The sequence below is a fragment of the Penicillium cataractarum genome, assembly GCF_028827025.1.
Source record: "Penicillium cataractarum strain IBT 29864 chromosome Unknown utg000002l, whole genome shotgun sequence".
NCBI classification, from domain to species: domain Eukaryota; kingdom Fungi; phylum Ascomycota; class Eurotiomycetes; order Eurotiales; family Aspergillaceae; genus Penicillium; species Penicillium cataractarum.
This window is the reverse complement of record NW_026622738.1, coordinates 5,141,314-6,107,101: the sequence shown is the minus strand read 5'-3', so window position 1 is coordinate 6,107,101 and position 965,788 is coordinate 5,141,314. Positions and strand designations below refer to the sequence as shown.

Below are 965,788 nucleotides of genomic sequence, written 5' to 3'. Positions count from 1 at the left end.
ATATTAGGGCAGAAATGGGTATAATATTATTATTTGGGGGGGCAGTCCTAGAGGTAAATCCGTAATCTGTCATCCGTCATCGGTAATAAAAAACAAATAAAGGAGTAAAGAAAAAATAATAATAAAAAGAAACTAGAATTTTTAGGGTTCCATTGTTACGGAGAGACAAGCCAAAAAAAAAAAAAAAGGGCGCCGTTGCGTTGAAAGATCCACTCTTAGTCTACTAAGGACTAAGGTCCCGGGGTTGTTCGTTCCAAAATTTTTCCATTCTTCCATTCTTTTCCACTTTCAGTATGATTAACTAGAAGAGTCAGATCTTGGCCTCCGTATGACTATGTACAGACTATGTATAGTGTATAGTGGTTTTTTGATTTCGTTATTGGGTCACTACATCACCATTCTTTTTTTTCGAGGTTGATTGCTTTTAATCTGTCTGCCACTGGCTTTAATAGAATTACAGAGCATACATACAGTACTCCCTACTAACCGAACCGCCTATAACTTCAATCTTTCTACTGCCCGATCCATCTAAGTTTTCCCTTTGTTTAATCTTGTACCCCTATATCCGAGAGCTGCTCCATTCCCTTGTTTTGGCAGTTGACGGGTAAGGAATCAAGTGCCGACCCGAAGCCTCCTAGGATCTGGACCTTCGATGCTATCCATGGTTTAGTGTGTTATACGGACTGAGCTGTCTCTCTGGTACAGTAATCTACTACATAGACTGTCACCCCACTACTGTACAGCTGGCAGCTCCAGTTCACGCGTGAGTAGATCGGTCGATCCTCCTTCCCCCTTTGCCCGCGATTCGGCCATGCGGGTTTCGGATCTACTGAGAATGCTGGTCATCGATGCATGGTGGAATGGAACGGGCCAATTAGGGATGCGAACTGGGTATGGAGAATGCGCGCGGTGTTCAGTGCAGATGGAAGGTTAGTAGGGAGGACTTTTGTATATTGAGATACAGTCCTTCGTACATAGCTGTCATGTTATGGCGCTGTAGTAAGATCGTGCTGGTGGTCGGAGTGGCAGTGGCAGTCTCAGCTTGCCTTATTGCAGGGCCGGGTGGAGCGGTGGAGGGCGGGTTGCGGGTGGGATGGAAGCTCGCGGAGTTTTTCGAAACAGCGCCTAACGGGGTCGCTAGAGACTCAGATTGAGTGCCTGGCCGAGCATGTGGGCCCTAGTTCGTTTGTTTTTGCACACGTCCTTCCGAGGAGGTTCTGGAGAGTTGCGACTGTAAGTCTTGGTGTTAATGTATAGAGTACAGAGTATACGGATAGAATGTTGATCTAGATCAAATCAGTTTGATGTCAATTTCTATCCTAACCCTGGATTCAAAACGCTTTGGCTCTGGCATACGTAGCGATCGCATTGTAAATATCTCCCGGTCCTGAGTTTGGGTCGTGGGCGTTTGCCATCACTTGGGCTCTGGTCTGGTCGCTTGGCGGATTGATTGAATGTGGATTCGAAGAGGCCTAAGTCTTTACATGATGAGTCTATGATTATTCAACGACAATAAGCTCTCTTTTCTTTGTTGAATCCCTTTTCTTAATCTCAATCTCAATTTCAATATACTTCTCCCACTCTCTCAGACCCCTTCCCTTACTTTCATCGACTCCATTCCCTTTACTAAGAACTATATACTGATTAATTTTTAATTTCCAACCCCCTTTTTCTCCCTTCGTCATCACCAATCATTCTTCCCCCGTTTCAACTTGATGTCTGCCCAATCCGCTCAACAGACTTTCAACTATGTAGCATGTACAGTACCCAACTGATCCCTTTTTATTTTTCTTCATCCTCGATGCTCTGCCCGGGTGGGTTTTTGCCGCCCGTATTCCGTAACGTGCGGCGTCTAGCCAGGATCCGAGGCTTCCCAGGTTCCAGACTCTACTCCAAGCCCCAAGCCCCAAGCCCCCCCCCAATTCTAAGGGACATGATCTTGTTTTGGTTATATTCGAAAATTTTAATTATTTATTTTATGCATTGCTGCACTGCTTTGTATCGGGCAGTGTTCTGGAAGGTCTCCACTGCCCATTTTGCCCTTCCACGGCTCGCTGCTCGATGGGTCTTCTGGATTTACCTGTTCGGGTCCGTTTGCCTACAGCCTACAGTGCTGTAGCTACTGACAAGACCTGACGGTGGTTAGCTCGGGGGATTGACTGGTTCCGATCTTGGGTTGGAGGCTAGAAGCTCATTCCATGCTCTCCCGTCGCCAATAATAGCCTGCGCATTTCCGATGGCAGCTCAATGTGACAGGCTGCTCACAGGCAAGCTTCTGTCAGTGCTTTTCATAGATGAATTTGATTTTGCCTGACCCTGTCTAGTGTCTATCTACCCTGTCACTTTTCCCGAGGCCCAGCACCCGAGCATTCGGGTAAGGGGTTAGGCAGCTAGCTCCTAGTTGGTTTATTCCCTTGAAAATGATCGTGGGCCGCTCGCTAAATTCCAGTATAAATGATATCGAAAACAAAACAAACGAGCAATACTGTAAAAATGACCTGTCCTTTACAGTGTTGGATCTGAAAGCTTCTATTGGCGCGCTTTTCACATCGGCCGACGCGGCACCTCGCGCTTTTTCTTCATGCCTGGTCGGGTGGAGCCCGATCGTTGGCGCCTGTCGGTCAAGGGAAGAAAAAATTCTACTGTACTGACAATTTGACATGGATAGTGCATTGGTTCTGCAGGGTTGACTTTGAATTATCCTGGCTTTTAAATAACCATGCAATGATAGTATCTTTCACTGTAGCTTTGTCGAGGAGCCTCTAAACGAGAAACGTCTACTTTACACTTCGACTACATCGAATTCGGCACTCGGTACTTAATTTCCTCACTAGCAAATCAATCTATAAAGCTTGACATCTAGAAGAATGCAGCATGGCGTAAACCTCGACAGGTCTTCTCCCAAGACTTAACCACACAACGTTAAATCACCCATCCTCGTAATAGTCAATGAGCTGACAGCTCTGGGCATTCCACCTTTCCCACTCCGCCTAGAATGCCCAGCCCATCGCAAATTACGGTTTCGTCAGCACCGCGTGTCGCACCGCGAACCAGCAATAAGCACTCGGAGGAAAGACACCTTGACCGGTCAGTTGACTAGTTCAGGTGGTCTGCTGCATTGCTGAAACCTTTGCTCTGCTCGGTAGTTTGGAGGGCTCTGCGCGGGCTTGGGTTTACGAGGTGGAGAGTTGACACGAGGGAAATAACCTTTGCATCACTGCTCTAGAAAGCTAAAAAGGAAGGAGGGATATCTTTCGTCTTCAGGATGCAATGCGCGATAATGACAAAAACAGACGGGATGAGGTTGAATCTCAAGGACAACCGCAGCTCGTATGCCGCGATCCGTCTCTAGCACGTACAAGTTGGGGTCGGGCTGTGGTAAAGCAAGACATTATTGGGGCATTAACCAGCAATTGCCGTACTTCTAGTCTCATACTGCACGGAGTAGTGTATATCAGACGAAAGAATAGAAAGATCTATGACAAAGGTAATTGGACACCGGTACCCCTTTCAAGGACCTTGAGAAGGCATCGACATGATAGCTGACTAATGATAAGATAGTGTATCTAATAAACGACCCTGACCCGGGTGCAATCGACAAAATCCAAATTTCCAATTTACCCAAAAGTCTAGAAGACGGTAGAAGCCCTGGAAGCGCTAGAAGGCACCTAAAGCCACGGGAACGCGGGAACCAACACGAGAGGCTCGGGATCTAGACCGGGACTATAGGGGCTGGGCATGGGTTCTCTGTACAGTACGGATGTATTGTGGTATGGATGGGGCACTTTGATTATATGCGATTATAAGGCCATGGAGTATTTGTATGGAGTTTATTGTATGATGAAATTATTTTATTACTGTACCTCGTACTCCGTAGATTCTGAGGAAAACCCGGGTCTCCACCATCCATCGTCACACAATCCTTTTTCCTTCCGCGTGACCGAATGAGTGGGGAAAAGAAACTAGAATTAGGACTGTTCCCTCGTAAACCTTACTATGACAGCAAGATCCGGCGATGCAATGCGATGACTGGGACACGGCACGACATGACATGGCTGAGTCTGGTAGTAGTGCACTGTGCAAGGCAAGGCAGACGAGATAATTGAATCTCCCTAAGCCACCCCTCGACACTGACACTGCCCTCGCAAGGATGATCCGGGAGGAAGTTAGAAACAAAGGGCCCTGCAGCCGAACGAAACGAGGTACTCAAAAAGGTTATCTGTTTCGGCGGCGGGTCCCGCCAGTAGTGACTTTATTAGTGATTAGGGGGATGGAGATGGAAGACGCTAAGAAGACAGCGCTCGTCAACTACGCCGCACGACCTGCGGCCAGACCGTTTGGGAGTGGCTCAGGTGACCAAATTGGATACGGGAGTTGAACTGGACTGGACATTTGGTTACCGGAGGACTAGACCTCTGGACAGTGGGCTTTGATCCGGAGTCGGCGGATACATTATTGATTATTGAGTATAGTATCCATTGCACCGATTCGACCTAGCCGATCCCTGCTCGATAGCGGCCCGCTCGGACGAATTGGCACTGTCAGCCGCAGTTTGTATTCTTCCTGTTTTATCTGATGGGGAATTTCGTCATGATACAGGTGTTCTGTGCAGGACCTACAGGCACCCGAATAAGCCGAGGAGGGGGCTAGTGGCTGACGTACATTCCCTAGTCGAACCGATAGGATACAGCGAGGGCGCAGTCGAGATCGCTTGCTGAAGATAAAGGGACTTTATGTATCGATCCGGGGATACAGACGAGACAAGACAGAATGCACAGCCGTGGATGGGCCTGGGGGTTAGCCGAGACAGGAAGAGGGTTAGGCGGGTTGTCGTATAACCCAATATCATTCATTGCATGATTCGTTTCCCAAAGAAATATCGCGAAACACCTATACTTGTCCATCCCTGCTGCTCATCTTACTGGAATTGAATCAGGCCACCCTCAGTCTTCACTCCCCCCAACCCCATCGCACTGCCTTCCCCTTTACACACCCCATATCGACCGCAGGACCGCCCATGCACCTAACAGTCCCACCACAGACGCAAGCACCATCCCATTCCCCTCCCAAGTCAACCCTAAGTAGGCCAACACACCGACGACTATTTCCTTGCGCCGCGCCGCATCCCGCCGAGACCGCCAGGTAGGATCGATTGCAAACGGAGCCACAGTTCCAGTCTTGCCCCCGCCGTTCGCATCGCCAGCCATGTGATCCGCATCTTCAGGTGCGGCAGTAGGTCTCAGAGGCACGCTCACAGCCAGCGCGACAGGGCGATGATCCGAGTGAGGAAACAGTGGGAGCGCGTCGTACACGACCGGTTTGACTGTCCGGTGAGCTGCACCGTCGCTAGTATCCCGTGACGCCGCGTCGTCCAGGTACAGGATGCGGTCGCACCAGCTGGGCCACCGGTGTGAGGACCATTTCCACTCTGTGTCCGAGTCGCCGGTCTCCAGGGCGCGCCGGGCATCTTGCTGCGCTGCGTCAGAGAATTTGTATGTCGGGGGGAAGTTGATGGGGGCTTCGAAGAGACCATGGAAGGTCCTGCCTGCACGCATCTCGCGTATGAGCTGGTCTTCTGGGAGGAGGTGGGAGTAGTGAGAAGGACTGCTGGGGTCGGCATAACGCTTGGGGAAGCGTATGAGATCTTCCTTGAGCGGACTGACGTCGGATGTGCGGTAATTGAGGTCTCCGGCTAGGAATAGGTATGAATTAGGAGCGAAGAGGTTATGCGACGAGCTATTGGCACGCTCATTCAGGAGCGAGGTGCTCTCGTCCGTGTGCTGGCCGTCGCCTTCCACCGTCCGAGGTGAGCCCTGTCCATGCGGAAAGACCAATCGCTCAACGATACTCTGCCAATCCAGGTTCCTCTTTACCAACCCATCCTCCATGGGTGCCAGATGCGCCGCAACGAACGTCAAATCCGCAGTTTGAGACGATCGTCCCTCCACCACATATTTAAGCCGAGCACCGACCGCACCCTTGTTCCCCATATCCTGTAGCCCAAATCCGACATGGGCGGTATCGATCCACGATATCCTGCCCGCAATATCAGCGCGCGCAAAGACCATTAACCCCGTCATGCCGGTGTGGTCCTTGACAAGCTCGACATAAGATTTGTTCCATTGTTTTGCGGTCGCTTGCTTGACTGCCTTGATAAATGCATTAAAGTATGGGAGTAGATAGGAGCCGCCCAGGAAGGAGTATGCGATCGGAGCGAGCTCCTGTAATGAAAGCACGATCAGCTCTGGCGCTGGCGTCGAGGTGGGGAGGACATCGAAGAAGTGGGCTGCAAAGAGGTCGACGTCGATCAGGTTCCGGGCGCAGTTTGAGGTTAGAATGTATAGGTTTAGCTCCTCCATGTTGAGGGGGATGTTGTGCTGTGCTGAAGTTGCAGCTTGGAAGCTGAAGAGCGGTGACGTCGTGCGGGATGAACCACGTGCCCACGTTAATCAGTGGAGCTCGGCGATAAGCGATACACAAACGGAGACGCTCAAAAAATTACTTTCTAGGATACACCCCACCACTCCACACCTAAAAAGAGTGGAGATTCAATGGTAAAAAGACCAAAAAAGATATGCATCATCCGTGAATCGAACACGGGCCTCGTCGATGGCAACGACGAATTCTACCACTAGACCAATGATGCTGGTTCATGTAGAGAGCAGCCAATTGTAGCATTTTGAAGAAGTCTTGATTACAACCCATGTTCTATGGGTTTGTGACATTGGCTGGTTATTCGCCTACTGTATTCCATACAATTGCTGGTATATCTATACTCTACAACTTTCCCTTTATTTGCTCCCCCCTCCTTTCCTCATCCAATTCCACCAACAACATCCCCTCTGCAACATCCTCTTCTTCATCCTCCATCTCATACACCCATCGTACAGTCCCCGCACGAGGACTACGTACCTCCAGCTCCATCTTCATTTGCTTCACAAAAGCCAAAACCTGATTCTCCGCCACGACATCCCCACTCGCCACCAGGATCTCGATTAACTTGCCTGACAGCGGGAGCACGATATGACGCGGGTTATTCGGGTCGCCCCGCCGGTGTGACGAGGAGACCAATGCCGACGCCGCCGTCGTAGTCGTATCCAGTTGCATACGATACGGAACAGCCGTCTTGGAAGTTGGAGTCGTGTACTCGATCTCGGCAGCCAAAGATGTGGGGAACTCATTTCGCAGGACCCGCGATAGCTTCAGGTGATGCGCTATCTTGGCCGATGCTTGTGGGTTCCCGTTCTCGAGTGGCTGTAGCGTAATGGACCACGCGTCCCCTTTGCGGAACAGCAAGTTGGATGCCGGCAGTCCACTCTGCGACATTGACTGCGGAGAGGAACCTCTGGAGACATGCTGGCTTTGCAGATTCTTGGCAATGCTTTCACCCAACTGGTAGGCTTCGTCGAGATTGAGGCTAAGCCATTGCGTGTCAGTGTGACCCGTCATGAAATGGGCATGCGCTACGATGCCCCGCAGAAGGTTGAGATTTGTTTTGACGCCGGAGATCCTCGAGTCGGCCAGGACTCGCTGGGCCTTGCGGACGGTGGCCTCCCAGGTGGATGCCGTGACGATTATCTTGGCGAGAAGATTGTCAAAGTTCGAGCCGACAACCAATGGAGAAGCCCCGGAGGCGTTGATATTGGTATCGACACGAATGCCGTGGCCGCTAGGGACGGTAAACTCGGTCACTTTGCCGATACTCAGAGCGAAATTGTTGCTGGGGTCTTCTGCACAGAGACGCAGCTGAATGGAGTGGGAATTCGGCGGTGGAGCACTGGCATTCACATCAGATCCCAGGCTCAACTGCTGGAAGGTCCATCCTTGTGCCAGAAGAAGCTGTGTCTGGACCAAGTCTATCCCGCTGATAGACTCTGTAATAGTGTGCTCAACCTGCAGCCGGGGGTTGACTTCCAAGAAGTAGAATTCCCCTTTGCTTTGACTGACCAGGAACTCGAATGTCCCCAACGAGCGATACCGAATTTCACTCGCCATCTTCAATGCCGAGTCAATCACTCTAGCAATCAAGCCACGGTCAGACATTAGAGCTGGAGCATACTCCACCACCTTTTGGAATCGTCGTTGCACGCTACAATCTCGCTCCCAGAGATGGCGCACCTGGCCAGTGCCATCACCGATGACCTGAATCTCAACATGGTGAAATCCATCCACGGCAGCCTTTTCGACAAAGACTGTTCGCGAAGGCGATTCACCAATAGCACGCTGGATACTATTATCTAGCTCTGATTCTTCGCGGACAAGACGAATGCCTCTCCCACCTCCTCCATCCACGGCTTTGATCATAACGGGAAATCCGACACGTCTTGCAAACTCCCGCGCTTCATCTGGATTAGCAGTCGGTCGACTCATAGCCTCCAGCACAGGGACACCGCATTGCCGCGCTAGTTGCTTTGCCTGAAGCTTGTCACCCGTGCGGGCGAGATTCTCTGGGCCAGGTCCTATCACGACAGCGCCAGCCTCGGTCCACATGCGATCCGCGAACTCGGCGCTCTCACTGAGAAAGCCATAGCCTGGGTGCACGGCATCTATGGAGTGCTTGCGAGCTAGGTCGACAAGCAGAGAGATGTCTAGATAGGAAGATGCGGAGGGGATCTGGATAGCGTGCTGTGGATACCCCAAGTCGCAATGCGACCGATCATTTGAGGTGTAGAGAGCGAATGTCTCCACTGGGCTAGGCAATTCTCGTGCAGCATGGAGAATTCGCACGGCTATTTCGCCTCTATAAACTGTAAATCAATACACATTCTGCTCAAATTAGGGTTGAAGAAAGTCGTACCTGTTGGCGACCAGCAGTCGCTTGAATGTCGGTGAATGCGGGGATGACGACATGGGGTACAGCAAATCCGGGGTAACAAACTAAACAAGTCAAGTCGAGAGGCTCCCAAAGTACAAAGTAGACAGGGATAAATGTCAGACGAATATCAAGATGCAGCTTTGGGTAGTTGGAATTGCCATACTCTCGAGGATTGCTCACTGACTTGTAGCATCTCTGAAAAGCGCCTCGGCCCTCGGATGGTCACTCGACTGTCCTTGACCCCTCACCCCAGAGTAAACAAAGCCGAGCAGCTTTGCTCACCAGCGATTGAAATTCACCCAATTACCGTGAGTTAACAGGGACTTTATCTGCATATTACAACAATCCAAAATCAATATGGGAAAGGAAAATGACGCGCAGCCCGCGTCCAAAGGCCAGGACACCGCAGCTCAACGCCTGAACCAGGTCTCCTCGCACATCTCCGCACAACCAACCCCAGATACACCGGCGACCAAACCGAAGTCCAACAACGCAACCTCTCGTCTACCAGCAGACCACTCAGACGTTCTCTCCCAAATTGCCTCTCTCCGCAAAATCGCAGCAACCCCAGACCCCAACCACCGCGGCTACATACGCCAAAAGCAAGCTGGGAAGCTCTGGGTCCGCGAGCGCATCGACGCCCTCCTCGACCCAGGGACCTTTGCCGAAATAGGGTCCGTCTCTGGCACGGTGACATGGAAGAAGACAGCGCCCATGCGCGAGACACCCGTCTCCTTCGTGCCGAGCAATAACGTCCAGGGAGCGGGTTTACTGCGCGGGCGGAAAGTCTTCCTTACCGCGGACGATTTTAGTATTCGCTCCGGCCATGCGGATGGTGCGAGCTCGGAGAAGACCGTTTATGTGGAGAAGCTGGCAGTTGCGCTGCGAGTGCCGGTTATCAAGCTTGTGGATGGGAGTTCTGGGGGTGGAAGTGTGACTACGATTAAGAAGGAGGGGTGGAGTTATTTACCGCTTGTGAGGCCGTTTAGGCCTGTGATCCAGCAGTTGAATATGGGGATTCCGAATTTGGGGGCTGTGGTGGGACCTGCTGTAAGTGTTTTGCGTGATTGCCTCAATCGTGTAAGGAGAAGAGAGGCTATAATACGGTGCTAACATATTTCTAGATTGGATTGGGCGCTGCGAGAGTTGTATCTTGCCATTTCTCCGTCATGGCAGCTGATATTGGCTCACTATTCAATGCCGGTCCGAAGGTCGTCGAGGGTGCAACCTTTGAAGAAGGGCTGAACTTTCAGGACTTGGGTGGCCCTATGGTTCACTGCACGAATGGTACTATCGACAACTTGGCTGCCAATGAAGCAGAGTGCTTTGAGCAGCTTCGTACAGTGTTGAGCTATCTGCCGAATTCTGGTAGTGAGGCTCCGCCGGTCATTCCCTGCGATGATCCTCAGGACCGTGAAGATTTGGCTTTGCGGAGTATTATTCCACGTCGACAGGCACGCATGTATAACCCCCGAACCATCATCACCTCTGTAGTGGATCAAGGTTCATGGTTTGAGATTGGGGCACTTTGGGGCCGAACTGCTATCGGTGGTCTGGCTCGCCTTGGTGGTCATCCCGTGGGTATCATTTCGCTGAACTGTGAGGTGAATGGTGGTGCACTTGATGCTGCCGGTAGCCAAAAGCTCACCCGGCTATTGAAAATGTGTGACGTGATGAACCTACCAATCCTGCAGTTCCTTGACGTTCGTAAGTATTTCAGCTGCATTTCCCACCTATCTCTGTCAACGTCCCCTAACCATATTTCTAGCCGGCTACGCCATTGGCACCGTCGCCGAACGCACCGCAACAATGCGGTGGGGTGTTGAACTAGCCAAAACATACTACACAACCACCATTCCGATTTTCAACGTCGTGACTCGTCGCGTATTCGGTGTGGCTGGTGGCATCATGCTCGGCAGTCGTGACCCAGTCATGCAAGTAGCATGGCCATCTGGACAATGGGGCTCTCTTCCACTCGACGGTGGAATTGAAGTCGGACATCGCCATGAGCTGCGCGAGGCGGAGAAAGTTGGTAAGAAAGAGGAGCGCTATAAGGAGTTGGAGGAAGAGTATTTACGGTTGATGAATCCTGTGCGAACGGCGAATGCTTTTGGTGTGGAGGAAATTATTGATCCAAAGGATACTAGACAGGTTTGTTGTTCGTGGGCGTCACATGTGTATGATGTGCTTATGAAGGAGAGATTGGCGGAGAGGGCCTGTGGGAAGATCCATCCTATTTTCGCTTGATTGATTAGATCCGGGAAACTAGATATTGGGCAGGAAATAGAATAAGCTTGATGGGTACCTATTATTGCGGAGTGTAACGAAGCTTATATTACGTGCTCTCGCGTAGCTTGAACTTAAAGACCCTAAGCTAGCGTTCTAACCCGCGGTCATTTTAAGACTATGCTGACGCTTATAGGAGTTCTCATAAGGCCAGTGGTATTCGAAAGCTGTTTAAATTCGGCCATTCGCATTCGCTCCAGGAATGACTTCGACGATTACGCTTCTTTATTTCCCTGGTATCTTTGCTGTGTATGGTTATTTCGATTTCTACATCTTAAAATATTAATTGAATATTACTTAAAATGATACCAGATGCTAGGAGATCCTAGGCCTAGAAATGAGAGAAGCGAGACAACACGACACTCGCATTGCACCTATCTATAAAAGAAGCTACATTCAGCCTGTGCATATGGATTTATTGATTGATCTATGTTGCTTAGGTAGAGGGCTTCTTATTTTCGTGAGAAACCCCATCCTGGTATTTACCCAAAAGCTAGATTAATTTTATATAGCCACTATCTACTTTATCTATAGAGTCGTCCGAACGTATGAAGCTATCAATTATTATAAGCCTAGAGAGAGTTATCGGAGTTATAGGAAAAGATATTAAAAGCGAGAGTATTAAGAGGAGTTAAGGTTCAGTAAGGACGATCGGGACGGTTCTCATGCCTCCAGACGGGATGGATGGACCTGCCCGATGCGGGCAGTGGTATTACGTAACACGAACGAATCGGCGGGATGGACTGAGGGCAGTTAAAGGTGCTGGGAATATCACATTTAAAACACCCCACTCCACAAGCAACAACCAGAGCTCCAAAGTCACAATGGCAACGGTGCAAATTCTAGACGGTGGTCTTGGAACCTCTCTCCAAGATCAATACGGAGTGAGCTTTGATAGCACCACCACACCTCTCTGGTCAACCCACTTGCTCGTCTCCGATCCCACAACGCTGCATGCTTGCCAGAAGGACTTTGGCACGGCAGGGGTAGACGTGCTTCTCACAGCTACATACCAAGTTTCCCCCGAGGGGTTCGCCCGCACAAAGACTACAGAGTACCCCAATGGCATTCCCAAGAATGCTATCGGACCATATCTGCAGACAGCGGTGGACGTCGCAGAGCGAGCCAAGGTTCGCGATAGTACCAAAATCGCGCTCAGTCTGGGCCCGTATGGTGCGTGCATGATTCCAGGACAAGAGTACAGCGGTGCGTATGACGCCGAGCATGATAGTGAGGAGGCGCTGTATCGCTGGCACTTGGACCGATTGCGACTTTTCTTGGAGGCGGAGGGGGATTTGCTCTCGCGTATGCAATATGTTGCGTTCGAGACTTTGCCCCGCCTCGATGAGATTCGTGCGGTTAGGAGGGCTATCCATGATGCAGGAATCACGGTGCCTTTTTGGATTGCTTGTGTCTTCCCTCGCGAGGACGATCTTTTGCCGGATGGAAGCTCGATTGAACAGATCGTGCGTGCTGCTGTTGCCCCTATCGATGGGGGACGCGTGCCCTGGGGAATCGGAATCAACTGCACCAAGCTGCATAAGCTCTCAGGATTGATTGAGAAATTCGGAGACTGTGTTTCTGCAGCGATTACTGCTGGTGATATCTCTGCTACGCCGAGCTTCGTTTTGTATCCTGATGGGACGAATGGAGAGGTTTACAATACAACAACGCAAATCTGGGAGAAGCCAGCTGGCTACAATGCAAATGGAGATCGAGACACGGTAAGTCTATCCTTATTACAAGCTCGTTTACCGCCGACCGATGCTAACTGGATGATAGCGCTCTTGGGAAGTCCAACTAGCCCAAGTCGTGAATAATGCCAGCATCCATGGCCCCTTCAAGGATTTCCTTGTGGGCGGTTGCTGCAAAGCTTCCCACCAGGACATTAAGAAGCTTCGCGAGCAGTTCCAAAACTGAATGACCTCTACGATCTGATAAAGGTGGATCGGCTACGGAACCGATTGAATTAGAATCTGTACATTCAAAATGTCGCTTTATAGAAGATATGCAAGATGCAAGATACTATTATATACATGTTTTTATGTGATTTACACAAGCCAGTCGATGAACCGCCCCCACAGGGTGTTGCGTGGGTTCCGATGGGGCATGATCTCTCCATCTTGGAGACGGCCTGACCAAAGATCAATGGTGGCAGCGCGTTGATACTACAGAAGACCGAGTTAGTAAATGTTTCAAAAATGAGAATATCGATGCAAAAAACGAACCTTAGTGCGATGCCACAGCTTCCAGCCGATGATTGGCACAATGAAGATAGGAATGCCAATGTACGACGCAACAAAGTTAGACGTGTTCCAGTTGCCCTTCAAGAAGACGGGGAAGCCAGCAACCAGGGTGATGATGGTAGAACCGATGAAGCCAACCCAAGCGGCATATGGCTGAAGAGGACCCTTCCAAGGGAGCGAGTCCCGAGAAAGACCCTGTGCCTTCATAGCGGCATGGAACCGAATGTAGCAGAACGAGAGAGTAGCCCAGGCGATCAAACCGGCAACGGTGCTAAGGTTAAGGAGCCAAGTAAAGGCCTGCGCGGGGCCACCACTTCCAAGACCTAGAAACTGGTTAGTCTTGAAACTTCAAGATATCCGATTGATCCGTAACAAGTGTACTTACTCAGATAAGCCAGAGGGCCAAACAGCCAGGCTGCGATGACAGCAACATAAGGGACGCCGTTCTTGGTCACACGACCGAAGACCTGAGGCAGCTGGTGGTCGGTCGTCATAGCCAGGATCATGCGCGATCCAACCCAGCAGTATGAGTTACCAGCAGACCAGGCGGCAACGAGAACACAAGCGTTCACAATGGAAGGCAGGGCGCTGATACCAGCCTCCTTGATGGCAATAACGAAAGGCGAGCTGTTCGCGTTGCCAGATCCGGAGACAAGAGCCTCGTTGCGCGGGTCCACGATAATACCGATGAGAAGGGCACCGAGGACGTAGAAGAAGGCAATCCGATAAGTGACGCGGCGGGCAGCCTTGGGAATAGCGCGGTGGGGGTCAACAGACTCAGCAGCAGTAATGACGACAGTCTCGACACCGATGAAGCTGAAAGAGGCATTGACGAAAGATGACAGGAAGCCTAGGAAATGGCCGGTTGGACCAGTAATGCCGTTGTAGTTGGTCCACGCGCCTGGGTCGTGCCAGAAGCGGAAGCCGATAGTCTCGTGGTTAGGGCCACCACCGGCGGTAATGACGATAGACACGATGACCAAGCCGAGGAAGCAAAGGACCTTGATGGCACCTCCAATAACTTCAGTTTCGCCATAGAATCGCACACTCATCAGGTTGATGATCAAAATCAGAATTAGGCCAACAGTAATGACAACCGCAGGCGTTATATCTGTCCAATATGACACGATAACTGCTGCTGCTGAAACTTCCGAGGCAATGGCGATGGTATAACAATATCCGTAAGAGATGGCGAGAGAGAAACCGACAGATGGATCAATGAAGCGCGTAGCCCAGTGAGGGAACGAACCAGCAGTGGGCAGTAGAGTAGCCAACTCGGCGATACTCTGCATCACACACCAGAGAACAGCACCAACGATGATATACGCGAGCAGCAGACCCGCAGGACCGGCCTTCGCGTAAGCAGCTCCCGTACCGATGAACAGACCAGTGCCAATGCCACTGCAGAAACCGATCATGGTGACCTGATAGTTCCGTAGGCGACGCTGGGTCGCACCACGACCGCCGACATTGAGCTGAAGCTCCTCCTTAGGACTCGCATCATATTCATCGACCTTGACAGGATCCGGACGGATAGCGTCCGAGGCCAAAGTGGACTTCTCCATCTTTAGGCTGGCGAGGAGTGAACTAGCGTGGTGGTTGATATCCGAAGAAATATAGAAGAAAAAAAAACCAGAACTAAACCACTAGTTGACGTTCCCCCAGACGATGATCCCCCAGGATTAAAAAATAAAGAATGTCTAGAATGACAAGCTTATGTGGGAACGAGCTTGCTTTTCTTTGCCCCCGAAATCTCAGCGCGCCGTAGAATCACGACATCGGGGCTCCGTCCTTTGCACTGCGGAACTTTCTCCACTGGATGAAGGCTTATTGGATTAACCGCCGTGAAACCTCCACTTTTTCGGGAGGCGATCGGTGAATTTTTCATTCCCGGCGCACTCGGGGAGGCAAGAGGCGAAAAAAAGTTTGTTGATATCGTTCCCATTTGTCATAGGACGGGATAAAAAATCATGGCCACGCGATCGATGAGTGGTCCGGGGATATGACACCCGCTTTGGAAGTTAAAGAGACTGGAGATCTCCGAGATAGACCATGCGGGGGGTTCTAACGGGCGAGAGAGGTGTTGCAGGAGTGGATCTGATCTTTAAGTACGCGCTTAATTCATCCTTCTGCATATTGAGATGCAGCTCGAAGGGTTAAAGAATTTTTCTTCTGCTTGATTGGTGCAAGCAATCGCTCATTCTCGAGCAGAAGAGTCACTAATGATCCTGGGTAAAACTTAGCGCGGTCGGTAGGCTGTGAAACAAAGTTTGTGCGAAGCTCGAAGGAAGTTCGGAAGAAGTTCTAGACCGATCGCTTCTGATTGGTCAATCTGCGAAGGGTAAAATGTTTAATTTTGGTGCCTGAGGCTCACATAGTTTGCCTCAGGCACAATTGTCTCCCCGTGAGATCACATTAATCGAACTTAAGGGGCTGGAGAAAGCAGCTACTGGAGTCCTCCATCCTGTGACTGTTCCTTCTATGATGCAACTATACTTAGGATTGTATATCTCGATCTCCTATCAACTGTAAGCTCATCAGTCCAAGAACATTTCCAGCTTGAAGCATTTCGTACTTCCTACTTAGCGCCTGCCGTACTGTGTACACCCCAAACCCTTCGAAAGTTGAATCCACTTCCCTAAGAGACAATGGGCGTAATCATAACCCTTCACTAGTGCTTATGAATACTGTATAAGTCCCTAGTCGGACTATGATGGAGATTCTTACTAGGCACTATCTGGATCTTGACGCCCTACAGAAAAAAACCTTGTCGAGCACACGTTCTGCGGCCAGCATAATTCCCAACTGCGTGCATAACTCACCACTGGGAAGGTCGCCAAGAGCCCATAACAGCAAGACGGACGTCGATCCCCAAATAAGCCTGCGTTTTGCCCAAGAAGTTGACTCAAATCCTAGTCTGGGCGACGAGAATAATCAAATAATTACATCAATAGTGCCGATCCACCCTTTCGATCGGACCCAGAGCTCCAAAACTTAACTCGTGTTTCCCCCTCTTAACATTGACCCTCCCCTGCTTTCAGCGTGAGGAATGCTAGATACACCTCGTTTCCCAACCTGACACTCGTTTGAAGACACCATCCCTCGCGCAGGCTCTTGGAATTGGGTTTGATCTAGCTTCCTCACTCCGAGGAGAGAGGAGATACGCAAGGCCCAATGTCGACCCCCGCCCGACCAGAGGCGCCTACCGACGCCTCACCAGCAACAAGCGCAGAAGACTCCGCCATGCCACCAAAGGATGTGCCCGCGTCTCGAACACGCGGAAAGCTGCCTGGATGGTTGGATCACTTCAATGCGCGCGATCTGAAAATTCTCTTTCGCTGCACGACGGCAGCATGGGTTGCTTCTTTGTTGATCTTTATCGGCCCTTCTTTGCGCACAATCGGGACGGCCACTTTCTTCGCGACGTGAGTGGCTTTTGAGCATTTCGTGGAATTGAATTTTATCGTTAACTGAATGATTAGATTGGTTCTTTTTATGGTGCCTCCAAATGGTATCGTCTTCATTTTCATCCTTGGAACTCTGACCCTCATCTTTGGCATGGCCCTCGGATGGGGTTGGGGTGTTATCGCGATGAAGGCGGCTCTGGCCGCGCGACCGGCTGCTGATACTCAGGCGAAACTACAAGCCCTGGGACAACATGCTTATAGCGTGGCTAACTCGACTGGTCAGTCCGTTACAACGGTCCAGCAACAGCTTGTCTACGAAGGCTGGATGCTAGACGCTCGTGTATCGGCTGTCTACTTTTGCTTCATTTGTTTCCTCATTTACGTCTTGGTAAGTTTGGCCCGCGATGAAGGGCGCGGCTGCAATCGAACTCCAATTAACAATTTATTAGGCGCGCATTCGAGCCAAGAATCCTAAGTTCACCCTCATTCAAATTTTTGGAACCATTATTATGGATCTCTTCATCACCATTGGGCCACTGCTTCCCTCTTTCAATGGGACTATGCCCAAGGTTCTCATTGAGCCGGCGGCGATTGGAATTGGGATTGGATTGGCTTGCAACATACTGTTCTTCCCAACATCAACTTCCCATACCGTTCTCGAGGGGATGGAAGGAATTGTACGGCTCCTCAGAGGCCCCTTGGATGTGACCGTTGCCAGTTTGATCGACGGTGAACATCTGGAATTGAAAGATCTGCATAAGTTGAAGATGAAATCTCTTGGGGCATACAAGAAAATCGAGCCAGCGCTCGCCTTCCTGCAACTGGACTTTTCAGTGAGCCGGTGGAACTCGGACGATGTCCTGAGTTTGAAAGAACCCATTCGGCGAGCTGCGCTGAGTACTTTGTCCCTGCTGGAGTTTCACATATCTCGCGTTGGGGGACAAGAGAAATTAGAGAAACTCCGTGCAATTACGGCAGAGTACAATCAGTATTCTAAGCTCGAGACAGCGGAGGAAAAGAAAGGAAAGACGCAACCGCGCGAAGCAGGCATGCGCCAATTACTTGAGAGCCTTAGTCTTGCGAAGGCTTTCACCACACCTGAGCATGAGGCTCTTCGACAGGAAATGCTTGAAGCTATTCGACAGCCTTGCACGAAAATTCTACCAGCCTGCCAGGACGCCAGTACTCTGGTTGCTGACTGCATTCATGCGGTAAACTCCTCGCGATGGTTTGGGAAACTACCCAAGACTCGAATGGATGAGCTCCTCCAACGCAGTGAATCTTCCTTGGAGAACCTCAAAGCTCTGCGTGTCTCATTTGCATCCGAAACAACAGAACGCCTGATCCAGACAAATGCAGACATCTTTGATGAGACTGGTAAGTTGAAGAACATGGACGATCCCACGATGCATAAAGTGCGAGGAATCGCAGTGGGCATGGTCTTTGAAGAACAGATTCTTGGAGTCTCAGACGCCTGGGAAAAAGCTTTGGAACAAGTTGTCGCGCTGATGAAGGAACGCCAACGCGTTCGCCTCTGGCTCCCTCGGGGACTGGGGTATGCCTTTAATTGGGCGTTCCACAAAGCTGCCGTTGCCCCAGTCCTTGCTGCACAGTCTCCAGCCGTTGATCCCGATGTGGTCGAAGAGCAGTCGAAAGCGGCCCAGCAAAGTCTCAATATGAGCCGAGGATACAAAATCAAACGACGCAGCGGGCTGGGACGTGTTATACTTGGCACATATCACTGGCTTATCAACCCTGATGGGATGTACGCGATGCGCATGGTAGTTGTTACTATCGCGCTCGCAATTCCGGCAGTGATCCCTTCCAGTGCAGGCTTCTACTATCGCGAGAAAGGTTTATGGGCCCTGATCATGGGCCAGACTACGGTTGTTGTATACATGTCGGACTTTAGTTTGTCAATCGCCTCTCGTTTCGTGGGAACTGTGGTCGGTGGTGTCGCAGGTTTGGTGGCTTGGTACATTGGTTCGGGTCATGGCTCTGGAAACCCCTACGGGCTTGCTGCGATCATGGCTGTGGTACTCATGCTTCTCATGTGGGGACGTCTGTTCGCGCCTCCTGCGGTCTTGCAAGCGACAATTATGGGTGGTGCAACCTGTATCTTGGTGATTGGATACAGCTACGATGATACGTGAGTCGTGAAACCATCAAATGACCAGTTCTGTTGAGCTGAAAACTGACTAACAACTTCACCAGACATATTCCATCATACGGCAATCCCGGCTGGGGATACAATGTCTTCTGGCGAAGACTCTTACTTGTTCTGATCGGATCTGGAGCGGCCTTGATCGTGCAGGTGTTCCCCAGGCCTCCCTCTGCCGCACGACACATCTGCAAGTCAATGTCAAACTCCATCCGAGCACTCTCTGATCATTATGCACTTCTCCTGTCATGTTGGGGTCAGCCAGACCGTGAAGAAGGTCTCATGGCGGAACAGCTTGCACTCGACCTCGCAGAAGCCCTCTCTGCCCTTGATGGTCCTGTCGCGCTGCTCCGTCTCGAGTTTTCTAGCTCCCCATTCGACAGTGATACTCTTGCCCAAGTCAAGTCCATTTGCCACGAATTGAACCAGCACCTTGGACGCCTGCTGTATCTATCAGCTTCTCTGCCAGAGCACTTCCAAGGACTCCTGGCCCGCCGTGCTGGCCTGCTAGACCACCGCAATATCGGTGATATCATGGCGGTCCTGGGAATTGTGGAGCAAGCTCTTAAGACTGGCGATCCTCTTCCCGAGGTGCTTCCCACTCCACTCCTCAAGCGCTGCTACGAGTTCTGGCAAGTTCACCAAGTTGAGATCGAGCTCAGCACGGATCTGATTAGGGACGAGAACTACCGTCGCTTCTGTGTTGCTGTGACTGCCTACCTCAAATTCTTGGGCGCAATTGATGATTTGGTGCTCGTGATGAAGGGCACGTTGGGCGAGTCGCATATCGTGAGACGGGACCTGATGCCCGATGTGACTGTATAATATCGATGCTTAATTTTAGTTTTAAATTAGTTATTCTTGCCATAGAGCTCGTGCAGCTGTCTTCACAACATATATTATTAATTCGACAAAGATACAGGTAGAGTCCAAATTACGACGTGTCTTCAGCATAGGTGATTTTCGAAACATGTCCCTGGTCCACACCTAGCACTCCTGAAAACCCTCAAATCAAAAACTCTCCTAATTTGCTTTCCATAGGCTCTTCAGTTGCTTCTTGACTGGCTTCAATAGGCTCTTGGTCTCTGCCTTGAGCAGTTTTCTATCTTCTTTAGACCATTGTCCATTCTGCTTCGCCTCCCTCAGGTTCCGGATGTGCTCTGTAAGTAGAGTTGAAAGATTCTCCACTGTGCACTTGGTGCATTTCTTGTCGTCGACGAGTTCGTTCAACGCCGATGATATAGCGTGGATAACTTCCCGTGTCTGTGACCTCTGCAGCTCACGATCGAGAAGTGGGGTCTTGCTAAGACCATGGCTCATGCAGGGCACTTTCGGGCTTGTACTAGCCAGTCATCGATAATCAGCTTGATCGGTCGGGAATACTAGTTTTGTAAAGAGTTTCGAAAACCTACCTCTGGTGATCCTTTTCATCACTCTCCATGCAGTCAACAGAGATCAAGGTTTCAGGCTTGATGTCCATAGTGTTGAGTTGGGTCTTTTGTAAGCTTTGGCGATTGAGAAGTATAGCTGTGTGCGTATGGCTGTCCAGATTTTGTCTCTGTATGTGATGAAACTTCTGACTTACCAGAATCGAAGTGCCTTTTATATTTCTGTTCCAGGATTATGTTGTATACTTCGTTCGTATTGCTTGAAGGCAGTAAAGTCCGGTATATCCGAGCTATACCCCATTGGGTCGGCCGACCGAGGAAAATGTCCGATAAACTTCGGGGTTGCCTTTACTGTCCATAGCCATGGAGTGTTTGAAGATGAGGGTTAGAGAGTGTGGTAGCTTCTTCCTGCCAACGATGCCAGACAAGCTGTGAATTGATAGACGTAGTTGTTGGTCACTAGGCAGCCGTCACCGTATGAGCCGCACTTTTAACAGCCGCCAATTTTGCGGGTATTCTGATAGTCGTGGTAAGTTACTGACGGAGGTATCTTGAATATAATCCATCGCAAATCTAGCGTACACAGCTCATTCATTTACCGTAATTTGTCGAGACTGAAGAAGAGTAATGATTTCCTCTTTATTCTTGGGAATTCGAATAAACTCTGCAGCATCTAAAGGTGGCTCGCCATGGTATTGTTTGCCTGTGGATCGCGCCGTAGGGTCTGCGCCCGCGTCCAGGAGTATTCTGACAAGATTTGGGGATTCACTGGAGACGGTATAGTGTAAAGGAGTACGGATTGCTCCTTCGCTAGCAGAAAAGAAGTCTTCAAAGACATTGTAATTCCCAAATAAGTTCCAACTTTTAATTCCGTGCCTCCTCGCTGAACGGCCATAGTGATAATGTATACGTTGGCCTGAAGTTTAGACTAGCTAGGTTTCGGTGGATATCCAGAGCAATTCATCACTTATTATATCCCTTCTGACTTCCGTCTCCGAGTCTCGCGACACTTTGCTGAATCTCCGTCGTGACAGAAATTTGAATATCTTGCTCCTCGTTCAAATTCCCTTCTCGTTGTGTACCCGATTGCAAAATTTCCTCTTGGCTGTGGCTGTCTTGTTGACGTAGTTGGCGCTTTGTATATCTGAGCTCGAGGGGAACGTAGCTGAGCCTTTCCGAGTCCTTTCGAGTAGATCCTCTAAAGAGCCATGGAAACACGAAGCTTAGTGGCCGGCGCATTATAGGAAGACAGGCACATATTATTCCCATGTTACATTCCACAAGAGTCCAGACTGAGCGTGGGATGAAGTCCCCTTTGAGGGAAACCTGATTAGTAATTCGTCTTTCAAGCTTGAGGAATTTCAAGGGTTCAGGGTACTCACAGCTCTGGTCTAGTCCAGTCGAGGTTTGAGATACTGCCACCGTGCGGAGGATACTAGTCACACAGACACTGTCGCAAATTAGGCTTCTGTTCAACACAAAAGCCAGATGATGCCAGATAAAACTTACAAAGCCCCAACACTGAAGACACAGAACAATCCAATCCGATCGCGTCTTGAAAGCTTTAGGTAGCAGAGTGGAGGAATTGGAAGAATGGCGATTAAAAAGTCCGTAACCGTGTTAATCGCCGCAAATGCGTACCACCAACTATTTTTATCCACGCATCTCTTTTTTGTGATGTTTTTGTTCCACGAGGCTTCAATTGGAATGCACTGAAATATCGTGACCAAGACTGATGCGATTGTCCAAGTGGTGATGAAGATTATATATATTTTTCCGACTCGTTGGAAGATTTCCGTGATGAAGATTCGGAGATATAAAAGGACGATTGAAGCTTTCGTAAAGCCAAGTGCGATTTTGTAGGGTACCTGGGCAATAAAGAACCACTGCTAAATTGTAAGAATCTTGATTGAGGGTGTCTTCGATATCAACCACGTACCATAAGAGCTGCATGCATACTGTCTCCCATATCCGCTTTGTGCCTACCATAGCCATGAACCACAGCTGGAAGAAAGGGATCAGCTGGCACTCCAGTATGTAGGCTTCATGCAATTCACCCCTTTGTGTCAAATCGAGATATATATCGACTTACCCATATTGATAGTAGTTGTTGTCATGACCGATGCCACCAGGGCGATGACAAGAAAAAGGTCATCCCAACCGAGCTGTCTCAAATGAACCCTCGTCGCTAGACGAATGGCAACAAAAATCGCCGCAATTAGTACCATGACCACTGCGGTGATATATAGTTTGTAGCCCCGATCGGGGATACCATCCACTGTTTGACCATAGAACACCATATCTTGAGCACCATTGTTGTGAGGCCAGGCCAAGTGGAGTTGTAGGTACTAGCAAGTATGCGGGGTGAGAGATCCCCTTTTCCTTTATGGGGTTCTCGAGTCATTGAAGGATTTGCGCGTGCTAGTATGTTGGTTGGTTATTTGATGCGACCTCGAACGGACCCCGTCGGGGGCCAATTCCAGGGATTGTTATGAACTTGAAACGGCATTAACAACCCTTGATCTTGTCACCACAAACCGTCTATGGCTTGCGCGGCTTGGTTGCCCCACTTGGCGTTCATGTACCCTGTCGGCACTATTTTAGATTCATTGATGGATTTCTCATGCCTGACTCCTCTCTCGCGCTCTGTTCCCCTATTCTTCTTTAACATCGTGTTCAATTGCGTCTCTTGTAGAACGGAGAATCATGAAGGTAGCCTGGCTGGCCCTCGCAGCAGTTGCTGCCGCACAACAGGCCTACGTCGGATCAGGTGCAGTCATTCAGGGACATAACGCATCGCAGAACCCCAGTGTTACAGAATGGCTAGGGGTTCCCTATGCGCAGCCACCGATCGGCCAATTGCGATTTGCACCGCCCCAGACTTACACGCCCAGGGGCTTACAAGTTGCCTCGAAATATGTATGATCACACTGTCTTCTCCTGGTTATTCCTATAAACCTAGTTTTCACCATACGATTCTCGAAATTTTCGTGAATGAGTTTCTAACATTGGTACTTTATAGGGAAAGTGAGTGCTCTTATTGAGTGATGGGTTTGGCTCATAATTAATGAAAAAGTACAGCCAGTGCATGTTTTCGGTGTCAAAGCTGGTCGACTATCCTGATAAAACACCGCAATTTGACAGCATCTTTGAGGCCTTTGCGGCCATCAACAATCACACCCAGAGTGAAGATTGCTTGACTCTGAATATTTGGTCAAAGCTCAACTCGAGTAAACTCAAACCGGTCTATGTTCATTTCTATGGTGGTCGTATGTTTTACCTCCGTTTTATTCCCTGGATTGGTCTTGATCGAGTCTGTGTTTTTAAACTCGGTGCATATTTCTGACATCTGAGACAGGATGGACAAGCGGCACGACGAATACTCCATTCTATTATGGAGGTGGATTTGCCGAAGCCGAGGATGTGATTGTTGTGACGGTCAATAATCGCATGAACATCTTCGGGTTCCCCGGTCTGCCTGGACACCCCCTAACCTGGGTCTGCTTGACCAACGGTTGGCAGTTGAATGGGTTAAGCAAAACATTCGTGGATTTGGCGGTGACCCAGAGCGCATCGTCATATCTGGGCAGTCTTGTGGAAGTGCTTCTGTTGACTACTGGGCATATGCCTATCAATCTGAACCTCTGGTTGCTGGTCTGATCTCGCATTCCGGCACAGCCCTCAGCTTCCCAACCAACAATAAGACAACTGCTGCACAGCATTGGTATACAGTTTCTGCTCAACTAGGCTGCGGATCTTCGGGCGATGTTCTTTCTTGCATGAGACAACAGAATGCGACTGCAATTCTCACTGCTGCCAGCGCGGTGAAAGTTCCAACTACGAACCCTGCTAGGAAAGCTCCGGCTTTCCAACCCACTGTGGACGGCATCACTGTTTTCGAAAACTATACACTACTTTCGCAGCAAGGAAAATTTGCCCGCATCGTAAGTTGGCTCCTAAAAATTCCAAACACGAATTCATGAGGTTTGTTGATGCTAAGACGCCCCATTCCCTGCGCAGCCTTACTTGGTCGGACACAATGCAAACGAGGCGGGATTCTACAAGGTCTCAGCCTACGCACAGGGCTCTATACTGACAGACCAGCAATGGGACGACTTCAATATGCAAACTTTCTTCTGTCCATCTAACCTCGAAGCCTCAGACCGAAGTCGCCGACACATACCGACCTGGAGATTTCAATACAACGCGGACTGGGACAACACCCGCCTCTACCCCACGAGTGGAGCATATCACGGTGTAGAGTTTAACATGATATTTGGCGAGTCCGCTGAAATCACTGGCATTGCTGAGTCTGATGCGCAGTACCAGCTGCAGGACAAGATGCGGTCGGCTTGGGGAGCATTTATTGCTGACCCGCAACACGGTTTAACAGCCCTGGGATGGCCAACTTATAATCCACAGGGTAAGTTATAAGAAATTGGACTGGGACTTTTTACTAATAATATTTTTCTAGCCTCGACCCTTGCCGAGATAGGTCTCAACAATGACCCCAGTGTGTCTTTTGCAGGAACCAAGGACTCCGCGCAGCGATGTGCGACACTACTCGCGCAACTATAACTCGATCCTGTACTGCCGATATCACTTCCTCAATGTGTGTAAGCATCAGGTAGGACTTCATGTCATTGTATATAATCTTTCCACGTGAAACTTGTCCAGACGTACAAAGAATCAGATTTGTGAAGCGCCGACTGCATGCATGAAGCTTTGACGAAAATTTCTTGATTTCCAATGATGACCATTCAAGGCTCATATGGAAGCAGTTCGTACGAAGAAGATGTTTGGTCTTTGGCGAGATTCAGAACGCTCGATCAGATATCTGTAGCCTTCAACATATGAAGGCCCTTAGGGAAAGCTTTGAGAGCCTTTCTTGGTCTGGGTGGCTGGAATTGAATCCGATCAAATTAAGCAGGCATTACATATCGAATATCAGTTTATCTAGATTCCAGTAATCAATGGCTGGGCCTCAGACTGCGTATTCCTCCAACTGCGTCCGATTTTGGTTGCGAGATACGGTACATGAATCGGGATCGTGGATTCCAAATTCCGTTGCTCATCGGCACGGCTATAAAAAGCATTTGCCGACCCACCAAATTCCCGGTCATGCGTGAACGTACCACTTCCCACAATGAACACCTCTGAAAAGCCTGCTGAGATGAGCACCTGGCATCTAGTTGGGCTTGTATCTTCATTTACAGATATCAGTCTAGATGACAATGGCTGCAAAGTTTTGCCAGGGTGCAAGACTATGAGCATCCCCAAGTCACAGAATGCCGACCAAGCGAGAATGAACCGAATTTCAGATCTAGATGATCAAGTGCTGGTGTTTAAATTTAAAGGGTTCATCCATGCAATCGATAATGTGTGTTAAATATAGGTCTTATGAGCTTCCTAAGGTTTGAATGCTGATCGTCTCTAGCAATGTCCACACTCATCCTTCCCACTGAAGCAAGGCAACGTCTTCGACATCGAAGACCTTGGAAACCCCAATGGCGCCGGCATCAGATGTTTTAGGCATGGATGGAGGTTCGATCTATTTACTGGAAAGGCAGACCGCGGCAATCATGAGCTCAATCTATGGGATATTAAGCTACGGGATCCTCTAACCAGTGAGAATGGAGACGTCACTACGATTTCAGATAAGGAAGTCTGGGTGAGGCGAGCAGTGCAATCCTAATTTGAAAATACGCTTTAAATATCTGCTTCTCATAATGTGTAATCTCCAATTTGCGAATGATCTCGCCCCCTGCCATCAACAACCGCACAACTTTATTCCCTCGGGGAAGGGAAATTGTGGCTGGAGCCCCTTTGTGTTCAAGCTCTATGGAGGCATAACTTGCCATTCGGAGCCTGCAAAGATTGGAATTTCGCGTGCAAAAACACATTCCTTAAGCGACAGACCTAGTAAGTTTGATTGATGGGTCAGGTGTCTTGGCCGTGAGACCAACATTGCCATCCAAAGAACTGTCGCAGTTCGTTATGCACGTCTATCGAAGAAGGATATGTATAATTAATTCAGATCCGTCTTGAAGAGACTAGTCACTAATTCGCGGTACTTTTCGATTTTCCAACATAAACCGAGTCTTACAACCTCAAATGTAGGATCGAACGGAGTATGCTGATAGACCCATCTGCCTAACCGAATGTTCTTGTCGTCAGTCTCGGAGTCGAACATATGGATGATTTGCTAGAAGATCTTTTATACGGATTCAAAGAGTTAGTCAAGTGATCGTACAGTGACAGCAAGGGTCTCTATACTCTTTTGTGATTATGCTTGGGTTTCACATGATCTAGCGTGCTCTATGATCAGCAAAGCCTGGATCTAGTTGATTTGAGGAATAAAAAATCATGATCCTGAAACTGGAGATTTACATTATTGGTCGCTCCTTCTGTGATAGTACTAAGGATATGGAGATATCCGAGAGTAACGCGATTCCCAAGGAACGCGTCTGGCTGTTGACAAGCCGAGCTATACTCATACGCGCCTCTCAACGCCTCTTCCTCCACCTCAAGTTTTCCAAGCTCTCTATCTCTTACGTGCATCATCCATATTTTCGTTGCTTTGTTTCTCCCAACGATAAATCTCACAATACCAATACTAAGAACGTCTCATTCCTATCAAAATGCCGGCCCCCAATCCATCTACCAAGCCTACCGACGAGGAAGATCCCGAGATCGACTATCTTCCTTTGAAAGGGATCGAAAAACTTGAACGCTACCGAAATGGTGGATATCATCCTGTGATAATCGGTGACATATTAGGAAAACACTATCGTGTCGTTCACAAGCTCGGATTCGGAACATACTCTACAACCTGGCTAGCCATCGACACAACCACCAACCGCTACGTTGCAGTCAAAGTCGGCGCTGGCTACTCAAGCCCGATCGAAATGGAGGTGATAAGATGTCTGCAAACCTCATCTTCCATCGAAGCCGGTACAATCAAATCTGTGATTCCACCTGTCTTCGACGCATTCGAAGTCGATGGGCCTAATGGCAAGCATCCTTGCTATGTGACTGTCGCAGCGGCAGCAAACCTGGAGCGCGCAAAAGCAAATTCGCGTAAGGCATTGTTCCGGCTTGATGTTGCTCGAGCAATGGCAGCGCAACTCGTTATTGCTGTTACACATGTTCATGAGAAGGGGTATGTTCACGGGGACGTGAACTTGTCGAATGTGGTCCTTCGGTTGCCATTTAATATGGACGAACTTTCTGTCGAGGCTGTATACGAGAAATTTGGAGAGCCGGTGCACAGGACCGTTGAACGCATGGACGAGAAGGCATTGACTGCCGTGACTCCAAAGGAGTGCGTCGAACCAATCTGGCTGGGGAAGACTAGCGACGAGATTACACTCCCCGAGGCCAGGATCATGCTCATTGACTTTGGAGAATCGTACATCCCTTCACTGCAAGCACGCCACGAGTCAAATGCCCCTTCGGCTTACGAGCCCCCGGAAGCCCTATGGAACAAACGGACACCATTGACGTTCTCTTCAGATATATGGACACTGGCATGTTCATTGTGGGATCTAGTGGCATGGTTCCCATTGTTTAAGAGCTACTTCTCGGCACAAGACAATATCACAGCTGAGCAGGTTTCCATCCTGGGAAGATTGCCTCCTGGATGGTGGGCTACATGGGGAAGAAAGTTCGATGCTCGCCGTCGACGATTCGATCTGGAAGGAAAACCAATGGAGGCAGTCCGGTACCCGGACATGGAAACACGATTTGAACATGCGGTACAGCAGCCACGACGGGACAGGGGTATGGAGGCAATGGGCGATGAAGAGAAAGAGGCTTTCTTCTCAATGCTTCGATCAATGCTTGTGTTCCGCCCCGAGGAGCGTGTCACTGCTCAACAAGTTCTGGAGTCCGAGTGGATGGCGCGGTGGGCTCTTCCTGAGTTTGAGAAGGTCCGGAATCACCAAGTTGAGGAGGACTGTGAAGTTTAGTCAACCAGAGAGAGCTTCCTGGTTGTCGCGCGGACGTGTAAACTTATTATGTACGGCGTGACATTTACCTGACAGATTAATGAATGATTCTACATGATCTTGAATTCTATTGTGGTATATAGTAGCTATACATGGTACCAACCCCGTGGGTCGAGGACTTGCATCTCATTGATAACGCAGAATTCACCAGGTTCTTTGTTATCAGGAGCTAATTCAGTCCAAAGTGCGATTTGATTGTAAATTTTTCTCTCCTTGAATTGCGGAAAAGTCGTCCAGCGACGTATCCGGTTCAACCACAATCCCTGCAGGATTACCCTAGGGGTCAACCAATTCAAAGTGGGATTCACAGCCACATATGCAGCAGTGTTGTAGCCAACGCGTACACGAGGATTGAGATAGACTCCATGTTGTTCTGAGAGCGGATTATCTGCGTGAATGAGGCAGCATTCAGAGCCCTCGAGGTGAGAAGTGGCCAGTGAGTCTGGGATACCCCGGAATCGAAGGGGTGGGCTTGCCAGGAAAGGCGCAGCAGGCATTGCAACTGTATTAATGTTAGCCAGTGCTTAGATAGGTAGTTAAATTGAGAAGTACATACCCATTCCGTTCCAGCAACTTTTCACTGGTACAGGTAGCAAGTTCTTCATAGCATAACGCGAGGAGGCCTCGCGAAAGAAAGGCCAAGTAGGTATTACAGCCTCATGGCCATGGGAATCTCGGAGAGCAAATGTGTCATAATAGTAGGGCGGCTTCGAGAAATCCAATGAGCATGCAGCAGCATAATCTCCATCATTAGTATCAAGGAGCTCAAAAACATCGTTTGACTAAACCATTTCAGTTAGCTCATCAATGCTACTTTTAAGATCTCGAAGTCCTGTCATGAAGCCTACGAACCGTGAAAACGACATCATTAAGAAACAATATCTTATCAAAATGGATCCCCTGTTTTGCTAGCTCATGCAACGGTTCCAGACTGTAATTCCGCACTCGCGACAGATAGGGAATCCGCCTGAGCTCCTTCTTCCCTCGTGGCGTCACAACCCACCCCTCGCCTTCAGGTGGTGCGGCTATTTCATCCTCGTGTGTGATATGTGACAGAGTGATATTCCGTGGTACATTGAGCCGATCAAGTTCCGCATCAAGCTCGACCAACGCACCCTTGGTATTATCATAGCTGCCACTTTCGTAGATGCTGATATATACGTTCTCCGGCCCCAATTTCCAGGAAAGCTCAGTGATGGCTTTGCTTAGGTGACTTCGTAGAATGTATTCATTATTCCAGTTGACCATCGCAATGTATATTCTTTCATGGCGGCGGGGTTGTTCGCGGTAGACGATGTCCGTTTCGGAGATGCGGCGCAGAATGAGGTGGAGCTCGACGAGATTCCATGCTATGAAGAGGATGAGTAGAGAGCGAACGATGCGATTTCGGACCAGCGTCCGGCGAAGGGTGCGTGGATAGGAGGTCAAAGGATTCTTCATAAGGAGGGGACGTCGCAAAGTGCGACAGGGTGGTTAGCTAGACTGGGAATGATTCAAGATGTGGAGTGGTATTGCATATTGGAGTGGATGTTTGGTCGGATACGGCCGGATAGAAGAATAAGGAGAAGAAAGAGGAGAATGCTTTGTGCCTAGAAAATGCCCAGACATCCAAGACTTGGAGTGTGCGTGTCAAAGGCGTAGCAATTCAAGGGGTAGTCCCAAGGTTTAACGAAGCCCTTCATACTTCTGACGCCCAATCAAGGGCGATGGATGAGATCAGATCTACAGTATAGAGCTGACGATCCTGTCACTTCATATCCTGTTGACCTGATGAGAATAGAGCTTTTGATTAAACCATCCTGTATATAACTAGGCAGACATGCAAAGAAAATAAAAAGGGTGTCTCCAAATAATAATAATAGAAAACGGGGTCAACAAAATCAAGGGGTAAATAGACTCGCCGCGTCATCACAGCGCGTGGAGAAACGCGCCGAAAACCATCCCCACGGTCGCGAGAAGCATCACCGACTTCTTCTTCTCACTTGTCACAGCCACTCCTGCACTGGTCTTGGTTGACGACGCGCTCGATGCAGAGCTGGTCTCAGTGCTCGCACCATCCTGAACCCAGGGTTGTCCTGGCAGCGTGTCGGAGCTCTTCTCAACTTCTGCTTCGCTGAGGACTTTGTTCTCCAACGAGGCACAGTCCACCCGGTCGGAGCTCTCCGAGATGCTATTCGTCACCGAGATAGGCAAGTCAAACACCGTATAATAATCCGTGCCATTCCAGCGAAAAGACTGGTGTATGGAAATGTTGTACGCGCCGCGGGCCGATCCATCGCTGCTCGTGCCGTCGCCAACGAGGCACTTGGGCCATACCCAGTTGACATGCTTCACCGTGGACGATGGTTCCAAATCCAACACGGGTCCAACATAGCCAGTGCCATTATTCTTTGGCTCGGTGCCATTGGAGATGGTGAAATTGTGCGACAGAGTTTCGGAGGTCAAGAAGAGAGTGATGTTGTGGAAGAGCGTCGGCGAGTCTGCGGATTGGGTGGAAGGTGGCCAGGGAAGCTTGCCATTTCCCGAGACATCGATCGCGACCTGAAGGTTGTCTGGGCATTCGCGTCAGTTCTTATTCTATCCGAGCACATTCGACAGGTCGGCTTGCCTCCTCCCAGCGGCGTGTTTGGTTGTGGGGCGTCGATGATGGCCAAGCCTGGAGTGTACACTTGGCCGTTGACGATGGTGAAGTTGCCCATGACAGTGGGAATTGTCAAGACTGGCAAGAGAATGCTGCTCAAAAATGACTTTCAGCCTTCCAAGGGTATCGAGCTCTCATAAAAGAACCATCATCTGCCCCCAAGCGGGCCTCTTTTTCGGCTTCATCAAAAGCTGTTGCGACGGCGCGCCAAGGGTCTCATTTCCGGCCCTCCGCGTTCTCCTTAGCGCTTTTGGTTTAATTTATTCGGTCATTTCGGCTACCATTAGCGCAGGGTTCCTAGACCCTGCATGGAAATTCACAATCAAAGGTGTTCAAAAGGGTAACAAATAATCAAACAGCTAGGGAGAATAAATGTGCTGCCTAGTGGACTCTCCCACGCAGAGACATCCACCCTGTGAGAATCTGTTCAGCTGCGAATCATACTGACTAGGCCGACAGATCGAACAAGATCTCCTGACCTCGATTTTGTGACACTTCCCTTCTATCACACCATCAAAGCTCGAAGACACAGAGTGCAAAGTTCGGGTTTCCGACCGTGACGAACATATCTCGCAAGTCTATATGACGGATCTCAAAAGCAACACCGTGCAACTGGCCACACTTGCATCGATAGAATCCCTTGAACAAATCCAATATTCCCAAGTCTTGGTACATGCAGTAACTATATCTTTGCAATCGTATCGGAGAGAGACTCCATATTTTCTAAGTAGTAATCAAACTCGGTTTTGACTTTCTCCATGTCCTCATCAATGTCGTCTGTCCATCGATGGATATATATTATCCTCAGTCCAACATTTTGAGCACCTCGCAGGTCGTAGGCATGGGCCGCAACTAACACCACCTCCTCTGGTTGAAGCTTCACCAGTTGCAATGCCTTCTGGTATGCCTCGGGAGCTGGCTTGTAAACACCCAGGAGCTGGCTGGAAAACAACATGTTGAAATTCAACCCCGAAGAGCGAGTGAGATCAAGTTGGAGACGAGTCGTGCCATTGGCATGAACGAAAACTTCCAATCCAAGATCCTCTTGAATGCTTCTAATTGCCTGTTGTACTTCAGGCCAAGCTGGTTGTGAATGCCACGCTTCGACAAGTCTCTCTTTGGCGTCTGTGTCGAGTTGAGATTTAACATCTTGGAATTGTTCAAGAACTGAGTCGAGCACTCGAGCGAGTGTTATGTCGATGTCTTCAGGAGCAAGGCCCTGGATGTAACGCTGGTTATTTGCGATGAAATACTGCTTCCGCCATTCGAGAGCTAGATCGGATGCAGTTTTGTTGTTTATTGCCGGAGGGAAAGCTTGTACCACACTGCTATGCCAGTCTAGACATGTGCCCATGAAATCGAAAAAGACTGCTTTGATTTTGCTGTTATGTGTAGTCATGATTGTGTTTATCCGTATTCTAGATTGGTGATTTTGTCTGTAACAGGTGTTCTTTGGCACAAGAATTCGCACGCAAGATGTGCCTATCCGGCAGAGTATTCTTTTATCTAGCAGAGGAGAACCACATTGCATGGGCGGAACGATATTTATAAGCGACTGCTGATAAATCCAGAAGGATGATCTCATTGCGCAATAGATCAACTCACAGCCTTGCTATGGATAGGAGTAAGCACAGGAGAAGTGTCGTATCCATAAAGCGTAGCTGATACCTGATTGGTTCTTATATCTCACTCCAGATACGGGGCAAATTCTGGCTGTCTTGGAAGAATTACCTCAAGAATCCCAATATTGGGCCTATAAATAACAGTGAGCCTATATTCCACCATTCTTTACACTGGTTAAGTGTAACAATGCAGACAAACAGCTCGACTTGAGCAAGCTCATGCTGCCATTTCGCGCCGACGATGTACCTTGTACCCCATCGGTACAGCGCTTCGGCTCCACTTCCCCGCATGGAATCCCTCTTCCACATCATTTTCTCCAACCCGAACCGAACTTGATGATCGCCGCTCTTCCTCGCAATCATAATACCCCTTAGTGCCAGATTTACGAGGTAGATGGCTTCGGAATGGCACTGTACTACATGTCTCGCGACATTCAGTCGGCCCGAGCATCTGAAACGGCACACGGCTGCACGTAAGTGTCTTCTTCGGAGATAAACGTCTAACTTATTGACCTGTAAAACCTTGGCAGACTCTAATAGCCGGCCGCACACTTGCATGTTCTGCAGTAATGCATTCAACAGAAAGTATTGTCCTCTCAGAATTTGAATGTGAAAAAAAATCGGTTTACAAGATCGATCCCTGACGATCGTTACTAGAGACGTACTTCGCCGCCACGAGCGGACTTGCAAATCTCGGGGGCAACATCCTGAGACGAGCATTGAAACCGTACCAGATCAAAGAGACGTCAAACGCAAGCGACTTTCTCAGAGTTCTGGATCTACTTCATGTGCCCTCGGACAGGCCGAACCTCCGGTGGAGGATCTCCCTTCGGAAAGGCACGTCGAGGACTATAGCTATGCTCTTTTTGATGACATGCTAGGTCTGCCTGACGGCGCCTCAGTCAACATGCCTTCGCCTCTAGACTTTTCAGCCCTGGACTTTCTCTTGTTCCCCCGCATCTCTTCAGATACATTTGCGGCAGAGAAACTTGAATATATGGCATACTTTACAAGTGCTAGGGGAATGTCAACATTCACTGATCGCCCGTCCTTCCTTCGGCGCCAGAAAATGGCAGCCGAAGCCTACGATAAAAAACTCCTACATGAGGAAAACTCACAGCCAACCCAATCACTTCTTGGCAAGGACGATTCCGGAGCACTTACTGAAACCGATAGTGATCGACTTGCATCAAAATCGCGCGAGATTGTTGACAGCATTCGATCGATCTCCTCCAGCAAAAGGAAAGAAGATTCGATCACCGTGGAATGGTCGCCAATAGCATTAGAAAGATGTTTGAAATTTTTCTCCCCTCCAAACATCCGTCGCTTTCTAGCATACTTCTGGTCGCTGTGGTATCCGCACTGCCCGATCGTTCATAAACCGCTCTTCGATGCTTCTTCAGCTTCACCATCACTATTGTGTGTTATGCTCATTATCGGAGCCTGTTTGTCTCCACGGGAACGGGATATGGAAGATGCACGGGAATGGATGGATACTGCCGAAGAGCTTGTTTTCAGTCACGAGTGTTTTCGAGGCGAGGCGATAGCAGGTCAAGTGACGAAGCTATGCATGAAAGAGAAAGTACAGTGCCTACAGGCTTCTTATATGGTGTGCTCACTTCAGAAGCGGGAGGGGTCAGCTGAAGCCCAGGCCAGAAGCAGGCGTCATCGACATGCATCGATGGTGGCGGTACGATATTAGTTCCCCGAGACTCTGGTTGCGCCGAGGCCAAGCTGATAGACTTACAGTTAACAAGAAGTATTGGCCCCAAGACAGCATCTCACCGTCACTTGAGCTATGAGGAGATGTCAGATGGCTGGTGGAGGGATTTTGTGGAAAAGGAAGAACTCATCAGGTGAATTTCTGGCTACCGCTAGCTACCGGTTCTGAGAAAGACATGTCTCTAACATTTCTAGGACAATGACATTCATATTTCTGATGGATGCGGCGCTCACAATTTTACACAACTCGCCTCCACGAATGGTCGTTTCAGAACTAAAAATGGATGTCGCATGTCCCGAATCATGCTTCCAAGCCGAATCCGCTCAGGAGTGTAACAAGAACCTTCGCACTTGGGCCGTGACTCGTTTCTGGAAGAAGCGGATTTCCGTGGTTTCAGTTGTGAGGAGAGTCTGTCAAAGCATAATCGATGATGACCTTGTCCAAGAATACTCCTTTATTGGGACCTTTAATCTATTCACGATGGTCCAAGGTGGGTGATATCACTTTGCTTGTGAAGAAACCTACTGACGATTCCTCAGCAATCCACTCGCTGATGTTCCATCTTCACAACTCGCTTGTCTTCGAGTCGACACTTGCGCCTGTGCAAACAGGTCTTGAGAACTGGCGACGTATCTGGTGCGAGAGAGTTCCGGAAGATCTCGGGTTGCCAGACACGCCAGAGAATCTATGGAAGCAGGTTGGGTTTCTCCGCCAAGCCTCTGAGTTCTGGCAGTTGGCTAGGATCATGGCAGACGAGATTATGTCAACTACGAACGGGTGTGAGGATGAAAATGACGAGGAGGAAGAGAGAAGCAAAGCTCTTTCTCGATATGACCATACAGATATGGGTGATGTGAATGGGCTGATCATGCAGTATCGAAGATTGAATCTTGGTGTGAGCTAATGATTCTGCTATACAATAAATGCTAGATTTTTTCATGCCACTACCCCTTTTGTCCGTCTCTGAACCTTGACCTCGAAATCGGTGGGTTTCACAAACCAGGCGTTCCGGGTGGTCCAGTTCTTTCTCAAGGGGGTAAATTCGAAATCCCGAAGAAGACGCGGGATCAACTTTGACATCTCCAGAATGGAGATATGCTTTCCTATGCACGTTCTAGAGCCCAATCCAAACTAATATAGTGAATTTAGTCACTGGGGCGGCTTCACGGTTAGGGTAGATTGTTACTTACCGGCATATACATCTGGTTCATTTCTTTCAACTTATCAGGCTCGCTTTCTGCTTCCAGCCACCTCTCGGGTCGGAATTCCTTTGCGTTAGGGAAGACCCGCTCGTCATAGTGTGCAACCCAGGTATTGACCCCGACAATGGTGCCCGCGGAGAAGAATTTATCACCAATCTGAGCTCCGCCAGCTGGAACTACTCTCCACATTGGCAAGCCAGTCGCACTATGCATTCGCAGTGCTTCCTTCATGACAGCTTGGAAATAAGGCATATCCTGGCTTTCCTTGAAGCTTATCTTTCCATTACCCTTTGCCGTGAAGTCGTCAATCTCCGTAACCAGCTTGCGCAGGGTATCCGGATTCTGCAACAGATACCACATAATGCCTGACAAACTAATAGCAGTCGTGTCCGATCCGGCCGTCACGTTCGACTGACCCATGATGAAAATATGATACTTGGTGACCTTCTCGGGGTTGGTTTCGTGCGCTATCATCAATTTCTCCAAAAAGTCTTGCGTTCGAAGATTCTCCGGTGCTTCAGGATCAGGTCGCTTTGCTTCACGCTTTCGAATCTTTTCTTCGACGAATTCGCGAATGTAGGTTCTTCCGCCAGCACCGGACGATTTGATCTTGCTGAGTAGGCCAAAAAGACGAGGGTGCCATTCGGGATAGATTCCCACGAGGCTACTATACATCATTACCTTGTGCACGGCTTCGATGGCTCCATCTATGTCGTCGCCTCGGTCCAAGAACCCTAGAAGGATTAGCGAGTAGGCTTTGACTGGGGAAGGTGGAATAAAACATACCGAACCGCTCGCCAAACGTGATATTTCCAATCACATCGAATGCGTAACATTGAAACCAGTGTCCAAGATTAAAAGTCTTCTTGTTGTCGGCAAATTCGTTGAGGCGATCGGTGAACAAGTCTGCACAATGATCCACAAAAGATTCGTAGTGAACAAGCGAGCTCATAGAATACAAGTTGGTGAATCGCTTTCGAGTGTCGCCTTCAACCATGGTCAGCGAACATATTGCAACATGCTAGAAGGCTGAGATTTGGCTCACCATGTCGCTTGATATCACGATCCGCAAATAAGTTCCATAGCTGTGGATGCTTCCAGCCATCATACCAGGCTGACTTGGCGAACTGAGAACCGGTTCCATAGACAGTCTTAATGGCAGAAATGTCGCTGATACTATACTGATTTGGTGCGATACGGACAATGGGACCGTACTGCTGATGCAGTTTGATATTTTCATGCTCAAACTGCCCCTGACGCACACGGCTAAAATACCATAACGAGGTGAACCTAGTCCAGAATGGACCCGGGATATCTTTTAGAGGAGAAAAGAGAGCCCCACCGAGCCGTAGGAGAAGCTGGAGGACCAGGAAGAGAACAGGAAGTATGAAAACGAGATATGCATGCATCTTGACAGGAATAGCATACAAAATTTCAGGTTAGAGTGTGTCCATACTATTTTCAAGACTCAAATCAGTTCTTATACTCCCATTTTTGGGGATACTTCAGCATGGGAAACCGCCACCCCCAGAGATCCACCCCCACCCCCACCACCACTTGCTCGGAGTCAGGCGTGCCCTGCGTCAGTGCTTTACTGGAGATACTATTGGTCTCTCGGGCCATCCGGAGCCTGATAGTTATCAGTCGGAGGAGTTGATATGCTAAGCTTGTGCTTGGGGATGCTGTAAGACTTTAGCCTCTCCACACCTGCGTCATTCGCAATGGCTATGATTGGGAATCAGCGAGGAATAGAAACCGATGGGGCCAATGGATTCCACAGATAATATCAGTATTCAGTGATATTCCTAAGCTATCTAGGCTGTGACCCAAGCGAGTGGCCTGAAAGTTCCTCGGCAGCTATAGGGAGAATAGCCCTTGGCATCAATGATAGAACGTCGTCCCAGGTTTAAAGAGGAAAGAATAGCTCGCGATTTATTCATTTTGTACAGCATAGTAATTAAATCATTCAGAAATGAAGATGATCCCACAAGCAACCACTGTTCACCATAGCGCCAAAGCAGAGAAATGGGAAAGGACCAGGAAAACAAAGGAGATCCGTTGATCATGGCTGGCTGGAAACCAGTCCACCAGACACCTCTACCCAAAGAGTAGACATCTACGTCGCATCGCCAAATTTACTTCTTATCTCCCCACAGACCGACGACTCCCACCGACAAAGCAACTCCCGCCAACCAGGCCCTCGCCCGTTGTAGCCGACGTTCCTTGTCCATCTCGCGCCGGACGCTCTCGCCATTTACATCATCCTCGGCCTCGACAACCACGAGATCTTCATCCTTCTTGGCTGAGGACGTCTTGCACAAAGAGACGCAGGTGGTATCGTAGATGACGCTGGAGAACCAGTTCTTCAGGCCCATATGACGGTTGAACCAGAGGTCCAGACCATAGGAGCTAACGGTCGACGCGACACACATCCAAACGAGGAAAGGATGTTGACGGCGCGGGGGGAGAGACGCAGTACGCGAATAGAAGGCAGGTATTGGCAAGACTGGAGAGTCGCAGCGCATGCTTGCGGTTGAGGCGCTTCACTTCATTGAGGCAGCGGGAGGCAGTGGAAGAGGTCGGTAGGAGCTGGAGGGAGGGGATGGTGATGGTGGCAGTGGAGTATGATAGGCCCTAAAGGATTTGATCGAGGATAATCAGTATGCGACCGCATTAAACATGGAGCTTTTGCAGTGGTTCTTTGCTTACCGTCAGCAAGCCGAGCGAGACCGTGCCGACGAACTTGGAGATGGTGATGGGGCAGGCCATGACGTCGTTGATAGAAATGGGCGACCGGCCAGAATTGAGTCGAGAAGAACGCGCAGTTGGTTTGGGAATTGGATAGCGGGCGGCTCAATGGATACGTCGAGATGGTTGAAGATGGAGAGAAGATCTTGAAGTCTAGAAAGTCTCCGGGGTGGAAGTGACGTGCACGCGCCATCCAATCAGCGACCGCACGTTCTTCATCAAGGCAATGCGCTGGCTAGACAACTCTAGCTAATGGCATATTACGAACAGGTCTTGACAATCAAGGTCCTTATTCCAAATTATAGTATAGTAATCCCAAAAGAATAGCATTTCACTGTTCACTGTCCAGAGTTTTGCTTAGGCGTTGGTAGTCGCACATGTCTACTACCCATTTGATACATATAGCACCTTGCTACCCCAGAAAGTAGGAAAGAGGAGTGTGGGCATCGTTCCCATTGGCTTTACGAGTATCCATTTCTTATTATTAACTTTTCGATGGTAGATGTGCAGTGAATTTGGTGGATTAGCTCTATCATAATATTCGGCACATCCAGCTTTAGTTCCGACCGAGCCGAGGCCCAACGTTGGCGTGTGGGGAGAAGGCGACGGAGCTACGCTGGCCTCCGCAAATTCCAATATATCATCTCTCGATTCAGCAGCCTCTTTCTGCATGATATTTCACTGACTCTGCTTGAAAATTCGCCTAATAACGCACTTCATCATGCCTCTACCCAAAACTGAGTACATTAGCGACATCTGGAAGGATGGCATCTTCGGTAGACCTCCCCCCTTCGGCCATGTCCGAACTCGCAATGACTGACTCTTTTTGCCAGCCAACAAGGTCGTCTTCTGCACTGGTGGTGCAGGCACTATCTGCAGTGCCCAGGTTCGCGCTCTGGTTCACCTTGGAGCCAATGCGTGCATCATCGGTCGCAATGTAGAGAAGACAGAGCGCGTGGCTCAGGATATCGCCACGGCACGCCCAGGGGCCAAGGTTATTGGCATCGGCGCCGTTGATGTGCGAAAGTTTGAGGACTTGAAGAATGCCGTCGAGCGCTGTGTCAAGGAGCTTGGTTCCATCGACTATGTCATGTACGTTTGTTCGCGAGGTATCGACACGTCCGGATTCGTGCTGTTTGTGCTAATTCTCCCAACAGTGCTGGTGCTGCAGGCAATTTCCTCGCCTCCATTGAGCAGCTCTCTGTTAACGCGTTCAAAACTGTCATGGACATTGACGTGATTGGATCTTACAACACTCTCAAGGCCACTCTGCCATACTTGGTTGAGTCTGGCGGTAAGCACAGAATGGACTCAGAAACCCGTAAGTCGAAGCCAGGCCTTCTTCTAGTTACAGCATAAATCTAACCCCAGGCACAGTCCAGCCGCTTGCTAGTGGTACCGGCGGGAGGATTGTTTTCGTCAGCGCGACTCTTCACTACCGCGGCATGCCTTTCCAAGCCCACGTCTCTGTGGCCAAGGCCGGCATCGACTCCTTGTCCAACTCGACCGCCATTGAGTATGGACCTCGGGGCGTGACTTCCAATATCATTTCCCCCGGACCCATTGCTCAAACGGAGGTGAGATTGTTTAAACAACCGTTGCCTTAGAATTGAACTGAAATCTGACGGTCATTATAGGGCTTGGAACGTCTGCTCCCATCCGACGCCAAGGCTGCCTATACCAAGTCCCAGCCTCTGGGCCGCTTCGGACACGTCCGCGATATTGCTGATGCGACAGTCTACCTCTTCTCCGATGCTGGCAGCTATGTCACCGGCCAGACTCTCGTTGGTAAGTCAACCACCGCCCCGGCGATGCATTTCAACATAGTTCAATGTGATCTAACGTGCTTACAGTCGACGGTGCGAACTGGCGGATGTCTGGCGGCTTTGCTACCAACGGAAACCTGCAATATCCTGACTTCCTTTTGTCAGGACAGGAGGTCGCCAACGTGACGGGCAAGAAGAAGTCGAAGCTTTGAGCGAGTGGAAAGTACGTGCAGCTATTTTGAATGGATAGATGCTGCGATCGTATTATCCTTGGTGGTTATCGTGCGATTTGATAGAGGCTGCATTACAGAATTACCATCAATCATTATCTGAACCGTATTAATTCACCCACCTCGTGCCTGAGCTACTTGAATGCTCACTGCTTTACTCCAAACCCGACTTGATCGCCGACCAAGGGATCCCATTTAAATAGGACATTGAGAGGAATGACTGAAAACTTAGATTCATCGCTACAGCAATATTCTCAAGCCGCCGAGCTAACCTGCCATGCCCGCTTATTCAAAAACCACTGACGTCGTCCTCGAACAACCTCAAACCCAACCTTCCGTTCTTCTGCAAGCTTCCACAACGACTCCGTCAAGAACGGCTCAAACGCATTCTTAAAAAGCTCCTCGGGGATATCTCCATGCAACGCATGAACCAGCTCTCGAGCCGTCAAGCTCTTCTTAGCATTATGATCCGTACGAGTAACCTTGGTCAAAGCATGATAAATTTGACGTTCTCGCTGCTCCTTGTGACGAATATATAGCTGAATGGTGCGTGGTAAATTGAGAATCTTGATTCCGTGCGCCGGATAGCCAAATTGACAATTTTGGCCGCGCATAATCTCTAGGCTTTTCATATATTCGCCGAGGTCTTCGGCAACACTGTACCCATGGCCGAGGACGTTGTCCCCCGTGAACATGGCGTTTTCTTCTTCGAGAATGAAACACATGTGATCTACTGCGTGGCCGGGCGTGAATACTGCACGGATAACTGCGCCTTCGGTTTCGAAGATTTGGCCGTCGTGGATGGGTTGTTGACCGGGGCTCGGCTGGTTTTTGTAGATTCGGGAGGCGAGACGGGGATCGTAGGCAATTAGGTCTGGAACTCCCTCTGTGTGATCTCCGTGCCAGTGCGTTAACAGGACGTGTGAGATTTCGAGGTCTCGTTCTTTAAGGAGTTTGGTGATGTTGGTTGCCCATACGGGCATTCCCTATCACAACATGGATCAGCATGGCTCAAATGCGGTAAACAATTTTCAGTTGCAAGACTATTCAAGCCCATCCTGCTCTCGGTATAAGTCTGCTTTTAGACTTACCTGACCAGTGTCGATGAGTATGCGGGACTTGCCCGTGCCCACAAGGTACGTGTTAGTCCCTTGGAGTTGCATTTCCCCCGGGTTGCCGCCCATGATCCGGATGACCCTGTCTGTGACATCTTCAACGTCCGCAAGATGTGGAAGGCTTTCCTCTTGCGCCGAAAGATAATCGCCCCAGACGCACTGATTGAGGGGAATGGGGTTGAGCGCCATAGTGTTCAGTAGAGAAGAAAGGCACCAGTGCACTTGGGGGTTTCTTGTTTCTTTCCATACTACCATATAAACCGGCTATGGGATTAAATTACCGTGACTTTCCATAGTAACCTTGACTCTCCGTTGTAACATCACATCGGAGTTGCTGGTGGAGGTGGCGTGGCTGAATCTCGGATTCCGATCATGGCAAAGTTCTACAGCTAAGACGGCACAACGACACAACTGAAGGATCGATGGACGGCCCAGGCCTGACTTTGATAGGGCATTGAAACATGTGCAGTAAATCTCGCTTACGGTCAGCTTATAGAGAGTATCGTGCTGCATGTGGGGGGCTCTTAAAGACAGTTGACTCAGCCAAGTAGTCGTTCAAGACGCCCTTATAATCGGACGAATGTCTCTGTTCGGTATTATTTACATTCAGACTGCACCCTTGCAGGAAGAACAACGCCTTATTTTCAGCTCATTACGTGAAAGACCCTGCTGACTTGACTCGGCCGATATATGCAAAATTTTTCATATCAAATATTGATATCTTTTCAATGTGTCTTCTCGTTGCACGCTAACCAGCAGCTTTTGAGGGGCTGATATGCTACTTCCGCGCAACCGAATCCTCGGAAAACTTTCTACTGAATATCCGACAGTTTGGATTCGCTGACAGTTACTGGTGTGACTGAAACGTCTGTGTAGGCCTAGACGCTTCTTCGGCAAAGACCAGTGACTCAGAGATATACCTGACAGGATGGAAAAGGATCGATCAGGGATAATGGGTAAAGTGGCTGTAAACCTAAATCACGAGAACTTGAATTTTTGATGACTTGAGGACAAAATTAACTTCAGCGGGTATTTCTTCTACGTTTACACAGTAATCCGGCAAGACCCTGCAGACCCTGCACCCATGACCTTGTACATTTTAGTATACGAGATATGCATTGATTGAACTTTAACTGATAACTTTGGCTAGTCTTCGGTGTAAGTTTACGAGCTTGGTATCGAAAACGAAATATATATCGTGAGTCGGTATCCGAGGATCAACCGATTCACCGGCCAAACTCGACTCAAGTGTTGTTTTGATTCAGGACCTCGAAAAGTTATCGGCATTTCCATAGTGTTAAAGCCCCAGTTGTCCTAGTGTCTAAAATATTTACCTGAAAGTCAAGGTTGCTCACTGTCCTAATCAAGCCTTCACATCTTGAGGGGCTTCATTCCCAATGAAAGTCGCGTTGCCACAAAAAAGATTGTCCCCATCGCACAACAAACCCCGCCAAAAACTATGGTATATTTGAAGGTGCCTTCTTCGTCTGTCACAATTTTGCCACCGATTGGCGATCCAGTCAAAGCCGCGAAAGCGGCGATCGAGTACGCTGCACCGGTGCGAGTGCCTATCTGCGACAAAGGGGATATCTTTGCACACAGGGCAGGCGTGAGACTGATCCCAGCTCCTGAACCCACTCCAAACAGTGCAGCAAATGTAATGATAGCAGCATTGCCGGTAGAAGGAAGCCATAGACCTAAGATCAATGCCGTAGTGAAAGCGCTCATGACGATCATCACATTGAAATGGCCCACTTTGTCTGCAACGGCATTGGGGATGGTCCGGCCGAAGATACTATATCTGTTAATTGTGACCCATGTATTGCAGGATAAGTGTGTCTACTCACCTTGCACCATTAAGAATGGGAACAAGATAGTTGGCAAGATGAGAAGACATTCCATGCGTACGAGCATGTTCGATAATAAAGGTGACTGGAACAAACATCCCCCCTACTATCACATCAGCTTAGCCCGTATAGAAAAACTCAATGTTAGCGCGAGAGACATACAAAAGAAAAAGAATATCGAAATAGTCAACAGCACAAAGGTAAGTTCCTTGAAAGGTCGCACCAAGGCCATGATCTCGAATGCGCGCTTTGTTGGTGGCGTTCTTGACCGTACAGCCAAGTTAGCGAATATCAGTAGACCCAGGATTAAAAATGCGCAGATGCGCATGGCCCACGCAAATCCAACGTCCGGAATGAGATGAATCAGTATGATCGGGAATATAACACCACCAAGTGAAGATCCGGCAACCGCCAGTCCTATGGCTGCTCCTCTTTTCGCGAGGAACCATGTTGAGACCTGGAATATGTTTAGTCTACAAAGCAAGATTGCAATATCAAGAAAATTCAAGATATCCTTACCGCTGTAAATGCAGGATAAAAAACCATTGAAGCTCCGATTGCAGAACAGACAGCCTGACTGAGCAGAATCTGGTAGTATGTTTTTGCTAGACTAGTCATCATCAGGCCGAATACGTGGAAAAAGCTCCCTGCTAGTAAGAGGGGAGCATGTCCATAGTCGTCGTATATTTTCCCAACAAATAGACCGCCAAATATCATGAAGAATACTAGCTGAATAGAAGTTTTGGAGCACGATTCAAGGGACGGGTTTGTACCGCTACTTACCTTGCAAAGAGGGAATCCAAGCAATTTCTGAAGGGCTATAATCCCTAAGTTGATGCGATTGGTAGTAGTCTTGGAATATCCCAACACAGTTCACCCAACCAAATGACACGAAGAGACATGCAGAGGCGCCGGCGACCGTTAGCCAAGCGTGAAGCCCTCCCTCGGGAAATGTGTCTTGCAATGATGGTTGCTCAACCTGAACATCGGAGGCCGCAGGAGAGATGGATCCGCTCGAGTAGCCTTTCTCGAGGACACCGTTTGATGAGGCCATACTGCACACTGTAGTGTGAAAAGACGTGTCGTTTCCCTTCTTCATAGTTGGAAGAAGCTGTGGTTGATGGAAGAAAATTATCAGGTCGTCCAGCAGGAGGCAATGGTATACTCTGCACTACCTTCGTAGAATAGCCTCACTCTCCGCAAAAGAAATTACGGGTTCAACAAAACGTAGGTGATCCCTCGGAATCCGGCTTCTCTTAAGCTATCGGTCTCAGGACCGGCCGTTCGTGTCTCCCCGAGGTCCGCAACTTCAGGCAGGCTGCTGAAACAAAGATTTAGTGGCAAAATACACGCATAACAGAGGTCGGTCTCCGAGTGGATGCTAGCATATTGACATACTGCCTTATCTAGACGATGGACGGTAGATACATAAGTGGTAAGCTTGACACTCAATATAAGATTCCATCATCTGAAACTGGAATTGAAGCAGACCACAACACACACGAAAAAAAATCTTGTTACAGTCTTTGAATATAGTTATTACTTTTGAAATAGGTGCAATGTCGAACATTCCAGATCAGTGCGATGTGCTTATCATCGGTGGGGGTCCAGGCGGTGCATACTCGGCGTGTTGCTTGGCGCGCGAGGGAATCGATACTGTTCTCCTGGAAGCTGATGTGTTTCCTCGGTAAGTCGGTTCTTCATTCTTTCCACACAATCTGAAATTGGCCAATGGGAGAAGATAAGTGGATGGTTTGCCTGATACGTTGTTTAAAGATACCATATCGGGGAAAGTATGCTCCCTTCAATGCGTCACTTTCTGCGCTTCATCGATCTCGACTCCACCTTTGACAACTATGGGTTTAAGATCAAGGTATGCTATTCTTAAAAGAAGATTGCGTACCATGGCTAATTCATAGTTTACGGAAAGGAGGCATGTTCAAAATGAACTCCAAGCCTCGAGTCTGTAAGTTGATCGAAGATCCGGACTACGCAATTTTTGCCTAACACAATAAATGACTAGTCACCGATTTTGTGGCTGCAGGTGGCCCAGAAGGCTACACCTGGAACATCGTTCGCTCCGAAGCCGATGAATTGATGTTCAAACATGCCGCTCAAAGCGGTGCAAAGACTTTCGATGGGGTTCGTGTCGGCGATCTTGAATTCCGGCCATGGGACCAGAACGACCCTGTAGAGCAGGAGCTGGCTGAATTCCCCGCACCCAACCCAGGTCGCCCTACTTCAGCTCGCTGGTCACGCAAAGATGGCACCAGCGGTGTTATTAGCTTCAACTATCTCATCGATGCCAGTGGTCGAGCGGGCTTGGTTAGCACCAAGCACTACAAAAACCGGCGATACAACCAGGGCCTGAAGAACATTGCCAGTTGGGGATACTGGAAAAATATGGAACCTTATGACCTTGGTGGCGTCCATGAGGATCAGCCTTACTTTGAGGCCCTGGCTGACGCTAGTGGCTGGGTGTGGACTATTCCCCTGCATGGTGATGTGGTCTCGGTTGGTGTCGTCCGAAACCAAGCAATTGCCACGGAGGAGAAGAAGAAAATGAGCTCTCCTTCTACCAAGGATTTTTATCTTCAGAATTTGAACCTTGTTCCTGGTATCCAGAGTTTGATGACGAAAGCAGAGCTGGTATCCGAGGTCAAGTCTGCATCCGACTGGTCATACAGTGCTTCCAGTTATGCCAGTCCCTTTGTCCGCGTCGTTGGTGACGCAGGCTGCTTTATTGACCCCTTCTTCTCGTCTGGGGTCCACTTGGCTATGGCCAGTGGCCTATCAGCGGCTGCAACTATTTGTGCCAGTAAGCACGGTGATTGCAGCGAGAATACGGCGGCAGACTGGCATTCCAAAAAGGTCGCTGAAGGATACACCCGCTTCCTTCTGGTGGTCTTGAGTGCTCTCAAGCAAATCAAAGACCAAGATGACCCCGTCCTCACCGATTGGGACGAGGAGACCTTCGATCGCGCATTCTCATTCTTCCGACCAAGTAAGTATCATAGATCCACTTCTTTGATCGCTTACTGATTATACAACTTTGTTTTCTAGTCATTCAGGGTACGGTGGATGTCAAAGCCCGATTGACCGAGTCGGAAATCTCCGATACGATCAATTTCTGCTGTCGGGCATTCATCCCCGTTCCTTTGGAAGAAAAAGAAGCCGTTCTTCGGAAAATGGAAAACCTCGGACTTGATAATGAGGACCTGGACCCGAAGGTGAAGGCTGCGCTCGAGTCATCCATGTCTCCACAGGAGCTGCACATCATGAACACAGTTCGTGCTCGTGAGATGTTGCGATCGGAGGATACTATCAACATTGACACCTTCAGTTGTGATACAATTGGAGGCCTAACTGTTAATCTGCAGCAGGGTCAGTTAACTCTCGTCAAATCGACCGGGCAGAAGGCCGAGAAGATTGACGTTCTTGGCCTATTTCACGGGGAGCACCGCGACGGAGATGCAGCGGGTGTCTCTGATAACCAGCATAACTCGGATACCAAAGTCGCCGTTGCCATGCAAGCTTAAATCGTGTCCAAATCTATTGGGTTATGTCGTTCGACGTAATACTGACAGGTTTTATTGTTTATGAAGACCAGAGTTCTGATGGAGCCTATCGTTGTTTGCAAATTATCATATTAGTCAGTTTAGTGCTAGTCTTACTTCAATTATCCCACTAAACTGCGAAATTGCCCAATGAGTAAACTAAATTTCCTCGTATGGTCTTCGCATCTAATTACTTCGCTAAACATGTAAAGCTTTCATAGGGTACATGGTAGGGGGGTGTTTAATCTACATGCTGTTTTGCCGAGTGGTAGCCTGCAGATTGTTACTTACAAGACTAAGCACGACGTAATCCAAAGTCCTGCTATTATGAGGCCGTGTCTATTGTGATACTGTCTGGCCCAACAATAGAATTTTTCTTCTCGCTAATCTGTCTCACCAAGCCCCTGAAAGAGAACCTAGCACAAGGACTTCGTAAAGCAATTAGGTCTGACACAATGGTTTCAAAACCGATCAGAGATTTTCCCCGGGGGTTGACAAATTAAGAGATAGTCTCACCCATTAACGAATCGTCTTTGGAAGCTCGATGGGTAGATGTCTCCTTTTCTGTACAGAAGCTAGCAAATCCAATTACCGCCGATGAATTTATGTTGGTTGACGTGGGTGGTAATATGGGTTCCTTTTATGTCAGTATCCAGACTTGCCCAGTCACAAAATGCTTCAAGATCTCCCCGAGGGGCACTAGGAGAGGGCCCTGCAGTCGACGGACCGGGGTTTATAGCTCGAGGGCTCTTGGGCCCTCAGAACCACTGGCGCTAAGGCGTGCTATCTCCGTAGGGCATTTCATGACTGAAATTATGAGAACACTGATTATCCTTCGGAAATTGACTCCGGAAATGAATTTGGCCTGCATGGTTCTCTGGCTTGGTGGACTCGGATACCGGCCAGTGGTGGCTGGGCCGTCTGGACCACTTGCTGGCGGACTTAGGCGCTCATGGTGCATATGGGTGGTGGAAAGTCCTCACACAGGCAGGTACGATAGATGCTCATCAATCCCATCTAATGATATCGCACGCGATCATCCTTGTTTACTGGCAAGTGTGATTGGACAGAAACTCTTAACTTTACTACCAAGCAGTAGCTGAAGCAGCCGAAGCAAGTCATGAACCATAGATGATTAATTTTGCTGATGTCTCTGGTAGATTCATAATAAATTAAATATTTAGCTTGATTCGACTCTTTCCATTGTTTACTTGTACATGACAGGTAGTTAACTTTTTCTAGGAATTGACTAATTGCGATGCAGTACATCGTGTATCCTTTCGTTTTGTTAGCAGCGGATCATTATTGGATAGTTGCTAACATAATAAAACTGCCTGTGCAGCTCCATTGGGAATATTAGATGTAGGCAGGGATATGGATAGGCAATCAAGGCAATTCGGGGGATGGAGTATCTGAACTATAATAATGTGGACCAAAATGAAAGCTAAAAGCCGCAGAGACCGGCGCCCTGCCCGGAGATCTCCCGCTTAATCTCCACCTTCACACTTTGACACCTTTTGATTTGGCAGCACGGCCATTCGCCAAACACCGATCCCGACTTAGTTGGGGTCCCCGTATCAGCCCCTGTCTTTTAAGGTCACCCTCAAATTGACCCATCTCTGGACATGAACAAGGAACCCTCAGATCTGAAATATAATTGGGTGTATGGAGCATAAGCTGTAGATGCCAGACATCGACGACCCACTACGGTGTCGCACTCTGCGGCTTCAGTGATCGGCGTGCTGTTTGCCCAGATGCCGAGGACATCTGCAGGTCGTACAAGAGCGTTCTTTGTCTTTTTTTTCTTCGTACTTCTATGTGCACGCCTCATTTCCTCTCTACAACATCCTCGCTTCGTTCCACTCTCACACTATAGAACACGCATCAAGGTACATCGTAATTCTACCACTTACAGCGCCGTTCTCCTCGCATCCAGCATGACATCTCCCAAGTTGCCACTCAGCCTCACAGTGTTCCGAGGGTTCCCAGACAAATGCTGTTTCGTGTGGTCGCCATTTGTCACTAAGCTAGAAGCTCGCCTTCGATTCGGTAGTATATCTTATCGTACAGAATCTGGATCCGTCACCAAGGCCCCTCGTGGAAAAGTCCCCTATGTCTCAATTGATCACGGGGATGGGAACTGTGAGACTGTTGCGGATTCAACCCTGATTACTCAGGCTTTGATTGAATCTGAAGATCTCGAGGACCTCAACGACAACCTTACTGCTGCGCTCAAATTGCAAGACCTGTCCATCAGAGCTTTGCTAGAGGATAAACTCTATTTCTATCAGGTAAGCATAATTGATTCAGTTGGGGTTTGAAACGCTATGAAGATGTACAAAGTGCTTACAGTCTGGTTTTCATAGTGTCATGAGCGATGGGTGGTGAACTACTATTCCATGAGATCCAAGATTCTTGGCGCCTTACCTTGGCCCCTGCAATTCATTATAGGAAACATTGTCTACAAGAAGACCATGCGGTCTCTGGAAGGCCAAGGTGCCTTAAAGTACAGCACAGAGGAGATTACTAGCTTCCGTTACGAAATTTGGGACACACTCAACAGCTATTTGAGCGCAGTTAGCCGTCCAGATGACCAAGAAGCTCCCTTCTGGATCCTCGGCGGTGACGCTCCGACCGAGGCAGACGCCACTCTATTTGGGTTCATTGCATCTAGCCTCATATGTGACGCGTCAGTTGCCCTTTATTCCTCGACTTGGTGGACCGAAGCTAATTTCCCCTCAGTGCACCAGAAACAAAGGTCAAGGTGAAGAGCTGCCCAGCTCTTGTTGATTACGCTCAACGGGTCTATAGGAAATACTTCCCAGACTACGAATTATGGGAGTGAGCGCATTTATTCACGTAATACGAAGATAATGACACGCTATGAGCTCATGTCTTATACCTGTACAAAGTCGAAAATCATTTACTTCAATAAGATTGAATTTTCCTCAATGTTTGAATTTTCTCGCCGTTGGTTATGACAAAGAAGGCCAATGATTGCCCTGATACCGGGACAAGTCCGCTCCTTTCTCCAACCCTGCCTCAGAACTGGTCGGTTGTCTCGCAAGCCCCTTGTAAAATCCCTGGAAACTTCTATCAGTTCCATTGGTTCTCTGAAACTCTATTCACCACGAAGTCGTGTCCACGGAGCTCTCATACAGTGGTTCGCTCGTTTATTATATTCGCCTGGGCGTGCAGCTGGTCTCTGAGCATGGAGTTAAGGACCTCGTATATCTGTTGACGATGAGATGGAGAGTCCTGGCACTGCGCTTCCTGCACACGAGCAGCAAATTGGTGAACTACGCGCTCCACCCTTCTCATCTCATCGATCACCACATGATTTCTGATATGTACTTGCATAGCTGTGTCAACAGCAAATCCACCCATGGTAATAGGTGTTGCAAGTACTAGCTCGCAATGGTCATGCTCGGTGTTTGATGAACTTGCAAAAGGCACCTTCTCGTACATCATCACGTTTTCATCGTCACGTAGCATAGCTCGGTACCAGGCTGCCACCCGGTCACATGCGATGACAAGAAGTAACTGGACAGATGGAATGGTAGAACAGGAACATTGCAAGACTCGTGAAATAGTCTCTAAGACTCCCCGATTTATTCTCAGGGCATCATCCATTCTGCGGGCTTGAGCATCGGAAGTGTCGGTGCCATGACGAGCTGAAAAGCCGTCATCGCTGACTGATAAACAAACAGAAGGTGGAATGCAAAGTGTTTGGAGAGCATTGAGAATAGATAGATTGCATATTTGGTTTTCATCAGAGCAAGTCCCAGGGATTTCTTGTGTGGTTCTAACTTGATGGCCCACAAGGTTGGAAGTCGAGGTAAAACCCACGTCCGTTGCCATGACGCGATTTGTGTCTCCCTCTCCCACGTCGGCAATAGTTAGGACCTTGAGCCGTGAGGCCAATTAAAAGCGACTGAAATCGGTGCTCGGGAGTCTGGTATACGTGAGAATCAAGGTTATTGAGAGCCCAAAGGTTTCATCACGGGTATTTACTTGGCTGACCAATTCCGACATCGATTTCTTGGCTAGTCAAGCTTGGTAGCCATAGATGGGAGGGCTTACAGGATTCCAATAATCAGTGATGCGGCCTTTTTATTCACGGTGCGGGTGATTGGCACGCCCCGAAGTCGCTTTTGGTCGGTTATAGATCGTCGTTGACAGGGACAATCAAATATGGAATCCATTTACACGCTGCTTTGCGCACCTGTCATAGACGGTGCCAGACGTATTTGTTTATTTTGATTTTGTATCTCCGGCCATGATCTTGGTCTATTGGTTTTTGCTTTTTTTCCTTAGCTCGGTGATCGAACTTCCGAGTGGCAAGTCTCGGTCCATATACTTGGAATCGGCCAAGAAAGTTTATAGTAGTTTCGTTGCTAACCTTCAACAGGTTTGGAACAATACAGTTAGTGACAAAGAATTCCTGCTTGACATTTCTCGGTGATCGTTCCCAAAGGAGTTGTGGATATCATAATATAATCTATTAACTTACAAGGGCAGTGATCCGGTAATGTCCGGCTCCGAGTCGTACTCCATCCATTCCCCCCTCGGCCCGTAAGAACATAACACCACTGCATGGTATCGCTAGTCCGAGGGGCCTTTTCAAGGATCATGAACAGCCGAAATGACTGCCACTACACAGGTAACTGCTCGTAAATTGGGCAACGATTGCCTTTTGAAACGGGCCAAACACACGTCGATCCCGATATCTGGTAAGTTCGTCGGGCTTCCCGCTGTAAATCTGTTCTTATCAGACACACATGACAAGAAATAACGCATCTGGGCCTGATTGTTAATATTTTGAAGGATCCGTTGTAGAATCTCCATGCCTCTTGATTGGACTATTAGCCCGCATACATCTTGCCAGCTGTCAGTTTAATCACCTTAGATAGTGTGTTCAAACATCGAGCAGGCCTGTTAAGTCTGATTGGGGTCTGCTAAGCTGTAAAAAAGGCTTAGTGTTTTTATTTGAATTAAATACCCCTGTACGACAAGAGAGACGCACAAGATAAGGGGATGCAGGAGGGAGTCGCGAAGAGAACGAACGGGTCCATATACGTATCACACTTTATTGAGGATGACTTACTGTGGCTTGTAGAGAGCCTCTATGGAAATAATACGATTGTTTCATTTTGATCTATTTCTTTCTATGTCTTAATGTGCCCGGTGAAGCAAGATCTTTCTAAGATATCACGCTTTCCTCGAGTTGTCAAATTTGAAAGCATCCGATTTGTTAACTATTCTTGCTAGAAAAAACTTAAATAGGATGCCAAAAGTAGGGGTTACTATCATCATTGATACCTCTCTTAACTTTCAATCCAGGGGCAATCATGTAACCCCAAACTTGTGTCCTGGACTTGATTTTTTCTTGTGGCTTTCTTCATTCGGCCTAATTAGCACATCCTTGGGCCCGTATTAGAACATTAGTTGATTCCTCCTTTGACGTATTTTTTTAATTTCTGCTGTAGGGTTCAGAGAAAGTCTTGAAGGCAGGGTTACTTGGATTTTCTTTTTAATGTACGAGATTGGAGTGATATGCAATCCACGACGATGGTACTAAGATGCACCTCTATCACGGTGTCCAATGAAGAAGCTAGCATCAACAATTACGAGCTATGACAGCATGTTCTGCTTCAGCCTCGTACTACATTGATTATCTGTTCGATAATTATTGGAGAAAAATTGTGTCAGCTTAGACCTTCAACGCATGATTGAAAGCCGGCAGAAATACGTACTTGCCTTTACAGGGCGAAATGCTTACTACCGTATGCACACTCGAATGCCCATCTGGCTAGACGTACCAAATACTAGAACCATTTATGCTTGCAAAGTCCGGTCTTAAACGTTCTGCTCTCCGTGGGTGATTTCTAAACAGACTCAGTCTAGAATATTTGCTCCAAATGAGCTCTCACAACTCGACCACAATGACAGGGTCCGAAGGTAGATCTGGGCCACCCTCGCAGAAACTGAAGGATAGCTGCGATATGTGTTCATCATCGAAGGTTAAATGCAACAAGGAAAAGCCTGTGTGTAGTCGCTGTCGCAAGCTGGGCTATCCGTGCTTCTACAGTCCCGCACGGCGCATAGGGCGTCCGCATCCAAACCGTCGAACCATCAGTCGCAAATCACCGGAAGCGCGTCCTACACTTTCAAGAAAACAATCTGCAATCTATACAAGCGCGCCAAATACACCTGAAGACTCCCAGTTGCTTTGTCAAGATTCTCGTGTGAGCCTAGACATACAGCCTTCGATCTTTGACGAGAATGAATGCTCATCGGCCGTGACATATGGGCCGAATCCCATACATTGGCTGGACGACATGTACATGCCAGCGGGCGGTCTAGGCGAGACTGAAACAATCACAGCATCTGCTATGAATTGGGGCTCATATGTCTTCAATGATGGTTTCGATCAAAAGCAGACCTTAAATGTTCCACAATCCCCACCACCAGACTTTGACCTCTTCAACTTCTCCGACGCCTTAAACAGGGACCCACAGTGGCTCAATTCATTACAACCTCAAGTGGATTCCTCCTTCATACCTCTCGAGATTTCCCTACCACAAAGTATTAGCCAAGGTTCCAGTGCTGTCGCACCCGAGGCAGTGGAAAATCATACCAGGGATCAAACACCAATCTCAGATTCATCTGAGCCGGATTGTGTGATAGGCGCAATCGATATCCTGCGCCGTCTCCAGACCTCCAAGAAACCTTCGATTGAGACACTGAACGGTACATCAGAACAAGAGGTGCCAGGTCGTGTACAGACCGCTGCTTGGGCGATTCACCGACTATCGACTATCTTGGTATGTCCTTGCTCACGGAAGACATACGTCGGTATTTTGGTGGCGACAGTCTGTATGGTCATTATGGATGTATACGACTCGCTGTTTCACCGGTCCCATCACAGGAAGGCCGGAGACCACACTATGGGTCATGCTCAAATTATGGACCCCAATTACTCGCTAGATCTCCATGCGGATCAGAATGAGTGCATAATAACGGAATTTGGTGCGCCTACCGATTTTGAATCTGACGACGGAGAAGCCCACATGTCATCGGTGCATATCCTGGAGGAACTCTCCAAGCTCGCCAACGTGGTGATGCAATTTGCCCGCAGATACAGAGGGGATGCATGCGTGCAGCCTACTGGTACAATTTCTGTGCTAGCAGATTCGCTGAAATTACGGTTGAGATCAATCACCAACGAAGCATTTCAGAAGTGCCAGAGATAAAACTAAGGGGCAACCCGTGGTTATTTTAGATTTTTTGACGATTTCGGTAGATTTCAGGCTAGCTACTTTTAAATAGCAATTCAATTTTAGTATCATTCAATCACTAAATCCGAGATGAAGATTCATTTTCAAGCTCCAAATGATTCCATGGAATGTTAGGAAGGAAGAGCAAAATTGTGTGGTTGGTTGGGTTATTCATGACGGATGGTCACTCGCACGCAAAACTAGGTCTAGTTAGGAAGGATAACTCCTGCTCTACTCTCTTTAATACCCCTCAACTGGATTTCAAAAGAATTCGTTGATCATGACCCAAAAGATAGCCCGAGAGATAATTTCAAAACTGCCTAGGGAGACAGTTCAAAAGCGCTTCACGATCTTCAAAAGACGTATAGTTAGAATTTATCTAGCTATACTTCTTTTTTAGTCGCTAGATTGAGACTTTAGACACAGAGGAAACCAACCGAGCTAGGTTTAGTTTGTTGTGCCGCTTGATATTTTTGGCGTGCCAGTAACAATATCCTATCCACCCTTCAAATAAACCCGAAAGATTCCGGAGTCCGTTGTAAGGATCTGAAACCACCTCTTGTTTTATATACACATCAACCAGATCCAGGCCAATGTAAGTGCAGGAAGAATGGTTCTGACATAATTGAGGGAGACCCATTTTTCCATCACACGGCGACTCTCAATAGCCTTCGCAGTTGGCGCTGAATCATTGTGGATCTTTCCTTTGGACACTGCATGAATACCTTCCCGAGACAGTCTTCCATGGCGCTCCAGCAACGCTTCTTCAATGGGAACAATCATGACCAGAGTGAACGGTACGAGGCTTATGGCAAGTATTCCTGCCATCAACATCGTGTAAACGCAGTTGTGGCTGGAACTTTCCGGTTGGCCATACATGAAAGTCAAAAGCGCATTGAGGAGGAATATGCAACTCGAGAACATTGCCTGCGTAGGGCAGAGGTAGAAGCCTCGATCGAATGTGACTTTCCACATTGACAGTACGGTGTATTCGGGGACATTAGAAATGCCAAGGATGGCCGCCATAGAAACGTATGAAAGGCTTATCTGACAGCCTGGGAGTTTTTGTCAACGTTGATCAATTTAAACAGAAGGGTTGAGTGTGTGTTTATTCAATTCAGAGCTATATGTAGCTTTCTGTCTGTAAAAATGAAATGGAGGATACTCACCGAGCAAGATAGACATACTAGTGGCACCCACCACCAGTAGCGGATAATACAAGGCATAAACCATAGCGATAGCTGATTCGTTCAACACTAGGCCTTGACAAAACAAGGAAAAAGGTCAACAGAAATATTATTATATAAAGAAATTTTGTAGGCCAGAAAGGAAATTTGAGCGAGAGTCAGGAAGTCCTAAATCAGAAAATTCGCCGGAGTCCGTCTACTGCCGCTTCGGCATCCGAAGATAACAAATCTTCAACCTTCCACATACCTGAGTGTAAGATTCCGATACAGTGGCAGGTGAATATATCTGACACGAGTGAGACATTTGTTAACGCTTTGCAGCAGACGCTTTAATGAAAATACTTTCTCCCTTTGCAAGACTTGAAAACGGCCAACTTCAAGAAGATGATCAAGCAGACTGCCTCCTAACTCACTGCATAGAAATTCGCACAGTCATGGAGACCCCTTCGTCCCTGTCCACTGAAACCATGAATCGCCTCAGCAGCAGACTGGCATTCTTCGGCAATGACTTCCCTAGTGGAAATATCCCGGACCTCTTTCGTCGTCTGCACCGGTGGTCCATGGACAAGAAATTCCATATTCTAGCTTTGTTCATGGAAGAATGCGTGGCTACCATCCATCAGGAAATCAGCCAGCTTTCGCAAGAAATTCCACCCCAGCTTGCCAGTGTTCAAAATATCGTGAGCCTCGTCGATGGCTGGGAGACCAGCCGTCTCACTCCTGTTGGAGGGGCCGTTGAGACTGCTCTTCTCTGCATACTCCAAGTCGGCATGCTTATCGGGTGAGTTGCCAGCAGGTGAGATTTACTTGTTGCCTCAAATTTGTCTAATCCAAGATTACAGACACTATCAAGCAACCGACCAGGATTACGATCTTGGGGATACCGGAACAACCCTGAGTGGCTTGAGCGTTGGCCTTCTTTCTGCTGCAGCGGTGGCAATCTCTACCTCGATCTCCGACTTAGCCCATTATGGGGTAGACAGCGTGCGAATTGCATTTCGGATGGGAATTCATGTCGACAGAGTATCTCAGTCCCTGGAGGCTCAAGAGCCTGACAGTAACCCGAAAACCTGGGCTTATGTTGTGACGGGAGTCTCCGCAGAGACTGTTCAACAGGAGCTTGATCGGTTCAACAAGGAAACGGTAACTATTCTACTTTTAGAAAACGCCAAAATATGAAAATTTCACAAAATGACTGACCACCAGCTTTGGTATTCAGGTGTGCCCGGAGCTTATGAAGGTGTTTATCAGCGCGGCGGATGCCAACTCAATCAGTGTGACTGGACCTCCGTCTCGCTTGATAAATGCTTTCCACCATTCTCCTGTCCTACGATACTCAAAGCACATGGCTCTCCCTGTCTACAATGGTCTTTGCCATGCTTCTCATCTCTATACTGCTCGAGATGTCCAAGAAATCGTCACGATCCCTGCTGAGATGGCTTCGGCCTCAGTTCATATTCCAGTTCTATCAGCAGAAACCGGGAAAGCCTTACAAGCGACTCGATCGAAGCAACTATGGGATGGGGTTGTAACAGAAATCCTTACTGGGGGAATCTACCTTGATAATTTGACAGCGGGGCTAATTCGGGAATTTTCGATGCTTGAATCCTTGGAGATTGAGATTGTCACATTACGGACCTCTTTGATCGCACAAGGGCTATTATCCTCAATTCAGTCCAATCTGCCTGATGTTGCTATCCGAAAACGGGACATCGTTGACTGGAGCCTCATGGAAGAGCCTGAACTTTTCCCGAGCGAACCCCGTTCGTCGCGTCAGTCCAAACTAGCTATTGTTGGTATATCCTGTAGGCTACCTGGGGGGGCAAATGACTTGGAACTCTTTTGGAAGTTGATTGAAGAAGGTCGAGATGTTCACACTCGAATTCCTGCGGATCGCTTCGATGTCGATACTCATTATGACCCAACTGGCGAGATTCCTAATACAACACAAACGCCATTTGGAAACTTCATCGATAAGCCCGGAATGTTTGATGCCAACTTCTTCAATATGTCACCACGCGAGGTATGTCTGCCTATGCTACCTGCAGGTCATTGCACCCACACATTAGAATGGTGATTTAACCCATGTGAACAAATTTAGGCTGAACAAACCGATCCAATGCACCGACTGGCCTTGGTGACTGCTTACGAAGCTCTTGAAATGGCCGGCTATTCACCTAATCGAACCCCGTCTACCTCTCTGCGCAGAGTCGGTACATACTTCGGCCAGGCTAGCGACGATTGGCGAGAACTAAATGCCGGCATGAATATTGGCACTTATGCTGTTCCAGGAGGTGAACGAGCCTTTGCAAATGGGCGTATCCAATATTTCTTCAAATTCTCTGGGCCATGTTTCAATATGGATACAGCCTGTTCGAGTGGTCTAGCAGCTGTCAACGCCGCATGTAGCGCATTGTGGGCCGGCGAGGCTGATACAGTCATTGCAGGAGGTTTAAATGTGATAACCAACCCCGATAACTTTGCGATGCTCTGCAAAGGACATTTTCTGTCAAAGACTGGTCAATGCAAGGTCTGGGATAAGGACGCAGATGGTTACTGTCGTGCAGATGGCATTGGGGCCGTCGTTATTAAACGTCTCGAAGATGCTGTCGCCGACAACGATAATGTCATCGCAACAATCGATGCCGCCTTCACCAATCAATCTGCAGATGCAATCTCTATCACCCACCCCCATGCTGGTGCTCAAAAGGAGAACTACCAGCAGGTCATGCAGGCCGCAGGCATCAGTCCAGTAGCTGTTAGCTACGTCGAACTTCACGGAACTGGTACGCAGGCGGGTGATTCAGTTGAGTCAGAATCTGTGGTTGATGTCTTCGCAAATGCAAAGTTGCGTCGACAGGTTCCTCTTTTGATGGCGTCTGTTAAATCAAATATCGGTCACGGTGAAGCTGCTGCTGGAATTGCCTCCTTGATCAAGGTGCTTCTAATGTACCAGAAGAATATGATCCCACCGCACGTGGGTATCAAGACCGAAATCAACCCTGTTGTTGCCAAGAACCTTGAACGAGGCAATGCTGCACTGGCTTTGGAAATGACACCTTGGCCACGAGTGAGTGACATAAAGCGCTTTGCGCTGGTCAACAGCTTCGGCGCTCATGGTGGTAACACGACCATGCTTCTTGAAGATGCACCAAGACATGTTCGTACTGGGTCTGACCCTCGACCTACCCATGTCATAACGCTGTCTGCCAAAAGCAAAATTTCTCTAAGGGGGAACATTGAGGCTATGATTTCTTATCTGAATGAGAATCCCGAGACTGATCTTGGCGATCTGGCGTACACTACTTGTGCCCGTCGGATCCATCATCATACGCGGGTCACATTCGCTGCATCTTCAATTGGACAAGTCAAAAGGTTATTAGAGGACATCGTTGCAGCGAATACTGTGAACACACTTCGCCCTGTTACCACCTCCTCAGCATCTGTTCCCTTCACTTTCACTGGCCAAGGGGCCTTCTACTCGGGAGTGGGCAGCAATCTGTACGAAACCTTCCCAGCCTACCGTTCAGTCGTCGACGAGCTCGACCATCTGGTGCAGTGTTTGGGCTTTTCATCTGTTGTCCCTGCGATTGCCGGCACACTAGAGGACGAAAAGTCTGGTTCGCCAGTCCTGACCCAGCTTGCGATTCTAATCAGCCAAATTGCCCTTGTCCGATTCTGGGGCCATCTTGGCGTTCACCCCAGCGTGGTCATTGGTCATAGTCTCGGTGAATACGCAGCACTCGTGGCAGCCGATGTTCTATCTGCTGCAGATGCAATCTTCTTAGTTGGAAAGAGGGCCCAGCTTCTTCAAGATTCGTGCCAGCTGGGTAGTCATTCCATGCTTGCCGTGCGGGCCTCTGTGGAGCATATCAAGAAAGCTATGCCCACGGATATGGTATACGAGATCAGTTGTATGAACGCGAGAGAAAGTTCTGTTCTCGGAAGCTCTGAAAGCAACATCCAGCAGATCCAGGCTCTCTTGGAGAAAGCCGATGTCAAATGTACTCACCTTGACGTCCCATTCGCCTTCCATACAGCCCAAATGGAAGCAATCCTAGAAGTCTTCGAGCAAGTTGCTCAGCAGGTAACCTTCCGTACTCCGAGTGTTCCAATCCTTTCTCCTCTTTTGGCCGACGGCATCTTTGACGGCAAGACCGTGAACGCGAAGTATCTGTGCCGTGCAACACGGGAACCAGTTCGTTTCTTCGAAGCCCTAGACGCTGGTCGTGAGCTGGGAGTTGTTCCGGAGAATGCCACTTTTATTGAGATCGGGCCTCATCCTGTCAATGGATCTTTCATCAAATCACTCCTCCCACAAGCTCGAATCCTGCCTTCTCTCCGTAAGAACGAAAACAACTTCACGACTTTGGCTAGCTCTTTGGCCGCATTGCACAACGATGGCTTACCCATTGAGTGGAACTCCTACTTCCGGCCGTTCGAGAAATGTCATTTCCTCCTATCCCTTCCAAAATATTGCTGGAATGAAAAGAATTACTGGATTCAATACACAGGCACCTGGACATTGGACAAAGCCTATCCTCAAGGCACTCGGCCGGCGGCTGTCTCTTCGTCATTGGGCTCTGCCCTGCGCACATCCTCTGTTCACCGTATCACCTCTGAGAGTGTCAATGACACTACCGCAACTCTAACTGTTGTCTCTGATATTATGGATCCCGAATTCCGGGCTGCGGTGAATGGTCACCAGATGAATGGTTACGGAGTAGCCACGTCGGTAAGTCTTCCTACAGTATGATCCCGAGGTCAAGTGTGTTACTAAATTTTCTTAGTCACTCTGGGGTGACATCTCTATGACAATAGGTGAATACCTGTATAAAAAGCTTGCGCCTCAAACCCGTGAGGTTCATATGGATGTCTCCAATCTCGAGGTTCTTCACGCACAGGTGGCACATACCGACAAGAGCCGCGCTCAGCTACTGCAAATAGAAGCCACTCTTGACCTGGAATCAAATGAGATGCCAATCCAATGGTTCAATGTTTCCAGTGATGGCGAGCGTGCGGCTGAAGCCTACGCTTCTGCGACTGTCAAGTTCACTGACGCTGCTGAATGGCGTTGGGAGTGGGATCGCTTAACCCATCTGGTGAACGCCCGGATCGAGTCTTTATTAGCAATGGCTCTTGATGGGACTGCTAATCGCCTGTCCAGGAACATGGTCTACAATCTTTTCAAGTATGTAGTGGATTACAGCGACCATTACCGTGGCATGCAGTCTGTAGTGCTGCACGAAATGGAAGCATGCTCCGAGATTGTTCTCAATCCCGACCGACACGGAACCTGGCACACACCTCCACACTGGATCGACAGCATCTTCCATATTGGAGGATTCGTGCTCAATGGTAGTGACGCATCAAACACCAAGGACTACTTCTACGTCACTCCAGGCTGGGGTAGCTGTCGCATCATTCGGCCCCTGGAAGCTGGGGGTCGATATCGCAGCTATGTCCGCATGGCACCCATTGAGGAGAAGAATATGTATGCCGGTGACGTATACGTGCTTCAAGACGGGGTCATAATCGCCATGATGAGCGAGATGAAGTTCCGTCGGGTGCCTCGCGTTTTGATGAATCAGTTCTTTTCGCCTAGCGACACTACTTCGTCCAAGACAGCTGTGCCTGCCACCGTCCCAACTGTGCAGCCAAAAGTAGTTTCGGCTTCTCCGTCTGTTCCTACTTCTACTGTCGATCAAGTCATTTTGTCTCCTTCAAGCGAAGGGGCAGCTGCTCCGCAAAAGACTAATGAGTCGAGCGCGCCAGTATCTGCGAAATCCACCCCGCCAGCTTCATCGGATAGCCCCATAGTTACCGATTGTCTTAAAATCATTGCCCGTGAGACCGGACTCAATCCCAATGAACTTACAGACACTGCGTCTTTCGTCGAACTCGGTGTTGATTCTCTCATGTCCCTTGTTCTTTCGGAGAAGTTCAAGGTGGAGCTCAACCTAGACGTGAAGAGTTCTGTTTTCATTGAATGCCCAAACATCGGAGAGTTGAAGGGTTGGCTGGATCAGTGATATTTCTGGGAGGTGTCTTGTTCTATTCATGGCTTTACCATTGACTCTTGCTTTGTGGTGTTCTTCTCGACGCTGAGCTTTCTACTTTGCTTTATTCTTGCTATCGCTAGGTTAAATTGATTTTGATTTCTCGGCTTAATCCCAGGTTCTCAACACTGACTATCATATCTAACCTATTTCAGTAACGTAGCAATGATGATTTAAATCGTATTTTAAACAATATTCTGATTTTATTGACAAAATAGAAACTCGCATTTCCCCGGTGTTCCAAGTCCGCCAATACTTTCAACATCAGTGGGGCCGTTGGTGAAGGGGCATCTAGGAATGCTCCTACATCCAATATTTCAGGCCCCTTGAGCACAATTGATTTACTAAATACCATGAAGTGACAATTTTTTTTATCGATAGAATTTTATCTAGCAATCCCATTGGGAAATACCTGGGGTTGCAAATTCTAGGGAGAGTGCTCGCGCTGTGTTAGTGTTCGAAATATATCTTCCATGCGGGGACAACCTTACAGGCAAAGGCTCTTGTCAGAACAGCACTACCTCCTATGTACCTAACACTAGAGCCGCTCGGGAAGACCAGTTTACTTTAAAGGCTAGAATATGCCAGTCCGCTCAATAATTGGCACCATCCTCCAAAGACTCGCCTCTTATGCCTTTTGAAAACGATCTAATTATAGGCACATATTGAAAATAGCACCACCTGCATATGCATCGTAGTGGTCACGAAGCGAGCCGCAAATAGCTTTAGCTCAATGGCCTAAACAATGCCCATTGTTTTTTGCAAGACAAAATTGTTCCAAAGAAATCATAGATAAAGACGTATTGTAATAGAATCCTCTCCTCGCTATTTTCTTTGTAAATGATAGACCATGGCACCGAGTCGGGCGGACTAAAACCCAAGCCGCACATATAAGAATCACTATATGAGCCGGAAAGTCCCAAACGCCCGTGACTCCATCATCGGAAATCTACAATCAAGCGAACCATCTATCGCCTATATACCGTCAAAATCGGATTATACTCGTGGTTCTAAGTACGAAAAGACCATCTCTATCAAACTCAACACGGCGCCATGGCGCCTTCCCAACGTGCCACGGGCTCCAAGCCCAGCCCCGAGCAAGGGAAGGCAAAGACCCGGCGCAGCAAACGAACAGTCACTCTAGAAAAGCAGCAAAAAGAGGAATTATTGAAAAGAATCTCTCGACTCGAATTCCAACAGGCATTCGGCGACGAAAAAGCCGAACACGACGCCACCAAGGCCATTGCTAGCAGATTGAGGCTAGAGCACAATGATCTAGTCACACGATTGGACGAGGCCGAGACTGCCGTCGCCAATGCAGAGTCTCGCGCCTGGAAAAGCGAAAGAGAAATCATCAAGCTACAAGAGTCCCTTTCCGAGTCGAAAATGGGTGCCCAGAACAATGAAGCATGGATGGAGCTTATGGCGGAGGAAAATCAGCAACTGGAAGTGACCAATACGAGGATAGTGGCCAGGAATATCAGACGAGAGGGTGAGCTCATCCAGGAAATTGAACTGATGGAGGAGCGAGCACAGAGCCTGGAACAGTCGCTCACTATAGCCTACAAGGATGTGGAAGAGTATGGTGTCCTGTTTCAGAAAAATACAGAAGACTGGGCAGAGTTGGTGAATTTCTTGAATAAGCACAAGTCTGAGGATGGTGAGAGGATTCAGAAGCTGCGGCGTTCGGTCATGGAATACTCCAATGCCATGGAGGGCGTTCACGACGAGGTCAACAAACTCATTCAAGCCGCAGAAGTTAGAATCGCACGCAACAGGCTTCGCCGGGATAAAGCCGTAAGTAAAGCTGATCCAAGAAGTGTTCAATGGGATAGTCAGATCTCGCGATCTGGTTATCATGCGTCATCTGAAGAGAACATCCGTGGCTCTTTACCTCTCCTCGGGAGTCCTGACTCAGACAGCGACTCGTTGCCTGGCACAGGGGAGTTCGTGGATGAGGCCATGCCATGCGATGCACGATATGAATACAACGGGCCTTATATTAGCCTCCACCGGATTGAAAGTGACACTACCGGGCTGATGTCTTCCAGTGGTACGTATATAGAGCCCGCCAAACATGGGCTACAGTCACTGGATGCACTAGCGCCATTAGTGGACGACGGCCAATGCGGCTTCGCAGTGTTCGATGTCAACGGAACTTGTCGTGGCTGCGAATCAACCCTCAGCGACAGCTTCGATTCCGACTCGGACACCAAATACGACCGGGATCAAGAACGCATGTTTGGGTCTTTCTTGCAACATTGGACAGGGGACAGTTCTATCAGCCAGGCCTGGGAACGGCATCCATACAACGGCCAGGGTCGCCTGAAATCCTGGGATCAGATCACCAATGATAGTTCTTCACCCGAAGGTACCGATATCGACAGTTACATGGGTGTCAGATGGTCGATTCCAAGCGTACCAGAGCCAACAAGTCTTTCGAATTCACATTTATCGAACCTGAGCTTCGAGTCTTGGAAATTTCTAAAAGAGCCCAGTGGGCTTGTCCAAGAGCGAACAGAGATCGATAGGCCAAGGGTTAAGTCGTTGCCTGTCTACTTTGAGCATTTGCCAAACGGCTATACGCCACCTTTGAAGACGTCCCGAAAGCGCGTTCGATTTTCTCCGCCGTCATCTAACCCGAATTGCGATGTCGATGACGAATCTAGTGTGAATTCGGAACAAGACGAATCCATTCCGAACCAAGATCTGTCCACAGACAGCTCTTACCTTAACGTGGTGCCTAGTAGTGGACCGACGGATTGTGAAGTTCCGCAGAGTGCACTCAACACTTGGATCGTGGATGATGGACATGATCAGGCTTCCACCCTCAGCGTGGATCATCGGCAGGGCAATCCGATCATCAACGAATCCGACTCAAGAGGGATTCAAACTGAGGATACTCCGCTGCTGGAGCGTCCGGATAACCTGGCTGCCTCGTTGAAGGCGTTAATGATGGCGCCAATGGGACCGCTTGACCCTGGAGGGAAGCTGCGATCATTGTCCGTGGGTGATCTGCCACGGGTACCAGCAACAGGAGGAACTTCGGCCTTTGAGCGCATGCCAGGGTCGTGGCCGCGCGAGGCTATTTCCTATGCAGACATAAGCCCCGAGATTGCCTCGGAGATAGCCAATGCAGCCTTGCGAGGGTTTAGGGCGTCGATGGAGAATGTTCTCCCGGTCGGTATGAAGTTATTGAACTTTTTGAACCCCTCTCATCCCCGTTGCATCGTCTATCCGGGCCTAATGGCGCTATGGGTGTGGCAGACGTATGAACAATACGTGGAGTGGCAGCGATGGGAGAGGGCCCACGAGCGGTACATGGTGCAGCGGTTGCGCAACCAGTACGCGTTGCAAGTAGGCTGGGTGGACTCGATGGGATTTAGCTTGGCCCAGTGGTTAGCGTTCGACCGGTCGTCTTTCGGGTAAAATAATAATAAAAAGGAGTTGTCTGACAGACTGTGGTTTGTTCTGATCTCGTTGGTGGCGCGAATTTGACGAAGAGAGATGCCGTTGCAGGTGGATGGTATGTAATGTAAATACGATGATGATGGAAGTAATCAGAGTGTTAAATGTAGAGTGGCAGGTATGAGTATTGTCATATCTTGGAATCTCCTGGGCCAATCACACTCAGCGCCACGCAGCAAGCTGGCGTCACCCTCCTCCACTTGGTCGCCCCATGCGGAACCTAACAAGTCCATGACTGGGCCCTCCGATCCCCCATCTCCACTCCCTTTCTTCCCCTCGACGACGACGACGACTTCTTTGCCATCCTGAGATTTCTTCAAATGACTGCTTTCCCCCTCTTCTGAATCCCGTCTCATTGTCGCTGACGTCCGCTCTTTACCTATCTACAACTTATTACCCCCCCAACTATGTTCGTGCGTTCCATCCTTTTGGGTGGCGCCGCCGCCCTGGGCGCCAGTGCGATGCTGGTTGTCCCCGAAATGGAGCCCCAAGTGGAGGCGGTTGAGGATGGCTTCATGAATGTCCACCCCATGCTGTTGGAGGATATCCGCCATGCAGTGGTCGACGTTCCCTGTAGGGGATGTCCTTTCCGTGAAGTCGACCAGGAGGGTGCCGTCAGCTGGACTGAGGGCAAGTCATCGTCTTTGGTATGTCAATCCTGGAAATTGTGATAAGCGCATGTGTTATCCGCGAATCATCGACTAATAAGATGTCTTTCCAATAGATGCTGGACTTCTCCATCGAAGACAACCGCCTGCTCGCTAACGGCCAGCAAATCTTCCCTCCCGTCCCTCCCAGCCCTATCCGCGCCATTCAACAACTGGAAGATGGCGAGGCCTCGGAGCCTATGCCCGTCGGCTATGCCCTGGAGGTGATGCCTCTGGGATCCCCCGACGACACCCCCGGAACCGATCTCCTCGATGTCCGATTCACCATTCTCGATCTCGAGACTCACCCCGTCCCGGTCGACACCGTCGCCATCACCCTGATCCAGGACCCCGCCGGCGAGCTCTACATCGCCAAGACCGAGATTGAGAAGACCGCCCCTCCCCCCGAGCGTCTGTCCTGGAAGAAGTGCAATGGCAAGCCCAAGTGCCTCCAGGAGCTTCTGGTCTCTCGCGTGCGTGATCTTTTTGCCGCTGCTAGGGACCGCGTCGTGGGCATGGCTGGCAAGGTTGGCCCCAAGAAGGGCTGCCATGGCAAGCACAAGGGCCCCATGGGTATGGGTGGCCACCACGGTCCTCCCAAGCACCACAGCGATTTCCCCGAGGGCATGCCACCATTCCCCGAATTTGAAGACTTCGCCAACGAGCACCACCGTGGTGGTCACCACCACCACCATGACGATGGTGACTTTGATGCTGAGATGGGCGACTTCCCGCCCCCTCCTCCCCACGGCGACTTCCCACCCCCTCCTCCCCACGGCCATGAGGGTCACCACCACCCACCTCCCCCTCACGGTGCTTTCGCCCACACTTTCTCCCGTGTTCTGCGCTTCATTGTTGTCCCTGCCATTCTGGGTGTCCTTGCTGGCCTGACCGCCAGTGCCGTCGGTATGCTCGTTGGCCAGGCTATTATCTTCCTCTGGCAGCGCTACCGTGGCACCAAGCCCCAGGAGCACAAGGCTGCTTGGGAGCAGGGTGACGCCTGCGAGAAGCAGGGCCTGATGACTGAGCCCTCGGAGACATCTGACGAGATCCTTCCTGAGTACCATGAGCCCACCTCCCGACGGGGATCTTTGGATAAGAACTAAATATTCTATATTGGAAGCACCTGTCCGTTTCCAACCTATCAACCCCCCCCCCCCCCCCAACCCAATACCCTTATCATACCCGGATTCAAGACCCAAGGAGATGCTATTTCTTTAACCGCAAACGCAAGATTGCTATACTGCTAGCTGAGCTTTGATTCACTTCCATGACCCATGTCTCTTACCTATATCCTTTCTTTTCACTACTCTCTTGATGTCCAGCTTGTACAGCGCATTTCCTACAATACATTTTTACCCACTGTATCAATATCCACTGCTGCCCTTAAGAACTTTAAAATAACCTTAATTGTAGAATATTTGCTATTTCAGCACCCCATACCCCATCCAAAGTAATAAACTGGCGGCTAAATCGGTGTATCAATTAGTGTCTTGCATGTTTCATGTCAACGCTGTAAGGCTGATCATCACGTGATACGCTGTGCTTCACTAGCAACCCCCCTCTTATCGATCCGACAACAACACCCATCCCCACGTTCCCCAGCTACAGCTACCGATGCGCAGATGCTTGACTAGGCATAATCAAGGCCATGCGATGACCTTTGGACTGTTATCTGAACAAAGTACGGGCTGCCCTGCACACATCCGGTGCTGATTCGCTCGCCGTACCACGTCGCAGCTCTAGCTCCGCCGCCCCGACATCATCGGATAACCGCACCTCTCCGTAGCTACGGCAAACTCGCTACGGATTGACCATTGCCCACCATGATCTCGCTATCCTCTTTTGTTCAAAAGGCCTCGTCGCTGATTGACCCGGCCAACTTCAACATTCCTTCCCTTTCCTCCAACGACAACAATCCTTCCAAGGCTTCACTATTCCGCCAACAGTTCCGCCTACCCGACTCCCAAAACCCTTTGCAGGAAATTACAGCTGAACTTATCCTCCCTCTACCGACTTCTTCCTCTGATTCTGCAGATGGTGCCCGCCGGGTAGACCGGCCTGGTAATCGATATACCGGTCGGTTGCACCTTAGTGAGCGATTCATCTGCTTCTCGACACAACCGACCAGTTTCATACCCTCGTCGACATTGAGCGCTTCAACAAGTTGGACCGGACAAACGCATGGCACAGGGCCGTCTGGTAATGGCTTCACTTTGCCGCTCTCCTCCATCCGCCGTGTTGAACGACTCCACAGTGCCCGAGACGTGTTCTCCTTGGCATTGACAACATGGAATGGATTGCTGAACAAGCAGCAAGAGCCCAACTTCGCCCCACAGCGACTCATTCTCCAGCTAGTCGGTAGCAGGCAGGCCTGCGAAAGATTCTGCGATTGCCTGAAGAAGGGTCTTCGGGAAGGTATGAAGGAGGTTGATAATCTTAGAAGCGTTGTTACAGACTGCTACTCCGAATACTTGCTTTCCGGTGCAAAGGCGAAAGACGCAAATGATGGCGAAGGGCGGCAGCCTCCAGATGCCGGGCTGGGTATGCTCTTCCGCTATCCTGGCGATGCTCGGAAACTTCGAGATCGCAGCAAGATGAGACTCTGGGGTGAATACTTCCGAGGTAAGCTGACCTTCCACGACATGAACATTATTCCCTTTTGATACTTATGATCCACGCCACAGAAAATGGCCGTAACTCCACCCTTGTTCGGCAACCAACTTTCCACAAGCTTATCCGAGTTGGTTTGCCAAATCGGTTACGAGGAGAGATTTGGGAGCTCACGGCGGGTTCAATGTTTCTTCGTATCCGGTCACCCAAGCTCTACGAAGAGACACTCACCAAGTTTGACGGTCAGGAATCTCTGGCTATCGACGAAATCGAGAAGGATTTGAACCGCAGTCTACCCGAGTATCCGGGCTTCCAGAGTGAAGAGGGAATTGGGCGACTGCGGCGAGTCCTGACTGCTTATAGCTGGACCAATGCCGAAGTTGGCTATTGTCAAGCCATGAACATTGTTGTTGCTGCATTACTGATGTTGGTCTATCCCACATTAACTCAAAGCGTGCCATTGCTAACTTGAACAGATATATGTCCGAAGCCCAAGCCTTTTTCCTCCTCTCCGTCCTGTGTGATCGCCTCCTACCAGGCTACTACTCCACTACAATGTACGGAACTCTGCTCGATCAAAAGGTCTTCGAGTCCCTCGTAGAGAAGACCATGCCCGTTCTTTGGGAACACCTCGCCAAATTCGATGTACAGCTTTCCGTTGTGTCTCTTCCCTGGTTCCTCTCTTTGTACATCAACTCGATGCCTCTCGTCTTTGCTTTCCGTGTGTTGGACGTTTTCTTCCTTGAAGGCCCCAAGGTCTTGTTCCAAGTTGGCCTCGCCATTCTTCGCATCAACGGCGAGGAGCTTCTCGACATTCAAGATGACGGATCGTTCATCTCCGTGCTCAAGTCATACTTCTCTCGCCTTGACGAGTCAGCTCATCCCAGATCGGAGAACCCTAAGCTTCGCGCTATCACCAGATTCCAGGAACTGATGGTGGTTGCTTTCAAGGAGTTCTCCGGCATCACGCATAGCACGATCACTGAGCAGCGTGAGAAACACAAAGACGCCGTTTTGAACAACATTGAAAGCTTTGCTAAGCGTACTTCGATTCGTAATCTCGGCCCTGAGAGCAAGCGCCTGAGTGTGGATGATCTCGGCACGATCTACGACCGCTTCTACGAGACCTTGTACCAGTGGCAACAACATCAACAAGTCGCCGAGGAAGAGCGAATCCGCCAGGAGAAGAAGAAATCAGAACGGCAATCCGTTCTCGGACCGCCTGTAGATAGGCAGGTCGGCCGAGTGGGTCTTGGACCTAGCCCTACTCACATGGACTATGATGCTTTCCGAGAGTTCTTGGCTGCGACCTCCAAGTGGGCTGTTTCTGACTCTCCTGCTCCCGCTAGAAAGGAATCGTCATCTTCAGGATACGGCAGTCTCCGAGGCAATGGCAAGTCCTTGTTGTGGGCCAACCGACGCCAACCTGCCGACCATGAGTTCATGCAACGGCTGTATCGCAAGTGGGCTACTGACCCCGAAGAGGGACTGAGTCTACAGAACGTGGTAAATGGCTTGGCACGTCTCAAGGGAGCGCCGGATATCATGAACAACATCAATTACTTCTTCACTCTCTACGATGATAGTGGCAACGGCCAAGTTGACCGAGAGGGTATCCTCAAAATGTCCGAGGCACTACTTTTCCTTTCTCGCCGTGGGTTTGAGGGAACCATCACTGCTACCCAGTCCCTGGAGGATCTGAACAGCCCCCGAGGCAGTGAGCAGGCTGAACAAAACAGGCTGACCACCGATGAGAAATTCCTGGGTAGTGTCAGCGCGTTCATTCGTCGCTGCTTCGAATATGCTGATCCCAGTCATCCCGATAATCAGAAGGCTGCCTTCTCAGACAGCACCACCGAAGTAACCGAGAAACTCGATTCTTTTGCAATTGGTGATGACGAGGAGGACCTCATTGATGTGAACGATGACGAAGAACCGAAAGCATCATCGGCTGCAGTATCCTCGCCCCACCCAACGGAGTCGAGTCAGCAGGGCCGACCAAGATCCGAGTCTGCCAACCCAGCTCTAGACCCGAACAACCCACTTCACATCACTCTCCCTACCTTCCGAATGGTTGTCCTGGCTGACGAGCTCCTGGAACAATTCTTCGAGTCTTATTTCCCACAATCCTTCCATCTCTCCGATCATCCCCACCCCGCCTCCCTCGCCGCCTCTTCCTCGCTCTCCTCCAACCTGACCACTTTCTCAAATATCGGTCACGCCCGTTCCTCCGCATCAGTCGTCGCAGGTGCACCCGTCGCCGGTGCCTCCGGAGGTATCGTTCCACCCGGTAAGGGTCTTCGTGGCGTCCTCGACAACATCGTCACGGACGGTATCCGCATGGCCGCTGAAGTCAAGAAACGCATGGACGACGCCCAGCGCGAGCTGGAGCGCAACGCCCTGGGTGGCCGCGACGAAGAAGATGACGAGGACGAGGATGACGACTATCCCTCTCGTCAAGGCGCATCTGCTGCCGCCATGGCAGGTGGTATCTCTAGCTGGGGCGCCGGCGCGTACGGTGCAGACCCCGAGCGTCGCAGTGTGCGTGAAGCCGATCGTGACCTCCTGGAAGGTGCCGAGGCCGAAGTCATTAGCATTCGTGCCCCTAAGGAGGAAGCAGCAAGCCAGAGCAAGCATAGGGCGAAATCGCCTGCATCAGCACATGATCCGGAGATCGTTAGTGAGGTTGTCGAGTTTGAGTCCTGATGATATCCCGTCCGTTCTTCATTGTTTTCATTGTTGGCAGGTGGCATCTTGTGTACGGTCTATGGTGGGCTTGTGTTTGTTATGTTTATTAGCTTTTGCCTTGCCGATGTACAATTGTACATGTGCACCTAGTGCATTCATGATATCGCGAAGACACTAACTCGGCGATAAAGCCTAGATAGGCAATGAAATACTTTCAAGAGGAGTTCCCATTCCATAATCACCTATTCTACATCCCTGTCTATAAAGCCCGACAGAATAATACCTTGCTTGATCCCAGGCACACTTCACAGGCCGAAATTGATTCTCGGCATTCCCGTCTCTACCTATTTCAATTCAAATACAGAGCGATACATAAGCTATTCTGATGCCGGGTCATAGGCTGACCGAATAGATGAAAGCAGCTTTCTCCAGCTTTTATGGCTTTCCTCACTACAATATCCCCCGGTTTTCACCTTCTGTCTATCCTTGATATACTCATATCTCACTATTCTCCATACCACGGTCGACTTCTGCATCATCTCCCTCTCAGCACTAATCTCACAAAGACAATTTCCTCTATAAAAGACTGTCTTTTGAGATTCATGGTCAGTGCTTAGAGGGCGAGGCTGAAGAGCTCAGATGCACAACAAAAAGCATGCTCGCTGAGCTTAAGACTCAAAAATTGTTGAGCAAGCTGATCTGTACAGTAGGAAGGAATCTTATAGATAAAGAGAGAGTGAATGAGAGAGTGAGTGAAAAGATTGGTTGGATTCAACTCTCCTATAAGGGTAGAAGAGATGGGCGGTGCTTTATCTACAGGCGAGAGACCGACAGTCTGAACCCAGATCCTTCCCAAAGCCGTCACCGAGACTGTCTGGCCGCACGGCAAAACGGCCATACTGCGGAAGACTGCATGGCTGTCTCAGGCGGGTAGATGAAGAGGTTTCAGTTCATTTGCCAAGCACAGTCTACCGCGAAAGGTCTTCGGTGGTCTCGCTCAACACAAAATCCCTCACCCTCCGCGATGACGTTGTGATAGCCAGCGGGCTCCTAATAATGTTGACGTTTAAACAAGTCCGCACGCGCTGCCATCTTGGATCCAAGTCCGCCTACACGAAATCCGGCAACGAACCCTCTGACCCCGATATAGGTACCATAGCCAGGATGGTAGCAGAAGAAAGGTATCGGGGTCAGACGGTTCATTGCCGGATTTCGCGTAAGAAGACGCTTCGAGCATCGGTCTTTAATCAGACATTCACCCGCGATCCACGTCAATTTCGCTCTTCTGCTTTCAGTGTGGTTGCGATATATGCCTCAAAAAGGACCAAGAGCTCTTGCGGGACAGTATAGTACCCATCCACAAGCTTCCTGCTTCCAGAGAAGAAGTGGTGTAATGTCGGGCCTCATTCGCACAAACCACCATGTGGGGTTGGCAAGTCTCTGCTTCCCAAGAGGTACTATACATCTACGCCATGATTTGACCAACACGGCCGACAAAGGTGAGGTCCACGACGGCATTCTTCGTCTTGGGATTATGTTTGGAGAGAACTTTTGCTGATCATTTACTACCACCAATGAATACCGGTCATCATGTTCTCTCTCCCCTCCTCCACTTCACCAGCGATCCAACCAAGGCCCAGTACCCGACCATGAATGACTCCGGTCTTCAGTAGGATTTGGGATCCGAAACACCCAGCCTCCACAATGTCAATGCCCATTCTTCACCTAAGGATTGTCTACGACTCTTCTCAGATCCAGTGGTACTAGTGTATAGACTTGGTGCTAACAACTGAGTTGGTGGGATTCGTAGTCTATGTATACTCTCTCAGAGTGTAGTATAAGCAAAATGGATCATAGGGTAGTCCTATTCATTGTATATCTTAATGGAGAACATCTACTTTTACTGCGGCGGAGCAAGATTGGTGGAGGTTGCATCGTATCATCCACAGAAACTCCAGCCTGATATACTAGTCAGAATGGCTTCCTAGACAACACAGCACGTATTGACCACCTACTTTGTGGAGGGAACACACAGCCCATCATCAACGTTCTTTCTGCGAGGGACATTGCGTGTGCTAGATGATCCTGCAAGGCCAAGGAACGAGTCAATGCGCTGACCACGTCGGCCGCACCTTCGGTCACGCGTTGGCATAGGTCCACCAGGGCGGCGTAATCGAGACGCACGACGGCGCAAGCAACAGTATCTCCAAGCACTCTGTCAAACCTTCGACTGCCAGCAAGAGAAACACCACGGGGACAACAAGCTCTGGTGCATCGGTACGAAAGAGACCGGTGATCACAGCAAAGGACGGTTGCGACTGAGGGTGGTGCATCAATCTCCACTTGCCCCCAAGAGGAGACACTGGTAGAGGTTGCACTCCCCTTTTCGTTGTCTTTCCTCTTTCTGATAAGCTGTGATCATGGTTCGTTCTCACTCTTGCCATATTAATGATATAGTGAAGAATAAATTGAGCTCTTCATTTTCCCACAATAGCATCATTACCAAAATGGCTTGATGAGATATAGGAATATGTCGAAGACCGCCTTCGTAAGTCAGGTTCCAGTGGTAGAAAACGCACATTATAAATGATGCAACTATAAAAATATACACATCATGGGGCAGAGGAGGTATTAAGCCCAATTTATTCTTGTGGACTAAGTTTATAGAGAGAAATGAGGAAGAAAAGATGTGGCTAGGCGAGAGAGAGAATAAATGGAAGATGGGAAATAAAGAAAGAGACAAAGAAGGTAATTATGGCAGATCCCTCCATGCTTAAACCCCTGACTGCGCTCTTGATTGCAGCTAAGTAGCGGAAAGTAAAAAGCCATAGGAAGAAACTAACCAAAATGGCAGCAATCTATATAGATGAATGACACGGCAAGGAGATACCAAAACAAAAATGGCAGTCTAGATAGAGCACAATCCACTCCCTAATCTCTCATACCCGAGCATTAAAAGCATACCGAAGCCCAATAGTCACCTTACTCGGGTCATTCCAGAATGCCAGGAAGTCAGGATTCTGCAAAGACTCCCCGTACCTGAACGCAGCCAGCTCTGATACCTGCTCAAACCAGACACGCGCTTCCCGCACCACAAATCCATTATCGTCAAACCAGATAAACCGGAATTTCCCCGACAAGGCAGCCTCCTTGTCAAATAGGGCAATTGTACCAACGACGAGAGCCCCATGAAAGGAATCTGTCCATTTCATCCAAAACGCATGCGGCATTCCGAATTCGCCGAGTTGAACACTTTCGCTCTCGCCCTCGGATTTGGCTCCAAAGACATTTAAATTAGTATCGTTCAAGAGCCGCTGTATCTCCTTCCTGAAAGTGGAAACTTCCTCTCTGGCAGCCTCTGCAGTGAGAGAATAGTTGATCGCATCCCACTGCGGTAATTCAAGAAGCTCTGGTAAAACAGTGAAGAGCGTCTCCCATTCAAGCTCTTTAGTGTTGTCTTCAGAATCTGTAGTTGCCGGAGGAAGGCTCGTGCAAGCGAGAGCGGCCGCGATATGCGCATAGCTGACGTCGGAGTCTGGGTGATACCAAGTGCGATATAATATCAGCCCGGTAAGAGGAAGAAGATGTTGTATATCGATTCGGTATTTGCGAGTTTGGCTCAAGATTTCCCAAGATTTCAGCTCCTGCTCTCGATCACCTGGGAATTTGTCCTCGAGATATTCTCTCTTCCGTGCCATATAACTCTTTGTTGTAGACGTCCGGTTAGAATGTCCAAATGTTTCAGGAAATGCATTTACATACCAAGCGTTTCTCCATCTCCTCGTCGGCGTATTCCGAGAAAATTCCCTCTCGTTGCCTATCAGGGGTGGTTTTAAAATTAGAATCCCAATTATCCTAGAGAGATAGTAAGTTTCGCTTCCAATGGGATGAATGACTGGGTAAATTAACAACCAGAAGGTATGCGTCAGCTGCAGTGAGTGTGTACTGAGATTTTGGCTCCATGCCTCCGTGTTCGAACTGCTGTAGAGGGATTGGAATGAACAACAAATGTAGTCATAAAGATCAAGCTGATGATGATGGAGCTGAGGGTAAGGATAGAGCGTGGTATAAATGCAATAAAAAAGTTCGCGGTTTGATGATGCCCGACAATGTAGTGGTAAATCGATCCTTTGACTCTCCAACCCAGATTGCCAGGCGTTTTGGGTCGTGCTCACAGCATCATTGAGAGGATGTCCAGAATAGCAACGAGAAGGGAATGTCAAAGGGAACAAGTCGAACCATCAGACGCTAGACTTGTTTTAGAGTACCATTATGGGTGTTCTGACGGGTAAATTCTCGGCATACAAACCTAAGCCTTTGTCAACAGCTACAACTCCTGAGACAATCCACCTTGAGACAAACTACATCAAGGTCACAGCTTAGATGAGACATTTTATAGTAAGAACCATGATACATGAACAAGGGTTTCAAGTTCAACAAAGACTATGCAAGATTATGATCAAATCATTAGAGTCGTAAGATGGCACACTGACATATCTATGTACATGGCATCGAAACAGCGCTTCGCAAAAGCGTCATGGAAGGATGTGGGAAAAAGGGACCAAGTGCCCGTGCACGCCAGAAACGTTCCGTATATGCCTTGCGCCTTGAAAGAAATTGTTTCAAAAACATAGGTGAAGATAAGAAGGGTATGAAGGTGGAAGGTAGGTTAGGTAGTCAAAAACTTGGAGGCAAGTAGATGAGGCATAGGAAATTAGGTGGAAAGGAAAAGAGGGGGAAGAAGGACAAGGAAGGTTGTAGCATCGACAAAGCGTTCAAGGGGTCAAATATCAAGCTGGTGCGGTTGGGAAAGTCGCACGGCAAAAGGAGCCATTTACTCCTTCTGACCCTCGTTCTCAACCAACTCGAGCACAAGCTGACTGCGCTCATACGCGGGATGCTGCATGCAGATCTTCACAGTATGCCCGGCCGCAGCTGGCGAGGCGCCATTCGCCGAACCAGAAAAGCCGCTCATATTGCCAGCAGCAGCCTGGCCAAATGAGCCAGGCAACTTGCTGCCATCATCCAGGCAGACCACGTTATGGCCGGGGATGACCTGTCTCAACCGGCCGTTCATGGCATTGCGAACCTCGACAAAGTCATCGTTGAACAGGATGAGGAATTTGCCATGTAAACAAGCAGTGTGCGCACTACCCACAAACTCCATGACCACACTTCGAGAAACGTCACCGTGCTTGTTGACATACACCGCGCATTCCTGATAGGCAACCAAAAACTCACTCTCGCTGAGTCGGAACATACCCAGCGGACGAAGGTCCTTGATGCGCTGGGCGATGCTGTGGAGCGTGTCGGTGGCTTCTTGGTTTGCGGAGCGGAAGTCGGGTACAGACCAGGACTGCTTCTTGTCGAGGGTGAGGACCTCGATGCCGCGCTGGGTGGAGATGGCAAGAGAGGAGTGGAACATGTTGATACCATAGGACTCGGCGGGGATGTAGAATTCGTCGAACTCGCGGAAGAACTCAGTTTGGGAGCGACGGGATTGGAAGAAGCGACTCTTGTTGGAGGATGATTTTTGGAGGATGGGTTCGAGCACCTTGAAGGTCGAGGAGAGACCGTCACGCTTCTTGTACAGAACCAAGTAGCGGTCTTTCATGCGGCCTGCGGCAAAGAAGCCAACTTCGCGGTTTCCAGAGAGCTTCTGCGGAGCTCGACGAGCAGAGTCTTGCGACTGTGATGGGACGCCACTGGCGGGACACACCACATCAAGATGGTAAGCGATCAGAGACCGATCAGCAATCAACAAGAAGAGGTTAAAGTCCTCGAAGACAGCCACCTGGGTGACCCGCATGATGGGAATGGCCTGGAAAGCATGATTAGCAGGTAGACCAAATATGACAGAGAAATGAGACTTACCCGATACCACCCACGCGGGTCACTAAGATCAGACATATAGACTCCAAAATCGGTACCAACGGCACACATCATTCTACCAGGAGGCTGCTGGAAGACAGTCGCGCAATTCACACCAGTCCTGCACACAGGCGGAGGTCTAGACCCAGCCTCATACTTCTTCTCAACCTCCTTAATAGCACGGTGCAATGGCGTGCCCTTGATCATAACACTCTTCGATCCATGCGTATGATCCGAGTATGCAAACGCGGTATCTGCAAGAACCCGCAGTCTGAAAGGCTCCGCATTTTGTGAGAACAAGGCGGCGGCATGTTTGGTCTTCGCTTCGATAATCTTCTGACACCATTCAATGCGGCTATTCGCTGAGAATGCGTAGAGCGTGTAGGTGCCATTCTTGCCGAGATGCTTGATCTTGAACGGATACAAGATCTTATCGTCCTTTGAGTCCAAGGTGACCCCGGCGCCATTGGCAGAGGGACCACCGGTATGGGCCAGAGGGCTCACGGCCCCCTGGGCAGGGGTGACGGTTGCAACACCGCGCACGGATGACTTGACAACGGGGTCGTCATTGGTGCTCTCCAGCGCTAGAAGATCCATTGGGATGGGTAACTTTGAGACATCATACCGTTCATACTTGCCGATTCGTGCATCTCGAGCAGTGAATGACTTGGCCAGAACAAAGTAGTGGTCAAAAAGAATAGCATGCGTGTCGACAAGGAAGCGAGTTCGCGTACCGGGACGCTGCAGGTCACCTCGGAAGACGACTTCGCGTCCCATGTGGTCTAGATTGAGCTCGACTTCTTTCTTCATCTCCGGCCGAAGCTGGAGCTTGCTTGCAAGATCCATCAAATCGGTCTTCTTGCTCTGCTCGCCGACCTTGTTATCACACTCCAATGCAACAATCTTGATTTCCTCAATGGCTTGCGCCAGATTTGTCTTCTCCTCAGAGTCCTTGACCATGTTCTTGTGTACGGTAGCAAGTAGAAGTGTGTACCGCTGAATCCGAGTGATTGGAGCCTTGAGGAAGGTATCCCAGCTCAACCGGTTGGACAACTTATGCTCACGCACTTGATTCAAGAATGCCTTGAACTGCGGATTGCGATCAGATTCACGTCGGACATAGTGATTGGCGTGGGGGAATGTCGCAGCATAATCAATGTAAACGTTCTTTGCTTTGCGAATCCATTCGCGGAAAATGTCACTGAACCCAACAATGAAGGGACCTTGTTCCTTTTGACGATACTTGAGCTGTGCCAGAAGAAAATCCTCGTTCACCTTCTTCACTGCATCGACCTTGCCAAAGACATCTGTTAAGAACTTGTTCAGTCGCTTGGCCGAGATGATCGGGGGGTTCATGCTGGCCAGCTGGTCACGGTAGAGCTCTCGCAGGACGTCTAGCTGCCCAATGTAGGCGTCTTCGGTGGTCACGATCTCATGCAGGTTATTTTGTCGGTCGATGTCCTTCTTCGGATGTGACTCCCAGACTTCTTTGGGAACCTTGTAGAAAGTCACCCAATCCTCAATCTTCTTCTGCGGGGCCATCATCTGTGCCTTTAGGTTGACCTTCTTCAAGGTTCGCATGCAGTGATGAGAATAGCAGCGCCCATATGAGTCCGTATCCTGGATGTTCATCTCCTGCTCATGGAGTCTAGGGGAATAACATCCAGTTCCCGTAATCTGGAACAAAACACCAGAAATGCGTCCGCTGCTGAATTTGACCCATTCTTCTTCCTTGACCAGAGCCTCCTCCTTGAGCATGTTACTCACTACTCGAGCTGCAAGAGTTTCGGCATCTGCGATGTTCATCGTCGGCACCTTGTGAGTGAACAGGGCCACGATTGCATCAACAATAGCTTGCTCGCGAAGATCAGTCTCATCCTGACTCAGGTCCTTGATCCAGGCCAAAATGGAGCTCAGGGCCCACGGCTCTGTGCACTTCTTGAATTGCTCTGATGAAAGCTTGGTAGGATTGAACTTCTTGCGCCGCGCAGCAGGAATGGCCGGCAGATCCAAAGCCACAGAAGCGGCCGCCTCGGCCGAGTCAATCTTTGGCAGCTCCTTTTGCTGTAGCTGCCAAAGGTATTCCTGTTGTTGTTTATACTTCACGCGGTCCGCATCGGTCTTCGACCTGATAGGTGCATCAGTACGAGGTCCAATGGGGGTCGAAAGAGATGACGACCGCGGGACTTGAGATGGACTGAGCATTTGCTCTCCATACTGGTCCACGGACGTCGTGATGGAAGAGGGGTGTCTATACTGTTGATGACCCTGCATCTCGTCCTGCTCCGGCGGTCGATACGTGCCTGCGGGCATCAAATGGCTGTAAAGATCCGCACCGCCAGCGGGCTCGACTGGTGCGGGCGGTAGTGGGCGCATGCCGGGATGGAAGAAAAGATCCTCAGGTACACCGCCGTGGGGGCTCTCCTCGCCCGATTGATATCCATCCTCTTGCTGCTGCTGTTCGTACGGACTTTCGGCGTCTTCGCCATAATCGAAGCTCATCCGTCGGCCGTAGTGTCCAGGCGCAGAGAGGCCACCCGTACCTCCAGCGTCCACGCGGGCGTCGGACGGGAGATGATGCAAGCGATTCGCATACTCATATGCAATCGGAGGATGTTCGTAGTCGTCATAGTACTCTCCACGCTCATCGGGGGATATGTCGGAGCTTCTGAAAGAATCATGAGTGCGTTGGAATCCCCCACCCGTCGCAGCCTCCGAATGCTCCTCAGAGCTGTACACGGGCTCTTCTCCGTAATGAAGATTTCCCTGGTAGCCTCCCTCATAGAGCGCGAGATCATGACCAATAAAATCACCGTCTTCCTGGGCCATAGAGTGGGGTGAAGGCCCTCGTGAAGACGGCTGTCGCGGGGATGCATATTGCGGCGACGGTCCTCTAGCCGATGTTTGAGAGCCATGTGAACGAGAGCTCATCACTGAAGCATTCGTGGACCGTCTGCGGTTTTGCATACGCTCGCGCTCCTGTCGGGCTTGTTCCTCCTCTTCTGCCATACGCAACATCGCAAGTCCTGCTTCAGCCTCGGCCTCGCTGTCATCACTATAAGCGCCGTAATTGATCTGGAACTCGGAGACGTTGCCGTTGGTGTGGGTATGCTGCTCGTCTGGTGATAGGCGCACATGCGAACCCGAGCCATTGTACGACGTCCTCGAGCTGTGGCGCCGGGAAAACGTCGCCTGTGTGTCCATCACTGCTGTTTCGAGTTCCTTCATCAATTCGTCATTGTGTGCGTTGCCCGGTCGCGGTTGTCCGTGGGATCCATTAAAGTCGGGCTCCGCGTCTACTGGTGGACCGGGCAGAGGTCGGGCTTGCGGGTGTCTGTTCAAGGTTTCTGTTCGCCGGGGAGGCAGGATAGGAAGGTCCTGCTGCACAGGAGGTGTGGGGAGAGTTCTCGCAGAAGCCGAATGGGGGATACCGGTCCGTTTACCGTAGAGCCCATTTCCTTGAGGTTGATGGGCGGGTGGCTCCGGCGGTTGCTCTTCATAGCTGCTGTTCACCGGGGGAATCGTAGGAGCCGGGTATGGCGAGTCGGAGCCGAACCCGGCCGTAACGGGGAAGTAGGGACGGGACGTAGACAGAGGGTTATATGTGCCTGATGGGGAGTTGGACGTCGCAAAAGTGTTCGCAGTCGGCGATGAAAGTGGCTGATAGGAGGTGGAAGAAGTGATCATAGTCGGCTGGCCTGAAGTCACCGGCGATGACCCGTACGGAGAGGGTCGACTTCCGTATGGATGGTCCGCTCCACGAGGAGGGGGTAGTGGTGGCTGCTGCTGGGAGGAGAACCCATATGCCTGCGGGGTAGGAGGAGTCGGTCCATAATGCGAGGCTTCGCTTGGTCGTCGCGCAAGAACGGGTGAGCTCAAGCCCGCAACCGCGGACGGCTGGTACGCCGCGGGGTTATAAGGCTGATGGCTCGAAACGGTATTCGTGTAGGGCGCATTGTTGCTGGGGGCAGTATAAGTTGAGGGGTTATAGCTGAGGTTCGGCTGTGTCTGCGACTGCGGTAGGCCATATTGCTGAGGGTTGTACGCAGGCTGACTCGAGGATGCAGGGTATCGGTAGCCATAGCTAGAGGCACTCGTGTGCGACGAGGCGCGAGTAGGCGACATTCGAGACTGGTCGGATGGAGTGCGTGAAAACACCGACGATTCACGATCATCCTCGTACCCTCCCGGGGCGATGTTGTAACCTCCCTGTCCTACGCCGTATCCACTGCTCTGCACCGAGTATCTTGCGTTTGCGTCGGTCGGTCGCGCATTGTGGACTCGGGAGGTGTTAAGCTGCGAGTCATCCCCGGCATTGTAGCTTGGCATACGTCTCGGCAACTGCTGGTTCTGGGCGGGATTTTGCTGAGGGACGTATGTTTCGTAGCGACCGGTCGCGGCTTGAGAGGTGGTCGGGGGGTTGCCAGGCTGACCGTAGTATGCCTGGTAACCATTGGGATCCGCCATCGCTGAGATGGGCCAAAGAGATCACGCCCAGGAGCTGATCGGTGTGGCGATCTGCGCAATGCGGCCCTGTCAAAATTCCAGTGCCGTCCTCGAGCAAGGCCGGCAACGCGAGGGTAATCGACAAGCACCAAACGCTGAGGTCGCAATTTCAGGCTCGCCGAAATGAGGGGGACGCGGGCGAATGACGAACTGCCGGAGAGCAGCAGCGTACGATGAGCATGCCCTGAGAAACGAACGACGGAAAAGAGGAAAGGATGGGGGAGGTCGAAATCCGTGATGAAGGGTGAACACAGAGCCGAGGGTAGGAGGTGGAATGCGGAGGAGAAGATTAATGTTGGGGGGGGAACAAGTCGAGTAGTGGTTCAAGTCCGTCTGGCTCGGGCGCTGGGCTTAGGAGGTTTACTGTGGATTTGGGACTTGGGGGGGTCTCAGTTGGGTGATTACTTAGTTAAGGGTCTACCTAACGTATTCAAACTTCAGTAAAAATAAATTCTCCGCTATAGCTATTTACATCTCAAACATCTTCATCTTCATCTTCCTTTTTTTCTTTCCTTTCCCAGGGTGGACTCGTAGACCAGCCAGCTATGGACAATCCTGATTGTACTACGGGCCGGTGACGTGTAAAAAGCATGCTGTTCAGCTCTTATAGGAAGGCACTTTTGGGGTCTATTTCCACGTGTCTCTCTTTTTATTGAGCCTCCAACATTCGGTGACTAAAAACCAAAGTAGGGTCCCTGGTAAATTTCCGGGGCAATCTGGAAAACGCAATCCCATAAAGAGACCCTAGTCTCGACATGGCGATAGCTCCGCACGCGATACTTTAGTACAGTACTATTCCTTCCAACATAAGCCCCCTGACCAGACAGAACGAAGACTGGAATTTAGTCATCTTGAATCAACCTTTGGTGAATTCATGCTCTATATTGGATTATTTTCCATACGTGTAGCCTATAACTCCATCAATTTACATTTTTCCCACCTGACAATTAGCCCCACCATTTAATTAGTTCGGTTTGCCGTTGCAAGGCTGAGAGACTGGAGAGGCTAAGCCACTCTTGCGACCCACCAGTCATGGTAGCTGCACGGAAATGTCCATGGATGGGGCAAGCCACTGACTTCAGCCGGGACCTTCTCCTGTAATCTTAGAATCTGGATGTACAATTATAGATAAGGTTGGGAATGGCGAATGTTAGGCAGGGTGGGGGATTCATGGGGATAATGTGCATCTTGCAGAAGCTCCAGTGCCAGTCCTTCTCCGAACATTATCAACCTTACGAAGCCATGACCTACTGCTGAAAGCCTACCTAAGATTTAGTGTACCGCCAAGAGCTATAGTATTGCCAAGATTGAGAGTAAAATATATTCCGTCGGGGGACATTGTAGGAGGTGGTCGGCAATAGTGTACTCCCACCCTACCAGAATTCGGTGCATCGTCGTTACTAAAAGGAGTCATATTCTATTCAGAATCAATCATTTAAACCATCAGATCCAAGGTCATGTCAATTACTATTGCTATCACTCTAGAGGGGGTGATCAAAATTCCTTGCTGTTGCCCATTAATGTAAGCTACATAAAGGCCTAGGTCAAGAGAATGTCTTTATCCAGGCCAATTCTTTCCAAGTATATGCGGTTTGATAGAAGGAACGAAACTATAACCCAATGGTACACGTCTCAGATTATATTCATTATCGCTTTAATCTTGATTGAGATCAAGTTCATGGCCTAGCTTCGTCTCTCCGAGTCTAGTATATTGTTTGGAGTATTGTATTTGTATTACGATGTAATCGGACGGCTTCCTTCTTTCTGCCGCTAGATCCACCGAATTACTAAGGAGGACTATGTGGTGTAGGCGGTGTATAAAGCGGTAAGGGGTTATGATATTTTGATCAGTACTCAGAGGAGAGAGTAAGTGAATCAAGATAAGAGATCGTATTTAACATAATAAAGCAAGAATTATAGCAGTAATTGGAGGGAACGGCCACATTAACATTGAATTTTTCAAGTATACTACTAAACCCCGAGGCCAATGCCCGTAGATCGTTAAAGCGACAGTCACGTGAGGCCGACCCGCGCATCGACGTGCCCCCGAGAGCCACATTCCTTCAACGCTACTGGTTCCACCATCTCTCCCCCCCCCACTTATCTTAACCCCAATTTCAATCCCGACTGGTCTCCGAATCGTTTCAGGTATTACATACAGTGCTATTACTGCCAAACGGCAAGTAGTAGTTTACTCACTTCCTTCACCTTATATCATGGGTTTGAGGGCTAACCATCTCTCTGGCGGGGTAGATCAGTCCCAAAATGGAGCTCACGGTCGTGGGCGATTTCCCTCTGTCTGAGGGATCGAAGCGGTTGGCGTCTGAAACGGGTATGGTTCATCTCGTACTTTGTGATACTGATTAACCGCGCTGACCAGTCCCCGTATAGTGCCAACTGCAGATCACCCAAGCAAGAGACTACGGCAGTCATCCGAGACGCCGCAGTTGATGACTGAAGCCACTTTGAGCCAGGGTGTTGATGAAGTCGAACACCGCCAAGCAGGACCACCCGCGTGGAGCAATGTTCGTATATATCCCATCATCTTGTTCAACTCATCTTCTATATTGGGTAATTTTACTAATTCTTTACATAGAGTCGCCAACAGATCGGTGACACCATCGAGTGGTTCCACTGCATGCAAGGCGGAGCTGCTCATAATGGTCTGAAGTGCACTGGTGTCCTCCTGGATGCTGACAATGGTGAACGCTCGCTTATGAGCGACGAAGTCATCATTACTCGCACGTGAGTTGAAGATCTGTGTTATACCAGTCTTGTCTGACTTTATCCAGGGGCGGTGATTGTACAGGAGCCGGACAAACCCTTAGTCTCAAACAGAACCAGTCCCCAAAGGGCATCATCATCAGATCAATCATGGCTAGTCTTCGAGCTAAGAAGCCTGTGGGAGTTATCGTTGGTAAGTTACTCGAAACTTCTTACACGACGAGGCTTTCAAATTGACCCAATTGCATATAGGTGTGAGGAATGAACTCCTAAAGGTCAAAATCCCACACCGATACTGTGTCATGGACTGGTTTCTTATCACCAATGTATGGATGGAGAAAATGGGCAAGTATGCGGGTTTCCGATTTCGTTTGGAGAAGCTGGATCTATCCACCAAAGGATGGTGGGCAGAGCAGGGACCAAATGAAGAGCTTCCTCTCGCTCCTCGCAACTTGAACCGTCCCCCACCAACCCGGGAGTGCAGTGTGTGTGGCAAGCCAAGCATACAAGTCTACATCCGACCTGGGTGGATGTGTCTTGAGCCATCATGCCGGAAATTCTGGAAAATTGGGAATAAGGAGCCGAAGGAGTTTGAATACCACCCTGATTTCCTTAACTACCGCCACCCCAGAGGTCCCGACATCCCAAACTCTGGTCCTTTGGTCAACGTGGTAGACCGAAACCTTGAGCCACCAGAGGGAGTTGCCGATCGTGAGGAATGGAGAGGCATTGTTTGCCCAGAATGCCGAAAGTGCATCCAGCGGGTGACCTGGGATGCCTGGGACTGCACGGATGATGCCCTACGTGAGCCTGAAGAGACCTGTTGCTACAGGGTTGTGAGAAGAATCCGCGAGATTCCTCTGCAATCTATCCTCAAAGGCGTCAGGCCCTACACTCGGCGCCAGCTGCAAGCTAGCATTCAACCCGTCATCGACAAGCGCTCACTCGAGCCATACGAACTACGCACTTACGAAATCCCCAACGGTGGTTCGATCACGCACTTTGTTTCAAACCCCACCATCAACGAGCGTGCAGATGGCCCAAATCATCTGTTCAGCGAACTTCAAAGGCTCGACCTAGGCCTTAAACGCTACCCACTTGGGTCTGCTCAAGGTGAGAACGAAAAGGAGGGCGGAGGAGCCGAATCGCATCCACGCCATTTACCTGTGTCATCTAAACGCAAGTCATCTAAACGCAAATCATGTAAAAAGTCTACTTGTCGCGGTATTATTTGATTTTACCTTTCCTTCAGGCACTCCAGCCAGAATCATGCTAACAATATCTATAGTGAAAGGGACACTTACATGTCACTTTGCTGTGAACTATGTAAGCTACTAACCTCTAACGCGGAAAATCGAAATATTAACTGGTGCATAGGGTGTCCCCTACAAGTATGTTGTCTCTGTGGAATCCAGGGCTTTTAGTGATGCCCCTGTCCCAATCCTCACAGCTTTGGGTCGCCTGTCTTGGGCAACTGAAAAGGCTGTCACTGGCGCCGGGGGTCAGTATCAGGCACCCAATGAACTGCTTGCGCTTGGGTATTTCGAACAGATGAGCATCGGAGTGAGTCAAACTTCTTCCAAGGTACACTACTTTGATGTGTTCTGATTCGGTGCTTCTTAGTTTCATGACGATGGCGAGAAAGGCCTGGGCCCAACCATTGCGACACTCTCCTTGGGAACCCGGTCACGGATGCACATCCGAATGAAGGACAAATACTACTTTGGGATCAGCAAAAGTCATGTTGCTACCTCAGATGACCCTGTCCTGCCAGGTTGCATCAACGAAAAGGAGCGGCGATCTCTCAAGAAAAGTTTTGACAAGGGTCAAATCACCGCGGAGGATTTTGCAGCCCAGAGGGTAGCTATGCTACGCAGACCCGGGTCACGACACAGCCCGAAATTGCTGTCGCTCGAGTTGAAACATGGTGATCTCGTCGTGATGCATGGGGCAGCTCTGCAGAAGTACTATGAGGTTCGTCATATCCAAGCCTTATGAAGGCGGCGAGTCATTCGACTAACATGAGCAGCATGCGGTGGAACCCGACAACGGCCTACGGTTTGCGCTTACTGCACGGTACATCGAGACCAACAGCGACATGGATCGCATCAAGGGCTCATTCAAGCTTCAGGACAATCAGATTTACGACGGGCAGTGATGGCAATCGAACACGACAGCATTTTACGGAGTTTTCCGGCACTCCTTGCAGCGTTTACCTGGAGTTGAGAGCATGCTTTGCCTGTATTATAGTCCTGAGCCGGACTTTTGGATTTTGTTTGCTTTCGTTTGCAGTTTTCAGTGGACGGTGGACGGCAAAAAGGTCAACAATTCGTTGTTGACCAACTTTTGATTTTTAGTGAATAGTTCTTATGATCTTGTGAGCTCAGGCTCTTAATGAAGACATGTTTATGATTCTCTTCAAGGAAATAGAGCTCAAGCCACCATAATTAATGAGTATGAATACCGATGTCAGCTATGGACCAAAGAGGAAAGCCGAATGTACTAAGAGTTCCGGCAGTGTTCTAGTATGTTAACAAAAGTTGGGTTAATGATAAAACTATTCAACATAGATTTACTCAAGGCAAGTGATCTACAGACACTATCATTGTCATCGTGGGAAATCCTCCAGATCCAGCGCTATGATAATTGTCGGCACCGCCATACTCGAGTTCCCAAGCTTTGAACACCCTCGGCCACGGCACATCCGAGGCAAAACCGCCCGTGCTCCACTCAAGAATCATTAAAATTGGACCATATTAGCGTCATGACCCACCCTACACTGACTGCAGAGACGTCCAAGCTGTACGAGAACCACCAGCAGGATACAATCAGGCCTATCAAAGACCCGGGCTCCGCCTCACAAAGATTCCATTATCGGGTCCCTCGGCTACCCCTTTTCGGCTTTAGAGAACCAGTGAACTCCGTCCAGAACGAGAGGCGCTCAAGGTCATTTAGACATTTACCCAAGGGTCGCTGCTTTACCGACTTCCCCGCACGGAGAATTCCCCGGATTCCTTCCTCGGGCTTAATTTCTCCAACCCTCCCCCCTTCACTGGACCTTTCTCTTTCGACTCTTCATTCTGTGCATCATTCCCTCCCCGACAGATTGTCAGTGTCTGGACCAAGCGGTTTCTAATTACAGGTCGCCATTATCGTCGCAGTCGCGCATTTTCGCCCTCGAGTTATAGATCAGTCCTCAATTGAGTGACACCATCGCCGAGGTCCAAGCATAACCGAGTCACGATGGTCTTCCTGCCTGACCAGCGATTTGGTTCGCTGGGACACGTCCCAGATGACGTTCCCATCAACGAGTTCATGCTGAATGAGAAGTATGGACGAGTGCCACATGCCCAATCGAGGGACCCCTACACCTGCGGCTTGACGGGGGAGACGAGCTCGTCGCGCGAGGTCGTGGACCGAGTTGATCACATTGCGCGAGGGCTCGCGAAGGAGTTTGGATGGTCTCCCAACCAGGGAACGGAATTCGATAAGACGCTGGCTGTCTTCAGCGTGAACACGGTACGTTGGAAAGCACCGGCTTGAGTAAGGGAAGAAGTAGCTAAACTTTGGCTTTGTAGATTGACTCGTTGCCTTTCTTCTGGGGTGTACACCGACTGGGCGGTGTTATTTCGCCCGCTAATGCAGCCTACTCGGCCGCCGAGCTGAAGCACCAGATTTTAGATTCTGGCGCAAAGGCTCTTTTCACCTGTGTTCCTCTCCTGTCGGTCGCTTTGGATGGTGCGGCCCAGGCTGGGTTGCCCAAGAACAAGATCTATTTGATTGATGTGCCAGCCCCTATTCTGGGAGGTGTGAAGGCCCCGACCGAATTCAAATCCGTCTCCCAGCTGGCGGAAGCTGGCAAGTCGCTCCCTGCGCTGGAGCCGTTGAAGTGGGGACCTGGAGAGGGAGCGCGACGCACTGCATTCCTATGCTACTCCAGTGGAACTTCTGGTTTGCCGGTACGTTTGTAGGATCGGATTCGCACGAGAGCGACCGCCAGGAATCATGCTAATACTCCGTCTAGAAAGGTGTGATGATCTCCCACCGCAACGTTATCGCCAACACGCTGCAGATCCAGGCGTTCGAACGGAGCCATCGTGATGCAAAGCAACCCAAGGATGGAAAATCTGTGTACTCAGACGTCAGCCTCGGTTTGCTCCCGCAAAGTCACATTTACGCATTGGTCGTCATCTGCCATGCTGGTGCCTACCGTGGGGACCAGATCATCGTCCTGCCCAAGTTTGAGCTCAAGTCATACCTCGCATCGATTCAGAAGTTCAAGATCACTAGTCTCTTCCTGGTTTGTCTTCTCCATCTCTAGTTTTGGACGATCGCTAATTATGCCAAAGGTTCCTCCAATTATTATCAACATGCTCCGCAGCCAGGACGTTTGTTCCAAGTATGATCTGAGCACTGTGAAGACTCTTTTCACGGGAGCTGCGCCATTGGGTATGGAGACTGCGGCCGACTTTTTGAAGATCTACCCCAATGTTCTTATTCGCCAAGGATACGGTAAGACCCAATGACCACCGAAGCGAAAGTCAGCATCTCACACTTAACTGCACAGGTCTCACCGAAACGTGTACCGTTGTCAGCTCTACACACCCTGATGATATCATGCTTGGCTCCTCCGGTTGTTTGGTCCCTGGCTTCGAGGCCCGCATCGTGTCTCCCGAGGGCCAGGAGATTACCGCCTACGATACCCCCGGTGAACTGGTTGTGCGCTCCCCCAGTGTGGTGCTGGGATACTTGAACAACGACAAGGCCACCAAGGAGACATTCGAGGATGGATGGATGCGCACCGGTGACGAGGCTGTCGTTCGCAAGGGACCCAATGGGACAGAGCATGTCTTCATCGTGGACCGCATCAAGGAGTTAATCAAGGTCAAGGTTTGTAGCGCCATCCGTATACACACTTTGTTACCCCGGCTAATCCCACCCAAACAGGGTCTGCAAGTAGCGCCCGCCGAGCTCGAAGCACACCTCCTCACCCACCCCGCCGTGGCAGACTGTGCCGTCATCGCCATCCCTGACGATGCAGCCGGCGAACTCCCCAAGGCAATCGTCGTCAAGTCAGCCTCCGCCGGCTCCGATGAAGCCGCCGCCGAAGCGATCAAGAAGCATGTTCAGGATCACAAGGCTCGGCACAAGTGGTTGAAGGGCGGTGTTCGCTTTGTGGATGCTGTTCCCAAGAGTCCCAGTGGAAAGATCTTGCGCCGTCTGCTGCGTGATCAGGAGAAGGAGGCCAGGAGAAAGGCTGGTGCGAAGATCTAGAATTCCTTTTTGGTTTTTGTGGCGATGCACATATCTTGATTTGTGTCGCGGGTTTGAGCGAGAGTATATGTTGGTCATGTCTGTCGTATAGCGAATAGAAATATATACTGAACCATCTGGACCGGGCATTTTCATAAAAACATCGAGACTATATTTTAAAGACCTCGAACAACCTTAATGAGGTGACATCCCGGGCTTCATCGATGGAAGAAACCCATGGTGGTCCTGTGTATGTTGGAAGAGAGATGTTGGGAAGTAAATATACCTTATTCAGACGGGAACTTTTCCAGCTAAGCTCGGAAGTAAAATATGCAAGGATATCCTGTCAAAGACAGAGATACAACCTCCGAAATATCTTCAACGCAGTTATGCAGTACCTTGCATGCTTCTGCACTAAGCCGAGCTCGGCACGGCACAAACCCCGCTGTCCCCTCATAGCTTATGACCAGTGAACTAACTACCTGGATCCCCGCCCTTTACCGAATCGCAAGACATATTCATTAGTATCTTGGCGATACACAGTGTTCGAATTATCTGCGTGACATCCAAGCGTCAGATCGGCGCTTCTACCTACCAATCCATCGCGCAAGCCCAACACTATCAGGATGCCAATAAATCCACCAAGCGATCCCACTCTCTTCAAAGACTTCGAGGTCAATGACTTTGTCTACAAAACTGTTGGCGATCATGATATTGGATTGTCAATTCTAGTCCCGAAGAATCTGTTGTCCGAGGCGAACAGCTCGCATGGAAAGAGACCTGTCATCACTCGATTCCATGGAGGCTTCTTGGTTGGAGGCACCCGCACGTACACCGACTGGTTTCCCAAGTGGTCTGTTCAGTTCATTCATTACCGATGATCTTCTCACTTAGAGCTCTCACTGACATTGAAAACAGGCTCCTGGAATTAGCCATCTCTCGGCAAGCAATCCTAGTCACACCAGACTACCGGCTATTGCCCGAGTCTAGTGGCCTAGACATTCTCTCTGACCTAGACTCCTTTTGGTCCTGGATGCAAAATGATTTCGAACCGAGCCTTTCGAGCGCTTATCCTTCTTCCACCATAAAACCTGACCTGGGCAAGATCCTTGTAGCAGGTGAAAGTGCTGGCGGCTATCTCGCCGCACAAAGCATGCTACTTCATCCGGAGGTCAACATGGCAGCTGTCATTTTAGTCTATCCGATGGTCCATCTTCGTGATCGATTCTGGGATGAGAGCTATGAAAAGCCAATGTATGGTTCATTACACGTACGTCAGCACGCAATGTCCTACAAAAGCATAGCTAATCTTGTACCACCAGCTACCGTTCGACAAAGTCGAGCAGCATCTCCGCGAACTAACGGACGGGCCAATCGTTACTGCCGACGAAAGACTCGAGAGAGGAGCAGAGACAAACCGGAGCGATATAGCAGTCCGAATCGTCCAGAATGGGAAATTCTTGGACTTCCTTGGTAGGCAGTCAGAGGTGTTTCCCGTGGAGAATATCTCTAGAGCGACCAAGTTGCCGTCGCTTATTTGGATTTTCCATGGGAAGCAGGATACGGCAGTACCGTTCTATGGAAGCGAACGGTTTGTTGAAGAGCTTCGCACCGAGAAGCCAGGAGTGAATGTCAGATTTGAGGGGTATGATGGTGATCATGGGTTCGATGATGATGCAGTCATTTCGGAAGGATGGATGAAAGACGGAATGAGTGAGGTGGGTAAGTATTGGTAAGAACTGACGTAGATATAGATCGACTTGAGGATATCCTGTCCATGTTGTCCCTAAGATGTGATGCCATCCTGTTGATAGAATCCCCGATAAGAGATAAGATGTTTGCACTGTTTGCCGATCGCGGGGATGCGGATTTCTAAGCGGGGAGGTGGACAGAAAAAAAAAGAATCAGCTACAGCTCACTCATTCCGCCACCCATTACGATAAAATTCGAGATACCCGGCCCTTGAACCTTTCATTTCCTTTGAATAAAAAGAATCTGCCGCTTTTCGGCTTGCAGATCGACTCCATAGGTCCCTAGTCTGGACCTCCCAGATATCATCCTATCAACCACTCCGAGCATATACACAACTTCAACTCCATTCTTCAATCATGTCGTCCCAAGATCCCCGCCGCGAGGGTGAAGAGGACGCATATGTTGGCGCAGATGAGGCCGAGGAGGTTTTCAACGTTGATGAGGACCATCCTATGGACTCTGAAGGCGAAGACGAGGACCAGCCTATGACCTACGAGGAGGAGCTCACTTTCCAAAACGACTCCGCAGCACACTTCGACGCTCACAACGATTCCATCTTCTGTGTCGCGCAGCACCCAGTCCACAACAACATCGTTCTCACCGGTGCCGGTGACGATACTGCCTTCATTTTCGACTCTACGCCGCCCGAGAAGCCCGTTCTCCCCCGGAGCTACGAATCAAACCCCCAGCCGCGCGAGCGCGAGTCTCAAGTTACCCTGGCCAAATTGGATGGTCACACCGATACCGTCAACGCGGTAGCTTTCACCGAGCCTGCCGGTGAATATGCCGTGACAGCGGGTCTGGATGGCAAGCTTCGCGTGTGGCGGGATACCTCGGCCAGGAACCGTGGAGAAGCCTGGGAGTTTGTGGCTGAGGCCCAGGAGGTGGAGGAGATCAACTGGGTTGCAGTTTGCCCCTACCAGCAGGGCAACGAGGAGAAGCGCAACGTCATTGCCATTGGTGCCAACGACGGTAGCGCCTGGGTGTTCCGCATCGATGCTACGGATTCGCAGCCCATCTCCATGGTTCAGACTTTCTTCCAGCACACCGCGTCCTGCACTGCAGGTGCTTGGACGGCCGATGGTAACTTGCTTGCTACCGTGTCCGAGGATGGAAGTTTCTACGTTTACGACGTGTTCGGAGCTGCTGCCGCTGCTGGTATCTCCGGGTCCCCTGGTACCAACGTCGTTGTCGGCTTGACCGCCGAGGACCAGCGTTTCGCCGTGGAGGGAGGCCTGTACTCGATCGCCATTTCGCCTGGCGGCGGTATTGCGGCCGTTGGTGGTGCTGAGGGTCACATCAAGGTCGTTGGTCTTCCCCGACTTTCTGGTGGCCCTCAGGCTGCCAAAGGTAAGGGTGCTCAGTCGGCCACTACTTCTGCTGCCGGTACTATCCTTGCCGATCTCCAGGCTCAATCGGATGGCATTGAGACTCTTTCCTTCTCTCAACCCCCGCTTACTCTTCTCGCTGCCGGCTCTGTCGATGGCTCTATTGCGCTGTATGATGCCGCTCATCGCTTCGCTGTTCGCCGTCACATCCGGGAAGCCCACGAAGGCGCTGCCGTTGTCAAGGTCGAGTTTTTGTCGAGCCGGGCACCGACTTCGGCTCCCCGACCCGGTGCCGCCGCGTCTGCTACTGCAGCACGCTCCTATCTGCTTACCTCCGTCGGACTCGATGGTGTTGTCCGGCGGTGGGATGCCCGCGGCGGTACTACCGCTGCTGCCCAGGGTCTGTTGAAGGAGTGGAGGGGACACATGGGTGCTTCCGAGAACGAAGAGGGTGAGCAGGCCGGTGGTATCATGGGTTTTGTCCAAGGACTGGATGGCAAGCGCATTGTCACTGCTGGTGATGATGGCATTTCCTTGGTCTTTGAGGAGGAGTAGAGGAGATGTGGTTTTATAGAGGAGTTATGTTGCCCACGTATAGTTTGGGAAGTTTATGATATCATGTTACACCAGCCATAGAGGGGTCATCTGGGGTCAACATGTGGCCGCCTTTGAACCCATCTGAAATGAAAAGTCAATCATTTGATCTGTTCAAGTACAATATCAATTGTTAGTCGGGGAGAACAGGAGTGGTTGTTAGAACAAAAAAAAGGACTTGTTGTAGTAATTGAACATAGACTATTTACACTCGACAAATGCACCCATAGCGCCGTCTGCAAGCCACCTCATATAAAAGAGCTGGCAGGTTCCACCTCAGACCACGAACACTGTTCCGGGTGACGACGCCGTCACTGCCACCATGGCAATGACCTGATTTCTATGACTCTTGCTGGAATAACACGGCTCGGTCTCGTCGGTTGGGGGTATTCATTTTTCCACTCGATTTGTTTGGTCGGTCGGCGGATTTCTCATCTACTCCTCCTCAGGCAGAACCACATCTAGTGGTGGGCCTCGCCGTGGTGGTGCTCCTCCTTGAGGAACAGGTGCTCATATGCGCAGTAGGCAGTGAAAGCAACGGTCGCGATGCCCAGACCGGGGAAGAGACCCTTGAAACGGTTCCACCGGGTGAATGGGCCAGTGTAGCGCCAGGTCTCACTAAGGAAGACGTTAGAACGAGTCTCCAATTCCAGCTTAGATGACCGGGTAATCGAGAGCATACTTGCGAGCCCAGGGATCCCGCTTAGCGTAGACCGAGGACGGGGAGGCCGCAGCCTTGAATTGGGCAATGTCGAAGCCGGTGGGGTTTCGGGCGGGCATGATTGCGAATGTGAGAAGGAATCGAGAAGAGAAAGAGAGACGAGGGAGGGGAGCGCAGGCAATCTCGAGGTGAAGCCACAGAAGAAGGACGTGAAGCCCGGAGCGGTGCGCTTGGCAGAATGCAGGCACGCTATACCCGATACGGAGGGGGGATAGCTCTCCCGCCTTTCGAGGGACGAAACTGACCCTCACATCCATGCGCACTCTTCAGCTCACACCACAATGCCCCCTCCTCCAGGCAGATTCGGGCCCCAGGCCTTAGGCGCTCCTTATACGCTTCAACAAGCTCATCTTCAGTCCCAACATCCTGCCCACGCCCAGTCCGCCAACACCGCTCTACCTCCCCCTTCGCTCGGTGGCCATCCTGGTTTCGCCGGAAATCCGAATACCAATATGAACCCCTTCACCTTGTCCAGTGCCGGCGTGGCGAATGGCATGTCAGTCGCTGGGTTTGGAGGCGCCGGTGCTGATGGTGGTGGCACCGGACTTGCCAGCCATGCGGCTCAGATGGGGTTCGCGCGTGGAGCACAGATGCAACAACAGCAACTAAGTCAAGGTCATGATGGGCGATTATCACTCGATGCAAAGGCTGGCGCTGTCAAGACTCGGATTCGCGATGTATGGAAACACAATTTGGCCCATGAAATGGCCGTTTTGAGACAGCTAGTGGACAAATACCCATATATCAGCATGGTAAGGCGCCAAACACCGATTCCTCGAGGGTTCTACGGGGTAGAGGATCTCTTGTGGGGATGAGATGGATACCTCTCTCCTTTTTCTCTATAAACGCCTGGACTGATCGAATTATTTATCAATTAAGGATACCGAGTTCCCAGGAATTGTTGCGCGCCCGATTGGATCGTTCACGAACAAAGCCGACTACCATTACCAAACCCTCCGATGCAATGTCGATTTGTTGAAGATGATCCAGCTTGGGATCACTTTGTTCAATGAAGATGGGGAGGTTCCTCCAGCTACAGCCACGGATGCGAATGGTCAACCATACGGCAATGCGATGATGCCCGCACCATGCACATGGCAGTTCAACTTCCGATTCTCATTGGAGGGTGACATGTATGCACAGGAGTCAACGCAGATGCTGGCCAAGTCCGGAATTGATTTCAGCCTGCATGAGAAAAACGGCATTGATCCCTTTGAATTTGGTTCATTGTTGATCAGCTCCGGGCTTGTGCTGCTTGACGATGTGCACTGGGTCTCTTTCCACTCTGGTTACGACTTTGGTTACCTGATGAAGATCATGCTTTGCTCTGCCTTGCCCGAAAACGAAGAGGAGTTCCATAAGCTTCTCACCATTTTCTTCCCATCTCTCTACGACATCAAATACCTCATGAAGCACGCCGGTCGCAACCAAGCAGTGAATGACTCCCCTCTCACACAAGCTGCCGCCCAGATCCTTACCAACCTCGGCCAAAAATCGGGTCTCCAAGACATTGCGGATGAGCTGGGTGTCAAGCGTATCGGTATTGCCCACCAGGCCGGATCCGATTCCCTGGTCACCGGCGAGATCTATTGGAAGATGCGCCAGTTGGTCTTCAATGGCAAGATTGACGAGAGCAAGTATTCAGGACAGATCTGGGGTTTGAATGGACAAATGCCCGCAATGAACTACCACATGGCCCAGCAGACACCGAATCTCAATGGAGCCACCATCTATTCCGCCGCCGGAACGCCCAGCACTCCCAATAACTCCCACACACCTCAGCATCACTCTGGCTACCCAACGCCCGGCCGATAGAATATGCGATACGAACAACGTGGAAGGAATTGGGAGGACTGATTTCATACGATTTGATGCATGTACATAAGCACAAGGACCCTGTGCTGGTTTTCTTTCAATCTCTTCGGCATCGTCTTCTCTCGCCTGTCGCTTTTGCATAGGTCCCATCATTCTTTTTAGTAGGGATCTTTCTGTGCGTCTGGGGGAGGTGTTCTTTTCGGGGGTATCGGGAGGGTGTACGGTGTTTTTCTTTTTCTTTCCTTTTCTGCCATACATTTTTATTATTCATCCACCGTTGTTACCTCTTCTTTCTCTGCTTGGTGAATCTGGCTGGTACCTGAATCCATGTGCGAGGCGTTTGGGTCTTTCCGGCCTTCTTTTGCCTGTTTGCTATGGTGTCAATTGCTTTCTATTCTTATAGGTAGAGTGGACTGGGGACTCTCTCATGTACAGCGGGAACTTGAAATGCTTCTTCAATGCCAAATTGGCGTCAAATATTCTCCTCGAATACTCCGTAAGAGTTGGAAGGTTCGGTTTCCGAGAGCTGTTACTAATATCCCTTAGTACTAGAATTATATCGCTAAGAATACCGTTTCCGCATTGAGGGACAGGATGCGATCTTGCGAGCCCCGCGTTACAAATAGCATGAGTAACGTTCGCGAGCCAGCGGAGTCTTATCTGCTCGCAAGCATCGGGTTGCCTCTTTGGAGTGCTCGATGCATAGACTATATACGCTAAACTAAATCAGGCAAAGGGATCCGGCCTCCGCAAATGGCGGTTTCTTATCTAATCGATACAGCTGGGGAGCTTGACGGATGTTGGGGGGGTTTGATACATTTATAACCATGTGCTATCCCATGGAGAATACTTGAATCAAGTTCATTCCAAGGATACCGTGGTCATTGCCTATCGACACATTGGTGGCATTTCTCCCACCCGAGCTCCCTCCCTATCCTATCCGCTATATACTTCCTTACCGATCTACATCCGACCTTTAGCTCGACACACATCACTCGCACAACAATATGGTTCTTGATCGACTCCAGCAGTTGACCCATCAGGTCACTGCGACAGCTGCACCCCCTCATCCTCTTGATCCTCTCTCTTCAGCAGAGATTGATGCTGTGGTCGCCATTATCCGAAAGGAATATGGCTCGCTCAACTTCAACGCGGTCACTCTTTATGAGCCCCGAAAGGCCGAGATGATGGCCTGGGTGGCAAACCCAGAGACTGCCCCTCGCCCAGTACGAAAGGCCGATATAGTTGCCATTGCGCCTGGCGGCAAGGTTTACGATGGTGTGGTTGATCTCGAGAACAACAAGATCGAGGAGTGGAAGCATACTCCTGATGTGCAGCCTTTGATTACTATGGAGGACCTGCAGGAGGTGGAGCATGTTGTGCGCAAGGACCCCAAGGTTATTGAACAGTGTGGCATCATTGGTATCCCCCCAGAGGATATGCACAAAGTGTACTGCGATCGTGAGTATAATCCATAGGTTTATTTGACAGCAGAGTGGTATTCAGCTAATCATTTGTTTAGCATGGACGATTGGCTACGATGAGCGCTTTGGCAGTGGTGTCCGTCTGCAGCAGGCCCTCATGTACTACCGACCCCACCCCGATGACTCGCAATATACCTATCCTCTCGACTTCTGCCCTATTTACAACGCGGAGACCAAGGAGATTATTCACATTGATGTGCCTCCCGTGCGCCGACCCATCAACAAGGCGCCCCCGAACAACTACCACCCAGCCTCCATCGAGCAGGAGGGCGGCTTCCGGAAAGATATCAAGCCTATTCACATCACTCAGCCCGAGGGTGTGTCATTCGAGGTCAAGGGACGGACTATCGAATGGCAGAATTGGAACATCCACGTCGGCTTCAACTACCGTGAAGGTATTGTCCTGAACAACATTACATTCAACGACAAGGGCAATGTTCGACCTGTTTTCTGGCGTCTCTCGTTGGCAGAGATGGTTGTTCCTTACGGAAACCCCGAGCACCCTCACCAGCGGAAGCATGCCTTTGATCTTGGTGAATACGGCGGTGGTTACATGACCAACAGTCTGGCTCTTGGCTGCGATTGCAAGGGTGCTATTCATTACATGGATGCCTCGTTCGTCAACCGAGCCGGTGCTTCCACCGTCATCAAGAACGCCATCTGCATTCACGAGGAGGATGCCGGTATCCTCTTCAAGCACACTGATTTCCGTGACGAGTCCATCGTGGTGACTCGCGGTCGCAAGCTGATCATCTCGCACATCTTCACTGCTGCCAACTACGAATACTGCGTGTACTGGATCTTCCACCAGGATGGCACCGTCCAGTTAGAGATCAAGCTGACTGGTATCCTCAACACCTACGCCATGAACCCTGGTGAGGACACCAAGGGTTGGGGCACTGAGGTTTACCCTGGTGTCAACGCACACAACCACCAGCATCTCTTCTGCCTGCGCGTGGATCCTAACATCGACGGTCCCAACAACACAGCCTTCCAGGTAGACGCTGTCCGTGGTCCGGGTGAAGTTGGCAGTGCCGAGAACAAGTACGGCAACGCCTTCTACGCAAAGAAGACCAAATTCAGCACCCCTCGCGAAGCCATGTCCGACTACGACGGTTCCACCAGCCGTACCTGGGATATGGCGAACACCAACAAGCTCAACCCATACAGCAAAAAGCCCGTCTCCTACAAGCTTGTTAGCCGAGACGTGCCTCCCCTCCTCCCCAAGGAAGGCGGCCTCGTCTGGAAGCGCGCCGGCTTCGCGCGTCACGCGGTCCACGTCACTAGATGTATGCATTTTTCCCAAACCCCCCCTTGCTCCACGTTTGACAAAATTGATCTAACCACATTCCAGACTCCGACGACGAAATTCACCCCGCGGGCCGCCACGTTCCACAAACTTCCGGCGAACCTTCGCAGGGTCTGCCCGCGTGGATTGAGTCTGCAGGCTCCGACTGCTCAATTGACAACACGGATATTGTCCTCTGGCATACATTCGGTCTTACTCACTTCCCCTCGCCTGAGGACTATCCCATCATGCCGGCTGAGCCTATGACATTGCTCCTCCGTCCTCGCAACTTCTTCGACCGTAACCCTGTCCTTGATGTCCCTCCTAGCTATTCGCGGACACCGACACAGATCGCCTCTGGTGCGGGTGCTTGTGGGTGCAAGAAGAGCGATGGGTCTAGTGTTTTGGTTTAAGGTTATGGGGAACATGTTGATAATTAGTTGTATGTGTATATGATTATTGATTGAGCGGATATTCCAATTTCATCTTATTTTATTCATTGTTTCCAAATTCTGTCCCGGAATCTTTTAAGTAGTGTCGTCAAAACCCACACGACACCCGTCTCCCAAAGCAGATTAAAATGTATAACAGAATAGATAAAAATCCAGAAGAAAAGAATTTTGCCCGATATCACCCACCCCTATTGGTACCAAGTCATAGCTCTAAGACAGCCTTATCAATCGTCCCCTGAAACGCGCGAGTCTGGTAGAAAATTAGCATTTTCCCGATCTTCCGATGATAATGAGCTCGACAAAAGTACCTCCGTATAAAAGGAATCGATCATATTCAGCAATATGCAAGCAACAGAAGCAATTTTTGGGACAGTCTTCTGCTGGAAGGCAATTGCAACCAAATTCCGTTGTAGTGTTATAAGAATCGGAAGAATTTGGGGTCGACGACAGGTGCGTGATATCCACCGCAAGTGCATGAGCGAAGGGGAAAAGAGCAAGGAGAACGAAAACTAAATGCATGGTGGCTCGTGTTTAGGTCGTGCTTCGGAGCTTTTGACAAGCAACAGCCTCTTATAACCCTTGAAAGACTCAATGAGTATTGTTCATTGACACTGCTAGCAACGTCATGCATTTTCAGATCGTTGGTTATCTCGAAGCATATTGCATTCTGCGCTCGTTTTGTCTCGACTATTTGATCATCCCGGGATAGTAAAGGCTTGCATTCTTCTTTCGAGCTTGGAAGGCTCCACTTCCCGCTATCAATGTCAAATAAACATGTGCAAGCTGGATGCCTTAAATTCCTGTGAGCCTTAGAAGGGAAACGGGTCTGCTTGGCCAAACACGAGGTATGCCGAGAGAAGAAACCCGACATTCCTTCCGTGTCTTGTCTTAACTAAGTGGAAAGAACCCCTCAACTCCTCTGTCTCCTTACTGGCACTGCCACTATCCATAGTATAAGACTGTCATGTCTTCTACGACGGTGGATAAGCGTGAGAACACGGCTGGGATTCCGACTGCTATATGTGTAGTCTCTGAGAATCCTGCAAGACCATACCTAAAAGCACCCTGAGTGAGTTATCACAAAGCACGTACAAAATTATGACATAGCATGCTTATAGGTGCCTCAAGCTTGAAGTGGATCCATTCCGAGTCCTGTCCACGGTGACACCTCGAACTCGATTCAATGCCATCCAGCATGACCAAAGATAACGTTGAAACTCACGCAGTTTGCAAGTCACATCATGTCAAAGTGGACCCTGACTTAGGGACCCGTAACTTTTGCATAGCCGGGCTGGCATTTGGTTGGATCTTTGCTTCCCTGTTTCTCATTGCAGGAGCGATCATGCTGAGCTCCGACCATTTCACCGTCCCGTCATACTTGAGATTAAAAGTGATCATGGTCAATTTCTTCTTACATACTATGAGGCCCGGTAAAACCTATCCTCACAGCCATCGCATACAACAACTTCATCAGGGATCGTCGGTGTTTGTACAGCTACTCTTGAACTTCCTCGTGACAATTATCCTTGACACCACAAATTACATCCACGCGACCACCCTCAAGTGGGCTTTATTCAAAGAAGGCCGGCTGAAGTTCAACTCAAATGTGCGACTATTCACCAGCGCCCGTGCACATGGGCCCAATAGCTGGTACATGAACTCAATTTCTCTTCTTGGCTTGGCTATCTCATATGGGGCTATCTCGGCTGCCATCACAGATGTAGTTATTGTTGGACAGTGGAACGAAGACACGCACGAAGTAGAGTACGGACCGTCTGAGACATCAGATATCATTGATATCAACGGCTTGGCAATATTTGCTCTTGGCATTGGGGTTTTCTTACAGGTTGGTGTGTCAACCTACAGCTTATTATGCAGTAATGAAGTGAAGACCTGGAACAACAATCTTCTTTCCAATGCGAGGGCATGGCTTGATGGCAATGATGCGACCAATGACTTGTCCGAGGATACAGATCCGGAGTTCACCTTCTCATCCCGAGGTGTACAAGACTCAATGCTCAGTATAGCGCCACATGTTCAAATTGTTCGACGCCTAATCTGGGGATTCTGTGCCCTTTTTACCGTCTGGTCCATGTCACAAGGGATAGTTACTGCAACCACCGGCTATATGGCCGAGAACTTCGGCGATTTCTCCAGCGGCCTAGAGGGATACTGGAGGTTCTACGGAGCCATGTACTGGGACTATAAGAAGATCACCAAATCACCCCCTTATTGGCTTGGATTAATAATCCAAATCATAGCCCAGTCTTTTCTGACATTTGCATTGCATTGCGTGGAGCTACTGTTCAACCTCTCGCGTGACGAAGCAGCATGGCGTGAATTGGAAACCGTTGGCGTCGATGCCGACCCCTCGATGAGGTCGAATTTCAGCCGGCAGACGCTGATCATGTTGGTGATGAAGGCTATCATACAGTGGGTCTTTGGGTATGCGCTCACTGCGGATGTTTCGGTTAATATTGCGCTTTTGCCGATAATTGCTCTCATGGTTCTGTTCATTGTCTTGGCAATTGGTTCGGAGTACATGTTGAAGAAACGGCCCAGGGGCAGCCTTCCAGCGTCGTATGGCTATTTTGAACGAGTAGCGCGGCTTGTGGATGATTGGGATCATGCTCGCCTTTTCTGGGGTGACAAAGGGTGTTTCAAGGATAGGGTATGCCGTGCGGGCACAGCTGGACGACGTTTGCCGGACTTGAAGCCGGATACTCTTTATTGCTGCCATCAGAAGGAGGATTAATTTGTACTATAGGGGATTACCTGATTATGCGTTTGCCTTTGTTATTATTTTCCGTGTTCTAAAAGGCCTCACTTTCAATATCAAGGGGCTACACCATACCAAGAAGTGTGGCCGTAAGCAAAAAACGTTTATTGATGGACAAAAGTGTTTTTCTGTCTCATTGCCAATAAATGATCCTTTGAAAGCGTTGTTTACAAAAGGACCTTGATGCCTTCGGTATACTCGATTTGATAGAATGATGGATCAATTAGATGGGCCCCGATCGCGCTACCGATCGCCACTCTCTTGCAGATCAATTCTGAAAGTGATAATACATGGGCTCGTCCACGAGATAAGATGGCGATCGGCATCGTGCTTGAGGGATATGGTGATCCCACCATACAGAGTTGTAAGACACCAATTCCTCAATTTTTGGTGGGATGCCTCTTAAGCTCATGATGTCAAAATTCTGCAATCGATGGGAGAGCACGAGGTATATCCCTGATCACGACTGCTCGTGCCCTGAGTATCCCTTGGTCCCCGATCTAATACAAGGAAAAGACTGATATGAACTGGGCTTTTTGAAAGGAAACGAGATTTTGTGACATGCCTTACCAAATTCACTGCAGGGTTGCCTTTCTCTGCATAAAATGATGGTATCTCATCTCTTGGGAGTCTTTGTTTTTCTGACTGATTTATACCTCCTACCCCCTGGATACATGACCAAGTCCTGAAACCGTTAACAATTCACCTACTAGGCTTATCTTAGCCCTATATGCCGTTGTTCACTATACTTCCTTTAAAGCACAAGCGATTTTTGTTAGCAAGTAACACAATGTTTAATCTCACTAAACTAAGGAAAATATGTGTGCTCTGTGCTCTGGTCTCGGCGAGTGGGGGCCGAAGCGCATCCGCATAAGGGTTATTTGAGTTAGTATTTAAGAAGAGAAATGATCTGCCTGCCCAGCCCACCAGCTGGCCCGTTCCTGATTAACTCCTCGGGGTTCGTCGGCAGCTAAGTCCCTCAAGGTCCACAGTATCTTAAATTTAGGCCTACACGCCGGTCAATAGTCATAGCCCGACATCAAGATCCCCGTGCAAATTTTCAATTCTCCACCTAAATCTTCGTAGATCATAGTTCCACTGATGAGAAAGGCCTTGGCTCCACGAGAAAAACAATACCAAATCCCCTCGTTCGCAGGTCACTAGTTTGTTGAAACGTGCAGTAGTGTATCGCAACTTGAAGCCCGACCACTATCAAATTAGAAAACCCCTGAGTCCTTGCTATGCATTCAGATTTTAAACAGTACTTTTGGCATCAGACCGATCATGCAGTCAATATGAGATAATTTGTCATGATGAATTGGTCAAGATATAAGGACTTCAAATCCGATGATTCTTGCACGAGCTGTCAACCCTCGTTGCCATCATCTCTAGACTAGGTCTACGAAGTACATTCATTACAGCACCTTGTACAGTCTTTACCTCCGACAACATGCAGTTCAAGAATATCATCATGGCTGCGGCCCTGACCCTGGCTACTTCAGTCTTTGCCGCTACGAGTCCCTCTGACCTCGCGATTGGCTTGCAAAACAACATTGCCGGACTTGATATCGGTCAGAAGCAAACCACTCTGCTCTTGAACCACCTCAGCCACCATACCGGCGATGTCACTCCCGATGTAGGTGACGGCCCGGCCCGAAGCTTTGACAAGCTTTGGCACTTTTTCAAATCTCCATAGCAAGGAGCTAACCCTAATTAACGCAGGCTATCGTGTCCTCCTACAACGCCACTGCCACAACCGAGGCTGAGGATCTGGAAATGATGAACATGATGGAAATTGACGAGGCGCCTATTGAGAGCGTTCAGTTGGTTATTTGCCAGGCATTCCACGGGGTGAGACGAACAGCTTTTATTTCTGGGCACCTAGGGTACCTACCTTTATCTGCCGAACTTGAGATACTAATGACTTCTTTCCGAAAATATAGTTTGCTCTGAGCAGCATCGAGGCAAACAACGCATTCGTCGACTACGCCATGTCCTTCAACAAGGCCCAGCGCAAGACACTGCGCGAAGCCATCGCTAAGAACAAGGAAAACGTTTCTGTAAGTTAACTTTCTGTCCCACCTGCCCCATGATGTAACCTGACACTCGACTTCCATAAAGGGTTTCCTCGACCGTGTTGCGAGCAAAGCGCTGCCCTACTGCCTCTCCACCATCAAGATTGACAACGCTGCCATCTACGACTCCCTCGACAAGGCTTCCAAGGCCCTTGATCCTAAGGATTCTCTCCTGTAGAGCTTGATAATATCAAGCGTCTCAGGAGTCATTGTCCGACTACGATCGTCGCATATTTGGTGTGAGATGAAGTAATTTTCATCAAAGTTTCCATTGTCAAGAGCCCCATTCAATCGAGATGCGATCAGAGCTCGGCCAAAAGTTGATAGACTTGGTACCCCCTTCTCTCTGCTATGATATTTCTTTTCAACCGATGATATCATACTGTGGATAGAACTTTTTGACTAGCTACTATAATTGCCTAATACATACTATGCATGGCAGAGAAGCGAAACCCTGTAGGAAAAAGTATGTCATTCAATAGATAACACCCAAAGTTAGTGCCACGCGCGCAGAGATAAAGCAATCAAAAAAATATCACATTCCTGGTTTTGAGCATTCGATTAATATTTGTAACCAAGAATACAGATTAATTCGAGCAAAAAGAGCAACATTTCAGATTCTAGTGACTGTCAGTCAATCATAATGTCAAAATTCAAGCCTGAACAAATTTCAGAACATCTTCTAGCAACCGTTCGGCATGTGTGACATTCAGGGCTAAATTCAGGGTTAGCATTTTGCATGTTCGACAAGTCATCGAAGAACGGATAACAGAGAGATATTCTTACCATGAGCCGCCTGTTCATAGAGTTCCACCTGAACTCGCGGGATAATCTCCTTGACCAACTTCGTGCTCTTCTCATACGGCGCACCCTGATCAGAGTCGCCATGAACACAAAGAATCGGCACACTAGAATCTTCCTTGAGACGCACGAGCTTCTCATTGAAATCGGCTTCACGAACAATATGGGCGCAGCGCTGAATAGCCAGCCCATCGGCATCCTCAACAATCTGTTCATGTTGCCTTAATACCTCCGGAGATACAGTGAGCCCCGAAGTGCCCACTATGACTCCAGGGAGGGCAGCATGAACAAATTCGGCTCGGGCCTTCTGGAAACCAGCACAGATGCCATCCCAGACTGCTTTCGGTCCTGTTGTACGGTTGTCTTCTCCTGGCAATTTTCCTGGCAGTGCTGGGGCAACCCATATAATTCCCTGCGATTGGTTAGCAATGTTCTCAAATATATGATTAGACGGGGACAAGGTGATATAGTGTACATACCTTGCAATTCTTCCTGAGATATTCACTCGCTTCAAGCGCAAGGATACTCTCGCCAGCGCCCATACTAGAGGTGATAAACACAAAGGGCCCAACGTCAAGGAATTTCTCCAGCAAGTGCACAGTATCGTGGGCAAAGGTCTCGTATGTGATCTGGTTATCACTCTGCGGACCATCCCAGTCACTCTTCCCGAATCCGCGGCGATCGGGGGCGATGCATCGGAAGCCATGGTTCTCGCATAACTGCACCGTAAGAGTCTCCCATGCTAGTGAAGAATATGGCCATCCATGAAGAAAGACGAGGGCGGGTTTTGTGCCTGTGTTTGCTTGTCCGCCGGATATAGGTTTGTAGTCGCGATAGTACAGTTGTGCACCATCCACGGGCGAAGTGTAGCGAGGCATTGAGTTGAATTTGACGACGCAAGCACAATACGATTTAGATATAGCTTCAAAAGGACTACTCTCTGTTGATGATTCAAAGTGATGAGTTTCCAACCTGGTAGTGAGATGTGTAAGGGTGTAGAATGGTCACGATATATATATACACGTTTGACCCTTGGCAAATCCAGGTTGAAGGCACAAATGCGTTAAGCAGCCTAGAAATTTCATCAAGTCCATGGGAACTATTCAAGGTTCTTCGTCATCCATTGCTTCGTATTCACCAACTAGTGAGTGTTATGTTTACTAAATTATTGTGGCTGCGACCATAACGTTATGCTCGTGCGCAGAAGAAAGCTGGCGGTGGCCGTAACTCCCCCAACCCACCAATCCGAGGCCTCGCATAACGCGAGAACGCCTAAGCGACAGTAACTAAAGAGTTGCCATGTCGGATTATCCCGCTTAACGAGAGACGTTCTAAAAGCTGACCGGAAATTGTTCCCTCGGTAAAGCCACTATCTGTGTTTAGATCGAGATGAGTGCAAGTTGTGTAAATACGCAAAATGTTAACGTTATGCCCGTCAATTATAAATGAGCGAAGAAGTAACTATTCTATGAAACTCTCCCATCATACTTACCAAATATCCATTTCGGCATCTATTGAACCTTCAACTATCGCCTCTATTCAATTGATCTGTAGTATCTTCACTCAGCACCATGTCTAGCAACAACTATTCCATTCATTCCATCATCGCGGCGTACGGCCTCGGTATCGCCCCGCACGGATACTACATCGTAAAGATGATGGCCAACGCCAAAGGGCAGTCGAGCAATATTCTGTATGTCGCTCACATACCACTCGAATAATTCATTATGCTAATACATGTTTAGGCCTCGCGAAAATTTGACCAATCTGAAGGGTCGCATTCCCGGTCAAGTCTGGGACAGACTTGCTCGCGCTCGTGGCGCCCACCTCAATGCCATGGAGGGAATTCCCATGTTCGCTGCTGCGATGGTAGGTTGTTTGCTTTAAACTATGCCACAACCTGTGATACTAATGAATTTCCTATGATATAGCTGGCCGGCAATCTGGCAAAGCTTCCGGCGAAAGACTTGAATTGGTTGGCTTTTGACTATCTGAGCGCTCGCGTGCTATACACCATGGCCTATATGGGCGTCAAGTCAGAAGCTTCAAGCTACCTACGGACTGGTCTTTGGGCATGGAGCATCTCAGTTCCTATTTGGGTACTTCTCAAGTCTGCGAGCGCTATTCAGGGACAGGAGTAAATGTCTCATAGAAGTTGATCGATTTTGCGCGGTAATGTAAGATTGCGAGTATTGCTTTCAGATTATCAACATTAATAAATACCTTCTTTCTTCATGAGTCCTGGCCTTCCAATGATAATATCCTCTCTCCTCTACTCCCCCTCGCTCGATTACTTCTTTCCACTACACTTATCTCAAATGCCCACCACCATCTCTCGAATACAACTTGTCCTATCTCCCAGACAGATGGCTCGAAGGGGTCATCACCGCTGATTCTCACCCCTTCACCACCCCCATCTTCCATGTCATATACCAATCTAAGAAGACCCATCGGATCTTGAGCGGTCGGTGGCCGCAGATTGGCGGGGAGATGGAAGACTTGAATGAGTTTGTCTCGAGTACTTGGCCAAGGGAGAAGGTCAATAATTGGATGGTGAGGAATCAAACGCTGAGTACGTGTGGGAAGGAGATGCGATGGGAGCTCTGTCAGATCAACTGAGCTTGTTGGTGATGCCGCCGAGGTTGATAGACCTGATTGCAGCGAGGGAGGCGAAGAGATGGAGTTACTCGAGCTGGCAGGGCTATAGAATGGACTAACGGCGGTGAAGTCCCAAATCAAACCGTTCATATTCAATCGCTGTGCCACTTTCATAGCAGCGTTTAGCAACGTCAGGGAAGGAACTTCGAGTATTCGGTCATCGGGGAATGTGAAGAAAGAAGTATCATCAGCCTGCAACTCGGCGGATAAATCGTATGTACCGTCCATATTGAGTGGCAATGACTCTGCAAGGTGATTCTCGATATTAACAAGATCGTGGGACTCCAAGTTCCAATCTGAGCTTCCTGCCAGTTGACCCCAGAAAGTATCCCCGACATTTGCAGCGGGAAGCATAAACGATGTGTCTGATTGGAAGATCTCTGACGCTGGCAAACTCAGCGAAGTTAAGCCTCGGGATTTGGGCCATAGTGTAGTATCGAGAACGTCACTTGTTTCGTCGTTATTTAAGCCAAGGTTCATTGATGCATCCATATAGTTGAAGTCGAGGCCGGTCACATCGCCAAGATGGGTTTCATTAGAGGCAATGAGGGTGCTTTCTTCAGCCATAGGCCGGGACATCTCATGCATAACATTTCCGGCCTCTGAAGGGGTCCCACTAGATTGGCTTTCCTGCTGGTTAGACACGACGGCATCCCCAGGAAGTCCTGAGCTTTTAGCACGAGACTCTAGCGCCTGGAGCCTCTCCTTCTTTCTCTTCCCTAAAACTGGTTACTAAGAGCATTCCATGTGACAGTGGAATCAACCTACGATATCTTCTCTGCGCTAGGATATTCAAGACTCGCTTGCGCTCCGCCGCATCTTCTCCCAGCGTAGGAGGAACGGGCACCTTTGTCGCCGGCTTCCGGGCCATTTGGATGGCTTCCCCTGAGCTAGCACTGATAGAGAGCTGAGGGTACTTAGAAAACAAAGTAATCTTGTGAGACAGATGGATAGACAAGGAAAGTGGAAGAGAGGCTGGTTGGCGCTCTCGGCGCTCGTATTCGTGGTGACGCTGCGGTGTGTGGCATTTCCACGGCGCCAGTTCGTAATGCTATGAACAAGGGTTGACCCCCGCTTGCAGGGATTTTTGAAGCCTTAATCTGAATTAACTGTAAAGGATTAGGTCTGTAGGTACTGCATCGATCTAGAAGTCCCTGAGAAGGTGATGCCATATTGCGATAGCCAGAGTTGGGAATTAAGAACTATACTCCACGTCTTTCCTATTTAGCTTTGGGGGCAAGTATCAGGCCAGACGTGGATTAGATTGACAAAAATGCAGTTGTAGAATCTATCAACCCGAAAAATGACCATGGTAGTACATTGCATGAATGAAACCATTTATTCGCCAATAAAACGCCAAAAACAATAAGAGGGAATCGTCAATCCTGACCAACAACAGCAAGATACCGAAGCCAGCCAGCATGCAGAACCAAAGAAGACAATAGAAGACAAATCCAGGACTATAGCATCTAACCCATCCGCTGCAAAGCCGCCTCCACATCCTCCAACAACTGCACCAACTCCTTCCCACCATCACTAACCCTCCCCTCAATCTCAATCCCCTTCAACAAGAAAGTCTTCGCCTCTGCGTAACGACTCATCTCCGCCAAACACTTCGCAAGCCTCCACCAAGCCTTAACATTCCCCACGGGCTTCGAGTCCACACTAGCTTTCGCATCACATAGTCCCTCCGGCCACGCCTGCATACCGACATGCGCCTGAGCGCGGTTCCCATACAGACCGGCCAGCTCCTCACGCGCCAGCGTCACAGGCTCCCACCCGGGCCGAGAAAGCGCCATATCAATGGCGTAGGTGTATAGGCGAATTGCCTCGGCGTAGTTGGACTTGCGGTAGGCGGCGTTGCCGGAGTCGCGCAGCTTGGTGATTTGCGCGCTGCGTTTGGGGTTCACGGGGAGAGGGGGTGGAGGGATGTTGGGTGGGTCGAGGCTGATTAGGGAGCGGTGCAGGGCGTTTAGTTCTTGGAGTTCGGCGGCGATGGCTGCTGTTTGGGTGGCGGTTTGGGAGGATGATGGGAGGAGGGAGATGGCTTTTGAGCTTGGGTCCATGTGGAGGGGGTATTCATTGAAGAGGTCGATTTCGGAGGCCATTACGAGGGTTGGGAGGGACTGTGAGAGTCCGGGAATTTGGTTGTTTGGGAGGTATGAATTGAGGGTTCTGATGATAATTAGCTTGTGTCGGTGGACTTGGACATAGTTGGGGAGGGGAGATGGAGGGGAGTGTATTCGGAGGAATCCTCGAATGCATGACTGAGTGACTTACCAGTGATACAAATGGAATAGAGAGGAGAATATCTCTCAAAAGACCCTTGACCTCGAGTTCAAAGGTGTCGTGTTCAAAAATAACTCACGATCGCCGTCCGGGGAGATCGCAAGCTGTCCACATGCACGCCGAGAAGGCGGTGGCAGAATGTTATCAGGTCGGTGCTCAGTCAAGACACGAAACATTCAATAAGATGCGATTATGAACAATACAGCAGAAACTTTATGGAATCACAATTCAAATATGCAATCTATTTGCCTAGAATCCTCATTCATACAGGGAAAAAAACACAATCATCACTTGGGACAAGCCCCATATGAAACACGCAAAAACAACGGGCAACAAGAGGGTCCTCCTCCATAAAACAAAGAAACAAACTATGCGCCAGCCAACACCGCTTCGTAGTCATGTCCAGCACACAAAACAAACAGAGCAGGAGATGGAAAACCACTGAAATGATTTTGGGGTATTCATATGCCGGCATCAATGCCTCGACCTTCCAACTCTATATCATCCATCCTCAAATCCTGTACTCTCCTTCTCTACCGACCGTACCCGCTCATCGAGGAGCCATACTCCGATGGCGGGGCATAGTGTTGCCCATGGGCACCACCGTAGCCGGTGCTGTTATAGTCGTGGAGAACACTGCCGGGGGAAGGTCCAGTAGGGTCATAAGCACCTTGCATTGCGGTCCGGCCGTGTGCGTTGCTAATGTCGTCCATCTCGCTCTGCTGAAGCAGAGCATAGTCCTCGTCGCGCTCACTGCCAGAGGGTGCGCCCATACCGGCACGGCCAGAGCGGAAGTCATCCTCATCCTCCTCAAAGTCGTGGGCCGGGTTCGAAGAGAAGGCAGCCTTGCTTTGGGCGGCGAAGGTGGGGTCGGAAACTGCGTCGGGGAGGGTACCGGTGCGACGGAAGTGCATCACATTGCGGAAGGACATCCAAGCGGTAACGGCGAAGAGGATGCTAGAGAGAAGGGTTGTCCAGTTAGTTACTGGCGATGGCTCCAGTAGAGTCGAGGGGAGAAGAGAGATCCACATACAAGACAAAAACTCCAATGATAGTGGTCGCCGTGCTAATCTTGCACTTGCCGGCACTGCCATAAGCCCAGTTGTCACAGCCAGATTTCGTGCTGCTCGAATCGCGGCGAGACTTGGAGCTGGATGAAGATGAAGACGAGGACGAAGACGAACTCGAATCATCGCTGCTCGACTTTCCGATGCTCTTTCCCTGTGCAACGTAGGAAGCCAGGCAGACCCAGGCACTGAACCAGAAGATAGTAAAGATAATGTCGACCGTCGCAAAGGCATACACATTTCCAAACCGGCGGGCTCGGGGCCACATAGGCACAGCGGCGAGATAAATCAGAGCCGGGATACTGATCCAACACTGCATCCAGCGCGTGGTTAGCTGCAAGGTCCATCGAGGACAGACTCCAGGGGAGATAGAGTAGAACTCACCAAGATCCAATACCACACTGTCCGCCCATCGATACCATCACCCTTTGTCCAGATCGCGATCGTCATGGCCCACGCAATGAAAATCACAAACGCCTGCACGAAATGGATGATATTCTTAGTCCTCCCCAGGTTGCCACCCGTCGCTCGAGGCATTCGCAATTGCATGATAGCGGTGTGTGGGTATAAGAACCCCGAGAAAAAGATGCAGAACTGCAAGGGTGTTTCAGCCCTTGAGAGATTGACCCGACGAAGCCGCGGAGGTGCCGAGCGGAGAGATAAAGGCCCAAGACCACAGGGTCACGAGTGGAGTAGACGGATGATCAGACAAGGGGTTGTAGATCAAAAAACCCTTATTGCGATAGTAGTCGACAAAAAGGTGAAGAATGTAGAGAAAAGGTGACAGGCTCAGCGGAATGGACGGGGGAGAGGCTGAAGTTTGGAGGGACGCGCAGCGGGATTTTCTTGGCTTTTGGTTGTCGACGTCAGCTTCGTTGACGGGGTAAGCAACGGCACACGACTGAACATTGGGGTATAGATTTACCTCGTATATGAGTTCGTCGGGGGATAATTCGTGAGGGTCGTTAGCTAAATTCTCATGAAAATATGAAGCAGAGAGATCGCAAAGTGTCGTGCTGGCTGTTTTTGCCCACAGCCTGGCGATCATCGCCCAGGCGACAGCCCGTGTGGTTCTATTTTGGTCCATCTTCAGCCACACTTGGCCACGGTGGAGTCCGCGTATGCCCAGACACCATTGAATCGATCAAACTTTACTCCGTACGCTATGGAACAATAGCTAACCGCTGGTTCAGCTGCTGATGACGTTGGACAAGGCTCCACCTAATTTCTAGTCGAGATCCTCCAACATATGAAATACATAGCCTGGTCTAGTCCAAGTGCACAAGGAATTTATGCTTAAAGCTAACCTGGCATTTATCATATACGGACCCGTTAAAAACTAACTAAAAACCATAATTGACCCCGAAAAGAACAGTCACTAGTATTTTGTGGCTGATAAAAAAGCAGTTCTTCTCGTCAGTCATCGAACTCGTTAATAATCCATAAAACATCCCACTAGCGCCCCTTGGAAACAGTAGACATTCCAGCTTCACGGATCTGCTTCACCAACAGCCAGATCTCGCGCATCGGCTGATACACATGGACATGCCACCACCAAGGAAGAGGGTCATGGGGAGTAAATCGAGGGTCCTTCCAGAATAAGAAGGGGACCAATTCAGCTTCAAGGACAGTAATAGTACTTTTGATGAGATCCAAGGGAAAAAGCCGTGGAGAGAAACTGGTCAGAAGATTTTCCACAGCTTCCACCAAAGTTGATGACGGCCGAGGGGTTGGCGATAGTGTTGTGGCCACCTTCCATGCTTCCGGCTCAGTAGGCTTGGGCGCTAATACTTCGAGGTATCCCGCAACGGGAGAGCGCGCATCACGAAGCAAGTTCTCGATGGCGCTGGCTCCAGGAACGCAGTCGGCAATATGGATGGTGTGGCGAACCGATGTATGATCGAATTCCTCATCAATCAAGAGTCTGACTGACAAGTGCCCGGTCATCCGAATCCCACCCTTCTGAGCAAACTTCTGCATGAGTCGATGCACGGCTGTCGCTAATGCTTCGTCCATGCGCGAGGCACCCCAATGAGGTGCTCGAGTTTCCACCATCCGAACCTTGATGGCATGGACGTGGCCGTGCACTAGCAGCAGGTCTGCGTAGAATTCTCCGAGTCGGGTCTGTTGTTGCATGATCCATGGGGTGTCTTTAGAGATGGTGATCTCGCTGACTTCGGAATAAGTTCTGCTAAGGGTACGCTTCGGCAGGATGACAGCCACTTCGTTGGCACTTGACTTGACCCGTCGCATATGATACGATTTGGTCGGCGATCGATTCAAAATCTTATGAACCGAGTCGCGTGATTGCACCTGATGCTGTTCTAGCACTGGAAGGTCCCGCTCGGCAAGAAAATGTCTGAAAGAGTCGGGTCGAATTAAACGAGATGTTAACTCAGGATCAAAAGCAATGCATCTACAGGTAGTTCGACTTTCGACCACCTGTCTCGCAGTTGCATCTTCAATGGCAGTGGCCTTGGGCGAGCATGGGATCCAGATGTCGATCTTTTCACGTTGGATGATATCCAGGATTCGGGAGATATAGTGGTCCTTGGAGACTCGATAGAATGCCTGAAGGGTATGGGACATACCCCCGCCCGACCGAACTGGGAGGTTCAAATCGACGACATCCACACCAACCACGCGATGGCCTTCTGCATCCCAAGCACGAGCGAGGGCGAGGCCATGTCGTGTACCGACTCCGGTGATTAGAACTGTCTTAGGATAGAAATGAACATCGCGCTGTGCTGCCTGGCGCCGGTTGGCTGCAGTGCGAAACCGGGAGAGTACAGCGACCACCACGAGAATGGTATTGTCGATAAACAGAAGAGAGAAAGAGATGGCTATACGAAACAAGGGCCAAAAGGCGTGTGACAAGGCTTCCGCTGAAGAACTCGCTACTCGGGGAGTCTTCATGGAGAATATCGGGTGCTGTGGTCGCACCGTGGGGGCCGCCATGTGAAAGGCAGGCCGAGCATTGAGGTCGAGACTCATGCACTAGAGGCGCTTCTTTTCAAGGCCAGCGGAGCCACCGGTGTTGAAGAGATTGAAATTGACTAGATGGTCAGAGGGCAAGTCGTCAAGCCCTGCAAAGGCGGTTGGAATGTGTGAAGTGGTGTCGTGCAGTGAGGGGTGATGATCGGCCCCAGCCACCGCATGCAAAAGCGAGACGCCCAATGATTCATTACTGTGCGACAACCTTCAAGTAGTCTGTCGTGCACATACGCATGATATTAATCGACTGGCTGTTGAGCCGGGATACGTTGTAATTAACTTCTTTCCTTTCTTTGTCTACGTCTCTAATAATTTTAGGTTTGATCTCCCATACAGCGAACTAGCGTCCCGCCAGCTTTATCTGATCGAAGATCGGTATTTCAGCCCGAATGCGTACAGTAGTATTGACTATTGAGCAACCATGCCTGCCAGTCAATGTGCCAGCGCCTAACCTCTCCACGTAACCTTACACGAACGGAGGTTTTCGTTGGGGCTATAGGATTCACTCGAGAACCCCATAGTGCTCACTACGGTCCTATCATTCTAGGCTGTCACAATCAGGAATATTACGGCAGACTCGCAAAGACCCTCCTCAACAGTTATTAATTACTGCTTTGACAAAGTCATGAATATCGTCTTGAATATACATTCAAGCTGTAGCAATATAATAAAGGTGTCTATCACACTAATTATAGTGACTTCAAGCTGACGTCACTCTTCAGCTCAAGGCACAGATAACCCATCAATTGTGTAGAAGCGCACGAGTTCCACTAAGGTACTACTTCACTTGCCACTGCGTACGGGCCATGTCCTAAATCAACGGAGTAGCTGATAACATGACTGGAAAATTTATATACCACAGCGTACGACAGCACCCTGACAAACCACTCAATAATATGTCAGACACACTATGCAAGACGAAAGATGCTATCGATAGCGATGAGCGAGATGCTGGTGGTGAATCAAACTCCATAAAGCTGCGTCAGAACTCGGAGAAGGCAAGACAAAATGGCACCCATCCCGAGGTACATCAAGGTAAGTTTACATAACCCGGATATTTGGTATTCAGGCATCTGACGAAAATTACAGATAAGAATTACATCTAAAACGGAATACATGAATAAGAATGGCAAAGCTCTCGTAAATGGCAGTAGGTCATACCCTGAAGAGCTCAGAATGAGTGGTACTGCGGGAGACTACAAGGAATAAGGTGTTGAACTGCGGCGTACGGAGGATAATCGTTTTGGTTGACTTAACTTGGAATTGGATATTCATTTAAGTGTTTAGGATTTTCTCACTTTAAGCAAGTCCTATGATAAGCTTGTAATTTTTCCATTGCCATACAAGTGATGAGAACGTCTCTAGCGAATGAATCCAAGAAGTATTCTTCACGATAGAGATACCAGAGAACTACATTCTTGAGGTGAGAATAAGCGTGACTATATCGCTATGCACTCTCTATGAACTCTGAGGATCCACCAGAATCTTGTACTATGAACCCCTTATCCACTGCATCTTGCAACTTGATCTTGGTGCTAATCATCCCGTGTGGGCTGGGGTGCCTAGACGCTGTTAGTGGTATCTTAACCCAGAATACAGAGTTGTCACTTACCAGTATAATATCAGGTACATTAAAGATCTTCGTCGGCTGCCTTCGCTTAATGATCTTGGCTTATACAGTGACAAGTCTTGGTGGTCTCTTTTATAATGATTTTTGACTGTGATAGAGATGACCAGGAATATTGAATATTGGGGTAGGAGGTAATTTTGTGGCGCGTATTTTCGTAAATGTATTGGATTTATTTGGACGTGTAGGCATTTTATGAACTCGCAGACTTAAGGCCCACTCTTCAAAATGCCATTTCAAGTTCCCCAATTACGGAGCGTAACGAAGCATTTTACCTCTTACTATGTACATATTTTTGTGACCCCGAAGATTCCGGCATCAATTTACCACATAGATTTCCCGCATCCCGTAGGGCCTTAGATCTCTGGCTGACGGGCCATATCTTGCTAAGCCCGTGACGGAGTACAAGACTGCTATTAGTAGTATCTTTCGGGAGGTCTTTTGAGATATGTTTGTGGATAACCCACGTAATATCTCTCGATCTAAGTAGGGAGTTCACTATCTTTCAAGATAGGACTAGTAAGTTATTTTTGAAGGGTAGACATGTATCACCCCGTGGCTACAGATTTGCCGATAAAATCTAATAATAGTGCACTTTTAGATCATTGATATCTTAGTTACCAGATTGATTTTACCTCTCTATAACCCATAGTAAACGTATTATAAAATACCGTTAAATTTCCAAAATTTCAGTTCTAATGCATTGGTGGAGAATCGGCAAAACTGCGGCCGGAGGGTGCATATGTACATGGTACAAGAGTATACAATATAGCGATTCACTCTGCACTTATCGGCCCCCGTGGGGCGCCGTTGGAAACCTTGGTAGAATGTCCTGCGACACGTCCCTATCTTTGACACTTAATAGACATATAATACTTCTGTGTCGGGGCGCTATGATAACAAGCCGAAAATAGGAGGTTGCGTCGGTGATGCAGGTGACGCGGCCTCGTTGCTAGACTGCTCGCTTGGAAATAAGAATACCCACTTTAGGACGCTATCTGTGCCTTTCGACCCACCCCCGCCGTCCCGTTGCAACGGCACCTTCTCAAGATGAGGAGATCGTTGCAGTACCGTATCGCAAGGTTTGTTTTAGGTTCTTATCCAGCAAATGTTGAGAAAGCAACGCTGGACAAACTAGCAAGATGGTAGAGATATGTCGCCCTCGTTACCTTAAATGACATGTTGGTCGTACTAAAGGATGGCTTGCTACTTGAAGGCGACCATGAGAGGTATATAGCAGGATCCGGTGACATTTCCCTTTCCGAATATTGGAGGGAATTGCGCATAGCGATCTCGGTCTCGGATCGCGTATTTCTGCCATGCCAAGAGTTCTTAATTCTCAATTGTCGATGTGTGATAGGTGAGAATTAACGCGAAGATTAGCCGTACCCGCGATCATACAGTGTAGTAAGCCGTATTACGTATAGCTTCGCCGCTGTATAAAGAAATATGACACGGGCACCTTTTAAATCAGGAAGGTCTAATGAGATATTGTGCTATTTGATTAGCTAATTTCTGCCGAGATTCGGAGCTCCAGGGCATGATAGGTGGAAGTTGGTGTGTAGGTAGGAGTGTTTAGGACGGCCGGGGACGGCCGGGAATCCCGGTCATCTCGGGGGCTAAACAAGCTTAGTGGCATTAGCCTTAAAAGTGCCGAACACTTGGGCCTTGGCATTACGCCAATTAGCTTCTCTGAATGTCATATCTCAATCCACCCGTGTGATTTCAATACGCAGTGCTAAAAATTAAGCCCAATCGATCCGTGGAGAGCAGTTGAAGGCGCCATTTCCATTCAGCTTCATACCTCGAACCGCTCTTTCCCATAAGCTCTTGCAAGCATTCCTCCAAGTCTAAGTGATATAGTTACCGGTCATTAGTCTTTGGCTCGTCTCCACCTCTTCTGTTAAGGGAAAATATCCCGGAAGGGGGCGCAAAAGTTGTGTAACACCACTAAACGCTAAGTACAGCACTAACTATCCAGCCATTTCTGATTTGTCGGTGGGCGGTCCGAGACGCCGACTCTGATAAGGTAGGTAGCGCAAGCCTCAAGGGAATGACCACGCACAGACAATGGTACATGAGCCATAGGCATGCGAAGACAGACAGCTCCTTCCATCGTCCAGTAGGAAGAATTCCTGGTAGTTACAATTCCAAACTTTCTTGAGGACAACAGCTCACGAACGGAAACAAGCATTGCTTCCAGCCTTCCACATGGCCGGTCAACGTGCCGCCCCGCGTCTCGGGCCCTTGGTCAGTTGCGGGGGATCTTTCCATGGCCACGCGCGCGTTGATGATAAGCGATACCCCATGTGGCGACTCGTAGCGGGGACATGGGGAGATATCGTGCTTGATTACCGGGGGACGCGACGGAGCTCCGGCTCGAGTGTGTCCATGCGATTTGCACAGATGGTACCATCCGTCTATCTACTCCCATGGAGTCGTACTTAAGGGACAGGGGTACCGGGTCTTCTTGATCTGGGCTGTCGTTACTCTTCTGCTCCATTGAATCAAAAATTCTGATCATGGATGCCAAAACCACCGGCATATCCGTGGGCGAGTTGCCCCCCGAGGGCATCCCCTCTCTTCAAGAGCTCAAAGCCGAGCATGAGTTTGACCCCAATCTTCCCACTGAGGTTGAGGAAGAGCTAGATGCAGCCTTGCAGACGGGAGATATTGAGACCAAAGAACATGTCGTCGAGGACTTCCTTGAAAACTCTCCTTATCCCGAAGTGCGTGCTGCGGTGCTTCCCTACGACGAAGGAGGAACTGGTAACACCATCCGCGCCTGGACATTGGGCCTGATCTTTGCCACCATTGGCTCGGGGCTCAACGCTCTCTTCTCCCTGCACAGTCCTACTATCACCATCACTTCATATATTGCCGAGGTCATTGCGTACCCCTTCGGTGTCGCCTGGGCTCGCTTTCTCCCCAATATTACTTTCACCTTTTTCGGAAACAAGCTGGAGCTCAATCCTGGTCCTTTCACTAAGAAGGAGCATGCTCTAGTTACGATCATGGCGAACGCGACCTTCGCCGGTGGCTTTGCCTATACCCTGGATATCTTTACTGCCCAGCGAGGCTTCTACGGCCAACGCTATGGCTGGGCCTTTGAGATCTTCACCACCATCTCCACGCAAACGCTCGGCTTCGGTCTTGGTGGCGTGCTGCACCGCTTCCTAGTAGAGCCTGCGGCCATGATTTGGCCCTCAAACCTGGTCAACACGACTCTGTTTACGGCGATGCACGACCGCGGTCTCAACAAACCCGATCCAGCCCGGACCGCTGGCTGGCGCATCAACCGGTACCGCCTGTTCCTCTATGTTATGACCGGCGCTTTCTGTTGGTATTGGTTCCCGGGCCTGATTGCCCCGTTCCTGAGTGTTTTCGCCTTTATCACCTGGATCAAGCCTAACAACGTGATCATTAATCAACTATTCGGCGGCGCAACTGGAATCTCCCTGATTCCTATCTCGTTTGACTGGTCCATTATCTCAGGATATGTCTATTCTCCGATGATCTCCCCTTGGTTTGCCATCGCCAATACCCTTATTGGTATGGTGGCCTGGTTCTGGATCCTGACCCCAGCGCTGCACTACTCTAATATCTTCTACGGTCGCTTCCTGCCAATGTCGGACTCGGACAGCTACGATAACACCGGCGGCATCTACAACGTCTCTCGTATCTTGACCCCAGAGTATACCTTCGATCAGGCAAAGTATGAAAGCTACTCGCCGCTCTTCCTATCCACGACATTTGCGCTGTGCTATGGGCTTTCCTTCGCGGGTCTCGTTGCTGTTATCCTTCACGTGGGCCTGTTCCACGGCAAGGAGGTCTGGCGCCGGATGCGAGACTCCCGCCAGAAGGATGAAGATATTCACTCCCGCCTAATGGCCAAGTACCCCTCGGTGCCTATTTGGTGGTATGTCATCGTCTTGGTGATTATGACAGCTATTGGACTGGCGACGGTGTTGTCCTACCCAACCCATCTCTCCTGGTGGGCGTTCTTTGTGTCGGTAATCATTGCCCTAGTTTGGACCCTGCCTATTGGAATGGTGCAGGCTACCACGAATATCCAGCTGGGACTGAATGTCATCACTGAATTCATTGTCGGTTACATCCAACCGGGCAAGCCTATGGCGATGATGCTCTTCAAAACCTACGGATACATCTCGATGTCGCAGGCGTTATATTTCTGTCAAGACATGAAACTGGGTAAGCACAGCTTCCGTACCAACCTTTCTCCTGAGGACTTACTGACCATCGCAAAGGACATTATATGAAGATCCCCCCGCGCGTTTCCTTCTGGGCACAGATGGCCAGTTGCGTGTGGTCATCGGTCGTGCAAGTGGCCGTGCTCAACTGGGCCTTTGGCAGCATCAGTGATATCTGCTCCTCCACACAGGCGAACAAGTACACCTGCCCCAATGGGCGTGTCTTCTTCAATGCCTCGGTTATCTGGGGTGTTATCGGGCCGAAACGCATGTTCTCCATCGGCGAGATGTACGCTGGCCTCCAGTGGTTCTGGCTGGCCGGGTTGGCACTTCCGATCATTATCTGGTTGGTCGTTCGGAAATGGCCGAAGAGCATGTTCAGGTATCTCAATGCTCCATTGATCTTCAGCGGCTCCGGAATGATTCCACCAGCGACGCCGCTCACATATCTCATGTGGGGTATTGTTGGGTTCATCTTTAACAAGTGGATTCGAAACCGGTGGCGTGGCTGGTGGATGGAGTATAACTACGTCGTGTCGGCTGGTTTGGACGTGGGCACTGCCTTGTGCTTGATCGTCATGCTCTTCGCCATCAGTCTGACCAAGTCGTCTTTCCCGACCTGGTGGGGCAACGACCAGGCGCTCTCTACAATGGACTACAGCGATACCGCCATCCAGGTCGTCCTGCCGGCAGGCGAGATTTTCGGACCCAAGAAGTGGTAATGAAGCTCAGTCCAGTGGGCACGTCTGCTGTTGGTTGAACTTGGGATATCTGGGATCTGTATGTTAATTTTGTTGATAATTCACGTGGACTATTCCATGCATAAGTGATGTGTATAAGATTCCTCGTCGGACGCTTTAGGTCTAACTGGAATAACAACTAGATGAATAAATGATTAGTATGTAATCCACGGGTACAGAGGAAGTCCAGTAGACGAACTGATTTAGGTTCGTCTCGAAGCTCTAATGTAGAATAGATTACCCCACAATCCGACTATCTTAGGTGAAACTAAACTTTCTACTCTCTATGATATACCACAGCCCAGTCTCCGTCTTGTTCTTTAATCCGAGCCATTCGCCCTTCCTAGAAATAATCCAGTATATAGCAATAATTAACACCACAGCACGGATTTTACTCATGGTTTTTAAATTCCGGTCCCATCTCGGACTTTATCTCTCTCCGATTAGCAATTTCTGGTTCTACCGATGCATCGGCATATTCGGCGCTAACTTCCCAAACAATTACCTCCGAGCACCCAAAACACCGCGACGAATATCTCATAGCGCACCCGTTGACAACAACGTCGAGATATCGTACCAATCATGAATCTTTATCTGATCAATTAGGTCCTCTTTAGATCTTATCACCGAGCAAAAGACCCTACCTAGGCAGCACACCTCGGGACCACATACTCAAGCAAGTATACGGGCTCGGCTGCCCGCAACTCCAATCGGAGCAGGTCATGCGGGGAGGTATTGCGTATTGCAGCGCATCGCTGACTACTCGTTTTCACGGGGGGGTTTATTTTAAAAGCGATTGTTTCACGGGTAGTCTACCCGCTCGATACTTCTTTTGCGACAAGAGCTCGTTTCAACACTTTCCCTCCTCTACTGCAACCTCCATCTTCAGTACGACGATATACTTCCTGTCCGGTTCATTTACTCCCCGCTTCAAAAATGCCGTTGACCGATTCGCCGCCCCCGCATCCCCGTGTTGGAGAGCGTTCGGTAAGTCGATATTCCTGTTTAAGAATCTCCTATAGACATTCGTTAATGTGCAATCCCACTCCAGCGCGAGGAAGGCCGAGAGATGAAGCTCCTGCACTTTGTCTACGGCCAGCCAAACCTCGACGAGATCAGAGGCCACCCACAAAAGGTGCTGGACCTCATGGACGAATTCGAACAAGACTACCACATGATGACAGTCGGCGGGCCCAAAGGCAAAATCGTGACCGATCTAATCGACGAACTCAAGCCCAAGACCATGATCGAACTCGGCTGCTACGTGGGCTACTCAGCCATCCTCTTCGGCGAAGCAGTACGCCGCAACGGCGGCGAGCGCTATCTCAGCCTCGAGCTGAACCCCGAATGGGCCGCCATCGCCAACATGCTAATCGAACTAGCCGGTCTACGCGACTTTGTACGGGTGATCGTTGGTCGCAGCGATATTTCATTGGACAAGTTGTATCGCAGCGGCGACGTGACTAAGATCGAGCTCTTGTTTATTGACCATTATAAGCCGGCGTATACCACGGATCTGAAGCTGTGCGAGCACCATGGTATGATCGTTCCTGGCTCGGTGCTTGCGGCGGATAATGTGATTCATCCGGGTAACCCGCCGTACTTGGAGTACGTTCGGAGCAGTGTTGGGCAGAAGCGGGCGGCTGCGAAGGAAGGGCCTACTAAGGGGTATAACGTGGAGGGGATGCGCGAGCGCACTGTTAACTCGTTCATGCCCGAGGGTGATACGCCCGTCTTTGAGGTTGTTGGCAATCCTAATCTCGTGTACCAGAGTGTGTTGCGGCAACCTGAGGGAGAACGGGTGAGTCATTGGAGTTTCTTTGCTTGTTTTTTTTTTTTTGGAAGGGGACTGGATTGAAATTTTCTTGTCGAGAATAATTGCTAATCTGGTTGATAGGATGCCATTGAGGTGACACGCTGCGTGGGGGTGGAAGAGGCATAGAGCCATCGTCGTGGTGGCCAGAAATGACGGGCTGGACTGCTTAGTGGGGATTCTGCTGGGAAGTAGAGAACCACGGGATGACTGAATGATGGAATGAGACAATTCTAAATGCAATGCAAGCAATTACTTTGATTATCAAGCAGTGGATCGTGTGTGTTGGGAAAACAGTGCTCCGGAGATCCATTCCCGTCAAAATGTGCCTAGAGGACGGTAGAGAAGGGAGAAGCCGAGTCTTTGCCACTTCGGGAGGCCGAGGGTCTCGGACTGTACAGTCGACAGGGTAGAACTGTACAGTTGCACGTTACGCCATCCAGGCAAAGACCGTTGGTTGGTTGCTCATTCTGGATCGAGCGGGGCTCTCCCAAAGGTTGCCGTCGCCAGGACCTTCCACCTCCCCGCATCGGCGAGCAAAATCCGTGGAGGCCAAATATAAGTTGTCATGACTGCCCGCTTTTGCTTTTAGTTTTTTTTTTCTACTATTCTCCAATTACTTGTCTCTTGTGAGGTGTACATTCAAGTCCACTTCAATCCTCCCTTTCCCAATCCCCAACCCTTGCACTCTCCCGGTGACATCATGGCCACCAAGACCTACAACGTCGGCGTGATCGGCTATGGCTTTAGCGCCAAGATTTTCCACATCCCCTTCGTCGAGCAGATTCCCGAGCTGAAGCTCTACGCGGTCGTTCAGCGTACCCCTAAGCCCGAAGACGATGCTGAGAAGGACCACCCCGGTGTCAAGTCCTACCGGACCACCGACGAGCTGGTCAACGACCCCGCGGTCGACGTGGTGATTGTCACCACCGCCCCGGATTCCCACTTCACCCTGGTTAAGCAGGCTCTGGAGGCCGGCAAACACGGTATGTCTCACTTTGATAGCCAACAGCAATCGTTTACAGCTTGAACTGACTTGCTGCCCTATAGTTGTCTGCGAGAAGCCGTTCACCCCCACCTTCAAGGAAGCCGATGAGCTCGTCGCCATTGCCAACAAGCAGAACAAGTTGCTTGCCGTGTACCAGAGTACGTTTGACCAACCTCCAGTTCATACCATGTTTCTCAATCGAAATGCTAATCCCGCCGTGCCCCGATTTAGACCGCCGCTGGGACGCCGACTTTGTCACCCTCTCCAAGCTCGTCAAGAACGGCTCCCTCGGCCGCATCTCCGAGTTCGAAACCCACTTTGACCGCCACCGTCCTGAGGAACCCTCCGCCGATGCTCACAAGTGGAAGAACAAGGTTATCCCCGGTGGTTCTGCCGTGTATGATCTGGGTACCCATCTGCTTGACCAGGCCGTTCACCTGCTGGGTCTCCCCAAGCGAGTGACCGGCTTCATTGGCTCGGCACGGGAGCAGAACAGCTCTGGTTTCGAGGACTCCTTCACCGTTCTGCTGCAGTACGCCAACGGCACTCTGGTTACGGCCAAGGCGACCGTAGTCAGCCCCGAGGAGGAGCAGCTGCGCTTCTGGGTCCGTGGTGACAAGGGTAGCTTCAAGAAGGTGAGAATTACTTGCTGCCATCCTTGATCGACTGACGATGGCCATGCTAACTCATGCATCTAGTTCCACCTCGATATCCAAGAAGACCAGCTCAAGGCTGGTATCAAGCCCCAGGACAACGGCTACGGCCGTGAGCCCAGCGAGCGCTACGGCACTCTGACCACCATCCAGGATGGCAAGCCCGTCAAGGAGGTCGTTCCCACCGTCGAGCCCCCCACCTACACCGAGTATTACCGCAAGCTGGTCCGCGCTCTCGATGGTGAGGGCGATCTCCCCGCTAGTGGCGCCGAGGCCGCTCAGGTCATTCGTCTGATTGAGCTGGCTCGGGAGAGCTCTGCCACTGGCAAGACTTTCGATGTTTGAAATCGGAAGCAGTGGATTATGTATTTAAAAATCTGGAAACGACAGTGATGAATTAGCGGATATTTGATAGACATTGAAATTGGATATAGTTTCATTTTGGAATTTATCCCGGCATTCAGCAATAATGTTGATAAGATGAATGCTGACAGCTTGGCGCAAGCTCCCGGTCCCCCTCGAATTGGGGTCCAAAAGGGCATCCATGCACCGTTTCACCTCACCCCATTGAACAACCATTGACGAGTCACGCAGACCCTTTCCGATACAAATATGCACAACAAACCATTCTGGAACATTTACGAATTGGCGCTTGCATAATTCCTTTTCGAGGCGGCGCCCTATTGGTTCTTGAGTGGGACAACTTGCTGCCCAAGCCCATAGTCAACTCCACCACCCATTAGAGGCTCCTCTCATTATTGCCGCCACCTGCATAGCTCTGCCATCTCACCAGCGATGCTCCACGATGAAACTGCAATCGCACAGGTGTGGCCAAGCCACATTCTGACTAGCTTGCAGCCTTGAAATAGCGCTGTCACATGGGCGTCTCCGCGTCATGCAGGAGGGCTAATGGCCGGAGGGTCCGAGCCAGACTGCAGCCTGAGAATTCTTTCAAAAACGACCACTTCTCTTCCTTCAGGATCAGCTGCTCTGCGAAGAAACAATCTCCTCAAAACGGAGGAGATCATTGCGTCTTCATACCTGATCTTATCTTCACGCCGAGATCCCAAGGCCGAGCTTGAGAGCTACGATCAACTCCAATACCAATGGACGCAAGCTCGCTCCCAGACTTCAAGATCCTATCCCACCCAAAAAATGGGATGGGATTGACTTCGACCAACAATCCTCTCCATCAACAGATGAGGATATCACTCTAAACGCGACCTCGTCATGGACATACTGCGGGCCCCTCCTCCCCCTAAACGCAAAGAACCTACCCTCCTCATTCCACACCTGGGCCCAAGCCACCGTCAATGGCTCAATCGCAAGCCCATTATTCTCCTTCCTAGAATTCGTCCACGAATTCCTCACAGCAAACAACATATCAACCTACTGGCTCACGATACGCGCAAGCCAAGGCACCGACGAATTCGACACCCCGCGCTGGCACACGGATGATCTATTCTTCTCCCCAGGACCCCCCAACGGCCCCCAATCGCAATCGAAACACCAGCGCCGCCGCTCTCTCCTCCCCTCTTTCTCAAATGCGACCAAATTCCACAGGCGGACAGCATCATCACTCTCCCACTTCGGTAAACACAGCAAAGACAACCGATCATCTATGACGTTCAATTCCACAACGACGAAACAGCCCGTCCCCCCTTCCGTCCAAATAACCAGTTCCTCACCAAACCCTACAAACTGGAAACTCACCACCACCCTCCTAGGCCCGGGAACACTCTTCATCGCACCCCATCTCAACGCCCAAGCCCGCTCCCTCCAACGAACTACCAAAATGACCGTCCGCTCCGCAAACCCCGATCACATCTGCCTCTCCATCCGCTGCGTAGGTTGTGCCTCAGCCGCAGAGTCCGTACGCGCTACCCTCGCCGCGCAACTAGGCGGGTATCGCAACGGTGGGGGTAAATGCGATGGCGAGTTTAACGGTGAGAGGGAGGGTGTTGTTCAGGCGCGGCCGGGGGAGTGTGTATTCTTCCGTGTGGGCGAGGATGAAGGGGCGGTGCATTCGGAGCCGATGTCTCATGGGGATCGGATTTTTGTTAATGTTGTGCCGGGGTGTGAGGAGGATTTGAGGTGTTTGATGGCCAAGTGGGGGATGGAGTATCCGCGGGCTTGGTGTGTGGGGTTACCGTTTCAGGGGGCTGAGGGGGGTTGTTGGAGGAATGTTGGTGAGGTTTGATGGTTGAGGTGAGGGGGAGGGGAAGAGCACTGGAGAGAGGGTTTGGGGTTGAGGGTATACATTTTATATGATACTGTTCTCATGTTCTCAGGTGTCTGAAATAATATCTAAAATGGCAGGTTAAAAGTGAATATAAGGACTAGAGAGAGAATCGAACCATGTACTTTAAACCCCTCCTTTTTTTATAGATCTCTGTATGTATATCAAAGATCCTCGATGGCTCAGGCATCATCTTGTTTATCGTTTAGGTATGAGTTTAAAGTTTACCGGGATTTGAACCTCGCAGACTCCACCTCGTCATATTCTTAACAATCTATTGAATAACCCTCACCGTAAGAGTAAGATCATCTTCAAAACAAGGGTATCCATGTGGCCGAGTATACTCCGCGCGGATGCATGTACGTCAGCCCTACCATCCGAGATTCATCCGACACGTTGGAGTCGTTCGATCAAGCAATCCTTATCAAATCTACAATCAACCTCCCACGTGGACATATCAGTTAAATTGTTCAATCAATTCTCTCCAAATCTACTGGTTCACGCACCTATAACCTCCGCAATCCCTTACATCTTACCTACAGTACACAAAATTCTACGATGGTTTCGGCATCTGCAAAAGTGACATCATCAAATGCCAAGCCACTAACACCCAAACAGGAATTTCTGTTACCAAATGCAAACGCAATGACTGGTAGGCAAAGACTCCCACTAGCAGCGCAAAGTCCCACGGCCAACCGCTCGCAACATTGAAGGGAAGCTTTTCGAAACCCGATGTCCGCGGAGAAACCGAAGTAATCGTCGACACGGCTAGTCCGGCACACTGAGGAGAAATCGTGAGGGAAATAAGACACGGGTGTGAGGAAGGATGTCTTCATTCAACGTTGCTCTAGGGGAGTCGAACTTTCTCTGTCGAGTTTCTCTTTCTCTCTCTCGTGAGGGTTTGTGTTGAGTGGTACCGCGACGGATACCTGGGTTCATACATACTTCTCTCTATCTCGACCATCGCTTGGCGAACTTTTTGCCAGCTACGACACCCACACACGACACCCGGAGCAAAATCATGTCGCACACTTTGCATGGGCAGATGAGACTGTCCGATGTAAGGACGTGGCATGTGGATATTGATCGCTTTATCAACCCTTGGGTTCCTGCGCCTAGGTTGCACATACTGCCCCGGCCGATTTCTCATTTCCTGGGGTATCGGGATAAGCCAGCTCGACCGTTGGGTAATGTAGTACTCGCCTTTTGGTCACTGGTCGGTGCGTTCTGCGGCGTAGCCCTGATCGCTGAAGTATCGAAGCGCATCCCAGCATTCGAAGTTCGAGACGCACCCGCTGTCGTGGGAAGTTTTGTAAGTTGCAGTGCCCTGCCATGGACAACTTTGAGGGTTCCATCTTGACTAACGGTGAACCGTGTCGTAGGGTGCTGCTGCCGTTATCGAGTTCTGCGCGATCGAGTCGCCCTTTGCACAACCGCGTAATGCCTTCTTCAGTCAGATGTGGGCTTGTCTGATGGGCATTGGTATCTCGAAGCTTTTTGCTCTAAGTCCCCATGCCCAGCAGTACACTGAGCTTGGCGGGGCTCTAGCCTGTGGGCTCACCACTGCCGCCATGCTGTTGACTGGTACCATTCACCCGCCGGCGGGAGCGACGGCCCTTCTGGCTGTGACGAATGAGCAGATGGCGGGGCTGGGCTGGTTCTTGTTCCCGGTCATGATGCTGGGAGTCGTCCTGATGCAAGTGGTGGCATTGATTGTCAATAATATCCAACGGCAGTATCCATTGTACTGGTGGACGTCACACCCTCTGGCCCGAAGACAGATCCAAGATGAAGAGAAAGAGAATATCCACCGTAAGGCCGGGTCAGATGTTCCCAGTCATTACGAGGAGAGTCTGACAGACGTTCCTCGTCGGATTGTGCTTGAGCGAGGGGAGATTTTCGTGCCTGACGGGGTATTCCTGTCAGCGGAAGAAAGGGAGGTGCTCGAGAAGATCAGTGACAGAATCTAAAAGGAAGAGAGATTGGGGGAGGGATCTTGTACATAGTTTAATGATAACGACTAGGTCAACCGACCAACCACGATCTATTGTCCCCATCATCTCGCACATTTGCTTTTGGAGATATCGTGCTAAACTCGACTGGGTTAAGCCGGAGGAGTGCCTATCTCTAGCCAACCAGATCCGTCGCAATTCAGTGGCAAGAAAGTTGACACCTGGACACCTTAATCCCACCTTTTTCAGGCCTCAAGGCTCCGAGGCTCCCAGGCCACTCACTTCTGCCCGACCGTGCGGTGACGTCCCAAACAGCCCTCCGTCGGCCTACAGCAAATCAGCGCGCTTTGTGCTGGCCCTGACGGCCCACCAGGTTTGAATTTTTGTTCTTCTCGCATTTACGGTTCACCGTCGAAGATTTCAAAAAGAAGGATTATCCGATTTTTCCCTTCTTCTGATTTATCTCTCATCTTTTCAGGAACCTCATCCGTGACGGTCAGGATTCAGAATCCGACAGGCAACTTTTTTCCCCCTCTAATCGATAAGGGCTCACCCAAAACCCCCACTTCCTCTCGAGTTGTTTCGCCCCTCTACTCTCCGCCCCGCCAGGCGATCCACTTCAGTCTCTTTTTGCATTTCTTTGCCTTCAATCTCTTCGACCAAGTTTGTTACGGGTCGTCTTTCCATCACTCGATCCTCTCCTCTCTTTCACCCCCCATCCCCTCTCTCCCCCTCCTCGCCCCCGCCCTCTCGACCAATTTCCTTTTCACATCTACAACCGCCAATATGGTTTCTGCCTCCAAGGCCGCCCGTATGGCCAAGCGCGCCGAAACTGGCGACAAGAAGGCTAAGAAGTCCGCCTCCAAGAAGGAGGAGGAGCCCACCGTCGAGGCCGATGCCAACGGCGACGAGCAGCCCGCCACCACCGAAGCTAAGATGAAGGATGTCGAGAAGCTCACCGCACAGATGGACAAGCACGGTCTCTCCGATCGTGTCACTACCGGTGTGCTTTCGTCTCTGCCCGCCTCTCGCGACGTCAAGATCACCTCCGCCTCCCTGGTGTTCCACGGAAAGGTCCTCTTCACTGATTCTACCCTCGAGCTGAACTTCGGTCGTCGTTACGGTCTGCTCGGTGAGAACGGTTGCGGAAAGTCCACTCTCCTCAAGGCCATTGCCACCCGCGAGTTCCCCTTCCCCGAGCACATCGATCTGTACCTTTTGAACGAGGGTGCTCCCGTCACTGATAAGGGTGCCCTTGAGTGGGTTGTTGATGAGGCCCAGGCTCAGCTTGATGCTATGGAGAAGAAGGCCGAGGAGATTCTTGAGCAGGATGGCCCCGAGAGCCCTATTCTCGAGGATCTGTACGACGTGAGTATCCAACATCTGTTTTAGGTTCAGTCTTTTGAACTGTTTACTTACTTTACTATTCGTGGATGATTTGCTGACCAAACTTATGATAACAGCGCATGGACAAGATGGACCCCTCCACCTTCCACACTCGTGCCTCTCTGATCCTGACTGGTCTCGGTTTCAACAAGGTCACCATTCACAAGAAGACCAAGGATATGTCCGGTGGTTGGCGTATGCGTGTGGCCCTCGCCAAGGCCCTGTTCGTCAAGCCTTCGCTGCTGCTGCTCGATGACCCCACTGCTCACTTGGATCTCGAGGCCTGTGTGTGGCTGGAGGAGTACCTCAAGAAGTGGGACCGTACTTTCATCCTGGTCTCTCACTCCATGGATTTCCTCAACGGTGTCTGCACCAACATGATCGATATGCGCATGAAGCAGCTCCTCTACTACGGTGGTAACTACGACTCTTACCACAAGACTCGCTCCGAGCAGGAGACCAACCAGATGAAGGCCTACACCAAGCAGCAGGAAGAAATTTCCCATATTAAGAAGTTCATTGCCTCCGCCGGTACCTATGCCAACTTGGTCCGTCAGGCCAAGTCCCGCCAGAAGATTCTCGACAAGATGGAGGCCGATGGTTTCATCCAGCCCGTCATTCCCGACCGTGTCTTCACTTTCCGCTTCGCCGACGTTGAGAAGCTGCCCCCTCCCGTCATGTCCTTCGACGATGTCAGCTTCTCCTACTCTGGAAACTGGGATGACACCCTCTACGAGCACCTCGACCTCGGTGTCGACATGGACTCCCGTACTGCCCTGGTCGGTCCCAACGGTGTTGGCAAGTCCACTCTGCTGCGTCTGATGACCGGCAAGCTGAGCCCCATTGGCGGTACCGTCAGCCGTCACACTCACTTGAAGCTCGGTGTCTACTCCCAGCACTCTGCTGAGCAGCTCGACCTGACCAAGTCTTCTCTCGAGTTCGTCCGTGACAAGTTCCCCGAGAAGTCCCAGGACTACCAGTACTGGCGCCAGCAGCTCGGCCGCTACGGTCTGTCTGGTGAGTCTCAGACCGCCATCATGGGTACCCTCTCCGAGGGCCAGAAGAGTCGTATCGTCTTCGCCCTGCTCGCCATCGAGTCCCCCAACATGATCCTGCTTGACGAGCCTACCAACGGTCTCGATATTCCCACCATTGACTCTCTTGCTGATGCCATCAACGCCTACAACGGTGGTGTCGTCGTCGTCTCCCACGACTTCCGTCTGCTGGACAAGATTGCCAAGGACATCTTGGTCTGCGAGCACAAGACCGTCCGTCGCTGGGATGGTAGCATTGGCCAGTACAAGAAGTACCTGCGTGACAAGATGGTCTCTACCGGTGCCGTCTAAGCGCTTCGCTTCAATGTTCTGTTCCACCCCCCACCCCACCCCCTTTCCTATCTCTGATGACGACGAAATGCTAGACGTGAATTGAGGGAATTGCAATGCCCCGCGCTATAAAAAGTTGGATTGTTTTTTAGAACGGGCCGTTGCCCGATTTCCCGTTCCTTGCTCCTAGCCAACCCCCTACTCTCATGGGCAGGCGGAGACAGGATCATGGTTTCTTGTTCATCCTCCATTTTTTTTTCTTTTATTATATTCGTTTTGTTCCTGCTTGCTGTCATGAAACCTCATTCCCCCCCCGACATCATGGCGGATACCCCCCGCTGGATTTGTCGAAACTTTTCCTTGGATCTTTTTATGTTACTTCCGCCCGTTTTGCGGGTTGCATTGTGTTTGATAGAGGGTCTAGTCTAGTTGCAGTTGCTTCTGATTGAGGCTGAGGTCTTATAGATCTGCGAAATGACTAGTTCTTGTTCGCGCTTACATGACTTTGTTGCCTCGTCTTCTCTAGCTTGTAACATCAGTAAACCATATGACTAGTAAACCTTATCAACTACAAAGTCGATGGCCTGATATGATTTCCATCTTCTTTGAGGCAACAACTCGCCAAACTAATGCTCGTGTCATTATACTTCCATCTATAAAGCAGCCATCACACACCACCGATCAATGCTTCGTCCGACCCGCCACCAACTCGGGCCCAAACATATCCTGTGTCCCCCGCTGCTTCTGCTCCATCTCCAACTTCCTCTTCTTCGCCAACCTCTCCGTCTCACTCTCGGACGTAGCCGTCCCCGCATCCCCAGCAGGCGTCGACCTCGGCACCGCAGAATCACGCTTCAAATTAACCTTCTCCGGATTCTGGCAATGATACAATTTCTTCGCAATCCGTTTAAGACTCTTCATCTGATCCGGGTCCGACGAGAGGGGCGTGTACGATTGCAAAAGCGCGCCGCAGTCCGTGAGCACGTTGAGTAGTTTTGTGCGGAGCTCGTAGAGCGGGTTTTGCAGGGGAGATGGACTGTCGGTGGTGGTTTGTTCGAGGGGACCGCCGAGTTTGGTGTCCAGGTAGAATTCGGCGAGGGGTTTGTCGGCGAGGAGGAAGGCTGATAGCCAGATTTGGGAGGGTGTGTAGAGGAAGTATGCGTCCGTCATTTGCGCGGCGGATTTGAGGAGTTCGCGTGTAGCACCGTGGGCGCGGCCGATACGGTCTGTGATTGATGTACATGGAACAGGCGGCAGTGCGAGCGAGAGTATTCCCTGCTTGAGGCTTTCGGGTGTGTGGTGTGGTAGATGGGGCGCCGGTTTACCCTGGCCTTGGGCGATGGCTGAGAGTTCCATGACGCCGCCTTCGAGGCCGCGGAATGGGTGGCGGACGTCGAATGTGAAGCGGAGGCCTTGCATGAGCAGGAATTCCGGGGCGATGACATCGTCCGCTGTTGTGTCGCCGGGGATACCTTCGGCGAATTGCCGGAGGGACATGTAGTAGTTGTCTGTCTTTGTGGCGACGAAGAGGGCACAGGCCATGATGGATTTTGGGTGGTAGGTCATCGGGGAGTTCGTGAGGTAGAAGCGGCGGAGGTATTGGATTGCGGTGGCCTGGGAGGTGATATATGTGAGTATTTTGCTGACCTACCTAGCAGAAGGTTTGACGGCAGTAGATAACTTACGCGGACATTCGTGGGGAGTGGTGGCCTATATGTGTCGCCGAGTTCGACTGTCTTTTCACAGTAGTATCGAACCAGGACAAGCTCTTCTTCGGGTGTCAAGCATTCGATATCTCTGTCTTCGGCGTCACTTCCTGGCTGTGGTGTTCCTGTCGCAGAAGGTGTGGCAGAGAGGTGGCGTTCTCGAGCTCGACGCAGCGCGGCACGTACTCGCTCGCTTGCGATATGGTTGGTCGTGGTGCGTAGAGACTTCAGTGAGCTTTGTGTGTAAGACCATAGTCGGAACTGGGAGGATGTGCGGTAGATGTCGTCTTCGATCATGTTAGCGGTTCAAGAAAGCCCTGCTTTCCGCCGCGGAGTAGGTGATTGCACGAGTGCTTGGGGGGGAGAGTTCTTCCCGAGGGCCTTTGGTTTGGTGAAAATAATATAGGAGGAGGGTGGGCGCTCAGTGAGAAGTCGGTAAGTGTTGCTCTGCTTCGGAGAGAGCTCTGTTGGAGGTGATTTACAATGCGGAGGTTCAGCAGGGCGGGCTTTGAGTGGGCTTATCGATAAGAGCAGCACCCAAACAGAGTAAACGCCTCCAAGACTTATTGGACTGAAAAAGAAACACGCAGACAATAAAGGACTACAACTTTTATTGTTTTGTAGTTTTGAACTCTTCTATACCAATCCTAGACACCTCCAGCAATGCAATACATGTCACTTAAATCATAGCCCTGCAAGCAGGCGTGCACAAACATCATCGACTTGACCTTCATCTAGCTGGTGACTCCGAGGGCTAATTCCAAGCTCTCCGAATATTCTCACAATATCCGTTACTTGGAATCCCATTGCGCCGAAGTTGTCAACTAGTGCTCTATCATAACCATTATACCTGGTACTGGCGTTAGCATATACTTCGCTCAGCTGAGATAGATATTGCTTACTGGGCTAGAGACTCATCCTCAATCATAAAGGGCGCCTCTGCCGTTCCTGTTTGACCAGAATCATCCGAGGGTGCACCTGCATAAATGACGGCCCATTCTCGTGCCACACGCTGGAATTCCTGCGGCCTTTGAAGCATCATATTGGCAACCTCTGCATCTTGCGGATCCTTGGGCTCGGGGGTGCTCAACAAGGACTGCAATGAAATTAGGGCAGATTTGATTGTGAGAACCGGAGACCAAGCACTGGAGAGAGTGTCAAGGCAAATAGCACCCTGTGAGCATATAGATGAGTAGCTATTCTTATCTGTGTCAACCTTGCTATTCTAAAGGTACTCACTGTTTGACTGCTAACATTCGGATGCCAGACTTTGGTTTCAAACTTCATAACTGGAGGCCGGAAAGGATAGTCGGTCGGAATCTTGATATCAACCTTGTAAGTACCACCTTCATAGGGAGTATCTGGAGGCCCTGGAAAGATTCCTCTTAGGTGTGTCACATCATCCTGGCCGCCAACGGGCTCCGCCGTGATTTGCGAATGGGTATCGGCGTGGATATCGGCCAATTCCTTGGCAATACGTCGAGTCCGATTGCCAGCCATAGTGTATTGTAAGATTTGGTACAACCCTCACTTTCCACAATCAATGAAACAATATGCGGTTTCTAAGGATTCGGTGCGCTAATAACGGGAGGTGATCGTGTGTTCGCCCGCCGCGGGGAAAGACCTGGAAGGTCGGACTCGAAGACTCTGTGGAAGACGGCTTAGAATTTTAATCTGGTGACCATGAGGGTCAATTAGATGTGGAAGGCACTGCATACTAGATAGGGTAAAGGCAAACGATACGACAATAAGCCGAAGCTTTGCAATCTCACTAATGGAGGGGAAGTATGAGTCGCCGCTTAGCTCCAGAATTAGCTCCGGAGAACCGTAATAAGCTTCAGAATCGAAGTTAGAGAAGCATAAAGACTCGAGAAGCCTTAAATATCCAACCGATCCTATCAGACTTATTGGTTGTCGGTCTGGATTTGAATTGTCTTGCGTGTTGCCGAAGCTGCATGGAAAAGCTGAGGGACCGCGGACGCGGGATAAGGCACAAAGGCATCAATGACCGCATATCTCGGCCTGAGGCGGTAATAGTCACGTGGTGTGATGGCAACAGCTTCCAGCTTGCTCACCCCCGAACAGCAGCAACCTCTCCAACTGCATTGCCAGCCCATCCCTTCCATCTCTCGATTTCCATCTTCGCTCGGCCACATCAAGCTCAAATCTATCCAGGACTCGTCGTCGCATTCACATCTACCCACTTGTCGCTGACAGACCTCCTGTCGCTGGCTTACAAACATGGTGAGTCTCAACGCCTGTTCGGCCATCCGGAATCAGTTGACTGACATGCGTGATCAAATAGGGTAACCAACAGTCTAACATGGGCGGTGGCCCTGGGGGAGATGGACGCGATGACAGGGATAAGAAGGTATGATTCATCCCCCCTAGGTGTTCTCGGCGATTAGCAGCTGACACCGCGCCCTGCAGAAGGACAAGCCCAAGTACGAGCCACCACCACCTCCTACTACTCGCATTGGCCGCAAGAAGCGCAAGGCCGCCGGACCCAGTACCGCCTCCAAGCTCCCAGACATTTACCCTACGTCGAGATGTAAACTGCGCTACCTCCGAATGCAACGAGTGCACGACCACCTGCTGTTGGAGGAGGAATACGTCGAGAACATGGAGCGGCTTCGCAAGGCCAAGGCTCAGGCTGCCCAAGGACCCGCTCGAACTGAGGATCCAGAGGTGTCAGACCGGAATGCAGACGAGCGGAGTCGGGTTGATGATATGCGAGGCAGCCCGATGGGCGTTGGTAACCTGGAGGAGTTGATTGATGACGACCATGCCATCGTGTCCAGCGCGACTGGCCCCGAGTACTACGTATCAATCATGTCCTTTGTCGACAAGGATCTCCTTGAGCCCGGTGCCAGCATTCTGCTACATCACAAGTCCGTGTCGGTCGTTGGCGTGTTGACGGAAGAGTCTGATCCGCTTGTATCTGTGATGAAGCTGGATAAGGCTCCTACCGAGTCATACGCCGATATTGGTGGTTTGGAGTCTCAGATCCAAGAAGTCCGAGAAGCCGTCGAGTTACCACTTCTACACCCCGAGTTGTACGAGGAGATGGGTATCAAGCCTCCCAAGGGTGTCATCCTGTACGGTGCACCCGGAACAGGAAAGACGCTTTTGGCCAAGGCTGTTGCCAACCAAACGAGTGCTACTTTCCTGCGCATCGTCGGCTCCGAGTTGATTCAGAAGTATCTCGGAGATGGTCCGCGATTGGTCCGCCAGATCTTCACTGTTGCCGCTGAGCACGCCCCATCCATCGTTTTCATCGACGAAATCGATGCCATCGGTACCAAGCGTTACGATTCTACATCTGGTGGTGAGCGTGAGATTCAGCGTACCATGCTAGAACTGCTCAACCAGCTCGACGGTTTCGATGATCGTGGTGACGTGAAGGTCATTATGGCTACCAACAAGATTGAGACTCTAGATCCTGCTTTGATCCGTCCTGGTCGTATTGATCGGAAGATTCTCTTTGAGAACCCCGACCGTAAGTTAACGTACACCTCTACTGATTGTCAGTTCCAGCGACTAACATGACTTTTCCTTAGAAAACACCAAGAAGAAGATTTTCACCCTGCACACATCGAAGATGTCCCTCGGCGACGATGTCGACCTCGACGAGTTTATCAACCAGAAGGACGATCTCTCCGGTGCGGATATTCGGGCAATTTGTACCGAAGCTGGTCTCATGGCTCTTCGGGAGCGTCGCATGCGGGTACAGATGGATGACTTCCGTTCAGCTCGGGAGCGCATCATGAAGACGAAGCAGGATGGTGGCCCTGTTGAGGGCTTGTACTTGTAAGCGATAGATAGTGTTCGGCGAAAGACGGTATCGATCTACGTCGGAAACCTTTCTGGGCTTGATGTGTGTATTTTAATGGAACCCATGATCTATGGGGTGGGCATGCATTGATACTACTGAATACCTATCGCGAAGTCGTAGTTGTTTTGTAGCGTTAACCTTAGCTCGGAATATGCTTCATTTAATCAACATCCATAGAATCACTCTTGGATTCGTATGTTCACGCTCAGGCTACTAACTCCATGGTTGGCCAAGGTCTGGAACCACCGAGATGCAAACGATGCAAACAAGCTCGATAGCCCCAGCCCGCCTTATCTGCGATCTGCGGCGCAACTTCTTCTTCAGCGCAACAACTTACACCTTAAATATGGACGGATTCGACGAGGAAGCTTTCAAGAAGTTCTTTCCTTCTGGCTTTGGCAAGCAGGAGAAATCAATCGATGTCGAGTCTCAAATTAATCGGTCCAAACGGACAGAGATCTCAGCGTCCGAGCCGCTCGCCGAGTCCGCGTCCGCCACAGCTGGACCTACCGTAACGGAGAAAAGGCCACAAGAACCCAAAGACAGTGATGATGACTCTGACGACGATGATGATTCTGAAGATGAGGATGACGAGGATGAATTTCCCGTGTCGCACGAGCTGGTCTTGAAGACCCATGAGCGCGCTGTTACAACCATGACAGTAGACCCCTCGGGGGCGCGACTAATCACAGGTTCCACTGATTGTACACTGAAGCTCCACGACTTTGCTTCTATGACGCCCTCGACCATCCGCGCATTCAAGTCTGTCGATCCTTCCGTGAAGAAACAATCGGCAGCGCAAGACACCCACGCCGTCAACTATGTCGCATTCAACCCGCTTGCTGCCAGCCATGTCCTCGTCGTCCCTGCGACAGCGCAGCCGCGTATCCTGAGTCGAGATGGCGATACACTGACCGAGTTTGTGAAGGGTGATATGTACCTTCGAGATTCGCACCATACAAAGGGCCATACCTCGGAGGTATCTAGTGGCGTTTGGTGTCCCACGGACGAGAACCTCTGTGCTACGGCTGGATCGGACAGCACTGTGCGTATTTGGGATGTCAATGTTGGCCGCTCTCAGAAAGAGGTGATTGTTCACAAGTCGAGGGTTGCTGGGTCTGCTGGTCGGACCAAGATGACCGCGGTGGCTTGGGGCTCTCCGAAACAAGGAGGGTCTAATATCCTGGTTGCCGCGGCTCTCGATGGAAGCTTGGCGATGTGGAGTGGCAATGGGCCTTTCACCCGGCCTAGTGGCGAAGTTCGGGAGGCGCATACCCGAGATACTTGGACGAGTGGCCTGGATATCAGCGCCGACGGGCGCCTTATTATTAGCCGAGGTGGAGACGACACTATCAAGTTGTGGGATACACGGAAGTTCAAGTCACCAGTTACAACTGTAACGCACAAGTCAACATCCTTCCGGTATCCTACCTCGAACATCCAATTTTCGCCGAGCTCAGCGAATGTCATCGTCGGCTCGGAAACGGGTCACTTGCACATTCTCAACCCTGCTACGTTGAAGCCAGAACTAGTCACGCCCGTCACGCCAGGGTCGCCATTGATCACTGTCTTATGGCATGAGAAGCTTAACCAAATCTTGACTGGCTCTGCCAATGCGGAAACACATGTGCTCTATAACCCAACAATGTCTACCAAGGGTGCCGCGCTGGTTATGTCCAAGGCACCCAAGCGTCGCCATTTGGATGACAACGCAACCCTTACGACAGACCTGTCGTCCGGACTTGCTGGTGACTCGGTGGTCGTCGGCTCCAATGGTGTCCCTCATTACAGCTCTGCAACCTTTGCTGCGCGTCACCCGACGATCGGATTGACGGCGTCTGGTCGCTCCAGGGATCCACGTCGCCCACACATGCCGCAGGTGACGCCCTTTGCCAAGTCCCAGCCTGATGAGAAGCATATTCGTGATAATATTCCTCTAAGTTCCATGCGTGATGAGGACCCGCGAGAGGCATTGTTGAAATATGCCGAAAAGGCTGAGAAGGACCCTATCTTTACCCGCGCGTACAAAGAGACGCAGCCAAATGCCATCTATGCGGAATTGAGTGATGAAGAGGAGCCGGGCCCGGAGAAGAAAAAGGCACGTCGATGAAAAGGGATCTAAATCAGATCTATGTATTATAAGACCATGAATTGAAAAGTACGCTTGCCTATGGACTTATATGATGCGAATCAACTATGCGTTACAGTTGCCTGTAGCAAACTGTACTCTCAGTTTCAACCATAGCATTCTACCTGAAGACTCGGTTCCATCTGTCTTTTATAGGATGATGACTGGCTATCGGATACAACAAAAGAGGACCTGTATACTACGTCTTGACATTTAAGTAAACTTGGTAGTCGATTCCTCATAGGTTGGCTATGACGATTCTAGGTCGCGATATATCCCGGACACGGGAAAGCGCTAGTATGGCATCTCGACCTGGCTATTAGACTCACAGCCACGAAGTTAAAGACCTGCCTAGTGACGGTGATCTAGGCATCCAGAAACCAAGAAAAACCCATAAGCTTATAGGTGTTCTCATGATATCAATATCACAAGACGCGATATCTCCCAATTTGCAAAGCTAGTTCTGGTCTGACATTTAGGCTGCACTATAGCTATCCATATAGTTGAGTTTTACTATACTTAGGCCCCATTAATGGGAAAATGAGAATTCATCGCATAGACTTCATCGATGAAACAAGCTGCGCATGGCATCCCTCCTTGCGTAGGCTGCTGTGGAATGTTCCCCTCTTTTCTTGCGCTGGGCGAAATGACGTCCCCCAAGAGTCGATCTGCAACTGCACTTTGAGCGCGCACTACCAATTACAACCACCAACACCGACCGTACGGGCTTTGACCTCGCGCGTATTTTGGCTTGAGCGCGCATTTACTTGCGTAAGTCTGGCGACTAGCGGGGTCCTTGCAAACTGATTAGCTGGTGCATTTAGCGCAAGGAGTGGAAAAGACCTAACTCTTTAGTTAGTTACTGGCCGTTTGGTGCTGACACAGCATCTCTCCGCTCGCTGGGCTTCGCATCTCCGCGCGCTGCCGTCAACTCTCTCCAACTTTCTACACGCGGCTACGAGGCACTTTCGGAAACGACAGTTGACCGGATTCTTTCCTTCTGTCTGCTCCAAAATGCTGTCTATCGCGCTGTGAAAAGCTTCCCCCCTTGTACCTACCCTCAGCCTGATTCGAGACGAACTATCGGCGATTCAAGAGTTCGGCTTCGGGCGGCTTTCAGGAGGACCTCGGGCGGGACACCCGAGTTGACCACCGCGCTCGCATAGTTTCGGTGTTGTCTATATTCTATCGACGAGATGGATATATCACAGCATCCCCTGGTAGCGGGCTTGCTCACCTCACTCGCCTCTGCGACTATCGCGCCTTCCGCCGCAACCCCGTATTTAACCTCCTATCCACAGCACACTTATGCCGCGTTCTCGAACTCAACCTCGCAAGTCCCTTCTAATGGCGATGGCGACAACGATGGCAACATGGAAAGGTGGTCATCGCTTATCGGTATTGTGACTGCTCTGATCGGCAACGTGTTGATCTCTATGGCGCTCAATATCCAGCGTTATGCGCACATTCGGATCGCACGAGAATGGGAACAGAATAAGATCAAAAAGGAAGCTGGGCGAAGAAGGACACGGTCTGGAGCATCCAGTGCGAATCCGTATGGGACCGTCAGTCGGGGCCGATCGCAGGAACAGGATCGGCACAATGGACATGGGGAATTTGAGGCTTATCGCGATGACGAAGATGCGCCTCCCAGGGGAAGACATGGCACTCGGGACAGCGCGCGCGATTCTTTTGCATCCGATAGCACCGATCGCCCTGACGAGTCGGATGCCCGGAAATCTTACCTGCGGTCACCGTACTGGTGGGCTGGTATTATCCTCATGGTTCTGGGTGAGACTGGAAACTTCCTTGCCTATGGCTTTGCGCCAGCCTCGATTGTGTCTCCACTGGGCGTCGTTGCCTTGATTTCCAACTGCGTTATCGCACCCTGTCTACTCAAGGAAAAGTTCCGACAGCGGGATTTCTGGGGCGTGCTGGTAGCTATTGCTGGAGCTGTGGTGGTTGTGCTCAGTGCCAGATCTTCAGAGGAGAAAATCGGCCCCGGTGAAATCTGGACGATGATCACTCGTTGGGAGTTTGAGCTTTACCTGGGCTTGACGATAAGCTTGATTATTGGTCTTATGTGGGCCAGCTTCTCATACGGCTCGCGCTCGATTTTGATCGACGTGGGGCTTGTGGCATTATTTGGTGAGTAATTGCATGATAATACAATTTGAAGATTATACTGACTCTGTCTATCAGGTGGATATACAGCTCTGTCTACCAAGGGCGTCTCCTCATTATTGTCATTCACGTTGTGGCATGTCATTACATACCCAATTACCTATCTGCTCGTTTTCGTTCTTGTCTTCAGTGCCTTGATGCAAATCCGCTACATCAACCGAGCCCTACAGCGCTTCGACTCTACTCAAGTGATTCCAACCCAGTTCGTTCTGTTCACGCTCTCCGTGATTGTCGGTAGCGCCGTTCTCTACCGTGATTTCGAGTCCATGTCGGCTGGCCGAGCAGGGAAATTTGTGGGAGGATGCGCCTTGACCTTCCTGGGTGTCTACTTCATTACCAGCGGTCGTGTACGTTCTGACGACGAGTCCACCTTTTCTACAGACGATGAAGAGGAAGCTATCGGCTTGCTGGATGGAGAGCGATATCGCGACAGAATTGACTTGTCTCCACCCGCGCAACAATTCCGAGCACCAAAAACACTTGCCATCGATCGCGAGGAAGAGGATGCTGTTCTGTCCCCAACGGGTTCACTTACAAGCCGCGGTATTGATGGCATCGATGATGATCAGCTCACACCCCGAGGTGCCCTTTCCGGGGCCCCATCTTCTCCAGCGGGCTCATTGACCGCCGAGTTTCCTCCTTCGGGGCCATCTCTGGATCACCTATCACCTCTACGACCACCTTCCCGTATGTCTAACCCTTGGGCAGACTCTACCGATGCACCCCTTGAAACCCCCAAATCCGACCTCGAGACTTACTGTCAAACCACCCCACCTGGACCACAAGTTGATGGTGGTCAGGAGTCAACTGTGCTTTTGCGTTTCCCCCTGCACCCGGTATCGAAGAGGACCCGGCAAACAGGTCACCTGTTCCTCGACGGGCCTCCACTCCTACTGGGACAGACCACGTTCACAACACCGATAGAAGCCACACGGTTCTGGAGACTCCTTCGCGACGAGCAATGCGCAACTCTATTTCCAACCGCTTTTCCCCTGGACCTCTCCTTCCTACTCTTTCTGGCGGATTTAGCGCCGTCGTTGCGGAATCTCTGCGTCGTGGTGAGGGTAGCCCATTGAAAGATCGTGCCCGACGAAAAGCGGGACGCCGCCGCCAACTCGATGGTGCCTTTGACCAGGAGCCAGCTCGCTATCAAGATGGTGATCTTGGAGTTGATGGCCTCGATCATCCTCTGAACATTGCCACCGCGCGGCTGCAATCTGCCACCGGTCTGGCCGCACCGCCCGTGGAGGGTGGACGGTCAACTCCTGCTTTGGCTACGGAGATCTCTGCCCCTTCAACTCGGAAAACAAATGAGGAAGTCACTCGCCTACGCAGCTTCAGCGACTCGTGGAGTGGTGGGCTTGCATGGCTGGGCGGTGCTCTGAGATTGAATCACCAAAATCAACCCGTGGATAGTGGTGCGGTAACGCAAGGTACCCCGACTCCGGAAGGCGATCAGGCCATTGGCGAGAGTGGTCATAGCCACAATGACGCTGGAAACACCGAGGCTGACTCTCGGTGATAACTGCAGCCAGGAGCATAGGGAAGAAGCCCCCGTGTTCAAAGCCGTACATGAAGAGTGGCCGGGTCACTCTAACCATACATACACTCCATTTTTTTTCCTCTTGTTTTCTGTTTTACCCTTTCCTTCGGCGGCTGGTTTCCTTTTATTCTGTCCATATACTTTGGTTTGTAATTGGCATTGCATTCTGCGGGGTACATTCTCTTAGGCATTTAATATCCCTCTCATTGTGAATTGTTTTCTCGGCATGTCTATCGTTGGGGAAGGCTTATATTGCGAGTTTTCCTTCATATCCACTCTAGCAATGTTTCTATTTCACATCCTTGTACAATCTATTCTTCTCCGGCTATAGCCAATTCATGGTACCTGCTTCCAAGTCGTCTTAATCTCCCGATGAACTCTATTAGCGAAGTTCGGAAAATTGCAATGCAATTCTTGTGCATGAAATACCTGCCCACCGTCGAAAACCCACGATGCTCATAGGTGGAAAAAGGCTTAAGACTAGGGTGAAACAGAAGTACCCGTTGAAGAACAATCCCCATTCTCAGCATAAACCCCGGATAAAATGTCAGGCAATTCCTCGGCGATTCCCTAGATTTAGCCGCTTAGTCCATCTTCCCCGCCTCTCCAGTCGGACAAGTTTATGAGGAGAGGTGGAGCTCGCGTCCATCCCTGAAAAAGCGATCTCCACAAGGACCTCTGGAACAAACGGGATGGGCGCCCAGCCGAGAGTGGCGGGCTCCTCCTCCGTTTCTTTATAGTCCTAGTGCCCAAACACTAAACCGAGAACTACCAGATGAACAATTTCACTGCTGCAGCTACCATTCAATTCGTGATCGCTTCATCTCCGACCCATCCCTGGACAGCGAGCTAAGGATCTAATTATTTCTAATATCCGCTTTACTCCAATGGCGCGAGGGGGTATGGCCCGACGCGATAAACCCCGAATGCATTTTCCCCGCGGGGTCAAGCAATCGATTTCAAGCTGCAGCTCTTTATTATGACTGCATTAGCTCGCCTGATCGTCGGGGGAAAATTTTTTTTTCGTAGACTCCAGGTTTTCCAATTGTGCTGGGCAATTGACTAAAAGCTACATAGCTTTGTTTCTTGTTCTTTGAAGAGAAAAGCCCTCTCCGGATCATCCAAGATGATGGTCAAGGGTCTTGCTGGCAGCTTGCTGCTTGCGCCGCTCATTGCTTCTGTCGCGGGCAAGAGCACGCCAATCTACAAGGATGCCAGTGCATCGGTCGATAAGCGTGTTAAGGATTTGTTGGGCAGGATGACGATTGAGGATAAGATGGCTCAATTGATGCAAGGTAGACTTTTGGAACTTTTGTGGATTGTCCGGATCCAATTGCTTGCAAAGTGCTAACTTGTATTCGCTGTAGGCGATATCACCAACTGGCTGAACCAGACCTCGGGCGCGTTCAACTATACTGGGCTCGTGACGAACATGGAGATGAAAGCAGGTTCCTTCTATGGTATGAGTTCCCAAGAAAATAGACTCCATTGGGGATCAGAACTAAGAAATTACTAGTCGGATACCCGGTTGCCTGGGATTGGATTGCCGATAACATCAAGAGAGCTCAGGATTATCTGCTTCAGAACACCACCCTGGGAATTCCGGCTCTTGTTCAGACAGAGGGTATGTATAAAGCAAGTAGATGCCTATGGATTGAGGAACCCCAACTGATTATTCCGTCAAGGTATTCACGGATTCTTGGTCGGCAATGCAACCATCTTCAACTCCCCAATCGCATACGGATGCTCCTGGAATAAGGATGTGAGTAGACGAAGCTCTTTTGAAGCCAGTTGCCAATACTAACGATATCCCAGCTTGTTGAACAAATGGGACAGGTTATTGCGCAGGAAGCCCAAACCCTGGGTGTCAACCAGCTGTTCGCACCCGTTGTTGACTTGGCTCGTGAGCTTCGATATGGACGTGTAAGTACTGATCACAACCCTTCATGGCAATTTTAAGCATACTAATAATTGAGTCCGTAGGTCGAGGAAACATTTTCAGAAGATTCATACCTTGCTGGCGAAATCGGTTATAGCTACGTCAAGGGCCTGCAGAGCAAGAACGTCTCCGCCATGGTCAAGCACTTTGCCGGCTTCAGTAACCCTGAGCAAGGATTGAATACCGGTCCTGTTCATGGTGGTGAGAGAGAATTGCGTACTACGTGAGTGGTTCTATACAACGCCGGTCATGGCCTATTATACTAATTACGGATTAGCTGGCTGCCTTCCTTCAAGCGTGCCATTATCGATGCCGGTGCCTGGTCCATCATGGCAGCCTATCACTCGTAAGGGCACCATTCGCAAATAACTCAAGTCGATACTAATCTATTGATGCTAGATACGATGGTATCCCAGCGGTTTCAGACTACCACACCCTTACCGAGATCCTGCGAGAGGAATGGGGCTATGACTACTTTGTGATGACAGACGCTGGTGGCAGTGACCGACTTTGCAGTTACTTCAAGCTCTGCCAGAGCAACCCCCTCGATATGAATGCAGTCACCACGGAGCTCTTGACTGCCGGAATTGACGTCGAGATGGGAGGTGGTTCTTTGTAAGGCATCACATTCAGAAATATGATGATCACTGAGCGTACTAACCTTTCAACAGCAACTTCCAGAAGATCCCCGATCTGGTCAAGTCGGGCAAGCTCGATATTGCAACTGTCAACACTGCCGTGTCCAGACTGCTTCGCGTCAAGTTTGAGATGGGTCTCTTTGAGAACCCGTATCCTGCTGCTCCAGAAGGCAAGTGGAGCAGCCTGATTAACAATGCCGCCGCCAAGAAGGTTGCTAGAGACCTTGACAAGGAGTCCATTGTGCTTTTGGAGAACCATGATTCAACTCTTCCTCTGAAGAAGTCCGGCAGCATTGCTGTCATTGGCCCCATGGCCCACGGATTCATGAACGTAAGTCTAGACCTCATACTCGTCCTTTGGTAAATTATGTCTAACCTCGTGCCTTGATTTAGTATGGAGATTATGTCGTCTACCAAAGCCAATACCGGGGTGTTACTCCACTTGACGGCATCAAGGCGGCAGTCGGATCCAACGCTGAAATTAACTACGCTCAAGGATGTGAGCGATGGAGTAATGACGAGTCAGGATTCGCCGAGGCCGTTGAAGCAGCCAAGAAATCCGATGTTGCTGTCGTTGTCGTCGGAACTTGGTCGAGAGATCAAAATCAGCTGTGGGCAGGCTTGAATGCAACGTGAGTGAAACTGTATCTTTGGCTAGCCACAAGACCCCACCCCAAGAAAAACATTAATCAGACCCTGACTCCACAATAGAACCGGTGAACATGTCGACGAAGATGACCTTTCCCTGGTCGGTGCCCAGGGCCCGCTCATCAAGGCTATTGCTGATACTGGCGTGCCGACCGTAGTCGTTCTCTCCAGCGGCAAGCCTATCACCGATACATGGATCTCCAACTCGACAGCTGCTCTTGTTCAACAATTCTACCCATCTGAAGAAGGTGGTAACGCCCTTGCCGATGTCTTGTTCGGCGACTACAACCCCTCGGGCAAACTCTCTGTTAGTTTCCCCCGGTACGTCGGCGACCTTCCGATCTTCTACGATTACCTGAACTCGGGCCGCTCGATTGGCGATTCGGGCCATGAAGACAGCAATGGGACCCTGGTTTTCGGGCACCAGTACGTCCTCGGCAACCCACTTCCCTGGTATCCATTCGGCTACGGCAAGAGTTACTCCACTTTCGAGTATGGCTCGGTCAGCGTCGACCGAAAGACCGTTTCTGCCTCCGACAACAGCGTTACCGTGAGCGTTGATGTGACAAACACTGACAAGACTCGGGATGGCACGGAGGTTGTTCAAGTATATGTCTCCGACGATATTGCTTCCGTTGTGGTTCCCAACCGCGCACTGAAGGGCTTCGAGAAGGTTGTTATTCCAGCTGGCACGACCAAGACTGTCAAGATTCCTATTCTGATCAAGGATATCGGTCTGTGGAACACTCGTATGAAGTATGTTGTCGAGCCCGGTAACTTCACCGTTCTCGTTGGTAGCAGCTCGGAGGATATTCGAGGAAACGCTACTTTCACCGTGCGGTAGTTTCCGCAAGCACTCGCTATACGCGTGTTCTTCTTCACTGAATGCATTTAATTAAATGTTATATTTGAACTTCAGAATTTATTTTCAACGCTGTCTATATATGATCCCCCAAACGCCGTAATTATGCAATATATGTAAATAAAAATCATTAAACCCAAGACATGCGTTTATCCCACGAGTTGGGTGGGTGTGAAGTAGTCGTCTCATCAATCAATAGCCACCGAGGTTGTTGGTGGTCAGGCTCAACTCTCGTCAATGTCAGTCGCTTAGATGCGCGTGTCGATTCGACGCCCTGAGAGGCTAGAGGCAATGTAATTTCTTCAAAATCAGAGTCCGTGTCTTGCTCCAAGCTAAGAACAACCTCGATTGCTTGCTGGTCCTCGATAACCTTGGGATGGCGCTTGGCGAAGTAACGAGCGTATTTGTACAGAGACCAGTAGCAGCTGAACACGTTGATGAAAGTCAGAGCGATCTTGTAGAAGGTGTAGTAGAAGATCAGGACAATCCAATCGATGCGCTCTTTCTTCAGGCGAAGGTGGATCTCGTTGAAGAGGATGACGTTGATGATGTACATGCCAATAGTGACACCGAGAAGCATGCCGCAGAATCCGGGGCGGACAATAAAAGCGATGGGAAGCATGAATGGTGCAAGAAGATAGATAAGTGTTTCGTAGACCTGTTTGTAACCGTTAGCCCTTCACTCTTGGTGCGTTGCTTCGTTGGTAAGAATAAAGCTCACCTCTTGGAAAACACAAAGCTTGGCACCGATTTCCCACCATCCCAGCTTCCAGCTCGTTAGGATATACTTCATGTCATAATACATGCCGACGACGAAAAAGAAATTCCAACGTTTGAATCGCTGCGAGAAGATAGTCATCTCACCGAAACCTCCACGACTGCCACTGCCGCTGAAGAAAACCGAAGAAGGTGTTTCAGTCTCCACAAACACCGAAGAGCACATTGTGATACGTCCTCCAAGACGGCGGCAGCTATCTCCAAAGAACCAATCCTCAGAAACCGAGAAACCGGGATGCTCGTGGAAGGTCTGCTTCAAGAAATCCGTGTTCCAAATAGAGATAGCACCGTGGGGGAAAGTTGCACTTCCAAGTTTGCCGAAGAATGCTCGCTGAAGACCAGACATTTTGTACTCCAAATCCTGTGCTTGTTGACAATAGGTACCCTTCGAGGAGTTCGGGCCGACACTCTTAATGGTGTATCCAATGCACTTGACTTTGTCTTTGAGACGGTCGCTGACGATAGGGAAGTTAGGAGGCAAGGCACAGTCATCGTCGATAAGGAGGACATTTTCGAAACCCTTGGCAGCGTAACAACCGGCGAATTGAGCGACGATCTTCGATCCAATGGGTACCCAGAGATGATTGACGCCGTAAGGTTGGCAGACTTCCTCGGTGTTGTCCAATGGGGTTTCAGAATTGCCATTGGCGATGACGAAAATGTTCTCGGGTGGGAAAATCTCCAATGCTGCCTTGAGAGTTGGACCGATGATATTGGCGGATTTGTAGCATGGAATCAGGAGAGCGGTATTTTTCGCATTCTCAACGTTTTTCTCGAGATCGACTTCTGACATCTCATCTTTCTGCGGAGGATCCTTTTCAAACAAAATCAAGAGAGGAAGGAAAGCGTAACTATCTCGACGTTAGCTTTTCCGGCTGTGCATAGAGCATGATGTCGGTATACTCACAGAGCAGCAAGACCAATTGTAATGGCGTATCCTCCCTGAATGACAAACTTATTCGCAACGACCCAATATAACCACCAAACGGCACCTTTCCAAAGTGGCATGCCAATCAAGACAAAGTAGACGAAGAGAATGAGAAGGAGGTAAATGGTATATTCAAACAAGACGCGCACCCAATACTTGCGATGCAGCGCAACTCCTCTCGCTTTGGCTTTCTCGTATACATCTTGCATACTACTGTTGCGACTATGCTGGGTGCGAGAGCTAACCCTGCTGTTGATGTGTGTCGGGCTAAGAGCTGCATTTTTGATCGGTGTAATTGGTTCCTTTTCAGAGAGAGTGGGCGATTGAAAAGGCGTTAAAAGAGTAGGGGTCCTGATTTCCTCCCATACTGGAAACGCCAAGTTAGATTACTGTTTATAATATTCGAACGAGGATATGTACCTTGTAGTTCGGGGGGATTAGTTTGAGGCCGCGATGCAGGAGCAGGCCTTTGGACTCTCCGGGTTGAGAGACTGAAAGATCGACTCAGACCTCCCTGTTGCTTCTGGCTTGCCGCTGCGGCCAGATTATATGGAACTCGGTCGTTTCTAGGGAGAGATTTCTCCCATTTCGTCTGTTCCCAGGGCGAATCGAACTTGGCAGTGGCTAGGAGTGGCCTCGGGATAGGCACATCCTCCACAATGGAATGCCGGGCGTTCCTCTTGATCGACATTTAGAGAGTATAAGGTATAATAATGAATGGCTTGAGTGAATTGAAAGACAGGATGGGCGAGCCCAGTTAAAAAGAAAGGACGGTAATTGCTGTCACCAGAGAAAAAAGAGCGTGAAATTGGGGTCGGGGCCAGAAATGGGAATCCTAACTATTCTATAAAAACCTCTATCGTCGACACTACGGGCAAAATCTTAGCCTAGTAAGGTGGACCTCAACACGGTGTTTATGCCCCATTGTGTATTCTAATCCTGGACCTTGATCTGGATTTCTGGATGATCGCGGAGATGCCTTGAAAGGGTCTTCGGCCTCGGTGCCTTCATCTCCAATCCCAGGAATCGAATTACCTAAATTCGAGAAAAACGCGGTACCTGTCATGTTTTTCGGCCATTCCAGGATAGGACCATGGAGTTTCTATGCATGAACCAGATCCGGTTCATGTGGGTCACTCCGTAACGGTGAACCTCGTGGTTAGGGTTGATTGGTGATAGGACTTTTCTACCTTCCCAAACGGAGATTAGTGGGGACATTTTGTGAAGATGAAACACGCTTGATCGCTGACAGCCCAGTTCATGCTGTATTTATGGCGTAGCCATTAATAACTTTTTTTCTACTTTAATATATTAGCGGTGGTGGACTAACGGCGTTCCCTTTGCTCTAGTTCTCGGCCTCCAAGCTATTAGGCCGCCTAGGGCTGGGGGCCATTTAACAACCACAACCATATGCAATGGCAATATAATTTTGACAATGATAAAGTGTTGCAAGTAGTGAACCCCTATTGAGGTGGCAAATATGAGAATTTTTCTTCGGGTACAGGGTCTTCGGGTTGTCTTAGTTTATCCAATTTTCTTTTTCCATGAAGAATCAAGATCGGTCAATCGGTTAGCAGAGATTTTAGCGTAGAACACCAGCCTTACAAACCCCCACTCACTCATTCGACCAGTGAAAAACTATCGCGATGTCTTCCCCTGGAGATCGTCAATCTTGTTTCCTTGTTCTGTTGCTACTAGAACACTTTGACCGGCCTATGATGTGGGCTGAGTCTCCGGTAGTGTACCGCCGGATGGCGTCGTAATGGTAGTGGAGAGAGGTTGCGCCGAACTAGGAAGTATCCGAGATCCACATGGAAAACCCGAGAACGTAGACTTGGATTCGACCCGGAAACCGCTAGGGAAATATGATCTGGGAATCTAAGTTTTAACGTGGCGAAGTTTACCTCAATCAGTGATGTTTTTTGGATATCAAAATCAGCCCCTAAGCCGACACGAACCTTTGACCGCATTTAGTATCAGTCGCGAAAGATCTCAAGAATCTAAGCCACATGGCACTAAAATAAAGTTTCAGGCACCGAGCGGCTCATAGTGCCGTAAATTGTAAGCGGATCGGCTTTTTTTAGGCCGAGCTGAAGGGGGCGAAAAAAAGCCTAGGGTGTGTGCTTCCAGATCGACATAACTCAATCTAACATGCAAATACCCTTTGAATCAAGAATATAAACAGTTTAGTTTGTGTACTTTACTGCTAGTAACAGTAGTGTATAAAATAAACAGCTATGTCAGGATGTGGCTTGCCCATGACGTATCCTAGTTCGTAGACTCCGCATCGTGGGTCTCATCAGTGATCACGTAGGTGTGTGTACAGTATGTACAAGCTTCGATGACCCTAGAAAGTAGAAACTATTCTATATTAACTCAGCATGGAAGTCGGTGTCAAGCCCAACCGCGCATAAGCATAGTAAGCCACACACACACACACACACACACACACTGTTACTAGCCTTCATAATGCTCGCTGCGTTGAAATCAACAATACCGACTAGCACAAAATCAGCCACTGGCGGGTTGACGCGCAATCGACATAGTCGTGTTCACCGCAGTTTACGAGGGAGCTGCCGAGGTGCCCACAATCTATTGATCGCAAAACAAATGGGTAAACTGTGGCGATCATCACGACATTAGGCGCAAACTTAGCTTCAACTTTTAGTGGGGCCTTTCAGCCTTCCGGCAACCCCGGCAAGAATAATAATTCATTGCCTACCAAATTGTGCTCAATTTGTGTAATTCGAGCCCTACCTCGAGTTCTAGTTGATCTAGACCCTCCTACGTAGTATATACAATGGACTTTGCAAGGAAGGTTGTTCACGGGAAACTCTGATCTTCGCGCAAATTTTAGAAAACGATCTTAATTGACCTTCGAGTTGAACTTACAGCTACAATAACATAGGTTCTGTGGAACCCCACATAAGGAACGCGAAATATTTCCACTATGTATAGCTAACTCTCTAGGATCTCGAAACAGATTGCGCAAACAACTTAGCTTGGCAGGTCCGACGGCTCCAGCGATCAAAGGTTATCTCATCAATGCTAGAATCTTTAGGGCTGAGGCGATGAAGTGATATACTCAAAGATTTACCCGTGGTAGGTAAACTTAGAGCCCAGACTCTAGGAAAATGGCCGAAATATACTATACTCGATGTAAATATTACGAATAATGGCATCTTTTAATATTAGAACTTTTGGTTCGTTCTCTATGTGCCCCTCTAGCTTGACTAGGAATTTTCAGGGAGCTAGCTCCTCTTTTCCTTTCTTGGAGACGTGCTGGGGAGCTGACGTCTTCTCCCTCGTTTCCAGCGACATATGAAACTAAAGCTTCTGCCTACTGGCGCAAAGTCGTCAGTAGATGGGTGGAATACTTTGGATTGCGTGGCAAGAATCACGCGATGGTAAGGAAGTATATTCCTTGTGGAAACCCATTTGGGTGGGTAAGAACTTGAGTTTATTTGCTCAAGCATTCGGAGCTACCTATACGACTTTAGACTACTTTCGAACATCTACTTTCAAAGAATGGCTCTAACTTAGGATCATCCTCATAGCACTACAAAAAAACTCACGTACCACGACGCCAAACCTAATTAGGACCGAACCCAACGCGGGAGCAGTATATAGAACATTTGATATATCTGTGTTTCTGTATGTTAGTGAAAGTTCAGTTTGCGTAAATAGAGCTAGAAAGAAACCTAGGCATAGCTAGATAATTTAACCTCTCCTATTTCCAAGGATCTTTTAGAATCTCTTCCTAATTATCGTTTAGAGAGCCCTAGCAAGATCACTTATTTTATCCTTTAAAGCATAACTAATAAGAATATTTAGAATTTTAGTTAGGGATTGAAGCTTATAGGAATCCACTGTATACATAGCCGCTACTCGGGGGTAATCTTAGTATCATTGTACCGTTTCATACTCGTCAGGGAGGTACGTTTCTAATTAGACTTGTCGTTGCAGTGTCACGGAAAGTTCTTGTAGTGCCATGAGTATGAGCCTCAAAAGAATGGCATTAAGTTACTTGTGTACATGTACAATGGAAGCTACTACGCTGAGTCCTTGGCATAGTGTAACATGATGAATTTCCGAATCAACACCGATAAATAAAGACATGAGTGATCGTAACATTTTCGTATACTTCAAGTACCCGCATTTTCCAGGCCTTCAGGCTCCGACCCTGAGGCCCTCCTAACAGGCGCTTTGCCTGATAATCCATTCCCCGGTTGTGGCGAGGGGGGAAGCTCAGGCCTCTTGCTGCCCACAACAGGTGTGGTCGGATTACTCTGTCCGTCTGCCGTGCGACCTTCTGCACGTCTCGTCTTCGCGCCCTCTTTCAACTTCTCCCAGCGATCCCGATACCGCCCAAGGACCTTGTTGAGCTTGTCGTTTTCGCGACCAACTCGGTCCAGCTCCTGCTCACCGCGACGGAGTAGTTCCTCCAGCTCTTTGACTCGAACATCGGCATCCGCAGCAGCAGGCGCCGCGGTGAGAGTTGCTGTAGGGGATATGGCCGCTGGGGAGCCCTGTGCATAGAACTCTGAAGCTCCAGAGCTATGGTGATGCATCGCTCTCAGGGACTGCTGTAGTGCCATAGACGAGGACTGGGCATTGACTTCCCACATGTGTAGACGCTTGGAAAGAGTATCTGATAGTTGTTTTAGGGCCTGGTTCTCCATCTGCAGTTCTTCCAACGTCTTGGAATTTTGTAAAGTCGTCAGTTTGTCCGAGGCACCACGGCGTGATACCCGGGAAACACTGCTGATACTCTGTCGCAGCTCAGGAGATGACGGGGTTTCTCGCGCATCTACAAAGTCATCCTCGCCTTCCTCAAAACTGTTTCGACGCGCCTCTTTCTCAGCTCGAGATAGGATGCCCGCATATGACATCGTGCCTCCCGTGGTAGGGACAACATAGAAGGACTCTGCAGGGTTGCCCGGGCCAGAGCCGGGCATATCATGGATTGAGCGCAGAGCTGCTCTCGAAAACAGCCGGTTCACGTCTGGCTCCTTGAAAGTATACTTGCGGTCTGAAGTTGCATGATGACGGTCAAGCTTGGTCTCTGCGGGGGATTTGCGACTGGCTGATGCAGTCTTTGCAGAATCTTCAGTTCCCAGAGGGAGACCTGCAAAGGCTAAAGGTGCAGAAATTTTCGAGATCAAACCTTCAAAGGTAGAGTAAAACCGCTGGAATGAATCCTCCGTTGTTGATGGTTGATCTTTTGACGGCGTTGGGTCGACTCCGTCCGGAGGCACGACTTGCTGGGACGTGATATCTGTGGGACTGGGCAATGGCGGAGACCAGGGTTGTCTAGGAGTGCGACTATTCTGATTTTTCGTTGAGGCGTCTCGCGGTCTATCTCCTGTTCTAATTCTTGATGGGCCCTCGGTCATCTTTGCTCCAGCTTGTTGTGTGGAGAGAGTCGGTGATACCGGGGATCCACGACGAGGATGGGCTGGTATGCCTCTTGCAGATGCAAGATTACTGGCGATGGATGAAGATTCGCGACTCAATATACGAGGATTCCCTGGCAGCCTCGGAGGTTGATTTTGGACATCCTGGCTTGCGGTCTTGGCGGTTCGCGCATCTGTCGCGGAAGACTGCGCAGCTGCGTTAATCGGAGAAGCTGCGGACGTTGCTTCAGCAGCCGCACTGGCGGGATGCTCATGTTGGAATCTCAAGATCTCGGCTAGCTTCTTATGGTGGTGTTCGAGGAGCCGCAATGTACGAAGAGCCTTGGGCCGATAAGGTCAGTACTCGATCGGGTTGCAAGGGCAAGGGCGTCCTCGACGTACCTCTTGATCGGAAGTGCTCTGAGCTGCGGTCGCAAACTCACCGGCAGCCAGATCATGCTCCTCGCTAGCGGCGACGGGATTAGACTTGCGGGTTTCGAGGACGGCGTTGCGTGCGTGGGTGTGGGCCTAGATTTGGTTAGACCGATGCACACAGCCTACACGGAGGTGGGAGAGTGGGGGAAACCCGATCTTACCAAATTCAGCGGAGCAACCTCCATGGTTGGAGGAGAGTCAGAATGTGCATAGGCCAGGCATCAAGTATTTCCTTGAATTAGGACCGGGGAATGCAGTGGGGAGCAAAAGTAGGAAAGAGTGACGCCATGGGAGGAACTGGGGAGTAGCTGATGCGGAGAAAGTTGAATACGAAGTACGAAGAAAGTCCCGTGGCTGATTACGAGAGTAACGGTGTATTGAGATTACCAAGTAGATGTAATGTACATGTACACCTATACTTACAAGTACTAGTATATGGTAACACCCAGGTCAACTGGCACCTGTCATATTCCATTTTGGAGGTAACGTTGGATCAGATATAATTCTTAATCTAGATCCAAGGTAGTATCCATCTACCACAATGGCCTTTTGACTGCTGAACGCAGCATCGGCCGACCACAGGCGTCGCATCCGCATTCTGGGCAGTGGAGTCCATAAGCCGTCAAACACATGGGACAAGTTTGCTAATTAGCCATCTATGAAATAGTTGTGAATGAGTATAGGTCTGTCAGATATTACTGTAAATATCTCTCCATCTCAAGTTTCTTGTATTTCTCGTAGTTGAAACAGGCTGAAGCATGGTACGTACGGGCGTAACACCTCGGTATTTCTCCACCTGACTGACGACACCTGACTAAGTGGCTGACGGGAGAGTCCAGACAGTCCGCTGCTCCTCCCCTCCGCCAAGTGGAACCCTCACCAGGGGAATTATCTTGTCCTTTCCTGCTTCTTATGCTCCTTATGCTCTTCTCTCGTTACTAAACAATTATCCCCGGGGGATTCGCTGCCTGCTCACCTCACCCCCCCATGCGGTGGTCTGACTCGCGACTCCCCGTTCTCTCACAACTGCCCGCCCGGGGCTAATACTCCGCGCGTTGGACAACATGGCCGACTCCGAATCATCTAGCCTGAAAGGCAGCGGCAGCAGGACACGCCGAGCCTGGACGGTATCAACAGAGTCCGAAGCAATGGACAGCTCCGGTCGAAGCAATGGTCGCTCTTCGAATGATTCCAACGAACGACCAAAAACCCAAGGAGGTGAAGCTCCGGACTCCGCAAAGGCTGGCTCCAGCGGTTTCTCGAAGCTCATCAGCTCGCGTCGACGACGGAAGAAGAAGAATAACAACGGCGAGCTAGTGGCCGAGGTACCGCCAGTGCCTGGGCTTGTCACGGAACAGGACCTCCAGCAAAGCCGGTCCAATGAATCTCGCAATAGCAATTCCGCCGTCCCGTCATCCAATGCCAGCTCGGTCGCGCCGGAAGGCGAGGTCATCAATCTCTTGACTGACGATTCTGAACCGGAGCGGTATGCGAGTCAGGTCCTTATGCTTAGCTTCTTCTGACATTGAGACTAATCCCTTCTTCTCGGTATAGACCTCCACCGCTCACCTCTCACAACTCCCATACGGGTTTCTATACATCCTCCTCCCCGCTCATCAAAACGACCTCGGTCGATGCTGGGGACCTGGGAGCAACCGAAGCAGATCCTGAATCTACGGTCAGCGGTCCAAGTGCGACCGGGTCCGAGTTCGCCCCAAGTGAGCCTGTTGATAACCTCTCGAGGCCAGAGACCCGATCGAGCATGACGCTAGATGTCCCAGCAGATGCCGGCAGCAGACGCCGCAGTACCTCGCCCGGAAGACGGCTCAAGGATGCGTTTGGCTCGTCGGATAAGAAGAATGCGAATGGGAATGATGACGCTTCATCCAAATCGGCCGGCAGCCGAAGTGGTCGAAGCTTGTTCAGCAGCCGACGGAGCAGTTTATCTTCGAAACGGGCACAAGCAACACCGGAGGCGCCCCCGCCTTTGCCTCTGCCTATTCGCACCGATCTGACAGAGGATAAGCCTCCTAAAAGATCATTGGAGGCGAGTCCATTGCCAAACACCCCTCCGCATACCGCGATACCGGCTCCTGCAACCACGGTCACTCCTCCAACGCCTACAGAGCATCGTCCGCTCAATCCTCAAATCATGTCAGAAATTGTAACGGATTCGCCCGAGTCTATCCAGTCCCGCAATTCCATATCAGGGGCCGAGGCTGGCATCACAGTAAGCCCCTCGGGCAACATGATATCACATCGAAGGGTACGATCTGCTTCTGCGGCTCACGGCCCTAGCAAGCTATCGACGTCCGTCACTGCGCTGACCCCCTTGGAGGAAAGCAAGACGCCAAAGGGTGGATCAACTCAGCAAAGTGGCTTTTTCTCATCCGTATTTTCCGTGGCCCAGAATGCGGCAAACTCGCTGAGCAACACCCTCAATTCCCAGCAAAGGAGCCGTACAATCTCTCAGGCTCCGACCCCTGGCGTCGATACCGCACCGCCAGAGGAGACCGATCAAGCTTCGGACGCGGCCAAAAAAGGCGAAGAACAAAAACCATCGACTGTGGAAACTCTTGGCACTGGCGACTTGAACTTCAGCCATTTGGGTATTGATGCCGCTTCTGGAGAAGTGGTCTCCTCTGCCGACGGTGTGGTCGCCTCAAAACCAGCGACGCCGGTAGGGAAGCGTAAGAACACGGCTGTTTATCAGCGAGATGAAGAAGCCGCGAAGCTTGAAGACCAAAGGGCGGCCCGGGCTGTCAACATGGCCTATGAGAAGCTCGAATCCGCTGCGGTCAGCGCTCCTAGTGACGATATCTTGGATCTTCAATCAACAGTGTCTTTGCCCAAGGAGGGCATAATGACTGGTGACCAAACTCCTCCTAGTGGCAGTGTTCTTGACGGAGATATTGGCAGCGGCGGTATCAAGCGCAGTGGTAGTGTGCGTAGTCGACTTGCGCGCCGTCATCGAGGCTCTTCCGGGGCAACAGCTTCGACAATTGGTGCAATTGGTGCCAGCGCCCTAGCCCTCGGCGTGTCTGGTGTGAACTCCAGTGTTCCCCGGCTAACAGGCTTCGCTGTTGCCAGCAAGAAGCGTAACCGGGACTTCCATCAGTTGTTCCGGAGCGTTCCCGAGGACGACTATCTGATTGAGGACTACAGCTGTGCGTTGCAGCGCGAGATTATCCTTGCTGGTCGCATCTACATCTCTGAGGGTCATATCTGCTTCTCCAGTAACATCCTTGGGTGGGTCACAACTCTGGTTATCAGCTTCGACGAAGTTGTGGCTATTGAGAAAGAGAACACGGCTATGGTTTTCCCCAATGCAATTGCTATTCAGACTCTCCATGCTCGCCACACCTTCCGCAGTCTGCTTAGTCGAGAGTCGACCTATGATCTTATGGTCAACATCTGGAAGATCAACCATCCATCTCTCAAGAGCTCTGTCAATGGCACTCGGGTGACCAATGGCACTGGCGACAAGACTGAGAAAGTGGGAGAATGCGAATCGGAGAGCGAGGAGTCTGACGAGGATGAGATCTACGATGAGGACGAAGAAGGCGATCATGCTGATAGCTTCTTCGAAGCTGGACCCAGTGCCAATGCAAGCGAGAGGTCACTGCCAGGGCGGGCCGGTTTGAGCCGTCAAACCTCAGGTCTTTTGGCCAACGCGGCGGCGCCAGCCGCTGGAGCGAATGGCAATGGCGAGGCGAAGAACGGTGACAAGGCGGGTGCCTCTAAGGAAGCTGACTTCCCGGGTCCGGCAACGCACGCTCCCACCGAGTACACTGAGGGCGATGGGCAATACGAAAAGGTCATCAAGGACGAGATTATTCCAGCGCCGCTCGGAAAGGTTTACTCTCTTGTCTTTGGTCCAGCGTCTGGAGAGTTCATCACCAAATTCCTTGTGGAAAACCAAAAATCGGGCGAATTGCAGTTCGAAGGCACAGCAAAGGGCCTTACCAACGAAAGCAGGATCAGGAAGTACTCCTACATCAAGCCTCTCTCTGGCTCCATTGGTCCCAGGCAAACCAAGTGCATCAGTACTGAGAATCTGGATTTTTTGGATTTGGAGAAGGCTGTCCTCGTCACTCTGAGCACTCAAACGCCCGACGTGCCTAGTGGAAATGTTTTCGCCACGAAAACGAAGTATCTTTTTACCTGGGCTCCTGGTAACCAAACACGCTTCCTGATGACATGTAACATCGAGTGGACCGGCAAGAGTTGGCTGAAGGGGCCTATCGAAAAAGGTGCGATCGACGGTCAAACCACGTTCGGTACTGAGCTTGTGAAAGCTTTGAAGGTCGCCGTCGTCCCCCGCGGTCGCACCAACGGTGCCGGCAAGGGCAAGGGTCGCCGTAAGAAGGGCGATGCTGCATCCAACGATGAGGCCATGAGCGCCTCCTCGAAGGCAGCTGCAGATACCACATCCAGCCAGACTGAGTCTTGGGGCCTCTTTGAACCAGTTCGCCCTCTCCTCGAGCCGGTGACTAGCATGCTCAAGCCTCTGTGGAGCGGGAATATTGCAATCCTATTTGCAGGGATCTTGCTCTACATGGCATTCTTCCGATCCCCGTCCTCTTCATCCCGGCTCGGTCACGATGTCGGTTTCACTGGTCTCAGTCTTCCTCAAAGGCTCGCTGCGTATGAAGAAATGTGGCGACGTGAGGAAAGCGAACTTTGGAATTGGCTTGAGGATCGCGTGGGCATGGATGGAATGGCATTCCCAGTGCTTCATCATCACACAGCTGAGGCCCAGGCAAGCCGCCGAAGCTCCCGTATCAACCCAGCAGACGAGCGTGATCTCATCGCCCGGCTTCGCGAAGAGCAGGTCTCTGACCGGGAGATGGATCACGCTATCCGGACGACACGTCAGCGGCTTGACATTCTCGAGCAGATGATGAGCAACCGTAAGGCGGAGCGAATGCCTGCTGGAGAGCCCATTCGAAGCGAGCTATAAGCTCCTTGCCATCTAAATGCACCGTTTCTTCCGATATTGCCTCTCATGCGTACCCAGTCTGCATCCTGAAATCATCCCCACCGCAACCTCCAATCTTTACTCTACATCTCTCTCATTTTGTCCACCCCCTGGTTCCTTCCCTTCGAGGAGTCACGATACGGCCTAACATCCCGGTCGTCAATGACTCCCGTCACTCTCATTCACCTCCATACGTATCGACAGTCATTCTTTCATGCCCCGTACTTGATTTTCCAATCAAGGGGCAAGCAACCTTTCTTCATGTACATGAGCACCAACTACTTTGTCCATCCCGGCCGACACATGCCGAGGCTTTTCATTTTCTTGTGTTATTCTTAAGCGGTCTTCTTTGATTCTCTGCCTGCTGTGTGGGTTCTACTGTACAGTATCCTCTGAAAACAAGCTAGTGCGTGTTTCTCTGCTATTCCACTGGGCAGCATCTGAGCGTTTTGCGTGCAATCCGCCCTTCTTCTATCTTGTCGGCTCGATTCGGGTGTTTATATGTCAGGCGAGCGTCAAATAGCGTATATAGATACATTCATTGTCCACATATGTTTTTTGTTTCTCTACTATCTGTTGTAGATTTTCTCTAAATGAGAAGCGGTATGTACAGCAGAACTTCACCACTATAACACTGTTCGGTTCCTCGTTCCTCTCTTTTCGCCCTTCTCTACTCCGCCGTTAATTGTTGAGCCTTGGCCCGAGCCATGGCCTTGTTTGCTGCCATAGATGTCTTCCATGGTCGAATGCCCGAGTTGAAAACATCATCAATCTGCTCCAGAGTCAGACTAGCAGTCTCTGGCACCGAAAACCAGACTAACACTCCAATAACCACAGTCACGGCCGCGTAGAAATATCCCACATTGGGACCCATATTACCATGGTCCGCATCAAGCATATACGGGGTCCAAAACGTAGCGCCGAAAGAGAAGATGCCGTACAGGACTGTCGTGTGCGCCTGTCCATATGTCCGAAGCCTGACACTGTGCATCTCCACAGAGGCAAGACCCGCACTCGGCGCAATAGTTCCACCAAAAACAAAAGACCACAAGCATAACAACACGACGACGACAATCTTCGAGACACCATCTGCGCCGAGCGCGGTGCTGACCGAGGAAAGAATCAACATGCAAATAGCCATTGCGCTATACCCAGAGAGAATAGCAAATCGACGTCCTCCATATTCCACAATGAAGGGACCAAGGCCTGAGCCACCGAGAATGCAGAGTCCAATGATGACGTTGATGAGATAGGGATCGCTAATACCAACGCCCTTGAGAAACGTCGTCGCGTAGGGCTGGACAAATTGAATACCAGTAATCGAAAGCCCGATCATGATCAACGCCGAGGTCCACGTCCGCCGGAAATGGGGTTTCGTGTAAATCTCGTACCAAGAGGAAGCAGCAGCGTTAACACGGTCAGATTTGATATGCGCTTTGACATCTTCAATTTGAGCAGTGATCTCCAGGGAATCGACGGGAATGCGGTATAAGATACTGAATGCTCTGCGGGCTTCTTCTTCTCTGTTCTCGTCGTCGTTCAAGATCCAGCGCGGAGACTCGGGGAACATCAGGATACCCACGCCGAGGATAATTCCAAGTGGAATCTGCGCTAGGATAGGCGTCTTCCACTGCCAATTATTGTCTGGCTCGAGACGTGCAGATCCAGCACATACAGCCGCCGAGGCAAGATTACCCAGCGCCAAGCCGACGTTGTATAGCCCCAGCGCGAGACCGCGCTTGCTAGCAACGATGCACTCGGAGCCATAGGCCAAGGAAGCAGAAATAAGCTGCCCAATCCCAATAGCACTAATACACTTGCACACCATATAGTGCAAGAAAGTCTTCGCCGAACCATTGCCTGTACCCAGCATTCCAGCTGCTCCGATAATAGCAAGTCCGCATCCGATTTGGATCGCGCCCCGGCGGCCGGTATATCTACCCGTCAGTGCGGACAGGCCTCCTCCAATTCCGATGAACATGTAATTCAGACTGATGAGGGATTGTTGGAGTGGTGTTATTGAGCAGTGTTCGACTATTTGGCCCGTTGTGGGATCTAAGAGCTCGTGGCATGTCCCGAATGCTTTTCGGTAGGATGGCATTATCAAGATGGTGCCTGTGTAACCGTTGTCGAAGTTTGCTATCCAGGCTGCGAAAGAGACCCATAGGGAGAGGCGGAGCATAGCTGCTGTCGAATTCGATTTTGTTTCTGCTGTTGGGCAGACATCGTTTAGGATTGGGGAGTTGATGACGAGATTCTTCTCTGATCCGTCGTCAGTGGATCGCATTTTGAAGATGATTTTCGATGGCTGTTGTATAATTGCGGAATAGATTTGCTGCTTCTTTTCCTCATCCCCAAATAAATACTCCTAGTAGTATATATGCCCCTCTCCGAGTTTAAGCGTTGGTCTACATACCAGCTACGCGCCACACATATCGAGTTCACCATCAAGAATGCTAGCCCTTTCAAGCAGCCCAATCGGATTAGAGTTTCAATACATATGACTGATAACCTTGCGTTAAGTTTCTAAAAATTTCCTGTTTGCCCCGCTTCTTTATTCTTGACATCGGACAAATTCTTGCTTGGTTGGGGTCAGCAGAGAGGAGTAGGGGTTGAGCAACGATATAGGGCTGTCAGGACGCAGACGTGCAAGGTTTAGACTTTTCGAGGTTGGATTTGTAGGTAATGAAGTATGTCTATCCATTGCTATTTCTTAAGAGCCCCTCGGAATATAAACCTCAGTTTGTCCTTGGAGGTCAGCGGACATACCCCTAGATGGTTTGCCAATGGGCCGATATCCATGGTCTTCGAAATTTGTTTGTCGACAAAAGAGGGTTCTCCGACGATAAAGTTGTGTAATTATTGAGACTGTGTTGTAATAGTCCCAGGCCTGGCTGTATATGGTGCTCTCTTACATAGCAGTTGGGGTACCGATAATGTTTGGTTTCACGAGCCTAAACGCAGTCTGGCCAGCGACTTTGTCCTAGCAGTATTGCAGCTACCTATCTTGGTAGATAGGGGAATTACGTCCCTCGGGCGATATGCTCATCCAATTCATTTCTTTCCAGTCCCACGCTCTGTGCCGCTTTCAAACTTAGTGTCATTTTGCCTGTCCCCAATGATATCTCTTGACTAGGTTCCGGGGTTACGCCGGGTGTGCAAGACCTCTTTCCCCGTGGGACGGGTCCTATCCATATCTTTGGTTCCGCATAAGTAGGTCCCGCGTCCCGCTTGATGTGGGCCAAGTATATCAAGCTTCGAATGTCCGGGTGCGAGGGTCAATCACAAACTAATTAATACACTACATTATTGAACCGTCCTCAATACGACCAAATGGACAGCGCATTGGAACGACTTTTGGATGAGCAGCGAATCAAGTCGTTGCTCACCCGAGAGAGATACTACAGAGATACGGCTCAATGGCAAAATCTGCGCGATTCGTACCATCCAGACGCATCAAGAACGGCTATTAAGATTACCTGGTTTGTATATCAATCCAAAAAAAAGTCTGGAGATTTTCTCTAATTGTTGTGGAAATAGGTACGAAGGTGATGTGGATGGGTTCGTCTCTGGGTCCGAAAAGATGGCCCAACGTGGAGCAAGCTCATCGCACACGATCTGTCCCGTTGAGGTCCATTTCAATGACAATAATGACAAAGCCCTTGCGGAGTCCACTGGAAGTATCAATTCTCGGTTCCGCATTGATGAGAATGAATATGACTGCGCCTCGTATGCTCGATTCATTTCGCGACTGGAGAAGATCAATGGGGAGTGGAAAATGTTAACATTGGAGGCCATCTACGACAAAGATACAATTACACCCGTGCTTCCCATGGTTTCTACTCCTGCCAAGTTTGATATGGAAGGTCATCGGGATAGCTATCGATGTATTGGCTGGCTCCTGGCTGGTAAGGGGTTCCAAGTGAATCGGGATCTACCCGGGACAGACCGTCCAGAATCTGTTACAAGCTTCATGGACGAGTCCTTCGTTTGGCTCAAGGATAATTAGATTAACGAATCAATATATACCATGCATGCATATGCAAACGCCTTGAAAGTACAGTAAATCTGCAAATGTATACTTCGTGCATAGTCACGTGCATGGATACCAATCGGACTCCACTGGTGCCCGCACTTCTTCCACGGAGCAACCCACAATGGAGCTCTCGACTCTGCTGATCATCACTGCGCTTTTCATCGGTAAGCATCCCCGCGAGTATCCCACTTGAATCAGCGACATGATTTCCCCTCCTACAACGCAACACTAACCGAAGACCCGGCTGACGTGTCACCAGCTTTCCGCATCTACCAGTCCCGCACCGCCGCCTCAACGCCCATCATGTCTCACGGCAAGGTGTCCAACATTGACAAGTAAGTATCACACCCTAGAAGCCAATCCCACAACCTCCGGGGCCACCATTCGCTAACATAGCTATGCACAAACAGCGAGGTGATCTTCAAGGCCCTCACTTCCTCCGGCCCCGTCCTCGTCGACTTCTACGCAACCTGGTGCGGCCCCTGCAAGGCCGTTGCCCCCAAGGTCGGCGAATTCAGTGAGAAGTACGAGAACGTCCGGTTCCTCCAGGTCGATGTGGATAAGATGAGGGGGGTGGCTCAGCAGTTCCAGATTACTGCCATGCCTACCTTTGTGATGATGAAGGACGGCCAGGAAGTGCAGCGGGTCCGGGGTGCGGACCTCAAGTCCATCGATGACTGGCTGCAGAAACAGTAGACTCGTTGTTTGTGTGTTAAATATCACGGAATCGAGGGAATACGAGCGGTATGCGCGTTTTGAATGTAAGAGGGTCAATACGAATCCATGATTGCACTCAAGTCGTCACTAGATGGATAGAACTTGCAAAAACCATGATGGACGAAACAAGAGACATCAATCATAGGCTTTTTATCAGAAATTGGGCTCGGTACTAGTCTTTTGCTGATTGGTTTATCCAACTAGAATGGTCTGCAAAGCCAACTATTTGTATAAGCCAACCGAACTAGGGGTTTGCGGGCTGGTGATTTATGGGAAAGGACCATTCGGTTTAAGAAGAACAGATTATGTATTAAGCGGAGAAGTTATCATCTCAATGATTTCAAGTCATGAGAGTAAATCAGATCTCACAAAGATTGAGAAAAGAAGAAATGTCGGTTTATATCACAGGACGCCTCGAACTTCGAAACCCCAGAACCATACCCCCAACAGCGACAACGGTGTGAGTAACACGTTTACAGAATGGAGCCGAGGGCAATGCAAGGCAGAGCAGCGCCAATGAGGTCGTTGCTCTAGAAAGGGTGTTAGAACTGAATCATTCACTGCGTTGTACAGAAAACTTACGGCATCGGAAGGAGAGTTGGCACAGCAGGCAATGTTCTGCTTGCACTTCTGGTTGAGGAGGTCCTGGACGGACACACCGATGGCGATAGGGACTGTAGGATGATTAGCATATGCAACTGCAATATTGTGAAGAGAAGAGACATACCCGCAGCATCGAGCTTGGAGCACTGGTCGAAGATACCAGCACCCTCGGCGCCGGAGCCAGAGCCGATCAGGTTGGAGAGGAGGCCACTACCAAGGCTGGAGTTGACATCGGTGGTGTCACCAGCGTAGGTAGCCTTGTTGCAGCAAGAGAGCTGAGCCTGGTCACCGCACTTGGACTGGGCCTCCTGGACGGTCATACCGCTGGGAACGTGCCAGCGGATGCCATCGAGGTGCTCGTGTTGAGAGCGCAGGCCGTTGGCGCTGGTGGACTGGTCGGCGGGCAGAGCGACAGCCAGGGTGGCGAGGCCAAGGAAAACGGTGCTGATGGAGAACTGCATTTTGAATAGATGGAGTGATTAAAGATTAATCTTTAATAAAAGATGTGGTTTTTGGAGGGTTGGAAGATGAGGTAGATAGAGAAGAGGAGGGTGATGGGTGATGAAGAAGCATGAAGACGGATTGAAACTCTGCCTTTTATCTTCAAAGATCAGATTGTTTGGGATCCAATTCATCCTCAATTCTCCTTGATGCTATCCATCAACAAATCCTCATTTTTGGTGTGTCGGAATGCCCTACGCAAGGGTGTGTCGCTAAGCTCCCCTCACGCTGATCGCTCGTCGACATTCTATTGGCAGACGAGTCAGTATGGAATTTCGCGCAGCAATCAGAACGCCCCTTTTCTCCTTAAGGTGCACGAGCCCTGCATTCCAACGTGCTTGTGGTATCCAAAAAGGCTACCCTGCAATCCTAGTTTATTCTCTTGCTAGGATCTCAAATCACTGGAAGGGTCTTGCGTAGAGAGTTAAGCCTGCATAGAGATTCCGAGCCTGAATCATGCTTCCTCTGCGATGATTTACTCTGAGGATGCAAGATACTTGCAATCGCAGATATCCACGATTCGGTTCATTCCGTCTGAGTGAACTCCGTAAGCTAGCGACGACAATGACCAAAGGAATCCCTAGTCTTCCCGCCATAATAGCTCCTTCAACTATGAAAATATTGTACCCAAATAGCCATAAATGTTTCAATTCTAGTAAAAACACAATAAACAGGATCACTGGATCTGGAACTGGCTTACAACTAATCCATCTACTCACAGCATCGATATGTATATCTCCTCCACTAAACCCCCTACTCGAATTTCTCTAATGAACTACTGCTTAGCAGCTAGGTCCCCACCCTACGGATTCAGCAGACCCTAGTCATCGCAAAACCCGTCTCCTCCACTCGGATATCCTTCAATCGGATTTCTCCCTGTCGATCTGAACCCGATCTCAAGATACGAGGGTCAACTCACAAATATCTTCAGTAACACTGGGCGACAGGCACGATCTGCACAGGGCCAGCCCTGGGCGAAACCATCTAGTTCACTATGTAGGAACGGATCGCCCAAGTCCCTAAATTGGAAGCATATTCGGAGCTGACTATAGGCCTTGCTATGTCTCCACAGTACCTAGCGTGGGTAAAGGCGTAGAATCTGATTTCATGGATTCAGGGTCTGGCAAAGGGTTCGGATAATGTATGCTGAAAACATGTGAGGACTGGACGGGGAAAGGAAGGTTGTGGGTGGAGGGGATTGAGCCGGGCGGGTGCCCCTTGTTTGGAAAGTGCGCTTGTTTTTGGAATAATTGCTCGCCACGCCCGATGAAGGTTCGTGATGACCCAAAATGTACTCTCTCAAAAGTTGTACTTGGCTGTGTTTGGATGTAATGCAGGAATAGAATCGATCTAAGACTAAGCTTATTATCTAAGTCTAACCTAAGGCTGTCGAAATATTGTTAGTAATCGGGAAATAATTGCTCGAACAGGGGCTTGGTGCTGCGGCTGGTTTAATCAACTAGCACCGCGATGTTGGCTTTCTACAACATGTTCTACAGCGTGTAGGCGACTAGACAATTAAATTTTCTAATTTGCAAGCTGTAATTCAAAGACCAGTAGCTTTTATGGTATCCAATTAATCAATAAAGCTGCTGTAGGATACTAAAATTCTATCCCCTGGTGTTGTTAAAGGTATGTTGACTGGATATATATTTCGGGAGATCATGCACAAAGTTGTCGACACGACCAAGATAACCTAGTACCTATTTACCAGGTAACCAACAGAGTAACTTCTTCACCGGATATAGATCTTAAAATTAAGCTTATGCATGAGTTACACTGACAAAAAAAATCAAAAAAAACCCTGCAACGAATTCACCGCTATTCTTGTCCCCGAAATGTGTTGAAGCCCGAGTCCGAGTTCGATTTCCAGTTGCTCCGCACCGGCTGTCAATTCCCCCGACCCTAACCAGATTAGTGCTAAACAAGCTAGACGCGGCTGTCACAGCCACGAGCCGACACTCAATTGCATAGACGCGAGTTTGGGGGCCATGCAGGCGGCGCAGAATCTTCCCAAAGCGTACATCAGCCTTACCCAGCTGTGCACTCTAAGTGGGGCTCACTGCCGAATCTTAAGTTTCGATCATTCGGATTGGCTTCGGGGATGGATGAATTTCGATGGTGATAGGAGCTATTATTTGGCCGACACGGCTATGACGAGGGCTGTGTTGAGAGCAGTGGGAGATATAAAGAGTTCAATGTCTTCAGGATCATTTTTTATTCTTCATCACCGATATCTATTTCACTACTATCCTACAATTACCTCTTCGGGCAATCTACATCTACATCTACATCTACATACTTGACACCCGCTCTATACTTCGACTACCTATACACAGCACCACCCTCACCTCCACCAACCCACAAAAACAATGACTCCAACAATCGCCTTCTTCGGCGCAACAGGCGGCTGCGCAAACGCCTGTCTAGCCTACACCCTGCGCAGCGGCTACAACGCCATCGCACTCGCCCGCACCCCCGAAAAACTCACAACCCAACTCCTCACCCAACCAGGCATAACCCAAGAAACCCTGGACACACACCTACGCATCGTCCAAGGCGACGCGCGGGACATCGAAACAGTGATGAAAACGCTCATCGTCACCTCAACCCCGCAATCCACAACCCTCGTCTCCCTGATCGTCTCGGGCATTGGCGGCACCGGCGAACTAGTCCTGACCAAGCCGTCCCCCTGCGACCAGATCCCGATGCGCATGCCGACAATTCCGCACATCGGCATTCCAAACCCGCACATCACGGAGGAAAGCACGACGGCGTTACTGGGCGCGCTGCGACGCATTGCCGATGAGCGGTTCGGGTCTTTCGCGGAGTACGCGGCCGTTGCGCCGCGGGTGACTATTATTTCGGGGGCGGGCATTAAGAAGGGGATTAAAGATGTGCCGCTGCTTTTTAAGCCGTTGTATGCGGCGTTGGATGTGCCGCATAAGGATAAGATGAAGATGGAGAGGTTGTTGGGGGCGGAAGTTGAGAGGAGGGAGAGTTTGTTGTGTGGGGGGTTGGTTATTGTGAGGCCTAGTTTTCTTGGTGGGGATCATAAGATTGCTGAACCTGGGGCGGATTCAGGGTATAGGAAGTTGAGGGTTGGGACGGAGGCGAAGCCCGAGGTTGGGTATACTGTTGGACGGGCTTTGATTGGGGAGTGGATTTATCGCGAGGTTGTTAAGGGGGGTGGGGATAAGTGGGTGGGCGAAGGGGTGATCCTTACTGAGTAGAGATTCAGTTGAAGGACTTTTTGTTTTCGTGAAGGGATTATGGGTTGGATATCTCCTTTGGTCTTGTCAAGGAGTTCAGGTGTTTTTGTTCTACAGAGAGGGGGATATGATGAAGGATTTACGTTTGTATGAATCAATTCAATTCATTTCATGTTCAGTGATGCTCTATATTCGATGCAAGCAAATGCTAGACAGAAGCGATAAAGCAAGGCTATAAATCCAAATCTAAAGTAGCCACAGCAATGGATCTTCTGGTCCAGCAGAGACAACAGGTGAAGGAAGTGCTGGACCAGCAAGGGAAACCGTACGGTAGCAAGGCAGACAAGAGCAGCTATTAAAAAGAAATATCCATAAGAAACAGGGGCCGAGAAAAAGATGGTCTCTCCCTAAACCAAATTAAATCCTAAACAAACGCCATAGCTCAGTATATAAACGTAGCCGACCAAGGTGGTAAGTAGAGTAGGTCAGCAAGTAGGCTGTACAATCGGGTAGAAGACATGGATCTCGTGTATATTGAGAAACATCTTCATGATGTTCGTGACGGTCGTGAGCTGACAAAGTAGTATGTTAATATGTCGGCATCAATTAGGCGCTGTTGAACGGATCGGGGCGTTCGTGCTGCGGACTCTCGGGCCCGACCTCTTTGCGGTCGACCTGCATACTCGCACGTTCTTTCCGTTCCAGTTGCGTGCTCTTGCGTCCTTCATGGTCGACTTGCATGCTCTTACGCTCTTCGCGCTCGAGTTGCATACTCTTGCGTTCCTCCTTGACTTTGCGCTTCTCCATCTTCTTCATGGCTTCCTCGGTCAACTCTTGACGGAACAGGCGCTCCACGACATCCTTCTTGCGTGTACGACGATCACCAATCATAATCAAAACACCACCGGTGATGTTGCATGTGATAGAGAAGCACAGGATGACCGTAGTCAGGGCGAAGGGTCGCTGTCCCGGGGTTTCCATACTCCAGGTGCAAGCACCCAGCGCCATCTGGAGCAGCGAGTGGCAGTCGAGGAGAACGACAATGGCGATGAGAATGCGCAGAGGGAAAGCGTGGTGAGTGACCGTCTCATGCGGCTTGTAGAAAGTATGTGACTTGGCAAACTTGGCCTGATGGTGCATCAGACGCTCCTGCTGGCGGGCATCTAGTACAGAGTACTCATGCTCCTCTTCCTTGGGGGTATCGGCAAAGTCAACCTCCGCATCCTTTTCATGCTGGGCGGGAAGATCGTTCTTGTCTCTGAGATCAGGAAGCTTCCGCTTCTCACGGATCTTCCAAGTCAACATTGTATAACGCGCAATGAAAATCATGTGATAAGTGTCAACAGCTCGGAAGGGGGCCAGTCCATCACCCATGATGGCGAAAAGCGCCACAAGGACGTTGTCAATGACATTGATGACATATAACTGTTTCCCGCCGACATTGATCCAACCTAGGAAACAAAATTAGTATTCCACTTTGAAGTCTCAAGAAACCTGGGGGCATCATACCAATCAAGAAGAGTACCCAAGCAAGACCAAACAGGGTAATGAGAGTTGCGTAAAGGGTGACAAGGAATCCCAGTGCTGAAAGCAGCGTTAGTCTCGTAAATTCATTTTTCCAAACTCCCGAGTAGGGAACTTACGCCTTCGTACATATTGACCGAATCCCCTCATCGATCGCTTGAATTTGGACCGACGAGAGTGTAGCATATGCCGGACGTGATCATTCAATTCGGCAAAGTCCTCCTTGGTCCATCCCTCTAGCTCATGGCCCTCGGGCAGAACGGCATACCGCGGACCCTGAAGCACGGACGGCATGCTTGAGAAGGGACGCAAGTGTTCCAATGCCGGCCGCTCCTTGTTTTGTCTTTCCTCCAAGGATTCTGCCTCGTCCGTGGACGTTCCCTGCTCCTCATCAGAGGGAGGTGCTCTCGACAATTGATATGTGGGCATGCGATTGATGAAACCGCCCAGATTGGGAATGAACAGTGAGTTTTGCACATTGGTGAGGGTCGACAGAGCCGAGACCTCCGGGTCTGATGAACACAGTCACGCTGTTAGCTGCGATTGCGATATTCGCCACCCCCGTCTTCCCGTCCACCTAGTAAACTTACCGATCACGTCCAGCACGTCAACCACGTGAGATCCATATTCGGTGATGGGCTGCTCTTTATTCGTCTCGAGGGCTGGCTGCGCTCCGCTTACTGTCGATGCGCGATTGCGGGAGAATCGGTTCAAAGCGGCTTGACTGGTTCGGCGCAGCAGGCTTGCCGGGCGAGCGAGTGCCGGTGGTGGCGGTTGGAGGTGGTCCTCCGCCGTTCGCTGTGCAGAGAGTTCCTCCTCTGGAGATAGTGGCATTGGGCTTTGGTGAGATGATTCTTCAGTCAAGCATCCCATGGGTGTTGCCACTCGTGCGAGAACGTGCTGTGGGGGAGAAGACCATCGTCCTGGTCGCGGCTCAGAGTTGCTGCGTCGCCGACCAGACTGCCATGATTCATCCTCCTCCTGCACGGGCGATCTGACGGAAACCTGGCGGGTCAAGGAAGGACCGGGTTGGTTGTCTGAAAGCACCTGTTGTGGCTGCTGGGTGTTGACCGTATCCAATGACGAGAGAGAAGGTAGGCGCGACAGACGAATACTAGGCCGGCGCGTACGGTTTGAAGGGGCTCTTGGGCGTAGCGTTGGCCGCGAGGACGATGCTTCGGCGGACTGTGGCTGCTCCGGAACACCAGCCGGGGCTGTTGAGCCTTCCACGGGCTCGATGGGATCCATGGAGGGATGGTCGCAATGGCGAGATCCGAGGGAGGCTGGGGAAGGTGGGGATTGGAATTAGAACAAGGGTCGAAGTAGCAAACCCGTTATGAACAGTTCTAGGTAAGAGGTTGATAATGAGCCCTCTCCCCCCTTAGGCCATTGAGGAAAAATCGAGTGAGGTAACCCCGAGATTGAAAAAGAGAAAGTTCCTGGAGTTTTGAGTTTCGGGCTGGTCGTTTCGTAAATCTTAGGAATCTGACAGTAAGGTAATCACGCAGATGAGTCAGCTAGTACAATCTTGTTTTGCGCCGGCGATCCCCAAGAGGTGGAGATGACCGAAGCCCAGGAGGATCTCCATCTTATCAGTCCATCATCCCTGTGGTGCAGCTGGCTGGTAGATAAGTCCTATGTACTTCTATGCACCTCCTACGTATGTTCCATAAGACTATGGTCGACTACTACACCGCAATGGAAATCCTGTGGCAAGGACAGTGGCAAATCCGAGCCTAGGATTATGGAATCCAATAATCGGGGAAGATAACGCCGCTAGTGGCCTAGAAGCAATTCCAGTGGAGTTGGAGGAGCGTGCAACCAGACCATGACGCCCCCTGGCCCACTCATTCCGAGTGGAGGAGCTCGGATTCTGCCGTATAGATGAAGTTGATGAACAGTGTAAGATTTCCACTCTTACAGTCAGATAGATTATCTAAATGATAAATACAATGTCATTTTCATAGTTGGTATTCTAATCATTTTATCTCACCCCCGAACCTTCACCAGACGGCAGCATGTTGTTACGAACATCCTAAACTTGACTATACCCGACTTGCTACACGTAAGATATCAAAAATTATTGGATTACGGTACAGCTTCCTCCATCATGTATCTAATGTCTATTTCTATTAAAGATTTGAATTATACTCTGTTGTATTCCATAAATAAAAAAAACATTCCGAAGAAGGCGCCTCTATTTGCCCGTCAAAAGACAACCGCTCTCTATAATGGAAACCTCCACATTGTTTGTCAACCTTGCACCCCGAGAGGAAATAAATCCAGGACACACGTCTGGAGGACCTCTTTCATCTTCTTTCATCCTCAAAGCTTCATTCTCAACGTTCTATCCTCAACACCAATTCCCATTGATCTCCACACGGACTTGCGGCTGCTAGACAGGTATGTGCATACCCATACTCAAACACCCAAATGCAGACCAAGACTGACTTATTCCTTTGATATCTCTATAGCTTAAAGAAAAAAAAAGAAAATTCTTCGAAGAGTGAGTTACAAGCTTTTCTCCTTGAAACGGATTTCATATAAGCTCGTCGCTGGCTTTGGTCCCTGTCCGCATACCTCTCACTTGGAAGAAACTGGAAACGCTAACTCAATGAATCCAGTGACAACCCCTACTCCAGCGATCTCCTCTCTTGGGAGCAATAAGCGGCCCAGATCTATCGAACCTGCTTCTTCCGATGAGCCAAAGCTCAAGAAACAAAAGGCCGACTCTACCTCCAACCTCCCGGCCCCGGCAACTCCCGGTCTGGCCAAATGTCCATTCACGGACGCCTTCTTCGCCGACATGGCAGTGGTCATTCGGGATACGTTCCCCATCGGCAACTTTGCAGAGAAATACCACTGCAGCAACAAGGATGTGCTCGACGCTCTGAGTGCAGTGGTCTTGAAGCCCCTCTGCATACCATCAAATGGGCTCCCAGTCTCCGACCACGCCCAGATTCTCATCGCAGACTGGCGAGAAGATCTCGCAAGAGTCGCCAACGAGATCATCACGATCTCGGGCAACTCTCCAGAGCCACACCCAGCTTCTTCCTCACTGAACCCCGAATCTCCAGAATCTGCACCACTCTCTGATACCAACTCATCGTCAATCTTCACCTCTCCGGCAAAGCAGTCAACCTCACCCCCTAGCAGTCTAGGTATCTGCAATTCTTCTTCGGAGCCCGCTGGGAAGGGACTCTCAGATTCCAAACCCTCTTTTCCACTGGTCACTATCGAGCAGTCACGCCGCTCCCCAACCGAGCCCATTGCCAGAAGCAGCCCGACGTCTCCGAAGAAGAACAACAAGAAGAAGGGAAAGTACCTGGAAACCCCGACAAGAAAGCGGGTAGAAGTTCGTCGGGACCACACCGGGGTACTTATCCCCGTTGCAAACTGGATTGAGGGATATCATATCCCCAAGCCTGCGGGGTCTGTGGAAAAAGGCCAAGGCCAGGTTGATGCTATGACGGATGAGGAGTTTGAGAAGCGGATGCAGGAAGGGTGGTTTAGGGAGTTTTTGAAGGAAGAGGAGAGAGACCAGGTTGCTTGCGCGAAACCTGGGTTAAAGCGTGGGCGATGGAAGAAGTGATGCCGGATGTGCGAAGGAAATGAGTCTCTGTTAGGTCATTTGTCGAGTGGATGTGAGTGGGTTTTGAATTGTTTCTGAGTGTATGAAATTTGCAACTGGTGTGGTCTGCTGTGGGTGGTTTGGAGCCATGGGCTGGGAGTGGTGTTATTCTGTCGCTGCTGGATGGAAAGTGTCATAATGTTGGAGCTCTGTCGACCTTGATAACGAGAGGGATGTGGACGGATGACTGCGGGTACTCAACTCATCGTCATCATTTCGGAGTTGAGCATTCTTCCTGAAGTCAAAGGGAGCCATGAGGCGCTTCTTGTTCGTGTTCCGGGAACCCTAGCATCCTTCTAACTCGGTATCCAAGATCTTCAGTTGGGTCACTAGTCTTCCCGTGCTGGGGTTCAACATGCTCTCACCAACTCTAGCCTATCTTGCTGTGATACGGTAATATTAGGTGTAGCGGTAGGTAGGCGGACCCTGGCCTCCAGTGAAAGCTGCTATGAGCAGTCTGAAGGGTATCGTACTAGGAGTTCTGGAATATGGCACTTGGTAGAATATACACTCTCGTAAATCTACGGAACCTATCAAGGCCATATCAAGAGGCTTTTTGCACACATTTTGTACCTAGGATAGAGATATATAGCGCATTGAATATACAGATATTCAAAGAAATTTAAAGATGCAACCCAACAGTTAGATCCTCGAGACTGGGTTCCTTTTCATTATTTTCTCATTCATCAGTCAGGACTGCCACATTAATATATACATCTCGTGGCGTAAGCTCTGGCGATCTTCCAGAGATTCCGAGCTCCAGAGTCTGGAACGTGGAGAATTGAAAGTGGGAAAAGTGGAGCCGGCTGAGGTGGAAGATCAAAACCCGCGTTACTCTGGGCAACTCGGCGCGTGCAGATAAAGTGCCTTGGGAATATGCACGTCTATTTAGAAAGCTTATATGGAGGCATAGTGAGAAAATAATGTAGTACTAAAACTAGTAGATGTATGTTTTATATAAAATTTCAGCAATGTGTGGTGTTAACTGGGCAATTCAATCGAAGCTTATGGTAGCCGATCGAACTGGGTCCTGGTCTCCAGAATGACATCAAAAGTGGAAGCCTCATTCGACGGGAGGTTCCGTGGTTGTTGAACTGAGAGAGGGGTGACTCACCGCCAAACTGGGTGTCAAGCGAAGCCGAGCTCCTAGGGCCTGCTGGGGCCTACTGGGGGCCTAGCTCCCCAAGTCCACAGCCTAGACATCGCCTAAGAATACTGCCCAACTTCACCCGCAGGCACTCGCAGGCTCCCACGCAGGTCCCGAATCTCCCAAACTCCCCCAAACACGGCTTAGTGGCTCACCGCCTCCTCCTCCTTTCCTTTCCCCCATCTTCTCCTCCCTCACCTTCCTTCCTTCAAGAGTCAACTACTGCTTCCTGATTTCCTCTCTTCCCATCTCTTCCTTTTCTTTCAATCGGTATCTAGGGCACCAAGCTACCCTGCTCCTTCCCCCTCAATCCCTCCCCCTCGGCAATATCCTCCCACCGCCTAAGTCCCCTCAAAAGGCACCATCAACAAACACTCCCCTCTGTTTGTTTGACACATCATCGTTCGAGCTTCAAGCTATCCCACCCCGTCGAACCTTCCCCCCACCCGTGTCTCAACTCGCCTTCAAGATGTCTGCCGTTGAAGCTGTCACCAACACCATGGCTGCGACCACCATTAACGACACCCCCAGCGCCAACGGTACTCCCGCGGCCTCGCAGCCTACCGACGCTGCTGCCGCCAGTGCTGACGAGGGTCGTCGCCTGTACATCGGCAACCTTGCCTACGCAACCACCGAGGAGGAGCTCAAGGACTTCTTCAAGGGCTACACCATGTGAGTGATGACTCGACCCTGCACCCACTTGGAGCTGGTTGCAAGCTATCTCGTGAGAGGAGAGCACCAGCACAGGTCCGAATCAACCCCTCATTTGGGGGGGAGGGGGTCTTGCAATCCATCAACATCAAAACTAACGCAATTCTCTAGCGAGAGCACCTCGATCCCGGTGAACCCCCGCACCAACCGCCCCGTTGGCTACGCTTTCGTGGATCTCGCAACTGCTGCCGAGGCCACTGCGGCCATTGAGAGCCTCTCTGGCAAGGAGATTCTCGCGCGCAAGGTTTCGGTCCAGCTGGCCCGTAAGCCAGAGCCTGCGGAGGCTAAGGAGGGTGCTGCCAGTGGCGGTGAGGGCGCCAGCGGCAATGAGGGTCGCAAGCGCACCGGTGGCCGGGGTCGTGGCCGTGGTCGCGCTCGTGGCCGTGGTGGCCGTGCCGCTCGTGGACGTGTATGTAAACCCCAATTCCTCATTCCATCCTTCAGACGCCTAAGTCTGTCATCCGGGACATCATCACTGACTGGATGGCCCTTCCTGCAGGCCCAGGATGGACAGGAGCCCACCGAGGCCAATGCCGCCGAGGCCGCTCCCCTGACTGAGACCACCAACGACAACGAGCCCGCAGCTACCGAGGGTGCCAAGCAGGGCAAGCCCCGTGCTCCTCGTCCCCAGAAGCAGCGTGGTCCCCCCGAGGATGGTATTCCCTCCAAGACCAAGGTCATGGTCGCCAACCTTCCCTACGACCTGACCGAGGATAAGGTACGTTCATGATTTGAAGCCATGGCTGAGGCCTAGAGAAGCCCGCACTCGGGCCTTCTGAGCCATTGTACTAACCGCATCGTTTCTACTATAAAGCTCAAGGAGATCTTCGCCGACTACTCCCCCGTCTCCGCCAAGGTCGCTCTTCGTCCCATTCCCCGCTTCATGATCAAGAAGCTCCAGGCCCGCAACGAGCGCCGCAAGACCCGCGGTTTCGGATTCGTCAACCTCGCCTCGGAGGAACTCCAGGCCAAGGCCGTCAGCGAGATGAACGGCAAGGATATTGACGGTCGCACCATTGCTGTCAAGGTCGCCATCGACAGCCCCGGCAAGGAGGACGACGTCAACGCCGCCGCTGATCAGTACGAGGAGGCCAACGCTCCCGCTCAGGAGAACGCCGCCCCTGCTGCTGATGCTCCCACTGAGGCCGCTTAAACTTATTGCCAATTTCTATTCGACCACAGATCCCTTGCTAATGAACTTGGAGTTATTGAAAAGGAACCTTGATAGGGCCCGTCGTATGAAATATGAGATATAACCATAAATGATCTGCCGGTCAACTGGAAATATCTTAGCTACTCGACAGGTGGTCATCGAGGCCGATCTGTGGGCACGAAGGGTGTCATGACTTTTTTCCTTTATTTTTCTTATCATCGGATGTCATGGAACATACGTCCATGCTGGAGTTATACATCCTTGCTGATGTCTCCATCCCTAACGACCTTTGTCTTCTGTACTGTATCTTAGCACCCATTTAACTAAATGATGATGATCTGCTGAGGGGTCTATTTGTAGGAGATGTATGGAGCGTAGCGATCATAGAGATGTAGACTCGAAAGAGGCCCAGAGCGTAACAAATGTGGAGGAAATGAATGGAGACAGGGTTCACGCTTCGTAGCGGCATGACCCTGATGACGCTAAAGTTGGGGCGACCCTTGCCGATCAGCGGACAAAACATACAGTCCCTCCCACGCTCAACTCTCTCCATTTCTCCATTCTCCCCGTCAATTCACTTCCTTTTTGAAACCGACTACACTTAACCGAATACCTCTACCAGACACCGGTGGAGTCATTGAGATTGCGTGCCAAAAAGGGGTTAACCCACCAAATCAGACAGAACCCCCTCCTCGAATCCAGGTGCGGCGCCGACTCCGTCCACTCTGTCACAGCCACACACACATAACCCTCCAACCCGCGGCGAGCGCTCGAGACGTGGTTCTTTTCAATTCTTCCTCGCTTTCTTGTATAAACACTGCCCGCCATGTCATCTCGCATGTGGGAGGTCGACCCGGAGACGAAGACAAAGGTACGCTTCTCCAACATTGGTGGTTTGGCCAAGCCAGGATGGCACATGCGCCTGAACGGGTCTCTGAACTAACACCTCATCTTCCATTATTCTAGCTCCTCCAGATCTCCAAGACCAATGGAAATGATAGGTGCTGTGACTGCGGTGCGCCCTCACCTCAATGGGTATGTAGATATTCTTATCTCCTGAATCTACACCTACTGGAGCGCTACTCCAATGGACCCCTCACCGACAACACTCGAGGAACTAGCTAGCTAACCCCGGTTGCGTCTCTCTTACATAGGCCTCGCCCAAATTCGGAACCTTCATTTGCTTAAACTGCGCCGGCACACATCGCGGTCTCGGTGTACACATCTCCTTCGTGCGCTCAATCACCATGGATGCCTTCAAGCACGCCGAGATCCAGCGCATGGAGCTAGGCGGCAACGAGCCCTGGAAATCCTTCTACGACGCCCACGCCGTGACCATCTCCGAGGGCCGCACATTCGAAGACTCCACAATCAAAGAGCGCTACGAGGGCGACGCCGGCGAGGAATGGAAGGAGAGACTATCCTGCAAGGTCGAGGGCCGCGAGTACGTGCCCGGCCAGGAGAAGAAGAATAACGCGCCCGCCTCGCGGTCCAGTACGCCCATGAGTCTGAGCGGCGGTGCTGGTGCTGGTGTGACTGGCGGTGCGCGGACGGGATCGCCTGCGGCGTCGTCGATTCGCTCGCATGATAGCCAGCGCGGTGGGGCGCCGACGAAGAAGGAACAGAATGAGGCGTATTTTGCGAAATTGGGGAATGAGAATGCGACGAGGTCGGATGCGCTGCCGCCTTCGCAGGGTGGGAAGTTTACTGGGTTTGGTGGTGGGTTGCCCCCGTCTGCGGCTGCGGAACGACGGTCTTCGCCGTTTGGCGGGTTTGGCGGTTGGGGTGGTGGCGGCGGTGGTGGTGCTGGTGGTGGTCAGGCTTTGGATGACCTCCAGAAAGATCCATTGGGTACTTTGACTAAGGGTCTGGGGTGGTTTGCGTCGACGGTGGGTAAGAGTGCGAAGCAAGTGAATGAATCATACCTACAACCCACGGCCAAACAGGTAAGCAAGTCCAGTTATTCGTCATCTCGGCTTGATTCCAAGCCCAGGTTATTCCATGGACAAATAAGCTAACAAATCCAACAGCTGGCCGAATCAGACTTCGCAGCCCAAGCCCGCGTCCAAGCCGCAAACTGGGGCCAAAACCTGCAAACCGGCGTCCGCGGCGCCGCAGACCAATTCAACCGTTTCGTTGAGGGCCCCGAGGACGGCCGCTCTGGCGCAGCACGGTCACGCGTCGAACCCGAGCACCGAGACTTCTGGGACGACTTCTCGTCTCTGGGCTCGCAAGAACGAAATGGGCATCAGCGGAGTGGTTCGCGGTCTGACGTTATCGGGACTGCAGCTATGCGTAAGAGTCCTGCGGCGTCGTCGTTGGCGAATTCTACGACTCCGGCTTCTGGTGAGACGACTGTGTCTGCTGGGAAAGATCATGGGGATGGTGGAGGTGCGACGGCGACGACAAAGGGGAAGGATGAGTGGGATGATAATTGGTAGATTCACTTCGTATATATACATTTTGCATTGTTTCTATGAAATGTGTTTTGTTCATGATGGCGCGGTTGGTGCTGGTTTCAAATGTCATGCCATGACTTCCAATGCATACACGAGGTCAGTGGTTTGTTTACTCTCTTCTTGTATAGGAGTGACGTTTAACAAGTTTAGTACAATGTAGAGATTGCCCTAAACCTACTCCAAATGACGAAATATACATAATAGTGCCCGTACAATACAGTGATCAATCCACTTAAAACCCACCCCTCAACTCAGCAAGCACAGCCTTCTGTCTCTGCGCAGACATATTCTCAAACCGATCCACGCTCATAACAAACGTCCCCCGACCAGCCGTCAAACTGCGCAGATGTTTCAAATACCCAACCATCTCCTTCAAGGGCACCTTAGCAGTGATAGTGCGAGGACGAGACGCGGACACCGGTACTTCCGCACCGACGGATGGAGTCTCGAATGGATCGGGCGGTGCGTAGACGCGCTTGGGGTCGATGGGGGGTCGATTATCTTCTGCGGGGGACCCGGAGGCATCAGTTGCTGATGATGGGACTTCCTCGTCGAGGGAGAGGATATGGCCACCCCGTGAAGAGGAGATATCATGCACGACGGAACCGAGGGATGCTTCGTCGACGCTGATGATTACGTTCATGACTGGTTCCATCATGACGGTGCCGGGTCCGGTGAGGAGGTCCCGTAACGCGGCGGATGTAGCTTGACGGGCAGCAGATGAGAGGGCTGAGGTGGTTGTATCGTTGCCGAAGAGGTGCTCTTCGGCGTTGAGGGTGAGTGTGACACGGGTATTGTGCATTGGGAAGGTGAATTGAGGACCGCGGGCGAGCGCTGCCAGCGCACCGTTTTGAAGGGCGGCGCGGAGAGAAGATGGGTCCAGACCTGGTGGGAGGAGGGGGCTTGTTTCTTCGTCGTTTCTGGAAGAGCGGTCGACTTGGAGACCTGGGGCGCGAATGATGATTTGATTACCCTCGATTGTCTCGGCAAGGAGGGTGTCCTCGTCTGCGAGGTCGGAGACGTCTGTTTCGTCGATGGGTTCTACGATTGCGGTGCAGCCTGCCTTGCCGCGGCGGCCGGCGACTTCTTTGTCGAAGATCTTGGTGATGGCGTTTGAGGTGCCGAGACCTGATTCACGATATCCGATTTCGATGCGGCCCATGGAAGCTTTGGCTTTGTGGTCGTTGATCAGGCGGTCGCGGGCAATTTCGAGGTGCAGTTCGCCCATGCCGCTGAGAAGTGTCTGTCCGGATTCTTCGTCGACGCTGACGTGGAGACTGGGATCCTCTCGTAGGAGTAGTCCGAGGGACTCTTGCATACGCTTCTCCTCGCTAAGACTATGTGGCTCGACACTGGTGAAGAATACCGGGGGAGGTACGTCGATTGGGCGGAGCTGAAGGCTGGTCAACGGCTCTGGTGGCGTGGGCTTATTGCCGGCATATGACAGCAGGGTATCGCCAGTGCGGGCATGCTTGAGTCCGACAACAACGCCAATGTGGCCAGCCGGAATAGAGTCGACTTCAACGGCGTCGTTGGCGTACATCTTCAGCAATCGCGGTGCTCGCTCTGAGAGGTGTAGATTGGTGTTGAAAAGGAGACTGTTGCGATCCAGAGAGCCAGAGTATACTCGAACATAGACCAATACACCACGTTTGGGATCATTGACCACCTTGAAGGCAAGTGCACAGCTTTGGAGTTTGGAGATGGCGTCTTTAGGGTCCGCCTGCAACGCAGCCTTCTTCTTTTTCTTGCCTTTCACCGGGGCAGATGCCTTCTCATTCTGCTCCACGATCAGGTCACCCGAGAGTAATCGTCTCAGTCCTCCCTTTACACCACCAATGCTCACTTCCGGGTCGGGAGCTTCGGGTGGACTGGGAAGAAGGTTTACCACGGCATCCATCAACGGCTGAACGCCCATATTGCGGAAGCTGGCACCTGCAAAGACGGGCACAATCCTGCTTGATTGGTCGAGGACACATCGTCGAAGACTGTCGATAATATCCATGGGAGGAACGGCCAGATGGTCTTCGTCACACTCGAAGAATTTCTCCACAATGGCTTCGTCTTGTTCGCTCAGCAACTCAACCAATGCAATACGCGCACGGCGGAGTTCCTGTGCCAAGGAACTCTCTTCGGCATCCAGTTGCTCGAGGTCCATCATCTTGACGCTGCGACCGTCTTCACCCTCCTTCCATCGTAGTCCCTGGAGATTGATGGCATCTGCCACGCCAACGAAAGCGCCGTTGCCGCCTTCAAACCACGGGATTTGGCACACTGCTGGATAAACAGCGAGGCGAGAACTAACTTCTCGGACTGTTCGGCCAAAAGCGGCACCGTCACGGTCCAGCTTGTTCACGTAAATCACCCGTGGGATCTTATACGTGCTCGCTTGATTCCAGACCTGCTCCGTCTGCGCCTCGACACCAGCCACGCCGTCCAGGATACAGACAGCGCCGTCAAGAATGCGCAAGGACCGGAGGACCTCGAATGTAAAGTCAGCATGGCCCGGTGTGTCAATTAAATTGATCGTATGTGACACTGTCGACTTTGGCACCGAAGGATCTCGTTCAAGGGGTTGACTTTCTGCCCCGTCGCCAGGAGGCCAATGGAAAGTGATAGCAGCTGACTGAATAGTGATGCCACGCGCACGTTCGGCGGGTAAGAAATCAGTCACCGTAGAGCCTTCATCCACGTCTCCAATGCGCCGGGTGAAGCCGCTATAGAATAGCATGCGCTCCGTCGTGGTGGTCTTGCCAGCATCAATATGGGCGATGATTCCAATGTTGCGTGTTCGGTCCAAAGTTTCCGTCTGCCATCTGGAAACCGAAGTTGAAAAGCATGGAGCTGTTTGACCTCCGAGTCGACAAATTTGCGAGTAGATGCGGCTCTTCATGGGACTGGCCTGGCTCTTATAGAGCGTTGAACCCATACACCGTAGCCCCGGCTGGGGGAGGCGCAACAATGGAGCCACAACCATTGCGAGTAAGAGCTTCCATCCAATTTAGATCAATTACCAGAGATTTATATGCATGTGAACATGGGGATGGGGGTGTTCTTTCAAGGCCAAAATGTCGGACTTGGAGGTGGTCGTAGTGATCATGGAAAAAGCGAATCGCGGAGCTGGAGGTCTTGGCGCACGCATTCCCCATTTCCACTTGCTGGTCCATACGTAACTCTCCCTCCAACCCTCCTGCTTCAATCTCCGACTACTCTGCTCGTTTCCTTTTCTACACACCCTTGCTTGTCCATTTGATATGCGCCTCTGAGTGCGCTCTTCTTCTCCTACACAAGCTGCCCGAGGTAGGTTTCGCGCTGACTTGGAGCTACCTGGCCGTTACTGTGGGGGTGTTGATCCCCAGCCATTAATACTGACGCCTTCCGTCACTAGCAGCTCCTCCCCCTTGGACTCTCCTCGTGAAGGCGCTCCTTACTTCCAATCCCAACCAAGATGGACTATTCCGCCATCTCCAACGACCCAGAACACTCCACGGGTGCCTCACCTTGGGGCTCTCCGCGCGCTGACCGAACGACATTCCCCACCTCCGGCAACGGTGACATCCCGTCATCCCCGTTACCCGGCCAGGACCACTCATCGGAGGCCGCGGACAGAGACAATGATGCGGTGGCTCAGGCAGCCGATCTATCGGCACAGCTTCAGAGTGCCCAATTAGGCGACCCGGACTACGGCGAGGAGCAGTCTCCGTTTGCTGCGCATCAAGCTCCGACTGGCGACCAGCAACTCCCCGCACGTTTCCAGACTGGAATAAGACAGGCCTCTCGGCCACCGGCGCCTATCTATAAGATCCAAGCTAAGATCACTGGTCTCGAGAGGACCGGAAAGAAGGATCCTATCCTTCGCTTTGACGTTCACGTGAGTCTACTCCTCAACGATGCTGATGAGATGCGCTGCGCTGCGGTGGTGGCTAACCTTACACCAATCTTTAATGACAGACTAATATCCCCAAATTCCGTACTACCCAATATCGCGACGTTCGCCGTACTCACTCCGAGTTTGTTAAGCTTGCCGACCACTTGATCTCGGCCAACCCGGAAGCTTTCGTCCCCGCAGTTCCACCGCCAGTTACCCCCGCCGGGGCTGGAACCGATGAAGATGAAATTCGCGTCAAGGCTTCGATGCAACGCTGGCTTAATACTGTACTGAGCAACGAGGTCCTTATCCAGGATGATGAGGTCATGCTCTTTGTGGAAAGTGATTTCGGCTACAGCCCTGTGCTTCGCATGAAGCAACCTGCTACGGGAGTGCGACGCAAGATGTTGAAGCAGTTTGCGCCGCCTCCTGATGACACCCCGGAACTGCAGGCGGCTCGCCCGACTGTGAAGATGTTCTACTTGGGAGCAATGGACTCGAGCCACAAGGTTGATCGAGTTGTCAAGTCCCGGAGAGGTAAGAGACGAAGACAATCCTGCTCTGTCTACTATATTGGATCAAAAGCTGACAGTACTAGGTGTGGGGTTGGCCGAGTCTGATTTCGGTGTGAAGCTTGGTCAGATGGCCGTGCAAGAAACTCACCCTGGGTTGGGCATGGCTTATCGCAAGCTTGGCAAAGTTATTCAGACCGTGGGTGACTACCATGCGATTCAGGCTACCGCCGAGGCCACGACTCTGGGCGAACCATTGAGCTATCATTCGTCCGATGCATTCATCGTCAAGGAAACCCTAACCAACCGACATATCTTGCTGCGAGAACTTATCCAGGCTCAGCAGAGCGCTCGAAGCAAGGAGGCTGCAGCAGAGCGATTGAAAGTCAGCTCATCGGTCCGTCGGGACAAAGTAGATGAGGCGATCAATTCTCTGGCAGACGCCCAGAACCACGAGGATTACCTGACAAAGCGCACTCAGCGCGTGACGACGAATCTGCTCCAGGAGAAGCGCAAGTGGTTCGACCGAACTACTAACGAGCTGCTTTTTAGCCTGCGCGAGTATACCTTGCGTCAAATTGAAGCCGAGCGACGAACTTTGGCCACCCTGGAAAGTGTCCGACCCGACATCCGTAGCATCGACGCTTCTGGTGGTCTGAGCCGACTGGGTCGCGAAGCCCACCCTACGGTCCGACGGTCGAACATGGCCTCGAGCCAGGGTCCCAAGGGCGATGCCTGGAGTGGTATTCCTCGTCGTTCTGACAATTTGGGCCGCAGCATGAGCGGTAGCTTCACCGCACCTGGCCTCAACGAGGACGAGGGCGACGAGGAAAGCCAGGCAGAGTCCGGTCAGGGCCGCGCGCGTGCCACCAGCCAGGTTGGATCGATTGCCGAAGAAGATGATGATCGACTGGATGCACGCAATGCTGCCAGCCGACTGGCTGCCAGCACATTTTAACTTGACTAGTTCGGACGGTTTGCATTGATTCTGTATATGTAGCCTGGACACGACATCGCGATTCCCCTCTGTTGCCTTTATACTTCGTGTCTGCGAGTGTTATAACCTGAAGTCTTTTGAGCCAATTTACGTTTTGTTTGGAAATAGTTTATCAAAATAGCAAATATGGCAAATTACTATCGCAATTCAACTCCCTGTAAGACAACGACCTTCTCCAATTCAGTGTGTACAAACTTAATCCAGATTTCACTCATTCCACCCTTTAAATACCCTTGACCCATCATCCGGCGCATCATACCAAGCCGCCTTCTCCTTGTAGAAGATATGCTTTCCAGGCCTAGACACCAAATGCTCCGATTCAACATCCAGCGTCCCCCCAGCGACAGCTGTAGTGGACGGATCATTATCCAGCGTCATCGTCATAGTTGAACCACAGCGTGGGCAGAAGCTACGCGATGCGGTGTCACTAGATCTCCAGACAGTTGGCTCGGCACTCCATTTAATAGCGTCCCTTGGGAAGTCTAGCCATGTTTGGTAGGGAGCACCGGATTGTTTGCGGCACTCGACACAGTGGCAGTAGACAGGATCCGCTGGCGGGGTAGTTGTAGTGTATCGGATATAGCGGCATGCGCAGCTTCCAGAGGCCATTTCGAGGTGTTAAAATGTGTGATTAGGATATTTGGAGGATGTTTATTGAAGAGTTTGGGTTGTAATTGTCGTAGGTATTTCTGATGATGTCAATTCAGTCATAGTGGTTGGGCTTGCGTAACTACCGCTTTTATAGGCGCGCTTGGGCTCGTGTTCATTATAAATCAGCCATGACCGTACCATGAATCGATTCTATGTACTAGCTACGGTTACGGTAACCCAGACATCGTGGAAAATCAGGTAGATTTCATACGGAATGAGATATAGTGAACTAGAGACTTTACAGTAGGAGGCACGCTTGGGTGGACACCAGACATTTGATTTCGCCCCTAAGTAGTGCGTAATCCTCCATGTTGACACCTGCTTCCACTTCCCTTTTCCAACCCCGCTGTTCTCATGGCAGCTCTCATCATATAAAATTCAACAAAATGTCTCTATCAATTCTCCCCGCCGAATTTATAGGAATAATTTCCAGCTATCTAGAACCTAACAACTTACAATCGCTCAGGCTGTCTTGCACCGCATTGTCCCAAAAGTCTCAATTATTCTTTGGTGACAAATACTTCAAAACAATACGGACGATTGTTACAAGTGACGGTCTCCGCGAGTTGCAAGAGATTGCTGCGCATGATTCGTTTCGGATGTGCGTTCGGGAGCTCTCAATATTGCCAATACTCTTCGAAGATATTGGGCCTATGTCTTACGACCGGTTCAAAGGGTCATCGCTTGGGCGATATTCGTGGCCACGACACGAATGGGAGGACTCGGAGCTCCAAGTGCGATACAAAGCGTATCAATGTTTCGCAGAAGACCATCGGAATGCTCTGAATTGCCTACCAGAAGTTCTTGAAAGTTGCTTACCGCGACTGGGAAACTTGGACGTGTTCAAGTTGCAACCTGAATCTACAAATGCTCTCCTTGTTAAAAGTGAGGCTGTCTTTCCGGGATGTTTGGGTTTACGAAAGTTCAGGACTCAACTGAAGAGTCAATGCAACCACAATATGGGACACAATCTGGATGGTAATCCAGCAACCAGCAAATCCAGTGCTCTGGTCCTATCAGCACTTCTGAAAGCTATCCTTGCCAGCAATCGAATGATCCGAGGAATTTATAGTTGTGTAGGTGTACACTGTGGAGTATCATTATCAAATATGACGGTGACGCCGACTGAATACAAATCCTTGCTTCCGCTCATAAAGGAAGCTGAATGTTTACACCTTTGCCCTCGCATGCAAGGTCAAATATCATCTTCATGCGCGGCTTTCCGTGACTTTGCGATCGTATCCGCACCTAATATAAAAGTCCTCCATCTATCTTATTGGAGCAACTCGGGGGTTCGGGATATCAACATTTTCACAAACTCTCGGGGGGTGCCAAGTTTACGAGAATTCGAGAGCTTCACCTTTTCGCGATTGAATCGACCCTAGATGAGCTTAGAAATTTACTGCAGACCGCAGCACCCACCCTGCAACGCCTCAGTCTGCAGTTCGTAACTCTAAACGACATTTTCAAATCCGATATCACAGACAGGAAGATCGACGAGGCCCGGCAGCTCTGGCAACAGGCGTGGGAATTAATGCGAGATGATCTATCTCTGGAGTTTTTGTCCATGATAGGCCTTGCATGCCGAGATGTCGAATTTCGAATTACCGATCGTTTGAGTCGTCTGAGTGGACGTTCAAAATCAGGTCCCCTTCAGCCCCGTACCGTTGTCTACAACATGGAACATGCCTCGATATCGTTTGGACAATGGATTGACGCACTAAAACCACGACCGTTTATTAGGAGTGAGCGTGACCGTGGTGAGTAGATGCATTCTAATTTATTCTCAACATAAGAGTCTGGATGGTAACTCCTGCCTGTTATTGCCTGGCTTGACTTAGTTCAACGCCCAACGCGTCTGTTCATTGCCCAGAGGCCTCTACCTCCACCTCCAGGGGTTGGTGGGTTTCATACATAAACCGTATTCGACGGCATCGCATCGAGGACGGAAAGAACACAACAGACAGTATGGGTGGTCAAGCGTAATTTCAGTGAATGTAAGGCGTCAATTGGAATCAAAACCCCATGCAGCAGTTTTCATAGATACGGGTCAAGTATTTTGCTAACATAGACACTTCAAATGGCCCAAAGAGTAACGCTTTTCTGTGCCTAATCTACCGCCACCTGGCGTTGTTGATTTCGCAAGAATCATGACTCCAATTGTGTGCATCGTTTCTTCAAAACATAATTCGTAGAGTCCATAGTAGTGTACAGCTACCCCTTATCGTATACTCATCGCTAATGACACATGTTGGTAGTATTACAAATCTATAGTTGTGGCAAGTTTAGTAGCAAATCCCTCAGCTTCTTGAGCGGCGTGGGCTTCGTTAAGAACTTGTCGACCCCGCTCACTTGGGCCTCCTGTTGCATGTCTGCAGATAAGACAGCTGTCAGGATGATAATGGCGGTGCGAGGTAGGCCGGCGCTCTTTTCGAAATGCCGCATTTCTCGAGTAGCTGTTAGGCCGTCCATGACTGGCATTGAAATATCTGGCATGCATTAGCAACTAGAGTCGGGAAAGAGTTAGGTCCGTGGGAATGTACCCATTACGACAGCGTCGAAACGCTCGGCTTTGAATCTCTCAAGGGCTTGCAGGCCATTTGTGGCTGATTTATAAGTGAGGCCGGCATTTCTAACGCACGTTTCGATGATCTAAATCATAGCAAGTTAGAAATAGATATCGATGAAGGGCTCTTGGTTTTCGTACCTTTAGATTAACATTATTATCTTCAACCAATAGTACCTTGTTTGTTGACATTCCGCTTTCTTGGAAATCTTGGGCTTCGGGCGGTTCATCCTCAACCGCTTTACTCTCCCCAGCCACCGTTTGAGGATTATCTTCAAGAGAAGACCTGGAAGAGAGGTCATCCGCCCGGGATGTCGAGTTCTCTTGCGCGTCTTGCTGGTCAAGGCAATGCTCAAGCACCGTTGCCAGTGTTTTGGGGCTCACTCTGTAGAAATTTGTCAGCTAGTAGTCTGATGATATCAAAGTTGTGTGACTTACGGCTGGGATAAGAAAATGGCCCTATCTTGGTTGCTCTCCTTTACCACCTTCCAGCTGCTTGCTTGAGCGCTTAGAACAATCAGAGGGAACGATGTCTTGGATTTGACCAAGCTTCGTACGTCAGAATCCGTTGATCGGTGAGCCAGTGATCGATACTCATGTTCTGTCACAATCAAAAAGTCTGCTTGCTGCTCCTGTAGTTCATCTTGGCTCAGAACCCGCAGCCCGAACCATTCACTGACCATTCGGCTGAGAGTCGACCGAATTTCGTCAAATACCTCCGAACAAATTCCAAGATTGTCCCGGGTGAAGCTTTGAGTAAAGAAAGACACCGTCATTCCTTTCAGCCGTTCATGTAAATCAACGTACGGAGAGGGAAGAGGCGGGGCGGGCTTGGATTCCGGAATGGGCAGGATCATGTCCACATCTGTTCCTTTGCCAACTTCGCTCCTGAAATGGATCCTGCCATTGAGAGATTTCACAATTTGATGAACCAGGTGAAGGCCAACTCCCAGTCCTGGAGCCTGTGTATCCTCCTGGAGGAAGGGGATATACAGGTGATGGAGGAGAAAATCCTGGGACATACCACGACCGGAATCGCTGATCGTGATACAAACAGCAGGCACGGACTTATTGTCGCTCGTTTTCATCTTGTCCTTCTTCATAAAAAGCCTTATGTACCCTGATTGGGTGTATTTCAAGGCATTCCCGAACAGGTTCATGACCACACGACGCCAGGCGCCCGCATATACTGGGTACCGCCAGCTATCCTGCCATTCAACATCCACAATGGTCATGATGCGGCGCTCCTCGCTTCCCATTGGAGCAGAAGTAGAGGCCCTGCGAGTGTCCCTGCTTGTTCTCTCTGGCGCAGAATCAGTTTCCCGATTATAGAATTCAGCGCCTGCAAGCAATCCCTCCACGACCTCCTGTACCAATGCGCTCAGATCCTCGTCTTGGACAAGGCCAGGAACTGCCATGTTGGGTTCGGAGCCTGCAACTTGTTGGTCCTCCTGGCCAGGGGATCTTCCAGCCGTCAGCGTATTGATTTTTGCATAGTCTAGCAAATGATTGAGGGTGTCTAGCAATGTTTTACCGCAGCTATACACAGTTTCGACCAAGCCTCGCTGAGTGAAGGTGGTAGCGGTCTCTTGAAGCAGCTCCACGGTGCCCAGAACACCGTGAAGAGGAGAGCGAAGTTCGTGAGAGATTGAGGAGATAAAATCGCTCTTGGCTCTGTCGGCAGCCTCTAGATCCATTCGCGAGACTTCAGCCATGACACTGTTGCTGAATGCAGCCATGTACGTCAAGTCTTTTGGTTCGGACAATACGCGGCCTGGATCATTGGACCACACGAGATTCACCGTGAACCAACGACTGCGTTGGAAGTCCCATACTGGATAAATTGCGATGCAGCGTGCATCCGGCAAGATCTTGTGAAGTTGCTTGATCTCCAAGGTTTCTTGTCGGAGATACTTTTCCTTTGGTGACCCTTCCTTGACCGTCTTTGACCCGCCCACATACATCTGACTTACTTCATCTGCCAGACCCTCATAGCTCAAGGCAACCGAGCCGTCCTTTTCAATGTGGAAGATTTTGCCTCGCGGGTATCGGTCAATAAGATGCGTGACAAAAGATCCGGGAAGTGACACATAATGACTCGCTTGTTCATTATCGTCTCTACTCGACGCCAAAGAAGTTGAATATCCGAGGACCAAACTTTTAGGCCCATTGACATCGTCATTGTCATACTCCAGCCCTTCATGGTCGGGAGCGGACTCGGACGGCTCCTCCTGGCTATCGCCCTCTGATCCAATCATCTGGCGTCGAGCATACACAGTCGCATCGATGAACATCGCTCCTTCTACATCCAATGCCTGATCCATGAGGCATGATGCGCGGTTGAGAACTGACTGAACATTGGATGGGGCCAGCGACTTTTGCAGATGACTTGTAGTTGGAGATAGTGAAGGCCGCAGGTCATTTTCATTCTTTGCATCTTGTGGCTGATCTGGTACACTCTCGTCGCGCTTAAACTTGTGGACGGGTGAACGGCTCCGAGTTTGCTCGGCGTTTTCGACTTCGTTGTCGACTGGGACATCCTCTGATATTTCAGACGATCTGCCTCTTCCATTGCCTGTCTCTTGGCTCCCTCTTCCGCTCGATAACTTGAGCTGCTCCAAATTTTGATTCACTTGGTCCATTTTATTTTCTGCTCCGCGTCGACTATCAATCCCTTCAGACAGATCTGATTTGCCTTGGACAAATAGCCCTAGAGCACGAACCATTTTCTCTTCGCGGTACTCCTCGCGCATGGCTCGTTGGGAGAGCAAATGGTCCATGACAGTGAGACTGAGCTCCTTCAGAAAATGACGCTGCTCGTCTGTCAAGCATTCACGAGGCTTGTCATCTAAGACCGCAACACTTCCGATGACATATGAATCTGGAGACTCGAGGGGAACCGAGACGTAGAACCTGTGGTACGGAGGCCCGACTACAGATTCGTGTGATTTATACCGAGGATCGGCCGTCAAATCTGGCACCAAAAACATGTCTGCCTTCTCTCTTGTGAACATTTTCATTGCCTTGTCGCACATAGGGATGTGTTCTCGCGGTAGACGCTGCACCCCACGCCAAAGAGACTCTGATCGCTGGCCGCTCTTAGGGCTTCGCAGACCGAGATGAGGCGTTGCCTCTGCGACGACATGTTGTGTGGTTCGGTCAAAGAGCGATATGATAGCTCGACTTGCATCGAGTCGCAGACTTGAGAGCTGAGCGAAAACTGTCAAAACGTTGTCGCGGGAGACGTTTGGACTGTGGCCGACGGATTGCTGTGCAAACTTTTCGGAATCTGAAAACCCCCAGTATGGAAGGTATCTATATCCTGCGATTAGAAACATATTTGAAGCCCATAAAATTGACTATAATTCGCATACAAGTGCATCTCCCGCTCTCGGGCGGCGTCTATATTATAGGCAAATCTGCGTGGACCGCTATCGCGGTCTCCTCCTTTACTCCAAGCGTCATGAGGGTTGTGAATGATTTGTGAATATTTTCGTCAGTAGATCGGTATTATGAAAAGGAAAATAATAGTCGCGCTGTAATGGCGTGGAATTCATTTAGTATACAACAATTGACGTAGATCCTGTCGGGGTGGTTTTAAAAGGTACATGTGAAAAAAGGTAGTGGCGTCATAGGCACAGATGCCATCGATTCAAGATTGTACAACATTTCGATGGAGTTCGGGGGAGATTGACTCGATTCAGGGACAACGAATCCAATGCGAAGCCACTCTGGGTCTGGCCAACCGGTTTGCAAGCATATAGAGGATATCCTAACTCGGTCCCAGGGATCAACTACCCTGACGTCATTGCAAGATGACGATCCATCTTCAACTTTGACGCGGCTGCTGATGCACAACGCTGGCTGTGCACCACCCGTACCCCTTTTCCTAGCTATCTGGCCAGACCAGAATTGTTCTTTGGTTGAACTGATTCCCAATCTAGGTGTTATTCTACTGCAATAATGTGCTACCTTTTCATCAACCTAATTCACAAGCTATTATCGCATATAAAATCTAGCCAAGGAGGTTTGGCAGTATAGTTGGATATTGTGAAATAAGCTCGAATATCGTTCATATTAATATCGGAGAAAGGATTTGTCTATTTCTATAATTGAAGTCGTCGTCCACCACCCTATTGCACACATTGCTTAAGGGTAAACCCACTTTCACCAGTGAGATCGTCTTCCTCAAGAATAAAATTCGATGTTCCAGTATAGTATGCCTTGCCTTCGACACGAACTATGACCGCCTCTTTGCTGTCGCCCACACGAACACTGTCATCCACAATTGAGGCAACAAAGGCTCCAGTTCCGAAGTGGTTCGAGACAATAGAATTGTACGCCCACTTCTGCCCAATAGACCTCAGATTCTTCGCATGAGCGAGTGCCATACGCGCCGTCACGCAAGATCCAGTTGGGGATCGATCGATCTCATCATCTGCAAAGAAACAAAGACCCGTCTCCACACCATCGACTCCCTCCGGCCGTGATCCCACTTCCCGATCAACGACCATGACAGAATAAAGGAAGGACAATCGGCTATCCTCCGGGTGCTGCAAGGCTGAAGTGACTAGCGGGTGAGTCATCAGATAAGTCTTCAGCCTGCTAGCGGCATTTGAAATAGCACCCAGATCAATCTTCTTGAGGCCAGTAAATCCGAGTTCTCGGACATCTACGAGGGCATAGTATGCTCCACCGTAAGATATATCCAGCGTGATAGATTCACGAGGGCCCAATTCAGGCCACCGAACCTCCTTGGGAATTGGAATTTCGAGATTGATTCCTGCAGCGAATGCTGGCGTAGAGAGGAATGATACAGGGCGAGACGGATCAGATTTTTGACCATCCGAACTGGTTGGCACAGTCACGCGGACCAACCCACAAGGAGCATGGATATTGACGGCCACTTCGCACGTTTCCGGGTTGAATCGGAGTTCATTGCGTTTAGGGAACACTTTCAAGTCATGCGTGTCCACCAAGAACCTGCCCAAAGCAATCGTGGCATGACCACACATGGTAGAAAAGCCGCCATTGTGAGTGAACAGAGTTCCGATATGTGCCAGTCCTTGCCGAACCAACTCGGTCTCGGGGGTAAGGATGGCACCATACATGTCGTAGTGTCCCCGCGGCTCCAACATAATGCGTTTCCGAATGTGGTCATATTGATTCATTGCTTCGTCACGCTGTTCTAAAAGAGTGCCTTGGAGACAGGGGAACCCCGAGTAAATGATACGCGTCGGTTCACCCGTAGTATGCATTTCAATGCATTTTATAGCCTCTCCGAGGCTTCCATTCTCAAAGTTCTGAGCGAGATCCATGATGAAGGAGATCAGATGGGGCAAGTCAGGAGTGATGAGCACAGTTTTTTGGCTCTGAAGAAATCAATTGAGAGGGGCCAAAGACGAAGATCCGTGATGGGTTGCCGGATGTCAGAAATTAATATCGTTTGTGGTGGGGGTAAATTGGAGTTCGGGTGCAGCCTCGGAAGGTGGTGCGGAGACGAGGCAGAAGTGTGGGGGTCGGTTGAAGTAGGTACGGAAGGTCGTCCCGGAAGCCACAAATGGTTGGTCCTCGTACAATACTCCTCGACCGCGGGTTCTGAGGCTCTACCCCGTCACAGACCGTATGCCTAATCGATGCCAATACACTTTCTTGCACGATCAAGTGACGAAGATGTAACTGGGCGTGTAAATCCTCGGTGTTCGAGCGAAGAGGTTCCCCATCCATATGTTTGGTTCCTCGACTCGGGCCAAGGGGCATTTTGATCAAGCTCTGCTGGGTATGAGGTTGCAACACTTTGCACAAGGGTGCCCGGAAGAATGAATGTTTGAAGGGAGCAAAATACAGCTCGAAAAACGTGCAAGTACTGAGGGATAATTCAAATACCAGGTGTGCCAAAGGGTAGCTGCATTATGATTAAATTTACTCCTACATCTTCTCCGAGAACATGAGGGAAATTGCCTGGGGCTACCCTTGACGCAGCCCAACAGCGCTAAAAGGATCACCTCCAATTGGCTGGGTTGTGGACCCATTGCCCCTCCCCCAGTTGGGCCGGAATACATTTTAGGTTTGATGGCAGTGGGAAGGGGCGATGGCGAAGGGCGTTGGTATGCCGTATGTTGTGACTATACAGATTAGTGTTGTCTGATTGTTGACGGTTACATGAGCATGCATAGGGTGGATGGACACCGTGGACTACCGCGAGAAGCGCATCGGATGTCTCACCGCCGTTTCCCCTCTGAAGGTATAAATTTCCATAAGTTGAAAAGCAGCACCCTTCGTATTCCATCTCAACACCTTCTCTTCATCAGCCCCGCTCCGTTAATGATGCTGTCGCATCGTGCTGCGCGAAGTATGTCCTGGGCCTCAGACCATGCCCCTGGCCCATGCTATCCAAATGGCGTACTGGAAATGGACAAGGCTGAAAATTGGCTTGTCCGGTCTGACATGCTTCGTATCATCAAAGATGCAATTTCATCGAATCTGGAACCCCAGCATCTTTCCTATTCCCAAGAGCTAGGTGGACCTCCGGGGCTTTTGCACACTTCGGCATCATTTTTCAATTGCTTTTTCTCTCCTCGAGTTGCCGTTTTACCCGAGCACATCGTCACAGGTGCAGGGTGTGCATCTGTCCTTGAGAGCCTTATCTTTTCAATTTGTGACGTTGGAGATGGTGTACTTCTGGAGACACCTATGTGGGCTGGGTTTGGGGTCACGTCAACTCTAAGAAATAATGTGCGAATAATTCCTGTGAAATACCAAAGACGGCCAACAAGCGTGGAAGAGTTTATGCGGCCTTATAAAGATGCGATGGTACACACAATGTGCCCAATCCGAGGTGTCATTGTTTGCAATCCCCAAAATCCTCTTGGTCAGATCTATCCCTTTGGGTGGTTAGAAGCACTCCTTCAATTTTGCGAAAATCATGACATTCATTTCATATCGGATGAGATATACGCTCTTTCCAATTTTGGGGTGATTCAACGCAGTCAGGATGTTAGCAACCCTAACATCGTGCCTGGGCCAGAATCGACTTTCACATCGGCACTGGCAATGGACTCTAAGCGACTACAGATCAACCCTACTCGCGTTCATGTAGCTTACAGCATCAGCAAGGACCTTGGTAGCAGTGGGATTCGGCTGGTCTGTCGCTATTTTCAATGATTATATATGGACGGACTAAAACTTACACATATATAGGGTTTTCTCGTTACACAGTCAAATCCTAAGATTCGCCATGCAGTCGCGGTCCTTAACAAATACAAGGTGTCTAACTTAGCATCTATTTGTGTGACTTCTCTCTTTGCCAATCTTCAGAAACTCGAGGATATACTGAGTCGGAGTAAATCTTACCTGCGCATGGCTGCAGAGGTGGTATGTGATTTCTTGTCATTCCACCATCTCTCGTTTTATTCCCCAGTTGCTGGATGCTTCATATGGGCTCGTATTGGAGGGGAACGAGCAACAACGGAAACCGACGCAGAGCTGGTTGAAAAGTTAGTAGCAGCACGAGTAGCTGTGGCTGCGGGCTCCAGGTTTGACAGTGAAGCACTAGGCTGGTTCAGACTCACATTTGCTCTACCCCGAAAGAATTTACTAGAAGGGCTGCGTCGAATTGAAATTGCGATGGAAGCAAAAGAACACTGGAATCCTGAGAAAGATAAACTGGCAAGCAACTGGCCTGGCACATAGATTCGAGCGAGATTTTACACTTTGTTGACTCAACTCTACCAAGTCTACGCTTGACGTGGTGTAAATGAAGCTTGTGCGTTTTTCTATTTAAACCTTTCTTGCTTTCAAACCAGTTTTCCAAGGATTTTATTTGAAAACCGCAACACATTTTAACATAGAGGTTGGGCCTAGATAGCTATCTCACTGCAAGATGATACTCCTGTAGTGAAATTCTGGCCGGGACCATTTAGATGCCAAAGGCAACGATTGGATGAGGTTGTGGACGAAGTGAGTACATAGAGGTGCGTATTATTCATCTAAGTTGACTAGTTACAGGAATTCCTATCTGGGGCTGACAACCCGCAGAACAAGAGATGCTTTGTTTTGAGACATAGGACAAGAACTTTCGTCGAGTAATACAATATCAGAATGTTCAATCGGGAGGTGACACGTTTGACTTACTAGTTAGCTTATCTGGTTACAAACTGCAATATTCAATATTACTTTTTTATAAGCTGTGTAACACTACGGCAGTCTATTATGCTCATCATGGATAACCCTACCTCATGCCTTAGGTCTGGTTGAACTAGCGGTGAACGGGCCATGAAACCTGATAAAACTCCTGGCCACCAGACTCTAAATATCCAATGTTTACAATATATGTGGTATCGAAGTCTTTATAAGATATAATATGGGAGGGTAATTTTCCACAGATGCTACCTAGAAAATAAGGAGCAGGGGGTAGACCATTGATAATATTAACCAAGCCTCCAAAATCGAACATCTAAAATTTGATAGCTAGAGGGCATATAATCACTATCTCCACGAAAAAAAGTACGATAATGGAGGGCAGAAAATGGGAATTCTTAAAGCGATTGGATACTTTTTTATCCCTCAAGTAGAGCCGGCATCAACAGCTGGCGGATTGTCTCATGCCGTATTTCAAACTTTAATCCGCTTGTTTCCGAGTTTGACGAGGGAGTTCGAAAGATTCTTGTATTGATGTGAATAACTAATACCCAAGCCATGAACGCTTTCAATTCACTAAAGCAAAACTTAAACTTATTGAATATTCATCTATGAGACCGGAATTTGACGCGTTGATCTCTAGAAGTTGCAGAAAATTTTGGCGCTTTAAGCATCATGACATCCATGCAGACATATGTATTGCATAGAACAAATCACGTAGTTATAGACCGATCTTCTCTTGTTGGTAGGTGTGATAACTACCCCTAGCCTATGTACAGTAAACTCCCGTTTTCGGCACTCCCAGGTTAGGCACACATTTTTATTAGGCACCAAAATCTGTTGGATGGACCCACTTCTTAGAGTTTTCCCATATATAAGAGGCCAACCGGCACACCTTTTTGTCTGGCACACAAAATTCTCTTCAATTTTTGCTTAGTCATATAAACCGACCAATCAGAATGCAGGATTTTTCCCCTTCCAACCCTTCCACCCCTTCTTCGGTCGCTCTTTCAGCTAAACTGGCTATACCAAAACAACCCAACAAAGGCATATCCGATGCTCAGAAAAAAGTATTACGTATCTATGCATCGGAGACACGCCCTAAACCTACTCAGAGAGAATGCGCTGAGTGGTTTTCATCTCAATTTAATCGTTATATCAACCGTGCGACCGTCTCCAAGATTCTTTCATCCAAATACGAGTACCTTGATACTAGTTTAGCTGGTCAGAATAAACGCCCGTTAGCATCTCGGTGGCCTCTATTAGATGAGGCCCTATATATCTAGTAGTAGCGTCACGAGAATGCCGGTTTTCCTGTAACAGGCCCATTAATTCAGAGCAAAGCCGTCGAATATTGGAAGAAAATACCCCAGTATAAAGATCTCGACCCGCTACTTTTCTCTGAAGGGTGGCTATCACGGTTCAAACAGCGCCATTCGATCCGATATTATACCTCCTATAGCGAATCTGTATCGGTTCCGGCTTCGATGTATTCCGACATGGAAGCTATTCGGGCTATCTGCGACTAATATTAGCCAAACGATGTCTATAATATAGATGAAACAGGTCTATTCTGGCGTCGAATGCTAAATGGGGGTCTATCGAGTAAGGGTAGTCCTAGTTATAAAAAAGACAAGACCAGGATTACTCTCGTAGTAACGACTAATACTACTGGTTCAGATCGAATGCCTCTATGGTTAATAGGCACTGCGAAGATGCCTCGTGCTCTACGAAAACTCAATATCCCAGCACTTAGATATGTCTGGCGATGGAACAAGAACGTATGGATGCGCGGTAATGTTATGCAAGAATGGTTCCGCTCGTTTTATAGGCATATTAGCACACAAAGACGAGTCGTGCTATTGCTCGATAACTTTAGCGCGCATCTCTCTGCGCTTGAACATACGCCACCGCCGTCTAATATTAAAGTCGTTTTTTTGCCACCAAACGCGACCTCGGTTTACCAGCTATTAGACCAGGGTATTATTAGAAACCTTAAGCACCATTATCGGAAGAAATGGTTGACATAGATAGTTAATATGATAGACCGCGGCGTCGATCCTACGCAGAGAATGAGCCTCTATTACACACTACATTAGATCACCTAGGCTTGGAGACGTGACGTCCTAGATGAGACTATTCAGAAGTACTTTATCAAGAGCACGCTTATTAGTCCTAGCACTAATGAGATGAATACGTCTCCGTCTGAGGACCTTCAACTAGGTGATTTATACGTAGAGGTGACCGACCGGCTTCCTGGTACAGAGGTTATGGCATTAGATGAATTTCTAGACCCTCTAGGAGAAAACATCGACGTGGAAGAGCCTGATTTATCTGATATTATCGTTCATTTTTCAGAAGAAAATACAGGTGGGGATAATGGGGTTCAGGATAGCGAGGACGACCAGGACGAATATATATTCGGACCACCGCTGGATATCCTCTCGCGTGTTGAAGCTATTGAATATATGCATAAAGCTCTTCAATTTGCCCAGCACCAAGAGGGAATTACTGAGAGAGATCTACGTGATATAGAGAGGATCGCTCATCTTTTTTCTCGATTCGAGATCAATGGGAGGAAGCAGAGAAGGGTGGATGACTACTTTAGACCAAAAACAGACTAGTTCTTACTAGATGAGGTTTAGCGCGATATTAGTGGCACACTTTCATTAGGCACATCGGAATTCTGTTGCACGGAGGCCCGTGCCGAAAACGGGAGTTTACTGTATAGTGAATTTGGTCTTTCTAGTGAATTAGAAGTACTGGTAAGGTCTTTTAGATCCAAGATATATCTTGAGCACAGAGAATAACATCCAAGCATTGCCAATACCATGGGCTTATCGTATACAGTCGTCGCTCAACTAGACACCTTTAAAAAAGCCAAGAAATAGATATTATTTACCTAGATGACGAGAAATGCCAGGATCTGAAGATTACAGTGGAGAAATGGACGCCTACTCAACATTCGTAGAATGGCCCAGGCTAGCCACAATTGCCACATCTCCTTGCTTCTGTGACTGCATAAGCTGATATATGGTCTCATGACACCTTGAGCAATGTGACCAAATTGGGCGGATAACTGTTCGCTCAGCCGTGCTAATCCTTGACTTGGCTGTAGTACATATATTGGGAATGACAACTCTCACATCCGCATATCAAAATTGTGGAATTACTGTAGATTATTGGGGTCTTGTTCTGGCCTATCTACTGGATATCTCAAATTAGTCGCCAGCCTCAAATTCCTCAATTATACCCATTTGGAAAACTACGATCTGCTATATCCCGCCACCTATTTTACTCTTATTATGGGACAAATCATGTGGGATTACCTGGGCAAGCAGCAGACAGTGCCTGTACTAGTCCTTGGAATCAGCATGGTGCTAGTATTTCACCTCTTCTCTACATATCGGAAACTTCAGCACATCCCCGGTCCTCTCATCGCCAAATTCACAGACCTTCATCGCTTCGTCCTGGCACGCGGTCGCCTCATCCACCTTTATCAATACCTCGCACACCAAAGATATGGTCCAGCCGTACGGTTTGGTCCTAACCTAGTATCTATCTGTGATACGGAGGCCATCCAGACAATCTTCAACCTGTGGGGCGGGTTTCCTAAGGTATATCATCCTTCGGAAATCCATCTCTTTTCTTGATTAGGGGTGCTTACATCACCTAACCACCTACAGAGTAAGATGTACCGCGCTTTCCGACCGTGGACCCCTGAGGGCCTACTCCTCTCCGTCTTCACGGCTGAAGACGACATAACAAATCGACAAATGAAGAAACACATCTCCGTGTACTATTCACTCTCATGGGCTGTGTCCACGTTCGAGGACAGAATTGACAGTGCCATCCAAATGTTCTTTGATCAACTTGATTGCCATTTTATAGACACAGGATCACACATTGACCTGACTAGTTGGCTTAAATTCTTTTCCTACGATTCTATGGGTATGATGACATTCTCTCGTCCATATGGGTACCTGAAGCACGGGAATGACGTACACGGAATCATGGCCAGTGTCAAAAGAGCAAATCTGGTCATCGCACCGGTCAGTTGTGTACAATAAAGGACGTTTATATCTCGCAAGGCTCAACTATTAGCAGATGACGCAGCTGCCATGGCTCGACTGGCTTATGCACAAGAACGATCTCATCAACCTCATTATGCCTGAAGCCATTGCCCCTCTTATGTCGTACATTAAACGACGCATCTCAGAACGTCAGAACAAGAGTTGGAACGAACGTAAACTGCCACGAAATACAAACTCCGACGGACCCTGTGCTGATAATGACTTCCTGGGCTATTATCTACAAGCCCATGAGAAAAAGTCCGAAAATGTACCAATTAAGTTTGTGTTCACGTGGGCCTTCGCTAATATTTTGGGAGGAGCCGACTCCACGGCTGCCATGCTTCGATCCGTGGTCTGTTTCCTTGTGGAATACCCGGACGCACTAGAAACCGTACGGAACGAGCTACGGGAACAGCAACGCACTGCTATAGGCCTCTCTCTTCCCGTTCCTAAATGGAACGAGCTGCAGAACCTCCCATTCCTGGACGCTTGTGTTAAAGAGTCACTCCGGCTTGATCCTCCATTTTCCATGCCTCTGGAACGAGTGGTTCCAGCAGGAGGGGTGATGATTTGTGGTCAGTTTTACCCCGGGGGTACTATTGTGGGCATGAGTCCCTATATCACCAATCGCTATCGGCCGACATGGGGGGATGATGCGGACCTGTGGCGTCCGTCTCGTTGGTTGGAAGGCGAACAGTCACATATTCGAAAACTAGAGGCTGCTTTGTTGAGTGTAAGTCAGGTGCTGTACAGCTCCTTGGTCCATTCAATGTCTGACCTTGCCAGTTCGGGGCCGGGACACGAGGTTGCCTGGGCCAGCACGTCGCCCTGTTTGAAATCAAGAAGCTTGTAACAGCTCTCTTCATAAACTATGATGTAAGTACTGGAATATAGAATCTATGATGTATACTTACGTTTCAGATTGACCTTGTGGAGCCTCGACCAAAATTCAATCGGTACGCATGGGTTTCAATCCCTGACAGCGTGCATGCGACAGTCAGGAAAAATGACAAATTCAGCAAATAGGTGCTATTCTGGACATAACGGTGCGTCTTTGAGTTAAATACATTAGATACCAGACCGCGCAACTGAATAGATGCAGGGCCGCAAAAATTCCTCGAGTATCATCTCCAGTACTGCGAGCATAAAAGCATTGATTACGTGGGCTTGAGTTTACGGACTGACTAGATTGGAAATTTACAACATGATTTTTATTTCTGTGCAAATAGATACAATAAACCAGTATCTCGAATTGTAGCCAAGAAGTGTTGAATAGGTAAGCCAACCTTCACCTTACGCGGCTTGTGAGGTTCTCGGCATTTCTACATTCCCCAACCTTCCTCCCTTGAATCTCTTGCACCGACCCCCCTTCTTTATCCACCAATCTTGCCTCTAGAAACAAATAATACAACTATTCATGCTTTACATACATAAAAATTACTCAGTATCGTGAAATTTGTATTATTTATGATCTCTAAGCTAGCCCTCGGGTGTCATCTATAGGATATTAATACCTCACCCCCACAGTTGAAGAAAGCGGCAAATTTGTTAAGTTGTCAAAGAATAAATGGGTGAATAGACGATATAAACTTAATTACATTCCATGAGCAGCTCACATTCAATCAAGCTCTGGGCGCCTTTTCCACCGCTCCAGATCTTAATAATATTCAGGCCTGCCCTCGTTTCGATGAGGTTGTACCAGGCTGCACGGGTGCGTTCCTGGGCAGATAAGAGCGTCAACATAACCATATCCATCGCTGTGGCTTCCCAGTACGCCCCTGTCTCTGGTATGACATGCTCGTGAATCAATAACCTGCTATAACCGCGTTTCATGGCGGCTTTGACTCGTGCGAGGATGCTATTGCACACATCATCCGGCCAATCGTGCAAACAGGTGTGCATATAATATGCCCGGGCGCCTAAATATGTCAGTATGGTTTTCTACTTCGAGGATATGAGGGATAGGCATCTTAGCGGCCTTACCTTTAATAGGTTGTTCCATATGGAAGTCATACTCCATACGGATAATAGCCGGGTCTAGGTCCTCAATCTGACCTATAACCACAGGGAGATCCTGAAGGATCAGCTTCCCTGGGGCTTTAGGATAGAACTTATGAAAGCGGGCCAAATCATGGCCCACGTTACCGCCAATATCGACAAGAAATGGAGCTTCCGGGTCAGTATCGGCGCCATCAATTAGCCTTTGTTTCACTGGATAGAAACTAGGGGCCATCCAAGGCAAGCAACCAAGGTCGTAGCTACCCATATGGTCATTAAAATGTGTACCATAACCCAGAAACCGTTGCCAGGCGAACGCATCCATTTTTGTTCCATAGGCGTACATCATTGCGGTATCTTTGGCATCCGTGGGATTTACCCACCCTCGCTTTCGGGAGAACTCGTGGAATCTCATGGGGCCCGCACTCGTGCAAGATAGCCTACTTAAGTGAGCAGTGATTTCATACCTAGCTAGGTATTGAGGCTAAGATGGCGCTTACATAGCTAGGTAACTGTTCCCAATAACAGGAATACCCATCGCCTTCGTGTAATTCGTCAGTCTGTATTCGTTCGCCTCGGTCTCGACGAGATAACCCATGGCACTGAGGTGCCGCATTAGTCGACCTTATATTCTTTTTAGCTAGGCAGACTGATGATAGCACCGTGAGACGCACTTAGAAGCACATTGTCGATACCAAGGTTCGCGGCTAAGTCATCGACTTTTTGTGGGTTATCCCCATTCTGTGCCATTAATATCCACAAACCCGAGTCAACGCCAAAGTTAAGGCCAGCAATCGCACCGGTCCATTGTTTAGATTGTCAGACATGTCTGATTGAGATTATTGAAATGGGACTGGCTGAGTGGCACTTACCTGTGCCCAGCAATGATAGAGCATGGTCTCTCGGGGAGTCTCCAGAGCTTGAACCAAAGCACGGCATTTGATTACCAAGTCCTTCCGGCCTTGATTACTGGCATTGAAGACGTCAAAATCTTTTTTGATTTGTTCTAGCAGCGCGGGAACCGCTTCAGTGTTATTTGGCTCGATAATAAACACATCGGCGGTGGATGGACCTGACTCTGTTCTCTGAGCTGGCATATTACTGCCCATAAGTAAGCATTATGACCCTTTTGGACCGCAAAATAATGCAGCTCACAAACACGATTCTTTGATATGGATGAAGGGAATCTTTAAAGGCCTTCAATTGTGTGTAACAGGGTTGGCTATATGTGTTAGATACTAACATCAGATGATTTCGCTCTACCTAAAGGGCATGATCCATTCTAAGACGTGTATATAATACAAATTCATCTCCTTTTCTGCCTAGTTCCAAAGGTGCGTGTATCTTTCTGCATGCGGATGATCACAGGTCAACCATTTCATGCCCAACCACGTTATAGGTCAGAAGAAGCCTATGCGGTTACACAAATGAACGCATAAGGCCCACACTATTCAGCTTTTGATCACGATATGGGCTTTGAATAGGTATCCATCATCGTCCTTGAAGTCATAATTTTGAAAATTTAGCTTGTAGCTTTTTAAGTATGATATATTATGTGTTAGGTGTCGGATGACTGGTGGGATTAGGGGGTATACAGACTGCCACTAGAAATCATCAAAGACTGGTGGGTTATCGAGTATTAAGCATGAGACTTAGTCTGAGATGCCCAGTGTAAAGATCGGCGGAGCAGTTGAGGAAAAATTGCAAAAGTCGGTGAGGGACTTTGGAAATTAATTATGTCAAATAAAATCTGGTAAAGGAAATGTTTGTCATTGGTGCTTCTAGTTTGATTTATCTTCTTATGCAGGTGGAGACTTAAAGAGCTATGTTAAAGAAAATTAACTGTGGCGGTGATGAGAACAAGATCTACTTTTCCATGATCCTTCCGATTAGATCCCATGCGTGACTGAGACCTGAGGTATGTAACTAGCCCAAGGGGTGTAATCCGTTCAAGTAGATTAAGAGCGTCCGGCGAGTCCATGTCGTATTAATGAAAACCTCAGAGACAGAGATTTCTCTTACAGGAAAGTAGCGTAAGTCCGTGCACAAATGAAGTACGCCGGGAGACGTACGCAGATCTTCTGACTATTTTTCACAATTACTTTTTCTGACCGGGGATGCTTTCTGTTGCGGGTCGTGGTTCCCAACCTATCGATTTAAGCAATCCAATGTAGGTGTACTGTGTGCAACCACCGTACGACAGGTCATAGCGGTGTGACACTAGACAAGGGCCACCAATTTGTCGAACACTTCGCAAATAGTTCTTAGGGATTCAGTAATTCTCTCATAGATAGAATTAATTTAAAACTAAATGCAAGGAGAAAGAAAAAAAAGGGATGTGCTTGTGTAACCCACGAGAAGGACTTACACGCACTACACTCTGTCAGCTGAGCTACAGTCTAGCTTGGGGTTTGGCACCACGGTAATAGCCTGGTCATGAAATCGCGAGTTGGAGCGTTTGAGTCCAGTACAAAAAGAAAAAAAAAGTCCCCAGTTGAGAAGAAATGCCTTGTCAATCAAATCCCAGGTGAAATATTGCTGTTTCTATATTAACCCTCGGTCCTCTGCGGTTCACAACTGGAGAACTTCGAATATTCAGGAGTTTCTCTTATTAAGCAAATATGGGCGACGAATTGGTCAAAGAGGTAAGTAGCGACTTCGAATTCTCTGATATGCTGGAAATACCTGCCTGTCTCTTATTTTGAGTAACAATATTAGAGCCTGAGAACCCTCATCACCGCAAACCATATTCTTCACCACCATAAGCTGGTAGATGCCTACGGACATATCTCTATCCGCCATCCCCTTAAGCCCAATGTCTACGTCATGAGTCAAAAGATGGCCCCTGGAATCGTCGAGTCACCCGATGATTTGATAGAGTATAAGATTGTGGATAATCTGCCCGTGGATCCTCAGGCTAAACCAGGTCATATTGAGAGATTCATTCATGGACATATCTTCAAGAGGTTTCCACAAGTCAACTGCGTGGTTCATAGCCACTCGGAAGATGTGCTTCCATTTGTGGTGTCAGATATACCCCTGCGCGCCCCTTGTCATATGGCCGGATTTCTAGGTTTGTAATCCTCTAGTAATTGGTCAGGGCATCTTTGCTGACTTACTTGATAGGAGATCATGTGCCGGTTTTCGACATCGCAACTTTATATGAAGACGCAGACAGACGCACCTTGCTTGTGGAAAATGACCGATTTGGCGCAGGCCTCGCTAGTACCTTCTCTAAAGACCCAAAATCGCCCATTACAGTCGATGCATCTCTAGACTATGATCTTGTGCTGATGCGCCGCCATGGGTTCACTGCTGTTGGAGAATCTATTCCATCGGCCGTTTTTCGAGCCTACTATGCCTGCTACGGGGCCCGCATACTGTCATCTGCCATAAATCTACGGGCGGCAGTAGATAGTAGTGACCAAGCCCATGCAGCCTCGGGGATCACGTATCTATCACCGGTAATGCAACGTGACACAAAAATCGCGTGTGACTCCACGCTCTCGAAACCCTGGGATCTTTGGGTTCGAGAAGTGGAATCTTCCCCGTTGTATAGAAATAAGGCTTAGACTCAACATCGGACATATAGTTTGACTTAATAGCCTCATCGCGAATATCATAACACCTAGGCAGGAGACTACGTAACACTCCGAAATGCTCTTCATCTTTTATGTGAACTTCTATCATGTTTCTATGTTATAAATACTACCTATTTTCCTAGTTAAATCACACAAGTTTGACACTCTTAATATTCATGAAATAGCTCGCGGGCATATTTAACTATACTAGACCACTTCTTGGTCGCCGTAGTCTAATAGGCCGATATCTTACTATCTCATGTCTAGTCTTTCTTCACCCGATCTTCTTACTCTGTACACATACGTTTCTTGTGTGAAAAGGGACTATATACACTGCGCATAGATATCCGACAAGTTCTTACTATAACACTAATTAGCTATATCGTATTAATAATAGTATTAAGCTAAGTAGAGCCCCTCGACTAGGATAGTTTTACTAGAGATATCTACGTCTATAGTAGGGAGCTCACGTATATATCTCTCTATAATTTTATAACTAGAGACGGTAGAATAGTATCCGTACGCGAGATCCGCGGTTATCGAGCTAGACTGATGAATTAGGAGACGAACTTATATAGTGTGAGTATTAAAAAATTGTTTTACTCTAGGCAGCATATCACGAGAGTCTCGTTCGGGTCCAAAAGATTTATTAACAATGTAGCTAGGTTTACCACTAGGACAGGAAATTAGGCCTCGAAATTGTGGTACTAGAACTTAGGATGCCCGATGAACTAAGGCTCTTGTCGGCATCGCGTACTGCGATTCCCTTGGTAGCCTATCCGGAAGGGTAGTACAGGCCAGGTAAGAGATATACATAACGGTCAATCGTATATTATATGGTCGCAAGCCTGCCTTGTTATAGATGAATCTTGCTTGAGCTCTATCATGAGTGCCTTTGAGGATCCAGAGGAGAGTGTAAACTAGGGAGGGCCTCGGAGAGGGTATATGGTCGAGAAGGGTAGGTATATCATGTCGAAGTCATTTATGGTGATGGTGGACCTTACTTTCAGGCTAGAAGAGAGTTATCAAACGCCTAGCTACCAGGGTTACATGCGAGCTGATGGTATTAGGAAGCAGCGATCTAATTATATCTCTCCTACAGTGCAGGAGATGTGTGCTAGTGTGATACCCACCCCTACGATCCCAGTTTAGACTGGCAGAAGCGGATATTTGGTTGATGTCTGAAGGTGGTCCTTATATACTACCCCTTCAAAGCGATGATTGCTTGTTGTTTCTGTAGATTTGTCTCTTTAAAATTAACGATTACCGACACTCTTCCGTGTGTATTCTTTCCTTTAACCTCAATACTCACTCTCTATAGTGGTCTGTGGAGCTGTTGGGAAGATGCGTAGATCGGCCGGTTAGAATCAACTTCGCATTGAATTAAATAACTTAATAGCAACAAATTCGATAGCTTTTACTAAATAAGTAGTTCATCAGCTACAGAATTTTGACTTCGGGCCCTTAGGCATGAACTTGAGCATCCAAGGGACTGGAATTATGTGTTTCTATTGCGTGTGGGGGCTGTGACATCATCATGCGGGGTTTGCGTGTACGGCCATCAATATACACTCTCAAGAGATCACAAAATCCAACACTGTAGTCAGAGTCATCTCGATGGATTGTATATACCCGAGATACTGTAGAGAATTTAATGCCAATTTCATAACCTCGTCCGCTATAACTAGCAAGTTGGCTGTTCGGAGATTGACTCTCACGAACCCCCACTTTGAGGCCCCATCTCGGTCCAAGTTCCTTTATTGAGGTGATTTCAAAGCAAACTTACATCGTGCAGTTGCCCCCAGTCAACCTGCTTTTCTGCTTCCAATTCAATCTTCCCTTTTAAATCACCTCAAATACCCCCTTCAACTTCAACCGTCCTTTGGACCACACGTAATGGCTCCTCCTAAGGTCTTTCTGTAAGCAGCAGCCACACCTACGCAGGAGCTTTGATCTCACAACTTTGTACAGGACTGGCGCTACCGGCTACATTGGTGGTGACGGTTTATACACCATCGCCACTGCCCACCCAAACTGGCAACTGTCGGTTCTGGTCCGTAGCAAGGAGAAAGCTGCCCAGGTTATTAGCAAGTATCCAGAGATTCGCATTGTCCACGGAGACTTGGACTCTGGTGATATCATTGCAGAGGAAGTGAAAAACGCTGATATTGTCTTCAGTCAGTACCTGGAATAAAATATCATTGATTCCACAAATTTCCCCGTGCTGACCTCTCTGAAACAGACTTTGCCGATTGTGACCACGTCGCAGCTGCTCAGGCCATTGCTAAGGGTGCCCAGAAGCACACCCCAGAGCATCCCCTATGGATAATCCACACCTCGGGCACTGGTATCCTGACCGTGGAGGATGGGCGTGCCGGTACAATTGGTATCGAGCGTCCAAAGGAATACAATGACTGGGAAGGAGTATCCGAGCTTGTCAACCTTCCAGCAGATGCTCTTCATCGAAATGTTGATGAAATTATCATCAACGCTGGCAAGCAAAACCCATCTAGTGTCCACACGGCAATCGTGTGCCCACCTACCATCTACGGTCCCGGTCGAGGCCCTGGAAATACCAAGAGCGTCCAAGCTTACAAGTTGAGTGCCGCCGTTCTTTCCCGTGGCTCGGGAATCCTGATCGGCAAGGGTGAAAACGTCTGGCACGAGGTTCACGTCCAGGATCTAAGCAACGTCTATCTCGCCTTGGGCGATGCTGCTGCGGTTGGAGGTGGCAATGCCACATGGAATGATGAGGGATACTATTTGGCCGAGAACGGATCATTTATCTGGGGAGATATTCAACGTGAGGTTGCAAAGCAGGCTCATCTCCAGAAATTCATCGACTCGCCCAACGTGAACGAGCTGGATGTCGACGAGGCCAAGAAGGTTCATCCATTTGGACACTATCTCTGGGGTACCAATTCTCGTGGACATGCAATTCGTGCTCGCAAGCTTTTGGCATGGACCCCTCAGAAGCCGAGGTTGTTTGATTTGATTCCTGAAATTGTTGCGCTGGAGGCAAAGGATCTGGGCCTCCGCTAGGAGACACTCTATCATCTCTGTGGCACTGTTTAATATAAGCAAAAAGAGATAGTACCCCAAAAGATCAATGACTCACTTGATACTCTCCCATTTACTTAGGATTATACTCATGGCACGACGAAAACCTTTCGTGACATTACGACGCTAAGGCGAATTAGAAACGCACCTCCCTTACGAGTATGCAATGGTATAATGATACAAGAATTAAATGCGAACAGTATTATTCATGGGCATATACATGGACCTAGTGGCGTCCTATAAGCTTAAACCTATGATTAAACTTTTAAATCATCTTATTAGTTATGCTTCAATAGATAAATCGAGAGATCTTACTGGGCTCCGTGAAAAGATAATTAGAAAGACCTTTAGAAAAAGATGAGATTAGATCGTATCTGGCTAGTCCTTTCTTTCTAACTCTTTTCTCAAAGTTGAATTATCACGAAGTGATGCCTAGAATTGATTGAATTTCCGTTAGTGAGGCAGCCGCAACAAACATTTACCAAATCGGGCAATCGGCGAAGATAAGCCAAGATAACGCGGCCCTCGACACCTCAGGCAACAGGAGTCCCCATCTTCCGAACAAGCTTCCTGCCATTATCATCTTTCACCTTTCACCTCCATCTTCCTTCCCCACCCTTCGAGGCCCTCGACACTCTTCTCCTGGAAGCCTCTCTGTCGGTATGCTGCATTGGATCGTCTTTTACACTTGGCAAATCCTCCCTTCTATCGATCTCAATTGCTGACAGTCGCTCCACCATCTATTCAGACTCGAACCACCTCATGAGCAACGACTTCTCCACAACTGAAACAACCTCGTCTGCCCATCGCGTCTAAACAGTCTTTACTTTCCGCCATGGCCCCCGGGCAGGGTGGCAAGAGGAAGCGCGGTGAGCGCTCGTGGTCTGGCGACTCGGCCAGCAACGAAGCTCTGCGACCCTCTCCTCATCGCCCCGGTACGCTCAACATGGCGCAACATCCCTCCCAACCAGGGCATCACGCCAGCCCTCAACGAGACCAGAATGAGGCGCGCGACAGATCTCGTCGACAGTCCGGCCATCAAGGCGGCGGTCGCGGCAGTTCCCGCCGAGGCTCATTTGAAGGTCAAAATTTTTCGAGTTCACAACACAGAGAACCAAGCGCAATGTCTCCTCCTCCCCGCGCCCCGTCCAGAGATGGACTAGAAGCTCCTCAGAAAAGCGGCGAATACACCGCCCGTCAAGCGACACAATCACCTGCTCCCCGTACCCCCGCGTCACAGCCGCAGCTGCAATCTGTATCTCAGGCCGGCTCTGAGGCGAACGCCCCTCGCCCTTCGGCCCCTCCTCATCCCTACGACTACGAATTCGTCACGGAACGTGCTGTGGAAGAATGGGCCACGACCGGAAAGCCAAAGGTCGTAAACGAAGGAACTGCGGCCCGGTTGGATCAAGACCTCGCGCGTTTGGCCTCTATCTACCAAGAGCTCATTCGGTCTGCAATTTACGGTCGACTACCGCCTTCGGAGGCCGGAAATGCTGTAAAGGAGATTATCGCCGATGAAGCTACCTCTCGGGGCTCGGGAGCAGAAGGCGAAGCGCAAACTCATTCAACCTTGGACTTCGACTCGTCCTCGTTATTCCTCGACACCCTTTCAATCATCACCGATGCCGACACCTCCAACCCCGCTCTCAAACCACTCGTCTTCGCAACCGCTATTTCTGCAGAACTCATGCGTCTCCAGCTTGATACCCCCTTGTTGCAGTCATTGGGCCTAGTCCGCGAAACTTTCGCGCGCATGGGCATTCGGAAGCAAACCAATTTGCTGTACCGACAGTCGAACTACAACCTCCTCAGAGAAGAGTCTGAAGGATACTCTAAGCTTCTGACGGAGCTGTTCACCACGAGTAGCAACGAGCCTCCATCAAGTGAGGTAGTTGAAGATACTTTCGAGAGAGTCAAGGCCATGATTGGCGCATTTGACATGGATGTTGGGCGAGTCCTGGATGTGATGCTAGATGTGTTTGCTGCAGTTCTTGTCAAGCAGTATCGCTTCTTTGTGAAACTGCTACGAGCTAGCTCCTGGTGGCCCAAGGAGGAGCCCTTTCACAATTTGGAGGGGGTTTCACGGGCCTCTGGACTGCCAAAGTGGGCACTACCCGGGTCCACTGGTTGGAATACCACCGAGAATGAGCGAGCTAGCATCTTACAGTCAAATGAGCATCGCGACCGAGAATTCTGGAACCGAGTGCGACAAATTGGCGTCCGGGCTTTCTTCGAGATCGGCCGCAAGCCACTCTCGGAGGAGGAAAAGAAAAAGGCCCTACCAGAAACCAATCACCTATCCGAAGAACAGGAAGCTACCCGAACGTGGATCAAAGAGACTGGAACAATGCCACCGAAGGGCAACCGGGTTGCAGCTCAACTCCTTGGCTTCAAGCTACGATTCTACTCTTCTTCAGCTCGATCCAAATCGGACAACCTACCCGACAACCTCATCTACCTAGCTGCCTTGCTCATCAAGGTTGGCTTCATTTCCCTACGCGACCTCTATGCCCACCTCTGGAGACCCGACGATTCCATGGACGTTCTCAGGGAGGAAAAGATGGCCGAGAAGGCAGAACGAGAGAGAGCTGCACGGCCCGGTGGTGGTGTCAATGCCCTGATGCTAGCCGGTGCTTTGTCTGACGATACACTTCCACCACCTTCACGTCTTCGCGAGCCTGAGTCCCGGCTGGCTACTCCATCGCGAGACCAGGATGCCGACAAGCAACCCACTGCTAAAGCTGAGGATGCTCTGCCAGACCCCTCGGATCAGAAGGTGTTGCTTCTGAAGAGCCTCCTCGCCATTGGCGCGATCCCCGAATCATTGTTCGTTATGAGCAGATTCCCTTGGTTGATGGACGCCTACCCCGAACTCCCCGATTTCATCCACCGCATCCTCCACTACTCTTTGAGCAAGGTGTACACGCCCCTTCAGCCCTTGGCCTCCGTGGAGGATCTTCCTGGCCACCAGCAGATCTTGAGTCCCGATCAATCAGGAGTCCCCAAGGGTCAGCTTCGTCTAGCAGACGCCCCACCGAGACGGGTTCTCCGTTGGGCCCAGCTGGACACGGAAGACACGAACGAGGGCATCGCTTACCGCTTCTACTGGGATGACTGGGCAGATAATATCCCAGTCTGTCAGTCGGTGGATGATGTGTTCGCCCTATGCTCTTCTTTCTTCAACCTCTCGGGTCACAAGATCGGACAAGACGCCAGCCTTCTCGCAAAGCTTGCGCGCATCGGTGCAGATAGTCTTGCAAAGGACGCTTCGGAGACGAACAATACTCGCTGGCGAGACCTCTGCAAACGCCTTCTCTTGCCCGCAGTCAGTTTGACCAAGGAAAACCCCGGTGTGGTCAACGAGGTGTTTAACCTGATCAGCTTGTTCCCCCGTGATGTTCGTTACAATATGTATGCAGAGTGGTACACTGGACAGACATCCAGACTGCCTGACATCCAATCTGCTTTCAAACAGGCGACGGCAGAGACCAAGGACGTCCTCAAGCGTCTTAGCAAGACCAATATCCGACCCATGGCTCGTGCTTTGGCCAAGATTGCCTACGCGAACCCTGGCATCGTTATCAATGTCGCTATTGGTCAGATCGAATCATATGAGAACCTCATTGAAGTGGTCGTGGAATGTGCTCGCTATTTCACGAACCTAGGCTATGACATCCTCACCTGGTCACTCATCAATTCGCTTGGCCAGAAAGGAAGAAGCCGCGTGCAAGAAGGTGGTCTTCTCACCAGCCGGTGGTTGAATGCGCTGTCCACCTTTGCTGGCCGAACATTCAAACGTTACTCCGTCATGGATCCAGCACCTCTGTTGCAGTACGTAGTGGAGCAGCTGCGTCATAACAATTCGACCGACCTCATCGTGCTAGAGCAGATGATCAGCTCCATGGCCGGTATTATTACGGACACCAACTTTAATGATGCCCAAATCCAGGCTATGGCAGGTGGCGAGGTCCTCCAGTCGCAGACCATTCTTCAACTCTTGGACAAGCGCCACGAGTCTAAGACCACGTCAAAGCGACTGTTGAAATCATTGACCCATACTCGACTTGCGGGTCAGTTGCTGGTTGCGATTGCCCAAGAACGAATGACTTGCGTCTTCAACGAGTCATCTTCTGAGCTTAAACTTCTGGGCAACATCTTCGACGAGATTCACCGCATCCTGACTCAGTATCTCGACCTTCTCCGGAGCAACCTCTCGGTTGAAGAGTTCGACTCCTTCGTTCCCGACTTTGCTTCCTTGATCAAAGAATTTGGCATTCAGCCTGAGATCGCATTCTGGATCAGGCGTCCTAGCGTTTCACGGAAGATTGCTGACAGCGAGCTGTCTAAGCAAAAGCTTGAAGCTTCGTCTGCGAAGACGGGAACTGGTAACAGCGGCCCTGCAGCCCAGTCCAACGACGAAAACAAGATGGACGTTGACGAGGGTGAAGTGACAACTGAGACAGATGGCACCGCAGACGAGACTGCAATGGATGTCGACAAAACAGAGCAGTCCACTACTGCATCTCCTACCGCTACCACCCCTAGCCCCTTAGCCGCTAACCCCGTCATGCAAGATTTGATCGAAACCGTCAAGTCCTCGCTGCCTGCGGAGACCTGGGAAAATGTGGGTGCGCACTTCTATGCGACTTTCTGGCAACTGTCTCTCTATGATGTTCACGTTCCCGAGAAATACTACGATGAAGAGAGACGCAGACTGCAAAGACGTGTGACGACCCTGAACAATGACCGATCTGATCTCAGCATGATCGGTATGCAACGAAAGGACCAAACGAGAAGGAGTCTCAACCAAATTCAGGATCAGCTTCTATCGGAGTTGAAGGCTCACACCCAAGCATATGCCCAAACTCGAGGCAGACTGCAGAAGGAGAAGGAGCGGTGGTTTGCTCATATGCGATTGAAATACGACCCGTTAAACGTTGCTCTGTTAGAGCAATGTTTCATTCCTCGTCTCCTCCTCTCGCCACTCGACGCTTTCTTCTCCTTCAAGATGCTCAAGTTCCTCCACAACTCGGGAACTCCCAACTTCCGAACTATGGGCTTACTGGATCAGCTCTTCCGTGAACACCGACTCGTTTCCCTCATCTTCCTTTGCACCTCGAAGGAAGCTGACAATCTGGGACAGTTCCTGGGCAAGGTTATGGGTGATTTGAGTGAGTGGCATGCAGATCAAGCTGTCTATGAGAAGGAAGCATTTGGTACCAAACGAGACTTACCCGGATTCGCCAAGAAGCTTGACCCTGAAGGAGTTCCGATCGTCTTCCTCGATTACGAAGACTTCCGGCGCCTTCTTTACAAGTGGCACCGACTGGTTAACAATGCCCTTCAAACGTGTCTAAAGGGAGGCGAGTACATGCACATCCGAAATGCCATCAGTGTGCTCAAGGCGATCGTTCCATACTTCCCTGCTGTCAACTGGATGGGTACACAGCTGCTAGAGACTGTCAATCTCCTCAGTAAGAATGACGAGAGAGACGACGTCAAGATTCCAGCTGCCTCTCTCATTGGTGATTTCAACCGACGATCGAAGAAGTGGATGCTTCCACAGCAGTTCTATCTCAACAACAGCAATGTCCCCGATGCTGGACAGGAGAAGGCTGGCTCGCAGCCCCCGGGAGACCGAACCACCAGGGCCGATCTTTCACGACCTAAATCCTCGACGCCTACGCCTTTGAATGCTTCCGCGCCGGAATTCAAGCCCGGAATGCAAGAGTGAGTTGAAGCGCTATCAACTAAACATGATTCAAGAACTAACTTCTCTTATCTGTCAGTACTGCGGGTGTTTCGAGCAAGGCCGAAGTTGAGGACGGCGAGATTGAAGATGCCAAGATGACTGATGCTGGATCGGTCAGGGGAGTTGAGGATGCAAAGTCTGCAACGCCTGCGAGGAATGTGCTGACGCCGACCGATACCACCTCTGCCGCCATGGATACCAGTGCCGATGGTGATCGTCTGCAACCTCCTGGTGCAGACCAACGTGGACAGAGAGAATCATCGCGATCACGACTTGGCCCTCGGGGGCCTGATTCAGGTCGCCAACTTGATATCCCGAAGAGACCGGACGTGGAGCGTCCTCCTGCCATTAATCCTCGCCAACAGGCTCGTCTTCCCCGTCATACTGCGGCGGACAACAGACTGCCTCCTCGTCCCGACTTGATGGATGATCGGCGGGACAGGCATCAGGAGTTCAACCCGCGTACCCGCCACGCTGTTCCTGAACACATACGGTTCGACGGCCCTGGTGCCGACAGTCGAGGCCACGGGCGTATGGGTGACCGAGACCGTGACTTCCCGATGAGACCTCCTCTCGATGACCCAATGCGCGGTCCACCTTATCGTGAGGGTAGTCGCCTTCCACGAGATGCCGACTGGCCCAATGACCGCCCAGGACGCCCCCGGCACGACTCCTTCCATGGTCGCGAAGGTCCTCCTCGTGGCGATCTCATCCCTGATTTCCCTGAACGGGCACCCGACGGTCCCCCTCGGCGTGGAGAACCACCGCTTCGAGCTGAAAAGGATGACCGCCGACCATTCTCTCAACGTGGACCTACCCCTCCAAGAGCTGATCTGCCTAATCGCCCAGAGCGATTCCCTGACGACCGCCGATCTGCCAGCTTCCCCCAGCCGGGCCTACTCCCTGGAGAGATCCCAAGAGGACCTCGTGCTGGGCATGACCCAATGGGCCCGGATATGAGTCACGGTCGGTTGCGACAACCTGATCAGCCAGCAGACATTCCGTCTGGCCCGCGGCAAAGGAATCGCGGACGCAATGTGTCTTCACAGCAACCCGCTCCAGGTCCAAGCAATGGCAAGGCACCGACGCCTGAACGACAACTACCCACGGGCCCTGGCCGTCATGGCGGGCGTGGGGGACCCGACCAATCTCCCGCTACACCAGCCCCTCTGGAGAGCGTCTGGACGTCTCCGGCATTCATCCCGATCGGCTGAATAACATCGTCGATTCTACCCCACAAGCGCCTGCGCCAGTCTCGACCCCCCAGTCGGGTCCTCGTGGTGGACTAGGTCAGCAGCAAGGGCCTCGCGGTCCTGGTGGAGAGCGTGGACGCGGCGACAAAAGATTTGCTGGAATCAACAACATGCTTCAGCAGACTAACGGCCCTGCTGAACGCGGTAATGTTACTCCACCGGTTCGCGGACGGGGTGCAAATCGACAGTCGACTGCTTCGAATACTGGATCTCCTCGTCCACCCACTGGGCCTGCTGCCGCCGCTGGTGCTGCCGAAGATGAGGGCCAGCCTCGCAACCGACCTGACAGCCGTGCTGACCTGATCGACGACGCTACAACACCCGATAACCGCAGGTCCGGTCGAGGCAGCGATCGCGATAAGAATCGTGACCGCGGGCGTCGCGGTGGAGGCGGTGGCGGTGGCAGTGTTGAAGAGGACACTAGCAGTACTGGAAACCGACGTGAAGAACGCCGTGATCGCCCTCGAGACTCAGACCGTGAGCGCACTCGCCGAAGCGACGTTGGTGCTGGTGGTTCTGGCCGCGAGGAGAAGGACAGAGACCGTGAACGCCATTCCGAACGGCGAAACCCTGGTTCGCGAGAGGAGTTGCGCCGGCGGGATCGACGTGATCGCGATGACGGGCCTCCCGAGAGTGGTGCTGCTCCCAACAGCGGCAATGCCAACGAGAATGAAGGCCGACTCCGTCCACCAGCCTCGATGGGTGCACCTCCTCCACCCCCGCCTCCACCACCTCCTCCCCCCTTGCCCAGTGACGAGAACAACCCACGTCGCTGGGGCCAAGGTGGGGGAGACCGTGGCAACCGTCCTGAGAACAGGGACCGCGACCGTGAGCGCCGGGACCGCGGGCGCGATCGCGATGGACATCACCGTGAAAGCGGCGGTGGCTCCACGCATCGCAAACGTGGACGGCCCAATAACCCCGAGGACAGCACAGGAGGGGATGCTAGTGGCCGCGGGCAAAGAATGGGCGGCGATAATAAGCGTCCTCGTCGCGGGCAGTGATAGATAGACTGCAACTGATTCGGTTATGCCTCTGCAATCTCCTTTCTCTTCTCTTCTTATGAAGATTTCCTACTTCCCTTTTATCTCACTTTTCTCCCAAATTCCATGTCTTCTTCTTTTCTGCTTTCTTCTAATGTCTTACTGATTGCACGTTGCATCGTGGCCGGTGTTTTGGGTACATCTACTCCGTCTGTACTTAACTTTTCTTTTTTCCGTCTTGCTTAATGTGGATTGGATAACAATCACACTCGGGTTTTCCTCATATATATACTTTTTAGAGAGATATCCGATAGAACTCCGCCTGTGCTGGCATACGTAGGAAGGGTATTGTGAAGGAATAAGCTAATTTCTTTCTATGTTGATCTTCATCTTCCGGCCTACTAGAAGGATTATTCAAGGCTGAAGTGGGTCCTCAGCCTTCAGCCGTCCATGACGCTGGCGTTTCAGGTGGGTATCAAACACATCCAGTAGAGCCTCGTCAACTCAAAACTTTGTATAAAGAGAACCTTGAGCCGCACAAAGTAAAATACAAACAGAACTTTCAATACAAAGCTAAAAAAAAAAATTGTAACAGAAGAGGGTATATATACAAACAAAACCAAAAGATAATCTATCAAGACAAACATAGAAAAAACAGGCTAAGCGAGAGATATCATCAAAATCATAACAGACCGAGCGAGACGAGGTCAACTTGATGAGCGAGAAACTCCCCATGCCCATCTCCACTGCATCATCAAACAGCAATCGCAACACGACGACCCTCAAACCCGCCATCAACATCCTTCCTCCTCCCCAACCCAGCCAACTTCTTCAACAAATGCGACGCCTTCCTCCTCCTCGACTGTCCCCCAGACACAATCGCGTACACAGGATCAAGTCTCTGCTGATGACCCCCCTGAAGTCCCCCCGATGAAACAGACCGACGTAACTGATAAAAGTCGCGATGCGGAACCCCCTCTTCATCCTCGGCACTCGAGAAACTCCGCAGCGAGGCTGCATCGTCGACACTGGGCGTTCGACTGTGCGGTAGTTGCCACCCCGCGCTGGCGGTAGTATAACCGCATTCCTTCCCCCGGAGCTGGCGAGTGCTGTAAAAGCGGCGTGGAGCTGCGGTTGGCATTGCGGTGACGTTGACGTTTATACTTGCGGACTTTTTGAGGTGGGGGATGTCGAGACTGGCGCGGAGCCAGGTCATTCCTTCTACGCCGAGGGTGTTGGCTGTAGAATGCGCGTCGACGTGAATTTCCTTTTCTATTTCGGTTTCGGTTTCGGTTTCGGTTTCCGTCTCTGGGAATAATCCGTCGGATGATTCGAAGTAGATGTCTTTGACGTGTGGCCACAGCGTGTCGACCTGCGGCGGACTGTAAGGGAACATATCCGGGCTTAGAGAGCGAGAGCGTGATCGTGATTGTGATCGAGAAACTGGCGTGGCCTCCGTATTGAAACTTTGACCGCGAGACCGTGTGCGGCCGCGCTGGGTATCTTGATAATTCTCTTCGTGTCGCGATGTCGAGAGTTGCGAACCGTAGAAACGACCGGCTCCTGCAGACGCGGCGCTAGGTTGGAAAGCGACCCCGGAGTCATGCATTTTCTCGCTGGGTAATTTGATCTGATTATCCACGGCGGAGGGGGACATGCTCGCGCCCTGGTAATAGAATCGCGATGTAGTCGGACTGGATACTTTCGCAGTAGCGATGGTGGTAGTAGTATCTGGACGATGTTCAACTTGAAGAGAAGGCCATATCGGTAAACCGCGATCGACGCTTTGAACCAGCAAAGCGCAGGCCTGTTTGATATCATCTTCTAGATCCTCCGACACGGACTGTCGGTTAAGTAAAGGTGACGCAGGACGAAAGTAACCTGGCTCATCGTCAAACTGGAAATAGCGGGTCCGGTCTGTGCTGGAGCTGGAGGAAGTAGTGTGGGACGAGATGGGCGTTGTGGCGGAACGCGGGCGGCTGCTGGGAGTACTGGTGGCTCCGGATGGGGGCATAGTGGCTGCACGGTCTCGGCCCCGACTGAAAGTGAAGCGTTGGCGCATGCGAAGCGCTTTTTGGGAGAGCTTGCGCTCCATGGGTTTGCGCTGGGAATAGATTTCTTGGTATCAGAGCGAGCGTGGGAAGTATGATGTAGAATAGGTTGTATGTGGTGTTTAGTGACGGACAGTGTCAAGTCTGGCTTGGACGGAGTGCCAGGGAAATAAATTCAAGAAATTACCAGCAGCGCAGGAGCCTTCTTTTTCGCTTCGACGCAAACAATGGCAACGACCTGCCAACGCCGACTATGCGAAAGTCGTAATGCTGGTGGCGAACGGGGAGTTGGACTCCGGAGCCACAAGTATGGCAGGATCGGGGTCAATTATGTGAACTGTGGACTTTTCACTCTCCCTTTCTTATCGATTTTCGTTTATCAGAGTCAATCCAGTGCGGGGTTTAGTCGTTACCCTGCCAGATTCAATTCTAGGACGTAATAATGTTTCAAATGGCAAATTGTTGTGATCCAGGTGGGCTGGTTGATGTTGGCCGTACGACGGGCACTGGTATGCGGGGGGTAGAGAGAGGAAGTATAACCCGGCAAAACGAGGGATGATGGAAGTAATGGAACGCGGATCGAAGGAAGTAAAAGGAAGGGAGGAAGGGAAAACAGGGAGAAAAGAAATAGGGAAAGAAATTGAGGAAAAGACCAGGGTAGAAGTAGTCGAAAAACCCGGACGGGGATTCGATAAGTGTCAAGCTTTGTCCACCACGGAGTCGGAGGGGGTCCAAGGGTCTGCTTTGGGGTCTTTTCAGGTCTCCATCTATTAGCGGGCGCCAGTGGCTTCATGGTGGAGGAGGGCCTGACGATTCACAAAGCACAGACAAATCAAAGGACCGATTGTATCGTCGACTAGCTACTAAGGTGCGACGATGATCCGCGATAAAGACCAGCGCGAACGAGTCTGAGTTTACTATCATGGCTGCTTCTAGGCCGTCTAGGCCCTTTGATAACAGCTCAAATCGGCCCAGTAGAAACCTCGGAAAAACTAACAAAATCAACCAAAATAACTGGGGGAGGTACTGGCGCTAGCGTAGAGGCAAACGGGAGCAGGTCGGTTAGGGCTGCGATTGTTGATTTGCACGTCTCGAATTATCCCTCAAATCATTAGAGATGATAGGCGTATCAAGTGGTGTACACGACAGTATTAACCGCCAACAAAGGACCAACGGGTTCCACTATTCAGCAGGCCGTGCTCTATGGACTAGGACAAAGGGAAGATCACTACGACAAAAGTCTAGAACGGAGAAACTAAGACAACCAAAACACAAAAGCCCATAACGCTAGTTCGAGGGAGCATCTCAACTCGTTATCTGGCCCTTTAGTGCCCCCTTTTAGTTGGATTTACCCTTTGGCACTAACGACGAGTCACAAGATAAAGGACGGAAAAAGGACTAATTCCTTTGTGGCTATATGAGCCACCGTGTTACTTATCCCAGTCGATAACATAATACCCTGACTGACTATTGGTTCTCATTTATGATTCTTTACTTGGAAACTGGAAACTGCTCAGGCGACCACCAAAGACTGGCCCCGATCCCACGACCCACGCTCTCTCCCCAGCCATTGACATCGTTAAACATTCACCACCAAGTCTTGAAGCCCCCATTATTGCAGCCCGCCCACTGCTGGCGGCTCCTCTGACTCAAACCCGTTTCGATCCCTGGCCCAAGTGTGGATAGGTGGGTTCGATAAGGTGGATTTCGCGCCCTCCCTGCAATATAACAATTCTTCATGGCAATACTCTATACCCCGACCGTAGCGTAGCGAGGAGTACGAAAGCACAGACCTTTATTACTTTATAATATCCTGTAAGGCTGGTGCGACATTTCACCCTGGACCCGGTCGGGCGCCTGGAGGTGGAGTAGTCAAAACTGAAACATGTTTAGGTTGATTGACAATTAAGACCAGGAGGGTAAGACCCGGGCAGCGAATTAGATGTTGTTGCACGGTGACACGGGTTATATGATGATCGATGCAATTATTGATGGGACTGTTGGGTTGATGCAAGGGCGAGGACACGAGCAAAGATTTAAAGAGTACTAATTATCTTGTAGAACGTGGCACTATATACAGAGTCAAAATTGTAAATCGTCAACTTCTGCAACTGTCTTCTTCGATAGGATTACGACTAAACGAGTACTGCCATTCTCGCCTTGGCAAAGCGCCCAGTACAAAGTAGTCAAGCCAACCTCATTAGCAAAGCTACTGTACTCTGTTAGTTGCTTTCTGACTCCGGACTAGTCTCGCTATAGTAACAACTGCGCAACTACTCCTACCATTCACCACCGTAGCACTCGCTCCAAGACACCTGCTTCTCCAGAACGCCACAATCCTCGGCAAGTCATGCATGACCAGGACAACTAGATTGTTCGAGACCATATATTCCACCGAGCCTCAGCATACCAACACTACCCACGGAGTACTGCCTCTCAAACCTCCAGCTAAAAATTAGCCGCCCCCAAACTCAACTTCTTCAACAGTCCTGCACATGCATTCCCGGAACTTCTTCGGCCCCAAATACCCACCCGCGTCCTCGGCACGGTCCTGCCCATCACCTGCAAACTAATTAACTAGCTAGCCCCCATTTACTAACAAGTTATAACTGAATTCATCTAACTCGCTGATCGAAATGAGTTCAGTGCAACTCAGCCAGATTCTAAGCCTCAATCAGCAGCGGAACTGACGACGGGCCTTGCCCCGATTTAGACGATCGAGGCGACGAACTAAGTCGCCTTGTGACTTGCTAGTGCGGCGCACGGCGACTGGAATTGGATCTTGTTCCCGGGGCTGGGGGGAGATCTTCCGTGAGTGCGACCGTGCGCCGGGATGGCCGATATCTCAGAATCTCAATTGATGTATACACGGTTGAGGTGGCTGGAGGTGGATTTGGGAGTATTGAACTACGGGCTTGCCAGGAATATATACACCCCCGGGAGATGGGTACCTGTGGATAATCTTGGATGGTGTCGTAGATGAATCAGCGGTGGCATTGATTACCGTGAAAGGGTAGATACCTTATGGGCTACTATATATATAGCACGGAATACCAGAAGACACAGGTTTTGGAACAAGGGTAATGGAGGTTCGTGCAAAGCTCAACGAAGGATCACCTGAAGGCACTAGACCAACTTGTGCAATTCAGACGCTTAGGTATCTACTTTTGTGCCAACGGGCATTCAACTGTAAGGCTGCTACGAGTATATGTGAACGATAACTACGAAAGGAAGACGATTCCAAAATAGACCATCTGCGGGACAGTCCAAAAGGTCATTGATTGTATATTTGGTGAATAAAAAAAAGAGCGACGCGTTCGCCGCACGGATAACCAGTGCGAAAAAAACGGTCTGGTCATCGGATTGTTCAAAATAGACCCATCAACCCCCAGGCAAAATTGCGCTTGGAAAAGCGACCCAGAGGGTGGGTCAGATGGAGAGCAGTTGGATGCTTCTTTGGCAGTCTTCTCGACAAGGCCTTGCAAAACAAAGTTCACAATGGACCAGGTGAGATTCGAGAGAGGCAGTTGGATGCTCATCTCCCTGACTAGCGAAACGGATAAAAGATCGGCAACCTCTACTTCCCCGGATAACGCCATGGTACCTGGCACAGGCGCGAGACTTGAAACTCGGAAGCACGTCCCGTTCGTGGTGGAGACCACAAGAAGGGCGGCTCCCGGGCGGGAGTCCATCGTGTCTAGGACAGGAGCATGGGGGCGGCTGCAAGTGACTGCGCCAATGTTATCTTATTTCATTATGAGGATTTACCACGCGGTGATATCCTCCACCTCGGCTTCACCGAAGGTGCTGCTCTTCGTCAGCTTGTTGACACTGGCCACGGCCGCGGCACCGTCAACGTTGGACTGAGACATGATATCGGGCAGGACTTCATGGAAGAAGGCAACAATGTGGCGGTTGACCTGCTCAAACTGCAACAGGAAGGCATCGTGACCCTCAGGGCTATCGATACGCTCCAACCGGGAATCAGGGATGCCATCGGCGACCTCCTGCTGCTCGGCAAAGGTGAACAGGCCATCGGACTCGATACCCAGTACAAGAGCTGGCTGCTGAACCTTGGAAAGAGCCTCCAAGACAGGGTTCTCTGAATCCGGGCTGGCACGGTGCCGAGAAACGTCGTGGGTATCCAGCTTGCGGGTCATGGCAATGTAGCAGTTGGCATCAAAGCGCTTGACAAACTTGTCACCCTGGTAGCGGAGATAGGACTGGGCAGAGAAATAAGTTGGTGGACGCGGGCGGCCGTCGGGCTTGGTTGGAGTCGGCGCAGAGAGAATCTTGGTGCCAGAGAACTGGGGATCCATGTATTGAACTTCGGACTGAGGGACAGGGGAGTGTTGACGGCTCTCTGACCGCGAGGTCGTACCGCCGCGGTGTCCATCGTTGTGAATAGCCCAGTGCTCATTGGGAGGAGTGGGTAGCTTTTCAGTGCCATTGATGTTCTGACGCTTGGAAGGGTCCGGCACGTTGCGTCCGAACCGTGACTCGAACGAGTTGCGGCTGCGGTAGGTGAGCAACGCCGACATACGGGCCGCTCCAAGGCCGGTCGCTGGCGGATCATTGAAAGGATAGTATCCGTCATCGTATTTGGGATCACTGTAGATGCTCTGTCTCTGGGCCTCGCCCCAGCTGATGCACCAGGCGGAGTGGCGAGCAGATGTCGCAATGGGAACAATGGCACGGACATAGTCCTTGCCAAAGAATGAGTATTCCAGAGTGAGCATACCGCCCATGGAGCCACCGACGACAGCAGCAATCTGCTTGACACCTAGGTCGTCCAGGACGAGCTTGTGGATGTTCACGTCATCCCGCACGGTAGTGAGCGGGAATTCCGGTCCATAGTAGCCATTCTCAGGCTTACCATCCTTGTAGGTGACCGCGCTCGCACTACCGTACGGGCTACCGAGACTGTTCAAGCAGACAACGAAGAAGCGGGAGACATCAAAGGCCTGACCCGGTCCACCGAGGAGGGGGCCCCACCAATCGGCGACATCGGCACTCCCACTCAGGGCATGGCAGATCACCAAGACATTGTCGCCCTTGGGTGATAGAACACCACGGGTAGTATAGGCGACCGGCACATTGTATAGAGTCACACCGGATTCGAGGGTGAAGGAGGGAATGACCGCAATGGACTGTTCCTCAATCAGGGCCGCATATGGGTTCTCAGGCTGGGAATCGACTCTCTCTACGGGATTTAGTAGCCGTTCAGGTCGTAATATATAGGGAAAGGGGAAGTGGGAGACTGACGGAGTTTCGCAGTGGGGGAACTGCTAGTTTCGGCAACCATTGTGAATCGTGGTTGTCGAAGAATTGTCAAGGTAAAAGATGGAGAATGGAAAGGAGGGGGGGGGGGAGAAGGGCGAAAGAAATAAATCCTTCGGTCCCACCAAATGAGTCAGGAACCCCGCGGGGCCTTCCCAGCCAATCAGAACTCGCGGAGAATGATGGCAGAAAGGAAAGGGCATGCAGGGCGGTAGATCACGTGCTTCCGAATTTTCGAACCCACAAATCCATTTCCAACCGGCCAAAATTGAACTTCTTCTCTTCATTCTCGTACTATCGCCAACCTCACCCAACCCCTCCAAAAAAAACCCCCTCATCCATCACAATGGCCAAGACCAAGAAGTCCGGTGACACCCTCGCCTCCCGCCTGGCTCTCGTCATGAAGTCCGGCAAGGGTGAGTTATTCCTCCAACTCCTAGCATTAGCGCTGTGCGCAGAATGTTAACATTTCTCTCCAGTTACCATGGGTTCCAAGTCCACCATGAAGACCCTCCGCTCTGGCAAGGCCAAGCTGGTCCTCATTGCCGGTAACTGCCCTCCTCTGCGCAAGTCCGAGCTCGAGTACTACGCCATGCTCGCCAAGGTCCCCGTCCACCACTTCAACGGCAACAACGTACGTTTTCCCCCTTGCCAAGTCGACGCTCGTCAGAGCCGTCGCAGCTGCCAGCCAGCTCCACTACTCAGAGAAGAAGTCGGCATAGTCCACTTCGGAGAGTGAAGTTGCTCAGCGATGGGATTCCCCCAAACAGGGATCCCGGAGAGCCGAACCGTAGCACTAACTTTTTTTTCTTCCTTCGTATAGATTGAGCTCGGTACTGCTTGCGGTAAGCTCTTCCGCTGCTCTACCATGGCTGTCCTGGATGCCGGTGACTCCGACATCCTCAGCCGTGAGGCCTAAATGCAACACTCTTCTGTTGCTGAAAAAGTCACGACTTATGACGTCGGGCCGACTGGCCCTGTTCTTCAAGCCCGCGGACTCGATGTTCTAAAGGGTGAAAAATAAGGATGAGGGTCTAATGGCGACCCCTAGGAATAGTCTTGAATCAAAACAAAAAAATTTCTCCAAAAAGAGCAATCTTTTCCATCTTGATATCGGTCTATCTTTTATTGTTCCCGTGTAGTCACCGCAACTCTTGCAGATCTCCCTTGACCTGCTTTTGTCCACCCTTTCGCCGCTTAAGTGTTACGGATATTCTTCGGAATGCCCAGACGGGCCAAGTCCAACCCCCCACGCCATGCTTGCGGGGTCACCAGAGTATAGTATCCACCTCGTTGCACTTGCTTCTCCGCGATTCACTCGCAATTGATCTACAAACAGCCTAATGTTCTTGGGCCAAGCCAGAAGTTTTTAGCCTGAAGCTCTCATTTACGGAAAATGGGCTATAGAGGAGTCCGCCGATCTGTTACCGCTCCTGCAGGAGTCGGTATAAAGGGGCCCGATGTCCTGACCTTGGGGTATTCTCTTGGTTCTCAAGAACTCTCTTTTTTTTTGGGATGCCACTATGAGGAGTCTCTTTTTTCTCGCATCTTTAGGCCTTGTAGCCGCTGAAAACGGCTTAGATGGCTGGCTTCGTTACGCTTCGCTGCCATGCTCCCACGAATGTCAATCTAAGCTCCCTGCCAGCATCGTGGTGCTCAACGCGACGAAGACGAGCCCCATATATGTTGCAGGCTCGGAAATACAAGACGGATTGAAGAGTATCTATGGATCTCATGCCCAAATCAGCAAGAGCCAATGCAAGACATCTTCTTCTGTTGTCGTCGGTACAGTGGAACAATATCGCAAGGCTTGTGGATCATTGAGCGAAATTCCAGAGCTCGCAGAGGATGGGTTCTGGCTCAGCATCGACGGACGGAAGATTCGTATTCTCGGATCCACTGAGCGTGGTGCACTCTACGGTGCCTTTGAGTATCTGTCGATGCTGGCACAGGGCAACTTCTCCACGGTCTCCTACGCCACGAGCCCATCTGCGCCAATTCGCTGGGTGAACCAATGGGACAATATGGACGGTAGAATTGAGCGAGGGTACGGTGGGCCTTCGATATTTTTCAATAATGGGGCCATTGTCGACGACTTGACTCGAGTTAAGCAATATGCCCGCCTGCTGGCCTCGATTCGAATCAACGCTGTGGTGGTCAACAACGTTAATGCCAACGCTACTTTACTTACCCCGGACAACCTCAAGGGACTTGGCCGGATCGCAGATGTTTTCAGGCCGTACGGCATTCAAGTCGGCATCTCCCTCAATTTCGCATCCCCCGAAGACCTAGGTGGACTAGACACTTTCGATCCGCTCGATCCATCAGTCATTAGCTGGTGGAGCAACATCACCGAGCAGGTGTATCAGCATGTTCCAGATATGGCGGGATACCTGGTCAAAGCGGATTCGGAAGGACAGCCGGGCCCTCAAACATACAATCGTACATTATCTGAGGGCGCAAACCTCTTCGCCAAGGCAGTGCAGCCATACGGAGGCATTGTCATGTTCCGTGCCTTTGTCTACAACAAACTCAACGAGTCCAACTGGACGGCAGATCGTGCTAATGCTGCCGTGGACTTTTTCAAGGACCTCGATGGCGAATTTGATGAGAATGTTGTGGTGCAAATTAAATACGGACCCATCGATTTCCAGGTTCGCGAGCCGGCATCTCCATTGTTCGCTAATCTCTTCAACACGAGCACTGCCATTGAACTCCAGGTCACTCAGGAGTATCTGGGACAGCAATCTCATCTCGTCTATCTACCTCCTCTGTGGAAGACCATCTTGGATTTCGATTTACGGGTGGATGGCAAGTCTTCTCTCGTGCGTGATGTTTACACCGGTAAGCGGTTTAATCGGAAATTGGGTGGTTCAGCCGCTGTTGTCAATGTTGGTACCAACACAACCTGGCTGGGAAGTCACCTCGCTATGTCAAATCTCTACGCATACGGCCGACTTGCATGGAACCCGGCAGATGATGCCACGACTATGCTGCAAGACTGGATCCGGCTGACATTCGGCCTGGATCAAACAGTGCTTAGCACTATCACGAAAATGTCGATGGAGTCATGGCCCGCATATGAGGGCTACAGTGGAAACCTTGGAATTCAAACATTGACCGATATCCTGTACACTCACTACGGACCCAACCCAGCTTCTCAAGATAACAATGGATGGGGCCAATGGACCCGCGCAGACCACAATGGCATTGGGATGGATCGCACTGTGAGCAACGGCACAGGCTTCTCAGGGCAGTATCCCGACGAGCTTGCTACTATATACGAAAATATTGACAGTACACCGGATGATCTTCTGCTGTGGTTCCATCATGTCAATTACACATATCAACTTCACTCCGGCAAGACAGTCATTCAGCACTTCTACGATGCGCACTACACCGGTGCGGCGACGGCGCAAACATTCCGCACACAGTGGGCGTCACTGGAGGGGAAGATCGACGATGGGCGATACAATCACGTCCTTCGTCGACTTGACTATCAATCCGGGCACTCAATCATCTGGAGAGACGCGATCAACAATTTCTATCACAACCTCTCTGGTATCCCCGACACGGCTAAACGTGTTAACCATCACCCGTGGCGCATCGAAGCGGAGAGCATGAAGTTGGACGGATACAAGCCCTATACGGTGAGCCCTTTCGAGACCGCCTCTGGTCCCGTTGCTATTGTGACTGCCTCGAATACAACTGTCGGCACGGCTACTACCAAGATCAACTTCGCCTCTGGAACATACGATCTGGCAGTGAATTACTATGACATTTTTGGAGGGCAGTCTCAATGGCAGGTCTACTTGAATGACAAGCAGGTTGGTGAATGGGTGGGGAATAGTGAGGATGTTTATAGCCACACCCCGTCTATCTATTTGGATGGACACTCGGCTATTCGCATCAAGTTCCGTGGAGTCAAAGTCAAGAAGGGCGATACACTGAAGATTGTGGGCAGGCCTGACGGGGTTGAGCCAGCTCCTCTCGACTATGTGTCATTCTTGCCTGAGGGGGTGGTGGATTAAGGGGTTTGGGTACTTGAATTGATGTACATTGAATGATCGCAATTGACTGCTAGGTACTACTCTGTGAAGGTTACCGTAATAATACTCTAAAATGTTCTCGATGATTGTAATGTAGCTTAGCTAGTAATTGATACATGTTAACTACTACCGTAAACTACAAGGTTTCCGATGGCGCCCCACGGGAGGACAACAATAACTGCGGAGCGTAGCGGATTTTATTGAGTTCGCATACGATCTATACAGTTCGCATACAATCAATTACTACATATGGAGATTATATATTAAACAAGGGGGGAGAGAGAACCCCCTAGGACCCCCCACCTAGGTAGGTGAATAGCTAGAAACCATGGGGGGCTATAGGGATACAATATGAAGGACTTGCACGACATGCAACAGATATCAATAAATAGAAAACTCCCCGCTGACTGGCTGATCCACCAGTATATCGCTATACGAGATAAGTACTGCCAGCCGCCGAAATCTATGCTCCTGGGCAGATAATGAATGGCCACAAGAGGCATCAGAACCAAGCAGTAAGTACATATATTCCAATCCCAGTTGCTGAAGTCCTACAATTTTCCCCAGGGGCACCAAAGCCAGTTGCATCCTGGAATGGAAGGATCGCAAAATTACACACGTCATAATGCCGGATGGTCTACCTGACAGCATCTGCTTGGCCTTTATCGTGCCGTTACTGAGTTCAGATAATGCAAATGCATCGAACCCCGCAGAGACAGTCTGGTTCAGGAATCGCGCAGTGAGGTCGTCAAGGCCGGTATCTGAGATTATGAAAAGCTCCCTGACGATCAAACAGCCCGTGGGGCTAATTCTGTGGAAAGGTCGGCTAGGAGGGATATCACCCTGGCGAATGAGGCCTAACGAGACCGAACCCTCATCAGCAAGCCACGAGCGGTCCCTGGGGCATATGGGTCCAGTCCGGTAAAATGATTGTATCTCTGCTGGCAGGGTGTTATGAAGCTCAATGATAAATCGCTCCATTAATTTGGCGGGATCCATGGTATAATCAACCGGGATGTTTACGCCTATCGCACCCATGATACCGTACACTCTGTCGTGGGGCCGTTTGCAGGTACGATGAGTAGAAGTCAGTAAGAGTTCGCTGGCGTTCATGGTATTTAGGTTGTGGAGATTGATTGTAGTAACAGCGTCAATTGCCTCAAGCCATAAGTGAACATCAGCCTCTGTGACTGACAATTTTTCTGGGGGTTGAAGTATGCTCAGATGATCGTCTTCACTCATCCAAGCACCTCCTTCCCACTTCGGTCCTCGCATGTTCAAAAGGGCTTGATTGACATATCGCAGAGTTTTGGCCAGATGATCGACCGTGATGGCATTTCCACTGACACTGTGGCGGACAGTATCTCCATTTTTGTCGTAAAAGATGGCATCAAGGCGCAGAGCAGCCTCCTGAAGTGTCCATAGCGATGTTGTCCATGGAACAACCTTTGTTAGCGACGCAATCAAGTTTGCTCTACGACGGAATTCAACGAGACTTGCAGTGCCTCTTTCAAATTGATAGCGGCTTGGGAACGGTATAGTGACTGGGTCCATCATGGTTGGCTCTTCAGGAACCCACGAGCAGATCTCGGCTAAAACATCGTCACCTCCTGAGCATAGCCAAACTGCTGCACGAGCGGCAGAACGAAAGATTTCGCTTTGTTTGCCGATTTCCTGCCCATGGAGTGGATCAGAGTCGAGTTGGGGTATGCAAAAGACGTCTACCCAAGCGTGATCTCCATTCGCAATTTTTTGAATGGCCAAGTCCAAGTCTTGTCGACTAAAAAGTGAGTTTGCCGGGATTTGCCAATAACCTCCTTCCACTGGAGTATCAAAATCCCGGCTACGATGCTTCCACCGACCCCAGGTATAAGAGATGACGACATACTCCGGACATGGGCTCGGGGTTTCGACACTGATACCACCAGGTTGTATGAGGCGATATGGATATGTCATCTTTTTTTGCGCTTCTCTCGCGATCAAAGACGCGCTTGAAACATCTTGCACGTACTCATCACGGAATGGAATGCCAAAACTTTCATGCAGAACCCCCGATTGTACATATGTCCCAAATACGAATGTGGGAACAAGTAGCCTGTCCGTTGTCGCGGAGCGATCTGCGTCCCAATTCTCGGAATTGATCTGGTGTTTTTTGCTACGATGTTAGTCTCTAAAAACGCTTTGATCTTATCAATGGTTGGGAAAACTTACCACATAGGCAGGCATATTTTCGAATTTTGGGGCAATTTTTAACGATGGAAAGGTAAATGTTGAATGTCCGTTTGCTGAGTGGCCGAGGGCGGGGTTGCTTCATCACTTATCGTTAATGATTTCTTAGCCCCGCTATGTGTAGGTGTAATCACGTGTACCTTGGAGGGGTTAACACTAAACTGAAAAACCGTTTGCAAAGAGTAGCTTGAACTCCTTTAAACCCCTATTCCACCTATTATTTGGCGATATCATGACAAAAAGAGCTATTCTTATTGGAATTGAATACCTCCCAAAATGCTGTGATCGTCATCCGGCATTGGAGTCGAAGGGTTGTATCAACGATGTCGAGGCCATTAGCACCTATCTGTGTGCATCATTGGGGTTCACGGAAAAGAACATCTACAAGCTTATCTCTTATCCCCAAACACATAAACCACCCACGCAATCGACGCTGTTGGCTACTTACTCCAATGTAGTGCAGACTTTCAGTCTTCTTGGTCAGGCCAGTGACGAGGGTGATCTTGCCTATATCCATTTCTCTGGACCGGTTTCCAAAGATCGCGCAATGATCTTTCAACTTGGACGAATGAAGCATTTCCATGATGCGCTCCAACTGCCCAATGATGCCAATGGAGTGTCATATCTGTATGAATCGGAGCTTAAAACCCTTCTCCGTGGTCTTGCTGCGAAGGGGCTTAACGTGAATTTTACTCTTGACGGCCGCGAGGGCCACGCAAGCGGGTCCAGCGGGCATTCCCATCCCTCAAGATTCAATCCTGCGAAACTACCTGACATGCTCATCATTGAATGGGATATGTCGGTAGATAATGGAAGCACCTGGCTTAGATACCCTCATTCCCCAGACATCTATACCATGCTGTCCGTCGCTCCCAGATTTTACTCGCTACCGTCACCCATCATGGATGCCTTGTCAGACCGGCACTATGGTTTCCTCACCCACTTTCTTCTTTTAGCATTGAAAAGAAATGCCTCGCATTTGACATGGGATGATATTACCTTGGAGGTCGGCCTAGAGACTGAAGGCATGGAACAGGTCAACTTCATATGCTCAGGACCGACCAATAAACTATTCCTTCGAGAAGGGAATCAACACGAGATATATCCAGCATTGCGCTTTAGGTCAACATTGATACGGGATGGAGAGTCTGTAAGACTTATTGTAGAGGCTGGGAAACTACATGGCCTTTCTCACGGAGTCACTGGTTACTTCTTTCCTCTGGAAAAAGAACTCGTACAGAACGGGCTGCCCCGGGAAAATGCTAGATTTTTTTTCAAAATTACAACCGTCAATCAACTATTCAGCCAGGCTGAGCCATGTGATTCTGCCACTCTGTCAAAAGATCTCGGTAAGAAAATCTGGACACTGAGCTGCTCCATTTTGTGCATGCTGAGGTATTAATATTTAGAGTTAGGTCTTCTAACAGGCCATCAAAATTCACTTCAAGGGGTTTCAACTATCCAAAGAGAAGATGTCTGGGGTCAATGTTCATTGAAAGCCAAAGAGCAAGTCGCGTCCTACTTCTCAACTCTTGAAATTCATGGCGGTCCATCGGTATTCGCCGGTCATATCAATGTCGATGTCGTGGGTGGATACAACATCAGACCTGAAAATCCTGAATTCCCTACTGCCAGAGAAAACCCCACGTTTACATCAGACAGATGCCTTCACGTACTCTCACAGGACTGCGTGACAGTACTCTTGAGCAATGACGTGGAAGAGCCCCTATATATTCAACTGCTCCATTTTGACAGTGACTTTGGCATCACCGAGATATCCGCAAAACAAACCTATCGGAATTTGGATACTACCTCTAATATACGGCATAAGTTGGAGCGTCACCTTAGTTTCGAGATCAGCATTTCCTTACCGAGTGAGATCGACGGTGATAAGAGCATTCTTAAGGCCACCGAAGTGATCAAAGTTATGATAACGAATCGACCAACATCATTCTCTTCGCTCTGTCTGAGGCCTATCACGGACAAGGAATTCTTGCGAATGCATCGTGATCCTCTTGCACAGTACTCAGTGACTGGCGTTGAGATTGGCTCAACCATTGAAACCATCACTAACAATATGAGGCCGACAACACGTACTATATACAGTTCTGAAGCCCCAACGCTTCAAGACAAGTGGTGTTGCTTTAACTTGAAATTCGTCATTCACAAGACGGCAGAGTCCCTTGCAGCTGTCTGATATAGCAGATCCTTCTCTTCCGGTTTTTTCAACGCATGGGATGTTGTCGTTGATGATGCTGATAAAAGCTTCACTGCATGAGCTTTGGCAGAAGAATGGGAATCATGGGTAGTTTGTGTCAGTCTAGCCAGTAGACAAGATCCATTTGCAGATCTAAACAGAATATTTGGTTGACTTGGTATCTCTTCGGCTCGAATGAACTTGTCGGCCAGTTGCTCTTCTGTGGTCGCCCACCATTCTCCATGCACATATCGAGAAATGTACATAACCCCTGTCACATAAAGGACATAAATTGTCCACACACATTGAAGCTTGACTGGCATCCAGATTAAGGAGCATACCAGAAACACAGGGAAATTGAGACCCAGAGCAGCAATGAGAGCTATTCCAATGATCTCTTTCCATCGACGCCGTCGGGGGTGACCATAGTGTCGGAAAAACTGCAGGACAATCTCCTCTGGCCCGCAGATGACTTGGAAGCCTTGCTTAGTGCTCACGAGTAGTTTGCTCGCTGGGCATATCGTGGAACTGTCAACTTCTTCATTATTTCCCGAGGCAGTCGCTATAGATGCTGAGGCTTTTGGCTTGGGGATCAAGACGTCTTGCCGAGCCAGTGTCAGGAAAGCACCGAGTAATTTCAGTATCAAAGGAATCAGCCAGATTATCATAAATGCTGATTTCCATATAATCATAACGGCGATTGCAACGGCGATTGCTGTAATCTCTGATGTGGCAATGGCCATCAAGATTTTCGGAGTCACCGGGCCAACATCACTTTCCACGATCATGTCTTTGGCAATCGGCCTGGAGTTGTGCTCTTCTTCCACCGACAGCTGCAGATAGTGGACGGTAAAGATTTGACGCCGGTCTCTTGCTCCAGTATGACTGGATTCCATTTTCCTTTCAGTCTCTTGCAAGCCAGGAATGGCTTTCGTTGCTCTCGAGGACATTCGATTCAACACCTTAACCCATAAACCATTGCGAACGCTTGCTTCTCGCTTGAATAGCCCGTCTTGAAATAGCTGGTATGTCATATTCGTATCAGGGAAGAATGCAGTACCCAGCATTTGTCCACAAAGCTCCCCTTGAAACAGCCCATGGTTAAAAAATGTATCCATAGTTTCGAGAGCTGTCTTATGGAGTGGACCACCCAGTGGCATGAAAATTGCTACTTTCCACGCATTCCGTAACGAGAAATTAGAAAATCCACGGTGAGGCCATAGCAGGCGATAGAAAGCATCATCGGTCGCAACTTCGGTTCCTATATACCCGATCAAAGTACCCAGTGCGCTGAGAACGTTGGACAAAGGAATGTGATCTGTGGCCGAAGTGTTAGACATGATGAAGTGTTTCCTGTCTGAGATTTTATGAAGCTAAACAAATTTAGTACCTCGAAATGTCTGCTCTTATTTTCTAGCAATACAGTGTGTTTACCCCGCCAAATTGATGACGTGGCTGAGCATTAGGATTGGTTACATCGGGACCTGCTAGAGCCGCAAGGCTGAATTTTCTACTCGCAATTATTATGCATGAAGCCATGGCCAAAACCTAACTCAGCCAAACCCACCAGTGGGTTAGCCTTTGGGTCGAGTCCCTTTGGCCACGAATAGTACAAACAAGAGAATTGCTTATCCGACGATGTAAACCTACTTTCGGCTTCGCGTAGTATTACTATTACTATCGTTCAATACCTCGAGGTATCAACGAGTGATGGACTGCCGTGGATACCCTCACACCCTGGGTGATTCCGTAGCGTAGGTAGTGGAGCTTATTACACACCGGAATGTGGTGATTTACACAGGTCACCATAGAAATCCGCCTTAGGGCCCGGGTACCCGTGACTTCCAACCAATCCAAACCTACTACACGGGTAACCGGTCCTGGCCAGTGATTAGTCAGTTTTACAGAGTTCCAATCTACTGTGCCTTGGTGAGGCTGACGTTGATTACGAAAAGTTGAAGGCCACAATCTTAGCGGTATTTGGTCACCTAACCCTCCCCCCTCCCCTCCATACACTATCTAGTAAACAAGGGGATGCGCTGTGGCAGTCTGGTCGAAACAGACAGGTTGAGGCACGCAGAAGATAGGCAACTCAGAGAGAAAAGAGGATACACCAGAGACCACTAACAGGGACTATCAGGAAGCCATACAACACCCACCCAAGGGCGAGCGGAGCAAGCCCTGTCGATGTGTACTGGGCAGACCAATCAGGTATTTCACATGAGACCTTCAGAAGTTGTGACGAACGAATTGATTTGTAACCGAGATGATAATTGACAAGATAAGCATGCAAAACGAATATAAAACCAGTGGTCAAAAGAGAGAGAGAGAGAGAGAGAGTGTGTGTGTGTGTGCGTGTGTGTGTAATGCTCTCTCCCTCGCCTCATGAAGCCTTTCGCCAGAACTCACCCATTAAGTGAAGCAAACCAATCAATCAATACAAACAGGGCAAACAAGGACAGTAGTATAATAGACCAGACCAAAGAATCCCATAGGACCAAAGCACCAAACAAGAAACAGCAACCTGGCAAATCAGGCAACGTACTAAAACCCGTCAACAGTTCCCCCACTACATTATCTAATTTATCTAATTCGTTAAATTTAGACTTTAATATATCTATATCTAGTACTACTAAGCCTAATACTAATAATAAATCTTCGTTAGATAATAAGCTAGAGCTAGGGAGAGAGATAAACGCGGAGATAGATAAGCCTACTAAGAAGCGAAAGATACGGAAGTAATCTAGATGTATAGTATAGATAGATATATAGATTTAACTATAGTTATATACTATTATCGGCTAGCGACCTCGGGAGTTCCCCTTAGACTAGATAATTCCTATATCCCTATTAATTTTAAAAATATCGGCCTACTATCCACCAGCCACTTCCCGATATACGTAGCTAAAGATAGTAACTTAGGGTCGTTAAGGACTACTACTAGTGTTGAATTAATATAGCTACTTAGCTATAATAGGGATTTAGTATATAGCCCCTTTTAGTTATATTTTACATGTGTAATTATAAGAATTTTCCCAGATTGGTGACCTAGGCCGCGGAACAGCGGCCGCACTTCTTGTTTCTGACATAAGGACACATCCTTTCAATTAAATTTACAACAACTTCCACATAATAGTTTAGTACCTAGCCTGATCCTGCTTATCCATAGTCTTTTCGTTCATTGGCTTCGATATCTAGGGGTTTTAAATCGTGCGTAATAAATAATTGCATAGTTCTGTATCGAGCTCGTGTGTCAACGGGTAGAATGCTTTGACAAACAGTTCAAACATAATACGAACCATCTCCGCCCCTTTTCATTTTCTGTAGCCTTCGTGTACATTTGTCTTTGAGTTACCTGACAAGGATTGCCTGATAAGGTAATTCAGAATAGTCCTCAAGTTCATTATGCCGACCAGACAGGTACGGTCAAGTCCACTACTCGACCTTCCAATCGAGATCATCCTCATGATAGCGGACACTCTGGACACCCGAGATGTTAGCTCGTTTCTACGTACGGCGCGGAGATATGCCCGCATACTCGACCCCCATCTTTATCAACGTGCGCGCAGCCATATCTGCGCTGACGACAACTCCGTCCTCGGATGGGCTGCGAAAAGAAATCAAGCGCCTGTAATCCGCAAGCTTCTAAGGAAAACCATGGATGCACCAATTCCGCTTGAAGCGAAGAGCAAGGCATTATGTCTTGCCGCAGAGGCAGGAAGCCATGACATCATCAAGCCTCTGGTAGACGCAGGTGCGGATCTATCTTCTGCGTTAGATATGGGACGGAGTTCAACATGTAGCCCCTTGCAACTCGCCGCAGGGAATGGCCACGAAAAAGCCGCCCGTGCACTTCTAGCAATGGGGGCAGATATCGCTGCCACCAATTCAATCAAAGAGACCGCTCTGCACTATGCGGCCCGTGGTGGCCAGGAAAGTGTTACGAAACTGCTTTTGGAGAGGGGTGCTGATGTGGCAGCATTAACGATCAGCCGAGAAACAGCACTTCATTACGCAATTCCGTCTAAAAATGAAGCGGTTGTGAAGCTGCTCCTAGAGAAGGGAGTAGAAATGGAGGCACTTTCATACACTGGGCAAACAGCATTATTTTATGCAATTGGGTTCGAGAATTCTGGCAGCGAGTCCATTCTTAATCTACTTTTGGCGAAGGGTGCAAATGTGGCTGTATCAGAACCATTTCGGCACTTGACACCACTACACTTTGCTGCGGAGGATGGCAATGAATGGGCTGTTCGGTCACTCTTGGCGAATGGGGCGAACGTGATGGACCGTGATTTCTTGGGACATACGACGCTGCATATAGCGGCCGAGTCTGGGAATGAAGCAGTTGTAAGAATGCTCCTTGAAAAAGGGGCGGAAGTTTCCGCTGTTGCGGTTGAAGAGGATGATACACCACAGAATTTTGCAAAATGGAATGGCCATGAAGGAATTGCAAGACTTCTAGAGGAGGCAGCCACACAGCGTGTGAGAAATTTAGCTTGAAACACTAAATGTGGATGTTATACTGTGCCTTATACTGCAAAAATCCACTAGAAGTTTATAAATTCTAAAAGTTTGAGGGGCAACGAGACTTGTATAGCTATCTCCTGTGATTTAGATGGGCAAGCTACCATTTTAATGTTCGACATCGATAATCCAAAACGCATATATTAAATATAAACAACCGTATTTCAAAACAAAGTTCAAGAAAGAGTCAAAGAGAATGTAGTGGTGAATGTGGTTTCCTTTCACATAGAGTACCAAAACCATGTCGCACCTAACTAGTCAAGGTATAGTTTTCCGTCATAGAGCGTTCCTGATATCAGAGCAAGATCCCGTATCACACAAAATCTACTCCATAAGCTATCATTCCCATCCAATTTGCCGCACGAGTTCCACGTCGCTCTTCTTCCACTCGTCGATCATTTCAAGCATATCAACGTCAAACAGCGGACGGTTGGGCCGAACGCGATCCAATAACAAATGTGCCAACTTGACCCTGACGCAAGTAACAATCAGACCATCTTCCTCAGGTTGGGTGAAACGACCAAGACGCAATGAACATCTCTTCAGGGTGGCCAGAGGGATCTCTTGCATAACCGGTTTGAAAGCATCCAGCTTTAACAGTAATCTAGGGTCACAAGCGTACTTTCTGATCAAATCAACAAGTGCGGACGTGAACAAATCCAACGCTGGATTAGACTCGGTAGCAGTTGGGATATAGATCGGAGAAGGGAGTAGGAGAAGATCGAATTCGAATGTAGAGGGTAAAGTTGCAGGATAAGCGGTCAGCGTGGTTGACCATCCTTCTTTGCGGACAGTTTCAACAACATCAACCATCCGTCTCATCACATCTGTTATCTCGTTGTATATCGTTGCCTGGTTGGCGGCGGAATTCCTGGTTTGCACTCGGCTATTTCGGAGGGCTCGCAACGGTTCCACTACAGAGTTCGGACACACTGTATACTTTTTCAAAGTCTCGCTATATTTGACAGGGTTCCTGATGATGCTCTCCGCACGAATAGCGAATTCCTCAAGAACCAGTGTGGTATTCAACCCATTTGACACGTTCGTGCCAGTGCTGCCGATCGAATCGAGGAGACGATTAAGATTGTATAGAGCAGGTCGAGCCCGTCGGGACTTGAGAAGCCTATCCCAATGGTCACGAACGTTGATGTGCTTCAGCGCTTGGTCATCGGTCGCTGCAAGCGCCTTGTCAAGGCTACTGAAGGCACCGTCACCGAGGAAGCTCAGACTCCAGGGGCGGTGGCACTGCTCAAGATATGACCCGGGGAGATATCTGGTCCATCCCCAAAGGATTCTATCTGGTAGATCTGGTACAAAGGGCCCAATCTCTTGATCTGTGATATTCAGGTCGGTGATGGAGCATCCCAATCGAGCACTCATTGCCGCCATCCATCTCGTATGCTGCGCAGTGGAATCCTGCAGCAGAGGTAGCAATACATTCCGCACGTAGTCTGACCGTAGCCTTTCCGGGAGTTTGAAAGCGGCAGTAGAGACCATCAAATCCAGTAATGGTCGTTCAGAAACTGGGGCAACATAGGGCAGTGGACCCCGTTGGTTCTCGGCCAGATCCCATTCGGCTTCAGTTGTCTTGGCTCGCTCATTTGGACCTGCAACCGAGGCGGATATCGATGTGAAGACTTTGTACGGCTCATCATTGTCACTATTTTCGACGAGCCCCAAGAGTGAAGTAACAATTGCACTCCGAATATCGATGTGGCGGCTTGAGTTGAACATCTGTTGCAGAATATTCATCTGGTCAGACTGCGAAAGAAAGTCTGCCTCAGCTAAAGCCTGCGCAAGCATCTTTGCCGTGGTAACCTTGACAAATGGCTTGTCCTCCCCCTTCGCCATTTTCTCACCCTGTTGATCCTGGGCTTGCAATGCATCACAGACACGACTGGCGAGTCCCCGCATCATTTCACCTGCCTGGTCTGGGGTAAGAATACGTCCAAGCTTCACAAGGCTTAATTTTCGATGAAGAGATGATTCGTTTGCAAACTCCATCCACAATCGAATCAGCAAGTTAATTGCAAGCTGCGGTTTGTCGGTACGTAGCAGGATTTCAATCAGATCCAACGTGGCGAACAGAAGTTTTGAATACATTGGAGCATTCGGCTCAGCTTTCAAAGTATCCAAAAATGACCAGATCAGATCGTGTAAGATCTGCGAAGGAACTTTCTTTGCATAATCTTTCAGTACGCGTATTGGCAGCCCCAAAACTTCGTTGGGATTCCGCTTAGACTCGAAAGCGATGAATTCATCTGCCAGATATATGGGGGTGTAGCGCGGGAATTCGACATCGGGAAATCTTGTTCGCAGAAGTCGAGGGGTTTTCGTAAACGTATCTAGGAACAAGATGGCTGCTAAGACGACAGAGTCTTGTACAGAATATGAGGTATCCTGGCTGTCTGGCGACGGTGACCTTAATGCAGTTGACCAGATTGAGACAGGCCTGGGCAATGGCTGCGGTTTCCTGGCCCTCACAAACGGAGCCTCTGAGGGTATCCCTCCCATCATGCGGCAGTTGAGCACGGTGCAGCGTATGTTGCGAGGCTCCTCACTCTTGAACAATTCATCATCGTTGTGGACTCTGTCGGGAGGAGGGTAATTACCCTCGCGGGGATCCCATTCGATGATCTCCGACCCTGTAGGCACAGGCGATATTGTTAGCCTGACCGGCAAAGAAGGCGGCCGGATGATCTTGGTGGCTTCGAGCATATCTTCACGATTCTGGATCATATTGGCCAACCAGTCTTGGAACATTTCAAGATAAACTGGATGCGGCTTTAATAGCTGTGAATAGTACTCCCACACACGTAGAACATCACGAACTTTCTCTTCTCGTTCATCATTTTGAAGGAAAGCACGTATGATAAACTGAAGATTATCCACGTATCCATCAATAAGATCACCGTCCTTCGTGATGCGGTGCATTATGGTGGTGATCGGACTGTAAAGTATCTGATTGGCCCTCGACGACAAGAACGGAGCTTGATCCCCGTTTCTCATAGCATGGAATAGCCAGACCGAGCTGTGAACCAGATGTTGGATCGGGAGCCCTCGAGCCCAGCAGGCGCTTAGCTCCAGGACGTTTGGATCCTTTTGAATACGCTGTTGCTGCCAAAGCTCATCTCGCGCTTTTGCGAGTCGGTCCACGAATGACAGTTCCACAAGATTGGGATCACTGGGAAGACAGTGCGATGTGATCATACCGGATAAGCCGCTCCATGGAACACCTGTTTGACCCTCCTTGTTGGCCTCCCGCTCGTAATCAATGAGTATTGGGATCATGGAATCGAGGAGTATTTCAACCACTTCAGACTCGGGTACTGATTTGCTGCATGGCTGCTTTCTTGCTACGTTCATCCTGTGCCCAAGGATAGTAGAAAGCATATGAGGGACTCTTCCTATCATTCGTGCCATCAATGGTCGGATCCAGGGCTCACGCAGTAGAAGTACACAAGTTTTGAGTAAATCTTCCAGGAGCTTATTCCCAGTCTGCACCTCCTGCGACAGCCAAGAATTCGGGAGAGATGCCACCTCTTGAGAGTTAACACTGAATGAAAGTACGGAGGCACAGCTTCCGATTGTCTTGCTGATTAAATTTGGGAATACCAGCTTGTTATCAGTCAGCCAAAGTTCTACCACGACAAACATATGAAACTCACCGGATCCCGCATGAATCTTTTACTCCACTCAACTGTCTCGACAAAGATATCAACAGACTTTGTTTTCGTGGCTAATTCAATAGTTCGCTCTGCCCAACGCAGTCTTTCTGGGTGCTCCCGTCCTCGCATTGACTTTTGCTTCATTTCACCAAGTGCTGCCAGTTATTAGTAAAACAATCAAAGTTTGCGAGGGAATAAATTGCAGCATACCTTTGCGGGTGACAACGAAGCCATTCCCTGTCGAGTCGGCAGATTCCCAGGTAGCCCATAGCAGACATTGAGCTTCCCACGATGGAAACTTAGAGCTTGGACCTTCATTGCCGGAGCTTAGAAGGAATTCATCACAGTGATGAATGTGAAGGGACCGTCTGAATAGGAACTGAGAGTCGTCTGGCGGCAAGATGTTCAAAATACGGAGTTCCCAGCATGGCATATACTCTTCCTCTTCCTTAGATGGCGGCCAGGCTTTGAGGTCAAAGCCCAGGCTTGGAGAATGTCGGCAAAGCAACTGAAGGAACTCGAGCTTTCCCTTCCTAGACACCAGAGAGAGAAGGTTGAACATGGCTTGATGGACTTCTTGAGAATTTTCCTGAACTTTGAAGCTCTCATCGTTGTTTTGCAATACCCTGTGGATCAAACATTGTTCCAAGGATTCCTGGTGGGCCGCTAGTGCTTTTGTCCGGTACCTCTTCTTGCAGGTCGCTACTACGCCCTTCGGGAGGCTTCCCGTTTGTCCGAATCGTGAAATGGACCAAAGCTGAATGACACACTGCGAGAGAGACTGGGAGAGCCAGCCCGAGCTACCTTTGGGTCGTGCTGATGCACTAGCCTGGAGAAGAGCTAATCCTTGGTTTAGAATCAACAAGATTGAATCAAATGGCTGCTTTTCACGAATCCCTTGGTCCAGGATTGACTCCACCCAAGAGCAGAGGTCATGATGATTGTATTGTACCGCCTCTTTCTCCATCATCATGAGGAGGTCCATGCCGAATAATAATCCTGGAGACATTTCGAATTCATTTTCACGGTAGTAGACCGGGTCATATGTTGCCTTTGATTTCAGCAATGAATTGCGACACCGGTTGAGAATCCCATGCCGCACAATGTGCGGCATCTGCAACACTCCAACTCCTATCTGCCGCAGAAGAGGGGTGTGGAATCGGGAGATGTGGTCGAGGAATTCGGAATATGTTCGCCATTGGGACCGAAGTAGGTGTTCAACCCTTTCGGCGCCACAGTAGGCCGACAGGAAGGAGACGTGGGGCCCCAGTGATCTTGAAGCCCAACCATCTGTGTTATCGACCAAGGCCAGAAATTCTTCGACGCATGCTGATACTAGATCTCTGTCGGAAAAGACGTCGCAACGGCCGAAAATGGCCTTGACCAGGAGTCGCACTTGAACCATGGGCAACTGGTCAAGGATGTCTTTAATCCCTTTCGCCCCTCCAAGTACGTCCCACCCTCCCTCTTTCCATTGACTTGCACGGAAAAGCTTGCGTCGCACAACTTTGATGGCGGCGTTACGGACCCCGTAAGATGGATCTCGCAATGCGCTGGCGGTGATATGCGGAGAATCCTGACATATTAATGATATCCAGATTGCGAAGACAGAAGAATGAGCTGCCTCAGTATGGACTTGGTCTAAGATGTGTGAATTGATAGAGTTGAAATTCTCGATCGATGGATCAGTGGCTAAGAGTGTGCGAAATTGCAGGGCGAGAGCTTGCGGATGGGCCAGCAGCGCCTTAGGCTGCAGAGCCTCGGAAATCATTTTGTTGTCGATGTTGTAATCACGAGTGATTTCGCTTTGGCTTGGGGAACATTGGGACTTAAGAAGTCGAAGGTTAAATCCACCAAGCGGGGGAGTCAGATTTGCCCTGACTCAGAGCAGCAACGATGGCAGCGTTGCTAGCGTCGGGCTCCCGAGAAGGCTAGAGCGTGTAACGATGACTCCGCACTACAACCTTACCTACCCTGCCTCGCAACCTTCCAACGGATGGAAACAAATGTAATCACAATTCACTCTTTATTCTCAAAATCTTCGTATATGGCTAAACCTTAATACAAAAGCTTCAACCGAAACGTAGGTAGACCACTTTCACTCCTTCACGTCGCAAAGGCGCATGAGCAGGTATTGTAGTATATAGTTTGGAGTTTTGGATTGCTCCTCAAGTAAGGTGAGTGCCTCTCTTGTTTTTGTTTCAACGGAGCGAAGGGTTTCTCGGGTAAACTCCAGACTCCCCGCCTCGTTCATTTTCTCCAGGACGAGCATTTTCATTTCTGGAGCCATGCTGCCATCGCGGGATCGCTGTTGTAAGATGTGCTCAATCATCAAGCGATCGGGGGAGTTATTCAGAAGATGAACCATAGGCAACGAGAACTTCCCTTCATCTAGATCCTCCGCAAAGCCCTTTTCTTTCTCGTACTATAGAAGCTGTCAGAATACGGTTGGAGAGCGGAACCACAGTGCAGCTCGAACCTTTGCAGAAGTGAGGTTGATATAATCATCGCGAATTTGGAAGAATTGCCCAAGGAGAAGCAGGAAGTTTTTGAGGTCATCCACATTGATTATCCTGGTAAAAGATGTTAGTAATTTTTATCCAAGCAAGGCAATCAATACACACCTTCGTTGTTCCGCTTCTGAGTAAAGCAGCCCACCAATCAATGAGAATAAACCCCCAGTCTCTATTATGAATTAGTATGGCCGGAAGTTCGATGTGCATTAACACTTACTTGACTGGCAAACCTCCAGGTACTCCTCGAATGATGGACAAGAAGCGGTATGGGTCCAGTAGATATCGTAGCTCTGACCAATGGTAAGGGTTTTCAGCTCGTCTTGATATAATAATTAGCTTCTGTTTTCAATTCAAAAGGCTGATCCACAAACCGAAGACGACTTCCCGGGAGTTCTCATTAAGCTTAAAAGCCTCTTCTGATGTAATGACCCAGATATAGTTGGCCGAATTGATTGTCTGTGCCCGTCCGAACACGCGATAAGTCGCTGGTTTCCCTCGCCGAAGAGGTGAGCCGTCTTCAATGTCATCAATCAGCAATGACGCATTATGAATGTTAGATACAATCCTCTCAATACGATCAATAGTATCCTGCGGAATGGAGAACCATGAGCTCAACCCCTCAATCAGAATCCCTCTGACGTTCTTGGATGGAAGATGTTCGAGATATTTGATCGGTGCCAGGACAAGCTGGAGAATGTGGTTAGCTTGTCAGTTTCCTACTAAAATGCATGATAATTCTTAGTAGGAACCTTTGAATCCAAGTACTGCTTCTGGTGTTCCCGAAGGTTCCCGTTCCCGTTCCCGTTGCTTGTAATGATTGTTTGTTGGTTCATCGAAGTCTTGGCCTGTCGCTCATCCCATTTCGACGACTGGGTAGTATATGCAGCAGCCTTTATGTAGTCCTGGCATTTTGACGTTGCCTCATCCAATTCCCGGATGTTGAAAGACGAAATGGGTCTATCTCCGAACTGCGTGACGTTCTCTCTCCAGGAATGATAGCGATAGCACTGAGAGCTCCAGTACCAGTTTCCGGAGGCTGAGAACTCAACTAGATCAAGATAATGAATAAGATGCGGCGATTGCTTCCCATGAGCTCTTGAAAAGCTGCTTTTCTCTTCAAGGAACTGTTCCTCAAGTGGCCTAACCTTCTCTGTAAGTAAAATGCGTTTAGCCTCTTCGGCCGTGACGTTGCGATCCTTCATCAAGTGCCAGACACCATTGCTGATATTTCCGCTAGCTTGGATGTCAAGCATAGCTTCCACTTCGAAGCTGTACAGATCGTTGGTAAGAACCGTGATTGTCATTGCTTTCCAAGCGATATGATGGACGGTATCCAGATCACGCTGAGTCAGGTCGAGTTCGCATGCATAGACAATGAACGCAAGGAATAAGCTATTGAGGATCGTTATCATCGTCCACCTTTTTCCTAAGTGCCATAATTGAACTTACGCGCAGCCAGCACTCTCCCAGCGATAGGCGAGCCATTTTTCCCAGTCATGAATTTCATCGGCGCGCTTCCCCTCAGGCGATGAGCGATATTGGTTGACGGCCTGAATGACCACTTGCCCTCGAACCGGATCGATGGCGAGGAGCTCCAGCAGATATTTGGTAAAAAGTTGCATTTTGCGTGTTCCCCAATCATGTCGGCTCTTCACTAAATTAGGCAACTGGCGTTCGTATACAAAGTCTCGTGATTCCCGACTGCGCGTTGAAGCCGCCTATAGGAGATTAGTAAATTTGATGGTCTTCGTATGAGTCGTCCCCTACCTTTGTAGCCTCCGCTGAGTCAATAATGTCTACCAAGCTAGTCAATATTATTGTCGACAGCCCGAACAGATATCAAACTGACCATCAACCGCGCAGAGGAACTCCGTGGTTTTGGTCACAATGGCGATTCGCTCTGGCTTGGCTTCTGGTACACCAAGAGCAATAAGAGACCCGCAAGGGCCTGCCGAACTACAAAAGCCCTTTCCGTCGGCGCCATTCCACTCTTTGATGAACTCCCCTGTCGCGAGATCCGCAATAGGAGAATATTTACTCTTTCGCACAGCAAGTCGTGTCGAGCATGACCGTGCCACAATCTGCGGGTCAACTGGGTCTGAGTAAAGCAACTCCATTGTTCAAACGTAAGTGTTAAAATGAGAAGTCGAGGAGATCGGACTTATTTGGATTTTAGATTGGTATTAATATACTGGAGCTTTGCTCACTGCGACCCAGAGGCTATGCATGGGGGGGGCTAATGAAAACATTCGAATAGATAGAACAGGGATAAGTGTTGGATTCCCTAGCTGTTGATCCATCATTGACGAAGCAACTATTGAGCAGCTGAAAATTCGGACTATAGCCAATGGTAAACCCCCATATTGAAAGGCGCAGCGCCACGCAAAAAGGAAAAAGAAAGGAAAAAGAAAAATAGCCTATAGGCACGGGCATAAGTCATGTTACACGACAGCTTCGGGCAAATCAAACATTAAAGAAAAGACCATAGGATGTGGTCCAGGTTCAATAATTAGAAGTCTATCCGGCTCTAAAAGCGGGCGTGCCAAGGCTATGACCACTCTTCTTCCTTCAGCTACATAGATAGCCGCTATTTACCCCACAGCCCTGAATCGCATCCTATCTACCTTAGAGGCCGTGGCCACACCTGCGCTAGAGTATAGAATATGTACTTTTTGAAAAACGCCTAAGGCCTAAATAATGCGCGTATTATTGCTGGACTACACACTCTCCTGGAAATGATGGCTATCTAGATTGATATGGGAACTTATGCAGTTGTAGGGGGCTCAAACTTATTGTAAGAAAACGGATACGCAAAGTCTACTAAATATTCCAAGTAGTTTACTTTCCCTTGATATCCTTTTCAGATTGGTCATATCGCTATTTTTGCTACTGTGGCAAAATGGGATTCTCATGCATCACGTTCAGCTCCCAAAGCCTACCGCCATTAGATCTGTACAGTAGAAAGGTCTTCCATAAGGAGTATATACAAAGAGTAACCTCGTATCCCAGAAAAGCAAAATTCTACTCCTTAAATGTAGTACAACGTTTGATTATGAATGGTTTCTATATTTTCTTCCTCGGCTACCAGGAAAGAGGGATTCCACAAGAGAGATTACTTCTAAACCAGGAGAGAGAATCTCCATTAGCCCCCGCCCCCAATGAAATCGCGCGATTTCATTGAATTCGTATATAATCGATTAGTAGAGAGGTTATCTAATGAACCAGGGGGAGAATAATCCCTATGGGACCCCCTTTGCAATTGTAAATTGTATCAAAGCTGGAGGGGATATCTCACCATCTAGGTAGTTCTGTCACTAATTAACCAATCAGAATTGGCTATTTTTTAACTTAATAAGCTGCTCTCCGCCCTGCAATTTGGTGGGTTAGATACTCGGTCACATAAGGGCTTATCGTCTATCCATCTAGACTCGACCATATATTAGTATCATCTAGTGAATTCCGGTTCTTGTAGGGGCAGGATACAATTTCTAGTAGTTACCAACATCAGTCGCCTCGTCGCCGGGTGGGCTTTTATTTGGTAAGGCTAGGTGCTGCTGGTGGCAGCATTCTCGCTTTTTCTATTTCGGCGCAAACATATATATCTATCAACACCCTCGGTAAAAGACGTGCAATTGACTTACACCCCGAGGCTAGTCATAGTTTTTTCGTCTTAGGCATACAGACTTACTAATAATAACTTCCACCTTTTATAACGAGTTTCCGAGTTCAGTTTCCTCTCAACTAAACCCTGAAATGGACTAAAGTAGGACCGAGGTAAAGTAGAGTTGACCAGCTAAAATCAAGCAAACCACGCTAGAATACCACGCTAGACCGAATCCGGCTAACGCCCTACATCATCAGCGCGCATTCCAGCGCGTCCCCAGATTCAATCCTTGCTCAATTTCCATCCTTCACATTCGCTCTCTCTCCCTTCTCAGCAACCAATGCGCCAACACGATGGCGGACTACTCCTCATGGAAGGTCACTGATCTGAAGGCGGAGCTCAAGAAGCGGGGAATCACCCAAACTGGACTCCGTCTCAAGCAGCAGTTCATCGACAAGCTGGAGGAGGAAGACGCCAAAGCGCAACCTGAGGATTCAGCTGCGGCTACCGCTGAGCAAGTTTCAGAGACCGAAGTCCAAGAGGGAACTGCCCCTGAAACCACCGAACAACCCGAAGAACCAGAACCCGGGGAACAAAAGACAGAAGCGCCCGAAGCACCTCCAGCACCAGAGCAACAACCCCCGAGTCCCAAAACGGCGCAGCTGAAGCGCATAGTGAAGAAAAGCGTACAGAAAATGTGTCGCAAGATGCCCCAGAAGTTGTCACTACACAGCCGCCAGCCGAGGAGCAAGGTACCAAGGACGTCGCTCCTCCCGAGGTGACCGCACCGACACCAGAGCCCGAAGAGCCCGCAGAACCCTCAGAGCAAGCTCCCACAATTGCCGACGAGCCTCTGTCATTGGAACCCACCACGACCACCGAAGTAGCGCCCTCGGTCACTCAAACATCCGGAGTAAACACAGGGCTGTCCACTCCTCTTCCCATGGAAGAAGTCTTGGAAGATAAGCGCAAACGGAAGCGCCGCAGCCAGAGCCCTGTCCCAACCCCCGAAGCCATCGCACAAAAGAAAGCCCGAGCGCAGGAAGACAGTCCCCGTGTCATACTGAAAGATGACGTTCCCGCTGGAACGGACCCTAAAGACTTTGCGCGAGAGGAAGAGCCGGCAGACGAGACTTCAAAAGACGAGCCTGCCGCACCGGCTAAACAGGATGCACGATTCCGAGGTTTGTTTGCTGGGGAGCCTGCGCCTCCCCGTCCAACTTCTCCAGTGCGGGATGTTACCATGGAGGATGCTACTGTGGAGCCTGCTATCCACCCTGCAACCTGTTCTCTCTACATCGACGGGCTCATGCGCCCTCTACAACCCATGGGGCTTCGCAAGCACTTAATCGCCTTGGCATCTACACCCGATGCACCCGTTGCTGCCGACTTGGTGAAGGAATTCTGGCTTGACCCTATCAAGACACATTGCTTTGTCCGATTTGACGACATTGCGGCAGCTTCGCGGGTTCGCTCTGCAATTCACGGAACAGTATGGCCAAATGAACGCAACCGGAAGAGTCTATGGGCAGACTTTATTCCCGACGAGCAGATCAAAGAATGGATCCGTACAGAAGAAGCGGCACGCGATAGACCCGGGCCTCCTGCCCGCTGGGAAGTCCAGTACGAATCGAAGGGTGATGAGACCATTGCTACCCTAGCGGAAGCTGGATCAAAATCGCGCCCCGGCCCGTCCAAAGCACTCGAGCCTGGCTTCAACCGAACTCCGCCATCAGGTCCACGTGGCAGCATTGCTCAGCCCGATCGCCATGCTTCCAATGCCCCACCTGCACCTCCGTCGCGACCCGGCCAAGGGTTTAAACCTCTTGACGACCTCTTTGAATCCACTACCACGAAGCCCAAGCTCTACTACCTTCGTGTACCGAGAGAGGTGGCTGACAAGCGGCTGGACCAATTCGATGAGTTGATTCGCAAGGGCCAGTTCCCGCGCCGTGGCGGAGATGATATGCGCCGAATCACATTCGAAGACGAGGACCGCTTCGTGGATGGTGGTCCCGAGTATGGCCTAGGAGCTCGCCAGGGGCGCCGGGGAAGAGGCGGTGGACGAGGTGGAGGTAGTGGACGTGGCGGAGATGGTCGTCGACGTTGAATATGACGGATGATGCTCCTATCCCATGCACGCAATGACATGAAGTTTCAAGGGACAAAAATTAAGACAGCCTAGAGACACCAAAATCCCCTCGATTGAATTATGTCGAGTATGTATCATAGCCATGATGTACAATAAGAAAGAACACACAAAATACAAACATGATATCACTAGTATCACGACCTAGAGTACATAACTAACTAGTTAGTAGTTAGGTACTACTTCAGTATGACCAAAATGAACATTTAGGCAACCAACAAGACTAAAAGTTTGGATCGAACCAGAAAAGCCGCCAGGAACCGCGAGGGCCAAGCCAACAAAAATAGACAAGCCTTCGTCCAAGCCTTCGCCGATCTTTTTTTGAGCTGACTCTCACCTTTCATCGCCCAAAGGGAAAAAAAAGGATCGACGTGGCTTACAATCTTTTACATTCAACCGCTTTATGCAGCCACCACAGCCACGGACAATATTTTGTGCTTCTTCATATCTCTATCCTCCCCCGCCGGTCGCATTGTTGACGGAGGCTGCGCCAGGAGATCCGCGGATAAGATAATCAGGGCCAAAAGACCTCCGCCTCCACACTCTTCCCCTTTCAAACCCTCCACGTTCGACACGCTCTTCCACGCCAGCCAGAATGGGCTGGACTGTGTGTAATACTACCGAGGAGCATCAGAAGAGTATGCGCTTGCCTTCCTGTTGATTTGGTGTTTCTCGTGCCCGTACAGGTGGAACTAACTCGTGCGCTTCAAATAGTCGAGGAGGAAGATCTTTGGGATGGCGGTATTACATTTCACGAACTCAGCCTGATCGTGGCCGGAGTTTGCGCTTTACTGGCTTGCGCAGTCTCTGCTTTTTTGATTATGAGCCATGCCACACACTACAGCAAACCGATCGAACAGCGACAGTGAGTTCAACTTCCCCCATGGAGTCGGAGAGTGGACGGTGCCCCCCGGACGGAAGCAGCGGACAATGAGGCAGACATGGACTGACAACTATCGTTTTACTCGCACAGCATTATTCGCATCCTATTTATGGTCCCCGTATACTCCATCGTCGCCTGGCTCAGCATTCTTTTCTATAACGATTCCGTATACTTCGAAGTCATCGGCAACTGCTACGAAGCATTCTGTATTGCGGCTTTCTTCTCGCTGATGTGCCACTACATTGCGCCCGACCTACACAGCCAGAAGGATTACTTCCGTGGGATTCAGCCCAAGGGCTGGCTCTGGCCGCTGAGCTGGTTCCAGAAGTGGAAGTGCTGTTTTGGACATCGCGGGGCGTGGCGCAACCCGCGCAGCGGTCTGACTTGGTTCAATGTAAGAGAAATCACACGGAGTTGCACTTTTATTTTTAGGAGCTGGATACTGATGGTTCATATTCTCTAGGTGGTCTGGGCGGGTGTCTTTCAATACTGCGTCATTCGAGTGTTGATGACCATCGTCGCGGTTGTTACACAAGCCACTGGTACATATTGCGAAGAGTCGATGAGCCCGGCTTTTGCGCACGTTTGGGTATGTTCCCTCTCAGGCTCTTCATGACGGAGCACTCCAGTCGCTAACCGCTTTGTTCTGGGTGTCTAGATCATCATCATTGAGTCAATCAGTGTTTCAATAGCCATGTACTGCTTGATCCAGTTCTACTTCCAAATTCGCAAAGACATCGAAGAACACCAACCTTTCTTGAAGATTCTGTCTATCAAGTTGGTCATTTTCCTTTCTTTCTGGCAATCGACCTTTATCAGTCTGCTGGTCTCTCTAGGCGCTATCGACGAGACAAAGAAGATAGCCATGGCCGACCTAAAGTACGGTCTCCCGGAGCTGTTGATCAATATCGAAATGTTCATTTTCTCCGTCCTCCACCTCTGGGCCTTCTCCTGGAAACACTACGCCCTCAACAACGAGGGCGCTGAAGTGACCGACTTCTACGGTAACGGCAAAGCATCATACGAGGGTGGACGTTGGGGCTTCGGTGCCCTAGGCGATGCGATGAACCCGTTGGATCTCCTCAAGGCTATTGGTCGGAGTATCCGATGGCTGGCTGTGGGCCGCAAGACCCGCATGCAGGATCCCAGTTACCAGCCTCATGCCGAGACCATTGGCTTGGAGCCCCCAGAGTCTGGAATCACCAATAACAGCACAGCCTATGGTGGTGCAGGCGCCGCCATGTCCGGTGGTCGGACAGGCCGGTATGCTGGAGACGAAGAGGGTGCGGTCTTGCTTGCTCACGCGCAATCCAACCCGTCGACCTCACACGTCGATGCCTCGGCGTGGGAGGATGATAACGACGACTATCTACAAGGGCAAGGGCAGTCTGGTCGCTTCTACGGACATCAGAACTCTTCGCCCTACGATGACATTGAGCACCAAAATACCGCCTATCACCCCCACGACCAAGGGTCCCAGGATTACCCGGCCAATGGTCCTCTTAGGGAACAGGTACCAATGCCCATGCCCGATCAGTATCAACCTCCGCCACCTTACCCGGAGAGCTATCACCATCCATGATCTTACATCGATGGCTCATTTATGACATTGTTTCGTATGATGTTTGGTCGTTTTCCTTTCTGCATCCGCAGCAGCTTGTTATGATCGGGATAGCTGGTCTCCTCTTCCCTAATGAATGGTACCCATGAGCAGCAGCTGGTCGGGCATTCCGACCTTTTTTTGTTTCTTCCAATTTCCTACGTTTTTTTTGCTCCTTTCTTCTTTTCAGTCCCTTTTTATGGATGTGAATACCCATTTCTTTCTCATTGACATGTATTTTTTTTTCTCTTTCCATTCTGATATCATGTCATTTTTCTTCATTCTGATGCTTTGCATCTATTGGAGGCATACCCAAGCGATGCTTATTGTATACTACAAATTCTTTCTCGTGAATCTATTCCATATTGAAGATTACTCAAGTACACATCATGGACGCTGAAAAGCGGTTTAATCTTTCAGATAATTCCAGATAAAAGTTGGTAGATTCGTTATCTCGTCTAGAAGTGTCGCTGAAAGAAAAGCTGTAAAAAAGCAAACGGTTAAAAGGTCTAAGCCACGGCGTCTGGAGACGTATCATAATGCATTGATCTCATGACCTGCATAACGAGAAAGCCCTGAGACCGGTTAGGAATACATCCCTCCCGTTTCTCCACCATCGGGAAGGGTGTGAGCATAGAGCTCTTCCTCAAAGGTTCTTGCCGCAAGACCAGGCTTGCGGGGATTTGCGGCATGGCGCGCAGACTGCACAATAGCCGACTTGCGACCAAGTTCGCGCATGGCCTTGACACTTTCTCCCAGTTGACCGAGCAGGGAGACTAGCATGACATCGTTGCTTTGAGACAGTACTTCGGTCGAGAAGGAGCTTTGTTCGTGAGGGGAGAGGATAGAGAGGTGTGAGGTTAGGGAGTTGATGTTGCGGAGAATAGGGTGGGATAGCTTTGGGCTGCTTGGATCGTCTTTGGCCGCTTCTGATGATTCTAATGCGGAGACGCTGGAGACGTAGGATTTGATGAGGGAGATGCGGGATTCGAGAGTGCGAACGGCGTTGACGCGGGTGTTTAGGTTTGCGATCACTTGGATTTGGAGTTAGATAGAGTATCATCGGGGTGAGGATGGAGGTACATACGCTCTTCTTCCTCTTGTGTTAGCTCAGCCTGTGAGCTCTTTTGTTCCCTGTCCGCTGATTTCTGGCCCGTAGCCGCGCTGGCACTCTGACTTGGAATCTCGCTCCGCGAAGCAGTCCCGGCAGCTTGAGCAATGGTATCGATGCCGATCATTTCGGCCTCTTCGGTCTCCACGGAATATGGTAGCTCGCGGAACCGGATGTTGAGCGTTAGCTCCTCGCCATCGATTTGCATGTCCTTTGTCGCATCGCCGGCATTTTCGCCTTCAAGCACAGTCTCGTAGATTGTCAATGGTAGCTTGGCGCCGTGTGCCCTTGATTGGACCTGTGAGGGGTGGAATGCGAGGAAGACGGCTGACTCGTTGTGATCTTGGAGGATCTGTTTGTGAAGAGGGAGATGGGAGGTATCGGGGCCGGATGGAGGCGCAGTTGACCACCATCCAACAAGGTCGAGAGCGGGATCTTTGTGAACATCTTTGACTGTGTATTGTATCAGTATGTCAAGCTCCTTCGAATGATATCCTTGGCTTGAAGGCGATGTGGTACATACATTGCTTCAGTCGCTCTTCAAACCATGCTGAGGGTAGCAGGACTTCTCCATTCTCTCCCGCAGTCACGGGGCATTCAAATCCATGCTCCAAGGTTATCTCTCGGCCATTCTGTTGGCCAAGCAGAGCCCCAATGATTGGACCCTGCTGTTGTCGTGCTGCATGGCGGGTGATGTGGTCGGAGATGGTGAGAAGCACCAGTGGGTGAAGCTGGATGTGGAGGCCCGAGTCCGAAGACTTTGAGGAGACGAGAGACTGTACGGAATCCATTATTGCAGTCTCTCTCGTGAGTTGGTGAAGGTGTGCGGAGTTGAAGTTGGGAGGTTATGCGGTCATGTTTGGACTGTTTGGGCGGGGCTGCCTGAGGCGGCGCCGATAGCTTTAGCTTCGCCGCTTTCTCCCCGCCTGTTGACTTTCTTACGGCCTCTGTCTATTTGAAGTTACTAACAATACTCCCCGCCGAAATGGCTATCCCTTCTGCCTTCGATGCAGTGAAGACGCATCTTGCTGAGGTCCAAGAAGACCCTTCTACGCCCCTCGACACCTCCCTCATCGCCCGGTTGAAGCTCCAGCTCATCGATAAGACCGATCCCGTTGTCCCCGCCACGCTCTTATCACAGATCGCAGTCCTTCTACCAGTCCTCCAAGAGGACCCTACACCCCTCACTACACTTGCTACTGCCGCCTGTGCATCTTTCAGTTTCACGGATATTCGCTCCGTCGAACCGACAATCAATCTCATCGCTGGCTTCAAGGCTCCGTCAGAACCTATCAACCTTCTTGCTCTTTCACTACTGGCCAAAGCTGGACAAACGTCCAGTGATGCTGCGATAGTCGCCGGAGACTCGGATTTGGTCGCCGCTCTGGTCGAGCTGTGGCTTTCTACTTCATCAACAGCAGTTGCCCAGGCTGCACTCGATGCGCTGTGGGCTCTCTTAGAAGTGGACTCAGCCAGTCCTCTTGAACAAGGCGAATATGACCATACCATCGATGACGGACGGGCAGGCCAAGGCCTCATGTGGAGGAGGGTCTTCACGGATAAAGATGTTTATGGGCTGCTGTTTGGACTCTGCAGCCTGAGAAATGATGCGCCAGGAGATTTGTCCAAGCGTGAGAGGACTGTCGCACAAGGAAGGTTAATGGGGTTCCTGGTGAAGGCTGGTCGCTTACGCTGGGACATTATCTCCAAGTCTCAAGTTGCAGACGTGGAGGCCAAATATCGAAGCTCCAGTATCCTTCATTTTGCAGCTAGTCAGATGGTGGACCTGGGCGACGTGTTGATGCACATGACCCTCCTGGGCTTCTTCAGGGACTTGCTCGATATTGATGCTCCAGGTCTAGTGGCTCGCGGCTCCGTTCAGTCGGCATCGACCTTCTCTTCCCCTGCTCTTGACTTCCTCATCGCGTCGAACCTGCATTCCAAAGTGTTGGAGTACTATCTCGACGAATCAAGGCTTGATCCGGTTGATCTGATCTATCTCTCCGGTCCAGTTATGGCTTATCTGTCAAAGTATGCCGAGTCATATCCCAATCATCTTCTTACAAATCCTCCAACTCTTCTCGACGGTATCATCGCGCGCATTAACCGGGCTCTTGCGATTCCCTCCACGCAATGGGCACATGGCGAAGTTCCAACGGGCCATCTGGCCATCCTGGCCTCTTTACCTCGGGTCCTGCTCATCGAAGCTGGAAAGCATGGTTCAAACCCCCTGTTGAACATCCCCACCAGCCCACCTAATGGTGAGGCATTAGATGTTCTCGGAAAGATCTTCCATGGTCCCTCCCGGACGGAAATGCCTGATGCGATGGATCTAAACACATCGGGTCAGACTCCGACTGACTGGCACCATGAAGCTGCTGCTGCTCGCATGCTATACTTCATGTATCTCAACCATAATCCTGGATTCTGGACGGATGTTGTTGCCGTCGCCGACATCTTAGCAATGAAGGATGTTGCACTGTCTGCGATTGCTTTCATGAATGCCATCGTCCTGGCGAACTGGCAACCGCTACCGCCGGCCTCGCATGTGGCCAACGTATCGTCACGGTTTCAACTACCCTCCGAAGAAGGCTTGGGACAACTCTCACCAGCCTCAAGCGGTCTACTTCCTTTGTCCGGCCCGTGGGCAGTCCTCACTCCCCCTGCTTTGACAACACTGCTACCCTATCTCTTCAAACCACCACGGTCATACACTGAGTTTGTGGGAGGTGGTGCTGGTGACTCTCAACATGCCGTTTGGAAAGTAGCTACGGCGAAACATGAGGTTCTCGTTGCATTGTACAACCGCCTTCGAGAAAGTGGTGGCCAGATGGAAGGTTTCGAGGACATCTTGCGAACCCTACGACAACGAGTCAGTGAAGGCCCCGTGGGTCCCATCCAGTCGGCTGCTGCCCAGGTGGAGGCTGTTGGTCTGTGATGAATCTTATGAAATTGAACCATCATAATGAAAATTAAGCGTATCAATTTGTCTCATATTGTCTCGGCTGTATGTAAATAAATTATAGTACCCTGGGTCTTGCATGCTCCTGGAAATCATATCTAACAATTGGAAACGTCTTGTTATAGGCAGCTCTCAAGGCTAAAGCCGAGGTCAATTACCAGGCAGCATAGGGATTGCAAGAACCCGTTGATCTGCATATCTTATCTTAGCGCGGGGAAGGCAATCGTAGCCTAGGGATAATGCCCTAATTCCCCGATCGGGAGGGCAGGCGGTGAGCCCAAGAACGGTATTTTTCTGGTCCCGACTCATAGCTTGCATCTCTCCAGCATTCAACTTATCATGGCGCTGTGACACTCAGACTCACATACAATAACCACTTGATTTTGCGCACATATTCATTTGCCGGCCATGTCGCGCTTTGGAGCCAAAAAGGGCAATCGCGCGCCCGGCGCTGAATTCACTTGGGACACGGACCCTGGGGGTGTGCCGGACACTGCTCCTACTCCATTATATCCAGTACGTTCACGCCTTCCCCCATGAGTTTTTGGGTCGTTGATTTCCTTCTTAAGGCTCTTCAATCTCTGCTCTCTTTGTTGTCATGGCTTTTAACAGCAGATTCATTATCCAGGCATATGTTGTCCCATTTGCGCGCAAGCTCTCTGAAAAAGAGCAGAGCGAGGTGAACTATTACCGACACCTCCGCGAACGATTCCACGAGGGACCATACTACTCTGTTCTCGATACCTCTTCCTCCTCGGCCAAAAAGGGTAGTGCTGCGCGCGCCAACTTCGATGCCTTCCACGGCATGCCCTCTTATTCCGGTCGATACCAGAAGAAGAGAAGAACACTTCCTAAGGTCGCAAATATTGGTCGCGAATATGGTAAGTGCTTGGAGCTTGCCGCATTTTGTGTTTACTCATCAAGTTCAATGACTGATTGCCTCTCTCTTATAGAAACACGATACTTCCCTCGCGAGCTCTGGCAGACCATCATGCCCAACTTCCGCCCCAACGCATCCATCGATGGTTACCACATGCAAAATGCTGCTATCGGTATCAAGCGTGGCTTTGAAGATGACGAGGACGAGGAGGATGAGGCCGCAAAGCGTCGCGCCACTGGGGGGGATGAAGATGACGGAGAGGGAGATGTTGACGAGGGCGAATTGCTAGAAGGCGATGAAGAGGCCGAAGAAGAGATTGTGGATGATGACTTTGAAGATGATGAGGATGATATGGGTGGTGATTACAACGCAGAACAATACTTCGACGGCGGTGACGACGAATTCGGCGATGATGGCTTCGGTGATGGTGGAGGCGGCGGTGATGAGGATACCTACTGAGGGGCGGACTCGAGATACCCTTTCCCTAACCTTCTTTGTTTCATAATTTCTCGCGCCTCTTTCTTTTTGATGCCAAACTTCAGCGTTATGGTCTCGTGGGTTGACATGTCAATCTCATTTGATCTGCATTATGCAGCCTTTCTGGCTGTTCGGGCGTTTTCTGTTCATTCAATACGGTTCCAACTTTCAACCTAACTACCAATGATTATCAGATCACTTTTTTTTCAGATCTCAATATCTCTGCAGGATCAAAGCAAGGTAGCATATTAATCATTCATAGTCTTCAAGATGTCCCAATTTTGAAGCTTGGTTTGAAGATACCAGGAACAGTGGGGGCATGCTAATCCTAAGACGGATCCCATTCTAAAGAAGACAAAGAATAGTCTATCAGATGCAAGGTGTTGTCATGTGTGTACTATCCACCGTTGTGTAAAGTAGAATCTGTAAAACCGATATATACGACTACCCTAGGTTCGTTCTCAAGTGGGACCCGTGGACAATTAAACGGATGACGTCAGCCAGCGAGATCGGCCATCTGCACCCCGCGGCCCAATTGGGGGAATTTTAAGATGCGGGCAAGCAGATTGTCTATCAACACCTCACACCAGCATGAGTACGCAGGGGTCCGGCCCTGCACGGTCGGCACTCATCCTTTATGGCACAGAAACTGGCAACGCGCAGGAAGTGGCCGAGGAATTGGGCGCCTTGACAGAGCGGCTTCGATTCGCGACGCATGTTTCCGAGTTGAATCAGTCAAAACCTGTGAGTAGAATAGCCCGCGCTCAGCGGCCATTCGCACCTGACGAGAGACCAAATGGCTAACTTCATATTCTCACGGATTGCTAGGAAGCACTTCTCTCATATACACTGACTATCTTCGTGGTGTCGACGACCGGACAAGGTGACCTGCCGGTCAATGCACGGACGTTCTGGAAATCGCTACTACTCAAGAAACTTCCGCCGACATTCTTGAACGGTGTCAATTTTGCGACTTTTGGTTTGGGAGATAGTTCATACCCCAAGTATGTTCTACCGTGTAGATAAATTCCTTCGGTGTCAATGGAAATAGACGCTAATATTGCTCAGGTTCAATTGGGCAGCTCGGAAGCTCTACAAGCGACTACTTCAATTAGGAGCAAATGACATATATCCTACCGGCGAGGCAGATCAGCAACATCCTGAAGGGTCAGTACCCACACTCCTTTACCTCCATGTGCTCTCAAGGGTTGGTCTCACAGATTGTGGCATTCTAGGCTCGAAGGCACTTTTATACCATGGATGACGGACTTCCGAAAGCACCTCATGGACAGGCATCCGCTCCCCCTGGCCAACATCCTATTCCTGACGACGTCCAGCTACCGCCGAAATGGATCCTGCAACCGAAGGACGATGCCGGGCCTGTGCCAGCCCCCAGACCAGAAACGCTAGAGACAGATGCCGCCCAAATGGACGAGGACCCTGGCTTGACACACCTGGACTATGATCTTCGTCCTCTTCCCGACACGTTGACTGCAACTCTGACAGAAAATCGACGTGTGACCCCACAGAAGCATTGGCAGGATGTCCGCCGGATCTCCATCACTGTGCCGGAATCCGTTCCATATGTACCCGGTGATATGATCGCCATTACTCCCAAAACCTCACCGAAAGATGTCCAAACGTTTATCGATGTCATGGGATGGAATGAACAAGCAGATAAACCAATTGCCCTTGTTCCGACGGGGGATACTCTTGCACCATCACCCATCCCTGGACTGGAAGACTACCCCAACCTGACATTGCGATCCCTCCTTATTGACTATCTTGACGTGAAGGCGATTCCTCGTCGATCGTTCTTTTCCAATATCGCCCATTATACCCATGATACCATGCACAAAGAGCGACTGCTGGAGTTCACAAATCCTGAATACCTAGATGAGCTGTGGGACTATACGTCTCGGCCACGACGCAGTATTCTTGAAGTACTGCACGAGTTCGACTCTGTCAAAATTCCTTGGCAGCATGCTGCTTCTGTCCTTCCAGTTATTCGTGCAAGACAATTCAGCATTGCCAGTGGTGGAGAGCGCAAACGGACTGCGGATGGAAAGACACAGTTTGAGCTTCTCATCGCCATCGTCAAGTACCAAACCGTTATCAAAAGAATCCGGGAGGGCGTTTGCACCAAATACCTCTCCACACTTCGACCGGGAAGTACACTTCGGGTCCAGTTACAGCCAGGCGGACTTAATTCATCAGTCCAACAATTGACTGCATCGACCGTGCTCATCGGACCAGGCACTGGAATCGCACCTCTCCGCTCCATGCTATGGGAAAAGGCAGCCCTAGTCCAAGCATTCCGCGAACAAAATCCTGGTGTCGAGCCCCCCATCGGCCCCACCGTTCTACTCTATGGCGGTCGAAATCGCACCGCAGATTTCTTCTTCGAGGAAGAATGGGATCATCTCAGGAAGCTCATACCCTTACAGGTGCTCACCGCATTCTCCCGTGACCAGCAACAGAAGATCTATGTGCAGGATACGATTCGGCAAAACTTGACATTGTTCTTCCGTCTTCTACATGACATGAAGGGCTCGGTTTACATCTGTGGTTCATCCGGGCGAATGCCACAAGCTGTGCGGGAGGGGCTTATTGAGGCATTCGCTCAAGGAGGAGCGCCGATGACCGGCCAGCCATATACCCGAGCACAGGCAGAGGAATATTTGATTGGCATGGAGAAGAGCGGGCGGTATAAGCAAGAGACGTGGTAGACTTAAAATAAGTAGAGCTTTCAATTAAGACTATGTTTGTGTCTAAAGAAGTCCACTCTATGGAAAATAAGCTCGAAGTGGGTTGGCACATGGAAATGTTTGCATGTGCTTAGGTTCGTGCTCTCGGCGGTCAATAGTATATGGCTCTATTGAAGGGCCAAACAATGGGGTTTACCTCTAGAGATGCCCTCAAAATCGATAATCTCAACCATGGCGGTTAGTTGCCTAAAGTCCCAATTATCCGCTCAACCTTTCCTATCCCCCACTATTCCAAAAGACCGTAGGCTTTATGTGCTTAACCTCGGCTGGGGCGGTGGTACCAGGAGGGCTATACTCGGGCCGCGTCGGCGTTTTCAAGAGTCTTGGCACTCCGTCACCGCAGTCAACTCTTTCCTCCTCCGAACTTCTCCAACTTCAACCCCGGGCTCCCTCCTTCCAACATACCCTGGAATTGAACTCTCTTGTTCTGTTCGACGTTCCCGAGAAAGTTCATCATGGCTAGCGGCTTGCGGATTTTGGTCCCCGTTAAGCGGGTGATCGACTATGCGGTTAGTAGTATCTCCCCTCCAAGCTGCGGGCGACCGGCGATCAGAATCGTGCACGAGTGATCTTCAAATGGACATTCGGGTCTTCAATGATGGACCCGTTTACGCTGTTCAAGACTGACTTGAAATTTCTTGATTACCATAGATCAAGCCCCGCATCAACAAGGCGCAAACCGGCGTCGAGACCACTGGCGTCAAGCATTCCCTGAACCCATTCGACGAGCTCTCAATCGAGGAGGCCGTGCGGTTGCGCGAGCGCAAGGGTCCCCTCAAGGTCGAGAACATCCTGGCCCTGTCCGCCGGTGGCCCCAAGACCCCCGATGTCCTGCGCACCGCCATGGCCATGGGCGCCGACCGTGCTTTCCACATCGATGTCCCCGATTCAGCAGACGGTGGCCCCGAGCCGCTGACCATCGCCAAGATGCTGAAGGGTGTCGTTGAGAAGGAGAACATTAACCTTGTACTGTTGGGCAAGCAGGCTATCGACGGTGACCAGGGCCAGACCGGTCAGATGCTGGCTGGTCTGCTGGGCTGGCCCCAGGCCACCCAGGCCAGCAAGGTCGAGGTGAAGGACGAGGCTGGTACCGTCGAGATTACCCACGAGGTTGACGGTGGTGTTGAGACCCTCCGCGCCAAGCTCCCCTTGGTCATTACCACCGATCTGCGCTTGAACGAGCCCCGCTACGCCAGCTTGCCTAACATCATGAAGGCGAAGAAGAAGCCTCTGGAGAAGAAGACCCTGGCCGACTTTGGCGTTGAGGATACCCGGCGGTTGAAGACCCTGAAGGTTACTGGTAAGTTGAGCTCATGCATATCTAAGAGTTATCTTCGCTAACGAATCTTTTCTTTTCACAGAGCCCCCCGCTCGCACTGGTGGTGGCAAGGTCGAGGATGTGGATGGCCTCGTCTCCAAGCTGAAGGAGCTTGGTGCCTTGTAAGGGTGATGGATGTCGTGGTTGTCTTGTTATATTTTTGTCCCATGTCTTTCTATACCAACGAATGATCCAGCTAGATTTGGATATTGTTTTATTTCAACACTCTGATGCCTTCATGACCATATTGGCTGGTGTGACATATCTCTGCATTTGGGCTGTCCTATCAAACAAAATTAAAAGAGCTTTCAGAAACTACCATTGGAAACAAAATAGACCATCCTCTCTACATTCCATATGGAGGGGGAGCTCAGCAATAATTAATGGGTCGAGTAATGATAATCATTATGATTACATGTTTGCTAATTGGTACCTTTTCATCCCCATTTGTTTAATTGTTAGCTCTCGACATCCTCCATCCGCTAAACCGCCATTGATTCATATATACCAAGAAGACGTGCATATCAATGCAATGCAGCAAGGCGTAGAAGGTAGCTGGGGAATGTGTTACTTAAGTGGCCTCGAGTTGATCGAGGTTGGCCATCCCAAAGGTAAATGGACATCGATCTGTATTGTTCCTAGCCTCTAACATTCTATAGAGGATGGATGGCTATAGTTAAGCTCGAAGAATATTACAAAGGAATGTCTCTGCACGATTGCATGAGACAGCCCAGGAGAATAATTGTGAGCCCCTCGCTACATCTTCCGCTTTTTGTCGAATATGGATGTGGCGAATATTCAGTCTACTTCAGCCGCAATGCGGGGTTCGCATGAGGGCCCGTGGCGTGCTGAGGACTGAGTTATCGAGTGCGTAACATTTACATTTGACACTCTGGATGCTAGGAGGTGTGATGGTGTTTGAATGTGGTTAGCCATATGGTGAGTCTAGCCTGTATACCGGCGGACCTTTTCATCCAATATCCGGCCTGTTATCAAAGTTCAACTTAATAATCAGGGAAAACATCGAGATCCAGGCTAGTGGGTCTATTATTTCCGCGATTCCCTGCATGAATGTCGAATATTGAATGCCATGTTTCGCTTTAATGAGAAAAAGCAAGCCTTATGATGTAGACCTATCGGGACTTGGGATCAAAAAGGACCTTCTTCCCTTGATATTCCCCACCGAATCTAGATCTCCTTTCAATTTCCCTTGACCTGTATAGACCAATCGGACCAAACCGAGACACAGCCTGGACTATCGGATTTATGTGGATGGACATAGCGATGATTACCCAATGGAAGTGGGGGCATTGTGATCTATCGCCGACAAGCACAGAACAACGCCATTTATTGATCTTAGCTGAACCCCGTCCCGGTCGGAACTATTGAAGCCAGAGCCGGCAGATACACAGTTATGAAAAACCTAATACGTTAAGAACAACACAGATTTGGAATCGTCGGAAATATAATTATTGCCTCGAGTCGGAAGTCAGGTAATTTGGTCCATTGCAGTCACACAAGTGCCGATCAACCGACGAGTCGATGATGACGTCCCTCCGCGCGTTCCATGGACATCCAGGGTTCTGCGCTGGTCGCTCGTTAGCCACGGCGCCACTCGGCCTCTTATGCCACTCGAATTGACAGCCTTCCGTCTGACCCGATCTTGCTAAACCCTGTGTCATAGGTCATCCCTCGGTGGTCATGAAGTCCTCTTAAATTGGGGCCCTGGTACCTGGTCCTCTGTCCGGTTGACCACTTTTTTTTCTTCTTCTATTACTCCTCCCGCCAACTCCCCTCGAGAATATCCTGTACATAATCCTGCGATCCCGTAGATTCTCAGATCCCCAGATCTGCACCCGTCATCCACTTATTGCGGTAAGCCTTTCTCTTCCGGTGTTTTAGTCGCATTCCAGCTCTTCCGGTCGTTGGATCGCCACGGGCCACCACCACTCGTCTGGTAGTAAAGAAGACTTGCTATCCGGGTGACTTGGACATTAAAAGCCTTGATCGTATCCTCTAGGGCCATTTGATGGATATTGACAGGATTTTTAGTTCATTTCCACTCATAGCGCCGTGACGACTTCAAAGTGATCTGTCGCATTCCTCCCCGCACGCATTCTCTAGTGGCAATCCTGCAGATCCCGCCGGATTCTTCTTAAGCCAGAAACATCCCTCCCCAATCGTTGGCTGGGCATTCCAGATCGTTTTGAGGAACATTCTCCGGTTCCATGACTGCTGTTCGCAGCGCAACTTCCGCGTGTCTGATAGCGTGTCGCTTATAGATTGCGCCTAGCTCGTGAAGCGCTTTTTTTTTGTTTCTCTGGCGTGCGCCACCTGATCGAGATTCCACAGTTCCCCTTCAGCGCTAGCCATGTCTGCGTGGGAAAAGACAAAGCGCTATTCGAAGAAGGGCTTCGATAAGGCATGGGACACCGTCGACAAATTGGGTGGCCCCGTCAATCGGCTATCGAACAAACTTGGCGCCGAGGCCTTCTGGCCCATGTCAATCGATAAAGAAAGCGACAAAGCCGCCCGAATTTTGCGCAGTTTCTGCAAAGATGGTTTCTACGCCCCCGAATCCGAAGAGACGACCGACGAGAATGGCAAGATCAATCGGCCCAAGGGAAAGCAACGGGTCATCAAGAAGATTCCCTCGAAGGTCATTAAGAACGCCAAGGGCATTGCCATTTTCACTACAATGAGGACCGGTCTTTGGATCAGTGGCTCTGGAGGTAGTGGTGTGCTGGTGGCCCGTATCCCCGAGACTGGGGAATGGAGTCCGCCTTCTGGCATCATGCTTCACACTGCTGCAATTGGCTTCTTGGCTGGTGTCGACATTTACGACTGCGTCGTCGTTATCAACACGTACGAGGCACTCGACGCCTTCAAGAAAGTGCGCTGCACACTCGGTGGCGAGGTCAGCGCCGCCGCCGGCCCCGTTGGAATGGGTGGCGTTCTTGATTCCGAAGTTCACAAACGCCAGTCCCCGATCTGGACGTATATGAAGAGCAGGGGTTTATATGCCGGTGTGGCCGTGGACGGAACGATTATCATCGAACGAACCGACGAGAACGAGAAATTCTATGGGGAGCGTATCTCCGTAACCGACATTTTGGCAGGAAAAGCGCGCCACCCACCAGATTCGATCAAGACTCTACTTCAGACCATTAAAGCAGCCCAGGGCGACGTGGATGTTGACGAAAGCCTCGTTCCACCCCCGGCGAAACGCCCGGCGACCTGGATGTTTCAGGGAATAATGACCACGCCTTTGGCGTGCCCGATATAGATGATCCGGACCCTTATGGAGTGAAGGCGTTGGAGGCTGAGGGCATGTTCATCCGGGAGGCCGGCTCTAAGGTGAGGCCAAGTCATGAAGCTTTTGAATTCCGGCCACACCCTAGCAGCCCGGTCTATGCGACATTCTCCCGGCGCAGCCTTGACAGCTCACCGCGGAATAGCTGGCGGGCTAGCGTGCAGAGCTACACGAGTGTTGATCGTGGCACACAAACAGAGGACGCATCGCTAACTGCGCCAACGTCAGTAAGCCGAGCGTCCTCGCTAAGCGCGAAGGAATCCACCAATGGACCATCTGCGAACCTGTGGGAAGAGGAGGACAAAGCTGGTTGGGACACGGTTCCCATCCATGGTGGTATCGAGGAAGAGGAGGGTACCCCAGAAGAGAAGGTGGAAACGAAAGAGTTGAATGGAAATGCCGAAACCGATAAGAACCACGCTGTCGATGATGACGAAGATTTCGAGGTGCACGAGGTCTCCAGCGCGACTGTCACGAGACAGGAGAGCCCGAAGGAGGAGCAAGCCGATGCCGCCGAGTCGCGACGCATGTCACCCACATTCACAAGGGCCAAGCTGGTCACTATCAACAAGCGCCCAAATCCTCCAGCCCTGCCTCCTCGCCACCCTCGCCACACCTGGGGTTCTGGCTCTAGTCGTGAATCAACTTCTCCAACTGCACTTTCACACAGTAGCCGAAGTACCGAGCAGACTGAAACTGCGGCCGAAGCGACCGAAGAGTCCACCGAGCAAGCGAGTGAAACCCGCGGACTTCCCTCGAACGTCAAGACCCTTCAGACTAGCACTGCCGTCCCCGCTGTCGTGGACGAGGTTGATTTCGACGACTCAGACACTGAGCTGCCTGCCGACAAGGAAGAGTTCCTCTCCGCTGCTAGTGACAACGAGGATGATAACGAGCAACACACGCTGGCCGAAGGACTCGCCGCTCTCAAGACCGAGGAAACCAAGAAAGAGTCCAAGGAATCTGTCGCAGAGGCCGAATCTGTGAAGGCCGAGACCAAGCCAGAAAAGAAGGAGGTCGAGGGTGCTGAGGATGTGTTGAGCCAGCTTGAGGAGAAGTTCCCTTCGCCTGAGGTTGAGTCACAAACCGAGAAAGCGGACACCAGCAAGCCTGTCTCTGACAACAAATTCGGAGCGCTAGAAGTTGACGAGGAGTCGGACGATACGATCGAAACTCCCGCCGACCAGAAAGTCCACACGCCCGACATCAGCCCCAAGACACAAGCATAAAGGCAACGCCCTTCGAGCTTAGATCTTCTGGTCTGTGCCGTGTCGCATTTTCACATCCTCTTTCACCCTGTACTTAATCATCATGATACCTCGTCTATATGTTTTGGTTAGCTTCGGAGTTGGAGATACCATGGTTCTTGTTTTCGGTTGGTTCATTTGGGGTTGCACCGTGCACTGGGAAGTGTCCACCATGGGATGGGGAAGTTTTGAAGGATCTTTGGGTTGGTAGGGTTCATTGGTACATTTCTAGCGTTTCTGCATCCGAGGTCCCTTTTGGATACTCTTTGGGGTTCGAATACACCGTTTCTTTTGACGTATAAGTTTCAACTGTGGATACATTGCATTACAACGGTTTTCTTCACGGAATTTCGGTACATTTAATCCATGTAACAGGGGTTCGATGAAAATAAGGTTGAACCCGCAAACTTTCCCATGTGCTAACTTAATTTCCACCTTATTTGGAAGTGGGAAATAGTGAAACAACAGATAGAGTCCCCCTCAGGATCAACTGGTCCAACCGGGAAATGATGCTCTACACTCCGAACCAATGCCATTGGTTTATTCCATAGGTGTGCGATTAGGTGGCGTAAATGTGGTCCTCTTAATTCGCTTTCTAAATATCACCTTTTGGAGAACAACTTGTGTCTAGCAAAACGAGATCTTGGTATGCTACAAAATGATGATTACGGTCGTTGATTTCGGAGAATTCAAGTGACATCCTTGATACAAATGCCCGTCGGCCTACAGAGAAACTTCAGCTCACACACTAGTCTCGAGATAGCAGGTGCTTGCCCCTCATGCCTACTTGGAGATGCAGTAGTACTACCGAGGCACACTTGGCTTGGAAAGAGGGACATTTAAGCGAGTCTTTGATGGACACCGCCTGCCCTGCCTTTCTCGAAGAGCCAATCGCACACACGCTGACCAGCCCTTGGCGGCGGGACTAGCGTGATACTGGCTAGTCAAAGTGACAACTAAAACTTAGCCGCAGCCTTGCGTTTCGACTGTTACCCCATAGCTGCTGGTGCTTTGCATTCCGCCAATTAAAATGGCTGCCAAATTTAATCTGCATGCTAAAGGGTCCATGGCGTGAGAATGCGCTGTAGCTTGAGATGGCTATAAATAAAATAAAGCGTGCTCCCAGCTCTTATTTAGGACAGAAGCTAATTTGTGATTGCTTTTCTCTCTCCAGCTACCGAACGGCATCATGGCAAGCTTGCCAATTTTGGGAATCGGAGGGCTTCTGATTTACCTTATATCCAAAGCCGTCTACCGACTATACTTCCATCCTTTGCGAAACATTCCAGGGCCAAAATTGGCAGCAATCACCCGCTTTTACGAGTTTTATTTCAATGTGATTAAGCGGGGCACGTTTATCTGGCACTTGGAAGAATTGCATGAGACTTACGGTACGTGATCCGGCTGGTTTCGACTATGTTGTCCAGAGTTGATTCGAGACTAGGTCCCATTGTTCGAATCAGTCCACGGGAGGTCCACGTCAAGGACTCTGAGTACTATGATGAGATTTATGCATCTAGTGGCCGAAGACGGGACAAAGACCTAACTTCTGTCGCTCGATTTGACATTCCCGAGTCGTCTTTCTCCAGTATCACCCCAGAGATCCATCGCCAGCGCCGAGCACCGGTAGAAAAGTTCTTTTCCAAGGCAGCAATAACTAAAACCGAAAGCACGATTCAATTTTGTCTCGACAAGCTCGTGCAGCATCTTGAGCGTGCGTATGAATCACACAAGGTGATTACCCTTGATGCAGGCTTCTCGGCGATGACCTCGGATATCATCCACCAGTATGCATTTGGTATCAACAGTGGAAATCTTGACCAGGAGGACTTCAATGAAAACTTGAGAGACGGGATAAGTGGACTGTTCCAATTGGGGCATGTTGCATACTTTTTTCCATTCATCCAAACCATTCTGACCACGCTGCCTCCGTCACTGGTGAAGATGCTTCACCCGTACGCCCTCGCTTTGAACGATCAGAAACAAGATATCTGGAACCAAGTAACGAGGATCCTCTCCGGTCAGAATAGCGAATCTGGATCCGTCATTGAAAAGATTTCTGGGCCCGAGGTGCCGGAGCATTTGCGGAGTGCTGATCGCTTAACCGATGAAGGCTTTGCGCTGGTGATTGGAGGCACGGAAACAACCGCCCGATCCCTTTCACTCGGAATGTTTCACCTTCTCAGTGAGTCGCATCTCAAAAACAAACTGCGCGACGAGCTGCGATCGGTAATGCCCACGCCCGAGTCTAAGCCTACTTGGAATGAGCTGGAGCAGTTACCCTATTTGGTAGGTTTCTCTGTCTATATTTCACCCAGTTGCAGTATCTCTAAGACTTTAATTTAGATGGGGGTCGTGTTAGAGACATTACGTCTCTCAACAGGCATTGCCAGTCGATCTCCACGCATTGCACCCACGGAAACGTTGGTATACAAGGACTACACAATTGCACCAGGCGTAAGTTGACCATGTTGATGACCTCAACGAAGTGCTCACAAGCTTCAATTATAGACCGTGATCAGCCAAACGAACTACTTTGTGCTTATGGATCCAAACATCTTCCCTGACCCTCATGTCTTTGACCCGGAAAGATGGACCCGAGCTGCGGCCAAGGGCGAGCGACTAGATCGGTACCTGGTGAACTTCTCGAAAGGAAGTCGTATTTGCCTGGGAATGAAGTATGTTTACCTGCGATCTATGTTCGAATGATGGGGCTATACTGACATGTGAGCTTGGCAGCCTCGCTTATGCGGAACTATATCTTGCAATGGCAACTCTGATTCGTCGGTTCGATCTCGAGCTGTTCGAAACTACGAAGAAGAATATCGAGTTTGCGCGTGACTTTGGCACTCCCTTCCCCGACGAAGGAAATTATTGTATCCGAGTACTGGTGAAGGGGATTGTTAAAGAGTGATTGGAAATTGGGGATTAGTCAAGATTGCTTGGAGATATTCAACGTTAGTGCCGTAGCCCACTTATCGCGTGGGAAAATGCCGGCATGCCGAGTGTCCACTAGATAGTATCTCATTGGTGAGCTCGTTTAGGTAGCCAATGAAGCTTATTTTCGAGAAGCTCATCAATTCTTAAGGCGTCCACGGGTGGATCCTCCTTTTAGAGGTGCGTTACACAAACCCCGCTTATCTCCGGAAGCTTGTGGTTGCTTAAACGGGTAATCGTCCAAGGGAAGGAGCGACGGTGACGTTGGAATTATCCTCCAATTTCTTTTTGCTTCCCTGTTGACACTCTCATCTTCTTCCCCTCTCTCCCTCCCACCTTCAACCATCCCGCCCAAAATGCCCTCCGACGCGCACGTTAAGGCAGCTCTGGCTCTCATCAAGGGTGACGAGTCCAAGGTGCTGGGCTTGACTGTGGGCGACCACAAGAACATCCAGCCGGGCCAATATGTTCCTCGCGGAGGTAAGTAGGGCTATAAACAAACATTACGGACATCGTCTAATCACCACTTCACAGACGCCCAGTCGCCTCCCGAGCTCGCCTTCACTGGCCTTGACTCGAGCAAGACCTACCTTGTCGTGAGCCTCGACATTGACGCGCCTTTCCCGTCGTTCGATGTCCTCGGGCCCATCCTGCACTGGATCCAGCCCGGAGTGAAGGTCACCGAGTCTGGCACCCTCGACACCACTGCTCCCTTCGTCGCCAACTACATCGGCCCTGCGCCACCTCCCGGTAGCTCGCCTCACCGTTACATCTTCTTCCTGTACGAAGAGCCAGCTGGTTTCGAGGCCAAGGCCCATGCTCCTCCCAATGGCCAGAAGTTGGGTAACTGGAACCGCATGCGCTACGACTTGGACGCCTGGGCCAAGAAGATCAACCTCGGCTCCGTTGTGGCCTTCAACTACTTCAACAGCAACTAAGGATGTGCAAGTCCCATGATTCGGAGGACTCTTCGATGGCTTGTGGTTCATGACTTGTAGTCGCGTGCCTTACTGTTGTTTGCAAAGGGAATGATCGAATTCGATACTTGCTCAAACAAAGCTTTCTTTACTTAACTTTGAATCGTGTTTTTATGATTGGCGTAGGATACACTTACAGTAATCGGCTTTCGGCTTTGCTACCAGATGATGCCTCAGGTAGCAGTAGATGACTGCGCATATTTGCAATTGAGTTTGCCAATCGCCAAAGTGATTGCCATGTAATGTTCGAAACCACTCGACACTGCTGGAAGCTACGCCCACGGCCATGCAAGACTGAATCTCTATCCTTTCACACTGAAGTTGCTTGCTGATATCCCAGACAGACTTCAGCAACTGGCCGCAAACAAGGCAACTCCCCTCTTTCACCTTTGATTGATGACTCTGGTTTGTCCTCCTCCCTTGACCTCTCTCCTCTCCACCACCTCACGACGGTCGTACCTCGATCTTGAAATCCAGTCGCTGCCCCACTCACCTCTAATCCGGCGCCAGCTTGACGGCTGAAAATGACGCCCAACCCATTCGCTGGGGTCGTCGTTACGGCAAGTGGAACTATACCTGGTCAGACGCATGGTACGTTATCGTGAAGTGTTCGAGTGTGGCGTGGGGCTTGTTATAATGTTCTCAGGGAAACTGACCATTCTCAGCTGGCATCAAACGTCTGGTCGAGCAATGTGGTGCGAGGTTCGAAGGCCTCAATGTCAATGACTGCACACATATGATCACCACCCGGAAATATGTGCAAAATGCAACCAAGAAAGGTGAGTACAGGCCAATGGAGGGTACCGTGTAGCTGCTGACGTATAATGCCTTCTAGTCGATGCGGTCCAGAAGGGAAAGAAGTGCGAGCTCGTCGGTATAGGCTGGTTGGTCGATTCCCTTATTCGCAATCGCCCCGTTAGCACCGAAGGCTACCTGCTCAAACCAGAGGAGGAGAACGTCCCTGGGAGTTCGCAACTCACACCAAACTCCCCCACGAGTCCAGAGAACAACAAGCGCAAGTTCGAGGCAGGTACGGATCTAGTTGAGGAGCCCCCGAAAGTACGGAGAAACAACCTGGATGTCCATCGGAGAGGCTTGATCGCCCTTGTGGATGATCGATATGATACTCAAGGTGAGCACTGCTCATAAATGCAAGCTCATACGCCAATCGTGGAGCATCATTGGCTAATCATGTTGGCGCTGAGTAGGGGCAGAAGTAGCACTTTGGATGGATGAGCAGGATGTGCGCTGGGATGCCATACTTATCAACAAGCTATCGAAGAACCCGGCATCGAACACAGACCAAACCGTTCCAATGAACAAAGTGGAAGTGCGTCGCTTACAAATTCTATATCATTTCAACTCCGACAAGTACTACACATGGTTCCGACAGGTGGATGAGAAGACGGAAGAGGGCGAACTCTACGGTTACGGCGACCTGAAAACAGCATGCTCCGAGTTCAGGAGGCTATTCCAGTCACACGCCCTCCTTCCTTGGAATAAGCGCCACTTGCTTCCTCAGGGACACCCGGCTGATATCCAGAATGAAGAACGCTGCATCTTCATCCAGCCTCCGTCGGAGGAAGAGAAGCGGACACTTGCGCCATGGGTTGAGAAGCCAGAGGTTCCAATCAAGGTGTCTGATGGAGTGCCTGGTATTCTGAGGATCCTGTTCGGCAGTTCCAATAAGCTGTCGATCAACTACTTTTTCAACGATTTGGCTACCGGCCGGATCAGGGCCGCAGATGCGACTCGACTAGATGAACACACTCTACGAGTCGCCATCGTTATCCTCAACAAGCTCAACGTCACCTTAACAGAGCCACTAAAGAAGAGGAGAACGCGACACTCAGCCACTGCAACCAATGAAAATTATAGAATCCAACAGGCGTCCTATCTGAAACAGTGCTACTTCGGTCTGCTTGGTATTCTTTCCTACCGCTTAATAACAGGACCGGAATGTACAGACATCGACTGGGTGGAACAGGAACTCGAAGACATCAATCTTCTACTGAAGCTGCGAATCGCCATGAACAAAGCCCATCTCTATTACAACCATATCCCCAGTGAGGTGTCGCAACAGGCATTGCAAGCCCTAGGACTCGCTGAAATCAAACGAGGTTCGTATTGTTGCGTCTGTTTATAATTGAGCTCAAGTGGCGCTAATGGTGTTATCTATCTAGTTCGGAAGGAAACTCATGAATATGACGCTCTAGTCGACTATCTCAAATTGTCAGTCGGGTCGCTACACACAGTTGATTACAAGGTAAGCACCCTTTAAAGGATGTGTCTTTTTGCAAATGAACAGTCTTCTTATCAAGATACCAGGAAATTATCAACATCTTTCGGATCCAACGTCCCGGGGAGGCTGAGCGTTACCACAAGTGGAGAGAAGCGAACAGCGACAAGATTGGCCAACGATGCTTACTTTGGCATGGGTCTGGCTGTGAAAAGTTCATCGGAATCTTGAGTCAGGGATTACGAGCTGGTCTCTTCCACAAGAGCGCAAGCGGAATGTTTGGTGCCGGAATATATTTTGCCGACATGTCTGGCAAAGCCGCTCGGTACTGTGGTGGGCCCTTGGCTCAGGCATTCATGCTTCTTTGCGAGGTCGAGATTGGCAAGGATCCTCTGAACGTCCAGGATTGCGATCGTAACGCAGCGGCGACTCTCAAACTCCAGGGGAGAGTTGGGGTCGTTGCTCACGGTCGCTCAAACCACAATGGATGGATGAATGCGAAAAGCGTTCATCGCCGCCTAGATGGCGTTCGCATGCCTGATGTCTCTAAAGGAAGGGAGCATCGGCCAGCGAATACACTGGCGTACAATGAATACGTGGTCTACGACCCGGCCCAGATCCAGCAGCGATACCTTTTCCATCTGAGAACCGGCTAGACCTATTTTGACTCTATACGTGGGACAAAAGCTTCCATGTTCTGGGAAGCCTCGAAAATCCCTTTCAGAATCTATCGGCGAGCATTACATACATCAGTAGCAAAGGCTGAATTTATTTACTCACATCATTTCAACACCTCCTCTTTGCATGAAAATACGTTTTGAATAGCATCCTCTTGAGTAGGCATTATTGACAGCGTGTACATCGCCCTAGGTGCAGCCTGACTACATACCACTTTTCTACATATTGATAGAAACATTGTGCCTTCATGACAATACTTTATTGTCAACACATGCATGTCGGACTGTACTATGATGGTTTTGTCTGGACAAAAGGTATGTGATGTCCATTCTACCTCGCTTTTATGCATTAGCCTTAACCTCTCCGCAGTTCCATTGAAAATTAGCAGGACATTGCCTTTTCGGTAGGAGGCATGCTATCAATGGGTTTTTTATAAAGCCTGTCAATTACCCCTCTGGACATGTCGTTTCTAATTGTTCTGTCATATTTCAAGATACCTGATAGACTGTGCTCTTTGATCTTGTTAGGTAGCGCGTCGTCTTCTCCTCGAAAGAATGGCCCGTACAGACGTGAGCCCTGATGACACGGATATCCCTGATTCAGAGTCTGTGGAGCCTTATGATACTGAGGTCTCTGATTCAGATGCCGACTCTGATCTTGAGAGTGTGGAAAGTCCCTTCAAGAGGCTTGTAATCGCAGCAAGCGGAAGAATCCCTAAATACACTCACGGTATACCGCATACAGTTGCTGGAAATTTCTTCCACGGAGTGTACTAAGTTTTTACATCACTGTCAGACGAAATCCAAAGAATTGTTCAGGAATGCGGCGCCAAATTTAAAAAGTTGGATATGAGCGCATATACGCACCTCATTACCACCGCCGGATGGTACCACAGTCCAGCTGTTCCCGCCAAAAGTGAGTAAGAAGCCAACTGTAATAGCCGGCAGATACTGATATATGATCGCAATACCAAAGTCACGGAGGCTCAGCGAGTTAAAACCTGCGATATTGTCTCCATTCACTGGTTGCTGGCTTCTTCCGAGGCTAAAAGGCCTCTTGCTACGAACGACTTCCTGATCCGGATGCTGGGTTCAAAACGCCCAGTACCAACCACTAGCAACTCCGTTTCCAATCCAAGTCTCAAGCGCAAGCTGAGGTCCAGTTCAATTGAGAGTGAAGGCCGGCGTACCAAAGGTGGAGCGGATATGGTTATGGCCAATCTTGACAAGCCTTTGGCTTTGGGTGATAAGGAAATTCCTGCTAACGGCAGTAAGTGGCTATTGGCTAGCTGGGGACGTATCAAATTGCTATATATGCAGTATCTGAAACAACCTTGAACAGGAAAGGAGCCTGCAGTCTGGGTTGATGATGAGAATGTGATCTGGGATGCCACATTAGTCGAACTTTCGGCTCTGGATGGGATCACAGATCCAGCGAAACCTTCGGCCAAGATCATCCGAATTCAACTTATCATTGATTCCCACGAAGAAACGTATCACACCATCATTTGGGAGATCTCTTCAGTCGAGACACCCACAGATACCCGCAAAGGTGACGGCCGTCTGCTATGCGCCATTGCTGAATTCGAAGCTGCTTTCAAAAGGTTCACCGGTCTCACCTGGGGTGAGCGTCAACAACAGCCGAAGAAAGGGAAAGCCATTTTCATTCCGCTTGGCAGCAGCGCTAGTCAAGGAAAGCTGGACTGGGGAGCGCGCAGTGCTCTCACCAAGTTTGCGAATCTAGGAAATTTACCCGCTGGCAAAACTCTCCCATCGAAGCCGTCTGAAGTGGCCTGAAGGGGTAAGCGGCGCTGGGGAGGAGGCTTTCACTTTTTGTGACCGACCTCTCTATGTTTCCTTGGTATGAATGAATTGGTTTTCTAAAAATTGAAAGAGCCGAGAGTTTGCAGAATTAGATAGCCAGGTTTGACTCCAATAACAGATCAGTATCATTTAGTGACAGATAGGCTAGTTCATCTCCTCAAATACTCCGGGGCTGTCCATGAGGATCCTTCGGACCTCGTGTATATTGCATTGTATCCCTATAGGGCAGATTGATCCTCCATACTGAATGTTAGAATTGCTTATGCTAACGTTATGTGCGCTAAATATACCTGTCTGACTTACGACTTTTGAAATTTGAGGTCCTTTAACCTTTTAGTTTAGCGGGGGTACGGCAAGTCATACCACCGACACTCTTGTTTTAGAAAGAGCGGCCCGGTGGTGCTCTTTCTACTGGACCTGGCAATCCTATTCAATTCTAGATGGATGGCAAGAAACCGCAGGATTTCACTTCCTCTAAACCTCTCTGTCCAGTCGAACAACACCGACTTACTCCCAAACATCCGAAAGTGCTTTGCCTTCTTTGGCAATCCAAGCCACTACCACAGCAGCTCTCCGAATCGCAATATACGGCAAGCGCTCCTTAAGCAAATTTCTCCATTCAACACCCCGTGTTTCTAAATCCAAAGAGGCCGAGACGTAGTCACGCCGGCTAGGAAAGAAGGCAACGCATTCCCGGCGACAAACCTTCCGTCGGATGAATTTATTTAATCATACTATTGCAATTCCTGCTCTTTGTCTGTAGATATCTTTTGAATACAATTTTCTTCAGGAGGCACGATTGACGGCATACTCTGGCCTCAGGGTGCAATCTCTAAATACCACTTTACCATATATCGACAGAAGCATTGTGATTTTGAGACAATCTTCCATTGTCGGTACAGCATATAAGATCGTATAATGATGGTTCTAGCTGAACAAAGGGTATGTGATGTTTATTTATGTTGCCCCTTTATGCATTTTATCTGTAATCTGCCTGCAAATTTACCCTGAAGTAGAAGGACCTTTCCTTCTCACTAGAAAGCATGCCTCCGATATCCCTGTCTATAAAGGAGGGGAGATCCTCCTCCAAATCGTAAATGATTTATTTCTCCCATTATTCTTGGGGTCTACCAAATTGCGCTCTTCAACATTCGCAGCTGCTTCTCTGTCTTTCTCTTGAGAATATAGGGAAAATGGAGGCCCGTATGGTGGTGGGCCCCCCGCCCGCAGCTAGGAACCAAAGCCGAAAACAGGCTGCTCAGGGTAACAAAAACGCATTCGAGGGAATAGTCATTTCGACTAGTGGGAAGATTCCTGACTACAAGCACGGTATGCCTATTAGCCAATAGAAAGTCTTCATATGCTAACGTTGCCATCCTGTGTCGGTGGTAGATGATATCCAGGCAAAGATTGAAGCATGCGGTGCCAAATTCGAAAAGCTGAGAATCAGTGATTGCACGCACCTCATTACCACAGCCGAGTGCTACCATAGCAAGGACGTCCCTGCAAAAAGTCAGTACCAAACCGAATATGCACCTTGCCAATGCTAATATCTCATTTCAATCTTCTAGTTACTCAGGCCCAGCAAACCCCCAACTGCAAGATCGTCTCATTGGATTGGTTACTGGAGTCCATCAAGGAGAAAAGACCTCTGGATTCGAAAGGCTTTTTGATCAGGGCTCTTGGTGGGAAGCGCTTAGTATCAACGAGTACCACATCCACGTCTAAAGCGAATCTCAAACGCAAACGCAGTGCCGACTTGAGTCACAGCCAGCTAAAGTGCAAAATGAATGGCAAGCATAGGGTCCTGGCTAAAAGGGACATGCTTTCTGCCTTGGTTGACAGGGCAAGCCACCCAAAAGACAGTAAGTGCCAAGAGAGCTTCCTGATACTAAACTGAATTGCCAAATTTGAAGCTTCTGACATATGCTTGAATAGAGATCAAAGGTCTTGCAGTATGGATTAACGAGAATGATGAGATCCTTGATGCCACAATGCTAGAACCCAGTTCGATGCTGCAAACTCCCACAAGGCCACCTGCAGCCACGATCAAGATCATCCGTATTCAATTGATCGCTGATATTGAGGGAGACAAGTACCATACCTACATTCGCGAGACCACAATCTCTCGTCAAACGCCCAAGAGCCTCGGTTCTACCAGCATACGCAGCAAAGTTACTTCCAAGGGGTTTGGCGATATTTCAAGCGCGATTCGTCAGTTCGAAATTGCTTTTGAGCAGCGGACTGGTCTAACTTGGAGTGCCCGTTCCACGAAGCCAAAACACTCAAAAGCGGTGTTCATTCATTTGAAAACCCAGGACAACCAGAAAAAACTCGACTCGGCAGTTTCTAATGTTCTGAGTAAACTCGTGGCACCAGAAAATTTGCCCACGATCAAAGCTGAGTTGTTGAAGCCATATCCCAACCGGCTGTTGGGGAGAGAGGAAGGACTTGCCGAGCATTTTCTACCCACAGCAATTGGTCTGTTGGATAAGATTTCCGAGGCGCAGATTCAAGCACAAGGTGGCAGTGATGCTGATAAAACCCTGGAAAGTAGCCTAACCCAGTGCTTCCTTGAGCTATTTTGGCAAGATGACGTACCTTTGCCTCACAAGATCACATCGATCAGTGAGACACGCAGCCACATCGAAGACCTGAGGAACATCAGGGCAATTGAAGACGCGTCAAACAAGAAAGGAAAACTGAATGCTCCCGCGTTCCGTCATATCTTTGACTTGCTGCACCTTGCCGCAATGATTCCAGGTATTTCTTTTCTTCTTTCTCTGGAATGCTTTAGAAACGGCCCATGAGACTAATTGGCTTTTTTATAGTGAGGGAACACACCGATGAGTACAAGTTTCTTGCTGGGTATTTTAGGCAGAGCTTTTTTGCAGGACCGGTCACGGTAAGCTCGCCCCCTAAACTCTCTATGGACCAACCCCTATCTTACCCGAATGACCCTCACGTATGTTGACCAGATTTTGGATATCTTCCAAATTGAACGACAAGGGGAGGCCCAACAATTCTCTCGGAGTCGAAAGAGTTCGGAAATCTCTTCAAGTCATCGTCGTCTACTTTGGCATGGCTCTCCCGTCTCGAACTTCCCGAGTATCCTACGGCACGGCCTTCGCATAGGCCCTAGTGATGGAATATTCTTTGCGGACCTGGCCGGAAAGTCACTTAGCTACTGTTGCGCTTCGCCAGGACAACACGCCTTTATGCTTTTATCCGAGGTTGAGCTTGGTCAAACCAGCCCTTATACCATTGGTTATACCTCTGCTGGAAAAGTCAATTCTTATTTTATCGACGGCCAATCTCATGCAAAATGGTGTGACGCAGGATGCGTGCATCCTGACTTGAAAGGTGTGCAAATTCCTGATATGAACTCGAATCATGATTATCAGAGGCCCGGCAAAGAATACATCACAGTAAATCCGGCCCAGGTACGCCAGCGATACCTATTCCACATCAAGCCTAACTGATCCGGTCTGCTTTTTCCATTGCGCCTGGGATTTCATATGATCTTTGAATGAGGGCGGATATTTTTTTCTTTTTGTTGTTCTCGACCCGAGAATATCAACCGTTTCAAACATTTGTTTTGTAGGAAATGGGCAGAATGTATGTTAGACAGCGGGATTTGGCCTAGATCTTTGAAAAAGAAACATTTTCTCTAACACCAGCTTTTGGTTCTATCTGTCACATTTCAGCGCCTTCGCAATGTCAGATTCAAATAGAAGAACTAATCAATTAATTCAGCCCTATAGGAAGACTCACGTCTTTAGCCAAACTATATGTCACAAGTAGATAGTAAGAGCAGTTTGCTGACTGCTATACGTAATGTAGTCTTCTTTTACCATCTCAACCACTGAAACCTCGAAATTGCTCTTATTCGGACCCAAATTTAGACCTCGACTATTATAGAATGCCTAGCCGAGTAAAATTGCCAAAACATGCCTGTCCTACTCAAGAGCTCTCGCGGTTCTGGGCTCTCGAAAGAAGCCCATCTTTCGATCTTTGTGCCTCTACTGCAATTCAACACAGTGATGTTGGAGCAGCAGGTCTTCTCCCACTGTGCCGTCGCTGCTTCTCTTACCTAGATCACTCGCCGACCTAAAGCCACCAGAGCTATCCTCCACTAGAGCTATTCAGGCCACCGTAAAGGCAGAAGCAGCCGAGGCTATGACGTTAACCAGAGGAATCAACTCAACATCTTTTCTTAAGGGTACAAAAACCCAATAAGGATATAGCGAGAGAGATGCGGAGGGAAGATGGGTGGGGGAAGGCATCCCGGGATATTCGAATAAGTCGACACTAGGACAGAGTAGAAATCAAGCCATGTAAGCCGGTTTGTTGAGAAATCTATTCATCAAGCACCTATGTAGTTAGATATGAAAGTGAGCATCAGTAGACTTTGTCCCATAAGCTTTTGAACCACATAAAAAAATGGCACCCCATGTATCCTAAGATCACGAGTTCCAATCTTTCTCACTCATTCCCATATCACCTCGTATATCACATAGGCAATAGGGTAGCTCGTTGGGCTACCACTAAAGCGAGGGTTTCTGTGCCAAATTCCTCCATGATTCATCCCGCAGCATCTTGTCATAGCTCTCTTCGCATTTAAAGCACTATCCACTTATCCATAGCAGCAAGGATGGCCTTCGTCTCAGCCGTAGTATCACAGTTCGAGCTAGTGGTAGTTTCGTTGTAGTCGTAGCTCAGTCCTATTTCCAGAAGTAGTAGTTCCGTCAACAAGCGTGCAAGTGTTCTCCGAAGACTTTTCCTTGATGAGAGAGGCAATCGCAGAGTAAATAGTCGCAGCACTGGTGGCCGTAATTCTCGCTGCAGAAACGTTCACAGTAACTGCTGGACACTTATCCAGGCTATTCTCGTGTAGGTGACAGTACTTAGGGGTAACTGTGTCCATGTAGACCGTAATATTACCATCCTCCCCCCACTGGTGAACCTTAGGCGTGTAGGTTATAGAAGTTATTTTAACCTCGGCAGAACACAGACCCATAAGGCAAGATGCAAGCAGGCTAGGCAGTATCTTGCTGATGGAGACCATTCTCCTCTCTCAATACGGACGAAAATTGCCCGGATATCGACGATTGCGAGGATGAGAAGCAACCAGCTTTGCATCTTCTCAAAAGTATCCCTGAAAAGTTTCAGTGGTTTCTCGGAAATAAAAGGCTAAGCGCGTACGCGTGAGATAAAAGATTCTGTAGATCAGAAGGGCTGGACTTACTCGAGAGCTAGATATCGGTCTAGATGGGTGAATATCGCTTCAGACGACGGATTTACGCTCTATTTTATACGCCAGAGATAAAGCGAGATTAAAGACATTGTCCCTAGAATCTCGAGATTTCCAATCCCTACGACATTATTATTTCGGCCCCCACGTAGTACATAGATCGTGAGTTCAGCGGGCTCTATAGCCCTAGAGCATAAATGGTACCCTCACGATAACATAATTCCCGGCCGATCTGGCCACACCAAAGCACCAACCATACTACTGTAGAAGCTCTATTTTTATTCCTCTATTTTTCAACCCAAACTAGTTTGTTTCAATGAAAGTTTTCCACTATTCATTTCTCTACGCATATGAATAACATATACAGATTTCAGGCCCTTTGGAATACCTTTTCCAAGTAGGTGCTTTACTGTAAAATATAGCGTAATGTTGATGTTTGAGACTTGGTAATATATATCTCTTGCATTGCTTAAAGCTTTCTTGCTATACTTTCTCAGTAGGTTTTAAATACTTCTAAATTGAAATTTAAGTATATTATCTTGAAAAGATATGGCTCTTGAGATATGGAGTTGTAATATATGGCATTTAGGATGGTGTTCTGGGGTGGCCAGATCGAGAACTACAGTACCTATAGGTACCGGAGCGGCCCGCTTCGGCCTTGTTCTCGATAACGAATCAGTTTCCGGGGAAAGATCAGAGCGAACAGGGCAAGAAGAGCAATGATGATGATAATTACTCAAGTGAGATTTTCTGAGAACCCCGGAAAACAAACTAAAATCCGCCAAGTGGCGTAAGAAAAGGTCATGTTAATGCTCAATAATATCTTCATTCCATCGAAAGAATAAATTTCATAACTGCGATAAGAGTTGCTTCATTGGTGTTCCGTAGCTACATAGCACGCTGACGCGGCTTTTCAGGTACAATGACGTGGCTTTTGAATTACCTACAACTAAGCGAAGTCTTGGTCTTTCTAACAGGGCAAGATAATAAAGGGACACGGTACCAGAGTCTCGGCAATAATATATGCAGGTGGGCTTCAGAGCCATGACCTTAATGAGTCTAAGTTGCGTAAAATAATTATGACATTTTAAGTTTAAAGGGACGAGAAGTAAATTATCTTCAGCGAGATTCGAATACGTGTCATCCCCCTACGTACCCTGCCAAGCTTATACACTGAAACCTGAAAGGAAGGACCCCGGGAAAGACAGGAGATTCCATAGGCGCCGTACAAAAGTCTTTCAAGCGCCCATAACTCCACGGTTTTGAACTCTTAGGATCTTCTCCACGGCTTGTCGAGCCGCAGAGCCTATTATTGAAATCTAATCCTGAACTAAGCCCCAACTAAATTCAATCTGTAGTCGCGTGCTTGCTTCCCCTCTTAGCTCTTGAGGGCCTAAATCACTCCTGAAGTTACGGAAACAATCCGAAAAGGCAACATCAACCACCAAACCATTTTCGGTCCATTCATTGTTAGTGAATGTTTTCATCCAAGAAGAATAGGGCTTAGATTTGTAGAAATTATATAGAAATGCTCAACCTTTATGGTCCTTTTTCATGGAATCAATGCATGTTTGAACTCCGAGTCCGTAGCTGACTAGATTTGTGTGGCAATAAATGAAATTCAAATCAATGTTGCTTACTAGCCCATATTTCTTAAACATAGATATGGCCTGGCATTCCAAGTCTCAATTCTTAATGACGAACTTTTGGGGCTTTTTAATGGTCGGTACATTTGGACGATCTAGAGATATCCCTTCTGCAAGACATAAGTTTCGGACCCCAAAGTTAATGTTCGAAGGATTTTAGCTTATTGTAATCTAATATTCTCCACATCTTTGGCTCCATCAGATGTTACTCTAAAATGATGAAGCCCGGTTCGTAGTCAGTTAGAAAACCAGCAGCATCCCTTAGATTTAGTTCCCTCTCGTCAAAAGTTTTCTTGTACAATTTACTAACTTTCCTCCTTGATTCTATCGGCAATTCCTTGGTTTAGATGAACTTGCAGAATGAAACCGCTTGCTAGCAGAAAGGCTAGTGTTAATCGTGCAGCGTGGGCCTTGAAGTGTCCCGAAGCCTTTCCTGTGGGCTAGGATGAGGACATTGCGTACAATACATGCATGCTTGGCCGGTAAACCTGAGAGATAAGATTACGGACTAGACAGAGGGGCAAGATTTGGAAGCGTTGAGATTGAATGTAGGTCTAGACGACCCGGTGACGCTGTTCTATCAAAGAATAGTGATGCAGTATACTGAGCGCAGAACGCCAGCCTCGAATCTTAGTCATATTTATTGCAAGGCCCAACAGGACCCCAAAGGTGTGAACGAAGATAATGGTGATCAGTAACCCCCAGCAAAACCCCCAGCAAAACCCCCGGCAAGAAAATAGGTGGTATAAAAGTGCTTTGCGCGCGGGCTTACGGCCATGCTTTATCGCTCGACTCCAGGTTGAAAGCTGGTTCAGGAATTACTTTTCAGGATTCCGTACTCGATTATTCTGAGAACTGGCCTAGGGTAGATACTAGAGCTAGATCAACTGACGGACTAAACAGTCCAGCCGGAGAAAACGCGTCCTCGATAACACCCGACTAAGCCGGTAGACGAGCAACTCAGGAATTTAGGAATAGTGAGGCATGCCGCTGCTTAAAAAATTATGCTAGAGTTGCCCAGCCCTAGAAGTCTTTCTTGTCTCAATTTGAGGCGCAGCAACTTGGCACTGCCCATCCCGGTTGATACAAATAACATGGAACCCTCCCGTGTAGGTGCTCCACCTACACGCAAGCTGCGGGCCATAATAAGATACATCATCGAATACGACTTGTGTGCTGGGCGTTCTCAATGTCCAATACTTTACTCTGGAATGGATTTTGTCCAGATTCATGACTTTCCCATCTTCGGCCTCTTTAGCTCGACATAGCTAAGGGGAAGCTTGCCTCGCCCTCATCGCTATAATTCGGCTCTAAACCCAATCACAGCGATCATGACCACACTGGCTGGCCAGGTCCAGAACGTTCGCCGGCAGAAATACCAATTTCCATTCAGGGAAGCACTCTGGGCTACCCTCCTGATAATTTTCCTCTTGTTGGCCTATAACCCATTGGTTACCCAGCTGCGCCGGTTTCGTTTTCGCGGTGATCTTACCCCATACGACATTGGTTTCGATGGATTTGCACCCTCACAGGGATACCGCAGTTCTGAGCTCAAATCGCCCAAACTGGCATTCATTCATACCGATGCCCGTTGCAGTCAAGATTACATTTTCTTTGCGCCAAACGGCGCTTCTATTCCCAGGCCTGGACCGGTGATTCTTGATAGCAATGGAGAGTTAGTCTGGTATATATGGGAAGGATTGGAAGGTGTCACACAGGACTTCAGAGTGCAGCGGTACAAGGACGAAGACTTCTTGACATTTTGGGTCGGGAATGAGATAGATGGGAAGAAACAGGGTCAATGGTATATGGTACGCGGCCACATGATCTGCATCATTTCAAAGCTAACAGCCGTGAATGTTTGTTTAGCTTGACTCATCATATAAAGTCCGATATGCCCTCTCCCCCGCCGGGAGTTTCACTAAAGGGGATATGCACGAGTTTCAGCTCACACCGGAGGGAACGGCATTGATTGTGGTCTATGATTCTATTCCCGGTGACTTGAGTTCCATTGGAGGACCACTGGACGGCTGGATTCTAGACGGGATAATTCAGGAAATTGACATTGAGACTGGAGAGCTTCTATTTGAGTGGCGCGCATCAGAGCACTTCTCTGTTGATGATACATATCATGGGTTTACCGGCTGCCAAAAAGCAGATGCAGCTGCCTTTGCTGGATGTGGCAATTCTCCAACCTCCGCTTTTGACTTTTTCCATCTGAACAGTGTGGAGAAGAATCAGCTCGGGAACTACCTGGTCTCAAGCCGGTATACTCATACCATCAGTGGGGTGAGTGGGAAAGATGGGAGCCTTCTCTGGACGTTAGGAGGGAAATCCAACGACTTTCAGGATCTTTCTTCTCATGGATCAGCAACAGCATTTGCCTGGCAGCACCATGCTCGCTGGTATGGCAATAGCAGTATTACGCTATTTGACAACGCTGTCGAAGATAATTCTGACCCCTCTTTGGAGAGTCGGGGACTTATCATCGACCTGGATATCGAGAAGCGACAAGCTAGTCTACGCGCGGAGTTCCTCCACCCCCAGAAGATGGAAGCTGTTTCTTTGGGCAGCATGCAGATACTGGAAGGCAGCGGGAATATCTTTGTCGGATGGGGCCACAGTGCCGCTTTCACGGAATTTTCTCCCGATGGAAGTGTGCTCTGTGATATTCATTACGGCCCTTCCGCATTGAATACATTTGGCCGATTGAAGTCATACCGAGTCTTTCGCGGTACATGGATCGGAAACCCAACTGAGCCCATCAATGTTGCCGTCAAGGGAGAAGTGATTTACGCCAGCTGGAACGGGGCAACACAGGTAGCCCGCTGGCAGTTACAAGTTCAGAGAGACAATAAAGGGGAATTTGATAGCGTTTCTCAGGTTTTCAAAGATGGATTCGAGACAGAGATCAGACTCCCGCCGACACTTAGGCCGGGATCCTTGGTTCGAATTCAAGGGCTGAATTCCGAGGGTAATATCCTCGGGTCATCACATATCGTGGAGATCGCAGCACAAAAAGAAACGTCATTCATGGTTGGTATCTTGGTGATATTTTCTGGGATTATCATCCTGGCTTGCGTGATGTTTATGAAAAGACGACAACATGGCCGTCCACAGAATGGTGGCGAATATCAGATACTCCCGGTTGCGAATTAAATGGTCTTTGTTTGCTACATGTACAGGGTCGGATTAACCGCAGTATAAAGTCGCTCCTAACACTACACACTATTTCCTAATTAAGAACGCCACCGTCTTAGTATAAAATAATAATCAACAGCGCTGGCTGGGGGCTGGGCATCTTGTCTGCCTTGAGCCCGGCGCTACTTTTCCCTCCATCCCCTTGATAAAGTATCATTTGCCCGGTTGACACTGGAGCCATCAGATGATCTGTCTCCCTCGCGCCTTGGACAAAACATTGGCCCACCAAGCGTAATCAAAACGGCTAGTCATCTAGTCGAAGCGTACATTGATTCATTGACAATCTAAGTCGATGTGCCGATTAAATCTTCCATGTGATCTAAGCAGTGTTGTTGTACAGATCGATGTGGGAGAAACCAAAACCTCGTTCGATGTGCTTTTGGAGCTCTTGTGTACCTACTCGCCGTACTTTGACGACCTATTCTTTAAGCGATTTGAGGAGGCTATCGCCGAGCCGTGCATTTTCTTTCCAGACGATGATCCGCAAGTCTTTGCCCAAATTATTCTGCAGATGTATCGCGGCGAAAGTTCTCTTGAAGCACTTGGGTGCAAGAAAATGGAGTTCCTGGTTTGGTTGTGGATTATGGCTGTCAAGCTGGAAATGGCCGACTTAGAGAACTTGGTTATGGCTATTTGCAAGCAAAAAGCCGACCAAAAGCCAACGGCTATTCTGGCCCGAGATACGGTCAATCACATCTATTCCCATACCTTACCTCAATCCCCAATGCGAGGCTTAGCTGTGGATATATGGGCGCGAAGCGCCACGACAAAAAGCTTCGAGGAGAAAAAAGGGGGGGTCTCGCAGCCTTTCCTCGAAGACCTCTGCACTGAATTGATTACGCAAAGAGAGAGTATGGGATTGCCCACAAATTGGACGTCCTTTCCTGAGGACCGCCATCTCACTCTTGCCTCGCCTTTGACTGACAAGGACGGACATGCTTTGCCCCCACAAGAGGCGGCCGAAGTCAGGCATACAGCTACCGAGGGTCAAATGAAGTCAAGGAAAACTAAAACGCCCCACTCGCGGAGAACTGCCAAGTCAAGAATATCGGCTTCAGCCGCGCCCATTCCCGGGGAATTTCAGGAACAACATAATATGGACGAGGATTTCACTCAATTGAACATCCAAAACCAATGAGCTGAAGCTGGTATAACCCAAGAAATCTCTAGACGAGATATTCAATCTATTCCTTAGCAGCTCCATGATATTTGCAGTTTTTTCAAAAGACGCCGGGAGAAACCGAATTTTTTATGTTCGTAATCGGACAGTCCTGCAGGACTCACTCTCGCATGGAGTTTCTCGGGGTCGTCTCACATGTCTTGGACACCAAAGCAAAGACGTAGCTGGCCATGCGTAATTTTCGTATTCTGCGCTATATCACGTCCCGATAGAGAGTTTTTGTAGCAAGTTGAATAAGTTCGGCAGGTGTATCGGGGTCCTTATAATATGATGTAGGCGACGGTGGGAATCGAGGTGATGGGCATCGATTAACGGCTATTTCATCTCATTTACGTGAGAGACGAGTCCTCTATGAATATCACTATCAGTCCATAGTCAGGTCTGGAATTCTTTACTCGAAAAATTGGATAGTCTCGTTGATTTTCAGTATGTCTAGTGGGGATCAACGGCGACTATCGATAATTAAATCATTAGTCTGGAGATCGTCACGGATAGCCTCCAGTTGCACAGAATCACCACGGGTAACTGGAAACTAAGCATTTACACTCTCTGATTCCGCGAAAATCAAAAAATACTTCGGAATTGTGTGTGTGTGTGTGTGTGTGTGTGTGTGTGTGGATAGACCCTATCTACTTTTGATTCTTGAAGATTCAGCTTTGTGTGTCAATCTGATCTAGAAAATTAGCCCCACTCTCCCCACTATTGATCTCCCGGTCACAAATACGGTAGGAAGGTGGCTGTAACCACTACTATAACTATACACACGCAAAATATATGACTAAATCGCACCCAACTCTATGTACTGGGCTATTGCAACCTTGCCAATAATCATCGAGGATCAGGCTAGTGCGTGTTCATTCTATGTGTATCTGTGTGGTTATAAAGAATAGGGGTAAATCGAGAGAATTAGCCATTCTCGACCGAAATGGGATGCTTTTAGTACACATGCCTTACAATACCAATGATCCAGGGACTAGAGTAATTGGCGTAAAAGACCCGCTGAAAAAGTTACCTGATCAGGACTCAGGTACTGTAGATCCCTGAGACCCGGACACGCCACAGAGGCACAGACAGTATAATAGCAGAATAAGCAGTCAAACGATGTTCTATGGTTTAGTGTCTATAAATTGCTGCTTAAACCCCCGATGCAAGCAGCAATTTCTTCCAAAATTATCCATGAGATTGGGCTTGATTTTCCAAGACACCTCACCACCAAAATGGCATCTACCTTCAACTTTTTGTTGATGCTTATTAGTCTGGTCTTTTATTCTTCAAAAGTTCTAGCAGAATTGACCTCCGAACAGAAGGTATGACTGATTTAAGTTAGAGTTTAAAACAAACAGCTGACGCGTTATATGGATAGGTCATTGCTCTTGACCTCCATAATCAATGTAAGGTCCCTTTATCAAGTTGGATCTATGAAAACGACACGTTTCATTAACTCATTTAGATCGTCGTCCTGTGTATCCTCCGGCCGCCAACATGTTAAAGATAACCTGGGCTGATGAACTCGCCGATCAAGCCCAGGAATGGGCTGATAACTGCACAATTGCGAACAATCCTCAGCCCTATGTCTCAGGCTTTGGCCGTGTTGGACAAAACTTCTACGCCTCCTCTGAATCGGAAAACATCGTGAGGAGGGCAATAGAATCTTGGGGTGCCGAAAGGGAGCTTTACCACGAGAACGGCTCATGCGATACTGAGTATGCCTGCGGTCATTATACGCAAGTAAGTGATATAAATGATAATATTCCCTTTCTAAGTCTTGTTATTGGAGCTCGCTCACATTTATCTTTTATATTTTAGCTTGTCTGGGCCAAAAGTTATAAACTTGGCATGGGGGTATCTGCGCAAAAATGTTCTTCTGACAACTTTCCTTCTGGCATGTATCTAGTAGTTGCCTATTACAGTCAGGCTGGAAACTATCTAGGGGAATTTCCCTATGAAAAAGGCATACCAGCTTCCAAATGTTTTGCGGGATCGGCTCCGGGGGACGATGGCTTGTGCTGGGTGACTGATGAAGCCAAACTAAAGGATACCATCGGGGAATAAGATTATGTTAGCTCATGAAGTGGTAATTTACTACTTATTTAACCAGAGGTTGGTTACTCAGAAGCTCTCATCCGTTAATATTTTACATCATACATTGGCCTACTACCAATCTCGGTGTTGTAACCATCATGCAGCATATTTTTATGCGGGCTACTTCCAGGACTTCCGTTGGATTGTCTCTCCCATATCTATTGCCCACTTTCAAACGCTACCCAAATCAATATTTCTTTGTGTTCGATTAGAAAAAAGTCTTAATACGAGGTGTCCTGAGTTGCTCACCCTAAACTAATCCCCAGGTCTTTTACCCTTCGAGTAGTAGTGTATCATTTACATCCATTTAGCTGCTCTAGCAACAGAGGAAGAGTGCTAATGTTACGTTTAAGTTTTAATATAATACAATATCCTAAATAAGTACGAAAGAATTATTAAATAACAGTGAAGACTCGAGGGAAGAGGTTAGAGAAGGCAAAAATAACACCCGCAGAAATGCCAATCTCAAGATGCTCCGGCTCGTCATCTCCTATCCCATGCTAGCCAGAATTCTGGTTCCTGGTGGGGCCTACTCATTGCCATTATAGCTTCTGAGAAAGAGCAGTAAATCTCACCTCTAGGGTACCCAAATCAAAGGTCGAAAGGACGTTGTTCAAGAAACTAGCACCCAGTATATAATCACCCCCACTATCCTGAAATCCGACAATACATTGTTTCGTAGACGGATCAAATGAAGTCTGCAGGATGAGGTCGTCAGGACTAACAGAGAAGTTCACACCGTCAATAGTGAAGGCGAATTGGGCGCAGTGACGTTACATGGGACTTGATAAAGTTGGGTGGACGCGGCGATGGTGGCAGGTGGGTTGAAGGAGCGCGCAATGGAAGTGGCAATAGCTGTTAGAAGCAGAATAGATTAGATGTGAGCGGACTGGTATTTGAGTATTCGGACTTGTCGCTAGGGAGCATAGTGAGAGTGGTAGCGGTCTCCACGAAGCCGACAAAGGGGGCAAATGAGGAGGAGTTAGTTCGGTTAGTTCCTCCAACGATAGCACCATCGATGTTGATGTAGTAGTAGTCAGGGCGGTTGATGGAAGGCTTTGAGCGAGTATCCTTGCTCTGGAGTGAAAATAAATCTCGTGGTTAGCCGATGACACATTTCCTCTCTCTTTAAAGGAATGATAACTCACAGTGAGGATAGACACAGAGGCGGTTTTGCCTGTCGTATTGACAGGGGGGATACCACCAACGGAAAAGTACCCATTAGGCCCATCACGATCGGGCGCAAAGCTGAAGGTAGGCAAGTTCAAGTGCTGGTCAACCATCTTGTAGAAACCTGGCGCCACGAAATTCCACCATCAACAAGATGGGATCTCTTGATCCCGATGAGAGGAAAGTCTTTTCTTTCTCCATTCTCCTCTACTGGAATATCTTCGAGTAAGATGACTCGGTCATCATTTTTCCATTCGTCCAAGAAATGGATATGGTTTTCGCGTGTATACGTGGAGGTTGGAGCTCGGAAATCACTGGAACTTGATTCAAAGGAAGGGCCGACGTTTCTGGGAGGTTCTCAGCAACACCCTTTAAAGCCTGCAACATACGATAGCCATTTCTTGTTAGGGTAAGGCTGATGCCAACCCCTGGATTTCCCGCTCGAACCCCCCTGGGGCCTTCGATTTCTACCTAGCATACTAATACATAGTATTCCATCTGGTGGTCTTCTATATAGTGGAGGTTTATATTAAGCTCAAAATCTTTGACTTAACTTCAACTCATTTTTTTAGTCGCGACTAGAAAGCTAATCACCTGCTTATATCGAGAGATATCATTTGGGCCATCCGGAAAGATATTTGAAAAGACCTTCCAAAAGATACTTAGTGCCCTATACTCATGACGGACTTAGTAAGATTTAGTCCGTCAGGCAGACACCTAAGGCCCCTGGGGGTGCGCAGTAAATCTAATGGGTGGCAGCAGTCTCGCCCTATCGTTATGCCATGCTAAATTGGCCAGATCCCTGTTCAATTTTGACCTCTCCAGCGAGGCTGTTTTACGCTAAAGATAAGTAGGAAGGAGTGGCAAACATCACTCCTTCCACTCCTCTCTGCCTAGCCTGACAATATCAGCCTGCTCTAAAGCCCAGAACTTGGAGGGCGCTTTGCCTTCTTCAGCAATTCTCGCCGCTGCTACAGCAGCTCTCCCGATGATAGTTTGGTCTTGGCCTGTACATAATGAATCAGTATCCTAATCACAATGTAACATCTGCCCTGATTAGGTTCTCATACCTATTCGGTCCTGGATACCCTGTCCGAGCTTGTTGAGGTTCCCCACGATACTTTCGAAAAATGCAGCTTTGGGAACTTCTCTGCCGAGAATCATTCCCGGCCTCAGGATAATCGCATGGTCGAACCCCAGTTCCTTGATGGCATCCTCCACGCCAACTTTCATCTTCGAATAAGGAACTTGATTGGAGAGAAAGCCGCGGGTCCCGGCACTAGATATAAACACGTAGGTCTTCACTCCCGCTGCCTTGGCGGCCCGGGCGTTCTCGATACATAAATCATGGTCAATCTTCCACTGATTTTGGATGCCACCAGCTGCAGCTCGCGTGGTACCAATCGCGTTGAAGGCCACAGATGGCTTGGGTGTCAAGGAGCCAATCATGCCACCCCATTTTGAGGTATCACTTTCTTGCAGAGCCTCGAGCTTTGGAGACTCGATGTTCGGGGTTCGTCTCGACACGGTCTTGACGAAGGCGAATTTATCCGAGGCGAGAAGTGTTGCGAGGATCTGCGAGCCCACCGCTCCAGTAGAGCCAAATACAGCAGCTGTCGACATTTTTAGAGAGCTAGAGGTTCTAGATAACTGGAGTGACACAGCGAAGTCGTTCAAGCTTGACGTTCGTCATACCGAGGATGCACAACATGTGACTGGTCGATCCACATGAGCTTTGCATTGCGTGCCTCAGGCAACAATTAGTCGGCATTCATTCAGCTGGATCCCTTACCGAACAGACCGGACATTACTCGGCATTTCTTCCACTCCTTACACAAGGTAAAGGACCTCAAGATGCATATATTTTGTACATTCTCCATCCCACTACGGGCCATGAACCAGAGCACGCCGACAAAACTATTTCATAGTTATCAGATTCGATTACGCACAACCTCCCTACTCCATAGCTAAATACACTCTCAGTCCATCTCAATAACGAGAAGCCTCGGTTTCGGTGCTATGTAGCGGTACGCACTCGTCAAAAGCGCCACTTCACTCCAAAGATCCTCCGCATCCATTTGCCCCGGCCGGTCCGTGTAGAAGAACTCGCCGAGGAGGGGCCGCACCTGCGTCGCCCAGTCCTCCAGCGCGAGAGAACGCACGACATGCGCGAGATGGCTTACAAACCAAGCATGCGAGCTGTCTCCCTGTGAGGCCATGCCGCCGATGAATAGGAGCCAGAGGAGTAGGTCTGGTGCTGTAGCGTCAAGGGTTGATGATGATGATGATGATGATGATATCTCTGCTAGCCTTATCTCGAGGCTTTGTTTGAAGGTCTCAACCATGTACCGCAATATTGGTAGGTCTTGGAGCTTGGAGACACGTGTGTACAGGTAGATCATTAGAGAGAGACGAAGGGGTTCGTTCAGGTTGAAACAGTGACGACGCTGGTAGCGGCTTTCGAGTTCATCACCGGGTGTGTGGTTGTGGCTGTAATGTGTGGACAGCAGTTCATGCTGGATGATGACGAAGAGGTCATTGTCTGTGGGCGCAACGACTTGGGGGAATATGATTCCAATCTCGAAATGCCGAATAAGTCTTCGAAAGGCCTCGAGTAGGGATTTCAGCGTTGGATGGATCTGGGTATGCCAGGGGGATGTGGTGAAGCGAATGCCGAGAGATAATAAAGTGGTGGGGATCATGTAATCGTCATATCGAAGTTCTTCTCCCTCGAATATGTTTGATACGTGGAAAATTCCGTTTCGGAACCTTTGCAGCATCGGAAAGATGGGTTCCGTATTTTGCAGAGCCGCAAGCATAAGAGCGCCTCTAACACAGGTTAGTAGGGATAATCAGTACCAATATCAGCAAAGCTACTTACTGATATACTGTGGACAACATCATGTGCTCTAGGTCATCAAGGCCGCCCATTATGGACACAAGAGTTTTCAGTCCCTGTTTATGGGCCAAGAGGGCATCAAAATTCGCACCAATCGCCTAGTTGCACTTAAGCTTAAGTCTCTGTCAAGACTGTTAATTTAAGATCGAAGGAAAACACACCTCATTACCCACAAGTGCGCTTACAAGGAGGAGTGTAGGGTGCGTAGCTGATTTCGCCGGGTCCTGCAAAGATTCATTAAGCGCCTTTATCGCTTTCATGCGGAAGTATATGGAATCTCTCATCGACTTCTGGATAAGGTCAGCGGAAATGCCTTGGATAGTGCCCACGAGCGCCTTGTCTTCCGCGGCCCTAAACGCGCAAGTCTGAAGCATGGCAGGCGAGGTCATTGCCTTTTGCGCCCACCAGTTCTGCATATGCGACGCATCGAACGGATACGAGCAGTTGATGATTCGGACCCTATCTATTCGGAGCGGTTAGAATTCCTTTTAAGGCTTCGCGCCGCTTAGGTAGCCAACAGCATGCTGACCAGCCAGTGGGTGAGCGAATCACGTACAATGATGCAAGTACATCCACAGCTTCCCCGTCATCGGTATTGCGAACGTGTCAAAGGGGTCCCCGTAGCGCTGGTTTGGGGTCATTGTCAAGGATACCACTTTCTCCGTCTTCACTTGAACACGCGTTGGATTCTTTTTTATGTCATTTCCTTGGGCCTTTTCCTCGCTGCCCTTGGTCATAGTCTGTCGCAACACCACACGGTTTGTGGGGAGCCGCGATCTCAGCCTATCTATAGAAGCCTGCTTCTTCTGTTGGTGGAATCTTTTTTGAACAAATATCCTCTCCTGCCTGCCAACCGACGCACTTCCTTCGGCTCCATCGCTCTGCAAGTGAACGAACATGAAATTGCTCTGGCTTGTCGGATTTGCCCGTCCAAGTCTCAGAGGTAGGCCCCCTGGCGGGGGAGCTCCGGGGCGTTGCTCCCCGGATGAGGAGGATGGCGACTTTGACGGGGCGACCGCCATGGCAGAGAGGACGACGGCGAGATCCGCAATTGATCTTGGCACAAATAATAGTGGAGGGGAGAAACCATCGCAAGGATCCTGAAAGTACCGTATTTTTATTGGTTTCGACAGGCCCCCATTCTCTTCAGAACGGGGTCAATGTAGCCGAAACCAGCATAAGCGAACCGGGGGAAAGGCCCCATCGATATTCCCCACTTGCCTAGCTAGGGTTCGCACTTTTTCCTGCAGAGTTGTCCGTCTTAGTATTTGTGAGCGATGGGGACTAACGTTCCAAATCATAATATCATCGACCGCTCTTGAGTTTGTTATTTGATATCTCAGGCATAGAGTCAGGGAAAAGAAATACAAATATCCACAAAGCGCTGCTGACATATTGACCGAGTTAAAATCCTTCAATGTGGGGGCTGAACCAGATCATAGCTACTATTGGTAGATAGTCTGGTCCACTGGTCTATAGTAGCATACATATCCTGATTTCACAAATCAAAGATAAATCATTCGATTGGCATCCACTACCAGATCTACCATTTATCGTAGTCCGGTATATCCTCCTCATAGTATGTCTCCGTAACCTTAGAGAATCCCACTTCTGGGGCATGAGGCGGCCAGGGTTGACCCGTTCCAGTTGCGAAAAGAGCAAAACTGGCACCCTCAAAAACAAACCAATTCGTAGGTGCAAATGCTAACCAGGAAGACGGCAGTTCTTTCAGCCAATGCTTTGTACCGTTAATTCCGAAGCTATAGCCAAGGGTGTAGGACAGCGGTTCAGCTCGAATATGAAGCGTCATATCAGACGCAATGGACGTCGAATTCAATCGCACTTGATCGTACTAAATTATTATCAGCATTTAGTCCTCAGAACTTGAAACGGGGCTAATCCATTACCTCAGTCGTGGTGTTCATCATCAGCCGAGTAACTATGCACATCCCCGTGCTATTGACACATCCGGAGACAGCAATATCTTGATGTTGAAGTTCGCTCAAGTAGGCACTGATACCGACTGTCTCCCCGTATCCAAGGCCAGAGTTGGTTGGTAGGAGTTGCGCACTGAAAGTCATATTCAATGATGTTTGCTTCCGTAAAATGGCTGCCGGGGTATCTCTGTCGCTCAGACCAAACACGTTTGGCTTGAAAGTAATCCCATTGGCGCCATTTCCTTTCGTCATGAAGTTTGTCGTATATGGAATTCGTAGCTGATACCACGAGGGATCAAGATTTGCACGATCAAAATTGTCCGTGAATGGTTTTGGAGGTAAAACTTGGTCCGTTGCATTACCGAACGATTGAGTGAGTCGAATTGGCTGTCCTCCATTGACAATAGGCCATCCATTTTTCCACTGGACTGGAGCAAGGAAGGTTTCTCGTCCAAGTGGTGATGTGCCATTGATCTTTCTCCGAGCCAAGAATGCTACATAGCTCTCGCCTTCTGGTGTATCAAAAAGAGTGGCATGACCAGTCGACTGTACTGTGAGGTTATCATATCCGTACGCACCGTTGAACAGAATCGGATTGTTCGGTGCTGCCTCCCAGGGCCCCTCAGGTGAAGCGGAGCGCGCAATAGAAGCTCGATGGAGATCGTCCGTGCCCCCTAAACGAAATCAATCTCAGCGCGATGTCAAACGGATATGTCTATCTAGGATCGCACCGACCTTCAGCAATGAGAAGATAATACCAATGATCTCGTTTGAAAATTTTTGGACCTTCGGGTCTGGCAGATGAATTATGCGGCAGGGTCCCATTCCACAACGAGCGGTATTCGCCAATACACCGGCCACTATCCACATTGACTTCGCATTGATATATTCCCCAGATCCTATCAATATTGTTGTTGGGAGCCATGAGGTTCAAATAAACCTTTTGTGTCACCGGATCTTGGAACAACGAAGGATCAATCCCCCACGCGTCCCCCCCAAATGGGATCAGACCATGTCTTGAGGTCGTGGGACGACACCCACATGACACGAGGCCATACCCGCGCAACAGGATCATAGGTCCATCTTGTCATGGAAGCCATATAGTATTTACCATCCACAAGCGACAGTGTCGGCGCCCATGTACCTGTAATCCTGTTGAGCTTACATGACTCTCCAAAACACAAGATAGGAGCATACTTACCAGCACCTGTCGGGACGCCATATAATTGAGCTTGACTAGGCCTTGTAAATGCGTGCGAGTAGAGCTGCCAATTGGCAAGATCCTTCGATTTGTAAATTGGGGTACTGGGCCAGTACTCGAACGACGATGTCGCGAGGAAATATTCATCACCGACGCGAATGATAGAGGGATCAGGGTTCCATCCTGGAATGATGGGATTTTTGATAGCAAATGTTGCCAACACCCAAAACTGTATGAGAAACACTGGGTTGAAAAGTTGCCTCATTTTGCGCGAAATCGCAAGGGTAAGATGCCTAGACACTTAGCTCCGTGGGTGCTTTAGTTGAATTTGTACGAGTTCTATCAGTCCCTTCATTTTAGGCTCATTAACCTAGTCGACTCAGCCTAATGCTCCATGTGAGCTGTAAGATATTAGCGGTTAATCAATCAAGCTTCCGGGAAATTCAATCAATCTCCATCTGAACATACCTTGCAACTATGTTGCCGGCGGTTATCCGGCAGATGTCCCGAATCAAGGTTTCTGCGCCGGCGTCTGTCCGTTGATTACCCCGGCAGGTTACCCCACGGGGTTATTTCATAGTCAGAGACTAAATATCGATTACTATTAGTTAATTCGCAGAAATATGCGGGATTAATTTTTATCCTTGATGTTTATTGAATTATTTTGTGTGGTGGCACGGCGGTACATATATTTACAACCCTGTCATCTGGTTATGCGACAACAACAGCAGGGGTTCAACGCAAATCAAGTGCAAGATGCGATTTCTTAACTATCTCCTTGTAGCTGCCACTGCGGTGAATGGCTTGGTCAGTGATATCCCTTCATTGAATGGTAAATCTATCGCTTCTGGCAGCTATTTGAGATCAAAACTGATCACAATTCCAAAGGGCCGGTCCCGGTGGTGCCCACAACCGAAGGGTCGAAAAAGCGAACGAGCGAGTTCCAACATCCAGGTCTTTGGCATAGCCATGAAGATCTTGAAGCAATGCGAAAAAATTCCTTGGGTGGAGTAGAGCCGTGGGCATCGGCATATTCACGATTTTCGAACGATTCATACTCCCTCGCGACCTACAAGATGCAAGGTCCTCATTCTGTCGTCAGTCGTGGATCAATCAGCAACTATACCAGTTTTGCCAACGATGCTCGCGCTGCTTATCAGAATGCCATAATGTGTAAGGCTATCTTTAATTCTGCAAGAAAAGCTACTAGCTCTAACTATTAGTTCAATAGGGTACATCACCCAGGACCAAGCTCACTGGGATCGATCCACTACGATTCTCGACGCCTGGGGTACGAATCTGACCAATATTATTGGTACCGACCGCTCGCTGCTAGTCGGCATCAATGGTGTCGTTCTTGCTAATGCTGCAGAAATCATGCGCTGGGAGGGAGGATGGGTTGAGCAGGGTGCATCCTGGAAAGGCGGTTCTGGATTCAGCATCCAGCTGTACTGGCTGTTCGCCCGACAGAGCATAATCATCGGACAGGCCAACTACGGCGTCGCCAGCATTATGGGGCTGCTCAATTTTGCCGTTTACCTGGATGATGTCGCTCTGTACAACTACGCTCTGTATGCGTACAAGAATGATCTTTGTGCCGGGCTAACCGCAAACTTTGACCAGTCCACAGGACAGGGTGCAGAGGCCGGCAGGGATCAGACGCATGTACAAGACGGACTTCAGTGGCTATCCATGGCTTCCAGAGTGGTGAAGAATCAAGGATACGACCTCTTCTCATTGGACAAAAATCTCTTGTTCAAGGCATCAGAATATGCAGCAAAGTACAACTTGAACGGGACCGTGCCCTACGATGCATCGTTCTACAGATGTGAAGCGGTCTTGGTCAATGGGCCTTGGGCAAACATCTCCGCTGAGAATCGGTATATTGGGTATCAGAATGGAAAGACTAATCCAGCATGCTGGGGTATCACATACTACGAGGGTTTGTCTCGTGGCTTGGATGTTCCGTGGACTAAACGCGCAAAGGATCTTTACGATGCTTCCGTGGAGGCTCAGACTTCTCCAGTTGATTTCCTTAGTTGGGCCGACTTGTTGTTTGCTACCAAGGCGAAGTCCAATCAATAACTCTATAGCCTCGCACCGAGAAATAATTTCCATAACTTAGCACCCAATCTATCAGCTTCTTGTCTCACGTTATGAAACCCATTGTTTCCTCGTGCTATACTTCTCGGAGTTCATTCCGGTTCCCCAGAAATACATTCCGCGCTAATCCAGTTTGAGCCAAAAAGTGCGATAGAACCATGAACAAACCACGTTCGTAGAAATAGTCCGAAGTCATATTTCTCTATAGAATTGTCGAGGGATGTATTTATTCGACAAGATATATCCTAAAATAAGAACCTCATATTCATCAACCTTATACTTTTAACATACTCACCATAACCATGACCCGATCAAAAGAGGGCTTCCTCTGGACACCACAAAACACAACAGAGGGCCTCGAAACCGAAGCCGTCGTACAAAGCTCCAAAACCATACAATCTGCCTATGATGTTGTCGTCATCGGAAGCGGATTCGCAGGGCTCATAGCCGCCCGCAATCTAGCCCAAGACTCCACCCTCCGAGTGCTTCTCGTCGAAGCACGGGATCGCATCGGTGGTCGAACCTGGACTGCCAAGGCATTTGGGGAAGAATTTGAGATGGGTGGGACATGGGTGCATTGGAACCAGCCTCATCTTTATCATGAAATTCATCGATATGGGCTTCATCGGTATCTTAAGACTTCGGCGGGGACTATGGCGCCCGAGAAGTGTCACTTTAAGCCCGCTCAAATGCCGGTTCAGGATATTTCCCCCGAGCAGAGTGTAGCGGCCCTTGAAAGAGTCGCAGAGAAGTTCTTCTCAATCGATGGGATGGATAGTCGCACTCTTATGCCCTTCCCTCATGAGCCTTTCCGCGAGCCAGCTGTGTGGAGAATGTATGACCATTTAACCGTCAAACAGCGGCTTGGCCAGTTAGACGGTTTATCGCAGTTTGAAAAGGAAATTTTCGAATCAAATGTGGCAACTTTCGGAAGTGCCCCTGGAAAAGATATCGGTTTCACCGAGGCGCTTCGCTGGTTCGCTCTTGGTGGACATAGCATGGCCAGTGTATTTGAGCGAGCTGGTATCTATAAACTCGGAAACGGAGGTATGACAGCCTTTGCACGAGCTATCCTGCGAGACTTCAAGGGTGACGTGCTCTTCGACACCGTCGTCAAGAAGGTCGATCAAGGTCTCCAGGGCGTCTCATTACGAATGAAAGATGGCAGACAGGTCGATGCAAAGGCAGTGGTGTCAACTGTTCCTCTGTGAGTGCACCTGTGCAATTCGTAAGGTGGCTAGGACTAATGTCAAACAGCAACTGCCTCGGTGATATCACATTTAACCCACCACTGTGTGCTCTCAAAGCTGATGCCATCGCGTCCGGTCATATCAACAAGGGCGCAAAGATACACTTTAATCTTGCTGCCGCCGAGCCGGGATGGTTTGCAACCTGCAGTACCTCTAGCGAATCGCCTTATGTCTTTGCCTTTTCTGATCATAACGGACACGAGCCGTCCGGTCCACGGGGCACATGGTGCATTGGGTTTGGGTATAATGGGCAATTGTCGGAGAAGAAGAGTAGCAAAGAGATCATCGAGAAGTTCCGAGAGAACATTCGCCCTGGCGCTGATGTCCAGGCGTATCTCACGCACGATTGGATGAACGATCCGTATGCCAAGGGAACCTGGAGCTGCTGGGGACCTAATCAGTTCAGTCGGTATGTTCAAGAACTACAAAAGGCAGATGGCAGGGTGTTTTTCGCTAGTGCAGACTGGGCGGATGGTTGGAGAGGTTTTGTAGACGGAGCTATTGAAAGTGGACAGAAGTCTGCAAACGAGGTTAAGCTTTTCTTGCATAGTCACCACAGTGCAAAGTTGTGAGGCGGCACGCGGGACATTTATATATCTGGCCGCAATTGAATATACAGACGGGAGAATTGAATTGAATCTAGCAATATGATATAGACATATAATCATTAGCACCTAGTCTAACAATCAGACCATAACAGCGCCCATAGATGGTAACGAGATTGATGCAAAATCAGGGTATTGGCAAGAAATGAAATAACAATCATCGGAGGAGGGATTAAGCAGCGGCCTGTTCCTCAGTCTCCGAAGCGCTCTTTCCATCTTCAACAGCCTTGCCCCACGCCTGCTCAAATGCAGAGTCTGTAGCGGCCTCCGGGACCGGCTCCTCAGCGGGGGTAACAGACTCGAGCTCCTGCACATCGTTGTCAACGAGGATTGGGGCGCTCTGAGCCATGTCCTCGCCAAGCTGAGCCTCCGGCTCGTTCTCAACCATCACATTAGCAAATGACGAAGAAATGGGTTCAAACTCAGCCGAGTCTCCACCCTCAGCCGCAGCAGTCTTGCTAGCACCCAGGAGTTCAAGCTCAAAGTTGGAGCTGTAGATCACAGCGGAGAAGGCCTCCAGTTCACGAACATTCTGGTCCATGGCAACCATATACTCATTAGGAGCATGGGTGCCGTTTCCAATCACATGAGCCTGGCGAGCCAACACAGCCAAGAGGTTGGCAAGCTTGGTCTTGCGCTCGGTCGAGGCGGGAACAACAGTGGCCATGGAGTCGAATGACTGTGGAACTGTCGTAGCAGCCGAGTCGGATGCCTGGAAAGCCTCGTTGGCGCACTTGGTATCGACGAGAGTGGAGAATCCTTCGTTATTCAGAAGTGTGAGGACGAAGGAGAACGAAGGCGAGTCAATAAGATCGGCTGTCTCATCAAGAAGATGGCGCAATTTCACGGCAGTCTGCGAGGAAGACGGATCGGCAACTCCTTCGACGCCCGATTCACGAAGAACGTATTCCTCCTCGTCTGTCGGGGGGAGCAGGCAAGACAGCCACTTCTTGGCACTATTAGAAAAGAGTTGTCAGCTATCTCGTGTTTTGACGATATTCTGTTGCTCGGGGCATCATACCGTCGTTCTTCCTCGGTATTTCCCTCCACCTTTCTCCGGATCTGAAGGGTCAACTCCGACAACTTGGCTAGACTGATATCTTCACGGGGGTTAAGAGGACCAAAGACCTCCTCAACAGCAGGTTGAACGCGTGCTACCAACTCCTTCCAGCCTCGGTGTAATAGCCACCAGCTGAAAGCCAGATACCGCCTGTTTGTCTCAAAGTCATCGCCAAGGGTCTGAGTCAGCTCGTCATCGTGATCTTCGAGGCTGATAGTCGAGTCGGCAGGGGGAGTAGCCAACGAGATGACGCTAGAGAGGTAGTTGCGGCGGCCAAGGAGATTAAGTTGGATACGGGTAAAGATGTTGAGCAGCGAGAGGGTATAGATGAGGGTGAACGACCGTGTAATTGCTGGGAAATGTTAGCGGTTGGAATAAGCCACCGAGGCGAGCATACATGGGTTCGCATACAAGTGATCTTAACCTCGTTCCACAACTGCGTCTTGTTCCGTTTCGGCGGGGCCTGGACTTCCGGGTTCACCGACTCGCCCAGCTGGCTGGTGTGGAGATATCCTTCACTCTGGAAGCTCGATAGGCTCTTCCGATCCTCTTCGGCCATGCTGGGTGACACTGAAGTCATGTCCGAGCCCGCTGGATCCCCGGCATTCAACCGGGCCAGCCTCTCCGCCCGCTTCTTCTGAAGCTCCTTCGTCAGCTCCTCGACGGGGAGTGCTTCGATGATATTATCCGTGGCAGTGGGAAGTAACGCAAGGACGGTATAAGTACAATCGGTCTGGTTCTGTTCGAATCGTCGCCGCAAACTGGATGTCTTGTTGTTAGCTAATCGGACCTTGGGCAGTCATTGCATCGAGCCTGTCACAAGCTCGCGTGCCAGCCGAATCCGGACAGGGCAGCGAGGGGAAAACCACCAAGTGGTCGGAGGAAACATACTTCTCACGGGCAATTCGGTCACTGCTCATGCGCTCGCGCGCTTCGGAGATCTTGGACAGCACATATTGTCCAGCCAGGTAGCCAGCTCCCAGCACACCAGCCCCGATCGCAAGACCTTTGCGATTGCGCCGGAGCCAGCGCCTCGCGGCACCGATCATGATGAGGATATTTGGAGATACTCTGTTCGGGACGATCAAGGTGTCAAACTCCGGAAATCATGATATGTGGAACGGAGTTGGATGGGGGAGGCAAGTTGGAGATGGCAGAAGGCCTCGGGCGGGAACCCCAGACTCTCGGCCTCGGCTAGTTTGACTTGGCCAGGGTCACGACCAGGATATGACGATACCATTGTGATGCACTCACAAAGTATGATCGAGTCTAGGAATATGTTAATTATAAGTATACAGTTTATTCTATCTAGCACTATATGTATTCTTACATTATACTAATAATACCGCCATTTTGCCCTGTTCTTCTATGTTTTCCTTAACAATCCCCGGATTCGGCGCAACCGGCCATCCTGCAGAGTCACCCCCGGTCGCTCTGACACACCCAGTCGACCTTGTAATTTATTCTCGAACATAGTTCCCCGGGTCCTATTCACGATATCATAATTCGATCCTTCTTTCCCCTAACCTATTTCCTTTGACGATTCCCATTACCAAATTCCCAGGGATCTCCCGGCCAATGATAAGCCGATAAGCGTCATTCGGCCCAGTCCGATGGCCGATAGCAACCGCTCCGAGCATCGCAGCATCATCCCATCATCTCCTCCTTCCCAACTACCCTCCAACAAACCCCTTCCATGACCTCGTCAACACTGCCCAGCACCCTCGCACCAGGCGCTTTGCTCCTGTGAAATAATCCCCCTTCACCCCAAGGCTCTCTCCAGAAATAGAAACGGCCCGCCGCGCGCTGAGCCGTTCTTTCGCGGGCGGGGAATGGAGCCCCGCAAAACCCCTCCAGAGTACTTCCTGGAGATCTTCGCCGATACCACCACGGTGCGCGATGTATTGAAAGGTGCGCTCTTCAATTTGACCTCGTGCGGTTGCGACGCAACCAGGGCTTTGTTTTAATGACGAATCGACTAATATATTTCCGCTCACAGGCGTCCTGAATCTCATCTTCTTCCACCGCTATTTCCCCTCCATCCGGCCGGTCAGCTTTGACGTCCTTGACTTAACACTCCCCGCCATCAACGACGCAGACCTAGAAACCCTCATCGAGTCGCGCGTGAATGCGCTAGTCCGGCAGCACCTTTCCTCGGCGGCCGGTGGCCAAGATGGGGTCGTCGGTGGGGGTGGCGGGGGAGTCCGCGGACGGATCGCAGTCGAGTTCTACGAGAAGAAGCGACGTCGCTCGGGTCTATGGTTTGGCGGATTGGCCGGCAAAGGCGAAGAGGAGGTTTGCTGGGAGATGTGGACGTTGGACGTGACCATTGCCACACCCCGCACCGAGTCTGGTACGTACTTGGCATAGTATATCGCATACTGGGAGTGCCCTGAGGGGGCCACTGTGCCTGTCAAAGGACACATTTTTACACTGTTCATTACTGACTTCCCTTTCAAATAGAGCGAGCAAAGGTCCGCAAGGCTATGGGCAATATGCTTCAAAAAGCGGCATTGAAGATTCTCACCGTTGTCAACCGCGACAAAGATCATATCCCGCCAATTACGACCAGCGACTCGAACCCCTTTCCCTATCGGATTGTCGTCAATCCCCGTACCGATAACTGGGGCAATCGCATGGGACTGTATTAGAGCGGTAGTGACTCACTCGCTGGGTCTGTGGATTTGACTCATATGCGGCTCCGGTGCTTGGATCTACGAATTTCTTATGTGCTCTTTATGGTTTTAGAATCTGTGACGGGAGTTTTGGTGTTCTGCTTAATGTTCACGAGGATATCTGGGATGGCGTTATGTTACTTGTGTGCCAGGGCATTCTGCGGTCGAAATATTGATCTTGTCAAAGTGGAGGAAACAGCGGCTAGCAGGAACGAGACTCGGCTAGTACAGAAAATACAACAGTGTATGACCGTCTCTTATGGTGTAAAGAATCATTTCATAAGCCCAGCTACGTAGCAACATTGTCGTATAGGTATGAAACAATCGGAAAGCCGAACGCGAGTCCCGCCGTCCACACAGGGTAGACGATGAAACAAGACACGGAATCAAACCAACCAAAGCTCTACGATTCCAAATATGAGACAAGATACATCACAACTCAAGCAACCTTGCCCTGCCAAGTCTCTCCGTTCAACCCCGGACTCGACCCACTGTCCTCCTCGCAATCACCACCACTCTATCATCATCTTAAAGCCAAAAGGCAATCATGGGCAATCAAAACGTCAAAAAACGTCAAAACGCTCAAGCTCTTCTCTTCGTTAAACGGTACTCGCACGAGTACGGAGAATCGTTGCGACCGGTGTCCTGCCTCTCAAAGGGCTACGGCCACGATGGTCACGGCAAGTTATCGGGACGATTCTCTGGTACAACTCATTCCGCGGAAACCGTTCAGGTGGAGTGCGCCTTGTTGGCGGCGGCCTCGGCCTGAGCACGGAGGTTGGCGGAGGTACCGCTCTGGCTGAAGAAGCGGCCAACCAGAGGCTGGAGGAGAGAGTGGAAGACGACTTGGGCACCGCTGGTTTGGGTCAGTTGTTGGCTTCGCATTCGAGAGTTTGAAGGATTATCTTACCTGGTCTGGGGCAGAGCCATCCAGAGGATCAGGACGAACTTGAAGATGTAGTAGAAGGCTGGGATATCGAGTTAGTGGGTATTCTCAGGCAGAAGGGGAGCATCAGTAGCACATACGGAACCAGTAAGCGGCGCTAATGGCGCTCTCAATAACAGTCAGGAAGGCAAAGACAACCCAGTACTATCGAGAAATCAGTTAGTCAAATGGACTCTAGGCGCATGAGGCTATCACATGGCAGCTGATAAGCCCGCTTCCGCGCGGTGTCTTGTGCCGCAAGCCAGATGATGATAGCAGAGAATACAGGTCATGGGAACTTACAGTGAGCCACTATATTCATTCCAAAGTTAGCATCAAGTCTCCTGAAAAGCGTGGCCATGCGACCGAGGGCATTGAGACTTACCTGAGTGTCATCCGCGGTACCCGACGTGAAGAGGGCCTGAAGGGAGTAGTAACCGGGGAGGAGGAAACCGGCAAAGTTGACGAGGAACTCGCCAGCAATGTTGAAGAAGACCAGGAAGAAGTAGACTCCAACCAGGCCGAGGATCACGTAGACCTTGGGGACATTGGTCTGACGCTCAAGGTTGTTGAGGACAGGGTACTTGGAGAGCTATCGGAAGAAAAAATGACAGTCAGTAAATGAAAGCCTTATCGCAGAGGTTGGTAGCTGTGACGCCGGGATGAACGGTTGATGGCAGTTGCTGGTGCACTCGGTAGCTCATGCTGGGTGGGTTCGCACGCAATGCAGCGCACAAATGGGCCGAGGGCTCGAGCTAAGAGGCACCAGCGAAACTCGAACCACCGCACACACACAGGATCACAAGCAGGAATGAAACGCACCTCCTTGTCGAGCTGGGCAACAGCGTGCTGGGCACGATCCTGGAATGAGGCCATTTTGGTAGGCGATTGAAAATTTTCACGGTATCGTAGGCGTGAGAGTAGTGAAGATAGCAATCAGAAGGGATGATGAGAATGCAACCGGTCGAGCTGGCGGTTACTGGCCATGTCCGTGCGGCAGTCACGTGATGTCATGACGTACTCGGCCTAGGATCATCTGCGAGGGCCATGTGAATTTGTACTTCCCTTGGAAGCTTACAGAACATTGTGCCTAGGCTTAAATGGGCTAGAGCTAGGCTGTGAGAGGGTTATCGGTGCTGACCGTGCTGTGTACCTCAAAATGCATCATGCATTTCTTCAAGAAAATGCAGTGTGACACCAGCCTAAGAATAATGTTCCGATTTATGGTCACCCGAGTGGGACTCGCCTGCAACAAACAATAATCCTTCTATGCATATCTCCGGATACCCACTTTTTGCAAGATCGTCTATACCTGTGCGATTTATATATGACAAATCTTAAACGATATAACCAAGTCCTCATCCCCATGTTTTGGCCACGAAGAGATCTAAGCTTGCCCGGTACGTCCCGCACCACAGCCATACATGACGTACAGGGCTGTTCTAGGCCACGAGACGGAACCAGAGCAAACCGGCCGTTTTACTGCCAGTTCAGGTCATTTTTACCTTTCTTTATAGTTTGCCTGTGCCTTACATCCTCCCGTTGACTCACCCGGTCGCGTGAGTAGTTGACTGCACTATTTGCGCCGTCCAGCCCTTAAGAGCTGAGACCTTGAAGAGGATACTTTATCCGCCTCATATATACACACCACTGGACTATTGTATCCCATGTCTTTTGCCATTGGTTGCAAGGTTTTGACATAGCCAATCAATTAGCAAAACCTAATCCTGATTAACTTATGGAAACGATTTCTAATATTACAGGGAAACCATGCCTGTCTACTGTAACTTTATAGTTGAACACTCTTTCCTAGCTATAACACATCACGTGATTAGTGCTTGATGCCCGTGTAGATTAACCATTGACTCTGCCAACATTACAGATATAAATACAAGTCTGGCCATGACATCACTGAGTCTAGAACCTACAGGCTATATCCTTCTTCCTTGGTGGTTCTTGGTGGTCCTCGGTGCTTTTGCATTCTACCGGTTCCCAAGAACCGGCTAATGAATACCCCCTGTCGGCGAAGGATCCCATATTGGATACGGGACCCCGCGATGGAATTGGCATCGCTATCACAAAAAAAAAGTACGGTATATACGAGCTGTCGAATTGCTCTATAACATTTGTATAACAAGATAGATCTAGAATGGATTCTTCAGAGACAAGTGGGGATGTTTGATGTAAACAGGCGGAGACGGAACAAGGAGAAAGGCATTGTGGAGTCCCAAGCCAAAAGCCGGCCTCGACTCACCGCCAGGAACCACGGCAATGATGTGATTTTGCAATGGGAACAGGGGCAACCAGAAACGAATTGGATTGTAGTGCTAGTAGACTACTCCGCAGATTCCCCCTTATAACTCCCCTCGACTCCATATTGACTACCCCAAACTACTCAATCACCCAAAATCCTATAATATCCCCTCTCCATCTTTCTCCCAAGACTAAAAGGGGCCCTAAACTAAAGTTCCAAAAAAAAGGTCCCGCACAACACAATCCAATCCAATCCCACCACATCCAAACTCTCCTCCCCTCCACCCCCCGTTTTCTTAGATTCTCCTCGGCCTCAATCTCTCTCCTCCTCCTTCTTCTCCCCATCCTCCACAACTACCGACTACCATTTCTCCCCCACCGGTACTTTCCCTCCGGTGGACCATTGCCAATCGACGAAACGCTGTGATCACGACGTCCGTGCGTCGAAGGGGGCACATCCGGTAGACGACCGATGTAACCGGTCCGGCCCTTATTTCTCCTTTGCTCTTCTTATCGGCCCCCAACAGGGAGCTGGACGACCCTGCAGCGCGCATTGAGGGGTACAAACGCCCGCAGGTACACGGTGCGGACGCAACATACAACTCGAGAGCCTGGGCTCATTGACTCTGGAACAATTGTGAAGCTCGGCAGTCGACCGCGTTTCCGACACGAATCCGCTCTCCACCACATCTCCACGCTTGCTACGATCTGGCTCCGCTACCATTGACCACCCGTTCGTGTCTCGTCGATCACATCATTTCTTTCTCCCCCTTCCTATCAGCGTGAATATACTTGGCAGATTGTGGATATTTCTCAATGCGGCCCCAGTAAGTCGTCGGGACTCGGGTTGTCGTGACCTGTCTTGGTCAATGCCGGTCTCTAATCATACGATACAGACGGGAATATCATATTGTTGTCCTGGGAGCAGGTGGTGTGGGGAAGAGTTGCCTGACTGGTATATAGCCCCTGCAAGCTCCCCCTATTCTCTTTTGCGTTACGCTGTTGCGGAGAAGCTCCGTCATACCATGTAGAGGCAATTGCTGATCGATTCACAGCTCAATTCGTCCAGAATGTCTGGATTGAAAGCTATGACCCAACAATCGAAGACTCCTATCGCAAACAGATCGAAGTAGATGTGAGTCCCTGGGAAACCTCGTGGATGGTTGATCAATTGCTAACGCCAACCGTCAATAGGGCCGACAATGCATACTCGAGATGTAGGTTTCAATTCAACGAATGAAAAACAATGGCGCATGGGATACGAGGTGGCTGACCAATATGACATGCAGTCTTGACACCGCTGGAACGGAACAATTCAGTAAGTCCCAACGATCATCATACTTGCTTCTTTGGCTAACAAACTTTCTGCAGCCGCCATGAGGTAAATCAACACCGTGCAATGAGAATCAACACACGCAACTCTAACCCGCTCCCTTCCACCACACAGAGAACTATACATGAAGCAAGGCCAAGGCTTCCTCCTCGTCTTCTCCATTACAAGCATGTCCTCTCTAAACGAACTCTCCGAACTTCGCGAACAAATCATCCGCATCAAAGACGACGAGAATGTCCCTCTCGTGATCGTCGGCAACAAATCAGACCTCGAAGAAGACCGCGCCGTGCCTCGCGCTCGTGCCTTCGGACTCTCCCAAAATTGGGGCAATGCCCCTTACTACGAGACCTCTGCCCGGCGCCGCGCCAACGTAAACGAAGTCTTTGTCGATCTCTGTCGCCAAATCATCCGCAAGGACCTGCAAGGGCCGAGCGGAACTGCCGACAGTGCTCGCAAGCGCGAGGGCCCGAGCAAGCATGACCGGAAGAGAGAGAAAGGATCACAGGGCCGTCGGCGATCTCCATGTGTCATCCTTTGAAAGGATGAACAAGGAACGCCCCCGCCTTCCCCTTTGACGATCTTGGTTCCTCGATTCCCAGACTCCATCTATTTATCGATTCGAGTTATGCTCAGTCACGCCTGTCTCCGTCTCCACGCAACTTTTTTTTCTTTGACATGTCTCATGATTATCTTCTTTTCTACGCTTCTTATGCATCTACACTACACCTCTTGATAGAAAGACGCGTCGCCGCCTGTCATCATCATCACATATTATACCACCTCTTCTCCATTATCCAAAACCTTTACATTCTTCCTTTCTACTTTACCCTCTTCAATTCTCCCTTCTTCGTTCTATTCTTCATACACGGAGGGTAGCACTTCAATTGCTGCTTCTCCTTACTTTTCACTTCTCACATACTTAAGTTTTGGTTCCTGCCGAGCCGCCGAAAAAGCCGATGTTGACGATATAAAAGTTTTGATGTTTGAACACACAATTGTTTACTTTCTCTTCGCATTTAACTAGTTTTTGTCAAGTTATGATCTTCTTTACAGCCCTTGATGGGTCCAAAACAAATAACATGCTTGATTGAATACACTTTCTTGTCCTCATTTCTATAATTATTTCTTCTGTTTCCCTGCTCACCCATCTACATCCGGAACACTCCGAATCGGGTTTGTATATCGGGCTCCTCCTTTCCACCAAGAGCGGCGGCCAATCCAAGACCTAGCATCTTCCTCGTTTGCGCCGGGGGAATGACACCGTCGTCCCAAAGGCGAGCGGATGAGAAAGTAGCTTCAGACTCGTGGTCAATTCGAGCCTTCAGGGCGGGATCGGCGGTCTTTCCAACTGCTTCCATAACGGAGGAAAGTTGCTCGGAGCCCATGACGCCAATCTTGGAGTTGGGCCACATGAACATCAACCGCGGGGAGTAGGCACGGCCACTAGAGATAACGGTGTTAATTATTTGTCGTAGCAATGGCGAAGATTGCGGGAAGGAACTGAAAACTTACCACATGCCGTAGTTACCAGCACCAGCACTAGAGCCAAACACGACGGTGAACTTGGGCACATCAGCACAAGCAACGGCCGTCACCAACTTGGCACCATTCTTCGCAATACCACCCTTCTCGGCATCGGCACCAACCATGAAGCCCGAGATATTCTGTAGGAAGACAAGAGGGATGCGGCGCTGAGCGCACAACTCAATGAAATGCGCACCCTTGAGCGAGGACTCAGAGAAGAGGATACCATTGTTGGCCACGATACCAACTCTGTGGCCGTGGATCTTCGCAAATCCAGTGACCAGGGTAGTGCCATAGTCGCGCTTGAACTCGGCGAACTCGCTACCATCCACAATGCGCGCGATGACTTCGTGCGCGGGGATCTGCCGACGGAGGTTTGTGCCAACGATGCCGTTCAATTCGGCAGGGTCGTAGAGTGGCTCTTTCACAACGGCATCTTCGAGCTGTTGTGGAAGTTTTGTAGAAGGGTAGTTCAGGTTAGCCACTGAACGGCGCGCGAGGATGAGGGCATGCGCGTCGTCGACGGCCAAGTAATCGGTCACACCGGAGATGGTGGAGTGCAATTGACCGCCACCCAGATCCTCGGCAGAGACTACTTCACCCGTCGCAGCCTTGACCAATGGCGGGCCTGCGAGGAAGATAGTACCCTGATTCTCGACGATGATAGTCTCGTCGCTCATGGCTGGGACGTAGGCACCACCAGCAGTGCAGGGTCCCATGACAACCGACAACTGCGGAATACCCAGAGAGCTCATCCGGGCCTGGTTGAAGAAGATACGACCAAAGTGGTCACGATCGGGGAACACATCAGCCTGATGGGGAAGGTTGGCACCACCCGAATCAACAAGGTAGATACACGGCAACTGGTTCTCCTGGGCAATAGCCTGGGCACGAAGATGCTTCTTGACTGTGATGGGGTAATACGTTCCACCCTTGACGGTACTATCATTCGCGACAATCATACAATTCACACCCTCCACAGTGCCAATTCCCGTAATGATGCCGCCAGCAGGGACATCCTCCCCTTCATACACCTCATGACCGGCAAGCGGAGAGAGCTCCAGGAAGGAGGTACCGGGGTCAATCAGCGCCGAGACACGATCACGAGGTAACATTTTACCGCGAGCGACGTGCTTATCACGAGCCTTTTGTGACCCGCCTTGGGCGATCTTAGCATGGAGACTGCTCATTCGGTCGAGCAGTTCTTGCATTTGCTGGCTGTTTTCCCGGTACTCAGGCGAGGAGGTGTCCACCGTCGTGGGGAGGATGGAGAGTGCAGAGGCATGGTGGTGATGGGTGTAACTGGCGACTGATCGTGCGGAAATCCGGAGGAAAGTCTTTGGTAGTTGGAGGTTTGTTGGGCGATAGGTGCTTTGTCCAGTGCGCGAGCCCAGGCTCCGGAGGACGAGCGGGGATGGGGCGCGCATTGCGGGGAAGATGTGAGGAGTGTAGCTGTTGTGGAGTCGATGGTTGTTAAACGGAGTGGTAAGGTTGTGTGTTGGTCGGGTAGAAGGTCAGGATGGATCAGACGAGAATCATGTCCTGGGTCGAAGAATGGTATTTGAATTGAGGGTTGCGGTTAGGAACTGAGAAAGCGAGGAGGGAACTCCAAGTTCGAGGTTCCCCAGATTGTGCGGAGGTGCGCGGATTGCCGCGTGTACCCGAGCTCATCACCGCCTCCGAGTAGATTCAATGTTAGGACAAGAGACGGTAGAATAGAAGGAGTAGAAAGAGAAAGTAGATTATTTATCTTGGAAATGGTAAAAGAAAAGATAGTATACCATAGGTATGAACCGTATAGAATCATTGCACTTGATCTATATAGAAGCCAGGTCTAAAGACCATAACACTCTTATCCGCCTACAGCGGGCGGTCTCACTCGACGCCGAGGGATGCCGCTCTCTCTTTCTCCGCATATTTTAAATACTCTCCAGGGCCGCCCGCATCATTAACCTATTCATACTCTCTCCTCTCCTACCAACACACTCTCGCCAGCTGTAGCAACACCCTGCAATGGCCTCTCTCACTTTCCCCTCCTTCCTTCGCACGTCCACGCGCTCACTGCGACGGAGCGCCAATCTCCCCGCATTCGCCCCGGGTTTCGCGCGCAACCTGTCAACCAAGCACCCAGCGGGCTTTGAACCCCCAACCGAAGATGATTTGCTAGAGCTGCGCGAGCGCGTTCAAGAGTTTACACGTACGGCACCATCATTATCTACTACGGTCGACTTGTGCTAACGCTCATGGTAGGGAGAGAGATTTCGGCCGAGGTTGCCGCACGGACAGATGAATTGAATGAGTTTCCTGCGGATATGTGGAAGAAGTTGGGTGATGCTGGGTATGATGCTATCTCCGGCTCTTTTTCGATTGCTATTTAACAATTAGATTGAAACATTACTAATGAGTATCCGTGATACAGTTTCCTTGGAATCACTGCCAACGAGGAATATGGTGGTTTGGGAATGGGCTACCAGGCCCACTGCGTTGTGATGGAGGAAATCAGCCGTGCATCTGGTAAGGACTATTTGACCCTGATCCAGGGAAATTGCCCGGGATTAATGCTAATCTGGCATTTCCGTACAGGAAGTATCGGTCTCTCCTACGCCGCCCACTCTCAACTCTGCGTCAACCAACTATCGTTGAATGGCTCCGCCGAACAAAAGGAACGATTCTTGCCCGGTCTTCTCTCCGGTGACAAGGTCGGTGCCCTTGCCATGTCTGAGCATTCGGCTGGCTCCGATGTGGTCAGCATGAAGACCACCGCGAAGGAGGTTGATGGTGGCTGGGTACTGAACGGAACCAAGATGTGGATCACTAACGTGAGTGAACTGGCATGATCACCCTAAATTTAAAATTCTAATCCTGATATCTTGTCTAGGGCCCCGATGCAGACTTCATCGTCGTCTATGCCAAGACCGAGCCCGAGAAGGGTTCCAAGGGTATCACTGCGTTTGTCGTCGAGAAGTCTTTCAAGGGCTTTTCGTGTGCTCGCAAGTTAGATAAGCTTGGCATGCGCGGTTCCAACACCGGCGAGCTGGTCTTCGAAGATGTCTTTGTCCCACGGGAGAATCTTCTTGGAGAGGTGAACAAGGGTGTCAAGGTTCTAATGGAAGGCCTGGACCTGGAGAGACTCGTCCTGAGTGCCGGACCCCTTGGGTATGCCATCCCCAATCACATCCCAAACATATCTAACTAACATCCGCCTTAGTATTATGCAAGCATGCCTTGACCTCGTCCTTCCATACACCCACATCCGAAAGCAATTCGGCACTCCCATCGCCCACAACCAACTAATCCAGGGCAAGCTGGCCGATATGTATACAAAGCTCGCTGCCTCACGGGCATACACTTACGCCACTGCGCGTGAAGTCGACAACGGTGCAGTATCGCCCAACCCACTGGTCATCCGGACTCAGGACTGCGCTGGCGCGATTCTGTATGCCGCTGAACGCGCTACTGAGTGCTCACTAGACGCAATCCAGCTGATGGGTGGAAATGGGTATATCAATGAGATTTCGGCTGGGCGATTGCTCCGGGATGCAAAGCTGTATGAGATTGGGGCTGGTACGAGTGAGATTCGTCGGATGGTTATTGGGCGTGCATTTAATAAGGAGTATGCTGCTTAGCTTTTGGGTTACGTTTAGGCTTAGTTTTAGATGCACATATAAAAGGGTTCTTTTCGTCAAAGATTATTCATTATGTAAATCGTACTTCAAAGGAGCAGACGGGGACCGTCTATCTAGACCAGTAGCATGAGTTGGTAGTGGGTGTGGGAATGGCATGAGGTGTTATCATTTACTTCAAGTTGAAGTCAGCAACTGATCCTGCCCGGTTGTCTAGTGGGTTAACCCCTAGGCGCCCGTAGCCACTTCGGTGGGTTCGGCGGTCGTAACTACGAGGAAGCTTCTGTGGAGCAGGTGCGGCCCCCGGCGGGTGAGGTTTTTTATATCGAACTACGATACAGGATTTCTCCCTTTTAACATCTTTTTTCTTATGCTTTCTTTATATTAAAATAATCACTAATTTTTATAGAGTATAATAATCTCTTTTGAAATTTTTTTAAAAGGTAGTCTGGTGGTTATATTGTGTGTTGTTCATTCGGTGCTATATTGCGTTGAAGCCGCGGGCTGTACATGGAGCATCGTCATGAAGTATATAGGGAGCGAGAGGTCGTAGGTTCAATTCATGGATATAACGTTTCCTTTTTTGGCGAGGTAAGAATTCATACATTATATTCTGTCAGCATCATCACTTTTCTTAGCTTGTAGAATGCAAGTTCTTGCCTCATCTTCTTGCCTTTCAGAGTTAAAGCTCCGCTCGTGTTGGCCATGATGACCGCATTAAGAAGCAGGTGGATTGTTGATATGGCAGGTCTCCAAGGAAACATTCTTATATGATCATTATTCAGGCCATATCTGGCCCTTGCAGTACTTCTCTATCAATTCCAGCGGCGAGATCTCTTGCTTCAATATTATACATCGCTAAATTGCACGGCTGGCTACATTGCGTATTCAAACCTACTTCATTATGATAAACCCGTGTAGTGGCTGCGATGACACAGTCAGAGACGCAGACTACTCCTAGCGTGACTTCGGCTGATACTCCTGCCACGCTGGTGGAAACCAGCACGATGGCGGTATCGACAAAGGCTACTTCTTCTTCAACTCCGGCCTCTTTTACCACTGGTGGCTCGGTTACTGCCTCGTCAGCATCATCCAGCTCCGTCTCCAGTCCGGCTACTACTTCTACGTTTAATCCTGCGAGCAATCTGCGTAGTCCTAGAGGCTGGTTGGGTTTAGTTTTCTTTGCGGTGGCATTCTTGCTGTAAAGATGGCTGTCATACCTAAGGAGAGTATCTATTTCCTTGATGTTGAATGTAATAAAAACCAACTATAAGTAGCCCGTCCGTCAATAATGAGAAGCAGCCGGATGGACCATGGAAAGGTTTAGCAACTAGGTGATACACCAGGACAGAAGTAATTTAACTTGGAGTAGTTCATTTATTAAAATACCGAATATAGCTATGTTAGATCGTCAAGCCAGCTACTGTAGTCTCTTCACTGAGGAGATATTTTTCCTAATCCCACGCAGAAACACATGCATGTTTACCACCCTTAAGGCTAGCATGTGGACTCTTGTATACCTATTTTTACTCGAGTAAGAGATCACCTATGTACTTGTGAGTGAATGCATTTCATTAACTTATTTCGTTAGATCTCATGACCAAAGTGATTGCATTTCAGTTTAGAAAACGCCGGGTCATATCCTCAGGTCCATCAGATTCACTTCTTCTGCCTCGCAGACCGCCGGACGGGACCAGACGAAGTATCCGATCTTGCCGCCTGCTCAGCCCCCTTTGCCGAAGCCACCCGCTTCGTCCGCGCCCGTGTTGCGTCGTCGTCGCCAGGGTTGTCCTTGTTCGGCTCCTCTGGGGGAGCCTCGGCCTTGCGCTTGCGGCCTCTCTTCTCGGACGCCGACTCCACCGGTATCGGCACCCCCTGCGGCGACTGTCCCAGCTCCGGTGTAGTGTTCGAGGCATCTCCGGCGTCATCCTTGTCGGCCATATTGTCGGTCGACAGGATATCGGACATTTCGTCGGAGCTGTCCTCCTCCTCATCATCGTCACAGGGGAACTCATCGTCCGCAAATTCGGGTTCCACCGGCGGGGTATCCACTGCCCGTCTCTTGCGTAGCCGCGATTTGTCCAGTGCAGGCTGAACAGACTTGAAGATCTCTCGCCAGTTCTCCAAGAGCGCTACCTTTTCCCCATTTCCAGGCTCGTAGATTTGCACAGCAAGGTCTAGGTCATCGCCCATGCCTGGCGTGCGCCAGATGACACCTTGGAATGAAGTAATATCAGGCTTCAGGGAGGAGCGCGGCGCGGAGACTCGGTTCGTTTGCGTGGTAGTTTGTGTTCGGTGTTTGTTCTGCGTGATATCGGCCCGTTTTGATTGCTTCACGGTGGGGTCATCGTCGTGGTAGTCATCCGAATAGTATTCCCAGTCACTCAGGTACTCTGCAACGTCGGCATTCGGGTCCTCATACAAGGTCGCTTCGTAGTTTGAGGATGCGGCGAGTTCGTCCTAAACATGTTAACCATGCAGTTAGCGCCACCGGTCCTACTAACGCTGCAAAGTCTGCCCAGATATCATGCTCTTACCACCAGATCAGGAACGAGGTCCTCAAAGAGGTACTCCTCCTCCCATTCATAGTAGTCCTCGTCGTCGGACATGTTTCAATCGCTCTCCGCAGGCAGGATAATGAAAGACAGGGGTTGGGAGAAGAGGGAGAAATAAAGGGATTAAAGGTATAGGATGGAAGTTGGATGAATCATGAGTATGTACGACACGCAAGAATTATGCAAGATGCGAAAGGAAGGCGTGGAGGTGAAGTTGTCACGAACATGATGAAGATCCGGCTGATCTTTGCATTGAAAGAGGAGCCTTGCTAATGTAAGCCTTGGCATTTTTCAATCGCGGCTCCACTTTTTTTTCTACATTGTCCCTTTTTTTTCACTGACGGGGCACTAGGGTCTACCATTTGTTAATTATGTATATAAATTTTTAGATTCAGAGCATCACATTGACTCGCGATTCCAGCTGTCAAGGGTTACTTGTATGTTCAAATGCTCAGTTCATCCTTAAAAGACCCATTTTTAAGCCCCTAAGAAAAGCCGTGTGTGGCCAGCATTTTGAAGATATACAAAGATTATCTCTATGTACACTCTCGATCCGACATTCCTCAGCTTTGGAAATGTCATGCTAAGGCTTATAGCCCAATCAGTAGTCGGGCAACACCGACTAAGATTAGGAGCAGCAAGAACGGCGCGGGTAGTCTATGATGCTCCTCAAGGTAGTATCCACATCATAAAAGTTCAGATTTAACTGTTGACCATAATCTTCCAAACGGTTATGTCCTCTGATTATTCATACCAACCTCTCTTGTCCTCGACTTATGATAGGAAACAACATGTCCATCGACAAGCGCATTACAGAGTACGCAGATGAGGTATCCGATCGTGACATTTCCTCGGCAGGACCACATTCTCAACAGTCCTTGTCAAAACGAGTCTGGACTTCTTGGGTTGTAGACCCCGCTGCAACTAAACATATTTGTGCAGATCTAACCGAACTACCCAAGTATACGCCATATAGCTATTGGGACAGGCCAGGTGTTACCACCTCCGAAGGCTTCTACAACGCATTAGGTTATGGTCGGGTATCGCTGGCATTGAAGAAGGATTGCAACGGCACAACGAACTTGTTCCCCATTTGTTACTTCTACCCTTTGAATCATAGCGTGTTCTCGCTATATCAGGCCTCCGAAGAATCCCATATTAGATACGACCAATCTACGGGAATTCTGTACAATCGCTCCCAAAATGGACAGACAGTGGGATATACTGAACGTATTGGGAATCAGTCAGTACTCCGACTTAGAGAGCCTATCTTTATCAATGTGGCTGGAATAAACTCACCAGAGCCTCGCCTCGCTTGCCTTATGGTACTAGTTCTTCTGTTTTCCCACGTCCTTGGTTTGACTTAAGTGATGTTGGTATTGCTGAATACGACTCCGATCTCTTGCAGTCTTGACAGGCCGTGAGAGTTTCTATCCACAATTTTACATCAGAGTAACTGCCAGGCAAGTTAGAGTTGACATGGGTAGAATGGGAATTTCGTGTAATTTACCTGGTTGCAGCCCTACTTACGGGAGTACGAGCTTTGCTTCAGATCCAGAAAATCTATGGATATATTCATCCCGTTCGCTCATGATTACAATTTAAGCTAAACAAATACACACGTCCTGGTTAATAATTGCCTCTCTGGGCTATACACACCCAGATGCGCCGCCCCCTTATTGTATTACCTTTCACAAGTGTTGTCTGCTAGGTATAGCAACCAATTTCTTTATACAGGAAAGGTAAAAGTAACTTTTCCTTAACTCAGTCGGGAGCGATCCATATATTTATAGATTTATTCACTCGACTGTAGGACAAACGCGACGGGAGCTTTTTTTTTTATAAGGGGAATCTAATTAAGGATTTCACTGACTTTGGTTTTCCAATTAACTACTTATCTGTCGATCGATCTGATTAGGGAGGGTATCCTAAGTGATCTCCATGGCTCCATTGTTTGCCACTTGACCATTACCGAGCCTCAATTTCCGCCCCCAGCCTACGCCCCCAGTTGTTGGCTGGGGGCAATGGGCACAGGCCTCGCCAATTTTGCGGGATGTCGTGGCCTGGGGATTTAGCGGATTATTAGCCCTCCAATGGCTACTCTCACTGGCCAAGTTCCTGAATGCCCTGTCACTAGTTGGATTTCTCTCTCAGCCCCATGAGGGCCAGATGGTTACGTATTAGCACACCATTAAGCACTGGGCGCCCACCCCTTATCACCGTAAGATGTGGCTAGCCAGGTCTACGGTGGGCTATATTTAATTATGTACACGTATTCTCGCCCTTTTTGATGATTTTACCCTTAGCAATCCATTCCTACCTCACAATCGATGGCGGATACCGACAGCGCGATCCACTTGCGGTCGCTTTCAAGGCCTCCAACGGGGTCAGATCCAGACCATAGCTCCCAAGACGAAACACCGAGGCACTCCTCTCGATATCTGCCCGATGACTTGGCTCCAGGGCATGACCAGCACGACGACCTTCCGGCATACTCGCGGGCTCCCCCAGCCAATCAATCACCGGGACAAGGTCACAGCACGACACTCCATCGCTCTGGCCTCATTTTATTCTTCACAGTCCTCTTCGCAGCCTCAGCCGTTTATTCTTGGGCTATACTTGCGATTCTCTCATTTCGCCCTCTCAGCACTCGCTCGTGGCAGGAAGATACGAGCTATAAAGGCCGACACAGTAAAAATCTTGGGTGGGGTTATGATGCCAGGCTCTATCGCTCGGCTAGAGTGATTCAGTCCATTCTCAGTGTGGTCATTCTGCCATGGACATCAGCTGTATGTGCCCACGCTGCGGTGATATATATGCAGCATCAAAAAGACAGTATGGGATTGACGATGCGACAAGTCATGGCTCTTGCAGATCGCCGATGGCTGGATATTTCATGGTTGTCTGATGCATTCGGTGGCTCTTGGAAACAGAATGGAAGCGCTCTGCTGGTTCTGGCAATAATGCTTCACTTTCTCGGTGCTATCATTTACCCAATCCAGTCTATTGTTGTTAATCCGAAGATCATTCATGTTCCGGTTTCCATCAATCACATGGGCTCAGTTGGCGATCTTACCAAGCAGTCATCTTACTATGATAGCACCGCTGGCAGTGACGTTGTAAAGACTCGCGCTGCCCTTCTCAATACGGACGTGCATACATATCAGCCACAGCTGTGGCAAAGGATGCAAGGCCAGCAGCTCTCCAACTTCAAGAATTTCTCTGCGATGACTGATCCATTCTATGCTCAAATCCCGAGCGGCTTCCACACTGGAGTTCTACAGCAATTCGCCCCGCGCATCAATTCATCTGCGACTTCCAGGTCCATACAGGCCGACGAATTCCCGTCTGGGTGTAATCAAAATTCCTCCGGATTTTTTGCTAATTATTCATCCCTTTTCGTGGACGGATCTGTCCAGGAAACCTGGGCGGTTACCGCCTGTATGCCAAATGTTACGTCAAAGTCACCTTGGGTACAAACTCGAAATCGCCAAGACTTCTCTGAATTGCTCTATCTCAACGTTTCTGTCCAGGATTCAAGCCTCGAAACAAAAGGGTTGCCCGCTAGCGGTGCCTTGTATGAGATCAATTTGCGGACCACTGCCGGTTATTTTGAGCTACCCAACTTCATGAACAACGGGACGCCAGGCCCTTTGCTTGAAAGCGACCCGACTCCCAATTGTGGAATACACTGTATGGAGCAAACTGACGACTACTCATTCTACCGACGTGCTCGTCGGGATGAGAACATTATTGGAAACGCAACCAATTACATCGCTCAAGACGTTCCGTGGTTACCATTATTTTTCGACAATAAGGGGCCACTGTTGACCACAGCACTCGCCCTCTTTGGGCCGGGCTCATTCCTGGAAACTCTTTTCGGTTCGTTGAACGTTGTCCAAAGCAGCTTAGAAGGCTCTGGTGTTGAAGACGACTACTATGATAGCACCGCTTGTATTGACCTTGCGCCTTTGATGAATTTGTTCTCCGCCACCCAGGGACAGTATATTACACAGGACACTTGTGTTTCCATTTACTTCAATTCCTACTCTGCCAGCTACAACAACGCCCACTATCTGGTGGCAAAATGGCTCTTGGCCATATACACATCGGCATGGAATCATCCAAACATTTTTACGACGGCTGCTTTCGTGTCGAACAAGCAGTGGGCGGAATCAATGGAGCCTATTTACGGGATTTATCAAGACCCCGGGCTTGAAATGGAGATCCCAGACATCAGTCTTGCCGGTGTGATCGTGGTCAGCATTTTTCTGGGACCGTATCTCTTACTCTTACTTGCGCTCTGTTGGTACGGGAGTTGGGCCCCGCGATGGACTCACCGACTTGACTCGTTTGTTATGCTTCGTTTCGGGGCCGCGCTTGGGGATGGTGTCTTCCCGATGCTTTTCGCGCATGACATGAAGGGGATTAAAGAGCTTGACGAGATTCCAGGTGTGATTAGAGATGTCGGTCCTATCACGGACAATGCGATCATTCCAATCAATCGAATGGGCTTGTGGGGTGGGAAGCCACTGCAGAATCTTCGAAGATATGAATGCCATGAAGCCGACAATGAAGCTATGACATTAGAGGAGGTAAATCAGGTACGGCGTGGTGGTGCGGGAAGTGGTCCAGTTGGTGGTCGAGTGATATAATACGCAAATGCCATAATTCCAGGTAGCTAGGAATATACACGTCCAGGTTTCTTCAGTTCAAACTCCTGACAAGACTTTACATCATGTTCTTAGTAAGATTTTATATAAGCCAAGAGGGGATACCCGCGTCATCGGGAAAGAAGATTCAATGAATACAAAAATCCGTTTTAAAAGCGAGAAGCAAGACCATTTCTGGTTAGACTGTCTCTCTGGTCTCGGGATTCAGCCTATCGAACTGCCGTAATGTCTGAACAGCGACGGCCCGAGTTGTAACCCGCTCGCTATTAGACTCGGTTAAGCTCATGGAGAAAGAGCTTGCTTTTTCCCTGCTCATGGTGTGGAGATCATGCGGATTCTTCTAATGCTGACCAATTGTATGATATGGTGTGCACAAATAGGCTAAATAGGTGGAGCCAGTCCTATTCTGTTTGTGCCTCCTTGCACCCAATAAAGTTGTCTTAGGCTGTTATAAAACCTATGCCTTTATATGGTACACTAACCAAAAAACGCCACAATGGAAAGTTCCTTCCTTCCATCGAAAATCTCCCATTAGCCACCCAGGGGTCAAAATTGTATAGTGTAAGTTCCGGAGGAATGCCGGAAACCACCCCGAAGGGAGCAATTGAGGCAAAAAGGCATCGCGACCCCGGCATCTAAGCTTCCCCGCGTAAGCCTGAAGCGGGGCTGCACCCTTAAGGGACCAATCGCCCGGTGATCGTCCTCCAAGGCGACCACAATAGCCCAAGCGTGATACCACCGTCGCATGTTGTCCACCGGGACAATTCAAAACATGGGAAGATTTGAGTGGTCCGGTTAATAGCAAACATCTCAAGCAATTCGAACATGTCTTGTTATCCGCAATTAGCTCGGCACATGGCGGGTTACCTGGACGCCCAAATAAGCCAGCAACGCCCCTTTATATTTCTGCAAGAATCGTTCTCAGCTCGAAATTTATCCTACTGAGAGCTAGCTAAGGCCTGAAGAACAATCTTTCGCCATGGCTCCTAGCGGTGTTGCCCATGAATTGTCTGCCAAGCGTCGGCAGTTCGCCGGCGAGCCTGGCTTCAAAGGCCTTGTCAGGAATGGAAGGACCTTTGCGATCGCCCTTTTCGCATCCTTGGGAGGTTTGGTGTATGGATGTGAGTTAAGACTATTGGGACAGATCTACGGGTTGGATGAGACTTCCGTGTTACTGACTTTAAAATAGATAATCAAGGAATGTTCTCGTCAATTTTGACAATGAGTTCCTTTCAGAAGGAGGTAAGTAACTGCCGCAGACTCCTGTATATTGGTTGCTTCCGCCCGTGGCGTTTCTAATCAAGCCACGTAGATCAAAGGTTACGCCGCCGAGACGGGCACTAAACAAGCCATCACCACTGCCATTCTCGAACTCGGAGCATGGGTCGGAACTCTGCTGAACGGATGGCTCGCCGACGCGATCGGTCGTCGTCAGACAACTATCCTTGCAGTCTGTGTCTTCTGCGTGGGTGTCATAGTTCAGGCAAACACCAAGGCTGTCAGCTATGTTCTTGGCGGCCGATTTGTTACTGGTCTGGGTGTTGGTAGCTTGAGTATGATTGTGCCCTTGTATAATGCTGAGTTGGTATGTGTCGCAAACTCTCATAACGAGACTCAAAGTGCAATCTAACAACTCTCTAGGCCCCCCCAGAAATTCGTGGGTCCTTGGTCGCTGTCCAGCAGTTGGCTATCACATTCGGTATCATGGTCAGTTTCTGGATTGGCTATGGCTGCAACTTTATCGGTGGAACTGGAGATACACAATCGAAGGCAGCCTGGCTGGTTCCTGTCTGTATCCAGTTGGCTCCGGCTATCATTCTGGGAATCGGAATGGCCGTCTTCATGCCTCAATCTCCTCGTCACTTGATGAACACTGGTCGCGAAGAGGAATGCTTGGAGGTATTGGCCTGGCTGCGCAACAAATCGACCGATGATATAGTGGTGCGCATCGAGTTCCTGGAGGTGAAGGCTATGCACATGTTTGAGAAGGAAACTTCGGCAGCCAAGTATCCCCAGTATCAGGATGGCTCCCGGAAGAGCAGACTTATGATCCTGATCAACGATTACAAATCTCTTGTCACCAATCCATCCCTTTTCAAGCGTTCGACAGTTGCGGTATGTAGCTCAACGGGCTGATTCTTGACAATTGCTAACCTTCTGTCTTAGTGCCTGATCATGGTCTTCCAACAATGGAATGGTATCAACGCGATCAATTACTACGCGTGGGTTTATTCCTAGCTCAAATGTGGATAACGACTGATTAAGTGATAGGCCTTTCATCTTCAAGGGTATTGGACTGACAGGCAACACCATCGATCTTCTCGCAACTGGTGTTGTGGGTATTATGGAGTTCGTCTTCACGATTCCCGCCGTTCTCTGGGTAGACAAGTTCGGGCGAAAGAGCATTCTGATCGCAGGCGCTATCGGTATGGCATCTTGTCACTTTATTGTCGCCGGTATCATCGGAGCTTTCAAGGATGACTTTGCCACACATAAGTCGGCTGCATGGGCCGGAGTTGTCTTCGTCTGGATTTACTGCATCAACTTCGGCTACTCCTGGGGTCCTGTCGCTTGGATTGTCGTGTCAGAGGTGTTCCCGCTATCTATGCGTGCCAAGGGTGTCGCCCTTGGTGGAAGTAGTAACTGGGTATGTTATTCAACGCGTTCTTGTGGCATCGGCTAAAAATGCTAACCTCTATCATCAGCTCAACAACTTTGCCGTTGGAATGGCCACTTCGCCATTTATTTCCAAGACTCAATTTGGCGCCTTCATTTTCTTCGGTGTCATCACCCTCATCGGTGCTGTCTACGTTTACTTCTTCGTGCCCGAAACCAAGGGCCGCACTCTCGAAGAGATGGACGAACTTTTCGGTTCCACAGGTATTGCCGCTGCTGATGAAGAGCGAAAACACCGTATTGAGCGCGAAATCGGTCTATTGGCTCTTCTTGGCGATGAAGACTCGGGTGTAGAGGAGTCTAAGACCGCATCCGACGTTGCAATCGACAGCGCGAACAAGCATGTTGAGGCAACGGACCTTCCTAACGAGAAGGCTTAAGTTACAGTGGGAGTGTCCTGAACAATCAACAAGCTGCGTGATATATGGGATTTACATAATTCGTGAACTCCATGCCGTGTACATAGGCAGGTTTGTCTTTAATTTTTGAAACGGAGTATATGCCAGTTTCAGGGTTAGGATTAGGATTCTCCCTTCCCAGCCCCGTTTAGTCAGGAATATATCTAAGTCATGATTCTATCCCTGTACGTACCCCTAACAGGTCGCCTAAATTACAGTAATTACGCTCTCGAACAACCACATCCCACGTCAGCGGTTCATTGTATTTCTAGCTGCAGGTTTCTCCTTATCACTCGCGTCTACTGTTTTATAGTTCCCTCCATATTGACCACGGACTTTGTATGGCTGTCTTTTCCAGTCCCGTGTTAACATTGGTACGTCACCGTCCGTGAAGATACCATTAGTGACTAGCTTCAATGCGATGAGGGACGGCACAGCATGGTCAAACCCAGAACAGATAATTGCTATGTACTTTTGCTCCCGATATCTTATAGCCTCTGCGTTGCTTCCTTCTGCGACGGGGATTTGAACGTTCCAAAGATAAAATAGAGAAAATATTGCGAGATATCGTTAAGGAAAATTCATGCCTAGGGACGTCTGTCTACTGTTAGAATGTAAGCGAGGTTGATTGTTGGATTGATGGCCTAATGGGGGACCCCGGACAATGTTGATAATCTAATCAGAATCACTAACGTAATTCCCAGTGGACCCGCGCACCCGGTCGACCCGCGCACCCTTAAACACATAGTAAATGCGATAAATTACTCATGCATTACTTCAACAACTATAGTATTATTATTTGGGTATTAGTGTATAGGCTTTTATTAGCATATAAAATAATATTTCTGAGTTTTAAGCTGCTTAAATAATTATTTCATTGCTTTACCATATAATACGGCGTAATTTTGACAAAAGGAACATAAATATATATATCTCTTTCATTACTTCAACTGACCTTCCTATACTTCCCTAGTAGGCTAGAAATGATATTAAGATTATATAATGGGGGGGGGGGGGGGGCTGCTGTAGACCTTCCCAATTTTGAATTCTGTGGCATTGATTCCTTATACTATGTAGAGATTTCCAACCTATAGGGCACTACGAGCTGGCCTTATATGGTGGTTAATTACTCCTCAACTTCGAACGGATCATCAGGATATTGGGAACGTTGGGGTTTAGGCGACGCAGTAATCAACTCGGGATCTGCTTCGGAGACAATGCACAAGATTGGCCTGGAGAAAATGGTGGGCAATATTGCTTCATCAATTTCAGCACTGGCTCGCACAACCAGCAATATTCCCATTTACGGCGTTGTCAGTACTCAGGAGTCATATGTTGCTGTCAAATGGGAATGGATGACGCTGCCTGCCATCTTGCTGGTAGCAGGAATACTTCTTCTCATTGCAACTGCTCTCATTTCTACTCGCGGAGAGGTCCGCCTGTGGAAGTCATCGGCACTACCTCTAATTTTCCATGGATTGGAGCCTGGAATTTTTTCCTAGACGATGAGGACTGAAAATAGCTAGTGCGAAGCTATGAGTGAGATGGAGGAGATGGCGGATAAAATGACAGTCGATCTAGGGATATCGATTGAAGCAGGAAGAACCATGCTTCGAGACACTTCTCAGCTGCCTGAACCTATCATTGGTCAGCAATCTCGCAGTCAATCCTCATAAACATTCGAAACTTGCAAGATATTTTGTGATCAATAGTTCACTATGCTTGCTTTGCTTGATATATGAGAGTTGCATAATTCGTCAAGTCTATGGCATGTACATGGGCGGGTTGTATTTTATTTTTGAAGCAGAAGACATGCAGATTCTAGCTAGGTATATCACCGGCGGACTTTGAAACTGCGATGCGACTTCAAGAATGATTATAGACCCAAAGATATTGCATTTCCAGAAAAGATCTTCTGAATATGTGCCTCCTCAAACATCTCCTTAAGCTGAGAGTCCATCAATTGGCTCAAGCCCTCCACAACCGGGCCCGGGGTGTAGGGATAGTCACTACCGTAAAGTAAGCGATCTGCCTCTCCCACTCTCAAATACCCGTGAATGAGATCCGGGAACGGCATGCCAGCCAAGTCGAAGAAGAATCGAGTCCTGAATAATTCCTTCACCCGGTCGCTGGTCAACTTTTCACATTCCGGAAGCATTCTGCTCGAGAACAAAGTAAATCTTTCTACGAGAGGAGGTAAGGTGGCACCGCAATGAGAAACCAAAAATGTCAAGTTCTCAAAGCGTGTCACCGTACCTGACAGAAGTAGATTGACCACAGCGCGAGTAGTGTCGAAGAAGTACTCCATCATGGGCGTTGGGTACTGTGCCAACGGCTTATCGGCAACTGGATTGTCGAGAGAGCAACATTGAGTCGGATGCATGAAAATGACAGCTTTATAATCATCGAGCTTCTTGAAGACTGGGTCGAAACGTGAATCGCCCATGTAGTAGCCTTGGGCATTGGTCATGACAGCGAACCCTGATGCGCCCAATTTCAGAGCGTGGTCGATTTCCTCGAGAGACCCCTCCACATCAGGCAGGGGGAGCGAGGCAAACCAGCCAAACCGAGCAGGGAATTGTCGACATATGTCGGCTATTTCAATGTTGGTCTCTCGTGTGACTTGCTTGGCAAGCTCGAAGTCGCCGACTTTGAGATGAGTCCCAGGCGACGTGATGCTCAGTATAGATTTCTTGATGCCAAGTTTATCCATCAACGCAATGTGGCCTTCTGGAGACCATTCCTACAATAGCATGTCAGTAGAGTTCAAAATTAAGGATTTTAGATCATACCGGGATACAAGGCATGCCATCAGGCCTCCCCCAGCCATGCTCTTCACACCATCTTCTCCAGCCTGGCGGCACGATATGACAATGTGTGTCGATCTTTTCCATTTTTCCTAGGTTTCAACAAGAGATAACTAACATTGTAAATCGTCGCTCAAACAAGACACCTTTATATAGACGGGCCGTTTGGGCTCGCGGGTTCATCGGAAGCGGAAACATCGATCGATCCCGCCGACTCCCCGCAAGTGCGGTCACTCATCCCGGAGAAAAGTGGATTCATCTATACTCATCTCGTGCTTGATGTGGGTCGCGAGTCAGGTTGTGGGGCTTATGCCGGAAGAACCTCTGCATTAGGAAATCTAGATGATGTTTCCTTGCTGTTGTGCACTAGTAGTGCTTATAGGTTACGTTGAGCGTCGATCATGAAAGACGCAAGGCTTGAGATGCATTCCAGCTGCAGCTTCGAAGGGGGTTTATTAGCAGACGATCTGCACTTTCACGAGGAGGCTTTTGTTCTTCCTTTCCACTTGGTCCTCCACGCTCAATCCCACATCGATCTATCCTCATCAGAATGTCGGCGACGCTAATTTCGAATGCTCGTATCTTTGACGGTGTCTCTGTCGTATCAGAATGCGGTCATGTCTTGATTGAGTCCGGTCGCATATCTCAAATCTCCCTTCGAGAGCCTCTATCGCCGCCAGCAGGCTGTGCTATTATTGATGCCAGTGGCTGTACATTACTGCCTGGTTTGATCGATGCACATGTGCACGTCTGGCGCGACGTTGAGCTCCTTGAAACAGCCATTCGGTATGGAGTCACGACGGTCCTTGACATGCACAACGAGCGCGAATGGTTTAAGGGAATCAATGCGATAACTCAACAGCGTAACGATGTATCTGATGTCAAGTCCTGCTGTTATGGTGCAACAATCAAGAATGGCTGGCCATCTGCCATTGTCAGGCTTGTTTCACAAGAAGAAGGCGTCCGTATTCCCTAAAAGCTTGCGGGTTCTATTTCTCTAATTTCTTCTTCAGCTGGAGGATCGCATCTCTAAGTGGCCCGGTCTCACAGACAAGAAGTCTGTCGAGGACTTCATTGATCAGAATAAAGCCGCTGGAGCTGCGTAGGTATCTCTTATCTGAAAAATATGGATTTAGAATCTACTAACTCCATTTCTTTGGCTGGCTAGTTTCACTAAACTGATGCAAGAGGATGGTCATACTATGACCTTGCCGTTCCCAGAACGGCCTGTCCCAACACCTTCCCTGGAACTGCAGAAGACGATTGTCGATGTATCACACGAGAATGGCATGCTGACAGTTGCCCATGCCCTCAATAATCACTCCACTCTCCATGTTCTCCGCGCAGGTGTTGATGGGTTGGCCCATGCATCGATCGAGCCAATCACCGAGGAGATTGTCCAAGCATTCAAGAAAAACAACGCCTTCGTCATCCCCACACTGGCGATTCATGCATCTTCTAGCGGTGAAGAGCAGGAAACTCGCGATAAATTCGCAAGCAGCCTACAGGGTGCGGAGAAAGAACATCTACTCGGATGTCTCCATATCACATCGGACAAGTTCTCTATCAAGACTGTCTATGAGCAGGTGTACACTCTCAAGGAAGCGGGAATTGACGTCCTCTGGTGAGACTGTCACTATCAACGTAGGCTTTGAAATTCGTTCTAATCACGTATTATAGTGGAACCGATACCTCCTCGCATCTCGCAGGTACTCGGGCCGGTCTTTCAGTGCACCATGAGCTTTGGATGTATGTTAACCGGTGTCGTTTCACACCCCTTGAGGCTCTTATCTCGGCAACATCCAAAATTTCAGATCGGTTTGGTTTCTCAGATCGTGGTATGATCCAGGAAGGTCGACTTGCAGATCTTGTACTTGTGGCGGGGGATCCGACACAATCTATTGACGCCATAGGCAACATCAAAACTGTCTGGAGAAACGGTGAAGCCGTAGTCAGAAACTGACCTCTATCTCACAATATAAATTACTCCCTGTAGGTATTTATATTCATTCATTGCCTTCCTCTTCACCAAGTCAACTTATAGTGCCTTGAGTGCCACTTGGCATATCTTGAGAACCGTGATTGCTACCATCGGACGCTGACTTGCTGCTAGTCAACGGTAGTTCACACTTATCTACTCAATCCTATGGAGTATACATAAGACTATAGCCTCTGAATCTCACTAAGAAATCTTTATAGAGATAATTCCATGCCATAGTTATCAAATAATTCTGTGACTCCCCCATCATACTTTCCAAACAGGCAAGCGGTATGCGCTTATGTCAGCCTCGGTTTTCCCCGCAATCTCGCTTTGCGTCGGCTTAAGCAGGACCTCATGAGCTTCTCCCGCAAGATCAAGACCGCCCTTCTTCCCCAGCTCCCTCTTCACATTTTCTCTATCTTCGATCATGAAATTGTTCTGAGTCCCAGAATTAGTGGGCAAAGTTCATCCAGCAGCTATACACAATACTACGCTGCTCACATCATCCGCCATGACCCTTTCATCCCTTCTCCGCATTACTCCCCGCCTCGTACCGACCGCGGCCCGCAGGAGCACAAGGGCTGCGTCCTCGGTGGCGGGTACGTCGCAGGGCAACAAGACCCTGGACTCAATTTTGATTGCCAATCGTGGTGAAATTGCGCTGTACGTATGACCTAGGGACTTTGAGGACTCGGTCTTGAATTGTATGGAGGTTGACCTGATTATCTATCTAGGCGCGTTGGACGGACCGCTGCGGAGCATGGAATTCGCGTTACTACTCTTTACACTGATCCCGATAGCCGGGCGCAGCATGCGTTGAGCACCCCATTTGCGTTTAATTTGGGCTCGGTCTCGGCCTATTTGGATGGTGACCGTATTATTGAGATTGCAAAGAAAGAAGGATGTCGGGGTATTCACCCTGGCTATGGGTTTGTAAGTCGCACTTCCCTGGGGGGTCTGGGTTCTAGGCTGTGCAGATTACAACCAAAGATGTAGCTAACAACTTCTCTCCTGTCTAGTTGAGTGAGAACTCTGCCTTTGCTCGAAAATGTACCGAGGCCGGTATCGTATTCATCGGCCCGCCATGGAAGGCAATCGAAGACATGGGTGACAAGAGGTGTGTGAACTATCCCCAAATTTGGATACCTCTGGACTACAAACTGACAGGTGTATAGTCGATCCAAGGAAATCATGCTCGCGGCAGGTGTTCCCTGCGTTCCAGGTTACCACGGCCACAACCAAGACCCCGCCTTCCTCGAAGCCGAAGCCGACAAAATCACATACCCAGTCCTTATCAAGGCTATCAAAGGTGGCGGTGGAAAGGGCATGCGGATCGCCAGCTCCAAGGCTGAGTTCCAGGCTCAGCTGGAGTCGGCAAAATCAGAAGCCATGAACTCGTTTGGAGACGATCAAGTCTTGGTTGAGAAATACATCACGACGCCCCGTCATATTGAGGTTCAGGTCTTCGCAGACAAGCACGGTAACTCCGTTGCTCTGGGAGAGCGAGACTGCAGTATTCAGCGCAGACATCAAAAGATCTTGGAAGAGTCCCCTGCTCCTCATCTCCCGGATGCTACGCGAAAGGACATCTGGGCCAAGGCCCGATCCGCTGCACTTGCAGTTGGTTACGAAGGTGCAGGCACCGTGGAGTTCATCTTCGACAATGACTCTGGCGAATTCTACTTTATGGAAATGAACACTCGTCTTCAAGTCGAGCACCCCGTCACGGAGATGGTTACCGGTCAAGATCTCGTGCACTGGCAAATTATGGTGGCAGAAGGTGCCCCATTGCCTCTGACGCAAGAAGAGGTCGAAGAGCGCATTGCACGCAGTGGGCACGGTATCGAAGCTCGTATCTACGCCGAGAATCCCGACCAAGGATTTATCCCTGACTCGGGAAGGCTGATCCATGTGCGGACGCCTGCCACTACAGAGGATATCCGTATTGATGCTGGTTTTGTGGAGGGTGACGACGTATCAGCCCACTACGATCCGATGATCTCCAAGCTGATCGTTCGCGGCGAGACCCGTGAGGAAGCCATCCGAAAACTCGGCGCCGCGCTCGAGCAGTACGAGGTCGCCGGCCCAGTCACCAATATCGAGTTCCTCAAGACCATCTGCCGCAGCCCTGACTTCATCGCCGGTGAGGTCGAGACAGGCTACATCGAGAAACACCGCGACGAGCTTTTCGCCCCTAAGACTATCGACGATGAAGTTCTCGCCCAGGTTGCTCTCGCATGCCTGCACCGTGACATGCATTCTGCTGCCGTCGCTCCCTCTGCCGGCCTTGCAGGAACCACGATCGGATTTGCGCCCAGCTACCAGCAACGGCAGCTTTCATTTACCTCGTCCACAGGGCCGAACACCGAAGGGAAGACCTTTAACGTGCGTGTGCAGCAAACAGCAGATCAAACCTTCGACATCGAGGTCGGGTCTCGCGTCTTTTCGCAAGTGACCAGCACAATGGATCCCGTTTCGCGCGTGGTGACCTCGTTCTTTGGACACACCCGACTCGACACGACCGTTGTCCAGGACGCGGAGACGGACACAATTATTGCGTTCCAGCGAGGTATGCAGTACCGCCTGGGAGTACCACGGGCTAAGTGGATGGAGAAGGCTCTGGGTATGAAGGACGTTGCAAATAGCGTTCTGGCGCCGATGCCATGCAAGATCCTCCGGGTGGAAGTGCAAGCAGGCGATGTGGTTGAGAAGGACCAGCCATTGGTCGTCATTGAGAGTATGAAAATGGAGACGGTGATTCGTAGCCCACAACGGGGTACGATCGCCCGCGTGGTTCATCAACAAGGTGTAAGTCACATGGTCCCTTCTCCTTTTTTTTTATCACATTTTCCCCCTTTCGAGGCTCGCAATCTGGAAAATTGGACTGGATTTCGAGTTCTGGTCTCGACCAAGCGGTGGCCACTGCGCAGTTAGGGGGCAGCTCATGTGGGCGGGTCGCGTGATCCTGCTGTGATCTGTTCAATTGACCAACTGCGGGGGTTACCCCCTAATGCTCACCCGCGCCCAATTTGGGAGAACACCCTGGACGGGCTTCAATGCATTTTCTGAAGATTTAACTAATATGCGATGCAGGATCAATGCAAGAGTGGAACACCCCTAGTTGAATTCGCCGAGGAACCCGAGTCAGCGTAAAAGATAAAGTTGTGCGTTCAAACTGGCGTTTATGGGAGCATTGGATTTACAATCATGAAGTATAGCTTGAGTATTTATGAATATCATTGCATTAGATCAACTAAGATCCCTGAAAGCATGGCCGTTGGTCAGTTTAAGGCTCGCGACGGGGATGCCATTCTAGGAGAGCAGCATTGACTCGACTCCACAAAAGTACGGAGTAAGCTGTCTTAGTGCCGTCTCCTACATATACTAATCATGGATTAGGGTCTCCTTGGGAGGAACTAATTCAGCTATAATAAAAGCGCTAGTGTATTACCTGGCTCTTAAAGACCCGTGCGACCCTTTATTCTCTTTCCAAGTGCGATATACGGGAGCTTAGACACTCGCTATGTACGAATAGCGACGGGTTGGCCTCGCGATCTGAGTTATGGAGACTCAAGGAAAGTGGAGCGGACAACAGGGCGCCAACGGGCTCGACCATATCTAAAGGCAAAGACATCTATCGAAAATCATGTTTCACGGTATATGTGTAAATAAACACGGAGCACTAGCTGGGACAGATATGGTTTGGCGTAATTCTACATGAGTACGATGACCTTCGTCGTCATTCTAGTACTTTGTACTTTGTAGATTTGCCACCCTCCCTGGGCCTTGATACTGCATACTGCGTGTTGCGGTACGGGGTAATCGGTACATGTACATATCAGGGCGCATGTACCCGGCAGGCGAACGTTGTACCTGGAATCCCGGACTCGACGGGTGTGGCAGTGGCGAAAGGAATGCGTCGGAGTGCATGGGTACAGCGGTGAATAGTATTCACCGAATAATAGATAGGGTGGCGGTAAATGCGCCATCTATGCAGCAGGTTTCAAGATCGAACAAAGCAAGTGTAATTGCGACTGCATAACGGGCGGAGGTATGATCGCTAGCATTGGCCATAACGGTTAGTAGAATCTGAAGTTAGAATGTACTCAAGGGATACTATTTTCTAATTTCCAGTGCCTAAGAATAGTTTCGTCTTCGGAGATATATAGTCACGTCCTTTATGTCGCCGAATACAAACATCTATAACAGGTATGGAGTACTGTACTTTAAGTACTTTATCCGATCGATCGACCGGGGCCTGGGCGTTTTGGGGCTGTAAGAACTACGTCCACCTGACATCACTGCTTTAGGAATTCGCTTCTGGCCAGTTAACCATGTACTACTCTAGCTGCGTTAGTCTTGGATTCTATCCATAATTTACTACATTCTCCAAAGCTAGTCAAATCAATTGTAAATTCCGTCAACTCAATTGCTCGTCCACTCGCTGACCCCACGTCCATCGACCATTGGAGGCGAACGCCACGGAGCATTGAACCTATCACGGAATGAAAAATGATGACAAGTATTAGATAATAACAGGATAATTGTTTATCATTATTATTCCTATTAGGTATGATTATCATTAACGATTATGTTCTCTGTGATTGTTTCACCGCAAGTGTTGCATTCCCCAACTCTTGGGGCCACTTCCAGAAGCTCGAGCTTCCATCCCTGTCCACTGCTAACTCACCCAGCATTCGATGAAAAAGAAGGTTAATGAAATAATTTTTTCCCTTAAAACTCAGAGAGTAGACCCCTCTCCGGCAGCTATATCCATCCAGTTGTCCCTTCCCCTCTTCTTAGCTCTCCTTGATTTCCACTCTTTCTCCATATCGACTTCCTAACCATCCCTGCTTTTGCGCGTGCATACTTGCTCCTTGGAAGCTGACGAGGTCCTTATCCTTCTACTTGCGCATACCACCAATTGGCCTCTCACCCTCTTTTCCTCTCAATCTCTTCTCCGTTGCCGGCAGCTACAGCTTCGGGGCTAACCACAGTCATGTTTAACCGCTCGGTCGCTCGTTCGGGCATCAAGGCACTTAATACAACATCCCGCCCAGCAACACGCTCAACATTCATCCGCCCACTCTCCTACACAACAGCTCGCGCTAACAAAAAAAATGACCCCAAGAATGACCCCAACCTAGCTGCCACCAACAAAGCTCCCGAGGGCGCTTCCGGCGAACATGAGGGCCAATTCGCCCGTACCGATGAAAGTGTGCAGATCGAGTATCCGCCCGACAGCGAGATGCCCGCCCAGCCCGTCGTCCAGGGCCGTGGTGGCATGCATTTCAAGCGCACACTGGCTCAATTCTCGCTCGAGAATAAGGTCAGCATGGTGACCGGTGGTGCGCGTGGTTTGGGTCTAGTTATGGGTCAGGGATTGGTGGCCTCGGGCTCGGATTTGGCTATTGTCGATCTGAACAGTACGTTTTCGCCAGTCACAGCTCTGGCATGGAGCTAGAACCTTTGAGCCCAGGTTTCTGGCTAGATGCTAATTGACATGCGCAGAGGCCGAGGCCGAAGAGCAGGCCCAGAAGCTTGTCGAACAGTTCCGCAAAGAGAACCCGGGTCTAGAGGAGTAAGTGCGCCTTGTTTCTGTTCCTTCGGTTCTTGTCAAATACGCCCTTTTTCATTCAACAGTATACTCGCTGGCAGACGAGCTTGCTACAGGCAGCTAACCCAGCTCTCTGCATAGAATGCCAAATGTCACAGCGCACTACGCCGACGTCGCAAACCCAGACTCGGTTAACGAAGCTCTCGCCGAAGTCCTAGCTAAACACAAGCGCATCGATAACCTCGTCACATCCGCCGGTTTCACCGAGAACTTCGACGCAATCAGCTACCCATTCGACCGCATGAAGAAGCTCTGGGGCGTCAATGTCGACGGTACATACCTTTTCGCTACGGGCGTGGCCAAGCACCTGATGGAGCGTAATGCTCCTGGAAGTATCGTCATGATTGGATCCATGTCCGGCTCTATCGTCAACGTACCCCAGCCCCAGGCACCGTATAACGCGGCCAAGGCGGCGGTGCGCCATCTAGCGGCATCGCTGGCTGTTGAATGGGCTGGTCATGGTATTCGGGTTAACTGTATCAGCCCTGGTTACATGTTGACTGCTCTGTGAGTACTCCTTTGAGATATATCTGGTCCAGTTGGAGAGTATGATTTCTAACATCTTCCTTTCTTCCTTGACTACAGTACCCGCAAGATCCTCGATGAGAACCCCCAGCTCCGTGATAAGTGGACATCCCTCATTCCCGTTGGTAAGATGGGAACCCCTGAGGACCTGATGGGTGCCGTGACCTTCCTGCTTAGCGATGCCTCCAAGTATATCACGGGCGCGGATCTCCGTGTCGATGGCGGATACACCCTTACTTAGGTGTCACGCTGGGTCCTGAGTGCGTCTATCTATTTTTACCTCTGCATGATCAATGGGTTGTTTCTGGTTTATACCATGGATGCAATATAGAGCGATTTTGCTTCTCATTCTTTCATTTCTTTCTTTATTGTATACCGAAAAGGCTGCTTTATTACTCCAAATCGACAATACACGTTCTTTCTGGTTTCCCTGCTCGCTCGGCGCAGGCCCTTAGTACTACACGTATTGATTTCGGCTAAAAACAAGTTCTGCGTTCTACAATTACTCATTTAAATATGCTGGATAAAGGGGGTTGAGTTTGAAGGCTATATTTTTTTTTCTCGGTACGATTGGAGAAGCCCCGCTTTGTTTTGATCCTACAGCTTAGTTAGCAAACATTGATTGACATCATCATACTCGTAGCTGGGGACGACAGCTCTTTCCTATTGGCTGGCTTTTTGAGGGTGCGGGGAACGTTGAACTGGTAGATTAACTCTGGCTATATACGAAGATAGATAAAGTACCAGATACTAAAGGCACATACATCGCCATCCTTGTCCTGTTAAATCTCTCTATCTTCCTAGGCTGTAGGTTGACTTAAACTATCTTTTAACCCATATGGGAATTTACGCCACGCCATCTATACTCTATATCATTCGCTCTTTTCTTTATGATATCTAAATACTTCTATTTTTCTTCTATTCTCAAAGTATAGGGCTAGGCTCGTTCGTATCTAATATACTGTTAATATCGGATGAATAATCTGTGCCCTATTAGAGGCCTTAGCTATGAGGCTATAGTAAAATTAAATTAATCATACTAGGCCGATGTACTGTTTATAACAATCCTGCGGAAGGGGAGAGAAGAGGAAGTGATCAGTCCCGTTTTAGATGGAATCCTTTAGAATTCTTCTTGCCAAAAGACAGGAAGAGAATCTATCTTATCTCTAATAGAATCTTGCGTTAGAGATTTTAGAATCCTTCACATTCCTTTCTGCTAAAGGCGGTGCTGTACGGGAAAAGTATCCGGCTCTACGACTTGGGCTCTGGCCTAACATATTAATTAAGTTGATGTGCTGTGCAACGCAAAGGCAGGCATAATCTCGGCCTTAATTTTACTTCGGAAAAGAACTCCGTTGCGTGATCTATAGGTTTCTCCGATTTCCCCACGTGCGCATGTTGCTTAGTGTTGCTTGAAGTCGCTTAATATTGCTTAATGTTGCTTAATGGAGTGCCTCTTCCCCCGTCAACTCACTGGAGCTAGGTACATAATCAGAAACGCTTCGATAACCTCTTGACATACCGTGGAGCCTTTCTGTCCAATGATTGTGTAGCCTCTACTTTAGTCTTGCAAGTTATTGGATAAAGTAGTGTACTAGTTTATTTTAGGTTACTGTGATTATGCTAGAGGCAGGGACGAGGGGGTTAATCGGAAGGACTTCGGCTATTTTCACCTTATTTTTCAAGACGAGGCGCTCGTTGCCAAGCTCCTAATACTTCATTGTCACTTATCATTATGCAGATTTCAAGCCACCTTCAGTCAAGGCAGACCATGAGGCAGTACCCAACATAACGTTGCTATTATATAGCAAGCAGCCTCTACGGACCTATGCCCAAGATAATCTCTCGCCAGTTTCCCAATCATCCCACCATGCTACTCTACAAGTGCACTTCCTGCCAGGAAGCTATTCAGGCGAACAAAGCACGCATATCATGTAGCCCTTGCTCACCACCCATCATCCTGTGTGCCAACTGCTATATCGTGCATAACTATCCCCCGCAGCATCCAGATGGTGCCTCGCATTCCTTCGCAGTATCACAGCAGAGCGGCTATCTCCCAGTCCCGCCTCCTCCACCAGTACGGACTCAGTCTGTCGGCGGCATGTATCAAGCCGCGCCAGCCCTTCCGCGACGAAGGCCTGTTCCTGCTGCTTCAGATACCGAAGTGCCGCACATGAGGCCCCCTCACCCGGCTAAGCAGCCAGGACTCGAAGCTGAACTAGATGCTAGTGAACCGGTGTCGAAGCCAGGCTCCTCACAGCCGTCAACGCCATTACCATCAGGTTCGCAGAAGCAAGGCACCGAGCAAAATCGCGAACAACAACAGCAACATGAAAAGCCTCCACAGCCGCGACAATATCCCCAGGGTCAACAGCCACCACCACCACAGCAACCACGGCCACCTCAGCAACAATATCAACCTTCTGGGTGGGCCTATTTTTTCAATCGAGATATGACACCCACTCCTTGCTTCTCCACCCTAATTCAAGAATTCTTCCACCATCTGGACCCAAAGCGCACCGGCCTCCTCAGCCCGGAGACCTGCTCACAGTACATTGACGCCTGTGGTGCAGCCCTAAGCAACAATGTTTGTTAGTACAATACTCTACTTTTACCTTCCATCAGCCCTTGACACAGTCTCCTAACACCTACTACACAGGGAAAGCCAACCGTGCCAAAAACCCCCGAAGCTACGACGTAGCCGACCGCGAACTAGCAGACCATTACACTGCCTACGGCGTCGACTTCGTCCTACACCCACGAACCCCAGTCTCATCACCCACAACACCCGCTTTTAACCCTCTATCAATCTTTTCAAACTCCCAGAACACCATAATGGAACATATCCTATCCTCAGTCCCCTCCGTATCCGGAAACCAAAAACCCATGCTTACCCTCCATGGCTGGACAAGCCTGACCATCTGCGGTGCTCTGATTAACCCGTCCGGGTCATGGGGCGACTTTAATCGTGCAATGCGCTATTATCGACTCCCCCTCTGGACAAAGTGGGGTGATATCCCAAGAGAGATGTTACCGTTGACACCGCACCCGCCGGAGGTAGAGCGTGTGCGAATTCTGCAGGAGGGGGCGCGGATTACTGCTCAGCGAGAACTTGATGCGATGAAGACTAAGTTAAGGTTCGATAAGCAGGCCCGGCAGGCTACTTTGGATCTGTTTGATGATAGGAGGTACGTATATCGGTAATGTGTGCTTGTGATGCGAGATTTGTCATTTTGAAAGGTTGAGCGAGGTGACTTTGAGATATGATGTCGGGTCGGGGTTGCCGGTATGTAGGTGGATGAATCCTTGAGTTTCGGTGTCTGCAGCTTTTTAACATCACGTTATTTAATCTTCTATAAGTTAATGGTGTACCTGCTTGTAAGATTGTATTTTCAATCGCCATCCAGAACTCGATTACTCGATTAGCCGCTACTTGACGGGTGTTGCGTTTTGTTCTATTTGGTTCCGGTCTGTACATATTATCACGCTCCGCGGTGGGTAACCGAAGTGCTTTGGGTTTTAAAGGGAATTAGCTTTCAGGGTCCCGATATCTTATATTACCAATCAAGAAATTCGGAGGTTATTTATAATCTAGCTTCACTCCGGATGCGATCGAGAGCGATTGGAATTAAACTGCCAAACTGGGAAACTGGAACAGTCTAGTAGGAATGTAGGAACTCTATACGCAGTAGGACTTAGAATAGGATGCGTTGAAGAGCTAGAACTGAAATACGATTTAATATCTTTGGTATCTCTTCAGCACCAAAGGCTGATCATGGTCTGTAGGCGGCGCAGCCCGTTTCTGCTTTTGCAAGTGTATTGACCCCATCGACGCTTCTAACTGTGATGGAACTCTGACTGAAATCCCATGGACGCTTTCGGGCATATGGGACAAGAAAAATTTCGCGTAAGCGGCCGCTGCAGCAGAGGCATATTCCTGCCACTGTTTGTTCTTATGTGAGTCGGCATAATCGCAAATCCCCCGGATGACAAGGCAGTCGGCGGTGGTTCTCATCACTCCTGCTGCCTCCATTTCACAACAGATCACATTTTCTTTACCCAGGCGATCTCAATATCTTGCGTTTCGAATAACTTAGTTCCTAGATGCAATCAATCCATAAAATACATTTGGGTTGTTATGCTGTCGAATCCTTGGCCGTCGACCGCCGATGCAGTCGTCACAAGGTAATTTCTCATCAACGTGAACATAATTCGAGTCAAACAGCGTGTCTCGTATCCAGTTATTGAGCGTTGGTTTATTTCTGTAGGAGAATCTAGAAGATCTAGCTTTTTCGACGACATTATTGCTCTGACTATGTTAAGTTTGCCGACCCGTCACTCTTAATTTGAAAGCGCGATCGACAGAAACAATTTCGGCGAACTCGGCCCTGATTTCCCTGTTCATATCTTAAAGGCGACTTCTCGTCTTGGCTTTCTGTCGATCCTCTATTATCTCCGACTACTAGTCCTTTTATATCACGGATTGTCTCGCGAGTCGGTCGTACGAAATATTTCGGGTTTAAAAAAGACAATGGATACCCATACTCTTCAATCCACCTTGTTCCAAGATAATTTCAGACCATGCGCGCCTACCTGACTCTGGCATTAGGTGCCAGCTGTGCTCTGGCGCAATCGACAGTCCAGTTATTCAATTTCTCGAGCTATGTCGATATCGAAAATAGCGCTCTTCGGCCGAACGGTAATCTCCTCCTCACTACCTTTGACCAAGGCCGTCTCTACACCCTCGACCCGTCCGGTCGCAACCCCCAGGCTCAGCTAGTCGCCGCCCTCCCTGGAGCCACCGCTCTCTGTGGAATAACAGCCATTGATCATGACAAATTTGCCGTTGTTGGAGGAGTTAGAGGTAGTTACAGCTACACTAACGAAACTCTCTACTCTGTCGACTTCACCGGAAATTCTGCCAAGCCTATCATCCGAACAATTGCTCGAATCCCTAATGCTGTGATGCTCAATGGTATGGCTTCGCTGCCAACACAACCGCATATCGTTCTGGTTGCGGATTCACGACTTGGATATTTGTTTCGCGTTGATACAAGAACGAGTGTCTCGAAAATAGCTTTCAAGGATGATGCTCTGGCTGCACCTTCAAATGCAAGCATTCCAATTGGAATCAATGGGATAAAGATCGGACAGGGTTATGTGTACTTTACAAACACGGCCCGGGGAACTTTCTCACGAATCTCTGTCAGTGAGGATGGGCTGGAGTTCGGCAGCGTGGAGACGATCGCTACTTTGGATGCCGGCGATACCGGGGACGACTGGGATGACTTTGCCTTGGATGCAGATGGTGTCGCGTATGTTGCACAGCCTGATAATTCTATCGCAAGAATTCAGCCAGATGGGGGACAAACTATCGTTGCAGGTGGAGGAGAGACCGAGGATATCATTGGGCCTACTTCTGTTCAGATTGGGCAGAACGGGGAGTTGTACGTTACTACGCGCGGCGGAACCATTGATGGCTTTACGTATAGTGGTCAAGTAGTTGAGGTACAACTAGCTAGCTGAGCACTAGCCAGTCCAGCGTTCATGTAGGGATCAATCTATTTTGAAAGACGATTCACAAGGAGGGTTACTAGGCTCTTCAAAATGCTGTCTTTGCATTCAAATCCGAGGTTTCCTCAATCCGTTAGCGTCCCTAATCGAGGAAATATCCATGCGCAATATGGTGATGCTAGATTTAAGTTTCAGCGAGACTGCCACATCTAGGAAGGTTCCGGAACATCTTATAACCTTAATTATCACTGTTTCATCCTTTGTTCAGCTCAGGCCCCCCATGTGTCATCGCTGCTCAATTCTTCGAACACGCGGGTGTGCCTTCAGGAATGCCAGCATCGCCTGAATGGCGACCGGCTGCTAATAATATTTGGCGCAGTGTGCGAGGTTTTCTCGATCATTTAGACTGAAGCTACATGAACGAGATCTACAGAATGATCGGCCAATCTCTCCTGGCATCATACTCTGAATCCCTTCCGCCAAGAATTCTCGTATTCGGAATCATGCAGTCACTCGTGTTGGTCTGACTCAAGACACGAAAACCGGGGATTCCGATGAATAGTTGCGTCATTACGGGCGATCTCTAGGAGATCATGTCCTGTGGGCTCGGTTTAAAAGAGTGAAGAGGCCTTTGAACGATGTTTGGGAATTCCTCTAGAGCTCGGCACACTTGATTTGGACCGCGATCAAGACAAAAAAATCTAGCGCTTCCAAACGTACGCTGACTTTCTTCCTTCTTCCCTCGATCCGACCAGCGAATTTTCCCAAGCCTAGAGCTATCAACCTGGAAACACCTCGACAACATGTCCGCCGTCCATGGACACTGTGAGCCCGCATTCAACAAAGTGCGGGATCTATTGGAACAAAACATTCTCTCAGAAGAGGAGTTGGGTGCTTCTCTCTGCGTCAACATTGACGGCCAAGACGTCGTCAACCTATGGGGCGGTTATGCCGATCGAGCACGCTCGAAGCCCTGGAAAGAAGATACAATCTCCATCGTCTGGTCAACGTCCAAATGCATCACCAATCTTGCAGCACTCGTCTTGATTGATCGAGGGCTTCTTGACCCATTCGCCAGTGTATCGCAGTACTGGCCTGAATTCGCTACCAACGAGAAGGAGAGTGTCAAGGTCTGGCATGTTCTCACTCATTCCGCCGGCCTCCCCGCATGGCAAAGACCAACGACCATCGAGGAAGTATACGATGTGACCAAGGCGAATGAGCGCCTCGCTGGAGATCCACTCTGGTGGACACCAGGTACTGCGACAGGCTATCATCCCGTCACGCAGGGACATATTATCAGCGAGCTTGTGCTGCGTGTAACGGGAAAGCGGGCGCGAGAATTTATTGCAGAGGAGCTTGCCGGTCCACTCAAGGCCGACTTCCAGCTCGGTGTCCTTGAAAAGGACCGGTCTCGTGTGGCAGAGGTTATAGCGCCAGCACCAATGGATCCCCCACCCGATTTCGACATGGACGGGATTGCAGGGCGCGCCATTACAACTCCTCTCATGCAGGCAGAGCTCGCCGAGACCACAGCATTTCAGGATGCAGAAATGGCATCTGGCAACGGCTTTGGAACTGCCAAGGGCATCGCTAGGATACTCTCCGCCATATCTTTGGGTGGAACAGTCGATGGGAAGAAGCTGCTCGGACCTGAAACAGCCAAGTTAGCGGCTACTGAGCAGATCAGAGGCAAGGATGTGGTTCTGGCAACAGATGTCAGATTCGGAATGGGCTTTGGGCTTCGTGTAGAAAGTGGAATGGCTTGGATCCGCGAAGGTAGTTGCTACTGGGGCGGATGGGGAGGTTCTCTCGCGATCATGAACCCGAAGAACAGAATAACCATCTGTTATGTCCCATCGCGGATGCAAAATCATGGACCAACGGGGGATCCTCGGACGGAATCCTATGTCAAAGCTATCTACGAAAGCATTGGTATATGAGTTTGTCTTGTTGGTTTGCTGTCCTTTTTGTGAAACAAAGGCTTCGGACCATGTTTGGCACACACGTACTTTAAATGACTGATCTTAATCGCCTGTTCGGTTTGAACCCTCTGCTTTTTGATGAGTAAACCTCGCAGTTGAAGCTTAATAGTCCATTTGCCTTTCCAAGCTCGGTACCCATACTGAAAGCATCAAGCGCACTATCAACTTCACCCCTATGTACTATTCTAAGCGAAGTAGCCTTCTTTCTCTCGTATCAAAGACATGCCGAAGATCTTTCCAGTAATGTATTTACCATACAATATGATTTCCTCAGTGATGCCCTTAAGATCTCTAATAACTTTAGACCTCTGGACGTTGAGTTGGTTCATGACTATTTACGTTTGATTTCTCAAATAGCCCGAAACGGTCAATCAGCCTGGTTTCAAACCTTTCTGCCCCACTTTGGTCACAAAATCGTCAAACCAAAACCAGATGGTCGGGCAGATAGTAAAGGCAGGTTTAGGTAGTCCTAGGTCGCTAGCCGTTTGTCGTTAGTAAACGATATAGGCCCCGCAAAGTCTCATGCTAGGCATCTTCCCCACTACCTTTTCAGCAACCTAACTCATAACTACTCAGTTTTAAAGTCAATCATCTACGGTATCGTAGAAGGGTTAGCTCCGTGGGTTACATGACATCTACTGCCACAAAGTTCAATATTTCCGTAACAAGCGGCTTCCCAGGTTTCTCCAAACTTCAAACAATCATATTCTCATGCTGGAACTCCGCACGGTTAAGGGTCAATCGGCTTCCCTGTTTCAATTCCATGCTACACCACAACACCTTCGTTCATTTACAAGGGTAGACAGACTAGCATACCATATGTTGACAGACGTACTAAGGACAGGGCCAATAATATTTCAGGCAACTAACCGCATCGTTCGTGACTTGAAAACATGCTTCACATACGTCCAACGGTTCTATCTTAAGATATGAAATGACAGTGTACTTACATCCTTCGCCACGTTTCGGGCCGTCCCGAGTGAATGAAGCTGACAGGAACCTAACCCACTTTGTGCTCATATCTAATCGAACTAGAGCTTTCTTATTTCAATTATCGCAGAGGCTTGTTTCCAACGACCGCTGCCTTATCATCTAACTGCTGCGCCTATATTATAAGCATCCTCACTTGCCATTCGTCCTCGCAGCAACCATTTCTATGCCATATCGCAATCTACTGCTTTATATTCAATTACTTCGCAAGCCCTGGCAAAATTATATTCTTGCTAAAGTATTTTGTTCTCCCAAGCATTTCCACAGCCGCAATTCTACCGTTCAATAGGCGATTGAAGCCAGCCAAAGTAATTGCGGCCAGTCTCCGTCCTCATTGAAATTCGTGCTATCTCACCAAATCCATACCCTCTCTTTACCATACTCAGCCAACTGATTGATGTATACAGTCTAGTTGTTCTTGGCAGTGCTTGTAGTCGCAATGATGACTTTCCAGTTAGTATGGCGATTGCAATGCATACCACCTACCAGATATGTATGGAGGTCAATCCGGTGCAAAGCTTGTAGTGCTTGACCCGGCGGCACTCGCCTAAACGATTCGATTGCCCATACCTCGCCGGCGACCTAATTAGGCGTTGCCTAGTCGGCGATGCAAACGTCTACCTTCCTCAATCAAACGTCTTCTGATCGTGAGACTCGAGCCTGAATCTTTTTCTTCCTCGCACATACCTCTCCCACGACTGTTCCATCAAAAAAACCATCAAAACAGTCATACCAACACGTTTCTCGCCTCCAGACATGGATTCGAAGGTCCGGGAGGAGCTTGCTCGGCTTTCCATTGCCGAAATGATCGAAATGTTGGAGAACTCCAACATGGACATGATCCCCGGCCTTTGGAAAGGTATGTTCTGTCGTGGTCTGCCCCTCACGCACGTTGACTGATGAATTTATAGTGTACCACTATGCACTGCCGGCCACTGAGACCAACCAGCGGCTTGAAAACCTCTTCTGGAGAGTCTGGAGCAATCAGACTCTCCAGAACCGCGTCAACAAGGAGGTTTTGATGCGCCTGGTTTGGAGTATCGACACTCCCGCGGGCATCAGCCAGGATCCCGAGCTGATGGGATGGCAGCCAGTAAGTATCATTGTTAATGTCCCTGTTTATACCCCGATTTGTTACCTTTGTCCCTCTCTGAGCCTTTAATCCCGTTTCATTTCTCGCATCATACGTCCTCACATATGCATGAGTTCTACCTTTCATTGGATGATTATACTGATAGGTCATTGATTAGCCCATCTTTGAGCAACGGGCCTTCGAGGCTGATGTGAGAACGGACTGGGATTTGGCAGATGCGTTGTGGGAAGAAGAGATGTTCGCTGGCCAGAGCAGCCTGCACTCCCCCGAAGGTACTGAGCCAGAGGAGACCGAGTCCTCCGAGTCCTTTGAGGAGACAGACCTGCCTGGCTTCGCCAACGAACGAGGCATGATGGAGAGAAATGGGCGAGCTGCGGGTGCGCATAGGCAGGCGTTGATTCCCAATGCCTATGCCCGTTTCGCCCAGATACTTGCGGCGAAAATGGAGAAGAAGAAGCAGGCTAGGACTAGGGTTACTGCTATGGATGCTGCTTTGGCTACGTTCTCGGGGATCTTGCCTCTGAGTCTGCTTCGCGCTCAGAGCCCGGCGCCACTGCAGCATTCGACTGTGCAGTCAGTCATTTCCGACACCTGTGCCCGCTTTGTTGAGATGATGGCTGAGAAGACAGGAGACAAGAAAGTCGACGCTGGCGTCGAGTCTTCGTCTAGTCCCTCTCTCATTTCTTCTCACGTTTCCTCTTACCGTCCTTCTCCTCCGATTCCGTCTCCCAGTGCCTCTTTCATCCCCTCTCTTAATCTCTCCCCCGATCTCTCTTCCAGGGGTTCTTCAAGTCCCTCTGATAGTCCTTCTCCTGGCCGTTCCCCCTACCATCCTCCCAGTCGGTCTCTCAATTCTTCTCCCGATCCTTATCCCCCTCCTTCTCCCGCTTCTTCCGCCGACTTTTCTCTCAGGTCGTCTCGCAGCCCTTCTCCAGAATCCGCCAGTCCCTCAAATCCTCCAGCCACCCGTCCGCAATCTCCTGACAGTGACGAGGAGGGAGGTGTCTCTCTTGAGGGATACAACTCATCCGGTGATCCATAGATGCCGGATCCTGGAATCTAAAGAAGGCTCGACTCGATCTTTGAGAGCACTGTGTGTTCTAGGGTGGTGACTCCATTAACGATGCTCCTGGAAATATGACACAGTTTCCATTCCATGCGATGCACAGCAGCAAATACGTCTTTACAGAATGGCTCTGCCGATTACATAATTTTCTGGGTTTTTCGTTTTTTTTTTCGTTTTTTTGGCTTTTCGAACTCGTTGTGCTTAGGTTGGTCCCCTTTACAGGGTTGCACTATTTAGTGTCTTCTACTAGATGCACTACGAATACAATGAGATTGCGAAGCGATTATTGACCAAAGTAGTGTATGATTTTAAAACAAAATGAAGATAGTAAATCAAGTAGAATGCTCACGCTGATAAACGAAAAATTCAGCAAGAACTCCATACACCCGAACTCCATTGCCTTCACTATCGAAACAAATGATGCGAAATAGATCTTCCTCTTCTCCCCCTACTCTCTCTCTCAGTACAGCATCTGTAAGCTGTGAAAGCTCCTTCAGCAATTCTTAGAGTATTAAAACCAACTCAAATCTGCTCTGCCTTCTCAGCGTCAACCATCGCAGCACCCTCCGCCGCGCGTCGACTCTTCAACCACCGCAGCAACACCCAAGACGCGGTAACAACCCACATAACAAGATTAACCAGATCAATCCAAACAGCATGACGCATGCGATTAATCTTGGACGCATCACCCAGTCCAGAGTCCGAGCTCGAACTCGAACTAGAGCTCGTAGTCGTATCGGTATCCCTCTTCCCAGAATCATTCGACTCAGAAGGATAAACACCGATATACATCTTGCCAAAGATACCAAACAGCGTCAACCACAGGACACACAGGATAAACTCCCAGACAAACTGGGGCAACTTCAACTTCAGATTCGGCCGGTACGTAACACGGCGCATCAAGAATGGTAGAATCATATGCACCGCCGCGGTGCTAGTCGCCAAAAAGGCCGTTATCATGGCAAACACCCATTTCGCATTCCAGGTGTGTCCATCGTCGTGGTCGTGACGGACGTCTTTGCCGTATACGCCGATGACGGTCAATCCGAAGACGAATTGTAAGAAGCGCACGCCAGAGATGAACATGCCCATGACCTTGGCGCCCTTGCTAACGGGTTCGGCGGGGTTGCTTTGGTATTGGATGTCTGCGCCGGGACCGACGTTGGGAGGGTAGTTGGACATTTGGATGGGTGGTTCGGGGCCGTAGTTGTAGCCCGGTTGTTGGAATTGTTCGGCTTGCTTTGCTTGCTTTTTGGCGGCGTGGTGCTTTTTGGCTTTGGAGAGGCCGAATTTGACGAGGGGAACGACGAGAAAGGACATTGTTGCGGTGAATGATTGGTTGGATGAATGGAAATAGTTGAGAATAAAACTTCAAAAAGAAATGTATGGTCGTATCTCAAAGAAAGACTCGAGGCTTTTGTTCAAATGTTGGTGGAACTGCGCACGGCGCGATTATGTGTCGTCAAGACTGAGGTGTTGCGTGGTATATAAATGTATAAGAAACCGGAACGAATGCTGAGGCAGCAAAATGTGGATAGCCCAGGGGGAGCCTGGAGTTTAAATAAAGAATCGAAGAGTAGAGACGAGTCTTGGGCAAAGTAAATAGGCAGCGGTCATCAACCAGGATAGACCAAACAACCCACAAAGAAAGAAGGCTATGTGTAGCAGATCAAAGAGAATATCAAACAGAAGAAGTATCGACTCAAGTCTTGAATGAAATAAATGCGTAAGAAAGTATAAGAAATAAAAAAGGAAAGTCGTTGCTGATGCTGATGCTGGTCCTCGTTTCATCCTGGGTCGTCTTGACCACTTTATACACAATCCCCAACCTAGCACTCTAACAAAGCTCCCCACAATAAAGTTCCAATTGAATTCTTCAAAGAACAATGTTTCTATTTTCTGGCATACTTGAAACCAAAGCTCCCCCAGCCCGGGCGCTATTTAGGCACGTCAAGCAGATTTAGCTCGCGACTCCACCGTGTCGGTTACTCGTTCCTGCCCGCTCCTCCACAGGATATCGAGCTGCCAAAGAAAGATGAAACGCGGCTCTAGTAGGGCTAGACAGAAATAAACATGGCCTACTGTATTCCTAGTGGAGCTGACGAACCTGTCGCGGGAGCTGTGACAGGCATGGCGATTGGGAGACGTCTAGATGGATCGGCGCTAGGGTTTAGTTCGCGCGCGCCAACAAGAGGAGGATTGGGGTTTCAGCGATGAGGTGTGTCGTCAATTGAGAACCAATCAGATGAGCGGTGCTAATAATAAGATTCTCAATTGTTGCAGGATTAGATAATGTCCCTTTCCTTTCATTGATTGGGGGTTTTAGTGGGGTGGTCTAGAATCTAGAGCGCTAACTGGCTAAGAATAGCGGGGGATGCGGGAGACAAAGAATCAACTGCGACGACCAACAGTATGGCCTCAACTCTGGTTTCCAGCTTCAATACATCCCTCCTCTAGTCCCAATAATCACGTCAAGCGCTGTCAAAGTGTCTACGAAATGATCTTCGAAATCTGATCTAAGTCCCATTCATATTTCTGATATGCACATTGCCCGACACGGCGACTTCTGTCATTACAATTACAGAGAATGAAACCCTTGGTGAAAAGAAAAGGAAACCCTGCCCAATGAGATATCGCTCGCCAATCCAAAAATGCTTACTAGAGGGGGAGTTTCCAAGATGCACAGTCCACGCTGTCCGAAGGAGGTAGATCCAATCTGACGCAAACAGAAAAAGTTCTCAAGCAAAATGTGCACACGTACTTCAACAAAAGCCCAACATGTAAAAGCTCTGACTAGATCCAGGGAGACCCGGTTAAAGGTCATACCATGTCAGGCCGTGCCTGAGGTCAGGCTGGTCGACTGGCCCCAGCGTCTGCAGCGCCCTTGGCGGTTCCGGGTGCAAAGGCCTTGGGGGGATTGTTTCCCGGCGGCAGGGGAGGTTTGAGATCCGTGGGGGAGACAGGGTCGGGGCCTGGGATGGACCCCTGGTCGTCATCGTATTCATGGCCTATGTACTCGTCGTCCGGGAGGCCAGACCCGGCGGCAGAAGAATGGTCGACCGAGGCGCGATCATAGCCCTGTTGATATCCCTGGTGGGAGGCATTCTTCGCGTTCTTGGTCGCCTTCTTCGTCTTGCGGCCCTTCATCTTGGCCTTTTCGAGAAGTCGCTTCTTCTCGGCCAGCCGCTTGCGCTCCTTGCGGTCTTTGATCTCGTATTGACGGATGAGTGCCTCCGGCGGGTGGCCAAAGATACTCTCGTACTCGCAAAACTCGCAGATCCAAATGTCCTCCAGGCTAGGAGGATGGTGGATGTTGGTGTATTGCTGCTGAATCTTGCGCTGTCGCGCGGCCAGCGCGTAAACACTGCCAGGAGAGCGCTTCTTCTTGCGGCCCACGGATGCTTGGTCTCCCTGTGGAGGCGACGGTTGCGTGCCGGGTGGGAGCTGCTGATTCATCGGTGCGACCATGTTGGGGCTCGTCTGCGTTCCTTGCGTGGAGAATCCTCGGGGATTATGAGTTGTGGGGGCGAGAGGGGAAGTCGGGGAGCGGTATGGACCAGAGTATGAGTTTCGCTGCATGGCCATGCCTTTGGAAGAGTCGGACTCGCAGGTGAAGGTAAACTGAGTCTTGGTGGGGGTGGTGTTTTCTTGGTCCAGCAGGCTGACATTGCTGGGGCCGCGCGGAGGGGAAGAGAAGGTAGCCGCATTAGCGATGGCAGTCGAAATGATGCCTTGGTCGGAGTCACCTGCTGGTGGGTCAGTCCATCGAGAGCCTTCGAGAGAGAGAGAGAGAGAATATCTCATCAACAAACTTACCGGATGGTCCAGGGGAGGACATCAGACCGTCCCGCCGACTAGGCGTTCGAGTGGTGTTCATCCACGCATTCTGTGCGTTGGCAGACAACGGGTTTCGCCCGCTGTTGCTTCGTGTTGAGCTTCGTCCCATACGACCTCGACCAGAACCGGAGATCCCACTGCTCAAGGGTGAAGCGGGGTTACCGTTTCCATAATAAGTACCCGTTGACATGCCATCACTGGCCGCGGGAGGGGACGGAACCGAGTTGGCTAGACCCATGCTGGCAAACTCCGGGGAGAGAGCAGAGTGATGACCGCCCATGTTCCCCGGGGTGGGGATTTTCCGCTTTTTCTTATTGTTTGTGTTTTCAAACGCGTCGTACCCATCCGGTCCCGATGATTTCTGTGAGCCGTCCTGACCTTGCCCTTGATGTTGATTCTGACTCTGACTTTGTGCCTGACCAGCAAAGGCCGGCCGTTGAGGACTTGAACCCGGAGACATCGATCCTCGAAATCCTGCACTTCGCCGCACAACTACAGGTCCGTCTTCGTCTCCACTTTCCAGCTCCACGGCTGTCTCGAACCCGTGTGAGTCGGCCTCTGGGGTTAGTTCGTGTCTCTCCAAAGCTTTTTGCCGAGCGTACGCTTTCCCATGAGGGGCCACCTCTTCCGTGTCTCCAACGCCGTAAAAGATCTGCGAAGCTGGCGGCGTGGGAGGGTAGTGGATGGTGTCGGCCGCGTCAGTCGACAATCGAGAGCGCAAGGTGCGTCGAGGGAGAGGCCGAATCAGACGATCGGGATAGACGGGGGAAGGTGTGTCAGGGGCCGAGTTGAAGGTCCCGTCTACACAAAGTTGCCACGTCAGTAACCGAGTAACTAACAGACTACCTCGTTGACGAGGACAGGTTGACGTCCAAGGGGCCCGGCCCTCTTACGAGTAGACATACTCATAGTAGCAGTCATCCTGCAAGTTCTCCAACGCCCTCAAACCCACGTCGATACGTGTAGTATGAGTGCTTGCCCAACTCGATACGTGTCTTTCCTTGTTCCCCCTCCACCTTTGTTTCTCGTGAATGAGGCCAATCCTCAAGAGACTGGGAATGTCGGGGAACCGCCGATTCGGGAGAGCGACTGTGTTTCGGAAGAGGGGGAAAGTCAGCCGTTTGTCCATAGAGCCCGAAAAAAAGGAGACCTGAGGCGATAGTCCGGCCGAAAGAGCCAGATTCGAGGTATCTCGTCCAAAGTAGTCAAGGTTCTGCTCCGAACAAGCTATCTCGGTCGTCCAAAATCACGGAGGATATAGGATACGGGATATAGGGTATAGGATCTGGGGCCAACCCACAATGCTATAAATAAGCACGAACAGAACTCGAGACCGCGTTGTTAAGGCAGAACCAGATCCAAATCGGGTCTGCCAGCGGCTCTCTAGAGCTGAAGAGCTAAAGAACCGAGACGAAATCGAATGACGATGCGGAGGGGTTGAGTTGGGTGAAGCGAAAGACCAGCGAGTCACGGGAATTCGGAACGCAGGGCGCTAACCCGTTTAGGTCGGGCACCCAAGCGGGAGACTTTGCAGTCTCCAAGACTTAAACAAGTCTAACGTCCTCTCTTCACGATTGGTAGCCAGCGTATTACGCAGCAGACTGAAGAGAAACCCTCAGGGTCCAGATACAGGTACCGTTGAGGGAGTTGGGCTTCGATGACTGACCACGTTTAACAGGTGTTGACCCTTCCTGAGACTGACCCTCCCAACCAACCAGGGCTGCATCATTGCATAGCCTGCAACAGCCGGGACCCTAGCGGGGAACCCAGTCACGCAAAGAGAGGGGATCTCTCACGAAGCTATTTACTCACAATTTAATCCGATCTTCTACTCAATCCCTGCTAACTCCAGACTACAACTACCTCAACTGGAATTAATCCTACTCAACATGCACCTGCATTCCGCCCGCAAGCTACCAGCTCGTCCGTGCCTTGCGTGAGACGGCTTGGAGGTTGCAGAGCTCAAAGGAAGCCGGACCACAGCGCCACGATACCATCTGGGGGTCAATCCTCAGGATATAAAAACCAGTCCTTGTTGAACACACAATCCTTCAATGAGACCTGGACGCCTCGATGGGGCAAATGTGTCTCACTCGACCAAGTCAAGTACAATCCAGCGAGCGGCAAGACGAGCGCAACACCGCGAGGGAGAGCCGTCCTGGATGGACCATAGCAATCGGAAAATCCACCGAGTGTCCCGCAATTACACCGGATCGCAAGACGACAAAGATCGCAACGGTTGGCTGCCAAAAGGTTCATTGGCCAAATCCCCACTTCGGCCACAGGACAATCAGCCTCCCTCCTTGCGGCTCCACGCTCGAGTCTTGCATCTCGGACAAATGAATTTAGATCGTGGACGATCTAAATATCCCCACCACGCACTAATTATGAAGGTGAATCGTGGTGGTCGTCTTGCCGGTGCTCGAAGTGGTCAAAGAGGCAGAAGAGGAGGGCGTGCAGGCTTAGCGTCTTCTGAAAGGCGGGAAAGGGCGAGGGAAGAGATTCCTGCATGGACAAGAGCCCTGGTCAATTTAGACAGACTAGACAGAGTATTCCGAGATAAAGAAACCAAATTTCAAGGACAAGATCAACTCATCGATTAACTCCGTTCGTAAATTGTAGAGACCAGCGACACGAAAGGGCGGTAAAATGAGGCGCGTCGAGGAGAGTGGGGAAAGACGGCCGGATCTTTTGGAGTCAGTCCCATTCCGTCCTTCTCTTCTCTCCTCTGCAACCCCCGCCAATCTCGCCCTCCTCCTTGTACTATGTAGTCATCGGGCTCTTCTTCGAGCCCAGTGACGTCCTGCTTCAGATTCTATTGCGATTCCTACCATTGCCCTCCTCTCCTTCCACCCCCTCGAAGCTCTCAATCGCGCGTCCAGAGCTCCCTCGCAACCCAGTTCTGCTCGAAAGAAGAATCCCTCCCTCCCTCACGAACACCCTCGCCTACGCCTTCGCCCTCGAATCCTTTCCCTGCCCTCGAAAGAAAAACATAACCACTCGCTCCTATAACTGGACCAAATCCTTTCGGGGAACGACTGCGCCGCCATGTCACCTCGTCGCTCCTCACGGGCTCGCACCACCCAGCCCTCGCCGGCCCTCCTCCAACACTCCAACTCCTCCAGCTCCAACAACTCCCTCACTCGCGAGCGAAGTACCCGATCAAATCATAAAAACCCTTCCCCTCATGGCTCGTCCGGTCATCGCTCGCAGTCCATCGACGATACCGAGAATGGCTCGAGAGCAGATCTCCCACACACGCGCCAGCGCCAGCGCACCCGCGGTGACAATGACCTTCCTCGTGAAGAGGACGACGAGGATCCTGAAGAGGACGAGGAGGAGGAGGTCACTCGCTGTCTCTGTGGGCAGCAGGACTATCCTGGTTTGCCCCCCTCTCGTCGCGACGCCCTCGGTCGCGTTGGTGTGAAACCAGAGGAAGGCGTTCCGCCCACGGATTCATCTGATCTGCTGTCCGATGATATTGGGAGCATGTTCATTCAGTGTGATTCGTGCAAGGTATGGCAGCATGGTGGCTGTGTGGGAATTATGGACGAGGAAATGAGCCCCGACGAATATTTCTGCGAGGAGTGTCGAAAGGATTTACACAGAATCCGGGGTGAATCCAATGGGTAAGTTTGAGAGAAGAGTTCTTTGAGAAGCCCTGATGCAACGTTCACTTTACTCTTCCTTCACTTTCAAGTCGCTTGTCGAGCTGCTGGCAAGTCTGGTTCTGCTGGGGCTCAAGACCAGTGGCGACTCGAAACGAGCCTTTCGCTTCATTTTCAATGAAAGCCCTCTCCCACAGGACCAGCGCGTCTGGCAGCTAAACTTTTGGCTTCTCTCCCTTGCTTTTCATCTTGAATTCTCTTTTCCCTCGTTTGGTTCTTCTGAGCGCCGACAATGCTAACAACCCCACAGCCAGCGCTCCTCGACCTACCTTCCCGTCGCACCCGCATCATCACCTGCGCCCTCTTCCCGAGCCTCCTCGCGGGATACTTCCCGACGCTCTAGGGACCCTAAATCCCGAGGCAGTGAAGGCGCATCGAATCCGAAGCGGCGGTCGACTATGAATAGCCGGGACGCTGCCTACGATGAGGAAGAATTGATCCGACGAGCGATTGAAGAGAGCAAAGAAGATACGAAGAGCATTACCGATGAAGCGGCCCCGCGCTTGAACAAGCGAAGTCGAAGTGAAAGTGAATCGTACGTTTTCCTCCGATTATATCAAGGCCATTGTGACTTGAGTGCAGGCCGCTGACAGTCATAATTCCAGAAACAGACAAGGCTCCAAGCGCCCACGAACCACCTCTCCCTCGCCCACGGCTGCCTCAAAGCAGAGCCCGCCACCCTCCCAACCCCCATCCGATGACGAGACTAAGCCGAAGGTGACCAATGGTACTCGACGACAAAGAGCAGCTTCCCGAGGTCAGCGCGACAAGGAACCTACCAAAGAGCCTGAGGAGCCAGAGCCCGAAGTCCCGGAGACCGTCGTCCGCCGAAAAGAGCGATCTAACCGACGTAAAGGAGAAGGTGAGTGTTCATTCGGCTTGCAAACGAGAGGCTTTCGTTATAGTTGCTCATACTTGACTTACAGAATCAGAGAACGACATTGGGTCCCCAACCAAGGCTGCAGCACCAGCCCCTCCGCCCCCCGAGCCTGAGCCGGCCCAGGCAAGCCCAAATACTCCCACCCCTCAAGAGCCTACGCCTGCGCGGCCCTCGACGCGGAAATCCGGACGTCCCCCAGCTCGACGCGGCGGCCGAGTCGGACGCAACCAATATACCAAGGATCGAGACACGAACGGGAACGGCACCGAGTCCCCGCGTCGGGGTCAATCACACGACATTGGAAGTGATTCGCCTCGAGTCGGCTATATCAATGGCACACATATGAATGGCGGGGACACGGGGCGGCCTAGCAAGCCGCGGCACATGCACCCGCAGCGCACGACGATGAACGAGATGAAGCGGCGTGTCGCTGCCATCTTGGAGTTTATCTCGCGTATGCAGGTGGAGATGGCGGTCGCCAGTGAAAACTCGTCGACGCCAACGGGCAATGGTGACCGGGCACAAGGCCTGCTCTTGAAGAGCATGGTCGACCAGATTGACAGTGCCATGGCGTCCACCGTCAGTGACGGCGGCGAGTCTATGCCGGCATTGACAGATGGCGATGGCGATGCCCAATCGACGTCGGCCCATGACAAGGACTTTAAAGACCTGAGTAGTGTGGAGATGATGGACGTGCTCACGCGTCACCTGCTCAAGTGGCAGCAAGAGTATGGCAAGTTCGGGGAGCGATAGCGGTCCACGCGGCTGCTGTGTTACCTGTTACTTCTTACCTCCGAGCATGTGTGCTTCGCTGCTCATGTTCTATTCTGTCCGATGATCTCGCCCGTGCCTTCAAACCCCTATACGATACCCCCTCTCCTTGTTCTAACACGACCCTCTTCATTCTTCTTCCGTTCTCAACCCTCATCATCTGTCACATTTATTCTCACCACTCAGTCTTCTCACATCTTCACCTCGCTCCCTTTGCGTTGTACATTATAACCCACGTCTCTGTTGGTTTGCTTTACCTTGCTGGCGTCTGTCTGCGATTACGTCTACGTCTTCTCATATCCCTCATACCGGACCGGCGTCATGAATCGAATCATATGATAAGTTGATATCATACTGGAGAACGACAGCGAGAACTTCTCAATGGATGTGAGGCATGTGAATATGGAGCTTGGCTTAGTCCACGAAGTCAAACTTCATGATTTTGCCTTGCCATACCGTCCATCTTCTATTCCTATCCTGCGACAATTAGCTATTCTCCAGTTATTACCTTCTATCTCTTCTTGCTTTTCACATGTCCATCTTTACCCATGTTTTCGAAATCACTTCGATTTTTCCCGTCATGCTAATGCTTGCTTTTACTTGGACCTTTTTATGGAAATGGGACCGTTTCTTTTTTACCTCCCTTTTTGCTGGATTCGACGTGTATTTTTTTGGTGCTCGGGCGTGGTGGTGTTTTGGAAAATTGAGGTTGTTTTTGTTTCTATATATTGTTTATCATCTTGTTTAAGGCTGTAGTCTTTTTTTGCCTAGGTAGTGCGATTGAAATGTCACTGCGCTCTCTGTGTACTTCCAATTCCTGTATTGCCTCCTCTATATATCGATCTAACTATAGCTTACCTACCCCGAGTAAGAAGTATCCATGCCCGTTAATTAACACCTACCTATGTCCAAAATAACTCCATAGGTATAACCTTACCTAGTACGACCTATATATACATTGATACAATGCAAAATATTTAACTTAATTTTACCACAAAGGAAATCCTGGATCTGGTGGCACCAACCTTACATAAAAACATAGTGGGCCGATGGGATTGGGCTGCCATCGTTCCATGGATATATATTCTCCACATTCTCCTCATCTACCCCGACATTCCGATCAAACCCACGTTATTTAACCATGGCATGCCATTGGCGTTTAAATTAACCTCAATTGCAACGACGGATAATCTAAAATCATACTATACGAATTTAAACCATGATTAAAGGTGTATTTGGGGCCATTGACTTCCATGGATGTTGTGTTACTCGAAGACGGAGAGAACGCGCCTAGTAGTGAACAGACGTCATATTCTAGGTACCCGGCAGGTAATGGGGCTACCTTGAAAAGTAAGCAGGAGAAATACTGTAATATGCTACAAATGAGACATGGATGCAAAGTGGCAATTGTCTTGTATCACGACAGACAAGCTTGGGCACCGAGGCATACCGGATTGCCTCACCATGACCGAGGTCATGCCCAAGTCCTCCACTCGTCTCCACCAGACCTACATAACCAGCTCCACTACGTAACCAAACACTCTCAAAACAAAACAAAAACAAAATAAACATGACATCAAGTTTCAGGAGCAGCTTTACAGGTCCGACTTAATTGTATTGCGACAAGCTTCAGGTTAGAAACACGGAGAAATGGATACAAGAGCAGGAAGTAGTAGGATAGAAAAGATCCATCACATTTTCACCGGAACAAGTCCAACTAATAAATCACAACCGTAGTTTCATATGAGTAGATCATCAGACAAAGGAAATAAGATAACAAAATAAATAAAAAAAATCACACAAGGGAAGTTCATCACGCCATGGCATGAGCCATCACCGAAACCCACCCGTCTAACCCAAGTGCCACCACACCAATCCCCATCTAAGACATTACAAAAGGAGGCAGGACACATGGACGGAGAGGGTTCGAGAGACGACAGCCAGACACCATCGTTCAAGATCTAGACAGCAACCCAAAAAGCCCAAAGTAAAGAACAGAGGCAAATGATTTACAGACGGGAGCCGTGGATGACCTTGAAGTCGACGACGAGCTCACGGCCACCGTCGTTGATGACGAGGGCACGGACGGAGCCACGGCCGTCAGCAAAGGCATCGCGGATGCGCTTGAAGAGGGAGCCCTGAGTGATGACGGGGAGACCCTGCTTGACATCACCGGTCTCGGTCATGGCGACAAGCTTGCCGTCATCACGGAGGTCGAGGATGCGGTAGGTCTTGTAGACGGGGCCGAGCATGGTCTGAACCACCACGGAGGGGGAGGGGTTGGAGACGAAGCTCGACTCCTCCTGCAGCTGGCGGGTGAACAGGTCGACACCGAGGTAACGGTGCTGGCCAGTCTGGGGGGAGACCGAGATGCGGATGACCTGGCAGGGACGACCCTGGAGGATCAGGATGTCACCGATGCGGACAAAGTGGCAGGGAATGGGGACGCTCTCGCCGGCAGTACCCCGGTTGCGGGGCTCCACAATGCGGACCTCCTCACGGACGCCATCGCTGAAGCGGGCGGGGCCGCGCTCGTCACTGACAACGACCTCCTCACGATCGTGGTGGGAGAAGGGGTGCAGGACACGGTCGGCAGCGCGCTCAACGCCGCGGCGGAAGGAGTGGTAGTGACCCTCGTCGTCGTAGTAGCCCATCTTGCGAGATGCGGGAGTTACGTTACGGACGGTAGTAGTCTCGACCTTGACTTCGGTCTTGGGGGAAGAGTAGACGGAGGTAGAAGGCTGCTGGAGCTCGACCTCGCGGCGGGAATACTCTTGGCCTCGGTACGCGGAAGCGGGCTGAGGCTGGTAAGAGCGGTCGTACGAAACGTCGACGGCCTGAGTGGGCTGGTAGTCGTAGGAGTTGGAAGGCTCCTGGTAGCGACGGTCGTAAGAGACGTCGACTTCGTAAGTGGGAGAGGTCCGGCGACGGTACTCTCTCTCAGTGATGTCGAGTTGGTTCTCGACGGCCTGGTCGTAAACTTGGGGACGTTCCTCGAAGCGGACAGAGGATTCACGGTAGTTGGGGTAGCTATAGGAGAGGAAGAGAAGAGGAGAGAGTCAGTCCGAGTGTGTCCCACATTAAGAATAAAAAGAAAAAGAAAAGAAAGTCTGGTGTAAACATATAAACAAAAACACGGGTCACCGCTCATTGGGGGAAGTGGAGCCATGGTATTATCGTGACACGTAATTTAGTTTCTGGGGCTAAAAAAAGTCCCGTAACCACTCTAGACCGGGATGGGACATCCGAGTCGAATAGCGGCTCCACCAGACGCCTTTTCCCAGCCATTCGTCATTTTCCAATGAAGTCGCGGTCTGGGAGAGGAGGCTGGGACTCGCCCCAAAACAATAACAGAAACAAAAACAACAAAACGTACCGTTCACGGGTCAAATCAACCTCGGCAGCGTAGTTGCGAGTCTGGTGAGATTCGTAGCGAGGAGCAAAGTTCTCGTTGACGTTGACGTTGGCAGTCGCAGTGCGATCTTCGTGAGTGATGCGGAAATCGACTTCTTCCTTTCCGTAGACACGAGGGTCGGGGAGAGGGGCAGAGGTTCGAGTATCTTCCCGTTCGACGCGCGAAGTGTGATCGAGTTGAACTTCTCCCTCTACTCGCGTCTGAGTAGTTTCAGAGACAGCGTCACTCCGGTACGACGACGGGAAGACACTGAAGGGGATGGGGACGCGGGCGTCAAAGTCCAGATTGACTGACTTTGGAGCGTCCTTTCTCGAATGCCTTTCGAACTGTTAAGAAACAACTCGAAAGGTAGACAAGAAAAGACTTGACTGGGGGAAGTCTTTCTCGGAGAGAAGAGCGGGGAGAAGAAGGTTAGATCGGTGAGGATCTAAGCTTTTCTGATAGAATTGAAGGGGGGTAGCAAGAATGCTGGGGGTGTGAGGTATGGAAAGTGTAGAAGGGAAGTTCGAGGAATGGAAGAAAAGGAAGAGGGAGGAAGGTGGAGGTGGAGTGGAGGTTGGCTTATTTATCTCGGGGAGGGAGTTTGGGGGGGGGTTGGGAAGGTTTTTGGTTCTGTTTGTTTACTTGTCCGCCCTGGGCCTAATCGAGGGGGGGCCGATCGCCCGAGGTTCAGGAACTGGCTACATAATATTGGAGTAATAACTCATTACAAGAATATTATTCTCTGTGGTAGAAAAAGTGTTCTTTGGAAACACACTTTTACTTGTCTTCCAGAGCTCACTAAATCTATACGGAGTCATAATTGACCTCGTCCAGACCGCTCGATAGGAATGTGGACACCGATCGCTGGCATCCTCTCTATATATGTACTGTATAACAGTACATACATACTGTACTCCGTATACGGACTACTGCATACATACCTGAGCTATACAAAATCAAACTCCATAACGGAGCTCTCCGTACTTTTCAAAAAAAAGAAACATCTCTACTTTCACATGGAGGCTGGCCAGCCCCGGAGTCCTTAGCTCCTCAGCTGGTCAGCTCCCATGGAAACAGCGTCTATTGCCATGGCAACGGAGCGGGTCGAATCGGAAAAATCGGGGCGCCGATCGCTGAGCTCCACTGGTTATCTACAAACTTACACAAAGTACTTCAACGCGTCGGGTTTGTTATGGCAGTCATCAGGGGATATTGATCTGGGGAATCTCGGGGACTATAAGTTGAGGACGATAGGATACCCTTTAAATAAAACAATTGACCGTTGGAATAATCACCCCAATAAATTCCCGCAGCACTGGCCAACAGCTTTCTACGTGTCAACTGTAGTGTACTGTATCTCCGTGTCTCCGTATTTCTGATCTGTTCCAACTTCTCCGTATCAGTGGAGCCCAAACAACACACCACGGTCGTGTCCATGAAATCATCTTCTCCGTACTTTCCATTAATCCAATGGACCCCCATCCGGAGACAACCGTAGCTCGAGTCCACTCTCTATGTACACTTGATACTCCTCTCTCCCCAGCCCAACCAACCCAATTGCATCCAATTGCACCCAATGCCCATAACCAACCACTCAACGCCCAATCATACCCAATAATCCCCAAACCAAACCCCGAATTACACCTAGCCACCCCATTTCTCAAACCAGAAAAACCAGAAATCGGGCAATCCTGCAGGACGTCTAGACTGCTCGACGCAGAAGCGCCACAAGTATCACATACACATGCAATACACTAGCACCTGTTCCAGTATCATTGGATCTCACAGCCCGTAATTAAATACCGAGGCTGGGTCCTAACAAAAACAAAACACAAATGTGTCTTGGCGTATCGCCTCATCGCATCACAGGTCCGTCAGCTGGCGAGCTGAACGGGAGGCAGCGTGGCTGGGATTTTCAGGGTTTCCCGGTCCGTGGTTGGTGGTTGCTGGGGTGTGTTGCTGGGGAGGCTCCACCGAACTCCACTGAATCACCGTGTTGTGGATCATCCTCGGCGCAGATGAGCTGTGCCTGTGCCTGCCTGTGTTGCTGTGAGAAGCACGGGCCGGTGGCTGGGACCTGGTGTTGGATTGGGAGCTAGAGTAGCCGAACTGAAGGTTGCTGGTGGTGCAAGTGAATGTCTCCGACGGCTCTGTGTTTGTGAGGATGGGGCCTTGGTGACGATTTCGATTTCGAGTTCATCGCGGCGCAGTCCTTATCGTTGTACAATGATCATTGTGGGCTCCAATCGTAGTCGAGTGTATTCGCGTTCATACATCTGTCTACGCAATGCAATGGGTGCCTAATCCATGCAAATCCAGTAACTGTGGGGGATCAATTACAATTCTTATGCTAGAGGAACAAGAGCAGTCGAATCGCAGCGCGAAAATGTTTCAATTAGCCTGCTCCATATCCAATTATATCTATGGAGCAATGTCTAAGGAATTGACCAACGAGTAGTACACTGCGATAATATGGAGGGGTCCACCCGACCACCCGACCTCAACGAGGGACAAATCGTACATGGGAAGAGTAACGGAACCAGAATGAAGGTGAGTTCAGGTTCAACAGTCAGAAGAGAAACGAGGGTATCAAATGTATATAGTAGGGAAACGCCCCAGAACGAAGGACCCAGCATAACGCCAGCCGGGGCGGGGATCTGACTTGCGAAGAGGAGGCCCATGAAGACCACCAGTTCAGTCCAGACCCCATCTGCCAATAAAAAGGGAAAGAAAGAGTGTCATAGTAGAAAGAAAGAGTGGTCGGTCGGACAAGACAGAATAAGACAAGACACAAATACATGCAAGACACAGACACATGTGACAAGCATATATCAATCATTACGATTAGATCCACTCGGAAGATGGAATCCCTCCTTCAGGGAGAAAAATACCAAGCCTGACAATTCAGGTTGGAAAGGAAAAAGAATATCACAGAAAAGAAAAGGCGAGGCATTAAACGTGTACGGTGGGAATCCACCATAATGCTTCCCGAAAAGTAAAAGTGAAGAAGAGGAAGAAGAGGAAGAAAAAAGGAGAGAAGAAGGGAGAAAAAATAAAGAGGAAAAAGAAAAGACCTTGGCCTCAACACATATTCGTTTGATTATTTTCGTAGACCAAAGGCCTTTCGCAATAATGGGAATCGTTTCTTGCGTCCAGAACCAGCAATCACTACATCGCGTGCTGAAAGACCCGGTTCTTCAGCTGTCGTGCTGGTAATATCCGAGCGAGCATCATTGATCTCTGCTCCAGCCTGCCCAGCTTGAGGAGGTTCGGGTTCCTCTTGTATAGTCGGGATGGGACCGGCAGCTTCGCCAGTAACCGAGACGCTGCCGTTGCGCTCAGCATTAGTCACTGGGGGCCCAACCTTATTTGACTGCAGGGGTGACGTTGGGAGGCTCTGACTCTGCTCGGGGATTGGCTCAGGCGTCTCAGTTCTTGGCTCCGTACGGAGGGGCCAGTGGTCACCACCGGTGGTGTGTCTCTTTGATAACCGCCGGCCCAGCTTGCGTGGGGAGGTTGGTTCGGGCGGATCTGCGGTCACTGTAGTCACTACGCCACCGTCACCATTCACCCCGTTCGTGAAGGGCTCTCCGCGCAACTGATCACGTTCCAGCCGCGATCGTTCCAACGGAGTGTCTCTTCGAGACGGACTTTCGACGTCGGCTTTGCGAATGCGATGATCGGAGTTCTTGGACTTCTTCAGACCAAGGCGAGTGAGAAGACCGGGTTTCCGACCTCGTGGAGGCTGCATGATGAATTCTTCCAGCTCTCGTTGGGTCATCCCTCGTTGTTTGGCCACTGCCGCGAAGCCAGACATGTTGGGGCTGGTCTTGTCCCGAGAACCCGGTGGCGCGGGATTCGGTCGATGTGCAGTCACAGCTGCGGCTTGTGTCTGACGTTCCCCTTCAGAGCTATCGTCCAGGTCTGTTGAGTCCCCGTCGTGGATACCTTGCCGGCGAGGGATACCACGAACAGGCCGCATGGCGTTGCTGCCGGGTTCATCTTCATCACTCGAGTCGGCGAACCGGCTGCGGAAGCCCTGAGCCGGTGCCTCATCACCCTCTCCATCCGAATCCACGAAGCGTGAGTTTCGCATGGATTTCGGGGGTGCCTTAGTGAACTTTGCCCGAGGCGCTTTGTTGTTGGTTGAGAAGAATGAATATCGCTCGTTGCCTCCGGTGGGGCCTCGTAGTGTCTTTCGCATTGTCCCGGCCCCCGAGCCAGAGGAAAGAGGCCGACGATCATCAGGAGAGTCTGCACGGCCGGAAAAGGACGAGAGCTGGGGTTGTGTGGAACTGCCCCTCATGGTCCGACGCATGGAAAAAGGGCCATCACTGCGGGTAGAAGAGCTGGCACGCTTGAAGCTGCTTGAAGAGTCGCTGCCATTGGATGTGGTGCGGCGGAGGGGATCTGGAAATCCGGCGCCATGCGATTTCTTCATTTGGAATGCTGCTCCAAGAGAGACTGGTCGAGGTTTGCCTTTACCAGGGTTAGTGGAAACAGCATGAGGATCCCGCAGATCAGAGTCTCCACGATATGCGAAAGAGGTGGGCCGATCTTGCTTGTTGACAGTCGAGCGAATGGTTCCATTGGGAGACGAAGCTTGAGGCTTCGGCTTGAGTGGTAGTGGAGGATATGCCGACTCGAATCCTCGATTGGACGAAGGAGTGATGGGAGACTCGCTCATCTCACGGTTAACGGAGTCCTGAGTAGGAGTGATAGAGCGAGGGTCTTCCCGTGCTTGATTAGTAACATCTTGCGAATGACTGTCAATAGCTGCAACTCGATCAACTGCCTTTGGAGTGGCATCACGACTGTGACTGGTAGGCCCTGGTGAACGAGGGATTGGTCCACTGTCAACAATAGCGTTGATAGAACCGAAACCGTCGCCATCAATGTCCTCGGCAGCATCACTGTAGACACTATCACCCGATTCGCCTTCGGTATCCGGGTCATCCAAGTGTGGAACAGCGCTTGCGATTTGTTGCACTTTTGATAAATCAATAGTAGGCGCGGAGGTAGTGTTCTTGAGATTGCGGTCAGAGCCCGATGCAGGGAATCCGCCTGGAATACGGCACTCCAAGCTGGACCGCTGCTCGAAGCTTGGTCGGTCACTGTCTACGGGAGGTGTAGCCGGCTCAACGGCAATAGCAGGAACAGGTAGACCGGCATTCGCATTCACGACAGAGGAGGCTGACTTATCAGTGGGGCTCTCAAGAGCGATACCATCCAGTTTGGCCTCTGGTGCAGGCTTCTGCTGATAAAGTGAAGGATCTCCAGTGACAGAAAGCTGCTCTAAGGTGGTGACACTGTGAGGCTGTGAATGTCCCCTTTGCGGAACTTTAGGAAGCATCCCTCCAAGGACATGGTCACTGGAAAATGACAACCCGGGAGCCACAATATCATTGTCTGATGAGCTTGTCGACTCATTGTCACTAAAGTCCGGAATTGCTGGAGCTGGATGCCCACCGTCGCGGTTGCCTCGGACACTGCCGAAAGACGGGAGCGCTGGTCGAGGTTTCATCACTTCATCGAAGTCGTCATCCCCAGTCATAAAGTCAAGTGGTGCTCGCTTCTTGCCGACACCCAACCAGCTCATACGAGACTTGCCCTTACTCGGGGGTGATTCTGGCACGTATTCTTCGGGAGAGGTGGGCGGACTGGCTGCGACGCCAACAATTTCAGCCTCGTCATCAAAGCTCACTTTGACCGGTCGTTTCTTCATACCGACCCGAGAACCTTCATCCGAAGCAACCGAAGTTCCATCGGAGATTTCGCTGGGTGGCTGTACAATGCGACCGCCGATGCTAACCTTTCGATCCGGTGACAATGAATTGCCACGAGGGTGTTTCAACGCCGACTTGACTGGTGATACAGATCGTGGTGGGGGCTCATGAACTTGATCACCAGCAGCAGTCACAGAGAGCCATTTGGCGAAACGGGCTGACCGGCCGGGACTGCTGGACTGACGAAGATGCGCATCTTGCTGTGGTGTGGTGTCTCTTGAGGCCTTCGGGGATGGCTGAGGAGACGGCTGTGGGGTCGACACTGCCTCCCTGTGATCAATTGCTGTAGATGCGCTTGCAAATCGGTTTCCGGTGGATTGAATAGTAGGAACACTGGTTTTCACCTCCTCCATCGGCTCATTTTCCTCGAGCACCGTAGAGGGCCATCGATCGAGCCCAGGTCGGGAAGAAGGTTGTTCGCTACCCGAACCACTCTCTTCAACCGGAACTGAGCGATCAATTCGCTGTTCCTGCAAGCTAGGAGCCGGTGCCCCCTGCCCTACTGGCTCCGCCTTTGTATGGCTAGTATCCGTGCGAGGGCTATTTTTCTGCAGGCTTAATGCAGCAGCAGCAGCGAAAGCGGTACCAGCCGCAATACCTGCGGCTTTAGCTGCAGGGGTCTCTTCCGCATTTCCCACCGCAGGGGTCCTACTCTTCAAATTGCCAGACCTCTCGGAGACAGATTGTTGCATAGCAGAACCCTCGTCGGGCGACTCGCGAACCGAAGCCACATCCAGGTTCATTGGACGATTCTCCACGGGCGACGTCGGCGAGATCGGCCGTGAGCCCATCGGATAGGAGAAATTGATAGAGTTTCGGCTGCCCGGTCGGTCTGTCTCTGGCACTGTGCCTAGACTGGCGATGCGGTTGCCGCCCGGGCTACCAGCCTGCCCTCGATCTCCGCCTGTATGCACACCGGACCGTCGCGGAGATGCCGGAGGGGATCTCATTGAGGGCTCCATACTGACAGCACGACGACCCGAGCCATTTTGTGGCGTAAATTTCGACGGCAGAGACGGTAGCGGGGGCGCATCGACGGGTACGTGACGTCTATCGCCAGGGCCGGAGCTGGTGGATGGGCGATGGGGCGACGGCTCACGAAAAGTCCTTGCCGTCATGGAACTCGAGCTATTTGATCGACGCAGAGGACCGTTCACACTCACAGACCGACGACCGGCCTGTAGATTGGTTGGCGACTGGGTCGAGGCCCGTCGCTGGACCATCCGTTTCGTCTGGACATTTTCCACTGGCGTTGGGGTGGGTGTGAGATTGCGCAAGGCAGCAGCGGCAGCAGCCGATGAGAGGCTGTTGGAGGATGGCTGTGATTTTAGGAATGCATGGCTGGCAGCGGACTGGGCGGATTGCGCTGCAGGTCCGGATAGTGGCTATAGAACACACAGGACTAGTTAGTCTTTGTCTGGGCAGTAGTTATTCCATTGTCTATGGATAAGTGGTTCAGGTTGCATGATAAGTGCCAGATAGAATCCATCACGTATAGATCTGGTCCGGACTTCCCGTTGGAAACGCACCTGGCGATGAGAAGTGCTTCTGCTTCTTTTGCGACGGTTGAACATGATTGCTCAGGCTGCCGACTTCACGGGGGATGAACGAAGGTCGGATAGCCGACCGGACACTGCGCAAAGCAGCGCCGGGGTCCGAATGTATGGAGTGAGATTCGAGGTAGCAGGTGTGGCAACTTGACGATAGAAAGCTCCTAGATGATGCGACGCGAAGCAGGGAAAGATAGGATCAAGCGGGAGTACGAGAGAAAAAAGGCCGGACAGGGCGCATACGGTCGGAACGAACGGGGGACCAAGGAGTGAGAGTAAGCCAGAGAAAGTGATGGCGGGTGAAAGGGATTAGGGAGGAGGACAAATTTTGACGCCCAGGATTAGAGATTGAAAAAAGGCCAAGAAGGAGCCAAGTAAGAAAGTGAATGTTACATGCGGAGGAGCAGAGCTGGAGGTTTGAAGTTTGGGCGGGAAAAGGGAAACTTGCGTCATGACTGGAGTGCCTCAGGTACCCGCGTACTTGGCACGGGTATAGAGTACATCGTAGGACCATACTCCTGGATGCATTTACATGGATTTATATCTATCTGGATTGATTGGATAGTCGTTTATTTTGAGGCATCGAAAGAGTAGCTGAAAGACACTCTTATGGCTCTTTCCAAGATGTGCAATTGAATTTTTCATCGCCAGAGTCAAGCTTGAAGGTGCCACTGTATGACGAAGGACTCGAACTTGGTACAGTTCCCGAACCAGCAACTCACTAGTCACTGAGTAGTCCCTGAACCTAGGTTCATAGGGACGGGGGGAACTAAACTAGGAGTGTATTCATGAAAAACAGGCTGATATTTCCCCCGAATCGCGACTCCCGATCGGCATAAATAGTTCCTCTGCCCAAGAATAATCAAGTCTCATAAAGAACCCCCCGATTCTATCTAGTCTGCCATAGGATCTTCAATTTATCAGTTCTTCATAAAGTTCATTTACATCATTACTTCACGACTGAGCCTATTAATACCCAGCCCCTCCACACCACGATCAGACCCAGTCCCAGTGATCCGGTAACTATTTCCAAGATTGGCTCCCAGCCCCAAAAACCCACTTTTCCAACAGTGTCCAGTGTCCAGTGTCCACCATGTCGTCCCTGGATGCCACTCCCTCACAGGAGTTACAGCCGCTGCCCCTCCCGGAAGGCGTCTGCAGCCGATTCATCGAGACGCGCGATCTCACGTTCCACATTCTCGAGGCTGGCGCCACTCCCGCCCACGATCGGCCGTTGGTTGTGCTTCTGCACGGGTTTCCTGAGATCGCCTATTCATGGCGTCGAGTCCTGCCCCAGCTCGCAGCCGCGGGCTTTCACGCGGTTGCCCCAGATCAGCGCGGATTCGGCCGGACGACGGGCTGGGATACGCGAGCCTACGAGAATGTGGATTTGACGAGCTTTTCCATGACCGAGCTGGTGCGCGATATCGTGGTTCTAGTGCATGCTTTGGGTTATCGCTCGGTGCAGTGCGTCGCTGGTCATGACTGTGGTGCTATGACGGCCGCGACGTGTGCCTTGATACGGCCGGATTTCTTCCGGAGCGTGGTTCTCATGAGCCACCCTTTCAATGGTAGCCCGACCCTGCCTTTCAATACTGCAAATGGAGGCACCGTGGAAGAACAGCGTGCGGCTGCTGCGAGAGGTGGAGGTGGCGGTATGGAGGGATCCGCAGCTGCTTCGGGGATCCATGAAGCTCTGGCGCAACATGGCCGCAAACACTATAAATGGTATTACTCGACACCACAGGCGAGTCCTGACATGTCATCTTTATCTCGTGATCAAATGCATCGCTTCCTACGTGGATATTTCCATCTCAAGAGCGGATCCTGGCCGGGGAACCAGCCGCATCCACTAAAGAGCTGGACTGCTGATGAAATTGTTCAGATGCCGGGCTACTATATCATGCCATTGGAAGCTACCATGCCAGAGACCGTGGAGAGGGACATGAAGGAGGAGCCAACACAGGGACAGAGTTCCCACTTGTGGCTCCCGGACGACGAACTTGCAGTTTACGCCGGGGAGTATGTTCGGACTGGCTTCCAAGGAGGGCTGAACTGGTATCGCGTGCGCACTGCTCCGGGAGGTCGGTATACTCGAGACTATGATACCTTTGCTGGGAAGAAGATTGAATGTCCATGCGCATTCGTCTCTGGCAAGCAGGATTGGGGTATTTATCAAGAACCCGGGGCACTCGACAAGATGACCAGCGGTGCGGTTTGTTCTGATTTCCGTATTCTCCGTCTGCTTGATGGAATTGGACATTGGGTGCCTCAGGAAAGTCCAAATGAAGTGGTACAAACCATTCTCGAGTTGGTACGGGGACTGGAGGGGTAGATACTAGCATAGTATAGTAGATCCTGTAGTGGCCCGAGGTATTATAGCTATCCTTAATCCATGGATACTAGTATATATGAAGCATCTCCAAAGCTCGAAGGGTAATTTGCGTAAATATGTTTTAAACGGGGTAGACAGTTTGGCGGTGATAGAAATTAACATGCTTTTTCTAACATACAGGGTTCGCAGTACCCGCACGGGGGCCAGAGAAATAATTCCTGCTCACGCTGTCCTATGTCCCGTTTGGGAGGCATCGTGGTTACAAAACGGCAGATCAACGGGACCCAAAAAGTTCTCACTAATTTTGGGTCCCGCTGAGCTGGAACTCGGTTGCAAAATACCTATCACAAAATTTTCGGACCACACTCAACAAATCCTCATCAAAATTGGATAATGTCGCTCGTCTTAATGATGGAGATACCTTATTCATAACACCCATTTGCAACACTCCACGCTTCTTCACAACTAAGTGTGGGACTGAACACGGTCGTTGATTGAAGTGGGAATTTCCTCAAGGCTCAAGGTTGTTTCGCTATCAACACGAGAGGTTTCCTTTCGGCATAAAGGTTAAAGTGGAAACTGCTTTTCAAGTAAGGACCACCTATCAACATCTTCCTTACTTCTCTGTCCACCGGTCGAGGCTTTACATCATCTTCTTGTATGCTTTTCTGCAACAAAACCCGGCTTGACCGTCTCCCTCGAAACCCCTCGCACCATGTCTGCCCAGCATCGTACGTTACCCTTCCCTCTTCGAGGTTGTTCGAACTAACCTAACTGACTATTTCCAGCATATCGCCAGCTCAAAATCCCACCCGAGGCCCCATTCGAACTCAAACCCTCTTCAGGCAAGGGATGGGGCGGGTTTGCAACACGCCATAGGGGTCAGTGATCCTGCGTGAAAAGGCACTGTTCACAATCGCAAAACCAAATAGACACGATATTACCGATGACGACGTCCTGAAAGGCTTGAGAGAAGCGTCCCAGGACAAGATCTCAGAATTCTTCCTCTTGAAAAGCGACGCTGCAGAAATACTCGCGGATTTGACACACGCATTCCTGTCCAACCACTTCGCACTCGTGCTCACGGGCAATCTCAACGCGCACCACAACGATCCTACAGCTCAGGGGTTGTTCATCCTCCTCTCGCGTTTCAATCATTCATGCATCCCTAATGCGTCAATGCCAATGAACAAAGGAGATTCCATCTCCTGCGTCGCGAGCAAGGACACTCGTCCCGGTGAAGAGATCACTTTCGCATATTTTGGTTTATCGTTCTTTTGCTTGAGGAAGAGGGTTTATTGGAAGAAAGAACGTTTATGCAGCTAGACGCGCGCCTGGAAATGACTCGAGTCAGATTTCAGTCAAAACGAAGTTCGGAGATTGCCACCCGCGCTTTGAAGCAGGATACTTGGCTTAAGAAATGGCAGGTGGCGAGCGAGCTTTATGGGCGACCCGATCCTTCTGATCATATGGCTAGCATGGAGCTACTGCACTGGCGATCTAAGGGCATGTTCTGAGAGATCTTCTGGGTTATCAAAAGGTTAGGCCATGATTTCGCTTGTACCACTAGAATGCAATCCAGGTTTTGTCATTCTGGTTGAATGTGTCCCTAACGTTGACAAAATTTTACGTATAATGTAGCTGTCTCTGTTTCCGGAAGCCTCTTAGAGTGGGGAGCGAGATACTAGGTTAACATATATATGTGTAACGTTTAGCTATCGCGAAGAAACACAGGAGAATCAGAGGCCATAGTCCTAATCCTAAGGAGCCTGAGTTCGTGATGCAAGAGTGTCGAGAGGTGCGGTAGAATGGTGGATAGGAAATGGTAGCTGGGTGGGTAAATATTCAGGTTGGAGGGCTTTCCCCTACCCTTTATGTAACTTGCTAATCCTTTGTCAATTCCTTGCTATCCTTTATAATCGGCTTTGGGCAAATGTAGTGCACAGCCTTCCACATACCATTTAATGTCTCGTAATACTACACTCGTACATATTAGGATTTATTGCATAAATATGGCGTATATATGTTACGGCACGTGCCCAGGCGCACTAGCCAAACAAGCCAAAAGACTAAATATGCTAGAACGCTATGTTCTAGCATGCCGGGGACCGATATACGTAGCGCACATTGATATTAGGACTAGGTCCTAACAATATACTGCTAGACCTAAAATGCTGTATAGGCGACATCCGTAGTCTATACGGTTAATTGGAAATAATAGTGAACAGAAGCATCTAAACCGCGATCATTCTCCATTGACAGAGAAGTATGTAGATCAATCAAAGCCACATTTTATTGTAGCAATGATTCCGGTAGAAGACAGGGTATGTGTAAAAGCAAAGCAACGTGCACGGAGATTGCCGCTCACGCTTTTAAGCAGGATACTCAGCTTAAGAAATGGCAGGCATTAATTAACCTTGGTACGAATATTCCTATACTGTAAGGCCCTGCAGGGATTGTCTGATGCGATGTATAGAAAGACGACTCCCAATTCGATCTTGGATAGATATGATTCGACTCAAGGAATTGCGAAATCGCAGTTTGCTCATTTTGGAAATAATCCACTCCACATGAATTCGATCTCTGGTTTCGAGGCCAGTCATGAAGAGAGGGAGCTGGAATAGTTCGTGGCCCCAGGTGTCTTGTTCCCCAAATGCACGGTGTGCGATGCTCATCAGGTCGGACATAACGGATGTGATATGAGATGGAGTTGGTTGCGAAAGATTGCTCAGAGTTAAGCGAAAATAGTAGAGTTTCACGAAGTAAAAACTGGCCACGGCAACCTCGGTTGTTCGCAGGAAAGTAGATCGCGGCGTCGTTGAAGATCGTGTCATTCGGATGATGGAACAATATTGCTACGTAGAACACGTTAGTTATATTGGCGGTTCCAGGCAAATTTAGGCAAGGTCTGCTATTAGATATACCGTTTCTGTTTGTGAAATCCTGCCTTCGATGTCAAGGTCACGCGGCATTACCTCCTCCGAGGCCCCATTGCTCAGCCTGTTCACCCTTTGGAAGATCATTCCGACTTTATTTCCAAATTCTATTACTGGTGTAACTTGAATATCATGCATCGCCTCGTATTCTGGGTATGATTCGCCCCAATATTGCTCCAATATGTACCGTTGCTGGGAGAATATTCGCAAATGCAGATCTTCACTACCGAATAAGTGATTCGCGAGATGGCCACCACATCCCTCGAACCCCATCTCAATGTCTTCTGCTGCTAGCAACAGCATCAATCGTCCAATCAAACCTGGTTCAGCTGAGTGGGATGAGTCATGCCAGGAAGAGGCGAGAAGGCTTTGTTCTGATTTGATATTTGCACTCAGGCTGTCCAAATTGTATCGTTGAATGTACTTTAGAATCGCTTGACTGAGCTGGTCAACACCGTTTTTGTCAAGGATCTCACGACGACCCATACACAAATAGAGAAAGAACCACGAGCTAAGCGTGCTGAAATGATGTGGTTCGGCGTGGACGTTCATGAGCTGTATGAGCATTTCGGAGCCTTTGCGGAAGTGGGCTTTGGTTACACCTGGACTGATAGTCGGATTGGGGGACCGTCGATTCAGGTCCATGGAAGATGCTGCGATCAGAAGATGCATTGCCATGGGTATATGATAGATAGACTGAAGAATACAGCCAAACATAGACCATTGAGGAGTTTTAAGCAGACGATCTGAAATGAATCTGTCTTGATAGTGGTAAAAAGCCTGGTGTTCATGGCCACTGAGGATTAGGGAATCGTCGAGAATAATATTAGGCATAAAGGAAATTGGCGAATACAGGAGGCTGCTAAAATCTGGACAAGGGTTGTCCCAGGAGATATCCGAATTGCTTTCAACTTCGAAAAGTAAGGTGACATCACTTGGATCCTGGCGGGGGCGGGAGATGGTACCCTCTGGCATATCGTGGACGTCGTGATGGATATCAATAGTGTTGTAAGGGTTAATTGTTTCATTTTCCATCTCTGATGATTTGCCATTGGCGCATGTATCCCGCGCGGAGGGCTTTGGAAGAATCTTCCTAATCTTCGTATTGGACTCTCTAGTTTCGACTACTTCGACTCTCGTGGGTAGCCAAAGGCACTGTAGATTCAAGCGAGAACATCGCGAGCAGTGTGGGTGACGTTGATCGCATTTCACTTTCGCTGATCGACACACCTCACAGGCAAGTGTCCTCGGTCGTCCTGGTCGGCGATCTGACCTGGGAACGGATTGCGACTGATTCACCATTATCAACGCGAATTGATGCGTAAAGCTAGCAATAATTGTCCGACGCCTGCACAGTGATGGTGATATGCGATGGGAAACAAGGATAGGATGAAAATAATTTTGTCACCAAAGCCCGTGACATGGGATAGAATAGATAAGCCCACCATCTCCAATTCTAACGGCTTCTATTGGATGAAATTCCCGATGGCCAATCAAAACCCACCAATTTCCCCTTTCGTGACTAACTAGGAATCATCAGCGGCTGGGGAAATGGCGTCTTCTGTCGCCATATCTAAACATAGTGATAGGTTACTCTAAATTTCCTATGTTTTCCAAAACTCCAATTCATTATTTAGAAGCTGAGTGCCTTGGCAGGTAATAATTGGCAGGTGCTCGGCATAAATATATAAATACTACACATCATTTCTGTTGGCATATTTAACAACATTGGAATATTCTTGGCCTCAACTATCATGAAAGCCCATATGCAAGATACTAATACGAACTTCCCAATGGAAGAGGGAAAGAGTGTACCTGAAATTCAACAGGCACCAGTCCATTGCCACGACGAGAAGGCGCTGATGCGGAGGGTTGACTGGCAGTACAAGATAATGTCCATCAATATTTTCTGAAAAAGTCCCAACTAACATGCTCTTTTAGTCTGCTTCCTCTTATGTTTGCTGCCTACATGCTTCAATACCTGGATAAAACCGCGCTTGGAAATACTGCGATCTTTGGAATAATGGAGTCCTTAGTATATAATATCTTGGATCCCATGAAAGGATGATTGCTGACTACAGTGAAAAAACAAGAATATGACAAGTGGAGAGTATTCATGGGCTTCCAGTGCCTTCTATTTTGGTTTCTTGGTGGCATCCTACCCGATCTCCCTATGCTTCGTCAAACTTCCAATCGGGAAGTTTCTGTCCATTTCCTTGTGCGTGGAGCATCCCCTTTCTCTCACACCTCCTGTCCCAAGCTTACAATAAATATTCTAGCCTTTCATGGGCTGTAGTCGTGGCGTGCCATGGTGCAACATCCAACTTTGCCGGTCTTGTGGCCGTTCGTGTCTTACTTGGGGTTTTTGAAAGTACAATTAGCCCAGGTCTGTCACTGGTCACTAGTTTGTGGTACAAACGCTCCGAGCATGCCTCTAGGCATGGGATATGGTTTGCGGGAAATAGCATTTCGTCCATTTTCGGCGGACTCTTAACTTATGGAATCGGTCATATTGACAATTCAGTTGAGCCATGGAGAGTATGCTGCCTGAGTCTCTCATATTTGAACACACTTTCCTCTCAAAGACTAAGCTGACTGTGTATAGTGGATATTCATCATATTCGGCATCGTCACCTTTGCATATGGAATCGTATTCTTGATTTTCTTGCCAGATGACCCTCGTAACGCCCAATTCATTTCCAAAGAAGAGGGAGAATTCATTCACCGACGCGCTCAGCAGGAGACGCATACTGAATTTTCGAAAATATGGTCAAAAAGCCAATTTATTGAAGCACTCATAGACCCCAAGACTTGGCTTCTCTTTGTGTACGCCATGGGATCCTGCATCCCCAATGGAGGTCTCACAAGTGTAATTATCGCTCGACCACACTTCATGAAGTATTGCTAACAACATACCATGTTGCAGTTTGGATCCATAGTTATTGCTGGGTTCGGTTACTCCAACTTCAACACTATCCTTGTCTCATTGCCTATTTCGGTGTTTACTTTCATTTGGGTAATTATGTCAACGATAATCACCTCTAAATTCCGAAGGTCGCGTTGTATTACCGCTGCTTGCTTATCACTCATAAGTCTAGCTGGCTGTCTTATGGTATCTCAAATCGATCCCAGCAAAAAGGTGGCTCGATTGGCCGGTATGTGGCTTTTTCCTGCATATTCTGCCGGAATTCCTATCATTCTGAGTATTATTGCCTCGAACGTGGGCGGATATACCAAAAGGACGACAGTGAGTGCGGTGGTGTTCATTGGAAATTGTGCTGGCAACATCACCGGTCCGTTCCTCTTTTTCTCCAATGAAAAGCCCAACTACAACGTGAGTTCTACTATTCTACTTCAAAGCTGAATAATAACCGCTGACTATGAGTAGAGTGCCTGGATTGGGATTATGATTTCACTTGCCATTGCCTTCATCGCAATCCTTTCTTTACGTCAGCTACTTCACATCCAAAACCAGCACCGCAACAGCCAGCAGAATGTAAACATCGACCCTGAATCTCCGGAACCTATTGATAACGAGGGGTTTGCTGTGCTCGCTAAGGATGAGACTGATTGGGAGAACCCAAAATTCCGCTATTATCTATAGTCGGATGATTTATGTGTCTCTGTAGTCAAATGCTTAGTATTCTGTGCGGATGTACCTGTTTCAAATCTATATTTGTGGCTTTTTTACAATTTATCACGATGTGAACTAAAAAGCCTATCTGCGTGCCTTGCTTATGAATCACTACTACTATTTTGAGCAATGTCCAGACCCTAAGAGGGAGTAGAGGGAAAGCAGAGTGAATATTCCTATAGAAGTCTAACAAGCTATTGCGAACAGTATGTCAATTAGTGTTTGCATGCCTTATCTGGCTCTACTCTAGAGTGCGGTATATTTTTTTTTAAAAATAAAAATAAAATCCATCTGTCATTTCATTCCTTGCTCTCTAAATTCAAGTCGTTGGTCTTTTGTCTGATAACATCGATATATCGCTAGATCCTGATACGTCAGAATTTACCGACGAATACCCAATCACGCCTTCTAGTCAGGTTCTATCGCCTTCCTCGCTAATTCAAAGCGATTTTTATCAGTCCTTATCCCGACAGTCGACGTCTTGCTACATTGTGGTATATCAGGGTTTACCGACAACCCGCCAATCAAACCCACTAATCATGTCCACACTCAGGTTCTACGGCAATCTTGGCAACCCCGGTATGAATCCAAATATACTGAGATTGAAGTTCGGTGATTGTTCAAGCGGGATACAAAAGGCTGCACATCTGTTCTAATAATGGGGATTATTTCCCACCATTGGAATATTTACTTTTCACTGCCAATACCATGACGTGGGAATCAATTGCCGCGACAAAGCGCCAAGTACTCAGGGATTCCATCCCAGCCGAATGGCTCATTCCTGATACCATTTTTCCGTCCGAAGATCAGCTGGATGTGACAAATTTTCCTCGGGAATCTGGATTTTTCACTGAAAATGAACTGAAAATCACCTCGTCTCCTGCCCCGACTATTCTATCTCATATATCTTCGGGATCATGGACTTCAGAGATGGTGACCGAGGCGTTCTGTAAGACTGCAGCGGTAGCCCAACAATTGGTAACCCCCTCCCCCCCAAAGCCGAAGATATAGAAGGACAAAAAGGTCTAATCGGGGTCTAGACGAATTGCCTATCGGAAATATTTTTCGACAAAGCCATCTTGCAGGCTAAGGAACTTGATGCCTACTTCCAAAAAACTGGCAAGACAAAAGGTCCTTTGCATGGCTTACCTATCTCCCTCAAAGATAACATCAACGTCATTGGCTACGATTCAACAATTGGGTTCACGTCTCTTGTCAATAAACCTGCAATCAATAATAGCACGATCGTTGATCTTCTCCTTGAAGCTGGCGCGGTGATCTACTGCAAGACCAATGTACCAACCGCCATGATGATCTCGGAGACTGTAAACAATCTTTTCGGTCGCACAGTCAATCCATTGAATCGCAGTCTTACCACGGGTGGGTCAAGTGGGGGAGAGGCTGCCTTGATTGCGTTTGGGGGTGGCCGGATTGGCGTGGGGAGTGATATCGGTATGTATTTAGGCCAGAGTCCTATCATACAGTCCAATACTAATCAATTTGCTAGGCGGATCTCTCCGTATGCCCGCTGCTTGCACAGGCATCTTTACCATCCGCCCATCTTCCGGCCGCTTCCCTAATTGTCAGTCGCGCGCCTGTCTAGAGGGCCAGGAAACCGTCAACGGCGTCATCGGCCCGCTAGCGAAGAGTCTGGAAGAGATTGTCCTCTGGGCCAGAGTTATTATCGGTCAGAACCCCTGGATTCGCGACCCAAAGTGCCTTCCTATCCCTTGGCGAAGTGTGGAGATGAAAGAGCGTCTCAAAATCGCGGTCCTCTGGAACGACGGGGTTGTAACCCCAACCCCTCCTGTCGCTCGTGCGCTCAAGGAGACTGTTGAGAAATTAGAGGCAGCCGGTCATGAGACCATCACATGGGCATCAACCGAGCACACGGAAATGCTAGCCCTGCTTGGAGGCATATTTTTGGCAGACGGAGGGAAGTCTGTCCGGAAACTTCTCGAGCCAACGGGTGAGCCTTTCCGCCCAGAAATGAAGCCCTACGAGGAGGCAAACGATATAGGCGTATACGATCTATGGCAGATGCAAGTTAAGCGCAATTCTCTCTGCAAATCGTACCTGGATCGATGGAATGAAGCTGGCATTGATGCTATTCTATGCAAGTCCGCCGCCTTCAACAAGACGCCGGTCTTTGTATTAATCGGTTTCTATAGGTCCTACAACCCCATACAGCAGCGTCAAGCACGACAAATTCGCGTACGCTGGGTATACATGCGTCTTCAATTTGCTTGATTATCCGGCTGTTTCGTTCCCTTGTGGTATAAAGACCGACAAGGCTGTTGATACACCATATGACGACCATCAGGCATTGAGTGATATGGATGCACAAATTCAGAACAACTGTTAGTGGCCCATACTTGAAGTTTAACGTGCTCAGCTACTAATGGAACTAGACTCTGAAGAATCCGTGCATGGCATGCCAATTAGTCTGCAACTAGTCGGCCGCAGGCTCAGTGAGGAGAGTCTACTGGCGATGACAGATCTCATACTGAAGTCTATCACTTTGTGAATCGGATGAAGCAGTGTAAAGAACTAGGACAATAACTAAAGTCATCGGTATAGTTATTTCAATATCAAAATTTAAATGGCAACAATTTATTCAAGCATCATCTTAAATTTCACGTAAACGAATCCTTCTCCCTAACTGCGAGCTCCCGTCCCCGCGGTTCGAGGATGTGACAAATTACAATCTTGAAGCCGTTAAACTAGATTTTTACCTAGTGCTCAACTCAACTGAAGGAATATTGAGTCTATTGGGTATACAAGTTGCGATGTTCCAAACGTTCTTTGGAGCAAATTTTATCAGAGCTTGGATTGGAGATCTGCAGCACAGGCTTGGACACCATCTCTTTGGGTGTTTAGAAACATTGGATGAGAGAAATACAAGAAGGTCATTTTCTTCATCCATTCTCTTCCCTCATTTTATCCCTCTCAAAACCTCCCACTCATGCTCCAGCATTCCCAACATAACCAAATCATGCCAAGTGCGTTGGTAATATATAGCTTCACGCTCTCGACCCTCGTCCACAAACCCAAGTTTCCTGTAAAGCTTCAATGCATTAACATTATATGAAAACGCAACCAAGTTAACCCTATGCAATCCAGCACACTGGAAAGCCCAGTCCAGTGCCCAATTTATAGCTTCTCCACCGTACCCTTTGCCCCGGAACCCATCTGCAAGTGATATCCCCAACATGGCACAGCGGTTATGTTCACTGCCTGGTGGAAAGGTGTAAAAGATGCTCATGTGTCCAATAGGCACGGGTTTTGGTTTCGGTTTGGGAGTCGAGCCATCTGTGCTTGGAGACGATATCTCAGGGGGAGGAGGTAGACATATTATTACTCCTAGTAATGAGTCTTGTATCATTTTAACGAAATCTTCTGCGATTTTCTGGGATTTTGGTCGCATGAGCCGACTAGTGCTCATTGTTTGAATGGTGGGATCATTGAGAATCTGCGCTTGGAGGAATTCCTTGTCTGAGTCGCAGTTCTCGACTGCACGATAGACGAGGCGTTCGGAATTGAAGTGAAATAAGCCGTCCAGATTTGGGTGTGAAGCCATACTGATTTTGTAGAATGTAGTACTTTGGGCAAATGGAGAGTTTGTTGAGAAATGGCTTGAACGGAGGGATTGCAGGATTAATATAAGCAGAGGTGAGTGAATAGTCGGGGTCCTAATTAGGCGCCCAATGGGGCTGTGTGGAGTGGGTAAGTGTATTGAAGGTTGTAGTCAGGCCAATGGAAAGCGTAAGACTCATTTTGAATCAGAATTTCGCCGTTTTTGTACAATATTATGGAAAATCTCATAGTATTTAAGAAGCTAAGCGCCCCTCACGCTTACCAGAGCCTAACCTTGGGATTGCAACCAACCTTCGTCGATAACAACATAGGATAATAAATTCATTCGACGCGTACCGCTCGCTAGTATCTCCAACCTTTAGGCTCATGTCTTTAATATGAATACCCACGAATCAGCCTTAGTGAATACCGACTATGGCAGGAGCCTGTCCTTCAGCAAAAGAGTGCATTCCGCAGAGAATACTGGAACTGGAGAGAAGGGAGAAGTGCTGGAGCTCCGATGCTCGCCTTTTCTCTTCGGTCTCCCCCAATCACATCGCTCAAACCTAGCTACCCTATCTACACACTGTTTCCCAGTGGTGCATAAGCTTCCTCACGACCAGGGCCAATATACACCAGGGCTGGGGTCGGTTTTACTAGCGTTGGGTGCGGATTAAAGTTAGGTGACCCATCCGGGGTTCTAACTTGGGATAAAACGTAACATACATACTAGCCATTGGGGATATATGAATTGTATATTTCCTGACTATAATATCAATCACCTTCTCTCATCACCAGTTTACCCAGGATCTCATATTTCAAAATAGTCTCTCCCAACCTCTAGAAAGAATAGCCTGTAAGGCAAGAGTTTTCTACTCTCCCGGACTACATGATGCCCACCCAAACCGATTATTATTGTTTTATTATTGTTTTATTATTGTTTTATTATCTGCTCCCGCACCTCTACCTCTCCATCTAACTTTTCGCTACAGATAACTTAGCGACAGATTGACAAGCGAACAAGGGGAGAGTAAGTTTCACCTGGCCCGTGAGATATGGCTCTTCACAACATACACTTAACTAAACCCACCTACTTAGGGCCCCTCTATATTTAGGATGGGTTTCACTTATATACGTCTGAATGGATGGTTCCGAATATTGATGATTATGATGTATTCATTATCCAGCCTAGGCCTCTTGCTAATTACTATCTTTGTTACTTGGCTACTTATCTTCGATTTAGCGCATAACGATGATAATGAGAAAGTCAAAGAAGACGAGAATTACGATATCAGAGACCTCTTTTTTGTTGTCTAACTAAGATTATATAATCTCGTTTTGTGGTTTCTCACGAGAAGATTATTACCTAGAACGATCTGTATCCCGAAGAGAGCCTTACCACACCCGGACAAAAGATCCTTCTTTTTATCGGGATTGTGATCACAATGGACGGTTTTCAGCTTTTTGAAAGCCATGATTATATTGTTTTCGGAATTATCTTGGGAACTATTTTTTTTTTCGAAAAGGAACAATGGACATCGTAAAGGACAAGTCGTCACTGGGCTACTTTGATAATCCACGTCACTGTCAAAACTTAAACTTCAGGCGCCCGTTTACCCTGGCTCGGCCAAATGACAAAAATTAGCTCGCATCATTATCGGATGATGGAACTATTAAATCTGGAATCTGCGCAGAGAGAAATCCGCGATGACTTGGGGAAAAACAGTGAAGTCCTTTCTGTCGCCTGGTCGCACGATGGGACAAGGCTCCCCCCCCCCCCCCCCCCCCACCTACCCATATCACTATAATATTATATTTGGGACTCTCGGGAAGATTGTGGATATTGACCGACATCATATTAAGATGGTGGTGGAAGGTACATATTTCAAAACTTATAGTTGAGCAGAAAATGTGGAATATGCTTTAGATACAAAGAATTATAGTACCAGACCAGATGAATAGCAGGGTTCTCGGTAACCATGATCTCGCGACCTTTGCAGATATGCTCGGTAGGGGGATCAATGAGAGTACCGGAGGCCTTTGTGACGAGGACGGGGATTAAGTAGGGGGCCACTTTGGTCAGCTGCTCAATGACCATTTTTCTTATTGGGTCCCTGTACTCCGTAGTCTCACCCAAACGATATAGGTCTCACGTGATTTGGACGTTAAAAGCGAGAAAAGTAAGGCTGGATGGTATCTATGTCCATCTTCTCTCACTTTGCGTGGGCTGTACAGCTGAAAACGCAGAGATACTACGGAAATAGCATCCCATCCTACTCCGGGCCTCGGAATTTTCTCTCTTACGAAGATGAAACTACATTTTTTCCCCGCAATATCACCAAACGCGACAGGTGTTCTTCTGCTGCCTGGGGGCGGTTATGAAAGGCTTTCCATGGAGAATGAGGGCTATGATCCAATGCGGTGGCTCAACGATCGGGGATACGATGCTTGGATTCTCGAGTACACTGTGGCTGGATCGAGTAGCATTCGTCCGATCTACCCCAAACCGCAAGAGGAAGCTCTCGAAGCGGTACGTCAAATACGTGCCCAGGATCGGGTCCGCATACTCGGCATCTGGGGTTGGTCAGCTGGGGGACATCTCGCAGCCGTAACCGCGACTAGCCCAGCAGCAGCTCTTGACTTTGCCATCTTGGCCTATCCAGTTATATCGATGGAGCCTGGTACCGCGCACATGGGGTCGATGAGGAACCTGATCGGGGAGGATGCCCAACCTGAGATACGTCATCAAATGTCGGCTCAGACCAGGGTTACAAGCGAGACACCGCCAACCTTTATATTCCATACAGCCAACGATGACAGCGTATCGGTCCAAAACTCGTTACTCTTCGCAGCTTCCATGGCCGCCCATCGATGCCCGTTCGAGATCCTTATCCTTCCTAGTGGACCGCATGGTGTCGGCCTAGCGTTAAACGATCTCAAGACTAGCTGGACGGAAGAGCTTTACCGCTGGCTTCAAAATCATACACCAAAGCCGTAAACTAAGCAATTCTCAATGTTACGCTATCATGGCGAGGGTTAGATAGGATGGCCCGGGTTTACGTGACGGGAGAGACTTTTACTTTACTTACAGTCATTAGTTTAAAGGAAATCCCAGTTTAGTAGAGTATACCTACATGAAATTGACAAATCATACCATATTACAGTGGTGTATATGTGCGGAGCACAGTTTGCTTCTTGTGCTACATTTTAAACCAAATGTAAAGTTGGAGGAGCGTCTAATGCGTGTATGGCTGCTTTGTAGTCGAAGAAAGAGTTATCATACGAATATATATGTTTTACATTTTTGGTGCCATTGCTGAATCGTCAGACCTCACTCGCTACGACTTAATTGCATGCATGTTTTCCTGGGCACCCTTACTATTCCAAGAACCAGATGACTGACCATGGGCCTATGCTAACATTTCCTCTCTAGGCCTGAGCCAAACCACCCTCATAAAAGCGGCGGCTACCCAAACAAGATAGCTGTCGTGGAAAGTGGAGAGATTTATTACAGTGACATGGAATTAGTCCACATACAGTGACGTGGAACGTCCATATCCAATCCAGATTTCATCTGTATTTCTATCGTGGCGCCGGTCTGAGACCATTTTATTAGTTCAGGCCAGCACTAGTTTATCTTGAGAAGGCGGTCAGTAGCGGGATCTCAAACTTTTGCGGCGCCACCATATGTAACCGACCCCTTTCATAAATTACCATTTATTTCGAACCCTCGCGTAGCGAGTGGTCCACCACCAAACGATATTGCCCTCCGACACAATATCGCATTTTTCCATAGTGAACACCCCTTTTCTACACGCAATTTTTCACCACCACCATGCCTAAACCGAAATAATATAATGAATCTATCGAATCCCGCATCTAATTAGCTATCCCTGAATTAGAGAACGTTAAAAAGCCTAATATTAAGGTGTGGGCGCGTACTACAAACCTACGGTACTAGCGGCTTCTTGCTAGGTACAAAGGACGCCTATCTCTTTCTGACCAGTAATCTAACGGTCGCCTACTTGATGAATCGCAAGAAAAAGCCCTTTACCGTTATATCGATTACCTCGATTTGATTTATCTACCGTCCAAGCGATTGGTAATTGCTACTATAGCTATTATGATTCTAGCTGCCTACTATTAGTAGTAATTAGCCACGAAGATTCCTTGATCGTTGTCCGGAGTATTTCTCTCGCCGCTGGAGAGCGATAGACATCGAGAGAAAGAAGTACCCAGATAGGTAGGGGGTAGGAGATTAGTTTAATTTCTAATAAGAGATAATCACGCGGTACGGGATTACTATAGATGATATGTAGAACTTCGATGAGACCGGCTTTAATACCGACTGGTCGATCTGGCACTACCTATATGCAACCATATACACAGGATAATGTTCGCCAGGTGGGACTTTCCTGTCTGGGCTGCCGCCGCTTTAATGAGGGCGATCAGGCGCAGGCTCACTGAGTAAATGTTAGCATAGGCTCATGGTCAGTGATCTGGTCAGTGCGGTCATATGCTTGCTCAGTGACCAATCATGGATGCTTAGTGATCATCGATGGCTGCTCAGCGATTGCTCAGTGATCACTTAGCCACTGCCTACTTATAAGGACTCATTAACTTAGTTAACGTTAGTTAGTTAACTAGTTATCTAGTCAGCGAGCTATATTCTTTTCTTCTAGCCTAAACTAGACTATACCTAATATAGTTATACCCTATAGGGTTATCTATTCTGTGAAAACTAGCGTATTAATAGTCCTTATAAGGCTCTCTACTTTCTGGAGGTCTCTATTAAATTAACTCTCCTATTGATAAAAGCTGGGATCCGAGCATCACTGGCGGCTCTTGCATTGATCGGCCTAGTTTATACCTAGCAACAGCAGCTACTGCTGCTGCTAGTGATATCATCTTGATCCTTATGCCCATCCCAATCGTATACCAGCTACGATTCCTGCCAATTCTCCAGCGACTAGGCATGATATTTATGTTCGGGTTTGGCAGTTTGTATATCTCACCCTCCCTAGCATTCATCACCCGAACTTCTGCTGTGGACTAGGCTTACCCTGATTCCACACAGAACGACCGTCACGAGTATTCTTCGTTTAGCCACTCTGATTCCCTCGATTACTTCAAGTGACCAACCATATACCATTACCAAAGCCTTGATTTTTGAGTAAAGTCCATGATTCATGTCATTAGTATTTCTCATTTTCACGAATGGGCTTTTAGACTTATCGAGGCTAACCTGACTATAATTTGCCCCTCTCTCCCTTATCTCCGTCAATCCCTCCGATACTATGCTCCAAGCTGGATTGGGGAGGGCAGTTGGATCCGGAGAAAGTGTGGGTCGAGGAGCTCGTCATCTAGGGAATCAGGGAGTGGCCGCAATCTTCACCCAACTATCCAGTTGGAGAATAATACTGAGCGCGTAATGACTGCTGGCGGGCCTTCCGACACCTTCATTCCTGAAGAAGACTGGTCTGATCCAAATAGACGATCGGCCCACTCCTGATAAGGGCAATTATATTCCATGTGTAAGTAGTATTTACGTGTTGAATATTGTAGCCAAGCGCCACTGCGTTTTCATGAGGAATGTATTGAACTAGTTGGAGGAACGATGCAACGCCAGGAATCGTCAGATATTCAATTTTGGCTACTAGGCCGTCTATGTACGGACAGATTTATCGCTGGCAACGCTCGTATGGAGGTTTAGATTATTAGCCCTTATTCTGGAAATTCGAGACATACGACCATGGCGTGTGGAGAATAAGGCTTCCCGTTCCGCTCAGCCGTACATAAGCCAATTATAGTAAACGATTAATTCTCGAAGCACCCTGAGCTTTGAAGTGGCGTCGGATTCTATCCCATGTTGATTGTGAGGATCTAATCGTCAAATGTCAAATACCCACGAAAGCCATGAGAGTACTGACAGTTGCTACAAAGGACATTGACTGCCTTCTTCGGGGTCTTTTTGGCAACGATTGGTACGATTACTAACACGAGATAGACCGTGTTCAAACTAGGTGTGCTCTTATATTGTCTGCTGGCTCGGGGACTAGGGTCAGTGCCGTGGTAGAATTGAGCGCGAACCTATGAGGGTCCGGGCGGAAGAGAGAACGAAGCTACGCGTCGGCACCGGGATGTGGAACGGGTTATGGAAGGGTACTTCAGTAGGAACATCTAGCACTCTTAGGTGAAACTCGTAAGCCTTGTGACACATAACCTGTCATGGAGAGAAATAATTCCATCACAGCGTTCTTAATCTTTACAAAAGTTGAAGGTAATAAACCAGCCGAAGACTAAGATGTAGACCGCTAAAGGAGATCTGTAGCCCGTACATACAGGCTGAACACGCAATTCTCACTTGTCGGTGGCTGAACAATGGAGAAAGAACTTATTTTATGGCATAAGAAGACCGTTTGACATCCATATACTCATTCACAACTGCCGAGGCCATTGTCCTCTATGATCAATTATCAGTATCATCCTATTGGGGTGTAAGGGCACCTTCCACGTCGTCATTTAAACAACCTATTTTCTATATAATTCAAACCGCAGGAATATTGATGGTTGAATTTCAGAACCGATAAGTCAACACTAAAATCAGCGAGGGTGGTGGTTGTAGAACAAGTTGTTGCGGTCGACACGCAAAAGGAGATACCATACTGACCAATGATACCGAGTACAATCCGCTTAACTAACCCTCCCAAGGACCTAATGCGAATATTATGGTTTTATACATAAGTTAACCCAATACCGAGGTGACCTTTTCAGCCACCGGAGATGATATATCCTACGTCGGCAATTATAAATCTTCGTCACTCCACTCTGCCGAGAGGCCTATGTCCACACAGAGCCTGACGCCCACCCCATTTATCTGGAGGAAATTTGCCAAGGAGCGTGTTAATCGAAGCACAGCTCAAAGAGAAAGAATTATGAAGGGCATGTTCGTAAATCCGTTGCTGGAACCAGTATGGTGTCAAGATTTAGAACTTGTTTGGAATGACCAACGTAATGAATGGCAGGTTATTTCTATCCTGAGAGCGAAGAAGGCTGTCTATATAGCTCTTCCATCGCCTGTGTGGGTTTCATTATCAGATTATAATGAATAGACATTTATTTCTGGGCTCCAACTCTCACCATACCATCGGTGGGCCATAATGTGGAATCAAGGGATGTGGATGGTATGCACACCATTCTTTGGTCTTGGTCAACTTCTGGCAGAAGCTTCTAGCAGATAAAATAGTCTCTCGTCAGGTTTGGCTGCTGCCAGCGCGTATCACATTCAAAGGCCGTGGCCCGACAGGTAAAAACTGAACCACTCTAGAATTCGTACCTTTACAACCTGCATTACAACACGATACTTCCACTGTGAATTATAAGCCTAATAGGCATTTGGGCTCTTTTCCAAAAGAAAATATCAGGAGGGTCGAATCGCCACAAGCGAGGACAATTAAAAGATTCCTGTGAATTACACAAACTACATGTCATCACTATCACCATCCATTAGGCTTATTGTTTCCCTATCCCCATCCTACTGCTTTTCCTACTTCCTTGTTCTTGCACGATCGAAATATGATTGCTTATTATCAAATTCCTGGGTTTCTTTCGTTCTAATCAAATAAGTCCTTTAACACTCTACCTATATCTCACCTCAATTAATTCCTGACATCCAGGAACCTGTCCTTACTACCGGACCCATACTCATTGTAGAAGAGCTTCGCGAATTTCACAGTAATCCGATACCATCTCGTGTCGAGATTAAGACGGGGAAACTTTCAGCTACATGAAGCCGCAATATACCCAGATTCAGATTCGCCGTTCATAGCAGAGATGGAGCGAAAACCGAACACTTCTCCATTTTATTGGCAAATTTACTGCAGTGACGCCATAAGGACAGCCTAAACCCCCAGAATAGCCCACAAGTAAAGACAGGCCGTGTCAGGTAAGGATAGAGGTACAAATTGTAGGTAAGAACCACCTAGAATGGTTGGTGAACCTCCGTATAAACAAGCGAAGATTTGTAGTTATTCCTTTACTGAATAAACTTTCTTCGTGTTTTCCATGAAAAGAACACCGATCAAAGAAAAGAAAAGGACAAGAAAAAAAGGAAAATCACCTTCCAATCCATGATCAGAGTTTTTCAGTTGTTTTTTTTCTTTTTGAACAACCTCAACGAACAAGATATGTATTTGATAACCTACTCCTCATATTCCGTTTGAGCGAAGTTTTGTTGAATGAGTGCGTTTCCGACTGATTTTAGGGACCTTATCTGATAAGAGTCAATAATGTCCTTTTTGTACTTTGTCAATCCTAGATAGTATAACGAACTGATTTTTCCAAACGTCAAACTTCAAATTATGAGGCCTCGAATGCATTGCTGTTGACCCAGTTGCAGTCCATTGCGGACTGCTTCGATGGACACCACTTTCGCAGCGCACAGTGCTTGCACCCGTGTTCTAAGACCTTCACAGCAAACAAGGACCTTAGGACGACTCTTCTCACAGGTAGGAATTTTCGATCTTCGTGATTCACACTGCAAATCACGAGGTTTTCGTTGAAGCTCGCAACGACCCTTGGTGAACGGGTCTTTGGCCTTCTTCTTGCATTTATCTATGTCTTGTCGGACTTGGATATGACAAGCTGCAACATCGTCAATGATTTTCTTTTTGCAGGCCGCGATGCCGCTTTGCACAGCCCTTTTACAGCTGTCGATGCCCGATCGAATGAGATTGTTGCAGTCTGCAGGCGCTCGAGCTTCAACTGTTTCCGGCATTAACAGTGGGTCCGTTGAATCTGTGTCATCCAGATCGAAAAGGTGGAGATCTTTTTCATCATCCGCAGAGCGAGGCAGATGAAGATTAGCTGCAGCATCAGCGTCTCGAGTAGCGTGAATACTAGAAGCCTCCCAATCGCTATCCACTTGAGAGATGAACGCGTCCTCTGATTCCGGTTCGTAGCCAGAGATCGCGTCGCTATTTAAGGCTTCCTCGAGAGATTCATCATATATTCCATCGGATTTCGGCACGACGGCCCCGAGCACATTATGACTGAACAGAGTGAGGAGTAGAAAGATTGAAAGATATCGGGCCATATTTATGATGGTACCACAAGTTATTCATATGTTTTTCATGTTCTTAACTAATTTTAGTCGTTATTGCAGGAGAAGAAGCAGTAATATATATACGCAGCTCGAAGCATCTAGGCCGTTCTCCAGATTAAATCTAGATTTCAGTAACGCTGGGTATCCGCATCATAAGACCCGATCCTTGGGAGACATAATTTCCAGAGTTACTCTGGCTACCTGAAAGGCCTAGACATAGGATTGATGGAACAAGGCGCTTATTATTTCCCCTGTGTGGTTAGCCGTAAGCATCATTGTGGAGAGTTTTGATCAGATAAACAACGAGTGACTTTCGAAAAACAATAAAATTCCAGCCTAGAACTCGATTACTATTTGTGGTTCCTCAAAGGTTCTGTGGTCCAAAGGGAAATCTTATTTTAAATATAAAAACAAAGAAGCCGTGGGCCTTTGCAATCGCAACCCTGGATTTTCTGAGCCGACTCCATCGATATTAATAACTTCGTGTTAATTTTCGGCTTTTTTAACCACTGGATACTTCTAGCCAAAGCGGTGCCATATGACTAGGACTAAGGGTCATCAAATCTCCACAAACAAGCGACGATTAAGAGTAATGCCTACACTAGATGAGCTTAATTATATACTGCACGCCATACTAAAGGACTGACGCGCAATATTATGAACGATAGTGCCACGGTAAAGCTTCGACGCAGCATTTGTGGCATCACAACCAACGAAATCCGGTATCGTATCTCCATTTTTGATCAAGTGTTCCCTCTACGATACGACGGATCGGATCACCGAGCCACATATCCAAAACAGATCAGAATGGAGCGTAAATACCCCGCGCGAGCCCGCTGCTTTAGTTACCGGCGCGTATGAGCCAGCGGATTGGATACTGCTGCGGATCAGCCATGGAATGGCATCAGAGTGAGACTCGCGCTGACACGAGATGGTTTAAGGGGGTGCCGAGCTAAAGGTAGTATTTTACTCAGGGTTGATTTAATGACTCCCTGCACCTACATCTATTATGAGATGCTAGATTCGGTCGACTTAGCATTACCGTATTAGAATAAGCTAATACTTGCCCGCTAGGCTACATATGAGAGGTTCGTAGCAGCGATCTCCCGGATAATTCATCAATCAACCCGTTTAGTTAATGTTCATTAGTGCTAGTGGGTCAGCAAACCTACGTGCCCATCAGAAAGGCTCAGAGCGGTGAACATAGCGGTAGCAGGAGTCATACTCCTCGCTTATAACCAAAACTGCACTCGAAGCGCTGACTCACGAATCACACCAGACGGTAAAAACCTGAGCGGCTTTTCTTGGCGAGGCTTGGCCAGTCTTGGCGCGCCGTTTGCAGTCAGCCTTCCTGGTCATGCGACCAGGAATTTCGCAATTCCAATTGCACTCTCCATAGGTAATTGGGACCAAGATTTTCTAGAAAAAAAGGGTTGCTTTAATTATCTTTGGCAACGAAGTCCAGGCTTCGAGATGAGGCCGTCCTATTTGAAACAGCGTAAACCGCCGAGCGACCCTCCAATAGCAATCAGCTACGTAAATTAGGACTGATGGTGATTACTCTCCGCTCAGTATACCCCATACCTTGCAATTCCTTGGCGAGCTTAAATCCACCCGCGTTTAAATTATGGCGATTCGGTCTACGGCGGCTTTTCTCGAGATCTATGTGACCAGAATCAGGCAGACTTTCTCGGGCCTAGACTACGCAATTCTTGTCGAGAACAGGTTTCTTTCCACGCAAGGCCTGATCTAGCGTGCGATTTTCTGTTTCAATCTCTCATATATGGCCATTGATGGTTAACGGACCGATTTTGGTAAATACTCATAGGAGCTACTGAAACGGTGTGGCACATCGCAGGTCATCCTCGATATATTCATGACTCTAGCTATGTAGCCTACGTAGGCAGTCATCAAGAGGAAATAGGACTCCGTATGTAGCCGCTGGGAAATTATTCAGTTAATGATAATGGTCCGAAAGAGTGAATTAGAAAGTAGTAAGCGATCGGGGCCAGGGGAGAATATCTATACTTAAGTAGACTTAAGGGTTAGTTGGATTCATTAATGGTTTTCCCTTTTATTAACTCTGAGGCAAGAGCAGAAGTGTAGGAAGGCTAAACGAGCCTAAAGTACTTCCTATACCTTATAATCGAACCAAGTATTAGACTTATTCCTGACTAAGTTTCGCTTGTATAATTATGTCTCTAAGGGCTCGATAGCCCTCTATACTTGATGATTGTACTTATAAATTTCTAGCATATGAGAAAGCCCAAAGCGGATCACTTGGCAGATCTCAGGGATGTTGAATGCCCACAGAACAGTTGCGGCTTCATCTTCCCACCAGCGATACGAGATCACAAATCTGGGAAGTACGGAACTAATCTGGAAGAGAGGCTGATATGCCTGTGTGGAGTCAACAATCCGGCGAGGTAGAGTGTCCGACATGTCCAGGCTGCTTGGTCGTAACGATGGCTGTTTTGGTCGTAGTTTCAGGAAAGGGGCGGCACAGCACGCCCATAACGCGGGCCTGAGAAATGACCACATCCAGGCCCTCGGGAGATGGTCCTCCGAACCCTTCCGCCTTTATTTCACGACACCTACGACAACACTGTTTGCCTGGAACCGTCAATTCCAGACCGGTCATCCAACTCCGATCTCATCGATGCCCCTTCTCTTTTTGAATTGAAGGGTCGAGCATACTTCTGATCGATGGCCTCCATGAACTGCCCAATCACCAGTTGCACACTCTGTATCCGTTTGATCTCTTCTTGTGCTCGGACAAGCTCCCTCTTCAAGCTCCTATATTGAATCGCAGAGGTCAGTCATCGATTCCGGCTGCCAAAAACCGACACGTTAGGAAGACTTACCTTTGCTTATTCTTGATGTATTCCTCCTGTAGCTGAATGTATCTGTCAAAGCGTCAGTGACGTTGAAGAGGATTGGGGGCATTCTCATCATCACTAACTCTAAGTGTCTCCGACCAAGAGGAATACTTCAATAGAATGGCTGGAGTTTCTCGCACTTGGAAGGACTTTGAGACTTCATGTCCCCGTATTAACAAGATGGTTGTCGAATATTACGAAGCTAATAATAGCCTACCTGCCGCTGAGAGCGAGGTGGTAAATTCTCTGCAGGAACTTATCAAACGGAAATGGCGCTTATCTCAGACACCGCTTCCCGAGCCTAAAGTAAGACATACACTCCGAAATATAATGAAAACAACTCGCTAGTACGATAACGATCTTCGATGGAATTCTGTTAATTCGAGATTTGAATTCGAGTAAAATTAAGCCCCTTAGCTGAGTTACTGATCGTTAGATAATTTTGAAGGGTCGATTCGTTAGTATAGATTCTTAAAGTATATCTCTTCTACTCTCCTCTAGTACCGCCTTGATATTCTCGCTAAGGAATTCAAAGAAGTTAAGAGTGATCGTTATAAGAGTTCTTGGGAGATAACTTTTCGCTACCTAGATAGCGCTAGTATCCTCTGGATATAGGATAGTAAAGGAAGAGCTAAGGCTAAGTTCTCTGGTTCGAAGGAGGTTAAAGGAGACGCCCTAGAATTCATCAAATTTATAACCTATTTCGAATTCTATATACCTATAATAGAGTAATATCAGGCATAGTGGCTTAAATACCATCGTTATTTCTTACTTTATAGTATATATCAATATATGAATGTTGTGGGGTCATATGACGAAGACCCACTACCCCTCATCGCTTCTAGATCTTCTCCATAAGACCTATCAAGCTTAATCTTCAACGATCTCGTATTGAATTACCTACTTATATTAAATTACCTACCTATGTAGGAGACCATACAATACTCTAATTTCTTATCGTTTTATATGATCTTTTACTATGTTTCCTACGATATAAATACTGCTATATTTTCTAGTCAAATTGAATCAAGTTTATTATCCCTTTTAATCTCTTTTCTAGATCGGCGGTACTCTTCCACAATCGTGGTACTTCTTCTTTCTAAGAAGTACACACGACCTCTATACTCATAACCGTGTAATCAGACACTACATTGAGTCCTATCCCACCACGACTTTATGGTCACCGCCTAAAGTCCGACAGATAAGTTTATTGTTTAAAGGGCATCGGTGTAGGGAGCCTTGTTCAGATCTATGTTCATTAAGACTAGGCAGTATTGGTCAGACTTAAGCTCCCAGGAGCCTATGATAAAATCTCACCCTAACAGAGATTATCTTGGTTCAGCTATCTTAAAGATATAACATCGTGACGCTCCCAGGAGCAAATGTTTAGTCACGCGAATAGCAGTCTTCCGTTTATTACTACCTAATCTAGCGAGAGTAGTATGGCATTAAAACCCAGAAAGGTCTTTATCTTAGATCAGAGTCGCCCCACCATTCATACAAACCATCAACATGACAGGCGAGCCCCCTAGATGATCAATTACTTCTTCGACTACAGGTAGAAGTGTCGTTTTGTCGTTGATCAGATAGGGATAAGGCCTCCCTGTTTCTGGACGCTGGTATCCTTCAAAATTTTGCACTTGCTCTCATCCTGGCATTTTGGTTAGCAACAACTCTGACATCGACAGAAGCTGAACATACTTGTCCGTGGCCTTTCTGATTCTCATCAGGTACACAGCACGCGATGTAATTGACACATTCGATTTCTGCGCGACCTAGAAAGATCTAAGTATTTGAGAATAGCAGAAGTTGTATAATTTTCATACCAATAAGAGGAGCGCATCCAGAAAGAATGCTGATGGGGGTCAGCTCTTGTAGAGCCCCCGCAGCAGCGTTGCCAAGCACTGCAACAGCATTGCCAATGATATTCGTGCTTGACCCGGACGTCTCAAAAACTTGTGTTCCTTCGGCAGAGCTTCTGAAATCCGAGCAACAGGATAGCTCAAAATTTGAACACTGCTGTTTTAGACTATGGAGTCCCGGCTCTGGAAGGGCTGCAGTAAGCAGTGCGTGAGACACGATGGTCAAGAGGAAACGAAACTTCATGATGCCTGAGATGATAATGATTTGCGATGCCTTTGAGACAAACTCACGGAAAATAACCCCAGTCTTATAAGAGCCAAAGATTTCAAATGCTGTAGTGCCAGGAAAAGCGAAAAAGACTTGTGCATTCTGTACAAAGTAAAAAAGGAATGTTCACGGACTTTGGCAAATTCCAGGAGGTTTTTCTTGGCATTTAACAGACAGGTTGAATATTTGATGGCTTATTAGGGAGATGGCATGATAAAAGCGCCACAGTCCATTCTTTATAGAGTTAAATATTAGCAAGGGCATCATTAGCGATTATGAAAAATGGATTCTTTACGATTGTTTACACACAAATGTTCAATGATTTTGCTAGGTCTATGTAGCCTCCGATACTGTGAATGAAAAAATAGATGTCGCCAAATGCCATAATAACTCATTAGTATAATACAGTAAGAGCAAGGAAGTCCGCAGGTGGGAGTTTATGAGGCGACGAATTGGACCTTGGAATATCAATACCAATTCGTCTTAGTTACAAGGATATGTTTGAGTCAATGTTGCGTTTCTCATATGCTTTTAGTGTTATCGACCATCTAACCTCGGTGCGCGGCTAGATTCACCCCCTCTAATCTAGAAGTCTAAGTGCGATGGCGCCGTGATTTCAGTAACCCCTTGTATGGAGCAGGAGGTAAATTTTAGCATATTTTCTCCTTTCTCGGCCCTCATGATTAGTTGGGTAGAGTGTGACGAGCTTATTTAATGTTATCTACGATATTTGCCGGCCTTTTTCCCCCTTCATACTAGCCACATAACTCAAATTGGGTCGAAGGCCTAGACCCAAAACCGAGCCCGGCCCCAATGTTTGGGCCCAAATGTAACCCGTTCAAGACCCAACTTACATAATTTTAATCATAGAACGAATAATATGTTGTATTTTCCATCTGTACCTGAGAATGTTCGCGCGCACCTCGTTGCCAAGGAGAACCACCGACTTGACAAAAAAAGAAACTCGAGGAGCACTACAATGGGTTCAATGTGCCCTCCAATCAATATCACTATCCTGCCGGCAGGATCATCTCAGCAGTCGATACATCCTCCTGCTAATGATGCCGTGCCTACCGGACCCGCCTGTACTTAATCAATCATGTTTCACGGCCTACTAGATAACGTAATTCCCGGTCGAGCTGGCCACCCCATCCAAGATCGCGTACTCACTGCCTTGGCCTGGGTACTAGGCACTGGAAACTCTCGGGCGTGGAGTATCTCGACCACTCCCTCCGGAACTCGGAGTCTGACTGAGTCGTGTATGGGTGCTCCGAATGCCGGCTCTGGTGCCGAAAGCCAGAACCAAATATTGTCGTGGAGATCATCTCTCCGCAACTTTCGCCCTCCAACACGGATCGTGATACAACCATGTCCGGTCTTCCCCTCAATTTTCATCCCCCGTGGGGACTGGCAACAGCCCCAGGAGTATGGAAGTGGAGATTGCGGGGAAGCATGAACCACACCCAGTCCGCAATCAGAATTTCTTCCATCGCGCCATCACAATACCAAATTTACCATGGGACAGTGGATCAATATCGGCGGGAGCAGCCAGAGGAGATGAATGCTCATCGCTCCATCTGCCAAATTATAAAAAAGTGCCATCTGTTGAGATACCGATGCCCTATACTCCATGCCGTTAAGAAAGTGCTCGGAGTGCTTCATTTTGACTCTGCCATTGTCTTGCAGAAGGAAGACAGATCAATCAAGTATGGCTCCTTCTATTGCTTCAGCTTCTCTCCTTGGCATCGCCGGGGTCGCCACCGTGAGCGCCTCTCCCTAGCCTCTGGTTGTCTCATCACCCGCAAAGGTACCAACTGGTGCTTCTTGGAGTCTGCCTCATGATTTTGCGTCTATTCTCCTTCCCGGCTCACTTCGTCAATGACTACGCTGGTCCGTCTTCACGGAGACGTCATATCAATTACCCTAAAGGCAAGCAAAGCTGATTTTCACTCCGCAAGCAACGCTACACACCCTAATCTCTGTTCTCGGGACATCTTCGACCTTCTCTATTCCAAGACCGGGGCTCACCCTTTCATCCGCGTGGGTGGTACACCAACGTGGGTCGGTCTCCATGTCCCATTCCCCGCATGTAGTTTTCTCCTCTATGTTTTCTTCTCTATTTGGTTGTGCCTGGAATTTCCACCCCCTACTTTCCCTTGCCTGGACCGATATCCATTAACTGGGCCGCTTTTTCGCCGAGACCGCAACTACAGTGACCGGGCTTGGTACAATGCTTCTCAAGAAATCGACTCGTACAATTGGTACAACAAATCATCACCGACGGATGCTTCTGGCATCGCGGACCGGGTCTACATCGGGCCCGCCTTCTTTGAGGGCTTCGCAAATTTTCCAGGAACGCACTGGTCCTGGCAGATCAACGTGGGCTCGGACAACAGTATTTTAAAAAGTTAAATCATTAAATTTATACGTCCGAAATAGGAAAGGCCGAGAGAAATGATGTATTCTGAGGGTCGATGAGGGTCGACACGGGTGACCTCAAGGGACCCTCAGAGGGTCAGGGTCGGTGAGATTGGACCCTGACCCTCTGAGGTGCGGGTGGAGGTTCCTGATCTTGGACCCGCGGGGCGGGTGAGTGCCAGGTCTAAGTGTGACGTTCGAGCAGTAGAGACGAGGCCACACTTTCATTCATGGGCCAGCAGACACGAAGTCCCTATACGATGATACTATATCCAGGTATCCGCTATAACTATAGGAGCAAAAGCAAAGCTTGCTAATCTATATCGGAGAACAGTGGTCATCCAAGAGTTGTGTGAATTCATCCCAGAGAATTTCCTCATAGACGGTGGTGATACCTCTCTGGTCATGGAACCCTCGCATGTTATCGACATTGTTCAAGAGTACGCGCGAATGCTTGAAAAACGTAAAGTTTTATAGCAAGCCGAGATACAATTTTTACAGCAACGTGCCGACGCCCAGTCAATAGCTGTATGTACATGCACATATTAGCCGCATGATTTATTGACCCCTTTTAGCTAACTGGATTAATATATTACTAGGTTTCGAACATGATAGCACAGGAACAAGTAACTATGAGCACTAATATTGCGAGTGCCGGGCTACGGGATTCACTATCATTGAAAACCCTATCACTAGTTACTATGTTCTTTCTACCAGGGACATTCCTGGCCTCACTATTCAGCGTGCCTCTTCTAGACTGGACAAGCTCTGGTTCCGGAACAGATGGAAACGTTGTGAACCCTCTATTTTGGATATACTGGGCGTTTTCTATTCCTCTTACATTGGTAACACTTGAGACTTGGAGAATGTCGACGTTTCTGCTTGAAAGGAAAGCAGAAAAGATGACGGAGAAAAGTGAACAAGCTATAGTCACATGAAAAGGGAAAATGACTGCGTCTTCGTATCTCCCGACGAATAATTATAACGGGCAAATACTTAGTTCGGACTTGCTTGATAACTTGTCCAGTGCGAGGAATTAAGGTGGGAAAGGTTCTAATGACACAAATCTTTGAATATAATGAGCTGTATACCTGTAGGGGAAATGCTCCATGACATAGAGGGAGCCAATCAATCAAGGCGGACCCGGGACTCGCATCTCTGAGATACCCCGTGGTATCCAAAATCGCACCATACAAAAGTCCTCACGTCGGCGATGGCTGCTCTGATGCGTGATGGAAGCCAAGGAGGATGGCTGGACCTGGCAGCCATTCTCTTGTGGTGAGCGTCATCAGGATCCCACTCCTACTGCCTTGGGGTAAAATGCTCGTTTACAGAAGGAGCCAAGCCCGGGGGTCTGGATCCGAAGGGTGACCAAAAAGCCTTGTATTGGTTATAGGGGTCTATTTAGCTACGAGGGATATGAGGTAACCTTAGGAGGTATACCTACCTAAGCTAAGGATAATATCAGGGTATTCACGTGAAGCGCTTCTAATTAAGGATATAAATATGTAAGGGCCTAAGAGATATTATCCAAATATCGAATATACCATTTGTAGTCCGCGTGTGGTGTTCTTAATTAGAACTAATGTGTAGTGTCAGGCGTTTTCTCGTAGTACGGTTAACCCCATAGTTCTAGGAGTTGGATATCGTAAAGATCTCGAAGATGCATTGTGCCACTCTGATCAAGATAGATGTATGGAAACGATAGCTCTGTTCGTTCTTCATAAACGACTATTCTCCAGGATTAAACGCCACCAGGCACCTCGACGGGCTCATTAAAAACCAGAAGAACAAAACAGAAGCATCCAAAGTATGGCCAATCTCCCATAACAGAGAAACATGTAGATTAATCAGATCAGCATTTTATTGCAGCAACCATTCCAGTGGATGATAGGGTATGTTCAAAAGCAAAACAGCACGCACGTAAATGCATCATATCAGAAAGGAAACGACATAGAATCTACATGACCGCTGCAGCTAGCAGGAACGGTACAACTGCCATCCACATCCGCCGTGGAGGCTTCAACGTAGCCGCGCCGGAGGTACCCGAGGTCGTGTACACATACTGGAAGCTGATATCGCTAGAGTTGAAGCAGTTATCAGTCGTAACTTCGGCAATCTTAGAGTCACCGTTATCAGCGAAGATAATGTCGACACACTGCACGTGTTGATATTAGTACAAATAGACAAGGAAACAAGAAAGTCTTGAAAGCCAGGAACATACGTTAAATAGCGCTGCACCGTGCTTCGCAACCTCCACCACTTGAATCGTAGCGTAGTCACCGGCCTTAACACTAATGTTCGCAGGCAGAGGCACTTGAGGCAGACAGATAGTTCCGGGGTAGGGATTATTCGAGGGACCGGTGATCTGGAAGGCCGACACGACCGGATGGCTCATATTCTCGGGAACCTCGCCGAGACCGATGTTGATATACATCAAGGCCGTCGCATGGCCTGGGAACCAGCCAGGCTGCATAGCGAGGGCACCGCCGCCGACGGGCCAGTAAGTGCGGTTCGTAGAGGTTGGCATGCCACCACCTGAAGAGCGGGGGGAGTTGAAAGTTAGTTATCGCTTCGCGTCTGGGGTCGAGTCTCGGTCGTTGTGGGAGATGACTTACATGGATAAATCCACTGCATGCCGTAAGGATAGTAAAGGGAGTCATTTTTTGAGTTGTAGGCGACACCGAGACCGTTTGCGTCGGCGATGGTACCGTTGGTCTGTAGGTTATTCCCTCGGTAGCCTGGGTAGGTGATGACAGTGTGGGCGCGGGCGAGTGCTGTCCACAGCAGGACGACCAGAGCAGCCCATCGCGATGATAATTGTTGCAAAGCCATTTTGAGATGTGAATTGTCGATTCAGGTACGCAGCCAGTTTCAGCAGGTTGCACGTCGTCGACACAAAAAATCGGGAGCAGGAAAAAAAAGCGCGGCCTCTCCAAGTCGCAGGTAATGGTGACGCTCAGCGTCGCTCAGCTCTCGATCCTAATTGTAGTATACAAGACAAGACAAAATCGATGGAGCATGGAATTCAATCCAGCGCAGCTGTAGAAGCAGCTCGACCAAGACACAAGCCACGGAGAGCGGTCGAGGGCTGATCGGGCTCTTTTTGAGGGGGCAATCGACCATAAGGTGCGGTGCCGGCCATGGCTGCGCGGACGAGTCAGGATGCAGGACTTGGATGTGACAGCGACTGCAGCATGCACGGCGTATGAGTGGACGAGAGGGGTAATGCGGAGCACCACCGGACAAGGATATTGGGGATCATCACGCTCTTCTGCAAGTGCCATCACCAGGTTCAGGGATGTGATTGGTGGGGCGCCCAGAGCTGGAAGCGCCGAGGGGGGACGCTAATGGTGCAGTCTTGAGGGGAAGGGGGTGGTCTTCAGCGCTTACACTAGTAGTGAGAGTTGTTGGTGGTAGTTTCTATGCGATGGAGAAGGAGTAACCGAGTTGAGTGTAGACATGCTGGTGATGAAGTGGAGAGATCATCAAGGATAATAAGTACGAAGACGTCAAAATACACGCAATCTATGATAGTCAGTCGCTTGAACATAGAGGAGGCCTTAGGCCAAGGATTCGATCATTGGCTCGCCTTTTCTAACATAGTGCCTAGACAGTAGCACGAACTATATTTGCTAATAAGAAGAGCGAATCAATGGTCACATTAACGACGGAGCAGTTCATTTCTATACAATTTCCAAGGTGCCGACCGTGAAGCCCCGATGATTTGCATTCCTAGAATCCCGTACTTAACAACACTCTTACTCTCAACGAGTCCTCAAACAAACCACACATAAACTATCATCTTCATCTCATTGTCCTTTCAAAGACTATCCGTCCTCCTATCACATCACTATGCTAGAACTACAGTACCTTTGCTTATTCTCCGAAAGTCAACAAAAGCTGACTAAGATGAGTCTATCAATAAACCGATCAACAGATAAGATAAGCAACTATCGATAAAGGATAACCCAATCAACAATCGATAAGCCCTCGAAAAAAAGAACTCCCCCACCATCCAACAACCCCAATCTACCTCCCCACCTATCCTTCTCCCATCTATACACATATTACCTATATACATATATATACAAAAGGCCCCCTCGAAACCATGCCCCACACATCCCACAAAAAGCGCACCGCAATCACAACCCAAAAACGCCTCCAAGTCACCGACGACGACGGCTGGACACACGTCACCTCGACCAGCAACGTCCGCCGCGTCCTCCGCCGGACACGAACGGGGAACAAGGAGCAGAACTCTGATTCCCAGACTCAAGGACAAGCCCCAGCACAGGATGATTCCGAAACCAATATAAAGGGCGAAGTCGAGCTCGTTCTCGGCCCCGCAGAAGCACCGGGGCGATTAACCCTCGAAGAACTGCAGACGCAGTATCAAGGGTATCGCGAGCGGTGGGGAAGCTCGGAGACGTGGAAACGACTAGAGGCACAGTTGGGAGAACGATTTACAGGGTGTGCGGGTCCTATTTCTGGCACTGGATTTGAATCTACACAGAAGAAGGGACCTGTGGACGCGGTTGTATGCGTTGGACTCGGGAGTCCGAGTGGGTTTTTGCGTGGAGGGTGGGTTGATCGACGGAGTGTATCGATGTATCAACTCGCGGCGTTGGAAAGTATTGCGCAGAGAGTATCTAGTTTGTTTTTCCCACTTTTCCCTCTCCTTTTCAGCCCCTAACATCCCCACCCCAGACACATCAACAAAAATCCCCATCTACGCCCAAGACCCCGTCTTCAACACCCTCGACAAATCCCTCCTCTCGTCCCTAAACATAACTGTAATCACCCACCCAGCAGCCTTCACCCTAATCACACCGCAAACGCTCCTCTTCTGCCCCGGCGCCGAACGCAAACACCTCGAACAATTACTGCCCTTTGATCCTTATATGGTGTTTGGCGGGCCGTTGGAGGATACCGAGTCTGATATTATTCAGGAGTTTGCGGGGAGGGTGGGTTCGGTGGTTTTGGTGCCGTTTGAGGGGTGTGAGCATGCGTTTTGGAAGACGCGGCTTTATTATCGGGAGGAGGGAGAGGGGGGTGTTAGTAGAGAGGTTTGATTGTGAGGGGACGAAGAGCGAGGACTTATAGACAGTGGAAGGGGGTTTCTTGCTCTTGGCTACGACTATTGGGAGGTCGGCATTGCATTTTGTGGAGTTAGGAGTCAGACATTGGATTAGGTTGACAGAGTGGAGCATGTATCTAAAACATACTTGGATGAATCAACCCATCTATCCCATCCTACCTGGTTAGACTGGATGGGTTAGGTAACAAGCCACCTCAAGTTTACTAATCCGCCAGTACATAGAGGATATCAGGCTAGAAGGGATTTCACTACGTATATCCAGCATCCAAAAACAACCCAGAACAAAGCCAGGCGTAGTCAACATTAACGGCCCATATGTACATCTCAAACCTAACAAACGCAACAACACAAACCAATCTCGGACAACCCATAGACCATCACCAAAAACAATGTCCAATTCAAAGAGCACCCAGGGTAGAGGATGAGAGCGAAAAAGAGAATACGAGATCATGTACCAAGAAAGCGCAATGGATGGCGCAGCAAAACGCCCAACAGAAACGGGAACAATGAAGGTCGAAGATGCCATGCTGAGTACGAAATACCCTCAAAGGCACGAAAGACATGAAAGCCTCAGTCGTGAACAAGTATGACTGGAGGAGATGGATGGAGTGATAGGAGTAGAGGGAACGACAAGGGACGCGGGCGAAGGAGGGACGAAAAGGGTCGTTATGATAGGAGGCGCGGAATGGAGCAAGAGGCAGAAGGATAGAGGTGAATAGAAGGCAAATATACAGACGGATGTAGTAGAATGAGAGGTGATTTTCATGATCATGATCCCGTTAAAAAATGACAGACACAAGAGACCTAAGAGGCAGTCTTGCCTCCGCAGTCAGGAATCTTGAGACCTGACTTGATCTTTCGAGCCGAGTCCATGAGTCCCCACTTGTCTTCCCATTCTTTGCCGGGGGTATTGTATTGGATCTTCCAGGGCTCATCAAAGGCCTCGAACCTTGGGATGAGGTGTTAGCAATAGGAACGAAAGCAAGAAGGGTGGTGTGCAGCTTACCAGAAATAGTCCGTGCCATTCTCCAGAGCCTGGCAAACCCAGTCGGACATGAAGGTATTCATGTTATCGACACTCGCGACAGAGCCCGGGGTATCAGAGTCGCAGGTCGGACTAGACCCACAGTCCTTACCACCTCCGCTGGGCCAGCCTACCTCGGAGATGACTTGTTTCTTGGTCGTCCCCTTGGTTAAGACGACATCGTGTTGTTGCCAAAAGTCCCAGGTCCAGGCCGCAGCGACGTCGACGTTGACACCGGCGAAGAACGGGTGAACGTTAGACATGACCACGTCAACGGCGTCGACCAGCTCGGCATTCCAGTTATCGCCGAGGTCGGAGGTGGCCACGGCCATGTCATTCAGATTGCGCTTCTTCAGTTGAGTGGCTACGCCTTTGATGTAGCTGATCAGGTTCGTTTCTGCGGACTGTACATCGCTACCGGCGCGGTACAACGCTTCGTTACCAACAATGACGCCTTTGAAAATGGATGGATCCTTGGTATCGTCCAGGATCTTGTATAGCTGGTCGAGTTGACGGGTCGTGGTGGTCGTGTTGGTGTCGATCCAGACACCAAGCCAAACCTTCATATCCGTCAATCCAAGTTGGCTGATCGCATGCAGAGTCATCTCAGTCTGGTTGCAGTCCGTTCCGTAAAGACGGACGGTGTTGGTGAGTTGGGAGAGCACGGCCAAGTCGCGAGTGACGTTGTTCTGCGAGGGAGGATACTTCAAGCACAGCGGGTACTGAACACCCCACGGCGTGTAATCTATACCGGGGAAGACCTTGTGCAAGTTGTCGTTGTTCATTAGTGCCTTGATCTCAGCGGAATCCTTGTTAAGATCTCCATTCTGTGCCGTATCACTGGTCGCAGAACTATCACTGGACGATGACGATGATGATCCATCACTGTGCTTCTGCCCCAACGTTCCACCCAGAGCACCACCGATGATCGCACCGAGGACGATCAGACCAAGGACAAGACCCGCGATCAACCCACGCTTCTTCCGAGCAGCCATGCCACCACCCATCGCGGCCTTTTCCTGTGCCGCGGCACTTCGACCCCCAGCTTCCAGACCGCCGCCAGGCACGGGTCCATACTGTGGATTTGCATTTCCGCCGCGACTAAACAATCCACCGAGAACACCTCCCGTGGCCGCTCCAGCTGCAGCGCCCGCAGCTGGCGCAGCTCCATTCCTCGACTGAGGGATAAACTCATCATCGCCGTCGTCAGCGATTTCGTCTGGGTTGATATCAGCAGGTACATGGCCAGTACTGTACTGCGACTGTCGCTGATACGGCCCATCGCTTACGATCCCACCATTGTAAGAAGCAGGATACTGGTCCAACATGCTGCGCCGATGGGAACTCGCATCGCTCAGGTGTATCGACGACTGTCCCGGTGTCTGCAAGCCCGGCGAATATCCCCCAGCACCGAGCGGCATGTTCGAAGCATACGACTGCTCTGGTCGCAGGGACTCGGAACTGGTCAAGCCGGGGGTATATGAGGGAATATAAGGGTTGTCCGAGCCGGTAGTGTGATAACCGCGCTCGGCAGGACCGGAGAAGCCATCGTGGTGATCCATGCCGCGGACTGCGTCGACGCCGCTGAGGCGATCGTGGCTATTGGCGACTCCGAGGGCGATTCCGCTAATGCCACCGCCGACTGAGGAAGGGCCGAGATTGTCGACGCCGGGGGTGACGGAAGAATTGTTTCGGAGAGATGGCGTGTAGCGATGGGGCGGCGGTGCGGGGATGTCGTTGTCGTCGTGGTTCATTTGAGGGTCAACAAAGCCCGGCTAACCCCGGACGGGAGGGGAGGAAGATCAGGGTTTAAGGGTCTCTGCGGGACGCGAGGGTTGTAATGGGGATGTTTGGGGTGGGGGGAAGGGAGTATCTTTGTCGACGATCTTTTGTCGCGAGGAATTTGGCGGAAGAAGGGAGAGGACGAGAAGGAGAGAGGAAGAAGTGTGAGATGGCAGGAATAATTATTAACGAGCAAGCATTGCAGTGCTAAGATCCACGGTTCCCGAGATTGAGAGGGGAGCGGGACGGGTGAGAGGCTTGGGATACGCGGGCGCAGTTTGTGTGTTAGTTAAATCAGGCCGATTGGATCAAAGGGAAACGAGATGAGGCTCGTGTTTGTGGAAGAAAGGATGAGAAGGAGAAAAAAGAAAGCACTGCTAAGTTTGAGACCAGAGGCGTTAGGCGAGCCGAAAGTTTGGAGGCTGCTGATGGCGGATGACGGGAGCAGTCAACAAGCAAGTGAAGCGTGGCCGGGACAACCGCTTGGGGAAGTGGATCATCGGGTATAGTAGTGTACAGTACTATACTCGAGAAGATGGAGGTGATTACTAAGTCTAGTATTCTCAGATATAATAGATAATAGGCGATTGAACACTACAGATCTTTTAGAATATCTAATATTTAATACTCCATGAAATATATTGTTCTTCTCGATTCCCTCTGTTCTCGGAAGGGTCCTGTCAAAGTGGGGAATCAAGTGGAGTCCGTCCCTGAGTCCCTGCTTATGTAAGTACTATTTTTGGCTGAGAATGTCCCGTGGTCTGGTCTCAGTAGGAGTATAGTAGTGATACTTAACATGAGACATTTGAAGAAGCATTCACTTACTTAATACCAAGCATCCCTGGTCAAAGCTCAAAGGCCAAGCTCATCGCAGTATTGTATTCGAGAACATCACGATAGAAGCCATAACTGTAAAACACCCGGGACTCGTAAGCCCAAGTCATCCAAATAAATCAGATCCAGGTCGTAAATCCATTCCCGGTTGTCCTTCCTTTTTGTTTTTTGGGTATGTTTGTCGATCCCCTTCATACATGGCCGAAAACAAACATATCGATCATCAAGTCCAAGAACGAATCCACCAACTAACACAAAACAATAAAAAAGAAGAAACCATCAAATTGCAAATACCAAACAGACAAGAATCGCTCACGTAAACAAGTCATCCCGTCATAAGTTCAAAGTATCGTCCCTCATCATCATGATCATAATCATCCAGCATCTACCCATATAGACACTCCAGAAAATAAACCATCACCCTCACCAAGTTAATCCTCAACCCTCCACCTCCTCCGCACTCCTCTGCGCCGCACTCGGCCGCCCCTCCATCTCCAACCTCCGTTCCCCACGCTCCAAGAACCTCCTCTTCCCCCTACGAGTATCAAAATGCTCCGGAATCTCGGTCGCATCCTGACCCGCAGCCAGCATGCTACTACGCATTTTATTCCGGTAGGCATCCACTAGATCGTTGTCGCATACGTTAGCGGGGATGAGTCGGGAATCTTCGCATTCGCAAATGTGAGACAAAGTCTCAGCCGCGTTCGGCACGTGGGGGGAGGTCAATGCGCGGTCCTTGCTCCTTGCAAATATGACATGACATGACAGCACACCCCATGACGAACACGGGGGAATGGATACGAGAGCTAATACTAGCTCCAGGGACGAACAAGGGGGTGGTACTTACGTGATCGCTGCAAAAATAGCATCCTTCCAGCAAACACCCGGCTCTGGCTCCAACTTAGTCGGTATCCGAGGTCATTCAGCAAGACTTCGTTATGGTGTTTACGGCGCGAGAGCTGGGGAACGTCGATCTCGCGCTCACCATCGAGTGAAGGTGCCAGAACACTCGTTCGACCGACCGTGGCGTCGGAATCATCCGTGTGCTCGGTATCATCACGGAAGAAGCGCTTATTCGGGACGCTCGTGCCGGGCGCATCTTTCATCTGCACGGGGAAATAGGTCCGCGGGTAGACCGCGTTGGACATGCGATATGAATCCGGGATCTCGTCCATGTTGACTTTATCCAGTTGGACCTTGACGCGGACGCGGGCTCCGCGCTGCGGATCCTCGACTAGGATAAAAGTGCGCCGTTTGCCGTCGGGGAGTTGGCCGAAGAGGTCTTCATTGCTGGGGCTGACGTCGACCTCTTCGATCTCGCCGCTCGTGCTGTTCATGTGGCTGGATGATGTTGCGATTGTGTGGTGGCGACTGAGTGCGCTGAGGCTGGTATCGCGGAGCAGGGGTGGCATGGATGGACCGATGCTGGCGGAGGTAGGGATCGTAGTCGCATCGTGGAAGGCTTGGGCGGATCGAATGTCGCTGGCGAGTGGTGCGGGTGGTAGACGCTTCGAGTCAATGGGACGCGGGGGTGCATTGGTGTAGTCTGTGGTGCCTATTGGGTAGAACGATGAAAGCAGGGGAAGAAATTAGCCTACGCTTGAAAGTTGCATGTTGTGGAGGGTGGTGGGCCTCTCCGATTCCGACAAGAAATGAAAAGCATGAAGAGGCGCGCGGCGGCATCGATGATAGACAGAGCAGCATAGGGTATGAAATAAAAGAAGCAGAGAAGCCAAAGAGAAGAGAAGAGAAATAACAAGGCTGAGAAGCCGAAGCCAGAGCCAACAGAAGAAGAAAGACCGAATCCAAAACCAAGAGCCTGATAATAGAGCGTACACCCGTGCAACAACGTCTCATACAGAAAGCCATCAACATCGTCGACATACACCACACGGCAGAACTCCTCACGTGTACACATATATCCAAAACACACGAGAGAAAGAAAAGAAAAGACAACCGCATTCAACACATATCCCAGTCCATCAAGATTCCCAACAGGTATAGAACAGAAGACAATAAGAAAAAGAAATACAAAAGCCATAGAAAAAAAGACTCCGCCGCGCGCGTTGCACCAAGGAGAAAGAAAATTGACAGAAAAATCAAAACAGATCACATGTGTGGAAACATACCGCTAACTTCCTCAATCTTAGGGCTACCATCCGGTTGAGCGTGATGATGATGCAACTGCGGCGGTCCCATCGACATAGGGCCCGGATGAGATATACTATGCCGCTGACCCTGAGGCCCAGCCATCGTCGGGGTGCTAGCCAAGCTGGGACCCATGGGATTCGAAGCTGGCATATGAGGTGTCGGCGGAACCAGCGACTGCTTGCGATAATTGACCTTGGCCTGGCGGCGGACACGTCTACTGCGCAGCCGCGGGTCCTGGTTGCTGTTTCGCCAGCTATCGACGGCACGCTGGATGAGTCCGCGTTTCCCGCGAAGAGACGGGTTCAGTTCGGCGAGGGCCCAGCCTACGGTGTTGCACTCAGTCTCGTAGACGAGCCGGTTCCCACGGTATTGGTCTTTGTTACAGCAGGCACGGGGGTAGACGCAGTTCTCCGTTTTAAAGTCTTGGCTGAGATTGTCCACGTTGACGGACTCGACGTCGCAGCGGATCGTGTACTCCATCTTGACGCGGTCCCGCGAGTACTCGAAGGCAATCCATTGCACTCCGTTGCTATCCTGTCGCACCACTAGTGGCGTGGTGGCTGGGATAGGGCCTGGGGCGGCACTCGAGCTCGTTCCCAAGGGAGACGTTTGATGAATGCCGCCTGCTTGTAGACCAGTGTTGGAGGGTGATGGGAGTGGTGGGTTCAGCATTGGTCGTTGGGCTGATGCAGACTGGGGGGTCGGATCCATTTTCATGACCGGGCTGCTGGATAGCGCGGAGTTGGAGGCGTGTGATGGTTGGTGCGGCGACATCTGTGCCGTCGTCGTCTGAGGGGGCATCATCATAGATTGTGAGGTGAGGGTGTGTTGTTGAGGGGAAGGATGCGCTGCATAAGGCGACGGTTGCACCGGGTTCATCGGCGAATATGGTTGATAGCCGTACATCTGGGGCGGCATCTGGGGGGACTGGGTGTACATGTTGCGACCATGCTGATCATGCGGCTGCGAAGCTACAGATGCTGGCGAGTTCGATTGAGGGGTGTGGTAGATTGGGGGGTAAGAAGGTCTCTGCATTTGAGCGGTGGTTGCCATGAGGTCTGGTGGTCCTATCGGTTTTATGCATTAGTTGGATGTTCGGCTGTCGCGAGTCCATGGGCCGGTTCCAACGCAAGAATATCAAATATTCAAAATATCATATTCAAGACATGCAGCATGCAACTGCACTAGCATGGTCTTTGAATTATGCAAAAGAACGCAGCCGGACAAACACAGAAAGGCCCTTGGCTTACCGCTTGAGGGATATGGGTTCGAAGCTGGGGCGGTTGTATATGACGTCGGGTGGGTGGTATAATAAGGTGGCTCTTGCGACGGTGCTCCGTACGCGCTATGAGACTGTAGAACGCCGTTTCCAAGTTGATGATGTGAAGGGTATGTCGAGGATGGAATAGAGGTGGTAGACTGGGCTGGAGAGATAGGGCTTTGTTTCCCAAGAGGCGCAAGACCTAATCGAGGCTGCTGGAGAGATTGCAAATGGTGTGGGCTCGGACGCGCCGAACTGCCGTGTCGAAACTGTTACAAGGAGAGCGCATATCAGTATGACTGGAGACTTTCGTCCAAGTGTTCGCGAGAGGTGGTACAACCAACTCAGAACGTGGGCAGAGAAGGAAAGTGAAATGGAGGGGAACAGGGAACTTGAGAACACAGGATCTTCCAAGTGACGACATTAAACACGGGGATTTTGAATACTCCCAAAGCTTTTCAGAGAGGCTCCTCAGCTCGGGATGAGTATGTAGTGAGAGGGTAAGAATGGGGGTAGGGTTGCCACCGAGGAAGCCTCGAACAGGGATGGGCTTAGGTGCGTGACCAACGGTCCAGGATCATGACCAGGATGAGCTAGTCAGGGCCCAAATAGAATCCACCTTTGTATCACTGCATGGGGCGCGACACTGCGAGTGGTTCACTTTTGTTCCGAAGGGGCCAAGCACTCCAGCCTGATGGTTTGGTCCTGAAATGGCACTTGGTACACAGGCTTTGAAGACAGGAGCTCTCATCGTGCAGGTGTTCTTTTCTGGTATCCCGTTCCCCGTTTCATGCTGATTCTGCGACGAAAAAACAGACTTTGCCGGGTTTAGACACTCCGGGTGGGCTTTTCAGGGCGCGTTTCGAATTGGATCGGACTAGATGCGTGGACAATAGCATGCGGCGCATCGAGGAATTTCCAGGCTCATGGCGGTTATCGATTCCCGCATAGCAGAACAAAAACACCTCGTCTCAATTGGCCGATCAAGGGCGCTTTGCCTTCGTTTAGGCGGGCGTTTTTGGTCATTGTCCAGCGCAAAGGATGGATTGTGTATCTGGTGTCTCGAGTGGTGTATTCACAGGGCAGAAAAAGGGCAGTCCACGCCACAAATATGAGATCCTCCCACGGATATAAGAAAAGAAAATGCAATGAAAGGGAAATCCAAGAACGGATCGGAATGATATTGTAGTAGGAAGATCTTGCAACTCAATCTATGATGCGGGTGCTCGCAGGGTAAAAAAAGAGAAAGTCGAGGGTCAAGGACGAGAATTGGAGAAGAACATCACGAATCCAAGGTAATGTCATAGGGCAAAGAATGATGATAGAAAAAGGATAGCACAAAGGAATTGATCGAGTACTCACTGAATCATCAACTGGCTCTTCCTTGTATTTTGACACCGCAAGAGGACCAAGGTCAGTCTGTACCATGCCGGTCACAAGAAAGGCCTCCGTCGTAGTCTGGGACAGAATCTCCAGCTTTGATGCAGAATGGAAGGATGGGGAGGACAAGGACAATAACCAGGGGGGAAGAAGGACAAGAAAAATAGAAAAGAACTAGGATTCAAGGCCGAGAAGTTGGCGCACTCCGAAGGGGGAGGAGAGATGAGACGTCGGAAGAACCCCAAGTGTACCAGGTGCAGTCCGGTACGATTAGATAGAAATAAGGTACCGGGAAGGTCGAGGTCAAAGGGGACACGGGTCTAGTACTCGGTCCAGTCGGTTTAGTCGGTCTAGTCCTGTAGGTCCAGGTAAGGTATAATAAAGTGTAAACCAAAAAAAAAAGAATAATCGGGATAAGGTCGAAGTCAAGAGATGATCCCGAGAGAAACTAGCTGCGCGACACAAGAGGCTGTGAAGTGGTGGACTGGGATGGATTGAATGGCGTGGAGGGGTTGGTTGCGACTGGGGTTTGGGGAGGCACGATGGAGGGTCGATGCGTGGTGAAGGCAAGTGGAGGGTCCAGGGTCATGATCGATTATTTAGCTGCGTTGAGACCCATGCCCGTTATATTTCAAGCAGATTTGCTAAATTAAACGATGAGCAAGTTGTCCGTAGGATCGGCCGGGAGAACGGACAAGGGAAAAATAAGGAAAATGGAGGAGAATAAAATAGAATATGGATTCTACATAAAGAAGACTAGAAACGAGAAAAGAAAAATCATAATCTCGAGAATTAAAAAAAAGATATTAAAAAATAATCAAAGAAGATAGAGGAGGGGGAATTCAAAAAATTAAATTCCCCCAAGAAATTACCGATGGGGAATAGTCACCAAGAACCGAAAAAGGCCATGATTTTTGTAAAAAGAAAAATGATAAAAATGATAAAACCAACGCCCAAAAAAGGTTATGGAGGGAACAGACCCAGAACGAGTATACTACTACTATAGCCGTACAATAACTCGAAACCCCAGAGAAGCGCCTACGGAGGAGAGACCACTGACCAACGGATCTGAAGGTATCAGGATGGGCTGGTCGCTAGCGGAAGAGTAGTGTAATATTGACCAGGATGAGTGCAGGACGCAGGGAGATTACAGTCGCCAGTGACTCGTCCGGTAAACATCCGAGCCTCAAGTGGAGAGAGAGGAAGTTAACAGTTGCCTAGCCGAGCTGGAGGGGATCAGTCGCGGAAGAACGGGTTTATGGAACTGGACAGGTGGAAAATATAAAGGTACAACTACAAGACCAGAAAAAGAGCATGTATATGACAGTCGAGCTATGGACGACAGGTTGGACGACAGGGAGGAAAAATAATGATGATGTGCAGGATGCAGGACGGCGTGTGGCAGTAAGAACGGAGTGCCAAGTGGGACACTTGAAAGGCAATCGAGAAAGGACCAGAAACCCAAACCGAAAAGAAAAAAAAAATCAAAAATCATCAAAAAAGCCACTGCTTAGCCTCTTAGACTCAACCAGTGGAGACTGGGGGAAAGGACCCCCCTCCATCTTCCTTAGTACCGAGGGGGAAATCAAGAGATGGAGGTCATCGCTGGATAAACCTAGACCACAAAGTACAGTATGGTGGTTGGATCCGCACTAACTACACAATAGTATGGTTGATTCTACTTTCTCGAAACGTGCTAATAACGATGCCTACGACAGCACTCGAAAAAGTCTCCGCTAGAAACAGACTAAAGTCGGTAAGTTATCGGACCGCATTCTTTGTCTCGTTGCTGTAGATCTATACTCGGTTGGTTCCAACGGCGGAAGGGCAAAGCATGGCGACAGGATCCAAAGGAACGAACCAACCATCGCACACTCCCCCCACCCAGATTCGGTCCGGATAGTACAACTGTATATACCTGGAATGACGGCAAGAACCGTTCTTCGGAGGCTACGGAGGGACCGTGATACGTCCAGGAAAACAAAGGCAGAGCGCCCGCGTTAGCCTTGACGTTGGGTCCCCCCCTCTCCGGAATTAGGATTGGTGCAAGCGGGCGCAGCAAGTCCACGAAGGACAAGCAGGACGGGCAAGAATAGGCAACACAAAGAAAGTGACGTACCCGAGGGAATTGAAATTGGATTGGACTGGATGTTCCGGCAGGATTCACCTGGAATTGGGAGAGGCACTATACTGTATAGAGGAAAGTGCCAATAGTAGCAATAAAAATGTAATGATCCTCTAGAGTTTCATTCTCAACAAGAACCAACATGAGAGTTAAATTAAGCAGGAGACTCGAAAAGAAGGTTTACACTTTTTTCTTACGCTCGTCCGATCTCATTACTGATTATTTCTTTTACTTTTTGGTCTTTGGAGCCCAACTCTCCGTCCAGACCCGATCGTCAATTGGGCGGGGGCAGCAAGACAGAATGTTTGTGCCCACAACGCGAGGTATATACTTTGATCGGTTCTTGGCGACATATCTTCAGTATGCTTCTTGAAAGGTTGAAAAAAATTACAACAGGTCGGATTATTAAACAGGATCTCCGGTCACTAATTCCAAGAATAACAATCGTTTCCTCCGGGTCGACAGAGTCTAGAAGTGATCGGCGTGGAGATTAAACCCAGTGGACCTCGGAAAAGGCAGAATGAAAAAAACACAGGAACCAGAAAATAAGACCACACTTCCATGCAGGTCCACGAGTCGAGAAAGGCAAAAAGAAAATTAGAAGAAAGGGGAGAAAGAGTGTCACGGCTGACTAGAGAAGACTAAGAAAGAACGGTTGATATCGGGATCTTGCAGAGGGACAGTTTCAGGTACCATTCGGAGGAGTCTAGAAGACTGTCACTAGCCTAGGTTGAGTGATTTCCCACCAAAGTATATCGAAGGAGAACTAATCAGAGTTGACTAGATTGTGGATCAGATTGGACCATGCAAGCTGACTTGGTTACACACGATCTCACGAAGACATTATGTACTACGTCTACCAGTCAACCAGTTTACATAGAGTAACCGTAGAATCTGGGATATTCGAATCAGCCTTGTTGCCACGGCCCTGACTAGTACGATCGTCGATGGGCCACGACTCCACCCGCTCGGCGGCCCCGTCTAAATAAACTCGAAACAACCTAACGGCGCCCATCACCTATCACACCTCCGACCTGCGTTCATGGCAGCATTGTAACCCTGTCTGGCCCTGGTCCTAGTGACCCCCGGTCCTGATCTTGATCTGACTCCTGCTTCCAGCCTCAGCGCTGATCGATGAACCCGTTACCTAGACCCTACGGAGCTTGCTGTTGCTTTCCGAGATACGGAGGATACGGGGGGTAACGAGAGGCCGATCTGTTCCCTTACTGCATACAATCAGGGACGAAACGAGCGACTTCTTTGTACACCTCAGAAAATTACAAGCGAGAGAGCCATTCGAGTCCGGCCCTCCTCTTCTCGTCTCGTCTCTTCTATTCTCCACCCTCCTTCAACCACCTCTAAAAAAGCAAAAGACCAGCCCGCAGACGGTGCTTGACTCGACTTCATCATGGTATCCAATAGGACGCCTAGTAGCTCCAGACACCACCCTCGATGCGGGCCTCCACCCGGGTTCGGGCCCCCCCTCCTGGAAGCTGGAGCAGGCTTAGCGGAGCCCGTTAGCGGGGCTTGGCGCTTTGCAATCGACGGGCTGTTCGAGAAGCGCTGAGGCGCCACCCGAGGGCCTCAATCTGTGTAGCCCATCGAGGATTCGAGGGAGACATGAGGCCCATCCAGCCCTCCATCCTAGCTAACCGAGTTGGTTCTCTTCTTGCTAGCTCGCTCGCTCTCATTTTTTTTAATTATTTCTCCGGGACTCCTGCACGCGCTCGACGCACGACACCTTTGATATCCACGCTACATCATGGCCATGTGAAGATGACCAAAAGGCTTATCCAGCCCCTCCCTTCTCTCTCTTCCGATCCAGTATGAGCCGTACCTATGCACATTTCCTCCCAGCCTCCTCCTCATTACCGGCAACTTTTTTTGGCTGTTCAAATTTGTTTGCCCAATTCCCTCAAGACTACGACACTCCGGACGGAGGAAATCTACCTTTCCTCCGTAGTCTGTCCAGTACAGTCCCCTCATTTTTTCTCCGGTGGAGCAAACCCCCAATTCATCCGCCGGACGGCCCATTTCCCGATCCAAACAAAAAGGGACCCAAACAATGATGTCAGGCCGAAGATTACATAGAAAGATGAATATCCGCCCAAGCGAGGTCTATGATGTCTATCAGCTCCCCGATCTCCTCGTGGGCCCACCCTTTCATTTTACGGAGCCCCGGTCCTTGGTTACCGTGTCTTTGAGCAGCAGAGGTCGGGAACTGGGGTGGTGCCCTGTATAGTAAAACGCACCACCCTCGTAGCCGCCCAGGAACGGATAATCGGCTTTTGAGGCTCAAGAACCCACGCTCAGCCGATCCAAATGGGTAACCAAGCATGCCGATTACTTGGCTGATGCAGCCAGCACCAGTCGTGCTTTGCTTTTGTAAGCGGGGGAAATGGATTTGGGTCCATGGTACTGGCCAGAAACTGTCCTTCGTCCAGTACTCGTCCATTCACTCAACCCTAAAAGCTACTGGTGTACTCCGTACACACACACAAAGTGACAATCAGTCTCACCGGCCCCCCTTCGAGTGGGCGACGTAAGTTTGATCGAGTGCTTCCAGAACCAGGCTAGTTGCACGGGTCGTCGTAATCGCAACCATCAGCCATTCAGAAAAGACTCGATACTAAATCTTTCGCCAATGACCATCACTCGATCCCGGCACTAACGCGGATACTCTGAACAGACTAACAGCCCATTCTGAATGTCCGGAGGATCCGTGCTAGGCGGGGGCCACTATGACTACTTTCGACAGGAACTCAGGGCTGAAGGTTGGAGCTAACGGCGAGTGCATGGCCAGCCCCCCCACCCCCTTTTTTTTGCTGCTTTTTTTTCATCTTTTTTTATTATTTATTTTTCTTTTCCTTTCGCCCTTGATGTTTTTTAGCTTTCAGAGGTGTTTCTGGCGTGGGGCCGGAGGGCCAGCGATGCCATTTTAGACCGGGACTATATTGGCGTCTGGCTGTGATCGATGCAGGGTGCTGAGGAGGTCCGCGAGTGTCCGTCGGGTTAGCTCGTACCCGCTTCTCATGTCCCCACCATCCACATCCACTGATGATCTCTCCGTGAGGATTTACTTTTTTCATCTCTTGAAGACTAACCTACTTCACTCCGTATCCCATTCAATTTGTGAAATTTGGCTGGCCGGAGAGCACTGTCCTAACAGACGTTAACTCCGGGCCCGAACTCCGTACACATGTTCTATCGAGGCGGAAGGATCAACCTAGATTCTCTTTAGGCGAAGGGGAATTAACTACGGAGTAGTACTGGACGATGCGCCCCACTGTCGAATGGACCGATGCGATTACTACATCGAGTATAAGGTGGTCGTTGATGCACAAAGGTCGACACATGTTCTGTACAGAGAACGATTTAATACGCTTTACAACAGAGACCGTAATGTATAATCCACACAACCTTCTTCTACAACCTTCTTCTTCTGGCGATGAACTCTCCTACATACGCAGTGACGTGCAGACAACAAGAAAAAGACAGCCCATGCAGAAGCACGTCGTAGGATCGAGAGAGAAAAAAAGTCCCGCATATCGCATAGGCCCCCCCAACTTGACCGTCTTTTAACGTGAAGACAGGAGAGAGACTGCTGGCAGCCACATGCGGTTTTTTTCAAGGTCGTACCGTGCCAGAAAGGTTTCACCGTTAGAAGCCGTGATCTAAGCTCTCCTCAACCGGGCCTAGCGGATGGGGCTAAACGGGAAGGGAGGACGTGGGCATTCTGGGCGAACCACGGACCAGAACGAGGACAAGACTGGGGGAAGCTCCAGGGGAGGAATCATTCTCCTGTTTCTATCAGCCACTTTTCATTGCCCCCGGTCGGGCTTGTTACAATCAAAGACAATCAACACCCCTGGGCGGATCAACCGCTTCTCAAGTTTCCACTTTCCTCTCCCCCCTCCCTGTGCCCGGACACTCGATTTGCCTCGACTAAGTGAGCCACTACCGCCCCGGATCGACTAGCGAGAGACGGGTTCCAGACGGGCCATGCGAGAAAAGCCCTAACTTGGCCTGGGGTGTTGTGGTACAAAAGGGCGGGGCTTTGGTATTAATTAGTTTGGCCGACCGTAAATGTAGTCATATACCGAGTCCTACATGTAGTATACCACTCCGTTCATACTGAATTCCATGTTCCATCCTCCGATGAGGGATATTTCTCCCGGGCTTATTCCCCCCTTCTCCGTGAAGGTTCACTACTACGATCATTTTCGTAAACACTCCGACCTATAACGCCGAGAATAAGGACTAGGGATAGCGAAAAAGTCAATTCCTAAACTAGTCTCCGAGGGGGCCATTTTTATCATACCGCATCCCCATCCTCATGGTCGGGAAATGTATGGACCAATAATATTCACAGCAATAATAATGATAGTCTCGGAGTCGGAGGGAAATGGTCTCCAAATCCACCAAGTACATCACTGACGGAGCAGTCTCCGGACCGTCGATCAGGATACGTCATGCACTGGACGAGCTGGCCACTGGCAATGTGGCCTGTGCGGGTCAGTCGCGCCTCGAAGATCGGATGTTGAACTACGACATGCGACATGGGCTGTAGACGACTGCCGGGCAAGAGATTATCAGGGTGCGCAATAATTTACGCAGTCCTTACGAGAGAGCTACAGTATGCACATGTAACTAGCTATAGCTCAGCCACCACGGGGCTTGCACCTAGATACGGAGCCCTTCGTGGTCCGGCTTGTGCCTCGCATAACTAGCTTAGTTAGCAGCCATGGAGATGGAGCGATTAGCAAGCTGCTTGCAAATACGCTGATACTCTTCTCTTCTATCATTCGACGCGCAAGACCGATATTAAACCGGGAGAGTGCATCTGCAGTGACCCTTTCGCTTCGTAATAATGTTCTTTGGAGGGCTCGAAGGAATCAGGCTAGAAAATGGCTCACAATTAGTGTAGATCAGGAACTTGTTAGCCCTATTAAAGTGATAATACAATCAGATTGAGCCTTTAGATTGAATACCTAACTCAGTATAGTAACAGCTCCGTAGGTGGCTGAACAAATCAGCTACAATACGAACTCCCTAGCTATGGTATGGTATGTAGTCGGTATATTCCCGGGCGGCACGTCCACTCAACAAGACAACCAAATCCATCAAAACATTCTGCTCTGAAAGTAAATGCATGATCTGTACTCCATACAGAGTACATGCCCTCCAATCACCACCCCTTATTCGTTACTCGACAGCCAGGCGGGACATCCAGTCCGGTTCTTCAACCAATCCAAGGCAAGGCCACGTTGGAACTGCTCCCGCCCTTGCTTTGTGCAGAGCCTCGCGTTTGCGAGCTGTCCCATGACAGAAACGTCAATAACTGTATGCACATGACCCCATCCTGTAGTCATCTTGACTTCATCAAGCGACTCGTAGATCTAAACTTGGCCTGTGGAGTTCCACCGAAGTAACAGCCGCAGCCGGGCATTGTACAGTAGCATGATCACTCTCGACCGCCTCGGAAAACATCGAGTCGCCTCTACGGCTACACAACCAACGATCAATTCGCAATAAACCGGGCTTCTAACGCCGTCCTCGTGCTTTGCTTGCCTAAATTAATATCAGGAGATGCATTGGCCCTGCCGCTTGTGATCGCCATTGGCATATGGCGTTCTTGGCGTGACGACAACGGCTCGCCTGAGTGGGAGCAATTAGATGATTGCGAGAGTCGCCGTGTTGTAATGGGCTGACGATCGTGCGGCCCTGAAATATAGTGCATGGGGTTAATGGATAGGATGGGATGGCACAACTCCGCATTATTTTTTGCTCGATAGAGTAGATAGCCGGTGGAGATAAAGTGAGCTGGCGAATAGCTGCGTGTTGGTAGTTTGCTGTTGAATGGAACAAGTATTTTTTTTCCCATGGAGTACTGTTCAGTATGGTAGGTATCCCTTATTTTGTGCATAGCTACAGTACTTTGGTAGGTTCCAATATACGTAGAATCGCTAGGGCTATGGAGGGCCTGGGGTGCTGTTGCTTGGGTGGAACCATATCCGATGTTTGGAACGGTCTATTTGAGAGTCTGGGGCACTCAAAAACATGGCAAGACTCAAGGCTGCAATCAGGCTATACCGTTCATCCGAGTCGCACCGACTCGGGCAGTAGCAGGTACTCGGTACACGATCTACACCTATTTACTACACGCTTCAGTCAACCTTGACAATCAACCAACACAGGCACAACAGGCCCCATCTTTTATCAAGCTCCAATCTCTCACCCTTCATATCATCTAGATGCACCCGAAATAAAGTTGTCGCACCCTGGTCCGCTCGAACGCACGGAAACATCGTGTTCCCTGTCTAGCACGGGAGGATCTGCCCCGGGAGGCGCCAACGGTTTTTCGATAGTCTACCTTGTGCCTCGTGCGGGCCGGAGGAGCCGTGGCCATACCAAGCCGGGTGGAAACAAGCCAAGAGGGGCACTATTAACTTGGGGTGTGTCGATTGTGGATTGGGGGGGTTGATGGGGCCGCAGCGGGGGGAACTTGGGGCTGGGGGCCAGCGCTAATTTGCTTTTCCAGCCAGCCAGTTTTAGCTCGTCCCTCCGGGCGTGGCTTCTTCTTATTGCCAGTGTATCCCTTGAGCTATGGGCACGAGAAACGGTTACACTCCTCATTCAGCTCAGGGCTAGCCCCAATACCCCGTTGTTATTGGCATGATACGGGGATTCTCCACATGCCAGATCGTTGTCAGTCAGACTTGTGTCGAGGGTACCTGTAAGGAGTCTTTCGTCTCTTCGAGTACTGCGGCAACGGTTCAGATGTATCATCTCGATGAAGAAGAGAATTTACGTAGTCACTAACCAACAGTAAAGTAGATATCGATTAGATATCAATATGATCCCGCTCTAGTTTTACTGACTCCTGCGGTAACAGCCTATACTCCGTGGTCATTATACCTACGATATTAGGTAGTTGCTCCAGCCTGGCGCATTCGCTTTGTTTCGCGCAGCGGCTCTGCCCGAATGAACGCGCAATACCGCCCCCTATCTGCATCCAGCTTCTTCTCGTTGGCCTAATCTTTTGAATAGTCCAATTTTTGCATCCATTATTGTTTCGGGGCGATTAGCTAATTCTCAATTCCCCAACCCGAATGCTAGGTCATCCTAACCTCCGAAGAAACAAAGAAATGTTGACGTTGGGTCTTGTATCGGCCCCACCATCCGGCTCCGAGGATGGCCCACGAGCGCTTCGCTTCAATAACAATGGAGTATCCGAGACGCGATCGTCTCTAGCGTTTGTGGCCGGTAGATTTTTACATCATTAGTTGATTGATTCTGCCTAGCTTGCATCTCCACAGACGGCAGATCTCGCAATCGAGGTTACTCTGGTCGAAGCGCGAAAAGAGAATTCCGCTAGGGCCGGCGACTCCGATTTCAAGAAGTTAATTCCAGCACAAAAGGACGAGAGTGCTCCGACAGGCCAGAGGGGGCGTGCTTTGAGAGTTCCAAAAAAATACTGTATCTCGCTAAACCCTATATACGGAGCGGAAAAGTGGGTGCCATGCTAAACCCTAAGCTCAATCTCGACGGTCGCGACCGTGGCTGGGGAGGAAATGATAAGCGCAAAAGGATCAAGTCCTTCGTGTTCGGTGCGGCGTAAATGCTGTTGTATACACGGCTCTGGAGAGGTCACTATTATTCGCTCGCTGCCGTTGGTTCCCTCTGACCGCACTTCGTACAGAAAATTCGATGCATCGGCATTCTTGTACACCGATACTTCGAGATGCAAGCAACGGACTCGGTTAGACTTTTTTTCACTTTTGGCTTTGGGTCTATCCGCAGCAGTTGTGACTCGTGAGGCGTCCAGCGGCGGAACGGCGTTAACCTGCAGCAGTGCGCGCAGTAGCGTGTCGCGTGGCCGGAGCTGGACTCTTGTTTCAGAATCTCTCCAGACCGGGCGCTGCAGGTAAGAGAGGAGGGGCTACCGAAGACTTGCTAGGCCCAAGATGCCCGCTAAGTTGAAATGGAAAGTCTTGTAGTCGATCGCTGCAGGTCGAGGTTGATGGTGAATTGGCGGAGATGGGATCAAATAACGCACACCGTTCCTATAGCTAGCTCCTTAAACAGTTAGGAACGGAACAGCCACACATCGAGAAGATTTACCGAAGATACGTCTCTCTTGAGGCTATCTCTTATGACCCTGGGAGAGCTAGAACTAGAACGGGGTACGGGACCTCTGTAGATAGAGTTCATACATGCCTTGCTCGCTCTAGTGCAAGTTTTGTACATCGCGAACAATTATTCCCAAGCAAGCCACAAAGCAACAGATCGGAAATCTGAAACCAGAACGCGCAAACATGGTCGTGAAAACACATGGTTGTACAAAAGGTCGTATAGGACAAACTTGATGGACAGCCAAAAGTCAAAATAGATTAGATTTCGAAGCCATCGCTCCAGTCGGTGCATTGAATGGAACACGGAAGCCGTTGAAAATGACACCATCACCAGGCTGAAGGGCACAAAAAGGCAAAAGACGCCAACCAAACCGGCAGTCACAAACCGTCGACGTCAAGATAGCAGACGCAGGGGGAGGAGGGGAAAAGACAAAGTGTCCAGCGAACCAGATGCAAGCAGGTGCATCGTTGTTGTCGATCCCTCCATGATTTCGGGGCCGTCGCCACAGTTAGACAAAGAACTTGATTTCGGTACGTACCTGTTAGGTGGGATGAACAGATGGACAAACGCCATCTCTCAAGGCCTATTGGTGCACCAGCAATATACTGCCATCGACGAAAGTACATACTCCGTCAAGTGGGAGGGGCGATTCTCCGCGGGACGGTAGATATGTCCCCACCTCCATGGGACGGAGCGAACCTCCGACAAGTGACAGGCATTGCCATGAATGAAGCAAGACCAAAATCAAGAATTCGGTTGTTCAAGATCTATATGAAGCAAGTCTTTGATATCTTATTTGAGGAGTCCATCCAACTATTTCCGTGTCTAAACCGAAAAAGACCAACGCGATCATCAGTCTCGTACAGTAGAGCTGAAGACGCTCTGGTCTGTTACCATTTTGTTACAGTTTTTTCCAAAACCAGAGTAATCTACATCATAATGCCCCATTGGGTGGAGCCTGCAACGTTCGCTAGTGGTCATGACTCGCGCGCGACTGCAACCCGGGGGCGGGCACAGTCGTAAACGGAGATGCTATACACGAATAGGTTAGAGTATCAAGTTGCGCAGATAATCACAAGCCAGACAAGTCGGTCAACCGAGACCTAGGCTGGTCATGACTTTCATCAGCTAACTAAACCGTTGGTAGCTACCGCGGAGATTTCCTAGGAGGACCGTAGGTAGGTTGATCCGTACATGAGCTATGGTTACCTGCAGGAATCTCCTGCAAAACTAAGGGACAATTGCTACGTCCTCGGCAGAGACTCTTTTCTCCGAGTTTTCGCAGGTAAGAATGATTCAACGTACTCGGGAGACTACATGCAAATACATGGCAAGGGTCCCAAGTAGAATGTTAGAATTGCTCTGATAAGATATTGAAACACTACACACAGCCTATGCCGCTATCAAAGGCAGTGATGAAACTAGCTAAGCGACAAGGGTGATAGTAATCAATATCATGCTTCAATCTTGACTCTATAGGGGTACATCGCCCGTTCTCAATAACGCTAGGTTTACATATGTCCCGTGCCCAGATTTGAACGATATGTGTCAAGGAAAAGTGATTATGGCGTATTTTGACCCTCTAATGTTCGGTGTATCTGCAAGCACATCATGTTCGAAGTAATACTGATGCCATGCGATGATGATATGTGTTATTGCCTAGTTATACGCTGCATGATGACTATAGAAACATGACTATATGACATTTCATACCTCGTGCTCGAATCACCTCCGACCTAATAAAACCATCTCATTTCAGCTCGAGGCAACCACATCCCCTGCGAACTAGAGGAGAATCAGATACACCCTTACCTACTGCAGCCTGACGATCATATTGAGATTCAGACCAGACCACTATAACCATCCATCCACACCCACCCATGATCTTTAGAGCCACTCACCACGCCAACTCAAGAAAAGCAATCTAACCAAGTCCAAAGTCCCGGACACCATCCAATACAGGGCAATAACCCAACGACAAAGTCCAGCGGCGCCGGTGCAAACCGACGAAAATTTTTGCTTCAACACGTCTGTGGCGCCTGTCGACCATTGAGGACTCGCAGCCAGGCTTACACCCCTCGTGCAACAGTGTCGTTTTCTCCTACTCGGTTTAATTGCTTTGTGCGCTTGCTTGCGGTCATCTTCTTTGGGCTGTTCCCCGGTAATTTGGGCATGTCCAGGCCTTTCTTTGCTAGCCCCTGTGTAGTGCATGGTTGGTTCGTGGGGCGGAGGAATCTAAATTAAGTGGTGATGTATGGCGTGGGTACGGGAGATTGCAGCACATACGGATACGACATGGTAGGTTGGGTGCAAGGGAGCGTTGAATGATGGGGGGATTCGAGATTAGAGGAGGGGAGCCTGGTATAGAAAGTTTAGGTATGGCCGTGAACGCGCTGTGTTGTAGAAGCATATTGTTTATCTCTAGCCTTTATTGGAGGGTTTAGTGAGTCTGAGCGTATCTTGTCTTGGATCTTTGGAGCTTGGGGTTTGAATGGACGATGGGGAAATGGCCTAGGCTTCTTCTGTTTATGGCACCATACTGTCTTGTCTTCTTGACTAATTATTTCCATGTGAAACACCTTCAGACACAATTTCTATATCTACAGGCCTGAGTCTGAGTCGGCATTGGCATGAGCATGGCGCGCGTAGACGATGATGCTCATGCGGATAGTGATGGTAGTACAGGAGCTGAGTAGATGGCCACTCGAGAACCGAGCACTCCCCCTACCTACCAACGCAAAATAGAAAACATGAGAAGAGACACTGTTTCAGAATGGCCTGGGTCTCGAGAAAGTACAAGCACTTTAGGCATAAATTATAGAAAGCAAAGAACAAGTCAGGATGTCAAGAAAGAGGCTATGTTATTGAATGCACAGGAATGTATCAGCTCAAAATTTCGACCTCTCCATCTCAAACGGAGAGGCAGTACCTCGAACATGCGAATATAAATGCAAATGCGCTGCGAGAGTACATAGTCTATCATAATACAAGTGACGTTGATGCAAGTAAGCGGTCTTGTGTAGCATACAGGGGGAGGACATGACAGGATATGAAAAAAAGGGAGTACAAGAGGGTGCAGACATGAACCCAGTCCAAAAGACAAGCAGGGAGCAGGAAAAGATCCCCCGGCAGGGAGCGACACTGTCGCAATTCTGGACGTTTGACATGGGAGCTTGAAGATCTAACAGGCTAGCTCTCGAAGCAAGCGCTTCCCCAGTCAAGGTAAAAAGGCGCGGGGCAAGAATGCATGCATCGTGGCGCCGGCCCCAAAGCCCCTTGGCAAACGCAGGAGATCATGAGGATTCTACTGAATGAGGTGTCTACGCCTGGACGGCGGGTGGGCGCTCGGGTAGCGGCGGCGAATGACGAGACCTCATGGGTAGAGAGGTATTCACATCTGGAACTGGGGGTGCCTCGATTTTCAGCGGCTCGTCCTCGCTCTCGTCCTCATCATCACTGGAGGATTCCTCGCCCCGACGGCCATGGCGCTGGTCTTCCTCCCTGCGCTGGCGCGTGTCACGAACGTACTCCTCACGGCGGGCATCTGAAGAAACGTCAAGTAAGTTTTCTGTGCCATCCAATGTTGCCGCAGCGTCGAATGGGAAGAGCTTACCTCGAATCTCCTGTGTCTTCAGAGCATACGCCTGGATCTCCTCCTTGGTAAGAACCCGCAGCACGATCACAAACTCTGATCGCTCCTCGTATCGCTCGTTGCCTGCCTCCAATGCAGCGGGATTGACCAGTCGCCGGTCGATCTTAGTCCATCGGGCCGTCGGTGGAATCCCGTTCTTGTTGGCATCCTTCAATGGAGCCACACCTTCTCTTATCGGGTTTGGCTCCTCAGGGAATGCCTTCTTGGGGGGCTTGAGAATACCCCTTGGCGCGGGCTGCTCGGCCTCTTTGGTGGCAGGGGGTTCAACAGCGATCGGCTTGCGGGCTTCCTCTCGACGGTCAATGGTAGGAGAGCTTCGCGACTCCGAGGACCGTCCATCTTCAGGAGCCCGCCGTGAGCGAGACCGGTGGTGCGACCGGTCTCGTGGTGGCCGTCTGGCCGAGCGGTCTTCGGCACTACTTGTATCAGTGCTGCTATGTCTGCTCCGATGTGGTGCCGCGGCAGGTTCACGCCGGTACTTGTGGAGGTCTTCATCGTCCGTGTAGACCTCCGTATCACTCTCTGAGCGTCGGCTATTTCGTCGTGAATGCCCGCGTCGACGGTAGGTCTTACCAGCCTCTAGGGTTAGCTGGCGAGGTCGCTCCGAGTTGGAGGGACCACTCTCTGCAACGTCCCTAGTGGAGGGCTGGGCAGAGTCGTAGTCCCGTTCGGCCTCGCGGCGTCGGTGACGGCGTCTGCCAGGTCGATGATGTTCATAGTCTGAAGCATCCGAGAAACCACTAGCCAGGGCAGCTGTACCAAGTCCGGCTACGGCTAGCGAGCGATCGTTACCACCATTGTGCGGTCGCGGGGACCGGTCATCCACATGGCGCCGGGGGTCCTCGCGACGCGACCTTCGGTGAGCATCACTATAATAGTCATCGTCGGATTCATGGGGCATTGGCACCAAAGCACGCTCGTGACCAGCGGGTGCCCTCGTCCTAGACGTATCCCGGTACTCATCGAAACCTCGAGCAGAGGTTCGAGGCCGGCCATCGCGGTCTATCTTGTCCAGAGCCCATGAAGTAGGAGGTGGGCCGTGGGAGCGGGGTTCCTTACTGCGCGCGGGCCATTGAGGGTGATGCTCAGCAATATTCAAACTCATCGGCCGGTCCATGGACGACCGACCTGAGGGTTGGCGCGGCCGGGCAATGGGATAGTCGCCAGACAAGTCTCGTCTAGCTTCCTCGCCCGGACCAGTGTAGGAGTAGGCAGCATAGTTATCAATGTCGTATCCCTTCTTGGGCCCCTCGTAGGGCGGATGCCGCCGCCGGCCCGCCGGTGGCTGGACACGGTGTGCACCGTGGTGGGCGCCCGGTCTGTATCTCGCACTATCCCGCATTTCCAGGCGGCCGGTGTCACTGGCGTAGTCAGTGCTAAACACACGTCGGTGACCACTACCATGACGAGAAGAGGATGTGGGAACCATCTGGCGTGAGGGCTCTGCATAAATAGGACTAGGAGTGCGATGGTCATGGCCCGAGCCGTGGACCGGGCGAAGATGTGATGATGAGGATGATGGCACGGCCGGCCGGCCAGGGATATCATAGATGTCCGTCGCGGATGCGGTGTGGCTTCTGTGTCTGGTTTGCGGCTGAATGGCATACTCGGTTCGCTTCTTTGTTGAATGGCCATGTTCACGGTATTTTTGAGTAGACACGGGCTGAACATCGATTGTGGACCGGTGTCGGGGGTGGTGGCGGTATGTGCTGGTATAACCCACGTCCGAGGGGTAATAGTAGTCATCGTAATCGTGTCGGCTTCGGGGTGGCTCGTAGGTGTCAAGAGAAGAGCCTAGCTGGACCATGCCAGTCGACGCTCGTGGGCCAGGCGCATTGTGACGACCGCCGGTTGGCGAGAGGCCACGGAAATGACTCGAGAACCCCATTTTCGTTGTAGAATGGCAACGAGTACAAACGTAAAAGCTCGAAGCGACCAGCGCCGAGGCTCACGTTGACGGTTGCGAGGTCAGGAAGAATTGCGCGTGTAAATACTGTACGGTCGGCATTAGAAGAGGGGCAACATCTTCAAATATGACAGATGCCAGGAGGCGAGGAGGGAGAGCAACCTACCGAGTGCGTGGGAGGTGACAGAAACCGGAGCTTCTTTATTCAGTCCCTGATCTGGAAGTATATCCCTAGATTCCAGAAAAAAAGGAGGGAGGGAAAAAAAGCAAGCAGCGAGTCGATTCGGGTGGATGATAAACAAAAACGCGATGGAAGCTCAGGAAATTGAAAGGGGCCGATCGATCAATTCGACACCGGGGCCGAAGACAGTGGGGATCTAGCGGAACCCAACTGGATGCCCAAAGATGAGGCCGAAAAGGTGTGTGAAACGAAGAGGAAGGGGAAGAAGGAAAAGAAGGTCGGGCAGGTCAGAACGGAATGACGCAAAAGTGGACTCGCGGGTCAGTGATGGTCAGTGACGAGTGATCCAGTGACGAGAGACATTACTAACTGTTATTCTCTCCCCCCACCTCCCACTCCTGCAGCCCCGTTGACATCCGGTGGCCAATGAGCAGGGGACATTGTTGGCCGTTTATTTCTCGGTTTTATGCATTTCCTCCAAATCCTGGTACTTTTTTATGGACTACTATCCGACCGATGCTGATTATGAAATGCAGGTGTCGTATCTTGGCTTGACATATGTCTCACCGTCCAGCATGATTCCCATACTTCGGCAAGTCGATCCTGATCAAAGGCCCCAACTGCAGATAGTCCCATAATGTCGTGCAGCATGGAAGCATTTCAAAACATCGAGGCCTCCTAGAATCATGGAATGCCCTTGGAAAGGTGGATTATCAGCGGGACGATCCGTGGACAAGGAATGTTTGGAACATCTGGAGCCGCATCTGAAACCATGGATCACCGTCTCCTCTATCGTGAATAGCTGGATGACCAAAAGATGCCAACGGCCCCTCCTCCCGAAAGTCTCCTCCTTCAGCCCAGCAATTCTCTTACCGACATCCCACTAAGGACGTACCCTCCTCCACCATGCAAAACGTCCATCTTCCGGCGGTCAATTGCGGCTCTGAGGGGCCTTGTGAGGGGCTGAGGAGGGGCGCTTGGGGGGATCCACTTGGAACCTGCCCTCGACTGTAATCTTGCGCCCGCCGCCCGGGTTGCATGCCGGGCAAGACTTCGCCGGGTTTGTGGCGGGGCTCTGTCCACTCCCATTCGCCATTCCTCATCACCGTCATCTCCTGGCATCGGGTTGAGGACTCGGGTTGAGGGCATGCCCCCCCCCCCCCCCCTCGATCATGAAACGGGTCACACGGCAAGATTGCAACCTGCTCGAATGGGACGATGAGAGGCCATTCCCGCCTCTTTGTGGCAATCGTCAAACGGACGAAACTGGACATGATGGCGGGGGCATTAAAGTGGAAATAGAGCTTGGTGGAAGTCTATTCCGCAGGGCTTATCGCCTATGCACTCTTTTTATGCAAGATCTTTAAAGATGTAATACTAATCGCGGTGCTAGTTGCCTTCTTCCTTGTGCTTGCACAGCCACGCAAAGTGAGGTGATCACCTTACTTCATCCTCATCAATTGATGGGTCGATTCTATCGAATCGCAGAACAATCTCCTCTCTTGCATTGGAATGGTTTCCCCTCACTGGATCTCCCAGCACTAACCACAATGGCAACCCTCGTCATTCCTTGATTGGCCCGGAGCTTGGGCAGTCCCCCTAGTCAATTTCCTCCAAAACTGTGCTTCCTGGTCCAATCCCTATGGAGCACAGTATTCCTATACTGTACGGAGTACACTTCAATGCAATACCCCTCTTGATTCTCCGAACATTCTCGTAGCATACCAATCTCCACTTCTCCCCTCCACACCCCCGTGCCGCCTCCCCTCGCCCTGTCAGAGCAAAAACCCTCAACCCACATTGCGGACTACCGCGCTGCTGGAAACAGGGCAGCCGGCCGCTTTGCAGAAAGGCAATCCGTGAGGCAATTAGCTTAGCACCCCCTGGCCCGTCGAAACCGAGAAGAAACTCCAAGAAAGAGCAGGCATGGCTGGTGGCTTAGTCTGCAATCCCGACATATCATCAATAGACTGTCCCCTCAAGCCCCGGTGTACTGCACCCCAGACGAGCCGAGCAACATCCGCAAGAAACGCTTCCTGCCTCACTTCCAGTCAAACCTGGTTTGACACTCGTTTCACAGGCTTGTCCGCCCCTAGCCTGGGTCCGAAGCCCTCACGGGTGCTGGGTGCAGGCACGGTGGGCCATGGGCATATCCCAACCCTAGCCTGCGCAGCGCAACTCAAGCAAGCTTGCTATTGGACGCTCACCAAGCAATTTGCAAACTTCAGCAGCCTCACCATGAACGTTTGTGACTCAGCACAATCGGAGCTCGCCGATATATCGTCCCTGGAGCCCAGGTGAACCGGCAACTCTGGATACGTCGAAGGAGAATCCGATTCTGGGTGCGGGCGAGGGCTGTGTGAAAAAGGCAGACTGATGTCTATGTCGGTGGCACTCTTAGTCGGTGGCACTCTCACAAACTGAGCCTACCTTTTCGGGAACTCCGGCTGGATGGGTGATTGGCAGCATCACCAATGCCGAAGGGTACTGGATTCTGATCGGTCGGGAATGGGGGGGGTTGCGGTTTTCTTAACCGTCCTAGTCCGCCCTCACCCCGCGCCCTCGTGAAGTCTTGTCCTTGTGCTGCCTCATTGGGTAGGGCTCGTTATGGCCGTGAAGAAATTGTGGCAGATTGATATTGGCTTGTTATGTGATTTGCGGTAAGCAAGGGTAAAGGGGAGGGCTCGACGATATCTTTCGAGAATCTTTAAAATGAGCTCCCTTCGAGGTCAAGATTTCGTTCTCTTTCTCCTCATCATCGTCTCAGTACTTCATTTTCGATATAAGATCTAGCATCAGAATCATCAACGAGAGTGAACGGTTTCTTGTTCCATTCACATCGGTCATACTTGCATACTTTGGGCGTTTGTACATCTACGATTCACTATCACGACTCGAATTGAGTTCATCATCCTACCATCAAATCGTATACATTCACCACTCAAAACCACACCACAATGTTTTACAACAACGCCTCCATGACCAACCTCTTGGGATCAACCATGCCCTACTTCCCCGAACCCATCATCTCGCCTCTCCCGGGACCCCAAACCATCGACGAGTACGTCGATGACGATTACGTCCTCGTATCACCAGTCCAACCCCCGTGCAGCGCAACTCCAACTATCTATTCTGATATTGGCACGACCCTCGCGGATGCTGCTGGGTGGTGGAGTTGCCATAACTGCGGTAACATGAATAACCCTGATCTGGCGCCGGAACGATGCTCGAATTGTCCGCATTATAAGTGCGCGGACTGCTCCAACAACGTTCCACCACCTGTTGTGTAAATCTTGACTCCCCGGGTTTTGTGCTCTCCTGGTTTTGGAGAGCTGCTTGGCGCTTGGTTGGGGGGTTGATTTGGCGTCGGTATGGGTATGGGTTTGGGCTTAGATGGGTATGGGCTTAGACGGGCATCGGTTTGGGTGGGCATAGATACAGGGGGGTTAGGTATTCGGGTTGGGAGTTACGGGTATCCGAGTTTACGATCCTTTGACTTTCCTTGGTTCTCTTTCTTGAATCTTGTTGGACGTTCATTTTGTTGGTTCCTAGGGACGGTGTACTGGTATAGGGTCGATCTTGGGCTTGGGCTTGGGCTTGGGCTTGGGATTGACATATTTTCGGGTATACTGTATTTCTTTGGTCAATCTGTTTGATTCCTCCTTCACACTCCTTTGATCTTCGTTCTTTACTTTGTATTTGATTGTTTCCTACGTCATAAACAATCACACTCTTTGATCTTTTCTTTGTTTTTGGCTTCGTGTATCTCGTCCTATAGATAAGGATTCGAGGAATCTATACTATTGTTCCTTGTCTTAGACACTTTAGCCACCATCTTATTCTCGGTAGTTCAGTATTCCATTTACCAATTGGCATAGCTGGCCCCTATGCGTGATCGTGATATAATATCTGTAGACATGTAGTGGAGGTAGACTATGTACTTCTAACACGATGTGGCAAGAAACTCAGCCCTATGCGTGGGGCCAAATTGGGCTGCATGGGCGGCAAGGCTCCGGCCTGGACTTGCTCCCATCCATTTCGGGCATCGTGCATTACAACAGTGAAGTCAAGTTCTTCCAAGAAAAAACAAGTCTCTACGAAACAGTCAAACACTCACAACGATATCATTAGTAATAGTTCTTTCTATTTCCGGATCCTAATGCAGATCACGATCTATCTTTAACGCGGCGGCTACGCTTCACCCGCGCAGTTGGGGGCCTTGATATCGCCCCATTCCCGGATTCTGGCGCGGGGGCCGGGACCAAACCGGCTTCCTGCTTTAGCCGAGTTACCACGGGGCCTAGCGCAAATGCGCTTTCTGAGCTGCTGTGGTCGGCACACGGGCTGTGTTTTAAAGGGAGGAGCCAGTCGCTGATGCTGTGGCCCATAACCTGTTGTAGGTTCTTTAGGGGGCTACCGAGGCTGAAGGGGTTTTCGCCTGGGAGGGTGTGGAGGATGGCGAAGACGTGACGCTCGTCTGGTGATGGGCTGGTTGTTTGAGGTTGGGAGGGTGATGAGGGCGGTTGGAGTGGGTAGGATACCGTGCGGAAGGTTGGTGCCCAGGGGGAGTCGGTGGCCCATAGTCGATCCAGCATGTGGTCTGGGACTCGAATGGCGAGGGTCCAGACGACGGAATGGCGGTTGATGTTTTCGATAGTGGTAAGGTTCATCATGGCCATTTGAATGGAGCTGAGGGACATTCCCGCGGAGAAGAAGGCGAAGAGAGCGCTCCTGCGTATTTGGTCAGCCTGGGGACAGGGACAATGGAATGGTGGCGGGTACTCACAATCCGATACAAACTGCCCAGTAGGCATTGGCGCCGCCAGTCTTGTGAAATGTCAGTTGTCAACGTTGCTGTGACATTGGGTAGGTAGGTACTCACATTGCGCCGAATCTCCGCCGTATAGTATGCGGTAACGATCAGGAGGTATCCACAAAAGATGGCAGTGTATACGACGAACTGGATGAAGAACTTGAAGGATGTCTCGGAGACCACACCTCCCACCCTGTGCGCTGTTAGTAAGTCGACACCATTCTCCTTTGAAGGACAACCTACCAAGGACAGAAATGATCCATCTTACGCACACACCGATCGACCTCCCGGCAATGATGCGCCCGGTCCGTCTTGAACTGACAGCAGGATGAACACCACGGCGGCCGGCCATCTTCTTGGCAAACAAAGACGTCTTTTGTATAGAAGCTCTCCAAGCCGAAGGAATCAAGCTGGTATGCCTTGCCTCCCGCGTGATTGTTTATGCCACGTTCCAAATCCACATCTGGAATTGCATCTGCCTGGCCGTTTTTCTCCGCATCGCGCCTCCTTCGTGAACTGCTCTTGCGACGCCGGCGCTTCCCATGCTTGTGTTTGGGATCTTCCGAATCGGCCTCGGCGCGCACTCGTTCGGCACCGAGTGGTAGGTATCCAGGACTGACAAAGACATTATAAAGAAGTCGAATATAGGTCGAGACAACGGGGATTAAGAGAAGATAATAGAGGGCGACGATGACGGCGCCCGCGCCGACTCGAGGGCTTTGATGGTAGGAAGGTAGAGGGTGGATGAGATAGTCAACTTGTGCCATGAGAAAGAAAAGTTAGCATGAGGCATTTACAGTAAAAAAAAAATGGCGCAGGCACCAGGGAATCCGCGATCACTCACTGCATAATGTCTTCGTAATAGCGTAAGAAGCGTAGATGATCGCGCCGAGTAGTACGGGCGGAATGATCCTCGAGACCACTAGGTTGACGCGCTTCTGCGCAGCGGTCGCCATGTGTTCAGAATGATTCTGCCTCGAGGTTCATACGGATACATGAAAGGAAAAACAATAACAATGTGAGAGGGCCAGGCAGCGCGATAGCGGTGCGACTGGATGGAATGGATCGAGTGAAGAGAACGGGAACGATGAGGTCAGGGCGTTTCCCGGAAACCTGCCAGGTCCACTTGGCAGACCGCCCGACGTAATCACGGGAGCCTCGCCCCGATGGCCCCGGACATAGTGGTTTTAGTGTGTGATACTTGGCATCTTTTGTTCCAGTCGAGGGTCGGAATCCAATAGATGACCTCGAATTCAATATCGATTTATGCCGTGTATCCGGGGAACAAACGGCCGGGGCACGATGATTGCGGGCTTTGTTGCCTGGGCTGGGAATAGCGTCGAATTGACGAGTATGGAGAGAGACTAGATGATTATCCGTGTCATATTTCCCTCAATATGCCGGGTTGAGACATGGAGTTGCCGTTTCCCGATCATTGAGTATGCCTTGGGTGGTATAGGGTGGAAATGGAGATTCCCAGTGGTCAATAGGATTGGGCCATGTCGAAAGTCTCGATGGGAGAAAACTGAACTATACAAGGTAGAAAGTACTATTTTGTTGTTTGTCGAAAGGATAATTGGATATCGAATTGTCTTTTTATTCGAGAAAAACACAGCCTCGAAGACATGTCAAAAAAGAATCCAATGAACCCGGGCAAGACTCCCAAAAGAATCAAAGGGATAACCTTCGAAATTACTCTTGGAGATTAGCTTGTCAACTTGACAAATGCGACCAACGAGAAGCCGAGAAGCTTCAACTTTGCAAATGGATGACTCTGCACACCTTAGGCAGCAGAGGGCCTAGCGTGCACACCTGACCGCAGGTGACTCCTCCGTTCGAGTCACCGCCCGCCGCTGCCTGTCAATTGTGGGGATTCCCTCCAAGGCATCACCCAGGGTTTATCCGGGTACAGCTGAGGAATGGGTTGAACGGGTTGTGGGTAAAGGGTTGAAACATGATTGCAGACCGCGATTCGGAGTGCCCGAGAAGTGTCCACGCCATACATTCTTCATACAGTTCGTGTTCTTTCTAGACGGTGTAGAATGGCCGCAGCACTTGGGCTAGTTTCCATGCAGGACATGGCGGCTGTCAGGGCACGGGTGGAGAAGACAAGGTGGTTTGTTGAGTCAACCCCAAGACGAGCTTGTCTAGTACTGTATGACGATTCCAGACGCCCATTTCTCGGCGAGAAACAGACGCGCCCCAATAATCATCGCCGAATTGAATGTAGACTAGTCACCCTTGGCTAAACCCAGCTGGGCGTAGTCTTCAAGGCACGCTTTTCAGGCTGGCAGGCTGCAAAGCGCGACCGAGAGTATACGGGTAACTATGTACAAAGGTACAAAGGTACAACAAAGCCACCTTCACCCCGGGTTGAGCCATTAGAAAGGGGAATTTAGACCGCAAATTCGTAACTAATCACGATATCAGTATTCTGGGGATTTTTTACTGTGATTTTCGATTTTATTTTCTAGTTTTCTAGCCCCAAGGCTCATCGGTACTCGACCCAAAAGGGCCCCTTACCCGATTGGGATGCCTCGAGGGTGCCTGGAGCCCTGGGCTGATGGCCTGCGGTGGATAGCCACAAGGATGCCTGGAACCCTTCAGTTCTCGTACACTTCTCTAACCTCTCATTCCCAATATATAATTCTCGGCATCTCCCTGGTCTCGTGTTCTTTCAATTCATTCTTCATCCAACACTTCCAACAATCCAACATATAACCAACACTTTCCTCATCCAACCTTCTTCATAAACTCTATCAATCCTGATCAGCCTTTGATCAAACATCTTTAAATCCTTTCAACCAACAAGGCTCTTCAACATAATCTTCACACCAATATCCACCGGCACTCCAACAAGACTGCCATCTATACCATCTATCCGGCCAGCCATTCAACTACTCTCTTCCAATATCAACATGGCAACTCTGTGGTACTGCTGCGGTTGCAACTTCGGCCCCCATAACGCCGAGCTCTACGACTCCTGCATCGGCTGTGGTAAATACGTCTGCTCCATGTGCACTCGCGAGAAGGTCACCAACAGCAACTACAACCACTCCCACTCCCACTCCCACGCAGCCCACGGCTGCCCCGAGTCCTCGCCCTACCCATCCGCCGTGACCATCGGCCCATCGCACTCCCTCTCCCTGCAGACCAAGACTATGGCTGCCACTGGATTGGGAGATCTCCACAGCATTCGATCTCTATCACGACGAATGCCTATGGCACTGGCCTCGCCGTTCCCCGGCGCCATGCAATGCTACACCGAGACATACATGTACATCTGCTGCCGATGCGGTGATGGACCCAAGGTCTATAACAACCAACCTCGATGCGTTTCTTGCGATCACGAGGCTTGCAGCAGCTGCGAGCAAGTCAAGTAAACACCTTTGCCGTGTCTACTGTCTTTGCTGGCGAAGACAGACTCTTTTTTTTTGATGCCTCTCATGTCTGCTATGGTAAGAGCCAGCCCTCTTTTCGCTATTGTTTGATCTATAGACTAGAATTGACTTGCTAACTTGTCTGTGTTTAGTGACTCCGACTACTTTGATGTGCTATTTTTGACATTCTGATTGTTTGAGCTTGATTGAGTTTTTTTGCCATTTCCATTGTCAGCATCTTGAGTCTATTTGTGGATTGAATGATTGAGCTTGTTTCATTGGTTTGCTTTTTTCTGTATCTTTTTTTTTTGCAAGCGGGATCGGAAGGATTATGAGCATTGGGCCTGGTGCATTTTCATTATTTCTTTTTCTGTCTTTTTTTTTACTTCCATTTATTCCTACATGTGACATTTACCATATGTTTTTGATTTTCTGCATTCTGATTTATTACTCCCCTGTTTTACATCTGCTACGTTTTTGCAAAGCCGACGCTATCATTGGTTTATTATAACGATTTAGACGAGAATAGAGACGCAAGTTGAAAGCCGGATATAGTTCTGCTGCTTAAATTAGTTTAGGGCCAAAGTGATGTAAGCAGGGCGGGAATTCCAGAATGGATCCCATTTTTTCCAGCTTGTCTGCCTTGCGCCCAAGTCCAATCAAGACCCCCCGTTCAATCCGATTATAGTTCAAGTCTTCATGATTCAAGACAGTCATCTCTCTGTCTGATCCAATAAGATTACCGTAAATAGTAGGTTATTTGACTCCTTGGTTTTTTCTTCTTTCCACTCCGCTTACTCTGTTTGGTCCCCGAAACCAGGAAACCCGGGCAAACTCGTGACTGCGCCATGCAGTCTAGGAGTCATAGTATGAGTCTTCAAATCTTCAACCCTTAGAAACCCTGTAATATTTCCCTGCTTTTCTTTGGCCGAGCCGCAACGCCCTGGCATGCATCGTTGATTCTTGGCTAGTTCTACAGGGATTTCTACAGGGATTGTATCAGCGTGACTTTGAGCCTCCGAATATGGTCCAATAACAACGTGCATGCTATGCTTGGCCCAGTCACGCCCACCGACCAGGCTAGACTCGGGCTAAGCAGGTTCATGATAGGCTGAGGGGTTGAGGTCTCGTTGCTAACTGGACACTTTTTCATATCCCGGGCGTCTGCCAGTGCCCCGGGAAGTTGAGTTCTTTACCGTCTTGACTCCTCTTCGTATGGAATTCTTCGTACGAGACTAATGTCCCCCCCAGCCCCGCTACTAGTCGCCAAGCCTGCTGCTTCCCCTGGGAAGTGAAGACCGCTCTTTGGGGGTGGTTTTACGCTGGGACAGCCCTATGTGCCTGAGTAAAGAAGCGGTGCGACAAGGTTGATCGCCCCCCACTGAATAACCCTCGAAGCGCGAACCATCTCGATGTACATACGGGGTATTCTATACTTCCTTCACTAATGCATGCACATGAACGTTCATCGCTATTCCGATCTTTGATTTTTCATTTACCATATACTTCAGGCTCATAATATTCAACTCTTTAATTTTATCACTAACCTACCTATCCTTTACCCTTTCACCCTCCCCCTTCTCGCCCCCAACCCCAAACCCACGCGAACCCGCTCGCGCGCGTCTCAGCCCCGCCAAGCGCATTCTCGAAGAGAACCCATTCAAACCCCCAACCCACATCGCACTGTGAGACCGGCAAATAGTGTAAACGAACACATCTCCCCGCCCGAACCGGCATCCACAACCCGAGGAGGCTGTGCTGCTGGATAAATCATCCCCCCTTCTCCGGGTTACGCCCCGGCCGTTTGGGTCTTGGCTTTGGCCTTGTCAAATACAGAGCTAGGGCGAACAACTTAGGTTCTTAACTGGTCAAGGCCCATCATCGCCAGTCGCATGCCCGTCTGTTTGGTTCCGCGGAGACTAAAGAACACACGCTGGAAGCCCTTTAGCGCGACTCCACCAGCGTCGCCTTAGGCCCCAATGACGTTGATATTTGTATCCTAGTGACCTGTCGGAGTACTATTACAGCGTAGTGAGTTTCCTCTAGTCCAGCTGAACTTACTAGTGGGCTAGTCGGGTTCCTCTCGAGAATCAAAGTCCATTCGTCCAAGGTCCAATTCCAACCCGATTTTACCCTCGGGCGCGACCACGGGATCTTTGCGTAATAAACTAGAGGTGTTTCTAGAGGTGTTTTAGTGCTTGCGAGAACTCCCCGGAATAACCCTGCTCTTCAACCAGAAAAGTGAGGCAGGAAGGTCGTCGTTCCCCGGCCCAATGAGTTGGGGATCCTGGCTCCGATCATGATCGCCCACACCTTGGCGGATGTCATGCGGTACGCTGGGTTTGGGGTTGGCCTGTATGCCTTGAAAGATTTTGAGTCATAGGCTAAAGATTCGGGCTACATGATACATATCTTTATTGTTGGAGATGGGAGGTTTGGAGATTGTTGATGCTCGGGATCTCGGCACTGTGTCCATGAGGAGATCTAGTTGCTCCTGTGTAAGTCACGCGAATATCTACGGCAGAACCGGATGCAAATGATAAAGTACTTCAAAAATCAAATAATTTAACTGTGGCTTTTTTGCTTCGTAGTCAAGATTAGGTGGTGCCCAGGTTGTAATATAGACCGGGACTGTAGTTGTACAGTACCTCTCCCGATATATATCAGGTAGTATAAACTACAAGGGTACGTGAGCTTCTTGAGTGAATATTCCAGAAAAACCATGAAATCCATGAATAAAATATTCTAGACACTAGTATCTACCCTTCTAAGACTGCAGGTTCCCTGTCGCAAGTCTTGTACATTGAATCCGGCACTCAGTATTCTGGCCCCCCCAGACTGTCCGACCGTTCTATACTTAGTAGCAATTACTCTCAGCCGTCGCCAATATGTACAACATCATCATAACCAACTCCTACTTCTTGGCTCTGGGGTCCGAAAATAGGGTTATTTCTTGTTTCTTGTTTCATGTCCAGCTGGATACCATGTAGTTGTTACTAGGGTTTGAATTGATTATTTTTGGACTTGTAACTTCGGGCGGCATTTCTATGGTTATTTTTGATGTGCAGATACGATAAGACGGGGCATCCCGTGTCGCATGCACGCAGGTCCGGGTGTAATTACGCATGGATATTGAGTTTTTCTATCGCTTTTCTGGATGGCCAGACCATTTGTTTCATGTTGTGACTGGCCTACAGTTGAAATGGGTTGGAATTGATTCAGCAGGCGAGACCCGTCAACGCCGTGGGTCGTATCCAGATACAGGAGAACTTGCCCATGCAGGATGAGCATCGAATCAGGTTTCAAACATACCAAGTTGCTTGCTGGATCGTTAGGCTTTGGATGCAAGGACTAGTATCATCTGACTTCGGACTTCTCCGTGTCATGACTCGTACGCAGCATTTGTTACGAGGGAAGATTGTTTGAAGATTGACAAAGCATGTTCACTGTTGCTATGAATATGTGCTGGAAAAGGATCCATCGACCGACGAATCATACTCATACACCCCCCACGTTCCAAAAGAAAAGAATAAAAACTAAAAAAAACCATATCGGCGCAACGAGGAGCTCGAGCAAGTTGCACGGCTCCCCACCGAAGCTGAAGAGCAAAGTTACGACCAACAGCTGGAAAAGACGCATATATCCTCAACGCCGATTCGCCGCGAGCAACAGGTAGCTCATGATGCGAAAAAATCGACGAAGATCAGAAGCTGATCCAGAACGGGTCAAGATTACCGCAGTTGCATGCAAGTCGGATTGTGGTTCAAATGCAGAAAACGCCGAGCGGGCTAATAATGCGTGCACAAGAAAGAAGGTGGAAGGAAAGTGAGTCAAGGAAATGCCTCAGTGTCCAGCTGTGGGACGGGCGAAGGGGGTATCGCAAAAGAGAAGTGGTTGATGTTGCATAGCAAAAACTCGGCGGATACTCGCCGGCTGAGTTGGCAGAGTGCGCTCACCAGAAGGCAAGGTGGAAATGCCAGCTCACCTTTCAAGATGCCCACTCGTGTTATGAGGGGCCATTGTGTGCTGGAAGGATTGTGAAATGTTACAGGGGCAAGACACGCGATGGGTCTTGGAGAAAGCGCCTACGGTATGCGGCTATCTCAGAAGCCACGGTGCTGAAATCTTTCACCTTGTCACGCCGCATCTCGTTGATGATCTCTTTTAACCCGGCGAGGTAGGTTTCTTTTTCTTCTTCGGTTTGTCCTTCTCGGACAGATCCCATTTGAATGAGAATCTTGTCATCTGTCAAGGTTAATAGCACTGTGGTCAGCGAGTGGACGGGGTAAGAAAGAAATAGCAGATGAAGTGACGGGCATTGACGGGGGGTTAGGGAGTTGGAATGGAGGTAAAACGGTCACGAAAGTGGCCAAGAATGGTGCAGTAGAAGGAAAATAAAAGGCAAAGTAGAAAGGAAGACCATATCGGAAGATGCACGGCTGTTAATTTGTCGACGCACCGCTTAGACTCATGTCCCGGAAGTGCTGGAATTCACAGGACCGATCATTGCACACACCACCGGCCAATTCGAATGGGCAAAAAGATTTCATCGAATCGATTTCATGGCTGTAAGTCAGCGAACGGTAGCCGTCCGAAACCTCTTCAGTGTAGCGAGGGTGGTAGCGATAGGCCTTGAAGTATCGCAAGGGACTGACGTAGGGAGAGAACTTTGGCACTGAGGTTTGGGGCGAAGATTTAGCCTGTAGGGGATTAGTCCAAGATCACGATGAGTTTTCTCCTCTGGGAAAGGTGTTTTTCATACACCAAGGATATCCGCATCCGACCCCTGATATACTGGCCTTGCCTCTAGAAAGGACACCCGAGGGGTCTCCGTTAGTGGTTTTTCAATTCGAGATATATCAAGCAGAGGGTCCACATCTGCAGTATCTTCTAGGGGGGCAGGGGGAGGCGGGCTGTAGGTCGAGTGAGGCGATTCCGCGCCAGTGTCCGGCTCCGGAGGTTCATAGGCTTGTGACTCCGCAGAAGATTCGGCATCGGACAAGTCACCCTCCTGACCATTGTGGTCAGCGGGTTCGTACTCGTCTTCCTCGTCTTCAAGCTTGTCTTCAGGCTCGTCTTTAAACTCGTTTTCAGGCTCAACTTCAGATTCTCTTTCGGATTCGGCTTCAGATTCGTCCTCATCAATGTCATCGAAGCTGTCTTCGGCATCGTCTTCGACGGCTTCAGCTTCATCTTCAATCGCAGTAACGGGTGGTCGGTCAGGCAGAGCATGCCCTGGAGTGTCAATTTGCATCTGACCATCGTCCGCTATCTGAGCCGTGCCCACCATGGCCTCTGCATCTGACTCCTCAACTTCTTCCTCACTAGCTGAATCCTCGTGGGAATTAGATTCGCCGGAAACAGAAACAGAATTGCCGGAATCAGAATTGCCGGAATCAGAATGGTCGGAGTCAGAGTCGTCAGAACTAGAATCGCTGGAGCTGGAATGATCCTCGGACTCATCCAGGACAGAACCAGTGGCATCGAGTTGAGAAGGTGCATGGGCCTCATTCAAGCCCTTCACTGTATCAACATTTGTAGGCTCGTCGGCATAAAAGTCCGATTCAGAGCAGTGAGAGGCAGGGTCAGCTGCGACTTCTTCCTTGGCAGTAGTCACTGCTGGGGCGTCCGCATCTGGAATCACGATGTCCTCTGAAGCTGCGGCTGACTGTGTGACTGCTGCTAATGGAAAAATACAATTAGCTATAGCTGTCGGTAGGCCGAAGGGGAATGGATGGCTTCTTGTCGGGTAAGTACCTTGTTGTGCGGCAAGGCGTAGCTGCTTCAATGCCGTCTGTTGACGAAGTTTGTCCACATCTGGCATAGTGTTTGCCTCCTTTACTTCCCCGATATCGGTGGTTGGGGGCGCTGGTGGCGTCTCAACAAAAACTGCAGAAACAGCAGCAGATGCAGGAGCCGAATCTTCCAGCGTGCGCGGAGATTGAGTTCGGCTCGCCGCAAGCTTTGCTTTCCGTCGCTCCTCCATCTCGGCAATCTTTCGATGTAGAGCTTGAATTTCAAGAGTCTTCTGACGCATTTGCTCTTGATCACTGGGACGTGTTGACGCTTGCGGGGTAGACGTAGAAGCCCTTGTACCCGGGACGGATCTTTGGAGTTGAAGTCGAGGAATCTCAAGAGGCGTGCTGATAGTCGCAGGCGCGGAATCTTGGTCAGGACTTGAATCTACATCCATATCCTCACCTTCGTCATCTCCGTATAAAGATTCGTCATCACTGATATGAATGATAAGTTTATCAGAATCTTGACGAACGTACGGGGCTGGCGCTTGGAAATGCTTTTTTGGGATGGCGCCTGCATCATCAAAATCAGACGCCCGGGGCCGTTTGCGCTGGTTGGCTCTAGCCAATGGAGTTGAGTCAACAGCGATACCCGATGATCCTCCACTGGAAGATTGTGATTCTACCTCTGGATTCGGTTCGGTCAAAGAAAGACCTGGAATTCCAGCGGTGTCAGAAGGATGAGGAGCAGGTGGGCGGACAGGGAGTGGATGATGGATAGCTGGTGCAGAATGACCCGAGGGCATCAGAGGCTTCTCCTCTTGGGACGCCTGGCTGAGCTGTTGAGCCCTTTGTTGGCTTTTCAACAATGCTTGTTTCTTGAGAGCCTCAATTCGCTGCCGAGCTAATTCTGTTTGAGCCTTGTTCTTCTCCTTCACAGCTGCTCCATTCTCCTTGGCCTTCTCACTGGAAGGAGTAACCGATGGACTATGTGCAGCTGCCGCTGGTTGACTTTCTCCTGATACTTCTTTAGGAGTATTGGGTCGAGAAGCCTTTGCAGCTTTAGCAGCAAGCATTTGAGCAATGAGCTCCTTTCTTTCCATAGGTTTGCTAGTATCAGACGGCGCGGCGCTAGGAGCAGGCGGTGGCGGGATATTGTTCTTGTCGGGTTGAGTCGTCTCCTTTGGTCTTTGGACTTGCACAGGAAGTTCGGGCTTCGCGGTTTTCTCAGCCGGCGCCACGGCTGCCGGTTTCGTAAGTTGGGGAGTCGCGACTCTGATACCGACCTCTTCATATAATTTTTTCAGGATCGCTGGGTTGATACCCTCGGCCACCAACTCGTTATACCGAATATTGTGAGGTGCTAGGCTTAGCAGAGCCCCCTGTGCCTGAACACGGAGCTGCGCCGCAGATTTGGAAGGTGGAGAAACATCCAACTTCGGTGTTGCTGCATCCTGTTTCTGCAGTTCTATTGCGCGATTGACCACGTCTGCGTCCGCAGAAACCGACAGAGGGGGGTTGTAGGCTGAAACAAGTCAGTAAAGAGCAGTAACAGAACAGAATTAGAGATTACGTACGTGAGCTACTTCTGGTCGAAGCTGATGACGGTGAAGAAAATGTTTCGCCCTCTTCTAAGCTCCCGGGTTGAGCAGCGGATGCATGACTCGCCCTAGTTTTTGTACCATTGACAGGTTGCCTGATCTCTCCTTCGCTAACTTCACCCTCCTCGCGATTTGAGTCTGATGGGCTCTCAACATCTCCAACTCGACTCTGAGAACTGGAGGCGTTGGTTGCGACGGCTCCGTGGGAATTCATGGACACTGGCGGAATGCTGGACGACCCCGGCGGTGCTGGCATTGGTGGAAACCCGAACGGAGGGAGAGGCATTTGGGGGAACGGCGGTACAAATTGTGATAGGTCCATCTGGCCCATAAATGGGAACTGAGGAGGTAGAAAGATGCTCGGATCGCCAGAGTTGCCCTGAGCTGGTTGACGCGAGTTGGCGTTGGCGATGCCCAGGTTATACTCAAAAGCCTGCGAAGGGTCGAGTAAGGGTGGTGGTCCTGTAGCTTGCGATTCCGAATTTGGGGCAAAGTTTGGAGGAATCATCGAAGGAAATGGTAGCGGCCACTGTTGCGCATAGCTTTGGTGGCCACCAAATGGAGGAGGCGGTTGATTTGACATGTTGAAATGGAATCAGAGCGCGGAAGGTGCGCAGGGGAGGCCGGTACGATATGAGGATTTCCGTAGACAAGGTTATCTAGGAAGGCATGAGTGAAGTCAAAGATACCATCCCATATTCGTTCAAGTGTGATACAGCGCGAGTCGGTTCAAGCTTTTCTGTTCTGACGAAGATTATTACTTCCACTTCCGCGAAGCAGACAGGCCGATGGATGATGAATGAAAGTAAAGGAAGGAGCAAGAACTCGTATCTCTTGACCAAGCGGGAAAAAGCAAGAGGGCTGAGAACAACGGGGCGCTAAGCAACAAGGACGTGTGGGATACAGAACTGTGAAATCATCGAAGTTAAGCGCCCGCGAAAAAAGCGGATTCGAATCACGTGATATAGATGAGCGCACGGACCAGCGATCGGCGGGCACCCGAGGAACGCAAGTGTAAACAAACAGCGTCAGCTCTCCGCTTTACATCACACGTCGGTCCCCTCACGCTAGGTTCGTTATTGGGGTCATTTCTCTACGACTTGTTTCTTTCCTTGATTACTTTCTTCTCTTTCCTCCCCACGTCACATTCTTTTCATTGTCTTTAGATTGCCTCTCTTGGCTATGGGAAACGATTGTCACCCCGAATAATGTGCTATTGAACAACCCGCCCGTCATGCTCCCCTCTCAACTCAACAGCTCGCCCAAGCGGGCCAACCCATTTGGGCGGTCCTCCCCATCGCCAGCACCACACTCACAAAAACGGCCCAAATCTGCCATCATAAGTCCCTCAAATGGATTGGAGTTGGCAAGAGGACATCTTCGCAATGCATCAGTCTCACAGCTCACCCCCAGTCGATCTTCAACATCCATCACTCGCCAAAGATCGAACTCGGCACGTAAGGACGCATCCTCCGGAACTTTTGCGCCGAGCTTTATCAAGTCCGAAGAGCTACGGCGGGGTGCGGACCAAATCCGCGGCCTGGAGGGCGACAATGACTTCTCCGGGAACAAATACGTGTGGTTGCGCGACACTGAAAAAGCGTTCGTGCGCGGGCTTGTGTTGGAAGAATTGGAAGGAGGTCGTCTGCTAGTACAGACTGACGATGGCGAGGTAGGATCGCTTTCTACTTTGCAAGGCATCTGAGCATTGACTGACAGCATGCATAGCAGCGTGAAGTAGATGCCGACCAGGTTGACAAGGTCAACCCGGCGAAGTTTGACAAGGCAGACGATATGGCGGAGCTGACTCACTTGAATGAAGCCTCTGTGGTTCACAACTTACATACCAGATACCAATCCGACTTGATTTATGTGAGTATCCGCTTACCATGGAATCCTGTTCGCCCCGCAATACTGATTCCACTCCTCGATAGACGTATTCGGGCCTTTTCTTGGTAACAATCAACCCATACTGCCCTCTGCCAATCTATACGAATGAGTATGTGAAAATGTACAAGGGCCGTGGAAGAGAAGAGACCCGGCCCCATATTTTCGCGATGGCAGATGAGGCATTCCGCAACCTGGTGGAGGAAGGGGAAAACCAAAGTATCCTGGTGACGTAAGTCTCTCCTTTCGTATGTGTCCATTTTTGAGACCAGGTCTGACCAGCTATAATTAGTGGTGAATCCGGTGCTGGTAAAACCGAGAACACCAAGAAGGTCATTCAATACCTGGCAGCCGTCGCAACTTCTGATACCCCATACGGCCGGTCAGGAACCAAGCAGCTATCGAACTTGTCCCAGCAAATCCTTCGCGCCAATCCTATCCTCGAAGCATTTGGAAACGCCCAAACAGTTCGCAACCATAACTCTTCTCGCTTTGGAAAATTCATCCGCATTGAATTTTCCCGATCTGGCCAGATCTGCGGCGCATGGATCGACTGGTACCTGCTTGAGAAATCACGAGTGGTCAAGCCCAACTCCAACGAGCGGAATTATCACATTTTCTATCAGTTGCTGCAAGGTGCGGATCGGACAACCCGAGAAAGGTTGTTACTCCAAGATCTCCAGATCGAGCATTTTGCGTACACGAAGGATGGCAACGATTCCATTGTTGGAGTCTCCGATAGAGATGAATGGAATTCGCTGATCGAGGCCTTCCATGTGATGAACTTCTCCGAAGAAGACCAGATGTGCATTTTGCGCACCATCGCCGCCGTACTCCACCTGGGTAATGTCACCGTGGCCAAAGAGAGTGTGCGCGCCGATCAAGCTGCTCTGGCCCCCGATGGCTACGCCAGCGTGGAGAAGGCTTGTCGGCTTTTGGGCATTCCAGCTGAAGCTTTTGTCAAGGGATTGCTGCACCCAAGAGTGAAGGCTGGTCGTGAGTGGGTTGAAAAAGTACAGACGCCTGATCAAGTGCGCCTGGCTTTGGATGCTTTGTCCAAGGGTATTTATGAGCGTGGGTTTGGTGACCTGGTCACTCGCATCAACAACCAGCTCGGTCGCTCCGTGGCCGACGATAACTACTTCATTGGTGTACTTGATATTGCTGGTTTCGAGATTTTCGAGAACAACAGTTTCGAGCAGCTCTGCATTAACTATACCAACGAAAAACTCCAGCAGTTCTTCAACCACCACATGTTTGTTCTCGAGCAAGAGGAGTATGCTCGGGAGCAGATCGAGTGGCAATTCATCGACTTTGGCAAGGACTTGCAGCCAACCATTGATTTGATCGAATTGACCAACCCCATTGGCATCTTCTCTTGCCTTGACGAAGACTGTGTGATGCCCAAAGCCACGGACAAATCGTTCACGGAGAAACTTCACTCTCTCTGGGACCGCAAGACTCCCAAATACCGCGCTTCTCGTCTCAACCAGGGCTTCGTTCTTACGCATTATGCCGCTGAGGTAGAGTATACCACCCACGACTGGCTGGAGAAGAACAAGGACCCGATGAATGACAATATCACTCGCCTCCTCGCGGGTTCTGATGATCAGCACGTTGCGAACCTATTCGCAGATTGCGCGGACCCCGAAGAAGGTGGCGATTATCCCCGCAGCCGGGTCAAGAAGGGCTTGTTCCGAACAGTCGCCCAACGCCACAAGGAGCAGCTCTCTAGTTTGATGACGCAGCTTCACTCGACTCATCCTCACTTCGTGCGTTGTATTCTGCCGAACCACAAGAAACGCCCTAAGATGTTGCATGCCCCATTGGTTCTGGATCAACTACGGTGCAACGGTGTACTTGAGGGAATCAGAATTGCCCGGACCGGCTTCCCCAATCGACTTCCATTCGCAGAATTCCGTCAGCGATACGAAGTGCTTTGTCAGAATATGCCCAAGGGGTATCTGGAAGGCCAAAGCGCAGCACGAATCATGCTGGAGAAGCTTGGTATGGACAGGGCTTGGTACCGCGTTGGTCGCACCAAGGTCTTCTTCCGAGCTGGTGTTCTGGCCGATCTAGAAGACAAGCGAGACCAGCTCATCCGAACTATTATGACTCGCTTTCAGTCACTCGCCCGTGGTTTTGTCCAGCGGCGCATTTCCAACAAGCGCTTGTACCGTGCTGAAGCAACTCGCATCATTCAGCAAAATTTCCATGCTTATCTCGAGCTCAAGGATAGCCCATGGTGGTGCCTCTTCTCCCGGATGAAGCCTCTGCTTGGCGATACACGGACGGCCAAAGAAGTCAAGAAGAGAGACGATAAGATCAAGGAGCTCGAGATGAAGATGAAGCACGAGCTTTCCGACCGACAGAAACTGGACGAGGAAAGACGCCGCACGGAGATCGAGATCCAGAAGATCCAGCAGACGTTGGAAAGCGAACGTGCCCTCGCGCTCGACAAAGAGGAGATCTTCAGGCGCCTGCAAGACCGCGAGGGCGAGCTAACCGAAAAACTCGCCGAGGCGATTGCTGATCAAGAGAAGCTGGAAGAGCAACTAGATGACTTGGTCGATGCCAAGAAGAAGACCGACGAGCAGTTACAACTGCGAATTACGCAGCTTGAACAAGCAGGTCTGATCATCCAGAAACTGGAGGCTGAGAAGAATGGGCTACAAACTCGCTTAGAGGAACTCGATGCTCGTCTTGCTGGCATGGAGGGTGAGTTCTCTGGGAAAGATGGTCAGATTCAGGAGCTCGGTCAAGAGATCAAGATGCTTCAGAGCCACCTTAGCCTCAAGGATCGCAAACTTCATGAGCTTGAGGCCAAACTGTTGAAGACAGACCAGGATCTCGATGTCAAACTTGCCCACACTTCTAAAGAGCTCGACAAGACGAAAAAGCAGCTTCGCGACACGATGACCGAGAATCAATCGATCCGTCAGCAGATTAACGATCTCACCTCCACAACGACGAGTTATGAAGATCTTCTTCGTCGCAAGGAAAGCGAAATGGCTGTTCTTCGTAATGACTTGAAGAAGTATGACGAAGACAGACGAGGTATGGAGGTTGAGAAGAAGTCTCTTGCTACTCGACACGACAACATGCAGGCCCGTCTTCGTGAAATTCAAGCTGAGCGAGACGCCATGCGCTCTGAAAAGACCCAGCTTGAGCGAGAAGCTGCGGATGTTAAGCGATTGCTTGAAGAAAAAAGGTCCGAAGATGCTGAGGCGGGAGAGAGCAGGAAGTTGTTGGAACAGCAAGCCAACGACCTCAAGGCTCAGCTCTTCCAGGCTGAAGCAGACCTCAGTCGAGAGCGTCAATCTAGAGACGATGTTCAGATGCTTGCCGAGCACAACCTTGCCGAGCTGACTGACAAGTACAACTCACTGAACGAATCTAAGATTGAGATTGAGAAGGAGATGTACATTCAACAGGACAGCCTTCGTCGTGCCACTGAAGCGCGGGTTGCGGCCGAGAAGTCGAGGAAGGACCTGCAATCTGAGTTGATTAAGCTCCGCGAACGTTTCACGGCAGTCGAGAATGCTCGCTTGAATGCAGAGGCCGAAATTGAACTTAAGCTCAAGAACCAGTCCGAGGAGCGCATCATGAGCATGCGTACAGATCTCGAGGAGAAAATGCAACTCCTCGAAGATCTTGAGGCAGAGCGATATCAGCTTTCGGTCCGTGTGCAAGAGTTGGAGCACGCCATCTCCGAATCTGATAATTTCCGTCTTCGCCATGACCAACACAAAGAACGTCTTGAAAGAGAGCTTGTTACTTTAAAGGGCCGCCTCACAGCCTCCGAGAATGATAATCGATCTCTTCTGACCAAGATTCAACAAAAGAATCTTGACATTGCCCGCTCAAACTCTAAGGCAAGCGACAGCAACCGACTCCGACTCGCAACCCTCCAGAAGGAGAAGTCCAAGATTGAGGAGGAGAATAAGAAACTTCAAAAGCAGCTTGGAGATTCGCAGCTTGCAATCACTTCGCTAGAGAAACAAAAGGAGAAGCTGTCTTTAAGCCTTGAGGATCTCAATCATGAAGTCAACCGGGAGCACAAGAACAGTCGCAATGCCGAGAAAGCTGCATCCACTGCGAACCTTCAGCTTGCGGAGGTCAATCGGAACCTTGAAAACGAACGACAGCTGCGAGGCCAGGCCCAGGCAAATACTCGACAAATGCAAGGGTCTCTGGACAAGGCAAACAAAGAGATCGAGGACCTCCACCGCCAATTGATTCTCCTGCACAGAGTCTTCGAACCCGAGGCCTCTGAGCCCACGAAGTCTTGGGAGGCTGTCCAGCCACATTTGTCAAAACAAGTGGATCTGGCCCAGGTGCTTAACGACGTTCAACACAAGCTTCAAATCACGGAGGAGAAATACGCTCGCGCGGAAAGCCAGCTCTCAGAGATGCGCCGCCGTCACGCCGACGAGATGAAGGAGCTTGATTCGAGGTACTCGTCTTCCAAGCGTGCTTTGCTTGAAGAGATTGATCAGAATGAAGTGGCCAACAACCGCGCCCCTTCCCACTTCCGGAAGAACTCCGAGAATGCTCTCAAGAGGATTTCGAACCCCTCAACCCCGAACCGACGGTACAACAACGTGTATGAAGGTGCCAATGACTCGGCCCGATCCGACAGAACAGTCGATACTGTGGGCTACCAAAGACGGATGGACACCGCCGCGGAAATCGAGGAGCTGCAGAACAAGCTTCAAATGACTGAAATGCAGAACAAGCATCTTCAGAGCCAGCTTCAACAATCTACGTCGTCCCGCGATATTTGGCAGGATGACAGCCCGTCAATCCGCCGCATGCAGCTTCTGGAGCGTGAAAATGGCCGCCTTCATGGCCAGCTTGACGATTCCGCTAAGAAGGTCTCGGCGCTGGAACGCAGCATTCGCTCTGGAGAGCTGTCTCTTCGTGACGTGCAGGCCAAGTCTCACGAGGAGTTGTTCGATCTCATCAATTCCCAGGAACAATCTCGTCGGTCTTTGCTTAAGGTTCACAACGATGCTTTGTCGGAGTTTGGCGATGCGAAATCACAGTACGAAAAACTTAAGCGCAGCAGGGCTGCCCTTGAAGTTGAGGTCCGAGACGCCCGATCTGAAGCCCAGGAGCTCCAAGCGGCCAGAGAACAAGACATTGCTAGCCGAAACCAGCTCCTTCAAGAATTCTCTGATCTGCACATTCGCCTGGATGCGGAAACATCGCGCAGCGCTGACCTTGAGTCAAGCCTGAGTCTATTCAAGAGTCGTGCCGATGAATACTTCAGCAAGCTCGAGCAAGCGGAAATCACTGTCTTGAAGGCCTCTCGCGCTGAGCAATTTGCCAAGTCTCGATGCCAGGAGGCCGAAGACACCTGTGCACAGATCATGTCTGAGAGAAAGGAGATGGATGCTCTTGTGGAGGACTTGCAGCGTCAGACGCAGTCCTTGGAAGCCCGCATGGAAGATCAGGCTGCCGAGCTACAGGGTGCCTTGCAAGCCAAGCAACGTCTCCAGAATGAGCTCGAGGACTACCGCAACCAGCGGGCTATTGACATCGAGGACAAGGAAACCTCGATGGAACAGACCCGCCAAAAGTACCAGCGCGAGTTCTCGACCATTAATGGTGAGCTCGAGATGGAGCGTGAGCGGTTACTCAATGTCCGTGGAGAGAACTCGCGGCTGCGTGAAGAGCTCGAGGATCTTCGGAGCAAGTGGGACAACGAGGTACTCAACAGCTCCACTTGGGCCAAGGAGAAAGCGCGCTTGGAGCTCGTCATGCAGGACATTACCAACTCCCGCGACGAAGCTGCCAGTGCGCACAGTGAGGCTCAGACTAAGGTCGTGTCCCTCCTCTCTCAGGTGCGGACTCTACGTACCTCCGTGGATGATGTCACGGCCGAGCGTGACTTGCTTCTGAAGGACAAGAAGATGCTCGAAGGTCGCCTTGCCGAAGCTGGTGAGCGTCTTGAGGACCTGGCAAAGGGTGAAAGCCCTTCAATGCGAAATGCTGCCAGCATGGACCGTGAACTTCTCGAGCTCAAGTCCAAACTTGCGCAACAGGAGGACGTTTCTTCCGCGGCAGTTGGCAAGATGCGCCGTGCTGACGCTCTCGCCACTGAGATGCAGAAGGAGCTTACTGCCGAGCGTGAAACCAATGCTCAGCTATTCAAGGAGAAGGCTGGTCTTGAAAAGCAACTCAAGGAGGTGCAGCTCCGTTGTGTTGACCTCGAGACTAAGGGCTATTCTTCCGGTAGCCAAGATGTCCGATTCCTGCACAAACGTATCAAGGAGGTAAGTTTCACTAATCATCTCAAATTCTACATTCGTGGTTGCTAATTCATTGTAGCTGGAAACCCATCTCGAGGAGCAGGAGAACAAGCACACTGCTGAGCAGCGCTCCCTTCGCAATGTTGATCGTACTGTTAAGGACCTCCAGTCCCAGATCGACCGGCGGGATAAGATGAACACCCAGCTCAATGATGAGGTTAACAAGGCTCGGGATAGGATTGAAAGGCTCCTCAAGAATATCGAGGAGCTCCAGCAAGGTGATACCGAAACACAGCTGCAAGCTCGCCGCGCAGAGCGCGATCTTCGCGAGGAGCGCGAAAAAGTACTGTACCTGGAGCGCGAGCTAGATGGTTGGAAAGCAAGGGGCGCCACAATCGGCCGTTCCCCCATGGCAGCGATCAGCGACGCAGGCAGTCGAAAGGGCAGTGCTGCATATGGGTATGACACAATGCCCCAGCGGAAGCCCAGCAACACCAAGGGCTTTCTGTGAACATGTTTGAAGGAATGATGTGTATTATGTGGACCGGGAGTTGCTACTGTGGTTGTGATTTTCTTGTTTTCCTTTATTTTTTTTCTTCAGTCTTGCGGTTGGCGTAAATGTGCATCTCGGAGAGGAACGCTTCAGTCTTTATTTGTTGGCCCTGAATCCCCTTGTCCATAATGCGTGAATGACGGCATGTATTTCCGTTTTCGGGGTGTATGTATTGGATGGCAGTCTGCTTTTGCATTTTCTGAGTGGCTGTGATTGTGCTTGGGAGTAAATATGCTTGCTAGGGGTTGGGTCTCATCTACGATACAGAATTATGAAATTGAATCGTCACTTTAATGCTTCCACGCAGTCTCGCTTTCTGTGTCCATGCGAAATTAGGGTCATGGTCGTAGCGTTCCTACAATAGCTCTTCAGGTAAGTATGGGCAACCCATATCAGCTCTTCGGACTTGATGAGGCATCAAGACCCCACAAAGCTCAGACTAGCGATATTCATGACTAGTTCTGACGTTGGATAGTATTGTCTAGATTCTGCGCGGGCTTGTTGTCTTATCTTGCGCTATGCGCTCTGGCTTTCAGGCCAGCAAGTAAGAAGACCGGATAGAGGTGCAGTAAACTTCCACTAGAGATTTCAATCTTTTTTGGTTACCAAAGCTCTGCCACAATCTATGTTGATGGAGCATATTCCCTAAGGATATTGCGGCTTTCTCGCCGAGCTCCCTGTCCTGATAGGCCGTGCGCCTGTCTAGTGCTTCTACTTTGGCTCTGTACAAGCTGCCTCCACAATGATTTCCCCGCGTTTACCCCGGATTGCGGATACCAACCCGATAAATTTGGAAAATTAACCATGCGTCCTGACCGGAGGGGCTCTAGCTTGCCTCGAGTATAAAGGATTCATGATTGCTGGCTTCTCGCAAAAGGCTCCGCATGCTTGACCTGGCCTGTCGCATTACTCGCTCTAGTCACCATGTCAAACATGGACAGTATTGGCCAGGCAAAGCCTCATGCTGAAGAAGCAGAGATAGTGAAGCCAGGACCCTTGCATCAGCTCCCACTCCCGGCTGAACTAGCGTCTTTGGAGAATGATGAACTCGAGAGCCTGGAGAAGGGCTTAGTGCGCAAATTGGATACCTGCTTACTTCCAGCTGTAGTTATTCTTTTCTTGATGAATATTCTCGACCGGTTAGTATTTTCTCTCTAGTATTGGTGTCCCGCGCTCACGTCTTTAGAAACAACATTGCAAATGCAAAGGTCGCCGGCTTACCAAAGACGTTGGGAATAACAAATACCCAGTACAACACTTGCTTAATGATTTTCTATGTTGGCTGTTAGTCTCCAAATCCAATACCTCAACGCCATACTAATCCGTTCTAGATATTATCACTCAGCTTCCGTCCAATCTGATCATTACGAAAGTCAAACCCTCAGTCTATATTGGTGTTGTGACATCGGCATGGGGTGTGGTCTCCATGTGCCAGGCCTTCACGCACAATTTCGCCGGGCTGTTCATTTCTCGCTTTATACTGGGTCTCGTTGAGGGACCATTCTTGCCTGGGGTATTCTTCCTGATGTCTTGCTGGTACAAGAGATCCGAATTGCCTCCCCGTATCGCGCTTTTGTATGGTGCGAATATGCTGGCTAGTGCATTTGGCGGGTTGATCGCGGCAGGCATTGTCGCACGAATGGAAGGAAAGATGGGCAGACCAGCCTGGGTGAGTATGTCTCAGAAAGTCCCGAGAGCTTGAGATTGACTATTCATGCCTCTAGGAATGGCTATTCATTATTGAAGGGTCAATGACTATCTTGATTGCGCTACTTGTGATCCCATTTATCCCAGACTACCCTCTGTCTACGAAACGTTGGTGGATTACACATGAACATCAAGTTCTTGCAGTACGTCACAGAATACCCATCTACAAGAGACTTACTGAGACAAACTTGAAATAACAGGACTGGCGCTTGCGTAACGAGAATGCGGGACTTATTGATGACGACCCCGACTCGATTCTGTGGGGTGTCAGACAAGCACTCATTGATCCAAAGCTATACATGTTCATTGTACTGCAAATGGCTCTGATCACGGCCCAATCCTTCAACAACTTCTTCCCCTCGATCGTTGGTACCCTAGGGTATAATGATACGATTACCCTATTGCTTACGGCACCACCTTATGCATTTGCGTTCGTATGCTCCCTGGCAGTCTCATTTCATGCCGCCAAAAAGCAAGAAAGAGGTTTACATATTGCCGTTCCACTGCTCTTTGCACTGATAGGGAACATACTGGTACGTGCCATCGGAGATGCAACTCTTCCGCTCATTACAAGAATTGACACTAATTTTAAACTCCAGGCAATGTTCGTACCAAGTACGGGTGGCAGATACGTCAGTATGTTCCTAATGACATCTGGATCATATTCACCATACAACCTTTGCGTATCTTGGTTGAGTTCATCGCTACCTCGTCCAAAAGCCAAGCGCGCCAGTGCCCTCGCTATTGTCAACCTCATGGGCGCCGGCGTTGCTCACTTCTATACTTCATACATGTTTCCAGATTCCCAGAAGCCTAGATATTATGCTGGCGGCGGAGTGATGAGCGGTGCTTGTTTAGTGTGCGCTGTGACGGCGCTGGGTATCAAATGGCACCTGAAGCGACAGAATGCGGAGATTGAAAGAGCTGAATTGGAGGAGGGCGCGTTGGTAGGCTCTGCAATTGCAGGATCGAAGACTGGACAGAGATCCGATGCTGTGGTGTCATTCAGATATGTTCACTAGGTCATGATGGGGGGACATTTTCATGAGCATGATCTTGATTAGGATGCCAGCATGGGGAGCAGGGAGGGGAGGAAACATGAAGCAATGTATCTCTCCACGTTACCCAAGGCAACCAACTGTCTTACCTAGATTGAATTTGTCCATCATCATCATCATCATCTTCGTGTCTGGAAGGTAAGTGGGGGCCAAATAGTCTTGGATTAATTAGACCTTTTTGGGACCCCGCTAGAATCCCGAGCCTCATCGGAAATTAAAAATCTTCGCTACCTTTCGGATCACCTTCACCCCCTCCATTTTAGTAGGCTCCGCTTCTCTAAGTATGCATTTGCATTCTGAACCATCGTAGCTGTAAGGCACCAATTGCGAGGTCTGCCAAGATCTAATGGCCTTCGAGGCTTCGTGTGCTTAATTAGCGACCTAACTAGTGACTATGGAGCCATCCTTAGCGTAGCCGTCGGGACCCTCAGGAGGCTCGAGGCTCAAATCTTCTTCTTTAGCCTGTTCACCTCATTTCCGGACTCTTTCCCTTCTTTCCCCCTCGACTCTGTTTTCAAATTGTCCCATTCTAGTGTCAAGGCGTAACTGCTTTGACTGGCGGCTTCCAAGATGTCCATCCTTCTGCGCAGGTATCTACCGTTCATCCTCCCTTGTTAAACCCGTCTTCATACTCCTAATAACTAATTTCTCAGTCTTTTGGTGGCTTTGAATGTTATATCATTCATTCCACAGGTCCGTCGGATGTATCGGACCAAGAGCGCAGAAAACATCTCTTTCATCCTAGTATCCTTCAACGTCTTCAGTGCAACGGAGCAGGCGAGTGTCTGCAAATTCATTTTCATGAAGTTGGGGCAAGACGGACATGCCCAGAATTCAGCAGAATGGATGAACTTGTTTCAAGTGACGGCAGTCTGGATGGTCTTATCCTCAATCCTGTAAGATTCCACCTGACACAAAGAGAAACGGCATATCACTTACAATTTATTTGGGCAGTTGGCTTGTAACTTTGTACTACGATGATGGACCATCCAAGAGCAAAATACTGAATGCCTTCGTCTTTCTACTGTGCCAAGTTCAAGGAAACCCTCTCCTGGATGCTCTCCCTCATCGTGGTACGGGCGACATATTGACATCCCTTCCCCACATCGTGTTATTCCTCAACCCGACAGTCACCGGGTTGGCTTACCATGCGTTCCTTCACGAACGCATCCTGCCTGCTAATGCGGACTCTTCATCAATTTTGAGTCTCGTGGGCCTTGCTGGGCAGTCTGTGATGCATCTCATTCTGGCTCTCAAATGGATCACGGAGGCTCCCATCCCGTGGGCTAGAGTCTTGTCTGGCTCTGTTCCTTTGCCTAGCTTGTGGTTCTTTTACAACTTCTTTGGCTGGGGCTTCGTGGATAACCTTGTCCTTGCACTGATATTTGCGAACCTATTTCGGATTGCACGGAAGGAAAGAAATAACACGCCTACTATTGATGATCGGGAGAAGGGCCGAGGCGAACCTTTGCTTGGCCCAGCGTGATGGTGACTCGAGTACCATTAAAACCTGAGATAGATTGATTGAATAATGGCTATCTATTTATAGAGATATATCAGAAAGCAGGAGTATAAGACAGAACATTTATCAGATATACCCTCTCCAGCTTATAGTTTGAAGGATAAGATTCCCTGCTCTCGTGCCTGTTTGGAGTGGACCACGTGATAGCCGCGCGGTAGGCGGCAATTTGACGCCGAACCTCACCCGCAACGGTCAAGCTTCAGATTTCCTCTTCGGACTCCTCCCACCACCTCTGACAAACCTCCTTGGGCCATTGACCTCGCCAGTCTGTCAAAATGGTAAGCCGCATCATCCTCAGCTAGAGCTCGTCCCTGTCTGCAGTCCCTCAAGATATTGCGACCGAGATTGCTAACCCCAACCCCCGCCATGAATAGGCTCGCAACAGTGAAAAGGCCCAGTCCATGCTGTTCCGCTTTCGGGCGCAACAAGCAGCGGACATGGGAATCATTGACCTCGGCCGGACAAGACGACCCAAAGCTATTACAAGTGTCGACTCGATCCCGACATGCGAGCGCTGGCGCGGCCAAGTCCTAAAAGAAATCTCCCGCAAAGTGTCGCGCATCCAAGAGCCGAGTCTCAGCGACTACCAGATCCGCGATCTCAATGACGAAATCAACAAGCTCATGCGCGAGAAATGGGCCTGGGAGATGCAAATCCGGAATTTGGGTGGACCGAACTACATGCGCGGATCTGGTCGGGTCTACGACGACGAAGGGCGAGAGATTCCCGGTGGAGGAAAGGGCTATCGATATTTTGGTCGCGCGAGGGAATTGCCCGGTGTCAAGGAGATGTTTGAGGCGGCGGCTCGCCGGGGGAGGGGACCGCCAGAGGAAGAAGAAGGGACTGGGACTGGCCGTGGTGGAGATATCGCAACGAAGAAGGTCAATGCCAATTACTTTGGATATGGCCTGGATGAGGAGGACGGCACGCTATTGGCCTACGAGAAACAAAAGGAAAAGGAGGCTGTTGAGCACTTGCGCTCCCAGGGTGATGACGATGCCGAGGACGGCTGGGAGTCGTTACCTGGAGATGCTGGTGATGGGGTAGAATGGCGGCTTCCCTCGCTAGATGAAGTACAAGAAGAATTGGTCAATCGGCGACGGCAACGACTTCTAGAGAAGATCTCTTGATCTTCGACTGATGCATTTGGTGTGGAGGGGCTTTCCATGTTTTTTCTCTTTCCCAGTGTTTCGGCGTTAGGGGCTGCTTCTGCAAAATATTCACCTTTCTCAGCATTATCCCATTCTTCTTTAGTGAAACATCGCTTTTGTGGATTGAAATGATATCCATCAGCCATCCACCCATATGAGTTCTTTCATTATAATGTACATTTGATTAAGAGGAGTTGGTAGTATTTACGTCCGGCTTGTTCTTCCGCGTTGTCCTCTCGACTTTCAAAGCCTGGGACATACTCAAACGTGCCTTTTGATCAGGATCATCTCGCCGCCGTTGCTCTGCATCCAAGTCGTCGAGAATGAATCGACCAAGATCACCCGCCCGCCACTTCTGAATAAAGTGCAGTGCTGCACTGTCTATATTCGGTATCCCACCCTTTCCCAGTAGCCCCGTTTGTCGTGCAAAACTCTCAAGCAACGGCATGACTTCGTTGGTAGGCTCGGACCAACGCTTATACGCCTGCGCATCATGCAAGTTGATCTGATAGAGCAAGTAATCGACGAGGGTGACGGGTGAGATGACGGCGTCTTTGACACAGCCACACAATGCTAGCTTGAGCATATTGTCGGCATCTGGAACGTATGGCATGAAGACACCCGGAGTATCGAGCACGTAGACGTGGGACCCGCTCTCTCGCTCGATGATCTTCACGGGGCTGGCGATCTTCCGTGTGATACCAGGCTGACCTCCAGTTTTCAGGGCTTTTGCTTTTCCAACACCAAAGTTCCGTAGGTGGTTGATCAAGGTCGACTTTCCAATATTGGGCATTCCCACTACCAAGACTCGGCATCCCACGAGCCTATCTGGTCCTTCGGCATCGTCTCGGAGGTGTTTGATAATTTGAGTGACGTCGGCGCGGGACGATGAACTGACAAAAAACACGGCGCTCTTAGGGTCGAAGCTTCGGACCTTTTTCTCTAACTGTAATTGAGCAAATCAGAAATTTATCTCACAATATCTCAAGGCTCATTCCACAGAACTCACAAGCTTCTGGGTAGGCGATTTGGGAATGCTGCCAAGATCTCTTTTCGTATAAACAACCAGTCGTCTCTTGTTTCCCAGTGCTTCCTCAAACAAAGGATTGATTGATGTGACAGGAGCCCGATAATCTCGGCACTCGACGACGTAGTCGATTGAAGATAGCATGTTCTTCATCTTGCTCAGACCAGCCCGGTGATGTCCCAAGAAGTAAGACCTCGGGATGGCCCCATAGTGAGGAAATGCCTGACGCGGTATGAATTGCGCCATGTTCCGAGTGCTTTCGATCCCTAGACTGGCTAATTACCGTTCATTTCCGAGTAAAATCAACAAGTCGCAAAATCGCAATGATGCAAACCCCAGATGCGTGACAGAGAAATTGCCGTTACTAGAAAGGCGGTCTAGAGGGCGGTAAGGAGTATATACTTGGCCATATGACGCGTGGGCTTGGACACCCAAGTAGATTCCGATCCAAGACTTTAATTCGATGGCTTTTAAAGCAGAATTCAATTCCACTCCTTTCGTAATTTCTTCTTAATATCTGTGATCATTAACTCTGCATTAATTTGTTTCTTACTCGATCACTAGATCCCATCCTTCTCATCATGTCTCTAATATCAGCCTTTCGTCCACCCTCCACACGCACATCATCAATCCGTCAAAGATCACGACCTCGTCGACGGAGAAAGACGAATACACGAGAGCAAGCCAATTTTGACTCGGAGGACCATGTTCAAGATTCAGATGCCCACTCAATTATTACACCCTCCAAACACACACCAAAGCCGTTTCGAAAGCTACGAGGCTCAATAGCGGCCGGGGGCCCTCTACGTCCCTTCCGCCTTGTGAAGCAAGACCTGGTCAATTTGCGACGACGATATGTGTCTGACTGGACCGTGTTCAACCAGCTGATATTTGCCAGCGCCGTCTATGTCTTTTTCACTAATCTTTTACCTGGCATCACCTTCGCAAGTGACTTGTATGTGCTCACTGGCAAAAGCTGGGGTACGATCGAGGTCGTGTTCAGTACTGGACTCTGTGGGATAATCTTCTCGCTGTACGCACTCATGAATTCCTTCTGCCTGTCCTGAGTGACTCATTACTTCTCGGCAGCTTCTCGATCCAACCCCTCACCATCCTCGGCGTAACGGGTCCATTCTCTGTCTTGGCAGAGAACATCTATTCGCTGTGCGAAGATGTATTCCAAGTATGCCATCGGTCATTCTCGGGCTTGGCTATGCTGCCTTTGCTGACACCCACGGGGACCAGATACCATTCCTCCCGTTTATGGCTTGGTCTTTGATCCATTCTGCTTGGCTGCACTACCTGCTAGCAATCATCAATGCGCATGACTGGACTATGCGATATGTGACGACTTTTGCAACGGAGATCTTCTCGCTCTTGAACAGTATCATTTACTTCCACAAGGCTATTCAGGAACTTGAGAGGGCCCATGAAAGTCTTTCTTTCGCAGCTTTCCTCTACGCTGTTATAGGCGCGGTAGGAACCATGCTCCTTGCTATCTTCCTCTCCACCGCGGAAAGCTGGCGCCCTCTCTTTCACCGGTATATCCGTCTTGGGTTGACCGAATATGCTGCCGCAATCTCTATCATCATTTTTATTGGCTTGCCTCATGTTGGCGAATTGGCCAATTTAGACAAAATGACTCTGGCGGTTAGCACCTCATTTCGGCCAACATCTCCTGAGCGGGACATCTTTTTCGTGGAATTTTGGAAATTGCCCGTCCAGTGGATATTTGGCTCCATTATCCCTGGGTTGATCATTACCATGCTTTTCTTCTTCGATCACGAAGTCAGCTCAATCATCTGCACTATTGACCGGTATGGTACTCGAAAGCCGGGCGGGTTCGCCTGGGACATCGTGCTGCTAGGAACGACAACAGCGTTATGTGGTATTCTTGGTATTCCGCCTGCCAATGGTCTGCTTCCACAGGCACCGTTGCACTCTGAATCCCTGATGCATACAGTGAAAGAAGAGAAGACCATCACAGTGGACGGTGAAGAGAAGATAGAGACCCGAGAGGTCCGGCAAGTATATGAGCAACGCTGGTCATCCTTTCTCCATTCTGCCGCTATTCTTCTATTTATCAGTCCCCCGTTTATGAAAGTTCTTGGCTTGACTCCGACCAGCGTTCTTGCTGGGCTGTTCCTCTTCATGGGTGAGCAAAGCTTATCGATCAAGTAAGTCTTGCCTTTTACATCACTTTTGATATGGCACATGTCCACTGACAGTTCTTACAGTCCGATATTGTACCGGACATTCTATCTTCTCACTCCACCATCAGAGTTACCACCCCTACCACAGTCCCTGCACAAGAACCCTGAAGCTCATAGCGTGATGGAATCCTCATCTCGCCACCCATCCTATCTGCCAATTCACCTCTACACAATCCTGCAAATCGTGATCACAGTCGTGATATTCATCCTAACCCTCACTCGTGGAGCACCTGCATTCCCAGTGCTGATTCTCGCTTTGGTACCTTTCCGACTTCTCGTCATGAAGAGATGGTGGCCACGGGAAGTACTTCGTTTCGTGGATGCCTGGGCCTGTCGTGAAGGTACCCTCGAGGACGACGAAGATGCCGCCAAATTGGACGGTCTTCCAACGCAGGAGACTTCAAGTGGAGAGGAAAATGCTGTGCCTGGCGGTGTGTTACGCCGCGATGGCAGCGGCGATGGACATGGCCGTTCTTCTGTTGTTGAAGGTAGCGCCGCACACGGCGATTCTCAGACAGACCTAGGGGATCAGAGGATATGGGGTACTACTGATAATGATGCGAATCATGAGTGGGTAGCGCTTGAGGAACGCAATGTTCCCGATGAGGAGATTGGACGTGATAGATAATGTCCTGTTTTGCCGATGTGCTAACCTATCTGACCATCATGGAGGTGTGCTTCCGGCTGTACGAGATGACGAGTACACTGTCACATACCATTGAGCGATAACGAATCATTCCAGAGCAAAGAGTCCAATGAGAGGTAGAACTAAGTTGTGTAGGCCATGTTATAGGGTATCATATTCTGTACATCTATTCCTGTGCGCCAAACTATCCCAGTATAGCCTCCGATTTCCCAACTCCTATGCACCCAAGCACGTAAACCAACATTGGAATCTATCTATCCATTGATCCCATCCACAAGAGTACCTTCGTAGTAGTCAATTCAAGCCCTCCATCCTTGCACAAACTCGTGTAGGCGATCAATAACCACACCAAAGATAGCATTAACGCTATCTCCGATCAGCTGCTCAAAGTGTCGAATCGCCTCTTCCTCGGTCATTTCGAGGTGGAAACGTTCTTTCACTTTCAAAACAGCCTTGTCAGGTTCGACCCTGATGTCGGGGATATTGGCATCAACCATCAAACTGAAGAGATTCAGGATCAGGTTTGCAGACTTGCGCAGGGTTGTATACGCAGTGTAACAATATTGCTTGAACTGTAGGTAGTGTGGCGAAGTCGTACCGCCCATTCCCTCGACCATCTCCTTGCAGAGCTTCATCATCGGAGCAAAAGGTTTGGGATCACGACCGAGAATGAAACCAAAGTCGGCATGGAAGAAGTGGCCGTCTGGTGCGAGAAGCAGGTTCTCTAGATGACGGTCACCAACGCCCAGGAGATACGTGATGACGCAGTAGCCAGCGCAGGACTTGATATAAGTGTCCATGGCGTCTTTTCGAACGCCAAGAGGCTCATTTTCATCTGGGTTATGCTCTTTCAGGTAGGCGAGAATAGATTTGTACTTGGCAGAGGCCGCAGACAGGGATGTGGATGGGATAAATTGAACGGCACCAGCCGTAGAGCTCGTCGCCAAGATGCGATATGGCGTCAATTTCAAGTCCAGATTTTCTTTTTGCAGCAGTCGGTCCATCAGGATGATGATTTGGATGACCAATTGATCCTGGCGAAGATCATCGCCGACCTTGAACAGAAGCGGGTATCGTTTGCCATCACTGGTCTTGAACGTGATGTTAAGCGGAGATAATGTCGATTTGAAAACGTTGGATTCATCAGGGTAACAACCGATGATTGACACGTCGGGGTCTAGCGGCAACGGGAGCGGCGGATCAATATGAATCAACTCATTCTTTGGATCGCGCAAAGCCTTCTTGAGCTTCTCGATCTTGACTGGTCGAGTCTCGCGGGAGAAACGGACGTCCTTGGCAATCTTTGAAAGAACGGCGATCAATTCGCCTTGACGAAGAAGGGTCTTTCGATGCTCGGCATGAATCTTTTCCAGTTCTGCCATGAAGTAGTACTCGACACGAGCAAAGAGTCTGCGCTGATTTGACAAGGTTCCCGGACCGGCATCATCACATTCAACCATGAGATACCAATGCAGAGAGTTTCCAAGTTTGAAGTTGTTGGCCGCTCGTGTAATGAGGAAGTTGGCTAGCGAGGAGTCATGAGCCGCCTCTTCAGACTCGTTGTCTGAGCTCTCCTCGTATTTTAATGCCTGCACCAATTGCAGGAGGTACAAATCAAGCTCCTCGTCATCCGCTTTGCGCAATCTCGCCACGGCATAGGAGCGAACAGCCGCATTGTCGAATGTTGGACCAAGAAGCTCCAGAGCGTCATCAACGTCAATCTCGGTCCATTTAGGCAAGATTTCCACAGCTTGCCGCGCTTCACCTTCATCACGCCAATTGACTGACTTCACAAATTTGGTCAATGCCCTCTTTTCCCGAGTAAGATAGTACCTGAATCTCCAGATCAAGTCTTTCTCTTCGGCGGTGAGATCCTGGGTCGGCTCGTACGATAGAATGAGGTTTAGTTCGTCACGGTTCTTCGGGTTTGGTTTGAGGTCTCGATCCATAAATCCAGTTCGATGGCTGCGAATCAATCTTCGGTGTTTGTCTTCGCACGGATTTCCGGTTTGACCCACTTCGGGATCGTAGATTCTGATGACGCCTGCGCCATCAGCACCTTCAATTCCGGGACCGAAGCGAACCTCTGGAATAGGTTTCAATGTCGATGTCGGGAGGTTAGATACGTTCTGAGGATAGGACGAGATTGGCGGGGCCGGATATTGGTGATCAGCCCAAACTATAGGGTGATCAAAGCGTGGAAAGTCCACATAAAGCACAAAGTTCTCGTCGTCCAACTCGTCATCATCAGAACTGTCGTCCTCGCCTCCTTCGGCACTACCACCACGTTGCTTTGTTGTCTTGAGGGCAATAGCTCTCTTACGAGCGGCCTCTTCAGCCTGCATTTTGAGCTTCTCCAGCTGACGGAAGACCATTTGGTCCATCCAATCAATGCGCGTAATGTCACCCATCTCATGCTTTTTGATCAGGACCTCGATCCGCTCCAGCTCTGCCTCGGCCGAGGACGGTCCCATAATATCGCGGGTACTATTGTTGTGTCTTCTTCGTTTTGGTGGTGGTGAAGATGGAGTTGATGTTGAAGAAAAGCCATCTGCGGCTTTCTGGCGATGGATCTTGCACTTCTGCCGACCCATTCGTAGCTTGCCCTCGGTGTCGAACAATGAGATTGTCGTTCCGCCAAAAGGAACATCATGCCCTTGGGATTCATCACCCGCCAGCGGAGAAAGGTCCCATACCGTGATGGCCAATTGAGAATTGAGTGGGGCATCTTTGATTGACATGGGCATCTGCAACCATTCATTCCATACTCGGCTAGTTTTGAAGGCCCTGTAAGCAGTTTGTAGAGGGACACCCAGAGGCTTTGAGTCCGACCATAGCTGAGCGGTGACAAAAAGATCCGAAGCGGGGTTCTGAGAGGATCCGAGATATCGCAATTCCGGGTTCTGAACCAGTCGCGAGAAGGGTATCTGCTTCTGTTTGCCCTCCAACGAGCCACTTTGAGACTGTTAGCCATGTCGGAGTCTTGTAATCATGCGCAGAGACTTACACCTTGATGCAGACAGGCAAGTCCACTTGGGTGGACAACGCAAAGGTGAATGCCTCCATCCTCGTAGGCCCCTCAACGACACATCGAAGCTCAAGTTGAGACCAACCTTCGGGGCTCGGAAGCTCCTGCGGGGACCAGTCAGCTATCATCACGTGTTCACCTTTTAATCAATAAGATAGAGGTTAAACACGGTCACGTGAAGTACGCGATGGAGACGCGACGGGCGACCCATCATCTTTGGAATTCTATCTATCACTTCTCAAAATACGGTGTGCGCTGTCGAATCATTCCCCTAATTATCAGAGAATCTTCTCGCAAATTCTCGCACTTGTTTGCACCCTTTGACCGGGATATTTTCTTTGTTCGAACTCCGCCTTTGTCGTTGGCGCTAAATCGTGCCCCATTGACAATGGCACGCATTGCGCAGTCTCAGCTGGACGAAGCAAGCGCCTACGGCTCCAGCCCTCCTTCATCACCAGACTCATCCTCTGATAAGGAAAATCGTCGCCAAAGTGTCAACAAGCGATCGACTGCCCGGATGCTATCCCGAAATCAACTGTCCAAGCGTCGTCGCTTGACTGATCGCGCGTCAAATATTCAGTCGCAAGCATTTTCGCAACGGAAATGCAAGCGTTTCTACGATCCTGATCAGCCTGAAGAAGAGCGAAGACGCCTCCGGAAGAACTACAGAGATCTTACCACTGATTTCAATGGTAAGATATTCAAAAGCAGTAAACTATCGTGGGATGGCTGGTACTGATCATCATCGCGTCAGACTCCCGCACCGAGTATATGCGGCCTGGAAACGATGGCATTTTTAAAACACTAGAAACCGCGAATAACCTTTACACGCAAGTCAAGCAGACCTCGGATGCCACTATCGACTCGCGCCTCCTCGTCAACGCCGCCGACCTCACCCATAAGAAAACCGCGCAGCTGGCGCTTGGAGATGCATCGGCGGGTATTGATGTGGATGAATTTGTTTCCAAATGTATCTCATATATGCGACGTGGACCGGAATTGGCCGATGGGAGCACTCAACAGCGACAACGACCCCGTCAAACGCAGAGAGACCCGAATGACAGTGACGACGGAGATTCCGGCGACGCAATGAATTGGGATTGGCTTGGTCGCATGGCTTGTCTCCATCATAATTCCCGACCCGCTGTGTCTGGATTCTTGCTAGGCCCGCTGTCAGTGCAGAAGCGCTCTCGGCAAAATACCCAGCGGGCTGGACGTGAGCAATTTAATTCCACGCAGGCTGTTCAGCCCCAGGAGCTCAGGCAGGAGGACCTTGGTCAGCAAGCGAATGCGAACTTGACAGAAACTTGCAAAATGATCCAGGTTTTGCTCAACAAAACCATCGACAACATCGAGCATGAGGTCAACGGGATTTTGACCGAAGAGGGGGAACCTACCGAGGAAAGGGTGCTGGAGGTGATGTATGAGCATCATACGTCTCCGACTGGAGGCGTTTGCCTTTTTAAATTTTGCATCAACCCCCAGTCCTTCGGCCAAAGTGTTGAGAACCTTTTCTATGTCAGCTTCCTGATCCGTGATGGTCATGCTGGAGTTTCCATGTCCGCTCGCGGAACTCCAACTCTTCGTGAGTGACATCATGTTTCCCCCGCGGCTTTCAGCCTCTTTCTAACGATCCTATAGATAGTGCGGAACCGTACCCGCCACATGAGGCCCAAGCGAAGCGCATTCAGAAGCACCAGGCCATCTTCAGCCTGGATTTCGAAACCTGGGCCGATATCATTAAGGAGTTCAACATCGACGAATGCATTATTCCCCATCGTGAGGATACTGAGGAGGGCACCGGCCAGACTTGGTATGGCTCCTAGCCTCCACCAAAACGAGCGATATGGTTGGTTTTGTTTAACATTTGTTTTGATACCCCGGTGCTGTTGGTTACGCTTGTAAATAGATCGATATTCGTAATGTCATTTCTAACACAATAGCTCAGCTAGGCGTAAATCTCGTCTCCCGATGCCCAATATACCCGGTCGTGGATACCTCTAAATAGCTTAAAGGATATAGGTATAGATTGGACGTTGGTACATTTGGTCAGCCTGGCTCAATGATCGTTCAAACTTTTCCCGAACAAGACACCCGACTAAATTGCATTCCAAATCTTTGCTGGGAGAGGGCTTTTCCATGAATTTGTCAAGTCATTCGTCCATTTTCCCTATCAGGCTATTTCTCCGGTAGATTGAGCCACAATCCTCATTAAGATTTCCGAAAAACTTCACAAATGAGCATTGTTCATTCATAAATTTTAATGTCCTCCTCCATAATTGTAATGCCCGCGGGTCCAGATTCGATCGCCCTAAAAATGCTTATGCAATTGTCACTTGGTGGAGCCACTCGAGGTGGGCCGAGGCCGTAGGCCATTCAGTAAGCTGCAACACATCATTACGTCATGGCTGTCAACTTATCGGCCTGATCGATCGCCCCTTCTCCGTTGAAGCCCCTATCGCACATTTAAAAGCTATCGAGTCGAGCTGGCGCCGGCTTAGGATATCGATCTCGTGATTTCCACATTTATATACTTCTACAGCGCCCGGCTACCTGACACCAACGCCAGGAGTTCACGCAAACCGCCCGATCGACGCGCAAGATCTTCGCAATGCCGCAACTCTTCCCCTCCAACCCGTCGGCCACGATGGTGATTCGCGATGTCACACCTAATATTGTCACTATGAGCCTTCCATTCGCGCGCTTTGGCATCTGGCGTTTTGGCGGCCGAGGAACACTAGGTTAGCAGCCCGCGCCCTTGCAGCTATACACTCGGAGGCTCGAGTTAGAGTACCATCAAAGCTAACCATCATCTTCCTTGCGTGATACAGTCAAGCTCTCCACGGGCTCTCTCGCCATCTTCTCCCCCGTCAGCCTCACCCCCGAAGTACGCGCCAAAGTCGACTCTCTCGGCGGAAACGTCAAGTACATCGCCGCCCCCGATCTCGAACACCACCTACATATCGGCCCGTGGAGGGAGGCATTCCCGCAAGCATCGATTCTCGCGCCAGAGGGTCTCTACGAGAAGCGCCAGGCGAGCAAGGAGTACAATGACTCTCCATTCGAACACGTCTTCAAGAAGAACGAGCCGCAGCCGATATCAGAGGAATTCGACGCCGAGTTTGAAACCGAGTACGTGTATGGGCATTCGTCACGCGAACTGGTCTTCTTGCATCGCCCGTCGCGTACGGTCATCGAGGCTGATCTACTCTTCAATTTGCCCTCCCATGAGCAGTACTCTCGCACCGAGGATAAGAATCCGCTTAATTCTTGGACCAAGATGGTGCTTCCGATGCTGTCAACCAAAGGTTCTGCGACGGCACAACGGCGATTCGCGTGGCATGTTCTCTCTGCTAAGGATCGCCCGGCGTTCACAGAGTCGATGAAGCGTATCGATGGGTGGGATTTTGATCGGTTGATTCCGTGTCATGGAGATGTCATTGAGACGGGAGCCAAAGGGGTGTTTCAGAACGTGATGGCGTGGTTCCTGCAAGATGGGACGAAGCCTTCCTGAGATGGGCTGCATGCTGTAGTTGTGGGGGAGTTCCTCGGAGGTTAATTTGTTTGCGGTGTTTTCTGGTGTGCATTCTGGTTTGATTGTAAGCTGATGTGTTTGGGGGATACTTGATGATACCCTGTGGTGTTGCGGTGAGGGGTGGCTTTACTATAATATTATCGATCGAATACTGTCCGAATATAATGACTAGTAGTAATCCTAAAGCGCATTCGCTTTCTATATATGTACAAACTTTCACTATTGAGGACCCTTGGAGCAAAGATAAGAATAGAAACAAAGTGGAGATCAAGCAAACATCATGTGCTAATAAAATCCCCAATACAGAGGCTAACCGGTCGGAGCCTGTTTGAGATCTGGGATATCCTAGGGAAGTAGAAGAAAGTTCCATGTCGAGTGATACTACTAGCAATCGTATACTAGTTGTGTAAGTCTTAAGCTGCTCTTTAGACTGTTCGGAACTATAGAGTGGTTTGCGAGCTTGTACTCTTCCCACGTTTAGCGCCGTAAATCCGAACTGTTCTCAAGCAATGACTCGTGCCGAAGTACCCGTATACAATAAAGTTTATTGATATTAAAATGATGTAAAGGTGTCACGCCAGTGCAAATTGGGGGAGATTGGGGGCGGTCTTTCATCATCGTGGCCCCACGTCATAGGGCTGAGGACGGTACCTTGATCGAAGGATCCCGTTGTTTCCTTACTCCAACAATGCCATTTTTCCAAGTTCCCACCTCCTGCTCCTCCGATCCCGTACTTCCAGCATACATTGACATGGTCTCCATCATGTACAATTCATGAGGGAATATGTACGGTCAAAAAGGCGGGCCAACACCGCCACGTCCTCCATGCAAAGGGCGCACTTCTGCGCCAAACCTTCAGGCTGCAATGATCGACCCTAGTGGAGCACTCAGCACGGCCACTCAAAACCAAGACCCTAGGCAGCGCCAATAAAAGTTGATCTGCAACGGCCACGGGATCAAGAGCCAATATTAGGCTGGTGCGAAGCGAGATTACCCTCGACTTGAATTCTCGAATCGCCCAGAGCCAACACCGGCCAACGCATCAGAGGCTCGTGGTCTGGCCAAAAAAAACAGGGATACGTCCCTTTCTCCCTTCAGCACGTAACGAATCCCACCCGTCTTCCCCCAGGGCTTCTCTCGTGGGGACTAGGATTCTGACAGGTGCTGGCGCCATGACAGCTCCTTGCTCCGATCGGACGTAGTTCAGCCACAAGAAACAGCTGCATCAGTGGCGGCCAGTCCCACAAAGGGAGAGAGATGGGGCGATCTTCATGGACCAGAACCTGACCTGACTAGTTCATAGTGTGGCAGGGGGAGAAAGGATTGGGCCACTACACCTTATCCTCCATACATCAGGGAATGATGCATGGCGTTGAATGACGAACCCACCGTGCCGAGTACACGCTATACTATTCCGGGGACGATCTGACGACATCAACAGCTAGGGTGGACTCTGCATTGGCTAGTGGGTCTAACTTTTGCGTTGATTCTCGTAGAAGCTTGCTTGCCGCGTTTTTTGTGGCTCGGTTCTACTTTTTTTGGTAGTTGGGCCCTTGCTTGCGACGCGGGTCTGCGCCTCTTGTCGCTCGGCATATGCCTGCCTGTGCAACGTGCCCAGTTTGTGCTTTATATACCTCGTATTGTCCCCGCTCCCAGCCCTTTTGTTCTTCTTTGTAGCTCGTCGGACCTTTCAAACAGCTTTGTTATCCCTAGCACAAGCCTAGCTATCCTACTCGTTGATCATTCATCATGCCTGTTGTCTCGCGCCTCGTCTCTATTCCCCTCCGCATTGCGGAGATCGCCTTCGCGGCTGTATGTCCTATTCACGGTCGCCAGTTTTCTTAAGGCAATTCTAACACTAGCGTTGCAGGTCGTCGCAGGTATTATCGGACACTATCTCGCCTCGCTCGACGGAATCAGTTCCTGGGCTCAGGCCCGCTGGATCTACACTGAAGTGATCGCCGGTCTATCTATCCTTCTCGGCTTAATATGGCTGATACCATTCTCTTCGGGCTTCTTCTCGTGGCCTAGTACGTGCTTTGAACATGAAACATACAATATCTGCAAAAAAACATTACTAACTCGCTATCTAGTTGATATCCTGATCTCATTTGCCTGGTTCGCTGCTTTTGGTATCCTGGTCGATGCCCTCCACCACTTGTCATGCGGTAGTATCTGGGCCTGGCACTTTAGGGGCGATGCTGTCTGTGGACGCTGGAAGGCTGCTGAGGCGTTTAGCTTCCTCTCCGCTATCGTCTGGCTCGTCTCTGCCATTGTGGTATGTATTTAGTAATAAGTATTAAGTGTGGGGAAACAGGCTAACAAGGTATCGCCTGTAGGGCCTCTGGTTCACTTACCGTGTGCGCGATCATGGTGCCGGGACGTAAGTGATCTAGCACGCTTTTGCCATTCCCTTTCTTTGGAGTCAATACTGACATATATTCAACAGCACTCGCCGCCGCTGGGGCCGCCGTGGGGCTCCCGCTGTCTAAACTGAGCCTGGCATTCTGGGCCATGAAGGTCAAATCACCGCATCCAAGTCAAAATTGTCTTGGTTGAGTAGAAATTACTCGCCATCAGTGTCCAAAACTGTCCCTGCACTGCACTCCCGCAAATAATCTGATGAGCCTTGGTCTTTTATGTTCTCTTTTTGCTTTTCTGTCGCATTCTCCTCATTATAATGAGGTCGACGAATTACGACTTACGTTGATACCCTTGGTGGATACATGATTTAGTGCGTCTGGTGTTTAGTGATAGTCACTCGTTCGAATTGAATATTTGTGCAATAACATCTGCGCCATATTTTGGAAGTTGATTATCATTTTAGTCCGGAATAGCCAGAGCTAGTTCCCTTAATTCACGTATGATGATATGGAAAAATCTAAAGCTTTAGGACAACCTTTCCAATCTGTTTCCCCTCCCAGACATATTGAACTGCCTCCTCGGCTTGCTCAAAGGGGAAGACTTTGTCAATAATATCATCAAGCGGCGTTTGACATGCCGACAAAGCAGCGCAAAAGTCTTCCGTGTCATACTTAGATCCTGCATTGATACCCCTGTATATCATTTTAGCATGTTTTGCGAGGTTTCCAAGGTCCATTGCTCTCACCTCAAAATGATTCGACGGTCGATAATAGTCGAGACCAACTCAGCGAGGTCCATAGGGTTCTGCTTCGAAAGATACCCGACTTGACTGACGATGCCACCACGTCGAGTACATTTCATACTTTTAACCAAGGATCCAGTGCCCCCATTTTCAACAACGATATCAACACCCACGCCACCAGTAAGTTCCAGAACCTCCTTATGCCAGTCTGGGGTTGTCGTATAGTTGACCGTCAAGATGGGTGGGTTTGAGAACTTCTCCCTCATTTGTTGGAGTTTCTTATCACTCGACGAGCTGAGAACAACTCTCAGTCCAGCAGCCCGCGCAAGTTTCAGCGCAAACATGCTCACGCCCCCAGTCCCTTTCACATAATTATTAGCTGCGGCGCTAATATTGACACGAGTATAATCCAACGTACCTTGAATGAGTACCGTCTGTCCAATACTCATACCCTTCAATGCCGACCATGCAGTAACACCCGCACAAGGAATCGTCGAAGCACTAATCCAGTCCAGGTAGACTGGCAGCTTGCACAAGACAGCCTCATCAAAGACAATGTGATCTGCCATGACTCCATCCTCATCCGCAGCAAGCCACGATCGTCCCACCTCGCGTCCCGAGATATACTCGGTATCGATTATAGGCCCAACTCTGTCTCCGACGGCTAAGGCCTTCACCTTCTCACCCACGGCTATGATCTCACCAGCAGCATCATTACAGAGGATACCATTCGGTAGGACTGGCCACGGATTTCCACCATTGGCGATATTGGCGTCTCTATAATTGATAGCGACAGCGTGTACCTTGACCAATACGGAGGTCGGCGCGAGAGGTAGTGGTAGATCCTCTTTCACAAGTTTCAATTTCGGTGTACCGGGAGTATAGTCGTCAGTTCGACGAAAGGCCTGGCGGGTGGTAACTTGGGCGTTTGACATGTTGACAGATATGGACTTAATGAATTGAAACAGACAACTAGCCGTCGTTGTAGACGATGTTTATACTTCTATTTACACTGGTGTGCATGACGAAATTAGCGCGGTTCGTAATCGCGGGGGGCTCGGATTTGCCGATATAGCTCGATCTCGGGTTCGATGCCGAGTCCCAATGTATCAATCGTTGTCGGCAACATCCCGGGACCTAGTCGGTATGTCTATCTTCGCAATGTCTACGTTCCTGCTATTACCCCGCATCGAAAGCTCTCGGTTAAGCCGCTTATCTTACTATCTCATCGGCTGAGCCGTGGCTCTTATCTACGAAGCTTGGTCTTTCAGATGCTAACTCTATTGATAGGTACGGCTTCCCCGATGCGAGTATTCATGCCCTTCTCTTTACGAAATTGTTTAGGGAGTAATAAAGCTGATAAATCAGCGTGCGAATCTGGTAATGTAACGCAGGCAGTCTATTTATTCTCCCGAAAATAACAGGCCATTTCCATAACATTCAACACCTGAATATACCCTTACATCTCTATCATCCCCAAATTGTCTGAACATTCTCAAGGGAAAGCCATGCCTGACCTCCAAATCAAAAAAATCGATGTATTCCAAGTGGACTTGCCCTACTCGGGTGGTGTCTATCATCTCTCCGGGGGACGAGAATATACCTCTTTCGACGCCACCATCGTACGAATCACCACGCAAACCGGCATCGAAGGCTGGGGCGAAAGCACCCCCTTCGGTTCAACTTTTGTTGCCGCCCATGCACTTGGTGTTCGATCAGGTATCGCCGAGATCGCACCGAAACTCATTGGGCTTGACCCGCGACGAGTCGACCGCATCAATGAAGTCATGGATGCAGCACTGGTTGGCCACGAGCATGCCAAAGCAGCTCTCGATATAGCCTGCTGGGATATATTCGGCAAATCCGTGGGGCTTCCAGTGTGCGAATTACTTGGCGGTCGTACAGAGCTTGCACTCCCTGTGATCTCCTCCATCCATGTTGGCGAGCCGGAAGAAATGCGTGCGCGTGTAGCCCAGCATCGAGACATGGGCTATCTGGGTCACTCGATCAAAGTTTCTGGAGAGCCAGTCTCCGACTCTGCTCGTCTCCAGTCATCTCTCGCTGATAAAAGGCCGGGAGAATTCTTCATTGTGGATGCCAACTGTGGCTTCACAGTTGAAACTGCACTTCGTATGTTAAGACTTCTCCCAGACGGGTTGGACTTCATCTTAGAAGCGCCTTGTGCTACGTATCGAGAATGTGTCTCTCTTCATCGCAGGACAAATATTCCAATTCATATCGATGAACTCGCAATATCCGAGGCTTCTATAATGCAACTTATCGCCGATGACGCCGCAGAAGGAATAGGGATGAAAATCACCAAGAATGGCGGTTTGACCAAATCTCGCCGTATTCGCGACATTTGTCTGGCTGCTGGGTATACTTTCAGCGTCCAGGATACTGTCGGCTCAGACATTGCTTTTTCTGCTATTGTCCATCTGGGTCAAACTGTCCCGGAGAAATTCTTGCGTTGCGTCCTGGAAACTCGTGATATGGTGACGCTCAAGACGGCAGATGGTCCATTCCACGTTAATGGAGGCCGTATAACAGCACCCAATGTACCGGGTTTAGGAGTCCAACCTCGCCTCGATGTCCTTGGGCAGCCAGTAGCTAGTTATTTCTAAATCGACACTAAGCTGTGTCGTCGGTCACCTTAGGTTAGTCTTTACTCGAACGAACTCGAATGTGGTGTATTTTTTGAATGGCCATTGTGAACCCTTTAGTCAATATGGAGATTTCCTGCCTAGTCGGCGTGATGACACCGCATCAGAGGTAGGTCTAGTCTACAAGTCTAGATCATTTCCTACGAGGGGACGCGTACAACAGCTAATATATATAGCCTGCGCCTTCATTAAAATGACAAATGCTCGGGTTTGCTCTTGCAAGCTAATATTCCACAAGCGACCATACTGTGACTTTGACTTAATTTTTGACATGGAATCCCAATATCATGGGATCATGTGGCTTCTTGAAAGACGTACAGCGAGTATGCAAGAGGTCAGTGAGGTTCCTTTACATAAATTGGATGACTATTGACGATTATGCTCTCGCCAGCACCCTTGGTGGCCAATCCACTGCTACGGCTGTTACATGCGCCCCGACTGCGGCAGGCTCGTACTACTCGACCGGTAAATCCTTCTTGGCACTCTCCTTTGCACCACCGGGCAGGCCATTAATTTACTACAGAACACTTTGACACAGGTCGACTTGGATCAGAACAATCGAGCGCTTCTATGGATCCGTCTGGACCTTGCTGATTTACTGCGTGATTGGAGCAGCGAAGGAGACGGGGATCAGGCGAGCTCGAATTTTGACCGCATCGTTCGGTCTGTATCTGATGATTCTGAACTTAGCTTTTCGGATGAGCCTGGTTCGCCGAGACTACTAGCTGTGGCGGAACGGGTGGTGCGGTTGGCCAGGGCTAGGAAGTACGGTGAAGCTTTTAAGGTTCTCGGATTGGAACAGGTCGAATGGATGCGGTCGAGCGATTTCTGGTTGTGGAATGGCGGTGCGGATTTTTCATGCTAAATTGGTTTTGTTAACGGCTTGTTCTTATTCGTATTTATACCTCTTTTTGGAAGAATCATGTTATTTTATTTTTCTACTACTTCTTATTATCTTGATTCTTATACTCGAAGTCCATTCATAACGACCAAGCTAATATGATGTACAGTGGAAATCAGATGAACTAATTCCAAGGACATGAATATAAACCTCGAATAACTATAACCCTAGTGGGCTTTTGGACCCTGGAACCAAACCTCCGGTCTAGGATATCTTATACTTCTAGGCAGAAATAGCTATAGACTATTCATCTGTTCAAGCCTCTTCACCATTGCAATCACCACTCTTCATATAACTAGTTGATCACACCATCACGACCGATGACTAAGACTTTTGAAACAGGCCCCATAGGTCCAGGGGGTTCCATACTTAGCAGCTTGGCAAAATGGAGCCCCCGTCCGTGAGTCCTGGAATGGCAACTCCTCAGTCTTCCCCCATCATGCGAAAATGCATTCACAAAGGGGGGTGAACGATGAAGACAAGGGCATCCCTTCTGAATTATCAGAAGCACTCGCGAGCCCGACCTACTCTCTCGAGGACTTGAGCCCGCCGCGCTACAAGGACGAAGAAGACTCGGAACGCGCCCGGCGAGCCCAGGCCCAAGCCCGAGTACGAGCCCGAACCAGCGGCGATTATGGCGATCTAGAGCTGGGCAGTGTACCATTACTACCGGCTGGCCATCCAGATGAGCTCCGCGATTTGGATGACTCGGACTCGGACTTTTTCGACTATGAGGAGCAAAGCGCACATCGTGATGACCCGCCGCTGTCCTGTACCCTTGCCGGCTTTCACTCCTGGCTGCGTGGGCCGGTCCCGCCGCATGTTTACCATATCAAGCCTTGGTTTCCGCGATGGCAGGCTGCACCGTCGCGTCTAGTTGAGCGGTGGGCTCCGCGACAGGGCGTGAAGATCGCATTGCTCGCTGGCGGTTTGATTATCTGGATTGCCGTGTTCTTTGCTTCACTGCAAGCTTCCGTGGCCGGTCAGGAAATCCCGGGATATGGACGGCCAGTGAAGCTGTCGTGTCACCATCGTCTATGGTATGTTTTAAAATATTGCTGAACTGATTAGTCCATGTCGAACCGGGGAACAGAATGGCTAACCATGCAATTACAGGACCAATGCGACAGACTGTGGTCTGAATGGAGATCTTTGTCTCCCATTTGATGAGCAGTCGTTTGCTTTCAGCTGCCCAGCAGGCTGTTCCACTGCTATTCTCCTAGAACCGTACGATATTGGCAGCACGTCGTACAACTATCGACCGCTTGTCATTGGCGGGAAACCCTTCCGAATGGACGGTCGCAATAGTGGATTGTATCGCGGCGACTCCTCGATTTGTGCATCAGCACTACATGCCGGGCTGATCAGCGATGCAAAAGGTGGCTGTGGCATTCTGCATCGTCGTGGAGAGCGGGACAACTTCCAGAACTACACCAAGAATGGCATCGAGAGTATCTCTTTTAAGCAGTCGTTCCCAATGTCTTTCATGTTGACACGACAGGTGTCTTCATCAGGGTCCGGCGAGGCGAAGCTGGTAGAATGCTCCGATATCCGCTGGTCGCTGTTTGCTTTCACCGTGTTCGTCACGGCCATTTTTTCAATGACCGTTACTTCGGCACCGATCTTTTACAGCATCACGTTCTTCATAGTCTGGTTTCAGGTCGCCATGGCATCTGACCCGCCAGGCTCGCGGGGCTTCTATGGCTTGTTACAAGTCGGCATAGGCCGATTCCTCCCCGGTGCTTTCGTGGGCTTTGCCTTATACTACTTTTGTATACGCAAGACCCTTGTCAATCTCGAGGCACACGCAGATAAAACTATCCTATGGCTGGGAGGCTGCTGGGTCGGTGCCTTGAACAGCGATACCTTCGACCGTATCCCCATCTCCCGCCTCACACCCCACGATCTTCAACAACAACCCGGCGCCATCACGGCCCTAATCATCATTATCAGCATTCTCATCGTGACCACCCTCATCCAGGCACATTGCTTCCGCCGGGAGGGCCGTCTGCTATCCATGCTACGCCTGTACTGTATCATGCTCGTCGGCATCGTCGTGCTCGTCCTAGTACCTAACATGAACCTCCGCATCCACCATTACATCCTTGCCCTCCTCCTCATCCCAGGCACCACACTCCAAACCCGACCCAGCCTCCTATTCCAGGGCATAATGCTTGGCCTATTCATCAACGGCATCGCTCGCTGGGGCTTCGATTCTGTCCTTCAAACACCGGCCTCCCTACTTGAAGGTGGCCGTCTGGGTACTACCCCACCGCCCATGAATCCACCGCATATCGAGGACCGGAGCCGCCTTATCTTCTCGTTCCCTGAAGTTCCATCACATGTCGATGGTATAAGCGTGATTGTCAACGACGTGCTGCGGTATCAGGGGTTCAAGTCGAAAGATACGGACTCCGTGCCGGACTTTGCTTGGTCGCGACGACGCAACAACCAAGAGGAGTACTTCCGGCTCGGGTATGTCCATATGAATGCTTTGGGTGGTGTTTGGTATGAGGATTTCTCGGCGCCCTCGACGTGGGCTCTTGATGGCAACTTTTACTATCCGGGATAGTGGTTGGAAGTCGTGTGTTTCTGTGGGCATTATTCTGGACCTCTTTTTCTTCTTGGCTTGCTAGATCGGGGGCCTTTGGTGTGTATAGCATTTTCGGATATAGGTATTAGACTCATCACAAGGCGTTGGGCCTCTTTTTGGAATTGATTCGTTCGTTCATAGAAGGAATCAAGTTTGAACAGCGTAATACAATACAAGAGTAATTTCAAAAACCGAAAGAGTATCAACTCTGATTCAATGAATATAACACAGCCGCGGATTGCGGCGGACGCTGTGCCCCAAGCCCAAGGAGTGTATCCAGCTAATATACAGATCGTAAGATCAAAACTCAAAACGCCAGACCACCAAATGCAATGCACCGAACCGTTTGATCAGCAATAGTATACGAGTGATCAATCGTCCTTTTTGGCTTTTTTGGCCTTTTTATCCTTCTTGTCTTTCTTCTCCTTCTTCTCCTTGTTATCCTTGGAGTAGTCTTGCTTACAGCTGACTTGCACGAGGCTTTGCTTGCCGCCGTCTTCAATGACCAGCGCAGTCAGTTTACCGCCCTTCACACAGCCCGAGTCAAGACCCTTGGTATATGTGCGGATCTTGAGGCCAGTCTTGGCATCGTGGCCGTAAATAACGGTCGTTGTTTGAGAACGGGGGTCTGCATGTGAAGACTTGAGGCTCGAGTGAAGGATGGATTGGTGCTTATCAAACATCTAGAGGACCATGTTAGTACAAAGAGATCTGCGGATGACGAGGACCCGAAACTAAGTAGATAGCTTACCTTAGCCCAACTCATACCCTCGGTTGACTCGCTGGGAACATGCGTGTTAAGGTCAATGGTTCGCATCGTCATCACAGTCGAGGGGTCCTGCTTCTCGAGGTCCACGCCCGGAACCAGACCGGCATGTACAACAACTACTTGGCCCATGCCCTGGACCAAGCCAACGTTCAAGATGACCGGGCAAGCCTCAAGCCACCGCGCTTGATCATCGCTCAACGAGCGGGCCAGCGCGCGTTCCTTGGCTTCCTTCTCCGAGGGCTCGTGTAGCTTCACATTCTTCTCGTCGCCCGTCAAGAGTGTATTCATCGTAACCATCTCATGTCGGAGAAGCAGGATGCGGTCTTCGTGGTTACCACGCACACACGAGGCTCCCAGCTTGCGGGCAAGATCCACGACTCCAGCACTATCTGGCCCCTTGTTAATTATATCACCCGTGAGGATCAGATGGTCTCCATCCGTCGTGGAGAATTCGATCTTTTTAAGCAATTGATCCACTGAAAGAGGAAAAGACAAGTTAGCATATTCAACTCCCACAAACGGAGACAAGAATAGGAGACCTACACTCCTCTTTACACCCATGCACATCCCCAACCACAACCAGCCGCTTCTCACTCCTCGATCCCCTCGACTCACCCTCGATCCTAGCCACGGGTACCAACGAAGGATCCAAGGTACGGATGTGAGTTAAATCATCGAACTGAGGAAGCGAGTTACTCCCAAACCACCCCCCAACCTCCGCCTTTGACGCAGGATCCAGCGCGTGTAACAAGGCACCGCGCTCCTCTAAACGAGGGTATAATACCATAGCCCACCCGGCCCAGCCGAGCAGGAACAGAACGAAGTAAACAAGCACGTAGCGGCGGAAGCGCGGGGCAGCGATGATGGATAGAGCTATCTGGACGCAGCCGGTGTGTTTACTGTTTTCGGGGGAGGAGGAGAGGGAGCGGTAGGCTGGGCTGGATTGCCAGCCGTTGCGGACTGAGTCGATTAGGGGCCTTGAGAGGCGGGCGAAGCGGGAGGATGAGGATGGTTGGGTGGTCGCGTGATAGTATGGGTCGCCGAGTTCGTGGTCGGAGTCGTAGGAGGCCATGATGGGATGGCGTTTATCATCGAGGGTCTTCTCAGGACATAGAAGCGGAGGAGGTGGGAGATTCGGGGACTGAGACAACTAGAGTTGTCAACAAGGCCGCCCACGATCTGCGGGAGCCAAGGGTCGTAGGACTTGGCGGTCACGGAGTTGCGGAGTCTAGTACGAGTACGAAGGAGCTAGAAAGCGATGAGGTGGCTTCGATTAAACTGTACTTCTATTTATATACACCCTACACTACTATGTCAGTCACTACTAAAGTCAATATGTATTTCATTGATGCCGTTAATTCTTTTTCTTTTCTGCCAACACAGATTATTGTACTTGGAAGTACTCTTCAACCTGTTTCTTCCACTCTTCAGTTTCCTTTTTCCGCAAGCTCACCCGCTTCAAGACTGTCTCGTCATATACTTCCTCAACCTTCTTTCCCCCAACGAGTACCTCACGTTCATGACGGGTAGCCTCGTCTTTCGTCATGCAGACCAACTCCGCCGCATCAAGCCTAAAGAGTCTCTGTCCGTCCTTCTCCCAGGTAAGATCCATCTCAAATCCTTGCGATGGTACCTCCCACGGGATCAGCACCAGCCGGTTGGACAGACCAGTTACAACGCTCTTGCCTCTGTAAATCTCCTCCACAATGTACTGGATGTCGTCCTTGCTGATGGGGAGACGGAGACCTACGGGATCTTGACCGCCGACTTTGCGGATTTGCTTCTCCATGAAGCCTGTCAGAGCGGCCAGGATCGTATCATACAGCTTTTCGCGGCCCTTGCCGGCGGTGTTATAGTCAATTGGGTAGCCGGACACGCTGCAGATGACGTGGTTGGCTAAGGTGTAGCCAAAGACAGCGGGCATGGTGCCCAGCACGGGGAGAATGCGGACGCGGAAGTCGGGAAGAACACTCAACTCGCCCACCTTGCCCTTGTTGAACTCATCCTCGGGAAGTGGGAGCAGGCTAGCCTTGCCCGGGGCGGTCCTTTCAGTCGAGAAGACAGTTGGGATACCGGTAGTGACTCCCAGCATCTTCAGGCGACGCCGCGTGCTGCGGCAGAGAGGGTCGTCGGTGCTGGTAGAGATATCTCCAACCACGACACGAGTCGGGTCTGACTTGCACCCAGCGCCCATGGATGAGATCACAGGCAAAGAGTTCTTATGACAGTAGTGCAGTAGTTCCACCTTGGACGTAATGTTGTCAATGCAATCCAGCACATAGTCTGGCTGTCGACCCTCCCCTTCGTGTGTCAGTGTCCAGGGACCGAGAAGATCGTCTGCAGCATCCTTGCCGAAGAGCTCATTACGGCAATCGAACATCACCCACGGCGCAATCTGCTCCAGGCGCCTCCTGATACAGTGTACCTTGGGAGTTCCGACATCGGCGAGTGTGGCGAGAGCATGACGGTTAAGCGAAGACAATGTAACTTGATCGAAATCGATCAGACGAATCTTGGATACACCGGAACGAGCCAGAGATGCAACGGCGTGGGATCCAACGCCACCGCAGCCGACAACAATAATGTATGATCCCCGGAGCTTCGCGAGGCCTTCGTCTGTGAGGAATACACGGTTCCGAGCAAGCTGTTCGAGAATCAAGTCTGTGTTGCATTGCAACTGGGTTAGCTGTGACAATCACAAAAAAGAGCTATAAAAAGCTGCGCACCATCATCGTAGTCACCCTGCTGCGCCCTACGAGCCAGAGCAGCACTGCGCTCGTCCTCTTTGCTCAACGGGATTCCATTGTCGGCAACGCCGTATTGTGTGAGCTTTACCCCAGTTCGTCAGTCCTCTGCCCAAATGCATGCTCGGCGGCCCAAGCTTCGACCATGAAACTCAAGGTCAAGAGTTGCCCTAAATCAAGCTCACCTTAGTGGCAGGATGCTCATCGTCGAGCGTCGGAATAGAAGCCTTCAAATCCTGAACCGCCTCCTTCCTCTTATAAGCCTGGTACCCAAAAATGGCACCCGCAACGGCGGCGCCAGACAGCACCGCCGTAGTCGCAAGCTGGGAAGTTTGCGACCCGGCCTGCCGGTGAAGCCAAGAAGACATATTTCCCAACACTCCTTTCTCAGTAGTATCCTTTTCTCGAGATTGAGCTTTCGCCTGCGCTTGCGCTTCCAATTGCTCTAGTTCTTCGCGGGTGCGCGGGCGGTAAGGAAGTCGAGCAGGTTCGGCGAATCTAGCATCCAGGTCGTCAGAATCGAATCCGTAGTCCAGGTCGGCCTCGTCGGAAGCTTGCCACCATTTAGAAGCTGGAGGGGCCATTTTGTAAGCAGAAAATAGAGCAACGTACCGTCACGAATGCCGTTGGTGCTGTCGACCTCTTATAGGGAATGCGCATCTGCAAGCCATGCGTTCATCAGTGGAACCACGAAAGACGCTATCACGTGAGAGGCCGCGGTGGCCAAACCCGACGACACGTCGCCGCGTGGAGTACTTCTTACATCTCGCGCTTTTAGCGCTGTTGGTATGTTTTATGCAGGAGCTCCCAATATTTAATACTGATTCCTTTTGGAGGCTAATGATCTTCGCAGATCTGATAGCATCATTGTGTCTTTCAGTCTCAATGACGATATCCCTCACATAAGAGCTTCTCACGACACGTCCGGGTCACTGGATTGGGCTGTGGACTTCATCCCTCGGCGGCCTGGCTGCAGCTTGTGGAAGGAGACATTTCACCCGTTGTGGGTGACTGAGAAAAATGAACAGAGATCTGAGAGACCCTCGACTACGTCGTTCTTTCATACCGAGGCTGCTGTTGTTTGTTTCGATATGATATCCCGACGGGACGAGCAGATCAGCCAGGCTTTCATGTACATACTAACAAATTTAAGAATGGATTTCTTTCTCGATACTCTCCCTCTTCTTTTGTCTTGTATCTAGGACCATCGTTTCTGTTTGACAACCCGCCCAATGACGAAAATATTCTGTCGCACACTCCGAGGATCTGTATATGATACGCTCCGTCTGTACACCTATCAAGGCAACGGCGTTGAGCAAACCAGTGACGAGTGACGAAAAAGGTAGTTTTCAATCCGAGGGCATGAGCTGTCATACAAGTTATCGTGTCAATAATCAGTTAACAGATCAAAACAATGAACCACTTCGATCAATTCCCCTTCCTTGCTGCTCTTACTATAGTTATTTTACGCCTGCTCTACACATTCCCTTTTGCTTCTTGCCCGGTGATGAATCCAAAGCCAATTCTGCAGGCAACCGACGCCCTCGGGTGGATGTTTCCCAAACATCTTATGATCTGGTTGCCGGTGAATACACAATTGGGAGCTATTCTGAGGGCCAAGTCTGTTTTCCATGTGTGTGCTGATTCTCAAGTACACCTATCAAGGCAACGATGTCGAGCAAACCGGTAAGGGTTACCTATAGCGAGATCTAGCGAGAAAAGACTTATTGAGATATGAACAAAAGAGTTGTGATTCATTCAGATATAAAACGCCAGCTAATGCAATTTTGACCGTCGCGCGCTGCGAACAAATATACAAAATGGCCAATAAATAAACACAACATTCACTTAATTGCAAAAGAAATGGCCAAGGCCCCGCCCCGCGCGGACTATCACTTCAAGAAGCGGCCCAAAGCACCACCAATATTCTTCAGATCAAGCAGGAAAGTGTCATGACCGAACAATGATAGATCCTCACCCAGCTCAATGTGCTCGACGGTAGTGTTACCGCCGGCGCGGAGAGTCTCGGCGATTTCGCGCTGTTGCCAGGCGGGGAAGAGGATGTCGCTTGCGACGCCCATGACGAGGACTGGGTGGTTTTTCAGAGGGGCGAGACCCATGATGAGGTCGCGAGGGGGTCCCTCGGGTTCGGTTGATGCTGCTGACTGATCGGCGGGGGGAACTGAGGCAGTAGCATCGGGTTGTTCTTCGTAGGGCTTGTCAGGCAGGGTCAAGCTGCAAGCAGAGTCGGACACATCTGAGGAGACATCGCCTCGCGCAATGCGAGATTCGGCCTCTGCACGGCGATGGCGGGTTTGAGTTTGGTGTTCATGGCCTAGATCGAAGAGATCCATAGCCTTGGAGACGTAAAGCAGACTGTTGGGGTCATACTCCAAGCAGAACTTTTCACCAGCATGGTCGAGATACGTCTCGATAAGGAAGTCCGGGCACAGCGCAGGTTGCTTGCTAGGATCCGCACGACGACGACCAAATCGCATTTCCCACTCCGGTCCGCTGCGATACGTGACCGTCGCAATCTCGCGCGCCAATTTCATTCCCGAGTGCGGCGGGATCGCATCGTAGTAGAAACCGCGCGCCCACTTGGGATCCATCATCAGTACCTGGCGCTGCGTGTGTCGCATCGCAATACTGTATGGGTGGCTACGGGCACAGCCGCTGATGCTCACGATCTTGCCCACGCGCTCGGGGAAGAGCACACCCGCAGCCAGACTCTGCATACCGCCCATACTCGACCCGACAGATGCTGCCAGCTTCTGGATGCCCAGACCATCTAGCAGACGGAACTGAGCGCGCACCATATCATCCAGCGTCAAGATCGGGAAGCGCGTCGCATATCGCTGTCCATCCGAGGGATCCACCGAGGACGGCCCCGTACTGCCGTAGCAGCCTCCCAGTACATTCGTGCAAATGACAAAGTACTTATCCGTATCCAGAGGTAAACCGGGCCCAATAAACTTCTCCCACCAACCGGGCTTCGGATTCGAGACCGTGCTGTGTGCATGGCTAGACGCGGATAACCCCGTATGCAAGAGAATCGCATTACTCTTGTCCCCATTCAACTGACCCCACGTCTCATACGCAATATCGAATTCCGGCAACACGCCGCCCCAGTCCAGGAGCAGCGGGTCTTCACAGTGGAACCGTTCATGCTGGCCGGTCGTATACGAGGGTTCGGGTCCCGATTGCAGAGACCGCGCAGAAAGCAATTCTGACTTGGCGTCCTGCGCGTCAAGGCAAGGGAAGGACATTGCCGGGTTTGTCGAGTCCTTCGAAGTCGCCGTCGCCGCGGAGGACTTGCGCGGGGGCGCGCTATGGAGTGCTCTCGCATGTGCCGATAACGGCCGACTTGCGCCGGAGAGGAAAGATGCTGGTTCTTGGGCTCGCCATTGTGTGGCCCGGAGCGTGCGTGAAGCAGAGCGGGCGACGCCCTGAAACGAACGCATTGTGAGGAGCTGTGAGAAGGGAAAAGAGACCCACAAGCAGGTGCAATTATCAGCTATCGAGGACGGTCATATTATATTACTTGATTACATATGGCGGAGAAGATGATTGAATGCCTGAGGCTGCACTTGAGGCATGGCGTCATCTGGTTTGCTCCTGATTGGCGGGAGCTTTACTCTTACTACTCTTTCCCGCGGACCTTATTTTCCTATGCTGGTCTGCTCCACAAATGTTAACTCCGCTTGTTAAACAAGGCCAGATAGTGATTGTTTGAGTCGATAGATTTTATCAGAGTAATTCTCTCTATTCAAATAATGCTAATAACGCCTCTCCAACCTGAATGGAGTGTCTATAAACCATCGCACGGGTATCAATTGGTCCAAAAAGAAATCAAAAAGAAAGCTCAAAACGCTTCGATGCAATGCAAATTCCCACAAAGGGGAGGAAAAATCCAGTATGCGCCACCTAATATGCACAGCAGGTCTCAGCTTGACCAGCCTACTGTGAGCTGTCGGCAATAGAGGTGGTGTTGGTTGTGGTGGTGGTATTCGTGGAATTCGAGGAGACAGTACTGACGATTTCAAGTGCTGCCATGATGATAGTATTGTTGGTAGATCGAATATCGACACCACCAACATACATGCACCGATAACCATCACAGTTGGCGTGGAAGACAATCTTGGTACCGTCATGCGATAAAGTCGCACCACCGGGTGCCTTGAGCCCAAAATCATTCGTCTGTAACAATGGACGGTCGACGCGGGTATAAGGACCCTTGACCGACTTTGCGTGGGCGTACTTCACATTGTAACCCAGCGAGGTAAAGCAATGTGAGGAGAAGAAGAGGTAGTAGGTTCCATCATCTTGCCGGATGATATTGGGCGCTTCGATGAGCGGACCATCAGTGTCGTTGATGTTGAGAATAATCTCAGGCTCGCCAACTTTGGTGATGCCGTCGCTTTCCAGTTCTTGGAGGATAAGTGGAACTGGGCGCAGAGGCTTGATGCTGTTGCCGCACCAGCCACCACTACCAACGCTGTTTCCGTCACCCTTGTAGACCACGTAGAGCTTTCCGTCTGCATCTCTGAATGGTGAGGGATCAATGGCGCCGCCATACTCGTGTGGACAGGCTAGGGATTCATTGAGTGGGATATAGGGTCCCAGGGGATTCGTGCCGTTCGAGACCGCTGCACCGATGCAGTGGTGCTTGTTGAAATTATTCGTTTGGCCTGAGTAGTAGAGAACAAATTTCCCATCATCCTGTACGATTGTCAGATAATTGGAATTCTTAAACTTTTTTGTATTGCTGAACAAGAACTTACCCGCTCAATCACATCCGGTGCCCAGTGATTTTGAGCGACCTCCCAGTCTCCGAGTGTTGGCATCGCATCATAGCCCTCGTGCAGAGTCCAATTCACAAAGTCGGTCGAAGTCGCAACGGGGACATGAATCGATTGCGGGTCACGCTTGTGTGGGTTGGTTCCGTAGGCATACCAGGTGCCGTTGTGGTGGAGAAGGCCTGGATCGGGGAAATTGTGAATCGCATAGACGGGCTTGTTCTCCAGGATGCGATAACTGGGGTCCTCATGCTTGGTCGGGTAGAGACGGTAAACATCACCCGGGTCCTTACGTTTATGGGCTCTCGTCAAGACAATCGGGAGGGTAATGACGAGAACCAAGATAGCCACGATTAAAAACCCGAGAGCGCTGAGGATGATAATTCGTCTCCTGGTGAAAGGTCGCGCAAAAAGTAGTGAGAGGATTCCCTTCTTCTTCTTCTTCTCATCTTCTGCCTTTTCCAGTTGTTCGTGTTCCGACCGTGGCTCGTTGCCTGAGAGCTGACTTCCGGAGAGGGACTGAACGGATGCTGTAGCCTTAGGGGCCTCGTCTTTAGAACGAGCAGATGAGAAAAAGTCCAGCATCTTGCCAGTGTGGTGAAAGATGTTTTAGACGCAGTCGTAGTCACAATCTCGACGGAAATAATTTTTCTGAGCTGAGGTGAGCTTCAGCCTTTGTCGGGCAGATGGTCGGTAAATAAGCAAAAACGAAATAGGCGTGAGGCTGTGAGACGGACAAGGCTCACACCGAGTCAAGTCAATTGGGGATAGTGCACGATGTATGCGAAAGGCTGTCCATCATACACCTAGATGCCGCTTTGTTGTAGATCCCGGGGGCCGAAATAAATCGAAAGGAAGGCCATGGGGGTGGCTTTTGGCTTTTAGTTATACGGAGTCAATCTACGGGGGGCTATGGCGGAGTGCGGCTAGTGTACGCGGGTGAGAAAATAGAAGTGAAACGGGGTCCAAAGAGCCGACACGCGACCGATTGGCTAGCAGTCAGGCAGCCAGTTCAATCAGCCGAGTAGACTTTGGATGGAGAATGAGGATTCCAAGAGGGGCATCCAAAGTCTGATAAGAGGGGCCCTTTCGTTGTCTGGTCCGGCTTGGCCACAGATCACACAACCAGCGGCCACGATGAGACAATGGACCCTCCTCCATGAGTGATTTGTAACCTGAAAAACTCGCATTGCCACATCACAAAAGACCCCGGCAATCCCGCAACGAGATGCTGCATCGCATCTTGGGGGGCGATCCGTGGACCCTTTCGAATCCCGGCCCCTCCGTTCTGTCTTTTCAGCCCGAGCAGGCTGCGGTCATCAGGAGAGTGAGAATCGAATCTCCCGAAGGCCAAGCTTTTAGAAGCGGCCAGCAAGGGACTGAATGGGCCAATGAAGAGTGAGCCCACTGTCAGCCTGACCCCCGTCGCTGGCTGGTTTGGGTTTAGTGGTGGACCCCGTTTTCTCCTGTTGATCCCCTTTCGACTGTTGGCTGTGCACTCGTTGTCCTTTGCTCGAAGGGCTGAGAGACAACAACAATCCTCTTTGGGGGGCGATAATGATCCGAATGGGTTGCGGGGAAATAAATCGTCTCAAAATGTGTCTGCACGCCCGTCGGCAAAACGAGCACGCCTCTGAAGTTTATCCTGGGCCCACGGGAGTAGCGTGGGGAGTCTGGTCAAGGTTTCACGACGGGTGGGGGGCCTCGACAGATGGGCACGATCGGCCAGGCAGCACGATTTAATCAGAGTCTCGATCACATTCCATTGGTGCTTCCCATGGGCCCTGCTCGGAAGAAATATCTCTGACAGAGAACGTTAGTTGACAGTTTTTTGTGTAAAGCATTGCAAGGTGAAATCTCTCAGCTGGATGGAGGAGTCGAGTTGTGATTGATGGACGGACTAAAAGGCGAGACTTTCCACCGCCAAGTGCCAAGTTCCGCCGCCACCAAAAAAGGTCCCCCCATCCACGCCAGAGCGTGCACCCACGTGGGCCACATTCCCCCGCCTCGATTTAATTAACTCTACATTTCAAGTACCGTCTGGAGTCATATTCCGTATGCCAACCATAACTCATACATAACTCACCATGATGACCGTGCATAAGGGATAGTGTTTACTTTCTTCTCGATCCAAGGCACGCGACTGGCAAAAGGATATCTGTTCTTGGAAAAGATAATCTTATCTCTCCTGTGCCTCGAAAGGAATTAGTGCAGCAATGGAATGGAAATGCCACATGGCCGGGGCAGCACATTGTACAACATTGGCAACTACTAGACTGTCAAGCTCGAGTCAATCAAAGGGATCACAACTAGGCCATCGCAATGATTCTGTTAGAGACTCGATCTTCACTCGGTAGGTTAGATGTTATCCTGAAGCGCCAATTCTTGAAAACAGAAACGCTTCTATCGAACATATCCAATATTCTTTGAAGGATTCTCAACAAGATTGTTATTTCTTAGGTAGACTGCCGGCGTTTTGTCGTGCCAGTCCAAGATCCTTTATGTACTCATTTGGAACTTTGCAGGCCGCACTCGTCTGTAAGGATATAGTAAAATTCCCCAAGTCCATGTCATGGATGCTATTCCACTTACAATGAGTAGGAGGGCTCATCAAGAAGGTACTTATCCTCCATATATATTGATATTCAAGTAATATATCGAACATTATCTCACTCGATTCCCGATTATGGCTGAGTTGCGCAGCAGACCTGGAGTAGGTCTGGGCCATATATATACTCCATTGGTATCCCGACCCTCGCGATCTAGCTACGACAATACCTGCCCGTGGAAGTCTTCCTACCCGATACCTAGATAGGTGTCCGATGGCTATACTTCGAAAATCCAGAATGAAGGTAACGACTCGCTATCTACGCGCATTATATTCCAGGTCTACTAGTCAGAGTTCATTCAAACATACAAGTCCGTTGGGAAGAAAGTCAGCGACCTCACAAGACGGCCAGGGATGGATATATCCCGAAATGCCTGTCTGTGCCCCCGGGTCGAACGGCAGTGGGATTCATAGATAGGGATCTCTTAAACGATTATCATCAATCTATGAGGAGGGAGTTCGTAAGCAAACGGAGAGGGATCAGCCAACGGTGCAAGTGGACGCATGTGCAGGTGGAGCTTAATTGTCTTGGCAAACTCTTGGCTATGGCTGGCAGCTTTCCTAGGAGCCTCTGATACCTGTCAACTGAGGATAGTATAATATGTGAATGTGACTATGTAGTCCATAGCATATAAATATGCAGCTAGCCACGTAGTCACATCGCCTCGGGTCTCTATGTATCACGGTGAACAAGGATATCTATAAGATGGTCGGTAACATCCAGCTAATTTAGGCCTCCTCCGGCTGTCGTAAACGGTGACAAGATGATGAAGTCGACAAAGATGTAAAGATGACACGACAGCCTTGTCTGGATGATGTCTACAAAGTCACTTGTATGGCGGGGGAGTGGTTTCATCTCGATTCAGGGGGCAAGCTAATTAACACTGACGAAGCAGCTGTCCGGAAAGCAGATTAGATCTGCAGGAGGCGTCGGTCGAAAGTTTCGGTTCGAGATGAAAAACCACCGCGAATGTCACATTAGGTAATCAAATCAAGTATTCACATACTGTACATATTGCACTCGAGTTCGAATGCAGCCATACCCCAGGGTCATTCGACGAACAAGTCACATAAAATCATGAGACATGCGGGAGGACTATAATTACTGAAACCTGTCTACTAGTACGAGATATTAGGTATGCATTAGCAGGTAAGAACAATTGCAAGAATCAGATCAGAATATGTTTGACAGGGCCGAGGGGCATACTTCGGCGAAGCGATTGACCACATCTCAGGCCACGTGAGTGGCTCCACCCAAACGGGTGTAGATGCGCCCGAACTGTCGCAGCATACGCAATCCTTTTTCTGTTCCAACATAAAGCTGCAGGCAGGCCCCAGATCAATCGCTGCCAGTCAGCGTGATCTGGATTCAATTCTTCTCCTTTTCAAATTATCATTTCTCAGACCAAAAAATCAGCCCGAGGCTCTATCCTGTGCCCGGTGCGCCTCCTATTTCTGTTTGCGGCACAACTGTGTACCTCCGCGATCTCCGACCGGCGTCGAGGTCGCATTGTGAAATTACGGATTGGGCGTATGCGACAGCCCTGCGAGATCGCAATGCCAGTTCTCCGATCGATCGGAGCTTAATTTCTTTTTTCTTTCGACAAATACGCGCGACTCTACCCCGGACAGCCGATCCCCCTCCGAGCTTCAACCGCATAACTTTACACGCACCGAAAAAGGCGTGATACCCCTGTCTCAGCAGCGCGCGTGGCTGCGGCAACATTTTCTAGGGGATATCCCGAGCGATTGCGCCGTCATCGCTGCCCGCTGCCCAACATGCCGACGTTTCGCAGGTCCTTATTCGCCGCTATATGCTTCATCGCTTTCATCTTCCTCATTCGCTCAAGTCGACCTGCCGAGGTCCCCGGTGCACCTGGCTACCAACCCGTACAAGAGATATTCAGCGAGGAGCAGGATAGGCTATTACATCCGAAGAAGAAGTCAAAAGCTCGGCAGCAACAAACGCTTTCTTATGGGACTGCGCCACTGCGCGAGCGCCTGCGATACCAATTTCCCTACGACCTTCGAAGCAGATTCCCCGCATACATTTGGCAAACATGGAAGTATGCCCCATCATCGATATGGTTTGGAGACAGTCTCCGTGCGGCCGAGGCGAGCTGGACAGAATTACACCCGGGGTTCACGCATGAGGTCATTTCGGATGATACGCAAAGGCATTTGATCCAGTACTTGTACGGATCTCTGCCGGACGTCTTTGAAGCCTACGATGCCTTGCCGCTCGCGGTTATGAAGGCCGACTTCTTCCGGTATCTGGTTCTGCTCGCACGGGGTGGAATTTACAGTGATATCGACACTATTGCTCTCAAGCCAGCCCCGTACTGGCTGCCCGACGAACTTGATCGATCCAAAGTGGGATTCGTTGTCGGCATCGAGGCCGACCCAGACCGTCCCGACTGGCACGAGTGGTACTCCCGCCGTATCCAATTCTGCCAGTGGACCATCGTTTCGAAACCGGGTCATCCGATTCTGCGTGATATGGTCGCATACATCACGGAGGAGACACTCCGCATGAAGAGGGCTGGCATCCTCAAGGTTGGCAAGATGGATAAGACCGTGATGGAGTTTACGGGACCGGGTGCTTGGACGGATGCGATTTTCCGTTACTTCAACAACCCTGAGTACTTCCACATTCTACCTGGGGAGAAGAATATAACGTACGAAGACTTCAGTGGTCAGACCACTCATCGGAAGATGGGAGACGCGGTGGTCTTGCCAATCACGAGCTTCAGCCCGGGCGTTGGGCAAATGGGTGCCGAAGATATCGATCATCCTATGGCTTTCGTGAAGCACAACTTTGACGGTATGGTTACCCTTAGTCCCGAGTAATATATTTCATGACTTGATGCTGACGAAATTGCTTATGTACAGGCTCATGGAAGACAGATCCTTCCCTATGAGACAATCTTTACTCCGAAATACCTCTCAAATTTAAACTCGAATCCTCGCACAACCCGTGATCTTGAGTTGCATTTTGCCCATGTTTGAGACATATGGCACAAATCTTCTCGTCTTCTCAAACTACCAAGGCAATCTAAATTCGGCCTTACCTACTTCCCCAGGCTTGGCCTCTCCTCTCGTGTCATAGCAACCCTCACTATGCACACCATCCTGCCTATGAACACCCCCACCAAAATCTGGTTCCTGGGCGTCTTCGGGCTTTGCTATACCCTCTGACTGGACTGAGTGATTACTCAACCTATTGTCTGATCGAAAGGCCCAACCCTGGATCCCGATCATGAAACCTCTGTTGGCCATCTGAGGCGATGACAATCCCTCTGTTTGCGACCCATGTTTCACGAACTCCCGTACATACGATTCCCATAATTGTCTTCTTGTGATATACACTTTTTACCTGCAATTTTTAGATGATAGCAGCGCTAGCTTTATTAAAATGATAGACGGGGCGAATTTTGCTCTTTTGGACTCTTCAGTCCTCGATTCAAACGCGAAAGTCGTCTCATGAGCGTGCACTAGTTAGGTTTCTCAGCTAAATTTGGACTACGTTCGGAAAGTAACCCTTATTCGTAAAAGAGATAAAGACTTTATTCATGAGATAAGTATGTACTAGCTAATTCGCGATCATGATGAGGTTCAAGGCCACCAACCGCTATATGTACTGACTGATTCAAAGCATGACATAAACCGCCACGTTGAAATACATTACAAAGTGATGAATACGAAATTCAGTCATCAGGTGCATGCATCCTCCACTAATGTAGAGTGTCGAAAAGGATTTGCAATGAAGATGGATCAAAGGTTATGGGTGGTTATGGGATGAGAGGAAGTGAGCGTCGACGTCAGACGAGTAGCCCCCAGCCCGTCCGGGGAAGGTGCTGGACTCAAGGTGAGACGGGCTTGGGGGCCTTGATTATGAGACCAGTTTGCTGCGATGTGAGCGGGAGCAAAGAAAGTCAGATAAGAAGGGCCGCCCGAGTTGGGGCCAACGGGTGGGAGCTGAACTCGGAACACATGTTGCAAGTTTCCCGTGTCTCTGTCGTGATGACCTTCGAAGTGAAGAGAGAAAGATAAAGCCCGGGAACAGCCCAAGAGATGATAGGCCCTCTCTTTTCTGACGAGAACCTAATTCTCGGCATCGGGATTCCGCATCGAAGGGCTAGGCGGTTGTTGAAACGTATCTTTGAAGGTACAGCCTCTCAGAAATCATTGAAAAGAGGCTCATATTTCTTCTTCAAGTCATCGGTATACAAGTTCTGATTGCGGTTGTCGGAGTCCGGGTATTCCTCAAAATTCCCGGTGTCCGCCGGATGTGATACTCGGGGAATGATCGGGCCTTTGACCCGTCGGTAGAACAAATCATCCCAGGCCACATCTTGGAAGAATGGGTGAGACTTGACTCGAGCAGAGCCGCCGGAAATGTGACCCAAACGTTCTGACGGGTTGGTTTTGCAGAGTAGCGAGACAATGTTCTGCGCTGCCGCGGGCATGTTAGGTGGGAAGCGCAGTCGTCCTTCGACGATCTGCTCATAGATACGCATGGGATTCTGATCCCAGAATGGGGGCTGTCCGACAAGGAATTCATAAATCAGAATACCGAGTGCCCACCAATCGACGGCGAGACCGTGGCCGCTGTTGTGAATGACTTCTGGAGCAAGGTATTCGGGAGTACCACAGAGAGTATAAGTCTCGCGGTTGTCGACCTGCTTTGCAAATCCAAAATCGACAAGTTTGATATGGCCGTCGGCGTCGAGGAGGATGTTCTCCGGTTTAAGATCGCGATAGGCTACCCCCTGTATATCGTGCAGATACTCGATGGTCATTGTGATCTCCGCCGCGTAGAACCTCGAAGTCTCTTCGTTGAAGCGTCGCGCTCGCCGGAGATAAGTGAAGATCTCTCCCCCAGGGCAAAAGTCCAACTGCGATCAGGTTAGCGTCCCGCAGGAACCCGAGACAAAGAAGTCCACGAGGGAGCCCAGTCAACCCATACCAACATATAGAGATTCTGTTCGTCCGAGAAGGATGCGACTAGAGTTGTAATGAAAGGATGTCCGATAACGGCCGCGAGGGTCTTGCGTTCATTGCGCACGTGTTCGACCTGCTTCAGCTTGATCACTGTTTGACGATAAGCGGTGATGATTAGCCTTTGGCTGTCTGCATGTCGGGGGTCCATGTACCATCGGCCTTGCGCAATATCTTCAGCGCATATACTTTACTCTTGTCCGTCTCATCCTTCAGTCGCGTAAGCCATACTCGTGCGAAAGTGCCTGTAGATCCCAAAGAGAACTTGTCAGACTCGATAGGTTTGGACAAGCACGCGCGCCAAAGCATTCTCACCGGTTCCTAGCGTCTTTATCAACACGAAATCATTCACGTGTAAGCTCCTCGAGGAGATGCATAGTTGTTTATCGTCTCGGCGCTCGTTAATGAGGAAGGGGTTCGTAGATCGTTGCGGAGACCGACGGATGGAGTGGATGAGGTGCTTCTCCTTCTCGTGGATGTCGTTGGAGCGCATGTTCTGGTTTCTGGAAGCGGAAGAGCTGCCCTGCACCTCAGTTGGTGCCGAATGTTCGACAGTTCCGGTCGCCATTGGTAGGGCAAGAGATCATGTCTCTCGCTGCGGCGTGTGGCAGAGGGAAAAAAAAGTGAATAAAGCGCCCACCCGGTTAGCGCGCCACCAATCGCGTCGGCACCCCAGCTCGATTCCGAGGGATTTCAGGTCGAAACAAGAAACATTTGCAAGTCAAGAATCCCCAACGGCAGAATGGGGGGGTTAGGATGTTTAGCGCGGGGCAGAGAGTTGCGAAGGGAAGGTCTGCCAGCTCTGACGTATCTTATGGGGGCGGGGCTGAACGGGCTGGACGGATTAGGGGGGGATTACGGTGATAAATCGGAATCATCATTGGCCTACGCCTGATTTCATTCAACCGGAATCTATATGCGAACAGGACCCCTTATAATACACCCCGAGAATATCAAAAAGAAATAAAGTCCACGCAATTCAGATGACAGCTGGCCGGGATCTGGATCGACTCATGAGACACGACAGGCGCTGGCGCTGGCGCTGGCGCATCTGGCGCGAACGGTGTCGGGACGATCAGACGGGAAGGATTTGGCTCAAAATAACGAGGAGATATGCGCCAGAAAAGCGAGCGCATAAAGCAGAGATAAAGAGATGGGAATCACGCTTTCAAGACTTCGAGTTCAAGATCAAGCCAACAATCAAGCTAGTCGTCGTGTTAGCCTTTGGGATTCTCGGAGTCGGACTACTGCGTCCCCAAAACACTTACCCATACAGACCCAGAACTTCGCCGAAAATCAGGATCAGAATCATGCCGACGTAAACGCGTGACTGTTGCATGTATGCCCGAACACCCTAAGAACCGTATTAGAGCTGTGTATTCTCCCGTCAAGGGCTCGAGGAATTGGAATCCTTACAGCATCACCAACAATGCCAATCGTATAGCCAGCGGCGACACCGGAAAGGCCAACTGATAGACCTGCTGCAAGGTGCATAAATCCCCTGTTTCCCAAATAGTCAGCCGTCTCCGTCCATGGCCACGAGCACTTTGCCGACTTCTTGAACATACTTGTACAAGCTCTGTCTCTGAGCTGGGTTGACGTCTCCGGCGATAAGGACTGAGATGACGAGACCGTATACTGCAATGATACCGGACATGACGACGGGGATGAGCGACTGTAGAAAGCAAGCCAATTAGCCTCTCTGTATGCCACGGCCATAAGAGGGCTACCGCGTGCGCTAGCTACACCAGTTGCGCTATTCGCCTCTCATCGTACCTTCATAATCAGGTCTGGTCTGAAAGTTCCCACACCCGCAATACCGATACCCGACTTTGCGGTGCCATAAGCTGCTCCTCCGGCTGTGATGTTGTTGTCAGTTGTCAGCTATGCATTCCCAAAACCATCCGTCCACGGTGTCAGTGACGTACCCCCGAAGATCATCTTCAAGAACGAAAGCTGTTAGTATACTTGATGCAAATGTCCGAAGGTACCGATCAACTCACTGCAGCTGCAATGCCGGCCTATTCAAGGATGCTCGTTAGTCTGGACCGTCTCTCAGCGGGAGCTTTGCATCGGGCCACTCACGAAGGAGAAGAATGGGGCGAACTTGGGCGCCAAGTCACTGTCCGCCATGATGACTGTTGTGCAGTAATTCAGAAAGGGGTTTGCTGGAAAAGAGATGAGAGCTCGTCGAGGCGAGACTGAAGACGGCGCGAGCAGCTGGAAGGTGATGATTTACTGCCAGCTCCCTCCTTTGGGGGTGTTGCATGGAGGAGCACTTGGCCCACCGTAGCACATTTCCCGTGCTTCCCTCCTCGGGGAGATGACAGTACCTGACCACTCATTGAGCGGCTTCTACAGTGGGCCCTGGCCGTATATTACCAGATCTGGTCACCAGATTACCACAATACCGGGCAGCCCGTCACCTCGCCTCATCCTCGTTCCTCACTCTCCTCCCCCCTCAAGGCTAATCATTACATTTCAACATTCAACTACTCCCCCCCCCCCACCACCACCACGTCGTCCTCCTCCCCCTTCCTCTCTCCTGCAATCATTCCCTCCTCTCGACGGCTTCCACTGGAGGAATGCTGAGGGTATGATCTTGCAAGGAGCCCGGACTTTATTGCGCTCACGGCTCCTGGCGCTCTTCGGTTACGACCTCTGAACCCGCCAACTTTCCCCCCCCTCCCCCCCAGCCGTCCACCGGAGGGGAGACTGATGCCATATTGAGGACGAACTATTGCACAGAAATCATTTTTTACTACTTTCTCTTGGATCCTTTGCTCCCCGCGGGGTTGCTGCTTTCGCTCTTCCCGTTTCTTTCCATTGCCCACGATCGGATCTCGAACCGAACACTTGCGACGCCCTGAACGCTCTCTACGATCGACTCGAATACCCCCCCTTTTTTTCCCATTCGTCCTTTTTCGATCTTTGACACAGGCCCGTTCTATCTACCTGACGACTATTATCTCTCTCGCCGGTCACGAGCTTTGTGAACATGGCAGACTTGGGGGGCCAGCGTAACCGGAATTACCGGCCTTATGGCAACGGCCCTGCCCCGTCCGTGCAACGAGATGCTGTGTACAATGATATCTTTGGAAGCGCGCCTCCCCCGGGCCGCTCCCAGACAATGACATCGCAGACTCCCCAATTCTCACAGGGTCGCGCTCATACCATGTCGTCGCATGTGGCACACCCTCAATTCCAAAGACCACCTCCTCAGCCCACACGACAGCCAGTTGCAAATGGTTACGGACCTCCACCGTCCGCACCGCCCAATGGATACCCCCGGCACCACCGTCTGGACAATATCAAGCCTATAACCCAGGGGCGGCGACCATGTCATCGCAGCCGCCGCCCGCGCGACAGTACCCAGGGCCGGCGGGACGATTCCCCGCCTACCCCCGACCCCAACGTCTGGATTCTAAACCCGGTCCGCCGTCCCAGTACCCGGATCCCCGCGATCTCGGCGGCCGGCCAATGCCTCCTCCTGCCTTGAATTCCGATGCGAACAGATCACGATCGATGGCCAAACTGAGTGGTCCATCCTACCAGTCTTCCCCTGCCCCGCCGACTCCGTTCAACCACCCGTCGTCTTCCGCTTCCATCGCTCGTCAACCACCTTACTATCCCGGTGGTTCAACGATGACCCAGCTTGGGCGGCCAGTTCCCGAGAGACACCAAAATGAGCGAGCGATGTCTATGACAACATACGCGTCGGATGCCAACCATGCCCACATTGGGAGCACTGGAAGGTCCATTCCAGCTCGACGGCCCCCATCAGGCCATGAGCAATCAACACCACCGCAAAGATTTGACTCTATGCCAGCCAATGTTGCCGACGCATACGCTAGCAGACCTCGCCCTCCCAGCGATGCTTCGACCCGATCCCGCACAATGTCCATGGCATCGACTATTATCCCGGATCGAACGATGACCATGCAGAGTCAGGCTACACAGGGTTCGAACGGCCAAACCACTCTCGTTTCCAGGGACTCCCACCGTCGAGTTCCCGTGGTCTACCCAGCTCTACTATCGCGGGTTGCCGATGTGTTTCGGGAGAAGATCTCGCTTGGTGAGCGACAGAAGAACGGCTTGTCATACCAGAACGCTTTCTCAGGCACTGATGCTGTGGACTTGATTGCAAATATTATTCGGACGAATGATCGAAACTTGGCTCTCCTTCTGGGCCGTGCATTGGATGCCCAGAAGTTCTTCCATGATGTCACTTACGACCATCGCCTTCGAGATGCTCCCGGGGAGGTCTATCAGTTCAAGGAGACTCTGACCGAAGATAGGACCATCGGTACAGAAGTCAATGGTGTGTTCACCCTCCTGACTGAATGTTATTCGCCTACCTGCACCCGAGATAGCCTCTGCTACTCCATTGCTTGTCCCCGGCGCTTAGAGCAACAGGCCCGATTGAATCTGAAGCCTCAGCCGATTCTCAGAACTTCGGGGTCTAAGGGCAGCCTACACATTGATGATGACGATGACAATGACAACCAAAAGCTGTGGATCAATATGGTTCCGAAGGAAGTTTCTGAGAATGTCGATGACCACGAGAAGAAGCGGCAGGAAATCATCTTCGAGATCATGTACACGGAACGGGATTTCGTCAAGGATTTGGAATACCTACGTGATTTCTGGATGCGACCATTGCGCGCGGCTGGCACTAACACTAATTCTCCGATTCCTGAACACAGGCGGGAAAAGTTCATTCGGACCGTGTTTGGAAATTGCTTGGAGGTTTTGAAGGTCAACAGCGCCCTTTGCGAAGCTCTGAATGCCCGTCAAAAGGAGAGCCACGTTGTCAAGACGGTTGGTGATATTTTCCTTCAGCACGTACCCCGCTTCGATCCTTTCATCAAGTACGGTGCCAACCAGCTCTACGGTAAATTCGAGTTTGAGAAGGAGAAGGGGTCAAATCCGGGCTTTGCCAAATTTGTGGAGGACACCGAGCGTCTCAAGGAGTCCCGAAAGCTTGAACTGAATGGTTACCTTACCAAGCCCACCACTCGTCTTGCTCGATACCCATTGCTTCTCGAGTCTGTACTCAAAAATACGGCGGATGATAATCCTGACAAGGAGGACATCCCCAAGGCTGTGAAACTCATCAAGAGTTTCCTCTCGCGCGTCAATACTGAGAGTGGCAAGGCAGAGAACCACTTCAACTTGGTGCAGCTGAACAATCAATTGAAGTTCAACCCCGGTGATTACGTGGACTTGAAGCTCACCGAGGAGAACCGCCAGATGCTCACTAAAATGGCGTTCAAGAAGACCACCGGAGAAAGCTCGGAGGTAACTGCTTATCTTTTCGATCACGCAGTGCTTCTTGTTCGTATCAAGGTTGTGAACAAGCGAGAAGAGTACCGTGTATACAAGAAGCCTATCCCTCTTGAGCTCTTGGTCATCGCTCAAATGGACGAGGTCATTCCTCGCTTGGGAATTTCCAAACGGCCATCATCGAACCTTTTGTCCAACAAAGTCGCTCCTAACCCTCCCCCTACCAAAGACGGACAGCTCCCGATTACGTTCCGCCATCTGGGCAAAGGCGGCTACGAGCAGACTCTTTATGCAACATCTCCAACCCAGCGACGGAAGTTCATCGAAATGGTCGAGGAGCAACAACGAAAGTTGTGGGAACGAAACAGCAACTTCTACAATAAGACGGTTCTGTCTGAGAACTTTTTCTCTGCCATCAACCGTGTCAATTGCTGTGTTCCAGTTGGTAAGTTCACCCCATTATGCACTGGATTTAGTTTTCTTGAATTTAACTGACGTTGTTGACTTTTCAGATGGAGGACGCAAGTTGGTTTACGGAACTGACAGCGGCATCTACCTGTCAGAACGCTGGCCCAAGGATAAGAACGCAAAGCCCAGGAAGGTTCTGGAGGCCAGCCAGGTCACCCAGATTGATACTTTGGAAGAATATCAATTGCTCCTGGTCTTGGCAAACAAGACCCTCCAGTCTTACCCCTTGGATGCTCTTGAGATAGGAGAGGGTCAAAATACCCTGGCGAAACGCCCGAAGAAGATTCAAGGTCATGCAAACTTCTTCAAGGCCGGAATTGGTCTTGGTCGTCACCTTGTCTGCTCGGTTAAAACATCCGCACTGTCGAGTACCATCAAGGTTTACGAGCCGATGGACAATTTGGCCAAGGGCAAGAAGAAGTCTGCTGTCAGCAAGATGTTCCAGAGTGGGCAGGATACTCTTAAGCCCTTCAAGGAATACTACATTCCTGCTGAATCTTCTTCGATCCACTTCCTGCGGTCTACTCTGTGTGTTGGCTGTGCTCGTGGCTTTGAGGTCGTCAGTCTTGAAACAACCGAGACACAATCGCTCTTGGACCAGGCTGATACATCACTGGACTTCGTCGCCCGCAAGGAAAACGTCAAGCCCATCCACATCGAGCGTATGAACGGCGAGTTCCTGTTGAACTACAGTGACTTCTCGTTCTTCGTCAACCGCAACGGCTGGCGGGCTCGTCCAGACTGGAGGATCTCTTGGGAGGGTAATCCGACCGCCTTTGCATTGTCCTACCCTTACATCCTGGCATTCGAGCCCAACTTTATCGAAATTCGCCATGTTGAGACAAGCGAGCTGATTCACATCATGACCGGCAAGAACATCCGTATGCTGCATTCTTCGACTCGCGAGATTATCTACGCTTATGAGGATGAGAATGGCGAGGATGTGGTTGCCAGCTTGGATTTCTGGAACAAGCCACAACAGATTTAGCCTTGGCTGGTTATATAACCACATTTGCATGAGCCTTGCTGTCTCCATCCACTTGCTTCGGCATAATGCCTTTCTAGATACTCCGTCTCTCCAGTTCCAATTGCTTTTGCGCCATTCTTTCACGGCTGGTTCGCCGAGAGATTAGGGTACCAACGAATACAAAGCGCTTCTGTGTGTTGCATAGTCTCCAGGCTCTCCTCTAGCCTCGAGGCTTATTTGTGCCCAGCATCATCATTTTTATACCAGTGTGACGTCTTGGACGTCCTCGCCTTTCACCCCCTCCCTTTCGCCATCTCTTCCATCTCCTCCCAATCTCCCTCCCTCTTCTCACCCTGAAGACCTCAAACCCCCCGCATCTCGTTTCTTTGTCCGTCCGTGTGTACAATGGAAGCGCAAAATACCACTTCTTGCGTGTCTGCCCGACTGTTCTTTTGCTCGTCGCCCCGTTCGTCGTTGCATCTTTTCGAGTTGCCTTACTTTCTCCTTAAAAATTTTATTGGACTTTTATTATTTTCTTCCTCCCTCTCTCTCTTCTTTACCTCTTCTTGGGTTGTGCCTCCGCATGGCCTGCGAAGTGATGATCATGTCTTTGGATCTTCTAGCTTTTTTCCCCCTACTTCTTTGGTATTATTTACTTGTACTGTTTTCGAGGTATCTTCATATTTTTCAAATGGATGCCGTTGATATGAAGGCTTTGACCTTTTTCATCTGTAGTTTCGTGAGATATATCGTCGCTACCTTAGGTGGGTCCACTTCAATTCATCCTATTAGGAAATATCTTGCAGCCCAGGTGGTCCCTGCAAGGGCTAAACATTAGTCGAAACTAGAGATAGTGACAGGACAACTTGTGCTGCCTGCCTATATAGAAGCCAGACACATGGATCCTGCCACCTACTTCGGTAGTATCTACGGATGCTCCGAATTTCTAAGCAAACCATGTACCAAAAGAACAAGAGGCCAAGATACTTTTTCTTCCTGATTTACTATCGAGCTAGGAAGACAGCGAAAAAAATAGGATAGACACAAGACATGACCAAAAACACAAAACAACAAAAGAGAAGAGGGAATCTTGCTGCGCTGCGGACTTTGGACAAGGTGCCAGGGAGGAAACGGAAACAAGAGAGGAAAAGCCGGAGAGGGGGATCGATCAAGATAGGAGGGAGTGGGACAGGGGGGAATAAGAAAAAAAAAACAACAGGATATGCAGGAAATAGAAGCCCCCGAAGAAGTGGACGATTAAAACACTGGGAAAACGAAATGAGAAAAGGACCGTTCTTATGTCTCTGTTTCCCGGGTTGAGGGACGAGATAAGAGCCATCGGGTAGGAGGTTGAGATGGAGGGAGCAATTGATAGCAAGATCTTCCATCTCAATAATTTGGCATGCGCTCTTTTTGCCTCCTTCAACCGAAGCAAGAAATGGAGAAATTAGGTGCCCGTCGTCGAATAACCAGAAGGTTGCATTCTATGTTGGGAATCTTGTCCATCTCCGTAGAGACACCGGGTAAGAAATAGCAAGAAAAGAAGAAAAAAAAGCTATTAACGTGAATAAACAGTCAATATTATCCCCATAAACAGAAACCAACTTCGTGCCACGAAGTCCATGAGTTGGCACAAACGGTATCACTTTGCGAACCGGCGCCCCGCTGAATGAGCCGCATCGACGACAGAGTAAATCTAAGCCTCCCCATTGGCGGCTTCGCTGACATTGTGCTGGCTGGCCTCGCGCGCCATGCGAGCCTCGATCTCTCTGAGCTGGCTCTCGCGAGCCAACAGCTCCTGTCGCTTCTCGGCAATCTCGCGCTGCACCTTCAGCTCGATCTCGCGCAGCTTCTCCTCCTCGCGGCGGAGCTGCTCCTCCTTGAGACGGACGGACTGGGAGGCAAGGTCCTCGGGGTTCATAGAAGAGTCGATGCCACTGTTTGATGAATTAGTATCGATGATCATTTGACAGGGGGACGTTTCCACAGAAAAGACATACGAAACAGCACCGTCCACGCTCTTGCTGAGCTTCTCGGTACGGTAGTTCTCGTAGAGGAAGTCGTGAGTGATTTCCTTCAGATCAGCCAAGTGGCTGTGGAGGAGGGCGCTGCGAATGGCCAGGAAGTCGGAGTGCCGGGGGTTCTCAACCTCGACCACACCCCATGGGTACTGTCGGGCGCGCACTTTCCGGTTATCAATCTCAACAAAGTCCTCGGAGCCAACGATGGCGAAAGGCATCAGTCCACGGAGCTCGGCGTTCTCCTCAACAGTGTCCTCATCATCCTCCTCAATGTCGTAGGGGAAGTTGTAGACGGGGATGCGGTAGTGTTCAATGTCCTCCATGATCAACTTCTTGGACTCGGCCAATTCTGCGGGGGTGAGGGAGTCGGCCTTGCCAATGACGGGAATGACGTTGACACGGGGGGAAAGGCGCTTCATCAATTCGATATCGAGTTCGCGGAGACCGTGGCCGGTAGGTGTGATGAAGTAGAGCAACACGTGCACACGGTTGTCCCTGAAACGGGGGTTACGCTTAATGCGGGACTCCTCTGCAAGAATATCATCGTATTGACGCTCGAGGTATCCAACAATCTCGCCGAAGCTGTGAGGGGGTGTTAGCAAGAGGGGAGGCTTGAGGGTTCGGACAGGATGCGGGTTGCGGAGTGTGAACATGCCTCGCCTCGTTGTCAATCTGGTCACCGAATCCGGGGGTATCAACGATGGTTAGGGAGATGCGGGTGCCTTCCTCGTCCAGCTCGAGCTCTGCGGTGATCCGAAAAGTCAGCATTGGTTCCCGTTGACTGCTCAGCGGAGAGGTTCTCACTCACCAACAGTGACGGGCTTGATGCGAACGCCCTCCTCGATGTGGGCATGCTCTGCATCATCGGCCTCCTTGCCCTCCAGCACCTTCTTTCCGCAGAGAGTGTTGACGAAGGTTGTGCGACCTGATTTGAAAGATGATTAGTTAGCAATTGGCCAGACCACGGGGGGAGGTTTCCATCGTCGGCCATACCAGTTCCGCTAGCACCGCACACCATCAAACAGAACTGAATTCCCTTCTTGACATTCTTCTTGCGGCGAATCTTCATCTACCCACATGGGGGTCTAGAGTCAGCTCGAGTGATCTTTTTTTTTCTTTCGGAAAGTATGGGGCAAGAGCTGGGGGGAGAGGAATAAAAGGGGAAAACATACCGCGTTGAGAGCCGACGACATGGTGGGCTAGGTGTGGAAAGGAAAGGGGAGACGATGCAGGAGAAAAGAAATTGCCTTGCAGCAAGGGAATTCACAAAGAAGAGGGTGAGGATGAAACTCTCCTGAGGTTCGATTTGGACGGAGAAGTAGTAGTGGTTCAGTAGTAGGGGGGGGATGTGAGGAAAGACAGTTCGTGTTTCCCCCTTTCCCTCTGCCGCGGGCCAATCACGGGACGCTCCTCTTCTCCAGCTTGGCTGGCGACCAGACCAGATAGAAACTCCACAACGGGCCCAATGGCTTTTAAATTGGTGATAGCTACAGAGTGACTACTTTATGAGATACTTCCTGACCTTTCTATGATCTTGATATTTACAATCTTCTCATTCTGGCTATAGAGGACTCCATTACTAGCACTCAGGGGCTACAAACATAGTGGGTCGCTCCTGACCACCGGAGGGATTACATAATCCATGAATTCAGGCACCCAGGCACTCAAGCGTGGATCCCAGCCCAGAGCTTCTCCCGCGCCCGCATTTTGCTCTTCTTATCGCAGATCCGCCCTTTGCGACATGCGGATCTGCGCCACTCTGCAGAGCTCGACTTCTCTACACATGTTGACAGCTGCTGATTGAAACACTCGATACAGCTACTCTCATCTCCAAACAATCGAACTGCATCCTGCAACCTTCCTCATCCCAGATCAATCCCCCGGTCCAAGCTTGGTGACCCACGTCATGGTCTGCAACTATGAACACCCGCCAAGTTATTGACGAGTCTATTGGGCCGTATTCGCTGTCTGCGGCCTTCAACAGTGACAGCAGCTGTTTCTCAGTGGGCTTGAACTCTGGATTTTGTGGTAAGCGTTCGTGCGCGCAGCTTGACGAGGCTGTCGAGGAGCTTCAAACAATGCAGCCGAGGCTAAGAAAGGGTTATTGTTCAGTGTTCAATGCGAATCCGTGCGAGCTCAAGGTTTCTCGAGGTGAGTTTGATTACTCTCATACGTTGATGGAAGCTCTTTTCAACTAACGAATATTACTCGATCACTAGATTTCAATGCAGGAATCGGCCTGGTTGAAATGCTTGGCCAGTCAAACTATCTTGCGATTGTCGGTGGAGGACGAAACCCCAAATTTCCCCAGAACAAAGTACGCGCAACCCTCACCTTTCATTCAAATTCTGAACTAGTACTCACAAGATTCCCATTCAGCTCGTTATCTGGGACGACGCAAAGCAAAAAGCCGCCATAACCCTCGAATTCCGCACCTCCGTCCTCGGTGTTCGCCTCTCCAAGTCCAGGATCGTGGTTGCGCTCTTGAACAGCATCCATGTATTTGCATTCTCGACACCTCCACAAAAACTATCTGTATTCGAGACTTCAGATAACCCGCTGGGACTGGCCTGTCTGGGCCAGAAGCTGCTTGCTTTCCCAGGCCGGTCCCCGGGACAGGTGCAAGTCGTCGAGCTGGAGACGGGCAATATCACCATTATACCAGCACATAGCTCTCCCTTGCGCGCCATGACACTGAGCCCTGACGGGGAAGTGCTTGCAACTGCCAGCGAAGCTGTGAGGATCTCACTGGCGGTAACTGATTTCTACATTACTAACACTCTGCAGGGAACGTTGATCCGTGTGTTTTCTACAGGGAATTGCACCAAGCTGGCAGAGCTGCGCCGAGGTGTGGACCATGCGGTAATATTCTCTCTTTCATTCTCTCCATCCAATACCCTTCTAGCAGTAACTTCCGACAAATCAACACTCCACATCTTCGATATACCCCACCCTCACCTCGCCCACCGGAGCCAGTCGCCCACTTCTGCAACTGAGGAGGGGACGAATCAGAAATGGGGCATCTTAGGCAGACTACCTCTGCTACCGCGAGTATTCTCCGATGTATACTCTTTTGCCAGTGCGCATTTTGAGATTGGGGATGAGGCAACGCCAGGGTCACCGTATGCGACGCCCATGGGCACATCGATGGGGCGCCCTCCCAAAGGTGTCATTGGGTGGATGGATAATCGGACTCTTTTGGTGATTGGATCTGGCCAGGATGGGCGTTGGGAGAAGTTCATTCTGCGGGATGGTGATGATGGAAAGCGATACTGCATGCGCGACGGTTGGAAACGATATCTGGGGGGCTGAACATGCCCAAGAATCCCATGCTGTGAATATATTCGACCAATTTGGCGCACACAGAGGTATAAGATCAAGGTCGGAAGTCTTGAGGTTTTGGTACCGCTGCTGGGCGGTGGTTTGGCCTGTCCGAGCTAGATACAGTGGACTGTGAGGTTTGGGCCAGTTCGTGTAGATAGCACAAAACCTTGTGTATGTGGAGTTTCGTTCATGGCATGTAGATAGGCGAGCATAGAAGTGGCATATGAGAGCCCTTCAGCGGCGACGATCGTGCCGGTCTCGATCACTGCGGTGTCTTCGGGAGCCCGGCGAGCGCGATCGCTCAGTTGTTTGATCCTGTCTAGATCGTTCTCCCCTCTCTGCCGACCGATCCCTACGAGGACGTTCCTCCCGTTCCACAGAGCGGTCTCTTCTCGACCTCTCCTCGCGATCGGTGGACCGGCGCCGCGATTTCCTCTCTCTGTCGGGGGACCGATCATCACGACGTTTGCGTTCCGTGGAACGAGAGCGATGGCGGCGATGGTGCCGACTGGATCGTTCTCTGCTGTCGTCACGCCTCCTGGAGGACTTTTTGCTGCTCTGATACTTGGCTAGCGCAAGCGCAACCTCTTCCTTCTTCTCTTCAATGAGGAACTCCTTCATGGGATCCTCCTCGTCGTGATTCTGAATGAGCTCCTGGAGCTCCACTTCTTCCTTGAGCATAGGTCGGCGCTCCTCTCTGTCGGCATCGCTGGGCCTTCTCCTGCGATCACGTCGACCATCTTCGCCATCCTTCTTGCTCTCAGTAATAGTCGCATCACCCATCAGTCGTGCGACATTATCTCCTTCTTCCTCATCGTCACGGCGCTTGTACCGTGTATGATCCACGCGCAACAGACGCCCTAAAACGGTTGCGCCACCTAGGTTATCGACTGCAAGGTCTGTGCTGCGCTGGTCCTCATATTTGAGGAACGCAAAGCCTCGGCTCTTGCCCGTTTCCTTGTCACGAAGCAGGTTGATATGGACCGGCTCTCCGTACTGAGAGAAGATTGTGACAATATCACCTTCAGAGAGATCCAGTGGAAGCCCGCCGATGTAGATATACGCGGTGTCGCGGTAGTCTGCATGCCATGACGCCTCGGGTGGTCTAGACAAAGCGCGACAGAATTAGTTCCGGGGCCATAAGAGAAACAAGCATCATGATAAACTGCAACTTACACCGCATTTTCAAGCTCGCGCTTGTTGAGCGCCTGAGTCTGGCGAATGGCGTTCATAGTGGGCCGTGGGGGAGAGGAGAGTGGTAAGGTTGCGGGATTGAAGAAAGAAAGCTGGAAAGGAAAGGGCTCCACCCGGAGCATCTGCGGAACCGTAAAATCGCCAATTGTTTACTCAACCCCAAGCCCCCCCTGGTCCATCCTCCGTGACGTCGTCGGATGCAAGTCGGTCGCCCACGAGACATTATCCCATTCGATAGCTGAAGAAGCTCCTGGCTGTTGTTGTCCAGGTCGAGCCGTGATTTAATCCACCTCCGCCCGCTTTCTCCAGATTCCCCTGACCGCGCGCGATCTTTGGCCGTGACCTCCCCTCCACCACGACCTCCGATCCGACATTTCTTCGCGCCACGGCCCTCGAAACTTCTACACTTTGTCTAGGTGCTTGGAATGGTGCATGCCCTTTGAGGCATAGTGGCACTAGACCAGACGATGTCGTCCAGTCCGAATCGCGGAACCAAAGCGGCCGGTACGAACAGTCGGCCTACGAGCAAGGATGGTTCAAAGAAGAATATTTGGTCCTCGTTGCTAGATGGTGTCGCTAATGGAAAGCGCTTGCCGGAGAAGAACTTGTTGATCCTAGGTGAGTGAGAGAGACCCCTCGTTCTGGCCAACATTCCTGCTCGGCCCACGCCCGGCTTTTCTTTAGCGACTGGTGATACTAAATTTCTTGACCTTAGGGGGTACACCGGAAAGCCAGAGGGATTTCTTGGAGACATTCTCTGCAGATACCTCCGCAGATCCTGGGTTGGTAAATGATAAACGGAAAGGCAAGACGCCTCCAATCGCCAATCAGTTTGCCTTGGGATACACATACCGAGACGTACTTGATGCCGACCAAGAAGGTGCGGAGACTCTCTAGATGATATCATTTCATGTGCCGCGAATCCTGACATTCATAATTTCTAGATACGCTGGCGCGTGTGTCGGCTTACCTTCTGTCCGAACCCTCTCCATCATTCGCTCCTCTCCTCAAACCGCTCCTGACCCCTCAATCTGTGCCCGAAACGCTTGTCGTCATTCTCCTGGACTGGTCAGACCCATGGACGTGGATTCGGCGGTTAAGAGAATGGGTGCGCCTTCTTCGCTCTGTGCTGGTTTCACTCGAGGACGATACCAAGATCGTGATGGAGGAGACCATGACAGAGTGGAGGGACCGCAAACGAGGCATGGATGCTGGCTCTGCAGCGGCGGGAGGAATGTCAAACTCTGGAGGCCCTGTCACAATACCCTTGGGCCCTGGTGAATGGGATGAGGGTTTGGGTATCCCGATGTGTGTCGTCTGCCAAGGAGTATGCATACCCTATCAAGACCCGAGGTGTCGAGAACGTTCTCACTAATCGATATTCACAGGCGGACAAGATTGAAAAGCTGGAGAAAGACCACGGCTGGCACGAAGAGCAATTCGATTTCATTCTCCAATTCCTGCGAACCATCCTGCTGAAGCGTGAGTTTCAGTTATTAGCCCTTGCTTTGATGTTCATATCGGTCTAACTCTACAAACAGACGGCGCTTCGCTCATTTATACTACGCCTTTCCTCGCCAACTCTCTGCAGAGCCTGATCCACTCTTCCCTTGGTATACATTCTCTTCTGAAACGACAGTCATTAAAACATAACGTTATCGACCGCGATAAGATCCTAGTCCCCGCCAACTGGGACTCTTGGGGTAAAATTCGAATTATTCGCGAAGGATTCGACATGGAAGGTGTATCAACTGCCTGGTCGATTGAAATCCAAGATGCACCCGAACCGCTTGAGCCATCCCAAGATGCTGGCCAACAGAGCGAGAATGCCGAGGACGGCACCAGTGCAGTGCTGGTCTTTGAGCAAACTATTCAAGATCCCAAGCGCGACAAGAGTATTGCCCACCCTGCTACTGCCAATGGAAACAAGATCGAAGTCGAGACCTCAGAAATGCAGGGCTTCCTCGCTAAGCAAGTCGAGCTTCTGGAGCAGCTTCGCGCTGAGGATGACAAGGAACGGTCTACCCAGCCTACCCCACAACTGGAAATGTCTCCCATGGAGGATGAGGGCAGAGTCAACGAGCACATTGGTCCTGTACAATTCAACATGGGTGGTATCCAAGTTGATGCAGATGATATGTTGAAGAAGCTAAAGGTAAGCACCAGCCTTATACCGAGCTCGAGTCTGTCCCTTCTGTTTCTAACATATCCCTCTCTAGGACCGAGAAGCCAGCCGTGCCCAAAAGAAAGAAGGCACACCCACAAACCCAGGCGACGAGAAAGCTCACAACCAAGCATTGGCAAACTTCTTCGCAGGCCTTGTCAAGAAGCCCGGCGCCAGTCCTCGTGGAAGCCCCTCCGCTTAAGCTTCCCTTCACTCTTTCCCTCCCTGGGCTGTATTTTAGTGCCGTGGGCGTACATATGACAGAAGTCCGAGACTACAGCATCGGCGACCCATTCTCTGATCTGCCGATGGCTTGTGCATAATCTTCCTTTTTCTCTACTGTGACTTTCTTATGGCTTTTCGCGGGGTGTTAGATAATGATACCAATATGAATTGTCTTTGTGATTTTGTTGGTGTATTGTATAGTTGTGTCTATTCTACCTGCTACCTAACAGTACAATGTGAATGTAACAGCAAGTCCCACGTAGTGTAGATGAATACCTCAAAGTGCTACGAGGAGTCGACACAGTAGAAAATCGGATCGGGCATACTACTCACTGGTGAAGCCAGGCCCATGGCTCGCCCCCTTTGCAGCCCCGGGACACTCTTTATTGCTACCAAGCTATTTCTCCGCGACCTCCTCGTCTGGGGGTTGGGTACTCTGCTTCTTAGAATCAGGCAATTGCCGCCACTCCATTGCGAAGCTTGTTATCCAAGCAAGGACTGGAGCAGCAAGCGCCACCCAAAACACTTTCCTCAAAGCAGAATTAAATGCATCCACGACGGCATCCATCAGCCTGGAAGGAACCACCGCCCTAAACCCACTTGCACCGGCCGCCACTACGGCTGCACTATCTACTCCCTGCACCTTGCTGAGGTTTTGCAGAAGCCCGTCAGTGAAGAGATTCTGCCCAACGCTAGGGGCTAGTGCACCCCCAAGCATCTGGAAAAACATGATCATGACAAGGCCCGTTGGTATATCGGGCTTGCTGAGAACAACCTGTACAGCCAGGATTGGCATTTGGCTACAGATACCATAGCCAAGCCCAGAGAGGACTTGGAATCCTATCCAGTGTCCGCGCGGACTGTCGACGCGGACTAGCTGATATAGACCCCCTCCAGTAGCTAGTACCAGAGGTCCGGTCCACATGAACGGTACATAGTGCCCGAATATCGAGGCTATATAGCCCGAGCAGATCGTGCCGAGGCTGTTCGATACAATCAACGGGAGAAGATTGATTCCCGAGTCTCTGGCACTGGTGTTTTTGACCGACTGGAAGTATATGGGCCAGAAGTACGATTGGAGTACTATAGCCACCTGAACGAGCATCATGAAGCTGCATGAAGCCGATACGGTACGACTTCGAAAGATGTGAAGAGGGATATTCGAGCTTGGGCGATGTTAGCAAACATGCTGGATCAATATCCTCTATGTGAGTCATGACTGTAATTACAAGAGCAGGAACTGACCTTTCTTTGTTTCGGAATTGCAAGCACAAGAAGGTAATCAAAAGTAGACCGAATCCGATCATACACCCAAACACCTTGGCGTCAGACCATGGGTAGACAATCCCACCCCACTGTAATGCCAAGTTCAAACACGATGTTGAACCGAGCAACAGAGTAGCCCCCGGAAGGTCAAGTTGACGTAGCTTCTGGGCCCAGGGTAGGTCTCCCTTTACTGCGGGTGGAGGTTTCTTCAAGGTGAACCAGACCAGAACCAGCCCAACGGCTCCGAAGGCTTGAAATTTTTAGCCAGTGACTAGTGGGATAGCATATATGCTTTTCGTTTGACAGAGACTTACGGAGATTAATCCAGAAAACAAACCGCCATGTGAGCGCCTTGTTATCTGTTATCGAACCACCCACGAGTGGTCCAATAGCTGACCCAATGTTGTACATTCCCAGGACGATAGGCGACAGCATCGCCTGCTTTTTCAAAGACACGCAATATGACAGAATCGTCGTCGTCCCACTAACCAAACCAGCAGCGCCGAGGCCAGACACCCCTCGCCCTATGATAAGCGCTATAGAATTCGGGGCGACTGCCGCGATTATGGAGCCGATCTCGAAGATCACCAGGGAAATGCAGTACACCCACTTGATGTTATAGAAAGCGTAGAGGCGGCCGCAGGTTGGTAGCAGGGCCATTTGCGCGATCAAGTAGGATGTGCCATACCAGCCGATGTCGTTAAGACTATGGAAGTCGCTGGTTATACGGGGTATCGCCGTCGCTTGGTAGGCCAGTTAGATCTGATGCCCTCTCCACCACGTTATGGGGAAGCACAAACATAGGATGGTATTATCAATAGCTAGCACGAGGCAAATGGACATGAAGGCCAAGGTCAAAGAAGCAAGAGCCCATCCTTGCATATATCCAGTTGCAGGCTGCTCTTCACTTTCCTCGGTGTTGTGCACGACCGTGGTTACCCCAGCAGGATGGGTGGTTTCCGGTGCGATTTCCATCATCCCGGCCTGGAGATCGTCTGGGGAGCAAGTTTCGTATAAAATGAATGTGATGAACCAATGAAATCGAAATCTGGTAAGTTATACAGAAAGCGAGGTTTCCGAAGGCGCTGGAAAGCCAACTAGGAACGAGACCATTCCCCTGGCGATGAATGAAACAAGTCAGCACACAAGCCAGGATTGCACGCCTGCCTCTACATATACGGAATACCAATAAGCGAATGTTATGCCGCCCCTTAGGACCCTTGCACGAGGCTCGCTGGGTTGGGACCCTATCCCCAGCCCAGTGGGGTCACACGGTCACCGACAAGTCCGGGGTTAGGTACGCTTGCATGTAAGCTGTAAAGCGCGACTATATATGGGATTTTAGCCTATTATTCTATTTATCCGGCATCCCTGTCAGGGGTTAGTTTCGATATTTTAAGCCATCCAAAAGACCCCATAGAGGGAGGGAGGCTGCGCTTGTCTTGATTAGGGAGCTCAAACCCTGCCACCAGCACTTGGCACTTGGCACTCGCCATGAAAGTCGTCGTAATTTGTACGGAGTACTCCGTATAATGTGATACAGATATGTACGTGCTAGCGTACCTTGGCAATTAGAGAAATCTTCAAAGAGTATGCAGGTGGCGACGCCGGCTAAGGGACGTACTGTATCCTAAGACGTCAAAATGTCTTTGCTTTAACAATCTACTTAATCGTTTTGTTGTAGTGAATTCTGTTCTCCCCCGGTATTAGTGTAGTTTATACGGTCATACTTCGCACCGCGCCGGGCCGTACAATCATGGCGGATTCAGTCTGATCTAGCGAGAGGATTGCTCAGCGGACATGATGGAAACTTCGAAGAGTTACGGCTGGAGTTGGCCAAAGAAAGGCCCCTTCGGATGGCAAGTGAGTTGGTAAGGCTCCAAAAGTGAAGATTGAGGAAAGGTGGTTGAAGGAGAGAGTTTGAGTACCCGAAATTTGAGAAATGGTCACTCTTTCCGATATAGAGGTTTGCTCTCTGGATGTGCTCTGCTACGCGCGGCACCCATTTCCCCTCTGGGTCCAGCTTTCCTTGACCTCCAACGCCTAGCGTATCATTATGAGTGACACCAACTCAGCGATGACGCCCCCGAACAGCGCCTGTAAAGCCGTAGTTATACGCTTGGCATGATATAAGTGCACAAGTCAAGCCCCTTGTCCCGGAAGAAGCCAACGGTCCTGGTAGTGAGCTCCTGATCTCGACCGTAGGTAATCGCCTGCGCCTGTGATAAAGTCATGACCTCGACAAGTGAGTATATTCCGAGGACCGGCCAAAGGAGGGAGCCCGTAGTCAATCCCAACTTTTTATCAAATGTATGCGTGGAAATGTATGCATATCACGCTTTACGGGCAGGTGTCATGTCAGCAGGAAATCTCTGTGGATTCTTTGTGTGATAAACTGGGAATTGAAAGTATTGATTCAATATTTCTTTCTTTGATAAATTGAATATCCTAAATGAACAAGTAGGTAATTATAAAATCATACACTTCTTTTGTGCTCAAACTCGGCATTGGATTGAGCCATCACCAGTTCTCCCACACGGAATTGGGGATAACCTTCCTCATAATCTCCCAGTGCTCCAAGGCTCCCCGGTCCAGGAACTTGTGCAGACGTCCGACTTGCTTCTCAATCAAAACGGGTCTTCCCTTGTAGGGGATAGTCGCAAAGACGGCAGGGTCAATCTCATACTTGGGGACAAGGTAGTTCTCACGCGACTTGCTGCGCAGGAAATCCGAGGGGACTGGATCCCGGAACTGGACAGGGGTGTCAGAGGTCTTCTTGCAGAAGAAAACCATGTTGGTAAAGTCCTGGGTTTCATCGCTCTTGTCGGCCAGCTGTTCACGGAAGATGCGGCATGAGGGGAAAACGGCCCGGATGGTACGGGCAATGAGGCCGGTGGGGTAAAGCTTGAGGTCTCCAGCATAGTTCTACAGACGGTTAGAAAATATACGTGTTGCCAAGAGGGGGTCTGGGATTGGGCTTACAATGGCAATGACACCATCATCTTTGAGCAGGGAGCTCAAGTCGGTCAAGAACTCATAAGTGAAGAGCTCCGCGGGCTCAGCGCCACCAGTGAACACATCATGGATGATATAGTCGTACTGGGGAGATGAGGACTTCTTCGCGCGCTTGACGAATTGGGTTGCGTCTTCGATAGCAGCGATGTGGTTTGACGGGAGGTTGAAGTACTGGGTGGCATACTTGTGCACGACGGGGTCAATCTCAACAACGGTAGTTTCGATGCCATGCTTCATGAATGCTGCTGGTGTGGTACCAATACCGAGGCCACTGTCATTCGTTAGTCACTCGTGTTAAATAGCATTACTTTCGGCAAGGGGCCATCTTACATAACAAGCGCCTTGCTACCAGCATCAACACGAGGGCCACCGTTGTCAGGCTCAACCAGTCGGACAGCCTCAAGCATAGCAAAGACCGCGTAGATTGGGTCCTCGACCTCCGGATTATAGCCTGGGGAAGACTTGGTCCACTGCCCACCAAGGAGACTGTGGTCACATCGCATCACCCGGAAGCCATCCTGGTGGTTCTCGAGAACCGAGATGTATCCAGTGTAGGACTCCTGGCGTGCCAGAAGGGAGTATCCCTCCTTCTGGAGGACCGAGTTCACGCCACTGATACCTCCCAAGTGGACATCAGAGGTAACGGAGAAGAGCAAGGACGGGATTGCCAGGACTAGCAGCTTGGATGGGATCACGGCAGCGTACAGCACACCAATGAGGAACTGCAAGCCGGCACGAGAGAAAACAATGGTGAAGCCAATTGCACGAGCCAGGATTGCTCGGGCAATATGCTCGCCAAGGGAGTAGACGGCGTATGAGCCGAGTAGGGGCACATGCTCGACAACGAGGTCACCCTGCGACTCGAGATGCAAGGCGTACTGGATCTGCTTACCGGCGACAGCCACAGTCAACATGACAAGAGGATAGTAGCCAAACAGCTCAGTGATGACTGGACCAGCCGGGTTTCCGAGCTTAGAACTCTGCTGCAGGACAAAGTACTGGATGGTAGGGGTCCAGCAAGCCAAAACAGGAAGAATGATGGCGGCGAGGCGTCCAATGCGTCTTTGGATCTGATCCTTCAAGAACCAGCCAGCGCCGGCGAAAATGGCGACACCATAGCTATGGAAGAGATGGGATGGCAGGGAACCGTAGACAGGGGAAAGCACCAGCACCATTACAGGAGAGTAGAGTGCAAGAATAAAAAGCAAGGCAATTCCGGAGACGAGCCGTTTGGCGTCGATCCGCCTAACGTATTCTTCGACGGACATAGTGCCCAAGTATTCAGACCTTCTGGGGGGAAGTACAGTCCGTACAAATTAGATATCAGCCCAGGAGGCACGTTAGTCTGAAAGGGGGTATTAGCGGGATTCTGCTCTCAATCTTTGGGATGAAGAAGGATGAAAATGCCCAAAGGCAGTCTTCATCAGGACTTGAAGCGGATGATGGACGTACAAGCTCAGTTCGACAGCATATCAAGCTGAGGAAGAAAAAAAGAAGCTCTGCGGAGTGGCAGAAACCAACACTTTTGCCGCCCACTTCCGCGTTCCTAACTTCACCTCATCCCCACATCTTTGAAACGACCCCAAGATGCCACATTTCCCCATGAGTACGGGACTCCAGTCGAGCCAAGATGCATCTAGCGATGCCCAGCATGCCTCAATCAAAATCAAGAACCGTCGGAAGCGGTACTTGGATCTGCATCCCGAGTACTTTACGGCGGATCTCGAGCTAGCCGGTCCGCTTGCTCTTTCCTTGCTACAAGCTCCCAACCCTGGTCTCTGTAGTCTTCCATATGGATTCCAGGTTGTAGGGCTGACAGCAGAGATCTGATTTACAAGCTAACCGATGTGGAAATGGTTGTTCTAGATCCTTTATTGTACGATCGCCTCATCCGCCGATTCCAAACCCCGCAAGAAAGGGAAGCACAAGGGCGCGCCAAGGGGTTCTCGGGAGTCCTGCAGACAGATCTGATGCGTTCTGAAGCGAAAATGGACGCGCTCGCCCATCCGGATCCCAACTCTATGCTAAGCTATACGCGTGGTCCCAACGGGGAGATCCTGGCCGAGGATCGCGATGATATCCCAGCTAGCAAAGAGGAGGGCGAGAAGGCTTGGCAGTGGGAGATGGGCTTGCGATTCATGCGAGGCGACGACCCAGACTTTGATTACAAGACTGTCGATGAAAACGACGAGTACGACGACTGGACGGAACAACAGGATAAATACTTTGAAGATGAGGAGCCTGAATGGGTGGTTGGTGACGCTCGAGGCGACGATGCCCAGGCCAAGCTACAGGGCGAGACTGGCATTCAGGATTTCTGAAGGGACAATACTGGCGACGATACTTTCATATACTTGGAACTGAGAGGTGCTGTCGGACTTGCTTGGTATGCTGCGATATCCAGCAGGTCTCGTCTCCAAGTTTGGAGCCGGTTATGGATGGTGACCAACCTGACCGCACCTTAAGACTAGTCGAAACCCATCCCTGTGTCTTGCTGGTACGCCTTATCAGATAGTAACCGCTTCTCGTGCTTGGGTTCCTCCCATTGTCACGTCGAAATCTCAGCGAGAGATAGGGAACTTGCCGACAAGCCATCTCTCTCGAGCATGTCGCGGTGGCGAACGAGCATTCGCGGCTTGATGCCATACCAGTCGACTTTCAGGGGGGGGCGGCAGCAACAGCCCCAGTTTCCCTTTGCTAACTATTAGCATGGATGACTGTCGGCCTCAAACCCGCAGAAGTCAACATTTGTTCGTTCTTCATGTTGGGGGAAGCTTCAACGTCATTATGACATACAGCGAATGTCTAGGAAACTACAAGGGCTACGCTGTATATATCTAAATGGTCATCTAAATGGTCGTACCAAATTGTACCAAGGATCGTACGAGTTCTTCGTTCATGTAATATATGCAACCCGAAAATTTCCATGCTCTAGGTATCTGCGATGGCTTCTTTCCCTCTCGCCACTAGTTTGATAGCCTGCTCCTTGAGCTTGAACTTCTGAATCTTCCCACTTGCGGTCTTGGGGAAGGCATCTGCTGATCCCAGAAAGAAGACATACTTGGGTACTATTATGAAAGTTAGCGATCATCTTGCCTGCTTCAAGAAACTATCACTTACCTAGGTGGTTGCTCAGCTTTTCTCGAACCCAATTCTGGATCTCTTCAATGGTCGGAGGCTTGGAAGCTTGCTCTCGCGCGACCACAAAAGCAGCAACAACCTCGCCGTATCGCTCATCTGGAACCCCGACAACAGAAACATCGGTCACATTGGGGTGTGCGAGTAGACAATTCTCAATTTCCAATGGATGGATGTTCTCTCCACCGCGGATAATCAAGTCCTTGATACGACCAGTGATAGTCACATAGCCGTCTGCCGACATGGAGGCTTCATCTCCGGTCTGAGAGTGCATGTTAGACGGCTTCCTGTCGATGGATTTCCAAGTTAAACTTACATGCATCCAAATCTTTCCCTCGCCATCCGCAATCATCACTTCCGCTGTCCTTTCTGGATCGTTCCAGTACTCTTTCATAAGTAGGTACCCACTGACAGCTAACTCACCCCGCATATTAACGGGGAGGATTTGAGATTTTTCGGTTGGGTTCACGACCTTGGCCTCTACATGCGGCATAAGTCTTCCAACAGTGTTGATCCTTTTGTCGATCGGATCATCGGTAGTCGTCATCGCCGAAACAGGGCTCGTCTCAGTCATGCCGTAGCAAATGGTTAATTCTGTGAGGTTGAGGACCCTGTGCAGCTTCCGCATCAGCTCTGCCGGGATGCTACTGCCCGCAGCGATGCCCGTCCGCAAGTATTGAAAGCCGTCGCCCGAGATTTCTCCAGTCTCAATAAGGTTCAATTCTTCCAGGAACATTGTAGGAACACCATATAGTGCAGTACATTTCTCTTCTTGTACCGCCTTGAGTGCTGCACGGGCATTGAAGGACTCGGATGGGAAGACAATTGCGGAGCCATGAGTTGCCGTTGCCATATATCCTAGAATACAGCCAAAGCAATGGAACAATGGTGGAGGGCAACAGACGATATCATTTGGAGTCAGGAGCATGCGGTCGCCGATCTGTGATCCGTTGTTCAAGATGGAACGATGGCTCAGGCAAGCTGCCTTCGGCATGGCAGTCGTGCCAGAAGTAAATTGGATGTTGACAATGTCGTGTGGAGAGAGGTTTTGTGGAGGTAATGGGCGGCCGTCAGCCGCCATCTGGGACATTATCGATGCGAAAGGTGTCAAGGCTTTATACGAAGATGCATCAAATCGGCCCGCAGAGTTATCAACCAGAATGATCTGTTTCAGTGAGGGGACTGATTCTGATTCCAACTTCGACGACGAGAGATCGCCGATCAGATGCTCCAGGAGCGGGACATTGCTGCGAGGATCTTTGCGAGGGAGATTTGACTCGGCGCTGATGATTAGATATCTGGATTCGAGGTGACCCAGTGCCGATACCACTTGTGTCGCGTTGAACGATGGATTGAGGGGGACCTATCTAGGTGTCAGTCGTCGACTCTGCCTTCTCTGGGTATACGACTTACCAAGATAGCTCCCAGTTTGAACAAAGCATAGGTTGCCTGTTATTTATCAATATTTTCTCTTGGAGATAAGTGCATTCACACATACCACCGCATATTCCATCGAGTTTCCCAGCATAACCCCGACACGATCCCCCTTCCTTACCCCAACGGACTCTAGACCGCGGGCAAGGGCGTTACTCCTGGCATCGAGCGAGGCATACGATATACGGTCATTCTGGTGTTTTGAGACGACACTAAACAGAGTTGGCTTAAGGAGGTCCGACAAAAAGTTGGTGAAGAACTTACGCAGTTCTATCGCCATGTTCCGCCACGATCTTCGCAAAATGTTCACCGACAGTCGATTCGAACAAGGGCGGCTACAGACGGATATATATTGTTAGCCTTTGGTAATCTGCTGAACTCGTAAGAGACTTACAGTGGACGGTCCTCGTGCATAGCTATTTGTTAACAAGCTCCTCCGAGGAACAATCTGAAGAAGCTTCCTCCCGGGGCGTGGGAAACCAGGGGCACCACGACTGCCTCGGGCGCGAAGAGCCGCAAGGATCCCTCCGCAAGGGCGCATGATAGTGTCTGAATCCCAATTTGTTTTCACCGAAGCTTCATGACTCTGGGTGTGGTATGAGATGAAACTGGAGGAGCAGGGCCACGTTTGAAATGTCGCAATTCAGCAATCAGTCAGGTTCAAGGGATCACCTGCAATGTCACCTCAGCTCTGAAGCTGGAAGCTTCCCCGCACTAACCGCACTGCGGGGTCGGGCGGGTCCGAGGTTCCTGCAGACATCTTCAATACGTTGACCATAAATAATCTATAAAGGATGGAAGATAATACTGACAGAGACGGGATCATTAGAGTGTGATGTAGTGCATTGGATGTCAGGGTATTCGAAGTACGCTAACTATATACTGCAGCGACCTTCCATACCTCGATCTAAACATCCTAGCGGGCATTTGCAACGAGGCCATAGTAGCGAAGTCTTTGGCTGATCCCAGCATACCGACTGATAAGCTTCTCTCCCTCGGTAGAGTCTATTTTCTGTTGGAGAAAGGTCATAAAGATTATCTCTGCCAACCGGCGGAGTATCGAGGTCTTTATACGATCCCGTAATATCGACTGGTAGGCACCCCTCCTGCCATACCTCGATCTGAATCTTCCGAGCATTCGCCAGGCAGAGTGAAAATTAGCTTTTGCACCATGTTCAATCTAAGCTAGGTAAACATTAGCACAGAACATGCTCACCGCACAGTCCAGGCGATGAGTAATTTTCTGAAGTGCCCGATTCGCAAAGGCAGAGCGCAGACAAATATCAACTCGACCGTTTATAGGGCTCCGAGCTATAGGCGGGATATTCCTCTGTGACGTTTAATTAGGGCCCTGTGTATTCTTCGTCTGTTAGAAGGGTTGCATTTACCAAGTAAATGGTAAAAAAAGATCAAAATGCCTGTATCATGAAGCTATCCCTCCTTACCTGTTGTTAACTGTCTAATATCTATATTAGTAAATGTCTCCTTTCATGAGAACTCTATAGTTTTAAGATGGCCTAGCAGAAGTGATTGACCGTGAGTGAAATTGAAGAAATTCAAATCTAACTAAACCGAATATTGCTAAGAAAGGAAGACATACCGGGATAACCCAAGAAACATATTATGTCGACTGTGGGGGAGGGCGACAACATATTTTGCTTCCACAACGACAATACCGCGAAACCCAATAATTCTCACCATAGTGAAGGGTAAGCTCATCAAACATTGGGATGTCACGAATCACCTGAACGATGGTTGTGGCTCTGCCGCCAATCATTATCGGCACAAACTCACAATTAGCTTCGCAGTGGTGATTGATGTATCGAGTCCAATTTCCAAGAAAGGCGGATGTTATAGTGCCAACTGGCTGTGTACCAGGGTCTTCCAAACACCACATGCCCCTGAATCCTACCTGCCATAGGGCATAGACCTCGTCAGTACATTTGTGGCCTTTGGGGAGAAACTCACCCACATACTCCCCAAGGACGTCCCCCTTCTTCAGGTTAGTTAACGCCCGGACTCCTGTTCCCTTGACGGGGTACTCTTTTAGTTCGACCAAATCACCAGCCATAATATTGAGAACACATTGACAGTTTTCATGCGAGCCACAGCTAAAGCAGGTCACCCAGTCTGGGTTACTGCACCGACAGACCTCTGGGCAATGGCACCTTGGGCAACCAGGCAACCCGCCCAAGTTGTGGCATGAACAATTCCGCTCGCAGATGCAGATTGCACAGGGCCCGACAGAGTGTAAGCGTAAGAGAGGAATATGCCTGTAACTCGCAGCCTTATAGACGGTCGAGTTAATATTCGCCTGCGCTCTGCCTTTATGAATAGGGCGCTTCAGAAAATTACTCGTCATTTGGACTGTATGGTGAGCATGTTCGGTGCCAATGTTTACCTTTGCGTTCACTGCCTGGCAAATGCCCGGTAGGTTTAGATCGAGGTAGGGCAGGAGGGGTGCTTGTCAGTCGATATTACGAGATCGTATAAAGACCTCGATACTCCGCCGGTTAGCAGAGATAATCTTCATTATCTCGTTCCAGCAGAAAACAGACTCTATCCCGCAAAAGGCCTTTCGGAACGATTCAGACATGGCGCAAATGGTGAAAAAGGCCCACCCATGGTCGAAGAGGAAGGAGAGACACCGATTGATATCTAAAGATGATCCTGTGATGAATTGGAAGATGTAAGCATATTTGTAAGATGCTGCATGGTCCAAGAAGGACTTCATAGACTCCAAGTGGATTCGATAAGCCTGTGTTTCCTCTTGAGATGGTGTTCCTCTAACAAGCTGTTGCAGCTTCCAGATGGTATCGAGATCCCAGTACATGGCAGTGATGATCTTGTGGCATACCTCCAACGCATCCTGTGCAAAGGCTGGTCTCTTATCCTTTACGCGAAATATTGAAGCGCCAGCTGGGAGAGTGGATGAATCCTGTGTGAACATGATGATAGTAGTGAATATGCTGGTAGTGAAGATGATGGTAGTAAAGAACTGTCTAATGATGGATTTGTGGAGTAAGAACACTTATGGGGCGGAGATCTGCTTTTATATCTGATTTCCGAGAATCATTATGGTAAGACTGACTCTGTGTCTTCCTGCTAGAGACAGACGTATTCTTTGTACTGAAAGAAGCATAGACAACTTTGACAAATAGACGAAACAACCCAATAAAGAAGAAGAGACAAAATTGATTCAAACAAGAACAAAGGTGCCTTGACTGGCATTCTTCGGGTCCTTTGTTACATCATGTTGCTTTTGCCTCATGGTTCGCCATAATCGCCTTGTTTTGATGGGTGTTATTGTTAGGTCTTTTGATAACTACGTATTGTCTAGCTTGACAAAGATTGAGGGAACAAACCTCTATGTCAAATGTATAGCCCATTTTTTATACAAAGTAAAGAACTAGATATACGTCAGGTATCTTTGACCAGGGGATATTAATAGCATACGCTTAGATCACAATGGAAACTGAAAGTGGACAGCGGGAAGGGGAAAAAGCGGAACGGCGCTTGGCGTCATGTGGTGGGGAACAGCTCCCGATGCGATAGCCAAGTCGTCCACCACTGGCGGTCCACAGACTTCTTGCTATGCTCGTTTAGTGACAGTGTTCAGCTCCGTTTCTCTGGCCCAGGGAACAATATCCAGCAAACATGGCCACCGAACCGCCCGAGGATGCGATCGCGAATTTCGTCAGCTTCACCAGCACGACGCGCGAGCAAGCTATCAGCTTCCTCAAGGTCCGCTCTACTCTCACGTCTCCCTCACGTCTTGCTTTCCGGCTCGTGCTAATCCTGTGATGTGATAGGCAAACAATCTCGACTCGCAAAAGGCCATCAACGCCTACTTCGAAGATCCAACGGGGTCCCAACTAAAGGTGAATCGAATCACGTCGCCTGAGTTGGAGTATTGGAAACAAGAAGCTAACCGGAGCTTCATGCACTAGACAAGCGGTTTTTACAGCGAGAGCAATACTTCGTGTACGAAGATTAATCCCACTTCATTTTCATCAGTCGCTGATGCACTCTTTTCTTTTCTAGCATTCGCATATGGCCCGCAAGACAACCCGTCCCGAGTACCCGCGACAGCTCCTCCCTCTCGCCCTCCGTCCCGAGTGAATATTCATGAACAAACTGAAACTGCCGCATTCGAGAGTACTGCAGTAACGGCTGCTCAGGGTACTGCAGGTGAGGGATGCGCCCATCTCGATAATAGTGGTGGGAAGATGCTGACTTGTGGCGTCTCAAAGGCAATGCGCCGTCTGGACAGGGACTGACTCTGGCCGAGCGTGAGGAGCAAGAGCTCCAACAGGCAGTTGCAATGTCTTTGAATCAAGGAATCGAAAAGCAGGAGTCTGGTGTCATCACAACCACGACTAACGAGCAACAACAAGCCCACTTTGGGAAAGCTATGCGCGAACATTACGAGGAAGCGGATTGGGGGATGACTCTTTTCAATGAGACTTCTCAGGAAGTTATCCTTAGTCCCGACCCAGAGGATCGCAAACGAGTTGAGGGCGAGCCAGCATTCATTCGCCCCACGAATGACAACCTCTACCTGGGAGGCTTCCTCACAATTCTCCACGAGATTCCTCTGGCGCGCGAAGCCCTCTTGCTACGGAATAAGATGCTATTTGACTATGGACAGGAGTCGCAATGGTGGAGTGGGCAGCCCATCAATCTCCCGAAGATTGTGACCGTCCATGATCAACAGAACGGGGACAATGACTGGGACGATATCATTTACGAATCACAGCGGCTTATGGCATTTTTGGACTCAACAAAGCGCTCATTTGGCAGCAGCGATGCCCTTGCCAACCTCAAAGACATAACCTCATTCTCCTCCGACTCGGAAGAAGTCGTCGCGCGGTTCTTAGAAACCTGGCATGCTGCAGCAATCAGGGCTGCTCCCGACAGCCCTCTCACAACAGCTTTCATGTCACACGCCTACAAGCGAACTCCTTTTGACGAGGGGGATGACGCCATGTCGAGAGAACTCTTTGTATTTGAGCCTGTTGTCGAGCAAGAAAATGGCCAGACCCTCTATGATCTATTAGACACCGCGATCTGGAGTGATAGGCCTGGGGAGGAACTTGATGATGTCTGGCTTGAACATGTGGGTGAGGTGATCACAATGAAGCTCGACTCCTACAATAACGGAAAGTCCGTGAACGTCAAGGCGCCCGCCGTCTTCTATCCCGACCGGTACATGAGCAGTTGTCGAGAGCTTGCGCGTGAGCTCCGCACTAAGCGACTGCGCGTCCAAGAAGAGATTCAGGAATTGGAGGCCGTCATGGCTCGTTATACCACACCTCAAAATATCCAAGGCAACCTAACCATCAAGCACCTTCTTGAGAAAGCTGCAGCCGCGGCTAAAGTGGCCGTGTCGAAGAAACCAGCGAACGGAACAGAGTCAACGGAGACCGAAATCACGACCGAGAAAGCCGATCAAATCTCGAAGGAGCTCTTGGCGATCTCTGATAGGATCGACTCTAAACTTAAAGGTATTGTCCGCGTCGCCCAAGATGTTAAATGTTCATCTGCTAATCGTTGAGCGATAGACCTGGATGCTAGGAAACAAAGCGCCATGGAAACATTGCGCGGCTACTCTAAACGGCTCACGGAGGCACCAGAAGCCCCCGGTGAGCCTCCTCTCCGCAAATACACTTTGCGGGGCGTTTGCACGGAGCCTCATGTTACCTACATTCTGAAGCGCGCCGATGCGAATGGGTCTGGCGATTTGATGGATCTTGATGGTGAGCAGGCGATTGGAGATCAATGGTGGAGGATCAGTTATTCCACCGAAGATGGGAAGACCCGCCAGGCTGCCAAGAGGGAAGCACAAGGCAACTCGGTGGCCAGTCAAGATGGCGATGTCATCGGTTACACAGCCCGCAAAGTGCGCGAGATTGAAGTTCTCCGAGCCGCTCGTGAAGAGTGGAGGTCAGTCTTGCTTGTCTACGCAAGTGACGCTGCCGTCAATGCTCCAGTGGAACCCGCGCCTACTCAACTTCAGGTAAGACATTCATTTCCTCCGATTTATTAGAGTTCAAGGTGAACAAGGGACTTACCATAAACCAGGGCTTCGTGAACAAGGATAACGAGGCCTTTGCTGCCGAGTGTGAACAAGCCGCCGCCAACCCATTAGAAAAGAATGGCCAGCATCCAGCCCAGTCGAACGATGCCGACAATCAACAACAGCAGGCTCCACCGCGACCCGCCCAGCAGGTAAACGTCTTTGACTATCAGGTTTCGAATTTTGGTAATGACAGTGATTGCGAACAGGAAATGCAGGAGAGGAAAGGGTCAATTCTCCTAGGCACGAGTTATGGAACTAACGGTGCTGGCATCTCTCATGCCCTGGATGATGATACGGAGTGGCACGTGGAAGGCGACACTGAAATGGCTGACCACGTTGAGAATGCCAATGGCTCTAACTAGAAGGGCTCGTATGAGTGATGATTGAATGAATGACATGTAGAGATCACAGTGTTTGAAGTGTACATATAGGGCGGCCATGCCATGGAGCAAAGAAATATGCCAACTCGGTTCCAAGTAAGCATAATTATTCTAACAAAGAAATAAGGTAATTTCAATCCTTGGTAAATTCTGTCCTTCTTTGATGCATTGATAAGGGACCTCCCCACGTTTGCCATGTTTGCACCTAGCGAGAGCTCTCCATCAACATAACAGCCTACAATCACAAGCAAACCACGCCCACAGACTCACCTTTTAACAATATTCCGCGGGCGCTTACAATGTCCCTCGAAAGCGAAGCAGTTGCCAGTGCGACCATCGAGCTCCTTGAAGCTCGTCTACGCCGTCTCTCCTACCTCCTAACTGGCGGCACCGACTGGACGGGCGTCCCATCAACACCAGAGAAACCCGCCTCGCTCGACGAAACGGTATCACGTCGACTCGCTCGTCTAGAGCGGGAACTGGAGAAATTGAGTCGAAATGTACCCGCTGTACGCGATGTGATCCAATTGCGTATGTACAACCGTCTACCTTGAATGCCTTCACACCTACCCCTACTCCATCTACCCGCGAACCCTCGCCCAAAGCTACAATTCCAACCACACCCAAAACCCCATACTAACCACGCCTTAACCCTCTCTAGACGACAGCTTCCCAGACCTCTTCAACCCCCCAACCCCCCACTCCATACCCGAAGACCTCACCCCACGCACCCTCACCTCAATCGTCCTCTCCTACGCAACCGCCTTCCCCGAAACCGCCTCGCGCCTCACATCCCTCAACGACCTGCCCGTCCCGGACGCAATGTCCTCCGCCTCTCTAATCACCCTGCAACCGCAATTAGACCAGCTTGCGCAGAAACAGGCCGAGCAGGCGGCTGAAGTGTCGGAACTGCGGGTGCGCACGGCGCGCGTGTTGCAGCGGTGGTATGAGGTTGGGGTTGTGGGGAGTGGGGAGTGTTGGGCTGAGTGGGAGGGGAGGGTGGAGGGGGTTGAGAGGGAGGTTAGGAGGAGGGAGGTTATTCGGGAGAAGAGGGAGAATGAGATTTAGATGGACAGGGTAGAGAGTTGTGGTTGCTTTGGGGTTGATTCGATGTGGAAGGGTGATGAGATACTGTATAGTTGTGTTGAGATGCTTGTTTTATGATATCCTTGGGTTAGGGGGTTTAGGCGTTTGGGACTTGTATTAGATTCATCATATTGTGACAAAATACTTGATGGTCATGGACACTGGGAGTCAAATCGGCATCACCGATTCAATGTACTGCATGCAAGACTGAAGCGGGTCGATGCCAAATGACCGAGACCTCTGGTCTCGCAGCCATTCCTCATTCTTCATACTGTTCCTATTATCTGGAAGGGATGTCAACTGGAATGTGTCCATTCGATACGAGCATCTTCCCCGGATTCCACGTTGTGAATCCTGGCTTTGGGGGCCGACAGGGGGTTGCATGTGGAGATGAAGAAACCTGTAAAAGCAAGTTCAAGCCAAGGCAAAAGCACGAGGCCAAGGGTTGACATTATATCCTGTATAGCAAGCTGGCTTCCAGTCCAATTACTACATAGCAATGATGGCAGGATGAAGAAAGAGGGGGTAATTATTCAAGGTCGCGTCGCAACCAGCGTGCCGATCGCTGCAGCAGACTGCAGGGTCGTTTCGAGCTGGGGCGTGTTCCAGTTTCACTTTCTGTGGGATTGATGATAGGTCCATAGCGAAATACGAAAGCTTAGAGACAACAGAGTCGAACTATTGGGGTTAAACAAGCAAGTAGAGATGTCAATATGATACGCGATCGGATCGAGTTCGAGAGTGGGGCATGGAGATGAAACGGCTTTTTTGTGTTCTTTTTGGCGTTCGTTTAATTTTCAATAGGCGATCGATCTCGATAATTAAATGGTATTATTTCAGTATCTATTCAGAACATTGTTAAATTGTTTAGATGTGTATCCAAACCTACACATATTATGATGGGTTGGATCTTTGGTTCAGCCAATGCCCCTGGACGCCATTCCCGAGGGTCCTCCGTGGCAGATGTTTCGCTTGTGATCAGACATATACTGGTATGTTTGTAAATAATGCTACCTATACAACCAGATACTATCGATATGTAGATACATACACGCTAGAATTGTAATACTTCTCCATCAGTCGGTAGTTCGCCATGCTGGCAGTTGAACAGCCCGCGTCAGCAGCGACGAAAAAAAGCGGAGCCTCGGGCATCGGTTACTACGAGATTTTTAGCCCCGATATTTATAGATCAGTCAGGGGCAAAGAGATGGTTCTTATCAACAACCTCGTGTATGTATGTTGGGAAATGTACGGACATATGCAGGATTTCGATACTTGGTGGGAAACGTGGTGAATCGATGAGAGGAAAGTTAGAATATTTTATACATTCACATTCAATGACATACATTGATCTATCGTTAGTGCGATGAGACTACTCCGGAGTGGAACTGGGGGTGGTTTAATTAAGCCAAGGATGTATTAGAACGGTAATTCAAGGTTACTGTAGCACTGGAGTACTATAGGTACTGTATTATTTACGTGAATATACCATAGTTGCACACGCTCGGATATTACTATCGAGTTCATAACACACATAAATGTATGTACATCATAGTACCCTAGTTAATCCTTAACTAATTTCTTTACCGAGATGAAGTCCAGCTTCCCTGGATGATACCACAATTGCTATCAGACCGAGTGGAGCGGGTCAATTTCCCAGATTCCACGATTCCACTCCGGTCTCGACGCCAGGGGGGCCTGTGTGTTTTGGGGCCAAACTCCACTTTTTTTTCTTCCTGCAAGTCCAACGGGACTTACGGGACTTACGAGGTTACGACTGGCTCAAGGCTCAAGCAAAAAGAGTCGTGCCTGGCCTGGCCCTCCTTTTCCCGCCTTCCCTTCTCCCCCTTCTCTCTCTCTCTGCTTATTCCCTCCTCCATCCACTCTCATTCACTCGTTCGGTCCTACCCTTTTACCTTCCTTTCTTCAGCCTGGTGCTGTCTGTCTTCCAATCTCTCTCTCTCTATCACGCTCTCTAAAGAGAGCCCTTTTTTTTCTGTGTTTCACCAACCCAACCTAGATTTCCCCGCGGTCTCCGGTGCAAACCCACGTCTTTGTCTCAAGGTACGAAACCACCGCCCGGTTATTAGCGCCCACAGCGCCCTTCTCGAATTCATCTATCCTCCACCCCCGTCGCGTCTATCTCGATCACCCCCTTTCTCTTTTTGAAGTCGCCTATCGTCTGTCGCCTTGCTGTCCGATTGGACCCCCCGCGACCGGCGCGATCGTTTTTGACAGCCTTCGACTTTGGACTAGACTCTGACCGCGCGCCTTCTAGTCTTTTCGACCAAATAACATCGGACTTGCCCTGTTTCACGGTTAGACATTCCTCTTGGTGCTCGTCAAACAAGCATTCTATATACCGCTATACGTCGGTATCCTCCCGATTCGTCGTCGTTCCTGCCGTGGAATAACACTGTCCGGCCCTATCGAGCCCCTCATCGATTCCGTATCCCTTCATTACCTACCGATTCTTGCGACAGAATATACTCGTCCTCAATCATTTTTTGATCCCGAAACCCGTCAATCTTACCCTTCATAATGGCCAACTTCCGCCCAAGCAACATTCTCGGCGACCCATTCGCGCTCGCGACCCTGTCCATCTCCATCCTCGCATGGCTGATCGCTTTCATCTCCTCCATCATTGCGGATCTCCAAACCGATTACCCTAATTACTCCTGGTGGGCGAACTGTTACATGTTCTGCCTGATTGTGGGTATTATCGTGACTTTTGGTACCGATACTTGCAATGTCTACGGTGTTGCTGTATGTTCTGGACATCGAGCAGAAGATGATTGGGATTGCGATACTGATTGATTTGTTAGATTGTCGGATACCTTGCCTGCGGCCTGGTCTTGACTTCACTCAGCGCCAACAACACGGTCTACGGTAACCAGGGTGCCATGCAAGCGGCGGGTGCTGGTTTCATTCTGCTTTCCATGGTGATTGTAAGTGTACCTGGTTCTTGACTTATCACGCTTTTGCATGCTAATCTTTCGGCCAGATTATCTGGATCTTCTACTTTGGTTCCGCTCCCCAGGCATCGCACCGCGGATTCATCGACTCCTTTGCCCTGAACAAGGAGCAGCCCGGTTCTTACCGCGGTAGCCGCCCCATGTCCAGCGCCTTCGGTGCTCGCCCCGAGACCATGGCCACCAGCAACACCCCTCAGATGTACACTTCCGCCCAATTGAGCGGCTTCGAGACCTCGTCCCCCGTGTCCGGCTACCCCGGTGGTGCTCCTGGCGCTGAGCGCAACTCTTCCCAGCCTCCTCGCTTCGGAGGTTCCAGTCCGGCTCCCGGTGCTGCTAACGCTGGCGGCGCTGGTGCTCAGGATGGTACTGAAGTGCCCCAACCGACCGAGTACCCATACCGTGCGAAGGCCATTTACTCGTACGACGCAAACCCCGAAGATGCCAACGAAATCAGCTTCAGCAAACACGAGATCCTGGAGGTATCCGATGTCAGTGGCCGATGGTGGCAGGCTCGGAAATCAAGCGGAGAGACCGGTATCGCACCTTCGAACTATCTGATCCTGTTGTGATCGTTCGATCGTGTGATGTCTCGTTTCTTTTCGTTTTTGAATTTTCAGCCTTCTTACCCTTGTGTTTTCCATCGTGTCGCAAAATCTGTACCCCCACTTTGATACCCTTCGGATCTTCTCTCGACGTGTGTGTATTTTTTGGTTCCCTCTTAACGTGATGTCTTGATGGCCTCCCTTCTCCTTACTCTGTACGCAAGTCTGACCCCCGCCATTTCCCCTCTCTCTTTCACTTTTTTTTTTTTGGCACGCATATTCTACCGTCTGGTTTGGTTTTTTTTGTGTCGGGTGGTTTTCCCGCAATTGCTTCTATATGTCTTTTCGTGCGTTAGGGCTCCGGTGCTTGTGTTTTTTTCTTCATAACATCCAAGTCATGTCTGGAGAAATGAGCCTGCGATTGGGTCTTGGGGCTCTGATGCCAACAGTTCCTTTGGCATGAAAAAGTCGCGGGATGATTGGATATGCATAGGTTCCTTACGAACTACATAGGTCGAGGTCAGTCCATATGATGATGTAAAAGGACATGTCATTACTGGCTCAAATGCAATCTGATACTTCCATTCATGATTCTTACGTTCGAAATCTATGTAAAAGTTACGTTATTCCTTATTTCATACTACAGATGTGGTGCCGGGTCTACGGGCTAGAAGAGTCTGGCATTGAGGACACAAGTTGAACATTCATTGCAGTATCAATTCCATTTACCTAACATCTATCTGCCTCTCAAATTTTCAATCCTTCTTGCCGTTGAGACTTCTACTTGTAAATCTCCGGCTCGACCTTCCTCCACTCTCGAACGGGCCCTCGCCACGTGGCCGGCAGCATCTTGCAGCATCCGCAAACAAGTACTTCCGTAGTACCCTCTTTATTATCTCTAGCAGTAGAAATTTGATCAGATTACCATGTCCAAGTAGACAGTTGGAAACCAGTTTTAATCTCGATGGATCCTGTAAAATGAGCTTTAAAATGAGGGTCTCCAACTAAGATAATCTGTAATCTCTTCCCCCTCCAGTCACGCACTCGTGGCAAGCCCAGAACCCCACCCGCACAAAGCCCAGGCCCACTCAAAGCGAAAGATCGAAATTGATTGGTGCAAAATGTGCCGGGTAAGATTTGAAGATACAAACTGGAAATCCCCGAAAATGGTGATGTCTTCCAGGGTCGTTGTTGCGGATGCGGGACGTGGTCTGCTACTTAGGCCCGTTCTAGGATAGCATATAGCTCCTCCAGTATGATGCCTCGAGTAGCGTATCCGTTCGAGTCATTGAAGGTTTCCACCCCACGCTACACCTCTTGACTAGACTGACTCGAGTCTCGAGTCTTCTCCAGATATTGACCTATCTGGTGCTAGCCTGGCTGCCGGGGTGGGCCGGGAAAAACGGGTTCGGCGTACGATCTCGATTGTCAGCCTGTGATTTCATCGACTGGCGTTGCGTTAGTGAGGGTGTCCCGGCGCCTGGAGAGGTCTCTGCTTGGTCAGTTTGATGATAGCTCCCTTCCTTTTAGCTCCCTTTAAGTGTCTTTTGAGTCCCTTGGAGGGGGGTTAGTCGGTGCGAACTACAGTACTACTGGTTCGGTTGGTGGCGCTAGAGTCGGGAATCGATTTGTTCATCACCGCTAGATTGTTGGGTCTTTTTCTCCCCTCTGTGTCTTGCTGGTTCTTTCTCTTTTCCTCTTGCTTTTTTTTTATTTTGTTGCTGCTTGGAGCTTTGTGGTCGGTGGCAAAGAGGTGGGCCGTTTGAAGTCTTGCTACCTCAACCTCGACTGAAGCTTTAGCATTGTCAATCTATCGTCCTCGAGATAAAACGATTGGGCTGCGCGAGGCTTATTGATATCTCGCCCTTTGCTGTTTGTAGCAGTGAAAGGGAGGCATAGTCTCGTTGCGTGGAATTGCCTGTGCTGGTGGAACTGGCACCTACCGAATCAAGACGAACATCACCCACCAGACAACCGAGCCCCTGGACCTTTCAACGGCAATAGCTCCCTTTTTTCGCAGATGATATCACCTCTCTCACCATGTCGGATGGAAACGTGACGGTAGCCTCCAATGTGCTCGGTACCATTGGCACCGTACTCTGGTGCATCCAGTTGATTCCTCAGATCTGGTATAACTACCGCCGCAAAAAGACCGATGGATTCCCAGCTGCGATGATGCTATTATGGGCGAGTTGTACGTTTAATAATGACAATTGCTTTTGCATCGAGATGCAATGTACTCATTGATAGTATATAGGCTCCGTTCCGATGGGGGCTTATCTTATTCTGCAGGTACGTTCTTTCATCTAGTAGCAGATGGACTCGAGAAAGAAATGATGGTTATGAGAGGAACATTGTTACTAACTATACAATAGCAAGTCAATATTCCACTGCAAATACAACCGCAAATCTTCGGGTTCTTTTCCCTAGTGGGTTGGGGCCAGATTCTATATTACAACCAGTACGTGAACTCTAATAGGACACTTTCGACGATCTTCATATTGACGGGGCCTTTTTTTCAGCAATTATGGCCGCAAGAAGACAATCTTGCTTTGCACGGCCATCGTCGTATTATTCGGTGGTCTTGAGGCTCTTCTCATTCTCACCTTGCGGGTAATTGGCTTTCCCTTCCTTTAGCCTCTCGCTATGGGAACGCTTTGCTGACACTTTCAACAGATTCCATATAACAAGGGTGTGACATGGCCTGATCTCGTGGTGGGAGTTGTTGCAGCAATCCTTATCAGTGCGGGCCTGATTCCACCCTACTTTGAGTTGTGGAAGAGAGATGGCCGTGTCATTGGTTTCAGTAAGTTGGACTTTTACATATCGATCATAGAATGACGCGAACCAGTCTGACATGTACTAGATTGGGTCTTTCTTGCCATTGACACGCTCGGTGGGCTCTTTTCTCTATTTGCCTTGGGTATGTCCTTTTGTCTCGGTGCCGTTGAGAGAGCTGGGAAAGCTAACCAATGTTTAGCCGCCCAAGGATCATTCGATATTCTTGGTGGAATAATGTACATTTTGGTGTAAGTAACGGCCGTTAGAAACCAAGAAGCTACAGTTGAAATGCTAACGCGTCGACAACAGAGTCGTTCTCGAGTCAGGTATCTACCTCAGCCATATCATATGGCGGTTTAGGTACCGCAAACTCCGAAAGGAGGCAAAAGAAAGTGGGAGGAGTATAGATGACCTACTGGGCTTGACGAGCAATGATACGCAAGAAACAACAGACACTCAAACTGGTGCTGTTGATCAACCTAGAGATGTTGAGAAACAAGAAGGTTGAAGGATGTGAGATACTTCTGCCATATCAAAAGCTTTAGCTATTTCCAGACCTAGCCGTCTGCTATAATTTATAATCTATCTTGATCAGAAATATTCTCCCTTTGGGTACGTCTAATTTATTCTTTCCAGAACTCTTTCGTGGATGTTGAACTTTTTTTTGACCGGGGGGTTCCTTGTGGGTTGAAGGTCATGACAAAAGGAACCATGGACTGAAGAAGACCGATTTTCAAGTTTACCGCTATTGATTTTTCTCAATAATGTATGCGTAAGTGGACTGGCATTTGGACGTATGCTGGAAAGAACCTTTATCGAATCACCGTGGCGCTTAGCATGACCCGATACAAGGGAGCTACACTTTAATCCAGGCGTTTATTGACAATATCTCCAAACCTAGGAATATTTGCGAATGGATTGAATTGTCAATAGACTCTTTTACTAAGTGGAACAATAATCCAATGATCACAATAATGATACGATCCTGGACCCCCCCCCCCCCAGTCATACCTGAGTCTATTGGGTCCATGCAGCGTGATGTTTCGGCCTTAGCGTGAGATCCTCCAAGCTCTCATCGCCCAACTACCGGGAGATCAGCACTCTGCTGGTAATCCCGTCTACCGGTGACGCCCCTCATCATCCTTTGAAGCTTAACTTCTCTCTTCAATTTTAAGCTGACTGAGGTATAGGGTAAGCTCTGTGTCATCCGCTCGCTTCAGCTCCACCCCTGCTTATAACAGCTGAACGGAGCTACTTATTTACCTTACGGAAGCTAGGCCGAAACTCAAGACCCATCTTGGACTTCCCCCCCTGTCCCTCTCACTTCCCCCCCCCCCCCCAGCACGACCCATCCTAACCCCCTCAAAGAACATGCCTCGAGCTCTGTGAGATTCTCGGCAGCGGTCACAATGCCAGAGAGACGCTTGTCGCGTCTGCTCAAGGCCAAGCTGCTGCGACGATCATCGACACACGGGGTTCCAAAAACAGGGCGACGGGGCGGACCCGCGTGTCCACCCAAACTCAACCTCTCGCTCCTCTTGCGCTCCGCATCTCTTCGACTCCGCCAGCGAGAAGTCCCCGTATAGCGTCGTCTCTTCCGCTACTGGTCACTCCTCCGACGACATCGGCCATAGCCCTGGATCGGATATCGACGAGGGACCCAAGCACAGGCCCCGGGTCGATCCCCAGCCATCCACTCGTTCATCGCAACCAACGGATCCGTTCCAGCATCGTCACGCATCAGAACGGCCATCAGATACCCCGCCACCACCTGAACCGAATTTCTCTCCTTTGCATACCCCATTCTCCGAAGAGTCTCCCTCCCCCTTCGAGAGCCCCTTGCCGACTCCACAGCAATCCGACGATACCTCCTACTCCGCGCCAGTGAAAGCCCGTGGACCAACTCCAGCGGAGTATCCATTGACACCAACCCTCGATACCGTCGTCGAAAAGACCGCCGACGACCGCAGACCTTCGTCGACCGCTTTCCCTCCCTCGTGGAGCAAGCGCCCTAGCATTGCCATTCGCCGGCAGTCTCTTCTTCCCGCTTCACAACAGCATTTGATCAAAGGATTGTTGGAACAAAGTCTCTTCTCATCCTCGGGTGACCAGGGCAGCAGTCGCGTTCCCGTAGCTGCTGCCGAGATGGTCCAACGCCGAATTTGGGTCAAGAGGCCCGGTGGCTCGGCCACTCTGGTGCCGTGCTTGGAAGATGCCGTGGTGGATGAATTGCGCGACCAGGTGATCATGAAATATGCCAACTCGTTGGGTCGAACATTCGATTCACCAGATATCGTTATCCGGATATCTTCTCGAGAAGGCTCAAATCGGCAACAAACTCCAGAGCGACTGTTGAGCCCCGAGGAGGTTCTATCATCCGTTCTGGACTCATATTACCCAGGAGGACAGACAGTCGAGGAGGCTTTATTAATTGAAGCGCCTACACGCCGAACTCCGAAACCGTCACCACGCCATCCAGTATACCTCCATCACTCGGAACCGGGCGAGCATGGCGACTACTTCCCTCTCATGCCCGTCAATCCGAAGGGCCATACACCTCCCGCTCATCCATCAAGTTCGGGTGCCGCTAATGCCCCTTCTATTTCCATCCTTACAACTGGCGTCGCTCCAGCGCTGCCCTCGCCTGGGACCCGTGCCGCAAGGCACCACCGTCGACCACCTCTCACACGGCACACGACCAATTCACCGACAATTCTCGGTCAAAATCCCACAATAACAGGTAAGATATTCTTGGACAGTTGAACGGCGCGCAATCCCACTAAATAAACGTATCAAGAAACCGGCATTTCTCCTCATTCACAACCACCAGCCGTCGTACCAACACAGCCCACGCCCCCTGCCCCGGTCGCCGAGTCTCCGCAGGCAAAATCGCACACTCCCCCCGCGCCCGTAGCTTCTCCACGCACACTTCGAAAGTCAAAGGGTACTGCCTCACCTGGCGCCGTATTTGGCGGTCTAATTGAGGGTACCGTGCCACCGATCAATGTCCTCATTGTCGAGGATAACATTATCAACCAAAAACTTTTGGAGGCGTTTATGAAGCGGCTGAGCGTACGATGGAAGTGTGCGGCCAATGGCGAGGAGGCAGTGCGAAAATGGAGACAAGGCGGGTTCCATTTGGTTTTGATGGATATCCAATTGCCAGTCATGAACGGACTGGATGCGACCAAGGAGATTCGCCGTCTTGAGCGACTTAACGGGATTGGCGTCTTCCCCAAGACAGCCTCGGGGCGGTCCAGTGCTTCTAGTGCCGCCTCGTTGGAGAAACGACCAGGCCTGCAACGATCCGTCAGCGAGGACGATACCCTGTCAGATCTCTCACTGTTCCGAAGTCCGGTTATCATCGTTGCCTTGACTGCTAGCAGTTTGCAAAGTGATCGTCATGAGGCACTGGCCGCTGGGTGTAATGATTTCTTGACCAAGGTAAGCAATCTTTTCATTTACTTCGTCTACTCTTTACTCACATGTTCTGCCCTCGGTAGCCTGTCGGATTCCCATGGTTGTCTCAAAAGGTGACAGAATGGGGCTGCATGCAAGCCCTGATTGACTTCGATGGCTGGCGCAAGTGGCGTGGATTCCAGGATTCTCCTCGATCTACATCTCCCAGTTTTGACACTGCTGCTAGTCCAATGCAGACAGGCAGTCATAATGAGACTGGGTCAAAACCGGTTCCGGGGTCACCATCACTGTCTCGGAATGCCACGAAGGCTAAGGCCCGCCCGAAGCGCCCTCACTTGCCAGATGCCAACCAGATCATGCGTGAAGATTCATGGGGAAGTGGGAGTGGTGACACTGGTGACTCGCCCACGAGCCCCGAGACAACCCCTGGAGTAGATGCTGATATACAACCACCACCTGGTGATTTGGTGGACTTTGCGCCAAACGCGAAATGAAGTATATCATATCAAAGCCCAGAATTGGGTGATCTAAGGTCATATGCTTGTGCAGGCACATGTTGATTTCAGTTGCACTTTTCTAACAACTTTTTTCCTTTTCCATATGTCTCGACTACCTGTCTTTTCCATTGGATACCCCCGTATAGCCATGATTGTTTCTTATGTGTTTTTGGTCTTATTTTACCTTCCCTCTTTGGCTGGAATATATTCCACTTTTTTTTTTCTTTTGGTAGGACTCGTTTATCTTATGTCCTTTGACACCAGGCACTTGGGATTGCCTCTTCGTTGCATACACGTGTACTTTCATTTCTAACTTGTTCTTGTTTTCTACACTTCTAATGATGCATGCATAAACGGATTGAACATACTCACGCATACGAATGAGCGTTTTCACGTCCTTTTGATATTCCGTCCCATATCTTTGGGCACAGCCATTTCCTACTCTATTTACTCTTGATCTTCCTCCTTTGGGGGTGCAGCATCGTGGCTACCTCCCGTGTATACGCGCTACTATCCAGTTCGGGATTTTCCAAATAAACGATTTGAAGATCATAGTGTTTCAGTAACGCTCTTTCCAGAACACAACTAGCAAAAGTGTGTTACCTTCCAAAGGTCTTAGGTCTAATCCAGAGATTCTTCATCTCAGATCTCAATAACAAGCTTCGTGCAGCTAACCCCAGCCATCAACTCATCCAATGCCTTGTTGGCAGACTCCAAACCCCCCTCGATGACCTTGATCTTCGGACTCGCCACCACCCGCTTAGCTGCAAGACTCTCTTGTAACCAGGTTGCAAAGATCCACTGCACTCTCTCCACTCGTCCCTCGGGGTCCTCCGGTGCGCTCACAAAAGCACTTTCAACATTCTCCGGGACATTCAAGCTCTTATCCACAATTGGTGCAATGGCTAGCTTGCCCTGGTCACCTGCAGCCAGCTTGCTGATAGTATCAGCAGAGACCTGCTGCGCACCGGTCGCATGATACGCAACTCGAATAGTGATGCCATCTTCCTTGGCAGCATTCAAAATATCGGAAGAAACGTCTTCCGCCTTGTAATCAAAGACACGGGATGCACCCAATGTCTTAATATACTCATGATGCTGCGAACTAGCGGTGGCGTAAACGGTATAACCCATACTCTTCGCACCCTGCACAGCAAGAGCACCCATACTACTCGAAGCACCCCACACAAGCACACCTTTCTTCTCCGACGGCGAAATAGGCTCTCGCGAAATCCCAGCCCAAAGCCACCCATTCCACGACGTAAGCGCCGCCATGGGGAAAACACAGCCCTCGACAAACGAAAACGAGTCCGGCAAGATAGCAATAGTATCCTCACTCACGAGAACGTATTTCTGTAAAGCGCCGTAGTCGGGGCTACCCTTGTGATAGAATGAGCTTGCAAAGGCAGTAACTCGTGTACCGGCTGTCGGGGTACTGGGACTGGTGTCGCTGCCCGTTTCAACGATGATACCTGCGATGTCGGAACCGATGACTGCGGGGTATTCTTCGATGAAGATGCCCATGTCTCGCTGGTAGCAGTCCACGGGGTTGAATGCGATGGCGTGGACTTCGATTAGGAGTTGTTTTGGACCGCATTTTGGGGTGGTGCGCTCGACGACGGTCAAGGGGCCGCCCTTTTGGGGGACGATGGCGGCTAGATGTTTGCCGAATGGGGTTGACATGGTGACTGAGAGGTGAGGTGAGATTTAGGGTGAGATTGGGAGAATGTAAATTGTTGGTACTTAGTTCTTTCTGCTGACCATCCCCCTCGTTTTATACTCTTGCAGATTAGGACCAGGGTACGTGGGAATATGTATACCCCCGGACTTAAAACATGATACTGCCATATCATATGGTTAGGCATCATGTAGAGCACTATCGGGGTTTGCATATCTCCGTCTGCCACGAGCAGCCATGGGCTTAGAAATTTGTTACCATTCGTCGCTTTTCAACGTACAGTGGTGGTGGCGTCTTGGATTTTGGCGTTCAAGGGACGAGATACAGTTTACTGGGTATTCTCTAATTATGTCTCCACTGCCTTTCGAATCCAACCAATAAAAAGTACAAGCGATAGTTAGGAACCTACTATTATTCTTTTCGTCTAGTTGCAGGAGAAGAATTGACGTGATACTGCAATACGAGATGGGGTTAGCGTGGATCGGTTCCGCGGTGGTGGTTTGACTCCGATTCCGACTGTCAAAACTTTAGCTGAAGATATGTTGATAATTCATGCCGGCTTATATACTCGTTGTATATAACTTACTGTGAGTGTCTTTGTGTTCTTAAATTGTGTGTTTTTTTCACGGCTCGACTAGATCATATAGCACTCGAGCACTCGTTGATTGACCGATATTACCTATCACTGCATCAGTCTGTGTAGTAGCACCTGTTCTCCACTTTCGTCGTGGATTGGGAACATTGATGGATTTACTGCAGGATATCGATTGATTATGGGAATGGCTAATAAACCCAGGTCCTACCATAACTTTATAGGTCTAATGATAACACTTCATACCCTCAATTCTCCTCCATGGGAAACCTTGTTTCATGGGGCTGATGGCCCTTTGAAGGTCTTCCGAGCTGAGATGGCCAAGGGGCCAGGGTCCTTGGGGGCCTTGGGAGACTTTGGGGTCTGATGCCCACAGAATCATGATTGCAGCCAGTCCTTCGTCAATGGCGTGCAGATCATCGCAGCATCGCCCCCAAATGGACCCTAGCACGCATCCACTCACAATCAGCACGGTTTAGCCCCCACAAAATGAACCCCCAATTGCCTGCCATGAGTCGTCGATTCGACCACACGGCCTATTCAACACAGCTTGTCTCTCGGGGACTGGCCCCGATCCTGTACTAGCTGACCCTCTGTGCACACTGCTAATGCATCAATTCCTTGGCAGGTTCTCGGCGCTCTCAGCGGCGGTAGCTGTCCGTCGCGAGTGCCAAGTGGTGTGACAACATCCCCCCTAATAATACTTGAGCTGAGAGAATCCCGCTGGTGACTGATCTTCAATTGATCTGGCCACGATGTTATGATTCCTCTGTCTGTTTACTTTCCCGCTCTTTCCCTTGGTGAAATTTCACCATGACGGACACTCGAACATGCTACTACCCCGATGGCTCGGAGGCAAAGAATAGCGTGCCCTGCACGGCCAAGGACACCACTGCTTGTTGCGGAGTGAACAATGTCTGCCTCTCAAATGGCTATTGTCTCGACGTCAATCAACCCTTTACTTTGTCCCGTGGGGGCTGTACAGCCCAACAATGGGGAAAGGGATGTCCTGGTCGTTGTCGTAAGTCACCCACCTCCACGTCTATCACCTAGTTATTCTACTACTACCTGTATACTTACACCTAAATCAGGGACTGTAAACAGCAGTGGGGGTTCCGCAATCGTGAATCTGAAAACCGCCAATGGCACCTCTACGTATTGCTGCGGCACGGTCGTTGCCAGTGGAGGTGACACCATTTGCCGGGACGACACGGACAGCTTCCAGCTGGCCGATGCCCAAGTTCTTACCGGGCGCGCTGCCCTCGCAAATCTCGTACCGCCAGACTCGGCAACCAATTCCTCCTCGAACTCGTCAATTGCCGCCCAGACATCCAATAATTCACATGACACTACAATCGGGGTGGGACTGGGTGTTCCATTGGGAGTCATTGCCATCGGATCACTGCTCTGGGCACTATGGGAGAGGAGGAGAGCAAACAAATTGAGCCGAGCAATGATGTCCTCTTCTGTTCCAGCCCAGGAAGGTCTCGTTCGTTCGCCGCAATCGTGTGTCATGTCTGAAAGCTCTGTGCCCACAGAGCTCGATAGTCACAGGCAGATACCGGAGTTGATGCCCAGAGAGCAGATGTAGGTAGTACAAAGATACCCCGTATATACTGTCTGACTTAATTATTCTTCAATTACACTTTTGGTCTAATCAGAATGGTTCCTTTAGGTCAGAGGCCCCTTCCAAATAAATCATATGATCGCATTGATGACCTCGAGTGCCATCATCCTACAACAGTCAGTGACATTCTTGAATCTATCTCCTTAATTTCTCCACGAGGTTTGCAATGTTTGATTTTGAATTACTGAATAAAACCGGCTTCAGCTGACATTCGAACAGCTTGGCCTCCCCCCTCTTTGCGCCTTTTGTTCTAGACACCTCTCGAGAATTGCAGAGGATACATACCACCATAGATTGGCCATCAGAATCTAGTTCCTTGCAGATGGCCTAGAATCACCAGGCTGGACCCTTGTGGCGAATGGGACGGCCCCGGATTCGTGGGTTGCACTAGGAATTTTATGCACGGCATTTCAAAGAATGGAATGCGAAAGTGGTAACGATAGGAAGCCGAGTTCCGAAAGACTGAAGATATGGGGACGGTGCTCTTGTCCACTATGCTAAATCTATATATCACTGGGCATCCTAGCTATAGAAATGCCGGTTTAATACTTGTTCAGGTTGTTTTAGGTTTCATAGAGTAGATCGCGTTGATCAATCGCTCTTCAACTCGTGGAGGTGCAGATCCTCATTCTCAAGTTCCCAGGTGTGCCAATGACACGCTTCTTTGGCCTTCGTGGCACTCGCCTCAATGTTGTGACTATTATCGGGGTGCTGATGCCGGGCATCTTGTCCGTTGGATACAATGCAGCATCACTCGGTGGTGTGTTGAGCCTGGGAAGTTTTGAGAGACAATTTCGCGAAATTGATGTCGCAGATGCTCCAAATAAGAACCTTGCATCTACTATTCAGGGAACTGTCGTGGCAGTCTACGCGATTGGAGGTTTCATTGGCACATTCGCGTGTATATGGTTGGGCGATATGCTTGGACGCCGACGGGTGATTATGGCAGGAGCCGTTGTTCAGGTCATTGGTGCAGTTCTCAATGCCAGTGCTTATTCCCTTGCTCAACTTGTTGTCTGCCGCATTGTCATTGGCATTGGAACCGGTGCATTGCTGGCCACGATTCCTCTTTGGCAATCTGAAATCTCACCGGCCAGCAAGCGCGGTGCCCATGTTGCTACGAAGGGTATCTTCAGTGGTCTTGGGTGTGCAATGGCCTTGTTTCTGGACTTTGGACTATCTTTCAATGATGGAAGCGTGGCCTGGCGTTTGCCCGCTGCATTCCCAGTCCTTCTTTCTGTGACAGTCTTCGGGTTCATTATCTTTCTTCCCGAGTCGCCTCGCTGGCTTATCCGTCGAGGAAGAATTTCCGAGGCACAGGCGACTTTGGCGGCATTGGAGAACAAAGCTTTTGATGATAGAAATATTGAAACGCGCATTGAAGAAATGCAGGCATCCTTCAATCTCGCTGGGAACCAAAAGAAATTGGCACAGCTGTTTTCAATGGGTCCTCAACGAACATCTCATCGAGCTTTCCTCGCCATGGCGGGTATGACATTCCTACAGCTGACTGGAGCCACGGTGACCACCTTCTATAGTATGTTATGCTATTTCAACACCTTTGATCATAAAAAAAAAGCTAACTTCGAAATCCTTTAGCGACTGCAATCTTTGAAAACAATCTTCAACTCAACGAATCCACGTCTAGACTCCTGGCAGCAGTCTATCAACTCGTTGGCCCCATCGGCGGCATTTTCTGCGTCCTCACCATCGAAGGTCTGGGCCGCCGAACGCTATTAATGGGCAGTGCGGCTGGAAACGCCATGTGTCTAGCCCTAATCGCAAGCCTAGGCTCCCAGACCGGCAATATCATGGCAGCCCATGGAGCCGTCTTCTTCATCTTCCTCTTCCATTTCAGCTACATCATCGGGTTCGGTGGCATTCCATATCTATACGCCTCTGAAATCGCACCCATGAATCTGCGATCAACCATAAGCAGCATCAGCATCAGTATATCGTGGGCAATCAGCATCTTAGTCGCCAACGTCACCCCACTCGCATTCAACGCAATGGGTCAGCGATACTTTCTTATCTTTGCCGGGTTCAATGCGGCAATGGTTCCTGCGATCTTTTATCTGTTCCCTGAAACTTCTGGGCGTAGTCTCGAAGAGATTGATGAGATCTTTGCGCTTTCTAAGAGCCTTTTGGATGCTGTTCCCACTGCTAAGAAACTCCCGCCCCGCCAAGCTCATGATCTACCGCCGCCTGAGAAAGTCCTGGTTGCGGATCTGAAGACCCTTGATAGTCCTCTTGAAAGTCCAGTCTGATGGAAAGACATCACGAACGATTTCCAAGTTACCCGATCACAAGAATCATGTTTTGGCATTTAGTCTCATATACAGTCATTCGGCCATTTTTGATAGATGGAATAGATCTCTTCCCCTCCGGTTAAACTTAGCTCCTTACATCTTTTCTCGATCTGCAGAGTTAGCTTGTCCACAATCGTTCTTTCGCACAGAGCCATTGACCTTATGATAGTAGCTTTCTTGATTGATGGAGTATAATTATTGTCTACCTTGCTGACGTCTGATTTCCTCATTGTAGTCATGTTTTGAGGAGATATCTTCTAGGTGACGCAGGGTCTACGGCACACATTATTTTATGAAAGATCAGGCTAAATTCTTACTCTTAAGGCTGGAGATAAAAACCACTATTCGTTTACCAAATGTCGCAATTTGAGCTCTCCGTCTCTTTTGGAGAGGCCACTGGCATCATGATGCAATGAATTCTGCCTCATCACTATTTTCAATCTATGTGCCTCTCTAGTAGTCTCTAAACGCCGTAAAAATCAATTCCTATCTTTTTTCCTAACTCATGATGGCAAATGATATATGTTCTGTCTACCTTCCATCTCCCATGTCGCTTATTCGAGCTCGATAGTGCCAGGAGGCTTCGAGGTCCTAGAGGGGTGATGTTAGCTTAAGGCCCGAGACCAATAGAGGCGGAAACTTCTACTTACAGATCATAGACAACACGGGCCACACCCTCGACCTGGTTGCAGATAGTGCGAGAAACATTCTAGAGTAGAGAGGTTAGTAAGTATAGGAAAGGATGGTAGTGGGCTTTTGAGGGAAGGATAGAGCGTTTTAGATCCGTAGTATAGGAATTCACTCTAGGCATGGCCCAACGCATAAACCAAAGGTGACTCACCGCGAGGAAGGCGTTATCGAAGTTGAACACCTCTGCGCTCATGAAGTCCTTGGTACGGACAGCACGGAGAATGATGATGTAACCCCAAACACGCTGGTCACCGAAGACACCGACACTGCGGTTAGTATCAAGACCAGCAAAGGCTTGAGAGATCTGGGAGAACAGAATTAGCTTGTGCCCGTCTTCGTCTGTGTGACCGGACTCACCTCGTCGTAGAGACCGGCCTCCTTGATCATGCTGATGAAGATGTTGTCGGCCTGGCGGGCAATCTCGACACGCTCCTTGGTAACGTCACCGAGGATGCGGATGGCAATGCCAGGACCGGGGAAGGGGTGTCGGTTCACGAGCGACTCGTGGATGCCGAGTTGGCGACCAATTGCCTATAATCGTCAGTATAATTGAAGACAGAATTCACGATGTGAGGTTTAACATACCCTCACTTCATCCTTGAACAAAAGTCTGAGCGGCTCGATAAGCTATGATAGAAGTCCAGTCAGCTTTATAGGTATTTAATGAAGAGATGGAAAGTAAACTTACACGCAAGCCTTGCTAAATGACGCGAAAAATTTTGGTTAGTAAATAAATCAAACGATGCCAGGCTAGTTCAACTTACGCCGTTCATCATGCGCTATATGCTGGTTAGTTAAAAATACTTTCATGTTGGAGATGATGGTATTGCTTACCTCAGGCAGACCGCCGACGTTGTGGTGAGCTATCTCTCATGTTAGCTTCTGTTTGCTTCTTCTTTTGCACGACTTCGTGGGGTAATCTTTTGCCCCCGAGACTTTGTTAACTCTCTTACTCTTGATAGTGGCCGAAGGCCCACGGAAGCTCAGAGACTCGATACTAAATGCGATTAGTTTGGGCTCAGCAATTAGATCGAAACGACTTACACGTCAGGGTAAAGTGTTCCCTGCAAGAACCACTCCACCTTGCCGGTGTTGGGAGTGTTCTCAGCTTCCTTCTCGATCTTGGAAATCCTGTTAGCTAGCCAGAAATGAAGTCAGAGGAGGTCGAACGTACCCGGATAGCCTCTTGCTCGAACAGATCGATGACTTCGATATTGTCAGTACTTCAACAACCCATTCCAGACAGCTCGAAATACGCACAAGTAGATCCAATGATCTTCCGCTTCTTCTCGGGCTCAGTAACACCCGCAAGACGGCTCAGGAACAAGTCACCAGCCTCGACAACGGTCAGGTTGATGCCAAGGTGCTTTCCGAGAGTCTCCTTGACCTGCTCGCACTCATTAAGACGCATACATCCGTTGTCGACAAGGATGGCCTTGAAGCGGTCGCCAATAGCCTCACGCATGAGAGCAGCACCGACAGTGCTGTCCACACCACCGCTGACAGCGCCAAGGACGAGCGCTCGGTCACCAACAAGCTCACGGATGCGAGCGATCTCGAGCTGGACAAAATCGCCCATCTTCCAGTTCGGTTGAGCGCCACAGATATCAACACTGAAGTTGCGGAGAATATCGGTTCCGCGGGGGGTCTAGATTCGAATATCAGAGGGAGTTCTAATGTACTGCTTTGGGGGAAGAGAGGTGGACGAACGTGTTCGAGCTCGGGGTGGAATTGGACACCTAGTCACATTGCATTAGCAGCTTCCCTTACTGGGCCGTGAAGGCAGCTTAGAGAAAGACAAACCAAAGATGGGCTTCTCCTGATGGGCAATTCCGGCGTACTCGGAGTTCTTGGTGGCACCAATAACCACGAAATCCTACCAGAGTCAGTCAGAGTGCTCCGGAAATACGACGTCATTTCACTTACAGTAGGCAGGCTGACTAGCTTGTCGTAGTGGGACATGAACACAGGGATTTCATCGCCCAGGCCAGCGAAGAGACGGTCAACATGCTCGTTGACCTTGGCGATCTTGACGTCGGCATGGCCGTACTCTACAAAAGATGGTCAGGAACGGTTTGGGTCTGGGACAGTGTTTCAAAGGTTGCAAACCTCGGGCCGCTCCGCGGGCAACATTCTTCGAGTCGATCCGCCATGCGATCTCCTGGCAACCGTAGCTGAGGGTATAGCATTAGTGTCATATCGGTGTCGATGTCGAAGGAAATCATACCAAATACCCCTATATCACCCGTGTATGTTAGTATTCATAGTCTTGAAGGATAGGCAGAGATCCACTCACAAAATAGGCACGTTCAGGTCAAAAACAGCGGGGTCAACATCTAGACATATGAGTACAAGTGACAGGATTTTCCGGAAATGAAAACCTTACGGGGCGAGCCCTCGTCGTAGACAGAAGAAGGACCTAGTAGCTAAGTCAGATCTCGGTATGCGCCATGCATTGACAGACTCCATACCTCCAGAGAACACAATTCCCTTAGGCTTCCATGACAGATCAGCGATTTTAGTGGTGCAAGGAAGCAGCTCAGCGAAGACACCGAGAGATCGAAGACGGCGCAGGATAAGGTGACTCGTTTGAGACTTCAAGAACGTGAGTCAGTAATTGGCATGTAAAGAGGTCTCAGAAGCTCTGTTATCTGGAACAGGTCGAAAGAGGGGAAACGGTCGTGAAGTTAACATACACCAAAGTCGAGGACGAGAATGGTCTAGAGAGTAAAAAGTCAGTCAATTCATTCTTCTTGCATTTGTGAACCAATTGCGCCTGGACGCCCCATGTAGAAGTGATCGATCGCAAATTGCGGGGAGCGAGGACAGTGAGTTTCAAGGCGCGCCATCTCAGCCCTCCATGGGACACTGGGAGCACGTACGTCAAAGTTGTTGTGAGGAGCTTCGGCGTCGGTGTTGGGCGCCATTTTGAATGTGGTCTCGTTTGATCGAGAGGAATAGCGGTGTTCGCAAAATCAGAGAAGGTTGAAGGTATTGAGCTGAAAAAAAAAGTCTGGTTCAGTGGTACCGCCTCTGCGGCCGCCTCCTAAATAGAACACCGCCTTTTCAAATCCTCTATCAGTGACTCATGAGCAGAGAAATAACCCCTATTTGTAATGTTCTTATTAGACGAAAACCGGTCTAAGCTGTCCAATTATACTATCTGAATTGTTTTCAAAGTTAAACTATATAGTCAGAGCTTTTGGGAATACTCTAAGTCCAAAAAGCTTTTCGTGCGGCAATACATCAAGGTTCTAGTTATTGATTAGAGTCTTCACCGCCTCTGTATTCTCAAATACAGATAACGCCCACGTATGTATTAATCTGGGCGTTAGCAAAGGTTAGTTTAGTCAAGTTGCTGGACGGCCTGTGACTCACGAGCCCCTCCAAAAGATAAGGAAGCCACATCACGTGAGTCAATGCGGGGTGAAAATGGCAGAAAAAACCGGCAGAAAACTCCCCCACCTGAAGGCCCACTATGTCACATGACTAGCGCCCACATGTATAAGTAGATATTCGATTACCTAGACTGATGGTCTGGGAGGTCCAGAAGTACACTGACATGTAATTTGTATTGACTTAACTTCAAACCTGATGTTAATGCATAATTATTTGATCATACTATCTACATAGCAGGTGTCTGGGGCCACACATGCAGAAGTATTTGAATGTATATGTCTCGATAGGGCAATGACTGGATGAGTACTGCTTCTATACTATTGCTCACTCTCACCCCCAAAAATATTAGGTTGTCATCATGTTAAAGCAGAAGATGTATGGGGCAAGGGTCGGGCACGTTCAATGCGTGCTCAATTATGGCTGAGCCGACTGTTCTCCATGCCCCATGGTAGTATGTACAGGAATTATTGAAAGGAAAACATCATTAAGTTAAGATAACCTTAAGGCATATGTACAAGAGACCCTCTTCCAATCTACTCGGGTAAAGATGTACATTAAGGAATCTTTGACGTATCAAACTACCGATCTAGCCAGCCTATATCACTATCAGAGTAATTAAGACTGTTCCTTCGGAATCGACCCAGCTATAGGACAAGCTTATAGCAAAGGTGGTGCTACTGTTAGTAAACTTGTCTAATCTCTTCAGAGTCTAGACTTTGCTTTTCAGGCATTGGTCAATTTGCTTGCTCATTTGCAAGCATTCTTCATCCCGTAGAGTGGTCGTAAACACTTGAATGGAGCACGGTGCACCTTCCAGTTGCTCAAAGTTGTCTACTCAAAGCGAGTTGTGATTAGCAAAGGATATCAAGGAATGCTTTAATCAGGGGAACTCACATGGTGGTGCAGTCTGATCCTCCTTCAGCTCAAAAACTTTGTGAGCATCTGATCCACCGACTTTTCCGAATGGAATGACGCAGGATGGATACTGCTTGAGGGTTAGTGCTGTACTGCGAGGTGGAAATGAACGGCAACATACATCAAGGCAGTTCAAAAAAGTAGTATATGGCGCAATTGCGAACATGTCATGCGCCACTGCTGTATTTTGAGCTGGAGGTGCGATGCAAATATCCAGCTCATGTCGCACCCACATTTTCCGGTATGTCTCGCGCAGCTCCGCCCGACAGGTATTGAGATAAGCTAGCTTCCCCATTCGGTCAAGCTCACTCAAGTCCGGCAGAGTGAACTTGGTCGAGGCCTTCAGTTTTTCAATTATCTTGCCAATGTAGACTAGAGATGGGACAGGGGGTTCTCCAGATGACTGAATGTGGCCCATGGCACCTTGGTCGAGACTGAAGATGTTCCAGGCTATCTCATTTGCCCGCAAGATTTGACATTCTTCAATGTCAAGAGGGATTAGCGTGTGACCTTGTGCCTCTAGCAAGCGGGCCGCCTCGGCTAAAGTTCTCCTGACAGGTGGGTGCAAGGGGAATGAAGGGCTCTCGGGAACGATGCCGATTCTCAAGATTGGCTTTGCGGATACTTGCCGCCAAGGAATGTCAAGAATAGTGGAGTCGTAATGGGCTGGCTGAGCATCGAAAATGGTCTTGAAGAATGTCTCAATGCCATCAAGGTCCAAGGAAAGTGGACCTGCACAAGATAAAATAAACTTCATCCCACTTGTTGTGCACGCCCGCATTCCTCCATTTGGTATTCTTGCGGCGCTGGGCCGGAAGCCATATGTACCGCAGCATAAAGCCGGAATTCGGACCGAGCCTTGAATCAGGTAATTAGCTCAGTGTATAAAGTTAAAATGCATCTTCGCTATCATACCGCCAATATCAGTTCCCACGCCGAGTGGTGACCCTCGGAGAGCGATTAAAGCACCCTCGCCTCCACTGGAACCGCCTGGCCCCAATGAGGTATTCCAGGGGTTCAAGGTCCTTCCAAAGACATTGTTATCCGAGTCAGAAGTCTATAATAAACTAAGTATTAGTAGAAAACCTTGGATCGGGACTTAATGCTAACTTACCATCATTGTCTGGGGCACATTTGTTTTGACGTAAATGACTGCTCCGAGCTTGAGGAGGATCTCAACCAACGGGGAGTTCTCCTTTGAAACTTCACCGAGGAAAGATACCATTCCAATTGTCGCTTCAGTCCCCTTCTTGTGGAAATTATCCTTGATGCTGACTGGAAGGCCATGGAGGGGCCCGGCCAATCGACCTTGCTCTCGAAGAGCATCTAACTGGTGAGCTCGCTCCTTGGCTTCTTCAAACATGGTCTCTGTGAGACAGTTCACCTTCATCGACATGAGTACAACTTCATACCAAAAGATGGTACGGGGAATAGGCTTAGCGAATACTCACCAACTGTTGAGCGACAGCCGCACGCTTGGAATAAGCAAGCGTCACCTCAACTGAGGTCAAAGTACCGCTTGATAATGCAGACAGAAGTTCAGCAATGGTGTAATCTTCTGTAATCCGCAGTTCCTTTTCAGTCAATATTCCTGATTTTCGAACCGCTTGCGCTGCGATAAGATTGTTTTTCTTCTCCGACAAGGGAGTCTGGAACTTGTCCAGGTAGTTGTCCGGAATTCTCCATGCTGCTGGGATTTTATCCGCGCGGGCTTGCCGCTTCGTAGCTACTCTCTCCTGCCATGGAATTCCGTGATCTAAAGAACCCATGATTGAAGTATATAATAGCTGATTTGTAAGGATGAGAGAGGTGATGCCTATGGCCGAAAAGCGAAATGCAAAGACAGGGGTCTACGAGGGTTCGCGATAAGTTATATGAACCGTAATCTGCCTGCTCTTGCGACCGTGGTGACCAATAAGAGGCAGTTCGTATTGGTCATTATCCTTCCTCGTGGCGTGTTTTGATCCAGTTACATCTCTAAATTAGGCGACCCGAAGCTACGAGGGTAGTATGCCTCGGCTAAACAGTGAGGAGAGAGGCGGGGGTCAGGGATGGTCGGCTGTCAATCAAGCGATGAGCCATAAAAGCTAAGACAGTATCAAAGTTAGATTTAGGAAGCTAGCAAATTCGCCGTCCCGCTATGACTTCCTATTCGTTGACTCCTTTCCCGCGGCTTTGACAGTTCGTATCTCATATTCGGCTCCGCATTTCGTGAACTGCAAAACGCATGAGCATCAAAATTGGATTTCCCATACTTTTATCAAATACGGGAAATATTCTTATGCCAATTGAGGTACTTTGTATTTGAAAGCTAGCATGGACGCAATCTAGCCCCTCTGTCCCTGGGGGCCAACCGTTGACTTGCTTACACCCGTCACGCCATTCTAGACCGCTCCACTTTCTTCTTTCCTTAAACCCACTCGGTGGATGTACTTGCTCACAATACTTCTCAAAAATGCCACCCGCACCGGCCTGTGACAGGTGCCATTCTGTCAAAGCTCGATGTTTACCGGGAACTGCACAATGCTGCTATCGCTGTTATCGCCTGGGTCATTCATGCACTTCTTCTCGTCCCCGCGGGAAACGAGGTCGCAAACCAAGGGTGCTCAGCCCCTGTTCTTTAGCCTTTGATGCAGCCAAAAAGGGAGATTGCCAATCCAAATCGGTATCTGAGTCCCCTACCATTCTGTCTGAGACAGAGGAGGTCCATGAAACCGATACCCCCACAATGCAAGATCTGCCGCTTGTATCGACGTTGTACCGAGAGGGGGTGATCTCACAAATATCGGAGTATACATCCATCCGGATATGTAACTTCTTTTCGTTTGGACCTCTCCTGAGCCAGGAGATGTGCTATATGATTCGTTCTCGGCTACAGGAAGCTCCAGCACTTCTCCTGAGTCCGTACGCTGCGGTGGCTCGGGTGTTTCTTCGCAGTATTGCCAACAAGACGCGCTGTAACGACGCAGACCTCTCTAAATGTGCATCCGCCTTACAGGATCTCCGAAGGGCAGAGATTACCAAATCAGATTACGCATGCAGCATTCTCTCTTTAGGGACTAGTCTGTTAACCTTTCATCGCCTGATATCTGGGGTATCGGCTAGCACAATTTGCCGACACACTTTAACTTTGATTCGACCATTTTATTACGCGGGGAAGCTCCAGGGGTTGGATCTTCGGGAGTTGGTGTGCCTAATCTTTCTCGATACAACTCAATCGCTCTTCCGGGCTCGCGTTCCTGTGATCCAACTCCAAGAGCAAGATCCTTCCGTGGTGAACCAGCATGCAGGGTTTTGCGGATCACTTCTTCCGATTCTTTATCGAGTTTGCGTTTTGGCGTCTGAAGTCAGAGCAGGCGATGAAAAAGACATATCTCACTCTGTGATTTTCGATACTCTCTCGGAGGAGCTCAAAAACTGGTCACCTTTTATCCCAGAGTCTGTCTTAGAGCGATTTTCTCCAGATGAAATGTTGCTTCTCGTTTCTCAAGCCACTCTCCACCAAACAGCTGCTCTTCTAATACTTCACCGGCTGAGATACCCATTTGGAATGCAAGACAGACAGGCAGAAACGTTATCTTCCTCGCTCGTGCAATGTATGACCCATTGCTTGGACGTGGCCGGGAAATATCCACCTAACATCACGTTGGTGCTATTGGTTGCCGGCTCGGAGGTGCACGAAGAAGCGAAAAGACAAGAGATACGATCCTTCGTCCTGAAAATTCACGGGGCCAACTTTTACCCCTTTATCGACAATTTACTCCTTTCCCTATCTCGCGTGTGGAAAGCCAGGGATCAAGGCACGGCACGATATCTATTTTCTCTTTTTGAGAACGATCCAGACTTGAGTATTCCACTCTAAAGCCGAGATAGACGACAACTTTGATTTGCTGATTTTCTACCATTGGTCCAAAATCAGATAAGAGTGGCGCCCAGGATTCTACCCCGTGGGCGTAATTATGGCCGTATTAGAGTGTATTATAAGCTCCACTATGGGGCAGAATTACGAATTCTCCGTGCATCCACAAACAACCATTGGTTATAACAGTAAAATTGGTCATGAAAGGCTTCGTATCAATAATCTTGGCTTTAAATATTACCCCGCAAAGTCTATCGATGAGATATGGAATAGCTTCGGAAATCCAGTGATAGCCTCCTCGTCAAAGCTCATAAAAGGGCTCGAAATCCAGTCCCCAAATCCCGCTATGTGACAATTTTGAGCTTCAATTTACTCAATTAATCACTACACTATGGCTGTCCATACACCCGATAATGGATTTCCCCCAGGGACAGTTTTGCTCGAAGACCGTGAGTCACCATTCGCTTGTTCATAGTATTCTAATTTAATACTAACCACCATGAAGGGAACAACTCGCAATCTGAGTTGATTCTTAGTCCAACTCCCACCGATGACCCCGATGACCCTTTGGTAAGCCTTGTCGACGCATCTTTGATTTTAGAGCTGCATCCTGACCTGTCGAAAAGAACTGGTCCAAGCTTCGGAAAGCAGTAAACTTTGGTCTCACCTGCACATACGTGCTCTTCACGTTTGTTCTCATTGATATCAACAGTCTCGCATATCGTGGATACATCAAGGAGCTAGGCCTGACCTACGCAACTTTCAATCGATCGAGCGGCTGCAACTTTGCCGGTCTCGCGATTGGGTGTCTCCTATTGATTCCCTGCGTTCATAAGTATGGACGACGTCCGTTATATCTTCTTAGTGCTACCCTCCAGCTCGTATGCGCAATTTGGTGGGCAAACTTTCACCACGCCGGGGAGTTAATTACTATTAGTTTTCTGGCAGGTATAGCAGGCTCAGTCAGTGAGGCAATCGTGATGATCACCGTTGTCGATTTGTTCTTCATTCATCAGCACGCTCGTATGAACGGAATTTTCATCTTCATGCAAAGTCTTGGCGCCACTGGGGGTCCTGTCGTTGCAGGATACATCGTCGTCTCCCTGGGCTGGAGATGGATGTGGAAAATTGTGGCAATTCTGGTCGGAGTCAATCTTCTCTTCGTACTTTGCTTCTTTGAAGAGTCCAAGTACACCCCTACACTCGTCGGGCACTCAGCCACTTCCAAGCCCTCTCAATTCGTCGAGGACAAGGAAAAGTCCGACACAACTGCAGAGGCACAGCCTGTTTCATCCCGCGTGACTGTTGATGTCCAGCGAAGCCGCAAATCTATTCGCCAACGCCTCGCTTTTGTGACGAAGACAGATATACCCATTCTACAGCACTTTTATCAGCCCCTGATTGTTCTTTTCTCGTTTCCTGCAGTCGCCTTCGCTGCTCTTACTTATGGATCGATTCTATCATGGTTCTCTGCCAACGTGTCGGCTGGGTCCTACTTTTTGATCGCTGAACCATACAATTTCAACGCTGCTCAGATTGGCTTATTCCACCTGGGAGGGTTCGCAGGCACACTTCTAGCCACCCTGACAGCGCCACCGTTGAATGATTGGCTAATTGTCAGGCTGGCAAAACGGAACGAGGGTATCTTCGAGCCAGAGATGCGGCTGTGGATGATGTTTCCCGCCGCTGCTATCAACTCCGCTGGGTTGATGTTAGGTGGTATTGGTCTTGCGAAGGTAGGTTCATCCACGCAACCGTCAATGTTCATAAAAGCTCATGGAATTGACCGGCTGATCTTGTGTAGGGTTTACATTGGGCCGTGCTGGCTGTCGGAAATGGTACCTTTGGTTTTGGTTTCATCGTCACCGCGGACGTTGCTCTTACCTACCTAACCGATAGTTATCCTGACGTATGTTTGAAACAACTTCTACTGATTTTACCGAGGACTAACTTTACCCTTTACAGATCCTCGGTGATGCACTTATAGCCGTGGTATTCGTCCGCAATGGCTTAGCCATGGTCATCCGATTTTCGTTCACGGACTGGATCTATGGCATGGGTATTCAAAACACTTTCATTCTCATTGGAGTGATTGCCCTTGTTACTGCGATATTACCGGCACTGTTGATGATTTATGGGAAACGGGCTAGAGTCAATACAACCCAGAAATATCGGACTTTTTCATCCTGTCAACTGGAGGTGGCGAGAGCTGTTGACGTGACCACACCTTGATACGATTGGTTCTACGGAAGCGGAATACGAGGCTCCTAGCGGGTCCGTCCGCTGGTGGATGGTGAAGGGCGGGGCGCCTGGAAATGCGTTGGGGAAAGGGTGGGATCTTGTGGTAGCAGATGATCGTTTTTCTGACCCATTTGACATGCATGAGGCAATCCGCTATGCCAAGCATGTCTAAAAAAAGGCTTGACTTGAATTGAATTTGAACTTTCCCTGAATTCCGATCGTATTGTTGACCCAAAACGCACCCATTTTCCGAGCTTGACAGTCTCCAACCGCAGGCTAAACTAACCTCTCGGGATTTCTGAATCTCGATTCCGCCGACACTAAGAAAAGGCGCCCGCTATACCTCCATAGGAAACACCGGGGTTCGGGCTTATTTTAGGCAACACCAACTTATTTATGAGCCCAACACTTCCCTTCCTCAATCTTGTAAAATCTCCAAGTTGGGAGGTTTTCTAGATATAGCTTGTTGACCATGTCTCAACCACCAATTACTACAACGGAAAAGACCTTCAGTTCTTATAACCAAGAACAAGGAAACGCTTACGCTGCCGCCCGTCCAGACTACCACCCTGGTCTGTACCAATTCATTCTTGATCAACACACGGCTACAAGTGGCCAGCTTGACACCCTCCTAGATGTTGGTTCTGGTCCAGGAAATGTAGCTCGCTCGCTCGGTGCTCATTTTGCTCATGCTGTTGGATTGGACCCCTCCGAGGGGATGGTCAGCACTGCTCGCTCCTTGGGGGGCACTACGTCTACGGCCGAGCCAATCCGCTTTGAAATGTCCACGGCTGAAGACCTGGGAACAAACCTCTCTCCACCCATCCAGGATGCGAGTGTTGATCTCATCACTGCTGGTAATGCAGCACATTGGTTCGACATGCCTCATTTCTGGTCGACCGCTGCCCGTGTACTCAAGCCCGGCGGCAGCGTCATTCTGTGGACTAGTGGCCAGACTCGTATCCACCCCTCAGTCCCCAATGCAGCGGCTATCCAAGCAGAGATGGATCGTATCGAGGAGGAATATCTAGTGCCATACTTTGTTCCAGGGAATTGGCTCGTTCGCAACAGATATAGTGAACTGCCGCTTCCTTGGACCTTGGACACTCCCATCACGGAATTTGACGAAACCACGTCCAGCCGGAAGGATTGGGATGTCGAGACCGATTTCTTCGCTATCAATCCGGAAGTAAACCTGGACCTATTTGAAAAGATCACTGCGACTGGGAGCCCGGTGACTCGATGGCGCCAGGCTCATCCGGAGAGCATTGGTACCGAGCGGGATGTTCTTAAGATTTATCGGAGGGCGATTGAGCGCCTGTTACATGAGGCCGGCGTGGAGGAAGGGAAAGAGATGATCAAAGGCGCTACGTATGGGTTGGTTCTCGTTGTAAAGAAGAAGAAGATTTGATTTGCCCCAGATACTTCTCGCTTTTCCAATTTCACTTTATTTTCCAGTCTCAAATGGCTAGTAGCTGGGCGACTTTGACTATTTGTAGTCTGGCGAAGCTTGCTGCTGCCTTTATACGCAACCATTGCCCCTAAAACTGCGTGAATAAACCAGCTTAGCCTTCAATCCTTATTGACCATTCTCCATTCTCCATTCAAACAAAATATTTTATCTGTGCTAATCTGAGAGGCCGCTTACCATTGGCTGTATGGATATTGTGCTACTGTCTTGGCGGCCAAATAGGGGCAGTTGATTGGCCTGCTCGGGTTTTTGACGTCATATATACTTTTTTTAGATGTAAAAACCATTCGCATGGGAAAAGAAGAAGACGTATTTTTTCCGGCGATTATTTCAAACAAAGATTGGGGATTACAATAAATTGTCAGACTAAACCACGAACCTGGCTATTTTGTCCTCAAGAAATAGCGCATATCTTCGTCGTTGGAGGAAGAAGGCTTGAAACCATCAGGAAAACAAAGACTCGAGTTTTGGAATCTCGCAGGTACCTATACAAATACGAGGGTAAGCTCCTTCGCTTAACCTAGATGCCCCTCTGCTGATATCATTAATTCAAGACAAGTATCGAACTATAATGGGTTCCCAGGAAGGCCTCTATTCAGCCTACGTCTTCTATATTATCCTGGGCTGCGTCGTTGCCGTTTTCATCGGATACTCCCTCGATTACATTGCCACAAACGGATTTCGAGATTATGAAACAACGCAAGACATGTCAATGGAGCAAAAGCAATACATGAGAGAGGTGCGAGATCGGAACACGATGAGACTGTTGGAGCAAGTGAACCGAGGAGGCCGATGATGTGGAGAATAAGCTACAGGCAATCTCGATCCGAATATATTCGATATTCTTATGGGTTGTTCCACTTGCATTGTTGTCTAGTATGAGAGGTTATGGCAACCCCGGCGAGTCTATATGACCATTCCATAGAGACTTTGTAGATGATCTTAAGCATCTGTGCAAGATTGAGCACATCTTTATCATGTTCGTTTACTGATATAGAAGTGCATTGCAAGTTCCAATACTGGGTAGCTAGGCCATTTGAAACCCCTCATAGATCTAGTTGTCATTTCTAGCACTGACGTGGCATGCTCGACACTCCCAGAATTACCAACCTCAAGACACTATCACTCACTCAAAGACAGTCCAAAAATCGAGATTCTGCCGGGTTGAAAATCGTCGACTAAGAGTTTTAGGGAACTGTCCAATGGGAATGGGTAGGCCTCGTATCCAATGGTAGTTGTCACTTCCCTTGATATGCGATCTGGGAGGGATCCGAGGGGAGGACGGCTTCAGCTGACTAGGCATTGTACAAGCCTCGAAGGGTAGAGTGGGAGGTACCTTTCGGCTTGGGGATGGGGTTGTTGTCGAAGACGTCGATGATTTGCTTGGTGGTATTGAAACCCATCACTGCAGCAAGATGTTCCCACGAGCCATCAATCTCTTTGATCTCCTCGTGGGTGTAGGCGATGAGAGGGTGGAACGGGGTATTTTTGTTGTCTTCCAACTATCGTCCGCCCAAGTTAATGGATATGATCCCGCACTCGACCCCGAACTCGACACCTCTTACCCTATACCACCTTCTTTTGTGGATGTACCGCTGCCCATCGACCCACTCCTCTCTTCTCACCCGACTGCACATAATAATTACACGAAAATCCTCCCTCCCCACCGGCTTTAGAAATGATACTTCTTATGCAGAGAACCGTTTTGCTATATGGGAAGCCACCTTCAGTACTTTTACAGGAGAGCAACTGTTACTTTGTTTTGTCCAGTCAGCTCGGTTACCGCTAGGGCCTTCGCCTCTGACGACCTTTTCTAATTTCTTGCAACAATTACCTACGTTGCCACGCTCCAGGGTCGAATTGGTTATTAATGGCCCATCGGGATTTCTTACCAATGCTACCAACCTCGCTGCATTTTTTTCGACCTTTGACTTTGTAGACTGGAGTCTCTTAGTCTTTGACTCGGAGACTGCCAATTTTACTCTGATCAATGTGCCAGATCTACTGCATAGTATTTCGGGGGCGCCATCAGTCAACCAGGCCACGGCTACCTTCTTACGTCAATTAAATCAAGCGAACTCGTCACGAGAAGCTATCGCGGCAGTTCGGCTAACCTTGGGGCCAACCTTTCGGAATCGAATTATAACCCCAGGAGCAGATGCTGCATCTTTATCCCGGGAGGGTTATCGACAGCACCACTTCCAACATGATTTTGTCATTCTGGAATGCCCACTTTGCCCCCGACAGTTTCCCACCGAGGCATTATTCAATGCCCATCTCTACCACCATAGCGACGCCGCAGAGCCTCCTACACCTATCCCCCGAAATATTCTAATTTTACCCTATGCCAATCGTCCTTCTACGGATAATTCTTACCCTCCCTCGTGCTCACGCCTACTTTCATACGACACACCATTCTTCAGGGTCTGGAAATGCGATTCCTGTCCGCACGTTTCGGAGAGTTGGAGTGCGCTCGATCGCCATCATCGGAGGTACCATCATCAAGGCCTTAAGCACTCACAGCACTCTATAATAATCGATCTGGATTGTTTAACAGCAGTCACCTGGTTCTGCCTATGTAGACCCTCCAGCTAGCTTCTTCAACAATCAATCCATCATCGATTGTTCCAAGCCTACCGTATCAACAATTCTTGCCATAATTTCGAGAAACCCATATATAGTATACGGCGGACGATAGAGGGGACTTCCCCAAAACCCTTAGTTAGCGATTTTTCTAGAGGCAACCGATTAAAATAGACTTAAGTCAATCAACTAATAAGATTACTTAAGCTGAAAATTAAATATAATCTATAATCTCAAGACTAATCTCAAGACCTAGAATCTTATAGCTAATCTCCTAAATCACCCACGTTAGTACATATAAGACTAGTAAATAGGGCTATAGATAACGCTTTAGTAACGAGCGTTGCGATTTATGATATAAGCTATATAGTTAGGCGTATGTACCCACCTAGGTAAGAGGATTTTAGGATATTCGGGTAGAGCGTATAGGACGGTAGAAGAAGCGGTAAAGGCAATGAGTAGGATTTAGGAGTTTGGGGGAAGTCCCCTCTATCGTCCGCCATAATAGTAGCTTTTTCTTTGTTTCAAACCGCCAAACGAAAGTGCCATCAAACCATTCTCGGCTCCACATCCCGGCATTAACTTCACCCGGGGTGTCGTGACATACCAAGTGTCTTCCTCCGGACGAACCCCTCCCTTTTGCACCTTGCATACATTCTCTTCTGTCTTGTCATAAAAGGATAACGTCATACTAGTACCGATAGACATGCAGGCTACCCTACCTCAAGGCCAAACCTTGGTCTATTCCACAATTGACGGCCATGAAATCAAGTTCGACTACTACCTACCCCGCAGCGCTAGCGGAACACTGCCAGCTGTGATCTACTATCATGGAGGTGGAATGACTGCAGGCTGGCGTGGTGGTTTCAATTTCCCGACTTGGCTGCATGGTATGTAGGCTGCAACCGTCTCCTTAATCTTGCAATCGATCAGATAAGATTGACCATTAGTGCAGATCACTGCCAAGAGAAAGGCTACATCTTCATCAGTGCGGATTATCGTCTGTGCTATCCCACAAACGCCTTGCACCAGATTGATGATGCAAAGGCTCTATTCAAATTCCTAGCTTCGGAGGACTTCCAGTGTGCCCTACCCGAATCCATTACAATCGACACGGATCGGATAGCGGTCACTGGCTTCTCGGCGGGCGCTTTCTCGGCTCGTGCAGCATGCATCTACGCCGATCCCAGGCCAGCTGTTCTGATGACGGCTTATGGATCTGCTGGGGACTGGCTGCTAGATCACTGGACGGTCGGCCGACCACCTACAACCATCGCCAAGCTTGTGGATCTCGAGCAGGTTCCAAAGCTACTCGCCGACAAGACTGTTGTGAGTGAGGACTTGCCAACTGAGGGGGGCATGATGTCCTCCCGCTTCGCATTGACAGTGCGCTGGGAGCTGGATGGGACATTCCTTGATAATTGTCTTGGAAAACCAGGGTTGGGTGCGGAGCTCAATAAACTGCGCTACGAGGAGCGGGCCGCAGCGATTCCCGAGGACGTAAAGCCAGCTTTACTTCAACTCTTTGTGTCTGAAAGCCATCCCCCGACGATCCTTGTGCATGGCACAGCAGACGAAGTTGTTCCTGACCAGGAGAGCGTGCATCACCATGAACAACTGAAGAAGCTTGGTGTTAAGACAGAATTGATTCTCGTGGAAGGTGCTGGGCATGGTCTTGTGGACCTGAAGAGTGGATTTCCTCCAAAGCCAGCGGAAGGTAAAGACGAAGCTTATAAAAGGGCTGCTGAATTCATCGATGAGGTTTTTTTGTCGCTGTGAAAGGGTGAGCCGGGCAGGTAGTCACGTACATAATCTCAATCACCAGCATATCATCATGATACATCATCTCCCGAAAGTGGTCTAACTACCTACGGTCTTCGAATGTTTTTCCTAACTCCTTAATTAATTAACTAGGCACTGTGAGCTTCTGCTTAGTACCTCTATCCGTCCGTTGTACTTACACTGCACCGACTCTTCGTAGTTTACGGTTTGTTCGCCGTGATTCCACACCTGGCATTCCATAATGACGCACCTACCTCGATTGGTAATACTCCCGTTCTGATTTAAAAGCATAAAGCCCTTATTTTCGTCTTTTGGATCGAGTTGACTTTATCGCCGAGTGATCTATTCTCAGCCCCGATAATCACTGTCGCTCCCGAAGTTTTTCGGGGAAACCGGCGGGTCGGCTACATCATCAACTTTAATTCACAACCAGCATAAAAGGGCCGCTCCCTTTGACCCAAATCGATAATTTTTTTCTAAAGGAAATTAAGAATCCATCAATACTTATTGTGGTCCATTATCTCACGCAATGTCTGCCCCAGCGAAAGTCACCTTCCCATCCTTCATGCTGCAGATCAGCGGCGAGCTTTATGCTCCTCTTGCTGGCGCCCCCGACCGCAAGGGCGCTGCTGTCGTGATCAGCCATCCCATGACCGGTGTCAAAGAGCAAACCTCTGCAGACCACGCTCGACTGCTTTCTAAAGCTGGGTTCTATGCCCTTACATTCGACGCAGGGTATCAGGGTGAAAGCACCGGACAGCCCCGTGGGCTAGAAGACCCCCACCAGCGAGCTGAAGATAATAAGGCTGCTGTGACCTACTTAACCACGTTGGAGGGCAAAGTTGACCCCAGCCGGATTGGTGTCCTTGGCATTTGCGCCTCGGGTGGCTATACCTCCTATGCTGCGCAGTCCGACAGCCGTATCAAGGCACTTGCCACTGTCAGTGCCGCTTGCGTTGGCCGTATGACCCGCAATGCTGGCCTGCATAAGGAGAACAACAAAGAAGTTCCTCAGGCCATCACCGGAGCGCTTCAGGCAGCTGGCCAGTGGCGTACAAGCGTGGCTAAGGGCTCCCATGTGGAACTTCCGCCCATGTTCAGCAGTGATATCTCCCAAATTCCGGAGGACGCCGACTCTTTCTTCAAGGATGCCGCCTCATACTACGGCACCCAGCGCGGAAATCACCCACGTTCAGACCAGAAAGTGCCACCGGCCAGCTATGATCTCATGGCCAGCTATGACTCGTTCAACTTCCAGCATCTGATCTCTCCACGGCCGTTGTTGATGGTTGCCGGATCTGAGGCCCAGACCCTTCACTACAGTGAAGACGCTGTTGCTGCAGCCCGTGAACCCAAAGAATTGTTCATCGTTGAAGGAAAGAACCACTTTGACCTTTATGATGACCTCACAGTGTCTGGCCCGAAGCTTGTGGAATTTTTCGGAAAGAATTTGTAAAAGGCGACGTTGATATTTGAGTGAGCACTAGGAGAATATAAAGGGTATTTGCCTTTTTTCCTTTTTCGTGACTATGTATTGGAAATAGTACAGTGCTAATAGACCTTTTCAAATACTGATCGCGGCCTCCACTGGTGGTCTCCTTAGAGACTTGCGTGATTCAAAGAAGAGCATAAACTAGGTGTCTAGCTGCTATGGATCAGTCATATAGTTAGAAGACATGACATTATATCAGAATCATGGTAATATGAGGAATTATCAGGATATTGGAATGATGATATGTATGCTAGTGGGGTTTAGCATAAGGGTTCAGGAACAATCAAAGAGTGTGGGTATTTCACCCATCTCAGAAGCTACTATATTGTTAGAGGATCATACTTATAGCACTACAAAAAACTTTCATAAAACTACGCTAACCCTAATTTACGTACCTTACGAGTACAAAGTAGTATAACACACGAGAGGCATCGACTTAGGTATACTTATATCGTGGAGCTCTTTAAGTTTAAAACCCCTAACCTAACTTTTAGATCATCCTATTAATTGTATGTTAAGGGGTAAGTCGAGAAATACTACTAAGCTGCTTTAGAAAGACGATTTAAAAGACGATTTGAAAGATATTTAGAAATATGGGAAGTTAAAGCCAATTGGTTAGGTATTTCTTCCCATCTCTTATTTCAACTTTTTAAACTACTACTATGTATACATAAGGACAGATATCGGATAGACTCTATTTTTTTTGTAAACTATATCCCTAATTAGGCTTAGCATTATAGTGTCAAGAAATCTTCCTGTAGTGCCATGAATATGATCCTTGTTAGATGGCCAAAATGATGGGTACGACTTAGTTGACAATCATTCCAACAGGTATAGGGTAGGGTTCTTGATTTTGAAATTTGCGATCGGTATGAATCAATATGAGATACAAAATGCGAGAGCCGACTCTATCTAAATCGACTCTATATTATGGACTATATGTCTCTAGTCCATGCAATGTAAGCCTGACACGAACTAGAAGCGAGACAGTTCGGTGGTCGGATAATATAAAGCACATTAGATAATATCAGCTGGCTCAATTATGGAACGCAAGCCAACAAACAAAATAGCCGGCAACAGCCGGTCCAATCGGTGCGCAAATGCTTGATTATACGAGTGGCTCTTGTTTGGTCAGAACCATGGAGGAACGATAACCAAAGATTCTAGAATATACGAACGTTACGAATGGAGGAGCCATCCCCGAGACACATGTTTCAATCTCGTTTGGCGATGTGTTCTGTTGATTGATTGGCTGAGTATCTGCAAGGGGGAAGAGATTAGCGGTGACCAGAAGAAATTCGAAGCCCGACCGCAGCAATGACTACTGTTCTATTCGCATTTAGAAGGCAACTAGATAGCGGAATACGGCCAGGGAGGGGGGGGGCTATCAGCTGGAGACTAATTAGCTGGTTTAATTGGTAGTATAGCCAGGCTCAATATCGGCACAGGTAGTGATTGGCTCCTGAAGGTTGGATCCACCTGAGACTTCATTTGGCAGCCTCATACTTGAGCAAATGCTTGAGCGTCGCATGCATCGCATGCATCGGGTATGTTTGACTTCTCGCCTAGTAGGTATGTTGTGGATGAACGAATATGTTCTTGCCATGTTTCTCAGAAGCTGCCATGTTATTTTCAGTTCATGCAGCGATCGGGCCAAGTACTGCGATAACTGGCTTGGCGAGCCACAACTTGCCAAGATTGATCCTCTTGCAAAAAGGCCGGGTCATAGGCAGGCCAAGACAGATGTGCGGAGTTCCAAATTGCTTGTTTCCGCCACAATGATCAGCTTCTGCATATGTAATAGGTGTATATTAGTCATGTCCATCAAATCAACTGATATCTAGCTGTAGACGATGAGATTATTCTTAAGACTACCGAGACTCGAGGAGTATTTCCGATGATGTTTCCAATCACGTAAGGATCATGCAATATGACAATCAGCCATCAGTTTGGGGGCCGATGAAACCTCACGCTCGTATCGCGAAGAAAGTCATAAGGACACGGGATCTTAGTAGCAAATTAACGAGCCATGCCTGCCTCCTCTCAACAGGTATAAGCACTAAAGGAAATTGATTGCATTAGTTTTATCCGCCCACATACTCCGTAGCCACAGCCTGACCACCTGACTGATGGTTCCAAGATGATAGTATCCGAGCTCTAAGGAGAAGAGACCCTTGCACGCCTTTCAAAGGCAAGAAATCGCGAGTCCGTCGGGGATCCACTTGCTTCGACCCTCGGGCGATGATAAGCTTTGGTGGAGAGTCCGGGATCCGCTCGGCCTTCTTGATGATGACGGTGATTGGCTACAGTAAGTGTGGCTTGTGGAAGACCAAGTCGAATGCAACATTCTCCGCATCCCTGATGTCAACCACCCCCAGCGAGCTGAAAGCCAATGGCCGCTTGGACATAGATAGCCAAGCCAAAGCTAAAGGCTTGAATAAACTGGCCGTGGTCTCCCGGCCCACTTGCAGGGCAGGGTTTACGGAACTTCGCGAAGAGAACGACCTTCCTAACACGTGGGTTTGGGCTTAATATATGGGTTGGGACCGTGTTTCGCTGGGGAAGGCGGCCAATAACGACTAGTATGGCTTGCAGCGAAGGCAAAGGGATAAAGACTAATGGCGACCTGCCAATTCAGTGCCCGGATTGGATATGGTTCCCCCAATAATCTCAACAGCCAGACCCGACCACTGGCCATTTCCAGCTGCGTCCGGTGGCGCCGGTCATGGACTCCCTCTCGTCTTGGATGGAAGCTTGGTGGTTAGTGGTTTGAAAAGGAAAGGGTAGACCACCCGTCAGTATCCGCTGGGGGCTTTTGACCCACTGGCGCATGCACTCAGTAAGCCATTAATCCAATGATAAGAGGGATGTGACCAGTAAATGATACTATACGGAGTAACTTGCGACCGAATAATTAGCGGACGTTTCCCCAAATCTCGTGCTTCTCCGTCGACATGTTTTTTCCCTTTCCGTCCTCCCATCCTCGATCCGTACCTTCAACAACGTCTTTTCCTGCCCTAGTTAATTGTGATCATGTCCAAGCTCGGTAGCTTGGCCCTCGATGGAGGCGATCCTCGCCTCCATACCAAGGAGCGCGAAAGGATCGACGTCCTTACTGCCAATGAAATGAGCAGCGGGACTCGCCCGCAGCACCGGAATCTGCATGACCCTACTGTCACGTTCGAAGAGTATCGTATGCGAAATCTACAAGCCTATCTCCCCCTTTGGTCTAGCCGCTAATTTACCCTTTCAGACCACTACGCGCAGTTAACTCGTGCTGAGGAAGATAGTTTGGGAGGCCGAGAGACTGGAATCCTGTCCATCGTCTTCCCTTCCAAGAGCGACGGCGGTGTGCAACAGATGACATCCAATGTGAGCAAGGATGCCTCAGCTATAAATTATTCGGACAAGGCAAACCGTATGACCATTACCGACGAGGAATGGACTAATGCCTCGCGTGCCCTCCGTACCGCAACTCGTGGAGCTATCTTCTACCTGATTACCACTGATATTTTGGGTCCTTTCGGTCTACCCTATGCGTTTGCAACTATGGGTTGGGGGTAAGCTTAGTTCTTTCTCTTTCGGGGATTGGAGAACAATGGCTAACATTCGACTACTAGACCTGGAATTGCTTTGTACACTGTTTTCGCCGGTCTGGCTGGATACTCGGGATACCTCCTTTGGGTAACCTTCATCGGTCTCGATTCGTACCAATTCCCTCTGCGTAGCTTTGGGGATATTGGCTTCCGTTTGTACGGTCCATGGCTGCGCCATTTCTTTAACATTCTGCAGAGTATCCAGCTGTTGCTGAATGTCGGTTTGATTGTTATTTCCAATGGCGAGGCCTTATCCCAGGCCGCTAAGTTCAAGCTTTGCTTCATTATCTGCTGCTTGGTCTGGGCCTTGGCTGGCTTCTTCCTCGGTCAAATTCGTACACTGCAGAAGTTCGGCTGGTTGGCCAACCTCGCAGTGTGGCTCAATCTCACGTGCATGTTCGTCACCATGGGGGGTGCCGCTCATTCTCCTCCCAACTACGCTGGTGCTTCTCAATCTGCTGGCGCTACTATCGGTGATGGTTCTTCTGTCGTCCCTGTGAACGGCGTCTATCCCCCTGTAATGACCTCCGGTGGCCTTCCCAGCACTGGAAACTTCGCCGGAACTGTTAGCGGTGCCATGCAGGCTGTCTTTGCCTATGGTGGTTCGATGATTTTCCCCGAGTTCATGGCCGAGATGAAGCGCCCCAAGGATTTCCTGACTGGCATGTGGGCTGCCCAGGCTTTCATCTACATCTGCTACATGTTCTACGGTCTCTTCATCTATGGCTATCAGGGCCAGTATACTGTCAACCCTACCTACCTTGGAATCAGCGAGTACAGCATCCAAACCGCCGGCAACGTCTTCGCTATGGTTACCGGTCTCATTGCCGCTGGCCTGTATGGCAACATCGGTGTTAAAGGTACGTTTTCCCGGATAGCCCTGTTCTATGGGTACAATAGCTAATTGGATCCAGTCATCTACAACAACATCTTCGTTGAGCTCTTCCGCTGCCCTCCTCTCACAAACAAAGCTGGCAAGTTCCTATGGGTTGCTCTCATCCCATGTTACTGGGCGATAGCCTTCGTCCTCGCGGCCGGCATTCCCAACTTCTCGGGCCTTACCTCCGTCGTTGCCGCTTTCTGTATTCTGCACTTCACCTACACTTTCCCTCCCATGCTTGCGACCTACTACTGGATCAAAGAGGCTGCCGTGCAGGACGGAGAAGGATTTGACCCTGCAACTGGCAACACCATTCGCCATGATAGCGGAATGAAACGCCTCATCCGAGGCTTCATGTCTCTGAAGCCGAAGTACAAGATTTTTAGTATCTTCAACATCTTCTACTTCTTTGGCGCGCTCGCTCTTGCAGGGCTCGGTGCTTATTCTGCCATCACTGTCTTGATCGATGCGTATGCAAACAGCACCACAACTTCTTTCGTGTGCCATAGTCCGTTGGATGGTTAGATAAAAAGCCGAGGGATGTTTCAACCAAATATCCTAGATAAATAAGGTTGATGTGACTTGAATTACTCTCTGTCGTGACAGGGAATTGGAGATGGGGGGGGGGGGGGGGCTGCAGTTATATCATTCTACTTCATCCTTCATCAACAATTGTAATGTTAGTCTGGGCTTTGTATATTCGATGGTCCTGGGGAGATCCTGGAGTAATAAATACCACACCAGGTCTTGTTGTATGATATTCCATCTGTAGTATGTATGTCATGAGATATTTGTCACGAAAGCCACCTGCTAATATACTGGAACTCATTCCAAATTCCCATATCCGTTCGCAGAGTTCACCGATCGATCTAAAATTCACCCACAGCTTGTTCCAGATGGTTATGGTTTTATTGAGCAGCCCAAGCGCGACCTATAGTTGTAAGAGATTAGTTGAAAGCGCTAAGCACTATCCTACTGGCTACGTTCACTAAATGAGTATCTAGAGAACCTTCGCTTTTGAGACCCTGCATCTCGAATATGACGGTTCAATGGTAAGGTTGAGTGATTGCAAAGTCTTTCTAATATCAATTTGACTTGCGCATCAATCTTTTATGCCTCGGCGGGGTCTGTTATAAGGGTAATGTGATGACGGAAACCCTGCTGGCGGATTAGCTCTCAACTGCAACCATAGCCCTTTTAATTTTCTAAGATCTTGTACTTTGTTCAACCTAGTACTCAGAAACAATAGCCAAATTCATGGCCCTGGCTTTATTATCCACTGCTACAAATATTCTCGGAAGAGGAACGAGTGGCAAATTCGTGCAGGTTGAGGAGGATGGATTACAACAGCATTGCTATTAAACACAATGCCTGGCTTTCAACTACCACGCCATTCTTCCACCCTTTAAAGCTTTAACTGCATTATTTCACGTATAAGTCCTTATATCATTCCTCATGGTTACGCGTGTTGCTATCCACTTAATTTTTCTGAGGACGACCGCGTCCTTCCAGTGCATAGCATGTGGGACATATAGTGCTAAGTATGATCCACCCTACAATTGCCGACTCGGCAACAAGCCAATGCCCAAAATTATCAGAATGAGTCCCCACTAACACCCTGGCTCGCGGCTCGCCAAGCCAGGTTCCATTTTAAATGAATTTTTTTAAAGGTACAGAGATGAGGCTCTGGTCTACTCTCACGTCAAAGGCCAAGAAGCTCGACTGTACGTCAGAAGCTTGCCATATTTAAACATACATGTCTGCAGGCGGCAATTGGTTTCCAGAATCAGATAAGGGTGAAAAGGAGAAAATTAACGATTATAGCTTGGAGCTATGACCAGCTAAAATTCGAATCCCTGAACCAAACTATTCGAGTTACGGGAGGCTCCGAGACGATCTTTCCTGTTTTAGCACAGATTCTGCGAGGCTGCGACACCGCTTCTTCCTTTCTCTTGAACGACCGGACCCAGGAATAAATAAAATTAGCATTGGCACATACCATGATACCGTAGCACAGTAGCATGATATCCAGAGAAATTTCATAGCGGGAATGCCCTTTTTCTAGAACGGTTGCAACGGAATCAGATGATATGATGATTTGGAACTTCCTAAATGATAGCTAGCATATTGCTGCTGAATTGAAACTGCCAGTCAGTGGGTAGAAATTATTTTGTATTAAGATAAGATACTTTTGGGGCATGAATCTCGTTGCAAAGTATTATGTTTAGAATAGACTATACATGTTCCCTCGCCATGCGATGAGAGCCCTCCGTATCATAGCCATGTGTAGTTTGTGTGACTTCGAAGGTTTGATGGATGCCAATATCCATCTTCCTTGAAGCTGGGATTGGGGGTTCAGTAGTGAGCCTTTCTTCACTGCTGCTGGGGCTGGTCGAGCCTCCCCATGTCAACTCTGTATCTCCCTGGCTTTCAATGTTCGTCACCATGACAGCCAACTTGTCCGGTCGCAATCCCTTTTGCCTAGATCCATCCATTGATCCAAGTGGCATCGGTCGCGAGTTACTGTTTGCGCCTAAGCGCCCAGAGTTGGGAAACCCAGAAGGATATCTTGAGTCGTTTCGAGAGCCAAGCCATTGTCGGAGCAAGGGACGGAGCGTGGCGAGACTACCGGCGGTAATACCCAGTCCAGCCTCGATGTTGGACCAGATAGCGATTTGGTAAGTTGCATCTGAAGGAAATTAGTATGAACGACAACCTTGGTATGCTGAAGAAAGGCAGGTGACATACAGAGGAAATCTTCATCGGCAAATGTTTTCACAAAGGGGAAACGGATGATGACAGCCGAAGAGGCACTAATTTTGGTTAACTCAGGATTCCAGCAACTTTTCCAACTTTGGACAGAGTATACTTACACGCAAGCCATGCTCAGAATGCCGATGACGGCCAACTTCGCCTCTCGCTTCATGTGCAACTTGGAGACGAGGAAAATCGGCAAGATTCCAACGGTGAAATCGCAAAGCGCGGCAAATGCACTGTATATGTATGTCATGATAATGATGATGTTGATACTGATGCAGGAACCTTCAATCGAGGGATCCATGGCGGTTCGAGTCCAGAAGTACGACAGCGGCTTGCACTGTAAGAGCATGAGGAAGAAGAACACAAGTCCAGCAATGACCGTGAGGATCATGACTATATAGAGGGTCCAAATGTGTGATCGTTTGACGGTAATTCGCATAAGGAAAACGCTGATGGAGATTTTGCATCCGATGGAGGCAAAGCAATAAGCAGTTTCGCAGAGCCACCAGTACTATCATCGTGGGTGTTAGGTGAGTATTGGATTGCAATAACCCTCAGGCAAGTCTCAGGCATCAGTCTTGCTTACCTTCATCGCTGTCACCCGTTGGTGCGCTTCAAGGTGTTCGAATTTCCGGCCAGTGCCGTACAAAGTGCCGCCAATCATGCAAGCAGAAAACATGATGTAGAATAACTATCCATATGAGTTTTCCCATGTCCACAACAGGAGTTACAGAGATAGACTTACACATGCGAACACCATTGCGCCATCATCGACACCAAACCCTTTCACGATCCATCCTCTTACATAGCACCGCAGCATGACCGCTATGGTTGCTATTGGCATGAAAACGGCCGCAACCGTTTGGACCGCCAGGGCCCTCTGATCCTCGTCCGTCATCCTGTCAGCGATAGTACGTTCTGGACGACAGGATGCAGGAAGGTTTGAGGTCTGTGGAACGTGGTTTGTGGGGAAGAGAACGGTTTAATAAATTGAGCTGCAGACCATTATTCCTGATTACTACTGATTAGCGCGGACGGGACACTAAAAATGCCAACCGCAGATTGAGATTTTCAATGCTTCAGGGGCGGCATCTAGCGCGACACGCGAGTGGTCTAGTCCAGAGGGTGGCGAATCACTAGAAGTGATCTACAGAAGATTGTTGTGTGGAAGCTAACCAAAGCGAGGCTCTGACGAGGACAATCATAATCTTAGAGGGTCGCTTTACACCGGTGGAGAGATCTCTTGACGTGCTGTGACAAGCGTATTCCGTCGTGGAGGCCGTAAAGCCCGAAAAGCCGGGTGTCGCGCACAAGGAAATGGGTCTTTTCAATGCCGAGGTGGTCATTTTTTCTTGTGGAAGACAGGAGCATTTACCTAGTGGGCGCCGTCTAACTTGGCGCGGTTTGAAGAGCGATGACGATCCACTAGACACGGCAAAGTCTCCCGAATTTGGCACAACCCCCGCTTTGCCAGTTCCGGTGGCTTGTTTGTTGGCGTTTTTCTCACAGGGGTTTGAGACCCGAGTGTCTGGAATCCATCAGGGACTTGCGAGGTGGAGCAGAAGAAATGAGACATGGGATTGATATGTAATGCATTGTTCAATCTTGGAAAGTGTATGAGACAAACGGCGTGGTACAGTAACAGTAGTTATCCGTGGATATGGGACTTAGTTATCGTCTTCCATCACTATAAGGTATCATCCATATGTTTTACTCTGGGATCGCGTGGTGATCTATGACGACCCAAGCGCAGATTTCTAGGCCTTCCACGTTTACTACTCTGAAACACAAAGCGTCCTGTTGTTCCCGCGCACATCCTGAGGGGATGGTTTTTTTTCCAACCTTGCTACGAATAGCCCTAGCCCTGATCAAGTCTAGCGTCGGGGTATGGAAACATCAACCGAGCGTGACGTTGGTCTCTAGAAATCCAGACTTCGGACCGTTGGGCTACCACTCAGGGGAAAAATTTTCCTCTGCAATAGAGGACAAAGCACAAGTACTCCGAATTTTGGAGACACTACTAAATCATGTGGGACAGGGGGCTTGTATTTAACCTTCCAACTTTTTTCAAGTACGAGTCAAATTGTCAATAGTTACCTTGTCAAGGGAACTAGTTCACTAGTTAACTCTGCGTCTCCTTTAGCAGAAAACTTAACTGCTCCGCAAATTTCCTTGACAACCCCCAATGGCCAATCCGGTGAAGGAGGTCAACCAGCCCACAGAGCGTGCTCGACTCGGACGTCTTTGGTCTCGACATTCGATAGCCATTAGCTTCGAATAAGAGAGCCTGACTATTGACCTTTAACCGAGAAAGTTCCGGAAACTCAACGTTGACAGCGGGCGATGTTCCCGAGGAGCTTTGATCGACATCCAGCCCGTATTCGGAGTACGCATACCACACCGTGGCCGCCCGATACAGCGCCCTAGGGACGTGGATCGCCGGTTCCTTTCCTAACGGGGAATTTTGAAGCTTTCGGAGAATCATCGCCCCGTGTAAAGCACAACGACGCGCATTTGGGGAAGAAGCCCATTGGTGAGCATAATCACGATAAAGTAAAGACTCCTCGTATCCTTCCCTTCCAATCGCTAGTTCTAAGCGATCAAAATCCACCAAAAGCGAAATAAAGGCTGAGTGCCATAGCACATCCAAGCAGAACGGATCGTTGGCGGTGGCATCTTCTTTTGTGTAAAGGTGCTGATCGAAGAACTGAATCAATTGATATTCGAATTGTGTGGACACGGTCTGGTCTCGGGTAGCGTGGGATGTTCTCGTCTCTGCAATACGAGCATTGATACCTTCCAACGTAATGTACCGTTGAAATCCATCTGGTTGTCCATTAGTGCCGAGCGGCAAAGTGCCGGATCCAGCCACAAGGGCATTAGAGTTATCTTGATTTAGTCCTGAGTCGCCCCGTTGACGGCCCAGAATAATTGTCTTCCATTGCGTGGAATTCGAAGCGACCCACAGCTCGTGGCCTGCGGTCAGAGGCAGCAACGACTCTTCGTGCTGCAGAAGAGGGTGCGTCAAGACCAATTCCGATATCTCTGTGTCCAGAATGTGAAGACCTGCTGCCAGACTGCGGGCAAACCCTCGGTGTCAGTAAATCACTTCATGCTGATCAAGAGCCACGTACCGAACTTGTTCTTCGGACTGAGCCCAGGTCCTCCATGATTCTTCTGGGTTGTGGGTCTGGAGATGCGCCTCCAAATAATCTGTCGCCCGCCGGGCTTTGAACATCTTGTATATTCTAGCCCACTATCCAATAACATTAGGTTCACCAGTACGTAAAATCTCAACGGCCACCCGGACTCACGGTAGCAACAGTGCCATGGAATGTCTGCAAAATCAATAGATTTCTCGGCTTCTGTCTGGCGGGTTATTTCTGGATCAAGCTTAATTAGGCTTCAACGGAAAACCTACCCCTGAAAGCATCGCAAATATTTGTCCAATCAACGAAGCCTGTGTCATTGCAATTGCCTCGCCCTTCCCGCTCAAGAGATATTTCTCCCACTTCCAACGGTTAGTGACTCCAATCAACATCAAGAGCGAAGCAAAATTTTGACGTACCGAGGCTAGGATAGCTTTGTTGAGTCTTTCAAAAATAATAGACCCCTGAGTCACAGCGTAGTTGGAGCCTACAAAAAGACTCCCTATTGAGCATATAGACAACAATAATAGAGAACTCTTTGCTGAAGGTCGAAATGTAGGTGCATGTACAATCGGAAATACTGGATTGAATCGTGTGAAGAACAGCTGGATACACAGATTCTACAAAGTTGTCAGGTCTGGCTAAGCAAGGCTAATGGATAAAAGCGGATGATTATATACTCACCAGGAAATCGGTAGACGGCAATGGCTCGGTTGGAACACGTTGTTGAAGCCTCTGCGACAGTGTTTGCCGGTATTGCTCATCTAATTCCACTTGTTCTTGAGTACCCTCGGGCGTGATGTAGCCAGACTTGTGTGTCCCAACATAGGTGAACCACAGTAGCCGGACTTGATCTTCCTTGCGTTCTGGATGGGATTCTTCCACTATCTGTATTGTTATATCGGTACCATCCTCATTTGCTGTGTATTCGGGTGAGAAGAAACCCAGCGTGCTTGCCATCACCGAAGAATTCAATGCATTTAGGTCGAAATGCTCGTCAGCAAGCCAGGTTGGAGCTTGAGTATATTGACTAAAATTTAGAGCTTCCTCCATTGTTGAATCGAAGATGCTATCGAGTGGTGTGAATAAGGGACCCTGAGAGTTGACTTGCCCACGGGCATTCCGTGGAGGTTGCACGATTGTTTCGAGCCATCCTGGTAGCCGAGCTTGGGGGTGGGCAGCAGTAGCATTCTGGCTAGGCGACAGTGAGCTCGGTGTTGCTTGGTGTGCTGGAAATGATGAGACTTGATCCAAGTCATTTTCTGAGGAGAGCGGTTGTGCGGCTTCAAGGATTTGATCAGAGTTCCCATAGGACTCTAGAGCTGGAGCTCCTAGGTCAAGAATCGGATTATCCTTGCCTTCGTTGGAATGTACTCTGCTATGCCGCAGAAGCGAGTCACTAAGGCCCCATCAGTTATATACTCTCAGTGGACAACCCTGTTGAAATACTGACTGGCGACTAAAAGTCTTGCCACATGTCACACAGCCAAATGGCTTCTCCTTTGTATGCGACCGGATATGGCGAGATAGATGTTCTTCCTTAGAAAACGACAACGAGCACCACGGACAAATTCGCTGTCGCTTAATCCGACTCCGTGTCTTTGGCATCATGATCCGACTGATACAAGCTACTTCTAGTGCGAGTGGGAGGTGTAGGGAGAACCCTTTGAGGGACCGGACGTCTGCGGGACCTGTTGGCAGCCCCGCATTATGTACCCCAGGTCCCGCATTTTTCTCAAACTCAAAAATGTCCCAGCCGAACGTGAGTGAGAAATTGAGGAATGACATTGGAGATAAGTTAGAATTGCACATAAAAGATTTTAGAGCTTACTTTTAAAACCCTCTAGTTGACCAATGTGACTCTCTGGTACCTACAAATAATGGGATTGACGAACGAAATATATAACATAGCGTCGCGTTGTCTGGGAAAAAAGAATAATTCTTAGGTTAAAGGATCATCATTCTTTGTCTACAACGTGATTTTAGAAGGGGATAAGGAATCACAACTACTTTTGCTAGGTGGAACTTCGCTTATCTAGCTCAACTAGTTCCTCGTCCACTAGCTCAGCCTTTCCATCAATGACTACATATTTCTTGATCACTCCACGAGCACTTATCTCTACCAAAAGAGTTTTGGGGAGAAACCCCCTCTATACCACTCTGTAACAGTCCTATGAATAGTTCTTCAGGTCTTCAGGCTTCGAGGCATATCATGGCATACGCCGTAAACGGCAACATTCCGGCCCCAAGGTGCTCGGAGGCTGATGTTTTAAAGTTCTTGTTTGTGAGCTGGTGGGTGTTCGAGATTTTCTGTCAAGTGGCTCCATGAGCAGCACCAGGATGTGCAGACGTTTGCTTCTTTGTTTCTTCCGTTGCCATGGAAAGTTCCTTCTTGTTCTTTTTAGAAAGGCTCCGCCCCTCTCTGAGTCTCTTTTTCTGTCCACCGCTTCATCTCCTATTCTCAGCCACGCCTACACTTTCAACCATGGAGAACACCAAGTCCCACTCCCAGGATTCTGTGGAGATACACCGCTTGGACCTAGAGCCCGATCCCCCCGAGAATATAGCCATCACTGATGTGAAGCACTTGGCCTCTTACAACTGGATCGAGGCACTCACACCCACCATTGCTGTTCCAGGATGTCCCCCTCAGTGGTGAGCCCCAGAAGGATCCCGACAGCTACAGCAAGATAGCGGTCTTGGTTACATTGCCCAGAATGCCGCTCGTCTTCCAGATAGTCCTATGGAACCGCTGTTCCGCTCACTTTGCATTGAGCAGCCTTCGTTTGACTTGAATTGATTAACGTTGTAACTGACCGAAACAACATTCGGAAGCTTCTGCCATTCATCAACCCATTTTCGGGTGACAAATCTCTCGGGCCGTTTACTATTCAGGTAGAAATGGCTTCTCATACTGCGATTTTTTGCCGTGAGGAACCGGCCGCATACGAAGTCATTGGACTAGGAAAGTTCCGTGGCTATGGTCATGAGTTCGAGAAGGCATACACCACCTGCCAGATCAAAGGTAGCACCGGCCACTTCCGTGTCATTTCCTATCAACTGGGTAGCCTACACTTCCTCGTGCGTCATGAGACAGATGGCTTTGTTGGTGAAATACCGACACCAGAAGACAGTCTCCCAAATGTGCTGAATTCGTTGACCATCTCGCCGAAAACAGCGTCCACAGGAAAAGCTTCGCCCATTTCTAAATTGACCATCCAGAGAGAGGGGCAGGTAGTGCTACGAGAAGCAACCTTGGAGATCAAAACTCGGTCGATGTACAAAGTCCTGGATCCGCGAGAGGTTGCTCCCCAGCTCTGGATCTCTCAAACCCCGAATATCGTTCGTGCTTATCATGAACGTGGAAGATTCTCCACGCCAGAGGTGGAAGATTTCACCTCCCGATTGAGACACTGGGAAAAAACCCACCAAGATGATATCGTTCTTTTTATCGCGCTGATTAATCGAATCATTCAAGTAACCAAGAACTTTGGTGGGAGTACAACGGTCCAGTACGATCGCGTGGAAGACACCTTGGTGATCAAGAAGACCGAAAGAAGGAAGATGCTTCCCGATGATCTGTACGCGCTGTGGGCAAAAAAGAAGTTTCCACACAGGAGGTGTCACAGAAAGATCCAGATTCCCCTGAAAGGGGTTCTGTTGACATTGGCGAGGGGCTGCCCAGGAAGAGAGGAAGACAAAGCCGACCGAGCTCCAACACGAAACCAATCCTGTCACTCCTGTGGCCAGCAGCAAGTAAAAGTCATACTCTAAGTGATTTTGGGGGGTTCGGATCATGATCCAACCAATGCGAGGTCTCTCGGAAATTCGAGGCGGTTTGTTAGACTGGGCTTGTTAGACTGGGTACGTTAGAACGGTAGAAGAATACACTGCGCCCCTTGACATTGGTTTCTGCCTTCTCTTGGCCATTCGTGGCATTTGTTTAGGTTCTAGTCAATCAATATCCCCATTCAACACCTATGAATATTGCGGGTTGTGCTCTGATAGGTGTCGCCATGGCGGCGATTTGAATAAAGGATAGTGGGAGACTCTTTGTGTCTTTCTTGATTAAGCTTATATTCAGTAATAATAATCTCAAAGGATCGATATAAATTCTTCTAGAACAAGGAATATGGAGAGTTTAACGATAACAAGGGCAGTCTTCTTTGTGGATAGCCACAACATTCTCAAGGGCGATGCGCCAACGACAAGTCCACGGCAATCTTTCTCAGCGTAGAGCAATGCATCAAGCTTGGCCAATCGGATTTCAGCGCTTTGAAAAGCTCGGAATTATCGAATATGTGCATATCCCCTGCCTACCCCGACCTACTCGAGTGGGCGGCGGGACCCTTGCGGGACGCTTCCCTTCCCCGCATTTTCTGGACGGGACGATATGCCTTTATTGAGCGTGTTGATTTGTTTCATTATATACAGCATGTCTCTAGTAGGCTCAAACAATTCCTACCTCTCATCCCTGTTCTTGTACCTTCTTTCGACCTCGGCATGAAACACGCCTTCTTTCCTAGTCTCTACTTTTCGATTGTTACAAAATTGTGCACAGGTCACCAACATGTTGTCTATGCAGCATAATGAAGCCCCTGAAGTCAGATCTCGCAACGGTTTGTCACTGGAGGACATGATCCCTGGCACTGAGATAATGAGGGAATCGGAGGAGTACGATATAACAACCCTTTCTAAGAATGGATTCGTGTAAGGCATATTCACTGGCTCTCTTTCCGACTCCCTGGCTCACTAAGAAAAGGCTCATTCCACATCCTTCAAACGACCCAAGCGATCCTCTCAACTGGTCCAAGCCCTGGAAGTGTAAGATACCCATTCGTTGACTTTCGAGATGATAAAGGAATTTCAGAATTAACCCAAATTCGAGGGTAGACCTGGTGATGACAACACAGTTTCTCTTCCTATTCGTATCGGTCGAGTCGGCTCTTTCCATGGGCCCAATGTTTCCCTTCTTCGCGGCCGAGTTTCACCTCAACGATACACAACTTAGTCTGTTGACTGGAGCCTGCGTCCTGGCTCTCGGATACTCGAATTTTATCATTGTGCCGTGCTCAAATATATTCGGTCGTCGCTTGACAAGTTTAGTGTTTTGCATCTTGGGAGTTGCAACATGTATCTGGCAAGCTCTGGCCAAAAGCCACTCGAGCCTTCTAGCAGCTCGAGCAGTTAATGGAGTTGCTACCGCAACTAGCGAGACTCTATTGGTTCAGGTTGTCACAGATATGCTGTTTCTACATGAGAGGGGATTTTGGACTGGCGTTTATTTGTAGGACCTTTGATGTGCTTCTTCCCGCCTTGTTGTTTACTAACTAAATGATACTCCAGCACCGGATACTTCCTCGGATTATTCCTTGGCCCTGTGATTGCCGGAAATATTGCCCAGAGGTACGTTGAGGGGGTTGAGTCCTCTGTCACAAATTATGCTTGAACTCAGTCAGAATGAATTCTTGTACAATTACTAATACTACGCAGATTCGGTTGGCGAAGCTTTTTCTGGCTTTCACTTGCCATGACCTGCTTCAATCTCTTCAACCTTCTCTTCTGCTTTCCAGAAACCAAGTTCAACCGCCGAGTAGCTGCTACGGGAACTCGAGAAGCAAATCACTCACTGTCTCCCGAGGATGCAGATAATTCCACCCCAAAGGAGGCGCTTGAGCATCTGGAAAGCGTCGAGGGCCACGCCACAGCTGTCGGCCATGGCCGGCCCTCGAAGGCCCAATATCGACTATGGCAGACTCCTGCAGAAGATTGGAAAGATTTTCTGATTCGTGATATTATTTCCCCCTTGAGAGTTTTCCCTTTCCCAATCATCTTTTGGGCCGGTCTGAATGTAGCTGGTCCAGCGAACCTTCTACTATTTTGGAACCTGACGGAATCCACCGTGCTTGGAACTTCCCCGTACAACTTTAACCCAGCGGCAGTTGGATATGCCAACTTTGCATTCGCGGTTGGCGGTATCATTGGTCTGCTGACCGCAGGGCCATTTTCCGACTGGGTCGCCATGAAAGCTACCGCAAGAAATGGTGGGATCCGGGAAGCCGAGATGCGACTGCCTGCCTTGATTCCATACTGCATCACTACAGTCATTGGAATCGTCATTGGTGGGCTCGGCTACCAGAAGGTATGGGATTGGCCAATAATTCTTGTCATTGGATATGGATTCAGTGGGCTTTGCGTGACGGCAGTTCCCACTATCGCGGTTGCTTACGCTGTTGATTGCTACAAGCCTATATCGGGAGAAATCATGGTTGTTGCAACTGTGATCAAAAACACGTGCGGATTCGCGATGAGTTACTGGGTATCTCCGCTAGCTGCACGTACCGGGTGGTTTACGCCTGCGATGGTCGAGTTTGCTCTGACTGTGGGCCCCCTGCTGCTGGGAATTCCTATCTACTTTTATGGCAAGACACTTCGACGACTGACTAGGAATTCGGTGGTGCACTCCTACGCAGGATGAAGGGTGAAGTTGTCGCTGTATAGGAGAATGCTAGATTAAATTGAATAAACCTCATCCGGTGCTGAGTGTCTTGACATGATGTCAATTCTTCATCTTTGGTTATCCTTCCACTCCCCCAGCATTATATTTCCGGTATAGTCCAGTCACCTACGGAGCACTCCTACCGACGCTAACCTAAAATCATCACTTATTTCAGCAAATAATCAACGCCCACTAATGTAACGCTACCCATGCCTTTTTTACGTTGTGCAGTCCTTTCCAATTCTGTATCCTACAAATTAATGTTTGCTAAATCTCAAAATAGTACATCGAAGCCAAATACCTAGAAAGACTGCTCGGATATTCCGCCAAATAAATCCCCGGCAAAAGGCCGTTTAGCCTGTTTCCACGTCATGGCTTGTCTTAATTTCCAATAGCAGCGAGAAAATTAACTTTGTCACACGTTAGACGTCGGCCGACTCGGTTCACAGCACAGCCGATCTTTTAGGTGCATAGGGCCGCCCCGCTTAGCGTGCGCCTCTCCCTTGGATAAATGTGCCAAGGTGCGGAGGCAGTAGTCCTCGGGGATAGAATATGTAGTGTCTATTTTGAAACCTCGGAGATCTGCAACTTGCAACTCGACACATTCACACACAGCCCCCTCGGAGATCGTACCTGCAGGTGTCAACTCGGCCCGAGATTCTGTATTGGGAATCCCAAGCCGAACACCAGGCACACTGGCCTCTCTTTCAGTTGAAACCCCAGGCTCTTGTCCTACGCGGCCCATCCCTTAGCTCGGGGCTTGAGTACGAATCAGTCAGGATCGTCGTTGGACTTCCCGCTCACTATGAGCCTTCGGTAATTGAGTTTCTTCAGGATCGTCCGATACTTCCCCATATTGAATGCATTCCCCTCCCAAATTATCCGAATAACCTGAACGATACAAACGCCCTCTGCAGATATATTCAATAGCTGCTCTCAAGACATGAAATGTAAACCTCTAGAATCATGTTAATTGGTCTGAGTACTCTGGTAATCCTGTTAGAACTTTTAACTGGGGAAGTGATCTAGCACCTGAACCACTGTCGTCATCCGAACACGCCCTCGAGTCTCCACATGCACTGACCTGCTGGTTTTGTAGCTCCGGGAAAATCGGGATCAATTCACCTCTAACCTTTAAACATGATACTCGGCCAACCATATTCAACGAATGTTTACCTAGTGGAGCCAGGGGCACTACCTATCTCGGTGAGGATCACCATGGGTATTGCGTGGGCTATGTTTAGAGTCTTGAGTATATAAGAGCACTCGAATATCCATCAATCCAGTTGATGAAATAACACAGTTTTCCATTCTCAGAACTTTATCCATTCATTTTGAACCCTTCGATCAACGCATGGCTTCTTTCGTCACAAAGGGCCTCGCGTCCCTGGCTGTCGCTGCTACAGTTGCCCAGGCACAGCTATGGGATAAGGTCATTGAGACATCATACGGTCCCGTCCAGGGATATCAGTACTTCAACGAATCGACTCTGGAGAAGTTCTTCGATATTTCCGAGTCCAACGTTACAGCTTTCTTGGGTATTCCCTTCGCTGCCGATACTGGCTACCAAAACCGCTGGAAGGCACCGCAGCCTCGCGAGCGATGGAACCAAACCCTAAAGGCTACTGCTTTTGGCCCTGCCTGTCCAAGCGCCGATGCGTCCGACATCAGTGAGGACTGTCTGAGTCTCAACATCTGGACCAATGCTGGTACTGGTGATGCTAAGCTCCCTGTTATGGTGTGGAATCAGGGCTCGGATGAAACTAGCGACAACAACTGGTGGTACGGCGGTGGTATGGCCTTGAAGGATGTCATTCTCATCACTTTCAACCGTCGTGATGATGCATTCGGTTACCTTGCTCATCCGGAACTCAACGAGGAAGGATACAAGGCTACCGGACACAAGACCTCCGGTAACTACGGTATCCTCGACCAGCTGGAGGTACTCAAGTGGGTGCAGAAGAACATTGCCAAGTTTGGTGGTGATCCAGACCGTGTCGTTGTGGCCGGTCAGTCCTTTGGCTCTTCTCAGGTTTACCACGCCGTCAACAGCCCTCTCTTCACCGGATACTTCCACGGTGGAATCTCCCAGTCCGGTATCAGATACCCCTACGATACCCTCCTGGCAGGTCTAGCTACTTCTTACGTGAACATGTCAACTGCAATCGAGCACGGAGTCAGCTATACCACCAACCACAACGTATCAACCATCGCCGAGCTGCGCACTCTCTCCATGGAGGACCTCCTGATCGGTTCCCAGGACCGTGTCGGCAACGAGTCTATCTGGTGGGTGACCGCACTGTCGGCAGGCTACCCACTCGTCTTCAAGCCCGTGCTGGACGGCTACGTCCTTCCAGAGAAGTACATTGAGACGTTGCTCAACGGACCCGCCAACGACGTCCCCGTCATCACCGGCAACACCAAGGACGAATCCGGTGCCTCGCCCCAGACCGACTACACAATCGCCGAGTACGAGTACTACTGCACTCTCAAGTACGGCAACCTGTCCAGCCGTTACTTCCAGCTCTACCCAGACCACAAGAACCAGACTATCGCAGACCAAGCCTGGAACGCCGCTGCTCGCGACACCTCCCTCATCGGTTCCTGGGCTTACGCAACGGATTGGTACAAGGCCGCTTCGTCGTCCTTCTACACTTACTACTGGACCCACGCGCCTCCCGGTCAGGATCAGGGAGCTTTCCACCAGTCGGAGATCATGTATGCGCTCAACGCTCTCTATGCGAATGCCGATACCTACCCTTTCACCGAGACGGACTATAAGATTCAGGAGAAGATGTCTTCGTACTGGGCCAACTTTGCGAAGACCTTGGATCCAAATCAGGGTGGTTCGTATGCTGGAAATGGTGCGCTGCCTCAGTGGAGTCCCAGCAGTGCGAATGGCACCCAGGTTGTCATGGAGCTGGGTAATTACTTCGGTAATGTTCCCATTGCGAAGCCGAAGCAGGTCAAGTTGATTATGGATTACTTCCATCAACAGGTTCCCTATTAGAGGGCATCTCGACGTGACTTAATTTGAGACGTTTCCAGTCGGAAGGAAATCGGTTCTTCTGACGGATGGAATTGCTTTATTTGTGTATATCTACAACGTCGATGTATTTTATACTATGAAGTGGAAATAAGACTAGCTGTGAGGTATATAGTAGCAGTTGAAAAGTCTGCATCGCGATATGCTCCAGCTTCTTCAATTTTGAAAGATTATTCTGAAAGTCTTGATTATTTACCTGGACGATTTAGACATATGTCATAATTTATCTTAAACAACAAGACTCTTAGGGTCTTGGATTTTATTAGCCTCTTAGATTCATGGAACGTCATTAAAGGCCTTATCTCCAACCACTTTGGTAGCCAAGTAAGATGATACTGAATTATAGCTTCCTTGGGCACTTCCTTAAGAAACCGAATAAGCTGCAGTACTCTCACAAATCCTAGCTACTCTCAGCTACCCAAAACCACGTCACATGCAACCACCTCTGCACCTCCACCAGCTGCAGCTTGCAGTTTGCAGTCTCCCTGCACCAATCAACCACAGCACAAACCATCCACAAAGAACAACTCACCTACAGAACCATCATACCGGGCAGCACCCAGCCAGCAAACCCCCAATAAAAGCAAGACCCAATCCATAAGCAAAACCTGCACCCCCATTTGTCAATTAAGTCTTATATACAGCCATCACTGGTGATCACCCTGCGGACCCTGCGCAGCTATCGCACGCCGCATATAACCGCCCACATAGCACATGAACTCTGCAGTGCCCAACAGGCCAAGTCCCCCGCCCAGCACACTTAGTACTAAGTACATTTAGCATGACAATCTCCAAGGCAGGGCGGGGTATCAGTCGTACAGACCATGATGGCGGGGGTGTGTGTTCTCCATTCATGTGAGCAAGTCACTTAGGTCATGGGTACTGCCGTATCCTGCATTGTAACAAAGAACCAGCATCCTGGGGCCGGAGCGGCTGACTTTAGGTGCGGGGATTGTGCTACATATTGTTCTCCATTACAAGGTTTTTTGCTTTGTCTGGCGTGGTGGGGGGGGTTCTGCTTACAGTACGGTCAGGGTTTCAAGGCTCTGAGGACTTGGCTAAAGTCTTATATACATCTGGTGATCTGCCTGGGTGGTTACTCTAAGGCGCGCCATCTCCAGCCCTACCATATCCCTACTGTTGAATAAACCATCCTTTGAAACCTCGATCGCGACATACCTACACATCCTCTATCCACAAAATTTTCTTCATTCCAGCCATTTACTTCAGCTACGACAGATAATACTGTCCACAATCACACCACACCAAGCATTCTTGCCCAAATCCATGCCCTCGTTATCTACATCCACCTCCACCAAATCTCCATCAACATCTTCAACTATGCAGCCAGCATCCGAATCTTCCAACAAAACAACCTGGGCTCACAGCCTCTTAACCTCAATCCGAGAATTCTTCATCGGCAGCCCTTCCTCTCAGGAAAGTGACGCCGATGCCGTGGAGGGATGGGTGGGTGTGCGAAGTGGTCGAGGGAGGTGTCGCTCCGTTGGGGAGGTTCATTAATATCCATTCGTGACTTGATGACGGCGTCCCATATCGACTTTTCTATTTCGGGGGTATTTTCTGCGGTGTTTGGTGTGATTCTGATCATGAGCATAATGAATTGATGTTTGGCTTTGACACGTACTGGATTTCATCAAATGGTTTACGAGGGATATGGCAATACAAGAACAATGACAAATATCGTGTCAAGTATGAAAACAGTCCATGGTATGTTATGGTATAGATACAGGGTTGGAATAGAAACATCGCCAAACAGATGTATAAGTACAAGTACAATTGCTCGTCTCCCCATCATGCGGGAAGACGGCGCCCACATTCAGGGCCAAAACACGACCAATATATCCCCTGCATGAAGCTTAAGCCTCAACGCGAGTAGGAATCTTGACCATGCCGCGCTTGCGGTCTTCAGCCGGAATACCGTACCGGCGGCCAGGAGCCCAGGGAGCACGGCCATCCACGCCAACGGTCTCCTTGGTGAACTTGGCATCCTGGATGCGATATTCGAATCGGCTACGCTCGGGCTCGACGTGCTGAATGCTCTTCTCACGACGAGCCTGGGCAAGCTCACGGCGCTGCTTCTCGGCGGCCTCCTGCTTCTCGAGACGCTCGGCGTGACGCTGTGCCACAGTGCGACGCTCGTTGGGGAAGGCCTTGCGGTCAAGCTCCAGCTTGACCAACTGCGGGTGAGGAATACGCACATCCGCAGGTTGAAGAACCTGTCGGGCATTCTTGCCCTTGCCAACCCACTCAATCGAGTTGGGGTTCTCAATGATGTCGTCGACCAGGTCTGAGGGGTGGGAGATCTTGTCGGCAACCGCCTTTTCCAATGTTGGAGCGCCGGAGAAGACGCGACCGGCGTCGACACGAGTGAATGATCGTGACTCGGGCACGGGGTAGAAGATCTGGGCGCCGGTGGAAGGGTGGGCGGGAAGATCGTTAATAGGTTCGTGGAAGGGTTGGCGCTCGCCTTCCTGGGCAAGCGGGGTGGTCGGGATCATTTCATGGACCGCACGAGCATATGGCAATGCGAGGGGTTTGCCCTGAGTTGACAGATTGTGTCAGTCATGTTTGCCAAGTCACATAAAAACGAGTTTCCAAGGAAAGAAGGTTGACAGCAAGTGGATCAGGAAAAAGGGTGTTTTTAACCAGTCAAGCTAGAGCCTGTGTCTTCAAGACTAATCGATTTTTTGTTGTCTCATCATATGCGTCGGGGGGATGTGGGGGGGGAAAAGGGCTTCGAATGAGGATCCGAAAAAACAGTAACAAGTGCGAAAAATCCTTACCTGTGCTCGTTGTCTCCTCTCCATCTCCACCAACCGCACTACAGCCGCAATGCGTTTCATATCGATACCAAGCTCGACACTTACAGCACGCAAACTCTTCTTCTTCTCGACGACCCGCACGTAGACCTCATTCCGCAGCTCCTCGCTGAGGACAGTCTCGCTAAGGAAGTTCCGGTTACCCGGGAACGGGCGCGGCGCCTCGTTACTATCGCCATCACGTTCTGCCCGGCCTGACAGGTAGTTTGTTTCGCCAGGGATGTGATGCTTCAATGTAGCTCCCTCGGTAGAGAGCCATTGGAACATTTGCCGACGAAGCTTGGTCTGTGGAGCCGCCGTCGCGGAGAACTGACGGGAGAAGAGTTGTGATGAAGGGCATGTGGATGAGATGGAGGATGTGGAGGAGGATTGAGAGGATGTGAGATAGGGGAGGAGGGCATTGGAGACACGCCGGCTCTGTATCCGTTGTGCCATCTTAACGTGAGAGGAGACCCGGCAATCCCGGACCCAGGGATTGGGGCAATTGAAGAATTAAAATTGATAAAGGAGTGGGAATATCAGCAGTAGACAAATGCAGCGGCTAATTAAGGGCTGGCGCTGCAATTGTTGGGTTGGGGGATCGTGAGTGAGTAGAGGATGTTTTGTGGCAGGAGAAGAAACTTTTCCGCGAGGGAAGGTTGTCGGTGCTGTCACGTGATATAGCACCCTCAACAACTCCTCGGGGTAGGAAGTGTCGAGGTATCTAGCCACATGGATATTTGGAAATAACATTGCAGCACCGTTGAAGTCGTGAAGTTCGTACAGTTCCTTTAAGTTCTTCTTTTTTCAACCCCCTCATGAATATCGATCTATGCAAAAGCTTGGAGTCGACCTTTTTTGGATTCCTCGGCCAACACGTTGGAATATATTCTAGCTTGGGTACTCCATACCTACAGGTAACGATATCTACCAGTTTTACATCCCAAGTAGACCTACACGACAAGAGATATTCAACGAACATAATTCCCAATTACATTCTTCGCATACAGAAGATTCCCTAGCTTACAGCACCAATCTAAATTGCAACCAGTCCATTCCATCGCATCAAGTACGAATCGAAGCAAAGGTATCAATCTCAGCACCACCAAGCAACCAACATGAGTGAAGAATGTAAAGCAGACACCCGAGGTCCCAAAAATAGAGTATGATCTCGAGGAGAAAAGAAAAGAGAAACGCCAATATCCTCCAAGCCTTTGGCAAAAGTTTACCCATAACCTCCTTAAGCCAGCAGATCCAGAACCAGAGCCAGAATCCAGAACTCATGAATATCCTAGGTATGTCCTTCCAATCCACAGTAAAACACCCTAGCCGATGGAGCCTTGACCATGAAAAGATGAAGAGCGAATCCCAATGGCAATGCAAGCCAGCCTATCCATTTAATCTCAAGCAAAGAAACCAAACAACCGGCTATGAAACCAAACCAATAGACCGAGCGTGAGCCAGACGCCTTCTTTTTCTCCGTCGCTAGTAAAGGGGAGAAACACTTGTATGATGGGTGATGAGTTGTGAACACGAAGAACTGGATGAGGAAAAAAGCCTTTAGAAACGCCAGCGATTCGACTGCTGCCGAGGCCACGAGCCACGAAAGATTCATGCGCGAGTGGACGGGTATTATGAAGGCGGAAGAAGTGTAGAAGTGGAAATATGGGTTTAAAAAGGGACAATAGAAGAAGGGAGTTGATAGAATAAAGCCACATAAGACACCGTCTTGGGTACTTGAATGGGAAAAAAAATGACGAATAATTGCAAGTGTAAGGAATAGAAGAGCAAGAAAAAGCTAACAAGTTCAATTTCCGGTTCACACATGAAGATGCACTCAATAAAGCAGTTGGATGTAAAGGGGAATCACGGTCGAAGAAAACAAGGGTTAAAAGACAAACCCCATGGGCCACAATCCCCGGAGGACGACTCGGCCCTTTTTGACAAGGCTGATCGAGTGGGTTGACAACTCCAGAAAATGGATAGGGAAGAGGAATAGAATAAGCGTACGCAGAAGCAGCAAAAACAGGAATAGCACAAGGGTATGAAGGTGTCAATGGAAAGAACGCAATGAGACAGAATTTCAAACGCGCTGTGCTCGCGCCGCCGTGCCCCGACCACAATAAGAATACAAGCTTGCAATGACCTGAAATGCAATCCTCCCGAGGGAAATAAAAAAAAAGGAATGTGAAAGAAAAGAGCGCCCGAGTCCCCATGCAATAGGAAAAAAGAAGACAACAACAGCAACACATTAACCTGAACAAGCCACGTCACGCAGACCATTAAAAAAACGGGATCAGAAGTAAACACAAGAGGGAGTAAACACAAGAGGGGAAAGAGAACCGTAACGCGAAGAAAACCATAACAAACAAAAAGAAAGCAGAGTCCCAAATTTCAATACTCCCGAGAGTTATGCAGCCGCCGAATGCTGATTCTAGCTCGCGAAACGAAAGGAACCCCCAAATGCGCCAGATACCCCAGGTTCGTTCATCAAACATGCCGGACATTATCTCGAATATAATGCTTCGGGGACCATTTCCCTTAGCGACCCATCATGTAGTCAGGGTAGAAGGAATTGTAGCCATTCATGTTCGGCCCCGCATTGTTGCCAGCGGCAGCTCCAGGAGGCGGCGGCGACATCATCATGGCATTACCTCCACTAGTGCGAATCCCTAGACCCGAGTTATGGTTGAAAGTGCCGTTGCCCACCATAGCGTGTGGGTTCCCATTGCCGTGTGCAACGTGCAGAGCGTTGCCATTGCGCAAGGGCATGGGCATAGCGAGTCCCGGAGGAGCAGCTAGCCCCGGAGGAGGCCCACTGACCGAGGAGAACATGTGGCTATGCATCCCACTCAAGTTGCTGCCTCCAGGAACACCACCGGGGCCCTGAAGAGGGTTGGATGCACTCATGCTGCCTGGCTGACCGGAACGTACACCCAGGGGGTTCTTCGAGAAACTAAGGCGAATGCCAGTCTTGACGCTGTTGGACAACTTGTAGCCGTACAACTCGTTGAGTGCCTTGCTTGCCATTGCCACTTCGTCAAACTCCACAAAGCACATGGGCCCGTTTTGCTTGTTGCGGAAGCACAGTCGCTTGTAGCCGCGCTGCTTGGAGAACAGTGCCTTGAGCTCTTCCTCCGAGGTGTCTGGTGGTAGATTACCCACGTAAAGCGTGTTACACGGGGGGTTCAGGTCGTTTGGATTCGCAGCAGGGAGGCTATGGCGAGGAGTGTGCTGGCTGCCGCCGTATGGGAAGCCGTGGCCGTGGCCACCGGGATAGGCCGAGGATGGTCCACTGACACTGCCCATGCGCTGCCCAGGACCGTTGGAGGCGTAATTTGGCAAAGGCGGAGACGACATAGTGGTAGACAAAGATAGGTTGGCAAAGCGACTGGTCGGGATCTGAGGGTTGGTGGAGCGACGTGGGACAGAGACCGAAGCGGAGTGGCCGTTCTCTGCGTAGCCCACGGGATCCTTGAGCAGCTCGCCCGTCTCCTCGTCCGGATCTTCATCGATCATGGACTTGCCCGTCACGCGCGGCAGGTCACCCACTCCATTTCCGATGGGTGATTGCGGGGAGAAGAGACTGTGAAGACGGGAGCCGGATTCCGATGCCGAAGGCAGGCCCTCGCCGATGATTTGTGTAGAGGGGTTGGCCGCCGACAAACGCTCAAGGCTCTGGAAGGTGCCGTTGAAACGGGAGGATTGGCGCGACAGAGGGCCGTTTGAGGGGACACCACCTAGTAATCCCCGGCTGTTGGTATGATCGATGGTGTTGCGACGCGCATTCGACAAGGTAGATCCCACGGGACCCGGGTACATTTCCACCACCATGTTGGCGTCGTTCTTCGAATTCGGTTTGCCATCCAAAAGGGCGCGGGCCTCTTCTGCGGCGGGCAGGGTGTTGAATCGAGCGATCGCGCTCAGGAACCCGTCATCTTCCGGGTAATCAGAGGTCACAAAATCGGCATCGACAAAGTCTTTGGCGAAAAGGAGCATGCTGCGCAGAGCCTCACGACTGGTGTTACGAGGCAACTTGCGCATGAGAATCGCGCCACCTCCGTTGGCGCGCCCCAGGCCATTTAGGCCCTGGAGGTTACGGTCTGACTCGCCGAGGCGCATTCCGCTATCGAAGGAGGAGGATGGGCCGAGCGGCGAGAATGGATAAGTGAAAGTAGGAGCTAGAGACGTGGGCGCTTGCGAGACAGTTGGGCTGTAGACGTCGGTCGACATCGCATGCTGAGTCGTCGCGGGCGCCTGGGAGGAAGAATGCGAGAGCGGGTGCTGTGGTGGCGAAGAACCAGAAGACACAGACTCGGTGCGCTGTGTCGTGCCAAAGGAGCCGGGACTCGTTCGAGTGGACTGGTTCGAGCTGCCGCTCATCGGTGGAGTGAAATCGATCAGGGGGTTGCGCGACACGAAAGAGCGGATGAAGAAGAGGCGACAAGAACGGCGCGAGGGAATGGAAGGTGTCTCACGGCAGAGACGAGTGAGCGCGCGATAAATGCGACCGAGGGGGAGATGAAGCGCGGGATGCAGGAAAGAGGCGAAGGCGAGATTAGCGATTCAATCGGATGGCGAGTTCGCAAGGATCTTCGCTCCTCATCGGATCTGCGACGGTGGCGCGCGTATGAATTTGGCTATCACGACTGCTCCTTTATCTGAAGAAGGTGCGATCGGGTGGCAGATGGGCGCGGGCGAATCGCGGGTGTGGGGGGGGGGGGTGGTGGATGAGGAAGGTGAGGAAGGGAAGATGTCGAGGGAGGGAGGGGATGCAAAAGGATGAAAAGGGTTGAAAGGCGGAGGAGGGTTTCGAGGCTGAAAGGGCAAGAGGGGGAGGGGGTTGAGTGGGAAGTGCAGGAAGGGGGGAAGGGGGGGGGGGGGAGAGACGAAAGACGAGAGAGAGAAAAGAGTCCGGAACGGTCGAGTGCCAGTCCACAGGTGCCAGATCCATGGATCTGCTTTCACGACGCGACTGAATGGGACGGGGGTGATACAGGGGAAGTCACTGGGGGAGTACAGAGTGTAGAGAGAGAGAATTGCGGGCAATATGGGGACCGTGGAAGTACCCCGGTTATAAATTACCATACCCCGTCAGCAGATTACCCAGTGCTGGCCACCTTCAACGCCGCTTGCAGAAACGTGGAGTGCGTGCCCCGAAACCTGGGAATGTCCGGTTCTTTTGATCTCGTCTTGAGGCTGTCAGCCGTTATCCTCTTGCATGACCTATATATCTTAAACCCCTTCCTCCTGATAAGTTGAGGTTCTAGAAACACGTTCCGTCTACTGCGGCTTCTCGTTCAATCTCCGACTGCACACGCCCGATATCATGGTTCATAATCACGGCTCTAATGAGGACGGAGTAAACTACCTCGGTCCCTATTCTAGAGCACCTGCCGCTTGCATACGACTTGGAGGATACGGAGAATGGGGGACATACTTAGGGTCGAAGCCATACTAGACCAGAATACTAAGGAGCATACTGCATATACTGCACACTACTCGTAGCGCAATTGCTTCGACATGAACCTAGAGAACCTAGAGAACCAAGACAATCTACGGAGGAACTGCTTGATCGAGCCACCCGCATAAAGCTTGCAGCTCCCGGTCCAGGGCCAGCCCTGCTAGATATGACTCTAAAGAACCATATACGAGACTGTGTACGACCTCCATCTGCAGGTATTGTATGTCCTCTCTCATATTTGACGATGCATTCCATACTGAGCTCGGAGACCGATGGCTACGCGTCATCCTGGTTCCCCCCTGGTTATCCTGGTCATCCTAGTCGCCCGTCAACCCCCAGTTCCCACTAGAGCAGTCGGTACTTGAGAAACAATGAAACTCGCACAACGGACATGCAGGGCTCTTGGTTGCGAATGTAATCTTCATATCTTTCCTTGGACTACTCGGACTCACAGTCACAGCTGACTACATAGTTCTACCTAGTTAGATAAAACGCGTAATCACGCCCTGTGAGGAGATAATTGATAGAATCAAGGTATTATACATTTTTAGCGTCGTTTACCCCATGGTTTGTTAAAGTTCAACAGTCTGTCATCCATCCCTTGCACCAGAGAAAGAGAGAAGAAAGCAACGCAGAGCTAATAGCAGCCTAGCACTGTTGCACTATATTCATCCGTGCGCATTCCTCGATCATCTTTGGGGATGGTGACTCAGGCACCAGTTGACTGACCGGTTTCAGTCGAGTCCATACGATCATCTCCCAACGGCTTGACGGCTTCTACTTTCTTTGCGTCTGCCTGCATCCACACACTCATCTCGCGACAAAAGTACCAAAAAGGAACACCTCTAAAAGCCCTCCCATTGTTATGCCCACAACAACGCCCCCCGGGGCCTGCCCAAACCACCCAATCCATGGTATTTCCAAACTCAAAAGCGGGCGATCCTCCAGGGCCGCTGACCAATTGCCACGGGTCCGACCCCCGTCGCGCAGCGGATTGGCTGGCACGCGGAAATGGCTTGGGCTTATCGAGGGTCGCTGGGGGGCGGTGCGGGTCTCTGGTTGGGCCGTGGCCACAAGCATAACGCGATGGCACAGTCTTGGGGGGACCGCCAAAGTCCCGATGAAGCCTAGTACTTGGTCGGGCTTTTCAAACGTCGTGCCTGGGGAGCAGCGGTCATAGGCGCGTCACCCTGAGAGGGAAGCACACTAACCTCCCTGAAGCTGGCCGCGGACTAGACCAACTCGGGGCATCGGGCTAGACAAGGGGGGAAAAGCCTCCGGGACCTGGCCTCGAGCCCCTTCGAGGTGCAGCACCCGGAATGCGTTCTGGTGTTATTGCCTGTTGCTGACTGGTTGCTGAATATCTGTCCGGTCGCGACTGTGACTGTCACGGTAGCCTGCGATCGCGCGTGTGAAAAAGCTTACCTGGATCTAGCCACGCTCGACTCGCGCTTGAATCAGCGTCGGGGACCCTCCTGTCATGTGAAGATCTACAGGGGCTCCACTGGGAGATGGTTTGTGCAAAGACGCGAGGTTCAAATGGAGTCTCGTGGGCTAAAGGTAGTCATGATAGGTTGGATAGGTTTTCATGCTGCATGAGCTTGGGTTGGAAAAGCCCAAGCTGTCGCGGCAAGGCTGTTCACGTAATGTACATGGGGGGATAGGTTGAAGGTCAAGGCCCGGACATGACCCGAGCATGGGGAAGGGAGCCTTCCCAAAAATGGTCCAAACTCGCAATAAACGCCGCAAATGCCAGAAAATCAGTCAGAAAAATTACAGGAACCGAGTGGTCTCCTGGGACTGTTGCTAGAGAGGGGTTACCACTCTATTCTTTGGTCAACCACAGCGGATCATGGAGGTGTCGAGACTAGCGGATTCGAGTCATGATCCCGGGGGAGGATTCATGGCACATCCATGACCAAAAAGTCAAACAGTAGTTGTAAGACTGAACAGTCCCGGCGGGTGAATACTCGGCATTTATGCCTTGTGGAAGGTAGTGGGCTTCGGCTCAACAAGACCAGCCTGTACATAAAAACCATGTCAGCAAATGTGTCTATTCGAGCAGCAACCAACACGCTGCTTCCCGAAAGAAATAAGTGTGAATCAGTGTGAAAACCATCTGAAGCCACACTCGTCCACACATCCTCCCTCGGAAAGCAACCAGGTATATCAAGCGGTTCCAACTCACCATGCCCATCAACTTCCACACCGGGTCACTAGGCTGTGCGCCGACACCGAGCCAGTACTTGGCACGCGCCCGGTCAAGGGCAATTTCCTTGTATGGGCGCGCATTGGCATTGTCGTCGTACAGGTTCGTCGGCTTCTTCGGGATGGGGTTGTAGGTGCCGATAACCTCGAGGGGCTTTGCGCCGCGGGCAGACCTGTGAAGCCACACAATTAGCTATCTGTCTCGTTCAGGTCCCATAATAACAATCCATCATATGAACCAGGACAATGTCAATGGCAAGGGCTTCGGCATGGCATCGAAGACGGGGAGATTGGGCGCCGGGAAAAAACAGATAACGTACCGAGCCTGCGCAACAACAATGTTGTAGAAAGGCGTGTGCTTGTTGCCAAAGCGGGCCAGACGAATCCGAAGAACCATTTTGTCGAAACTGTATAGGCTCTGCTTGGTTGGGCCGTGGTTTATCGTCGACTTCCGAGTGTCCAAAATGCGCTCCGCAAAAGTTCAAGGAGGAGCGGAGGATTAGTTGTTCCGGGAAGTCCTGATGTGGATTAGCGCCGGCGGGGCCCATGATGCAATATGGTTGTATAGCAAGTTGCTGCTGCGACTTATCTCTCCCAGGGTCCCTTCATCCTATATTTTCTGAAATTATTTCTCATTCTCTTTCACTGGAGGTTAGTTTGGTGATTGACACAGACAGGTTGCTACGGAGACCTGTATCTTGGCATTGGTACTTTGCATGTTCTGCGTCTCTTGTGCTAGACGCTTCCCGCTTCCCGCTCTTCGTCGATACGGTAAAGCTGCAACGATGTCGCTGAAGGTATGTTCAAGTGTAATATATTCTGTACAGATTGACTGAGTTGAGCTCTTAGGCAATCTCGGCCACAGATGCCGCGTCCCTTGACAAGGACCTCATGGACGTGAACATCGGCGGATGGTCGCTAGACCAGCTCATGGAGCTGGCGGGCTTGTCGGTTTCTCAAGCTGGTAAGCTATCGCAGCTTCGAATTCCTAATTGAAGATACCAAGGATACTAACGATGAATAATGTAGTCTGGAGGATGCATCCACTCAGTCAAGGAAAGAATGTCCTCGTCGTATGCGGCCCCGGAAACAACGGTATGCTCTTGATAACCTAATATGAACGAGTCAGTCCCTACCAGACGCTAATCTACTGCTCTTCCAAAAGGTGGCGACGGTCTCGTCGCAGCACGACACCTCGCACACTACGGCTACAACCCCACCGTCTACTACCCCAAAGAAGGCAAAAACGAGCTTTACCAAGTCCGTCCATCTCAAATCCTCTCTTCCCATCAAGCTTCTTCCAATTCAAACTCACCAATGATTAGCGCCTCAAAACCCAACTCCAAAACCTCTCCATCCCATTCACAACGGACTTCGAAATGACCCTCTCCAATTCCCACCTCCTAATCGACGCCATCTTCGGCTTCTCATTCGGCGGGCCTCTCCGCGAACCCTTCCCATCCATCATTTCCCAAATTGAAACAGCATCTATCCCGGTTCTAAGCGTAGATGCCCCTAGTTCATGGGATATTACCTCCGGCCCGCCGTCATCTGGACCTGGTGCTAAGTTTATGCCTCAGGGGTTGATCAGTTTGACGGCGCCGAAGCCTTGCGTGAAGTTTTATGAGGGCCGGCATTTTGTTGGTGGTAGGTTCTTGACGCAGAGTATTGCGGAGAAGTATGGCCTGGTGTGTCCGGCCTATGAGGGTATCGATCAGGTGGTGGAAGTTTTTGAGGATGGGGATGGGGATTTCCGGTATGCTCCAAAGGGAGAGTCCAAGTACTAACATTCTACTGGGGGGTTTGCGATGAATATTGTCTCTACTGTGAGGAGATAGGAAGATTGATATGGCATGGCAATTATTAGCAATTGCGTGGTCGTCGTTAAGAATAAGTAGCACGAGTCTATCTATGCAGTAGCCCTCGGACGGGATATCAAAGTTCAACTAGAGAGCTGCCCTGATCTCACTGATCACACCCTTAATCCGCGGTTCCTTCCCAGGCCCCGAGGCCGAGATGCGCGAGAGAACCTTCTCAACCTCATAGATCTCCTTCGCGGCGCTCTTAACCTCGGTCCCCAAAGCTTGCACAAGTGTGCCCAGCGCAACAAGCCCACGGTAGACTGCTTCGGAATCTTTCTCGCCGGAGACAATCTTCGTTAGCTCCTCAAGGAGCACTAGGCCCCGCTCCGCGGCTTCGGGAGTTTGGGCTCGGCCCTCGGAGGTGAGGTAAACTGCAAAGTTGATGTAGAGAGTCGTAATGGCGATGGTGAGGTTGCGGTTTGGCGCGTCTCCGCTGTTAGCTAGTGCGGATTTGACACCAGCCAGCACCTGGTCAAAGACCTGGATTGCCAAACTACGGCCTGTATCCGTTTCGAAGAGGTTGGCAAATGTTCGGACTGAAAGCATGGCGTTGTTGACGTTCAAAGGTGCATCAAAGACCCCACTAGACAGGATGCCGGTAATGAGATCCGCGCCGTCGTACTCTATGGTCGCGGTAGCGGGGCCGCAGCAGCCAGCAGACGAAGCAGATCCAGTCCAGGGAGTCGATTGGCTGTTGGCCATTTGGTTGCGATATTGAAGATCAAGGGAAGTCCAGCCTGGACGGCTGGGGAGTCTGGCAGCTTCTGAGAGGTCTCTAATTGCCCACAAAGTGCGACGACAGTCTCCAACTCGGAAGAATTCAGAGCTACGTCCTTGTCTCCCTCTGCTAGGATCTTATCGTTCAACTCATTGAGCTTCTTGGCAATGACCTTAGTACTCGCTGAGCGGATGGAGAGATATGTCTTTTGAGGCAGCACCTGAGGTCGTGGCTCGGGAACGGGTGGTGGTGGTGGTGCTGCTTCATTGACAGCGGCAGCATCACCGGGTCGGTATCTTCGCTCTGAGCCCCAAGCGTCTGCACCGTTGTCTTGAGACTGGCCAAGCGTGGCGCCCTGGGTGTTCTGTGTGATGAAATTCGCGACCTGATCAAGATAGGACATGGGTAGCTCGTTGTCCCCGATGAACTTGGTTGCAGCTTCATATGGATTCTGAGAGACATTGTATGGGAGTTTCAACGGTGGCTTGCCATCCTCGATGTCGACATCGAAGACGTAATCATAGTCTTGTCCGTGATACTCCGTCTTCCGGCCGCTGCTTGCTGCCGACTCCACCACTGTACCAACGGCAATCCATTCCTGAGTTGCGGATGACCAGGTGTGGGCAGTGACACTCCCGTCCGACTCGCGAATCATCTGAACCTGTCCTTCTTTCGTTCCGGATCGCTCCTTCAGAAACTCTGGACCTGGCAGTTGCTCCTTATTAATCTTTCCAACCTGCTCAGCAGGGATGGCCGACTCCTTGACAGATTGCTCGAATTGTTGAATGACCTCGGGAGAGGCGTGGCGATCTGCGCTCCGACTGAATATCCGGGTGGTACGGTCACTGGCGCCGCTAACAATATCACCACTTTCGTTGCACACGGCAACACTCCAGACAGAGATGGCCGGATGAGTGATGGTTTGAACGCACTGGGTGCCCTGCCATATCCTCACGGTACGGTCCTCTCCCGAACTCACCAGCTCACCCGACGGCAGAGCAGCAAGGGAGTAAACAAAGCTCTCATGACCATGAAGAGAGGCAACCAAGTTACCCTGTAAGGTGTAAAGTCGAATAATGCCGTCATTGCTGGCGGATGCGAACTGGGCACCGGTGGGATTTGAGGCAGGGACCTTGCAGAGAGCTCGTACGACGTCATTGGAGTTCTTGATGCTTCCGAGGAGGGTGCCGGAGGTATTGAATATGCGAATCATTTGATCGGCGCAGCCTAAAGTATCATTAGCATCATGGAATCTGCATCCCGAGCTTCCCAGGACGTAGCCGACGAACCGGTGATGATGGTGTTGTTGTCATAGGCTAGGACAGCCCAGACGCTCCCTTCATGCCCTTGCAGTACGGCCTCACTCTCCCATTTCCCAACTCTCCAGAGACGAGCTGTAGAATCCCAGCTGCCACTAACAATCCATGCGCCATCTGGAGAGACATCCAGAGCACAGATGTTGTGGCCATGACCCAGTAGCATTGCATCCGCATTATCCGTGGCAGACTTGCTAGGCTGCCGTGCTTCGATGATTGTATCTTGTCCACCAGAGAGCACTAGGCCCTCCGGGTATTCGGGTGTCGGCGGCAGGTAAGCTAGACTGTTGATAAAGGCCTGGCCATGTGCGGCAATTGTGTAATCGTAAGTTGGAGGAGGGGAGGAGACAAGCTTCCAAAGTCGAACTGTGGCATCACGAGAGGCTGAGAGGACGACATTGGGGTTTGGGAAGGCCACGGCGCGAACCTGAAGCCGAAATGCGAGGTCAGTGAATAGATTCATATGCGCCTACAAGGCATCCGGACCAGGAGCGGGGACGCGGAGGGCACTTACATCATCGCCGTGACCTTCGAGAGACGCGGAGAGCTTGAAGTCAGGCATACATACAACCTGGGGGAGTGAAGTGAGTGAAGAGGAAAGAGAAAGTCGGCAGGAAATCAAAGATCAAGCAAAGCTCCTTCCCCTGTTGTAGTTGTAGCAGGTAGTTGTTGTCCTTTAGTCGTTCTGGGGTCCCCGCCTGCGCATCATATCACGTGGGCGGTGGAGCTATGACGAACATGCTAGAAGTTGATTTGCAATGCGAGACAAAAGATGGAGTTCTCCAGTCAATTGGCCTTGGTGAGATGCCGTTACTCGCTAGTTGTTTTTTAGAGTTGATTCATGGTAACCAGTAGTTGAGAGCCTCATATTTCTGAGAAATACAGACTGTGCAGTTGCTGGATGTGACTATTTAATGAATCTCTCCATGGAAGCATTGCTGGATCAAACGTGCTTTGATTCAGTAGCTATGAGACCACGCTTTTTGAACCTACTGTATAACCTGGAGAGTAGGCCCATCCAATGGTGTACCAGCCACCAACAGGCCTGGAAATTCACTAGTTAGTTAGATCCCTGCCCTGTCGACTCTGTGGCTGAACTTGGCGGTGAAAACAAAGCGGGATTCCTCGATGCGATGTAAAAAATCAAAATTGGTAGTCAAAAGGGCTACCATTCGACTTCATAGATCTAAAATACACTCATATCTTGTAAATGATCTCCCTAATCAACTGGTGGACGACCAGTTGATGTATCAACACTCTAAAATGACGAGGTTCAACTAGAGGCACGTGTTTTAGCCTAATTCGGCCTAGCGGGGCAAGCTGAGGTAAGCCAGCGGGCTGCAGGTGACCCGCTAGTTCGAGTGATTTCAATATCGAAAGAAGCCCCAAACTGCGCATTGTGGACTTGTGAACACGCCAGGAAATCTTGTCGTTCGCGGGGTCTTGAATGCGCCCCCTTTCGGTCCTTCTTTACAGACAAGACTTGATGACTTGACGACCCTGACGAATCTCTTTTGTACTTTCCTTAAAAAAGATCCTGAACGACCTTGGACTCGCCCGCTCCTGGCCTCACCCACTTCAGCCTCTCTTCATTTCCTCGCTGGACATCTCACGCCTGCTACGACTGTTCATGGCAGATTCCAGACATTTTTAACCCTGGATTTGATCTTTTGAAACTTTTGAAAGTTTTTAACTTTGACTCTGGACACCATGGCTTCCGGTGAGTGTGATGCTGTCCTTTTCTGATACACTACATGACTCGTGGCTAATCAAGTCTAGATATCCCCAAGGTCGTCCCTCTGACTTGTCACGGGCACTCGCGTCCCGTGACTCACTTGAGTTTCTCCTCGACTGTGGAGGAGGACCAGTATTATTTAATCTCAGCCTGCAAAGGTAAACTTCATGCCCAGAAACACAGAAAAAACATGAAACCACAGCCAAGTACAAGAGGACTAACCATTTCTTGCAGATAACAACCCAATGCTCCGGGATGGTATCACCGGTGACTGGTATGTAACCCCCTCCCCCATATAAAACCCCACCAACTTGAACTAACACATCCACCTCCAGGATTGGCACATTCCTCGGCCACAAAGGCGCCGTCTGGCAAGCCCGGCTCTCCGCGGACGCCGCCATCGCCGCAACAGCAGCCGCAGATTTCTCCGCCAAGGTATGGGACACTTACACCGGCGAATGTCTGCACACGCTGCAACATGCACACATCGTGCGCGCAATCGCCTTCCCCATCCAAGCAAACCCGCAAGTCCTCGCCACCGGCGGCGCAGAGAAGAAGCTCCGCATCTTCGATCTGACCCGCGGCAACGGCAGCGGCGGCGGTGGTACCAGTAGCAACGGCTCCTCGCCCCCACTGCCTACCCCCAGCAGCAGCGGGAGTCCCATCCAGAGCGGAGGGGATGTGACGAGCTACGAGATCGGCCCCGGCGTGCACGGCGGCACGATCAAGTCTATCGTCTGGAACCAGGATTACAATATCGTGACTACGGCTGCGGAGGATCGTAAGATTCGCTGGTGGGATCTGCGGTCTAGACATCCTGTCAAGGAGTATGCCGTTGATGGGACGATTGGGTCGTGCGAGTTGAATAGTCTCGCCGTGCGGCCTAATGATCCCGGTATTTTGACTGTGGCCGCGGGCAAGAGTGTTTATCTCTTTGATGCCGTGCAGCCGGGACGGCTCTTGAAGAAGGCCGATTTCGGATACGAGGTTGCTAGTGCCGCGGTTAACAGTGACTCGGGCCGTTTGGTTACTGGTAGTGCGAATGATACGTGGGCACGGGTTTATGACCTGCACACGGACGAGGAGTTGGGTATGTATTTGCGAATATTTGAACTGGGGACTTCCCCGTCGTGCTTGGGAGATTTTGGCTAATGGTTGTTTGACAGATGTGCAAAAGGGTCACCACGGACCTATCTGGTCTGTGAGCTTCTCGCCTGATGGAAAGCTGTACGGCACTGGTAGCGAGGACGGTACTGTGAAGCTGTGGAAGGCATGTCGGGAACCGTACGGGTTGTGGCGATGAACGAGAACGAAGACAGGATTAAAACTCTGTACAGAGAAGACGTTCAACGTTCAAATTCCTTGCTACTGACAAGTCATTTTCACTATTGGCGGTGGCTTTAGTGTGGATTATAGTAATCTGATACCCTCGCCTCGAAGATGATCGATCATACTTTAGAACCCTCGTCGTAGGAGACCTACTAATTGTAGAGACGGGATGACTTTGCAATTTGTAATTTGGAAAAGAGCATTCTACATTCAAACGCAATGTCTACCGTAGATAGAGCTACCCTCAGACAATTGATAAGTATTAGATATTCACACTTATGAGAGAAAAGGATTATATGGCCCAGATAGAGTTTCCATTGACAATTTCGTGATGATTGTAAAATTACAGATCCCTCTCTACCCAGCCCGGTATAACCAAGCCAGCAACTGATTAAGGGAAAAAACGAACCCAAAAACTATGCAGCCATATTCATGAAAAGTAGCGACCCAAATTCCCAGTTTTGTAGAAGTCCCCGCCCATCAGCGATTTACTCGATCATATCGATATCATCGTCTGCGGCAGCAGGTGCAGCGGGCGCAGCAGCTGGAGCAGGGGCAGTGGCAGCCTGCGGTTGGGTGGCAGCAGTCTCGGGTTGCTTCTCAGAAGTCTCAGTCGCATCATTGTTTCCACCCCAGTAGTCATCCATCTCCTGGTCCAATTCCTCCTGAGTCTTGCGGGGACGGCCCTCTCCAGTGCGGCGACCTCCTCTCTCGTTGCGGCCCCGGTTATCACGGTTGTCCCGGCCACCCCGACGACCTCCACCACGACGAGGCGAGCGTTGGCGAGTTCCAGGAACGTAGCGGTCGATTCCATCAGGAGCGGGCTTGGAGACGTCACTGCGACGGCCACGGCGGGAGCCATCTGCGCCCTCATCACCACCAGGGCTCAAGCTGCGCGCGTCGCGGCCAGGGCGCTCTACGCGGTCGAAAAGGGTGTTGCGATCAGTGTTTCGTTCCGCACGACGGCCGGGCACGAGGGAGAGGCGAATGGGTTGGCCCTTGGCATTGGCACCGTCGAATTCGCGGATGGACTCGTGAGCGTCGCCCAGGCGTTGGTATGTGACGTAGGCAACACCCTCGGAGCGTCCAGCGCGGTCATAGACAAGGGAAAGGGCGGAAACGGGGCCGATGCGTCCGAAAAGGTCCTGCAAAAGCAATCAGTTTTATGATTGGTTTAAACACGGATGAGTTGAGAAACTCACCTCAAGGTCTGTTTCCGTAATATCGTAATGAAGGTTCTCAACGCGAACCTTGGTCAAGGTGCGACCACCACTGCTGTGCCATTAGCACCATTTCATCCCCTGGTTCCAGACGCAAGTATTCCATACCGATCAGGCGAGTTTGAACGGCGGCGGCGAGTGCCACGGGATCCGCGCGCTAAAGAACAGTCAGATCAAAAAGATTCAACCATAAGATCACATTGAAACATACCATCACGGTCATCGTCGAACTTGTCATGCACCCAGTCACTAACAACACATGTCCATCAGCATTCCAATTCGGCCCAGTAAAGCAGAAGACGAGAGGGATATTCACAGGTTCAAGTCAACGCGGTCTTGCGAATAAGGCTGTTGCAATCAAAAGAACAGGTCAAAGGTTAGCTCCAAGTCAGGGTTATGTAGCGTGGACATTGCATTGCGTTTCCAAGTCTCCGCCGCCAGCCTCGCATCGAAGGCGAAGTCTCCGACCAACTAGAGAGGGGACTGGCTAAACGATTGTGTGTGTCACGGCGCAAGAGAATTCGATGTAGGAAGAGGAGGGCGGACCTAAACGGAAGTGAGAGACAAGTCAGCGACAATTTGTTTTCTGAACCGTGCGACACCGAGATCGATCTGGGAGGGTTCGGGCGCAGCGCAGGGGACAATGTAGCTACCTTTCTAACGCCATCGCGATCGTTACGCCGGCGATTTTGGGGCGGGTTGCGTCGACCGCCAGAGGGACGGGTCTGTTTCCGCTGCGATTGGAAGAGGCGTGTTAGTTTCCTGGTCGGACTTAAAGCGAATCGGGGTAGCTTGAGTGCTCACCGATGTATCCTCGGCGATGATCTCGTCTAGGCTGCGGTCCATGATGGATGGTGTGAGTGAAGGTGGGGGAGGGAAAGAGAGAGGGAGAAAAATTGGGAGGAAGGTGTGTGTGTGGTGATATTTCAATCGCAGAGTAACGTCGAAGTAAGGATTGAAGAAGTGGTTGGATGATCTGCAGGTCGCCTGGCGGACTGACGACTTGGCTCCATCTAGCGGAGGGTCCAGTCACGTGAATGCATTCAGCCTCTAAAGATAGTACAATGAGAACTCGAAGACAACAGTCTGATTGTGAACGTAGAGCAGTAGCTATCCGTATGAATTGAAACATGCGAAACCAAGAGAACTGGTTTTACAATGGTATTGTCTTCAGGTAGTCAATTCTACAACCACTCTGTATACGATTACTTATCTTAACCTGTGCACTCTCCAACCTTATTTGTTTCAATGTCATTCCATGGTATCCTGATACATTACAAACCAGACTCGCAAGCAGAATACACACAAGAAAGAAAAGAGGGACAACCGCCGAACCCCACGATGCATGCTGTTATGGAAAAAAGAGGCAAGAAAAACAGAGAGAGAAACACCACACCACACCAGAAAAAAGGCCCACGCACCTAATCAAAGCAGTACAACCCCCAGTATGACCGGCGACGCTGTGCATAGAACCACTGAAACCAATTGCCTTCCTATTGAGATGCGCTCACTGCGTTGCTCCGCTGTTACTCTTCTGGTCCTGGATCATCTTTTCCATGAAGCTAATGTAGTCGAACTTGGGCAAGTCACGGTCCTCAAGAAGGTCCGGACCTTCATGTTGAGGCATTGTCTTGACCAGATGTTCGATAACTTCGTCTGGAATGAGCGAGTGTCGGAGGTCGAGCTCGGTAACGTATGGCTGTCAATTGCGTTAGTTTGGTGAATAAAAGAGAGAAAACACAGTTATATGTAAGATGGGAACGAACCTTGCCATCAGCAACCTCCTTGAAACTCTGGAAGACCTGCTCAGCCGTATTCTGATCCTCCGTCACACTGACCATGAACCGAATGAACTGCTCGAAGCTGACACCAGCATTCTGAGCTAGTCGGTTCGCCCCACAAACTTCCACGTAGACCTGATGCATCTCCTCTTCGTCGTAGACCAATCCCAGACTGGCCAATGCGGCAGAGAACTCAAGCTCGTGCAATGTATTGGACGAGTCGCGGTCAAAGTGGCGGAAGACCGACTCGAACTCTTCTAGCTGGATCGGGGTGAGGTTGGTCATGTTGCGAGCAACCATCTGATTCTCCAAGAATGCCAGCTTCTTCGAGATGCTGGACTTCACCAGACTGAGTTCATATGAGAGCTCATCAAGGGTATATGTGGTGAAGTCGTTTTCCTCAATATTAGCCTCCGCGCACTGCTCATCCAGCTCGGCAATGGTGTCTAGGAAAGCATCGAGGGGTGGGAGATTATCATTGAGCTTCTTGACATGATCTAGCTGGTCTTCGACATCACCATCGAGTCCGGAGATGGCCAATGACAGGGTTTTTAGGGTCAATGCAAAGTCGTTTGCTTTGTCGGCGAATGACCTGCGAAGGGCATTCTTGATATCTCGAATGGTTTCGTTAATCAGCTGGCTGCGCTGGTGTTCGTCCCTGGTCAAGAGCTCCCACTCTTGATCGCAGGTCTCCGTGCTCAATTCCTTTGGTGGCTCGTACGAGCGGAGACGGTACGTGCCCAGCTTCGTTTTGATGTTACCCAGCAAGGCCGCGAGATCCGACTTTTCGGCCACCCACTGCCGTTTCTCATTTCGTTTGTAGAGCGCAAATTGATGGGCCTGCTCTTTCACGTCCTTGTACGTTCCTTCAAATGAGGAATTCTGCCATGATTCCCGCTGAGATCGAATCAGTCGCAACAGTTCACGCATCCGGCGTTCATAGCCAGACTGCATATCCCATGCACCATGCATGTTGTTGACAAACTTCTCCACTCGACGTCCAGCGTTCTCGACTCGCTCCAGTTGGGAGAAAGCATGGAACCAGTAGGCGATATAGGTCATCAGAGACCGTTCGTCAGGTCGGGGGACATCACACACGTCGTCCACATCGAGCAGATCCGGAATGCCAATCTCGTTAGAGGCAATCTCGAACGCGAGTTTCATGTTCCCACGGTGGTCACTCTTATCCAGGGAATCGTAGTCGATCAAATCGGGCCGATGGATATCTAGCAGCGCACAGAACGCCAATCCGTCATTCCAGCTAGAGGAGAAGTCCCTAACCTCCACATCCTCGTAGCAAGCCGTCTTCCGTTGACACCACAGTAGCAGACCTTCCTTGGCGGTCATACCCTCCTCGTTGATGTCGCTGATGGTGAAACGCAGAATCAGAGTCCAGATCAGACCGAGGATAATCTTGCGGTTGCCATCGACAATATCCTCCGCACCGATGTTGGTCATCTGGATCCTCCGCCCTCGAATAAAGTCCAGACTTTTGTTGACATTTTCGAATTTCTGCACCCGCAGCTTGGGCTTCGACGCGTACCGACCGAGGGACTCGTTTCCGAGGATTTCGAGAAGATGAATGAGGATAACCTATTGCGGGGAAGGAGAAGACGGGCAGGTCAGCGATTCTGGTCCCGCAATGTTTTGGCGTGTATGCCCAGCTCCGCGTTGACGGCGAACTAGGGGGAGAATAGGGGAACTCACGCCATCAGAGAGATCAGTCACCAAGTCCTCGATGGCCAAGGCGCGGGCCTTTAGCTTATCGTTCAGCCTGGGGTATTCGTTAGATGTGATCATGCACGATTGCGAGTAGGCAAGGAGGGGGAAGCCCCTTCGTTAAGGGAAGCCTCGAGAGGACGAACCATTTGGTGAAGGTCTTCTGCTGCACATTAACCCACTGCTTCTCGACCGTTAACATCTTCAATCAGGGCGAAGACATTCCAGGGCCGATTGGCGGGGGAGAGGTTGGAGAGTGTCCGGGTTCAAGGATGTCGAGCGGTTGGCGTGGGCTGATAGTGCGGGCGATCACTTGCTTAATTGCAAACGCGCCGAGAGGGGGACTAGGGAGATCGAAGCTAGCGGTAGTTGTTTGGAGAATAGATTACTCTGCCGTGAAGAAAAGTTCAAGGAATGATGGTCGGTGCTTTTTTTTTTCCAGCTAAGGGCGACTAGTTGGACAAGTTGAGCGGAGTGGCTCAGGGCTTTTGCAGGGCTGGCCAGGGGCGGGGTCTTTGTGGTTCTATCGCGGTCCTTCCGCAAGTCTCCCTGGCAACGCGACTCTCGGGACTTTATACTTGGGATCTTCCTCGAGAGCTGTGTTTTTGAAAGGGAGTTTCATTGTTTGATATTACTATTGCAATACCACGAATTGATAGGATCCCCGTCTTTGTTCCCTACTTTCTGTTGGGAACCAATCGACTGGCTGGTGGTATGCACAACCCATGGATGCTTCATCTCTGGCGATCGCGCCCCACGAATCGGAGATCTGGCCAAGCGTAGCCAATGATGGAGGCAGTCTTATTAGGACCTGCTATCGATATGAATAGATTAGATTGGGTTGCTTTGATTGGACATGTCCGTATACCTGGATGAACTATAAACTATGCCCTCTACCTTGGTAGCCCAACCCTCCGGGACACCACCATCATTCTTTGAATATCTTATATCTTCTATAGTAATCATCAAGTGCAATAGATCCTCAATATATTCAACATAATATATTACAAAACTTCAATAACTCAGCAGTATCCATCTGACAAATCCACAGGGCCAGCCCAGCCCGCATGGCGTGAGTAATCGGCGGATGATATCATTCCATCTGGTTCGGTTCGCCCCGCCTTCGAGCCGCCAATTTCGCTTTTTCTTCGACAGCTCCAGCTTCAGCATCCCCAACCCTCTCTCTTCCTCTCCCTCTGCTCATTCCTTCTACCCTCCTCTCCTAACCAACACAACCACCCTCCAAAATGTCCTACAAACCCACCGACCGCCTCCCCCTCCCCAACTCCACCGTGCGCATCCCGCGCCTCGGCTTTGGTGTCTACCGTTCGCCAACCTCCCAATGCGTGAAATCCGTCCTCAAGGCCCTGGAAGTGGGATACCGACACATTGACACCGCGCAATTCTACGGCAATGAGAGCGAAGTCGGCGAGGCTCTGCGCACTTCTGGGATCCCCCGCGACGAAGTCTTTGTGACTACCAAGATCCTGAGCCCCGCCGGCTCGGCCGAGCAGACCTACGACAAGCTGTTGGCTAGCGTGGAGAAGATTGGTGGACCGGGCGGTTACGTCGATTTGTTCCTGATTCACAGTTCGAGCTCTGGACCTGCGGGGAGAAAGCAGTTGTGGCAGGCGCTGGAGAAGTTGCATGCCGAGGGCAAGGCCAAGGCTATTGGTGTGAGCAATTACGGTGTGCAGCATATCGAGGAGATGAAGGCGTATGCCCAGGTGTGGCCACCACAAGTCAACCAGATTGAGGTATGTCTTCCCTGCATTTTGCTTGTCTATGCGATAGAGGTTAGGTTGGTAGTTATCGAAGCTATGAGCTAACGCGTGCTTGTTCTCTTGCGATACAGCTCCACCCATGGTGTCAGCAGCGCACCATCGACGCATACTGCAAGCAACACGGGATCATCGTCGAAGCCTACTCGCCCATCGTTCGTAACTACAAAGCCAATGACCCCACCCTCGTCGAGGTTGCGCAAAATTACAATCAATCCACGCAGCAGGTCTTGATCCGCTATGCGCTGCAGAAGGGCTGGGTACCGCTGCCCAAGACCGATAACCCAGAGCGTATCGCCTCCAATGCGGACGTGTTCGGTTTCGATATCAGCGCGGAGGATATGGATATTCTGAACTCGCTCGACCAAGGCGATGCGGGCGCCATCGTGGAGGCCGTGGCCAACGAGTAAAAAGATGGTGTCCTTGAGCCACCGGTGTCCCAGGACCAAGTTACCAACACTGCTGCAAAGCCATGCTTAATTGGCCGCTTGATGCAGATCCGCCGGCTGATATCAATAATCCGGCGGCTGCATCAGAAAGGCGTTTACCGACTGCAGCGTCGAACGAGACGGGTTCACGTCATGTTTAGACGAGACGATCCACGCAAGACGCTGTCGGATAAACTGCTTGCTGATCGATCGCTTGGTCAGCGAGGCATCGAAGGTTCCTGGAGGGTGACGCAGTTAGTTATTTTGATTCCCTTTTTGCCGTTCCATCTAGCGTGTAAATTCATTGAACAATATGTTCCTTCTTCCGGGAGGGGTGTTTTTCGCATTACCATCTTCAGTGTAGAACAGGCAGACAATCGCCAACAATGCCCCAGCCGAGAGGTCCTTGCCCGTATCACAAGTGACCAGCAACGAGCGCGACGGATCAGCGCCAAGTTGTGCACCAACAAAGTCTCGCACTTTATCCAACGACTTCCGCAGGTCACGACTACCCAGCTTCGCGGACGCACAGCCCAAATTCAAACACTTTGGATTTTCCGCTACAGCGGCAGGGTCACCGTTACAGTCGATGACGAGGTCATACTTCCCGCCGACATCGACACGTGCATCAGTCTGACTGATATACAAATTCCTCGTCGGCGAGATGACGGTTGCCTTACTGTCAGTGTTCTCGCGTGTATACTCCCGCACCAACTCCCCAATCACACCAGGCAAATCCTCCTCAGCGGTCCGTTTGAGAAGGGGCCGATTCACCCAGAAAACGGGCGGCGTTAGCCCGTGCGCCCATGCCTCGCTGTCATCACCGGCACCCTGGATGTATCCGCCCTCCGACATTTCCGCCCCATGCACGCGCTTTGATGCAGAGCATAGCACTAGCAGGTGATACTCGGGACTCTTGCGTAGGTCCGTTGGATGGAAGTATGACCGGTTAGCCCAGGCTACTTGCATGGGTTTGCCGAGTTGCTCCCGTAAATGCTCGAGGTCGAGCTTGAGACTCTGCGATTTTGAGAAAATGTCAGCCCGCCATGCTAGCCCCGCGGGGTGCGGTTCAACCCGGGTGAAATAGATAAGAGAGGGGGAGAGGGGGTCGAAACAGCCGGTCCCTGACATATAAGTGCAGGGATTAGATGCAGTCATACTGGACAGGTACACACATACCTGAAGCGAATGGACAAACCCATCAATCCGATTTGCGATCTGTGATTCCTCCGATTCCCCGAGGTAGTTTGGGGGCAGCTGGACGGCGTGATAGTCTGTTTGCGTCGGGAACAAGGCCCGGTTGAGGACTGCGCACCAGATGGGAATGGTTTTGGATAAGGCATCTGGCATCACTGGAGAGTAGTTGCGTTAGCGGCGGGTCAGTTAGTGGCATACATTAGCGGGGTGGCACGGTGAGCTAGAAGAAAGGCAAACGGAACTGGCGCCGACTAGGCGTTGACCCGGAGCTTTGGGATTGGAGGAAGTGTAGGGGAGAACGTACGTTTACCTCGGCGGGTTGAGTCGACGATTACACACCTGGATAATGGTTAGATATGAGGGATATAGTATGCATTAATGAGAGGAGTATACCGAGTAATAGGTATCTCGTTGTAAAAATCACAAAGATAAAGGACTGATCGACTTACCCTCCATATTGATTCGCCAAAGGAAGAAGCTGTAGATTGAGTCTACGAAAGCTGAAATCCCATTGTCCAGTATGACCATCCGTACTCTTAAAATAGGCACTGCCCGTCTTGCCCTCCGGATCAATATACCAACTCCCACAGCGCTCATTCGCAACGAGGGGCAGATCGTAATGTTCCGCAACCTCCTGTACAAACACGGCATCCGTTTCAATAGACTGGAGCCGGTTGGAGACGGACAAGGCCGAACGTCGGAGAGAAGAAAGTGTCTGCGATATAGACGTCTGTGCAGACGGGAAATGCAGAGACTCTAGGGTCGGAAAGGAGCCCGACGATGCCATTGCGACTAGGCCTGCCAAGCAGATATTTCGTCTCGGAGATTCTCTTTCTTTTCCGGCTGGCCCTTACAGTTTTCACTGGTTCACCGGGCGTAGTACGGAGAATATTTCTTTTGTCCGGGAGTTCCGCCAGAGGCCAGCCTATTTCGGCGGTCTCGGAGTCTATGAGTGGAGGTGGGATTTCGAATATTGAAGGTTGCGAAAATGGCAGATGTGATTCTAATGGCGCCCGCTGGTTGGTGGGGCCCAATCGACGCTACAACGGGTAGATGGAAGTGGGGGGGGGGGGGATGGAATGCACTGTCCTGTTGAAACCTAGCCCGGGTTAATATCGGGTCATTAGAGAATAGAGAAGGATACCGAAAGAGAGATAGGATAGAATAGCAAGGCACGGAACTTGTTATCGGTGGGGATTGCGAAGAAAACTTATCAATCTTCTCATGTCTAACTATCCGAGTATATGGTAGTCAGTTGTTCTACAACGGGGTAGAATCGCCCAATCATCTGTCAGATAATTAGGCAGGAAGCTATGAGGGATTTTAGGACATATTTGAACAGTCTAGTATCTAGTGCCTATAGTTTTACCTTGGTATATTGTCGTAGAAAGAAATACGTAGACAGGAAGTAAGCGCTGACGATGATATACCCCACCATGATTGATGCTTAGAATCTTGTTACCAGTATTTTTCCATAGTCAATAAATCCAGACTCTCTCTGTTTCACAGACTGTAGTCTTGCAAGCGTCTTGGCTATACTGTCAAGATAGATAAACCACTACTAGAGAAAGCTCTCCGAGCAAGCTCTACATGTTTTCAACATTCTTCCACTGCCCGCCCCGATTATCGGTGCAGACCGGGACATATTGCAAATTAGCAAGGAACAGGCTAGGATCCTCAGACTAATCCATGTACGACCGTGCGGTATGAGGTTAGGCCACTATTGTATCTCTCAAGGTGACCCAATAGCAAGTTGAATGCGCGGTCCGTGGTGGTGTACTTCTGTGGATGCCGGCACGGCCATTTCTTCCAAGAACCATAGTAGCTTAGCTTGTACAGTTCTTGTCAATAATATGCCCTATTGCATTAGACTTCATGCTGCCCTTCGCCTTGATAATTCTAACACCGATGCCCAGAGCTCAGGGCCGTGAAACCAGAATGCAGCGAGCTCCGACTTTCTGCGACTTTCCACGATTCCCAGACAGACGCTACTCCCAAAATGGATCGACCTGTGCTTACTGTACACTGTATGTCATGTGATTGGTGGAGTGGTGGCCGCCGACCTGGTCGAGGTCCCTGAGCGTGCCTGGGGTGCAGCATTCTCGGTACCTGACATTATATGTGACATGACATACTGAAACAAGTACCGACTGTACCACCCCCACCAATGGCCTCAGCCCCGCTCTGGCCCGGTTCCCTGCGATTCGCATTATGGCAGCGTCATGCCAGAACCAAAGGGGCTCCTGCCTTTAAAAGCAACCGCGCCCTGACGTTTTGACTTCCTGTCCCTGCCCCTCCTTTAGTTTGATACCCGCTCCCTCAATTGACTTGGAATTTCTCTCAACTCTCACTTCCACTTCTCCTTCCACCTCCTCACCCTCCATTTTGCTCTATACTTCCTCGTCTTCGAGATCCAAGTCGGTCATATTTGGCTCTCTACTACCTCGGCGCATTCCTGTCGCAACTATACCCCTCTACCCCGCCAACAAAAGAACCTCTCACGGACCTTTACCCCACGTCTCACATCATGCCTAAGGTACAAACTTGCTCCCAATTGTTACCCGCTCATCATCTCCAGACCCACCGATGCTAACCGGTTCTCCTGCAGATCACGGAAATCTTCTTTGACTGCGACAACACTCTGGTGTTGTCGGAGGAGCTGGCCTTCGAGGCCTGTGCCGACCTGGCCAACGAGATTCTGGAGACTCGCAACATTCCTGATCGCTACACTGGCGAGCAGCTGATCAAGGACTTTGTCGGCCAAAACTTCCGAGGCATGATGATCTCCCTCCAAGCCAAGTACAAGTTTGAGATGGAAAAGGATGAGCTGGAGATGTACGTTAAGAAGGAGGAGGACAAGGTCATTGCCAAGCTGGAGGCCAAGGCTGTCCCTTGTGTCGGTGCCAACGAGCAACTGGACAAGCTCTTCGCTGAGAAGAAGTACCACATGGCCGTGGTCTCGTCTTCGGCTCTTCGCCGCGTCGTTGCCTCTATCAAGAAGGTTGACCAGGACAAGTACTTTGATGAGGACATGGTCTTCAGCGCTGCTACTTCCCTGGAGAAGCCCACTTCCAAGCCCGACCCTGCCATCTACCTGCATGCGCTCAAGAAGTGCGGAAAGACTGCTGCAGAGACGGTGACTGTCGAGGACAGCAAGTCTGGTGCTCTCTCGGCCGTTCGTGCTGGTATTCCAGTTATTGGCTACGTCGGTAGCTATGCTCCAGACATGCACGCAGAAATGAGCACTCGCCTGTTGGATCTCGGTGTCAAGATCATCATGACCCACTGGTCCGAATTCCCCAAGTGCCTGGAGTTCATCGAGAACAGCCCTGCTGAGGTCACTCAGTCCAGCCTGTGATCTCTTTTTCTCCCTTTCTATTTACTTTTCGTCACTGGATCTCCCATATCCGCACGATATCATGAAAGCAAGCGAATGGTCGTTCGGAGCTTTGCTGTTTTATTACTTGTCTCTTTTACCTCGTTCGATCTTCGAGGACTCTCCCAGATTCCATTATATCTTATATCTGTGGACACGAAAGGGCCGGGAAGCATTCATACCGGACCATTGCTGTGTGCTAGTCACCTCTGTTCACTGTCATTGCATTAGTACACCGTACCTTTTATTTATTGCGTATAGACAGGTCTTCATGAGCAATAGGATATCATGTCTGTATTGTTAGCCAGCAAAGATCATACTATAAAGATTTTATCGGACTGAAGCGATATCAATACGAGTAGTATGCAATAGCAATCTATTTTTCGGAAGAAGATCAAGTAAACTTCTCAGGGAAGTAGGAAAGCACCCGGAAACTCGACAAAGATAAACCACGCTACTGCTGCAAGCCTGCAACACCCCAGCACCCGCGTTTCTGCCTCGGACAACTCAGCAAGGCAGACTTGCCAGTCACCCGGGTTGATATCTACGCACCCTGACCGATTCTCAATCTAGTAGTGTGGCTTGCAGACCGCGGCCCAGACCGCGCAATGTATCGAGGGGTTGAGTCCTACGATACACTTCTATGTTTTGTTTTGTTTGCGCAGATTTATGCCTTGATCCCTGTAGCATGTCTGCATTTTGTGTTGTGATTGGGGGGGGGGGGTCCAGAGTTTGGACTAGTTTGTATAGATCCGGGACTGTCCGAAGGTTAGTTGGTCTGGTTGTGGATTTTTGAGGGGTGAATTGACTCGTGTCAATTGTCTAGAAGTATACTATGAGATATACTAAGAAGTTAAATGCATGCCATATTCTTCGGTTCAATTGCTTGATGAGTACGTCTGGTCTACCTAGATTGGGATAGAGGACTAGGTTGGAGGTATTGTGGAAATGATGCCGATTGGAACTTGTTTGTCCTTTTTACTTTTGATGATTTTATTCTGTCAGCTGAGCCTTTCCTAGGATTTATCTACCAGGGAAATTGGCATTGGGAAGACTTAGAATAGTTCTGTCTTCGTTGAGTCTGTTTACCATGTCGTCTAGTTCCAAAGTATGGCTGGTTCCAATTTCACACTTAAAATGCTTACTGAGTTTATTTACGTATTTCAACCAGAGCTAACTTGTTTGAAGAGTACACTAATCACCTGATATTGTAAATTGAGCACAAAATTATCTTATTTGGGTCTGTTTGGCCCTCGATGACTTTTCCCTAGAGATCGTATCTGCGTGGGCACCGTGATAAGGTAAGCGCACCGCCCCGCCTCCAGGTAAGCCCCTCTCTTTTCCCTCTCCACTACTGCGCCTCCCTCATCATCGTCAACATTGGGGATAGCTCCGAAACAAGCTCCAAACACAAACAATTGCTGCCCAAAGCTCATTCGTATTGAGCCTGCATAACCAGGAAGGCCTTTTTGACCCGCTCTCTTCAAAACTTCTTGTGCACCCCCTGCAGTCATGTCGGAACGCTCGCAAGCCAAATCCAAGCACGTTTCCCGGGGTCCTCTGGTATGTCAATTTCAAATGTCACTTTTGATGATTGCTAGTTTCGATACTGTCGTGCAGTAAGAAACCAGATGATTATCAAACATTGACCCTCTTGCATTTTATCTGGCCATTCATATCTGACCGAGTATCAACTTCAGGAAAATGTCGATGCCCGCTGGACTCGATTGGTCAGGACAACCTACACAGATCCCTTAGGTGTTGAGCGCACCTGGGAGTCCGCGGAACGGCAGGTAAGATCTCACAACCCATGCCTCACTGTTCGGGTTCTCTTCGGGTGTTTCTGCAGTTTGGTATACTGGGGGGGCCTACCAGGCTCTGTGCACCCACATCTGGCGTAGCTCTATCCCGCACCCGGGTTTCAGGGCTACGACGTCTGTGATCTATCACCTGTCATGTCTTTATAGCTCTTCAGCTGCACATCATGGCGAGACAGCTCAGCCATAGCAAGTGTCCTTTAGACGACAGAGCTCGGCATAAGCTTACGGGCCGTGCATCATTGGCGGGTGTGATGCACCGCCTTGTGGATTGGCTGCCTTGACCAAAAGCAGCAACACGCGATCCCGTTTCTCGACCTCTAGGCACCCTTTATGATCCTGGAAAGCCGTCACACACTTGCTTGGACCCTTGGCTAACCCATCACATCTAGACTCGTCCCGCCAATTGCGAGATCGATGGCGTTGGAATTGTCACTATCCTGAACAAGCCCACGGGGCCTGAATTACTTTTGCAAAAGCAATACCGTCCTCCTATCGACAAAGTCGTCATCGAAGTACCTGCCGGCCTGATCGATGCCGGGGAAACTCCCGAGCAGTGCGCGGTTCGCGAACTCAAGGAGGAAACGGGCTACGTGGGTGTGGCGGAGCTGACGAGTCCGATCATGTACAACGGTGCGTTCGCATGAATTCCCCTTTAAGTTTTTTTCTTACTTGCTCGGCGTATTTTCTTCGGTGTATATTTGTTTTCCGTGCTGCAGCTGATCCATTTTGCTTCGTTGCCTTGTTCTTTTGTTTAGATCCCGGTTTTTGTAACACGAATTTGAACATGGTCCATGTCCGCGTGGACATGAGTCTGCCGGAGAATCAGAATCCTAAGCCGGAACTCGAGGATAACGAGTTTATCGAGTGTTTCTCCGTGCCGATGGCTTCGCTGTATGAGGAGATGAAGAGGCTTGAGCGGGAGGGGTATGCTATTGATGCTCGGGTTGGCACTCTTGCTGAGGGAATGGAGTTGATGAAGAAGTGGAAGCTGTGAGTTTTGAAATGGGATGAGAAGCATTTTGAAGTCTCCCTGTCAACTGCATAGAGTGGTTATATTAGTTACAGTGTACATGTCAATCAATACAATGACCCATGCTTCAATGATGTGTGTTTGTCTTCAAGGACAATCGTGCTTAAATCTTCCCAGCTTCTTTGAGGCCCTTGTAGAGAGCCCAAGCAGCTAACGTCTTCCCATCTCGCAACCCTTCTTTCCACAGATCCTCCAGAGGAACAACCTTCAAAGTAATTTTCTCTCCATGATCCCGCAGCCCAGTCAGTTTGCCCTGCAACTCCTCGATATCCCTTCGAGGCATGCGCTTTTGACATAAGAACAAAGGAATAAACTCGTCACTGCCCCCAGCAGAGGGGTACATCGCTTTCTGAAGGGTTTCGCCATTCTCCGACGAGCCTTCGGTCAATTCCGAAGCTAAAGAGGTCATATCAATCAATTCACTTTGCTGGACCTGCAGCCCAGTCTCTTCTTCAATTTCCTTCGCTGCACCACCAGCAAAGGTCCCGCTATCATCGAGCATGCCTGCAGGGATTTCGGCGAATGCTAGAGATCCAGCAGGGATGCGAGGCTGGATAGTTAGAATAGCCCGTTTCCCCTTCTCCTCAGATGAAGGAATGTCATCTGGTTGAAGAATGAGCTAGAAAGATAGTTGTCAATAGAAATGTACGAAAAGAGAGTAGAAAAGAAGGAAAGATAAACATACAAGCATGCCCACACTTCCACCACGCAAGAAGACGCTCCCTGGTAACTTCTCGCCCTGACCATTCGATACGTCGGCCTTCAACTTGACAAACCCCAACCGTCCACCGCCAAACCGGTCCACGGCCTGGACATCGATCTGACGGAGCACATACGGGTCACTATGGAACTCATGTGCCGGATTCGACTGCCGAGCAAGTGAATTCTGCAGGGTTGACAGCCAAGTCTTGAAGGCGGGGAAAGAGAGCAACTCGTCACGAGCCAGATCCGGTGTACTGTTAATGCGCAGGTCTGACCCGGGCAAGGTGAAGGTCGATATGGACATGATGGCGCTGACGCCGAAGCCGGCGCGTATGGATCTGGGCTTAATAGCCGGAAGGCTTCCTGTTGGTGAATGTCCGAGACTCCGCCACCCCGGGTTCGGTTTTAGACGCCGTGTCGGAGGGTGCAGGTGTAGTCGATGGTACATGGATAGCCCCGATTCTGGAGGAGTGATCAGTTATCGGTGGATCACTTGGTCAGATGGCTGATGGCTGATCCGAGGCGGTGAGGGGTGATGCTCGATCGATCCGATGAGGATGGGAGTGTGCATGTGGTAGCCCGTTTATTGATTGTTTGTAGGTGTCAATGCGATGTACTGTATAGTATTACCTAGATTAGACATAGTATTTCCAGGGTGATTTGCAGGTTTGAGGGTGTAATTGGCCTGTTTGTTATCGCTGATTCCCAGTGTCTGATGACGTCTTGCCGATGCGGACTTATTGTTTTCACGATCTATAGGATGTTAGCGATCGCAGATGCTGTCTGTGCAAAACGGGGCTTGTGTGTAGGCAACGTAAGCAGCCAATGTCGTTATTTACGATCGGGTTCTTCATCGGAAGTTTACGTATTCGATAGATCGACAATATTTTCCTGAGGGTGATGTGATCGCTCGATCTGATATGGAAACGAGGCGAAGAGAGAATGTCCAAGTTTATATCGACAAATCTACAAATCACAGTCGAGTCATTCTACGTGTTTTTCTATATAGCTTTATACCAAGTCAATAGCTCAGGAATAGCAAAGCCCAGGCAATAGTTAACACTCCGTTGAAACAGTGGAATTCGGGATTCTTCAACGACCAAATCCCGGATACATGAATTCAACCTGTTAGTGCCTCGGAACCCGACCTAACCTCGTGAGTCGTAAAAACCCCTCACCACTTAGCGCGATAACTATCGCCAACAAGCCAAGATGGTAAGCATCAAGTAGTCGTCCCGCACAAATCCGGGCTATGCAGGCCGGGTCAATCATCATTTGCTCGAATACCCCTGATGACGGGCCAGTTCGAGAGCTCAGGATTGGCCCCCAACTTGGCTCCTGAGGACAATCTTGATGTGTAAACCAATAGGAAACCTTTGGCACATGCACTGGGTGCATAAGTCGATGCAGCTCGTTGTCTTCTCCAGATTAGAACCGCTTCGCGCGTAATCCAGAATACTCTCGAATGCAACCAAGACAAGCTAAAGCTACTAGCTGGTATTTTAGTGCACACAACCCGGGTTGAACCCTTCTAGACCACAAGCTCGTCTCCCCACATTAACTCCTCACAGTTATTAACTTACTCAATCATAGCAGGCCTATCAATGATGCCATATTGATTAAGGCATTGATTTTCAAGAAGTACCCGAAACCTAGCCGTTTTACAATATACAGCGGGTCATCGCGGAAGTTCATTCGATGGAACATAGTCGCGGGGGCCCTTTCACCCTCAACCCGGGTGCAACCCACCGCGGATATCGCACGTTCCCCATACCCAAACAACCTTCATTTTCATCCCTACCGCATCCCACCCCTAGCGCCCTTACATCATTTGAACCTCCCTCATAGATTTTTTTGCTTTCATAATTATACTTTCAATCTAATCAGGGGCAACTCGTTATCCCCCCCCTTTTTCACATTTAAGCGAGAGGTCAAAGAAACATTCACACATCGTCGAAGGGTTAGACAGGGCGGTTGCCTTAACTTTGTTCTGTTCTATGCGGACCAGCCAGGCCAACAACGGTGTACGTCGAGTGCTTTCCTTTTTCCTAGACGACATGGATTCGTTTCTGATTTTCGATCTTGGTATACAAAAAAGTGATACAGCTTTGGCTCGCATGTATTTTGGCCACCCAAGAAATATGATATCCCCCAGGTAGACTATACCCATGCATGGATCTTCTGCATAGCTTCTATATACGTCGGTAAGCTTCGAATTCAGAAAAAAATTATCATGGATTTAGTCCTGAACCAGTCGAAATAACTATACCGCCTTGCTTTTGGAGAGGCAGTCTGCGCCTGTAGATGCAAATGTGAAGCGGGTTATTGATTGATTGCGATATGGCTACAGGTTATACATCGGCAATCGGTACCGTGTGCTGCAATGGTTATCTTCACTTTTCCCGGATCTATGCGGCTAGTCGAGGAGTTAGCAATCATTATAATCACCAATTGAAATTGACCAACCTACTCCGGAAACAAGTTTCACATCCCCGACCAATAACTACCCCTGCAGCAGCCGTTATCATCTGCCGTCTCCTGATTTTTAAACTGTTTGCAAGATGCCTCAGGTCCGAGTACTCGGACGTCTTCTATAATTTTCTATTCACTTATAACTGAAAGTCAATATGGAGTATATTTCTGAGAAAGTTACTAAGATGGTTTGAACACGAGATGAACCAATTTTGATACGTAATTGAGCCTCGTATATCACTGACCCATAGCCTCGGAAATCGAAACCTATTATGGAAACGATGGACGGCAGAAAAACAACGTCTAGCACCCAGGGATGAAAGATCAATACAAGTAACAAACAGATAGGGTGAATCCTGCAATCAGGGATTGTCTTCTGGAACCATCATGCCATACTAACGAGGCCAACTTGACAGGGGGATTGTACCCTCCACACAGTTCGAGTTCAAAGTAACGGAAAGCTGCAATGACAGGCATCAACGTGGCATTGCATTCCAAGCTTCCCTGAGGGCCATGTGTTGGGCTTGAATTGGAGTAGAGAAAGGCATCAACTGACCTCAACGGGCAGCAGGACCCTACGATCTTGATTACTCGGGTATCACAAAACAAAAACTGGCCACTGATCGTGGACTTGGGTAGTCGTTGCTGCCTCGGGCACTTATCCCGTCCCACTTTAGCATCAACCCTCGGGGGTGGTCCGATCACGGTTGGGCTCTGGGTTGTTGTCGTTTTGAGGGCGCACAGATGTAGATCAGCGATATCATTATATGCGGGAATTTGGAATAAACATCTAGAAACGTGAATATAACTCTGGTAGAATGGGGGTGCAAAGTGGGGAGGAGAGCAACGGCTCGCTGGCAGCCTGACGATAACCCCAATTTTGGGGTGTTTTTTTGGGGGAAATTGGGAGTTGGGGAAAAACGTTTCAAGATGCCTTTCCAGGTTTAGGCTTTTCGCGGTTAATCAGAGTTGGGCGTAGTTGTTTTCCTTTTTCCTGGTTCTGGGGATCCTCTGAAATATCGGTGAGAGAGCAGTGCCAACGGCTATGGCGTGGAGCGGTCTGGTGTGGTCTTTGTGCGGGTTGGGCTCGAAAGAAACTCGCACACGCAAGGGCTTTGCGTTTAGGACTGGTAATGCCCAAAAACGAGCTTTGCCTCGTTGAAACATAGTTTCTAGAATCCCGAAATGAAGTTCAAGTGCATGTTTCAAGGCGCTTCGGCATAGTTGCGTCTCTCCTTTTCGACCTTGCAGATACCCCAGGATATGAATTATGTCCCGACATACCCATAGTCTGTTTCGTCTGGGTCTCAGAGGGGTTGGCGATACACTGCATGATAATTGGTGGTTAACTCGCTCTATTCTGTCTCCTAAGACAAATTGAGGTAATGATGGTATATCCACTTGGGGGTATGATCTCCCGTAAGCGCCAGGACATATTCTCCGAACAAGACTTCAGCCTTGTTGGGGCTGGGAGGGTTCTTGGGCTCTAGTTAAGGCCCTCAGTGCGTATAGGGAAGCCTGAAAGAAAGGCCCCGTGGCCAAGAAGTTGAAGCTGATATGCCAAAGGGCAGCATCATCTATTTTCTTTTTTTTGGGGCGGGATGAAGCTGAATTTTGCTAGAACAGAGAGTGTTAATGCAAAGAGTGGTGCTTGGTAGAATAAAGGTACATACTTGAAGTACCTTTTTTTCGGGGGTTGTATTCTCCGGATGGTTTCTTGATGCTAAGATAGGCGATCGGTGAATTTAAGTGAATCATGATCCTGGCAGATCAGATGTAAAGAGTACGATTATTAGAATGGCGAAATGTGACCAGGAGCTTTTGTACTACGATTGATCATTGGATTTGGGGTTCAACCCAGGGGTTGAAGGGTTGCTAAATTGTAATGCGACGCGGGAAGAGGCAACGGCGCTAAGAAAACAGAAAACGAAGAAAAAAATAAATAACAAAGCGGGTACTAACTCTGCCCGGGAGCACTAGAACCATCCTTGCGCCCAGACCGTTGTTATTATGCTAATTCAGCTTCTCTATATACATATATAGGGGCTGGATGCCTAGTCCTAGGGCGAACCTAGGGCTCCGATGGGCTCCTAGCGATATTCTTTATAAACTCCCGAGCCCACACCCGGGTCACTGCCCTTCTATGGTGCTCCATACTGTCACAGCAACGACGTCAGTCTCCAGCCCCCTTTCAACCTTCACCCTATTTTCTGCCTTGTTACCCGCCACCTTTTAGCCTGCTTTTTTTTGACTTTTCCTGGGTTCTTCTATACACACCTGCAGGCTAATTGCCAGCACAACACACATATGGATCTTGCAAGCGAAATTGATTAGCTAATACGCATCGCTTAGGTCAGATGATGCCAATGCACTGGAAGTTCTGAAACAATCATAAGTTACACAAGACACACACGATGGACAGGCCATCCTTTCGTAGAGAACGCCGCTCTTATGGAACCAAAGGCTGGCGAGGTACAGGCAGGTCCTTACCATGCAATCTGTCTCCTAGGCAAGTCACTTTTGTGGCACTGCTAGGCCTCCCAACTAACTGGTATCCTAGGCATTCCATAGGCCGTCTGCACTTGGACGAGCTGTCGTCTGAGGTGCCGACAGCCAATCGCATGTACTCCTCAGCCAGCCTATCGCTTTCTACCGGAAGAATCCCGGATGACTGTACTGTGGATACCTCCAGTAGTCAAGGAGCCCGAGTGTCTAAAGCATCTTCTCGCACGAAATTAGCTCGGGAGAGGTATCATCGCAGAGACAGCTCAAGAAATTTAAGAGACCGGGATCGAGGGCGATCTACATCCGCCTCGAACCAGCCTGCCAGCTTTGAAGATACCAGTGCTGGGGTCCTGTCGAAAAACTTGCCCACGGAACAATCGGAGTTGACCCCAGATTCTGATTATCAAACATTAGATGAGAATGTGCGAGCGGGACTGCGGGGATCTCATTCAAATCCTGCAGTTCCTCAAACCACGGCTGCTAAGAAAGTAGTTGGCGGCAACGGCGGTCATGCTGGATATGAAGATGAGGAAAGGGTTGTGGATAGGGACAATGGTATAATGGATCTCGATATGCCTCCTGCTCCTGAACACATTTCAGGCAATGAATCCAATCATGAGCCCCCCCTTGACCAGTATCCATCCGTTTCCTCAAAGGGGCCGTCGTCCGAGTCACAGGACTCGGAAATCCCACCGATGTTTAAGCAGTTTGATACCAACGCGATCACAGAAGATCAATTGATCAATGAGGTGCGCATGATATATGCCGGCCTTGTCATGGTGGAAAAGAAATGCATCGAGGTCGACAAGCAACAAACAGAGTCCAAAGACGAGTTATCAGGCACTCAATGGCAAGCACTGATATCTCTGCATCGAACATTACTTTATGAACACCACGACTTTTTTCTTGCATCTCAACATCCCTCTGCAAGTTCCGTGTTGAGACTTCTTGCCGAGAAATATGCTATGCCAGCGCGAATGTGGAGATATGGAATTCATTCGTTCTTAGAGCTGCTTCGACAAAAGCTACCGGGCTCGTTGGATTATATGCTGAACTTTATCTACCTCGCGTATTCCATGATGACGTTACTACTTGAAAGCGTCCCGGCATTTCACGAGACCTGGATCGAGTGTCTTGGAGATTTAGCACGATATCGCATGGCTGTGGAAGAGTCTGATATGAGAGACCGGGAAGTTTGGGCTGGAGTCTCGCGATATTGGTATAATCAAGACGCTGATCACAGCCCCGAAGTGGGCCGTATTCAACATCACCTTGCAGTGTTAGCGCGTCCAGACGTGCTTCAGCAGCTTTTCCACTACACCAAGGCGCTAGTGAGTGTACGCCCTTTTCATAATGCGCGTGAGAGTGTGGACCTCCTCTTCAGTCCGTATAATGGACAACAGCAAGCGTTGAATCAACATACAATGGTTACTGCCTTCATTGCTACTCATAGCGCTCTGTTCAACGAATGGCCAGCTGACCAGTTTATCACCCTGGCAAACCACTTCTTGATACTCCTGCGAGAAGAAGCCCGCAATCTGGGTCGTCAGGGTCAAACAGGAGTTTATATCATGTCGTGTAATTTCGCGTCTATACTTCAATATGGCGACTCTGAGGCTTTCATGACGCTGAAACTTTCCCAGAAAAAATATGAATCAGCGGCGGAAGCCTACGAATCTGCACTTAACTGGACTCCAGGCTTAGACATGGACTTGGAGGCTAAGAGCAAGGAGGGCGGGGAGCCAACAGATGCTAGTGGCCATCTTCCTCTAATGGCCTCACAAGGCACTTCTCTTGCCTTCCACACACTCTCGGTTCTGCTCGATCATCTAGACAAACCTACTATATACCCAAGTGCACATATCTCCCTCTCATTCATCTGGAGTCTGGCTCTACACCCGCTCGCCATGCAAGAAGTCGACAAATTTATTCCTTGGGTCAACATCACGAGGTTCCTCAACAGCCTGATTGATTCCGGCATTGATTTCAACAAAATTGAAGACAACGCATTCCCACTGGACGAAAACGAAACCCTACGACAACTACCGGAGGACTTTCTCATTCGCGGTCAATCCTGGAGCACACTCTACTTCCCTGAAACATTTTTCGAAGGAGCCCCCTCGGAGGACGACAGGCCTATCGTTGAACCAGATTCCACCGCCATCCCTCGCAAGCACAGATGCCTCTGGTTGGGCGTGCGACTAGCAACGGTTTGTAGCAATTTTTCTTTGGTTCTAGCGTGGCAGAAAAGTGTCATAGTGACGAGAAACGAGGCTAATCGATTTGACATGCAGTTTGGCCGTTGGATGATATACAACAATCGCAGGTTCGAGAGCACTCAGCGGGCACTTATGAATGCGGCGACTGCGGAGACCTGTGGAGGCCTGAATAGCAATACACCTGGACCTGGACCGTCTTTTGGATAACACGAAATGCGAGGCGCCTAACAATACAGTGGCCTTCAACAGTGATCATGCGGCAGCCACAGAATCGGGGAAGGATGCGAAATTTCTTCCCCATGGATCACGGATGGGGCCAGTCGGAAACTGGCCATCTTGGGTACATCTCGGAGCAACGGATCTTTCTTTCACTTTTCCTTATAGACACGATGCAACTCTCGAATAGATTTTTAGGTCTGCCGTGACATACGACAGTTCAGACAAAACAGTGTCTATCTTTGCGCGAATGGAACGAGGACCATGGAAGACCTCGCCCCGAGGTTTGGAACGAAATCCCACTGGATCATCCTGCTGATTCGGTTCTGCCTGGAACCGGGACATGATTATGTGCGTTGCTTTTCGAGTCCGTGACCCTTCCACCAGGAACTTGCCATGGATATTAGCCAGGTTGACTGGATGCCGTTCGAAGTTTGCGTTCCCGGAACTTGCTGCCTAGATGCCGGAGCTGGCCCAATGTTCGAAATCGTGCTTTCCATCTCGCTTGTCCTTCTGCCAGGATAACCTATGGCCACGGGCTCCCCTAAAGTTTTTCCGGGTCTCTGCCGCGATTGGGAGGCGTTTTGCATCCGCAAGATGTCATTCGAACCAGGGATCTGACGGGTTGGAGCAGCCATTGCTCTGCAATTTTCTAGGCACATGAACATAGGCAGGAGGAGGTGGTCTTATTATTTTCTTTTTGGCAAGCAAGAGAGGTCTTTTGGTCATGGTGGATGCAAATAGAGCGATAACCCCGTGTGCATGTTCTAATTTCCTTCGTCGTCTTTTGATTATTTGCAATGTCCGACTCTCCTTAGAACGAAGTTTCGTCCTTTACTAGGATATGATTATTATACACAGTATGACTACTTGAAGCACTCAGAAGATCGTTGTCTGGTCTTGTAGGCTCCGATCTTATGCTTCATATGGTAGGCCTCTTCTATACCCGACGCGCTTTTTCATTTGTAGAATTGGCAAAATCCTTGCTTTAAATTTGCAAAAATAACACCTGGAAAGTTAAATACTAGCTAGAAGCCTTTTTCTCGAGGTCGGAATTGGCGATGGAGCTGGTCAAGATCGACATGGGAGACCCGCCAACATGCGTAATGGCGGCCACGCAGTAAACTACAAGAAACTACAACGTAGCCTCATGAAATGATTAGCAAGGTTGGAGTGTAACTTTTATCCGGATAAATATTTTGAGCGAATAATAAATCCAGAAAAAGACATGAGTGCTCGCCAAATAGCTCGGCCGACCTCCCCCACTATAGTTTATTTTCGGGGTTAAGACGCTTGCGCGTTGCCGATAAAAGGCCAAGCTGGCGATTACAGTATCAACGTGCTCCTCCACTCCTCTCCTCACTCTCTCCAACTCTCTTTCCTCCCCCTCCCCTCTTCTCTCTCTTCCCCTCTCTTGATGGGGTTCCAGGATTTCTTCGCATGATTGTTTCCATGTGTTCATCTTAATTGCCTTTTGCATGGCTGGCCGAGTGATTGCCTTTTCTACTTTCCGGGCTTCCCTCGAGTCTCCCTCGTATCGTTCCGCATTGCCCGTCGCCGCGCTCGACAATTGAGCTGCCAACCCCCCCCAACATCATGGCGGAACCTTGGAGCATTGTCTGTCGACAATGCATCTCCGCTGTGTCCGACGTTCCAGCTTCCATTTTACTTGCTTCCGTTGTAGCTACGGCTCTGGGATTGTTTGTCCTAGTGAGTTCGACTGTGCTGCCCGTTAGGGTGATGCGCGATAGCCTCTGCGCTGTCTGACCGCTCATGCTAGACTACCAATTGACAATTGCTTACTTGTTTTTCTCGGGTTGCAGTTCATTACCTTCCTATTCTTCGTTGCGCCGACCCCGCGCGAGTCCCTACCGGAAGAAAAGAAGTATAAGACTCTCGCCAAAGATGGCGCTATCACCGACCCCGAACCACTCCCCTGTTGGCTCGACGCCCTGGACGCCCAGAAGCGCGCCTCAAAGAAACCCGAAGTTGAACCCGCGGAGCTCTTCATGTCCGTAGTCGTCCCAGCCTACAACGAAGAAGACCGGCTTGCGGGAATGCTGGAAGAAGCTGTCAACTACCTGGAGCATATGTACGGCACTCTGGGCCGTGGTGAGGAGAAGGAAAATGGGTCTGTTTCAACCCGGTCCATGCGAAAGCGTAAGCCCGCGTCGAATGGCCAGGCAACCAACGGTCATGCCACGAGTACGGCTTCGGACCGCGGATGGGAGATTCTTATCGTATCGGACGGGTCGACAGATCGCACGGAGGAAGTCGCCTTCACCTTTGCGAGAGACCATCAGCTTTCGCTGCACCCTAAGGGCTACGCGGGACCGTGGACGCCCAAGGCTCATGAAGGCGTGCATATCCCACCTGGGACGATTCGCGTGGTCAGCTTGACTCACAACCGCGGCAAGGGCGGCGCAGTTACGCATGGTATGCGGCACGCCCGCGGTCGATATGTCGTGTTTGCCGATGCGGACGGGGCGAGTAAGTTTGAGGATCTTGGGAAACTCGTTACTGCGTGCCAGGAGGTCGAGGATGTCGGTGGGCGTGGCGTGGCAGTTGGGTCGCGTGCGCACATGGTTGGCAGCGAGGCCGTTGTCAAGGTACGTAATACTATGCTAGGCGTCATAAAGCCAAACTGGAGACGACCTTTCATGGAATATATTGCTAACGTTGACTAAATAGCGGTCAAAGCTGCGCAATTTCCTCATGCATTCTTTCCACTTGATCTTGTGGCTCATGACGCCGCCCAAGACTGCGACCGTCAAGGACACCCAGTGTGGCTTCAAGCTCTTCTCGCGCAACTCACTGCCCTTCATCATTCCCTACATGCACTCCGAGGGCTGGATCTTCGACGTGGAGATGCTCATGCTGGCCGAATTCGCTCGCATCCCCGTGGCAGAAGTGCCCGTCGGATGGCGCGAGGTCGGAGGCAGTAAGCTGAATGTCATTCGCGACAGTATCGGCATGGCCTGGGGCCTAGCAGTCTTGCGGGCAGCGTGGTCGCTTGGCATTTATCGGCAGAAGTGAGAAAAAATAACTTACATGGAACCATACTACCCTATTGGTTACCCCTTATCTATAGACCGCGGCTTCTGCGGTGATTCTTTTTTATTCCTCGGGCGTTCTTGGTGTCTTTTTTTTCCAAATCAAATGAAGTAGTCACCCGTGCTTGCGAGTCTATACCCTTGAGATATTCCTGTCTATCTACTTACTGGGGCACGGGGACTACTAGACTAGTGTATATATGCAAAGGCAAATTGAAGAAATCCCAAGATCACACTTCGGATTGATAACCTCATCGGATTCATTCCGATCAATCAGCTATCTACCCATTTATCCCGTCTTCCCGATGTCCGGGATCTGATCTGCTCCGGTGGAACCACCAGGCCGAATTGTCTAGGCATCCACGCCCGAACTTGCCGATCTGCTTATAGCTATTGTGGAGACCGTCGTGCTGGATCCATAGGCCGACCATGGGAGTTTCTAGTTGCCGAGTCTTAAGATGCACCGGCCTAGATTTGAGCTGGCCTCGCCACCCATTTTATCCGATCCTGATTATATTGCCCGCCACAGGGTGGAGAGATGATGTCGATCAGATGCTTTTCTGCTGGATACAAGAAGCATGGCATGACTGCCGAGAAATCTGTATCCTTGGCAAGAAAACGGCCTTCTTCTAGTTTTAACTGACTGTGCTGCTTGTTAATACGTTACTGAATCTTATATACGTCTCTACTCTCGCTCTCCATACGGTTCAGGAACGACCACTATATCGTCTTGTAAATCACGACTGACATCCCTCAACCAAAGCTCATCGCTACTTGATACAACACGACTACCGAATCTACAATCCACCGACAGCCAGTTCCGGAACACATGAGACCAATAACAACATCTGATCATGACCTCAATACAACCTCCTTCCTCAAACTCCCACCAGAACTTCGCCTCAAAATCTACGAATACGCCCTCACCGTACCAAACGAGTACATCAACAAACCCCTAATAGTCATCAGCGACCGTGGCAACGTCTTCACAGCCCGTAATCGCTACAGAGCCCTCTCAATGTGTCCCAGCTGGGTCGGCGAAGACGGCACAGCACGCAAACTCCTCGCAGTGAACCATCAAATCCACGATGAAGCAGAGGACTATCTCTACTCCCATCATACGCTGTTCTTCCGGAATTCCTTCGATCTAGATCGACTCGGTGATTTCCTTGATACGCTTAGCCCCACGGCATGTCGGCGGATTCGCAGTGTTGGTTTTGAGGTATACTTCTTCGTGCATACGCAGATGGGTGTGCCGAAACGGACGCTTAAGCAATATGAGCGTGCTGCGAGATTGCTTTCTGTGAAGTTGCCGGAGTGGAGAAATGTTTTGTTTTATTTGGATCCGCGGTTTTATTATCCAGGTGCTGCGGTGGGGTGTCGGGAACGTGCGGTGCGAGGTGTGCTGGATCTAGCTGAGAAGTTTGGTCCATTGTGTAGAGATGTTACTTTCTACCCCTTGCCGGCGAGCGATAGTCGTCTCCTGTGGGAGGCGCAGCAGCTTCTCTGGTGTACCAGTTCACTTGGACAGACTACGTCCGAGGAGGTTAAGCGCTGGGCGAAGGAGAAACTACTCTAGCCTTGAGGTCCCCAGGATGAATGGGGTTACAAGGCAGTCGGAGCCTTGGGAGTATGCATAAGAGTTACATCCGAAGCGATTAACTGCACCGTGGACTTTATAATGCCTTAGAAATCACCTATCAGGTTATCCAGGGTTCGAAGCATGATTCACGAGATCAATCTAGGATTAAGTCGGGAGTTACAAGTTTATGGAGCATCACTGTATCAATATCAAGACTCTTAGACAGCGTTAATATAAATCATCACTGCTACTTTCACCGAATCCCTCCTCCCTTAGGAACATCTCTAGCCCTACCTTGCTTTCAAACTTCTCTGCAGCCTGTAGCTCACTTCCAAAAACTCCAAATTTGGTATCAACATCCGCATCCCAATCCAACAGTACTCTATCACAACACGGGAACTTCCATGTAGCGATGAAGCAGGGATCTTTCTATTTCTGTGCTATCACTGTTATATGTGGCGTACTAACCCGCTGACCCTGGGTATTGACATCTGCACCGGCTAAAAGGAGCATCTCGGCTTCAAATTTCCGCAAGAGCATCAAGAATTCTTTGCCGCTGTTGAGAACCACCTTCATCCAATAAATCAATGATTATTGTGAATGAGTTGTCCGATCAATTTGCAGATGACCTCAATGAATTCTTCCACTGTTAGCAGTGCTGGTCTCTCTCCAATATGGATGGCTCGCCTAGCCTTGCGCACTCGGTAAGCTTCCACTGATGGATTCCTTAAAGGTTACTAGGGACTCTTGTGGCTTTGGGAAAGGCTTGAATGTAATACCACTATATCTTTAAACTGTCCGGCGCACAGTCAAGTTCACATAATCAAGTCCCAACAGGACCACCCACCCGACCAAACCTTCGATCAATGCAAAATTAACCGTTCATTCACACCTGGGATAATTTTATGGAATAGTTTATATACTCGGTTGCCTGACGTTAATGCCTAATTATTCCTGCTCTAGGCGGCCGAAGTATCAAACTAGCGTGGACTGCTTATGCTTCTCATGGATCCATTTCAACTAGCCTTGAGCCATATTACCCCCAACCTGCATAAACACCATGAGAACTGCGGAATAGCTAGAAGAGGAAATCAGCGTCTTGTCAAATACAATAGAAGTCACATCAGGAGGTGAAATATACATACGCCGCAGTTGCTGCTAAGCTTTCGAATGGTTTTGCTCCTGTAAGTGTCGCAACCAGTGCGAGGAAGAGCACTATGAAGCCTGTAATGATCCCAAGCTGATAGACTTTGTCTTGGACGAATAGTAACCACCATTGTGGTGCAACGAGCATGACTAGGCCAAGGATGACAATGATAGAGCGGGCAAGTGCTTCCATCGAACTATCGTCGTAATAGCTCATGGATTCAGGATCGTAACCTTTAATATCTGTTTCCTTGTTCAATTAGCCTGCATGATCTGCCAAGAACTCCTCGAGGTTGACTGATTTCGTAAGATAAAAAACAAGGAAAGGAAACTCACGGGCTTCTTCTTGAAGAATATGCTTCGAGTAACACTCGAATACCTTTCCATTCGTTTCAACAAAGGAGACTTCTTCTCTTCCACAACTCGTATGAGATCGTCCTCTGATGTGATATACTTGCTTTCTTCCGGGAGTATGGCATCTGAATAACGGTGTAAAAGCCAATATTTCACATTGGATATCTCATGCTCGTCAGCCGGAGGCCGTGATCTAAGGTTGGAGTACGAGATCATATATTCATCTGAGCTGGATCGTTAGGCTGAACTGCTATGCCAATCACCGAAATGACTGTAGTTGGAGACGGGACGAGAGAAAAGAATGCCAACGTACTATACTCTTTCAATTTCGATTGTGCCTCGGTCAGGATTTCCTCCCTTCTCTCTACCTGATCATTCCTGAATGACCCATTGTTCACAGGCGGGATATCCAATCGAGAATTTTTGGCATCTATCGCAGCTAGTTCCTCTTCTAACTGAGATATCGAATCTTGCATTCTCAATAGCACTCGGTTGTTGAGCACTTTAAATCGACGAAGCACAAAGAAGTCATTATCGGAAGCTGACCATTCGCAGAAGGCTGGATACCCAAGGTACTGCCATGGTCTCTTGTATAGGTCAAACTGTTTCGGGTTCTCGGAATCTGATTGTTGAACTGTAGACATTCTTCGGCAATATCTTTGTCCTCCGGTCGGACTGCTCACACGTCTTGGGAAAAGGCTCAGCCTGGGAAAGATAAATCAACGAGTTGCCTACCACTGTATTATGGGCTTATATGTAGGAAATGGCGCCGTAGTAACAGATTTGGCGGCTCTTCCCTGCAGCCATGGTCGTAATCCCCATTGCAAAGCCCCGCTGATTAGCCAGGCGCCCGGCGAAAAACCACTTGCCAATAGTTTTTCGAAGGCGGGGGTCAGTCCAGCGTAGCCTCATGAAAGTGGCTGTTTCATGTGTGCCCTTGTGCATGAGGCGGAGCTAGAGCCGCCGGTGGCTTTGACTTCGGGCGCTAAACATGACTATAGTCCATGGACATAGCCCCCACGTTAAATGGACAACTTATCTAACGCTTCAATGCATCTCTGAAGAGCCTCACGGTTGTAGGATCAAAAGGTTTCTCAAGTTTTCAGAGAGCATAAAATGGTATACTGTCAATTCGCCCTTATACAAGTACGTCCGAACCCCGCTCCTGTAATTAGGAAACGGTGCTCCCAACTTAACATCCATTCTCCATCTGCCACATTGCGCGGTCTTATGAAATAAGTGACACCCCCTCTCGGAATGCACATGCTAGCTAGTTCCATATATATCTCGCATCAAGTCTACTGCATAAAATAACCAATGACACGAGCCCAGTCCAGCCACATCACTGGCTTTGCCCGGGTTTTGTCCACTGGACATGGGAAGAGACAGCTTATTGGAGAATTTCAGTCCCACACAGTCGCCGGTCTGATGCTTCCACAAGAAGATCCTGTACTAGCAGAGAATAGTCAAGTTCACGTTCGAGGGGCCGGGCGCTTGCGACGGGAGGTCATCTATATAAGGCTCTCAAATCCCCTCTCCAAGGCTGATTCCAGTGATTCCGCTTCATCTTTCTTTTCATTGACTTCCACCTTCCTGTTGCACTACCTTTAATGAAGGTTTTCATCGATCGTCTTTCCCAATCGAATCAAAGATCATCTTGAGGCGTCTCAGACACGTGCAATTCCTTCCAGGAAGATCGGTAAGACTAATTCTGCTCAAGTTCTACAAGAAGAGTGAAGTTCGTAAACTGATCCATAGTCAAGTTACCCGGAATATACACCACTTGAAGACAACTCTGGCAGAGGCGAGAATTGCCCAAGTGGATCGCAAGTGAGCACTTAGTGTGAAGTAGATCCAGATCAGTTGGACTTCATATCCAGGGCAATGTCTATAGGAGGTGGAGGAAAAATGGGGCCTGGTGGTGGTGGTGGTCCTGGTGGCGGTCCTAATCCACCTGCAGATCCACCACCTACTAAGCCCCAGTGATGTTCGAGTCGAGAGAGGTCCAGGACCTAACAGGTGTCAAGAACTGGAACCATTTTCTACTTGGAGCCCTTTTATTTATTTGTTGAAGCTGAGCTTGAACATCCACTTTGATTACTACAAAACCATCAGACTTCTCACCTCTACAATTTCCAGTCCGCCTTCTGATAATCTCCTCCACGGTATGCCATGAGTGAAGCGAGACGCTCAACTAGACGCCGAAAAGCAAACATCTAGGCAGGGAGTAGTATCTATGGACGATATATTAGATAGTAGATATAGCGAAAAGTGAGGTTGTAGGGCTAGGAGGCTAATCTTACAAGTAATTACCGGCTTACTTGGACTAAGTCGGATTTCTGAAGTATGAAGGGACTAGGTATTGATATGTTCAGTAATGAAGTAATGAAGTGAATGAAGAACTAATAAACTGAAGATCTTCGGGCAAAATTATTGTCAAACCCCGTTTACTAACAGAGCTATCTTGGTCAATATCCCTCAATTGATCACAGTTGTAGCAAAGAAGATGACGAATCTTCACGGCCCATTTTGCAAGCAGACGAGGAAGAGCCTCTGCGTTTAATGAAACACGTCGGGAGCGAGGCAGTGCGAGGCTTGCAGATCATGTCCACAAATGGGGGGCCGAACGTATCGAAATGATATGACTTTCAGCTTTCGTCACTGCTCCAACTCCATGGAGCTCCGGGTGATTTACAATGCTATTTACGGAGATAGCGGGATTCGAGTCCTGAAAGTGGGTTCCATGCGTCTAAAATCCTCTAGTTAGTTATGCATTTAGCCCCTCGACGGAGGACGATTTTGTTTTTGAAATCACCAGCCATCAACTTTTCCTTGATGAATTTTGGAAGAATCAAGAAAATCCCAAAAAACTACCAACATCTGCCTCAGTCGACAGTGCTAATCATTCCGGATGTCGCTTCGTCAGAAATGGCTCTATTTGCTTGACCGCCCCCGCTACACGACTCCGTCAAGCATGCGTTGTCATTTACGCCCCCCTCCCGATTAAGCTGACGAGAATCAACGGGTCCACCCAGGGCAGCTATCTTTCCGCAAATCAGCAATCAAGAGCCGACTCTGCCAAACAGCCTTGCGCAAACTTACCTACATATCCGTTAGGGCCCAGAATAGGGAGTCCTGCAGGATATTCGCGACATCATCTCGGCAGGAGACAAGCAGACCGAGGTCCATCCCGCTGTAGTTGCTGACAGCTTCCTCAACAAGGGAGTGCCAAAGACGTCGTGCCTACAATATCTTGCGAATGGGAGCCTCGGCCTCAACCATTCACTACCCAAGGGACTCGGAGGATGCATTCGAGGCCCTCCAGGTTCTAAAGAGGAAACTACCGGCCGAACTCGTCCTCGAGATCTTACATTATGCCGAGTATTGGGTTCATTCCCAGGTGTCAAGGGAGCAAGCACTTAGTTATGGAGAGAACGATTGTCGCAACAGGACGCCATACCTGATATCAGATCCCATTCAAGGCGGACGATCCCCCGTCCGAGAGATTCGAATGGAAATATGGAGTCATGACCAAGGATGGAGCAGTTACTCTGAGGATCATGGCACCTACCGAAATTCCTGGACTTGGTTTGATTTGGGGATTGAAAGAGCCATTGAAAGAGAAGATGTTTCGGAGGATCTAGGCGTTCGCCTTGCGACCAATATGCATGCAAGCAGAGTGACTCAGAATCACCAGCTAGTGTATCGCGCAGAGGATGACTTGCCTTGGATGCAAAGTCTTCAAGCTGAGGATCGGGTTTCGATCATTCCGAGGGCGCTTTTTCCTGGTTGGCAAAATTTTGTCGAAAAGGCATCCATTGAGATTTATACGGATCCTTTGAGTTAGGCAGGCGATTGTTTGTTAGTTCGACAATACCACCTATGGGGTTCACTGAGGTTCGCTTCTCTATCGATTCCTACGATATCATTCCCGCTGTCGGTTTGGCAGTTGAGAACGCTTTCAAACACTTTAACAGGACGTCAGAGTCAAATATCTGCCAATAGGTCAAACTAGTAACTTTGTCAAGTTTCATTCTCACTATTCCAGACTCGAAGCTATGTATCCATTTTGCCACATCTCATACGGCACTTCTCTCAGGTTTCCTGTCCAAAAAGTGGGTAACGAGGAGCCGTGGTACCATCGCACGAGTATTGAATCACGGACGGATTGGCAGTCGTGCTTGCTCCCAGAATGACCGCTCCACTAGGATCCGTGATAGTGATGTTCTCAATACCCGCACCTCCAGCATTAGCGAACATAAGCCGGAGCGGGTAGTATTGTCCCTGGACCAAACTCGATGTATAGGTGACTGTTTGGACAGTGGGGAAGGCACTTTCAAGGTTGGCATTGCTCCTAGTCCAGCCGCTGTATGCTAGTGGACCCAACCAGACGATCATAATGTCATAGTCTGCTGTGGTGGAAATAGTATAAGTGCCATTTTGCTGAGCGTAGAGATATCCGCGATGGTTAAGGATGAATTCGGTAGCCGGGAAGGTTTGTTGAGAGCCATAGATGGAAATCTGCGCACTTGGGTTATATGCGTACAATCCAACGGATGTTGTGGTGCTGTTATAGTCTCCTGTCAAGCTCTTTACTCCCGTGGGGTCGAAATTGGGCCAATATGACTGCGTTCGAGGGTACAGATTCTGATAGTGGGCCCATTGGAGGCCGGCATTGCTTGAGCAGCTAGCACCGCAGCAAGTTCCAGAGGCACACTTTCAAACACGTTAACAGGATAAGTTACCAGTGGAAATATGGCAGATGTACCGTGTTGCCGCATCCACCGCAATTGCCCGCATCGGTTGCGGTGTTCACGCATTTCCCGCTGCAGAGCTGCTCAAAAGGGTTGGTTTTGGCGGGCCCGCACTCAAAGCAGAGTCCTTGGTATTTCACAGCTGGCACAATGCAGTCGGACACGCCTAGGTTGTTTGCGACACACCATTTGACACAGGTTTCAATTCGGGTCACATCAACTGCATCGGAATCCTGCGAGGCAACAACTCCTGCAATCAGACCTATTTATGTGTTAGACAGATGGTAAAATGGATGGAGCATGACATGCCACCAAATAAAATCAGCGAACCCCAGGTATATCTCATCTCGGGCAGAATTTCAAGCTTTGGCCACTGCTTGGGCAATAAGAGGTGAAGATCTCTAGATGGCAGGCCGACGCTTTATAAACTCTTGTCCCTGTAGCCTTCGGCTATTATTCTCTCTCGAGTTAATAGACTATCCTTCAAGACTAAACTCTGCGTGAACGCCTAAATTACTGGGATAAAATGGAATGTATCCGTGGCTGACTTGGTACATTCTTCGTAGACGCTTATTTTTACTCGGTTAAGCATGGAGACGGGAAGGGAAGAAGGGGAGGTCCAACGTAAACCATCTCAAATCGAGAGATCAAGCCTCGAGCAGCTCTGAATCATTCATCAGGAACAACAATTTGCCATCTATGCATACTCTGCGCTACAAAGCTCAAAAAAATAAAAAGTAAAGCTAGGCTTATTCCATAGAGCTCAGTCGGAGATATAGCTCCGGAAGGACTAAAGGAATGCAAAGAAAGCCTGTCGATTGGAAAGAGCCCCAATTGAGGGCCGCACGTGTGAAGGTCTAGAGCTAGTTCGAGCTTTCCCATTGCCTCAATCGAGTATAAGGCATCTCTGTCCTCTGAATATAGGAAACACAGTATGCGTGTCATATTCATCCTGGTTTAGAGGCCTTTCGGCCCCTTGCTCACTTTGGCAAATTCGTACCTACCGTTTACCTATCATTCTGGAGCCAAAACCATGAAATTTGAAGATTGTGTAAGCCAGTCATCAGAATAGCTCAAAATGAGAAGGGCCAGGGTTTTCATTGATCATGCATCAATCTGACCCTCAAACCGAAGCTGTAGCGGATGTCAAACGGTCAATTGATTGGTATGCCACACTGGGCCGAGAGCTTCAAGGTTGAGAGGGCAATATACGCACTATGATACGATACCAAGCTTCCAATCTTCATATGCCAATCCCCCCGGAGTTTACGATCAAAGTTCCAAATCATCCAAGGGCAACAGGGTTTACAAGGCTGAGCAAGCGAGAAAGGTGTGGGCGCGAGCAATGCAGGGCTGGGGGTATACATACCGCGTGGCGCCAAAAGTATAGCAATTCTATTATACAACAATACTCTAATAGCTAAATAGGTAAGAAGGAGCGTAGAGTGTTCAATTTGATTTACTGATAAACCTGGTACTCAAGTGCGCAATAGCCAGTTGAGCTTGTTTGGCTCCAATTTTTCATCACGTTTCTTGCTCGACCGCTAAACTGCTGATCCACTATTCATCTATATAAATTCGTAACATTGTCAGTGTCAAATTCTTCTTGCTCATGCCAAAAAGTGAACCTGGGAGTCTCAGTGATCTCCCGCCGAATCTAAGCATGAAACGAAACGAAAGTCACGGCCTGCCGGACCGAGGTTGATGGAACGCGATGAGGGCAGCCTGTGAATGTCAGGCATCCCCAATTCATACACAGATCAGACAAAGGCATTAGAGCTGCATAGATTTCTGATATAGTTAGAACTGGTAGAAATGGTAGAACTAGATTGGGGGAGCTGCGACCTTCAAGCTAGAAACCCACTTTCAAGAAATGGCTTTCCACGCGATTAGTCCGAGAAAGCCAGTCTCCCATAAGGCTATTCATCGGAATAATCGCAAGCATGATAATTACAATTCGGAACTTACAATTTCAAGTCCAAAACAACGATTGACCCCAACCCGGCCAATCCGAGGCAGTTCCAGGCGCACCTGCATGGAAAGTGACCAGCGATGACATCACCCGGTATCTTATCGACAAGCTCTCCCCTTCGGAGTATCTTCATGCTTCAACTCCTTCTTTCTCCAACCTCCAGAGTAACAGCAACTCAATATCTACTCAGCAATTATCTACAATCCTCCAACCCTCAGTCACCCTCCGGCCTCCTTTTGACACCTCTTCCACCACAATGGCCTTCCCCTTCTTCTCCCCTCCATCCACAATCCTCCGTCTCGGCCTGGGCCTCGGCATCGGTCTCTCCGCAGCAACCCTCCACCCACTCTCCCCCTTCCGCGCCGCCCCAATGCGATGCGAATACAGCGCCCCCAATTATCGAACGGACGGCCAGGCCAGCGGAGAGACCGGGTGGGCTGTTCACCCCAATGACCCCATTCTGCAGAAACAGAGTCGAACGGGGATCGCGGCGCAAGCCAAGAATGCCCTTTTGACGCCGGATAATATGCGCCAGATTAGTTTGGGGAGTGTGTTGGGTCTCGTTGCTGGTGTGGGGCTGAGGGCTTTCTCGAGGGTTTTGGTTGTTGTTTTGGGCATGGGTGTTGTTCTTGTTGAGGTTTGTGGAGACCTTTCTCGTTACGATCTCGAGAGGAGGGTGTGCTAATGTGATGCATAGTGGGCTGCGTCGAAGGGCTATAACATCCTTCCTCTGAACCGGTTGCAAAAATATGTCAAGAATGCTGATTTGGGCCGGATGGTTTCTGAGCATCGGCCGTTTAAGATCAGCTTTGGTGCCATGATGGCAATGGCTGCCTTTGCGCAGTTCTAAGGTACAGTCCTCTTCTGGTGTGTAACTTAGAGGGGAATAGACGGAGGGATACACTTTGTAAATAAAAATCTCCTCGATACTCTCAAGACATACTACTATCCAGGTTACAGCTCAAGACTACATTTCATAGCATAGTGCATGCGTGACATGACACTGCCTACCAAAGCAAACTGGTGATCATTGAATATGGTGTTCATAAAGGGGTATCATGATGTTCTTCAATATCGCTATATCAATCCTACTCATACATCGCACACGCACACCGAGGTTATCGTTCATCCTAACACTAAATCTTCCAACACGCCTTCCATCTCATCACGGGACAGTGGCACGCCGAGGATCTCCATCCCGCTGGGGTCCATGCGGGAAGTGATCATTTGATGATCGTGGAACTCTTTCAGCAAAGTGCGGAACATCATCTCTGAAGATGCGATGAATTCCTCTGTCGCCTTTTGGTACAGCAGGCGAAACTCGATGCCATGTTCCTCCCCGCTTCGACCCCCGCTCTCCATGGCACCTTCGTCGTCTGACTGGTGGCCGTCATCCATGACAGTGATGACTTCTGTGAGTAAGAGGCGGTACAGGTTGCGTGCGTTCTCGGGCAAACTCTTCAGCACGAAGCCCACACCATCCTTTCCGCCAACACGCTGGCCTTTGCGGCCAAGCAGGGTGTGGACTTCCTCCACGACATTGGTCTCCACGGCAAAGGGAGTGAACGTGGTGCTGTCATGGAAGACGAGATTGAACTGATCACGTAGACTGATGTCCCACATCGTTGCAAAGTTAGGAGTATCTGCAGTGAGCAGAAGGCGGATTCGAGGTGTAGCGGCCAGACGAGCGAGTAGGGCTTGGTTAGCGGCACGACGCAGCGGCGGTGCATCGACCGAGTTGATTAGAACCGTGATGGGTTCTTCCGTGGCGGGTCGAGACTTGAGCGCTGATTGTAGAAGTTCGAGTACCTCGGTTGGCTGTGCACCCAGTTTGGATGGCAGATCCTCACCCAGAATGGCCGTCGCAATCATAGCAAAAATCGAACGGATCGAGATACCCGGAGTATATCCGTTGACAATAACGATGGATGGAGCGCTTCCAGATACGGAGCGCTTGTGGTAAAGCCAATCAGCAAATTGCTGCACAAGCCTGCGTTTGGAGCCGTATCCAAACAAGCAGATATTGAACCCTTCTTCGAACTCAAAATGCCACTGTGGAAATGATCGATGGTGCAAGGAAAGTAGATATTCTTTCTCGTCCTTGCACGGGTCCGCATATTGGCCAAGCTTCTCAAAGTATTCCTCGTGGGTCAAGAGAGTCACCTTATTCAAAGTGGTGTTTGACGTCTTCGCCGTACCAGCGCGATTCTGGAAGAAGTAGCGTTCGTGAGGTGGCAGTTCACCTTCGGGTGTCGGTGATCGCTTATTCCTCGCACCCTTGGGTCGACCTGCCCGTCGCTTTGGAGCCTTGGCCTCTTTTTCTTTTGATTTCTCTGCATCTTCACCCTCGACGCTTTCCACCGCTGGCTCGGCAGCCTCGTCGGCGTCGGGCTCGTCATCTTGCAGGATCTCTTCCGCAAGCTGCTCCGAGCCATCCCAAGCGGCATCCTCATCCTGTTCGAAAAGGACTCGAGCGCTCTTTTTCTTCGCAGATCGATCGGCGTTCTTAATTCGAGATGGCGTCGCGGCGGTCGCAGACTTGGGCTTCGTGGGTGTCGCAAAGAGCGATCGAGCCTTGGATTTATGGGTCGGCGTCTTCAACCCGGATTCCTTCAATGGTGTCGCAGCCACTCCATTGGTCTTCTTCGGGGTGGATTGGCCTCGTGGTGCCTCGGGAAGTTCGTAGGTGGCATCGCCGTTCGGAGGAGGAAGTCTCGGCGCGTCGCCGTTCAACGCGCCATTCGTTTGCGATAGCGCGGTTCGTGGCCTCTTGGGGCTCGAGACCTCAGGGTGGTCATTTTCCAGACCGGAATTCGAAAGCTTGCGCTTCATTATGGGCGAGTCAGCAGGCAGTCCATGATAGAGAAGCAGAGGGAAGGAAATCAACAATACCATTAGATCCGGAGAATGTGCACAGGGACGCGGATGCAAGGGGTGGGATTGGCTGGGGGTGTGCCTGCCAAAGGGCGCTGCAGCAGTGTCTGATGCACTACCAAACAGGGGGGCAAGTAGTTTGACTTATTAATCGGCCCTGTAAACGTGATGGTTCGATCGTTCGAGCGGTCTTGTCGGTCTCGAGTCCAAAGCCGCGGAGGTTCAAAAGTTGAGTAGCAGCGGGTCCCCTGGAGTTTCTCCGAGTCCGCCCCAACTATGGAGCGAGCGCAGTATATAGAGTGGTAGAGATATAGTCTGCGCGAGGCATTTAATCTTGCCCTGTCATCATCTGGTTAGAAATTATAAGAGTGATTTCTAGTTCCAAAAATACACTGCGTAAATAAATCCACTAATTGACTCGAGAAGATCCATGGATACAGCGATAAGTAGAGATCATGTGAGCATCGAAAGATTCTAATTCTACGCTGTCGAGCATGAAATCACTCAATTTCTACTCTCATCGAAACTACTCACTCTTTTTACAACACAGTGCTTTACTGTTTGTCTTCTCTCTTTATCGGTCGCAAACAGGCAGTGGACTGATACCGCGCTATCTCGTGCCGAGTCCGTAGCTCCGAGACCGGTTAAGGTTATCTTTTTCTGCCCGCAGTAAGTTGACTCATCAGCTTGAGCTTCCCCCTTCACAAGTCGTGACTGAGCAGGCCATTGTGATTCAGCCTTGATATCTTTCAAGTCCGGTTACATGGTTTCCAACACCCAGCCCGCCACAATGGCGGTTAGCTCCTTTGCCCGCATGCTCAAGGGCCAGGTCCGATGCTACTCCGCACCGTTGGACATGGCCATTCCGGCCTCCAAGCAGCGCTATATCCCCACGTCTGGCACGTACCCGAAGGGATTCAAGGTGTCTGGCACTCATGTCGGTGTCAAGGCCTCCAACACCCGCTTCCCCGATCTTGCGCTCATCGCTTCCGACACGCCTTGCGCGGCCGCTGCCGTTTTCACGACCAACAAGTTCCAGGCTGCGCCGGTGCAGGTTAGCCGGCAAACGTTGAAGAGCCGTAAGGGCGAGGGTATCCGGGCTGTCGTCATCAACTCTGGATGCGCCAATGCCGTGACCGGCAAGGGTGGCTTGGAGGATGCAGTCCAGATGGGCCAGACTGTGGATGAGTGCAGCGGCGCTGAGAAGAACAGCTCCCTGGTCATGAGCACGGGTGTCATTGGACAGCGGTAAGTGTTTCCCCAGAGAAACAAAACATACCATGCTCCTATATACTAATTTTATTCTGCAATAGCCTGCCTATCAAGAAGATCCTCGACCGCATCCCTACTGCGCACGCCAATCTCGACTCGACACACGATGCCTGGCTGAGCACCGCTCGTGCAATCTGCACCACCGATACTTTCCCCAAACTGCTCTCTCGCACTTTCACCCTGCCCTCTTCTCCAGGTCGCACCTACAGCCTGGCCGGTATGACCAAGGGTGCCGGTATGATTCACCCGAACATGGCCACCTTGCTCGGCGTTCTCTGCACCGATGCCGCCGTCGAGCCCGCTGCTCTCCAGTCCATCCTCAAGCACTCTATCTCCCGCTCTTTCAACTCGATCTCCATCGACGGTGACACCAGCACCAACGACACCATTGCCGTCCTTGCCAACGGTGCCGCCGGCGGAGAGACCGTCCAGGCTCCCGCGGCCGGCTCCGAGGCTAGCGCCGACTACCAGGCTCTGCAGACCATCTTCACCGACTTTGCCCAGGAGCTGTCGCAGCTTGTCGTCCGCGACGGCGAGGGTGCTACCAAGTTCGTGACTGTGCGCGTCCGCAACTCCCCCGATTATGAGTCTGCCCGCCTGATTGCCTCTACCATTGCCCGCTCTCCCCTCGTCAAGACTGCGCTGTACGGCCGTGATGCTAACTGGGGTCGTATTCTCTGCGCCGTTGGTTATACTCAGGGTGTGAAGGACGGCGTTGTCGTGCCTGAGCGTACATCTGTGAGCTTCCGCCCCGTGGACGGCAGCCCCATCCTCAAGCTGCTTGTGAATGGCGAGCCTGAGGCTGTCGATGAGGAGCGTGCCAGCGTCATTCTGCAGAATGAGGACTTGGAGATTGAGGTTGACCTTGGTGGTGGTGAGAAGGGTTCTTCTGGATGCGGTGGCGAGGATGCCGTCTATTGGTTCTGCGATTTCAGCCACGAGTATGTCACTATTAACGGTGACTACCGTACCTAAAAGTGTCAAGTATATACCTAGCCCGATTTCTTGTTGTCATAAATTCATTCCCACGATTTGATAAATTTGTGCAGTACGTGGTATCATTGTAAGAAGAGAATAGCTAAGCCTGTGTATACTCCCGCCTGTCCAAAATCTATCAATCTCTCTGTGTGGCTTTCGTTCTGGTCACGAACAAACCAATCATGATTTCACTGGGTCTTTTGCATCGACATCCCGGCTTGAGCTCGACTCGGCAGGTCTATAAGACGATTGATAACTCGGCTTATACAACACATGGACCAGAAGAACTCCAATGATAGAAGCCTGGTACAGATTAGCCAGCATCCAACCACATATCCAATAAACCACAACAACTTACCAGCGACAAATCGAACCCCTGCGTAACATTAACCTCCCACTCGGGCCTTTTCCCCATGCCCACATAAACAAGATAATACCTCTTAACTTTAATCATCATCACAAGCGATCCCCCATAATACACACTCGTCCTATACTTCCAAATATCATTCCCCCTCACCTCAAGCTTAACCTCCGCACCCCCATCCGCCACATTGCGAATATAAACATCAAACTTATCCTTCAACAGATGTCCCTGCGGCGCAATCGTAGCAATACTCTTATCACTCGTATTCGGCAAACTAACGAACCACGTCACGCCGGCCTTTTTACGATGGAGTTCGAAGGCCGGGCCTGAGGCGTCGAGGAAGCTCATCTTGTTGCTCCAGGAGAAGGTTTTGCCGTCGACGAAGAAGATTTTTGTCGGTTCCGTGGCTGATTGGGAGGAGGATGAGGAGGAGGCTCCAGGTTGGTTGGCATTGTTGAGGACTGAAATGGTAAAGTCGCTGCCGGAGAAGCTTATGCTGTGTGGGTGGACGATGAGGGTTGTTGGGGCTGTGGCGATTAGGTCTGGGCGGATGGCGATGGGTTGTTTGAGGGGTTCTAGGGTTGTCATTTTGATGGATGGCTGGAAGGGTTGAAGGCTGTTCAACAGGTGGGATGATTCATTGAATGGGAATGTTCAGATACTTGTATCTTATTTAATTCCTGACCGATCTATTACTATTCTTGGACTATGGTCTTCGAAAAACCATCCTTGGCTTTCACAACGAGGGGCCAGGGCACCAAATATGGACCCTAATGACGATGAACGCGGCATTGAAGGATTAAATAAATCTGCGGAGTGGGGAATTGAGGCATTATCTAGGCTTCATCATTGATCAGTCAAGCAATAAATATGATGGGTAGGACGGGGCAATGGGTCTGGTGAGGCTGTGAGGGGCTGGAAATGTCTTGGGAAGTTTGGGGGCCAGACGCTGATCATCGAGTACAACGAAGTAATAAGATCAGATATCTATGTCGTATGTTATTTAGGATACGGAGGACATCCGACGTATTTGTCTTGAGGGTATTACGCTAAGTAGACATACAATCTAGTGGAGATCACCTTAATGATCCGCCCAGCCACTCGAGATACGCCTCATTCCAAGAACCTCATTTCATGATGTCACCGGAGTGAGATTTTTATATTGTCTACAGGCATTATCTGAATCTGTGATCCGAGTGCAAGTAACTCATTGGTGTGTAAATTTTAGTCAAGTAGTTTAAATGATTGCAAGCCGGCGTTAGAGGGTGAACATAATATCTAGATGACCTTTAAGTACGGGGAGGTCGACAAGGGACCAAAGTATACATCTGATTCCCTTTCTAGCAGTTCGGAGCTACCCTTGTCCATCTATCTTATCAATCAACTCTCGCGAGAGATCGGATGGTTGCGGGCTATTGCATTTTACCTCCTAGACCTATTTTGGTCATTAGGTCTTCGACCAACCTTATAATGCCATGTACGGGACTGGTGTTCTAGGTAATGAGGTGTGTGACTAGCACACGAGGCAAGAAAATCAAGGAATTGAGAGATGTATCCTAGACGGGGGGGCAGATACTTCTACAGATACTTTAAGTTGTACAAATAAATATCTCCAGATTTCATGGTTGGTCGGGTCGATAGGTAAGTATACAGCCCGATGTGGACGGCAATGACTCGGGATATGTTTGAGTTGCGACTCGTCACATTGCGCAATGACATGTGATAACTGAATAAATTTAGTTCTGAGGGGAATATCTCGTTCAAGCAGCATGTGACTATGGTAGATTGGAAATATCTAAATAATTGACGATGTTAGAGAGATGGGAAACTGGGTACTAACCTGGCGATAGTTATTCATCTGTCTGACTCGTACGATATATATAACCAGCAATGCTGTATAGCCTAATACGGACGGCCGCTTTCGTTCCAGCGCCAACATTCCTCGCACGATCCTCCGCGGTAAATGCGGGGAGTAGTCCCGTCCGAGTCGGGAGAGATTCTTGATCGATTATTGGAGACGAGAACCTGGAGAATGGGGGTCACATCCGACATCCCCTTTGACGTCATTTGGCCCTGGTCATCTGAAAGTCTCGTCCCTTTTCGCCTGCTGGGATTCTGACCGGACTTTGATCTTTAAACTACATCGACCCCATCTAGTTTATCATCCTTATCATTATTATTCTTTTGCTTACGGCTCCCCCCTGTCGTGGTGATATGGTCAACCTCGGCTCTGCGGGGGTGTGGCCTGACAGTCTATTAAACCGATTAAGCTTCACCTCCACAGGAACGACCCGTTCCCTCATGGCCATAGTGGGGTGACTTGCCACTGGTGGAACGAATCTCCAAACTAAACAGTCTGGCGCCCATTTGAAAGCTGCCCAATTTTCTCTCTTTCTTGCTTGTTCCCACGATCTACTGAGCACCCAGTGGTCGAGGGACGCGTGGTCGGCTTTCTGAGCAACAAATCCCGTCCACGAGCCATTCGTTCTTCACCGGTGTCGCATTGCAGACTTGCACATGAAGTCCGACCATACTATCCATACAGTACCTTTCAACTATATCGAATCTATATCGACGGGCATTTGAAGGCAGACCCTTCATCTGCATGTTCTACCTGACCGTTCCTGACCGCCTCCCCGTATGTCCCCACTGCAGCTCTGCTGCGATGCGAATCTGCTCGTCACATTGACAGCTAACGACGGACTGGACACTACTCACAGAATAAGCCAGCATACTCCTCGGCAATTGGTCTGCAAAATTTTGAGCTATTGAGCTAACTAACTGCCCTGGACGTGGTGCTTGTTACGTTGCGTGGTGACCTGGATCCACATCCCCCTCCCCCGAATCCCCAGACCCGCCGTCCGTTTGGCATTTGAAAGCCCAAAGAATTCGCTCTACACCGCACCTCACTACCAGTACGATCCTGGTCCTCCCTCGACATGAAGACCGCCGTACCCAAATTGCCTGACGGCCATGGCTGTGTCTATAAGGAGGTGCGCTTTTCACCAACGGCAACCCCTGCTCGTCGTGCGCAATCGGTTTCTACAAGCACCCCTTCTATGAACTCCAAATATCGACAACCGCGGATCTCTCAGGTCCCCAAGGCACTGGACCTTGGCTTAGACACATCATATATCGAACAATCACGAGAACTGCTTGAGAATCAACGGGCGCATCTTGAAAGTGAGCGGGCACTATTCGCCCAGGAACGACAATTATGGGCGAAAGAGCGGGCGCTTTTACGGACCAAGATTGCAGAGTTAGAGTCATTGTTGAAATCTCAACGGAGCCAGTCTATCATATCAACCTCCCATCCTTCCAGGCCTTCATTTGGGACACCGCAGTACCTGGACTCCAATGATCATCTCTCCTCGGCACAGGTGTGGGAAGGGTCAAGTCCAGGAAGTCGACCCACGAGGGTATTCCGCGACGAGGAGATCCCAGATAATGCTCACCTGTCGCCGATCAGCGAAGGCAGCGGCAGTAACCCTCCGTCCCTTGATGCGGCACTTTCACCACGGGCACGGGCTGTAGACGCCTCTGGCGCGATCGTCAGCATCCCCGTGCCCATCGAGAAGCTTGACAGCAGACTGGATGGGATCACCCTCAAGTCCACTGCTTTGCCACCTGGGGTCGTTGCTCGAGTGATCACCCCACCCTCACCGTCGCCCCTAGAAACCTCCTCCCCGGCTCCAGCCTCCGCCCCCTCGGAGCCTGCAAGGCCGGGGATGGAACACCGAAACAGTCTCAAGTTGAAGCTGTCAGAACTCGGCCTACCCAATGAGAATCTTGTCAGGGATGCTGGCCACACCCCAATGGCGATCATCGAGTTGGATGTCAGCCAGCTGACCACCCAGAATGCTTCTCCTGTCGAGATACTCCCGTCCGAGGAGGAGGAAGCCCCCTTGGCGCCTATGGTCACCCACGCCAATCAACCGTCCGAACACGCGGAGTCCTATTTTCCCGACGTGCCTGACGATCCTGCCCTCAAGGGGCCCCTTGGTCTGACTAATGATGAAGAACACGACAGCAGCTTCCTGAACGAACTTGATTCGCGGCTCCTGGATCAGGCCAAGCGCATCCTGTCTACTTCGACGATATCCGATGGACCCGACGAGGATGACGACGACGCTGAAGCGCCTAACAAAGGTGAACCGGAACCGGAAATCAGATTTAAGAAGTCTACCAACTTTGGCACGGCATTTGGAATATCGAAATTTGGGAAAATCTGAAAAGAACCATCTTGAACCTACCATCTTATATTGAAGTTTGTGATCTCTCTGCATCTAGCATGTCTATCGATGCTTTTCATCTGGGTTTCATTTCATCCTCATTTACTTGGGTTTTTTTGGTGATGCACACCGTTGCGACTACCCCATTTTGATGTTTCTAACAGCGGCGATGCATGATGAACTGATGAAGATACATTGAATATTTGCAATATATGATTTTTTTACTCTTTTCCACATGTGTTGTCCGTGTCTCCAGGGTGATGATGCCTTGATGTCTTGAATTTGCCTAGAGGGCTCTTGGCAAGGTCCGTATGAAACTTCCTGCGGTCTTTGATATTGAATATTCCTTGCGTATGATGCGTCAACCCTGTCCCAGTAGCCCTACTGATTTCAGTTGCAATTTGCCGCGCAGGCACCTCCTGCAATGGGGATTGGGGTTGTTCTGCTCCGGTTGGCCCGCCCCTTGCATTGTCGCTGCAACCTTCATCTCCCCCCAACCACCACGTGTCGTTGGCTTTCTATGCTAATCACAGACAGCGAGGATCAGGACAATCTTGTCCCAGCAGAGATGCTCGACAGCTCGGATACTCGGCCATTCCAGGCACATGCATAAGCTTCTTGGTCGCTTTAGGGCTTGCATACATACTCCAGTTCACGCCGTCCATGCGCACGAATCACCGTCGTCGTGGCCTCGCCGAAAAGACCCAAAAGACATGACACCTCCGATCCAGTTCGTGATTCTGAAGCGGGTAGTTCATTTACCCCTGGTACCTTGCCGATCGCCGTCCTTGTGGCGGTCTCCAAGCAAAAAGCCACCAAAGGGTTAGTCTGTAACCTTGCAGCGTCCTGGTTCCTGGCTAGGCCCTTGGCTCCTCTGTGCGAGATGCTGAGAACCCTCTCATGAGGACTCAAAGACATTGTCTCTCCAAAACTACATAAAGACCATGGATTGCGGTCCCAAACCTTCTCTTCTTCATCCATTCGACATCAGAGTCTCGGACAGTCATTCTTTCTCTTGACATTCGCTTCAGCATTCACTCTTCAAACGAACACTCTTTTAATACATTCTCTGGATTCATTCCTCCGCGCCTTATACTCTGTCAAAAATGTCTCCCAAGTCTTTCACCCTCTCGGCCGCTCTGTGCCTCGTTCTCGCCATTGGCCCCGCCTCTGTGTTGGCTGCCCCCAATCTGGTAAGTTCCGAACCACATGGACATCACGACTCCGATGAATATCCAAGATCAGCAACCTCACACTGCATATCAGGACGGTCTTCCTAGTCTCCCTATTCTCGGTGGTGACCAGACCCACGACGCTGCTCCCACCACTGGTGACAGCGAGCACGATGCTGGCGCTGGCTACGATATTGGCATCCCCGACGGTCCTGCTGTCAAGTTCGGCGCTGGCACCCACAGCGAGTCTCACGGGCCTTGCGGTCCCGGCGTGAGCAGCGAGAAGGATGCCGGTGCTGGCTACGATATTGGCATCCCGGGTGGTCCTTATGTCAAGTTCGGTGCCGGTACCCACGATGCTCACCAGGCTATTCCCTGCTCCGAGATCATCGAGGTTCCTACAACCACCGCGGTCATCGTGTTGCCTTCCACCACGGAGGTTCTCGAGATCCCTCCTACTAGCACTTCTACCTACGTCCCGGTCATGATTCCTCCTACCTACACTACTCCCATCTCGATTCCCACCGTGACTCCCGTCCCTGTCTACACGCCTCCTGCTCCGGTCCCCATCCGCTCGACTCCTCTGATCCAGCACCCGGCTCCCACGTCCGCACCCTCGTCCGTGCCAGTCTTCAATGCTGGTTCCGCCCTGGCTCCCGGTTCATCCTTCCTGGCCGCCGCTCTCCCCATCATCCTGGGTCTGTTCTACTAAGCCACGATTCGGTCTACGGATGATGCAGTGATGTGATCAAAGTCTCTCTCGTGGATATCCTCATATCCTACTTACACGTTGTCCTGCGTCTATTTCATGTCATTTTCAGTCTCTGATGTATCTTTTGCCTATCCTGGCTATCCTCTCCCTGTCACATGTTCTTCTCTTTCATGTCTACTTTTGGTTTTATTTATTATGTGGTCGCCTGTCTCCGGCTGGCGTACCGAAATGCTTGTATCTAGGCTGATATATGAGAGCCTTACTTGGTACTATACGGTTGGGTGGTTGTTCTTGTTGGGAGTCCGGACGTGCTATGCACATTCCGCACCGTGTCTTGGGGACACTGCACTATTACAATTTTTCTTTGTGTGATTGTGATCTTTGAATACATTGAATCTTCTTTACTTGAGGAGAACTCGCATTCATCTTTAATTTTGAAGTAGCCCTTGCAAAGTAAACTTTTCAAGTCTATACCCCTTAGGAAGCAAGGCCTCCTCTGCGTAGATGGTAATTTCCCGCTGTCCAATCAGAAACTGGCACTTGAGTCAATGCCGATCCCCCACAGGACTAGCTCAAGAAACTGCGGGGAGTCGACGCGAGGGACTATCTCGTAGTGCATTGTATAGCATAGTATGGTTTTGGGAGATACGATGCATCCCTTGCAAAGCCAGGAATAGGAAATTCGATAATAGGCTATAGAAGGTACCAGGACAAGGTATTCAGACGAAAAGAAACAGTGAATTCCTCTAATGCGCAAAATGCGCAACAACTAATTATCTGATACGGAGCAAAACGTCAAACCACAAAACCGATAATTAAATTTGAGCGGCCAGCAGCAAATATCGAACGCCAAGTCATGTCATGTCATGCATATCACGTATTCTCCCGGAGGTGCTTCGTAAAATATCCAAGCCTAGACCTCTGAGTCCCATGCACTAGCAGGCGAGAACTAGCCCGCTCATCCAAACTGCGAAACCAAGCTCTTGGCTGCGTGGGGACGAGAACGAGAAGGGGCTTTAAATCAGCACCAGACAATCTTCCACTTAGACTCCCATCGTGTGGTCGTGCTCAATACCAGGTGTCACACTGGCGATGAACTTGAGGAATACAACCAAATACTGATCCACGCGGATAGCAACTTGCTCCTCTTCATCGGCTTGCAGGACTTCCCACTCGTCACCACCGGGCTGCTGCTGTGCATGTTCGCTAAGTGACAAGCCCTTCGTATCGTCGACGAGTCCCTCGAGCCCACCGCTTCCACCGGCCTGTAGGGTGCGGTTTGCTTGCTCGCGCGACTGGGTCTGCTTCAGCTTCTCCATGCGGATCTTAAGGGCGGCATCGGCTCGATCAAGCAGAGTCTTCATGACGGATGCGTGGCGGCAGGGATGGACGGTGGCCATCTTTACACTGCCTTCGAACCAGGGGAAGTCCTCCAGTGTCACGGTCTTGTCTTTGTAGTCGCCGACAATATCCTCCATCATCAGGTGTGGAGGGAGAGGCTCGGACGGAGACAAGTAACCTGAGAGGTAGAGTCGTGGTGTCCGGTAGAAGTTTGAGTATGTGATATAAAGAGTATAAGTGCGGAGGGGCCTGGATAAACCGCAGTCATTGTTAGTACCGAGTAAAACATGACTCCGATCAGATAAGATGAAGAAGCCAAAGCTGATATCCACCTACTGAGTTGTCCCAGACTGTCCAGCAGGCTCGCGAATAATCGCCTCCTCGTCGTCGTCATCATCCTCCATATCCGGTATCTCTTCTTCCTCTTCTTGTTCGCCGAGGTTGCCTGATTCGTCCACCGTCCGTACATCGCGGATCTTCGCCTCTTGCATATCACGATCTGCAACGGTATCACGACCACCTCCAGTCCGGAGCCAGCCGTCATCTCCATCTCCTCCCGATGCACCCTCGCCACCTTCACCCGCAAGCATATCCCTCACGATCTCATCCTCATGACCCGCATCCCCGGCAAAGTTATCGTTCAACCGCCGGTGACACGGCACACCGCGAGTGACGAGGAACTGCTTGCCAGGTGGTAGATAGGATACCCGCTTAGCGGGGGTGGATGCATCGGCCCAGGACCATGTGGGAAACTTGTAGACGAGATAGTCGCCGGCGAGGACGAACTCCTCCGGTGTGATTTGGCCGGTTGCGCGAAAGGTTGAAGTGCGGGAGACCGGGGCCAGACGATCGCGCCAGGTAGAAAGTGTTGAGTGTAAAATGTTCATTGTGAGGTAAGTGGAATATCTATGCGCTATGAAAGGAGAGAAAGAAGTGTAGGTAGCAGCAGTTTGGGATGACGAGGGCGGGGAGGGGACAATCTTGATAAGCGGTGGAGCACATGATCGGCCCCGCGTGAGCTCATCGATTTCCCTTCGCTGTTGTCACCGCCAAACTTCCCACGAGAGTGCTAACCTTACTTTCGCTTCACCTGATTTGCATCTCCTGCCCTTGGCGGAGCCTCACGAACCAGCTGGTTTGCGAATGACTCGCTTGGTGGTCAGCTGCCCTAAGCCGCATCTGCTGTCTGGGTCGGGTATGACGACTCTCATATCCTCGAGCTTCCAGAGAGCATACAAACAGCCAGATTTACCCAGCAGATTTAGCCGGGTACAATGCCAGGGCAGCGAAGTATTGGCGTCTAGTCGATAAGACTTCGAATTCTCGAGCCCGCTCATTCACCTTCGTCCATCATCCGTCGTCGCTCAACCTCCGCATCAACCTCATCTATCTCCATAGGGATCGCCTTGTTCTTCCACACCTCCGTCTCTCTCCGCATGAAGCCCTCGGTGCTTCTCATTCCCACAACCAAAAACCCAAGCTCCTCCCGGTCGACATCAAACACCTCCCACCATTCTCCATCTACCAGCTTCACCCCTTCCTCCCGCGTAGCAAGATAGATAGCTGCCACGGCAAGCGCATTCGGCTGGTGTGTTACGTAGAGCAGTTGAGGCGAGAGTAGTGCAGCGTTGAGATGTTCGAGCACCCGGCGCGACACGGCAGGTCGACTCACACCCAGTGTTTGAAGATAGGTGAGGGCAATGGTGTGAGGGAGAGCAACGTGTGTATCAAAACCTAGTGTGCGAAGGATGACCGATTCAACACGCAGGAGGACCAGTCGGCCGGTCTGGTATCCTCCTTCCGAGAGGACGTAGCTATCTGGTGTCGGCGGCTGTGTCGGAGCCCCGCGTGGGTTCACGAACCACAGAGGCGAGGCATCTTGGGAGAGGAGGAGGTTATAGACATTGAGGATGGAGCGCGGCGAAGTTGGCTGGAAGGATAACTTTGCAGTCAAGTAAAGGGAAGCCGCGGAGACGTCCTAATGAGCGCAGAGTGAGAGGAGAATAACACAGCACACTCTTGTATTGTCATACCTTTGCAGAATAGATCCGCAAGCTGCCCCCATCGGCACCTAACCAGAATCGCGTAAAAATCACAATTGCCTGGGAAATGATGTCTTGCGACAGGTGGAGCAATACACCAGCGGCTTGGGTGAGTTGCGCGCCGGCACAGCGAATGGAGGTTTCAAGCTCCGAGGGCACTCCGTCGAGTGACGAGGAGGAATTGGAGAGCTGATCGGGGGTCGCAAGAGCGTTGGAAAGATGTTTCAGACCGGCGTTTGTTTGAGCCATGGTGGTAAGAGATTCGGGGAAGGTCGTAGAGGCAGGTTAGGTGGTGGAGGCTCGAAAGTGGAAGCTCGAGATTGAGAGATGCGAAGGAAAAACGGCCCGCCATTGTTCCTTTCCGAATCGAGTATCAAGCTTGAGGATGCAGACCCGCATACACTCGAGTATCTACAAGGGCAGCTAGAAGTTAATATTCCTATATTAATACATTCACATTACTGTCTATCACAGAGGACTGCGTATTATTCTCCAAAATAAGGACTTGACTTGGCGTGCTATTGAAGATCACGTGTTATCGTACCACGAAAATGGCGATTACTCTCGATCTTTACGACTTTATACTTCGTTGACTTCGATTTCATGGATACTAATGTTCGCACTATATATTCACTCGATCTTATTACTGCGTCACTGGCTTAGCATGGCTTAACAGAGCTCAGAGACCTACGAATGTATACCTCGGGCTATCTGTAATGTGTGCTATATGGGGGGAATGATTGGACGAGATATGAAGTCAATAGTTGAATATCCAGCATTATCAACAGATATCGTGGATTACAGTACTCTTCCATGATCTTTCACAACCATCATTATTCTCCGTTCTAGAATGCCAAAGATTCCATAGTGGATCTTCGGACTGGACAGGGCCCAGTGGAGAAGTTGCCGGGGTTCAGCCACCGCTATTTCAATAACCCCCCAGCCTCCCGTTTATTTACTCGGGAAATCGCGTTTCAAAAGAAAGGGAGCTGGGTTTTTTGCTCAAGTCCAATCTCATGCAGTGAAACACACGCTATTGAAATTACTATCCTTTGCTTTGATCCTAATCATCTCCCAATTCAAGGGGTCGTTTCGTCTACTCCTTTACCCTCGCTGATCGCCCACCCCCCCCCTCGTGGACACTTCATCAATCTGCACCACTCCACCTTTAGGCTCTCGATCTCCCTTCAGGTCACACACCTGCAACGCCACTGCACCCCCTCTGCTCCTCGATTCGACGTGGCGTTCGAATCCAGACTGGCCGCTACCTCCAAGTTCCCCTCGTCATCATGTCCTCCGATCTCTCCCACTCCTCGATTCCCCTACATTCCAATGCGTCACTAGAATCTCACGAGACCGTTGCCTCGTCGCCCCTAAACTCGGCGATCCCTGCGAACTCGTCCAAGAACCGCTTCCACAGTCTCCCTTCACATCGTCGGTCAAATACGGAGTACATTGCACGGCCCCCTATCTTTGAAGACAGCGTCTACGATTCGACATCCAGCAATCACCTCTCCAAGAACCGAGCAGCTCCAGCCTGGACCGATACATTCCCAAAGAAGAAGCTTGAAGCGAGAGCCAGGATCTTGTCAGATTGGTTCCAGGGCAAGTCAGAATCGGGCGATTCGGGACACAGTATGCGTCCTGATAGTCATCCCAACGGGGCTGGGATGGAAGCGTCTCGCGTTAGGGCGGGATCCCCGTCACATATGCGCAAGAACTCGGCTCCAGGGACAGGACGATTCTCATTCTTCGGCCTCCGCCGACCTGCTGAACAAAGGCTTGATTTTCCTGAACCTGCAGATGATGAATTTTTGAACCTCGATATTTCGGCGGCCCTGTCCACTCCCGATTCTGACCTGAGCAGCGATGAAGCTCTGGATAGTCTTCGCGATCAGGCCACTACCGTTCTGCAACGCATGCAAGAAGCATACAAACAAAGGACCTTCGCCATGCACCAGGTCCTTGCCGATCGGAACGAGAAACATGAAGAGCTCGAGGAGACTCGTGCTCGGGTGGACCACCTCAAGATGCAGCTAGACGGCATGGCCGCCAAAGTTTTGGACCAAGAGAAGGCCATGAAGGCCATGGCCGAAGAGTTGGAACAGGAGAGGCACTTGCGTCAGCGCGAGGAGTCTTGCAGCCGGAGTCGTACCATGCGTACAATTCCCCCTGAGGATGAGATCCCATCCCTTGTGCTTCAGACTCCTCACCGCGGCGGCAAGCGTACCAGCCATGGCACCTTTACGAGCGACTCGGGCTTCGAGTCTGGTGACGAGAGTGTCGCTGATAGTGTCTTCTCGCACAAAGAGATTGTCGAGTCACCGACATCTACTCTAACCGCCCCGTCACCAAGTCTGTCACAGGTCGCCTTGTCCGCACCCTCATCACTGCCCACGATCCAGAAGAACCTCGTTGCTGCCACTACAAACCCTGCGCCGGCGCGCTCATCAACGTACGAGCGGGTCATCAAGGGGATTGCCTCGACCCGTTTGGGCAGCTCTTTCGTTGGAAACGCCAACAATTGTAACATTTGCCATGGTATTCCAGCTTCGGAAGCTTGGAGCGTCATGGGAGTGCTGAAGGATGAAAACCGGGGCCTGAAGACGCGCCTGGGGGAGTTGGAGCTGGTCATTGATGACTGCTTAGGTCTCGTTGGTCCTTGAGCATGTCACTAATGACTACATTATGATGGATAACTTCTTGAGAAAGCTCTTGGGGGTCATGGATGATCATTTTGCGATCAAGGATTTGGATCCGGCGTCTGTATAGATAGAATATTTTGTGTGAAGATAGGAACTCATCAATCATGCTCTGACGGTAGGCATATAAGGCGTATTTGGGAAATATCAAAGGAAATACATTGTTCTCGAGACCGAGCGGCTGTTTGAAGCTGTAGACCCTGTTGGGAGCGACCCTGTCGTAGTGTGGGGATAAGCTCGGGGCCGTCTACACCGGGGTACACACCTTCTGGGCGCGCAGAACTGTAGCTTCTGGGGGGTTTTGATCGTAGAATGGAAAAATAATAGCAATTGACATAAACTGGACAATTTGTCTAGATCTCGAAACTTCTCCTGTGCGCGTGTCCGTTGAGTCAACGGGGTTACTGGTTTAAGCGTGTTTTGCGGCGAAGACCAAGTGGCCTTAATTAGCGCGAAGCGAAAAGTGGCCAGCGAGACTCTTCCATCCTCTTCCTCTCCCCCCATCTCCCATCCGACCACCTCTTCTTCTCCTTCCCCCCCCCTCCTTTTCCTTTTCCTTTCCTCATATCTTCATAACCTTTCCGCTCCTTCGGCTGGTTTACATTCCCAGCTTCTTCTATTTCTTTTTCGACGGATTGGGAGGAAGATAGTCACCATGAGCGGCCGTGAGTTCCCCCCCAGCCCTTCCAGCACGCGATCGTCACAATCAACCTCTCCTCGATCTCAATGGATCAACAAATACTAATGAATCATTCTAGTACGCTTCCTTGACCTGATCAAGCCCTTCACGCCCCTCCTCCCGGAGGTGGCGGCGCCTGAGACCAAGGTGCCCTTCAACCAGAAGCTGATGTGGACGGGTGTACGTTACTCCTCGAAATGATCGTGTGGATGCGAGGAATTGACACGAAATCTAACTCAAATGTCTCTTACAGTTGACTCTCCTCATCTTCCTGGTCATGAGCCAGATGCCTCTGTACGGTATCGTGTCTTCCGACACCTCGGACCCCCTGTACTGGCTGCGCATGATGCTGGCTAGTAACCGTGGTACCCTGATGGAGTTGGGTATTACTCCTATCATCTCCTCCGGCATGGTCTTCCAGGTATGTATACAACTACATCCAGATCGCGCGACCGATGACATCCGCGCTAACCTTGGCCCTTTTTTTCTAGCTCCTTGCCGGTACCCACCTCATCGACGTCAACCTGGACCTCAAGACCGACCGTGAGCTCTACCAGACTGCCCAGAAGCTGTTCGCCATCATCCTTTCCTTCGGTCAGGCCTGTGTCTACGTCCTGACTGGTCTCTACGGCCAGCCCAGCGACCTTGGTGCCGGTATCTGTGTCCTCCTGATTGTCCAGCTGGTTGTCGCTGGTCTCGTCGTCATTCTGCTGGATGAGCTCCTCCAGAAGGGCTACGGTCTCGGCAGCGGTATCTCCCTGTTCATTGCCACCAACATCTGCGAGTCCATCGTCTGGAAGGCGTTCTCCCCCACTACCATCAACACTGGCCGTGGCCCCGAGTTCGAGGGTGCGATCATCGCCCTGTTCCACCTGCTCCTGACCTGGCCCGACAAGCAGCGCGCCCTGTACGAGGCCTTCTACCGCCAGAACCTGCCCAACGTGATGAACCTGCTGGCCACTCTCCTGGTCTTCGCTGCCGTCATCTACCTGCAGGGCTTCCGTGTTGAGATCCCCGTCAAGTCCGCCCGCCAGCGTGGCATGCGCGGTTCTTACCCCGTCCGTCTCTTCTACACCTCCAACATGCCCATCATGCTCCAGTCCGCTCTGAGCTCCAACGTCTTCCTGATCTCTCAGATGCTGTACTCCCGCTTCTCTGACAACCTGCTGGTCCGTCTCCTCGGAGTCTGGGAGCCCCGTGAGGGATCCGCCCAGCTGTACGCTGCCTCCGGTATCGCCTACTACATGTCTCCTCCTCTGAACTTCAAGGAGGCTCTCCTCGACCCCATCCACACCGCTGTCTACATTGCCTTCATGCTGGTTGCCTGCGCTCTCTTCTCCAAGACCTGGATTGAGGTCTCTGGCTCCGCCCCCCGTGACGTTGCTAAGCAGCTCAAGGACCAGGGTCTCGTTATGTCCGGTCACCGTGAGCAGAGCATGTACAAGGAGCTCAAGCGTGTTATCCCCACTGCTGCCGCCTTCGGTGGTGCCTGCATTGGTGCTCTTTCCGTGGCCTCCGACCTTCTCGGTGCCCTCGGCAGCGGTACCGGTATCCTGCTTGCTGTGACGTGAGTTTTCACCCTTTATTATTCTTTATCTATAGGTACAACCGACTAACCTAATTCTAGTATCATCTACGGCTACTTCGAGATTGCCGCGCGTGAGGGTGACATTGGCGCCGGCCTCAAGGGCCTCGTTCCTGGCAGCTAAATGCAGAAACTGCCAGTTTCTTCCTTTTTCACGAGCAGTATGATGAGAGATTGCAGTTCTGCGGTCTTTTGCAATTCTGTTTGCTTCTTTTTGTGTCTTTAATTTGCCCGCACTTTTTTATATTATCCTTGGGGAGAATGAATTGGTGGGCGGCTCGATGTGACAAGACTGGGCCAGGCCATCGCTATCGGCCGGTACAAGTTTGGCAGGACTGAGGGAAGTGCGCTAGTGGGGGATACCATTGGAAATCCATCACTTATTGCATTGAAGGTACCAGGCCGGATGGCTCGCGTTATAGACTAGTGGGCATGGCGGAGGAAGCGGACTGGCCAAGTCTTGTTGGGGACAGTGCAGCTACCAAAGTCGAAAGTGCCCTTTTCGGAGGGTCTGTAACCATATTTCATGTCAAAAATCCATATCAATCTATTTGTCTGATCAAACCTTGTCTATCAGCCTTTTCTCAATGAAAGCCACCACCCACCCGATCATCAATGTATAAAGAACTATCAAGAACCTCTACGGCAACGTTCCCGATCTGACGAGACACGTGAGTCATATTAAGATTGTACCCCAGATCTAACCTTGACAAGATCTCAGATCTGATTTCTGGCATGACGCAGCCAATGATCAAGTACGGCATGTACAAGGTTCTACTCGCCTGTCATGGACTCGTGGGAGGGGAGATTGTCGAATCTTGTATTGTTCCGGGCCATGTACCCGTGGGACTTGGATATGTTGCAGAGCCTGTACTGTAATACCGTTCCATACAGGTTACACCTCAACCCGGTATCCTCGGGTAACTCAGCGTCCCGACTTCGCGCGGCGAGCTTAAATGCGGACGAGGGGCAGCTCCGGCCTGATTGGCCTGAGGCGAGAACTTTGGCGGGGGAAACTACGTTGCTAAAGGTTATCGGTCCAGCTGGTTGACTCACTCTGGTTAACTCGCCATCCTCTTTAAACTCTCCTCTCGCCTCTTTTTTTCTCTTGGACACTCCTTCTTTCCTCTCCCATCTTCTCGCCTTTCGGTTAATTACTCCCTTACAATCTTCACAATGGCCCAGCAAAACGGTACCACCAGCAATGACTTCACCGTCAAGGCTGGTCTCGCGCAGATGTTGAAGGGTGGCGTGATTATGGACGTCGTCAATGCGGAGCAGGTATGTTCGCCACGGTATCAATCAATTGGTATCATCCCTGATGCTAACATATCTACCAGGCTCGCATTGCTGAGGAGGCCGGTGCTGCCGCCGTCATGGCCCTCGAGCGTGTCCCCGCCGATATCCGTGTCGAAGGTGGCGTTGCCCGTATGTCTGACCCCGGTATGATCAAGGAGATCATGGAGGCCGTTACTATCCCCGTCATGGCCAAGGCCCGTATTGGTCACTTCGTCGAGTGCCAGGTATGTCTATATCTATGATCATTGTTCACCGGCGACCGCCCGGAGATGAGCATTGATTCTTAGAAAACGCGGGGCTGCCGGAACGCTAACCCCTCCGTCCCCCCGCCACCAGATCCTCGAGGCCATTGGTGTCGACTACATCGACGAGTCCGAAGTCCTGACCCCCGCCGACGATGTTTACCACGTTACCAAGACCCCCTTCAAGGTTCCCTTCGTCTGCGGCTGCCGCAACCTCGGTGAGGCCCTCCGCCGCATCTCCGAGGGTGCTGCTATGATCCGCACCAAGGGTGAAGCCGGTACCGGCGACGTCGTCGAGGCCGTTAAGCACATGCGCACCGTCAACGCCCAGATTGCCCGCGCCCGCGCTATCTACCAGACTGCCGCTGACCCAGAGCCCGAGCTGCGCGCTTTCGCTCGTGAGCTGGAGGCTCCCTACGAGCTCCTCCGCCAGGCTGCCGAGCTCGGCCGTCTGCCCGTCGTCAACTTCGCTGCTGGCGGTGTTGCTACCCCCGCCGATGCGGCGCTGATGATGCAGCTGGGCTGCGACGGCGTCTTCGTTGGCTCCGGTATCTTCAAGTCTGGTGATGCCAAGAAGCGCGCGAAGGCCATTGTCCAGGCCGTTACCCACTACAAGGATCCCAAGGTTCTTGCTGAGGTTAGCGAGGGTCTGGGTGAGGCCATGGTTGGCATTAACGTGCAGAAGATGCCCGAGGCTGACAAGATGGCCGGCCGCGGCTGGTAAATTATTCTTTTCTTTTCTTCTTCTTTCGACTTGTGTTTTTTGAGTTTTTTTTTTCAACCTTTTTTGACCTCGTACCTCTCCGTTGGTGTGGGTATTTTCTCTTGGCCTGCAGGCCGGTTTAAAATTCTTCTTTGTACATGAGCCATGAACCGTTAGCTACTGCATGACAGACCAAAAATTTAGAGGAGTTTCTGACTTGATCCATGATATCTTCCTAATAGTAAGCATAAAGTAATAAGCACATGATCACTCTCAAGACAGAAAGTACAGTCAGATCGCCACAAGAGAGGACCCGGTATCTCAATTAGGTCAGTTCATCCACAACGCCAGGCAACGGACCGGGACACATTAAGCGGGGCATATCCACTTAACCCACCACCACTTAACATTCTACGGTATTTCCATGACAATTGCCAATCCTTCACCCCAAGGTTCCGATACACCTACTGCACTAGGCTACTAACGCCTTCCTCAGACACGCAACTGGAACCGCGTCGATCAGGTGGCGTCTGATAGGTCCTCCGCTCCGAGCCACCGATCACCGACCGTAACGGGTGAAAGGTGGAAAGTTCTGGGGAAAGCAGTGGTAAAGGTACAGCCAGTACCTATTAACCTATTAGCATACGTTAGCACTCGGCCTGAGTTAATTGTCGGAAAGAACTTCCAGCTCCCCGGTGCAAGTCAAATCCGTGGGCGTGGGTATGTATGGGCGGATCCAATCGCCGATTATTTGGGAATCCTTTGGGATCGAGATTGAAAGTAACCGAGTGTACCCGTTCGGGGGATTGTTGTTCCGGGGTGAGTTCAGTATTGGTATGACGCATTACTTACGATACGGGTCTTTGGGGGGATGGTAAGTTACGCTCTCGGTGACGGATCCGGAGAAGGGCGTGGAGGTGCATGTTACTGTAGGGCGTAGGGTGGGAGATTGTGAATGTGATATTGCTGTATTCCACTCATGATTCTTAGAGTCTCGGCTAGTTTCAAAGGCGATGTATACTCATATGATTTTTAGGTACTTCTCACGGTCGCTGAGATATATTCTCGAATGCCCCCGGAAGCAATGAGTGTACTTTCAGATTTAGTTTCCCATAAAATAAGGAAAGGTACTAGAGTTGGGAACGGATCTCTATAAACGGTGCGGAGGTGATGAAGTTGAATTGATAAGGTTGGAGATACCTTGCAACAAAGCCGTACTAGGTGTCTGCCTGGTAAGCTAATTGAACTGGACCGCAACTGCTTACAATAGTGGCTCTATTGTGTATACACCTAGGTTGATAGGAATTGACGATAAGGTAGTTATGTGAAGACCTATGCTTGTCATTTTCACCATGATCTGGGCCTTAACTGGCCTCGAAGTGCTTGCGCTTTGCTTTATATGCAGATCAAGTCACCTGAGAGCGGGGTCGATTTAGCCCCAGCCATAATGCCCACAAGTACTATCTAAGATACCTCGAAGGAGCCTCGAGTGTACAAGCCTTCAAAATGAGCTTTGGAATTGGAGTGGGCGATTTTCTTGCTGTAATAAAGCTTGCTACCAAGGTAAGAAGGGAATTCGCTGGCGCACCCGACCAATTCAAGGCTATTAGTGACGAGTGGGTGTCAACATTCTTTGTCTTCAGCTACACCCCTGACTGATATGGATCAATAGAGTTCGAAATCTGTCATTTGTAGTACAAGATGTCGAAATTGATGTATCCAGCAAGGATCTCGACGCCAAGCAACAAACCGAGCTAGAAGAAATAGCCAAGAGCTGTTGCAATGTTCTCGGTGAGCTTGAGAGCATGATCCATAACTATAGAGATCTGGGGCCTATCGGCGACAGCAAAAAAAGCATAGCGAAACGCGCATGGAAACGATTGAAATGGGAGCCGAATGAGATCCAAGAACTTCGGCAACGAATAATCAGCAACATTGCTCTTCTTGATGCTTTCAATGGACGAATGACACGAACCAGCATCCGACGCCTTGTACAATGTCAAGATGACCAAAAGCGGCAAGAACTGCTGACCTGGCTCTCGCCCTTGGATTACGGCGCACAACAGAGTGACTATATTGCACGACGCCAACCCGGGACTGGTCAGTGGCTTCTGGACTCACCGGAATTTCAATCGTGGATCTCGGGCTCAAAGCAGACACTATTTTGCCCGGGGATTCCCGGAGCAGGCAAAACCATCCTGACCTCTATCGTTATTGAAGAGCTGTATGATCAATACAGAAATGATGGTAGTGTCGCCATCACATTTCTATACTGCAGCTTTCGGCGTCGTCACGAGCAAGGCTTGGCACATCTGCTTGCAAGTCTTTTGAGGCAATTGGCGCAAGCTCAGCCAGACTTACCGAGTCCCTTATCTAATATATACGATGAGCATAGAGCCAAAAGCACGAGACCCAAGGTCGAAGAGCTTTCTAAGGCGCTGGAGTCTCTCGCTCAGCAAGGGGGCTTTTCAAAAGTCTTTGTTGTGATTGATGCCCTGGACGAGTGCGATATGTCGAACAGATCATGTACGAAATTGTTGGATACGATGTTTGACCTGCAAGCTTCGTGCAATGTGAACCTCTTTGCAACTTCACGCTTTATCCCGGAGATTACTGAGCGGTTCCAAGAATTGCCAACCCTTGAAATTCGGGCAAGCAAGGAAGATGTTACAAGATATCTTCGAGATAATTTGTCGATTTTGCCTTCCTTTGTGTCAAGGAACAAGGACCTGCAGGACGAGATCTCAACTGCGATAACTACGGCAGTTGACGGAATGTGAGTCCCATTTGAGCTGTTCCCATGAGTTCTCAACTTCAATGATGTTGATGCCCTGCATGCATAGGTTTCTACTTGCTCAGCTTTACCTCAATTCGTTAGTAGGAAAACGGTCGCCCAAGGCAATTCGGTCTGCCCTAAAAGGACTTTCCTCCGACACTCAAAGATACGATTCTGCTTATGATGATGCCATGAAACGCATCCAGGGACAAGTCCCCGACAAAAGTGAATTGGCACTACAAGTTCTTGCATGGATCACATGTGCCAAAAGGCCGCTCACCACGATTGAGCTACAGACTGCTCTTGCTGTGGAAGTCGATGAGCCAGAATTCGACCCTGAGAATTTGCCGGACCTGACCGATATGGTCTCAGTCTGTGCCGGCTTGGTCACTGTGGACGAGCAGAGCGACATCATCCGGCTAGTACATTATACCACGCAGGAGTATTTTGAGCGAAACAAAGCCACCTGGTTTCCAAGAGCACACCATAGTATTGGCAGGATATGCGTTGCATACCTATCGTCAATGGCATCTAAGGCAGAGCATTGGTTGACGGAGACTGAACACGATGCTCAGCTGGATATCGAGCTCAATGCCCGTCTACACTTCGAACTCAATAATCTCGTGCGCGATAACCCTCTCATCGTATATGCAGGTGATTTCTGGGGTCACCATGTCAATAGCAGATTATACGACGATGACGTGGAAGCTAGCGATGACTTGATCATTGGTTTTCTGAGCGATATTCCAAAAGTGAATTGCTGCGCACGAGTTCTTCTGTGGGTTGATTCACATTCGCGTGATCAAGATTACTATCTGAGGCCAATGAGCTACTTTGGTGGAGGTCGATACCCGGTATTCAGCCCACAGCTCGCCACGGGTTTACATCTTGCTATCTGGTTTGTCATGCCTGATATCATTGAGAAGATGATCTCACGCGGATGGCCAGTAGACTCGAAAGATGCCTGTGGGAGAACGCCATTATTCTGGGCAGTCTGTTTTGGTCTTTCAGACATAGTATCCTTGTTACTGGAGAATGGTGCCGATCCTGGGATGAAGGATAGATATGGCCATTCACCCCTGTACGCGTCAGGCTGGCTTGGGTCGGCTAATTCAGCTGAAATAGCCGGCTTGCTGGTGGAACAGGCTACCAAACCGGGGGCTGCGATTGGAGATAACTCCGACGAAATGCAAAGTCTTCTTCTTGCTGCATGCATGGGAATCAACGAACCTTTCGTCAAGCTCTTGCTAGAGTGCAATGTTGATGTTGAGGCCAAGAGCGAAGATGGTCGGAATGCTCTTTCGCTGGCTGCGTTGTATAGTCGTGGAAATGTTGTTCGTCTCTTGCTAGAGAGAGGGTCTGATTCTGACTCGCCCGATGACGTGGGCCGAACCGCATTTCACTATGCTGCCTCTCAACCAGACGGTACAATAGTGGCATCTTTGTTTGCATACAATCCTAATGGGCTGAACCGGAGGGATTTATATGGCCGAACACCGTTGCACGTTGCTGCAACTAGGGGTAAACTACAGTCAGTGAGAGCTCTGTTAGCCATGGAGGGTATTGATTGTGAGATTAAAGATAACTTTGGTCGTACCGCACTTGATGATGCCCTTGGACGAGGCTACGATGACGTTGCTAAAGCCATCCAGAACGTGACTGGAGGCATAGATGAAGTGATCCATCCCAGGAAAGCCAAACCTTTACGACGGGTGCTCAATGTGGAATGTGATGCTTGTATGCTTGCTATAAGGCCCGGTGAGACCTGGTACCATTGTTTCTTGTGCAGAGATGGGGACTTTGACCTATGTAATGGGTGTTATCAACTTGGGGCACACTGCTTGAATCGCGATCATGGCTTGGCAGCGCGTGCTGGCACTAAGCTGTCAAATAACTTGTGAAAGCTGGAATCACACAATCTATAGATTTTGGTCATTAAATACTTACCTAGCGAGCAACGATAGTAGTACCTTTTATCACGTAACTTATCCTAGACCCTCTAAAATAGCCAAGATGAACTACGAGAAACTCGAGTGAGCTACGCGCACACGTCTTCCAGGATCCAAAATATTTTCGCCCGTTTGCACTATAGGAGAAATCACGGAGACTCATATCTGACTCTAGAAGCAACCGTAACATCCTGGGGATCATCGAAGGGAATGAAATTCACAAGATGATGACCTACATACTCATCAATGACAATACGTATACCCTCATGATCACGATACACCGTTGGTGGCAGATGCAGACTAGCGTTAGTGCAAACCACACTGAACAATGGCATCTATCGGACACTGTAGATCGAGTAAGAAAAACCACAGCTTCCCAAGTAATAGTCTTCTAGAAGACTAGAAGAAATTCAGATCCAGAATTCCAGACAAGTAACAGTCTTCCGGAAGACTTCAAGACCGTAACAACCACTAGAAATCGGATCCATCGGAACCCGGGCCGAGGCCCCAATTTCATTCGGAACACGAGTGTTATTTCCGTCTAGACTCTCTAATCAGTGGCTGACTCGTACATAATTGCTCGATTTATCGACTTTTATGGAACATTTGACTGCATTTCTGAAAGTTAATCGTTCTTGCAGTATAGACAAACTATTTCAACACTCCCGCCATGTTCAACGATATCACAAAGCCTCCACTCCCGCTGCCGACCACGCAGCTAACCGAGCTCGAGCCCGGCCTTTCAATTGTGCTACCCCTCTCACGCCGAGGCCATGGACCAGGACTCATCATTCTTGTTCCAGACACAGACCAGTCTCTCGCGATCATTGATGGTGTTCCTTCGCAAATGATCAAATGGGCTGAAGAGGGATACACTGTGGTAGAGATCCAGAGGCGCGCCCTGATAACGGGGGCGCGAGAAGTGCTTACCAAGGCTATTCAAGCGCTGGAAAGTTGCGATAAATGCGATCCAAAAGACAAAGTTGGTCTCATATGTAAGTTTTATACCTTCTAGAATACTTCATTTTCTACTACGTCAGCTTCTTTCAGTGCTGAAAAATTAACAGCTTATGATCCCGAGCTATGGAACTACGTGGCCCCCACCTTGCCATCCGTTTCGACGATCGTTGCAGGAGTCGTCTACAGCCATGTATCCGACAGCTCCAGCTTGGAGTCTGCGGTCGTTCCAGTTCTACGGCATACGGCTGGGAAAAAGCCAGGCACAGTAGAACGGCAAGATCTCGTGAAAAGCTTTTATTATCCCAACGCCAAGTCGCATCACTTTGCAGGCCCTTTCCAGGATCAATTCGATTATTGGGCGGAGTCCGTGTCCCATACTCGCACCTTGCAGTTCCTCAAACCTATTATGAATGGGCCATACTTTGATCTTGAGACGATTTGGGAAGAGCATACTTACTACGAATTTGCCGATCGCTCGGTCGAGCATACAATGAGCACGATGGTGGACCAGCCATACGTGAACCATGTTCCAACGGTTTGTCATTATATTTGCGTGTTCCAGTGTTGAACAAGCTAACTAGATCATAGCTTACCGGTGGGATTGGACGCGAACCCTTGTCAAACTTTTATCGGCATAATTTCATCTTTAATAATTCAGATGATACCGACTTAGAGCTTATCAGCCGGACACTGGGAATCGACAGAGTAGTCGATGAGTTCATCTTCAAATTCACCCACGATAAGGAACTCGATTGGCTGTAAGTTAAAAGAGCGAAATGCTCCATTTTCAATTTTCAATGGCTCATTATTATCAATTTTGCAGACTTCCTGGAGTTCCCCCGACAAACAAACACGTGGAAGTCCCATTCACAGCCGTGGTCAACATTCGCGGGGACAGACTCTATCATGAGCATATTTCCTGGGATCAGGGATCAGTGCTCAGACAAGTTGGATTAATGCCTGAGTATTTGCCATACCCATATGCTTTACCTGACGGCAGCAAACCGGCTCCAGGCAAGCAATTTGAGTATCGCGTTCCGGTGGCTGGGATTGAATCTGCTGAGAAGATGAGGGATAGGAACTCGGTTGCATCTAACCAGATGTTCCAATACCGGCTTCGCGAAGTGCCAGAGTGATAGTTCAAGGCTTCAATTCCATTTCTACTTCTATGTGACATATCTGATCGCACTGTCATCCGAGGTGGACATGCTTGACACCTATAGTATAATAGGTCTATGGTAAAACGACCCACTAGGGTCCAAACATTAGCTCGAGGCTCCTTCTAGTTAGGAATGACGACTTCCATATAAAGTTCCGATGGGGTGCTGTTATTTCCGTATTGTGCCTGCGGTGGTATTCCGATGCGATTCCGCGACGGCGCTTTAGTTTCCCCGCACTAGGTACGGCGGCTGATAAGCGCCATTCGTTAACACCCCATAAAACCGACAGAAAACTGGTAGGATTTTATCAAGTACAAAGTAGAATGCGGTGCTCATTGCTTCGTATAGATAGCGATGATTAACTTCAATTGTTCTGAATCGTTATTTCATCGTCAAAAAATGACGCATTTCGAGGCTGAGCGGATATAAAATTACGAGATGGTGATTAAAGAGCACAAATACGCTGACGAGCGGGTAGTTCATTATTAGGAAGCTCCGTTTATTACAGTATGGGCTTGTACGCATCTAATGGGTCTAGAAAAGCAACGGTAATCAATCTAATACTGAATTGATGGAAGAAACAGCGAAGTGTTGAGGCGTCGCTGCCACCATAATTTTACAAGAGCGGTTAAAAGCCTTGGTGACTGGGCGAGTGTCGGGAGTCCTTAAAAACAAAGAAACCACGACATGCGTTAAGTCGAATCGACAGCTACAATCCCTGGCGCCGGCACCTCCGTAATCCGCCAATACATCTTCATACAACCAACATCATGTTCCGTGCAACCCTCAAGCGGTTCCTCGGGAGAATCGACATCGCCATTCGCAATATCCTCTTCATCATATTCCTGCGGCTCCCATTCATCATGGACCATGCGAACAAACTCCACCTCCTCACCAAAGTCCTCAGGGCGTTCAGAACGGATTCCAAAGGGGCGGTGATCAGGGCGGAATGGGATTATTAGCTTTGGCAAATGGCGTTTATCAGCCGCAGTACCAGCACGGATTTAACTTTACGCCCAGACCGATACAAGGCGAAACGATTTTAATCCAGGGAGCTGATAAATTGCTTGAACTACAATCGCTCCAAAGATTCATGTCTACAGGAGCAAAAAGCTATAATGACTAGGAAAGTTTCTACGCACGAGATATCCCAACATGCCAACGAAGAAGACGCTTGGATTGTGGTAAATGGCAAAGTGTACGATGTGACGAAATTCGCACAGGGGCACCCTGGAGGCGCAGAGAGTAAGATTGACCTTGATCCTGAGCTATGATTTTCGTCTGATCGAGTCAGTCATTTACCAATTCGCCGGTCGGGATGCATCAAAACCATACAATAGCACCCACTCGCCATCTTTGATCATGGAGCTTGACGACCATGTTATTGGTGAGCTAGACACCAGTACCATCACGGAGGAATGGAGCAGAGAGGTCCAGGATCCACAGAATACAGCGAGCTCGACAGACACGACATACCAAAGGCCCGCTCTAGAAGATATAATCAATCTGGACGACTTCGAGCATGTCGCCATGAACACTTTCAGCCCCAAATCGTGGGCATACAACAGCGGCGCGGCAAATGACAATTTCACACGAGATGCGAACCGCTCCTTTTTTAGAGACATATGGTTCCGCCCGGCTATTATGCGAAATGTGTCAAGTGTCAATCTCAAATCTACTCTGTTTGGATGTGATCTCGATATCCCGGTCTACATTTCCCCAGTCGGCGCTGCAAAGACGGTATTCGAAGAAGGCGAGTTGGCACTGGCTCGGGGTGCTGCCAACTCTGGGATTCCATATTGCCTTTCTACCATGAGCTCGTACTCATTATCAGAAATCCTGGACGTGACCTCGAAACCGGTCTTCTACCAGCTGTACATCAACAAAGACCGGCCGAAGACGGAAGCGCTCGTTCGTCTAGCGCAGGATTCCGGCAAGGTTAAGGCACTTTTTGTGACTGCCGATCTACCAGTCATGTCGAAGCGAGAGGCAGACGAGCGTATCAAGCCAGAGGGAAATGCCGTCTTGATCAAAGTGACGCAAGGAAGTAAACATGTTGGAAAGAAGAGTGCGGGACTTGCAAAGTCTAATAGTTCTATGATTGACTCCTCGCTGAACTGGAACGATCTCAAATGGCTGAGGAGTATTACCAATCTTCCGATTCTAGTCAAAGGTGTCCAGCGCGCTGAGGATGCTCTCATGGCGGCGCAGGTTGGGTTTGATGGGATCGTGATAAGCAATCATGGAGGTCGGGCTGCGGATACGGCGCCGCCGGCTATATTGATTCTACTGGAGATTCACCGTTACTGCCCGGAGGTATTTGGCAAGATAAAGGTGTTGATTGATGGAGGTTTCCGCCGTGGATCGGATGTTGTCAAGGCTATCTGTCTCGGTGCCTCGGCTGTAGGCCTTGGTAGACCATTCCAATACGCCTTGGGGTACGGACAGGAGGGGGTTGAACATGCGGTTGAACGTAAGCGTGACCATTTAAATCGGACGAACATGACTGACTTCTCGATAGTACTCAAGGAGGAAATCCAAACATCTACGCAGCTGGTGGGTATGACAGATTTGATGCGAGATGCTTCTCCAACATACCTCAACACCGCAGGAGTGGAACACTTGTTACCCCCAAACTACACATCTATCCAGAAGAGCTTCCTCCGGCGTCTTATCAAGCTGTGAATAGCTTTACAGTCAGCTCCCCACTGTGGTCACTCTACAATATTGAATCGATTGAGTGATAATGCGAATTTTGAGTCTTTAAAAACATAAATCAACGCACGTAATATGCAATATGCAGATGCTTGTATCTCATAAATGTAATCCCTTCATGCCATAGACTCTCCCCACGATACCCACCGTCTCACACATTCATCAACTCTCCGCAGCGCTTCCTTGGCCGCTTCAACTTCAAACCATTCCCGATGCTCCTTCCCACACTCACTACAGCGACCAAGATCTCGCACCCGCAAATCGGCCAGCTCAAGGTGGATCAGTCTTTCCACACGATGGACATGCGGGACCTTCCGTCCAGGTAAGAGAGACGCCGCTGGACTGGCATTACTACCAGCCCGCTGTCGAGACGCGGGAACCCTCGCAGGAGATGAGGATGCAGACGATGGGGTATAGGGGTAGTAGCGGATCAAAGTCAGGTCGTAAGAGCATTGTCGTGTCCACTCGGCAAGTCGACGGTGCACGTTGCTCGTGCGCCCTATTTTCAACCGGATAGACCCGGGCGTCGTTGATGTTGGGTTGGTTGTTAGAGCGTTGAGGTCTCTAGCTGCGCGTAGAGCATCGCTAACGCTGCGAGGTTGAAGTGGTGGACGGAGACTGCCGTCTGTCTGTGGAGCGGGAGGTACTATTGAAGAAGCAATATCCCTTGGAAGTGGCGCATGTTCATCCGTTGTAGTGTTTTGGGGTGTTAGCCAGAACATATAGATGTAGCCCTCGTCGTCGGCATCGGAGATGGGCTTGGCCAGCTCCGTGAGTAGTACAGATGTCGTTTGAGGCGAAAGGGTTTTAGGAATCCATGACAGTAATGATGGAGTATGCGAGGATGACGACGAGAGTCTGTTGTTTGGGAGGGAGGGTCGGGTAGGCGTCTGTGGAGCAGATACCCGATCTCCGTATGAAGAGACTCTGATCTGCTGCGGTCGTGGAGTTGAAGTTGGCCTCTGCCCATCCTGGTACTGTTTTTGAGGGACAGATGAATGGCCTTGTACCGGACGAGTATACGCAGGCCTTGAGACGGGCGCTGATGGCCTATGATCTTCATCGTCGTCGATAATCTCGAAACAGCAGAAGGTTCTCCTTGGGCGACGCTTTTCACTGAAGCCGCTTTGGCTTGTCCTCTGCTTCTGCGGTCTCTTGCGAGGAGGCGGCTTATCATTAATCTCGAGGACGCCGAGTCTGTCCATTAGCGTGTCGATGCTAGTCCTCGGCTTAACCGGAGTGATATGGTCACTGTAATCGACAGCCGAAGATACGGCTTGATCCTTATGCTGCCAGCAGTACAAGGAAGCCATATCGGGTACCCCATGCTGAGCACCTTTCTTTCGAGGTGTCGAGGCCGGAGATGGAGTCGTAGAAGAAGCTAAAGCGCGGCGACAGGGCCGGCCTTGTGTCGTGATACCTCTACATGTGGTAGCAGGATTTCGTGAATCTGAGCGGGGCAGCACAGATTCTGGCGTGTTTGAAATCTGAGGAGGCATGCGCAGCTTTGAGTTTGGGAAATGTGAGATCTCGGTAAAACGTTGAAGTAGATCTAGTTTGAAGAAAATTAGTACGAAACCGTCGGCGACGAAGACAGCCCTGTAGGGAGCTGGAGCCGCCCGCTAATGCGGTGAGGCACCCAAGAATGCCCCCCGAGACTCGCAACTCCACTTGGAGCATTTCGAGTCCACTCCCAAATCAGGCGCCAAAAGGGATGTTATTTTTATTTTGCGTGAGGTGCACCGCCTTGTGTGGCGGTGCGGCTACGCCTGACGCGGAAAGAAGTCAACAGACACGTTTCTGGATGTTCAGTTGGCTATCTACACACCTTCGGATGTATCGGTGAGATATTACCTAACTATAGATTTTAGCCCCATTCTGAAAGCAATAACCAAAGCGTAAGTTATAGTTTTATGGTACGAGTCAAGTCATTACGAGCGGCCATAGATCGCAGATATCACGTGATATAAGCGCCCGGTTACGCGCACTATCGTTAGGTACTAATGTTAAGGTTGACGTTTATCTGTCTATACTCGAAATATGATCTCTGTGGAACTAAATTTTAAGGAGCGACGAGGTTACGGACATTCAGGGGTGTGGTCTCAAGTTAAGGTTATTACCCAAGAACTACCCTTATGATCCTAGGCGTAGCTATACCTGTTATGAAATAATCTGAGAAATCTAGAACGGCGAACGATCGACGATGAACGGATGGTAATAACCGGATGGTAGTAAATAGGTAGTAATAAACGGACAATAAACGGGTAATAACCGTTTACGTCATAATAAGGACGGCTAGCAACGAGCGCAACAGTGAGTAATAACCAACGGTTGGCTACGAATGAATACGACGAGATTCCAAAGTTCGAGCATCAAAATAGCCATTGAAAATAAGAGGCATAAGCCGCTATCTCCGTCTCTATAATTAACCGTACAAGGGACCCGAGATGTCACTGTTTACCTTAACTTTTGCCCACTTGCTAAGTATACCATGCGGGGTCTAGGCAGGATATGGAATCGAGATGGATAATGAAGAGCTCTTTGGTCGGACCTCGAAGGATAATCTGGATCATAATGGGGAAGGATTTGCAGGTATAGTTCACTACTATCAATGTGTGATAGGATCATAAACTCTCAGGATTCTTTAAGACAAAACTACTTCTGGATGGCTGAAACTGAGGCCGTCTCGTGGGGGTCACTTAAGGGTTGCCTATACATATCACTGTACATAGACGTCTATTGCGCTAAAGATCGTAATTAGGCTACGTCACATTAGCGTCAGGTGGTCCTCGGGGATAATTCCTCATGCCTACAGTTGATATATGAATGTTTTTTGTTTCACACTAGCATGAGACGGTATAACTGCGACCACTATGACCTCGAACATGAAGTCTAAGATAGACACGGAGGCCTCTAGCAGTGGCTTTCTCGGTGATCTAGGACCCCCGATCAGAAGGTATCCGTATAAAGGAATTAAACAGTTTCTGGAACTTGTAAAGATGGAACTAAGTCGCCAGGAAGAGAAATTTGAGGCCAGTGAATGTGTGCTCTTCACCAAGGTTAATGAGCAGGCCTTCAGTCGTGACTTCCTAAACTCGGACGACACTATTCTTCAGCGTTGCTGGAATTCTTACAGCTTTTCCGAACACCTTCTTCTTGTCAAAATGCCAGTCTCACGCGCTCATGAAATTGCGGTACGCGTATTCGAAAGGCTCTTCTTTGATTGTCTGAAGCCAATGGGCCTCGATGACTGTCTTCAAACCTTTGGATCCGCCACTTGCAAAGCAGAAAATGGCTCTGCGAAACAACCTGACTGCCAATTTTTACCAAGAAGACTTCCTCGAGATCGAACGAAGAAATGGCCCTCGGTTGTCGTGGAAACGGGGTACTCAGAGTCGCCTTCGAAATTGATGTCCGACGCTCGGTTCTGGCTTTCCGAATCAAACGGTGATGTTCAGATGGTCATCACCATCAAGATCGGTCGGAGCTTGCCCGACCTCGTCTTGGAGTCATGGGAACTTGTGAACGATAGGGTCAAACGTCAGCAAGCTATTACGATAAGCAAAGGCGATAACAATCATGTCTACCTCTGGGGCCAGCCGCTTATGATCAGCTTCGATAAGCTCTTTCTTCGCCCGCCAAGCATCCCGAAAGAAACAAACATCAGCCTTGACGACACTATTTTGAAGAAAATTGCTAGGAACGTCTGGGAAGAGCAAGGTTTTTGATGATGGTTCAATCAGACAACTTCCCCGGCAATTGTAGAGTCCATCATGCTTGGCGATGCTAAAATCATGGACGCCTCCACAGTTGCAAACATGACAACACGGCAGAGTGGGCCGGTGGAGGAGACGTCCGGCTGTCGTCGCCCTATGAGCAACCTCGCCACTTGCGACGGTGACCGGAGACCACTCACACGACCGGTCCGACTGTAGCCAGCCCGAGCTCATTATCAACCGGCTTTATCTTCGGCCCCTCCTTTTTGGATTTCCCTCCTTTTTCCCCGCGAGGATTATCACCCTTTTTGTGCGAGAGCTCGATCTCTCTTTCCTCCGTCGCGAATTTCCTCCGCAAGACTTGTGTCGGCGTCCATGCTCTTCTCCCGCTCGATACGCCTGCCTCGGACACCCCTGCGATCGTCGAGTCCCCTCCTACCTTCAAGGTTCTTCTCCAATTCTCGTCCTCGATTTATCATCGACATGGGGACCGTGAATACTACAGACCGCCTGTCGCAGCTGCGACAGCTGATGAAGGAGCACAATGTGGATGTTTACAGTATGCTACTATATTCGCCATCTCAGTCTTCTACCTTTGACATGCTTCAAGGCCTTTGCTAATTGCTTTCTCAAAGTCGTTCCTTCAGAGGATAGTCACCAGTCCGAGTACATTGCGCCCTGCGACGGCCGCCGAGGTTAGACACGCCATCCTTGCCATCTTCACAGTCCGGTGACTCACGATTCGTTCAATTGCAGAATTCATTTCCGGTTTCTCTGGCTCCGCCGGTACTGCGATCATCTCTCTGAGCAAAGCTGCCCTCTCCACCGACGGACGCTACTTCAACCAGGCCGCGAAGCAGCTGGATAGCAACTGGCACCTCCTGAAGCGGGGCATTGAGGGCGTCCCCACGTGGCAGGAATGGTATGGGAAATACGTGGATCGAGCTTGGATATGATGCTGAACATGCTACAGGACAACGGAGCAGGCCCAGGGTGGCAAGGCCGTGGGTGTTGACCCTTCTTTGATCACGGCCTGTAGGTGATTTTTGTCCCTCCTGCAAGTCTAATAACTGACAAACTCCGTTGTTCAGCCGGCGCGCGCAAGCTTGCAGAGACCCTGGAGAAGAACGGTTCCTCCTTGGTGGGAATTCAACAAAACTTGGTCGACCTGGTTTGGGGCAAGGACCGTCCCTCGCGGCCTCGTGAGAAGGTGCGCGCCCACCCGGTGAAGTATGCTGGCAAGTCGTTCCAGGAGAAGGTCGCGGACCTGCGCAAGGAACTGGAGATGAAGAAAAAGGCCGGTTTTGTTATTTGTATGGTGGATCTGCTCTCATCATTGATGCCCGCCGCTAATCGTGATCTACAGCTATGCTCGATGAGATTGCGTGGTTGTTCAACTTGAGAGGGAGCGAGTGAGTTTCCCTAGCAGCGTTCATCATTGGCACCCATTGACCTCAACCAGCATCCCCTATAACCCTGTCTTCTTCTCTTACGCCATCATCACTCCCACTACTGCCGAACTTTACGTCGAGGCGGACAAGCTGACCCCCGAGGTAACCGCTCAGCTGGGCCAGGATGTGGTCGTCAAGCCATACGAGTCCATCTTCGCTGACGCCAAGGCTCTCAGCACGGCGCGCAGCCAGGCGACTGACGAGGCGCCCAAGAAGTTCCTGCTGTCCAACAAGGCCTCTTGGGCTCTGAGCCTCAATCTCGGTGGTGAGGAACAGGTGGAGGAGACCCGCAGCCCCATCGGTGATGCTAAGGCTGTCAAGAATGAGGCCGAGCTCGAGGGAATGCGCGCATGCCACATTCGTGATGGCGCCGCCTTGACCGAGTACTTTGCTTGGCTAGAAAACGAGCTTGTCAACAAGAAGACTGTCCTCGATGAGGTCGATGCTGCCGACAAGCTGGAGCAGATTCGCACCAAGCACGAGCTCTTTGCCGGTCTGTCGTTCGATACCATCTCCTCTACCGGCCCCAATGGTGCGGTGATTCACTACAAGCCTGAGAAGGGAAGCTGCTCAATTATTGATCCCACTGCCATCTATCTTTGCGACTCTGGCTGCCAGTACTTGGATGGAACCACCGACACCACCCGCACATTCCACTTTGGCCAGCCTACCGAGTTCGAGAAGCAGGCTTTCACCCTAGTCCTAAAGGGTATGATTGCCATCGACACTGCTGTGTTCCCCAAGGGCACGAGTGGCTTTGCTATTGATGTTCTGGCCCGCCAGTTCCTGTGGAAAGAAGGCCTGGATTACCTCCACGGTACTGGTCACGGTGTTGGCTCCTACCTGGTAAGAATTTGAACAACGGCAGATTTTACTATTCACAGTATGCTAACCTATACTAGAACGTCCACGAGGGCCCCATGGGCATTGGTACCCGCGTTCAGTACACCGAAGTTCCCATCGCTGCCGGAAACGTGCTTTCGGATGGTATGAATCCTTGCTCCTTTGCAAAGCCATCCTAACTGACCATTGATTCCAGAACCCGGTTACTACGAGGACGGCAAGTTTGGTATTCGTATTGAGAGTAAGTCTTGTTCGCTTGTGTTCAATTGACGAGTACTAATCTACTCCTTCACAGACATTGTCATGGCCCATGAGGTCAAGACCGCCCACAAGTTTGGTGACAAGCAGTGGCTCGGCTTTGAGCACGTTACTATGACCCCTATTGGTCGCAACCTCATCGAGCCATCTCTGCTGACTGATGCCGAGCTCAAGTGGCTGAATGACTACCACGCCGAGGTATGGGATAAGACCCACCACTACTTCAAGGAAGATGAGTTGTCTCGGAAGTGGCTTGAGCGTGAGACCCAGCCCATCTCGAAATAGAGTACTGTCTGTGGTCCTGTTGATACATAAGGCAGAGGCGAGAAAGGAGGGCTCTCGATGGCGTTGAGGGCACAATCACCTTGTTATTAACTTCGGATACCTTGATATACAAAATCTCATACATTTTGAACAAACCCATGCGCGCAAGTTCAAACATATATCTCTGCCCCGTCAAATCTAATGCTCTGTAGCTTGGTTATATATAGGTTTCGACTGGTGCCTGGCCTCGAATATCCAGCAGTCAGCATGGGGTCAGGTTGCGATAAACTTCATAGTAGTATTTCAGAGTAGTCTAGCATACGGTAGCTTTGGTTACAACTTAACAAAAGCCTCTTGCATTATTATTGTACCGTCATATCTCGAACTTCATCGTGTGCTCTATAGTTAGTTCTGACCGCGGAATGCGGCCCACGGCGAGCTTATGTGGGCCCCGAACACTTGGGACTTCCCCATCCCGCCCAACGCTGTTCAGCCATTCCTCGTCCACGAACGTCCTCGCATTGCTGTCTGACGTGGGCACTCAATTGCGCGCCCGAGAATGGTCACTATCACTCTGTCATACTCGCTGCGCAAAAGTCACAGTACCTAAAGACTTGAACACGCACCCACGCACAACGCATCCGCCCCACGCCCCTTGTCGCAGTCGACGAACAACCCCCGAATCGGCCCCCGCACGCTGTCATACTGATCAGAGATACCCGGGAATGAGCGGAGGAAGCGGCTACGGTTACGGCTACGGAGTCTCCGGCGCCAGCCGGTATGACACTGGTGATGGCGGCTATGGCAATGGCAACCTCGGAGTGAATGGTTACAACGACCGCAGCGCCGGCAGTACAGGAGGCGGGGCAGGGGGAGATCGAGCAGGGAGCCGCGATCGTCGCCCTGGTGGCTATGGTGGATTTTACCCTGAATCCTCGCAGCAGCCTTCTCTCGCACCCCCCGGACCACCGTCCCCGGAGCGCCGGCGCGATCGGGCAGATCGAGATAGACAGCAACAGCCGACACAGTCTACCTCGCGCTCACGGACGAGGAATGGAGATTCGGATAGGAGGTATCAGGGTGCGAGGGATGATCGCACCCGCGAGGCTCCGCGTTATCAGGAGAGCAGGAGTCGAGATGTGAATGCACCTGATACCAGCGTGATGGAAAGCCATAGGGGTGAAATGCGATCTGTGGAAGGTTCGTCTCGGCTTTGAGGGCATTATACGTGCTATAATATTTGCAAACAAGGTTGTGATTGCTGATATGCCGTGGTTCAGATGTACTCCAGTCGATTCAGCGCGATTGGGATTTCATGACCGACGCCGAATGCATTCCCGTCCATGTCGCCCTCAGTCTGATGGATACGAGCACTCTGGGCAAGGCAGACCAGGAGCCCGACTTTCTCAACATGCATAACCAGATTCAGAGAACGCTCAAGGCAATTGTGAACGAGCACCACCAGGGCTTTAACAGCTCTATCGGAACGTTCCACATGATCCAGTCTAATATCTCTAGCTCTCAAGGGCGAGTGCGCAACCTGAGGAACTCCCTGGAGGAGGCAAAGTCAGGATTGCTGTCTACGAAGCCGGAACTTAAAGGGTTGGCCACTTCCTCGCAGAACTATGACGATATCTTGCAACTGTTCGCCCATATCGAGGAGATCCAGTCGCTACCCGAGAAGCTCGAGTCTCGCATATCTGATAAGCGGTTCCTTGCGGCTGTTGAGGTTTTGCATACTGGGCTTCGGTTGTTGCGGCGCTCTGAGCTTGAAGAGATTGGTGCCCTCGCCGATATTCGTGCATACTTCAACAACCAAGAAACCTCTTTGACAGATATCTTGATTGAGGAGCTGCATGATCATTTGTATTTGAAATCCCCTTACTGCTCGGATCGATGGAAAGCCTCAATTGGAGAGAGTGACATCAACTCCAGCACTTGGACTGGAAATCGCTCCTGGGAACGCCCGGTGTACAGTTTTCTGGCCAAGTTTGACGCGAAAACTCCAATGGTTGAAGACGCTTCTCGAAATCCTGAGGCGGATACCTTCTCATACCTTCAGTTGCTGATCGAAGCCCTGAATAAGATGGGCCATCTTGATATTGCCGTTGATCGAATCGCCCAACGTCTTCCCGTGGAGCTCTTCGCAGTCGTCGACAAGACGAATGCTGAAGTTGACGCTCGCTATCCCACTCCGAACCGAACCTTTTCGTCCCATGATAACCAGCTCAAGTCTAATTTGCCAACTGAGACTATCGAGGAGCGTGGCCATGTGCTGACCGAGTACCTTTTGGCTTTGTATGCAAAGTTCGAATCCATTGCAGAGGGCCACCGAGTTGTCCATGACGTGATTGCGGCAATCCTGGGACGCGATGGTGCTGTCAAAACCGACACCCTCTCCGGTGGATTCAAGGAATTGTGGAAGCTTTTGCAAAGCGAAATTCGGTCCCTACTCCATGATTATCTTGCAACGGATGGAGAGACATCTTTCAGATCTAGAGGCGATGAGGCGGATGCCCGACGACACCTCACTGGGGGTAATCGGGATAAGAACAAGAAAATGTTCAAGCTATCTGACATCGAACAGAGCTCAGAGATGAAGGCCGAGCAAGATGAGTTGGACGAGATTCTTCAATTGTCTGTCCCAGGTCTGGTATCCAAGACACGGCAAAAGACTTCTGCAAATGATGTTTCACCTTCGAGGCAGGGCAATTCAGGTACCGGTCATAAGATCTTGCTTGAGCCTAGCGTCTTTAATATGAGACTTCTTCTTCCGCCGTCGCTGTCCTTCATCCAGCGTCTTAAGGACATCGTGCCAGTCGACTCGGATATCTCCATGAGCACCCTGACGTCTTTCCTCGATGACTTTATGGTTAACGTCTTCCTGCCCCAGTTGGACGAGACTGTGACCGACCTGTGCACGCTCAGCTTTATCGCGGCCGACGCGTTTACAGAAGACCCGCAATGGACAAAGGTCTCACCACGACCTATCTTTAAGGTAAAACCATTACTCTCAGAAAATAATATCAAGATTCTAACCAAACTGTCAACCCAGGGTACCGTCAAGTTCATGTCCATTGTTCGAGAATTCAGCAAGATGTTGTCTAGCATTCCGCACGATCAGGCGTTTACTCAGCTCTTGATCGACCAGATCGTGACCTACTACGATAAGTGCTGCGGTTGGTACAAAGGTAAGCAGCTATCAAAACAAGCAGTGTTTCGAGGCCCGATATTAACAACTATATTAGCCATGGTCACCAAGGTTTCCGCACGGAACCACGGTGGCGAAGTGCGATTGAAAGCTGCTGCTTCTTTTGCTGAGTCTGGTGACATCCGTGATGTGGTTGAAGAGCTATGGAAAGGGGCTGGCGCGAAGAAACAAACACTCATCGATACTGTAAGACTTCCACAGTCAGACGAATCCGTGAAAGAATCATTACTAACAACGACAGGAAATCGACCTTCTTCTCAAGCGGACTGACCAGGTTCCCTTAGAACCCTATGATATCATATCCGATCCGAAGACCGTTGTTGCGCTGTCGCTCTTGTATAACAGTATGGTGAGTAAATATTTCTATCTTTCGAGAAATCACGCAAGCTGCTAATCATCTTCCCATAGCAATGGCTTGGAAGCCACCTTGCGAAAATTAGACAGATCGTCGACTCATCAGCCGGGGGTGACAAGTCTGCCTTGACCGCGAATGGTCGCCCATCTCGCCGATGGACTCTATTTGGAGCTATGAAGCCCAAGCGTGACAGCATCAACATGCCTGTATACCTGCCACTGAACCATGAAACGGCTGCAGCTTTCGATCAGACCCTCGAGTCACTCCATGGACTTGGATCCAACGCTCTCTTAACACTCCATGTCGATATTCGATGTGGCATCATTCATATGCTCACGAAAACCATGTCGGGGCCCAACCCGCCGACTGTGAGGGACTCTGTTCCGTTAACGCCGTCACCTGGTACGACCGAGAACTGGTGGCATATTATTATGAATCAACCGACCGCCGCATCGCCCTCCATTCTCCAGTTGAATGGTGATCTGATCGGATTTGACACCAATATTTCCACCTACTTGGGCTCCGCCGAGCACTGGTTTATTGCATCTGGTTTGGCACGATTCATTGATCGAGTATTTGTGGCATGCACACGCTATATCGGTGCGATGAACGAGAATGGCGCTCTTCGCCTCCAGCTGGACGTGCTTGTTCTACAACAAAATTTAAAGAACATCATTATCGACCCTGCTGCGACGGAAGGAAACGAGATTACATCTCAGGAGGTGGTGGCGCTGCCGAGAAGTGCCAAGTTCTTGGACTGGTTCCTAGAGGGAGCGGAGAAGGCCCTGGATTACGCTAAAGAGGAGAAGGAGGCGTTCGCAGCTCAGGGTGACAAAGCTCTGGCCGCTGGCAACGGCGAACCGTTCACCTACGATGAGCTCCGAGTTCTCGTGGACTTGTGCTTCTCGGAGATCTCGCGTGGACCTCGGGGTGCCGAGAGTCGGGAGGACTTTATGGCAGCGAAGAAAGCCAGCGCCGATGCATTGCTACGCTTGAACGAGATCATGTGGGATGCGCGATAGTTGATTTATTTTTGCTCGGCGACCGTTGGAACCCTTTGCTATCTTTGCCACTATTTTGTTCATTTAGAAAGTGGTTCCCCTTGGACCCCTACGAATCATTTTTGGCCCCAAGTTACCATTCACGTCGAACCAGGATGCTAGTCATCCTGTCTTAGCGTCATTTCCACTTAATCAATTCCTCCGAGCTGCCTCCCCACTGCAATAAACTAAAGCGAACTAAACCCAGTCAGGCACGGATCGCACCGTTTTCGGCTTCTTCCGAGCGTCACACAAGGCGCGATGGATCCACGCGTGTTTCAAGTGTCTCGATCTCATTTCTTTTAGTCCCTCCCAGTGTAAATGATGTGACCCCTCCAAACGGTTCTAGAGTGGTGGGCTTATTATTGCGGCTAATTCGACGATGATTTATGATGACAGATGAGCCCTTTTTGACCCTTTTCTCTCTTGTTCCTCCTTCGTTTCTCACGCTTACCTGTCTGCGACAGCTTGCCATTCATTCCAAGTCTGGGATTCGATATCTAGACGTCCATTCTTTCTAGCCGGTATTCTTTGCGCCTTCGATCTTTGGCCAATAAAACCGTGCTTCCGATCCTTCATTCAATTGCCGTCTCTGCGACAGACTCCCCCGCGGTTTTCATTCCACAATTGATATACTTCCTTCAGCCGGACTTCTGAAATTCAATTCTTCACGATGAAGTACCAGCGTCTCGCTTCTCTCGGCGCAGTCCTCTTCGGCGCTGCTGCTACCGTCTCTGCTAAGCACTTGGGCGGCCGTCATGAGCATAACCAGTGCCCCAAGGGTTACACCGTGTCCGTCTATACTAGCTATAGCACTATGTATCTGACCTCCACCTCTTCGGCTGCTCCGGAGGTCACCTCTACCTCCTCTCCCGTTGCAATTGTGGAGACCGCTGCTCCTGTCGAGACTACCACTGCCGTTGGCGACGACGCCGCTTCGGTCTCATCCTCGACTACCTCTTCTACTCCCGTGCCGACTAGCGAGGCTCCAGTCGCCACGACCACGCAAGCCACCGTCGCTGTTGTCGCGGAGCTGTCCACCGAGAACGCCGTTGCTGCGGTTGCTACTTCCACCACCAGCCTGGAGACTACCTCTTCGGCCTCTTCTACTTCCACTACCGAAGCTGCTGCTGCTGCCACCTCCTCTACCTCTTCCTCTTCCTCTTCCTCTTCTTCCACTTCCGGAGAGGCTACCTACTATGGTGGTAACGTTGCTGGTGGAACCTGCTCTTTCTCTGGGTACACTCTGCCCAGCGGTCTCTTCGGTACTGCCTTCTCTGGTGCTGCCTGGGACAATGCTGCCGAGTGCGGTGCTTGCGTTGCTGTTACTGGACCTAATGGTAACACCATCAAGGCTATGGTAAGTCAAAACACGAGCAAGTTCCTAAAACCCAGCCCGTTCAAGTATTCTAACCACCCCCACAGATCGTCGACCAATGCCCCGAGTGCGCCGCCAGCCACCTCGACCTCTTCCAAGACGCCTTCGCCGAGCTCTCCGACATCTCCGCCGGTGTTATCGACATCACCTGGGAGTACACTGCCTGCGACCTCGCCGGCCCCCTTCAGCTGAAGAACAAGGAAGGTACTTCCCAGTACTGGTTCTCGATGCAGGTTGTCAATGCCAACGAGCCCGTTACCAAGCTCGAGGTTAGCACCGACGGTGGTAGCACTTGGCAGAGCACTACCCGCACTTCGTACAACTACTTCGAGCAGTCTTCTGGATTCGGTGTGGACACTGTTGATGTTCGTGTTACCGGCCAATCTGGAAGCACTGTTGTTGTGAACAGTGTGGGATGCTCTTCTGGTTCGGAGATTACTGCTTCTTCGAACCTGTGAATGTGATGTTTGTTGTGTATGTATATACGGGGACTGGGGGAGTATTATAGAGAATTGAAGTTCTATTTAATATGAGTTCATCCAGGTGACGAGTGGGAGAGATGACAAGAGTGTACGTGGAGAGAGATCGCGTAGGGGTTTGTTTCACTTCCTAGTTCACCATTTATTATCGTAGTTGTTCAACACCAGAAAAGCCAAGTCAAGAGATCTTCCACGAGCATGGAAATATCTACAAACAAAGCTTAATATCTCCTCTGTAATTTGTCTGCGTTCAACATGGGTTCTTTGAAGCACCCCGAGGTATGCCGTTGGTCGCTCCTGATGTGGCGGGGAGAGCCGTGTAGAATTCACCTGTCTCTGAAAGGCAAAGTTGACTCTATACCGTATAGTTGCCAAGCACTCCAATTTGTAAAGGAGACCGTACGTGGAAGAACGAGCCCACTCGAGCAATGTACTTTCCAGCCATAATATAGACACTGCCCAAGTGAGAAGCTAAACTCGCTGTCGCTGATGTTTCCCGAAACTACATCACCATTTAGTTGGTTCTAAATACACTTGCACAACGATCTTTCTGATACGTACCTTCATTGCGTTGGTTTTGTATGCCATGACCCAATGCTAGCAGTTCATCGACTGGCTCGTTGTAGTGCCACTGATCGTTTCTTCCACCTTGGGTGTCAAGAAGGACATTGTTGGAGTCAGGGTGGCATCGTCTGCTGTTATGTTTCAGAAGTTGTATTTGTTTATTTTGGTGTGACACTATGAAGTGTGAAGTGCAGCAGCAGTCCACAGTCTTGCAGGCCAGCTGGAAAGGAATTGAGATATCCTGGTGTATAGGTATCAATAAGGCACTTGTCAATCAATGCTCTGCCTCGTTGATTATCGAAACAAAGGAATTAGAAGGTTGATACACACCATGTATAGTGGTTGGAAGTTGCCATGGCAAATAGTGTGAGTAACACAAGATTTCTTAGTTTGGCGGATTGACTCATCAACTCTTTCAGTGACCATAACGGCTTCAAAAGGGTCAAAGGGAAGCAAACCCATCTCAGGACTCGGTCTCTCAGCTTCCATTTGTGTCCGAGGCAGCTCAGACAGTCAACGTTTTCCCAAAAGAAACAACGATGTCAATCCAAAGACTTGATGACGTCTTATTCAAGACTCTTAAAGGAACTCAAAAGAAAGAGACAAATTGGCAAGCAGAATACGAATCGATGGCGATTGACGACTCAAACCTCCTGCCGTCTCTCCCCCCCTCCTCCGTGAAGGGATATAGCAAAACAGCCATTTATTCTAGAGACAGTAGCTGCTTATAGTGTAGAGTGTATAGATTAGTCAGTCACTCCATACTATAAGTAGCTGATATCTCTGGAAAAAATGGCTGCTCTGCTCTATCCATTCACGGAGGAGGGGACACACCCTAGCAGCGACAGTGTATTTATCGACGAGTGGTCTCTCACGAAGAGCCAAAGCCATGTACCGATTTTTGGAACTTCAAAGTCAAAGCATTTGTATAGATAACCCGTTCGATGTGGTGATGAGAAAAGGCCTGCTGGAGCTATATATCGATATAGCGCACGATCATGAATTGATCGTGTATCCCAATATAAGCAAACAGGGGAGCTTTTCTTATAGTCGCATCTAAGTAGATTGAACTTCCTCATGTACCTCCACAGGCGAAGGAGATGAGTCGTCAATCACCATCGATTCGTATTCGGCTTGCCAATTGCTCTCCTTCTTCTGAGTTCCTTTGAGAGTCTTGAATAAGACGTCATCAAGTCTTTGTATTGACATTGTTGTTTCTTTTGGGAAAACGTTGACATTTCTCAAATGACAGGATCTCCAGCAATGTTCTGCCCGCAATGCACTCTCCCGTTGGAGTAGCATATGGATCAGGTAGAAATGTCCCTCTAGATCTTTGCCCTCGAGATCCATTCTGCCGGCTTGGTTGATCGAAACGAGCGTGGTAATGTAGCCAGGGGGTATCACGGTGAGAGGTTGTTCTCCACCAGGATGTGTACATGGGATCGCGAGAATACTCCCGACCACGTACGCCGACGAGTCGTCTCTACCCGCTCGCGCCTAGATGGAGTTAGTATATTGGAGTCATCAATAACAGGTGTAACAATGTTGACTGAAGGAATGGATCAGCGACAAACTGAAAAATATTTGTCATCGTCGTCCTACAGGTTTGGTAGATACCAATCATGGACTTCTCGTCGACCACCAGGACGCCATGAAATAGCCCTTAAGCATCCTCTCATTGCCTTGGTTGCAATGTATGACCCCATGAAGAGATATAGGCGAGTGTACAGTTACAGCCGCAATGTGATATGAAGGTATCCTCAACCCTTGGGCGATTGAATTCCAAGTGCAGCTTCATTCGCCGTGTCGGTGATAAAATCCCATCAGCCTTACTAGGTCTGTCTCGCGGTGATAACGGAATCGTTGGCGCTTCGTTATGTATATATTTCTGGGAGAGTTAACAAGAGCAGAGTATAAGACACAATAAAGTCGGCCAAGACAACGGGGAAGCTTCACGTACATGGAATGGATGGTGTCCAATATTTCCAGGTGATTATTGTTTCTTCTTCGTCTTCTATTCTTCTCCGTTGACCATCAGAGTCTATTATAGACCTGTGGGGGGATGGCTGATGAAGAGGATATTGAAAACACCAGTCCATGGTGGTATGTCGTGAGAGGGATCGGGGAGAAGAAGATGGATGGTATATTTGATAGGGAAGGAATGTGGAAGATGAAGGAAGATGGCAAAATAATCACAGGGCTTTATAGGGATATTTGCCGGAGTAACGGTGGAACGCAATCATGTCAAACAAAGCCATCTACCCATGATCCGGTTACTAACAGGACAACCTAAGTCAATCATCGGCATGACAAACTAAATTTGATTGGTTAGTTTGCCTCTATCTAGCAGTGGCCATAGAAAAAGCCTAACCAGATACACTATATCTGCCGCTCTTTTGAAAAATCTTTCTTAAGGTCTTTTAGCCTGTCTCCCTAGATAGCTTCGGGATTATCTCTCGAGCCAACTTTTGGGGGAAGCGCAACGAATTTCCTTGAGATTTCGTCAGGGACAGGTATAACAAAGAGTAGAGCATGTGCTATTCTAAATAGGCCTGATTTGTCGCGCGAACAACACATCGACTGCTAAGCCAAACGGATGGGAATTCCGTCATGATCTACTGACAGCCAAGGCATTTACACTTCTATGACAACTATACACAACTTAAGTAGGAAAATAAAAATAAAGAGTATCTTGCATTATACCAGCATTGTGGCATCCAGAAAGCCCAAACCAATCCATAAATTTCGCCGGTCCATCCATTAACGATGAAAGAAGAACGTGATACAAAAGCGCGGTAAGATACAGGCCAGAGAAGAGGGGAAGTGCGCCACTCCAAGTCAAAGCAACAACGCAAACGACCCTTGCGAGGCAATCGCGGAGGCCTACCAGTAACGATAGACCATAGTCGAATGAGCTGTTAACGAGTCAAAATAGGGGATGTAACAGCGCGGAAGCCACCGAGGCAATGTCCGCTCCACGAGAAAAAAACAGGAAGAAGTTGGAAAAAAATCGGAAATCTGATTCCAGAATAATCAGATCGAAGAACGGAAATGAGGGTATGTTCAAAATCTTAACCACCGAAAAAAAAGAAACGCGGCGAGACAATCGTGGCACATCACATGCGAACGAGAAGCCTAGCGGACCGAGTTGGCCTGCTTACTCCATCCCATCAAGGGTCTCGAGTTCTTTGGCCTCCTCGTAGTCGTCGAACTCCAGGCCGGCATCGCGGCAGCGCTGGAGCCACTTGGCGGCGATAGCATTGCGTCGGCCGACCTCTTGCTTCAACTTTTGGTTGGATGCGCTGATCTCGTTAATGGCATGGTTGGCGGTGAGGCTGTGTTGCTCGAACCGCTCGTCAATGTTCTTCTTCTCTTCTTGGAGCTGGCAAATGTATTCGATGGCGCGTTGCAGAATGGCACCCTTGTTCTTGTCGCAATTTGGCACGAGGCGGGCGATCTGGTTGATTCCCTCGTTGATAGCCTCACGTCGGCGTCGCTCAACTAAAAAACGGAGTCAGTAAATAGAAGAGACAGGAGAATCCATTCTGGGAAAACGAGACGTACCCTCTTTATGGTTGTTCTTGCGGATCTGGTGCCACTCGGGAGAACCGACAGTGGGCTTCTGGTTCATACTTTGCGCCTCGCGCGCAGCATACACCGCAGCAGCAGTGGAGTTGTGGTTGTGAGGACCGGGGATAGGTCCCTGGCCCATATCATCGCCAAAGTTCAACCCCTGTGTAAGGTTGTTCGCATCGAAGGCGGCAGCATCCGGGGGTGGGGGGTACTTGTGCTGAGGGGCATGTGCGGCCAGCGCAGCTTTGGCATTGGCAGTGAGAGCATTGTCATCAGACAGTCCATTCTGGGGGCCGACGTGCTGGAGAATTTGTTGGTCAATGTTCAACTCGGACCCTGCGTTACCGAGGCCGTGGTCGTAGCCAATCGAGTGGCCGAAGTTGTGCTGGTTGTCCGGCATGCTGCCGTTGCTGCCGTGCGACGAGCGATTCAGACGCTGTGCGTCGTGGCCAAGGTCATCAGAGCCCTCGCGCTTGCGCTTGCCGCCGGCACCGTCTGGGCTGTTCATGGTGGGATCGGACATAGTCTAGAGCAAAGGGTCCTGAGCAGCGGCGAGAAGGTTAGTCATCGAAGGCGATTCAGAAAAAAAAGTATCTTAGGCAACAGTGAGTATTGTACGATGGAAGAGTGTGTGAGTTTCAAGGTTAGTGCATGAATGACAGGTCGCACCCTCCCTCGGTAGGATCGACTGTCTGCCTCGGGGTAAACAGAGAAAACGCGCGAAGCCGACGCGCCCGGAGAGCAGGCTTCCCCCCCCTCACGAGCGGGACAGGATCCAGCACCAGCTGGGTGCATCGCGGGCGGAGGCCTCCCAGGCAGCGACAGCGACGCGATCAAACATCGTTCTGAATGTTTTGAGGCTGTCAAGGGCTGTCCCGAGGACGACGTCGCGACGACCTCACAGGCGCGTCATGGCTGCGGGCGACCGTCGACACACACTTGGTGATCGGCTGGTCGGCAAAGAGAGGGGGCAATGGGATCAGGGTTAGAGCGGCCGAAGGGGCAGCGCTCGCAATGAGAAAAGCGCACATCGTGAAGCCATGCAGCGGGGGCAGGGGGATAGCAGGGGCCGATGGGAAGTTGTTACCTTGGGATGATCCTATCTATCACCTGACAGGAAGTCACCTGCCACGGACAATAACAGACCGGAAGTCACGTTGTTTCGCGATGTCGACAACTCGAAAATCGAAATGGAACCCCAAAATGAAAGGGGAAAGAAACTGGAGCGTGGAGATTGTAGGAGATCAGATCCGTTTGACCATGAAACAAAATCAGGCGATTTTACATGGAAAAAGGGATGTTCTTTAGGGATGGGTTGAGCGACCGAGTCGAGAGGGACTGCTCACGTGGAGAGGAGGAGGAGGAGGGCGCGAGGAGAGTTGGGGGAGACCACAAGGACCAACTGTGCAGAACTGTGGAGATCACCTGACCGGAGACTTCCACCTTATGTCAGCAGATACTATCACCTCCTCTGGAATAGTACTCCGTATATAAACTATAGACAACAATGGAAATTGTCTTCGGTTCCATTGATAATCTTTTCGAGAAATATGCATCCTGCCAGATATTCAGCACATTTCTAAATCCATCCTTATCGCCCACGTACTTTCACCTGCTCTCCAGTCAGGTGTTGTGATCCCGTGCCCCTCGCACACACTGCGACTCTCCCCGTTGATTGGTGGGCTGTCTCCAAATCACGTGCTGGTCACCCAGCCCAGCCCCGCACGGGCCACCGATCGGCCTGATTTGCTTGTGGAGGGACTGATGGACTGGTGAATCTCATACTTTCCATCCTCCATCCTTTATACTTGTTCTTGATATTTGTCCTTCTAAGCCGACAAATACCCTACTAATCTACCTGCACTCCTGCGAGCTTACTACTCCTACATATCATTCGATATCTCCTCATCATGCAACTCGGGGATGCATGCCATCTTCCCCTCCGCATCTAGACTTAATCTTCGAATCTAATGCATAACTAGCATTGCTACTCCATCCATAGCAGGAGATCACATGTGGATTTTGACCACACTACTGTAGAATTATTACATCCCCCCCCCCCTCCTCCACTACCCTCCATCATCCATAATTCTCCTGCTGCCCCGAGGGTTGCACCCGCCCGTCCCTCTCCCTTTACCTCTGTTAATACTCCGTGTTCCGTCAAACTATGTCACCTTGGTGATCCTCCGTCCAGGTCTAGCCAAGTAGCAGATCGCCCAGCAGTCATGAGACCGGCGATGAAATAAGGTGTGCACAGTGGTGGCTGCAGAAGTCGATCTCCCATGCGATCATTCCGGGTCTAGCGAGTAGGAAATCAACGGGTGAATCCGGAGATAATCTATATGGAGGCATAAGTATAGCTATATAGCAGTATACATGACTCGTGATGGAGATCTCTCGAATATACTAGAGTGTAAATCCAAAGTGTAGGTGATACGCGAAGCATAAATATCTATACTTTCGAGCTCTCAATACTCTCCTCTAATCATACACCCTAAACACGGCGGACGCCTTCTTAGGCAAAAGAAGGCAACCTCCTCTCTTCAACTGTTGACGCAATCTCTCATATTCACCCTGATATTCGTCTCAAGATGTCTCACATTTCACTCCGATCCATCAGAGTCCTCTCCAGAACTCTCCTCCCCACCCCCCTCTTCCGTAACCCAAACACCATTTTCGGGTCTGCCGTAGTATCCGCAAAGCAAATCCCTTCCTCCCCCGCGCCTAGTAGATCCCAGCAGGCGATCTTCGTCTCCACTGCACCCTCGTTCTCACCCTCGCCCTCTTTCCTACCGTCGATCCGGTCCGCAACCCGTGACCCTGACCCTGACCCTGACCCCGGACGAGTCCGCTGCGTCACAGCAATGACGGCACTCGTCCCTGCATACCGCGCCGGTGGCTTGGTATCATCTGCCGCCGGCTCCTCCCCGGCGCGATTGGCAAATATAATCACGGTCCTCTTGGTCGCTGCATCGGTCGATGCGCCGTGGCGTTCGGTGTGGCTGTCGATATCCCCCGCGTGCCGCATCTTCTTCTCTAGTAGGGGCATAAACCGGTTTAACCAGTAACTGAACGTGTCCATATCGGGCTTCCCATTCAGGGCGGTCATGTCTTCCTTCCCCATTAGTGTGAGCCAGGCCATCGATAAGATAACTAGCTGTGAGCCTGAGTCTAACACCCGGTTGGCAAACTCGTACGCTGTGTAGGGTGCTTCGAACTTGTAAGGGTTGATGTCCATGCAGATACCAAATGAGGTGGGTACTTCATGCTGAGCCAGTCCTGCTGGGGTCATGGCTGCAGAACCGGACTTGCTCTCGGGCTCGATGTGTGGCGTGAATTCCAAATTGCGGAATCCCAGATCCACACTGCCTTCGGCGGCCCAGGTCTCATCTGTATAGTACAGGAAACTCTTGCGATAGTTGTGGACTACCGTGCCCACTTCATCGACCACGAGAAGCGAGTTGTAGTATTTGGGTGATTCACCCTCATTGGTACTGTGCTCAATCTCCGGGTAGCCGATGCAGACTTTGCAATTCAGGCGCTGGGCTGTGTCGCGCGCCCATGTAGCGCTGGGACCTGCGCCAGCAGGCTCTAGATATGGTTCAATGGCTTCCTTGGAGGGGAAGTTGTACCCTGGAGATGAGTGTTAGCAATTTTGACATTTGTGAGTCGACTGAAACAGAAGGAAATGAAAGTTATGAGCGTGCGCAGGGAATCATGCTCTCATCAGTTCCGCTCAAAACATACCCGTCAAAGCCAACTCCGGCAATACTAGAAGATCAGGACCTAGAAGATCTACTCCGATCCCTATCCCATGGGCCTGTCCATTGAGGGAGATATGCTTGCCCCGTTTCAGCAAATCATTGGCTCTGTTGATGTTCCCCTCAACATCTCCCAACTTTGGGGCAAATTGCAATGTCGCGATCCTCATCCACAGCAGGCGGGAGGTTGAAAAGCCCCTCGAAAGGCAAAAAGTTTGATTTTGGATTGGATTGAATCGGCAATGATACCGATTGAAGGTATTAGCACTGACTGAGGCTTTGAACCCGGTGCTTGCCTGGGAGGCTACTGTCCGAAGCCCGAGCCGCACAGTGGCCGCTGTGGTTTCCAGGATGGCGTCAAAAAGGTCGAATGGTAGGTCTTGGATACACTGGATAGCCTTTTGGATGCTCAGCGCTGAGATCGGACACAGTTGAAGTTCTAATGTTGGGATGTGGGGAGTAGCTTAGGAATGGGGACATGTAAAGAGATAAGACGACGTGGGCCTGATGAAGAGGAAGTTGGTGCCTGAGGATCCTAATTTTCCACAGACTAAACCCAGCCACGATGTTGAAGGTCAATAGTCAACAGTAAAGGCTCAAGTTACTGTTTGAGCATACATAGAACAAATGATGAAAATAAGAATAGACTTGAATTATCTTCATGAAAAGAATATCAAATGTGAGGCTAATCAAAATAAAAGAAGAAATCGGGTATGTACTGTCGAACCGCCCGAACACCGTGCAATGTGTTGTGACTCGAATAGGTCCATTCGTAGCCACAATCGAATAAAAATCAAACTGGTTAATCCAGAAACGCCCGTCTTAAACTATGCAATGACGTAAGGTATGCAGGTTACCCCTTTCTTATCCACTCATGGCAAAACGACTCTTGCCCTTGTCTTTTTCTTTGTCTAGATGCTTGTGACTCTTCGACCGCGAGAAATCCAAGGGCTTGTAGGCCAATCCATGTCCGCCGGTCATCCGAATGCGGTACTCAGTACGAGACATCGTACGTCCCAGTCCTTGAGGCGTCTCGGGTGCGTATGCGACCTCGTAAGGATGGCGCGGGAACTGTGGTGGTGATGCACTCTGCGCGTAGGGTGTGATGGCAGGGCTGATGCTGTTGCTGTATGAGCGGCTGCGCTTGCCCCGTTCTTCCCAGTATGCGTGATACGCGTTGTACTCAGCGAGGCTTTGCGGCGACATCTCGTCGAAGATTTTGGGCCCAGTGCGTAGTTGCTCGGCGACGATGCGAGCAGAATTGAGGAGAATTTCATCCTCGTCGATCTCGCGTTGGCGTTTCCTTGTGACCTCGGTATCCGGCTCAGCCGAAGCCGGCCTTTTCTCCAGAAGAGCCTTGGCTCTTTCTAGGCAAGGAAGCGTTGGCAGAGCTTTGATGGATGACTCGGCCAGTGAGAATCTCTTGGCGGGTGGAAGTGACTCTTCAGGTGTTGACAACTTTGATGCTTTCAGACGTTCCTCACGCAATGAATCGGCCAATGCTTGTTCATCTAGAATCCGCTTTCGCTTGCGCTTCTCCTCCTTGCGTTGCGCTTTTTCCTCGGCGCGCTTCATGATTCGCTGGTAAAGGGCGATTTCTTCCTCTTCTGTCTGTGGGGGTCGCCATTGAAGATTATCGGACTCGACAGATGTTTGGGTTGAGCTGAGCGAGGTGGTCGATTGGTTGAGCTGCGAAACAGACAAGGCCGGCTCCACCGGTTCTGGACTCTTCGCCGCAATTTCAGCCGGTGGTAGCTTTTGCACAACAGCTTCATCTTGCTTGGGCTTCGCAGGCTTGGCGAACAGATCTGGCTGGGTTTGTGGGAACACAGACTCCTTTCCTTGGATTGAAGGAGGTTCGGCGACGGCATTAGTACTTGCGAGGGGGCTTGGAGAGGGGAATAGAGGTTTCTTGGTTTGGAATGTAGAAAAGACAGAGGGCCCGGCCGAGGGGCTAAAAAGCTTTGGAGTTGCACTTGGTGCTGTGGGTGGGATCTCGCCAGGTTGGGACATAGGCATGGAGGTTTCCTTGACATGTTCGATCTTTTTCTCCACGGCTGCAGATGCCTTTGGAGGCTGGAACAGAGAAGGCTGCGAGAATCCACTGAACGGCGATGGCTTAGCGGGCTCGAAAACAGTAGAAGTTTGATGGGCCGAACTAGTTTCCGTAAAAATAGGAGCTGGGGGTTGGGATTGAGATATTTCTGGTGTAATTGATGAGAAGTTGAAGGGTGATGTAGTAGAGGGGAAAGTGGCGGAGCTTGTAGACGGCTGAGGGAAGGCTGGCTTGAACAGGGATGGGGCGGCGGTCGGCGCCTCCAATGATTTCGAGGTAGCTGTGTTGGCCTCTGTTGTAGGGAAGGGGGAGTTCGCAGAAGGAACAGGGTCCTCCGCTAATCCCAACGGTTTCGGGGGCACAAAAGCAGACAAGGAGGCAGCGAATGGGTTAGGGGAGGCTGTTGGTGTGACGTCCTTTACGGTTGTCCCGGTCGGCTTAGGGAAAGCAAACGGGGAGGGCGTTGCGGTGGCACCAACTTTTTCAGCCGTCTCGGTTGGCTTGGTAAATGCGAATGCGGAGCTCGTTGAAGGAGCAGCAGGTTTTTCAGCAGTCTCAGCCGGTTTGGGGAAAGTGAATGGAGACGGCACTGGAGGTGTGCCCTCTTTAGCCACTGGGGTTGCCGCAGGCTTCGAGAAATCGATAAAAGGAGCTGTCGAGGCACTCTCCGCCTGAGTTGTTTCGGCCGGCTTCGGGAAAGCGAATGGAGAAGGCGAAGGGGTAAGCTTAGCAGCGAATGGGGTTGCCGGTGCCGGTGCCGCCACCTTGTTGGCTTGAGCGCCGGATAACATCGCAGAGAAGGGATTCGCAGCTTGCGGGGCTGCAGCCTGTGTGGGAGGCTGGGCTGCTTGAGGGAGATTCCCAAATGGCGAAGGCGTTTGTGTGGTTTGTTGGAAAGGGTTGAACACATCCTTCGTAGGCGAAGCAGAACTTGGAACATCGCTATCCAGAGACGTAGGGACAATTTCCACTGTGGGGGCCGGAGTCGTATTGTCCTTGTCACTCACGAAGATATTTTCGATGGGAGTAGGAGCTTCCGAGGGGGTTTCTTCCATGCGCTCAGGCACTGCAGACTCATCGATCATACCCATGGCCGCAGCCTCTCGAACGGTCATTCCGAGAACAACGGCCACCAAGTTTCGACCAGCACGCTTCGACTCAACGTAGGTATCCGAGAAGGCATGCTCGGAAGAAGGTGAAAACCCTAAAGGGGAAGGGATTAGACGGGACAAACGTGATGATATATGGGACCAAAAGGTGCCAATAGCTTATCTCAGCGCAGGGTTTAGGAGGTGATATCTTACCGACAGAGTCAACAGGGCGAGTACCCCAGTTGAGATACATTTGGCCATTGGCATTCTCAGCAAACTGGAGGTCCTGCTCTTCACAGAACTTGATGGTCTGCTCGTCGTCATCAAGATACAGCACCTTGGTCAAAAGTTCCACCGTCCACTCCTCGTTCTTGTGCTGCTGCGATGCTGGAGCTCGGCAGTAAGCCTTCCAGATGGCACGGATCGTCGTCTGCCGAACATGGTTGAAGTAGATTTCCGCCACGCAGGCCATCAGATACGAGACGCTGGGCGAGTCGATGATGTGGAAGAAGCGAGTGTAGAAGCCCTGCGCAATGGCATTTGGTCGTCGAGCATCTAGCGTGCCTTGGTATTCCCATGTGTTGCAGGCCGCTGCATACAACTCCAACGCTACCTGGACGCGAGGGGAATTGAGCAGTGCTGCTGGCCACTTTTGAACGCGGGCTTCGAGGTCGGGCCGTTGGTCGTGAATGGAGAACAGAATGTAATATGCACGGAACTCCTCCTCATTAGGGAAGAGCACGCGTCCACGGTTATCATCGTAGTAGTACATCAGGGACAACATGGTGTTGTTCAGCTGTTCACGTTCCTGATGGCGATCAAACTGTTCCTCGTTCGCGGGGCTTGAAAGTAGATGTAGCGAGAGAATGTGGAAACGAGCGATTCTCTCCAAGCACATAACAGCCACTTTGACGTCCACTTCGTGGGTGACTTGCTGAACCGAAAAATCATTGCGAATGGAGCGTGTCCGGTCCCAAACAAATTTGTGTACGATGCCCAGAGGCTCATTTCCGCCCACCACATGTCGGATCAGATAATTTGTCGCTTGCAAGAGTGCCTTGGGTGTACGAATATCAGAAGGAAGTTGCTCATCGTAGCCCGCTGCCGAACGGCGAAAGCGCTTCAGCATCTTAGCTTCCATATTCTGCATGGTATTTGTCGACGGATCGAGATACTATGGAGGAACATTCATGGTCAGCATGCCAATTCGAAACGAGTCATGACGGGTGCAACATACCTTCTCGCTGCGATCCACCATCTTCTGGACGATGCGTTCCACCCTCTCAAACTCGGGGCACATGCTCTCGCAAGTACCCACGGGCCGAATGGCCTTTTTCAGTGACGTGGGCTGATTCGGATCTGCCATCTGTCCATCTCTAATAGCTCGTTGTCTTTGTTTCGCGCGGTCAAGTTTCAGCTGCAAATGGGGATTAGAGTCCGTTCGGTCCTAACTTTCGCGGCTGGAAATCGATAAAAGATAAATGAGGATTGGCTGACCTGCTCGTAGCGATCTGGGTAGGAGCCCGACATTGCGGTGTGATCGGCGGACGCGGGCTTTGCAGAAGTTCCATGGCCATTGACCGTAGGAGACTGTCGAGAACCGTGTTGACCTGCGCCGGGGCTGAAGGTGTTGTTCCGAGCGGCGGCACCGCCCCTCAGGCCTGCGCCAGGTGCCATGGGGGACTTGCTCCGGGCTTGTTGTTTACCGAAAACGTTCTGTGGAGGGGCCAGTTGGTTCAGTTGGTTCGGTTGGGTGAGCTGTGAGAATGGCGAATTGGCGACGTTGGTGTTTGTCGAAGAAGTTGAGGTTGAGGTTGTTGCATGAGACGCGCCTCTAGCAGCAGCGCCCGCGCCGCGCCCACGAGTCGCTGAGGCACCAGCCATTACCCGGCCTCTGCTGCCTCCTCTTCCTCGTCCTCGTGCAGCCCCTTTATTGCCACGATCGGTGCCCCCTCTCATTGACCCTCGTGTGGACCCGCGACCTCGTCCAGAGGTGCTTGCCTCTCCGGCACTCTGGCCGCGGCCAGCAGCAAACGGATTGAACGGGCTTGCCATCCTATCCTCGCTCGGCCTGCATCCAGGTCAGTTTGTGCTAGAGAGATCTAGCGAAACTGAAAAGCCGACAGTGGGAGACGTAAGACGCGACGGAGTTAACTAAGAAGACTCGAGATAAAGCACTGCGGGAGCTCAAAGGACTCCGGACGGAAGAGGGTCCACTTGAGTCAGCCGCGCGCCTGAGTCATGTGATGGCGGTTGGCGGCAGCATCTACGCCTCAGGCAGCCCATCATCCCACTCGTCCCATCGTCGGCTAACCTGGCTTCGTATCTATATTTCAGGCAACAAGGCAAGCCAGCCACTTTATCGGTCAGTTTTACCATTTTCGTCCAGGCTTGCAGAGAAATTTTCAGATAATGTTTTCATGAAGTGTTTCATATGGCATCACTATCTACCAAAACAAGATTGTTTCCACAAAGCATGATGAATGCCGGGAAGAATCGATCACAAAAAGACCATCCATATACATGACAAGCCATCCGTAAACAAAAAAATGCAAAAGTATTAGCGAAAGACTCAGAAGGTCAAAATAGAGCGAACGTGAGCCCAGAAAAACCGGAAGATATTTGACAACCAAAATCCAATCAAAATCCAAAAACCACAAATCACAATCAGGAATCCAAAGCCAATGGAAATATTTTCAAAGAACAACAAAAAAGACCCGACGACCAAAACCCCTAATAACTGCGCGATTCCTCTTTCTGATGACACCGACCTTTTTTTGTATTCACAGAAAACAAGAAAGTTAAAAGAAAAGAATTAAGACAAAAAATAAACAGTGAATCGAAACTCCAGAACAAGCCCGCCTCCTTTGTATCAAGTATCAAGTGCTTTCATATGGTATGGTAATCAAAGCCATTTCAGTCGTAGAATTCATTAAAAGCCCGTGCACTTCTTTTAGTCGTGGCATTGCTCGGGATTTGCCTCCAACCGGGTCCTGCCCGTCCATTGGGAGGGCGAGAACCTAGGCTTGGTGGATGAGGGGCAGCTCATGCGGGTGACCCAGGGAGCCAGTGCGGAAGGGCAATGCTCGCTGGCTCATTGGATCCAATGGTGACTGGGCGTGGGGGGAGACATATCGTGAAGCTGCGCCGGTGATGCCATGGGCATGTAGTGCAAAGGGGGCTGGGGCAGGCCGTGTGTCACAGCCGGGGCATTGTAGTCCACAGGACTGAACAGAGTCTGGCGGAAGGTAGGAGCCCAGGCATCGAACTTCTGGTCAGACGTTGACGCTGGGAAGCCGTGGGAGGTTGAGTAGTCGAAGACTGAGACGTCGTGGGGGCTGATCATCTCGGCTGTGACGGGGGTACTTAGCATCGGCTGGGAGAAGGAGTCTGTGTATTGAGGAGGCGTGGTGTAATAAGGACGATCTTGTCGGGGGCCGTCGAAGGTGAGAGGCTGAGAGAGGGAGAAGTTGGTTGGAAGAGATCTGGTCGGTGCCATAGACAAGGGGTCAATGGGTGTCGTCAAGGGAGCGGTGACATGCTCGATGGAGGATGTTGGGGTAAGAAGGCCTTCTTCAATGTGCTCGGGGGCTTCCATAGTCGGAACGGGAAGAGTAGCAGTGTCGTTGGATTCCTCCTCATCATCACCCTTGGGGCTAGGTCCTCGGTTCATCACGTAGACAACCATGCTTGCATCTGTATAACCCGTTAGAACGTCGCGTGGACATTGGAATATTCAATTATAACACATACCAACTTCTCCACGCTCAAATCGCTCCTCCATCTTGCGCACGCGCAGGATCTCGTAAATGATATCCACATGAGAAGCATGCTTAAGACTACGCTTGGTGTCGCCAGCGACCTCCTTCAGCTTATCGGCAGTAATGCCATGATCGCCCAGTTTGCGAATGATGTGGAGGAGGAGCTCAATGCGGTCTAATTAAAATGTCAGTAAGTCTATTACAAGAAAGTAACAGAAGAACCACATACACTCTTTGCGCAGGTGGTCGGGCTCCTTGTGCATGACACCCGGGGGCCACCACAAGGGCTTGGTCTTTTCAGGGTCACCAGTAGTACCGGGAGCAGAGCCTGCTGGGGGCTTGCCACCATTGTACGGGTGCCGAACCTGCTTGCGGGGCTCGATGAACTTGATAAAGGCCTTTGCGACCATGCGGCAGTTGAGCTGCTGGAAGTGCTTCAGGGCACCTTCGTAGTAAGCCAAAACCTTAGGAGTGTCTCCGATGCGCAGGGGAATCATTTCGTTGGAGCCATTAGGAGAGCAGTCATCGCTGTCCGAACCAGCATCTGCGAGACGGTCGTCAGATCCTGGAGCATTAACACGACGGCGGCGAACACGGCGAGGAGAAGCATCCAATGTGCCTATATTTTTAGGTTAGTTGAGTGGCCCAAGCACTTCAGAGCTGATGTTCAACTTACGGCGAAGAGGCTGTTGGAAACCAATACGTTCCCCGAGAATCTCAAGGAAGTTCTGGCGAACCTCTGGAGTGAAAATAGTAGATTTCTGCTCTTTGATTGAAGCAGACTCGTCAACCTTGAGCTTGCCCTCGTTATCCAGATAGATCAGAGCGTAGTGCGCGTAGGGCATGCGGAAGGATGCGGGGCGCGCCGGGGTCATCATGGGCTGAATCCTGGTTAGATTATTGATCGAAATGGCTCCTTGGATATAGACTTACAGGAGCAACATCCCACCCAGGTGCACCTTCGTGAAGGGCCGAAGCTGAACGCTTCATGGCGCCAGTAGACGTATTGGGCTTACTGTAAACCATTGTGTCGATGTTGGAACGCAGAGCCGTGGTCTGCAGTGATCACGGTAAAGCGTGAGTCGGCGGTGTTCTCTCGGCGATAGAAGGAACTCCGGGATATCAAGGCGTAGTTTCACAGTCGAGGAGAGTATATATCGAGTATCCAAAGAACAGAACTATGTCTGTTTCAGCGCCGAAGCTCGCAAGATAGAACGGTCCTTTATATAGACCAAAGCTAGCGGTTGACAAAGTCTGAGTAGTTCCAACCATCATTAGCCTAGAACTCTCAAGATGGAACAATGTGACGAAAAACGCAGCGGACATCCAGCCCAGTTTGCGAAGCAACCCGGGCAATGTCCAACGGTAGCCGCCTCACCCGGCTGCCCCGACGGGTGGCTGTCTCATGGACGACTGCCAACCCGCGAACGGCTCAGAGTCAAGCTTATTGCGAACCAGACCACAATTGGGTTGTCAAGTAATTTCACTCACCGATTCAAACGGGCAACACAGGTACAAAGACGTGAGAATTGAATATGCCAATAGAAATAGGAATTGAATGATATTGGCGATGCAGGAACAAGAGGAATATACTCCACTCTCAATTTGTTCCTGGGGAAGTATCAGAAAAGAGTACCCGGAAGTATACTGCAAGTACACTGATATGAACCGGGGCAGCTGCGGTTGGATTGGGATGGTGACACGGGACGGGGATGGCCTGGTTGTATACACAATATCTTGTGTCCGGTGGGATGGTAAGACCCAAAGCAAGTATAAAGCACGGAACCTAGTAGACACAACTAGGTAGAGTGTGGGTCGAGGCGGGTTGGAAAATAAAAGTGATCTCCTTGAAGAAAGTGGGAAGAGGACGGGAGCTTTAAATTAATGTTTCTTTCTTTGCCTTCAAGATAAGAAGAAAAGAAAAGAAAGTCAAAAAAGCACAGAGTTGTAAAAGGGAGTTTGGCCGGCTTGAGGGAGGAGGAGTGGGATATTTCAAGTGTCGCGCGGTCCAGAGCAATGGGGGGCAGATCTTGGGGTGATCGATTTGCGATTTCGTTAAAATTTGTTTTAAAATAATATCTTTTTTTATTATTCTTTTTTTTTTCCACGAAAGTACCTAAGTATAATCGAGTGAGAGGTGACCGGCAAGCATATGGCAAACCGTGCCACAGAAAGCTAGGATCATCCTTGAGGGTCGAGGGTCATTCAGAAAGCCGGGGGATCCCCGGGAGAACCTAAGGGTTTAGGAATTTAGGAATATTAATTATCTTAGGATTTATTTTGGGGGGGTTGGGACTTGGCATTGAAAATATGGAATTATCTTTAATTTAATTTGATTTTTGGAATTTTGAATTTAATTTTGATCGCACTGCGGCGTATGCAGGACGCAGCAAGATTGGCGTAGTGGAGGAGCGAGATGCAGGTATGAAGGATGCCAACCAGGTTAAGAAGCACTAACCCAATAGCCCGAATAGCCCACCAAATCCAACTAACATTGTACTAAACCAAAGCTAAATAAGCTAATGCACAAAGTCCAGTTCCCGATTCGATTAACATCCCTGTCGAGTTCGACTTACTATTTGTAGATCGCTATGACATTAGGGATGTTCTCAAATCTGTCTATTTTTTGGTTTATTTTCTTAGGTCATCTATATCGGTGCAGACGTACTTCTGCTTTGATTTTGTTATTTATTTTCCTATAAATCCAAGTCCCGCTTAGCGTTGCGTCCGTTCCTCCACCGCCGAAAACAGCGTGGCGCTGTCGATTGTCGATCGACCGCCCCCCCTCTTCTACATGGTAGTCCTTCCCCACCATAGAGAATTACATTTAGTACAAAGTACGGAGAATTTCTACCATAGTTGCTGGCAGAACGGAGTACAGTAGAGAACTGAGCGAGATCGGGGAACCCGCTTTGTCATTGTCCAACTCAAGGTGTTCTGATCAGATCCTCTCCGATTGCTAATGGTAGACCCCAGAAGGCGAGGCAACCACTATGATGTTTGTAACCGTTTTGTTCACTCCCGACTCTAATCTCAACAGCCTATAGTTCGAATCAATTATGACCTAGTGATTACGCTCAAAATCCCGACAAGTTTATCCCACCTTCCTATCTGACAGCTTGACAGGTTGTGACAGGGGCGGGATGAAGCGCGGGGGATCCACGTCGAACCAAGGAACGTTTTCTTTGTTTGAGCATTCTGTATGGTAGTAGGACTAAAAAGATCGCTCGTTATTTAGTCCTTCGTTAGAGGTACTTGTTTACTTCGTACAAACCCTGGTCGCACTATCGAGTCATATACGCCCGTTTGGCATCTGCCAGGCACACACCGCGCCTCTCTTCCAACCAGAGAGTTCCCCCTCCCGATAGCGTTCGTGTTCAAAAGCACTCGCACAGGCCCTGCCTTGCGTCGAGGGGGGGGGGGGCCATACGCCGTGTGGGTGCTATTCTTAAAGGTACGCCGATCGACCTCAGCTTCTCGGAGGTTCCGTAACGTGGGAAATTTACTTGCAGATTCGTCACCAGGTACGGAGAACGGAGAACGGAGTACCGTGGAAAGCATACAGTCCTGTTGACACTTTGACATCCCCAATTAAAGCCCTGTAGGATCCCGTATCGCCGCCCTCCTTAGTGCAAGATGAATCCAGAGGAAGGCTTTGTAGTGGGGGGGGGAAAGTGGAAAAGGGCTCCCCACGAATACACCTGACGTGACCATCTCTCTGAAATGCAATCAAACCCTCCATTCAGAGTGCCAGTGTCCAAAAGGAAACAAAATTGTGGACAAGCTAGGCAGACTGGATAGGGGCCGTGCTCTCTCGATCGCCGGATCTGAGCGTGATGTGCCCCGGCGTTAGTTTTGCAGGGCCGCCTCCAATAAGCGAGGGCATCCGAGGGCTTCACTTGGGTCTTCCTGGGGCCTAGAGGGGCGGCGCTGCTTTACACGAACCTATCAAGGTGCCGATTGACTAGGGCCCAACATCCTGGATCCTGGAATGTCCAAGAATGACTTGCTGAAAGGGCTTTGCCATGGGTAGTTTTGTTTATTATTTTGGTCTTTGTGGGTATTGGAAGAGGGTTTGATAGTGATTAAGAAACACACATCTCTTTTATCCGTCAAACGTTGGCAGTTCCTGTGTCGCCATTGGAGAATCACCATCTGGGCGACGGGCCGATGTCTGTCATGGCTTGGGGGGAAACCCTCTCCCCTCCCCCCTTATGTCGATCTGCTCCCCTCTATCTCTACCCACCGCATCCCTCCCACCGGGTCTGGACCCGGGTAATTGGCGTTGACTTTGACAGGAACGGTCTTCGCGGGGTCGTCCGCCATCTCCGTCTAGGATATGCCGGACTTGGTCGCACTTCAGCTACTAACAGTACATAGAAGAATACCCCCCTTGAGATCAGACCCTCGTATTTTGCCCAAATCAATGGTCGTTTTAAGCGACCATCTACTACTCTCTAGAAGGGGGAATTGAAGGCCAGACAGGAAATTGGAATTGAACAAAAGCACCCAAATGGACCTCGAGCAACCGGTCTGGCCACAGAAATACGGGGGGGGGTACGAAATGACTGTATAGAGATCACGAGGAGCAAAAGGACGACTTCAATGCAAATCGAGACCCGCAGTAAATGAAGGTACTTTTCAGATTATGTACGTACGAATGATAATGGGAATTGTACGGACTAGTAGGATAACTCGCTGCTCTCTGTACTTCAAAAGCCCTAACCAATCGCTTTGCATTCTCTCCTGAGCGCCACCAGTACGTACTCCATAAGTAGAACTAGAGTCAACCCGTCATTAATAAAGATCACCCATTTCAAACGCTCTCTCTTAGAGGCTGCCTCGCCAACCAGGGCTTTCGATAATCTCTACCCGCGCTGGTTAGCCGCTGTACTTTGGTATCCGCCCCCAAGCGGTCTCAGTGTTGGTCTAGACGGAGTACGAGGAAATTGGATTAGGTATCTTCGTTAGCAAGCCATAGTAAGTAGTAAGTGACCGATTGCCATGATTTCAGTGGACAAAAAATATGGTCTCTTTGTTGCGCAAGCAATTCCCCCCTGTCTCCTTGAACTAAAAGTCCCAAAGTGACGGCGTTGCCATCCCGGTGATGAGCGACCGCTAGTCCCTCCTCGGGTCCCATCCTCGGTCTTGGGTCCCATCGGGTCACCTGGGCTAAAAATTAATCTAAATTAATGATCTAATGATCTAATGATTTCATAACCCTGGGCGTTGAAGCGAGGCCCAGGGGAAGGGCACCACCTAACCCAAGCTACTGTCAACGCGTGCATCTCCCGGACGGGTGGATTTGGGGGCCACTTGACCCTTCTGGTCGGGTCAGGCTGCTCCCGATGAGGTGCGAGATTGGGTCTCTGCGAATTCCGACGATTTGTTAGCGAAATGCCTCTAGTGATATAGTGCTGATGGTGATCACAGATAGGAAGATGGTGGAATATCAAAAAAGGCAACCTGGGTTTATCTACAGTCCGCGGAGATGGGATGTACAGTGCAGCCGAGGCATGCGCAAACAAAAACCCGAGTGAGTGGTGAGTGGACTTGTACCTGCGCCGTGTATGATCGACTTCGATTGCCTTCTGTCTTATTCTTGTGATGGTGTTATACCCATTACTACTTTCGATCCCCTGCCGTTTAAGTGGAGCGCTATCTTTGATTTAGTCTATTTCATTCTTTATTCTAATCTTGCCTTTTTGACGTCCGGAATTGGGCAACGGCCTACGTCCGTAGTTGCCCACTATACAACCCCACTACGCCTAGAAATCGAGGCAATAACACAAAGGAACGAGTTCGTAACTAAATCATCTAGTTCAATTCAATAACAAGAGTACCTTTGCCCGATGACACTCTCGTCCAGATCGGTTTTGGTGAGATTTAGGTTGTCGCATACTCAATAGACTAAACTGGCGTTTCGAACCCTGGTCAAAGTACCTTTTTAGAGGTATTTGTCACTGCGAATAACTCAATCAGTGCCTAGGTGTACCTATGTAACAAGCTATCTACGACAAGCCTAATGAATGGAGGACTACCACATATCCCCTTAATCAGTCTCAATATCGAGTCCGAGATCTACCACCATCACCAACAATAACACTAACAGCCGCCCTCCCCCCCCCCCCCCCCGAACCATCATCCGTAACAATAACAGCCAACGGCTTAACACCCTGAACCCACACGCCCATTATCCCAAGCACGTCGCAAGGGGGTGGTTTCGGAGTCTTTGTTTGCATGACCCCCACCGGCCCCTCCACCAACAACGACCCGATAATCCTCAACCGTCCAGTCCACCCGCCGACCGTTCGCTCGCTGGTACTCTCCCGTCTTGACCCGGCGTCAATTTGCTTTTTGCAGATGACTGTCATATTGCCAATGCGGTGCGCACTCGGGCTACCGGTTGGCTAGGGCGCAAACTAATATACCGTCGTGGCTGCGGGCGGAGCAAAATTGATTAGTTAGCGTCCATCGTACCCCTACTCCGGATACTCCGTAGTTTTGCCTAGGTAACTATCGGGGAAATGATGAACACGGGATGATGATAACGTATTTTGGGGAGGAATGGTGTTTTCGGTTTGTCCATTCAAGTTGAAAATGACGCCGTGGTCAACACTGAGAACCGGATTTACCCCGGAATACGAAGATCATAGTAGACAATTCCAAGAAAGGGAAACAAAGTGCCTGGTGGCCTAGAACAAAGCCGTAGCAGATCGCGCCCCCAGGCCAGCGACGCCGCTTCGCAAATGCCGAAATAGTGGCGATAAGCCCCCTATTTCTTGCTCCAATACAGATTACTGGCAAATATAAATGATAAAAAAAATTTTCAAGGGTGTCAAGTGCGAGATGCAGACTGCAAAATGCACCAGATGCTCCACACGATACAGTAGTAGAAATCTGCAAAATGTAAAATGCAAATGCAAGCGCATAGACCGACTCAGCCACATGTGGCTCAGCTCAGTACTCGACGACCTGCTATTAACCAACTACTATTCTAAGTAGTTACAGTATTTCTCAGCTGAAACCCACCACACTGCAGTAGTAAGCATGCACTGAGAACGAAAATGTCTTTCCCCCTCCACCGCCACACTTGCCCTTCAGGCTGACATCTGAGCTGGGGCCACAGCAGGCCCCCAGGTTATATTAAAGTACAGGGAAGGCCCCTGTTCATCAACCCCGGCCATTGCTCCATTATTTGCCAGCCTGCAGGTCGTTGCTGTTGGCGTCTCGATCACAGTGACTATTCTTGTTCGATGTGAAAATTTCAACTTCGAGTACGAAGTACTTTGAAGCAGGAGGGGCAGGATTGATTCGGATTTCCGTCAATTGGAACTACTTCGAGCCGAAACAAGCTGGTGGAAGGGAATGAGTAGGGGGTTAGTGTTGTTTGAGGAAAGAGTGCACACGTCGAATTGAAAAGTTCATTCCCTTCGCCACAGTACTTATTTACTTAGGACTAATGGGCTATAATCGGGAGTATGATGATTATCATGATAACCCGCTATTACCGCCGGGGATGATGGGAGGAACGGTATTAGGGCGATCGAGAAAAGGACCAGAACAGCGCCGGAGCTGTTCGGCCAATTCCCCCTCATGATGCAATCACCCTGAAACCCCGGGAAGGCGGTTGTCTTGGCCTAGCATTTTCTAACAAGTTGGGAAACTGGAAACGGATGTGACAGCGGGAGAGCACTGACAGGAGGCCCGGTAAGTGGGTTGGTGGGGGGTCGGGGATGTCGGGGGTTGGTTTATTTCGCGACGGAGGCTTGGGAGGCTTGAGGACTCAGGGTTGTAGTGGCATCTGATGGTGATCATGGGCGACAAGAGTAGATTTGATTCGGTCGGAATTTTTGGAATATGGGCGATGCTTGATTTACACTGTTTGTGCCCTCGGCATGGCGCTTGACGGCTGTCTGGCTTTGTTTTACTCTTAATGTATGGAGAACCCAAAGGGTCGTAGGAAGATGTCGTTTTCCGATCATTCTCTTTCAGAATGGGACTACTGCAGTTTACTGTATGTTCTACAGTGTCTACTTTCCAGGATGTTCACCGCCAACTGGTCATCACTGCAGCATTTGCTACAAACTCGAGGCAATCCGTACTTTGGACCATTACTTGCCAACACCAGCCCCGTGATCGAGTTTTCCACTTTTGTACAATCCCAATGTCTATGGAAAAAGCCACGAAAAGCCTAGGAGTTCCAGATCGATCTTATATCCCTTTCTTCGATACGAACAAATGCGAGAGAAAGGGGGTGTAGGCAAAACGGGAGGGGAAGAGCGAGGCAAAGGTCGAAAATGGGCGTCTTTTCGCGAGACACAGGCTGCATGGATGAAGAGCAACAAAGGTACCTGGAGGCAACTCCATAGAGTTGGAGGATGTAACTATCGGCGGACAATCGCTATGTTAGTTTATTCGTGGGATGTTCTAGAGTACTCGATCTGGGGGTGTATAGTCCTTCATAGAGAACGGAGGCGTTGGTACTTTGTAGAACTCTACTGAATCGAGCAAAAGCAGAAGCAAAAGCGAAGGTCTAGATGAAAGACGATGTCCAGAAGAAGTCTAATTGTCTCGTACCCTTGACGAATATCAAGATTATCATTGCCGGGCTCTATTTTATTTCTCGGGTCCCTGGGCGGGCTCCCAAGCAAGGCATACCGGAACTAACGCACCGGAGACTGGCGAGCCGAACAGCCGCCCACGAGATCGATCAATGATGCGTAGCGATCGAGAGCTCATCGGAACAGCACGTCAGGGCATGATGTCATGTCTTGCATGGACAGCTTATGCCTCGGGGGCTTGGGGCCAAGGGGGAGCCAAGTATAGGAGTATAGATAGATGATGGGGGCGTTCATGGGGGGAAGTCTCGCTTTGGGCACTTGGGGAACCCGATGAAAGGTTAACTGGATTTCCTAAATCTCACCAGTCTTAGGGGTCATCTGCTGGAGGGCGGTCCTCTTCATTCTGAGTATGGAGTCGTGCATCTGTACTTTTGGCAACCACTCGATCGGGACAATTTGACTGGCTGCACGCGAAACTCTAGCGCCCTTTTAGGGAGTCTCCTTGTGGGTCCAGACCCAACATCAACCAGGAAAGCCATTGACAAGCCATCAGAACGCCCTAACAAGCCACGGCGGGGCCGGGGACGACGGTCCGGGGCGACTAAAGCTGTCAAACTCCCATCGGGGGTTAGCGTGCTCCGGTGCTGAGGGTCAGAGCTTGGCAATCATCCCCTCTGTCCCAAATAATACTGTATCTTCTGGAAACCACCATCCAGCAACTCCGAGATCGCCCATGGGGCATTTTTGGTGTTGTTCTGCGTGTGACTCCTGTTTTGTGCCCCCTCGATCTGACCTCATCTCATCTCCGTTTTTCCTCCCCAATGACCGAGTTGGGGCGGTTTCAGGACGCGATCTTGTCCGTGTGCATTGTATGTTTTAGGAAATTCGGTTTCCTGCCAGTGACAGAAATAGGCAACTTGAACTAACCTCGTCCATAATCGTCTTGAAATAATGGTCTATAGGGCAAGTTTGCCCTCGATGATCGACTTAACCACATCTGTCAAAAGTCCGACAGTTTGGTTGTGCCGCAATTGTTGGCCCTAAAGCGGGAAAATGGACACCGAGGGATTGGGCCAAAGTGGAGGAGATAGTAGATCGCCAGGAAGATTTTCGTCGCAGACCAGCCAATGCGCGCCAACATCTGCCTTCCTTCTTCGCATCGATAAGACGACGGCAGTCTAGCTTGCCAATTACTTATTACGGAATACTCGTTATGCCGGATATTTCTATAGCCTCGAACGGTCTAACTATTTGCCTATTTGCCTCCCCCTATCCAGGCCCTCCGGTTCAAACTCCATGCAAACTACTGTGGCTAACACCATTCATTGCAGAAATTACAATCCTTGTGGATTGGAATACGAACCTATCGCCCAATGAGCCTCTCCAATAGGACAAAAGCAATGTGAGACCGCAGGAAATTATTCCCTTTTATTCTCCATACTGGCCCGGCCCGTCCGCCGCATCCATAGCGTGTCCCCTCTGAGCCTTCTCTCTCTCTATCTCTCAGCTCGGCCCAGCCCGACTAGAGTAGTGTCAACTGCAAAAAGGGACGCAGGCAAAAGTAGACTGCAGAATGCAAAATGCAAGTCAGGATGGGTAATGGATCCTCTAGGTAACTAGATGGGTACTTTGAACAGGGGGCCTACGCGGACTATTGTTTCCCACTTACGTACCACACTACGACAATGTACTTTGTTGACAGAAAAGTAAAATGAAGTCCCATCGGTCCATAGAAGAAAAATAATGACGGACTCTTGGCATGATACTACTGGGAGATCTTATTCTGCAGCTCTTATTTAGCATTGTTTAGGATTGATGCGGTTTAGAAGGAGATGGATGCGACCACAGCTTTAGTATAGATGGAACATCTACAATCTATAATTACATCGAGAACATCGAGTTCGAAAAAGTTGACAAGTTCACACCCTTCTTTGGGCTTTCTGCAGGACGGTATGACCCGACTTCCCCTGGAGGCTTATAAGCGCTCCGCATTTCCGATGGACCAATAATCCTGGGCCCAGCTGGTGTAATCGCCGACCGGCACGGGTTTCGAAGGCCCCTCCATCGCGCGATTAGCTCTGCCACTCTGGCGGGTTCTGCGGGAGGACGAAAACAATATTTTGGGGCGCACAGAACTCAGCCGCGTGGAATTGACACCTGGTCCTTGCGTAGTCGTTCAGGACGGTTTTTTTTATTTAAGATTGACATGGGTGACAACCCGCTTATTGACTGATCTATGACTATTAAAGCCCTAACTGATATACTAACCGAAGCTATCTAAGTAGTTGCATTATCTAGTCGGCTTCATTTCATTCGGACCATGTTTCAGCACTAAAGTACGGGATTGGTCAACGAATTCCTTTTTTGTGCTTCCTTTTGGCGAACTCCTCATTAGACGACCACAAAGTACCATGATTTGATTAAGTAGTCAAATGGAATTGGTCATCCTACCAATTTTACCTTTTGCCTCGTTGCATTGATCATCTGCCCCTTAAATTCTAACATTTGTACGGAGTACTTATGTACATAGCAAAGTGGGGGGAAACCTAGTCTTGAATCTCTAGTGATCGCCCCAGCCCAGCAGCTCGCTTGGGAATAATCACCCACACTATAATAATGGCGTTGTGTGCGAAGGAAAAAGAAACGAAGAGAAAATAGGCAAAGAAAAGGCGCCCTTGCGTGAAGGATTCCGGAGAAGTTCTCCCGATATGTGGTTCGTTCTCATTTGAGGCTTTAAAAACGTGGACATTATTATGCGCATGAAAAACACAAGCCATGTGTTTCCTGCCGGGAGAAAGGGGTACACAGGGAATAATGATGCAAAGTAAACGGGCAAAGTATGCACCCCCCGATCGACAAAACACCCTTCGTATCGGCCTTCGCGAATCATCAACGGCTGTGTTGATTTCAGCTCAGTCTTGATGACCTTAACGTTGCACACTACCTCGTATATTGCCCTGGACCCAAGCACCGCAGACTCTATTCCCAGCTACCTGGATATCCTAACTGCGACAAAGAGGTCCGTGACAGGATGACAGACCAATACGCGGGGTTAAATGCGACCCTCCCCTCTCGATCCTTGCAGGATGCCTATGAACAGGCAACCTCCGTCCAATCAACCGGTATCCCCCCCCAGTCGAGCGTCGCGCCACATGGTCCCTGCTGCATGGCGCGATACCCAAATGTCAACAAGCGCAAAGCTACGCGGCGCGCTAAAATCTTCCCCGGCGGCCCAGCCCAAGAGCTTCCACCTTTTCGGAATTCCCACCAGACTGGGACGATATTTCAACTTGCAAAGCTCCTCTTGAAAAATGGCATGCATTGGTCCAGCGGGCCTAGAGCATTTCTGATATCATGTTTTACCTTCTCTTTGGTTCTTGGATTTTCTTTTAAGAATAGACCAATTAGAGACTGCCATTTATAACTCCCCCGCTAAACTTTGACTACAATTGCGGGAGCGCTATTCTTGATGATCCGGCCCTATGGAATACCCAACCTGGTGGAACTTGATTTAATTGTATTTAGTGTGCGTTGGTCTCTCTGCAAAATGCAATCCAGTCCCCTCCTCTAGACCTGCAAGCACGGACAAATTGCCCGAAATGGGGGGGGGGGGGGGGGGCGTGGGGGGCATGAGATCGTCCCTGGAGATCTGTACTGCACTCGGGATCTGATCAGAGTACCGTGGCTGAAACAATGTCATTGTGCATTAAAACTACAATACTCTTCTGTTCGTCTGACGTTGTCTGCTTCTGTGTGCTATGCACAATTAAGGGCCCAGAACTATCCGTATGCACGATGCGATCCGCGATATGCAGTTGGTAAGGCTAGACCAATGGGCTTGTTCTCAAGGCACTTTTAGGACAACGGGTATTTTCTTCCTTAACTGGATTGATTTTGTGAAATCCAAAAACACTAAACGCTTCGTGGTGAGACTATTGTGCCCTAAGCGCTTTCTATTCTTCGAGTATCGTACGGGGTTAAACTAGGGTGGACCAAGTCCCCGGAACGGGGTTTCCACATTGCCGGAGAGGCCCGATCCACGCGAGGCGATCTGTGGCTGGGAAACTGGGTTCTGGAGGCTTCGTGACAAATACTTGATTTGGTACTTTTGACCATAATCTACCCCGTACAGCGGAGCTCCGCTGTCAAGGAAACCCTGCCATGAACTAACTCATCATGACGGCGCCCCGAGAGAATTAACGGAGATTGCTCTGACCATTTTAACAGATCTAGACAAATATCTTGCTAAGCCCGTCATGAGTACGAGTATCTTTTGAAATATCTTTGCAGATGGCCCAAGTGGTATCTCTGATCTGAGTAAGTGATTATCTTTCAAGTTACGACTAAAAAGATGATTTTGAACTCGATATAAAACTCCACCATACAGAAGACTACCGAATAGAATACTATGTATTATTATTCATTCTACCAGGCAGAAATCTCAGGCCCCAGGGGGTGGCAGCAGCTTTACCCTAACAATAACTAGACATAATCTAGTTTACATTTCCCTGTGTCCTCTTAAAACTTCCCCGTGCAAGGTACTCGCCCACGCTCGGCCGCCAAGCCCGCCATCGTGAAATTCAACGCAGTCTTTTTCCGGGGGTCCAACCATTCCAACCACCCTAAATAATCCCGTCTGCTATACTCCGCAATCACACTGGTGTAAATTGATCACTGAAGCCACCCTAATCCATCTTTTGCTTCTTCCCCGAACCACAGGCCTAAGCGTTCCCGGAACTCCGAATCCTAGATCCCCGATGAGAAAGCAATCCCACCATCCTGGTTTCCATCGACGATCACAGCAACCTCCCGGCCATCATGAGGATCCAGTTTGTCGGGTATGCAGAAGAATCCGCCTCATCCCCCACCTTCGGGGTCCATCTATGTAACTAAAGCTCTCCATACTCTGCGGGAACCTATATTCTATTATCCTACGAGCGAATAGATGGAGTCCACTATGGTCAAGCCCCTCCTCCAGCCTCCAAGGCCGAAAGGGATCAAAGCTTACAATAGCCCCCGCAACCAAATCCCGAATGTTGCTCGTTAACTTTTCCCTTTTCCCACAGCTTCATAGTACTACGGACGTAGGACCGGTCTCGAATCGCCTGTAGGACGGCAGCTGCAGATCATACAAAAGCTTTACGTGGACCACATCATCTACTATCCGCGGTCAATGCGGAGCCATGTGCAGCGCTGTGCAACATTCTCAGACCCGATGACCATGGAGAATGAGGGGTTGGATTGACGATCCGAGAGGGGAAGCGGATTGAGGCTGGCTGGGATGGTTACCATGTACCGGGTTCGCAAAGTGCAATCCCTGCTTTGCGCAGAAGTTATTCAATTTCTCGGTACGCCTTTGACGTGCCTTTCTTGGTAGGTTTGAGTGAGTTGATGCCGGTGATGGAGGGGTTGGTGTTGATGTATTCTATGTTCTATGCCTGATACGGCAGATGGTAGTCAGACTTGAAAGATCGTAGACCATTTTATGCACATTGTCGCAGGTACCAGATCGAATCTGACCTCGGCGTTACACAATGTCCTATTCCAGCCTCGAGCAGGTTACAGCATCCGGCTTTCTTGGGGCGGGGAAAGATCGCATAACTTCGGAAATCCTCGGTGCAGGAACGTAGATGGCTTGAACAGGACTGGGTCCCAATGTCATGGGTATGCCGGATCGTCCGATCCGCTTGGGGTTCGAGCTAAACTCGATCTCCCATCAGATCAAGGTGGATGATTAACTTCACGGTTTCAAGATACAGGACGCCGTTACTTCAGTGGCAATTCTCAGAGACCCATGGTGGGGAATTCTCCTATGCTTTCTGGCAGTAGGTGACATGGATGACCCATGGAAGCATCAGAGTCCATCTACCCTTGACCCGAATATGATCTCACGCAGGACCCAACACCATTGGCCCATCGGCGAACAATGGCCCATATAAGAAGACTGCTGGAACGGGAGCGACGATTCCCCGGAGACGCCAGAGCACTGACCCCCGCGAGGATCCATCTACAAGCATCCCTTGCCTCCACGACACGCGCACTGGCTAACGACAACAGCTGAAACGAAGCTCCATCCCAAAACCAGGAATTGCATTTCTCCCAATCATGCCGCCGGCTCAGAAGGAAGAAGAGCCCCGTCGGCGTCAAAGCACAGACTAAAGGATGTCCGGCACAGTGCAGAAAATCCTTGAAACAGCAATGGGAATTAGGAGTGGGTTCAGTGGAAGCAGGTAAGGCTTTCCCCGATCCTATTCTGATTTGGTCTGATCTTGATGCGCCAGAGGCAATATGACATGCACCATAGTATGCCACGCGAGATTTAATATGTTGACTCGCTGCGCTATTGCCTGTGGATCGCACTTTCTACCGAGATGTGGTCGAGCATTCAGGTACGCTGCATCTAGCTACTAGCTGGTATCAGGTAGATGGGACCATTCAATGAAACTGCAGGCTTGGACTGTAGCTAGTGACAATATAGAGATGGGCGCCGAGATTGTTGCATGTTTGCAGAAAGTACTTCAATTTGGAATCCAAAATTAGGAATTGATGATTGAATGCGTTACGTAGATAGGCAGCATTGTTCTATTCTAGGTTTGAGGTCTTTCTATGTCATATAACCGCAATTTCTTTTCTAGAGACTAATTGAAGTACGCAATCATGCAGTAGATCAAGATATCGCCTCTCTGAAGGGTCGAGGCACATCTAGCTGAACAGAAAGTCAATTATCGTCAACATTTCGACATCCATATCCTCTATCTACATCCATGCAATACTCAGCGCCTATCTTCACATTATTCTGCCTATAATGTATGCACGACGAACTTCAATATCTACTACCTACATAAAGTATTCACATGAACACTCGTGGAAGGATTTCACTTCCGCCAGCGAGCCTCCGGTAAGGGGCTGTACTGTCGGCGTTGCCGCTATTGAGACGCGGCGAATATATATTTTCCCGAGCTATTCTTAGTTACGGGTGTCAACTTCCATTAATGGTTGTATGTACAATGCCATTACAATGACAATTACTTGCTTTAATTGCATAGACTTCGAAGAGGACGTGGACTCTGTGGATGCATCTCGATTCATGTAGGATCTTGTGGCGTAGCAGGTTCGCACAGGGTCCATGGCTTACTGTGGAACGGGTTCGTAAAAGGTCCGGTCCTGCGATCTCGGTGCATTCGGTACCTAATTCTTCAATGCAGGTGTGGATATATATTTTTGTGGCATTGAAAGACAGATCGGGTCTATGGTTTGGTTTGCACGGTCCGCATAACACGGCAGTTTACCTAGCGGCATACAACACGATTGTTTTCACAACCGAGGAAAGCGAACGAAATTAGAACACCCTGTTAGACATTGTTGAATCGTCAGATCCTAGTTGCTGCAAACCCGGCAGTGACGGGACAAACCACCCTAGTCAACTAGCGGCGGTGTACTCCGTACTAACATGATAATGGTACACCGCTACAACCACCCACCAACAAGACTTCAGCGTGTGATGGAAATTAGGATATCAAAGGATGTCACCGCCACGTTGGACAGCGAGACTACTGCAAACAATCCCGGGAATCTGGTCTGAAGGAATTGAAAGGAAGATAGAGGAAATGAAAAGCAGTTATGTCATAATGTATAGGTATAGAAGCTAAGAATCCTGCTGCCCCTCCCTCGGTACCTAGCACGATGCGAAACCGGCCTTTTCTTTTCCGTTTTTTCCTTTCTTTTTCATCCCGACATATTGGCACCCATTTAGACTCGGATGATACCACAAGAGGGTTATCAATCAGCAAAAGCAAAGTCGGTTCTGCAACCGAATCCAATGGCGACAACGAAAACACACACGATTGAAAGATAGGAATGGAGATGATGGAGGATTTAGTTCGTTACAGAAAGAGAGAAATGATGTAGATCACGACATCACGAGCAAAAGCAAACATGATCGTTGTAACCGAACCCAATCGCGACCGGAACAAGCCCAAAATTGAAGGATAGACATGTAAAACTACGGAGAATTTAGTTCGTTAGAAGAGAGAAACGATGTTAATCATGACATTCACCAAAAAGCAAATGAGCAAAAAAACAAAGCATCTTCGAATCAATCTCAAGATTGCAATCACCTGGCTTCTAATTATGTTGCATCGAGGCACAAAATATCTCAAACACCGGAGGCTAAGGAAATCTTGCCTGCGTAAGAAATTCAAGAAAAAACTTTTATTCTTTACATTTACACACTGCTTTTCCCTCAGAGTTTGCCCCCTCCTTTCCCCCCCACTCCACATCTGTCAGGGGTGTCCCAGCGAAACAGATTGAGTTTGCCATTGATACATACAAAAAATGGGAACAATTAGACAAAGAGGGACAGGCCCAGTCTGCGCCACAGATAGGGGGGCAACAGCTGTGCATTGGAACGGCGAAGACGGAGGAAGAGGGCATGATCCATGCAGGCGGCGTGGCAATCCAACAATCAGCATTCACGCTCATCCAGATCGACCCGAAGGGCTCCAGAGTAGGCCCGGATTCCCCGAGCCACTCATAGTTGCGAAGTGCTCTTGCATCCGGATGTGCATGACAGGCTGGCAGGAGCCCAACCCCTTCCAGATTTGTCGCCGCCGTAGGATAGGAGGAGAAAGCTCGTCGGGGTTATTTACAATCGATTGGCGGTTAGGCTATTTGCGAAGAAGAACTGGCGAGACCATCGCTGTCAAGCAGACCAGCCTCCTTGGCGAGCTCGTAGAAGCGACCACCCTGCTTGATCAGGTTGGCTGGAGTGTCGAATTCCGCCACCTGGCCCTTGTCCAGGACAACGATGCGATCCGAGTCGATAATCGTGTTGATGCGATGAGCGATAGTGATGATCGTTCGATCCTGGAAGATACTGCTACGCAGAGTGCGCTGAAGCAGCGCGTCCGTCTCCACGTCAACCGCGGCCTGGAGGATTACGATTGTTAGCTGGTGCTGCCTCAGGCTGGTAAAAAAGAGAGTGGAAAGTGGGCAGCAATCTTACCGTTGCCTCATCCAGAACAAGGATGTTGCTAGGTGTAAGCAAGGCCCGAGCAAGAGAGACCAGCTGGCGTTGACCCTGACTCAAGTTGGATCCTGTCAGGCAGAAAGTGTTAGGTTTATACTGTAGTCACTCGTGATCGAAAAGGAGAGCAATTCTTACCTCCTTCTTGAATTTGGGCATCGAGTTGGCCTTCCATGCTGGTAACGTGGTCCTTGAGTTTGGCGTGATCTAGATTGAGTGTAAGCCCGAGTTTTGTAGGCACTAGGCTATAGAAGATTTTTGAATCATACCTAAGACGCTCCAGAGCTCAGTATCGTCATGGGCATGACGCGGGTCCAGGTTGTCACGGAGAGTGCCTTCGAACATGGCAGGATCCTGAGGAATGATAGCAAGGCGACCACGGAGATCGAACAAGCCAATGGAGGAAACGTCGAGTCCGTCGATACTTTAGGTAATGTTAGTATTGCTATGTTCCGAGATGAAGGAAGCAGGAAGGCTCTTACCTGATGGTACCACCAGTAGGCTCAATAATGCGGAACAGAGCCAAGGTCAAGGAACTCTTGCCAGCACCAGTTCGTCCGACAACACCAATCTTCTCGTGAGGTTTGATGTCAAGGTTGATGTCCTTGAGGACCAAGTCAAGACCCTCGCGGTACCGGGTGCTGTAGTTCTTGAAGGTGACAGCACCCTGAGCGGGCCAGCCAACGGCAGGTCGGCGCTTGAAGATGACATCGGGGGCCTCGCTGGGCAGGTTCGCATACTCGAGCACACGCTCAACAGAGACAATGTTGGTCTCAACTTCGACCGTCTGGCGAACGATCCAGTTGAGAGACTGAGTGATCTGGAGAGCGTAGGACATAGCCAGACCAACGATACCGGGTGAGAGAAGGCTTCCAGTTGCGACAGAGATAATGGCAAGGCCAGCGGAGGCCAGAATGATGATCGAACCAATAAACTCGAGGCGAACTGCCAACCATCGGTTGGCACTGATGGATGGGAAATAAGCCCGGAGGTTGGCATCCATGCGCCACTCGTTCTCGAGAGCAAACCGGTTCTCCTGGCGGTAGGCACGGATAGTTGAGATACCACCGAGGGACTCCTGGAAGTGAGCATAGATCGGACTGCGAGTGACACTATCCAGACGCTTCAGCTCACGGGAGGTCCGGAGGTAGTACTTCTGGTAGCTGAGATAGACCCAGGCCAAAGGAATAATAAACAGCAAGAAAGCCGGGGTGGCGGATGAGATGACAATCATGGTGAAGACAGCACGAGCAGAGTTGGCGAAGAGCATGTTGAAGGTTCGGGCAAGGACCTCATCGACACGGTACACATCGCTAGAGAATCTGTTCAAGATACGGCCAGAAGGAGTAGTCTCGAAGAAGTTCATGGGCGAGCGGAAGATGGCAAATGCCATGCGCTCGTGAAGTTTGCGAGAAGCTTCGATAGAGCAGAAAATCCACAGAATCAGGTTCTGCATGATGACCAAAAGTGAGGAGCCCAGGCCGAAAGCCAAGTAAATGCCAATGAACTTGCCAACGCTCTCATTGCGACCATGAGACTCGTTGTAGTCGGTCCAGTTCTTAAGCCAGTAGTTCGCAAGTACCTGGGCAGTCTGAGCCGCCAAGAGCGCGAAGAGGTAGAAAGACACTGCAACAATATTGCTGTTCTTTGCGTACTCGCCATAGACACTCCACTTGACCTTACCTTGCTGTGCGATCTCCTGGGTCTGCTTGCTCTTGAGTACGTTTTCCTCGTCTCCAAGCTTGCGGCGCGGGCCTTGCCAAGTCGCCGTGCTAGCTCGGCGGAGGGTAACGGTGCTTGTCCTTCTGCGGGTATCGCCGTGACTCTTAATGGGAACAAGAGAGCCAGGCTCCTCCAAATCTTCGCTATCCGAACCTTCGCCAGTCTCAATCACGGCCGTGTCTTCCGAGGGGTTGGGGCTAGCAAGACTATCATCTGAGACGCTGGCAGAACGCTCATCGTCTGATTCAGCTAGGTTTGTGCGGACAAGGTTTGAAATTTCGCCCTTCATGGCCATCAGCTGCTCGTAAGTGCCCTTTTCGATAATGGTCTTGTCACGGAGAAGGCCAATGAAATCGGCCTCCTTGAGGACAGTGATCGCGTTGGTGGCCAGAATCCTGGTCTTGCCGCTGAGGATACCGGAGCTACCAAGGACCTTGTTAATGATGTGACGCCCGACGTGCTGATCCACTGCGGAGAGAACATCATCAAGAAGGTAGATATCCGCACGAGCATAGACCGCACGGGCGAGTGTCAATCGTGCCTTTTGACCGCCAGAGAGCGAGATTCCACGCTCTCCAACTTCGGTCTGGTCACCATCGGGCATGATCTTGAAATCATCGAGCAAAGCGCAAGCCTCCACGGTCAGATCATAGAAGGCAGGATCCCATCGATGTCCGAACACAATGTTCTCTCGAACACTGGCATTCATGACCCAAGGGGTTTGTGCGACATATGCGATGCGACCACGAACGACGACTTCACCTTGGTTCTTCCATAGTTCACCAAGGATGGACTGAAGCAGGGAAGACTTGCCAGCGCCAACACGTCCAACAATACAGCTGAGCTCACCCTTGCGGGCACTCAGGTCGATGTTCTCGAGCACAGGAATACCAGAGTGGCGATCCCAGGTGAACGTAGCGTCACGAATACGGACGGACTCGTCGCCTGCATGCTCCACAGAATCCTGGTAAATAACACTATCGGTCTGGAGTTCCTCCGCGGTAAAGTACTCTACAAGACGCTTCACAGCCACGGTAGACTCAATGACGGAGGTAATAACCATCGGCAAGATAGAAAGCGGGAACGTGAGGAGATTGAAGAGGGTTAGTGCAGGGAAGACGATATCGGTAGTCAGGGGCTTATCGCTCGTCAAGACGAACACAGTGAAGGTGGAGCAGGAGACGAGGAAAGGAGTTGACTGCCAGGTGAAATTGGCGATAGACTGCGTAGCTCCAATCTTACGGAGGGTGTTTAGCTCGAGGTCATTTCGAATATGGCTGAGCTTGTTCATGAATGCTGTGTTCCAAGCATAGAGCTTAATGCTCTTCATGTTGTTCAAAATCTCAGTCATCAGTCGGGTTCGGGAGTCCTTGTTCTTCATCTGGATGATCTGCAGTTTCTTCATCATCCGTGCAATGACACCATTGAGCGGAATCATCAGAATCATGACACCAACACCCGCGAACATGCTAGGTCCCACAAGCTGGTAGAGAGAAAGCATGCACAGCGTAATCTGGAACGGAGCCGATAGCAGCTGGGTACCGAACTGGGTCAGGTCAGAAAGACGCTGCTGGTCGACAGCCATGTGGTTGACAATATCACCAGTGGTCTTGCTCGCACGACCCTCACTTGAAAGACGCAAGGCCTTGGCATAGATGAGGGCAGTCAGAGATGACTTGACCCGCATACCAGTATCGAAGGCTCGCTGGAAGTACTGGTGAAGACAGCTGGTCTGGCAGACCGAGACCACGAACATTGCCAGGGCGATGGCCACACCGCGGATCACTGGCTGGGGGTCCGGGCTTCGGTAGGAGTCGATGAAAGCGATCAAGTATCGCAGCAGTTGGGGCTGAACAAAAGCGAGCATGTCACTACCCGATTTGATAATTGCGCCACGCATGTAGGGACCACCGAATGCCTTGAAAAGAGCCAACCAAAGAGATGGGCTCTTCTTCTCGAGCTCCTCCTCCCACGCAGTATTCAAATCATCCAGAGTTGCTCGAGTAGTGTCGCGGCGACGGAGGTTCCACAGATCATCCTGAGTCAAATAATTCTTGTAGCCAAATTTCATCATCGGCGTCATCCATCCGAATGTAAGGACCGAGAAGATGTCGGCATAGTTGTAAGGGCATTCATCTTCGTCGCCGAGCGCATCATAGGCACTTTGCTTCTTAGGAACAAAGTATTCCAGGATAAATTCTAGCAAGGAAAGGCCCAGGCCGACGTTGACGCAGACAAAGTTTGGAAGGTGTTGGAGGTAAGTCTTCTGAGCGACGAGCGACTGCAGCTTGACGGCATAGGCAATGATAAAGAAGAGCCAGTAGAACAGGACGACCCCATTTGGCTGCCGACTCCGCCAATGCTCGTAGTACTGCACAGCAAAGATCACACCGAGCGAGCCGAGCGTCAAGAGGGAGGACCAGAATCGGAAATCGGCAAAGAAGTTCTTGGGTTGAGTTTCGGCATGCAAGGCGGCTTGAAGGGCAGTAACGAAGATGAGAGCAGCGAGAACAGCCTATAGTAGGTCGAATTAAACATGATTAGAATCGCGAGGAATGCGGAAGTTCGGGAAAAACGGGACCGACGGACCAGCTTAGCATAAAAGTGCCAATTCTTGGAGACGGGTTGCGGGACACGCTTCTTCAGTAACATCCAAAGCGCAGCGAGACCAGCCAACGAACCCCACACGGCGACGACGGCGACAACTACATCCACAAAGCACGAAGTCAGGTAGAAGCCTTTCAAGCTGAGCGGACCCCAGCCCTCCGGATCGCCGCAGAAGGCCTCTCGCTGGTGGTGGTCGAAAGCGGAGGCGAGTCGCGACGGCGAGAGGTTTCCCGAAGGTGAGTCCCCTAGCACCATCTGCGTATGACCATCCAACATGGTGGTGACAAGCGACAGCGCGCCCAGGATCTCCTTCCGTGAGCACAGGCGAGAATGGTGAAAAAGGCAAAAGGAAGGATTCTCGGGGAATCTAGAGAGCTTCCAAGTTCAGAGAGGCTGCTTACTAAAAGACCGAGCAGAACGGGGGGCTCGGGCGGTCGGGGATGCTTACCCAAGTGGAACCAATGACGATCCACTTGATGACGTCCGCGATGACTCCCCAAGGGGGCCTCCAATTTGGGGGGGTTGATAATTGCGTGCAACCAGATTCGAGGAGATAATCTCCCGGCAGCAGTCGGTCTTTAATTGACCAGACTGGGACTATCCGAATATCGACTGATTCAAGTCGAGACCATTTACTACGGGGATATCACGTGAGCGGGACCAAGCGCTCGGCGATAAGCCTTCTTTAAGCCCGATTAGGAATCGCTTCAGGAACCACATGGAAGAATTATTTTTACGAGAGTCGGGGTTAGTTATGGTACAATTTGGATCATCTATGGTTCGAAGGGCTCGCTTGTTCATTGGCTCTCCATCGTGTCATCTGTGGCTTAAATTAAGCTACTCCCCTGGCTCTCGGGACCGTTGTAACACTCCAGAGCCATCGGGTCGGTTCCCGACATATTATCTAGATGTCTTTTAAACCTATGGGCATATCGGTCATGCTTGTCTACGGTAGTTATCTAGTGTACTATAATAAAACGAAGTAGTATAATCAGATAATTAGATAGAAACTAATAGCTGATTATGGTATCTTCAACGTACCTACCTAGGATGCTCTAGAGACCTCTAAGAGAAACCCTTACCTAGCTATCCCAAGCTTATAATTATAGCCGGATTCAGGCTTAGAGTAAGTATACCCTATTATAGTAGGTACTCGCTCATTGCTCACTTATTCCTTACTTATTGCTCACTATCTTATCAGATTATCGTCACTGAAGCGTCACCTATTATCATAAAGTAACCTCACCTTCCTCTACCTCAATGATATATATGTTGGCTTTATCCGAATATACTGCCCGTTGTCCTTTGCTATCTTAATACCACCAAAATGCCGATGCAAAATCGCAGCTACGAGCTTGTTCTGGGTAGTAGCTTCCTTAAAGATCTTCCCCCTTCGATCAAACGATTTCCATATCACGGGGTGTCAGATTTCTTCGATATCTTGGAATCCGAATCCGCTCGTTTCGAAGTCTCCCCCCACGCAAGCGAATCTCTCCTCTTTCATGCCAGCAAAGAGACCATCGACACCCTTTTCGATCTTGAAAACGAAGACACCCCTCCCATCGCGAAATATCTCACTTCATTTGACACCAACGAACAACTCTTCTTGGACAGGATGCCGTCAGCTCCACACGGTGGGGCGCCCTTCGCTATGCACGGTGTGATCATGGAGGCTATACGATCGATGGGGCTGCTCCCTTCCTTCAGTGTATAAGGGAATGCAGATGTCAGAGCAGAGTCCCGAGGAAAACAGCCAGACTGCGGTTGGGTACCAAGCAAAACCACTCGTGGGGTACCTCGCTCGCCCTCCGTTACTCTCGAAGTAGCGTTCTCGGAAAATGACTTCAAGCTAAACTCCGATGTGCGCTTCTGGCTCAATCCTGACGAGGGAAAAGCAAACGTATGCTTAACACTTCAGATCGGTCGATCACAGCCAGAAATTCGGATTGAGAAGTGGGAGAATCAGAACGACCGCATCCACCGCTCTCAAGTGATCTGGATTACCAAGCGAGGAAACCAGATCAACGTTAGTCACCATCCTCTTGTCATCTCGTTTGATAGTCTGTTCTGTCGCCCATCATCCTGTCCACGGGAGAAAGATGTGGAACTCTCACAGCAACAGCTGAAGGAGGTCGCGGAGATGATTTGGGAACACCAATCTTGGTGATCTATCCTTGTACGGACCAAATGGATTGCTATTACCTGAATTGCCTCATTGTCAGAATTTTCTCTCAAGATAACACCGACTAGGCCATGACTAACCATTCGCCTATCGGAAATTCCTCCAATACAGCTTTCATACAAGACGCAGCCGTCGCAGCAGCATAGTGTTGCCAGTCTTTATTCTTATGGCTGTCGGCATAATCGCACACGCCTTTGATGACAAGGCACGGCAAAAGTTCCCAAACCCCAGAAGCCTCCATCTCAAAAGCGATGAGGTTATGCTGGATCGCAGTTTCATCACGATGTTGCCCGGATTTCATGACCGTATCTCCAGAGCCAACGAGTCCGAAGTGGATTATAGGTCTTGGGGGGCAACTTTTCGCAGAGGCGTCCTGCAGTCGCTTGCGCGGGACCAAAGACCCCTTCTGACATCCAAGCCGTTGACAAGTCAGTAATCGTGCTTCTTCGCATACTGGATCTGTCCCGCCTTGACAAGAACTACATAAGTGGCAGGCTGCTGGATCCTGATGCTTGTGTCGATAGGCGGATTGAAACAACTCGTCTTTGCCCATGCCTGGGTAACCAGCTCTCTGGGAACCAAGCTTATCCTGCAAGACGCTGAGATGCCTAGATAGCCTCGTCTCAATGCGTTCTCGCCCTCGTACTCCCTTCAATTTAGCCAACAAACCTCGAAGCTTGGGGCCAGCCACCTCCGGTCTGGCTTTGCTTAGAAAGGTATCCGGGAATCGCCTTCCAAAGTCATATTGTACAATTCCATCACTGATCACAACGTCGCCGAGGATAAGATCGTCCTTTCCGGCCGAATATGATGGAACCCCCGCGCAGACTCCAATCACAAGCGCAAGCTTGATCTCTGGATAGCTGGCTCGTATACTCGAAGCCGCTTGAGTTGCGGCACCCTTTCCCATACCAGCCATATGGACGAGAACGACGTTATGGTGCAAGATTCTGCCTAGGGTGTACGTATTGTCGTCTCCGACTGCTTTGCGGAAGTTCTCGATTTCTTCGTTCAATATTTCATCGAACAACTCGCTGACGGCGTCTGCTTCCAAGGGTAACGCACAGAAAATGGCGATGGTGAATTGGGATCGATTGGCCGGTCTGGTATGTTGGGCCTGAGATGGAGAGATTAGAACTTCTGGCTTGGGAAGCTCCTGAATCTCCCAGTCGTCTCTATATGCGTGATAGAGATCCTGAAGAGGCAGCACAACTTTCTCGTAGAGACGTGACTGTCTTATTTCAAGATCTTCGTCGAGTCTTGACGGGTCAGTAGGACCATCTCTGAATAGTTCGGCATCAAGACAGTTGTTTACCACCGCCTCATAAGCAGCTCCAATCATATTTCCTAAATTACTGCCATTCGCCGTGGTCCATGCCCACTCGTAATAATCATTGATCGTGGTTTCATCCCAGGGGTAATGAGAGCTCTCAGGTCTGAATGGTTGCTTGGTTGCAATTTCAATAAGGATAACCCCCAACGCGAGAATACTGGGATACATATGAAAGAGGTCGTCTGCGATGCAGTAGTCCAATACTTGGCCTTTGAATTTGCGAAGCTTCGTGGTGAAATAGGGATGTGGTCGGATGTGGTTTCGATCACTGACTTTTTCCTTCATCATTTGGATATTGTCGTGCGTCCATGGACTGGCCATCCAGTAAGAATTGTAGTACTGCCACACTGATCTCGCAATTGTATATGCGAGCGTAATCTTGACCCTGTTGGACAGGTGCACTGTCTGTTCCAGCCATTCTGCTAGAGGCACACTCGCCAAGGGGAGAAAGCTTCGCCAAGGGTTATCTTGAACAGTGTCGGCGAGCTTCAATACGTTGTCATCAACATGCAAGTGAATTGGTGTAGTCTTTTCATTTCTGATCAACCTGCAAAACTCTCCGAGTCCGAGTCTTTGGAGGCCAGTTGGGAATGGCAACTTGCTTTGGGCGCTAGGCGACACTCTCGAGGCCTGGAATGAAAATGAAACTTGCTTCTTCCGTGGTGTTTTGTTTCGTCTTTCAGCACATGGGAAGCTGAAAGTTAGCTATTTGAAGGTTCACCTTTCTCTGGCGTGTTTTCAGACTGTCCATACCTAGCAACCGATACATTCACCTCTTTCCACCGGAGTTGAGGATTGATTGTATGAGGTGACGTAGAGTCTGCCGCAAACAATACATCGAATGGAATATTTGCATCATCTTGCTTATCGTGGCCAGGATCCAGTCGTAGCCGTGGGCATTCAAGGTGTTGAGTGCCACACGAGCAGGATGAGTGAATTCGAAGTTGGGTATAGAGAGTATTGTTTATTTGCGTGGGATACTTGGTGTCATTACTATGCAGACGTAGATGCTCATCAGGAAGTCCATCTGAAGAGTCCGTTACGTGTAGGCAATCCATGATGAACCGTAGGAGAGAAGGATACTCGGGGTTTTCCTTGACGAACTGCAGCAGGCTGCGTCGGACATCGCGAATGAGTGTTTTCTCAACAGGCGTGTTTGAATCCTTGCACTCTAGTATCCTCCAAAGCGCATTAAACAGCTCATTCTCTCCGACATGCTTGGTTCTCGGGACCTATTGACCGGTGTTGCCAGTGGTAAGTTTGGGTTACATCTCCATAGCGGATGAATACTCACTTACAGAACAAGCTTTGTTAACGAGCACTGCAACCTTGACTAGCTTGGAACCTTTTCCTTTATGGCGTGAGAAGGGGATTTGTTGAGTCAAGATGAAGAGTTCCCCGCCCAGCTGAGCGAACCTGTTATCCTGCGTTTCCAGGCCGAGACATGTTGCTTGGTTGCTGATCCAAGGAAAGACACCCCGACACAGATCATGGATATCATCCATTCTGGCGAATACTGCCCACGCTTACCCCCTGAGGGAAATCAGCAGTTTCTATGAAGAAGGGGAAGGAAGCTGAAAGCGACAGCGACGCTTGTCCAATCACGTGTGGAAAGATCTCAGGTCAGCCTCTTTAGGCGCTGCGGGGTACCTGCCACCAAGCTGTAGATAAGCAGGCGCATTCTTCTTGCTGGGGCAATGCGGATGGCAGTGAGCGATTTCCAAAATTCTACACCGAATCCTTCGTTTATCCACGGTGGGTGCATTGCCGTGAGGAGCAACGCCCACCATGGCGGAAGCTTCTACGATCTTTGAAGCCGCCACTGCATGTCATCACATCTTGAGGACGGCTATAACAGTCCCACGGCTAATGCAACAAGAATGGGCTGAGAATAGACTCGCAGACTTCAATCTGTGGGCCATGGGCGCTGGCGCCTCAAGCACGGGAAAAGCCTCACTGGATCATCGGCTACGTGCTAACCCGGAAGCACATACCATCTTGCTGAACCTCTTGTTGATGTTGCAGATTCTGTTGCAAAAATGCATAGACGGATGTATGAAATTCTATCAACACCGCAGATAACTGTATCTGATGCTGTATCTTAGGTCTCGAGATTGAAGAGACTGTTGCAGAGCTATCCGGCCAGGAATCGGCCAAAATGAAGGATGTTGAAGACAGTCTGAACCAACTCACAAGGCTGACAGTTGCCATCCGAAAAGCCGGAACCAGGTCCCGACTTCAAAAAGCAGACAGTTTGTTTGATCCCGACGGTCCACAGATTCGTTCCCTGCGCCGACACCTTGAGTTTCTCATCCTGGTGCGACCTGACGAGCATGGAGGCTCCTCTTTCAGCGAAAACCAACTTGACTCGTCGAGATTGAGCCCAATTCAATTACGGCTCATCCATGCGAACTTGAAGCGACGCAATCGCTTCATATACGCTCAACAACACGCTCAGAAACTAGAGAACAATTCGGGACACCCAAAAAACACGCCAAGGGGAAAATTCGGGTTGGTAAAGCACTCAAGGCATTTCGATCTTGCTCAAACGGCCTCCCTTATGGACGAGGAGAATACTCTTGCTAAGGATGACCCGCAAGCTCAGAGTACAACAACTGCCACGGTGGTGGATGAGAAAATTGAGATCCCGTCTGCACAGGTAATGAGGTCTGCAACAACAGTCGTGTCAGTTACAAGCTCTCGAATCACATACCCAAAGTGCCCACCTCTTCATGATAATCACATGGTTTTCACATGTCCTTGTTGCTGCCAGTCCCTTCCAGTTTCAATTGGGCGCGGGAGTCACTGGAAGTAAGTATGTACCGCCGAATATAAATGCTCAAGCTCATTGTGATGCCTCTCCGAACAGGAAACATCTGATGGGAGATGTCCTACCATATACATGTATTGTTGAGGACTGTCCCCAGGCAGACATGTTTTATACGACTAAAGAGACCTGGCTGAGCCATATGGGCGAAGAACATGGAGACACGGTCCAATGGGTATGCCATGCGTGCTCCCAAAAAAACATCTATGCCACCTTCAGAGACCCAGCCGATTTTACTGCGCATCTTGAGCAGCAGCATAGCAAAGGAATTAAGCCAAGTCAGATACCTATGTTGCTTTCGTCATGGCGGCGTAAAGTTCCTTTCGAAATATCCGTTTGTCCACTTTGCGGTTTCCAGAGTGATGATCAAACGGCTGTCCTTGATCACACTGCTGAGCATGTTCACTCGTTCTCGTTGCGATCATTGCCATGGGCACCGAGGGAAGGGTTGGAGATTGATGACGACGATGAAGAAGAAGAATACGGGGAATTTTTTGACGAACATCCATATTTTGACGTTAATAGTTGCTGGTCAGAACCCTCAGCGACCTCGTCGGGAGAGTCGCATCTAGCCACGGATCCGGAGAGCATTGCAGACTCGGAGTCCGGAGAACCAGCTCATCCGATGCACGAGCAGGAGCAGCAGCAACAACAACTACTGACAGAAGACCTTATCAGTCAAATGCCCCATGATTCCTTAGGGCAAATAGGTACAAGTGATTGGTTGAATTCACTGACTTCTTTCTCCTCCTTCGCTGAACACCGTCTGGGTCTCATTCTGGCCAACCGGCTGGAGTTGACGGGTGTACTGGCCGTGGAATATCAAGGTGCTTTTTACAGTGCCGTGGACATTCAGACGCAAATTCAATATATGGTCAAGGCCCTAAGCAAGACTGACCAAAGCCTTCGTGTGTTAAAATTTCAACAGAGGGAGATAAGGCTCCACCATCGCGCTAGCCAGCATCCTAATGTGGTTTCTTTGGTTCGTATCATGGATTCTACCGATTGCACCTATGTCGTGCTCGAGTTCCTCCCGGAAGGGGACTTGTTCGAAAACATAGTAGACAAAGGCAACTATGTGGGCAACGATCCCTTGGTGAAGCGTGTCTTCATACAGATACTTGATGCTGTCCAGTTCTGCCACTCAGTTGGAATCTACCACAGAAACCTTAAAGCTGAGAATATCTACGTTGCAGACGGGGGCATGACCGTCAAGATCGGTGACTTCAGCCTCGCTACGGAGGACTACTCCACCTCCGATTTTGGCTGTGGTTCGACGTTCTATATGTCGCCCGGTAAGAATGGCTCTCTCTTGCACCAAACTTATAATAATGCAGGACACTGACTATTGGCTGTACAGAATGCCAGCAGGCAAACGCACCTCCAAATTCATCCTACTTGAGCGCCCCCAATGATGTTTGGAGCCTTGGTGTGATCCTAGTCAACCTCACCTGTGGCCGTAACCCATGGAAACGTGCATCCTTGGAGGATTCCACGTATAGGGCCTACATAAAGGACCCCCTCTTTCTTCAATCCATCCTGCCTCTCTCCACCGAGGGAGTTTTTATCTTGAGCCGCATTTTTGAACGCGATCCTTCCACGAGAATCACCATTCCAGAGCTCCGCAACTTGATTCTGGAATGTCCCCGTTTCACAACAAACGTCATGACTCCATATGTGGCCAGCAGCGTACTTGATCCTCCTTGGCAGGGTCCCGACGATTTTGAAGGGCCGAGTTGGTATGACGATTTTGAAGAAGGGGGTCAGGACAATGATTTTGAAGAAGAGTATCAGTATAACTCTGTGCCAGAGACCGTAGGAGAGAGCCAGCAAAGTGATCCAGATGATACGTCTATAACTTCACCGTTTCTTCAAGATGTGGAATGGATGTATGAGTCTAGCGGGGGACAGTGACACCGATAGACCAGAAATACATCATGGGCACCATTTTTATTACTTTGACAATATGCAGCTGAGGAACTTGCAATGATGGAATGGATCCATTTGTATCTGACAGGGACATTAGACGCAGAATTGTAGATTGAATATGGATACCCTCGTGATATCCGGGATGAATCGAAATATTGCAGTCTGCCACGGAAAATATTTAGAATCAACTAGTGCTCGTGAGCACTTCAGCTATCGAAGATTCTTGCCCTGGAGAATGGCCAGTGAGTCAGATAGTTGGTCTGGACGGTCGGGCACCGTCTTGGTCGTAGCGTAGCCATGGGCGGTTACGAGGTACAGCCACCGAAGACGGGTCCTGCGCTGGAGAAATTGAGGCTGAGCAGATAATCAATATGACTCATTGTGATGGTTCATCTGTATCAGTGACTAAGCCTAACTTTTCCTGCCTTAAGTTTAAGTTTAAGTAGGTCCAGACAATCTAAAGATTCTCGAAGCATCCTGGAAGCTACCGCCTCCCGCATTCTTAAGGCGGTAAGAGCCCACTTTATTGGCGTCATTTGGAGGGGCAGCCAACATTCCATTTCAGCTCACTTACAAACTCCCTGCTACCATGGGGGATTCCAGTCGCTTGGAGGAGCTTTTGAAGAGACCTCTCTATGGTGTGTAACTCTTTATTTACTTCCCCGTGACGTATGCCTTCTAACCTGCGCAGTTTATGACCTTCCGCCTGAGCTTCTTGCGACTCTAAGCGCAAAAACCGCGAACCAGCCTGTCGCCGAACAAGCCCAACAGGTCTCCGAAGCCACCACAAAAAATCCAGAGATCGCAGCGCAAGAATCGGCGATTGCAACATCAACACTATGCTCCCTCTGCAAAGTCACCTATCTCAATGTGCAAGAGCAACGTAGCCACGTTCGCTCCGATCACCACCGCTATAACATCAAAGCACAACTCCGCGGCAATGCGCCCCTCGACGAGATTCAGTTCGTAAAGGCAGTTGGAGAGCTGGACGAATCTATATCGGGATCAGAGTCATCTGAATCAGAGGAGGACGAGGCGGATGGAAACGGTGACACCACGCTCACTGCTTTGCTGAAAAAGCAAGCTAAGCTGTCGGAGGCAAATGAGGAGGTTACAACTGCCGGGACAGGCGGGTCACCCAAGAATCCGCTCTTTTGGTTCTCGAGTTCGGGCTTGCCGTCGAATAAGTCATTGGGAATTTATAGGGCGATGTTCTCAGATGTCGAGCAGGATGCACCTGCCCACTTGGTGGACTCGCTACGAAAGAAGCAACTCGTCCCAGTCAAGGCGCGGACCAATAATGCGCAAATTCAGAAGAATCTCTCTGCTTCTGGTCCCCACATCTTTATGTGTATGATTGGTGGCGGCCATTTCGCGGCAATGGTGGTGTCACTGGCACCAGAGATTCACCGGAAACAAGGAGGCGTGGAGGATAGGCAGGCAAGAGTCATTGCGCACAAGACCTTCCATCGATATACTACGCGACGGAAGCAAGGTGGTTCCCAGTCGGCCAGTGATGCCACTCGAGGAGCTGCCCATTCAGCGGGTTCTAGCCTGCGTCGCTACAACGAAGCTGCACTGGAGAAGGACATTCGGGAGCTTCTTGCGGACTGGCGGCAAATGATCGACACCGCAGAGCTTCTGTTCGTTCGTGCCACAGGAAAGACCAACCGGAGGATTCTATTCGAGAAGTATGATGGACATGTCTTTAAGCAAAATGACACTCGACTGCGCGGTTTCCCCTTCAATACTCGTCGAGCTACCCAAGGAGAACTCATGCGATGCTTTATGGAGTTGACTCGGGTGAAGATCAGTGAGATCGATGAGGCTGCTCTGGCAGCTGCGGCGGAAGCAGCAAAACAAAAAGAAGAGTCTAAGCCCTCCACGCCACGCTCACAACCTCAAAAGCCAAAGTTGACCAAGGAAGAGGAGGCCGCACTACTACACACATCCCAGATTCAAGCTCTCATCCGGCGCTCCAAAGTGCCCGCTCTTATGTCTTACCTATCCAACAACTCCGTCCCTTCCTCATTCACCTTCCAACCTGCCGACTTACCTCAAAACTTTCGCTGTCCCACCCCTCTCCATCTCGCTGCTAACAACAACGCCCCTGCTGTTGTGAATGCTCTCCTTACTCGAGCCAACTCTGACCCAACTGTTGTCAATGGTGAAGGCCGTACTCCGTTCGAGCTTTGCGGAGACCGTTCTACCCGGGATGCATTCCGTATCGCGCGACATGAACTCGGGGAGTCGAAATGGGATTGGACGGTAGCAAAAGTTCCGGCTGCTATTTCCAAAGCAGATGCAGACAGCCGAACCGAGAGAGAACGGAAGGAAGCCGTAGAAGAGGAGGCCAATCGACGCAAGGCCAGTTTGGAGCGTCTGAAGAAGGAAGATGCTGAGAGGGCTGCACAGCAGATATCAAAAGCTGGCGGGCGAACTCTGGGAGCGGTGGAGAAGACGGCAGCTGAAAAGCGTGACGAGGAGACTCGAGGTATGACACCGGAGATGAGGATGAGGTTAGAAAGAGAAAGGCGAGCGAGGGCCGCGGAAGAGCGCTTTCGAAGGATGCAGGGGAACTAGATGACTGGTATGCTGTATATTCTGTTGAAGCTCTTCCAACATTCACTTGCATCGAATATTGTATCATTGCACAAAACCTGTCAATAGAAACGGAATATACCAACTGGTCAAAGCATTTAAGCCCAGCAAGCAAACAAACTAGAGTCTTGTCTAGGTCGTAGGTCACATGCAGTCTCGTGATGGTAAACGATGGGGGTCTCCAATCTCTCATCTCATACAACTTCTTTCTTCCCTCACGTCACCTTTCTTAACCCTCTACGGCTGAAATGCGCTCTTTGCTCTCTTCAAGCCCCAGGATAAATGATCCTGGCATATGCGTTGGTACCTTGAGCCTCTGGGACGCTACCACTCACCAAACCAGTCGACCGCTTGAGGTCTACAGCAACGAGGAGGTGTTCATTGGACGAGATGCAAAAAGATGGTACTATCTACAAACCCCGTCTATTCCTTGAGTTCTCAAAATTGACCTAACCTCTTTCTATATCCATAGTTCATTCCATCTCACCAATCCTTATGTCTCGAACAAGCATATACGCATTTATACCATCCTCTTTGACCAAGATAACTTACAAGAGGTACCGCCACTGGTGTACGCCGAGGATCTTTCGATGAACGGGACTTTTTGGAATGATTATCGGATGGGTAAAGGCAAGGGCAGCTTTCTTCTAAGTGACGGTGATATCCTCAGGGTAGCTGGCGAAATCCATATTCGATTTAAGTCTGCTGATCCCGAGAACGAGAACAAGTTCACCCAGTTGCAGCAGCTTGAGATGCGGGTAGGGTTTCCAAAAGGTTGGTCTTATCAAATGGATTTTCTTTGCTAATGTGGTTCTCCAGAGCTTCCAGAAGAGCTATGTCATTACGCAGCGTATGCTTGGCTCAGGTGCTTATGGGAGAGTCCACATGGCCTTCAAAGTGAACACTGGACAGCAATTCGCCTGCAAAATTATCGATCTTCAAGCTGCCAAAGCCGAGTTTCAGGCTCAAGCTAGGGCACGGGAGGGCTTGGGCGAAGATATGAAGTCCAAGTTCTTTGCGAAACATGGGCCTTTGGAGTCTACATCCATGACAGGCAAGAGTTCTGTGTTGGAAAGATTTGTCGTAGGAAAGCTAGCCATGCAGCAGCGAGAGTCGCTTCTTCTCGCAGAATTATCTCATGTGAGTATACTCTCTTGTCTCCCTACACGTTTTAGATGCGAGGCTAATAATAGCCAGCCAAACATTATCGCAGCCGAAAAGATTATTCGGTCCGGCAATACAATGTGAGTCCGATGCCAGCACTACCTGTGATCAAGGCTGGTACTGATCCAGGTAGCTACATGTTCACCGAACTTGTGACATGTGGCGACCTTTTCTCTTTCGTTCGAAATAAAGGACCCCTCGAAGAGACGACTGCTGCGTTGATCATACGACAGGTCTTGCTTGCTCTGGAGTACCTGCATGACCAAAACATCGTACATCGAGATGTCAAGCCTGACAATATCCTCATGGCCTCTCACGAAGTCGGCAGAAGGGTTGTTTTGGCTGACTTTGGATGTGCTCGGCTGGTGAACCAGTCTAGTCAGCGAATGTCGAGCGTTGTCGGTACTCCCGACTATTGCGCACCGTATGTATGATCCTATAACGCAAGAACAAAGTCTATGTTCTGACTCTTTGAACAGAGAGTTGATGCACAACAGCACACAAGGCTACACCAAAGCTGTTGACATGTGGTCCTTGGGCTGTGTCACCGCGGTTCTATTGATGGGTGACACGCCATTCGAGAATGAATTGAGGTCCACCACAAGCGATCTGGTGAACCTAGATCTGGACATGAGAGCACTTGAGATTAGTCCACAGCCCAGAGACTTTGTTCGCAGATTGCTTGTTCAGGACGAGACCAAGCGCATGGATGTGAATAAGGCATTGCGGCATGACTGGTTTACAAACACCACTCGAGCAGAGTGGTTCAAAGAGATGTACGATCGTTCAATCCAATGCTGGAAGCCTCGAAGCTCAACAGAGCCGGTGATAGTCGAACTTGCCAGTTTCAAGAGTGTTCCGGCCAACAAGCAGTTGCCCTCGGCTTCGGCATCGGTTTTGTCACCCAAGGAAGATGTACAATTCGCAGACGTGGACCACATTTCCGAGAGCTCATGGGAAAATATCCTCCCCGCACGCACCAAACCGTTGATATCACCCGCCATCTCGAATCCGGCACCGAAGAAGAAATCTCGCCGTTCGCCTCTCGCCTCGCTGGATCAAAACAGCGCAAACAAACCGAGGAGTTCCCAACAGGCAATGTGTCTCACGAGCCCTGACAACGATGTCAAATTCATCAGCCAGGTCAAGCGTGAGCAACTCGATAGACGCAACGTGGAAAGACATGTTCTGTACGTGTCAGCCCATGAGAGTCCGAGTGACCGGAGAGCTGCAGAGAAGAAACAGCCAGCACCCAAGGCCGGTCCCAAAGCCAAGTTCACTGTGAACAAGGATACGGGAATGCGAAACTTCTTCATCACCCCGAGGACAGCTGCATCTCCCTCCATGCATACCTCAGTGCCAGCCGCACTGCAGAGACCCCCGAATAAGGAGAGTGATCAGTCCGATCAAGTATTCGAAGAAGTGCGCAACCCTATCACGGGCAAACGCAAGCGGTTTATCTATGGCCGGGATATGGATTCGTTGAGTCAGATGCTCTGATTCTGGAAAGTGTATTTTATGTCTTATGTGGGATTGATCTTTATCGTTGTTGGAATTTGCGGTGAGAATCATGGACCGGCACGAAGCCGAGATTATCATTCTGTGTACGATGTACCGTTATTCTTATAAAGTCTATTGATAATGGGAATATCGTTAGATTATTCAATTCAAATAAATTCATATGATATCACTTACTCTATATTCATCGGGGTAAAGAGGACAGCAAAGATGATACTTTTTAGCTCAATCTTATGGATCACATTAAGATTGACTGTGAAAGAAGATTGCGACAAGACCTGCCAAAGGGGGCTTTGTGCTTGGACTGGACTTTCGCACACATCTCCAAAGAGACACTGAACAGATTGGCTACTCAGATTCATTTTTGATCGAAGCCAAACGGGATCCAAGTCCGAAAGAAAGTGCCACAATGAAGGCACCGAGGGTTATCAATAGTCTGCTTAGCTGTGATCCACACTTGGAGCATATGGGGCGAAGTCAAGAGCCACCCTTGATCAAAGATAGTGCTGGGAGGGGGTGTAAGACCGTCAATTGGACTGTAGCGACAAGAAATATGGGGTTGGCTCGAGTCTTCTTCGATTTGACTGGCTCGTCCTCTTTGGAAGCCGCGATTGATTCAATGGCCACATTGAAGGGCTGCAGGCGGGCAGTGTATGATCACGAGTCTGATGGTCAAAGGATCAGCATGGAGGCAGTAGAGAATAGGAGCCAGATGGGATGGGCCCTCGAGAGGGGCGAAGGTGCTGATCTGATCCAATTCGGCTGGTGGAGGGTCTCAGGTAAGAAGCCAATGGCACTAGTCTGGTCCTTGAATGGGTTGCCCAATTGCTTCCCTATCGAAGAGGAAGATATGATTGGTACTCATTGCAGAAGAAGTTAACAAAGACTAACTACACTACTTTAGGTCCTTGTCAATACACAGCTAACCTCGAGAGTAAGCTATATCAAGAACTGTTGCATGAAAGAAAGACACCGTTGCCATGGCAAGTATCCTAAGACAGTCTCAGTAGAAATCACCCTAAACAACAGAGACATTAGCAATAGTCTCACTCTGCCGAATACAACAACAAAACAAACCATCAACCAGCTTAAATCCAGCCACCTTCCCTGGTCCGGATGGTACAGACAGCTCCTTCAGAAGAGCGATCACCCGACAGTTCCAGGAACACACACACCCTCCCCTTCTCAAACCCGGCTATACCATCTAAGACACAAAGGACTCTCAGAGCACGCCAAGCCCACCCTGGACCAGGACTAGGGCCTATCCCCTCTCAAGGGAACCCAGAATTACCACGAAGCTTCAACCCAACTCCTAACAAAGGATTAGATCCCCTCAACCCTTCCACCGCAAAGGGCTGAACGGGCAACGATCTCCCTCAGCCACGCCCACGCACGAAGGGCAGTGCGAAAGCAAGACAAAGCGCCCTGCACTAGTGCCCGCTGCAATAGCAAGAACAAAGATGTCTTGCATGGGTTCTCTGCAGGGATGAAAGGCCCGCGCGATCAGGAAGGAAATCTCTCCGCGCAGTCCTGTTTCGAAGATCCACGTACCCCGGGAAGATATTATTAAAGTGTATTTTTTGAGGTTTGATGCAGTTCGTGCAGGATGTTGTGCATCCCCGTGTCCCCTGGAGTAGCACGATCTTGGTATGGGCCTATGGGAGTGTGAGGGTGGTGATAGTGAATCTGATTTGGAGGTATCCCTTGCATGGGCTTGGAGGATGGTGATGTTGATGGTGATGGGGGCTGGGGAGATAGGGAGGAGGGGTAGATTGAGTGATAGGAGGCTCTTCTGATTAGGTGCTATGGCCGTCATCCTACTGAGATAGGTCCCTTTGTGTGCCTTGAAGGGTTGTCATAGTCTAGTGTAGTTTGTTGAGGCTGAGTAGCGGGTAGGGGTATGGGTGGAGCAGATTTGTTTCACTCCGCACAAAGAAAAGTTACTCGATAAAAATTGACGGAATTGGAAATATGAAATGTACAGAAGCCTGCTTGGAATCTGCATGTTGATATTCGGTGATTTTATCACACGTTGGTAGACTTGATCTGTCAAGCATCATGCGTTCTGCACCCCACAAACTCGAAGCGGCATCGTAGTGCAGCGCAGCAAATGCGAGATAAGAGCAGCCCACTAGTCTAATCGGTCGATCCGGGGCAGTTTTGGCACTATTCGCCAGGGCAACGGAGCCTGCAGGGGGCAAGGACTGGATGGAGTAGAGAAGGGTGGGTCATTGGGCGGGATAGGAACAAGATGCTGACGAGGAGCTCTTTTTTTTTGCAGGACTAACAGAGGTGACGGACTACTCGGGGAGGGGATATCATCTAGGAAAGCTCTAGGATCTACATATTGTCATTACAGTTGCCGAGAAAGATTTGAACTAGATGTACAACTACGTAGGAGGCGAGTTTCAAGGCGGTTTATGGAATACAGTACGATACCTACATTGAGCATGGACCCCGTCCACATTTATTTTCCGAGGATTGTTATTGGTTGTTTTCAGAGGGATCCTTTTCTAGGACTTATTGTAGACTCGAGTCAATGGAGAGTGTATTGCAGGAAGTATACTCCGTTTACTCCGTCGAGTATTCTCCGCTGGATAAATTCCGTCTAGAACGTGGTGGTCAGCCGCCCACTCTGATTGGCTGTCGCGTCACGCGTCAACCACGCGTAAGTCACGCGACGGTAACGCGTTAAGTGTAATTCGCGTTTTTTTTCACCGGCTACAGCCTCTGCCATTCGTATAGTATCGTGTAGCAATCAGAATCATAATGGCAGGAAAACTTAAAGAACACCAGCTGGGAATCACTCCCTCATACCAGCCCTCGAGAAGGAGATACTAGATATGGACAGGGTGGTTAACCCCTCCAGGGCTGGGGAGAAGGGCCGTAGGAAAGGAAGAAAGGAAGAAGATGCCCTCTATACCTCCTAGACAACCTAGTGAAGAGGGATTATTAAAACGCTCCGGGTCGCCACGGGATCTAGTGGCAAACGGCCAGTGATCAGACTTTCGTCGGGTGTATTTTATTTTCTTTTTGAACTACTAGTATACAAAGTACAGACTACTATACGGAGTGTAGTAGTTGATCAACTACATGGGCAGCGGTTGGCTGCAGCAGCCTGCACGTCATGGCCATTGCATCAGAGGGCCGTTGAAGCGATACAGTCATCATGATATCGATAACGAAGATCCCGGAGACTGATTGGGGACACACTTGATTACAATTTTGATACAATTCATTATTACGTGGAGAACGACGGAGCGGGTCGTCGCGGGTCGGCCGGATTGGGAAGTGTAATTGAGAAGAAGATCCTTGACAAGGATCCTAGTGACTTGAGAAGTTGAGGTAGACCTGGATAGTCTTAGTTTCCTGAAACGGTGCCCATCTCAGGGGGTCCGAGTTCGCCCTCGTGCTCCCTGCTGGTGGCCCTCGCCTTGCGTCCTGCATCCCTCGATCTTGCCTCCCTTTTAGGGATGTTTCACTGGGGAGAGACCATGAGTACAGTTGAGGAACGAGGGGGTCAAGGATGGTCGGAAGGATCGTAGAATAAAAAGAGAGGGAATGTACCTAGTTGAGTAGTTGAAATAGAGGAGAAGAGAGATAGAGAGAGTTCCTCATCATCGTCACTCGCTATACAACCTGATTTTCGCTGTCTTTCTGCCTGGGGAACATCATTACATCACCAGACTTCATTCTTTTCCAATTTCTGATCCTCTGGATTTCCAATTTCTAATTTCCAATTCTTAATTCCTCTCACTACTCTCTCTCCTTCTTTGTTCATACTCTCTTTCATCTCAAAATAACATCAACCCGTAACAAAGAGAGTGGATCCCGGGTGATGTTCGCTTGACCGTTTGCGGCCCATTCCTCCCGATTTTCTTTTATCGGCCTTCGCCCCCCGCCAAACTTCTTTCCCTCCCTAAACACTCGCTCAACCACCTCCCACTTGGCCAATATCCCACTTTCCACCCCGTCGCATTTCCTCCGGGTTACCTGGATATTGAAGCGCATTCCGACTACAATCTCTTCCACTCATTCTTAATTCGCCAACTCCATCGTTGCGCTTCACAACTGCCTCCGGCGCATTTCGCGCACAAATCCCAACTTTGCGCGATCCCAGCGCAAACTCGACCACCGATCAGACCACCTGCCAACATCTCCTTTCAACTCTTTCCAAATCCGATACTTTCGCAATCTTGCGACGCCATAATTATATTCTCTTCGTCCCTCCGTCCTCGCGCAACCATGCTGCTCCCTTCCGCCCTCCCATGCGACGTGCGCCGGTCGTCTCGCTTCACTCCCAGTCGCCTCTTCTCGACACCTCCTCCTTCAAACCGGGGCTACCCATCTGGAAATGGTCTTCTCGGCACCTGCCGTGCACTCCAGTCTCTCTTGAACGGTTCCCCAGCGCCATCACCACGCCGTACACCCAAACCCCAACGCCTCCAGAGTCCTCTACCCATCACTCAACCGCGTCGCTCGCCGCGCGCGCGCAAAGTCGCGCGGCCTGCTTCACCACGCCCGACTCCTCCTCCAGTCCAGATGGCGACTACCCCTCCCCCACCACCGTCTGCGCCCGCACGCGGCGCGAACAAGCGCCGTCGCACAGAGTGGGACGATGAAGACAGCGACGCAGACTTTGGGCGCCCCATTTCGACGCCAAAGCGCCGTCGCCATATCCCCTACGAACTCCCACTCGGACTCTCCTCGACAGACTTCTATTCTCTACACTCTCCGCCCATCACACAATCTCCTCCTTCTCCTGCGCGCCGGGCAATGCCTCAGGTGCAAGAACCGGTCGCGCGCATCGATCCTGATGCGGTCCTTCCTTCTATCGAAGAGCCAGATGAGCCATCTGAGACTGCTTCCGAGGAGTGGACCGCGGACGAGGATCAGCGCTTGATTGAGGTGGTTCTGGAAAAGTTCCGCCTCTCTCAGCAAGAATGGGATGAGTGCGCGCGCCAGGTGGGCCGCCGAAATGGTGCGGACATCGGGCGCCGATGGCTCTCCCTTGTGGGAGAGGGACGCGTCGGTCTGCGACGCCGACAATAAACCACCCTTTCCTGTTTGTTTTGATTCCACTTTTACATGTCTTGTATATTATGACCATATTCCCTTTCTTGTTCTCTCTTTTTCGTCTGCGCCGATCCCTGTTGCGAGAAACACACCATGTATTATCTTTTTTTCGGACTTTGTTGTTACTCTACCCTTGTGATGTCCATTCCCACTTTCGTTATCCGCTGTTTCTCCGTGTGGGTCGTCTATTTCTGGTTTCGCATCTGGTTATGTGAATTACTCCTCCCACTCAGTCCTCCTCCTGTCTATCGTTTTCAAAATGGGTGGGACTGCACATTGATTTATCCTGTTCTTTCTGACACCGTTTTTATCGCGTCGGTGAGCATTTGTACTACTATCTATTCTATCTGTACTATTACTCTGAAGATACCACTTGTCCATTTCAATCGCATATTTATTATCAATTATTGATCTTTTTTTTTCTATTGTTTTGTCAACAAATAACCTTAGCTGTGGTGTTGCTGAAGTAACAGGAGTGCCAGACAAGCTTTAACCCCTGTCCCGGTTGCTGATTGATGCATCGAAACTATATATAGACGCGTAGCTAACGCCTGCAGCAAATCATCTGCAACTAGCCGTGGTCGGTATAGGCGGTACTATCCTACCGACAAATACCACAACGAGGTAGTCTCGGATTTTGGAATGGTACCAGTCGCGAGGTGTGAAAACTCACGCAAGGTACAAAGTTGGTCTTGGAAGGTTACGGCTAGGAAATCAAAGACTCGGCAGCGTTGGGAGAAATTTAGGGGCTGAGATGTACCGTTATGCAATCAATATATGGCAAACTACATAAGGCAAACTACGTACAGTACACATCCAGCTGAGACATTCAGTGGGACATAGAAGCTGAGATTGGAGTCTAAGCTTTTTAGCGTCATTTTAGCATGCTCGCTACAGATTAGGGTATATGTGGACTACCCTAATCCTGAAAAAGAAAGCTTGTAACTGCAGACCATACTACTGGAGGTCATGATCTATACCCCATTGGACAATAGTGAAATTCGTCAAACAATAAACAGTTGCACTGCGAATGTACTAGTTAATTTGGGAAATCTTTCCGCTACTACCTCGCTTCTCAACTCGCTTCTCAACACGCTTCTCAACATCTATTTGGTTCGAGGTCAGTTGCGAATCTAGGGTTTGGACTTGCGCGGGCAGAACAACCTCAATTAGCTCTCCTCAGGACTTAAATCTGTTTGGGCACGCGAAAGAATACATAACTAGACTTGCTAAAGAGACCATCTTTGCACTTCCAGAGTCTGGCAAGATAGCTGTTGTGTTTATTATGTAGGTTGTTTTCAAGATACGCACAACATCAATTCCGCTGTGCAAGAAATGACCAAGATGCTTGAAAGCAGCGATGCACTTTATCCAGTCATCATAGCCACAACTATAGCCATTCCCATTTTCAGAGACCTCATCGTGGCTCGAGATGTCCTTCTGACTTGAAAATCGGAGCCATTGCCACCGAAGACGCCATCAACAACATAACCAGCTACGGTACCGACATGGAGGAGATGATCATAGATTCGCACACTTATAAGAACGCGAAATGTCTATATTTTGGTTCTCTGGATGTTGGCGTTGCAGATTTGCCTTTAACTTGTCCTCTGGCGGCTTGCTTCTTCACTTTACCTGTGCTTGATCTTGGTCTAACAACCGTGACTTCTTACGCTGCTCCTTTTGACATCAGCCTCTGGGAGTCCCAGAGGTCACCAATGTGACTTTGGATACTGGTCACATTATTGGAGACACCTATCTGCAGGATAATGTGGTAACGGCCGTTGACACGAGTTACTGTAGCTGTGTAGTGTGTAAGTAGTGACAGTGAGGACGAAGTCATGCTTTTTGATTCTCAACGTCGAATCTTACAGGAAATTTATAGTATGAGTTTTTGAAGTTATCAAAACATATTGGCCTTGATAGTAGACATGGTACATGCAGGCATAATGAATGACCTCAGGTTGCCAACTGACGATGTTCCAAGAGATCCGGCTGTTGCTCGTTATGCAACTACCCGTGCGGGGAATCGATCTTTGTAGATGCCTCGGGTGGCACTGGGGACTTGGCAGCATGAATACTCCGCTTTTACTCCTCTTTTGTGGCATCACTCGCGGTACATAAACACTCAGATAGATGCCGAAAAAGCTGGGGTTGAACTTCCTAGACAGTCCTTCACCTCAACTGCCTCCATATCCTGATACCAGACGCGTGCACCCCCTTACACTAATCTGGCAACATGGCGCCAAATATGATGAAAGCTGCTCTTTGCAAAGAGGTAAATTATACCAGCCCTTACCTGTCACAGTCTAAATACAGCTTAAGGCCAAGTCCCATTCCGTCTTTGATTTATCTTCAAGAACTAACGGGCTCAGCCTGGCCAACCCCTCGTCGTCGAGGAAGTCCCAGTCCCAACACCAACAGGCCGCAACGTCCTAGTGAAAGTCCAAGTCGCATCGCTCTGTCACTCAGATCTCCTCATCACCTCCCCCAAAGGTAGTCTCACAACCCTTCCCCAAATTATCGGCCACGAGGCTATCTCCGTCGTCGAGGCTCTGGGTCCCGATGCGGCACCCTTTGGTATCAAACCGGGTGACAGAATCGGCGCCCCACTATGGCAAGATATGTGTCTCGAGTGTTGGGAATGCAAGAATATCGGGCCTCAGTATTGTCCCAAGATTACCATGAAGGGGGTTAGTAGTGCTGGGTACTTCGCCGAATATGCCCTCGTGGACGCAGCCACGGCGGTGGTGATCCCGAGCCTAGAGGGCAGTGCCGATGTCTCCCCAGCGCAGTTAGCGCCAATTTTCTGTGCGGGAATTACAGTCTGGGATGCACTGGAGCGCGCGCAGATTAGTCCGGGAGAGACCGTTGCTATTGTTGGTGTTGGTGGGCTCGGCGAGATTGCAACCAAGTATGCACATGCATTGGGGGCGAAGGTCTTGGGGTTGGATGTCCATGATGGGCAGTTAGAAAGTGTTAAGCAGGGTGGGAGTGCTGATGGGATATTGAATACACGAGAGCTACAGCCTCAGGATGTTAAGGCACGCATCGCAGCCATGAACCACGGAAGGATGGTTGACGCTGTGGTTGTCACGTCCGGTTCGGTTGCGGCATATCAAACTGCCATTTCGATTTTGAGGTCTGATGGACGACTGATGGTGGTTGGAATACCTCATGAGCCCATGTCACTCAATCTGGGCATGGTCGCTCTTCAGTCATTCAGGTTTGTTGGAATCCTTTTTGCGCGAAGTACAGAACAAGCCTAATCATGGTTAACAGGATCATTGGAGCCAAAGTCGCTGGACCCATGGGCGCCACACGATGCCTGGAATTTTCGCTGAGAAAGGGAATCTACCCCAAGATTAACCCGAGAAAATTCCAGCTAGAGGATATCAATGAGATGATGGCGATGATGCAGGCCGGGAAGGTGCACGAGGGGAGAATGACTGTGCAATTCTTCTAAGGTTAAGCAAGGTCCAGACGATCGAGGGCTAGGAAAGGACAATACAGAAAGTATTGCAAAGAAGCACAATGAACAAATCAAACCTTATCAGGTCCATATTGAGGCTGAAACTCTGCTCGCGCAGAAGCTTGGAGACAAACACATGAATAACCTTTAATGGCGGTGTAGTTATGCTGCAGAGTGCTAAACGAAGATAAGCATTGACGAATTGTTTCAAGGCCAAAATGCGCCTCTGATGCAGTACTACCAAGGATGTGTTGTCATCGAAATCCCGCCCCCACGTCGTATTCAAGATATCATTTGTGGCTTAATCTAGTAGAGTCAGCCAGTCTGACCATGACTCACCCTAGCTTGAAGATATCCGGATGGCTATATACGAGGATAAACGGAAGAACCAAGTATCAAAATTAGAAAACCATACGAAATCCATTCCATTCCTAGGACCAGCCAAAATGGGACGCTTTCCGGTAGAGATTCTCCTCCAGGTCATCCAGGGAGCAGTTGAAACGATCCCAATCCCAGACCTAGCTAGAATGAGACTAGTCAACAGTACACGACCCGTCCCGTTCCAATATACATCTAGAAACGCACTAACAATTGAAACAGGCCTTTTCGCCCACGAAATCATGACCCTTCTCCTGCAAAGTCCCCGCCTAGAAGACGATGGCTTCGGCTTCGCAGACGAAAGCCGACACGCAGGAAGAAAACCGTATAAAATATGGTGGACACAGTTCCCCATGCACTATAAACGTCAATATCTCCATAAAAAAGTGCAACAACACCCCATCAACCAATGCAAATTTACCACGGCCATCCATGAATGTCTCGCTATTCCACATGCCCCACGCACAAAGGAGGAGGAGCACATCCTGATAGACAGGTTAATCGATGCCTGGCTCTGCGGGAGATATGTGCCATTTCGTCGCGTTTACGATCACAGATGCTTTCATCGGCCTCCAACGCCTTGGGAATCGGATTGGTATGCAAGGCCTTTGGAGTCTGCTGAATTGACGATGTCTATTGCGCTAGCGGTCAGCGCGATTATAAAGGGGGACTGTGAGGAGATTCAGAAATTAATCGACACTCATGATGATCCTGAGTACGGACCTCTTGCGTTTCTCTGGGACAGGAGCGAGCGATTTGGAGGGATTTACCCGGTGGAAATTGCCGGGTTGAAAGGCTCAACCGAGGTGATTCGGCTGCTTATTGCGAACGATCACAACTCTCAATTTGTCAATCGGTCTGGCAGGGCAGGTATTTTTGAATTGGCTTCGAAAATGGGGCATATGAGTGCTGTGAAGGGTTGGATTGAACATTTCAAAAATACGAATGAGGATCTTGCGACTCGTTTGAACAGTGCGGTTATGACCGCTGTCCGGATTCGAAGACGCGATATTGTGGAATTCATTGAAAAGGAGAGTGGGATTCAGTTCGACAAGAGCGAGGTCATGTTTGACATGTTCATGGAGGGTATTGTCAGGACGAGAATGAGCCAAGTACAGTACTATCTCAACTGGGGCGGGTTCGATATCAACATGGAAACTACGAGGTTTCGCTATGGACCAGTGAATGGCGCTATCTACGGGGCCAGAGGCCCTCTAGATCTAAAGCTTGTGGCTTTCCTTCTGGAAAAAGGAGCGGATCCGAATAAATTCAACCCGACGGCGAAACTGACGCCGTTACAGATCGCAGTGCAAACAAAGAATGTTGCATTGGCGAGGCTACTGATTGAGCGTGGTGCAGACGTCGGCGCATCACTATTGTTTCAGAAGAAGAAATCGAGGATACCCTTGCTACAGGTCGCTGTTGAAGGTAGATCAGTTCCTATGGTTCGTCTTTTGCTAGAGAATGGGCTGGACAGAAAATATGTGTACAAGGGCAGAAAGGTTGAGGTCAAAGGGGATACGGTTGAGGGGGATGATTCCCAAATATGCATCCGGCGGGAGGTGCAGGAGGATTCGAGATCAATCGACGATCAGAATGGCTATGTGGTTCTTTTGGGTGACAAGGTTGATAAACGTCGACCGGTGGTAGAAAAGCAAGCATTGGGGAAAATGATGAGCACTGGCGTGCTGAAAGTATTTATCAAGTGAAAATAAGAGTCATGTAGAATCAATAGAAGAAGAGAACACCATCAACGCCAGACACCCAGCCTAAGATTCCATAATCAAAAAGGGCAAGGGCTCATGCACGCCGTTATCTAAGCCAAGGGGTCGGCAGTATTAGAATCTAAAACAAAGTTCAGTCAGCAATTTGAACAAGACGTAGATGGTTGAGCAAAGGAAAAACATACCGGATCTCGTAGCTTCCCGCGCGAGTCATGTAGCGCACCCACTTGACGGAACTGTAATTGCTCTTCTCAAAGACCTTCAAGTACCGCACAAGCAAACCAGAAGAGGTAAACATGAGAATGCTAAACGAAAGGCTAAGCGGCGGCCGACTCCAGGCCTTCTGGTGGGTCATTGAAGTAAGAGTCGCCTCGGCGTTGAGGACATACTCGCTCTGGCCCGAGAATCGCGGGATCTTCCACACGATATTGTTCTGCTCAGGCTCATACTTGGCGCGGCCTTGACTCGTGCGCTCGGTGGTCTTTGCAGTGTTGAGCGGCGTCGGAATACGAACAACGACATTCGTCGCAAACAGCTTCGAACTGTAGTTGGCCTTGATCGCCACGCTGTACTCAACCTTTGTCGTACCAATCTCACGCACGATTGGGTGCACCTTGAAGGGCAGGTTGACGTTTTCCGTCGCGCGGTAACGCATCAACTCGAACTCGCCGTCCGGCGGCACGAACGAGATGATACGGTCAGCGTCGAATCGGCCCAATTTCACGCACTGGTGGAATTGGCAGTCCTCCAGCGTGACCGAACCGGCAGCTGCTCGTGTAGCCTTGTTGTTCCCAGAAATGCCCCCGCCACCTCGACCTCCGTTCGCACTAGAGGAACCACCAGAATCCAAGAGGAGCCTGTCGTTGAGACCGAATTTGCACTCCGGAGTGCCCGTAAGATATGCCCGCATGACAATCTGCCCGTTCACATCGGCGCGCAGGACGGTGCCGGTTGCCGACATCAGGAGGTTGACGTCTTCGATCACGTCGACAAAGGCTTCGTTCTTGCGGTATTTGATGTCTGAGCGGCGCCAAGAGAGCGCGCCCGTCGCTTGCTGAGTGATTCGACTAGAGTCTGTGGGCGAGTTGGCAATGGCGGACTTGACCCCCTCGGTCGTGATGTACATCTTCAAGGTGTCCGTTTCGGTATTTTGGGGGTACCCGAAGTCGAGGATTTCTAAGAATCGCAAGTATTAGAATTGAGCGATAATGGAAGGATATAGGCTGGCCATGGTCGCAACTCACCATCAAGCAGTTCGTAAATCAACACAAAGTTATTCTTCACAGCCTCCTCATCGAACTTTCCAAAGTAACTCCTCCCCAGCACGATCAGCCTGTAGAGGAACTCAAACACAAGCGCAGCATTGGCATTGCTCTTGGTCACGGCGACCAGGTAGATATTCTCGTGCTTGACATGGCTGAAGGTAGTCGAGCCCAGGGTCAAGATCGGGGAGCGGACCTGCGGGTTGGCGATGACCTGGATGCGAAAGATGTCGGCAAGGCGTGGGCGACAGTCACTCCGGAAGGCGCGGAAGATGAGGTTCTCACCCTTCTGATTGAAGACTAGGATCCCCGACAGCATGGTGGTGGTGTGTTATGCTGGGGCATCCCGTTTGGAGGTTCGAAGTTCCAGGAGCTCGGGGCGACGGGGGGAAAAAGGGTGTGGGGTGGATCGACACCGCCTGGGCCGGTGGATATACACACATGGCCCATGCCACATTCTTTACACCTAAACATGATAAGGTGGATTTGAAGGATGGCCATTTGAAAGACAAATCTGATTCTGTTGTTCATCATACAACTTTTTATGGTGAGTCTTTGTATGAACCGAGCTTTACCAGTGACTATAGGAGAGCTCAATAGGTTCTTGACTTGTATGTAAACACTGACTGCATAGCCATCATAGGCGCTAGATCTCTACCCTTTCTGAACTAATATCAACCACTTTTGTAATATTGATTTCTGTCGCAATATCACAAGATTTTCTAGTATCAAAGTATCAAGGCTAGATAATATTCACGCTTCGTTCTTAGGAATTTAACCCGAATTATTGGCGCAGGCACTTTGGTAACTGAGCTTTGGATACTCGTCAAGATGGATGGAGCCATTCAATTGTGTCAATGTCAAATGGATCTACTAGCACTACTTGAGATAGATTCCCGTCCCATTTAGATCTGGCCATACTACCATAATGTCTATTCTATCTACATTCTAGAGTCTCTCCTTCTCCACACACTGACTGAGAATACAAACGCACGTTCAATAGAAGATGAGCTCGGTTAAAGCCCGAGGTCTCCTATCCCTGCCCACTGGTTTTTATTTTCAGGCAAACACATGTCTAAAACTGGGGCTCTGCTCGTATTCAACACAAGGTTAACCACTCATCTTTCTATCACACGCTGCCAAGACATATAGTCATTCCTATCGTGTCCCGTCTATTTTAGAGCCACCCTTCCTAACTCACAACTGGTGTTCTCGGTGGTGTAGATATCCAGGTCCTTGTTAAGCTTTTCATTTTTCAAAGGACTCTGCGAAGGCTTGAATCTACGAATACGAGGACAACGCACCCAGCTCCCGATTTCTCCTTGGGATACCCAAAAGGCGGAGGGGGCTCTTTCTTTTGCTGTGATCGGCAGGCACAACTCGTATTCGGACCAGCCTGGTTGGAAAGGATCCCTTAGTCTCGGGAAGTATGACTATTTACCGTTAGAACTAGTCAATAAATCGACGTTCATCGCGTGCTAAGCTCGTATACGGGATTAAGAATAGAGCTGGAACGTCAGAAACGCTTAATTTCCGCTTGGCATATTGTGCTTTGTTTAGTGTGTATCATGTCGATCGAATACGCCAAAGCAGGGTATATAAAGGAGGTAGTTTTTATCTTGGGATTATCACCAACACAAGCCAAAGCCCAAACCTCCCACTGTGCAAACGATCTCACACTATACAAACAAAAAAGACCAACCTCTTATCTTTCATCAAAATGAAGATCCCAACCCTCCCAATCCTCCTGCTCGCCCTCACAAACTCCGTCGCCGTAAACAGCTTCAGCTTCTACGCCCACGGCAAAACCATCGTCCACGACGCCCGACGGGAGATCTTCCCCTGCCAAAAGATCAACCTCGACAAGGGGGATAATATCAGTTTCTTCAATGATAACGTCGACCGTGCGGATGGATGTCACCTTACGCTGTACGGCGATTCCAAGTGCAAGGATTTGAATGGGTATTCGTATGGGGATTGGAAACATACGTTGAAGCATGATGTTAATTCTTGGAGTTACACGTGCTAGAGTGGTGGTGCTGTGGGGAATTTGTCTTTGGAATGTTTGAGGTGATGAATGCGGTTGATTCGGTTTGGGAAAGACAGGTCTGCGTCAATTCTGTGAAAAGTGTTGTGGGGTCGAAAATGCATCATGTTGTCCTCATGTAATAATGTGGCCGCGTAGTCTTGTACAGAGAAAGGTTGCTGCCCTACTACCCGGCTTAAATCTGTCGGGGACAGACTAATAAACAAGATTGGAATGCCCAGGTTTCTTTTCACGCTGACCGTATGGCCATGATATTTGCTTTCGGAGACTCCAGTATAGTAAACTGACAATCCCAATATAAAATCAGCTATGAACAAGAGTAGACAACAGTCCATCAGCAAAGCCGAAAGTGACAGGAAGCGAAACCCCAGCGACAGATGCAAGTTGGGAGTATAGCCTGGAATAGTGAGAATCCCAGAAAGCAAGAAGAAGACAGAGGGAAAAGGTAATTAGGAAAATTGCGGCAGTAGAGAAGCAAAGGATAGTCGCTGGGTGGGGAGGGATATCATGCAAAAAGGCCCAAATTGGGAGAGCAAATCAACAAAATTACAAAGGACGTATACAAGCAAAATAAGACAAGGATCGAACAAGAAGAAAATGGACAGACAGGCGGAAGTAGGCCTATCAATTTCCTGGCCCAACACCAGTGCTGGGCCTGGTATTCGGCATGGATGGACCCTCACTCGGTACAATGCCGACCTTGGGGTCTGGAATCTGAATGTCGAGGGACATGTACGCAGTCCGGCGCAGACTCCAGATATACACACCGTCCTTGGCGCCGACTTCACGGTTCCAGTTCTCAAGCCAGGACTCTACATGTTGTAGTTGGCCCTTGATTCCCGGTGCGTTTAGATCGTCCCAGATCCAGCCGGTAAGGAGGCCAATTGCTCCGTCAAACCAATTTCGCAAGCTGAAGGGGTCAAATGCCTTGATAAGGCCATCATTGACGGTAGCAATCACTTGGCGGAAGTCTTGCTCTGAAAGCAATGGATCCAAGATCTCGGGGTACAGGTTGGAGAAGGTCGGCGCCAAATCGCCCTTGATCATCCAGTCACGGCGAATGCGAATGACTCGCGTTGTAAGGTATTCTTCCGAGCCGATAGGAACGTGAGGGTTGAAGTGAGGGAAACAGGGGTGCGCGGGGCCCCAGGCCAGTTCGTCAGCGACGTCGGGAGGGGCTTGGCCGGTGTTTGAAGGGACGGATGCGATTTGAGATTGGGATCGGAGAGATGTTTGGGATTGGGCATGGCGCGGTCGGTCGTCGTCGCGACAACGGGTGCCATCGTGGGCGAGATGGACTTCTTCGGGGGGCCGCAGGTTCTCGACGTCGTTGGCCGCGCTGCCAGCGAATGCTGCCGCCATCTCTGTTGGGGATAATTGTTCGCTGCGCCGGTGTCGCTGGGGTAATGCGATGCTCGTGCGCCCGCTTTCGGTCTCTCCCTGACTGCGTTCGACGATCAAGCTCGTCGGCGAGGTAGGAGATGGGGTGAGGCGACTGCGTCGGCGCTCGGGGACGGTGAGCAGAGGATATGCGTCGCGTTGAAGGCTGAGGGGGAGACTCTCGTCGGAGCGGTGGGGCGGGACGGTGATTGGGGTGATGCGAGGGACGTGATTGACGGGGTTGGCGAGACGAACGGCCGGGGGGCGGATGATGGCAGGGAACGACGGGCCCGCGAGGGGAACACACTCTCGTCGCTGTGCGCGAGTGAAGGACGGAGTCGCCTCCACGGGGGCGCGGCCGCTGGCTCCGCGAGATCCAAAAGGGCGGCGATGGGAATTTGGGCCGGGGGGAAAGCGAGAGAAATTGAAGTTGACTTCCCTCGATTGAGGATAAGGGATCGCAAAGGACGCCGTTTTGAGGAGGAACGAACGGATTCCCCTAAGGGAGGAGGAGGAGGAGGAAAAGAGAAGCAAAGGGAACGTGCCGTGATTTTGGTGTCTGCGGGAGGGAGAGAGAGAGGCACAGGAGAAAGTCTCCTTGGAGAAGCGACGAGTGAGGATGAATGGTCGATAAGAGGTCAATTGCAACAAAACGAAGGTGAATGAAATAAAATAAAATAAAAGGGAGGAGAGAGGGAAGGAACAATGCCTTCGTCAAAGGAAATCCTGGATTGTCAGGCTCAAATTTGGAGGCTGAAAGGTTGAAGCTCTCGACAAAGTTTGTTGGGTGAGAATCCCCGGATTCAGCTTGGTAGACGAGAGATAGTTCACTTTCCTTGCTATCACCACTGGATTTGACAATAATCTTAATTGAAATAATAATGGGCTTGTAGATGTGTTTATGTACTGTTAAACCCTCGATAGACAGCCACCATGGGTCCCATCTATACGACAATTAGCCCTCCAGCTCGAATTCGACCAGTCAATTGCCCCCGTTTCACTCTGATCTATCAACTACCCTCCCTTGTTCCACTATTTCTTTTGAACGGTGGCAGCACTCACAATTCAGAGCCTTCATCATGTAATACGCTAGGTTGAAACGCAAGGGTCCCTCGTTTGTCAAGTCCCCCCCCCCCCCACAGCCCAGACATCTCGCTTATACTCCTTGAAACACTAAGGATCCTCCTCATGGACAAAACGGAACCCTCCATACCCGACCAGCGTAAACGGCGCCCAGTAGAATGGACTCGACCAGTCCAACTGGTCAATAATCATCTTCAAGGTGAAAAGCAGAAATTCCGCATCAGGCACAAACTCGGCCGGACTACGGCCCCCTACTTCCGTAGAAGTCCAATTCTCCAGCATTCCGTCCAAAAGCATACCTGCCTTTTCACTATCGAGCTGTAAAAGATCCATCTGGGCCTTTCTCATTAGCTCTGCCACGGGGAGGTGTGGCATACTACTCAAATGGCGATAGAATAGCGTCATAATCAGCATGGATCCGAAGTCGCTCACTTTCCAAAGAGACCCGATGTATGCCTGGCAGCCAGTACTCAAGACCACATGGGAGAATCCCAGGACTTCACTGCCAAAGGTCGATTTACCGAGTCCACTAAGACATGCCGCGAAGACGAGGAGATGGACGCTGCTGCGGATGGCAGACATGTCGATTACTCGGAATTCTTGACCGTCGCCGATCGAAATTGATGAAAGCAGAGGATTGCGGTAGTTGACATCTCCATGAGTTCCGATGTGCATAATCAAGGAACCACCTTTGACGTATTCTCGGAAGTCGTCTCGGGTCATGTTGGATGCCTCGATCGGCCATGTTGCAAACATGCGGGCGATATTGACAGCTTCGATTCCTGCCATGTGGAGGTTGACCTCTTTGTTGCTTCGGGTTGCGTCCTCGAGTGCAGCCTCAGTCGGTGATTTAGCAAGAACCGATACCGTTGGGGTCATCGAAGCTGACTTTCTCTGTGAGAGGTGATGCAGTACAGTCAGGCTGGGTACTTGCGAGACCGCGGCGTGCATGATGAGTGGCTTCCCATCAAACACGAGACTTGCAAATGGGAACGCCGTCATAGGATCAGACATGGAGAAAATGACGTGCGACTTGCTGCGGATAATCTCTGTGAATGGTGCCAGTAATATGGCAGAGATTTCCTGGGACAGCTTGTTAAGAGCCGTCTTGCGTGCTTCCTCTTCTTTTCCAAGGTATCCAGTCATATTTCGCATTAGATGCAATACCTTCATTACGGGTCTCCGCATACCAACCACGTTGGTCGTCCCTTGATGTATCTTTTGAATGCCGTCCCGAGTCACTGCAAATGAAATGAATCCACGGGGACTGAAATTTGTCTCTATCACCACGGCATTCTCATCGATGCTTCGATACAACAGCCTTGGTTCGATAGTGGAATTGACAGTCTCGATGAAGGTCATCGCATTGGAGAGATTTCCATCTTTTTCCAACTCATCAATATCGTTGCGCAGCTGTGAAACCTCCTTTTCCTGCTCTGGGTTCAAGTTCCTCAAAGCAAGTAGTGACCGTAAAAGCCGTCTTTTGTGAACAGCTTCTGAAAGAGGGGCAGTATCAGGAACGTTGGGAATTCCAGGCGCTTGAACGGTTTGTGACTGTAGAGACTCGAGCACTGCCCTTGCTCTGCTAATCTCGATAAATAGTAGAGCATGTTCAAACCATGAAATATTGTCAAAATGACCATGTTTAAATTTTGAGATGAAGCTGACTGGAACCCCTGCCTCGTCCCACTTGAAACACAGACGCGCGAGATCCATAAACATCTCTGCACTCCAGCCCTGGCTGGAACTGCCGATTCGAGCATCCAGGTCTTTCGTCTGAATTCGACGGGTCTCGAGAATTTGGCGAGCCTCGAGGAGTTTGGCAAAGCAGATTTCAGGCTCCTCATCTCTCATGATATGCGCATAACAACTGATTCGTTGGGCAAAGTCAAGCGCACTCTCACTCATCTTTTCAAAGAAAGAAGGCCAGATACCTATGATGATATCAACAACTCGACGGGCTCGTTCCTTGTCGCCTGCGAATATAGCAAATGTGAGAGCGTTCTCGGCAGTCGAGGAAAATATAACTCGAACGCCAATCCCTTGTTGAAACTCGGCGAGTCTATCGTTGAACAACTCATTGTCATCGATAGAGTCAAAGATTTCACGGGCTCTCGCAGCATCTCCTATGCGCTCACACGCCAGGATGCGGAAGAGATCTCTGCAATACCCGCTTTCTAACTCCGTGGCATCGTTCACAAAATGGCGAAGCCTGTCCTCGGCCTTCACAATGTCGCCTTCATCCATCAGTCGACGGAAAAGGAAATCTGCAGAGGCGAATCTCACTGTGGCTGCATCGTCGGCCAAAGTTCTTCGCCACAGGCCCTTCACTTTGTTCAACGGCAACGAAAGACCGGGTTGGGTTAATTGCGCAAGCTCCTCATTTTCCATTCTTTCACGGAATGAGCGGAAACTCTCATCATTCTCAATCCAGAAACGGAGTTTATCGGTCCATTCTTCAAATTTCTCAAGATTCTCACTCCTAATGAAAATGTTGTTCACTTCTCTGCTGAATGTCCAGAGTATATTGAACTTGCTCGTCATCAGAGTCTTACGGTCCATCTGGCCCAAAGGCGTGTCCGGCGCGGAGTGGATCTTCGAATCCATAAACTCGGAAAGTCTCTCAACCATGGATATCGCTTCCTCGATGAAGATCTGGGATGCATCGGCGTTGAACATCTCGTGTTGTACACACGCTCGGGATGCCACGGATTGAAACATGGGTATCATGTCACCCAGTGGCTCGTACACTTCGTATGCACACTCCCACGCTAGCAGTGCGGCGTCCATGTTTGAAAATTTGAACCATTCTTGATGTGCGTATCTAGATAAGAGCATTCCAATAAAATGAGCCATGATCTCGTTTTTCGCTTCAACGCCCCATATGCCAATTGACTTGGCGATCGCCTTGATGCTACCCGGGTTTCCTCTCGTAATTCGTGTCAATATCAAGTGTGCCTTGACAAGTTGAGCATTCGCTTCATCCTTGCCAAACAATTTGAGAGATTCTTGCAGTTTGAGTTCGGACTCTCCGAGTATATCGAGCACCTGTTTGTGCAAGAGCCGTTCCTGACGGGCCTTATTATGCAGACAACAGCCTTGTCGAAGTAAAACAGCCGCCTGGCCGCGCTTGTTGTTCACTTTTTGGAAAAGATCGAGGGCAGACTCGTAAAGCTCTTGAACCCGGGGTCCATATTCATATGTGAGGTCCGATTCAATGGGATCCCAAAGAGTATCGCTCTGAGTGCAGTTGGTCACGTCGACAATAACCAGATTCAGCGTGACAGGGCTGGCAAACGGAGGGCTGATCAAACTGTCCGCTTCCAGCATCTTGGTATTCGCCATCCCAGAGTAATCTTCGAATCTTTCGCATCTTTCGTACAGTTCTTGCAAGAGTGCAGCTGATTGAGGACTTTCGCTTGCAAGATGCAATTCAACGACCAGTCGAAACATGAATGTCCCCATTCCAGTCACCCCGTAGGAATCAGCCGTATCGCGAAAATCGAGGAAAGGTTGGGCAACCTCAACGACCTCGGGGACTATGTCCTCTCTCGAGGCAACTGCCCGGCCTATAGGGCTGAGAGGGTGAAGTTTGTTGGTTAGATTCCTTGATCGCATCGGGAATCCGATAACAGTATTCAACATCGGACTCAATGCTTGGTCACGGGGTACACTGTGAGGTACATGCGTGGTAAAATTGCTCATAAAGCTTTCTGTGATCTTAAACGGACCGCTGATGTCGCCCAGCATGGAAATGTTGACTGGCTTCCCATTTTCATGATAGAAATGTAATAACGGGGGATAGCGCCGGCTGTAGTCGGTTAATGCTTTGTAGTTGGTGTATCGCAGCCCCCATTCCTTAGGTATTTGAGGTAGAAGACTTTCCAAGACTTCGAGACTTGCATATGCATCCGCTGGTCTGCCGATCAGTACTGAATATATGGCTGAACAACGAAGGTGCTCGGCGTAGACAGCAGGGTCCACCTCGGAGATTTCGGGTTTCGTCTGCTGCAGATAGTCTCCGGCAGCATCCAAGTCCCCACGATACTCATCCGTAAAGAGCGATCGGCCACAAAGGCCGACAAAGTGATCAAAGTCCATTTGACTTTGTCGGAAAGCGGCGATGGAGTTGTTAGATTTAGCTCTATAGCAAACTTTATGAAAAGCAATCTGGTGAAGCAAGTCAAAAGACCACCTAGGCTGGTCCATATAATAAGCAATAGTGGGGTTCTGGCGTGCCCGATGCTCCTCCCACGCTATCATGAAACCCTGAGAGCGATTCGTTTAAAATTTCCCGATTTGAATTGACCAAAATAAGCCTGGCTTGGTCTTTGCCCCGCGAAGGCAGCAGGGTAAAATCCACAGTAAATACCCTAGGAGGGGACAGGGGACACGCCACTCATTATTATCATCTTCTTTCCCCGGCTGCGATCTGTAGATTTGCATACGAATTCTTGGCATTTCACAAGGCTACCAACAATATGGGTGCTGGTGATGACTCCTCGTTCTTCTTGTATGGTGTCGGGGAACGGCCCGAGGCTCTGACCCTGGGTTCATTGGTGCTGGAGAAGTACTGGCAGCCAATGATTGCCCGCCACTATACCCACGATCAATTAAGGTACACGTCGTCCCCTCGTCGCAACCTTGACCAAAAGGTAACTGACAATTCTAATAGTGAAGAAGAACTACAAGAGCATGCATACACAACGCACGCAGATAATCTCGTCTTTCATGGATCCTCCCGCATCTCGCCCGCCGTGGGCGTCGAGGGTGGAGATATCGTCAACCTCGGCCTCGCCTACCACAAGGAAACTGAGCGTGTTGTAATCGCAGAGAAAGGAACTCGAATGATTCTGAAAGAGTATTTCTCCCTTGCTATCGATCTTTTTTCATCACTGAACTACTCTCTAACACTCTAATAGCCCTGAAGAATTCCTTACAACCAATGTCCTGGCCAACCCACAGGCACAGCAGAAACTAAAACTCTGGCTATCCGCTGCTCATAGCTCTTACGTACTCAATTTCAAATTCGCTCGTCGCCCCAAGGTATGGCTACTCACCGGTCTATATCTACTCGAGAAAACGCGCACGATTGTCTCTACGGGACAATCAGCAGATGTATCGGCTGGCGTTTCCTCCGCAATTGTCGGGGCTCTATCTGGCGTTCCGATCGGTGGGTCCGTCAGTCTGGGCATAGGGTCCTCCTGGGAGATGGCGATGGAAGTGGCTGACCCACACGTCTGGGCGGCCCAGTTTCGACTGTTGGATGCCCGCTTTATCAAGATGGGTAAAGGCGGCGCGGATGGAGTGAAACTTCCAACGACGATGGGCCTTTATCGAGATGTCATGTCAGTTCGCACCGCCCGAGGAGCGCAGGACAACACGGTCGAGCTTAGTCTTAAGAAAGAAGAGGATGATGATGATGATGATGATGATGATGATGCAGAGGAGACCTCTGTGGACGACCAGGAAAGCGAGGAACTGGAGGAGTACGAGAAGCGACTAGAGCAAGCTATCAAGATTTTCGAGACGGCCCCGAAGCACTTCCTACAGTAACTGGGTTTTTGTTATCTATGCTATTTGCATTGTACCAGGACGAGACATCTGAATTGAATACATCAAGCATTGTGTCATTATAGATTATGTGCAGTGAATGTTATGATATGTAGGTATGACTGATTAAGCCAATATTGTCCGAACTCCCAAGAGTCCCCGAAAAAGAAAAGAAAATGTAAAAGAAAGAAAGATAGGAGGGTATCAAAAAAGCAACGACTATAACTTGCGGTTGGCGGAAGCCTGCATTCGGCGCATTGCTTGGCGATGCAGGTCTGTCATACTTCCTCCGCGTTGCATCCTATCGGCAATGGTATTCTCAACCTTGGCTGCCGAGGATTCGCGCAATTTCTGTACGGATCCCCAGGAAGCCCGTGGTCTTTCGGAGTTTGCAGGTGTCCCGGGAGAAGGAGGGTGGGATAGTGGGTCACGTCGTTGAGTAATATCTTCTCGAACGGATTGACGCCAGGCAGCCATGACAGCTGCGGATCGGCCAGAGTTAGGCGGGCTTTGTGGTGGTGATCGAGGCGACTCGATGCTCTGGAGACTTGATACAGAAGGAGACTGAATAGTTTGGCGCTGTAACATGGCACGGCGCTTGGACAGTGGTATGTCGTCTGCATCTTCGGCAGTATCTGTCCCAACATACTCGTCTCTTTCCTCTGGGATTACCAGAGGCGGTGAGGCAATTATGGTTGGGTCAGCCAGGGACAGGCGGGACTGACTGCGTGATGCGTAGGGATCGTAGCGAAGGGAGGTAGAAGACATTCGATTTCGCACCATGTCTTCACGAACAGCAAGAAGAGGGGGAGGGCCACTCCATTTTGGAGAATCGGATGTCTCTTCCTCTTGGTTGGGAGTTGTGATGGTAAGGAATGGAGTCGAGACGCTTCGTATCGGAACAGGCTTTTGCTCCTTTTCCTGCCGTGGGAGCAGGGAAGCAGAAGAGATATTTCGAGAAATTGGCGGCGATATAGCACCCGACATGCTGTACATGTTATCGCTCATATTAAATTTGGAGACTCCAGCAGGCGGTACGTTAGAGCCATTGGAGCGTCGACGATGGTGCTCTGGGCTTGTAGGCATCTGCTCAGGGCTGTTGATAACGGGAGGAGGTAATCCGTTCAACGGCGTCTGAAGGAGCCCTGCCACATTCACCGGTGCTGCGACTTCTTCGGTCTCGGTTGGATTTTCGGGATAATCACAGTCTTGCTGGATGGGTTCAAGCTCGGGAAATTCAGCGTTGGCCAAATGCTTTGCCCACTCATTGGTGCGGAATGAGTTGACCACCATGGATGTTTGCTCGGGAATTTCTTTCACAGTCGATGCGTCAAGCTTAGCGCTGACACTTTTCTTCAAGGGCTTTGTCTGGGACACTGAATCGGGTTCACGCTCGACTTGGTTCGCGGGCTCTCGAGTTTCTTCTTTGGCGTTCTCCTCCTTGTCCTCGTCCACTTTGTTGGCCACCTGATTGACGTCAGGTAATTGGCTTTCCTGAACTTGCTCCTCCTCGTGGCCATTCTCTCGAGTGGCCTCTGGGGTGACCTCTTGGACATATGGAGCTTCTTGGGAGTTCGGCTGGACTTGCAAGGCAATACACTCAGCCTGCTTTGGCTGGCTGGCGTCTTGATCATGTGTCGCATCAGTATGTACTTGCTCTTCAGTGTCGTTATCCCGGTGTATCTGGAAACCATTTCCGCTTCGTGCTGGCTCGTTGATATTCTCCTTGTCTCCTACATGATGGGGAAGAGAAGAGCCCACTTGCCCATTAGCCTCAGTTGGAGCACCACGAGGTGCTTGAGAGTTGAGTCCGGACTCGGTCACTTCAGCAAGCACATTTTTCACTGGTAGCTTGTCTGAGACTATCTCCTCGTGTATTTTCTCATCCATCGCATCATGGCAGTCAGAGACTACACTAGGGCAAACCGAACAGGCATCATCCACGACACCAAGAATGGAAGAGCTAGCATCGTCTTGCACGACCAAGGCCTCCTCAGACTCGGACTTCCCGTTGAGTTTTGGGCTCAATGGACTGTTAACACTACGCCAGGAAAGCCTGTTCATCAGTGACTTCCCAGAGAAGCGCTTGGATCGTGGCGAGCCTGGTTCCGAACCGACCACAGCACCATGTTCGGAACCGGTATCTTCACGTAGAATTGGCTCAGGCCACATCGTCACCGGCCTTGCCGTTGATAGCCCAACATCCTCGGTTTCGATATGCTTCTGTTGATCGTCGGCTTGGCTAGTGTGACCGTCCTGATGTTCTCCAACAGTTTCCGCTTCAACCTCTTCCACGGCGTCGAGGTTTCTTCCGGATTCAGATGCGCCGGCTGAATTTTCAGGGGCTGACATATCTTTCATCTCGATCGATGTTTCCTTTTCGGGGTCGTGAGTTGTAGACTCGAACCCATCCGAGCCCCGACGGGAGTCGTCTGCGACAGCGGTTTCGGTCATAGAAGCTTCTTTGCCGGCGGCACCGTTACCGTACATATTCTCCCATTCGGTGCGTTCTCGGAGATTCTTCTCCTCCAATTGTCGACCAACTTCTGCCTCTGCCTCCTCATTCTTCTTCTCGGCTTCTTTTCGAGAGGCCTCCTCTTTGGCTCGACGTTCTTTGATCACTTTCCAAAGCCTCATTTGTGCGATAACACCGAATATGGTGATAATGACGGTGATAGCGAGTTCAACACGGATGTTGCGAGTCACCGGGTACGTGTTCGTGCCTAGGGGGAACATGCTATTGTTCAGACCTAGAGATCAAGTTAGCAACAATACATACACCTCATGCGGCCGGTATCTTTTAAGCTCACCCCATATATAGAGCCAAAACTCCTTCAACCCTGCCCGGCTGTAGCAGTCGATACCAAGAACCAAAGCCGTTGCACCCGAGATGGAAGTGCCGAGAATCAACCCGTAAGAGCGAGTATAATGGCTGAAGGAGAGACACCAGAAACCCACCGTGAATGCAATAATGAATCCGGTCTTCGCTGCACTGCCGGTCAGAAGGCCGCCTGACTTGACAGTCAAGAACCACATTCCGGTACAGAAGCCACCCAAAAGACATCCGAGTCCTTCGGTAATTTCTCTGAACACCAGTGCTAGTCCGCCAAAAATGGCACCAGTGAAGAAGGCCGCAACCAGATATCCACCTTGGATCGCATTGCTGACAGGCGGATTCATCACGTAGACAATCAGTACCTGTTTCACAGTTAGTCTTGGCCTGCTATAAGAGTGGCATCGATCCAAACGCACTGTAACACCCAACGCCGCAAGGAAGCCCGTGGATAAGAAAATATGAACCCTAATCAACATTAGCGAGGTGAATTCCCAATATAGGTAATCCCAATTACCATTGCTTGCGTATTCCAATAAACGCCAGAGCTGCTCCTAGCAGTAGCAGTATGATACCACCCACACCCCAGGCCGGGGTAATTTGCGGTTGGAGTGGCAGACCACCAGTGTACTTCTGTTTTGTTCCATCTTCACTATCACTACTCGAGTCTGTAGAGCCGTCTAATGAAGGAATAGTTGTCGCAACGTAGGTAGAATGGCTGGTTTTCGAAGAGGTCGTATTATTCGATGTGGTTGTGACAGCTGTGGCTGTGGCTGCTGTTGCCGCTGCACTATCCGTGTTCGTTGTAGTCACTGTAGACGTTTGACTGGGCGAATTATCTGCACCTGTAGTTGTCGCATCGGGTTCCGCTCTCTTTTCGACTGTCGTGAAGGCATCGTCATTTCGTTGTGCAATGTCCCTCGCAGGGGCAGATAATGCAACTCCGAAGAGAAGCACCAGGATCCAAGTGCTGAATAATGACCACCGCATCTTGCCCTTGTATCTCAGTGTTCAATGGCTCGGCTTCAGAGCGAAATCTCTCCAGTGCGAAGGGTATATTGTGTCGGGTAAGTAGAAAGACTGGTTTCAAGCCCGACCACACATATCCAACAAGACTCTCCAAAGTTGCAATGTCCCGTGTAGTCGTCAAAGTGCGATCGTGAACACGATAGGGGGCGCCAGTTATTAGATTATTAGATTAAAAAGAAAAAGTTAAAAGCTGCGGCGAGTTGTGGACCCATTGGGCCAAAGGCGATGAAATAAACAAGAGCAAAAGTCTTCCAAAAAGCAGATCCAGCCCCGAGATCCCCTACATATAAACGATTGATGACACCGCTAGTCAGGAATTCCAGAACGACGCGGGGCTCCCGGATACTGGGCTACATTCTTTTCGCTGATTTGAGTTTTCGGGCAGGCCAAGCGACAAGGAATTGGACAATCGACGCCCACGCGAGACTGGGCCAGGGACGAGTCAGTGAGCTATCCAAAAGCCCCACCGATCAAGAGGTCGACGATCGAGCAAGGATCAGCTGCCTGTGAACGCATCAGTGGCGGACCCTCAGGACGAAAAGAGATTAGGAGGTTCGCTGATTGCTGGGATTCGAAATTAGCCCCTCTCGTATATCCCCAATCCACTTTGTCGGACCTGATAGTCGGCCCACCGACCTGGAAGTTTTTCGTGTCGAGCATTTGTTACATACATACGGAGTACATCCTACACTACTCTAACGGCACAATTGCCGGGGAACTTGCACAAACCGGTTAATCTTGTTGATCATACCACGGCAAGAATCAAGATGGTCAAACCCCCTCAACGTTGATCCTGTCAATCCCCAGGTCAACCCGCGGAATGCGGGCAGTCAGGGTATTGCTCATGATCCATCACATTATCAAGTCAGCCCCCTATATGTACTCTCCAAGGCTGTAAGCTATGCAATAGAACATAGCATATAATATATGTATGTACTGGATACCTACACATCGATGCACCAGCCATTCTGCACTGCTCGCGTACATTTCCCGACTCACCGTAATTATTTCTCGCGCCATTGAAAATCTGCAAGTCCAGGATCCGACAGTTCTCAGGAACGAAAAAGGGGACGTGCTCGGAGGTATCGACGCCATCCGCAACTAGGGGTTCACTAAGTGGGTCGTGGGCCCCGATCTGTCGAGTTATCAATTGGATCTGTGCTGTTCCTTTTCTGCTGATGCATGCAGGACCAGTTGGCCTATCACAACGGCCAGCACGCCTGCCGTGCGTTGTATTGTTCCTGAGATGGTTGGGCCCAGAATTGACTTTGGCTTGCCGAGTCTTGCCCGAGTTCTGCGAAGCTCAGCAGGGCCACAAGGCAAGGAGTTGCACTGGCTGCATCTGAGACATAAGACAATCTTAATTTGGCACCAAGATTCTTTCCCCTATAGACCCTATAGGATGAACGAGTCAATCAGCGGTGGAGATGGTCCCATACGATCGGGTTGTGCTGGCAGACAACTGGCGCTGATTTGTCCCTGAGGATGGTTGGCTCTCTGTTTCCCGTGGATAATTGTGACAGAAACCACAAGCTGAGGCTGGTGCATGCATATACACGTGTAGGTTGAATAGACAATGGTCTAGATCATAATAATGCGTGCTGCACGGAGTATATACTCCGTAGGGAGTATTGGGCCCTGCAGTGCCATTATTATACCGATTAGTTTGTACCATTGAAGAATTATTCGGAAAGACGCCGCGCCAGAAATTCCCAGTGATTCCAGCGTCTCTTTCCTAGGTGCTAACCACCAATGAAGAGAAATTATAGGGGCTGGTGCAATAGACCTCGATTATTTGGTCTTCCCAAACCGACAAGCGGGAAATGATATCGAAAAAGTATTTTTCGGGTTTTACGCTGATCATAGAGATGTGATAGGCCTGTTCGATTCCTAAGCCTGGAGCTTCCATCCATGGATGGCCGGGTAATTGTTCAAGCTCGGAGATTATGAATTCCATTCTGGTCTAAATTCAGGATCGATTGGAAAGCCAGCCAGGGAGGCTCGACTGCCCAACGTTCGAGATCACATCATGGAGCCTGATATTCAAGGCTTGAAACGATAACTAACTTATCCATAAGGCAGCGAGTGCCCTCGACTGTAGTCACAGTAGTCAGTGCATTAGAAGCTTTTTCTGCCGAGATCTGAATGATGGAAGGCAATAAGTCGAAAGAGATCACAGAGTTGCTTTCCGGACATATCGCAAGAAAAATGGTAATTCAATTTAAAGCCCGGGACTATGAGTCTTCCCCATAGGCCATGGAACGGTGGTGAGTGGAAGTATATATTTCTGATCTATCAGTCATGCAATTTCAGGCAAGATGCAGCACCAATCATTTGTATGGAATCCAGTCCTCGTATATTTGAAAATATCTATCTCAAAATCCTCTTATACTCCGAAATGAAGGCCATCTCCATCTATTATATTGACTACAAGCAGTAAAGAACAGAAACGATCCGATGGCGATGAAACATCACGTGCCCCGCATCCGTCATCCCCCCACATGCAAAGGGGACGCGGTGTTCACTGCGGAAGTTCCATGAAGCTAATCTACGAAGCAAACGTTGCTTCAATTCTTTGAATTACCTTGAGTGTGGTGAGAGCATGGACACCTCACTTTATCAACCCTCTTGCCCCTAACCTTCCTGCGATCCCAGTCAACCAATCGTCCGCCACCTCATTGACTGGTCTTCATCCAGCTCGACATGGATGACCTGAACGGGCTGAGTTGGTCAACCAACTCCAACGCGCCCACCAACAAACCTCCTCCCATGGGCTCTGGCTTCGCGTTCCCCAATGTCCGACCAAATGGTGCCTCCGGTAGATCAACACCGATGTCCGCAGCTTCAAATCGATCCAATTCGCCATCGAAACCGCCCGCCTCCACCGGAGACAGCTTTGCAAACTTGGTCTCATTCAATTCCTCTGCTGCGAACAAAAACATTTCCCTGGTAGAACAGCAGAAGAGATTACAGGAGGAAAAGGCTAAGAAGGCCGCAGAGGACCGCAGGCGGTATGATGCGCAATACGGAGGTCAGAACTCGCAGTTCTGGGATACCTTGGAGCATGGCCGTACCCCGAGCCCTGCGACGGCTCCGATCTCAAAAGTATCGCCACCAGCAGATGACCACGATATACTGGCTGCGTTTAGTGCTGCTGCGCCGGTCGATGCATCGACGAACTTCCCAGTCCCAAGTTCCAACGCTTCTCCCCAGGTTGGTACGAATTCGCGACAAGGCACACCCAGTGCCGGGATAACAATGCTGGATAACTCCGGGGGCTTGGGCGCATTTGGCGACGATGATGACGATCCGTTTGGTCTCAATCAATTGAAGCCAAAGTCAACGCCGGCTCCGTCGCAAGTTCCAGCAGACGACGACGATTTCCTTGGGCTACTAGGAAAACCAGTGTCGGAGATTCCTCGTCAGCAGGCGCCACCGGAGCGGACAGTTTCCTCCAACCGCGATCGCGAGGACCAATCTGCCTCTCCCATGCCTTCGAACGAAGTTGATCGAGCAATTGCAGAGCTGGTAGATATGGGATTCCCGGCGGACAAGTCACGGCAAGCCCTGAGGACTACGGATTCAGGGACCAATGTCCAGGCGGCTGTCAGTTGGCTTCTTACTCAAGCACACGCTGAATCAAGGCAGAAATCCCAAGGCCGATCTCCTGCACCACCTCAGTCTGGCGATCGCACGGAACGAAGTGACAGTCGACACCGCGATGCGCCTTCCTGGGCGAGGGAAGTTAGATCGCAACCTCCGCGGTCGCGCGACGACAGTCGAAGCCCTGGCGTTGGAGAAAAGGACCCTGCACAAACAGCCTCTCAATTCGGCAACAACTTGCTGAAGACTGCTGGGTCGCTTTGGAAGACCGGAAGCAAGAAATTCCAGCAAGCTGTGAATGAATTCAATGCCGATCACGACCCCAGCCAGCCCAAGTGGATGCGGGATGCATCTGCGCCTCGCGAGGAGCCCTTCCCTCAGCAGCCGCCACGACGCGGTGGTGAAAGGGATCAGGCGCAAGTGCAGCCCCAAGACTTCACTAACGAAGCGCTGCTTTTGGAAGCTCGCGATTCTGGACCGCCTCGAAAGCCTGTTCGCCCGCAGGATCAGCGCCAACCCGCCCCGGCTGGTGGCGACCCGCGTCGCCAGCCATCGCCAGCCACCCAACATCTGCAGGAAGCGAACTTCCTCCAGCGACCATCACGACCAAATTCTACAGAACCAAAATCTCGTCTCTCCCGATTTGCTGCCGAGGAACAGTCAGCGCAAGCATACGTTAGCCCGGCAAGGCGGCGACGGCCTCAAGCGCCACCACCGGCAGCCGAGCCCAACGTCGATCTCTTTGATTCTCCCCTTCCATCGTCACAGCCACCGAGCCGAAGCCCTCAAACTCAGGCTCGACCGCCACCAGCACGTACGGCTTCTATTCCAGTGCGCCCCAAGGCTCCGGCCCGGTCTATACCGCCCGTATCTGCAGAGGCTCTGCAGTCAACTCACCGCCATCGCGAGAAGGCTGCAGATGCGTACAAGCGGGGCGACTATGCAGCTGCACACCAAAGTTTCTCTACTGCTCTCGACATGCTTCCTGACCAGCACCCCATTACGATCATTGTTCGCAGCAACCGAGCGATGACTGGTCTAAAGATCGGTGAGCCTAAGGGCGCCATCGACGATGCTGACATCATCTTGAAATTGATCGGACCGTCAAAGGGCGAGGAAGAGACAATTGACCTCGGCAATGGCGAAGCCGCCAAGCCTATGAAAGACTTCTTTGGAAAGGCGCTTATGCGCAAGGCCGAGGCTTTGGAACAGCTTGAACGATGGGCAGATGCAGCACAAGCTTGGAAGTTGGCTGTAGAGTCCGGACATGGCGGAGGCACTAGCATTCAGGGCAGGAACCGATGCGAGAAGGCTGCTGGAATCGGCAAACCTCCGTCGAAACCCTCAGCGCCGGTCAAAAAGAGACTGACTCCCGTGCCGAAGAAGACATCTGCGCTGTCAGATCTCTCCGGCAGTGCTGCGTCTGGCCAAGACTCGGAAGCTGTTAGCCGATTGCGGCAGGCTAATGAGGCTGCCGAACGTGCCGACGAGGAGAAATTCGCTCTTACTGACAGTGTTGACGCGAAGATTGGTGCATGGAGGAATGGCAAACAGGATAACCTGCGTGCGCTGCTTGGTAGTCTCGACACTGTGCTCTGGCCGGAATCCGGCTGGAAGAAGATTAACTTGTCAGAGCTGGTCTTGCCGAACAAGGTCAAGATTCAGTATATGAAGGGTATTGCAAAGGTTCACCCTGACAAGGTATGTTCTAGTCTTTCAAATTGGTCCCCCCCCTCGATATTGTTGCTAATGACTTCTCAGATTTCGACAACTGCCACTACCGAACAGCGTATGATTGCTGGTGCTGTGTTCGGAACCCTGAATGAGGCCTGGGACAAGTTCCGAGTGGAAAATAATCTGTGATATCGGCAGTTGGATTGCTGATCGGGCTTATGGCAGCTCTTCTGTTACATGCCATGATTTCTGAAGCATCTTGCCACACCTTGCCTTCGTTTAAGAGCACCTTTTTTAGAACATAGCCCATTTATGGCCTTTGGTGGCCAATATGCACATGAGATTATGACTTCAACTCCCAATACTATTGTGTTTGACTCCCTCAAAGGCCTATTTGTTTTACTATTTCTAGAGTTGTAGTCCTTCTACAATCGGCCATATCAAGCTTAGGGACGAAGAGACCCGGATCGTTGATTGGAGTAAAGAACGCTTTTATCGATGATTTATGTTAAAAGTACACCTCGTCATATGCATTAATACAAAGCAAGCCGATATCATGCCTCGCTCGTCTCCGTAGCTTGCTGTTCTTTCTCCTCCTTCTCCTCTTGTTGTTCTCGAAGACGCAGCTCCTTGAACTCCTTCTTCTGTTGCTTTCTGGTCTTGGGAGCCATCTTCTCTTCAGCCTCCAGCTTATCTGACGGCCACTTTCGTCGGCATTTCTGTTCGTCTTCCTCGGACCAGTCTCGAGGAAGAATGGCGAATACCAAGTAGGAGGTATGCGTTTTGATCTCCGACTCTGTGCGATGCACCAGGCGACCCAAATTGTATGTGGGCACAGTTTGGTCCTTGGGGGTACTGGTGGTGTCTTCCTCGGTGAGGTTGGCCCTGGTGCCCTCTAGATGGGCTGTTCGCAATCTCTTTGCTCGTTCATCGTCGGTTAAAAGCTTCGACATTGCCTCGTCCACAGACTTGGGGAACACAGTTGCTCCGCGGACACCCTCACAGTCTAGGCCGATACGCTCGCGTTTCACATCGATTCGGTGGTGGTTGACCTCGACCATGGAGATATCCAGCCATCCCAGCTGGCGCATCAAGCGGACCGTGCGCTCGACTTGCTCCAGGCATGGGGAGAATGTGCACAGATAGGCTGTTGAGGAGGGGTCGAGGGGAGATTCTGTTCCAGAAGCGGGCTTGCGGACGAGGTGCTTCAGAGCAAGCCATGGAGCAGGCAAATCCAGGAAGATGGCGCTGGCCTTGGGTGACCGGCCGGTCTTGGGGTCGCCCAGCAGGAAGCCATCCTCGTAGACGTCGCGATGCGTTACCTCTACTAGACCGTCGAGACCGTGTTCTGAAATCTCCTCCTTTACTCGGGCCGCTCTTTGCTCGTGGAATTCGAAACTGCACACCTTTCCTAACCTCCGCTTCTTGGTCGCGGACTTCTCGCTGGGATACCCATTGAATACAGCGCGAACGGCTGCGTGAGTGAACGAGCCACTTCCGGCTCCGGCTTCGATAACGGTACCACCAGCACGCGCGCGAAGTCGGTGGAGGATATAGCTGTAATCGGGGGTGTAGACGACCTGGGTTCGATGCGGAAGGGACAATGTCCAGGACTCGGGAGTAGGGTAGGTGAGGTGAAGGAAACCACTAGAGGCAGCCTCGGGTTTCTTCAAGGAGGAACTGTCTTCGGCGCCTGTCGTGGTGCCGGATGCTTCGAGTTCCTCAGCTTTGCGCTTGTTGCTAGGCTTCCGGCCTCGGGAGCCCGTATCGACCTTGGAGGCGACGATTTGTGAGCCCCAAGGCTGATTGATCAAAGTGCTGTGTGGGAAAGAGCCAAAACGAGTGTTCGAGACCTTTCCTTCCTTGTAGCCTAGGTTCTCATCGTCGGTGGCGCGGAGGATGGTCGGGATGGTCTGGTCGCGGCGCAGATGCAAGAGCGCGACGTCGTCGGCCTGCGCAACGGACCCGGGGGTCAAGAATGGAGAGGGCATGGCGAGAGAGCTGATCGACTGGGCGCAGGGAGCTTTTTTGAGCTCCGGTTCTTTTGTATGTCGATCGCGCAGCGAAAAGCTAAAAAAGGTCGAGAACGCCGCAACTTTGCGCGGAGAAAAAGCTGGGCGGCATTTCCTCTTTAGGCAGTTAGGGTTCAGGGCTCCGCAAGGTGTCCAACGCAGGGGCCAATCAGGCCAATCAAAGCGGTGGACGGCGACGATGACTCGATCTGTCTTTCGTCCCTGCCCCTCTTGTTTTGCGTGGTCCGCTCTCTCTCTTTATGCCCCTCCTCCCTCGCTCCTTTCTCCTGCCCAAGTCGCGGTTTCTGTTTTCCTCCATATCAGTCATCTCCGCCAGGCCCATGTCGTCTCGTCAACAGCCGCCATGGCGGCAGCCTACCTCGCCGACGGGAACAGAGCTCCCACCGTTGCAGATGTGGAACTCGCTGACCAAGTCTAAGACGCCCTTTGTTCCGATTGACCCAGCTGGCAAGAAGGTGTCTTGGTATGCCTGCGGACCGACAGTTTACGACGATTCGCATTTGGGACATGCCCGCAACTATGTTAGCACCGATATCATTCGGCGCATTATGCGCGACTACTTCAAGTTCGATGTCAACTTTGTTATGAACATTACAGACGTTGATGACAAGGTAAGGCAGTGACTCTTTGCCTTTGAGGCCGTGAACCACTAGGCGCAATGACTCATACATTCCATAGATCATTCTTCGTGCCAGACAACAGTACCTTTTCAACGAATACGTCGCCGCGAACCCCACTATTACGCCAGAGGTCTTGGACACTACCAAGAAGGCCTATACCGCATATCTAAAGAAGAACTTGACGTTGCTCGACCCCGAACTGTCCCCAGCACAATATCAGAAGGAAGTCGAGAAGGCATATGCGACGGTTCTGAGTGGAGGTGCGCTGCCGGGTAACGAAAAGGCCGGTGATGATGAGGCCAAGGTCAAGATGCACATCAAGACTGTGGCATCGGCTGCCATAGTCCTGAGCAAAGCCGAGGGTAGCACCGCTAGCGACCCGGCGCTATTTGCGGAATCTTTCTACACCAGCGCACAAGATGTCCTCCTGCCCTACTTGGACGCCCTCAAGGGCTCCTCAATTGACGCCGACGACCACAGCATTTTCACGAAGCTGACGAAGAAATACGAAGAGCGATTCTTGAAGGACATGCGAGACCTGAATGTTCTCGATCCTGATGAGTTGACCCGCGTGACAGAGTATGGTGCTGAGATTGCCGATTTCGTTGAGCGTATTGTCAAGAACAAGTATGGCTACGTCACTGATGACGGCTCTGTCTATTTCGATATTAGCGCCTTTGAGGCAGCAGGTCACCCGTACGCACGTTTGGAGCCCTGGAGTCGATCTGATAATAAGCTCGCCGCCGAGGGCGAAGGCTCTCTGATTACCAAGACTACCGAGAAGCGCAGTGCTTCCGACTTTGCTCTCTGGAAGTCTTCTAAGCCCGGAGAACCAAGCTGGTCCAGCGCCTGGGGCAAGGGTCGTCCTGGATGGCACATTGAATGCTCGGCCATGGCCTCGGCCCGCCTGGGCAAGCAGATGGATATCCATTCTGGTGGTATTGATCTTGCTTTCCCGCATCACGATAATGAGCTGGCCCAGAGTGAGGCATACTGGGATGACGGCCACCAACATGAGCAGTGGGTCAACTACTTCTTGCACATGGGCCATCTGTCCATTCAGGGCTCCAAGATGTCCAAGTCCCTGAAGAACTTCACCACCATCCGGGAAGCTCTTGACCGGAAAGACTGGACACCCCGGAGTCTGCGTATCGTCTTCCTTCTGGGTGGCTGGAAGGAGGGCTGCGAGATCACCGATGAGCTGGTTAGCACTGGCAACGCCTGGGAGGACAAGGTGAACAACTTCTTCCTCAAGGTGAAGGATGCGGCTGCTTTCCAGGGCTCATCTGCCGACACTACCTTTGCTGCTGATGTGGAAGCCGCCAAGACTGCAGTGCACAAGCACTTCTGCGATTCCTTCAACACGCCCGGTGTCATGCAAACCGTCTCAGAGCTCATTACCAAGTACAACAGCGCCGACAAGGCTACCTTGAACCCCAAGGATGTTGAGTCTGCTGCTCGCTTGGTGACCTCGCTTGTCAACACGCTCGGCTTGAACGGGGCTACGCCCGCCGACAGCACCGAGATTGGTTGGTCAGGCATTGATGTTCCCGAGGAGGCCAAGCCTTTCCTCTACCCCCTCTCCACTATGCGGGATACTCTTCGTCAAGCGGCCCGCTCCAAGGAGGGCATCTCACCGCAGCAGATCGAAGAGGCAGTCAAGGAATCCTCTCCGTCCGATGTCTCCGACTCGGCTAAGCCTTACGCCGAGGTTTTGTCGAACTTCCGAACCAAGGTCTCCTCTCTCAAATCCTCTGACTCAGTTGGCAAGGACATTCTCGCCCTCTGCGATCGCGTCCGGGATATCGATTTGTTCGACCTGGGTGTCTATCTCGAGGACCGGGACAACCTCCCCGCACTTGTCCGTCCCGTCACCCGTGAGATGATCCAAGCTCGGGAGGAGAAGGAAGCTCGTGCCAAGCAGAAGCTTCTGGAGAAGCAGAAGCGGGAGCAGGAAGCTTTGAAGCAATTGGAGAAGGGCAAGCTGAGCCACCTGGAGATGTTCCGAACCAACGAATACAGCGCCTGGGATGACGAAGGTCTGCCCACTCGTGACGCTGCTGGTGAGGAGCTCACCAAGAGTCGCACCAAGAAGCTCCGCAAAGACTGGGAGCGCCAGAAGAAGGCGCATGAGGCGTGGCTGGCTAGCCAGGCCAAATAGGCGCATCGTTCAGCACCATAAAAAGCCTTTCTATCATTTTGTTTTAATTTTTCGCGGTTATCTCGGGTGGTTCTTCGGACATGCATCGCGGGGCGTTCATTTAGGTCTATCGTATTGCACAAGTACATCTATACGCATGTATCTGTTTAAGGCATCCGGTTTCCCTCGTAAGCGTTTAGGCTAAATTCCCCCCACATTTACCAAAGCTGGAGATGTAAATACCCACCCATTCTATTTCAGTCTTCCTACCATTTTGTATTGAGCCATGCTTGAACAGGTATCGTACGAATCTTGGCCATTGGCTCGTCGGAGCATCTCCGATGCAGGCTTGTTTGCCACGAAGCCAGTGGCATGAACTGGCGCCGTGAATCTCGCCCCTCTCCACATCGACGTGGGCGCATGGGGACACCGGGTAACCTGCCTCGTTGGGTATCTCAAGCGACCGCGGGCGTTTAGAATGAGGAGGTGGGACGTTGTGATGTGTCTCTCGGTGAGAGGTATCCTTTGTTCTTCCACCACCTCTCAACCTGTGTCCTGCACAGCTTCCCCAAGTTAGATACTCATCGACACCCATCAGAGTTCCCTTTCCTGCCACCAATCTATCCAAGATGGCAACTCAAACCGGCCTTGATTACATGCGCTCGCGCACAATGGTGGACTGTGACACCTTGGATGAGGAAGGTGTGTATTACTGACCACAATGCGTGTTCACTATTGACCAGACGATGTATAGTTGCCAGAACTCTGGGTCCTTTCCAGGATTGCACATCTAACCAGGTGAGTATACCGAAGGACACTTCATTTACTGCCTGCTTGCATACGGCTGACTCTGTACCCCCAAGGCCATTGCATTTGGCGAGCTCTCCAACCCTGCACGGACTGAGGTCGTCGTAGCATCCAAGGCCGATGCGAAGGTCTTGCATTCCAAATACTCTTCTATTAGCGTTGAAGAGTTGGCTGTGGAGATTGCGGTAATGATTCCAAACTAATTTTCTGCTACAATATCTAGTGACTGATATGCTTGAACAGATGGTGCGCCTTGCTGTTGGAATGGCGAAACATATTCGTGGGCTCGTTCATGTACAGACTAACCCTTACTATTCGTACTCATCAGAGAAGACTGTTGTGAACGCTCTCCGTATGCTGTCTTCTATTTCCTGCACCGGAGATTGAATTATCAAGAAACTGACATTTATGTCAAAGGAATCGTGCAGCTGTTCCAGCATGTCCAACCCGGCTTCGATGTAGCCCGCATTGCCATCAAGATCCCAAGTACTTGGGACGGCATGATGGCGTGTCGAACGCTTGAGCTGGCCGGAGTTCGTACCCTTGCCACCACTCTCTTTAGCATGCCGCAGGCAGTGCTTGCTGCCGAAGTGGGCTGTACATACGTGGCCCCGTATGTGAACGAGCTCAAGGTCCAGGTAAATTCAGGGTCAGTAAATGTCCCCAACATCAGAAACTTCCGAATATAATACTGAGGAATATCAAAGAATCGTGGACGATCAGAAGTTGCTACGTCTTTGTGTCGCCATCCAGCAATACTACAAATCTGTCCCAGCTCCGACCAAAGTTCTGCCGGCGAGCTTGACATCTACTGAGGAGATCTTTATGCTTGCCGGGGTGGACCATCTCACGATTGCACCCCATCTGCTGGCTCAACTGACACAGCCTATGTCCACTGATGTCACGTCCTTGTTTGATTCCGCGGCACTCGAGCCCGTTCCTCCGGCAGGCACCTCGTATGTGCACGACCACGGCCAATACCAGATTACATTTGCTCGTGATAGAGGTGGAGCTAGCCAAAGAAAACTGACTGAGGTATGTAAAATTGAAGATCATAAATTGAGAGGATCTTCGTTGACACAAAACGCTTAATAGGCTGTGAACATTTTCTGTGACTTCCAGGACAAGCTGGAGAGCATGATGAAGGCTGTCGCTTAAACATACCACCTATATGAGACAAATAATGAGAATTCGTTACATTATTGATCGAATCTGATTCAAATGATCTCCCATCCAAGTAAATTTGACTTTACAACCGAAAGAGTCATATAGATTAAGAGCACGTGATCACCCGACGTCATCCACTTGGACCCGCGGATTTCTCCAACTTTTCTTCTTCAACTTACAATTGCATTGGTTTGGTAAGTATCGGGGTGGGAGTTTGCTTGCATTGAAATTCCAGAACCTCTGAACTCCCCTAAGTGAACACGCTGTCTCCTCGGAGCGGCATCTGTGGCTGGCATTCAGGGTGCATAATATTTTCCACTCGCACAACATGTTTCCCCCACAAGCGGCCAATCTCAACATCGAGGCCTTGGGTGGCATCTGTGGGTAAGTAAGACTGGTTTTTGTTGGAAACCGAAGCTTTCGCAACTGCTTTTGTGTGCACTGCGTATAAAGCACTCTTCATGCAAGTCTGCATAAAATCTCCGAGTTGCCGATCTCCCACATTGCGCCACACACACTCATGGGTTGCATCAATTCACTAACTCATATATAGCTCGATCTCAATTGCCTGCTGGGTTGTTGTATTTTCACCTCAAATTATTGAAAACTTCCGTCGAGGCTCTGCTGACGGTCTATCCCTTCTTTTTCTGATTGTCTGGCTAGCTGGCGATGTCTTCAATATCCTTGGCGCCGTCCTGCAGGGTGTACTCCCGACAATGATCATTTTGGCTGTCTATTACACCCTGGCAGATATTGTTCTTCTTGGACAATGTTTCTACTACCGGGGTTTCAACATTCGAGATGAATTTTCTTCATCGCCTTCTCCGGAACCTGGCCCGGTCGCTACTGGTGCGCTAGACAGTGAAGAAAGTAGCGGCTCCGAGGCTGTGGTCGCACCGACAGAACGATCAGCTTTGCTGCCAAAGTCGAATGGGCTTGTTCAAATTCAGGAACCGGCGCAAAATGCACCGAAAGGACAATCTTCCCAAGATAGTGCTCGTCCGATGTCCTCCTCACCCACGCAGCGAAGACGGCCGTCTGCTTCTTCTTTCAGAGATATTGTGCATTGCCATGTGGATGGGACACACCTCTCTCCTGCAACTCCATTTGTCGATCCCAATTTCGACAGGGCTCGTTATGAACGCCGTCGCCGGCGCATCTCTACTATTCAAACCATCCTCTTCAATACCACGGCCATTGCTCTCGTCTGTGCTGCCGGGATCCTCGGCTGGTACGTCAGCCCGGGATCAAAGAAGTCGAAGTCAGACCCCGAGCCTCTCACTCTGGATCCTCTGGGACAGGCCTTTGGATACTTGTGCGCCGTGTTCTATCTCGGCTCCCGAGTCCCTCAGTTGCTGCTCAATTACCGCCGCAAGTCTACGGATGGAGTCTCTCTGTTGTTCTTCTTGTTTGCCTGCATTGGCAACTTGACCTATGTCCTGTCTATCATGGCATACTCGCCGATCTGCCAGGGTACAGTGTCAGCCTCAGGCAATCTGGGCGAGCTATCGCACCGTCATCGCCCGCATTGCCGTCCTGGAGAGGCAGCTGCCTTGTATGGACGGTATGTCTTGGTGAATCTATCCTGGCTTGTGGGCAGCTTCGGAACTTTACTGTTGGATATGGGGATTTTCGTGCAATTCTTCTTGTATAGGGACGCGAAGAGTGTTGATGAAGAGTATGATGAAGAATAAATAAAATCGCTTATGTACATAAGAAGAAAATGACGAGAATCAGACAACGCTGCAAGCCTGGCTTTTTGAAAATGCGACTTGAATAAAGTGATATGACCGTACAGTCATTGCTCCAGATCAGCTAAAAAGGAGACCACCGCAGTCGCAAATGCCTTGGCATCATCGCGTCTCTCCTTAGTGTCAGGTCCAACTTGCTCCAGGAACAATGCCAACTTGGACTCCTTCCATCCCATGATGGGTGCGTTCTCAATACACATCTTGGACGTCGCAAACGCATCCATCTCATAATGTCCCTGCACAGTCAGGACTCTGCCTGGCTTGTATAGTCCCTGGATAGGGCAAATGGGCGTGCTTCCAATATTAAGCCATGGAGCAGGGAGGGAGACCGGCGGCGTGTCGGAGAGAGTCACAGTCTGTCCCTTTTCCACGGCCATCACACGGTCACCGTGGAACATTTGAATGCGAAGTTGGCCGTCCGGAAGGTGGCCCAGCGCGGATGGAAAGTGTTTAATAAATTGATTCTCCAGTTGGACGGTATAAATTCCCACTTCACGACCAAGAGGGCACTTCTCGACATAGACGTCTCGAACGGGGTCGTTGGGAACGCGGACCAAAGAGTGAGAGATCAGTTGGTGACCGAAGCAGGTACCCATGAGCCGGACCTCTGGATAGTCATTGTAAACGGTCTTGATGAATTTCTCCAGGATCTGCATCCAGGGAGACTCGGGCATTTCATAAACTCCTGGCGAGCCGCCGGTGATCAGGACTGCGTCGATGGGTTTGTATACTGGGAATTGTTGTTGAGATGCATCGCCGCGAAGCAAGTGGAAGTCCGGGTAGTGTCCTCCACGGATATCATATGGGGTGATGGTAATATCGATCGGATCATTGATGGCTGGGCTGGTTTTGTTCAAGTTGGCAGCTGTCTCTTTAAGGATATCGCGGAAATGGGCACTGCAAAGCCCGCGTGCCTCGTACAAGCCGCGTGCTGGAATATCGACATCGAGAACCGCAATGTGAATGTTGCGAACCATTTTGAAGTAGGTAACAAGTATGGATGATGCGTTTAAGAGCGGACAAGGTGTCAGAAAATTCTCAAATATTTACTCGGTGAAGCTGAAGACATGCTGAATATAACAACGACCGAACTCCGACTTCGCATCGGAAATACTTAGGTAAAATTGTGCGAAGTCGTCAACCTCAACAGAAAACTGTGAATAATCCGAATATTGTCGCGTAATAAAAGTTACCACAGAATAATGGAAATGACTCCAACTACTCGGGATCATTAGGTAAAAGATTGGATCTGGGGATGTTGACCGAAGAGCTTATTTGGAGCCCCACAGCGTCCGAGCCGGTGATTGGTCGGAAATGTCTGAGAATGATGAGCCTAAATATGTTTACAACACTATTGAGACTAGAATGATCCTGCTTCGAAAGAGAATAATAATCTATGCTGGGCGTGGTTGAGATTGGCTGAAACCTTTGGTTCAGCCACTTGGCTACCCCAGATCTGAGGCAACAGAGTGGATATAATATCTGGTGGCGTTACATTGAGGCAAAATTCTGATCAGATGACGATCAACAAGAACACTTAACTAACGCGTATGGATCACAGAGGACTCCTGCGGGGGAAAGGTGGAATAAACTAATAGTCATAGCGTCCTGTATTTCTGGAGTACAGTAGATGTGGATACAAAATTATTCCACATCAACAAGGAGACAGATCATATGACCACTGGTCAGGGATATGCGAGCCAAGTTCATGGCGATCACCGTCATTAATTTGAGCGCCCAGGATCTGCTTCGCAATATATTACTTTCTTATGGCTTTCCTGCCCCACCGATAAGATCAAGGACTTGTATTGACACGATTGCCCCTTAACGTAGAGGATTTGGCGCAGCCGGATGCTTCGGAATGTCTATGTGGGAGAGAGCACATAGACTTGGAAGATACGCCTTGGAAGGATCTTCGTAATTTCTCCTTGAGTCTCTTGGAACATCAATATTACGCTCGCGAGGAGAATGAGAATCCCCTTATTCAATATTGTGTAGAGGGAGCCCTCGTCTTATCACGAAAAGCAAAATAATTCAACAACCCGGAAATAATCGCAAGAAGGGTTATCATTAACATCCTCCCTAGAATCAGCAACCCCCGCGCTTGGCCTAGCGGTCACGGCCTGGAATTTGCCAGCCTGATTCGCATAATCCGAGGATGAGTGCCCTGCTGGCACCCCTCGGCAGCTGACGCGGCGGTTATCATTTTGATGGTCGTGGAATCTTATATTACCCCATCAAATTAACTTCCCATACTTTTTATAGTTTAATTTCTGTATCATTGTAACCAGAAAGAATGAGAGAGTATATTGAGTAGTTTTAATTAAATTTTAAACGTGTTGGTGGTTGGATGGCCTAGGGATATGTTGAAGGTGAGCATTCAAAGGAAGCCAATAATGTCGAGAATTGAGTTTGTATGGTAGACGGAGGTCGAGGGTTCGATTCATGGAGGTGGAGCATTTTTATTCTCAAAAAATTTCAAGAATTCTAGATTTTCTAATTTATCTCAAGGTAGCACTTCATGATGTTAGGACTTTAGAGGTCCTCTTGGGTCTCACAGTCCAGAGGCGGATCTCCGCGTGTTATGTAAGCGCGGTGGAGCGGGGAGCTTTCTCTAGAAAGCTATGGAATTTGGAGCTTCCCCTCCGACCTTTGTTTCCTTACAATCTCTCTCTTCGTCGCCCTCCCCTTCTCTGACACTGAAACGAACACCAGGCGTATCCCCACAGCCTAATCGCTAGGGACTGACATCATGAACGCTGCCGCAGAGGGTGAAAAGGCCCTTGCGGCCTCCAACGCGCCGCTCGCCATCCAACACTACACCCGTGCCTTGATCGAGCTACCCCGCGCCCCGTCCTACTACCTCCAACGCGCCATCGCACGCTCGCGCGTGAAGCCAGCAGACGGTGGGCCGAATTCTCGTGAAGCTCTTCAAGATGCCGAGATTGCCCTATCGCTTGCCCGCGAGCGCGGGAAGCGCGAGCTCATTCTGTCGGCACAGATGCGCCGCGGAGTAGCACTCTTCCAGCTTGAACGCTACGGTGACGCAAAGTTCCTCTTCGAACTCATTGAATCGAAGAATTCTGGCGAGAAGGAGGTACAGAATAAAGCGGAAGGTGTGAAAGCCGCCATGGCTGATGGAGGGGGCAAAAAGAACGGTTATGGAGCTGAGCTGCCCATTTGGATGGCCAAAGTCCGTCGCAAGTTGGGAGAGGTGGCTGAGGGTGATGAGAAGGCTACTGTCTCTGTGATTGAGTTCCCTACGGATACACGTGTACCGACCGAGAAGCAGCTCAAGGCTGAATGGGAGAGTCTCAAATCAGGAAAGGCGGTAGATGGAGGAGACAAGACAGTTCAAGAGAAGAACCAAAAGGACCCCTCTTCATCCGGTGTTTCCTCGGACCCCACGAAGTCGGAAGACAAAGAAACAACAGAGGCTTCGCCCGTTGTGGCTCCACAAAAAGTTCGCCATGAGTGGTATCAGTCCAATGCTTCTGTTGTGGTGACCCTCTACGCGAAGGGGATCCCCAAAGAGAGTGTTGAGACTGAGTTGAAGGATGAGTCGGTTTGTTCTATTCTACCCTTTTGGGAGGCGATCTGGAAGACTAACCATGACTTTTAGGTGTCCTTGCAATTCCCTCTGCCCTCTGGTTCCGGCTACGATTTTACCCTTGACCCTCTCTATGCTCCTATCGATCCTTCTACATCCAAAGTCTCAGTCATGGGCACCAAAATCGAACTGGTCCTGCAGAAAAGGACAGCAGGTCAGAAATGGAAATCCCTCGAAGGATCAGCCTCCAACACGACAAAGATTGCAGACCGGCCTGCTGCGCCGCAAGCCCCAGTGAGCTCGGGGCCATCATACCCAACCTCATCCCGACACGGTGCAAAGGACTGGGACAAGCTCGCATCGACCCTGACTGCCAAGAAATCCAAAGGAACAAAGGGCAAGGCGGAGAAGGATGAGACTGGCGATGTCTCCGACGCAGAATCCGTGAATTCAGAGTATGGAGGAGATGCCGTGGATGGGTTCTTCAAGAAACTGTACGCGGGTGCCGATCCGGATACGCGCCGAGCTATGATGAAGAGCTATGTCGAGAGCCAGGGCACGTCTCTGAGCACTAATTGGTCAGAGGTTGGAAGCAAGAAGATGGAACCACACACTTCAAGCTAATTGGATTTGTGATCATCAATTATGTGTTGTTTTTCATGTTCGTGTCGCTGTCATGAACCCACGCATCTAGCGAAAGGTGTTAGCTTGCATACTTAGTATTCTGTTTTATTTGTTCTCTTTATAACTTCGGTTCCGATATCTTTACTGGCACGAGAACATGATAGTTATTTGATTATCTTTGGTTACCAACGAGTGTATTGTATCCCCTGAGCCACTGGTTTAGACAAGTCGGTAGCTCGGAATTAATTCCGAGGGAGAAGTGGTTTTGATAACGCTCGGAAGCCCGCGATCCACCTCTCGCACCACCGGAATGTCGTGAACCTCGTTACTTTGTGGAGAACTTGATATCTATTTACTCCACCCCTGATCCGACTTCCGCAATATTGTGCGGGGTATAGCAAGTGCACGACCTAATCCTGAAGCGAAGACTGGGAGCCTTAAAAGCAGCCGCCGAGTATCGCACGAACTCTGCTAGTGTTTGCACCTCCCGTCGGTCAAGATGTATTCTTCAAACAGTCCAAATAACTCGGTAGCTTATTACAATGGCCACATATATACAGTCAACCCTGCCCAACCCTGGGCTGAGGCTTTCATTGTCTCGGCAACCGGTATAATTGAGGCAATTGGTACCGAAGAGGAAATCTTCAAGATTGCTAACTCACGAAACCTCATCCGATATGATCTCGCTCAAAGATTCGTCATGCCGGGTATCCATGATGCCCACACCCATCTGCTGCTTGCCAGCATGCAAGCCTTGAACGAGTCATCTATTGGCTTCGACTCTGGTGCGAGCAATATCAGTCAGCGATTGCAAGACGGTATATGTGCTTGTGCTTATCACAATGTGGCTGGAGACTGGGTAATTGGCAATTTCTATCAAGCTAGTTTCTTCCCTGATGGTATCCCCGATCGCAAATACTTGGATTCCAAGTATCCAACCACACCAGTACTCGTGCGGGAGGTTTCTTGCCATCGCATTCTTCTCAACACTCCGGGGTTGAAAAGAGCAGGAATCGATCCTGTTCATGCAGTTGATCCACCAGGCGGCTTTTATGTCCGCCGTCCAGATGGAAGCCTAACTGGAGAAGTCGCTGAAAGCGCCATGAGCCAAGTCTTCTCGAAGCTCCCCATTACGCCTTTATCTCACGCCAAACGAGCGTTGGAGTTTGGCATACGCATGTGTCTCAAGTATGGAATCACATCCTGCCAGGAAGCCTCCGCCAACTCGCTATACCTCCATGCCGTCCAAGAACTGGAGCAGGAAAATCGTCTCGACCTCGACATCTATACTCATATTGTCTGTGCACCTGAGACATTTGCCATGGAACCTCGCGATAGTCTAGCAGCCTTGCTAGATGTGGCCAATGGCTTCCGCAGCAAGCATGTGCATACAAACTTTGTCAAGTTCTGGCTCGACGGGGCTCCTTTACCTCCACAATTCACCCAGTGTGATCTCGACGCGGAGGGTCGTCCGGCGCAGAAGCATATGGTGATTGACTGGCGCTTCTTGGAGGAAGCGGTGACAAAATATGATGCGCGTGGTATGACCTGCAAACTTCACGTTGCGGGAGAGGGATCTGCTCGTGGCGCTCTGGATGTCCTGGAACGAGTTCGAAAGGCCAACCCCAATGGGCCAAGACACGAGCTGGCGCATTGTAGTGCAGTTCACGAGGGTAAGCTCCAAACGCATCACCATGAAGGTCGACTATTTTACTGACCTCGTTGGTGCTTAAGATGATATCCCTCGTTTTGCGAAAAACCGAATCACTGCCGAGATGTCCCCTGCCATTTTCCATGAACCAGTCGTTCAAGAGATACCACACCTACTCAAGTGGGCATTCAATCAGGTCCTAGAAACAGGAGCCCACATGACGATCGGATCAGACTGGCTACTTCCAGAAACACCTAGCCTTTTCGATTCACTTGCTGCTATCGTTGAGAAGGTTGAAGTGTGGCCTGGCGGCCGCAAGAGCTCAGCTTTGGAATCCGGAAAAACTACCAAGGAACGGGGAGGTGAGATCTTATGCCGGGTCATCACGCTTAGCGGCGCAGAGGCAGTTGGGGCTCAAGATCGGACTGGCAGTCTGGAAGTTGGAAAGAAGGCCAACTTTATTGCTGTGGACCGTGATTTGAGCAAGGGCAATTTCTCTGGGGCTACTGTTTTGAAGACTTGGTTCGAAGGGCGGTTGGTCTATGATAGCAAGGAGCATGGGTCTGCTACGACACTTTCAACCACTAACAGCAGGTTGTGAGGGACAACCTGACTTCTGGAGGTCGCTATGTGATCGAAACCTTCTGTATCTACTTTTATGGATCAAAGATAGACGAATCAACATTTCGGTATCTCTACCGAGCGATGGGTATTTCATCGACTGAATACGACGGGCTTCGATAATGCCCAAGATATTATTGATTATTGGAGTGAATAGTACAGTACATATGACAAATGTAGGCTTTTCATGGATATCACTGCAGCTCCTCGTTGCCGAATCGTTTGCTGTACAAACCCAAGGCACGAATCGGCCAGTAGAACTTGTAGTTGGGATACGAAATCATACTAGACACAAAGTTAGCTAAGCCCCATTTCCAAGGCAGAGGAAGGTCAACATACCATGACTGATTGAAAACTCCCTCGATCGACTCCTGCAGCCACTCGCCATTACGCTGCTGGCGCGACATGAGCAGCTTCATGCCTCGCTCCAGTGGCTCCTTGTGGGGGTAGTGGGCCTCCATGAGTGCCAGGCAGGCCCAGGCGGTTTGAACAACCTGGGACTTCTCATGCTGAACATAGACATGCTTCTCACTGCTGAGATACGATTCACCCCAGCCACCGTCGGCCTGTTGCTTGGCGATCAGGAACTCACAGCCCCGGCGAGAATTCTCGCTGGTCTCATAGGTCTCACCAACACTAGCCAGACTTTCCAGGGCAAACATAGCAGCATAGGTGAAGCAGATACCCCAGGAGCCGTACCAGCTACCATCCTTACGCTGAGCGCGTTTGATGTAAGCCACGGCCTTCTCCTTGGCCGCACGGATTTCGTCAGCACGGTAGTCAGGGTAGAACTTGCTGAACAGCGAGAGCGCAGTCACCGATGCAGTGGTGCACTCGGGATAATCATAGCCGATCATAATGCCGCCAAAGACCTCGGCAGCGTTCAGCCATTCGACCTTGGGCGAGGCACGGGTGGTCTCGTACTCGGTGAAACCGCCAGTCGGGTTCTGCATCAACAGGAGACAGTCCACACTGTCCTTCAGGCGATCCAATGAGATCAACTTGGGGAAGTTGTGCATCTCCTGAAGCTGGATAGTGGACCGCAGACCCTCGGCAGTGCAGTCGCTGACTGTGTATCCTTGGGTCTTGGTACTGAAAGGCCAAGCACCCTTACGGTGCTGGCGATAGCACTTCTCCTGATCTGGCACGTTCTCGCGTAGTTGATGGTCGTCAATGAACTCCAGGGCCTTGAGCAGCATGGGTCGCCACTTAGGGTCATCGGCAAATCCAGCGACTGAAACTGCTTGCGTGACGAAGGTAGTGTCCCACACCTGGACACCGTTGGTGCCGTTGGCCAACATACCCTCATGCTTCATCCACATGTAGTCATTCAAGCGCTCTCGATGTCGGCGAACCGAATAGCTGTCTGGGCCGTCGTGAATGAAGCAGGCAACCATGTTAAGTGGATTATTCACGGGTCCCAGCCCCGCGTAATCAGTGTTTTCATCCTCCATGCGGATCAGCTCCCAAGTCCAGTCCTCGGCACGCTTACTGATAGCGTTGATACGGAGGAATGGGTTCCAGATGCGGACCAGAAGCTCGTTGATACCGTTCAAGAGCCAGGTCTTGGGGTAGTAGTTGTCGGCGGGGTGAATAGAGTTGCGGTGATTCGCAAAATTGATTGTGTTGTATGGCTGCGTGTACAGCTCTTCTCGAAGCTGTCTCGTGAAGTCATTGAGAGGGAAGGACCATTTCTTGGACCAAATGTAGGAGAGAGGCAAGAACACCTGACGGATATGGATCCACCATCTCCAAGGAGCGAAAGGCACCCAGTCGGGAAGAAGCCTGACAGAGGAAGTTAGAGTAAATCCGTTGATCCTTGCGATGATAGACATACCAGATCTCAGGGGGAACGGGGTTGACACCCTCCCACTCCATTACGCCCAAAATACTGAGCCAGGCCTTGGCCCAGTGAGGGCCATAGATAGCACCTCCGAACTTGTGGAGAAGTCCTCGAGCCTTGATCATACGAGGGTCATCCTCGCTGACACCGACTATACGCAGCGCCACATAGTTCATGGCAGTACCAAAGACGGAGCTGTGAGCTTCGATGTGAAGACCCCAACCGCCATCTTCCGGGTGTTGACGGGCAAAGAGATAGCGCTTGATCTCCGTCGCATACTCCGGAGGGATGGGGGTGTTGGTCACATACCAGGTAATCAACAGACCTGGAAGCAAGAACATGGGGCCACCATACTCGCAGCCCCAGTTGCCTGGCTCGAGTTGGAGGTGAGAGAAGAAAGAGAGGCCATTTTCGGCAGCTTGGAGAGGTGTCTTGGCTTCAGACAGCTCGGGCAGACCCTGAATTATGAGTGTTAAGATTGAGAAATGTATAAGCAAATCCAAGCACTTACAGTGGGCAAACCAAGGTTGTATTTATCGGCAATTGTTTGTGGCCAAGCCTCGTTCTCCTCATCGGTCTCCAGATATCGCCAGGTCTGGCGACCCTCCTCATTGACCAATCGCCAGCGAGTGTAGTCAGTCTTGGAGTCGCCATTACCGTCATTATTCAGATGGCCCTGAGCAGGGCTCCTCCAAGGACCAATGTATGAAGCCATTGTCTGTACGGCTCCGTCAATCGAGAACTTGAAGAAGTGGAAAGTTGAAGCTCTATCGATTGGCGATAAAGCGGATAAACATCTCGGGGGCCTGGGGTAGCTGACTCAGCAGTCTCAAGACTGCCGTGTACAACCAAGAACAAGGAGTCGCAACTACATGTGATATTTGTTAGTTAATAGAAAAAGAAAAACATTGAATGAATGCAATTGATTGGAATCAAGACGAATACAACTGAAAAAATTGTCGAAGAACGAATGTTGGTTGCGTGGAGCCCACAACCTGACTACACAAGTACGATCCTAGGACTCAGCGAAAGGGCACACGACCTACATTCGACCTTCGTCTCTCGAACAACTACCAAAAGCACACGAACAGCATCTCGGTAAACCATAAGAGAGATGCCTAGGTCCGCGCTTTAGTGTGCGGGGGCCTTGACTGGCACTTGGATATCACCCGTTGATCCTCGCAATATTCGGGTGGTATTGAGAGATGTCAACAGCTGTACAAGTCATCACCTCCAGCCTCGCTGATGCCTTCATAGCTAAAAGGCCAGAAAAACACCGCCTCACATTACCTGTGATTTAGGCAGGAAACCAAAATTATACTGTGCAAAGGTTTGATATACACAGAGGATATCACTGGCGCTGCCCGACTTCACTGGAGATTGTTAGCCCAACCGAGTTAAATGGCGTACCTCGTTGGCTGGTTCTATACGCATAACATCTGTAACCAAAAAGTTTGAGCTCTCAATAATATCAATGTATAGTGTGAGTTGGGTACACGTCGTAGCCATAACGTACCGAATAGGGCAGGTCACGTTGTCACGTTATCCAAGTTAACTTCAACCACACCAACTTCCAACTATACTCCACTTCACCCACAGGCATTGGCATCTGCCATGTGAATAGCTTCCGATGCCATGTCCTTGGCCACAGCCTTTGTTTCGAGTGAGGAGCAACAATTGGTCCGCAATTATATTGACAACGTGCTCATCGACCTCCTCAATCAATTGACCCTGTCCCCATCCGAAGGACAGCCATCGATCACCCTGCGCTGCAAATCCCGTTCAGCAACATGTATGATCAATTCGCACAATGGGGCTCTCGAGGCAGGTCGCAATGAGGACGCGTTCCGCTCATATTCATGGCCGGGACGCACGGCACACGAGTCTTGGAAATTCAGTATGCAGACTGTCTTTGCGTTATATCCCACAGAAGCGCTAATAGTCATGACATCTAGCGGCGATCCTTCGAGTATTGGCTATTATTGATCAGACCCTGCGTACAGGACAATTGATTTCGAAAAGGTGAGTGGGATGTCCCTGGGCCCGTTGAAGGCAGACAGGGCATTGGACTAATCGCGACGGTCTGTTCCCAGAGACATTTATTATATCGATCCAGCATATTTCAAATCGCAACAGACGATAAATTGCATCATTGATGACCTTGCCTTTACCATTGGTGTTGACCGAGCAGCGTTGAATGTGGTGAGTCTGCCTTTAGCCAACTTCAGCTTCAAATGGAGTCAACAATGCTGAGCGCAATTCATTGCTAGGAGGCAGCCAGCAAAGGATTGGTAGCAGGGTGCTTTCGGCTGAAACACGAATCCTCTATAATTATGGATGCGAACGGCACACATGTGAGTGCGAGTCTCTGGAACCACTCAGATGTCATGGACTGTGATACTGATACGGCCAGGACACCACCATCCCTCGAATTCAGGACACCGATCAGATTGATATATCCGGTGCTCGGTGGGTGTTCATCATTGAAAAAGAGGTAGATGTGTCCCCACTGCAACTCAATGCCACACATCCAGTGAGTGCTGACCTGTCTTTCGATCGAAGGCAGTTTTCCATCGGCTAGTTCGGAGCAGCTATCCCACGCGGGCCATTATGGGCGACGGAATCTTGATAACAGTAAGAGGGGACCATTGCAATGGTCCGCGAAGATGTCTAACAGACACTTCTCCAGGGCAAGGGATACCCGGATATCAATACTCGCGAGTTCGTACACCAACTCTTAGTCGCTTCCAGCAAATACGCCAGACCACCTCGCTTTTATGCCTTGGTCGACGGGGATCCTCACGGGATAGCCATAATGTCAACATACAAGTATGGATCAATCGCGCATCTTCACGACAATGCAAGGCTGAGCCTGCCGGGCATGGAATGGTTGGGCTTGAAAGTCGTAGATGCCATACTCGCATCCGAATCACCCGGTGCCAATGAGGTCCTCTCTCTTACCCCCAGTGATCGAAGAAAGATACTCGCTATGCTTCGCAACAATCCGGTCTGGTCGAATGATGGACCGGAACCCGAATGGCGTTCGGAGTTACAGCGCATGTTATTTTTGAATGTCAAAGCGGAGATCGAGATGCTTTATGATCGCGATGGCGGGCTTGAGGCATGGATTGATCGGAAACTCTTCCGCCAGGAGTGATCAGCATTTGCGACGCTGATGTGGATGAAAGCGTCGACCAGGATATCCGCTAAAAGCAACCTGTATATTATAGACTAGACTTAAAAGGGGGTTCGGGGATCCAACACAATAGCATAGAGCGAACAACTTATCAGTGGAATCATAAATTGAATTCTCTCTTCCAAATGCTCGATATACATACAAGCTGTGCAACCAGAAAAAAGCCATCACCAGCCAAGCAATGCAAAACTCAAGAAATCATGTCCCGGCGCCAATCATCAAAGCGTGTTCTTCGTCCGTGCCAGCACATTCGGGTCTGATATGTTTTTTAAAGACCCAGACCCTTGCGCACCTCATCCCGAACCTTCTGCTCGTACTCGGCTCGTCGCTCGCGCCACATTTTGGCCGCCTCGACGTTGGCGGGGCTCTCGTCGTTGGGTTCAGCGAGCATGCTCATGACGGAGATGAGGATCTTCTCCACGCTCTGAATGGGCGACCAGCGCTCGGAGGCATGTTCATAGTGGTTCGGGTCATCACCAGGTGGGTGGAGGATCGAGATGCAGACGGTTCCATTGGGGTATACTATATTACAGAACAAAGCGTCAGTCCATGCTCAGTGGGAGGGGTTCAAATGCGCTGTCGAGCTATGATGTAGTCTGGGGCCGGAAAGCCTACCGTTTGGGTGCCACACTCCACCTCCGACGAACTTCATGGTCGGGGGGCTCAGAGGATAATCCTTGGGGAACTTGAGCTCGGCTGCGAACACACCACCCTCGAAGGGAGTACCTCCAGGGCCCTCGATCAGAGCTTCCCAATAGAACATGTCATCCTCGGAGACGGGGCCAGCCGTGATACCCTCGGGCGGGTTTGTGGAAAGATTCTTGTACTCGTGAAAGAGACGCTTCTGAGCGACCGATGAAGCCATTCTTGCTAGCGATCAGAGTGGATGAGTCGTAGAAGGTGGTCGAAGTGGTTGGGGTTGGCACACGACGTAGAGGATGGGTTGGGTTCAGCGGGTGGCAAGCCGGGAAGTTTCCGCACTCGTTCGGAATGGAGACTCGGAAGAGATGGTTGTTAGGTAGGTGAAGGCCTCAAACCACAGCGGACACTGAGCGTGTAGAGATGCAGAGTTCTGTAAGTGGGTAAACGAAATGGCGGTTGGGAAAGAAGAAAAGTTGAAGAAGAAGAGCAGCAATTCGCGGGGTGCGCCATCGCTGGTCGCCCCACTGGCCGATCCCGACGTAATACAGTCTGTCCAGCTATAAAAATACAGATATATTCACGGTCTATTCAAGGTATCATAGGGTTCATAGTATACAAATTTTGATGATTTGACCATTAGAAAAAGTCAAAATCATCACCGCCTCCTTCATCAGATCCTTCATCACCCCAAGGATCAACGAATTCGTCTTCACCCCAAGGGTCCTCTGGGCTTTCCTCGGCCCATACATCTTCAGACTCGCCAGGCTGCCCTGGGAACTGCTGATCCGGCGGAGGCATGGTAGACTGACCGGGCGCAGGGGCCTCGGCCGCCTGGTTCCCCGACATACCCCTTTGCATGGCTTCGTATCCAGCCATGGCACCAGCGCCCGCAGCGCCCGCAGCTAAACCATCTGCCATACCACCAGCAGCGGTTGCTCGTCCAAGCGTACCGGCTGCTACCTCACCAAGTGCACCGGCTTCTCCAGCAGCTGCACCGCCAGCGGCAGCACCACCAACGGCCCCCGCAGCCTCTCCCGCGGCTGCTCCTCCAGCCGCAGCTTCGCCACCAACTCCGGGGAACCAAAGGGGCAAGAACCCAAATCCACCTGATCCACTGTGACGACTGAAGTAGTCGAAATCAACGCTGACAGCGGTAGCGAGCATCACTGCTCGTTGGTCTAGGGTCATCCCAGGTGTGGTGTTGCCCTGATTTGCCGATGCTTCGGTGCCAGCTCCAGCAGAATCCATGCGCAATGCATACACACCCGTGTCGGTGAAAATCTCTCGGGCGAATCCAGCAAAGTTGCGGTTCACAGATCCAATCAGTTGATTTTCTGCTGATAGTAGAGAAAAGTCCCAGGACAAGAACGGCTCGTTGACATAGGCAAATTGGTTAAATTCCCCTGGACCTTGGCTAGCATCCTGGGCGAGCTGCAACTGCTGCTGTTTGGACAAGCCAGATCCGGCGAGGGGGAAGCTCCGAGTACCCATGTCCATGGCGGAAGTTGGCGATTGGTGATATGTGAATAGATTGTACTTCCGCCGCAAGGGTGCCCATTGCTGCTGCGCTTCGCCAATAACTCGCATCTGGGCAAAGTCCAGCGGGGAGACGCGCGCATTGGAGGAAACGTCAGCTTGGACCAAGGCACCTGGTGTCGTTGGTTGGGGGGATGTAGAGTATGAGGATGAGGCAGCATTGGTATCTAGGGGATCGTAGACTTGGATCCGAGAATTGATCCATGAGAATGGGCGATTAAACTGTGGCGTCCAGTGATTAGCGCTTGAAGGGGATTCTGGCTACGAGTCTGGCTTACCCGTAGCACCTCGTTCTCATGTTTATCAAACACATGTGTCACGAAGCTCCGGTGTGTGCGGAACCATTGGCGTGCCATGGCATTAGCCATGCCCTTCTCTTGCTCCGCCATGTATCCAATGTGATTCCCCTGCGCATCCATGATGACATACTTGTTCGCCTGTTCGAAACCACTGCGAGGATTGTGTCAGTATTATAGTCTTGGAGGATGCTGACCCGAATCCACTCACATCATGACGTTCATCATCTCCAGTTGTCGCTGCACCACCAGCGCGGAGTTGGCCAGCAGTTTTGTCGCAGGATGAGTTTCTTTGAGGACGCCATTAGGGTCTTCTGGGAGATAGACAGGTGAGAGGAGGGTATTTTGCGAAGGATCATAGTTTGTATTGATAGTATCTTGGGATTCTGAGACCGGTGTCTCTGATGGCTGTGGCGTCTCGTCTGGTTTCCGAGCTTGGGGAATGCGTCCCGGCCTTGCGATGCTGCTGCGCGGACCGAGACGAGTGCTTCTGCCGCGAAGAGTCGACAGAGGTCTGCGGATTGCAAGACCGCTCAGCGGGGAGGAATGGAGCCTCACGCTCCACATATCGATAGAAGCGAGTTGTTAAGGCTGGGTGGTGCGTATGCGAAGTGTTCGAGTGTACGTTGACAGCGGCGGGAGCACAGGCAAAAAGTCGAAGCTGGCGATGACGGAAGATCGCCCGCGGGGTTAAGCGGATTTACTGCCGCCACCTTACGAGTACTCGGTGTCGTTGTCCATCCATTCCTCTTAAATGCGAGCAATTCAGATAATAGCCTCTCTATGGAACACTGCATACTTAATCGGCTACTTCACTAGCCACATTTTAGAGGCCATCCTAGACTTCCTAAGCTTCAAAGTGTCTCTTCAGAAGCTCCCATCTCTTTAGGCTGTCTTACCACCCAACGTGAGATCGAGGCAAATCATTCGATGGATTGGTAGAAGTTTTGAACAATGCTGAACGTATTATAGTGCCCTGGGCCTTGAAACTACAGCGTATAGACATTATGATCGCGTTGATTGCATACAGCAATCTCACAGAAGACCCTTACGAGCCAACTCAATCTTCCGGGCCGCCTCGCCAGCCTTGAATCCGCCCTTTGACACGCAAATAGCGCTCCCTTCTCCCAGTTCGACCTTTTCTTCAACATCGGGGTGTGCGCATGGGCAGTGGTGTGGGAAGGAAACGCATGCGAGGGTCCCAGGGCAGAGGTAGTTGCTGCATTGCGCTGCATAGGTAGATTCGAGGTCAGTGAACAATTGCAAACTAGAGTATGCCCAGCTCGAAGTCCAGACGACAAAGACACCTACCTTGAGCCCACATCTTCTGGTACCGACCGCTATCACTAGGGACATTCTGAGAGCCTTGGTGTTGAGCTTGTTGGTTGCCGCCAAACATGTTCTCGAAGAATTGGAACTGGGCCTGGGCGACGGCGGCCAGCAATAGAAGAGCCCATAGACTCGAGACAATATTGCGCAACATATTTTTGATCCGAAGTTGCTTCGTGGACAGAAGGATGTCAAAGCAAGGAGCGACCTGAAGTAATTGTTGGAGGTGGCCTATAGATGAAGCCAGTTTACGGACTGGGCACGTGACGCCAAGCAATTTACCTCCGAGAAAAAGTTCCCCTTGTAGCTTTCACCTCCGCATCTCGACTCAACACCAATTGCCAACCATGTTGCAACCCAGACTTCTGGCGCCCTTGAGGGCGCTGGAACGGGCCATTGCTCCCTCACTCCGCTCAGCTCAAAGCGCCTACCGGCCTCAATCCATCATTCCGCGATCTCTTACCGCATCGCTCTCCGTCCCGAAGACAACGCCCTCCATTCCTCGCACCCTCCTACCATTCTCACAAGTGCGTTTCGCCTCGCACGCATCCCAAGGAACTGCCAATCGACACTCGCGCGATCCCGCTGGAAAGCGCCTAGGTGCCAAGCGCACAGGTGGTGAATACGTCGTTCCCGGATGCATCATCTTCCGCCAGCGAGGATCTAAGTGGTTCCCTGGCGACAACTGCGCGATGGGACGTGACCACACAATTTACGCTACTCAAGCCGGATACGTCCGGTATTACCTGGACCCAGAGCGTCACCCCGAACGTCGCTACATCGGAGTCGTCTTTGAGAAGGAGGGAAGACTTCCACACCCTCGGAATGCGCCCACCCGGCGCAGACTGAACAGGGTCACAATCCCACGCACTGAGCCTGTCTCGTATCAGTCTGATATGGTCGCCTCCATCGATGAGAACGGTACTGAAGTTGGCAGTGCCGAGGCCGTCAACGCCGAGTCCGGCCCTCAGCTGCGTCCTGGTTACATGTACCGTGAGGCCAATTGGGTTATCGGTCGTGCTGCTGAGAAGGCTGGAATTACCGCTAAGACATATGATCGCAACAACCGTTGGCTTGCATGGAGGAAGAGACAGGCTCGTGCCGAGCGGGCTGCCCAGATGAAGAGTCTCAAGGGCAAGAAGAAGGCTTCCAAGAAGGCCAAATAAGGGTGCATGATGTTTCAAGCCATGGATTTTGGGTTTTAGTAGCGATTTGAGGATTCATATTCTGTATTTTTCTGTATTATAGAAAGAGGATTTCATAAAATATCTCTTGACATGTATGTGACACAATTTCAACCATCTTCTCCACTGTTCAAGCTGCCACCATTGGATAGTTCGACTTGGCAACCCTGAATATTTAACAGATGCGACCCCCGTGCTTTAGCTCCAGCTTCGCTTAACTGTTTGGGGTTGAGATTGGCAGGGTGGCTATCTGGTTGGGTGTTTGAGTGATGGAAATTGCTCAGACCCGAAAGCCCTCCAATCAACATCATTCAACCCCTCTCCAGACTCGCAACAACCTATTCCATGCAATACACTTGAAGGATTTCTATCGGCATCCATGCTACGGCTATCGGCTACTTGAATAACTCGAGTCATTTCCCGATCCCTGTTCTATCATACCCCGGATTATCGCTAGCGAGAGCGGGGGCGTGGGGGGTAAGCTGCAGCCCTGTTTACCTCGATGTCTAGCCCCCATGTATACTCTTTAGCAGTAGAATACTACATTTTATTTCACGCTATTGACGGAGTCATGAAATTCTCGGCACAACTTTGACCGAATCTGTTTTCTCGAACCACTTATACCGGACTCTGATCTCCCGAAGGCATCTCTTGGGATCTCTATACATGGAACTACAAGGACCAACAAAGATGCAGTGTTCTGGGATAGACTACACAACTTCAATAGTCAACAAAGATGGGTCTTCTTAATCCTCTTTTGCTTCTCATCCCGTTCGCAATTCGGCCTGTAATTGCAACACCCGTTAGCTCGGGTGCTAACATCACACGCTCCTTCTCCCTTTCACCACCCCGTTCCCCTCGTCCGGAAAAGCAGGTTCATGATGCAGACTACCACTCGTTCTCGATTGAATTCTGCTATATGGCTGACTATGCAGGAAATGACACGTGAGTATACAAGGCTCCCTTCGCCTCGGAGTGTGATGTGCAATTGACCCGTTTACTGGTTAGGCACCCCAATACCTTTTCACGACAGGTCATCCAAAACTTGAAGGACATCGCGGGGAAACCTCCATTGTTCCGGGTTGGCGGTAGTACGCAAAACTCTGCTGTATACTATCCCGACCAGTCTGAGGCCATCATCGCCCCCTTTTCCTCGGCTGCAGCGACTCAGCCTGGACATTCGTATATAGGCCCTGCATTTATGCAGTCTTTCAACCAATTTCCAGAGGGATCTAAGTATATATATGGTAAGTAGACTTCTAACCTGAGTTCTTCATCACAAATGGTCGACGCTGACATCTTCGTAACAGGTCTCAACTTCTTCAACCCTGCCAATGAGACTCTCTTCAGCGTAGGAGATGGTCTTGCGCAATGCGTACTTGAGGCTAATGCTGCCTACAATGCTATCGGAGATGCTCTCTATGGCTTTGAGATTGGCAACGAGGTAGATGGTGAGTCATGATAGATGCAGGAGCAATCCAATGTCACTAATCCAACGCTTTCTCAGGATGGCCCGGTGGTTCGCGTCGATCTGCGAATTACACACTCCAGGATTACGTTGACCAGTGGAACGACTACGCCAAAGCCATAAGCCAGAACTTGACCGGGTCAGACTCTATGCAGATCTTCCAGGGTTGTGCTTTCGAAGCACCGCGCAGTGTAGCCAGTTCTGCCTGGAACGTTGCAAATGCCGAAGCAGATGGCATGAAGTCTAATATGGCAAAGGCCGTTGCTGACCATGAGGTAAGGCATCTCACCCACACTGAACCGAGTCTTTGCTTACCTATCTATAGTACATGGGAGCCAATTGTCACTACACCGGCGTAGGTCCAACGATCGAGACAAGCATCTTCGATCGCACAAACATGCTTTCCCGCGTCTGGTACCATGATTATCTCGGAAATGCAACAGTAGACTCGGGAATTCCATATGTCCTTGGAGAAACAAACTCAATCTCATGCCAAGGCGCAGCCAACATCTCCGACGTCATGGCAGCGACAGTCTGGGCCGTTGACTACGTGCTATACCTGTCCTCTCTCCGTGTTGAACGCGTCCATTTCCATATGGGAACCCGATATGCATACCGGTCGTGGCTGCCTGTATCATTCAACGACACCAACCCACAAGTGTTCCCAATTTATTATGCGGCATTGTTCAATGCCCACGTTTTCGCTGGAGGTCATAAGCAGACTGAGGTGCTTGTTAACGGGTCAGACTTTGGTGCCTACGCAGTTTACGGCTCTGGCAAACTGGAATCTATTGTTGCTGCCAACCTTGTCATGTGGAACTCGACCTCTGAGCAGAAGGCCAGGCCTTATACTGTCCTCGAGCTGCCATCCGGCTGGGAATCGGCAAAGGTATTGAGACTTACAAGTCCTGGAGTCGAAATTGCCAACAATATTACGCTCGCGGGTCAGTCGGTCAATGAAGCGGGCGTAGTTGTGGGTGACAAGACTCATGAGAAGGCACAGGGCAGGAAGGTTCTGGTTGGTGCCGGTGAAGCTGTGTTGGTCCAGAAATGAGGGAGTATAGATCGCTCTACAGCCTTTGTTGGTTTGCGACGGATGCTTAAGTCTCTTGTTATATGAAATTGCGTGGATTGAATTGATATTTAAGTCTGGCTTGAAAATTGAATAATTTGCCCATGTGCATCCTTCATGGCTTGCTCTGGCCTGACCTTTGATTACTGCACAGTTTCTAAATTTATCAAACCGTGGGTGGGCTTGGATAGTGCCCAATGGCCTATATCTTGAACACCCGAAGGCATGGAATGTGTTATAAAACAGCCCTGAATTGTGCCTCCAATCCCGCTGGAAATCTGAGCAACTATCCAGGACCCAATCTAGTTGAAAAGGCAGTAGCCGCTCACAGAAATGCCTTCGACGGTAGTAACTTGAACCGCCCAGTTGCTCGCCAATCCATAGATGCCCAGAACGACACCAAGAAAAATATCACCATGGTTTCTCATAGCTTTGTTATGGGATGATTTCTGAATCGCTGGGTTAGGATTCTTCAGACCAGGGTTGAAATCATCGGATAATGGCGAATCTGCATGGGCATCGGAATAGGAGTGGATTCATCATTGATGCCTTTGGACAATGGAACCAACAGAAGAAAGCCCCGGAAGAGGAGTCGTCATCAAGGAACCCAACCGAGCTGTTCCATAGGCCACTGCAGCCAGCAGCGGTGCTCCTCATCCAAATAGTGATGTATCGCACGAATTATGTGGATGCTGAAGCCCTGCATCCACCAAGCCCACTCAACCTCTTTGAGAATAACACAATAGTAGCCAAAGATCACCAGGGCTTCTGGCGTTCGCTGTCGCAATTGATTCAAGAACTGATCGGTAATGCGGAGCAGCCAGATGAAGATGTCCGCTGTCTCGCAATTCGAGGAACCGACCTCAAATATTGTCGCAAATGATTTTCCCAAATCATCAATGGCATCAGTGTAGCATTTCAACTCGATCGGGTCGTTAACTGACTCCTCTATGAGTCGCCGCAAGTTGATGAGGAATGTCTGATTAGCGGTTGACCTAGCTTCCCAAGCACGGCTTCTCCGTCGTCCCAACGCGAACATGGGCGCAAGAGGACCGGATTTGAGCGATTCGTTGACAGAGGCGATAATGGACACTGTGCCTCGAAATAACGATAGCCACTGTAGGATTTGATCGTTGCTTACCCACAGATCCTCACGTTTCCGCGGCAAAGCACAGCCGATGATACAAGTGATTGTGGAAAAGAGATAAACCGCGGGTCCATTTTCCTCATTGATTTGAGGAATGGTGCCTGAAACCATCTGCAGGGCTAGATTGTGGTGGAATTCAGCAGCATCGACGTACTGGTCTTGAAGTTCTGGCTTCAGATGGGCTAGATGTAAGGCCGCCAGCGCCAGAATCCCGCGGAAAACGAACTGGTAAGAGAAACCAAATGTGGGCACTGTATTTTGCCATACGGTTTGCAAAACTGGGTGTCGTGAGATTGTATAGCAAGTCGAGGTGCTATAGTGATGCAGCAAGGCCATCTCCGCCATACCCATGGATGGGGCGTTGACATCAGAATTCAGTCTAGCAGCTTCGCTCACAAAGGGGCTAAGTCCAGTATGAATGCCCGTGGTAGGAGTGCTTGCTGCAGTCGGCGGAGCATTGTAATTACACTCAACTCCATGGCGAACGCAATTCTGGCATTTTGGCTTTGCCTCGTCGCACTTTTGATTCGGTTCAAGTCCCAGATTAGCTGGCTGCGAGGTGAAAAGGAAGGAAGGGGCTGCCAACCTTTACTTTGCGTAATTTGCACGACTGACACCCCGTTCGGGACTTGGTGTGTGTTCGCCGGGGTCCCATGGTCAAATCAAACCATTTCTTTTAATCTCCTGCTTTGCATGCTCCACTCGAGTAGGAGATCTGACTTCGCAGTTAACGAAATAAGTGGGAGGGTTTTGAATAAATGCACGCGACGGTTGTTGATTGCGGAGGAAATTGAGTTTTTCCGACTGTTGCCTCCAGGACGCGATGGTTACTTAAACGACCGGCTATTAATATTTTGGTTGAAGCTTATTATTACACCTTCCTCAGCCTCCACAAGAATCAGGGTACCGAGATGGAGAATAGGCTGAAATTTATTCTGGAACGCTGAGAGGTTGAGGTTGTTCTGTGGGTCGGCTTAACCCAGCCGGGGCCAAGTCCCATAGTTCCATACATAGTTTGGTCTGCACTTCTCCACTCGGCACTTTGGAAAGCAAAGTGGGGGGGGGGGAGAATACGTATAGATCCAAATCAAGGGTCCTACCGTACGAATCTATCTTGTCTTATCGCTGTTTGTTCTGCAATGGTTCATTATGTGGAATACTTCACTATGTTTGTTCGTCTATAACCGTGGTTGAACTACAGACGCAGGACCGGCCAGCTCAGAATACACATCCAAAAGGATCTATCTTATTGACAGGATTTACCATATGTACATGTACTAGCATAGCCACCCACTAATCAATGAACCTAGACACTCAACTTGAACCCTCCCCAATTGAGTCTGGAGAAAACACCCAGAGGATCATACGAGGACTTGATCTTCCTCATCCGCGCAACATTCTCTCCAGGGAAACCTGCAAAAGGATCTTGCCATTCACCCGCATCACCCATATAGATAAAGTCCGATGCCAGTCCTTTCTCAACGTTGATCGCATTGAGCCGTTCGATCAATTGGCGTGACCAAGCCTCAATTCGAAGATCATCTTGCGCTAGGGCCCACCCTGTGCTGAATTGCCACACTAAATTCTGGGTTAGCTGTAGTCTCGTTGATATAATCTTTCATGCCGAACGTACGGATATAAGGCTCTGCTTCCAGTCCCCAGACATTGCCAACCCCGTTGGTAAGAGCAACCCGTGCTGCGCTTGCAGGGGCGACATTCGTAACGAAAGTTGGGTAAAGACCCTCAACGTCCGCAATTTCGTCAACGGCATCTTTCCATGCCTTGTAAATGGAGATGAGAACGTCTTGATCCGGTTTCATAGTCTTGTGAGAGAACATCACACTATATGACGTGTTAGAACGCAAATTCTGTTGAGGGCCAGAACAGTAAATGACTAACCGGAACATTTGCTTAGGAGTGTCTAGACTAGACGCCCACTGTTTCATCGTCGTGACATTGTTGATGCGAGTCGTAGCAGGAATGTCAGAGAAGTTTGCAAATTGCGATGGAGGCTTGCTAATACCTTCCTGAACCCCGAGCAACGAAGCTGAAGCAACTTTAGTAGTGGCATTGTACTGCACAGTCGCAACCATGCCGGCTGCAATGGGATCCTCGTCGTCTAGCTTAACGATGTTGCAAACCGCAGTCAGGAATTCAGGAATACCGCTCTCGTTGAATACCTGAATCGTTGTGCTGACTTTAGGAATATCGTAGGTCTTCAATGTAAACTTGGTCACGATGCCGTAGTTGTTGGCTCCTCCCTTTAGTGCCCAGAATAGGTCTGGGTGTGATGTTTTGTTGGCCATAACCTGTGTTCCATTTCCAAGGACGACATCGTAACTGAGGACGTTGTCCATCGCGTAACCGTACTTGTTGTTGAAATAGTGGAATCCTCCAATGAGACTCAGACCGGGGACACCAATTGTTTTCAAACGTCCACCAATGGCAGCACGACCGTAAGGCTCGAGGGCTTCGTAGACATCGTACCAAGTCAGGCCGGGACCGACTTCAACAGATTCGGCATTGACTTTGACCTTGACGAACTTCTCAAGGGCCATCAAAACCCCACCGTCGATGTTGTTCGATCCTGGATACTGGCCGGTTATTAGTTAACCATGTATTGACTGACCCCAACCGGCTGAAGTACTCACATTCATATGCCCACCACCACGAACAGCAAACTGCGCATCACAAGACTGGAAGATCTCAAGTGCCTTGGAGATTTCATCCGCAGTACTTGGCAAAAAGATGCAGGCTGGAGAAAGATCAGCTCGAACATCCCAATAAGCGTTCACGGCTTGGGCCGTATAATTTGCACTTTTGGGGCTGATAATCCCCGAATAAGCTCGAGAGAGTTTCGAACAAGCACATGCAGCTCCCTTGGTGAGCTCAAAAGAGCCCAGAGGAGTAGTTACCGTAGACCCTGCTTGAGTTGTTGCAATAACGCTCTCTGCGAGGGCCAGAGCCGAAATGGAAAATGCGACGAGATCCTTCATCCTAGCTCAATTCTCGCCGGATAAAATTCGAAGATTGAGATTGTAGTCGATCTCTCAATCCGTTCTCCTCGAACAGCTTTTATACAGATCCGGGCAGCCCTTGGCCATCATGTCTTTATGAAGTAGACCATCCTCCCAGGGGCTCTCCGAATCGTATCCGGATGCTCACAGCGCCGATCATCATACTGATCCCGGGGATTCCTCGGCACGCTCTTGCACGTAGAGCGTGTTCTGATCCATGGCATCTGAAACTCCGATCATCCTTGGGATGCGAGATGGGTCTTGCTCAGCCCTGCGACAAAAGGATGACGACTTGGTTTGGGCAGAGAGCCACATTAAATGTAGTTGCCTTCGATAAAGTGGGAACTATTGCTTCCAGAACGTGGAATGTGAAAACGCCAAACCGGCGCAGTGAGTGTTGTGCAACATCTGATAATCTTGCAGATCTACAGTGGCCCAAGGGCAATCCGAACCCGAATAAGAACCCGAGGTCCCTGGTCGATCGCGAGACGGGCTCGGGTTCGGGTTCGTATTCGGATAGGATGATTCCTTTTAGTTCCAACCATTCTCTGGTCTAGTTTAGAGTTTGATCAGTTGTTTGAATCTTATGCTACACCAAATATTGAGAATTGTGGGGATAAAAGAATTTTCTAAATTTGCCCATGATCCTCATCAGTGGATATCCAACTTCAGGTTGAGTTTTGGGCTTTGCGAAAACAAATGAGGGCTAGCCTCAGGATAGTCTAAGCAGGAAGGGAACTAGCCAAAGGCATCCCTATCTGGTGCTGTTCTTACTTTGCTAAGGACAAGAGCGACGGTGCATTCAATGAAATTGGTATCTAGATGAAAATATTGAAAAAAAAAGCAATCACTCTTCGAAAAGTCTTCCCAGAATCAAGCTCTGGCAGACAAACTCGCTGCCCACGACCTGTGGTCCAATTAAAGTTGCCAGGTTAGGCCTCGACATGGTCACAGTCGATCTCCTCCTCTTCCTCGGATTCACCGGGGCAGAGCTCTGTGCTTGGGAAGAAGCCAACATAGATTTTGCGGCAGTCTGATCTGCATCATCGACGTAGATAAAGTCCCAGTTTGAAGGCGATGGGGAAGCTCCAGCCTGGGAGTCCAGAAGGGTCTTGGCTGTCTCAAGGTCAGGAACCCGTTCTACACGAGAGGCGCCCAAGGCCAGCGTGAGGAATACATAAGCCTTGCGCTTTTCTTCTGCCTTTCCACGACCCATGACGATGAGCACGGACTTTCCATCGAGTAAGCTCGGTCGTGAGGAGATAGTATCTGACAAGCGAGCCTCCATAGGTGAGATTGGCGTCATGATTCGTGATCTTGTAGCCCCGTTGAGGTATTTGGACTCTCCGGCTGGCAAGAGGTAGATATCCCAATCAAGGACCCGACCTTTAGCGACACAATCTTCAACCCAACGACCAGACAGACATGGTATGTTGAGTGCCAATGCCTGCATGTACTTCTCGCGCCGAGAGTGGGTATCAGCAATCAAACATGTGAAACCAATCTCCGATGCGTCCGAATCGAGGGAGAGACCATTGATCGTTGATACTCCATTGCTCGAGCCGCCCTTCTTGGGTGTTTCGTCGGAGGCGGTTTCGAAAAGTTCCGTAAAGCCGTCATTCAGCAACACACCACCATTGTCTCGGATGAGTCTCGTGATCCGGTTTTTCGAGACTTCATCTTCCTTGTAGGAAACCGCAAAAGCCATGTTGGTGAAGATCCCACTGGGTTCGTAGATACTGCGAGCAACGCGAGAATTCGGAGATGCTGGTAAAGAAGATCTCATGGACAAAACACGGAATGTGCTCTCCTGTGGCGCTGTCTCAGTGTTTTGCGTAAACTCCCTGTCTTTGAACCGGTTCCACAGGATATTATCCATGTAAATTCGGGAGATTGGCACTTTGGTCATGGTTTCTGACCCATCGAATGAACCACTAGGCAGACTCTTGCGTTGCTTCGACGCAAGTATCAAAGCAGTATACCCATATACATCAGTCTGTGGATAAATGCCGTTGTCTGCAGCGCGAAGAATCTCTTCCCGGGTGAGCCGATCGCTGAATCCACGAATGACATGCGCAAGTTTGGGAAAACCAGGCATATCGACCTTGACTTCATCACCGACCCGAAGCTCAAGCCGCTTTACAAGACCTTTGATCACTTCAACAGGAAGACTGCCATCGAACTGCACTGAATATTTGCCCTGGGACACTCCAATAGGAGCGCCAAAACACGTAGCGGGATAGTAAGCCCGTTTTTGGCCCTGCCACACGGCTATAACTTGGTTCGGCGCACGAATTTCCGGGTCGTCGGAGGCAGGGGCAGGGGCAGTGCGATGCGATTGAGGTGTAGTTGAAGGACTCTTGGTGATGTTACTTGTTGATATCATTGAAATATCGGAAAGCAAATCAACATCGGTGAGCTCAGACGATAGAGCCGGCTGGGGGTTGTACACAACCACTGGCCGTGCAGGCGGCTGCTCATCTGGAAACTTGACTGGAATGCGCTGCGGTGGGGGGTCGCGCGAGGTCATCAGTCTCCCGTGTCTAGACCTGGATCTCTGGCGAACAACCCGTTGCGGACTCTCAATTTCCCAGACATTTTCGCGCCTCCTAGATGGAGGTCGAGACGGAGCTCGTGAAGCGGGACGGGTGGAGGCTCTTGATGCAGGTCGTGAACCAGATCGTGCCGCTGGTCGTGAAGTAGATCGTGCCGCTGGTCGTGAAGTAGATCGTGCCGCCGGTCGTGAGGTAGATCGTACGGCCGGTCGTGAAATAGATCGTGAGGAGGGCCGTGAGGAAAGCTCCAGCTGTCTACCAATGCTGGTGACTGGAACCTGAACTGCCAGCATCTCCTGTGAGTTTGACGGTGGCTTCTCGGCACTCGACTGCGGTTGACTGCGAGCGACCGTCTTGGGCGGCTGAGCGCGAGGAGTACTCAGAAGTACAATATCGGAAGGCCGAAGGCTCTGACCCAAATTCCCCCGGCGTCTCTTTCTAGGGCGAGTTGGGGACCCGTCAATAACAAGAGCATTGAATTCATCGTCCTCGGCTGTGAAGAAGTCGAGACCCCAGTCTACTTTGTGTTCGACTTGGGGGGAGGCACTAGCGGCGATGGCAGTCAGCGCTCGGCGCTGCCTTCCGCTGGGACTAGAAAGGATTTGAGACTGCACTTCTTGCGCTTGGATCATTTTGATTGGGGAAGATTGCGTTTGAGAGGGACCAGGTCGGGAGCGTCGGTTGACACTCTGAACGGCGAACATGGGGGGCAGATCATCATCTTCATTATTGAGACCATCGCCGTTCGATTCGCCCTCCCATTCGTTAGGTCGAGTCTGGTTGGGACTGGTCTCGGGAATGCTCGTCATAGGAGCCATATCACTCATCTGTGGTCGTAGATGAACAGGGGTCTCTGTGACACGCGAGGGCATTGAAGAGGATTTAGTCTCCAGTCCCGGGTCGGTCCCTTGGGGAAGTGATCCTGGGGCCTCCCGATCTGAAGGGTTGCTTGACTGAACACGTGCGATCTCATTCGAGGAAGTCGCCTGGATCACGACGTCCGTGTCCATTTCCGTGTCTTCATTATGTTGGGACTGTGGTCGTTCCTTCTGTCGAGAGCCGGGTGGTGAGGATTGAGCACGCGAGCGCACAGGCGTAGTTTCTTCCACGTCAGACATTTGATCAGCAGAAGTTTCATAGCAGTGAGAAGGTCGTTTGGACGACCGCTCATCCGGCTTTGGTGATTGATACGGCGTTTGCTGGGAATCCTTGACCATAACCTGCGAGGACCTGCCGAGATATTGGTCATTCTCGCGAAAGGCTGTTCGGTCCTGACTAGGGATATCAGCGCCCTGATCCGCTATGGCGTCATGTTCTTCAATAGCTAGAGCTTGAGAGAGCCGATCGTGTGCACTACTGGTAGCATCTATGCACACTGGAGGACCGTTGTAATTCTCCTTGTCCTCTTCCGAGGACTGCATGATCTCCTGTGATTGGGGTACTTGTGGGCCAAGGTCGTCTTCTTGTTCCGTCTCTTCTTCACTTCCTGCGGCTTCGTGTGCAGTCTCGTCTGGGTGCAGTCCATCAGTTGGATGGCTTGGCGAGGTAGCTACTGCGGTGGTGGACCGGGAAGGAGCATTGAGAGCAGCAAACTGGGCGGCAGTCTCCTCGTCAATTAAGCGTTGGCGCCGTGCATTCTCAACAAAACTCGACTCTTTGTAGAACTCATGGTCAAGCTCATCACTCGTCTCCATGTTGTTGGCCGACCGGCTGAGTCTTTCTCCCAAAGATTTTTCACGCCTCGATTGTGAGTCTTTTAGAGAAATGTAGTGCAGATTCGGCTCGGATGACTCTCTGGCGAAGTGCAGAGGTCGTTCTATCAAGGGCGACGAGACGGCATTCGTAAGGCGACGATGTTGGATGGGAAGGTTTGGGGAGGGCCGGTCGGATATCAACTCCAGCTGCTGGGTATGTACCAAGGGTGATGACGGGGCCTGTGTCGCCTTGAAGAGCTGGCTGAGGGCTAACATTCCTCCGCTAGACTCAATTTCACCAGCCAGTGGGTTGCGTGAAATGGAAGGTGTTCGCATGGATGTGCCCGGCGTCTGGTTCACCTTCACCGCAGTCCCTGGAGTTGTGGCCAGGAAGCGCTGGGACTCTGGAAAGAATTCGGCATTGTAGGCCATTGGAGACGATTCGGTGCCATCGTAGTTGCTGTCGTCGTCGTGATCCGGGGACTGATTGCCATCGTGTCGTGCAGTATCAAATTGAGAAAGGAGATTAATGTGCCCACTGTCTCCCTCCTGCAATGTTCGGAGTGTTGCACCATCAGCTCCATTCTGTGAGTGTCCATGGTACATAGATTCTCCATTTTGTCGAATGATGCTATCGTACACTGACTGCGACACGACCTGGGTGTCCCCAGGGGCAGCCTCCGCGGAATCCATCTTGTCAAAGGGTGTCGAAGGGACGTGGTTCGTTCGGCTCTGTTCAGTTGTAGGATTGGAGGTGTTCACGGGTTCCGATTCATGTTGCCGAGGTATTGACGAGGGAGGAAGTTGTTTGAGGGTAGAGCTGGCGGGATTCGATGAGGAAGTCGAGGATAATCCTATGGCAGTGGGCGATGCACCACCATGAGAATGACGAGAAGGGCGTTGATCAGAATAGTTGGACTGCTCCGGCGAAGCGCTGGCAATTCTTGCTGGGCCGGAAAAGATTGACTGGGATGGGTCGTGCTCCTGGAGATGTCCAAGTCAGTCCAATGAGAATCTGGAACGCTGCAGGTCATGACATACTAGCCCCAACGCGACGCGTTGCAGCTTGGCGATATCGATGCTGTCCTGCGTCTCCATCGCCTCAACGTGATGTCGGAGAAGTATGTACAATTGCGAAAACCATGCCCTGTGCAGCTATAGATATGATGATTGAATTATTTCACGAGTTCCAACGGTAGTCGGCGCTGGGCGGCCAACAACCCGAAATTGGGAAGCGGACGCGAAGCGCGTCGGTCACGTGCGGTCGCGCTTTTCCAATATTACCCGTCTGGGACTAGCGTCTTTGGAGGACCTTCCAGCAGATACATGTAATAAATACAGTACGAGTATTATACTACGGAGTACAAAATTGTGATTGTATGTTGAAAATGCTATTGGGTGTATCACACACAAAATCTCGTACAATAAATCACTGAACACCTGAGCGGGTATCTGAAGCCCGATATCATCATCACTGTAGAATACATAACGTCGACGGCACCTCAATCGCGAGTGCGATTAGGAACCCAGCGGCGAAGGATGAATTCGCGGACCCGGTAGCGACCGATTTCACCCCCAATATCCGCAGACGAGGGCACGGGAGGAGGAACTTCCACATAGCAGACCACCAGACTCTTTTTCACTTGAGCTTGGACACGATTAACGCAATGCAGCCACCACCAGCTACGCGCTTGCTTGTTGACCGCATATTCCTTGCGTTCCTCGGTCTCGGACCAATATGGATGGCTGTAGGAAGGAATGATAATGACTGCAAACTCGGCATGAGAGAAAACCGGCCCGCGGTTGTAGAGGAGATAGTCGGTTCCGAACTTGACTCCGGACCGGACAACCCAGCCGAGAGAGCGGAAGTGGTGGTACACAACATATGATATCATGAATGGGTCGTCAACCTCCGGTTGAGAAGAGTCGGGGCGGGGAGGGTAATAGGAATGGCGACGGAGGAGGGAGAGAAGTGATGAGGTCGAGATGGGGGCATTATCATTGCGGTCGACAACTCGAAGAGCACCAAGCGCATAAACCAAGAAGAAGGTCTCCTCGGTGGACAATTGTAGATGTTCTTCGTTTTCGAGAGTCTCGAGGTCCAATTCGTCATCGAGGGCCTGGTGCCTGGCACTAGAGTTGGAGACAGCCTCATGCTTCTCGACAATGGGAGAAGGTAGATCGGATGAGGCGTTGGCTGCTTGGGATGAATCCGCAGACTCGGAAGTGTTCTTGTTCTGAAGTGCTTGTTGCCGTCTCTCGTGGTACTTGGCTTCCATGGCCTTCTTGACAGAGAACCTCTCTACCAAGATAGCAGCAGCCTCGGCACCGGCATCGATGGGTGATCCGTCAACAGAGCCGGATTCACGAGCAGCGGCCTCAGCCTTAAGTCTCTCTTCGACGGCCAGTTTCTCGTGTCTGGCTCGCTCCAGTTTGAGTTGGCGGCGTTCAGCACGACGCTTCCGTGTGGCCTCCTCGACAGTATTACCACCCATCAGCCCCCTCCTCTTCTTCTCCTGCTCCAGCCAATTAGGCTCACTTCGGCTCAGACTACCTTTACCAAAGAACCCCATCTCCCACAAGGCCCTAATCGTCTTCTCATCGGTGACATGAACGGACGAGGTAGCCGAGTCGAAGTATGCGGTATAGATTTCTTGGCGTGGAGGGGAGATAAGGAAGGTGAGGTACGAGAGGGCAACACTAATGATGGAGAGAGGGTTATGAGGAATTACTGAAGGAACATGATGAACATTGACTGGAAGAGGAAAGCGATGGATGTGCCTGTAATTGGGTCTAGGAGGCCGAGGAGTCCGGGCCGGCCGAGTTTTCTCTGCTGTCTCTGATACAGTCACAGCGACAGGGCTAGGGCCAGGTACAGCCTTCAGCTCTGGCTTGGGCACACTGGTAGCTTCGGCCATGATGGAACAAGTATTACTGGATGAGATGGAGTGATGATCCTGGTCTGAAGAGTTTGAGTTAGCAAACTCGGTTCATCAAGCACATTGGTGACAAAGGCAATTATGAATGACGGTCTTCTCAGATACCGTTGTAGTCAATTAAGCAGATCATTGACAGGCAGCTAGAAATCAAGGTGCCACCTGCCTGGGCTTAGGTATATAGGTCATCATCGAAGGGGAGGGGAGGGCATGGAAAGGGGAAAAAAAGGATAGCTCCAGAGAGCTCGTAGCGTAGCTTACCTGTAGATCGTCATGCCCTGACGGTGAATGTCGAGACAGGGCCAAACGGATCAGATGGTGATCATGCCCGGCTTGAAGTATCTGCTGCGTCAACTGTAAGTGATAAGCTTAGCTCGTCCGTGTCTGCATTATTGACAGTGCAAGTTAATTTTCCCTCGAAATTCGCAAGGTGAAGGAGAAGAAAATTTGCGGGCGCTTCAGTTCGTTTTAAGCGGGCATGCATGACTAAGCACCAGGTCCGGGATCCACCCGTCGGCGTCAAAAAAATTCCTCCGCTTCACCGTTCACGACACCAGCAAGAATACTCTCGATCCACACGACCACCAACTACCGCCAAGTAAGTATTTTGAATGTTTCACTGCATTGGATTTCTGAGATATCGAGTATCTTACTGACTTCTCCCCCTCCAGAATGCATCTTATGGTACGCTACCTCCCCTCTGCGACGTCGAGACGAACCCTCGCTTCGATAGCGAACAACGAACCCCCTCTTCCGAGATAATTACTGACTCTTTTGAAAAGTACACCCTCGGTGCCGATGGCAAGCGTGTCTACACTCTGAAGAAGGTTGTTGACGGCAAGGTCTCCAAGTCTGCGTAAGCATATACCCTACCCATCCCGCAGACACATTGATCCAGCAGCTCATTTTCAACAGTCACCCTGCTCGTTTCTCCCCCGATGACAAGTACTCGCGCCACCGTGTTACCCTGAAGCGCCGTTACGGCCTCCTGCTCACCCAGCAGCCCGGTACGTCTCCTTATCTTTGTTCCTACGAGTCTCTATATACTAATAGCTGTCCTCCACCAGAGGAGTCCGCTTCCTCCTAAACTCCGACAATTAAACTTGGGACAAAATGGATTTCAGGGTGATATAACCCGCGATTCGGCGCTTGGTGTTACTTGTATAGTCTGTCGACGGCTATGATCTGCATTGCTTCTGGCCAGGTTTTTTGATGGTCAAATTTCATTGGGAAATACCTACCTAGTCTCACATGTTTGGCTACCAATGATACTCTTTTTTTTCTTTTGGACACATTTATACCAATTTCTCTATATTCGGTTCTATCCTATGTGCAAGGTTCATCGTAAAGAGGTCGGCTTCGATCGCTCCAGTCATTACTCATGAACAGAGCAGGTTGCCCCATCGTGACAAGAAAACGGTTGAATGACTTTTTTGTGCATGCCCCCCAAAACTCCAGTCCGTGTAGTCCGTAATGCAAATTTTGTCCACCAGCTGCACTTAGCGCTTTCTCGAGTTGATGTTCCGACCGGCGCCGACCTTGATGCGGCCTCCGGACTTGTTGCGCTCACCAGTCAAGATGCCAGGAAGATAATCCTCGTCCATAAGGTCCCGTTCCCGGCGCTGGCGCCGCTCTTCCTCGGTGGTGGATCGGGTGAACTCCTTCTGATCCTCGGCGAGAATGAGCTCAGTGCCCCATCCTCCCTTTCCACCGCCGCCCTTCCACTTGCCGTTGGCACTGCCAGCGACGGGCTTGGGAACGCTGAAACGGTTGCCTCGGTTGTTCCATTGCATGTTCTTCTTCAGATGCATGGTAAACTGGCCGTTGGCAGTCGTGGTGCACGACACACGGGTAAGCGTGTCTTTACCGCAACGAGGGCAGAACTGCTTGTTCATTTCCTTGGTGGTAAGGAAGCAGGCATGGCAGCGCTTAATGAATGACTTAAGGTGCTGGACTCTTTGAAGAGTGGTCGTTGACAGAAGGTTCAAGTTCATCTGCAATAGAACGTTTTGGCACTGCGAGAGAAATTAGTTAAAGTATTCAATCCAATACGCAGAAAAGTTGCCATACCGCAAAATCGGTGGTCATAGTTGCGACCTGCATAGTCTTGGGCTCGTTTCCAGCTCCTCCCGTCCCACTTTCATCGCGGGCCAGCCGCTTCTTGTAGTTGGTGGGCGTAATCCATTCTCCATCCGAATCAGCAGCATCCTCTTCGTCCTCGGCCTCGGCCTCAGCATCGTCCTTGCTCTCCTCGGGAGTATCCTCGTCAGCCGCAGGCTCGACCGTAGTGCTCTCTGCGACAGGTTCGACCTCTTGTGTGGGTGTAGCCTCTTCCTCCTTGGATTCCTCGGTGGCCTCGGTCACAACGGCCTCGGTGGTGGTGTTGTCGACGGTCTCTTCCAGGGTAGCCTCTGTTTCTTCCTTCTTTTCCTCCTCCTTGACAGGCGGCTTTCCGTTGACTCGCTTCTGGCCAGGAACACTGCGCAGACGCCAATCACCACCATTGCGCTCACACTCAATCTCATATGCGAGCGCCAGGATTTCGATATCGACTCGACTCAGCACGGATCGGTCGCCCGTCTTGCGAGCAAATTCGCTAATAACATTGAAGCTGTTCGGAGACGGGGTTCGCTGCTTCAGGAAAGGCAGGTAGAGGGTTTCGACACGAGCGCGGGCGTCCGGGTCGCGAATTTCGTTCACCACTGAGGGGGTGGTGATAATCTCGTCGCATTGAGCGAGCAAAGTGGACAATGGCGGGGTATTCTTGATGATGGGACCAGCGTCCAGCACGATTGTGTGGACGGGCTTCGGTGGCGATGTCACTGTATCCGCCATTTTTCCTTCTGCTTTCAGCACTTCCTGTCGCAAGGAATAGTGCAGGAATCGGTGGCTCTTTAAAGTGAAAATTATCCTTCGCGGGGATGTGGAAAAGGAAATTTCTCGGGATAGTTGGTCTGTGCGCGCTTATCGCCTTATCTTATCGTCTTGCAAAGCCCTACAATGCAGTACTTGAGTAGCACGATTCAATGCGAGAACTAGTGGTATAGAAGAGATCGGTTTAAGTTGAAGATGGCTGCTTAATCATTCTATATTCTGACTTTGACATCAAGAATGCGATTTTCTTTTTTTCATGAGATTAGAGAATCTGATGGTTGCTATCCATTAGGATCGTTTCAGAGCGGGTATCTAGCGCCCATCGTCCGAAATATATACATCAGTCCACAGACTCTAAACGTCGATTTCAGACCGAATAGATGGCATAAAGATCCATATGTCTCTTTGCCGGGTAGTGAACCTCGGAAGGGATTTGGTAGGTTAAAAAGTGAATAAAAATGAAAATTCATATGTACCTAGCAAATAGTAAACCGTCTAAAATCATATCTATCGTTCAAAATTCCACAATTTCCCTTTCCCGTCCATGCAATCAGAACACTTCCAACCTAATCCCTGATAGATGAAACAGGGCGTTGTTGCATCTCAAGATCGGATTTCCACTGAATATCCCTTTCGGGCTGCGCAATAGGCGATTCCATCTTTTTGTTCAAAACAAAAGAGGGATGGAACACATTCATCACGGCCATCACCGAGAACATCATCGCAGCATCGAACACATACAAGAATACCTCGTGGCTGATGACATACCCATCGTTTCCTTGCACAAATTCAACCAGACGGTAAACGGATCGAATCAAGATTAACACGCTAGCGCTGTAGCATGCGAACAGGAGACCTCTCCAGTCTCGGGGCCAGATTGAGCCACGCTTGTTCATGAATCTCTCGCTTTCAATGGTAGGGCCTCGAATTATTTTGATGTGGAAGATGAGCGAGGTGATCACAAATGCCCCGAAAAACACGAGCTGGACGCAGAGGCCTGCCACAATAACCCATTGACCGATCTTGATAGTACTTTCGGATCCGCTTGTCATAATTCCGCCTCCTATTAGGTCCGAGACGACATCGATTAGTGAAACGCAACGGAATGATAGCCGGTAATTTGCTCAACTCACCGGCAGCCTGAAGGATAAAGGACAAAACGTCCCCAGCAACGAAGATTTTTGTCATCCATTTGACCGGGATATAACTCAGATGCTCACCGTGGAGGAAGGTGATAATTCGGCCAAGTACCATGTATATCGACGCTGCGTAAAGCGTTGGCGCCAATAAAATCAGGAGTGACTGAATTGCATAAAGAATCGTGGAGTCCATATTGAAATGAGAGCCAGCACGTGCTCCATAGCCGATGATTTGAACTATAATAATTGTTAGCAAATTGCGAGGCCACGAAATTGCAGGAAGGAAGATCGGTTAGACTGACAGATACCGCCCACAATAAACGGGTTGAAGTATTTTGAATGCGCTTTAACTCGCTGATAGAGATGGAAGACAGTCGTCAACGCAAAGAGCACAGCTAAAAGGATGGCACATGGAAGATTGGGCGTGTAGTGGTAGAGGACATAGTTCTTGTCGGTAGCCATGAGGACTCTTTTCACTTTGAAAGACTTGACGTTTAAGTAGGAAAGAAAAAAAAAAGGCCGCGGTACTGCTGGAAGAGTACTTGATGAATTTGTTGCTATCGAAAGCTCATGGGCTGGAAACTAATGGACAATTTATAGGGTTCCCATTGAAAAGAGGCTTATCGATCCGAAGATTGAAAAATATCATTGCCTGGCTCAACGATGGCGAAAATAGCGATATTCTAGCTCGGAAAGGTACCGTAAGGTTAAGAAATTGGTGAAGCCTGGTGCGGGATCCGAAGTCGAATACGAACTCGATTGTCACTGAAAATAAATAAGCTTAAAAAACATCTTCTGTCTGAATTTTCACAGCCTCCACCTAAGATCCACGGTAGACCTAGGCTCGCTTCGGATCGAGTCCGGGTTCGGGTTCGTATTCGTCTGGACTCGCAATCGATGTAGATCATTCCTCGAGTAACCAATAAACATTATTTGAAAGAAATTGAGAATAAAGCATGATTTTTATTATTTGGTCTAGTAATGCCCGGATCTGTCGTGTCCCAGTTTCATCTTTTCATGTGAGAGATCGTCGCATGGCTCTATTTACACGCTCGTTTGCCCCCGCATTATGGGCCAGATATCCTACAATTTGCTACCATTCAGCCGCTAGTTTACCTTGAGATCAATTATATGGCCAGACCCAAAAGATACGACCAGCAAGGATGTTTCTCACGATTGGAATAGGGAATGCACTGGTGGCTGGTCTTTCAATGGTACAAATTCCTGATCTAGAAGTCATAACCTTGGCTAACTACAGAAGGCGATCATTGGATACCTCTCGGTCGCATTTTACAACGTTTTTCTCCATCCTCTTAGTCGCTACCCTGGACCCGTTTCTCATGCGATATCTCGATTACCATACTGTTTCCGTGCAATGCGCGGAACTCTTCCATTTGATATGCTCGAGCTACACAAGCGTTACGGTGATATTGTTCGTATTGCCCCAGACGAACTTGCCTTCTCACACCCTGATGCCTGGAAAGATATCATGGGGCACAAGAAGGGGGAGCAAGAGCTAGGCAAAGCAGCGTGGTTTTATCAACCCGTCGAAGAGCTGCCCAGACACGTCGTCAACGAGGAGAGAGAAGAGCATGGCCGACTCCGCCGGCAGATGGCCCATGGATTCTCTGAAAAATCAATGCGATCGCAGGAGCCTCTGATACGGAGTTATGTGGATCTTTTCCTTCAGAGACTCTCCGAAATTTCTCAAGATGGAAGCGCGGTCATAATCTCGGATTGGTACAATTATACCACTTTTGATATCATTGGAGACTTGGCTTTTGGTGAGCCGTTTGGCTGCCTGGAAGGCTCAAATTACGATACTTGGATCAAAAGTATCTTTCAATCAGGACAGTTGGGTACAATCCTGCAAACACTGTCATTTTATCCCTCAATCAAGAAAGCTTTGCTATCGTTGGTCCCGAAATCGATGCGTGATGCTCAGGAACAGCATAAAACCCTCACAAAGGCTAAGATGCTACGAAGAATGGAACGAACGGAAGAGAGGGACGATTTAATTGAAGGGCTGCTGAAAAAGAAGAACGAACTGGTGAGTATACCTATATGATTGCTGTTGAGCACCTACTGATATAAGCCAGAATCTGACTGTTGAGAAATTAATTGCAAATGCTGAAATTCTCATCATCGGTGGATCGGAAACGACAGCATCTTTGCTGAGCGGAGTGACTTATCTACTTCTCACAAACCAGGATGCATACCAAAAATTGAAAAAGGAAGTCAGAACTTCTTTCCAATCTCAGAAGGATATCAATTTGATATCAGTCGGCCGGCTGCCATATCTTCAGGCGTGTCTGGAGGAAGGATTACGCATGTATCCTCCTATCGCGAATGGGTTACCGCGAGTTTGCCCTCCTGGCGGAGCAACAATCCTAGGGAATTATATCCCAGAAAATGTGAGCCAGCAATGCATCTATGCTCTCCTAAATGAGGCATACTAATATTGTGAATAGACGTATGTTTCGATCCATCAATGGGCACTCTATCGACGCGATAACTATTTCAAGGATGCAAATAAATATCACCCCGAACGATTTATGGGAGACACAAACTTTAAGGATGATAGACGTGAAGTGCTGCAGCCTTTCCATATTGGGCCCAGGAACTGCTTAGGCCGAAAGTAAGTTTTGCTTGAAGGGATAGACTGACTCCGCTGACCACGTCTAGTCTTGCATACAGTGAAATGCGTTTGATTCTTGCACTGATTATTTTCAATTTTAATCTTCGGATCTCCGAGGATTGCCATGACTGGATTCAGCAGAAGAACTTCCTCATGTGGCAGAAACACCCTCTCAGGGTCTACTTGCAGCCTGTAGTATAACAGTTAGCGGGGCTTCCCCATTGGAACAAGATCTTTGAACCACGGCGAGAATAAGTAGTGACCGGGATTTTGGTATTGTGTCTTTTTATTCAGCGTTTGAGTATTCAGCTTTGTGTACGATAATCAGGCGTAGGAATCACGCTAGTGCTCAGAGTACGAGCTATCGACTGGATTGTTATTTTCATTGATTTTGTTCCAGATATTATCTGCGACAAGCGTAGGCTAGCTATTGCTTAGGTGGAGCCGAAAACCTTTAAATGAGGGCCCTTTTCGGAAATCTAGTCCCCGTAGATCAATAGTCTAGAAATCAGCCCAACAGGGACATGAAAACGCATAGAGAAGTGAAAGGGCCATCTCAGCTATTGCTAGCGACTCTGCAATGGATAATACCTTCGGGTGCAATCCGACAACATCTATAAACCGTGCATGGGGACTTCCTACAAAATTGGAGCATCATAGGTTTCTGAAAACACCGTTTTTTGCTAATATAGTCTTACTTCACGCCCGCGTAATAATCACTCATTCAGTCGCTGATAAATCAGCTCAGTGTCGTCTACCTTTGGCGTATCTCGTGACAAAACCTGGCTAGGGTGAAAGATCACAAAGACGACCATGACTTGTAACATCAAGAAGGCGTCAAACATGTATGCATAGTACTCATGACTCTGGAGTACGCCGGTTTGCCCTTGAATATACTCGACCACGCGGTAGATACAGCGAATCATTATCATAGCACTGGCAAAGTAAAGGATGAAAAGGTACCGCTTCCAGTTGACAGTGCATGTAACCGACTCCGTAGTAGGATTGGCGACAATTCTTTTGTGAAAAATGACCGAAACAATGACGAAGAATCCAAAGAAAATGATCTGGACGAAAAGACCGACGATGATAACGTTTTCTCCAAGTTTCATCTTGCTTGCTGATTTCGCGCCGGTAAGAATGGCACCGCCTACGTATCTTTGATTAACAACAATCCTTGACATGAGATCAGAATCGTGATGGTACATACCTCCACTTTGAACCAGAAACGCCAGAACGTCTCCAACAACAAATATCTTCGTCAATTTCGTAGACTTGATGAGAGATCTCGAATCTCCGTCAACTCGACGTATAAGGCGACCAAGGACCATGTAGATTGATGCTGCAAACAGTGACGGTGCGAGTAAAATGAAAACACTCTGCATGGCGTATGGCATGGTCCCGTAGTTTGGCGCTTGGTGAGCATTCACTGCTCGAGCGGCATAACCAATGGTTTCAAAAAAGCCACCAATAATAAATGCAATAAGGAACTTGAGGCGATGCTTGATAGCAAGGAAGATATGTGCGATGGTCGCTGCGAGAAACAATAGAAGCGCAATCACAGCGACTGCCAAAGACGGCGTGTAGTTGTAGAGAACGTATTCGGCCATCTGGAGAGGCCTTTGATCGTTTGAAGTGATGATAATTGGATGAAAGGAAGGTGTGAATGTTGAAAGTTCAACTGCAATGGGGCATTCAAAGCCCATATAGTCTTCTACCTCATTCGTGAATTTTGACATTCGAGTTATCTGGTGTTGAAGCATCATTTATTGCTATATTTAGGGCCTCAGCTTCGACCAGTTCTTGATTGTACCCGAATGCGAGTCCGAGGGTCCACCCTCGGATTCGGTACGAGCCGTAGAGTTTTTTGCATATCAACCAGTGCTGATTATTGACCCAAAAAAGCTGCTAGAGGTGTATCTTCCCTCCATGAGTCTCGGGTCATAGTACTGCGACATGGCCACATGCGAGTCGTTTGTCAAAGAAATCATCAAAGAGACTTCATGAAACATCCAAGTTTCCACAAGGCATTCTACTATTTATTGCACTAGGCAGCAATTTTGAAGATAAATAACCTATTGGTATGGCGTTTTATTTCCAGAGCTGAGCATGGACAACGATAGTAGTAAAAGGCAAACGCGAAGATTGCCTACGATTCTTGGCGCCTTTGAAACACTCGAAGGACGAAAGTGCGTTTGCAGATGACATTCATTCATATAAAATTCTTTTAGTTTAATACAAAGCGTGAGTTGGCCTCTGGATTCCAAGGCCCCGATGGGCTAGACGCTTGCTTCCTGCCTCGAAGTTGTTTGACGTAATCCTTCAATCCTTTGTTAAAATTCATCATACACCAAACCGAGTTGACAAGCGTCGAAATGATCAAAAAAGTTGCAATCGTAGCGAATAAAGTCAGGGAGGTCTTGAAAGAGCTAAGACCGCTATTGTCATTAGAGCGGTACATTTGAATTATGGTTCGGATGATACTCGTCAAAATGGCAACCATGAAGATCTGTGACAATTGTCAGCTAATGTTTCGGGGGATCTTTGGAAGTTGTATGCCCTACCATCATCAAGAAGAGAGATTTAGTTTTCTCTCGTCGACAAAATAGGGCCGACAAAGATAGAGTTATTATGGCAACGGGAACCATGGCCGCATTGATCAAAAATTCCTCATTCTCAAGATCTTGGATGGAAAGTAGGATCTGGAGTTGTGTGCCAAAAATGAAAAACCAATCAAACTTGAGGAGAGCAATGTAGACCTGAGCGGTTAGCATGTGAGATTCGTGTCAGACTAGCAGAGTCTCCTACCTGGTAGACTGTATATCGGCGATTCATTCGCAAATCTGCGCTGATATCTTTGTAGATTGACCAAGAAAATTCCGCACGAAGCCTCCAGGTCACAAATATCATGACAAAAGTACCAAGACCCAAAAATACCGGAACCAAGATGAGTTCAATCTGATATTTACCCAAAATGTTGGTGCTGCGCGTGGTGTCGGCCACCACTTCTGTGACGGTTTTCTTAATTTCTCTCATTTGCAAGATACCATAAGTAAAAAGCCCAAGGTTGCAAATACAGAGACCAGTTAGTTGGAAGGTGTTTTTGCGTCGTAAAGCATCGTATGAGAGCGCAAGCTCGTAGAGAAGTGCGAAAATGTAGAGACCAAGAAATGACCGAATGCGTGTCGTCGCACTGCCCTTCTCAATTTTGTCAAGCTGATTCAACATGCTAACGAATACCCAGCTAATGATAATTATGAGTCTTTGAACACTTCACCATCTGAGAATTGTGCTAGATGACCCACCTTTCGATTCCAACTGTAGCCAGCGTCTCAAGGACCACCGCGATAGCAAACGAACGTGTCCATAACGTGTTTGGAATATAGATGGAGCGACGGCTCTTTTTAGGAGAAGTCACATGTCCTCGGTCATTGCGAACTTGATTCATCGGCGGCGTGAAGTCGTCAAGCTCAATGTATTTCCCATTGTGGGTTGACAGGGCTGACTTGGAGAAGTCGAAAGTGTGGCGGCCTTGTGGGGAGTCCGCCCTGGCCGGAGGGTACACAGTGGCTTTAGCGACTCCAGAATCGCTGGGCTGCATCATTCGTTCTCATGGGTTGCAGCTCCAGGTTTCAGTTGTAGAGACAATATAGGAGTGAGGTTTGGATACAGTAGATATTAGATTGTGAATGTCATTGAAGAGAGTTTATTGTTGGCAACTTCAAAAGGCTGACGAGCCCGAGTACGAATCCAGGCGTAAATAGCTCGGCACCAGGCCCGCTTTTGGGAATTTTAACTCACACAGGTCGATAGTCAACATTTTGTGTGGAGTCTAGAGTGTCAAGATCTGATATTATGGTGGTTTCTAAAAAAAATTTGTGCTTCTAGTCGTATTGGGTGATGGCCCACTAGTGCCTGGATCCACATAGGTGGCCTATCAACTATGGCTGCCTAATCTAACGTGGTCGGTAAGCGAGTGGGCCATGTAAGCGAGCGGGCCACCTAACCGCTTTTTCGCGTCCTACCACGTTCATCTATCTTCTATCCACCACCATGCCTCCAATTCGCGCCGGGTTAAGCCAGGATGCTATGCAACAAGAGGGCCGCATCTTATTAGCTGTACAAGCTATAAACAACAAGGAAATCGGCTCTATTCGGAAGGCTGCAGACCAGTTTCAAGTTCCCCGGAATACGCTCACGCGTCGACTACGCGGTACTACAAACCGTGCTGAATCTCGCGCAAATTCTCATAAATTAACAGAGATCGAAGAGGAACTACTTCAGCAGCGGATACTATCGCTAGATCGACGTGGAGCAGCCCCTACACAAGCTCATGTACGAGAAATGGCTAATTTGCTACTCGCGAAGCGTGGTTCTATCTCTATCCAAACCGTCGGCGAAAAATGGGCATATAACTTTATCCAACGCCATCCGGACCTTAAATCTCGCTTTTCACGACGATACGACTACCAGCGAGCACTACAAGAGGATCCAAAGATTATTCAAGAGTGGTTTAACCTCGTACAAACCACGATTCAGCAATACGGTATCCTCGCGGACGATATCTATAACTTTGACGAGACTGGGTTCGCGATGGGCCTTTGTGCGCATCAAAAAGTGATTACTCGAGCGGAATACTACGGTCGGAGATCGGTTTTACAGCCAGGGAACCGCGAGTGGGTAACCGCAATCGAGTCAATTAACGCTTCGGGGTGGGCACTTCCACCGACGCTTATTTTTAAGGGTAAGCAATATAATCAAGCCTGGTTCAAAGATCTTCCGTACGACTGGCGCTTCGAAGTTAGTACGAACGGGTGGACGTCTAACGAAATAGGCCTTCGCTGGCTTCAAAAGCAATTTATTCCGTCGACAAATAGTCGTACGCGCGGAAGATATCGACTTTTAGTCCTCGACGGACACGGAAGCCATCTAACAGCAGAATTCGACCAAATCTGCGCGGATCACGATATTATACCGATCTGTATGCCAGCACATTCCTCGCATCTTTTACAACCGCTTGATATCGGATGTTTCGCGGTTTTAAAGCGCGCATACGGTGGTTTAGTCGGCCAGAAAATGCGGCTCGGGATTAGCTATATCGACAAGCTTGATTTCCTCACAGCTTATCCACAAGCTCGTACCGACGCATTTAAATCAGAGACGATTCAAAATAGCTTCCGAGCAGCAGGATTAGTACCTTTTAATCCCGAACCAGTGCTATCAAAGCTCAATATTCAACTTCGGACGCCTACGCCGCCCTCAAGCCGCGGTAGTCAAGCAAGCGCTTTTTGCCCCCATACGCCCGCGAACGTGGACGAGCTTTATAAGCAAGCAGCTTCAATTAAAGCTTTCCTAAAACGACGCTCGAAAAGTCCCCCATCGCCGTCGCAGGCCGCGCTAAACCAGCTTATTAAAGGCTGTCAAATCGCGATGCAAAACGGTATCTTTCTCGAGCAAGAAAATAAGCAGCTACGCGAGGAAAATACTACACAGAAGAAAAAGCGTGCTCGTACAACTAGATGGATAGCTCACGATGACGGTCTGAGTGTACGAGAAGCAATGGAGCTCGAGGAAGCTCATAATGCCTTTTTTCAGGCCATACCAGGTCCACGAGTGCCACCAGCGCAGGGTATACCGGCACCGAAGCCGAGGGCCTTACCTAAATGCGGCAATTGCAGTGAAATAGGGCATAAGAAGAATTCTTGTCCAAATAGAGAATAATGAATATAAAGGAGTTGTGGTTGATATATATCGATAAATGTGTAGAAATTCTGGTTGGGTGGCCCGCTCGCTTACATGGCCCACTCGCTTACCGACCACGTTAGCCCCTTTTTAACCCGATCCTTTCTCATTTAAGGAGGATCCATGGTGATTTATCTGGCACGATGTCAACAAAACCGATGTTATAACAGCACTCGGAAGTTGGTGAAGGCTCTGCGGAGTCAGCGCAGTGCCACTGTGCCACTGAACAGGCTCCCAGGGCAAACCTCTGGGGAGGATTTCAGAAGTTCCTCCCCAAGTCGGGCAAGTGAGAAGGCAGATGGAAAGACTGGCTATTTAAATTATTGTTTGACTAGAACTTGACCTGCCACTTGGGGTTTGTTCTTATCCGCTCCCCAAAAATTCGAAATCCTATAGGAATAGGGGCTATTGCCAGGGCAATAAAACCCAAGATACTGTTGCCCCAGCCTAGGCCGACCCTGTCATACAGTTTCAGCGCGAACAGTGGGAAAAGTGCCCCCAAAAGACTTCGCAACACAGTGTTAGCTGCTGTGGCGCTCGCAGCATGTATAGGGAACGCGTCAACCAGGTATGTTTGGATGCACATCAATATCGCGATCATGCCAAACCCGATCACAGCATTTCCAATCTGAGGCACAATCCAGTGAACACGGTACTGGGTGCTCCATCCGTAGATAAAAAGACCAACTGGAAGACAGAGGCATGCCGGAACGATGAGTGTATATCGCAGTCGGTCTTCTGGAAGAATTGCCTCTCCCGAGGCAATTTTTCTCCTGATTCTTTTGTCGCTTTGTGTAGCGGCGAAGGCCAGCCCCAAGAGCATTCCCACTCCGCTTCCTAGGAAAGCTAAGCCTGCAGTACCTGAAGAGAACCCGTACTCTTCCTCAAAGACAAATGTGTAGGTCGTGAAGAGTATGTAAAGCAGACCGTACATGACTGCCACATATGAACACATGAGAAATATGATGGGCGAACAGAGGAGCATCTTCATGGGTCGGATGATGCTTTGTATGAATAACTCCTTCTTTGGTAGATCTGAATGGAGACGCGATCGGTAGGAAGAGTCCCCTGTCTCTTTTCTCAGTTGAGCAGCCTTGCGCTCTAGAAGGACCGGGGTATATGTCTCTTTCAAAGTGAAGAAGCACAGGATAGTGGATGCTCCAGACTATTGTATGGCATTCCACGGTCAGCAGTCGTGCGCAGACGAACGAATCATTTGAGGGTGGCTTCTTACAACTATCGCGATGACCCAAAACACCCACCGCCAGTGTTTTGCTTCAACGAGGAAACCCCCTGCAATGGGGCCAACGATCGGTCCAAATAATGGCCCAAGGGACCAAAGCGACATTGCTACACCTCGTCTTTCCGGAGGCATGAGGTCCGCAATTGTGCCGCTACCGCAGGTAATCGGGGCCACTCCAGCACAGCCAGCCAAGAACCGAAACACAATCAACATTGCCATGCTCTTGGAGACTGCGCAGAGGATCGTGAAAATTAAGAAGAGAACATTGCAAACATGATATACCGGGACCCGACCGATCCATTCGCTAAGAGGTGCGATGACAAGGGGTCCAAATGCGAAACCGAGCACAAACACAGAGATGACGAAGGTTGCAAGTAATGTCGAATCCGTTTTGAAGTCAGTCAGCATTTGAGGAACACCAGGAGCAGACATTGAGGAAGCTAAAGGTCTGGCATGTCTGGTAAGCCGTACTGATATAGCTTGATGTTATAGGGTAACGTACGTGAGAAAAGTAACAAGTGACAAAGAAGCAATGATGGTCCATTTTTTAGAATTTGACCAGTTTCTTGGGTTCGCAGGGTCTTCGTTCTCAGGAACGTTCCACCACACATCGAACTCGGACGTGGTCCCTTCATCGCTCACCGTTGTTGTGGTATTCGAAGTCTTGGGATGACTGTCGATCCCAATGGGGCCGTCCAGACTTTTCTCGGATGCAACGTTTTCCTTGCTCCCAATGTTTGCATCATTGCCATGCGTTTTGTCGGACATGATGAACCCGGGGAAATGAGCTTATTTCAGGTACGGCCGGCGCGCCAACAACACAGTCTCGAGCGGCGGTAATTCAACGCTTCTCCGCAAAGGCAGAGGATTCGAAAAAAAAAAAAAAAAAAAAAAAAACTTGTGCGAGGCTCTAGGAAATCACTTCCTGTAAAATTAATCAGCGTCATGATTCAATCGTGGAGGGTATCAATCTGCCAACCAGTAAAACTGGAGGCGATTGCCAGCATGTGCCAATCTAACCTCGGGTTCGTTTTCGTACTCGGGTACACAATACGAACTTTTGACATGAAATTTCCTAGCCGTAGACAATGGAATTGGATCCTGCATAGAAAGATTACGGCTTTTGATTGAAATGGATCGTGAAAGGTGCTCTCTCTTTTAAATCAATATCGCCCTCTTTATCTCAGCCGAACGACGCCTGTCGATGCTATCCTCTAAACCGTATATACACCCGACAAACACGAATACGAATCCGACTCGGATCTCAGAAATCCGAAGACCTTTTATGCCTATCGACTACGTTAAACTCAGCATGAGCATCCTTTCGGATAAAATAATGCGGAATAATGTCGAGACTTAGTATGGTGGCTGCCATCATGATTTATGCTCTCCTCACGTGCTCTCTCAGAATCCCCATACACTCTGCTAGTTGGGGGTTTTGACGGAGCGAGAAGCGGGGCAAGTTCTGGAATTATGACCCCGTCTTCGATGCCCATCTCGTCGATTTGCAGTGCGTTTCCGGAGCCTTGACTTTATGCAAGTTATGTTTACGCATACACTATATTTGCCATGAGCAAAAGAGTGCCGCTTGAACCTACCTAACGGATTTCGTCCTTATTTCGCTTTAGTGCTTAGACCCTCCCCGCTTTTGCTCACTGAGTACATCTCTAAACGCCCTGATCTTATCAGTGAGCATTGCGTAAACTCTCTAATCTACTATTTGAGTAGATCATCCACTTAGTGATGCTTAGATGAGCGCTCTAATCTACTCACTAAGTATAGCTAGCTAGTAGTACCTTTAAAAACGTAACACGCTATCCGTATCCGCGAATATCCCCCCTCCTATATAGTGCCCCTATAGCCCTACCAAAAAGTACGAGTATTCATAATTTAGCATTCCGTTTTAGTATGGCTTTGACGAGCCGCTGGAGCGCTAACCGATTTCCTAGCGGGACAAGGCGTTTGGCTTGGATTAAGCTGTTCCTTGATCGAGGTTGAGTTTCAAGAAGACTAGACCATCCGGGGCTCATATTTCTTCTTGGAACTGTAATGGACTGGCAAGATATTTAAAGGACTAGTCGGTTCATCTTCCTAAAGAGTAGGTTGCTGAATTGACCTTTCCTGCATATCTGTACTGAATCACGAGTTGAATCTTTCATGCCCGCCGACAAGAATAAGTACCAAAGAGGTTTTCGATAGGAAGTAAGTGGACAAAGTTCAAAATTTATCCCGAGTCGAATCATCCTCCCCGTTGTTTAAGCCGTACGTTAGGTCAAACTATAGATGCAATTCATTTAGACTTTTGAGGCTAGTCTAATTCCCTTCTTTTCACGCGTAATCTTTCGATGACTTTGTCCGGATACCGCGAAAATTCCTACAATGCCCAGAACTGAAATACCAAATGTTTCTCAATCTCTTTATGCATGTACTTTCATTCTACCAGTGTTCAGGATTTTCATGTTTTAGCATGTATGTATATGGAACAACCCCCTCGGTAACTTGAGTTCACCGATTCACAAATAGGAGACAATTAAACTTCCAATCCAAGGGCCACTCATCCCATTCTTGAGCCCTCTTTAGACAAGATACGTAGTCGCGCGTGATAATTGCTATTTTCGCTATTTTTCGTTTTTCCACTTATCCTTTTTATATTCTATGATAGTGTAAACTACTATCTCACTGTTATTTCCAGGAAACTAGGGTGGCAATCACAACCAGTGAAAGCTTCTACTACGTATTCAGATTCAACTTGTAAATTCGGGTAAGACACCTCGATGCCTTTTGCGTAGATATCAAGAGACCCCGCTCCCTCGCGGAGAGCCGAGGAAAGAATTGCATACTTTCCTGTGACGTGGGGGTAGAAAGTTAATCCATCTGCCAGCAACCTTCCATAAATCATCCACGGGGTCGGCATCCCCACATGCTCGGCATGTCCACTTCGCAGTACAACATCACGACAAGAAAAACAATCCATCCGGTTCTAGCGTAAATAAATAGATAGAGTCGTGATGGCTGAATTTGTTAAACTTTTATCTAAAAATCATCATACTGGTAACTGGACAAAATGAGCAATGAGCAACTTCCCGTTCTAGTGGCGGGGGCAGGCCCTGTTGGATGCTTCATAGCATATCGACTGGGAAAGGCAGGAATTCCAGTGCACTTGTTTGAAAAAGAAGCGGCTCTTCCATATTCCCCACGGGCTGTCGGCTACTATGGCGCAACGCAAATCATGTTCCAGGAATGCGGACTTTACGACCTTGTTCGGTCCGAAGGGTTCGTGACTGCTGGACTCTGCTGGCGTGGACCCCCGATCGACGATGGCCAGGGTGGCAAACGACTTGGAGATATGATTGCTGCTCAGCCTCTCTGCGACCCCAGTGATCCAGTCAAGGATTGCCCCTCTGGTCTCCTCAATCTTCGACAATCCGAGCTGACAAAGCTTATCTTGCACGAGGCATTGAAAACTGGCAAGGTCACGATTCAATTCAACAGTGAAGTTGCTAGCATTGAAGAGGGGGAAAACTCGATCAAGATCAGTTTCGAAAATCAAGAGCTCGCCCCTGTCTCAGGTTGTTACCTTGTCGGTGCCGACGGCGGCAAGTCGAAAACGCGCAAACTCATTGGGACACCTTGTCTCGGACATACTTGGCCTGAAAGACTCGTTTCCACAGATGTCATTCTTGGGAACTATGTTGATCCAGTGTTTCATACCTGCTATATCATTGGCACCGAGAACTTCACAATCATGACACCTCTAACTGAGCCTATTGTTGGCGAAAAGAGCCTCTGGAGATGCACAGTGGCAGTCCCCCCGGAGGACCAACGATCAGACGAAGAGCTAGTGCAGAATGCGGTAATCCAGGGCTTTTACGAGCAAGTCATCTCCGGGCCACGGCCCCTTCAGGCCGAGATTTCTGCGAGAGCAGTCTACCGCATTCACCAGCGCATTGTCCCGACTATGCGCAAGAGTCGATGCGTTTTGGCTGGAGATGCAGCACATTTGAATAACGTAAGGTCCATGTGGAACACAATTTCTCGCAGGTTGAATTTTGCTGATTATCATCTAGCCGTATGGAGCTATGGGGTTGAATACTGGTCTCCTGGATGGTGACGCTTTGGCAGAGGCCCTGGTTATGATTCTCAACGAAGGGCGATCAGATGAGCTGCTCACTATCTACTCGGATTCTCGTGTTCAAGTCTTCAAAAACTTTGTTGATCCTACAACGACGGCAAACAAACTTCGTCTCCACCTGCCAAGCGAAACTGCTGCTCAAGACGATTACTACTTGAGATCACTTAACAATGCAACCCAAGAGACACTGGAAAGTAGAGCTCGGCCGTACTTTGAGACATGGAGAACAGATATGAGAGCATTAGCAAAAGAGACTGGGCTATAATTTTTCGTTTTGTCAGACTACGAAACGACACCCAGGCAAAGTGGAGATCCCGGTTTAGCAGTCGGGCCTCCCCACATTGCGCTCTTCTGTATATAGTCAACTTGTACGCACCTACAGGGAAATAGTTTTCAAATATTCATCTAAATTCTCAAAATGAGCTCAATTGACCACCCACTTCTTGGCCGGATTCAGGGCAACCAAACCAATGATGTGATTGAATTCCTAGGTATTCCATATGCGAACGTCGCACATCGGTTTGCTCCGCCCGTGCCGATCAGCCACCAGGAGAGAAGCCCGGAAGCCATCTTTGATGCTACTTCATATGGGTATGAGTTCGATTTTAATTAAGTTGCCACTGGATTCTTTTGGCTAATACCATCTGGCTGTAGACCAAGTGTCGAGGGAAAAGACGGGTGTGAGATGGACTTCGCCCTGATCCAACACACACTTCCACGGACGCATTTTGCTCAGTCAGGCACCGAGAGTTTAAATCTCAACATGACGATCCCTCGGATGACCAAACCATCCGAACCATTACCTGTTCTTGTTTTTCTGCACGGTGGCGGGTTCGAGGTTGGGTCCTCCTCATGGCCGCAAAACCGATTGAATAGATTGGTCTCCCTTGCATGCGAACTAGGTCTCCCTGTTCTTGGAGTTAGCATCAAGTACGTCAATTCTGAGTGTGAATGAATGTTTCACTAATTCTCTTAGTTACCGTGTCGGCCCTGCTGGATTTTTGACCTCTATGGAAATGCGCGACGCTGGACTCACTTCAAATAATGGCCTTCGGGACCAGCGCGTCGCTTTGAAATGGGTCCAGCATCATATCAGAGGATTTGGAGGTGATCCAGATAACGTCACGTTAGTTGGACACAGTGCAGGAGGTGGTATGTAACGCTAATTCTCTACATGATCATTCACTGACTTAGCGCAAATCGGACACAGTATCCGCTGCCCTGCACCTCTCAAGTGAAGAGCCCTTGTTTAAGCGAGTTGCATGTCTCAGTGGCCATTTCCTAGCGAAGAAGCCCCTTCCATCTGAAGTCCATGAGCATATCTACAATGAATGCCTTCGGATTCTAAATTTGGAAACATTGTCAGCTAGCGAGCGCGTATCCCGTCTTTTGGAGCTGGGTGCGGATGATTTGGAAAATATTTCGCGCTTTCCATCGAGTCCAATTGTCGACGGCGAAATTTGTTCCGAGATGCCTTCCGTGCACGCCATATCGAATACAATTCCAACATCGCTACACCGAGGCTGGTGCCAAGACTTGTTTATTGGAAGCTGCCACTTTGATGTAAGGAATTAGATATTGCATTCCAATCTTTTCAGCGGATTCTCACCTTTTTCGAATAGGGATCGATTTTGGCAGGCGCCCTCGAACACCGGAAAGCGGGTATAGGGATGTCATTTGCTGGGCACTTAGCTAGCGGACTCACGCAAGCCCCCGGGCTGGCTGATAAAATTCTCTCCACATATGGTATCAATGTCGACAATCAGAACGACGATGGGGATTTATATGGCATTCTGAAACTGGCAAATGACCTCTTCTTCTATGTTCCAACTATCTATATGGCCGAAGCTTGGAAGTCCGGTTCTGCATATCTGTATAGATTCAATTCGCCAAATCCGTGGGAAGGCCAGTGGCAAGGTGAAGCTGCACATATTACTGATCTAACAATGCTCTTGCACAACTTTGATGAATTTTTGACTGAAGAGCAGCAGGGACCGGGACGTGAATTTTCCCACGATCTGCTGACTTTTGTGTCTGCAAAAGCGCCGTGGAAGGCGTTCGATGGCCAAGAATCGTCTGCTAGAGAGTACGGCAGCTTGATCAGTGACCAGAGAGGTTCCATTTGGGAAATATTGAAGGGAATTGACCCTGATCAACTTACGGGGTTGCTGGAAGGGTTCTTGGCGAGCGGATGAATCTGTAAGGCACATGCATCGCGCTGGTCAGTCATGTTACACTATTGATTGCATAAAGAATATTACTGCTATTTTTCAGGACAATATCTGTATTTTCTTTTTATTTACATGATGCTAATCAACTCCCGGCAATCTTTGGAGGGTGCTGACGAAGTTTCTACCGACTTGTGTAGGGGAAGGTGAAAGTACCTCAATGGCCAGCCTTAGTAGAGAGGATGTACGAGTCATATCTCTTCGTGGCCCTTCAACTCTGGGGTCGAGACTTGATGGTTTCCATGCTGCATACCATAGAGTCAGGGCTGCAAAGAAAACACAGTAGCTAAAATGAGGGCCACCTTCTGTCCATAAAGTGACCGTTTCATCATGTTTCTTCAACTTGCAAGCCAGGTGAATAATTTGCTTGGCGTGCCAAATGGCGTTTCGTCGGTTTACTTCCGATGCGAAAGCATTCTCCGATGAAACCCTGTCGGCACTCGTGGTAGAGCTAGTGCTGGGCGAATTACCGCCCTCTCGGCGAGCAATATCTTGTATCTTGGTCATGCTGACGTGAAGATTGAGGCAGATCAGGTGGAACAGTATCCTTGTTGACGTTGACGCTTGGTCGCTGCTCATCAAGAACCAATTGTTCAAAGCCGACTCCAACACCTCTCCACGGCGAACAATTTCCACAGCTGGCTTATCCACAGTACTGATGGAGTTTACTGCAGCCCATGGCAAAAGCAGTGATAGGCAACAGAGACTCCACATTGATGTGATTTCGGGATTATTTGACATGTGTTCGAAGCGGGGCGAGATAGCATTGCGCGTCATTATCCGCCGTAATTGAGCGAGAAGAACGTCGTCGGTGGGACCCCCTATTCCTCTTGGCGAAGGAGGTGTTGCTGTAACTTCAGACAGAATTGGTAACACTGGGCTGAATGTGGCTGCACCATGGAGAATTGTAACGCGGTAGCATTCCAAGATACATATCCCTTCTATCGTTCTGGTAGCCAAAGTTTGTCGTCAGTTTTTGTTATTACCGATTCCATCCATGATGAAGTAGGATATTTACCGCATCCGCTGTGTGTCCCATTCACGGCATGAGGTGGACCACAAATTATATGTACCAATAACCTGTCGTACAAATGAATATTGGAGCATTGTGCTGGATCAAAAAGGGCCCCAATACTTACCTGGATCATCTCCCAGTGATATACCTCAGCGATTTCGTGGTATCTACTTTTACCGCTCAGGTATCCAAATAACTCAAGAAGCATATACTGGGTCCCTAGCCGTCAGCCATGTTCTTGGATCACACGATTTGGTTGTTGTCAGAACTTGCTTACTGTCTGGACAATTGCCAATTGATCGTCGTTTGGTGACGGTATCCTGTGGTGTACCTTCAAAAATCAGCCATGCACGATCCCATTCGATTAATCAGCAATACATACTTTTGACAAGAGCTCGATACGCGCATGGCTATAGAGAGATTCTGCAAGCTTCATGGACCCTGCCGTTGTACAGTGCAATGCCCCAATGGATCCCATTGCCGCCCACAGTTCAACGGGGGTTATTTCTGTGACAGTAAAGTCCTCAAAGCATCGGAAGGTTGGGACCACGTGAGCTCGAAAGAGATTCAAGAATACTTGCAGAATTAGAGGATCGTACTGGACCTTTTGCTTTTGACCCAAGCGATGCAACCAGTTCTCGTACTCAATCCTAGCCGTGGGAGACTCGGGTCGTGATATGTCTGTTGGAGATGAAAAAGCGTGTAGCTTAGTGAAGGCATCTTCTATTCGAGAGGAATGTGACCCTAAGAATCCTTGGGCCGGATTTGAAGTGGGTAAGAGTTCCAATGAAGGGAATGGCGGTAGTTGATCGAGGATTCTGAAATCAAACGATGGCACAGTCGCCATGAAGTCAAATTCCAACAGTCCTGGAGTCAATTGTTCCATAAAAGATTCCTCTCTAAATGGAAATTCGGTGGCAGAAGGCAAAGAGAAAGGTTCCTGCGGAGACTCGTAATTTTCTGGATGCCAAGCCGTGGTATCTGGGGGAAGCTGAGAGACCGGCTCTAGAAGAGAATCTCTATGTTCTGATAGATTATCCTCAGCCTGGTCACTGCCTGTACGTAGGAAGGTACAATCGGCGCCTTCACGAAGACATCGCTCACAGGGATGGTCCGCCCAGTTGCATTTTACTTTGCGTTTATGACAGTTGTCGCACGCCGCTTGGATCCTCTTTTTATTGCTCGTCAAGAGTGATACTTGGTCGGGATGCTGTGTTTTCAAGTGCCTTTTATACACATCTTGGCGACCAAATTCCTTTTGGCATACCTCACAGGCAAATGGTTTCGTCTTGGTGTCTAGCTAGGGTCAGAGTTTGTACCAACAGCACACTGGGGTAGGGAAACCCTACGCGTATGAACATGCCGTTCGAGATGTTCTTGTCGGGAGAAGACACGGGCACAATAGGGGCATTCTATCTGTGATGGTCGAGACTCACGGGCTCGTTTCATCACGAGGAGCGGTTGGGGGGAGGTTGAATGCCAGGAAGTTTCTCGGATTGTGGGGATCTCCATCATAAATGGCTTTGGCCATCACCGCCTTCCACCTACTCCGTTGGAGGTCCCCTTTCCGAGATTATTTTACAGAGTCCAGCAGCGATCAGAAGCAGACATGGCAGCAGCGATAGCGTATCCGATACTGCTTTAATACACCTTATCCTTTACTAATCATTCATGGATCGCTGTGCAGAATAGGCAGTCGACACTTTGACCAAGTTGCCCCATTCCAACGGTTCTGTACCCCACAAAAGGCGATCGGCAAGATTGTGGAGATTTCGGGCAAGGGTTTTCGACATTCGACATTTACCCCATTCATGCAGAATTGACAACCGTAATGGCCAGTCAAGGTACGCAAGCATAATCTCTCCTCCCACTAAGATAATCATTGGCTAGTCTTGTATTCACTACTCCCCAGCAGAGTACCATCCTCGTTCGTCGGATGCGGCCCGAGCAGGAGAAGCGCTACCCGATGATTTCGTGCACTCGTTCAAACAATCATTGGTTGCCGACTATAAAGATTTTATTGCCTCGTCGGACTTCGTGCCCTTCATAATTCCGACTGCTTCTCAATCAGCGACGGACGCGTCTGCTCAGAACATTCGAGCTTCGGGAGAGCTTCTAGGGGTGAATATTGACGCAGAAAGCGGCCTAGGTCAACATGATGAAAGTGTTATTACTTTGGCCCAAAGGGTTCCGGGAATAGGATCGATGGGTGTCAGTGACCTGAATTATCCGCTATCCCTGTTTGATAGTTTCCCAGATCCTCCGCCAGCGACCATTGTCGAAGATCTCACCCGGACATTTGAGGTCGCTTTCTTGGGGAAGGTCCCCTTCCTATCAAGTCTCACCAACTTGGATAGTTCCATTCTCGCAGGACTAACTGGGAGTACTCCAGTGGCCCCCTATCTTGCCTTTGGAAGGGCGCTAATTGGAACACTCGTCTCGAGGAATGAGGATTGTCAGAGATGGGCATCGAATCTCTACAAAACGACTTTAAAACTGTTTGTTGGTTCGGTCGAGCTTGATAATAGGACATCGAGGAACATATATTGGTATGAAGCAGTAAGTCTCACCAGGAAGGTTGCACGGAGGTGCGGGTTGAGCGGACTGAGAATTAACAATGAGATCGCAGGGCATATTATTAGTGATTTATGGAACCCTAGGTTCAGATTATGCCCTTTGGGAAACAACAAATATGGTCAATGGGTACTTTTTGGCGGTATTTACATCTATGATTCCAAATCCATGTATAATATCTGACACATGACCAGCCATACAGGCGTCGAGGCTTTTTACAGATTGGAAATGCTCGTGGGTCTCTCGACAACCAAGATCTCAGTTTGTATATCATCCTTTTCCGTCAACGGCTCGGTGGTAGGTCAGCTAATGGCTCACAGACTTACTTCTTTCTACTTTCTCATTGATGTATTCCGCTCGATTCATTTGAACACTCCGCCATCATTCAACCCCAGAGACCTGTCTTTCCCTCTCATGACAACATCTGCTGGTAGATTTGAAGATCTCTATGCACAGATCATCTTGAATCACAGGGTCCTGCCCCCGGAGCTGACCCCAGACGAATATTTATTGGCCATTTTGTGCATCCTCTCTGAAATTGTTCATTTATTGCGCTTTCTTGGTGTATTCACAGATGAATCACTTCATAACACAGTGAAAGCCTTTAATGATCGAGGCAAGAATTGGTGAGGGCGGCTCAAACCTTTCCTAGTTGTACAGAATGATCGCTGATACAGAGTTACTACAAGCATAAACGAGCCTTATCTTCCTTCTTCCGCCAATCGCGAGTATCTACATCAAACTGAGGCTCTGATGTCATCGCTTGATGTATGGTACCGATCTGTGAACTATCGCCAGTCTGAAAGTTCCAGCAGGGAATGCAGTTCATCCGATAGAAGAGCCCAAATTAGTTCGGATTATAGCACACCCAAAGTGCACAGGAATGTTCTTTCTATAGCATTCTTTTGTCGCATACTGCTTGAGATTGGCCCGCAAGCGTTGCATCTACCACAAATTGCCGGATACCATGAGCTAGCACCAGACAGAAATGACCTGCGCTCTGGACCCGCTGAGGAGGCTCATTTTCCGGGAATCCACATGAGCGATATTGCCGTTGAAAATGCATGGAACATTCTAGAGGTCTTGAATGATGAGGGATCCGAGTCGAATCTCAGCGAACCAAATTCTGAAAATGCCAATGAACACCACATGATCCCATTGTGGCTTCCCCTGGTCGTTTTCTACGCTGGTATTACTGTATGGGCACGCATGCAGGAAGACCAAGACCGGGGAGTGCTCGGTATTCAAAGCTCGCCCCTGGCACGCCGCCAGTTATTGAAACCCTTTCATAATGAACTCAGGAGTCTAGGCAGGCAGTACAAAAGTGCCTCCCGCATGGCAGATGTGATCAAGAGTTTGTATCCGTGATCATAAGAGAATGGACTGGAATTCCAATCGACAGAAATGGGACAGATATACGCATATGTTTCAAACGGACAAAAATTCACAATTACTGGCCATACGCTCCAGCATACCATCCATTATCATCCTGCCCTTCCACCACAATTTTGCGAACCTTAATGAGCCACAACCCCTCGTCTGTCTGCTCAAAGACATCCTGCCAGTATCCCCAGTGATCGATGGTGGACGACCCGGTCATCGCGAAGAAGAGAGCCCGTGTATTTGCTTCTCTGTCGCTGGTGAACTCAATATCCACGCTTGTAAGGTGGTGGCGAATGAAAGCTGGTGGTTTGCCTTGCACAACAGTCCCCATTTCTCGTGGAGGAACTCCACTTCCATTGGGAAGGCGGAACACGCCATCGGGGTGGAAAAGGTTGGCCATTTGTGAGAAGGGTGCATTCTCACGGGCCATTATGCAGTACTTGTTGAGAATGCGTTCGATCTCCGTGATAGCGATGGTTCGCTCGATGGAACCGGGCCTGTTCAGGTCAATCATGGTAACGATTTTCGAAGAGGCAGATGTGCTATGTCAAAAAAAAACTTTTTTATAATGGTGACCGAAAAGGCGTAGGAAGCCAACCAAAGATAAAGGGAGCATTCAGCTGGGCCACGAGGTGGGGAGCCGAGCAGGATTTGTGGGGTAGCGTTCGCTCGGGTCATTCATGCTCGGCGTTCAAAACCAGGAAATAACCGACCCCTTATTATCTATGGGTGAGCAAGAGGATATCTCCTTTTGAATAGTATATTCTGCTTCACATAATTGTAGGTCAACCAACGTCCAAGTCAATCCTACGGAACAGCGGTCTTTCATTCATCTTCGCCCGCCACAATTCATAGAATGGGCCAAACAATCGAATTAAACTATAAAGCTAAGTAGCTGCAACCGAAAGTCCAACTACACTCTGAGTGCTCTCACATATCAGTAATGCAAGGCGTGGGAATCAGTTTTATGTGGTTTATGGTAACAAGAGAGCTATAGAAGAGAAGAGAGGCAAGCACGAAAGGTAACCCTGTGACCAGTGCAGCTGAAGCTATAGAGCCTCGTGGAACAGCGAGGGCCAAGCCCAGCGAGGACTCCACAAGTCAGCGAATCAGTGACGCCAATAGTGGAATTTAATGACAATGCCTTGAGAAAACTTCAGCTAAGAAGAGAGTTATCCAACTCAGAACGAGACAGTCAGGGGAAGGAAACGTCAAGAGAAGTATGGAACGAGGCCCTAGTGGAAGAAAATGGAGTTGATAGAGAAATAAAGGCTGCGTAATCCCTTCATTCGGACCGCTCAGCCAGGCAGGTTTGATAGAAGACTAGAGTAACAACCAGCCATGCAGATGCTTATCCTGAAATCTGAGAATCAAACGTGGTAGTTGAAATGAAATCGGACCAATTCAAATTCCAGCGTCAGAGATGCCGGTACATTACTCGTGATGTCCCTGCGTCAAGCTGGATTGTTCACAATAATTTATGGTTGTTAGCTGCGAGATTGAGGTAAATAGCGGTGAATCCACATGGCATATTGCATAAGGCTTAGTGTCTCTGTTATGTAGGGAATAGGGACAGATGGTATAAGGTATCTACATTTTGACCCACTGCTATACTAGATAAGCCGATACTTAAACGCTTTGATTCTTCTAGTCTACCTTTTTTTTTAAAAATAGAAGCCCGTGAAAATGAGCAGTAATTATATGATCTAGGGGCCAAGTAACAGACGATTACGCTGTACTGGGACAAAAATCTTAATTCTGGCTATGCATAGACCCGTCACTATCACGACAATTGGGGCTATCCTGCATAGACATGAAGCGGGAGATGAGTGTTTGGCGTGGACTTCATGAGCGAGATCATGCGTTACTCGAAACCTTCCAGAATGACGCTGCTTCATACCGCCGAGATTGTCACTCTGGGATATTGTAATACAAAGGATCGTAGCGTTTAGTCTCAGGATTTAGGTTTGGGCCACTTCGGTCCGATTGTCTCTTCGAGCTCGAGGTGAAGCATAAACCCGCAGGTGAATGGTAGCAGAGGGGGGCTACAGCACTTACTAACGGTTACAGGACCTAGTAGTATGGGACAATTTGGAATCTCTGCTATAAAGGGAGAATAATGGCAGTCTCATGGATCCGTGCGATAGTTGGTTGAGGATTTGGCTCGATGTGATGGATCACTTTTGTCGAGTGGCGTCGGCTAATTTCCGCGGTTTCGGTTTGCTTGGGCAATATGGTGATGGTTTTAAAGCCTGCTGCTTCGGATATTGCTAGCTAGCATGTAAGTGCTTCCTAGACAATATTCCATCGCTTATAATCTTATTTGTAGGTCAATTTGTGGTAAACTTCCACACGCGCGTAGGAGAGATGTACCGAAAAACAGTCTGAAATTAGATTTGTAAATCCAGTTGTCATCAGGCTCTGCCTAGTCTTTACCCCTGTTGTAGACCTATTATCCTCACACTTCTAGTGAGATTTGCCCTACTTGCATTCGGATTTGAAGCAGCGTACCTTGCGCGAGTGGCCGTTTTTATGCACATCACGATGGAACGGTCGCGGCTTCAACAACTCCAATAATCCAAACCCATTTTCCTAGATCACACCGGCAACCAGATTTTTTGGTCTCATCAATGGCATTCAAACACAAAATCTCGTTGTCGTAGGGATCCTATTTGTGGTTAGGTTTATTCGTTCTGGGCTGCCCCTTACTCGTCTTGATCCGTGCTGTGAGCTTAACGAAGGCCTGGGATGAAACGCCCCACTACTAAATTGGCTCTCCAAACGCGGATGTTTCAATAAACTGTCATTGTGTATGTGTCAACCTCTTGATAATATCTTTTTTCAATAATACCACTCAATATTCAGTCATTCATGCAGTTGATTCATGCTAAGGCGAGAATAGGCGGGGAAGAACGAGGGCGCCAAGCTGAAATTGTGACGATCGTACGGGTGATCTGCAGCTCTTTTTCTGATAGATCGGGCGTCTACCGCGTCCCGGAGACCGGGATTGTAGGAAGTCCGTCGACCGCGTTGCGCTTGCTGCAGGTGCATAATGTATGGTGCCTTTTACGTACAGTAGTGGGACTTGGGCTGGGCCAATGATTTCGAAGATTTTGGCGGTTCTTGAGTTCTTGCTTTTCGCACCCATGCGCTTCGAGACTGGAAGCACTCGATCTTTTGGAGCTGGAAAATAATCATTGTGATCGTTACGCCTGGAAATCACTAGGCTAGATGACAAAGGAGGAAGCAATTTGGCATTTTCGATGTCATTAGGTTCCCAGATTGTCCTCTTCTGCTCTTGACCGGAAGTTTACAGGCCAAATCTGTCTCGTCAAGGTTTTGGAGCAAGGTTCCTCCAATTAACGTTTGAGGTTAACTTTCTTCCGCGAAGACGAGGCTTAGAGTCTAAATTTCCATGGTCTCCAATCTCAGAGCATGGATGCCGATTCATATGCCAAACAGCCAATTGCAAACACACGATTCTGTCGATCGTTAGTCTTCTTAAAACTTGAGCGTCTAAAGTAAGCGAGGCAGACCTCTTGAACATGAAGTCTTAGATTTTAAGAAACAACTGATGCCTCGACGGAACTTTGAATTCGCCATGTTTCATGAATACAATCAACTCAGGAGCCCCTCCCAACCTAAAGGTCCATTTATACCAGGACTAAAGTGCATATGGAGCTTAGCATATCCGCTCATGCTCATGTATTGAAAGTATTCGGAGAACAACGGGAAGCCGATTCGTTGGATGTGGCCCCTTGCGCCCTCGAGCTGCAACCTGCCCATTGGCAACCTGGGGTTCTGCTCTCACGCATGAGCCTTGATCCACCAACCTGGGGAAACCAGGCAACATTATGCAGGGAGTCTCGTCTTGGCCACACTTTCACCCAGGGAGACGAGACTAGTGGATTTTGGCTCCAACCGTTCCTCGCTGATTCTTCGTCTGGTTGGATTCTTTATTGAACCATCCAATTGTTTTACATCATGGATAGAAGAAAGTATATTGGATTTTGCATGTTCAAATATTGGAAGGATCCCGGGCCCCTCTCGCTCCCTTCTTTTCTCGTGGACTCGGGGACTCAAGTTTGTCTGGCTTTTATCACTCTTTTGGAATCATTGGCCTGTCCTCCCAGTCTACGTGTCATTGTCAGTCAGTCAAAAATTGGCTGTCCCTGCTACCTGGGTCCCCCCATAGATCTGTGGCTGGTGTTTGGTGTTATCGTCTTCATCAGGGAGCCATATCGATCCTGTTTAGCATTAGCCTTTAGTGCTTGCTGAAGATGAGCCTGTTACAGCTTCGCGATGGTGTCTTCAAACGGGAGGATGGAAATCCTTATCTGTCTCCACGAGGTATGCAAGGCTTAGTTGTCAGCGTGGTCTTCACATCACTAGCAGCTTCCTTCGTGGGAATACGTCTCTATACTCGGCTGAAATTCTTGAGACGCCTGGAAGCCAATGACTGGATGGTTGTCATCGCATTGGTAAGTCAAGTTTTTTGGACCGCAAGAGTCCCTGTAATACTCCGGAATTCGATGTTTACTGAATCTCGTGCTGTTTAGATCAATTCGTTCATCTTCATGGGGCTGGATATCGTCGAGGCCACGAGTGGGATGGGAATGCATCTGAAAGATATCCCACCAAATATTCTTGAGAGGCAAATGAAGGTATAGCAGACCCGACTATCGATTTTAGAAGATCCTATCTAATCTAATCAAACCCGAAATAGGCATTCTGGCTCACGATCCCCTTCTACAATGCCGCCGTCCTCTGCGCAAAAGCATCCATTCTCATGCAATACTTCCGCGTCTTCCCCACGCGTCGTATGCGCATCGTCTGCTGGGTGATGATCACAATTTTGGGTTTATATGGAACATGGTGTGTGGTTAGCGCCTTCTTGACTTGTATTCCAGTGGCCAAATTCTGGAACCCTACCCTCCCGGGATTTTGTTTGAGCAGGCCTGGCCTGTGGTTTTCCAATGCTAGTATGCACATTACTACCGACCTGGCAATCCTGATTATTCCAATTCCGGCCTTGATTGCCATCGATATCCCGAAGAGGCAGAAAATTGCACTAATGATCATGTTTGCGCTGGGTGGTTTGTAAGTAACTCCAGCAAACAAGACATAATATCTTGCCTGATCCTGAAACTAACCCTTTCGTGCAGTGTCTGCATCACCAGTATCGTCCGCCTAGTCAGTCTCAAGACAATTTCTGACTCGACTGATCCTACCTGTATGTTCTAACCTACTCCAGCATATAATATCACAACTAACCGGGATCCTCCAGACGACAACGTCGGCGCAGCCTCATGGTCTGCCATCGAATGCAACACCGGCATAATCTGCGCCTGTCTCCCAACTTTAAAGCCACTTCTCTCCAGGATCATCCCCGGCCTAATGTCCACATTCAACGGCAGCAAGCCCACGCAAGATACCGCCGGTATCTCCAATGTGCGCTCAGTCACCTGGAACGACGAGTCCACTCTCGGGGCACCCTGCGAAGACCCTGAGTACGGCGCAGGAGACCCCGAGCGAGTATTGGAGTTATCTTCTGGGGGCAATGTCCAATATTCTGGCAAATCCCTGGCTGAGAAGAATCAGATAGGCGATGATACTTCGGTTGCAGAGCTTATGAATCACCAGCAACAGCATCGACACCATTATAGCGTTTCAACTGGCTCATTTCCCTCGCGCACATGATACCCACGACTCCATGTCGAGACCAAAATTCATGACAGTCTCAAACAGTAAGTAACACCGGCGTCGGGTATGCATATTTCAAGAACATCCGCTAGGGCTGCTCGCTCTTTCCGGCCTGGCGATGGTCGATTCGGTCACCACTCCTTTCCTACACATACTTATATTTCCGTTTCAATATGGTCTCTGAGTTGACCTTCTTAAACAAAACATATGTATTCAGATCACTAGAGGTATATCTCAAGCACAGCAATAAGATAAGAACAAAGGAGGGACGGGTCAATAAGACTGAAATCGCTTCAAAGACATTGCTCTAGCTAATGCTGTATAAGACAAAACAAATAAACCCCGCCCAAAAGGCTTGTGCAAACAGAATCTATACCACATTCTTCTAGAATTCTACTAGAAATCAGCAAACTCCTTGTCAATCTCCTCAAAGTAATCAAAGACACCCTTGAACAGCTTCACGCCAAGACCAGGGTCCAAGCTACCAGTAGTAGCACGAATGCTGTGCATGCTAAGCTGGGGAATACCGCAGTCGATAGCTCTCATTCCAATCTGAGCGCTAGTCATAGGGCCGATGGTGCCACCAGAGCGGGAATCATTCCGAATCTGGAAGACCTGCAGTTTTGAACCACAGCGAGCAGCAACACGCTTCAGAATGCTGTGGCTGACACTGTCGGTGGTCATGTGACCATTGGAATCGGCGGAGACAGTGACACCCACGTTCAAGCGGGGAGAGTGGTTTTCCAGGTATACGTTGAGGAAGTTGGGGTTGACAGCGTGAATGACATCGGACGAGACCAGGAAACTGTTGGCAACGGTCTGCGACAGCAGGTTGGGGCCGTAGGCGCCCTCGGCAAAGGCCTCGGTGATTCGCTCCATGACGCTGTTCATAAAGTTGGATTTGGCACCCTGGCGAAGCAGACTGCCAATCTCTTCATCGTCAAACATTCCAACCATCTTGACAATTCCGGTAGAGGTCTCGTCGCTAGACGCCAACAGTGCCTCGTGAGCAGCATAGCAGCAGAGCTTATCATCAATGCGACCGGCAAAGATCAGGTCCTTCTCCAAGCCTCCAAGTCGAGCTGGCTGGGTGTCAAAGAGCTCCAACTCCCAATCGATAATGTTGCTATAGTCCGTGACACCGAGCTCATTGGAGATAATCCTGACAAGCTTCTCGGGTTGGGTAGCGGCGAAAGTTCCAACCTTGATATCAGTCGACTCGGTCGTCGCCGATGTCTCGAAGAGATCAGAGTTATCAACGCCAATAATGGGCACCATCTGGGTTTCCTGGTTGAAAGGCCCGTTCGCAGGCGATCCGAAGTGAGGAGCAAGAGTGGGGATGCGTGCAATGGGCCAGTCCAACTTGACCAGCTTAGACTCGACCTTGCCGGATTCGGGATCGCGAACAATCACACGGCCACCAATACCAAGGTCCCGATCCCACCAGGTTGGGCCCAGTGCGCCAGCGTACGGGGCGACTGCCAGCTGCCTAAAGCCAGCCTTTGTAGGGAGCTTCGACACGGGCTTGAGCTTGGCCGTGAGAGCATCGACGTGTCCTGCCACGACTGCGATACCATTACCGCTTTGGTATTCCTTGCCAATGTTGAATGCGAGCAGCGAGCTGCCGTTACGGGTGACGTAGAACTTGCCGCCGCGCTTCAGCTCCGAGGTCCACACCGCACGTTCGGAGAGCTGCTTGTAGCCGTGCTTCTCAAGGTCTTGGGAGAAAGACTTGACGGCATGGAAAATCGTCGGGTTGGCGGTCATGAAGTCGCAGTAAGGTTTGGAGTAGTCCTCAGGACGAATGGGCGCATCGGTAGGAGCTGGTGCAGGAGCTGGCCGGGCTTGGGCAGGAGGAGCTGGGCGAGCATAGTCACACTCTGGCAGCTGAGCATAGATCTGCGCGGCCCAGGGCCGATCGAGTCCAGCGGGATGTCTTCTAGTCATTCTATAGGTATGGAAGGTGAGAATGAAGTATGAATCGGGTGGAGGGGAAGGTAGTATCGGAGTTGGAGATGGGAAATGAGTCTCGTGAGGGGAAAAGGCGGAGTGCGAAGGAGGCTGGTGGCCCCTTGCTTATCGCCGAGGCCGACTGCGGCCAGATAACGAGATTCATGGCTGCAATAGCGCCAACACCACGCTTGCCTGAAAAGGATAAGAACAATAAGTGTTGACTCGTTATCTTCTGCCCATATTAGCTTTTGCTGAAGTGAACAGCCCGCTTATTTAACCATCATGAGAGTAGGCCGGTTTTCAACCTTATTGTCGGGCGGTGGGTGGGCCCGAAGCCCGAGCGTTATGGTAGATAGATATCGGCGACTACCTTGTGCCTTCCACAAGCACGAAGCACGTGTGCTGAACCACATAAGTGGAGGATGGGATCGAGTCGAGGGAAAGTAATGGAACGAGACTCGCCGAAAGAAATTATTCCAAGGTGCTAGTTATCCATCACTCCACCCAGTCAATCTTAAGCCCAACCCGATCGAGCCTGCCTGAGCGGAAGGTTATCATATCCGCCGCACTTTGGAATGAAGTACTGGGGACCGGACCCTCGCGAGGCGTCAAATAAAGACAAGCGAAATGGGTATGCATTCATTTCATCGAAACTGTAAACTTGAACTTGAAAATATGATCAGACGTAGGAAATAGAGGGCTAGTTAGCATCTAATAATGATGTCAGCGGCCAGAGGAGTTCGGTCAGTATAACTTCAAGCCTGTACAGTATCCCTAAGTTACGATGCCATGACGTGGATAAGAGTAATCAAAAACGTAGAACATTAACTGAGAAGTACAAATGCATGATGTTAAACAGGCGCGAGCCCTTGTATTCGTTTTTCGACTTCGCATACTCAAATCCTAACAATCCAACATGGCGGTATCTCAGGCCGCAAATATCGTGGAGAAAGTGATTGATCATGATGATAACGCGACAATTACCACCGATATAAGCGATTATAATAATGAATACGGTATGGAAAGTGGCCCTTTGATCAAGGCCGCTATCTGGCAGGGCAAGAAGAAGGTCTCTGTGGGTATGTCAACCATCTTCAAGAAAATCACGCTAACTAACAGCTAACCCTAGTCTCCGTATTAGTGGAAGTGCCAAAGTCAAGAGTTATCTCCATGTCGAGGATTACCACGGGTACTAAATAACAGTATGAACTGACGAGGACTAGGCATGGTTGGGTATTGTCATTTCACAGGCGGGTTTGCAGGTGGCCAAGCAGCATATCTCCGCGTGCCTTATGGAAGTACCAATCTATTCCCGCCATGTATCTGCAAGACCGCCAGTTGGGCCAAGCATTGATCAATATATGCTAAGTTTCCTAGACGAATCACTTCAATATTATAGCGCTTATGGAGACGGGCGTTCGTTTCATCGGAAATGGACAATCTCCTGTCCAGAAATACCGAAAAGAGTCCATGGGCCTCATCCAGGAAGGGAAAATCAATCCACTGGATATGGTGACACATCGTATGTGCCTGGAGGATATGGAGCAGGTCTATGCAGCCTTGGACCGGCGAGACCGGGGCATGCAGAAGATTTTTCTGCAGACGAAGCACCCTGCTCCTCCTGCCAGGGCACCCACTTTGACCGAGTTGTAGTGAATGACTGGACGAAAGTACCAAATCAAATTGATTTTGGATGGCGAATGGGCTATGAAGAGTTTGGCGTTTTTGGTAGAACAGGTGAAAATCTGAGAATACACTCGTTCTGTAGTGTATGATCGCGTATAGTGTACCGTATATTGACGACACACTTCTTGCGTTGTGGACAACCGAAAATTAATGTTAAGATCCTTTTGATTTTCGCGTTTATTAATTTAACCGTTCGGTAGTCGGCCAAGTCTACTCTGGGATATGCAGCCTTCTAATCTCGTAGTGAAGATCACTGATGCTGATCCTTGCCATAGCGCCTCCGTGCTATTTCCTTGCCGTTGCCACCAAAAGCATCGTCATCATTTGACCCATGAATCATGATCGAACAGTAGTACTGTTAAAATGTCGCTAAAGGATTCACTCCTGGTCATTTAATTGACTCTGCCGTGGTCCTCCCAAAGGCCTACACCGGGATCCATTTCCCAGCGAGGGCGGGCAAGTCAACCAGCAAAGTCCACTCGCACCCACGGAACTAGGGTTCAGGTCTTCCCAAAGGAAGCCTAGTTTGCGAAGAATCCGTTTTTCGGCTCTCGTTCGGCCTGATGTTAGTGGCCTAGGGCAGGAGCGGGGGGAGCAAGGAGCCACTGATTGATAAGAAGGAGGTGCAGTGGGAGGAGCCGCCAAGACTCTGCAGCCAAGCACTTGGACGGGTGAGGGGCCAATAACACGAAGAAATTGGGAGACCATGGAAGAGGGGATGGTCGGTGTCTCCAATTTTTTTCACCATTCTTCTCGTCATCGCAATTCCCTCGCTCATGGATCGGCGGGGATGCCAAATGCAAACGTGGACCGTGGTCGTCCGGATTGCCCAAATGGGACACTAGCGCCATCAGATAAGATCCAGCGTTCCCCCGAGAACGGTGTTTGAGAACTTGAGAGCGTGGAATCTGTGGATTATTATGTATTCCCAGCCTGTTGATCCACTTGTCTGTTACACCGCTAGCAGGACTCGGTCGGAAAAGCGATTTGGGTCATAGTGGCTCTCCTGATTGGTGCGAGCGCCGATTCTACTAGGTAATACTCCGTCCTGGATGGAGTCGATGAGCGAAGGTCCGAATCATGGGAGAGTGGAAGGGTAGAAGAAGATGGTAGTTACGGGCGAAGAATTGAGCAGGTTTGTCAGTCAGTGTGTATTTTCTTCAGTTGATGATGAAAAGTGGAAGTACACTAGACTAACTATAGGCTCCTGGGGAATTGATTCATCCTCGTGGGATCTTCCTGGCCAGCCATCTCGCTGTGTGAACCAATCCCATTAGGAAGAAATCAATTATTATTCAGAGTAATATGAGCAGCTAGGTCAGCCCACTACTCGGCGGTGCTTACCGGGCCCTTGCGATCTGATAAAAATTCTGACGAGGAGACCAGAACCAATAAACAACGAGTCATCGATCCACCTGCTACATCCGAAACCGGCATCATGTGAGGGCAATCTAATCTGATCATCGCCCTTTTTCTTTCTCTTTTCCCACCCCGAACTCTCCTTGCTATCTGATCTTGATCTCTTCCTAACTCCTAACTTCTATTTTTTCCTTCCCCTCTTCACTCCTCTCCCTCTCTTCCCCCCCTCTCTCTCAACTACCTCACCTCACTTTGCCCCCGTGGTGTGTGTTCCATTCCAAGCCCCTCGCTTATCGGTTCGTATGAGCCCACATCCGCTCTTCCGACCGAGACTCACGCCCGTGCGTACTTCCCGAGGCCGCCCGACCTCGTCCTCCCCTCCATGTCTTCGACGCTACTCTATGTTCCCGCTGACCCCCAACCCAGCTTCTGAAGTGATTCCGGCATCATAATGGCCACGACAGGCGTGTCTATCACGCCTGCACCGGCCATCGCCGCCGCACCGCCACCACTGGCCATAGCCCCCACGTTAGCTGCCCGGCCGTCCGTAGCTCCCTCGCCTGGCCCTGGCACTCCCGGCTCTATTACCTCTAAGGAATGGGTGATTCCACCTCGCCCCAAGCCCGGTCGCAAGCCAGCGACAGATACACCACCGACCAAGCGCAAGGCTCAGAACCGAGCCGCCCAGCGAGCTTTCCGAGAGCGACGAGCCGCCCGAGTCCAGGAACTGGAGGAGCAAATTAAAGAAATCGAGGATGGCCACGAAGTTCGCATCGCCGCCTTTACCGAGCAGATCGGCAACCTGTCAAGGGAGGTAGAACAGGCCAGGGAAGAGGTCAATTGGTGGCGCGACCGATGTCATTCCCTGGAGAAGGAAGTTTCGATCGAACGAAGTGCCAAGGAGGCTCTGGTCAAGGAATTCCGGTCTTCCGTGTCTGCCTCGAACAACCACCACAAACCGGCTACCATCCCAGACTCGGTTCCTCTACCACCTCGCAATCGTCCATCCACTCGAAGCTCCCGCATGGAAGGGGTGGTCCAGACGACCATTGAGCAGAACAAGGACGATGGCCAGGATAATGTTCCTTTGGGATGCAACAGCTGCACTTCTTCGCACTGCCAGTGTATCGAGGATGCATTTGGAATGCCTATCGATACTCACGAGTCGTCTCGTGCTAGACATCCCCCTCACGGTGTCGGCAGCCCCGTTCGTGAGACCTCGGACCCGGAGATCAAGCCTGACCCGGAGGAGATGGAAATTGATTTTACATCCCGATTTGCCGCCGTTCCAGTGCAAGCCAGCTCCAACCACACCAGCAATGTCTCTTCGCCACCCGTTGATCCCTGTGGCTTCTGTCAGGATGGCACGCCCTGCATTTGTGCTGAGATGGCTGCCCAGGAGCAGCAACAGCAGCAGCAACGTGGCCGGCGCAATTCTTTCGAGAACAACCGCCTTGCCCCCATCCAGTCTATCTCTCAGTTTACTCCTCCCCCTTCCGACGGTGATGTCCGCTCCGAAGTGACTCTCCCACCTATCAGCCAAGCGACCAACCCATGCGCTAATGGCCCCGGTACCTGCGCCCAATGTCTTGCCGATCCTCGGAGCACCCTTTTTTGCAAGACGCTGGCAGCCTCCCGGTCAGCGAGCGGAACTCCAGCGGGAGGAGGATGCTGCGGCGGCAAGGGAGCCGACGGGGGATGCTGCATGTCACGAAATGCCCCCACCCCCTCGACCGCGCGTAACAACCCCTCCATGCCTCCGCAACCTGCCGCACCCAAGCCCTCTACGCCCAATGCGTTGACACTGAGCTGTGCCGATGCCTTTACCACACTCTCTCGTCATCCCAACTTCTCCAGGGCTAGCGATGAGATTTCAACGTGGCTACCAAAGCTGCACACCCTCCCCAACCCACAGGAATTGGCACTCGCCGAGGCCCGCGGCACCCGCCCTGCTATGGAAGTCGAAGCAGCCAGTGTCATGGGTGTGCTGCGCTACTTTGATCGGCGGTTTGCCGATAAATAAAATGCTCTCCTGAGTTATGATTCTTTTCTTTCCCCGCCATGATTTTTGCATCGGGTCCCCCCTGCCTCTCGGCTACCTTGATACCCACCCCTCCCGATTGCTTCATGTATCACCATACGGTCTTCTTCTTTTGTTCTTTTCTTTTTTTCTCCCCGAATGTGCCACGCTGTCTTCACATGGGGTTGCACGGATTATACCGTCATTTCATCTGGGAGCTTCGAGAGCCAATCAACCTATCTGGTTATATGAACCTCTCGACCCTCCCAACCCTTACATCCCCCCTTCCTAAAAGCACGCCATTGACTTTTTACTTTCATCTTTTCTTGTGAATCTCTGGCGCCCTTATTGACGTCATAGAGGCCTTCCTGACCGATATGAACATGGTCTATGGTTGGATGGTGGCTGTTTAGCCTGTTTAGCTGTCTCTGTTTGACTCCACTCTTCTAGATGGATTGGGTTATAATGGCGTTATGGCCTTGTCTGATTTATTGTCATGTGTACGCTGTGTTTTTGACGAATGAAATGATTTACCCTTGGGAGATTATTGCAGGTCTGCAACGTAGGTGTATGGTTTCTGGAAACATTCGTATCGTCTCGTATAGAATGTAGTATTGCTAAGCTGTATAGACACAAAAGGAGGTAACACTTTCTAGAAATGACTCAATTCTAAGAGGACAAGGGTCATGGCGCAATGGAATTACTCCGTGTTTCAGGATACTATGTAGAAGAAGAGGTTTTATACATGTCGCGGAATCAATCACCGACGCCGGTCGCCTGCCCCTGGATCCATTCCCTGGGGGTATACGGTGTAAACAGAGGAAGGAGGGGAGAGGTAAAAAGAAAGAAACATCAGCCGCGTAACATAACACCCGGTTTCCTGGACTGCAGGCCATCAAGCCGAGGCCGGGAAGGTCTTGATCTTAACCAAAGAAACTGGAAGGGTTGGTTATCACACTTGCAATGCACCACCAAGACGGATGTAGATATCTCGATGTAAAAATCGAGAATTCATTTTTAGAAGCGCCCACCGCTGGAACTGCCGTGTCCACCTAGCATGGTCATTTCTTCCTCGCTCGCGCCGGCGAATCCACCGAGAAGGCTGGCTCCCCAGATGCCAGCAATACCCCACATACCAATGCGCCAGCCACGGTACAGGCCCTGGATACCCTGGCCCTGCCGGCGCTTCGAGACCTGCTGCTGAGTGGTAGGTCGGCCAACGGCGATGCGGGCACGCTCCGCATCAGACGGCACAGAGCTGACGCCCTCCTCGTGGACGATATGCCACATGGTACCAACAATACCACGGTAGGTGCGTGGCGTAGGGACGATAGTTTCTACGTCTGACGCATCGATGGATGCAGCGGAAATGCTGCCGCCGGAGGATTTCTGGCGCAGACTGAGGGAAGTGTAGGTTGCGATTTGGGCGCGGCGAAGGACGGTTTCGAGGGGGAAGCGCACGGCGAGCTCGAGGCCGGAGCTGAGGAAGCTGAAGAGATTCCACATGGAGGGGTTGAGGAGGGGGTCAATTGAAAGGTAAGATCTGAGGAAGAGTGGGGCTGATGTCGTGATGAAGTTGGGCAAGCTGGAGTGGAGAATGGTGATTGGCACGAGGTGGGGTGGGATGGTGCAGTTGGGGGTGGGAAGCTGGCGGATAGCGCGGATAAGAGACCGTGGACCGTGGGTGGCAGGCGTGAGCATTAGGAAGGTGCGCGCTGTGTCGATGGGGGAGAGGATGATCGCGGAGAGGGACGATGAGATGAAGGAGAGGATGAGTGTGGCGAGCGGCGAGGGTGCGGTCAGAATATCAGCTGCCATGGACGACGCAATGTCCTCCTCTGGCAAGCCCACGATGGCAGACAAAAGGCTGCGAATGAATGTATTGAGTGTTGGAAGGAGTAGCGAGTAGATAAAGGTCGCGTTGGATGACTTCCACGGAGAGCTTGGCCCGCTCGTCGACCAAAGCTGGGAGAGAACATCCATTAAGGAGTTTGGATTGCGGAGAGTCAGCGCATGTTTGGACGGTGCTGGTGCCGTCTCTGGGCGAATGTAGCCACTGCGGTCGGTGATGTGATGGTGCCGACCCCTTCGGGATCGTGGTGTTGTCGGGGTCGGCGTGGCCGGTGCTGCCGATGTGAAGTAAATGCTCTCATCTCCTGATGATTCAAAGTCCTACAAATGAGCTCGTCAGACATGCCCGAGAGTTGCAAGAAACTGAAAAATGATCATACCGAGTCATACGAGCTTCCTTCAGCTGCCGGAGCTCCCTTCCGCTCCTCCTGTTCCTCGATAGGATCTGGTACGACATACACCTGCAGGATGGTTTTGGCGACATCGAAAGGCTGCGCAGTGAGGACCTTGCTGTATCGCACAAGTGCACGGTTCAGAGCATCGCGAACCCAATCTGATACCGACGGCGAAGAGTCGAGATAGTCGGCATAGTCAATATCCGGGATGAGGTCGCGCGCCGAGCTCCCAAACACTTGGGCCGAAGAGGACGACGTCACTTCGGCAGTGACATTTGTGGCGGTGGGCGATAAGCCCGACTGGGGGATATAATATGGCCGCAAAGGATTGATCCCTTCACGAGTGGCCATGGTTGGATGACGAGAAGAGGGGGTGGGTTGGATTCGGGGATAAAAAAAAGGTCGAGAGTCGGAGAAGACTCAAAGTTGTTGGCACAAGCCCGAACAGCCCGATGCCGCCTTTAGCTTTGTCAGTCTTTTTTTTCGTTGCCGGCCATTGGACGATCGCTGCCCGCTCTCTCGTTCCTCGCCCCAGATCTTTCCCGACTTTCTTAGTCCGATAACCTTCCCTCTTTCTTCCTCCCTCCCTTTACCGGTTTCTTGTGAAGACCACTCTACACAATGGCCCTCTGGCGAGAATTCGGCCTGCAATTGCGCCGTGCTGTGCCCAAAGCCAGCACCGGCGACGTGTGTCTTGCCCGCCCGCGGAGATACGTCAGTTACTCGACTGCGCCGTGGAGAACCGGAGGGGCCGCAAAGTCGAGTCAGTGGAATACTGGGGCAAAGACCGGTCTTCGGTCAATGTCGCAGGGTTGGAAGGAGACACGGCGATGCTTCTCCGTGACGGCGCAAGCTGCCCACGGCCACATCACGCCGCCGAAGCCCGGCGAGGAGTGAGTCAACAACCTTGCAGGATACAGATATAGTCTTGCTTTACTGACTGTCGGAATAGGATCAATGTGACCTTCATTGACAAGGACGGTACCAAGGTTGAATTGCAGGTATCCGAGGGGGATAATCTTTTGGATATTGCGCAGGCCAACGATCTTGAGATGGAGGGTGAGTTTCATTCCAAAGCTATACATTCAGACAGTCGCTGACTTTACTTTTGTATAGGTGCCTGCGGTGGTTCTTGTGCCTGTTCCACGTGCCACGTCATTGTCGAAGACCCGGACATTTTCGACAAGATGGAGGAGCCCTCGGATGATGAGAATGATATGTTGGATCTTGCCTTCGGTCTTACGGAGACATCGCGATTGGGCTGCCAGGTGATCATGACCAAGGACCTGGATGGTCTGGTTGTGCGTCTGCCCTCTATGACCCGGAACCTCCAGGCGAGCGACTTTGAGTCAAAGTGAGTGTGAGATTAATCAAAATGTGGGAGTCGTGTCATGAAGCGGGCGCAACGACCAGAACACTTCAGTCCAGAAGGACCCTGTATTATTTGCATTGAATTTGGGGCGAGCAGGCCTGCAAGATACCGAATGAAACATCTCCTGTACCATTTGTATAATAATATTCCACAAGACTGATGTACAGGTGAATCCAGAAACAAGAGTAAAAACAATAACGTAAAGAATCTCCCAACGCCGGAAACATGCCATGGGGTAGTAATCATAGATCCCTTTTTTTTAAGCCTCCTCAATATTCAAAGGCTTTCCCTTCTTGCCGTTGATCAACTCCAGGAAGCCCTGCTTGCTGACCTCATTCACAGTCTTCTCCCGCTCTCCCATACCAACAGTTCCCTTCTTGCGCTCGTCTCTGGCAGCTTCTTCACCACGGACCTGAGCAGCACGCACAGCATTGAACAACTTGACAACACCACGTTGCGCTGTCTTGCGCAGACGCTTCTCCTCCTCTCCAACTTGGCCCGTCAGGCCTCTCTCAATACCCATCACATCACGAACACGGCCGCGGTCCAGCTCCTCCTTCTTCTCGGCGCGCATCTTAGCACGAGCTTGCTTGTCGAGCTTCTCATTCTCCCATTCACTGCTTGTTTGCGCAGCATTTCTGCTTCGGGAAAGGACCGGGTCGGCGCGGGCGGAGGCTGGGAGCTTGGTGGACAGAATTTTGGAGATGGATGTAGAGAATGCAGAGGGATCGTTGCGCTTAGGGATAGCACGGCGCTTGCCACCGGTCGTAGATTGTTCATCCTCGGAAATTTCATCATCTTCTTCAGAGCCAGACATGTCGATGTCTTCCTCGTCGGCTTCGTCGTCCTCGGCGTTGTCATTGCTAGATTCTTTCTCGTCGGCAGTAGGTTTTTGCTTGGGTGCAGGTGTCGACTTGGCGGTCTTCTTCTTAGGAGTAGGCGCAGTAACAGCCTTCTTCACAGGAACACCTCCATCTTCCTCCTCATCCGAATCGGCGAGATTGACAGGCTTGAAGTTGCTCTGATCATCGTCCTCATCCTCGGAGCTGCTGTGATACGCGCGCTGCTTGCGGAACTTCTTTGGCCGGTTGGTCTTGCCTTGCATGCCATCCTGGACCTTGCGCTTCTTTGAATATGACCCAACCATTGTGAACGAAAAGTCAATTTGAAAAGTTGGTTGGAATAATAAACTGCGAGTTGGAGTTCATCTCGAAGCGGTTCAACTTTTTTTTGGGCGGTGAGACCCTCCCGCTCTCCGATTGGGACTCCGCATTAGCCTCCTTGGCCTCTCGGCTGTCGCCCCTCCACTCGTGGTGTCTTCCGTTTGGGAATCCCCAGGAATCGCTGTCAATTAAACTCACCTTCAGTTTCCCCCTCCTTAACCATCCATCATGGTTCTCCAGGATCTTGGGCGGCGTATCAACTCCGCCGTCAATGACCTAACGAGGTCTAACAACCTCGACGAGAAGGTGCGCAATGCTCCCGCCTCATTGTGGCCCCGGACTATGCTAACCAGACCAGGCATTTGATGACATGCTCAAAGAGATCTGTGCTGCCCTTCTCTCCGCCGATGTGAACGTTCGTCTCGTTCAGACCCTTCGAAAGTCCATCAAAGCTAGTGTCAACTTCTCCTCCTCTCCCCGCCGCCGTCAACAAGAAGCGTCTGATTCAGAAGACCGTTTTCGATGAGCTGGTGGCATTGGTCGATCCTCATGCGCAGCCCTTCCGCCCCAAGAAGGGTCGTCCTAATGTGATCATGTTCGTCGGTCTTCAGGGTGCGGGTAAGACTACTACCTGTACCAAGTTGGCTCGCCACTACCAGACCCGTGGCTTCAAGACGGCATTGGTCTGCGCGGATACCTTCCGTGCTGGTGCCTTTGACCAGCTCAAGCAGAATGCCACCAAGGCCAAGATTCCATACTACGGTAGCTTGACCCAGACCGATCCTGCTATTGTGGCAGCTGAGGGTGTGGCCAAGTTCAAGAAGGAGCGTTTCGATATTATCATCGTGGATACTAGTGGTCGTCACCGTCAGGAGGAGGAGCTGTTCACCGAGATGACCCAGATTCAAACTGCCGTTACTCCCGACCAGACTATCCTAGTTCTTGACGGTACCATTGGTCAGGCTGCAGAGTCCCAGTCGGCTGCTTTCAAGGCCACTGCCGACTTTGGTGCCATTATCATTACCAAGACCGACGGTCACGCCGCTGGTGGTGGTGCCATCTCTGCCGTTGCTGCCACGCACACCCCTATCATTTTCCTCGGCACCGGTGAGCACATGATGGATTTGGAACGATTCGAGCCCCGCGCATTCGTGCAGAAGCTGCTGGGTATGGGCGATGTCGCCAGTCTTGTCGAGCACGTCCAAGCCATCACCAAGGACTCCAGCTCTGCCAAGGAAACCTACAAGCACATCGCCGAGGGTATCTATACTATTCGCGATTTCCGCGAGAACATTACTTCCATCATGAAGATGGGCCCTCTGTCTAAATTGTCTGGCATGATCCCCGGTCTTTCCAACTTGACCCAGGGACTGGACGATGAGGACGGTTCCATGAAGCTCCGCCGCATGATCTACATCTTTGACAGTATGACTGCCGCCGAGTTGGACAGCGATGGCAAGACCTTTGTCGACCAGCCTAGCCGCATGGTTCGCATTGCTCACGGTAGTGGTACCACCGTTCGCGAAGTCGAAGACCTTCTCTCCCAGCACCGTATGATGGCCGGTATGGCCAAGCGGGTTGGTGGCCAGAAGAAGCAGATGCAGCGCGCACAGAACATGCTTAAGGGCGGCAACAACCAGCAGCAGCTCGCCGCCATGCAGAAGCGTATGGCTGCGATGGGTGGCGCTGGTGGAATGGGTGGCATGCCCGGTATGGGCGATATGGCCAAGATGATGCAGATGATGGGTGGCAGCCAGGGCGGTGGTGGTATGCCCGGCCTTGGAGGTATGGACCTGCAAAGTATGATGAGCCAGATGGGCGGGTTGATGGGTGGTTTGGGTGGAATGGGAGGTATGGGAGGTGGCGGTGGTGGCCGCGGCCGCGGACGGTAGTTTGCAAAAGCTTTCTGTGGCTTGTCCCCTCCCTGTATTCCCCCCATACCCATTGACGGTTCATCGACTTTGCATGGCTGGCGTTTGGTGTTTTGAAGATATCGTACCTTCTATGTGGCCTGGACATTATGACACTTGTCTATATGAATAGGTCTACAATGTTTTAAATCAGTTGATATGCACTATGATGATAATTGCACTGAAATTCCTTCCAATTTAAGATGATCGCTGCCACGCGACTCAGCTGTAACATACAAGTTGCTATGATTAGCAAAAAACCAACACTCCCTGCCTTGCCTCTTTACCAACAACGACCACTTCTAATCGTCTCTCTCCGGAGCCTGCAGTCTGTTCAAAAGGGTATAATAACCCGCAATGGCTATATCAAAACAAGAACGCGCCAGCTCCTCCGTTCTACCAATAGCAGTCTTGAACGCAACATCCCAGCCCTTCTTGCCAAGCCTATCCTCCAAGACCCGTCCCGGTGGGAGGTGAACTTTCTTACCAGAGTCTTGGGTTGCTTGAACACCAGCATGCGGCCCCAGAGGAACACTGAGACGGTACTTCCAAACAACCTCACCATCCACATACAACGAGTATGTCAGTATCGAACTTCGCAAGGGGGTAGGTGCTGAAGTGGTAGGATCAGCGTTTTCCACGCCTTCGGCAATATCAAGGTATCCAAATTTACTATTCCCATCCGGTGCGTACTTGACAGAGACATCCTCGTCATCTGTCTGATAATACGAGCGGACGGGAAGGTAGAACATGCTAAGCGGGCCAACGCTGAACTCGTGAACACCCAAACCGGCAGTGTCAGGCTGTAACTCAGACGAAGATAGCTGAAGACCGGGGTCAGGGAAGCGAGTGGCGCCGAATTCGTGTCTATCGCCGCTTAGAAGAACGACGCGAACGCCGAGTTCTCGCTCAGCGTGCCACATTGCTTCAAAGACGGTTTGGCGCTCGTTCAGGAAACCGCCCCATGTATCTGTCGTGCCGACGTGCCAGTTTTTGGTGAATGGGACGCTGGAGCTGATAAATTTCCAATGAACTCCGGCTGGCTCTGGGGTAGAGAGGTATGCCAGGAGTGATTGGAGTTGTGCAGAACCGAGGATAGTAGAGTTATCCTGCGACGGCTCGGAGCGATAGGTTCTAGTATCAAGCATGAAGAATGAGGCTGGTCCGTTGACGAAGGAGAAATAAGTGACATCATCGGGATGAGCGAACGCTTTCTCCGGGACTGGTGGGTTGGCGGCGACATGATAGTGCAAGAATGGATCTGCTGCTGCTGGGTAAGGTGCCGTCTTGTTACCCTGCGACCAGTCGTTTTCAATTTCATGGTCGTCTAGGGTATGGATCCAAGGAAGATCGATGGCAGGGCCGTCGATTGAGGCTGCTGCCCATGATGGCGAGGAGTAGATCCGTCGGTACTCGCTGCGATAGTGGTCCATGGAAGAGCCGAATCGGAAGGGCACGTCGATATAAACAAAGTCACCCAGGAATAGCATAAAAGCTGGTCGCAGCAACTTTCCAAGTGCCTCCGTCATCTGCTCAATACCGGGAACCTTTAATGGATGCGAGAGAACGTTGTACGGGAAGTTTGGCTTTATACAGCTTGATGTGACGAAGGATAGCCTGTTGGCTGCGGGGGATCCAGGCCGTGGTGCCGTCATAAACCTGCCGGTTTTATTGTTTGATAGCGAGTACCTGTATTCAGTTGAGGGCTTCAAATTCCTCAATGTCACGGCAGCTGTATAATCAGTGCTGTTGTCCAGCTTGTATACCGTCCCCTCTTGAGTCCATTTCTGGGAGGATGAAGAAGCCTCTTGGTAAGAGACTATCACGGGCAATTGACTTTGATCCGGCTCGCGAAGGAGCAGGTTGGCCGTGGTTGGCGAGACATAACCAATTCGAGAAAAGGATACATCTGTGCTTGGATAGAGAACCAAGCCTCGAATCAAAAAGTCGAGGGTTAGCAATGCCACCGCGACGTTGATCAAAGCCGTTGTCCAGGTTGAGAGTCGCGACCGCCTGGAAGGGAGGCCTGTCAAGAGGGTCTTCAGTACGGAATCACCGGACTTTGCAGTTTTTGACGCTCGAGTACTTTCTAGGTAGTATAATTAGATCATGTCCAAATGTGCAGTCCGTGGCTGAATTTACTAGAGCTTCTTGTGTTCTTCTTCGAGCGGTTGGAGGATGGCTGGTCACCTCTGCCCAGTGAGACAAGGGATGTCAAATACACCACTAACGAGGTAAAGATGATGGGTACAAAGTGATGACCAGGGATCTAAAACCATTAGAACGGGAAATGTTTATTGCATCGATGACTATTCATACCCATCTGAGAAATATGAAGCCAAAAAAGCGAATGGCCGTCGAGCTAGTGGCTGCGGCAACGCGCGGGAGAGATGCCATCTTTGCGATTTACTCAGTGGCCAAGTGCAGGCTAGGGACCATCGTAGGATGCAGAAGCTTAAAGAAAGATCTCCTCAAGGTATGAGATTCTTGAATTTCGATCGACGAATGTCTCGGGCCAGTCATGTTGGGTTTGGCGGTGGTGATTGGTGTTTGCTGTGGCGATGACGTTATTCGTAGCCTTGTCCTGCAGGCCACAACATCCCCTGCAAACACTACTTCATTGTCCGAATATACTCTAGGATGAGGGTTTGACTTTAAATTCATCAATTTATCATTCCTATAAACGCTTGTATGCAATTTCCAAAATTAAATTCATGTGCATCCTTCCCTGAGTAATGGGTATATCCTGCTCTCGATCTCCACCTTATAGTCCACGTCTCTGGTTCATCATGTCCTGTAGCAGATTGTTCAAGCTATTGGCCATAGGTCCTGCAGTCAACACTTGACGAGCTGCAACAACCACATCCTTCATGCCCATACTGAGCGACATCTCCGCAGCCCACTGCCAGGGTTTCTCCCGCTCGCCGGGCATAGCATTGAAGTACTCCCAGCCCATCACCCCACCAAAGTTCGGGAACTGATCAACCAACATGGCCAGAACAATACTGATCTTCTCCCGAGACACATAGCCCTGTGATCCATTCCCAGGGTTCGTCAATAGACCATAGACCACACGACGTGGGGACCAGCCCTGAGCCACGATGGCGGCATACATCCGTGGATCCTCTGCAGGGCCCCAGCCATTGTAGAACTGGGCGTTGTACCAGTCAATTTTTGAAGCACGCGCCTGTTCCAGCTCACGATAATCGAAACCGGACAAATTTCCAATGCCGAGCAAAGCAGCTGCTACAGGGGCTAGGGAGATGATAAAACTATCACCCATGTCACTCTTCAGCCGGTCGATCAGCCGAATGATACCCTGAAGGGACATTTCCTCCTCCACGTCGAGATCAAGTCCATCGAGTTCATAGCGTCGTATAATAGCCAAAAGAGGGAGATAGTACGCCTCAAATTGCTGTTGGCTGCCATCAAGACGTTCGAAAGATCCCCGTGCGGCACCTCCCAGCATTCCCATCACCTTCACCCCGCCTTCTTTGACGAGGGGTACTTCTGCCCATAGCGGGTCGAATTTGGGGCTCTCCGGAGGGTCGTCGTTGAGTGTGATATTTCCTGGGCCATCGTTGAGATGAATGGCCGCGAGGATAATGTGCGTGATGCCAGTATTGTGCTCTATCAGAGGGATCATGGACACGTATGGCCCCTCACCCGGGATCAGTGTCTGATGGTAGCAGATCACGCGACGGCGCTCTCGCGCACCACCTGGAATCGGTGGCATGTTGAGGTGAGGTGAAGTGTGTTCGTTTTCCCTTCAGTGCGTAAGGTGGAAGAGAGCCGAGCGTGCTCTTCCGTAGCTTGTACTTGTAGAAATCGATTCAAGGCGGCGGGGCCCCCTGATACACCGAAGCGGGACTGCTAGAGTAATAGGCCGCGACGACCACCTGGGAGCAGCAACGCAATAAGTAGAAGTGTTTTTTGTGCGAGTTCAATGCAGATGGGAGCTTTGAGTTTTCACTTTTCGCATGAACTAGGTTGATTGAATTATCATCGGATAAATTGATCGTTATCTCCGCAAGCCGCAAGGAGCCTCAACCCCCGCGCCGCGGCCCTGTGACTAAGCGGGATGGAGATGCCCGTAGTTAACTAAGGTTGGAGGAAGATTCATCTCTTTAGGGTGCAACTCGGATTTTGTAAGAATAGAGCATCATGATTCAGATTGATTACAACAATGCCTGTTTTGCCAGCCTATGGATCGGTACAGGTGCAAAGAGCTTATTGGGCCTGACTCGAATGACATCAGGATTCGGCTCCGGCTTTGATTCCGGCTGGACGAGGAACCTTGGGCGAACTTCTGAAGTCGCCTATAGGGGAAACGTGGGGACTTTCCGCCTGGAAAGCTAATAGAAGGCTGCCAGAGCATATGAGGCGAGCTTATCTCACTTACTCATTGGCGTACCGTTGCTTGGGTTCCTTGTATATGGAGCGAAGCGGCGACAGACGTCAGAAGTATAAAAACTTGAGGTTTCCTACATGAAAGACCCTCTGAGGTTCTAGCTACCCATTTCGAACACTGGATATTTCCTAAATTTCCGTCTGTAACTTCTGAACACTCACCAGTTACTCGAGTTTCCAAAATGCTGTATCCTGCACTCCGTGTAGCGCCTCGTCTTCAGTCAAGACGGATAGCAGTCTGGCACCGCTGCGGCGTCGCCACTGCAACACCCAAGCATCCCAACCCAGGAAACTTTGCTAATCGACCACGAGAGGAGATGTCGGAGATCGGCCACCGCGGAGGGAAGAAAGGCGGCAAGGCTCGAGGTGTTGGCGGGTTTCATGATATGGACCCGGAGAAGCAGGTATGATGCACGGCAGCTACAGGAATTAGACCCTCCAGTGGAAGTATCAACTAATTAATGGTACAGCATGCTATCGCATCTCGAGGTGGACGTGCCACGCGCAAAGCAGCTAGGGAGCTAGCAGAAGCTGCGACACAAGGACAGAAGCGCCAAACTGGACTCGGTACACTTGGGAGGCGTACGCATGAGCCTCCAGTGGTGCCACCGACATATGAAGAATGGCAGAGTTGAGCAGGTGATCTCAATGGGTCAAATAGTCAAATACACATACAATTTTGATGGATCATCTCGAGAGAAAGCAAAAGTAAATAATGTAGAGAGTAGAGTACAGCCCCGCTAGTCCCGAAAGGGCAGGGTGTAAACATGACGCCTCAGGCATCAACAAATCATCAGCACCCGCATTTATCCCGCGACTGTTTCACCTTTGACTCTTTGCGATCGCTATTGTTACCTCTTTATCTATACATGACAGCCTCGATGGTATAGAGTCTGACCTGGCCGACAGAACCCGTACAGACACCTGGTCTCTCCTCGCGTCCTATCGTGCGCGTAGCGCTCCGACCCATCTTGCATCCCGCTACGCGTGGCGATCATGGCAAACACGGGCTACACGTCGCCGTTCCCGACGTCCCACGATACTATCGGGCAGTCCACACTTGTGACGCCCCTTTTTATGCCTTCTTCCCCACCGCAGCAGCCCTCTAGCCCAGCCACGGAAGCACCGCAATCCCCGCAGTCGCCGCAATTACCACATTCACCCCAGTCGCCACAGTCACCGCGGTCACCACCACGCCCCGAGAGTCCGGCCTCTGAGCATTTTGACCCTCACCAAGACGATGACGATGAAGATGATGCGCATCCAAGCGATCACCAATCGCACCACGAGGATCAGCTGGAGGAATTGTCCCGCCCTTCAACTCCGGGAAGCCCTAGCGGTTCCGACTTGGACGCTCGCCTCGCCGATTACACCCTCGACTTTAGCGCATTCCCAAGCAGCAAGTTCCTAGATGGCAAGGATGGACCACCACTCCCGGAGACAAAGGACGGCGAGCAAGACAAGCTCTCCGATGTGGGCGGGCCCGAAGACTTTACCGCAAACATGGAGAGATACTTGATGGGCGAGGGAATGTCGAGCGTCAGAAAAAGCCGGGTCAATGATAGCAGTGAGCTGCCGGGGTCAGCATCACGATACAAATCTACGAGGTCGAGACAAGCGGCCGTTGAAGAAGATGTGGAAGCGGGCGAAATCAGCGAATTCGGGCCTCCAGTCGACATGTCTACACCGTCGCATTTCTTGCACAGAAACAGCGCGCTTGCAAGGGATACGACACAACTAGAAGATATCGAAGAGGATCCACATGATGAGCTTTCTGCCATGGCATCACCATCCGAGCGCAAACTGTCGATAACTTCGGATAACGAGGCAGACAACTTGGAACAGCGCCTGCACCAGCGTATCATTGAGCTAGAGGAGGAAGTCCAGAATCGGGATGAGCAGCTGCATAAAAATCGCAAGCGCGTACTCGAGGCCGTCTCAGCTGTAGAGCAGATCCGACACCTGCAGGCTGAGCTACAGCTCAAGAATGAGCAGTTGGACGAGATTTCTGCGAGGAGTGGAGATGAAGCGAAACTTCGTGAGCAAATAGAGGCTCTCCAGCGGCAAAACGATCAACGGGAGAAGCTGCTCCAGCAATCCACGGCAAGCCAACCGGACTTCGGAGCCGTGGAACAACAAATTCGAGACATGCAAAAACAACTGCAAGACAGGGACTCCCAGAGCTCGCTAGATGCCGAGCGGTTGGAGACAATTTCCCACCTGCGACAACAACTGCATCTCACTCAAGAACAACTGAAGAAGCGCGATGAAACTTTGGAAGAGACCATGACCAAGCTCAAAGAAGTCACCCGGGCCAAGGAGGTCCAACTCCATGAGAAGAACTCTGAGATTGACAGACTCAAGGGTGATATGGACTATCAAGCACTGGAAAACGAGAGGCTGGAGACCGAACTCGAGCGCGTCAACAGAGATTATGAGACGCTCGAAGATCGTCTGACTGCTTTGGAGACGAAGAGCGGTCCGCTTGAGGAGAGGAATCACTCCCTCGAGGCAGATCTCACCCGTGCCCAGTCACAGGTGGAAGCACAAGAAAGTGCCCTGAAAGCCGTAGCAGCAGATCTGCCCATCGGTAGTCGCAGCACATACAGCGAGATCCTTGATCTGATCAAAGATCTCGGCGGCGAGGACCCAACACCACGAATCGGATCTCCTCCAAAGGAAAGGTCATTTGATGATGGTGATGTGCAACAGCTGGGACAGGAAATTGCCAAGCTTCAGCAAGAGCTGCAAGAAGCCACTGCGTCGCAGAAAGCTGCGGATGCCGAGGCTCGCCAGCTTCGCGAACAGCTCTCAGAGACACAGAACCTGATCAAGGCACTCGAAAAGGAGAACTTGCGCCATGCCACACGGGTGGAAGAGCTCACCTCCAATCTTAACAACACTCAACATGAGTTGACACGCACACAAGAGGAGCACGCTGAATCTCTCGAGACCATTGCTCGTCTCCAAGAAGAAGCCCTCGGTCAACCTCCAAGCCCCCCTCCTTCACCACCTCGGACTCGCAGCGCCGACCACGCAGACTCCGCAAGGACAGCAGAATTGGAAGCAACCCACCAAGCCCAGATTCGCAGCCTGCAAACCGCCCACTCCACAGCCATCTCCACCCTCCGCTCCTCCCACGCCGAATCAATGCGTAAAATCCGAAATCTCCTCACATCCGCCGAACAGCGAGAAGGAGAAATCCGCACAGAACTCACAACCATCCGTACTTCGATCGCAACGCAAGAATCACAACTGCGCAAGACATTCAAGTCTGAAATCAGACGTCTGGAGGGTGTCATTGCCGCTAAGGATGAGACTGCCACAGCTATGGATGAGCGTATCGCGTTGTCTGTGGATAAGCGGGAACGTGAATGGGAGCGTCGTGTTGATCTTCTTCTCAAAGAGCGTGACCGCATGGCCAAGGCTCTTATGATGTATTGGGGTGAGAAAGAGATGGGCAAGGGTCCTGGTCCTTTGGCTGATGGGAAGGAGAGACGTCGACGGGATGGGGATGATGCGGATGTCAAGCAGGGACAGGCGTACAAATACAAGTATTCTCAGAAGCAGCGATCTAGGACGGGGGATAAGAAGGTATAACGGGTCGGACTTGTTGGTGTTTTGTCGTGTTTTAGCTTTGCATTACGGGTGGACGGATCTAGGGGCATTCATTGGTTTGGACTGGCCGCTCTGGTTACGGCGTTTTCACATCATGCACGGTTCTAGCCAAATTGAGATTCGACTTTTCAACTTTCAACCTTTCTTCGTAATGTGTTCAAGAAATAATATTCATTTCTGGTATCGAAGCTTAACTAGTAGGTATCAAAGAATCCCGATCCATTCCTCTAAACCCCTCCAGACAATTCCCTCTTCCGACCTCAAAATACAATATCAAGCTAAACGTAACTGAGAAGCAAAATCAAGTCCGACCAGCAGACAATGAGACAGGTAACGCACTAGTAAAATCCCAGACTGGTTCGATTCGCACCACGATAAGTCGTTTGGTCAATCTGATTGCGCTTCGCCTCCGAAGCCGCAGCACCGACCTTGCTGTCATCAATAGACACCTGTGGAACCGAGCCAGACTCCATGATGCAGCTTAGAGGACCACCGTGCGTATTGCTACGCGGCCGACGGGTACTCGGATAGATAATCTCAACGTCGCTGCGACGCGGCAGGTTAGGCACTGAGCGGCTAGGGTCGTAGACTTGTTGGTTGGGCCAGCGTGGAGGTTGTGGGTACCAATTGGCATGGCGCTGGGTCTGGGTGTGTCGAGGCATGTGATGCTTATCAAATGAATGGGAGCTGCTGCGGATTGGGTATGGCACTGCGTGGGTTTGACGGGACGTTTTTCGGCGTTGCGGCTCAACGTGTACTGGGAGAACGGCGGAGTTCTGGCGACAGGACGAAGAATATTTTCGTGGAAGGGGAGGCATTGCCGGTCTAGGGACATAGTGAGGGTGGTGTGGGTGGTGGATAGACATTGTTGGTTGAGCTAGGGATGCTGTCTGCGATCGGCGGACTCTGGCAGGCTCTGCGGGCATGACGACCTCTGGTGCATCGGCGGAGTTCATGGTCATTGTACGAGCGCGACCTTCCATTTTAGTACCTATCGGCTTCGCTGAAGTGGGAGACGTTTGAGTCGTGCTAGAGATGGTCGATCCTTGGGGCTTGCTGGCTGGAGCATCTGCGGCTATCGCAGCGATGTTCTTGCTAGAAGGAGATGGCGACACGACTTGCTTCTCGACGTCTGATGCTGCATTGGGGTCGGAAAGGGCTAGGATCTGGGGATCCGATGATAGTGGCAAGGAGAGTGGAAATGACTTTGGAAGGAATCGTCTGAAAGAGGATAGCGACGACTTTCCCCTCTTGTGATTTGTCGTATACTGTGTTGGAATTGCCGGGACCTTTGGAATGGGAAAATCGGACATCAGTGTTCGTGGTTCGCAGGCGGTTTGCGATGTCATGACCGTTGAAGTACGCGATATCGGACAAATGTCGCTCACGACTGTCTGGCCACCAGGTGAGAGGCGAGACAGGGAGCCATCTGGCGACACTGTCGTTCCCGAGGCAATCTCTCCGTATTCAGAGCCGGGATTCGTATTAACTCGAAGCTGAGGACGCAGACGAACGGGCGCAGGGTGACGGATACTGGGGTGGCAGTTCACTTTATCGGCCAAGGGGTCAAAGAACCACGGTTCCTCGCCGGCTTTTCCATCGTGTTGGCGGCAAAGATTCAAGATCTCGTTCTTCAGAGTTTCGTCACTATCCCAGCTATGACCTGAGAAAACGCTGCCGTTACGAAGAGCTTGGGAGCGCTTATAGATCCCGATGATAGACACATCGTATGGGCGATCGCAAAGCTCTCGTGCGCAGTACATGGTGCAGACCGTAATCCTAGAAACATACTAGTTAGAGATGAGTCAAAAATGACCCTAGCTGGGGAACATACAATGAAACCACGGATACAATGACCGATGATCGGTGAAAAATGCAACTGGTGCCGACTTTCCAGTAGCTAGCATCGGTTCCAGCCGGCAGACATGAAACTTGCTGAGCGGCCACAATCAAACCAGTGACACTCGTACCAAGCCATAGCATGAGATCCAGTCGGAAGAAGTATGTGCAGATATTATGGAGGACTGTTTTCTGTTCCCCAAATCCTCCAATTTTATTATATTGCCAGGCGACCAAACTCTGGAGAGAGACCAGCGGGATAGTAAGAAATGACTATCAGAGAGGTTAGTAAACGGATGCGTCAACTCCAGTATGGATACGTACGGAGACCATGCATAGAATTAAACTCAGAGTCATCTTCGAATCAACCCAGTGGTTACCGTAGAGATAGAAGACAAGGACTAGTCCAACTATAGACTCAAGGATCAAGCAATATAGCGAAACGAATATCACCAACTTTGTCCAAGTGCCCTCCTTTCGAGGCGTGGGGGAGAATCCGGTAGCCATAATTGCGTTGCTGAAGTGCACGAGCTGCTCTGCAGCGTCGCAGACAAGGCTTGAATATCGAGGGCGAGGAGTGCAAGATTTGGTGCACTATACAGGTGGTTGTCGCGTAGCGGAGGATAGAAGGACGACAAACGTCTGGTCTCGACCCGAGCCCGTGGTAGAGTTATCAGCTGGTTGCGAGACAACGTCTAGCGACACGAGAACTGACAGAGACTAAAAGAAGGACTCGATTCCCCTCGCACATAGACGGTGAACGCGTCGACGCGCCTGGATGTGGAGGGGTGGAATGTGCCAGCCGAGGAGTCTGGCATGGCAAGAATCCCAGCCGCGAACATGGCCTTTGCGGAGTCCAATGACTGGAGTGACCAGCGGGCATAAATTTCCCAGCTGCTGATCGTCTGGAATGTCACAATGGAGGAGTTCACAGGTCAAGCAGGGATGTGTTTGGTGGACGCCGATGCCATCCCCACCCTTGGAGCTGCATTGGCTCATCGTCAGAACTCGGCCATCCTTGCAAATCGGTATTTCGGAGAATTTGAGGAATCGCACCCCATGCATTAAATCAGATGGTAATACATCATTGACAGGATCGCCCTCGACGGAGGCGCAGCTGCGAGCGTTGGCTGCCGACAGGCACGACAGGGAGTGTCAACTGGACCCCTCGATGACGTGTGGTCAACTCGATCCGCTCTCCTTCTCCAACACTCCTTCGGATATTACTCTATTCACCGGTGCATCCAGAGGCACTAGATACAACATATTCAATTTGGATTCAAGATATCATGGGCGTACTGGAAGAGTTCCTGTATGGCTTGCTGAAAGATCGCACTGGGTAGGCACGACTTCGATGTACAGACACTCACGTGACCCGAAGGGGATACACCCTGGGAACAGCAAGGACGAACTCGAGCATCCAGGAGTCTTCATATTTGACTGATTCAATCTTACACATGAATGTTATGTCTTTCAACTTCAAGTGGTTCACTCGTCTTCCAGAGCACGCTGGAGCCCGATGTGGTCCGGCCACATCGACGTATCAGTTGATGTGTCTACAACCGACATTCCACATTTGTCATTGAACTGTCACAAGCCAAAGTTAGATTCGAACACTTGGTCCAAGTTATACACGGAGCAAAGATCTAGAATCTGTGAAAAGAAACGAGAACAAACGGGAGAATAAACTTACATATGTTGTGACCACCCAATCTATCAAGCCTTCTCCCATCCTTTCGATTATCATTTCGCCCACTAATCATTCCAGACCTGTGAGCTTCCTTTGGAGTAACACAAGCTCAACTCTCCGATATGAGATGAAGATGTCACAGATCTCCCTAAAACCAAGTCTGTTTGAACAGCTTCCCCAGAGGGCTTGAGAAGTATTTTTTGGGATTTTGATCAACCGACTCTCTCCAAAATTTATTCGCGGAATACTGCAAAGAGTAGAGCGGGTTTATCCTAATCATGTCCGGTTTGCTGTACGAGTAGCAACAACGCAGAATCTATGTGATGGATCACCGCGAGCTTCCAGCTTCAGCTTGCGACCCAGCCCGATAGATGTGCAAGTATACGCAAGAAAGCTCCCAATGACGAAAATCTCCAACCTTGGACGATTTCTAATTTCTCCTCCACTGTTTGCATCGAGAGTTTTTACTGCTATAGACAGCTTTGAACTAGTGTGCATCCCATCATCTTCGTCAGAGCCGCCTATTCAAGCCGCCGCCGTTGGTACAAGATTCTGGGTCCAGTTGATATCGAGTATAGAACAGCTTCTAGGCGTGTCCTTTCTAGTGGAAATACTCACCACATCCTGATCCAACATGTTATATTTACCCTTTGACTACTCTCGTCATGTCTGTGCTTCCCGTTCAACTACCTGAATCCGAATCGAGCTCTCCGGCCTCTACCATTACTAAAATCCCACTCAAACGAGCAAATCAATCCGGTGCACGTCCATGTTTCCTTGCCATCTCTACTTCAGTCTTAGGATTTGATTATGTCTGGAGGTTTTTAATAATACAATAAGATAACATTCGCAATTGGTCAACTAGAGAGCTTAATCACAGATATAAAGTCAAAGTATGAATGACCGTTTGCAATAACAATGTCGCCCGTGTAGCATGCTTGCCCAGTCTAGCCGTATTACGGCATAAATCCATGCAACATGAAATCTCTGAAGCACCGTAGTGCTCATAGTTGCCCTGTGACTTCATATGAGAGCTAACCTTAGCTATTGGGACAATTACAATCACAAGAGTAGAAGATTTTCTTAGGGCCTAAACCCCCTTTTTTTATTTGTTTTGTCTATTTTGACCTTTTTGGGTTTTTGTTGTTATCCTCCTCTTGTGTTTCCTTCCTCTCAGATCATACTCAGTGCAGAATAATACATACAAATCAACAGGATGTCATGGGAAGATCAATAGAGTAGACTCATCCAATCCGGGGGTGGGACATAGTCCAATGGATCTCCCAGACTGGATGGGTTGATTGTCTCACTTTGCTGAGCGGCTGATGCGACAGATTGCGTCTCAGTATGATCGACATCAAAGTCTTCGTCCACCTTCCATTTCATTGCAATTGTCAACAATGTGCTGTAGTCGAGACTTGACACGAACCCATTTCCGCTCAATGAAACAGTGCAACACACGCTGCAGAAAGATATGGGGCCTGTCATCTTTGGTGTCCGTCAATTTGAACATATTACCGATCACGAAAAGTCCATCTTGGGCTCTGGTCAAAGCGCAATTTAATCGGCCTGGTTCGTCTGTGAACCCGATCTTTCCAGTCACCGTAGTGTCATAGATAACCACAGGGAATTGCTGCCCTTGGAATTTATCCACCGTGCCCACGTGCATACGATCGACACCGAGATCTGGGTGCTTCTTGTGGACCAGTGTCAACACGTTGGCGACCAGAGTTCTTTGAGCTTCATATGGCACAATTATCGCAATGTCGTTGGCACTGAGTTCCTTGCCGGGACTCTCAAGGAGCCATCGAGCAAGCTCGACAGCAACCTGTGCATGAGCTGGGTTGTACTGGGATCCGGTGTTCTGCACTTTCGCGTGGGTTCTCTTCAAATTGATGAAGACGGCGTTTGAACGGCAAGAAAGGTACTTGTTGTTCTATTGTCGAATAAACTTTGCCCGAGTGTTGACGTTATTTCCAACCCTGTGCGCGGTTTCTACACGACCCCCTTCAAAGGCGAAGGAGATCATGGCAATATTCGGGTGAGAACGATATTGCACGGTGAAGTCGCCAACAGTTATACCATTGGCAACGAGACGAGCGAGGTGCGAAATTCTCATCTGCTTCATCCAAGGGTTCTCTTGCAGCGTCGAAGTCACGATGGGCTTGGTTTGGTGCGTGTCGCCAACATGCATGAATCCAGCGTCCGGATACTCTCCGTAGAGCCACCATAAGTGGCCCTCAAGTAACTGCCCTGCTTCCTCGAAATAGATCATATCGGCACGGAAGTTCTTGGCGACGAAGTGTTGTGAGAGACCCATGACAGTGCCGATCAAAAAGTCCATACGACTCAGTGTTGTGTCCAGGAGATCCTTGAATGTCTGTCTGAAAGCGATCCACATGTCACGAGTGAAATTGACTCCTGTGCTGTACTGATCAATGAGCGAGCGGAAGGCCTTGCATTTGGGTTGATCGGGCTCACTCCATGCCTCGGGGATGATTCCAGAGTATTGAAGCATGCGGTGACCCAGGCTACTCCCCACGGATGTCAAACGTCTATCCTGGATACCAGTCGCCGTAAGAACCTCTCGGATGTAGAACATGGCGACCATTAGTTCGTGCGAGGACAAATTTGCGGTTTGGATAGCGGCAAGCATGTTATCTTGCTCGGTCTGGTCAAGTCCTTCCTCATCCGCTGCCGTCGCTCGTTGCGGCTTGCCTGCGCAGGTAGACGAGATACCTTCCACTCGGTTCAAGTAGCATAGATGCGAGCCCCGATTGGCACTGTGCCGTCTTTTCGCTTAGCATACTCCTGTGTCAACGGTTCGGCCTTCTTGTAAAGCTCGTTTGCCGTCAAGTTGCTAGGGCAGGCAAACAAGACCCTGTGAGGCTCTTCCGACTCGACGTTGCGTGACTGCAGAAGGGGCATGGCTGACATCAGCATAAACTTGGTCTTGCCACTCCCAGGAGGTCCGGTCACTGCAATAATCTTTCCAGGCATGTGGCGCATACGCAGGAGTGCATCTTGCTGCTGGGCGTTGAGTGAGTCGAGGATAGGGCCCATTTCAACCTCGCCGTGATCGAGAGTGCGATACATATCGGTTTCAGGCAGGTTTTCATAGTTGTTCAACTGCAGACTATGCCAAATATCAGGGGATTGGTATCGAATCGCGGAAAGTCTGTGAGAGGCATGTGTGAACGCCTTATATTGGCGGTCTTTGAAATTCACGTCAACCATTGCCCCGAATGTGTCTTGCCTCTCAAAGTATCGAGGCATGTTCTCGTCATCCATATCTTGGACGTCATGAATCTCTGGCTCCAGGTCCGGGCCCATGTTGACAACTTCACCAGTGTCTGGATCACGAGGACGAACAACGAGGACAGTCGAAAAGCCACCGGGTGCAAACCAGGCTTTCTCGACCACCTTGAAGAACCATCTTTTGGCACGGGGGATCTTGGGAGGTTCGGCAGCACCAGGGCGAGCGGCGTTAGTAGCAGTCGAGTTCAACACCGATGAACGATCAAAATGTGGATTCAGAACATCGGCAGGCTCATAACGACGGCGAATATCTTCTTGCTTTTCCTCTTCGCCACCGCTGTCGCTATCCGTTTCACTGTGCTTGTCGGCGTCCTCGTCGACATCGCCGTTGTTGTCGCCGTTGTTGTCGCCGTTGTTGTCGCCGTTGTTGTCGCCGTTGTTGTCGCCGTTGTTGTCGCCGTTGTTGTCGCCGTTGTTGTCGCCGTTGTTGTCGCCGTTGTTGTCGCCGTTGTTGTCGCCGCTGTTGTCGCCGTCGTTTTCCGTGTCAGGTATGGCATCCTGGTCAAGGATAAGTCTGCCACACTGACCGGCGCGAAGGACAGGGGCACCGTGTGGGAACTTCATCAAACCAAGAAGCCTGGTGGGGTCGTCGGAACCTGGAACTCGCAGCAAGATCATCTCGACAGGTTGAGTACGCAACACAACCTGTTCAGCGACGTCGTGCTCATGTTGCGCTGTCATGCCACGCCCAATCCCCTCGATGTAGTTGAACCAATCAGGGAACGATTGCTTGCACCAATAACGGATATCTTTCTCTCGGTGCTGAGGTGCAGAGTAAGTCGGGATCTTTGGGTTCTTTCCAGTGGACATCGCATATGGGTAGATACCGTGGTCGGACATGACATTGTTGGCGATTTGCACGTAATGTTCTCGGACAGTGTCACGACTACCAGTCATCAACAAAGTGACGCCACGGGATTCAACGATACCGTCACGGAGCTCTCTTATAAAGTCTCCTTGATCGCCGAGATCCACAGGGCCAAAGATTCTGGTTCCCTTGTGCACAATATCTTCCTTGAAAGTGTAGCGGAGGGCGAAGAGGCGTTGAGCCTTGATGTCTGCTTCACAGTCTTTGATCTTTTCCACCATAGACCTCTCATAGATCACTTTGTCGCCCTCGCCCTTTCGACTAACCTGCTCGGTGAAGGTCATGTTCTGTCGAGGCTGGATCTAATATTGAAGGAATGAAGTAATTAGCTGTACATGTCTTTGGAGAGAAGGCGGCGATGAATAACTTACCTGGTCTTGAAGCCAAGTAACCTCCTTCCAGGTAACACTCGCAACCTCATTGGGTGTCAACATGATGGATCCACTCACACGACCGAGGCGACTGTCTCGAAGGCCTTCACCACGATCAAATACGGCATTGATGAGAATCTCCGAGTATGGGGCCTTGTCGAGTCGGACAACGTGGGACAAGTCCACGCGAGATCCACGGGCACAGCCAGGAATATTGACTCCTTCCTGTACGGTGTAGATTCTGCCATCGTCTAGACGAATCGAGCATGTGACAGCAACAAACCCCTTAGGATTGGGCCCAAAGTTGTCGTAATCCCAGTCAAGATCCGGAACGTTACCCGCTCCGTAGACGGGAGGGTCCGTAGTCCAGGCACTATTGACGTTTGACATGGTGAATGATGATGATGATGATGGATTTGGGTATGGAAGAGCGGGTGGAGGAGATCTTTTCATGCCCGACAGATGCGAGAAGCGAGTCCCGAATAAGCAGGCAGGCTAGTAAATAAAAGGCAAACAATGAGCTTAATGGAAATTTTCATTAGGCAAACAACGCGTTCCAGCTGACCAGGCAGTATCGTGGATAAACAAACAGCTGTCCAGTACGCCTACACAGTATTCGTGGCCTTTGGATACCTGAGTATGGCTATATCTCCCTCGGCTTGATGCCGTAGATCTCTCCATGGGGACGGATGGTCAAGGTCTACCTTGGACATGGCTCACAAGGACTGATTGTGACAACCCAGGAAAATAATATCCTTCCCATTACTCTGGGCTAACCAAAATTAGTTGAGGTATCTGGCTGGAGGATTACCCTCTTTCTCAATGTTTTATATACCAATTATGACAGACTAAATATATCTCCATGTTCCCAATACGGCCATATTGATCGACGTGTGGTACAGTTGCTAAAGAGCTTTATTCTAGGGAGCAGTTCTTCTTCGAAGATTCGGGGGTAACAAATGGCAACGAATATCAAAAGCTTTCCGAACCCCATATTCGCTTGGAGTCTGCCGGGATTGCATATCCTCATTAAAGGTAAACGACATCATTTAACTTCAAGAGGGAAGAAGAATTCAACTAGTCTTTCTTCATTAAGATCAATCGAGGAGTCAAGGTTTGTGGGTAGACGATTCCCAAGGCGTCGAGGACATTGTATAGGCCGTGACTGATCAAGATTCCTTCACTGTCGGCGGGTTTCCAGGGACTGGAGTGCTATTCTCCATTGTCCAGTTCATACGGCCAACCATACAAGCTTGGGATCTGTTGGAGCTCACACATCATCTGTTTCCGTCACTTAATCTGTGGTACGCGGTCATACCCATGGTTGTGGCTTGTAGCCCCTCGTAGCATTGTATTCCGAGACACCTAGTAATTCGTGGATGTGGCTGTCTTCATCGCGAATATCGTGGAGTTCGACAAGAAAAAAATCCAGGCGAAGCATCCTTCTTGCTAGCCTGTCTGTAATGGCAGTGTTAGCGAGGACCCCAGCCAATTAAGAAACGAGAGGGATAGTGATGTGCAAGCATATTCACTTCGCTCGTAATGTGTGACTGATATATCTCATATTTAGCAATTTTGTCAGGGTCCACTAAGAATCTCTTCGTAAGCCCGTTATCTTCCTCTGGCTCCATTTTTGCCGGCTTGAGTTGGATGGGCGGGTGGAACAGGCTCAAAGTTGCAGTCAACTCGGACCTAGGAGATAGAAAAGGAATGACATAAGGTTCCCCTGAGGCGACAAGCGATATCGAACTGCCTACATAGCAAACATCACAACATCTGAAAACAAAAACCTCCTCATCCATGAATCGAACCCCCAACCTTGATGTTCCCTATATACTTCACCAAAATGCTCCATCACGATTCCACGATGCCGAAGTCCATACTTTCAAGGCTCCTCCGGGACCACACCCACTAAAGAATCACCCTCTACAGCACCATAATAGCGTAAAACTTTATTATTTAGGGTCTAATATAAAATAGAATATAGGAGACATCTATATAATAAATAAAAAATTTACTTAGAAAAAACTAAAAGAAGAAATCGGCGAGCGGGGGGTTTAGCGGCTCGCCACTCTCCCCCTTGGGGTGTGCCCGGTCATCCGTGGAGCTGTGCTCGACATCGGATACCAGTCAACCATATTTCCCCTCATTTTCCTTCACAGGGGCACACCCTTGGCCAACCAGGTGGCGACCAACCTGGCTTACCAACTAGGCCATATGGGGGGGAGATTACCTGGAAGACTTGGAAGTTGGTGATAACCCTTGTTTATCACCCATCTCGAATATTTTAACGACAATAATCCCTATGCTCATCATTTAATTTTCAGGAATATGGTTTCTTGAAACGTTACCTGAATAACTTTGGGCGTCGTTATCTTTCTCAATTTCTCAATCACTACTTGCTTTTGCCGGCTGATTCCAGGACCAGCCCTCTGATGGCCTGTTGCGGCCCTTTCCTGTCTCCTTTTCTTCTTGTTCTCTTGTCTTCTCTAGGTTGAGACACAATCTAACTGTTTTTTGTAGCAATAGTTCCATGTACCAAATTACTAGTAATTGTTCCTCGTTTGCTTTTCTTTTCGTAAATCGAAATTTGCATCGGGGGATCGTAGATGGATTACAACCTTCCAACCCGCTGAGTGTAAATCTCACCAGGAGTCAGCCCACCAGCTTCTCGACCAAAAAGCACGAATGCCAACAAAATTCCAATCACCTCTACGCTTTCAAACCCTTATATAACCCAGCTTGAACATTACCACCATATTTTGAGTCAGTCTAATAATCACCCGGCAGGTGTACATACTGCAGTATATCCGAGTCTAACCAAATCCGGTTAGCAAAGAACAATGGAAGAATGCACGAACAATCGAATCTCTTACCCTAAATTCCGAGGATCCACCCACTTCAATCCAAATGACTCATTTTTCGTCAATAACAAGCAAGCTGGCGCATAGGAAGCGCGTCGGGCTCATAACCCGAAGGTACCTGGATCGAAACCAGGGCTTGCTAGTTTCTTTTTTGTAGATTTTTAATCTAGGGACCTTTGATTTTTGTTTATGCTGAACATACCGTATTCCCATACACTCTGTATACATCCCTGTCACTCGTGAATAAAAAATCTTCAAGGTCTGCCGCCGGAACGATCGGATAGCGGGAAGTCAACTTTAAAGCACCATAGTCCTAGAGTTTACTGGCCAGCTACGATTCGAGCATGGAAATACCTCAAGGTATGGAGAGTCCTTAGGGAAAATCATAGTTCTTGTGTTCTATTGCAGATAATACCCCTCGCACTGAGGAGCATATCCTAGGTTTATATCTCACGGATTACTCAAAAGAAATCACCAAACCCAAGAAAACAGAGAACGCAATCTGGATGCCTCGAAGAATTGCTGATTAACTCAAACGAGTCCAAGGTGAAATGAAAACAGGAAACAAAAAAACCGCTGGGGAATATACAGATGACACAAACGAATGAAGAAAGGGAAATGAAAGAAGGGTTTAATCTGTCGTATCGGTCTGGATGTAGCTGCACCGTCGAGCCAAGAGAATGGTCGAAAAAAGAAACGAAAAGCCCATCAGACACACAGGACGAACGATTATCGACCGCCATTGCGGAATTGCTCGGGGATGTGAGGAACAGCGGGAGGTTCAGCCACGTCCTCGTCTTCTTCCATTTCATCCTCCTCCAGTTCCTCGGGGTGCCTGTATCACAGAATTAGCTTAGTCTTCAATCGCCGTGTCAGTGTGAATAGGTCAAGGTAACATACGCAAGCAACTCCTTGATATTCCTCATCTCGTAGTGCTTCTTCCGATGCTCCTCAAACTGGCGATGCTTCTCCTTCGCCTCCTCGGTGGTCATTAGAGCATCATCACCTGCAGCCACATCACCATTGGTATCAGGGTTAACGACAACATGTTTATCGCTCCTATGCGACTCCGTGCTCATACTACGCTCACGGTAGATACGCTGTTCGGGACTCTCCGGAGCAATAGGATTCTCCTCAGCCTCGCCGAGCTCCAGATCCGGAATATCATCCTCTGAGACGCCCTTCTTGTGGTGGCCACCACGGGTGGTCTTATCGAGCTCATCGACCACCACATCCTGTGCGTCAATAAGACTCTCCCTCGCCTCTTCGAGGCGATGTTCCTCTTCGTCCTCGGCGGGGTCGTAGTGCGGGGCGTAAGGAGTCTTTGGCTCGTCGATCTTCATTTTCGCAGTGCGCTCCTGCTCGGTCAGGTACAGGTTTGCTTCATCCCACTTCAGGCGGGGCTCGTTCTCGTCGTGTTGGCTGGCGAGAGACTGTCTGCGCGAGGAAGAGCCTGGTTGGGCGGCAGACGAGGAGCGGCGTCGGCCCGCGTTCACCAGGGTGTTTTGGAGAGTGAGTTCCTTGGTGTCTTCGGGTTCGCCGATGGGGGGAATGGCAGGTGGTGTAGCAGCCGGGGCAGAGATGGGAGCAGCCTGGAAAGATCTACTATTCTTCAGGATACCTATATCGCAAAAGAGACGGTGTTGATTAGCGTTTCAGGTTTCGAGAAAACGAGTCCTCCGCTGGAGCTGGGTTCAAGTCGGAAAACGCACCTCTAGGCCGTGGGTGCACATCATCGCTGCTGTGTGCCTTTGACGGCAAATGCGGTGCAGTCGTCATGGTGGGTGGTTGGTAGTCCAAGGACGAAGACACCGTCCGATTTTCAAGTCAACTTCTTCGGAGGGGTAACTGTGGTGGGCTGACAGTCGGCTTTGTCAGACGAGGCTCAGCAGTTCAGCTGAAATAATTTGCAAGGTCACTGAGCAAAGGAGTTAAGGCTGGGTGGCGTGTTCAGAGAAGAACGTGAGGAATGAGGCATATATCAGCCGCGAATATGAAAGTCAGCTGCGAGGTTGCGAAGGTGCAAAGGTGAGGCACGTGGGGCCTGATGACGTCGGGCTTGGCGCCTGACGTCTTCGGCAGAAACGGGCTTCTCTAGACTCTCGCTTGGCGATCCCACGGGAATCGCCCGGATATTTCCATGGTTAGGCGGTTGGGCTTTATTTTGTGATTGATTTGCCGACGGAAGTATTGGACAGAGTTTAGGCAATGTCCAAGTTGGTATATTCTGGAGGGTGGTTCATTTACTCGGAATATGTTGGACTGTGAACGGAATATATAACGCTCGGACAGACGTCAATGTTTCAGAATTGATAATATTTCCTGTATAAAGTATCGAATTTCATAGAATTCTCAGACCACAGACCCCCAAGCTTAGCCAAGCAATGGCAAAAATAACAGGCCTCTCCCAGTCTTTCAATGCAAACAGGAAAATCAAAAATAAAAACGCCATAATACTCCCACCTACAATAGCCCTAGAATAAACGAAGAGGATTGCGTCCCAAAAGATGATTCTCCTCTAACACCAGATCAATCGCCCAAAAATAGGGGGGTATCTGTATATGCAAATAAAATCCAAGGCCTGCCTCGTATAGCCACAAGAATAAAAAAAGGGGTACGACGATATTGAAAAAAAAACGAATGGGTATGGAAAGAAATGGGAAAAAAGAAAGGATCAAGCGATGGAATCAAATTCCTCACGCTCACGGAGACGATTACGTGCAAGCATGTCGCCTCCGTTGGCTGACAGCTGCATCCAGTGTAGTGCCAAGCACATACTCTGCGGATCAGACTTGGAGTCCTTGCCACGGCGGTACATCATCTCAGCCTTGAAAGTATCGCGAGGCCGAGTGAGTGGGAGTGTAACGCGCTGAAGACGTTCGGGATGGGTGAGATAGAGAATGGCCAGCTCGCGCTGCGCAACTGGATTGCCCTCTTTGGCAGTGATGATCCACATCGCTGCTGCATCTTCAATGGCATGGCCGGTTCGCGGGTAAAAGTCCGCCCCTGGATGTCGGCGCAGAAGCTCTTGGGAGACGATGCGGTCTGCGATCTCGACCATGCTGTGGCATACTTCATCCTTGAGACTTAGGGCTGCAAGTCCGAATTGGAGGAAGGCAGTTCCACGATCGGATTTGTTGAGTTGCTCGCCAGGCACAAACGCGGAGATGAACTGCAGGTCCCGGAAGAGCGTCTTGGGCTTGAATTCTAGGATCAGATCTCGCAGGGTAGCCACGATCTGGTCTTCCGATGGTGTTGAGTAGTCGGAGCGTCTTGAGCCACAGGTGACTGACTCGGGTGGAGTCATTGAGGGGAAAGCAGCACCTGTCTGAGGCATCGTGGGTGCATGAGCCGCGGAGAAGCTTTGTCGAGTAGCCCGTGATCGAGAACCATTGGGGCGCTCTCGTTCACCTTCAGACATTGAGCTAGCAGTGAGTCCCGATGCATTGCTATCATTCGAAGACATCAGCGACGCAATTACCAATGATCTCAAGTCTCTCAAAGCGTTGAGCTTGACGAACGGGTTCCCATGGCGAGAGAAGACTTCAAGCAGTCGGTGGAAAACTGCCTTGTATGAGAAGGCAGACGAGTCATCGTCGTCGCACGTTTCTTGCATTAGATTCGATGTATCCGTCTGCGAGTCCTTTCGAGAGCGTCCACTACGGTTGTCGAGAGACCTGCTCCGTCGACCCCCTGATGACCGACGCTCCTCACGAAGATGCTTTGATCGCTCCTCATAGTCGGAGTAGAACCTCCGGACTGCAGCATGCCGCTGCATCTGGATTTGAATGCGGGGTTGATCAAGGTAGCTCGAGAACCAGGCGTCTGTTTCACTACCACAACTCCACACGGGAGACCCCAAGTCGCTCAAGAGCAAGCTAGTAAGCGTCTGCCTCAGCTCATCCATGAAAACGGTCTTTGCATGCGTTTTACGTTCAGTACGACGAGGTTGACGCGTAGCACCTTCGCTGAACATGGATGGAGGCCGCGAGTAGGCAGTAGAGACACTACCAGCATACATCGGATGGCGTTGCGACGCGGACCAGAAAGTGCTATAGGTATCACTGGTTGACGTCGAAGCAGCGCGACCGGGCGATCCACCGATGGAAGAAACATCGATAGAGGGTAGATCACGGGTGGCCCGGTATTTGTCTGAAATTAGACTCTGGATAGACGGCTTGCTTCCCAAAGAAGACCCCAAATCCTGAGGAAGACGAGAAAGCGGATCAGGTACGGGGAGACTAGCACCATGAAGTTGAGAAGCGTGCAAGGGATCCTCGCTCGCATTCGTAGAAGGTCGAGGGGTCGTAGGCATTGATAGACCCGGGAAAGCTCGAGAGCCATAACCCTCGTACCTCGAGCGCTCCATCTGAAACAATTCACTTGCCCAGAGCACCGGGGTTTCTGCCATCGTTTCCCCCACTAGCCGGTTAATGCTGGTTCGCACTTCATAGCAAAACCGATGAATTCGCTCCTCGCCCTTGCAGAAGTTCTCGATCCCGCTGTGGTCCAGCCACTTGCGAGTCAATTCTACCTGCTCATCGGACATTTTCCTAGGGCCACCCTGGCTGCTAGGTGCTTTCATCATGTTCATGACCTGTAGCTCGGGCTTTTGGAACAGGGAAGCCCCTAGTGAGCGAGCTCCGGATCGAGACCGTGATTCGTCGGGCATCTCGGTATTGTAGAGCCGGGCAGAGGCAATCATTGTGAGAGCCATGGTCACATGTCGGGCTTCCTCGTACCTCATGGAATTCTTCACGTCGGTCATGTACCACATCTTGGTGCGAACCTTGGATACAGTGGCCATGAGCGCCTTGACCTGCGTCTGGAGCCGGCGGAGGCTTTGATCCAAAGAGACAAAGTCACTTTCGCATCGCTCAATGACAGCCGTCGAGTGTTCCAGTGAACGAGTGCAGGATCTGTGCATGGGACCTAGGATCCATGTATCGCCGGGGGAGGCGGCTGAGTGTGTTCCTTGTCGTAGCTGTCGGGAGGCATTCCACCAGTAGTGCGCACCCACAAAGTCGGAATCGTTCTGAGAGGAAGCCATGGCCTGGTTGAATTGTTGTTTCAGTGACATGGGGGTCAGCTGCAGACTTCTGGGTTGGCGATCAAAGTCGTCCGAATCATAGACATGGCTCTCTTTGACAAGACGAATGATCGCGGTTTGTAGTGCCTCGTGGTTCTCCTCCAGGCCCAGACCGGTGGAATGTGTGTCATCTTCGCTATCCATAGTAGAGGCTTTTGAAGGTTCATTAGTCTGGTGTGCGAGTAGACTACACGTGAGACCTTGACCGTCATTCGCAACAGAGAATACTGTCCAGTGCTCCTCAGAAGGGTGCTCTAGTCTGGCTCGTTCACTTGGTTCATCTAGATCGCTCAGCTCGAAGCGAATCCTCGCAGCGGTTTGAACGACCCCTTCAAGACTGGAGACGTGCGAAGAGGCCACGGAGAAGATGGAGCCACTTTGTGATGTCGGCCGAGGACTCAATTCAGGGTTCGGTCGGAAGAAACCAGGTTCCATAGGCGGCTCAGGACGCAAGTTGTACGACGGAGAAAGACCAGATGACCAGGATGGCACGCCAGCGGAAGCCGGCGATGAATGCACCGGAGTACAGATCTGCGGGAAAAGAGCGTCTAATAAGGTGAGAATATCCGTCGACGACAGTAGAAGAAAGTTTGACGTAGAGTCACGGCGGATTGTATGATCGACTTGTGCGGATGGCTCATTTGTAGGCTCGAAAGGGACAGTACTCTGGAATCGGGAAAGCATATTGTCAACATGCATTTTGACTGACGGACGAAGATTCGAAAAGTGATGCCTAGGAAAATGGTAAGCAAGACTCAACGCCTAAGCAGTAGCATATCAAAGCAAACGCACATGGATCGCAGGACAGCAAAAACTTGAGAGTAGGCGCGTAGCCCAACCTGACCAAGCAGCTTCTCACGAGCATCTTTCCGGATATGAAAATCTAGCAACAAACCGTGTGTCTAAAAGCCAAGTTGGTCAATCAGTATTTAAACCAGCGAAGGTGAACACATACCTCAGGATACGTCAAAGCGCTATAGAGGAACTTGGGGAAGAACCACTGTACGAAAAGATATTCGAGAAAACGACTGCGACTGTCAGGAGATTCCATTTTCCGAAGAACAGCCTTGGCAAATTGCAAGACTGCACGAGGGAATCCACCATCGGGATCGTCGAGGACACGGAAAAGGTTATCCACGGCAGAAGCAAAGAACTCCTCAGCAACGTCCGTCCGTAAGGGATCCAAGGCTTCAGGGGCGAAATCCAATCCGGCAGGGCTATCTATATGTTCCAAGAGAAACGCTCCAGTTTGTAGGATATCCATCAGGTAGAGCTCAAATTTGGGGCGGGCTTTCCAATTGCAGCCCGTAGCCCAGGAGGAAAGAATCTGGCCAATAAGAGGATAAAATTTACTGCTGCCGTGGGAAATTAGTTGGGCGCAGACGGTCGACCATGTATCCAGACGTAACCTCGCCTCGGGAGATTCGGGATCCAGTGGTGAGGCAAACACGTTACAAAGCAAGATTGTCAATGGATCGGTCCTTTCAAAGGTATACGCATGATTCTTGAAGGAAGAAAATTGGGCCGGGTTTCGATTATAAGCATACTGGCCGCGGAGCCGGGATGAAGAGGAAGCAAAAGCAGGGTCTCCGGATTCCAATATGGTGGCCGGGGAGGTGAATGTGGCCAGTTGAGCAGATGTAAAGCTGCGAAGTCGGTCAACCAAGAACTGCGGATCAGAACGAACCATTCGCAAAATTTCCAATAAGTCCGTCCGGGATTGAGGGCTGAGTTGGTGGAAGAAATCAGATGAACGGTCCAATTCGGATTCTGCGAATGGCTCGCGTTCGTCCGATAGGTCCTGATGCTCATCGTGGCGAGCGCTGGAAACACAGGATTCCTGAAGGTCAAAAAGCGTATGATAGAGGGCAACGAAACTGGCCTTGTCATCATGTTTGAGAGCTTCGACTAGACCGCGCTGGACCGTGTTCCCAACGCGGATCATACGCGCAGAGATTCCGATGGATACCTTGGTCGCGCGTAGGCGCTGTTCCAGACGCTTCCTTTGGACCCGTTTGCGCTGGCTTTGGCGATAGCGCGTGGCAAAATCCTCGAATGAAACCTGGGGCGCATCTTCGACCTCCGGAGGAGGAAGAGGAGCGGACATGGCGAAAGCCGTGGTTGGGCGCATAGATTCAGGCCGAGGGGAATCGGCCATTCTTAACTTGGGACTGGACCGGGCCGAGCCACCCAACTCACCTGGCCCCACGGTTGGGTCCGCTTCCGTTGGAAAGATGGTCGCTGAAGGTGATGCAGCAGGGGAAGGGGGTAGAGGTATTGATGCGGGATCAGCCCGATGCAATAGATCATCATAAGGTGGATCAGTCTGGAGAGGGGGCATCCGCACGGCTGGGAGAATAGGAGAAAGAGAGCAGATCAGATTGGGAAGCCAAGAGTCAAGTAGTCAGGCACCGACGGCGCATTTCGCGGAGAAACGGTGGCGGGTAGTTTCTCCACCCCACGAAATCGCCGTCTCAAGATGGGAAAATGATTGGGGGCAAAAATGTATAGAATGGGGGGGGGGGGGGGGGGGGGAAGTTGAAGAATCACTCACTAATTGCTGAAGCCAGCGATGAGGATAAATAATCCTCTTGGTGGTAGTCCAGCATCTCGGGTTGGGTCGCGCCAGCGGGCGGAGGAGTGCACAGTCGCGAGATGCCCCTGGCCGCGGTGGGCGGATCCTTATCGCATGGTTCTATCGCGGGGCAACCAACTGGCCGGGGCTCATGGGAGAGACGACGCACCCGGTCGGAGGGGATAAACGGATGATCGATGGGTTCCAGGATGGAATCTCGCGACGGAGGAGAAGGGGAGAAAGTGTAAAGAGCGAGGATGATCAAAGGGAGAATGGCCGAGAGCGAGAGGGAGAGGGAGGCAAGAGAGAGAGAGAGAGAGAGGAGGGGTGAAGAGTATAGAAAGGAAGGGGAGGAAAATCACGCGGAAAAAGAGTGATTCTGCTGCAAGTACGAAACAGCAAGCGACTCGAAGCGGACTGATGCAGACGGTTTGTCTCGGAGAGTACCTGTCTATAATCTGGGCCAAGGAGATTTCCGCTGCAACAGTGTTAGTCAAGTCCAGACAAGAGGGAAAGTCGAAGTGTCTAGCTGTTGGCCGCGAGTTCCGAGTACACGGGCACGATGCGCTGGCACTGCATGCAGGAATGAGGTGGACAGACGAGCCCGCCACGATGATTCGCCCGCCGCCCTCCTTTGGCCTCTGCGGAGTCAGCGTCTTGTTGGCTGGCCTGTCGGGGCTGGAGCCAATCGTTGGCCGCGCGGGTGTTGGATGTGTGTCAAGAAAAGGACTGCAGGCGAGAGAAAAGCATGCTGAAAGTCTCGCTGCGTGCAGAGAGTAGCTGTGCGGTGGAGAAGGGAGGGGGCAAAAGTAACTCGTTGGTAGTCAGTAGTCGTGTCGATGCGGGTTGATACGCCCCTCGCCAACCAGACCAGATAGAGTTGGACAAAAGTAATTAAACACTTTAAGCAGATAATAAAATAAGCAAACAGACTGTCGGTGTAAATCGTTATAGTATCTTTTCCTTCGGGGGATTTCTCAACCAAACGTTTCATCATGAGCGCTTCTACTACTTTCCTCTGTATACTTCGCCTGGGAGATGCCACACTAGCATAGTGGACTGCCCCTACCGACCATAATATCCCTGGCCTCCTGCACAATCTACACGGGTAGCCAGTCAGGATGAGTCAACTCGCAGGGAATACAAGGCTTCAAAACCCTGGTCATACACGTCGCGCTGCATCTACTCAGGGCCACGGCAGTCATCCTGATGAACGCTGTCATTGGCCCGAGGCTCACTACCAAAGTAGCAACATGGCACCTAGACCCGCCAGCGATGCGATGCGATACATAAAAAAAGATACTTGCAAAGAAATCCCATTCGAGGAAGACATACTCACATTTTCACCGAAAAAAAAGAGAGCCAGTAATCTGGATAAAATGACAATGCTAAAATGTTACTCATCGTAGCCCTCACAATGCGGATTTCCCTCTTGAATCCAACAGAAAACGCCCGTCATAATGCATACAGTGTCCACGCCATAATCCGAAAAAAAATATCATGTCAAGAGAAGACAAGAGCCGAGGTAACGGGTACACTTTAGCGCCAGACCCATTTCTTATCCGTCTCTTTCTGGCCCACACGTACAGCGTACTGGTCCAGGGTAGCCTTGATGGTTTCCTTGGTGACCTTCGGGAACCTAAATGCAACGTCAGTACAAGCACAGAAATCGAACCTTTGAGGGGCGTTAACATACCTTTTCTTTAGAATCTCGACGGTCCCGATCTTATTCAGATCACTAGCCTCGACTGCCTGTTTGAACTCATCGAGTTGGTCCGGTGGGAACTGTCGCTTGGCCTTGGTCGTTGCGGGTGGTCGAGCACTGCCGACTGCGGGCGCGCCCGGTGTAGTAGAAACCCGGAAAACATCCAGAGTGCTGTTGCCAGCAGGCGCGATGCGTGGCTGAGGGGGCGCTGGCTCCACAGGCTTTGGCTTCTCCCAGTAGGCCGTTGAAAACGGATCGATGGGGAACTTGACGACATCGGAGATGGTCTCGACTTGGTATGCCTTCATCTCGGGATCCACGCCATCCGCAGCCCAGCGAAGACCGCTGGAGACAGGTTCGAGATCACCCACGATGAGGCGTCGTTTGCCGGCGAGCAGAGCATCGTCCTCGTCATCGAGGAACCCGTCCATGTCATCCTCGCCATCCTCGCTGCCCTCTTCATCTTCCTCCGAGTCTAGATCCTCACCCTCCTCAGGCTCCTCCCACTCGGCCTCGGAATCATAATCATAATTAATGTCCGGCAAGCCTCGGTAGTAAGGGTTCCGTGCAAGCTTCTTCGCCGATGCCGCAGGCACGGAGCGTGAGAACGTGCCCTGATATGGAGGGCGCACGTCCTCACCGAACCGGAGGGTCTTCATAGGGATCTGGCGGAGGATGTCGCGGGCATCCTCCGCAGCCTTGGTCTGGTCTTTACCGTCAAGATCCATTAAGGAGTCGTCACTGACGTTCTGGATCCTCAACAAAATCTCTTTCACAGACTGCCTAGGTCGGCCACAGCGTCGATGGAACGGAATGATATGGAAGATTTCTGATGGGCGGAAAGGTAGGTGTTCGTGAGAATTCGTATGGCTGGCATCCAAAGAAGAATCTAATTTTTGGCGAACGTGTTTGAGCGCCTCGGGATCGCGATCGAATCGATGACAAGGTGCAAGCCTGGTGTGTGACTGGAGGAAAAATTCGGGGAAGGTCTTCTCGTAGTCGGACTTGGTTGACTTTGGAGAATGTGTGAGGTGAAGTTCTGAGGTGGCAGGTGCTGGCTTCTTAGGAGAGGTAGAGTTTCCAGGTGTAGATTTGGTAGTTGTGGAAGGTAATGGCGGTTTCGCAAAGAAAGAGTTCAACTTGGGTTGAGCCTAGAATGAGGAGTTAGTAAAATTGTCCCGGAGTACTTGTCAAGGCCTTCAGTAGGACATACCCTCTCCTTCTTCAACTTCTCTTCCTCCTTACGCTTTTTCTCTTCTTCCTTCGCAGCCTCTTTAGCGGCTTTTTCCTCGTCTTTAGCTTTCTTCTTTTCTTCACGCTCTGCCTCGCGCTTCTTTTTCTCTTCCTCCTTTAGCCGCTTCTCTTCTTCTCGCTCCTCATCCCGCTTCTTCTTTTCCTCTGCCTTTAAGCGCTTCTCTTCCTCCTTTTTGGCCTTTTCTTCCAGCCTTTGGCGTTCGCGAGCTTCCTTTTCTTGCTGTTTCGCGTCCTGGCTGGCAGGAGACAGCTTCCGCTTCTTCGCAGCTGGCGTGGACGCTGAATCGGATTTCGCTGGTGAGAATGAAAATGGCTGTTGAACGGGCTTGGCTTCCACAGAAGAGATACAGCTAGGGGTCGTTGCTTTGGATCCAGACATTATAACTAAATCCTCACTCCTCACAGTAATTTCGACAGTCGGGACGGGAGGTAGGGTGAAGGGTTGCTCTTGCGGTTTGGTGATCCCCTTGGAGGGAACTATGAGGGCAGGGTCCTGATTTTCTTGGTTTTCGGTGCCGCAAGTAATGAAAGGCCGCTTCTGCTCCGATGATGACAGGCCAGGATCCTCAATTTCGTGAATCGTCCTTTTTCCAGGGCTTGAAGAAGGCGATGCCGCGAGGGGAGATTGCTGAGGCAGGGGCGATAGACTCATTCCCGGATCCATCGAGGCAGGTGCGGGCGAAGTGACGCGGTTGTCGTTTAAGGCTGGGACGACACGAGACCAACAATTTCCTTGGATGCCGAATTGACAGACATCAATAGAAACAGCAGTGTGTATAGTAGTCGAAGAGCCGTATATTCGAGCGAGGTGTTCTTTCCCAATGCCCACAATTCTTGGAGGGTCGTAATCGGCTGGCTTGGAAGGGGAGAACTGTGGGTTGTCAGGACGCGTTAATGGGGTTTCGCGCAGCGCGTCCGATAAGGCACGTGTCCCGTTATGTAATGCCACTGCTCCCAGGTAACTATCCTAAGGTTCATAGACTATAAGGGCTGTATTTAATATGAGCTAGATTCAATTGACGAGATTTGGTGATCTATTCTAGAGAAAATTTATCTTTTCAAGGCATCATTACCAGGAAACTCTGGAAAGAACATGAGTCTACAGTCTTAACATATGGCTCGAGGCCAGCATAGAAATCACCCAACCAAGCGTTGATAAGGCTATCAAGAAGATGAGTCCATTACAACAACTTCAGGAGGTTGAACGTAATGTTACAATTAATATGTTTGTTCAGATTTGAGAGCTATACGACAAAATAAGGCCGGGGCAAGCCCGGATGCAGGAGTGAGAAGAGCGCACAGGAGCCAAAATTCAATCCAAATGATTCCTCGGCTTTGCAGGAATCGCAAAGAGAACAGGAGTAACGGAGCTAACGGAAACGGAAAAAATATCAGGGGATATTGACAGAAACTGTGGCACGAAAGGACAGTCATCAAGACTGTCGAGCGCAACACCAAGCACGGAGATTTAGTAGGAGAGGTATTATGTGCAGCGGTGTAAGCGATCATAAGAAAAGCAACCCACGAAGAGAGATCATAAGAAAAAGGCAGAAAATAAGAAAAGGGCAAGAGAGCAGGCGCTGCGTGAATAGAAAGAGAGGTAGAGGGGGCGGATTCCCCGAGGATAGACCTTTAATCGCTAAGGTCTGGGTTTGCGACGAATAATCGCACATTGGTCATTGATGTAGTGCGATCATCTACACTGCCTCGTCGCCGTAGGTCATCTGCCTTTTTGGCTTTCTGGGCAGCAGTTATGACTGCACTGGGGGCTTCCATGTCTGGTACGAAGTCTTCTTGCTCGCTACTATTCGTCGTGTGTGTTGTAGCGGCATCATCCTTGAGTGATGACAGGCGGCTCTTCTCCTCTTCGTGTTTCTCGGCGGGTGTGTTCTCAGAAACACCAGGGAGATCAGACTTTTCATTCGGAGGTGTGCTGTTGCTTCCCATGGTGCCCTGCTGGCGCTGATAACCACTAGGGTATCGGTTGCTTCCCAGAGAGCTGCGGCCACTGCCAGTCCTCCTGTGCATCCCTCGTTCCTCGTTGCTGCGGGCATCATCGTCATCCTCGCCAATCTCATTGGCACTCAGGCGAACCGGCACCTTGGCACCAACCAGGTTTGACGGGGAAAAGTCCATTCCAGCCTTCATTCCGTGTCGAATCTTGCCACTTGCGATGGTCGATGAGCGTCCGGCGCCATGAACCTCGAGGTACGCCCTCTTCTTATCCCGCAGGGCCTGTTCCCGCATGCGGGCGTCCTCGGGCTGTGCTCGGTCACACCAGACCGTCGCCTTCTGTCGTCGCATGAGGGCGACGTATCCAAGTTGCGAGCCGCCCGAGCGGTTCGAAGCGCTGCGTCGGATATCCGGTCCTCCTTGGGCCATTTGGCCGGTGGAGTTGGTCGAGGTGGTTGTGCTGGACATGCGGCGAGACGAAGGGAACCCGACGGGAGGGGCCATTGTATGCGGCGAGACTGCAGAGCCAGGAACACCTTGGTATTGTTGTTGGGAATTTGAGGCGTGGGCGGGGAGCACGTGGGAAGAAGTAGTGCGAGTGCGACTGTGGGCGGTTTGTGGGTAGGCGGAGTGAGGCGCGAGGTTGCGAGGGGCATCATAGGCCTGGTAAGGGTAGCCAGCCTGTTGGTTGGGCATCGGTTTGCGGGCTGGAGGTCCCTGATGCATGGGCATGCGGAATTCGGTAGTCATGTTGGGCGGCGGCTGGGAACTACCCATGCAACACTTCGCTTACGACCGGCGTGGCGGAGGGGGTTGATGGAAGACGAGGTCTGCTCGACTAGCGGCAGGATTCTGTTGACAGCTCGCAAAGGAGATCGCTGCGTCCGGTTATAAGTCGCAGGCCCCTATGAAGCCCGAAGACGTGCTCTGCGATTTGCGATGCGCGGCTGACGGGTAAAAGGGATCGGCGGTTTCAGCGCCTACCACAAGGGTGCAACGGGTCCGTGATGGGGATCTTTTTGAAGCGGGGAGGTTGATGATTCGAGGGAAAAGCGTTTCAAATGTCTCGTTGTGCCAGTCAATGGAAAGCTCGACCGATGCTTTTCAACTCTAGCTTAGCGGGAAGGGGGGGGTTATCGAGACCAAATCCTTGTGGAAGAAATGGAATGTGGACGCTCGTTTCAAGGCGCACGTTCGGTCCTTGTGGGAGATGCAATTGATTGAGTATGTGTGCTGAAGAAAATGAAACTCGTCCGAGGGGGAGCGAAAGAAGACAGCGTGTTGAGGGGAAAGAGATGAGGGAGGAGTAGGGAGAGGGGAGCACCAAGAAAGCGTCAGAGGAGACTAAAGCGACTAAGAGACTAAGAGACTTTGGCGGTTCGCCCAGCAGCAGTGATGATTGGACGTGGCGGAAGCGGACGGACCTGAAAATGTACTCGTCCACCAACTTTGCATGGTGGAGTACCTTTTTTTCCCACTCTTCCACTTTTTCCAAGGACTACCAGGGACTACCAAGGGCTAACGGGAGACTAACGAGCGCAACGCAGTAAAATTCCCTGAAATCCCATGTATTTCCTTGAACCTGGTGCTCCGAACCACTCAGCCACACGGGATGGGGTCGAAGTTACGAGTATTACGCTTACAGATAACGGTACAGTACCACTTTGCTTACAGAATTTAGGCAGTCAACCATTGCAACGTTACAGTTCAAGTCCGTCGATGATACTGCTACTGTGGCTGATTATGTATCTCTTAGCTGGTGATAGGATCAGCCTTGTTCTACAGGCTGAGACATCAGACGATCTCCCTTTTTGGCCTAATAATTCTAGTGCTTACCATTCGGCAGGTCATAGTATAAATGAGGAAGTACTTTATGTATCTGCAGTACAGATTAATAGACAAGCTCTCTACAAATTGGCTGGACGCCGAGTACGCGAGTGCATAAATGCAACGTGCCCATACTCGCGATACCCTTGGTTGTGCTCCCGCAGAATCACCACCCGTTGACGGAAGTGGTTCGTATGATGATACGCGTCATGCACTTCCACGCTCTCCCATCCCACATACACGATATAACACAACGATCCCTCCATCGGCTCCACCATCCATCCCCCGGTGACCCCGAGACATCCAGGTACCTCCCGCACGATCGTCGTCCATAGCGCCCACGTTGCTTCCCACCCGGCCGGGTCAGGGGTGAGATAGAAGGCCGTGCCCGTGACGGGCGCTCCGTTGCCCAGGCTCTTAGGCTGCGGTGTGAACTCGGACATCATCGCATGCCGCACGATTAGCGACGTGGCACTCGGGACGCCGAGCGCCGTCAGACTGGCTGTGAGCTGCTGCCATTCTGGTGAAGCTAGGAGAGCATAATGCTGGTGGAGCGAATCGCGGACTAAAACAAGCGAGAGTACGATGGTTATTTCCCGATCTTTGCGGTATTTTGTGCTCTTTTTGCTTTTTTCAACTTCGTATTTTCTCACATTTCTCGTATTCTGGCGTTTCTTTTCCAAGGTTCTGGATCTCTGGATCCGATCAACGGTTCTGTTCACTCACCGATATGTAGATGGACCTCGTCCGGCTTTTCCACGTGTCGTCCCCAGTACAGTCGGCGGAAGCCAGCCCAATTTTCTAGTACGTTTAGTATCTGCGACCAGACTGCACCAGCTGGTGTGGAAGGCGTGTCGATCTGGATCTCCTCCTTGATGGGGAGGATGATCATTTGTGTGGGGGCTGCCGCGCGCGCCATGTTGAGTATATTAAAAGTGGGTTTCTTGATAAACGGGGAGTTCTAGATCTTAGTTTGAGAGGTTACCAGCAAGGCTTGCAAGAAAAAGAACTACAAGCTCTTCTTATGTTCAGAATTTCTAGAAATATGAGTAGCAGCTCTAATTACCGAGGACCGATGTCCGCGGGTTGACCAGCTGTCGATAATGCGGGGTAGAGAGGTATATACCCCTGTCGATTAGATTTATGCATCCATAAGAGTGGTTCTTCATTTACTTCAGTGGAATAAAACCCACAAGGCTTGTCCTCTACCTAATTTCCCCTAATTACAAATTTTACGATAATGACAAAAACCCAGCGATAACCGCTCAGACCACCCGTTCCTTACTGTTTATCTATAGGGCTGATCACGCGATCAGAGCCTCATATGGAGGAATTACGGCTAATTTCTAAACAATATTGACATGGGTTCAGTCCATAGTATACATACTTGGAAATTGTTCGGAATTAGGCCGTCTTATCCAGCAGAGCTATCATACATGGAGAATCTGCCCTTGGCCACCTGATAGCCACTTGTCTTCTGAAGGTTGGGTGGGAAACTTGCAAAGAGATCATCCTCACATGACCAGACAGTTTGAAGGCGCATTCCCCTTTTCTGAATTCTCAAGAAGAAAATGCAAACCCGTAGTTATCTGGCTCATATCAACGGATCCCCCCTTGGCCCCATCAGATATCGTAGCTCGCAGCTTGACAATGCGAGCCCGAATATTCCGATTCGCAACTTTATCCGCATGATATACCAACTGCCGCTCCACAGTGTCAAGTTCAAACCCATAAAACTCATAAATATCATCCGGATCCTCAGTCTTGCTCTCCCGAATCCGAATTTGCACTCGCAAGAGGTCTACCAGGGTCCGTACAGCAAGCCACTGGTGTGCATCAAAGCCATTCTGTTCCTGCAACCAGTCCGAACAGAGGGATTGAATCTCGCTCGTTTGGAGAAAATCTCTAGTTGTCCGATGCATATAGTGTACACGAGAGTGCAACGAGTAGAGCTGTTTATTTGAGAATGACCAGGAACCTTCTGGCCGCATGAGATCTGGATCGTCATTTTCGTGATTCCCGTGATTGCTACCAGAGATACGCATTTCCAATAGCCCGGCGCATTGACTCATCAGTCGTAAATGCACCTGATAACAACGGGCAAGCTTGATGTCATCGGTGAGTCTTTCCATTGGGTTGGTTACTTCTTCCCCGGAATGCCAGAGCGCAAGGGCCAATGGCGGCTCGGTTGCCGCGTGCACGATGGCGAAGATCCGGGCAGAGCGAATTCGGTACCGCTGGGGGATACGAAGCAACATATGTCGATAGAGACGCTCAAGATCTGCAGGCAGCTCGTCGAGATGAGCTTGAAGGTCTGAAAGTTGATCGCCGTTTTGAGAACCTCGGATGATAGCTTTGACCACGAGACGAACCCAGAGGAACACGCCATCCGATTTTCGCACAATCTTGATACCAAAGTCGTGCATACGTTCTGGATGGGCCTGGAGAAAGCTTTGAAATATGTCTGACCGGTTGAAAGAATCGAAAACGAACAACTTGATATCGCTGTAGGTAAGGTTCTGGAGTAATAGAGTAGGGTAGCGGTGGTTGCCAAAATGTCTCTCGAAAATGGTCCAGGGTCGTGATGAGATGCAAATCTTGACTTTGGGATTGGTGCTGTTCTTCAAAAGCTCGATCAAATGTTCCAATTCATCCTCCGTTGCTTCATATTCATCGAGGCCATCAATCATTAGGAAGAATTTAACCGGAAGGTCTTCCTGGGAGAGAACAGCACCCAAGGCTTGGAGTAGACGGGGTACATCCCAGTTCAAGCTCAATCGTTGATGGGCCTCGGTGAGATATTTGCGAGTAGAAGTAGGAGGTAGCTTCGGCCGGTCTGGGCTTTTCCGCCTCCTAGCCAAATCCTGCATGACGACTTCGTTGAGTACGGAGCGAACCTGTTCTCGTTCCTCAGTGCAGGCGATATTGATGAGATCCTTGCATTCCTTGAATAGCTGATAGAGAACCGTCCGGAGGAGGCCAACTAGTGATCTTTGATTCTGTGATCCTCCCGACCAGAAGAAGAACCCAGCTATGGCCCATTGGCATGAGCTATCAGAGGCGGACAATATCTGCCGCAGCGCGGGATTCTCGAACAAGTATTTCATCAATGTTGACTTGCCGGATCCCGCCTTTCCGTTGATCCAGTAGACTCCCCCTTCTGTGCTCATCCAGTCCACGAACCCCGGGCCAGGCTTTGTGAAGATCCAATCAAAGGTGCTCTTGTGCGCATCAATCAGACTTTGATGTGCTCTGGAGATTCTGGAATACCGTTCATCCATCAACTCAAATCGTAGAGACTCCAGGAGGTAAGTCTCGGTCAGCATGTTCATGGTGGTTTCGCTAGGGCCAGCCAGAAGTGGCTGTTGTATCTGGGCATCTGTATGCTTCTCAGTACGGTGAGCCGGAATTGTCAAAAGCAACTCTTTCGCATAAGCAGCCGCAGATACTGCTGCGTAGCCTTGCCAGCCATCGTTCTTATGCGAATCAGCATAGTCTGAAATTCCTCGGATAACAAGGCAGGCAAATGTATCCATCAGTCCAGCCGCCTCCATCTCGAAGCAGATGATCCTGTGCTCTTTAGCTAGACGATCACGCGTCTGCCCGTGTTTGATGACTTGGTTTCCAGAGGCAATATTCCCGTAGAGTACTTTTGGTTGATGGTGAATCCGTGCAGCTCTACTCTTGACCTTATTCAAATCACAGCCACATTCTTCGCAAGTTCGGCCCAAGATGCGATGTTCATATTCGGATTCAAATAAACGGTCCAACCCTGCCCTGGGAGGAGAAAAGTCCGAGCTTTTATTCGGGTATTTTCTGGCTGCCTCCATGATATACTGAGATATCTTGTCTCCTTGCAAATCATGAGTCGATTGAAGGCGATGAACTGCACCGAGAAGCTTCGGGGCTGGCTTGTTGACGGTGCCAGTTGGGCAAAATTTGCCTTCTTTGATGGTCTTCCCAAAGTCATACTGCACAACTCCTCCGTGCCCGTCGCTGGGGACACTGACAACGACATCACCTAGGCGAATATCATGCTGCTCGCTTGGTACTCCGCCACCGATACCAATCATGAAACTGAAGTTGATAGAGGGAAACGTTCGAATAATGTCCTTGGCGACGTTTGCCGCGGAGGTTGTACCTGGCACTCCTTTGGGTAAACAAGCCAGAACGACGTTATGAGATCCTACCCGCCCGTAGATATATGCGTTGTCGTCCTGAGCCGGGATCGGAGTTTCTGCATGCTCTTCATCCAGCATGGCTCGCGCAGCGCTGAGCTCGCATGATAGAGCGCATATCCATGCGACGGTATAGTCTTGCAACCGTAACCCGTTCATGATTGTCTATGTGGCTTTTGATAGGGTGATATCGGACTTGAAGAGATGAACCATGGTACAAAAAGGCTCTAGCTTGCTATGGCAAACCCTTGAAGCGTGTCTCAACACCTATGCATGCATATCGGTGTGAACAGCCTGAACGTAATCAGGTGGTTGGGGGCGGGGGCGTGAGGCTGAAGTGGCTTTGCCGATGCCTTGGAGGTACGCGTGGTAACGCAACTAGTCAACGATCTAGATAGTAAGGTTATCTCCCTCGAGTTCTTCAATCGATCTTGATATCGTTTCTCATGGGTGAAATTGTCCGAAATATCATTCAACCCTTTTTTTATAATCATATTCTGCTGGAAGCTACCGTAGATATGGTGTTTGATTAGTCCAGGTACCCCTCTGCCATGTTACACCCTCGAGTCTGCAATTCTGAATTTCAAATTAGAACTATGACTATTTCACAATTGAATAATTCTCGTTAATTTTGCATTATACAAGGCATAAGTAGTGCGATTCACCATCAAGACTACTGGTTGGTCAGATAGAAACACCTTCACGAACAAGGCTCTCTGATCACTCTGATAGCTCTGTATGTTGAATTCAATGGCTACTGCTATTTCATTCTGACATTTTCGTCCGCCTCTATAATTAGGAAGACTTTACCGTTAAAACACTCGGTCGCATCCATCTTGTGCTAAAGTTTCTATCCAACCTTGATACTTCCATGTAGGGCTGAGACGTAATGTTACCATGTTACAAAACACAACAATACCGTACGGAATTACCTGCTGCGCCACAGCAACCGCACGTGGGGAGGTGGTACTCGGTGGAGTCCGGATACGGAAATTTGTTAGTCGTGACGTCAACGTGTTTCAGCATTTCCGATTTTCGTCGCAACCGAGCTGGAAACGTGTACCTGGTGACGTTCTGCAATTGAGGGTTCGGAAACGATGGTATGCGGATGGAAAGTGTAGCAAAGGCTACCGCAGGACGACGGAAAGGTAAAATCCTCAAAGAAACGCAAAATATATCCCGCAACCCGCAAGGCTACGCGAGAATTGTGTAGAGATGCATGTACATTAGAATAGTGGGGTGGGGACCCTCGAGAAAGATCGGAGATCTCCTATAGCAGACTGGGCGAAACATTCCATGGGTACACTGCAAAATGAACATTCCTAACCCACTGCGCATGTTTCACAACTTCACCCTCCTGTCCACAGATACTAGTGCGCCGTCTTCACGCACTTGGAAATCCTTATTAGGCTCCCATCCCATCCAAGATCGAAGCGTCTCCACCCCTCCCTCACCAGCCTCAAGTCCCCCGCCAGTCCACCCGCCCTCATCGGCCTTGATGGGATGGCCCGGCGTGCGGGATAAGTGGACGGCGGGACGTTGCTCATACCCCGCCGACTCCAGCTCGCTCTGTTCCAAGACAGGTGTGGCGCAGGCATCTGTGCCATCGAATACGGCCTCCCATTCGGCGCGTGTCTTTTCCTTAAAGCGACGAGTGAAAATGTCGCGCAGCGCGGGCCAACTGTCTCGGTCTTCGCGTGCTGGCAGGCTCTTCGGGTCGAGCTGTAGTCCGCGGAGTAGGGCTGCGTAGAATTGCGGCTCGAGTGCGCCGACGGCAAAGTATTTCCCAGAATCTTTAGTCTCGTAGGTATCGTAGTATGGACATCCGCTATCGAGTAGGTTTTCGCCGCGCGGTTCATTCCAGGAGGGGAGTTTCGTGGCTAGGCGAGGGAACGTTGCAAGGTAGGCGGATCCATCGACCATGTTGGCTTCTACGACTTGGCCGCGGCCGGTGCTGGTGCGAGCGATCAAGGCGAGAATGATACCCAAGAAACAAATAGCACCACCTCCAGCAAAATCACCGAGAATGTTACCTGGTGCGTAGGGTTTGTCTCCTGCGCGGCCAAGCATGGAGAGGACGCCCGATACGGCAATGTAGTTAATGTCGTGACCGGCCATATCTTTGTATTTCCCATCGCGCCTGAATCCCGTCATGCGCGCCACAATAAGACGCGGATTATGTTTGAGGAGAACTTCCGTTGGCGAGAGACCGAGACGTTCGAGAACGCCGGGACGGAAGGGGTCAATCAAAACATCGGTGGCGGTTAGGATGCGGAGAAGGATCTCTCGCGATTTCGCCTCGCGCAAGTCGAGGGTAATGGAAGTCTTATGACGAGTAAGTTGATCTGCGCTGACTGAGGATGGCCGGTCAATTCGAAGGACTGATGCGCCATAGTCGGCCAGAAGGAGACCGGCGAAAGGGCCTATAAAGACAGTCAATGTTGAATGCTCGGGGGTACGGCTGATCGAGGGTCTTACCTGGAGCTAGACCAGCTAGCTCGACAACTCGAATGCCATTCAAGGGCGGTGGAGCGGCCATTCTCTAATGATGAAGGTAGGGATGAAATGTTTACTTTCAATCGAATGCGAGATGGAATGAAGTTTAATTATGGAGATCAGATTAACTGGTGTCTCCGCAGCCGAGGTCCGTGGTAGTCATTGCCGTGTGCGGCGTGCGGGGAACCACGTGTGTACACAATTTGGATAACTCCATTAGTGACGACAGGAAAATCAAAGGCTCTACCTAGTGTAATTAATTATTGGGAAATACGAGATTCTGCATTAGATAAGTCTAAATCCCACTTCATGCATATGTGATGATTAGACACTACTCTTATGCTGTTTACTATTCTAAAGCTGTTCTCCCACTCCGCTAATTACTTTCGCCATGTCATCTTGAATAGGAAATACAATGTTGATTGGCTCAATGGGAGTATATAATCTAAGATTGATAGCTTGCACGCTTTTCATAAAATGACCAGAGTTTCTCCATATAATGATCAAAAATAATAGGCCATGTAGAAATAAATCACTCTACCGACTCTCACATGAGGTCAGGCTAGAGATCGAGGGCTGTCGAAGTAAATATAGTAACAATTAACATCATAAAAAAACATAGATAAAAACCGACAAGGTGAATTGTCGGATATGAACAAGATGCAGGACGCTTCAAAAGGTCAGTCCGCTATCAGGTTCAGAGAATGAAGACGCAAGATGCTAGGACGGTCATGAAGATGGCGATGAAGTTGGTAACTCCCGAACGAGAGGCAGTGCCAGTGTAGATGGGAGAGACTCCCTCTTGAGTGCTGCTAGCAGAGGATTGAGCCTGAGAGGCGGTACCAGTGGAATGGGCAGCGAAAGTCGGGGTTCGGCTGGGGGAGTAGGGGATGCTAGAAACCGATCCAATGGGCTTGGAAGAGGGGATGACAACGAGAGTGCCGGTGACGGTAGGCTTGGGGGAGCCACTGGAACCGGACCCTTCACCTTGTCCAGAAGCTCCCGTGCTTCCGGTAGGGGTTGCCGAGGGAGTATAAGGCACGGTCACAGTGACCGTCGAGCCGGTAGGACCACAGTGCTTGCAGAAGGTCACAGTGGTAGTCCAGGTCTCAGTCCAAGTCTCGCTACCCGCCGGGGACGAGGGAACGGGGGTAACCTCTGCCGTCGTGGTAGCAATGGGCTTGGTAAGAGTGACAGTGGTCGGGGTCGCAGCACAGTGAGTGCAGACGGTCACGGTAGTGGTCCAGCCCTCGGGGATGGAGGGAGTGGTAGTTGCCAGACCGGAAGAAGGACCAGTCACACTAGCAGTGGCTTCGGGGCAGACAGTGGTCGTGATAGTCGTCGTGATAGTGGTGAAACCAGTGGGGCAGATATCGGTATACGAGGTAACGATGATTGTCGTGGTCACATCAGGCTGGGTAGACGAGGGAGCAGGAGTGACCGAGGGAGAAGCACTGATGACGGAAGTGATCGTAGGGTATCCAGATCCAGTAGATCCAGAGGAGCCAGGAGTCTGAGAAGTGCTAGTAGCCTGGGAAGAGCTGGTAACCTGAGAGCTACCAGTGGCACCGACACCCGGAGAGCTTGACTGACCAGCGGGCTGAGTGCTGGTAGCCGAAGTCGACTCAGAAGAGGAGACCGAGGTTACAGACACGGAACTAGAAGTTGAAGGTGACTCGGACACGGCAACAGAGCTCGACATAGGGACTTGAGATGGGCTAGACACGGGTGACTGGGTAACGGGGGTGTGGCTGGGTCTGTGAGGGATAGAAGACGAGCTCGAGAGGGTGCTAGTGCTGCTAACGCTCTGGGAAGAGGCAATCACAGTTGGGACGGTCGAGCTAGAGGCCGAGGCACTTCCAGAAGGAGTAACAGAGTTGGAAGCTGGGCTGCTAGAGGAGGGGGAACTGGAAGGTCCAACGGGAACGATAGAGGCAGTCGACGACTGAGTTGGGATCAACGGGGTGCTTGAAGTCTTGGACACAGTACCGCTAGGGGTCACGACAGCACTGGAAGATGACAGCACAGGGGAGCTGGAGCTTCCGACGACAACACTGGAGGAAGACGATTGAGTAGGAGCCACGGGAGTGCTTGAAGGCGTTGAAACAGTTCCGCTGGGGGTAACGGCAATTCCAGAAGACGATGAGCTTCCAGAGCTAGATTGAGCCGGCTTGCTTGAGTGCGAGGGGGAGCTAGAGGGAGTAGCCGTAGGCAAGACGACCGGGACGCTTGAGCTAGAAGTGTGCAGGCTAGAAGAAGACGCGACCGGGGAGCTAGCAGGCACACTAGAGCTAGGGACAACCACAGAAGACGAAGCCTGAGAGCTGGTCAAAGAGGTGGAAGCGGCACTGGATGAGGCAGGCTTCGAGCTGGATGGCACGCTAGAGGGAACGCTAGACGACACCACTGGAACAGACGAAGAGGTATGGCTGGGCGTAGGGGTAGAGCTAGACGAGCCAATACTGGAAGGCGAGGGAGTGCTCGACTGGGAAACATGAGGAGCGCTGCTTGAGACATACTGCGAGCTAGATGGGATAGCAGGAGTAGTCGATGCCACCGGGCTAGAAGAGGGCAAAGAGCTGGACTGAGAAGCAACGGGCGAGCTTGATGATACATAGCTCGAGCTTGACGCAACTGGGGAGCTTGACGCAACCGGGGAGCTCGACGGGATGACAATCGAAGAGGTCGGGGACGAGGAGGCCGGGGATGAGGCTGGAGTGCTAGAAGGGACCACCGAGCTGGAAGGAGTAGGAGTAGGAGTAGGCTTGGGAGTTGGCGTCACAAGGATGGTAGAAGTCGAAGTAACAGGGGGAGGGGGAGGAGCACAGCTGTAGAGAATCTCCTTCATCTCCTCGGCATAGGTCAGACCGTCGGGAGAGACGTTGTTCTCCGAAGCAGTAGCCTCCCACAGCATGATACCACCAAAGTGCTTGGGGTACAACGCCATGTATGTCTCAACCAGAGGAGAAACCTCCTCAGGGGTCAAGTAGAAGCCTGCAATGGCAGCGTCCTCAGAGGCAGGAAGTCCGATGAACAGCTTGGTCTCGGGGTTGGCACTGTTCCGAATAACCTCAACCCAGTCATCATAATTGAAGCCATCCCCGCTCGCTGAGCAGCTAGCCGTATTATACCATTGAACCCACAGGAAATCGAATGAAGCATTTGAGATGGCGTCGCTGAGCTGCGCATCAGGAATCGCGCATTGAGGCGCACCAGAGATATAGAACTGCTGGTCCGGATACTCGTCGAAGTGGGAGCGCAGACGGTTAATCATGGTAGCGTAGCCTATTTGAGAATGACTTAGGGTATTATATAAGAAAGAATAGAATAGGGGTCAACATACCTGCGCCGCCATCATGCTCAATATCAAAGTCGAAACCATCCACAGCGTTGGCTTGGAAGGGACGAGGATAGACATCGGTGTAGTTCTCGTTCTGGGGACCGAACGAGTACCACAAGAAATCGGCAAACCAGATAGCTTGAATGTCACTGGTCAGCTGCTGGTAGGCAGTTTCTCCTCCAATAGACAGCAAAACGGTCTTGCCCATCTCCTTACAGACCGGGATATCCTCCCAAATCTGGTGGCAGCCGCTGAGAAGCTCCGTTCCAGGGTAGACGGTGCCATCACACTGGTTGCCAAAGTTGGAGCCGGGATAATCACTGACAGCGTCTGGGAACACATTAATGAACGCTAGGTTGATTATATCGAGCGATGTCTCTTGGCAGAAGTGAGAAAGTCGCTGCTGATTCGCTCCCTGGCCCTGTTATTATAAATTAGTAAGTCAGTAAATGGAATAAGGTACAATGAAAAGCAGCCAAAAAGAGGAACTAACCCAATAGACGGCGAGATTAGTTTTCAAATCCACATCCAACGCAGCAGAAGGAACGACGATGGATGAGAGAGCCGCAATAGCGGCAACAGTCCTCCGGAAAGCCATTTTATAAGCTAGTAATGAATGACACTGGCGAGTGTAAAAAAGCCAGAGATAAAAGAGTGGCAAGGCAAGACTGCCTTCGTTCGAATCAACGAAAGGACGCAGACGATAGTCTGCTGGGGCACCGATCACTCAAGGAAAGAGAGTGAAAATATTCAGAGCCTAAAGTCGAAGAAGAGGGAGACAGCAGGTCACCTATTAAAAAGGATACATAATACTGTTCTTACAGGTGGAGGCTATGCCCTCCTGAATTGTGCATGCCATTTCTATGGTGCGCTAAGAATCTAGTCATCGCCCAGCTAACTAATGAGAAGGGGGGTTTCCATTTCATCACCGGGAAGTGCAAGGTACCTGGATTCTCCACGGCTTAGCACCGGTTTCCACTGCAGGAACACTCTCCACTTGCTCGAGTCCAACGAATAGCGGTCAGATCTCTTCCAACCAGACTTGACCATATTGGACCCGAGAGTGCGAGAAAGCGCTAGCCGGAGATAAAGGTCGGAGTCGAGCACGGTAGGTATGTAAGGACCGAGGGCGCACGCCATTCATCTCAGCCGCCTCAAAGGCCGGATAAAAGGGCCAGATGCAAGCCTTCACGAGTCAAGGTGCCAGTAATTTTGTGACCAAAGCCACCACTAGGATAAGTCCGGAGGATGACAGAGTGGCGTTGGAGCCTTGGAGGGGGAGGAGGGACACGTCCAGTTTGAAGGGTTCAAGCGCCCTTGGCAAGGTAAAAGTTGGAATAATCTTAAGAGCCGCATGGAAGGGGACTGATCCGGTCTTCATTTGGGATAGTCTTAATGTCCGGGCACCAAATGCGGCTTCGACCGAAAGTATAACGAGGGATGATAGGGCGAATGGAGATCAGGATGTTCGGTCATTTCCGATTGATCATTGGACAATGGAATGAGCTAAATACCGCTAAGCGTGATAGTCCCGAGAGTCGTTTTGGTTGAACCAGACATGGTCAGGGTCTAGAGATGGAAGCCGGGTTTACCGGATAGACGTGAAAGAACACATTATGTCGATGAAGCGTAGATGCTTATATAGTAGAGGTAAATTCGGTATGTGAAGCATGGCTGATTGCCATAAGAGTGTCAATTCCATCACGCATAATACTGGAAAGGTAAAACGGGTATTGGTGATGGCCATGGACTATGGACAGCAAGTGGAAGTGGGAAAAGGAAATTACTTGAATGCACGAGAGTCCGAGCGTCGACTCGTGGAGAAACAAATTGGGCCAAATTGGGGGTTCGCTTGGGGCGGAGCCTCGCAGGAACACCAATCAAAAGACTTATCGGAAGCCAACCGGATCAGCACGCCGTTTTCCAGCTCGGTTAGAGAGGGGCAGGGTAATTAGCAAGATTTTAGCAAGCAGTTCTCGTGCCTGATCGATCCTACCCTAAGCAAGCCCCGAATGCTACTCTAGGACTTTGGACTGCACGAATCTCGCCATGCTAGCGTGGGCTCATTCCCCTGTTACCAAGTAATTTCCTGTCCCCGCTAGCGAGATTGGATTCGCATCTTGGCTCGGCTTAACTTTGAACTAATTTCGGCCAAGAAGATCCAGAACGAAAATCAAGTTTAGGGTGCCTTTGATGTATCGGAGGCTTGAAAGCACTGATTGCGGATCATGGTCCTTTTTTCGGACCCCACGCTCATCTGCCGTTAGGGCTAAGTGGGAAACAAATTTTGAAAATGCCCCTCCATTGGCTCACTAACCAATGGAGTCCACTTTCCGAATTGCCTAGGTAGGCATAGTCTATGGAATTTCGCCGCATCGTTGGGACTTCGTGAAATAGTCTATGCTAGAGGACCCTTAAGGTCCCACATAACCAGCCTCTACCATCATATCCGCCCGCACCGGAGGCAACAAAAAACTCAATGTCATTAGGAATGCTCGATACATACTACGGAAACGGTGCATAAGTACCTCCGAGAGATTCAAGAGCTGGTAAATTGAAAATTGCGCATAAAGATTGTGGCGGGGATACCTCGGAGAAGAGAATGGCACAAAGTCAGTCGAAAATATCTTCGAGTACGATTTCCTCTCGTCGCCTGCGAATGGAGACTTTCGCACTATCGTCGGCATGTAAAGCAAAGCCTTGTCGTCTGAGTTGAGGAATAGATCCTTCAGCAAGTTTGAAGTCATATTTGAGAAGCGCATGACATAGGAAAATCTTGATCTCGTTGCTGGCGATGAACCTGCCAGGGCAAACATGCTTTCCAAGTCCCCAGCCAAGGTATTCGGCCGAAGCAGACACGAGATGAGCGTTGGTCCCCTGACCAGGGGTTCGTCGTTTCTTTAAGAAACGATATGGGTCGAAGGTATTGGGATTCTCGTAGAACTTCTCATCCCACATCCAGTAATTCGGGACTGCAAGTGATGTTCCCTTGACGATTGATGTTCCATCACTTAATTTGATATTTTCTTCGGCGATTCTGCGTATGAAGACTATAAATGATCAGTTAGGTGGAGCATGCGACCTATATGAGGAACATTTATGGGTGTACTCACCAATGTTGATTGGTTTCATACGCTGTGACTCTTTCAGAAAACTATCCATCAGCTGGAGTTTGTAGAGAGCAGTCTTTTTCCACCCTTTTTGAGAAATGACCGATATGATCTCTTGTCGTAACTCTTGAATAAGTGTCTCTCTTCCACATAGGTCGAAAACAATCTGGGTAATCATATCTGAGGTCGTATGGATGGCCACGACGGAGAGAGCCAGCTGCATGGCCGCTTGATTGTACGGTCGCCCTTTGGCAGTCTGCTCCATCCATTCCATTGCATCGTTGTTATATGGAATTGGCTTTCCCAATCTCAATGCAGTCTCTTTCTCTCGTCTTCTCTCTTCTAGTATGGGGTTAATGATAGATTTTGCCTCGGCAAGCTCGGATTTGATCTTCCTGTAAGATCCGAGGAACGGAGCTACAATGGGTCGAAGGAACCGGGGGATTAATCGAATGGCTTCTGACGCTGTGATAACATCAACCGTATAATTCACCATGACCTTCAGCCAATCAGGGTTGCGACAGATCTTGTCACCCAAAAAGACCCTTGATGAAAGCTGGGCGACGATTCTATGTATGGTGGGTTTCAAGGTAGGGTCATGCCACTCTATACATACTCAGCCTCTCAAATAACGAGGGAAATGGTAAAAGCTTTCATGCCTTCCTTGTCAGTCCAAACTTTGCGAAGAACGACCGAAACTTCATCGGAAAGACGCTCCCTACGGAAAAAGTATGAGCCAAGTCCGACGTAGTCTGTATTGTAACGCACCCAAGGCCTGTGTCAGTCTCATGCGCACCGCATCTTGAAAAATCTCATTTCCTGAATCAAGTTGGAGAAAGGGATCAAAGGCTTTGAGTTGACTGTGAACATCCTGAACTATAAACTTGCTGAAGCTCAAGCCAGGCAGTCTACTAATCTCACTTGCGTAGTATGGCGAAAGAATTGTCTTGTGGCCATTATCACTAACGATTTGGAAAACCCGGGACTAGATAAATATGTTAGATGACTACGTTGAAGCTTGTGAAGTCTTAACGTGTTGAGCTTGTCTGACCTTGGATAGCCCGGCTTTTAGTATGCCGGCCGCATCGGTTATATATCGGTGCTTACGCTTAGTAGAGTAAATCTCGAAGGACCTCCATGCGGAGGTTGGGTGAATGTAGAACAAGAGAAAAAGAATTAAAAGGGCTCCAATTACCATGGTTCAAGTAAGCTAAACTCATTCTGAAAGATCGCGGTGTTGTATTGATAGAAATTAGCAATCTTTAATCTTGGACTGGAGGAGATTCAATCTCTTATATTCTACATTTCACCCTCCCAAATTGCCTTCTGGGCTCTTTCAGTGCTGGTGCACTTTTATACACGATTTCAATTCACAAGAGCTTCATAATGTTGTGATCTAACCTGCAATGCAAGTTTGTGAGGGTTCGATTGAAGTATAACTGGCTGCTACGTTTCACCGCAGTGGCAAAACATTCGCATTCATTACTCAGACTTAAAGGGGAAAATCGTGGAGACTTAATTCAATGGAAATATTTTCGAGCTATGGAGTTTGCCAAAACCATATAAGCCATGTAGAATATGCGGAATATAATTTCTTCCGCAACAGGGCCTACGTCCTTCACCGTTTAAGAACGAAACAAAAGCCAGTATGTCACATAATGGACCCCCTTCCCCACTTCATGTCCATGGTCTGCGTATGATATCATATACATTTAGGGTAACACAGCATGTGTGGAGTGATCATACAGGGCTTGGTGGGAAGCAATCCATTCATCGTAGTCTGAGCTCCGATGATACACAAGCCCTTTAATTGTTGCACATAGGAAACAATAACGATGACAAATTTTAAGTCAAAGCATTTTCCATCTTCTCGCTTCAAGGCCCAAGCAGGGATGGAAATTCCATCCTTAGATGCGAGTCATATCAAACATGATCTTACATCCTAGTGTCCATCTGCTTCCGAGTCCGTCTCCTATACTGGCCCACAATCCACTCACTGATGTAGGTTTAGTCCCCCGCTAGCTTGTGGTAAGTATATGAAAAATTTTTATAAAACCCACTGGGCCAAGCTTTCCCCTGCCCCCCTTTTTTAACTATAGCAATAATGCGGTTCATTCATGCAGAGGTACGCTGATGCCTGAATTTGTAGGGGGAAAGATACTGTCAAACACAGATGGGGCATAATACCGCTAGACTAAAAATGCACCATGGGCAACATTCTTAGTCTATACGGGCTTCTTGTTGTTCCGACAGATACAATCAGTATCACGTGACAGAGTGAGCACTTCATCGCTTTATTCTGCCAGAAATCAACCAATCAACATCACCCATATTTGTATAACTTCTATAATGGAGGAGGCCCTCAAAGATAGATACAAGAAGTAGTTCCTCACATAATTAAATATATCTCACTCATGCAAGTTTCTCTTCCACGTGCTCCGTGACTTGCTCCTTTGTTTCCTGAATCTTGTGCACCATTTCCTTTTTCCTATCCTCTGAGTCAAAGATCCAGGCGACCTCCTCCAATGATAACCCAGAAGTCTCCGAAAAGCAGAAATAGACAATTAGGAAGACGATAAACACCCAGACACAGTAGTAGATGTAGAATTTCCACCCAATATTCTTCAATGCAATAGGGTTGACATAACTTCCAAAGATGGAGGCCACTTGGATCGTCAGCAGGACAAAGGCCCAGGTCTTGGCTCTCATTTTAGTTGGAACCAGCTCCAGAGGGTAAGTAACGATTAAATTCGTCCAACCTAGCGTGTAGAAGCATTGGAAGACGAAGATGCAAGCTATAACGAGCCTTCCGGCAGCCAGGGAGCCTTTTTCGAGGTACTGTTGAGCCGCGATTGTCCAGACAATAAACGTGACAAGAACACCGCCTGATCCCGTGAGGAAGAAGAAGCGGCGACGAAAGCGGTCAATGACAAGAGTGACAAAAATGGCGACGATATACTGCCAAAGAGTGACCATTCCGTTGACAAGTGTAATCTCGTATTCGGTCTTGAGGCCAGTATCTTTCAGAATTTGCGTGAGATAGTTTGATACCAACAGGTTACCAGAGCTCTGACTGAACAAGGCTGTGCAGAAGCAAAGGAAAATGCGCTTCAGATTGGCCTTTGAAGAAAAGAATGCCTGCCAGGTCATGTTTTCCTCTGCTTCCTTGGAAATTGCCTGTTGGATCTCAGCGTATTCGATCTCCACTAACTCGGAGTTCGGATTGCATTCGCCGTGATATTTGATCAAAATTTCGCGTGCTTCTTCGGTGCGGCCATTTGCAATCAACCAGCGTGGCGACTCAGGACAGAACCAGATGAGACAGAACTGGTAAGCGGATGGAATGATTTGAATTAGAGTCGGGAGCCTCCATGACCACTGGCTGTTGATCCTGAAACATCCGAATGTCGCCCACGCACCGATAACGTAACCGAGAACGATGGACGTGTTGTAAAAGGTCGTGATTTGGACACGCTCTTTGGGGTGAGATAGCTCAGTGACCAAGACCGGAGCGCCCATTTGAATCAATGATGATCCCACTCCAAGGATTATCTTTCCGCCGATGTACATGTTCAGAGAGGTAGCAAATAGCTCAATAAGAACGCCAGTAATGATTATAATCGAGCCGAGCGCGGTGGGAAGACGGCGGCCCCATTTGTCACTAATCCAACTCAAGAAAATGAATGGGATAACGCCGCCAATGGCGTTGGAAGCTCCAAAGAATCCAAGCTTTGCGCCTTCAGGGTGTCCAAATCTGTCTTGCCATGAGTTCAAGACCTGCATTCCATTTGTCATGGACTTTGTCGAGAAACTTGTTAGTTGGTGTTGACATCAAATTGGAGTATAACATGACTGACACCATCAATACCAAGCGCAGCGCTGGCAAAAAGAGACGACGTGAGGAGGAAATATAGCAGTATGCCATTTTTCCGACGCCAGAATGGTGGAATGGATTTCACATCGATGGGCGATATGATGCCCTCGGCCGCATGAGCAGCAGCAGGAGCCATAATTGCACTCGATTGACTGTCTCGGCGGAAGATTAAGCTACAGACAAATCTGCACGGAAATGTGTAGTGGAAAGTGAAGGTGAATCTTGTGGCCTTGGACACTTCCACATGGGGATCGCTGCTCCTTATATAGAACACGCTCCTACCAGGATTCATGCACGATCAATCAGTTGGGTCTTGCCACACGTGGAAAGGAGAGCCGGGCAAATTCCCATGGCGGGGGACCATCCAGTCGCAGTCGACTGAGGTTTGTGGGGAAGAAGAAATTCGTCGGGAATAAAATTTGGGGTTGCGGGGACGGGGACGGGGAAATTCGACCGGGGAAATACCAGCAGCACGGACACCCACGTTTAAAATTGTCCCGGCCCCATGGTATTTCCCCGATCCCAACCATGGAACCTCGAGCGCCCCACTCTTGTTTCAACGCCAGTTACGCCACAAGCCACCCCGCTCAGGTATAAGGCACCGGAGCTTCCGTTTATCACAGAAGTGAAAATATGTTCCCTTCAACTTGTAAGTTGACAACGTTGCAAGAGTCACTAGCAGGACTTGCTGTGAAGGCAAATTCTATCAAAATGGCGACTAGTTCTCCTGCCAACTCATTGCCCAGCGACTTTGAATGGGGCTTTGCCACCGCTGCCTATCAGATTGAAGGGGCTTTTGATGAAGGTGGTCGCGGAAAGTCAATCTGGGATACTTTCTGCCACCTGGAGCCAACAAGAACAAAGGGTGCCAACGGTGATATTGCATGCGACCACTACCATCGGTATGAGGAGGACTTTGATCTTCTATCCAAGTATGGCGCGAAGGCATATCGGTTTTCCATCTCTTGGACGCGTATCATCCCGATGGGCGGCAGAGATGATGAGATAAATGAAGAGGGAGTTGCATTCTACAATCGTCTTATTGACGCTCTGCTTGCAAGAGGTATCACACCTTGGGTGACACTCTATCATTGGGATCTGCCTCAAGCTCTTCATGACAGATATGGAGGTTGGCTGAATGTCGAGCAGTCTCAGAGGGACTTTGAGAGGTATGCCAAGGTGTGCTATGAGCGATTCGGAGATCGGGTCAAGAACTGGATTACATTGAATGAACCGTGGATTGTTTCCATCTTTGTGAGTGTATCCACTGGCTTCAGTTTTCCTTGCGATGTTTCATACTGACTAATTAAATATAGGGCTATTCTACTGGTGGAAATGCTCCTGGAAGAAGCAGCATCAATCCTCAGTCTACGGAGGGCAACTCTGCGACGGAGCCTTGGACCGTCGGCAAGGCTCTTATCATGAGCCACGCCCGCGCGGTGGCTCTTTATAACAAGGAGTTCCGAGCAGCACAAAATGGGAGAATTGGAATTTCCTTAAATGGAGATTACTATGAGCCATGGGACATGGAAGATGAGCGTGATCATGAGGCTGCTGAGCGACGTATGGAGTTTCATATCGGATGGTTTGCCAATCCAGTGTGGTGCGTACAACGTCGCTTCTCACATAACCTGCTAGAAGGCTAATCACCTCATGATATCAAAAGCCTCGCACAAGATTACCCCAAGTGCATGAGAGAGCAGCTTGGTGACCGTCTGCCTGAATTCACAGAGACTGAGTTTGGTCTTCTTCGAGAAGCGGAGATCGACTTCTACGGAATGAACTACTACACTTCTCAGTTTGCGCGCCACCGTGACGGCCCGGCATCCGAGACCGACTGTCTCGGGAATGTGGAGGAATTTCAAGAAAACAAACATGGTCTGTCTGTTGGAGAGCCGTCCGGCGTTCACTGGCTGCGCTCAACCCCTAACCTGTTCCGAAAACACTTGACTCGGGTTTACCGTAAATACGGAAAGCCTATTTATATCACTGAAAATGGATGTCCTTGTCCTGGAGAAGACAAGATGACGGTCGAAGAAGCAGTTAATGATGTGTATCGCATCCGCTACTTCGAAGACCACATCAATGCCGTTGCCTTAGCACGCAACGAGGATGGCTCTGATATCACAGGATATTTTGCCTGGTCCCTAATGGACAACCTAGGTGGGTTCTTATATTCTTCTTCAACAAGACTCCATAACTAATACATCCTTTAGAATGGTCCGATGGTTACGGAGTTCGCTTTGGCGTCACTTTCACCGACTACAACACACTGGAAAGAACCCCAAAACAGTCTGCATTGCTCCTTAAGGGGATGTTTGACAAGTACATGGTTCCTACAAATTAGGCTCCTAAGGAGTAGCAACAACCATCGAGGATTACGTTGGCCTGAGTACGACACGGGGCTCTGGGGAGCAAATGTTACAGCAGAGGCAGTTGCTAGAGAGGTGCATATTTCGGTTACTTGCATGTCAACCGGGTATAGAATTTAGGCTTAACGGATACTTTGAGGGCGTTACATGGTTCAATTGGAGATAAATAAAGAAATAGACACAGAAACAACCAAGTTCAATTCGACCAAAGTTGCAAGCTAAAAAGGCCCTGTCTTGAAATGCCGTCTTTAATAGTATGCCATGTTAATATCAACAACCTCCAACTCTGAGATCACTTGCTTTTTCTTTTCTCGGCTTGTGGCCGTTGGAGTATGCCGTTTATTTGCTGCCGAGTCCTCGTGACCGGGACGCGGGACCCCTGTGTCGGGGAAATTTGTTGGAAAAGCGGGGTATTTGAGTATTTGACCGTAGCCACCCCCCAGTTTTCCTTTCCACAAACTGTAACAATTCTCCGTTCTCCCCGACTCGAAACAACGGCCATGTGATGGCAGCCGCTAATGAAGATACTCCGCGCTCAGCTAGTAGGGCATGCGATCGATGCCGGCGGCGAAAAGCCAAGGTGGGTACCCCTTGGAATAGCGCTGGAAAGCGACCGTCCAGAATCAAAGATGCATCAAACTGAATCTCTTACTTCCCTAGTGCGACAGTCCTGATCCATCATCAGTCTGTGTCAACTGTCGCCTGGCGGGCGAGCAATGCACATTCGATTTGCCACTCTCTAGACGAGGTCCGAAGGCAAAAAGACGCCATCTGGCCACAGAAGGTCAAGGGAACTCTTTGGGCAGTCCCATCACACCATCCCTGCATGTAACGAGACATAACTCTTCTTCACAGGGTTTATTTCAAGCCCCCACAAGCTCGGAGAACCTCGATCTGTGGGACTCTGGAATTACATCTGCCATCAGCCTAGATCCTGCGCTGTCGCCGGCGACGGTACATACTGTTCCTACCCCTTTGTCCCATGCTGCGTCGACCGGAGGCGCTATCTCCGCTTTACAGCGATGGGAAAAACTTGCCCGGCAACTGTACCTACGCAGGCCAACTGCTGTGTTGGAGAACCTGATCAACCATTGCTTCAAACTTTTCTTCGACTATCTCTTTCCCCTCATCCCGCTCGTTCATGAATCGAGTCTCCGAGAGGGCCTGGAGTTTTTCGTCGCTCGAGATGATACACGAACGTTACGAGGGAACACTTCGAGCATGAGATATGGGTATGAATCATTGAAATACCCTGAGCTATGGCCTGATGTGACTTTCACTCTCATCACGGCCGTTTGCGCCGAGACAGCCTTCCTTCTCCCCAAGGACATTTTCCCGGAGGGAGAGATGATCGCAGATATTTTTCTCCAGGCCTCTCGCAGCTGCTTAGTGACCTACCTCGAGGCCGATCTCGAATATCCAAATGCAAACTCTGTGGCTATTCGATATCTTCACTCTAACTGCATGCATGCGGCTGGAAAGCCAAGGTTTTCATGGCATATATTTGGCGAAGCGACTCGATTAGCCCAAGTACTGCAGATGCATGATGAAGAGTCGATCCAGGGCCTACATCCTCTCGAAGCCGAATTCCGCCGACGAGCGTTCTGGATTACCTACATCGGAGACAAGTCTGCAGCCATATTAAACAGTCGCCCGATCACCATCCATAAATTTTCTTTCGAGTCTGGCATTACCATGGGCTACCCTACCGGCATTGAGGACGAGGCCATCGTGACACCGGGAAGCACGAATGCAGATGACTTAACTGTCCGCAAAAGCTTTCTCATCGGCTTTAATGCAAATCTCCGACTTTGGCAGACCGCATCAGATTTGCTCCTGGAAATGCGATTGCTTGACAGTCGCAAAAACGTCTCGATGAGCCCTCATCATTCACTCACTGCTGAAGAAAGGCTGCGGCTGGATCATCTTTACGTCCTCTTTGTGACGTCTTTAGACGATCTTCCCCCCTTTCTCCAGGATGACCAGCTCCTAACGAATGCCCACTCTGATAGAGAAGAAATGAACAGTCTATCAAGGATTTACACCATCCAAGCTGCGAACTTGTACATTTCTTTGCACTGCTTGAAGATGGTCATAACGCAGAAGTTCGAGGAGGCCAACTATTTTCCCATGGGTCACAATGAGATTTTGCTCCTGAGAAAAACGGAGATTGCTCGGAATATGCTCAGAATTATGCGGGAGGCGCCCTTCTGGTCATTACAAATCAATGGAGAACCGTGTGTAAGTTATCTGCACCATTGTTCCTTGATCATCATTGCTGCCAGTCTTGCTGATTGTGTATGAAAAGGTTGAGAAGATACGCCTCATAGGTGCTAGCCTCTTAGAGATCATCGATCAACATGAGACATCGCCTCTATCAGCTCGCGCGCGAACTGACCTGTCCGTGCTACTTGATATCTTGACACGGCTGGACTCAAAAGCATCAGATACCTTGCGTCGGTCTATGTAACATTTTGTATGTATGATAAAGAGATAATGGAAAAAATTTTCATAATGATCATGAAGGTCGTTAAACGCCATCTGAGTGTGATTGCATATCCCTGATATTCCGATGCGCAAGGGGGCTCAGATCCTGCTTGGTTGAATCATCGCACATTCATTTGTAGATATTCTTTCAGACCCCCTTTTGGACATGTTTTCCAAACTTTCAGAGTTATTTTCTTTGGCCTTGAGAGAAGTCCTAGCTACAGACACATGGCCCTCCAACGTTTGCTTCTATTGATACACTAGCTCAAGGGCCTTAGGTTTCAGGCAGAAATCTGCCCAGTGTATTGCCCCGATTTCTTGGCGGCTTTCATTGGCCTCATTGCAATATCAAAATTGAATAAGGTCCTTCTAGAATTCCGATTTGAAATAACCCGAAATGGTGCTATATTAAACTCTGGAAACTCCGAGTCGGCTTCAGAGCGTATTTCGCCGTTTCCCCGACACTTGGCCACCCATCGGCGAATCGGCGCACGGTCCGCCCTCGCCCTGCCTTGGTTTCAAGTGCCGAATTTCCGCTTCCAACTTTTTCTCTCGCGTGAATTTCACCGAATAAAAGCCAAAGCTGACGCTTACGAGGCCCGGTGGAGATTCTTCAGAGATTGATTATGGCTCTAAAATCAAATACAGTGGGCAACTTCATTGTTTCATTGGGCAGCCCGACAATTCCCCAGACATTCTCATTCTCGGGTGATGCGGGGAAAGGCTGATCGCACCCTAAGAGGCAGGTTTTCAGGGGAAATATGGAGATGCTTCATTAATTTTAAAGATTTCTTCCGATGCATATCCTAAGGTTCGAATAAAACCCATTCAGATTATGCTATTCAGTTGTATATAAATTTTCGCCGTCCCACGATCCACCATATCTACCAACCTGCCATTGTCTCACCACGATTGAGATTCAGCATCCGAAGTCTTCAGCCTTCAGCCTTCAGCCTTCTCTGCTGTTTACTCAACTCTATTCACCCAGTTATGCGTTTTACTCAGGCGTCGCTGGGCCTGGCATGTGCCACTCTAGCTACAGCTTTACCTGCAGCTTCAGAGCAGAATGGCAAGCCATCGTGCCGATTTGCTCAGCAATACACTCAGAAGCAAATTCTGCAAGATCCTTCGAATTTTATCAACGATATGCTTTTTTGGGAAGGCCAGTTCCACCAGAACAATGTTTCTTATAACTCAGATAATGGAATGTCATACGACGGGACGAACCTTGATTTCGTGACTGGTGTGAGAACTGCCAAGCATCCTTTCAGCGCCGCAAGCAAAGAAGTGAGTTGCGATTTCCACGGAAAGTTCCATTGCGACCAATGAGACTTACTCTGTGCTCCTCCAAATAGTCACTGCAAATCATGCTTTATGCCCATGCTATCTTGGGATCTGCCGATGCTGCCCGTTTCCTCTCTCCCAGCAATCCGTCCGCAGCTCCTGGAATCGCAGCTTCTATCATGGACGTCAAATTGCAGACTTACTTGAGATTTAATGAGACTTACCCTGGCTTTGGTGGATTCCTGCCGTGGTTTACCTCGAGCTCTCAAGATCTCTCTCCCACCTGGGACTGGAATAACCGTGTCCCAGGCCTGGACAATGGGTACCTCTATATACTCGATCCTGCGAAGCCCATCCAACTAACAAGGCTTATAGTGAGCTTCTGTGGGCCGTGTACGCTTTCATTCAAGCTGCCGAGAGCTCTTCAAATCAGTCATATATCGACCTTGCCAAGAAGTGGCAGACTTGGATGGACTATACCAAGACAACTGCAGCTCATGTACGTCTCCCATACTTTTCCTGCAAAGACACAAGGACAAAAGGTTGCTGACCCCATCTCCTTTCTGCAAAAGATATTCTACGAGGGCGCGGGTAAAGTTTGTGCTGTGGTGGATATCAAGAACCAGACACTTCCTGTCCACCACCCCGAGCAGACGTATGCCTGTGAGGGTTCCAGCTACCTCGATGATCCGTACGAAGGAGAACTCTTCACTTGGTGGCTCCAGTTCTTTGGTGGGCTCTCCGAAGCCGAGATTGAGGCTCTTTGGGAGTACAAGAGAGCCAAGTTGGTGAGCGTGGACTATCATATGGGCAATGTCGGACCGATAACTGTCCAGAAGGGTATGTTCTATTTCGCAGGAAGCGATGATACAGTATCGAGATTGACATTTGTACAGGATATTGGTTCTCCAGTCACGAGACCTGGAAGGTGATGGAGATGCCCTACTACGACATTGATATCATTCGGTGAGTACTCATGTACAATAGCCGACCAAAACCTCAGGCACACTGACAATTGAACTCCAGTCGTCTCTTCCAAAATGCTGAGCGTGTTCGCACTTGCAACTCGGTTGTCACCAAGGTCCCAGGCATGTTCGCCTCCATCAACAACGTCACGGACCCATCGACTGGCGATGTGGTCGGCTATATCTCGAATGCCGGTATCCCCTCAATCTCGAACCAGACAGTCCAAGAGCTCGACGTCATCACCCCTTACAGCGTATTCCCTACGGTCTTGTTTGACAAGGCAGTTGGAATGGCTTGGTGGAGAAACATGGCTATCGCAAAGAAGATGCAAAGTCAGCATTGTCCCGTCGTTTCCTGATAATTGTTTGTTTACTAACTCAGTGAAGACATTTACGGTAGCACCGAATCTACTCGTCGTGATGGAACTGGAGTGTCTGCGCTTCTGACCTGGGATAGCAAGGTCACCACTGTGAACGCCATTCTTGGAGGAGTGTCCGACCTGGTCCGTCAGAAAATGAAGGCCGAGAACATCTACAACACATTTGTGAACAGAATTGAGGTATTATCTTGGATTTCTAATTCATTCAATTTAGGCGCGTATCTTTACTGACGGAATATTTTTAGGCTGAATACTCGAGGGTCTTCAAAAATCTCAAGGGCGAACATGTTGCATTCTGTCTTCCACAGGATACTGTACCTGATACCGGACTCGCCGACTTTACTACCTGCAACTAGGTATTTAAGTCTTGGGTGTTGGGAATAGACCCTATTTGATTGATCAACTCAAGAAGAGTTGACTCAACTGACCTGTGGCTTTTGGCTTATACAATGTGTATATCGCTTCTACTTTGAGAATTTTAGGAGCTCCTTATTGAGCTGAAAGTATATGCCGCGAACGGACTATTTTGTATGATGTTATAGATGTAAATAATGGGGACACCGATGCATTCTGGACGGCGGGCTTCGAATCGTAAAGACTAATGACTACCCAGCCAAGCCCTAGAGTCTTTTTGGTATCATCGGTAAATTACTAGACCCCTAAAAGGTATGAACAAGAATATTTCGTTTAACTAGTTAGAGAATTATAGCTGGATTTGGCTAGGGCTCTCTTCCCGTTTAATATTTAACTTTACACTCCAAACCGTATCATAAGGACTTGGCTGTACAACTGTCGCTGTGGCTCGAGTAAATTAACATCTTTTATCTCCGATTTTCGTAAATGGGTTTACTTTTTAATCGTCTTTTCTATTATCCTTTAACAGCCGTTCCCGGGCGTTCTTTTTCACGGGCTTCTGAATGACTTTTCAATGATAAGGTGCAGGACTAGGATGTTGTGAGGGCAAGATACTAGATGCGGAGGCGGAGTTCCGGGGGTAGTGAGAAGATGAGAGGAAAGTCCGTCGCCATGATTCCTCGATAAGGATCTGGAGCAGACTGGGTCGTGAATTTTTGGATCTGAATAGAGAGATAGTTGTCGATGATGTTGATGTCGAGGGTGATGGTGGCTACTGACGAGGGTTACTGAAGGTGAAAGTTGAAGCGAATAGGAGAGTGCTGAAGGAAGATGGGAGTTGGTTTCATGTTTCTTCCTGCCTCTTACGACTGTAGACTTGGGCTCACACGTAACTCACCTCCAGAACTTCGTTGTCTCCCAGTCCGCACGGCTATGATGGAAGGGATGCTAACCGAGTACACGATTTTTGATTTTTGATATTGCTTCAGAATCCAAATGCTAAAGCTTGATTCAAATCCCCGGGAAGTAATATATTCGACTACAGAGCCCATATTTATTCCCTTTCTTCTGTTCTGTTGTATATTACCCCTCTCTCGTTTCTCTGTGGCTTATGCCCCTCCTTAAACGTTTTTACCTAAGCTTGAGCCACGTATATGTCCAACCGTCTGCAAGTACAGATTCGGACTTGAATCAAAATTCTGTACGAGGGCCCTGAGATCTCCTAACTCGACGCTCGCCACCCAATACCCATTACGACCTGGCCGACGACCAAATGGCCGCGACCGCGGCAGACGATCTGCAAGTTGGCCAACACGGGCCCTGTACTCATCCGTGGACAGCCCATGCGCTAATCGATAATCGCCCGTTTCTTCGCCATGCTCAATCGCACGTTTCAATGTAGACAGATCCAACTCAGTCGGTGAATTCGTAAATGTAGGATCCCAGGTCTCCTCCACTCCTATCCAGTCACGATCTGAATCATACGCCTCCCTGTCATCTGGCAGAGGCCACGGCTGAACACATATGATACTCTTTAGCGGTGGTTCAATTTCGCGGAGCCAACCAAGAAGGCCGACCATCAGCTCTTGCCGGGAATTCGGGGTTAGCACGATGTGCTGGATATGATCGAACAGCTTGTGGTGATGCTGTACTTGCCCAACTGGAGGCTGTTGGTAAGGGTAGTCTCGTGACCAGTATACTGACCCCTTAGGGATGTTTTGCATGATGTATAGAGTTTGCGAAAAATTGAGCCAGCCGATTCCCTCGATATACGTGTGTGCTTCGGTCAGGACTTGGCGGGCCTCGAGACATGTGTGGGCAATGGCCTTGAGCGGATGAGTGCCGACCGTTATATCTTGGTTGTCTCGGGTGCGCTCGAGAGTAATACATGTCCACGACCCTCGGATGGCATAGTGCCAGATACGCAGGCGCAGTTCCGCCGGTAACAAGCCGAAACGGGGGAACTCTGTTGCCATGGAGGTTGTGTGTTACTTGGTATTGTATATCCAGGGGACTTTGCTTGTGAGTGTTATAAAGTCTAAGAGGGGTCAGCTTTATTGCCTGGATATTCTTGCCAGCGCCGCTCGTGCCCGCCCCGGTGCCTGTGCCTGGTCACGGGCATGGAATCTATTCGTCGCACTCCAGTAGCCTCTTCGAATCTGCGCCTCAACCAGAAGCAGGTGCAAATAGCCGAGATAACGATTCCCTCCAGGCTGATATCCGACATGTCCAAGCTATTCACGGGAATTTCTCGTCATAAGTGAAGGTTTCATAGAGGATGCAGAGTGAATGTAAATCCCTCCCCTGCGGTTGTCTCAATAAGAACAGGTCAGAACCCCTAGACTGAATAGATATTGTTCGCATAATTTGCTCGAGTACCGACCTGATCGCCTATAGTCTGACCAATAGCAGTGTGCCTCTCACGCGGAGAAAGAAAATACCGGAAAAGACATCCGAATTGGCCATATTGGGCCAATTAAATGGCCCGGTTGTGACGATGAAGCTACTGTCAAAAGAGCTTGGCGCAAGAATAGTTATATGGCCAGCATAACTATATGTAACATCTCTCCATACGTGACTCTAGATGTCAAGCCAGAAAGTTAAAGATTACTCTGTATTGTATTTCAGCTGGGTACTCCCACCAGAAAAGTGGTACAAAATTTGGGTCAACAATAGCAAAGGGCTTACATGTTTTGAGGTACATATCATGTTTAAACGTATACTTGCCTGCTAATTCTTATCTCGGCCATGATCGTACTTTGAGCTGTTCTTTAGACCAACGGGGGGCAGCTACATATTGAGTATGAAACTGCTAATGAGTCTCCATTGCGTTGCCATCGCTACAGGCGCACCTATTTTTATCGCCATATCTCAAAATCCTCTTGGCCATCAACCGGCCACGGGAATATCTTATCATCCATTGACCTCTAATCAAGCTCTCAGAATTCGAGGACATATGGACATTTCTTCGTGGCCTCGGGTGTGGATTCAGAGCTAATTACGGGTGACGGCTCAGCCCCGAACGGGTCGTGCTCCGGCTAATCTACACTGCTATTCAACTCTACTATTAGGACAGCTGAGAGGGTCTGCCGGGACCCTGTGTTACCATATCATCAAAGGAGGATAGATCGGTATATTGATAATAACCTCCCCAGTCATTGAGCCTTGTGGAGAGTGCAATTACTTATCTACATTCCACGAGGCACGAGAGACCCCTATGGTAGCAGAGCCTATTTTGGATAATGAAGCGCTGTGCTGTGGTTAGCGTTTGTATAGGTCTCCACTATTTTTCATCGGCAAGATTAAGAGTCCTCCTCATTTCCGTATTTTGTGGCCTAGCGCTCCTGCTTAATTTCGTTTAATGAGATCTTGTCCTTAGATCCCTCATGGTTTGGATAGAGCTAAATTCACTCAATTCTGGCATACAAACAGCCCGACTCAGGTAGTCTAATATTAGCTCTCTGGCTTTCTGCTCGTTGGACTGCCTAGTGAATGCCGTGCTATATTTAAGTTGCGGTATTCTCGATCCATAGCGCTAATCATCTCCCAAAACCGCAGCAGGACCAACTGCAGTGACCAATGTCAGTCTAGAACCCCATTTAGAATTCACAACAGGCTGGTACTCAGGGGCTTCAAATTTCCCCGGGCTCGAATCGCTCGATGGGTGAGCCCCTTAGTGTTGTCTCAGCCGTAGGCCCATGATCCATCGGGTTGACAGGTGGGGACGGCAGTGGACCCGATTGATAGGCCAAATTATCGAGGCAGCGAACCCCTGCCTCAATCTTTTTTTCTTTCCCCTGAAGCTTTTCTATTTCCTCTTTCCTTTTCTTTCACCATCACGTCAATTGTACTCTTTCATCTCCAAAAAATCGCAACATGTCGGACCAAAAGCCCGTCGAACAGGTCCCCGCGGCCGAGCCCGAGAAGCTCCAGGAAGCTGCCGTGGTAGCTTCGGAAGCTCCTGAAGCTAGCGACAAGCCTTCGGAAACGCCCGCGGCTGCAACCACCGAGACTACCGACAAGGAAGCCGAGCCCAAGGCTGAGGAGGCTGTCCACGATACTCCAGCCAAGGTGGAAGAGCCCGTGAACGATGCGCCCGTTGCCCCTGAGCCCGAAGCGGCCAAACCTGAGGAGCAGAAGCCCGAGCAGCCCGCATACCTGACCAAGATCCCCGGTCTGGCCCAGTTGTTCGAACAGCTGCCTAAGATCCTCAACGAGACTAGCTACAATGAAATGTGGGGCGTGCAGCTCAAGGACAGCGAGGATGTGCCTACCGTCAATGTGCTGATCAAGTTCCTCCGTGCCAACGAGGGCAACGTCCAGGGTGCTCAGGATCAACTGCGCAAGGCTCTTGAATGGCGCAAGAAGACCGATCCTCTGGCTTTGGTCGAGTCTGGCCGTTACAGTGCCACCAAGTACGGTGGTCTCGGCTACCTGACAACCTATGAGCAGGATGGACGCCCTCTGGTGTTCACCTGGAACATCTACGGTGCCGTGAAGGATGTTAGCGCCACTTTTGGCGACTCCGACGAGTAAGTGATTTGATGAATTCAATCCTGGAAATATAATGTGCTGACTCTCTCTCCAGGTTTGTCAAATGGCGCGCCGCCCTTATGGAACTCGCCGTTCAGGACCTGAAGATGAAGGATGCCACCGAGGTCATCGACTATGACGGCGAGAAGGATCCTTATCAGATGATCCAGGTTCACGACTACCTGAACGTCAAGTTCTTGCGTATGGATCCCGCCGTTCGTGCCGCCACCAAGAAGACCATTGATGTCTTCTCTACTGCCTACCCCGAGCTGCTGCGCGAGAAGTTCTTCGTCAACGTCCCTACCATCATGGGCTGGATGTTCTCCGCCATGAAGCTGTTCCTCAGCCGCAACACTACCCGCAAGTTCCACCCGATCTCCAACGGCGCGAACCTCGCCCGTGAGTTCCCCGCGGCCATTGCGGACAAGATCCCCAAGACCTACGGTGGAAAGGGTGCTGAACTGAAGGACGAGGCACGAACTGTCCAACTTGTGGAGGACAAGGTGGAGAAGGAGGATAAGAAGGATGAGGCCAAGCCAGTCGAAGCCACCGAGGAGACTGCCGCCCCCGCTGTTCCCCCCTAAGGATGAGAAGCCCGTTACGGAGGAGGCTCCCAAGGAAGAGGCTGCTAAAGAAGAGACTGCTAAGGAAGAGCCTGTTAAGGCAGAGGCTCCCAAGGAGGAGCCCGTTAAGGAGGAAGTTCATGTCCAGGTGGGGGCCACTAATACCGAGCAGACTACTGAGAAGGAGGTGCTCAAGGAGGAGATCAAACCTGTTGCTGAGGAGGCCAAGTAAATTGTGCCGTCCTATTTCTGAATGTGCGTTTCGTTGTGATACCCGGAGGACGAGTGGCTGCCAAGGCTCTCTGCTCTTGCTTTCGCCTTAGGCAACTAGTGCCTTTCATCTGGACTTGTACTTTCAAGCCTAATAATTCATAATAAGATATTTTTATTTGAAACTAAAAGTTAGTCTGTCAGTAAAGAGTGTAAATTACCTTGTAGTGTATAGTTGGCTCAACAAGCATGTACGGGAGGCTGCAAGAACCACTTGCGCAACACCACTCCCAACTCTCATCGATCAGCTGTCATCTCCCTGCCTGCTCAGCTTGTTGCCTACAAAAAAAAGAGTGAAGAAAATTGCAACGGCCCAGTTTATCCCTTCTTCGCTGCAGTCCACCGGTGGCCTCTCAGAATGCGACTCTGTCTCTGATCAAGAGCTTTCCGACCACCGAATTCGCCCATCATCGCAATCCCATCCCTCCCAGATTCATCTCCGTCGCGACCTCACCTCCGAGTTAGAATAAAGCAACCGCTATGTCGGTCTGGAACCCGGATAACATCCGTGATGTCGCGGAATCTGTTGGTATTACCAATCTCAACCACGATGTGACGGAAAACCTTGCCCGCGACGTCGAATACCGCGTTGCACAAGTGCTGGAGGAGGCACTGAAGTGCATGCGACACGGCAAGCGCACCCTGCTCACTACTCAAGACATCTCTCATGCTCTTCGGAATCTGGACGTTGAACCTCTATATGGATACGAATCCCTCCGACCGCTGCGATTTGGCGAAGCATCGCTGGGCCCCGGCCAACCGCTGTTTTACGTGGAGGATGAAGAGGTGGACTTTGAGAAGTTGATCAACGCGCCGTTACCGAAGGTCCCCCGCGAGGTGTCTTTCACTGGTAGGTATATTTAGACTCTTGCTATCATGACGGTCCCTAATCACTCTCTATGTAGGCCACTGGCTCGCCGTCGAAGGTGTCCAGCCATCCATTCCCCAGAACCCCACTGCCGCCGACTCTCGCAACCTCGAGCTGGTATCGAAGGGACCGAACGCCAATTCCACCCTTGCGGCGATGAGCGGTAGCGGTGAAGTATCGGTCAAGCCTACCGTGAAGCATGTGCTCTCCAAGGAGCTGCAACTCTACTTTGAGAAGGTCTGCAGTGCGTTCCTGGATGAAACGAGCGAGGAGTACCGGACCTCTGCATACGCCAGTCTACGGGATGATCCTGGTCTACACCAGCTGGTGCCATACTTTGTGCAATTCATTGCGGAGAAGGTCACGCACAGCCTTAAGGATATATTCGTCCTAACCCAGGTGATGCACATGGCCGAGGCTTTGGTGCAGAATACATCGCTCTACGTCGATCCTTATGTAAGTTGACATCCACAGCACGACTTCCGCAGAGGATCTCCGGCAGCTGACCTTTTGATAGATTGCCTCTCTTGTTCCATCGATCTTGACCTGCCTGGTCGGCCGACAACTTGGCGGAGCCAGCGATCTATCTGAACAATTTGCCCTGCGTGACCTTGCAGCATCACTCCTCGGACTTATTGCAAAGAAGTTCTCTCACTCATCTCACATGCTCAAGCCCCGTCTTGTACGGTCATGCTTGAAGAGCTTCCTTGACCCTTCCAAGCCTTTCGGTGCTCATTACGGAGCCGTCATTGGGTTGCAGGCTGTTGGTGGTGCCGAGGTGGTCCGCGTGCTCGTTATTCCCAATCTCAGTGACTACTCCAAACTACTCAGCGATGGTCTCGACGATGCAGCTCGTCGTCCCGCTGCTGAGCGCGTTCTCAGTGCACTCATCGGCGTTCTGGCGTCGATCCGAGATGCTCACCCGTCTTTGGCCAACGGCCATCCCGCAACCGTGTCGGATGATTTGCGCTCACAGTTGACAGAGAAAGTCGGTGGTCTCATTGCCGGGAAGATCGCCGAGGCCAACGAAGTCCAGCTGGCTCGCCTTATCGTGGAGGTTTAATGTGTTGTCAAGTATTTTCTTTTTCACCCGTGTCTTTTCTTTTTCATCTTCAAATCACCGGTATGGGGGATTATCTGATGCATCCATCTGGAATGGGCGTTGTGAGCGGGCGTTGCGGGAGGGGAAGGGCAGGATCTCTGTGGCTTTGACCACTTATCTCTTCTAGATTCCCAATTGACATTAATTTGTCATTATAATTTATGCATTCCATCGGACAATAGTCCGCTCTAGTCCGTTTATAAATGGTCGTATGCAAGGAGGGAAGTATTGTACCTGCAGTCCGGTCAGGTGACTTTCTTCTTTTAAGGTTCTCGATTCCCCGCTGATTGATTACATAACCTGCGGCCAGGCACGACCAGCCCGGAACTCAATTTTGCCCCGTCTCACCGCTCGCGTGTTCTAGGATTCTCGGCCGGCGCATCCTTGTCTTCTTCAAGTCACGTCGAGGTATCGTCCTAGACGAATCTACGCTTCGCTGTGATTCATCCCGTGAGTGGCCGGTTTCTCCCCTAGCTTTTTCTCCTTCACAAATCATGCGTTTTGTGGCGTTGCAGGACTCGACAACTAACTCGGTCGCCTTCCCTGATGTCAGACAGATTTTGATCCGTGCCCCACGAGCTCGGGCCCACAGACAAAATCGCTCATTGCCAACTCAACCCGCCCGTTACGGCAAACAATTTTCCTGCCAACCCCTCCTCTCGAGGTCTACAAATTGACCATCGGCTTCCTTACCTTTGGCCAAACGATTTCCCAGAGAGAAAACTTTTCTCTCAACTCGCCCAGAGCACTCAATTGCATCTCGGGCACTTTTTTGGGCTTTTAAGCAAAGTCTGACCCGCGCAACGCTTTTTTCTGCCCTCATCATCCCACTGATGATCACGATTGTGGCCTCGCGCGACATCGTGCAGTTCTAAGCCGAATTTCCTTTCCTGCCTTTCATGAGCCCGAAGGATCTTCTGCGATTTCTCTCTAAGCCTGCGAAGTATGTGCGATTTTGATTTTTTTTTCTTCTATCCCCTCGGTTACCCCTCACGGAGGGCACCGATCCACAAATATGGAAAGATTCTTGTTTTTTCCCCATTGTGTTGGCGCAACGGCCTAGGGCTGAGCTACTCCAGACACAACCCCTTTGCATCTTCTCTACCCACCGTGGATTATTTTGACACATTCTCTTCCACGCGATACTAATTGCTCCGTTGTCTCTAGGCCTCGATAGCACGACTCACGTCACCAACGATCAACTTTCCTCCATACCTCTTGCACAAAGCAGATACTCTCGTCTGCTAGACCCGATACTTTGACCGGTATCGGTATCTTCCAGCACGAGGGTACTGGACTGACAGTCACAATTCTTTGTAGCATCTTTCTCCTCTCCTTCGCGTTCCTACCTCCTTAGCGGCCCTTCCGGTCTGTTAAGTTGTTCATCTGCCTGGCTTGATAGCCAGTTCCACTCTGTCCTCAGGGCCTTCTCTTCTCAGACGGGCATCGCCCCCTTGTTCGTCTGGGTAAGTAGACAGTGCTTCTAAAGCCTTTTGTCTCCCATCAAACAGCTCCCAGGGCGGTCCGACGTCACACAGTCACCATCTTCGATCCCGTTAATTGCCCAATTTATTAACAGCCTCGGCTGCATCAATCAACGGAAATGGTTTACGTCGGTATTCCGAAGAATTACACGCAGTCTCCGTCGTCTTTCGCGGGGACTCCTTCTCTGACCATCAACTATGAGGCCACCCAGGATCTTGACTCCAGCAGTGCCTTTGAAGGTTAGTCAACTTGCAGTCAACCAGCTGTCGAACGAATCACTCACAATCTCATACAGGCCCCGAGAAGCTGCTCGAGGTCTGGTTTGCTCCGTCTGCCAGCGAGCTTGGCGCTGCAGGCCCCGACGGTCTGAAGAAGGTGCCCGGCGAGATCTGGAAGGACATGCTGGATCTTGTCAATTGCCAGGTCCTGTCGGTTGTCTCATCCGAGGATGTGGATGCCTACCTCCTGTCCGAGTCCAGCATGTTCGTCTGGCCCCACAAGTTGATCCTCAAGACCTGTGGTACTACCACCCTTCTGTCGGGTCTTCCGCGCATTTTGGAGATTGCCGCCCTCTTTGCAGGCTTCCCTCGCGCTACTGCCCCACCGTCTCGCGGCATCACCGTTGCAGCTGCTCCTTACCGCGTTTTCTACAGCCGCAAGAACTACTTGTTCCCTGACCGTCAGCGCGGCCCTCACCGCAGCTGGCGCGATGAAGTTCGCAACATGGACAAGCTGTTCCAGAACGGAAGTGCCTACATGATTGGCAAGATGAACGGAGAGCACTGGTACCTGTACCTGACTGAGCCTCACACGCTGCTCACTCCGCCGGCCAGCCCCAAGGAGGAGGATGGCCATTTCCCCGAGACTGAGACCAAGGTCCTCAGTTTCCCCCAGGCCTCTCCTATTGCCGACTGCAATGAGCACGATGAGACTTTGGAGGTCCTGATGACCGACCTGGACGAGGAGAACGCGAAGCAGTTCTACCTGGATAATGCTACCGCTACAGCCGAGAAGCGTTACCGCAACTTTGACAAGGATGAGCACCTCGATGTGTTCGACAACGGCTCGAACCCCGATGACCCTGATGCGGATCGTCTGCTGCCAGCAGAGCTGACCACTGAGGGTCACGCGCTCGGCACTGTGGTGTCCGATGCCTGCGGCCTGTCGGATGTTTATCCCAAGAGCAAGTTCCCGGATGCTCGCATCGACGCGTACCTTTTCACGCCCTGTGGCTTCTCTGCCAACGGTGTCGTCCCTGCTCCGGATGGCAAGGCTCCCACGCACTATTTCACTGTGCACGTTACCCCGGAGCCGCACTGTTCCTATGCGTCCTTTGAGACCAACGTTCCGCACTCGCAGAACGGAAAGGCCACTACCGACATCATTCAGCAGGTCGTGGATATCTTCAAGCCCGGCCGTTTCAGCATCACTTTGTTCGAGACTAAGCCTGCCATTGAGGATGTGGCTAGTGAGGCCAATGGTTTCCACGAGGTGCACGCGCAGCGCCAGGCCATGCGTCGAAACCCCAAGATGGAGCAAATTGAGGGTTATCGCCGCGTTGACCGCATCGTTCACGACCTGAACGGTTACGACCTTGTGTTCCGCTACTATGAGCGCAACGACTGGAAAGGGGGGCTCCCCGGCTTGGAGAGAAGTTCTAAGGGCATCACTCTTACATGAAGATGTTGGAGATGGTCTTGTTTCTCTCTCCACGTCCGCTGTTTTTCAGCCGTTGACCTGCTTTTGTATCCATTTCTTTTACTCCATATCTTGCACAGATCGTCTGCTTTTTCGTCGTTCTCGTCCCAAGTTTAGAACTATGTGGATGTAATTCCTCCTGTCTTTACATAGTGCGCAGCATTGTATGTCCATGCTCCGAGCGTCTTGTCATCTTTTTGTGTTCGGTTCAGCTGGACTCCATCAGCGATCTTGTTTTGAGCTTTTCTAGTATTCTTGTGAATTATTCATCTTGTCACTCTTTCTTCATAATTGAATAGTACGTACTGCTTCAGGATTATATGCAAGTCCATCTAGACTATGCAGGTAAACCCTTTGCATCGTTCAATTAAGCTTCTTTTGACGTAGTCTCAGCGGAGCATACAATTTCCAAATCCGGCAGGCGGTCTGGTGTGCTCTGGAATAGTCGCGACCCAATTCTGATCGCGTCAAACAGATATCGACTCATCTTTGGCAGCTTCTTTCATCTTGTGGGCGACTGGGCAGGTTTCAGTTACTGTTTTTCTCTCTCGGATTTTTAACTTCTGATTGAATTCGCATTGTTTTCGCGCTGCAAACTGAGGACCAGGGTCGCAGCGCTTCACCAAACTCGGCGAACCTCCCAGATTCCCGCCAGAGCACGTCGGACTCAAGATACACCTCTACTTTTCGATCCTCTCAGCGCATTTCCCTTCAACTTCTCTACGTCACCCACTTCGAGACTCTAATCCTTTGCATACAATCGTTCAAAATGTCATCACCACCACCGTATCAGACCCCAACCAACCCCCTCAAACGACCCTCTATCTCCTCGTCCGCCTCACAACCACTCGGCAAGAAGCCTCGCATGCACCCTCTCCGACAGACCTCATTCCCCGCAGGTCTCGATATTGCAGAACGGAGCTTCGGCGCAACCAGCGATGCTGGAAGCGTGACGGGTAGTTTCACAGGAAGCATCGGCGGCGCAAGCGCAGACGGCGTCTTTACTAGCGCAGCTCGCGGAAAGAAGCGCGGAAGAAAGAGCAAAGCCGAGAAGGAGCGTGAGCGTGAGCGAGAAGATGCGATGAGCTCGCGCGCCGGAGATACGCGGCTTGGTTCCGTTGATGCTGAAGGCTCGGTTCGAGGGGGTATGGGCGGAGGGGGAGGGGGAGGAGGTGATGATGGCGACGATGACGATGACGACGATGAAGGCGAGCTTTTGGGAAGAGAGGAGGGTACTACGGATACGGAGGCTGAGAAGAAGAACTTGGCGTATGTTTGTCTCCATTGGGACATCTGGGGAGCTGGAAGACTAATATTGTGGCTTGTACAGGATTTTGGTTGATGCGTTTAACCCTCAGCAATCCGAACGATATGACCTTTTCAAGCGAGCGAAGCTTCGCAAAGAGTCCCTTCGACGTATCGTCAATCATGCGCTTTCACAGTCTGTCCCGGCCAGCGTGGTTACTACAGTCAACGGTTTCACAAAGGTGTTTGCTGGTGAAATGATTGAGAAGGCTCGAACAGTTCAGGCTGAATGGGCCGATGCCTTCGACCAAGCAGCACGAGCGGCATTCGATGCTGAAGAGGCTGCCGCTGAGAAGGCAGCTCAGGCCAGAGCTCAAGCTGTGGCGGCACAGTCAAAGACTGCGACTCCTACTCCTTCGGGAACCCCTGTCCCTCCATCCAATTCAGGATCCCTCAGCAATGGCATCAAGAAAGAGCCATCGGATACAAACCAGATACGACCATCGTCAGTTCCAGCGAATCACCTCAACTCAAGCTCCTCTACTCCCGCCCATCATATGTCCCCATCTCCATCTCTACATGTCGGCCGGCCTTCTGTATCAAGTCCTGCGCCTCTACGCCCACGAAGAGAGTTTCGCCCACCACCTAACCCCCATCGTGGCCAACTTCTACCATCGCACTTGCGTGAAGCACTTCGCCGTTACAAGCGTGATGGCGAGGGTGGTGGTGTCGGTTTCTCCGGATTGAGTATGGATAATCTAGGAGTGAAGGGTTCGGTTACGTGGGGTTCTGGCAGCGTGGGTGGACGGCGACTATTCCGTTAATCAACTATTTTCTTCTTGGCTTCATATGAAAGGTACATCGGCGTGACGGAATTTTTTCCACGGCGCTCGGGTTTTGTCGACAAGGACGTCGACTCATGGTTTACCAGGAGTTTTCTACCTACATGGTAGAGGTGTTTCATAAGGATTACTGGACATAAAATTTGATACCACACTATTATTGACCCTCTAGCAACTAGCCTTTGAGCCCCTTATCCTAAGTCCATCCACATATCTTCCCAGGAAATTACGTATCTCTGAGGAGCAACGGGGGGTGTTTCAAGTAACTGTACAATAAGGAGCGTACATTCCGCCACATTTGCTTGATCTGCCAATCTAGGAGGTTGGCAGGCCTTGGCATGGACTGCCTATTCGATGCATAATTCACACAAGCTATGTAAACGCGTCTCCTTAACCCATGAATGCCCCCGTCCGCCAACTACGGTGGCTACCTAATCCTCTTCGCTGCCCCTGAACCCGCCTAAAACGCCAAACCTGTGGTGGTGGTGGTGGTGTTGTATTTGATATCTAAAATTCCTAGTAAATAAGCCATAACAGTAGTTCCTCAAAAAGCAAAACAAATACACAGCCAGATCGACACACTCAATCCTATTTTAGCAATGTCTTATGCCGACCCTGCAAGGGTCTAACGCCTCCCGCGCATTTGTTTTTTCCTTATCCTCAACTCTCGCAGAAGCACTACGTACCTAGACCCCGCCTAGACCCTGGCATACCGATGGCTTTCTAGATCCGCGTTCTGATCGACACTTTTCGAACCCCCTAGCCGTGGCGAAGCATATCCAGACACTTCTGGGCTGGTCATTTGACGAGATGATGGGTTCATGATTGCGCAATTGGACATCCTCATCGGCTCATGCGATGCAGGAACGCTTTGTCTATCTATTTGTGGCTTCGGACTCTGGAGACCTGGTGTGTTGTTGTGCCCCTTCTTTCTTGGCGTGTTCCTTACTCGAGGGGTATACTAAGGCTTGATGGCCGTTTGGGTTGGCAGTTTTCTTCCGTTGTGTGTTCCGTATGCTCTTGTTTCGTTTTGTTATTCATTTGGCCCAGGCTACATCTTAACGGCTATGTTAACCTGAGGCTGTCTACCGACCCCGCGGTGATATGATATCTCTTTGGAGTATCTGAAGCACTAAATCATTCTTTAAATCAAATTTCATACATATCCTGATAACCATCATGTCACTCTTTCCATCTTCTCATCTATACACTCGTTTAAAAGATACTATTCCCGCTGTTCTACCGTGGAGTCAAGGGGACTCCTCCACCAAAGGTGATCCTCGGAAGAGTGTCAAGTGGATCGATGTATGTTTCCAAATACTCTCAATGTGTATCCAGATTGATCTCGCTAACAGGATCCTTCAATATAGGGCCTGCGCGGAATTGCCTCCTTCCTAGTAGTATTGACACACCTCGCCCGAGCATGGGACTATGACCTCTTTTCTCCTCGAGACACCGAAGACGCGATCCCACGGATCCTGCAATGGCCTATCCTGCGCATTCCCTGGCAAGGCCGTCTCGGTGTTACCATCTTCGCATTCCTTACAGGCTATGTCTGTGCCCTAAAACCATTGAAGCTATCACGAGCTGGAGATACGACTTCTGCATTCACAACAATCGCTAAGAGCGCCTTCCGGAGACCACCAAGACTTATCTTTCCGGCTACCATTGCCTTGGTGATATCATGGACGGTTGCCCAATTCGGCGGATTTACTGTTGCCAATCGCTCTGATAGCTGGTGGTGTCGATATGCAGCCCCAGACTTGGAAGATTCTCTCTGGAAAGAGGTTCTTCGGTTAGGGGAGAACTTTTTGTCGACTTGGACCACCGGTTATATGGCATACGATGATCACCAGTGGGCTCTTTTACCTTTGCTAAAGGCCTCGATGCTGGTATTTATTCTTCTTGTCGCGACCATGTTTATGCGATTCCGATATCGAGTCACCGTATACATTGGGATGCTGCTTTATTATCACCAAGATGCTGCAAAAGATACGGGTATGAACTATATACTCTCGCACTACCTATGCTTGCATTTGACATGACAATGGAAACAATTTGCTAACGTAAACTCACATTTTAGAAACATTCCAAATGCAAGCTATTTTCGGCGTCCTTCTCAGTGATCTCTCATACAACACCACGCTCAAGGACTGGGTAGAAGCCCATCGCTATACTCGGAAGCTCATCATCATACCCCTCGCACTTGCGGGTCTCCTAATCGCCTCCTACCCAGGCGAACACCCCGAATGGATGCCCTGGTCGAATTTCATGTTCGAACTCTCAAAATACATTTTCCCACCAGATGTGAACGTCGGGAAGCGCTACTCAGCCCTCGGCGTGGACCTCATCATCCTAGCAATCTACCTATCTCCCTCCACCAAGGAGTTTCTCGCCAGTCGACTGCTACTCTGGCTTGGAAAGCAGAGTTTCGCGGTATACCTCATCCATGGGACGATGCTGCGTGTTGTCCTTTGCTGGATGTTATACGGAATTAGTGGCCAGCCATGGGAAGGAGGTGAAGCTGCCACTGATGATTTGCGGGACTGGCTGCCACTACGACCGCCGTGGGTTGTTGCTATTAGTATACCAGTATGGATTGGACTGGTGTATGCTCTTGCAACGGCTTGGACAGCGTATGTTGACCCGTTCTGTGCATCTATGACGGAGAAGTTGGAGAGGACGGTTTTTGCAGAGGATGAGAAGGCGTCGTTGCCATTGCCGGCTGTCTCGGTTCCTATGCGGACTACATGAGTGGGCCTGTTTATTGAGACTTTCTTTTTTTGTTATCCCTCATCTTAAATTGGGCTGTAACAAACATACTGGGTTTCTATTCCGACTTCCATTCCGTGTGGAGAAATGGTTTGGTGCAATGCACAATCAGCATGGACTTCTCATCACGCCCTTTTCTTTGTTAGGAGGTAGATATTAGAAAGTAGATAAATGAGCTACGCATGGACAGAGTTCAAGAATGGTCGAAGTAGATTCTAATTCTGTAATACATAAAAACACAGAATGCCAGAGTTAAAGCGCCCTAATTTACAGTTTATACACATTGAGGGAGATCACTGCCTCCGAGGTGGGCCGTTGCGTCCAACCGCCTGGAAGTTCTTGAAGGAATCCCGAGCCTTCTGTCGCTCAGCTGCAAGAGTCCTCATATGGGAGCTCCGACGGGCGTGGTTACGCTCCTCGCGCAGGGCGGCTTCCCGAGCCTTGGCTTCCTGCTCGTATCTATCTGCGGCCCGTCGGTCCTCATCGCTAAGACGAGGCTGTGCGGCGGGAGAGCCATCCGCATTCTTGGTCGCCTTGCCTCTCACTTCGCTCCACTTGTCCGTGACTTCGCGCTTAGCCTTTTCGCTCCAGCTGGTGATGTTCTTCTGGACTTGGTCGATTTTGCTGATGTTGCTATCATCGGTTACCTGGGCCTGGGTTTGCTTGAACTTCTCCGGGTTGGCTTGAATCTCTGCCAACCGGGCTTGGAGCTGCTCCAGGTTGCTCATATCTTGCGTCGCCTGGCGCTTGATAGGGATAGCCATGCCCATGGCTTTACGGAAGTTGGCGTTGTTGATAATGTAAGCTTGAGCAAGACCGAGGAGACCCGTAGACAGGAAGTACAGCTGCAGAGCGCCTGGCTGGAAGGCCATGAATGTGAAAGAAATGGCCGGAAGACCAATTAACATGGCTTTACCGGCAGAGGTGTTGAGAATATCCATGGTGCCAGTCTCACCACCTTTCTGTACTATTTATTAGTGTCCGTCCTCGGTTGTTGTGAGCAAGGAGAGGGATCACCTACCTTGAGTGTGAGGTACAAGCACGAGGCTGTGATGACAGGGATCAGGTATAGCTGATCAGACACAGTCAAGTCATTCAACCACAAAGCAGACTCGTTCAACAACCCCGGCACCGGCAAAGAGGTCATACCGCGGACAACACGGAAGATACCGTAGCCGAGAGGAACCTGCAGCATAGGAATGAGTGCCTTTGAGGGCTTGATCCCGTGCTCGGCCTGAATCTTATCGAGCTCGGCCTTCTTAATCTGGAACTCGTGTGTTTGTCCATCGATACGAGCCTTCATCATCTCTTGACGAATCGGGTCAATGATAGGTCTCGCGTTATGGGTTCGGGCACCTGTGTCGGAAGCAGCCATAGTAGGCTTGAACAGACCAACACGCACCAATACGGCGGCACCGACAATGCTAGCCCACCATGGCATACCCGTCCAAATATGAATGTGCTCGATCACATATTGGAGCATGGAGGATGGACCCCAACCATAGTCCAAGCCAAGTTCCTTCAAGTATCCAATCTTCTCAGGAATCTCCGAGATATCAAAACCAACGTCAGACGGGTCAATCGGCGTTGTCGTTTCGGGAACGGAAGCGGGAGTTGGGTCAGAGGAGGTCGAGTTGAAACGGATCGCAGCAGGGCTGGCAGCAAGAGCAGCACGGCGCCATGGAGCATTTCCAGAGGAAGCGAGGGTCAATTGGCTCTTCTGGCCAGGGAGTTGGAAGCGCTGAGGCCTGAAGGTAGATACCTGCAAGAACTAGTCAGTACGTGGTGTCCTTCCCCGGAGAGTCCTAGATATGACCAACCGATCGGGTGGATCGAGGAACCGCAGCGAGCCGTTGCCGCGCAAAGGCAGTGGCAGCACTGGGCCCTTTCAGGCCAGCAGCTCCCATCATTTTGTTAGAGAATGAGGAAAAGAGTGATTTTATGGATAGACAGTCGGACCATCGCGAATCTCCCGCGCCTGTCGGGGAGACTTTTTCTGCCGGGCGGAGACCACCCCGGTAAACATCCGATGCCGAGTCGTTGCCGGCTTTGGCCGTGAACTATGTACAACTCGAATTACCTTGATTTTGTACCTATCACTCCCCATATTCAGGCCAGCAAGATATCTCATACTCTTTGGCTATGGCCTAGGTACAGGAACTAATGTCTATCCCACACAATCTTCCATCAAGGCATACAGAACGGGTTAGTTGGTTTAGTTTCTGGAAATGCATTGTTAGGGATACGAACAAATAAATATACGGAGTATTCGTTAGTTACTCATTGCAAGAATTAGTAACATGTTCTAAGCAATATGTAAAATACAAATCCAGTTCGCCAGGCGCCAGCTGAGCAGTCTATGTACATGCACTACATCCAAGTGTTGACTCGAGGTCAGGTATCTCTCCAAACAAACATGTACCAGTTTTGTGTTTCCCATATCAATGCAGATCTGAGATGTTGAGAAAAATAGCATTTCAAGAGAGCCAGTAATGCCCTCTGTTTATTCCAAGGCTGCGGTGTCATTCAAGCCAGCAGCAGAGGTGACCCGCCTCCGCTCCGAAGGAAGCTCCCGAATCTCGACTCCAGGGCCCACGGGGTGCGTTCGGCGGTACATTGGGAAGATCTGAAATATTAAAAGAGATAGTAAGTATTTGTAGACTCTATGTACCACGTTATATTCAGCACATACCTTCGTGTTTGACCACCCCAGGCGGAAGGCCGCCTCATGGGCGAAGAGCTCGCCGAAGCCCAGCATGAGACCGTTCACGAATGGGAGCAGGAGGTTGATAGCTGCTCCTCGGATGAGACCCCATACAGTCGGGGGCTTGTAGAGAATCATGGGAGAGCTGGAGGTCGAAGGAGGCGAAGACGGTGACTCGTTGTTTGCCGAGTAGTTTTCCGAATCAGAGGGGACAGTCAAGGCGGAGTCGTATAGCTCGACCCGCGAGCCAGGGGCATCGGAGGCCATGGGTGGTGGAATATGTATTATTTGAATTGATAGAGATCAAGAGCGAGGTAGAGATCGGACCAGATGGGCTGGGAATTGGACGTTTGGTCAACCGCTCCTCAGGGCGGCGGTCGGGATGCTCCTCAAGAGGGCAGACGTGTGGATTATGTCAGCGGATCGACCCCGAGGCGGTGGGGACTCCATTGATGGATGTTCTTACCATGTAGCGAAACTTGATTGCAGGGGAATTAGTATCTCCAGAAATATTGTGAGATCTTAAATCCAAGGTATGCAAAGGCATAAAGAGACGTATGACTGAGATTAGCATGAGTTCACAAATATACATTTTCTAATTACTGACGGCCTATGTTTTGGACAATCCGAAGGCAACCCTGCACCTAACCTTAACACCTTGATAAACAGATAGTCATGGTGATATTTCCCAGTGGGGAGCTAGAGTAGTGGCTTGGCCTTTAGTTTGTGATGTATACCTCACTGTGTTTATACTAGGTCTACCCTACTGGAGTATAGATCAAGAGCCTCAGGCCCCGATAGTCGGAAGATCCTCCACTCCGGCTGACCAATTGCGAGTGACGTACCTGCCCGCGGTGTTTAGCTGGCTTCCTCCAGCTCGGCTTGGTTGACTTGCAAACAATACCCTTCTTACCCTTATACACCTTCTTCACCACTTTGATAACTCGCATACCGCCCGTTTCACTTCACCTCGGGACGTCCACCTTCATACCTCTTTCAGATTGTCCATCAGGATCTATCCATCAAGCTCAACCATGGACTACAACCCCGCAGAGCACGACGAGGTCGTGTCTCAGTTCTGTAACATGACAGGAACCAAGCCCGCCGAGGTAATTATTGTGCTTTCTTTACTTCTAAGGTCTATTATTAATGTATTTTTGCGGTATTGTAGGCACAAGAGTACCTTTCTGCCAACGGGTGGGACGTGGAAGCTGCCGTGACCGAGTTCTTCGCGGAGCAAGATGAGGCGCTACAGGACATGAACACCGGTGGTGGCCGACGACTAGGCACGGAAGAGACAGCTCAAACAGCTGGAGGAGGTCGCTCCCTCGGAGGGGGGCCCGTTCCAGCTTCCTCATCTGCAGCACCCCAGTCTTCGTCATCGAGCCGACGTGCTGCGCCAAAGAAGAAGTTTGCGACATTGGGTGACTTTGCTACGGGGAGTGGTGGTGACTCTTCCTCCGAGGATGGCTCCGAGGACCAGGACTTTTTCGCTGGTGGAGAGAAATCTGGCTTGGCTGTGCAAAACCCGGATGACTTGAAAAGGAAGATCCTCGAAAAGGCTCGCAGGTAAGACCGTATAGCTATCCTTGAAAGACCGTATACTGATCCATGCATGAACAGAGCCCAGCCTCCATCCTCAGATGAGCCTCAGTCCCGACCCTCTTACTTCACCGGAACTGCCCGCACCCTGGGTGGCGACGACGCTCCTAGCAGAGTTGTCGAAAACCCCTCCGAACCTCAACCGCAACGGCCCCAGCGCGTCCACCGAACTCTTCACTTTTGGGCTGATGGCTTTTCGGTCGATGATGGAGAGCTATACCGCACTGATGACCCCCGCAATGCTGAAATCCTGGAAGGTATCCGCCAGGGTCGCGCTCCTTTGACTATTATGAATGTTCAAGCGGGGCAAGAAGTCGACGTCGAGTTGAAGCAACATGACGAGAACTACGTGAAGCCCAAGCCTAAGTATATGCCCTTCTCGGGTGTTGGACAGCGGCTTGGAAGCCCTACTCCTGGCGTGGCAAGCAGCCAGTCCTCTACTCCCTCCGCTGCGCCCGCTCCCACTACGGCTGGGCCCCCCAAGCCTGAAGTGGATGAATCGCAGCCGACAGTTACTTTGCAGGTGCGTTTGGGAGACGGCACTCGACTGACGTCCCGTTTCAACACTACTGCCACCATCGGTGATGTCTACGCCTTCGTTGCAGCCTCCACTCCCGATGGTCGGAACCGCGCGTGGGTGCTCATGACCACATTCCCCAGCAAGGAGCTCAGTGACTGGGATGTGACTCTCGGTGACCTACCAGAGTTCAAGCGAGGCGGCGTGGTTGTCCAAAAGTGGACGTAGAACACATCGTCGGTTGCTTGGGGCTGACTTCAAAAGCGAGTGGCAGCGGAGATAGACTACGTCTCGAGCGCCTAATGGTTAGATACGATGATAGGAATTACGATGCCATTATGTTGGCTACTCTCGGAAGACCAATGGTATCATAAGAATACAAATTTTTTTAGCTCTAGCCATTAGATCTCATGTAAAACATGATGGAAAGTATAGGAAACCATCCGCGGACGATGTTTTAGTCAGAGAGCGGCGATTGATAAGCGTCCGAGGTCGGCTCCCCACTTAAGCCTATCCGTCCGTCACTGTCTTTGCTTTTCCTCTACAGATTCCTCTACCTACACAAAGATGCCTCTGGACGGAGTCAAGAACATTGTGCTGGTGAGTAGTCCATCTGGAAAGCCATGCGCCTCCTCATACAAGCAAGCCTCCCGCAAAACACTCTTCCCACTCGCCTCAGTAGCTTATCGATAACGAATGCATGAGGGGCATGCCGATTGGCGAGTAACAAGCAGCAGTCGCAGCAGCATCAGAGCACATAGATTCAAGAGACTGACAGACTTGTATCGCAGGTTCTATCCGGCAAAGGAGGCGTTGGAAAATCCTCCGTAACCCTCCAACTCGCCCTCGCACTCTCCCTCCAAGGCAAATCCGTCGGCATCCTCGACATCGACCTAACAGGCCCCTCAATCCCAAGACTCGTCGGTCTAGAAGACGCCAAAATCACCCAATCGCCTAGCGGATGGCTCCCCGTTCCAGTTCACGATGCCATCCCCACACAAACAGACACCCCATCATCCTCGTCCCCTTCACCCCGCGGCTCCCTCCGCTGCATGTCCCTCGGCTTCCTCCTACGAGACCGCGGCGACGCAGTCATCTGGCGCGGGCCGAAAAAGACAGCCATGATCCGCCAGTTCTTGTCAGACGTATCGTGGGACTCAACGGATTACCTCCTCATCGATACCCCGCCGGGTACGAGTGACGAGCACATCGCGCTGGCAGAGCAACTCCTCACTCTATCTACGACGGACGCTGTCGCCGCAGCGCAGTCGAATCTGCCTCGTTTGACCGGCGCGGTACTAGTTACCACCCCGCAGGCCGTTGCTACATCGGATGTGCGCAAGGAGGCCAATTTCTGCGTCAAGACTAGTATCCCTATTCTCGGGGTTGTTGAGAATATGTCTGGATATGCTTGTCCGTGCTGTGGCGAGGTGAGCAATTTGTTCTCCAGTGGTGGCGGAGAAGTCATGGCGCAGCAATTGAGTATTCCGTTCTTGGGTCGTGTGCCCGTTGATGTGAAATTCGGGGAGCTGGTGGAAGGGAAGGTGGAGGCTGGGAGTGATGATGAAGATGAGGATGAGGAGATGGAGGCAAAGGATGAGGCCCCGGAGGAGCCTGATACGAGGCCTCTGGTTGAGAGATACCAGGAGGGCTGGTCGTATCCTCGATTCGAGGAGTTTGCGCGGACGATAATTGGAGGCGTGCGGGCCACGGCTGGGGCTTCCTAGTAGTCGGTCTGCCGTGATCCGTTTAGAGAAAAGTTGCGAGCGTTTTAGGGTTCAGCGATTATCTAAGTTTGCCAATTCGCATTGCATTAAGAATGGCGTTGTTTCATTATAATCGTTGGGCTAACGTCCAGAATATGTCTGCTTAGTATACAAGGAAAAATAAAAGACGAAATTCATTAGGAAACTTGCGTGTCTGCACACATAAGAATATCTGAAGCATGTCGTATAGTCATTAAAAGTCATCATTCGTCGTGAGTCATTACAAAGGGAATTGCCAGTTATATACGCCGGTGAACTAGGTCATGGGCAAAGAAGTATGCTCATCGCCTGCTCGCCCGAGCATAGCCCGTAGACGGTCCTCGGCTGATTGCAAGGCAGGCCGCGAGTCTGGCTCAACAACGCGGGTTGTCCATTTCAGCCAGCCAAGGAGAAATTGGACCACATCGGACGTGTTCCAACTGTCCGATGCGTGGGTGCCACTAAGATCCGTGGCATCTGTAGTAACCCGTGGCTCTGCAATAGTGTATTGATCATCTGCTCGTGCTTCAAAGTGAACTTCAGAGACCATAGCTGGGGTGGCTATATCCTGTGAGGGCTGGCCAGCACCGCCAGAGGGCTTGTGCTTCCCCAGCAGGTCTCGGCTGGAGTTCTTTGGTCCTGAGGGAAACTCGCGAATCGCTGGCAGTGTGCCTCTTTCTAAACTTGCTCCATTCACTGTGGTAGACTGCGTAGCCATCAACGAGGTCGGACTGCTATTGCGTTCCAAGGCAGATGCAGCATGCCGAAGGTTCTCCAGATAACGATAGAAAGAGAACGGATGCATATCACGTCCCGTGTCCATCATGCCAGGGTCGTCATCAAAGATAACGACACCCTCATCGGCACGACGTTCATCACTCGAGCTTGCCTCTTCGACCGGGACCAGGCCACCTCCTGGCGGAGCACGAATCTCGCCCAACGGGGCGATATGACTGCCATACTCATTCGCAAGACTTAGTTTACTGCGTCCACAGATCTCGGCGATTGAGTCCAATGTTCCACGGATATCGGGATCGATGGCTTGCAGTATACTATCAATACTGAAGTCTTTATCCGACGGGAGCGGCGGACCCGATGGACGGGGGGAAGCCGAACTCCTCGACCCGGTGAACGGGAACAGTCGGCGCGGAGACATGGATGACAGCTTGCTCCTCGGTTCATCCTCTGCATTTCCAGAATACGCTCTGACTAGAACGGGTTGCGTTGGTACGGTAGACGGCCGCTCAGATGGTAGATTAGCAGCGCGGTCTGTTCGGGACCCGGGTTGGAGGTCTTCGTGTACTTCACGTAGAGACGAAGAATGGTGGTCTCGGAAAGACTCGTTCTCGGCAAAGGCTTCGAAGAAGTGCCAGCTTGCCTGGTGGGAGGGGCCTGCATCGCCTGATGTAGGCGCGTAGGACGGCGACTGTCGAGACCACCCTTGTCTAGCGAAAGACGAGGACGATAGCCGGCTTCCGTCCCAGCGAGTCGACCGTAAGTCCGATTCCATTTCGTACTTACCAATCCAGATACCGGAGGGCCTTCGGGTCAATGCAGGACAACGCAGACTTGCGGGTGGGAAACCCCGCTCGGAAAGAGTATGTGTTTTTGCGGGGAGATAACAGCGTTCTGCCGAGTATGTACTCACGAGGCAAGGTGCGTCTCAAAGTCGCATGCCCAAGCGCATAAAGTGGTTGATGCGTTGGCAGATTCTCAGCGCATCAAAGCTCTCGAGACAAGAGATAGAGAAGGTGCAAGCCCACTACTAGAAGGAGGAAAGTGAGAAAGTAAGAAAATGGAAAGTCCAGTGAAACGGCGGCCAAACAAACGCCAAGACTCGACACGTTTGGCTTCGAAGCTCCACCACTCAGCTTCACCTGCACCGCTACTTTACCCGCGAGTCGGCACACCATGAATCGTTTCCATGTAGGTTTGATGGTGCTCCGGTAATTCTTGGTGGATTTGAGCTAATCCAACCCCGTCCAGTTCGGCGACTCGGACGAGTCTGCCTCCGACTTCGACGAGGATCCCTCCGGCCTGCCTTTCCCCGAGCCACTATCACGAACCTCGTTCCTGTCCCCTGATTTTGACCCGGCGGTCTTTCTCTCTTCTTTAAGGAATCGCCACCAGAGTCTAGAAGATCTGCGGCAAGAGTTGCGGAGCCTGGAGCAAGTGCTGAACAAGGAACTGCTGGACCTCGTCAACGAGAACTATCAGGACTTCCTATCCCTCGGCACCGCATTGCGCGGAGGAGAGGAGAAGATCGAAGGGGTCAAAGTGGGCCTGCTATCTTTCCAACGAGATGTGCAATCTATACGGGACAAAGTAGAAGCACGCCGTCAGGAAGTAGAGGGGCTATTGAACGAGAAACGACAACTCCGATCGCAGGCAGATATCGGCAAAGACCTACTGGACTATGACGACCGTGTCGAGGAATTAGAGCACCGATTGATGATTGCGGACAAATCTTCACCAACCGGAGATGCCTCGGCTGATGATGAGTCCGATTCCGAATCGGATCTATACGGCACCGGCAACGACGAAAGTGACGACGAGGAATTGGAGGACGGCACTGCACCCGTGTCACTGAGACGACTTGAGCGCCATGTCCAGAAATACGTATTCTTGACCTCGATTGCGAAACGAGTGGGCGAGAGCCACCCGTTCATTCTTGCACAACAGCCGCGCGTATCCAAGATCAAGTCCACCGTTCTGCTGGACCTGAAGACTGCGTTGGAACGGGCTGGTCCTGCTGGGGATAAGCGTGATGCACGGACAATGGCAGTCCTCCGCCTCTACGACTTGATGGGCGAGGATGTCAGTGCCGTCGCCGCGCTCAAGAACCTCAAAATATAGATTTACTCGGGACTGAGATTTACTCGGGACTGTTCCAACCCATAATGCGTGGGATATACGTGGGAAGTTGCATAGCGTCGGCGTTCAAGGTTATGGGAGTCTTCTATTGAACAGAAATGATACCATGATACACCAGGTCCTTTCCTAATAAAACAAAAATCTGTACACGCCAAGATGAATATAAGACAGCAAGGTATTTTACACGCCGGTCAAGGCAGAGGTTTCGGGGGAGTTGTCGGTCTTGAATTCGCCGTTCAAGCTGAATCCGGGGCCATGGGTGGAGCTCAGGACCTAGATTATCGGGTTAGTTACCATCGTTGTAGATGTAGAACGGGTGCAACACTTACCACTTCATAGATCTCCTTGTTCACGCGGTCATTGAGCCCAGAGGCATCCTTCTTGATCTGGTCAATGGTAGTGCGCAAGTTGTCGCGCAGTTGCTCCGGAGAGAAGCCTAGTTGGCCGATGGGCAGCCGAATGACGGCATCGCGCTCTCTGTAAACGGTACCTCCGCGCAGCATTTCCACACGAGAAGCCACATCTTCCACCACGGTACCAGTCTTCACACTCGGCATCAGGCCGCGGGGACCGAGGATACGACCCAGAGCGGCCTTGTTGAGTGCCGGCAGACTGTCGGGGTGAGCAAGACAGCGGTCGAACTCGATCTTGCCAGCCTTTACGGCCTCAAACACCTCGTCCTCACCAACCAAGATGGCTCCTGCGGCGAGCGCATCCTTTGCTTGCTTTGACCCGGGGGGACAGATGACGCAGATGCGGGATTCGGTTTGGACAGCGTGAGGGAATCGGATCATGTTTCGGATAACGGGGCCGTCTCGCCTTGTGCGCAGGCGAATGTGCACTTCGTACTTTGAAACTGTGGGCTCGCGGCCGACTTCAACGGCCCGGAGATACCTGCGGAGAAGAGGCTATGTCAAAAAACAATCCATACTTGAGATACCATCAATGGACCTGTATCAATCCACTCATGAGACTGCATACCGCATCGCATCACAAAGAGCAAACTGCTCCATGTCCTTCAAGTTCTTCTGTCGGAATTCACGAGGACCTTTCCGATCCGACTTGGTATCCTTCTTCCCCTTGCCTCTGGCTTGCGGGTTGCTCTTCGCACCTCGGACTTGCTGGAATACCGAGAAAGATGGGGCAATTGACTTCTCCCGGAGAGCTGGACGGCATGATGAAAGAATACCGCGTGCCACAGTGGGCAGTGCGGTGCCGTAAGACGACATGACTGAGTAGGCGTTGACTGAGCAAGACGTCGGAGCCGCAGACGGAGGACATGCAATTATTGTTTTCTGCCGGACAGCTCTCGGCTCCGGAGAATTATACCCCCGGCCCCCGATTATGATAATGACTGCCCCTCCTCCAAATTATTTCCCCAGTCATCCATTCGTTCTGTGCAATATCCAAAAGCACAAAATGACCCAATTCGATCTGACCGTGGCCACCCGTGCCGGGCATGCTGCCCTGCTGCCCGTGATCCTCATTGCCACCTCCATCAATGAGGCTCGCCCTTCTCCCGTCATCAACATCAAGTATGAGGACACTGCTCTCCTCAATGAGGGTGACAAGGCTATTCTGCAGCTCTCCACTGCCGGCAAGTCTGTGTTCGGTACCATTCCTGCCATTCAGGAGCTGTGCGCCCACTTCCCTTACCTTGTGGGCAAGGATGCCACCATTGTGAGTTACCCAGCCAGATAGTTCAACCCCGCCATACAGTTTGAGTATATGGCTCACATCCCTAATCTGTTTGACTCATACATATCTAACACCTATTTTTGCATATAGGAGAGCCAGTGGATCTCCCAGCTGGACACCCTGACTACCCTTGACTTCAAGGCTCTCGACCCTATCCTCCAGAAGCTCGACACTCACCTCCTCCTCCGCTCCTTCGTCGCCGGATACGCTCTCTCTACCGCCGACATTGCTCTGTGGGGTGCTCTCCGTGGTAACCGTGTTGCTGCTGCAGCTCTGAAGAAGGGCTCTCTTGTCAACCTGACCCGTTGGTACCGGTTCCTGGAGGAGCTGTGCCCATGGACCACCGCTGCTATTGAGGCTCTCACTGCTTCTGCCAAGGAGTCCAAGGCCGCCAAGTCCAAGGCCGGTGCTACCTACGACATTGCTCTTCTCAACACCGACAATGGCGTTGTGACTCGTTTCCCTCCAGAGCCCTCTGGATATCTCCACATCGGTCACGCCAAGGCCGCCCTTCTCAACGATTACTTTGCCCACGAGAAGTACAACGGTACCCTTCTTCTCCGGTATGACAACATTTCCACATAGGAATCATTACGATTGGATGCTGACAGCCCCTCAAGCTTCGACGACACCAACCCCTCGAACGAGAAGCAGGAGTTCCAGGATGCCATTGTTGAGGATCTTGCTCTCATGGGCATCAAGCCCAACAAGGTCTCCTACACTTCCGACTACTTTGACGAGCTCTACGCCTACTGTATTGAGATGATCAAGACCGGCCATGCCTACGCCGATGACACCGACAAGGAGACTATGGCTGCCCAGCGTATGGACGGAATTCCCAGCGCTCGCCGTGAGCTTTCTGCCGAGGAGAGCTTGGCCCGTCTGGAGGAGATGAAGAACTCCACCCCCGAGGGTCTTCGCTGGTGCATTCGTGCTAAGATCTCTCCCGACGACAAGAACAAGGCCCTCCGTGACCCTGTTATCTACCGTTGCAACCCCCCACCCCCACCACCGCACCGGTGCCAAGTGGAAGATCTACCCTACCTACGACTTTGCCTGCCCCGTTGTTGACTCAATGGAGGGTGTCACTCACGCCCTGCGTACCATCGAGTACCGTGACCGCAACCCCCAGTACCAGTGGATGCTGGATGCCCTCAAGCTCCGCCACGTCCAGGTTTGGGACTTTGCTCGCATGAACTTCATCCGCACTCTGCTGTCCAAGCGTAAGCTGACCAAGCTCGTTGAGAGCGGTGTTGTCTGGGGCTGGGACGACCCTCGTTTCCCTACCATTCGCGGTATCCGTCGCCGTGGTATGACCATTCCCGCCCTGCGGGAGTTCATCCTGAAGCAGGGTCCCTCCCGGTCGATCACTCTGTTCGACTGGGCTCTTATCTGGGCTACCAACAAGAAGTACATTGACCCCGTCGCTCCTCGTCACACTGCCATCGTGAAGCAGGACGTCGTCAAGACCACCATCACCAATGCCCCCGCTGCTTTCACTGAGGAGAAGCCTCGCCACGCCAAGAACGCCGCTGTCGGCATGAAGACCGTTACCTTCGCCCCCAACGTGCTTATGGAGCAGGTCGACGCTAAGTCCTTCAAGCAGGATGAGGAGATCACCCTGATGAACTGGGGCAACGCCTTCGTCCGCAAGATCACCACCGACGCCAACGGCACCATCACTCACCTCGACCTCGAGCTGAACCCCCAGGGTGACGTCAAGAAGACCGAGAAGAAGGTGACCTGGTTGGCCGAGACTCCCGATCTGGTCCCCGTCGAACTCGTTGACTTCGACTACCTGCTGAAGAAGGACTCCCTGACCGAGGATGACGTTCTTGAGGACGTTCTCAACTACGACACCGAGACCCGCGAGCCTGCTCTGGCTGACAGCAATGTTGCCCAGTTCAAGGAGGGTGATATCATGCAGTTCGACCGCAAGGGCTTCTACCGTGTTGACCGTGCTTACAGCCCCGGCTCCCCGGCTGTCTTCTTCAACATTCCTACTGGCAAGGCCAAATAGGTGTGTAGTGATGTAAAAATCGGTTAGCATATATGAAGGGGGATGTGATGGAGAAAAGTACTACTCGGAGAGATGATTAGTATCTGAATCTTAGAATCCATTTCTTTCCCACAACTACCATGCTGATACTCCATATCTTTCACCCTTAATCCACTGTGCCCAGACGCTCTCCAAATTTCACCAGATAGGGCGTAGATAAACCAAATTTCCGAAATCCCGCGCTATTAAGCGCAGGATTTAGCAGATTCAATACCTGTTCTTCTTTCGGCAAGTATAAGAATGAAGTAGCCTTTATCTGCGAATTTCCCAAGATAGAGGTAAGTGATAATCCACTTTATTGTTGCAGGGTCGTCTTGGCGAGTCGAACCATTCCTATGATAGATTCCTGAAAACCGGATAAGTAGCTCACAGGCTCAATATAAATACGCCATTCTCTTACTCGGCACGTATGTTTGAAGATAGCAATGAAGAATGTCCTCATTAAGGGCAGATAATAACCCGGTGAACGTTAGAGAAGATACGGCCTAGGAAAATAGAAGGTGGGAGGGTAAGAGGACGAGACATAGAGATGTAGGATATTCAGAGGTCCAGATACGCAGGAAAGTCAGGATTTCAAGAATGAGTGACCAGAAAATAGAGAGAAAGTGGAGAGAAAGAGCGAGAGAGGAGGAGTAATCGAGGAGAAGTGGAAAAGAAAAGTGCTAACACGATATCAAAAGGGAAAATTCATTTCCAGGACACAGCGAAGATTCATGAGGTGCTCAAAGTGAATAAGACGAATATCGAAGTTACGTCTTGGCCATTTGCTCACTTATCGAACGCTCTCCAAAAAGATCCAGCATCGCCGTCGTCGTATGTGTTCCGTATATCTCCAATCTCTAGATAATTTGAAGCCCTCTTAGCAAAACTGCCTTCACTAGCGAGAGGGTCTCCTTCCCGGTAATGGAGGCCCCCTTGCCAGCGTTGCAGCGTTGTAATGTTCCTCTTCAGAGCGGAATTCTCATTCTTCAAGGCGGCATTATCCCGCTTGAGGGTGGCAACCTCATCCTGGAGGCGGCGTTTCTCTCGAGCATTCTCGGCCTCTAGCCTAGTGTCACGGAGCATATCGGACTCAAGAAGACCCATCAGAATAGCTCCTCCGAGAAGACCGAAATCGCCGATCAACTTGAGGATTTCGGCATCGTCACGGGTCAAGTTCCGCAAATTGTCCTTGATGCATTTACCGATGAACTCACAGGGCCAGGCGTCATGCTTCATCTGAAGGATGTGGCGTGCCATGTCCACGAACCCCGGGCTCTTGAAGTTGCTCTTGGCCCAACTAGTCATTTTAGTCGCAGCGAGAGACTTCAAGAGTTGGATGTCGTATTTATCTGCGGTGATATAGACATCGGCATGATTAAGGCCCACTTGAGCTAGATCCTCATCCTCGGCAGCGGCCATTGGGATAATATGGCCGGTTTGTCGGTAGTCTTTAAGGTAGAGGTAAGAGATCATCCGCTCGACCGTTCCGGGGTGATCTGCGGGGAGCTCGATCACCCGTGTAGAAGACTCCTGTATGTCTGGTGAGCATCTGATAGATTCACAAGGAATATCCAGCAATCATACCTTGAACGGATGCTCGATGGCAGCCCTAAAGAACGAGGACTGGGGGCATATAATGCATTGGTGAACATTGAATGTGATGTCTTGGCAGAAGATCTTTAGGTCCGAATATTCACCGCTGAGGAGGAGTCTTTCGAAATACTTCTGAGCTTCAGAGAGCTCATAAGTAGGACTTGGGTGTTCCATGGTGGGACAGATGGTAAGGGATATCAGAGGGTAGGCGAAGGCGATGCAAAACGTCACTTAATGGTAGGGAACGATCGATAGAGTGTGGAAGAATATGGAGAGGATGAGAGAGACAAAAGGGAGAATAGGAAAGACGATGGTGATTTGAAGTGGATGACGAAGGACTTGAAGGAGATGGAGAGGAAAGGAGTGCCGGAGAGGAGGAGGCAGAGAAGGGGAGAAAGAAGGAAACAAACGGGGAAGAAGAAGAAGAAGAAGAGAGAGAGGGTGAGAGAGAGAGGAGGGTGCTGATACGATATCACCTAAATAAGTCTTGGATAAAAGGTATCTTCTAAATCTGATTCTGAGTATCTGAATAGCAGCTTACGAAAAAAGAACATACACATGAAACAATACACAAACATTAGATTTCAAGTAGGAAAGCGTACCAGCTACGACTCGTCGCCCTTTTCCTACTCACAAGAACCAGCCATAACCATATCGAAATTTCCCAGGAGCCAGGATACCAAGAAGCAGAAGTTCATGCTTCACAAGCAAGTCACCAAACCCCCACGGCATGCACTTTCCGCAGAGCCAGAGGCACACATGACCAATTCAGCCTGTCGCAGTTTATTCCACATCCTCTTCCTCCTTGCTAGCAGACAAGAAGAAACGGCCCTTGGGCTTACCAGGCTCTTCATACTCAATCGTGAGACGAGCCAGATGGCCAAGCAAGCTCTCAATCTTGATATCCCCCTTGCTGCGCTTGGCACGGCCCAGATTGTCAAGCCAGGAGATCTTGTTGAGAATGAAGTAAACGAGAGCAATCACGATCTCCACACCAAGAGAATAGCCCCAGATTCGGACCACAGTGACGATATCAGTCCATCCGTTCTTGGTCTCAACGAACTGGTCCACGGGCTTCGTCGGCATGTTCTCGTTCGTGAACCAACCAAACAAACAGAAGATTGTGGCTAGAATGTCCACTCCCAGAATAGCAGTAACCAGTTGAATGGATGGCCAGGTCTCAATGCCACGAGTCACGAAAATCAACCAGTTCTCTGTGAGAGCGACTTCCAAGAAGATCACTTCTTGAATAGAACCCCAGTTTTGAATGACCCCGCCCGATTTCAGGAACATAGATCCGCGAACAACCCAAGTACCCATTGCAAGGAGTACACCCAGGAGCACCGAGATAAACCAAATCTTTGGGAGTTGCCATTCCACAGGTCGCAGTTCAAATGACGCGTTATCATAGGCCACGGCAACAGTCGCAAGATCGGCAAAGAGAGCCAGGAAAACGATAAGCTCGACACGAATACTTTCGTTGAGGATAATCATCGCAGTCACAAGGTAGATTTCCAGGTGCAGACAGAGGGCGATACGATACTGGATATACGCCTTCATGCGGTGGAAAATCTGGCGAGCAACCTTGATCGAGTCGATGATAGTCGAAAGGCCAGGCTCCAGAAACACAATGTCCGAGGCGGACTGAGCGGCTTCCGAGGCTCCTTCAACAGCGATACCGCAATCAGCTTTTTTGAGAGATGGGGCATCGTTCACACCATCGCCGGTCATGGCAGTAAGGTGACCGCGTTCTTGAAGCATCTGAACAACCTGGTATTTGTGCTCTGGGAACACCTCGGCAAATCCGTCCGCTTTCTCGACCAGATCACTAGCCATGGCACCACTCAGTCCACCGTGAATAAGCTTATCCGAGTTGTAGACCTTAGTACCCAGGGCCAACATCTTGCAGGTTTCCTTAGCAATGGCGATAGCATCACCAGTGAGCATCTTGACACTAATGCCAAGATTCTGAGCTTCGCTGATAGTCTGAGCAGTGTCTTCGCGTGGAGGATCGAACATGGGGAGCATTCCGAGCAGAGTCCAATCTTCGCCTTCCTTCTGAACGGCAACACCCAGAGAGCGGAAACCTCGGTGAGCAAACTCCTGAGCTTTGGCCTTGTACATATCAGCGGTTTCCTTCGAGCACTTAGTGAGCTGAAGAACGGCTTTGGGTGCGCCCTTAGTACAGGTGTATCGAATGCCATCACAGATAGCCACAGTCACGATTCTCTTGGACACTGGATCAAAAGGGGTGAACCGCTCAGTCTTCCAACCACGTCGCAGGATATCTCTGGCCTTTGGGTATTGGCGAAGGGTCAAGATGGTGACTTTATCGATAGGATCCAGGGATTCGACATTGTGCGAGGAAGCAAGGGCAGCAACCGCAAACATCCAGTCAACGTCGACTCCTTCAGCCACATAAGGGTCCCGAATACTCAGTTTGTTGGCTGTCAAGGTTCCAGTTTTGTCGGAGCAAAGAATATCCACGCCCTAGTATCAGTTAGCTGGAGGATTTCCCGTGTAGGTAATCACAAGTTTCGAGAGGTAAACTTACAGCAAGAGATTCAATGGCAGTCAACTTCTGCACGATAGCCTTCTTCTTTGCAAGATAGGCAGCGCCCACAGCCATCGTGGTAGTAGTGACGACGGGAAGACCAACAGGAACACCAATAATCAGCAGCGACAAGGTGTAGTGAAGCAATGTCTGCTGACCGGGGGAGGCAATTGGAATATGGCGGAAGAATCCACCAATCCAAGCAGCCAGGATCCAAGCCATGACCAGAATCAACAGCGACGTTCCGATGTTATCCATTACAATCTCAAAATGACCAGCGCCCTTAGCAGACTGGACCATACTGGCAGTGCGGCCAACAAAGGAGGTCTTCGCACCAGTCTGGACAACAGCGTAAGCCTTGCCGCGCTTGCAGCCGGTGGTGTAGAAGATGACGTCGCCCATGTAACGGTCAACTGCAAGAGATTCGCCCGTGATGGCAGAGTGATCGCAAGCCAAAATGGGATATCCACGCTTACGGGGACGGTGCTGTGGCTGTGGCTGTTCCTCGCCCCCATCTGCAGTGGGTTCCTGTCCATCACTAGTACCCTGGTCGGTGTCCTTCTTTTGCTCCTGGTCTTCTTCTTCAGAGTCGGAGCCACCGTCAAGCATGCCCTCCTGCTGTAGTTGGTTGAACTCCTCCCAGCCGTTTGGATCATTGTAGTCGCAGATAATCTTCGCATCTGCAGGAACGACTTGGCCTTCACCAACGATAATCTATGGCATAGTTAGTGCCTGTGGTTCGTACCAATATCATGATGTGTGAAGAGACATACTACATCACCAGGGACGAGTTCACGAGCAAGAATCTCCTGTTGAGAGTTGTCACGAATGACGAGAGCACGCATAGCGATGTCACCCTTGAGGCTAGCAACCACATCGGCGGCCTGCTTCTCTTGATACCAACCCACGGAGGCGTTCAGACACAAAATGCCGATGATCACACCAAAGTCCACCCAATCTTGCAGACCAGCAGCCAGTAAGACAGCGAGTTCCATGACTAGACCCGCGTGTTAGTCACAGAACATCAAATAACAGAATAAGACACGTACCGTAAAGAATTGGACCACGAAAGTAAGACAGGACCTTGGCGATGGGATTCTCCTTCTCGGAGACGAGTTCATTCCATCCCGCGCGTCGACGGCGCTGGTTGACTACCTCACTTAACAGACCCTCGCGGATATTGGTAATAAGCCAATCGTCCGGGAAACGACCGGCTTCGTCCTCGGCAGGCTGGACACGAACTTTGCGCTTCTTCCATGGGGCATACCAAACACGTTGCTCCTCATACTCACCGGCCTCGGCTTGCTCAACGCCCGCATCTCGGAAGGTAGACACGTACTTGACAAGCTTGCCGTACTCATCCAGACTGGCGTAGTCCTCTCTGAGAGAGGCTCGCGAGATGCGAGAGCCACGGCGGGTGTCAGCGCGCTCGACGTCGCCCTGACTCGCCATGTTGGCGTTTTGAAACACTGGATCAATTGACGATGCAGTGGTGGTAAGAGTTTTGGAGGTTGATGGGGGGAGAAGGAAGAGAAGATGCTGAGTGATTGGAGAAGAGAAACGGTGGAGGGAGGAGGGGAGGAAAGAAAACACGTAGAGAGGGGATTTCCCTGGCAGATGCGACGAGAGCCTGAGGTTACAAACGTGGGAAAACAACAAACTGGAGGCCGATTAGATCTGCCCTGCCCTTCAAGTCGGACGTTTGTTTGTTCCTCGATGCGCCAGGCAATCAAACACAATTAGGAAAGATCCAGATCCCACCAGCGATTATGTTTCTTCGAAGCTTATAGAAAAGTAGATTACCAGCTACCACCAGGTACGAGATAATTTCCCCTCGCTCAGTCTATCATACTGACGTCGAGACTTGGAAAGCCCCCGGCTCAGAAAGTGCCCGCGGAGCCGTATAGAAAAGGTATCGTTCCCGCATCCGAGGTCGTGAAAGTTTAATTGACAGGTACCGGCAGCCCGCGATTCGAGGGAGAGTACCTGACGGCTCTTGACGTATGAGACATTGGCTGTCCCTATCCCGATGAACTTTTCCAGCAACGGGCCGTTCCTCGCAGCCATGGGCCTGTCATGAAGACTAGCCATTGTCGGCTCAGCAGTGCCCGGGCGGTGTTCATGTCTGCAATTCTGTTTGGCTGTTCCATCATTAACACCCTGTAGAACCAAAGCCTGTCACGCCTGTCAGCCAGAATAGGAAAGTTGTACACTATTGCAGCTCTAGTGGAGCCAGATAGCTTGCGCGGGGCGAGCTGATCGACCCTAAGCGTTTTTGGCGTCTTTAGCGTACCCGTTCCCTTCCGCCATTGGCCGAGCCTAATTTGGCTGTGAGCTTCGATTGATCGCAGGGCTGTCCTTCTCAGCATTCGATCTTTGCATGGAGATATCCTGTGACATTTTAATAAGAGCTGGGATAGAATGTGACAGCCACAGTGGATAGAAAGGGGTCCTGGGCAATGCTGTCCAGCTGGACTTGACAGTTTTGGACCACATCGCATGGCCGACATCATATGCTAGGCTGCCCTTCTGTTGCTACCCGAGCCAGAAGTTTGAACAGGTACTCCCGGTCTTGACATTGTATGAATCATCCATCATGGCGAGTTCTGGCTGGGATTAGCAATGGAAGGACGGAGATTTGAGGAATTGAAGAGAAAGAGGACTACGCAGGGGGTTTCTTGAATGTATTCCAACGTGATCAATCTGCAGGATGAACACGTGATATCAGATGCCCTGTACGTGTGTCTGATGTGTGACGTATACGCTTTCCAAGATGTTTACATCAGTCGTCTCCGTGAAAGTACAACGCTCAGAGTATATGAGTATGAGTTACAATAGTAATTATGATAAATGGGTATCAACGAAAGTAAGAAGTACATAGAGTTGGATGGATGGTCTCCAAACTATTCATGAGCAACATTCAAGAGACAGAAGAATCCTTCCTATACTTCATACATTACTCTGTGATATGAGCTGCTCAATCTTTACATGTCGCCATGATGAGAGCTATACCTGCAACGCCTAATATCCGACGCGACGGGCACGACGAAGATTCTTCGTGAGGCCGTGAGTCAGACCGCCAGTGATAGTGTTGGCGTCCTGCAAACCATGCAGCAGACCAAAGAGATCCTGGCTGATGACGCCAAGAGGACCCTTGCTAGTGGAGTCCTCCTTGGGAGTGTCGTTATTGACAGCATTGGTTGCACCTCCATTTCCAGCATTGCCAGTGTTATTCGGAGACTCGGTCTCGTCGTCAAAGTCAAAGTCGTCGTTATCGAAATCATCGGGTGCCGCCGAGGACTGGGCAGGTGCCTTCGTAGTCGAGGTGGACGCGGGCGGTTTGGGTCCAGCAGTCGGTTCTGGGACGGGAGTAGTCGTGACCGAGGGCTCATGACCATTGGACGATGAGGCAGATCCAGAGGATGAGGAAGAGGAGGACGAGGAGTCGGGTGCATTGGAAGATGGCGAGGTCTCCGGGGTGTTAGTGGACGAAGGTGCAGACACCGCGGTCGACGCCGCGTTGTTGGACGGCGACGACGAACCGGAATCAGGCCCACCAAGCGCCTTGCGCACACTTCCAATAAATCCATCATTCGCGTATGCCTGCGTGGTATCCCACATCATCACGCCGCCGAAGCTGTCGAACTTTTTCGTATACTCGATCACCTCCGCCAGTTTCGACGCAGGGATGTATCCGGTGCTGGCTGCGGTAGTATCGGCCGGGACACCGATCAGGACTTTGACGTTCTTGTTCTGAGAGACGTTCTTGGCCCAGGTATCCCATTCTTCAAAGTTGTAGTTTGAGCTCGTCTCATCGGTGGCGAAGTTATTCACGCCGCAGTAGTTGTTGTAGAATTGAACAAAGACCGCATCGATAGAAACCGGGCCATTGAGGATATCCTTGTCTGCCTGGTCGGGATAGGGGCATTGAGGAGCCGCAGTCAAGAAATACTGTTGGCTGGTGTCCTGATCCATCAAGCTGCGGAGCTCATTGGCGAACGTTGCCATGTGCAGCACGGTGGCCTCAAAGTCAAAATCAAAGCCATCAATACTAACGTTTCCGAAAGGTCGAAGAGCTTTTGATGATGCTTGGACTGGGCCAAAGGTCTCCCACATCAGCTTTGCACCAGCCTTTGCGTCGTCGTCGGATTTGAAACCACCCTCGCTGTACGTCGCACCGCCAATAGAGAGTAGAATTGTCTTGCCCTTTTGCTGGCATGTTGCAATATCGTCACTAGAACGCATTAGATTGACTGCGCTTTGCAGATAATATTCTTACTCACCCAATCTTGGGACAGTTCTTCAACTGGGTTCCAGGGAAGACGTCGCAGTCATTGCTGGTGACCGAGAAGTCGACTTGGGGAACACCCCCGGGCCCATTGATCATCATGTCGAACGCCAACGGGATGACCTAGTTTATTTCAATCAGTGATAGGGTTCAAACAATAGATCATTCTATTCATACATCGATGTCATCGTCTGGAGATTGAATGATTAGTGTTCTGTTCTGTATCGCTGTCATGTATGCGTTTGACTTACTCTCGCAGTAGTGCGCCAGTGGCTGTTGGACCTGGCCACCATTTCCCTGCAATGAATTCTGACCTAGAAAGATATCATGTAAGCTGTCTTTGTTTCAAGGACAAGTCAGAAATTATCCCAGTACATACCCCAGTAAATGGCAATGTTCTTGGCAGAAGTCAGGTCCAGCTTTGCCTGAACTCCTCCCAGGGTGGCCAAAAGGACCGACCCTGACAGATACTTTTGATATCCACGCATATTGTTAGGGATGCCAATTAAACGTCTGGCCAGAGAAAAATGAAGGACTAAATATTAAATAAGAAATAATCAAAGGAATGAAATTATTTGGCGTATGACGGGGTCGCAACCCGGTAAAGGAACGAAAGGCGACACGGCGAGGACGAGTGATAGACAATCAGGCGCACGACGACTCCGTTCACGGAGCTCGTTAAATAGCAGGCAAAGGGCATATTTTGCTTCCCAGTCTGCATGCCATCCGTAAAAACAATGCGGCCATTTCCTGCGTCATCTAGGGGAGTTGTGGGTGTCTTGGCTCCTATCGCATGGGATGGCCCACTACGTCCACGCCAGCAGTCAAACTGATAGAAATTAAACCCCGCTTGGCCCGAGGACTTGCATGTTTCAATTGTCGGAATTCTGGTCATTGGAGCGTTTAATTGGATCGTGTTGCAGTCTTTAGCAGGCTCGCCTACATTCCAGTGTTGTTGTCAGGGGATTCAGCTGCTGATCGTGGAATGTATTTCACCAGTCACGAAAGTCAATATTGGATCACGTTCTAGCCTCATGCTACTCGGTCAAATACATGGAAAGCTCTCTTATTACTGGCCGGAACGATCCTAGCAGCATATCGCACGTCAGTCCTGTGTCAGGATCGGCTGTCGACGAGTACTATGAAGCTAGGGTTAGCCAACATGAACATTCCAGGAATGACAGTCCTCCCTACATTGACACCAATGGACCTCCTCCCTCCCATCGCCTTAGGTTATGTATCGCATTTCTTCTTCGGTTTTTGACAATTTAGGCGATTTGTCACGAGACGGCAACTTGTTTCACAGTCGGTCTGTTGGTCACGTACGAGAAGCACGGGGATACCAACCTTCATTATGTAGTTAAAAAGGCCCATGCTAGCTGTTTTTTTTTTTAGATCATCGGTGCGAAATCAGTTATCATGCACTACGTCAATTATTCGGACGCATCCCTGGTGACCTTTTGATAACAACTGAATCATGGGACTAGCTGTCATAGCCGGCTTTTCGACATTGCACGATATCCTACAGATTATTGCTTCAGCAACATCACCTATAACCCACTGCAAGTATTCGCAAGAACTTTCACTCTGTAAAATCATGTCTCATTTCAGACGTAGAGTTTACCATCTCGATCCCCGATGATAATTTTCTACCGAGGGATTCCAATGACTCGCTGGATAGCCTCATCATTGCTCATAGCGGTATCAATGACACCAGCCACCTTCAGAATATCCACAACGCCCTCAATAACCTTACGATCAACGCCACGAGTAGCATTCGTAAACTTGACATCCTTCAACCACTCCGTTGCATCCTCCTCGATATAGTTGCAGCCGAGCTCACCAGTGCCCAGGAGCTTCACGACTTGAGCGGTATCGGCCTCAAACTCCTTGATGCCCAGGTCCAAAGCTTGGAACAGTTGCTGTAGTCGCTGGTCATTCTGGGGGTCTGGGAATAGAGCCGTTGAGGCAACAATCATCCATGATGGCCAGGGGGTGAAGATCTCGCCAATGTTCTTCAAAGGTGGGTTGGGCTTCTCGGTAGTTGCGTGGAAGAATGGCTTAGTCGTGAAGTGCTCCCACATGAAGAACTCGGCTGTCGGGTTGGGTTCTTGGCTCGGGTTTGCTTCGTCCTGTCCAGTGACGCCGGTTCGTAGGGCGCCGAACGGACCCAGAGGGACTGGGGTCAGGGAGTCTGGCTTCCAGCCCTGCTGCTGAGCCAGAACAAAGGACATGATATGGGAGCCACTGGATAAGAAGCATCATCAGCCATGAATCCCTCTATGATGTGGTACCCTGCCCAATTCCCATGATGTAGGAATACATACCTTCCCATGCGGCTCACACCAACTCTCTGGTCCTTCAGGTCCGGCACACCATTGATATTGTCCCGGTTGCGACCAGTGACAATTGCCCATCGCAGCGGGTTATCCACCCAGTGGCCAACAACCTTGTATCCTCCCTCGGCGGGGTTCTGCGGTTGCGTCTTTCCAGTCAGACCAGCAACCCAACCCTCGGTCAAACCAATGGCGATATCGATTTCATTGCCGCGGAGCGACGTGATCATATGGCCCGTGCCAGAAGGGAATGGGGTCAGGGCGATCTTGTATGGGAGGGAGGACACGGCCGGAGATCGCAAGGCCAGGTGAAGAGGGGTCAGATAGTGTTCTAGGATCGCGTGAAAAATTACTTGTTAGTTTCTTTGGCTCATAGCAAGAACAAGCCGCGAGCGGAGTATAAACTCGAGTCATCGCATGCATTGGATAGCAAAGCTCCGTAGAGCTCCGTTCAGGTCATACCGGGCACATAGCCGATGCGAATAGTCTGTAGGGAAGCCATTGTGAATGCACCTGTGGCTTTGAGATTGCTGAATTGACAACAGAACGCAAAGGAGAGAAAAGTTGCGAGTCTGACGTTCCACCGCTTGGGGGAGGGACTGCGGATCACGGCATTCGCGGGGCAGATCCATCGACTGCCCGAAACGGAATTGCCGCGGGGCATTGTACTTTTTTCTTGCTGAGAAAACGAAGTTATCAACATCGGATCATGTCAAGATTCAAGAAAATATTAAACGTCATCTCATTCAGAATTACAAGTCTATAAGTCGCTATGGCTCGATGGTTCCCATCTATCTACACCCAAATGCAGCAATCGGTTTCATTAAATCCTAGTCGCAAGCCCTTTCAGTTCATGCGAATATCCTTCTCTTCTTGCCCCCACCGGCCTTCATGCTCCACGGAGCTGCCAGCAGCCCGGCCGGAGGCGCGGGTGAACATCCAGTACTGGAAGCCCAGGTACAGATCGCACACGCACTGGAACATACCGCAAAGCTTGAACGCCCAGGGGATGGTCTCCTGGCTGCAGAAGAAGTAGCTCATCTTCATGGTATCACCAAGAATCCAAGCAGCGAGAACGGATACTCGGAATCCCTTGCAGGAACCGGAGCGGTGGTTGGCCAGAATCTGGGGGAGAGGGAGAATAGCCTCGACAGCAAGACCAACGGCGCCCAGGAAGCTGATATAGGTCGGGGAATCGGAGATGGGAGTAAGGTGGAAGACGGTCAGGCCAGCGGTAAAGTAGGCGAGGAAGAGCCAGTACCTATAGTAGCCGAGAGTGTCAGCGTATTTGGACCATGTGGTAAAAGAGGGAGCAAGTGGACTCACGGCTTGGTGTTCTTCCACTGCCAGAAATCATAGGGCCGGTTGAATCCACCCTGAGAGCCACCGCTGAAGGGTGTGTGCTCGATGCCATTCTTTGCGCCAACGGCGGGGCGATTGTCCAAAGCAACCTTGAGCAGCGCCAACTGCACGAAGATCATGACCACAGCCTGGGCCAACAGGGCCTTGGAATAGTATTCTCCAAACCAGTAGAAGACCCTAAGAAGCGCGTCAATTCCAAAATTCCACCAACTTGAAAACACATTGCGCTAGGTTATCGGTGCGGTCGCATAGGTGTATTAGAAGGATCTTACTTCAAGATCGACGCGACAAGCATAATCAACGGGATGTCGAGCGAAAACCCAGCCGAACTCCTATTCCGGTGAATGCTGAGGATCTGGTCCAGGTAGGACGTGAGGGGAGAGGAGATAAGGCTATACAAGCATCGTTAGCACAAGATCTCTCTCATAGTTCTGGTATTGCGATTCGGAACGTACAAAAGGGGCGCGCCATATTCAATGGCCAGCTGAATGAGGTACATGGTGCCGTTTGAAGATCTTCCGCAGCCTCCGGAGGGTATACACTCAAAGATCAACAACTCAACGGGTGTCGTTCCAAGTATAATCGGGTCGAGGGAGGCTCAAGAATCCAGTGCGCTCGGCGGAAAAAAAGCCAGACAATGCTTTGAACCAGGCACAAGGGGACAAGTTTCGAGTGGACCAACAATCAACGAGGAAGAGGGACCCAACGCGGCCACGACGCTTGCGGCTTTTTTCCACCGGGGCTTATGTCAGCGCCCTGTCGATCACTGGGGCCAAACCAAGAAATTACCAAGTAATATCGATGCTTTTCTCGCCCAGCGCGTCCTTGGCAGGGCCCTTGGAGAATTGTATCGGCTTCGTGGCTGCTGAGATGAGCTAGGGGCCACAAAGCGATATGGCTGGCCTGTTCTGAGATCTGATTCATAGATTGACTAGATTAGATAGTGTTCAAAGGACGGAAAGGCTATATGTACATAGGGAGAATTAGAACAGTCGCATCACTTGTGGGCTAGTCTAAGAACGCGATAAAACATGACTAAAGCAAAATCTAAATCATTGCAAGACAGACGAACAAGCAATAGTTTGTAGGTACCAAACCAAGCAGTTGGACATCAAAGGGGAAATTGGTCGCGCGACACCCCAAGCCCGCCTGGTCTGTGCCCCCAGCTTCGATGGGCTGGGCATTACAAGCTCCCATCTTCCCAGACCTACCATTATCTTAGCTTTGATCTATGGGTTTGAAAACAAGTCTCAAATATGTGGCAGGGGTCCCATAATGAGGATATGTAGCCAAAGACCCAAATGATTGGAGGGCATACAGATACTTTGGTCGTACTCGTCGATATATATCGCCCGCTTGGTGATGGACGCCACTGGCAAAAATAATCTTCATCCCTCCATGGAAGTACAGAAGATAATCAAGTCCCATACACTTCAAATTAAAACATATATATGAATTGATTGATTCATCATTAGGTAGCGACGGAGAAGAGCTAGGTGTCTAAACCCGATTTGCTGTCGGCTGCCCTCGACCAAAGCAGTTTCGACTGCAAATCCCTTCCTTGACTAAATCGATAGAAGATTACTAATTTTGATTGCGGCTTCACTATACATCAAGTTCGTCTTGAAAGGGAAGTACTTAACCTGATCTGGCAGGACCTATAGACCTTCTAGATGGACTTTAACATAGTGATCTACAACATCCAGTATCTCATCTATTAGCACTATATCCACGAGCGCCAGTGTTCTAATCTCAACATAGTCTAAAATCACCCTTGCCATCACCATCCTAAACACCACATCTCAAAATGCCAATCCCTACTCTCGAGAACACTCCTCCAGCCGAGGATCACCCAATCCCATCACACACGCCAGCCCGGGCGTTGAGGCTATACGAACGCTCACGACTACGCAGAGTATACCAACAACCCGATTACCCCCAAGAACTCCTAAACCAAATCAACGAAGCACATGACCAAGCAAACCAACAAGACCAAGAACCCGGAGAGCGCGTCTATATAATGACCCATTCAAGTCTCCGAATGTTCAGCGAACCCACATTCCTGATAGAGAGTGCCTTCACAACGCTGGAAAAGGCTAATACGACCGCAATGAACTTTTTCAGGACTATATATGGTACTTATTTCCGGGAGAGGGGGAGACTTGATCGTTCGAATTTCTTTTGGTTAGGTGATGAGATACCAGGCTACAATCGAGTTGGGTGGCGTGTTGAGTCTAGCGGGGAACTGTGTTTGGTTGCTTTTGGTTCGGAGGGAGAGAAATTTATTGTTGAGGTACATTCTCGGTTTTTGGTGTGATATACTTGGAGTTGGAGGATATAGTATGGGGATGCCAGTACGGTCTTTGGAGCTTCATGCTTGTGTACAACCTAAAGTACGGAAATTCATGTTCTTGCAAAGCTGCCCGAGTTCTACTGCTGCTGAAATTGGACATTGAAAGAATTCAAGCCCATCGCATCTTCCAAATAGGGTTAAATGAAAATGAACCAATCAAACAGATTGCATGCTATTTAGGAATCTCAGAATCTAAACCATCGAACATGTATGTCATCTCATGTCTAACAACCAACAATGAAATACCTAAAACTCTATCCGCCAGTTCTTGCCAATGCCAACATTCGGGCTCTTGACAACGGCATACGAAGCCTTGCCGCCCTTCTGCTCAAAGTACTCCAACGAGGCAGTGGATCCAGCCTTAGCCCCATCCTCAATGACAGTGACACTGTTCTTGTCCTTCCATGACGCTGGAGGATCAATAATGATCACCCGCTCCACGGTCACGCCTGCCATAGTCTTCAGATACTCAGCGGTCTTGGCACCCTTGGTGGAAATGTCCTCTGACGAGAGGACAGACTCCCGGTACTGGAAGCGGCGGTGGATGTAGCCGCCGCGCTCGTAGTCGAACGTCTCACCGTCATCGACGTAGAGAGTACCGTTGGCCTCACCGTTCTTGTCGAGAGTAATCACGAAGGTGTAAGGATCCCAGCGCATCAAAGCGCTGCTGCGACGCGGACGGTCCCGGCGGGGAACAATGTGTCCACCCTGAATCAACAGAGGAATCTTATCCTCCGGAGCGGGGACGGTGTGTCTCTTACCGGCACCTTGGTAGACGGTAAAGTCGAAGTAGTCATAGTACTTCTCGTCATCGGCAATATAAATGTCGGTGGTAAAAGTGTTCTCCTGCACGACAGGCTTGGCAAGGAGACCAGTGTCGCCCAGGTACAGCTGGTCATCAATAGCAAAGCCTTCCTCATCATCGGGGAAGACGTAGTACTGGGGACGCACAATGGGTGTGCCATTGACGGACGCCTCGTGGAACGCGGTGTACCAAGCGGGGAGGAGCTGATATCTCAGGCGGATGGCCTGAGAAATGATGGTACGGTACGGCTCACTGATCAGATACGGCTCGCGACGGCGGGTATCGATGTGGGCGTGGGCACGGAAGAAAGGATACCAGATACCAGCTTGGTACCAGCGGGACAGAAGCTCCTTCTCCGGGTTGTTGAAGAATCCGCCAACATCAGCGCCAGCGAAGGGGAAGCCAGCAATGCCGTTGTTCAGAACCATAGGGAGGGAAGCAGCCAGGTGACCCCAAGTGGCCTGGTTGTCTCCAGTCCACATCGCGGCCAGGCGTTGAGCTCCAGAATAGTACGACCGAGTGAGGATGAAGGGACGGCGAATCTCACCCTTCTTGCGCTCCAACATGGCTTGATAAGTGGCGTTCACCAGGGTGAGACCGTTTACGTTGTGGACATCACGGTGCTCCCAGTTGCCATAGTGGATGTTGTCCTTGGGCATAGTGGTCTCGGGGCCGTTGAAAACCGAAGGCTCGTTCATGTCGTTCCAGATGAAAAGGTTGGACATGGACCCCTTGAACTTGTCATATTTATGGAGGCTGCTCCACCACGGGAATGCGGCGGGGTTAAAGCAGTCAATCCAGTTCGAGGAACCGGGCCAGCACCAACCATCATAGACTTCACCGTCCTTGTTCTGAACCGCAAGGCCCTTGCTGTTCAATTCCTTGGAGACGTAATAATCATCCTTGTTCTTGATGTGAGGGTCAATCAGGACCACGAGCTTCCGCTCAGAAGCATCAAGCTTCTCCTGCATGCCCTTGGGGTCGGGGAAGGTGAGAGGATCCCAGGTGAAGTACTTTCGGTCATCAGTGTATTCCAGATCCAGCCAGATCACATCATAAGGGATCTGGTACTTGTCAAACTTGGCATCCACTTCCTTGACATCCTCGTCAGTAACGTAGTTCCAACGGCACTGGTGATAGGCGATGGCAAAGTGCTGGGGCAGCTGAGTATAACCAGTGAGTTCACCGTAGGTCTTGCTCAGAGCCTGGGGAGTGGGACCCAGGAAGATGAAAAGATCGATCCGGCCAGCCTCGGAGAACCAGTGGGTATGAGTGTTGGTCTTCGAAGCGGCACTCATCGAGAGAGGGTTGGAAGCAGCACTCTTTTTAACAATGTCGACCCAGGTTTCTGCGGCATTGAGCCAGAAGACACCGACGCTGGAGCCCTTGCGGTGAGCCTGCATGAATGGAATAGATCCATACAAGGTCATAGGGCTGTCGAGTTCGTACTCAAAGACATCCGAGTTGTACATGCGGTAAGGGTTTTCGTGGTTGCCAGAACCACCTCGGGTCTCCTTGAGGGACAGCGAGTCTGCGTGTTCAGGAATACCAAAGACGTGGTTATAACCGGGGAAGCTGATATCGAGACCAACACTCTCGGGGCCTCGAGGCTTGGAGTCGGTGTTTCCACCGAAGCTCTCCTCCCACCAAGTGCTCTCATCTTCACCAGATTCTTCGTCTTTACCCTCCACCTTTGGTCGCCAGTGTTCCATATTCAAGAAGCCCTGGTGGTTCAGCTGGACGTGGGTTTGACCATCCCTCTGGAACTCGACCTCAAATGGTGAGTGTCGAATGATTGCCTCAAACTTGTCTTCGGGCCCATACAAAACCTTGGTGGACCCGGTCTCGGATTGTCCGTCGAGGGCTGCCGATTTGCTGGCATCCAGACCACCGACAATAACCCACTTCTCAGCTTCATCATAGCGTTTCTTGTTCACCTTGCTGCCATGTCGGATTTCGATATCACCCTTCAAGCGTCGCTCTTCATCGACAAGCAGGCGAGCGGCACCGGATTCCAGGAAAGAGAGCGTAAGCGGCAAGTAGACTTTTTCGGTGTCTGAGATAGTCTTCACAAGGACACCCGTCAATTGGCCATCCTTGAAGTGAATAGTAGCAGGGTCAAGCTCGTAGGGTGAGCTCCAGGACGAGCCTTGAGCGGAGGCGTTATCGGCGTAGGCTCGGTTTCGCTTGCAGAAGCCTGACTGATCGCAAGTCTTGAAGTTTTCGTGTTTCACAGCCACTACCCGTGCCGAATGCAATTAGCTCTCGAGGACAATGTCATTACCAGTTGCGGAAGGTGTGAACTCACATCCGGGGACAACAATGCATGCGATAAGAACAACCAAAGAGAGCAATAGCGTCCAGCGGGACGCAGGCCGGCTCCTGGCCATATTGACGAGGATAGATACAATCAAAGACCCTCAATCTCTGATCCAATGCTTTCGTGAGAGTTTGGTGTGGACCTGCATCCGAAGGGCGGTACACTTGTCAATGATGGAAGCTCCAGGCTGGCCTGACGGTGGAGAGCTGGGGTAATGTGCCTGAGGCTTTAAGGCCATAAGGCATTAAAAGTCAGGCCACGGAAGCGGTGCTCGAGGTGTCGGGTTTCCGGCCTCAGGCAGAAGACACCCCTCAGCCCCACCAATCGCAGCCAAAAAAAGGCTCACAGGTATTTATTCTCCTCTCTCCCTCCCTCCTCTTTTTGCTCCTCATCCCTTGCTGATCCTTAAATCTTCAAGTACCAATCCATCAAAATGTCCGACGAGCAGACGTAAGTGGCCCGAACTATACCCAATGCCTTGTCTATACTCCCCACCCTACCCCTGCTTGCTGTTTTTTTCCCCCTGCGACTCCTCTTGCGACTCGACCTGGCGGTGTGAAGTTTAAGCTAATCAATTGCTACAGTTTCATTGCCATCAAGCCCGATGGTGTCCAGGTACGATCATCAGCCTTTGCAAACCGACATTGCAACGAATAGTCGGCCGGACCGCCAATTGAGCTTCAATCGCTAACCCATCTTGCAGCGTGGCCTCGTTGGTCCTATCATCTCTCGCTTCGAGAACCGTGGCTTCAAGCTCGTTGCCATGAAGCTCACCTCCCCCAGCCAGGAGCACCTCGAGAAGCACTACGCTGATCTCGCCGGCAAGGGCTTCTTCAAGGGCCTCATCTCCTGTGAGTTTCCGCGATGCTCCGAAACCTTTCCCCTCCATCCCACCAAAGATAAGCGTCTAACCCATTTTTTACTAGACATGCTGAGCGGCCCCATCTGCGCCATGGTCTGGGAGGGCAAGGACGCCGTCAAGACCGGCCGCACCATCCTCGGTGCCACCAACCCCCTGGCCTCCGCCCCCGGCACCATCCGTGGTGACTACGCCATCGATGTCGGCCGCAACGTCTGCCACGGCTCCGACAGCGTTGAGAACGCCAAGAAGGAGATTGCCCTCTGGTTCTCTCCCTCCGAGGTCCTCAAGTGGAAGGCCACCCAGGCCCAGTGGGTCTACGAGTAAATTACTCGTTTTCCACGAGGCTTGTGCCTGAAGAGTGCCTCCCCTCGGCTGTTTGCGGTATAGAATTGCAATAGTATTGAGTCAAGGTCTTGAATGGCTACAAAATCACACATACATCATATGATTTATGAGTACAGACTGTCTTGGTATCAGTAAAGAGAAAGGATGCCGCCGGCTTTTTAGCTCTTGCCGAACAGCCTTCTAGCTGCATTCGTGATCGGCGTAAGAATCGTCCTTGCAAACCATGGCGTCGCCCACACGCTAGCTGCTATACGAAGGGGCAGCAGAGCTTTTGTAATTGCATACGCCGTAGCAAACTCTAGTACCAGTCGGACTCCAGCTTGCTCCTTTTGCGCGCCATGCGTAGCTCCTGTAACCTGATGTTCCGCAACGGCACTGACATCGGATTCCTCCACCCAGCCCTTCTTCCTCAACCAGCGTCCAAACCGTTTCGCTCCCTCGTCAAAGGCGTTACTTTTCCCCGACTCGGAATCGGAACTGAGATCCGGCATCCATGCGCCGTAGTGGAACGCAGCGACCAGCCCAAATAGCGGCAATATCGCGGTGATTTCGTGCAAGACCAGGAAGGAGGTGACATGTGTGACCGGAGCTCCTAGTAGCGGTGTTGTATATCTGCGAAGGAATCGTGGTAATCGGTCATTGAAGCGACGGAGACGGGATTGAGAATCTTTAGGGGTTGCTTGAGCTGGCTTTGGGGCTTGCGGGGGATTCGGAGGTGTGGACAGGTTCCTTCGTGACGGTCCAGGCTGCCGCACCGCGTTGGCGCGGACCCGACGGAGGACGGTCGGGGAAGTCAAGGGACGCCGGGCAGTCATGGTTGAATATGGAGGGTTAATGAGTAGGTCGGAAGTATACGGCGAGTGTCAGGAGGGTAATATGCCTCGCTTTGGCAATGAGGACCGGGGGTCCTGGCGTGTTGCGGCAGCTGAAGTTCGGTTGGCGATCGTGTGGGCTCGTATTATTACGGCGGCCGAGAGTGATTAGTTTGCAAACAAGTATATCTCATCTTGAGGAATGATCTGTTTGATACAATGAATTGTAGATTAAAACACCTAGCAAAGAAGGTATCGAGGGAGCTATTCACACGCTCATCTATAGTCTAATAAGTACCGTATAAACTATGGAAGCATCCTGTTGGAAGAAACGCCATCTTGGCTCAATGCGCTGAGTAATCGCCTTTCCGAGCGAGCCTTTTTTTTCTTCTTTTTCCGTCAAGCTTGTTTGGAGCTATAGAAATGACGTGGAAGCAAAGAAATAGGACAGTAAAAAAACATTAGATACAAGTAACAGGCCCGAAACGATGGGTCTTTTGCGCATAGCGCGGAATGGCCGTCATCGGCAGGCGTAGACTTCATATTTCCCGATGCGACCAACCTACATCGGAGAATCCATGACGGTCCACTTCTACCTAAAACTTCTCTCTTTCCATTCAACCCCCTCTCCCATTGCCGACCACGACATCCTTCGCAATGGAGAAGAAGATTACAGAGAAGATCGCGGCCTTGCCGCCGGATGCCAATTACTTCTCGCTGGAGTTCTTCCCTCCTAAGACTCGGATGGTGGGGTAACCCCGCGTGTGCGCTCGCGATGACGAGAGCAAGAGAAATTGAAGCAACGACGCAGATTTGCTAATATGATGGCTACTGTAGGGTTTTGCGAACCTGTCTGCACGTCTGGAGCGCATGGCCCAGGCCCTACGCCCGCTATTCGTGACGGTCACTTGGGGTGCAGGCGGAAGTACTGCAGCCCGTTCCCTTGAGCTAGCGGAAGTCTGCCAGCGCCAGTTGCAGTTGACAACGGTGCTGCATCTCACATGCACGAACATGAGCCGCGCACTGGTGGATATGGCGTTGGAGGAGGCCAAGGTGTTGGGCATTCGCAATATCCTGGCTCTGCGAGGAGACCCGCCGCGCAGCGAGGAATACAACATGCACGGCGAGGACGACAGCAACAAGGACTTTACTTTTGCCGTTGACCTAGTGCGGTACATTCGCAAGCAGCATGGCGACTACTTCTGCATTGGTGTTGCTGCCTATCCCGAGGGTCATCCTGCCGACTCGTTCCAGGATGTCCAGGACCCGGTCCGCGATCTGCCATACCTCATTGAGAAGACTCAGGCCGGAGCAGACTTCATCATGACCCAGCTCACATATGATATTGAGGCATACCAGAAGTTTGAGAATATGCTTCGGAATCACGAGTCTGGCGTTTTCAAGACCATTCCCATCATCCCGGGTTTGATGCCCATTCACAGCTACAAGATTCTTACCCGAGTGACGAAGCTTAGCCACGTGCACATCCCAGATCCCATTGCTAAGCGTATGGAGGAGCTGAAGCATGATGATGACGCCGTCAAGCGGGCCGGTGTGGATATTGTCAGCGAGATCGTTGGTGGCATGCAAGAGCTCAAGTCTCCCGGACCACGAGGATTCCATTTCTATACTTTGAACTTGGAGAAGACGGTGTCGTTCATTCTAGAGCGATGCGATCTCATTCCTGCCTCAACTGATATCGAAGATGACTATGCTATTGTGGAGGTTGATGGTGTTGTGCCTCTTGGTGCGTCAGCTCGCCTGGCCAAACGTCGGGCCTCTTCTATCAACTCTCAGCCGCATAATCGTGTGATTGTGGACAAGCTTTCCTCCAAGGTGTCCTCCCATGATTCCGTCCACGAGGCTCTTGCCAACAGCGTGGGACAGCCGGCAATGCCTCCCGGCCGTGGAACAACCCTTCAGATTTCCGAAGGTCTAGGCTCTCTCGGCAGAGAGGCCACATGGGATGACTTCCCTAATGGTCGATGGGGTGATGCCCGCTCTCCAGCTTTCGGTGAGATTGATGGGTATGGCCCGTCACTCCATGTCACTTCTGCCGTGGCCCGCCGGATCTGGGGCCACCCCGTTGAGAACTCCGATATCAGCACCCTGTTCCGTCGCCATGTCTCCGGCGATCTGTACATGGTACCCTGGTCCGAGGGCGGCGCGGAGGAAGGCACCGGTCTGAATGCAGAGACGGAGCTCATTCGCCCCGAGCTGCTCAAGATCATTGACGGCCGCGGCTGGTGGACATTGGCCTCGCAGCCCGCCGTCAACGGTGTCCGCAGCGACCACCACATCTTCGGCTGGGGTCCCCAGCGGGAAGGCTTTGTCTTCCAGAAACCTTTCGTCGAGTTCTTCTGTCCAAGCAAGGACTATGATACGATTCTTAAGCCTTTGTTTGCGAAGCACGGCCATGACAAGCTCGTGTGGTTCGCAACGAACAACACCGGCGCCTTTGAGTCCTCGCTCCCTATTCAGCCGGCCGATGTCGAGCTTGACGATCTGAACTCGAACCCCGACAGCGTTAATGCCGTCACTTGGGGTGTCTTCCGTGGCAAGGAGATTGTCACGCCTACCATCATCGAAGAAGTTAGTTTCCGCGCCTGGGGCGAGGAAGCCTTCCGCATCTGGGACGAATGGCGTCGCATTTATCCTCGTGGCTCACCCACCGAGCGCTTCCTGGACACCACCAAGAATGACACCTGGCTTGTCTGCGTTGTCGGTCAACAATTCGGCGCAGGTACACCGCAGGGCAGCAAAGAAGAAGAGGATGAGGTCAAGTGGATGTGGCGTGTATTGGCGGGCGAGACTCAGTAATATGGACAGAGTCTCTCTGCTTAAATTGCATCTGCTAGATATACCCTCCTTCTTTTCTTTTTTTGTTTCTGTTTCTCCCGCTTCTTTCGTGTTTTATTCTTGACTGCGACGATGATGATCTATTTATTTCGGCCATGTGAAAAAGACTGGTGGTATCATGAGATCTTGGATCCTGTACAGTACTTTTCTGGGTGCTTTTGTGATCGATGGAATGACTATATGAAATTGAACCACTACTTTCATGAGTTGCAACTCCCGTTTATAGTCAACCCGAGGTTCTCCCGCCTATGTAAACTGTAGGGTAAACAGCTAAGGCTCTCTTATATGCATGCTTTCAAAACACCAGACACAATCAGAAATAACCCCAAGGTACGCCTGTTTCCAGGATGCTTCTAACGATAAGCGTCACGAATCTCTAGCAAACGATCATCAACGCTGCAAAAAAATCGCTTAATTAGATCTTCTCCGCAAACCCGTGCTTCTCAAGTCCCTCTGCATCCGTATCTGGAGTAGCAACCGATGACTGAGACTCGGCAAATTTCTGTGACAGGTCATCTAGACGACCGTATACCTTGGACATACGCCGAGGCTGGTTAGGGCCAGCGGCTGGCATTTGGTAACCGCGTAGGCTTTTCCGTGTCAGCATGATTCAGCGAGCAGCGGGAGGAATATTTTGGATCGAACTTACCGAGGGCCTTCGCCGGTACGGTCTGGCAAATTAGGGACATAAGCGCGGTGGAATGCATCAACATCCTGCTCAAAAGTACCGCGCTTGATGCTCTCTCGTGCACCAGCGAGCAGGCGATCAATCATCTGGTGATTGTGCATTTGGAGAAGAGCCCATGCCGCCATCTCCTTTGCGCGGAGAAGGTGGTTAAAGTAGGCCCGGTGGTGGTTCCGGCATGCGTAGCATTCACATCCCTCGACCAATGGAGACACATCCTTGGAATGTTCTGAGGACCAGAGGTCAAGTCCAAGAGGCTGCGGTTCTCCGCGTGCCAGTACAGCCTCGGAGACGGGGAATTCGAAATCGAGCGCAATGCCAGCGTCTGAGCATGCCTGCAGGAAAGGCACGGTCAAGAGGTCTGCACCGAGCGAGATCTCGCGCAGAACCTCGTGAGGGCTCGATGGCTCGCTCAGCAATAAACGAGGTAGATTACCCAGCGATTCGGGAATGTAGCCCAAAGAAGCCGATTCGTACAGCGCCAATCCCGAGATGCGATCCCGGAACTCGTCCTCCAAATCATCTAGATAGAGCGATTGCTGTGTATTATCTAGCGGCAGGACTGGAGCAAAGTACTTTGTCTTTGTCTTCTTTTCGTCTGCCACATTTCCCCCATATAGATGCTCCAGCGCATCACGAGTATATGCATGCGTCCGGTCAACCATCTTACCCCGCCTCTTCAGGCCCGGCGCTCTCCCGAGAACCATATCCGCCAGACCAATGGCAATATCAGGTTTCAGTTTCTGTATAGCCTCAATATACCTGTGCGCCTCGAGCTGCCGAAACCCGACAGAGGTCGAGATTGCGATGGACGTCTCGGTGTTATTGGGCGGGCATGCGATTGCAGGGAATCGTCGTGGGCCCAGAAGCAGGGTCGCATCATCCTGTGCACAGATGAACTTCCTCAAGGGCGACTCGTGTCCGGCGGCGGGGACATTATATAGCGGGGCAGGATGTTTCCTCTCAATGACTATTCAGATCAAAGACGTGGCGCGTGGTCAGTATGCGCCGTGTCACAGTAGGCCTGGATGGCTAGGATTTATGGATAGGACCTAGAGCACACGTACAGTCTTCCAATCCGACATATAGACTATTAATCGAAGTCTCCTTGCGCACCATATCATGCGAGATATGCGGCACGGCGCCCCGCGATGTGAGCGGGACGAGATTCGGGGTCGCAATCGCCTGGCGTCCAGCGAGGGCCAATGTGCCTACTCGAGGGGCCAGCACTGGCGCGACAGAGCCCAGGATGGTAAATGTCATCTCGTGGGACGGGGAGGGCTCGGAATCCATGGTTGCTGAGGTTATTGAGTGGCCATGTTGGCGGACGTTGGAATCTTGCGATCTTATCGGGGCAGGCGGCAGAAAAAAAGAGGCTTGGGGCCGAGTCCATTAAACAAGGGACCCGTCACTTTCTCTCCTGAACCACCGCTCTTGCATACTCATTCACAGACAAAATACAGGGAGCCTTTGAGATTAAATTGGCCCTGGACATATTTACCGTCATATAACTCGCATACTTCGAAACAGCTACCAGAATGACAGCTTCGCAACAAACGCCGACGCGACGCGGCGCCCTGATTGTCGTCGAGGGTCTCGACCGCGCCGGCAAGTCGAGTCAATGCGAAATGCTACAAAACTACCTCTCTGAACAAGGGCATAATGTGAAATATATTCGTTTCCCAGGTATGTTCTCTTGTGTTTCAATTGCTACGACAGGATCTAATCCCCATCCCAGACAGGACGACCCCCATCGGCAAGCTCATAGATAGCTACCTCCGCGGCTCCGCTAACCAAGACGACCACTCCATCCACCTCCTCTTCTCCGCAAACCGATGGGAAATCGCGAAGAGCATCGAGCAAGACATTGCCGCTGGAATCACCGTTATCGTCGACCGCTACTCATACTCCGGCGCCGTCTACTCGGCCGCGAAAGCCAACCCCACTCTCTCACTGGAGTGGGCCTGGCAGCCGGAGATTGGGCTCCCGCAGCCTGATATCTGCCTATTTCTGAACATTTCTGCCGAGGAGGCTGCGAAGCGAGGCGGATTCGGCGCTGAGCGGTATGAGAATGAGAGTATGCAGAGTCGTGTGCGGGAGTTGTTCCGCTCGTTGTTTGAGCGACAGAAGGATGTTTGCGTCGTTGATGCTGGCAGGACGCTGGAGGAGGTCTCAAGGGATATTCAGGCTGCTGTTGCCGGCTGCGTGGCGCAACTTGATACTATTGGGCCATTGAGGACGTTGGGGCCGCTTGCCAATTAGTTGGAATAGATGGATGTGAAGGTTAATATAATGCTGCGATGCGGGGCGGTTTGTGTATCACTCGATGATCTCGGCGTCGTCCCAATCGCTGTCTTCAATGACAATCTCTAGTCTCGAAGGTGGCTGTGTTGATCGGTGTTTTTGTGCCCCATGCTCCGTGTCTGATTCTATATCGACTTCTTCGTACCAATCGTCAGCCAAGAGAGGGTCATCGGCGTTCATTGGATAACCTTGGTCCCGGGATCCTTGCTGACTAGGCTCAACGGACGCCTGGCGAACCGGGCCTGCCTTGTCCTTGCTAGACGATGTATTTGCATTCTCCTTGCGATCACGCCTCTCTTTCCGCCGCAGAATAGTACGGACTTCCTTTTCGGCTCGGTTGCGAAGGCTGAGCTCTTGCATCATCAGTGGCCAGGATACCGTGTTATCGCACGCTGGGCAGACTCCCCTCGTTGGTATGAGAAGATCTGAATCATCGGCCCCTTTTAGGAATGCCTTCGATAGGCATAGAAGATGATGTGCACCTCGGCAATTTGTGTGCGGGCAGACCACAATCTGTTCCGTATGGGGTACCACCACCACACTGCACAGTTTGCATCGAAGATCTTGTGCATCATCAAGAAGAAACATAGACTTCTCTAGGTAAGCTTCAAGTTTGGTATAGTCCACTGACAAGCCATTGATGCTGCCGACAACAAGATCTTTGTTGCCTTGGCCTGGGCAGTCTCCATCCAGGATGATCTTATCATCCGGTAGAGGGACGGCGACTCGCTCATTCCATATCCTCCAAACGCGATGGACGTCTGCACGGAAAAAGCGAACACGTAAGGGCCAACCAACGAAGTAGACTGAACGAAGAAGCGAGTGCAAATCTTCCAAGTGAGCAGTCAGTGATCTTCTTGATCGAGAGGCTCGCGGCTTGGCCTTGCCCGTCTTCGAATTGATAGCGACTTGAGACTGTATATCCAGCTCTGCACCGTCTTCTAGAAGATGACGTGATTTTTCAGGGTGCTGCCACGCCCATCTGGATCAATGTTCAGTATTAATGACAATTGAGAATGCGCATATTGTGGTCCAACTTACTCGAATTGAAGCGCCCCTACGCGACTCATAAACCCTTCGACAACTAACACCATCTCCCAGGGCCGTAATTTGTCGCGCGAAGTCCGCTTGGCCCCACCTTTGGCGTCTCCATTGTGCTGCGGCAGTCGTCTGATCGGGTTTGGCGTCGAGCCGATATAAAGCGAGGCGTGCCGAACGGTCGAACGGAGCAGATAGCAGCAGTAATAAGCCGGGATGGGCTTGGGATGCCCCTGAACGTCCATGGTGGTGGGCAAGAGATTAACATGTAAGTATTTGGTACCTGGTTCCCATTCGTTACGGCAACTTTTGTTTTGTTGGCAATAATTGTTAGCTATTTGTATGGAGTTGAGACTAGGGATAGTACTGTACTGTCGCATGGGCCCACTTGGTAAACAACGCGATCACATGACGGGGGTCTACTGGGTTTGGGCTTGGACTCGGGGTTTGTTTGTAGTCGATCTGGATTATTATGACTGAACACTTATCATTGAAGACAGATACCTATTGATTCTTCTTATCATCGATTTGCTACTATTAAGACTGTTTCAGGAGTACTATCCAGGGACTGGAATTCCCGTATGAGAGTGACGCCGATGACCGGGCCATCCGCTAGGCCCAATCCTCGGCAGATCTCGTCGATCTAGTTTGATGCGACGTCGACGCAATCTGCGACGCAGTCTAGTCCATTCTTCGCGCCAGAAAAAATTTTCAGATCGCTTAGGGATAACCTGGAAATTCCCGTTTCAATCTAGTGTAAGCGACATCCATATCACTAGGGGGGCCATAACTATATCTAGGGGATTCTAGTACCAATTGTATCTACCCACGATGATGACGATATATGTAATATATGTAATACTGCATGTATTTGTAGCTGTTATGATTATTATTATTTCCATTTCTTTCCATCTTATGCGTTGGTTTGTTTAAACTTTTAAGCGGGCCAGGATGGGTTACCAAAAATCTACTTGATACGCTGTACTCCAACCGTACGATAAAAATCGATGTGTCACAGGACCCCCATCCTTCCTTTTTGTTCGCAAGCCCGCTTGGGCCTCGGCCATGTTATGTCGAGAAAAAAAGAAGAGTAGGAGGAAAGAAACAGAGACTCGTTACTGGCGCCACCAATATTGGTGGCCCGTTTGCGGCGTCGACGATGGGTAAACGGTATATTACCCTGGGTATAACAGAGATTACCGATGATTACTGCTCTCAGCCGTAATTTTCACATTAACCGCGGTCGCCATCAGGCACGGGGAACCCGAAGGACCCCGAATCTGACTTGCCCGATCATACCGAACTTTACCATACCGTACGGAGTCGCTACGTTATTTACGCAAGTACCATGGCTTCGTGGCTGTAGCCAAGGGACCCTCTCGAATAATGTCCAAAGATTGCGAACAACAGGATGATATCAATATATTTCTCATTGGTCTTTACAGGAAGATTTAATTCGGGATGGTTAAGCTATATGTGATGTTGTCGAGTTCACATAAACTCTCCCAGTCTGGTGGAGTCCCAAACCGGTCAGGTCACTCGTGGGTTCCTTTAAGGCGAGAAATATACGGTCCAGTGACCCCCCCAGTACCTTGTCTCCGGACGTGGCCCGGTCCAAGTCTACCGGACTTCTCTGTACTGTATTGCTGCTGCTGCACATAATCTCATTCCTCCACTATCAAATCCATCCTTCTTTCCTTCTTCTGCGCCTTCCCTCCAAACCACCCCCCCACAGCTCATCAACCCTTTTCTCCTATCCTCTCCCCCTACTTCTCCCTTTCTTTTTATCCGTTACCCTCACCCGTTTCTTGTGTTTTTATTCTAAAATACAGAAATCGGTAATTCTCTCACGTTTCGGATATCGCAGGTCCTCCGCCCTTGCTCTCTCATCTCATCAATCCACCCTGCCTACGCCTCCAATGCGCTCTTCGCACCACGCTTGACGCCTCCCCCGGTATTCGATCAACCAGGCGCAGGCCCTAACCTCTCGTTTACACCAATCTGTCTTACATTCAAAACAACGCTGAGAGATGGTGGCTCCGGCCTCCACCGTTCCAACTTCCATGGCTGCTCAATCCTCCATGGGCCGCCAGCCCACTCGTTCGGCCAGCACCCACCCGTCGCATTCACACAATGTACCTTTAAGCGCTCGGAGATCTGCGCCTCTGGATCTCTCCACGGTTGAGCGGCGCGGTCAACCCAATGCTCCTCGTGAGCCCTCCAAGCGCGTGCGCCCTCATGGTTTGCCCGAGGCCCCGACATTTCGGCCAACCGAGGAGGAATTCCAGGACCCCGTGGCATACATTCGAAAGATTGCGCCAGAAGGAAGGAAATATGGAATCTGTCGAGTCATTCCTCCGGAGAACTGGCAGCCCCCCTTCGCGATTGATACAGAGGTAGTTTTTCCCCCGTACTCGCGTCCGTCCTTGAGGCTATTTTCGAGGATTGTGCTCGGAGGTCGAGCTTTGTTGTGGCTAGCGTTATCCGCTCTCATGCAGATTGCGCCTCTAACAGCTTCCATCTTATTCTATATATGCTAACCTTTGGGATGTGTTCACAGCGATTCCACTTCAAGACCCGTCGACAAGAACTCAACTCGGTCGAAGGAGGTATGGCCCCGCGTTCAGCCGATGTTGCTGCCGGTGGAGTCTCTCCGCAGCGCGGTTCTAACCTAGACTCTGCTTCAGGAAACCGCGCCAACATGAACTATATCGACGGGCTTGCCATGTTTCACAAGCAGCACGGAACGAATTACAGTCGGTTGCCTAGTGTGGATAAGCGCCCTCTGGACCTCTACAAGCTGAAAAAGGCCGTCGAGGTGCGAGGCGGGTTCGAGTCCGTCTGTAAAACTAAGAAATGGGCCGAAATTGGTCGTGATCTTGGCTACAGCGGAAAGATCATGTCCTCTCTGTCTACTTCGCTTAAAAACTCCTATCAGCGGTATCTGCAACCGTATGAGGAGTACCTCGCCCGCGCCAAGCCTGGCGTCCAGCAACAGCTTGAAATGGAACATGGTGGCCCCTATACCCCGTCTCCGCGTCAGTCGCCCATGACCAAGAAGCCCGGATTTGAGGAGAACGGCACTCCGTCCAAACCTCGCGATGGAACACCTTCGATGCGCATGGCTCCGGTGATGAGCACCCCGGTCGAAAAGCCCATCGATAAGCCCACCCCCTCCGTGGAGCCCACGCCTCCCCCGCCCCCTCGCCCAGCTCCCTCCGGCTTCACTCCCGTCAATGCTGGCGCAGGTGGTTTCACTGCTGTGAATCACTCTCCCGCGTTTACTCCTGTCAACAACGGTCCCTCCATCAAGCACGAAGCCGATAATGGGGTGTCGACGCCTAAGAGTGTCTCTGAGCATCCTTCTCACTTCACGCCAGTGCCGAATGGACTTCCTGTACTGCCTGTGAAACGTGCGATCAGCCATGATGATAGTGGCTCGCAGGCCGAGAATGGGGATGATGGTGGAAGTGGGCGCCGTAGCAAGCGCCTCAAGAAAGGTATTACTTGAAAAGCTGATATCGATTCATCGGATCGCTCTCTAACTCGTAGTGCTTCTAGATATGCCACCAACCGTGGCCGGGTCTCACATGTCTCTCCTTCGACCAGCACCACCCAAAGGTCGCAATGGCGTGCAAAGAACTGGAGATGTAAGTGGTTTTTTTTATTTCCCTTGGTGAACTCGAACAAAAACTCTGATATTGATCTCTTAGAAATGTGAGTCATGTGGCAAGTCGGACAATCGCTCAACGATCCTTGTATGCGACAGCTGTGAGCTTGGATACCATACTACATGTCTTGATCCCACTACCACCTCGGCCTCTGATCACGATTGGCATTGCCCAAAGTGCTTGGTCGGCACCGGAGAGTTTGGCTTTGAGGACGGCGGTGTTTACTCACTCAAGCAATTCCAGGAGAAGGCCAATGAGTTCAAGAAGCGTTATTTCGCCTCGAAGATGCCGTTTGATCCGGTTCTCAACACTCACCGTCGAGAAACCGAGGATGACGTCGAGGCCGAGTTCTGGAAGTTGGTCGTGGATCTGCACGAGACAGTCGAAGTCGAGTACGGCGCCGACATCCACTCTACTACTCATGGCAGTGGCTTCCCAACCATTGAGCGCAACCCTCTTGATCAGTATTCGTCGGATCCATGGAATTTGAACGTTCTGCCGTTCTATGGTGATTCGCTTTTCCGTCATATCAAGTCTGATATTTCCGGCATGACTGTGCCGTGGGTCTATGTTGGAATGTGCTTCTCGACTTTCTGCTGGCACAATGAGGATCATTACGCCTATTCTGCAAACTATCAACACTTTGGCGCTACCAAGACTTGGTATGGTATTCCCGGCTCCGACGCCGAGGCCTTTGAGAACGCCATGCGGGAGGCAGTCCCGGAATTGTTCGAGGGCCAGCCCGACCTTCTTTTCCAGCTCGTCACATTGATGCCTCCTGACAAACTTCGCAAGGCCGGTGTCAACGTCTATGCAGTGGATCAGAGAGCAGGCCAGTTTGTCCTTACTTTCCCTCAAGCCTACCACGCTGGGTTCAACCATGGATTCAACTTCAATGAGGCTGTAAACTTTGCACCTGCGGACTGGGAGCCCTTCGGTGCCGCGGGAGTTGAGCGTCTTCAGACTTTCCGCCGACACCCTTGCTTCTCTCATGATGAGCTACTGTTCACAGCGGCAGCGCGAGACAATTCCATTACAACCGCGAAATGGCTTGCGCCAGCGCTTGAGCGAACGACAAACAGAGAAATACACGATCGTGCATCGTTCCTCGCTCGCCACAGAGATGCGGCACCTCATAATTGCGGGCTTGGTGCCAACCCCCCAAAAGGTGATTGTCAGCTGAAGTTCGTAGTAGAAGAGGAGGACCTCCCGGAGGATGATTACCAGTGCCAGCACTGCAAAGCGTACACTTACCTCACTCAGTTCCGTTGCCACAAGTCAGGCAAGACCCTCTGCCTTATGCATGCTGAGGTCTATGACTGCTGTGGTGAACCCCCATCACGGAAGCTACTCGGGCCTGGTCATACGCTGCGCTACCGTATGAGCGACGATCAGCTCAAGGCAGCGGTACAAAAGGTTCAAGAACGTGCCAGAATTCCGGAAATCTGGGGAGAGAAGCTCGACAAGACCTTGGAGGATGAGCCCAAACCCCAGCTAAAGGCTCTCCACAGTTTGCTCAGTGAAGGTGAGAAAATCCCGTACCACCTGCCTGGCCTCCAAGATCTTGCGGCGTTCGTCCAGCGCTGCGATAAATGGGTTGAGGAAGCGAACAACTACATCACCCGGAAGCAGCAGAACCGGAGAAAAAACGAGAAGGCGTGGCGCAAACCCGGCTCCAAGGCGGCGCAGCTGGACGATCGGGACCGAGAAGTCCGCAAAGTGGAGAACATCTACGCCCTTCTGGCAGAGGCTGATAAACTTTCCTTCGACTGTCCACAGATGGCGGCCCTGGAAGAGAAGACCCGCGAAATCGAGAAATTCCGTCAGGACCTTAACATTGCCCTGAGGAACCCGCATACGCGATCGGCCCAGGAAATCGAGGAGCTTGTTGAAGCTGGCCGAAACTTCAACATCGAAATCCCGGAAGTGGAACACCTAGAGAAAATCCACCAGCAAATGAAATGGACCGAAGAAGCCGCCCGCAGACGGGAACAATACCTCACCCTCAAGGATTGCCAGGATCTGATTGCCTCTGGAGAGGAACTTGGTCTCAAGGAAAATAACGAGCATTTGCTTCATTTCAAGGAGATGGCTCGCCACGGCGAGGCTTGGGAGGCCAAGGCCAAGGAGTTGATGGCCGTTGAAGCGGTTCACTACCAACAACTGGAGGCCCTCTCCGCACAAGCCTCTCGATTCCCGGTGTCCCCTGACACCCTCGCCGCCGTCGATGCCATCTTGACCAAGCAACGGGAGGCTCAGAAGCGAATTCAAACGCTCTATGAGAAAAGCAAAGACCCGGAATTAAAGAACCGACCCAGGTACAAGGATGTTCGTGAACTCACGGAGTCTCTGGAGCAGCTCAACAGTCGCCCGATTGGAGCGATTGATCTGGAACGGGAGCAGAAACGCCATGAGGATTGGATGAGGAAAGGCAAGAAGCTCTTTGGCAAGGCCAATGCTCCTCTGCACATCCTAAAGTCGCATATGGAGTACGTCGAGAATCGAAACTCTTACTGCTTCGATTTGGAGGATAGCTATCGACCGCCTGTCGAGCCTTCGTCTCGGGATAATACCCCCGATGGTTTACTTGAGACCCCTGCCCCCAACGTGTGGGGACCGAAATCTCGGAAGCGCGACGTCTTTTGTATCTGTCGTCGTTCCGAAGCGGGAATGATGATTGAATGCGAAGTCTGCCACGAATGGTACCATGGCAAATGCTTGAAGATTGCGCGTGGCAAGGTTAAAGAGTTTGACAAGTACACGTGCCCCATCTGCGACTGGCGACAAAAGATCCCCCGCGACGCGGCTCGTCCTAAGCTTGAAGACCTGCTGGATTGGCAAACGGAAATGACTGGCTTGCCCTTCCAGCCTGATGAGGAAGAGGTTCTGGATAGAATCATCAACCAAGCTACTGCCTTCCGTGACTTCCTTCATGGCTTCACCAACGCTGCCTGTACCACCACCGAGGAAGTCCCGACTTTGATTTTCTACCTGCGAAAGATCGAGGGTGCCGAAGTTCTTTTGGCCTACGAGACCAATTTCTTCCGCCAGGAGATTCACAAGTGGGCCCCCGTTGCACCAGAGGCACCTCCAATTCTCGAGCAGTCTCTGTCAACCCGCAAGCCGCGTCCGACTAAGCAGCAGAAGATCATGGCTCAGCTTGGCGTTGACCGACCGGAGGACCTTCCTGAACACCTCCGCACAAAGCACATAGTAGCAGGCAAGCGAAAGTCAATCGATGCTCAAACGTCCCGGCCCACCTCTTTACAACCCGCGCCATCACCTCCTAGTAACGGTGTGCCTACAACAACTGGGCCCACGTTGACTCCCATGCCAGATGCCAATGCAGCGTCGTATCCTTTCTCTGCGAATTATTCTCTTCCCGCAAGTGATTCCACTCCTGCATTCGCGCCAACGTCCTCTTCCGCATTCCTACCTGGTGCCGCGGCCTCGGAGTCTCCATCTTTCCTTCCTCGATCGCCAACGCCTCAGCAGGGCATGGAGCCTCTCTTCAGCCCTCCACGCTTTGGCCGTGATGCCCAATTTGCTAGCAGCAGCCCTCGTCAGAACTTGGATGATGTCTTTGCGGATCTCACGAACCAAGAAGAAGTTGAGCCTGAGGCCGAGCCTATGGAGAATCTTCACGCAACCGAAGCCCTTGAGGCTCTCAACGCTAGTAATGGTAGCAGCCGTGCTCCATCACCTAATGACGATGTAGTCCCAAGCGGGGAAGCACAAACCACTGCTGCTTCCACTGCAGAGACGAACGAGAACCCCGAGTCCGAGCTATGATTGTTTTTTCTCTGTATTGCTTATCTTGGAATGATTCTTTTTCCCTTCTCCCTTTAAACTCCTTCCGAGTCTCTCACATACTTCCATGTTTCTGTTTAATCTCCTTTCTCGTTTCATCCGATCTTTACGATTAAGTGACTCCGTTTTATTCTCCTCTCCCACGCTGGTCGATTCTTGATTCCGCTTTTCAAAGATGTACTACAAGGGGTTGCGGTGCCAGGGCCTGGCGAACGCCCGCGGAGTTGAGTGTTGGTTTTCTGTTGCAGCGGTTTTTATTCACTTTAACCTGGATGGTGTTTGATACTATGTGCCCCGTTGCACCCTCTATTTTTCTTCTGTCCTGTTTTCAAATCCTCTTTTTTCCGTCTCGGATCCAGGTTACGTTTACTATGATGACCGAGGCTGTCTGTTTTTTTTCTGGGTTCGTTTGATTTCCCTCTTGCTGTTGCCCGTCATCGATATCTTGTATTACTAGTCGAATCCAGCCATTATCAGACCGACTACCTTTTTCTCCTTTTTATACTTAAGGATTAATTCTCTTTCTCTCTTTGTATTCACTGTATTTCTGGACGTCCAAGTCCTTTATGCAAATGATAGCTTGGCACCTTTCGTGCATGCAGTATCTACCTCCAGGCCCAGACTTTCCATGTTCATCTTTTAGACGACCCGGTCAAAGTATGCCGATAGCGCAGCTTGCCCACCAGTATGAATGAACAAGACATTTACCTCTCCCAACCTATTTTTCTCGGCATACTTTATCATCTCCTCACTTTGTGCCCAATGCATCATCCCCGCCGCAACCTTGGCCGTATACACCGGATCCAACAAAATCCCTTCCGTCTCTGCCATCATAGACAATGCCTTGCGCGTCTCATCGTCGATAACTCCATACCCTTCCCCAACAAACCGATCATCCAAATGCACATCATCCATGGTAATTTCCCGCTCGGAATTAAACAGACCAATAAGCTGTCCCGCCGTTCTCGCAAACCGAAGCACCCGCTCTTCATGATACGCTCGTGGTCTAGTCGGCGAGTTCAGAATGCCAATAATATTCCGTGGTCCGCGGGGCCAGTTATCGCCGGAGCCCATTCGAAGACTGTCAACTAATTTGAACCCAGATATTAATCCGGCAACGGTACTTCCGCTCCCGCAGGCGACGAAAATAAAATCGAAGAGGCCGGAGCCGCCGAGTCGGCATTCAGACTCTTGTTCGGCGATTTCAAAGGCGGCTCGGGCGTAGCCTAGACCTCCTAGGTGATGTAGACTTGCGCCGCCGGGAATCCAGTAGGGTCTTTGACCTGATTTTCGTAGTTCTTCCAGGACGGGCTGGGCATCTGTAGCTTCGGGGTCGTCTGCGTTGTACATGCGTATTTCCGCGCCGAGAAGTTTGTTGATTTGCACATTTCCTAGTTGGGCGAAGTGATCGGGCGAGGAACTGGTTTTGTACCCACTGCCCGTGTCGCGGTTAAGTAGGACCAGGGCTTTCAAGCCTAGTTTTCGTGCGAGGGCGGTTACTTGGACGGTGTGGTTGCTTTGGAGGGCACCTTCCGTGACGAGAATTGTTGCTGGGCCCTGGAGGGTTTGATTTGTTGGATGGGATTCATGGTAGTGGTATGTCGGTGTTGGGGAGAAGATGTCTGGGACGAGGTATTCTAGTTTGCGGTATTTGTTCCCTGCGCAGGCGAGCGGGGAGCTCTGGTCTTCGCGTTTGGCGAAGATGCAGATTCTCGGGGAGGAGTCGGCGTGGGGGATTCTGGTGCTTATTTGGCTGAGTGTGGGGAGGGGGTGAATTGGAGAAGGTTCATGGTATAGAATGGGGTACCGAGGCAGTTGGTTGAAGGGCGGGGGCAGTTGAGTGGGTATCCTGGGCCTCATGTTGGGGGGAGGGTAGTATATGGGCTGGGATATTCTGGGCAGTTGTTGATTCTGTGGTGGTGGTGGTGGTGGCGGTGCTGCCGGTGCTGGTGGAGATTGTTGTTGTGATTGTTGATGTTGTGGATCGGGTCGAGTCTTCCCCGTGGGGGGATTCGATGACGTAGTTTGAAACTGGACGTGCCAATTCGACGATGGAGTGGATGTTGATGAACCAGGTTGAGTGAGTATTCGGGATTGACCCGCATTATGAACATCCTTGGCCTGAAGTCTCGTCCCTCCAGCGCGCTATAAAGCTTCCAGATTTCCATTGGATTTCTTAAGGGCTTTCACAACTTGACTAGCCCCGTAGCCTTTCGCAACTTCTTGAGCCACCAGTCGACGAACTCCACTGGGAAGTTTGTCCTCGACCGCCTCATAATCATGATTATGACCCTCCTTGCTCGTTCGCAAAATGCGTGTCTCACCACGGTATGAACCGCCCTGATCGTGCAGGCACACGCGACGAGTGGTGCGGAAGCTCGAATGCGCTTTCGATTCTCCTCGCTCACTCTGATTGGAATGGGTTTCTTCCGCCAGAGTCGGCCCCGCAACCATTTCGTGCGATGCAAGTGGCATTCTCTATCGTTCTGTTGGACGTACATATTGTCGAGAAAAGGTCACACGGCGTGGAATTCATTGGTCGGCATGATGATAGCGGCATCGGTAGCCAAATTAAATATTTGGTCTCGAAGCTCTTGGATGTTATCGGGCACACTCAACATGCTGGAAGAATTGCGCTGCCCTGGGGAGACTTCTGGGGAGGCCTCTGGAGAAGCCTCCGTAGAAGCCATTGTGGTGAGAACAGATATGGATGTGAATAGCTTCAATTCCGAGCTGATCGTGAGATTGAGGTTGTGATTGGGTGTGTTGATCGCGTCGCGTCTCGAAAAATTAAAGTAGTTGCCTAACTGGGTTAGCCTTGGTCTCAAAGGGGAATAGCGCAGAATATCCAGTCTTCAACAAGCTTAACCCATCTGAATTATGATTTCGAGATACAGCTTATTCTCATGATTACCTGTATCGGTTATCTTTGTTCTGTTAATACTTAAACCAAAGTATGTATTACATCTAACAACCTAAGACTAAGTGCTGGACCATCCATTGAATATTCAGATCCGTCGGTTAATCAATGTCGCAGGCTAACTACAATATATACTTCTGCTTCCCCTCTTCCGTAAAATTGTCCTGAATCTATATCAGATAACTCTCACGGCATACGTAGAACCTATACATAAGGTTATCTCTAGGCTTATCATTTTACTTCTGATTGTATATACTGCCCAGTCCTACCTAGCTTTTTTTTTGTTATTCTCATGCATAGAACTACCAATGAAGCGTTTTCGCACCGAACGGACTTGGTCTGTGTCTTTCAACGAAAAATAAATAATTGATCTGAAATAGACCCGGGAAATGTCCACTCCCGAGCTCGTTCTTATGATGATACATTGTCTTGCTCCGACTGTATATATCAGAATGTGCTGGGCGTGGTGGTGGTTTACCTCGTGCACCCAACCCCGCCGTGGTGACGTCGCAGTCCACTGGCGATTCACCCGCCAAAACACGTCTTCCCTTTTCCCCAACCTAAGCCAACCACCATGACGCTCCTCCAATTCCTCCGCCAGGCGCGCCAGCTACACCTCCAGTTCCTGGCTGGTGCCTTACCTGAGCCCCCCATCTACGTTCTCGGTAATCCATCCGCGGACCTGGACTCGATCATCTCCGCCATTGTGTACTCCTACTGCGCCAACAACCGTCTCCCTCCCACCACCCCGCGACCCCATATCCCTCTCCTCAACCTCTCCAATGTACCCGCAGGCCCCGAACTCTACCGACTGAGACCAGAATTTATCGAGGCGCTATGGCTTTCCACCGGCTTCCCCCTCTACGGCCCGAGGAGCAATTCGATAACAACTCCAAGTCTGCGGGCAAATTGCTCGGCGAGCATTTGGTCACGGTTGCGGACTTTGCGCGGAGTGTGAAGGAGCTCTCTACCACGAAGAAAATACAGGCTGATGCGGTCATGGTCGATTGGAATGCCATGCAGGAACGTGTTGAAGGGAAACCGGGCTATGGCTCGGTCAGTGGATTGGAGGAGGTCACCTTCCGCACCGTGGGGTGTATCGATCACCACGTCGATGAGCACTTTGTTCCCGGATCAGAAGACCTTCCGTCCGACCAGCCATTGATCATCCAGCCTGGTCCCGGGTCATGCTCATCGCTGATCACCAGCGAGCTTCGGAGACGCGGGTTTTGGACCGCCGGCCAGCACGCGTCGTCCGCTTCAGAAATCGCGCAGGTCGCGAAGCTCGCGTTGGCGCCGATTCTCATCGATACATCCAACCTCACTGCAGAAGGGAAGGTCAAAGATGTGGATATCGAGTCTGTCAAATTCCTGCGCGAATTGGTCTCCGGGGCGACGAGCGATTTAGATGTCGAATGGAATATGGAGGCCTTTTACGAGTTGATCCAGGACGCAAAGAAGAACAGTCTCAATTTGTTGACCCCGGAAGAGATTCTGGATCGTGACTTTAAGGACTGGACTGAGACAACTCAATCCTCCGGGCAAGCTGTCAAGCTCGGATTTTGTTCATCAGTCAAGCCTATTCGTTGGATTATCAACAAAGCGGGTGGTTCTCAACAATTCCTAGATATTGTCTGTCAATTCGCGCAAAGGGAGGATAAAGAGCTGGACATGGTGGTCGTTATGACCTCTTTTACCTCGGCTGAGGATCAACATACTCGAGAGCTGTTCATTTGTGCGACACAGGAAAGTGGTCTGACAGTTGACAGCATCAAGAAGTTTATTAACGAGTCAAGCTCTCTTGGCCTTGTTGAGTGGACGGCCTTGGATGGAGAGACTGTGGATTTGGTCGATGCCGATATCCAGGCTACGCTGAATGGCGCCTCCAAGGTCTGGAGGCACTTGTGGGTGCAGACAAACGCCACCGCAAGCAGAAAACAAGTGGCCCCAATGCTGCGAGATGCAGTTGCCAAACTATAAACTACATCATGAAATGAATATATTTGAACATCATATGTATTCTTCAATCAACCTATCAATACCAACACCAAACACCGACGAATAGAAACAACTATGTCTTGTGGAAAAAGGAAACACTGAAATGTAGATATATGCAATGCTCCAAACCGACCTGATGCAAATGCCAAGTATGGGAGGAAAAGAAAAGCCATGTAAAATCACGGCTTGCATCGCTGGCGCAAAAATCAAACAACAGAAAACCGCCGGGGAAAACATCAGATATGCAAACCGCAAAGAAAAAAAATAGTAATAAAATCAAACAGAGAACCCACAGAGTCTGTCACATAATGCTGGGATCTCGCCTCGTAACAAGGATTAAACACACTCCCACTCGCAGAACACACACCATCGTGCAACTCGGTCAGCAAGGACCAGGCCACGCCAGGTACCCCGCTCACCGATCTTGATGACCGTCTCCCAGACGCTGCCCTCGGCGGGGGCATCTGTAACGGAGCAGCCATTGGAATCTGGCGAACTAACCATATGATCTGCCTTCCGAGTGAGACGCAGGATCTTGCCAGATGGTGCTTGGATAGCGAGTTTAGCCGGCTTGTCGCGACCGGAAGCAGATCTGGTCGAGGAGATGGCAGACGTCGAAGCAGAGAACTCGTTTGAATTGCTCGAGATCGTGGATGCGCCCGCAGTGCTAGAGACCATACTCAGCGCACTGGATGGGCGGTTGAACACCGATGGTGAGGCTCGTCCAGCACCAGCGTAGTCATCCTTGGCCGGGGCTTGAGGCGAAGAAGGGTGTTGTCGCACAGCGAAGACAAACGTATTGTTGACCGCTAGACGGGAGCACTGGGGCTGCATGATGTACAAATCATGGCGTTGGGCGTGAGGCGTGGGATGACGGAGGACAAAGTCGTATGGCGGGTTTTCTCCCGTGTGTACCATTGGCAGAGCGAGCGCCATTGGATGAGGGATGTCGCGGCTAGAGTGCATAAGACCTTTCTTGCCGGCGTAAATCTTCAACACACCCTGCCCTTCATCTCCTGGCAGGACAGCCTTGATGGTAATCCGCTTCTGGCCATTGAACCAGTCTGGCTGGACTAGGGCGCGCTTGCGCACAATGTCGCCGCTCTCGAAAAAGTCCCCATCTGCATCACAAGCGAACCCTGGCGCTTCGACCTCTGCGGCGCATTCGACGTCGGCAGGCACCACCAAACGGATCTGGACGCACTCCAAGCCCTCGACGCGCATTAAGCTGGTATCGTAATCTGGGAACTGTGCACCAAGCTTGAAGAACTGCGGGCATATGCCCGGCAAAGCCAACAAGACATCTGGCGAGACGGGAGGACAGATGTGCTGTTCTTCAGGGTAAAGCGGGACATGAGTAAAGCAAATGTCGAGAGGCCGGGTGAGGAAGTACCAAGCTTCAGCCACCGACATGTTGTTGGTGACGAACTTGCTTCGTTGGGGGTTGGTAGGGTTCGCCAGCGCACAATCCATGATACGCCACTCGCCATCAACAAGGACTGCGTTCCACCAGTGATTCGGACGAGAAAGGCTGTCGAGATCAAGGGGGTCACCAGGGTTCTTGAGGAAGCCTCGGATCGTCTCAGCATGCAGACCAACGGCTGCACACATTTCATGCACCAAATAAGCGATCTCCTGAGGGCTACCTCGCTTGGCCTGCAGCACTCTCTTCATATCGACATCGAGCCCGTCAACAGGCTCCTCCCATGCAATCTTCTCACTAACCCAGGTAAAGATGGCACGCAGACGCTGAACATCACTCTTATATGGTCGGCAAATGTAACCCTGAGCCAGGCTCACGGGATTCGTGAGTGGCGGAATGCTATTAATAAACCGCGCACTCTTGTCGACCAGAGTTAGATTTCCAGCGTTGAAATTTGTGGGCTCGCTGATCGGTAATCCATCGATACTTTCGTCACCTTCTGCAGTATCATAAAGTTCCTCAATAGCATAGATGACTGGATAATCCATCATCTGGCACCGCTCAGCCCTTTCAATCCTCTCATTTCGACTTGGGGATGATGCCCGGTTGACATCTCGACGGACTTGCACCCAGTCAATGGAGCTAGCGCTCATACCCATGTCCCGTGCCGTATCGCGAGAAGAGTTGGTAGTGAGGAGTGGTGACACAACGTCAATCATCCTGTTCCCCTTGGTTGGAGACTGGGAGCCACCGCTATGGCCAACCGAAATGCTGCTTCTCGCGCTCGCAGCACCCGTCTTGGCAGACTCGAAGATCTTCTTGAAGAAGCCTTGCTTTTTAGTCTTAGGCGTCGAAAGTCCGCCGAAAACACCACCGGAATCTCCTGCATCATTGTCTGTGGAGGACCACGGAATAGCGGACGAGGCCCCCTGGCGAGATGTGTTGTGACTGGAGTGGTAGGAAATCCCAGTCAACGGAGTCTCCGGCCTGTCTAGATATCCAGCGTCACTGAAGCCCCGCGATCGGACAGTATCCATAGCTGTGTTTGGCCGCTGATGAGCACCATTCCGTCTAGCATAGCTACCGGCACTGGTTGCACTGAAACCGCCTGCGGAAACACCACTCATCAAGCTCTGGTTTGTCCTATCCGTACTGCTAGTCATGCTGGTCCCGATGCTTTGCATGCCACTGGAAGTCGTGGCGCTTGACTTGTTGGTGTACGATCTGTTGAGTATGTCTCCCCTATGGTCTTGCCCAGATCGCGCTTGCGCATATTGGCCCGCGATTGAATTGTGTCGGGGATGATGGCTTGCATGCTTCGGAGGCGGTGGTGGGGCCTGATCGTCATCTGGGCCACCTCCATCATCCTCAGGCGGTCGGTTCTGGTCCTCTAATTGTCGCAGGCGACTCTCCATCCGCTGTACATAATTGTTCAGTTGAGGCGGGCCATCCATATAGTGATCGTGTGAATAGACGCTGTTTCGATGGATGGAATTACCACGCAGTTGCTCCTTATGCCCATCAAAGCCGAGTGATGTGAGAGGCCGTCTGCGAGTAGCGGGTGGTGTTCGATCATTCATTTCGTTATATTCATCTGCAGACCAAGGGTTGTTGAAGCTTGGAGGTAGAGGTGAAGGCGATGGGGCTTGTCCTGGGGATGGCGAGGGCGGTTCTCGAGGGAGACCCATGTCTTCTAATGAAGTCATTACATCTTCCATGGCATCCCTCAATGGGGAAGGCGTGTTCCCATTCATGTCTGATTGAGCCGAGACTTCGGAGTGGGCCGAGTGTGTGGAGGCACCGCCGGGAGATGGTGTTCGTGCGAATATCACGTAGCGATCGTTCATATTTAAAGGCGTCGGAGAGCGTGACGGGCGCGGAGCATGAGTGTGTGGCTGCGGAGAACGCAACACGTGCTGCTGATGGTGCATGGGGGGCTGTGGAGATTGAGATGGTTGAGGGGGTTGAGGGGAATGAGAACGGTGATGGTATTGATGGTGCTGAGGCGGTTGAGGGGAGTGTGATGGGGCGCGATTAAGAGCGACTCGATGTGGAGGTGGTGGTGGCGGCGGAGGAGATTCTTCGCGCTCTTGAAATTGCATTGGTGATACTTCACGCTCCATGGGTGAAACTTCGCGGTGATTATGATAATGATGACGCGGGGGAGAGGCCGGACGATACATCGGGGAGACAGCGCGCTGAGGCATAGGAGAAACGGCACGATGAGGCATCGGAGAAACGGCGCGCATCGGCGAAGGCTGCATTGGGGAGACCTCGCGAGGCATGGGTGAAACTTCGCGCGAGGACGGGCGCGAAGATGAGATGCTACCGCGGGGGATCATAGTAGATGGGGACCTCTCCGGCTCCATAGATGTACGAGGAGACACTGAAATTCCCCGCGACGAGGGGCGAGAGGATACCGATGAAGGGCGAGATAGCGATCCCTGGTTTTTGACTGCAGATGCGTGTGTGCGCAGCGGCTTGACCTTTCTCGGTATACTGCCAGCTCGAGGGGGTGTCTGTGGAATCGAGCTCTTCACGGGAGTATTTGATCCACTCCGGGCCATCTGCGACGACGGAGACAGGCCCTCCTTGTGCGCCTGGAAAGGTTTGCGAAAGACCGTCTTAGTCTTTTTGGGGGCCGAGGTCGGATTGTTGATAGGCGAGGACCCGGCCAACACCATTGGACTCGTATCGCGACTGATAGGAACAAAGTCCTCGCTCATGAGCTCAACAAAGTTGGAAGGAAATAACCCAACGGCACGCCTATCACGGCGCAAACGCCCCATCCACCATTGTCCGTCGCCAGCATTCAAACATTCGATCAAGTCGCCTTCCACAAACCCGAGATCTCGCGTTGTTTCGCCTCCCCAGGAGTAAACCGCTCGACACCAACACGGAAACTTGACTGGGAGCTGGGGCGCATTTGGTGCCATCGCGATCAACCCACCCTAGTCGAGTTGGTCGCAAAGGATGGATGAGGATCGAAGGAGGGTTCCGTGACCTCTGGCTATTTATGAATGGTGGTGCTTTTGTAGAATAGCAGGAATTTGGGCTGGGCAATGGGTAATTGCTGGCGGATCGGAGGGTGGTGCGGAGGTCGTAGTTGTAGGATGGGACCGAGATGGGGTTGCAAGGTACGCACGGTCGTAGCAGTAAGAAAAGCTCAAGCAAGCTGCATTGTGAGTATTGAGAGAACCAAAAGAAATTCAAAAAAGATGATACCGCTGAAGGTACTGCAGGTCACAAGAGAATGCGAAGGGAGAGAGTAGGAGGAAGAGGGATCAAGCAGGGCTGGCGGTTCAGACGGTGAGGCCCGAGTTGGGTTGTTTACGTGTTGACCCAATCGGGACTAGTGGCGGAGACCTGCCTTATCGATAAGCTTAATGCGCTTATGTCATGCTTCTGGTTTCCAGGGC

The 965,788-nt window shown here is 50.1% G+C and overlaps 344 protein-coding genes across 344 annotated transcripts; 189 read left to right on the top strand and 155 right to left on the bottom strand.

Annotated features, from left to right (window-relative positions):
* Positions 1 to 4,985: 4,985 nt before the first annotated feature.
* N7496_004235 (putative inositol 5-phosphatase) lies at positions 4,986 to 6,359 on the bottom strand (the record flags this gene model as incomplete). The annotated part of the gene is made up of 1 exon (XM_056697166.1): positions 4,986 to 6,359. The coding sequence occupies one exon, from the start codon at positions 6,357 to 6,359 to the stop codon at positions 4,986 to 4,988; it is 1,374 nt and encodes a 457-aa protein (XP_056559378.1).
* A 418-nt stretch (positions 6,360 to 6,777) lies between these two features.
* Positions 6,778 to 8,850, bottom strand: N7496_004234 (putative pyruvate carboxylase; the record flags this gene model as incomplete). Its single annotated transcript, XM_056697165.1, has 2 exons — positions 6,778 to 8,740; positions 8,798 to 8,850. The coding sequence occupies 2 exons, from the start codon at positions 8,848 to 8,850 to the stop codon at positions 6,778 to 6,780; spliced, it is 2,016 nt and encodes a 671-aa protein (XP_056559377.1).
* A 322-nt stretch (positions 8,851 to 9,172) lies between these two features.
* On the top strand, positions 9,173 to 11,062 carry N7496_004233 (acyl-CoA carboxylase subunit beta; the record flags this gene model as incomplete). The annotated part of the gene is made up of 3 exons (XM_056697164.1): positions 9,173 to 9,865; positions 9,940 to 10,522; positions 10,584 to 11,062. 3 exons carry the CDS (start codon positions 9,173 to 9,175, stop codon positions 11,060 to 11,062), a joined length of 1,755 nt encoding a protein of 584 aa, XP_056559376.1.
* Positions 11,063 to 11,925: 863 nt separating this feature from the next.
* N7496_004232 (homocysteine S-methyltransferase family protein) lies at positions 11,926 to 13,021 on the top strand (the record flags this gene model as incomplete). The annotated part of the gene is made up of 2 exons (XM_056697163.1): positions 11,926 to 12,825; positions 12,884 to 13,021. 2 exons carry the CDS (start codon positions 11,926 to 11,928, stop codon positions 13,019 to 13,021), a joined length of 1,038 nt encoding a protein of 345 aa, XP_056559375.1.
* Positions 13,022 to 13,152: 131 nt separating this feature from the next.
* Positions 13,153 to 14,912, bottom strand: N7496_004231 (putative amino acid permease; the record flags this gene model as incomplete). Its single annotated transcript, XM_056697162.1, has 3 exons — positions 13,153 to 13,269; positions 13,330 to 13,670; positions 13,733 to 14,912. 3 exons carry the CDS (start codon positions 14,910 to 14,912, stop codon positions 13,153 to 13,155), a joined length of 1,638 nt encoding a protein of 545 aa, XP_056559374.1.
* A 1,609-nt stretch (positions 14,913 to 16,521) lies between these two features.
* N7496_004230 (uncharacterized protein) lies at positions 16,522 to 19,740 on the top strand (the record flags this gene model as incomplete). Its single annotated transcript, XM_056697161.1, has 4 exons — positions 16,522 to 16,772; positions 16,830 to 17,142; positions 17,204 to 18,903; positions 18,969 to 19,740. The coding sequence occupies 4 exons, from the start codon at positions 16,522 to 16,524 to the stop codon at positions 19,738 to 19,740; spliced, it is 3,036 nt and encodes a 1,011-aa protein (XP_056559373.1).
* A 198-nt stretch (positions 19,741 to 19,938) lies between these two features.
* On the bottom strand, positions 19,939 to 20,395 carry N7496_004229 (uncharacterized protein; the record flags this gene model as incomplete). Its single annotated transcript, XM_056697160.1, has 2 exons — positions 19,939 to 20,257; positions 20,328 to 20,395. The coding sequence occupies 2 exons, from the start codon at positions 20,393 to 20,395 to the stop codon at positions 19,939 to 19,941; spliced, it is 387 nt and encodes a 128-aa protein (XP_056559372.1).
* A 2,614-nt stretch (positions 20,396 to 23,009) lies between these two features.
* On the top strand, positions 23,010 to 24,737 carry N7496_004228 (CAZyme family CE10; the record flags this gene model as incomplete). The annotated part of the gene is made up of 5 exons (XM_056697159.1): positions 23,010 to 23,222; positions 23,326 to 23,330; positions 23,385 to 23,572; positions 23,826 to 24,247; positions 24,324 to 24,737. 5 exons carry the CDS (start codon positions 23,010 to 23,012, stop codon positions 24,735 to 24,737), a joined length of 1,242 nt encoding a protein of 413 aa, XP_056559371.1.
* Positions 24,738 to 25,449: 712 nt separating this feature from the next.
* On the top strand, positions 25,450 to 25,998 carry N7496_004227 (Rieske (2Fe-2S) protein; the record flags this gene model as incomplete). Its single annotated transcript, XM_056697158.1, has 2 exons — positions 25,450 to 25,683; positions 25,741 to 25,998. 2 exons carry the CDS (start codon positions 25,450 to 25,452, stop codon positions 25,996 to 25,998), a joined length of 492 nt encoding a protein of 163 aa, XP_056559370.1.
* A 2,140-nt stretch (positions 25,999 to 28,138) lies between these two features.
* Positions 28,139 to 29,752, bottom strand: N7496_004226 (glycosyltransferase family 69 protein; the record flags this gene model as incomplete). Its single annotated transcript, XM_056697157.1, has 4 exons — positions 28,139 to 28,260; positions 28,416 to 28,814; positions 28,869 to 29,094; positions 29,165 to 29,752. The coding sequence occupies 4 exons, from the start codon at positions 29,750 to 29,752 to the stop codon at positions 28,139 to 28,141; spliced, it is 1,335 nt and encodes a 444-aa protein (XP_056559369.1).
* A 468-nt stretch (positions 29,753 to 30,220) lies between these two features.
* Positions 30,221 to 31,011, bottom strand: N7496_004225 (uncharacterized protein; the record flags this gene model as incomplete). Its single annotated transcript, XM_056697156.1, has 2 exons — positions 30,221 to 30,864; positions 30,909 to 31,011. The coding sequence occupies 2 exons, from the start codon at positions 31,009 to 31,011 to the stop codon at positions 30,221 to 30,223; spliced, it is 747 nt and encodes a 248-aa protein (XP_056559368.1).
* A 624-nt stretch (positions 31,012 to 31,635) lies between these two features.
* N7496_004224 (haloacid dehalogenase type II) lies at positions 31,636 to 32,352 on the bottom strand (the record flags this gene model as incomplete). Its single annotated transcript, XM_056697155.1, has 1 exon — positions 31,636 to 32,352. The coding sequence occupies one exon, from the start codon at positions 32,350 to 32,352 to the stop codon at positions 31,636 to 31,638; it is 717 nt and encodes a 238-aa protein (XP_056559367.1).
* A 628-nt stretch (positions 32,353 to 32,980) lies between these two features.
* Positions 32,981 to 35,202, top strand: N7496_004223 (transcription factor domain-containing protein; the record flags this gene model as incomplete). Its single annotated transcript, XM_056697154.1, has 5 exons — positions 32,981 to 33,048; positions 33,233 to 34,265; positions 34,325 to 34,431; positions 34,493 to 34,788; positions 34,838 to 35,202. 5 exons carry the CDS (start codon positions 32,981 to 32,983, stop codon positions 35,200 to 35,202), a joined length of 1,869 nt encoding a protein of 622 aa, XP_056559366.1.
* Positions 35,203 to 35,234: 32 nt separating this feature from the next.
* N7496_004222 (cytochrome P450) lies at positions 35,235 to 36,909 on the bottom strand (the record flags this gene model as incomplete). The annotated part of the gene is made up of 4 exons (XM_056697153.1): positions 35,235 to 35,429; positions 35,489 to 36,234; positions 36,287 to 36,487; positions 36,546 to 36,909. 4 exons carry the CDS (start codon positions 36,907 to 36,909, stop codon positions 35,235 to 35,237), a joined length of 1,506 nt encoding a protein of 501 aa, XP_056559365.1.
* Positions 36,910 to 37,635: 726 nt separating this feature from the next.
* On the bottom strand, positions 37,636 to 38,269 carry N7496_004221 (uncharacterized protein; the record flags this gene model as incomplete). Its single annotated transcript, XM_056697152.1, has 3 exons — positions 37,636 to 37,909; positions 37,980 to 38,134; positions 38,210 to 38,269. The coding sequence occupies 3 exons, from the start codon at positions 38,267 to 38,269 to the stop codon at positions 37,636 to 37,638; spliced, it is 489 nt and encodes a 162-aa protein (XP_056559364.1).
* Positions 38,270 to 38,969: 700 nt separating this feature from the next.
* N7496_004220 (SDR family oxidoreductase) lies at positions 38,970 to 40,226 on the top strand (the record flags this gene model as incomplete). The annotated part of the gene is made up of 6 exons (XM_056697151.1): positions 38,970 to 39,024; positions 39,082 to 39,340; positions 39,406 to 39,569; positions 39,626 to 39,825; positions 39,886 to 40,036; positions 40,102 to 40,226. The coding sequence occupies 6 exons, from the start codon at positions 38,970 to 38,972 to the stop codon at positions 40,224 to 40,226; spliced, it is 954 nt and encodes a 317-aa protein (XP_056559363.1).
* Positions 40,227 to 40,498: 272 nt separating this feature from the next.
* Positions 40,499 to 41,548, bottom strand: nscB (metallo-beta-lactamase type thioesterase nscB; the record flags this gene model as incomplete). The annotated part of the gene is made up of 2 exons (XM_056697150.1): positions 40,499 to 41,230; positions 41,336 to 41,548. 2 exons carry the CDS (start codon positions 41,546 to 41,548, stop codon positions 40,499 to 40,501), a joined length of 945 nt encoding a protein of 314 aa, XP_056559362.1.
* Positions 41,549 to 42,730: 1,182 nt separating this feature from the next.
* On the bottom strand, positions 42,731 to 44,260 carry N7496_004218 (MCT family MFS transporter; the record flags this gene model as incomplete). Its single annotated transcript, XM_056697149.1, has 5 exons — positions 42,731 to 43,154; positions 43,207 to 43,309; positions 43,369 to 43,663; positions 43,726 to 43,931; positions 43,990 to 44,260. 5 exons carry the CDS (start codon positions 44,258 to 44,260, stop codon positions 42,731 to 42,733), a joined length of 1,299 nt encoding a protein of 432 aa, XP_056559361.1.
* A 505-nt stretch (positions 44,261 to 44,765) lies between these two features.
* N7496_004217 (NAD(P)/FAD-dependent oxidoreductase) lies at positions 44,766 to 46,745 on the top strand (the record flags this gene model as incomplete). The annotated part of the gene is made up of 4 exons (XM_056697148.1): positions 44,766 to 44,893; positions 45,126 to 45,172; positions 45,230 to 46,210; positions 46,270 to 46,745. The coding sequence occupies 4 exons, from the start codon at positions 44,766 to 44,768 to the stop codon at positions 46,743 to 46,745; spliced, it is 1,632 nt and encodes a 543-aa protein (XP_056559360.1).
* A 1,955-nt stretch (positions 46,746 to 48,700) lies between these two features.
* Positions 48,701 to 49,608, top strand: N7496_004216 (glutathione S-transferase family protein; the record flags this gene model as incomplete). The annotated part of the gene is made up of 3 exons (XM_056697147.1): positions 48,701 to 49,054; positions 49,130 to 49,452; positions 49,506 to 49,608. The coding sequence occupies 3 exons, from the start codon at positions 48,701 to 48,703 to the stop codon at positions 49,606 to 49,608; spliced, it is 780 nt and encodes a 259-aa protein (XP_056559359.1).
* A 3,076-nt stretch (positions 49,609 to 52,684) lies between these two features.
* On the top strand, positions 52,685 to 54,019 carry N7496_004215 (Zn(II)2Cys6 transcription factor; the record flags this gene model as incomplete). Its single annotated transcript, XM_056697146.1, has 1 exon — positions 52,685 to 54,019. The coding sequence occupies one exon, from the start codon at positions 52,685 to 52,687 to the stop codon at positions 54,017 to 54,019; it is 1,335 nt and encodes a 444-aa protein (XP_056559358.1).
* A 1,645-nt stretch (positions 54,020 to 55,664) lies between these two features.
* Positions 55,665 to 61,262, top strand: nscA (non-reducing polyketide synthase nscA; the record flags this gene model as incomplete). The annotated part of the gene is made up of 5 exons (XM_056697145.1): positions 55,665 to 56,011; positions 56,073 to 56,373; positions 56,450 to 57,253; positions 57,332 to 59,965; positions 60,021 to 61,262. The coding sequence occupies 5 exons, from the start codon at positions 55,665 to 55,667 to the stop codon at positions 61,260 to 61,262; spliced, it is 5,328 nt and encodes a 1,775-aa protein (XP_056559357.1).
* Positions 61,263 to 62,342: 1,080 nt separating this feature from the next.
* Positions 62,343 to 64,718, top strand: N7496_004213 (uncharacterized protein; the record flags this gene model as incomplete). Its single annotated transcript, XM_056697144.1, has 1 exon — positions 62,343 to 64,718. One exon carries the CDS (start codon positions 62,343 to 62,345, stop codon positions 64,716 to 64,718), a length of 2,376 nt encoding a protein of 791 aa, XP_056559356.1.
* Positions 64,719 to 65,164: 446 nt separating this feature from the next.
* On the top strand, positions 65,165 to 66,510 carry N7496_004212 (uncharacterized protein; the record flags this gene model as incomplete). Its single annotated transcript, XM_056697143.1, has 2 exons — positions 65,165 to 65,404; positions 65,482 to 66,510. 2 exons carry the CDS (start codon positions 65,165 to 65,167, stop codon positions 66,508 to 66,510), a joined length of 1,269 nt encoding a protein of 422 aa, XP_056559355.1.
* Positions 66,511 to 67,230: 720 nt separating this feature from the next.
* Positions 67,231 to 70,723, top strand: N7496_004211 (GTPase-activating protein; the record flags this gene model as incomplete). Its single annotated transcript, XM_056697142.1, has 3 exons — positions 67,231 to 68,029; positions 68,092 to 68,443; positions 68,494 to 70,723. 3 exons carry the CDS (start codon positions 67,231 to 67,233, stop codon positions 70,721 to 70,723), a joined length of 3,381 nt encoding a protein of 1,126 aa, XP_056559354.1.
* Positions 70,724 to 73,644: 2,921 nt separating this feature from the next.
* N7496_004210 (uncharacterized protein) lies at positions 73,645 to 74,668 on the bottom strand (the record flags this gene model as incomplete). Its single annotated transcript, XM_056697141.1, has 3 exons — positions 73,645 to 74,409; positions 74,468 to 74,560; positions 74,618 to 74,668. The coding sequence occupies 3 exons, from the start codon at positions 74,666 to 74,668 to the stop codon at positions 73,645 to 73,647; spliced, it is 909 nt and encodes a 302-aa protein (XP_056559353.1).
* Positions 74,669 to 75,539: 871 nt separating this feature from the next.
* On the bottom strand, positions 75,540 to 81,043 carry N7496_004209 (putative Rho guanyl nucleotide exchange factor; the record flags this gene model as incomplete). The annotated part of the gene is made up of 2 exons (XM_056697140.1): positions 75,540 to 76,526; positions 76,580 to 81,043. 2 exons carry the CDS (start codon positions 81,041 to 81,043, stop codon positions 75,540 to 75,542), a joined length of 5,451 nt encoding a protein of 1,816 aa, XP_056559352.1.
* Positions 81,044 to 83,347: 2,304 nt separating this feature from the next.
* N7496_004208 (uncharacterized protein) lies at positions 83,348 to 85,964 on the top strand (the record flags this gene model as incomplete). Its single annotated transcript, XM_056697139.1, has 9 exons — positions 83,348 to 83,414; positions 83,474 to 83,607; positions 83,679 to 83,827; positions 83,875 to 83,999; positions 84,059 to 85,030; positions 85,095 to 85,132; positions 85,184 to 85,369; positions 85,430 to 85,780; positions 85,836 to 85,964. 9 exons carry the CDS (start codon positions 83,348 to 83,350, stop codon positions 85,962 to 85,964), a joined length of 2,151 nt encoding a protein of 716 aa, XP_056559351.1.
* A 1,085-nt stretch (positions 85,965 to 87,049) lies between these two features.
* Positions 87,050 to 89,080, top strand: N7496_004207 (acyl--CoA ligase; the record flags this gene model as incomplete). Its single annotated transcript, XM_056697138.1, has 6 exons — positions 87,050 to 87,325; positions 87,385 to 87,765; positions 87,831 to 88,106; positions 88,156 to 88,318; positions 88,374 to 88,696; positions 88,754 to 89,080. 6 exons carry the CDS (start codon positions 87,050 to 87,052, stop codon positions 89,078 to 89,080), a joined length of 1,746 nt encoding a protein of 581 aa, XP_056559350.1.
* A 605-nt stretch (positions 89,081 to 89,685) lies between these two features.
* Positions 89,686 to 90,795, top strand: N7496_004206 (uncharacterized protein; the record flags this gene model as incomplete). The annotated part of the gene is made up of 3 exons (XM_056697137.1): positions 89,686 to 89,912; positions 89,978 to 90,329; positions 90,382 to 90,795. 3 exons carry the CDS (start codon positions 89,686 to 89,688, stop codon positions 90,793 to 90,795), a joined length of 993 nt encoding a protein of 330 aa, XP_056559349.1.
* Positions 90,796 to 91,167: 372 nt separating this feature from the next.
* N7496_004205 (WD40 repeat domain-containing protein) lies at positions 91,168 to 92,694 on the top strand (the record flags this gene model as incomplete). Its single annotated transcript, XM_056697136.1, has 1 exon — positions 91,168 to 92,694. The coding sequence occupies one exon, from the start codon at positions 91,168 to 91,170 to the stop codon at positions 92,692 to 92,694; it is 1,527 nt and encodes a 508-aa protein (XP_056559348.1).
* Positions 92,695 to 93,194: 500 nt separating this feature from the next.
* Positions 93,195 to 93,513, bottom strand: N7496_004204 (NADH dehydrogenase [ubiquinone] 1 beta subcomplex subunit 3; the record flags this gene model as incomplete). Its single annotated transcript, XM_056697135.1, has 2 exons — positions 93,195 to 93,351; positions 93,416 to 93,513. 2 exons carry the CDS (start codon positions 93,511 to 93,513, stop codon positions 93,195 to 93,197), a joined length of 255 nt encoding a protein of 84 aa, XP_056559347.1.
* A 222-nt stretch (positions 93,514 to 93,735) lies between these two features.
* N7496_004203 (CCR4-NOT core DEDD family RNase subunit POP2) lies at positions 93,736 to 95,269 on the top strand (the record flags this gene model as incomplete). Its single annotated transcript, XM_056697134.1, has 2 exons — positions 93,736 to 94,206; positions 94,334 to 95,269. The coding sequence occupies 2 exons, from the start codon at positions 93,736 to 93,738 to the stop codon at positions 95,267 to 95,269; spliced, it is 1,407 nt and encodes a 468-aa protein (XP_056559346.1).
* A 1,007-nt stretch (positions 95,270 to 96,276) lies between these two features.
* Positions 96,277 to 98,454, top strand: N7496_004202 (peroxisomal copper amine oxidase; the record flags this gene model as incomplete). Its single annotated transcript, XM_056697133.1, has 3 exons — positions 96,277 to 96,730; positions 96,792 to 98,042; positions 98,108 to 98,454. The coding sequence occupies 3 exons, from the start codon at positions 96,277 to 96,279 to the stop codon at positions 98,452 to 98,454; spliced, it is 2,052 nt and encodes a 683-aa protein (XP_056559345.1).
* Positions 98,455 to 99,676: 1,222 nt separating this feature from the next.
* Positions 99,677 to 101,248, top strand: N7496_004201 (uncharacterized protein; the record flags this gene model as incomplete). Its single annotated transcript, XM_056697132.1, has 1 exon — positions 99,677 to 101,248. The coding sequence occupies one exon, from the start codon at positions 99,677 to 99,679 to the stop codon at positions 101,246 to 101,248; it is 1,572 nt and encodes a 523-aa protein (XP_056559344.1).
* Positions 101,249 to 102,722: 1,474 nt separating this feature from the next.
* N7496_004200 (uncharacterized protein) lies at positions 102,723 to 103,525 on the top strand (the record flags this gene model as incomplete). The annotated part of the gene is made up of 4 exons (XM_056697131.1): positions 102,723 to 102,908; positions 102,995 to 103,123; positions 103,216 to 103,332; positions 103,394 to 103,525. 4 exons carry the CDS (start codon positions 102,723 to 102,725, stop codon positions 103,523 to 103,525), a joined length of 564 nt encoding a protein of 187 aa, XP_056559343.1.
* A 475-nt stretch (positions 103,526 to 104,000) lies between these two features.
* N7496_004199 (alpha/beta fold hydrolase) lies at positions 104,001 to 105,026 on the bottom strand (the record flags this gene model as incomplete). Its single annotated transcript, XM_056697130.1, has 3 exons — positions 104,001 to 104,062; positions 104,134 to 104,560; positions 104,628 to 105,026. 3 exons carry the CDS (start codon positions 105,024 to 105,026, stop codon positions 104,001 to 104,003), a joined length of 888 nt encoding a protein of 295 aa, XP_056559342.1.
* Positions 105,027 to 105,719: 693 nt separating this feature from the next.
* Positions 105,720 to 106,289, top strand: N7496_004198 (MAPEG family protein; the record flags this gene model as incomplete). Its single annotated transcript, XM_056697129.1, has 3 exons — positions 105,720 to 105,841; positions 105,894 to 106,017; positions 106,080 to 106,289. 3 exons carry the CDS (start codon positions 105,720 to 105,722, stop codon positions 106,287 to 106,289), a joined length of 456 nt encoding a protein of 151 aa, XP_056559341.1.
* A 91-nt stretch (positions 106,290 to 106,380) lies between these two features.
* On the bottom strand, positions 106,381 to 107,385 carry N7496_004197 (uncharacterized protein; the record flags this gene model as incomplete). The annotated part of the gene is made up of 1 exon (XM_056697128.1): positions 106,381 to 107,385. The coding sequence occupies one exon, from the start codon at positions 107,383 to 107,385 to the stop codon at positions 106,381 to 106,383; it is 1,005 nt and encodes a 334-aa protein (XP_056559340.1).
* Positions 107,386 to 108,275: 890 nt separating this feature from the next.
* Positions 108,276 to 108,914, bottom strand: N7496_004196 (uncharacterized protein; the record flags this gene model as incomplete). Its single annotated transcript, XM_056697127.1, has 1 exon — positions 108,276 to 108,914. The coding sequence occupies one exon, from the start codon at positions 108,912 to 108,914 to the stop codon at positions 108,276 to 108,278; it is 639 nt and encodes a 212-aa protein (XP_056559339.1).
* Positions 108,915 to 109,628: 714 nt separating this feature from the next.
* N7496_004195 (uncharacterized protein) lies at positions 109,629 to 110,711 on the bottom strand (the record flags this gene model as incomplete). Its single annotated transcript, XM_056697126.1, has 3 exons — positions 109,629 to 110,052; positions 110,129 to 110,475; positions 110,547 to 110,711. The coding sequence occupies 3 exons, from the start codon at positions 110,709 to 110,711 to the stop codon at positions 109,629 to 109,631; spliced, it is 936 nt and encodes a 311-aa protein (XP_056559338.1).
* A 906-nt stretch (positions 110,712 to 111,617) lies between these two features.
* On the bottom strand, positions 111,618 to 113,120 carry N7496_004194 (uncharacterized protein; the record flags this gene model as incomplete). Its single annotated transcript, XM_056697125.1, has 1 exon — positions 111,618 to 113,120. The coding sequence occupies one exon, from the start codon at positions 113,118 to 113,120 to the stop codon at positions 111,618 to 111,620; it is 1,503 nt and encodes a 500-aa protein (XP_056559337.1).
* A 4,185-nt stretch (positions 113,121 to 117,305) lies between these two features.
* N7496_004193 (uncharacterized protein) lies at positions 117,306 to 119,716 on the top strand (the record flags this gene model as incomplete). Its single annotated transcript, XM_056697124.1, has 2 exons — positions 117,306 to 118,995; positions 119,052 to 119,716. 2 exons carry the CDS (start codon positions 117,306 to 117,308, stop codon positions 119,714 to 119,716), a joined length of 2,355 nt encoding a protein of 784 aa, XP_056559336.1.
* Positions 119,717 to 120,670: 954 nt separating this feature from the next.
* N7496_004192 (O-methyltransferase) lies at positions 120,671 to 121,676 on the top strand (the record flags this gene model as incomplete). The annotated part of the gene is made up of 3 exons (XM_056697123.1): positions 120,671 to 120,721; positions 120,786 to 121,535; positions 121,632 to 121,676. 3 exons carry the CDS (start codon positions 120,671 to 120,673, stop codon positions 121,674 to 121,676), a joined length of 846 nt encoding a protein of 281 aa, XP_056559335.1.
* A 574-nt stretch (positions 121,677 to 122,250) lies between these two features.
* On the top strand, positions 122,251 to 123,533 carry N7496_004191 (putative NAD binding Rossmann fold oxidoreductase; the record flags this gene model as incomplete). The annotated part of the gene is made up of 4 exons (XM_056697122.1): positions 122,251 to 122,533; positions 122,598 to 122,693; positions 122,767 to 123,170; positions 123,234 to 123,533. The coding sequence occupies 4 exons, from the start codon at positions 122,251 to 122,253 to the stop codon at positions 123,531 to 123,533; spliced, it is 1,083 nt and encodes a 360-aa protein (XP_056559334.1).
* Positions 123,534 to 123,993: 460 nt separating this feature from the next.
* On the top strand, positions 123,994 to 125,388 carry N7496_004190 (uncharacterized protein; the record flags this gene model as incomplete). The annotated part of the gene is made up of 2 exons (XM_056697121.1): positions 123,994 to 124,013; positions 124,317 to 125,388. 2 exons carry the CDS (start codon positions 123,994 to 123,996, stop codon positions 125,386 to 125,388), a joined length of 1,092 nt encoding a protein of 363 aa, XP_056559333.1.
* Positions 125,389 to 126,448: 1,060 nt separating this feature from the next.
* On the top strand, positions 126,449 to 127,397 carry N7496_004189 (HPP family protein; the record flags this gene model as incomplete). Its single annotated transcript, XM_056697120.1, has 2 exons — positions 126,449 to 126,739; positions 126,810 to 127,397. 2 exons carry the CDS (start codon positions 126,449 to 126,451, stop codon positions 127,395 to 127,397), a joined length of 879 nt encoding a protein of 292 aa, XP_056559332.1.
* Positions 127,398 to 128,165: 768 nt separating this feature from the next.
* Positions 128,166 to 130,111, top strand: N7496_004188 (ATP-binding cassette family ATPase ARB1; the record flags this gene model as incomplete). Its single annotated transcript, XM_056697119.1, has 2 exons — positions 128,166 to 128,747; positions 128,843 to 130,111. 2 exons carry the CDS (start codon positions 128,166 to 128,168, stop codon positions 130,109 to 130,111), a joined length of 1,851 nt encoding a protein of 616 aa, XP_056559331.1.
* Positions 130,112 to 130,771: 660 nt separating this feature from the next.
* On the bottom strand, positions 130,772 to 132,093 carry N7496_004187 (TFIIH complex kinase subunit CCL1; the record flags this gene model as incomplete). The annotated part of the gene is made up of 2 exons (XM_056697118.1): positions 130,772 to 131,704; positions 131,776 to 132,093. 2 exons carry the CDS (start codon positions 132,091 to 132,093, stop codon positions 130,772 to 130,774), a joined length of 1,251 nt encoding a protein of 416 aa, XP_056559330.1.
* A 387-nt stretch (positions 132,094 to 132,480) lies between these two features.
* Positions 132,481 to 133,296, bottom strand: N7496_004186 (E2 ubiquitin-conjugating protein UBC1; the record flags this gene model as incomplete). Its single annotated transcript, XM_056697117.1, has 3 exons — positions 132,481 to 132,646; positions 132,699 to 132,970; positions 133,036 to 133,296. 3 exons carry the CDS (start codon positions 133,294 to 133,296, stop codon positions 132,481 to 132,483), a joined length of 699 nt encoding a protein of 232 aa, XP_056559329.1.
* A 741-nt stretch (positions 133,297 to 134,037) lies between these two features.
* Positions 134,038 to 135,610, top strand: N7496_004185 (proteasome regulatory particle base subunit RPT2; the record flags this gene model as incomplete). Its single annotated transcript, XM_056697116.1, has 4 exons — positions 134,038 to 134,040; positions 134,102 to 134,167; positions 134,230 to 135,295; positions 135,357 to 135,610. 4 exons carry the CDS (start codon positions 134,038 to 134,040, stop codon positions 135,608 to 135,610), a joined length of 1,389 nt encoding a protein of 462 aa, XP_056559328.1.
* A 280-nt stretch (positions 135,611 to 135,890) lies between these two features.
* Positions 135,891 to 137,741, top strand: N7496_004184 (WD40 repeat domain-containing protein; the record flags this gene model as incomplete). The annotated part of the gene is made up of 1 exon (XM_056697115.1): positions 135,891 to 137,741. The coding sequence occupies one exon, from the start codon at positions 135,891 to 135,893 to the stop codon at positions 137,739 to 137,741; it is 1,851 nt and encodes a 616-aa protein (XP_056559327.1).
* A 1,214-nt stretch (positions 137,742 to 138,955) lies between these two features.
* On the top strand, positions 138,956 to 141,465 carry N7496_004183 (DUF803 domain membrane protein; the record flags this gene model as incomplete). Its single annotated transcript, XM_056697114.1, has 3 exons — positions 138,956 to 139,907; positions 139,962 to 140,738; positions 140,846 to 141,465. The coding sequence occupies 3 exons, from the start codon at positions 138,956 to 138,958 to the stop codon at positions 141,463 to 141,465; spliced, it is 2,349 nt and encodes a 782-aa protein (XP_056559326.1).
* Positions 141,466 to 142,612: 1,147 nt separating this feature from the next.
* N7496_004182 (uncharacterized protein) lies at positions 142,613 to 145,555 on the top strand (the record flags this gene model as incomplete). The annotated part of the gene is made up of 11 exons (XM_056697113.1): positions 142,613 to 142,781; positions 142,854 to 142,946; positions 143,003 to 143,110; positions 143,172 to 143,248; positions 143,302 to 143,409; positions 143,470 to 143,648; positions 143,703 to 143,771; positions 143,825 to 144,040; positions 144,097 to 144,394; positions 144,457 to 144,695; positions 144,775 to 145,555. The coding sequence occupies 11 exons, from the start codon at positions 142,613 to 142,615 to the stop codon at positions 145,553 to 145,555; spliced, it is 2,337 nt and encodes a 778-aa protein (XP_056559325.1).
* A 148-nt stretch (positions 145,556 to 145,703) lies between these two features.
* N7496_004181 (uncharacterized protein) lies at positions 145,704 to 147,969 on the bottom strand (the record flags this gene model as incomplete). Its single annotated transcript, XM_056697112.1, has 4 exons — positions 145,704 to 146,231; positions 146,295 to 147,201; positions 147,258 to 147,645; positions 147,699 to 147,969. The coding sequence occupies 4 exons, from the start codon at positions 147,967 to 147,969 to the stop codon at positions 145,704 to 145,706; spliced, it is 2,094 nt and encodes a 697-aa protein (XP_056559324.1).
* Positions 147,970 to 151,423: 3,454 nt separating this feature from the next.
* On the bottom strand, positions 151,424 to 153,294 carry N7496_004180 (uncharacterized protein; the record flags this gene model as incomplete). The annotated part of the gene is made up of 3 exons (XM_056697111.1): positions 151,424 to 153,016; positions 153,077 to 153,202; positions 153,271 to 153,294. The coding sequence occupies 3 exons, from the start codon at positions 153,292 to 153,294 to the stop codon at positions 151,424 to 151,426; spliced, it is 1,743 nt and encodes a 580-aa protein (XP_056559323.1).
* Positions 153,295 to 154,173: 879 nt separating this feature from the next.
* Positions 154,174 to 158,072, top strand: N7496_004179 (GRAM and VASt domain-containing protein; the record flags this gene model as incomplete). Its single annotated transcript, XM_056697110.1, has 2 exons — positions 154,174 to 154,595; positions 154,664 to 158,072. The coding sequence occupies 2 exons, from the start codon at positions 154,174 to 154,176 to the stop codon at positions 158,070 to 158,072; spliced, it is 3,831 nt and encodes a 1,276-aa protein (XP_056559322.1).
* Positions 158,073 to 158,760: 688 nt separating this feature from the next.
* N7496_004178 (uncharacterized protein) lies at positions 158,761 to 160,377 on the bottom strand (the record flags this gene model as incomplete). Its single annotated transcript, XM_056697109.1, has 1 exon — positions 158,761 to 160,377. The coding sequence occupies one exon, from the start codon at positions 160,375 to 160,377 to the stop codon at positions 158,761 to 158,763; it is 1,617 nt and encodes a 538-aa protein (XP_056559321.1).
* A 1,046-nt stretch (positions 160,378 to 161,423) lies between these two features.
* On the top strand, positions 161,424 to 162,099 carry N7496_004177 (uncharacterized protein; the record flags this gene model as incomplete). Its single annotated transcript, XM_056697108.1, has 2 exons — positions 161,424 to 161,572; positions 161,631 to 162,099. 2 exons carry the CDS (start codon positions 161,424 to 161,426, stop codon positions 162,097 to 162,099), a joined length of 618 nt encoding a protein of 205 aa, XP_056559320.1.
* A 148-nt stretch (positions 162,100 to 162,247) lies between these two features.
* N7496_004176 (thioredoxin family protein) lies at positions 162,248 to 162,822 on the top strand (the record flags this gene model as incomplete). Its single annotated transcript, XM_056697107.1, has 3 exons — positions 162,248 to 162,290; positions 162,386 to 162,461; positions 162,537 to 162,822. 3 exons carry the CDS (start codon positions 162,248 to 162,250, stop codon positions 162,820 to 162,822), a joined length of 405 nt encoding a protein of 134 aa, XP_056559319.1.
* A 494-nt stretch (positions 162,823 to 163,316) lies between these two features.
* Positions 163,317 to 163,907, bottom strand: N7496_004175 (hydrophobin family protein; the record flags this gene model as incomplete). The annotated part of the gene is made up of 3 exons (XM_056697106.1): positions 163,317 to 163,373; positions 163,426 to 163,517; positions 163,571 to 163,907. 3 exons carry the CDS (start codon positions 163,905 to 163,907, stop codon positions 163,317 to 163,319), a joined length of 486 nt encoding a protein of 161 aa, XP_056559318.1.
* A 2,412-nt stretch (positions 163,908 to 166,319) lies between these two features.
* On the top strand, positions 166,320 to 167,180 carry N7496_004174 (uncharacterized protein; the record flags this gene model as incomplete). Its single annotated transcript, XM_056697105.1, has 1 exon — positions 166,320 to 167,180. One exon carries the CDS (start codon positions 166,320 to 166,322, stop codon positions 167,178 to 167,180), a length of 861 nt encoding a protein of 286 aa, XP_056559317.1.
* Positions 167,181 to 167,765: 585 nt separating this feature from the next.
* On the bottom strand, positions 167,766 to 169,931 carry N7496_004173 (DUF2985 domain-containing protein; the record flags this gene model as incomplete). The annotated part of the gene is made up of 4 exons (XM_056697104.1): positions 167,766 to 168,610; positions 168,669 to 168,743; positions 168,803 to 169,195; positions 169,274 to 169,931. 4 exons carry the CDS (start codon positions 169,929 to 169,931, stop codon positions 167,766 to 167,768), a joined length of 1,971 nt encoding a protein of 656 aa, XP_056559316.1.
* Positions 169,932 to 171,297: 1,366 nt separating this feature from the next.
* Positions 171,298 to 172,275, top strand: N7496_004172 (uncharacterized protein; the record flags this gene model as incomplete). The annotated part of the gene is made up of 1 exon (XM_056697103.1): positions 171,298 to 172,275. One exon carries the CDS (start codon positions 171,298 to 171,300, stop codon positions 172,273 to 172,275), a length of 978 nt encoding a protein of 325 aa, XP_056559315.1.
* A 1,655-nt stretch (positions 172,276 to 173,930) lies between these two features.
* Positions 173,931 to 175,325, top strand: N7496_004171 (RNA recognition motif domain-containing protein; the record flags this gene model as incomplete). The annotated part of the gene is made up of 4 exons (XM_056697102.1): positions 173,931 to 174,133; positions 174,284 to 174,581; positions 174,672 to 174,890; positions 174,987 to 175,325. 4 exons carry the CDS (start codon positions 173,931 to 173,933, stop codon positions 175,323 to 175,325), a joined length of 1,059 nt encoding a protein of 352 aa, XP_056559314.1.
* An 826-nt stretch (positions 175,326 to 176,151) lies between these two features.
* Positions 176,152 to 177,766, top strand: N7496_004170 (GTPase-activating protein GCS1; the record flags this gene model as incomplete). Its single annotated transcript, XM_056697101.1, has 4 exons — positions 176,152 to 176,196; positions 176,292 to 176,360; positions 176,480 to 177,271; positions 177,356 to 177,766. 4 exons carry the CDS (start codon positions 176,152 to 176,154, stop codon positions 177,764 to 177,766), a joined length of 1,317 nt encoding a protein of 438 aa, XP_056559313.1.
* A 250-nt stretch (positions 177,767 to 178,016) lies between these two features.
* N7496_004169 (mitochondrial elongation factor MEF2) lies at positions 178,017 to 180,761 on the bottom strand (the record flags this gene model as incomplete). Its single annotated transcript, XM_056697100.1, has 1 exon — positions 178,017 to 180,761. The coding sequence occupies one exon, from the start codon at positions 180,759 to 180,761 to the stop codon at positions 178,017 to 178,019; it is 2,745 nt and encodes a 914-aa protein (XP_056559312.1).
* Positions 180,762 to 181,232: 471 nt separating this feature from the next.
* On the top strand, positions 181,233 to 183,122 carry N7496_004168 (retromer subunit VPS17; the record flags this gene model as incomplete). Its single annotated transcript, XM_056697099.1, has 3 exons — positions 181,233 to 181,655; positions 181,736 to 182,189; positions 182,251 to 183,122. The coding sequence occupies 3 exons, from the start codon at positions 181,233 to 181,235 to the stop codon at positions 183,120 to 183,122; spliced, it is 1,749 nt and encodes a 582-aa protein (XP_056559311.1).
* A 246-nt stretch (positions 183,123 to 183,368) lies between these two features.
* On the bottom strand, positions 183,369 to 183,770 carry N7496_004167 (GFA family protein; the record flags this gene model as incomplete). The annotated part of the gene is made up of 1 exon (XM_056697098.1): positions 183,369 to 183,770. One exon carries the CDS (start codon positions 183,768 to 183,770, stop codon positions 183,369 to 183,371), a length of 402 nt encoding a protein of 133 aa, XP_056559310.1.
* A 2,310-nt stretch (positions 183,771 to 186,080) lies between these two features.
* On the bottom strand, positions 186,081 to 189,823 carry N7496_004166 (hybrid sensor histidine kinase/response regulator; the record flags this gene model as incomplete). The annotated part of the gene is made up of 5 exons (XM_056697097.1): positions 186,081 to 186,301; positions 186,356 to 186,464; positions 186,520 to 186,763; positions 186,817 to 189,693; positions 189,753 to 189,823. Coding segments are annotated over 5 exons (3,522 nt in total), but the record flags the coding sequence as incomplete, so codon positions are not given.
* Positions 189,824 to 190,511: 688 nt separating this feature from the next.
* N7496_004165 (putative proline racemase) lies at positions 190,512 to 191,696 on the bottom strand (the record flags this gene model as incomplete). The annotated part of the gene is made up of 1 exon (XM_056697096.1): positions 190,512 to 191,696. The coding sequence occupies one exon, from the start codon at positions 191,694 to 191,696 to the stop codon at positions 190,512 to 190,514; it is 1,185 nt and encodes a 394-aa protein (XP_056559308.1).
* Positions 191,697 to 197,834: 6,138 nt separating this feature from the next.
* On the top strand, positions 197,835 to 199,616 carry N7496_004164 (cytochrome P450; the record flags this gene model as incomplete). Its single annotated transcript, XM_056697095.1, has 5 exons — positions 197,835 to 198,134; positions 198,204 to 198,569; positions 198,625 to 199,323; positions 199,377 to 199,466; positions 199,512 to 199,616. The coding sequence occupies 5 exons, from the start codon at positions 197,835 to 197,837 to the stop codon at positions 199,614 to 199,616; spliced, it is 1,560 nt and encodes a 519-aa protein (XP_056559307.1).
* Positions 199,617 to 200,180: 564 nt separating this feature from the next.
* On the bottom strand, positions 200,181 to 201,685 carry N7496_004163 (uncharacterized protein; the record flags this gene model as incomplete). The annotated part of the gene is made up of 5 exons (XM_056697094.1): positions 200,181 to 200,509; positions 200,574 to 201,028; positions 201,089 to 201,212; positions 201,263 to 201,329; positions 201,461 to 201,685. The coding sequence occupies 5 exons, from the start codon at positions 201,683 to 201,685 to the stop codon at positions 200,181 to 200,183; spliced, it is 1,200 nt and encodes a 399-aa protein (XP_056559306.1).
* Positions 201,686 to 203,209: 1,524 nt separating this feature from the next.
* N7496_004162 (class II aldolase and Adducin N-terminal domain-containing protein) lies at positions 203,210 to 203,669 on the top strand (the record flags this gene model as incomplete). Its single annotated transcript, XM_056697093.1, has 2 exons — positions 203,210 to 203,233; positions 203,307 to 203,669. 2 exons carry the CDS (start codon positions 203,210 to 203,212, stop codon positions 203,667 to 203,669), a joined length of 387 nt encoding a protein of 128 aa, XP_056559305.1.
* A 2,396-nt stretch (positions 203,670 to 206,065) lies between these two features.
* N7496_004161 (putative nucleoside-diphosphate-sugar epimerase) lies at positions 206,066 to 207,211 on the top strand (the record flags this gene model as incomplete). Its single annotated transcript, XM_056697092.1, has 3 exons — positions 206,066 to 206,088; positions 206,141 to 206,346; positions 206,412 to 207,211. 3 exons carry the CDS (start codon positions 206,066 to 206,068, stop codon positions 207,209 to 207,211), a joined length of 1,029 nt encoding a protein of 342 aa, XP_056559304.1.
* Positions 207,212 to 208,064: 853 nt separating this feature from the next.
* N7496_004160 (putative THO complex component (Rlr1)) lies at positions 208,065 to 215,241 on the top strand (the record flags this gene model as incomplete). Its single annotated transcript, XM_056697091.1, has 3 exons — positions 208,065 to 212,962; positions 213,022 to 214,115; positions 214,160 to 215,241. 3 exons carry the CDS (start codon positions 208,065 to 208,067, stop codon positions 215,239 to 215,241), a joined length of 7,074 nt encoding a protein of 2,357 aa, XP_056559303.1.
* A 733-nt stretch (positions 215,242 to 215,974) lies between these two features.
* On the bottom strand, positions 215,975 to 217,315 carry N7496_004159 (uncharacterized protein; the record flags this gene model as incomplete). Its single annotated transcript, XM_056697090.1, has 1 exon — positions 215,975 to 217,315. One exon carries the CDS (start codon positions 217,313 to 217,315, stop codon positions 215,975 to 215,977), a length of 1,341 nt encoding a protein of 446 aa, XP_056559302.1.
* Positions 217,316 to 221,035: 3,720 nt separating this feature from the next.
* On the bottom strand, positions 221,036 to 222,576 carry met2 (homoserine O-acetyltransferase; the record flags this gene model as incomplete). The annotated part of the gene is made up of 2 exons (XM_056697089.1): positions 221,036 to 222,474; positions 222,537 to 222,576. The coding sequence occupies 2 exons, from the start codon at positions 222,574 to 222,576 to the stop codon at positions 221,036 to 221,038; spliced, it is 1,479 nt and encodes a 492-aa protein (XP_056559301.1).
* A 321-nt stretch (positions 222,577 to 222,897) lies between these two features.
* N7496_004157 (60S ribosomal protein eL30) lies at positions 222,898 to 223,470 on the top strand (the record flags this gene model as incomplete). The annotated part of the gene is made up of 3 exons (XM_056697088.1): positions 222,898 to 222,967; positions 223,031 to 223,185; positions 223,375 to 223,470. The coding sequence occupies 3 exons, from the start codon at positions 222,898 to 222,900 to the stop codon at positions 223,468 to 223,470; spliced, it is 321 nt and encodes a 106-aa protein (XP_056559300.1).
* A 604-nt stretch (positions 223,471 to 224,074) lies between these two features.
* aguA (alpha-glucuronidase) lies at positions 224,075 to 226,582 on the top strand (the record flags this gene model as incomplete). The annotated part of the gene is made up of 1 exon (XM_056697087.1): positions 224,075 to 226,582. The coding sequence occupies one exon, from the start codon at positions 224,075 to 224,077 to the stop codon at positions 226,580 to 226,582; it is 2,508 nt and encodes an 835-aa protein (XP_056559299.1).
* Positions 226,583 to 226,719: 137 nt separating this feature from the next.
* On the bottom strand, positions 226,720 to 228,816 carry N7496_004155 (uncharacterized protein; the record flags this gene model as incomplete). Its single annotated transcript, XM_056697086.1, has 3 exons — positions 226,720 to 226,778; positions 227,242 to 228,755; positions 228,812 to 228,816. The coding sequence occupies 3 exons, from the start codon at positions 228,814 to 228,816 to the stop codon at positions 226,720 to 226,722; spliced, it is 1,578 nt and encodes a 525-aa protein (XP_056559298.1).
* A 2,176-nt stretch (positions 228,817 to 230,992) lies between these two features.
* N7496_004154 (uncharacterized protein) lies at positions 230,993 to 232,366 on the bottom strand (the record flags this gene model as incomplete). The annotated part of the gene is made up of 1 exon (XM_056697085.1): positions 230,993 to 232,366. The coding sequence occupies one exon, from the start codon at positions 232,364 to 232,366 to the stop codon at positions 230,993 to 230,995; it is 1,374 nt and encodes a 457-aa protein (XP_056559297.1).
* Positions 232,367 to 234,431: 2,065 nt separating this feature from the next.
* On the top strand, positions 234,432 to 235,529 carry N7496_004153 (uncharacterized protein; the record flags this gene model as incomplete). Its single annotated transcript, XM_056697084.1, has 1 exon — positions 234,432 to 235,529. One exon carries the CDS (start codon positions 234,432 to 234,434, stop codon positions 235,527 to 235,529), a length of 1,098 nt encoding a protein of 365 aa, XP_056559296.1.
* Positions 235,530 to 235,892: 363 nt separating this feature from the next.
* Positions 235,893 to 238,919, bottom strand: N7496_004152 (uncharacterized protein; the record flags this gene model as incomplete). Its single annotated transcript, XM_056697083.1, has 1 exon — positions 235,893 to 238,919. The coding sequence occupies one exon, from the start codon at positions 238,917 to 238,919 to the stop codon at positions 235,893 to 235,895; it is 3,027 nt and encodes a 1,008-aa protein (XP_056559295.1).
* A 447-nt stretch (positions 238,920 to 239,366) lies between these two features.
* Positions 239,367 to 240,992, bottom strand: N7496_004151 (uncharacterized protein; the record flags this gene model as incomplete). The annotated part of the gene is made up of 1 exon (XM_056697082.1): positions 239,367 to 240,992. One exon carries the CDS (start codon positions 240,990 to 240,992, stop codon positions 239,367 to 239,369), a length of 1,626 nt encoding a protein of 541 aa, XP_056559294.1.
* Positions 240,993 to 241,319: 327 nt separating this feature from the next.
* Positions 241,320 to 243,854, bottom strand: N7496_004150 (bifunctional terpene synthase/polyprenyl synthetase family protein; the record flags this gene model as incomplete). Its single annotated transcript, XM_056697081.1, has 9 exons — positions 241,320 to 241,646; positions 241,701 to 241,794; positions 241,846 to 241,906; positions 241,955 to 242,056; positions 242,109 to 242,424; positions 242,487 to 243,129; positions 243,187 to 243,455; positions 243,505 to 243,533; positions 243,587 to 243,854. The coding sequence occupies 9 exons, from the start codon at positions 243,852 to 243,854 to the stop codon at positions 241,320 to 241,322; spliced, it is 2,109 nt and encodes a 702-aa protein (XP_056559293.1).
* Positions 243,855 to 245,694: 1,840 nt separating this feature from the next.
* N7496_004149 (SAP domain protein) lies at positions 245,695 to 247,451 on the top strand (the record flags this gene model as incomplete). Its single annotated transcript, XM_056697080.1, is given in 2 exon segments — positions 245,695 to 246,015; positions 246,027 to 247,451. 2 exon segments carry the CDS (start codon positions 245,695 to 245,697, stop codon positions 247,449 to 247,451), a joined length of 1,746 nt encoding a protein of 581 aa, XP_056559292.1.
* A 634-nt stretch (positions 247,452 to 248,085) lies between these two features.
* N7496_004148 (OSTA/TMEM184 family protein) lies at positions 248,086 to 249,955 on the top strand (the record flags this gene model as incomplete). Its single annotated transcript, XM_056697079.1, has 5 exons — positions 248,086 to 248,128; positions 248,205 to 248,355; positions 248,464 to 248,767; positions 248,837 to 248,962; positions 249,032 to 249,955. The coding sequence occupies 5 exons, from the start codon at positions 248,086 to 248,088 to the stop codon at positions 249,953 to 249,955; spliced, it is 1,548 nt and encodes a 515-aa protein (XP_056559291.1).
* Positions 249,956 to 250,558: 603 nt separating this feature from the next.
* Positions 250,559 to 251,875, bottom strand: N7496_004147 (COP9 signalosome complex subunit 6; the record flags this gene model as incomplete). Its single annotated transcript, XM_056697078.1, has 3 exons — positions 250,559 to 251,007; positions 251,061 to 251,537; positions 251,608 to 251,875. 3 exons carry the CDS (start codon positions 251,873 to 251,875, stop codon positions 250,559 to 250,561), a joined length of 1,194 nt encoding a protein of 397 aa, XP_056559290.1.
* Positions 251,876 to 252,069: 194 nt separating this feature from the next.
* Positions 252,070 to 254,022, top strand: N7496_004146 (uncharacterized protein; the record flags this gene model as incomplete). The annotated part of the gene is made up of 1 exon (XM_056697077.1): positions 252,070 to 254,022. The coding sequence occupies one exon, from the start codon at positions 252,070 to 252,072 to the stop codon at positions 254,020 to 254,022; it is 1,953 nt and encodes a 650-aa protein (XP_056559289.1).
* Positions 254,023 to 254,454: 432 nt separating this feature from the next.
* Positions 254,455 to 255,385, top strand: N7496_004145 (DNA-directed RNA polymerase III subunit C31; the record flags this gene model as incomplete). The annotated part of the gene is made up of 3 exons (XM_056697076.1): positions 254,455 to 254,562; positions 254,675 to 254,927; positions 255,000 to 255,385. 3 exons carry the CDS (start codon positions 254,455 to 254,457, stop codon positions 255,383 to 255,385), a joined length of 747 nt encoding a protein of 248 aa, XP_056559288.1.
* Positions 255,386 to 255,994: 609 nt separating this feature from the next.
* Positions 255,995 to 258,132, top strand: tah18 (NAPDH-dependent diflavin reductase; the record flags this gene model as incomplete). The annotated part of the gene is made up of 4 exons (XM_056697075.1): positions 255,995 to 256,147; positions 256,232 to 256,407; positions 256,472 to 256,570; positions 256,647 to 258,132. 4 exons carry the CDS (start codon positions 255,995 to 255,997, stop codon positions 258,130 to 258,132), a joined length of 1,914 nt encoding a protein of 637 aa, XP_056559287.1.
* A 494-nt stretch (positions 258,133 to 258,626) lies between these two features.
* N7496_004143 (electron transfer flavoprotein subunit beta/FixA family protein) lies at positions 258,627 to 259,615 on the top strand (the record flags this gene model as incomplete). The annotated part of the gene is made up of 3 exons (XM_056697074.1): positions 258,627 to 258,680; positions 258,823 to 259,471; positions 259,533 to 259,615. 3 exons carry the CDS (start codon positions 258,627 to 258,629, stop codon positions 259,613 to 259,615), a joined length of 786 nt encoding a protein of 261 aa, XP_056559286.1.
* A 2,245-nt stretch (positions 259,616 to 261,860) lies between these two features.
* Positions 261,861 to 264,031, top strand: N7496_004142 (lipid-binding SYLF domain-containing protein; the record flags this gene model as incomplete). The annotated part of the gene is given in 2 exon segments (XM_056697073.1): positions 261,861 to 262,676; positions 262,694 to 264,031. The coding sequence occupies 2 exon segments, from the start codon at positions 261,861 to 261,863 to the stop codon at positions 264,029 to 264,031; spliced, it is 2,154 nt and encodes a 717-aa protein (XP_056559285.1).
* A 1,207-nt stretch (positions 264,032 to 265,238) lies between these two features.
* Positions 265,239 to 266,963, top strand: N7496_004141 (cytochrome P450; the record flags this gene model as incomplete). The annotated part of the gene is made up of 5 exons (XM_056697072.1): positions 265,239 to 265,440; positions 265,494 to 266,338; positions 266,396 to 266,506; positions 266,561 to 266,727; positions 266,789 to 266,963. The coding sequence occupies 5 exons, from the start codon at positions 265,239 to 265,241 to the stop codon at positions 266,961 to 266,963; spliced, it is 1,500 nt and encodes a 499-aa protein (XP_056559284.1).
* Positions 266,964 to 267,342: 379 nt separating this feature from the next.
* Positions 267,343 to 267,924, top strand: N7496_004140 (YbhB/YbcL family Raf kinase inhibitor-like protein; the record flags this gene model as incomplete). Its single annotated transcript, XM_056697071.1, has 2 exons — positions 267,343 to 267,466; positions 267,521 to 267,924. The coding sequence occupies 2 exons, from the start codon at positions 267,343 to 267,345 to the stop codon at positions 267,922 to 267,924; spliced, it is 528 nt and encodes a 175-aa protein (XP_056559283.1).
* A 563-nt stretch (positions 267,925 to 268,487) lies between these two features.
* On the top strand, positions 268,488 to 270,858 carry N7496_004139 (uncharacterized protein; the record flags this gene model as incomplete). The annotated part of the gene is made up of 6 exons (XM_056697070.1): positions 268,488 to 268,554; positions 268,629 to 268,742; positions 268,799 to 269,095; positions 269,172 to 270,083; positions 270,147 to 270,229; positions 270,292 to 270,858. The coding sequence occupies 6 exons, from the start codon at positions 268,488 to 268,490 to the stop codon at positions 270,856 to 270,858; spliced, it is 2,040 nt and encodes a 679-aa protein (XP_056559282.1).
* A 576-nt stretch (positions 270,859 to 271,434) lies between these two features.
* N7496_004138 (uncharacterized protein) lies at positions 271,435 to 272,676 on the top strand (the record flags this gene model as incomplete). The annotated part of the gene is made up of 4 exons (XM_056697069.1): positions 271,435 to 271,609; positions 271,676 to 271,795; positions 271,856 to 272,149; positions 272,222 to 272,676. The coding sequence occupies 4 exons, from the start codon at positions 271,435 to 271,437 to the stop codon at positions 272,674 to 272,676; spliced, it is 1,044 nt and encodes a 347-aa protein (XP_056559281.1).
* A 1,220-nt stretch (positions 272,677 to 273,896) lies between these two features.
* Positions 273,897 to 276,185, top strand: N7496_004137 (uncharacterized protein; the record flags this gene model as incomplete). The annotated part of the gene is made up of 6 exons (XM_056697068.1): positions 273,897 to 274,032; positions 274,096 to 274,215; positions 274,275 to 274,568; positions 274,642 to 275,466; positions 275,535 to 275,608; positions 275,682 to 276,185. The coding sequence occupies 6 exons, from the start codon at positions 273,897 to 273,899 to the stop codon at positions 276,183 to 276,185; spliced, it is 1,953 nt and encodes a 650-aa protein (XP_056559280.1).
* Positions 276,186 to 280,934: 4,749 nt separating this feature from the next.
* On the top strand, positions 280,935 to 282,762 carry N7496_004136 (arylsulfotransferase family protein; the record flags this gene model as incomplete). Its single annotated transcript, XM_056697067.1, has 2 exons — positions 280,935 to 281,414; positions 281,473 to 282,762. The coding sequence occupies 2 exons, from the start codon at positions 280,935 to 280,937 to the stop codon at positions 282,760 to 282,762; spliced, it is 1,770 nt and encodes a 589-aa protein (XP_056559279.1).
* A 334-nt stretch (positions 282,763 to 283,096) lies between these two features.
* Positions 283,097 to 283,942, top strand: N7496_004135 (BTB/POZ domain-containing protein; the record flags this gene model as incomplete). Its single annotated transcript, XM_056697066.1, has 1 exon — positions 283,097 to 283,942. The coding sequence occupies one exon, from the start codon at positions 283,097 to 283,099 to the stop codon at positions 283,940 to 283,942; it is 846 nt and encodes a 281-aa protein (XP_056559278.1).
* A 1,259-nt stretch (positions 283,943 to 285,201) lies between these two features.
* N7496_004134 (CAP domain-containing protein) lies at positions 285,202 to 286,036 on the top strand (the record flags this gene model as incomplete). Its single annotated transcript, XM_056697065.1, has 4 exons — positions 285,202 to 285,291; positions 285,348 to 285,375; positions 285,435 to 285,712; positions 285,791 to 286,036. The coding sequence occupies 4 exons, from the start codon at positions 285,202 to 285,204 to the stop codon at positions 286,034 to 286,036; spliced, it is 642 nt and encodes a 213-aa protein (XP_056559277.1).
* Positions 286,037 to 286,799: 763 nt separating this feature from the next.
* Positions 286,800 to 287,349, bottom strand: N7496_004133 (uncharacterized protein; the record flags this gene model as incomplete). The annotated part of the gene is made up of 3 exons (XM_056697064.1): positions 286,800 to 286,921; positions 286,957 to 287,143; positions 287,215 to 287,349. 3 exons carry the CDS (start codon positions 287,347 to 287,349, stop codon positions 286,800 to 286,802), a joined length of 444 nt encoding a protein of 147 aa, XP_056559276.1.
* Positions 287,350 to 288,106: 757 nt separating this feature from the next.
* N7496_004132 (Protein fmp52-2) lies at positions 288,107 to 288,859 on the bottom strand (the record flags this gene model as incomplete). Its single annotated transcript, XM_056697063.1, has 2 exons — positions 288,107 to 288,243; positions 288,307 to 288,859. The coding sequence occupies 2 exons, from the start codon at positions 288,857 to 288,859 to the stop codon at positions 288,107 to 288,109; spliced, it is 690 nt and encodes a 229-aa protein (XP_056559275.1).
* Positions 288,860 to 289,215: 356 nt separating this feature from the next.
* Positions 289,216 to 291,157, bottom strand: N7496_004131 (uncharacterized protein; the record flags this gene model as incomplete). The annotated part of the gene is made up of 4 exons (XM_056697062.1): positions 289,216 to 290,065; positions 290,118 to 290,233; positions 290,297 to 290,598; positions 290,692 to 291,157. 4 exons carry the CDS (start codon positions 291,155 to 291,157, stop codon positions 289,216 to 289,218), a joined length of 1,734 nt encoding a protein of 577 aa, XP_056559274.1.
* A 521-nt stretch (positions 291,158 to 291,678) lies between these two features.
* On the bottom strand, positions 291,679 to 293,538 carry N7496_004130 (beta-xylosidase; the record flags this gene model as incomplete). The annotated part of the gene is made up of 5 exons (XM_056697061.1): positions 291,679 to 291,987; positions 292,043 to 292,746; positions 292,808 to 292,971; positions 293,084 to 293,216; positions 293,274 to 293,538. 5 exons carry the CDS (start codon positions 293,536 to 293,538, stop codon positions 291,679 to 291,681), a joined length of 1,575 nt encoding a protein of 524 aa, XP_056559273.1.
* A 491-nt stretch (positions 293,539 to 294,029) lies between these two features.
* N7496_004129 (uncharacterized protein) lies at positions 294,030 to 295,358 on the top strand (the record flags this gene model as incomplete). Its single annotated transcript, XM_056697060.1, has 3 exons — positions 294,030 to 294,080; positions 294,128 to 294,446; positions 294,505 to 295,358. 3 exons carry the CDS (start codon positions 294,030 to 294,032, stop codon positions 295,356 to 295,358), a joined length of 1,224 nt encoding a protein of 407 aa, XP_056559272.1.
* Positions 295,359 to 295,678: 320 nt separating this feature from the next.
* On the top strand, positions 295,679 to 297,198 carry N7496_004128 (NAD(P)/FAD-dependent oxidoreductase; the record flags this gene model as incomplete). Its single annotated transcript, XM_056697059.1, has 2 exons — positions 295,679 to 296,583; positions 296,634 to 297,198. The coding sequence occupies 2 exons, from the start codon at positions 295,679 to 295,681 to the stop codon at positions 297,196 to 297,198; spliced, it is 1,470 nt and encodes a 489-aa protein (XP_056559271.1).
* Positions 297,199 to 297,403: 205 nt separating this feature from the next.
* On the bottom strand, positions 297,404 to 299,340 carry N7496_004127 (peroxisomal biogenesis factor 3; the record flags this gene model as incomplete). Its single annotated transcript, XM_056697058.1, has 4 exons — positions 297,404 to 298,187; positions 298,253 to 298,643; positions 298,703 to 299,052; positions 299,183 to 299,340. 4 exons carry the CDS (start codon positions 299,338 to 299,340, stop codon positions 297,404 to 297,406), a joined length of 1,683 nt encoding a protein of 560 aa, XP_056559270.1.
* Positions 299,341 to 300,123: 783 nt separating this feature from the next.
* N7496_004126 (autophagy-related protein 101) lies at positions 300,124 to 300,942 on the top strand (the record flags this gene model as incomplete). The annotated part of the gene is made up of 3 exons (XM_056697057.1): positions 300,124 to 300,202; positions 300,291 to 300,644; positions 300,755 to 300,942. The coding sequence occupies 3 exons, from the start codon at positions 300,124 to 300,126 to the stop codon at positions 300,940 to 300,942; spliced, it is 621 nt and encodes a 206-aa protein (XP_056559269.1).
* Positions 300,943 to 301,695: 753 nt separating this feature from the next.
* On the bottom strand, positions 301,696 to 302,767 carry yop1 (putative membrane biogenesis protein (Yop1); the record flags this gene model as incomplete). The annotated part of the gene is made up of 6 exons (XM_056697056.1): positions 301,696 to 301,822; positions 301,877 to 301,934; positions 301,993 to 302,056; positions 302,195 to 302,203; positions 302,277 to 302,483; positions 302,714 to 302,767. 6 exons carry the CDS (start codon positions 302,765 to 302,767, stop codon positions 301,696 to 301,698), a joined length of 519 nt encoding a protein of 172 aa, XP_056559268.1.
* Positions 302,768 to 304,960: 2,193 nt separating this feature from the next.
* N7496_004124 (uncharacterized protein) lies at positions 304,961 to 306,015 on the top strand (the record flags this gene model as incomplete). The annotated part of the gene is made up of 7 exons (XM_056697055.1): positions 304,961 to 304,971; positions 305,041 to 305,099; positions 305,200 to 305,279; positions 305,339 to 305,361; positions 305,434 to 305,462; positions 305,516 to 305,525; positions 305,592 to 306,015. 7 exons carry the CDS (start codon positions 304,961 to 304,963, stop codon positions 306,013 to 306,015), a joined length of 636 nt encoding a protein of 211 aa, XP_056559267.1.
* Positions 306,016 to 306,625: 610 nt separating this feature from the next.
* N7496_004123 (putative 3-methylcrotonyl-CoA carboxylase, beta subunit (MccB)) lies at positions 306,626 to 308,428 on the bottom strand (the record flags this gene model as incomplete). The annotated part of the gene is made up of 2 exons (XM_056697054.1): positions 306,626 to 306,920; positions 306,990 to 308,428. 2 exons carry the CDS (start codon positions 308,426 to 308,428, stop codon positions 306,626 to 306,628), a joined length of 1,734 nt encoding a protein of 577 aa, XP_056559266.1.
* A 586-nt stretch (positions 308,429 to 309,014) lies between these two features.
* On the top strand, positions 309,015 to 310,627 carry N7496_004122 (isovaleryl-CoA dehydrogenase; the record flags this gene model as incomplete). Its single annotated transcript, XM_056697053.1, has 6 exons — positions 309,015 to 309,198; positions 309,252 to 309,339; positions 309,421 to 309,515; positions 309,585 to 309,820; positions 309,880 to 310,157; positions 310,210 to 310,627. The coding sequence occupies 6 exons, from the start codon at positions 309,015 to 309,017 to the stop codon at positions 310,625 to 310,627; spliced, it is 1,299 nt and encodes a 432-aa protein (XP_056559265.1).
* Positions 310,628 to 312,283: 1,656 nt separating this feature from the next.
* N7496_004121 (uncharacterized protein) lies at positions 312,284 to 313,233 on the bottom strand (the record flags this gene model as incomplete). The annotated part of the gene is made up of 2 exons (XM_056697052.1): positions 312,284 to 313,084; positions 313,162 to 313,233. The coding sequence occupies 2 exons, from the start codon at positions 313,231 to 313,233 to the stop codon at positions 312,284 to 312,286; spliced, it is 873 nt and encodes a 290-aa protein (XP_056559264.1).
* Positions 313,234 to 315,509: 2,276 nt separating this feature from the next.
* N7496_004120 (uncharacterized protein) lies at positions 315,510 to 317,834 on the top strand (the record flags this gene model as incomplete). The annotated part of the gene is made up of 1 exon (XM_056697051.1): positions 315,510 to 317,834. The coding sequence occupies one exon, from the start codon at positions 315,510 to 315,512 to the stop codon at positions 317,832 to 317,834; it is 2,325 nt and encodes a 774-aa protein (XP_056559263.1).
* A 997-nt stretch (positions 317,835 to 318,831) lies between these two features.
* Positions 318,832 to 320,908, top strand: N7496_004119 (uncharacterized protein; the record flags this gene model as incomplete). Its single annotated transcript, XM_056697050.1, has 7 exons — positions 318,832 to 318,973; positions 319,042 to 319,094; positions 319,165 to 319,437; positions 319,494 to 319,967; positions 320,019 to 320,074; positions 320,124 to 320,499; positions 320,558 to 320,908. 7 exons carry the CDS (start codon positions 318,832 to 318,834, stop codon positions 320,906 to 320,908), a joined length of 1,725 nt encoding a protein of 574 aa, XP_056559262.1.
* Positions 320,909 to 322,802: 1,894 nt separating this feature from the next.
* On the bottom strand, positions 322,803 to 323,820 carry N7496_004118 (amidohydrolase family protein; the record flags this gene model as incomplete). Its single annotated transcript, XM_056697049.1, has 2 exons — positions 322,803 to 323,669; positions 323,719 to 323,820. The coding sequence occupies 2 exons, from the start codon at positions 323,818 to 323,820 to the stop codon at positions 322,803 to 322,805; spliced, it is 969 nt and encodes a 322-aa protein (XP_056559261.1).
* A 463-nt stretch (positions 323,821 to 324,283) lies between these two features.
* On the top strand, positions 324,284 to 325,696 carry N7496_004117 (amidohydrolase family protein; the record flags this gene model as incomplete). The annotated part of the gene is made up of 4 exons (XM_056697048.1): positions 324,284 to 324,694; positions 324,747 to 324,835; positions 324,902 to 325,357; positions 325,414 to 325,696. The coding sequence occupies 4 exons, from the start codon at positions 324,284 to 324,286 to the stop codon at positions 325,694 to 325,696; spliced, it is 1,239 nt and encodes a 412-aa protein (XP_056559260.1).
* A 529-nt stretch (positions 325,697 to 326,225) lies between these two features.
* Positions 326,226 to 328,648, top strand: N7496_004116 (acetyl/propionyl/methylcrotonyl-CoA carboxylase subunit alpha; the record flags this gene model as incomplete). The annotated part of the gene is made up of 5 exons (XM_056697047.1): positions 326,226 to 326,377; positions 326,449 to 326,647; positions 326,734 to 326,831; positions 326,890 to 328,522; positions 328,577 to 328,648. 5 exons carry the CDS (start codon positions 326,226 to 326,228, stop codon positions 328,646 to 328,648), a joined length of 2,154 nt encoding a protein of 717 aa, XP_056559259.1.
* A 2,065-nt stretch (positions 328,649 to 330,713) lies between these two features.
* On the top strand, positions 330,714 to 332,097 carry N7496_004115 (uncharacterized protein; the record flags this gene model as incomplete). The annotated part of the gene is made up of 4 exons (XM_056697046.1): positions 330,714 to 331,140; positions 331,226 to 331,295; positions 331,413 to 331,838; positions 331,917 to 332,097. The coding sequence occupies 4 exons, from the start codon at positions 330,714 to 330,716 to the stop codon at positions 332,095 to 332,097; spliced, it is 1,104 nt and encodes a 367-aa protein (XP_056559258.1).
* A 1,629-nt stretch (positions 332,098 to 333,726) lies between these two features.
* Positions 333,727 to 335,293, top strand: N7496_004114 (uncharacterized protein; the record flags this gene model as incomplete). The annotated part of the gene is made up of 4 exons (XM_056697045.1): positions 333,727 to 334,443; positions 334,482 to 335,044; positions 335,097 to 335,142; positions 335,264 to 335,293. The coding sequence occupies 4 exons, from the start codon at positions 333,727 to 333,729 to the stop codon at positions 335,291 to 335,293; spliced, it is 1,356 nt and encodes a 451-aa protein (XP_056559257.1).
* A 1,144-nt stretch (positions 335,294 to 336,437) lies between these two features.
* On the top strand, positions 336,438 to 337,382 carry N7496_004113 (SMP-30/gluconolactonase/LRE family protein; the record flags this gene model as incomplete). Its single annotated transcript, XM_056697044.1, has 1 exon — positions 336,438 to 337,382. The coding sequence occupies one exon, from the start codon at positions 336,438 to 336,440 to the stop codon at positions 337,380 to 337,382; it is 945 nt and encodes a 314-aa protein (XP_056559256.1).
* Positions 337,383 to 338,173: 791 nt separating this feature from the next.
* Positions 338,174 to 339,313, top strand: N7496_004112 (serine hydrolase domain-containing protein; the record flags this gene model as incomplete). The annotated part of the gene is made up of 1 exon (XM_056697043.1): positions 338,174 to 339,313. One exon carries the CDS (start codon positions 338,174 to 338,176, stop codon positions 339,311 to 339,313), a length of 1,140 nt encoding a protein of 379 aa, XP_056559255.1.
* A 1,788-nt stretch (positions 339,314 to 341,101) lies between these two features.
* N7496_004111 (GATA-like domain-containing protein) lies at positions 341,102 to 342,480 on the top strand (the record flags this gene model as incomplete). Its single annotated transcript, XM_056697042.1, has 3 exons — positions 341,102 to 341,204; positions 341,257 to 341,438; positions 341,596 to 342,480. The coding sequence occupies 3 exons, from the start codon at positions 341,102 to 341,104 to the stop codon at positions 342,478 to 342,480; spliced, it is 1,170 nt and encodes a 389-aa protein (XP_056559254.1).
* Positions 342,481 to 343,026: 546 nt separating this feature from the next.
* N7496_004110 (MARVEL domain-containing protein) lies at positions 343,027 to 343,824 on the bottom strand (the record flags this gene model as incomplete). Its single annotated transcript, XM_056697041.1, has 1 exon — positions 343,027 to 343,824. The coding sequence occupies one exon, from the start codon at positions 343,822 to 343,824 to the stop codon at positions 343,027 to 343,029; it is 798 nt and encodes a 265-aa protein (XP_056559253.1).
* Positions 343,825 to 345,351: 1,527 nt separating this feature from the next.
* N7496_004109 (uncharacterized protein) lies at positions 345,352 to 347,262 on the bottom strand (the record flags this gene model as incomplete). Its single annotated transcript, XM_056697040.1, has 3 exons — positions 345,352 to 346,250; positions 346,321 to 347,142; positions 347,247 to 347,262. 3 exons carry the CDS (start codon positions 347,260 to 347,262, stop codon positions 345,352 to 345,354), a joined length of 1,737 nt encoding a protein of 578 aa, XP_056559252.1.
* A 2,127-nt stretch (positions 347,263 to 349,389) lies between these two features.
* N7496_004108 (uncharacterized protein) lies at positions 349,390 to 351,642 on the top strand (the record flags this gene model as incomplete). Its single annotated transcript, XM_056697039.1, has 4 exons — positions 349,390 to 349,970; positions 350,260 to 350,544; positions 350,621 to 350,871; positions 350,936 to 351,642. 4 exons carry the CDS (start codon positions 349,390 to 349,392, stop codon positions 351,640 to 351,642), a joined length of 1,824 nt encoding a protein of 607 aa, XP_056559251.1.
* A 2,027-nt stretch (positions 351,643 to 353,669) lies between these two features.
* On the bottom strand, positions 353,670 to 356,024 carry hexA (putative Woronin body protein HexA; the record flags this gene model as incomplete). Its single annotated transcript, XM_056697038.1, has 3 exons — positions 353,670 to 354,690; positions 355,037 to 355,401; positions 356,010 to 356,024. The coding sequence occupies 3 exons, from the start codon at positions 356,022 to 356,024 to the stop codon at positions 353,670 to 353,672; spliced, it is 1,401 nt and encodes a 466-aa protein (XP_056559250.1).
* Positions 356,025 to 358,157: 2,133 nt separating this feature from the next.
* Positions 358,158 to 362,417, bottom strand: N7496_004106 (uncharacterized protein; the record flags this gene model as incomplete). Its single annotated transcript, XM_056697037.1, has 2 exons — positions 358,158 to 362,228; positions 362,373 to 362,417. The coding sequence occupies 2 exons, from the start codon at positions 362,415 to 362,417 to the stop codon at positions 358,158 to 358,160; spliced, it is 4,116 nt and encodes a 1,371-aa protein (XP_056559249.1).
* A 1,069-nt stretch (positions 362,418 to 363,486) lies between these two features.
* N7496_004105 (alpha/beta fold hydrolase) lies at positions 363,487 to 364,728 on the top strand (the record flags this gene model as incomplete). The annotated part of the gene is made up of 1 exon (XM_056697036.1): positions 363,487 to 364,728. One exon carries the CDS (start codon positions 363,487 to 363,489, stop codon positions 364,726 to 364,728), a length of 1,242 nt encoding a protein of 413 aa, XP_056559248.1.
* A 715-nt stretch (positions 364,729 to 365,443) lies between these two features.
* On the top strand, positions 365,444 to 366,245 carry N7496_004104 (SET domain-containing protein; the record flags this gene model as incomplete). The annotated part of the gene is made up of 4 exons (XM_056697035.1): positions 365,444 to 365,459; positions 365,517 to 365,589; positions 365,661 to 365,992; positions 366,055 to 366,245. The coding sequence occupies 4 exons, from the start codon at positions 365,444 to 365,446 to the stop codon at positions 366,243 to 366,245; spliced, it is 612 nt and encodes a 203-aa protein (XP_056559247.1).
* A 1,380-nt stretch (positions 366,246 to 367,625) lies between these two features.
* N7496_004103 (uncharacterized protein) lies at positions 367,626 to 368,699 on the bottom strand (the record flags this gene model as incomplete). The annotated part of the gene is made up of 1 exon (XM_056697034.1): positions 367,626 to 368,699. One exon carries the CDS (start codon positions 368,697 to 368,699, stop codon positions 367,626 to 367,628), a length of 1,074 nt encoding a protein of 357 aa, XP_056559246.1.
* A 758-nt stretch (positions 368,700 to 369,457) lies between these two features.
* On the top strand, positions 369,458 to 370,572 carry N7496_004102 (uncharacterized protein; the record flags this gene model as incomplete). Its single annotated transcript, XM_056697033.1, has 5 exons — positions 369,458 to 369,558; positions 369,606 to 369,699; positions 369,758 to 369,882; positions 369,944 to 370,202; positions 370,270 to 370,572. The coding sequence occupies 5 exons, from the start codon at positions 369,458 to 369,460 to the stop codon at positions 370,570 to 370,572; spliced, it is 882 nt and encodes a 293-aa protein (XP_056559245.1).
* Positions 370,573 to 370,581: 9 nt separating this feature from the next.
* On the top strand, positions 370,582 to 371,268 carry N7496_004101 (uncharacterized protein; the record flags this gene model as incomplete). The annotated part of the gene is made up of 2 exons (XM_056697032.1): positions 370,582 to 370,998; positions 371,053 to 371,268. The coding sequence occupies 2 exons, from the start codon at positions 370,582 to 370,584 to the stop codon at positions 371,266 to 371,268; spliced, it is 633 nt and encodes a 210-aa protein (XP_056559244.1).
* A 738-nt stretch (positions 371,269 to 372,006) lies between these two features.
* N7496_004100 (amidase) lies at positions 372,007 to 373,825 on the top strand (the record flags this gene model as incomplete). Its single annotated transcript, XM_056697031.1, has 5 exons — positions 372,007 to 372,276; positions 372,339 to 372,750; positions 372,806 to 373,414; positions 373,470 to 373,658; positions 373,710 to 373,825. The coding sequence occupies 5 exons, from the start codon at positions 372,007 to 372,009 to the stop codon at positions 373,823 to 373,825; spliced, it is 1,596 nt and encodes a 531-aa protein (XP_056559243.1).
* A 2,934-nt stretch (positions 373,826 to 376,759) lies between these two features.
* N7496_004099 (uncharacterized protein) lies at positions 376,760 to 376,972 on the bottom strand (the record flags this gene model as incomplete). The annotated part of the gene is made up of 1 exon (XM_056697030.1): positions 376,760 to 376,972. The coding sequence occupies one exon, from the start codon at positions 376,970 to 376,972 to the stop codon at positions 376,760 to 376,762; it is 213 nt and encodes a 70-aa protein (XP_056559242.1).
* Positions 376,973 to 377,266: 294 nt separating this feature from the next.
* N7496_004098 (alpha/beta hydrolase) lies at positions 377,267 to 377,872 on the top strand (the record flags this gene model as incomplete). Its single annotated transcript, XM_056697029.1, has 1 exon — positions 377,267 to 377,872. The coding sequence occupies one exon, from the start codon at positions 377,267 to 377,269 to the stop codon at positions 377,870 to 377,872; it is 606 nt and encodes a 201-aa protein (XP_056559241.1).
* Positions 377,873 to 383,227: 5,355 nt separating this feature from the next.
* Positions 383,228 to 383,968, bottom strand: N7496_004097 (uncharacterized protein; the record flags this gene model as incomplete). Its single annotated transcript, XM_056697028.1, has 1 exon — positions 383,228 to 383,968. The coding sequence occupies one exon, from the start codon at positions 383,966 to 383,968 to the stop codon at positions 383,228 to 383,230; it is 741 nt and encodes a 246-aa protein (XP_056559240.1).
* Positions 383,969 to 388,438: 4,470 nt separating this feature from the next.
* N7496_004096 (uncharacterized protein) lies at positions 388,439 to 388,962 on the bottom strand (the record flags this gene model as incomplete). The annotated part of the gene is made up of 3 exons (XM_056697027.1): positions 388,439 to 388,507; positions 388,558 to 388,631; positions 388,683 to 388,962. The coding sequence occupies 3 exons, from the start codon at positions 388,960 to 388,962 to the stop codon at positions 388,439 to 388,441; spliced, it is 423 nt and encodes a 140-aa protein (XP_056559239.1).
* Positions 388,963 to 390,864: 1,902 nt separating this feature from the next.
* Positions 390,865 to 391,398, top strand: N7496_004095 (Glycoside hydrolase family 79 protein; the record flags this gene model as incomplete). Its single annotated transcript, XM_056697026.1, has 1 exon — positions 390,865 to 391,398. The coding sequence occupies one exon, from the start codon at positions 390,865 to 390,867 to the stop codon at positions 391,396 to 391,398; it is 534 nt and encodes a 177-aa protein (XP_056559238.1).
* A 1,966-nt stretch (positions 391,399 to 393,364) lies between these two features.
* On the bottom strand, positions 393,365 to 394,239 carry N7496_004094 (copper acquisition factor BIM1-like domain-containing protein; the record flags this gene model as incomplete). The annotated part of the gene is made up of 3 exons (XM_056697025.1): positions 393,365 to 393,562; positions 393,629 to 393,942; positions 394,023 to 394,239. 3 exons carry the CDS (start codon positions 394,237 to 394,239, stop codon positions 393,365 to 393,367), a joined length of 729 nt encoding a protein of 242 aa, XP_056559237.1.
* A 1,276-nt stretch (positions 394,240 to 395,515) lies between these two features.
* N7496_004093 (SRR1 family protein) lies at positions 395,516 to 396,479 on the top strand (the record flags this gene model as incomplete). The annotated part of the gene is made up of 2 exons (XM_056697024.1): positions 395,516 to 396,059; positions 396,115 to 396,479. 2 exons carry the CDS (start codon positions 395,516 to 395,518, stop codon positions 396,477 to 396,479), a joined length of 909 nt encoding a protein of 302 aa, XP_056559236.1.
* Positions 396,480 to 397,309: 830 nt separating this feature from the next.
* Positions 397,310 to 399,283, bottom strand: bgt3 (uncharacterized protein; the record flags this gene model as incomplete). The annotated part of the gene is made up of 2 exons (XM_056697023.1): positions 397,310 to 397,454; positions 397,512 to 399,283. 2 exons carry the CDS (start codon positions 399,281 to 399,283, stop codon positions 397,310 to 397,312), a joined length of 1,917 nt encoding a protein of 638 aa, XP_056559235.1.
* Positions 399,284 to 400,583: 1,300 nt separating this feature from the next.
* On the bottom strand, positions 400,584 to 403,826 carry N7496_004091 (uncharacterized protein; the record flags this gene model as incomplete). Its single annotated transcript, XM_056697022.1, has 4 exons — positions 400,584 to 400,768; positions 400,993 to 401,700; positions 402,275 to 403,363; positions 403,547 to 403,826. Coding segments are annotated over 4 exons (2,262 nt in total), but the record flags the coding sequence as incomplete, so codon positions are not given.
* A 14,692-nt stretch (positions 403,827 to 418,518) lies between these two features.
* Positions 418,519 to 420,738, bottom strand: N7496_004090 (uncharacterized protein; the record flags this gene model as incomplete). Its single annotated transcript, XM_056697021.1, has 1 exon — positions 418,519 to 420,738. One exon carries the CDS (start codon positions 420,736 to 420,738, stop codon positions 418,519 to 418,521), a length of 2,220 nt encoding a protein of 739 aa, XP_056559233.1.
* A 3,156-nt stretch (positions 420,739 to 423,894) lies between these two features.
* N7496_004089 (uncharacterized protein) lies at positions 423,895 to 424,227 on the top strand (the record flags this gene model as incomplete). The annotated part of the gene is made up of 1 exon (XM_056697020.1): positions 423,895 to 424,227. One exon carries the CDS (start codon positions 423,895 to 423,897, stop codon positions 424,225 to 424,227), a length of 333 nt encoding a protein of 110 aa, XP_056559232.1.
* Positions 424,228 to 425,103: 876 nt separating this feature from the next.
* Positions 425,104 to 426,706, bottom strand: N7496_004088 (DHHC family palmitoyltransferase; the record flags this gene model as incomplete). Its single annotated transcript, XM_056697019.1, has 5 exons — positions 425,104 to 425,668; positions 425,724 to 425,764; positions 425,820 to 425,943; positions 425,994 to 426,507; positions 426,595 to 426,706. The coding sequence occupies 5 exons, from the start codon at positions 426,704 to 426,706 to the stop codon at positions 425,104 to 425,106; spliced, it is 1,356 nt and encodes a 451-aa protein (XP_056559231.1).
* Positions 426,707 to 428,668: 1,962 nt separating this feature from the next.
* On the top strand, positions 428,669 to 429,133 carry N7496_004087 (uncharacterized protein; the record flags this gene model as incomplete). Its single annotated transcript, XM_056697018.1, has 1 exon — positions 428,669 to 429,133. One exon carries the CDS (start codon positions 428,669 to 428,671, stop codon positions 429,131 to 429,133), a length of 465 nt encoding a protein of 154 aa, XP_056559230.1.
* Positions 429,134 to 433,572: 4,439 nt separating this feature from the next.
* Positions 433,573 to 437,052, bottom strand: N7496_004086 (uncharacterized protein; the record flags this gene model as incomplete). Its single annotated transcript, XM_056697017.1, has 4 exons — positions 433,573 to 433,830; positions 433,893 to 434,812; positions 434,888 to 436,393; positions 436,446 to 437,052. The coding sequence occupies 4 exons, from the start codon at positions 437,050 to 437,052 to the stop codon at positions 433,573 to 433,575; spliced, it is 3,291 nt and encodes a 1,096-aa protein (XP_056559229.1).
* A 651-nt stretch (positions 437,053 to 437,703) lies between these two features.
* Positions 437,704 to 445,124, top strand: N7496_004085 (type II myosin; the record flags this gene model as incomplete). The annotated part of the gene is made up of 5 exons (XM_056697016.1): positions 437,704 to 438,141; positions 438,198 to 438,341; positions 438,404 to 438,588; positions 438,649 to 444,637; positions 444,693 to 445,124. The coding sequence occupies 5 exons, from the start codon at positions 437,704 to 437,706 to the stop codon at positions 445,122 to 445,124; spliced, it is 7,188 nt and encodes a 2,395-aa protein (XP_056559228.1).
* A 966-nt stretch (positions 445,125 to 446,090) lies between these two features.
* N7496_004084 (uncharacterized protein) lies at positions 446,091 to 449,417 on the top strand (the record flags this gene model as incomplete). The annotated part of the gene is made up of 11 exons (XM_056697015.1): positions 446,091 to 446,305; positions 446,353 to 446,450; positions 446,498 to 446,835; positions 446,891 to 447,016; positions 447,074 to 447,406; positions 447,473 to 447,509; positions 447,594 to 447,820; positions 448,242 to 448,243; positions 448,321 to 448,473; positions 448,585 to 448,827; positions 448,886 to 449,417. The coding sequence occupies 11 exons, from the start codon at positions 446,091 to 446,093 to the stop codon at positions 449,415 to 449,417; spliced, it is 2,304 nt and encodes a 767-aa protein (XP_056559227.1).
* Positions 449,418 to 449,728: 311 nt separating this feature from the next.
* N7496_004083 (pre-mRNA-splicing factor ISY1) lies at positions 449,729 to 450,583 on the top strand (the record flags this gene model as incomplete). Its single annotated transcript, XM_056697014.1, has 2 exons — positions 449,729 to 449,731; positions 449,828 to 450,583. The coding sequence occupies 2 exons, from the start codon at positions 449,729 to 449,731 to the stop codon at positions 450,581 to 450,583; spliced, it is 759 nt and encodes a 252-aa protein (XP_056559226.1).
* Positions 450,584 to 450,788: 205 nt separating this feature from the next.
* Positions 450,789 to 451,877, bottom strand: N7496_004082 (putative GTPase MTG1; the record flags this gene model as incomplete). The annotated part of the gene is made up of 2 exons (XM_056697013.1): positions 450,789 to 451,550; positions 451,614 to 451,877. The coding sequence occupies 2 exons, from the start codon at positions 451,875 to 451,877 to the stop codon at positions 450,789 to 450,791; spliced, it is 1,026 nt and encodes a 341-aa protein (XP_056559225.1).
* A 335-nt stretch (positions 451,878 to 452,212) lies between these two features.
* N7496_004081 (uncharacterized protein) lies at positions 452,213 to 454,472 on the top strand (the record flags this gene model as incomplete). Its single annotated transcript, XM_056697012.1, has 4 exons — positions 452,213 to 452,664; positions 452,721 to 452,814; positions 452,877 to 453,808; positions 453,869 to 454,472. 4 exons carry the CDS (start codon positions 452,213 to 452,215, stop codon positions 454,470 to 454,472), a joined length of 2,082 nt encoding a protein of 693 aa, XP_056559224.1.
* Positions 454,473 to 454,789: 317 nt separating this feature from the next.
* Positions 454,790 to 457,556, bottom strand: N7496_004080 (phosphatidylinositol 3-kinase VPS34; the record flags this gene model as incomplete). Its single annotated transcript, XM_056697011.1, has 2 exons — positions 454,790 to 457,445; positions 457,498 to 457,556. The coding sequence occupies 2 exons, from the start codon at positions 457,554 to 457,556 to the stop codon at positions 454,790 to 454,792; spliced, it is 2,715 nt and encodes a 904-aa protein (XP_056559223.1).
* Positions 457,557 to 457,906: 350 nt separating this feature from the next.
* Positions 457,907 to 459,344, top strand: N7496_004079 (uncharacterized protein; the record flags this gene model as incomplete). Its single annotated transcript, XM_056697010.1, has 3 exons — positions 457,907 to 458,210; positions 458,273 to 459,103; positions 459,160 to 459,344. The coding sequence occupies 3 exons, from the start codon at positions 457,907 to 457,909 to the stop codon at positions 459,342 to 459,344; spliced, it is 1,320 nt and encodes a 439-aa protein (XP_056559222.1).
* A 785-nt stretch (positions 459,345 to 460,129) lies between these two features.
* N7496_004078 (uncharacterized protein) lies at positions 460,130 to 461,032 on the top strand (the record flags this gene model as incomplete). The annotated part of the gene is made up of 2 exons (XM_056697009.1): positions 460,130 to 460,259; positions 460,350 to 461,032. 2 exons carry the CDS (start codon positions 460,130 to 460,132, stop codon positions 461,030 to 461,032), a joined length of 813 nt encoding a protein of 270 aa, XP_056559221.1.
* A 1,770-nt stretch (positions 461,033 to 462,802) lies between these two features.
* On the top strand, positions 462,803 to 463,545 carry N7496_004077 (MARVEL domain-containing protein; the record flags this gene model as incomplete). The annotated part of the gene is made up of 5 exons (XM_056697008.1): positions 462,803 to 462,865; positions 462,924 to 463,083; positions 463,147 to 463,331; positions 463,393 to 463,436; positions 463,503 to 463,545. 5 exons carry the CDS (start codon positions 462,803 to 462,805, stop codon positions 463,543 to 463,545), a joined length of 495 nt encoding a protein of 164 aa, XP_056559220.1.
* Positions 463,546 to 463,934: 389 nt separating this feature from the next.
* N7496_004076 (zinc-dependent alcohol dehydrogenase family protein) lies at positions 463,935 to 465,094 on the bottom strand (the record flags this gene model as incomplete). Its single annotated transcript, XM_056697007.1, has 3 exons — positions 463,935 to 464,109; positions 464,163 to 464,520; positions 464,578 to 465,094. 3 exons carry the CDS (start codon positions 465,092 to 465,094, stop codon positions 463,935 to 463,937), a joined length of 1,050 nt encoding a protein of 349 aa, XP_056559219.1.
* A 573-nt stretch (positions 465,095 to 465,667) lies between these two features.
* On the top strand, positions 465,668 to 466,783 carry N7496_004075 (mandelate racemase/muconate lactonizing enzyme family protein; the record flags this gene model as incomplete). Its single annotated transcript, XM_056697006.1, has 1 exon — positions 465,668 to 466,783. The coding sequence occupies one exon, from the start codon at positions 465,668 to 465,670 to the stop codon at positions 466,781 to 466,783; it is 1,116 nt and encodes a 371-aa protein (XP_056559218.1).
* Positions 466,784 to 468,170: 1,387 nt separating this feature from the next.
* N7496_004074 (uncharacterized protein) lies at positions 468,171 to 470,295 on the top strand (the record flags this gene model as incomplete). Its single annotated transcript, XM_056697005.1, has 2 exons — positions 468,171 to 468,763; positions 468,840 to 470,295. The coding sequence occupies 2 exons, from the start codon at positions 468,171 to 468,173 to the stop codon at positions 470,293 to 470,295; spliced, it is 2,049 nt and encodes a 682-aa protein (XP_056559217.1).
* Positions 470,296 to 470,687: 392 nt separating this feature from the next.
* Positions 470,688 to 472,157, bottom strand: N7496_004073 (putative serine/threonine-protein phosphatase; the record flags this gene model as incomplete). The annotated part of the gene is made up of 3 exons (XM_056697004.1): positions 470,688 to 470,999; positions 471,068 to 471,561; positions 471,701 to 472,157. The coding sequence occupies 3 exons, from the start codon at positions 472,155 to 472,157 to the stop codon at positions 470,688 to 470,690; spliced, it is 1,263 nt and encodes a 420-aa protein (XP_056559216.1).
* A 312-nt stretch (positions 472,158 to 472,469) lies between these two features.
* N7496_004072 (tRNA threonylcarbamoyladenosine dehydratase) lies at positions 472,470 to 474,413 on the bottom strand (the record flags this gene model as incomplete). The annotated part of the gene is made up of 2 exons (XM_056697003.1): positions 472,470 to 473,771; positions 474,015 to 474,413. The coding sequence occupies 2 exons, from the start codon at positions 474,411 to 474,413 to the stop codon at positions 472,470 to 472,472; spliced, it is 1,701 nt and encodes a 566-aa protein (XP_056559215.1).
* Positions 474,414 to 475,721: 1,308 nt separating this feature from the next.
* Positions 475,722 to 477,293, bottom strand: N7496_004071 (homoserine O-acetyltransferase family protein; the record flags this gene model as incomplete). Its single annotated transcript, XM_056697002.1, has 1 exon — positions 475,722 to 477,293. The coding sequence occupies one exon, from the start codon at positions 477,291 to 477,293 to the stop codon at positions 475,722 to 475,724; it is 1,572 nt and encodes a 523-aa protein (XP_056559214.1).
* Positions 477,294 to 477,789: 496 nt separating this feature from the next.
* On the bottom strand, positions 477,790 to 479,213 carry N7496_004070 (glycoside hydrolase family 43 protein; the record flags this gene model as incomplete). The annotated part of the gene is made up of 2 exons (XM_056697001.1): positions 477,790 to 478,551; positions 478,614 to 479,213. The coding sequence occupies 2 exons, from the start codon at positions 479,211 to 479,213 to the stop codon at positions 477,790 to 477,792; spliced, it is 1,362 nt and encodes a 453-aa protein (XP_056559213.1).
* Positions 479,214 to 483,015: 3,802 nt separating this feature from the next.
* On the top strand, positions 483,016 to 484,086 carry N7496_004069 (glycosyltransferase family 32 protein; the record flags this gene model as incomplete). The annotated part of the gene is made up of 1 exon (XM_056697000.1): positions 483,016 to 484,086. One exon carries the CDS (start codon positions 483,016 to 483,018, stop codon positions 484,084 to 484,086), a length of 1,071 nt encoding a protein of 356 aa, XP_056559212.1.
* A 1,328-nt stretch (positions 484,087 to 485,414) lies between these two features.
* On the bottom strand, positions 485,415 to 486,805 carry N7496_004068 (cAMP-dependent protein kinase; the record flags this gene model as incomplete). Its single annotated transcript, XM_056696999.1, has 4 exons — positions 485,415 to 486,134; positions 486,206 to 486,330; positions 486,393 to 486,482; positions 486,553 to 486,805. The coding sequence occupies 4 exons, from the start codon at positions 486,803 to 486,805 to the stop codon at positions 485,415 to 485,417; spliced, it is 1,188 nt and encodes a 395-aa protein (XP_056559211.1).
* A 600-nt stretch (positions 486,806 to 487,405) lies between these two features.
* On the bottom strand, positions 487,406 to 488,370 carry N7496_004067 (V-type proton ATPase proteolipid subunit; the record flags this gene model as incomplete). Its single annotated transcript, XM_056696998.1, has 8 exons — positions 487,406 to 487,442; positions 487,506 to 487,591; positions 487,654 to 487,738; positions 487,806 to 487,912; positions 488,014 to 488,096; positions 488,166 to 488,193; positions 488,241 to 488,258; positions 488,323 to 488,370. The coding sequence occupies 8 exons, from the start codon at positions 488,368 to 488,370 to the stop codon at positions 487,406 to 487,408; spliced, it is 492 nt and encodes a 163-aa protein (XP_056559210.1).
* Positions 488,371 to 489,235: 865 nt separating this feature from the next.
* rom2 (putative Rho guanyl nucleotide exchange factor (Rom2)) lies at positions 489,236 to 492,979 on the top strand (the record flags this gene model as incomplete). Its single annotated transcript, XM_056696997.1, is given in 3 exon segments — positions 489,236 to 489,670; positions 489,685 to 491,968; positions 492,036 to 492,979. 3 exon segments carry the CDS (start codon positions 489,236 to 489,238, stop codon positions 492,977 to 492,979), a joined length of 3,663 nt encoding a protein of 1,220 aa, XP_056559209.1.
* A 1,675-nt stretch (positions 492,980 to 494,654) lies between these two features.
* Positions 494,655 to 496,202, bottom strand: aspA (uncharacterized protein; the record flags this gene model as incomplete). The annotated part of the gene is made up of 6 exons (XM_056696996.1): positions 496,152 to 496,202; positions 495,973 to 496,048; positions 495,788 to 495,904; positions 495,631 to 495,722; positions 494,959 to 495,590; positions 494,655 to 494,895 (listed from the first exon to the last, which is right to left on the bottom strand). The coding sequence occupies exons 1-6, from the start codon at positions 496,170 to 496,172 to the stop codon at positions 494,655 to 494,657; spliced, it is 1,179 nt and encodes a 392-aa protein (XP_056559208.1). The 5' UTR covers positions 496,173 to 496,202.
* Positions 496,203 to 496,898: 696 nt separating this feature from the next.
* N7496_004064 (phosphatidylinositol-3,5-bisphosphate binding protein HSV2) lies at positions 496,899 to 498,291 on the top strand (the record flags this gene model as incomplete). The annotated part of the gene is made up of 4 exons (XM_056696995.1): positions 496,899 to 497,130; positions 497,199 to 497,296; positions 497,359 to 497,733; positions 497,767 to 498,291. 4 exons carry the CDS (start codon positions 496,899 to 496,901, stop codon positions 498,289 to 498,291), a joined length of 1,230 nt encoding a protein of 409 aa, XP_056559207.1.
* Positions 498,292 to 498,537: 246 nt separating this feature from the next.
* Positions 498,538 to 499,535, bottom strand: N7496_004063 (IST3 family RNA-binding protein; the record flags this gene model as incomplete). Its single annotated transcript, XM_056696994.1, has 2 exons — positions 498,538 to 499,408; positions 499,480 to 499,535. 2 exons carry the CDS (start codon positions 499,533 to 499,535, stop codon positions 498,538 to 498,540), a joined length of 927 nt encoding a protein of 308 aa, XP_056559206.1.
* Positions 499,536 to 499,964: 429 nt separating this feature from the next.
* On the top strand, positions 499,965 to 501,863 carry N7496_004062 (dynein family protein; the record flags this gene model as incomplete). The annotated part of the gene is made up of 6 exons (XM_056696993.1): positions 499,965 to 500,115; positions 500,213 to 500,377; positions 500,442 to 500,824; positions 500,886 to 500,979; positions 501,039 to 501,652; positions 501,717 to 501,863. 6 exons carry the CDS (start codon positions 499,965 to 499,967, stop codon positions 501,861 to 501,863), a joined length of 1,554 nt encoding a protein of 517 aa, XP_056559205.1.
* A 420-nt stretch (positions 501,864 to 502,283) lies between these two features.
* Positions 502,284 to 504,130, bottom strand: N7496_004061 (MDR family MFS transporter; the record flags this gene model as incomplete). Its single annotated transcript, XM_056696992.1, has 4 exons — positions 502,284 to 503,052; positions 503,132 to 503,402; positions 503,467 to 503,895; positions 503,953 to 504,130. The coding sequence occupies 4 exons, from the start codon at positions 504,128 to 504,130 to the stop codon at positions 502,284 to 502,286; spliced, it is 1,647 nt and encodes a 548-aa protein (XP_056559204.1).
* Positions 504,131 to 505,672: 1,542 nt separating this feature from the next.
* On the bottom strand, positions 505,673 to 507,435 carry N7496_004060 (spermidine synthase; the record flags this gene model as incomplete). Its single annotated transcript, XM_056696991.1, has 3 exons — positions 505,673 to 506,077; positions 506,135 to 506,438; positions 506,498 to 507,435. The coding sequence occupies 3 exons, from the start codon at positions 507,433 to 507,435 to the stop codon at positions 505,673 to 505,675; spliced, it is 1,647 nt and encodes a 548-aa protein (XP_056559203.1).
* A 319-nt stretch (positions 507,436 to 507,754) lies between these two features.
* On the top strand, positions 507,755 to 508,488 carry N7496_004059 (uncharacterized protein; the record flags this gene model as incomplete). The annotated part of the gene is made up of 2 exons (XM_056696990.1): positions 507,755 to 507,902; positions 508,034 to 508,488. 2 exons carry the CDS (start codon positions 507,755 to 507,757, stop codon positions 508,486 to 508,488), a joined length of 603 nt encoding a protein of 200 aa, XP_056559202.1.
* A 610-nt stretch (positions 508,489 to 509,098) lies between these two features.
* Positions 509,099 to 513,689, bottom strand: N7496_004058 (uncharacterized protein; the record flags this gene model as incomplete). The annotated part of the gene is given in 9 exon segments (XM_056696989.1): positions 509,099 to 509,235; positions 509,288 to 509,567; positions 509,622 to 510,668; positions 510,719 to 510,754; positions 510,804 to 510,951; positions 511,004 to 511,074; positions 511,134 to 511,264; positions 512,438 to 513,202; positions 513,221 to 513,689. The coding sequence occupies 9 exon segments, from the start codon at positions 513,687 to 513,689 to the stop codon at positions 509,099 to 509,101; spliced, it is 3,084 nt and encodes a 1,027-aa protein (XP_056559201.1).
* Positions 513,690 to 514,396: 707 nt separating this feature from the next.
* Positions 514,397 to 517,183, top strand: N7496_004057 (ubiquitin-associated-like domain-containing protein; the record flags this gene model as incomplete). The annotated part of the gene is made up of 6 exons (XM_056696988.1): positions 514,397 to 514,483; positions 514,552 to 514,620; positions 514,690 to 514,930; positions 514,993 to 516,246; positions 516,304 to 516,758; positions 516,824 to 517,183. 6 exons carry the CDS (start codon positions 514,397 to 514,399, stop codon positions 517,181 to 517,183), a joined length of 2,466 nt encoding a protein of 821 aa, XP_056559200.1.
* Positions 517,184 to 517,500: 317 nt separating this feature from the next.
* N7496_004056 (putative nuclear distribution protein RO10) lies at positions 517,501 to 518,269 on the top strand (the record flags this gene model as incomplete). Its single annotated transcript, XM_056696987.1, has 2 exons — positions 517,501 to 517,732; positions 517,863 to 518,269. The coding sequence occupies 2 exons, from the start codon at positions 517,501 to 517,503 to the stop codon at positions 518,267 to 518,269; spliced, it is 639 nt and encodes a 212-aa protein (XP_056559199.1).
* A 2,559-nt stretch (positions 518,270 to 520,828) lies between these two features.
* Positions 520,829 to 521,831, top strand: sho1 (osmosensor SHO1; the record flags this gene model as incomplete). Its single annotated transcript, XM_056696986.1, has 3 exons — positions 520,829 to 521,053; positions 521,113 to 521,235; positions 521,292 to 521,831. 3 exons carry the CDS (start codon positions 520,829 to 520,831, stop codon positions 521,829 to 521,831), a joined length of 888 nt encoding a protein of 295 aa, XP_056559198.1.
* A 1,977-nt stretch (positions 521,832 to 523,808) lies between these two features.
* On the top strand, positions 523,809 to 525,093 carry N7496_004054 (PQ-loop repeat-containing protein; the record flags this gene model as incomplete). The annotated part of the gene is made up of 8 exons (XM_056696985.1): positions 523,809 to 523,998; positions 524,062 to 524,096; positions 524,180 to 524,265; positions 524,327 to 524,417; positions 524,481 to 524,610; positions 524,671 to 524,727; positions 524,785 to 524,833; positions 524,895 to 525,093. Coding segments are annotated over 8 exons (837 nt in total), but the record flags the coding sequence as incomplete, so codon positions are not given.
* An 863-nt stretch (positions 525,094 to 525,956) lies between these two features.
* N7496_004053 (response regulator) lies at positions 525,957 to 528,499 on the top strand (the record flags this gene model as incomplete). Its single annotated transcript, XM_056696984.1, has 4 exons — positions 525,957 to 525,970; positions 526,028 to 527,325; positions 527,383 to 528,029; positions 528,089 to 528,499. The coding sequence occupies 4 exons, from the start codon at positions 525,957 to 525,959 to the stop codon at positions 528,497 to 528,499; spliced, it is 2,370 nt and encodes a 789-aa protein (XP_056559196.1).
* Positions 528,500 to 529,144: 645 nt separating this feature from the next.
* Positions 529,145 to 530,185, bottom strand: N7496_004052 (zinc-binding alcohol dehydrogenase family protein; the record flags this gene model as incomplete). Its single annotated transcript, XM_056696983.1, has 1 exon — positions 529,145 to 530,185. One exon carries the CDS (start codon positions 530,183 to 530,185, stop codon positions 529,145 to 529,147), a length of 1,041 nt encoding a protein of 346 aa, XP_056559195.1.
* A 1,400-nt stretch (positions 530,186 to 531,585) lies between these two features.
* N7496_004051 (uncharacterized protein) lies at positions 531,586 to 532,363 on the top strand (the record flags this gene model as incomplete). Its single annotated transcript, XM_056696982.1, has 2 exons — positions 531,586 to 531,793; positions 531,864 to 532,363. The coding sequence occupies 2 exons, from the start codon at positions 531,586 to 531,588 to the stop codon at positions 532,361 to 532,363; spliced, it is 708 nt and encodes a 235-aa protein (XP_056559194.1).
* A 687-nt stretch (positions 532,364 to 533,050) lies between these two features.
* N7496_004050 (uncharacterized protein) lies at positions 533,051 to 534,666 on the top strand (the record flags this gene model as incomplete). The annotated part of the gene is made up of 2 exons (XM_056696981.1): positions 533,051 to 533,936; positions 533,999 to 534,666. The coding sequence occupies 2 exons, from the start codon at positions 533,051 to 533,053 to the stop codon at positions 534,664 to 534,666; spliced, it is 1,554 nt and encodes a 517-aa protein (XP_056559193.1).
* Positions 534,667 to 535,262: 596 nt separating this feature from the next.
* gua1 (GMP synthase (glutamine-hydrolyzing)) lies at positions 535,263 to 538,325 on the bottom strand (the record flags this gene model as incomplete). Its single annotated transcript, XM_056696980.1, has 22 exons — positions 535,263 to 535,299; positions 535,359 to 535,417; positions 535,550 to 535,702; positions 535,756 to 535,929; positions 535,984 to 536,025; positions 536,087 to 536,098; positions 536,163 to 536,177; positions 536,233 to 536,261; positions 536,352 to 536,395; positions 536,443 to 536,519; positions 536,573 to 536,604; positions 536,659 to 537,046; positions 537,109 to 537,137; positions 537,202 to 537,274; positions 537,325 to 537,449; positions 537,508 to 537,572; positions 537,626 to 537,634; positions 537,695 to 537,734; positions 537,785 to 537,817; positions 537,870 to 537,993; positions 538,095 to 538,118; positions 538,281 to 538,325. 22 exons carry the CDS (start codon positions 538,323 to 538,325, stop codon positions 535,263 to 535,265), a joined length of 1,629 nt encoding a protein of 542 aa, XP_056559192.1.
* A 1,181-nt stretch (positions 538,326 to 539,506) lies between these two features.
* Positions 539,507 to 541,481, bottom strand: N7496_004048 (putative general amidase; the record flags this gene model as incomplete). The annotated part of the gene is made up of 6 exons (XM_056696979.1): positions 539,507 to 539,628; positions 539,692 to 539,782; positions 539,834 to 540,570; positions 540,628 to 540,769; positions 540,827 to 541,096; positions 541,164 to 541,481. The coding sequence occupies 6 exons, from the start codon at positions 541,479 to 541,481 to the stop codon at positions 539,507 to 539,509; spliced, it is 1,680 nt and encodes a 559-aa protein (XP_056559191.1).
* A 2,481-nt stretch (positions 541,482 to 543,962) lies between these two features.
* On the top strand, positions 543,963 to 545,803 carry N7496_004047 (uncharacterized protein; the record flags this gene model as incomplete). Its single annotated transcript, XM_056696978.1, has 5 exons — positions 543,963 to 544,020; positions 544,077 to 544,141; positions 544,198 to 545,307; positions 545,376 to 545,480; positions 545,537 to 545,803. 5 exons carry the CDS (start codon positions 543,963 to 543,965, stop codon positions 545,801 to 545,803), a joined length of 1,605 nt encoding a protein of 534 aa, XP_056559190.1.
* A 481-nt stretch (positions 545,804 to 546,284) lies between these two features.
* Positions 546,285 to 547,223, top strand: N7496_004046 (class I SAM-dependent methyltransferase; the record flags this gene model as incomplete). Its single annotated transcript, XM_056696977.1, has 1 exon — positions 546,285 to 547,223. The coding sequence occupies one exon, from the start codon at positions 546,285 to 546,287 to the stop codon at positions 547,221 to 547,223; it is 939 nt and encodes a 312-aa protein (XP_056559189.1).
* A 631-nt stretch (positions 547,224 to 547,854) lies between these two features.
* On the top strand, positions 547,855 to 548,079 carry N7496_004045 (uncharacterized protein; the record flags this gene model as incomplete). Its single annotated transcript, XM_056696976.1, has 1 exon — positions 547,855 to 548,079. One exon carries the CDS (start codon positions 547,855 to 547,857, stop codon positions 548,077 to 548,079), a length of 225 nt encoding a protein of 74 aa, XP_056559188.1.
* Positions 548,080 to 550,572: 2,493 nt separating this feature from the next.
* On the top strand, positions 550,573 to 551,645 carry N7496_004044 (alpha/beta hydrolase; the record flags this gene model as incomplete). Its single annotated transcript, XM_056696975.1, has 2 exons — positions 550,573 to 550,756; positions 550,822 to 551,645. The coding sequence occupies 2 exons, from the start codon at positions 550,573 to 550,575 to the stop codon at positions 551,643 to 551,645; spliced, it is 1,008 nt and encodes a 335-aa protein (XP_056559187.1).
* A 532-nt stretch (positions 551,646 to 552,177) lies between these two features.
* On the top strand, positions 552,178 to 553,104 carry N7496_004043 (alpha/beta hydrolase; the record flags this gene model as incomplete). Its single annotated transcript, XM_056696974.1, has 1 exon — positions 552,178 to 553,104. One exon carries the CDS (start codon positions 552,178 to 552,180, stop codon positions 553,102 to 553,104), a length of 927 nt encoding a protein of 308 aa, XP_056559186.1.
* Positions 553,105 to 556,173: 3,069 nt separating this feature from the next.
* On the top strand, positions 556,174 to 558,141 carry N7496_004042 (putative amino acid transporter; the record flags this gene model as incomplete). Its single annotated transcript, XM_056696973.1, has 4 exons — positions 556,174 to 556,333; positions 556,394 to 556,700; positions 556,761 to 557,596; positions 557,651 to 558,141. 4 exons carry the CDS (start codon positions 556,174 to 556,176, stop codon positions 558,139 to 558,141), a joined length of 1,794 nt encoding a protein of 597 aa, XP_056559185.1.
* Positions 558,142 to 559,850: 1,709 nt separating this feature from the next.
* Positions 559,851 to 561,274, bottom strand: N7496_004041 (putative integral membrane protein; the record flags this gene model as incomplete). Its single annotated transcript, XM_056696972.1, has 5 exons — positions 559,851 to 560,305; positions 560,365 to 560,429; positions 560,490 to 560,887; positions 560,963 to 561,067; positions 561,122 to 561,274. 5 exons carry the CDS (start codon positions 561,272 to 561,274, stop codon positions 559,851 to 559,853), a joined length of 1,176 nt encoding a protein of 391 aa, XP_056559184.1.
* A 1,224-nt stretch (positions 561,275 to 562,498) lies between these two features.
* On the bottom strand, positions 562,499 to 565,313 carry N7496_004040 (C2H2-type zinc finger protein; the record flags this gene model as incomplete). Its single annotated transcript, XM_056696971.1, has 8 exons — positions 562,499 to 563,453; positions 563,511 to 563,632; positions 563,691 to 563,714; positions 563,798 to 563,887; positions 563,945 to 563,989; positions 564,107 to 564,145; positions 564,210 to 564,924; positions 564,979 to 565,313. 8 exons carry the CDS (start codon positions 565,311 to 565,313, stop codon positions 562,499 to 562,501), a joined length of 2,325 nt encoding a protein of 774 aa, XP_056559183.1.
* Positions 565,314 to 566,010: 697 nt separating this feature from the next.
* Positions 566,011 to 566,325, top strand: N7496_004039 (uncharacterized protein; the record flags this gene model as incomplete). Its single annotated transcript, XM_056696970.1, has 2 exons — positions 566,011 to 566,180; positions 566,220 to 566,325. The coding sequence occupies 2 exons, from the start codon at positions 566,011 to 566,013 to the stop codon at positions 566,323 to 566,325; spliced, it is 276 nt and encodes a 91-aa protein (XP_056559182.1).
* Positions 566,326 to 566,426: 101 nt separating this feature from the next.
* Positions 566,427 to 567,299, top strand: N7496_004038 (geranylgeranyl pyrophosphate synthetase; the record flags this gene model as incomplete). Its single annotated transcript, XM_056696969.1, has 1 exon — positions 566,427 to 567,299. The coding sequence occupies one exon, from the start codon at positions 566,427 to 566,429 to the stop codon at positions 567,297 to 567,299; it is 873 nt and encodes a 290-aa protein (XP_056559181.1).
* Positions 567,300 to 568,095: 796 nt separating this feature from the next.
* N7496_004037 (uncharacterized protein) lies at positions 568,096 to 570,003 on the top strand (the record flags this gene model as incomplete). Its single annotated transcript, XM_056696968.1, has 5 exons — positions 568,096 to 568,235; positions 568,288 to 568,349; positions 568,419 to 568,812; positions 568,872 to 568,931; positions 569,019 to 570,003. The coding sequence occupies 5 exons, from the start codon at positions 568,096 to 568,098 to the stop codon at positions 570,001 to 570,003; spliced, it is 1,641 nt and encodes a 546-aa protein (XP_056559180.1).
* A 1,375-nt stretch (positions 570,004 to 571,378) lies between these two features.
* On the top strand, positions 571,379 to 573,034 carry N7496_004036 (carboxylesterase/lipase family protein; the record flags this gene model as incomplete). Its single annotated transcript, XM_056696967.1, has 1 exon — positions 571,379 to 573,034. The coding sequence occupies one exon, from the start codon at positions 571,379 to 571,381 to the stop codon at positions 573,032 to 573,034; it is 1,656 nt and encodes a 551-aa protein (XP_056559179.1).
* A 1,913-nt stretch (positions 573,035 to 574,947) lies between these two features.
* N7496_004035 (mitochondrial 37S ribosomal protein mS45) lies at positions 574,948 to 576,345 on the bottom strand (the record flags this gene model as incomplete). Its single annotated transcript, XM_056696966.1, has 2 exons — positions 574,948 to 575,631; positions 575,875 to 576,345. The coding sequence occupies 2 exons, from the start codon at positions 576,343 to 576,345 to the stop codon at positions 574,948 to 574,950; spliced, it is 1,155 nt and encodes a 384-aa protein (XP_056559178.1).
* Positions 576,346 to 578,430: 2,085 nt separating this feature from the next.
* Positions 578,431 to 580,272, bottom strand: N7496_004034 (RNA-binding protein; the record flags this gene model as incomplete). Its single annotated transcript, XM_056696965.1, has 1 exon — positions 578,431 to 580,272. The coding sequence occupies one exon, from the start codon at positions 580,270 to 580,272 to the stop codon at positions 578,431 to 578,433; it is 1,842 nt and encodes a 613-aa protein (XP_056559177.1).
* Positions 580,273 to 583,330: 3,058 nt separating this feature from the next.
* On the bottom strand, positions 583,331 to 583,958 carry N7496_004033 (mitochondrial 37S ribosomal protein bS16m; the record flags this gene model as incomplete). The annotated part of the gene is made up of 3 exons (XM_056696964.1): positions 583,331 to 583,375; positions 583,542 to 583,734; positions 583,882 to 583,958. 3 exons carry the CDS (start codon positions 583,956 to 583,958, stop codon positions 583,331 to 583,333), a joined length of 315 nt encoding a protein of 104 aa, XP_056559176.1.
* Positions 583,959 to 584,346: 388 nt separating this feature from the next.
* On the top strand, positions 584,347 to 585,348 carry N7496_004032 (NADHX epimerase; the record flags this gene model as incomplete). The annotated part of the gene is made up of 5 exons (XM_056696963.1): positions 584,347 to 584,358; positions 584,411 to 584,525; positions 584,591 to 584,656; positions 584,727 to 584,821; positions 584,887 to 585,348. The coding sequence occupies 5 exons, from the start codon at positions 584,347 to 584,349 to the stop codon at positions 585,346 to 585,348; spliced, it is 750 nt and encodes a 249-aa protein (XP_056559175.1).
* A 159-nt stretch (positions 585,349 to 585,507) lies between these two features.
* Positions 585,508 to 588,019, bottom strand: N7496_004031 (WD repeat PLAP family protein; the record flags this gene model as incomplete). Its single annotated transcript, XM_056696962.1, has 4 exons — positions 585,508 to 586,046; positions 586,085 to 587,368; positions 587,431 to 587,926; positions 587,972 to 588,019. 4 exons carry the CDS (start codon positions 588,017 to 588,019, stop codon positions 585,508 to 585,510), a joined length of 2,367 nt encoding a protein of 788 aa, XP_056559174.1.
* Positions 588,020 to 589,167: 1,148 nt separating this feature from the next.
* N7496_004030 (WD40 repeat domain-containing protein) lies at positions 589,168 to 590,495 on the top strand (the record flags this gene model as incomplete). Its single annotated transcript, XM_056696961.1, has 5 exons — positions 589,168 to 589,177; positions 589,237 to 589,350; positions 589,427 to 589,466; positions 589,528 to 590,282; positions 590,359 to 590,495. The coding sequence occupies 5 exons, from the start codon at positions 589,168 to 589,170 to the stop codon at positions 590,493 to 590,495; spliced, it is 1,056 nt and encodes a 351-aa protein (XP_056559173.1).
* Positions 590,496 to 591,009: 514 nt separating this feature from the next.
* N7496_004029 (putative RNA binding protein) lies at positions 591,010 to 591,964 on the bottom strand (the record flags this gene model as incomplete). The annotated part of the gene is made up of 2 exons (XM_056696960.1): positions 591,010 to 591,666; positions 591,953 to 591,964. The coding sequence occupies 2 exons, from the start codon at positions 591,962 to 591,964 to the stop codon at positions 591,010 to 591,012; spliced, it is 669 nt and encodes a 222-aa protein (XP_056559172.1).
* A 1,284-nt stretch (positions 591,965 to 593,248) lies between these two features.
* On the bottom strand, positions 593,249 to 595,443 carry N7496_004028 (alpha-actinin, sarcomeric (f-actin cross linking protein); the record flags this gene model as incomplete). Its single annotated transcript, XM_056696959.1, has 4 exons — positions 593,249 to 593,440; positions 593,508 to 595,115; positions 595,230 to 595,296; positions 595,388 to 595,443. The coding sequence occupies 4 exons, from the start codon at positions 595,441 to 595,443 to the stop codon at positions 593,249 to 593,251; spliced, it is 1,923 nt and encodes a 640-aa protein (XP_056559171.1).
* Positions 595,444 to 596,488: 1,045 nt separating this feature from the next.
* N7496_004027 (aldo/keto reductase family protein) lies at positions 596,489 to 597,432 on the top strand (the record flags this gene model as incomplete). Its single annotated transcript, XM_056696958.1, has 2 exons — positions 596,489 to 596,998; positions 597,097 to 597,432. 2 exons carry the CDS (start codon positions 596,489 to 596,491, stop codon positions 597,430 to 597,432), a joined length of 846 nt encoding a protein of 281 aa, XP_056559170.1.
* A 102-nt stretch (positions 597,433 to 597,534) lies between these two features.
* Positions 597,535 to 599,434, bottom strand: N7496_004026 (initiator tRNA phosphoribosyl transferase family protein; the record flags this gene model as incomplete). Its single annotated transcript, XM_056696957.1, has 4 exons — positions 597,535 to 597,689; positions 597,801 to 598,802; positions 598,952 to 598,986; positions 599,097 to 599,434. The coding sequence occupies 4 exons, from the start codon at positions 599,432 to 599,434 to the stop codon at positions 597,535 to 597,537; spliced, it is 1,530 nt and encodes a 509-aa protein (XP_056559169.1).
* A 1,740-nt stretch (positions 599,435 to 601,174) lies between these two features.
* N7496_004025 (HAD family hydrolase) lies at positions 601,175 to 602,005 on the top strand (the record flags this gene model as incomplete). Its single annotated transcript, XM_056696956.1, has 2 exons — positions 601,175 to 601,183; positions 601,256 to 602,005. 2 exons carry the CDS (start codon positions 601,175 to 601,177, stop codon positions 602,003 to 602,005), a joined length of 759 nt encoding a protein of 252 aa, XP_056559168.1.
* Positions 602,006 to 603,535: 1,530 nt separating this feature from the next.
* On the top strand, positions 603,536 to 604,837 carry N7496_004024 (MutT/nudix family protein; the record flags this gene model as incomplete). Its single annotated transcript, XM_056696955.1, has 4 exons — positions 603,536 to 603,586; positions 603,724 to 603,816; positions 604,233 to 604,473; positions 604,599 to 604,837. 4 exons carry the CDS (start codon positions 603,536 to 603,538, stop codon positions 604,835 to 604,837), a joined length of 624 nt encoding a protein of 207 aa, XP_056559167.1.
* Positions 604,838 to 604,976: 139 nt separating this feature from the next.
* N7496_004023 (putative NUDIX family hydrolase) lies at positions 604,977 to 605,879 on the bottom strand (the record flags this gene model as incomplete). The annotated part of the gene is made up of 2 exons (XM_056696954.1): positions 604,977 to 605,492; positions 605,559 to 605,879. 2 exons carry the CDS (start codon positions 605,877 to 605,879, stop codon positions 604,977 to 604,979), a joined length of 837 nt encoding a protein of 278 aa, XP_056559166.1.
* A 4,789-nt stretch (positions 605,880 to 610,668) lies between these two features.
* Positions 610,669 to 612,978, top strand: N7496_004022 (uncharacterized protein; the record flags this gene model as incomplete). The annotated part of the gene is made up of 1 exon (XM_056696953.1): positions 610,669 to 612,978. The coding sequence occupies one exon, from the start codon at positions 610,669 to 610,671 to the stop codon at positions 612,976 to 612,978; it is 2,310 nt and encodes a 769-aa protein (XP_056559165.1).
* A 1,605-nt stretch (positions 612,979 to 614,583) lies between these two features.
* N7496_004021 (dolichyl-phosphate beta-glucosyltransferase) lies at positions 614,584 to 616,023 on the top strand (the record flags this gene model as incomplete). The annotated part of the gene is made up of 3 exons (XM_056696952.1): positions 614,584 to 614,697; positions 614,811 to 615,596; positions 615,679 to 616,023. 3 exons carry the CDS (start codon positions 614,584 to 614,586, stop codon positions 616,021 to 616,023), a joined length of 1,245 nt encoding a protein of 414 aa, XP_056559164.1.
* Positions 616,024 to 616,869: 846 nt separating this feature from the next.
* N7496_004020 (uncharacterized protein) lies at positions 616,870 to 617,619 on the top strand (the record flags this gene model as incomplete). The annotated part of the gene is made up of 1 exon (XM_056696951.1): positions 616,870 to 617,619. The coding sequence occupies one exon, from the start codon at positions 616,870 to 616,872 to the stop codon at positions 617,617 to 617,619; it is 750 nt and encodes a 249-aa protein (XP_056559163.1).
* A 1,023-nt stretch (positions 617,620 to 618,642) lies between these two features.
* N7496_004019 (uncharacterized protein) lies at positions 618,643 to 619,766 on the bottom strand (the record flags this gene model as incomplete). Its single annotated transcript, XM_056696950.1, has 4 exons — positions 618,643 to 618,700; positions 618,768 to 619,018; positions 619,105 to 619,247; positions 619,436 to 619,766. 4 exons carry the CDS (start codon positions 619,764 to 619,766, stop codon positions 618,643 to 618,645), a joined length of 783 nt encoding a protein of 260 aa, XP_056559162.1.
* A 2,615-nt stretch (positions 619,767 to 622,381) lies between these two features.
* Positions 622,382 to 622,969, top strand: N7496_004018 (uncharacterized protein; the record flags this gene model as incomplete). Its single annotated transcript, XM_056696949.1, has 1 exon — positions 622,382 to 622,969. One exon carries the CDS (start codon positions 622,382 to 622,384, stop codon positions 622,967 to 622,969), a length of 588 nt encoding a protein of 195 aa, XP_056559161.1.
* A 248-nt stretch (positions 622,970 to 623,217) lies between these two features.
* On the bottom strand, positions 623,218 to 624,222 carry N7496_004017 (putative extracellular cysteine-rich protein; the record flags this gene model as incomplete). Its single annotated transcript, XM_056696948.1, has 3 exons — positions 623,218 to 623,838; positions 623,891 to 624,138; positions 624,207 to 624,222. The coding sequence occupies 3 exons, from the start codon at positions 624,220 to 624,222 to the stop codon at positions 623,218 to 623,220; spliced, it is 885 nt and encodes a 294-aa protein (XP_056559160.1).
* Positions 624,223 to 626,104: 1,882 nt separating this feature from the next.
* On the top strand, positions 626,105 to 626,698 carry N7496_004016 (uncharacterized protein; the record flags this gene model as incomplete). The annotated part of the gene is made up of 2 exons (XM_056696947.1): positions 626,105 to 626,485; positions 626,546 to 626,698. The coding sequence occupies 2 exons, from the start codon at positions 626,105 to 626,107 to the stop codon at positions 626,696 to 626,698; spliced, it is 534 nt and encodes a 177-aa protein (XP_056559159.1).
* Positions 626,699 to 626,973: 275 nt separating this feature from the next.
* On the bottom strand, positions 626,974 to 628,680 carry N7496_004015 (origin recognition complex subunit 2; the record flags this gene model as incomplete). Its single annotated transcript, XM_056696946.1, has 1 exon — positions 626,974 to 628,680. One exon carries the CDS (start codon positions 628,678 to 628,680, stop codon positions 626,974 to 626,976), a length of 1,707 nt encoding a protein of 568 aa, XP_056559158.1.
* An 832-nt stretch (positions 628,681 to 629,512) lies between these two features.
* On the top strand, positions 629,513 to 630,969 carry N7496_004014 (bifunctional ornithine acetyltransferase/N-acetylglutamate synthase; the record flags this gene model as incomplete). The annotated part of the gene is made up of 2 exons (XM_056696945.1): positions 629,513 to 629,970; positions 630,036 to 630,969. 2 exons carry the CDS (start codon positions 629,513 to 629,515, stop codon positions 630,967 to 630,969), a joined length of 1,392 nt encoding a protein of 463 aa, XP_056559157.1.
* Positions 630,970 to 631,152: 183 nt separating this feature from the next.
* Positions 631,153 to 631,924, bottom strand: N7496_004013 (uncharacterized protein; the record flags this gene model as incomplete). The annotated part of the gene is made up of 2 exons (XM_056696944.1): positions 631,153 to 631,275; positions 631,331 to 631,924. 2 exons carry the CDS (start codon positions 631,922 to 631,924, stop codon positions 631,153 to 631,155), a joined length of 717 nt encoding a protein of 238 aa, XP_056559156.1.
* Positions 631,925 to 634,275: 2,351 nt separating this feature from the next.
* N7496_004012 (uncharacterized protein) lies at positions 634,276 to 635,568 on the top strand (the record flags this gene model as incomplete). Its single annotated transcript, XM_056696943.1, has 1 exon — positions 634,276 to 635,568. One exon carries the CDS (start codon positions 634,276 to 634,278, stop codon positions 635,566 to 635,568), a length of 1,293 nt encoding a protein of 430 aa, XP_056559155.1.
* A 1,106-nt stretch (positions 635,569 to 636,674) lies between these two features.
* Positions 636,675 to 637,452, top strand: N7496_004011 (putative cell wall protein; the record flags this gene model as incomplete). Its single annotated transcript, XM_056696942.1, has 2 exons — positions 636,675 to 636,761; positions 636,835 to 637,452. The coding sequence occupies 2 exons, from the start codon at positions 636,675 to 636,677 to the stop codon at positions 637,450 to 637,452; spliced, it is 705 nt and encodes a 234-aa protein (XP_056559154.1).
* Positions 637,453 to 638,495: 1,043 nt separating this feature from the next.
* N7496_004010 (ATG3/ATG10 family protein) lies at positions 638,496 to 639,680 on the bottom strand (the record flags this gene model as incomplete). The annotated part of the gene is made up of 2 exons (XM_056696941.1): positions 638,496 to 639,042; positions 639,130 to 639,680. The coding sequence occupies 2 exons, from the start codon at positions 639,678 to 639,680 to the stop codon at positions 638,496 to 638,498; spliced, it is 1,098 nt and encodes a 365-aa protein (XP_056559153.1).
* A 446-nt stretch (positions 639,681 to 640,126) lies between these two features.
* On the bottom strand, positions 640,127 to 641,084 carry N7496_004009 (putative cyclin; the record flags this gene model as incomplete). The annotated part of the gene is made up of 2 exons (XM_056696940.1): positions 640,127 to 640,771; positions 640,827 to 641,084. The coding sequence occupies 2 exons, from the start codon at positions 641,082 to 641,084 to the stop codon at positions 640,127 to 640,129; spliced, it is 903 nt and encodes a 300-aa protein (XP_056559152.1).
* A 1,040-nt stretch (positions 641,085 to 642,124) lies between these two features.
* On the top strand, positions 642,125 to 643,501 carry N7496_004008 (uncharacterized protein; the record flags this gene model as incomplete). Its single annotated transcript, XM_056696939.1, has 1 exon — positions 642,125 to 643,501. One exon carries the CDS (start codon positions 642,125 to 642,127, stop codon positions 643,499 to 643,501), a length of 1,377 nt encoding a protein of 458 aa, XP_056559151.1.
* Positions 643,502 to 644,192: 691 nt separating this feature from the next.
* N7496_004007 (translocon subunit SEC61) lies at positions 644,193 to 645,925 on the top strand (the record flags this gene model as incomplete). Its single annotated transcript, XM_056696938.1, has 5 exons — positions 644,193 to 644,202; positions 644,296 to 644,396; positions 644,470 to 644,637; positions 644,708 to 645,783; positions 645,844 to 645,925. The coding sequence occupies 5 exons, from the start codon at positions 644,193 to 644,195 to the stop codon at positions 645,923 to 645,925; spliced, it is 1,437 nt and encodes a 478-aa protein (XP_056559150.1).
* A 1,052-nt stretch (positions 645,926 to 646,977) lies between these two features.
* N7496_004006 (pyridoxal 5'-phosphate synthase subunit PdxS) lies at positions 646,978 to 648,066 on the top strand (the record flags this gene model as incomplete). Its single annotated transcript, XM_056696937.1, has 3 exons — positions 646,978 to 647,082; positions 647,142 to 647,324; positions 647,437 to 648,066. 3 exons carry the CDS (start codon positions 646,978 to 646,980, stop codon positions 648,064 to 648,066), a joined length of 918 nt encoding a protein of 305 aa, XP_056559149.1.
* Positions 648,067 to 649,551: 1,485 nt separating this feature from the next.
* On the top strand, positions 649,552 to 652,722 carry N7496_004005 (uncharacterized protein; the record flags this gene model as incomplete). The annotated part of the gene is made up of 3 exons (XM_056696936.1): positions 649,552 to 649,661; positions 649,718 to 650,821; positions 650,889 to 652,722. 3 exons carry the CDS (start codon positions 649,552 to 649,554, stop codon positions 652,720 to 652,722), a joined length of 3,048 nt encoding a protein of 1,015 aa, XP_056559148.1.
* Positions 652,723 to 653,440: 718 nt separating this feature from the next.
* N7496_004004 (uncharacterized protein) lies at positions 653,441 to 654,866 on the top strand (the record flags this gene model as incomplete). The annotated part of the gene is made up of 4 exons (XM_056696935.1): positions 653,441 to 653,765; positions 653,838 to 654,265; positions 654,319 to 654,488; positions 654,554 to 654,866. 4 exons carry the CDS (start codon positions 653,441 to 653,443, stop codon positions 654,864 to 654,866), a joined length of 1,236 nt encoding a protein of 411 aa, XP_056559147.1.
* A 794-nt stretch (positions 654,867 to 655,660) lies between these two features.
* On the top strand, positions 655,661 to 657,575 carry N7496_004003 (FMN-dependent alpha-hydroxy acid dehydrogenase family protein; the record flags this gene model as incomplete). The annotated part of the gene is made up of 4 exons (XM_056696934.1): positions 655,661 to 655,825; positions 655,994 to 656,135; positions 656,185 to 657,363; positions 657,412 to 657,575. 4 exons carry the CDS (start codon positions 655,661 to 655,663, stop codon positions 657,573 to 657,575), a joined length of 1,650 nt encoding a protein of 549 aa, XP_056559146.1.
* Positions 657,576 to 657,721: 146 nt separating this feature from the next.
* N7496_004002 (uncharacterized protein) lies at positions 657,722 to 659,104 on the bottom strand (the record flags this gene model as incomplete). The annotated part of the gene is made up of 1 exon (XM_056696933.1): positions 657,722 to 659,104. One exon carries the CDS (start codon positions 659,102 to 659,104, stop codon positions 657,722 to 657,724), a length of 1,383 nt encoding a protein of 460 aa, XP_056559145.1.
* Positions 659,105 to 660,478: 1,374 nt separating this feature from the next.
* N7496_004001 (uncharacterized protein) lies at positions 660,479 to 661,333 on the top strand (the record flags this gene model as incomplete). The annotated part of the gene is made up of 1 exon (XM_056696932.1): positions 660,479 to 661,333. One exon carries the CDS (start codon positions 660,479 to 660,481, stop codon positions 661,331 to 661,333), a length of 855 nt encoding a protein of 284 aa, XP_056559144.1.
* A 471-nt stretch (positions 661,334 to 661,804) lies between these two features.
* ampp (aminopeptidase P) lies at positions 661,805 to 664,158 on the top strand (the record flags this gene model as incomplete). Its single annotated transcript, XM_056696931.1, has 9 exons — positions 661,805 to 661,880; positions 661,957 to 662,016; positions 662,078 to 662,243; positions 662,295 to 662,356; positions 662,413 to 662,634; positions 662,702 to 663,618; positions 663,675 to 663,759; positions 663,812 to 663,856; positions 663,911 to 664,158. 9 exons carry the CDS (start codon positions 661,805 to 661,807, stop codon positions 664,156 to 664,158), a joined length of 1,881 nt encoding a protein of 626 aa, XP_056559143.1.
* A 704-nt stretch (positions 664,159 to 664,862) lies between these two features.
* On the top strand, positions 664,863 to 668,725 carry N7496_003999 (exocyst subunit SEC8; the record flags this gene model as incomplete). The annotated part of the gene is made up of 5 exons (XM_056696930.1): positions 664,863 to 665,337; positions 665,418 to 667,328; positions 667,386 to 667,534; positions 667,590 to 667,697; positions 667,757 to 668,725. 5 exons carry the CDS (start codon positions 664,863 to 664,865, stop codon positions 668,723 to 668,725), a joined length of 3,612 nt encoding a protein of 1,203 aa, XP_056559142.1.
* A 691-nt stretch (positions 668,726 to 669,416) lies between these two features.
* N7496_003998 (putative extracellular cellulase CelA/allergen Asp F7-like) lies at positions 669,417 to 670,579 on the top strand (the record flags this gene model as incomplete). The annotated part of the gene is made up of 2 exons (XM_056696929.1): positions 669,417 to 670,103; positions 670,169 to 670,579. 2 exons carry the CDS (start codon positions 669,417 to 669,419, stop codon positions 670,577 to 670,579), a joined length of 1,098 nt encoding a protein of 365 aa, XP_056559141.1.
* A 3,742-nt stretch (positions 670,580 to 674,321) lies between these two features.
* On the bottom strand, positions 674,322 to 675,260 carry N7496_003997 (basic helix-loop-helix domain-containing protein; the record flags this gene model as incomplete). Its single annotated transcript, XM_056696928.1, has 2 exons — positions 674,322 to 674,665; positions 674,729 to 675,260. The coding sequence occupies 2 exons, from the start codon at positions 675,258 to 675,260 to the stop codon at positions 674,322 to 674,324; spliced, it is 876 nt and encodes a 291-aa protein (XP_056559140.1).
* Positions 675,261 to 677,333: 2,073 nt separating this feature from the next.
* On the bottom strand, positions 677,334 to 678,668 carry N7496_003996 (putative protein N-terminal asparagine amidohydrolase; the record flags this gene model as incomplete). Its single annotated transcript, XM_056696927.1, has 2 exons — positions 677,334 to 678,370; positions 678,485 to 678,668. 2 exons carry the CDS (start codon positions 678,666 to 678,668, stop codon positions 677,334 to 677,336), a joined length of 1,221 nt encoding a protein of 406 aa, XP_056559139.1.
* Positions 678,669 to 679,362: 694 nt separating this feature from the next.
* N7496_003995 (uncharacterized protein) lies at positions 679,363 to 683,604 on the bottom strand (the record flags this gene model as incomplete). Its single annotated transcript, XM_056696926.1, has 4 exons — positions 679,363 to 681,758; positions 681,859 to 682,819; positions 682,883 to 683,062; positions 683,143 to 683,604. The coding sequence occupies 4 exons, from the start codon at positions 683,602 to 683,604 to the stop codon at positions 679,363 to 679,365; spliced, it is 3,999 nt and encodes a 1,332-aa protein (XP_056559138.1).
* Positions 683,605 to 684,739: 1,135 nt separating this feature from the next.
* Positions 684,740 to 686,432, bottom strand: N7496_003994 (uncharacterized protein; the record flags this gene model as incomplete). The annotated part of the gene is made up of 5 exons (XM_056696925.1): positions 684,740 to 685,341; positions 685,399 to 685,581; positions 685,636 to 686,025; positions 686,083 to 686,287; positions 686,340 to 686,432. 5 exons carry the CDS (start codon positions 686,430 to 686,432, stop codon positions 684,740 to 684,742), a joined length of 1,473 nt encoding a protein of 490 aa, XP_056559137.1.
* Positions 686,433 to 702,631: 16,199 nt separating this feature from the next.
* Positions 702,632 to 707,600, bottom strand: N7496_003993 (ATP-binding cassette glutathione S-conjugate transporter YCF1; the record flags this gene model as incomplete). The annotated part of the gene is made up of 6 exons (XM_056696924.1): positions 702,632 to 702,898; positions 702,975 to 703,066; positions 703,134 to 703,202; positions 703,265 to 703,419; positions 703,478 to 707,232; positions 707,307 to 707,600. 6 exons carry the CDS (start codon positions 707,598 to 707,600, stop codon positions 702,632 to 702,634), a joined length of 4,632 nt encoding a protein of 1,543 aa, XP_056559136.1.
* A 1,051-nt stretch (positions 707,601 to 708,651) lies between these two features.
* On the top strand, positions 708,652 to 709,491 carry N7496_003992 (uncharacterized protein; the record flags this gene model as incomplete). Its single annotated transcript, XM_056696923.1, has 2 exons — positions 708,652 to 708,982; positions 709,040 to 709,491. The coding sequence occupies 2 exons, from the start codon at positions 708,652 to 708,654 to the stop codon at positions 709,489 to 709,491; spliced, it is 783 nt and encodes a 260-aa protein (XP_056559135.1).
* Positions 709,492 to 709,570: 79 nt separating this feature from the next.
* Positions 709,571 to 712,344, bottom strand: N7496_003991 (5'-methylthioadenosine/S-adenosylhomocysteine nucleosidase family protein; the record flags this gene model as incomplete). Its single annotated transcript, XM_056696922.1, has 3 exons — positions 709,571 to 711,533; positions 711,593 to 712,071; positions 712,138 to 712,344. The coding sequence occupies 3 exons, from the start codon at positions 712,342 to 712,344 to the stop codon at positions 709,571 to 709,573; spliced, it is 2,649 nt and encodes an 882-aa protein (XP_056559134.1).
* Positions 712,345 to 712,627: 283 nt separating this feature from the next.
* Positions 712,628 to 715,580, top strand: N7496_003990 (uncharacterized protein; the record flags this gene model as incomplete). Its single annotated transcript, XM_056696921.1, has 4 exons — positions 712,628 to 712,892; positions 712,945 to 713,506; positions 713,709 to 714,961; positions 715,027 to 715,580. 4 exons carry the CDS (start codon positions 712,628 to 712,630, stop codon positions 715,578 to 715,580), a joined length of 2,634 nt encoding a protein of 877 aa, XP_056559133.1.
* Positions 715,581 to 716,184: 604 nt separating this feature from the next.
* N7496_003989 (uncharacterized protein) lies at positions 716,185 to 720,860 on the top strand (the record flags this gene model as incomplete). Its single annotated transcript, XM_056696920.1, has 6 exons — positions 716,185 to 716,233; positions 716,287 to 718,114; positions 718,669 to 718,954; positions 719,016 to 719,336; positions 719,390 to 719,784; positions 719,840 to 720,860. 6 exons carry the CDS (start codon positions 716,185 to 716,187, stop codon positions 720,858 to 720,860), a joined length of 3,900 nt encoding a protein of 1,299 aa, XP_056559132.1.
* Positions 720,861 to 725,123: 4,263 nt separating this feature from the next.
* N7496_003988 (uncharacterized protein) lies at positions 725,124 to 725,930 on the top strand (the record flags this gene model as incomplete). The annotated part of the gene is made up of 1 exon (XM_056696919.1): positions 725,124 to 725,930. One exon carries the CDS (start codon positions 725,124 to 725,126, stop codon positions 725,928 to 725,930), a length of 807 nt encoding a protein of 268 aa, XP_056559131.1.
* Positions 725,931 to 728,193: 2,263 nt separating this feature from the next.
* N7496_003987 (uncharacterized protein) lies at positions 728,194 to 729,420 on the top strand (the record flags this gene model as incomplete). The annotated part of the gene is made up of 3 exons (XM_056696918.1): positions 728,194 to 728,232; positions 728,330 to 729,180; positions 729,237 to 729,420. The coding sequence occupies 3 exons, from the start codon at positions 728,194 to 728,196 to the stop codon at positions 729,418 to 729,420; spliced, it is 1,074 nt and encodes a 357-aa protein (XP_056559130.1).
* Positions 729,421 to 729,872: 452 nt separating this feature from the next.
* On the top strand, positions 729,873 to 731,513 carry N7496_003986 (ankyrin repeat domain-containing protein; the record flags this gene model as incomplete). Its single annotated transcript, XM_056696917.1, has 1 exon — positions 729,873 to 731,513. The coding sequence occupies one exon, from the start codon at positions 729,873 to 729,875 to the stop codon at positions 731,511 to 731,513; it is 1,641 nt and encodes a 546-aa protein (XP_056559129.1).
* A 129-nt stretch (positions 731,514 to 731,642) lies between these two features.
* N7496_003985 (AP-2 complex subunit mu) lies at positions 731,643 to 733,109 on the bottom strand (the record flags this gene model as incomplete). The annotated part of the gene is made up of 3 exons (XM_056696916.1): positions 731,643 to 731,649; positions 731,714 to 732,704; positions 732,773 to 733,109. 3 exons carry the CDS (start codon positions 733,107 to 733,109, stop codon positions 731,643 to 731,645), a joined length of 1,335 nt encoding a protein of 444 aa, XP_056559128.1.
* Positions 733,110 to 734,510: 1,401 nt separating this feature from the next.
* N7496_003984 (uncharacterized protein) lies at positions 734,511 to 734,819 on the top strand (the record flags this gene model as incomplete). Its single annotated transcript, XM_056696915.1, has 1 exon — positions 734,511 to 734,819. One exon carries the CDS (start codon positions 734,511 to 734,513, stop codon positions 734,817 to 734,819), a length of 309 nt encoding a protein of 102 aa, XP_056559127.1.
* Positions 734,820 to 735,461: 642 nt separating this feature from the next.
* On the bottom strand, positions 735,462 to 741,401 carry N7496_003983 (uncharacterized protein; the record flags this gene model as incomplete). The annotated part of the gene is made up of 2 exons (XM_056696914.1): positions 735,462 to 736,776; positions 737,431 to 741,401. 2 exons carry the CDS (start codon positions 741,399 to 741,401, stop codon positions 735,462 to 735,464), a joined length of 5,286 nt encoding a protein of 1,761 aa, XP_056559126.1.
* Positions 741,402 to 741,781: 380 nt separating this feature from the next.
* On the top strand, positions 741,782 to 742,856 carry N7496_003982 (uncharacterized protein; the record flags this gene model as incomplete). The annotated part of the gene is made up of 3 exons (XM_056696913.1): positions 741,782 to 741,918; positions 741,976 to 742,161; positions 742,223 to 742,856. The coding sequence occupies 3 exons, from the start codon at positions 741,782 to 741,784 to the stop codon at positions 742,854 to 742,856; spliced, it is 957 nt and encodes a 318-aa protein (XP_056559125.1).
* Positions 742,857 to 743,072: 216 nt separating this feature from the next.
* On the bottom strand, positions 743,073 to 746,676 carry N7496_003981 (TMEM198/TM7SF3 family protein; the record flags this gene model as incomplete). The annotated part of the gene is made up of 4 exons (XM_056696912.1): positions 743,073 to 745,603; positions 745,664 to 746,051; positions 746,106 to 746,154; positions 746,204 to 746,676. 4 exons carry the CDS (start codon positions 746,674 to 746,676, stop codon positions 743,073 to 743,075), a joined length of 3,441 nt encoding a protein of 1,146 aa, XP_056559124.1.
* A 2,742-nt stretch (positions 746,677 to 749,418) lies between these two features.
* Positions 749,419 to 752,181, top strand: N7496_003980 (UBA/TS-N domain protein; the record flags this gene model as incomplete). Its single annotated transcript, XM_056696911.1, has 2 exons — positions 749,419 to 752,019; positions 752,080 to 752,181. The coding sequence occupies 2 exons, from the start codon at positions 749,419 to 749,421 to the stop codon at positions 752,179 to 752,181; spliced, it is 2,703 nt and encodes a 900-aa protein (XP_056559123.1).
* Positions 752,182 to 752,546: 365 nt separating this feature from the next.
* Positions 752,547 to 753,983, bottom strand: trm61 (tRNA 1-methyladenosine methyltransferase subunit GCD14; the record flags this gene model as incomplete). The annotated part of the gene is made up of 1 exon (XM_056696910.1): positions 752,547 to 753,983. The coding sequence occupies one exon, from the start codon at positions 753,981 to 753,983 to the stop codon at positions 752,547 to 752,549; it is 1,437 nt and encodes a 478-aa protein (XP_056559122.1).
* A 362-nt stretch (positions 753,984 to 754,345) lies between these two features.
* N7496_003978 (cysteine--tRNA ligase) lies at positions 754,346 to 756,806 on the top strand (the record flags this gene model as incomplete). Its single annotated transcript, XM_056696909.1, has 2 exons — positions 754,346 to 754,636; positions 754,704 to 756,806. 2 exons carry the CDS (start codon positions 754,346 to 754,348, stop codon positions 756,804 to 756,806), a joined length of 2,394 nt encoding a protein of 797 aa, XP_056559121.1.
* Positions 756,807 to 757,414: 608 nt separating this feature from the next.
* N7496_003977 (transaldolase family protein) lies at positions 757,415 to 758,750 on the top strand (the record flags this gene model as incomplete). Its single annotated transcript, XM_056696908.1, has 7 exons — positions 757,415 to 757,487; positions 757,540 to 757,583; positions 757,649 to 757,777; positions 757,836 to 757,944; positions 758,010 to 758,241; positions 758,300 to 758,627; positions 758,688 to 758,750. 7 exons carry the CDS (start codon positions 757,415 to 757,417, stop codon positions 758,748 to 758,750), a joined length of 978 nt encoding a protein of 325 aa, XP_056559120.1.
* Positions 758,751 to 759,087: 337 nt separating this feature from the next.
* N7496_003976 (PQ-loop repeat-containing protein) lies at positions 759,088 to 760,453 on the top strand (the record flags this gene model as incomplete). The annotated part of the gene is made up of 2 exons (XM_056696907.1): positions 759,088 to 759,143; positions 759,313 to 760,453. 2 exons carry the CDS (start codon positions 759,088 to 759,090, stop codon positions 760,451 to 760,453), a joined length of 1,197 nt encoding a protein of 398 aa, XP_056559119.1.
* Positions 760,454 to 760,557: 104 nt separating this feature from the next.
* N7496_003975 (type 1 glutamine amidotransferase) lies at positions 760,558 to 761,487 on the bottom strand (the record flags this gene model as incomplete). The annotated part of the gene is made up of 1 exon (XM_056696906.1): positions 760,558 to 761,487. The coding sequence occupies one exon, from the start codon at positions 761,485 to 761,487 to the stop codon at positions 760,558 to 760,560; it is 930 nt and encodes a 309-aa protein (XP_056559118.1).
* A 1,775-nt stretch (positions 761,488 to 763,262) lies between these two features.
* On the top strand, positions 763,263 to 764,684 carry N7496_003974 (co-chaperone SGT1; the record flags this gene model as incomplete). The annotated part of the gene is made up of 2 exons (XM_056696905.1): positions 763,263 to 764,075; positions 764,133 to 764,684. The coding sequence occupies 2 exons, from the start codon at positions 763,263 to 763,265 to the stop codon at positions 764,682 to 764,684; spliced, it is 1,365 nt and encodes a 454-aa protein (XP_056559117.1).
* A 499-nt stretch (positions 764,685 to 765,183) lies between these two features.
* On the top strand, positions 765,184 to 766,936 carry N7496_003973 (amidohydrolase; the record flags this gene model as incomplete). The annotated part of the gene is made up of 2 exons (XM_056696904.1): positions 765,184 to 766,357; positions 766,419 to 766,936. The coding sequence occupies 2 exons, from the start codon at positions 765,184 to 765,186 to the stop codon at positions 766,934 to 766,936; spliced, it is 1,692 nt and encodes a 563-aa protein (XP_056559116.1).
* A 214-nt stretch (positions 766,937 to 767,150) lies between these two features.
* N7496_003972 (terpene cyclase/mutase family protein) lies at positions 767,151 to 769,514 on the bottom strand (the record flags this gene model as incomplete). Its single annotated transcript, XM_056696903.1, has 4 exons — positions 767,151 to 767,241; positions 767,296 to 768,741; positions 768,794 to 769,257; positions 769,311 to 769,514. The coding sequence occupies 4 exons, from the start codon at positions 769,512 to 769,514 to the stop codon at positions 767,151 to 767,153; spliced, it is 2,205 nt and encodes a 734-aa protein (XP_056559115.1).
* A 911-nt stretch (positions 769,515 to 770,425) lies between these two features.
* Positions 770,426 to 771,956, top strand: N7496_003971 (uncharacterized protein; the record flags this gene model as incomplete). The annotated part of the gene is made up of 7 exons (XM_056696902.1): positions 770,426 to 770,696; positions 770,755 to 770,821; positions 770,893 to 771,001; positions 771,070 to 771,153; positions 771,213 to 771,293; positions 771,362 to 771,433; positions 771,489 to 771,956. Coding segments are annotated over 7 exons (1,152 nt in total), but the record flags the coding sequence as incomplete, so codon positions are not given.
* A 307-nt stretch (positions 771,957 to 772,263) lies between these two features.
* On the bottom strand, positions 772,264 to 772,860 carry N7496_003970 (E2 ubiquitin-conjugating protein UBC7; the record flags this gene model as incomplete). The annotated part of the gene is made up of 2 exons (XM_056696901.1): positions 772,264 to 772,517; positions 772,611 to 772,860. 2 exons carry the CDS (start codon positions 772,858 to 772,860, stop codon positions 772,264 to 772,266), a joined length of 504 nt encoding a protein of 167 aa, XP_056559113.1.
* A 413-nt stretch (positions 772,861 to 773,273) lies between these two features.
* Positions 773,274 to 775,036, bottom strand: N7496_003969 (scramblase family protein; the record flags this gene model as incomplete). Its single annotated transcript, XM_056696900.1, has 3 exons — positions 773,274 to 774,395; positions 774,452 to 774,623; positions 774,681 to 775,036. The coding sequence occupies 3 exons, from the start codon at positions 775,034 to 775,036 to the stop codon at positions 773,274 to 773,276; spliced, it is 1,650 nt and encodes a 549-aa protein (XP_056559112.1).
* A 468-nt stretch (positions 775,037 to 775,504) lies between these two features.
* Positions 775,505 to 775,952, bottom strand: lcl2 (the record flags this gene model as incomplete). Its single annotated transcript, XM_056696899.1, has 2 exons — positions 775,505 to 775,698; positions 775,781 to 775,952. The coding sequence occupies 2 exons, from the start codon at positions 775,950 to 775,952 to the stop codon at positions 775,505 to 775,507; spliced, it is 366 nt and encodes a 121-aa protein (XP_056559111.1).
* Positions 775,953 to 776,145: 193 nt separating this feature from the next.
* N7496_003967 (mitochondrial 54S ribosomal protein bL27m) lies at positions 776,146 to 776,964 on the top strand (the record flags this gene model as incomplete). The annotated part of the gene is made up of 1 exon (XM_056696898.1): positions 776,146 to 776,964. One exon carries the CDS (start codon positions 776,146 to 776,148, stop codon positions 776,962 to 776,964), a length of 819 nt encoding a protein of 272 aa, XP_056559110.1.
* A 754-nt stretch (positions 776,965 to 777,718) lies between these two features.
* Positions 777,719 to 779,504, top strand: N7496_003966 (glycosyl hydrolase family 79 C-terminal domain-containing protein; the record flags this gene model as incomplete). Its single annotated transcript, XM_056696897.1, has 5 exons — positions 777,719 to 777,927; positions 777,991 to 778,229; positions 778,293 to 778,433; positions 778,490 to 778,725; positions 778,776 to 779,504. The coding sequence occupies 5 exons, from the start codon at positions 777,719 to 777,721 to the stop codon at positions 779,502 to 779,504; spliced, it is 1,554 nt and encodes a 517-aa protein (XP_056559109.1).
* A 616-nt stretch (positions 779,505 to 780,120) lies between these two features.
* Positions 780,121 to 781,324, bottom strand: N7496_003965 (Zn(II)2Cys6 transcription factor domain-containing protein; the record flags this gene model as incomplete). The annotated part of the gene is made up of 2 exons (XM_056696896.1): positions 780,121 to 781,221; positions 781,256 to 781,324. 2 exons carry the CDS (start codon positions 781,322 to 781,324, stop codon positions 780,121 to 780,123), a joined length of 1,170 nt encoding a protein of 389 aa, XP_056559108.1.
* Positions 781,325 to 781,975: 651 nt separating this feature from the next.
* Positions 781,976 to 783,665, bottom strand: N7496_003964 (FAD-binding oxidoreductase; the record flags this gene model as incomplete). Its single annotated transcript, XM_056696895.1, has 4 exons — positions 781,976 to 782,247; positions 782,303 to 782,511; positions 782,569 to 783,263; positions 783,321 to 783,665. 4 exons carry the CDS (start codon positions 783,663 to 783,665, stop codon positions 781,976 to 781,978), a joined length of 1,521 nt encoding a protein of 506 aa, XP_056559107.1.
* Positions 783,666 to 784,533: 868 nt separating this feature from the next.
* Positions 784,534 to 789,033, bottom strand: N7496_003963 (chromatin-binding protein RAD9; the record flags this gene model as incomplete). Its single annotated transcript, XM_056696894.1, has 2 exons — positions 784,534 to 788,919; positions 788,977 to 789,033. The coding sequence occupies 2 exons, from the start codon at positions 789,031 to 789,033 to the stop codon at positions 784,534 to 784,536; spliced, it is 4,443 nt and encodes a 1,480-aa protein (XP_056559106.1).
* A 404-nt stretch (positions 789,034 to 789,437) lies between these two features.
* On the bottom strand, positions 789,438 to 790,853 carry sen2 (tRNA splicing endonuclease subunit SEN2; the record flags this gene model as incomplete). Its single annotated transcript, XM_056696893.1, has 1 exon — positions 789,438 to 790,853. The coding sequence occupies one exon, from the start codon at positions 790,851 to 790,853 to the stop codon at positions 789,438 to 789,440; it is 1,416 nt and encodes a 471-aa protein (XP_056559105.1).
* A 574-nt stretch (positions 790,854 to 791,427) lies between these two features.
* On the top strand, positions 791,428 to 791,958 carry N7496_003961 (H/ACA ribonucleoprotein complex subunit NOP10; the record flags this gene model as incomplete). The annotated part of the gene is made up of 5 exons (XM_056696892.1): positions 791,428 to 791,469; positions 791,543 to 791,555; positions 791,654 to 791,727; positions 791,787 to 791,878; positions 791,939 to 791,958. Exons 2-5 carry the CDS (start codon positions 791,544 to 791,546, stop codon positions 791,956 to 791,958), a joined length of 198 nt encoding a protein of 65 aa, XP_056559104.1. The 5' UTR covers positions 791,428 to 791,469; position 791,543.
* A 412-nt stretch (positions 791,959 to 792,370) lies between these two features.
* Positions 792,371 to 793,706, bottom strand: N7496_003960 (rRNA-binding endoribonuclease; the record flags this gene model as incomplete). The annotated part of the gene is made up of 2 exons (XM_056696891.1): positions 792,371 to 792,886; positions 792,942 to 793,706. The coding sequence occupies 2 exons, from the start codon at positions 793,704 to 793,706 to the stop codon at positions 792,371 to 792,373; spliced, it is 1,281 nt and encodes a 426-aa protein (XP_056559103.1).
* Positions 793,707 to 794,311: 605 nt separating this feature from the next.
* On the bottom strand, positions 794,312 to 795,346 carry N7496_003959 (RTA1 domain-containing protein; the record flags this gene model as incomplete). Its single annotated transcript, XM_056696890.1, has 3 exons — positions 794,312 to 794,808; positions 794,879 to 795,121; positions 795,187 to 795,346. 3 exons carry the CDS (start codon positions 795,344 to 795,346, stop codon positions 794,312 to 794,314), a joined length of 900 nt encoding a protein of 299 aa, XP_056559102.1.
* A 913-nt stretch (positions 795,347 to 796,259) lies between these two features.
* N7496_003958 (cytochrome P450) lies at positions 796,260 to 797,723 on the top strand (the record flags this gene model as incomplete). Its single annotated transcript, XM_056696889.1, has 4 exons — positions 796,260 to 796,934; positions 796,984 to 797,298; positions 797,356 to 797,522; positions 797,570 to 797,723. The coding sequence occupies 4 exons, from the start codon at positions 796,260 to 796,262 to the stop codon at positions 797,721 to 797,723; spliced, it is 1,311 nt and encodes a 436-aa protein (XP_056559101.1).
* Positions 797,724 to 798,238: 515 nt separating this feature from the next.
* N7496_003957 (RTA1 domain-containing protein) lies at positions 798,239 to 799,132 on the bottom strand (the record flags this gene model as incomplete). The annotated part of the gene is made up of 1 exon (XM_056696888.1): positions 798,239 to 799,132. The coding sequence occupies one exon, from the start codon at positions 799,130 to 799,132 to the stop codon at positions 798,239 to 798,241; it is 894 nt and encodes a 297-aa protein (XP_056559100.1).
* A 617-nt stretch (positions 799,133 to 799,749) lies between these two features.
* N7496_003956 (uncharacterized protein) lies at positions 799,750 to 801,123 on the bottom strand (the record flags this gene model as incomplete). Its single annotated transcript, XM_056696887.1, has 4 exons — positions 799,750 to 800,031; positions 800,087 to 800,281; positions 800,331 to 800,766; positions 800,828 to 801,123. The coding sequence occupies 4 exons, from the start codon at positions 801,121 to 801,123 to the stop codon at positions 799,750 to 799,752; spliced, it is 1,209 nt and encodes a 402-aa protein (XP_056559099.1).
* Positions 801,124 to 803,595: 2,472 nt separating this feature from the next.
* N7496_003955 (MFS transporter) lies at positions 803,596 to 805,275 on the bottom strand (the record flags this gene model as incomplete). Its single annotated transcript, XM_056696886.1, has 3 exons — positions 803,596 to 804,429; positions 804,499 to 804,955; positions 805,010 to 805,275. The coding sequence occupies 3 exons, from the start codon at positions 805,273 to 805,275 to the stop codon at positions 803,596 to 803,598; spliced, it is 1,557 nt and encodes a 518-aa protein (XP_056559098.1).
* Positions 805,276 to 807,571: 2,296 nt separating this feature from the next.
* N7496_003954 (FAD-dependent oxidoreductase) lies at positions 807,572 to 808,904 on the top strand (the record flags this gene model as incomplete). The annotated part of the gene is made up of 2 exons (XM_056696885.1): positions 807,572 to 808,516; positions 808,575 to 808,904. 2 exons carry the CDS (start codon positions 807,572 to 807,574, stop codon positions 808,902 to 808,904), a joined length of 1,275 nt encoding a protein of 424 aa, XP_056559097.1.
* Positions 808,905 to 809,057: 153 nt separating this feature from the next.
* On the top strand, positions 809,058 to 810,834 carry N7496_003953 (uncharacterized protein; the record flags this gene model as incomplete). The annotated part of the gene is made up of 5 exons (XM_056696884.1): positions 809,058 to 809,230; positions 809,294 to 809,569; positions 809,616 to 809,791; positions 809,850 to 810,202; positions 810,262 to 810,834. The coding sequence occupies 5 exons, from the start codon at positions 809,058 to 809,060 to the stop codon at positions 810,832 to 810,834; spliced, it is 1,551 nt and encodes a 516-aa protein (XP_056559096.1).
* Positions 810,835 to 813,713: 2,879 nt separating this feature from the next.
* On the top strand, positions 813,714 to 815,824 carry N7496_003952 (uncharacterized protein; the record flags this gene model as incomplete). Its single annotated transcript, XM_056696883.1, has 5 exons — positions 813,714 to 813,726; positions 813,795 to 814,441; positions 814,512 to 814,598; positions 814,651 to 814,753; positions 815,355 to 815,824. 5 exons carry the CDS (start codon positions 813,714 to 813,716, stop codon positions 815,822 to 815,824), a joined length of 1,320 nt encoding a protein of 439 aa, XP_056559095.1.
* An 82-nt stretch (positions 815,825 to 815,906) lies between these two features.
* Positions 815,907 to 816,353, bottom strand: N7496_003951 (uncharacterized protein; the record flags this gene model as incomplete). The annotated part of the gene is made up of 1 exon (XM_056696882.1): positions 815,907 to 816,353. One exon carries the CDS (start codon positions 816,351 to 816,353, stop codon positions 815,907 to 815,909), a length of 447 nt encoding a protein of 148 aa, XP_056559094.1.
* Positions 816,354 to 820,119: 3,766 nt separating this feature from the next.
* Positions 820,120 to 821,539, top strand: N7496_003950 (uncharacterized protein; the record flags this gene model as incomplete). Its single annotated transcript, XM_056696881.1, has 5 exons — positions 820,120 to 820,320; positions 820,399 to 820,503; positions 820,566 to 820,939; positions 821,005 to 821,072; positions 821,094 to 821,539. The coding sequence occupies 5 exons, from the start codon at positions 820,120 to 820,122 to the stop codon at positions 821,537 to 821,539; spliced, it is 1,194 nt and encodes a 397-aa protein (XP_056559093.1).
* Positions 821,540 to 821,938: 399 nt separating this feature from the next.
* N7496_003949 (M18 family aminopeptidase) lies at positions 821,939 to 823,489 on the bottom strand (the record flags this gene model as incomplete). Its single annotated transcript, XM_056696880.1, has 1 exon — positions 821,939 to 823,489. One exon carries the CDS (start codon positions 823,487 to 823,489, stop codon positions 821,939 to 821,941), a length of 1,551 nt encoding a protein of 516 aa, XP_056559092.1.
* A 922-nt stretch (positions 823,490 to 824,411) lies between these two features.
* N7496_003948 (uncharacterized protein) lies at positions 824,412 to 825,148 on the top strand (the record flags this gene model as incomplete). Its single annotated transcript, XM_056696879.1, has 3 exons — positions 824,412 to 824,574; positions 824,625 to 824,684; positions 824,895 to 825,148. The coding sequence occupies 3 exons, from the start codon at positions 824,412 to 824,414 to the stop codon at positions 825,146 to 825,148; spliced, it is 477 nt and encodes a 158-aa protein (XP_056559091.1).
* A 1,843-nt stretch (positions 825,149 to 826,991) lies between these two features.
* hapX (bZIP transcription factor HapX) lies at positions 826,992 to 828,563 on the top strand (the record flags this gene model as incomplete). Its single annotated transcript, XM_056696878.1, has 1 exon — positions 826,992 to 828,563. One exon carries the CDS (start codon positions 826,992 to 826,994, stop codon positions 828,561 to 828,563), a length of 1,572 nt encoding a protein of 523 aa, XP_056559090.1.
* A 1,014-nt stretch (positions 828,564 to 829,577) lies between these two features.
* N7496_003946 (mitofusin complex protein UGO1) lies at positions 829,578 to 831,157 on the bottom strand (the record flags this gene model as incomplete). The annotated part of the gene is made up of 2 exons (XM_056696877.1): positions 829,578 to 830,732; positions 830,792 to 831,157. 2 exons carry the CDS (start codon positions 831,155 to 831,157, stop codon positions 829,578 to 829,580), a joined length of 1,521 nt encoding a protein of 506 aa, XP_056559089.1.
* Positions 831,158 to 831,427: 270 nt separating this feature from the next.
* N7496_003945 (ferredoxin family 2Fe-2S iron-sulfur cluster binding protein) lies at positions 831,428 to 832,164 on the top strand (the record flags this gene model as incomplete). The annotated part of the gene is made up of 3 exons (XM_056696876.1): positions 831,428 to 831,699; positions 831,759 to 831,865; positions 831,923 to 832,164. 3 exons carry the CDS (start codon positions 831,428 to 831,430, stop codon positions 832,162 to 832,164), a joined length of 621 nt encoding a protein of 206 aa, XP_056559088.1.
* Positions 832,165 to 832,437: 273 nt separating this feature from the next.
* N7496_003944 (rRNA-processing protein RRP15) lies at positions 832,438 to 833,325 on the bottom strand (the record flags this gene model as incomplete). The annotated part of the gene is made up of 1 exon (XM_056696875.1): positions 832,438 to 833,325. The coding sequence occupies one exon, from the start codon at positions 833,323 to 833,325 to the stop codon at positions 832,438 to 832,440; it is 888 nt and encodes a 295-aa protein (XP_056559087.1).
* A 244-nt stretch (positions 833,326 to 833,569) lies between these two features.
* Positions 833,570 to 835,233, top strand: N7496_003943 (RNA-binding signal recognition particle subunit SRP54; the record flags this gene model as incomplete). Its single annotated transcript, XM_056696874.1, has 3 exons — positions 833,570 to 833,647; positions 833,700 to 833,760; positions 833,798 to 835,233. 3 exons carry the CDS (start codon positions 833,570 to 833,572, stop codon positions 835,231 to 835,233), a joined length of 1,575 nt encoding a protein of 524 aa, XP_056559086.1.
* Positions 835,234 to 835,553: 320 nt separating this feature from the next.
* On the bottom strand, positions 835,554 to 837,648 carry N7496_003942 (alkaline phosphatase family protein; the record flags this gene model as incomplete). Its single annotated transcript, XM_056696873.1, has 3 exons — positions 835,554 to 837,340; positions 837,394 to 837,520; positions 837,571 to 837,648. The coding sequence occupies 3 exons, from the start codon at positions 837,646 to 837,648 to the stop codon at positions 835,554 to 835,556; spliced, it is 1,992 nt and encodes a 663-aa protein (XP_056559085.1).
* Positions 837,649 to 838,015: 367 nt separating this feature from the next.
* On the bottom strand, positions 838,016 to 838,987 carry N7496_003941 (putative class III chitinase; the record flags this gene model as incomplete). Its single annotated transcript, XM_056696872.1, has 1 exon — positions 838,016 to 838,987. The coding sequence occupies one exon, from the start codon at positions 838,985 to 838,987 to the stop codon at positions 838,016 to 838,018; it is 972 nt and encodes a 323-aa protein (XP_056559084.1).
* An 856-nt stretch (positions 838,988 to 839,843) lies between these two features.
* N7496_003940 (KGG domain-containing protein) lies at positions 839,844 to 840,296 on the top strand (the record flags this gene model as incomplete). Its single annotated transcript, XM_056696871.1, has 2 exons — positions 839,844 to 840,065; positions 840,132 to 840,296. 2 exons carry the CDS (start codon positions 839,844 to 839,846, stop codon positions 840,294 to 840,296), a joined length of 387 nt encoding a protein of 128 aa, XP_056559083.1.
* A 361-nt stretch (positions 840,297 to 840,657) lies between these two features.
* Positions 840,658 to 843,261, top strand: N7496_003939 (putative spindle pole body associated protein SnaD; the record flags this gene model as incomplete). Its single annotated transcript, XM_056696870.1, has 1 exon — positions 840,658 to 843,261. The coding sequence occupies one exon, from the start codon at positions 840,658 to 840,660 to the stop codon at positions 843,259 to 843,261; it is 2,604 nt and encodes an 867-aa protein (XP_056559082.1).
* Positions 843,262 to 843,617: 356 nt separating this feature from the next.
* On the bottom strand, positions 843,618 to 845,625 carry N7496_003938 (uncharacterized protein; the record flags this gene model as incomplete). The annotated part of the gene is made up of 3 exons (XM_056696869.1): positions 843,618 to 845,058; positions 845,114 to 845,391; positions 845,443 to 845,625. 3 exons carry the CDS (start codon positions 845,623 to 845,625, stop codon positions 843,618 to 843,620), a joined length of 1,902 nt encoding a protein of 633 aa, XP_056559081.1.
* A 411-nt stretch (positions 845,626 to 846,036) lies between these two features.
* On the top strand, positions 846,037 to 846,375 carry N7496_003937 (uncharacterized protein; the record flags this gene model as incomplete). The annotated part of the gene is made up of 2 exons (XM_056696868.1): positions 846,037 to 846,146; positions 846,213 to 846,375. The coding sequence occupies 2 exons, from the start codon at positions 846,037 to 846,039 to the stop codon at positions 846,373 to 846,375; spliced, it is 273 nt and encodes a 90-aa protein (XP_056559080.1).
* Positions 846,376 to 848,038: 1,663 nt separating this feature from the next.
* On the bottom strand, positions 848,039 to 851,755 carry N7496_003936 (DEAD/DEAH box helicase; the record flags this gene model as incomplete). The annotated part of the gene is made up of 5 exons (XM_056696867.1): positions 848,039 to 848,182; positions 848,238 to 848,744; positions 848,790 to 849,521; positions 849,593 to 851,296; positions 851,366 to 851,755. 5 exons carry the CDS (start codon positions 851,753 to 851,755, stop codon positions 848,039 to 848,041), a joined length of 3,477 nt encoding a protein of 1,158 aa, XP_056559079.1.
* A 3,203-nt stretch (positions 851,756 to 854,958) lies between these two features.
* Positions 854,959 to 856,008, bottom strand: N7496_003935 (PP1-complex regulatory subunit GLC8; the record flags this gene model as incomplete). Its single annotated transcript, XM_056696866.1, has 3 exons — positions 854,959 to 855,064; positions 855,130 to 855,850; positions 855,942 to 856,008. The coding sequence occupies 3 exons, from the start codon at positions 856,006 to 856,008 to the stop codon at positions 854,959 to 854,961; spliced, it is 894 nt and encodes a 297-aa protein (XP_056559078.1).
* An 895-nt stretch (positions 856,009 to 856,903) lies between these two features.
* On the bottom strand, positions 856,904 to 861,659 carry N7496_003934 (uncharacterized protein; the record flags this gene model as incomplete). Its single annotated transcript, XM_056696865.1, has 3 exons — positions 856,904 to 860,051; positions 860,111 to 860,220; positions 860,274 to 861,659. 3 exons carry the CDS (start codon positions 861,657 to 861,659, stop codon positions 856,904 to 856,906), a joined length of 4,644 nt encoding a protein of 1,547 aa, XP_056559077.1.
* Positions 861,660 to 863,432: 1,773 nt separating this feature from the next.
* N7496_003933 (putative chromatin assembly factor 1 subunit A) lies at positions 863,433 to 865,504 on the bottom strand (the record flags this gene model as incomplete). Its single annotated transcript, XM_056696864.1, has 3 exons — positions 863,433 to 863,532; positions 863,590 to 864,749; positions 864,812 to 865,504. The coding sequence occupies 3 exons, from the start codon at positions 865,502 to 865,504 to the stop codon at positions 863,433 to 863,435; spliced, it is 1,953 nt and encodes a 650-aa protein (XP_056559076.1).
* Positions 865,505 to 866,484: 980 nt separating this feature from the next.
* On the bottom strand, positions 866,485 to 867,555 carry N7496_003932 (uncharacterized protein; the record flags this gene model as incomplete). Its single annotated transcript, XM_056696863.1, has 1 exon — positions 866,485 to 867,555. The coding sequence occupies one exon, from the start codon at positions 867,553 to 867,555 to the stop codon at positions 866,485 to 866,487; it is 1,071 nt and encodes a 356-aa protein (XP_056559075.1).
* A 1,157-nt stretch (positions 867,556 to 868,712) lies between these two features.
* N7496_003931 (uncharacterized protein) lies at positions 868,713 to 869,551 on the bottom strand (the record flags this gene model as incomplete). Its single annotated transcript, XM_056696862.1, has 2 exons — positions 868,713 to 869,152; positions 869,359 to 869,551. 2 exons carry the CDS (start codon positions 869,549 to 869,551, stop codon positions 868,713 to 868,715), a joined length of 633 nt encoding a protein of 210 aa, XP_056559074.1.
* A 595-nt stretch (positions 869,552 to 870,146) lies between these two features.
* Positions 870,147 to 871,964, bottom strand: N7496_003930 (uncharacterized protein; the record flags this gene model as incomplete). The annotated part of the gene is made up of 1 exon (XM_056696861.1): positions 870,147 to 871,964. The coding sequence occupies one exon, from the start codon at positions 871,962 to 871,964 to the stop codon at positions 870,147 to 870,149; it is 1,818 nt and encodes a 605-aa protein (XP_056559073.1).
* A 2,187-nt stretch (positions 871,965 to 874,151) lies between these two features.
* N7496_003929 (CaiB/BaiF CoA transferase family protein) lies at positions 874,152 to 875,349 on the bottom strand (the record flags this gene model as incomplete). Its single annotated transcript, XM_056696860.1, has 2 exons — positions 874,152 to 875,233; positions 875,289 to 875,349. The coding sequence occupies 2 exons, from the start codon at positions 875,347 to 875,349 to the stop codon at positions 874,152 to 874,154; spliced, it is 1,143 nt and encodes a 380-aa protein (XP_056559072.1).
* A 654-nt stretch (positions 875,350 to 876,003) lies between these two features.
* On the bottom strand, positions 876,004 to 879,244 carry chiA1 (class III chitinase ChiA1; the record flags this gene model as incomplete). Its single annotated transcript, XM_056696859.1, has 3 exons — positions 876,004 to 878,591; positions 878,650 to 879,067; positions 879,140 to 879,244. 3 exons carry the CDS (start codon positions 879,242 to 879,244, stop codon positions 876,004 to 876,006), a joined length of 3,111 nt encoding a protein of 1,036 aa, XP_056559071.1.
* A 2,015-nt stretch (positions 879,245 to 881,259) lies between these two features.
* Positions 881,260 to 882,252, bottom strand: N7496_003927 (cytochrome P450; the record flags this gene model as incomplete). The annotated part of the gene is made up of 2 exons (XM_056696858.1): positions 881,260 to 881,696; positions 881,760 to 882,252. 2 exons carry the CDS (start codon positions 882,250 to 882,252, stop codon positions 881,260 to 881,262), a joined length of 930 nt encoding a protein of 309 aa, XP_056559070.1.
* A 1,916-nt stretch (positions 882,253 to 884,168) lies between these two features.
* Positions 884,169 to 885,766, bottom strand: N7496_003926 (putative MFS hexose transporter; the record flags this gene model as incomplete). Its single annotated transcript, XM_056696857.1, has 2 exons — positions 884,169 to 885,554; positions 885,614 to 885,766. The coding sequence occupies 2 exons, from the start codon at positions 885,764 to 885,766 to the stop codon at positions 884,169 to 884,171; spliced, it is 1,539 nt and encodes a 512-aa protein (XP_056559069.1).
* Positions 885,767 to 886,341: 575 nt separating this feature from the next.
* On the top strand, positions 886,342 to 887,977 carry N7496_003925 (glycoside hydrolase family 1 protein; the record flags this gene model as incomplete). Its single annotated transcript, XM_056696856.1, has 4 exons — positions 886,342 to 886,884; positions 886,947 to 887,233; positions 887,297 to 887,793; positions 887,847 to 887,977. 4 exons carry the CDS (start codon positions 886,342 to 886,344, stop codon positions 887,975 to 887,977), a joined length of 1,458 nt encoding a protein of 485 aa, XP_056559068.1.
* Positions 887,978 to 888,507: 530 nt separating this feature from the next.
* N7496_003924 (transcription factor domain-containing protein) lies at positions 888,508 to 890,472 on the top strand (the record flags this gene model as incomplete). The annotated part of the gene is made up of 3 exons (XM_056696855.1): positions 888,508 to 888,582; positions 888,663 to 890,243; positions 890,311 to 890,472. The coding sequence occupies 3 exons, from the start codon at positions 888,508 to 888,510 to the stop codon at positions 890,470 to 890,472; spliced, it is 1,818 nt and encodes a 605-aa protein (XP_056559067.1).
* A 1,007-nt stretch (positions 890,473 to 891,479) lies between these two features.
* N7496_003923 (endo-beta-1,2-glucanase) lies at positions 891,480 to 893,474 on the top strand (the record flags this gene model as incomplete). Its single annotated transcript, XM_056696854.1, has 8 exons — positions 891,480 to 891,776; positions 891,845 to 892,095; positions 892,149 to 892,272; positions 892,346 to 892,613; positions 892,670 to 892,739; positions 892,800 to 893,071; positions 893,126 to 893,298; positions 893,364 to 893,474. The coding sequence occupies 8 exons, from the start codon at positions 891,480 to 891,482 to the stop codon at positions 893,472 to 893,474; spliced, it is 1,566 nt and encodes a 521-aa protein (XP_056559066.1).
* Positions 893,475 to 894,593: 1,119 nt separating this feature from the next.
* N7496_003922 (2EXR domain-containing protein) lies at positions 894,594 to 895,448 on the bottom strand (the record flags this gene model as incomplete). Its single annotated transcript, XM_056696853.1, has 1 exon — positions 894,594 to 895,448. One exon carries the CDS (start codon positions 895,446 to 895,448, stop codon positions 894,594 to 894,596), a length of 855 nt encoding a protein of 284 aa, XP_056559065.1.
* Positions 895,449 to 897,348: 1,900 nt separating this feature from the next.
* sfh5 (CRAL/TRIO domain protein) lies at positions 897,349 to 898,800 on the top strand (the record flags this gene model as incomplete). The annotated part of the gene is given in 3 exon segments (XM_056696852.1): positions 897,349 to 898,004; positions 898,061 to 898,577; positions 898,591 to 898,800. 3 exon segments carry the CDS (start codon positions 897,349 to 897,351, stop codon positions 898,798 to 898,800), a joined length of 1,383 nt encoding a protein of 460 aa, XP_056559064.1.
* A 518-nt stretch (positions 898,801 to 899,318) lies between these two features.
* N7496_003920 (TATA-binding protein-associated factor TAF6) lies at positions 899,319 to 900,769 on the top strand (the record flags this gene model as incomplete). The annotated part of the gene is made up of 3 exons (XM_056696851.1): positions 899,319 to 899,688; positions 899,744 to 900,162; positions 900,224 to 900,769. 3 exons carry the CDS (start codon positions 899,319 to 899,321, stop codon positions 900,767 to 900,769), a joined length of 1,335 nt encoding a protein of 444 aa, XP_056559063.1.
* A 1,642-nt stretch (positions 900,770 to 902,411) lies between these two features.
* N7496_003919 (adenosylmethionine decarboxylase SPE2) lies at positions 902,412 to 903,973 on the top strand (the record flags this gene model as incomplete). Its single annotated transcript, XM_056696850.1, has 2 exons — positions 902,412 to 902,532; positions 902,589 to 903,973. 2 exons carry the CDS (start codon positions 902,412 to 902,414, stop codon positions 903,971 to 903,973), a joined length of 1,506 nt encoding a protein of 501 aa, XP_056559062.1.
* Positions 903,974 to 904,760: 787 nt separating this feature from the next.
* On the top strand, positions 904,761 to 906,060 carry N7496_003918 (transcription initiation factor TFIID subunit 11 family protein; the record flags this gene model as incomplete). Its single annotated transcript, XM_056696849.1, has 2 exons — positions 904,761 to 905,260; positions 905,322 to 906,060. The coding sequence occupies 2 exons, from the start codon at positions 904,761 to 904,763 to the stop codon at positions 906,058 to 906,060; spliced, it is 1,239 nt and encodes a 412-aa protein (XP_056559061.1).
* Positions 906,061 to 907,257: 1,197 nt separating this feature from the next.
* Positions 907,258 to 908,832, top strand: N7496_003917 (acyltransferase family protein; the record flags this gene model as incomplete). The annotated part of the gene is made up of 3 exons (XM_056696848.1): positions 907,258 to 907,383; positions 907,449 to 908,076; positions 908,162 to 908,832. 3 exons carry the CDS (start codon positions 907,258 to 907,260, stop codon positions 908,830 to 908,832), a joined length of 1,425 nt encoding a protein of 474 aa, XP_056559060.1.
* Positions 908,833 to 909,143: 311 nt separating this feature from the next.
* N7496_003916 (membrane insertase OXA1) lies at positions 909,144 to 910,760 on the bottom strand (the record flags this gene model as incomplete). The annotated part of the gene is made up of 3 exons (XM_056696847.1): positions 909,144 to 909,812; positions 909,872 to 910,612; positions 910,671 to 910,760. The coding sequence occupies 3 exons, from the start codon at positions 910,758 to 910,760 to the stop codon at positions 909,144 to 909,146; spliced, it is 1,500 nt and encodes a 499-aa protein (XP_056559059.1).
* Positions 910,761 to 911,353: 593 nt separating this feature from the next.
* Positions 911,354 to 911,821, bottom strand: N7496_003915 (TOM13-domain-containing protein; the record flags this gene model as incomplete). Its single annotated transcript, XM_056696846.1, has 2 exons — positions 911,354 to 911,476; positions 911,543 to 911,821. The coding sequence occupies 2 exons, from the start codon at positions 911,819 to 911,821 to the stop codon at positions 911,354 to 911,356; spliced, it is 402 nt and encodes a 133-aa protein (XP_056559058.1).
* Positions 911,822 to 912,588: 767 nt separating this feature from the next.
* N7496_003914 (protein phosphatase regulator SHP1) lies at positions 912,589 to 913,901 on the top strand (the record flags this gene model as incomplete). The annotated part of the gene is made up of 3 exons (XM_056696845.1): positions 912,589 to 912,663; positions 912,726 to 913,123; positions 913,178 to 913,901. 3 exons carry the CDS (start codon positions 912,589 to 912,591, stop codon positions 913,899 to 913,901), a joined length of 1,197 nt encoding a protein of 398 aa, XP_056559057.1.
* A 339-nt stretch (positions 913,902 to 914,240) lies between these two features.
* On the top strand, positions 914,241 to 915,400 carry N7496_003913 (Mrp/NBP35 family ATP-binding protein; the record flags this gene model as incomplete). Its single annotated transcript, XM_056696844.1, has 2 exons — positions 914,241 to 914,273; positions 914,465 to 915,400. 2 exons carry the CDS (start codon positions 914,241 to 914,243, stop codon positions 915,398 to 915,400), a joined length of 969 nt encoding a protein of 322 aa, XP_056559056.1.
* Positions 915,401 to 915,695: 295 nt separating this feature from the next.
* On the bottom strand, positions 915,696 to 916,928 carry N7496_003912 (uncharacterized protein; the record flags this gene model as incomplete). The annotated part of the gene is made up of 1 exon (XM_056696843.1): positions 915,696 to 916,928. The coding sequence occupies one exon, from the start codon at positions 916,926 to 916,928 to the stop codon at positions 915,696 to 915,698; it is 1,233 nt and encodes a 410-aa protein (XP_056559055.1).
* A 401-nt stretch (positions 916,929 to 917,329) lies between these two features.
* N7496_003911 (COG2 family protein) lies at positions 917,330 to 918,274 on the top strand (the record flags this gene model as incomplete). The annotated part of the gene is made up of 2 exons (XM_056696842.1): positions 917,330 to 917,344; positions 917,405 to 918,274. The coding sequence occupies 2 exons, from the start codon at positions 917,330 to 917,332 to the stop codon at positions 918,272 to 918,274; spliced, it is 885 nt and encodes a 294-aa protein (XP_056559054.1).
* A 198-nt stretch (positions 918,275 to 918,472) lies between these two features.
* Positions 918,473 to 919,521, bottom strand: N7496_003910 (mitochondrial 54S ribosomal protein uL1m; the record flags this gene model as incomplete). Its single annotated transcript, XM_056696841.1, has 3 exons — positions 918,473 to 918,565; positions 918,622 to 919,186; positions 919,274 to 919,521. The coding sequence occupies 3 exons, from the start codon at positions 919,519 to 919,521 to the stop codon at positions 918,473 to 918,475; spliced, it is 906 nt and encodes a 301-aa protein (XP_056559053.1).
* A 190-nt stretch (positions 919,522 to 919,711) lies between these two features.
* Positions 919,712 to 922,010, top strand: N7496_003909 (glutamate--tRNA ligase GUS1; the record flags this gene model as incomplete). The annotated part of the gene is made up of 4 exons (XM_056696840.1): positions 919,712 to 919,972; positions 920,081 to 920,553; positions 920,611 to 920,913; positions 920,954 to 922,010. The coding sequence occupies 4 exons, from the start codon at positions 919,712 to 919,714 to the stop codon at positions 922,008 to 922,010; spliced, it is 2,094 nt and encodes a 697-aa protein (XP_056559052.1).
* Positions 922,011 to 922,817: 807 nt separating this feature from the next.
* N7496_003908 (uncharacterized protein) lies at positions 922,818 to 923,798 on the bottom strand (the record flags this gene model as incomplete). Its single annotated transcript, XM_056696839.1, has 2 exons — positions 922,818 to 923,561; positions 923,616 to 923,798. 2 exons carry the CDS (start codon positions 923,796 to 923,798, stop codon positions 922,818 to 922,820), a joined length of 927 nt encoding a protein of 308 aa, XP_056559051.1.
* A 609-nt stretch (positions 923,799 to 924,407) lies between these two features.
* On the bottom strand, positions 924,408 to 927,630 carry N7496_003907 (putative plasma membrane H(+)ATPase; the record flags this gene model as incomplete). Its single annotated transcript, XM_056696838.1, has 4 exons — positions 924,408 to 926,114; positions 926,179 to 926,892; positions 926,952 to 927,175; positions 927,228 to 927,630. 4 exons carry the CDS (start codon positions 927,628 to 927,630, stop codon positions 924,408 to 924,410), a joined length of 3,048 nt encoding a protein of 1,015 aa, XP_056559050.1.
* Positions 927,631 to 929,199: 1,569 nt separating this feature from the next.
* N7496_003906 (glycoside hydrolase family 18 protein) lies at positions 929,200 to 930,954 on the bottom strand (the record flags this gene model as incomplete). The annotated part of the gene is made up of 5 exons (XM_056696837.1): positions 929,200 to 930,412; positions 930,462 to 930,589; positions 930,644 to 930,657; positions 930,718 to 930,780; positions 930,846 to 930,954. 5 exons carry the CDS (start codon positions 930,952 to 930,954, stop codon positions 929,200 to 929,202), a joined length of 1,527 nt encoding a protein of 508 aa, XP_056559049.1.
* Positions 930,955 to 932,115: 1,161 nt separating this feature from the next.
* N7496_003905 (uncharacterized protein) lies at positions 932,116 to 933,304 on the bottom strand (the record flags this gene model as incomplete). Its single annotated transcript, XM_056696836.1, has 3 exons — positions 932,116 to 932,713; positions 932,794 to 933,133; positions 933,265 to 933,304. 3 exons carry the CDS (start codon positions 933,302 to 933,304, stop codon positions 932,116 to 932,118), a joined length of 978 nt encoding a protein of 325 aa, XP_056559048.1.
* A 344-nt stretch (positions 933,305 to 933,648) lies between these two features.
* Positions 933,649 to 934,663, bottom strand: N7496_003904 (PQ-loop repeat-containing protein; the record flags this gene model as incomplete). The annotated part of the gene is made up of 4 exons (XM_056696835.1): positions 933,649 to 934,063; positions 934,129 to 934,341; positions 934,437 to 934,556; positions 934,620 to 934,663. The coding sequence occupies 4 exons, from the start codon at positions 934,661 to 934,663 to the stop codon at positions 933,649 to 933,651; spliced, it is 792 nt and encodes a 263-aa protein (XP_056559047.1).
* Positions 934,664 to 936,763: 2,100 nt separating this feature from the next.
* N7496_003903 (glucan 1,3-alpha-glucosidase ROT2) lies at positions 936,764 to 939,712 on the bottom strand (the record flags this gene model as incomplete). Its single annotated transcript, XM_056696834.1, has 2 exons — positions 936,764 to 939,561; positions 939,631 to 939,712. 2 exons carry the CDS (start codon positions 939,710 to 939,712, stop codon positions 936,764 to 936,766), a joined length of 2,880 nt encoding a protein of 959 aa, XP_056559046.1.
* A 363-nt stretch (positions 939,713 to 940,075) lies between these two features.
* On the top strand, positions 940,076 to 940,828 carry N7496_003902 (Nucleoside diphosphate kinase; the record flags this gene model as incomplete). The annotated part of the gene is made up of 4 exons (XM_056696833.1): positions 940,076 to 940,092; positions 940,227 to 940,257; positions 940,346 to 940,493; positions 940,569 to 940,828. The coding sequence occupies 4 exons, from the start codon at positions 940,076 to 940,078 to the stop codon at positions 940,826 to 940,828; spliced, it is 456 nt and encodes a 151-aa protein (XP_056559045.1).
* Positions 940,829 to 941,007: 179 nt separating this feature from the next.
* N7496_003901 (uncharacterized protein) lies at positions 941,008 to 941,664 on the bottom strand (the record flags this gene model as incomplete). Its single annotated transcript, XM_056696832.1, has 1 exon — positions 941,008 to 941,664. The coding sequence occupies one exon, from the start codon at positions 941,662 to 941,664 to the stop codon at positions 941,008 to 941,010; it is 657 nt and encodes a 218-aa protein (XP_056559044.1).
* Positions 941,665 to 942,318: 654 nt separating this feature from the next.
* On the top strand, positions 942,319 to 944,481 carry N7496_003900 (methylenetetrahydrofolate reductase (NAD(P)H) MET12; the record flags this gene model as incomplete). The annotated part of the gene is made up of 2 exons (XM_056696831.1): positions 942,319 to 942,408; positions 942,499 to 944,481. 2 exons carry the CDS (start codon positions 942,319 to 942,321, stop codon positions 944,479 to 944,481), a joined length of 2,073 nt encoding a protein of 690 aa, XP_056559043.1.
* A 454-nt stretch (positions 944,482 to 944,935) lies between these two features.
* On the bottom strand, positions 944,936 to 946,498 carry N7496_003899 (tRNA-ribosyltransferase family protein; the record flags this gene model as incomplete). The annotated part of the gene is made up of 3 exons (XM_056696830.1): positions 944,936 to 945,110; positions 945,170 to 946,175; positions 946,273 to 946,498. 3 exons carry the CDS (start codon positions 946,496 to 946,498, stop codon positions 944,936 to 944,938), a joined length of 1,407 nt encoding a protein of 468 aa, XP_056559042.1.
* Positions 946,499 to 946,743: 245 nt separating this feature from the next.
* N7496_003898 (bifunctional thymidylate/uridylate kinase) lies at positions 946,744 to 947,467 on the top strand (the record flags this gene model as incomplete). The annotated part of the gene is made up of 2 exons (XM_056696829.1): positions 946,744 to 946,891; positions 946,944 to 947,467. The coding sequence occupies 2 exons, from the start codon at positions 946,744 to 946,746 to the stop codon at positions 947,465 to 947,467; spliced, it is 672 nt and encodes a 223-aa protein (XP_056559041.1).
* Positions 947,468 to 947,524: 57 nt separating this feature from the next.
* N7496_003897 (structure-specific endonuclease subunit SLX1) lies at positions 947,525 to 948,792 on the bottom strand (the record flags this gene model as incomplete). Its single annotated transcript, XM_056696828.1, has 2 exons — positions 947,525 to 948,491; positions 948,551 to 948,792. The coding sequence occupies 2 exons, from the start codon at positions 948,790 to 948,792 to the stop codon at positions 947,525 to 947,527; spliced, it is 1,209 nt and encodes a 402-aa protein (XP_056559040.1).
* A 1,785-nt stretch (positions 948,793 to 950,577) lies between these two features.
* N7496_003896 (uncharacterized protein) lies at positions 950,578 to 956,010 on the top strand (the record flags this gene model as incomplete). The annotated part of the gene is made up of 4 exons (XM_056696827.1): positions 950,578 to 950,943; positions 951,108 to 952,047; positions 952,100 to 952,197; positions 952,261 to 956,010. 4 exons carry the CDS (start codon positions 950,578 to 950,580, stop codon positions 956,008 to 956,010), a joined length of 5,154 nt encoding a protein of 1,717 aa, XP_056559039.1.
* Positions 956,011 to 956,667: 657 nt separating this feature from the next.
* N7496_003895 (1-aminocyclopropane-1-carboxylate deaminase/D-cysteine desulfhydrase) lies at positions 956,668 to 957,888 on the bottom strand (the record flags this gene model as incomplete). The annotated part of the gene is made up of 1 exon (XM_056696826.1): positions 956,668 to 957,888. The coding sequence occupies one exon, from the start codon at positions 957,886 to 957,888 to the stop codon at positions 956,668 to 956,670; it is 1,221 nt and encodes a 406-aa protein (XP_056559038.1).
* Positions 957,889 to 958,173: 285 nt separating this feature from the next.
* On the bottom strand, positions 958,174 to 958,718 carry N7496_003894 (uncharacterized protein; the record flags this gene model as incomplete). The annotated part of the gene is made up of 2 exons (XM_056696825.1): positions 958,174 to 958,506; positions 958,551 to 958,718. 2 exons carry the CDS (start codon positions 958,716 to 958,718, stop codon positions 958,174 to 958,176), a joined length of 501 nt encoding a protein of 166 aa, XP_056559037.1.
* Positions 958,719 to 959,522: 804 nt separating this feature from the next.
* On the top strand, positions 959,523 to 960,928 carry N7496_003893 (putative exopolyphosphatase; the record flags this gene model as incomplete). Its single annotated transcript, XM_056696824.1, has 2 exons — positions 959,523 to 959,732; positions 959,765 to 960,928. The coding sequence occupies 2 exons, from the start codon at positions 959,523 to 959,525 to the stop codon at positions 960,926 to 960,928; spliced, it is 1,374 nt and encodes a 457-aa protein (XP_056559036.1).
* A 354-nt stretch (positions 960,929 to 961,282) lies between these two features.
* Positions 961,283 to 965,305, bottom strand: N7496_003892 (putative SH3 domain protein (Cyk3); the record flags this gene model as incomplete). The annotated part of the gene is made up of 1 exon (XM_056696823.1): positions 961,283 to 965,305. One exon carries the CDS (start codon positions 965,303 to 965,305, stop codon positions 961,283 to 961,285), a length of 4,023 nt encoding a protein of 1,340 aa, XP_056559035.1.
* Positions 965,306 to 965,788: the final 483 nt, after the last annotated feature.